This window comes from Lepisma saccharinum, chromosome 8, assembly GCF_977018435.1.
Source record: "Lepisma saccharinum chromosome 8, izLepSacc3.1, whole genome shotgun sequence".
NCBI classification, from domain to species: domain Eukaryota; kingdom Metazoa; phylum Arthropoda; class Insecta; order Zygentoma; family Lepismatidae; genus Lepisma; species Lepisma saccharinum.
This window is the reverse complement of record NC_139236.1, coordinates 51,852,384-52,923,505: the sequence shown is the minus strand read 5'-3', so window position 1 is coordinate 52,923,505 and position 1,071,122 is coordinate 51,852,384. Positions and strand designations below refer to the sequence as shown.

The 1,071,122-nt window shown below is 39.1% G+C and overlaps 17 protein-coding genes across 22 annotated transcripts in view; 7 read left to right on the top strand and 10 right to left on the bottom strand.

Moving 5' to 3' along the window:
• Positions 1-1,229: 1,229 nt before the first annotated feature.
• On the top strand, positions 1,230-72,057 carry DNaseII (deoxyribonuclease II). 2 transcript variants are annotated; one of them, XM_083127470.1, is made up of 7 exons: positions 1,230-1,363; positions 22,152-22,332; positions 24,299-24,539; positions 28,154-28,351; positions 67,324-67,429; positions 70,562-70,691; positions 71,783-72,057. In XM_083127470.1, exons 1-7 carry the CDS (start codon positions 1,266-1,268, stop codon positions 71,906-71,908), a joined length of 1,080 nt encoding a protein of 359 aa, XP_082983596.1. In that variant the 5' UTR covers positions 1,230-1,265; the 3' UTR covers positions 71,909-72,057. The 2 variants fall into 2 exon arrangements, with proteins under 2 accessions (XP_082983596.1, XP_082983598.1); XM_083127472.1 differs by lacking the exon at positions 28,154-28,351.
• A 6,837-nt stretch (positions 72,058-78,894) lies between these two features.
• On the top strand, positions 78,895-80,854 carry LOC145991783 (uncharacterized). The gene is made up of 2 exons (XM_083127834.1): positions 78,895-79,003; positions 79,800-80,854. The coding sequence occupies exons 1-2, from the start codon at positions 78,895-78,897 to the stop codon at positions 80,852-80,854; spliced, it is 1,164 nt and encodes a 387-aa protein (XP_082983960.1).
• A 17,973-nt stretch (positions 80,855-98,827) lies between these two features.
• Positions 98,828-100,402, top strand: LOC145991782 (ionotropic receptor 21a-like). The gene has a single exon (XM_083127832.1). It carries the CDS (start codon positions 98,828-98,830, stop codon positions 100,400-100,402), a length of 1,575 nt encoding a protein of 524 aa, XP_082983958.1.
• A 2,906-nt stretch (positions 100,403-103,308) lies between these two features.
• On the bottom strand, positions 103,309-108,470 carry LOC145991465 (uncharacterized). The gene is made up of 2 exons (XM_083127469.1): positions 108,326-108,470; positions 103,309-106,880 (listed from the first exon to the last, which is right to left on the bottom strand). The coding sequence occupies exon 2, from the start codon at positions 106,699-106,701 to the stop codon at positions 103,327-103,329; it is 3,375 nt and encodes a 1,124-aa protein (XP_082983595.1). The 5' UTR covers positions 106,702-106,880; positions 108,326-108,470; the 3' UTR covers positions 103,309-103,326.
• A 3,184-nt stretch (positions 108,471-111,654) lies between these two features.
• Positions 111,655-776,856, bottom strand: LOC145991001 (14 kDa phosphohistidine phosphatase-like). The gene is made up of 4 exons (XM_083126652.1): positions 776,656-776,856; positions 750,952-751,140; positions 213,950-214,074; positions 111,655-112,680 (listed from the first exon to the last, which is right to left on the bottom strand). The coding sequence occupies exons 2-4, from the start codon at positions 751,115-751,117 to the stop codon at positions 112,588-112,590; spliced, it is 384 nt and encodes a 127-aa protein (XP_082982778.1). The 5' UTR covers positions 751,118-751,140; positions 776,656-776,856; the 3' UTR covers positions 111,655-112,587.
• Positions 173,176-195,749, bottom strand: LOC145991325 (uncharacterized). The gene is made up of 4 exons (XM_083127328.1): positions 195,661-195,749; positions 191,493-193,588; positions 176,505-176,698; positions 173,176-174,636 (listed from the first exon to the last, which is right to left on the bottom strand). Exons 2-4 carry the CDS (start codon positions 193,519-193,521, stop codon positions 173,176-173,178), a joined length of 3,684 nt encoding a protein of 1,227 aa, XP_082983454.1. The 5' UTR covers positions 193,522-193,588; positions 195,661-195,749.
• Positions 275,377-278,759, bottom strand: LOC145991464 (uncharacterized). Its single transcript, XM_083127468.1, has 2 exons — positions 278,722-278,759; positions 275,377-277,197 (listed from the first exon to the last, which is right to left on the bottom strand). The coding sequence occupies exon 2, from the start codon at positions 277,185-277,187 to the stop codon at positions 275,505-275,507; it is 1,683 nt and encodes a 560-aa protein (XP_082983594.1). The 5' UTR covers positions 277,188-277,197; positions 278,722-278,759; the 3' UTR covers positions 275,377-275,504.
• Positions 387,365-730,915, top strand: LOC145991000 (phosrestin-2-like). Its single transcript, XM_083126651.1, has 7 exons — positions 387,365-387,471; positions 587,607-587,651; positions 625,749-625,884; positions 668,363-668,512; positions 699,949-700,096; positions 724,901-725,148; positions 726,004-730,915. The coding sequence occupies exons 1-7, from the start codon at positions 387,434-387,436 to the stop codon at positions 726,619-726,621; spliced, it is 1,383 nt and encodes a 460-aa protein (XP_082982777.1). The 5' UTR covers positions 387,365-387,433; the 3' UTR covers positions 726,622-730,915.
• On the top strand, positions 711,164-716,062 carry LOC145990999 (uncharacterized). Its single transcript, XM_083126650.1, has 3 exons — positions 711,164-711,636; positions 712,492-714,885; positions 715,363-716,062. The coding sequence occupies exons 2-3, from the start codon at positions 712,506-712,508 to the stop codon at positions 715,632-715,634; spliced, it is 2,652 nt and encodes an 883-aa protein (XP_082982776.1). The 5' UTR covers positions 711,164-711,636; positions 712,492-712,505; the 3' UTR covers positions 715,635-716,062.
• Positions 776,857-779,557: 2,701 nt separating the features above from the next.
• LOC145991462 (pseudouridylate synthase TRUB2, mitochondrial-like) lies at positions 779,558-793,271 on the top strand. Its single transcript, XM_083127467.1, has 5 exons — positions 779,558-779,855; positions 784,020-784,211; positions 786,073-786,289; positions 788,142-788,278; positions 792,948-793,271. The coding sequence occupies exons 1-5, from the start codon at positions 779,732-779,734 to the stop codon at positions 793,205-793,207; spliced, it is 930 nt and encodes a 309-aa protein (XP_082983593.1). The 5' UTR covers positions 779,558-779,731; the 3' UTR covers positions 793,208-793,271.
• A 10,022-nt stretch (positions 793,272-803,293) lies between these two features.
• Positions 803,294-817,955, bottom strand: RpL5 (ribosomal protein L5). Its single transcript, XM_083126648.1, has 6 exons — positions 817,837-817,955; positions 812,048-812,233; positions 809,357-809,491; positions 808,241-808,443; positions 805,779-805,956; positions 803,294-803,553 (listed from the first exon to the last, which is right to left on the bottom strand). The coding sequence occupies exons 1-6, from the start codon at positions 817,837-817,839 to the stop codon at positions 803,353-803,355; spliced, it is 906 nt and encodes a 301-aa protein (XP_082982774.1). The 5' UTR covers positions 817,840-817,955; the 3' UTR covers positions 803,294-803,352.
• A 9,151-nt stretch (positions 817,956-827,106) lies between these two features.
• Positions 827,107-886,305, bottom strand: LOC145990997 (protein-associating with the carboxyl-terminal domain of ezrin-like). 5 transcript variants are annotated; one of them, XM_083126645.1, is made up of 12 exons: positions 886,288-886,305; positions 885,177-885,196; positions 882,265-882,482; positions 876,322-876,507; positions 872,020-872,111; positions 859,447-859,616; positions 857,650-857,839; positions 854,001-854,140; positions 847,424-847,626; positions 835,835-835,975; positions 833,892-834,003; positions 827,107-829,156 (listed from the first exon to the last, which is right to left on the bottom strand). In XM_083126645.1, exons 3-12 carry the CDS (start codon positions 882,442-882,444, stop codon positions 828,588-828,590), a joined length of 1,983 nt encoding a protein of 660 aa, XP_082982771.1. In that variant the 5' UTR covers positions 882,445-882,482; positions 885,177-885,196; positions 886,288-886,305; the 3' UTR covers positions 827,107-828,587. The 5 variants fall into 5 exon arrangements, with proteins under 5 accessions (XP_082982771.1, XP_082982769.1, XP_082982770.1 ...); XM_083126643.1 differs by lacking the exon at positions 886,288-886,305 and having other exon boundaries at positions 885,050-885,190; XM_083126644.1 differs by lacking the exon at positions 886,288-886,305 and having other exon boundaries at positions 885,057-885,190.
• A 71,415-nt stretch (positions 886,306-957,720) lies between these two features.
• On the bottom strand, positions 957,721-963,554 carry LOC145991461 (hemolymph lipopolysaccharide-binding protein-like). Its single transcript, XM_083127466.1, has 3 exons — positions 963,525-963,554; positions 960,760-961,020; positions 957,721-958,018 (listed from the first exon to the last, which is right to left on the bottom strand). Exons 1-3 carry the CDS (start codon positions 963,532-963,534, stop codon positions 957,855-957,857), a joined length of 435 nt encoding a protein of 144 aa, XP_082983592.1. The 5' UTR covers positions 963,535-963,554; the 3' UTR covers positions 957,721-957,854.
• Positions 963,555-965,402: 1,848 nt separating this feature from the next.
• LOC145991781 (hemolymph lipopolysaccharide-binding protein-like) lies at positions 965,403-980,700 on the top strand. The gene is made up of 3 exons (XM_083127831.1): positions 965,403-965,553; positions 971,582-971,842; positions 980,534-980,700. Exons 1-3 carry the CDS (start codon positions 965,403-965,405, stop codon positions 980,698-980,700), a joined length of 579 nt encoding a protein of 192 aa, XP_082983957.1.
• A 7,869-nt stretch (positions 980,701-988,569) lies between these two features.
• Positions 988,570-1,071,122, bottom strand: part of tej (tejas) — a 125,503-nt gene continuing 42,950 nt past the window's right edge. The window contains exons 6-17 of the mRNA XM_083126642.1: positions 1,066,036-1,066,200; positions 1,064,388-1,064,590; positions 1,060,161-1,060,296; positions 1,057,846-1,058,100; positions 1,054,552-1,054,698; positions 1,032,101-1,032,214; positions 1,009,463-1,010,100; positions 1,006,644-1,006,714; positions 1,002,644-1,002,839; positions 999,565-999,679; positions 997,923-997,982; positions 988,570-989,518 (exon numbers count right to left, since the gene is read on the bottom strand). Coding sequence (XP_082982768.1) covers positions 997,929-997,982; positions 999,565-999,679; positions 1,002,644-1,002,839; positions 1,006,644-1,006,714; positions 1,009,463-1,010,100; positions 1,032,101-1,032,214; positions 1,054,552-1,054,698; positions 1,057,846-1,058,100; positions 1,060,161-1,060,296; positions 1,064,388-1,064,590; positions 1,066,036-1,066,200 — 2,094 coding nt within the window. The 3' untranslated portion in view covers positions 988,570-989,518; positions 997,923-997,928. The remainder of the gene's footprint in view (positions 989,519-997,922; positions 997,983-999,564; positions 999,680-1,002,643; positions 1,002,840-1,006,643; positions 1,006,715-1,009,462; positions 1,010,101-1,032,100; positions 1,032,215-1,054,551; positions 1,054,699-1,057,845; positions 1,058,101-1,060,160; positions 1,060,297-1,064,387; positions 1,064,591-1,066,035; positions 1,066,201-1,071,122) is intronic.
• LOC145991779 (uncharacterized) lies at positions 992,237-993,277 on the bottom strand. Its single transcript, XM_083127830.1, has one exon. It carries the CDS (start codon positions 993,275-993,277, stop codon positions 992,237-992,239), a length of 1,041 nt encoding a protein of 346 aa, XP_082983956.1.
• Positions 993,471-996,272, bottom strand: LOC145991778 (uncharacterized). The gene is made up of 2 exons (XM_083127829.1): positions 995,342-996,272; positions 993,471-994,912 (listed from the first exon to the last, which is right to left on the bottom strand). Exons 1-2 carry the CDS (start codon positions 996,270-996,272, stop codon positions 993,471-993,473), a joined length of 2,373 nt encoding a protein of 790 aa, XP_082983955.1.

Here is a 1,071,122-nt window from a genome sequence, read left to right as displayed (position 1 = left end):
AGAGAAGGAAAAAAGGAAGAGAGAGAGAAGGGGAAAAAGAAAACAAGGAAAAGTGAACAGAAACCTGAAAACAGGAAAATATAGAGATCGGAAAAGAAAGATACATATAAAAAGACAGAGAAACATAGGTAAATAAAGAGGATGGAGAGAGAAGGGAAAAGAGAAAAGCAGCCTGAAAACAGGACAATATGTAGCGCGGAAAAGAAGGAGACAGAGAGAGAGAGAGAGAGAGAGAGAGACACACACACATGTAGAAAGAAAACGGGGATATACGATATGTAGAGAGAAAGAACGGGAAAGAGAAAACAAGAGAAAAAGAGAATAAGCAGCCTAAAACATTTCTTCTACCCTCCACAGAAATTCCTCGGAGACCACTCTTGTCTGGGGAGAACACAGGCACGTAGCCAGGGGGAGGGCTAAGGGGGCTGAAGACTCCCGAAATCCTACAAATACCTATTTTAAATAGTGTATAATTGTATTTAATTTAACTTCCTTAGCAGGATCAAACATTAGGTCGGGAAAAGTTTAGTGTATAATAGAGAAACCAGGTTATATTTTTATATTCTACCATCTAATCCAAAGAATAGCTACATGGATCCACAGCTCTCAAAATGCATAATTTTCTTTGTGTTAATAACAATAACAATAACTATGAATTTCAGTACTGTATAAAATGTAAGAAAAATAATGGACAACACATGTGTTGCATATCCACTCATACGGTAGATCGAGTAGCAAAGTCTTTCCATTTATATAATAATAATAATAACAATAAATTAGGATTAAAATTGCATTATTTTTAATAACTTATAATAGTTATTATTGTAAAATGACAATTATAACCGTGGTAATAATTTTTATTGTCATTATTATTTCTACTAATCAAGCTTTAACAGTGACCTGCCCCCTCTACAAATATTTCTGGCGACGCCTGTGCTGATAAGGGATGAGCCCCCAACCCGAAATAAAATCCTGGCTACGGATATGTGCCCATAACACTGGAATTCCCTCATCCCTGAGGACAATTTGGTAAACGTGCAAAGCTCAGTTTCTTTCCATACATGCTCTTATGAAACATGCACGACATCTGTGATATCAGCGTTTCTCGCACTTCCCCATGTTGCGCCACAAAATTTCGCGGCTTCAAGAACCAAAAGAGCAGACGCTAAGTTGACCAGCTGCATCAGAAACGGACAAGACGCCACCTTGCGGGAACCTAGGGCGGGAAGCGCGTGTTCACGAGTCATTTGTCAGAAGGCTGTGAAATGGGAGAGTATTGCTTGTGTTTGTTGTTTTTATTGTCGGTGTCGAGCGTGGAGCAGAAACTACAGTGCAGGAACGAGAAAGGGGAACCTGTGGATTGGTAAGCGCCTTTCTAAATATTAATGTTAATCAGATTCAAGACTTGTCATACCATATTCGGTTCTTATTTGTTGTCAACGCCTTGCTGTGTTTACTCGCGTGTTTGGCGGCAGCTCATTTCAGTGTTGCCAGTTGTGAACTTGTGATGATTTTCACGGAACGGAACGTGGTTTGATTCTTGAGCCAACGGTCTCGGGGGTGAGAGCTCAACTCCTTGGAATGTTCATTATTGGTAGGGGCGTGCGGGACGGAAGATTTTTAGTTGAAAAGGTTTTTTTTAAAAAAATCTAGGTGTTCGTGACGCGAAATTTTTTGCCAAGAATGTGAAAAATCTCGAATTCTACACACTATTTCCCTCACATGTTTTGCATTAAATTTGTTAATTTCAAGGAATTTCAGATATGTACAGTGCAGAAAACACGGAGAATTAACCAGTTTTAGGCATTATAATTTGGATCTTTCCTAATGCTCGGGCCTCCCCGATGTCAACAACAACCTAATGTTTGGGATCCCGAAATATCGGGAAATCATTTTCCGAAGCCAAGATCCCAGTGACGACTTTTTGGGATACCACTGTCTGATCGTAACTAAAAATGGGACATCGCCATTTCATAAATAATTTTGATCTACCCGGTCATTAGGCCAGTGGCGTACGCAAGGGGGGGGTTACCGGGTTTAAACCCCCCCTTGAGCTTTTGAAATATTATGGAAAATGCTATAGAAAAAAATAAAAATGGCTAATTTAACACAGTCAATGATCTGCGACAGTAATAATAATAATAATAATAATAATAATAATTTGAATTATTATTCCCATGCAGCATGAAGAAAAACACAACATTCCAAACACAATCTAAGCGGCCGAAAAGTTCAATTTTGCAATTTCTTTGCAAAAAGTCGTGCAGTGACTCTCGCGAGAATTGTGAAAATTCCTTGCTTCGTCGCAGTGTGCCGACCTTATTGCAAACGTTCTTCCCGGTACTGATTTCACATCCCCTTGTGAACTCTCAAGTGATGCTGAGTCTACATCCACATCATTACATAATGTTGAAGAAGTGCTTTGTGAATCACCTAGAACCTAGAAGTGATAAATGTGTTGGAATGTCTATAAACTTACTTTTCAACGAAAACATAGACTCAGTGGAATTTAGCAACATGTATTCTCGCGCTTCATCATCATCCTGGGCGAGTTCCATAGGTAAAGGTAATGTAAATTCCCCCGTGCATATAGCACCGTGCCATGAAGGCACACGTAGTGGTGTGGTGGGCCCCAAAGATTCTCGATCTCGAACTATTTTGCAGGTGAGGTGTCAGCACCATGCTCCGGCAGCCTTCATCCCTCAGGGTTGCTCTTAGGTACCCATTGCTATGAGGCTGGGTGCGGAGACAAGGCTGGATAAATTTCAACCAATTCCGGGAATCGAACCCGGATCTCCCACGAGGTTGTCAGACTAGACCAGCGCGGCTCCTTGAATGAGTTTCATATTTCGATTATTTCAATAAATTTAATATATTTGCTTGTTTTTATGGATTTTCTTCACACTTAAAATGTCTCACTTATCATATACAAATAACCGTTGACTAGACAATTATTTTGTAACAAAGAAACAAAAGAAATGTATTGTGTTCTATTTCTTTCATAAATAGCAGCTGCATTAGTAGTAATTATTAGTAGTAATTAAACTAATTAATTATGATAATTATTAATTAATTTATTATTATTATTAATTAAAGTATAATAAAACAATGGTAATGTGAATTTGTAGAAAGTTTTCGAAATAACACCCCCCTTGATGAAATCCTGCGTACGCTACTGCATTAGGCCTCATAAAGCGACTTCGAGGATCACCTAACCTTCAATCTGGGGGTGACACTGGTTGACAAGCGCGTCGGAATCCTGTGGTGACCACACCACATTCACTATGGCCGATATCGACAATGTGCAGGGGCGCTACTTCCACATCCCCTATGTTCTTACATGGCATGATGCAATACATAGGGGATGATAGCACACTGGCGGATCCAGAGATTGCAGTTGGGAGGGGTTATTTTCAGACTGGTTACTCATCTCACCGAGATGAGTAACACAATTCTAACCTGTGTAAACAATACCTAGGTATATTCCGTTAGCAGGATTAGCTTTTTTGGGGCAAAAATAGAGGGCATGGGCTGGAATAGATTGTTATTACTGTGTGTCGTTATTATTATAATTGCTCCCATTGCCACGGCAAACTGAACGATCAGCTATGAGGAGTAAAATTAATAAACAAAGAAACAAAAATCCATTTCTGCAGTGGTGTCAGGTTTGATCCCCTTTTGAGGCTCTTGCAGAGTGGTTCGGACTCAAATTTGAACTACATGACGAAGGTCGGGTAGTATCGGACCCCTTAGCTTTTTTCAAGATTTCGTTTGTTTTGAACAGCTAAAATTAATTGAATTACACATTGCACGAAACCATTCTTATTCCAATCCATTCCTTGAAACACTTTGTTCTGAAAATATAAACAGTTAATTTATTTTGCGGTTTCCAAAGTCGTCGTGTTTTTGTACTTTTGATATTTGGAGAATACTTGGTTCTCGAAGTGGTTAGCACAGCGCGCTACGATGCCAGGGGTCCAGGGTTCGAATCCTTGCCTGGGCATGGGTGTTCTTTGTAAGTGCCCCTTCACCAATTTCATCCTATCATCGTCGCGATTAGACAAAATTGACAGAATAGTGACGCTAAATAACAAATATCAAATCAAATCAAATACTTGAGATTTTTATGAAGGCAATTCTTGTTTTCATTAATACAGAACCGTGAGATCTTCATACATACATTTGTCACGAATTCGCGTTTTACTTCTATTGTGTCATGGAAATATTTCCTTACCTGAACCATAGCTAGAGATATCAGGACCTTGAGCGACAATTTTGGTACTCTGACCCCATGCTGTTACTAGTACGAGGGTTGCTATTTATGTATCCGGAATAACAAACAAAAAAAAATATGTATCATTGAAAATGTTTTTTGTAGCTTATTCTTCACGTACGGGAACAAAAAGAAATCATTGGGTGCTAAATCAGGGCTATACGGCGGATGACCAATCAATTCAATGTTTTCACCGCTCAAATACTGAGTTGTTTGGACCAATGTGTGACAACTCGCATTGTCATGGTGAAGAATGGTTCTGCGTCGCTGGTTGTTTTTTCTGATTTCCCCAAAGACTTCTGGCAAACAAATCAAATGGTTGTGTACCGTTCAGAATTGACGATTCTCTAGTGGCACTGTAGCCACATGTTCATTTTTCTCCAAAAAACAGACGACCATTTGCTTCGAAGTGCTTCTTGCACGAACAACTTTTGTTGGGTTTGGCTCATTTTGGAACACCCACACCGTCGACTGCTGTTTGATTTCGGGCTCATATACATAGATCCAGTGGCGATCCCTCCATGGAACAGAGGGAACAGGCTGTTCCCTTCTACTTATCGCCCTTCTTAGCTATTTAAATTATCTATAATTACATAATAAGAACACTTCTTTCTTCCGAAATCAACACGCCAAAGAAAAACTTTCACCGTGACTGGACGTTTGTTTACTTCACCTACCCTCGTCGTCCCATCCTCTGCTGTCTGTTGCGGAGTATTTCCGACCACGCGCGAAGATAAACGATCCTCATGGTGCCGCGGAAGCTGAACTCTCTAGCTGTTCCCTACGAGAGACATAGCGAATTCGTTTTCCTTCGAGTTTTTGCTATGTGCTAAATTTTAATTGCGTCGTAGTGATGGTTTTGAGTGTAGTAAGTCTATAGTTTCCTAATCTCATTGCAAAATTGCGTCTGTCATTCATAACGAACTGGAAAAATCTTCTATAGTCTAAGCGTCTGCTAAATGCCTTGGCTAAACGCTGCGAAATAGCTTCCGAGGGAACAGCTCGCATCCACCTGTTCCACCAGCCCCAAGACGCACGCAGCGGCAGGACAAAGCGAATGTTGCGAGTGTTGTATGATCGACCGGCTGAAGACGAAAGATTTTAGTTCATTGAACTTTACTGAAAAGACAGCAAACCAACACCTATCCTAACCGAATTAAAAACTAAAACTAAATCGTACACAAGGCATTTTCAAACAAGTTACTACAACTCTGTAACTGTATACTCTTCCAGTGGCAAATTATTGTTGTCCTTGTTTGTTCCCGAGAAGGGAGTTTGGAACAGTTCGGGTTTTGTCACAATTTCTACAAATCTAGTGGACGCATGGACGTCCACAGGATTTTTTCCAGGGAAAGCAAGGGAAGGCATTTTTTCCAGGGGGGGCAAGCAAGGTACCTTTTCCCCAATAATAGTGTTGTACCCGAAAAAAAAAACATTGCTTAAATTTGAATTTATCATATTCATGCAATAATTAACACATATTATTGTGGCTGAAATGAAATTATATGTTACAAATATATAATTTTTGGTTGACTTTCATTTTCCGGGGGGCGGGGACACGGCCCCCCCTTGCCCCCTTCCGGACGCCCATGAGTGGACGTCATGAAAAAACTCGGCCATCTGATTGCCATTATTGCATTGAGGACGTTTGAATTACAATGCTCAACTATAAAAAAAATGTCAACTTAATCTACAAATAGAGAGATGAAACCGGTTTCGACAAAACATTTTTTTTCTCTGATCACTCATAAATTGCTTTTATTAATGTTTCCTATGTTGCGCATCAACAATTTTGTTTTTAATGTTTTCTTTACATTTTATCATATTTGCTTTAACATTGGTATTTTCATAATTTTAACGTGCTTCATGTATGTGACTTCTGAAATTTTTTAGCATATGTTTCGTATGTTTATTTCGTTCATTTCAACAAGGGTTGAATTTTCATTGGTCTACTGTATTATATTACGATAGGTATGGGAGGGGAGGGGGCAAGTGCATGTCACCTGTTCCCCTGCCTGATTTAGCACCGCACGCCACTGCATAGATCCAAGATTCGTCACCTGTGTAGATGTTACACACGGCTTTTGAAGCACCACGATTGTATTTTGTGAGTATTTGTTTGCACCAATCGACACAAGCCTTTTTTTGAGCGATTGTCAAATTATGCGGGATCACGCGAACAAATCTTCTTCACGGTTAAAAGTTCATGCAATATCTTATGTATGCTAGTCATACTAATGCCCAGGGATGTCTCAATCTCACGATATGTCACATGACGATCTTGCATTATCAGTTCTCGTACAGCATCAATGTTTTCTGGCACAACAACCGATTTTGGACGGCCTTCTTTAGATTCGTCCGTGAACACCGGCCGCGATTGAATTCACTATACCAGTGATATACAGTGCCTTTAGATGGTGCGTCATCGCCAAAAGTCGACGTGAGTTGATCGATGCACTGTTGTTGAGACAATCCACGGCGAAAGTCGTAGAAAATCATTGCTCGAAAATGTTCTCGAGTTAATTCCATTGTTGGCCTCCGATGAAATTTTCAAGTCCCTGTAACAAACAAAAATAACATCTGTAAGCACAACGTTCTGGGTACATATAACAGTTGGGCTGAAAAGTTCGTAGGCTAAAAAAGTAAAAAATATTTTTTTTGACAAAATTCGATTTTATTATTCAATATAGTTGCCTTCGAGGGCGATACAACGATTATAGCGGTCATACAATTTTTCGATGCCATTTTTATAGTACGATTTCTCTTTAGCCTCAAAATAGCCCTCAGTTTCGGCGATTACCTCTTCATCAGTGCTAAATTTCTTTCCAGCGAGCATTCTTTTAAGGTCTGCAAACAGGAAAAAGTCACTGGGGGCCAGATCTGGAGAATATGGTGGATGGGGAAGCAATTCGTAGTCTAATTCATATAATTTTGCCATCGTTTTCATTGATTTGTGACACGGTGCATTGTCTTGATGAAACAGCACTTTTTTCTTCTTCAAATGGGGCCGTTTTTTCGTGATTTTATCCTTTAAACGCTCCAACAACGCTATGTAATAATCGCTGTTGATGGTCTGGCCCTTTTTGAGGTAATCGATGAATATAATACCATGCGCATCCCAGAATACTGATGCCATAACCTTGCCAGCCGACTGTTGCGTCTTTCCACGCTTTGGATTCGGTTCATCACGTGCAGTCCACTCGGCTGACTGTCGATTGGACTCTGGAGTGTAGATATGGAGCCGTGTTTCATCCATTGTAATATATCGACGGAAAAATTCGTGTATATTACGGTTGAATATCGCTAAACATTGCTCCGAATCATCAAAACGTTGTTGCTTTTGATCGATTGTGAGCACGCGCGGCACCCATTTTGCACACAGCTTTCGCATGTTCAAATATTCATGCACAATATGTCAACACGTTCCTTTGATATTTTTAAAGTCTCAGCTATCTCGATCAACTTCACTTTACGATCATTTAAAATTATTTTGTGGACTTTTTTGATGTTTTCGTCGGTAACAGCCTCTTTGGGGCGTCCACTGCGTGCATCGTCTTCGATGCTCATTTCGCCTCGTTTAAATTTAGCAAACCACTTCTCAACGGTTGATTTTCCTGGTGCAGAGTCCGAATAATGTTTATCAAGCCAAGCCTTGGCTTCAACAGTATTTTTTTTCGCCAAGAAGCAATGCTTTATTAACACACGAAATTCTTTTTTATCCATTTTTTCACAATAACAAAAGCTGCTTCACTCACAATGCTATATCTCACGAACTAATTATCCGGCAGCTGTGAAATTTATACACGTATCTTTTGAAGGTTAGTACTAAGTAAAAATCACATGGATTTAATTCTAGTAACGCCATCTATGAGTCAGCCTACGAACTTTTCAGCCCACCCGATACCATAGAAATGTCCAACTTTACGATGGAGATATTAGAGTGTTGCCAGTTCCGAATACGTAAATAGCAACCCTTGTATTAAAAAAGAGAGAGAGGCAGAGAGGAGTGTGTGTAGCAAATTCACGCATAACAGAGGGAAGGGGAGAAATCGAGTAGGCGAAGCGAAGCAGTACGTACTGCTGCAAACAGCTGGTACCTGAAGTCGCGTTTCCCCATCCAAAGTAATTCCTTTCCCTATCACGCGTTCATTGGTTGAGCCCTTTCGAGTCGCTACATGCGCGGAGGACTTGTTTTCGTTCGCTTGCTCCACAGATTCCTGGGACAGAGTATAACAATCGCGTAAAACACTAACTTTAGGCATAGCCCATATCAACTCACGTGCAATTTTCGGCAAAATATTAAAATGCTGTATCTCTGGAACGGTTCAAGATATTTTGTTGCTGTTTTTTTTGTATTTGAAATGATTAAAATGATAAACTCCGTTTTGAAATATGTGTCCAAGTTCTCTTGCTGTAGTCTTCTGAATTTTTTTTGAAAAATCAAAAATAATATTTTTTTCAAAAATGCCAATCCAAAAAAAAGATTTTTTTACTGTTGATCAGTACCATACAGTACTATATTCTCTGAAAAGGAGGACTTCCACTTTTGAGTTTAACAGGTTTTATAAACAATTGAAAATTTTACCATACATTAAACCAGTTTCCATTACCACATTCTCACATATTGGTCTCATGAAATCAAAATCTAGTCTTATTTGACATGGCATTTTAATTCTTCATAAAGATAAGTAACAGACACAGCTTTGAAAACATATTAAAGCTTCCAAAATATATGTGCAAGTTCCAAAACATATTACAGGTTCCAAAGCATACCAATTTTGTGCACTCTGCTTAGAACTTAAATTAGCAATTCAATGAACTAAAAATTTGTTCAACTGCATCAGTATCTTCCTTTGATATTGAGTGATGCCTTCCTGTTGAACCAATAGGAACTGGGGAGATTCCCCTTCTCTGGAAACTTTACTGTTCCTGCGATTACAGAGAAAAATTTTCAGTCTTGGCTGTGACGAAGCATATGAATAGCCTCTTATTGAGGACTGGGTGCAATGCAGTGAATGTCAACACTGATGGCATGAAGACCGGTCAAGCTATGAAGGCTTTGAACTATTGAAGTGCGATTTATACTGACGCGCAATCTTTCAGCACAGTTTGCACATTCCTAGAGGACAGTGCCTCTAAGATGGCGCATTTTTCATCTGCTGAATTTTTTTTTCAAGACCAGCATTTCCTTGTAGTAACTTTTTCGTATGTATTGTGCTCTTGAATATTCTTTAGTAAAAAAGTTTTGTTATTGGTCTCATACTTGTGTATCTAGGGGAATAAATACACTAAGTGTATTTAAATGTATTGTTGGTCCTTACTTTATGGTCACACTGTATATGACCCATTTGAGTAAAAAAAAAAGGACGCGTACTTGGTTTTATCACATTTATTTTTAACGTCACGAAGCTCTTTGTGGGCATATTGTATTACACTCTTAATTAAAAGCTTGTATCATCTGGTTTCTTACACCTTTTCAGAAGGTAAATGAAGAGAAATGTTATTTTTCATCTAATAACAGAATCTAGTGACCTGGCGCCGGAGTTGGCAACCCTGTGAAGAAGAATGTAATAAATGGAAGGAGAGAGTAATTGCAATAGTCAAAGGTTAAGCGGAAGGGTCTTCCATTTGCCCTTTGGCCGCTCTTCTTTATAGCAAGAAAGTGTTCTTTTTTGTTTGGAGAGAGAGAGAGAGAGAGAGAGAGAGAGAGAGAGAGAGAGAGAGAGAGAGAGAGAGAGAGAGAGAGAGAGAGAGAGAGAGAGAGTGTAGCAGTCCTTCTTTCCTTTGCCTTTCAAGGAAAATGGAGGAAGCGAAAGTTAAATAAAATACCTTCTTTGCCCTTTTAAGAGGTTATTTGAAACATTTTGCTCCGTTTTCCTTGCCCTTCCACAACAGTTTAGGGCAGAGACCAGCGCAGACCTGTAACGAGAGATTTCTGCATCCGGGGCGAGAATATAATTGGCGCCCTTCTACCTAACTCACCCCCTTTCCCCCGTTGATTGGAACTAACCTCTTTCTCCTGGTTTGAATATTCACTCGTAAATAGGAACTCCCTGTCTCCGTAAGGAATCTACACAGATAATAACAAAAAAATAGACGACAAACAAATTTATTGTACTTTTGACTTTTGCAATTACTATCTCCTTCCATTTATTACTTTGTATTTTTCACAGGGTTGCCAACTAGATCCTGTTATTACGTGACAAATAACAAACACCAGAACCAAATTTCTTTTAGTAATCGTGCACATTTGTTTTTTTTAGAATTACCAAAAGTTTTGTTCAAAATTACCAAATTTAGTAAAGGCTATCACATTTTTTGATTGCTGTTACCAAATACCTTCACCAAAGATGTTGTTTTTTTAAAAAAGTTCAAACCATTTTCTTTCTGTGCATAGCAAAAATTATATGAATATTGTCAAAAGTGTGCGTGTTCATCTACAACAAAATTCATTTGTTTTTTAACTGTAGCAAAGTCCACTAAAACAAAAATAAGATTTTTGATTTGTTTATTTCTCTCGTCTATTGGTAATTTACACTGCATTACTGTGCAGTACAGTAAACAGATGACTGGAGAAATGACAATCCAAAATTACCATGACTTTTTTTTTTTTTAAGTACTAACGACTATTACATATTTAACCATATTTAATGTAATTTTAGTGATTCGTTTTTTTTTTTAAAAAATGGTGCACACATGTGCAATTTATAATTATCTATCTTTATGCACGATAAAAGCACAGACTCAAATTTAACTTTGTAAGTTTTTCTTGTATGTCTCAATAAAAAATACACATATAGCACTTTCACAAGGGCCAGAAAGTCGAGCTCCGTGGTATAGGTGTAGTATGTCTCCATATTTAATCACGGCAGTATGTATCCACATTCTCGACATACGAGAATCGGAGTGGTTAGGTTAGGTTAGGTTAGGTTAGGTTAGGTTAGGTTAGATTAGGTTAGGAGTGTTCACTGGTGATAACTAGTCATGTTCTTTGCAAACATTTTCATCATTTTTCTAAAAGTCCTGATTGAGTCAGTTTTCTGATTTTCAGTGTTCAATGAACTCTTCTAACCTACCCTAACCTAACCTAACCTAAGTTAAAGTAAAATGAAGAAAACACAAAAATGAAGAACTTCCTACCTATTCAAATGTGGAGACATACTACACTTATTGTCTTTCTTCTTCTTCCAATGTGGAGACATACTACACCTATACCGGGTTCCGTAGCAGAGTGGTTAGCACAGCTCGCTACGACGCTAGGGGCCCCATGTTCGAATCCGGGCCTGAGCTTGGGTATTTATTCTCTGTGAGTGTCCCTTCATCAGTTTCATCATAGTATCACTCACCCTGCCTCCCAGATGGCGTAGTGGTAACGTCGTCGCCTTGTAATCAAGGGATCCCGGGTTCGATACCAGGTGGAGGCACATAGTGGTTCGGATCCCACTTTAAACTGCAGGCCCGGTCTCAATTAGCCTCTCTGTTCACAAAGTGGACCTAAAAAGAACTGATTACTCATCCTCATCGTCCTGATTAGCCAAAGTGGCAGAAAAGCGATGCTAAATAACAGAAATCACAATAGCTTTTTGGTCATTTCTGGCTAATCGCGGAGTTGAGGATGAGCGGTGATATGATGAAATTGAAGGGCCGCTCATAAAACAGCCATGTCCAGGCGGAGATTCGAGCCGGGGACCCCTGGCACCGTAACGCGCTGTGCTAATCACCCCACCACGGAGGACGGAAGCAACTAGAGAATGATGCAATAGAAGAAAATTTCCCCCATTTCGATCGTGAGCATTCAAGGTTCTGTTTGCATAATATTCATGCGACAAGCAGGTGGCAGGTAAACAATGGTTTTCCAGTAGTCATGACTGCACAGCACAGCACGGTGGTATCAGATAGACGCAGGACATGTAAATTGTGCCCTTCTGCACGACACTTTCCAAGAAATAACTTGAGTTTCCAACTGGGAAGATCTCCTTAAATGAGAAAATTTCACATTTACACATAAAAGTTGTTTACAACTCATTTGCCATTTACAAGGAAATAAAGTACTGATCTTTAAGCCTTTCACAACACTCATTGTTCATCATATCCTCAGTAGGAATTCGCCGACTCAGTGGCGGAGTGGTTAGCACAGCGCACTACAACGCCAGGGGTTCCAGGATCAAATCCCGGCCTGGGCATGGGTGTTATTTGTCTGTGAGTGTCCCTTCATCAATTTCATCATATCATCACTCATCCTCATCTTCGCGGTTAGCCAAAAGAGGAAGAAAATCGACGTAAATAATACAAATACTTTATACAAATTCGCAGATATTTTGAGTTTTAAGCTTTCTATCATGACCATTCCGTCATTTCTTTGGTAAAAATTCATATAACAAATTATCGATGTCTTGATTTACATTAAAAATCAAGTACGCTGTCATGGCTCGGGTGATTAACTTTCGGCCATGGATTTGAGAGATATAATCCGGACAAATTTTACGCATTTTTAGCAGCGAGGCGAGTGTCCAGAAAATGACATGGAATGGACGATATTAAACGAAACAATTAAGTTAGATTGTATATAATATACAGGCCGCAATATGGAATAAAAATGTACAAGTTTCTAAAAAGTCCTAACTTATATGTATCTGTCCACTGATACTGAAGAACTAAGCTACAATTAGGTCTGACTTAATTAGTTCTAAACTACTTTGATTTCTGTGATCAGTCCATTTATTACTCATCATCCCCTACCCCCCAAAAAAAAACCTCTCTCACCTAGATATATGAGACTGAGGTGCATAAAACAAAGCCTAGGTTTGATACATCATTTTCTTTGTTTCTTAACCTTCTCATTGACCCATCTTCCTTCTATACGCGTACTTCCTGCCTTTACCACATTCACAACGCTTTTTTCACTAGAAAACTGTTGATACAGGCTGTTCTTATATACAAAATCAAGATTAAATGCTTTTACAATGGTTTGCATATGTCTGAAAGTAAGTTCAGGGTTTAAATTTTACGTCCGACGATAATGGACAGTATTTGCATTTGATAACACAAAATTCTGTCCCGCACCGTGCCCATGCGAGGCGAGGAGGGACAATTTGCAAATGGTCTTTCTTGCTGGGGCAGCTGCCGATCACTGTTGCCAACTTCGCTCTTTTGAAGCCAGATCTGACTCTTTCATGCACTCGTTTGACTGTGAACTGTGGCACCCGCCCTCTGCCCCACCATGATGCCACCACTGGCTCCGGCCCATAAAAAACAACCTTTGCCATGAGTGTACGATACGTGATATTCATATATAGGCTGCGTCACCCACCCCCTCTTTCCTCCCCAGGTATTTCTATATATAGCGCTGTGGCTAAGGTGAAGCTTAGAAATACTTCTTTATTCATGGGCGAAGTTCAGCCTGTGGATGACAATATTGTTATCCAGGAATCCTTTATTTTCGATTTCATATGAACATCATTGGATTATTGAGATGGGTGATGCCGCCAAATCTAGGCGGTGAAAACTAAGAATAAATTGCCATCACTTTAAAGCTACCGGTAATAGCAGCGCCACCACCCCTCTGACACCTAAAATTACCCTAGGAGGCACTTTATGCAGCCTTAGTTAATCTAGCTCCTTGAAAGTCATCTTTTTAGCTCTATTAATGGTGATATGTAGCTCTCTTATGCACCTCAGGTTTGGCAACACTGCCAGGATGGCCGTATGAGGAAAGGAGAAATGCATTAGGTTTATGGAACCATTATTTTATTCGTTCTCTCGGGAATATCAAACATCCAATGTCGTAGAAAAGTACATGGACGGAAAAGGACACGTTGAACCATGTCATAGTAGAAGGAAAAGTCGAAACTCGCATTTGATCAGCCGTAATTTGAAGTTGAAGTTAATTTCCCATAAGGAATACATGGGTTTCTGAAAATACTTATTGGCCTAATCATATTTTTCAAGCATCGTGTCTGGCTTACTAATCAACTTGAAAAACAGTTTCCACTTGCAACATGGAGAGAAATTCATACTCTCTTTCATACTAAACCCTTTTTTAAATAGCAGTGCCCAATCCGACGATATTGAAATAAATACACAACTAGAGTGCGCGTCAAATCTCCTGCATATGGCCTTGAACGGCTGAACAGCACCAGCGAATCACAGGCGTGCGGCGTTGCCTAGTTCCGTGCCAAGGCGTTTTGCTCAACCACGCTGTCTCTTTTCCGCGTGAGATTTCGACATGGCACCGCTGCAGTGCGCTGCTATTGGCAATCGCCATATGCAGGAGATTTGACGCGCACTCTAGTGCGTAATTGTCCCTCCTCGCCGGAGTTCGGGCTACGGTGAAGCGTAAAAACGTTTCTCCTGAGATTTCGGCCAGTTTGTGGGACCGGTAACTACCCACCATTGCGAGGAAATTGGGAAGCTACGAATGAGTTGCGTAACCGGTCATGGAAACTTATGACAACAACGACTGGTGGTTCGTCGTTCTGACCACACGTCACCCCGTAACTGGTTGAATGATCTCCCCCCCCCCCTGCGAAGGTATGTGGGAGTGAGGCCAGCAGTCGGTAGGTAGGCCCTGACCTATCAAGTACAGAACGGATGTTCAAAAAATTTAAGATATTCCTCAATAATACAATCTTTTCTGGAGTTTTTGTATTGTTACTTTCACTTTTACTGTCGCTATTCATTATGAAAATTGATTCAATTTAGTAATTATTTAAAAGCATGAGTATGAACACGGCAAGATTACAATCCGCTAACGATTAATATACGCCAAATTTCCGATCGATTATTACAAGTAAGTTTTCGGATTATCGACGGGTACCTCTAACTGTCGATAGTAATAGTAGTTTATAAGCGAGTCAGATGAATGTAAGATATGAGGAAATACGTTACTAGTAACTTCCGGTTTAAGATAAAACATGCAGGAGCGTTCTGCGAAAGCATCTTCTCCATGTATTCCGAGCTGTAAACAAAAAAAAAAAAGTAAATTTCTACTCCCTCTGTCCCATAATTATAGTCCGGTATGCCAAAATGGTGACGTTTTATTTATGTTCTTTTGGATACTTGATCGGCAAATTTGTACTGATCCTTGAGTAATAACGTTGTATGACTCATTCCCGTGTTTAATTTTCTTCTTCTGTATGCACCAATGTCTCAGTTTGCCTATCGCACAAATATTATGAGACAACAAACAAAAGTGTACCGGAAAATAATTATGAGACAGAGGGAGTAGTTAGGAGCAAGCAAATGGAAAATATCTTGCTTCCTCGAAAAGCGGCCAAGAGATGAATTCAGTTTAATAAAAACTGCCTCATTGCAGGACACTCTACTGTAAAACATGACGTCACTTGTGGCGGCTGCTCTCGTCTTATATCGGAATGTATTTGGCTGAATTTCGCGATCTTCATTGATACAACATATATAAGAGAATTAGCAGGACAATATGGGGGCCAGGAGAGAAAAAAAAAAAAAAAAAAACAGGTCTAATATGGGAGTACCCGAGAAATACGGGTGGGTTGGTCACTCTGCTCGTGGCAGGACATGACAAACAACGTTGTGGAGCTTCGCAGACTAACTCAACATTTTAGGCTAATTAATTTCAGATAATTAGTATATTTTTATCACATTTCAAATTTCTTGTTTTATTTTGTAGCCATTTTCAAAATATTTTTTCCAGTCGAGACATAAACATAAATTCAAATGTGTAAAATCTCACAAGCAATATTATAATACCATGTTTATTATTATTATTATTGTATTTATATATTGTATATTTTGAATAATAAACAGAATAGAAAACAGAAAAAGGCGAGGGAACCGTTTAAATTCAGGGAAAGTGACGTCCTGGTTTATTTAAAGGCACCAGGACAGTAAGCGCATACCCTCTAATTTATGCGGGTGGAGGCGGGCTTACTTCGGGGGTTCCCCCCCTTTTGATGAAAAAGAAATTTGAGACTCCCTTTGCAGCTAAGAGACCAGGGTGTCTACAGTTGTACCGTGAACAGAAAAACTTCAGCTAACTCGCGAACTTTGGTGGACTGTCATTTGTCTACTTCTCTCGCCCCTTCGCTTGTGCCCGAGTGCCCTCGTATTCCCTTCCATGCTTCGTTAAAAAATCAACAACGTCTCTGCTTTCACTGTGTACGATTTTCCCCTTCACGATAATACAAAGACATGGCACTGGATAAAGGTGACGATATGTTGAAGCAGGGTTGTTAAAGGTCCAGGAATTTTAAATAAATTCAATTCCGGTCCAGGAGAGAAAATCAGCAAGCGTAAATGGCTTCTGGACCGTAAAGAACCTTTTTATCTGGAAAGTATTTCAATTCGGTCCAGGAACCTTTTTCCCCGATCAATTTAAATACGGTCCAGGAACCTTTTTTCCGGATGAATTTAAATACGGTCCGGTAAACTTTTTTTTTTTTCGAACCAATTTAAATTCGGTCCAGGAACCTTTATTCCAGGATAAAATTAAATACGGTCCGAATCAGTTTAAATAGGGTCCAAGTTTCGTATTGAAGTGAAACAATACGCAACTTGGATCGAATATGGACCTGACGATAAACAATTATCCACTTATGAGCATGAAAGACTAATCCAGGTGCTGGCTGTCTCGAGAATCTAAGGCCGTGTCCGAATGGTGCAAGACCGTGCTTGAAGCGAGCATCCTCCGAGTATGGTCTTGGAGTGAGGTCTTGAAGTTGTGGACTGGAAGTGATAGTCTTTCGAATTGCACTTCGACTGCAGCGCCAAATACGATCAGTAGATAGAACTGAGGACGCGTTGTTTCCCTCGCGTTTTAAACACTTGTTTATAACCATATAAATCACATAGCATTTTCAAATGTTCGTACACATACATTTCCACACAATACGCAACTTGAACCGAATTTAAATTGTGCGAGAAAAAGGTTCCGGTCCTGCAGCGGAACCCAATAGAACGCCGCGCATTGGCAACGCAGGCGCAGGGTAGCATGGCAAACAGCTGATTGCATCACCCACGCTCCCTTCTCTCGTTTAGAGTCGTATGTATTCTTTGGAGTTATGTACGACTCTTGAAAAGAATCGGTAAATTCGAGATAAGTGACTCCGCTTTTCTGCTAAGGACTTGACTTCAAATAGCGCTCTTCAGAGCAGGGTTTTTAAAGGTCCAGGTATACCCATAAATTCTAATGTGTTCTATTGGGTTCCGTAACAGGACCAGAACATTCTCGCACAATTTAAATTCGGTCCAACTATAATTTCAATAACTAACTTGAATCGTATTCAAATGGGTCCAGAAAAAGGTTCCTGGACCGAATTCCTCGACCTTTAAGAACCCTACTCCAGAGGAGTAAAATAAAATAAAACTTTTTTGGAGTTACGTTCCTTTGGATACTTTTAATGTGGCTCTTGAATGTAATGAGGAATTGCTGATACCTATCTATGTTTATTCTCAAGCTACAGGGAGGTGGTAATCATGTTTGTCATACGACCCACTTCATCAAGAAGTCCCATTCCTTGCGGCTATCACAATTGCAAAAACCTGAAAGAACCACAAAAGCTCGTGGAAAAATTTCATGGAGTTATGCATTTAAGTTTTCCTTTGCAGTATGCCCCCTGTGGTACAATGCAACAATATTGTCCAACGTGATGTCACGTTTGAGGGAAGAAAACAACTTTACGACGCCCTAACACAGCGTGGAAACAAAATATGTAAAAGATCTGGCGGTGATGTGTCAGCAAAGTTTGCTGTATGTAAGATAGAGTTCGTAGATACACAGAGGTTGTTTACGGCTGCTGATGCGTAATTTCCATCGAGTCAGGTGCCGTGGAATGCGAAGTTAGATTGTCTTTTCGTTTGTTTAAGAGAGATTGCGCAAAATGCCTTTGTCAGGATGCGCTGAGAGTGCGAAATACGGCAACACGTCTTGTTTGTCAATGAGTTCGAAGTTTGCTAATTTCCCCCCTTCTTTACGCGATTCAAAATTTGCATCTAATCAGTTATAAAACAAATAATAATATTAATAAATAACATAGTTATTATAATTATTATTATAAATAATAATAATATAATTTTAAAATAAACCAATTTTACTCTTAATGTATTATTATTATTATTACTATTATTAAAAATATATCCTTGTGGAGACTTTTCTATTCGATTCTCCAGATCCTCCAGCACAACTGTATACATACGTATTTTTACATTTCACACATGTACTGAAACGTATAATTATTACATTTTGTTTTTAATTTTTACACACCTCGTTTAATCAAAAGGCTTAAGGTGAAAGTTTCACTAATACAATTTATGTTGTTTGACCTTTCACATGAAACTAACTTTTGGAATTTTGAAAACTGGGGGAGCAACAAAACCTGGTTCCTGAATTGTACACTAACTTTTTTCGACCTAACGCAATTTTTAATTTGGTTATTCCTTTCGGATACTAACTATCTGAGCTTTTTTCCTGTTATTAAAAATAAAAATAACAAACTTCCTTTTTTTTGTAACTTGAGCGATGCCAATATCGAGGGGGGGGGGTCGACGGACCAGTTGGACCCCCTTCCGACGCCCATGCCATAGTGTGTTCTGTCCTTGGTAATTGAATGGGGCTGAGGTTATAGATAGAGACGTCTTCCCTCTATCGAGAAATTCCTGAACTAATACAGATATATCTAGAAGTTAAAAAAAATATATACAATTTAAATCAAACCTCAGTTTAAACCTGGCTCATTTTGTGGTTAGTTATACCCATTTAATTAAGATAATTTAATTAACTTAGGATTGGGCCTTTCTTACTCGGACCCCTCAGGTTAAGCCAGTACGCCCCTGAGCATGTCATTGAACGGCATCATATCATGCATGCAGACAGAAGCAATGCAAATATGTATCTAAGCGGTAACATGCGCGCCTTAAGTGTTATTTTCCTTTGAACTTCGCCGCTCTTTGCTTAGAACGTCAGGCATACTCGACCAGAATTTCCAGCACTGTTTTAGCACTTTTAATTTTTATAGACTTGTGAATTCACGCACTATTCCGTTCCTTCAATTTAAACAAACTGTGTCTGTGTGAATAACGGGGTCCAAGTGACGCCATCTTTGCAAGCACAGTGTACCAGAGGTATCTGACAAAGACAAACGTTTTACTTTGCCATGGACAAAAAAGGTCACCTTATCCATCCTCCCGTTTGTACTTTAAAAAAAAAACCTACTTATTCTTCTCTATTTTATTGAGCCAGAACTCTTTTCTCTGCTTATATAATTTTTATTCTTTCAATTATCTTAACTCTGTTTCATAATCTTTTTGTTCATGACTACTTACTCCCTGATAATATATTTTACCTGATTATTTACTCCCTGATAATATATTTTACATGATTACTTACTCCCTGATAATACGTGTATTTTTTACATGATTATTACTTTCTAGCTGATAATATCTTTTACATGATTATTACTTACTAACTGATAACATCTTTTACATAATTACTTACTCCCTGATAATATATTTCACATGATTACTTACTCCCTGATAATATATTTTACATGATTACTTACTTCTTGATAATATATTTTAGCTACATGATTATTACTTACTCCCTGATAATATCTTTTAGCTACATGATTATTACTTACTCCCCGATAATATCGTTTACATGATCATTACTTACTCCTTGATAATATATTTTACATGATTATTCCTTACTCCCTGATAATATCTTTTACATGATTATTCCTTACTCCCTGATAATATATTTTACATGATTATTACTTACTAACTGATAATATCTTTTACATGATTACTTACTCCCTGATAATATATTTTACATGATTACTTACTCCCATATAATATCTTTTACTTACCCCCTCTTGTTGTCTGTCTAATTTTTCCTTTATCTCTCTCTATATACTATATTCTCTATGTCTTTAGCTACTTCATTTCTCTTTCTATCTCGCTTTCTTATCTCTCTCTCTCTAGGTTTTTCATTTCTCTTCCTCTTCTCCTTCTACCTCGACTCCTTATTTCCTTCTTTCTCTCTCTCTTTTGCCTTTATATTTCTCTTTCACACTTCTTCATTCTCTCTCTCTCTTCCCTTCTCTCTCTCTCAATACGCCTTCCTTTTCTCTCTTTCTTTCTTGCTACTTATTTCTCTCTATCTCAGTTTCTTCATTATTTCTCTTTGTCTTTTCCATCTAATTTCTTTCCTTTCCTTTCTTTCTCCCCCTTTCTACGTCTGGCATCTTTAATTATCTTCCTTTCTCTGTTTCTCTCAACTTCTTTCGTACCTCTTCCCTAGAACGTTTGCTTCTTGTGATGACATGAAAACATGATTTCAAAATATCTCAGTAAAGAACACAACTTTTCTATTTTGACCCCTCTCTTCTTTGGAAACGGTTCTGTGGGTGTCCTCGTCCACTGTCCAAAGAAGTAGTAAAATTTACACGTATTAATTCCAAAAATGTTTTTTTTTTTTAAAATCATAATACTAACATTATCTTTTCTAAGTTTCTGAGGACCATATTTTCATGCATTTTTGGGGATATTACTTTTTTTAGAAAATATGGTGTAAAATGAGGTAGCGGTGTAACATCCTTCACCAAAGCCATCCATTCCTGGGCGCTTCAATGAACATTACTAGTATTCAAGTTCATTAACTCTTTTTAATACCAATTGTAACAAATGTTGTTGGTGATCTTTGCTTGCAACATATTTTACAACCATCTAACTAATGTTAAAAATGACCTTGACCGTTTTTAAAGTATTAATAGTCATTATACAGTTGCCCCTCACTGCGCAAATTAAGAGGGGGGATGCCACTCAGTGGCGTACGTTGTGATTTCATTTCAGAGGGTAGATATTTTTGGGTATGCAAATTTGTATGTTACTAGCCAATAAAATAAACTAGGGGGGATAAAAACATCCCTGGTAGGAATAAAAATTATTTTATTTTGCCGGCGATAAAATTCATTGTGGGGGGGGGGTCCACAGCATCCCCCCCGTTAATTCGCACACCGGTTGTCCTAATTAATTAAATTTCAATGATTCAATTTTTACAATATATTTATCGTGCACGTAACTATAATTTATAATCAGTTTCTGTCTTTATGCATTATGAAATATTCAAATTTAAATTAAAAAAACAACTGTTTTTGTAAATTAACAGACTTCATTTTGACGGTAGAATACACGGAATTTTACGGTAATTCCTATCAGTGTGGGTGATCTTCTACTATATATATAAATGTATATTTGGTTGAAGCTTTGCTGCTATGCACCAGTTACATTTGTTTTACATTTTATAATTTTACAATTTCATACATTTTATAATTTTACAATTTCATAATTTTATAATTTTACAATTTCATAATTTTATAATATAATATTTTCTCTCACAATATAGTTTTTAAGTACATATATTATTTTCTTCGTTGGGTTCCTCAAAAGTGTTGACAAGGCGTATGCGCCATTATATCCTGCTTCTTTTAGATCTCTTAAGAAATAATCACGCGTAGTTACATTAAGGCGACATTCAAATATAATGTGATCAGGTGTTCCTTCAGTTGCACCACACTGACAGATTGGGGATTGAACAATCTTCCTAGTATACAGGTCTTTAGGGGCTAGGGTGTAATTTAGCCGACATCTAAGAAGACTTGTTAAAGAGTTTCTTGAGAGGTTAATGTCTTGATACCAAGGTTCTTTAGGTATAAGTGCAATGACGGAGCTGTGATTTATGAGCTCAACAATGAGTTTGCTTGATTGTTCCTGCAATTCTATATTTATCTATTGTTGTTTCCATCGAGATGATAACGCACAATCCCGGGAGCTATTTTTTTGCCCATGATGGCAGTTAGTAACGGGAAGATTATTACATGTATAACAGCGATTCTCCTTTTTTCAGGTTTATTTTATATAAGCTACCTCGACTGGTAAAAAGCGAGAACAAACTGATAAGGGATGGAGTGGCATATCTCTATTTCACACCGGATAACCCCAAATGGACGCTGTCTACAAAATCCATCAACAGCACGCTGTCGATACCCGCCCTGACTCTCAGCCCACTGTACAACAACACCTACAATGTGAGTAAACCTTTCTTTTTTTTCTAATTTAGCGATTTACATATTCACATGCTTGCTTACATGCTCAGAAAAGGCCACGTAGAGTAAAATTCAGTGGTGAATCTTCACATGTTCATGAAGGTTCACAAAATAATGGTGGGGATGGTGGGAATAAAATTATCTTCGCGTTTAGGAGGGGTTGGCCCCGGGTCTCCATTAATAACGGTCAAATCGGGATAAAATTGGATATCGGATAATTTTTATCCAGACTTCAAATATCCGCATATACGAATTATCCGGACACCCGAATTATCCAGATATTCGGATTACCCAGATATCCGAATTATCCGGAACGGATATCGGATAATTTGAAATCCATTATACGGATTTTGTGATCATACCTAGTCTCCGCCTGCAAAAAGAGATCTCTGGGAAGAGAAAATTCAAAAGGGATAGAATAGATATTTGAAATGTGATAAAAATATTAGAAATACCAAACCACCTGACATAACGTGTCATAAGAGTTACAAATAAAATTATAATTATATGTATATCGGTGGTCAGTCCCCCCCCCCGGTGGGAAGAAGGGGGCTACTGCCATTCGCATACATAAATCCTGTCCTTTTAATTTCTACTAAAATGCTACATTATTTCATTTCTTCCATTTTTATTATCTGTACTTTTCTTTCTCAGTTTATTTTCACAAATATATTTATATTTTTCTTTTTCTAATATCTTCTTTCTATATTTTGACCTACCTTTCTATCTCTTATTGTTTCTTTTCCTTATTCTTGTGTTCCTTTACATGTTTATCTTCAGTTCTCTATATAGTTCCCCTCTCAACAGCTTTTCTTCTCTTCTCTGTATCATATATTTTGTGTTCGTATTCTAAGACGAACCGCACGTTATTCTTCCTTAATTTGTCCCACAAAAAGCTCTTGATTTAACGCTGACAGAGAAGTTCACTGACTTTCTCGACAAGGACGTATTCAGAGGGGATCCAGGGAAAAGAAATGCGACATAAAATAAGGTATGTCAGACTTAAAGGCACACATGTGCAGACGTAAGAAGGCTATACGGAATGTGATGTGATCAGCACGACGCTCTGGAAAACTTAAGTACCCATTAATGGATGTATCCCAAAGCCACTTTATATGAATGCCTGATGTTGGCTTATATTTCTATTATACACCACCTATTTACTTATTCATTCAATAATAATAATAATAATAGTACATAATTAACAACGAAATATTATATGAAATATTTCCTTAACCAAAGATAACTTCTTACAAAATACAGGGTGAGTCGAAAAAAATATACAGTTTAAAAGTTTTACAGAAACAAGAGTTTTAATAACATGGAAGAGTATGTCATGAAGTTTACATGGCTCTAAGTTACAAATGTTCTGTGTGTGACCTTTTGTAACACGACAGATATCAATGCGATAGCCCAGTTCGCCCCAAACACGTCTTACCATGTACATGTCAACAGTTTCCTCAAATTTCTTGCTCCAATAGTAGATGGACTGCCTTGGGGGTTCTTGTTTGCCATACCGTGTTCTAAAACGACGCTGTATGACAGTAACAGAATTTGTTGTTGCAAATTCAAGCACACAGAAAGCCTTTCCTACCTGGCAAAGGCGCTAACGTGATGCTGACGTCACGGAAAGTGGAGATCAAAAACTTGAATACTTTCTCTACAGAACAGTACTAAATGCTTCCTGATAAAACAAACAGTTTTCGATTTGTAAACCATTTAATCTGTCTATTTCTTTTTGGCTCACCGTGTATATTCCTAGACATGTACACGTACTGGTCTTGAAAGTACAATAAATTAAGAAGGTGTCACACTGACTTATAAATGTATTAGTTCGGAAGCAACGTCAATTGTGGCTCTTCCTAGTAAACTTTCTATAAGTGCCTATATGTTTATTGTGATTATTTTTGAACAGCAATAATATAAATGCTATTTTTTACTCGTCCAGGGGCTGGCGTCCATCATGTACAACGACGAGCTTCCCAACGGCACGAAGTCTGAGTCCAAAGGCCACACGAAGGGAGTGGTGGCGGCTGACATAAAAGAAGGATTCTGGTTGGTGCACAGCGTCCCACATTACCCTCCGGATCCTGGCGTATCAGACACCTACGCGTATCCGAAGTCAGGCTGCAAATTTGGCCAGACTTTCTTATGTATAAGTCTGGAGGGCTCTTCCATTGATGCTGTTGGTAAGTGAATATTTTTTTCTTTTTCTCGTGTTTGGTTTTGCAATTAATTCTGTTCTCAACACACGAACTGAGTACCGCATACACAGGACGTTAAGGTGCGTATACATGTGCGAACCGAACCGTTCGCGAACCGCTTGTGAACCTCTTGTTCTCACTATTGGGACGTGGTTTTCAGCGCCGGGCGAACTGCTTGTGAACCGATCGTGGCGATCCATCTCCTGTCGGTTTTCTGACGAACACAAAGGCGTTTTTTGGTCTGCTCGCGAACTTCCAGATTTTCTATTGGTTTTGTTGCAGTTTTTGATGTAATTATGGAGTGGTCAGAGGAAAATGCACAAAAGCTTATTGGTATTTATGAAACCAGATCTTTACTCTGGGATCCTAAACATAAGGACCATTTCAAAAAAATAAATTAAAAGAAGATGCCTGGAGGGAAATAGGTACCGAGATGAATATTTGTGCGGACAAATATGACTTCAAATCCATCATAAGTTCCGTACCAGTGCGTTTCTTATACAGGTTGGTGTGCCACCAACGTCGTTGTTTCCTCTAATTCTTGCACAAACTATAGATCGACCACAAGGAAAAAAACCTTGGGACGAGAAGTCACCGCGCAGCGTTCCCTTCTTCCCTCCACCTCGGGCCATTAGGAAGCATGGTCCACTCTCCCCCTCCCCTACTCGCGGGGGTACGGTGCACAGGAGCCGTGGGTCTGCGCAGGTTGTTTTGCTCGTGGTTCCACTATAGTCATCACTAAAGCCGCACCACTCATCATCAAAATCGCATACCTACTTTTCCTCACGCGAAGACATGATGACAAGATGAACACTGAACAAATGATTGCCTGTGGTTCGCGGTTTCCCATGGATCGTAGGAAGTTTGCTGGTAAGAATAATTTCAACGAACGGTTCACAAGCGGCTCGCAAACTGTTCGGTTCGCACATGTATACGCACCTTTAGATTGCTCGTGCAACCGCCGCAAGCTCATGCTGGGCGTCCGCGCCTGACCTTGAGGAACCTTACCCCGAGCTACGAGCTCTCTGTTGCGTGTGAAATCGGACTCCCTGCTTAACTTTGGTGCCTGAGATTTTTCACATTCTTCTTTGTTTTCATGTAATTTCTTAGGACATTTAATAATAATAATAACAACAACAACAACATTCCGCCTAGATCGCAATCGGTTTTATCTTTTTACTTGTTGTACTTGTTGGGACATGAACTAAGTTAAATACATAGATATTAATAATAATTTAACATACATGCCACAGGAATTGTATGTATGTGGTCAATATATTATGGAAATGAATATTATCAACACACAGAAAAATATAATTTTTGAGCGATATTAAATTATACAGGGTGTCATTTTAATGGCGCCCACGGACCACGGAAACGTATAGAGGACATCAAAACAAACAACATTTCTCAGTAACATTTTTCTCGTTGGTGCATCATTTCGGTGGTACAGCCGTTCAAAAAAGACCGTTTTGCCGCCTGGATGCTGGCAACCCAACACAACATTTTATTGCATTTTTGACGTCATATCCCGTCCTGAAGCGATGCGTTCCAGGGTTGCCAGGAACACTCATATTCTGTGAAAAATGACATAGCTACAATCAGCCACATTATGTACTGTGAAAGAAAACGAGAAAGCACGTTCTTTAACCTAACAGGAAGTAAACAAACGACACGAAAACTAGTATAAAGAAAATAGAATTCAAGAGGAAGTAGTCATATCGAATTTTGTCTCAGCTTACATGTCAAATATTTGCAAATCTAGTTACCAAGTTGGTATCTACAATTTAGTCTATCCACTTCGTCCTTCTGATACTAGTTGTCTGTGACGCATTGAACAGATGACAACATAGAAATTAAAGAACTCAAAATTCCAAAGGTAAGCAACACATAATATAATGTATATTCAGGGCATTATGAGGCAAGTGGCAAAAATGGTTGAAATAACAGGGATATAAGTAGTAGTAATACAAGCTCTCCGACGACTGTGTTTATCTATGCACCGGATACACATGTAATGTAATAGTTTGCAACTGTGAACAGGACAGTATATTCGCTACTGATTCATAATTAGATTGTTACTGTAGTTGTACGTCTTTTAGCCGTAATGTAACAACGTGAACCTCGGATACTTCCGTTATCAGCACAAAAGCACCACAAGGCATCTGGACACAATCCTGTAGATATCAACCTTGCAACGAGATTTGCAAATATTTGATATGTAACTGGGCGTAAACAGCCACATGTAAGCTGTAAGTCCAATAAAATGTATTTTTGTTGATATTTGACATGTAGGCTGAGACAAAATCCGATATTGACACTTCATTTTGAATACGTTTTTATCATTTCTCATATCGTTGGTTCACTTCCCCCTTCCCCTGAGATGACTGCTGACCTTCTGGCTGGTAGGCTATGATGTTCGGTCTACTGGACGCGTTTCTCGCTTCGTTTTACACTTAATCATGTGGTTGGTAGTTTGTCAATTTTCACAAAACTTGTGTGTTCCTTGCAACCCTGCCGTGCGCTGTTTCTCCGCAGTAAATGACATCACAGATACGATCAAATGTTGTGTTGGGTTGCCAGCATCCAGGCGGCAAAACGGTCTTTTTTGAACTGCTGTAGCGCCGAAATGATGCACCAACGAGAAAAATGTTACTGAGAAAAGTTGTTTGTTTTGATGTCCTCTATACGAATGTGTGGACCGTGGGCGCCATTAAAATGACACCCTGTATATGTATGTATATGTATTCACATTTAGATTTTTCAGTTCATAGTAATGCCTTCCATAAATTCTGTGTACCGGTATGTATCTGTATTTTTATATCGTTGTTCTGACCAGAGGCTACAACTTTATGTAAATATTGGGAGGCAAGATTGACAGCAATATTTTTTTTATGTACAATGTTGACTTCTTGAGGAATTTTGGCGGGGCAAAAAGTTCCTAACCCTATGGTGATTTCTTTTCTTCAAACTGCATTGTGAGATTGACTCTGCGTCACGCTTCATATTTTTAATAAAATGCACGATGTGCACATTGTTAGTAGGTGATCCAAACAAGGGTTTATTAATCAATAATAGGAAGTTCAAATATTGGAGCAAAAGGAAATTGTGCAAATTTTTAGTGTTGCAGTGAAAATGTGTTAAATTATAGGTTGGATTACATTTTACAACATGATAGGCTATAGTAATAATTAAAAATTATAAACTAATTTACAGTATAATGTGTTAATTGGAAATCGGAAAAATACTATTATACTACAGTTCTCCATGATTCAGACGGCGGTCGAGCGCACTCCGAAACCAAATATCATGGATTCGTACTTTCTATAAACTTTCATTTAATTTGCCTATTACGATTTGACAGAGTAGGTCATGTCTCATATTGCCCCCTCCGTTTGCGCCGCCCCCAGACCATAACTTGTATCACTCGCTAATGTTACTGAAAAACACAAAATTTTATTGCCTGCGACTTCTGCACCACCCTATAGAAACGTTCGTTGTTGAATCGTCTTCTTAACTTCTCGTCATATTTTACATTACAGCTCGTATTCGTCCTCGCGTGTACATATGTAGTAATTACATTTGTAATTCTATTGCAGGAACCCAATTAATGTACAACAGTCCTTTCATCTACTTCCATAACATATCGAATGATCTCGCGGACGCCTTCCCCCATCTGGCGGCAGCGGCGGAAAACAAACGAATTCGTGTTGCGCCATGGTATCACAAGGTGGCACTGACGTCGCAGGGTAATTTGACGTTCGTGTCTTTCGCTAAAGCAGCGCGTTTTGCAAAAGGTAAGTGAACGTTCGCTTTTACAGCTTTGAGAATATTCTCATACATAGTCATGAATTCAGTAATTTACAGCGTGCTCATTACACTCGCACACTCTCCCGTTGACACTAAAATGTCAACCTTCCTTCCAAGTAGAACACCCTGGATTGCATTTTGCACACTACCGAGCATCAGGCTTCTGGACTCACAGCCAGTATTGTCCTCCGTGGCGCTCGTGTTGTGCCGTCCGTGTGTGTTTGTGATTGCCCCTTCAACCATTTCATCTTATCACACTATTCATCCTCATCTTCGCAATTAGCCAAAAGTGGCAGAAAAGCGAAGTAAAATAAAGCAAATCAATCAGTCATATTTTGTTACAAATTAGCTCACCTTAATCAAGAATAAATCTTAGAAATCTTATTCACGAAATTTGGAGGTGTAGTGTAGTCACCTTGTATCCAAGGGCCCCAGGTTCTATCACCGGAAGAGTAACAGAATCCAGTGGTTCGGATCCCACTTTAATGTGCAGGTCCACCAACCGCAGACCACAGTCCTGGGCGTAACCAGTATTTTCACTGAAATTTTTCACCACTCATTTCCCAGGGGGCAGCCCCCCATGACCACAGTCGTGTGTTCTAGACCAGTGTTTCTCAACTGCGGATCGCGGTCCGGTACCGGATCCTGTCATCGATTATACCGGCCCGCGAGAGGTTCTTCTAAAATTAAAAATATATTTTAACACTTCAATAATACAAAAGAATCAAAATAATCATTACCATGAGTACGCATAACTGACACTATAATAGACAAACCTCATTTTAGTTTGCACAGGAGTTTTCATTAACAACTACGATAGTGAAAATATTCTGATTGATTGGAATTTTTCGGTGTTTAAAATGCAACATGCCAACGAGAATCAGACTTAGCAAATTAAATTAATGGTTTTGTGTGGAATATACAATATTTCATTATATCCAGTGGTTAACAGCTAGTAAATTAAACCTAATTTTGTATTTGTCAACAAGCCTATAATCGAATTATTACTCTTTATAATTACGCTATAATTTATTTATTAATATTTAATTTCACGGGTACACATTAATTGTATAAATTTAAAAATTAGAAAGGTATGTACGAGTAGTATTGTGATCGGGGCACTGACTTAAAAAAAAATAATGCCGGGCCGCGGTGTCACGTAGGTTGAGAACCACTGTTTTAGACAATGTGGTGCTGTCAAAGCCACCTTAGGAAGCTTATCATTCTTGTCGTGAGATGAAGTTGGAAGAACCTTTGGGTTCGTAGAGGTATGTAGAAGTGCAAGTCGTTTGAATAGGCTTCGCCTTTGTAACAGTAACTCCGAAGCTTTGAAAGGGGAAACTTAAATTATCCACACAAAAGAAGCCTTTGCGTGCGAGTGAGGGCTTGAAAGGAAATTTCGGAAGTCAGGTGAAAGCTTTTTGGGATTGAGAGCGTTTGTTATGTGCAGAGGAAGTTAGTTCGGTTTTGTGCACAACAATTGAGACTTTGTTTCCTATTCTCATGAACAAATTAGACTGTTACCGAGCAAGCAGTTACTTCAAAGAATAAGCAACGAGTGCTTGCTCAACCTAACCGATTATACTGGGAGATAAAAATCTTTGTCATATTTTCCAAGATTGGAATGTCACCTGTTTTGTGACCACGATAACTATCGTACATTTATAGCAGCAAGATAATTGGAGGAGTGGTCTGGTACTTTATTTTTTTATGCACAGATAGGTTAATTGAGACTGGACCTACAGTTTAAAGTGGGATCCGAACCACTCTGTGCCTACACCAGGAATCCACACGCAAAGGAGAAATGGAATTCAAGCAAATTCACCCGCGCCTCTTCTACAGAAAATATACATAATGATATATGCGTGTAGTGAATAGGCGTAGTATCTGGCAAAATACATTTTTTTCACCACAAGACGAGAGAAGAGGCCTTTCCTAGAAACGTAGTGATTGAATATATGATAGAACCGATTAAGATTGCGTGCTAGCGAGAAATTTTAGGAATATCTAGGATAACTATGAATCCAGAAAGGATATAACAGACCCTCCCCCATCCCGCAGTAGCAACTTCGTCATATTGTAATAAAAGGGTTCTGGGATCGATACTCGGTGTAGCCACATTGCACAGTGGTTCGGACCCACTTTAAAACTACAGGTTCAGTCCCGATTGACCTATTCGTGAATAAAGTGGACTAAAACAATAATTGAGTCAGTCAGAAAGTACATAACAGTAGTTAATTATGACTTTCCTTTCAGAATAGTAAGTTGTTATATATCGTGAATCCGCGATGGATGATAATAAGTACGATAGAAGATAGAATATTGTATTTTTCATTTCACGTTTTCTTTGTCGTTCCCTCAAAAGGGAATTGGGATGTTCATCAGAACTTTCTAGTCGGCCACTTTGTCTGCAGTGAATGCATCAAAACTCGAGGACGAACGAGACGAAAAACGATATCTATGCACTCCAACGTTCCATATTTGTGATATTCTGCTATAGTACGTTGGCAAATGCTAAACGAGATCACATTTAAGTCTGAATAAAAAAGTCGACGTCCGTACATTTTACTCGCTTTATCCAATCTATGAACAAAGTTTCCTTTTTTGCAATATATTTTCCTCTCGGTAATTCGAAGTTTGTCAAAAGTCTGCAGCTGTTCCAAAGCAGCATCAAAGGAGAGAAATGGGGTGGCAGTTCGAGTTTACGAGATCAGAAGCCAATTCTGTTTTGGGAAAGACGAGACAAACGAGAGATGAAAAGCGTAATCTGTTTTCAAAAGAAGCCAGATAAAAGAGATCTATTGAGAAAATTACCTTCCTTCCACCCCACGTCTTCGTCACGCGCACATGTTCTACGCATCTTTCGAGAAAACGAAAACATGATGGAGTCTTCCTTTCTTTTCCAGCAGACATGTTATTTTTTTTCTTTATGAGCTTTTACTTATTTCGTGGTGCTTTCCTACCTCTCTATTCTCCAGCCACTGAAAGAACGAAGTTAATGTAAACAAAAACAACGTGATTTCTGAGAAAAAGTTATTTTCCTATTTGATAAATAGCGGTAACGCAAAGAAACATAGACTCTATAGCGTCATACAGGTTGCACAAAGAAAGATCAAGAGTCATATAGGTGGCACAAAGAAAGATCAACAGTCATACTGGTGACACAAAGATAGATCAAGAGTCAATTAGGTGGCACAAAGAAAGATCAAGAGTCATACAGGTGGCACAAAGAAAGATCAACAGTCATACAGGTGGCACAAAGAAAGATCAAGAGTCATACAGGTGGCACAAAGAAAGATCAACAGTCATACAGGTGGCACAAAGAAAGATCAAGAGTCATGCATGTGACACAAAGAAAGATTAAGAGTCATACATGTGTGCAAAGAAAGATCAAGAGTCATACAGGTGGCGCAAAGAAAGATCAGGAATCATACAGGTGGCGCAAAGAAAGATCAAGAGTCATACAGGCGGCACAAAGAAAGATCAACAGTCATACAGGTGGCATAAAGAAAGATCAAGAGTCATGCATGTGACACAAAGAAAGATCAAGAATCATGGAAATGATGCAAAAAATAAAGTCATACAGGTGGCACAAAGAAAGATCAAGAGTTATACAGGTGGCACAAAGAAAGATCAAGAGTCATAAAGGTGGCATAAAGAAAGATCAAGAGTCATACAGGTTGCACAAAGAAAGATCAAGAGTCATATAGGTGGCACAAAGAAATATCAAGAGTCATACTGGTGACACAAAGAAATATCAAGAGTCATACAGGTGACACAAAGATAGATCAAGAGTCAATTAGGTGGCACAAAGAAAGATCAAGAGTCATCGAAGTGATGCAAAAAATAAAGTCATACAGGTGGCACAAAGAAAGATCAAGAGTCATACAGGTGGCACAAAGAAAGATCAAGAGTCATACAGGTGGCACAAAGAAAGATCAAGAGTCATACAGGTGACACAAAGATAGATCAAGAGTCAATTAGGTGGCACAAAGAAAGATCAAGAGTCATGGAAGTGATGCAAAAAATAAAGTCATACAGGTGGCACAAAGAAAGATCAAGAGTCATACAGGTGGCACAAAGAAAGATCAAGAGTCATACAGGTGGCACAAAGAAAGACCAAGAGTCATACAGGTGGCGCAAAGAAAGATCAGGAATCATACAGGTGGCGCAAAGAAAGATCAAGAGTCATACAGGCGGCACAAAGAAAGATCAACAGTCATACAGGTGGCATAAAGAAAGATCAAGAGTCATGCATGTGACACAAAGAAAGATCAAGAATCATGGAAATGATGCAAAAAATAAAGTCATACAGGTGGCACAAAGAAAGATCAAGAGTTATACAGGTGGCACAAAGAAAGATCAAGAGTCATAAAGGTGGCATAAAGAAAGATCAAGAGTCATACAGGTTGCACAAAGAAAGATCAAGAGTCATATAGGTGGCACAAAGAAATATCAAGAGTCATACTGGTGACACAAAGAAAGATCAAGAGTCATACAGGTGACACAAAGATAGATCAAGAGTCAATTAGGTGGCACAAAGAAAGATCAAGAGTCATGGAAGTGATGCAAAAAATAAAGTCATACAGGTGGCACAAAGAAAGATCAAGAGTCATACAGGTGGCACAAAGAAAGATCAAGAGTCATACAGGTGGCACAAAGAAAGACCAAGAGTCATACAGGTGGCACAAAGAAAGATCAAGGGTCTTGCATGTGACACAAAGAAAGATTAAGAGTCATACATGTGTGCAAAGAAAGATCAAGAGTCATACATGTGGCACAAATAAAGATAAAGAGTCATACAGGTGGCACGAAGGAAGATCAAGAGCCATACAGGTGGTGCAAAGAAAGATAAAGCGTCATACAGATGGCGCAAAGAAAGATCAATAGTCATTCAAGTGCGCAAGTAAAGATCAGGAGTCATACAGGTGGCGAAAAGAAAGATACAGATTCATACAGGTGGCACAAAGAAAGATATAGTCATACATGTGGCGCAACGAAAGATAAAGCGCCATATATTTGGCGCAAAGAAAGATCAAGAGTCATACAAGTGCGCAAAAAAGATCAGGAGTCATACATCAGGTGGCGCAAAGGAATATAAAGAGTCATACAGATGGCGGAAAGAAAGATACAGAGTCATACATGTGGCGCAACGAAAGATAAAGCGTCATGCAGGTGGCGCAATGAAAGATCAAGAATCATATAAGTGGCGCAAATGATAGATAAAGCGCCATACAGGTTGCGCACCGCGATAGAGGAGGGGCATGAATACACCCCCGTCATGCCCCTCTTTTCGTACGGAGGAGGTAAGATCTCAGCTCAGGAAGGCTGTCTGCTAGCGTGCTATACTCAACCACAGCACGATAAGTGTTGTGAACTCAGTACTCGTATAAGAAGATAGTTTGTTCGTCAACCTTCTCGTGTGTCACAATAACATGTTATAATGTTCCCGTTACATTTGTGTACTGTTTGCAATGTGTAATACGAGGCGTACTTTTTAAGTAAGTACCGTTTTGACATGTACAAAAACAAGTAAAGTTTTTGTAACAATTTTATTGCTACATGAAAGACCACACTTTTATCTACTTTTCCACATAATTGCCACCAATATTAAGGCACTTATCATATCGAACAATAAGCTTTTGTATTCCGTCGTCATAGAAGTTTGCCGCCTGAGTTGACAGCCACTGCAACACGGCCGTTTTGAGGCTAACGTCGTCATCGTGGCGCTGACCTCCGAGATGCTTCTTCAGTTGCAGAAACACGTAGTAGTCACTGGGCGCTAGATCGGGGCTGTATGGAGGATGATCAAATTGTTCCCAGCCAAATGATGCGATGAGATCTTGAGTTCGATTGGCCGCATGTGGACGGGCATTGTCATGCAGCAAAACGATCCCTTTACTCAGCATGTCGCGCCTTTGGTTTGAATGGCACGGCGCAGTTTTTTTAAAGTCTCACAATATGTTTCGGAATTTATTGTGTCACCACGAGGCAAAAAATCAACAAGCAACACCCCCTTCCTGTTCCAAAACACGGTACACATGATTTTCCGGACTGAAATTGTCTGCTTAAACTTCACTTTCGTGGGCGATGTTGAATGACGCCATTCCATGGATTGTTGTTTTGTTTCGAGTGTAACGTAGGCCAACCATGTTTCATCGCCCGTGACAATTTGCACGGGACACCGACCGCAGCGCTGCAGCGGCGGAATTTAAAAAACGGCAGTAGTGGGGTTAATGCTATAACAAGGACCACTTACAAGTGTAGAAAAGAAGAGCTCAAATAATTGAATAATCCGATTTGCTTACACTTAAAACAATGCCAAGAGGGGCCTATACCCCAATTCTTCAGGTGTGATATGCTCTGAATTTTAAGAAATTCTGAATTTCAAGTGTAGAAAAGGTGAAGCCTCTCAGATAGATTTGCTTACACTTAAAACAATGGCAAGAGGGGCTTATACCCTAATTCTTCAGGTGTGATATGCTCTGATTTTTAAGAAATTCTGAATTTTAGTGTAGAAAAAGAAGAAGCCTCTCAGATAGATTTGTTTATACTTAAAACAATGGCAAGAGGGGTTTATATTCCAATTTTTCAGGTGTGATATGCTCTGATTTTTAAGAAATTCTGAATTCAAGTGTAGAAAAAGGTGAAGCCTCTCAGATAGATTTGCCTATACTTAAAATTATGCCAAGTTCCCATATCATCTTATTGTTTATAGTGTGTTTTTTCTGTCAAAATCCCAAGAATCTTGAATCCCCCCCCCTCAGACAGATTCGGCCATGTGTGTAAAAGCTATATCTGTGTGAATGTTGTTTATAAACTTGTCAAAAATATGGCTTTTTTGTATGAAAACATGCAATCCTGAATACAATTCTGGTTTTGTTTTGTTCTGTTAATATAAACACAAGTGAGACTTACAGAATATTTATTGCACAGTTCAAAATCCAATTTTGAATTGTATTTAGTTGATATAGAGATGAGGTTTTAAACCTGGTGAAGTGTGTTGTACATCAGCAAAACTATCACCAAAACCTAGTTACTGCTGTTGTTTGGGTATAAAAGCACCAGCTCAGCCACTAACTGCTGAACCCAACTGATATTTTTATTAAGTATAAAGTTTTGAATTGAAGCCCAGAAAATCTTATATAATAAACAACAAGAAAAAATGCCAAAACAAAAATATTGCAATCAGTGTAATAAAAATATATCTAGTTCTAATTGGGCTAGGCACCGGTTTATTTGTGACCGTAAGAAATGGAGAAAGGCCACAAAAATGTGTCCAAGATGCCATAAAATATTAAGCAAGGCATATTACAAATGGCATAAGTGTAATTCTTATGCACAGTCATCAACATTGCCCCCACAACCATCCACATCTGGTCTGAAAAGGAAGCATGAAGCACCTGTTAATGCTGGACCTGCAAAGCAGCCACGCTATGCACCCATCCATAGCAGTTTTAATGCCCAACTAAGAGATTATCGGTTTGTATCAGAGCCAAGATGTGGTATTCAGAATTTTTTGAACAGTGTAAATCCTGATCTGCAGGCAATTCTAAATGCACAAAATGGCTCTTATAAGCTGTCCCTCAAATTGTATACACAATATAAGAAGCCAAATGGCACAAAATTTACACAGCCCCACAAAACAGAAACTGTACCGGTATATTCAAATGCAAATTCAGACACAATAATAAGCAGGTTGATAGATCAATTAAATATTAAACACTCTGAATTTGCAGCAAAAGAGTCTGGATGGAGCCTATGCGGTTCTCCACACAAGTTATATGTTAATATTTCTGAATTCAGCCCATTACAAGGATCTACATATTTGCCATTACCTGATAATATTAAAAACAGAAGAGCCGTGGTTAATATAGAAAATACCGACCAGAAATGCTTTTTGTGGTGTATATTAGCTGCTTTGTTTCCAGTTTCAAGGCATTCTGAGCGAATAAATTATTACAAACAACATGAACATGATTTTGATGAAGCAATGGAGGGTTTAGAATATCCAATGTCTGTTCAGAATATTGATAAATTTGAAAAAAAAGGCCCGGGATATTAATGGCAAACAATTATCTATTAATGTATTTATTTGTTCCACTGGCAATTGCCCGATAGAACCTCTCAGAATCAGTACAATTGATGATGAATCTGCTGTTCCGATTGATTTGCTCTTAATTGAAGGGGATGGCACACACCATTACACTCTGATACATAATCTTGAAGCTTTAGTGAGAACACAACTAGACAAATCTAATAGAATATTTAAGTTGTGCAGAAGATGTTTAACTGTACTTGATGGTCAAAAAATGGTGAATAGGGTTCAGGAAAAAAATGCAGAAATTGCAAAAAACAAGTTAATTGAGCATCTGAAATACTGTGGCAATCATAAACCTGTTCATATGGTGATGCCTAATCCAAGTGAAAAAGCAAAATTCAAAAAGTTTGAAGCCTTGTTGGAACACCCAGCATATATTGTCTGTGATTTTGAATCAATCCTCAAATCTCTTGCATCCTGCAATCCAGATCCTGAAGAATCTTCAATTACACCATACCAGCTACATGAACCTTCCAGCTTTTGTTATGTGGTTGTACAGGATGGTGTTGTTAGTAAAGAATATTCAAACTTGGGACCAGATGCCATCAAAATATTTGCACATAGAATAGAAAATGAGTGCCGTGACATAGCATCTAACATTTTATTAAAATCAAAACCCATGTTGCCTTTAACAGAGAAACAGATTGAAGATTTCAACAATGCAGAAAAATGCCCGGTATGTGATTCTGAATTTTCAGATACAAATATCAAGGTGAAACACCATTCTCATACAGATGGTCGATATAAACAGGCACTGTGTAATAGCTGTAATATTAAGATCAAGAGACCAAGATTTGTCCCCATATTTTGCCATGGAGCATCCAATTATGATTTCCATCATTTGATCAGATATGAGGGGTTTGAGAAGCAGAATTTAAATATTTTAGCTGAAAATGATGAGAAATATATTGCTATTAGCAAAATAATTAAAGTTAATGGTGTTCCTATTCACATAAGATTTCTTGATTCTTACAGAATTTTATCTGCTAGCCTGGCTACACTGGCCACTCAATTATATGATGATCAATTCAAAATCACATGTGCCTTGTTTCCAAATCAGGACCTGAAATTAATTAGGCGGAAGGGTGTATATCCATATGATTATGTTACAGATTTTTCTAAATTTGATGAGTGTTCCCTGCCACCACAACATGAGTTTTACAGCAAAATCAGAGGATCTGGAATCACTGATGAAGATTATCACCATGCCCAATTGATGTTTAACAATTTAAAATGCCAGACATTTGGTGATTATCACAAGGCATATTTGAAACTTGATGTGACCCTCTTAGCAGATATAATGCAGGCATTCAGAAAATCTTCTATGCAAAATTATGGACTGGACCCAGTGTATTTTTTCAGTGCCCCGGGCCTAGCATGGGCTGCAATGTTTTTCAACACTAAAAAGCAATTGGATCTGATCCAGGATCAAAATATGTATCTGTTTATGGAGCAAGATATAAGAGGAGGCATGGTGCAATGTTCCCAGAGATATGCCAGAGCAAATAACAAATATATTCGTGGTTATAATCCAGCACGGCCATCAAATTATATACTGTATGTAGATGCCAACAGCCTCTATGGTCATGCCATGATGCAAAAACTGCCATATGCAGGGCTTGAATGGGTCGAAGATTTCAATATTGAGGATCTTCAGGACTTTGATGACAGTGACTATGGCCTCTTCTTAGAGGTTGATCTGACAATTCCTGATGATTTGCACAATAAATTTTCTGATCTGCCCCCAATTCCTGAGGTTCAATGCTCACCTGGCTCTAAACAGAAGAAGCTCATGATGACACTGGAGCCAAAACAAGGCTATGTCATATATTACAAAAACCTCCAGTTCCTGATGAAACATGGTGTTCAAGTGACCAAACTTGGCAAAGTCTTAAGGTTCAGGCACTCAGAATGGTTGAAACCATATATTAATACAAACACGGAGCTTCGAACATCTGCAAAGAGCCAATTTGATAAGGCCTTGTTTAAATTGATGGTCAATTCTGTATATGGCAAAACAATTGAAAATGTCAGAAAACATACCGATGTTAAAATAATTACTGACCCCAGCCTGAGTAAAAAATTGGTTGCAAAGCCTAATTTCAATTATAGAAGAATTTATGATGAAAATATGGCACTTTTCAACATGAAAAAAACAAAAATTAAGTTTGATAAACCTATTTATGTAGGGGCTGCAATATTGGATTTGGCCAAATTACATATGTTAATATTGTATTATGATGTCTTGAAACCTTTTTATGGTGATAATATAAAATTGATGTACATGGACACGGATAGTTTTATTCTTGATATTAAAACAGAAGATGTTTATCAAGATATGTCCCAGCCTGAATTGTTTAAATATTTTGACACCAGTGAACATACAAAGATTCAACACCACCACAACAAAAAGGTGCCCGGCAAGTTAAAAGATGAGACACTTGGTGATGTTATTGTGGAATTTGCTGGGTTAAGTGCCAAGATGTACAGTTTTAAAACATGTAGTGGTGTTGCTGCCAAAAAGGCCAAGGGTATTGGCAAAGTAACTGTTGAAAAAGAGCTCCAATTTGAAGATTATAAAAATTGCCTCAAATCCCAGAGTTTAATCAGAACATCAGAATCCAGAATTCAGAGTGTGGATCACTTATTGACTTCAAATGTTGTAAGAAAAGTGGCTCTGGACCCACATGATGATAAGAGAAGCATTTTATCATGTGGCATTCATACTTTACCATGGGGTTATTGTGATTTGAAAAATGGCAATCAATGCCCAATTCCAGAGCATGATTTGAAATAAATAAACATGCCTATGAACTTATTTGGGTTCAAAAAACAAGGTATTATAGACCTGCCAACACCACAACCCTCTTCTGATATCATATCTAAACTGAGTGGCTTGTTAATTATTCACCTGAACAGCATATTTACAGATGTTGATGATGAAACAGGCAAAATATTGTACATATTTAACAATAATTTAAATCATTACCAATTACCTGTAGGTGGGCAATTGCAATTTATTACAACCCCTGAGGGTGATGTTAAAATTTCAGTAGGGAGAAATATTTATAGAATTAAGCACTCAAACATGATTTCTGGCACTGTTTATACTGTTTCTGCTGGTGACTGCTTATATATTGAGGTCCCTGGATCTTATGATAAGCTTATACCCTTTTTTATAGAATTAAGAATCAGATACTCTATAATAAATAACTACTAAACAAAATGCCTAATGATATTTTTGGCCATACAAGACATGAAGATCACAGTGATGAGATTCTGATGCTTGATGTCAGAGTCAAGAAATTAAGAAGCGATTTACAAGCTTTACAAACCACACTCAATGCCAGTCTTCAATTAGAAATTACAAATTTGCAATCACAATGCATGGACCCTCTTCTTAAAATTGATTCTGAACTCAAATTGCTGCTTCAGAAATATACTGATTTGGCTACATTAGATAATTTTCAAAGTTTGGAAGAGGCTGTAGCAGCTCTTCAAGCCAAATTTAAGACCCAGGCTAACAACTCTGAGCAATTGAAACAACAATTGGAAGAGCAGATAAATAATGTCCAGACACAGCTCCAAACAATTGTAAAAAGCATAAAATCACAAGAAGATTTTGATCTAGTGATTTCCACTCTAAAGGAACAGATTCAGTCACTCCAAATACCTAATCTGGACCCTCTGAACAATGCCATAGCCGAGGTTAAAGAAAAAATTGAGACACTTGAAAATTTTATGAACAATTTGCCATCTTCTGATGCTTTGAATGCAATAACTCGGAGTGTTGCAAATATTAAGCTGCAACTTGAAACATATGAAGATTTTGGAAAAATTCAAAGTTCCATAACCCATCTTGAAGGTACAATAGCAGCAGTGCAAAGTGATTTGGCAAATGTACTAGAATCCAGATTGCCTGGGATTGTAGATACCCTTGTCAGTGTCCAGCAACAAATCACAAAGCTTGAAAACCTCAATACTGAATCTGAACTGTCTCATTTTCATCACTTGATAGATGATATCCAAACAAAACTTGAAATTTTACAACAATCCACACCTTCTCAGGCAGATATAGCCCTGCTCCAAAATGCTATGCAAAATGTGGCTGATGCTTCTGAATTACACAATGTGAAATTGGCACTTGAATTTTTGCAAAATACAGTCTCAAATCTTCCTACATCACAGGAACTTAAAAATATTAAGAGGGCAGTGAATAGGATATTGAAATCAGAAGATATCAAGAATATCCAGGCAGAGATCAAACATCTCACTCAGACAGTGGCCACTCTACCAACAAATCAACATATTAATGAATTGCATGCCCTGTTTGAGGATATCAGAAGGCAGGTCCATGATCTTACAGCTCAAAATTCAAAATTGGCAGTTGTTGAAAATTTGCAACAAATTGTAGCTAATATCAAGCAACAGCTAGGGACCATGGAATCCAATCAAGCAAATGCTCTGTCTGTTTTTGCCACCCAGCTCCAAGAAATTGTGCAACAATACAAAAAACTTGCTGTTGACATAAGAATCAAGCCTGGGCACGATGAGATTGTTAGGACTATCAATGAGCACCTTGAATCTGTAACAAGCAGATTGCTCACAGCAGAAAAAGAAATAACAGGCATAATCGAGAATCCAAAACATTCAGTAATTCTTGAATTGTACAGCATCCCCAACAAAGAATATGATTCTCCATTTACACCAGGTGGCAAAATATATATGCTGTCCCCTGCACAATTTTATTACCAATTTTTTGTTGGGGGCACATTGAGACCAATCAAGATCAAATATTGGCTTCAGCCACAGGCACACCACTACCCCACCTTATCAATAACAAATGCTGATAACAAAGTGAAAATCACCAGTGTAGAATTGGAGGATTTTACAGATCCCAATACATTGGAAACAGCCTATACTGAAGATGATGGCTCTTTGGAATTTAAAATACATATTGGGGACAAATTATATTTAGAAAATCCTGCAGTCTCAGCTGCTGAACACCCTATAGTTGCAATATTCTTGTTTACATATTATGTCTAGAAAAATTATTGTTGATGAATTACACAGACAAGCCCGACATAATTTTAAGAGACTCCCAGTAGTCACAAAGGGCATAGATGATTTATGGCAGAGCGACTTGATTGAAATAGCAAGTGGACATTTGAAAAACTTAGACAAAATCAACAAGGGCTACAAGTATCTACTCACTGTAATAGACACATTTTCAAAATTTGCCTGGGCTGTGCCACTCAAATCCAAGACTGGAAAATGTGTTACAGAAGCCATCAGAACAATTATCAATCAGAGTGGAAGATCCCCGCGCTATTTGCAAACAGATAATGGCAAAGAATTTTATAATTCAGTGTTTCAACAATTTATTAAAAGCCAGTCAATACAACATTATTCGAGTTACAGTGATCTCAAAGCCTCAATTGTAGAGAGATTCAACAGAACCTTAAAAAATCTTATGTATAAACAATTTACACTTCAAGGTAATTATAAATGGATTAATATTCTTCCAGAACTTCTACATAAATATAACAATTCTGTCCATTCCACAATCAACATGAAACCCTCTGAAGTAACTTCATCTGATGAGCAAAAATTGATCAGAACTGTTTATTATCCTAAATATCAGCCAACAATAAGAAAGGCCAAATACAGGGTGGGTGATCAAGTAAGAATAAGCAAATATAAGCACTTATTCAAGAGAGGCTTTACAAGAAACTGGAGCACTGAATTATTTACAGTGGTTCAGGTTAAACCCGGGACCCTTAACACATATATAATAAAGGATCACCGAGGAGAAATTCTCAAAGGCAGGTTCTATGAACAAGAGCTCAGCAAAACTAAACAACCTGATACATATCTCATAGAAAAAATCATCCGCAGAAAAGGCAAAAAGTTACTTGTCAAATGGCTGGGACTTCCAGAACACAGCTGGATCGATGCAAACAAAATAATAATATGAACACCTGGGATGTTATAAAAAGGCTGCCAGAACCTGAACAGCAGAATAAGAGAAATGGCAAATTGTTACCTGATAATATTAGGTGTCTTATTGTTGGGCCATCTGCTTGTGGTAAAACTACACTAATGGTTGATAATTTTTTATTGGCACCCAACTGGTTAGACTGGAAAAACAGGCACTTGTATATTTTTTCTAAGAGCTTGGAACAATTAAAATATCAACAGCTGATGAAGCTATATGATGGATTGGATATTGCCACTTTTGAACCAGATGTTAAGCCACTTCATGACTGTCTCGATAATTCTGTTGTTGTGTTTGATGATATTATATTGGATAATCAAAACAAGGTTAGGAATTTCTTTACACAGGGCCGACACAAAAATATAGATTGTTTCTACCTGGCACAGACTTTTTCAAAAATACCCAAGCAGCTGATCCGGGACAACAGCAATTTTATATGTGTGTTTCATCAGGATCATACCAACCTCAAACACATACATGATGAATATGTAGGTGGGGACCTGAGCTACAATGATTTTTCCAAGATTTGCAGCAGGTGCTGGAACCAGGACAGTTATGGGTTTGTCACAATTGATATGACAAGAACACCCAATAGTGGCAAATACAGAAATAAAATCAACAATTTTTTAGACATTGAAACATATATAAATAAACATGAAAAGGCCAATCATTGATGATCTTAAGTTAAGAGATTATCTTGTAAAAAGATTTAAGGGATGGAAATCAGAGAACCGTGGAATTTATGAAAAACACAAACAAACAGAACAGCCTGTAATTGATGCTATTAATAATTTAGGTAAAAATATCAAAACTGTTACAGAGCAAAATCAAAACTTGATCACAGAGCTTGTACCTGTAGCTGCAAGGAACATATTAGATTATCCAATCACCCCACTGTCCAGTATTCATACACCTAGTCCTATTGCTCCTAGAAGAATTGAGGCTAGTCAGGATCCTATTGAATTGGGTCTTCTTGCTAAAAATATTTAACCACACCTAAAGACAATAAAGATGAGGTGTTTGGCTTATATGCTGACACAGAGCTTGATGGCAGCATCATACATAGAATTGGCAATTTCAGAGTAACATTTATGGGAGATGATATAATTGTATATTCAGAATCTCGACTTGGAGAAAAAGGTGCTTTTGTTAAGTATCTCGGAACACCTGGATTGTGGGAACTGATGACTAGGAAAAGGCCTGGCAGCTATACAGATCAGGATTATGAAGATTACAAAGAAATATTAATACAATCAGATGCTCTATACCAGAACAATGATCCCACACAAAAAAGGGTTAAGTCGAGCAGTGGGGCAAAATACAACAATTTAATCAAGCCCATATGGTCACAAATCAAGACTGGCAGTGGAATCAAACAATACAACACCCTGCCTAAAGAATTTGTGTGGGTTGATGATGTCAGGAAACTTGTAGATAGGCTATTGGTGATAGCTGGGGAGGAAAATGCTGGGAACCACAATTTTTACAATGAAAAGGTTGGAATTATGGACATGATAAGCACCAAATTGTCTAATTTTATAGTGAATGACACTAAGGGGATTGGATATCTCATAAAAATTATTAATACTCTACCACCTAAATTTTGGAATATTTCTGAGGGTCGGGGCCTTGTTAATGACATTATAAACAAGCTGCCATTTGAACTACACATTCCAGGCTATCAATATTGTGGTCCCGGTACAAAATTGGATCATAGATTAAACAGAGGGGATCCTGGTGTTAATCCTTTAGATGCTGCTTGTAGAGACCATGATATTGCATACAACACACATTCTGATTTTGACAAGAGACATGTTGCAGATAAGAAATTAGAAGAGGCTGCATTTGGCAGATTTGTAAACAAAGATGCTTCTTTGAGTGAAAAAATAGCAGCATTGGGAACCACCATAGCTATGAGCACCAAACAAAAACTGGGGCGGGGGTTGTGAATATGTATATAATAAACCTACAATGAAGGCCAAGGGTGTTATGTATCAAATACCTTATGCAGGTCTCAAATCTCTTAAAACTATTGACAGTCTTTTGACCAAAAAGCAGCACAAGAAAAAAAATTCTTGTATTGCAAAGGGGCATGGTATGAAATTGTTGCTTAGTACCCCCCAATTAAAAAAATTACAGCAATCAAGAAAAAAATCACATGTGGGGGGATTTATATTTACCATCCCTGCCATCTTAGCTGCTCTCGGGGCTGTTGGGAGCTTGGCTGGGGGATCAGCTGCAATAGCAAAAACAGTAATAGATGCCAAGAAAAATAGGGCAGAATTAGATGAGCAGAGGCGCCATAACCTGGCCATTGAGAAACAAGGCAAAGGTGTTAAGAGAGCCATGAATAAATTTAAAAAAAACAAGAGCCGCTTACAAACCAAGATATTGAAGCTTTAATCAAGCCATTGGGCATCAAACATTTTAGAGGTGTGTACATGTCTGATTCTTTGCCAGAACAACCACTCAACAAAGAGTGTGGCATTGTTAATTTGGATGAGTACAAAAATCAGGGCACTCACTGGATTTGCTATCTTAAATATTTAAAAGATGAAGCATTTGTATTTGATTCATTTGGAGGTGTTCCACCTGAAAATTTAATAAAATATCTAAATTCAGCTAATCTTTATTACAATAATGCCCGTGTTCAAAACTTCAAAGATGTTAATTGCGGACATTTGTGTTTATCTGTTCTTAGTTATATGTCTCAAATAAATAAACCATCAATTGAAGATTTTCAAAAAGCCTTGTGGTATCTGAAACATCATGGGGGTATTCCATCTCACCAGCCAAAATTCAATATTGAAACTCAAATTGCATGATGACATAGTGTATCCCAAAACAATAGCTCTCAGAGCATTTTATGGCATGTACTTGGTCCCTAATATTACACACTACAACAACACAATTGCAGTAGGGGATGAAAAAATTGTCATCACTCCAGGGCAATATAATCTATCCACTCTAAATGCTCAATTACCCAGAGGTGTAGTATTAAGTCAAAATTCTGTCACTCACAGAGTAGAGATTGTATCTGCTACAGAAACAGTGGATCTGGGTACCATAGGAGAGCTGTTAGGCTTTGAGAACAACACAAAACTTGAACCAGGCATCAAACACACTGCTATGAATATACCCAAATTCTTAGCCATAGAGACTCTGAATATTCACTGTAATGTGGCTGAGGGTATGATCACCAAATCAAATGGCATAGGCACTCACAAACAAACCGGCATCATTGCAACATTCAAACCTAATTCTGAATTCATGGAGCCCATCATCTACAATCCATCCCCAACATTATATTTTCCTGTGTGTCATAACAGAATAGATTATATTGAATTGATGGTCACTAATGAAAAAGAAGAATTAGTTGATTTTGCTGGAGCCACAACAACTGCAATCATAGAGATTAACATTTAAATAAAAATACATACAAGAAGAAAATGGAAAATATTGAGAGTTATGAGCTACAATCATTCCCCCCAAACAGGAGGACATTTGCAAATTTAAATCAACCCAACACAGAAATTGAGGTTGATCTTGATGTAGGGGATGGCTTTATACACCCCCACAGAGCAGATCTATACATCAAATTTGATGTTGTAAAGCTCGATGGTACAGATTATCCGGCAAATTCAAATATAAGATTGGTAGACAATTTTGTGCCACATCTGTTCTCTGAAATTGAGATCAGAAAGCATGGCGTTGTTATAAACAGAGTGGATTATCCGGGCATTACCTCCACAGCTTTGGCCACATTAAAATTATCCAAAACCGAGGCTTCATACTACAAAATAGGTGGATTTGAGGCTGGTGATAAGATATTATCTAAGAACCACACAGTGCTGTTCCCGATGCGCCTGTTGCCAGGATTCTTCTCGGATTTCAAAGATATTATGTGGAAGGGTGGTTTAAGAATCACATTTAGAAGAGCTGCAAATGATAACAATGCTTTGATGAGGTACAGTGCAATAAACCCTACAGGGGAAGCTCTGCCCAATACCCTACCAGATGCAGGCAAATGCATTATTCAGACTATGGAGTTAAGAATCCCAGTTGTTGAATACGAGGCCAGTTATGCTCTTAAATACAAAGCAGATATAATAAAAAATCCACAGGTTCCTCTGCAATTTTATACATATCAATGTGTACAGAAGCCCGCATCTGGTTCTTATTATGAATTTGATGCCACAAATTCATTCTCCAGTATTCAATACGACATGCCTGATTTTGTAGTAGTACTGTTTCAGACTGGAAGAAACAATAATCAGGAAAAAAATTCAAGTAAATTTGATAACTGCAACATCAAGAACATATATCTTAAAAATGGCAGAAATGAGGTCTTTCCTAGAGAAAATTACAATTTAGACATGTCCAAGAATGATTTCCTCAAATTATATGAGGCTTTTACGGCTTTCAAAAGGGTCACTACTGGCAACACTGACATGTATTACACACCAGATGAATTCAAGGCACAGAGACCCATGTTTGTAATTAACACTTCAAAAGGAAACAAGTTGTGGTGAATGACAGAACAAATATTAAAATTATCTGTGAATTCCATGAGGCATTACCTGATGACACCATATGTAGTGTTATTCTCATAGGAGAAAAATCATATGTTTATGATGTAAGAAATGAGAGGGTCACAGAGCAGTTCTAGAAGATATTTGCTCTATTATCCTGTTGTACAACACACAAACCTCAACTGTATATCAGCTAGCAGTGAATATCTTATGTGTGGGCAGTTGTATGTATTTCAATCTTATACATTTTATCAGGACTCGAACCCAAAGCCCCTGATTACAAGGCCACAATATTAACACGTCTCCAAATAGAATATGCCCACATTTTACTGGGTTCTGAAGACCTTGATACAGACAAAATTGGATTTTGTTTCTGTCATAATATTTTCCAAGTCTTTGCCTAGGCTTATATTATCAGAACAGAATTGCTTTCAACATGAAGAGGGGCAGTTCATTGCCTCTATGTCAGAAAATGTGTATCTTTATCTTAATCTTTGTTGCACTTTTACATGTTGCAGACATGTTACACTTTTCCCCCTGTCGCACAGAAAGATTAATGGCCCCTTCAGTGAATCGCACATAAAAATCATTAATGTTCCCTTCTAGCGTGTAGATTTTATCTCTTGCGTGCCGGCAGGACATGCAGGCAAAACATTAGTCTTTTGATAGATTAATATCAATTCATGCATTTTTCCGAGCTATAATTGCTTACCCCAAGCAATAGAATTGTAGAGCATAGAAATATGGCCAAAAATAATATCAAAAAAGCCATATTTTTGACAAGTTTATAAACAACATTCACACAGATATAGCTTTTACACACATGGCCGAATCTGTCTGAGGGGGGGGGGATTCAAGATTCTTGGGATTTTGACAGAAAAAACACACTATAAACAATAAGATGATATGGGAACTTGGCATAATTTTAAGTATAGGCAAATCTATCTGAGAGGCTTCACCTTTTTCTACACTTGAATTCAGAATTTCTTAAAAATCAGAGCATATCACACCTGAAAAATTGGAATATAAACCCCTCTTGCCATTGTTTTAAGTATAAACAAATCTATCTGAGAGGCTTCTTCTTTTTCTACACTAAAATTCAGAATTTCTTAAAAATCAGAGCATATCACACCTGAAGAATTAGGGTATAAGCCCCTCTTGCCATTGTTTTAAGTGTAAGCAAATCTATCTGAGAGGCTTCACCTTTTCTACACTTGAAATTCAGAATTTCTTAAAATTCAGAGCATATCACACCTGAAGAATTGGGGTATAGGCCCCTCTTGGCATTGTTTTAAGTGTAAGCAAATCGGATTATTCAATTATTTGAGCTCTTCTTTTCTACACTTGTAAGTGGTCCTTGTTATAGCATTAACCCCACTACTAACGGCACTTACTTTAAAAATACGCCTCGTATTTAGCATCAGCTGTAAAGAGTTGGAACACGAATTGACAATATCGCCCAGCCTTTAATCTATTTTCGTGGTATGTTGTATAGATCGCAACTATTAAAAGTATAATCCATGCATTTCTCTGGCTTCCGAAAGTGTTTTCTGCTATGTAAAATGTATGTTTGAATATTTTGTTTAGATATTTGATATAAATTACTCTTTTTAAATGCAAGAAATATATTCCCTAATGGTTTTGCAGAACTTCATGGGCTAGGACGAAACAAAACGTGGGGGGAGGGGTGTCTCAGTTATCGCACAATTCTGAAAAACCTTTTCGGTCGATTCCTGCCTTTCGTCCGTCTTCTGACGTAAGCGTGGCTAGCTTACGTTGTTCCAACTGGCTTCAGATTCATACCCAAGTACTCCCGTAGAGGGGGAGCCAGGGGAGCACATGCCCCTTCCGAGATATCTGATTGATTGGTTTGTTGTTTTAAGACCAATTTATGGTCAGGACAGGCTACAGTTTAAAGTGGGATCCGAACCACTTGTGCCATGTGCCTCCACAGGGTATCGAACCCGAGACCCCTTGATTACAAGGCGACGACGTTACCACTACGCCATCGGGAAAAGAAGGACTTCGTGTATTTTGAATGATGAAACTATAGCGTGAAAACATGGACGAGGAGTGCCGTGAAAGTCAGCAGATTAAGTGCCTATGCAAATTATCCTAGAAGTGGGCTTGCTTTATGAAAATTTTCTGAACTGGGGAAAGCGTCACACTGCAGCATCCCCTGAGAAAAAAAATCTTGCAGGCGGTCTTGTTGAGCTTCAGACCCGAAAATTTTTCGCGCGGTTCATTGTCAGGAGTGTGGCATATGAAGCAGTCATTGTGAGAGATCAGTTGCGTTTTATTGTACGATGCACCTGCGTACGCCGGGTTCGGGGAGGGGGTGCAGCCGACGGAGTAACACCCCTCTTGAAATTTTCAGAAAATCAAAACTTTTAAATGAAAGCTGTAAAGAACTCGGGGTAAAAAAACAATGTGCTAAATGCAAACTGCCCTTAAAACGAACTCCGATCACCATTTTTGTCTTTGAACAGCTTTTAAAACAAAGGTTAAAAACTGCAAATGCAAAATATTTTATAGTTTATCCCACCCCTATCTAGAAAGCAGCTTTGTGCTACCCACTTTTACAATTCCAGCCCCCTCCGAAAAAAATAATTCCTGCGTAGGGTTCCTAGTGAGTGAGTATGTTTGTGTGTGTGTGTGTGGGGGGGGGGGGAAGGCATTGTAAATGCAAGAAAGAACATCACTTGTAGCATACATCTTTGAAAACTCATAAGCCGCCCGCTGATAATTATGATTTATTTATTTGCCTTCTACAGAGAAAGCATATCTCCAATTACACAGGCATATATATATAGGGGAGACCGGGGTAATTAGAACAGGAAACAGCCTGTAGAAGTTCCACTGTAAATTACTCAGAAAGTTACTGATGGATTTTTTAAAAAAATGCTACCATTTAAAAGGACATCTTTTGTATATTTTTGAAAAATAATAATGACCATACCTGCATTGCAAATACTCGTCCAAAAAAAAAAAAATGTCATGACACCATAAAATTGTTCCAATTACCCCATTTGGGGTTAATGGAACATAAGTTAGAAATTTCAACTGAATAGATTTAGATTGCTGTTGGGGTAATAAGAACATCATATATAAATGTCCCATTTACCCTGCAAATTTGAACACAATAGCTCTACTTCTTCTGGAGTTATCAATGCTTGTTTAAATAAAATCCCAAGTTAACGTCTTTTTTCATAAAGTTCAATTTCCCAGCTGTGAAGCAAACATGTGTGAATGAAAATCAGTGTTCTATGATTTATTTGAAAGATTACAGGCCATTCTACAATGTAGTAAAGAAAAAACTTCTAATAGTTACATGTACAATCTAGTATACCCAAGCGAAATCAAGCAAATTACGCAATGTTCTAATAACCCCTTTGCAGAAATTTTTGGGGTAATAAGAACTTTGCTTATAAAAACCAGGCAAATTGCCCATAGACAACCAAACTCACATGAAAAGATGTGTGCCCTTATGTTTTATTATAGGGGGTGAAGAAAATTTTGCAAGGGTTCTTTCATTCACATCCAGTATATGCAGAAGCAGAGAAACACCAAGCATGCGTCACATCATTTTTTGCAGGTGTATAATAAAAGTTAAATAAAACTTACTTTTGTGTAGTTATTCCAATAACAAATTTTCTGCATGTAGGTTTAGTGTAGGTACATAGGTATGAAATGTTATTACACCAGTCTTTTCGTTTTAAATTATTCTACATTAACATGTTCCAATAACCCCATGTTCTAATTACCCCGGTCTCCCCTATATATATATATATATATATATATATATATATATATATATATAACATAAACAATGTGAGTATGAATATAAGTGAGATTAAATAGCATGCATACATGTTACATAGATATAACTATAACGTAAGTATACTTATATAACGTAGAGTAATGATGTGCTCTCACAAATATATATATATATATATATATATATATATATATATATATACATAACACATATAAATTATCCATAAATACACAGCTAATATTATTACATTTCTCATGAATACATATGACAATAATAGTATAGAAACAATAATGAAATAAATACATACACATATTAATGGACACATATCCATAAGCTTATCCAGATACATATATTTACATTATACATATATACACACACACATATTTATGTGAATATAGGGATACATATAGAACATATTCTACAATAAATAATCAACCATTTGTGAAAGTATCTCTGTTAAGTGTGGCGTTTATAGAATTTTTATATTCCTAAATGTTAAGATTAAAATCAATATTTGGATTTGTGGATGTTATTCTATTATACATACTACTCATTGTAATTAATGGTGATTGTACTTTTCAGTTTTAGGGATATTATATAGCAAAAAAAATTCTTATTCTTAAATTACATGTGCTAGCGTTGAAACATGTTTGGTGAAGAAACTCTCTATTATCCAACAACCCAATTATAATTTTATAAAGAAATATCTGTTGTCCTAATTCTCTTCTGTTGCTGAGTGTCAGAAATGAGAATTCCTTCAGTAAAAAAACCATACGAAACTCCGTTTGCGTAGTTGTACCTCTTGTAATATAGATATCTCAGAAACTTTTTTCCACTTGTTCTATTTGTTTTATGTGGGTTTTGTAAAAGTGGCGACCAAACAATAGATGCATATGCTAGTTTGCTTCTAACTAAGGCACTATAAAGAAGCTTAATAGAAGTAGTACTACAAAAATTGAGACAGTTTCTTATTAGTAAACCCAAAGATCTATACGCACTATTTATTACACGAGTATGTTCCTCACATCTTCTACGATTTGTTTTCTTCTCTGGTCTGCTATCGTTCTCGCTTTCACAAATAAAATATCAGTTACTTTCTCTTTGCCTACACCATATTCACATCAGAAACTGCTTTCAAAGTGCCACGCTGATATGTCGAGTTTCGGTCTCACTCTGACACACACTTATTCTCCATCCACTGCAATAACGATTGATTTAGTTGATTTTGCTTCGCTTTCCTGCCAATTTTGGCTAATATGAGGATGAATGATGGTAAGATTAAAGAGATGAAGGGAAAATCACAAACACATATGGGCAACACACAACGATTATACTGGCCATGGGCCGAGTTTACACTACATAATAAAAATAAACAGCATTCTGTACTCCCCCCATCGATTTCAACAGCATGTACTCTGGTCAACAGTCTGTGACGTGAACTATGACTTCGAAAACCAACGTGACGTGTGGTCAATCGCGGAATTCAATGGTACATTTGATCGTGTGAGGACACCTTTACGTACTTCACATGTACCCTGTATGTATCAATGTAACTAAAATTCATCTTGAATTGCTCTTGAAAATTCGATAAATAAAACGTTAAATAATATCCTGATGTAATCCAAAGCGAAAAGTGTCAAGAACGTTTCATGATAGCATCTACTGCAGTAGAGCCAATCGTCTAAGGATGTTTGTCTTGGGCTTCCCAGCTCACAGACCACCGTCTTCCTTCCTTGAATCCAATTTCACTTTCCACCAGCTTCAAGGCAAGTTTCAATATTTTCCTTGGGCCAGAAAGAAGCTTATCACAACGTCCGGTTTTAAAGGCTTTGCAAAGAAGATGAGGGAAAATGTTCCAAAAGATTCCATTCTTCAGTCGCTGGGGTCTTGGAGCTTTAGCGTGCGTCGGGTGGGAGGGAAAGGTACAGAGTGACGTTTCCGAGCTTCTGGTGAGGGAAACTTAGTCTCAATTTCCCGGATGCGTACAGCAAGAGGGACACGTGGTGGCACTGGCCGTGATCCACTGTTATGGGGGCGTCCAAAAAGGAAGTGAGTATACAATTCTAATAACAAGGGCTCGGAATTGGATGAAAGTCGTATTTTTTCGGGACCTTCAAACCTCGGCGCAGTCAGGATTCTCGTGGGTGGAGAGGGAGTGGAGATTCAACTGTAACTTTTGATCGTCAACATTACGCCCCTTGCAATGGTATGGATCTTTAATTTTTCCAACCTCATTTAATACTTCTTCTGCTTGGATCTCAGATAGCGATGGCTGGAAATGTTCGGATCCGGGTTACCCGGTTTCGTATGTATTCGTATCTGATGATATACGGTTGCCACGATCCAGAATCTAAAATATTGTATTCGGATCCGTAACCGAAAGTGGGTTTCAAGGATCAGGAACCGAAAATAGGGTACCAGGATCCATTATTAAGGTCTGGTCACACACTGCAGTGCCAGTTTCGGAACGGAAGTCGTTCGATTTCCTGAGCGCAACCAAATCGAAAGCGAGTGGGTATGTTCCTATATATTTCTTAAACTGGAAACATCTCGCAGGAATTTTTACAGAGGAAGGTTAGGCAATTCATAAAATAAATATTACTTAAAATATTATCAGAATAATTGAACCAATAATACCGTGATTATTACGATATCTTTGGGAAGTATTTTGTTGAGCGAATATCTGGCAGCTATGTTTCTTTATATGTTTTCAGATTTCAAACCATTAAAACACTGAAATACATAATTATTCCCATAACGTTTTTAACTTTTACCCGTCTCTATCAAAGAAAGACCTCAGGTTCGGGCAGAAATTCCTTGACCCGGCCAGAGCACGTAAGGAAAATGTGTAGACAAGCATATTCATGTCCATTGTAGTAATTGCAACACGGAAGACACACGTAAATGAAAGAACTTAGTTCCAGAACCATCCATGAAATATATGGCCAAATCTTCATCTGGGACACGGATACTTCAGGATCCGACTTTGGCTGAAGTCTGAGTTTTGGTTCTAAGCACTTTATGCACAGATAATCTAACCGAGACGCGACCTACAGTTTAACGTGGGATCCGAACAGCTACGCACATCCACCGGGTATCGAATCGCGTTTTACCAAAAGATAAGACTAGAATCAAGTAACGTTTCTCCCGGAAGTATTATCTAACTCTGCCTCTTGTAATGGACGCACATTAAGTTTTCTGTTCCCCTGGGGTCGTTCAGGAACTTTCCCCACATCCAAACCGCCTGAGTGACAGCGTCTGACACATCACTTGGAAACTTGGGAGAGTGTTTTCCGGAGTGGTCAAAACAGCGATTTCAACGGAAATCGATTTTTCATTAAAGTTTTTCTGTTTGAACGAAGAGAGGAGGAAGGAGAATGAGAACATGTGGAAGAGTTCGTAAGAAGTGGGAAAGCTACGGGGCGCCACATTCATCACAAGCAGCAATAATTAGGGCGATTTTAACATAAGTACTAAGAGTTTTTAAGACTTCAGAGTATCAAACAGAACATACATTTGTATATACATCACCAAATATCAGACACACACAGATGTAACTATTACTCTGGCCTTCCAAATCCCGAAGGTTTATTGACGCATATCTTAATATGGCATTCCCACAGGTCTGGTATACCAACAAGAAACCCTGGAAATTTTTCTATCCTCTCCCATGAGTGGTACAATCACGAACACTTATGGATTGTGACAACCCTATTGAAGGTCAATGGGATCGTTACAATTCAAAATGTCCATGACTGTACAGTGGTGGAAAAAAGTTCTTCCCCATAAGACTTTAATGGCAGTAAATAATGCCGGAAGGGTAAGCAACACACATTGCACCATTAGGTGATCGGGTAATTCTGTCTGTCTCAAGAGCAACTCGTCTTTCATGCAAAAGCCAACAGGCACAGGAAATGTAGGAAAGCCACGTGACTTGTCAGGTGGAATGTTGTTCGTCAGAAAATCGCCTTTTCTCAACCCAGGTCGCAGAACCGACAAGAGATACCCGTTATATTTCCGAAAATGATTCCACTAAAAACGTTGAACGAAACGCTAAAACAATTCTTGCCTTAATTACTGTATGTGCCGCAGTAGCACAGTCGTTAGGGCGTTTTATTACCATGCGAGAGATCTGGGTTCGATCCTCGACGGGGATAATCGGGATTTTGTCCAACTGTTCAAGCTGCTTCGGTGCCCACCCAGCGTCGTATAAAGTCGGTACCTGGAGGAAACTCTGGGGAAGGGGGGGGGGGGTATGGCGGCCAGGGGCGTGGTGCTGATCCCATCATTCCCACCTTCTGCCTGATGAACAAAGCGTGGGGCCCTAACTCCACTAACTCCACACCCCCTATACGCCTTCATGGCTTGGTGCAAAGCACAAGGTAGGACTTTGCATTTTAATTTACTATACATCCCAATTTTGTCGTAACAAAATTTTCCAATCTCTACGTGGGCTTTCTTCCAAGTTCCGTAGGGATGTGAATAGGCTCCAATCTTTCTTGAGACAATTCATACATGTTATATTTCCTTATAAGAACAACAGCCGATATGTGTCTTTTTTTTGGCGGGGAGGTATAATCCAAACATGTGAGGTGATCCTTTTCCCACTACTCACTCCATTCTCAGATATAAATCGCAATTCCAAACACTGAAAATGCAGCACTTTCTACATCTTAGCATGCAAATATCTACATAGTAGCAAAGTAATGTGTGGAAAGAGAAAAAATAATGATTTGTAACGGCACTCTGGAAATCTTTTACAAGTAGTTTATTTTTTTTCAATTTGAAACATTCACAATTTGACATTCATAACATTCATTAACGATTCCAATATTGACAAAAGAATAGCTTAGGCGTTCTGCTACTTTCAATTCTTCATTATCGTAGTCACCGTAACTCTCTCTCTCTCTCTCTCTCTCATCCTTCCCGATGGCGCAGTAGTAGTGGAGTCGCATTGTAATCAAGGAGTCCCCTGTTCGATACCCGGTGGAGACACAGTGGTTAGGATCCCACTTTAAACTGTAGATGCAGTCTCGATTAGCCTTTGTGTGCATAAAGTGAACTTAAAATACCAAATGAAAATAAAAATCAAAATCACCGTAACTCTCTACAAAGCCAGAGGATCCATTTTTGAAACCTGTTGAGGCTTAGATGTAGTATTGCATTCGTATCATTACCCATCATCTTCGTCGTCGCGATTATCGCAAGAGGTAAAAATGCGACACAAAATAACCCAAACAGAAGCTTGGAATCAATCTGAATATTGGTTACGTTGGATACGTGGTAGAATTGTTTTAAATATCACTTCCTGTGATGTAATAGGGTTTTTGATTAAGGACCATTTGTATAATGCATATCGTTGATGCGAACAATAAGTAGTTTCACGTTCACCACACTCTTCGGTTGTTTAGAAATCGTAAGGAAGAAGGATCTCTAAATTTCTGCTTTCACATGTCAATGAAACTTTAAAATAAGTTCAGTGTAGGTCACAAAAGAGATTTACATATTGTTATGATATCTTTTAAACACCACGAAATCTAATTCCAATAGAATACGATACTACTCCTTACGTTCCTGTAAATGTTCACCATTAGTCTGGCGAAAGAAAGTAACTAATTTCCGTGTTTCCTTGAGGAAAGATAAGGCGCCTGCTTGTAGTAAGCAAGCACCAACTGCTTCGATCAGTGACCTTCACTGCCAGAGTGACTCACAGCAGGCCTGCGCTCGTTCCAGTGTGCGTATAAAACAGGTATTTTATTTCGTTCGTTCCAATCCACAGTTATATCAAGCTAACATTCTAATATTTTCGTAAAATATGTAGTAAACAAGTTGTATACATTATGGTCTTCCAGAGTGTTGTTGCCTGCTATTTACACGCGGGAGATGGGGGTGTTGTAAACATTTCTGAACCCAAAGGTCGAGCACGAAGGAAAAGTTGTGTAATCATTGGAGGTAATAACAAGGTAATAGAAGTTGAAGGAAATGCTGGAATAAATTATATCAGAAATTGAGTAAAAACAGTTCTCATCACACATAGGGCTATCAGATCACTCGTCAGCGGAAAGTAGGACAAATTGTCTCAAAATGTTGAACACGATCGTATTTGCAGTAAATAATAGGTTACTACGACATCTTAGCATATAACGAGAATATGACACATCTTCAGCTGAAAAATTAATGTTGAATGAATGGTTCAGTTCAAAATTCCTCAACTGCTAATTAATAGCACGGTTGTATGTTATTTCAACTTGTGTATGTAAGACAGATCGTTGTTCGTCGATGTGGGGCCAGGAAGAGAAAACAATCCATGAATTCGGGAAGGAAAAAATTCACAATTTCGTAAACAAAGTCTGGAAGTTCTTGTTTATTAATATGTAAAAAAAAAACTACTATACACTGGGAAAAAACAGAATTGTGTGCCTTATTTCTCCAATAACGAGAAATTACTTGTTACTTCGAACAAATTACCGACACTTATATCGATAAAACTTCACAAAGTAAGCATTTTTATACATATATCCGGACTTTTTCGGATCTAGAAAATCGTGAAGTAATTTCTGAGCTGGGATTGTAATTGTTTTTCCGAACATCCAGTAGCAACCGTGCACACGTTATCTTAGACTTCCCTCAGTTTTTCTGTTTCTCCATCTAATTTGAAGTTACGTGATGATCAAAATACGTATAAGACATTTGAGATTTCTTTCAAATTCCTTCCGGAGGCCAGACACAACTATAAAATGTAGGACACGTCCGGAAATAAGATTGATTCTTATAAGTCTTTTCATTTTATTATTTAGCGTCGTTTTTCTTTCACCTCTTGCTAATCGCGACGACGAGAATGAGTGATATGATGAAATTGATGAAGGGGCACTCACAAAGAACACCCATACGCACGACGGGATTCGAACCCAGGACATCAGACATCGTAGCGCACTGTGCTAACCACTCCGTCACGGACGGAATTCTTATAGCCCTAATCGTTCCTCAAGCATATTTCCTATCTTTAACTACACACGAAACATAATGAACAATCTAAATAAACAGGTGCCAGTTCACACTCTAACCGTAAAAATACATATGCATGTGAAAATGCAAAATAATATTTATTTTTAGGTAGTTGTGACTTATTATTGTATATTAAAGAAATATATTAGTGATAAAATGACGGAAGTAGAGGAACATCTCCAATGAAACACTCATGCCTTATGGATATTTTTATTTCTTGCCGAACAAGGTTCCGAGTTCGAGTTCCGACCAAAATGGATTCATTGTGTATGTTCATTCATGTATTTAATGTAATCATAAATCGTCGTCATGAATAATTTAACTTCAGAGGAAGAAAACTGAGGTAATTACTAATAAAAACAATAACAAAACAAATTTGATCTTAAAGCCCTGGCTTTGCGCTACATATTCCATCACGGGGATCATAGGCGTGCGCCCATGGGGCCAGGCGGAGGGCAAATGCACCCCTAATCATGGACGTCTGCAGATTTTTTCCACGAAGAGACAAGCAAGGTATTTTTCCATGGGGCATATTACCCCGATAATAGTGTTGCATTATCGCATTCCTGCATCCTCATTATAATAATTAATGTAAATTATTATGACTGAAATCAAATTATACATGTGAAAACGTACTTTTTGGTTGACATTCGTTTTCTAAGGGGAAGATGTGGCAATCCTTGCCTCCCTTTCAGACACCTATATTATTATATTTTCACCTAGAAATTTAGGATAGATGAATCCTATCGTCGTTATTAAACTATATTATACTCTTAAAGAAAATTAAGTATTTTCAAGCCGATGAAAGTTCAAGGCAACTAGTGTTGCCCACGGGACGAGACGGGACACGCTTTTAAAAATTCGAGACGAGACGAGATTGATCATGTGTCCCGAGACAAACGAATATTTTCGAGACGAGACAGCATTTCCACGAGACGAGACAGGCCAAAGTCTCGTCTCGTGGGCAACACTAAAGGCAACTACGGGGGAAGGGAGTGCAGTGGCGAAACCACAGCCCCCCACAACCTTGAACGGAAATCAATTTTAGGGGCAAACATGGAAGTAAAGGAAAGCAAGAGTAGCAGAATCTAAGAGTAGCAGGACAAAAGGATACTCAAGATGGATTTTGTTTTCACGTCTTTCTTGCATTATTTCTTCCAGACTGCCAAGAGCACCTGCGGGGGGGGGGGGGGGGAGGGACAGAGCTGCAATTGCCCCCTTGATTTCAAATTTTATACAAATTTAAATACCTTTTGTAAAATGTTCTTGATCGCTTCGCTCGCAATGTCTGCTTTTCTAGCAGTCTAGTCAAGTTCAGAGCCGTAGCTAGGGGTCGGCGGGAGTTAACCCTGGACGCCAAACGATCTAAATGAAAAAAAAATGTAAAAGAGAATAATATGGCGCTCCATGGATTTTTTCCCATATTAAATCGACTTTGTTTTCATTTTGCAAAAATTTGGATCTGAAAATTTATTGGTCGCTTTGCTCGCAATTTGTTTTCTGTAATGCATTTATATTACCGAGGAGAGAAGTACTGCTGCTAAAAGGTTTTCTCTTAAGTGCATGAACAATTGTTTGGAGGAAAAGGAACGCGCAGATTTGAGAGACAATTTATATGATTTTTATTTTTACTGTTGGTATATATTTATTTATTTATTTATATATATATACCAACAGTAAAAATAAAAATCATATAAATTGTCTCTCAAATCTGCGCGTTCCTTTTCCTCCAAACAATTGTTCATGCACTATATATATATATATATATATATATATATATATATATATATATATATATATATATATATGGGGGGGGCGGGGTGTATATATAAACACACCCATCAATGCAATAAAATTTAAACACGTGAGATGAAATTACGTTATTCTTTTCCGGCCTGAAATATAATCAAGGCTATCCCCCTCTAATCAGAGGGTCTGCGCACGCCTATGACGGGGACTGACACTTTACGTAGGTGTAGACACGCTTCGTACAATTTGATGATATCGCGATTACGTAATGGATGTGCAGCCACTTAACTGAAGCCCCCAAAATTCACATTTTATTACTAAATTGTTAATTAGCATAATATCACATAGTTTACCTATTCATAATATGCGCCGCTTTGGTGCACTTTGTGGATTGTGCATTAATCAACATCAGGTTAATCGCGGCAGGCAAAGTGGAGGGAAAATGACAATGAAGCACAACGAGGGGCCCTTGGTCCCGATTAATGAAACTTTGTCTACATGCAACTGAGTCGCTGCGTGAAATCGCTGAAAATGTCATTTATTAATTTTTTAATTTTGCTTATTTTATATTGCTTTTCTAGCACTTGGCGTCAACAAAGGCGATGAGGATGATTAATGAAGTTATGAAATGGATGATAGGACATGATGATCCATGTCTTACACAAAATTTTAAGTTGGGACTAATGAATATCGATTCGTCTTATCATTTGTCAAGTAGTTGTTTTTAACTCCAATCTTTTTCCAGGACTTCTGGGTTGACAGCATGTGTGTTGCGCGATGATGATTCGACGAAAACCACCATTTCAGTGAACTTTCTTGACAATGACTCTAATATCAGTAAAGAGAACATTTTCTTACGAATAGCTGTTATTAAGAAACCAATTCCTGAAACTTTTTTCTGGTGGTCTCACGGCACCCAGCTGTTGTTTGTTATGGCTGGGCCTGGGGGTATGACTCACGCTGCTGTCAATACTCTATCATTCCCGAGAATCCAGGTCCGCCAGGCAAACCCAAGCGACAATTTTGTTATTTGGGTTGCATAGACAACAGGCTTTAAGATGTTACGATATCGTAGGTCTCGTGGCCCAAGAACTATTTTCCATGACTGTACATTGCCAGCCCATTGAAGTCTTCTTGATTTCATTATTCTAATAATATCAGGGGATGAATACAGATTTCGTAGTTCAATATTATGTAATTCCCTCCCCTCTCTTTCCATCTTCTATTTCTCTCTCTCACACACACACATACAGGGAGATAGAGAAAGAAAGAGAGCGTGTGCAATATTTTGGTGGCGAGAACATTTAATCCCAGCATATGGTTATAGGGTTTTAGCAGTATTTACTATATGAATTACAAAACAATCATTTAGGGTGTTAACAAATAATATTAGGTCGACAGTACGTTAACGTTAGAGAATGTGAGGGTGTGCACCACATGAAATGTTTTTAAGAATAATATATATGGTTAAGGTTGACAAATGGCAGCAAAGTGGGCTAATCTATTTAAACAGTCACAGCTACATTTTAAGAAGACAATTCTGGAGCATGTTACTTTAGACTTGCAATGGGAAAAGGATCACAATTTTTGCCCAAATTCGCTCCATTCCCATGTTAGACAGATAGTGAATACACATATTTGTTCGCTCACTGAAGCATTTTCGAAGGGATATCTGCAGCACATCATTTCAACCAATCATCCGAACACACAACGCGTTACTACCGGTTCCGGAAACTGGATCAATCGAGTTTGAAAGTTCACTTCTCAACTCTCGACTGTCATACAATGTTTTGAATGGCAGGATTATTGTCAATGCTGTCTTTTGATGCTATGTAGACGGATTTCTATATTTGCCGTGTCCACATTTCCCTTACTGATGAAAAACGAACTTCTCTGTTTTCAAACGTTCAAGAGAATGTAGGAAATGTTCAGAGATCAGAGGAAGCTAAAATAGAGTTGAAATACAAATATTATTCAGTTGAAAAAAAAATCGTGTTCAGTCACGAAGAGACAGGGTGAGTTCTTAGTTTACTTTGAACGTCACGGAACGAAAGAATAATATTGAAAAAAGAAGTAGAAAAAAGGTACGAGGCTAGTTTGATTGCTGTGGACTGAGATCCAGTGGATTGATTGATTTGATGTTTTAAGCCCACTTTATGCACAGTAAGGCTAATCGGGACTGGACCTACAGTTTAAAGTGGTATCCGAACCACTATGTGCCTCCACCGGGTATCGAACCCGGGACCCCTTGATTACAGAGATTCAGTGGATTGACGAACAACATATGGTTTACGAATCGAGTATATAATGTGTTTAAACAGCTTAAGTCCACCTGTTAGCTTATATATCGTTACCTCTGTATTATTGAGAGGGACGTGATGTAAAACACACCAATATCAAATCATCATCATACACGTAATTGACATGTTGACACGCCTTGCTGTCTACCCCTGCTTCTCTGTCTATACCCGTAACACAATTCGCAACAATGAAGACTGACTGTTGGATTCTGGAGTAGAAACAACAATACAAGTACCCATTCGCTATCTGTAGTTCGATATCAGGATTCTTTATTCCACTAAATGATTTTATTTAATTACACACTTCTTTTTTTTTTTTACATACTAAACCCCAGATTTGCAAATATTCACTTTTATCCGATGTGTATTTGCTCAAGATATTCTGCAGTAAAACAGAAACGTGAACCTCAATACGGACATAACTAACTGTTTATTCTTTTTTTTCCTTGAATCGTTTCTTCTACACTTCTTTTTTCTAGTGTAACCATGGTAACATGAACTCACCTACATATTGTTTCTTTCGTGCTGTTACGAAGTAGCATCATAACCATAGTTACGTAAGTAGCATATTTTTGGCTTGCGTGTTGTTTTAAGACCACGATAGATTTGATGTTGAAACTTACAGAATAATCAACTTTTGTCCGCGTGTTGGTTAAACCGTAGTTTGCTTCGATCCTTCCAACCTGGGCGCTCGGCCAGTCCACTTGTTATTGAAAGAATTTTCAATTTCTGCCGCTGCTCACCTAATGGCGCTGACAGCTGACCCATCCTCTTCTAAAATTACCGATGACGCTTCTGAAGTAGGTAAGGCTTGTGATTTAAGTCTTTAGGTGGGCAGAAGCAATTATTGATTAATTAGGATGGGCAGTACAGTAGTCATTATAAGAATTATCATTATATAAACATGTATTCTCTCTCGCTTTCTCATTCCAAATATTTTCTCTATTCGCTGTGCCTCTGTTTTTCTTCCCGTGTGGATCTTTTTTATTGATTAACTCTCGCATTCTTCTCTGCTTCTGCTACTCATACCCCACTCTCTCGTCCCATTCTTTAAATCTTTATATTAACCTATTTTCTGATCCACATTCCTCCTGTTTATTCCACTTGTATGTTTCTTGGGGACATTATCGAGGCGATATTGGGAAGTAGACAAACCTGTGCGAAATCTAGACGAGACCAAGAGGCCTCGTCTCAGTCTCAATTTCAAGGGGTGGGCTGAAGATAATAAAAAGCCTTCACCCTGTAGATACTCAATGGTCAAACTGTACATAATTTAATTGTTTTTAAGTTTTGTTTGCGGCATCCGTAGCGAACCACCACAGCTATGGCTGGTAACTAGATGAGACCTTTTATCTTCGGAGCGTTCACCCATTTTTTATAAAGTCATGGTTAAGTGGTAGAAAAGGCTACAAAGCCTTAACTTCGCCATGATAAACAAGACGCAATAAATAAATAAATAAACAAGTTTATCCTTGAGAGGGGAGTTTAACAAGACCTGCAGTGTAAAGCATAAGCCTTGTGTTTACTCAATTTATATGGTTCAGAATAGCATTACTTGGTACTTACTTCAGTAAAATTTCTAAAAAAAAAATAGCCCATATGAGTGATGTAACGCATTTTGTACACAAATGATTCTCAACATACCTGTGCGCTACGATTATTTATTTGGCCCAGTTCGCAAATTGAACCTATTACAGGTCTGGCTTGATGGCATGTTAGGCTTTGTTTTAGCTGACAAGTCCTTTGGTAAGGATGTCGAATCGACCCTTCCTAAAAGAAACATGTTTCATACATCGTTGGAAAGGGTATGCATCAAGGATTTCAGAAATGTAGGATTTAGGGTGAGGAAAGAATTAGAAGTGGAAAAAAAACTAGTATTAAGTTTGGGGAACCTCCATTATAAATAAAGCATAATGAGCCTAATTTTCGTGCAGATGTAAGGCTAGATGCCTAATTTGTTATTTTAGGCTTGTTGAGTTTAGTTATCTTCGCATAAATAATACATTTATAGTATAGTATAGTATACATTTATGCTAAGAAAACGAAACCTAACAGACCTAACCTAACAACGTAGGCATTCCTCGTGAAACGTCACAATGCAAGGTTGTTCTCGCGTTGTGCGATAAGGAAGACAAGTGAATACCTTGAACAATAAAATAACCAAAACCATATATTTCCCTAACAAATTGAAGAAAAACAAATTGAAATAATCAAAATAATTCACAGCTATTAAAAAATAGGAACTTCAATACAAAAACAAAATGAAAGTCATAAATACGGATGAAAACACGAAATAAAGAAAGTTTAATCCTAGTGGAAATTAGCATCTATATTCACGTTAAAAACCAAAGTTCTACCTGGCAATACTGTGTGTTTTCAACATGAATGTGAATACAGAAAAGAAGCTATGGTAAGTAATGTAAAAAAAAATGTTTGTATTATTTCTCAGAACAGGAATATCTAATTGAAAAAATGAACAGTGCCAAATCGAAGTTCGAATTAAGTACTACGAGTGAACATATTTTTTTCTTACGCCGAAATGGTGAAACACAAGGGTCGATTGTGCAGTGTAGCCAGTCCTTTTATTAATTGCATATTGAAGAGTGGGGACACCATCTCAACGGATTATTTATATAAAAGTATTCTTTTGTTGATATTAATTGCAAACTCAATCAATTAGTGGTAATTGTAAACCTGAGAGCGTGGTTGCACATATATTCAGGATAAAATCCTGTTGTTTCGAGGACTCGTAATGTTGTCCATTATTCGTGAAGCATTGCAATATCTCAAAGCAGGCTATGTTATATAAACACATTCTGGGTAACAAGAGGCACAGCATTTTAGATGAATTTTTGAACAGTAAAGAACACAATAAAACTGGGTAATGGGCATTGAATTCTTAGGTTTTGTTGAGATTCCATATGAAATGGAAACAAAATGACGAAGAACTTTAATGGTTCTTTCATCTCCTTCATTTCTTCATCGCACGGTGCCATGAAGGCACATTGGGAATGTCCAGTTAAGGCTTCAACAGCACACGTTTCGGTTGCATTTGATCACTTAGGCACTGATGTGAGCCTCAGAACCGTGTATGCAGGAATGCAAATGGAAAATTTCCCGACATGGCTACGCAGAGAATCGAACCCGGGTCTCCCGCGTAGTAACGTGAAGCTCTAACGACTGAACGACCGCGACTCCTACTTCCTCAATTAATCCATATGTAATTCACTGCAAGAGAAAATGACTGTCTTGAATATTGTTCTTACTTTTAAAATGATACGCACAGTCATGGACGTCCGCAGGATTTTTTCCAGGGAGGGGCAAGGAAGGTATGTTTTCCAGGGGGGCAAACAAGTCACATTTTCCCCTAAAAGTGTGTTGTTTCCTAAAAAAACATTACTTAAATTTGATTTATGGTGTTCATGCAATAATAATTAACACATATTATTGTGGCTAAAATGAAATTATATGTTTGAAATACATATTTTTTGGTTGACTTTCATTTTGCAGGGGGGGGGGGGCACGGCCCTCCTTGCCCCCCCTTCCGGACGCCCATGCGCACAGTGATAACAGAATGTAAGTTACAAAACTTTGTACAATGTTTTTTTTCGGCATGCAATGAAAACCCGGATCATTCTCTCCTCGACGCCAAAGTTGGATATAAATATTCGAAGTTTCTTCTGGAACAAATCACAGGTTAAAATGAGGTCCTTGTGACCGACGGACGCGGTGGAGCCTAGGCCACCTAGAATAATCCTCCAAGACAACCATTTAGACACGCTACCCTGAAGACGGAGGCAGATGCAGCCTCCGAAACGTTGGTAAATCTCTTTTAAATAACAGTGGTTAAAAGTCCAAAAAAACTAGAATGAATAAATCACCACTGATTAGCTAGAAAAAAGGTTAAAATGAGTATTTCTTTATTAGATAAATACCATGCATTTTGCAGCGTTTCGCTGCTACTTTGGAGGTTAAAACACTCTTTCTAAATAGCATACGTTTTGCGGCTGTTCTTGTTAACATAATCCGACTCTTATTAAGTGAGGTTCGAGAGAATATCCACTTTGCAACGATAATAAACATCATACATACACAAAATAACAATAAACATCCACTCATTACCAGTACACACGAGCACATCTATTGTCTGCTGTGCAAGAATTGGCGTTGAGCGCCTCTAGCGGAGAAAACTCGAGCTTCAGTCAACACTGAAAATCTTATTGTGACGGCCAGAGCGCCTACCTAGAGTGTGATGATCTCCTGGTTTGAGTTGATGTAAATCCACAGTAAGCTAATCGGGACTGGACCTACAGTTTAAATTGGAATCCGAACCACTATGTGCCTCCAAAAGGATCTCTTGAGGCTGTGAACAAAAACTATAAGATTTGACACTCGAGACTCTCACTATATGAACGGAAAGTGCGTAACACTATTGTCAATACAATCAAGGACATTTGTGCTTTTAACGTAAAGACGTGTATGCTGCCATGCAATGAATATCATTTGGAGTATCTTCTGTTTACGCATTTAAATGTCGACAAATGGTCGATTCTAATATAATTCACTTACTACTAACAATTACAAGAAAAGGCGATAACTTATAGCTTTCGATCCCAATGTCAACAAACGTCAAACGGTGTCATTTACTCCTTGCTTCCAATGGCCAGAAATGGTACATATAAATGACGCTCACAACTTCCACTTTCAAAAAAAAAAAAAAAAAAAAAAAGACACATTAAATATTTTGCTGATACAATGGCTAATATACTACATTGTATATGTAACATCTACTCACTGCGCTTAAATAACATATTTTCTTCCAACGTTAAAAAGGAAGACATTAATTCATCCTTACCAATTCCAGTCACCAGAAGATGCACAGTATCTTCTATTCACTGACCCCAATGACAACGAACATCACATGTTGATATTGCTTAAAGACCCTCTACTAATAGATTTCAATGACAACAAAGGCAGATACGAGGTTCCGCTCACTCATATCAAAGGGAAAAACAGACGGACGTTAACATATCTCAAAAGCTGATTATAATAATGGTATATAATATGCAACAGATAGCTCAAACACAAACAGAAAAGGAAATATCGAACTCGTTACTGCTATATTTTTTTCGTATTTTATATTTTTGTTATTTAGCGTCGCTTTCTGCTATTTTTGGCTAATCGCCACCATGAGGATGAGTGATGACATGATGAAATGGATGAATAGACACACACAAAGAACACCTATGTCCAGGTCGGAATTCGTATCCGGGGCTCCTAACTTTTTTTTGGCATTTTTAAAAAAATTGCATTGCTTTTTCTGTCACAACGACGATGAATGATGATTAGATGAAATCGATGAAAGGACACTCACAAACAGCCTTGCCTACTTCAGGGCTCGAACCCGGAATTTCGCTACTGTTGTTATCGGGACCGATTAATAGCAGTTACTTTTAAAATACATGTCTGATTTTTTTCTTTTTTTACATTTTCTAGATCTCTACGCTGATTTGGTTGCCGAAAGTCTTGGAACAGATCTGATGGTCGAATCGTGGCAAAATGGGCCACATCCTCTGCCCTCTGTCTGCAGCGGAAAGTTCAGGTAAGAAGAGGCAGGAGCGTGGTGCTGATCACGTCACCTCCAAAAAGACCGAAATCGAGAATGTGTGGGGCCCTACCCCCACATCCCCTAAAATGTACCTTCATGGCATGGTGATCTATGCACGAGAAAATTTTACCTTTTTACCCTTTGAAACATTAAACAGCTGCAATTTAGCCCTGAACACTTGAAATTTCCCATCGGAGGGAAAATTCCCTCCCTCAAAAAACATTCGCCGTTAATTTCTTTTACTTAGGTGAGAAATCTTACATAATGCACCTATGGGCCATTCGGCGAAACGGGAAAACATGATAAAATTTTAGAAAATTAATAAATAATCAAAATCATTTTGTGAATATTGCTTCTATTATTTGGCACAATAAGGCAATGTAAATTTTTCTTTGAAATTTGAGAGCTCTGTGGCTTGTTCGTATATGTATCCTTCCCAAATCAATTCCGTTCCTCCGCCACTGGTCTCAAGGTAAATTTTGTTTCAACTTTTGTTGCTACAAAGTTAATGAACAGGGAAAGAGTGTAGTGCAGTTCTAAAGGGTGTCCCAAGAGTAACGCAGGGAATGAATTGTTGACAGCGTTCTGCAAGGTCACATATAGTAAAAACATTGCGGGTGGTCAATATGCGATTTTTTCATCTGGGGATTCATTAAGTCCAAAGTCCAAAGTTTATGCTGCGAAATTATGAACGATTCCTGAATTGAAAGCAGAATTTGGAAGAGCTATCGACGGCATTGAGCCCCAGTTATGCGAAAAAGTGATTCATAATTTTGTCAAAAGAATTCGAGTGTGTCAAATGCATCGTGGAGGACATTTGCCACATTTAATGGCAATGTTTACTCTTTCAAATAATGTAATAACTTTGACAACTAATAAATATATAAAATGTTTTCTCCTTAAATTAAATCCTGCGATTCTTTTGGCACACCCTTTTCATAATTATTTCAAAGAGCAGTGACAAATTGTGTTGAAGACAAGGTTTCTTTCTTTTTAATGTATGCAAACGTTAGTTTACATTGTTACATTGCCTAGAGAACCCAAATCGCTGGTAAGTAGGTTTATGTCTGATCAAATTACACTGTAATTACCCTGTCATTATTTAGAGCGTAGTGAGGGAAGTTGATTGATTCTGAAAACAATCCAGTTTCAAATTACTCCAGTAATCGTATTCCATCAACTTGACTGGCTGATTATCCTAAAAGGACCAATTGCAGAAAGTCTTTTTTGTGTAATGCATCTGAATGAGGTGTGCCAAGATCAGGTTTCTCAGAGCTTTTCATTCTGATATTTGTAATGAGTAAATTTTTCATACTATTTTGGTCTTGCCATAAGTACACTAACTATAATAGAAAAATTACACTGGTGTTTATATTAATGGAAAACTTGCAAAAGTGAAAATAATTATATATCCGCAGCCACGTGGATGACCTCTCCGATAGCACAGTCATTTACAATGTCGCCATTTAATCAAAAGGTCGCGGGTTCAATTTAATATCGAGGCACAATGCACAGTGGTTTGGACTTCAATTTAATCTATAGGTAGAGTCCCGATTAGTCTGCGTAAATGTGGACTTTTAAAAACAAATGACCACGTGTTCTCTTCTTCGTTTTGTTTCTGTTACGTCGTGCTGGATAGCTGAGCGGTTGAAGTGGTAGGCTCGCATTGGAGATGTCACTGGTTCAAACCCCATGGATGACCGTTTGATCTAGTGGGTTCTACTCGAGTTATCCGGGCGATGGTACATCTAGCGAAGGACACGAATAATTGCTTCTGTCTCTTGCTGCTGTTATCCAAACTTCGCAGACAGATGCCGTCAAGATAGAATAAATTAATAACATGCGTTTCATTCTTTTGCTCTAACATAGTGCCGGATCTACAAGCCGCAAAACCTCGCAGTGCGGGGGCGGAGACTAAGCCTTTAGTGGGCCCTCAGCCATTGGCATAGTAGAGGGTTCGTACATGCGTATGTAAAAAATTGTAGGGAAATTTTCGTGATACTATTTCTAATTATAATTTAGTTTAACATAATCCATTTTATGTAATAAATTGTACCTCTCTTTTTAATTTAAATTATTATACTGCAGAAAAGCAACAGTAATACGTAAACTAAAACAAAACATTCTAAAACACTTGTTAACACCTTACCACTTCACAAACACGTGCAAACTGGACACCAGCTATCTGGATAATGAAGCACTGCCGCGTCCAGTGGCAAGTGAGCGTACAGCTGCGGGTCTAAATGCCGGCAGATGCGCTCTTACTTTTCGCCTAACTAGCCGCAGCTCCGAGGTCACCTAGGCTAAGAAGGCACTGTCTGTGTATATATGTATATGTGTGTGTGTGTATGTGGGGGGTAAAGGTAGATAGGTAGAAGGAGTCTATGGGTAGGGGAGGGGAGGATTTGTAGATCCGGCACTGCTCTAACATCTTTCATACTAACTCTATGTCTTTGCATTTCCTTCACATATGTTCCTTATAATTTCCCTTTTCCCGCTTTCTCTTTAATTTGGAACACCACTACACTGTAATGAACTTTAATCATCATAGTTGTTGCAAATAAGTTTACGTTATGAAATAAGAAAAAGGAAGAGGAAACAATACTGGCCTCTTAATTGGTTAACTAAACGGCTCAAGAAGGATCGTTGGTTCGAATCCTGGTTTAACTAGTTCTGTCAATGAAATGCAATCATATTCATCACCATAGTCGCGATCAACCTTGACGTACAATGTAAAATGGACAAAATACAATATAATGCATAAAAGGATACGAGAAAAGCAATAATACATTTCCGTAGAAAGGCATTGTTTCGTGGTAATTCTTACGAGTGTATCGGATTTCTTATTTTTATCTAAAGCAATAGAAAATCACAGTTATACTTGTATCGAATTCTGCAAGATATAACAATTTCCTTTTCCCGCCACAAATACCAACGCGCCAGCTGGGAAGCCAACTAGATGGTGCCTCAGCATGGGCACCCGAGGTTCATTGGGTGCTTTAGTCACGTGGCGCTCTTACGTCAACTATTAGTCACGTGGCGCTGTTACGTCAATTTTTTTGGCGGGAAGTAAGTTATTTCTCGCGCGACTTCAATTGCCAATAACTCTAATTTGTCTCGTTTCAGTGTGGATAACGTGGAAGTGGTAGGGCTGCCATATTCAGTTGATTTTTCTAGCCACCTGGACCATTCAAAGTGGGCCGTTTCGAGTCGTGAGGATTTGCCATGGATCTGCATAGGCGACATCAACAGAATGGTGAGTAAACTCTAACAGTAGCTTCCTTTGAATTGGTACCTAGTTACTATGTACTACATTTTGTCTACCTATCGCAATGTGTCTGAGAATATAGGTATTATATCTGTTATTTTCAACTGTAGATGTTGTTATCACTTATTGAGAGATTGTGCAATCGTGCTACGAGTGAGGAGGTACCAAGCCAACTTACGTACCTTCCCATAACTCAATGTAAGTTTTTATGTTCATTCCAAATATACGTATGGGCAAAGTAAGGGGGTGGGGCAATGGAAATCAGACTCGGGAAGATGACTACTTTATCTGAAACAGAAGAAGAGGGTGAGCACCTTTTTAAGGTAGTAAAGTTGAACGGGGTGATCGCCATTTACTCTTATGTTAATTTAATTTGCGATTAACTGTTAGTTATAAAAGAGGTTCGAGAGTGTGGCTCATTGGTTAATTTTAGACGTTAAAAGGGTGGGACAGTCTCCACGAATCCGTATATTAATAGAAAATTTGAGATGTTTCAGGGGGCACTCATACTCTTCGTCCCCACTTCTAGTTCGCCCATGGTCTCTTGGGTGAGGACAGAAACTATTTCTTTTCGAGCAATTTTTTAATGACCGAGTACAAAAAAGAATACTTCCTACAGCTTGTATACCTTATTTAGATGCAAACAGTGAAGTAAGAATAGAGAAATTAAGTGATTGGTTAATGCAGGCCTGGGCAACTCGCAATTTGTGTTTAAGAGCGCTCTCGTATGCACGTGTGGACTGCAGAGCGAGCAAGGCAGGAGGCTTCGGCGGTCGCGTTCGTGCAATAGGAACACTTTCGTCATCTGATTCGGAGGTGGTTTCATGAAAAGGAGGGGCTTCCCCCGCAGTATACTTACTTACTGGCCTAAACGAGTGCAAGCTAGTTGCTCAAGCCTGACTTGATACTTTTGTTAAGATTAACCGGAGTGTATGCAATTATATAAACCTTTGAAGTTCTCGGAATAACTGAAAGTAAATTTAAAGTATGAATTTAGAGGCATACTTGTTTATATGTAACTTACCTTTTAGGAGGTTGCAGACAAAAATAAAACTCTAAATACCTGTGCATGTTTTCAGGAGAAGCAAGAACACAGAGGGGGAGGCACAGTCTGCGTGTACCTAAAGCAACCATGGGCAGCGTTTCGCCAAGCTGTTCGCTGCGTCGAACCGTGCCCATCCACCGACGTCAACAACAAATTGTGACTAAGAAGACAGTGTCATAAATAAGGAAGCGAAGAATCTAGTTGCTGATGTAATGAGTCGAAGATCAATTTAAGACTGAGAATTTCACTAATCGCTGTACTAGCTAAATATTTTTTTACATGTTAAATAATGTATATATTTTGTGTATTTCTTGAACATTAATTAAAACACGACTGTCAGTAACTAAAATAATGTTCTCGTTATTTTCCTCTGCGTATACACATAGGTAGGCCTGCTCGATGCCTGACGAAGTCGTTTTGTATTATTGAACAGTGCTGGTTAAAAATTCCGAGTGTGTCAGCAGTTTGCTATTTTCAGCCGTCACATTATAGGATACCCCTTACCATCAGGACCGGATTTACCTCTTTGCCGCCCCTAGGCCAAACAAGCTCTGCCGTCCCTCATACCGTTTATCAGGATTGAAAAAAAAACAAAAACATAATTTTCTGTATTACTATTTTTACTATTAACGGAATGCAGTATTAATTAAATGATAGTTACATACAAAAAATGCAACAAAGCGATATGACATAAATTATATTTTAACATTGACTTTGTTTTTCAGAGAATACTTTTATTTTTACTTCATTTAAAAGTGATAGGACAGAACACACACTGGGCTCATCAACGGCACTTTTATCAGTTTTTTCCTGATTACATTTCTGTATATATATAAAAAAACTGATTTTCGTAACCTTCTTGAGAAATGCTTCCTGCTTTTCATCTTTCTCCGATTTTCTCTTTTTGTATTGTGACCCACTGAGTCTTACTCTTTGATCACTCATAATGACCGTAATGACGTTTTAAACTTACCCCAACAAACGCACGTCGGACACTGACACACCTAATATTTCTTGAATAATATTCTCGAGCAACTAATAGTACAATAGTACAATGCGAAACCCCTTTAATAATGCTTGCGTCGACAGTTTAATTCTTAACAATTCAACGCGAATCACATGCTTTTGATATGCGGCCAATGCCGGCAGTAACAAGGAACGGCGTTCCTGGAACGCAGCCAAGCCGGTATTGTCTTTCAAAAGCAAGCGGCAGGCTCCACGTTCTTGCTGCAATCGCCGACCCGGCTAGCACAATACTGTACATTCGAAACAACAACGTCGGTAATTAAAACAACAAATTAGTAAACTAGTTCCGAGCCCTGCTAGCCTATATCTCTCAAGAAATATTCTTCGTTAACTTATATTTACAATACAACTACATTAAGTCATTCCATTCGTGTGTCCGGTGGGAAAAGGAGGCAATTCGAGAATTAGGTATTTCTTATAAATTTAAAACAAACAATCGTGCCGCCCCTACCAAAGTGCCGCTCTAGGCCCGGGCCTGTGAGGCCTATTGAGAAATCCGTGCCTCCTTACCATAACTAAAAGTAGCCTACATATCACGTGTCTCCGAGGACGAAAATCTCCTTACCCAGGATAAAATTTGAATCTGTAAAGGGACACTCAACACATGAGGACTAAACACAGTCCTACAGAGTATTATGCTGGCTTTAAATCCAGACGCCAGAGCCTCGTTGGCCTGCAGAAATGCAGTTTACCTGGAAGCGAGGTTGGCACTTGATAAGTTATAGGTTAGCTTCGATTTAAAAAAAATGGAGCTTTAAGACTTCACTGAATTTTGTATCTGTCTCGGCAACGACATCTCTGACACTATATTTTGTTCGAAGGACCATTCTGATATCACAAACCATGATCCTTCTGAGTGATTTAGTAGAACTTCCAAATAGAAAAGGTATTTTGGAAAAATAATCGTTGCTGGGGCAGACAAGTTATTATGACACCTATGATACAGAAAATGGCTTTTTTGTTAGCGTAGCTTTTCTACCAATTTTAGCTAATCGCGACGATGAGTATGAGTGATGAAATTGATGAATGGACAACAAGTAACAACTATGCCCAGGCCGGGATTTGAACCCGGGACCCCTAACGTTGTAGCGCGCTGTGATAACCACTACGCCACGGTGGTTGGCTTAACGAACTACTTAAGAAACAGCAAAATACATCGTCCTCTCACCAAAAGAGATGGATGGAACTAACCGACTGATTTCTGTCACGTGACACTATCTTCTACAGTGCATGTTTCTTAGCTGCTCCTGGATCTAGTTCTCATTCATTACCTGTCTCAGTTCGTTTCTCTCTTGCGCTTAAAGGGGCATTTTAACGCAGAAGGAGAAAACCGGAAAAGGGGTACAAAATCCTATCTGGAAGATTTCCCCGCCGCTTGAAAACTTATAGAAAGGATGGAGGAGGAGGAGTTGATGCCTTAAAAACACTCCCCACCTTCTAGAGAGCTGCCCAGAAGGCCATAATCCAGTCTCGGTGATGGGATCAAAACATTAGGGACTTCCTACACCAAACCCGCACGTTGTGCCCGGGCAGAAATTTCATTTCTCGGTCAGTGAGGGAAAATTGGGTTTGCTGGAGTTGGTTGACGTTAAAAAAAGAGTCTCTCCCCTCCATCCTTGTTTTTGCTTGCGCCGGCTCATCCTGTGATCTCAATCTTCCTAATCCTTGTTCCGGAGTTTCGTGGAAAAACTAAATTCTTTATAACCAGGGGGTAAATGCTTGGAGAGGGCTTGCAGTAACCATTTTTGTGCACCTGGGCACGTGGGTGAAGCAACCACATTCAGCTAGAGTTGCTTCTCGAAACTTCCAAGTCTGTTCCTTTCGCTACAATGTTTACGAAACGAGTGTTTTCCGGCTTCATTTTTCAAGTACTGTTAGAGATATAAATATAAAATTTGGTGGGAACAAATACATGACAAATGCCACTATAGGATAATATTGGCGTAGATGAAAGTTCCCAAAATGTGAGAATTTAGCAAGTCGCCCCCCCCCCCTCCTCAGTGCCAATTGAACTAAAACCACCCCACACGAAATTTGGGATTAGAACGATATTTTCCGGCCGTACCCCACACGTTTATTTTTCTTTAAGGATAACATGCCTACAATGTAGACATCTTCGCCGAACCTGCTCTATGACTCTCAAAGGGTCTGATCACTTAAATGTTCTTTTAAACTTGAGCTCAAAGGTCATGGAAGAGGCAGAGATTCACAGAATACATTTTCATTGCAGGAACATTACATCGAAAATGGATATGCAACATTATAACAAGTTTATGTTAAAAAAATTAGTACAAGTCACAACTTAAGTACTTGCTTAACATTAAAAAAAAAGTTAAAGCGCAGATAAACGTATTGTGTGGTTAAAGTCACAACTTAAGTGACCCTATGAGGGCCATGGAGCAGGTTCGGCGGAGATTACTTCATTCTAGGTATGTTATCGTTATGGGAAAAATAAAAACGCTTGCGGCAAGATCGGAAAAAATACATTTTGTGTTATCTACCTCATCAATAGATTGAAATATATAGGAATAGTCATACTACAACAACAAAGTGAGAATATCAAGCTGCCAAAAGGTTTACCTAAAAGGTAAGCTAAAGGTTTTGCCAAAAATTATGATTGGTTGGTTGGTTGATTTGGTGTTTTAAGTCCACTTTATGCAGTGTAAGGCTAATCGGGACTGGACCTACAGTTTAAAGTGGGACCCGAACAACCTTGTGCCTCCACCGGGTATCGAACCCAGGACCCCTTGATTACAAGGTGACGACGCTACTACTGCGCCATCGGGGAGGCCCCCCAAAATTATGAGCCACAACAATTTACTTAATAAATAATGTATGTATCAGACCACTATTATTACGTACATATAAAATGTCGACCGGATCCCAAACTTTGTGAGAGGTGTTTTTAGGTCAATTGACACTCAACTGGGGGTGGAAAAAATGCAAATTTTGGACCAGGCTCAAGGGAGGCTCACACTTATGCCTCTACTGTGACTTTAATTTGGAAACTTTGGCGGAGAGGTCGTGAATTGACTTGAAACGTTTATCCTAAATTTAGAATACTTTCCTATAGTTAGGTTAGGCTAGGTCTTACTCAAATTAATTATATATAAATGTATATATATATATATATGAAAAATATTTGTCATATTATATATATATATATATATTCATGGTTTTGTATGGAAGAAAGTGCAAACAGCCAACACTATCTTCTGACACGACATTCTTCAACCAGGAAAGAATTACTATGTAAATGTGTGCAACGTATTACTTTTCTTATCTCAACTCATACTGAACTTTGTTAACACGTGATGTGGCTAAATTCACAGTGGAACATGTGAGTTTGTAACATACACGAATAGAGTGATTAATGTTGCGATGCCAGGAGCCGAAGGTTCTGATCTTGAATATGTATTTTTCTTAATTCACATTGCTATGGCAACATTTTTGGCTAATTGCGAAGCCGAGGATTAATGATGATTAGAAAAGATGTTACAGGGACGCTAACAAGCAGCCTTGCGAATGTTGAACTTTCGGCGTGTAGATCATAAATTGACTGATGACTTCACCTAACCACAGGTTAGTCTTTATATTTGGTTGTGTTCTGATTTATATTTTTTCAGTTACTCTTTCAACCTCCTTATCGTGATTTATTTGGAAAAGTGGACGAGGAACGCAAATAATAACACTGCAAATAACTAAGTGTTTAGCTGCTTATATGACCTTGGTGCTTCCTGGGTGCAATCTGACCTTGAGTGGAAGAACGTTCAAGAGACTTAGTTCTAACAGAGTTTCTTCTTACGTTGATTGATTTAGTTTATTTAACGTTCCATTTCTTCCACTTTTGGCTAATCGCGACGATGGGGATGAAAGGTGATATGATGAAATGAATGAAGGAACACACAAGCATACATGAATAAGGCAAGCCGTACAGAGTTCATCACTGGCTGCAGCTCCAGACGCCAGAGCTTCGTTGGCTTGCAATATTGCAGTAACCAGAATGTACTACGTCCAAGCGAGGTTGACATTTGGGTACCTTCAACGAAGGCCACCCTTTACAACTATGTTTCTTCTTAGATATTGGCAAATCTAATTCTTCTGTTTTTATTTTTTATTTTCATGAAAACTCCCGAGTTAGGGTTCAATTAAAACAAATACTCCCTCTGTCCCATAATTATAGTCCGGTATGCCAAAATGGTAGTACAGGATTGACAGACGAAGAGGCAGATGGAAAGCACAATTTGTACTGATCCTCGAGTACTGAAGTTGTATGACTCATTCCCTTGTTTCATGTTCTTCTTCTGTATGCACCAATGTCACAGTTTGAATATCGGACAATTATTATGAGACAACAAACAAAGGTGTACCGGACAATAATTATGGGACAGAGGGAGTAAATATTAGAAAATTGTCTTGAAAATTATAATTTGAAGGGCTCAGGAATAAAACATGTTGACATTTTGGTCATAATTGAGTTACAAAATAAAAAGAGGCATCCTTCAATTTTCGCGTATAATGGCTGCATATTGTATAATGGCCATGTGATGCAATTTGCATTGGATTCATTGAACGCTTCCGAAATTGGTAAACACAACATGCAAACAATTTATCTACAATAGCTTCTAACGACCTTTCTGCTTAATAAACTCAATAATGACCAAAATGTCACCATGTTTTACCCCTAAGCCCTCATTTATTAGTTTTGGAATGTGATCATTTGCTGCATGGGATGTTACAACTTTTGTACGTTGTTTTGGTTTGTGTATATGACACACATATGGGGTGTAAGGGGTGACCTTCCACTTAGTTCACCCAAATGTCAACCTCACTTCCACGTTAGTACACCCTGGACTGAAGACTAACGAGGCTCTGGCGACTGGCCCCATGGCCAGTATAATTTTGTTTGTATTGTCCTGTTGTCCTTATGTGTGCTGAGTGCCCGTTTACAGCCTCAGCTTTTAACAGAAGTCAGAACATTTTACGATTTTTAATTATGCAACGTTAGAGTTGTTCTTTGTAATGATAAGGGGCTGTCCCCCGTATAATGTGACGGGAGCAAAATAGCCTAAGTGCTGACGCTCCCACAATTTTAAAATCAAATCAAATCAAAATGACACACATACATTGTACATTCCAGTCAAGAGTATTGTTCTCTGGCATAAGCTTCATTGATTATTGATTTGGTTCATTTTACTTCGCTTTTCTGGCACTTTTGGCTAATCGCGAAGATTAAGATGAGAGTAATATGATGAAATTGATGAAGGGACACTCACAAATAAGATCCATGCGCAGGCCGGGATTCAAAACAGGGACGCCTGGCGTCGTAGCGCAACGTGTTAACCACTCCAACACGAAGGCTGGTGATGTGAGCTACATGTACCCGATTGGTAAATTTCTTTATACGATTACGAAAGATACTGTGAGGTCTAATACGTTCATTTAAAATACGTATCTTTGTATTAAAAAGTCGTTGATCAACAAAACAACAACGTTGCGTGACCTCCGTAATGGGAAGCAAGCGTTAGTTTGCAATAACGCAGTTAGTAGGGGAAAGTGGGGCAAAGCGAAATAAGGGGCAAAGTGAAATGATCGAATTGCCAAGCACACACGCAGCGCCATCTTTTGGTTTGCCGATGTATTGTCACCATCACGTACAGGTGCATCTCCCTCATAGGTGGTAGCACGCGACAACTTTTCCTCCGGCTTCAGTAACAAAGAAAGTGTTTGGAGCACATGGTCTTGTAATATTGGCGCCCTGCTTCGTTGCACACTGAGAGGTATGTATTTTGTTAACATTATTCTCTTGATACTTTTATCATTACTTATAAAGTCATGCATCATGTGGCAATGGCAAAATGTGTAAAGACGAAATAAATTAAATGCAAATAATTTATAAACCTGTACTGTGTGCCAGGGGCAAAATGAAAGGGGCAAAGAGAAATGTTATTCCACTTTGCCCCGGGCTACAGTTTCTCGAAGTATCTAAATAGTAATGGTTAGATTTTAATACAATTCCAATAAAATTTTGTATTATTTATGTTACATCTTCTTGTTTCAGGCAAGATGGTACGTAATTACAAACGCACAACTAATCAGCAATCCTGGACAGAGGAGTATATGGCTCTAGCTGTAACAGCTGTAAAAGATAATATTATGAGTTTCCAGAAGGCTGCTGACTCATTCGCCGTTCCTGTTGCCACGCTGTACCGTCGAGTAAAACGAGAAGGTAAGAGTTTCAATTTGTATTATTTAATACATTTTATTTTTGTAGAACTGCAGCTTATGGATATAGCCTAGTGCATTTTAGTGTGTAGGCTAATAAGTTTCTCATTGTTTAATTTAAATCAAATCGTATTGTGAATGAGCAGAAGACCTAAGTAGGCTTAAGCAATTATGAAGACATTTATCCTCACTGTGATACCAACTTGAAAACATTAAAGGTGTGACCTAATTTGAAACAGTATTGGATTGAAAAAAGAAATAATGAATATATTAACTTTATTTTTATTACTTTATCTGCTATTAATTAACATTATTAAACAAATTATTGATAAAAGGCCTACATGTGATGAATAATGTAGCTAATAAAACTTATATTTTCCCCCCATTTTTGACATCAGAAACCCACCGTGGGGACCGCACCCAAGACTGTCGGATTTAGAGACTAGTTTCCTAACCACTGTGCCATGAAACCTGCTGTGCAGCTCATAAATCCCAGCTGATTGGACTGTTTGTTTTTGATTAAAAATTAGCTCTTAACATTGTATAAATTGATTCATGAATGGTCAGTAGGCCATAAACTTTCCATCCGTATTTGGAAGGACCTAGACGTGTGGACCTACACTGTAACACAGGATAATGTTTGGAAACTTTTCAGTCTTGTTGTGAAAATTGAATTGTTATGAGTATAAAGAGAAATAAAGTAAACCAAAATAGACATATTTGAAGGTTTGAGTGACAAACGTAATTACCTACAATAGGCTGATACTAATTGTATTAACACTTTTTTTTCTTTATTGCAGTGGACGTTGACCAGTCATGTGAGAAACGACTAGGAAGATTCAGGACGATTTTCACAGAATCTCAGGAGGCAGAATTAGAGGAACATGTCATTCTTATGGAATCACGACTATTCGGACTCACGACGAACGATCTTCGCTGCCTGGCGTTTCAGTATGCTGAGTGTAATAATATTACACATCCATTCTCTATGCAGTCTGGAATGGCTGGTGTAGACTGGCTGTATGGATTTTTGAAACGTGATCCTGCTTTAACACTTCGAACTCCAGAGTCTGCTTCTCAAGCTAGAGCCTCATCTTTCAACAAGGTAACTGTAGCTAAATTTTTCGATCTCCTTACAGCACTGATGGACACCCACAAGTTTTCTCCTAGTCGCATTTATAATGTCGACGAGACAGGTATGAGCACTGTTCCAAATAAAACTTCCAAGGTTATCAGTTTAAAGGGTAGGAGACAAGTTGGACAAATTTCATCAGCAGAAAGAGGAACAACAACAAATGCTGTGATCTGCTTTAGTGCAGCAGGATACTACATTCCACCTCTTCTTATTTTTCCACGTGTTAGAAATAATCCAGCCTTTTCCCATGGAACACCTCCAGATACGATTGTTCATTGCCACCCTTCAGGCTGGATGCAGACAGATATTTTTACAAAGTGGTTTGATCATTTCACCCATTGTACCAAACCTTCCGTTCATGATCCTGCACTCCTTATTCTCGATGGCCACGCGACCCACACAAAGAACCTTCAATTGGTCCTAAAGGCACGCGACAACCACGTGCATATCCTGTGTATCCCTCCTCACACGAGTCATAAACTCCAACCTCTAGATGTTGCCTTCATGGGCCCATTAAGCACATTTTATTCTCAGGAATGTGCAACGTGGCTACGTAATCACCCAGGAAAGGTAGTCTCTATAACTGAAGTTGGTGAACTATTTGGGAAAGCGTACATGAAGGCAGCCACCACAGTGACCGCAGTAAATGGATTCAGGTCAACTGGAATCTGTCCTTGTGACCCCAACATCTTTCCGGAAGAGGCTTTTGTAGCTGCATAAACGACGAACAGACCACCTCCAGGTGAGAACGATGTAATTCCAAACCAATCGGCAGTTCCAGGAGAGGCATCAGCTGGTCCATCAGGAGTAGGAGTACAAATAGTTCGCGATGAGCCGAAAGTTCGTCCATTTGACGTCCTAACGGTACAGCCACAACCTAGTACTTCATCAAAAGTGTGTAAACAGGTGAGCCCTAAGGACATCTTGCCTTTGCCTGCAATGATAAGAGACAACAGTATCCGAAAAACATAGAGAAAGACAGGAGTGACAGCAGTTTTGACTTCTAGTCCTTACTTGACAGAGCTGAAGGTTCATAACTCTTCAGCTAGAGGAAACAGCAAAGATTCATCATGTAAGAACAGGCCAGCGCGTAAACAATTGTTTGGGGGTCGAGCTCTAAGCAAGGGTAAGAACAAAAAAACCAAAACTACCAGTAGGCCTAGATGATGAATCTTCTGATGAGAGTGACGAAGAAGAGTGTATGTTTTGTAGTGAGCCCTTTTCAAGATCGAAGCCAGGTGAGGGATGGATCACGTGCTCCAAGTGCAAGAAATGGGCTCATGAGGAATGCACAACATTTGATAATGAGATTGATAATGAAAACCATTACATTTGTGACAATTGTAACACATAATTAATTGTAATGTTTCACAATTGGTGTATTTCACTTTGCCCCATATATGGGGCAAAGTGAAATTTTTGCAGTGTTTATAAATATTGTATGTCTTTCCTAAAGTAAAGATGGCTACATCTCATTGTTTCTATTATATGTAGCCAACATATGTAGGTATTACACTGTGTATTTAGATTTGTTATTTCTTTAATTACATGCGTTTCAAATATTATTATTGGTTAGCTATTTCACTTTGCCCCACCTTCCCCTAATTGGCGAAAACGTAACATATAACATATCGCATCGCACCTAATTAAATTGAACAGGCATAAGGCCAGAGGCTTTATGTGCCATTAACAAAATCATTTAAAAATAAAATGCGGCGAAATACGGAAAATCGAATATCTGTCATACTCGCATACTTGTTCCCCCGAGGAGAGACACGAGAGAAATGCGTGTTTACAACAACAGAAGTTCTGAGTTCCTTTATGTTTGCGTTCTGTGGGCGTCACTCTGCAGGTATAACTGCGTAAACAAGTTGCAACGGGCAACGTTACTCCTGTTTGAAGTTTTTACGTGTTGTATTACTACACAAATCATGAGAGACTGTGTCACCGTGAATTGACATGGGCAGAAAAAGAGTTTACCGAGCGTAAAAGGACCGAACAAAATTCGTCGTGAGAGAACCAGAGGGACGCAACTCCAATTTATCAAATTTACAGAAGAGAAGAAATAATGTATTTTTATGAATATATCTGACTCTTTAAAAGAGTCAGTGAAATGGAGATACGTGTCTCCACCTTACTGCTGAGGATTAGAAGTGGAGATACGTTGATCTGACTTCTGTAAACAAAATTGAGAACAGCAGTTTCGGAGTTTGGTTCGTCTGATTCTCATACCGCAAATAAACAATCAGTCAATTGTTCTGAGAGGAAGTGCTTTAAAACAGAGAAACCGGTAGAAGAATAACAGAAATTAGATGGTGAAAGTTGAGTAGTAATGCAAAGATTAACGACAATTTTAATGTTTTCATCGACGTCATCGGTTGTGTTCCAATGGAAAACGCACTGCAAGATACAACACGTTCCGATGGCCACAGTAGTCATCCTTACGCTGTTATGTCTGGGCCGTCTCTGGAAGGTGAAGTTACATTTTACACATTTCTAGAAGTGAAGTAAGTATGCATAGAATCCATGAGGTAGGAATAATAGTAGCATTCAGCATGGCCAGTAGCTATAATCCTACAAGCGTTCAAAATCTTCATTCGAGCATCTCAATATCATTGACAATAACTAGAAAAAGTATTGACATAATATTTGTTGTTGTTTGTTGTAGAGTAGCTGATTTTCAAGTCGGTTAGGATTGTTTTTCCTGTCTAATCAAATTCCCCAGCATTGTTGCGATTAGCCTAGTCAGGTAGAATAACGACGTATGAGGGGGAGTGAAATGAAAAACTTGATTTGTTTTTGTTTCTATCTTGCAACGTCCCCCCGGTTGTACACCAGTCGTACCAAAGTTAGTCCGCTACTCCTTTAGTCGGGAACATGAGAATCTTTGCAAATCATCAGGGCTTGCTGGGTAGAAAAGAAACACAACACAGTATTGAAAGTTAAAACGCAGTTTTATAAGCACTTATATTTCCTATCGTATGTGGACTTACAAGCAAGGTAGAGATTTGCTTACGTTTCTGCCTGAAGAGGAACAATTCTATAGCATGTTAAATCACATCACAATCACTAAACACACTTGCATATAAAATTAACGTTGGACAAGACAAACGTAAATACACCAAAGGTTTCTGTACTTAATTATTATTTCAGAGTATAGCCAGAATGAAACGAAAATAATTACCAATCACACTATTCGGGCATTCCATTAACCGTTACCACGTCTCTGTTGATTTCTCACCTTCACCTGTTTTCTAACTGAGTCTGTCGTCAGGTGAAAAATATTCAGGTTGGTTCACTTCCTCTGCTGAGATGAGAAAGTGACGTCAACACGAACAGATTATGACGTATTTCTAAACGTATACACAAGTTCAAGCCACAACTGTATCAATCTAACTATAGTTGTCTGTGACAACTTGCACATTATTTGAAGTAACAAACATTTCAAAAATCTTAACTTCTTACAAATATAAAACCTTAAACTCTCAGGTTCGTTACAATCTAGTACGTAGTTTTCTGCATGTAGGGTTGACCAAGTTTGCTCCATATTGACCTGACAAGTTTGACTTCATTAGTATCTTACAATGCACAAAGTCGCATTGCTGAAATTACTAAGAGCAGATAAAAGCTTAATGATGGACTTATTTTAACGTTTAATGGCAAAGCTGAATATTGAGAGGGAAAAAGTTGGAGAGAGACTGCGATGAAATTGGAAAGAAACGTCCGAGAAAACTGCCAGCGCACATTACAAACCCTCTGGCCTTTTTTAAGCAAATTACGTGAAGAACATCCAACAAGTGGACACGTGATCATTGCTCTCATTTGCTCCTTTTCCTCTCGATCCGGTGTTTGCATCTTAACGCCCTATTTAAGTTTTCTCCAATGGAACGGTTGAGCACAAGCTCTTTTGGCAAACCCTGTCACGTTCGAAATTGTATTTCCCATGTGGCGCTTCAGAGCAAACGGAACGTGTGGAATCCGCCATCTTCAGGCTTTCCACGTTTGCGGAGAGGTGGTAGGAACGTCACGTGGGAGAAGGGGCGGATAGAATTACTGCCGTTTGGGGAAATACGACACTACTACAAGGAAGGGATTTGTTCGGGAGGTCATATTGCTAAGTCGATGCACGTATGCTGTGGTATGTGCGCGACGAACAGTTCAGGTAGGACAAATCTCCTCTGTAGCCGTGATCATAATCTTGCTACAGTAGGTTCCGCATTCGAGTCCCAACCTGGGCATTACCTCTTGCGAGCTTCATTTTGTCTAATCACAAGTCACTGATATTATTCCAGGGGTGTAAGCGGTGACCTTCTCTGAAACTACTCAAATGTCAACCTCTCTTACACGTAGTACGCTGCATTTTGCCAGCTAAGGAGGCTCTGGCGTCTGGATCTGCAGCAAGTATGATCCTCTGCGTTATAATCCATAACACCAATAATTTTCCCAAAATATTAAAATAGGGGTGAATAGGGGATTAACTTAACAAAACCCACAACAAATTTAGATGGTAACAAAAGTACAACCTCATTTTACAACAGTCAACAAGAACAACTTTACACAACAATAATTCTCCATTACTTTCATTTATTTAATTACAATTTGCATTGATTTAGAATGCGGGATAGCATGTAATAAAAAGTCAGTCCACGTAAACCAGTCAAGCAATGCATCAGTCGGTAGAAAATATGACTTTATCAAGTCTACAGTAACCCAACATAGAACCCATCTGACCAACATGACGCGGTGTAATCTACACTTACTCAACAATGAAATTTCAACAATTTAAACAATTGAAATATCAACTATTAATAAACTAAGTAAATTTAAGGCAAATCACTACAGGTCCTGCAGATCGAAAAAGAAGTACACGTAGGTACGTACAATATCTCTATTCTTATAAGGTAATTTTTTAGAACTATTCATGTAATAATAACAATACAAAAATAAATTACATATTATGAATACGTCCTATACATTGTATTAACTTATTGATTTAAACATTTATATTATTATTATTATTATTTCTAAGACGCTTGGATCGGACCTCCCTCCCTCCCCCACCCTCCCGAAATGCCTGAGCGAAGTACACCTCGATTCTCATAAGCCCCGTCTGGTTCTCAGCACTTTTTGACTCTCTCTGCACTCACGCGTCTAGTTGGTTACACGGTGAAACATCGACTCGTCCACTTCGTTGATTTGGTGTCAAGTAGTGTATTTGGTGTCTGTACCGTTTGCACTACGTTCTGGAGCGGTGTAACGTGTGGTGTATGGTCACGTGGTGCCTGTTAACTAATCAAATGAACGTTTAAAGCAGCAGACAGGCAATTGTTGAATCTTCTGAACTTTAACACCGCTATTTGTCTATCTGGTTAAACGTCATTTCCTTGCACCAACCTGACACTTGCACTACACCTAATGGAAAAAAAAATGCAGCGAGCTAGACTCGGCCATAGTTTGCACTGTGTGACATTCGGAGACGAGAGGAGGAACTTGCTTTTAGTAATTTCAAATGCGCATTCATACAGGAAGCACCCGATCGTTGCGCCATCTCATCACCTTCCGCAGCCGATTGAGCATTTCCATACGCAAATTATGAGGAAATGAAAACGATTCCGGTAAGAAGAGGTCAATGGCTGCATTCTAAACTCTGTCAGCACAAACGCCCGAGAACTTCCACGAGCTTCTAACGTCATGAAGGCAACTTTAAGCAAATCAGCAATTTGACTACCAACTAATTTCATACGAAATGTTTTAACCATGAACCCCGCTTCTCGCGCTATTCTAACTTAGTGAACTTACTGGAAAACCCTTTACTTTTAAAAAAGTAAAATCATTATTGTCATCGTAACTTAATGAAAAAAACACACAAATACAGTTGAAGTTATTGATTTATAGAAGTAGCCAGATATCAATTCTAGATGATTCCTAACATTACATATATAGATATCCAAACATCTAAGCTCTGAAAGAAGTGTACTTTATTCTCATGTACATTAATCGAGATTGGGTCTATTGTTTAAAGTGAGATCCCAACTACTGCTAATGCAAGGTTTCGAACTAAAAGTTACTCTTTTTAGGAATTCTAACTAACTAGCTACTTTCAAATGTAAGTACCTGTAACTCTAACAGAGTTACTTTTTTGCAATATGTGAAACATCAACAATTACTTCTATAATACTTTACGACACTTAAATTGTTTACTTGAATATCTGTAACGTGGGGGAAGAGCTACATTTGGTAACTCTGTTTCCAACAATGTGCCTTCTCAGGGTGCTAAAGTGAAATGATTTTCGTGAAGTCGCCGAAAGCAAGGAATTAATTGCGATTCGCCATTTGCCAAGACTTCAGTGTTTTGGTTGAATTGCAGCATTCATTTGGAACATGAACCAGAAAGAAGTCATTGTTTAATAAGAGAAAGTGTTTAAGGTATATGCATATATAGAGTGAGAAAAATAAAACGAACGATCATTCAAGATAACCTGACTCCTTGTTCTGCCATTATTTGTTGTAATAATATAAATAAATCAGGACTTATATTACGTACAAGAAATATAATAAAACGCATGGTAGTCTTCATATATTAAATACAATTAATTATCACAGGTCGTGCGCAATTTGTTTGCAAGAAAGTGTCCAGCAGAAAGTAACTGAAAAAGTAACCCTAACTGGATTAGTTTTTAAATGAGTAACTGTAACTGACATCACGTGACCTATCCATATCTCAGAACATATTGGAACAAGGAATCTGAAATTTTCTGTACTTAAGGTCGTTTCTACTCTCACGGCGGTCGGCCCTCATGCTGGCAAGGAAAGTGGGGAGCGGGGAAGCGAACAATCCAGCGCGAAAAGAAACTCAGCAGCCTGTAGAACGAGGTTCAAGTAGTACGTCTTCCCGCTATCTCTTCTCTCGGCGTTATCGCTGTTGTCTGGTTGGTCTGCGGCGTATGGGCCGACCGCCATAAGAGTGGAAAAGACCTTTAGTAGATCTATCACATAGTACTAAACGATACGATATACGGTAAATTGTGTTGTTTAGTCAACATAAGGTTATCAATCAATCAGTCAGAATAAAAATATTTATTAAACGTATAATTATTTGCGATTTATTTAAGGTGGTATGCAAAGTGTCGTAGATATTATATTTATGATGTATCATTATCGGAAATAACATATTACTATTCTGATTCGCGGACTACATACTTGAAACACGGTTGTTTTGGTACATTATGTTTTATCGTTATCATTTTTGGAGAGGGTTATTTGACTTCGTTTGCCGTCCCCAGCCACATCTGTGACCAAGCGCGCTGAGTGGTCGACTCTCGATCTCATCACCGCAGGTTGCGGGTTCGAGCCCTTGTCTGGGCATGACGGTTCTTTGTGAGCGTGCGCTCATCAATTTCATCTAATCATCGTTTAGCATCGTCATCACGAATAACCTAATCGTCAGAATTGAGGTGAAAAAGAAAATTGCCACTTTTAAAATCCCGCGTTTGGTGCCCAGTTACACTGATATATCAGAACAGGGATTTATCCAGAATTTTCCATTTAGGGGATGTAATGGTAAATGTCGAGCCATTTTTGGGATGTGTGAATAAATCACTATACCGGGTGGCCACAATTAAAGTTGTCTGAATTTTGCTGAAACTCTGTAAACAGGGTATGTAGACCATGGGGAACCGAATGCTGACAAAAACCAATAAGTTCAGATTTTAACCACCAGGTGGAAATCTGGCGCACAGTTAATAACAACCTGGGAAACGCTTCGTGCGACCACTGTCGCTGTCGTACGCTTCCAAAGGGTCATTCACGTTGACAGGTCGCGTATTGAACACTGCTGCACCGACATAACCTCAAAATATTAGTTGTTGTTACTTCAGCTCCACATTCCAACCTGGTGGTGAAAAATTGAACTATTTTTCGTCAGCATTCGCTTTCCCATACTTTCAGCGCAATCCGTTAAATTGTGGCCACTCAGTATCAGAGTTGCAATAATAACATTTAAAATCTTATCGAAATACTTGGGTCAAAACAGTTGGTGCATGCACGGACAGTCAACATAGGTTGCTGATATTTGTAGCCAAAATCCCGTAGGTTTATCACACGAGCGAATATAGATTTTGATTGAAATGCATTTGTTCCCAACTTCCTTATCATAGAACTCTTGCATTGCTGCTAAACTTAAACGGTAATAAAAGAATTGGAACACGCACGTATATTGGATCTAACCTTTTACATCCTCTTGTTGATTTTGTTACAAATCGGAATGTGAAATCAGTCTCGAGAAATTCCGTTTGAGCTCTGTAGCCATCCGAGATTGTTCCCTCAATAAATTATTCATTAATTCGTCCCTGTGCAGGGAGTCAGCCTCGGCACTTCAAAGACTGGATGTGAAGGTTCGAGATTAGAAGAGCCAGAACAAATAAGACTCTGAAGGGCGAAAAAAGTGTTTCTGGAATATCCGATGATGAATGGTAAGCAGTTGCTTCCATTGTAGTAGCATTTGAGACAGAAGTTTCAAGAGTCGAAAATGGTCCATTGCAGACTTCCAGCGAGGTTGTCTGGTTAACGTGTTGTCTAATTACTAAGGTAAGCACACGCATAAATATCTGTACATAGTGTAGTGAAATTAACTAACTCTCTAGCATTCTTAAACCTGAAGGTTTATGGCTGCAGCAACACAAGCCTTCCACCTGTCCCTATCCTGGGCAAGATCAATCCTATCTTTTCCATCCTTACCGATTTCCCTTGCAGACAATCCTCGAAGTAATCGGCTACTTGATTCCTCATCATGAATGCGAGCCTTGCATGTGTGTTGTTTCACTGAGCATGCGCAGGCGCAGATTTCATGGAGGTGACAGATTTCTTCGATGAGGATCTGCAAGAGATTGTTTCGCGCATAATAAACAAGTACCTTAACAATGGTGCAGGCTACAAAGAGAATTAGCTTATGGTGTAAAGATTCCGAGAGCAATAAATTTGTGACAAATATATGTGCATTAAAAAACAAAGCCTATATGAACTTAATACCTATGATTCAACAAATATAAGCAAGGATTTGTCAAATTTAACGAATTTTGTTACCACTTTACGACAACATTGTTTTTCACTTTGAATCTGGTTTACAAAATGTCAATAAATTTCAAATCTCCCATGTAGTGCAGTCAAAATAGGAAAAATAAAGGAACTAATTCAAAACAAGCCGAAATTTGGTACGTAGCGTCTTTATAGCATTAACAACAACATACCAAAAGTCCCCGGCAATCACCCGTACGCTAAGTCCGCTATATTGGAAAATGGCGGACAATGAATGTTTTCAATATGGCGTACCTAGCGGCACGGTTATCGCCGGGGACTTTTGGTATGTTGATTGATTGATTTGGTGTTTTAAAGTTCACTTTATGCACAGTAAGGCTAATCGGGACGGGACGTACAGTTTAAAGTGGGATCCAAATCACTATGTGCCTCCACCGGGCATTGAACCCGGAACCCCTTGATTACAAGGCAACGACGCTACCTTTTGGTATGTTGTTACTAATGTCACTAGGATGTTATATACCAAATTTCAGCTTGTTATGAATTACAGTTCCCTTATTTCGTGAAAACTTTCATTGTCCGCCATTTTCCAACATGGCGGACTTACCGTAGGGGTGATCACCAGAGACTTTTGGTATGTTGTTATTAATGCTATATACAGGGTGGCTCAATAAGTCACTTAACACCCCCAGTACAAGGCCACTCCAGCGCGCAACATGGAAATGGTGATGACCAATCGTTATCAGGCCAAGGGGGAACCACATTGACGCCACCCACACGGTCGGCGGCCATCTTGATGTCCGCCATCTTGAATTCAACTTCAGAATTTTAAATGGGAAGGGGGTCGTGCGACATATCAAAATGGGCTAGAATTTCACGAGAAATGCAATGGTGAAGGTGTTTTCGACGTATCTTTAACCAGTAAAAAGTTATGACTGAATTCTTGTACCAATTTGCTCCTTTTCGAGGTGTTAGAAAAATGCCTTAAAATTTGTTTAGCGCTTCGGTAATGCATCGAGATCAAAGTGACGTCTATGGAGAGACGTTCGCATGCCATTGCACATTATTTTAATCGGATACATCCATGAAGAGCTGCGCATTATGAATGGTTGTCGCGAACAATTTACAGTGTGACGCTTCCATTGAATTAAAAGTCCTTCACAGTGACAAGGCTAATGTTTATGTTAATAAGGACGTTCATAAACAGAATATTCGATGATTTTTATCTGATAACCCATTTTCGACAGATCAAAGCTGAATGGTTAGTGTTGGTAAGTTAATGGTGTGGCGTGCTGTGTGGAACACCATTGGTTAGTCAATTTTTCATCAACGGAACCTTAAATGCTTAGGTCTACTTGGATTTGTTAAATAAACAGTTTTTTTCATCCTTGCTTATGGAAGAAGGTACATTTTACAGAGTTTTTTCAATATGGAGGAACACCAGAACACTTATGGGAACGTTATGAACCAGTCTTTGTCCAAAGTTAGTTATCAGATAAAAATCATCGAATATTCTGTTTATAAACTTCCTTATGAACATAAACATTAGCCTTGTCACTGTGAAGGACTTTTAATTCAATGGAAGCGTCACACTGTAAATTGTTCGCGAAAACCATTCATAATGCGCAGCTCTTCATGGATGTATCCGATTAAAATAATGTGCAATGGCATGCGAACGTCTCTCCATAGACGTCACTTTGATCTCGATGCATTACCGAAGCGCTAAACAAATTTTAAGGCATTTTTCTAACACCTCGAAAAGGAGCAAATTGGTACAAGAATTCAGTCATAACTTTTTACTGGTTAAAGATACGTCGAAAAAACCTTCACCATTGCATTTCTCGTGAAATTCTAGCTCATTTTGATATGTCGCACGACCCCCTTCCCATTTAAAATTCTGAAGTTGAATTCAAGATGGCGGACATCAAGATGGCCGCCGACCATGTGGGTGGCGTCAATGTGGTTCCCCCTTGGCCAGATAACGATTGGTCATCGCCAATTTCAAATTCCATGCCGCAGTGGCCTTGTACTGAGGGTGTTAAGTGACTTATTGAGCCACCCTGTAGACGCTACATACCAAATTTCAGCTTATGAATTATAGTTCCCTTATTTCGTGAAAACTTTCATTGTCCACCATTTTCCAATATGGTGGAATTATCGTCAAGTTGATCGCCGGGGACTTTTGGTATGTTGTTATTAATGCTTTATAGACGTTACATACCAAATTTCAGCTTGTTATGAATTAGTTCCTTTATTTCGAAAAATATCGCCTAAAGTGACTGCACTAATGTGTACGCCGGCCCCCGTGGTAGAGTGGTTAGCACATCGCGCTACGACGCCAGGGGTCCCGAGTTCTAATCCTGGCCTGCGCATGGACGTTTGAGAGTGTCAATTCATCAATTTCATAATATCATCACTCATTCTCATCTTCGCAAATTAGCCAAAAGTGGCACAAAAAGCGAAGTAAAATAAAGCAATTCAATCAATCAATCCCATGTGTACGATGCTTATGTAAATCATGTCCAATCAACGGGAGAGTTAATGTTCATAATGATTGTGCCAGAAAAAAATATTCCTGATGCAAATTCAAGTGCACAAAAGTAGTTGTATTTACAATAGGATGAGCACCACTTATAAGTGTAGAAAAGAAGAGCTCATATGATTGAACAGCCCGATTTACCTATACTTAAAACAATGCCAAGAGGGGCTTATACCCCAATTCTTCAAGTGTGATATGCTCTTAATTTTAAGAATTCTGAATTCTAGTGTAGAAAAGAAGAACTCTCAACAGCTCGATTTGCCTATACTTAAAACAATGCCAAGTTCCCATATGATCTTATTGTTTATAGTGTGTTTTTCTGTCAAAATCCCAGGAATCTTGAATTCTAGTGTAGAAATGGTGAGCCCCCCCTCAGATTGATTCTGCCATGTGTATATTGATATAAAGCTCATAGCTCCTGGGTTCTGAGACCCAGTAGAGTGTGGTGCATAGCCCCATGGTTTTTATTACCTTGTAATCAAGAGGCTTCTGGGTTTGAGTTCTGATAAAATGTGAAGCCTCCCCTGATTGCAAAGTGTTAATATTGTTGTCTTGTAAACAAGAGGCTCGGGTTTGAGTTCTGATAAAATGTGTAAGATTGAAATACATGTGGCAAAATAATATCTCCACACGTGAGATTTTGAGAATAATTACTGCTAGTTGATATACAACTGATAGCTCCCAGATCTGAAACCTGGTAAAGAGTGTTATACAACAGCATAAAAGAGCAAAATTATTTTATATTGGGGATCACCAGAGCCTAGTTATTGTTTTGGCATAGTTCTGTTTTTTTGGATCAAGAAATTTTATACCCAGCTACAAGAGATTGTGCAACAGACAGAGCATTTGCTTGATTGGATTCCATGGTCCCTAGCTGTTGCTTGATATTAGCTACAATTTGCTGTAAATTTTCAACAACTGCCAATTTTGAATTTTGAGCAGTAAGATCATGGACCTGTCTTCTGATATCCTCAAACAGGGCATGCAGTTCATTAATATGTTGATTGGTTGGTAGAGTGGCCACTGTCTGAGTAAGTTGTTTGATCTCTGCCTGGATATTCTTGATATCTTCTGATTTCAATATGCGATTCACAGCTCTCTTAATATTTTTAAGTTCCTGTGATGTAGGCAGATTTGACACAGTATTTTGCAAAGATTCAAGTGCCAATTTCACATTGTTTAATTCAGAAGCATCAGCCACATTTTGCATAGCATTTTGGAGCAGGGCTATATCTGCCTGAGTGGGTGTTGATTGTTGTAAAATTTCAAGCTTTGTTTGGATATCATCAATCAAATGATGAAAATGAGATAGCTCAGATTCAGTGTTGAGGTTTTCAAGCTTTGTGATCTGTTGCTGGACACTAACAAGGGTATCTACAATCCCAGGCAAGCGGGATTCTAGAGTTTCTTGTACATTTGCCAAATCACTTTGCACTGCTGCTATTGTACCTTCAAGATGGGTTATGGTACTTTCAATTTTTCCAAAATCTTCATATGTTTCAAGTTGCAGCTTGATGTTGGCAACACTCCGAGTTATTGCATTCAAAGCATCAGAAGATGGCAAATTGTTCATAAAATTTTCAAGTGTCTCAATATTTTCTTTAACCTCGGCTACGGCATTGTTCAAGGGGTCTAGATTAGGTATCTGTAATGATTGAATCTGTTCTTTTAGAGTGGAAATCACTAGATCAAAATCTTCTTGTGATTTTATGCTTTTGACAATTGTTTGGAGCTGTGCCTGGACATTACTTATTTGCTCTTCCAATTGTTGTTTCAATTGCTCAGAGTTGGTGGCCTGGGTCTTAAATTTGACTTGAAGAGCTGCTACAGCTTCTTGTAAACTTTGAAAATTATCCAATGTGGCCAAATGAGTATATTTCTGAAGCAATAATTTGAGTTCAGAATCAATTTTAAGAAGAGGGTCCATGCATTGTGATTGCAAATTTGTAATTTCTAGTTGAAGACTGGCATTCAGTGTGGTTTGTAAAGCTTGTAAATCACTTCTTAATTTCTTGACTCTGACATCAAGCATCAGAATCTCATCACTGTGATCTTCATGTCTTGTATGGCCAAATATATCATTAGGCATTTTTGTTTTAGCGGTTATTTATTATTGAATATCTAATTCTTAATTCTATAAAAAAGGGTATAAGCTTGTCATAGGATCCCGGGACCTCAATATATAAGCAGTCACCAGCAGAAACAGTATAAACAGTGCCAGAAACCATGTTTGAGTGCTTAATTCTATAAATATTTCTCCCTACTGAAATCTTGACATTACGCTCAGGGGTTGTAATAAATTGCAATTGACCACCTACAGGTAGTTGGTAATGATTTAAATTATTGTTAAATATGTACAATGTTTTACCTGTTTTATCATCAACATCTGTAAGTATGCTGTTCAGATGAATAATTAACAAAGCACTCAGTTTAGATATTATATCAGAAGAGGGTGCTGGTGTTGGCAGGTCCATAATAGCCTGTTTTTTAAACCCAAATAAGTTCATAGGCATGTTTATTTATTTCAAATCATGCTCTGTGATTGGGCATTGATTCCCATTTTTCAAATCACAATGACCCCATGGTAGAGTATGTATGCCACATGACAAAATGCATCTCTTATCATCATGTGGGTCCAGAGCCACTTTTCTTACAATATTTGTAGTCAATAAGTGATCCACACTCTGAATTCTGCATTCTGATGTTGATTAAATTCTGGGATTTGAGACAATCTTCATAATCTTTAAATTCAAGCTCTTGGTCTACAGTTACTCTGCCAATGCCCTTGGCCTTTTTGGCAACAACACCGCTACATGTTTCAAAGCTGTACATCTTGGCCCTTAACCCAGTAAATGCCACAATAACATCACCAAGTGTCTCATCTTTTAACTTGCCAGGCACCTTTTGTTGTGGTGTTGAATCCTTGTATGTTCACTGCTATCAAAATATTCAAGCAATTCAGGCTGTGACATATCTTGATAAACATCTTCTGTCTGAATATCAAGAACAAAACTATCTGTGTCCATGTACATCAATTTTACACGATCCTTATAAAAAGGCTTCAACACATCATAATACAATTTTAACATGGTGATAATCTTCATCAGTGATTCCAGATCCTCTGATTTTGCTGTAAAACTCATGTTGTGGTGGCAGAGAACACTCATCAAATTTAGAAAAATCTGTAACATAATCATATGGATATACACCCTTCCGCCTAATTAATTTCAGGTCCTGATTTGGAAACAAAGCACATGTGATTTTGAATTGATCATCAGATAATTGAGTAGCCAGTGTAGCCAGGCTAGCCGATAAAATTCTGTAGGAATCAAGAAATCTTAAGTGAATAGGAACACCATTAACTTTAATTATTTTGCTAATAGCAATATATTTTTCATCATTTTCAGCTAAAATATTTAAATTCTGCTTGTCAAACCCCTCGTACCTGATCAAATGATGAAAATCATAATTGGATGCTCCATGGCAAAATATAGGGACAAATTTTGGTCTCTGGATCTTAATATTACAGTTATTACACAGGGCCATTAAGAATTTACCATCTGTATGGGAATGGTGTTTCACCTTGATATTTATATCTGAAAATTCAGAATCACATACCGGGCATTTTTCTGCATTGTTGAAATCTTCAATCTGTTTCTCTGTTAAAGGCAACATGGGTTTTGATTTTAATAAGATATTAGATGCTATGTCATGGCACTCATTTTCTATTCTATGTGCAAATTCTTTGATGGCATCTGCTCCCATGTATGAATCTTTTTTACTAACAACACCATCCTGTACAACAACATAATAAAAACTAGAAGGTTCATGTAACTGGTATGGTGTAATTGAAGGTTCATCAGGATCTGGGCTACAGAATGCAAGAGGTTTGAGATTTGATTCAAAATCACAGACTATATATGCTGGGTGTTCCAACAAGGCTTCAAACTTTTTGAATTTTGCATTTTCACTTGGCATTGGCATCACCATATGAACAGGTTTATGATTGCCACGGTATTTTAAATGTTCAATTAACTTGTTTTTAGCAATTTCTGCATTCACTTCCCGAACCCTATTCACCATTTTCTGACCATCAAATACAGTTAAACATCTTCGGCACAACTTGAATATTGTCTTAGATTTGTCTAATTGTTTTCTGACTAAAGCTTCAAGACTGTGTATCAGAGTGTAATGATATGTGCCGTCCCCTTCAATTAAGAGCAGATCAATCGGAACAGCAGAATCATCATCAAATGTACTGATTCTGAGAGGTGCTATCAAGCAATTGCCACGGCCAGTGGAACAAATAAATACATTAATAGATAATTGTTTACCATTGATATCCCGGGCCTTTTTTTCAAATTTATCAATATTCTGAACAGACATTGGATATTCTAAACCCTCCATTGCCTCATCAAAATCGTGCTCATGTTGTTTGTAATAATTTATTCTCTGAGGATTCCTTGAAACTGGAAACAAAGCAGCTAAAATACACCACAAAAAGCATTTATCATCATTATTTTCTATATTAACCACGGCTTGTTTGTTTTTAATATTGACAGGTAATGGCAAATATGTAGATCCTTGTAATGGGCTGAATTCAGAAATATTAACATAGAGCTTGTGTGGAGATCCGCATAGGCTCCATCCAGACTCTTTTGCTGCAAATTCAGAGTGTTTAATATTCAATTGATCTATCAAACTGCTTATTATTTTGTCTGAATTTGCATTTGAATATACAGGTACAGTTTCTGTTATGTGGGGCTGTGTAAATTTTGTGCCATTTGGTTTCTTATATTGTGTAAACAATTTGAGGGATAGCTTATAAGAGCCATTTTGTGCATTTAGAATTGCCTGCACATCAGGATTTTTACTGTTCAAAAAATTCTTAATGCCACATCTTGGCTCTGATTCATACAGGTAATCCCTAAGTTGGCCATTAAAACTGCTATGGATAGGTGCATAGCGTGGCTGCTTTGCAGGTCCAGCATTAACAGGTGCTTCATGCTTTCTTTTCAGACCAGATGTAGATGGTTGTGAGGGCAATATTGATGACTGTACATAAGAATTACACTTGTGCCATTTGTAATATGCCTTGCTTAATATTTTATGGCATCTTGGACACATTTTTGTGGCCTTTCTGCATTTCTTAGAGTCACAAATATGCCGGTGCCTAGACCAATTAGAACTAGATATATTTTTATTACACTGATTGCAATATTTTTGTTTTGGCATTTTTATTCTTTATTTATATAAAATTTCTTGATCCAAAAAAACAGAACTATGCCAAAACAATAACTAGGCTCTGGTGATCCCCAATATAAAATAATTTTGCTCTTTTATGCTGTTGTATAACACTCTTTACCAGGTTTCAGATCTGGGAGCTATCAGTTGTATATCAACTAGCAGTAATTATTCTCAAAATCTCACGTGTGGAGATATTATTTTGCCACATGTATTTCAATCTTACACATTTTATCAGAACTCAAACCCGAGCTTCTTGTTTACAAGACAACAATATTAACACTTTGCAATCAGGGGAGGCTTCACATTTTATCAGAACTCAAACCCAGAAGCCTCTTGATTACAAGGTAATAAAAACCATGGGGCTATGCACCACACTCTACTGGGTCTCAGAACCCAGGAGCTATGAGCTTTATATCAATATACACATGGCAGAATCAATCTGAGGGGGGGGCTCACCATTTCTACACTAGAATTCAAGATTCCTGAGATTTTGACAGAAAAACACACTATAAACAATAAGATCATATGGGAACTTGGCACTGTTTTAAGTATAGGCAAATCGGGCTGTTGAGAGTTCTTCTTTTCTACACTAGAATTCAGAATTCTTAAAATTAAGAGCATATCACACTTGAAGAATTGGGGTATAAGCCCCTCTTGGCATTGTTTTAAGTATAGGTAAATCGGGCTGTTCAATCATATGAGCTCTTCTTTTCTACACTTATAAGTGGTGCTCATCCTATTGTAAATACAACTACTCACAAAGCGTTAAACTGGTACCATGATTAAGAAAATGCCTTCCCACAATGACAAAATTAAAATAATCAACTGGCTCACCACAGATGCTTCCTTCAAATGCTCAAGCTCGACGTTGTTCATCTTATTCCAGGTCTTGCGCAGATAGGCTAATCTGAATGGGACCTACAGTTTAAAGTAGGATCCGAACAATTAGGTGCCTGAACGAACCCGAGACCCTACATTACGAAGCGACAGTGTTACCACTATGCCATCGGAGGGGCTAACCAATCATCAATTAAATAGAGTCTAAGAAATAAATGGGAAGTGGACTATGTCTTCCTTTTTATAAAAACACAACTATTCCATAAGGTTGCGCTCTCTGAAAACTTGTGATACCTAATCTACATACTAGGCAAGAATTTTGCCGAAATTCGAGGTGGTAAAGTTTGGTACACCGGGCCCTTCCATAATACTTTCTTTATTTCTTCTTCCATACCACTGGACAAAAATCAGCTCTCCCTTACACTTTTCAATTTGTTTAATATTCTGTCTATAACAGAAAACGAAAATCAACGTTTCTAATTTTAACTATTTATTTGTCTTTGGAAGAAGCCCGTTTTGGAATGGTAGTTCCATATCGCGTTTCCACTCTATTTCTTGACGTAAGAACATACGCGCATGTTGCGAGTAGTTGTCTTACCAGTAGTTGAACAATGCCCAACAATGTCATTCGATTGAACTTCTTTGTATTTTGTATATTTGCAGGAAGATCTCTAGTGACCACGATGTACATTTCGGCAAACTTTCTTGTTGTTTTGTTGTCATGCAGCCTTCAGATTCCAATCGAACTTGCAGAATTTCTATCACTCATTGACAGCCAGGAAACCTTAATGGAGGAACTCCTCAGATGTGTTCAAAGGATCACCAGAAAATACTACGAGGGAAGCTGGACTCTGGCTGTGCTTTATGAAGATAATTTGATGCTTCCTTTTCTCCCTACTTACAATACTTCAATGTTGTCTTTCTTTAAAGTACCTGAACGTAATCAAACCAATGACCTACTCCTTGAGGCTAGCTCTTTCACTAACGTTCATATCAATTATATACTTTTCGTCAAAGATCCAGTGGTTCTGTACAAAATGCTTGCAAGTGTTGTGAGTGTCAACTTGTGGAAGCCTAGCAGAATGTTTATCGTGTGCTTGACTTCATATGGCGTTGAAAAGGGAAAAGTTATGCAGATTTTTCGCCAGCTTTTGAGGAATGATGTGGTCAATGTTGTATTACTTCTACCGAGAGCAACAGTAGACACAAACGCTACTCTGAAGGAAGTGGCGATAGATGTGCTCACCTTCTACCCGTATGGACAAAGCAGATGTGGAGTTGTGGAGGAGCTTGTCCTAGTCGCTCAGTGGTCTAAAGAGTCACTCTGGATCGAAGCCGATCTCTTTCCGAACAAGCTAACCAATTTATATGGATGTCCTGTGAAGATAAGCACCTATAACTTTCCACTTCTCGTCTCCATTACCGAGGAAGATGGCGGTAAGAAAAGATTCCATGGTATTGTTGGAACTGTTTTAGATACTTTGTCACAGGTCGTGAATTTTGAGACGACGCTTGTGTTACCTTCGACAGAACCTGTATACGGAGTCCATCATCCGAATGGTACCGTAACAGGTATATTCGGAGAGATCTATTACCACAGAGCAGAGTGTGCGTTCTTCCCTATCATTCCTACTCATGATGTTTTCAGGCTCTATGACAAGATTAACTCGTTCTACTATTATCAGTTTAACTGGGTAGTTCCAGGTCCTCAACCTGTTCCTAAGTGGATGAACATCTTTTTGCCTTTCACCTGGACGACATGGCTGTGCACAATATTTACGTATGTAGCTGTTTGTGTAATCGTGTACTTTGTTAGAAAGCAATTTCTCTCACATGCATCCATCAGCTGGCAGAGGGTGTTTCTAGATCACCTATCTATACTGCTCTCTCTGTCACTTCCTGGAAAACCACGTGAAACTTGGCTGCGATGGACTTTTGTATTTTGGTCTCTCTTCTCTCTTGTCATTTCTTCGGCATACAGCAGTGGCTTGATTAGCTTTCTAACGAAACCATCCTACATGGCACCGATAAACACCATGGCAGAACTGCTAGAATCAGGATTGCCCTTCGGCGGGCACCCGGTCCTGCAAGAAATCTTCGAAAATGCCACTGACCCAACCGATGACACTATATACAAGAGATGGGTCAACAACACTGATTATTTCACCATCTGGGATCGAATTGCAACAAAACGTGATTTTGCGATGATGGTCGACTACGCCATAGCACTTTACCAGATCAATTCTATCTACACAGACTCTTCGGGAAGGGAAATTCTCCACGTAACCAAGCAAAGGATGAACTCTGTTCCATCGTGGTACATCTGTCGCCATGGCTCACCGCTCTTGATTACGCTTGCTGAAAAGATGTTGATGCTTCTGGAAGGCGGGTTCATAGAAAAATGGGTGAATGATATGATCGCAAACTCCAGAAAGCAATCTGGAACAATGAGTTCTAACAAAGGAATTGTGATTACCCTTGAACATATGAAGGGAGCTTTCTCCCTGTTAATATTTGGCCTGGTATTAAGCGTGTTGGCATTTGCAGCCGAACTGGTACCCTTAAGGTTAAATTCTTGTATCAAGAATCGTTGGGTGCAACAACATAACTGATAATGTTCCTCACATAAAGTATCCTCAATTCAATAAGAGACTTCGGTGGCAGAAAATACGCGGAAGTGGATGGTAAAACACGACAAAGGAGGATGGAAGTAAAGCTATTGGTAGCAAGTAATATACACAGCCGGAAGAAGTAACTGGAGAGGCAAGGGCAGTTTAGATTGTGCACCTGAAGAAGTAATAGCAATTTTTTAGAAAAAAAAAGGCTTAGATTGACAAAAGCATACAGTAGCGTGTTGGGAAAAACATATTTAGGTGCACTTTGATTTACGTCATGCAATGCGGGAATTCATATATAAACGAAAACTACAAACAAGATTTTGCCATTTCGCAGAATCCAATGTAAAGGAGACGAGAGGGATTGATTAGATTAGGACGTTTTACATTGCTTTTCTGCTCCTTTTTGCTAATCGCGAAGATAAGGATGAGTGATGATATCGTATCGTACCCAAGGCGTTGGGTAAAAGTGACAAGTCTGCTATTATCCTGAACATAGCAGGAAGCAGAGAAAGGAATGCTTAATAAGTAATTACGCAAACGTTAGGTTACTGGCTTGAGAGACGGCTGTGTTTCGGAGAGAAGACAGTTGGCGAGTGAACGGGATTGTGATAGGATCAGGGAAGACGAGCGCAAGTGTGTGAGGAGAGTGAATTGTGACAGGGGGGGTCAGATATGTGATAACTGAGATGATTGAGAGGATATAACCTACATCCGGACCAGAGGCAGGTAAAGTCCTTTTCCTAATTACATTCATATCGGTTCAGTCGTGGAGAGTAATAAACCAATTTATTGTACATGTCAATTCTTGCCATTCTTCTCGAGCGCGACCTCTTGCACATCATACCTAAAGTATACCAAGCGAGTGATAACCATCTGGAAGATGATTGATGAATAGCTACGCCAACCAGGAGACAATTCAGGGTCTCTAGTTCGATCCCAACGCACCAATAAGGTTGCGTTAAGATATGATGAAATCGATGAAGGGACACTCACAAAGAGCACACATGACCAGGCCGGGATTCAAACCAGGGACTCCTTGCGTCGTAGCACGCTGTGCTACCCACTCCATCAAGGAGGACGGCAGGAAAGAGAGAGAGAGAATCAAAATAATGATATATTTTTACCGCATTAATATTAAAAATCATGTATACTTTGAAGGATATGCACCTAAAGCCGGCGAGAAAGAGTTTATCTTGGTGTTGACTTGTGCCGTCTGGAATCCTATGTTTCTGTTCCCATGTGTAGCATGTTATTGCCTACAATGAATGGTGCATATCTTCAAAATAACTTTAACATTTCGTAATTGTCGCAATAAAATATTTAATTTAATTTCAATCTTACGAGTCCTGATAATTCCTTTACATTTTTTTGGACTAATAATGTTATCATTCAATTGGACTTCTTAGAACACAAATACTACGCAGGAACTGATCTTTTAAGTGCAAAATCCAAGGAGGTTCTATACTTTGTGGGTAGAGCGGAAGGAATCAATACAATGTTAATGGAATTCAATACTATATTATGTCAAAATAATTATGAAGAGGAGGGTCGATTGGAGGAGGTACTTGCAAGGCCAACGGAATGGTTTTGCTGTGAGGCATGCGCATCATCAAGTAGATGTGCTAACCAGGACAATACATTTCGGCGGTGTTGCCAACAATTCAATAAACTCAAGGTAAATTAATTTGAAGTGACCACCTCACCACACTGTGAAAACAAATATATCACGAAGCTTCCTGTACGGAAAACTCGTCAGCCGCAGATATGCGGTCTACTCCAAGGCAACGAGATGGTCTGAGAATTAGTTCAGGAGCATCAAGGTACAAAATATCAAGATACTGTATTACAGTTCAACTTTACCAACTAGATATTAATTTAAAATACATATTTTAACCATACACAATGTTGTAAAGTATAGCGGTATCTCAAAAGCGTGTAATCATTGTATTTACTTGAAAACCATAAACAATGATAAGTGCTCGTAATGTGTAGAGTAGAACCAATAACATAGTTTTCTTGAGAGGCTTCCATTCACTGTACACAGATTTAGTCTAACCGGAACTGGATCAAAGAATTGTAATGAGTTTGTTTTTAAGTCCATTTTATGCACAGATAGACAAATCAGGACTAGACCTACAGTTTAAATTGGATTCCGAACCACCATGCGCCTCCACTGGGTATTGACCCCGGGACATCTTGATTACAAGGCAACGACGTTACCGTTACACCATTCGAATCATCGAAATGTACCCACGATGTTCGAACGATTATATATTAATATAAGGAAATGTACACAATTACTGAACTGTTGGTTCGATTTGTAGACAACGTTTTACAATGAACAGCATTCAAATTAATGGATTGATTGAAAATAAAATTCTGGGTGCGTCAGCACTTACGCTATATTGCACCCGTCGCATTATACGGGAACCAGCCCCTTACCGCAACCAAAATCAATACACGTATTTAAGGTCTAAAATATTCTTACTGGGTTAAAAGTTCAGCACTCAGCACATATAATGACGAAACAATACATAAATAGTCCTACAGACGATTATGCTGGCCGTAGGTCCAGACGCCAGGGCCTCGTTGACATGCGAAAAGCAGTTACCGGGATGTACTACGGGGACGTGAGGTTGACTTTGGGTGGCTTACCAGACGTTCACCTATTACACGCCCAACAGCATTCAGAGTTTTCGTTGTCGTACTATATTTATTTTAGTTAGTTCTATCTTGTTTACTTCTTTATCCCCTCTGTCGCTTTTCTACGAGACAGAAAACTCGGTAAACAAGGGGAGTACCAACAATTTCCTCAAGTCTCACAAAAATACACCCCGACAAGTGCGCTATAAGGCTAACCTTACGTTCATCATAATGAAAACAATATTTAGATCATTTAACATTTACTCATAAAATTATCAATTATACACTTCGATAAAAGCATCTTCTGATATAGGAAATTTTGTTATTTGCGTCTTTAAATTCCCTGGCCGGGATCTAGTGTTCACTTCGATTAATTCCACGTCTCCTTTCAGTGATTTCAGTTCCTGTAGTTCACTTTTTGACTTCTTCGTATCATCGGAAACAATGAAAATATTAACACCATGTGCGTTCGTTTCACAGCTTGGAGGTCTATTGTGAACTATCTTCCGTTGTCTTCCTGGCCTATGTTCGTCTATGCTGGGTTTGAAACGGTTGCCATTTCCTTCGGAAGAAACTTTAGGTTTTAATGAGATAAGAAGAGGCTGCTTAATGTTCTCTGGTTTACTCGTCCTCTCCTGCGCAACATCCTGAGGCTTCTTTGACTTCCCTGCTTCAGGTTCACGATTTTTCTTACCCATTATCAACTTCTTTGCATTTCTCGTAACACTCTGGACGTTAATACAAGCCATTGTTGCCACTCTCTTCGTCTCCTGACATCCACTGAATATTGCTTTTCTCAAGGTCTTCAGTTTCCTATTTGAACTCGTCTTGCAACCTCTTGAATACTGGTTCTTAGCTTCGTCTTCTCCAGCGGTGATTGTATACCGTTGTTGTGCAGTTTTATTGCTCATATGCATGTTTTTGTCGACTATATAGTCCTCCTCGTCGTGTTGCTTCTTTGCTTTTGTTTCCCGAGTTACTTCAGAGCCTTTGTTGATTATAGCATCTCTTTTGGACTTCCGGGCAATTGAATCACCATCAAAATAATTATCATACCATTCCTTCTTTACTTCACACACATTCGTTCTCTGTTTGTGGACCGTACGACTCAAATATGTGCTAGAATTGTACGTATTTAACTCCTGGTCTTCAGAATATATTGTGCGATCACTAGCCTTCTCCGGAGAACCATGAGACATACTCGGACTCAAATTCTTGCCAAACGAACGTTGGTCATGGTTCCTAAATACATTTTTATGTTCTCCTCTACCTTCCTCGTGAAACATATTCCTTACTGTCAGCAAAACGCTATTCTTCAGTTCTTCTACACAGTGATGATAGGCCGCATGAGCAAAGAAAGCTGACGGTACCTTTCTCCGAAGAAATGCTGCGTTCTGTAGCCAACTTCTGCAAATAAACACAATATCTCTGACCTGTTGGCGAATCACTGTCAATGACTCTCGTACTTGTTGATGTTCATCAGGTAAGTCAGGAATCTCCCTCTGTTTGTCACTGTTCGCATGAGAGTACAAATTTGTGTCTAGTTTTGAAACTAGATAAGCTCCATCCCTTTCATGCACTTCTTGCTCTTTACGCTGGACCAGGAGAGGGGGTTTGTTCTTAACTAACGGTATTTTATCAGATTTTTCAAACAATATTTCCAAATGTTTGTCATCCACGTCTGTCATACCCAATGTATCTGGTCCAGTTCTAAAGTTGCCGACTTTGCAATCATGATTCGTATTGTTCCCTTGGGTATGCCGGTTGTGCCATACAAGTTCGCCTGTATTCCTCACCATTGCCTTTGACCTATAATGCAGCGTTTTATCTTCTTCACTTGATGATACCATAGAGCGCTTCTCATTAATAGATTTATGGATTTTCGAGTGAAGAGATTTAGGTTTACTTACACAATTGCGACACTTGGTGCAACCGAGGTGTATAAATTGATTTGGACATTTTCTCCGCGAGTTATCGTTTGATATTTGACCGTCTGGGTCTTGTGCATATACCTTGGCCAACTGTTTGGAAGTTTTGTTGGTATCAGGCTCTTGGTTGTGCATGTTTCGGTGTTCTCTACCAACATGACCGCCAGTAAATATATTAGTTTCCATAACATCTTCTACAGAAGACGTCTTCCTCTCATACATTCTTCTCTGCAAGTTAACTCCTCCCCTCTTATGCATTCTTCGTGGCGATAAATTCGTAAATGAAGTCTGAATAATCTCATTTCTGTACTTCTTATTGTTACAACTCTGATATTCAGTCTCATGTTTACTTCTTCTTAGCGGTACATTACATAGACGTGATTCCACATTTCTCGCAAAACGAGCTTGCACTTCGTCTGTTATTTTCTCTAATTCACTCTGTACCATATGGAATTCTGAGAGTGAAAAATTCTTCCCATCAATAGAACATATTCGATTTTCTTTTGTCCCTCGAGCTTCATGTTTGAGTCCCTCCACGTTGTTGATATGGTCTGTGTTGCCTGGTTCTACAGAATCTGCACGTCTTTCAAAATCTTCAGCGACCTGTTCCTGAGATTTAGAAACTATATTTAGAACAAATTCTGAATACATAGGAAACATGCGCTTCAGATCGACAATTCTGTTGATTAGATCTTTTGCTAGACTACCGTGATCTGGATCAGAGACATGCTTCACTTTCCTAAGAGTACTGTCACGAGAATATTTATCATTTCCAAAAGTAATAGTATTCGAATTACTGTACACTACTGATTCTGTTGCCCTCATCTCTTCACTACCTGAAGAGTATAGCTCCTTGCGTATTCTTTGTGCGCACGCATAATTACAATCTCTGCCATCTTTCGGAGAACTTGCTGCAGTCTTTCGATCTTCGCGCGAGCACTGGCTCAACTGCAAGTCACTTCCTACGCATAGATTTTGACTTTCTGCATGACTTTTTCTAACATAAGAATCTCGCAGTGGTAGAGGATGTTGATCCACTGATAACCGAGTATCGTTTGATCTACACGAGAATGAAAGATCATGTAGTGACTTACGACCAAGGTCTGTGTTGTCAGTTTGAGTGAACTTTGAATTCATTAATAAATGCTTTCCCTCAGGATTTGACAGACTTTCTGGTGAAACTTCAAGCGAGGCTCTATTTGGAGAAATTGTTGCAGGCTTCAATCTTTGAGGAACATGCTTGGCATTGCCAGTTGTGATTTCACGGATACTATCTGGAGACGGATTGCAATGTCTACAGATTATTGGATCTGCTTCATAGCGCAACACTCCATCAGCAGGTGGTGTTAATGAACGTGCATTTATTCGCACAAAATCCCTCTTCAGATCCATACTTTTGTTTTCAATTTTTTCTATAATGGAATTTTCTCTTTGGGTCTCCGTAAAGCCAGTTTCCACTGAACCTAAGGACATTTTTTCGAGTTCTTTTTCTTGTGATCTAGGTATCACTATTCGAACTCTTACAGGTTGTTCTTTGTCTGATAGACTCAGCGTATCTTCATGTTCGTGTGAATTCGTCTTTATAGATGCAGCGTCTTCTTTGTTTCTAATGATGCCAACAACAACAAGGTCCTCCATGGACTTAGAACTCAAAATTTTCATTGCAGACGAAATGTTTTCCATAATGGACTCTGATAAAACTTGTTCGGAAACACTACCCATGTTTTCAGATGTGCTTTCTGCAGGTGTAGATTGTTTCCTTGTGCTCCACTTTCATGAATGGTTTTCAATGACGAAACATCAATTTAACTTTTCATTCTTGGTGGAACTAAACAAACTTCACACTTGGATTCTGATATATCTTTTTTTTAACATGGCGTTTTAACAATCACTGACTACATCTGTAATAGCAGAATCGTAAAATATTAAAAATGAAACACTTGTTTTCTATAAAACTTACATAAATTAGCAATAGTATTTGGTTCGGACTCGGTATTATTGATTCATGGAATATAACACAGATGTTTTAGGTTTTTACCTTACAAAAAATTTAAAACTGAAATGCATCCATCGGGTATCTAACTCGGGACCCCTATATTACAAGATGACGACACTACCACTGCGCCATCGGGAAGGCCAAGATTTTTTGTTCTTCGATAACGTATAATGCTGCAAATATGTACCATATCAAAAGTATATTTATTATAAAAAGACGAAGGAACATATTCTTGCAAATATTTTGCAAGTTATATGAACAAACTATTTCATGGAATTGAAGGTACATAACCTCATACAATGAAAATTCATTATCCAGCCAATTAAATATAACAAATGTCGTACTTGTCTAAAATATTGGCGACAGCAGTGTTAGGGTAGCTTTCAGTCATGCCGTTAGATAATTGACTGCGCAGGTTGTAGTCATATCCATCTTGACTACAGTGTAGGTGGTGCATTACCACTGTTTTAGAACTGTCTTTACAGACAGTATCCTCCATCAGTTAATATATATAATTATAAGAGGGTGAGTAAGTCAGACAAAGAGTAAATGTAATTAGATATCTAAGTATGGATATTTTATTTACATTCACTACACTTCCATTGATCAAGTAACCCAGTGTTGATTTCTTTTAAATATATGTAATTGCAATTACGTACAACAGGAGGAAGAGCTACATCAGTACTGAGTTAATTGAACACGAAGAAGAAAGTTGGAGAAGGGAAAACATATCCTGCCCTAAGCTTACCTTAGCATAACCAAAGCCAAACTAACCTAACATAGACCTAAGCATAATCTAGCCTAAACAATTTTAACCTAACCTAATCAGGAAGTCTTCACCTATTCTAACCTAACCAAAACTACCATAAACAAGTAACTCTAACCAATTAGCCAAACCAATCCTAACAAAATTAACCATGTCTAACTTTTCTTAAGCAAACTAAACCTACCCTTGCCAACCAAACATAATGTGATCAAACTTCATCTAGCTATAAATTGACATAATCTAACAGAAGACAATCTAGCAGAGAAATTTAAATGGAGTGAAAAATTCAGAACCACGTGGGAGTTGAAAATATATAACAACTATTATTAAGTTTCATTCTGACTTCCAAACTAGTCAACCTTCTGAACGAGGTGTAGTTGCATTCTATAGCAAGAACAACTTCTATATTGCATCGTACAAACTAATACCGTCATTCTTTTACAAGGAAAACAACATGTACAATTTTAAGTTTACAAATATATATATGATTTGATTATGTAATAAAATATAGCAACAACTATGTACATATTGACACAATTTAGCACTTATCTGTAATATGCTTGCAGTTTAAATACTTAACTTACGTGAAAATTTACTACCACAATCTAACGAGAAAGCTCTTAGTTTTGAAATTTGGTAATATCTACTTTATGATCAAAAGTAATGATGTAACAGACTGAAATTTAATGCAAAGGAGTTGTACTTGGTTCTCCTGCTTAGCTTGTCAAATTTGTGTTTGTTTAATTCCACCTCACCTACTTTGCATTTCGATACACGACAAGATTAATTTAACGACTGAATCACACACTGAACGCGCATGCTCATTGGTCGCAAGAGAGACGCCACTGAGTCACAATTACGTAATAAAAAAGCAAATATTTTACTACCAAAGATCTCAGAATCAACTGAACTCTACAATTTTGCTTTTGCCACAAGAAAGTATGACCAGCGATAAAATGAATACTAGTTCAAACTCACTAAACCAACAATGAAATGCAAATATATGGAACAACTATATAATATTTTGTGCACAAATTAGATATGTTAATTTGAAGAATAAATGAAAAAAATGTATTTCAATGCCAAAGTAACGTTTTACTTGGCTTTACAAGATATAGAATTAAAATTGGAATACAAATATCCATTTGTACATTAAACCGAACCGTTACAATATCCGAGGAAGTTTTCTGTATTTGGTTTATGTTTCGTCCGCTTTCTATCTCTCTAGGATAATCGCGAATGAGAATGGACAATAAAGCGATTCAACACAAACATATTGATACGTACTCAGGCTTCGAACCTACTGTCTCTGTCCCTTAGCGAGCTACCGTAAACAACCCGCCACCGAGGTGGCAGTAAGTTCTGCTAGTTTGCATTTTCTTGGATAATTCACTTACCGTTTGCACAGATACAAATTTAAGTGCATAAATAATTTGTATCTGGCTTATTTTATATCGCTGATTTATCTCTTTTGGTTTGGTTAACGTAATAAGTACTTGTCTATAACGCAGGAAGAAATGTCATGTAGAAAAGTCGACCTCAAATCAACCGAAGACACGAAGAATAAATAAAGAATGAAGCAGAATAAATTAATTAGAGTGGAACCTCAGTTTAAGGTGGGATCCAAACTTATAATGGGATACCAAGGTCCTTGATTACAAGGCGCCAGTTTTAACCACTATACTATCGGGGATAGAGAGATCATATTTTATTCACAAGTAGTTATACAACGTTATTTTTGGTCCTTCTTGAGGACAAGGGCAACCAGAGTTTCCTTAGTACATTAAGGCACTCGAAATAATTACTGTAAAAGTGATACTTTTCATCTATTTGCACATTTATTAAGAAACTACGCAAATACCTAAATACTGTAAGAAAAGTTCTAAGCTGGAGAGTTCTTTACAGAATGTCTTATAAATTATTTACAGATTAACAACAAAACACAATAGGTTATTTGATTGTTTCAAATTCATGCTTGCCGTTGCTTACGTCGATCATATATCCTGTGTGACCATGTCCTTGTATAAATAGAATAAAAAGAAGGTTAAAGAGGTCATTTACTCTGCACGACTACTTCTTATCTTCCACTCTCTCTGGGGAATATGTGGAGCAAGGCCGCTCAGAACTAGATAAGGGAAGACTGAGCAAGGCAGTGCGCGTTGCTGCAAACGGCTGATAGCTGCAGCCTCGATTTCCCCCCCCCCCCCCCCATGCACTCACTTCCCTCTCGCGCGTTAATTGGTCAAGCCCTCTCGAATCTCTACTTGGGCAGAGGATTTGATTTCTTTCGCTTGCTCCACAGATTCCCGAGACAGAGACTAGATGTGGATGAAGGTCGGTTTACATAGCTTTTGAATGTCGAAGGTGACAACTAGCATTTCACAAATTCTCAGAATATCTGCACTATGCAAAATTCATTCCTTAAAGATGCCAGCTCCCATACAAAGCTTATTTGCTTCAACGAAGCCAAGAAGTTCTACCAGGTAAAGAATTTGTACCACAGAAGAAAATTTCCAATTGAAAGAGTTAAAGGGAATAAGGAACGATGTCGTGGAATTCCTGTGATACTTTATTCATATAGCAATCTTGCATTCTTTGCTGACCGAGTGTGGCATGCCAAGAATACACGAGAAAGAACAGGAAACTTTCAGGCCATTGTTCAAAAATATATTTTCTGTAATTTAGCTTGTGGGGGTGTCTTGAAAGTCCAGTCAAGGAGATTAACCCTCGCGACTGCACCACTGGAGAGTAATGAGGTTCTGCTATCCGCAAATTCGTCTGTTTCCTGTTTTTTTTCTTTCGTGATTTGTTGTCTTCTATCCATTTTGTAGCGTAAGCTTTAATCAGGATTAGAAAAAAAATATTAGTCTAAACATGTTAGAATCTATTTTTAAAAAATCAATAAAGGATTCCTCTCCACATCAACAGTTTGAAAACAGATGAACTTAAATCTTACTTTCAAAAGCACAAGGAAATTTATTGAAACAAAGCACCTCATTAGTTATTTGTACGGTATATACGAGGGTCATCTAGAAATAAGGAACGTTTTGGTGTAAAACACAAACGACAAATGTGTGCAAAAAAATAATTATGGTACAGAAACTACAGACCTTACTCTACTTTTCCACATATTCGCCATATCCATTCAAGCACTTATTATACGTGTACTTATCGTACGAGTAGAATTATACCAGTTTGTTGATACCGTCATTGTACTCGATTGCCGCCAATGTATGTAGTTTCTGTACTATACATTTTTTGCACACATCATTTGTCGTTTGAGTTTTACACCAAAACGTTCCTTTTCTTTCTAGATGACCCTCGTATATCATGTTGGTAACGTTTACTTGAAGTCTCAAAAATACTTCCTCCTAACCTTTTCGAAAAGTGCCTTGCATTAATATCTACAGGTTCAATTAAGTGCGAAGTTCTACCATTTAGGTAACACTCTTGTGCATATCAATAATTTCTTTATAGCAATAACGACACATGAGTAGGGTATCAACTGTGCATTTTACCTGTTCATCAGTACCAAGTTGCAGACTGATTCAGAAACAACGACATGTGAGGAAAAATGGACAACATTTTTAAATTTTACACTTCTATTGCAACAAAATTTATAAAATAAAAAAGCTAAGGAAACAATAGAGTCGTTCTAAAGAACAAAAAATTTCTTTACCAAACTTGAGACGGAATCTTAACAGAATAAGTTTCACATTGATTAACATTCAATTAAACACATTATTTCTGAGAACAGAAAAAAAAATAATACACATAAAATGTTCACCCAATACGAATATTTGCTTTATTATGTTACGTGTGAGTATGGTGCTCTTGCCGTGTATAAAATACGGACAGAAATTAACTATTTATTCTCATGTTCTCTCATGATATTCACACAACCAATCACCATTTGAAACGCTGTTTCATGGGAATCAAAACATATAGAAAGTATGAATAGTTAAGACTTCTTTATTCCTACATTTAATTCAAGTGTGTTACAATAAACAGTATAAAGTAGAAAAAATATGATTCAGAGAACAAAAACGTCTCCGTTTTAGAATACACATACAATGCGAAAAACAAGATATAAAAGATTGTTAATTTGAAGTGAAACTTTAATTTAAAATTTTTGTTATTTAACACGAAACAAGTTCCAAACAAAGCCGTGGAGTATCGGAATTGCATCGGAAATGAAAGTATTCATATGTAAGGAGCAGTAAGCAATATTTTAGCAAGTTTTGAACCAAGTCTTGTTAAGTGTAGTGTATCTATTGTTAAAACTCAAAATGATATTTACAAGAATCTGTTGTAGGAAGCAGTGGACGATAAGGCTCATTGTCTAACATAAAGTAAAGTATGAGATATTGTCTTGTATTGTTTAATGTACAATATTTATGAAGTTCCTTTTTTAAAGTTTTCGGTTAATCGCAAATGTACGAATGAGTGATGAAGGGATGAAATGGATTAAAGAATGAAGATTCCAACACGGAAATCTTGGTTTGGAAATCGCTTACCAGGCTTTACCAGAACACGACATAAGCTACAAGCGACCGGTTTCATTTAAACGTGTTACCGACAAAAGATAAATGAGGCCTGCTCATTTTACAATTTTCTAAAAGGCAGATGTAAGTAAATAAACAGAATGCCAGCAGAATTTAGCACAGACGAAGGTGGAAACACTGAAAAAAACTACAAAAAAAATATAAAAAAATGACAAAACACACATGAGCCTGCAGGGGGCAAAAAAATACATAGTTCTTCACCATGCAGTATCTTACGTGTGTGGGCATTTCGGAATGACAAGTTGAAATGTTGGTTGAGACTCTTCTCAAGGGACCGCCGGCTAGTAACCCTCATTGGACCATTTGATTTCGTAATCAGGGAACTTATTCTTGAGAATATCGACGCTGATTTCGTGGTTCGCCTTCCCAAAGCCCTGCAAAAGAAAGAAAGATCTGCTTGTACAAAGCCTGTGACCAAATGTGGGAGGCGTTCGGAAACGCCCAATATCAAATTTGCAGCATGCGGTGCAAAACAAAATGCACACTGCAAATTAAAATGTTGAGTGATTTTTAAATGTATTTGCATCTGAAATATAGGAGCATTAGTACATTTCACTCATAAGAATAGACAAAAACAACTATTGCGTTTTGTTTGTGAGCGTGTGAAAATTGAGTTAATTGCCATACATGAGGAAAACAGTCATTTGAGGCTAAATTAACGTGAACGAACGCTGTTAAAAAATTTAAAATCTGGAAATTACACGGATTACAGCTACGCTCCCAGAGTATAAAATACGTTTTGCTAAACTTTAATTAAATTATCTTCTCTCTGTGCGTGTAAGATTGCATATGTGTGCAACCATTGTGGAGACGCGGTTATTAGTGACTGAAAATTTATATTTGGTTCAAATATTCATGGATTTTTTACAAGTTGCATAATGATCTTTACACAAACCATAAAATTCTCTGTTACAGAATATTTATCCGATGCTTTACAGAGCTTTGAAAATGTATGTGCTCAATACTTTAATAGTTGCGTTTTCATTCGAGGCTTTCCTTGTTTAATACTGTCCTTGTAAACTGTAGGTTCAGTTTCAACAAGTTCTCTTGGGCACAAATTATAACAAATTGTTACAAAAATCTAAATATAGTAAATATGTTTTAGTCTAATAAGTTATACTTCATAATAAACCTACGTATTTTACAGAGTTTCCGAGAAGTCCCCTAGATTATATTACATAGTCTAGATATACATGACATATTTATTTATTTACTAGTTCTTCTTTTCTTGACTTAAACCGCCTTTACGCGATTTCTATCGGTGCCGAGTATTGGTTTTATTGTCTTTGTTCTTGTACCAAGTATTGTAATCTGTATGCTTGTTCACTTTCCTCAATAAAGTATATTCTCCATTGTCAATTATTCCATTTTGTTGACCTTTCTGTTTTTAAGGCATAGTGAGGTTTTGTGATTTGTTTTGGTGTAGATTATTCTGGGAGTTATGAGTATGTTTACATTGGGATGTTGTGTTTTCGAGCGTATCCATACAAAATCCATATAACCGCAGTATGAGGTTCGGAGATAAGTGTTGATGTGGATATCGGAAATTCGATTTCTAAGCATTCTACATTTTTGTATAAAGTATCAAGATGGTGTTGCCGTAAATGACATTGAAAAATAAGTGATTAATTGACTTCTCCGCATTGGCAGGAAGTTGAGGACACAACATTATTACATACTTCCGAGAGAACAAAATCAACAACAAGAAGTTACCATGACAACAATATATATAAAAAAAAAACCTGTAAATTTTGGCGATTCAGCCTATGTCTACACACTTAAAACGTTTTAATAATATTAAACACCTAAAATCATGAACGTCCTATGGCTTGTAATAAACAGGTTGAGTTAGTTCACTACCAATTGTTCTGTGACTATAAAGCGAATGTAAAGTTGAAAATTAGAGAATACCGGGAAATGTTCAACACAGTTGTAACATGAGGGGTACGAGAACTTCCCAGACACCTTGCAGATCGAAATCCGCGCAATATTACCGAAACGAGACACAGTTTCAGCTCTGAGACTAGCGCTGCAAACACAATTCGAAACCAATGTATGTGGGATGCGATATTTGCAATTCTTCTTGTACCCGGTGCGTGCACAGGAGAAATCGATAGGCAGTAATTCCGAATCGGATTACGCGGCATTAGTAGGATCCATACCTTCCATTACTTTCAATTTGCGGCGTGACGCGAGCGGAAATACCACGTGACCTCGAGGTAAAGTGATTCCGGGGAAAATACCCAAGGAGATTTCCACAATATCTAGGCTTTAATTTTTCCAACTGTTCCCATTAAGTGAATTATGGTTTAGCTTCTTTTCGATGCGTTGGATTATGCTCCGATTAAAAAAAATTGATGGAAATAAATGGCAAAATAATAATAAATATTCTCGAATATTACTAGCCCAACAAGAAAATATATCAGTATAATATGCCCCGGGGAAGTGGGGTAGAATCACGCCATGTCTTCATATATCAGTGGAACTTCTTGCTTACTGAATTAGTATCGGACCACTGTAGGTCATGCACAAACCATATGAATCTACTTTCTCTCTGTTTTGATTGATGGATTTAGTTAATTCTACTTCGCTTTTCTGCCATCCTCTCGTCGTTAACCAATGCACATCACTGCTGATAACTTTAATTCCCGAATCCAAATTCCTCATCATTTTCACCATCTTTTCTCTCGTTCACTCTTCAAATCCAAAGCTTCGATTCTCGCACCCTTACTAAAGTTACATCTCACATACGCTGCATATGCGAAACGAATAGTTGGCCTCCAAAATGGCAAGTGGTAACGTCGTTCCAGGTTCCATACTCGCTGGAGGCACATAGTGGTTTGGATTCCACTTTAAATTGTTGGTCCAGTCCTGATAACCCTATATGTGCATAAAGTAAACTACAAACAAAACAAGAAACGAACAATTTTCAACCATAGCCTATCTCTCTTCAGTTGTTTCAACACCCTCCTACAGAGGAAATGAAACAAACATTACTAAATTCGTTATTAAATATGCAATGTCGTGCAACGTTACCAACTATCCGGTCCTGACCGTATATGTACAATAAATAGCTGCTCTATGCGGACCATTTTTAGCTGGATTTTATTGTAAGGATTTAATTTTGGAGGTATTAAGTATATCTTTTTTTAATTTGGTGGTATTTATTTCATTGTGGGTTTCTTCTGGGATAACTATGTCTTATGGGTTAAATTATTATTTAGTTGGTAAGTTTTATGGTGGTGTACCATTTCAATTATTTTCAGATGAAGGAGGTTGAGGGATATTTAAAGGTACAATGGGCTTATTATTTTTATCTATCATAGGTGGTTCTATCTTAAGATGATTAGATTTTCCATCAGTTTTTTGTGTTATTAACCCATTTCAATTGAAGTTTGGGGCAGTTATTTGTATTTTATCGGGGGGGGGGGGGGTGAGTTGGGTATAATATTACGTCTTTTTGTTTGAAAATTCTTCCTTTTTAAATATAAAATGATATGTATTAGGTGGGATATGATTCCTTCCTCATTTTTCTTCTGGGGGCTTAATTAGTAGCCCTTTTGTTACTCGTGGGGGTATATTAAATATATTGATTGTGGATGGAGTGAGTTTATTGGTGGGCAAGGTGTATATAGATATATAAGGAGTGGTTCTCTAAGTATTCAATTAATTCATTCTAATTATTTTAATATTTATTTTATATTTTCATTTTTAATGGTGATTTGTTAATAACTTATGTGTGTTTGTGTAGCTTATATAAAGCATGACATTGAAGTTGTTAGGAAAAGTAACTTTATAAACATTTCTTGAGTTACCGAACTCCCCTTTACCACGAAAAGATAATGTAATTTTATACTAAAGAAATATTAATAAGAGTATTAATGGAATTTCACCACTAAAGATAGAAGTTTGCAGATTCTTCTCAATAATATACCCCCTTAACTGAGGAATTAATCCCACTTTTATCATTAACAGTAATGTGTCTCCCTTTGGCTTCAGTTAAATAAATAAGGGTTTTCTATAATACCAATTATTCAGGTAGAAACTGACTGCATTTTGCTTCTTATTTGGTGAAGTAAATTGAAGTATTCAAAACTTTTTGAATGCAACTCAAATGTTATTAACTATTACTCCAGCTAGCTCATTATAATGATTCTTGGGTTCATTCGTGATATAGCCCTAAAAGTAGAATTAATAGAAATAAAAATCTTACATAAAATCAGTATAATAATTTTGATCTGGTGATAATAATTGTTATTGGGAGGAGTAATACAATTTCTACGTCAAAAATAAGGAAGATTACTGCAATTAAGTAGAATTGTATTGTACGGTACAGACTTCAGACAGTACGCTAAATGTACAGTCAGCAGCAATAAAAATGGGACACCTAGCTTTTGAAACACTCTCTTCACTGCAAGGCGTCAAGTGTGTTGCCTAACTCTACGGAGATAAATGGATATTAACATCAAATTTTCAATGGCAACTTGTACCAGCGTCGTAGTTTTAGACAACACACATAATGCCCTACAGGAAAGTGACTATTTCAGGATCTAGGAGTCCCATTTTTATTACCGGTGACTGTACTATGGGGTGAATCTGTGGAAGAGCAAGACATTTTTACGGTTCTAGTTCATTTTCTTCTTGGAACTTTTCATTCGACCCTCCTAAGAGTATGTTTTTAGTTGGATCTGAAAAACTGAACTGTACCCCAATCAAATCAACCCCGGAGCCTTTGATTACAAGGCGACACCCTTGACCATATACCTCTCCTTATGAACGCCAAAGCCAACCTCGCACTCTACCAGTGGGTTTCGATCACTTTCACAACAACAACTCTTGTTCTTGGAGACCGAAAGTAATCCACAAACAAACACCCACTCCCCGTGATCTTGGAGGCTGAACAAGGCTCCAGGATACGTGGGAATATGCAAAACCGAGAATCGACGCTGGCAGAGTAATTGACTGGCCATGTCACAGCTTAAACTTCGACTTCCAACACTTCTTGCATCTTGGGAAACAGCAACACGGAATTCATTATGCTCAAGAAGCGCTGGGTGAAGGAGTGAAGGAGATAGCTAAGCTCAAGTTGCCCCCGAGAACTTCCCACTATCGGCTTCATTAAATCAGCGCACAGCCTGCTTGATCCAAGGGTGTCTTCTTGTTTCGTATGAACTCTCAAGAGCAACATCTCTTCCTCGCAAGCATTTTGGGAGCCGCGTGTTAACAAGAGGCTGTCAGGCAACAGAAACCCACATGAAGTGTTTTGTTAACCCCTCCCTTAATTGTTCGGTTTCCCCTTTCACTTTCATCCTGGCTTTCGCAACTTCTGTTTCGAGGAATCTATCGTCACCATTTTGAAGACTCTTGCCTAACTTCCACGATTTTCAGGGTTTAGTTTTTCGTCATTTCGATTGATTTGAGTCTAAAAGTTTCAACATTTCTAGACATTCTCGAATGCAAGGGGCTTCGCCGATGGCGTAGCAGCAAAGCCATCGCTTTGTAATGAAGGGTTCTATGCTCGGTGGAGGCACATAGTGGTTAGGATCTTGCGGGGAATAGGTTCAGCCTCGCTTAGCCTATCTGTACACACAGTGACTTTAAGACAAAAGAAATACAAACTCGCAATTCAATCTGCAATTTTGTACCCTTTACAGGTCTAAAATTTTCATTATTTATTTCCAATGTCTTCTTGAATGTATTTTTCACTATTTCATGTATTCTGCCTCGTAATTAGGTATATAATTTAAACCATTTTCACGTTTATTAGTTTTTAACCCTTCCACATCTTGACATCTTATCATTTTGCAGTTACATAATAATTTTGAAGGGATTATTATTCACATTTACAGATCTCTAGAATTTATAGAGTGTGGCATTAGTTCGACAGGGCATGTGTGCTAATAATTACGAGATGGATATTACCGGTATAAGCATATCATTTGAAAATGCATCAGCTGCTGTTCACTGTTAAATATTCTTAGTAAATATCAAGTTGATAAAAAGATAAACAACAATGTAAAGGAAACCAAATATCGTTTGAAGACTAAAGTATGGCAGGGTGATGTTATTCACAAGAAGAAACATTTCTCACACATTAAGGTTATTTGGTAATTAAAGAATTCGTGACTTCAACATGTTTCTTAGGCATTTTCAAATAAGGTTCCAAACCATTATGTAGCTTTCCTATGTTAACAATCTTAATTTCCACTTTATAAAACATTCTGATGTGATAGGCAAAAACCTACTGCAAATTTGCATTCGGGAAAATTGAAAATAATGTCAAATTTCGAAGTCCGTTCAATGATTAGAAAAATATAAATTTGCAAGTTACTGTCATTAAAAGTGTTTCAAATGAAAACATAGCTGAGGTTTGACGTCACCATGGTTCAAGTGTGAATCATTTCTACCATGGCGGTTAAGGGTTAAAACTAGATTACAGGATAATTTGAGAGTACAGATATGGAGCCACTAACTCCAGTTGCAAGATATTATAATTTTTAGTGCTTCTTGACACATAGGGAACAACCATTGTACTGAATTAGTGTCAACATATCACTGCGAAATCATGTTTAATATACTCTTACTTTCAACGTTACTGAATATTTTTGTGAAATTCCCTGACTTTTAGGATTTTGGGGCCAATGAAAACCCTGAATGAAATTGATGTGTTATGAACTACACCCCATAAAAATTATTCCACGTAAACTGGTCGCAGCACGAACGATGGAATTTTCTTCTTATTCTGTCAGGCCCGTGACAGCAATAATTAATCTCAAGAGAGAACTATGTTCGGAGGCAAGAAAGAAAAAAAAATCTGCGGTTGCTTCAGCCGTCCGTTTCATCAGCGCTGCACTCCCGCTCCTTGCGAGAAATGTTGGAACTACGAACTGACAAATTAATCGCGGTCGGTTTGGAATTAGAACGTGGTTTGTTCATTAATAAATTAATGATATTGAAGAAATCGAGTGATTAGTTGGAAAATAAGTTGTTCGGAAATCACGAAACCTCAATTAGAGCAAGGCTGTTGCTAGGAGACCAGAAACAACGAGCTATTTTTATATTGCATCTCGAAGTCTGTCTGAAACTGCATCCAAGAGGAAACTACAATGGGACAGGTTTTGCTACATCAAGACCCTTCTAAAAAGGACCACATGAATCTATAAAACGACTCTCTTTTTCCATATGATGTAAACATTTCGTTTTCATTGTAAGGTCTCTTGTTGTATTTTGGTGATTTATTGATTGATTGATTGATTGATTGATTTAGTTTATTTTACTTCGCGTTTTGTGCCTCATGGCTAATTTGCAAAGATGGGAATGAGTGATGAAATGATGAAATTGATGAATGGACATTAACAAACAACCAAGCCCGAGCGGGATTCGAAACCGGGACCATTGGCGTCGCAGCGCAATGTGCTAACCACTCGGCCACAGGGTCCGGCTTTTGGTGATTTAGTACTGACGCAGGAATTAGCTTTGTCGCTAGCATCTTCGTAATTGAATACTGTCGGAGGAATATATATATATATATATGGACTTTTCTGTTTTTTTTTAGACCCATCCTACCTTTATCAATCAAGTGGAACCCACGTTCACAATGTAACACTAAGTCCAAAGGGCTGTAAGGCAACATGCATAATGCATTTCAAAACCAGAACGTTACTTGAATGATGATATTGAGTTTCTTTTATTTCAAGTCCACTTTATGCACAGACAGGCTAATCGGGACCGAACCTGGGATCCAAACCACTGCCCCTCAACCGGGTAGTGAACCCTGGACCCTTTGATTACAGGACGACGAAGTTACCACTATGCCATGGGAGAAGCCCGATGGTATATATGAAAAATGTATGAAAGTACAATATACGGAAACGTACAATTAACAATAGTGCATGCCAATGTACAGTCACGGACGCTTCTGGGTTGTAACGATTCCGTGGAGAGTCAAGGTTATTGTTACAAACCAGAAGTGCCCGTGACTGCACAAACGGGGGTTAGCACACAATACAGCATAATCTATTAGGCCTCCCCGATGGCGCAGTGGTAGCGTCGTTGCCTTGTAATCAAGGGGTCCCGGGTTCGATACCCGGTTCATCCCACTTTAAACTGTAGGTCCAGTCCCGATTAACCTTACTGTACACGAAGTGGACTTATAACACCAAATCAAACCAAACCAAACATAATCAATTTGCAAGTTGGGAACAACAATTACCAGAAAAATGACGGTAGGTTGTGAAATACCTCGAGAACCAATCTGCAAATTTATTAGTGGAAACTCCCACAGAGTTAGCAAGCCGATTGCGAGAACTGCTATGTCCAATTACAGGATAAATAGTGAGGGTTCGATGCATGATTGATTTTGTTAATTAATGAACTGCTAGTTGCTCAGTACGCTTGTATAATTGAATATCTGCCTGTGAGGAACATGAGTATGTGCTGATGTTCAACCATGCTGGGAGTTTCACATTGTAAGCAACCAAACAGCAAACACATATTTGCACAGCTGGTGTTCGCAGATTATGTTTGTCAGGTATAAGCGTTCGCTCCGGAACTGACAGACATGGGGTAGATTGCTGGAGTGCCACATGATAGTGTTTCTGTTTTCGGATATTATTTCCCTGGAACACAAGAGTATTTCCAATATTTTTGAGTAAAACATCCTGGCTGCTTATAAAGTCTCGATATAGTTATGTGAAAACGGCTAATTTCGTTCTTTTCTTTTCCAGGTGATGTGAAAGATGCTCAACCAGGAAGAGAGAATGCCAAAGTGTTGCAGGCACACTTTATGGCTCCTGACTTAACCTCTGGGTTTGATGCTTGTAGACTTTGTATTCCGGAACGTGCAGCATCATGCACACTTCCCGTTGTCTTAAATTTCTGAACCAACAGCCTGATGTGGTGGGAGCGTGTTTATTGAATTTCCGTGTGAAGTCTGCCTACACCTCCTGGTACGATAATCCCGCAAATGTGCACACGCCACAGCTATGCTCTCTTCATGAGTGAGCATCTTTCAAATCACCTAGAAAAGATAAACGAAATGAGCAGCTTTCACAAAAAATTATCGAAAATGTATAATCACCCTGTGTATGCATGTATGTGTATATAAATAAATGGACCGACACGATGTTCTTGCAGACATCAATAAACTAAGGTAAGGTGAAGGTAGAAGGTTCCCGTGCATATAGCACCGTGCCATGAAGGCACATTTAGGTAACAATATAACATTCATCGATCCTCACAATATGTAGAACCGATCCTATATAATATTGTAAATGTTCATTGAAGAACACGAATGCTTAATTAAAATCCTTCCTAATGCTTGTAAGCAGGTAACAGCTATGGGTTTGCCTTTGAAGAACGCAACTGCGTATTTGCGTATTGTACCTTTGTGATAAAATAAAATAACAACAAAATGGTAGAACTTTGCACTACGTTGGAGGCTTTTTACAGAATAGTCTATCGGAGCGGTAAAACTATTGGCATTTTTACCTATATCGGTTTATCGGTAAATGTGTTATTCGGCATTGCGTTATTCCAATTAAACATCTCTTTGTGTGGTTTATAAAGCCTACTCGATGGAGCATTGTTAACACTGTTGCCTTGTAAATAAGGTAGCTCGGGTTCAAACCCAGGTTCGGATCCCACTTTAAAGTGTAGGTCCAGTCCCGATTAGCGTGTGTGCAAAAAGTGACCCTTTTTGTACACTGCTGTTTGTGAAAATTGCAACACCAAGAAGGATACGTGTGATTGTAATGAACTTTACACTACAGATTAGGTACACGACAATACACAAATGATTAGGATTACAGAACTGTACATGATCTCTGACCTTGAGAATTCAGTATGGTGTGAAGCCCCCATGTCCTGCAAACAGAGCCTCTACACGTCGTGGCATGGAATTGAAGAGGACCTGGATATGTTCATGGGGAATTTCCCTCCACGCGGTTTGTATGCGAGTCCACAAGGCATCAACAGTGGTTGCTGGAGGATCGTGACGAACAAGTTGCCGACCAACCATATCCCAGACTTGTTCGATGGGTGACATGTCAGCCGAACGTGGAGGCCAGGGAAGCAGTGGTACCCGTCGTTCTTCGAAGACGGCTTGTACATTGCTCGCCACATGTGGCCGGGCATTGTCCTGCTGAAATATGGCATGTGGAGTTGCCTGAAGGAGAGGCAGTACCTCGGGCTCTAAAACCCTCTCTGATGTAGCGGTTGCTGTTCAAATTGCTTTCACTACGTAAGAGGACAGATCGCATGTTGTATCCAATGGTGCCCCAAAACATCACACTTGGCGTTTGCCCGCTCTGCCGCTCAGCAATGTAGGCTGCCAGATTGTGTTCACCACGGTAGCGTCTAACACGTATGCGGGCATCACTGTAGGACAAGTTGAAGCGGGACTCGTACGAAAACACTACATTTTGCCACTCAGCACGCCAGCGACGGCGTTCACGTGCCCATTGCAGTCTGAGGCGTTTGTGGTTTCTGGGCAATGGAAGCTGACGCAATGGCATGCGTGCCACCAGTCAAGCCCGCAGCAGACGGCGTCGAACATTCGACGCAAACAGGTCCACAGCCGTTGCAGTGCTCCAGCGTCGAGCCAAGACTGAGGCGAAGCTGTACAGTCCGTTACAGCCATGCGGACAAGATGGCGGTCATCCCGTGCTGTGGTCACATTGCGTGGTCAAGTACCTGCCCGTTGCTGCGTACGACCCTCTTCTATCCACTGGTTCTACACACGGATCACTGTCGTAGCAGAATGCCCTGTACTAGCCGAAATGTCACGGTATGACAAACCCGCTTCCCGGAGACCGATCATTCTGCCCCGTTCCATCTCCCTCACATGCTGATATTGTGCCATTTGACGTCGACGAGGCATACTGGCACTCACTCTCACGTTTCCACTTCGCTTGACGGCTCTTCACTGACTGAGCTTGGCGTAACACTGACCTTTCCGGTCACACAAGAGAGGGTGCTGCTGGGCCTACGTGTACGCCATCTCTCTGCAATCCTAATCACGTATTGCTGGTACACTGTTTCACACATCCTCCGGGTTTGGATTATTTTGGACCATTATTTCTGGGTGTTGCAATTTTCACAAACAGCAGTGTACTTTACGTTATCAACATGTAATCGAGGATCCTGGGATCCATTCATGAAAAAAATCATTAGTTCTCCGATACCATGATAATCTCCAAACCGAGCATCGATTAGCCCACCTGTGCAGTAATTGAACCTAATAACAATTTTCCATATTTCTTTTAAATAAGAATAATGCAGTGAATTTCTCTTCATGCATGAACATTATCATATAGTTGGAAACACTGCTACAATGGTTCTCTCGGCTAAACCCAACGTCACGTGATGCCCTTTCTTCACATCGGGGTTAAGTTTGGAGATGACAACGGTACCCTACGAAAATAGATGCAGGAGCAGATAGATGGTAGCGTTAGCTTTTGAAAATGAAGGTCGTTAGGCAACCAGATATGAGAGGGTGCATCTCAGAGATACAAGCAAGATATATTGAAAGACTAAACGCATTATATTAAGTACTAACAATACAGAGTATCCGGGAAAAAGTACACCTTTTAAAATAATTTTTTCTCAGCCCATTATGTGGTACGAGCATGTTTTCTACAACAGAAGGAAAATAATCTCTCCAAGTTCTGTTAACATAAGTTACGAATTTACTTTTAGCCAACTTCCGTGGCGGAGTGGTTACTCTTGCATGTTCGCACTGAAGACTGAGCGAAGTGCTTTGTCTGGCTCAGTGAGTGCCTGTACACTCAACGGTAAAATAAATTGTAGGCAAATTGTTCATCGCCATTTTCAGTCAGTCTGTTTTCCACAATATCATCGGCATTAATTGAAATAGAAACGCCAATAAACATAGGATAACATCTGCTTCGCATTAACAGAATCGCACATTGTAAAACAACACAGGAAGTAGAATAAAAAAGAATAAATAACAGTTGGGGACAATTTGCCCACTATTATATTTGCCGTTGGCTGTACAAGTCGCACCTTGTAAGCATTCAGTTGCAAACGCTTAGGACCCCACCTTCGGCCTTGATCAAGAAAGTGTGGAGCCCTAACTCCAAAGCCCCTATACGCCTTCAAAGCACAGGGGAGCACTTCACTTTACTTTACGCTTTGAAGCACCAGGACATTTCCAATTCACGACTCGATTTTGGAACCGAGTTCCTGGAACTGAACTAAAAGGCTTGCCACATTCTAACCACTGCCTCCACCAAACATGACGCTAGTATCTTTGTCTTTTCACAGGCAACTTTTCTCCAGAAATTTCGTACATGTGTGCTTAAAGGAGTTCTTATCAGAGGGAAAACCCAAAATGATACCGAAAACTGAGTTTGCTAAGGACACACACGAGGACCTTCCAGATGGTGTCGCGGTAACTCTTTCGTGCAGCAATCAAGAGGTCTCGGGTTCGATTCCGGTAAATGTACACTGCATAGTGGTTTGAATTCGACTTTAAACTCTAGGTGCAATCCCGATTACCTTATCTTGGAACTAACTGTACTTAAACTTTACCCAACTTTCTACACAGACGAATACGAACATTATTTTTACTTAAGAAGTAATGGCATAATGTACCAATGATTGGTTGATTGATTTGGTTCATTTTACTTCACTTTCCTGCCACTTGTGGCTAATCGAAGATGAGGATGAGTGATGATATGATGGCATTGATGAAGGGACATTCATAAAGAACACCCATTCCGGGATTTGAATCCGAGACCACTGGCGTTGTAGCGCGTTGTGCTTACCAGTCTGCCACGGAGGTTGGCATTATGTACCAATGGTTCTTAAGTACTTCTGCTGCAGAATTTTGTTAAAAAAAAGTGTGAATTATAATTTGGCAGGCTTACTTTTCAACACTACTTTATTTTGACCTATATCACATGGACACCTGTATAAATCAGCAGGACTTCACACGAGGTATCCTGATCATTTCGAGAATTTGTGCTACAAAATTACAATAAACATAGGATAACATCTGTAAGTTCTTGTCTTGCGAAATACCACATTGTATCAATACAGTACTGAAGATTGCCTGGAGAGAGTTTTGAAGAAAGCCGAGATTATCCAGTTGCATGGGGATTGGGGAGTACATGAAAAACTACTTTCAAAAACGTGAAACAAGCTGAGGCTTACCTGAAGACCTCAGGTTGTTATAAACGAAGTTTTTACAATGGGTTTACGAGAAAACCGGCCTCGTGTCCCTGCACAGCTTATCTGTAGTTTTTGGCAAAAGGATTTCATTTCAAGCTCGAACGCTTCAGATGGGATTATTATTCACTTCCCGCGGTACAGAAAAATCCTCTTACAAGAAAAGGTAAGATTGAAAAAGAGGAAGGAGAAAGAAAAAAATGAATGGCAACAGTGAAGTTTAAAAATGCCGAGTCTATACTAAAATCGGATACGAAGAGAAGATGAAAAAGAGCAAGCTAAGAAATGAAAATCAAAAGAGTATTAATATAGTATTTGTGACAACGTTACGGTAGCTGCCCCTCGAAGCAAAACGCAGTCGAATCCACCCAAGGTTGGAAACTAGTAAAATCTTTGCTTGAATGCTGGAAGAATCCGGACGAATGAAGAATCGAAAGCTACAAGAACGCGGATGAACCAGTAATCGAATGCTGGAAGAACCCAGATGGATGATTCTAGGAAATGAGGAACGATGGACAATTCGAACAATAGTATGTTCCTGTTTGTTTGGAAAATAACGACATGGTCTTCAATCAGAGGCAAAGATAACGGTGGGGAAATTGTTCATCCCTTATTTCATTCATTTCTCTTCTACATCCTCTGTTTTTTTTCGAAGAAACTTCATTTATACTTGAGCAGAGATTGTCCTCTACTTATTGGCATCTTTGTTTCAATTCTTCACATTGAGAGAAAAGGATGAATAAACATGATGATGGACATTTTGCCCATTACTACTTTTGCTGTCGGCTGTACACGACAGAATGTGTTGAGAATGTAATTACATCAAATGAACAAAACACAACTCGGTAATCACATTTCTGTTCATAGATGAAACTATGGTCTATACAGGGTTAAGCCGTACAACATCTGCTACATCTCTCTATCGCTCATGAAACAAATAACATTTCAAAATAATTTGCTTCTTGAAGACCGATTTCAACGCTACGAGACCTAAAATAAAACTAAACTTTTTTATCTGCATGTATGCAACCACGTCACACAAATTCACGTTTTTCATTCATATTTATGCCTTTTGCCAGAAAACCGACAACATGTTTACTACGCTATGAGCCGACTATGCAGCCAATAAATGCAAGGAGTGTGAATGCTTTTGGAGAAAACGTATCTCTTAATGCGAAGAAGGGTATTCCACATAAAGCAAGATTAGAAACACGATTGATTGGTTGATTTGGTGTTTTAAGTCCACTTTATGCACAGTAAGGCTAATCGGGACAGGAACTACAGTTTAAAGTGGTATTCGAACCACTGTGTGCCTCCACCGGGTATCGAACCCGGGACCCCTTGAGTACAAGGCGACGGCGATACCACTGCGCCATCGGGGAGGCCTAGAAATACAATTGTATGCAACGTATCGTAACGTTCCTAAGCAATGCGGAGTCAGTCACCTGTAGCCTCTTCCTGGCTTTCACCTATTTACATGTTTATGCCGTTGGTTGCCCGGAAAGGCTTTGGTAATATCTGACATTGCACATCTGATTGTCAAGTTGTCTGGAAAATGATAGCTTCTGTCTGGGATTTGGAAGTTCTTTTGTATTAATGTATATCCATTATCTGTGGATTATTACGGAATATGGACGGACGCATACTACATGAAACTTCACTCTGTCTGCTTTTGTGCTGTCATGATACTGTTTTATAGAACACGGTTTGTCATTGAACAGGTACTTACTCAAGAAAAAAATATCTAAATAAACAGTCCCTTTATGTTATTCGTTCTCGCAAGTTCTGTCCACTTAATGATCAGATACGTTCATCGGGACTGGGCCAACAGTTAATCTGAAGTGGGATTAGAAACACTGTGCAATGTGCCTCTCCCCGCAAATCGAACCAGGGACCATATGATTACAAGGTAACCGCGTTATCTACTACGCTATCGGTGACTCCATGTTTTACGTTTTCTCATGGAAGAAACGTACTTCTCCCCGCTAAATATTCATTTGCGTACAATGCAGTAATCGAAAAGACTTACTTATTCACGAAACGGTAACTTTCTTAACTCTGGCTTTTAATGTGTTATCGGGCAGGAAATATGCATGCCAGTGGTAACGGTGCATGTGTCCTGCGTAGATGCATACATAAATGATGCGTAATATTGTTTTCTGTTTACTGTTCTGGTATAATCGGAACGAGGACTCGACATGCAAAACGGTAACAAAAGTTGTTTGTCTCCATGTCCTCTACGCGCTGTAAAAGTTTTTCTTCCGGTACTGTACAGCGACACCTTCGAATGCAATACATGCGACCATTGGCGCATTTAGCAGGGGGGGGGGTTAACGGGGCATGTGCCCTTCCCAAAAGGAATAACTAAATATCATAATAAGTTACATTACAATTATATAAATATAAAACAGAATCTTTCAATACCTCCCTTCAGTCATATCCTTTTCCATGATGTCAAAGGATTAAAGAAAGTATAGCACTTATCAGGAATCTACTCGTCAAGAAAGAAATGTTCCGAATCTTGGAACGTTGCTGCTCCAAGAATAATGCAATGAAAGGATTTATGTACATTTGTAGAGGTACGATTTGAAGGTGAAATTTTTCCAACGTGTGCGACATTCGCCTAAGGAAGTAAATTCTAAGGCGTATTTCTTTCCTTAAAAAACAGGATTAGTGCCTTAACTATTGAGCTGCTTCTACCTCACAAAGGAAAATGCCAATGCTGTCGTTTTGTAACCAAGAGGCTCAGAGTTCGATTTGTTACGAAAATAAACTGCAAAGGGGGCTGGATTGCACTTTAAACAATCTTGATTAACCCACCTGACTTCAAATTTTACCTCAATAACTAATACATGGTATTTTATGCAATATGACGCTGCTTTTAATCGCGCATATTTACAGTGTTAAATTTTATCAGATGCTTACAAAGTGTTCTGCTCCTCTCCCAGAAAAAGTCTACATCAGTCTACATATGAGTCTAAACCATACATAGATGCACAGTGCCGGATCTACAACCCGCAAAACACCGCAGTGCGGGGTGGCCCAGAGACAACTAAGCCTTTGGGGGGGGGGGGGCTCAGCCATTTACATAGTAGAGGGCTCGTATATGCGCATATAAAAAATAAACGTAGTTACTCAGAGATACAGAAACGAATACAATATACACAGGTAAAGTTGAAGTTCCCTGTGCATGTAGCACCGTGAAGGCACATTTAGGATATGTGGAGGCAGGGCCCCACATATTTTCGATGCAGGACATCTTGGAGGTGATGTGAACAGAACCACGCTCCGGCCGCATTTACCCCCCCCCCCCCCAACCCCTGAAGGATACCATTTGATTTGATGCTGGGTGGACCCTGGATCAGCTTTTTGCGGGGACAAAGCTTGAAAAATTCCCTTAGATCAAATCAGACTACAATTTCACGAGAAATGCTGTGGTGAAGGTTTCTTCAACCTATCTTAAATTAGGAAACCGTTTTTGACTACATGATTGTAACAAATGTGTCATTCTACAGGTGTGAGAAAATAATGTCATATATATCACATCACAACCGGTGCCAAAACCGGGAGGGAGGGGCAGAGGGGCCCGGGCTCATCCAGTTCTCGTTTGACCCCCTCCCCCCTATATAGGGCCCAATGCATATCTTCCAACATATTACATAACTTTTGCACACAGAAACTTCACATACAACAGGTGGGAAATTACGCAGGATTCTGCTCTGAAATGGGCAGAATCAATAATGTGGGACTATCACTCAGTTTGAGGGTGTTTCTTGTCCTTGTGCGTTTACTATTCAGTATTTCCTTTTTCAAACTGACAATGCATTAACGAAAAGCGCATGGCATATTATGAATGAATATGTGCGAGAACAGAGGAAGAAGCATGGGAATATTGTAGTCTTTATGCTCTTGAATGAGCCAGTCCATTGTAAAATGCGCTCCTTTGTTTCCCTTCGGAAATGTCAAAAATCGCTCGTCCAGATGAAAAATTTTATCTTGGGCCTTCCTTTTTTATGTAAATATGTGTGAAGATATTAAATTCCTATAAGGGATTGTAAGAATAAGTATTATAAACAGAATAAGAAACAAATTCTCAGTCAAAAGTTACATGTAAAGTATTATGTTATATAATTACATAATCAAGTGCAGCGAAATTTTGATCAGCTAATAAAGTTCGATGTATCCTGATATATATGTTTTGTTGTCAAATACAGTTATTGCAATTACTATTTTTCAAAGGTTAATTCAAGTGTATTAGGTCCCACTCCTCTTCCCGCAAACAGAAAGAAATCAGTATTTATGCTTTACTTAGCTTTACCCCCCAATCTCTTAACAAATCGGCGCCTATGCACATCACCCCCTTTTCATTTAAAAAAAAAAAGAGTTGAATTCAATATGGCGGCCACTAATATGGTGGACGTCAGCTTGGAACACACAAATGTGGTTCCTCCTAAGCCTAACCTGTTTCTATCATGATTAATTGTACCCATCCTAACTCCTTTACTTTTTATATGGGGTGTTAACGGACTTTTGAATCACTCTGTTATATATGTGTAATACACACACACACACACACATTATATATATATATATATATATATATATATATATATATATATATATATATATATATATATATATATATATATATATATATATATATATATAAGTATGTATGTATGTATGTCCTCCTCCGTAGTCGAGCGGGTTAAGGCGTTCACTCGTCTTGAGATCGTTCGCTGCGGGACGGCGTAGGTTCGAATCCGGCTCTGGTCGGAATTTATTCGGCCTACGTATAGGGCCGGTGGCAACCCACCATCGTGAGGAAATTGGGAAGCTCCGAGTGAGTGAGCGTAACCCGGTCAAGAAGACCTACAACAACGGCTGGGGGTTCGTCGGGCTGATCACCGTCACCCCAATACTGGTCTAAGACCTCCACGCTATAACAGGTGACGGAGGAACAGTGTGGAAGGGAGACCAGCAGTCGGTAGGTAAGCCAAGGCCTGCCATGGGCTGTAGCGCTGTGGGGTTATGTTATATATATATATATATATATATATATATATATATATATATATATATATATATTATATATATATATGTGTGTGTGTGTGTGTGTGTGTGTGTGTGTGTGTATGAAGGTAGGTAGAGGTGGGCCTTTGGTAATATTTTGCGGGGGGGGGGGCAAGATTTGTAGATCCGGCACTGTAGATACATGTCACGTGGGTCTGGGCTCAAATTACACCACGAGAAAGAACACAATTGTGTTTTTTTTACTCACCGAAAAATACGCGAAGAGCAGAATCTACCAACAAATTTGATCTCAGGGCATCCTTTTCGAAGGGAGGAAGGACACCGTGCGTTCTCTCCTTCAAAGACCTTTCCCTCCCTCCCGCAGTTCAGTCCCCCCCCCCCCCGAGTGCGTTTGCGGGTTTAACCAGTTTGAAAAGCTGCGTGACGCTGAAAATTTCCAGATTGCGGGTAAAAAAAAAGACAAAGGGCTGAGAGAGCGCTTCCTGTTGTGGGGAGGAAACGAAGTTAGCGGGGCGAAATCCCTTCCCTCCCCCCGCCTGTCCCCCCCAGCCCAGCACTTCCTCATCAGGGGAGCTGCAGGAAGCGAGACACGGAAATTGAAGCCAGGACACGCCGAAGGATGTGGAAGAAGAAAGTGGGAAGACGAGACGGAGAAGATCTTGCTCGTATGCGTTGGATGAGGATCTTCAAAATGGTGATGTAAACGCTATATATTGGTTGTAAAGAAGGAAGAATGTACGATGTACAGGGTGTCCGTAAAAGTTGTTCATAATTTCACACTTCAATAACAAGAATTGTGATAGGCATACGGAAGCACAATGTGGTTCACATGGAGCACCGACCCAAACACGTTCTTTGACGTTCAGTCCACTTCGACATCTGATTGATTGATTGGATTTGAAATTTTGGGTGCGTCATTTTGCACCCGCCACATAATATGGGGTCCAGCCCCTTACCATAACTAAAATACAACTAATATGACGTAACTGTAATGTCGAGAGACTAAAATATTCTTACTGGGATTAAAAGCCAAGGCTGTAAAGGGGAGACGACTTAACACACATAAGGACAAAACACAGGACAACAACCACGCACAGCCCTACGAGGATTGAACTGGCCGTAGGTTCAGACGCAAGAGCCTCGTCACAGTTGTTCAGGCCAGAGAATGGACTTGAAAATTCTATTTTTATCTTTCCTGTCGAAAGTCAAGGAGGGTCACATGAGTCGCTGAATCAATCGGCTTTGTCCAGTTGCCTTTTTTTCGTTTCGAGGCACGGCAAAGTCTAATGGTTGCCGCAGCGCAGCAAGCGAAGGAAGCTTGTTGATGTGTCGTGTGTCGTGGACGACTGGGCAAAAATCAGGCGTGTAGCAACCAGCAGCAACACCGCCTTTGCCCCCTTGAACTGGAGGCGGAAAGTCTGGGTTTCCTCAAGTCCATTCTTTGGCCGGGCGGACCTTAGTTTCCAAAATGCAGTGCAGGGTGTACTACGTGGAAACGAGGTTGACAATTGGGCGTACTACGTGGAAGTGTCACCCCTTGCGTCCCATACTTCGACATATGTTCTTCTGGTTTCGCGTACAGCTTGAAATATGAAACCAAGACACGTTCATACGTGTGATAACACCACTGGCGTACTCAGGGTGAGAGCTGATGAGGCTGCAGCCCCTGCCGATATTTTGAGAAAAAAAATCAAATGAAAGCTATAAAGATATCGGGAAAAACCAAAGTGGTAAATGCAAACTCCCTGAATGATCTCCGATTACCATTTTTACCTCTTAAGAACTATTAAAACAAAGGTTAAAAATATGGTAACGTAGATATGTAACATCCACCTCCGATGCGTACGCTAGTGTACAGCACTGAGACATACAAGAAAAAAGTTAAAATATACATTTCAATACGTATTCTATCTTGCATAAAGATAGATAGGCCTAATGACTATAAATTGCCGTTATGTACAGTCGTGGAAAGAAATTTCTCCCGCATGAGACTACTGGTATTAAGGCTCTATGGGGAAGTATTTATTTCCATGACTGTACAGTATATTTTAAAAAACAATTAATTGAAATTACATTAATTAGGTTAACTATATAATAGCCGTTAATCGTTTTGAAAACTGTTAATTTTTAACGGTAGTTGGATGGTGTAGCGGAAGTTCACTGCCTTAGGCCGTCATTTTTCCAAATAATTTTGTACAGTGAAATTAACTAAAATTGGATTATTAACTTTATAGAATCTCCGCAAATCTTTATTTTGTTACAATTGAATTATTTTTAAAATAAAATAATAATGATAATAGGCAAATTAATGAGTGGGCTGAAGCCCCACGGGCCTAAATGAGTTGACGCCACTGGTTTAGTGCTTTCCGAAAAGGTCACCCCTTAAAAAGAACTTCCTCTGTGAACACTAAAAGGACAGAAGGTCATTGTTGGAAAGAGCGCAACAAAAGCTCTTGTTGAAAGAGCCCAACAAACAACAAAGATACCGGAATGCAAGCAACAAACGGATTGAGTATGTCAAGCGAAATGCCTAACTGGAAAGCACTCCTCCAATACCGGAGGCACAAGTGGCTAATGAGTGAGTGTGGAGTGGATGACAAGTGCTTTGAAAACACAAGGACAGAATTTCCGCAACGCAAACACGGTCTCGGCGGTGTTTTCATTTCATTCTCTCCCGACCTGCTCTTTTCGATTTTTATGTCAACGCGTGATATGCGGCATTAATACGTTTGCTGTGATGATCCAATCATTGCTTCAAAATTGCTACTCCGTTGCAGCAATTGAATTAAGCCGGGGCGGGGGACGCATGCAATAATATCGACTGACTGACGCGACAAGCAAGATGGAAACTGCTTTTGGCAGAGGGTTTCTAGCAGAAGATTGATTGAGTTGGTGTTTTATGTCCACTTTATGCACAGTAATGATAATCGGGACTGGACCTGCAGTTTAAAGTGGGATCCGAACCACTATGTGCCTCCACCGGGTATCGAACCTGGAACCCCTTGATTACAAGGCGACGACGCTACCACTGCGCCATCGGGGAGGCCTTCTAGCAGAAGAGTATTACGTGAATCACCCTAGAATAGATACAGGAAAAGAAGTTCAAAGGCTAAGGGAAATGTCATATTTATTTATTTGACAAAGGATGCCACAGAACATGGTTCCATTGAGGCAAACATTTGATTTGTATGTTACAGAAAAGTTAGCATGTACATACATTATTTTGGAGGCACAGAAGAACTCCTCACTCTTTATTTGTTACTATTCATTATAATTTTTGATCATTTTACACATCGAAGATAACATAAATTAAGTCTTGAAGCTTTCCTGGTGAGGAACGATGAAAAGATTCTCTCGGGCTATCGACCAGGTGAGTTGCGGAAAAGATTCCAAGCTTTCGAGAGTTAACGTCACTCTCATCTTCAGGGTAGATAGCCCGAGAGAATCTTTTTATTTTTTCAACTTTCCATAGTTTGAGATATTGGCACATGAAACAACCCGGGGTTCGGGATGGTTCTCATTTGAGACACACGGTATTGAATTGCAGATGCTAGTCTTGAGTAACTTTCTTGTGTTTGTGGAGGTCATGGAGCGTTCCGTGCCGTGCGAACGCAACCGACGTAGCCTCCTGCCTCGCTCACTCCACCCGTTCCGCAACGCAAATGTACCGCAGGTCGCTTTCCAGTCCACACATGCATACGAGAGCGTTCTTTCACAATTGCGGTGGGTCGACCAGGCCTGTTATATAGCGTGACGTTGACGCTACATACAGGTTAGAATAAATTTCCATATATACGTAGTTTCGTCGAGATCCCGCGATTTATTTTATTATATTGTCTTCCGACATTATAAGGATTATGATTCTGACATCGATTCAAGTTATAATTTAAGGAAGGAACCAAATAAATTCTTCTAGATTAAAATATTATGTTAAGCTGTATTCAGCTGTGATTCTCTGTTTACACTGCATCGTGAGCACAATTAGGGAGCAACTTGGAGGCAATAATTGTGGTCTCCGGTCTCGAACGCCAGAAAACAACGGTGGTGGGACTCGAAGCACTGACCATGCGTCAACCAATAAAAAGCCACTTGGCAAGCTTTGGCGCAAAACTAGATTGCGTTATGATGCTACATCCAATTGTGAAACGGAGCAAATAGTTTTTAAAAATAATAATTTGATAGTTTGGCCTGCATCATATTTGCATATGGTAGGTATCATGTGAGTGCCAAATACTGAGGAGACGGATCTATGCCATGTATTTTTTCATTAACGTCTGACATGTTTATTGATTGTAATTAAAATTATGCATGCGTCAGTTAGGCTACTTGAACCCGTCACACTATACGAGGACCAAGCTGCTTAACATAACTAAAATCAAGACGTCTCTCTTGAGGATTGGAATCTCCTTAGACAGTTCCACAGAGCTGTATATTGGCAGTAGGTCCAGACGCCAAAGCCTCGTCTGGGGTGTACCACATGGAAGAGAGGTTGATATTTGGGTGTTTTCGTAGGGCCACCCTTTATACCACAATATTTGACATGCATTTTAGCTAATGAACGCAGAAATGGAAGATTTTCTGTTGTATCTTGTATTTTTTAACCACTTCTGTGACCAAGCACGTTAATGGCGACACACGATCTCGTCACCGAAGAATCCACGTTTGAGTCCCATTCTGGGCAAGGGTGGTCTCCATCAATTCATATAATCATCGCTCATCCTCATCCTCAAGAGGCAAAAAGTGGAAGAAACGCGACATAGAATAACAGAGCATACTCATACAAAATGCTACTTCCCTCCTCCACGTGTGTTTTAGTGAGAGAAATACATTCCTATAGTTTAGGTCGCCCCACTGCAACTTCTCCGTTAAATCTAACCACGGACCAACCTTGCGGAACTATCCTCGCAGAGCGAAACGTCGACAGAGTGAGGACAATTGAAACCACGTTCCGCGCTCCGTCAAGCCACTCGGTTCATCGGCAAAAGCGCTACAGCCAACCCACGGAAACCTAAACCAGCGTCAAATTTCAACAGCTCGCAGTCTACTGGAGTTCGAGGCAGCAACTCTGGCCGTCCTAATGCATTATTTCCTGCCCGCGGTTGTCTGCGCTCACAATGAAACGACAACTTCCGTTCCAACGCGCTGGAAATAGACTCCTCTGGAGAATTAGGTTTTAGGAGCGGAGGCGGCGAGGGAAATCAAATTAAAAAACTTTCATCTGCGTCTACTTATTCAACACGCACGCCCACAGAAACGTGCATGTCTTTGTCGGTTGGCAGATATCAAAATGGGAAACGCTCTCTTTGTAGACGGGGATTGGTCGCTGGTTGTGCAACATATGAGGAATTTGCACTCACTTGCCATGATAACAAATATAGAGCTATATTTTTCGGCTCCAAACGAAAGCGGGGTCAACGTGTTGGTTGGCAAATTATTGTTGTTATGTTGCTTGTTTGCACACGCATCGATAAAATCGATGGCGTCTCCTACCTCGATATAGTCAGCACCAAAAACCAACGGGGGTTAATGGAACAGCTGCACTCGTGGTCCTACACGACAAATTTCCTGGAAGGACCATCGAAGGTCGACAGTCCGAACCACGCCCTTCGCCTCAGGTAATGAAAAAGAGGACTCACAACCAAGCCACCTGCGCTTTCAGATTTTGTCCATCGCTTCGTGAGCTCTCTCCAAGGTATTGGCGAGAACACCGATTTTATCGGTGCGTGTGCAAAATTCGGTGCATCACCTATAACGACTCCGACAAAAGATCGGCACCTTCAGTTACAAACCACACTTCAGACAGTCAACACATGGTGTCCCTTCGCGGTTGAACAAGAAAAGTCGAGAAGACCAGAGACATATAAAGCGAACAAAATAACCTTCGGCCAGAAGCCTTCGCGCACCTTCCCCTCCATCCGTTCCGCTTGGATCACGGTGAAACCTGCTCCACTCTGCGCCTCCCCTCCACGCGCGAAACGATGCACAGGAAAAGCAGTTCTGCGCAGGTTCTTTTGCGAGTGGTTCAATTATATTATAAAGTTATCCACACCCTATTACTAAACTATTGCGACTAACAGCTAACTAACAGCTTGACAATGCAGTGCAAGATAAAAAGAAATGGTCTCTATGGTAAGTAACCTTCCTTAATTGGTTCAAGGGTCAAGACAACCTCATTCTCCCCGCTTAAAAAAGTGTCAAATCTTCACCGACAGTTCTGAACGATTGTTCCTCGATGTCCTTCCAGTACATTCTCTTTTACCACACATCAGTCGGAGCCTTGGTAATCAAGTCGGCACTGCAAGGCGGAATAGATTCCCGGGAAGGGTGGACACATTTCTCTACAATGACCCTGCATAAAGCGGCTCTGAGGTTCATCCAACTTCTAATCAAAGGCTACCTGGGGATAACTTCGAGAATAAAGGCGGTCGAAACGTGGTGCTGATCACACCACCTTCAGTACTAAAAATATGTAACCCTATTTTTACATCCCTTATGGATCTTCATGGCGGTGCCTTTACGTTTTACACATGGGTGGGCAGATTGAAAGTCCACTTTATGCACTGACAGGCTAAACGGGACTGGGCCTACGTTTTATAATGGAATCCAACCACTCAAAGATTCCACTGGAAATTAAACAAGGAATTCTTAATAACAAAGACAGGCCAGATACTGCGCCATCGGAGAAGCCCTAACAATCTTGGTATCAACAGAACTGTTTGTGGTTTTCTTATCATGATGGTGAATGATGATTGAAGATCAAATTGATGAATAGACAAAATACTATAGGGAACACCATGGCCTGGCTAGGAGTCGAAACCAGAACTTTCTCGCGCTCACCCACCAAGGCTGCGCAATTTTCCTAATCATATTTTACAGCTTCATCTTTTACTGAGTCAATCATATGCACGAGGACAACTTCTTCATATCTAGATGAATTCGAGTTGAAGTACACTGGCATGGAATTTGTATGATCCGACTTGCAAATAACCCAGCACTCCTAAGTGAGCATGAAGCAGGTCTTAACAAAATAATAAAAGCATTGGGTACCTAAACTAACAAACTAACCAACCCATTGACTTGCTATTTACTTTTTGCGTTTATTGTTCTTTAGGGTAAAAATGTATTTCATATCCACGCTGGCAAAATCAGAAGATAAAAGCAACATGAAATGGAACTATTATTAAAATATTATTCATACAAATTGGCAAAAAATGCTCGGTCTATATACTAAGTTTCATCATTGAGGGTCCTGCTGAAATCGAACCCGGCATACTTCATTACATATTTTAACAGATAGGCTATCGACGATAACTATGTGGACTAGATTAGTGGTTGAACTCGTAGCGTGAAATCGAAGATTCTCGGATGGATGTCTGTGTGGATACAAATCTCAGAGATCTGGATTGCACACAAAACTCGAGGTTCAGTCACTATTAGATGCTGGAATAACTATGTATATATGTACGGATGTGTGTGCAGAACTTCAGTTGAACGTAATTGAAAACTGCATGGAAAATTTAATAATGATCACAACTGGTCCAGCAACTGCAGACTTCTAAAATATACTATTTGTAATTAAATTTAGCATAGAAGCTGTTTTGCATGCACGTCGCTTATTAATTTGGAATGGCAACAACGCATATACTGTCACTTCTGTCGTTTGGGGGGAACTCCAATGTATATTTTCCGCAAATATTCTCTTCTATGTTTACAATTATATAAATACATTGCGTACCGAAAATTTAATTAATTAATTTAAAGGAACAAATTAATTTAATTGAAGCCTATGTGAGTGACATTATTACTTGCTATCCCAATTTATTATATTAATGGAGTTGCAATTAAGCCATAGAATATTAATGAAAAAAGGCTTGATGCCCTATGCATAAAAAGCAATTTCTACGGAAAATGAAATGGATTGAAAGAAATTACATGAATACATAGAATGCTATCAAGCAGCAAAGCAAAATAAAGAAAAATAGTGTAGTCTCTCCTACCGTGTAATTTCTCTTGTTATACACTCTCCTTATAAAAGTAACGATTTTCTTTAATTATCTATATGGGCATATAAAATATTATCGGATGTTTTCGTAATGTTCGTGCCTCTTTTATTGAACCGCTTTGAGAGTAACTCATGTTTACAATGACACCCAGGCTTTTAATTTATCGAGATGTATTATTCTATTGGAATCTACTGTAAAATGTAGTGATTTTGATACTTTTTGGAATATTTTGTATCCGTTTCGTCGGTATATTAATTTGACTTCAACCGCCGACATTTTTTGTAAAACAATAGACGTGTCACATGTGGTTTATTGTTGCCTTTGTTGAAGTTATTTGTGAAACTTCAGGTTCTCAGAGACTTTGATACTTTATATTAAATTTACGGTAGATATGTCAGCGAGTAGAAACATTGGATTTTGAAACCCGCCTGAGCAGCACATCACGATGAAGTGGGCCATACAATGGAGAACCGATGCCAGTGTGCAGAAGCAGTCCAAGTCCGAGAAGAAGCATCAAGACGCCAGGGAATACGGTGCTAGATACTACTCAATGGAACGTGTTCGGATGAACGCTTCCAATATGAAAGGGTTGGGCGGCTGAATCAGCAGGAACATGCGGTTGATGCACTGGTGCCTTTATACATAAACCAGGAAGTCAGTTTCCTCAGAATTTATAGGCTCCTCCGTTTTTTGTATGTGCTTTATTTATTGATTTTTCTGATATACTATACGGTGTAATAGTAAAATAGTGCAATGAGGCAGTTATTGTGTTAATTAAGTCGGACCAGACCGGTTTCGAGGATCCAGAACAGGTCTGATTTACAATTTAGAATATAAATGTATTATGCTTAATGTACAGATTTGCTAGGATAAACTTACATTATTATAGGTGTGTATGCACTATTGTTCCACTTTAAATGCTGTATAGAAGAATGTTAGGGACATGATCAAAAGTTTAATTGTAGAATACGTATTATGTTAACTAAAGAATAAGTACGAACTGATCGTAGAATAAGATTAAGTTGCAGAATGTTAAATGTATTATGGGTACAAAATAGGGGGCGCGCAAACACACACACACACACACACACTAAATAAATAAATATATACAGGGTGTCTCATAAGTCAATGCCTATTTTTAAGTTGGTAATACATAATGTAGAAACCATTGTATAACGGAAACTATCACAGGAAATGAAAACAAATCATGTACCATTTATGTTGCAGGTCACCAACTCTTGCACAGAAGAGCGTGTCTGAACCGACGAACGTTCCATGACAGACTGATTACGAGCTTTGAAGCTGCTTTAGCATGGAGACTCCTACGCATGCGTTGGAAAAGGGCTATAAACTGACCTTAGCAGATATAGCATGCGTCACTCTGTATTATGTTTGCGTCCACCTGTAAAATGTTTCATCTAACGTATAATGTGGATATACTCCAGTTGTCAGTGGAAGCAAGTTCAAAATGCTTAAGCGGTATGTTTACTTGTTTGTAACATGTTAACTTGAAAGTTTGAATACACTGAACACTATGATCGTCGCACTGAACCAAGTTGGAGTGGAGTGCTTCCTTCAAAGAGAACAAAGAAGAACCGCAGGACTAAAAATATCCGTTAACGCGAACTGAGTCAATATTAGCCAGTATCATTCCCCCATTAGCGAAAAGAAAAATTTCCTCATCAATTCTACATCAATTACGAATGCCGTGTAACAGAATACAAGCGCTTTCTAGAACTTAAGCGCTTCTGATTGGGGAGGAGGGTTGATTATCACAAGAAAAAGGAAAAGAAACTGCTGACCTGAGGAATGGCAGAATCAAGTAACGGTATCGAATTTCATCGTGGGTGAATTTGAAGGGAATATTATGGGAACGGCATAAATAGAGACTGGGAAAGGAATATTCTATTTTTCACGACACAGTTGCTTCGTACCAAATGCTGCGTTGCTCTTGAAGGGATCGATTCTCTCGAACGGATCATTCGAGTTAATAATGGGAGTTGGTTCCCAGGAATGATTTTCAATGATACAGTAAAATAGTATAGGAGCAGTGCACGCTGAATAGTAGGGATATTGCAATACTTTACTATTTCTCCCTTCATAAGCATCTACTCCCCTATGATCACGGGACTGTGTGCTGCGATAGTATAAGATGAATAGATGGCTTAAGTTCGACGTATATTTTTAACGTATCACTTTTGGCGAACTGACAAGAAGAAATACCATTTAGTTTAGCCTGTTTACTGCCACTTTTGGCTCATCGCGACGATGATGATGAACGGAAATTTGACAAAAGTTATGAGGAGCACTTAGAAAGGAACATCCAAGCCTAAAGTGACTCGAACCAGAAACATTCGGTGGCGAGATATTTTTATAGTAGAAACCATATTGCGTACAGGCATCAATTTGGTTTCACAAGTTCCACGACTAATTCCACTTGGTACTGAATGCGATTTTTCTGTACCAACAAGAGAGATATCCACACAATATTCAACACGAATTTGCAAAGGTGCATGGTCTAGAGCAGTGGTCAGTCGATGACTCATCCATGGGTGTCTCCCTCTCGATTTCAGATTTGCTTGCACAAGTATTGTGCATTTCAATGAACAGGTAGTCGGGTGAGAAGAAAGTACCCGAAATTAAGAGATATACCTGTATGGAACTAGCACGAAACCAAATACAAACGGCCGGCGTGGTACCGGACCAGCCAGAAGTTGCAACAGAAGGCTCATGGTTGCAGCCTGTGCGGAGACGGAGGGGAGGGACCAAGAGGAAAAGGAACTTCGCAAGCGAAACATCTAAAGTTCCTCTTCGCTTTCGTCAGGATCGGTTTTAATTTTCGGGGAGGCATCCCTGACGTTCTGCTTATGTGCCTTAAGCGAAGCGTACAGATCCGAAGCGGACGCTCGTGGGTTACTAACCAGTTCAATTCACTTTAAATAAATCTGCCAATGTTATAACGAGATTCCACCCGAATTGTTAAGAGACGAAATAAGACCGACATCTACAATCCACACGTTTACTGGAGAAACGTGTCACTTCTTCCTCAACGGATACAAGCCTTAACAAGTACGAAAAACTAGGATAAGGCACACCCTTGTACACATGACATAAATAATGAACTAATGAAAACTAAAGCATTGAAAACAGTTATATCTCTAGTAAGCATGACATATTGTAAGATACATTAGTTTAGTCCTAAGGCAGCCAACATAGCGAATGCGAACCATCTCAAGTAAACCCGTTAAAAACTTACATCTAGACGCATTGTACCCATAGAGCTGTCCTAAATGTGTATTTAAATATATATTGCTAACAATGGAGACATCTATACGATGTAAATTAATTTGTGTATACCTTGTAAAAATAATATTAAAAAACAATGAGTATTAAATGCTCACACACACATACACCCAATCCTACGAGTAATTAAAATATGATTCAATAACCACAATGAAGTGATTTCCATTTAAAAATAAACCCTTGATGTTAATTTATAATTTATGTATTAGTTGAGTACGCGGTACGCTTACAAACGAATGCAAATTTCACATTGTATAAATATTCACCATGCAACATGTGTTCAATTTACAGACTTTGACACTGACGGTTGGTTCAATTGGAATTCATATTCCTGCATGAAATCCGTGCATCATTATCAGATTATTTTTTCTTATTTTATGTCAGTCACATATCTGCCACTTTTTTGCTAATCTCGTGGTCAAAGATGAAACAGTGATTGCGTGAAAGACTCTAACCTGGAACGCTCAGTAGTGAGGTCGCGGATAGAATTTTATACTGGCATGATAATGAATATTATGCGAAAGAACACGCCTACAGTTAGAGCATACAATGTTGCAAATCTCACAACTCCATTAAAACCGAGAGAACCAAATATAAACACAAATACGAGATGGCTTAATGAAAAGCAAATGGGCATTTTGTTCTCTTTCAGAAGCGAAATTGCCGCGGGGAATTAATCCAAAAACTGAAATAAATGTGAACATATGAAAGCGAAATACCAAAAACATATTAAACATCTGTTTTCTCGCTGCTCATGTATAGAGCAAAATTCGCCTAATGAAAAGAGGCCAACGGCAAGTATTTACGCCCAGCTAAACAGTAAAAAAACATAAATAATTTCATCCAACGCATTTCCATGTATTTACAAAATTGAGCATCTGAACGGATCGTTAACAGACGAGGAAAAACTGCCAGTTCATCAACTGAAAAGAATCAAGACAATGCCACGCTTTATTTACCCGGTATCGATGCAGGATTTTCATTGTATCGAATATTTAAAACAGAACAAAATAACGGCAGATTTCATGTATTCATTGTGTGCCCACGGGGGTCCAATCGCTAATGTGTCTTGATGCTTTTTGGAGATCCAGTTTGGTCTGGTAAGCTGCTCTGGAGCTCGACCAGCCTCTCCTTCATGAGTACCTGCGGGGTCAACGCGGCTGCAGCGTGGTGTTGATCACGTCACCCACGCTTGCCCTAGATGGAGAATGGCCTCTCTCTCTATGTCCTTTCACAGTGCGGTGTAGAGCACAAAGAACTTTACATAAATAAAACAAATCGGTTCTCGCACACAATCATACTCTAACGATGGATCATAACACACTTTATTTTAGGTCCGTATTTTCTCTGATGCTAAGTTAAGGTTAAAAAAAAAACACTGACATGAATTAAAAAATCTAAGAAACAATATTTGGAAGTTTACATAAAACAGATGGAAATACAACTATTCTGCCCAGTATGTATTTTGCAACATAAATTGTCGTGACAACTGTTAATTTTGCATTTTTATGAAACTGTCTTCATGTAAGGCACGTAATATTTAGTGTATCGTAGTGCTTCCATTTGGGTGTGTAAATATTCAAAGAAATAACTAGATATGGATATTTTTAAAGATATACATGCAATTCCGGCATTTACAGTCTATGGAAAAGAACTAGGTTTGTGTATTTAGATATCTTATAAATTTACAATAATCAGCACACATAGCAACAGTGCATAGCTGATATGGCCAGTACTAGCAACCCGAGAATCAAAACATATTCCTGAGAATCTCTGCAAGAACTTTTCAAACAATATTTAACACAGCACGAGCACACCTAAGTCCTTTTGTTTGCTTCTTACTTTTGCTGTTTCTTTGTTGAAGATTTTCTCATCACTCGCTCCAGTTCTTTTATACGCTTAACTCACAAGCCGATTCCTAAGGCTTGTAACGAACATGGAACTGATTCGTAGCACGGAAAAGCTTTTCCTCATTTCACTGATATTGGCTCTTCTCCAGAAGAGGAATTCTTGGTATCTAATTGGATGGTATTAGAACTCCAAACCCTCAATGTAGACATAACATACGTCCCAAGGTCCCGGCAGTAGTTACAGGAAAATAAGTCGTCCACTTGTTAAGAAAAAGGAAAGTTTTCCTGCTCTTTTATACTACTTCAGGACAATACAGTTTTCTATGTACAGTCACCGGCAATAAAAATGGAACGCCTAGATCCTGAAATACTCACTTTCCTGCTAGGTGTTGTGTGTTGCCTAACTCTACGGCGATAAATGGATTCTAATAGGAAATTTTCAAAGGTAACTTCTACCAGTGCCGTAAAGTTAGCACTTTTATTGCAAGTGGCTGTACCTGCTGGATACTCCAAGGTCGCTGCTACACTAATTGGTGACAACTTTCGAAATGTAGCGCTTAGTGTAGCTAGTTGAGAGATCTGGGTTCGAGTTCCCTAACAAGATAACGCTCACAATGTAAGTTGACGTCGGAAGAGAAGGCCCGGGTGAGAAGGGGTCGCTTGACCCCTTCCCGGAATAAGAAAAAAATTGCCTAGATATTCCATTTACTTATAACCTTTTCTGTCTTGACTTCTAATTCTAACTACTAGGAGGTGAAATCGTTAACTCTTAGTGAAACGAAATGGCAGTTGGTTTGTCAGTGCAAAATACTAAGGAAAGTGTGTGAAAATTGACGTCTTCCGAGTTTTGAGTTATGTGTGCCACTTTGCTCATGGTGCGTCTCTTATTCTGGTCATAACATTTTAAAAGTTGAACATACATATATTAAGGAAGGATGACAGAGGGCTGCAGTAGTGTGATTGAAAACAAAAATGCTGGTGTTATTACGCATGCACTTTATTCAATACACTTTCGAGAGACAGCCCACTATCCAATTTTAATTAGAAAACCAATCATGTTAAACATAAAACTTTGGCTCGTGGATTTTCATCAGGAAAAAATCAACTAAGTCAAACGAAACCCTTCATTCCTGGATCCGCGACTCTTGAAAATAAAACTGAAAACATTTACGATAACTACGACAAGTTATGTTTACTCATTGTAATTGTTCCATATGCTTCTCGACATATAATGTCCATTTCAATTGAACCGAACCATAATCAGTTTAAACACTTATATTTTAATATATTTCTGATGGCATTTTAAAGTGAATCAAGTGTTGGTTTTCTTCTTAGTGTTCAGTTATAATACGAGATCCTATCATTCAAAAGTAATATAAGAGCCTAACTTTAGAGGAGAAAGGAAGACATTTTCCACCACTCTCACTTTGAGGAAACCTGAAATTTCAGACAAATATCACGTTCGCTTTAATCGTTCAGAATAAGAATATTTAGACAGATCTAATATATTTCTCCAATATGTTATCACGATATTGTATCATTCTCTTAACATTTTTAAATATAAATAAAGATTGTGGGTCTGGTTTTGGAGACTTTCCCCTATTAGTATGGAGAATACTTAATAAGCTATGAAAATAAGCGAAGCGCTGGACAGTAATTGAGGAACTGTTAGCAATTAGAAAGTCAAAATATTTTATTTAGTCTTTTATATCGGAAAATGTAAGTATTCTCCATAGTAATAGGGGAAAGTCTCCAAAACCAGACCCACAATCTTTATTTATATTTAAAAATGTTAGGAGAATGATACAATATCGTGATAACATATTGGAGAAATATATTAGATATGTCTAAATATTCTTATTCTGAACGATTAAAGCGAACGTGATATTTGTCTGAAATTTCAGGTTTCCTCAAAGTGAGAGTGGTGGAAAACTTTCGAATAAAACACAGTCGAAACCAATTGGAAACCATCAATAGAAAAAATGGAGTTTTTAGCCTCTAATTGACAATTTTTGAGCAAAAGCATACGTAAACAGCATAGGAAACCACCCCTAAGGCACGAATGTAACATATTTCCCATAAACAAAACAATAAATGACCATAATGCAGAAAATAAGACATGAAATAGCCTAATAATGACATTTTTGTGAAATTGTTGTGCGTGTTGCATAACCAAATCACTATCAAAACTTCAAGGTCGATGCGCGCCACCTAAAAGACCTCCAAAAAATCTGAAAAAAATCAGACGTATTTTTGGTCACAAATGGCCACTTTTCCGCACTAGCCACCTTAACATTTCGAAAAAAAGTTTTTTTCGATACACCCTACTATACAGTCTAGACATCAGCATTTCACTGGTATCTGCCCCTTTTGGTACAGCTGAGTTAAACCTATCTACAAGCAACAAGGGAGCAAAATTATTAATTATTTCTAAAATACCATGATAATGCAAACCTAAGCTAAGCAAGAAAGGATATATGCATGCACATGCACACAGCAACATCGAACATCGTTAATATTTAATGTGGCTACTCAGTTTTACAATAATAAAAAGACTGGCTCTTTTAATAAAAGAAGGCGTGCTGGGTCCAATACGTGTCTTCTCTGACGAAGCAGGCTTCATCGAAAGCAGTTTGGACCAAAGTACGTCGCATCCAGGGGGGTTCATCTACTCCTCTCAGTGCTCTGGAGCACGATGGGACGTTGTACACCGATTCCGGAGACATAGTAAATATCTTGGCCATGCAGTTTTCTGATGCATCTAGCTCGGAAAATTATGAACCACGTTTTCGCCGTGAGAAGGACCGTCAGGAACTACACCCTCTAGTTCTTCGAAGTCATAAGACCGAGCCATACAACTCTCCATTCACTGAATGGGAGTTCGATTAGGCGCTTCGAGATTCTAAGAAAACAGCTCCTGGAGTGGACAAGATCCACTATGAGATGCTTCGTCATCTGCCAATTGGAGCTAAAAATTTCCTTCTGACGGTTTTCAACAGGCTTTGGTTGGAGGACTCTTTCCACAGCTCCTGGAAAGAAGTTATTATTGTTCCCATCCTGAAACCAGGTAAAGAACGCACGATAGCCTCGAGTTACAGGCCTATTGCCTTAACTAGCTGTGTGTGCAAGTTGATGGAACGCATGATCAACAAGCGTCTCACCTGGATTTTGGAGAAAAACTCTTTTAAAAGTAATTTTCAATGTGGTTTTCGCTCGAACCGTTCCACCCTGGACCATCTGGTTCAACTGGAAACACATATTCAGGATGCATTCCTCAACAAGGAACATTTGGTAGTAGTTTTCATTGACCTCCAAAAGGCCTATGACACAACGTTCCGCTTTGGTATCATGAAGGAGCTGCATTCTTGGGGCGTCCGTGGCCATATGGCGTACTCTATTCAGAACTTTTTATCACATCGTTATTTCCGCGTACGTGTTGGGAACTCCTTTTCGGATCTTCATGAACAAGAGAAAGGTGTACCGCAGGGCAGTGTACTTAGTGTGACTCTGTTTGCCATAGGAGTGAACAGTATTATGGCAAACATTCTTTCCCCTGTACATGGTTTCCTCAATATAGACTACCTCACACTCTTTTTATCGCTCACGGAATATCGCGTTCGCTTCTCGTCATCTCCAACTGACGATAAACTGTTTGGTTGAGTGGTCCTCCCAAACAGGTTTCACCTTCTCATCCGAGAAATCCGTGTGTGTCCACTTTTGTCGTCAGCGTACATGTCATATTGATCCTGACCTGTACATGGGGAAATCCCCTTGAGCTTCGTGAATGAGGTCCGCTTCCCGGGCCTCATTTTTCGACAAGAAATTAGCATGGCTACCTCACCTTCGCCAGTTAAAGTTCTCTTGTCTTTGAGTTCTCAACCTTTTACGTGTTTTATCTCATACTTCTTGGGGTGCTGATAGGACGGTACTGCTTCGGCTGTACCGTGCACTCATCAGGTCGAAGCTCGATTACGAATGCGTTGTGTATTCGTCTGCCCGTCTATCTCGGCTTCGCATCCTAGACACAGTCCATCATGCTGGTATTCGGGTATGTACCGGTGCTTTCCGTACCAGTCCCGTCGCGAGTTTATATGTCGAGTCATCTGAGGCGTCGCTGTTTCTGCGAAGACAGCGGCTTATCCTGAATTACTTCCTCCATCTTCGCTCGATGGCCTCGCATCCGTCATATGACACAGTCTTCGACGAAAAAAGACTGAAAAGGTATCGGCCTCACCCAAGGGTCACTAGACCATTTGGTGTTCGTGTAGGTGAGATCCTATCAGCACCTGGTGTTGATAGTGATCTGCCCAGCGTCTCTTTCCTCTTAGAGCCTCTCCCAACTTGGGAGTTTCCTGCACCTTCTATTGACTTGTCTCTTACTGTCCTCCCAAAGGCAGAAACACCAATGGTAGAATTCCAGCAGAGGTTTTTCGAGCTTCGAACTGAGCACCCCAATTTTAATGTGTCTTACACGGATGTGTCCAAATATGCAGAATCAGTGGGATGTGCCTTTGTTGTGGACTCTCAAAGCTACAGTTTCGTTCTACATCCTGCCTGTTCAATCTACACGGCAGAACTGTATGCAGCCCTCAAGGCATTGGACTTCGCTGATATTCACTCTCTGCAGAAAGTCTTTGTATGCACTGATTGCACCAGTTTGCTTCAGAGTCTAGGATTACCCAATTCCAGACATCCTGTAGTGCAGCGTATCTTCCGACGGCTATTGTCCTTGTGTGCTAAAGCTTAAGTTCACTTCAGTTGGGTCCCTAATCACGTGGGCATCAAGGGGAACGAAGCAGCCGATGCTGCCGTCAAGTCTGCTGATGCAGACGGCGACGTTCTCGTCCACCTTCTGCCAGCGAAAGACCTTTAGAATGTGTTTCATTGAAGCATTCTTGACATATGGCAAGTCGAGTGGGATGAGACAAGGGGGAACAAGCTTCGTACTATCAAGCCCGTCACTGGTGCTTGGCGTTCCTCGTCGCGTCCCTCGCGCCGAGAAGTGACATTAACGCGGCTGCAAATTGGACGTAGCCGTCTAACACATCACCATCTGCTGCAAGGACTGGACCCTCCGTTGTGCCGTTGTTGTGACGTTGTTTTAAGAGTTCGACACGTTCTTCTTGAATGTGCCGATTTTAACAATCTCAGACCGAGTTTTAACCTTCCAAAGAACTTGTCATTCATGTTGGGTGACAATGTCAGTGTTTTGTCAAATGTTTTTATGTTTTTTAGAAGAGCAGGTCTCTTCCACTCTTTCTGAAGTAGTTTTAAGGTTACCTTACCTTCTTTTAATGTGTTGTGTTTGTCCAAAGCAGGTCCATTTACAACCTGCATTTTTAACCTTTCTTGAGGGGCTTTTTACACCCCTTTTTATTTGAGGTAAGGGTTTTAGATAAGGGGATGGATCTTCTCAGTATTCATTGAAGGGTGCAAAATGGCCTGATATGCCGAAGCACTCAAAACAATTTTAATTTAATCAATCAATCAATAAAAAAGCAATAGACTTTGGACACGCCAATGAAAATAAACTCTTTAGTGCACTTTCTATTTAGAAAAAGTAAACACACGTGGCACATGAGGTTTTCTGATACATTTATGTCTGCTGGCATTTATCGTTTATCCGTTGCAAACCTCTATTTCTTTACATATCCCGACAAAAATAATGAATCAACGTTCTACAGCACTTTAAAAAGATAAAAAGACAAATAAAAGTAATGGGTGAAACAAAGCAAACAAGAAAAATACTTAAACACTCACATGAACACTCACATGAGAAAAAGGACCAAGGAAATAAACAAACATATTAATTGGACTTAAGAGAGAAATTAATTAGGAAAAGTCAAAGAAAATTTGATAGTAAACGCAAGAAGCATGTAAAAAAAAGAGGTATAACGTTTTTATTTTAGCCCGTCTTTGCATTACACTTAGGAAATTAAAAGGCAAGGTACATATGTTTTCTTTCACGAATCGACTCAAAGCTGGAGTAGGACCAAACAGATTAAATAACGATCTTCTGAAATAGGAGAGCCTTGTATCGCTATCGAAGAAATTTACTGGATCCGAGGGTAAACTTTCTTAAACTTCGTTACCCAGAGATAAAGAGAAGCCGAAGTTGCTACTGGATCAAAGAGACCAGAATTCTAACTCGAAAAGTGGAGGGGGAGAAAGAATGGAGTTGTATTCGGCAGGAACAAAGCACCGTTGTAGTGGACGTTAACGCATTTAGCCTCGGTCAAAGCCTCTGGATTCCAGGTTCAGTGAAAGAAGTTGTTCTTGTGCATGTCCCTTTGCTTCTTCTTATCATCTTCATCTTTGTAGGACTGCTTCTGGAAGCTTTGGTTGGAAACTGACGTTCGAATCAAGAAGGGTGTACGGGAGAGAAGACGTACTCTGTATAGCCTGTATACTATGCAAACCCGCACAGCGGTTTTGGCATTTGGGTTGCATAAGTTGCAGGTTAAATCGACAGGTTGACAAGGTAATTTAAACCGAACATGGACGTTATTGTTACGTAATTACATGTAATTACTAGCTGGCTTTTATAATGGGCACCTGAAAAGGGAGAAGGGGTCATATATTCTCCTCTATACCCTGTCCCAACTAACTGGAGTTAAGCAGCACATAGCGCCAGAGAAGCGAGCGAAATCGAGTGGCCAGAGTGAAGCAGTACACGCTGCTGGGAAGGCTGGTAACTTCAGTCGCTTTCCCCCACTCCATGTAATTCCGTTCCTCTTACGTGTTCATTGGTGGAGCCGTCTCGCTTCACTACTTCCGCAGAGACTTGTTTTCGTTTGCCTGCTCCACAGTTAGCTGGGACAGAGTATACTACACCGTTATTAATTACAAACCTATGTTAGTTCCATATATTTTAGTTGTCGCATGAGAGACTGAGCGCGTTAACTGGTCGTGTTACTGTACGGTTCCTAAAGGAAAAGTTCTGGCCTGGGGGGGGGGGGGGAGGAGGGGGCGGTTCTTGGTGAGTATCCATGCACCAATTTCATCTAATCATCATTGAATCTAATCATCGCGATCAGTTAAAGTACTCCCTCTGTCCCATAATTATAGTCCGGTATGCCAAAATGGTAGTACAGGAATGACAGACGAAGAGGCAGATGGAAAGCACAATTTGTACTGATCCTCGAGTAGTAAAGTTGTATGACTCATTCCCTTGTTTCATGTTCTTCTTCTGTATACACCAATGTCATAGTTTGAATATCGGGCAATTATTATGAGACAACAAACAAAGATGTACCGGACAATAATTATGGGACAGAGGGAGTAATAGATAAGCGACGTAAAATTAGAAACAGGAAAATAATAATCACAGATTTTGAATCTATAGGTTAATTGCGACGGTGTTGTTACCGGGTTATGAACCCAGAATATCATTCCAATTACCAATGAACCTAATCTGAATCATTACAGAATATACTGTATTACTTTTAATAGCTTCTGTAATATACGCAACCCTTTAACAGTACTAAAATACTACCAAACTGTCTTGTTTCGTACGTATGTAATAATTTATTTAATTTATAATCATTGTACTCGAAACTATTGGGTTGATGCATACGTTCGTAGCTTTCTTTCATCATGGAAAAAGTTTTTTTTATTCGATTCTAATTTTATATGAACAAAAGACAGAAGTTAATCAGTAATATATTTTCCTTCATTGTCCATTGCTGTCTACCAACGCTGGATATTTTTTCGATTCAACGCCTGAAGAAATCAGCTGATTTGGTGTTAAATACGTCGCGAAGCCAAGTTTGAAGAGCATTTTCGTCACCAAAGGAGCTTACTTGAAGATTGATGGATTGAGAGCTGAAAATGTAGCAATCCGAGGGTGCAAGATCGGGGGAGTAAGAAGGATGTGGAATAACTAACCCAACCAAGCTCCTGGATAGCAGCTTTTGTCATGTTAGCGGAGTGTAGGTGTGCATTATCGTGTCGCAGCACTTGATGCTGTCTTCCTGGCCTATTCGCTGATTTGGTTGTTTTCATTTAAAGCGTGAACTTTACGCATGGAATGCAAATGTCGCACGATGGTTGAATGGTCACAGTTCATCACATTTGCTAATTCTCGAGTCGACCGATGTGGATAGTCGTGGATTAAAGCGTTTAAACTGTCTTTATTAAAGCCCGATGGTCTTCCTGAATGTGGAGAAACGCTTAAGTCAAAGTGCCCTCTTTGTAATGACAAAACCATTTTCCTGCCCTGATTTCCCCCTTTGTCATTCTTCCCGTACAAGGGACAAATGTTTCCAGCCGCCTCCGCTGCCTTTGCCCCTCAGACAGAAGAATATGTCGGAAATGTTTTTTTCCCCCACTGGACACTTATTGTTCTTTAGCCCTGTCTTTCTTCAAATCACTTTCTTCACAAGCACAGCAACGCCACTCCAATTGATGAACATTAAACGATAAACAAACTCCTAACACCACAGTGTTGCCATACCAAACACAAACGCTACGACCTTATGCATCAACCCAATATATTGTGAATTTTATGATAACAGTACGCACAATATTATTTCTAATAGTTGTAAAATATTTATATCCAGTAATGTAATGCTATTCAGAAATAATGATAACACTAAGAATAATTACATAAAATACGAACAGCTGAGTACCTTGCATGATGTGTTTTGTAAAACAACTCTTTCGGTGATTAGAAAAGCAGCTGTATCCCTTTAGGAAACTTTCAGACCGAAGCGACGGGTGTCTCTTGGAAGTGAATCCTCAGTAATCAATGCAATCTTTCGAACTGAAGCGACACGACAAGCTGCACGTGTCGCTCAGACTGAGACGTTTCTTAATGCCGTGCATCGTGCTGCCTCGGTCTGTCCTTGCACATGAGTAGTAAATGCTAGTTATAGTCTGAAGGCGACAGTGTCGCAAATTGCTTGACCCTTCGGTATGAACACCCCCTGCCGGGTGTCGCTCGTCGCCTGTTGCGGTCAGGTTCAGAGATTCTTCCCTTGTGATCGTATTGTATTGCTATCCGTAGTGTCCGATTCTCATTAACCACAACTTACACAACAAATTCCTGCAGAATTTTTTTTCTATTTCTTTTTTAGCGCATGTGTAGACAAATCCACGTAGGCGCTGTGCATAAATTACCCTTCAAACAGAATCTATTTGGTTCGTCAATAATTTCTTGCTCTTTTAAAAGGATGCCCAGCAAGCACTGTTAACAAGTGTTTCGTCTACTGCCTCAGCGCATCCTTCAGAGAGAAAAAAATAAGGTAGGATACTGGAAACTTGTCATTTTCCGCAACATACGTCGGAAGCCGGTTGTAAGGCCTGGAGGGAATCTCGTGTTTACACAACCCGGAACGTTAACCCAGGTTACGGTCAAATGACGTGCAGTTTCGGAAGCTCTTTGCTGTCGATGAAGTGGAACAAGATATGCCCCCAGGAGAGAAACTCTTGTTGGCTCTTCCACGGTGATTCTCAAAGTCAGGAACACGGTTCGTTGCAGCATCTTCGCATCACTTTCCTCCTTTAAGGTCCGGCAGTGCTTCGCTACAACGACAAAGCATCGACCATTCTGTGTTTACAGCAATGCCAGTGTTTACGAGTCAAAAGGGCACAAAACAGAGAATGTTTGTCACCAAACGCTCTATTTCAAACACACTGAGAACAAGCTTCCTTTGCTCTAAAGGCTCGTAACCTTTGATATGCATTGACAAATTAAGCTACGAAATCGAACCAAAACACGCTAACGTCATAGAACCGTAAAGTAGACTTGATGACTTCATGACGTACATACTTGGTCTGCGCAAACATGCTTGAGAGAAGAGGAACCGGTATTTGTGAGAACAGCACACAATTAACACAACAGCGCAGTTTCTTGCCTCCGAGCTCGCGTAATGGGTTTTCAGTCAGCAGTCGAGCTAAAGAATCGTGGGGCTGATAAAGATGTATCGCAAAACGTTTACCTTTCGTAATCGATATCTGCTCCAGTGGTTCTAACCAGGATTCGAGGCGAAACCATCAATAAGATAGCAGGAGGGACTTACTTTAAACAACTTTATTGCCACGCTGTAGTACTATAATAATGCCGTAAGAGTCCTGCTAGTTTTGCTTCATAAGATAAAAATAAAACGTAGTCCTGAAAGAGTTATAGAAATGCGAGAAAAATGTACCTCGTCCAATGCAAAATTCGAAGTTTCCTTTGATTTCGTACTAATTTTGAGAAATACTGTATTTTGTGGTTACATACCAGGTATATAATATATATATATATATATATATATATATATATATATATATATTCTGATGCAATGCTTGAATGTTTTAAAGTAAAACTATGGTAAATTGATGTTTGGAATACTCATCCACATTAATCAAGATTTTGAACAACATTTTATCTTTTAATTTTTACAAATTTCAAGCAGAGGAATCGGTGGGAATAACTATTGGATTGGATTGGATTGGATTGATTTGGTGTTTTCAGTCCACTTTATGCACATTAAGGCTAATCGGGACTGGACCTACAGTTTAAAGTAAGATCCAAACCACTATGTGCCTCCACCGGGTATCGAACCCGGGGGGAATAAGTAAGTATGTATGCATGTATATATATAGGCGAGAATAAAATTATTAATATTTGACGAAAGAAATATGTGGATAACTAAATGGATGCACAATCATTTATGAATATACCACTAATATACCACACGGGTTCTTCTAGTCCGTAAAAAAGAATTCACTGCGCATACGCCACCAACAAAACAGAGGAGACACGATGCGCGCTATTGAGAAAATGGTCCAGCCCGAGTAACATGCAAGCGACAAGAATGTCGTGTCACTTCAGTACGAAAAATTGCGTTTATTTTGTAGGTTCGTTTCCTAGTGACAAGTGTCGCTTGTGGCTTGTCACTTCGGTCTGCAATCTCCCTAATATCACAAACTCATGGTTCCCAAGATCAAATTAAGCTATTTAGAACATTCCCCTATACACAATAGAAGGGTCGGAAACAGCTGCACTAGTCCCGTCCTACGCAAACACATTTGAACTGTTTCTCGACCGAGACGATACCAGGAAATCCACTGGCAAAAGGAGATTTAACAGTAGGAAGGAGCTCATTGCGTTTCCCCTACCAGGAAAACAGTTACATCTAGAGTCGAACGGACCAATCCAGAACCTACAGATCTGCAAGGATGCACAGTAACAAGTGCCAGGAATTCCCACCCAACGCCCACACAAGCTTCTGCCAACACGCAAGCCGCGAGAAAACCTATGCACGTTGCATGCTTCAGTGCCCACAGGACGCCAAGGAGTATTTCTGAATTTGATCTCGGGGCATCTATTGTGAAAACGGCGTTCAAGAATTCGTGTTGATGTGGTATGGGAGGTTTGAATTTTACTTTGATGTGTAGACACCGGAGAAATGCAGCAAACTACTGGTTATCAAAGCGGACATATCGACTGCTTGGTAGATGCTGTGCGTAAAACATTCGCGAAGTTTTCATCAGATATTACTAAACGTGTTGTAATTACAACCAAGGTGGAGAATATTACTCGAACGTAATTAAGAGACAGTTGAAACCAAGGGGTTGTTTCTTCAAGGAAAGCCGACGCCATATTGTAAATTCGTTGCCGACGATTGTCGTCAGCAACTCCTCAGTTGTGTACGGTTTGTGGGGCTCCGAAGTTGATGTCTTGAAAAGTCATTAAAAATTACGTCATACGACGCTCAAAATGTAAGCATAAATTGCTCATGACAGAAGAATCATGTATTTGTGACAATCGTTGAATAAATGGACGCAAGTGAATGTTTGCGATCCCCGTAGTGTAGTTAGCACAGCGTGCTACGACGAATCTGGAAAGGAAGGGCCATCTAGGAACCCAGACTTGACTCCGATTCAACACCTCTGGTATCAACTGGAACGACGCATTCGAGATAGAGAGCAGCCTCCCAAACACTTCATGCTCTTGTAGAAGATCTTGTAGACCAATATTCCATGTTAACATGCTACCAGTACCATGTTGATTTCTTTTGTGTGCGTGTCAAGTAAACAATAAAGCAATTTTCACTTTAATCTGTAGCAGTACAATAGAGTTATACAAGTGTCAATATGTGACTACTTCGAGTGTATTTAATAATGTATTTACCACTTCAAGGTCGCGAAATGGGTAATTTTTCATAAACTTCCGAATGCTGGTGATTTGATTGTTGGTACCTGTCCGAGTAATGGGGAGAAAGGGGGGGGGGCGGTAAAGAGGCATATTCACGTATGCTGGAGCCTGATGATGTACTTGAGGAAAATGCAACGTCTACCGCACTCCACAACTTCCGACGACAGGTTTTATAGCCCAAGAAGGGATGTGTGTCGCCTGCCTAACTAATTTGCATCTGAAATCGCTGACGAGGAATGGTTTTACAGCTTCCTCGGCGAAGTTTATGTCCCCTGTACGCACGAAAGGACGCTTGCAAAGTAACATCCATTCCTAGTCTAGGAGTCGAACCTGGAAACCACTGTGTGCCGCACTCGGACAGCGCAGAAAAGCTAACTGGAAGTGGACCTTTACTTTAAAATGAGATTTGAATCACAGACTTGGAATCTATCCCAAAACGCGTTGATTACTCAACTCAAGGGTTGGTGCAATCAAATCGGTGGCTGTTCCACACAGATACAAGGTGGTTCTCCAAAATAGAGGGTTGATAGTATTAAGCTTTTCGCCAACATAGCGCGCAGAACCGCGCCGCCGTTTGTTGCGAATAGTGTTGCCAAATCCCAGAAAATAATTTACAATTTCCAGCCTCAAAAATTTTCCCTTCATCTTAGGTTTAAATACGCAATGACCGAACAGATTAAAACTAATCAGTTACATCGTATAAATTCTCAGAAAAATATATTTATTGAATACATGAAGTTAATTTGGAAATAACAAAATTTTGATATCAAATTGTAAATTTTTGCGACTTAAATGACGACAGTGAATAATTTTAAAATGTAATTAAAAGGTATTGACCGTTCCCAAGGCAAAATTAAATGTATATGTTCGTTTTTGAGGATGCATAAACTACGCGCTCAAAGACGAAGAAAATGTATTACACCACAAAGAGTTTCAAATGAATATGTGAGCCTGATATCTCAATTTGTCCCTGGAATTCTCCTTTCCCTTCTCGCGTAAATTCTTATGAGAATTTCTCTACATCGAAAGAACTTTCCCTTCATGTGGGAAATGAGAGTTAACACTTGCCTTTTGTTTACTTATGTAAAGAATCCCCAGTCTACACTAAGACACCCGAAATGACACGAAGCGTCATTTGGAGGCGTCGCGAACGGGAAAAATATCCTCTCTAGAAACTTCCAAACTTCTGGCATAAACATTCCGCAAGCTGTGTGCGCAATAAGCTCGAATGTCTACTAATTAACCGATAGTTCCAACTGAAGCGAAACATCATCCATCCTACTCGCCAGACCTGGCTCTACTTATGTTTATAGACCGGGTCCAATTTCCATCGAAGCTGTGGCACTGCCATACATAAAATGATCTACGAGATTTCTTAGAAGAGTACCTGCATCTGAGCTTAGAAGGCAACAGCTGTTATTTGCATCACTCCTTCCATTTGGTATTGTTCGCTAAGAAAAAAAAGCTTTGAACTTTCTCTCCCGTGCACTCCTTATGCATGCCCCTTGCAACTTATTCACGTCCCACATTTCCATTTAGTTGGAGCATATTGCATTAGTCCTACAAGAGACACTTCCAACGGAAGCCGCCAGAAGCTGTTCGGGCCATGAGCGTTGTTTTCGAAATCATTCCTGAGGCAAGTCGATCTCGCATGCACATCCGAACCGAGCGCGCGAGACAGTTTCTCTTTCCCCCCTCCCTTACCCTTAATTCCTCCGCCTCCCTCTCACCGTTACCTAGCAACGATACCGGAGATGTTTCCTACGCTACCGTATATTTCTCTTTCAGAAACAACGATGGGTGTATTCTGCTTCCCTTTTTCAATACAAGCACGTGGCAGGAACAGACGAAAGACTTTCTTCGCACTCCCGAACATTAAACAATTAACACTTCTCATAACATACAAGTGTCCTTATTTCAGTTTGACTTTCTACGTCGTTGTCATTCGTTCTTTTATTTTGCTGAGAATAATTCTTTTTCTTATTGGCAGAAATAGCTCTAATAACAAAGAACTGAAATTTGAAGAAAGAAAAAAAGGATTTTGTGCCAAGAAGATGCAATTACTCGTATTGGTGATACTAGGTAACATTTAAAAAGGAAAGGCGCATACCAAAAATTCCTACTATTAAGTCACAACTGAATCAAAATAAAATTATAGGAATAAATTCCCCAAATTAAATACTAATTTTTACGGTGTAAGTTATTGGTTCCCAACAGGCGGCCCACGAAACTTCTTGGAATTCTGACATTCTCGTGGTTAAATCACATTTTTTTATTGAAATTGCTTAAGACCATTTACCCATTCGTGGTTAACCAGAAACTTCTGATAGGGAGCTTTCAGACCGAAGGGACAAGCGACACGTATCGCTTAAGTATTTCATGAATCTAGCTCTTGGCTTATGCGGCCTGTCATGCCGCTACGGTGTGAAACGTTGCTGTTGATTGTCTCGTTCCTAAGCTACATGTGCCGCGTATCGTTTGCAGCTTGTAGCTTCGAACTGAAATCTCCGTTTATGAAAAGTAGAGGGACCGCAGTCCTCATGCAATTGGACCTACCTACCTACACACACACACACACACACACACACACACACACACACATTATATATATATATATTACACATATATAATGTCTATGTGTGTAATTCTTGATCACATGTTGACAAACTCACATACGAGGGCCTACAGGGTGATTCAAAATTCCGTTAACACCTCATATAAAAAGTAAAGGAGTTAGGCTGGGTACAATTGACAGAAACAGGTTAGGCTTAGGAGGAACCACGTTGGTGTGTTCCAAACGGATGTCCACCACATTAGTGGCTGCCATATTGAATTCAACTCAATTTCTTTCTAAAATGGAAAGGGGGTGATGTACATAGGCGCAGATTTGTTTAGGGGGGGGAGGGGGTAAAGCTAAGTAAAGCATAAATACTGATTTCTTTCTGTTTGCGGAAAGAGGGACAATTTTTTTTCCTTAAGGTGGGACCTAATACACCTAATACACTTGAATTAACCTTTGAAAAATAGTAATTGCAATAACTGTATTTGAAAACAAATCATATCAGGGTATATCGAACTTTATTAGCTGGACAAAAAATTCACTGCACTACTGTGATTATGTAATTGTAGAACATAATACTTTACATGTAACTCTTGACAGAATTTTTTATCATATTCTGTTTATAATACTTATTCTTACAATTCTTTATAGGAGTTTAATACCTTCACACATATTTACATAAAATAGGAAGACCCAAGATAAAATTTTCATCTAAGCGAGCGATTTTTGACATTTCTGAAGGGAAACAAAGGAGTCTATTTTGCAATGGACTGGCTCATTCATGAGCATGAAAACTGCAGTATTTCCATGCTTCTTCCTCTATTCTCGCACATATACATTCATAATATGCCATGCGTTTTCCTTAATTCATTGTCAGTTTGAGAAAGCAAATACTGAATAGTAAACGCACACGCACAAGAAACACCCTCAAACTGAGTGATAGTCCCACATTATTAATTCTGCCCATTTCAGAGCAGAATCCTGCCCCCACATATCCTAATTGTGCCTTCATGGCATGCACAGGGAACTCTAACTTTACCTGTGATATTGTATTCGTTTCTGTACCTATGAGTAACTACGTTTATTGTTTATATGCGCATATACGAACCCTCTACTATGTCAATGGCTGAGGGCTCCCTAAAGTAGGCTTACCAGATCGCGGTAAGGGAAATGTAGGACATGCTGTCCTAAAATGTAGGACATTACGTCAAAATGTAGGACACAAAACATTCTCGATACATATTTCTATAGAACACGTTAGAAAGCAGTTGAAAAATGACACTTTTCAGTTTTAAAAGAATGAATTCTTAAGGAATTTTTAAATTTCAAAACTTGCAATCATACTAATCAATGCACCTCTCTTACTATATGATTTAAGTGATACTTCTCAGAGGAGACAATTTTTATCAAAATTTCATGTTTAGTCAAACTATATTTATATTAGAGTGGACAGTCGCACTCTTTGAAATTATAGGGACCAGTAGTACCAAACATTTTAAAGACTTTATGAAAAAAATAATTTCTCTCGTGAGTCTGTTGTGTTGATTGTAATGAAAGAACTCTCTCAACATTTGAATTATGACCTGTAATGGCAAACAAATATTCAGCAATTACCGTAATTTAAAATGGTTCCAGAAGTTTCACTTTGGGTAGTTTTTAGTTCAATAACAGGGTGTCTACGAATATAACACATCCAGAATTCTTGACTTTTTCTGGACTTTTCTAGACCTTTTTTCCGTTTTTCTTAACGTTTATTTATTCGACCCCTACTTAGGTAAAGTTGGAAATTAGTAATTAAGAAAATAAATATTTATTTAATGAAAACCACTACCAAAGGGCCAGTTATGATAAAAACTGAAGCTGAATTTAAGAAGAGAATTAGATCTGCTTTCTCATATTAATGCATCCTGAACTGTATTTGACAGACAAGCGAGGCTTTGGCGTCTGGACTCACAGGCAGTATAAACTTATGTGGGCTTGTGTCGGTTGTCCCTATATGTTTGTGATTGTTCCATCATCCATCTTATCTTACCACCAGTGACGTGAGGTGACGTCGACACTTGGGGTAGCAGTCAGTGGCGTGCTCAAGGAAGGGGGGTTGGTGTGGGTCACACCCCTCCCCCCTTTAGGGCCCAGTATTCCTAAACAAAAGAATGTCAATAACAAGAAAAGATTACAAAATGATGAATGAGTACTAAAAAAAAAGTACACGTAAACCCCACCCACGTTCGAAAATAAAAAACGATTTGATTTGACTACTAAGCCAGAGATCCTGGGTGAGAATCACGGCTTGGCCATGGGTATTCTTTGTGTGTGCCCCTTCATCAATTTTATCGTATCATCTTCGCGATTAGCCAAAAGTGGCGGAAAAACGAAATAAAATAAACCATTTTTGTTACTTAGCGTCGCTCTTTTGCCACATTTAGTTAATTGCGAAAATGATACGATAACATTAATGAAGGTACAAACACAAAGAACACCCACGACGGGGTTCGAACCCGGAACTCCTGGTGTCGTAGCGCGCTGTGATAACAACTCCCGCACAGTTGGTTGATTTGGTGTTTTAAGTCCACTTTATGCATAGAAACAAAACACACTTTTTTGTAGTTTCTTCAATAATATTCATTGGGCTTTGTGAGTTCTGAGATACATTTTTCATTCCAAATTATTTCATTATTCACTGCAGAGTACAACACATAGAACAAGAATGCGCACTCATCACGAGTTCGAATCCTGGCCTAGATTGTTCGTATGAGGTTCCTTCATCAATTTCATCAGATCATCACTCATCCTCATTTTCGCAATAACCAAATGTGGCAGAAAAGCGAAGTAAAATAAACCAATCCAACAACAATATGAACGCGCGTTCTCTTGCCCAAATAAATACATCCGTATTTATGACTGTTAGAGGCCAAGAGTAGTATATTTAAATAAAACACTACTAAAACGTGAGTGAGAGGGAGCCCGAGCACATATTTGTAATTTAATCATTATATATTCCATACTTGAAAAAAAAGAAAGAAAGCATAACATTATTGTCTGCATATAACACGTTCCCATTTCATAAATAATAAAACTACATCCCATATTATACATACATATTGTACAACGTGTAAAATGTTGTGTAAATACAGAGAACTGCAGAAAATTTTTTCCTGAGTTCTTTAGTGGATTTACAAAAAAAAATCTAGGAGAAACCAATCCCCTATCTGTCCTACACATAGGAGATAGACTGGGGGACCTGAAAGCACGAGCTTTCAACCATTGCAGCGGGGAGAGGGGGCAAGGGAGGTAGAGGTAGAAATCTTCCTTTTCTTTTGGGCGTCCGTTTCTACCTGGAAACTGGTCAGGCGGAAGAAGAGTGAGCTAGGATATCCAGCCAGCTTTGCCCGCGGAGAACACCGATGGACGAGAAGAGCGTGGAAAAAAAAAGGTGTTGCATATGAGCTGTGGTGGCTTTAACAAGACAATAAATATTGTGATTTGAATATAATTCGAGATGTGAGATTGATTGATCTATCTCTGCTAGACTAGCTACTTCTCAGTGCACGTCACTGCATACCACCATTCATCCTCATCTTCGCGATTAGCCAAAGGGACAGAAAAAAGTGAAGTAAAATAAACTAAATCAACCAATCCGGCATTATGGTAGCAAAAATTCTTGACCATAATAATAATTTATTGCCTTTTTAATGACATCTTGATCTATTTGTTGATTTCTTTACTTTTTCTTCACTTCCATGATTTTCTTGACTGGCAGACAGTCTGAATAACTTTGTTCTCTAAACCCCTGCTTTAAAATCAATTTATATTGAATATTGACTAAGAATGGCCAACACATTGTTCCATCAGTATAAACCCTAAGGCAAGAAATTTTGCTCAGGCACTGAACCGTGACGTTATTAGAAAAAGGTCCCCCAAAACTTTGTTCATTATTGCTTCCGTTTTCCTGCTTGTTTAATAGAAGGACTATTGAGTTTGGAAGCGCAATCCATAGACTTGTATCTTGCATGATTTTTTTCTGGATAATAAACCTTTTCGAGCGAGGCCTCATCTTCAGGAAGCTATCAACTCGCGGCAAGCCACGGCACCTAGCGACCTGTTCGGTGAGATGAGTCTAGGCAAAATGGATAATAAATCTTTTCCTGCTCCAACAAAAATAGGCAATAATTAGGCTGGAGAGTTCGATGAACTAACCGATCTCTAATTACGGACTATTCTTTTTGAACTCGCACGCTATTTTTCTTTTTTTTTCCTTATTAATATTATGTGACGCTCAAAATGTAGGACATTTATGATATTTTTTAAATTCCTCCCGGACGCCGGACATAAGGCTAAAATGTAGGACATGTCCGGGAAAATCCGGACGTCTGGTAACCCTACCCTAAAGGCTTACTTGTCTCCGCCCCCTCCCCTCCGCACTGCGGGGTCTTGCGGGTTGTAGATCCGGCACTGGAGATGCACATGGCTTATAAAGACACACTGACCATACTGACCATTTCAAGCTCTATATCTTTGATACGTAACATTAACTCTTAAATGTTGTCACTTAGTTGTTTGATACACCTCTGCCATTATCGGAAACAACAAAAGACAGTCTCAAACAGGAAGTGAGGGAGAATAACGTCACGTTCATGACCAAAATCCAAGTGCTGCACAAGGGATCTACGTTTCTCTCATCATCTTCTTCATCAATTCATCACTTATCCTCATCGCCTCGATAAAAATAAATATTGACATAAAATTACAAAAAGTACAAATCCATATAATTCTCTGAATTTCTGTTCCGCATGCTGAAGAAAGTATCTTTATTGACGAAAAATTGGGCAAAATTATTATCTGCCAACAATTTAAAAAATAGACCCAAATCCATACGAAATACTTTTGGGGCCTATGTGTTCAATAATAAAAAAGTGTAATCCATAGAGATCGACGACTAAGGTCGTTTTGGAGAAGTACCACTATAAGCCCAAGTCTGTCTGTGTTCGTATCTGCCTTTAAAGCTATTTAAATGACGCTTGGCACTTTTCCAATATATATTGATTCAAAAACAAATATAGTATATTCAAATACAGGGTGTCGCATATTGTATATACCAATTTGAGTTGACAATCCTGCCAGAATTCACGTGCGCATGTGTGGCATATCTACACCGTGGAGACTTGGAAGTCAGGCAATTAGTCTACCATGGAGCGTTGGCCGGTGCATACGCGGATTTTGGCGGTGCAAGCCTTCATCCAAACAGGCACCGAGCACTGTGGCGGAACAATGAAGATCGTCATGCATCTGTTTCAGAGACACACAGCATTCCGAGGTGGGTTAGACAGTGGAGAGCCAGGGTGGTGATGTGTTCCGGCAGTCTCCATGAAATACGGGCTATTCCACAGGACATATTGAGACGCGCTTCATGAAGCCTTCCCGCATCGCCTCGAACAGTCCGTGCAAGCAGAAGGAAAACATTTAAAGGACGTTATTTTCAAGATGCACTGATGTCTGTATGATCCATATTATACACTGTATTAAATGCCTATATGTATATTTTTATTTTATAACCATATAAAGTTACTACAAGCACTCACAGTCTTTCCCTTGTCATTTGAAGTTGGTAGATACAATATGCGCACCCTGTATCGTAGCGTTCCATCATGAACGCGGGGATCTTAAATAGGGATGTAACTTGCCCATCCCGATTAGTACTATTGATGGTAGAGACAGCCCTGAACGAGCCAGGCACAAATATCTAACTTAACATTAATATAGACTCATGATTAGGTTTTATACTGAACTGAGCAATGCGAATAAAGGGTGTAGGATAGCTTACCCTGATCGGTTTAGAAAACAGACCAATAGCTCCTGCTTCTCCGATGATTCCAAGTAAAAAGACCTCGTGTCGCCCTCATGCGCACCTATTTAAACCCTCGCTTGGCCTCTCGTCAGCTCTAGCCAAAGGCCAGTGTTCTTACCATTTCCTGTAAAACGCTTATCCTACACATTTCTGAGCAGGAGCTAGCAAGGTCTGCCAGGGTCAATATTTCTTAACCGAGCGGATATGCTACGGTATATCCTCTTACGCACTAAACATCAAAATACTCTTTTCTTACAGTAAGTTGAGAACTTTCCGGATCTGAGAACTGATCTTTGAACCTGAATACTAATCAGCAAATAAAAAACAAAAACATCATCTCCCTACACGAACAAGAACCGGCAAACTTCTTTCACGTACCCCGTCTTATCTTCGGTAACGCCGAGAACGTCTGGTTTGCCCCTAAAACTTCAAAACAAGATAAGGCAGATAACCGCAATTCGCAACGTTGCAAAACTGGTGCTGAGGTTCCCGGAAAGAAACTTGCTTTTGGAGGGTACCCGCCGGTTCCCGTTCGCGGTTCCACTGCGTCTCCGAGATAACACTCGCAATTAAATCACGATCGCACTAGATCAATGCGGATCTGAGTTTTGACTTGACGCGGAATTAATTCCGACTCGCCCGTGATATTGCATTAACTAGAGGATTAGGGACGGACAAATGCGAGGCACATTTACTGAAAGTAATGTACAGAGGTAGGTTGTACTCGGCGGAGGTTTTTGGAAACACTGTTCAACGAAAAAGTAAGTTTCGTTTTTAAGTATTAAGTATCCTTTTTCATAATACTTAATGCTGCACATACACTTAATTTTCTCTGTTGCATAGCATTTTTAGGCGGCTGGGAAAAAATGAACCAGCGATCAGTTGAATTATCTTCGACTAACATCGGATATTTTCGAGTCACAAGGCACTGAAAGTTTCTGGCGGAACGAAACCAATGAGCGTCGGATACCAGTGGCGTATATTAAGTCTCAAGATCTGGGCTATCTCACTATGTCACGTGGTCTTAGGCTATGAATAGAAATAAATTTACCAACTCCTAAGAAATCAGTTTGTCAACTCGTAGGAAATCAGGTTGCCAACTCCAGAATCAGCATCATCATCTCACTGATATAATAATTTTTACAATTTCTGATATATTTTTCTCCTTAAATATCGATAAATATAAGTTTAAAAAATATTTTTGAGTGTCTGGTCAGCAACCAATTGTATAAGCAATATTTTTCGCATGGCCTGAGAACACACACGCAGCTGAACCCTTTCATTTATCTTGCACGTGAGCAGCACGGATATTTCATAGAAGAATGATCATTACAAAGCATACCTTTCCTTTCTCCTATCGCTCCTTCTTCCATTATTTAAATCGGTACAGATTTGTAAAACTGCTGCACGTGTTCGCTCACCGTGGGCTACCCATCCGGAAGTGGACGCTCGAAGCAGACGACAAACGAGCTCTCCCTAAGGAGTGACGTAGTAACATGGCGGCGGCGTGTTTTCAGCGCAACGCTAGCCTCGCAACTTTGGAAGTCTCGTTTCTGCCTTAAACTGGACGCAGAGAAACGCGAGAACTTGCAGGGGTAATTTTTCCAGAGTGTAGTTTTTAAAATTCTTGTAAAAAAAATTGAGTGCAAATGTCCATTATAGCTTCAATCTTCTTACCGCATCTCTCATCCTTCATCACTATGGTGTTCAAATACTCATACTCCTCCACTGCTTTATCTGGTCTCTATTTCATACACACTTCCATATTCTTATCATGCCAGACTCCATTCTTTCTCTCTCTCTCTCTTTAAAAAACTAACTTTCAGTCCAATTATACTCTGATCTCCCCGAAGTACGGAACTTCAGACGTAAAGAGTTCATTAGTGGCCAGCTCAGAACGGATTTCACTGGTACGTCGCATTAAGGTGGATAATGACGTCACTGACATTGGAATTTCTCATTATGAAGCAGTCACATGAAATTGTCGGAGAGAGTACAGAGCCATTTATGTAACAATACAATTTCTATAATTTTGTATTACTGATTGAGAATCAGCATTTATTTTAACCACAGTAAGAATTAAAAACGTCTAAAATTGAGGAGTTGGGTCTCTTCTCATACAAGATTTTTCTACACATAATTATTTTACATATGTACAGTCACGGACACTTCTGGGTTGTAACAATTCCATTGTACGTCAATGCGGTTGATACAACCCATAAGTGTCGATGACTGAACATTGAAAATGGGACTCCCGACGATGTAGTGACTAATGCTATCGTCTTGTAATCAAGGGGTTCCGGGTTCGTGCTTCCGGAAGGAGACACATTACGCAGTGGTTCGGGGACTATAGGCGCAGTCCCGATATTTGAATATAACGTGACCATAAAACAAAACTCTGACACATCGAAAAGAATAAAAGGGAATAGAATTGAATGCAATCCGTGACTTTGTTCCAGTTTGAATATTCTTCATTCATCCTTGTACGTAGTTTTAATCTGCAATCGACAACTCGTTCTTATTTTGTAGATCCAGAGATCTGTGAAGGGACTACTTGCTTCACTAAACCTCTGCCTACAACTCCTTACCACTCTCGTGACTAACTTTAATGATTTTCGTACCGATGTTGACACTAAGGGGGCTTTTATACCGAAGTGACGAGTGACACTTCACCACAAACTCCACACACGTGAGTAGCAACTTCCCTCCCAGTCTGGGATAAACGTTCACTGCGCATGCGCACGGACAGACGGAGAGGACAAGAAGCACGTTACAGAAAACATTCACGTAACAAACGACTGATCTCCGTTGAGAAAAGATGCGCACGACTCTACAGTTCGTTTTCAAGCGACTACACTCCGACTAGATTATTTTCTTTTTGGGGGAGGCTAGCGGATGAATCAGGACGCATGACCAAATGTTCTCGGTATTTATTTCCAGTGTCGCAGCTTCGTTGATGATCAAACGACCATCTTGGATTTTGCTTCCTATATAGGATTATGGATCGATCCTTTTTCATTTAATTGAAAAATCAGGTATCTATACAAGCACTAAATGATAGGGTTGGTGAAACTCAGTACCAACACTCTGAACCTCTGTCTAATCCTCCTCTTCCAAATTTCAGGATGAGCTACTTCTAATCTGCAGATTGACAGTGATATGGATTTATGAACCAGTAGAAGAAGGCTAATGACGCAACCCGGTCGATATACTCCTTCCGTTGCGGGGATCCTCTGTATCCAGGAAAAGCCTCGGATTACCTAAATCCCAGATCAACAAGTTTTCCGCAACGAAGAGCACTCACTCCTCGCTCCTATAAATTGTGAGCAGTGTCTGCTCGCTTTGAGCAAACGAGCCGACTGATCGGTTCACTGTCCACTTCTATTTTGCAGACGACGTTGCCCGATATATTCAGTTACAGCGGCAGTTTGGAACAACGCTGCCGGATTTATCGATTGGGAATAAATAAATTTTGATTCGTTTGGATCCTTCAGGCAAACGGCCCCGTTTTGATGGTCTAAAACTGAAATTAAAACCTTAATTTCTTTTTATTTCCTATCTAGTAGATTTCTGCACGTAGCGTTGCACAAGTTTACTGCATTTTAACACAGATCTCCTACAGCTAATATACATATACTTTCAACTTTGAGTTTTTGCCTGTACACCTTAAGAAAAAATAAGTCTTTGGGGTCCACGTGCAGTCACTTATGTGACACTGCGAAGGCCTTTCCACCCATCTGCCTGTTAACTGACGCCATTATCGAACGTTCTCCTCCATTAACTTGCTGGTGTGGTAAGCACGCACAGAATATTGAATATTCATTTGCTGAGAAATTTCTGTAAGTTTTAGGCTGACAAAAAACGATTCCTCTTCACTGGTGCAAGTGTGTAGAGGAGGCGCCATCTTGAAAATGACAGAAATGACGTTTTGAAGCTCACTTGATCAGTGTTGCAGGCTTGAGATTGTTTTATAAATAACAGTTGATACCTAATGTAACTTTGAGCTGTACACAGTCTGTCCTCTAATTTTTGTCGAAGTTTTAAGGTTTTTATTTAAAGATGTTGTTGGTACAAAAACTTTTCTGGTGCTTTGCTGGGCTGGATGCTGGAGCTAAAAAGTGCAGAGGACAGTAAACATCACCATGATAACGAGTCAAGACTTTAAATCATTATCTGAATCTTTAATTTTTAGTTGAACAATCAAGGTAAAGTCGCCGTTGTTGCGGAATTTCTAAAACATACCCTACAATTCCTTTAATTTACACTCCTTTTTGTGATAGACAAGTCACGTAATGGTAAAACTCAGGAGGCAATATATGAAGCAACGTTCTCCTTCAAGATAGGGTGAAGTTTTAGGAATTTCAGCTTGATTTTCGGTAAGATAGAGCCGCGGTGGTCCAGTTGGTAGAGCGTCTGACTTCCACGCGGAAGACCAGGATTTGATCTCAAGGTGGGAAGTTTTCAGACCATGTCACTGCATGAGGCAGCTCTAGGCTTGACACAGCCGAAGGTTAAGTTGGCCGAAGCGTGGCACTGATCACACCATCTTCATAACGGCCGATATCGTGAATGTGCGGAGCCCTCACCTCCGCACCCTCCCTCCCTGTGTGCCTTAACGGAATGGTGCAATGAGCAGGGAAGGCTTTATCTTTTCAGTACGTTAATAACAACGCAATTTTTTGCTGATAGTACGGTCATGGGAACTTCTAAGTTGTAATTTTCCTATTGAAAGTCTATGTAGTAATTACAATTCAGAAGTGTCTGCGATTGTACCATTAATAACCACCGTCTCTGTGGCGGACTCTCGATCACGTCATCGAAGTTTTCCGTTTGAAGTCCTGACCTAATCATGGGTGTCTCTTTGAGAGTATCCATTCGTCAATTTCAGGTAATCGCCACTTCATCCTCATTGTCGCGATTAGTCAAAAGGAGCATTAAAACGATAAAAACACAAATACAAAGATTAAGACAACCGCAATGACGAGGTGAAAGAGCAATGGAAGGAATCGCAAAAAAGGTGAAAGAAACGTCAGTGGTCTTCGTTAAAGGTACCAGCCCAAGATTAACTTGAGTGACTGAGCAATAGTCGCTGGAAAATCTTGGATCCACCGAACTTAGTCCTGCGACTTCTCAAAATTTATGAACTGTACCGGGATATTTTATGCAGATTTAGAGACTACATCAATCCGTACAATTTAAAGGTGACAGTTCATGTACGTACAACAGTCTTATGTAAGGGAATACATTCATTTCTTGACTTATCGTATATATATATCTGATCCAGGAATGATTTGAGAGACGCTAATATCTGTTTATACAGCAGAGACTGTTCATGTATAAATTCTGCCAAAATCCATTCATTTTAGTAGCCACTTTCAACCTAGGTGCATAAAAATGAAAAAAAAAACCTTGCCGCAAGGATTCAAGAGCCAATTGCGTGGCAGAGTTAACTCCACGTCATATTTTTCATTTTCAGTGCACGTTATCCATTAGACGCCTCTGTAGTCACACAAAACACGATGCAGTTTATGCACAGCTTCACTCACCTTCAAGTGAGCCATGAATATTTAATGTGATGTCCTAATGCACTTACAGCCTGAATGACATTCGAAAGAAAAATAAACTACATCTCTTTCCACGGACACGAAGAGAGAGCTTGCAATGTGGTTCGCTTGATAAGATTAGGAAAAAAACTTTAAAAAAAGCGTTAACAGCCAAGCAATGTAAAGTAGTGTAGGGTAAAATGGACGGGTAGTTCATTAACGCTCACTGTTTTAGTGACAACGCATGCTACTAGATGACAGCACAACTTTTATGAAAGTATCCTCCATAAAAAGAAGGGAACCAAAAATTGTACATCACTTTAATCGATATCATACATGCAATCTAAATCGAGAAAAAATAGCATGTCTTCTGGAAATCTATGTGACTTTGATTCCGATTCGTAACAAAATTATATTCTTTAACTTTTTTACTATAAATAAAATTATAACTAATTCATGTTAAATTAGTATTTGTTAAGGAAAGTGGCCTGGAAAAACTATGTGGATTGGTAATATTAAGTTAAGTATAATTGGTCTACGCAGTTAACTTATCAGTACAAAAAATTCCTGATTTAATAATTAGGGTAATAGATCTTCTATTAGATTTAGTTAATACATGTATATTCCCATAATTTGCGGTATGCAACGTCCACCCACGCAGTGCTCAGCACCACGGCGCAGGAGTACTGGTACTGGCTGCGTTCAACACGCTAAACACTGCAGTTGGGTGGTCGGCAAAAGTTTACCCATATGTGCTAACTGATTCAGTCGTAGTACAAAGACTCAGAAATATCTCAGGGCTTGCTGGGTGTAAAGAAAGACTAAACCAGGTTTATATATATATATATATATATATATATATATATATATATATATATATATATATATATATATGTAACAGTTTATTATAATCGTATCACAAAGATGTCCGTTAGCACACTTACTCACGTGTCTTTACCTTTACCCTTGCCACTCACGTGCATTTACCTGTACCACCTTTATACTCGAAGGGATAAGGGGGGTAGCAGGGAACATCAATTCATTCCTCACAGTGAGGCGCCAATGGGGAGTATGGGGACCTAATTTTATTTAGGGCCTGGTCGCCGTAGGTTGTCTGGAAACCCAACGCCACACTACCCTGGCGGGGTGCCGCAGGTTGATAGGGAAAGGAAACTTCTCGCAGTAAGCGGAGCGGGTCCTCTCACTCTAAAGTGGAGTTGTTCTCTCTCGCCAATAAGCGGAGTGGGGTATCTCTCACTCGAAAGTGGAGTGGGTTCTCTTGCCAAAGGCAGAGTTCAACCTCTCTCGCTGGAAGGCGGAGTGCGGCTTCTCTCGCCCGCAGGCGGAGGACAACTTCTCTTGGGTGCTTGGTCTCTCGCAAGAGCGGAGTGCAACTTCCTTCCTTCCTTCCTTAGGATGCTTGGACTCTCGCAAGAGCGGAGTTATCCTTCTTCCAGGTCCGTTGGTAAGAGAGATCTTATCGGGAGCCGACCTGAAAGCCAACTGAAGTCCGGGCCTCGTTGCGCTGGCTTTATACTCGCGGTGGCGCATGGGTGGTGAAAATAGTAACTACAAGTACGCGTTGCTAACTCATTTTTTTACATATTGCAACCTTCGTACTGAGAAACATCCAAGAAGTAACATTAAGAAAACACTAGTGTGAAAATCACTAGTTGCACGTGTCAATATAAAGTAAAACTGTGTGCATTCAGACAATACTATTAATAATGAGCCTCGCAGGACTCTTCAACAAATTGAACAGTATAAATGACAATAAATGATAACATTTACCAAATACAACGACCACACAGGGTCTAATAATGAGCGAAGTTAATAAACGTAGAGGTGGACCCGTTAACATTTACAGAATACAGCGACCACGTAGGGTCAAATAATAAGCGAAACTAATAATCGTAGAGGTGGATCCGTTAACACATTTAAACATTTAGCATGCATTCTTCATCCATACCTTCTTAACAAAATATAATATTGCGACCTCGCAGGGTTGTTAAATGTGGCGACCACGCAGGGTCGTTACATACGCCCCTTCCTCGGGCAAAAATTTTGGTAGAAATTTAAAACTTACAATTTCTGGAAAAATTTTACTGGAAATATTAAAGATCAAACTGGTAAGAGTCTCTGTCTCTTCTACACTTCAGTCACTTGGTCCTCTTCTTCCCCTACTACTTCTCTTCTTCGCTCCGGAGAACATCTGTAAAGGCGAAGGTTGTCGAAGTTGACTCTGTCGACTGGGTTCTTGGTCGTCTGGTTCAACAGCAGGGCAGTGTTGCTTCGAACATCCGTGGCGACATAGGGGCCAACACCTCAAATAGCTTGGCGATTGTCTTATTCCTTCTGGAACTCAGCTTATGGTTCCTGACAAGAACCAAGTCACCTTCTTGCAACAGGAATGCATTTCCTTTTACTTTAAACTTCCGTTTCTCACTTTTGGAGCGTTCTCTAGCTCTTGCCATGAATAACTTTTGATCCCAGTTGTCTATTTGGGAATCGGTTTCGTCGATGGGCCAGTTGAAGTGGTCCAGAACTTCATTAGGCACAGGCCTGTTAAAGAATAACTCTGAAGGTGCGTATCCTGTAACGTCTGAAACAGAGTTGTTTAGGAGCCATGAAATTTCGGTTAGATACTTTGACCAAGACTGGTGCTCACGATGACAGAACAATCTGAGTAACCGCACTATTTCTTGGTTCATTCGTTCGATGGTATTACTACTGGGGTGATAAGCAGTGGTGAAGTAATACTTAATCCCTTTCTTATCTAAATACTCCTTCCAAAATACCGAAGTAAACTGTGTTCCTCTATCAGATAGAATTGCTCTCACCTTTGGAAAATGGGAGAAATATCCTCTCTCCATTACATTAAGGATTTCCCTGGCCGTTCCTCGTCTCAGAGGGTAAGTGGAGACAAATTTAGTCCCTACATCTACCATGGTCAAAATATACTGGTACCCATCAGACATAGGTAGCTTTCCAATTAGGTCTACTGATAAAAGTTCATGAGGATTTTTCTGGTTAATGTGTAGCTTATCCTTCAAAATACCTAATTTGTCCATTTTCGTTTTAGCGCAGGTGAGACAATCCCTAACATGTTTGGCTATATCCATCTTCAATTTCGGCCAAAAATATCTACTCTTAATTCTCTTAAGGGTTTTAGCCATGCCGAAGTGACCCAGTTCGTCGTGGTTCTCCTTTAGGACCCTCTCTTTCAGATTCTCGGGGACACACAATTTCCAGGAGACTTCATCTCCAGATGTTTTCCTAAATAAGAGGTTTCCATACACTTGATACAATCTTTTTATCCTGGATTCAACTGGGGAGTCGTTAACTTCCTCTTGCCTCAGAACCTTTAAGACCGGCTTGCAGAAATTATCCTCTTCTTAGGCCTGGATCCAATTTTCTACATCCTCCACTTCTCCCCTTTCTTGCCAAACGTAGTTCACATGGAAAAATTTGGTGTCCTCATCTTTCACGCTCTCTTCGGCTGGATAACGGCTGAGTATATCGGGAACCGTGTTTTCTTTCCCTTGTATATAAATAATTTCAAAAGAGTAAGATTGTAGTTTCAGGGACCATCTGTTGAGTCGACAGTTCCAGTTCCTGGAATTTTGGAGCCAAACTAACCCTCTGTGATCAGTGTAGATTTTGAAATGTCTCCCGCGAAGATAAATCTCAAACTTGCTTACTCCAAAAAGTATGGCCAGGCATTCCAGTTCATGAATGGAGTAGTGTACTTCATTGTTCTTTAGCTTCCTGCTAGCATACTGGATTACAGCTTTCTCTCCGTTCTGCTCCTGAAATAAGACACATCCTAAGCCTTTGGTCGAAGCGTCACACTGTATGCAGAACTCCTGGTCTAAATCAGGTTGAGCCAGGGCTGGAGCGGTTACCAGTTCTTGTTTAAGCTGGTCGAAGGCGGATTGTTGCATTGAACCCCAGTTCCATCTAGCGGTCTTAGAGAGTAACTTCAGCAATGGTTCTGTCTTAACCGAAAAATCTTTTATGAACTTCCGTCTCCAATTTGCGAGCCCCAAAAATTTCCTGACATCTTTCTTAGTTTTAAGTAGTGGAAACTTCAGGATGGCTTCGTTCTTTTTCGGGTCTATTTTAATCTTATCTCCCGAAATTAAATGGCCTAAATAAACCAATTCACCTTTAGCAAAGTTACATTTGCGAAGTTTCACCTTAAGTCCAACCTCTTCTAATCTATGGAGCACCTCTTCTATATGTTGGATATGGCTGTCGAAATCCACATCAAAAGTCAGAAGATCGTCTATGTACACTGTCAGATAACTTTCAGTTTCAGGTCCAAAAACTGTATGCATAACTGACACAAAGGTAGACACAGCATTAGATAAGCCGTAAGGCATCTTCAAGAATTCGTACTGGCGACCTTTGTACGAAAAAGCAGTGTATTTTCGGCATTCTGGTTTCAAAGGAATCTGTAAATAGCCTGAAGCTAGATCTAAACTCGAAAAATACTGGGCTTCTTTAAATCTCTGCAATGACTCATCAATAGGTGGCACTGAGCTTTTAGGAACAATCATAATAGCATTTAATAGTCGAAAATCCAGGCACGGTCTTACACTACCATCGGGCTTATCCACCACTAGTAATGGATTTAGATAGGGTGATACCGATGGTTGAATAATGTTCCAGCTTTTCCACAAGCTGAGTTCTTTTTCTAGAGCGGCCCTTTTCGAGAGCGGCACTGGATATGGCGGGCGATGAACTGGTTCGGTACCTTTTAAAAGGATCTCACATTCTGCACTTTCCATGGTACCGGGCTTCTCTGAGAACACAGCTATATATCGATTCAGCACTTGCAGCAACTCCTGTTTCTGGGAATCATTCAGAATGTCTATAGTTTCGACCTTCTCCTTGAGGTCTGTCGGTTTATACATCCACTCTTCGTCTCTTTCTTGGACCTTTTGGATGTACCGCACAATTTCAACTTCCAGTGGATTCCCTACATCTTGATCCGGAGTTTTTCCAAAATACAATTTTACCGAGTCTCTTCTGAAATTTATCTCGGCCTCGTGCTGCTTCAAGAATGGCATGCCCAAAAGAAGATCTGTACCAAACCCTCTCAATATAAAAACTTCAGTACTGAACACCATACCTTCAATCTCCAGTTCCACACGTCTGCTGCCAAAGACACGCTTCCTATGTCTCCCAGAAAAATCCACTAATCTTATCTCTGGAACCTTCTGCACTTGAATACCTGGAATTTGTTCCTTTAACTTAGTCCAAATTTCATAACTTAAAATAGAGCATTCGCTCCCAGTATCTATTACACAAGTCACTGGTATATCTATTAATTTTGCAGCCACTGCTGGTGATTTGTATCTAATCCTTGATTCCCTTGCGGATTTCAGTTCACTCTGTAATTTTACTTCTTCTGTTTCAGATAGTTGAAAGTTAACCTTTAGTTCTTGGATAGTTGTATCAGGTCGCTCCTCCGAGGCCCCTTGCCTAAATGGGAACGAAGCACCTAGACAAGGATCTAGTTTGTTTGGCAGGATTGAGACCTTTGATTATGCAGGAAGTCCCGGGTTGTTTCTAGGGCTTCCTCCTGCTCAGAGGTCAAAACTTCTCTGGAGGGTGACTGTGTTCCACTTGGTCCCGAGTCTCTAGGTGAGGGTCGCCTAGGAGAATTAGGACTACTGCGTCCCTGATTGTTCCTCCTCCAATCGGGAAATCTGCGATCTGGCCCTCGATTTGGTCGATAAGGTTCCCATCGACCGTTCTGGTTACGGCTCAGTCCTCTGCTACATCCATCTCTATTAAAATTCCGAGTTCTCCAAGAGTTTTCTGGTTTAGTATCACTCTTGGTCTCAATGCTTCGCACTTTGAAATTCTTATTGGGAAGTTCTTTACCTTTGAAGTCCTCTTTATTTCTCCAGAAGTCGGGATCATCATATATTTCAAAGTCCTTGAGGAAACTGGTCAATTCGTCGACTGTTCTGGGAGAGTGCGCAAGGCAGAGATTTCGAGTTCTATAAGGTAACTGACCTATGATTAAATTCAGCACCTCGCTCTCGCTGAAGTTGTCACTTAGATTCCTATAGGCGGCGTAAATGCTCCAAGCGAAGCTCTCCATATTTTCATGTACTGGACGGGAATATATTCTATTTCTTACTGCTGTTAATTATCTCTGCTTAGCCTTCTCGGAGGCAAACTCTTCTTTAAACTTTATGCAGAAATCAGCATAGCTAACAAAACTGTCTATGTTACCTGCCAGCCAATGTTCAGCTTTACCTGTGAATACTCTAGGTAGCAATTCGAGTCTGTAATTGTCAGGCACTTGCATGAGCTCGAAGCTTACATTGAGCTCACGAAGATATTTCTCAGCTGACTGAGCTTCGATATCACCCTTGAACTTGGGAATGTGTGCGATGTCCGACATTCTAGGCATCTTAAATTCGGTTCTTCGCCGAGGAGATGTCCTGTCGGAACAATCTGCTTCTCTAGGCCGCTTACGCTTATCCGATTGAATGGTTCCCAGATAGAAAGGATTCTGCACCACTCTAGGAGGTTCATAAGAGGCTGCTTCAGGATTCAGACTTCTATCCCGTTTAATGGAATCTGGGAGAACATCAGAAGGCACTCCCGGTTGTAGCTGCAACCGTTCAATTTTATCTTGCAGTTCGCCTACTCTTCTGACTATAGACCCAGTCTGCTCATGTATTTCTTGCCGAAGACATACCTCCAATTTCTGTGTCTCTCCGCGAAGAGAGTTCACCTTTTCGTCGGTTGCTTTGGCCATCGTTTCTGCAGCTGCCTTCTGTTCTACGGCCTGCTCACTCAGAGTCTTTACTGCTGAACTTATGGTTTCTATAGATGCTTCTATCTGCTTCACTCTCTCTGGTTCTTCACTTCCGCTTTCCGTCGTAGACCGGGCTACCAATAGCAGACAGACCTCTAAATTTTTCTTCATTTGTTCCTGCTCTTGCTCCATTTCACCACGCCAGACAGCTAAAGGTTCTAATTGTTCTTCCACTACTTTCACTACTTCCAGCTGACAAGAGATTCTAATTTTATCTAATTCCTCCCTAAGACTTTCTAACTGGTCTGTCTTATGTTGGGAGAAAAGTGTTCGCATCTCTGTTCTGCTTTTTTCAGCTTCTGGCTGTCTCCCCTCTTCTTGACCTTGAACTAAGGCATGGAGAGTTTCTAATTCTTTTTCTCTCTTCTCTTCAGCTTCTCGTTTTTCCATTTCTCTTTTCTCTACTGCTTCTCGTTTTTCCATTTGTCTTTTCTCTTCTGCTTCACGTTTTTCCATTTCTCTCTTCTCTTCTAGAGACTCTATTAGCGACCTAAATTCTTGTGTCTCTAGTTTTCTTTTAGCTTCTTCTTCTGCTTTCTCTTTCTTTCTAGCTTTCTCTAATTGAGCCATATCTTTCTTTCTCTGCTTCTCCTCCTCCGCTTTTTCTTTCTTTCTCTCTTCTTTATCTCTCATGAGCCATTCTAATAACCAATGGTCTGATGGGGACGTACTAGGAGCACTTGGTTCTTGTCCGAAAGCCATCAAGGGTACTGATCTTGCATCTGGACTCTCCAGTGGAGACTGAGGTCTCTTCTTGCCCCTCACATTTCCAATGGAACTTCTGTAGACATTGGCAACACTGGAAAGACTCCATCTCTCCTCCGGTATCCTCACAGCATCCGAACCCAGTTTCTTCATCTACGGTTTTCCTCCCTCTGCTTCTTAAGTTCATACTTGATGCGTCCCTTTCCATTTTGGCACACCGTCTATGGTTTCTTCCACTACCGACACTATATCTTCACCTTCGTGAATTCTTTGGACGAACACTGACACTTATGAGCCCTTTCTAGTCCTTGTAGCTAAAAGGCTCTCACTGGCTTGCTGGTTTCAGTCTTTACAATCTCTCGGGCCCCACGTTGGGCGCCAAAAACTTTATGCAACGTCCACCCACGCAGTGCTCAGCACCACGGCGCAGGAGTACTGGTACTGGCTGCGTTCAACACGCTAAACACTGCAGTTGGGTGGTCGGCAAAAGTTTACCCATATGTGCTAACTGATTCAGTCGTAGTACAAAGACTCAGAAATATCTCAGGACTTGCTGGGTGTAAAGAAAGACTAAACCAGGTTTATATATATATATATGTAACAGTTTATTATAATCGTATCACAAAGATGTCCGTTAGCACACTTACTCACGTGTCTTTACCTTTACCCTTACCACTCACGTGCATTTACCTGTACCACCTTTATACTCGAAGAGATAAGGGGGGTAGCAGGGAACATCCAATTCATTCCTCACAGTGAGGCGCCAATGGGGAGTATGGGGACCTAATTTTATTTAGGGCCTGGTCGCCGTAGGTTGTCTGGAAACCCAACGCCACACTACCCTGGCGGGGTGCCGCAGGTTGATAGGGAAAGGAAACCTCTCGCAGTAAGCGGAGCGGGTCCTCTCACTCTAAAGTGGAGTTGTTCTCTCTCGCCAATAAGCGGAGTGGGGTATCTCTCACTCGAAAGTGGAGTGGGTTCTCTTGCCAAAGGCAGAGTTCAACCTCTCTCGCTGGAAGGCGGAGTGCGGCTTCTCTCGCCCGCAGGCGGAGGACAACTTCTCTTGGGTGCTTGGTCTCTCGCAAGAGCGGAGTGCAACTTCCTTCCTTCCTTCCTTAGGATGCTTGGACTCTCGCAAGAGCGGAGTTATCCTTCTTCCAGGTCCGTTGGTAAGAGAGATCTTATCGGGAGCCGACCTGAAAGCCAACTGAAGTCCGGGCCTCACTGCGCTGGCTTTATACTCGCGGTGGCGCATGGGTGGTGAAAATAGTAACTACAAGTACGCGTTGCTAACTCATTTTTTTACATATTGCAACCTTCGTACTGAGAAACATCCAAGAAGTAACATTAAGAAAACACTAGTGTGAAAATCACTAGTTGCACGTGTCAATATAAAGTAAAACTGTGTGCATTCAGACAATACTATTAATAATGAGCCTCGCAGGACTCTTCAACAAATTGAACAGTATAAATGACAATAAATGATAACATTTACCAAATACAACGACCACACAGGGTCTAATAATGAGCGAAGTTAATAAACGTAGAGGTGGACCCGTTAACATTTACAGAATACAGCGACCACGCAGGGTCAAATAATAAGCGAAACTAATAATCGTAGAGGTGGATCCGTTAACACATTTAAACATTTAGCATGCATTCTTCATCCATACCTTCTTAACAAAATATAATATTGCGACCTCGCAGGGTTGTTAAATGTGGCGACCACGCAGGGTCGTTACAGGTAGATGGACTTGTCTTTTCACTAGGCATTTCAGTAGTACAGCAAAGAGAATTCCACGCCCGAAAATGAGGTATAGTGAGGTACACAGTGTTGCCAACCTCTTACTCGAAAAAATAACCAAGGTTTTTCTTTTTCGGTCTAACCTAACCTCAAACAAGGAGCTGGCAACCTTGCTTGAGGCTTTTCTCGCAGTGTTGCCAGCTGGGGCTCGGTGGGGCTCAGTGCCAACCTCTTACTCGAAAAGTTACCAAGGTTTTTATTTCTTGGGCTAATCTAACCTAACGCGAGGAGCTGGCAATCTTGCTTGAGGCTTTTCTCGCAGTGTTGCCAGCTGGGGCTCGGTGGGGCTCGCAGTGTTGCCAACCTCTTACTCGAAAAAATGACCAAGGTTTTTATTTTGGTCTAACCTAACCTCAAGCAAGGAGCTGGCAATACTGCTTGAGGCTTGTCTTGCAGTGTTGCCAATATTTTACTCGAAAAGTTACCAAGGTTTTTATTTTGGTCTAACCTAACCTAAGGCAAGGAGCTGGCAATCTTGCTTGAGGCTTGAGGCTTGCTTTAATTAATTGCATAAATCAAGGTTGCCAACCTACTGGTATTTCTACCATGGTTTTTTTACAAAAAAAAGAGAGAGGGGGAAGAGTTAAACAACCGACAATGCTGCCAACACCTACCTATAGTTTTTCTTACTTGATAAGGGTTTAGCCAATTTATACACTGGCGTAACATACACACACTGTGCAATAGAGCCGGCAACAAATATATACTGCCGTAAAAGAGAGATGGCAACACAGTATGTGTGTGCGTGTGTGCGTGTATAATATGTAGCATTATTAACTAGAGTGTGTTGGCAACCTACCTGCAATTAAAAAAAAAACTAGAGACGTCAATGTTGCCGTAAGATAAAGAGGGAGACTAAGCTGGCAACAGTGGTGAGCGAATATGCCTTATTTCTAAGTTCTGGGCGTCAATGTATATCGGGATTTTTGTAAAAACCTTATCGCGGGAACGATGTGCTGCACATGCATATGCGCGCACCTGTATTGTGACGCAAACAAACAAATAAATAATTGTTGTTTTTTAGGATTCCTGGCCCCTAACCCCGCCAGGGTGCGTGGTGCCCAACCCAAAAAGGTTCTAACGGCTGCGACTCTAGATAGTCGCACCTCTGTAGGGTTTCACGTGTTTTTTTTTTTTCCCCCCAAACTTCCATGAAACCCTACAGAGGACCTCCGTAATGCATGCAACGTGTACTAACGACTCTAGTGTTATTTTGATGTTGTAATATTTTTGGATATAGAGTTTTATTGTGAGATATAGATAAAAATAATTATGTTTATTATAATATTTTTTTGATGAAGATGGATAATGTATGTGTGTGTGTTACAAATAAAGTTGCATGCTTTTTTTCTAGTGTGTGTGTATGTGTTTTTGATGTTTCGACAGCATCTGAAACGATAAAAAAGAATTTTATTGTTAATTTTCTCGTGTAAAAAAAAACAACAACAAATTTTTTTTGTGCAAATTTTCTGATTGTCTCTCGTGCTATAGTGCAAAAAAGATATTGTAACTGATAACTAATGAAATAGATATTTGTAACTGATCTGAACTAGTGAAATTTTCGTATTGTGCCATTGAAACTGATTGTGCTAGTACAAAAATTTCTTATTGTGCAAGAAAAAAATGTAAAAAACTTGTTAAAACTGCTCTGTGACCCTCTCGTTCTTCACGTCGTGGACGAAGGACTTCTCTGCAATCAGGATAACGCTGCATACGGTGTCCTCGGGCAGCGCGTCGTGGAACTCGCAGACGACCTTGATGTTGGTTCGATCGTTGACCACCACCTGCTTCCTCTTCGTGGTATTGATGACGAACATGGGTCTGCGGGTTTTGAATTCGCTGGGCGTGTAGTACATGTCCATGCTTCCCTCGGTCACGCGTTTGAAAGAGGTGTAAGCTTCGTAAAGTTTGAGGTAATCGTCTTTGGTCATGTCGAGGTTGTAATTCTCGCGCGGGAACACTTCGTTTCTGCCATTCTTCAGATAAACATTCTTGATCTTGCAGTCGTCGAACATGCTGGAATTTTTTTCCTGGTTGTTATCGCGCCCGGTCTGAAAGAGCACGACGACGAAATCTGGCATGTCGAACTGTATGTTGTTGAACTGCGTCGTCACGTCGAATTCCATGTGACTTCCCGACGCCATCTTCTGCACGCACTGGTAACCGTGAAAGTGAATCGGTACCTGCGGACTCTTCAAGATCTCCGCTTTGTACTTGAGGGCGTAGTTTGTTTCGTATTCTACGATCGGCATTCTCAATTCCATGCTCCGGATGACGCACTTGGCCGCTTCAGGTAATGTGTTGGCTATCGGCGTGCCGTCGGCGTTCAAGTTGGTGTATCGCATCAGTGCGTCGTTGTCGTTGGCCGCTCTTCGAAACGTGACGCGCAATCCTCCCTTCCACATGATCTCCTTGTAGTCCGAGAAGAATCCCGGCAGCAGACGCATGGGAAAAAGCACCGTGTGACTTTTAGTCGATATTTTGGTCCCCGCTTCGAATCCTCCCGCCTGGTAGTATGCTGCGTCTGTTTTGGATAATTTCAATGTTCCCACTGCCGTCGACGTGATGCCTGGATAATCTATTCTGTCTATGACGGTGTTGTGTTTCCTCACCTCCACCTGCGAGAACAGGTGAGGCACGAAGTTGTCCACGAGTATCAAATTTGCATTGGGCGGAAACGCATCTCCGTTTTCCTTCTTCACCACGTCGAATTGAAGGTAGAGGTCCGCTCTGTGAGGATGAACGAACCCATCGCCTACGTCCACGTCGTATTCGATCTCCCTGTTTGCTTCGTTGAGATTGGCGAACGTGCGACGGTTGGGAGGGAAAGATTGCAATTCGTAACTTTCGATTTGCTCCATTTTCACTATGTGTGTTATTTATTATACGTTGATCTCCACGATGGCCGTCGTAGTGGCACCTGCGAAATCCACCACGTCTCCTTTCTCGTTTGTCACCACCAACTCTATGTCGTCTATGCGGTTGCGGCATACTGGAAAATAGATCGGCGAAGAGGGTGTGTAGATGATCGGTTCCATGAATTCGGAACTGGGTTTGAACGTAGCTATGATTCCTGTCTGCTTGTGACTTCCCAGCAGCTCCCCGTCCGAGGATTTCGTGATCATGCCTTCCGCCACGTTGCAGTGAACGTTCAGAGTTTCGATGGCTAGAAATTTAGGAATATTGACTGCCGTGTGCTTGATGCCAGCTTCGAGTTTGGTGTTGTTCTCGAAACCTAGAAGTTCTCCTATGGTGCCCAGGTCCACGGTCTCCGTTGCCGATACGATTTCCACTCTGTGCGTGACCGAATTTTGAGAAAGGTACGTGCCTTTGGGTAACTGAGCTTGCAAAGTGGAAAGATTGTATTGACCTGGCGTGACGACAATGTGCTCGCTTCCGACGCTAATTTTGTTGTTGTGCTGCGTGACGTTAGGTATGAGGTACATGCTGTAGAATGCACGCAGAGCCACGGATTTAGGATAGACGATGTCGTCGTGCAGCGTGAGTTTCAAGATTGAAGATTCGCTCGTGAGATGGAACACGCCCATCGTATTTAAGATTCCACAATGCTTTCTGAAAATGTTCCACCGACGGGTTATTTATTTTAGACATGTATGCGAGAACAGAAAGGCATAGGTGGCCGCAGTTAACATCGGTGAAACCCTGGATGCGTTTGTCATTGTAGTAGAGGTTGGCAACACTGAGATACTTCACCAACCTGGCAGGTGGTGTGCCACCGAACGAATCGAAAACAAATGCATTGTTATCGTCAATTTTGAGGTAGCATATCCAATGTGTACCAGGATTTTTGTAACTGTCCAGGTTGACCACGCCATACTCCTTTTTCTTCACAGCAGAGGGTAGAGAATCGGACATGAAAACACCCCTGAAGTTTTTTATTCCCAACAGTTCGATCAGAGATTCAATATCGAAGTTGGACAGGGCTTCTTCTTTTTTTTATATTTCTTCAAAGCATCGAGGTTGCTTTTTTGTTTTTTGGTTATACCTTTCCCCTTCTTCTCCATAGCCAGGTTGTGACGTTTCTGTTCTTCCAACTCGGCTTTGTTCTTCTTCGAGTCGATGACGGTTTTCGCGATGGCGGCACTTCCGCCGGCCAAACTTCCAACGGCCCCCAATGCTGCCAGGATGGCTGGGATGCTGAATATGAAACCTCCGATTTTTTGCTGTTTCCGCGAACGCTGCAAGCGTCTCAATTGAGGTGTGCTGAGAAGTAATTTCATTCCGTGTCCTTTCATCAAGCAAGAACGTTTCTTCTCGCGTTGTTTTTTGGTGAGTAAACCATCGAGGGTACCTAGATTTTTCAGATTGGAGTATGGTATCTGGTACACGACACCTTTGGGCTTCATGTTGATGCTCTATATGTTATCTTCACGGTATGTTATTTATATATATGTTTTGAGATTTTTTTTGTTTTGTGTAATTTTTTTCGGTATGTTATTTATATATAAATGTTCTGAGATTTTTTTGTTCCGTGTAATTTTTTTTTTCAAGGATATACTCCGCGCAGAGCTGTTACACAAATTCTATTACGTGCTTTGTTTTCTTACCAAGAAGTTCTTTTGTACCCTTGTACACGATTTGAGTTTTGTTCTCGATTAAAATAGCTAGCTTCTCGTCGGATAACATGTTAGCGTATCGATCTGGTAAAAATAGACTGTATTGTGCGTTGAGCAACAAACGCGCCTTGGGACCATACTGGGTAGAAACAATTGAACCGGAAGTTATCGTGTAAGGTTTGTCCACTTCTAATTCCTGAATTTTTACATACTCTACTGACAAATTTAGCATTTGTTTTAATGCTTGAAAGTCACTCATTTTTTCAGTCGTCATATTGAAGAGAAATTTTCAGTGTGTGTGTTATTTATATATCAAGTTTTCGACAGAGGAAAAAAGTTCGTGCTTCGGAAAACACGATGATGTGCGTGATAATATCTTCCGTCTCTTGTTTAGATCTACGCCAATCATCCGTGTATTGTCTTCTTCCCTGCCTCGCCTCGTGCAGTTCGTCCATCCTCTCGTTTAATTTTTCCCCTGCAGCCGAAAGAAGAGTGTCGAGATCACCGCACCTCATGCCACTGATCTCCCGAAGATAATCCTTAACAGCCATTTCACAAGGGATGCGAAATTCCGGCGTTGATCTCGCTATGATTAAAAGTTTATTAACATCTCCGTTTACTGCGTGTTTAAAAATTTTACACAACAGTTCGTGTGGCAAGACGGTTATACCAGACATGATGTGTTTTTTTTTTTTTTTTTTACTGTATGTTATTTATATACCCCACCCAAGTTTTTGTTTTGTGTTCATGGCGATGGTGGTGCCCAGTGCTGCAACTCTTTCTCCCAGCGAAGCGTCTCTGCTGACGAATCTTTCGAAAGCTGCGTGCTCTAACTTTCTGTCTGCTTCGTGACGTGCATCCAGTTCGGTGCGAGTGGTGTTGTAAGCGATGTCGTGATCTTTGCATGCGGCGTCCAACGGATTCACACCCCTGTCTCCTCTCTTCAATCTTTTCTCGAGTTTGGTACCTGGTCCGCAGTACTGGTAGCCGGGTAAATGCATCTCGAAAGGTAACTTGTTGATGATGTCGTTCACGAGTCCCTTTCCTTCGGCCATGTTCCAGAATCTCGGAGGCAGCGTGTTGATAATTTTAATGAGGTAACCTATGCCCTTGTCGTCGTTCACGATGAAGTTGGAAAGTTTTGTGCTGATCATGTCCACAATTCCTACCTTCTCGTTGTAGAAATTACGATTGCCTGCAGTCTCCTCTCCTGCAATAACCAACAACCTGTCTATGAGCTTGCGCACGTCGTCCACCCAAACGAATTCTTTGGGCAGGGTGTTGTAGAGTTTGACGCCGCTGCCTGTTTTCACCTGGTTCCATATCGGCTTGATGAGATTTCTGTACTTCTCGCCGCTGCTCGATTTCACCCTATTCTGCGAGGCGTCGTTGTTTTGGTATAAGGCATCCGTCATGATCAAAATTTCCTTGTAACTCTGGTAATCTTCGTCGGTGTAATCTTTCGGCTGCTTTTTGGCAACGAGTTCCCACAGTCCCACCGTACCCGGATACCTGTTCCAACTATCCTTCTCGCCTAAATTAACTTTAATGTCGTTGCCTTCGAAGGTAACTTTCGATTTTCCAATCTTCCAAACCACACCGCCGCCTTCGTTGCTCTCCATGCTCGGATACAATCCGAAAACTTCATCCTTGTCGAATTTCGCCGTGCTCAGGTAGTCTCGTGCCAAAGGTCCCAACTCGATCTTATCCAAAGACGACGACGTGCTACCTATGGCTCGACGTCGTGGCGGTACGTCTCTTAGTTCGAACGGCGTCGAAGGAATGCTCGAAATGGGCGTGGGTACGGTGTAATTTTTAGCTGCAAGTGGTACGAGTTCGTTGATCAAATTTTTATTTTGTTCCGTGACGCCTTTAATTTCTTTACCTAGATCGCCGATGGCGTCGATCACAGGTTGATCTTGACGTTTCTTCTCTTCGTAGAATCCGCGATTCTCGGATTTCCAACCTTTGAAGCGTTTCGCGAGGTAATCGCGAAGCTTGAGATTTTTGTCTTCGATTTTTCGTTTCGTCATAGCGTTATTTATACTCATCGTTTCTCACAACGTTGCAACGTTTAGAAAGTCGTTGATTTTGTTTCTGTATTTTCCCTCGTTAGGTTTTCTCGTCATGTCGATCGTCGCGAATCCGAAATCGTCACTGTTCCAACAGTGGGAGCAGCAGCGTTCCGAAAATTGATTGTAGTTCATGTCTCCGCCTACGTAGTCATCGTACGCGTGCTTGAGGTTGGTGTGATCTTGACGAAACAAACATATGAAATTAGCGTTGTCGCGTACTAACTGTTTTGGAATTTTGGAAAACGTTTGAGCTAGGAAGAAGCAATCTATTCCTTTGTGACGACCTTGCGTGAAAAAATTGCGAATTTCATTTTGATTTTCCAGGATGACATCGTCGAACACAACGACTGAATTTTCACGACAATCGTGGAGTGGTTTTATTTCCGAAGAGAACGTTGCAATGTCCAGACCATCGTACAGTTTTATCAGTTGCTGGTATTTCGCTTGTTCGAGACTTTTCGAAAATACGTAGAGGTGCCTGTTCTTCCAATCTAACCAATTCGGTGCGAGGAGAAAATTGTCCACGAGCAGTGTTGTTTTCCCACACTCTGAAGGACCTACGATCAGACAGCGGATGCTGTCGGGAAGCAACTCACCGTTCTTTTTTTTCGTTTGACTTTCCGAATCCGGTAGACGCTTCACCACGTTCCACGTACTCACAAGATCACTTCGTTCGCGTCGATCCAACTTTTTTCCGGAAGTCCCAGCCATTTGACAAACAGTTTGTCGCCTTTCCTACGCAATACTTTCTCGATGAGGTACGTGTCGGGATGTTTTGTTTTAGAGAGTTCCTCTTCGTAAAATCTTCCTTTCAAAATCTCGTCGCTACTATCTTTTATTATATACGTGTGTCGGTTTCCGGGTAAAACTCGAACCACCGTAAAAAGTTCCGTGCTCCAATTTTTTGTGAATCCCTTCTCGAAGGTGCGTTTGAATTTGCTGATCCTCACCTGGTCTCCAATTTTGAATTTTGATTTTTTGGTAGTCGTGGGAGTGTACTTTGGACAGTAAACTGTAGAAATTAAACGCTGCTCGTCAGATTTCGTAACGTCAGCTGGCTTCATGCCTATCGTTCTGTGTACCGTATTATTATAGGTGTCGACGAGTTCCGACAGTATGTCGACCCATTTGTAATTTCCTCGAAGCGTGAATCGTTTCCACATGTGTGTTTTCAAGGTTCGATTAAATCTTTCCACGATGCTGGCTTTGATGTGACTGAAGGTCGAATAATGTCGAATGTCATGTTTTTGAATAAACTTTTGGAATACGGCATTGTAAAATTCCTTCCCCCTGTCCGTTTGCAAAAACCGAGGCCGTCTGTCGCTTTCGCGAAAAATTGTCTTGAATGCTTCCGTGACGCATGTCCCCGTTTTGGCTTTCAAAGGTAGAGCCCATGCGAATTTCGAAAACGTGTCTATGACGGTGAGGAGGTACTTGTTGCCCTTGTTCAATTTATGCACATTTTTCAAATTGCCGCTACTCATCTCCACGAGGTCACTTTGCCAGAGGTCATCGATTCCCTTGGTTACCACCGCCAAACGTTCGTAGTTGCGACGTGCAGGTTTATGCAATTCTTCGACGATGGCTTGCCTAGACATTTTTAGAGATTACGTTTGAAGAGAAGCACCAGCGTGATGGGATTCAAAGAGGGTGGCACTTCGCTCGTGTTTTGAACGATCAGCTTATCGCCGGCACTCACGTCAAAAACGGTAAGATCTTCGTCTTCGTGTATTTCATATATGTTGCGCGTTTCGTTCCAACGTGCCAGAGGAATGTTTCCTGCTTTCTGGACACCACGATTCGATATCAAGGTCATGGTGGGAACGCTAGCTTTTCTGCCGTGAGACCAGTACGAAAATTCATTTATCTGAATCGTGCCATCGAGGAGAAACTTGTAGTACGGATGATAAGGATGTAACATGTACAGTTTGTTACCTTCGACGAACGTGGAGATTCTCTGTTGATTGGGTACGCTGTTGATTTCGATGGCTTGCAGAGAATGCAGTTTAGCGAATTTAGTATCGACGCTAACAAGGTTGCTGTGAAGCTGTCCCAGTGTATTTTGTACGGGCAACAAATGTTCGACGATGGTATCCGTTACTGTAGAAAATGACGGCTTGATTTTCACTTCCACGTTCAACTGCTTGAAGTTTTCGTTGAGTTCTTGTAATTTGGCACCGAAAGAGGCCTGCGTCGATTCCTGCGTGGATTCCAACACTCCAACTTGATCTCTGATGTTGACGACGATACTCTGAAGGTTCTCGACTTGATTCAATTTCGAACTTTTCTCGGTGAGATCGTTCACGATGCTTCGCATCTCGGTAAACTGCGTGTGAAGGTCGGCGACGCTCTGCGAAGTGGGCAGCGTCGACACCAGCGAAGCAAGTTCGTCTCGAATCTGTTCCACGTTCGCCGTTTCCGTTTCTAGTCGTTTCAGCATACGTGATATGCTCCTTTTCAAAGCGTGTAATTCTTTTGAGGTGGGGAGATTGGCCACCCTACTCTCGAGATCGCTCAATGAACTTTTGATGTCGCTCGAATCGGATAGTGCCGTCACCGCCGTTTTCAATTTTTCCAAATCTTCGCTCGAAGGTACGCTCGTCCGTAACGATTCCAAGTCATTCTGTATGTTGTCCAGTACGTGATGAAAATGAGCAAGGTTTGATTCGACGTTCAAATTTTCTAAATATTCGATCTTCTGCTGAACCGTGCTCAACGTGTCTTGTATGCTCGTCAACGCGTTTGCTTCAGCGTGAATATTTTTAATTTCTTCGTTGATCAACTCCAGAGATGCCTGAAGCGTAGCGATGGTGGTTTGAATGTGTTCGAAATCTTGATAAGCCTCCAATTGAATTTTTATGTTCGCGACGCTTTTGCCGATGACTTGCAGTTCGTCTGACGATGGTAGGTTCGTCATGGTATCTTCCAAAGTCTGTAACTTGGATTTAATTTCTTCCAACGTGCTGGCGAATTCTTCTTGTAATTTGGAAACAACAACATGCAAGCGTTCTACATCAATATCCTTCACGACGGTTTGAAGTTCAGAGAAATTCTTTTCGATTGCCGAAGTTCGTTCTTCGATTTCGAGTTTCAATTTTTCCAAATCTTCATTTTTCGATTGAAATTGCTGCAATTTGGCCAAATCATTTTGAAGCTTATCCACGCTCAACTGTATATTTTGAACGTTGTCGTAAGAAGGTACGTCGACATAATTTTTTATGAGCGTTTTCAGTTCGGAATCGATTTTCAGAATGGGGTCGAGACATTGCGTTTGGAGCGTAGCGATCTCGGACTCTAAACTTTTGTTTAAGGTCTCCTGCAAAGCAATCAAATCGCTCCTCAACTTTTTAATTCGGACGTCCAACATGAGAATCTCTTCTGCGTGGTCTACACGCTTGGTGTTGCCGAAAATATCGTTAGGCATTTTGGTTAACGGTTATTTATAATAGGATAGACGATTCGTAATTCTACGAAGAGAGGAATAAGTTTGTCGTAATCTCCTAGGAGTTCCACGTATAAACAATCTCCTGCAGAAACATCGTACGTAATGTTAGAAAGCATCTTGTCGTGCTTGATTCGAAAAATGTTCTTGCCGGTAGATATTTTGATTTCGCCTACGTTTTCCGGATTCACGGTAATTTGAAGTTTTCCATCGATCGGAATTTTGTAAAAATGTAAATTGTTGTTAAAGACATAAAACATCTTGCCTACATCGTCATCCAATTTCGTCCAAATGCTATTAAGGTGAACAATCAGTAGACCGTTGAGTTTAGTTAACATGGAAGGTAGAAATTCATGATCTGTCGTCGCGCGGTGTACAGTCTCCATGTTGGTTTGTTTTCGGAAACCAAAGAGATTCATATTATGCTGGTTATTTAAAATACGGTCAAAGTTTTTTTTGTAATGACAGTCAGTGTTTTTTTTTGTAATAACTAACAAAATGATTTTTTTTGTTTTTTTTTGTTTTTGTTTTATGAATCTTCTGTTGAAGATGGGCATATGTTGCAGGTTTTGCTTTCTGCTAAGCGATAGTGTCCCCACGGCAGTGTGTGGATTCCACATTGGAGAACACACCTCTTGTCGTCGTTGGGATCCAGGGCAATCTTCCTCACTTTGTTGGTGGTCAACACATGGTCGACGCTCTGGATGCGCTGTTCTGCTCTTAGAACCGACGACCTGGTCTTGAGGCAATCCACGAAGTCCTCGAATGTGAGATGCTCCCGAACCACCTGTCTGCCGACACCCTTGGCCTTCTTGGTAACGCTACCCTCGGCTTTGATGGTATAGGCCTTGGCGCGAAGACCTGCAAACTCGAGAATCACATCTCCGGCCTTCTCATCTTTGAGTTTGCCAGGCACCTTCTTGTTGCGGGCCAGGATACCGCTCTGGTTCGGTTGGGGATAGCCTGACGTGTCAAAGAGGTTAACCAAAGATGGAACTGTGGCTATATCCCCGTATGCGTCGGCTGTGTGAACGTGGTACACCAAGCTGTCCGTGTCCGTGTAGAGAAGCGAGATGTTGTGGCCGTAGTGTGGACGTAATATGTCGTAGTATGTCTCGAACATGTGGAGCTTGCTCAGATCCAGAACCGTGGCTCCAACGTAGATGGGCTTGGTGAGTTTCACCACACCTTGCCTCATGTGAATCAGAGCCAGCTGCTCGTTATAGATTGTTCGAGACTTGAACAATGGACTCGCGACAAGCTGACGACATCGCTCTTTCCTCGTCACCAATTTTATGTCCACGCGATTCCGTACATTCTCCATGGTCTTGCCAAACACCGCATTATTCATGAGCTTGAAGAAATCCTTATCAAGCTCGGACGTGGCTGCGGTGCGGTGTTCAGTGTTAACTTCAATATATGGACGCAACCACGGAGAATGCTCGAACTTGAGGATACGGTGAACTGCGTGGACTGTGACCCCTTGCTGCATCAACCACCGGAGATTCTGGTAGTGAAGAACGTAATTCTTTTTGGGTTCGAAATCCATGACGAGCTTCTTCTGGTTGCAATCGGGTGGACACTTGAACTCGGGTGCAGGGGGAAGATCGCAGAACAAATCCTGCACGTTCTTGGAGAACTCAAGGTCCACCTCGGCGAAGAACCCATGTTCCGAATCGTCAAAACCTTCAACGTCGAAGTTGGAAGAATCAGCCCACTCGAACCCTCTAAAGGGGAGTGGCTGCATCATGGAGTGCCCGTACAAGTTATTCACATCCGTGTGCATGATGTAGCTCGACGGTTGGGTGGAGTCGTAGCTAGTAGCCATGTGATGGTTGTTGGCGTGCGCGTGCCGTTGCGACACCTGGACCATTCCACCCCGGATAGCGCGTTCCACAAACAGCACCATGTCCACGTCCAAAAGAAGCTCAAGCTTGATTTTCGTTACCAGAAACATGGCTGACCACGCCAGTCCGGGGAGACTATAGAAGTAGGCGGGATCCAGCTGGTAAATCTTCATTGCGGTTGCACGGAACGTCTGGAACACGTCGGCGAGGAGCGTCACATCAAGTTTGAGGTAGGCGTCGTGGTAGTCTCCGAGAGTTCGACAACCCAGCTCGCACCACATGGACTGGGCGTGGTGATATTCTTCGTCGGTGATGCCCGAGCCTCGTAGCTGACTGTAGAAGTTCGCCTGGGGAGGTAGCAACGTCTCCGCAAACTTGGTAGAGTCGGTGACGTATTCGTAGGGGTAGACCCCCTTACGCCTGAAGAGATCGACGTCCAAGTTCGGAAAATTTGCAGAGGTGATGAGTATTTGCTCGTCGCTAAGCTTCCCTGCGAGAGCATCGAGGCTTGCCGGGAGGAACCTCAGGGAGTCGAGGAAGCGAAGCTCGACGGTAGAGTCGGATGCTGGGATCGGCACTTGTTTGCTCACACTGATGTAACGCTCCTCGTTTTGTGCCAGGACATTGATTCTTGCGTTGTCGTACCCAAGATGCTTGATCAGGTGGTGGAAGTCGTATCCCGAGCCATTGTGAAAAAACACAGGGATAAAGTGCGGGTCCTGGGCCTTAAGGTTACATCTGTTGCACCAAGGACCAACGTACCTACCGTTAAAGTGATCGTGGTGATGGACTTTACGGTTGTTGGCGGTGTACTCCTCGACGCAGACAGGGCAAGCGATGGCCTCGTCATGTCTTCGTTGATCGTTGGGGGACAGTGGGAGCATAGGCTTGGGGGTCAACAGTACCCTCCTTATCTCGATGGCCTCGACAACCATCCTCTCGAGGAAGTGTTTGGCTGCGTCGGGACCACGGTACACGTAGGGCTCGGGGGCGATGTGTTGATCTCGTCGCACCACAACATATGCGAAACTGGATGCCTCGTGGAGTTGGTAAGGGGTGGTGGAAGAAACTTCAGGATCGGGATCGCAAGTGGACAGGGGTTTGAGGAAGGCCTCGAAATCCGCGATGATGATAGCGGGGTGCTCCACCATGGCACCGTGCATGTGGAAACGCTCCACGGTGCCAGGTTTGGGTAAGACTGCCACCCCCGGCTCGTTGGCATTGCAGTAGAGCTTGTGGTTAGCAAGCTTCTCGGCAGCGATGTTTTCTTCTTGTAAGCTCTGGTGTTTTTGTTGTTGGTTGTCAAAAGTGATCAGACACTTTCGACAAACTTCTATGCTACCATGATGCTTGCTTTTTTGACTCGACACAAGTCTAGAGAGGGAGCGAATAAGAGTGTAGTGGTGATGGGTCTCGTTCTTGATGAGTAGGAGATGGATTTCTCGAGCATCATTGTTGTCTATGTCGCTCACCCGGATGGGGTACACCACATTTTTGTCGGTGAGGCCATAAACGTTGATGGCCAACCGAGGGTTGTGTGTACGGGCCTCGAACTTGCGAATGTCCGAGACCTCCACCGGGTAGTCAATCCCAGCAATGGCATCTTCCAGCTCTGGCTCATAGGGTAGGTAGTGGTTAACTCGGTGTGGATGGTTTTTCCAGTGAACAGGGTGCAACGCCGCAAGCACACACCATACGAAGCACTTGTTATCTTTATTTTGGATGTTCAGGACGGCCGTCTTTGCCGCAATTGCTTTTGGTAAGCGGACGTAGCTGGAGGCGGAGAGAGGCACAAACTTGGAAAGTTTGACGCGCAGCTCGTGAGGCTCACCACACAGCGAACCCCCCGAGCCCTTAGCTTCATGTTCTTCTTGCTTTGCCAGCAGCTCCTCGACAAACTTGTTGTAGATGTCCTCGAGGTTGTCGACATCCGCCAAATGCAGCGTCTTCGCCTTGGTGTTGTGGCAGAAGCTGTAAATTTCATCAGACGGCTTCTTGTACCAGCAACAAAGCGATGCGTAGAATTTGGTAGAGTGCGTTGCAAGCGCATCGCCGAGAATGGAAATAATTTGGGCTTGCACGTTCTCCAAAAAGCTACGCACGTCGCATGAGTCCTCCGAAGTAAAAGGAAAGTCTTCTAACAAATGCTGGAAAGCAGACTGGTTCGCTTTCGCCACATGCTTGACACGTTTGGCGGGTGGTGCATTGATGGTGGCTGCTTCTGCCTCTCTCTTGGTGGAGGTCGAAGGCTGTGCCCCAGATGTATTTTTGCTTAGACAAGTAAGCTTATGTTTCTTGGCATACGCAATCGTAATATGTTTATTGCATCCGGAACACAGTTCAGTGGCAGCCAAATGCTTGTCTGGCACGCAGGTGCGACAATGTCTTGCAAAATTTTTGCTTAATATAGTTTTTTTGCACACAGGGCAACTTTTCATAGAGGGCATTTTTTCGGGGTATGTTTATTTATATATGGGAAGCGTTGTCTTCCTCAAATATGTGTTTTAATCAACTCTATAAAAAAATATAAAAAAATATATAAGAAAAATATGATTGTAGATGGAAAAAACACAATAAATATTGTATGTATGTGTAATTTTATTTAGCTTACTTTCGCTAGACACGAATTTTCTTCAGATTTTATTGCCCACTAGTATATTTTTCCACCAATCTAGTAGAGGTGTGAAACTATGAAAATATACTTGTTTATATATATTTTTTTTGTTTTGGCTGATATAATAGCAAATATATATATAGTTATTTTGAAATTCTAAAACTTTCAGGTATACTTATTTTTATATGCAAACATACATCATAAAAAAATTACACAATCGTATTTTTTTCCATACACATATTTTTTATTTTCAGAAAACAAAATTATTTTCGATCTTTATTTTTTTAAAAAAATTATTTGTGTTTATAGTATTTGTCGGGCAATAGCAGATAGAGCAAGAATCGTTTTCCTACAACCCATAGTTTATAAATTACAAAACATCTTAGAAATTACATCTTGAAATTTTAATCCAAAATAACTCAAAAACAGCAGGCACTAGTCATCATCCCTCCATTAGGTTGTAGAGTACTTCTAATTTTGTATCGAATACTATTAAAATTTTCGAAATAGGGTAAAAACTAAGCCAGCAAATCAAGTTTCTCAAAAAATAAAAAAATTGTCTGTATTTCCGAAACTTGAGGGGGTGGAATTGATTTTATTTGCCAGTCGAATAGTTCTCGTCGAATCCTATCCAACAAACCTAAAATCATCATCCTAGCTCAATTAGGAGCCGAGAAAATCAATGTCTTGGAAAACATCTTAAGATTTTTGTCTTAAGAAAATTTTCTTGACAGACCGGAAGTAACATCTTGACAGACCGGAAGTCGACTTTCTTAAAGATTAAGATATTTGTCTTAAGACATTTTCCAAGACATTGATTTTCTCGGCTCCTATGGGGCCTAGAACCATGTAACTTTGGTCTATGCATATACCAGTACTTGTCCGACCCTGTGGCCGAGTGGTTAGGACATCGTGCTGCGATGCCAAGGGTCCCGGGTTCGAATCCCGTTTGGGTTTGGTTGTTTGTAAATATCCATTCATCAATTTCATCATTCACCCCCATCTTCGCAAATTAGCCAAGAGGCACAAAACACAAAATAAAATAAACTAAATCAATCAATCAATCAATTAATATACCAGTATTTTTCCTACATGTTCACTCACCTTACAACCCACCCGATCAAAAAAAAATACTCCCTGCACGCATACACACATGTATAAATTTAAAATATAGGTTCGATATTGAAACAAAAATATTATTTTTTTTTCCTCTTCTCCTCTCTCTGGCCAAGATTGCAAATAATTGCAGAAATAATAATACCATGATATTTTTTTAGACTGTAAGTCTAAATAAATAAGATTCGAATAACTATGTACTTCTACTAGCCTTTGCGATGGCGCAGCGGTAGCATTATAATCAAAAAATCTCGGCTTCGATACCCGCACAAGTAGTTCTTGAAACTGTAGGTCCAGTCCCGATTAGCCTTACTGTGCATAAAATAGACTTAAAACATCAAATCAATCAGTACTTCCACCAGCCTCTGCGATAGCACTGCAATAGCCTTGTAATCTCGGCTTCGATACCCGCACAAGTAGTTCTTGAAACTGTAGGTCCAGTCCCGATTAGCCTTACTGTGCATAAAATAGATTTAAAAAACAACAAAATCCAATCCAGAGTATCAACAAATTCAAAAAATAGAGTTTCCCCTGTACACTTGTATAATTTTAAACTCAAAGTTCGATATCCTGCAGAGGTGGTTCGGATCTCGCTGTAGGCTCAGTTTCGATTAGCCTTACTATGCATAAAATAGACTTAAAACAACAAAATCCAATCGAGAGTATCAACAAATTCAAAAAAAATAAAATTTCCCCTGTACACTTGTATAATTGTAAACTCCAAGTTCGATACCCAGTGGAAGTGGTTCGGATCCCACTGTAGACCCAGTTTCGATTAGCCTTACTGCGTAAATTTTAGTTTTATAGCTAGTCAAGCAACTTGTGTGCGTATAACTTATGCTGATATGGTACTCACCTGACAGACCAAACTAATTCGGCTTCTATTACACTTGATATTTACACTTGGTATAGCGTACACTTTTATGCGACTACCCAGTAGCAATACTCGACTGCAACTGATGTGCGAAGAATAGCAAAAAAGCAGGCAAAAGCCTTGGCATGTATCACACCCCCCCCCCCCCGATTCACCAGACGTTGATTGATTAATACCCGAGTGCTTCTGGCGTGCCCAGCGAGCGAAACCAACACAATACCACCGGAAGGTCTACTCCACCCAGTTGCGGCCAGTTTTTTTGTGCGGGTGACCTCGGTGGGAATAATGGCGGCGGAGACAATCAGATATTATCGCCTCACGTTCCCACGCTCATCATGATTTGGATCGCTGCCTTTGGAGCTTTCTGCGTCACTGGCGTGCCCAGCAGCGAAACAAAAAAACTGGCCGTAACTGGGTGGAGTAGACCTTCCGGTGGGGATAATGGCGAAGGAGATAATTAGATGCCGCCGCCTCACGTTCCCACGCTAACTCCTCTAGTTACTAGCAGTATTTTGCCAAATAACCAAAATATTACGACAACAATTAACCCACCCACTATTGCCGACACCACCACTACCATACAAAAAAAAAAACACGTGAAACCCTACAGAGGTGCGACTATCTAGAGTCGCAGCCGTTAGAACCTTTTTGGGTTGGGCACCACGCACCCTGGCGGGGTTAGGGGCCAGGAATCCTAAAAAACAACAATTATTTATTTGTTTGTTTGCGTCACAATACAGGTGCGCGCATATGCATGTGCAGCACATCGTTCCCGCGATAAGGTTTTTACAAAAATCCCGATATACATTGACGCCCAGAACTTAGAAATAAGGCATATTCGCTCACCACTGTTGCCAGCTTAGTCTCCCTCTTTATCTTACGGCAACATTGACGTCTCTAGTTTTTTTTTTAATTGCAGGTAGGTTGCCAACACACTCTAGTTAATAATGCTACATATTATACACGCACACACGCACACACATACTGTGTTGCCATCTCTCTTTTACGGCAGTATATATTTGTTGCCGGCTCTATTGCACAGTGTGTGTATGTTACGCCAGTGTATAAATTGGCTAAACCCTTATCAAGTAAGAAAAACTATAGGTAGGTGTTGGCAGCATTGTCGGTTGTTTAACTCTTCCCCCTCTCTCTTTTTTTTGTAAAAAAACCATGGTAGAAATACCAGTAGGTTGGCAACCTTGATTTATGCAATTAATTAAAGCAAGCCTCAAGCCTCAAGCAAGATTGCCAGCTCCTTGCCTTAGGTTAGGTTAGACCAAAATAAAAACCTTGGTAACTTTTCGAGTAAAATATTGGCAACACTGCAAGACAAGCCTCAAGCAGTATTGCCAGCTCCTTGCTTGAGGTTAGGTTAGACCAAAATAAAAACCTTGGTCATTTTTTCGAGTAAGAGGTTGGCAACACTGCGAGCCCCACCGAGCCCCAGCTGGCAACACTGCGAGAAAAGCCTCAAGCAAGATTGCCAGCTCCTCGCGTTAGGTTAGATTAGCCCAAGAAATAAAAACCTTGGTAACTTTTCGAGTAAGAGGTTGGCACTGAGCCCCACCGAGCCCCAGCTGGCAACACTGCGAGAAAAGCCTCAAGCAAGGTTGCCAGCTCCTTGTTTGAGGTTAGGTTAGACCGAAAAAGAAAAACCTTGGTTATTTTTTCGAGTAAGAGGTTGGCAACACTGTGTACCTCACTATACCTCATTTTCGGGCGTGGAATTCTCTTTGCTGTACTACTCATTTCCAACAGCGGATGCTCAACGAAATTGCTTTGTAATGAGGGAACATTGAAAAAAAAATACACTTGGAATATCAAAAAACAATATCAAGGTCATTGTGACCGGCTGGACGACAACTCCTGTCCACCGAAATAGCCTACGTGAGAAATTCTAGATCACCAATATATATTTTAAAATAACAATTAAGCTTTTAGAACTTCGCGTAGCCGAACGGTTACAGATCTCGCCTTTGATGCAAGCGTTCTCGGGTTCGATCCCGGTCGGAGCTCCACAAAATTTAGCTCTTGACCCGGCGTCCCGGGGGCAGCTACTTTTACACAATGGTAGCGTTCGTTGGTCTCGGAAGACAACAGCGGCGATGGGATTCGATGAGTCGACCACGCGTCACCCAATGAAAAGCCACTTGGCAGGCATTGGTCCTCAAAGGGATGTTGCGCCACGACAAACTCACACACACAGAAAAAGAGAGACAGAGAGAGAGAGAGAGAGAGAAAGAAATGAAACAGATAAAGAAGGAAAGAAAGATAAAATAGTAGTGAGAGAGGAATGCAATATCTTAGTAGCGGTGGCTACCAAAGAGAGCCCGCCTAAGAATGTTGCTTCCACCTTGAGCTCAAGGAAAAAGGAAAAAAAAAAACAACTCTGGCCACCCCACTGCTTATTATTCTCCTTTCCATAGAGGAAAGGTTTTAACTGTAGTCAGCTACATAACATGAAGGTTTTGATAAACAAATTGGACAGCCGATTTTACACGAGAGGGACTGACAGTGTCATACAATTACTGACAAAAAAGTCACTTCATGTATGAAACCGGAAAATCGTCATTTTAAAAAATTACGCTTGTCTACGTCAAATACCTATTGTGAAGCTTTACAAAGCACAATTACAGTCTTCCAATTGACGACTCAATCACAGCAGGAAGCAAAGAGTAATGACTGGAATTTATTTGTGATCAATTACTGAAATATGCATTTAAGCCTGAATAAATAAAGCAACAAATAGAGCCAAACAACTACCTGCAAGTAGCGAGTTCTGAAAAAGAAAATGATAGTTACACACGTCATCGAATATATAACGGTAGCAGAGCAATAACATATGTCGCAATGAACCGGTGCAGAGAATTCGTTTGAACCGAGCTCATCAGAGATGCAAAAAGGAACATAAATAATGAGTCCTATCACGTGGAAAATCCATTGCTCAGCCGGGCGGATTCTCGAAAAGTTACTCTGGGAGAATGAATTATTAGTGTCAGTGGAGGCGAAGCCAACGAACGGAATTCACACAGCATAAGCTGGCAGGTCCTCTGAAAGCATTGGCTTTTTGACGATTGGATTATTTCGGCGCCATGATTTCCCCAGGAACGAAGCATACATAATTCTCACGATATTCTTACTTTCATCCCATTGAACATTATAATTCCATGAACTGAAGGTTTCATTTGGAATATGATTTTTTTCCTTCACGTTTTCTAGCCTTCTGCTGTATTAACTGCGACGATGATAGAACCATAAAGTGCCGAAAGGATTGTCCGATATATTAATTATTGTTTTCGAAATAAAGTATTCAAGCTGCACTAACTGGAAGAAAATAATGCCTGGGTTTCCATCTTGGAAATATAGTGTCGCATTTCAAATTATCCCTTCAAAACGCGAATTCTCAAGGACGACTCTACTCTTTACAAAGTGTAACAGTGAGATGAAGTCTTCTTACTTAGTTCTTACAATGCAAAAAGTGGTGATTTTTTTACTTCTTAGAGAAGTTGAATATATATTTCTTCATTTTCTATAATCTAGTTATTTTTATGACAATGACAATGATTGGGAACAATCCTCAGAAACCACCAAACGTTTCCAATAGTATGGTCAATGAACTGCGATTTTAAGTCACAAGGTCCGGAACTGACCAAGGAATAACAAGAATGTCGCAGTTCAATCGGAAATACTCAACATAAGATTTGGCAGGATGCGGTTGAAATGGTGCTTGAGTTGGAGTCTTTCTTTTAAGTTCACTTTATGCACAGATGGTATAATTGGTATAGGCCTACAGTTTAAGTGGGATTGGAAACACAACGTGTCTCCACCGGCGATGACGTTTCCACTACGTCAGTGTTGCCCCTGTTTCCGGTCTTTGGCTCAAGTGAATGGATTCGCGCTTAGATCGTTTTGTCGCAAGTCGCTCCACGCGAGACAAAATTCCACGGACCTTCGTTATTTTGTCGCAAATTGTCTCAACGTAACTCGAGTCAAATGTTTCGTCCAGTGTTCGCCGCTTACAACAGACTATGGTAAAACCTTCCCCGAGATGGATTCCGACAAGAATGACTCATTGCGTCGCGTCCTGGCGTGTCGGATCCGGATCTGCCTAAAGAACAGATTCTCTGGGGAAATCGATCAGGTGAGTTCTGGAAAGTTTTCCCATCTTTAAAGAGCTAATACCACTCTAATTTTCAGAGTAGAAGTTACTAGGTGAGTTCTGGAAAGGTTTCCGAGCTTTAAATAGCTAACACCACTCTCATTTTCAGAGTAGAAGTCACTATACCCCACGACAAGTTAAGTTTGCAGCAGGTTTTATGTATTAAACCTCGCGAAAACGGCGCTCAGCTTCTCCCGTGCGAGTCTTGCCACAACCGCCGAGATGTTCATATCACAGACATTGAGAAAATCGGCAGTATTGCAGCGGAACTATATTGTGCGCGCACGTTTGGGTCTACATGGGCGAAAAGTTGCTGCAAACTTAACTTGTCGCGGGGGAGTTTTGGAAAGGTTTCAGAGTTTTCGAGAGGTAACGCCACTTCAGGGTAGAAGTGACCAGGTGAGTTCTGGAAAGGTTTCCGAGCTAACGTCACTCTCATCTCCAGGATATCCTGAAGATCATTCATCGCCAAGAAAGCTTCAAGACTTACATCAAGTCAATGAAGTTTTCATTGACTATTTTTGTCACGGCACTACACTTCTGGCGAATTAGGCCGACAAAAATATTTAGTTCTATTCGGTGTTTGATGAAACACAGCAGTGCTCGCCAGAGTAACTCCACGTCAATGCGACCCCTAACACTTCTTTACATAGCGTTTGTTCTCCCGTTCAAAGGTTCAGTCGAAACCGGATCCAATATGGAATCCGAATCCAGTTATTCGCATTTTAACCACGCTACAAGTAGAGCATGACTTCAAAAGCTGATTATTTAAAAATAATCAAATTGTCTCGACTTGTGCTTGACAAGTGAGCCTTGCACGTTAAGCACTTCCAAGAAACAGGTTAGAAGCTTTAGGTAACATGGAACATGAGATAAATTGGGTTACGGCGCAAAAGGTAAGTAGCACTTCTTTAGGAGGAGGGAGAGAGAGAGAGGAATAAGAGAGAAAGATAAGGAAACTCGAAGCAGCGACTATGAAAACGTTTCGTGTTTACAGCGTCCGTAGGGATAAGCTCAGTCCCTATCTCCCGTGGAAAGCGTGCCTGCTTGCATGTTCACTGAATCAAAAGGCAGCGCTGATAACCGACGACAAGCTGCTCGAGCAAAACTGTTAAGTAGGTCACCAGGTCACGAGCACAGCAGAGGAAAAAGACAGTATAATTCACAAAAGTAAGGCAAGAGTGCTTCATTGAAATGCAGAAAATGACGGTATTGAGGCGTGCAAAAAACCATACCGATTTGTTTCGCGTCTTTTCTGCATTAAAATACAATTCAGTAAGGATTCTATGAGCAGGCGGATAAAAATTCATGATTTTTATTCAAAAAATTAATTTTTGACGATTTTTCTATTATTATTTTAAACAAAACATCGCTTGCATAGTTCTTGGTACCATACATATAGATATGTTTTTTTTAAATATGGAAAGGCTTTTTCTGGTAAACGGCCCTGTAAAATATTTGAACAGTTTCATTAAAGCAAATAAAAAAAATATACAAAGTAAATATACATTTTTCTGTTTCTGAAACTTCTTGCATGAACCTACTATGGAAATGTTTGTTGAGTGTGTTAATGAAACTAGAATAATTTCAGTAACTTTTATTCAAGTGAAAATAAAAAAAAAATTGGATGCACACTGTAACTTAAAAATATTTTTATAATCTTTGCTTGCAAATCATAGTTTGCAAAATACCAGCTGCAATATTTATTTAGATTTGAATAATAACGTTATTTACGGTTTAACATGATTAGTATTTTGTATATTATTCGACACAAAATGTTTGCTATTGTTGCCCATAAAAATATTAAATTTTAAATCAAGAGAAATTAAAGTACATACATAGTTTGCATATTGCATTTTCTTTCGTATAAACTTCACCCCATCAATACACAAATATTTCGTTTCCTTTCTCTTCCTTTCTTAGAGCTTAATAAACACTATTAAATAATTGTGAGATTAATGTACATTCACCAAAAGTGTTTCTGACACCTACAAAATCCATATGTATATTACTCTATAAATTACTTCTTTAAAGTGATTTAAATCAGTGATTTCTTTTTAAATCACCTGATTTAAATCTTGCTTTAAATACCGATTTACATCTTGTCTGTGACAGAGCAAGAGCTTTTTAATACCCCACGTATGGGGTTGTCATGTTTCTCCTTTGCCAATAAAGAAGACACACTGAACGAGAACATACGAAACCAGCTTCTAGATATTCCATTACACATTATAATTACATTAAAATACTATATACACGTAATACAAACGTCCACAGGACATACAAATAAACTGTAGAATGCAATTAAACAGGACGCCTGTCAATTTTATCCACGAGTCATCATCCTTTTGGTGAATATTCTTATTAAGACTATTCTTAAGCGTATTCCAATACCAGGACTTATTAATACACACAGGACATAATGAACTACATTATTTTAACTACTGCTAATAGATTTGCTACCCAGCATCAAATTAGGGGTGTACTCTAATAGCGTAGATGTTAACGCTGTATTCAAAGGCTAAAGTGGACGGTTCCCAGAAGGGAGAACATTGTAGTGGAGCTTATTTGAGCATAAATTGAACTTGAAGCCTTCCTTTGTGACGAAAATAATTTCAGTTGTTGTTCTCTCTATATTTGTATTTTTAAAGTAAAATCACTAAGCGGTAGTTTCTCCAGTCATTTTCTTTCCTTGCTTTCATACATATCAGATTTACTCAATTCTCCATTTCCTCATTGAGGACAAACATTCATACGTATCTTACCTGGGACACCTGGAGTACTGTGCTAACCAGTCCGCCACGGAGGTCGACTAACAATATCCGCTACCGAGTCGGCAGTGTGTTCCGTGGAAGATAACTTGACACTCGACTGCCTTCCAGAAAGATAATTCCTTACATTCCGTGGACAGTGGACGAAGTAATACATCAAATCTTAGATTGATTAATTGAATTGTTGTTTTAAGTCCACTTATGCACAGTAAGGATAATTAGAACTGGACCTACAGTTTAATAAAGTGGGATCCGAACCACCATGTGCCTCCATCGGGGATCGAACTCGGGACCCCTTGATTACAAGGCTACGACGCTATCACTGCGCCATCGATCAAATCTTAGATAAATTGGGTTTAATTGTCCCTGGAAGATATACTATAATGAATAAAACTAATTATTATGAAATGTCCAAGGAAACTTGGAAATTCATAATGCTAGGCAAGATATGCCGAACCCATCCTGTAGTTTTACGGTGCATAAAATTGTGTTCTCAACACTCTCCTGCTATCCTGGAACAAAAATGCACAGTGTACAGTGGCTGATAGGACACTATGTATAGATTTCACTGATTCTGTTAATTTTATATCGCTTTTGTAGTTCCGACATTTCCGACACCGTCATTTGCGACACTAAGCACAAACTGTTTTTTTTCCCGTCATAAGCGACACTGCTTGGATTATCCCCTACGATTTCTAATTTGTTTACAAGAATTAGCGACATTTGCGTACGACAGACTTTAGAGGAACACACGACGTGTTTCATAGACGGTACTTTCAGGAGCAGGAGTCGATAGTTTTTCCAGTTGTACACCATACACGTTGACAATGGAAGCTCCGCCGAGGAAAATAACATTATCCCTTTAGTCTATGTTCTCTTACCCAAAAAAGATCAGACTACATGTGAAAAAAAATTCAGTTTGGTAAAGGCGAATGTAGATGGATGGATACCGAAATTTATAAAAATGGATTTCGAAGCAGCAGCAATAACGTCTCTGAAGAAAGTATTTCCCGAGGCTCAGATCAGTGGTTGTAATTATCACTTTAACCAATGTTTGTGGCGAAAGGTGCAGGACTTGAAACTGACAAACGATTACAAAACAGATCCAGACGTGCGGCTGTGTATAAGAATGTGTCCAGCTTGTGTGTGACGGAATGTGTCTTACCTCCCTGTGGCTGACGTCGATGATGGATGGCTGTGTGTGATGGAAGATGCGCCAAACCACGACAGAGAAATTTTTTGGATTATTTCGTTGAACAGTGGATGAACAACTCTGTTTTCGACATTTCCATGTGGAACTGCTCCCAACAGCGGCACAGGATTAACAATGCAGTCGAGGGATGGAACCATACAGTTAATGTATTGACGGAAAATTCAAGTCCTAACGTGCAATTAGTGAAGACTTTAAGATTAGAAGCTGTGTACAACGACTACTTATGTGAAAGGAGGGCCTTGAATCTTAAAGGGAAACTTAGACGACGTCAGTACATTACAATAGATGAGAGAATACAAATAGCGTTTGCAGACTATGAAATGCGTAGAGATCTTAAGCGCTTTTTGAGGAGAATGGCGTACGTTCAGAAATTAGAATAAAAATAGTAAGATGTTGGTTCCACTACAAGGGAAACGACGCATTCTACATGTCTACATTGACAAGGGATTGCAGGCTGCTCCTATACTGACAAGGGATCTAAAAAACCGTCATTGACAAAGGATAAATACATCCAGCTTTTAAACACCCAGCTTCCATGATGCCAGTGTGAAGGAAAAGTAAAAAAGGTTTTCAAAAACACAACAGCTTCCATGATGCTGCCAGTCCTAAGCCTGGATAAAGTGTGAAGGGAAGCTAGTTACACTTTGTGTCGCAGATGACGGTCGCAAAAGTCGTGGATTCATCGCTTTTGTGTCACTTTTGGCTAATCGTGAAGATGAGTGATGATATGATGAAATAGATGAAGGGATGCTCACAAAGAACACCCACGCCCGGCCAGGGTGGGATTCGAAGCTGGTACCCTTGCCAACTATGTATGGCTTGTCTGGATGTATAAGAATCAGGACTTTCACGAACTATTGGTGATACATAACGAACACGAATTTTATAATGTACCCCGAGACTTGAGAAAGTATTTTATGCGAACTTCCTTAATAGTATAGTTGGAAGTTAAACTTACGTTTATGCAGTTTATGCTAAAGCACTCATGTCTATAATGTATGCATAAGTGATTGGTTGAATAAATAAAAAATACAATGGACGTGGGCATTCAATGATAACAAATTGTCGAGTGCTGAAATCATATTCTGCGCTCTTCTTGTGACATTATTTGCATTTTTCCAAGCTGGTATTGCTGCAGATCTTATGTCCTCAATATTTCCATATTTTATTCTTCCCAACTGCATTTTTTAGCGGATGTAACTTGAGATTAACATGTTTTCAGAAGAGTTTTAACAATGACTTCTTTCTTCTTTCATCATTTGTGGAACACCCTACCAAATTTTACTAGATCTCTGCATCTGCAGAGATTAAATTAATGGTGAAGGCAACGCTACATTGGAAACGGACTCTAAGAGGATCACATTTCGGTGTTGAGGCTCGAGGTACATGCTCCCTCATTACTCATTCTCACCTCGTGTTGCACTGGACGTTGCAAGGGAAACAGAATTTCATCTGCGGAGATCCGTCTCGTGGGGAATTATCTCCCTTGATCTTTGGAGATTACTCTTCTCACACGAGGGTGTCCCTTAAGTCTAAAGGAACATTTCCCTTGCGCAAGATACAGCTGTTCGTTCAGTAAACATCTATAATAAACAAATCCTCCGGAGATGTACACCTTGAAGGGGGTTAACAAACACATTCCTAGCTCCAAGTGAAAAAAATAAATAAAGAAGTTATTGTATTTATAATACAAACTGCCGCCGTGATCTAGTCGGTAGGGCGTCTGACTGCCACACGGGAGACCCGGGCTCGATTCCACTGGTCGACATTTAAAGAAAAAGTTCGGATGTTTTGAAATCAATAGGTGTTTGTGGAAGTATTTTGAATGCTGATCACGGAAATAGCATCCATTTTTCCCATCACGTAAGAATATTTCACAACAGTCAAACTTATCATATTCATCATTACATTACATTTAATACATAATGCAACAAAAGGTAAATTTCGGTTCTTTCCTAATCAATAAGTGATTATGGAAGTATTTTGAATGCTGATCACGCAAATGACACCAATTTCTTCCAACCACGTCAGAATTTTCCCCTAGGTTAGGATTTCCTCTTGCCAATTAAAAAAAATGACCTCCATCCAATGTGGCGGGCTTCTAGATGGCGTCCATGTCGCCCCGCAAACACCCTCACCCCGATGTACCCAGGTGAAGTTGGATCTGCCATTCGCGCATTCGTTTCAGAAAAAAAAAAAACAGTGTCCTCGGACTTTTCAATCACCCTGTATTGCTGTTTTCCCAAAAGAAAAAACGAAAAAAAACGACGTGATGGGTACAAACGTATTTAATTTTTGGAAACAGCATGCTGAAATTATTCAGACAACAGTCGTCTGCGAGACATCGAAACCCATGTCGACTAGTGCTCGAGGTGAGTGATCAAGTTTGGAATTTTTCAGGGCTGCAATTTTCCCCGCATGAAGCCGCTCTCGGGCTCACCAGCCTCAAATCAATGGGTAGCTGGGGGCAACCTTGGGGTGTAAAGGCGGTGCTGATCACATCACCTCCAAAATAGCAGAGATCGAGAATATGTGAGGCCATTCTCAGGCATCCCCTAAATGTGCCTTCATGGCAAGGTCCTGTATGCTTGGTGAATTTTACCTTACCTAAGTGATAGAAAATCATTACCGGCGTTTCAACGGTTTATAATTATCAAACGAGAAGCACGGTCTAAAATATGAAAGAGTAATCGGCCAGGCTGCTTATGCAGTCACAACATGCGAAATATGTACATAAATATGTAGAAAAATAAGTTAAATATGTAAAAGATGTAATAATGCATTCTACGCAACTTCGGTTCTTCCCCTCATTCTGGTGCTGCTGCTTCTCCTTTTTTGGGGAGATTGATTGGATTGCTTGTAAGTTCCATCAGGGCTACCTCAACTGCCGATCTGCACTCACCGTTTCCAGAAATACGCAAGTACGAGGGTAAATCAAAAACTAAAGGCAATCTTGTGTTTTCGCAGTAATAAACAAAGACTGGGCGTGTCTGACGTCACCACGTGTATACTTGGAGTGACGTGGAAGTAGGAGTATCCATCAGTGCCCCATTCAGCCGAGTGTCGCGGAGCAAAAAGGTCGCACGTATGGACACATCACTTCACGAAGTCACCATCGAGGAACAGCCTGCCGTAGTGCGCTTTCTGTGGTCGGAGGGAGTCGAACAGGCAGACATCCACCGTCGGCTATTCGTGCAGTATGGAGCTAGTACCATGACTCAACGAAGGACTCCTTTGAAGGAGGCGCTGCGTGGTCGTCAGTTCAGGTTAGATGACGAGGTCCAGCAGGTGGTGCAGACGTGGCTTCGTGAGCAACCAAAAACCTTCTTCGCGGACGGGATACAGAAACCGATTGCCCGATACCAAAAGTGCATTGCCGTGCAGGGGGCATACGTGTAAAAGTGATATGTGTAGTTCTTCTTCTTGTGTGGAAATAAAGATGTTATGTGAAAATTGCCTTTACCTTTTATTTACCCTCGTATATTCTACCCAGGAATCTCTGAAGTAAGAGAACGAACACAACTCTCTGCGCAAGTAGTGACTCGACCAACGCATGAGAGGGAACGGGAGGGGCGGGGACGGGGAAAAGCGAATGCAGCCACCAGTCGTTTGCAGGAGCCTATACTGTCACTCAGTCCACTCGCTTCCTCCCCTTCTCTACCGTCATGAACGACTTTGTTCCAGGGATTCCCGGGGCCTCTCCGATGGCGCAGTGGTAGCGACTCCGCCTTGTAAACATACGGTCCCAGGTTTCATACACCGGTGGAGGGACATAGTGGTTCGGATCCCACCTTAAACTGTGGGTCCAGTTTCGATTAACCTTACTGTGCACAAAGTCCAGAGATTCCCAGGATAGGGTGTAGTGAAGAACACAGTATACCCAGAATCTTAATTTTTGCGGCGTGACGAAGTGAAAGTACGACCTACCACAATAAAGAAAATTGGAAAAGCATTATTGATTGAAAACTAAAGAAATGTTACAAATACAGTAAAACCTCGTTAATCCGGACCCCGATAAGCCGGACATCGCTTAATCCGGACAGGAAGAAGGCAAAAAAAAGGAGCAGAATGCAAGGTTTTAAATGTGGCTAGAAGTCAAGAAGTGAACTTTCCAAAGAAAAGGCAGTCAACCACTGATGAAATTCTGTTTCCCGCAGACTTTGTACTGTACTGTATAGTGTATTTAGATCTATGCCCTTTAAATACACCACAATAAACGTGTTTTGTTGCTATAAACGGAGTTTTAATGCACTTTCTACTGTTCTTTTACGTTATTTCAGTTAATCCGGACTTTCCTTAAACCGGTCAACTTATCCCCCTCACCTTTAGTCCGGATTAACGAGGTTTTACTGTACTGCGTCTTATGTACAAAAATGCATATGCACTCTACAAACAAAAAATATGTAATATACCACGAAATATATGAAAATATGTAACATGAAATTAACGTATAACATTCCTAGCATTGTACTTGGCAGACATTTGTAATTTTTTCTTTACCATACACAAAGGAAAAAATATGTAGTTAAAAAAATCCAGACATATGAAATCAAGACGATTGAACGTTAATAACTTGAACATACCAGTCTTGTATACACGAAGCAGCAGCATCGTTTCGCTTTCAAAACGTTTATTTCTTTGGTTTAAAAATAATTTTCACTGTCTTGATAATGCATCACAAATTTCGTTTGAAGATATGCGCCGGTTTTCTATAAACGTGGGGATTATGTAAGAGAAACAAATGGGAAATTTTGCCAAGAGTGAGGAAATTTGTGAAACACAATCCAGCCACATAACCTCAGGAGCTCGCTGAGAATATTTAGAGGCCGGGATAAAGAGAAAGACAAAGGAGCCTTTTCGGCGGCTAATGACACATGAAATTAACTCCCTATGAAATACAGAGACTCGTTATCCTGCAGTATGTTCCGTGGCAGGCAATCATTATCCCTCGCTGGATTTTCTCAGCGGGGAAAGAAACCTGGGGATTGTTACCAGATGAAAGGTTTCCGCCGTGAGGTGATATTACATCCTTACGAGTGGCTTCTGACGTCATGAAGGCTGTTTCTTTTCTCTCTGTCTTGTTTCCCGGTCTTTCGGAGACGGCAGAAGAGAAATTGAGAGAGAGAGACGGAGGGGGGGGGGGATAGGTCTAGACGAACGTGTGGTATTATCTGGAGGGAGTCGTAGAGAAAGAATTATGGGTGTCCCTTGCTTACATCCGGAGAGAACATCTGCTCGTCTTTTCTACAGGTCTCCACCAACCCCACCCTGCTTCGTACTGTACCATGAGCTACTTCTCATGAATTTAATGACGGGAAAAGTATTTGCAAGGCCTGTGGGACAGATTCCTCAACCTCTTCAGCTCATATTCTGTTCTTGACGGCATTCCTCATATCGGAGTAGCTCAACGGACGAGTTATTCAAAATTCAACGGAAGCCTCTTTTGCGTTGTGAGGTTCATTCAGAAGAGATTGCGCACATTTGGGAAAGCATCACTACGGCCGAAAGCTATTGTAAGGCATGATCCAATTGTTGTTCAACGTAGCTTACTAAACATTCGTTCATGGCAGGAACTATACCTCCAGGCCCCCATTCACAGCGCAGGACAGTTATTTTGACAAAAACCTGTTTCTTTGCTGACTGCTTCGGTGGAGGAGGGATTCTAAGGTTGCCGCTTATTGCCCAAACAGGGTGATAGTTTTAATTGGCTGTTTCACCGCAAGTTTCTTCGTAAGTAAACGCAGCAACAGCGGGTCACTGCTATCGAGGCGGTCCTCACGCCGGGATTTAGCTTGGCCGGACTCTTAAATCTCGTTTGGACTAACCTGTTGTTATTCCCGCGCTTAGGGGTGTCGCCGCTAACTACTGTCAGCAGCACGTTGAGGAGAAGCCACCTTCCAAATAAGTTAGACGGGAATGCAGAAATATAGGAATACGTACAGAACACACTAACCACTACCACGCATAACCCTCTGCCCACAAATCAGTTCTGGTACTAACGATGACCCTGTGCCTCAATCTGATTGGCTGGGATGGTCAGGGCCTCGAAGAAAAGACGCCCTTTCTGAGTCTTAAGGTATCGTCGCTGGCGGGGGGGGGGGGGGGCAGACACACCGAAACGACGCTTCACACAACCACGTGCATGGTGAGCATTTTCTTAAGACTGAGGAATGAAATTAGAAAGAGATTTCCTTTATCTTGTATTAGTTTCCTTTAATTAATTATACATTGTCATTACTTAAGACTTATTTCATTATTCTAAATTTATATATTCCTGTTCACGAAATAAATATATATAGGAAAAGCCATTCTAAATATAAACTATCTTGACATCGAAGCTTATAGATTCGAGTCCTGGCCTGGACATGGTTGCTTCGTTGTGAGTCTCGCGTCAGCACTGCCTAATTAGCATCCATGTTCATAGTCTCGTTTGGTCAAAATAGGAAGAGAAGCGACGCAAAACAACAAACATACAAATACGAATGCAAACTAGCACACCACTTTTTCAATTTCAAACAATAGAGCTCCGATTCGTATATCGCCTACAATCCATCCCAGTGCGAGTTTAACTGTCGATATAAATAAATATTCACCGTAAAACTGAGAAACTAATCCAAAATGAGAGGGTCTTGCACACTGCAGGATACATTAGGAAAAGAATGCTGTTATTACTGAAAATGAAGGGAGGCAGCATTACGTTCAATTTACCGGCCAACGGCTTCTCATTTCCGCACAAGTGCTGCCTCCCGTATTCCAAAGAACAAGATCAATACCTTTTAATTAAAGATAAGGGGCAATTTTGCTTCAGGAGAATTTATTTGCTGAGATGACGTTTTGCAGGAGAAAGAACAGAGGCGGAGAAGACATCTCAAAGAAATATAAATGCTTGCCATGAAAAACTGTAAATAGCTGTATGAGAATTAAAAATGGGTCCATTCGCTCAGGCGCCTGGTTGTTATGCGGGAGACGCGGGTTCGTTTAGCATAAAGCAGACCGGTGGTTCAGTCTGCCAGCTCCTGATCGATGGGTACCTGGGAGGTAAAGGATGTCTGAGCCTGGTGACAATCACATCATCTTAACCGTGGCCGAGGTCGAGAATACGGGTAAGCCCTAACCTTCATACCACACCCCCTATGTGCATTCTTGGCACTGTATGATGCACAGAAACAAAACTTTGCCTCTGTAAACTTTCTCAGGTGTTCTTTCTCACAGTGAATATTAATACGATATTTAAAATATTTATTTATTTCGAACACAATAGGCAAGTGCCTAATTGCAGCGTTCTTCTCATAATTTCACGTGATTTAAAAAATAAGGAAGATGCATGAAATTACAGAAATAGAAGCAGACATACACATTTTGTCACAACGAAAAGTACAGCATGTCAAAGATAAAGTAAATGTACATAACAACGAAAAAAAAATACTTATGGTAACAAGAAGATAATGCAAGTTAAATTGAAAGAAATTTCAGGTTAGCGTGTATAAAGACAGTCTATTTGCACATGGAGCTGTAAAGAATACAATATGTAATGTATTAACCTTACACTAAGTATTTCAGATCTAAAAACCACCGCATCCCCACGAGGTGAAAAAAGCCTATTTGGAATCGAACCTGGGACAGCTCGCACCAAAGGTGAGAGTGCTAACAATTGGGCTACGCGGGAGTTCAAAGCGTAAAGAAATACTATTATAATGTTTAAAAAAGAGAAATTCAACGGCAGAATATTACAGGGATGGAACGATATTAAATGTTTACAGACACCGATGAAGCACTGATAATAGTCTCTCTACTTTGGTTATTTTATGCCGCGCAACTACATCTTAGGCTATGACCTCATCAATGACGTAGTAATCAAGAGGTCCCGGGTATCGATTTAACTTTAAACCGTAGGTCCACTCCCGAATATCCTACCTGTGAATAAAGCGAACTTTAAACTCAAGCTTACGTCCAGTTTTATCCAGGATTCGAACCTAAGGCTCCTTTCTACATTCGCAGCCCGTTACGTTAACCATTAAGCCAAAGATGCCGTTAAAGAACCCAAGCCAATAATCGGCATTAACGCAATTCGATGTAACACAGTAAACATTACATTAAGATCTTGAATAATTAAGTATACTCTGTTATCTTAATAATACTAACATGAAAGAACATTTAGACAATTCGGGAATCGATATTCCTATCACGCGCAATTTGACCTTCCAATGGTGTTATTTATTGCTAAGGAATAGAGTCGTGCAAGAGATGACGTAATATTTTCCGCTTTCTATATTTTATGCAAAAATCGGGCCAATTCTATACTTTATAGCATGACATATATTCTACTTCCGACTTCATGACCGCAGTACAAAGAAAGTATGGAACTGGAGTTATAAATTCTTGAATCACGCCACAGGGAAGTTTCTATGAAATTTCAATTTGACAGTCCATACAACAATCAGAGCGACGTACTTTTTTATATAGCTATATCAAAGCTTTTAGCTCGTGCCATTGATTTGCAAATTTACCAATTTAGTTTGTGTGTAAATATCAAAACATAGCGAACACTACAACAATGCACACGGCTAAAGTCATTGTGATTTTGGCCAAGTGGCTAGAGACACTACCACAAGCTGCACACAAGTGAATAGCCACTTTCCCCTCCAGTCTACAAAAAAGCATTTACTGTGCATGTGAAACCAAGAAACCAAGGCGACACGATGCACGCTATTGAGAAAATGGCGCTAGTCCGACTGACACGCTAGCGACAAGCGACATGTGCAGCTCGTCGTGTCACTCCGGTATGAAACGTTGAATTTATTAATGAAGGTTCGTTTTCAAGTGAGAAATGAAGCTTGTCGTTTGTTACTTCGGGACGCGTAGTGATACATAATTTATTGTGGCGTGCATGCTGTATTAGTTTCGCTTTTATTGAGAATTTTTGCCAACAGAAATGCTGCCAAAAAAAAAAGAAAAAAAGAACAACATAATTTTTATAGAAAAGACTACATGTGCGGAAGGATTTCACGTAACATTCTGTGTACCATTATGATTGTAAAGAGAACAGAAAAATAAACTTTAACTGTAATATATACAAATATGAAATTGGATGAGCTGAAAGAACATACATGATACGACATCAATCTCGATCTGCCTGTTCTAGTCCACAATCGATAACTTTTAATTTTGGAGAAACTACAAAAGTTTAGAACATAAAATTCGGTGGACAGAAACATCAACTTAATGCTAACCTAATATGATATAAAGGATCTTGTTCTGATATTATATTTTATCTCCAATATCTCAAAAGTAAATAAAGCTACACATATGTAATTTGGTGTACAGAAAGATACATAAAGTATGAACATAATTCCAGAAATTTTCACTATTCGTCCCTTTATTTGTCTGGTCATCTCAATAGGGGAAAAATGGTAATCGTCATTGTAGGAACCTATCTCTAACCAATAAAAGTAGAAATACATTGTGTGGTAGAACATCATTAGTGACAATCAGATTGATTAAATAAAATATCAGTTATATGGTACAAAAAGAAAATATCGTATTTTCAATTCCGATTCAATGCCTAATTAATTATGATACAAATTATCGTCATTAGTAATTGGGAAAATATCCATAACCAATAAACAAAAAGATGTGGAAATGTACTGATTAGGCTGTCAGGTAGTAAATGCCGCCCCAATTCTTTAAAAATGTAATACATAGTTTACATTGCATAAGGTCGTCATTATATCTACACTTGTAGCGCAGAGGAGATGCTAGCGGAAAAATGATCTATTTTATGCGTGAAATATGATATGACATCGACATGTTCCAAGATTTTCCACTGGTACAATTTCTTGCATAGCAGGAATGTTGAGGAAAATGCATCCGTTTAAAGAAGGTCTGAGACTAAAAGTCAATCATTGAAAAGGTAAAATAGGAAAGCATACACCTAGCAAATTTTTAAATGAAATGCTAACATTAAAAATTACTTCAAGACTTTAGTTTGCTTCTAATAGAGAAATTAAAATAATATTATATAAATGTGAACGTTTCCCTAGGTTACGAAAATAACATGGAATGTAAATCAGAACTAGCTGCTCTAGAAGACGACTACATAATATTTAAGCTGATATCTGCGTGACTTACCTGCGAGTATCCATAGACCATGATGCTCTTTTTCTCTGGCTCGTGTAAGATACGGCCGCCTCCTTGGACTTTGCATTTGAGCCCCAGTTTCTTAGCATCTTCCTCGACTTGATCCAAGATGTCGGCTGTGAAGAAAAAGAAAATTCGTTAGGCAAACGCAATGTATTTATGCGAGGGTCAAATGACAAGTATCTGTCTGATTCAAGGTAAAGAAAAGTAGAGAATTTACTTTGCAAGGTTTATAACACGTTTACTTAATATGTGAATATCCAATCTGCGAACCACTACTGATCAATTTGCGATCTTCATTGACTATCGAGTGTTCAATCCAACGATCATTCATCAATAATACTTACTTAATCCCTCCTCTTCTACCTTGCAGAGTAGAGGTTTCCCAGAAGGATCGCCATCTGTCCCTGTCCTGCAACAGATCTTGCACTTCTTTCCAGACTTTGTTCCTTACTTCCACAGCTCTCTCTACATCATCTTCCCACACTTTTCTAGGTCTTCCTCTTGATCTTGTCCCCTGCATTTTCACTTGGTACATCGCTCTGGCTCTGTGCATCCCAGCCATTCTCTTCACATGACCAAACCATCTTAATTGGTTCTGTTCTCTCAAACGCAAGAATGTAATTTCCATTGTTTGTAGTTTACATTGTTGTTTTGATGTCAATGTCCAGGACTCGCAACTCTGTATAGTTTTGTACGCTGCTAATTTTGTTGATTTTTGTTATTTCCTTTCTATCGAGAAAGTTTCTCTTCAAGGCATTAAATAAACGTTGCTGCTTGGATTCTGACGCTAATTTCATTGTCTATTTTACCATCTTGTTGTAGCGTTGCTCATATGACCATAATTAATTATAAATACTTTGAATTACTATGAAATTGTGCAATTTAGCGCCTTCAGGTATAGAACCCGTGACATCTTGATTAGAAGGCGACACCGTTACCGCTAGGGTACCGCACAATTGCTGCCCTCATTCGACGCAACGAAAGAGGCAGAAATTCATGACATCTCATCTTCCATCTGCCCTGTCCATTTGCTCTGGCCACTTCCACTCCGCGGGTCAACAATACTGACCCTCCCCCGGTTCTTCTAAGCTTCTCTCCTGCACCGTGTTGACTTGGTGGCGAAGTTTGCCTTGTATTTTGAGCTTGCCTTTCGAAAGCCGAAAAGTTGTTTACCACTCGAGGCGAACTTAACTTATAATGGTACCTAGGCTGGAAGGGGAGAAAGAAGAGAGTTCTCGAAGCCATAGCAACGTTGCTGAAATATTTTTGCCTTGGCTGTGGCAGCTGAGCTTGCATCTCCGTCAAGTTACTGTAATGAAGAGGCTCGCCAGAAGAAGTAGGAACTAAGCAAATAACAAACAATGTACAGAAACATGGATTGATTGATTGATTTAAAATTTTTGGGTACAGATGGTCATTTTGCACTCTTCAATGTATGCGGGAAATATCCCCTTATCTAAAACTCTGACTTAAAATGTTAAAAGGATCCCCTAGAGAAAGGTTCAAAGTTTAAGGTTATTGAGAGACCTTCACAAGACAAACATAATACATGATTGATTGATTTGCTTTATTTTACTTCCCTTTTTGTGCTACTTTTGTCTAATTTGCGAAGATGAGGATGAGTAATGATTGGACACTCACAAATATACATGCCCAGGCCGGGATTCGAACCAGGGAACACGATGTGCTAACCACTCCGCCACGGAGGGCGGCACAGAATACATGAAAAAAAGTAAGAAGAAATCAAATACTTCCCTCACACACATTGTAAGAGAGCAGTTCTAAAAAAATTATAAACATTTGGTAAAACACTGCCGTCATTTCCCAACAGGGATGATAGACAATTGGGAATATAAAAATGGCGACTCAGGAAAGCAAGAATATAAGCAGAGGGATATCAGGTTGTAATTTTATTGTTTTGAAGGGCATGGAAGAACGGTCAAAAATGTCTTTAAAAAGGGCAAATGATTGTAATGTCTTATCATCTTTAGGCAGTTTTTGTGAATCAGGGATTTTACCCAGATCCCGATTTATATATGTGGAAATCCTTCCCTTCCACTGCATGTGCAATTTCAGTTGTAACTTTTAGACCAAGGCACTGTTCGAATGCGAATGACGTGCCTAGCTCGGGTGTACGAATCCAAGTTCGAAAAGGGAGTAGAGCGAATCCGTGAATCTTGATTACAAAGCGATAGCTATAACTATAAACGCTAGATGATTGTGTTATCCATTAAGATGTGGATGATACAGGGTGTTCGGAATGGGACTGACAGGTTTTAAAAGTTTGTGGTTTTAATATGGATAGATGTAGATAAAAAGAAAAGCAAGCATTTTGAAGATAAACTCACCAGTTACAACTCAGCACAGCTCAGTATAGCTCCACATGAGCTCCTTTTGTGATACGGATGATGTTCAACCTGAATTCAATTGCTCTCCACGTATTCTGTAGCATCAGAAGCGTAACAAAAGCAATCGCATTCTTAATTCGATCCTGCAGTTCTTGTAGGTTTCGTACCTTTGGGCCAGAATACACAATGTCTTTTACATAACCCCAGAGAAAAAAGTCCAGAGGGGTAACATCAGGCGAGCGTGGTGGCCAGGAAACGGGCCCATCACGGCCTATCCAACGATCAGAAAATTCCCTATCAAGATACTCCCTCACTTGTAGGCTCCAATGTGGCGGAGTACCATCTAGTTGGAATATCACTGTAGGTTGTAAATGACTTAATTGGGGAACTGCAAAGTTTTCGAGCATGTCTAGGAACACATTTCCGATTATTGTTTGCTCCACGAAAAAGGATAGGTCGTTTTGGGCCAATTTCCTGGCCTGTATGTATCAATAACTTATGTGCTAAGATAGCAACACTGACGGAAACTTTTGAGAAGAAATCGCACATTCTTTTAAAACACGAATGACAGGTCGAGACAACCCTCAGCGACGCCAATCACAAACTGTCAATACCTATCAGGAAAACGCATGATCCTCGCAAGCAAGTTAGGAACTTCGGATGAGAGTAGCACACGCACGACTGCTTTCGCGTCCGCCCTCATCTGGCGCCACCGTCCGTGGGTAACGACATTACGTGACACGGATGACACCCGTGCAAGCGTTCGTTCAAGCCTTGGATAAACGGGCCGCCGCAATAGACACAACCCAACGAGAATTCCAAATTATGTAGAAAATTATCCACGGACAAAGACGAAAGAGAACTGCATTTATACTCGGAAACAAGGAATTAGGCGGGTTGCAGTGTTGCCACATCGTTGCATCCTCTAGGAACGCTAAAGACTGTGCACACATACGAAACGGAACGCAGTTTTGGCACCTGGACCGTACACTTGTATTTCAGGAATTCATTTACGTAAACAATGACATAATCACCAGTAACTCTTGCAATACGTATCATATAATCCGCGCCATTCGAAACAACGAATAAGTATTAGCATTAGTAAGCATGCTGGGTAAAAAGGAGCATGAAAATGGCGGAAAAATCGAGTTCTTTCATGAAACCCAAAAACAGAGCTATAAAACGAATTTTAGCTTCAATAACTGGAGGTCACAGAAGATCGACAAATAAAACAGTCGGTGATAAACACCAGAACCATAAAAGTGCAGCGCCAATAAATGAATCGAGAGCAAATGAAGAATGGGTGGAGAAAGCAATAGGAAAATTCCAGGATCGTACTTTCATCGCCCCCTTAGGAGAAGAATTTAATAATTCTATTCTTTCACTCACACCAAAAACTATATGGAATGGTATTCGAAAGGACCACTTTTAAGGTTCGAACATTTTAATATAACTAAATACATTATTCGAAATTCCTCTCTGAACAACGTACCCATTGGAAAGTTACTATTCTCTAGATTCTTTCCCTCTCCAAGCTCATATCGTTTAAATGTTTACATAATTTTATAATATGTGCGACAACGTCGAGTGAGTCTAACATAATCTAGTTCAGCTCCAACATTATCTAATCAGATCCAAACATGCATCGCCCGTCTTGTACGTATGCCTCCGTGGCGGAGTGGTTAGCACAGCGCGCTATTACGGCAGGATTCGATTCTCGGCCTGGGTATGAGTGTTCTTTGTGAGTGTCCTTCATCAATTTCATCATATCATCACTTATCCTCCTCCTCGTGATTAGCCAAAAGTGGAGTAAAACTAATCAAATCTCCGTAACTTTTATGGATTAATCGCAATAATAATAATAATTCAATGCTAGGCCTGTTTATTTGTGTATATAAGTGCATCGCATCGGCTGCGTGTAAAACCTTAAGGCATGCAGTCGCTGCATACACGTCAAATGGAATTCACCAGAAGTGGTTTCGTTTGTGCGTCGAACGCTAGAGAACGCATGCGGCTGCTGCAACGACTCCTCTGGCAGCAGCCAGCCTGCAGCGATCGCATGCGTTCCGGTAGATTCTCGTGTTCCTCGATTGCACAACTTGTGTTTATTGCTTGGAAGAATCAGTTTCAACAAAGAGGATGATTCAAAACTGTGGACAACTGGTTGCAGTTCAACAAGTATTATGCGTTCCCTCTCACAAAGACTGCAAAGGTGTGGTGCTGAGGGATAATATTTGGGAAGAAATGGTACCCTCACATCTGGAGAATAGAACAGGTGAATAGAAACTGCAAGCAGCTTAATTAGTGGCCCTGAGTCTACGAAAAATATTATTTTAACATAGTTACATATTTCGGTGATTTATCTACATACAGGGTGATTCTAAAGGTGTAGTACAAACGAAAACCACAGATACCTCCCATGAAATAGAGACGAAAGTTCCCCTTCCACTTTGCCGAGAGATGCCTCCGTGAGGAGCTAGACAACGCCGAAAACGTGTGAAAATGAACTTCACACCTTTGTACAGCCAGTTCCAGTGAAGATAGAAAGGCGGAACAAACGAAGTCAAAAGGAACACCAAAGTCGCCCATCCGAAAAACACTAGGCGGCAGCTGCGCAACGCATGCGCATGGGGTTCCACAAAGGAAATAGGAGTGTCCCGCAAGACAAGTGAAGGGAAAGGGTAGCGATCGACAACGGTAAGGAGAAAAGAAGCTATGAAGCATGAAGTAACAATTGCACAGCGGGAAACAAACACCATGACTGAAGCAGTGCAGTCGAGAAAAGTAGTGCGGGGTTGCAGAACCACGGGAGGACGACGTAGGATGTAAAAACACACCGAGAATGCAAGCAAAGTGGTCCGTGACACTCGACAGGCAACAGACGCGTACATGGTTAGGGGCAGAAATGGCGGCGCTGGCGGTGCAGCGCAAGGGGAGTCCCCAAAACACAGTGGGGAGACACCGCAGCAAGAAAAGCAAGGTGCAACAAAAGAGAAAGAGGACCGGACGCGGAATGGTACCTGCCAAGGAGACAACACATGTGGGACGAGGGATTCCCCGCAGCAGCACCGAGGGGATGTCACACAAATTTCGTGCGTCAGCAGGACAAACACAGCAACTACGGGCACAGGAGGTTATTGCTAATGAAAGGTGCACGTACAGATAGGACCACGTACCCCGTACTGACGTTGTAACAAACGTCGTGATGGGGCTCAATCAGCCTCTTAGAAATTAAGCCGGAGGCACATCGCTGGGTGGGAGCGGGCGAAAGCTGCTGGAGTGTCGTACGGACCCCACCACTCCGTACGGTGGACGACACTAATGGACGAGGTCGGAATGTTTCCATCCCGATCACCAGGTCTACCGTTCCCAGACCTGACGCGGCTGCTTGCTTCCGAGCGCAACCCCAGCCGAACAACTCGAGTCCCTCCTCGGCCGCAGCCTTCCGCTCCGAAACCAAGCGTGGCCTCACACCACCGCAGCCGCACACTGCCGCGTGGGTGTGAGACCGGGCCGAGCAAGGCTGGACAGATAAACTGCGTGAGACAATCGTGTAGTGAAGCTACGTGGGAGTATGCACGTCTGTTCAACTGCTGGGTTACCCCACATTGGTGTACACAAACACCACACGATCGTACGTAGTGCTCCCCGTCGGCTCGAGCAAGACGGACGAAGTACGTGTTGTGGGTGAATGGGGCAAGAATGAAGGACGCTACATGTGTTCCACGATGACAAGGCCCCAGAGTACATGGTCCCACCTGACGGCAGTGGTCAGGTAGTGAAGAGCACAGGCACTGGTGGCTCAGGAACGTCAGCTGATTGTACCACAGCGCCGTGCGGACGTGTGGGCTGATTGGAAGTGCAGCGTCAGGGAGCGTATCAGTGAAAGAGCCGGTGCGGTGGTGGTGTGCTTGACGTACGACAATTGAGTACGTTGTTTCGAAGCCGTTGTGACCAGTGTGTGTGTGTGTGTGTGAGTGTGTGTGTGTGTGCCACCTGTGCACTGCAGTACAGTATTCCATAATTGGCACTATCCTCCCCGTACCATGGAACGCTACACATTTGTAGAACTGAGGGACATGCATTTTGTCTACGGCCTTGCAGAAGGCAATGGCCGAGCAGCTGCACGCCTTTATCGCGGACGGTATCCGGAGAGGCGACAACCCGACAGCAGGTTGTTTTCGAACGTGCACCGTACCCTTGGTGAATCGGGTGTGTTACGTGCAGGCCATCATGTCGGTCACCCAAGACATGTGCGCACCGCGGCGGTCGAGGAGGACGTACTTGCTCGCGTGGACGACACACCGTCCACTAGCACCCGTAGCATTGCACGTGCAGTGGGAGTATCACAGTCGACAGTGTGGCGTGTCCTTCATGATGATCTGCTGTATCCCTATCATCCACAGCGAGTCCACGCGTCGCAGGCTGGGGATTACCCACGACGTGTGGAATTCTGTCAACGACTGTTGCAGTTTTGTACCGACGATCCCCGTTTTTTGCGCCATGTGCTTTTCACGGACGAGGCAACATTCACCCGTGAGGGCATCTTCAATTGCCGAAACAGCCATGTGTGGGATTATGAAAATCCACATGCAACAGTCGAGGTGCACCATCAGACCCAGTTTGCAGTGAATATCTGGGCAGGTATCATCGATGAACAGATTATCGGTCCATACTAGCTGCCACCACGTTTAAATGGCCGCCTCTATCGCACCTTTCTTGCATCAGTCCTTCCAGAGCTGCTAGAAGATGTACCCCTAAACGTGCGACATCGTATGTGGTTTCAATTGGATGGAGCGCCTGCACATTTTGATGGCACAGTGCGAACCCTTTTGCACCCTACCTACCCACAGCGCTGGATCGGCAGAGAGGGCCCCGTCCCCTGGCCCGCCCGTTCGCCTGACCTCACACCAATGGATTTCTTCTTGTGGGGCCAGCGAAAACACTCGTCTACGAGACCCCGGTGCCTGACAAGGAAACATTGGTAGCGCGGATACTTGCAGCATCGGCCGAGGTGTGTACCATGCCAGGGATTTTTGATAGGGTTCGCCAGAATTTCCTGCGACGCTGCAATGCCTGCATTGAATGTGGTGGTCGTCAATTTGAGCAACTTTTGTAACAACGTCAGTCCGGGGTACGACTACGTACTACGTACTATTCCTATCTGTAAGTGCACCTTTGCGTGGCAATAAACCTCCTGTGCCCGTAGTTGCTGTGTTTGTCCTGCTGGCGCACGACCTCTGTGTGACATCCCCTCGGGGCTGCTACGGGGAATCCCTCGTCCCGCATTTGTTGTCTCCTTGACAGGTACCATTCCCCGTCCGGTCCTCTTTCTCTTTTGTTGAACCGTGCTTTGTTCTTGCTGCGGTGTCTCCCCACTGTGTTTGGGGACTCCCCACGCGCTGCATGTGTTTGTTTCCCGCTGTGCAATTGTTACTTCATGCTTCATTGCTTCTTTTGTCCCTACCGTTGTCGATCGCTACCCTTTCCCTTCACTTGTCTTGCGGGACACTCCTATTTCCTTTGTGGAACCCCATGCGCATGCGTTGCGCAGCTGCCACCTAGTGTTTTTCGGATGGGCGACTTTGGTGTTCCTTTTGACTTCGTTTGCTCCGCCTTTCTATCTTCACTGGTATTGGCTGTACAGAGGTGTGAAGTTCATTTTCACACGTTTTCGGCGTTGTCTAGCTCCTCACGGAGGCATATCTCGGCAAAGTGGAAGGGGAACTTTCGTCTCTATTTCATGGGAGGTATCTGTGGTTTTCGTTTGTACTATACCTTTAGAATCACCCTGTATTTCGCAAGCTTTGGCTACATACAAATCTGGGCCTTGGAATCAGTGTTGATCGACGAGAAGATGAGGTAGACTTATTGTACAAGGGTCTGGCAATGCCAGTGAAAAAATTGCCACTGTATTTACAGTCACAGGCAAAACTTAAATCCGTGCAAATAGTGACGGAACTGGGAAATCAATCCACAAATGAGACGCTGAGTGTGGAAAATATTGTGTTTATATCAGAATTCACAAATTCGATTTAAATATTCAGGAAATATTGATAAATGGTATCAATGAAGCATTCGTCTCTGTTTGATGATTGTATTCATCTAATTATGAGAACCCACTACGATAGTAACAAATATTGATTGTAAACAAGATTTTTCTTACTGTTTTTGAAATTAATTTCTGAATATCGTTCATAAAAGCACTAACTAACTAACTAACTCCCTAGCCTTCTTAAACCCGAAGGTTCATGGCTGCAGCAACACAGGCCTTCCATCTTTCCCTATCTTGAGCAAGTTCTATATACTCTTTTCCATCCCTACCGATTTCCCTTAGGTCCACCTCAACGTTGTCCCTCCATCTTCGTCTTGGCCTTCCTAGAGGTCTCTTACCATCAGGTTTCCCAACAAGAATCCTGTAAACTCCTCTTTACTCTCCCATTCGTGCCACATGGCCGGCCCACCTAAGTCTTCTTGATTTAATTATTCTAATAATATCTGGACATGAATACAAATTATGTAGTTCTAAATTATGTAACCTTCTTCACTCACCTGTCTCCTCATCCCTTTTAGGTCCAAAGATTTTCCTAAGGATCCTATTTTCAAATACTCTCAATTTATGTTCCTCTTTCAATGTAAGGGACCAAGTTTCACATCCATATAATACTACAGGCAAAATTACTGTTTTGTATATTTTAACTTTTAGTTTCTTAGATATTAAACGAGAAGACAAAAGTTTATGAAGAGAGAAGTAACATGCATTTCCTGAATTAAGCCTGCTTTTTATTTCCTCTTTAATATAATTTTCATTTGTTAATATTACTCCTAAGTATTTGAATTTGGAAACTGGTTCAAACGAGTTGTAATCAATAATTAGATTTTGATTATTACCTAACACTTGGTTTCGGCCTGTAAGCATATATTTAGTTTTCTCTTTGTTAACTTCCAAATCTATCTCTTTAGCAGTTTTGAAAAATATTTTAGCATTATTCTTAATTGTATTCACATCATCCCCCAGTAAGTCTACATCATCTGCATATGCTAACAACTGAGTCACACCATTTAATTTTAGTCCTTCTTTAGTTTCTTTTACCTTCCTAACAGCATATTCTAAGGCAAAATTAAACAGCAATGGAGATAATGCATCTCCTTGTTTTAACCCATCATGAATTGTAAATTTGTCAGACATATTAATACCCACACGAATTTTACTTTCTGTTTCACTGGTGCATATTTTTATCATACTAACAAGCTTCTTAGGTATTCCAAACTCTACTAATATATTATATAATTTATCTCTTTTGACCGAATCATATGCTTTTTTGAAATCAATGAATAGCTGATGAACATTTTGATTATATTCCCACTTTTTTTCAAGTGTCTGTCTGATGTGAAAAATTTGATCTGTAGTTGATCTGTTACGTTTAAATCCACATTGATAATCACCTATAATTTCATTAGCATATGGGGTTAGTCTTGTTAAAAGAATGTTAGAAAATATTTTATATGTTGTTGAGAGTAGAGAAATTCCACGGTAATTATTTCAGTTCATTTTATCACCTTCTTTAAACACAGGAACAATTATGGATTCTTTCCACTGTTGAGGGATTTCTTCTTTATTCCATATTAAACAAATTAATTTATGAATTTGACATATTAATGAATTTCCACCATATTTAATTAACTCAGCTGGTATTAAATTGAAAAGTAAAATTAACGAAATTGAAACAAACAGCAAAAATAAAAATATCAGAGATTTATATAAAGGTGTAAATGAGTTTAGAAAGGGGTGGCAACCTAAATTAACTTGATAAAAGATAAAGACGGTGATTTTCATAATAGCACACAAAACAGAATAAAACTGATTGATTCCTAACCCGAAAAAATGCGTGGAACTTCGTTTCATTGTGAGATTTTTGGAATTATGTTGTAATGGTATCCTTCATTTATCCTTTTGTACATCTCATCTGTTCTCCCTTCATTTCTTTTATTTTAAAATTTACTGTCTTTGGACGTGATCATACAAGGTGCGGCTGTGTTGATAGCGTAATTTGAGTAGGAAATGACATTGATGCTGCTAGCAGGGTCGATATACTGTGCATGAATTACTGTTTGCTGTAGACTGTGCTTCACTTGTTTGATGTTACTGTGTGTAGTGTGAGAACAGTGGAATACAGAACACCGTGCTTTCATTGCCGAAGTATATTTTGACTGTCAAGAGCAATAATTATCTAACAATGGAGAGAGACTTCTTTCTTCCTCGATCGAGACGGCTCAATATGGATATCTACCATCTGTGGTTTCAACAGGATGGCGCCACGGCACACACAGCAAGAGTGTGCATAGATTACTTGCGAGAGAACCTTTCCACAGAAAGTGATATCCCGTTATGGTGACATCCCGAGGCCAGACCTATTCTGACTTCTTCTTATGGGCCTTTCTCAAGCAAGAAATATTCCAAACACGTTCTGTCACGATCTTGGAACTAAAGGATCGCATCAGACATGTCGGTACTAGTCTCCCGACAAACTTGTTCGAACGAGAAATGGGCAGCGTCCGACGCCGCTTTGAAGAATGTGTGGCACGCCGCTGTACTCATTTGCAGGGGTCATATTCAAACATTAACTGGTATATGACATTCCTTTCCATATAATTATGTACTAAGGTCATTAAAAAAAATACTCTCTTTTCCACATATAAATTACGACTTTATATTACGCTAGGAACGCTGCGACACCCATTATAATCATTAAAGGGGTATTTAGCACATATTTTACAGACTTTGTTAGCTACCCAAAAATGATTTATAAAGTTGTAGATTTAATACATAAGTTGGGAATTAAAGTAAGAATAAAAAGTAAAACAAAATTCTTAAATTAGCCTCCTTTATTGTCGGATTTCATTTCTTTACACTGGGACATTTACATCCATTAATTACAATTTATCAATCAAATAGTTAAATTTCGTAACAGCGGTTGAAATTAAATTATGATGTCTTCTGATGTTATAGTGAAGAACTCTTATATATGAGTTTTCGAGATTTGTTTTACAATCTATTAAACTGCTAAGATATTTTGTATTTGACAGAATATATTTATTCTCCCTGATGGCGTAGTGGTAACGTCGTCGCCTTGTGATCACATAGTGGTTCAGATCTCACGTTAAACAGTAGGTCACGTCCGTATTATACTAGTTGTACATAAAATGAACTAAAAACTAAAACTCAAAAATTCTAGACTAGACCAGAGATACATCTCCGTACAATTTTCAAGGACTTGTACTTGCCCATCCAAGCACTGCAAGATTGGTTCTAAGCTGCTTGGAAGGACAACAAAACAGTCCTATTGAAGCACCGCAGGCAGGCTTATCATATGCACGTAATGATGTTTTGTACACAGGATGACACAAGATCTCTGTGACTCCTGTTAAGATCACGCATGAGGACTGGTTCTTATTCAGTAGGATCAGTCCTTTGATCAAACAGTTCCAGCCATTTCAAGAAAGGCCTGACAGTAATCCGTCCACTTTCCTCAGCTGAAGAAAAGAAAATGCTTCCTGGAGGAGCATCCTTTTCCAGAATGACATCCATTGTTTTTTTTATTACAAAAAACAAAGAGAGAGGAGAAACAAAAATGTCCCCAGCAGTCGAGTGACGTGAATTTGCTGACCTTTTCTCCTTTCTTGATATCTTCTTACCATCGTTGTCATCAACAATAGAAATTCCAGATTCGCCGCAGTTGTGTATTCTGTTTGCGGAGAACATATTTCTATAGAAGTTCAAAGAAGGGATATACTTGCTGTTTGTTAAACTCTACAGTTCTTTGAAGTCTCCAGATGGCGTTCTCAGATGACCATAAAACTCATAATAAAATGGCTTACCTGGAACTGTATGGTCTTTATTAAATTGATGAAGTACGAGGGCCGTTCATTAAAAATTTCCCAGTTCTAGTGAATGTAGAATACTGAAATTTTATATGTGTAATTATACATATGTGCATAGGTCATGAGGTAATTTGCAATTCTGAACTCCTCTTAGTTTTTCTCTTACAAGTACTGAATTGAGACAAGGTGTAGTGATGGGTCCAGTGGAATACCGAGCAGTCATCAAGTTTCTTTACTTGAGAGGCCGCACACCAAAGGAAACGTTTAATGAGATGAAAGTGGCCTATGGAGAGGATGCCCCATCGTATGACGTAGTGAAGCACTGGCATCGTCAGTTCAAGTGTCGTCGGACTTCAGTAGAAACAACCCAAATTCCCGGGCAACCCCAGTCAGCCATTGACGAAGACACCATTGAGCAAGTGAAAGCCGCCATCTTAGAGGATCGCCGCATAACCGTTCGCCAACAAGCTGAAGATGTCAAGATCAGTGTGAGGTCTGTGGAAAAAATCATCCATAACCATTTGCACGTGCGGAAGGTGTCTGCCCGATGGGTTCCTCGGCTACTCACACCTTTCCAAATGCAGGAACGAGTCGCATGCTCCCAGGCTAATTTGACCATGTGCCACAAAAATCAGGAGGAATTTTTTGACAGACTAATCACCCAGGGTGAAACGTGGGTCCATCACTATGACCCAGAGAGCAAGCCCCAGTCAAAGGAATGGAAGCATGCTGACTCACCACCACCAAAGAAGGCCCGTGTCAAACCCTCAGCGGGCAAAGTGATGCTCATGGTTTTTTGGGACCAGCATGGAGTAGTTATGATGGATTTCCTGGCGAAGGGTACCACAAATACCGGGACGTACTACGCTTCACTGCTGCAGAAATTGTGGACGGCCATCAAAACCAAGAGGCGTGGCATGCTGACCAAAGGCGTCCACATCCTGCAAGACAACGCTCCAGTTCACAACTCGAATGTTGCCCAGACAGAAGCACGGTCCTGCGGATATGAAATCCTTCCTCATTCCCCGTACTCTCTAGACCTCGCACAATCAGACTTCCACCCTTCCAAACCATGAAGTCATTTCTGAAGGGGACGCACTTCCACGACGAAGAAACATTGATTTCTGACGTCAAGTCATGACTTCTGGAGCAACCTGCAGACTTCTACAAACAAGGTCTCCACGGGTACATAAAGCGATGGGAAAAGTGTGTGGCCATTGGTGGTTCCTATGTAGAGAAGGACTAATGTCTGTACCAATTTTCGTTTATCTCCGTCCATGGGAACTGGTTCAGGGGAAATCTTTAATGAACATCCCTCGTACGAGTATCTTCAGGTTCTCAGCCAAGTCGTACTCTAATTTCCAGACTTCCCTCTTACTGAGGGGCATGAACCTGGCGTCCTGATCTGGCGTCAAACGAGTGGTTTATTAATTTCTTCATTAAAAGTTTCTTTGAATCTGCTAATCTGGCGCTACAGCCAAACTTTTCCAACTTGTATTGCTCTAATTGATTGGTTGGTTCATTTGGTTTAATTTACTTCGCTTTTATGACACTTTTGGCTAATCGCGAATATAAGAGTGAATGTTGATTTGACAAAATTGACGAAAGGACACTCACAAAGAACATCCATGTCCAGGCCGGGATTCTAACCTGGGACCTCTGCCATTGCTCTAATTAGATCTCCTAATATAGTTTTAGGAAGCAGAAAGGTCACCGCAGTCTGTTGTTGTGTCATTGTTTTGGAAATAACTTCTTGTATGGCAGCATTCATGTTCGTCTACAATCTTCCTTTTATCCATTTCTTATTTCCAGACATTTTCCTCTGAGAGAGAAATAGGCCTGAATCAGCCACCCTTTCATATTATGTACGTCGCATATTTTGATCGATACTGGACGACAGCTAGGTGGTCGGTACTGCACGAACGCCATTATGATATCATTAATGGCGATGTTGCATTCCGTACGGAAAATATCGCACAACTGCAGCTATACATCGTATCCTAATGGGCCATAATCGTAGCCAACGAAAAAGACCGGCCCTGAAGGCTACGTCATTCATCTCACTTACAAGAGCATGCGCCGTCGTTCGAAGGTTCAGACTCACTTGCTGACGTCACTGTTGTGTTTAGGGGCCGGTATTTTTCGTTTTCTACGCCTTAATAGTGTGACGTCACAAGTTGATAACTGAGCTAGAATGAGTCCAAACAAACCCGTCAAGTGGTGTTTCCCTGTGCGATATCATTGGATTTTCCATCGCAAGGGGCCGACCTCCGTAGCGGAATGGTTAGCACCGCGCGCTTCGACGCCAGGGGTCTCGGGTTCGAATCCCGGCCTGGGCAGGGCGTTCTTTGCGAGTGTCACTTTATTAATATCATCATACCATAACTCGCCTTCATCGTAGCAATTCGCCAAATGTGACAGAAAAGCGACGCTGAATAATAAAAATCAAACCAAAGATAAATGTGGAATTCTCGAATTACACACATATTAGTAAAAATAATATTAGCAATATACAATCTGCTATAGCAAATACGCGTGCAGTATGATGCTGTCAGATAAAATAAAGCATAAAAACTGTTTTAGTGAAGTTGTAGTACCAACATCTCTTAACTAGGTTTGCACGATTTTTGAGTCACCCTGCTGAACTAACAAAAGGAACATTGCATTATTCCATCCTCGAGTTTTGAACAGCCATTAGCCTGCATTAGCAAAAGAAAAAAAAAGTTTAGCCACTGGAGCTCTTCATGTGCCCTGACATTTCCCATATTTTATTCAGAGGATGATTTATGATGCTGAATAATGGATGCTGATCAGCTAATCTTCCTAGATGAATCCCATACAATCCGCAGACAACCTGTCCATTCATACAAGTCGTCCACTTTCTTCCACGGGGAGGACAAAGGGCTCTTTCACAACGACAATCAATACTTCAAACGATGAGAATATTGACTGGGGTTCGTTGTATGGGAAATTATATTCTGATGGTTTAAAACCCTAGGTATTACATAAATATCGGAATGCTGCTGTTCGCAGGGTGATATTTGGGATTAATTGAAGTGAGGCGATGAGTTCGGAAACAGAACTCTCGCGTCGTGGGATGGCTAGCGCTTTCACCTTTGGTGCGAACGGTCGCGGGTTCGTTCCCTGGTCCAGGAAGTCAGAAAACGAACACGTGTCACCTAGAGAGAAGCCGTTTGGCAGAACTTCAACCACGGAGTAAAAAGTAAGTAATGAGTTCAGAAAAGAGAGGTTTGCGGGATCAAAACCCACAGTCGCGCACCTCGGCCGCGCCAACCAAGCTAATGCTAGTATGATACATTTGACAAAGTCCGGCCGGCATCTCTCACATCTATTCTCTTCAGGGTTCGAAAGAGAAGTTTGCCGCTTTCGGTTCTACGAAGCCAGAGGTCCTAAGTTCAAATTTTGCGTAAAGCATGGATGTTTGCCCAATGATCTACCTCATTTTTTCATCACTCATGATGACAATTAACCTAAAATAAAAAAGTGACGTACAAGAACTAAAATATAAGTTGAAAAATAGAAAATGATGACATATAGGTACCATTTAGGTACTTAGTTCCAATTCAGAATAATGCATTTTTTGGTCTTTTTTTTCCTCTTTTGCAAGTCATAATTCATTCCACATTGCTACAATGAATCCCCAAAAGAGATACAAAAAGAAAACAAAATACAATACAGGGAATGCAAATAGATTAGCAAAAATTTGTTAATGAAATTTACCAACCTGTAACTTTCAAATATTCAATCTTAACACCAGACCCCCTGCTCAAACAATACCGCCATCGCATTTATAAGGGCAAGGATTGCCTAGTCCTCAAAAGCAGTGCCAAACCAGTAAAATTTTCCACCCGTTGATGATATGAAGATTTATTAGTGCAGGATTTTTAGTTTTCGAGTTTCCATCCTTGTAGTTAATATCCACGGTGATAATAATTTTCAGGTAATGTTACTCGTTCAACGAATTTACTGTGAATATTAAAAACTCACTGAAGGAACACAGTTTCCAACATTGCTGCTGGCTATCGACTACCGTAACATTACTTGAATAGTTTCCTATATAAGTAGGCACACACACACACCGAGCGTTCTAGCTTTCTGTCCGATGTTGATGCCTAAAGTGGTATTACCTAGGCTTTCATCAACTAGAATAGTAAGCAGGGAGAGCCCACGGGAATATCCAGGGAGGCTTAGTTTAATCGGTGGGGAGTCCGGTTTGGAACACCAGGAATAAAGCTTCCTAGCCTTTGGTTAGGGCAACGAACAATGACGTAATCCGAATGTGCTCCGTGGGTATCTACAAGAATGCTGCTTCGAAGGGACATTATTGAATTTTGGTTCATTTTGCGTAGCCTTTTTCCCTCTGTAAATTGATCGCGAAGATGAAAATGACTAGATAACACTGAACGCTTACGTCCTGCCCGGGGTTCGATCCCACAATCAACGTGATCGGGTTGATTCAAACAAATAAGTAGGTCTACTACCATGTTCTATTTATTTTCAGTGTCAACGGTGGAAGGTGGACTTTGACATTAAGATATCTTCCATTCTACCATTTGTCCAATTATGTACCTTGTGTCATGATGCATCACATGAGAGAAAAATGCGCAAATTTGAGAAGAAAAAAAATGAGAAAATTTATGTTGGAGAAAACTGGTAATTTCTACATTACATTTCCCATTCTTCCTAAAAATGACTTGATCCAAGTTATTACATCAGCCAACTAACTATTTTATCAACTACACCAATATAATACGCTCGAAACATATCTAATCTCAAATTACATAGTCGTATGTCATAACATTTCAAGCTCGTAACCAGACAGTCATCCTCCCCGCCCACAGAATATCTGTATGGGTCTGTATGGACGGAGAAAAAACAAGAAACTAATGATATTTCGAATTTAGTGGAACTAGACAGAAACAAGCAGAAATAGACAGAAACACAATTTGAAGAAACGACGCACATAATCTTGCTAAACTCCTAAGTAGCTGAACACTGTGCTCCAGATTTTGTCTTTATCTATTCCCTTTGCAGAACCTACGTGCTCAATGTTAAGATCATATTTACGTTAGTATAGTTGTTTCAGTATTATTCACATTTATCTTATGAGTAAGATTTTATGTAGCCATGACTGACATACACTCGCACCGAGTTTAGTGGCGGAAATGTCAGTGAAATGGGCTTGGAAGCCACAGGCCATAAGTTCGAAACCAGGTCAGGCCTTGATTTATTATGCATTTATTTCAATACCGACTTCTTGAAATCATCATTCATTTCCATCGACACGGATAAACCAAGAGATAGAAAAGAAAGATTTGCTTTATTTTACTTCGCTTTTTGTGCCACTTTTGGCTAATATGCGAAGATTGAGATGAGTTATGATATGATAAAATTGATGAATGGACACTAACAAACATCCATGCCCACGGCGAGATTCGAACCCGGGAACCCTGGCTTCGTAGCGCGATGTGCTAACCACTCCTCCACGGGGGCCGGCGAGATAGAAAAGCGACGCAGAATAACCAACATAGAAACAGAATACAAACGCACACGGTGAGTTAAGCAAAAAGGCAAAAAATATGTAAAATTTAGTTACATGCTCAGGGTTTTTAAGGATACATTTTATACAAGTGCTTGCATTCAAGACAAAAAATCAGTTTAAAATCTCGGTGGACAAAAATATCATTCACGTTCCGTGACTACCCACGAGCAGTGATCTGTTGCATACTAATGACTCGTCTCCCTTTTTTCCATCGAGCTCCTTTGGTTACATAAACCTGATTTCTCTTTTATTATTGTTTTAACAAAGCTGTCGTTGCTGTCTTCCCAGAAGCCATGCAACATTACCTCCCCGGAATTGGAAGCAGCGAACGGGAAACGCCGGAAATAGTCCGGTGGCGAAATATGCAAATCGATAATGGATGATCGAAGACCCAACGAAATGACCAGCTCACCGGGACCGCGTCATTCCCCAGGCGCTCTTTCTCCGCACAATAAACCCCCTCCCAAATGAATTTACATTCAAACAAGAAATCAAATTGATGATTTCTAATTCCAAGCAAATTGGACGATGCTAACGATGCATCGAGTAAATAGTGTAAGACTGGAGAGACGTAAATAGTGATTTAAAAAGAGCACTTAGACAGGAGGTTTGCTAGGATGGAAATGTGTCTATCTGTACCTGGATCTAAATTTAGCCTATTTCTGTTGTTTCTTTATGTTAACTTTATGATCAGATAGGTAAATTGGTAACATTCCAACATTAAAAGTAGGATCCCAAACATTGAGTAATATGTCTTCACCAGCTTGTGGAATGTGTTCTTTGGGCAATTCTATAGTTTGTTCTAGATGACTTTCATTGATTGATTGATTGACTTGGTTTACTTTGTATACTCTGTCCCAGCTAACTTTGGAGCAGGCAAACGAAAACAAGTATGCGCGAGACGGCTGCACCAATGAACACGTGAGAGGAACGGAAATGCGTGGAGTGGGGGAAAGCGACTGCAGTTACCAACCTTCTCAACAGCGTGTACTGCTTCTCTCTGGCCACTCGATTTCCCCCGCTTCTCTGACGTAAGCGCGACATTGCTCTACACTTAGCTGAGACAGGGTATAATACCTTGCATTTCTGCCACTTTTGGCTAATGGCGAAGATGAGTATGAGTGACGATATGATGAAGACACACCCAGACAATGAACACCCATGAGAAGACCGGGATTCGAACCCGGGACACCTGCCATCCTAGCGCGCTGTACCGACCATCCCGCCACGGAGGTACGCGAATAAATTTATGTCGTTGAGGTAAATTATATTATGATTTTTCAAATTTCAACGCTCGTAAGTTTGAGATATGTAACTTTCTCTTGCTCATGTAAATGCATAGCTCTAATTTTGTGCCTGTTTCCACCTTTGACCTCGTTCCACGTAGTACACCCGGGGCAGCATTCTCGCAGATTAACGAGACACTGGTGCCAGGAAATAAAACTAGCATAATCCTCTGTAGGAATTGTGTTGTGCCGTCCATGTGTGTTTGTGATTGTCCCTTCATGCACTTCATCTTATAGCTACTCATACGCGAGGGCCTCCCGGATGGCGTAGTGGTAAATTCGTCGCCTTGTAATCACGGGGGTCCCGGGTGCGATACCCGGTGGAGCACATTGCACAGTGGTTCGGATCCCACTTTAAACTGTAGGTCCAGTTCCGATTAGCCTTTCCGTGCATAAAGCGTACTTAAAACAACAAATCAAATCATCTTACACGGTTATCCAAAAGTGGCAGATACGCGAAGAAATATAAATCAAATCATTCATTGATACATTCTACCACTTTTGACAGGTAGCAGCGATGAGGATGAATATGGGCACTTACACTCCTGCCTGACGGGTTTATCTAGCTAAATCTCGCATCGAACTATTATTTGCTAGTATTTTTTTTGGGAAATTGTTTTGCAAGAGGGGTATCGTAGCATATCCATTCGGTTAAGAAATATTGACCCTGGCAGATCTTGCCAGCTCCTGCTCAGAAATGTGTAGGATAAGCTTTTTACAGGAAATGGTAAGAACACTGGCCTTTGGCTAGAGGTGACGAGAGGCCAAGCGAGGGTTTAAATAGGTGCGCATGAGAGCGACACGAGGTCCTTTTACTTGGAATCATCGGAGAAGCAGGAGCTATTGGGCTATTTTTAAAACAGAGCAGGGTAAGCTATCCTACACCCTTTATCTGCCATTCGCATTGCTCAGTTGAGTATAAAACCTAATCATGAGTTTATGCTAATGTTAATTTAGATATCTGTACCTGACCCTTTCAGGGCTGTCTCTACCATCAATAGTATTAATCGGGAGGGGCAAGTTACATCCCTATTTAAGATCCCCGCGTTCATGTTGGAAGGAACGCTACGCTTCTTCTTGGGTATCAACGCCTCCAGGTGAACACGACCATGATAATTTTCTATGATTTTCGAATGTAAATAGAGTGCGTTGGCAACCAACAGCAAAACTAACCAGGACGTACACTTTCACGAACAATTGAGGTAAGACCTACTCGACAAAATCAGAACACCAACTGCATTACCCACAGTAACTTTACTGCACGAACTATACACGTGTATCCTTTCAGCTGTCGTCAATTGGTTGTTTATTTCGGCGACTGGTAAGCGGCTTAAGCGAACAATGACGACAAACAGCATGGCGTTCCAGTCTAATGCCGGTTCTAATCCTCATTGGTTCGTTATAGGATTCCTATTAGGAGCCGTACAGAGCTCTTGATACCGCTTAGTGCTCATCTAATGGGATCGCAAACGAGAAAGCTACAGGGTAATTTTGTAGAATCTATATAATAAGATTTGAGTGTAAGAAGGAAATGTTCCAATTAAACTGAAGCCCCGTGGAGTAGGATAGCATTTCGTCTCTAAAGAAGTATTTTTTAAATATCAACAATGGAGAGAGGCATCCAGTATTATCATCCAAAAGTAGGTATGATTCAAAATTAATGTTTTTACAAGGCAGGCGATTTCCCATGAACAATAAAAAAATACGACAATGCCCCTCGATAAAGAGGGTGTATCAGGAAAACGATCATTTATAAACAAAGAAAGACAAGGAATTTCATGTAAATAATAGGAGATAATTCTAGAGACTAAGCGATCTTCGACAACAACAAGAGGGAAATTAAAATACTCTTAAAGGAAAATAAAGCCATCCAAACCATGGGAACGCGTGCTAAATATCAGAAAAAGATTCCAGCCGTTCCGTATTTTTCTCATTTCGTTTACGATTGATTCATTGAATTGCTTTATTTTACTTCCCTTTTCTGCCATTTCTGGCTAATTGCGAAGATAAGCATGAAAAAATGGATATATGGGCAATCTAAAAACACAAATGTACAGCGTACAACATAAGTCCGACAGAAGATTATACTGACATAATCCAGATATCAGAGCCTCGATAGTGTGCATAAAACAGTGCCGAGTGCACTACACACAGAAAACTAAATGTATCATATCTATTGATGCACCAGAAGCTCATAGATTGATGCACTGCGAAGAATTAGGTTTACAATTTGATGCATTTTTTGTACATCGTATACAAATGAGTAATTTCTTTCAGTCGAGATGACTTTAACGCATTTGTTGGTGCGCTTTTTATGCACTTCCCTGCATTTTCTCTCGATGATGCACTTCAACATTTTGTCTGAGATACACACGTTATGCATTTTTTTGTTTCAGATGATGCATTTACTTTCCTGTGTTTACGTGGAAGTGAATTTGACTTGGGTGCCCCTTACACCCCATTTCGTTTACAAATAGGCATTTTCTTACATGCCAAATTGTATCGCCTTAACTAGTAAATTTACCCGTTGAAAATACGTATTTTGCTGTCGAAACATCTGCGTTTACTTTGTGCAGCCGCTAGACGAAGACAGCAGGTTTCACCGAAATCCACAGTACATGCAAAGTTTGAAATACAGTACGGGAAGAGCTCGCTTTACACAAAAATCCACCATCTGCCTTGCAAATCATTCGGCACCACAAAGTTGGGAATCTCTTCTTAATGTCCTTCAACTCCTTCCAACTCTCGGTGCACTTCTTAAAGCTGATATTCTCCAGCGATGTCCATTTCGAAGGGAGCAAATTGGATTCCTCTGGAACCTTGCCAGTTGTCAAGATAAAGTACTTACAATCTGTAACGGGACGTCAGTTTTCTGCGAGGTTTATCTAATAGTGCAAATGGGGAACAAACGAGGCCTCTACGAGCAATGGGTTCTTTCCCTTTTATGGGGCTTGGATTGATGGCAACAGACACCCCATTTCTTCCGAATACCTCTGAAGAATTTCAAACCCAAACCAGATGAACGTTTCGCAAACGGAACTGAATGAGCGTGTGCATGCTGTTCGTCCAAGTACAGTGCTAATGTCAAATAAAATTTGCTACAACGAAGTTTATTTTCGATCGAGACTGGAAATAGCTTGTCCTGGTAAGGATCACAGCTTAATTTGAGAGTACCCAAGTAATATCTTCGTTGTTTATACCTCGCAATAATCGTAACTACTGAATTTACTACGTGCTTACAAAGACATAGGTAAAAGAAGGTTATCTTGTTCGGATATAACAGTATGAACCATTTTGAGTTGCAATAATGTTCATTCTATCAAACAGATTTTTAAAATAGGGTTTTCGCAAATGATTGTCGGGGTTACAAACAAGCACTGTATTTTACGTAATAAATACATGCAATTTTTTTGAAAATGTTAGAAAACTCACCAAGTTTTTATGACAAAGTCACAAATGTTCCATGTGCTCGCCTCGCGATATCCTGCAGATATGTAAGCGATAGTACATTTTTTGCCACACTCGGGATAGCATATCACGTGTAACACTGTTGATGGAATTCGTTATGCGTTTTTTAAGTTCCTCAATGGTAGTGGGTAATGGTAAACGGTATCTTTTACGTATCCCCAGAGAAAAAATCGCAAAGAGAAAGGTCAGGGGAACGAGGCGGCCATGATAAAAGGTTTTCATCCTCATCACTACCGCTCCCAATCCAACGTTGTGGTAATTTTCTATTGAGCAATGATCGCACTTCACAGTGGAAGTGAGGTGGGGCTCCATCCAATTGCATGATGAAGGTGTTAGAATCTTCTTCCACTTGAGGAAATAGCCACTCACCACATATCCAGGAATGTCAATCCCGTAACCGTTTTTTCCATGAAGAAGAATGGACCGTGCACCTTTTCTCGTGACACAGCACAAAAAACATTCACTTTAGGCGAGTCCCGAACCAACTCAACAAACTGATGACGATTTTCCGTTCCCCATATGCGCACATTATGTGTGTTTACTTTTCCACTTAGGTGGAATGTCGCCTCGTCAGTGGAAACGAAATTCTCGATGAAATTGTCATCGTCAGCCATGAGATTTTGCATACCGCTGGCGAACGTTTCCCGTACCTACACAACGGTCGTTACGTGTTAGCTTTTGATGCAGACTTAGGCTTTCATGGTTTCATGTTTAGCCGTTTTCGTAGAACACTCGATAATGTTGTCTTCGGAATGTTTAGTTCCTTGGATCCAGCAGGAATCGATTTCTTCGGGCACTGTATTTTACCGTAGATAGATAGGTTTCACGAACTCGCTCCACATCATGTTCCGACACTGACACATGTTGCCTTTGCAAACGCAACCTTTTTCTTTGAACTGTGCATACCACCTTCTAATCGAATTGTCTGACGGTGCATCTTTCCGATATCGCGCACAAAAATGTCGTTGCACAACTGTAACGGACCTCGTTGCGTGATATTCAAGGACACAGAACGCCTTCTCACTAGTAATATCCGCCAATTTGGAAAACTGCCGCCTGGCGGCAGAATCGGGAAACAGAGGTCTATGAAACAAATAAGGAACAAAACTTGTTGAGTTTCTCAACAATATCGTGCATTTGTGTTCACCGTGTCATTCACCCAGATCGATTACAACAATGAGGAAACCCCGACAATCATTTTGTAACAAAATTATAATTTTATATTTCTCTCGTGTCATGCTTGATTGATTTGATTTATTTTAATGGCTTTTCTGCAACTTTTGGATAATCACGAAGATGAAATTCATGAAGGGATATTCACAAAGGACACCCATGTACAGACCGTGATTCGAATTCGCGACCTCTGACATCGTAGCGCGCTGTGCTAACCACTCCGTCACGAAGTTCGGCTCACGCAATGAACGCATAAATTAGTCGACTGCAGAAGAAAGCATCCAAATGTAAACCTCTATTCCACGCAGTACACCCTGAACTGTCTCTTGCACACTAACGAGGCTCTGGCGTCTAGACTTGCAGCCAGGATAATCCTCTGTAGGAATTATGTTGCGCGACTATCCCTTCATTCATTTCGTCATATCACCATTCATCCTCACCGTCGAGATTAGCCAGCAGTGGGAGAAATGCGACGTGAAGTAAAGTAAATCAATTCACCAATCAATGAAAGAAAGTAACAAGTAAGCACAAGATATATCCACCACAACACTAGTTCAATGAATTTAATTTATTTCAGGAAATATTGCCGGAACTATAGGAGTTGTCAATTATTCATTACTCAAATTTCAGCGATTGCCTTTCTGCTTATTGAGGACTGTGCACATACAAAGTAAATAAAAAAGGCTAGTTATCATTGCGTTAAAGGCTGCAGCACTAAATAATATTGGTACATGAAAAGAGGAGTAGGCTGCTTGATTATTATGAAGTACATCCAATATAGTTACTAAAACTGCTTGCTTGATTGTTTGGTTTTATATATGTCCTGTTTGCTTTCCTGCTCATTTCCTCACATAACAACAAGGGTGTGTACAGTAATCCGCACCACCAGAGTCTATGTGATACCGACCGTTGGAGATAAACGTCCAGGATCGGTTTTAATTCTCGGGGAGGCATTCCAGCAATTCCGCTCATGGGCCGAGCTCAGGCGAAGTTTACCGAACCGAGTCGAGCGTTGATAATGGGTTAATTTTCAGTTGATATCCTTTAAATAAATGTGCTGATGCAGTTCTGTGACGTGCCGACCGGTTTATAATGGATTTCATATCTTTTAACGCTCGGGTTCACTACCAGCGAACGGAGCGAACCTGCTTCCCACTTCATACGAGACCGAACCTCACGAAGATTAAGGAATTTTTGGAACGTGGCAATGAACTTCAAATCCCAAAAAGGGACTTTCGAAACGGCCAGCCTAACTCACTTAAGGCGTTGTAGTTTTGGAAAACATGTGAAATGTCTGAAAATGTCATTTCTACAACGTCTAATCCTCCCTACGAGAGTTTTGCAAAAAGGATCCTGTGCGCATATGGACTGCTGTGAAATCAAACACAAGTTCCAAGAGGAGGACAGAGCACAACAAGTAGCATCTGTTCCCTTCCAACCTGATGGAATCGACGAAGGCTGCGAAATTTTTGAGGTTCTTGCGCAAGCACCTAACTCCCCCTCTTCCTCTCTCTCTCTCGCTTCATCCGCTTGGTTGAGCAGTGAGCAAACCTCAAGAACTCTCGATGAGCTATGGGAGCAGAGGATACCCCGAGAAGACTTGAATTACAAATCAAAGTGGACTTCGGAGAAGAGAAACGGAAAGTTTCCTTCAACTTCCTAAAGCTAGAGTATAAACAGAACGTTGCACAGTGATATAACGTTGGGCCCAATCGGAATCACAATAGACGATCCGACACTTCTATTTGCTCAGCTATCTCAACCATGTCTCTCCGAGTAAACGCTTCAACAGCGCACAGCTTCAAGATATCTCCAAAACTGGTACATTTCCTTATTGTGCCTTATGCACTTGATGACGCACAGTAGTATGTATAAGAATCAAGTGATTATGATTATCTTTAAGCACACGACTGTGTATTTCTTAACATTTTTGGCTGCAAAAGGTTGACGTTTCCAAAGGGCATTTTAATGGCAACCTCTTAATCAAATGTTGGGAACTGAAAGCAAAGGAGGTTGTGGCCACTGCTTTTCATCAATGTTTCCCAGGGCTTAAACTATAAAAAAAAATCAGAACTGTTGTATACGTTTCATATTTGACCTAAAAAGAAAAGAACATGTATCCCCCTATTTAAAGAAACTTTCTTAGCTAAACATTAACAATAGAAGACAATACTTAATACTCACATTAATGCAAAAAATACTTAAGAGTGGCCCCCCAAAATACTTATTCGATAAGATCTGTTCCCGTAGAACATCGGTCGAACATAATATCCGCAAGAAGCACAATATAGAAATCCCCAAACATAAAACTGCCACCTATAACAAGTCCTTCATTGTTACAGGGATCAGGGAATGGAACAAACTGCCTGCACCATTGACTAACATTATTTGCCATCAAAGTTTTAAGAAACAACTAAATAACTTACCATTGTCCCAACAACTATATTAAACTTCCTATGTTAACAACTGCACCTGCATTTACACAACATACAATGCATACCTATCACCGCCCCCCCCCCCTTCCGCACACACACAATGAACTACTGAAGACTTACTACTTATCTTTACACCACAGTGCATATTTACTTATCAATTCAATGCATCATTTTATTATTGTATAATATTTATATTATCTTTATTGTATTATCATGATCAATGTGTTTTCTTATCTCTGTTTTTATTCATTTATTGTATCTTTGACAAGGGTTGGTTGTAAGAAAGGCCCACGAGGCTGAAACATGCCTGCTTAAATAAAGACCATTCTATTCTTTTCTATCAATCAATGTATTCACATTTCTGTTAGTACACTCAGAAGTCAAAATGTGTCATCTGACACAAATATGTTGATGCTAAAGTGCAAAAACTGCTAATGATGCACTCTTACAAAATACACAGAGAAATGCATAAAAGGGTACATTTATCAGTAGTGGGGTTTGTGATATTACTGGCGCGATAAATGATGAGCCCTCCTCAGGCTGATTTGGCTACACTTAAAACTAGGTCAAGATGTCCATATGAGCTTATTGCTCAAGTGTGCTACTCTGTCTAACCCAAGACTTTTGTAAAAAAGCCCTCGGGAATTTCCCGTGAAAAGATGACCCCCTCAGATTGATTTGGCTACACTTACAAAAGCCACATCTGCCAAATTGTTGTCCATAAGCTTGTTAAAAATATGGCCCTCTTGATATTGTTTTTGCTACACTTAAAATTAGGCCAAGATGCTCATAAAACCCACACCCACCCACACACCCACTTCCGGTCCACTTCCGGTCTACTTCCGGTCCACTTCTACTGCATCATGTTGTGCAACAAATTATTATCCAATATTAAGCAACAAATTATTAGGCAAGAGCTTTTGCATTACATATCAGTTAGTATTGTGAGAGTGGTTGAAGAGTATGGACATGTTGTTGTAGTGCTCCTCATACAGGTCTGTTTGGTTTAATATATACAATTTCTTATTATTCATATTAAACATATTTCTGATATACTGAACAAAAGACTTATATTTTGTATAAAGGAGTCTGATATTTGACACATCCAGCTTGTTTGTTGTAATCCACTCACATTAAGAGTCAGGCTTATATCTGTCCCAGTTTGTTATACAAGATCAATACATGACACACGGTATTAGGTCAATGCCTTTCTATGCACACCACGACATGCATGTCTGCACAGGCATTTGTGCTAGGTCAGTGCTTCTGTAGATCAATACTTATTCTACCTTTGTGCTTGTAGGCTATTAGCTTTACAACCTGTCATAGTTTTATTAAGTATAGAGTTTTGATTTGAACCCTAAGAAATCTTATATAATAAACCAACAACAAATCCAAACATATTAACACACTTAGTATACACACTAAGTATACAAAGCACACTGCTGAACCCAACTGATATTTTGTATTAAGTATAGAGTTTTGATTTGAACCCCAAGAAATCTTATATAATAAACCAACAACAAAAATGCAAATCAGAAATATTGTAATCAATGCAATAAGAATATATCCAGCCCTAATTGGGCTAGGCACCAAAGGAATTGTGATCCAGAAAAATGCAGAACACCCACAAAAATATGCCCAAAATGCCATAGAAAATATAGCATGGAATACTTCACGTATAAGCATATAGATACTTGATATGTACAGCCTTCTACTTCATCTCAGCCATCTACATCTTCATCTGGTCTAAAAAAAGCTTGAAACATCTGATAATGCTAGACCAGCAAAGCAGCCACGCTATGCACCCATCCATAGCAGTTTTGCTGGCCAACTAAGGGATTACTGTTTTGTATCAGACCCAAAATGTGATATTAAGAATTTTTTGAACAGTATAAATCCTGATGTGCAGGCTATTCTAAATGCACAAAATGGCTCTTATAAGCTGTTCCTCAAATTGTTTACACAATATAAGAAATCAAATGGCACAAAATTTACACAGCCCCACATAACAGAAACTGAACCTGTATACTCAAATATAAACTCAGACAAAATACTAAGCAGGTTGATAGATCAATTGCTTATCAAAGACTCGGAATTTGCTGCAAAAGAATCAGGATGGAGTTTATGTGGAACTCCACACAAGTTATACATTAATATTTCTAAATTTAACTCATTACAAGGATCTACATATCTGCCATTACCTGCCAATATTAAAAACAAAAAAGCTGTGGTTAACATAGAAAATAATGATGAGAAATGCTTTCTGTGGTGTATTTTAGCTGCTTTGTTTCCAGTTTTAAGGGATCCAGAAAGAATAAGTTATTATAAACAGCATGAACATGATTTTGATGATGCAATGGAGGGCTTAGAATATCCAATGTCTGTTCAGAATATTGATAAATTTGAAAAAAAGGCCAGAGATATCAATGGTAGGCCATTATCTATTAATGTATTTATTTGTTCTACTGGTCGTGGCAATTGCCTGATAGAACCTCTCAGAATCAGTACTCTTGATGATGATTTCGCTGTCTCAATTGATTTGCTCTTAATTGAAGGGGATGGGACATACCATTACACTTTCATAGATAGTCTTGAAGCTTTAGTCAGAAAACAACAAGGCAAATCTAATACAATATTCAAGTTGTGTAGAAGATGTTTGACTGTATTTGATGGTAGAAAAATGGAAAATGGTGTTTGTGAACAGAATACAGAAATTGCTAAAAAATAAGTTAGTTGAACATTTAAAATACTGTGGTCACCATAAACCTGTTTATATGGTTATGCCTAAGCCAAATGAAAATGTAAAATTTAAAAAAATTTAAGCTTTGTTGGAACACCCAGCATATATAGTCTGTGATTTTGAATCAAACCTCAAACCCCTTGCATTCTGCAGCCCAGATCCTAATGAATCTTCAAGTACATCATACCAGATACATGAACCTTCTAGTTTTTATTATGTGATTGTACAGGATGGTGTTGTTAGTAAAGAATATTTATACATGGGACCAAATACTATCAAAAAATTTGCACATAGAATAGAAAATGAGTGCCATTACATAGCATCTAATATCTTATTAAAATCAAAACCTATGATGCCTTTAACAAAAAATCAGATTGAAAATTTCAATAATGCAGAAAAATGCCCGGTATGTGATTTTAAATTTTCAAATACAAATATTAAGGTGAAACACCATTCCCATACAGATGGTAAATTCAAAATGGCTCTGTGCATAGCTGTAATATTAAGATCCAGAGACCAACATTTGTCCCAATATTTTGTCACGGGGCATCCAATTATGATTTTCATCATCTGATCAGGTACAAGAGGTTTGACAAACAGGATTTAAATATTTTAGCAGAAAATGATGAGAAATATACAGCTATTAGCAAAATAATTAAAGTGAATGGTGTTCCTATTTACCTAAGATTTCTAGATTCATACAGAATTCTGTCGGCTAGCCTTGCCACTCTAGCCAGTCAATTATCTGATGATCAATTCAAAATCACATGTGCTATGTTTCCAAATCAGGACCTGAAATTAATTAGGCGGAAGGGTGTATACCCATATGACTATGTTACTGATTTTTCTAAATTTCATGAGTGTGCTCTGCCATCACAACAAGAGTTCTACAGTAAACTCAGGGCATCTGGAATTACTGATGAAGATTATCACTATGCCAAGTTGATGTGGGACAACTTAAAATGCCAGACATTTGGTGATTATCATAAGGCATATTTAAAACTTGATGTAACTCTCTTAGCCGATATACTTCAGGCATTTAGAAAATCATCGATGAAAAATTATAAACTGCATCCAATCTATTTCTACAGTGCTCCAGGCATAGCATGGTCTGCTATGTTTTTGAACACTAAAATGCAATTGGATCTGATTCAGGATCAGGATATGTATTTGTTTATGGAACAATGTATAAGAGGAGGCATGGTGCAATGCTGTCAGAGATATGGCAGAGCCAACAACAAATATATTCCCGATTATAATCCATCACGGCCATCAAACTATGTATTTTATGTGGATGCCAACAGCCTGTATGGTTATGCTATGATGGATAAACTGCCATATGCAGGGCTTGAGTGGGTTGCAGATTTCAACATTGAGGATCTTCAGGACTTTGATGACAGTGACTATGGCCTGTTCTTAGAAGTTGATCTGATAATTCCTGAAGATTTACACAAGTTTTCTGATCTGCCACCAATTCCTGAAGTTGAATATTCACCTGGCTCTAAACAGAAAAAGCTAATGATGACTCTAGAGCCAAAACAGGGTTATGTCATATATTACAAAAACCTTCAGTTCCTGATGCATCATGGTGTTCAAGTGACCAAAGTTGGCAAAGTCTTAAGGTTCAGGCACTCAAGATGGTTGAAGCCATACATTGATACAAACACCGAGCTTCGAACATCTGCAGTGAGCCAATTTGATAAAACATTGTTTAAATTAATGGTCAATTCAGTGTATGGCAAAACCATAGAAAATGTCAAGAAAACATACTGATGTTAAAATAGTTACTGACCCCAACCGGAGCAAAAAATTGATAGCAAAGCCTAATTTCAACTACAGAAGAATTTATGATGACAATATGGCACTCTTCAACATGAAAAAAACAAAGATTAAATTTGATAAGCCTATTTATGTAGGGGCTGTGATATTAGAATTGGCGAAATTACACATGCTAGAGCTCTATTATGATGTGCTCAAGCCTTTTTATGGTGATCGTGTAAAACTGATGTACATGGACACAGATAGCTTTATCCTTGATATTCAGACAGAAGATGTCTATCAAGATATATCACAGCCTGCATTGCTTAAATATTTTGATACTAGTGAACATACAAAGATTCAACCCCACAACAAAAAGGTGCCTGGCAAGTTAAAAGATGAAACACTTGGCGATGTTATTGTGGCATTTGCTGGTTTAAGGGCCAAGATGTGCAGTTTTGAAACATGTAGTGGTGTTGTTGCCAAAAAAGTCAAGGGTATTGGTAGAGTAATTGTGGACAAAGAGCTCCAATTTAAAGATTATAAGGATTGTCTCAAATCACAGAGTTTAATTAGAACATCAGAATGCAGAATTCAGAGTGTGGATCACTTGTTGACTACAAATGTTGTAAGAAAAGTGGCTCTGGACCCACATGACGATAAGAGATGCATTTTATCATGTGGCATACATACTCTACCATGGGGTCATTGTGACTTGAGAAGTGGCAAACAATGCCCAATCACAGAGCATGATTTGAAATCAATAAACATGCCAATGAACTTATTTGGGTTCAAAAAACAAGCAATTATGGACCTGCCAACACCATCACCCTCTTCTGATATAAAATCTATAATATCTAAACTAAGTGGTTTGTTAATTATTCATCTGAACAGCATACTTACAGATGTTGATGATAAAACAGGTAAAACATTGTACATATTTAACAATAACTTAAACCACTACCAGTTACCTGTAGGTGGTCAATTACAATTTATTACAACTCCCGAGGGCAATGTCAAGGTTTCAGTAGGCAGAAATATTTATAGAATTAAGCACTCAAACATGGTTTCTGGCACTGTATATACTGTCTCTGCCGGTGATTGCTTATATATTAAAGTCCCGGGATATTATGACAAGCTTATACCTTTTTTATAGAATTAAGAATTAGATATTTTATAATAAATAACCACTAAAATAAAAAAAATGCCTAATGATATATTTGGCCATACAAGGCATGAAGATCACAGTGATCAGATTCTGATGCTTGATGTCAGAGTCAAAAAATTAAGAAGTGATTTACAAGCTTTACAAACCACACTCAATGCCAGTCTTCAACTAGAAATTACAAATTTACAGTCACAATGCATGGACCCTCTTCTTAAAATTGACTCAGAACTCAAATTACTGCTTCAAAAATATACTGACTTGGCTACATTAGATAATTTTCAAAGTTTAGAGGAGGCCATAGCAGCTCTTCAAGCCAAATTTAAGACTCAGGCTACCAACTCTGAGCAATTGAAACAACAACTAGAAGAACAAATTGGTAGTGTCCAGACACAGCTCCAAACAATTGTCAAAAGCATAAAATCACAAGAAGATTTTGATTTAGTAATTTCCACTCTAAAAGAACAGATTCAATCACTGGATATTCCTAATCTAGACCCTCTGAACAATGCCATAGCTGAGGTTAAAGAAAAAATAGAGACACTTGAAAATTTTATGAACAACTTACCATCTTCTGATGCTTTGAGTGCTATAACTCGCAGTGTTGCCAACATTAAGCTGCAACTTGAAACATATGAAGATTTTGGAAAAATTCAGAGTACCATAACTCACCTTGAGGGTACCATAGCAGCAGTACAAAGTGATCTGATAAATGTACAAGAAACTCTAGAATTTCGCTTGCCTGGTATTGTAGACACTCTTGTCAGTGTCCAACAACAAATCACCAAACTTGAAAACCTCAACACTGAATCTGAGCTATCTCATTTTCATCATTTGATCGATGATATCCAAACAAAACTTGAAATCTTACAACAATCAACACCTACTCAGGCAGACATAGCCCTGCTCAAAGATGCTATGCGTAGTGTGGCTGATGCTTCTGAATTAAATGATGTGAAATTGGCACTTGAATCTTTGCAGAATATTGTAGCCAATCTGCCTACATCACAGGAACTTAAATATATTAAGAGAGCAGTAAATCGCATATTGAAATCAGAAGATATCAAGAATATCCAGACAGAGATAAAACAACTTACTCAGACAGTGGCCACTCTACCAACTAATCAACATATTAATGAACTTTATGCTTTGTTTGAGGATATCAGAAGACAAGTCCATGATCTTACTGCTCAAAATTCAAAATTGGCAGTTGTTGAAAATCTACAGCAAATTGTAGCCAACATCAAGCAACAGCTAGGGACCAAGGAATCCAACCAAGCAAATGCTCTGTCTGTTTTTGCCACCCAGCTCAAGAGATTGTCCAACAATACAAGAAACTTGCTGTAGACATAAGAATCAAACCAGGCCACGATGAGATTGTTAGGACTATCAATGAGCATCTTGAATCTGTAATGAGTAGATTGCTTACAGTAGAAAAAGAAATAACTGGCATAATCGAGAATCCTAAACATACAGTAATCCTTGAATTGTACAGTATCCCCAACAAAGAATATGATTCACCATTTACACCAGGTGGCAAAATATATATATGCTGTCCCCTGCACAATTTTATTACCAGTTTTTTGTTGGGGGCACACACAGACCAATCAAAATCAAATATTGGCTACAAGCACAGGCTCACCACTACCCTACTTTATCAATAACTAATGCTAACAACAAACCAAAGGTCACCAGTGTAGAGTTAGAGGATTTTACAGATCCCCATACATTAGAGACAACTTATGCTGAAGATGATGGTTCTGTTGAATTTAATATACAAATAGGAGACAAATTATATTTAGAAAATCCTGTAGTATCAGCTGCTGAACACCCCATAGTTGCAATATTCTTGTTTACATACTATGTCTAGACAAATTATTGTTGATGAGCTACACAAACCAGCCAGACATAACTTTAAGAGATTGCCAGTGGTTACAAAAGGCATAGATGATTTATGGCAGTCTGACTTGGTTGAGATGGCCCCTCATGGGGGACAGCTGAAAAACTTAGACAAGGTCAACAAAGGATACAAGTATATACTTACTGTTATAGATACATTTTCAAAATTTGCCTGAGCTTTGCCGCTCAAATCTAAGACTGGAAAATGTGTTACAGAAGCTTTCAGGACAATTATTAATCAGAGTGGAAGATCACCACGCTATCTACAAACAGATAATGGCAAAGAATTCTATAATTTGGTGTTCCAACAATTTATTAAAAGCCATTCAATAAAACATTACTCGAGTTACAGTGATCTCAAGGCCTCTATTGTAGAAAGATTCAACAGAACTCTAAAAAATCATATGTATAAACAATTTACCCTTCAAGGTAATTATAAATGGCTTACAATCCTACCAGAACTTCTAGATAGATATAACAACTCGGTCCACACCACAATCAACATGAGGCCCTCTGATGTAACTTCATCTGATGAGCAAAAATTGATCAGTACTGTTTACTATCCTAAATACCAACCAACAACAAAAAAAGCTAAATACAAGTTTGGTGATCAAGTAAGAATTAGCAAATATAAGCACTTATTTGAAAGAGGCTTTACAAGAAACTGGAGTACTGAATTATTTACAGTGGTTCAAGTTAAACCTGGGACCGTAACACATATATAATAAAAGACCATCGAGGAGAAATTCTCAAAGGCAGATTCTATGAAGAAGAACTCAGCAAAACTAAACAGCCTGACACATATTTGATAGAAAAGGTTATCCGCAGAAAAGGCAACAAGATACTGGTCAAATGGCTAGGTCTCCCAGAACACAGCTAGATCGAGGCAGACAAAGTGATACTATGAACACCTGGGATGTTATAAAGAGACTACCAGAGCCTGAACAGCAGATTAAGAGAAATGGCAAGCTGCTGCCTGATAATATTAGATGTCTTATTGTTGGGCCATCGGCTTGTGGTAAAACTACACTAATGATTGATAATTTTTTATTGGCACCCAACTGGTTAGACTGGGAAAACAGGCACTTGTATGTCTTCTCTAAGAGTTTAGAACAATTAAAATATCAGCAGCTGATGAAGCTATATGATGGACTGGATATAGCCACTTTTGAATCAGATGTTAAGCCACTCCATGACTGTCTTGATAACTCTGTTGTTGTGTTTGATGATATTATATTGGAAAACCAAAACAAGGTTAGAAATTTCTTTACACAGGGCCGACACAAAAACATAGATTGCTTCTACCTGGCACATACTTTTTCTAAAATACCAAAACAGCTGATAAGAGACAACAGCAATTTTATATGTGTGTTTCATCAAGACCATACCAACCTCAAACACATACATGATGAATATGTAGGTGGGGACTTGAGCTACAATGATTTTTCCAAGTTTTGCAGTAGGTGCTGGAACCAGGACAGCTATGGGTTTGTCACAATTGATATGACAAGAAAACCCAATAGTGGTAAATATAGAAATAAAATCATCAATTTTCTAGACATTGAAACATATATAAATAACCATGAAAAGGCCAATTATCGATGATCTTAAATTAAGAGATTATCTTGTAAAAAGATTTAAGGGATGTAAATCAGAGAACCGAGGAATCTATGAACAACACAAGCAAACAGAACAGCCTATTATTGATGTTATTAGTGAATTAGGTAAAAATATCAAAACTGTTACAGAGCAAAATCAAAATTTGATCACAGAGCTTGTACCTGTAGCTGCTAGGAACATATTAGATTATCCAGTCACCCCACGTTCTAGTATTCATACACCTAGTCCTGTTGCTCCTCGAAGAATTGAGGCTACTCAGGATCCTATTGAATTGGGTCTTCTTGCTCAAAAATATTCACTTTTCATTTATGAATGGCGCAAAATGATCGAAATTATACTGTAAATATCACAACTGTTCAATGGAAGGCGTTTTTTTAAATAGTTCAATACTTTGTTAGACCACCACGGGCAGCTTTTAATGCTGCTAGACTGCGGGGCACACTGTTCAAAAGTTTTTCACAGAATGTAATATCCAGTTCGTGGTGCCAGATGCCAATCAGTCCGTCAGTGAGTTGTCTTCTTGACTGAAATATGTTCCCAGAAAGATTTCTTGACATAATATGCCACAGATTGTCAATAGGATTCATATCTGGTGAATTTGGTGCCCACCGCAATCTTCGATACCATTGCTTGAAAACCAGTCTCCGACGCTTCGTGCCCTGTGTCACGGTGCATTTTTATCTTGAAAAATAACATTATCTAATTTCTGACCTGAAAAATAGTCGGAATCTGTTGTTACCAACTTTCGATTCGGAATGTCAATGTAGTATGTCGCATTAACTGTTTAACTGCAAATTTCTATTCGTCCCACATCATGACACTCTCAGAAAAAGTTCTGGTTGGGGAAACACACTCTGGCTTTCTCCTTTCCTCATTCATAATTTCACTCCACTGTCATTTCTAACAATAATAAACTTCTTTTCATCTGAAGAAATCACATGCTGCCACTGTTTTTCACTTCATGCACCGTACGTCCTCATAATATATCTTTGATGTGCTTAACACTTAAATACGGCTTTTTTCTTGGACTATTCTTCTTAAACCTTTTGTCATTCAATCGTCTGGAAACAGTCATACGGCTTATGCTGTAACCTGCATTACAAGAGACACTCGCTGCAATTTCCCTTGAGCTGGAAGCTCTATCCGATAAAGCCAAATTAACAATCTCCCGATCCAACCGTGCAGTTGTTTTCCTTTTTCTGCCATACCGTTCTCGTAGAGAATACACGCCATGCATTTCTTGCTTCTGTAGTATTATATCAACAGTAGTATGATGCAACAGGATTCTACATTGTATACGGGGACTTGTGTCACACATTTTCCCCATATTTAGCAACTTACAAGAATTGTGAAGAACTTAAATGGCTTATAATGTTAATAAAACATTGTTCCGTACTTACTGTCAATAACAAACTTCGTACAGAGAAACAATAACTTTCCACTGCCGTAAACAAAGTGCGAAACAACATTGGCAGTGTCCACCATTTGCATATTGAGTACAGATACCCAAGCGGAGGTAATCTAAACTAGTGTAGCGAACTAAAAGAGTGCTGTGATGCACTTCAGACTTCACGCTTACAGTTGAAGTAAAAACAAGATTAATTGTGTTATGAAATAACTCCTCAAAATCACATAAATTGAGTTAAACGTGCTATTTTTTGTGACAGACTGTATACACACACACACACACACACACACACACACACATATATATATATATATATATATATAGACACACACACACGCGCGCACGTAATGCCTAGTGAAGACATTCGCAAAATGCAAAGTATTCATATAAATAATTATAAAGAAAATAAATGTTCACACTATTTAAGGCATGCCGACAGCAAAATATTCTACACAAGAAAGCTGTTGCCAGAAAAACTAGTAAAACAGAGCACGCCGGATTGGAAGGAGGGGAATAAGATAAAATATGTCAAAAGCAATTACTTTGATTTCTTTTTCCGCGTGGGCTTCTGACAATTGCAACTGTTAACAGGCTACAAAAGATGGCGATCTAAAAAAAATATGGAGTGTTTCGTACAGAGAGAGAGAGAGAGAGAGAGAGAGAGAGAGAGAGAGAGAGAGAGAGAGAGAGAAAGAGAAAGAGAGAGACGAGGCACGGTCGATATTCGTTAATGTTATTCTTAATTAACATCCTTGCTTGATGAAAGAGCTTCACTCTCATTTCTACACATATTAAAGTCTGCATTCCTTCAGAAGAATCCACCGAATGCTTTATTCATTCCAGAAACAGATGTAACAAAAGAATGTACACTTTCGCAATATAAATTCCTCTCATGAAATGCAGATAGATTCTGAACTATTTTTTTTTAACAATACAGACGTATCTTCTCTCAGTCTACTACAAGTTATATAAAAAGAGTTTCGCAGGCAAAATAACATGCAATTACCTAAATTTAATCATCTTCCCGCTCACTACTTAAATACTATTTGCATCTTATTAAAACTATTCTTTAACTAATAAACTCTGTTACTTTATTTAAATTAGTTATTTTCAATAATGAATCTAAATTTTGGTACAAGTATGATAATTATGTAATATTAGTAATTATAAATACATTGCAAGGCATGTGAATGAAATATTAAGATCTGATACGACAATGACGAGTAAACATCTACGGAATAATTTTTGTCATTATGTTTTAAAGATAATGTGTGTAACAAAAAAAACAGAGAATGACTCACAGGGGATGTCGAGTTAGGTCCTCACACTTTATCGATAGTAGTCATGATGTAGATCAGATAAGGAATATTAATACATCCGTAACTCGAAAATTGAGTGTTGACATTCTTGAACATATTTCCAAATATTTCCAGCATGGTGTCATGATTATTTGTATTTTGCTTATTTTTACGTCACTTTTCTGGCTGTTTAGGGTAATGACGACGACGAGGATGAATGATGAACAGATAAAATCGATGCAGGGACACCAATACCCATACCAAGACTCGAACCTGGGACCTTCGGTGAGCAGATCGTGAGTCCAACACTGAAGGTGTTCGGCTACCGAGGCGGGATATTGCAATTATTGATAACTAAGGAATGAAGATTTTTTATTTTGATTTGATTTATTTTACCTCGCCCCTTGTGCCACTTTTGGCTAATTTGCGAAGATGGGGATGAGTGATGACATGATGAAATTGATGAATGGACACTCACAAACATTCATGCCCAGGCCAGGAACTAAGGAATGAAGAGTTCGTTTACCAGCTGCATTAAAAGTCCTGGACATAGTCTCTGACCTAGTTTTGTAACAATTTCAAATTCCCGACAGGCGTTGGCAAGGGAGACACACAGTGGTTCGGATACCACTTTAAACTGTAGGCCCTGTCCCAATTAGCCTTTCTGTGCATAAAGCGAACTTAAACTCCAACTCCGGCAGGCGTTGGTTACTGGCAGCAGCGTCGTTGTAACGGATAGAGCCAATATGCAGTGAAGAAATGCATGTAATGGGTATCTTATATCGATGAAAGGCTATCAAATTGGGTAAAATCCCAGAGTGACATGTCAGGTAAATACGGTGGATGTTCAAGAATATTGCAATCCCTGCACATGTCTTTCGTTACTGACGTCCACACATGTCAACGCATCAGCAAAACATTTTCAGGACGCACTCAGGGCGTCCACATAATATTCGGCCATAATGTTCTTTGGCCAGAGACACTACATTTTAATCAGAAATCTGAATGTCCATTCACTCTCTCTCTCTCTCTCTCTCTCTCTCTCTCTCTCTCTCTCTCTCTCTCTCTGTGTGTGTGTGTGTTGTGGTGTGCTATTATTACATTTACGGATAGTTTCAGACAAGAAAAAGTGGAAGGAAAAATCGAGAAATTTCGAGATCCTAAACGAACTAGGCATCGTCCTTCTCTTTGATTGGAGAATTCGTCTTTGGGGAAAAAGCGTCTCGGGATGAATCACCGTGGACGCACTTAGTTGATTCGATTTGTTCCATTTAAGATCTGTAAAGGCATTTCTGAAAGAGAGTTGGTGGTGGGGAGGAGATGGGACGGGGGAAGGGCTGGAGATTGTCCGTGCACTTCCACGCGAGCGGATTTATCGCATTTTTAACAGAAAGAAAGGGGAGGAGAATCTCTGCTGCAATCGAGCGAAAATAATTTATTCGCTAGGCGAGGATTGATCACGAAGCGACAGGAGACTTTCGTCATTTCAGAGTCGGGAATTCCTTTCCACCTCAAGCTCTACCCGCAGTCTCTTACGTGTGTGCATGTGTATGGGGGTGGGGTTGAGGTGGGGGGACTTATCAATTACAAAATTCGCAGAAATCACGAAAGAAATCGGATCCCCGTGTGCTTTTCTTGATTTTCAGGGAGTTCTATTTTCAGAACTCCCACGGAAGGATATCCAATCTCAGATTCCACCAACAAGGGAAAATATGGAAAAAGGAAAGGACGATTCCACTTGTTAAAATTATACTCTATCCCGGGAGCAACGCCGCGCAAAATGGGGAAACAGCGAGTGGGAGGAAAGAAGCAGTACACGGTGTTGCAAAGGGTGGTAGCTGCAGTCACTTTTACCCCCTCCACGCAATCCCATTTCCTCGCACGTGTTCATTTGTGCGCAGAGACTTGATTTCGTTCGCTCGCTCCAGAGATTCCCGGGACAGGTTGGCGCTATTCTACGTTACCTTTCACCGCGACAATGAGAATGAATGGATCAAGAAAGTTTGTTCTCGGTACATTTTATGTTCAGGTAGACTCAAGAGGGATCTGAACCACTGTGCAATGTGTCTCTACCGGCAATTTAACCCAAGGCCCCTTAATTGCAAGATGCTAACTAGGGCTCGGAAGTTGAAGACCTGTAAATTGCCAAAAAAAGACCTAAAAATATCAAAAAAGGACCTAAAAACGGGAAAAGGGACATATAAAAAACTATATGAATGAAATGCATCTTCTTTCAGACATTATATATTTTTTAGATTAACAATAATTTGAAAAATCATATTTGAAGAATCCTATTTGGCCTAACCACACTAGGGTTACAGAAATAGGACTTCGGATCCTATTTCAGTCGTCCAAAAAGATTTTTATCTCGTTTCAGGGATGGTTCAAATATATTTATTTATTTATTTACTACGGAAAGGATGTTTAAGAGGTGATGAACTGATGATGATTCGAATTTAGAATGGGCAGTAAAAACCTAGTCGAAAGAAGGTGAACTTGCAAAAGAAAGCCGTTAAGACCTACAAAAAGACTAAAAAGGACCAATGAGCCAAAAAAACGCCGAAAAAGGCAAAAAAGGACAAATAAAACCCACCTTTTTCTGGCCTACAATGACCCAAAATGAACATATATTATGCTGGGCCTTGTCTTCGGACACTAGGAAAAAAATTGATTTTTCCTCATCTTCCGAGCCCTAATGATAACACTACCACTATACAGTCGGAGAGCCCAGAGTATGAAATGATCAAATAGAGGTATTCCTGTAAACATAGCTCAACGAATACCTCCAATCCACCAATTTTCTTTACCTCAACCTGTAACTTCTCAAGTATCACTCCAGGTGTCCTCACGATGCTCGGTCACTACTATAGGGGATCGAACTCACGATAGCTCGCACTAAAGGTAATAGCGATACACATTCGGCTATCCAGGGGCGCCGATGGAACATGTAAGGAACGATAGAACAACATTCATGCCTTACTCAGTATTCGAACTTAGAACCCATGTCTTCGAAGCACGGTGTTTGTCACCCCACTAATGAAATTTCTTCTCGCTGGTCTGGACAGATTACGCATGTGTGTATGCAAACTCGGACAGTGATTCAAGACTTCACACACACACACATACTAACAGCAGTCTAAGCAAGAATAAAATCAGTAAATAATGTAATATGAACAAAGATCATTGACGATTAACTGAAGTAATTTAGAACTTTCATGCACACACAGATTTGGTGCACATGTGAATTAACTGATTCGATAAAAGTTGAGATTCTGCGCAAAACTAATATTTATGATCTTGATTGACTGATTGGTTTGGTGTTTTAAATCCACTTTATACACAGTAAGGCTAATCGGGACTGGACCTACAGTTTAAAGTGGGATCCGAACTAATATGTGCCTCCATGGGGTATCGAACCCGGAACCCCTTGATTACAAGGCAACGACGCTACTAATATTTATGGAGATTTTACTTTAATATTAGACGCAGATATTTACATATACGATGAATGCCCAGTTTATTTATTGATCAACCCTCGTATACTCCATTTGATTTGCAATTATCAAGAAGTGAACAGCTTTTATGAAAATCTTAATATATAAAAATGTATGTATGTGTGTATGTATGTTTGTTCCAGAATAACTCTCGAACGCCTGAATCGATTTCAACCAAACTTGGAACACGTATGACTTGCAATCTGGGAAGAAATACTATGGGGGTAAGACACCCCTGGCACCCCTAGGGGTGGGGGTGGGAGGGGGTGACAAGTAAAAATAATCGAAAACGACCGATGTTAGTGTGTAATCCATAGTTTTCGGGGTCTTTAAGATGAATAGTGACACTCCTAATGCCGTTCCACTTCAAGTTCATGGATGGGGGGTGAGAGGGGGTGAAAATTAAAATGTAAAAAATGACCAAGATTAGAGTCGAATCCATAGTTTTCGGAGTCGCTAAGATAATTGGTGACATTCACGATGACCAAACTTGGTACACATTTCACTTACAATCTGGAAATAAATACTGTGGGGGTGGGACACCCCTGGCACCCCTAGGGGTGAGGGTGGGAAGGTGTGAATGTAAAAATAATCAAAAAAATGTCGATATTAGTGTAGTATCCATGGTTTTCGAGGTCGATTAGATGAATAGGGATACTCCCAATGATGTTCATCTACAAGACACCCCTGCCATCCCTAGGGGTGGGGGTGGGAAGGGGTTGACATGTAAAAATATTCGAAAACGGCCGATATTATTGTGGAATCCATAGTTTTCGGGGTCGATTAGATGAATAGGGACAATCCCAATGCCATTTAACTCCAAGACACCCTTGGCACCCCTACGGGTGGGATGGGAAATTGGTGACATGTAAAAGTAATCGAGGACGACCGATCTTAGTGTGGAACCAATAGTTTTCAAAATTGGCTAAGATAAATAGTGAAACTCCCTATGCCGTTCAACTCCAAGACACATTTGGCACTCCTAGAGTTGGGGGTGGGAAGGGGGTGCCATATAAAAATAATCGAAAACGACCGATATTAGTGTGGAATCCATAGTTTTCGGAGTCGCTAGGATGAATAGTGACACACCCAATGCCGTTCAACTCCAAGACACCTCTGGCACCCTTAGGGGTGGGGTGGAAAGGAGGTGACATGTAAAACGACCGATATTAGTGTGGAATCCATAGTTTTCGGGGTCGCTAAGATGAATAATGACACTCCCAATGCCGTTCAACTCCAAAACACCTCTGGCACCCCTAGGAGTGGGAGTGGGAAGAGGGTGACATGTAAAACGACCGCTATTAGTGTGGAATCCATAGTTTTCGGGGTCGCTAAGATGATTAGTGACACTCCTAATGCCTTTCAATTTATTTATACTTGCTCTTGGATTTGGAACTAAAAATGTTGCTCATAAATTGTTGTTAAATTTATATTATAGTGAATTTGTAAAATATATTACTTTATAATTGGTATCTGTTCTTATACTTTTAAATACTTGTAAATAAAATTAGTTACATTTTACGCTATAGTTAGAATTCATTAAATACCCGGGCAACGCCGGGTAATCAGCTTGTATATAATAAATTTCAAGCACGTTTCTTATACGAAATAATGAATCATGAGGTTTTTTTATGCAAATGACGATAAAAAATAAATGCAACAAGTAGTAAAAGTTAATGGGTTTCTTCATCCCTACCGAAGTAAGACTTGTTATGGGAATACGTGGTTTGCACAAATTAAGGAAGTAGTATTTGTTACAATTTCAATATCTTATGTGGAGACTTAATTTGCATAATATGTCACCACATAAACTCGAGAGACCGGGGTAGGAAATTCTGTATTCGAGACTCTGTTCGTAATTTCTGGATTCAAGACTAGGGTATCAAAATCTGGATTCGAGATTTGGCTAGCAAATTCTGGATTCGAGACTTGGGTTGTAAATTTTGGATTCGAGACTCGGATAGTAAATTGTGTATTGAAGACTCGAGTAGCAAAGTATGAATTTTTTTTAATATAGTAGTTTATTTTAGATGCAATTAGAACGCATCTGCAAAGAATTACCAAGAGGTACCGAATTTTATTTAAAAAATCAGAAACATAAGCTTCCATTTTTAAGGTTAGGCCGTATATTTTTCTTTCGACACGCACGGATAAGGTAAAAGTCAACGGAAAAAAAAGTTCACACACACAGCTCAGATTATATTCCTGTTACGTCCATGTTCGTGAAGAATCACCGAATAGATTTCCATGCCATTTTCAACGGTGATACTGCCATTCTGAAAGGCAACGTTGCGAACGTCACAAGCCGATTCTTCCACTTCTGTACCCTATAAATACCTCACTCCGTTACCACTCCATCATCAGAAGGATCATTAAAAGTTCCAAAGAACTCGTGGGGGGAGGGGGCTGGTAAAAGAGGCAATTCGCAAAAAAAAACAACAACAGAAGAACTCATGGTTTCAACATGTCTGATTCTTTGCTTTTAATGAACGCAGTAGAAATTGGAACCTCTCCGCCTGGATAAACACTGTAAAGTACAAATTGGAGAAGTTGAAAAGAGTGCTTTGCATAACAGCCCCGTCCAATTATACTATCGATATTTCAAGAGCTGCCTGGGATAGAAAGATAAAATATGCTGCCTACGGGAAGTCGTGATAACTTGTTGCAGAATGAATTATCGAGAGGTGAGAGCAAATCAAACAATTGATATTAAATGCCCATTTGGAGCCATGGTTGATAGATATGGTCTTATTTCTGAAACTGTACCTTGTGGTAACGCAGAATATGATTACATTATTAAGCCTATTTTCCACGTTTAATAAAACACTCAAAATTCTGCCTTGGTCAGCATTTTGTTTTGAGTTTTATCAGAATTATGACACATGCACTTATATGTATATCATAGGCACTAAAGCAGATACACTAAGTTGGTCTTAAATAAATACCTTGTTCACAGTTAGGTACGTAGAAATGTTTATTGCTGGTAAGAGACTCGTAGGAAGCTCAGAAGAAAATAGAATTACAATATTAGGATGGGCCTGAAAGAAATCGGCAAGATTTCTACGTGCAAAAAACATAAAATGTAGTTTTAAAGTTTACAAAGTATAGTTTAGTCTCTCCTTTCCAATCGTAACTTTTCCTTATAACCACTACCTCCTTGTTCACCCACACACAGTATGAAACGAACGTGAGGCGATAGTTTCTTCGCAAGTTACCTTTCTTCTTAACAACCATTCCGCCCCAGATGTGTATATAACACCTACGTAACACTCCGAGAGTTCAACGAGAAACCTCGGCAATATGTACCACACTAGAACTTCCGGCTTCTTTTTGTCTGCTAGTATTACATAACTTCTATTTCATATGTTGCATCATTTGCCGCCAGAGCCTTTTCTGCATATCAGTTCATTCTGCCTTATTTCTATTTTAAACCTATATACTTGCTTCAGCTAAAGAGATCAAAGGCCTTAGGAAAGTCTCACATTCGTTCAATAGTATCAAATTTCTATCGTCTTATATCCGTATTGAACGCCAATGCTGCTTGTGAAGTTTGATACATTTTCGCTTGTTAGAAACTGTCTTTGTCACACATCCTACCGTTGGAAACGGATGCACAAGGTTTGGAACTGGTTGAACTGAAAATTCTCATATATGACACAGAAAGTGAACTTAAAAATTACAAGAAAATTCTAATAAAAATTCTGCTGTCCAATCCACTCTACAGATCCATCTTCTACGCAAATCCTTTTACCGTTACCTCCGCAGGCTTCTGGACCAGATCCAACCCCCCCCCCCCCACCAACCCCCGAAATCGAAGTCTCTACATCTTCCAGTTGAAATTACACACACTAAATAATTGGATTCAGAAACCGAATTCCCAGACTAAGTGGCGTGTACACAGAAAACAAAATAATGCTCATGAAATTGCTTTCTCTGTTTGTTCACGTATACAAACTGCTTGGGGCTTCTATTTATATTTTAATGTTATTTTTCACTTATCTCTTTTTTCATTGTATTAGTAAAGACAAATAATGAGTATTGTAATTAATGGTTAATCAATGGTGTGTGTCCACGTATACAAACTCTAATGCTTTTATTTTTTATTTCTTTTCATTTTATTTTTCATTTATCATTTTTTATTTTACATTCTATTAGTAAAGCAAAAATAATGAATGCTGTAATTTATTGTTAAGTGGAAGAGAAGGCATTAAGGCCTTAACATCGCCATGTAAACAAAGTCGTAAATAAATAAATAAACCCTTGCACATCTCCATCTCAATATCGATACAAAAAAAAAAATGATCCGGGGGCTCGGATTCCACCAAAAGGCGTTTCGAAATATTTAGTCTTCCGGAAAATACACTAATACTGAACTAAATTATGTGCTTCGAACAAAACTGCAATCTTTGTGGATTGCCTCATCCTGGGACACACTGCAACTCCCGCGTGGGCAATATGTAACACAATTGGGACTTGCACAAACTAAGAAGGGTTTTAATGTCACCGGAATTAAGATACAAATGCACATTTCCAGACAGTAAGATCGGAAGCTCCGGTTTAGACGACTAGCATTTAAACGGACTAGGAGGGCGGGCAGGGGTGGAATACATACAAGTTACATTAGTTCTAATGTGATCACTGTCACTAGGTGTTAGGTGGACTTCGGTCACGTGATGGGTTCTAATCTGGCAGACTCCTGGCTGCGTTAAAATAGCCTTCTTGCTAATAGATAGGCACGCAACCGCTCTCTAGCGAGGCGCCCGCAATGCATCAATGAATTACAACTGGAAGCTTTCATTTGAAAACAGAGAAAATTTCGTTTAAGGGCTACTCTATGATCCGGTCTCAGACGTTGATGGGGTCATCTCTTCTTTGTTTGGGGCTTGAGCACTATGTTAGACATAATAGTTGTTAGTTCACCTTCAGAGAGAACCGAAGAAAACTTTTTTTTGCATTTGTTTGCGATTTTGGGGATTATTAGCCATTTTCGGTATGTTCGCAGGTTTGTGTTGCTTAACAATATTTGTTTAGGTTTCTTATCTGCTTTTTGTACAGTGGGACAGGTGGGCGTCGCAAGAATTTTTTTAATGGGGGGAGAGGTGATCATACCATTGATAAGACTTGAATAGTAGAAGTGAAAACAATAATATTTATTATTATTGTCACGGTTATAGTTATTATTAGACAATAATAACTATTTAATAAAAATAAACAATGTTTATTCTAAATTTATTATTATTATATTCTTGCGGGGACTTTTTTTACTCCATATACCAGATGAGTGAATATCTTGCACAAATGTTTTTCTTACTACGTTTCATACAGTTATTATACTGAAATGCATGATTTTTCTATTTTGTTATTAACTTTTACATTCCTCGTTCGAGAAAAGTCTTTAAAAATTTGGGGGAAATTTTAGTCATATTATCTGACCCGGCACATAAAACTCAAATTTCTGAAATTTTGAAAAGAGTGGAATCTTCTATTCTTTGGATGAAATTGTATTACATGATAAAACATAACCTGTTTCCTGTATTTTACACTCAATTTTCTGACCTCACGTCGTTTTCACTTTGGCTATTCTATTCGAATACGAACTAATTGAACTTTATAATAGCAATAAAAAAAACATGCTTTCTGCATTTTTGTAACTTGAAATAAATGACGTCAATCTCCATGAAGACCACAGTGCAATATACAAGACTTGGGGTGAAATACGTCACCGGTCTAATTGAAAGGTAATGTTAGGAGTTAGTTCTGGATCATTCAGATGGTGATTCTGTTCTCTTAACAGTGGCGATGCGAAAGGGAACCAAGTTGGGCTATGACCCCCCTCCCACAAAAGTGAATCACCAAACAGGATTTAGGAGAAAAATAACTTTCACTATTAATGTGTGATATATACAGTAAATCAATCAATCACACAAATACACGCATACTGATACATTGATTTATATTATTTTACGTCGCTATAATGCCTATTTTGGATAATCGCGAAGATGAGAATCAATGGTGAAGATGAGATGGATGAAAGGACGATCACAAACAGGTATGAACAACACAACGCAATTCCTACAGAGGATTATACTGGATGCAGGTGTAGGCGCCAGAGCCTCCTTGGCCCCTCACATGGCAGCTACCGTGGCAAACAACGTGGAAGTGAAGTTGACTTTTTGGTGCCTTCACAGAAGATCACCCCTTATACTGTAAACATACATACATTTATATACGTATATGCCTATATAATGATATTGGTAAAAAGTCAATAAAAGTGACATTGAATATTTTTTTGCAACAGTATTTCTTAGTCGGTCTGCCTGGCGGAGTGGTCAGCATCATGCGCTGCAAAATCAGAGGTTCCAGGTTGAAACCTGTTTAATTCATGGAGGTATCATTGTGTTCATCGTATTATCAATTTTCTCTCTGTCGTGATTGGCCAAAGAGAAATAAAAGCGACGTAAATTAAGCAAAATATAAATACTTATGTGCACGGCTACCTGCCACTCTCGGCTTCTTTTTTCTCCACCCCTCACTTATTCTTTCTGGGTTCTCAACTTCCCCTCCGACGGCCCGCGTGGCGGAGTGGTTAGCACATCGCGCTGCGACGCCAGGGGTCGCGGGTTCAAATCCTGGCTTGGGCATGGACGTTTGTGATGTCTATGCATCAATTTCACCATATCATCACTCATCCCCATCTCCTGACGTAACGCTCTACATGAGCTTTACTGTATCGGAACAGCGGGGAACAAAGCCAGAGTTGTGCCATAGACCTATCCGACAGCACCCGCAAACGACAATCCCAACACCGAACATACGTGTCATACTATGTAATAGCCTATGTACAGGCTATTTGTTCCCTACGTGTCTCCAAGTGACTACTAGCAACCATTTCACGTTCACTACCCCACATAAATCATGTCACAGCCGTCTCTGCTTCAGGCGGCGCTTGTGAAAGACCAAACACGTCTCCCAGCTCAATCCAAATTCGTTCGTTCGTACGTCGCACGGCAGGCCGACCTACGTTCGTGAATTCATTGAGACGTATTAAGGAAAGCAGTCACGCTCGCTGCGGGGCCTCGTGAGGCACCGTTAGTGAGAGACAGTGTACGAGAACTTGAGTCAGCCGTGGATTTGTAAGTGGACGTAAGGACCGTGTCTCGAGTGATCAAAGAATGTCTCCGGGGCCCGATAGGTGAGTACAATTAAATAAGGCACAAAAAATACGGAACGGTCATATGCAGGATGACATAACTTTATGCATCTTTCTCAAAATTTAAAATTAACATTTCGAACCAAATTGCAACCAACTAACTAACTCTCTCACCTTCTTAAACCTGAAGGTTTATGGCTGCAGCAACACAAGCCTTCCATCATTCCCTATCCTGGGCAAGACCAATCCAATCTTTTCCATCATTACCGATTTCCTTCAGGTCCATCTCAACATTATCCCTCCATCTTCGTCTTGGCCTTCCTACAGGTCTCTTACCATCAGGTTTCCCAAAAAGAATCCTGTAAACTCATCTTTCATCTCCCATTCGTGCCACATGGCCTGCCCATCGAAGTCTTCTTTAATAATATCTGGACATGAAGACAAATTATGCAGTTCTAAATTATGTAACCTTCACACACCTGTCTCCTCATCCCTTTTAAATCCAAATATTTTTCCAAGAATTTTATTTTCACATTGCAACCTTAGATATATTATTTCTTTATTTATTGTCACTAGAACAGAAAAGCACCAGTGTGTTGCGATTAAAATAAGCTCTATAATATCGTATAATCAGTGCTGGAGTCCCAAAATTGTCACATAGTTACGCTAAGTTTCACAAAACGTTAAACGGAGACCATGTTACCATTAATTTGGAGAGTGTTTCCAGTATACTTCTACACAAAATACCACTGCGAAAGTAGACGATATACGCTAATGAGTAAGGTTAACAAGAGGGTATACGGCGTATTTCAACGTATACCCTCGACTACAGCTCTGCGTATCATACCCCTTCACAATATGAGGTGGATTTTTAGAAAATACCACAAACACATCGTAAAAAAAATATAAATACTCGTATACTTATAAACGATTTTTTACGAATAACACCCACAATTGTCAGATTGTGTATGTATAATTGAAATACATTAAGGTTATTAATAAAAGTAATTTATTATTGCTAATATTATTTAGTACGGTGCCGGAAGTGGGAGGGAACGCGGAGGGATGCTAATCTCCCAGTTCGACCAAGTATCGACTGCTCCAATAATTGCTGATATTCCAATTATAATAATTAAAATTATACTTAGATTATTAACTATATATCTAAGTAGTGTATCTAGGAATTACAACTTCGAACACTGATTAAGTTAAAACATTAACATTTAATTACTTAATTAATACAACCCTTCTACTTTGGGCAAATACAGGGCATTTCGTATTTTGACCGTCGCTTCTCTGCCACTTTATCGTGACCATGACGATGAGTGATGATTAGGAACTGTCACAAGGGAACAACATATCTGGCCAGGACTCGAACAGCGAACTTCAGTGGCGTGACACATCATACTCGCCAATATATATATAAGTTTCAACAATGGACACGTAGCAGAACTAATAATAATAATAATGTCAATACGTGAACAGCATGAGATTCTACGATGGCATACAATTGACACCTCTCAGGGCACGGGGAAATATTAAGCTTCGCAGCCAAAATAAACTCAGAACTTTCATTTAACATATAGCTTCAGAATCTATTTATTATGACTATGCAGTTCATAATAAAAATGTACATAAGGGGTACAAAGGCAAAATAATGTCCACAAAATATATCAACTCAGTCAGAACAGAAACACATTGACAAAATAATGTAAAAACATGTAGACAATATCACATCGTTCTCGACAAGGGTTTAGGGTTCGTGACCCGACGACAAGAGATTAAACAAAGTCGTGCGCGCAGAGACCCTCTAGAAGCGCCTGGGCGGGAACGAGTTGTGTACAAACTAGAGGCCCGTAGGATGTATTGCACCCCCACACTAGTCCTCCACACGAACCTCACCCCTACGAGTACCAAGGCATCTCGAGACCATGCACATGTCAAAATTCAACATTGAAATAATCACTCAAAATGGCAAATAAGCAACTACAAACTCCTCAGCGGGTGCCAGGGTGTAACGAGTTGTTTATAGCAAGATGGCCGTAAGGTGTATTGCACCCTACACCGGTCCTCCACACGACCCTCACCCCAACTAACACCAAGGAGAAACTAAGCAATGCACAGTAGACATTTATACATTTCAAATTACAAATGAAAAATGGTTCGGAATCTGGGCCGACTGGCTCGTATTTATACTCTTTTCGTCGCCACAGACGACTAGTATCGGAGTGGAAATTATATATGCAAAAGCGTGAAAAAACATTAATACATTATAACAAAATGCACAAAAGACACATTAACAGCACAAAATTATAGAAGGCATTTTACAATTAAAACATTCTTTAAATAACTCATAACATTACTAGAAAACTATAAAACTATTAATGTGACGTCAGCTACAAGATTAACATATACAAGGTGGGACCGTATACTTCAACAGTCTGACGTCACTCAAAGATTTCGAAAGTAAATACAATACAGAAATAAATCGAAATCTGCAAACACAAATAGATTATAAATTACACACAAACAATAACATAAATTATAATTATCGCGTGCTTAAAACTGCGTACGGAATATGTCCTTTCATTTCTACCAAAACACGTCACAAGAACTTCTGACTGAGTTGTGTTCGTGTTAATCACACACAAATACGGCACCGACACAACAGTTCGGCACAATTACAAGGTGCAAGGGCAATCTTCTCCCAACTAAAAAGAACACGGTTCATAAGTCCGTAGTGGGAAAATAAACTTGCTCTCGATCTCGGCGCAACCACAAGGGGGTCCCAGGAAGGATATGTCAGGCGAGTTCTTATTTTCTTTGCCTTCGTGCCGGTATAAATTAAAAACAACAAGATATCGTATCAGTCGTGACGATTGTTTTTTTTTTTTATTTAGTTTATTTTACTTCGCGTTTTGTGCCTCTTGGCTAATTTGCGAAGATGAGGATGAGTGATGAAAGGATGAAATTGATGAATGGACATTCACAAACAACCAAGCCCGACCGGGATTCGAACCCGGGACCCTTGGCGTCGCAGCGCGATGTGCTAACCGCTCGGCCACAGGGTCGGGCCAGTCGTGACGATTAATGATGCAATTGGTAAGGAGATGTTCACTAAGGAACACACATGCCAAGGCCATGGCTTGACTCCGGAACCATCTATGGCGACATTGTGTGTCGACATTTGAACGTTTTGAACATGGCCACTATTAGTAAACCACATGTGATACATATAAAGGAGCATTTTTGAACTACAGATACATAGGTGTAACCTCAAGTAAAATAATAATTAAGAAAACTAGTTGGGCAACTATTTCTTATAGACTGAGCATATGAATATGGAGTCCGAGAAAAATCCAAGAACATTCCACAAATTTTAGCTTCAACAAAAACCTCTCTTTGTTCGCCTTCAGAATGAACGCTGTAGTTTCGTTAGCTCATTTCAGGTCGTATTAGTATTCAGTCTCACTGACCGAGCACGTTGAATGTTCGAGTGACGATTTGGCCATCAAAGGTTTTCAATCCGAGCTGCGGCCGGTTTCTCTGTGATTCTCATCGTCGTGATTAAACTAGGAAAAACGACGTAAATATGCAATAATTGACAAAGATTTGTCGAAATGTTGGGTATGATTACATCAGTATTGTCGAACTCTATTACAGGCCTACTGAACCAGCAGTATTTGTGAAAGAACCCTCACAGATACGATTCTGGTGTGGGCCACATCCCAGCTTCCACCAAACTACGCACCTGGCCTTCCTAACCTAACCACATATGAGTCATTCCATATGAAATCAACACAGCCCAAAACCTCACCAACTCCGATTTTCATGAAATTTGGGGAGTTGAAACTATGCATGGTTCTTAGTAACTATGAAAAGTTAGAGTCTCGTGCGTCTTGTAATTGTTAAATTATTCAATGTCAAAGTTCGCATAAATTGCCCTTTTTGAGCCCGCTTAGCTATACTAAATGTATTGTAACTCCGCCCCTATCAAAATATCATTCTGGGACTGCAATGGGATCAGAAGATAAAAAATAATATGTGTAACTATGTGACTGATAAAAGCCTCATTACATGAACTATAACGAGTCAAATGTCCCTTAACACCCATTACAAAATGTAAAGGAGTTATCCTGGTCATGAAAGAAATAGGTTAGGCACAGGGAGATCCCTAGCTGTGTGTGTCAAGCGTAGGTCCGGCATATTGTTGACCGCCATACTGAATTCAACGCAAAAGTTTCAAAGGAAGGGGGGTGATGTGATATATCAAATCAGGATAGAATTTCACGAGAAATGAAGCGTCGAAGGTTTTTCCAACGTATATTTAGCCAGCAAAATGTTATTACTGCATGCTTGTAAGAATTTTCTCCTTTTCGAGGTATTAAACACAAAACATTAGAATGCTCCTAACGTGTTAGGAACTCATCGAGATCATGCAGACATCTCGGGAGAGAAAGAAGTATACGCACCATTGCATATGATTTTAATCAGCGACATTCATCAAATAGTTGAATAGTGAAGAATATTGGGAAAAGTATCTCAAACAATTACGTGACACTTCCTTTGGAACGAAAAATTCTTCAGTGATGAAGCTAATTTTTATGTTCACGGTGAAGTTAATAAAAAGAATATGCAATACCTGTGATTTGATAATCTACAGCCGAATGGTTGTTGCTGGTAAGCTAATGATGTGGTATAGTGCATGGAGAACGGGAATGGTTGGTCCATATTCAACAAAGGAACTTTAAATGGTGAGGGCTTCTTGCATTTGTTAAGTGAACAGGTTTCTCATCCTTGCTTACGGGATATGACACTTTTCCAGAGTTTTGAAACAGGACAGAGTGTGACCACACTATGTGGACATTGTGGCAATTTCTTCATGGTAAATTTCTAGGTAGATTGATGGACAGACGGGGATCTATTAAAAGGCCTGCACATTCCCCAGATCTAACATCTTAGGAGAACTTTTACCTTCAGAAACATTTGAAAGAGAATGGTGTATGCACTAAAAGTCCGTGATATTGACCATCTGAGAGAAGGCATAGTTGCTGCTTGCGATGATGTTGCACCTGCTACATTGCCAAATGTTCTATGCGAGTGTGAGAGACGTCAAAGAGTGTGCTCATAGAAACATTGACAACATTATAATGTGCATATATCGTAAGTGAAAGATATGCGTATAACTTTTTGCTGGCTAAAGATACGTTGGAAAAACCTTCGCCGTTTCACTTCTCCTGAAATTCTCGATTTGATATATCACATCACCCCCCTTCCTTTGAAACTTTTGCGTTGAATTCAATATAGCGGTCAACAATATGCCGGACCTACGCTTGACACACACAGCTAGAGATCTGTAATGAGGCTTTTATCAGTCACATAGTTACACATGTTATTTTGTATCTTCTGATTCCATTGCAGTCCCAGAATGATTTTTTTGATATGTTTTAGAGTATGGCATGAGGGACCAAATATATTTTTTTCACGATTTTTGGTTATGACATGTTTTGAGATATTCAAGATCAAAGGTCAAGATCACGTGACAAAATTATATTTTTATCCAATGGTAAGCTTGTTATATATCACTGGAAAGCTTGTTCAATTCCATGTACAATAAGCTTTATTTGAGCTTCCTAGGGGAAATAGGGGCGGAGTTACAGCACATTTAGTATAGCTAAGCGGGCTCAAAAAGGGCAATTTATGCGAACTTTGACCTTGAATAATAATTTAACAATTACAAGACGCATGAGAATCACAATTTTCATAGTTACTAAGTTCCATGCAAAGTTTCAACTCCCCAAATTTCATGAAAATCGGAGATGGTCAGGTTGGAAATTGCACATATCTGTGTTGATTTGGAATGGAATGACTCGTATGCACTATCAGACCAACGTGGAATTGTAGGTTAGGAATTGTTAGTTTAGGAGAGCCAGGTTTAGATATCTTAGCATTTAGTTTTGGCGTTTGGTGGAAGCAGAATGTAAAAGATGTATTTTTGATCGTTTTACATCCGTCGCTTTTATATACGTTAAGGTTCATCGCGACGATGAGGACGAATGATGAACTTATGAAATACATGACGGAAAAAACAACGATATGCCTAGAACTCATTGCTACCTTAACCACTTCACCACAGCATCGCAACAGTATTCCCAAAGTACCCAGCACAACACACACACAATACAACTGAACTGCTGACGTCACCCCGATCGCGAAATCAACCGGAGAGGACTGAATGCCTAGGAGACCCTCGCATCCGACTCGCGGGGGGTCGATTCTATTACACGTTCCAAATCCTTTTGGGCAACCATCCCCTCCCCATCCAAGACGACGGTGCGGGAATACTAACGACGCCACACACGGGCAAGCTTTCTCTTCTCCCCATCACGTCGCAGCCATGGATGACGGGAAAGGCAGTTTCGATCAGTACGTGGACGACCCCAGATTCACGGACAGATAGGCCCTGCTTGTTATTCCTGCTGCGACACACGTAGATCTTGCTTCATAGAAGCGCCACAGGTGTAATGTAGGCCAACGAAAGGTGAGACAATACTAACCAATTAAGACCGTATTTACATGTTATCAAGATCAAAGCCGATCCTTTCCCGGCATATTGGTTTTTTACGGGGTCCGCAAAATTACAGCGTGAAATTTTGGGGGAGTCTAACGTAGAAATCATGTAAAATTCAAAGTTTATTTTTATTTTGCACAAATTAGGAAAGAAAAACTGTATTTTTTATTACATAACATCTATTTTTAATATTCTGATGTAATTCTTGAATAATCTAAAGCAAATTTATTGTTAAATTCATATATATAATTGGAGAAGATTATTTACACAGCAATATGGATCAATATTTTGAACACATTTTAATTACTACAATTTTCAAATATCGGTATTGGTATAGGCTCAGCCCTAATCAAACATTAAATAAGCGAAATTATTTTATACTCTGTCCCAGCTAACTGTGGAGCAGGCAAACGAAATCAAGTCTCTGCGCAAGTAGTGACGCGAGACGGCTCCACCAATGAACACGTGAGAGGAACGGAATTGCGTGCTTCTCTGACGCTGTGCGTGGCCTTGCTCCACAGTTAGCTGGGACAGGGTATAGGAGCCTCTTTTTTTTAGAAATAATATGAAGTTTATTTCCTTCTGCCATGCTTGAATCAAGGTAAGGCTTGTATCAAGGTAAAGATTCATTAATAGTGTCTCAGAAAATGAACGTTCGAACAGAGAGTATATATACTTTGTCAACTAATAGCATTTTTGCATATAAATTTCGCATGATTCCATTTGACACCATCTGTTTTTATACTAATTTTTAGTGGTCTTAATTAGAAAAGAAGTAGCAAAATTCTGGACATCAAGAAAGAAACTCGACTTACATCTTTCACAAGTCTTGTAATAATGTGAAGTGACACCACTCGAGACACCAATGTTGCCGATTCTTGTAAGGAGGGTGCCCTACGCAGTAGGTTGGTGTCTTATTTCTATCGATTCTACACACATTTTTCAAACTGTATTCTGCAATAATTTGTGGCACTGAGCCACAAACGTGTGGCAAGGCTGAAAACAAAGCCACGAATTATTTTCCCCGGTGACCATTTTAGAACATGTGGGGAGAAATAGTAGAGGGTTTGTGGTCTTTTTCAGGGAAGAGGTTTCTTTATTGATGACGCCAGAATGTGTATAGACCTACGCATTGTAAGCAATTCTTTTTCTCAGGTTTGGAGCGAGTCCAGATTTCAAAGAATCTTCCCTGAACATATTTCTGGACATTCCTTTACAATGAACACAATTCATAACGTTTTCTTCTCGTGCATGTTTGTTGTCTGGCGAATTTAGTGGGAACATCTGCCGGCGATTTTCAATTAGACGCGTGCTGTGATTTTAGTGTTTTCAGACATTTATGAAAGTGATTTTAGCGTTTTCAGACATGTATGAAAGTAATTGTAACTTCCGTACCGTAATTCTAAATGCAATGATTCAAAAAAACTTTTTCCTCACAAATAAATTTCCTTTTGCTTATCACCAGATTTGTTCTCAGACTAGTAGATTTAAAACCATACTGCAATGAATCCGATGGATATTTTTTTCATAATTTCTCATCTTTGGGGCACAAAATAACCATGAAAGGGAACAAAACACCTCAACCATATTTCTTTTGATATGGAACGACCCAATGTAGATATATTTGTAGAACGAACAATCTAAATATTCGGTAATTTTTATCTGATAACGTCGGCAGGCAAATTTCTTCATTGATTGAGATTATTCTTGTATATTGTAGGAATGCAAGTCTAGAGAAAGGTACCCTAAACTGTCATCATTCACATTATCAATTTATTACGATGACAAAGTTTATAATATTATATATTCAGCACAAGTTCAATTACTTCAAAATAACGTCTTACCATTAAAAAATGTAAAAATTGATTTAGTACAATTACTTTTATAATATCAGCAACAAAAAACACAGGTGTGAAGGAAATCACCGAAGAATATAAAAGCAATAGCATATGTCACATTTTAATACATTTACGAAATTTTTAATTTCAGTCATTCTTTCTACATTTATGTACCGGTACATATGTTTGCATCTTTTAGCTACATAAAAATCTGGACATTATACTTTGTCCCTGGAATCTCTGGAGCTAGCGAACGAAAACGAGTATCTGAGAGAGTAGTGAATCGAGAAAGCTGGACCAATTGACGCGTGAGATAGAACGGAATTACGTGAGAGCCAAAACCCACTGCAGTTACCAGGTGTTTGCAGCAGCGCGAGCACATACGCTTCACTCACTCGCTTTCTCTCCGTTATCTACCGTTATACGCGGCCTTGCTCCACAGACTCCCAGCAAAGCAGAGGATGGCCACGAAGCAAATTCACCCCTCCCCCTTCGTAGGGGAAAAAATCCAGCTTCACCCTTCCCACTGGCCCTAGAACAAAAACTCCATAATAACTTCCAGCGCTTTGATCTTTTTACACAGGTGCAAATTTCTACTGGCAACTCGAAACCAGATGCGCGAACAAAGGTGCGGAGGAAAAAAAACAGGCTCTGCGTTTCCAATGTAATTTATGGTATTAAATGCGAACCAGGAAGGCTTGCTTTTTATACAGATATATTCCAGTGACGATGAACGCAGAGAGAATAGTAATATCAGAGTGATATTAATTAATAACTGAATGAACAACGCTAGTTGAGAAGAAGTGACAACGCCGGAAGTGCAGAAAAATACAGTAAAACTTGTATTGAACGTAAGTCCTAAAACTGATCAGAACTAGCTAAGGTTGCATATCAGTAAAATTTTATCCATTTTTATTGAAACTATTAATAGTTTCGAATGCTCCCACGGTAGAGTAATAGCTCAAGCTGACGATTTATAATAACAGAGATCTTGAGTTATATTTACGATTTGATTGACTGATAGAGTTGGTTTATTTTTACGCCGATACTCTGCAACTTTTGGCCAATCGCGAAGATGAGGATGAGCGATGATATGATGAAATGGGATCTCTTGTGACGGCATTATGCTAAACACTCCGCCACGGAGGTCAGCTGTTTCAGATTTGAGTAGCACAGTGATATATCCACTCACCTTAACACGCACCTAAAACTTTTCACAAAAGCCCAATTTGGCTCTCAATGTAGACCCATTATATATGAACGATGGAAAAGTGTGGATAAACCGCCGGTGTAAATATCACAATGATTCATACGAGTTTTTGTTAAGCCCTTTTGTGCACAGATAGGCTAATCGGAACTTAATCTACAGTTTAAACTTGGATGCGAACCACTCTACCGGGTTGGTATCGATTTGAATTTGCTAGTAGACACTTACGAGTGAGAAAGGGTAGAGTGTCTCAAAGGCCGAGAGAAAGAGGTAACTTCCAACTTGAAGATGCGTAAATGGATGACGTGGTGAAGTCTACGCACTAGCCTGCTCCTTTACGGCCAATAGTAAGCCACAATTTGGCAATCAATTTGCTCAAGAAGGGTGACTGCTTCATCAGATCAACAACTTCTACCTTAACTGTAGAAACACACAAACCTGCCGCTGGGGTGGAATCAAGGCGAAGGAAACGAGTAGCTCAGCTCACACTTGAACATAGTAATATGATACCTCAATGCATACTTTAAGGAACACGGGTTTAATTTCTCTGAAATGTTTTCAGAACTACAAGATATATATACAAAAAACGAAACGCTGAATTTTCAATGAGTGGAAAAATTGTCGTCCAGTATCGGCCAGTCAATATTTTAATTTTAGGTGGTGGCAACTATTGATAAATGCTTCAGTTTTATGAAGAAACTCTGAACTATGTGTACAAAGGTATGGTAGTTAACTAATGTGAAAATAAAGTCCGTTAAAGCAGAGTTCAAATCACATCTTCACAATAGTCACAAATATACAAAACATTTTCTTGGTCTACGCATTCAACATTTGCCAAACTCCACATTCGGTACACTGAACCCAATCTTCCTCAAAGGACTCTACACAAATTATGCATTGTGCAGTTTCTACAGTTGTCCACTTTGTCTTCTTATTTACTGAGGGGCATAAACTTTTTGTCCAAGTCTTTCATATACGAAAGTAATTGTTTTTCCATTTCGTCATCAAACGTCTTCTTAAATCTGCCCATCTGAGGTGACAGGTCCACATCTATATCACGTTGAATCGCTCTCAATCTATCTTCTAACGTGCTTCTTGGTAAACAATATATAGTAGCTGCTTGCCTTGGTGTCATTTTGTTTGTCGTTACCTCATTTACCGCCTCTTTCATGGCCTCTTCAGTACATTTACCTCTTTTGTTGCCCTCCTCGTCTGCAATCTTACTCTGAAAACAAAAGCAAGCAGCACTGTAGTAGGTACGTACGAAATTCTCTGTGGCCGATACTGGACGACACTTCGCTGGCCGATACTGTACGATCATTAGGTGATAACAAAAGTTCCGATTACACGTTATTTATAATCAATTTTCTAAACTATTTACAGGTTTTCGTATCCCTATAGAATACCGATAAACTGAATCTGACAATAGAATGAAACACTTACCTCGAACATGAATACCAGGGCCCTAGAAATAACTTCTCTCACGCAGCCACTTGACTCTACACAGTAACACAGGCACAACTCTCACAATACTGCGTGAAAGCGGGTGACCCCGAACTAAAGCGCACACGAATACACACCCTTCCCTCCTACTCCCGTGAACTACTGGTATGTAGCGTCAAATGTCCGAACTAGCAATTGGCCGATACTGTAGGACGGCCGGTACTGTACGACTCTCTCCTACATGTACGCTATTTTCTCAATGATGCTTCCGTTGCGCCTTCCGCTTCCTTCTCAGTGAGCGAGTTTCCACTTGATTACATGTATTTTCTCAATGACGCTTCCAACTCAGTGTGTGAACTTCCACTTGATTACATGTATTTTTCCCAATCACGCTTCCACCTCAGTGTATGAGCCTGCACTTCAGTACATGTATTTTCCTCAATGAAGCTTTCACCTTATTGGGCGAGCTTGCACTTGATTACATGTATTTTTCTCAATGACGCTTTCACCTCATTGGGCGAGCTTCCACTTGATTACATGTATTTTCCCAATCACGCTTCCACCTCAGTGTACGAGCCTGCACTTGATTACATGTATTTTTTTCAATGACGCTTTCATCTCATTGGGCGAGCTTGCACTTGATTACATGTATTTTTCTCAATGACGCTTCCACCTCAGGGGACAAGCTTGCACTTGATTACATGTCTTTTTCTCAATGACGCTTCCACCTCAGGGGACAAGCTTGCACTTGATTACATGTATTTTTCTCAATGACGCTTCCACAAGGTCATCAATGTCAACACTGGTATGTTATTGACTCTAATGCATTGTCTTTGAACAGCTTACTTGCCTGTAGAAAAAGCAATAAAACCAGCACATACAGAATACTTCTACGTGAAATGTGCTTGCATATGCTACATAAAAGAGTAGCATTTTTCTAACTTATAAACGTAATAGAAATAAAACTATGCGTGTATTTTACTGTATCAAAGCATCATGGGATGGAACACAATAAGAATCAGCCATTCCCCAAATTTCTTCCAAAAGTGCGTTGGCTAGTGTAATTAGTCCCTTCTCCACATGAAGAAGAACATTTAGCCGGAACTTTCAATCCACCAATTCTGCATCATTTCCCGAAATGACGATTTGGTTATTTGTGAAGGAATGTTCTTTCTTCAACTAGAAATAAAATTATTCTGCATATTGTTTTATGATCAATTCCAATCTTAGTTGAAAAAAAAGGTAAAGTGCTCCCCTGTGCATAGCACCACGCCATGAAGGCGTATAGGGGGTGTGGGGGTAACGCCCCACACTTTCTTGATCCGGTCGTAGTTGGGGGTGATGTGATCAGTATCACGCCCCTGACCGCCTTTACCCCCCAGGATTTCTCCCAGGTACCCATGTTATTCGACGCTGGGTGGGCGCCGGGGCCGCTTTCAACCTTAGAAAAGTTCACGGATTTGAACCGGCCGGGGATCGAACCCGGGACCTTTAGCATGGTAGTCAGACGCGTTACCGACTGAGCCACCGCGGCCACAATCTTAGTTGAAAGAACACATAATGACCTGGATTTCTTACATTTACTTATTACAGCTTTTCAAAACTTACAGCAGTGACAATACACTCAAGATTTATTTCAATGATGTACTTGACTATCTTTCACGAAACAAATGATTTATAATTTTCGTATCATGCTATTACATTGAGAGAACAACAACAATTGTGTGTGCAACAAACAAAATGATAATTGTATATGTGAATGTGTCAGACTGGTTATGGGATGATAGAAAACTTTTACCACTGTTCCAGGAAACGTATTTTCCCGACGTGTTGTATTTTTACAAAGTGCGCCAGGAAGCTTCTCAACTCCTCTTCCGTTTCAATGAGGAACCCTCTCACCAGCTGAAATGATTCTAATTTGGACGATTCACTGGCTCCCATAATCCTCTGCAAGAAGTCCGCCCCTTTATCCACTATACCATTCACTCGTAGCTTCTTCAGATTTGGTGCGCACTGCAAGATCTTGATCACGACTTCGGTTGTCACACTACCAACAAGGTTAACCGCGTTGAGGTGTTCCAGCGAAGAAAATTCCTCCGATGTACCCCACACGAAGTTCGGGCTGGCCAGATAAAGGCGAGTCAGAAGTGGGAAGGTGACGATGCCGCAAAGCTTGAAAGGGTCCTCGGAAAAAAATGCATGTATATCTAACTCTAGCAGATTCTGTCTCAAACCGGACGAGAGTTCGCGAAGATCTCTCTTTGTCAGTACGCCTGTAAGGCACGAGACCTTTAGGCACTCGAGATGGTTGAAGGCGTTGAAAATTTCCAACGACCATGTACTGCTTGGCATACTTACTTGAAACGTAAATGCTGCTGGGTCATGCCTACAATCCAAGCGAACGAGATTGGGGAACAGGCGACTTACGATGCTGACTTTGTGTCCGTTTGTCGAATGAAGAATCGCCGACTTTAGAGACAGCGACGGCAGCTGAAAGATGTTTTCCATAGTCATCGCCTTTAGGAGATCGTTATCCTCGCACAGATCGTCGATATTCGTGTCTCCTAAGGACTGCAAATTCGGAATCATTTCCAACAGCGCCATTATCGTCTTGGATGAGACCTTTTCAACTAAGGGAAACTGATCCTCCAAGAAACCTAATTCGAATTTTCGCCAAATATTTAGTGAACTCAGTGTTCCGCACAGTGGGCTTTTCCTCCTCTCGTAATTTGCAGCCTCTTCCCCAGGTGGCACCAGTTTCTCCAAGGGCAAGAACACATTTGGCAGTCCCCACAAGGTACTCTCCCAAGTTGTGGCACCGTTGACAGTACCTGAAGGCAACCTTACTATGTTTTGAGTCAGGAGATGGATGCCTTTGTTGGTGGTGCGAGGAGATGACACGTCAAGATCTTGAAGCGAAGAGCAATTCTCTCCGATAAGTTTCAGCATCTCATCGTCGCAAATATTGGGCAAATGCAAAGTAGATAAAATTTGCGCGGAAGTAAAGATATTTCTAAAATGCTCGTGGTAACTTTCGTTCATATAAAATAAATACATTCTTCTAACTTTCAGTGTACGAAGTCGTTTGCTTTCGGTGGAGATAAGCTGAATCAGCGCCTCGCAATACGTCGGATTAGATGCAAAGCCGAGAGACAGTTCCAGCTTCGTCACTCCTTCCGCAAACAATATCTCTAATATGCTCAATTTAAACTGATCATCCCGTTCATCGGCCATCATGATGTTTACGAGCAGTTGTTCCCGGCAGGTGATTGGAAGTTGGGACAAGTACTCCTTCATGGATTGCTTCGACGCTGCTAAGTTGAAAACTTCACGAAATCTTCGATTGTTGGCCGAGATGACCGCAACCTTTAATTTCGCGTAACATATTCCCTGTAGGCTGCCTTGTGAGGATATAGGTTGCCTGTGCACACAGTTGTTGTGCTGGGAGCATCTTTTCACATCGTTATTGATATTCATGACCTATTATCTGGAAATGAAAATACAATTTTGGCACAATTATATATAGAATCTTAACTAGTGCTTATCCTGATATTTATTGCCGCAAGAACATATGTATCCGTTCATGTCCTGGAAAAAATTAATATACTCGTGACTATCCCTATCAATTTCCTTCAGGCTTATCTTTATATAATCATTCCTTCTTTGTCTCGGCCTTCCTACAGTTTTTCCAATACCGTCTTCAAGGCTTTATTTTGATAAAAATATCAGGGGTGAGTATACAGATAGAATCGTATATGAATCTAAATTATTTAAATGGAAAATTTCGCATTGGCGACCGGGTGCGTTGAATGCAGGACACACGAACTCTCCAGAGAATTTCATTAGAATCTATGCAGTGTCTAAAACGTTTTCAAATAATTTCATACTTGACCATCATACTCGTAACGAAAGTGTTCGGCAATTCCTCGGTTTCCCCTAATTATAACGAAAACAATTAATTTTTTTTTTTTAAACCGTATTTATGATGTATTTAACTGCAATTTATCGGTACAATCGCAATCTTTATTCAAGATAAAATGTTCAGATTTTGAAATACTTTCATACATGTCTCAGTGCGATACTATAGGCTTATATGTACAGCATATATGAGTGTGTGTGTGTCTGGGTTTCATATTCCAAGCGGTTACCAACGCCATGCTTACTTCTCACTCTATGCTACGTCCGGGGAGTCTGTTATGCAGCGCCGAGCATAACGGCAGAGATGAGGAGAAAGCGAGTCGGTGGAACAAAGCAAAACGCGGCAATGCCTTTCCCTCTGATACGTTCATCGCTTGGGACCTCTCGTCGGGTCACCTGCGCAGAGGACTTGTTTTCGTTCGCTTACTCCACAGACTCTTGCGACAGAGTATAGCCACAACAATGAGAGGTGACGACATGAATGCGCATGTGCTCAAGAAAAAAAAAATTGCGACCCGTTTATGTACATGAACAAGCACTGTTAAATTCTAATGGTAGAATGTTGCAGATAGTGTAGTAACTCTGATTCTTTGGTTTAATTCACACCATGGATATTATAGAAATGGTTCATCTCGTGATTGGAGAGGTAGATTATAAAAAATAGAACATAGACATTAGTACAACTAATATTCCAAACTATTGAAGAAACAGAACAGTATAAATGCCTGAGTGACAACACTGCGAGGAGGGAGAAAAGAGAAGAAATTGCGAAAAATTAAGAAAGCACAACCACCCACCACCACTACACTAAGCCAATCAGATATCATTCCATTATAAAATTATGGAATTCCAAAAAATATAGCAGTGTAACTGATGCACAGATGAATGGGTAACACCAATTAAATATATTGGTGAAAAGTTGCATCGAAATCACTGAAAAGTGTTCGAACCCCAGACCCCTCTATTGTGAAAGTTGAAAATTACAATATCTTGAACTAGCAACTACGCAGAGTAGACAAGTATAAAAATTGTCAAATGTTTCGTTGATTAGCTTGAAAACTTAACATTCTAGTTCCGTATTTTATATACTTACATAAGCGATGGAAATTGCAGCCAATGATCAGTATCCACGGATGCGGTGTCTATTTCCCAACAATTCCGTAAGAGCCTATTGTTGGCGTGAGGGAAATTTAACTCTATTGTTAGAGCACTCATTACTAGGGACCAGGACTTTGTGTTATAACATTTTTTTCTTATTTGGCATCGGCTCGAATACTGGGGTGAGCTCTTTACGTATCTGATGAAAATCAGCCGAAATAGAGGAACTAGATAAGGCATGTTTTGACATAATTTATCAATTTCGCGTTTTTACAACACATTTCTTCAATTTTCTCGTAATAATACATATTTCTGCATAATTTCTTAATTGTCTTGCATATAATCGGTTATTTTATAATCTAGCTATTCTTTGAACCTTTAGCGCAACGGATAGTTTATATTATAATCGATAATTATCGATGGCAGGATAAAGGAATTACGGACGAACAAATTGAAAGCAGATGCCATTTTATCTTACCAACTAGTACAGAACAATAATAGCCTCCTTTTTCAGTCCTACCGACAATTGATAACTGTGTGAACATTATTGAAGAAAAATGTTCTCCGTTATTGATGTGCGGGCACGAGTTTGAGTAGCTATTTTCCCACTACATTCTTCAAGAGATTGTGACTTCATTCAATACCCCAACCCCACTCTAGTCGATCTTCCCTGGAGGATACTGACTTTCAGTGTAATAATGAAAAATTCGAAAGTACTGTTGTGCATATTTTTATCTTTTCTGGGAATATTTAAGCATTTTTGACATATTTTAAATTTTTATGACATTTCTTCAATTTTATGACATGATTACATACATATTTTACAGCTTTATTGGGCATTACATGTAAAATAAATAAAAGGTGGGATATATCTTGTATCTTTTACGTAGCAAGCCAAAACGAGGAATATAAGGTAGAAGGCGTAAGGATGCTCCTACACTTATTTCCACATCCTGGTCCCTGGTGTCAACACTTGCGGCTCTAATCTCTGAACATTCTGCTGTCCTAGACTTACAGTATCACTAAAAAGAGGGTGGCAACCGGGCACGATTTGCTTATACAGCAACTACTAATTTTTGCGATCGTTTCCTGTGAGAACCTAATATGCAAATAGGTGCATTCCTTGAGACCGGCTGTGACGTGCACCAGGAAGGAAGAGTCCTGTACCGGAATCCCGAGCCACCTACAAGTCATTCATTTCCCCAATAATAGAATAGTGCTCTCTGAATCAGAAGAAGTGTGCAGCAGGGGTATTCTGCCACAAAAGAAGTGATGTAAGTGAGGTGACAAAAATAAATTTTATAAAGAATATGGAGGACAGAATCAAGAAAATATGCACGAAAGAATGTGAAAAAGAAGGCAAAATACAACCTTGGTGACAATGAAGTTCGACCAGAAAGGAATACGTGATTAAATGCACAGACGCATAGGCGGTGGAATGGGTGACCCGCAGAAGTGACGCATGTGTGTAAGAGGAGGCGTGTGAGCAGGCAAGAATCGTGATCCCAGCATGTTACACCCAAGGTCACGTAAAGAACGAAAACGGGGAACTATACGCGTGACATTGAACTTCGACCAGGCACCAGACCCATACGGTAAATTCCAGATAGTGGCGCATTCGACGGAAGCATGACGTCACGGACACGATAAGGGAGTCCGCCGTATATAAGCGCGTGCTGTGCACCGAGGAACCGCAGTGCATCATCACCATGGCCAGGGGCAAACCTATTGACAACACCGTGAGGAGAAGAGTGGTGGAGTTGCAACGGGATGGACTCAATGAACGGGAAATAGGGCGCCAACTGAACTTACCCAAGTCAACCATCCACTGCATCATCAAACACCACCAAAATACGGGTACTACAGAGCCAGGTAAGGCCCCCGGTCGAAAACGCCTGCTGAGCGTGCGTGACGTACGGATATTTAGGCGCTATATCCAGACCAACAATCATGTCTCTGTGGCCGAATTACGACTGTGGACTCGAGAACGCTTTCACATTGAAGTATCAACCAGAACCATTCGCCGTTACCTACAGCGATGCGGTTACCGAGTGTACAAGGCGAAACGTAAACCCTTCATTTCCATGTTGAACAAAGACAATCGACTACGGTGGGCACGAATGTACCGGGGATGGACATTTCAGCAGTGGAACAGGGTTTTGTGGACGGACAAATCCATTTTCAATGTTGTGTACGGGAAAATACGGAAAACAGTCATTTGTCGGAAGGAGAAACAGAATGAAGCAAAATGTTATGCACGTCGGGTACAGAAACCTGCGTCAGTGATGGTATGGGGATGCATGACGGCATCTGGGGTTGGCCCACTACACGTCTGTGAGGGCATTGTGAATGCACACGCCTATACACGCACACTGGAGCGGCATCTTCCCACAGTGCGAAGGCATCTGTTCCACAGGCGGCGTCTCATCTTTCAACACGACAATGCCAGGCCTCATACAGCGCGGCTGACAAGAGAATGGTTGACTCGCCATCAAGTGCGAACTCTGTCATGGCCACCATCGAGTCCCGACCCCTCGCCCATTGAGAATGTGTGGCGTGTTGTTAAGCGACGTGTGCAACAGAGGGGACCCACGACAGTGGCTGCTCTTATCGCCTGCCTGCAGGAGGAATGCCACCGCATCGATGTGGAATACCTTGAACGACTCGTCCGCAGCATGCCACCATACATTGCTGCGTTGCAGCGGAAATTTATGCTTTCCTTTGTTTCATGTAGCCTGAAGAATAAAATATGTTCAGCATATGCATGTGTTCTCCTTCTTTCACAACGCACTCCTATATTTGTGACTGGTCGAACTTCATTGTCACTAAGGTTGTAAATAGCCTATAGAAACTGCTGGAAAAGAATGGCTATGAGACGGAGGATAGACCAGACATAAACAGAAGAAGAAAGAAAAGTGGCATGGGAGAATTGGAAGAGAAAGAAAAAGAAAAGACGAAGAGAAAGAGAGGAGGTTTGGAATAAGGAGTATGAGGAAGACCACAGAAAAGATATGCAAAGTGCTTAGGAAAGCGGGCATTAAAACTTACAGAAAGGGAGGGAGAAGCATCTTAAGAATAGCGAAGAATGCAAACAAGAAAAAGGAAAACAGAGAAGAGGAAGAGAAAGGGATTATCTACGAAGTTAAATGTAAAGAATGTCAGAGTGTGTACGTAGGAGAAACGAAAAAGAGGCTGAAAGACAGGTTGAAACAACATAGGGATGATGTACGACTTAAGAGAAAGAGAGAGAGAGAGAGAGAGAGATGCGATATTTAAACACACGAGAGAAACAGGACATGACATAGAGTGGGATGAGGCTAAGCAGATAGGAAGGGAGAAGAGAATACTAGTGAGAAAATGGAAGAAGGCCAAGGAAATAGAGAAGAAAGGTGAAGAAGACACAATGAACTGGAATGAGGGACTGAAAATAAACAAAGAATGGAAGAAGGTGTTAAAAAGAGTGGAAAGGACAAGAGAGAAAGAGGAGAGAAGAAGGGAGAAGAATGAAGGAAAAAGAGCGTGAGATAAAGAGTACAGCCACATTCTAGAGGGAAGTAAATATGTTTAGCCTTTCAGGTGAAAGTACAGTTTACAAGGGAAAGCCACCTGCTAGAATGTTCCAGAACAACTTTCTAATAGTCTGGAGGGGAGTAATTTTTGTGTATATATATCGTCCTGTTGTGTACGTTGTTACATTTGTACTTGGTGCAGAGTCTGAAGAAGACTTTGCTAGAAGGTTGAAACGTTACATTTAATTTATGTTTTATAATAAAATAAATTTCTGCCTTCGTCAGCATATTGAGTTTTTCATGTCCTACTCAACTCTCTAGAATCGATTCAGTCTTTCACCTTTTCCTAGCTATGGTTCATTACATCTCCGAATCTCTTGCCTTTTCTAAACCTACATACAGCATATCAGGGTCGTTTCCAGATACAAAATTGTGAATGGCAAAATTCGCTGCAATACGCTCCTTGAGGAATTCCACTTTCGAGTACCTATGCACACAAAACGCAACACAACCTTATTTTATACAAAAAAACAAAAAACAAACCAACAACCCTAGACTAGAAATTCAAAACAGATCTCTCCTTTACAGACTTCCCACACAATATAATGACCTCCCATCAAGTTTCGATAGCCTATATTTTCCTCCGAGTTTGCCTTTCGGTCTTCTATTACAAGAAATATTTGTAACCAATATCAAATAGTGCCATCTATTACTTATTTTTTGTTAATTTTGCTATTCATTTTTGTTTTATTTTTAAATTATTATTATTATTCTTGCTTTTTCATTGTTGACAATTTCAGTGTAAAATGGCCACCTGTGCTGTATCTGGAATTTTATCAATAACTTAAATAAATAGAATATAATGGAAATTAATATAATATGTGAAAAAACTAGGAAATAATACATAAACCTGGTCAACAGTCGGGGGAAGAAGGGGATACAGTACAAAATATTTAAAAAGCGGCATTTGTTGGGGTCTTTTATTTGGAAGGCGTGTGCTGGTTTAAAACATCAGGTTTCATTTCTACGGCACCGTCAATACTGGAAGGAGAGGTAAGGTGAAGAGAAGAGGATGAGTTTATGTTGTTTCTGGTCTAAGAGAATAGTACTGTATTAACGGCTGACTGGCAACACTGCGAGGAAGGAGAAAGAGGAAGAGAATCTACCACCAAGTTCAATATGAGAACAGTCTCCAGCAAGGATGCCTGCTTACATTATGCATTATTCGCAATTCGCATCGTATAACATCCTTCAACATTTAACGTTGTATCTATATTTCACGCAAAATTACAACTACTTTTGTTCTTAGCTTGTTAGGATTTTCCTGCTTCATTCATTTATTACTCACTGCAACTTTCGTTACTTCTATAGATATGGCAATTGTGGTTGATGCAGGAATTTCAATGTCTGCATTTCCAGTAGATGGTAATACATAACCCAATTACTTGTATTTCTACAGCTTTCTAAAATTTCCAGCAGTGACAATACCTTCCACTAACTTAAGAAAATATCTTAAATTTGTGAGATCAACTGTATTTCACGAAATATGTCTCTCCAATAGTTTATAATTTTCTACACATGCTATTGTATTGAGACAAGACCATCAATTCTTGAGGATATTGCGTGTGCATATAAAACAAAGAAACATAATTTTATCTTCATACGAACATTGGATTAGCTATGTGAAGGTGACAGAGTGGTTATGGAACGATACGAAGCTTCTACCAATGTTCCAGGTAACGTATTTTCCAGACATGTATTTTTTCAGTGTGTGTTAGGAAAGTTCTCAACTCTTCATCCGTATCAATGAATACATGTTTGAGTTTTAGGCCAACTTTATGCACAGAAAGATAAATCGGGACTGGACCTACAGTTTAAAGTGGGATCCGAACCACTATGTGCCTCCAACGAGTTTTTTAGTTTCAGTTTCTTTGTCAGTCCGCCTGTAAGGCACAAGACCTTCAGATACTCGAGGCGGTTGAAGGTGTTGAATGTGGTCAAGTAATCCTTCATTGGATTGCTTTGACGCTGCTAAGTTAAAAATTTCACGAAGTCTTCGTTTGTTGGCCGAGAAGACTGCAACCTTTAATTTTGCATAACAAATTTCCTGTAGGCTGCTTGGTTGATTGATTTGTTTTATTTTACTTCGCTTTTGTGCCACTTTTGGCTAATTTGCGAAGATGGGAATTAGTGATGATATGATGAAATTGATGAATGGACACTCACAAACATCCATGTCCAGGCCAGGATTCGCCTTGGCGTTGTAGAGCGATGTGCTAACAACTCCGCCACGGGGGCCGGCGTAGGCTGCTTGGTGAAGATATTCTTATATCATGCATTCTTCGCAATTCCCATCGCATAACATCTTTCAACATTAAACGTGGTACCCATAAGTAACTCAAAGTTACCATGTTACTTCTATAATTATGGCGACTGTGATTAATTGGAATTTCAATATCTGCATTTCCAGAAGAAGGCAATGAATGCATGATATAATTACGTTCTACTTGTTTTATGAATCTTCAGACTGCGTGCCCAAGAAAGGTGGAGGGGAAACAGAATCAACCCTAGAAAGATAAGGCTTCGTCAAATTGGCGACGCGTAAACACAAAAAGATATCCCACACCCTATCTTACCACATGATGCACTTGGCACCCTCAGCACCTTCAATTGGCCTAACTGTGGAGGGTGTGATACTGTCTGGGTTGAATTGCTGTCCGGTTGACAAATTATTTTATCTGCGTAGTCGTTCTGACGAAGCATTAGCTTTAACGTAACCAAATTTGCCACATCTATATTTTATTTCAACAAGGAAAAAACGATTGTGTTTTGCAAAACCAAACTGAAAAAATGTGGTTTTGCTGCTTTAGACAATTCACGGCACAGCATCCATCTATCAAAGTTCCGAATAACCTGTGATAACCATGAAAGGAAAGAAGGATGACAAAAATGTTTTTCTGCCATTGTTCCAAAGCCATATATGGAGAATACCAAAGAAATTGCTGTTTTAAATGTAACTATGAACGTTAAATCATGATAAACTTATTTTTTTGTTACTAATACTATCAGATAAAAATTATGTTATTAGCCAATTTTTTATTGCCAATAAAACTCCTCCTATAAAGCAGTGGTTCTCAAACTGTGGTACGCGTACCCCAGAGAATACCCACACCACAACATTTCTGCTGTAGGCGTGTAGAGCAGATTTTATTGTTTCAGACTTCATAGCATTAACACTCAACAGAAAAATCAGGCTCATTATGCCACTGACACTCTTATATAAGTTTCATATACTTTTGAAATAAAATACTCGTTAGAAATCTATGATAGACTAAATTTTGAGCCGTCTCTCAGCTTGAAAATTTTAAGTGCATAACCAGATATCAAGAAACTGTGTCAGACATATCCTTCTCACTAGAAACTCCGAGGATTTACAATTTAAAAAAACACCAAAATTGTGCTTCACAGTTTGCTTACAAATTTATTTTTGTAACTAATCATTCAGATTGTAAACGTAGGAACACCCAATAAAACAATAAACGTAAGAATTTAATTTTTATTTGTTTACCATCTGTCCATATACAGCCTGGATGCAATTTTGCTCTTATTGCAGATACACGCTTCCAACATATAAAAACGCCACACCAATCAGGCAGTAAAAAAAAAAATCCCCAAAACCCACTATTTGGAGAAAACCTAGATGTTAAGTTACGACTAAAGGGTACAATGTGAAAAAAGGTAGTTAACTTTAGCTCTCTAGAGTTCAAGAAGCAGGGCAGTTTGAGAGAGATAGAGATAAGTAGAAGGAGGAAATGAAAATAAACTCGAAACAGAGAGAGGGAGAGGAAGGAGCTTAAGGTCGCAGGGGATAATGAGAGAAAAGGAAGAGAAACAAAGAAGCAAGACAAAGAAAAGGAGAGAGAAACGGAAATTAAGAATCAGGAAGAATGAAATGGGGAAGAAAAGAGAAGGATGACTGAGAGAAGAGGTAATAAAGAGTACGACAGAGTGAGAGAGTGGCAAGATAAATGAATAAGCAAGTAAGAAAGTGGGAGAGGAGGGAACTTGAAGAAGCAGGGTAGACTGAGACAGTATACCACTCATTTGACTTGTAGGAAAAGTTCAAGCTTACTCTAAAGCAATTTTAGAGGTAGTTTTTAAAGAAATGTTTTGATCAATTTAAATTCATTTTGTACATAATTTGATAGATCACTCGATTTATTATACAGAGTGTCCGAAAAGTCACGCAACCCGGTGTTTACGACCGTATAACGGAATAGCGAAACGGAATGAGAAGAAACGCTTTCTGCCAAGAGAATGCCCTGTATATTGGGAAAATTTAGAGAGACAAACATATGTAAGAACATGCATGTCTTAATAACAAATAAGCAAAGTGTTGCCAAAGGCGGAAAAAAAATATTTGCAAATCGTGTGTATTGATGCACAGAACTCACTGAGGTAAATTATTGCAACTTTTCACAATACCAACGAACAATTTGGATGGCCATCTATTGAATTTGACAGAAAAAGAACTTTGACGAAGTTTCAAAAACATTGCAGAAGGGAATAAATGGGCTGTTCCAAAAATCGATGTTTTCACAATATTACGAGGGACACTGGCAACACTGTTGGTGTCACGTGTCACTAACAGACGTGTTTCACCTGAGTCTATCACACTAAGGCACTTTTAACGACAAAGGAGAAAGTTGGTTATTCCCGAACATATGCAATAAATTACATACACCTTGCAACCCTGAAATGTGTATATCCCTAAATGCTTCTCTTACAAGAATATGACGATGTTCGGATATATTCTTCAACAATAAACACTCTTTCCTGTGTAGAATATGGCATTTTAAAAACACACATACGACGTCAGCATAAGTAGACACAATCTGGAATGCCGTTCGCGGCAAACAGCAACCACCCAAGGCACAGAAAACATAACAATTGATACATGTTCTTATGTACCCACATTTCAGGGTTGTAAGGTGTATGTAATTTATTGCATATGTTCGAGAATAACCAACTTTCTCCTTTGTCGTTAAAAGTGCCTTAGTGTGATAGACTCAGGTGAAACACGTCTGTTAGTGACACGTGACACCAACAGTGTTGCCAGTGTCCCTCGTAATATTGTGAAAACATCGATTTTTGGAACAGCCCATTTATTCCCTTCTGCAATGTTTTTGAAACTTCGTCAAAGTTCTTTTTCTGTCAAATTCAATAGATGGCCATCCAAATTGTTCGTTGGTATTGTGAAAAGTTGCAATAATTTACCTCAGTGAGTTCTGTGCATCAATACACACGATTTGCAAATATTTTTTTTCCGCCTTTGGCAACACTTTGCTTATTTGTTATTAAAACATGCATGTTCTTACATATGTTTGTCTCTCTAAATTTTCCCAATATACAGGGCATTCTCTTGGCAGAAAGCGTTTCTTCTCATTCCGTTTCGCTATTCCGTTATACGGTCGTAAACACCGGGTTGCGTGACTTTTCGGACACTCTGTAGTACTATCAAACAAATTTGAAACATTTTCTGTGCAAGTAACGCTGATGGGTATTCTTGTATGATTGATTGAATTGGTGTTTTAAGTTCAATTTATGCACAGTAAGGCTGATCGGGACTGGACCTACAGTTTAAAGTGGGATCAGAACCACTATATGCCTCCACCGGGTATCGCACCCGGGACCCCTTGATTACAAGGCGACGACGTGATGGGTAATCTTAAATAAGTGTCTCGCCGAATCCAGAACTCAGGTCAAAAAACGTGTCACGTCACACTTTTTGTCTATAGGGTAGGCTATCCCAAAAATAATATTGACGGATATATGTGATATTTATTGTGGCATTTGATGTCTCAGGGTTGCTACTCTAGGGCCATGATAAAATTCAAGTATAATTCCCGGTTTTCAAGGCGAACTTTCTAAGAATTCAACGATACAAGCAGATGTTTCTTTCTATTTCAACCTTGGGTATTTTCGCCTCCCACCACCCGCCCAGATACACAAACAAATATATTAACATACAAAGTGTCTGTGTAATTCCAATGTATCCCAAAATTTTAATTAAATTAATAGGTACATATGTATTTAAATATTTACATTTACATTTGCTATTTCGCATACTTAGACTCGAAATACATCTATTGAGGTCTTGCTATTAACGGTGAAGGAAGTGCGCGGATTCTGTCGTGATAAATAAGTTACTCATCACTGCCTACAAGCGAGCAGGACCCAACACATTATATTTTTGGCTTGTGCGAATCAGTATGTACGCGCGCGATTCGTAATTAAAGATTTTGGACATTTTAATTATAAAGTATTTGAATTATTTTTTATTTACTGTCACGTGTCGCAATTCGGTGGTTTCCTTCCTGGAGGAAGGGTGGATCTTCTTAACCCCGAACCCTGGGTGAGAACTGGTGCTCCCAACTGACCAGCCGGAGCAAGGAGTGGTGGCACGTTGCATTATTTTGGCCCCGCAACATGGGGCATTGCATTTTGTGGTGCTGCAACGTGGGGGCATTGCAAAATGTATTTTTCTCAATGTCGCTTCCACCTCAGTGGGCAAGCTTGCACTTCACTAAATTTATTTTTGTCAATGGCGCTTCTACCTTAGTGGGCGAGCTTGCACTTGATTAAATGTAATTTTTCTCCATGTCGCTTCCACCTTAGTGTGCGAGCTAGCACTTGAATAAATGTATTTTTCTCAATGTTTCTTCCACCTCAGTGGACGAGCTTGCACTTGATTAAATGTATTTTTCTGAATGAAGATTCCGTCGTGTCTTCCGCTTCGTTCCCAGTGGGCGAGCTTGCACTTGACTAAATGTATTTTTCTCAATGAAGATTCCGTCGTGTCTTCCGCTTCGTTCTCAGTGGGCGAGCTTTCACTTGATTAAATGTATTCTTCTCAATGGCGCTTCCACCTTAGTGGGTGAGCTTGCACTTGATTACATGTATTTTTCACCATGACGCTTCCGTTTACGTGGGCGCTCAGATATAGAGGTCCGTAAACATATCCTTACTGACATTAGTACAAGAGCAGGAAATGAGAAGAGTGCCCACATGACAAAAAATCATAGTTCAACAGAGAAATGGAGTTTCCAAACAAGATTATTCCCACGAAAAGGTCGTCTCGAAAAAAATTCCCTCATTTTGACGTGCTGTTTTCGGTTCACGGAGTCCGACCAGGTGAATTCAATTAAAAACGGTCGCCGCAAAGATTGCTCATCCGTGTGCTGTTTGCACACGGAAGGAACCGAACACACGATCCTTTGTTCCGTTCCAGCCTTCCCCCGGAACCAGTTACGCGATTTGCTGGAGGAGAGGAGCAAGCAGTACCCGATGTCGCAATGGACTCCCGCCGCGTGGATATCTAGTTAATTTCCCAGATGAAATTTCCTCGATCTGACGTTGCACGTGCCTTGCAAAATACGCGAAAGTTACATCGGCTTGATTCCGGCACCAGAGGGACAGATGAATTATACAGAATCAGACTTCCGGGAAATTCGACGAATCTGTTTCACGTGAAAGGAATCCTCAAAATATGTACTATAACTTAGGGTACAAAACTCCGATTTGGACAAACGGATCTACTAGGGACGTTCAATATGTAAGTTTCCCTGTGTGTGGCCGCGGTGGCTCAGTCGGTAACGCGTCTGACTACCATGCTAAAGGTCCCGGGTTCGATCCCCGGCCGGTTCAAATCCGGGAATTTTTCTAACGATGGAAGCGGCCCCGGCGCCCACCCAGCGTCGAATAACATGGGTACCTGGGGGAAACCCTGGGGGTAAAGGCGGTCAGAGGCGTGATGCTGATCACATCGCCCCCACTCACGACCGGATCAAGAAAGTGTAGGGCGTTACCCCCACACCCCCTATACGCCTTCATGGCGTGGTGTTTTGCACAGGGGAACACTTTACCTTTTTTTTATAAAATATTGTATAAAGCAGTGCCATTAAAAAGAAGCACATGGTTGACAAGCGCCATCCTTCGTCTACAAGGAACAACAATCGATTCGTTATCAGACGTGAAGGCGCATGCGCTCAAGGGCGAAAAGTAAATGCTTGTTCGGAAAACACGGGCTCGCTCGCGTCATAAGGAGTTAAGAAGCATGGATGCTAAGGGTGTTCTGCTGATGGACTTTTTGGAGCGAGGAAGAACAATTAATGCTGACCGTTATTGCCAAACATTGGATAAACTGAAAAACGCAATTCGACATAAGCGACCAGGTCTCCTGTCAGCTGGTGTCATTCTTCTTGACGATAACGCTCGCCCCCACTCAGCAGTGCAAAAGAATTGGGGTGGAAACAGCTGCTCCACCCTCGATATAGCCCCGATTTAGCGCAGAGTGATTTCCATCTTTTTCCGGTGTTAAAGTCTGAATTGCAAGGTTACCGTTTCGAAACAGATGAAGAAGTGAAGCGGAATGTGACAGTAGTGCTCAATAGCCAGAGCCCTGATTTTCTTGCAAAAGGTATGGACAAATCGGTGCAAAGGTGGGACAAATGCCTGAATCTCTATGGGGATTATGTGGAGAAGTGAGGAAGGATCCTCCCACACATGTATGTATAGTTTTCTAATGTATCTGAAAAATAATTTTTTTTACAGCATATGGAAAGTTGTATATTGAACGATCCACGTACGTAAGGGTTATGCAACCATCTTCCATTCTTTCCATCTCGGTTATTTTTCTTCGCTTTTCTACTTCTTGGGTTAATTGATTGATCTTTATATTATGGGCACATCAGCACATAGGCTATTTTTGCTCGTCCAGGGCCTTGATATGAAAATAAAATATGCAAAAGAAACCAGGTCAATTCAAATCGCAGTGCGACAAACGTCTTTCACATCTAGCTCAGCTAGAGAACTTTCATCAAATACTTCTATTTACAATAGTTCAGAGAACACAATGGTATATAGTTGTGGTCTATATATTAATATATTTACTTCCAAAGCCGAAAAGAGGCAAATTTCTGTAATACGTCTTGAATTCTAGACTAAACAGAAATTCTGATCGTAAAAATAAAAGGAATGAAATTTGAATACTACGAGTATTTCTTAAACTTTAAATGACCTTCCTGATAGTGTATTGAAAACTTCGTCGCCTTGTAATCAAGGGGTCCCGGGTTCGGTACCAGGTAGAGACACATAGTAGTTCGGATTGCACTTTAAACTGTAGGTCCAGTCCCTATTAGCCTATCCTTGCATAAAACGGACTTAAAACAAAAACTCAACTCAACTCAAGCTTTAAAACGACACACACACACACTTGAATCTAGAAAAGCCAAATAGGTAAGCTGAGTTGTGGTTTTAAGTCCACTATCGATACAGATAGTCTAAATGGGACTGGACCTACAGTTTAAAGTGGAATCCGAACCATCGGGTGCCGAACTAGGGAATCCTTGATTACAAGGCGACGACGTTACCACTACGCCATCGGGGAAACCCTCCAACTAGGCAAGTGTTGCAACGATACGCTCAGTAAACCATAAACAGAGCTGGTGTGCACAAAATGTTGCGTAGCTAGGATAAACCCGTCCGCTCCTTAAGAAAATAATCCGATCCCCACTGCTTGGATGTTGTCCTAGGTTGAGGCGAGGGGCGCGTGGGCGTCGAATGACGATCGGCCTCGCAAGTCGCTTCCTGCAAACCAACTCGATGGTTAACTGCGCCTGCGATGTTTAAACTGTCGCTTCCTCTCTGGTACGAGGTTAGACTGTAGACACTGTCCGCCAGCCCCCACCATCCTCATTGGAAACTGATGAAGCCGGAACGAGATGGAACAGCTGAAGGTCAGTGAAAGCGCATTTACTGGAGGATATGTGTGTGCGGGGTGTTGCCGTGCAACAGCTGCATAAAGGGCAAATCCCTGGTATGCTCCGTATTATCTTCGGGAAGGCTCTGATTTTGTTGGCATATGGTTGTGTCTCTAAACTATTCTTTATTTCGTCTTTTTCTTTCTTTCTTTCTTTCTCTTTCATTATTTTTTATCTTCTGTTCCTTTTTGCTTTTCTCTTTCCTTCGCCCTCTCTCTTCTCAATTATGATTTTTCGCCCTGACTTCCAATACATTTTTATGTCTCTCTTTCACTTTCTTTGCCTGTGTTATATTTGCCCTCGTTTTGCTATTTCTATCCTATTTTCCTTTTTCTCTTTTCTCTATGCCGGCCTCCGTGGCGGACTGGTTAGTATAGCGGTACGGGGTTCAAATTCCGACCTAGACACGAGTGTCCTTTGTGAGTGTCCCTTCATCAATTTCATCCTATAGTGGAGCCCAAGTTAAGAGTTCAGTATGGGCCCTTATGGGCTTTTACTTTTGAGATCACCACCCCTAAACAAGTGTGTTTCTGTCAGAAACAAAAGTCGTTATCATTCGAAGAGAAAATAATAAATAAGCAAAAACCAGAGGAAATGTAAGGCTTTGATGGTTTACACCTTCTTTTGCAATTCGGACCATCAAAAAAAGACGTTTTCCTTTCTTGTGTTTACCGCGATTTGGGGTGTTAAAACTAACAGCCGTCCGACGGTTGCCACTTGCTGCAAACACGTGTTGGGAAGAGGGAAGGGGGCGGGGAATGGCCAGGCAAAAGTTCGTGAATAGGCGGCTCCTGTCGGGGGTCAAGTGGTTTGTTGTTTGCGTACGCGCTTTCTCATTTTGGATATTTCTTGAAGGAATTTATTATTATAATTATTCTACAACAGCAAAATGGCAAGGCGTGGTATTATCAAGCATAAAAGTGTCCAGAGTCTTACAAGTAAAGGGAGACAAATTGTAATAAATATAAATATACTTCAAGCAGAAAAATCCCGGTAAAAGTGTTAGTTGGATGCAAGCGAAAATTCTGAAACGACTGGAATTTCGTTCAAAACTGTTTACAAAATTAATAGCGAAGCGATTAAAGGTCCTCTTGCAACACCAAACGGGCAGAAAAAACGTCAAGAGGTACGCAAAATTCAACGACTTCGAATATAATACGAGGCGATGTGCGGCGAAACTTCCGAGGCACATTGTATATAATACATTGCCGGATTTTTCGGGAGGAGGTTCACTTGCCACTCCCAAAATGATGACTAAGTATTATGAAAAGTATTTAGAGCGTTATATTAAAAGATAAAAAAAAAATGATCGAGCCATTTTTCCTAAGAATGTCAGTCTCCTTTCTGTAAGTATCCTTCATATGAGTAAAAATACAATAGAACTCCTTTTATTTCACACCTCTACTAATAATTGATTGATTGAGTTTTAAGTCCAATTTTATGCGCAGATAGGTTAGTTGGGACTGGACCTAGAGTTTTATGTGAGATACGAAGTACTATGTGCCTCCAGCAGGTATCGAACCCTGGATCACTTGATTATAATGCGACGACGGAAATTCTGCTAATGCTATCCCCTAATAATCGAAGGACCCTGGGTTCAGTTTCCTGGTGGAGGTACATTCTAGGATGAATTATACATTGAAGGCTCAGTTCCGATTAGTTCATCTGACCACAAATTACACCTAGAACGAACCCTTGCAATTATATTGATGTGAATGACGTGACGTGTCCAATGGGCGTATATGCTGGTCATAACTCCCCCTTGGATAAGTATTCCTAAAAGAAGAGGATCAACAGCAGAAGATGGCATATGAGGACCAGCTACTAAAAAGTATATGTACTACCTCCCTCCCCCTTCGAAAACATTGGGCACAACACTGATATAAGGGCACTTTTTGATGTGTCGAATAAGTTGCAAATCTGCACATTATATTTCCAATATTACGTAATGCTTACAGCATATTCTGTGAACGTCCCAGAAAAAATAATCTAGACCCGCCTATGACTGTCGAGCTGATGCTGTGCAAAACGAATAGAGGGACAAAACAATAAAGACACAACAAGACTTTCTGTGCGGCCTTACGAGTTGTTTGCGAGCGCTTACAGGTCGGGGGGAGAGATTTGCTTTGGTGCATGCCGGTAATGAACACGGTTTTGTCTCAAACAAGACAGTGTGCCGATAAATGTGAAACAGGCCTCCCCGATGGCACAGTGGTAACGTCCTGATTTGATACCCTTTGGAGGCATATAGTGGTTCGGATCCCAGTTTAAACTGTAGGTCCAGTCCCGATTAGCCTATCTGTGCAAAAAGTGGACTTAAAGGGAAAAAACACGGCCAACGTACACGATGAAATGGACAGCAAGACGTATGACAAGTATATTCGGGAACAGTTATTTGCAAATCTCTCTCCATGGACCGTCATTACTCTGTACCACAGCCGCATGAGAGAACAGCTTCCCATCAAATCATGGCGAAAGGATTTGTATTCTTGTATTGAACAGTACCCGTTTCGTTAATCACTAACTTTTGTTGCGGCGTGTACTACAGCAGAAGTTCGATGCACGCCGGAGCCTTCTTCCACTGCGCACCATGCGGCAACACTGTCCCCATAAGCCCCATACTGAACTCTTAAGTTGGGCTCACCAATACCATCACTCATCCTCATCTTCGCCATTAGCCAAAAGTGGCACAGCCGAAATGCGAAGTAAAATAATCCAAATAAATTAAATCAATTTTTTATCATATTTCTCCCTCTCTTCCTATCCTTGTGTGTGTGTGTGTGTGTGTGTATATATATATATATATATATAGCTCCACTATAAACGATTAATCGCCCTGTTAAAATGTCTATCCTACTTCGAAAATTTATCATGTGGCCTATTTAGGTGGGGAGGGTGTGAGCTACCGTAATTGTTACGCTACAACTCACCCCGCCCCTCCGATGGGGACGCTTCTGCGCCACGCATCCCGAATAATTATGAGACCATTTGACCCTCCGAGGCCATGTATGATACATTTTGTCCCACGATAATTTCATGTAATATTTCCCAACATAATGACCCCTGCATCGTAACTTATTTTTATAGCCGATTTAGATAATTGATAATTGAGCAAGGTTACAATAAAAGACTTAGCTCAAATGAGGAACTATATTCCGCTTAATTTGTCTCCCCCTTTTGGGTTACAAAATGTACCCGCATGCCAATCTGTGCGTGTGCGTCTGTTTTTAAATTAACCGCAATACCATAATTTTTCACACAAGTTGGCAATATTGATTTAAAGGTTAGTATGCACTGTTTACAATCTCTAAGCAAGCTTGGTCAACCCGCAGTATTTGTGACAGCGCTCTCGTATACACTGCAGAGCGAGCAGCGTTGTAAGAAGGGCGGAAAGGAGGAAAAAAGCGAGGCAGGAGGATACATCGGACGCGTTCGTGCAGTGTGGCATTGTAATCATGGCAGCAGAAACAGGCGGTGGTTCCGTGAAAAGGACTTCATCTCTCTACACAAGCAGCTCCTCTACTCCTGGTTTGTTGCTTACTGGCCTTGAGGTACAGTGTTGTACAGACGGAAAGTTCTCACCGCATTGGGCTATATTCTGTCCCGGCTATCTCTAGAGCAAGGCCGACAGAGAGGACGGGAAATAGAGTGGACAGAGCAAAACTGTACACGCTGCTGCGTAGGCTGGTAACTGGTCGCTTTCCCCCTTCCACGCAAACCCATCCCCTCTCACGTGTTCATTGGTGGAGCCGTCTCGCGTCACTACTTGCGCAGAGATTTCTTTTCGCTCGTTTGCTCCAGAGATAACCGTGACAGAGTATAGTTGCTCAGGCCTGCTCAATAGTTTACCAAAGCGGATGGCGGAACACAAATTCTGAATATGACATACAACGGTATGTATCTCACAAGTTGTTTTCAATTACAATCAAGTATGTATAAATACCTTTCATCTTTAAATCTCATAAAATTAAAGGTACTCCATCAATTCATGAATATACATGTAAATGAATTCCCTGATATTAAAAAAAAGGAGAATAATGACGATAACATGGATTCCAGCTAATAATAACTTGGGGGTAAATATGGCACTCGTACACACTTTGTGACTGGACGAATGATATATCGAAGCAATTAGTTTCAATCTTGAAAAACTTCACTTATGGATACACAGCACTAATACGTAAAATCGGTAAATTTATTCTCATGACTTACAGTCTGAATGCATCTCATGAAACTGACATTCCTATGTATGTCGCTTCAACACAGGTTGTAATTCAGCAAAACTAACAAAAAGAAGCCCTAAATGACGCGCCAATGTCGCTTACTCTTTTGCATAAGTTTACCGAAAATACAGGTTCGTTTGGGACTCGAATCTGATTCTCTATCGCAACATGTCATTCTTATATCAACTTCAAAATAAACCCTGTGCTTCTATACCCTCTTCATAGCTCTTCCCGATATTTCACCTATTCTTCACAACAAACAAACACACCATAACATGCCTTACTCAGGATTCGAACGAGGAACCTCTCTCGCGTCGTGGGCCGCCATCTTCACCAGTAAGTAAGGTCGGTAACCAACCGAGCACGGGTGAAACCGCTACGGGATCTGCTGTCCTTGTTCTGAGAGATACTTGGCACTGTTTACGTCAACATTAAATCAAAGTTAAGATATCCTGATGCAGAATCACAGAATGCCACATTTGCACACATATAAAACAGTATGCGAAAAATCAGGCGAAGGTAGAGCTGGTTCAATGGTGATATTTGGAGAGCAATGTACACGGTATAGTCGATTTTGAGTCTTCATATTTTAGGCAAAGTTTCTACGATAGTACGTCTCCCATGTGTCGAAACAATTAATGGTTGCGATCATGTATTCGAAACAATGCTGATTTGCAACCACGCGAAGAACTTCTCCACAGAAAAAAAATATACCTTAAGGCGATCTCCTACCCCGGCGAAGGTCTGAGCATTTTCTATGTAAGCTTATGGGATGTTTTCGATATTTTGGTCACGATTATCTCGAGAACCAGTCGACAAAAATTTTCCAAATTTTGATTGAACACTGAGAAAGGATGTTTCTAGAGACCCACTGATTAATATTTTCATTTTTTGCATCAACGTCCCGAAAATTAATTAATTCATTTTACTCCATTTTCACTTTTCTTGACACAGCAACCCTGCAGAGCCCAGTCGCCTGGCTCTTCACGGACCCTCGTTCACGACTAATGAGCCGGTAGGAGAAGGGAGGGAGGTCCGAGGATAACTCACCAGATGTTTTCGAGCTGTAGAAATCTGCTTCAGGTATAAATATCAGGGGAGGAAAGCTCTCGGAAGATTTAACTGAGTATTTTTGAAATTATAGGGCTAACTTGAAAATGGACAAAAGAAAGTGTTCAGGAATGCGAATAGAATCAGCACAGATATATATTCACTTAGTCTGGAGTATGAAATTTCTCGAAGTACCGGGATGGCGAAAGTATGCTGTAAATCATTGCTGTTCTCAAGGAGGGGTTGAGGGCAGCATATTCCCCAGTATCTCAGATGTCAAGAAGAGAAATAAATTACACAATGTCCATTTCAAGAATATTTCGGCAAAAATAAAGCGCAGGTTAAGTAGTTCATGAATATCTGGATAATGAACTTCTAACAATTGTATAGATCAGTCTCCCACCCCATCCATGACCAATAGCGCGTCCCCCCCCCTTAGATCATGCCATAATTCCCATAAAGTATTTTATTGCGACACTCTCCTATTACTGAAAGTCATTTTTTAAGATTTACTGAATAATTTACTTGATCTGCCCCTTCTCCAAATTATTCCTTTTCTTCATCTTGGAACCAATTATAGTGAGTTGAATTAATTACTAATCAAGTATGTTCCTCTCCGCCTCATCGCACACATTGCACAACGATGTCCTTTTTATACATATATTTTAGAAAAATATATTGAATTTTATGATAGTGAAAGGAAAAATATTCCTCACCAAGAATTTAGATGGGGCGGTCTGCGTCATTATCACCTCATGCGCGAAGCGCCTAATAATCCGGGAGGAGGGGGAGATACAAGAGAATAAAACCCAGATGCACTCGACCTGCATGCAACCGGTTTCGGGTATATGTAACAGGGGAAAGACCCCTCAAGATCAATCTTGGTATTTCTTTTTCTAAATTGTGGACGGGAAGTTTCGGAGCAAACGTTTGATGAATAGAAACAGAATAATCGCAGATAGTGTATATTCGTTTAGTGTGGAATATGAAATTAGTGTGCTGAAAACAGTGCTTCCGGCAAGGAGGGGCTGCGGGCGGCGGCATATTCCCAAGAATACAGATCAATTGTGCTAAATCAATTTCAATTTCAAACATATTTCAACAACGACAACACGATATTGTTTTGTTCCGTGGTGGAGGATTCTCCCCGATATTTGTGTTTATTTCATGTTATAGTGTGTAATGAATTGTTCGGAAAGAGCCATTAAAGTGCCCCTTGCCATTTTACGAACATTTATATGAAGTAAATAATTTAAATGAATTTTATAGACTACACAAACTGTTAAATTCCATCAGAACTATGACATGCAGTCTGCAATATGTATATTTGTGTTTGTTTGTGTTTATTTGTGTGTTAGTGTGTAATGAATTGTTCAAAAAGAGCCATGAAACTCCCTCTTTTCCATTTTACGAATATTTATATGAATTAAATGAATTCTATAGACTACACAAACTGTTAAATGTCATCAGAACTATGACATGTAGTCTTCAATATGTATATTTGTGTTTGTTTGTGTGTTATAGTGTGTAATGAATTGTTCGGAAAGAGCCACGGAACTGCCTATTGCCATTTCACGAACATTTATATGAAGTAAATAATTTAAAATGAATTTTATAGACTACACAAAGTGTTAAATTCCATCAGAACTAGGACATATAGTCTTCAATATGTATATTTGTGTTTATATGTGTGTTATAGTGTGTAATGAATTGTTCGGAAAGGGCTATGAAACTGCCTATTGCCATTTTACGAACATTTAGCTATATGAAGTAAATAATTTAAAATGAATTTTATAGATTACACAAACTGTTAAATTCCATCAGAACTATGACATGTAGTCTGCAATATGTATATTTGTGTTTGCTTGTGTTTATTTGTGTTATAGTATGTAATGAATTACTCAAAAAGAGCCATGAAACTGACTCTTGCCATTTTACGAACCTTTATCTGAATTAAATTAATTCTATAGACTACACAAACTCGTTCCCTCAGAACTATGACATGTAGTCTGCAATATGTATATTGTGTTTGTTTGTGTTTATTTGTGTATTATAGTGTGTAATGAATTGTATGGAAAGAGCCATGAAACTGTCCTTTGCCATTTTAGGAACATTTATATGAAGTAAATAATTGAAAATGAATTTTATAGATTACACAAACTGTTCAATTCCAACCGAACTATGTCATGTAAGGGGTGACACACACACATATTTATGAGTGTCGGAACCAGAAAACAGAGGCGATGAATTTGATGGTCTGGCTGATCATGCGTCACCCAATTAAAAAGGCAATGTGGCAGGCCCTGGCCCATAGCTGTCGCACCATCGAGTTTACATATGTCTGTAGTTTTAGTTTCTGTGTGTGTGTCGGATTACGTTTATTCATCTTCCAAACCTTTCGAAAGCACTCGGCGGGAGAAACATGATACTTCGGTGGTGATTCTCGGAATTTGACCCCAGCTGGCAGGCCCTTCCAGTTTCTCCACCGCTGGGAACCGGCGATCTGGTGGTAGGAGGGAAAATGCCAGAAGTAAACAATAATAGCTGCAGAAAACAGATCGAGGTTGAGAAAAAGGATTTCTGATGTTTTACAGTCTTGCAAGAGCCGAAGTGGTCTATTTTGTCTACCCCCGTCGCGAACCTGTGAATGCAGCGCGCTGTGGCGCCAGAGTCCCGGGTTCAAATCCCAGTTCGGACATGGATGTTTGTGATTGTTTGTCCTCAATGAACAAGTCGAGATTTGACATCAATTGAGATGAGTTTTGTGTGAGGAGAGCTGCCCCTTAGGGGCTTCACTTTAATAAAAATAAAATAAAAAGGATCTGACTGCCATGCGAAAGACCCGGGTTTGATTTCCGGGTAGGTGATCTAAGGTTGGAGTTTTTCCGGCCTTGTACCCGTATAAAGCGGCTCTGGGGCTGCCCCAGCCTCAAATCAATGGGTACCTTGGGGGGGGGGGGGGCTAAAAGCTGCAGTAGTATGGGGCTGATCACCACCTCCAAAATGGTCCAGTTCGAGAATGTGTGGGGCCCTATCCCCACATCCTCTAAATGTGCCTTCATGCCACAGTGGTACGCACAGGTAACTTTATCTTTTTATGGTGTTTGCAATGGAATTGAAATATTAAAATATTATACTGGCATACCAGGTGTAGAAGTATGAAACCGGAATTGGCCTATAGATGGTGCTAGCCGGCAGTGGAGGGCGCGGAAGATCGCGTAAGCAGCGCCAGCTGATGCCCGCCACTCCCGAGGACGTTATATCGGAACACAGTAACCCGAGTGCCAGACAGAGGAAGGTGTTGCACACCCGGAACATGTCGAGGTTTGTGCCTACGAACTACGATTTGCGGACAGCATTGGTGTTCTGTTATCATTTGAAGAAAACAGCCGCAGAATCGCATCGAATGCTCGTCGAAGCTTACGGCGAACATGCTCTCGGGAAAACACAGTGTTTCGAGTGGTTCAAGAAATTCAAAAGTGGCGATTTTGACTTGCGAAACGAGGAACGTGGGAAACCTCCGAAAAAGTTCGAAGCCAACGAATTGCAAGCTAAAACCCGGTGAAACCGTTAACGCAGATCGCTACCAACAGCAAATGATCAATTTACATCGAGCATTACGTGCCAAACGGCAGGAATATGAAGCAAGGCAACACACGGTCATCCTGCTCCATGACAACGCCTCACCACACACAGCAAAACGGGTCCGGGAAACGATCGAGGCGTTCAAATGGGAGATTCTAGGACATGCGGCGTATTCTCCCGACTTGGCTCCTTCAGATTATCATCTATTTGCCTCACTGGGAAACGCTCTTGCAGAACAGCGCTTCAATTCGTATGAAGATGTACGAACATGGCTCGCGGACTGGTTCGCTTCAAAAGAAGAACGTTTTTTTTTGGCGTGGCATTCATAACCTGCCGGAAAGGTGGGAGAAATGTGTAACTAGCAATGGAGCTTACTTTGAATAAAATATTGTTTCTCAGTTGCAAACACCAGCCGTTTACTTCTTGGAAACAAATTCCGGTTTCATACTTCTACACCTGGTAAATAGGCTACTTGCATTTTGTGCATGAAATGTTTCATTGCATTAGTGATAAGAGCTTTCGAAATGATTGATTTAATAGTTAATTGGTTCTAATGTAGCCATTATGTAAAATTCATACATCCACAACCCGAAATCCGGACAGTCGGGCCGACCTGCGTGCGAAGTGATTAGCATAGCGTGCTAAAACGCCGGGTGTCCTGGGTTCGAATCCCGGCCACGGCGTAGAAGTTTTTTTTGTGAGTTGCCGTTCAACAGTTTCATCTAATACGCATTCTTCATTATTGTTGCAATTATCCAAGTATCAGAAAGCGACGAATAATAACAAAATTAATCAGTCAATCAACGGACACTCGGTTCTAGGATCAGATCCAGGTACCCGGTTCCGCCGAACTTTATATTGTTTGCCATCTCTAGTATATACGTATGTAATCATGTATTATTTATACGCGGATCTTCCCGATGCCGTAGTGGTTACGTCGTCGTCTTGTAATCAAGGAATCCCGAGGTCGATACCCGGTGCAGGCACATTGTGGTTCGGACTCCACTTTAAACTGTAGGTCCAGCCCTGGCTAGCCTTTCTGTGCATAAAACAAATTTAAAAACAAACTCTACATTTATTTATGCATATATAGTATGGTCCGTTATCTACATTTATAATGGAAGAATAGTGTGTTTTACAATAATAAAAATAATGTAGTAACCAGCCCTGTTACGGAAACGCCACTGCTTTAGAAACATATTTGTCTCTCAGACTCAAACTCTCGGACCAAATTCCAACTTCATATTTTTCTTGGTCCGGAACACACTTCACCAATTTCATGCCACCCTTCCAGTCCATAATTTAAAAGCTACCCAGTTAAAAGCCAAAAGACATGTTGCTTTCTTTTCATCTTCTAAACCAGTTGTGTGTTGGGGCGAAACCACCCGCCGTGTTCCAAACCCTCTTTCTACAAGGTCATTAGGCGACCACGAGCAGCTGCAGTGAACCTGCCGGCCGGCAACAGGGTTGCCCTGTCAAGAAAAGTGAAAAAAAGTCTGATATTTCACAAAAAAAATGAATTAATTAATTATGGGGACGTTGATGCAGAAAATGAAAATATCGATCAGTGGTTCTCTAGAAACATCCTTTCTCAGCGTTCAGTTAAAATTTGAAAATTATCTGTCTACTGGTTCTCGAGATAATCGTGACTAAAGTTACGCCCATAAGCTTACATGGAAAATTGCTCAAACCTTCTCCGGGGTAGGAGATCGCCTTAAGAGTGATGCTCGTGCAAAGAAACAGCAGCTTTCGGCATTGTGGTTACGTGAAAACTATTTCTGACGCTTCCGCATATTCACAGGGGATTCCTTCCACATTACATTCCGTAACCCAAGACACAGGCACGCTTTTACCTCAGCTGCTTCTGTGGGTAGATTCCTGGAAAACTAAATTCGAACCCTTTCGCTATTTCCAGAAAATTGGAACTGGAATTTCTCGGAAGCAGACAATTGACAGCCTCATAAAGTTTCGGGGAAACGGTTTCTCCCAGATCCAGCCGACTTCTCCAGACAATAGAGCGAAAAGATGATTGTTATTGTGAAGTATTGGAGAATGGAAGCAGCTCTATACCCCGCCCCACTTATCTCTGGAGCATAGCGTCAGAGAAGAGGGGGGGGGGGATCGAATGGGCAAAGCGAAGCAGTACACGCTGCAGGGAAGGCTGGTAACTGCAGTTGCTCTCCCCTCCACGCAATCCCGTTCCTCTAGAGTGTAAAGTCTATGCAGCAGCGGTTCTGTTACTATCACTGGCACATTAGTGAAGCTTAACTTGTAAATAAAACTGCCAATCTGCTTCTAGTAATCGTTCACCATTCTCATTTAACGTAAAAGTACAAACAGAAAATGTTACAGATAGCAGTTACTAGACAGAGACGGCAAAGAATTATAAATTATAGATCAAAAGGAAAATTAATTGAGGCCCGCTTTCCGCTTCTTCTAATATTTACTATACTTCAATGACATCATTGCCAAATTGTACAGTCAGCAGCAATATAAAATAGGACCTCCTATATCCCTGCAATGTACTGTGTGTGTTGCCTAACTCTATGGCGATGGCCGAACTTGCTATTGAAGTTCGCCAATCACCATAGAGTTAGGTAACATACACAATCATTTTTATTGCCTGTGACTGTACATGTGCTCTAACGCTAGTATGAGCTACCTTCCTACAAAGTTTGAAACAAAAATGGGCAAAGAATGGACAAACATATCGTTACTGAGGGTATTTTGAACGGTTTGTACAGTCACCAGCAATAAAAAAATGGGATACCTTGATCCTGAAATATTCGCTTCCCTGCAAGACATTATGCTTTACGGCGGTGGTAGAAGATTCCATTGAAAATTTGCTATTAAAATCTAGTTATCACCGTAGAGTTGGACAAGACACACAACGCCTTGCAGGGAAGAGAGTAATTCAGAATCTAGGCGTCCCATTTTTATTGCCGGTGACTGTACTGTACATACTCGTGTTCTGCTCCTCTAGATCCATGGATAAAACGTTATCGGAGCTAATATTTCACTTTTAAACCCTACATTACAATAGCACAATGGTAAAAGAACACAAATTAGTACACTCATATATTAATCAATTCATTTTATGTATGCTAGTTCCGTAATTTAACTGCAGATGTCGCAGACCACGCGCAAGCGCCACGGTATCATTCAGACAGCTCTGAGAGGCTGATGAAGTTAATCAAGCTAAAGATCGAGTCTACCTTGGTTTAATTACATGACGTTTATCAATTATTCCGTCCTCTTTCTCGAGACATTTGGTTTCGCTCCAATCCAGCTTTGCAGCGTCTCCAAAGTAATACGTAATTCCCTAATATTGATCGAAAACGGAAAATGGCCTCCTTAACTAGGTCTTGTGACAAGTTTAATGTGATCTCGGCTTCAACAGACGTATTCTATTGATGCAGCACCCAGCGGAGTAACTGTGGATCCAGCGTCTTCAATAATGCACAAACGTTACGCACACGGCAGATAATGCGCCTTTATGTCAGGGACCAAGAGCGTGAGAGGTCGTAAAGATCTACCATTGAAGAAGACGTAAGGTGTCGAGTTGAGCGACGAGAAACGACGGTCGCATTACTCAGCACAAGTGGAAGTTTGTTACGATGGATTTTGCAGCGTGACAATGCTCCAGCTCACATACGTTTCGTCTATGCAACAGTCGTCGCCTCGTAATCAAAGGGTACCTGGTTCGATCGATACCTGGTGGAGGAACATTGCACAGTGGTTCGGATCCCCACTTTAAACTGTAGGTCCAATCCCGATTAGCCCATTTGTGGACAAAATGGAATTAAATAACAATTCGTTGTTCGATGGATATTGCAGCGTGACAACGCTCCAGTTCACATACGTTTCGACTATGCAACAGTCATCGCATCGATACCTGGTGGAGGCACATTGCCCAGCGCTTCGGATCCCCACTTTAAACTGTAGGTCTAGTCCCGATTAGCTAATCTGTGGATAAAGTAGACTTAAATAACAATTCGTTTCAATTCAAAACGTATTGGGCATACCTGTTTCAAGAACTGAACTGCAAATGGGTGTACATTAGGGCCATTCTAAGACTGTTATTGTATTGCGTGTTTCAGTTGGGCCACAGCTACTCTACCATGCAATCTCTGTTGTATTACTTACTTACTGCTCTCAACAGAGGTAAAACATCAAATTATAGAATGTAGATTAACATATATGGCTTAATACCCCCTCCCCCGTGGCGCAACAGCCCTTTAGGGCCAAGACTTACCTACCGACTGCCGGCCTTACTCCAACATGCCTTAACAGAGGTGGGCGATCATCCAACCAGTTATGGAGCGACGTGTGGTCAGCACGACGAACCCCCGTTGTTGTAAGTTTCCATGACTAGGTTACGCTACTCAATCGTAGTTCCCCGATTTCCTCACGATGGGGGGGGGGGGGGTTGCCACCGGTCCCATACACGGGCCGAAATCTCAGGAGAAAAGTTGTTACGCTTCCCCCAAGGAGACTCGAAGCAGGACGCGTCCCGTAGTCCGAAACCAAAGCCTGACGCCTTAGACCGCACGACCACGGTGGGGGACACATATAATGGTTTAGGGCCTCCCCGATGGCGCAGTGGTATCATCATTGCCTTGCAATGAAGGGGTCCCGGGTTCGATACCCGGTGGAGGCACAAGTTGTTCGGATCGCACTTTAAACTGTAGGTCCAGTCCCGATTAGCCTAACTGTGCATAAAGTGGACTTAAAACACCAACAAAAACCAAACCAAGAAATGCAATGAGAATCAATATAATTAGCATACATGGTACAAACATGCATACGTAGAACTACTGTATAATACAAGGAATCCATTAAATAATCACAAATAATATAACCAATCGGTTAATTAACCAATTAGCATATTTATTATATCCGCTTTTTTCCTCTTTTTGACTAATCATTAACCAATTAATGGACTAATCGGGAATGGACCTACAGTTTAAAGTGACATCCGAATCAGCGGACAACGTGTCTCCACCGGACGATTAGAATGAAATATGAATAACTGAAATTCATGAAGGAACCCAGGACTCGAACCTGTAACGTTCTGTGACTCGGCCACGGACACAGGATCGAAAACTCTTTCACAATTATTCGTATTATATATAGAACTAGCTGATTGGCCGGCGTTGCCCGGGTATTTATTTATACCAATCTTCTATTACACAGGAAAATAATGAATTCTAACTATAGTGCAAAATGTAACTAATTTTAAATGTGATCGTGAATGTCACCAATTAGCTTAGCGACTCCGAAAAAAACTATGGATTCGACACTAATGTAGGTCATTTTTCATCACCTCTCACCCCCCCCCCCCCCCCATGCCGATAGGTGATGAACTTGGAGTTGAACGGCATTGAGAGTGTCACTATTCACCTTAGCAACTCCGAGAACTATGGATTCCACACTAGTATCGGTCGTTTTCACAACACAAAGTCATATCAGCCTGAATATTAGACAGACCGAGAAAGACTATCGCTGTGCGGGATGCATAGAGTCACGGCTGATTTGTGTGGAATTTAATATCAGTCGTTTTCGATTATTTTTAAATGCCACCTCCTTCCCACCCCCACCCCTATGCGTGCCAAAGATGTCTTACCCTCACAGTATTTCTTTCCACTTTGCCTCACAGTATTTGTTTCCACATTGTAAGTGATATGTGTACCAAGTTTGGTTGAAATTGCTGCAGGCGTTCGAGAGTTATGCCGGAACAAACAAATATACACACCCAATCCATTATATATATATATATATATATATATATATATATATATATATAAAGATGATATAGGTATTTTGGTTAATTTATGTTTAGTTTTCTAGATTACCGAAGACGGCAAGAATGAATGTTGAGCGGACGAACAGAATAACGGAAGTAGCACAAAATAATACTGATTCAGAAATTCGAACCAGGGACCCATGGTTTCATAATATGCAAACCCCGCACTTCAATTAAATACGTTTTGACAGTGTAAGCGAACGTTTGAAGCCTTCAATTGGGTGTACCTCCGTGGAAAAAACAGGGAGTTATGTGCCCAAATGTTGTGTAAAAAGCATGAATTTAGCGGATTGTAGGTTAATCCAAACACCTGTCAATTCCCATCATCTAGGTTAACGTACCCGTATAATCAATTTTAAACGTCATCATCATTAACAAACATACACGGACATTAAATGAAGGTAACGCACGGTAAAGACTCCTAGTACTCTTTCTACTGAGGCAGTGTAAAAAACCGCCACGCTCACTATGACAACTGGACTCACAAATCCTTCTCGTCGAAACGGGTCCATTAACGGATTACTGGGCCCGCTTTCATATTTCATTCGCGTCAGCGACCATGACAAAAGATGGGTCGTATTTCGACCGCAATACTACGTATATTATGTCCTGCTCAGGAGAAAAAAGAAGAGAAGCCTTTTTTGTACAATGTTCATTTCAAAGATCAAAAGAAACTTCGCCGAATTGCACTTTCTCTCGGTGTAAACACAGAGGGCAGACACAGATGAGAATAGAATCATACAGATAGATAGAACAAGAGAGAGTAGGAGAGGAGAAAGAGAATGACAGAGAAAGGAAGAGAAAGAGAGAGAAAGAAAGAGATGGAAAGAGAAAGGAACAGAGAGAGAGAGAGAGAGAGAGAGAGAATGAGATGGGAAGAAATGAAGGCAGAGAGAGAGAGAGAGAGGAAGGAGAGAGAGAGAGAGAGAGAGAGAGAGAGAGAGAGAGAGAGAGAGAGAGAGAGAGAGAGAGAGAGAGAGAGAGAGAGAAACAAAACGGCAGACAAAGAAAAAAAGTAGAAAAAAGAATAGGAAAATAGAACGAAAGAGGGAGGAGTGAAAAGAAAAGGTAAAGTGAGAAAAGTAGAGAGAGAGAGAGAGAGAGAGAGAGTGAGAGGCAGAGGGGAAAAATAGAGGGGATTAGGATGACACACACACACACAAAGAGAGAGAGAGAGAATTAGGAGAATTAAATAACGTACCATACACACAGAGAACAAAGAGCTGGGAAGAGAAACAGAGGAGGAAGGGATGATAATAGTAGAGAAATTGATGGATATGGAAATGGAAAGAGACAGGCAGGTACAACAGTACACACACTGAGCAAAGAGGAAAAAGAGAGAAAAGAACAGAGGGTGATGGAAAAGAAGAGAGATGTAAACCTAAAGAGAGACAGACAGACAGACAGAGAGAATAAGAGAGAAACACGAGAATAGCGACCAGTGTGTTGCTGTAGTGAAGAACTGGAGACTGCTGTAACTACAAATAACACAACAAGGGCAACGGGTGGGATCCGTATGCCGAGAGGGACAAATGCGAGACATGTGTCTTTTGCTTCCACCGGAACACCAAACGCAATCTACCTAATTCTCCGATGATGAAGCACCAGGAATCCATCTCGCCAGCGCTCGCTCTCCCCTTCCACTCGCCATTTCTTCCATGAAGGGTCAAAGTGAAACACGCCGCGATGACAAATGTTTCATTACCATAAAATGACAAAGAAACATAATGGGCTAAGGGAAAGGCAAACCTATTCATCACCTTGAAAAGGTCCTTGACTTGATAAACGTAAGACACACTATCGGCATCATTGTTTTTTAAAAAAATCGTGAAATGCATACAGAGACTTGATATGATCCATATTTTTATGTGACGTCACAACTTTAAAATATGTCACTGATATACTTTTATGAAAAGACATGTAAATGTTGTGTTATTATATGTAATATTGCACCTTGTTTGTAATGTATATCTTTTGTTTAATGTTTATTGTATTTATGCTCTATTATGAGTATTTTAATGTATCTTCATGTTTGCGAGAGTGCACTATGTGAATTTGTATTTCTAAACATGTGTAGATGTCAGTTTTGTTGATAGTATCCTTTTGTAGATAGTGAGTGATTCATCTGTACTTGAATCTGTGTTCTCGAAAAAAGTATAAACGCGAGGATATCGCGTAAGAAATAACACACTTTCGCCACGGATCGACGAAGCTTTTAAATTTAAAAGGAACTCGTCGGTGTTGTGCATACATCTTGGTATGGTAGTTCGGGGAGCAAGCAAGGCCTATGTGATCATAGGTACGCCGATAGCCATGGATTGATGCTATGCACAATACTACGTTAAATAATAAAGCTAGCCTAAGGATTAATTTGGAAATAAAAGGCTAAAGAGCAAATACTGGCTCAGTTATTATTGCATATCTCTTGGTGTGGTAGTTCGGGGCGCAAGCTAGGTCTATGTGATCATAGGCATGCCGACAGCCACGCATTGAGTTTATGCGATTTAGTTGAGTCAATTCATCGACAAAGCGAAATACTCACCTTCGTCTCCAGTATATTTGCATTATAATTGCAATAAATAAAGAATAAAACCATTCAGTTTATACATACTGCAGTAATGTGGTTTTATTTCTCTGTGCTGTGAATACTGTCTTTGCCTAACACTATCCCTGTACCTGAGAGGAGTCTGTGTACTTCACAGAGTCTCATCGTTCACCGCTGAGTATTATTAAGTTACTAATAAATATAATAAACGTTTAATAGTATAATAATACAGGACTTGAACATATCATACTATATATGAGATCTAGACCGAGGAACCTTCAAGATTTACCTAGACGAGAACGAGACACATCCCCGTAAAATTCTCATGAGACCGAGACGTTGTGTCTTTGGCTAGACTAGGCTTTGCTAACATATTGCATTAATCAAAATCGCATTATTGTGCTACTTATTTAGACATACCTGTAGGACATGGACGTCCGCAGGATTTTTTCCAGGGAGGGGCAAGAAAGGTATTTTTCCAGAGGGGGCAAACAAGACACATTTTCCCCAAAAATAGTGTTGTTCCCTAAAAAAAACATTGCTTAAATTTGAATTTATTGTGTTCATGCAATAATTAACACACATTATTGTGGCTAAAATGAAATTATATGTATGAAATACATAATTTTTGGTTGACTTTAATTTTCCAGGGGGGACCACGGCCCCCCTTGCCCCACCCTCCCGGATGCCCATGCTGTAGGATGAAAACTCGGAGAACGACGTTGGTCCCGTGAGTATGGTCTCTGACTACCACGCGGAAGATCCGTTCTCCATTCCCGAAGTGGTCAGTTCAGGTGGAGCTTTTATACGTAGTAATGTCCAGCCTCTAAGAAACGGATACATGGAGTAAAGACTGCCGAAGCTTGGTACTGATCGTACGTGAGAAATTAACGTGCTAGTCGGAACTTTGAACCTGTGCACGTTACAGAGAGGTTGCACACGTTCAGGATAAATTTATGCTTTTTGGAAGTTTCCGAAAGGAGCTGTCGTGTAGAAAAAACCTTATTGATCTTTTCTTAGTTTTTCGTTTTTAAGTCCACTTTATGCACAGACAGGCTAATCGGTACTTGACCCACGGTTCCTTCTCGTAGGTAGCTGAAATGTAATTATCGTAATGTTTACTTATCGCAGTTAAGATTACGATACAAACGAACGGTGGGTCCATTTCAAGAGCGATAATATGACATTACTATGAAGTTACAGACTTCAGTTGCCGCAAAGACACTAGACTGGGATTCCTAATGATCTATTACTGATCTCATACAATCTACAATAAGAATATGTATTCAAATTTTGATATTCATTGTGTATTTCATAACACACTAAAACATTACAAAGTTATCGATGTTGAATTTCTCCTCACCTTCCCCGGTATATTCCGATATTATATAAAAGAGTTCTGGTTAAGTGCATTCCACCTAGAAGAACATGATCGTTGAATTTCAGACGTCCTACATAGCTCTAGAAATTCTTGTCTCGTTAGATCTGACAAACGCTTCTCGTGAGATACAGATAAGATTGACATTCCCATTTAATTTATTGGCTACTTTGCATGTAAAATATAAGCTCTGCTGCGTTTACGTTGCCAAAAAACATAACAGTTTCCCACTGCACAATATACGTATAAAATGTAGCTGTATAGCCTGTTTCAGCGACGACATTTTTTGAATATATATCAGGTTTCGAAGAATCACGCTGATATTCTAACTTATAAAATGCAAACAATATTTTACGATTAGTCTTTGTTCATTCAGAACAATCCCTTGTAAAGCGTGTATTTTCTATTGCATACACGAGGGCCATTCAAAAAGTAACTTACACCCAACTATTGTAGGTCAAGAAACAAAGAGAATGTACATAACTTCCACTATTCTTACCCATAGTAACGTTGTTTTCATAAAAACTTATTTTGAAAATGGAACTAATCGTAGTATTACCGACAGCAGAAATCTTCTGCATGGGTCATGGATACACAGGAGAAGCGTGGAACCCATGGATCATGATGGATGAGAAGTCGAAATTCTCACCCGCTGCCGACTTCGACGATCGATGTGAATGGTCGTCCTCGCCGTTTCACATCAGCCAAATCTGTGCAAACGCGTTCACGCTGCTGACATGAAGTTACTATGGCTGGGAGTGGCATTGCATTTGCTGCATACTCGGAATTAATTCCAAGATGATTCTCGTCCGGCCCAGTGGCCGAGAACGTTAAGTAATCGACTTTTATCTCGCCACCGAATTTCTCGGGTTCATATACCGACGAAGGCATGGGTACTGTGTGTGCTGCTTTATGAATTTCATCATAGCATCAGCCAGTCCCATTGTTGTGATTAGCCAGAATTGGCAGAAAAGCAACGCTAAACATATATATTAAAAAAAAACAAAAAAAAAATAACACGATGAATCTCGGATAAATTGAGACATATCGCTCACGGAAATGGTACAGTTTCTCTGGAGTGAGATTCCAGGTGACGTGCCAATCCTCACGCTTGTTGGTATCCACCCGTTAGAACCATGACAACGTGTGTGTGTGTGTGGGGGGGGGGGGGGTCCTTCTCCAAGCAACCATAGATGTGTACTTCATGCCTCATTAGTGCCATAATTGTCACGCTATTCTCCCAAGAGAATGCGACACGTGTAACTTACTTTCTGAATCATCTTCGTTTGTATGCTGTAGTGAATGCAATTGGGAGCAATTCCAAACAAGGTAAATGTTTCACAATTTGGACAGAGCATTGCCGAATCATTTCCGACCGCAAAGAAAATCAACTTTAGATAATTTATTGAAAATCTGAAGAGGTGAAAAGTTCGTCTTAAGTCAACTTTATACACACAGACAGACTAATCAGAAATGGACCTACAGCTTAAATTGGTATCTGCCTCCACCGGAGTATCTAACCTGCGGGACCCCTCGAATACTAGCCGACAACGTTATAACTATGTCATCGGCGAGGCTGTTAGTTTATTCAAAAGCATTCAAGCTAATTATAAACGGAGATAAAGCAGCACTGTAATACTCTGTGAAGAACAAGCAATTCACAAGCACTTCAAAATAACCCGAGCAAACAAGAACTTACCGACAACACACAAAAAATTCTGCCAAGCCAAGAACATGTGTTTATTATCAACCATCTGCAATCCTTCAGAAGTTATCTGGACAGATTCGTTCTCGATGGCATTAACTCTCAGACAAGAGAATAAACAGTGTGACACACGCACACGAAGAAGATATAATGGACAGATTAGCAAGTCTGTTTCTGAAATGCGTAGAACAAATTTGCACCCTCTCGTGCCTGCAGCTAACAAGCCTCTATGTGCTTTTGACAGCCAGGAAGAAGAGTAATCAGCATGTGACGACATCTCAAATAAGAGGAGTGGTGTTTCAGCGTCACAGTGTTAAGGTATGAACACACCATTGATGTTAACGCATAAACACACTGTGCGAGTGTGTGTGTGTGTGTGTGTGTGTGTGTGTGTGTGTGTGTGTGTGTACGTAAATAGACAGAATTTCGAAAACTAGAATGTACGGATTTATTCAGTGAGTGGATTAAAATGAATTGGATGCGTCAGCACTTAGGCTATTTGAACCACTTTTCCTCTTCATTTTGGGATTCAACCAGTCTATATTTACGTAACCCTGGCGCCTTTGTCATACGACCGGAAGAGAAAGAAATAGGAGGACACGCATAAACAGTTTCACCAAAGTTCGCCAGCTCCCAAATACCCGAAAGATTTTGGGCCTCCTTACTTTTTTCAATATGTCGTGTTTGTCTGTTTACAACTTGCACTTTTAACCTTTATCAAGGTGCTCTTTACGCCTCTTTTGTAACTTTTAGGTTGAGGGTTTTAGATAAGGGAATTTTCCCCCGTATACTTAGAAGTGCGCAAAATGGCCATACGTGCCCAAGCACCCAAAAATTCTAAATCAATCAATCATGCAGTTAATATGACAGAAAGTTGCAGGGTGTAGGAAAAATGAAAAGTCATGCAGAGAATGGCAGGGGTGTATGTAAGGCATGGGTGAATGTTTATTACAAAGTTAAATTTCAATTCTTGCACAAAATGAAAGTTTTAGAAGTTGACAAAAGAAATTAAATAACAAGATGTTATCATCTATTCAGGTATCATGGCTCGACATAAACTCGGTAAAAGAAATGCACAGCATATTTACCTGGGTTCGGCTTTTATGCAACTTCAATACACCGATCTACAACCAATGATCAACTCTATCTCAGTTAGGGAGTCTCTACTTTTAACACCTAGTTTATCTCACTTGATCTCAATGCCAGTACTGACACGCTACGTTATTTTTAAATTTTGCCCCGTTTTTTCCAGCTAGATTCTGTTTGTATAAAGTTTTAGATCTTCACATTTCCTGATTTTTTCGATATATCGATATATCTGATCGATTCTTGGCTCTCAGGGCTAAGCAGACCGAGATAGTTCATGGTGATTGATTGAATGATTGATTTAGTTTATTTTACTTCGTGTTTTGTGCCTCTTGGCTAATTTGAGAAGATGGGGATGAGTTATGAAATGATGTAATTGATGAATGGACATTCACAAACAACCAAGCCCGAGCGGGATTCGAACCCGGGACCCTTGGCGTATAGTTCATGGTGCGTTTGTATTATCGCTCCGGCAGTTTCTGAGATACCGCTAGTTGATACAGATGGACGGAGAGACAGACAGGCGGACACGATCGTTGCATAAGGGTGGGTACTTATATTCAACTATGCCGACGAGTATCTGATAACTTTATCACAAGTGATGTACAGAGAATTTTCGAAACGGGCGGGATTACGTATACTTTTTTAAGTACTTAGCCCTATACTCTATCCCGGTAATCTCTGGAGCAAGGACGCGCAAGAAGGGAAGATAACGAGTGGGCGGAGCGCAACTAATTATCACTCAAGAACAGGATCGTAGAAATGTGACCGGTATAATGTGGAAGACGCCCACAAACAGTTTTGACGACTTTTCATGTGCTCACGCCGGTCTCTGATCATACAGTACGGGAACATCTACTTTAATTCTTTGGTCTGTCACTTAGCCAGCCTCTGTCTCCCTTTTTACGCACACGTTCATAAGCAGCCAATCACACCGCGAGGATGGGGAGGAGGGGGAAAGGCTGCACGAAGGGCGTAGTTTCTTGCAATCGTAGATGAGATAACGCACCAGGCTGTGCTTTGAACAACCACCGCGGAAGCAAATTAACTGCGATGTGTCCGGGCTGATGTGTGACGTCACTCGCTGTTGTTTACCACCAGGATCCTCCGTCTGCAATCTCATCACCCGAAGCATAGTTTCCATTCTCAATCAAGTACGGCTGATACAAAAAAAATATATTGCATTTGACAAACATCAATTTTGCTTGCATGCAACCCTCAACGCAGCTATGGACTGAAGGGAAGCATAACTATTCTCCATCCACCAAGACAACAGAACAAATTTTATGTAAAGAAAACCACGTGACTTCGGGTAGTTCCGGTGTTGTTTTGTACATGAACATATTGGATAACTTCAACAGAGCAGCTACGTTGAGTAGTGTGGCTTGACCAGATACACTATATTCCTGATTCAGAGATTCCAGAACAGCTGCCACTGGAATAACCAATAGGATTTCTCAGCTGCTACGTGTATTTGTTTACATTGACTATGTTTGTACAGAGGACAAAGAATAGTTGTTGTTTATTTGATTTATTTTACTTTTCATTTGTCACTTCTGGCTAATCGCGAAGATGAGGATGAGCCACGATATGATCAATTGATGAAGGGACACTCACAAAGAACACCCATGCCCCGGCCGGTACTCGAACCCGAGACCCGCGGCTTCGTAGCGCGCTGTTCTAAGCATAACGCCACAAAGGTCGACCGGACAAACACTAGAAACATTAACGTAATTAATGATCTATACTGATCACTGTTATATCATTCGAAGTCAGCAGTCGAGAGGTCGGCCGTAAGAGGATTGGAAACAACACACGACCTCGCCACCGTAGGTTCGAGTCCCAGCATTGGCATGGATATTACTTTGTGAGAGTGCTTTCATCCTCATCGCTGCGCCTGACGTTAGAAGAATGCAAATATCAAGTACCAGCAGGCAGTCATAAGTAACTCTCTCCGCGAGAAGTCATTACTTCAGTTGCTCCAGGAGAATGCCGAGATGGTACATTACATGAAAGACGGAGAGAGATTGCCTTATCACTCCCCCTCTCCTTCCTATCACCTACACGTCGCAATTGACCCAATTGTCAAAATAAGCGACGTTAATTTAACCAACCGTTGGCCCCCATGGCGGATAGGTCAGTGTCACGTGCTGCGAAGCCAGAAGTCCCAGGTTCGAACTAACGTCAAGGCTTGATCACGATTAGCCTAAGAGTAGAAAAGTTACATAAAATTAAATAGAATAGACTTAACACGATCAATGTACAGTCACCGGCAATAAAAATGGAACACCCAGATCCTGAAATACTCGCTTCCCTGCAAGGCGTTATGTGTGTTGCCTAACTATACGGCGGAAGTAGACGTTGCCAGTGAAAATTTGCTATTAACATCCAATCATCGCTGTACAGTTAGGCAACACACATAACACACATTTCTATTGCCTGTGACTGTATCTCCAAATCTGACATCCGTTGGAGAGTTTCGTAACAAATCTGACACTACCCACCCTCAATATCATCACCACGAAATGACCCAGGAAACGCTGAGTAGACAATGCAAAACCACTACAACAATGCACGCAAATTTTCATTGCCAGCACACTAAAGATCACACTAGAACTACCCATTAACAATCCACCAGTCACTATACAACCTGAGCGTCCGCAGCATCTAAAAGATTTCCTAGAAGACACGTTACAAAAATAAACATGCAGCAATTTGCTCGTCGCAAAAACTTTAGAGAAATAAGAGCTTTCCTAGTCATTAAGTTCCTCAGATGCGTCTTCGCAGGACTGAAAGTGAGTGAATGAGGTCGTTAATTCCAGAAAGAGACTCCTGAAGGACTTTTAATTTCTTTCGGAATCCATTTACATGGCCAAAGAAATACGAGACATTTTGCTATTTCACTCGGGATTTTTCGTTTAAAGTTAATCACGCTCCAATTCTCGAGGAGCACATTTCCTGCTGCAGATAACGAGGAATTGCGAATTTCTCCTCTCATTGACAAGCAACATGGAGCTGTGACATATTTCATGGGTACGAAATTAGCTGTTTTGAAAGCAAAGAAAGAGCTATAATATTTTACATTTACTACGAGGGAGAGTCAAATAAAATCCTTACAATTCCGAAAAATTGTTCAAATTTATACAAGGTTATCAACTGCAATTTACAGAACAACCTCAAGGTTGCAACACTGATCAAGTGAACTTCAAAATGCCATTCTTGTCATTTTAAGATGGCGCCTCCTTTACAGAGAAGAACAGTGGTTTCTTGCCCTCTGGAAGCCTTTAGCGAATATAAATTCTACGGTAAATGAAAATTCATTATCTCCATGCATGCTTATTACACCATAAAGTCCAGTGATGGTGGTAAGAAATTCGACAATGGCCTCAGTTCGCAAGGCAGATTGGTGGAAATACTTTCGCAGCGGCTCATGTCTGACAGCACGCTCACCTCAAAAAGTTCTATTTCATGAGGTATACGAACACTAACTCAGACTTGAAATTATTTGCATATCAGCAATTAGTCTGTGTTACAATGGAGCAAACTTGTGCAACCATACATGAAGAAATATACTAGAATAGAAGTAATATCAAAGAAGACTTCTTGTTTTTGGATTTTGTTATTTTATGTCTCACTTTCATATCTACCTGGAATGATCTTCATGATGAAGATGCATGATGAATTGTCGAAGCAATAACAAAGAAACAGGATTCGAATCCAGGATCCTTGCCGTTGTAGAACATACAGATACGTAGCAAGTAGAGCGAGATTTTTTCTGTAACATGATGGCTGTCATGAATTTGCAGCCTGGTAGCGAGTCGCAACATCCGAAGCATCCAATTAACAAACGAGGCGCACACGTCATCTCAATTCAGCACCTATCACTGACTGTCTTGCTCACGCTCTACACTGTTGGTAGGCTCGTTAGCTAGACTCGTACAGTCGGATGGAGATGTTCCGAAAATAACCACTCTACCAGTAGGGCAGGTGTGAGCAACAGACGAAACATTTAACGAAAGTTACACTGCAATGTGTAATGTGCTCCCTCCATAAAGCAAATACAGGCAACCAGCGAGTTTATATGACCGAATATATCATCCACACGCAATAAAACAATGATACGTCGATAGATTCAAACTCCAAGTGAATACTTGTCACAAAACATTAGCCAAGATCCTTTCTAGCGATGAAACAAACACAACTCGTGTTTCCCCGAGTGAAAGGCAACATATCCCGTTGCGGTAACACTGGACGGGACAATTCTACACAGCTAAAACAGCAGATTGAATGGAAACCAGGGCCGGTTCAGAAGTTGGTAGGGCGATAGAACGGCATGCAGGAAACTCGGGTTTGAGTCCGTGTAGTTTCTGTAGTCTTCTGTAAATAAGGTGCACTTCTCCCAAACCTTGCCAAGCTTTTCCAGTTGTTTTTTCTCTTCGGCCAAAGAGTAACAAGTTCCCTTCCGTAAACGGAACGCACTTGAAAACTTCAGAGCAAAATGTGATGCCTGTAGCACAGAATTCTATGGACGATTGGTGTGCAACGTTACGTCAGAAGTTGGACTTTCTACATTATCTATATGATTGTAAAGTGCCGATGTTCCGGAATTTTCTAGGAGTAGCCTAGTAACCTAATTCTGAATTTATGGAGCCAATCATCTACAATCCATCACCAACATTATATGTCCACTATGAGGATTGGCTGTCGCCATTATTGCTAAAGAAAACAACCTTAAGAAGAAACTTCCTAAACAAAGCCAGGGAATCTCAACAAGAATAGTAGTGTTATTGGTGCTATTACTGGGGCGAGAAAGTATGAACCCTCCTCAGCCAGATTTGCCTACACTTAAAACTAGCTCAACATGCCCATATGAGCTTTTTGCTCAAGTGTGGAACTCTGTCTAATCCAAGATTTTTGTAAAAATGCCCTCGGGAATTTCCTGTGAAAGTATGACCCCCCTCAGATTGATTTGCCTACACTTATAAAAGGCACTTCTGTGAGATTGTTGTCCATAAATTTGTTAAAAATATGCTCCTCTTGATATTTTTTTTTTGGCTACACTTAAAACTAGGCCAAACGTATTAACACACACACACACACACACACACACACATATTTACTTCCGGTCCACTTCCGGTTTAAGTTCAATTGGGCACCAGGCTCAACTTGTATATTTAGTATTAAGATAATGTAATTCTTCTAGAATTGCTCTGTGACTCTCTCATTTCTTACATCATAAACATATGATTTTTCACCTATAAGAATAACACTACATATAGTGTCATCAGGGAGTGTTTCGTGGAATTCACAGATAATTTTAATGTTTGTCCTGTCATTAACCACAACTTGTTTCCTTTTTGAAGTGTTGATGACAAACATGGGTCTCTGTGCTTTGAATTCATCTGGTGTGTAATACATGTCAGTATTGCCAGTAGTGACCCTTTTGTATGATGTAAATGCCTCATATAATTTGAGGAAATCATCCTTGGACATGTCTAAATTATAATTTTCTCTAGGAAATACCTCATTTCTGCCATTTTTAAGATATATGTTCTTGATGTTGCAGTTATCAAATTTACTTGAATTTTTTTCTTGATTATTGTGTCTTCCAGTCTGAAACAGTACTACCACAAAATCCGGCATGTCATATTGTATACTGGAGAATGAATTTGTAGCATCAAACTCATAATAGGTACCAGATGCAGGCATCTGTACACATTGATATGTATAAAATTGTAAAGGAATTTGTGGATTTGTTAGGATATCAGCTTTGTATTTAAGAGCATAACTGGCCTCATATTCAACAACCGGGATTCTTAGCTCCATAGTCTGAATAATGCATTTGCCTTCATCAGGTAGGGTATTAGGCAGAGCTTCCCCTGTAGAGTTTAATGCACTGTACCTCATCAAAGCATTATTATCATTGGCAGCTCTTCTAAATGTGATTCTTAAACCACCCTTCCACATAATATCTTTGTAATCTGAGAAGAATCCTGGCAACAGGCGCATGGGGAACAGCACTGTGTGGCTCTTGGATAATATTTTATCACCAGCCTCAAATCCACCTATTTTGTAGTAAGAAGCCTCGGTTTTGGATAATTTAAGTGTGGTCAAAGATGTGGAGGTAATGCCAGGATAATCCACTCTGTTTATAACAACACCATGCTTTCTGATCTCAATTTCAGAGAACAGATGTGGCACAAAATTGTCTACCAATCTTATATTTGAATTTGCCGGATAATCTGTACCATCGAGCTTTACAACATCAAATTTGATGTATAGATCTGCTCTGTGGGGGTGTATAAAGCCATCCCCTACATCAAGATCAACCACAATCTCTGTGTTGGGTTGATTTAAATTTGCAAATGTCCTCCTGTTTGGGGGGAATGATTGTAGCTCATAACTCTCAATATTTTCCATTTTCTTCTTGTATGTATTTTTATTTAAATGTTAATCTCTATGATAGCAGTTGTTGTGGCTCCAGCAAAATCAACTAATTCTTCTTTTTCATTAGTGACCATCAACTCAATGTAATCTATTCTGTTATGACGCACAGGAAAATATAATGTTGGTGATGGATTGTAGATGATTGGCTCCATAAATTCAGAATTAGGTTTAAATGTTGCAATGATGCCAGTTTGTTTGTGAGTGCCTATGCCATTTGATTTGGTGATCATACCCTCGGCCACATTACAGTGAATATTCAGAGTCTCTATGGCTAAGAATGTGGGTATATTAATAGCAGTGTGTTTGATGGCTAGTTCAAGTTTTGTGTTGTTCTCAAATCCTAATAGTTCTCCTATAGTACCCAGATCCACTGTTTCTGTAGCAGATACAATCTCTACTCTGTGAGTGACAGAATTTTGAGTTAAAACTATACCTCTGGGTAACTGAGCATTTAGAGTGGACAGATTATATTGCCCTGGAGTGATGACAATTTTTTGATCCCTTACTGCAATTGTGTTGTTGTGGTGTGTAATATTAGGGATCAAGTACATGCCATAAAATGCTCTGAGAGCTATTGTTTTGGGATACACTATGTCATCATGTAATTTGAGTTTCAATATTGAATTTTGGCTGGTAAGATGGAATACCCCCATGATGTTTCAGATACCACAGGGCTTTTTGAAAATCTTCAATTGATGGTTTATTTATTTGAGACATATATCTAAGAACAGATAAACACAAATGTCCGCAATTAACATCTTTGAAGTTTTGAACACGGGCATTATTGTAATAAAGATTAGCTGAATTTAGATATTTTACTAAATTTTCAGGTGGAACACCTCCAAATGAATCAAACACAAATGCCTCATCTTTTAAATATTTAAGATAACAGATCCAGTGAGTGCCCTGATTTTTGTACTTATCCAAATTAACAATGCCACACTCTTTGTTGAGTGGTTGTTCTGGTAAAGAATCAGACATGTACACACCTCTAAAATGTTTGATGCCCAGTGGCTTGATTAAAGCTTCAATATCTTGTTTGTAAGCGGCTCTTGTTTTTTTTAAACTTATTCATGGCTCTCTTAACATCTTTGCCTTGTTTCTCAATGGCCAGGTTATGGCGCTTCAATTCATCTAATTCTGCCTTATTCTTCTTGGCATCTATTACTGTTTTTGCTATGGCAGCTGATCCCCCAGCCAAGCTCCCCACAGCCCCAAGTGCTGCTAAGATGGCCGGGATAGTAAATATAAATCCACCCACATGTGATTTTTTTCTAGATTGCTGTAATTTTTTTAATTTGGGGGGTGCTAAGCAACAATTTCATACCATGGCCCTTGGCAATACAAGAATTTTTTTTCTTGCGCTGCTTTTTGGTTAAAAGACTATCAATAGTTTTAAGAGATTTAAGACCTGCATAAGGTATTTGATACATAACACCCTTGGCCTTCATTGTAGGTTTATTATATATACATATTCACAAACCCCACCCCAGTTTTTATTTGGTGCTCATAGCTATGGTGGTCCCCAATGTTGCTATTCTCTCACTCAAAGAAGCATCTTTGCTTACAAATCTACCAAATGCAGCCTCTTCTAATTTCTTGTCTGCAACATGTCTCTTGTCAAGATCAGAATGTGTGTTGTATGCTATGTCATGGTCTCTACAAGCAGCATCTAGGGGATTAACACCAGGATCACCTCTGTTTAATCTATCGTCCAATTTTGTGCCTGGACCACAATACTGATAGCCTGGAATGTGTAGTTCAAATGGCAGCTTGTTTATAATGTCATTAACCAGCCCCCGACCCTCAGAAATATTCCAAAATTTAGGTGGTAGAGTATTAATAATTTTTATAAGATATCCAATCCCCTTAGTGTCATTCACTATAAAATTAGACAATTTGGTGCTTATCATGTCCATAATTCCAATCTTTTCATTGTAAAAATTGTGGTTGCCAGCATTTTCCTCCCCAGCTATCACCAGCAACCTATCTACAAGTTTCCTGACATCATCAACCCACACAAATTCTTTAGGCAGGGTGTTGTATTGTTTGATCCCACTACCTGTTTTGATCTGTGACCATATGGGCTTGATTAAGTTGTTGTATTTTGCTCCACTGCTAGACTTGACTCTTTTTTGTGTGGGATCATTGTTCTGGTATAGAGCATCTGGTTTTATTAATATTTCTTTGTAATACTCATAATCTTGATCTGTATAGCTGCCAGGCCTTTTCCTAGTCATCAGTTCCCACAATCCAGGTGTTCCGGGATACTTAACAAAAGCACCTTTTTCTCCGAGACGAGATTCTGAATAAACAATCAGATCATCTCCCATAAATGTTACTCTGAAATTGCCAATTCTATGTATGATGCTACCACCACGCTCTGTGTCAGCATATAAGCCAAAAACCTCATCTTTGTTGTCTTTAGGTGTGCTTAAATATTTTTGAGCAAGAAGACCCAATTCAATAGGATCCTGAGTAGCTTCAATTCTTCGAGGAGCAACAGGACTAGGTGTATGAATACTAGAAAGTGGGGTGAATGGATAATCTAATATGTTTCTTGCAGCTACAGGTACAAGCTCTGTGATCAAATTTTGATTTTGCTCTGTAACAGTTTTGATATTTTTACCTAATTCACCAATAGCATCAATAATAGGCTGTTCTGTGCGCTTGTGTTGCTCATAAAAACCTCGGTCCTCTGATTTCCATCCCTTAAATCTTTTTACAAGATAATCTCTTAATTTAAGATCATCAATGATTGGCCTTTTCATGGTTATTTATTTATGTTTCAATGTCTAGAAAATTGTTGATTTTATTTCTATATTTGCCACTATTGGGTGTTCTTGTCATATCAATTGTGACAAACCCATAACTGTCCTGGTTCCAGCACCTACTGCAAATCTTAGAAAAATCATTGTAGCTCAGGTCCCCACCTACATATTCATCATGTATATGTTTGAGGTTGGTATGGTCTTGATGAAACACACATATAAAATTGCTGTTGTCTCGGATCAGCTGCTTGGGTATTTTTGAAAAAGTCTGTGCCAGGTAGAAGCAATCAATGTTTTTGTGCCGGCCCTGTGTAAAGAAATGTCTAACCTTGTTTTGATTATCCAGTATAATATCATCAAACACAATAACAGAATTATCGAGACATTCATGGAGTGGCTTAACATCTGGTTCAAAAGTGGCTATATCCAATCCATCATATAGCTTCATCAGCTGTTGATATTTTAATTGTTCCAAGCTTTTAGAGAAGACATACAAGTGCCTGTTTTTCCAGTCTAACCAGTTGGGTGCCAATAAAAATTATCAATTATTAGTGTAGTTTTACCACAAGCCGATGGCCCAACAATAAGACACCTAATATTATCAGGTAGCAATTTTCCATTTCTCTTATTCTGCTGTTCAGGTTCTGGCAGCCTTTTTATAACATCCCAGGTGTTCATATTATCACCTTGTCTGCATCGATCCAGCTGTGTTCTGGAAGTCCTAGCCATTTGACAAATAACTTGTTGCCTTTTCTGCGGATGATTTTTTCTATGAGATATGTGTCAGGCTGTTTAGTTTTGTTGAGTTCTTCTTCATAGAACCTGCCTTTGAGAATTTCTCCTAGGTGATCCTTTATTATATATGTGTTAAGGGTCCCAGGTTTAACTTGAACCACTGTAAATAATTCAGTGCTCCAGTTTCTTGTAAAACCTCTTTTGAATAAGTGCTTATATTTGCTGATTCTTACTTGATCGCCCACCTTGTATTTGGCTTTTCTTGTTGTTGGCTGGTATCTAGGATAATAAACAGTTCTGATCAATTTTTGCTCATCAGATGAAGTTACTTCAGAGGGTTTCATGTTGATTGTAGAATGGACCGAGTTGTTATATTTATGTAGAAGTTCTGGAAGAATACTGAACCATTTATAATTACCTTGAAATGTAAATTGTTTATACATAAGATTTTTTAGGGTTTTGTTGAATCTCTCTACAATTGAGGCCTTGAGATCACTGTAACTCGAGTAATGTTGTATTGACTGGCTTTTAATAAATTGTTGAAACACTGAATTATAAAATTCTTTGCCATTATCTGTTTGCAAATAGCGCGGTGATCTTCCACTCTGATTGATGATTGTTCTGATGGCTTCTGTAACACATGTTCCAGTTTTGGATTTGAGTGGCACAGCCCAGGCAAATTTTGAAAATGTATCTATGACAGTGAGTAGATACTTGTAGCCCTTGTTGATTTTGTCTAAGTTTTTCAGCTGTCCACTTGCCATCTCAATCAAGTCGCTCTGCCATAAATCATCTATGCCTTTTGTGACTACTGGCAGTCTCTTATAATTATGTCTGGCTTGTCTGTGTAATTCATCAACAATAATTTGTCTAGACATAATATGAAAACAAGAATATTGCAACTATAGGGTGTTCAGCAGCTGATACTACAGGATTTTCTAAATATAATTTGTGTCCTATTTGTATATGGAATTCCAGAGAGCCATCATCTTCAACATAAGATGTTTCTAATGTATTGGGGTCTGTAAAATCCTCCAATTCTACACTGGTGATTTTTGGTTTGTTCTCAGCATTTGTTATTGATAAGGTAGGGTAGGGGTGTGCCTGTGGTTGAAGCCAATATTTGATTTTGATTGGTCTAAGTGTGCCCCCAACAAAAAACTGGTAATAAAATTGTGCAGGGGACAGCATATATATTTTGCCACCTGGTGTAAATGGCGAATCATATTCTTTGTTGGGGATGCTGTACAATTCAAGAATTACTGTATGTTTAGGATTCTCGATTATGCCTGTTATTTCTTTTTCTGCTGTAAGCAATCTGCTTGTTACAGATTCAAGGTGCTCATTGATGGTCCTAACAACATCATCATGGCCTGGCTTGATTTTTATGTCCACAACAAGTTTCTTGTATTGTTGCACAATTTCTTGTAGCTGGGTGGCAAAAACAGACAGAGCATTTGCTTGATTGGATTCCATGGTCCCTAGCTGTTGCTTGATATTAGCTACAATTTGCTGTAAATTTTCAACAACTGCCAATTTTGAATTTTGAGCTGTAAGATCATGGACCTGTCTTCTGATATCCTCAAACAGGGCATGCAGTCATTAATATGTTGATTCGTTGGTAGAGTGGCCACTGTCTGAGTAAGTTGTTTGATCTCTGCCTGGATATTCTTGATATCTTCTGATTTCAATATGCGATTCACTGCTCTCTTAATATTTTTAAGTTCCTGTGATGTAGGAAGATTTGATACAGTATTTTGCAAAAATTCAAGTGCCAATTTCACATTGTTTAATTCAGAAGCATCAGCCACACCACGCATAGCATCTGAAGCAGGGCTATATCTGCTTGAGAGGGTGTTGATTGTTGTAAAATTTCAAGCTTTGTTTGGATATCATCAATCAAATGATGAAAATGAGATAGCTCAGATTCAGTGTTGAGGTTTTCAAGCTTTGTGATCTGTTGCTGGACACTGACAAGGGTATCTACAATCCCAGGCAGGCGGGATTCTAGAGTTTCTTGTACATTTGCCAAATCACTTTGCACTGCTGCTATTGTACCTTCAAGATGGGTTATGGTACTTTGAATTTTTCCAAAATCTTCATATGTTTCAAGTTGCAGCTTAATATTGGCAACACTCCGAGTTATTGCACTCAAAGCATCAGAAGATGGCAAGTTGTTCATAAAATTTTCAAGTGTCTCAATTTTTTCTTTAACCTCGGCTATGGCATTGTTCAGAGGGTCCAGATTAGGTATCTCCAGTGACTGAATCTGTTCCTTTAGAGTGGAAATCACTAGATCAAAATCTTCTTGTGATTTTATGCTTTTGACAATTGTTTGGAGCTGTGTCTGGACATTATTAATCTGTTCTTCTAATTGTTGTTTCAATTGCTCAGAGTTGGTAGCCTGGGTCTTAAATTTGGCTTGAAGAGCTGCTACAGCTTCTTCTAAACTTTGAAAATTATCCAACGTGGCCAAATCAGTATATTTCTGAAGCAACAATTTGAGTTCAGAATCAATTTTAAGAAGAGGGTCCATGCATTGTGATTGTAAATTTGTAATTTCTAATTGAAGACTGGCATTGAGTGTGGTTTGTAAAGCTTGTAAATCACTTCTTAATTTCTTGACTCTGACATCAAGCATCAGAATCTCATCACTGTGATCTTCATGTCTTGTATGGCCAAATATATCATTAGGCATTTTTGTTTTAGTGGTTATTTATTATTGAATATCTAATTCTTAATTCTATAAAAAAGGGTATAAGTTTGTCATAGGATCAAGGGACCTCAATATATAAGCAGTCACCAGCAGAAACAGTATAAACAGTGCCAGAAATCATGTTTGAGTGCTTAATTCTATAAATATTTCTCCCTACTGAAATCTTGACATCACCCTCAGGGGTTGTAATAAATTGTAATTAACCACCTACAGGTAATTGGTAATAATTTAAATTATTGTTAAATATGTACAATGTTTTACCTGTTTTATCATCAACATCTGTAAGTATGCTGTTCAGATGAATAATTAACAAACCACTCAGTTTAGATATTATATCAGAAGAGGGTGCTGGTGTTGGCAGGTCCATAATAGCCTGTTTTTTGAACCCAAGTAAGTTCATAGGCATGTTTATTTATTTCAAATCATGCTCTGTAATTGGGCATTGATTGCCATTTTTCAAATAACAATGACCCCATGGTAGAGTATGTATGCCACATGATAAAATGCATCTCTTATCATCATGTGGGTCCAGAGCCACTTTTCTTACAATATTGCTAGTCAACAAGTGATCCACACTCTGAATTCTGGATTCTGATGTTCTGATTGTGCTACATGATTTGAGACAATCTTCATAATCTTCAAATTGGAGCTCTTTGTCAACAATTACTCTGCCAATGCCCTTGGCTTTTTTTGCAACAGCACCACTACATGTTTCAAAACTACATCTTGGCCCTTAACCCAGCAAATGCCACAATAACATCACCAAGTGTCTCATCTTTTAACTTGCCAGGCACCTTTTTGTTGTAGGGTTGAATCCTTGTATGTTCACTGGTATCAAAATATTCAAGCAATGCAGGCTGTGATATATCCTGATAAACATCTTCTGTTTGAATATCAAGAACAAAACTATCTGTATCCATGTACATCAGTTTTACACGATCCTTATAAAAAGGCTTCAACACATCATAATACAATTTTAACATGTGTAATTTGGCCAATTCCAATATCACAGCCCCTACATAAATAGGCTTATCAAACTTAATCTTTGTTTTTTCATGTTGAAAAGTGCCATATTCTCATCATAAATTCTTCTATAATTGAAATTAGGCTTTGCAATCATTTTTTTGCTCCGGCTGGGGTCAGAAATTATTTTAACATCAGTATGTTTTCTGACATTTTCAATAGTTTTGCCATACACAGAATTGACCATCAATTTAAACAAGGTCTTATCAAATTGGCTCATTGCAGATGTTCGAAGCTCTGTATTTGTATCAATATATGGCTTCAACCATCTTGAGTGCCTGAACCTCAAAACTTTTCCAACTTTGGTCACTTGAACACCATGATTCATTAGGAACTGGAGGTTTTTGTAATATATGACATAATCCTGTTTCGGCTCTAGAGTCATCATCAATTTCTTCTGTTTAGAGCCAGGTGAGCACTCAACCTCAGGAATTGGGGGCAGATCAGAAAATGTGTTGTGTAAATCATCTGGAATTGTCAGATCAACCTCTAAGAAGAGGCCGTAGTCACTGTCATCAAAATCCTTAAGATCTTCAATATTGAAATCTTCAACCCACTCAAGCCCTGCATATGGCAGTTTATCCATCATAGCATAACCATACAGGCTGTTTGCATCCACATACAATATATAATTTGATGGCCGTGCTGGATCATAATCAGGAATATATTTGTTATTTGCTCTGGCATATCTCTGAGAGCATTGCACCATCCCTCCTCTTATACATTGTTCCATAAACAGATACATATCTTGATCTTGGATCAGATCCAATTGCATTTTAGTGTTTAAAAACATTGCAGACCATGCTAGCCCCGGAGCACTGTAAAAATATATTGGATCCAGTTTATAATTTTGCATAGAAGATTTTCTAAATGCCTGAAGTATATCAGCTAAGAGAGTAACATCAAGTTTTAAATATGCCATGTGATAATCACCAAATGTCTGGCATTTTAAATTGTTCCACATCAATTGGGCATGGTGATAATCATCATCAGTGATTCCAGATCCTCTGATTTTGCTGTAAAACTCTTGTTGTGGTGGCAGAGAACACTCATCAAATTTAGAAAAATCTGTAACATAGTCATATGGATATACACCCTTCCGCCTAATTAATTTCAGGTCCTGATTTGGAAACAAAGCACATGTGATTTTGAATTGATCATCAGATAATTGAGTGGCCAGTGTAGCCAGGCTAGCAGACAGAATTCTGTAGGAATCAAGAAATCTTAAGTGAATAGGAACACCATTAACTTTAATTATTTTGCTAATAGCAATATATTTCTCATCATTTTCTGCTAAAATATTTAAATTCTCCTTGTCAAACCCCTCGTATCTGATCAAATAATGAAAATCATAATTGGATGCTCCATGGCAAAATATGGGGACAAATTTTGGTCTCTGGATCTTAATATTACAGCTATTACACAGGGCCATTAAGAATTTACCATGTGTGTGAGAATGGTGTTTCACCTTGATATTTGTATCTGAAAATTCAGAATCACATACCGGGCATTTTTCTGCATTGTTGAAATCTTCAAACTGTTTCTCTGTTAAAGGCAACATAGGTTTTGATTTTAATAAGATATTAGATGCTATGTCATGGCACTCATTTTCTATTCTATGTGCAAATTCTTTGATGGCATCTGCTCCCATGTATGAATCTTTTTTACTAACAACACCATCCTGTACAACAACATAATAAAAACTAGAAGGTTCATGTAACTGGTATGATGTAATTGAAGATTCATCAGGATCTGGGCTGCAGAATGCAAGAGGTTTGAGATTTGATTCAAAATCACAGACTATATATGCTGGGTGTTCCAACAAGGCCTCAAACTTTTTGAATTTGGCATTTTCACTTGGATTAGGCATCACCATATGAACAGGTTTATGGTTGCCACAGTATTTCAGATGCTCAATTAACTTGTTTTTAGCAATTTCTGCATTCACTTCCCGAACCCCATTCACCATTTTTCTACCATCAAATACAGTTAAACATCTTCGGCACAACTTAAATATTCTATTAAATTTGTCTAGTTGTTTTCTTACTAAAGCTTCAAGATTATGTATCAGAGTGTAATGGTGTGTATCATCCCCTTCAATTAAGAGCAGATCAATCGGAACAGCAGAATCATCATCAAGTGTACTGATTCTGAGAGGTGCTATCAAGCAATTGCCACGGCCAGTGGAACAAATAAATACATTAATAGATAATTGTTTACCATTAATATCCCGGGCCTTTTTTTCAAATTTATCAATATTTTGAACAGACATTGGATATTCTAAGCCCTTCATTGCTTCATCGAAATTGTGTTCATATTGTTTATAATAAGTTATTCTCTCAGGGTTCCTTAAAACTGGAAACAAAGCAGCTAAAATACACCACAAAAAGCATTTCTCATCATTATTTTCTATATTAACCACGGCTCTTTTGTTTTTAATATTGGCAGGTAATGGCAGATATGTAGATCCTTGTAATGGGCTGAATTCAGAAATATTAACATTGAGCTTGTGTGGAGATCCGCATAAGCTCCATCCAGACTCTTTTGCTGCAAATTCAGAGTGTTTAATATTCAATTGATCTATCAAACTGCTTATTATTTTGTCTAAATTTGCATTTGAATATACAGCTACAGTTTCTGTTATGTGGGGCTGTGTAAATTTTGTGCCGTTTGGTTTCTTATATTGTGTAAACAATTTGAGGGACAACTTATAAGAGCCATTTTGTGCATTTAGAATTGCCTGCACATCAGGATTTATAGTGTTCAAAAAATTCTTAATACCACATCTTGGCACTGATTTAAAACAGTGATCCCTAAGTTGGCCATTAAAACTGCTATGGATAGGTGGTTCATAGCGTGGCTGCTTTGCCGGTCCAGCATTAACAGGTGCTTCATGCTTCCTTTTCAGACCAGATGTAGATGGTTGTGGGGGCAATGTTGATGACTGTGCAGAACAAGTACTTTTATGTTTATATGTGAAATATTCCAGACTATATTTTCCATGGCATTTAGGGCATATTTTTGTGGGAGTTCTGTATTTGTCTGGATTACAAATCTTTTGATGCTTAGCCCAATTGGGGCTGGATATATTTTTTTTGCATTGATTACAATGTTTTTGATTTGGCATTTTTATTATTGGTTTATTATATAAAATTTCTTGGGGTTCAAATCAAAATTCTATGCTTAATAATAAATATCAGTTGGGTTCAGCAGTGTGTGTGTGTGTGTGTGTGTGTGTGTGTGTGTGTGTGTGTGTGTGTGTGTATGTGTGTTAATATTTTTGGCTTTGGTATTTATATAAAATTTCTTGGGGTTCAAATCAAAACTCTATACTTAATAAACCTATGATAGGTTGTCAAAAATTCTGTATATTAAATCAAATAGATTTGTAATTCAATTTATACAAATCTGCAATATTTTTGTGTTTAAAAAATATGAGCAGCACTGCAACAACACACCCTTTCTCTTCAACAACTCTCACAATACTGGCTGATATGCAATGCAAAATCTCTTTATATAGCCTAAACACGGACCGCATTGAAAACATCTGAAACAATAAGCCAATCAGAATAAAACACATCATCACATTATGTCATAAGCAACCAATCAGAAAACAACACATGTCTAATAATTTATTGCATAATATTAGGTAATAATTTGTTGCAAAACATGATGCAATATAAATAAACCAGAAATAGGCCACAAGTAGACCGGAAGTACATATGTGTGGGTGGGTGTCGGTGTGTGTGGGTGTGTATGTAGGTGGGTGTGGGTGTGTATAAGGGTGGGTGTGGGTGGGTGTAGGTGTGTATGTGGGTGGGTGTGGGTGGGTGTAGGTGTGTATGTGGGTGGGTGTAGTCAAGGTCAGGGTCAAGGTCAGGGTCAGGGTCAATGTGTGTGTGTGTGTGTGTGTGTGTGTGTGTGTGGGTGGGTGGGTGGGTGGGTGTGGGTGGGTGTGTATGTGGGTGTATCTTGGCCTAGTTTTAAGTGTAGCCAAAAAAAAAATATCAAGAGGAGCATCTTTTTAACAATTTTATGGACAACAATCTCACAGAAGTGCCTTTTGTAAGTGTAGGCAAATCAATCTGAGGGGGGTCATACTTTCACAGGAAATTCTCGAGGGCATTTTTACAAAAATCTTGGATTAGACAGAGTTCCACACTTGAGCAAAAAGCTCATATGGGCATGTTGAGCTAGTTTTAAGTGTAGGCAAATCTGCCTGAGGGGGGTTCATACTTTCTCGCCCCAGTAATAGCACCAATAACACTACTAAGAATGCTGGTAGGAAAGAATTGATTGTTTGGTTTGTGTTTTAAGTCCTTTTTATGCACAGTAAGGCTAATTGGGACTGGACCTACAGTTTAAAATGAGATCCGAACTACTATGTGCCTCCACCGGATATCGAACCAGAGACCCCTTGGAGGAGGCCTAGGACTGTTCATATACCCTACAAGAGAAATGTCGCGATTGAGCAACTGGTGCTGTTAGGCACCTGTATATACGTATATGTGTGTGTGAATGTGATACCCGAAGCAACGATTCTAAACACATCTAGGAATTGCAAAACTGTTCGAGCTCTCTGTGTTACATAAATTCACTGGTTCGTTCACTGAAAAGCCTGCTAAATGTAGGAAAAAAATTGATAAGTCTACAGAGGCCCCACAACACAAAGAAAAGACTCCTAAACAAAAAATTAAACATCAAAATATGGTAAGGAAAAACAACCGAAACAAATAAAGACAAAAACAATCTAAAAATTCGGGATGGCTGAAAGTAAATTATTGCTTTTAAAAATAACACTTGCCTATTAGATATAACAGTTCAGAGAAGGCAGCTAGTAGTTCGGATCCCTTTAAACTGCAGGTCCAGTGCAGACTAGCCTGTCTGTGCATAACGTGGGCTTTACTCAAACTCAATGTCATATCGTAATTGTCTGCAATTTCCTTTCCTGCTACTAGATACATACATTCTTCAATATGGCTCTCGTACTAACGATACTCGCTTGACTACTCATTTTCCTAAAATCACATTTCGACCCATCAAACAGCGAAGCCTTTTTTAAGAAAATGGATTGCCGTGCGGATTCTAACTTCACAACAACTCCGAAGAGATGGATGGAGAAGAGGTTTCGTAAACTTCAGCGGGAGGTAACTAATAATTTAGACACCGCAATTACGTACAGTAGGTAGATCCGGCTTAGTCTCAGACTCTCCTATGAACTCATCTTGTAGCTTGCCCCGACGGTCGATAGCAAGAAAGCGGAACTTGGAAGGGTGGAGTAATACAAAGAGGACGATTCGCGGAAAGCCTGTAGCTGTAGTTTGGAAACAGCTGTGTGTTTGCTGTTTCGGGTATCTTGTGGTTCTACTATGCACAGCATTGTAAGGGAAACTTAAATAGATGAGGGTTCATTGCAAAGTATGTAAGCGCAACGTGTTTAAAATTGGATTTGTTAGTAATTTTAGTTTGATTTTGGCTCAAGAGTTTAAGTGTAGCCACGTTGTGAGCAGCGGCGCTCTGTTGCCATCGTCCCTTCATCACTATCCTTATCACCAGGGAACGGACATATTTATGTATGAAGCTGAAATCAGTTATATTTTATATTATCTTTGCGCATCACGGCATGTAGATTCGAAAAAAACTCAGTTTTAATGTTCCATATTTGTACCCTGTATATTACGTTTTGCCTCATACATATTTTAATTATTTTTAACATATTACTTCCATATTCCAGAACATTTCTCAACATATACTCCATATCCAAAAGAGTTGGGTGAATTTCTTGCGAATAACAGACAAATATGAAATACACTTCCATTGTTTCTTGCGATATTGAACGTAGTTTTAGTCAATATAAATCCATCTTAAAAGACAACAGAAGGCACTTTCTAACACTTACAACAAAATTTTGTTATTTCTTTGTTTCGGAAACAGAAAATGAAAACACATTTTGTGTTGTTTTACAATTAATGTCAATGTAAGCCTACTGTATTTTATGTAGCTCGTGTAGTGTCTTATATTATTTACATATTTAGCACAATTTTACTACATATAAATCCGTTCCCTGGTTATGGCCATTATTCCTCATCGTCGCGATTAACCGAAAGTGGCAGGAAAGCTAAGTAAACAAAACAAATAAGCAACAACAAACAGAAAGTTCATAATATATCTAACCATGCAGATTCGGAGGGGTGGATAAATGAAGACAGAAAGAGAGAATCCTTAGTAAAAATGGTTAACATTACAGCTCCATGGATATAACACCCCCCCTGTGCGTGTGTTTGCACACCGAACAATAATTAGCCCCTGCAACTCTTCCTTCTCACCTCCTTTTATTGCAAGAACGGCGTTATGATCTCCAAGCAAATGAAATTATGATTTCGCTCCAGGCAAACAAAAACATACAAACTGCCGCGGAGGTTTTAACTACCAGAAGGAAATAGAAACTGTTTACCCTGTCCTGAAGAAAATTCTCCCATCTTTATATTTTCTTCTCTTACCTCTAAATTAAACGTCCTCGATCCGACAGGGTTTATTTTTATCCCCGCTGTTCGCATCCATTCGGCCACCTGTCTTGGAGGCTTAGAAAACAAGCCGGGGGTGGTGAAGTGCGTGAAGGAGGGAGTGAATCACGTAGAGATCTGAAACGGCCAAGCGGCGCTATTCATTCTGTCTGCTCTCAAATCTTCCCAGATCTCTCTCTCTCTCTCTCCCCCACTTCCTTTCTTCCTTCTTTTTTATTATGTTTTTACATGAATACATGTTATGAGGTACCAGAGATTCGCTTCACGACTAAACAGATGTTTTCGCATAAAAGCACAACCATTGAACTTCGCATAATAATAATAATAATAAAACAGAAAACTATTGTAATTTTCAACAAATCAAGAACTGTAGGATATAAGCATCGTTGATGCTGATACGACTTTTATGATGGGATATGCCTGTAATTCTAGTTTGAACTGTATGACTGTTTTATAGATATACTCCGTGACAGCGTTTGAAGACTTCTGCTCCTCTATCCCAGCACTTACCACCATCTTGGAAGTGTGTGGTGCGCTTGGACACTGGACATCTTGCTCTAATTCCCACAAGTGTGTAGAAAGAGGGAGACTATTGGTATGGGGTGGGGGGTGAAAAGTTCAAAATCGGTATTTTTTTAAAACGATGTAGAAGAGGGAATAAGATATGGCAACGCTTTCAGATGTCAACTGTGGTTAAGTACAGAGTTTTTTTTTTTTTTTGCAGGAAAAGGGATAGGGCAGGGTCATCTAAGTATGGCAAGAATTTTACATACAAGTTACTCTTACATTCTACGTATTTCAAGTATAGTTCTGAACAAACTTAAAGAAACTCGGGGCTTACCTTTCTCAAAATCTTGACGAGGGATATGGGCAGCAAAATATGTCCGCGTGGATGTTCTTACAAGAGTTGGCAACATGGAAGAGACATGTCGACGCACGGCTTGTCAAGATTAGGATATGTAGAAGGTAAGGTCCTAGATTCTTTAGTTTGTCCAGAACTACAGTGTGTTTGAAAAAGAATGACACAATTTTAAAACCTTATATCTGTGTAACCTCGCACAGCCAGTGAATGAAACTTGCACTACTTGAACCGCCATGGCGTAGAGTTATAAATGACTGCCGCTAGGGTAACCTTAGTCGCTCACAAGCGTCTATGGCGTCTATGCAACTGAAGCCGTTTTGTGTTCTGCAATTCAGCAAGACATTACACCCTGTGACATTTTCTTGTGGGGCTACAACATGTTTTGTTCCATTATTACCCATTGACTTGGTTGAGCTCAAGGATAGAATCAGGCTGCAGTAAATTCTGTGGAAGGAGAGACACATATTAGATGTAGTGACGCGTTTAGAACGAATTCAGCTATCGTCTTGATATTATCCGTGCAGCAGGTGGAGGGCATTTCGTGGCAACACTGTCGGGAATGTATTCTCTCCATACCCAAAGCAGCATGCTGCAGCTGGTTTAATATGCGAGTGGCCAACGTGTGAGTATGGCGCACCGTATTGGTGTGGCGTCCAAAATTAAGGTACGCTCTGTTGTCCGACTTTTGTGGGCATGAAGACATAACAGGAGTGAAATCCATCGCCAAATTGTCGATGAGTATGGTGGGAATACAATGTCACATCCCATGATCAGGAAATGGTGCCAGATGTTCGAAAAAGGAAAAAATCAAGGTGAACGACGAACAGTCCGTTAGGCAGCCTGCAACTGGAACACTATCGACAAAACGGAGCGTGTTAACGCAATCATCTTTGCCAACCACCACGTGAAAATTAAAAGAGATTTCAAGTGAACTGAACATATCCTATGCTAGTGTGTCTATGCTGATTCGTGACCAGTCGGGTGTATAGTAAACTGTGCTCTCACTGGGTGCCGCGATTGTTAACCGATAGCACAAAAGTCAACTCAATTGAAATTGGACGGAATTTTTAGACACAAGAAATAAAAAAACTGGTCACACGATTCAAAAAGTGCTTGGAACACCTTGGTGATTATGTCGAAAAAAGTTAAATGTTCATGCAATTTTGTTCAATAATTATTTTCTTTCTAATGTGTTTTGTTTGTTTTATACAGGGGGAGGTGTAACTTACTTTTTGATTTGTCCTAGTATAATACGGTGAGTGAAACTCGAGGACCTACTTAATACTTTGTAATTTGTGGGGCAAATCCAGGCCCATAGCCAGGAATTATTTGTAGGGGGGGCGAAGTCAATCCTAGAGGGGGCAATTTCTTAATATATTGTGTCGCATTGGCAGATATAGCAGGGTACACAGAGGCACTTGCCCCCTCCCCCAAAAGAGATAAGTAACAGAAAAGAGATGTTATCTTGAAACTACAACGAACAATATCGAGCAACATCAAATAGCAATATTTCGATAATATTTTAAAGAACGTCAAAGGCAGGAAAATATGGCAAAATGAGGACTGACTGCTTAGAAATGTAGACATAACCATTGTGTTGTTTTATGCAAGAAAAATCGAATTACTGTAATTAAATAATAATGGTTACATATTATCTACACTTTGATGAATTGTGTAAAAATTTGTAATACATTTTTTTGTACGTTCTAAAACATTAAAACATAGGCCCCTTAGTCCACCACGGACTCTATTTCCTTCAAAGGGGAGACTCTTGCATCACTACAGACAATGTTTGCCTACTGGTTACCTTAACCATTTTGCAAAATATTGTGTGAATTGTATTCTATTATAGGTGAAATACATGTATTGACACCTGACAAACAAATAGGAATCCCTTGATTGATCAATGACTTCTTGGATTACAGTGTCATCATTAATATTTCATATTAAGTTTCATAGAAAGAAATTGTTTTAATAGGGCGCAAAAAACTTGACGGGGCGCCATGGCATTCTCTTTAACATTTGATCGTTTGGCTCCCGGGGCCGACTCCCGCCGACCCATAGTAATGGCTTTGAAGTTGGACTATAAGAATAGTATACATTGCGAGCGAAGCGAGCATGAAAATTTTACGAAATGTATTTTTATTTGTATAAAATTTGAAATGGAGGGGGCAATTGCCCCTTTGTGGCCCTTGCAAGTGCCCTTGGCCGTCTGGAAGAAAAATGCAAGGAAGACGTAAAAACTAATTCCATCATGAGTATCCAATTGCCCTGATATTCTTAGATTCTCCTAGTCTTGTTTTTTACTTCAATGTTTGCTTCCCCTAGAATGGACTTCCGTCCAAGGTCTGGGGGGGGGGGGGGGACAATGCCCCCTGCCCCCCTGTGGTTGCGGCGCTGTTTATGAGTGTCTCTTCGTCAATTTCACGTCATCACTCATTGTTGCGATTAGCTAGAAGTGGCAGAAAAGCAACGATAAGTAACAAAAATCAAATATCCACTCCCTCTCTCTACCACATGAATCACTATTACCAAAAGGTAGACTTGGGAAACAAAAATTTAAGCAGTTCCAAGTTCATAGCAACACATCCAAGGAAAACATCCGACACCTTTAGGTACCTTTAATACAAGACTACTCGAAATGTCACAACTGTTCTAGATACTGAAAATTGCGAAATCATTTTCCGAAGTCTGAATCTGGAAGGGAATTAGCCTCCCCCCGTCATAAAACGACATTATACGGAATCCCAGACACACTAATAAATCACAAAATCAATAAGTGTCTTTGTTATGTTGCTAGAGTAACATATGATATAATTGTAAAGATTATTGAGAATTTCAGGTAGGAATGTGTTCTGTATTTTTCACAGGGGGGGCAAAGGGAGCTCTCAGGGGGGGCAGTTGCCCCCTGCCCCCCTCTAGCTACGGGCCTGGGCAAATCGGTCCATTCTTTTTTTAAACACACTGTATAATAGAATTACAGAGCAGATGAAATCTGGTTTTGCCTGAACAAAAGTAAATACACATGGCAATGGGCAATATGCTTACCCTTGCATGCGACAATGTGCCGTTGACTATTCAGAATGGCATAGAAAATTACGCGAAACGAAGTTGCCCCGCGAGAGAAAACAGCAAGGGACAAAGAAACTGCCCAAGCATTCAAAACCGATTTGTTTGCCATTACCGTCATGTGGGCTGCGGACAGCATACGACTGTTGTTTCCCAAGTGCACTTGCGCATTATTTGATTTAGCGGAGAACAATTCTCGGAATCTGATTGCATGTTCGTCAAAGCTCGTTTTGGCAAATAACGTTTGCTCGTCCTAGCAAGCGAGGAGGCAGAATTTCAAGCTGCAGTTGTTCGAATGGCTGTGTGCTTTCATCCTGTATCTGAATAAAAATGTTACGAGTACAGGAAAGGACACTTGATACAATACTTGAGCGATTATCGATTCGTCTTTATGGACTTCTGCTCGAAACTTTTTTTAATAAAATAATTGTATATTTGTTTACTTCAACTCGCTCATATACATTTCCAAGTTAATCGCGACAATGAGGTTGAATTGATGATGAAATTGATGAACAATGAAAAAAGTTCACGACTTAACAGGATCGAAAGTAGGATACCTGACTTTGTGGAGTCACGTTAACCACTCCGCCACAAAAACTGACAATAATTATTTCTGAACTCTATGTGCCTCTCTCAGTGCAATTACCATGACATTATCAAATTGGAGCCCGACCCTGTGGCCGAGTGGTTAGAACATCGCGCTGCGACGCCAAGGGTCCCGGGTTCGAATCCCGGTCGGGCTTGGTTGTTTGTGAATGTCCATTCATCAATTTCATCATTTCATCACTCATCCCCATCTTCGAAAATTAGCCAAGAGGCACAAAACGCGAAGTAAAATAAACTAAATCAAATCAAAAAAAATATATCAAATTGGAAATAAACTGAATAAAACCGAATATATTGTATTCGAAATAACGATGTGATTTTACAACGACACATAGACAAAATAATAAGATTCTTGAAGCTCTCATCAAGAATTTACCAGACCTTCCAGCAAATCATATAACAGAAACAGAGGGGTAATCAAGGCGCACTACGACGCCAGCGGTCCCGGGTTCGAATCCCGGCTTAGACATGGATCTTCAATCTGAGCACCCCTTCGTCAATTTCATCATAATATCACTCATTCTCATCATCGTGATCAGTCAAAAGTGGCAGAAAAGGGAAATAAAATAAATCAAATCCATTAATATTTTTCTTCAAATTACTTTGAAAACTTTAAAAGTAAAGTGATATTTGAAATATACCGTTGAAATGTCATATGTTTGAGATTTTTGAATGTTTTTTTTTAATGAACTCGAAAGCTTGATAAAAAAAAAAAAACCTAATAGTGATAATGTTTCGTGGCAAGCCCATGGTCGCAAATGAGTAATTGATTTAAGTTACTTTACGTAGCATTTCTGCCCCCTTTGGTTAATCGCGATGATGATGATGAGTGATGATGTGATGAAGGGACACTTACAAAAATCACCCATGCCAAGACCGGGATTAGAACCCAATACCCCTGGAGTCGTAGCGCAGTGTGGTAACAACTCCGCCATAGAGGTCGCCATTATCGCCAACATAGGCGTGCGCAGACCCTCTGATTAGGGGGGGGAGCCTTTAAAGTTCAATAGGGAAAGAAAAACCTAATTTTATCTCACTGTTTAATTTCATTGAAGTGGTGTATGTATGTATATGTGTGTGTGTGTATATATATATATATATATATATATATATATATATATATATATATATATATACAATGCAGCAACATAGATGCACCACAACGAATACATAAATTGTCTCTGAAATGTGCCTCGCTCCTTTTCCTCCAACAATTGTGTTCATGCATTTAAGAGAAAACTGTTTTAGCAGCAAGTCTGAAGTACTTAGTAGTTATAACTTCTCTGTCTGGTAATTTACAATGTATTAGAGAAAACAAGAAAATTGCGAGCGAAGCGAGCAAGAAAATTTTACGAATTGTATTTTTATTTGTATAAAATTAGATATCGAGGGGGGCAATTGCCCCTTTGTGCCACCTTGCAGGTGCTCTTGGCCGTCTGGAAGAATAATGCAAGAAAGACGTGAAAACTAATTCCATCCTTCATTATCCTTTTGTCCTGTTACTCTTATATTCTACTAGTCTTGCATTCTTTTACGTCAATGTTTGCCCCTCTAGAATTGATTTCCGTCAAAGGTTGGGCAATGGGGTAATGCCTATTGCCCCCCTGTGGTTGCGCCACTGCACCCCCTTACCCGTAGTTGCTTTGAACTTTAAACGCTTGAAGATCTTTGATTTTCTTTAAGGGTATAATGTCGTTTAATACCCGCGATAAGGTGTTCCTCTATACTAAAGTTCTAGGTGACACTAAATTTCTAGGTGAAAGTATAATAATGTAGGAACATGCACGTCTGGAAGGGGAGGAGAAATCGAATGTCACCCTAAAAGTACATATTTAACATCCTATAATTTGATTTCAGTCAGAGCATTTTAAATTAATGCGATAGTTTCACATTCAAGTGGTGTTTTTTGAGGAGGCAACACGCCTCATGAAAAAATACCTTGCTTGTCCCTCCGTGGAAAAATCTGCAGACGTCCATGAATAGGTGGGGACAATTTTCCCCCCTTGCCACCCCTGTGCGCACGCCTATGATCGCCAATGAGGATGCCACGTAATTGTAAAATAATGGAGGGACCTCGTACAGACACTGTTCTGCTATGTTCTCACCAAAGCATCCCCCCACATCACTCTATCCCCCGCTCGCCCTCTCACCGTATTCTTTTGTCCAGCATCGTACAGTCAACGGCAAAGATAATGGTAAGCAAATTGTCCACCGCTATTTTCATTACTTTTTTATTTTACATCCTGTGTTGTTTTAAGGAATGAAATTATGTTTGCTCGAGGAAGGCATAGTTCTCTTCTTATTGATGTCTTTATTTCAATTCATTGTCATCACATTGTGTAATTCAGACCGAATGAAAATGATGGTGGAACATTCGCCTACTGTTTCTTTCGCCGTTGGGTGTACACAAATGCATGCGTCAACGGAATTCCGTAGTTTTGCCATCTGACGACTATCTTCCCCTACATCGGATGACAATGGTTGGATATCGAGGGTCACGCATAATGCTTCTCGGTGAGCGTGAGTCGCTCTACCGTAGGCATGTCTCGGGCTCTGCGGATATTTACCTACGCTTTTCGTGGAATCCTCGAGGGAACAACATGGTTTCAGCCGCAGAAAGTTCTGCCCCGAATCTCTAACTTCGTCCCCCAACCAGGCGGTTTCGAAAGTAGAGCCAGCACCTTCTCGCAGAATTCTGGAAACCAGAAAGATTTTCTTGTCAACTCTTTGCATCTTATGCACAATGTGGCATACAATACTGCCGATTTCTTAAACTTCATAACTACTAAACATCCATCAGCCGCGAAAAACTGGTGACATTTTAAAACTGATATGATGCGACATGGTCTTATTACCTTCCAAATTGACTGACATTGATTTTTAAATTCTGGCCACGTCAGCACATAGGCAATTTGTGCCCGTCACACTATACGGAGAGAAGTCCCTTATCTAAAACAAAATGGAAGACAGAACTCTTAACAATAAAATGAATTATCTGCTCAGCAACATTATCATACTTAGTTTACTCACCTCTTCTTGTCAATGTACTAACTAATGAAATTTCTCCAGCAACACTCACCTGAAAAAGAGAAGCAGTAAGTAAATATTTGGACTTCAGGAGATACAATATAACATTACTATTAGTATATAGTGGATCAAAAATTGACTTAACTGTGCACAAAGAACTTGAAATGCATCAACTCAAGGTTGATGAATTTTTGGTGCATTAATTGACACAGTCAAACGTGTAGACTTGGTTTCATTGAAATGATCGTGTTTTATCTGTTCAAATAATGCATTTTAGAGAATCACAGGGCACAGCTGCTGCATTTCTGTGCGTATTTTGAAGAACAAAAAGTGTATTATTAGCAGTTTATGCACTTTCGTGTGTTACTAGTGTAAACATATTTTTGTAAATTGAAAATTTTGAGTTTTGTGTGTTCTCACGAAAAACTGAGAATATTACATGAGATTTCATAGGGTCATTCTTGCTACAATGAAATGGAAGTAACCTGTTTTTATACAGTATACTAAATGCAAATGCAAAATAGACCTTTCTCCATTGTCAATATTACCTTGAGACACGCATGGAACGTCTTGGCTTGTCGCAGTTTTCAAGGCAACGGTATGAGACAAGGGGTTGTCAAACTGAAGCATCAAGCAACACCGCCACAAACTGTATACACCTGAATAGCCAATTTCCCCTCCAGTTTATACTCTGTACCGGCTATGTCTGGAGTAAGCGAACGAAACAAGTCTCTGCGCAAGTAGTGACGCGAGACGGCTTCACCAATGAACGCGTTAGAGGGAACGGGATTGCGTGGAGGGGGAGGGTACAGTTACCAGCCTTCGCAGCAGCGTGTACTCTTCGCTATGTACCTTCCCTGCCGCTAAGAGCGACCTTGCTCCATAGATAGTTTGGGCAGAGTATATGTACACATATATGTACACACACACACACATATATATATACACGTGTGTATATATATATATATATATATATATATAAATTAACTGCACAAGCGAGACCAACAGACCGAGGCGATACGATGAACGCAATTGACGAAACGGCCTAGTCCAAGCGACATGTGCATCTCGGCGTGAAACTCCGAAACACATGCATTTTATATCTGAAGGTTCGTTTCCAACTTTTTGTTCATCATCTCTAGAATCGCCCTGTACATAAGAGATTCTGAAGAAAAACTTTCTGAACAACACTTTGTTCGAATTTTGAGTTACTATTGGATCCATTTCCTGCACAGTCTCTTGTTGCCGCACAATAGTGAAAGGAGTTCTTTCAGTAACCGGAAAGTGTCAGAAGCACACGGAAACATCTGGGTAACCCATAAAACCACAATAAACTTTCATCTGTGTTCTGCTTGGTTCAATACTTTTGCGGGTTATCAAGTTTTACTCTCCAAGGGAGCTTTCAGACTGAAATGACAAACTACACGAAAAAGTTGATACGTGACACAAGAGTTTCACACTTAAGCGACAGGGCCCCCATGCAGTCTGTAGAAAAGCATTCACCGCGCACTACCAACAAAGCGAGGCGACACGATACACACTATTGAGAATACGGCCCAGTCTGAGCCGACACGTGAAGCTAGTTGTGCCTCTCCAGTACGAAAGAAGCTTGAATTCCAAGTTACACGTGTCGGTTTGTCGCCCCAATATGAAAGCTGCCTAACAGCTCGCGTGACCAATAAGACCTGCATCAACGTCTTTCCAAAAGCTAAATACGTGATTAAATAACTGGCCAGGCCAAATAAATTGCCGCTATAAGTTTTATGTGTTCTTGTTTTTGTTTTAAGTTAACTTTATGTTCAAAGAGGCTAATTGAGACTGGAACTACAGTTTAAAGTTAGATCCGAATCACTATCTGCCTCCAACGTTACATTCCCAATAATGCCAGATTTAAAATGTTATGTATAAAAACAATACTTTTGTCACATTATGTCACACATGAAATCGGTAGGGATGGAAAAGAGTATATAGAACTTGCTCAGGATAGGGACAGATGGAAGGCCTGTGTTGCTGCAGCCATGAACCTTCGGGTTTAAGAAGGCTAGGGAGTTAGTTAGTTAGTTAGATGTTTCTAGGAGATGAGACTTGCTTATTAGAAGGATGATGTACGTCAGGTAAAGGTCCTCGTGAACTTTGCACCATGCCATGGAGCATGTATAGGGGATATGGGGGGCACACATTCTATCGATCTCGGCCATGTTGGAGGTTATGTGATCAGCGCCACTCTCCGGCAGCCTTTGCCCTCCGGGTTGCCCCCAGGTACCCAAATAGTTAAGGCTGGGTGAGAACCAAGGCTGGGTGAGAACCACTTTATGCGGGGACAAGACCGGCAAAATCCCGAACTTGGATCACCTACCCCGAAACCAACTCATGTGGTAGACAGATTCCCTACTGACTAAACCACTGCGGCTCCAGAAGGATGATGTAAGTTGATCTAAATGTATGATTTTGTGAGTGTAAACAGTTCTATCTCGAACCTCAGTTCTCTTTTGTGAGAGTATATTGCACGAATTGACAGTGGAAATTTTATGAAGTGTTGGCTGTGAAAACTTCAATCAAAAATCAAAGTCTATCCCACCTCTGAGATGGCCGCAGAGGAATAACGGAAACATTCTTTCACTGTGATAAAAGCCGGGCGAGTAACAACCGAGTATCGAACCCGGGATCCCTTGATTACAAGGCGATAATGTTGACGCCATAAAAATCCGATCCTCAGAAATAACTTCAAGAGTTAGTTCTCTGCAGGCATTTCCTCGGAGGACATTCCTCTTGCCAGCGAAAAAGCCACCTCCTTACTCCAGATGCGTTCTGTTTGTCGAAACCTAACTGGAACGTTGACTACCGAAGGCTAATTGTAACCTCAAGAGAACCGCATTTGAGTCGAAGAAGACGTCGCCATAAGGAAGTTGCCTTCCGAACACATCAGGAAGTTATCGACCCCAGCCGCAAACTTCCACTAATTGAGTCAAACAGACTCTTGGAGTCTTTCGTCGGATTGCCGCTTCTAGACATTCTCTCGCACAAGCCCAGACTTCCGTTCATCTACATCTTCCGCCGTGTTTGCTAACGAAGGAAGGGTAATATTTTCAGCAGGAGATGAACAACAACGTGTACGGAGGAAGGTCTATGTATTTTTGCAATCTCGTCTCAAATTACAGAAGAACGAATTCATTAGAAGAAAACCCCATTAAGGTACCTGCAAACATTACTATTTTTATATTTTGCGTACGCACGACCGAGATATTCGCAATTATCAACCCGAGGAAGCTTAGATAACATTATTCATCAAGAAACGTCATCATCTAAATGCTTTCTTTATACATGCTCTCCCAATTGGAAAAATGCTGAAAATAGATTTCTTGAGGCAGGAAAGTCCCATTTTCTAAAGTGGGACCTCGTATAAGCGACAATATGGCGTCATTTGATAACGACTGATGGTAGGTGGCTTTAGACTACGCTCTTGGACGTGCGATTTAATCGGAAAAATGTCACCCAGTTTTATTAATTAATTCAAGTGGTGATTTTTACTCGAGGCGAAACACGAATGAAGGAGATCGAAATTAATTGCAATACTTGCTATATATACACCAAAATACACACAAAAATCAGTAGTAAAAGATCACCAAAATTCATCCGAAAACTTCCGGGAAAATTGAATGGCCCTGAAGCAGTGCATTTTACGAGAAAAGCTAGGCAAAATTTAAAAGGGAGAAAAGTTTACACTTCTACTCAATGATCGAAGTCCTGGAGGAAGCTTGGTCGATTTTGCGGGTAGGTGGGATGGTTATGCAAATTCTTCTATACTCTTATCACGTGAATCTCTGCAAGGTCACATAACGGCAAAGAAGGGAGAAAGCTAGTGGGCGCTGTTAGCTGCAGTCCGTTTTCCCCCTCCACGCAATCCCGTCCACTCTCACGCGTCAATTGGTCGAGCCCTCTCGAGTCACTACACGCGCAGGGATTTGTTTTCGTTGGTTTACTCCATAGATTCCCGGGACGGAGTATAGCTTTATCAATATTCTCTTAACTGGGGGATAATAGCCCCGCGTCATCCTACTTCGAGGAATGCTTTCACTGCAATACGGCCAGTCCGTGAATTGAAACACTCTTTAAACACATCCTCTGCCTTGTTAAACCATCACGAACTCCAGAAATTCCAGCAACTTGCTTATGCCTTAACCTGCATTTTTGTTAGTGAATTAAGGTTTACTTAGTGTATTAAAATTTTCTAAACCTGTCAATACGATGAACATTAGTCAATTAAAATAGTATTTTATTTCTTCCGTTACTTTAGTCCTACGTTTTGTGTTTGGTAAATGGGTTTGTCATGCAATCAAATAAAACACGTCATCAACCAACACAGGGAATAAATACTCAAAAAGTCAATCAATTTTAATGAGTACTAATACTAGAGAGAAAACAATTGAAATTTTGTTCCATAACAGCTTATGTGTTGGCTTGCACATCACAAATCTTTCATTGACATTCCACCTAACAAGCTTGTTTCACTTCTAATTAGATTAAATTGACAAGCAATGCGTATCGTATTCAATCTCTCTCTCGGCGTATCCTTTTTTTCATGGAAAAAGTTTTAAATTGTTAATTTCTCGCAGTACTATCTGCAATGATTTGTAAAAATTAAGAAACGATTAAGGCTCAATAAAAGTACAATTAGGGCTGTTGTGATGTTACAGAGGACGTGTAATCGACAAATTAAATAATGCAATGATGATAATTAAGAGGGTCCATAGTCCTGCATTTATTCGCAGGCTATAAAAAATTAATTAGAAATTTTCTACTTGCATGCTTCTGGGTTGTAATGGTCGTGTTCATAGTAAATTGGATTGTTACAACACAGATGTGTTCGTGACTGTACAAATAATAATGTAAAGTAAGAAATGGAAATTCTCACTTACAAAAGCGAGTAAGAACGGCAAGTGCTCTATGTTGATTACTTTATTTTACTTCGCTTTTTGTGCCACTTTTGGCTAATTTGCGAAGATGGGGATGAGGATATGATGAAATTGATGGACACTCACAAACATCCATGCCCAGGTCGGGATTCGAACCCGCAACCCCTGGCGTCGGCAAGTGCTCTATGAAAAAGCAAAGCTACTCCCCTTGCACATTACCGTGAAGCCATATGGGAAGAGGTGGAGCTACGTGGCTCACACATATTCACAATCTCGGCATTTGTAGAGGTGATGTTACCAGCACCACGCTACGGTTTCCTTTACCACCTCGGGTTGCCTCCAGATACCCTTTCATTAGTGTCTGTGTTCACCCAATGGACGCTCCATGCACGAGAGCATTGCTGGATAACGTTCCCACTTGAAATCCGCACCCCGGGTATCGAACTCGGGTCTGCAGCGTGGCAGTCAGACACACTGCGGACTGGACCACCGCTGCTCTGTACAATTAAGTGATGCAAATCTCACTTAAAACTGTACGTCCATTTGCGACTAAGCTTGTGTATTTATTGGTGAACCAACATCGGTCCTTGTCTTTGGTAGATTACATTTCACAGTCTCCTACCCAACAATGATCTTTGTTACTGATGAAATATTTCAGACACTAAAAACATGCGTGCTGTTACCATGCAAATCTTATCATCCCCAATTACAAGATACATTTTATTTCTCGAGAGAACGTAGAAACAATCAAAATACAAGGTCCGCCCATAAAGGAACCGAACTGTAAAAAAAGTACCGTATTCTGGCAACGCTGCAAAGAGCTATATCTAAACTTCCCGTCAGTGTATGTTTCAACCTGTTACAGGCAGTCGGTATCGGAGCAAGCGTGCGTCAGATAAAGCGAAAAAGTTCGGTCTTTTTATGGGCTAACCTTATAGAACGCAAGCGAAGTAAGGCTCATTGCAAACACGCAGTTTAAGAAGCAAAATGTGCGATAAAAACGTATTAGCTAACGTAACCTAAAAATTCTTGTTTCCCACGTGCTCTTTCTCTGCGCATCTTTAGCAGGGATAAATTAAATTTCTCTTCACTCGACCATCCAATACCAGGCAATTACTTAGAGATAATTGCATTCCGGGGAAGCATGTTACCGGCAAGTTCAGACAAGGAAACCAGATCCTCATGAGAGGAGCAGGACTAGAAATTGAAGACTGGTAAATATACTCTTAACTAGGTAAATTTATGCTAACGCCTCTGCTAAGTACCAAAGTTTCTTTCGACCATACCTCGGTCTCATGGAAAAAGCTTACAGCTTGTTGGGTGTTTGATTCCCCATCAACAACCTGAGCGATGATAAGTTTTAGGACAATCTTCCCCCCTAGACCACGACCAGATTAATCACGGAAGGGTGTAATTGTGGAAGCAGCCCTCTGATTGAATCAGTGATCTCGTGGTGCTTAGTGTATGGGTAATTCGACCCTAAGCGAGGACTCGCCATTCTAATTAGAGACGCTCATGAAGGACCAAGATTGTTGTTTGTGAAGGTATTACTAGCACGGATGCGTAATTCGTTTGTACTTGTTAATAACGTGAAAACAGTTGGTTATCGTCCACTGATGTTATCTTCGAAAATCTCTGGAGAATCTGCACCGTACTGTGACGCTAATTTTTCACCCGATGTGCTCAATTAAAAAAACTGTGCTCTTTGATGCATGTCAAGATTAGGGATGTGGCAGATTCGTCGGTAAACTATCGGAATCCGCTGATATCAGCATGTTGGTGTATCGGTTAAAATTTGCTATTATCTTATAATTTGTTCAAAATTCTGGCATTTTTATCATGGGTTTTATGTTTATGTATCTTGATTTTATAGAGTACATTCACGAATGCACACTTCCTTCCTATTTCAAAATGCACTGGATCGACCTCGTTACGTACATTAATTAAGCATATTAATGTTCTATTATATACTTCATGGAATGTTTGCCATTTTATACCACATTGGTAGAATATCGGTTGCCGGTATCGGAAGCTTCTATATCGGCACTTTATTGATATCAGTTAAAATTCCATATAGGTCCCATCGTTACACACAAATCGTTCTTGCTACTACTTGTATATTGAATACAGAATTGAACATCAGTTTCGAATTCCTTGGACAAACTCAAATATCCCATGAAACCGTGGGCTCGACAAATTTTGCTCGGCACATAGCTGAAATTTGCACTTATAGTGTGTTTTCGATTCCAGTGGCAATGGTAAATTAGATGTGCGCGCGCGTATTGCAATTCACAGGTGCACAATTTCATTGGTTTTGATTGATTGATTGATTTGATGTCTTAACTCCACTTTATGAACAGTAAGGCTAATCGGGACTGGACCTACAGTTTAAAGTGGAATCCGAACCACTTATGCCTCCACCGGGAATCGAACAAAGGACCACTTCATTACAAGGCGAAGACGCAACCACTACGTCAACAGTCATTGGTCAATGTATTCAGATGTAAATGTATTCTGTGGAGTTTACTCCTATTAAAATAAATAAGGGGAAAGGTTCTATTTCTATTTTGGTCATTTTAGGTCAACTTCCCAACTCTCTGCGCTAATCGTCACGATAATGATGAAGTAAAAATATGCGTACCACCGTGCATACTATTACTAGGAACCAGAGGTTCCGAGTTCGAATGCCTGCTTGGGTTTGGGTGCTCATTGTGAGTATCCGTTTATCAATTTCATCATAGTTGCGATTAGCCAAAAGTGGAAGAAAAGCGACGTAAAATAACCACATTACATAAATTGTTTTGACCCACAATATTCTTAAAATTAAAAAAAAATGAGACACTGTTTCCCCTCCTTAACGTTCAACATAATGGGTGGGGAAAACTTGCATTACATTTCTTAGATGATAGATTCAAATTAGCGTAATTCCATAAATTCCGTAGATAAATGAGGGGAGAATGAAGTTTCAATGGACTTTACTCAATACCATGGCATTACTATTAAATTACAACCCCACAACCCCTTGCTGAACATACAACTTGCCAGGTGGCAAATGACCATTATCACATTGCTAAGTAAGTTTTATACCGAAGTCTCACAAATTCTCTGAGAGGGCAGTAGCGTAACTTGGAGTCTAACATTTTGGTGGGCACAACCTGAACTTCAGGTTCGAGAAAGTTAAAAAATACCCCTAACATGTAAACTTTAATGAATCTGGAAATTTTGGGGAGGCGAGTGCTCCCTTCCCCTTCCCAGGTACGCCTATGGGAGAGAGGTTTAGGTTTGTTCACGGTATAGAAAGCACAGAAAGCCAAGCTATTCGCATCGATTTCAGGTTCACGAATTAACACGATCGCAATTTACCAGCAAGAACAGACGCGGATCGCTCCTTTGCAAGACGCCGCGGGGAAGTGGGCTGGAAAAGACGCTTTCTCAAATCTCGACGCGAAATTGGTAAAAGGTTTTAAAAAAAACACTTTCCTTCTTTGCTCATTTTTGTTAAATACAGCGTGCTTCCTCCCTTTTCCCGTAGTCGATATTGATTTTTCTTGTTAATTACTTAGGAGGCCGCACTTCGCCTCTAAGGCACTAAAGACAAATTGACGGTAAACGGTAACTCATTTTCGAAAAGAAAAACTGCACATCTTCATTCCCCGGAGTAAACTTTTTTTCCGCTATCATCCGTGAAGATTCAAAACAGACATAAATTAAGGCAACATCGCTCAGAAAAATTAGTAGAAATCCCGTTCAAAACTACAACATAAGAGCGACCCACCGAATTCGTTTAAGAAAATCAGTATACCTTCTTGGTAGCGCTGAAAATTTTCAGCCAAAAGTGAGTTTTCAAAGCCAGCTGTTGTGCAGGATTTTCGAGGCGGGGAAGAAATGTCAGCTTGGGGGAGCTTATGCTTATTCGACAATCTACACTTTGGAAACATACACTCACAATGTCTTTTACAAATCCTCACTACAGTAAAAAGCAGTTAATGGAACGGGAATCTTTCCTTGAAAGATTACTGGAAATATCCAAAAAAGATCATAATTATACGAATTGAAAACAAAGTGACGAGTTCTCTTAAATGCTGATTCGTTTTCTTAAACTCTACAGTTATTACTTTCCAGCATTCACAAATCAAACTAGGAGAGTTTTGAGTCACAAAACGAAATCGACTTTTGAGAGGGACACGCCTTGTATGTAAAATATTTCTAAATTGTACTCTGAATATCACGCAGGAGATCTTAGCAAAATCTGCTTGAAGGTTACGAATCCTTGGGTGGAAACGCTGGAAATGTTTGAACGTTGCTTTCTGAATTTTGAAGTGCGCCTTATGCTCATATAGGCTCTTGATCTACAATTTAAAGTGTGTTTGAAACTTCTGTGTTACGTTTAGGCCGTTCGCCGGCTTAAACTGCTTGGCTGCAAGACGATGTGTGTATGAAGAATGGAATAAATTACGCTCATTGCTCTTTACCAATATTTAATAGAATCGCACAAGTGAGGGAGGGGGGGGGGAGATCACGCACGAGCCAGCAAGATATCTAAACACTGACAATGATAAAACCCAAAGTGTCACCACTGTACCTGGTTTCCTTCGCGGTTCCTCAGCTGTCACGACGTGGCGCTCTATCGGTCCATCGAGGGTTCGCCCAAACCTTTTAAATGGACCGACTTAACACTGTCGCTCGCAACACACTTCGCGCTTCGCTCCCTCGACCAGGACTCCTCCGGCGACCTCTCGTCATCCGGGGACTGCTGGCGTTTTTGATTACACAGCATTTTATTTCCGGCTCGTGACATCTGTGCAATGTGCCTTCACCAGGATCCAATGCAACACACTTTGTTTGATTATGGCAACTGCATAGCCCCTAGGCCCTACGTTGCTTATATAACTAAATATATATAACTAATGTCAACAATAGGACAATGAGCCGGTACGGTGCACCGTTGCGTACCTTCAGAAAAAATAAAAGTGCGTGTACGTGCGCTTGCGCGTGCGCGCGCACACACACACACACACACAATGTAGTAAATGAAGCTTCGTGTCAACACTTAATCACGAATGCCGAAGGGTGCATTAACTTGTTCTTCTGCATTTAGCTGATGGCATAGCTACTTATTTCGAAGAGATAATTTCCTGAAAGATCGACAACCCAATTAACACATTTGCGTTTATGATTGCGTGCCCGTAAGGGGTACAGGATAAAATATGGCTTTGAAAGCCAAGCTAAACACGCAATCACTTTTGTGCATTGAGTGTACAGTCGTAGGAAAACATATTCTCCCCATAAGACTACTGGTATTAAGGTTCTATGGGGGAAGTATTTTTTCCATGACTGTACATCATCTATTCCTCCATTAGGAAACACATGGTTGCGTCCCAGTGAAACACACCTCCAATCCAAATCTTCACCCCTTCCCTTGCACGAAGCATGTTACTCCCTAATCCTGACTTTCCGGTGGCAACAGAGGGCTGCAATCATTGCCCCGGAGGCGCCCTCTTCAGATCTCCATCAGCAAACCGAACTCCCGAGAGATGGCCCGCGGTCGGGGCCAATGAGAATTTGTTCCTCGCCCGGATTCGAGACTGAATGAGTTACCTAGGCAACGGATCATTAGCGTGGAGTGAACAACTCATTGCCCTGCAACTGAAATAACCATCGCTGAAAACTTCCGTGGGGGGTAGAAGGGGCTCTCGTGTAACTTCGGGTAATAAATATATATTCAGTCTATTTAAAAATCGTTCTGGGTAGAAGCGTGATGAAGTGGAGTCTATTGTGTTAGAAATGGAACAGCCTACATTCTGCATTTTGATACCGTTGTAAACAAAAAGAACAACGAAACCAACCAACATGACCTATATATGTTCAATCACAACCAAAGTACCCATAGGAAATTGTGTATTTTACAAATAATAATAATAATAATTCTGCCATTGCCAACCGCGAATCCAAATACACGAACAGACGATAAAAATTTTCATGTTTTTAGAATTCGTAGTGTTCAAAAGAAGCGTCAAAGAGAAAATGTTACGGAAAATGGTCACCTCAATGTTTTCCGCACATTGTGAATGCTTATTTGTGTTGTACGATGTTACCTTGTGTAACAAGTATTACCGGTACATCTGGAAAGAAAATCAACTTTAGGTGTACTTTTCATGAACTCAGATAAAACATAATGCAAAAAAAAAGTGAATAGTGGACACTGCAGTACAAGGAGTCATTTGTTACTTGGTATCAGTGCACTTCTCACGTACATTATTACGTACATGAATACGCTCCAAACAACACTTTTAATAAGAAATTTGTATATAAGTATTACTATCTCCAGTTAGTTTATTTTGCACAAGTTCATCTGTAAGGTAGCTTGCTCTCTCACTGATGATATTTCAAAAATTCTAAAAGTCCTTAACTTTATATGTAAAATCAAAAATGTGACGAGAAGAGGGGTTACAGTTAATAAACCTCCGCAATACCATGAAAATAAAACTACTAATAATGCAGCCTGGAAATTAATTTTACATATCAACTTCACACACGCACACACACACACACACACACACACACACACACACACACACACACAAACAAACAAACTATTCCAAAATTTAAGTTTGGATGCCAAACTTAAAGAAGGCATCTTTGACATCACTGACGTGTGGCACATATCACATTCTCGGGAGCACTAACAGCGATATTTATTGACTGATTTAGTTTATGTTACGTCGCTTTTCTGCCACTTTTGGCTAATTGCGAAGATGAGGACGACTGGCGGTAAGACGAGATGAATGAAGGGACAATCGCAAACGACACAATACGAGCCCCAGAGAGGTTTATATTGGCTGCGAGTCCACACGCCAGAGCCTCGCCAGTCTGCAAAATGCAGTCCAGAGTGTACTATGTGTAAGCGAGGGCGAAATTTGGGTGTCTTTACGAAGGTCTCCCCCTTACACTTCGGGGGCAGCGATACATAAATGAAATAAATATTAGAACATTTACTGGCAAATTAGTCGAATAAAAATAAGTTAGAAATATAGTTTTGAAATATAATGGAAGCAGTTGAAATATTCTGCTCGGCCAATTTTCTAAATTCTACATTAAAAAAATAATATTAAAAAAAACATATATTAAACCGTATTAAGTATGTTACTGGCCACTGAATTACGCAGCAAGGCATTCTACATGATTTGGAAATATCTTATTTAAAACACATGAAAAGAATACTAAATATATTAAAATAGACTTGGTTCCTACTGCACACCGACTTCCTTTTCAGAGTGAATCCAAAAGTATGGCCCCTTTCTTTCCTGTACCCGAATTCTGTGCTGATGTGCAATTGATACTGGGCAATGGTTATCCTAAGGAAGAAGACAATCTTATACCAAATATCAGGATATACATAGTAAAGACTATGTTTGAAGCAATGTTGGAAATACACAGTGTAATTTGTTTACACATTTCATGCTCTTATACGTGGTGGAGACACATAGTGGTTCGGATCCAACTTTAAACTGTAGGTTCAGTCCCGATTAGCCTTTACAGCCAACGATGGAAAAGTGATGTAAAATATCAAAATACTTCCCAACAGCAGTAGTTGACGATCAAAAGAATCCTTTTTAACACTGAAGTGATTCAAAGTTATTAGTTTACTGCACTACAAACACACACACACAAATGGCCTTGTCAAAACACCCTCTGGGCACTTCCCTCCGTAAGATACTCATCGATTATCCTCCCATCTGCTATTTAAAAATTAGTTATGTAGACACACACATGCACTTGGACTATTAATCTGTGATTGCACATTAGAAACAACAGATAACAATAACTAACTCCATGCATCCGATGCATCCCCTCCTTCACTGCAAGTGGCAGATGGGAGTTATTTGTACTCTTATCTAAACAACGATGGCTTGAGATTACGCTAGTAGGTTTCGATAAATCCCTCGCTTTTGGCCAAACGTGAACAACTTTTGTGTCCTTGAAAGAGCTATCGTAAAGGATGGATGGCCTTTGTGCATCCATCCAATAATCGGAGTTAAGTTTGTGGCATTTCGATTTAAAATTGTATATTTCTAATTTTGCTTAAATCACGTCGCTTTGTGCCGTTTAAAGGTAATAGTGACGACGAGTTTTGAAAAAAAAAATCATGAATTGTGAAACACGAGGGAACAGCCTGGACGTGACTTGAAACCGTTGGTAAAATCGTGGTTGGAGAACAAGAAATGGAATATATTATACCGATTTCGACTAATTAATATTGGTACTCGATACATCAAGGCAGTACACTGTCCCTTTTTGTTCGTAATATTCGATGCATGATTCGTTATGGCTATCGGACGTTGTATTAAATTGTTTAGTGTTTGTTCAAGACCTCAAATGTTAGTGTAACGTGCCCTACATGAAGAAAGCTTATCGCCCCCTGAGGTGACCCGAGCTGCGTCGCGCAGCCTAGAATAAAAAAAAAACTCCATTGTCTTCTTCCTTTGAAATCACCACTACAGCATGCTTCGCCCAAATGCGAGCAAGCGGCTTGTGGAATTTCCATGCGAGAAGTCTAGAGGTTTTTACAGATTTTTTTTTCGCTCGCGACGTCTTCACATCCTCTCTCGTTTAATTCCGGCTGTCTTCGTGAAGTTCCGGCATTCCTGTAGAGATAGACCCAAGACAAACGTCATAATTTCCAAACACACGGGGGTCCGCCTCGGGGCGCCATATTGGCAGACCCTCTCCGAAAGACGCATGGAATGTTCTACACGGCGGTGCAAGTTGGGCGAAAGGCTTTCGAAAACCAGCGATTTCTACATAAACATTCCGTACATTGCTGAAGCACACTTAATTACTAATTACTCCTAAATGCACCACATACACACTGGTGAACTACGGGAATCTTGATCTTTATGCTCAACATGGCGGGGTGCGTCAATATCTGGGCTCATTACATTTTTAATGTCAGGACAACAGCCTTCTCGCAAGATTAGAATGTACCTTAGTTAAAAGTGGGATCAAGGGCGCCGACTTTCCAAAATTTCTGTGGGTGCACATCAATGGCGGTTAGATCTGTAATTATCAAATATTGTATACTTTAAACAACTTACATGCATAATGATTGCAAGAAGCAATGAATGACATTATCAACACGTTACTAAAAGAAAATACCACATTGATACAAATTAAAATGAAAAAATCTTCATAAATGCAAATAATTTTAATTGTATTGCAGAGAGAACTATGCAAGGATTTTGTTGTGAACAGAAACTACAAAATGACTAAGGTTATGTACTAAATAATAATAATCATGACATGTTAATATAAAACACATTCCTTCTTACGTCATTTGCACTTATGAATTTGTTTGCAATTTTGGTAATGTCAATATTTTTAGTCATTTCTTTATGAACATGCAAAATTGCCAAATCATTCAATCTTTTTTGGGTCATTGTTGACAGCAAAAACGTTTTCAATCGTCTAAGTGCTGAAAATGACCGCTCAGAGGTACAAGAAGTAACAGGTATAGTTAAAATCACCCGTACAAACTTCACAAATTCTGTGAGCATTTCACGCATGGGACCACTGTTTTCTCTACTTAAAATATTTGTAATGTCTGACAAGTTGGCCAATTTTTCTTTGTTCGTTCTGCACACATCTAGAAACATGTCCCTGTGAAATGTTAGCTTGTCTTTATCAAAGTCTGTCCCATCTCATTGTTTTAATTGCTTATTATTTTTTGATAATGGCAAGTGAGAAATATTTATTTTATTTTGTTTTTATCAAACTAAAAATCTTGTGGGTGCGGCGCACCCACAAGACTATTTATGTGGGTGCTTGAGCACCGGAGCACCCACGTAGTCGGCGCGCATGAGTGGGATCACAATCACCTTGTGCCTCGCCAGAAATCCAACTTGGGACCCTAAGAATCACTATGCAATCTAAGAGGCACTGGACAGGTATCATTCACGCCCATGAAAATAAAAGTAGAGAGCCATTGGGAACAAATAAGGGCCGAACACAGAACAACAAGAACCGCAAATGATTATAGTTATGATTACAGGCGCCAGAGCCCCGTTGGCCTGCAACAATTTCCAGTGGCCACTGGAAAAAAGAGCGATGGTGTAGTTCGCCAGAAACGAAATAACAATACACAGTTGTGATCTCTGGATATATTACGCCGTTCGGAAAGTAAGTTCCATCATGCCATAAAATGAAAAATATAAATAGTAATATCATGATCTTTATAGGGGTGAGAATATATACATGGTACAACATTCACACATAATCGCTATAAGAATTCAAGCACGCATCACAGCGAGATACCAAGTTCGTTATACCCCTATCATAGAACGTTTCCGCCTGAATAGAGAACCATTGGGAAACTGCAAGTTTCAGTTCTTCGTCAGTACCATAATGTTTTCCAGCAAGGAATGCCTTAAGGTGGAGGAACAAATGAAAATCAGATGGGGCAAGATCAGGACTGTAAGGGGGTGTGGTAGTTTTTCCCAAGGAAGTTCGTCAGGAGTTCTTGAGTTGCGTTTGCCACATGCGGACGAGCATTGTCGTGGAGGAGAATGACACCCCGACTGAGCATGCCACGTCGTTTGTTTTGTATTGCACGACGCAGGTTTTGAAGTGTCACACAATAGGTTTCGGCATTGATGTGCTGTCCACGCTCCATAAATTCCACAAGCAATACTCCATGCCTATCCCAAAACACAGTGCACGATGCACATGATTTTTTTGTTCGTAAGCTTTGGTTTTGGTTGCGTTTTCCGCGGTGACGGGGAGTGCCTCCACTCCATGGTGCTTCGTTTCTGTTCTGGGGTTTCATGCAAAACCCATGTCTAGTCTCCAGTCACAATCCGATCCAACAACTCTTCCCCCTCCTCACTATACCGTTTCAAAAACTAATGCACTTCCCATTGTTTCCTTTTTGGCATTTTCGGAGAGCTGGTGAGGGACCCAACGGTTACACAATTTGCGAATTTTCAAATTTACTATTACAATTTCATACAGCACAGTTCTGGAGATTTCTGGAAACTCTAATGACAGCTCAGACAAAGTGAATCGTCTGTTCTCCCTAATCTGCTCTTCCACTAAACGAACCAAATTGGGATTCACAACAGACGGTCGACCACTTCGTTCTTCATCATGAACACTAACCCGTCCACCTCGAAACCGTCTCACCCATCTTCTTAATATTGAAGCACTCATTATTCCTTCTAGATACACCTCACAATTCTGACGGTGGATATCCGTAGCTGGAACATTACGTGCATCCAGAAAACGGATCACGGACCTCACCTCACACGTGGCGGGAGTTTGGATTGTCCGAAACATAACAACAACGCACTACGCACTACTCTTCTGACCAACTTGCCTCAGACTGACGTCTGGACTTCATCAAGGTTGTGGCTACACAAGGCGCATGCGCATTCACACTGCCCTGCTTGCAGCGCCACGGTATTCATCAGTGGAACTTACTTTCCGAACGACGTTATATTTGTCCGGTTCTGAGTATGGTAGTCTTCTTGCACTAGGGAACTGACAGAGTTCTAACTACGACCAATCAGAGGCGTCCCCCCAGGTTTCCACATAACAAGCGTTGATTCAATAACCCTTCGCCCGCCCTCGAACGCAAAACCCTTCAGAAATTGCCTCGGTCTCAGAAAATATGCTAATACAATTTCCATATGGTTCTGCCCTTGCTGTCTGAAGACGCCTTGGCTGGAGCCGATGTACACTTCCTCCAGACCCGTGTAATGCATCTGTTACTGAGAAATAACACACGCTTACGAGGCGTGCATAACACACAATTGCACTGTGACAACTAATTACAATTCCCACTTTGAATAATACAGGAGTTTCCCAATGGTACTTAAAGCACAGGAAACTTACATATCTGTATCTCATTAGTATCAGAGGTAAATACATAGAGCAGCCTGTATTTGGCATTTGATTCACTTGAGAGAGAAGGGAGGAAAGAGATACGCATTAATTAATTACTCTGAGTGTACGGTGTACACCTTCTGAAAATCAGAGCCTTCATCCAACATTGGATCTGACATCCCGTTATCAGCAATGCTCGGGACTTTCTCCTATAAAACTGTAAAATATGTATGCAATTGTGTCATAAATTTTGAAAAATATGTCAGAAAATGCAGAAACATCTCCAGTAAAGCCAAAAATATGCACAACAGTACTTTCGAATTTCTCATTATACGGGAAGTATCTTTCAGGGAAGATCGACCAGAGTACGGGTGGGCCGTATTAAATGAAGTCAGAATTCCTTTAACCTTAGAATTTAGTGGGGAAAATACTGAAAATGTGAGGTTCACTGCAATTATCCTAAGTTTCATTTACTATTATGTCAGATTTACACTTTTGTGGAAACTAAAGAATAATTGGCAGCTCGCTACAGCTCTAGCAAATCTAGGCAATCAATACACAAACACAATTTTTTAGGCAGATTTCAACTACATAGAATCTGAAAAAAAGAAGTTGTTTACGGTGATTCTCGTGCGCACACAACAATCAATTATTGTCGGCGAGTTAAAAAAGGGGTTCTTATTGTTCTGTACTAGTTGGTAAGAAAATACGGCACTTGTTTTTTCTCCGTCCATAATTTTCTTATTCTTCCATTGATAACATGAACTATCCGTTGTGATAAAGGTACAAAGAATAAATTATAAAATAACCGATTATATGTAAGACCATTACGGAATTACAGAGAAACATATCTTATTACGAGAAAATTTAAGAAATATGTTGTAAAAACGCCAAATTGGTAAAATATGTCTTATGGAGTTAGTCTAATTTGGCTGATTTCCCTTCGATACGTAAAGATCTCACACGAGTATTCGCTCCAATGCCAAATAAAAAGTATGTTATAACTAGATCTTGGATTTTAGGTTTTTAACCTGTCTTTTCCTTTACAGGCATGTAAGAAATAATACGTTATGTCAGCGTTTCGTTAAAAAAAAAAAAACAACTGATGAAGTTTTACAGTGCCCAAAAAAACTATTTTGTTTTTTAGAACCTATTTTAGGTTTGTGCGCCTAAATCGAGACTTTTTTAGGTTTTTATATATTTTTAGAGGTTTTTACGGGATTTCTGTCACACATAGGTATTTTCTTCGTTTGGTCACGAAATAATTCAATGACGAACGTGTTTGAAACTACTCTCCGTCGATTTCCCTTCCTACAAGTCCATGGTCATTTTCAAAGCTCAAACAAAGCAAAATGTCTGGTGCCACTTTTACCTGTACAGTCCAAAGTGTTCACTTCTGATCTATGTGGTGTTGCTAACTTTCGCGTCACTTCGGTGCTTTTTTGGCATTCACACCTTGCAAACTAATAGTTCAACTTTGAAGTTTGCACCACTGACTGTGTTTTTGTTGAAAAAATATTTTCAGCATATAAGATGATCCTCACAGACAAAATTGAGAGTTTGACTGCGGATAACATGAAAAAAGATTGTTGCCTAACTGTACGGGGAAGAGCGAATTTTAAAAGCAAATTTCCAATGGTAAGTTCTACCATGGTCGTAGGGTTAGGCAACACACATAACGTTTTGCAAGATAGTGCGTATTTCAGGATATAGGTGTCCTATTTTCGTTGCCAGCGACTATGCCTAATTGGTATTTTTCAGGAATTTTGAACTATTTTAAGTTGTTTCGAATCTACTTCAGGATTCTTCGGGACTAAGTTAAAATTTTTAGGACTTATTTTAGGATTTTTCGAACCTATTTTAGGGTTTTTCAAACCTATTTTAGGATTTTTAGAGCCTATTTTAGGAACCTAAAAGCACACTTTTTAGAACCTAAATATCCGAGGTCTAGTTATTACAAAGTCTCGGGCACTCACATACATTAGCATTATTAGTAATGATTAGAGTTCGGATTTTTAGGTTCTAGAAAATGTACCTTTAGGTTCCTAAAATAGGTTCTAAAAATCCTAAAATAGGTTCTAAAATGCTAAAATAGATTTTAAAAATATTAAATTAGACTAAAAAATCCTGAACTAGCTTCCAAAAAACTTAAAATGGTTCAAAGATCCTGAAAAATACTAATTAGGTACAATTGTTAAAAACAAAATTTCAAAGGAACCGTGAGAAATTTTAATAGATATATGAAACAAAAAAAAATTCCAACCAAATTTTCATTTCTATGCATCATTTTCAAAATGATCCACGAATACTTGTACTGTTAGTAAAAGTTACTTATCGATATGATAAATGAATTATGTATAATTTCCTGCACAATACAAAAAACAATATATTTCATATTATCCTTAGACAAAACCCCGCCTTTTATCTGTGATGATTATGTTATATGATGAAAATGATCTTTAAAGAGATGCTTAGTCAATGGTGGAAATTTGAATGCTAGAAAGCACCAAACGTAAGCGGATCAGAAGTTTGCACTTTGGACTGTGCTGGCAACAGTGGCGCCAGAAATTTTGTTTTGTTTAGAGCTTCAAAAAACATTATGGACTTAGAAGGAGAGAAATCGGCAGAGAGTATGTTTCAAACAAGTTAGTCATTGAATTTTTTTCATTACCGAACAGAAAAAGTACCTCTGTGTGATGTAAAAATTATGTAAAACCTTAAAAAATATAAAAAACCTAAAAAAAAAGAGTTTGATTTAGGCACAAAAACCTGAAATAGGTTCTAACAAGCAAAATAGGTTATTTTAGGCACCATCAAACTTCATCAGTTGTTGCGTTTTTTAATGAAATGCTGATGTAACTTTCTATTTCTCATATCCCTAAAATCCGAGGTATAGTAATGATAAAGCAGCGTTGGTTCAGTCGGTAGGGCGTCTGGCTGACACGCGGGAGACCAAGGTTCGATTCCCGGGGTGGGAGATCTCAGGAAGGAATTTTTCCAGCAATGTCCATGCAATGGGGTTCACCAAACTTTTACTAAATGGGTCCACTATGGCAGACATAAAGACTGTGTGAGATCCTACCTGCACATTCCCTGTGTGTTCTCATGGATCAGTGAAATGCAATGCTTTATATTTTTCTACTTTTACACAGTCACGATCATGCCAGCATGAATATTCCCAGAGGGCAAGCAATAATACACTAGCTTCTAGGGATGTTGGACTGCTGGAAGATGACAAAATACGATGTTACATCCTGAAGTTTGAAATATAGCAAATTAACCTGATTTCTCCATATGGTCCAACTCGATTATACATGTCCTCTTGTAAAATAGAATCAATCAACAAATATTATTGCCATTTTCATGTATAGCAAGATTTTGTAGACTGTTAGAAATTAACGCAAACTTTGCAATATTCTACCGTTAAAATTTAACAGGCTGCATTCCTATTAACTTACAGAAACAAGACGCAATCGCTTTTTTTTTTTTCGAAAGTGTAGGCGAAATTCATGTCAGCCATCACCTCTCTGTTCAATTTTTAGGATGAGAAGTTAACATGATGTCGGTAAGAGCACACACTTATACATATATCTGTGTGTGTGTGTGTGTGTGTGCGCGCGCGCGCGTGCGTGCGCACTTATAGTAGAGTACTGATGCATATAACAATAATTTCAAATTTTAATTTGAGTCCCTTATGTTGCAAACAGATAGCTAACTGTTATAATTACTTTGCATTTGTGTGTGAGCAATAAATATATTCGAAGGGTTGGGGGGGGGGGGGAATAAAACAATGGTAAGTTCAAATAAACGCCATACCACAACAGCCTAAGTGATATTTTGGTCATTATTGAGTTTAAGCGGAAAGGTTATTAGAAGCTATACTATAGATAAATTGTTCTCGTCTTGTGTTTACCAATTTCTAAAAGGTTCAATGAGTCCAATGCAAATCGCAATTAAACGCTAAAATTGAAGGATAGCCTCTTTTTACTTTCTAACTCAAAAATGACTTAAATGTTATTTAGGCTGTTGTGTCATGGAGTTAAGTTCTTTTAAAGATTCACTGAAATTACATTAGTTACGGTTATTTACGATAGTTTGATGGCAGTCGAAAACGACGTTCTTCGACTGCCATTTCTCCAGTCAAAGTGCTATCCTGTGAATCCAGCTGTTTAGGAATTCCTGCGCCAATCTACGAATCAATAAAAATAATGCGACCACCGCTACAGGTGGATGCATTTCACTCCTAAGTTAAGCGGAAGCTGGTTTGAAGTAAGTGTGACAGTTCCAAAATATCTTTATTATTTTTTAAAAAAAGCTAGAGATCGTTAGAAAGAAGACGCGTTTGATGAACGAGCTATTGAAGAGAAAACCCCTTTCTCAAAGGTGCACTATAATCAATCCATTTCTTTCTCACCATCTTTTCCGAAAGACGTACACTCGTATCCTGAGCAACCATTCACGCAGAGAGGAGGTTCTTAAGAAATTATTTCTCCGAAGAGGAAAAAAAAAAACAACCAATCAGCCTGCGAATCGTTCATCACTCACAGCGTGGGGAAATTGTGAGGGGCTATCATCCATCTTCGTTGTCGGACTGATATGCTTGTCAAAAAACGTCACCACCCTTGTATTGTGTTGTTGTGGATCACTTTTTTGTTGTTGTTCTTGACTACGTACGTTTGTATGTTCTCAGTATAAGCTGCGTCGTATCCCGTCTAGTCTCCCAGTGAGACAGCTGGGCGCGTTTATTGATTTTACCATTACTTTCTTCTTCTTTCGTTTCTTTATATCTCGGTTATTTTACCTTGCCTCTAAGGTTAATCGCGGCGATGAGGATGAACACATCTTTGCCTTACATAGGTTTCAAACCTCGTAGCACTGACCACTCCGGCACAGAAGCCGGGAATATATTTAATTTTACAAAGGTTAAATTGTGTAGAGTTCAACTGAAACCTTTTTATGATTATGCTACAATCTACTTGAGCAATTAAACACAATGACAACGAGATTCAGAGTGGAAAATGATTGTTTCGCTTAGCATTTGTTAAGGTATTACAAAATATAAAATACATCAAAGGTTTCCAAATGAGACATAGTAGTATACTCTGTTCCGGGAATCTCTGGAGCAAGCGATCGAAAACAAGCCTATGCGCAAGTAATGACTCGAGAGGGCTCGACCAATGATCGTGTGAGCGGGCATAAAGAGGAAAATGCGGCTGCAGATACCAGCTATTAGCAACTGCTTCGCTCCACCAGCTCGCTTTATTCTCTTCTCTACCGCTATGCGAGGCATTGCTCCACAGATTCCCTGGACAGAGTATAGTGACATATTGGAATAGCAGTTGGGTAAATTATGGACAAACCTGAATCTAGCCGCCCGGGAAACGTGTAAACAACAGGACAATGACAACAAGAAGCAATAGGCGTTGCAAATCAGGGATGATGAACTCCGGTATAGGGTCCGACATTCTAAAGTAGATTTTCGCCTCAATTCAGAAAAGCATTCTCGTATGTCCGTGTGGACTGCAAAGCGAGCTGCGGTGCTAAAGCGTTAACTCTCCCCAAGGGGTCCCGCGGGTTCGATACCCGGTGGGGGCACAAGTGATTCGGATCTCACTTTAAACTGTAGGTCCAGTCGCGATCAGCCTTACTGTGCATAAAGTGAACTTAAAACACCAAATCAATCAATCGTAACTCTCGCTCCTACTGTGTTGCTTACTCACACTGAGGTGCCCTGTACAGGCGGGAAGTTCGCACCGCAAAGAGGGCTTGCTGATCTTTACAAGTGCACGAGAGTTACTCAAGCCTATTCCATGGACAGTGGTCCCAAACAGACTTAAACTACAAAATGAAAAAAAAAACGACACTAAGAACTGAATATTGTAATATCTATTTTAAAGTATTAAATATTGAAAAACGACATCCTGTGAATGTTCCACGAGATTTTCCGTTACCAACCTGTTCTGGAACGGTTCAATCCATGACATTTGAGCCGCTAGTACTTACCAAAGGAGAGGCCAGATTCATTCCCAAGTGGCGCAGAGATGTTACACACGCATTACAGAGTTCAAAGACATTCACATAGGCAACGAGATGTGACTGCCACCATTTCACAAACAGAAAGGTGCCTTGTGCAAATATACCCTTCGACCGTTTCTTAAATCAATTCTTCGCCTCTTGGGTCGAATCAAATCTTGCGCCAACATACATTCAACACGCACACAAAAATTGGATAAGCACGTTTGCAAGTGTTAAGACTATTTTGTGTGCGAATGTATTCATTGATAAGAAATCCGAATCGAAGGTTCTGCTGCCGCAAACGCATTCGCCGCTTGTTTGACTTACCCACAAAATACTCAGCACAACTACAAAACGCCAGACTTTTATTCTTTATTTATCTTGGAACTAACTTTTTGATGTAAAATACATTTGCATGCAGTAATTATACACATTACTACAGTTTAGGAATTGTAGCTTTCCCGGCGACGGGATTCGAACAAGTGTTCTCGAGTTACCAGCCAGGTTAACCCGATGTTGGCTTTCAGCGTTTCAAGCACATACATTGTTCTCATCATAAGAGAATATAGTAGAAAAGGATACCAGTGTAGGGTTAAATATATGACTATTATGGGGCGGAGTTTGGACTCTGTCTTCTTATTGGCTCGTTCTGGATCCTGGTGTTCTTGTTGGCTGGAGCTTTGTTTTTACGGAGGAGTGAGTTCCAGGCGAGACTGAGCTGGAGTCCCACGTCCCTGTTGAGATTGGTGGCTTCCCGTGATATTGCTATCGCTTCTTCAGAGTCCAAACTCCGCCCCATAATAGTCATATATTTAACCCTACACCTTCTCCATTTCTATATTCCCTGATGATGAGAGCAATGTATGCGCTCAACACGTTGGAAGAAACTATAGACTTAACCTGGCTGGTAACCAGAGAACACTTTTTCGAATGACTACAGTTTATTACCTTTAATTTTAATCGAATAATTTGCCTTAATTTTCAATGATAGAAGTGAAAATTTCTTGTATACAAAGAGGTAATGTTGTATTTATCGCTGTTAAAAACAGATTACAGGAAATTTGCAAAACAGCTCTAGTAAGGGAAATACAATGTGCGTACTCGAAAGAACAAATTCGATATGTGCACTTCTGTGGCATGTGAATATGGGAAAATGGGCACCTGTAGGAATTGCCTCTCTTGCTCCATTTAACGCGGAAATTAACAAGGAAAGAACAAATCAAATGTCAATCTCTGGAAGATTTGTAAGACGAAATCACTGGAGAAACTGTTCTCAGTGTACATTCTTCATGCATTAGACGTTGCTCAAAGTTGGAGTGTACAAACCATATTACGCGTGAGATTGAGTTGTTTAAGATCACGAAGCAGTAGTTGGCCCCCGTGGTCTAGCGGATAGAGTCATGTGCCTTGCGAGATATACTGCGTTAATGAGTAACGAATGTTCATTTGCCAAATCGTCTATTAGCAATCTTGTATTGAGAAACACCTTATATCACCAGTGGTAAACATTCAGTATTTTTTGAAAAATGAAAATTATTCGGCAAGAAACAACTAATACCAAGCTAATATCTTTAATATGACTTAACTTCGTTACTAATATAAAAATGTGTATATAATCGTTTCCCAAATATTCAAAGCATTAAAAATATAAAATCTGTTGCAATACGCCAACGGGCTAGAAAAAAGCTTGCTTCTCGTAGCACAACACACACTTCTCTCCTCTCTCTTTATCTTCGGCTCTAGCACTACAGTCCTTGGTTAGTTTTGGTTTCCTACGTAATTACCCTCCAATCCTCCTTCAACGACTTACAATATTCATCGGCCTCAAATTCTAAACATCATCGATCATCACTTCAACCATGATCATCATGTCTCTCTCTCTCTCTCTTACTTAGTCTGTTCAGCCGTTTGAGATTACATTTTATTCTCCAATATAAAATGCCAACCTCAGTGGCGAAGTGGTTAGTCAGGGTTCAGGGTTCGAATCCTGGTCCTGGCATGGGTGTTCTTTGTGAGTGTCCCGTCATCAATTTCATCATATCACTCATCCTAGTCCTCGCTATTAGCCGAAAGTAGCAGAAAAGCGCGAAGTAAAATAAACCAAATCAATCCAACATAAAGCACAAATGAAAAGAAGAGTGGATATTCTGAAAGATAGGCAACTACTAAAACCATCTTGTACTCCCGGATTGTATGCCGCAAGGGGCGAGAATGAACGAACGATCTTGAAAGTCCACGTTATGCACAGGAAGGCTAATCGGTACTGGACATACATTTTAAAGTGGGATCCGAACCACTACGTGTAATGGTCATGAAATGCATATCAAAATGATGGCCGTGGTATAAAAATCAAATGTCCATATCTCATTATTTTACACTGTGCGAATTGAAAACAAACAGAGCGAATTGTTCTTCTTGGCAACCGGTTCCCGCGCGATTCACATCGTTGCTAAGAACGCATTTAGTGCAAGTGAGCTTTGTTGCCAAGCGATTCCCCTTGTCCTTTAAACTTCACGTCCAAGCAGCTTCGACACGGGAAATGAGCCGAAACAATGTGTTGCGCAAAGGAAAGCATTGTAGAGATGCCGAAAGTTTCTTTTGTAACTTCTGTGTTTACATTCCTGCCACGAATATTCCCTGAACACCCACATAGCTATAATAATTCTTACGTGCATTCTGTTCAGGCAGTCGGTCTCTCACAAGTTCGCGTGTTTGTTCGTACGCACAGTATTGAGTGATAGAGGTTCTGTGAAGTGATTTCTTTGTTGCATGATAATGAAAAGACGGTAATATCATAGTTGTGCAAAAGAAATGATAGTCGGTGCCAAAGAGATATTTCTACCAGGAGAAACGAATGAACGCATCTCACGACATAAGCCAAGGTGTCAAGTGCGAGGCGGAGTGTTTGGGGGTTACGTCAGCACAGTGAAAAAGGAATGCAAAGAAAAAGGGAACAACAAAAATTTGCATCCACCCAATATTTTATTGGGCGAGTTTTTAAAAGATGTGGTGGGAAGAAAGATATATACAGAACTTTTATATTAATTATCCAGTTCAACAGAATCCATTATGAACAGCATTTTATACTTTTACCTTTAACTTATAATATTTATTGAAAACTTACTACTTTTTAGCCCTCCTGTGTCTCTAAATGAACCCACAACTCCTTGCTTATTACAACAGTTGCAGCTGTGTAAGAGACCAAAGTATCGCTAGTACGCACCTCGCTCTGTTTCCCTTGCTTATGAAATCGCTGTACACAGCAGGTGCGTTATTAATGTATACAGAGAAGACTGGATCTCTCATCGAACATTGTTGCACTGAATATATCTGTTTAAATTGCAACGTCCCTCGGGTGCCTCCTACACACTATTACCACACCCTAAACACTCCAATTAGGAGGACGGCAAAAGTCTACCCATAAGTGCTAACTTCTTCCAGTCGTTGAACATAGACTCAAATATCTCAGGGCTTACTGGGATAATGAAAGGTTACACTAGCTTTATATATATATATATATATATATATATATATTATAATCTCAATAAAATAATGTCTGTTTGGCCACGTGTCTTTACTTGTAACCCCTACGTGCATTTACCTGTAGCACACCTTTGGTCTCGAAGAAAAAAAGGGGGCAGGGAACATCCAATTTATTCCTCGCAATGAGGCGCCAGGGGGAGTATGGGGACGTAATTTTATTTAGGGCGTTGATCGCTGCCGACGTTACGGGCTCCCCTGTAAGAGAAAGTAGGAGGCACGCGGTACCCCCAACCACAGATGGGAACTGGCAGTAGCCCATCGATACCCCCGACAAGCGGGACGCTTGGGTGGTAGGATCAAAGGATGCCTCGACACCCCCGGCGTTAGCTGGGAATTGGCAAGCCAACCGGTGTCTCCTATGCAAGGGCGGCAGGTTAGGAAGGAATGGTCCTGGAACTCCCAGTCAAGCCGGGCAGGTAGGACCTGAGAACCTATAAGCCGAGGCGATTGGACCAGGTACGTAGGTTGCTTCCAGGCTTCTGGCTGGGAGGCCGGTTTACCCTGGATGCTTCCCAGTTTACATCAGGGAGCCAACTGAGCTCCGGGATTAATTCTTAATTTTGGATTTGACGTCAGGATTTGTGTATCCCAGCATATTGTTTATTTAACATTCACTGGAATCGACAATAATTTACAATACTGTTACAATAATTACTTTTCTTTACATCAATATTTTACAAAAACTAACGTAACTGTCGCGTTAGTACAATATACAATGTTCCCAGAAAATCCCCAAAATCTACTCATTACTACATATATATGAACATTCACAATCACAATCATTACATTAACTTGATTGTCATTTAATTTTCTGGTTTATATAAACAGTCATGGACGGGGAAGTGAAACCCTCTCTACTCTGGGTTTTATTTGACCTATAGCTTGCACTAATGGGTTTGGATGCATCGTAATCCGTCTCCACAGGTTATCCCGGACAATATGTAGTAAATCTTCAATCCTGGGCTGGTCCAGGTCTTCGTGGAGTTGTATACGTGTCGCTAACGGGTAATGACCAATGTATCTGAGTGCTCTGTTTTGTACATATTGCTTTTTCTGTAAATGTGTTTTAGCGGCCTGTAACCATGTAGGGCCGGCATATAATAATATAGGTCTAATCATAATTTGATACTGATGGAGTCTTGTTTCAAATGACAACGCTGGTGATTTTAGTAGAGGCATGAGGTATCCTGTTCTTTGTTTTGCCCTTCTTGCCACCTCATCTCGATGTCGGCCAAAAGTCAGTCTTGTATCAAGGCTTATACTTAGGTACTTTTTCTCATTGACCGTAGGGATTGGCGTCTGGAATAGTTCGAGTTTGATTTTCTCCCTAGCTCCACTCGATGCAAAAACTATGGTATTGCTTTTTGTTGGATTTATTTCTATTTTCCATTTCTGAGTCCATTTTATTAATTCTGGCACATACTTGTTAATACGTTTTTCGCAAGTGGACAGTAATTTTGCATGTATATTTTTACTAACAATGCAGTATCATCTGCATATGTTGCTAGTAATCATTCTTTTGGATATGAAATATCTGCCGTATATAATGTATATAACGTAGGGGAAAGGACAGAGCCTTGAGGCACCCCTGCTTCAATATATCTGGAAGTAGATTTCTGCCCTTGCACAGTTACTATGAACTTTCTGTTTTGCAGATAATTCATTATAATTTTTAAGTAGCACTGAGGTTACCAAGTAGTTGTAATTTGAGCATTAGTCCACCGTGCCATACTCTATCAACTGCTTGCTGCACGTCCAGAAATAAACTAGTGACACGATGCTCTCTGTTGTTATGAACAGCAATATAGTCAACGACTCTGACAAGTTGTTCGGTAGTACCGTGATTTTTCCGAATTGGTGGTTTGGTATTAGCTGATGTTCGTCTATAATAACTGTGAGACGCTGGCACAACACCCTTTCGAAAAGCTTACTAACATGTGATAATAGACTTATAGGCCTATAGTTTGTCTTCTCGTGCGGATTATTTCCCATTTTTGGAATAGCTATTATCTTTGCCATTTTCCACTGTGTTGGGTAATAGCCCAGTAGTATAATGTTAGTAAAAAGTTTGGCAAGATACACAAACCCCTTTCTTGTGAGATTCTGAAGTGCCGCAGGTGGAATACCATCTAGGCCAGGTGCTGCTTTCGGATTTAGCTTTTTTGTCAGCCTTTGGACTTCACGAGGTGTTACGTGTGGAGCATCAAGAGTCGATGGAAGTTGTAGAAGTTGGTCGTATGTATTTTGTACCTCTTGCTCTGTTTCTTGATCATTAAGTTTGAAATGCGCTTGGAATTGGTCTGCAAGAGTTTCCGCTAGTTCCTGAGGATTCACTATAGGTCCTTCGGGAGAATTTAATGAATTCAACGTTGGCTTATCTCTTGCATTGAGAGTGCGCGCTAATTTCCAAAATTGCCTAGAGTGCGCGCTAATTTCCAAAATTGCCTATCTTGTGGTTCCAGTTTTCGTAGACGTTCATCCCATTGGGAGGTCCGATCTCTTACTAGGAAATTATGTAATTCTTTGGAAAGCAACCTCCATTCGTAAAGATGGTGGGGTGATTGAGTTCTATACCAGCGACGTCGGGCCCATCGTGTCAAACAAAGTAAAATTTCCAGTACTGGAGAAGCGTTTGACGTAGGTAAAGTAGACATGATAATCGTTGTTCGGCTCCAAGATGTTTTAGTAACCTCTGTAAAGTTGTTTACTGCTTCATCGATCTCCTCAGCGTTTTCATTGATTGATGGAGGTTCAGTCTCATATGTGATTGCCGGCGAAAAGCATTCCAATCTGTTTTGGGTTCCTGTAGTGCCTGGAACCTATGATAGTAGATGCCCTGGGCAATAGCTGCGATAACAGGGAGATGATCCGAGGTAAGAGCGTCTTCAACATGTGGTGCAGTACTAATGTCTACTCCTTTGTTCAAAAGTACGTCTAATACATTAGGTGTTCCTCTACCCCTAGGGTAGAAAGTAGGGTCCAGTGGAGCAGATATAGAAAATTCAGTATCTGGAAGCGCTTGCAGTAGAATATTTCCAGACGGGTTAGATATTCTGGAATGCCATATAGGATGCTTGGCATTAAGATCGCCTCCAACAATAACGTTGGGTCCCAGTGTGTCCAATTGTAGTACGTCTTGATAATCCAGCACTGTAGCTGGAGACCGATACGCTGCAACTAATATCAGATCTTCTGAAGTAGTATGCACCTTAATTGCAATTGCCTCAATTGATGTAAATGTGGGTAGTGCTATTCTTGCCGCGTTGATTCCTTGTCTTGTTAATATGATAAGTCCGCCTTTTCTTTGTTGGAGTCAGTCTTCACGGAAGATTCTATAACGAGAGATGGTCCATTTCATATGTGGTTTGAGGTGAGTCTCGTTAATTAGTGCAATATCTATATTTTTATTGCAACGTAGATGAGTGAGTTCAGGTGTCTGATTTGCTATGCCATCGGCATAGTATATCAGCAAATTGATATGTTGTACCAAATTATGTCGACTAAAAACAGCCATCAGATTGTATCTCCACAGTATTTGTATTATGATTGGTATTATAGACATTTCCGAGGTTGCTTGGGTGATCTTTTGTAGTCCTCAGGATACATGTTGCCATATCTTGGTAAAGTTCCATGTATTAGCCAGATCCAGGAGGATTTGCAGACCTTGGCCAGCTTGCCCAGTATTTGTGGTTGGTTGGTGACGTTGTCCCATTCGAGACTGTGGGTCAGCTTTGTAGGTATAAGATGTATAACGTGCTGCTTCAGTGGGCCTGATAGATGTTGAAGCTGGAGCTGGAGCTGGAGCTGAAGCTGCTGGAACTGTAGTCGTGGTTCTGACAGGTTGACTGGCAATTATCATCTGAGGTTTTCTCTGTTGTTGATCTATTACAGTGAAGATCCGACAGCCTCTAAAGTTTGCGGGATGTTCCCCCCCCACAGTTCGCACACGTGGGGGGATCAGCCCCTGACATTTATATGCTTCATGTGGTTTACCACATTTAACACAGCGTGGTATGGTAAAACATTGTTGCTGGGTGTGGCCTAGACGTTGGCATTTATGGCATTGTATGACTGTTGGGGGCAGATATTCTACGACCTCAATCCTATAGATGTTAATATTTTCCAAATCGTAAGTTAGATCGTTGATGCTGCTGGTGATCTCTTGAGAGTAATCAGGAATAGTGGTATGTTCTTCCTTCCTGGACTTTTTGGGTTACGCTGGCTCATTTAGTGAACAGTCATAACTTCAAATCCATAATCAATGAGCTCCGACATCATGAACTTCGTATCTATATCTATAGGAAGATGTCGAATGACAACCCGAAGTGAACGATTTTGACGATTCGGAGCTATGGCGAATCTTTCTCTGTTTGTTTGAAGATATGTTTTCAATTTGTTGAAATCATTTGATGAAGTACATTGAAAACGTATACTGTCCATTGTGTAACGCACCCTTGGGTTAATCTTGGTAGTTTCGATAGTTTTCATGACAAAATTATGAGGTGCTGGTTGATGATAGACATAGATCAATGGCTCTCTGGTAGGTTTTGGTGTGGGAACGGAAGGTATTTCATCTTCTTCCTCTGTTTGAATCTGCATATTTTCAGGTGGTAATTCCGGTTGGTCTGATGTGAACGCATCATATCTATTTGATGTTTCAATTGTTGATGGTGGATCAGCAGTCGCCGTACTGGCAGGAACTTTCTTTCTTGGAGGTACGAGTTGAAACCCATCGGGATCAACGGTCTTGGTTTGTGTGGATTGCATATAACGTTCTCTTCTATCCGTTGGTTTCATAAAGAAGTTTTCGGAAGATCTGGAATATACTCGTCGTGGTGGGCGCATTTTCCCTCCTTGCGATTTGGAGATGGCTCCGGTGTGAGCGGATCCTCTTCTCTCTTCATTTACAACATAATCTGATGTGTTACCGTACTCAGATGCAATGCCCTGAGGTTCCCGGTTGTCAATATTATTCATTAGAATCGCTAAGGCGTTCTGCATCTATCATTGGTTGCCTCGATAGCCTATCAAAGGGAGGAAGTGGGAGTACGAATTGTCCCCCCTGAATGGTTGAGCCCGTTGGCCTATCTGATGATTGGGTTGTTGGACGTCTTTCTTTATTTCCCTGGACGGGGTCGGGTAGGTTGAGGTTCTTTAATGACATCGCGCGAACGCGTGTCTATAACGCGGCGATCTCGACGTTCGATGGTCTGAAGTTTCGTTGGGCACCGTGAGGTTTCCACTCCAGGTCCATTCGGACAGACGAACTCCGGGCCTCGCTGCGCTGGCTTTAGCTTTATACTCGCGGTGGCACATGGGAGGTGAAAATCCTAAGAGTACGCGTTGCCAACTCACTTTATGATTACATATTGCAAACTCCGTACTGAAAATTATCATGGTTTGACCTTGAGAAAACACTAGTGGAAAAATTACTGTGTTAACAAACGAAAACTGTGTTCATTTAGACAATACAATTAATAACGAGTCGCGCAGAACTCTGTATTACTAAAACAATGTGTTTAACTATGTAAAAGACAATTATTAACGTTTTAAAGAACACGTTGGATTTAAACAAAGCGTATGCCTCGCAGGGACATTTAGCATGCATTCTTTTAACCAAACCTCGTTAACAAAATATAATATGGCGACCACGCAGGGTAGTTACAAAATGTGCGACATAAAATAATATTGGGAAAATTACTTTCATATAAAGCTGAGTGGAGTTGTTTTCTCTTTCTTTAAGTTCATTTTATGCACAGGTAGGCTAATCGGGACTGGACTTACAGTTTAAAGTGGGTATCGAAGGAGACGACGTTCGTATGAAGTTACCCATACAGCACAAATCTCCCAGGGATATCAATTGGTTATCCACAATGTATAGATCAGATCCATGGATATTATGGATATCCACTGAATGTCCATTAGATATTCATTTCTGGATATCCAATTCTGAATATCCATTGGACATCTTAGGATATCCAGAACTGGACATCTAAAACTCGACAAATTCTTGATATCTAATACACAGCCTAAGCGTGTGTAAAACTGGTTGTAAGAAACATTGTCCAATTCTGAATTTCCAATACGTCGCCAGATCTCTTCCATAACTGAATATTCAAAACAAATCAATTCTGGATATCCAAAACATATCCAGATCTTGTCCAAAACTGGATATCCAAAATACATACAATTCTGGATATCTAATACATGTCTAGAACTGATCCAGAACTTGTTATCCAACAATGAACATAAATTGGATATGTTTCGAATATTAGAAAATGGTAGGTGTGTGCGGGATCCCGGAAAGTCGGAACCAGGATCGGGGAAAAAAAAATAATTTCCCGTCCCGATCCCGACTTCGGGAAATGAATTCTCGACTTGTCTGGATTCCGAGTAGTCGGGAAATACCGAATGGTCATTTTAAAAAGTCGTTAATTCTCGACGTTTTCTGCATTGTAAATGTCCGGAACTTATCGAAAATTGTTCGTTTTTGTACCAGAAATGCGAAAACAATCACTTAAAGTGAAAATGACGTGTAGAATTCGATAATTCCAGGGCATTTTGAACATTTCCCATCCTGAAAATTTCCCGACTTTGTCTGGAATTGCGAATTTTTTTAGTCCCGAATGTCGGGATTTAAAAAAAATTCCCGTTCCGACCCTAAAAAAAAAAAAAATTGTGTCCCGCACACCCCTAGTAAATTGTCATAGTATTCCCGTTATGAATACATTTTTATACTTTATCTTGCAATTGAAACAATTATTGCATTGAAGCATTAGCGTTTTTAAACTTATTTACTTGTTATGTTTAGTGATTTAATATTTTTCTTCTTAGAATCAGAAAATTTCGATTTAAAACGCAATAATACAATCGAGACTAAAATCGAATATAAATCCTACTTAGCTCAACCGGGAAAACCCGTTTCATATACAGGGAGGTTATTTCAGTCGTTCACCGCCAGCGTGGCGGCCGGTCGGCGGACTCTTCATGCAACAGGTCCCGGCAAATTGCGTTCAGGAAGTCCGTAACAGAAACCGCTTGTTTTGTAATGTTTCCACTTTTCACAATTACAGTTACAATTACAATTGAAATAAGCACGTACCTTGTCGCAAGGATGCTGGAAAAGGTGTCCTCCCACATACAAATATTTCTGGCACCTTATTTCTGACATCTAATCTTAGATTAGACATCGCTACTTAACCTCAGTTGACAGAAAGGAAGACAGCATCCCGGCGCATAAAGCAAACCGAAAGCGTAAAATGATATTTAAAAGTAATAATAATGATGATCACTAACCTCCTGTGTTATAAGAGATGTTGAAAATGACCTACTTCAACAGCAATACAACACGTTTCTTAGGTTCAAGAGATCCTGTGTCTCGTAATTGCCTGACCACTTTTCTGCAAGAATTCGTTTTCACGTAATTATCGTACATAAAAACTCTCTGTTCAAGACTATATTTGTTTAACGACATAAGTAATGAATGAATAACAATTAACACACAATAAAGCACTGGCCATGAGTAGCACATTACAATAACACAGTATAAGCAACACGCGTACTGTTGAACGCAAACAGAATTGAACATGAACGAACACTGACGTCTGGTAGCCGACAGTGTTGCTAACCATTTTTCAGCAATGTCCCTACAGACGTAGTCAAAATGTCCCTACAACTGACCAAATGTCCCTACGCCAAGTAAAGTAACTAAAAAAACAACACCTCATTAGCATGCAAAACAGAAGATAAAATATACACATTTACTTACCAAATATTTCTGCTCGGTGCTTCCACAATTAATGAAGGAGCGAATTTACAATACATGACCCCTCCCCGATTTTTGTAATATTTTGCATACTCACTAATTGAGGCCTCCTAATCACGAATTTCAAGTTAAGATTTGGGGGGTCACGTGTAGAAATTGCAAAATAAGTGACATTGAGTGGTCCGCGATCGGCACGATTGCTTATTATTTACCGGAAGATTTTGTGTTTCCAATACTTAAAAAACGAAATATACATTCCTGATATTACTACGACCCCAAATTTTAACTATGTTTGCCTATCCTAACCTAACCTAACCGTACCTGAATGGTTCGTGGGGCTATCCGTCAATGGTTTGTTGGGCTACCCGTGCATGTTTTTTTCGAGCCCAAATTTTAACTATGTTTGCCTAACCTAACTTAACCTAAACTTACCGAGAATGGTCAGTGGGGCTATTCCTGAATGGTTTTGCGGTAATTGTGATTACGAACCGATAAAAAATATTATTTTCGTAGCACTTTAACGGGAAACGTTCATCATCGAAGACGCTATTTTCGTATCCTGCAATTTTATGATTGATGTACTGTTGCCAAATTTACCTGTAATCAAATCAGTTCTTCTACATCGTGATTGTCGCTGTCACATGTAAGCACGTTCTTTGGGCAATATACTGAAATCCATAAGTTTATTAATTAGCCCGCAGCCATCCTCCTGCACACTCCACCTAACAATCTGTACAACATTAACAACTTTTTTACTGTTCTCTTCCGCCATTCTTACACGATCCATGCTCTCCAAGTATGAAATCAACAGTGTGGCAACGCTGTAGACAGCGTAACTAATTGTAATTTGTTCATATCAACAAATATGGCTACCATACTTGTATACGGAGAATCATTGCAAGAATTGAAAAGCTTATTTTACAACTTCTACACGTTAATGAACATTTTTCCCCCTCACCCGAACATGTTAATTTGAGATAAATCATCACGAATAATTATTTCGTGTGTATAAGACGTAGCATAGAAATTACAGAAGGGTCCGGTATTGTAAATTCTTGCCTTAATGAATAATAGGATTGTGCGGGACAGAATTTTTTGGGTCGGGACGGGATCGGGACGGTAATTTTTTTAAATCCCGACATTCGGGACTGAAAAATTTGCAATTTCCCGACCAAGTCGGAAAATTTTCGGGACGGGAAATGTTCGAAATTTCCCGAAGCACTGGAAATCTCGAATTTTACAAGTCATTTTCACTTTAAGTGATTGTTTTTGCATTTCTAGAATAAAAACTTACAACTTTCGATAAGTTCCAGAAACTTACAAGGCAGAAAACGTCGAGAATTAACGACTTTTTAAAGTAAAGAATCCAGCACACCCCTAATGAATAATGTTGAGTCGTTTACTGTTGATTATGTTATTTGAAGTCATACATGCTGCTGCTGTGAAGAGATAGATGTTGGTTGGTGATGCTGTATTTCCTGCATTCTTTAACAATTTTGGTCCCATTTTATTTCCCTTTTTTGTTTTTGTATCACTTAACATTGAAAATATTCTTTCCGTTTCCGCGTTAGAATGCGGCAATGTTAGCACTATTTTCGCGAGAGTGGAAATGTTTTCAAAAAGGAACTTGCCTTGAAAGTTTTTGGTAACCGATAACATGTTCCAAAATTCTGATGGAGATCTGTTAGTTAGTTCTTTTTTCTCCTCCTCGCTAAAGTATCCAGATAAACAAATTCATAAAATGTAATTTACCAAGATTGAAAAAAGTACCTACGTTTTCCCTCATTTGGCAAAATCTGTCCTTACGTTCCTACGCGGGCGAAATTTAGTGAAAAGTCCCTATGCGTAGGGACATGTCCCTACGGTTGGCAACACTGCCGACACGTGCAGTATGAAGCGCCCTCTCGCGGCTGACAACTCACCCAATCTCCGATAAGCTGCCGGCGCTGTCGCGACAACTGAGGATAAAGTAGCGATGACTAATCTAAGATTAGATGTCAGAAATAATGTGCCAGAAATATTTGTAATTGCGAGGACACCTTTTCCAGCATCCTTGCGACAAGGTACGTGCTTATTTCAATTGTAATTGTAACTGTAATTGTGAAAAGTGGAAACATTAGAAAACAAGCGGTTTCTGTTACGGACTTCCTGTAATGCAATTTGCCGGGACCTGTTGCATGAAGAGTCCGCTGAACGGCCGCCACGCTGGCGGTGAACGACTGAAATAACCTCCCTGTATATTTAGCATAGACAGTAGCTATACACATCATTTTCAGTTCGTGTGTTTTACGCCTGAGGCCTGAGTGAATCAGAAGCTTGTGACTGTTTTCCTTGCTGGTGAGCGTCTTCTTATTTCCCACTATCAGCGATTGAAACTTTTTAAAATCTTAGAATCAGAAACTCTACAATACACTGCATACAAGAATCGGGCCAATGCTCGCTTATAGCATCACAAATCTCCAAGGAATATACCCAGATAGCACACAAGCTTGCGGAAATCTTACGATAGGAAGCTTGAAGTAATTATGCGGTACTTAAAATGGGTGGGCACATTTTTTTAAAAAATATAACAATAGGCACACCCATTTAATATAACAATAGAGATACTTAATAGACATAAACAATAATGACAAAATGAAATAAAATCCGAAATACAGTGTTATGAAGTGAAATCTGAATACATTATGATGTTGATGTTACCTGCAGTCGCTAGATGGCACTCGCAAAATGTATAAAAGAAACTTAAGTTTTCGTAACACAATAATGGTATATTTGATTATAAATATAATGAAAAATTGTGTTTTAATACCCTTCGAAAGATGTATGAACATTAAGCTACAAGAATGAGAAGAAAATGTAATGCAGTGAATAAAAGTGAATCTCCCATGACCAACCCTTCTGTTTCATGACTACAAAATCAGGAGCTATGTGTCGTGGCTTGCCGCGAGTTGATAGCTTCCTGGAGATGAAGCCTTGCTCGAAAAGGTTTATTATCCTGTGGAGAAAAACTGACACGCGTACTCAGAGGTCGGTTATTTCATTGAACTATCCAATTTGACTAGTGCCCATTTTAAGGGGGAGCAAGAAAATTAACAACAAAAATTGGTGGTTGCAACGTCCTCCCCACGTGCTCCGCACTACACTAACAACACAGCGCAGGAGTACTGGCACGGGCTGCGTTCTACACACTAAACCTTGCAATTAGGTGGACGGCAAAAGTCTACCCACATGCACTAACTTTTTGTCAGCCGTAGAACATGGACTCAGAATTATCTCAGGGCTTGCTGGGTATAAGGAAAGACTATACCAGCTTAATATATATATTTATATATGTTTATTATAATCTCAACACAAGGGTGTCCGTTAGCACACTTACACACGTGTCTTTACCTGAAATCCTTACCACACGCGTGCATTTACTTGTACCACACACGTGCTTTTACCTGTACCACACACGTTCTTTTAACTGTACCACCTTTGGTCTCGAAGAGAAAAGGGGGGCAGGGAACAACCAATTTATTCCTCGCTGTGAGGCGCCAGGGGGAGTATGGGGACCTAATTTTATTTAGGGCCTTGGTTGCCGCTGACGTCACGGGTTCCCCTGTAAAAGAGAGTAGGTTGTGCGTAGTACCCCAACCACAGCCGGGAATTGGTCGAAACCAATCGGTACTCCCGAATAACGGGCGCAGGGTAAAAGGATCAAAGGATGCCGCGACACCCCCGGCGTTAGCTGGGAATTGGCAAGCCAACCGGTGTCTCCTATGAAGGGACGGCAGGTTAGAAAGGAAGGTCCGGGTGCTCCCAGACAAGCCGGGCAGGTAGAACCTGGGCACCTATCAGCCTAAGCGAGCGGACCAGGTAGGTAGGTTGCTGCTAGGCTCTTCTTCTTCTTTCTTCTTTCTCCGTCCTTCCTTCTGGGATGGCTTCTAGTTCTCAGGCTGGGAGGCCAGTTAACCCTGGATGTTTGCCTGTTGACATCAGGGAGCCAACTGAGCTCCGGTTACCAGTTACCTGTTACGAGTCTTGGCTTGCTTTGCGCAATATGATGTGGAGTACCAGCGTCTGTGGACACCTTGCCTCCTCTTTGAATTGTTTTTGAAATGGCGTGCGATGTTTTCGGTGTTGAATTCCACTCCTGCAGCTGTCGCTTGGGGTGGGAAAGTGAGGGTGGTAGTGGCGGTTAGGCTGTGGTCACTTTTCACTTGTCCTGCCTGTTCGGCTCAGGGTCTTGGTAGACGATGAGTGTGTCTGTGTGGGTTGGCGGTACCAATGGCTCGTGCCGTTGGATTTTGTTTTCCTGGAGTTTGGCCCAGAACGTGGCGGTTGTCCGCTTGATCACGTCATCTAGCGGTGGAATGTCGAGGTCTTCGTGGAGTTGGACGTTTGTTGTATACCGTCCGTGTCCGCTGATGATACGTAGGACCCTGTTCTGTATGACTTGGAGTCTGCGGAGGGTCGTCTTGGGTAGGTGTTGCCAGGCAGGGCAGGCGTAGAGCAGAGCTGGTTGGATGATTGCCTTGTACAGTTGAAGTCTGGTTTCCAGCCGCAGTCCTGGCGATCGTAGCATCGGGTAAAGTGCTCCCACGCGTTTGTTTCCTTGGTTGACGATTTTGGCTATGTGCTCTCTGAGATAGAGCCCTCTGTCTAGCAGCATGTCGAGATATGTTGTGGTTTGTTTGTGGGGAACAGGTTGTCCTTGTAGTCTGAGATGGTATTCGCGCGGACGGCGTCTACGAGAGAACACGATGGCGGTGCTCTTGTCGGGATTCACTCGCACTCTCCATTGTCTTGCCCAGTGATCGTATTGTTGCAGTTGTTCTTGCATTCTGATGTAGGAAACACGAATATCCTTGGCTGCCGCAAAGTATGCGGTGTCGTCTGCGCAAGTGGCTGGGAGGCAACCAAAGGCTGTTGGTACATTCGCTGTAAACAGGGCGTACAGCAGCGGGGAGAGGGAGGATCCTAGGGGTACTCCAGCCGTGGTTGTTCGAATGGTGGAGATGGCTCCTTGAAACACTGCGAAGAAGGTGCGTAGATGGAGGTAGCTGTCCAGCAAGCGTACATAACAGTCAGGTATTCCAAGTCTGTGTAGCTTGTATATGAGTCCTTCGAGCCAAACCTTGTCGAAGGCCTTCTGTATGTCGAGGAATATGGCTAGTATGTGGTGTTTCCAGTTGAAGCGTACCGAGAGATGGTCGACCACCCTCACCAGCTGGGTGTTCGTGCTGTGGTGTTGCCTGAAATCAAATTGGTGGTCTGGGAGTAGATCAAAGTGTTGTACGTGGTCTTGTAATCGGTACAGGAGGAGGCGCTCGAAGACCTTGCTGACGTGAGACAGTAAGCTTATTGGCCGATAGTTCTGTGGGTGTAGCGGGCTTTTCCCCTTCTTCAGGATTGAACATACTCTGGCGGTTTTCCAAGCTCTCGGGTAGTAGCCAGTGAGAAGAATGGCGTTAAATATTTGGGTTAGGACAATCAGGAGTTTCCTTGAGGCTTGCTTCAAGGCTTCTGTCGGTATTTTGTCCGGTCCTGGCGCTTTATTGTTTGGCAGCCGTCGTATAACTGTGTGAATCGCTCGGGGGAGTAATTAGGTGTGGTATGTCTGCATGCGGCTGCTCTCTGAATGTGTCCAGGAAGTTGTCCACCGTTGCTATTTGTTCCTCGTCGCATGGTTCTGTATTGGGAGAAAACTGTTCTTCAAGGTTGTTTGCGATAGCGTCAACTTGTTCTTGTGGTTGAAATAGAAGATTGCCCTGTGGGTCGTGGAGGACTGGCGTCGTTGAGCTGGCGGTGTGTCCACGGAAATTTCTTGCGAGCTTCCAGAATTCGTTGTTTGGCTTGTCGGAGGTCTTCAGTTTTTCGTCCCAAAGGTGTTTTCTTGATCTTTGAAGGTGTCCTCTCACTCGACGTTTCAAGTTCTGGAGGAGCTGCCTGTATTGTGGATGTCGTGTCTGTTGATATTTGCGTCTGATCCATCGCTTTAGGTGCAACATGATGTGTAGCTTGAGGTCCATTGTGTTTGGTTGCTCTTGACGGTTTGCTTTGGTGGTACTGTTTCGAATTGCTGAAGTGATCTTGGCACCGATTTCCTCAACGGCCGTGTCGATATCTTCCGGGGTTGCAACGTGGAGAGGCAGCTGGATTGCTTCGTGAAGAGTTGTTTTGTACTGCTGCCAATTTGTCAGCAGTCGTGTTGGTGCGGTCGTGAGATGCGTCAGTAGTCTATGGGCGACAACACATATAACCGGCTCATGGTCCGAGTCGAGATCGGCGACGACATACGGCAAAGTTGATTCCTTTGTGTAGTGTGATGTCTAAGACATCCGGCCTAGCTCCGTTTTTGGGATAGTGTGTCGGATCCTTTGGTGCTGTTACCGCAAGGTTTATAAATGGTATGTGGTTGAACAGCTGTACTCCGTTTCGATTGGTGACCCTAGAATTCCACTCTGGATGTTTGGAGTTCAAATCTCCAGCTATCAGTACTCTGGCGCCTAATGACTGTAGTGTTTGAAGGTCTTGAAGCTTTACCCTCGTTTCCGGTCCTTTGTATGCAGCAACAAGGACCAGCGGTTCAGTTGGTGTGATGATTTTGATGGCCAAGGCTTCAATGGTCTGCAGTTGTGGGATGGTGATTGTCTCTGTGGGAAAATCTCTCTTTATTGCTATCATTAGGCCGCCTTTTGGGGTAGGTCTGTCTTGTCTGTGTATGATGTAGTTTCGTAGGGTGAATCTGTTCTTGGGTTTCAGGTGGGTCTCGTTTATTAGAGCGACGTCTATCTTTTGCTGGTGTAGATAGTGTAATAGTTGCAGTCTTTGGTTGAAAACTCCATCCGCATTCCAGTAGAGGAGAGTCATGTGCCGGTGTACTTGGGTTTTCTTAGAAGCACCCATCGTTGAACATGGCGATGACTGTTTCAATGCACACCGTGATTTTGGTCGGAGTGTCGTCTGCTGATCGGAGTTTTTCGAATCCGGTTTTGATGTGCTGGAGAATTTTTTGGATATCCAGGCCGTTGATGAGAGTTAATATTTTCTTTATGTCATCGCCGAGCGTTCCTTTTGTAGACGTCGTTGCCGGTGTGGAAGCTACAGTATTTTGTTCAGCTTGTGTGGTGCTCTCCGCTGACGTGGTTGGCTGGGGTACATCGGGTTGGGTTTCTTTTGTTTTGTTTTTCATGACTGGCCATGCCGGAACTGGTGGCAATTTCTTTACTGGTTGGTTGTAATCAGCGGCTGCTGGTTCTGTCGACGTGGGTTTTGGAGGTTTGTAGTTCGCCTTTGTTTGTTTGTATTGTTGGAAGGCTTTGCATCCTCTAAAGTTGGCTGGATGTGACTGGCTGCAGTTTGCACATTTGGCCTTTGTAGATCGATCTGTTTTTGGACATTCCCTCGTATGGTGATTTTCTGCGCATTTGACACATCTTGGTGTCGCATTGCAAGTATGCTGACCATGGGCTATTCTCTGGCAGTTGTAGCACTGCAGGGCATCCCTTGCTTGGTACGTCTCTATCTTGACAGGCATATGCATAAGGCGTGTGACGTCGTACATCTCCTTGGTTATTGGAGACCGTTGGAATGCGGCGAGGAACAGTGGCATTTTTACCCGTCCGTTTCTTGAGTTGTCTTTCTTTGACATCTGGGTTACTTGGATTACCGGGAAATTCTCTTCTCTGAGTGCTTCCTCTATGTGCTTTGGGTCCGTGTCGTATGGTAGGCGTCGGATGACCACTTTAATCGGCCGATCTGCCTTTGGGACTCCGGTGGAAAAGGACCTTCCCGTTTGTCGCAGAAAAGCTATCATCTTGTCGTAGTCGCTGTAGTTGCGGCAGGATATTTTAATGTACTCCGCTGTGGGATGTACTTGCGGGTTGTCGAGATTTGGCGTGAGTGTAGATATGAAGGGGTACTTCGATATTATATCATATATGAAAACAGGAGGTGGTTTGCCTGTCCTCCTTGTGTCAGGCCTTGTTTGTATTTCGTTTTGTGTTAGAGGAGCGAATCTGTTTGGGTGGAAGAAATCCTGCTCAACTGTTTCAATTCGCTTTTGCAGGCGTCGTTGGTCTGTCCGGTGTTGATTCTAGGTCGTTCTGGGGCATTCGTGTGCCTGTCCACCGCTGTTGACCTCTGCCTCTTGATAAACCACCTCTTGTACGCATCTTTCCCCTTTCAGTTCTACCTCCTTTTCTTTCTATTCGATGATCAGTCTATTTATTCCCCTTGATTCTATCTCTCCTCTTTCTCGCATGTGGTTCCGTAACAGCAGGCAACGTTCGCTTACCCGGTGTCCAGTATCTTCCTTGTTGTTAGTGTGAGATATCGCCTTTGAGCTCCGGGTACTGGCTGCGCTGGCTTTATACTCGCGGGGGCGGCGCATTGGTGGTGAAAATTTTAACTACAAGTACGCGTTGCTAACTCATTTTTTTACATATTGCAACCTTCGTTCTGAGAAACATCCAAGAAGTGACATTGAGAAATCACTAGTGGGAAAATCACTAGATGCACGTGTTAATATAAACTAAAACTGTGTGCATTCAAACAATACAATTAATAATGAGCCTCGCAGGACGCTGTAATTCTAAACAACCAGTTGAACAGTGTATATGACGATAATTGATAACATTTTCTGAATACAGCAACCACGCAGGGTCTAATAATAAGCGAAGCTAATAAACGTAGAGGTGGATCCGTTAGCGTTTACAGAATACAGCGACCACGCAGGGTCAAATAATAAGCGAAACTAATTATCGTAGAGATGGATCCGTTAACACATTTAAACTAAAAGCGTACGCCTCGCAGGGACGTATAGCATGCAATCTTCTTAACAAAATATAATATGGCGACCACGCAGGGTCGTTACATGGTTGACTGTTGATTGCATCCTTTCATGTCGAAATAATATCCAGATGAGATCAAAATTAGTACTTTTCGTGTTCATGCAATATCCAAAGTACGTACAAAAAAGTCTAAATCAAAGCATAATGTCGGAATTACGTCCCACTTGATGTCCAAAACATGTCCAAAAGTGATCTGAAAATGTCCAAAACATATCCTCTCTGGATATCTTTTGGATATCACGTATGCGGACAAATGGATATCCAGCAGATATCCAGTGGACATTCCTGGATATATATTGAATATCCAGACCTTCCGACACGAATATACAAAAGATATCCAGTGGATATATTTTGGATATTTGTGTGCTGTGTGGGCTAGAAGTAATTCCTCCCCCCCAAAAAAACTGCAGTATAGCAGTACTCCATTTGCAATATGAGAAATATTTCATTTATTATTTTATACTGCGACAATACTTTGGATCGGCTAGACGGAACGCACTTGCGCGATTCTCGCAGCGAAGTGCAGCGAAACGGCAACGCTGTGAAAGTTGCCTCCAGCCCACAGAGTCTGAGATTGTCCGCACACGGGCATACGTCATGCACCCGTTTACCATATTAGGAGTGCGAAAGAATAATTACAACCTTAGTGACAATGAAGTTCGACCAGTGTCAAATATAGGAGTGCGTTGTGAAAGAAGGAGAACACATGCATTTGCTGAACATATTTTATTCAGCAGGCTACATGGAACAAAGGAAAACATAAATTTCCGCTGCAACGCAGCAATGTATGGTGTCCACACAAAATAAAACATTTTCGTCCATCTACACGTGACATTGAAGTTCGACCACTGTTAGAGGGGATCCTGTTTACCATGGTGTGATGCCACCCCGTCGGCGAATAACTGTGGCAATGCGTCGGGGCATGCTGCGGACGAGTCGTTCAAGGTATTCCACATCGATGCGGTGCCATTCCTCCTGCAGGCAGGCGATAAGAGCAGCCACTGTCGTGGGTCCCCTCTGTTGCACACGTCGCTTAAGAACACGCCACACATTCTCAATGGGCGAGAGGTCGGGACTCGATGGTGGCCATGGCAGAGTTCGCACGTGATGGAGAGTCAACCATTCTCTTGTCAGCCGCGCTGTATGAGGCCTGGCATTGTCGTGTTGAAAGATGAGACGCCGCCTGTGGAACAGGTGCCTTCGCACTGTGGGAAGATGCCGCTCCAGTATGCGTGTATAGGCGTGTGCATTCACAATGCCCTCACAGACGTGTAGTGGGCCAACCCCAGATGCCGTCATGCATTCCCATACCATCACTGACGCAGGTTTCTGTACCCGACGTGCGTAACATTTTGCTTCATTCTGTTCCTCCTTCAGACAAATGACTGTTTTCCGTATTTTCCCGTACACAACATTGAAAATGGATTTGTCCGTCCACAAAACCCTGTTCCACTGCCGAAATGTCCATCCCCGGTACATTCGTGCCAACCGTAGTCGATTACCTTTGTTCAACATGGAAAGGAAGGGTTTACGTTTCGCATTGTACACTCGGTAACCGCATCGCTGTAGGTAACGGCGAATGGTTCTGGTTGACACTTCAATGTGAAACGTTCTCGAGTCCACAGTCGTAATTCGGCCACAGAAACATGATTGTTGGTCTGGATATAGCGCCTAAATATCCGTAGGTCACGCACGCTCAGCAGGCGTTTTCGACCGGGGGCCTTACCTGGCTCTGTAGTACCCGTATTTTGGTGGTGTTTGATGATGCAGTGGACGGTTGACTTGGGTAAGTTCAGTTGGCGCCCTATTTCCCGTTCACTGAGTCCATCCCGTTGCAACTCCACCACTCTTCTACTCACGGTGTTGTCAATAGGTTTGCCCCTGGCCATGGTGATGATGCACTACGGTTCCTCGGTGCACAGCACGCGCTTATATACGGCGGACTCCCTTATCGTGTCCGTGACGTCATGCTTCCGTCGAATGCGCCACTATCTGGAATTTACCGTATGGGTCTGGTGCCTGGTCGAAGTTCAATGTCACGCGTATAGTTCCTCGTTTTCGTTCTTTACGTGACCTTGGGTGCAACATGCTGGGATCACGATTCTTGCCTGCTCACACGCCTCCTCTTACACGCATGCGTCACTTCTGCGGGTCACCCATTCCACCGCCTATGCCTCTGTGCATTTAATCACGTATTCCTTTGTGGTCGAACTTCATTGTCACCAAGGTTGTAATATCTGGAACCATATTTGAGGTACACACGCCAAACTTCTGGAATTTGATCATATGCGTTATATCAACAGTTTTTTTCAATTTCATTGAATTCGTAATTATGCATTTCAAGTTTGCACTTTCCCTAAAACGCCAATTTTTGAAGCATCTATTAAAAATATGCGTTTGATTTTTTCTACAGAGATGCAGAAATAATCAAACTTCAAGTACAAAAAATCTTAAAATTATATGTACAGTCGATTATGAAATGTATGGTGTTAAGTTCCCCGTTCGTGAAAATTGGAAGAAAAAACTACACTTTGCAGTGATTTTTTTTATTATACGTAGTAAGATAACAAAGTTAAGATTAATTTTTAGATAATGCTTATTAAAAATGAATGTAGATACTTGAAGCTTTCCAATGAGGTATATTTGATTTTTTTACTCCTACGGAGTACAATTTTACAAGCGTGTCAACAGAGGGCTCAATATTTTTGTCACGGATAGTAGATCATCGGGAAGGCTCAAGCAAGGGGAATAAAACGAAAATTGATGTATTCTTAATTCGAAAAGCACACATAACTTTTTGCGTTTAATTTGACAACGGCCCTCGCAAGAGACATTCCCTCACGACCCTATAATTCCATCGGTGCCTCACCTAGGATTCTCCATGTCTTGGAGGTGATTTGCGAGGAAGAGGTCACTCACTAGGGGCGACCACCCTAACATCACTGCCCGCAGACGGTCCAAACCACCACGTTGGAATCTCACCAACCCTTTCCATATGGGCATTTACCATTCTAATGAAATTCTAACCCAGCGAGGCACGAGCATCCCAACACCGCCAGTGTCGAAGGGAGAACCCGCCAAGTGTTCGCCGCTGCGCAATGTACTCGGATCGATCCACCACTCGGGTCGGGCCAGGTTGGTCTCTCCTCCTCTTCAGTCCTCAAAGGGTTCAGTATTCATTTGAGTGTAGAGCGGTGAAGTTCTCGTGAAAGTTCTTTTCCTCCCTCGTGCATCAACAACACACATTTATATATTACACTTGTAACATGACTGAAGCCGAGGAGCCAGGCCACTCTAGAGACAGGTAAGTCGAGTTGCTGGTCCTGTCGCAAGATTTCTGTTTCCAATGCGTACGGATGCGTGAGCGAGCGCGACTTCAATATACTCGGTGCGTGAAACGTCTCCATTAGTATTCTCCCTTCCTGTACCCCTTTTTATAATCACGTACAGTCATCGGCAATAAGAATGGGAGACCTAGATCCTGAAATACTCGCTTACCTGCAAGGCGTTATACCTCTACAGCGACAAGTGGATTTTAATAGCAAAATTTTCAATGGCAACTTCGACCACTGCAGCAAGAGTTATGCAACACGCATAACGCCTTGCATGATCTTGTGTTCCATTTTTATTGCCGATGACTGTACAACTCCTTCAAGACATTTTACTTTCAGAAAAGCCGAATAAATGTGAACAGACTCTATTAAATCGAGAATGTTAGGACATCTTTCAGCATCCAATTGGGAATGAAATGTTATCTTTTCTGAATCGAAGTTAATTAGTCAAATAGATAGAACGAAATATTGACCTCACCTGAAAACAATAGGAATGTAATTATCACAACTGCGACCAGAAATCGCATCCTCTATTTGCTTACTGAGAACGCTAGATCGACAGGTAGATTTTCTATTCATTTCGTTTGGTTCAACTCATTTGTGCCACTGTGAATAAGACTAACGGTGCCGTGTTGGTTTGCCTAGTTAGACTCCCACAGAGAAGTAAGTATACTTCAAGTCTCAACGGACTTCCGTGCACATAGGATTTTAAGCCCAAACCAAAGGTCCGTAACAAGAAAAAGTTCGCTTTGGCAGAAAAAAAATCAGGAATTCTTGATTCCAAAGGAACAGGTGTAAACATCAAGATATTTGTAGACTTATTTACAATAAAATATCCGGAATACATTTAGTTTAAATGATACTAGTACTATTGCAAATTCCACACCACTGCCGCAACCAACATCAACTATGCTGCTTTATGCTAATCAAACCAATGAAGGTAAAGGATAATTTGAAGTAATTGATAAAGAGACAATCGCAAAGGATCCATGCATAGACATAGACTCGAACCCGAAACATTAGGTCGCGAGATTCTGATACGACAACTCAACCTGCTCCACCACCCAGTCGAGTCCGGGAGTTTTCCACGCCGAAAAGAAACTTCTAAAAAGTACAGACACCCAGAGAACAACCATTCTTGACAATAGTGAAGAACAGTAACTCCATTTCGATGCACCAAAATTGCATCATTAGCCTTTTATGCACTTTAATGTGTTACTGGAGTCAACACATTTTGGGTTCTGTGTGTACAATCTAGTTCATAGCTGAATTTCACACCGGCCCTCGCACAAAATATTCCCTAACACTCCTATAATGTTATTGGTGTCCTATTAAAAGCTCTGAATTTCATGAGACATTTGTGGGCTGAGGTTAATCACCTCACCGAGAGCATTCTTGATCAATGTCCGCAGGTGCTCATTGCAAGTTTTCTTCTGGATTTCTGCACATACTGATAACTCGAAAAAAAATGTCATCTGATGCAAACATAACATTAAAAAATCCGGTATTATCCCAGAAGTCGAACTCGACAACACCCTGCATCAAATGCAACAGTATTGACTATTAGACTATCGGAGATAGTTGAGTAGTAGCGTGCAAGATATTTGTAGAGACCGAGTTATGTGGTTAAGGCATCGCTGGACCTTTGACCGCCGACAGCCAAGACGTATTCGAAAATTACTCTCCTTTCGAAAAATAAGATTTCTTTGATGTTTCAAATTCTGCTGAGAATTCCTTCTAGAGCATTCACGTGAATCTTCGTGTGAATTCGCTGTTGTCTAGATATCTGTGACGGAAAATAGACTTACGAAACCAGGAAACTATTGAGAATATCTAGACAACAGCGAAAGCAAACCACACGAGGGTTCACGTGTATGCTCTAGAAGGAATTCTAAGAATATGTAATTTTGTTTCCAAAATTTGGCATATCATAACGATTATTCGAAACCACAGGAATCTTCGAAAATTGCTTCGCTTGCGTCGACCGAAGGTTCAGTGGTTACCAGCACGAGAAGATGCAGATAAAATATTCACAACTTTTACAGGTTCTCACTTGCTCCTATTACCATATTTATCGTGCACCAATAGATAGAAAGCTTGTTTAAAGTCCACTTTCTATCCAACAGGCTAATACTGACATAGAGAATCGAGATGTGTTCCTACCAAGAATTGAACCCAGGAACTCTTAATTACAATACAGAGACAGAAAGCAGAATGTGAAGTCAAGAAGTAGAAACGTTACTCTCCCTCCCTTTGAATGTGCTATTTTATTACACGAGTTTCTCGTTCCCGAAAGCGAAATATTTGCTGCGAGTAATTCCACGAGCACGAAGAATATTAATTTGAACGACCTTGTTGGCATAAATCAGGGTACGCTATGAATCTGCAGAAATGGATAATGAAAGGTGGCTGCATGGAAAGCTAGAAAGTAATTAGCTCCTGACTCGTTAGCAGTACAGCGCATACACAAACTCAATCCAGAAATTTGCTCATAGTTTCCACTTCTTCGCACTGCAAATAATTTCCACGAAATCTGCAATGTCGCCTCAGGTTCTCCAAATCGCTTGGTGCTCTCCGAGATGGGAGGGAGTGTGGTTCACTCCAGCGATGTAACTGCCGAGGTCGTTCTATTACGGTCGCCAGAGAATGTGGTTTGAATCCATGCCTGGGCATGGCTGTTCATTGTGAGCGGCCCTTCATCATATCATTACTCATCCACGTCTTCTCGATTCGCCAAAAGTGGCAGAAAAGCGAAGTAAAATAAACCAAATCAATCAATCGTTCTATTTCGGTTACTTCCCCTTCAGTTTTGAGTTTGAGCGTGTTTTTAAGTCCACTTTATGCACAGGAAGGCTAATCGGGACTGTACCTACAGTTTAAAGTGCCACTTTGAGCCTCCACCGGGTATCGAACCCGGGACCCATTACAAGGCGACGACGCTATCACTGCGCCATCTGGGAACCCTAAAATTATTTTACATTTGTGTCACAATCGAGACATAAATGTTCAGTTGAAGGAGAAGGGAGGGATCTAGTGACTTCGTTGGAAGTATCGGGAATTTATAAACGTATAAAACCACCCCAGCCTCGAGCGTTACAAAGGGGAGAATTTACTGAATGCAGGAACAACAATGCCTTACTCTGTAGTCGATCTCAGGATCCCTGACTTTACACACAATACTTTATGGGAAAGAAGTCGGCCAAACAGAAGAGAAAAGAAAAGAAGTTTAAAAACAAAAGCTAGTATGAGCTTTACGCAAATACCACGTGAAACAAAACTAAATCAAACAAATGCTTGTAAGTAGCGAAAACAATATCTGCAACGTGTTTTATTAGTCTCCCCGCCCAGTATTATTTCTAAAATTCCTCATTTCTGTGAAAATTAGCTGTTGAGAACACCATTACCGGTTGAGCCGTAACATAGATAACGTTCACGTTCGCAGCGCATGCGCAGTAAGCAAGATCAACGATTTTTCGATCCCGTGGCGTCGCACGGTATGGTGGTTTCCACACGCGAACAACTCCCAGTCTCTACGCCTGTCAGTTTGTTCCTTTATTTATTCAGAGGAAATAAATATTGCAATAATGGAACTCGCGTCAGATAACACCATGGCATTTGATAGTTGCAGTGTGACGATCCACGCTCGAGGATAGCGCGCAACAATGCAGCAAACACGGCTTTTAGTTGGTATACCTTCATTGTTACGGACACTATTATGGTTCGCGAGCCTGCAGCACGATGATGTTCCAGTGCATCAAACGGGACATGGGCGACGATATCAGGAACAATTTATCTCGTACCTCTATATGCCGCTCCTCACCGTATTGTACTGATGCAATTGTTTATTACAATAATGTCCCTACAATACTATTTCTGAAAGTAGGTTTCGGCCTTCAGCGATTCAGTTCTGTCCTGAAGCTACGGAAAGTCTGATTATCTGGGGATTCAGTGTGCGACGATGATAACACTCTTGCTGCTGTTACTACTACTACTACTAAAATCACTACTATATATTACTTTGTAGTTATAACACCATTAAGCCTTGTTTCCATGATTATGAAAAACTAAATATGCTAACCAAGGCAGTAATTTATTTTATTAAAAACATAAACTAAACGTAACGTTTCAACCTTCTAGCAAGGTCTTCATCAGACTCTGTATCAAGTACGAAAGTCTTTTTTTAGCACAAAAGACTTTTGTACTTGATACAGAGTCTGATGAAGACCTTGCTAGAAGGTTGAAACGTTACGTTTAGTTTATGTTTTTAATAAAATAAATTACTGGCTTGGTCAGCATACTTAGTTTTTCATACTTTGTAGTGTTGACGAACAAGTGCTCAAATGTGAGCGGAAACATGATTGTTAATTAATTGTCAATAATGCTAGTATTGAAAATATAGTAATATTAGAATTTACTAACGGTTTATCAGAATTTTGTTACATCAGCGTTATAATTATTACAGATCTGTAAAGGATGCTGTCTGTAAGATAATGAATATAAGAGAGTGAGCAAGTCTTGTGTCTAAGTTGACTTTATGCACGGTCAAGCTAATCGGCACTGGACCTACAGTTAGAAGTGGGATCAGAATCACTATGAGCCTCCACCGGGTATCGAACCCGAGACCCTTTGATTACAAGGCAACAACATTACCACTGTGCTATTGGGGAGACAATAATGGAAATTTTTGAATTGTTCAAAAAATGTACGGAATGCCAATTTATTGGCAGTTTTTTTTATTTTTTTATTTTACTTAACATCGCTTTCTGTTTCTTTTGGCTAAGAGCGACGATGGCGATGGTTGATGGTTGCAAGTAATGAAAAGAACCCAGTTTGACCAGAAAAACCAGGACTCGAACCTGGTACCGGAGGTGGCGACGATTCGGTTGAATTTTGTTATTTTGTTTTTCTGCCACTTTTGGCTAATCAGGGTGAGTGATGTGATGTAACTGACGAAGAGAGACTCACAAAGTACACCGATGCTCCTGCCGAAATTCGAACCCGGGACCCCTTGGCGTCGCAACGCGCTGTACTAACCACTCCTCCACGGAGTTCGGGTCGGTGGCGACGCGAGTGACAAGGGAGACCGAAAGAATATTAGACAGCTAACGAAGCAATGCTTTTGTGTATCAGGAACAAAGGGGGGGGGGTGAGTTAAGTAGAATGTCAGGTCTTCCAGATCTAGTCGTGCGATTACGGAACGTTTTAGTTTGCACAACGCGCCACACGATGCTCAGTAAAGATAGCAACGTTTACTCGCTTTCATTGATTGCCCGGACGACCACATGCCAGATTGCCCTCGAACCACCTCGAGCGAGCATTCGGCATCGGATGTCCTTTGGTACATGTCAATCAGCTGGCGTTTGATTACCGAACAGCGTTACCCACCCGCCGACACTTATGCAATATGCAAAACGCAATCAAGCGCAGACACAAGGCAGACCAATAATTGCCTTGTCAATAATTCTTCAAAGAGTACGTCCAACTTCAATTATTTGAATGTAATCAAATGATCGACTGGTTAAATCAAATTGCGAAAATCAAAGCCAGATTGCTATGAAAGCAAGCCATGATGTAGGTCATGCCTTTGCTCTTTTTCTGTCAAGTACACGTTCCTAGTTTATTAATTATTGTTCACGATTAATCAGTTTTAATACGTAAAGTGACTAAATGTACGAATGAGAATTACAGTAAGTGTTCAAGACCGCAGCCTGGTAAATTCTTATTTTCAAAGTTGATGTCACGATCTCAATCATTTTACTCGTATATACATAGGTATACCTAATTGTTCAAACATCATACGTTGATTAATATTAAATACGAAATTAAATATTAATAAATAAGTTAGGGCATAATGATAAACAGTAAGACGCGTCAACAATGAGCTTATACGTATTTAACCAACAAATTCAGTTGTGTGTTCAGATGTGTTCTTCTATTCTTTAAAACGTAGCCAGTACGAGTTTGATCCGAATTAACCGCTAGTTTTACGGAAGCTATGAGTACAGTTGACTGTGAAGTTACCAGGCATTTGCGTTCCCGTCTGCGACAGCGCAATATGTAGGAATTTTTCATCAAAAAATGATCTGTGAGTACTTTTTTTAAAAGTTAATTACTGTAGTACTGTTTTCTATGATGACATACATAATACATATTGTAAATTGTTAATGTGTAGAAAGAACTGTATTACAACAATAAAATTTGAGTCCCCGGTTAGCATGATTCTTTTTTAACACGAACTCTTGATTTTTCAGTCCCTTGAGATTCGTGTTAACGAGGGTTTACTGTAATATCAAAATTATTTACCAATATTATTTAGAAAAAGAGCATGAGTTCTATTGCACAAGAGAGTACCAATGTGAAACGTCCATTTCATGAGCTTTATGAAAGTGATCCCACTCTATCCACAAGGAAATGAGTAACTACAACGATCTGTATAGATGCTTCAGAGAGAAACGAAACTGAATTTGAATAGGTGGTCTCGGTTATTTCAAAACGACACGCAATCAAACTAAGTGTAATAGATAAAAAAGTGTCGCGGAAGCTGTCTTCTTGACTTTCGTGTCGATTCGTTACGAAGCTTGTTGATGGAGATCCACGCCACTTTCATCAACTGCGGGAAGCTACGGGCACACGTGTACAGCAAAATCAATAAAATGTAGAGCCTCTTGAAAACCACACGAACTATTCGAATGTCCTTGGTAACTTGTTATATCTGTCATTGTGGAGAGATGTTTTAGAACATTTAGGTTGGTTCGTCAACCTAAAAGCAATGTGACTCCACCTGTGAGACCATCTGAAGCAAGTTAAGCTTTTCATATTTTAAATATAAACTTGCTTGCAAGGGAGAGTCAAGAAAACCTTAAATTGTTATTGTTTCTTATCTAGTAGATTTCTGTATGTAGGGTCGCACAAGTTAGCTGCATTTTAGCACAGGCCTATTGCTGATCTACAACGTACATTTATATTCAAGTTTGAGTTAGTGCCTGTATACTAGAGTACTGCATTGGACCACTTTCGCTCGAGCGTAATTCGTTCGAATATATAGAATATCAAATATCTTTTTAATGGGACAATAATCGTACAAATATATGCGTAAAAATCCGTCCTGGTAGTTTCAGCCCATAATCATCTATACATTTTCATACATTGCTGTGTGTTGTAAAGATGGACTAAATTACATTTTAACATGAAAATTATGACTATGTTCACTTCAGTTTCAATTTCACTGCCTCCTTCACTTCACGATCCCTGTTTGAAGGGCTAATAGGGTCAAGTGCCCATATTTCGGATAGGTTCCTAATTTCGGATACCAAGAAATTTCCACCTTAGAACAGCAGCGCCGAAGTGCAGATAGTGCCAACTAACACGCTACTTCGTCCCCCAGTTTCACCCTTGTGCGTGACCTTGAGCAATGTTTCTTTAGTGTGTGGGTGATATTTCTGACTTTTCCGGAGTTTTGATGTAATATTTCACCATTCAAACTTAAGGCCTACAACTAGAAGTTTAGTATTTACTCACTTCTGTCTAAATTTTATATAATCTTGAGAGATTCAGCAAACATTGTTACGTAGTTTCAGTCACATTATTTCAGAGGGGGAACGCACAGAATCGCCATATTGAATATGCGACTGGGTTTCCTAATTTCGGATGCTACACGGGTACCTAATTTCGACTATCCGAAATTGTGCACCCTTTCCAAATACTCATTAGTAACCCTATCCGAAATTAGGAAATACCCTATCCGACATTAGGAAACCTTTTTGTCAGACTAAAAATATGCATGCAATTCTTTGTTTCATAAAATATACCAAGTATTTCTTATATATGTTAATATAACTTTCAGAAACATTAATAAATATATGTTCAATGTTTATCAACACATTTATGGCTTATTTTGTTTATATTTAGGTACTGAAAATCTAATTTGAAATTAAGTATCCGAAATATGGGCACTTGACCCTACTACAGAAAAAATACGTTTAAACGTGAACTACTGTGTTTCGAGCGTATATTGATCGTTTTGCCTGTTCGAGCGAAATTCGCTCGTGACGTCATGGTGAAGAGCTGTCAGTCCTAACGCTATCTAGCGTCGTCCGTGCGAAATATTTGCCGGTCGAGCAAAAAACCCTCATTGCAGCACCCTACTGTATACCTTAATAAGAATAAGTCTTGGGGTCCACGTGCAGTCACTTATGAGTCACTGCGAAGGCCTTTCCACCCATCTGCCTGCGAACTGAGGACATTGTCGAACTTTCTCCATTACTAAACTTGCTGGTGTGGAAAGCATGCACACAGACATTGAGATCGAGATTGTCTTATAAATAACAGTTGATACCTGAGCTGTACACAGTCTGTCCTGCTGTAATCTTAGTCGGATTTTTAAGGTTTTCATTTGACTCATGTAATATTATTTCGTCAACCCATAATAGACAAAAGGATATATTCCAGTTTCTCTTCCAAAAAAGGGGTCCGATTTAAGAAGCTCTAAAAACAGATCACGAGGTGCATCTTAATAATAATAGACTGATCCTTCCCGATAGTGCAGTGGTAGCGTCGTCGCCTTGTAATCAAGGGGTCCCGGTGGAGGCACATAGTGGTTAGGATCCCACTTTAAACTGTAGGTCCAGTCCCGATTAGCCTTACTGTGCATAAAGTGGACTTAAAACATCAAATCAATCAATAATAATGGATAAATCTACAGCAAAACTATACTATCTAAATATCTGGCAACTCGTAAATGGAACCTTAACGTTGGGTGGGAAATAATGTAAACAATAATGGCCATTCGACACACTTATAAAGCACAGGGCCGGATAAAGGTGGGTGCTATTGATCCTGCAGCATTAGACCCATTCCTGAAATAGGCCCAGATGAAAACAGACGAGAATTTTCCGAAAGCTGAACAGTTTCTCTTTTTTTTCCCTATATTAACCTGAAAATAAATCTTAGAATGAAATTTGGAGTCCCAATTTCGGACGCCTAGACACAAGGTTACTTATTATACAGTTACTATTATTCTTTGCGCTGTGACGTACTATAACGTCGTTGTGTTTATTGTTCACCGAAGATTTCAAGCATATGTCCCAATTGCGTCTTAATCCGAAAAGCACCAGGGAAAACTGATAATTTTCATCAAGCAATTGATTTGAGCATCTCGTGAAGATTTGCTTTTGCATTTAAATCCGTTCTCAAAATATGTAAAAACACGTTAACACGAAAACCAATTTCGCTACTAACAGTGTAATTCGCAGACGCTTTTGTCACTTTTGCTTGGATACATACAAAGCAAAAATATGCAACAATATAGAAATCTGAATAAGCTAATAACAACCTTGCCGTCACATGAGAAAAACAGCTCAGCTTAAATTCGGGTCGCAAAACTCGCACCGACTAGAAGTGCAATAAGGACACGGCGAAAGACTCCCCTTGTTTCAAAACTTTGACGAGGTGTGGCAAAACTGTTCAGAGCACGGCTTGCGTTGTTATGCTGGCATGACTTTTCGCCGTGAAAAACGCTCCGCTTCTATTAGCATGACGTCAGCAGAGAAAGCAATAACGACTCAGCCAGGCACTAATTGGACACCGGACTTCGTATAAATCACGGCCAGTGCGAGAATTAAACTTTTTTTTTCGTTCAGGGAGAGCAGAGTGCTAGCGTCAGCAAGGAATGTAAAAAAAAAAAACTATACCAATTTCAAATTGACGTCAATACCTTTTTTTTCACCCTTTGGAGCAATATAGGTGTAATGTTGTTAATGCGGAAAGTCATCGCGAAAAAAGAATGAACGGCACCCATTGAATGCCTCTCCCTGTACACATGTCAACGTTTTTAAGAGCATAGTTGCACATTTCGCTAGAAAGATTGTTGATGAATGCTGAAGCACATACAACACTTTTGCATTACGCAATATAAATGAAATGCTACACATAATTTCAACTGGCTTCGTGTACAGGAGGCTGCTGAACAATAACAGTACTTCCACCATGTACAAATGACAACTCTAGCATGCAATGTTAATTGGACTTTATCCATTGTCTAGTGCTTTAAACTATACTTATTCTAACATTTTGTTTCAAGTGAGCACCTCTACTCTCACCTTCAGGTGAAGAAATGTCTTTTGTCGGTGGTGGGAATCGAACCTACGACAGACCTGTAATTTAAACTACAAATCCGCTGATCTAACCAACTCCACAGGGCCCCCCAGAATTCCGTACAACTTTTTGCTCCAATCGTAATGTTAGAATAAGTATGATTGATTGATTGATTTGGTGTTTTAGGTCCACTTTATGCACAGTACGGCTAATCGGGACTGGACCTACAGTTTAAAGTGGAATCCATCGGGTATCGAACCCGAGACCCCTTGATAACAAGGCGACGACGCTACTACTCCGTCATGGGGAGGCCCTAGAATAAGTATGGTTTAAAGCACTAGACAGTGGATAATGTCCAATTAACATTGCATGCTAATGTAGAAACATTGTCACTAACATTCAGAGAATTATTAAATAAGGTAATGGTAAAGCTGTCGCCCTTTAATTAATGAGGTCCGGATTCGATCCCCAGTAGAAACCAATTAAACTCCCGCTTTAATCTCTAGGCCCATTACCGATTAGCCTATCTGTGCACAAAAATTGAAAGATTAGATAGAACCTGTGGCCTTTTGATGAGAAGAGAATAAATGCAGCATAGAAAGGTCTCATTTTAATATGCCGGTAAAAAAAAAATCAATCTATCCCCTCTGCATTGCACAGCGCCACGATAGCACATACGGGACACTGTCGGGAAATTTCTCACCTGAAATCATTCACGCCGAGAATAGAAACCAAGGTTCCAGCGTGGCGCTAAACAGGTCCTACGTCTGTGGGAGGCAGAATAAGACCATCACAAAGGCACTCACACATACCTTTTGCTTGTCACAGTCGCTACTTCATTCCTTAATATTACCTTCCTCAGGGTAGCTGGCGCCGAACCACCTGTTCTCAGTAGTGGTATTCTAATTCTCCGTATGGAGCAAACAAACACAGAACCGTTTCCACCAAAGTATGAGGGTGGGGGCAACCAACGCGACAGAATGTTAGGTTCTTATTTCACTCTCCACTGGGACTCTGGAAAACCGTAATTTAGGAATGCCACGGCTTCATATAGTTTCTTTTTCACGTCGCCTTCCACTAAACTATTCCTTTCATCGCATCCTGGCTGTTTCTCTTCATCCTTGTAGGTAAGCATCAACTGGGTAGAGTACCTTACGAAGCAAATAGCATGAAGGAAGCTGAGTGTAGATTGCAGAAGCAGGCATCCACGCAGTTGAGTAGTTCTGTACTACCTTTCAATTTTCTTCGGAATGGACAGGAATATCAGAAAATCAGGCCCATCACTGTCAATTGCAACGCACCACGAAGAGAAGTAGGATAATATAAATATAGGGATTCATTTGTTGTCACAATTCGAGCATGTAATTGTTGATCAAGTTCTTAGGCCAAACTTGAACTCTATCTTGCGAAGAAGTCAGACTCCGTAACATCACACAAAATTTACTGAACTTAGTCATTCAATGATAGAATATATTATTGTGTATGATAATGCTTCATCCTATTCCTACTATATGATCATGCAACCAGAACAAATACTTGGAAACAGGAGGACAACCTTGTCATGTGTTGTGTGGAAGCATTCGGCGGTCAGAAAGACTGAACATCGCATTCAATCAGATCCCTTGCACCAAATAACTTTCAACAATATACCATGGGAAACCGGAGCCCAAAAAATCGCAAGTTGTAACCGCTGCCGGCACCTCCCTACAAAATGATTGTCAGACCGTGGAAGACGAGACTAACTCGAGAGGACGAATCTACTCACGAAAGGGGAGGTAGGTAGAAACATGCACGAAACAATGCTGTAGGTTTCAGATCAATTTTTTCTCTTTTGTATGCGTTCGGTTGTTTATTATCTCTCCCTTTGTTGGGTTTGTTATGGGTTTTACAACTTGTAACATCCTCACGACGTTACTATGCAGACGAATCTTCGAGGAAAGTGGTCCCCGTATCCATTCCACCCCTATTTTGCCACTGGAATCGTTGAGTTATCGCATGCGCACTTCCGTCCATGGCCGCATCTAAGGCATGGGGACTATACTCTGTCCCGGGAATCTCTGGAGCAAGCGAAGGAAAACAAGTCTCTGCGAAAGTAGTGACTCCAGATGGCTCGACCAATGAACGCATAATAGGGAACGAGATTGCGTGGAGGAGGCGACTGTGGCTACCAGCAGTTTGCAGGATCGTGTACTGCTTCGCTCGGCCCACTTGTTTCCTGCCCTCTTCTTCACTTATGAGAGACCTTGCTCCATATATTCCCGGTAATCTGTGGAGCAAGGCTGCGCATAAGGGTAGAAGGTGGGAAAAAGCTAGTGGGCGAAGCGAAGCAGTACGCGCTGCTCCTAACAGCTGGTAGCTAGTCCGCATTTTTATCTTCATGTACTCACTTTCTCATTCGTGCGTTCATTGGTCGAGCGCTCTCGAGCCAATACTTGCGCAGACTTGTTTTCGTTCACTTGCTCCAGAGATTCCCGATATAGAGTATAAATATATATTTCACACATGATTTCATTTCAGGGATAGTCATTTGCGTTAATTATTATAAAGAACTGATACAAGACTGGCACAAATCGTTGAAGGAAGACGTTAACTTCAAACCGAGGATATGTTTTATGGGAAATGTCTCTACCTCCGTTCCCCACACCACTCTCCCACGGAAAAATGGTGCAACTTTAAAAGCAAGAGAGCCGCGTGTGCCAGTGGGCATATGTGTTTCTACACTCGGCAATATCAACCTTGGATCTGTCATACTCTTGACTGCTTTGGAGAGTTGGCAAGATCGATAAGCCACCAGATACACCGTTAACACATGAAAGCACTTTGGGCGAACTCGATAACGATAATGTATGGAAGCCGTCCAGATAAGCAAAAAGAAAAAAATCCAAAGAAATCTGAGCCTGACCAAGATAATAAGGCGTTTGTTCTGCGTGGATCAAACATATTGCATATATACTACTGCAGACCAGGAAGTGCATGCGGTGTTCTTACTAAAACTACGTAGAATTTGTTTATAAACGATCAAAAGTATAGCGTCACAACATCAGACAATCAAGGCTGATTATTTTCCTGGAAGCGTGTGCATTCCTATGTCAGTTCTGTAGGGAATGTATACATCATGAACAGGAGGATAGTGCTTCCACAACCGAAGGTCATGAGGAGCAAGTGATATTTCTCCCAAGTTCTCACATAGTACGTCATAAAACTTAGACAAGATGGAACATTCCACCCAAAATATTTCGAATCGGGCATCCAAAGTAGTATTTCGTATGTGTTCAGGTGAAAGTATTGGAATCTGGCATTACTTTTTGCAGTATTATTTGGGAATTATACAAACGGGTGTCATGCATAAAATTCAGTGATACAAATAGAATATAAGTTCCCCTCTTCTTTAGTTAAATCGTTTTATACCTGCTACAACCAAATCATTTGTATCAAGGTCTTTTTATCTACAGCTGCAGGATGGGCTAAGTTTTGAATTTTCTAACAAAAAGCTCATCTCGTTATTGTCTCTCTAGAACAGTTAGAAGGGGTATGCTAGCCGTCTCGCTGGGCAAGCACGTTGAGCGGTCGACTAAGGATCTCGCCACCGAAGTTGCCGGGTTCGAGTCCCGGCTGGATAGAGGTGACACTGGTGATTGTCCCTTTATCAATTTTATCTAATCATTTATCCTTAACGTCGCGATTATCTGAAAGGGGAAGAAAAACACTTATAATAATATTAAAAAAGAATATGGTTATATTAATTGTTAGACTATTTGCACTCGTTAACATTTAACCACAGAAAATAGTTTGGTTATTACAGTCTTCCATCTGGTATTCTTGTCTCGCCATTATACCAAATAAACTGATACATAAAAAAATATTTCTGTTAAAACAACGCACAAATGAAAAAAGGAACGAATCTACAGCTTAGGAACTCTCTCTTTCATCTTACTTCTGTATGTACTAGGAAAAGTTCCCCTTAATCATTTAACAACCTCAAAAATCTCGATCATGGACACTTGGACGCTCGCCAGACAATTCTTCTATGGGGTTATAAACCTCCGGCCTACCTCATTCAAGAAGAAGACGGGAAGCACCACAATAATCCATTCTTTAATTCTCCTTCTTTCTTTTCTCCTCCGAGACCAGCTGTTGGATGACTTAGTCTCCCTGAAGAAGGTTCCTTTTATTTTCTTTCTGCTTTCACCTAAATGTTTGCAGGGAAAAACAGACCATTTGTGTTCTTCACGGCATTTCTACATAGAATGCCCTCTGTAATTTCTTTCTTCTGTCCACTGGTATTCCCATTTCGCATCTGTCTTCGCCAGAGATCCAGGTCAACCTTGCACGCCGAGGACAGCCCACTGGAGTTTATTCTCTTAAACCAAATGTGCCGTTTCACGATACGAATTTACTTTAACCTTTAGCAGTTTGGGTCTGCACGTATAGCGTGCAGTTGTGATTAACAACTTTAAGAAGTACACTTTCCATCAGGATGTAGTGAATAAAATCCCAGGCGACTATAAATTAAACTTTCTTTTTTAAAGTACACACATATAACAAAAGATTTCTTATCTATACAAAATAACTTAACACAAGTTAAGTGTAATGTCACATGCAGTACTGAAATTTTCACTACGAATGCCATCTAGTGTTCGATTTTGAAACTAAATCTCACAGCATTTCCAGTCAAATTAGTAGTTTTTGAATCTTCCAGAATTAGATTAAATGTCTATTTTTGCACTTTTGGAAGAAATCTGACCTTTCTGAAGTCTACAGATACTACAAGGCCTATATAATGCATCCAAGACACTGTCTATAATCCATATAACTCTGCCCATTTAGCGCGAAAACTCAACTCACACTAGAAAAGCTACTAGTAGAACCTACTAGGCAGGGCGTCAGTAACACAGACCTGAATCTGATTTGCTGTTATGTCAAATGCATAACGTACACGCTGCTATGTAAAATGTCTTGGTGGGAAGGTACAAAGTGATATGCAGGCCGCGGTAATGAATTGGGCAATTTTGTAACACTGGATGTAGATAGTTGTTGCGACAGAGATAACACATGACTACCACAGGGTTTCCTCATTACGCAATTTTTCATCTCCGCATCTCTTGTCTTTTCTAAACTTACAAACTGCTTATCAGCGACGTTTGCAGAATGATTTCAGTTATTTATATACAATTGTGAATGACAAAATCCGCTGCAACACACTTCTTGAGGAATTCCACTTTAGAGTACCTATGCGCACAACTCGCAATACAAGATTATACAAAGAAACCTAGACTAGAAATTCAAAAAAGATCTATCTTTTACAGACTTGCCACACAATACAATGACCTTCCTTCAAGTACCGATATATTTTCCTCCGAGTTTGCCTTTCGGTCTTCTATTAGAAGAAATGTTCGTAAATAATATCAAATAGTGCCATCTTTTACTTATTTTGGGTTAATTTGCTATTCACTTTTGTGCTATTTTGTTACTTTCATTATTTTTATATACTTTTGCTTATTACTATTATTGCATTTTTATTGTTGACAATTTCAGTGTTCAATGTAAATTGGCCACCTGTGCTGTATCTGGAATTTTCTCAATAAAAAATAAAAGAACGTCATGGAGGTCATCTTAATAAAGTAATTTTCAATAAATCAAAATGAAAATGTAAGGATTGCCTTTTGGTACTTCTTCTTCAATTAAAAAGTAGTTAATTTTGTCTCAATTATGTATGTTTTCGTATGTATTATTTTGTCTTAACTGTACAGTATTTAAAATCGCCAGATTGCCGCGCCGTACCCTGTACGCCATATCTCATGATTACACATGATGTGAAAAGCAATTTCGAACAGCAAGCCCTGTCTTGAAGAGTTAGACACTTTGATCGATAGAGCGGTTTCTCAGAAGTTTTCCCCGTCTGAAACTGGAGAAAAGGGAGGAAGAGCCGTCCTACGTAAGGGCTTACAGCATGATAGCTCTCACACGGCTTCTGAAGACTCTCTGTGCAGGAATTTCCTGCAAAGGCGTTCCGGAGCTTCTGCCCACAAATCCTATCATCTTTCAATAAAAATCCGAAGCATTTACAAGTAAGGAGTATCCTGCAACTGCGTCACGTCAAGGAACTCTCGACGTTTTAGCGCTGGCCAATATCTAGACGCGCTAGCAATATCAATGCTTCTTTGCAAGTTCGGTTGGCAGTTACATGCAGTTATTTCCAGAAGAGATTTCACAAACCAGGTTGCTTACGTACTGCGGTGGTCTTGCCATTTGTCTTACTTCTGTAGCGCATGGCTTCAAAGACTCGGATTTCGTCACAAACTTATCGTATTGCTGTGAGCAGTAGTGTTACTGTAGGTTCGATTCCTGTAGTGTGTGAGAAGTATGGAATTTTTCCGTCAATATCCCTTGATACGCACCCACTTATTGTATCATTTTAAGTGTTTAATATGTTAATTGTCTATGATGACGTAATTTGTTTTGTTCGATTGGGTAGTCTGTTATGGTTATGGACTAACCTTAAAACATTTGATTGTGGGTTATTGTGAGGTGAGAGATATTATGAATGTTGATGGATAATGGAAGTGATTTTGGAAATGTGAATGTGTTAATTTGTGTAGTCAAGAACAATTATGATCTTAATACAATTTTGTTTGTAATAAGGAGTTTAATTGCGAGTGCAAGTGTAATATATTAACATTAACTGACATCTAAATATATTTTTTGTGTGCGAGAGTTGGTAAGGTTTACGTAAAAATATTTCTACAAGCCAAACGTGAAGCGTGGATTAAATAATTGCAATTCAATAGACATGCAGGAATCATCCCGAAAGGTGTGGCATAAATTTAATTCCTTGCGTAAACCATGTCCACCTCGTAAAAAACCAATAGATAATAGTTGGCAAGACCAATTTTTAATGCTTTTGACTCCACCATCAGTACATCTTCCATATAAAAAATGGAGGAAAATATTTCTAACTTTTCACTTGAATTGCCTCCCATTTCTAAAGAGGAATTAAAAAACATAATTAATAATGTTAAACCCACTGCACCAGGTTTAGATGGAATACCATACCAAGCCATAAACCTAAAGCAGGTTTAGATATTCTTGTATCTTTTTACAACAACATATTCCGTACCGGTATAGTACCCAGGGAGTGGAAAGATTATATAGTTCTCCCAGTTTTAAAAGCAAATAAATCACCACATTGTTCTACATCTTACAGACCCATAATGTTAATTTCAGTCTTGGAAAAAATATTCGAACGAACGATATACCTCAGAATTACCTGGACACTAGAACGGCAACGTTTCTTTTATCCTACTCAACTTGGCTTTAGAATCAATTATGGCAGTCAAGATGCAATAGCTATCCTAAGCACTGCAATTCAAAATAGCAAAATTAGTCGTTCACACTGTTATAGTCTTTTTATAGATGTAGAAAAAACATATGATTCTATCAATTTACATATGCTCTGTAACAAATTAGAAAATCTTTTCATTCATCCTCAATTATCGTTAATCATATGGAACCTATATTCCAATAGAAAGATATATGGATGGTTCTCAGAAAATATTAGTAACCCTTGTTTCACAACCATGGGAATTCCTCAAGGTGCACCTTTGAGTCCTTTATTATTTAATATTTACACAAATGAAATTCATTCCTTACCTGTTTATCCAAGGTATAACCAAAACGCAGAGATTAATTAGCACCATTAGAGAATGGTTTCATAATGCAGGATTAACCCTTAGTGAAAATAAATTCAAAATCATTTGTTTTAATAACAAACGCACAGACAGTTATCCCAATAATATTTTACAAATTTCTGACATCCCAGTGACAGATTCTCACAAATATTTAGGTGTACATTTTGACAGATGTTTTACATGGAATACACACATTTTATATTTATTAAACAAAGGTCAAAAGTTTTTAAACATAATTCGTAGCATGACAACAACAATATGGGGAGGCCACCCAAAAATTTTACTTATTTTTTATAAAAATTGCTTTCGCTCATTTTTCGACTATGCAGCTTTCAGCTAGGGGGGAGAAAAATCCAATCTAGTCCACAAAATAGATATATTACAAAGAAAAGCATTGAGAATTTGTCTAGGTCTTATGCAATCAAGCCCCAATGTAAGTGTTTATATGGAGAGTAAAGAAACTTATTTGAGTCACAGGCGGATTCAATTAACAATAAAATTCCTCCTTACATCATGGGAAAATCACCCTCATCCATTTAATAAATTGTTAAAATACAAAAACAATGGGCTGAAGCCGATGTAATAAATCCTCATACCACCTCATATTTCCTTGTATACTGTCATTACTTATTTTCAGAACTTCGATCTAATACTTTCACTCTCTTACATCCTTTGATTTATCAACTAGATATTCCATTATATACTCAATGTTCAATCCACTTCAGAGATCTAGGTTTACATGCATTGTACAGAGAAAAATGGCCAATGCATGTAATGATTTACACCGATGGTTCTAAGAATAACAAGGGTGTAGGATGTGCCTATTACATTCCAGAGAAAAAACATTTATCAACAATTTAGATTACCTATAGATTCATCTATTTTTACTGCGGAAAGTTACGCCCTATACAAAGCCTTACAATATGGAATAGCGGAAGATTTTTTAAAAAATCTTCTCCTTACAGATTCTCTGAGTGTTCTTCAAGCATTATCTACATCCTATCCCAAATTATGTCATTAATCATACCTTATTATTTTAATTATTCAACAAATTCAATTTGCTTGCAAAAGAAACATTGACATACAATTCAGTTATGTCAAAGCACATAATATTAACGTAGGAAATGATCGAGTGGACATATATGCTAAACAGGCCAGAGATTTACAACTCATAAGTTTCAATAGGTTAATGTATATTGATTTATTACCACGAGTAAAAATAAAAATTATGGAACAATGGAACGAATGGTGCAAGGATCAATTTAAGTTTGTGGGCAACACATATAGATGGATTGCAGATTTTAAATCTAGTCCTTGGTTCAATTCATACACACTCCCACGGCAAGTCATAGTTTTTATTAATAGATTAAGAACAGGACACGTACGTACACCAGCACAATTAGCAAAAATAAAAATTAAAACTCAAGAAAATTGTAAATGTGGCAATAATAATCCTGATGCTCAACATTTAATTCTAGAATGTCCAATTTTTTCAAATCAACAAATCATACTCTACAAAGGTTTACAACGTTTAAAAATTCCATTTCCAATATCACTCTCATCCATTTTAACAGATTTATCCCCCTCATTAATATGGATGCTGTATGCATATTCTCGGAAATGTAGACTTGAAATATAAAGTGATTTTTGAGAAACAGCAAAATGGACAAAAAAGTGAATTATTTATAAAAATTATTATATATTTGTGATTCTGATTAATTTGTGAGACTAACTATCAACTTTAGAAGAAAACATTAAAACAAATACAAAACAATAACGATGTCCAAAGTCGACCAGATAATGCTGACAGGGACAAAAAAAAGAAGAAGAAGAAATTACGTAAACATATCCTTATCTGATTTCCCACAACCTGAGGGCTTCATAGTAGGCTGATAAGTCTCATGGTCGCCGTCGAGGAATAAAAGTAAGTTGATCCATTGAAAATAAACCGGGGAACGTAACACCTTGCATAACAAGCTTTTGGTGGAGATGGGTCCTATGAACGACTCTGGAGGCTTAAAGCTGACAAATCCACTATTGTGGTAATAACCCTTAAATTACATAATAATGTGTCCCAAAATATTTTTTTTTTTACATTTCGAGGAGAGTCTAACATGGATATTTTTTTACATCCTCAGTGCTTGATGGTGTATAGCACGACAAACTGATGCACTCATACGCGAGTATCACTCGATCAAACAATCGAATTCGTCAGTTACAAGAGTTGCGTCCAGTTCGTGCACTGTTTTGCAATATTGCGACTTCGTATCTGCGGTTTCAATAGAAATGTATTATTTGGAACTCTTTTCTACACTCTGTTGGTTTCCTGAGTTACCAAAACAGTAGATGTTTTTACTGTTAATGCACAACTTTTGCGTTATTATGATACAATTTTAAAAAGTTTGTGGTCAGACGGGATACTACCACATTTTTATGCCGCTTTGTCTTTCAACACTACACTACTCTGGTTTTACCATTGAGTTCAATATTAACGTAATATTACATGCTGCACGTACAACGATTGAAATTACGGTCGGCTACAATAACATTTTGGATCTTGTTCTTTGGGTTAGTTTGGGCGCCATGGACACAAACTTTTGCGCGGGTACTGGCACTGAACGATGTTCATGTCTGCGTTCTGTGAGATTTACATGGGCGATTTATCGTTGTCTTAACTCGCACAAAACATGTAGTTTCTTTGGATTTTCAATGTTAAAATTATTTTTAGGACTCGTATGGGGCAAGACCGGACAAAATAAATTTGTTCAAAGAATGAATTATAAACCAATCATTCATACATGTTTGTTTATAATTAGTAGTAATTCCGGGTGGCCAGTGCCAATTTCACAGAAAATAAAGAAAGTTGGTCAACATTATCTACCAGTCCACTAAAACTGTACAGTTATCATTGTTAAACTTGCTGCAAGATCTATATACTCTTTTGCATCCCTACCAACTTCCTTTAGGTCAATCTCCATATTATCCATCTTCGTCTTGGTCTTCCTGCTGGTCTCTACTCAGGTTTCCCAACAAGAATCCTGTAAACTCTTCTTTCCTCTCCCATTCGTGCCACATGGACTGCCCACCTAAGTCTTCTTCATTTAATCATTCTAATAATATCTGGACATGAATACAAATTATGTACTTCTAAATTACGTATGTTACATTATTTCGTATGTAACCTTATCCACTCACCTGTCTTCTCATCCCTTGTAGGCTCAAAGGATGTTAATTTCAAACACACTCAATTTATGTTCCTCTTTCAATGTAAGGGGCCAAGATTCGCATCCATATAATATTACAGGCAAAATTACTGTTTTGTATATTTAACAAGTTTCTTAGATATTATACGAGAAGACAAAAGTAACATGCATTTCCTGAATTAAGCCTGCTTTTTATTTCCTCTTTAATATAATTTTCATTTGTTAATATTACTCCTAAGTATTTGAATTTGGAAACTGGTTCAAACGAGTTGTTATCAATAATTAGATTTTGATTATTACCTAACACTTGGTTTCGGCCTGTAAGCATATATTTAGTTTTCTCTTTGTTAACTTCCAAACCTATCTCTTTAGCAGTTTTGAAAAATATTTTAGCATTATTCTTAATTGTATTCACATCATCCCCCAGTAAGTCTACATCATCTGCATATGCTAACAACTGAGTCACACCATTTAATTTTAGTCCTTCTTTAGTTTCTTTTACCTTCCTAACAGCATATTCTAAGGCAAAATTAAAGAGCAATGGAGATAATGCATCTCCTTGTTTTAACCCATCATGAATTATAAATTTGTCAGACATATTAATACCCACACGAATTTTACTTTCTGTTTCACTGGCGCATATTTTTATCATACTAACAAGCTTCTTAGGTATTCCAAACTCTACTAATATATTATATAATTTCTCTCTTTTGACCGAATCATATGCTTTTTTTAAATCAATGAATAGCTGATGGACATCTTTATTATATTCCCACGTTTTCTCAATTATCTGTCTGATGTGAAAAATTTGATCTGTTACGTTTAAATCCACGTTGATAATCACCTATAATCTCATTAGCATATGGGGTTAGTCTTGCTAAAATAATGTTAGATAATATTTTATATGTTGTTGAGAGGAGAGAAATTCCACGGTAATTATTGCAGTTCATTTTATCACCTTTTTTAAACACAGCAACAAGTATGGATTCCTTGCAATGTTGAGGGATTTGTTCTTTATTCCATATTAAACAAATTAATTTATGAATTTGACATATTAACGAATTCCCACCATATTTAATTAACTCAGCTGGTATTAAATCAATGCCAGGTGCTTTGTTATTCTTTAGCCTTTTAATAGCATCTTTAACTTCAGCAGTCAAGTTAGGTTCTGGAACTAAAGGTTCTGCTGTGTGTACTTAATTTACTTCTGATTTATCTCCTACATGAACTTTTAAAAGGTCATTGAAGTAGTTTTTCCATCTATTTAAAATATCCCTTGGGTCAGCCAAAATATCACCGTTTTTTATCTTTTATCAAGTTTCCTTTAGGTTGCCACCCCTTTCTAAATTCATTTACACCTTTATATTAATCTGATATTTTTATATTTGCTTTTTGTTTGTATTTTCGTTAATTTTACCCTTAAAGTATCTCTCTTTCTTTTTTTTAGATACTTACGAACTTTATTTTATTATTCAGAATACATTGACAAGGAACATTCCTCGTGTAAACGAGAATATCAGTTAAAACAAACCAAACTCTGATGTAACAAACACAATAAATAAAACACGCATACAGAACATAGTGCACCTCAAAATAAGAATACACACCGCCAACGTCTCTTCAGTCCGGTTGTAACCACTTTCGAAAAAAAAAAAATGAGTGAAAAGCCCAAGCATCTCCATCCACGTAGCGTTCTACCCTGTAGAACTGGGGATCGAATCAACCGGGGTGTAACTCATCTTTAGGCCTGGTTTAAACGAAAGCATTTTCCTTAACATTTTTGCCATGACCAAAAAGCTACCGTCTAAAGCGAGAGATCTTATGGTATTTCAGATGGCATTTCTCAAGGATAGAACCGGCTCTATTTCCGTATCATTTTTTATAGCATAACCAATCAGAAGCGACCTCATGGTCACGAGTGCAAATGTAATGGCAGTCGCGTGAGATGTAAACAACGTATCACTTCACACATTTAAACGACGATAACTATTCAACCGAGAGGAATATCGCTTCGTTTTAAATGCTTTTAGGTAGAGAATAATGGCGCTGATGAAATACATACTTTACAACGTTTACTGTACACGTACGGAAGAATATTTTAGCTTTCAATTGTAAACACCGTGCACACAGCATTGACGGTGTAACTCGACGTGCCTTTCATGCTGTATGTATTGTACATTGTAATTGAAACAGCTAACGGAAATGTTCCATAAAATGCTTTCATGTGAATTACTATCTGTTATAAGATTTTTGGAAGCTAGTAAAAATGTTAAAGGAAATGCTTTAGTCTAATGCCGGCTTTAGACAAGTGTGGTACTAAACTAATGTGTAATTAAATAACATAACAGATGTACTAGTCCCAATACTTCTGACTGAGAATGGCATGTTACAGGATAAGGGATAACTTACCGCGTTCGGTACGAATAGCCTCTCTCCTAGCGGTGTTCCTCCTCTCAACAATCGCAATCAAAAGACCCCTGCTTCCTAGATTCCCTTCGTTTTGTACCTGTTGCCCCCGGTACGGTTTATTCACCTGGTGCAAGGTGAGCCTCCGCCGCTTCCTGTGTAAAAACCTCTTCCTCAACAAAATCTACGAGCAGGTTCTGGCAAGTTTAGACAAGATTCTATTCATACCGATGGGGTATGTTACGCACTAAACACTGTTCAATTATCACATTTCTATGCATGGACCAGGAACACTGATTACTCAGAGTTGACGCAATATTCGCCGATGCATTATCAAACGTGACCCGCAGGTATCACATTGATGAAACTACTAATTGATGCAAAACATACACTCTCGCCTCTATTCAGACACAATATCTATTCAAGGCATGGCTTTGGTATCTTGTATGCCAACTCTCTGTCTGTCGACTGTTCACACAGAAGCCAATTCCCAGCTGCAAACACAACTGGAAAAAAAGTAACAGCCAGGTTTAAAATGCTTCCAAAGAAGGTAACATACCAAAATAATATAGCTGCAAGCTATGATCGTGTCCCATGGATATTTTCTTGACATCAATGGTTTTCTGATTCAATTACATGTAGGGGTGTCATTTGCAGGTTACGATTTTAACTAAATGCTTCTAGCATTCTCTGAGTATTAGTATAAAGTAACCAGTGCAGAGTTGCAATGCAACTGGACGTTCTTATACTTCAGAACGTTTATGCTGGTACAGTTCCCGCCATTGGGTGGTCTGTTGTCTATCGCGTCAGTGCTTCCAGCCACTGACAAAAGCGCTGAGACAGCACGTGCATTCTTCTCTGCCAGTTAGAGCTCGCCATCTTCTTTAGGAGGGAAATTCGAATACCTAGTTGCCATATTCACAGTGGGAGGGAGGGCGGGGGGGGGGGGGGGGGAAGCAACCGATGGTCAAGTATTTCAAATGACAAGCGGAAAGTACTGGTATTTGCTCTGCGAGAGCTTGGATAAGCCGTGCAACTCCTATACTGCATATGTGTCCGGCGTTAAAAATAACACAGAAGCTTACACATGATAACGTTTTGACGTCTGCTTAATAAGTGTATTTATTACTTGAAAAGCCATGGCAACATATGGTCTGAAATGCATATTACAGAGATAAGAATAGTGGGAAAATTCCTCCAGTGAGAAAAACATGAGAATTGAAGAGGACAAGAAGAGGTGCGAAGCAATGTAATATAGGGAAGCTTTGCACAGGTGTAGAAATTGTAAAGTGTGTATTTTCCAAGAAATATGGCATATTTTTCAGCCACAAGGAACTGCCCGGAGGGTTATTTCGTTCTTTAAATCTTATTTGGGCTCTACCCAAAGAAGCTTGTACAGTTGTTACAACATTTTGACACACTCAAGTCCATGTAGGTACTTGGTACGTTACAGGTAATTTTCTACACAGCTCTTTATCAGGAATACAAATCGTACAAAAATTAAATCCAAACCTTCCAAATGTTTTCGCCATAAATGCTTTTAAACTGTAAATTACATCATCTTGGTTGATTTTCGGAACAAAACTTAATCGTAAGTGTTTCAAACATTAACCTGAATGAATTTACTGTAAGTATATATATTACGAAAAAGCTGGCCTATATGGAAGAGCGTTCAGCGTAACGCATCACGAAGTCAATGATCTCCCTTTCGAACCCTGGCCAAGCATGGGTGTATATCATTGTGTTTGTCCCATCACACACTTTCATCAACTCGCCGTTCATCTTTATCATTGCGATTAATCTAATGGGTAGAATAGCGACGTAAAATAAGAAACATAAATAGAAAAATGCACAATAATGAAACCGAGTGTGTGAAAGTGAAACACTCCTGACAATAATAGAGATAATCTTAAAATATTCACAAAATAATGATTTACTTACAAATAATTAAATAAAAACCTCTAGAACAATACAGTGAGAGTTGAAATTTGTTGTTGAATTTTGAAGAGGTGCCTTGGGGTATTACGGCCACTCGGCTCTCGGGGAATATGTTCCAAGATTTCAAATACTAACGCCATTCAAAAACTCTGCTGGAGATCACAGTGACACTAGCTATAGAAAACTAGACGTTTTCCTCAAAACTCATCAGGTCGTTACATATAAGAAAATGTCTTCATTTTCGAAATATCACTTTTCTACGACTATCTATTGCCAAAGGTATTTCATAAACAAATCGTCAATCAGCACTGTTAATCTTTTTTAGTTCAGGTAAATTCTTCTGACAAAATATTTAGCTTAGATTGGATAGGTTAGTTGATGAAGGATTGAATTGACGGCAAACGTATCAGTTCAGAGAGGCTAATCGGGACTGGACCTACAGTTTACAGTAGGATAGAACCGATCTGGCGGCACCAGTAATGGAACCGCAGACGCGTTGGTTACCAGGTCCCAACGTTAGTCACTACGCTACCTTACTTCCTATCAGATGAAAGTAAGGAACGTTCAGAAATCATTACCTCATCTGCTCCACGGATAAATACATGGCAAAATAAAGATATGTGTTCACAGCAGTCACAAACACTTGGAATGAGAACACCCAATAAGATGCTCATTAAGAGTTTCGAGTCATTAAGTTGATATATCAAGGTTTCTTCTGCAAACTGAAAGGTAGTCTCGACACGGCTAATATTTGGGGAAGAATCTTTGATCCCCTAATAGAGTTTGGCAGACATCTCTCAGTAACATATTTACTTATGCTTTGAAGCCGCTTTCACGTAATCTTGGCCCCAATCTCCCTAATGAGGAGAATGCCTGCTGGTTGCACGACTTTAACTTCATATCTGGGATCTGCTGACATCGGGACGAACTTCTACATGAATTGAGAGAGCGAGCAAGGATGCAGGAGAAAGATAGATAGAGGGAGGTGGGGACTCTCAAACTTCAACGAGATGCAGAACAGTGTAACAGCAAACTTGGGCTCAGAAACAGATTCAACTCGGCTCTTCTTAAAAGGTCCCTGGTGAAGTATTTCGTCTGCATGAACTCTCAATGAAGGGGTGGTAAAGTGAATGATGGACCTCGATATCAGAGGGGATGCCGGCAGAAAACATTACCATATTTACTCGTAAGAAAGAAAATGCATATTTACCAAGTTATAGCTTCCGACGCCAAGGAACTTAAAATTCGCGGGAAAAAAAGGGAGGTGACGCTACAAAGAAATGTATAAAAGACATTTTCTAAAAGAGAAAAGAAACACCAAGATAGATTCGATGAAATCGGAATTGTTTTGAAAAGTACTCCAAATTGTTAACAGTGTTGTTTCGCACTAGTTGATACATCGCAGGGAATTGAGCTAAAACTCCTCGCGGAGGATTGTTCGGAATGAGCAGTGGTAGGAGTGAACCACAGTTGTCTAACTCCGTGCTAGGTACCCAGGAAACTGCGTTTCAAAGTCAGTTTCAGGTCCATACTCTGTTCGAATAGGGTAACCGATCCACTGTGGAATATGTCTACACCAGGTATCAAATCCGGTAACATTTGATGACAAGGCCGCAGGCGAAACTAGCCACCACATCTTCAGCAAGACCTCTTGGAACATAGTATCAAATGTAGTACACCCTTCACTGCATTTTGCAGACTAACGAGGCTCTGGCGTTTGGATTCCTGGCCAGTATAATCATCTATTTCATCTTATCACCATTCATTCTCACCTTCGACATTTGCCAAAAGTGGCAGAAACGCGAATTAAATAAGTAAAATAAATCATTCATAGTATCAGATGCGCCGACAGGTGTCGTGACGGTCGTCCTTATTTCTGGACTTTGTTTTTACGCTGACTGGAGCAATGGCGTGAAAAATGTGGCGAATAGTCGCCTCCAATAGAAACCGATCACTGTGAAGCTAATAGTCGTCATTATGAAACGGGACTTCTACAATGTGGCCGCTCTAGGACCAAGATGAAATTCAAGTATAATTCCCGAATTTCAAAGCGATCTTTCCAACAATTCAAGGATACAAGCAGATGTTTTCTCTGTTTCAACCTTACATATTACTGCCTCTCATCACCCACCCACACACATACAAAATATATTAACAATATAATGAGTCTGTGTGATTCTAATATATCCAAAAATTCTAATTCAGTTCAATTAAATTGTATATGTATTTAAAATATTTAATTTAAGGTGTGGAGCTTTCATTTGTCATTTTACATACTCAAACTCGAAATACATCTACAAACACAAGTCACAAATGTTACGGGATATACTAATGTACGAAAAATTGTTAATTCTATAAGAATTTGAAACTCAAATTTTACCTAATCAACTTCAAGATATCTTGCAATAATATTCTGTCCGTCAGATAGATTGTTCTGTAAAGCACGTTAACAAAGTAAACGGATTAAGAGAATTGTGTATTATTTTCCACGCAGCTTGCTTTTCCTTCCTCGATAAAAATAAAAACTAAACTCTGAAAAACTTGCCTTAGGGCATTTACAAATATGTATAATTTCAATGGGATTGGGATTAATAAAAGTGGAAATTTTTCACGTCTACGGCGAAAAATCCACGCAGAATTCCTGGACCCAAGAACTCACACGTAAGTCCAGAAATTCAAGTAATTCCCTGCGAGTAGCCACTCTGCTTCTAGTTATAAATGTACATATATATTACTCAAAATACATTGTGATTGTTATTAAGTATTCAAGTTACATTTAACTTTCAACTTCCCTTTGGTCCATGTAACACAAATGTACAATATCACGTTGGAAATTTTTCGTCCATCGTGCACCGGTTCCATTTCGATCGACCGTTACTCCTCTCTTCTCCATTCAATAGCCAGACTTCCTAAACCCACAAAAGATTTTATAGCGGCAGTAATTTAGCAGTTTCGGGTTAGTGGCAGCCTTCTGGTCTGAATTACTCGCATGATGAGACTGACTCTATATGCTCGGCCTTAAAGCAGACGTAACTAGATTCACTCATAAAGCGAGTTTTGTTGACAATGGGACACGCCTTCTGCTAATTTCGAGTCCCATTAACATATATTTTTCCATTTGGTGCTACAGAGTAAACAGCCAGCAAAAACCAAGAGTTTTAAGCTATATCTGAATTCTGATTCGAAACAAAGCTGAGAAGTTCGGCGCGAAATTAAAAGAAATGTCATGGAAAACAGCGAAATATTTAATGAGGCAAAGAAAGACGAAGAATTCTCGTTCCGGAGAGTAAGAAATAAAACTAATGATTTATTTCTATCATTATTGGTTCCAGAAAAAAATGTTATTTTTCGCGGTTTTTACAACTGAAAATTTCGAACACAATCGATAGTGAACATATAACGGATTTCGACTGTTACAACACAAGAGGCAATTTTTTTTTACCAACGAATACGGCGGAATTATATCCACACTAAAGTTTACATCAAATTAAAGGCTAAGAATTTGATTCCACTGTTAACCAGTCAAGATCTGTTCGAAATGTACAGTGTTCAAGAAGTCTCCGTACCCCTAGTTGCATGTATCCTGTTGCGACCATGTTGAAAACTGGCTGGTATTCGGTTACTTGGGAATGATTTTGTTTTCGTAGTTGTCATCCCTGCTCTGATGATCACATGGAGCGTTCACTCGAATTCCCATGCAGTTGTTGCGCCATTGGTGATGTGAGCGGACATAGTTACAGATCCGAAGAACGGCTAATGACGTATGTGTGGGTGTACGAAATTACAACGCACGGTGAAAACGATGTACTGTAACGTAATGCAAACTTCCCAAGTATAATATATGCATATGTTATAAAACATATGTCATATATCAAGAAGTAATAATATCTAATGTAATCTAGGGGAACGGACACTCTGTAGAAGGAAAGTGTCTTGAGTTTTGAGATATGCTCTGTATACATTCGTGTAAGAAATATTCCAAATCGACGTAATGCAAAATCAAGCATGTATCTTCTATATTAGTTGCCTCCAGAAGTTGTCAGTGTTCGTAGTAGCGTTTCATGCATTTACGATTCATTGTGAACATTCGATGGACGTAGAATTCCAATTATAGAAATCTAAAGTACCCGAATGCGATATGCCAGTCCTGAATACGGCACGCAAATTTATTTCTCCTAATCCGTTAGAACCCAATACTAAATTTGTCGAGCAGAATGAAACAAGTACATATTAATTTATAGCATTAATTAAAAGAGAAATAAAACAAGATAGAAATATTTACGTAATTTATACACAATCTATAAGTAACAAGAACCATACACATATAGAAAAACATTAAAAATAATCCGGTTTTATATTGACAACGTCAACATTTATACCTCCACGCGTTGAGACGTTTTTTCAAAGCCCCTATTGGCATGTGATAAATACATTTTGTGCTCTTTCAGAGTTACAATTGTACAGTTCACACATCCTCCTGATTCATCTTCTTCAAACGGCCGATTTTGCTTACTGAAATACAACAAGCTTCCCTTGGAGCGTGTCGTGGAAATAGATACACATATACGTATGTAATCGATCTAGTATGTTTTGTTACTGGGATGTTTTTATTCAGATCTCGCTTCCTGAGAGAAAGAAAGTAAAAGAAAAGAGGCTCGAATCCGTCCAAGCCCTCATTGGTGCATAAACGTGCGCAATGCATTTTAATCTTCTAGCGGAGATTCGAAAAAAATAAGATTGTTTTGAAAAGCGCAAACTCATTCACAGATGCAGCATTTCACTGAAGGAACACTGTAGAATTTTGATGTTTTTTTTTTAAATGTAGAAAAACACTCCTCGGATTGGAGCGGAATCCGAAACAATGAATTATGTCCTCACAGGAAATCATACTCCGGGGATAACTTAACCATCACGAACAAAAGAAAACAACAAAAAAGACCTCGCCAACACTTTCTGCGAAGAAATTAATCTTTCTTCGATCCACACACAACCTCTTCCTGCGATGCCCCTAAACCAAGATGGAAAATAAATACATATTCCCTTTCTCAGGAGAGAAAAAAAAGAGCAATCGTAGTAGAACAAAATCCTAATTAAGGAACGAGATAAAACGAGAGCATAAAACTCCCGCGACGGTAAAGACAATTAAAAAAGTTTGGTCATCCGTGCCGTAATCAGCGGAGCTAGTTTGCCGGCTCATCATTTTACCTTTTTTTACCTCGAGGGGGGAGAGAGAGAGAGAACTCAGTTCCTCATTTCCCCTTCGACCGACGGGGAAGAAATTAACAGCTTCCTCCGACGGAGCGAACACAGGAAAACAAACACGTGATCATCGTAAAGTAATCTTTTACGGCCGCCTCGAAGGCCTGCGCATCAACCAATCAGCAGTCGAGGGAAGAGGGAGGGGTAAATTCCTCAATCAACTGCGATGTTCACTGAAATTTGCTTCTGGACCAGAACAAGGACACGGAGGCTGAGGGAGGAAAAAGTAAGGATGAGAGAACGAAAGGGTGTGATTCACAGAGAAGCGCCATCGCCAGAGAGACCACAAGCAAAAACAAATTTACAAGCACGGTGGATGACAACGACCTCCTACCCTCATCCAAATCATACAGGTTGTTTACTTATCTTACACTCTCTAAATAACCTCTTGACTTTTAGGAATGGTTTAAAACGAAGGTGACTTTTTCAGCGACAAGATAAGGTTGAAGTAAAATTCCAAGGACCACACTGAAAAAAAAAACCACTGGTGTTAAAGCGACGCAGACAATGGTCTCTGAAGCTACACACCACAGTTAGATCAAAGTTTTACCTGAGTGGTGTTATTGTAACACCAATGAGCCGGCACCCGTGGCGGAGTGGTTAGCGTATCGCGCTACAACGCCACGGGCCCCGGGTTCGAATCTCGGTTTGGGCATGGATGTTTGAGATGCATTATTACACACTTATATCATACCAGAATGCTTATCCATTTATATACTTATTGTAATATATACTTGTAAACCCGGGCTGCCGAACAGCCTCGGTACTTGGTACTTGATCCTGCAGAATGTCTGCACAAGACACCTGTAGAATCAAGACTTGTAAAATTTAAACAATAAAGAGAAAAGAAAAACGGGGGAACCGACATTCATGTAGGCCTAAATGACGTCCTGGTCTTGTTAGGCACCAGGACATAAGCTCATACCCTCGAATGTATGCGGGTGGAGGCTGGGCATTCTTCGGAGCCCCCCCCTTTCTGTCCATTCATCAATTTCATCATATCATCACTCATCCCCATCTTCGCTAATTAGCCAAAAGTGTCACAAAAGGCGAAGGAAAATAAAGCAAAACAAAATAAATAAATCAACACTAATGACATTAAACATAGATCAAAATGTTGTAAGAACCTCTCGGGACCATTGAGTGTGTCACTTTAACACATTGTTTACGATGCAGTGGTTTAAGGTCCCCAAAAGAAACTAAGAGGAAGGGGGGAGGGGAATCAACAAGTTATATGTTGAAGAGATAGAAACGCAGGCGCAGAGAGGAGCAGACAGAAAGAGAAAATCAAGTACGCAAAATGAGAAAATGGTACGGAGAACGGAACGGAAAAGAAAAGGGAGCAAGGGAAAGAATCAAGCACATTCCTTTCCAGAATCCACCGCCTCGTTAACTTGAGAAAACCTCCTTACCTCAATCTAGGAAGACGAGAGTGACGTTAACTTTCAAAACCAGATTCTTTTCCGGAACTCTTGACCGTTCCTTCGGGAAAACTTTTACACTATTCGTAGCCAGGAATGCTTCTACTAAAACTTTACCTGAGACGTTGCGAAGAATGGGCACACACATTCTCATTCCAAGATTTCACCGATCCCTGGAGATACTCTAAGGTACACAGTGAAGCATAAGGAGAAACATAACAGAAAAGAAGCGAGAGAAAAATCAAAGAGAAGAATAAGGTCTCCGGAGAAAGAAAGAAAGAAAGAGAAAGAAAGAAAAAGAGAAAGAAAGAAAGAAAAAGAGAAAGAAAGAAAGAAAAAGAGAAAGAAAGAAAGAAAAAGAAAGAAAGAAAGAAAGAAAGAAAAAGAGAAAGAAAAAGAAAAACAGAAAGAAAGAAAGAGAAAAAGAAAGAAAGAGAAAAAGAAAGAAAGAAAGAGAGAGAGAAAAAGAGAGAAAGAAAGAAAGAAAGAAAGGGAGAGAAAGAGAGAGAAAGAAAGAAAGAAAGAAAGAGAGAGAAAGAAAGAGAGAGAAAGAAAGAAAGAAAGAGAGAGAGAGAGAGAGAGAGAGAGAGAGAAGGAACGGACACACGAGCAGAGAAAGTGTGGTAAAAATATCAAAGCAAAGAAAGGAAGATAATGAGGAATTAGGTAAGCTGTACCGAAATTGGAGCGCGTGTGTGTGATACCATCAAATATTGGAAATGTAAATTTCCCTACAGTTTCCCAGAATTTTAGCCACAAGTGTATAATGCCTACATTTATTCCTGCCCACTAAAACATATACTACCTGCTTACTGCTCCAAATGCTCTGGTGTTGATTGATTTGATTCATTTTACTTCGCTTTTCTGCCACTTTGGATAATCGCGAAGATGAGGGTGAGTGATGCTATGACGAAATTAATGGGACACTCACAAAGAGCACCCACGCCCATGCGTCCTCTGGCGTCATAGCAAAATACTCTGGTCTTCTTGCTGGTAAAAACGTGAGCCGATGTTGAAAAATACAAATATAAGAGTGATGCTGCTACATCGCAGAAAACACAGTCGCAAAACATGTGCATTCAACTTCCCGATCTAGCAATTTTTTATCTAATGAAGCTTCTCGATTCATCAGCAGGACGATAAACGTGGGCTGCAAACGAAGTTATTGGGGACCAGGAGTTTAAAATATGGGGCGAAGAGAATTCAACAGCCAGTACTTCGTAACCGCCGCATATGCAATCAACTTTCCAACAAAGGTTTTAATTTCGCTGATATTTGTTGCATATGTGAGGGTTGCTGAAACAACCCAGAAAGCTGTTTCGTGCGCGAAATATGTTTACAGAGCTCTCGTTTCACGAGTGACGCTGGATAAAATGTCACCGAACTTTCGTTTAATGGCATCATCAACAAGGCGGAAATTTGATCATCGATTTTTGTATCCTGCAAACCATTTCCTGTATATTATCTACCCTACCGTTAACAGAAATGGTAAAATATACAGAAAGTTGCAACTAATTCGTGTATTCCACATATTTATTTTAAAACTCCTGAATACGGAATTAATTTATTTTATATCAGGTAAAAGGTAAAGTGTTCCCCTGTGCATAGCACCACGCCATGAAGGCGTATAGGGGGTGTGGGGGTAACGTTTATATCAGGGTATCAACAATAAAAAATAACGTAATAATATGAATACACACACAAACAATCATATAACAAGAATAATAACGACAATAACGACGACAGTGAAACCAATATTATTAACTCTTCAAGTGCTTGGAACCTTTGTTTTGGAGAGATGGAAGCGTGGAGAATAACGTAATGAACTGTAGAAGGTTTGTAGTACATAAATAAGTGACCTTTGTTCTAGAGATAGCTTTGTCTAAAAGAAGTTGTGATATTTGTTGTTGGTACATTCACGGACACTTCTGGGTTGTAACAAATCCATTGACTTTCAATGGGACTATTGCAATCCAGAAGTGTCCGTGACTGTACGTGGGATCCAAATAAAAAAAATTAAGAGTTCACTAGTGAAGAGTTGTCCATCAACGATTCTGAAAAGAAATGTCCAATGTGAAGATTGGATAGAATTTTAATGGTTGGAAAGATTTGCCAGGGAGGCGAACCTATGCTGAATTCGTATGAAGAAATGTACTATTTTGTCTGTTCTCTTTATATTGCCATCACAAGTCACGGGCCTACCACAAGAACAATACTCAATATTGTGAAGTAGGTTTTGAGGGCAGAAGCATGGCTGATACCTGTAAATTAACAAGAGTTTTCATGGCTTTGGAAGTGATGTAATCTATATCGTGGCTGAAGATCAATTTGCTGTCGAAAATAACTTCACGTTCTTCGTGCTAATGCACGAACAGACTATTCAGGTTGCATAGTTTATAGAATGGTGCTGAAAAATTGGATTTGAGAGTAAATCTCATGGCAACACCATTTTCATTTAGTTTCAGATTTAATTCTTGGCACCAGCGTTCAATGTGTTGGAGATAGTCTTAGATGGAGCATGTGTCTTGAACTGAAATAATTTTTCTAAATAATTTGCAGCCATCTGCATACAACATAATTGAGCACTAGGAGAAACATATTCATGAATATACTACGAACAATATTTTCACGATAAGCAATTGTAAGGTTTCATGAGGTTGTGTATGCTATATCAAATGGCATTCTCGCTGTAGCAGCAGTGAATATACAGACGGAAAGGATAGCAGTGTGTTGTGTAAATGCGTACAAGAAAATGCTACATACGTATTGTGCGTTACTGTAAAGTACCTTTTCGGAAGGATGGAGCACGATCACACTTAGCGATACAGTTGTGGGATGAGTTGAGGCCCGATACATGGACGAATTACCCATCACTTGGCCTCCAAGAAGCTCCTTATTTGGCTGACTGACAATGCAGATTGCAAATGAATATCGTTACGCAGTATGGGTAAGAGTGGAAATGGATCGCAAGAAGTTAGCGGGTATCATGAGGCTGGAAAAACTTGCGCATACTACAGAGTGTAAAGTATTTTTAAATGATTAACATTATCAGTTCAGCGTTGGAAAGTATCTCAATAGGTGAAGCTTTACAATGCAGAAAACCAGTGTAAATATCTCGTAGGGTTTTCATTTTATAAGAGACCAAAGTTTTGGTTGCGCGACTTTTGAAACACCCTGTAGAAGCAAGATGGCTACGACGTTAAGAATCCTAGGCTTGAATCTTAGGTAACGTATGGGCGTTTGCATATGTATCTTCCTCCACCTATTTCATCAATTCGTCAAACATCCTCATCGTCGCGATTAATATACAGAGCATTAAAAAGTGACAAGAAAAACAACTATACAAACTGTAGCAAAGCGAACTTCCCCGGCATCATAGTGGCATTGCTATTAAAGAATAATGCCGATTCTTATGATCAATGTGTTGCACAGTGGTCTCAACGGTCCTGTTTTACTTCGATTGGTATTAGTACTACTGAAGAGAAAACGTTTGAGATCTGACGGAAGGTGCCTCTGGGCGATAGGCTTCAAGGCGATGCCAGACTAAAGTACGGCCGGTGTTACTACCGGCCTCCAATAGTAGAAGAGAGCGGGATGATTTGAAGAACACGCTTGTCTGATTAGCTGTTTCGAGCGCCTGTTGTGACGTGTACGAAAGGCAATCCGGCAAGAGACCAATCACGCCCCCTGTTCCCGCAGTGACGCGACAGCCTAGGCGCAAGAGGAGGCTGCACGCCCGAAACTGTAACGGCTGTGGTGTAGCAAATTCACAGGGACTACAAAAAAGTACTAATTGAAGAAATTCACTGATTGAAGCCCATTTGCAACTTCCGGCCAATAAGTCTGTGGCGGGCACTGAAATGGTGCAAATATTGATCAGCAAATGATGATTTTCACATGGGCCAATGACGAGCTAGGAAGAGTGGGGAGTACAGAGATTACGTATAGCCAGTATTGTGAAAGTCGTCATGAGACCTCACCGAGAGCAAATGGCCTAGTTATTTACAAAGCGCGTGAAAAGCACCAGAGGCCGTCAACGTTGTGTCCATCAAACTACGACTTAGATCTATCGTTTAACGAACTACATTGCAGACAGGCAGATACTTGTACTCTATGACAACGGCAATGTGTTATGAGTAGAGCCACTGCAAGAATTGCAGTTGTGGAAATTCCGATTGAAGATTGTTTTCAGGGAAGTCTTGGAGAGCGGCTTGTGACTCACCTGCAATTGAGTGTGCCTTGATAATAAAAAAATAATAATAATAATTCTCTCAGTATTGTGAAGCTTTTACATATAAATTAAATACATTCTCGCCATTCACTTTTGTTCATGAAACGTGGCGACCACGAGGGTGAATGACCGAAGATTGAAACTCGGCACCCCTGATTGACAGCGTGTTACGTCACCAAATCCTCAACATAAAGGATCCACCGTTCAGGCAGAAAAACTTACATCGTGATATTTGTTTGATAAGTGATTTTAGGGGGAGTATGGAGTTTTCAGAAGGCACTCAGTTTTCCACCTCGCATCCACGCGGTACACACTAGGCTGCATTTTGCAGACTAACGAGGCTCTGGCGTCTGGACTCACAGACAGTATACACGTACTCCTCTGTGGGATTTATGGTGTACGTTGTCCATACATGCATGTCACTCATCCCCATCTTCGCCAAAAGTGGTCTAAGAGCGAAGTAAAGCAAATCAATCAACAGATAAGTGATTTAAAAACGGATGAAACACCAGGTATTTTCAAAATATAAAACGTTTTCAAAAATGGGGATTTTAACTACACTTTCAAACAATTAAACACGAATCACGCCAGGGGTGCCGGGTTCGAATCCTGGCCAGGGGCATGGGTGTTCTCTGTGAGTGTCCCTTCAATTTCATCATATCATAACACATCATTATCATCTTCGCCATTGGCCAAAAGTGTCAAAATGGCGAACTAAAAATAAACTACATCATTCAATCAATAAGCACAGATCACAGCTTCCTGCATCGTAACTTCTGATAGCTTACAGTCTTTAGTTTCCATGTGTATTCAGCCAAACGTCTCACTTTGCTATGGCCAAGCATTAACGTAGGAAACAGATACATTCTGTGTCCCACCTTCAGACGTCAACATATTAATAAGTCTCTGAGGAAATTTCTTTTCTTCTCCAGCTTTCTCCTAGTGCATGTACTGCAATATTTACCATTAGCTTTAAATTCCTCACCACAATAGATCCAATTTCCTTTGTCCGTTGCATTATTTGTTTATGACGGAGAAGAGATATTTGCAAGGCCCTGTTCCATTTATAGGCACTTTAAAATGAAGTCGGATTAAAGTGAAGAAGGGAGGAAGAAGATGGGCACCAGATAAAGAGGAGTTCACACTTCGCTATCGGAAGAGATAAGATCATATGACCCGTCCTCCGCGCTAGAGAAGAGGACAAGAAAATGGATCTTTCGTTCTCTCGAGAAGGAAACCGCCTTTCTCGGAGGCCGGTGCAGGAAATTACGTAATTGTTTCCTAAATCCTTCATTATTATCTCCACTCCCTTCTTCAGTTTTCCTATAAATTTATTGGCCTTTGCAGACGTGGCAGTTGAAATTTATGTTCTAATCACGAGACTGCACCGTGTTTTGAGCAAACGTTTTGCATAGTACAATGTAAATGTTTTGTGTGTGTGTGTGTGTGTTTCGAATATGTTTAGAAGCTAAACTGTTTCTGCGTGGGAACGAAGTCACTTTGAACATCCAAGAGACATGCTCAGAAAAATCCCATACGTTGTGCAGAAGACTTCATGAAGAGAGCACTCGTTCTTACTAAACGGTACAAGACCCTACTCATGGAGAAGTAAGTGCATCGTTGAAAGAAAGAAAAATGCATAAAGTCTGTAGCTGAGACGTTTAAGTGAATCATCGTGAAAGATGGAACAAGGTTAATAAAAAAACAATCACTTCATACATTAAGTACAGCTCGACATAGAAAAAAATACTCATTTGCATCATATGATGAAACTTGGCGTTACCTTTACAAACGTTGTGCAAAAATGCATCAAACTCTGAAAAATATTCTTGGCAAAAGCCAAAAAACACAGTTTAGTGCATCAACAGATGCGTTTCTGACGTATCAAATATATTTTATGCATTTACATTTCTGTGTGTAAACTTTTAAGATTACTCACGGATTGTCGTATTGCCAAATCAAATCACTCGACTTTTCCCTTTACCAGACATTTTACAATGAAATAAATGAAGAAAAAGGAACACTAAAACATGTGTAGTGTAAACATACACCCCAAAGATTTGGCAAGAAGGAGAAACAAAATCACATTGCATATATGTGTAAACCCACCATCACTTGGCCCCCATATATGGCTTTCCAGATTAACACTGAAACTAACCTAGATAATTTGTAATTACTTAGTACTAACAATCTGGGGGCTCAAAAAGGGTCAAGCCAAACTGTTTGATTTAAAGTAGTGTGTTTTTATGGGAAGTGCGAAACCTTGGCACTCGTCCCAAACGATGCCACCTTTTTCAAGAATAATACCTGTTATTTGCAAATATATATGATTATATATTTGAGAGTGCAACTACATTTATTATTTCCTAGTAGCTTTCATTTTTTTTACAAGATTTTCTGGCTTTTCCAGTATATCGTATATAGATTCCTGACAACACATTTCGGTGTACTGACAGTATCGAAAATTCTGAAAGGGCATTTTCTTAAAGGTTGGCTGATATGCAGTGGTTTAAAGGTCGCGCCATGTTAATTCTAATCATTAATAACATGCAAACATGCTGATAGTTGGAATGAGGAAATCAGAAGAGCAGGAATGAAATCCAGTGCAGAAAAGAGCGAGGTGCTAATAACAACAAGAAGCAGACCCAGAAATGAACCAAGAATAAAGATGTACACGGAAGAGTTGAGGGTAGTGGAGATCTTCAAATATCTAGGAAGCATAATTGAGAGAAGTGGAAGAATAGATGAGGAGGTAAACAGAAGAGGACAAATGGGTGGTGGACCATATCAAAGTGTTCGAAGATTAATATGGAACATGGATGTACCTATGAAATGCAAGAAGGTAATATGCCACACATACTATTTGCCAATAATTATGTATGGAGCAGACACTTGGACAATGACAGAGAGACAAAAGAAAGATACAGGCAGTGGAGATGAAATCTTTAAGGAGTATATTGGGGAAGACTAGAAGGGATAGAATAAGGAATGAGGAGATCCGACAGACAGTGGGTGTGGTGACGCTTCAGGACAGGATAGATGTGGCACAGATGAGATGGTTCAGACACATGAAGATGATGGATGCAGCAAGACTACCAGTAAGAGCTTACCATGCACAAGAAGTGGCCAGGGGGGGGGGGAAGATGTCGGTGGAAAGAGCAGATAATGGAGAGTGTTAGAATAACATGCAAACTGTATGCTATATTCACACTGGTTATTATTTTCTTTTTCAAATTGTAAAGCTACAATATTTACAAACACACACACACACATATATGGGGCATTCCATGTGTGAAGGTGCCCCTGAATCTCAGTTTTTTAAAATTAGATGCAATGCTGAAACTTTATCCTATCTTGTGAGAGAACAATCTAAAATTGTATTTTGGATAAAAAATTCAAGTATTGTGCATAAAGAAGTACAAGCTATTTTACATATTATTCTTTATTTTAACTTTTTGATTTACTTGTGTTTTCTATCCGTGTATCTCACCCTTGACACCAAAAAACAATTAATTTCCTTTAACTGTTACATTTTCCCCCTCAACTCCATTAGAATATTCAAGGGCCAATTACCTCCCCGCTTTTGTCTTAAATAATTTATTTTTCATCATTTGACAATTCCCAGAAATTAAAATATATTTCTTACTAAGTAAAGGGACAATGTATAGCCTTCCCACCCGTGACACAAAATTGTTCACTTACAGCTATAAATCTGGGAAAGTATTATAAGGGTAGTTATGTTTATTCAAACGTTTTAAGTTTCATATTTCATTGCACAGAAACTGTAAGAAAATTGTTGCTTAACTATCACTAGAACAGTTACTTTAATATCAAAAATGTAGTCCGCGTGTAGTACCCGTGACGATGCTTAACAGCTTCTGAAACTCCTTATCGCCACATATGCTAGCGTACTGGGATGGAAATAACGATTATGCTGGCAAAATTTATATTTGCTGTTTTAGTGACATCCAAAACAAACTGGAAGCACTAAAAATGTAAATATTTGTGCAGATGCGCATATCATACTGCGGTCAATTCGCAAGAAGGAAAATGACAAATCTGCAAGAGAAGTTGCTCTAAATCTACAAATATAGGACGAAGAACCGACGTAAACATGTCAAACAAATAGACGAATCCAGTCCCAACATGTTGTCCCTGAAAAGAGAACAACTGGGTAATTCAACACGTCTGGACTTTATTGGTCCTCGTTGTTTTCAATCCAAACACTCATTTCTCATAACTCCGGAAATACGTTCCTCACAGCGCATAGCACCTGGAGCTTGGACACAATCCAATCACAGAGGCGAGAAGAATAGGAAGGTATGGACCTAAAAATACTGTTCCGTGTTTATCTTTCTGTTGGATAAGCAGGGTGGCAACTCTAAAACCACGAAAAAGTTCAAGTATAAGTCCCGGTTTTCAAGGCGAACTTTCCAAAAATTCAAGGGTACAAGCAGATGTATCTATTTCAATCTCGCATATTATTGCCTCTCACCACCCCTCCTCCCCACATGCAGAACACAAATATAGTAGTAATTTAAAAGGGCCTGCGTGATTCAAAAGTATCCAAAAAATCTAATTTAATTAAATTAAAAGGTTCAATTCAAATCAATATTTAAAATATTTAATTTAAGGTGCGGAGCTTACATTTACATACCCAGACACGAAATACATCTACAAACACAAGTTACAAAGGTTACAGCACCGGCGGCTTCAGAGGGGGTACGATGGTACGGCCATACCCCCTGTAGTTTCACGGACGCCGGGGCGACATGAAGGCAGAACGTAGCCGGATTTTATTTACTGAATGCACCTTTGGGGTAAACTTGTTCTTGTTCTTGCGCATATTTGTTGCTATGCAACTTCCACGTTGCAAGGTTCCGACTGAAACACTTTGGAGATATGTAAGAGGAAAAAATGCCAGAACATCGTTCCTTTTGTTTGCTACTTCAATCAACTGTCAACAATCGTGCGGAACCTGTCCTCTAACGTTAACAACCCCTTATAAGATCCATTCTCACTTTTACGAATTAAATTGTCGGTGTTTCTTTTTCCGTTCACTGCTTCAGAACGCGACAGGCGGCTGTTCGGAAGGGCGTTTTTGAACATTTTAATAATCCGCAACAATAAGTGGCACGATAAACATTTTTTTAAAAAATGGTTCGTAGTATTGGTTCCCTTCGCATACTCAGTTGTGGTCTGGTAGTGAGTGAATCGCATGCATTAGAGTGCGCGTCAAATCTCCTGCATATGGCGATAGCCAATAGCAGCGCACTGGAGCGGTGCCATGTCGAAATCTCACACGGAAAAGAGACATCGTGGTTGAGCGAAACGCCTTGTCACGGAGAGCACGGCAACGCCGCACGTCTGTGATTCGCTGGTGCTGTTCAGCCGTTCAAGGTCATATGCTGGAGATTTGACGCGCACTCTAGAAGAGTACGGTCTTAAGAGGTTTTCTGTTTTCGCACCCAATGAAAATGAGCACAGCAAAGAAAAAAACTGTCAGGGGCAGAGAGAACGGGAAAAGGCTACCTTGCGTCAGTCTACTTTCATGAATAATTTTCTGAAACGTTCGAAATCAGGTGAGTTATTATTGAAATCATTGAAAAACGGCCTACTTCTAGCGAATCACTTTTGTACACTTTTCCCGAACAGTATCATAGTGAAAAATATTTTGCGATTCGAGTTTCGAAACTAGAGACATTGACACTTGAATTTTGAATAACAATAGTTATGTCAGGTATAGTGTCGTTTTTGTCTTTGCTTCTCTTCTGGCTTTTTTTGTAATCACAATAAAATATTTCTGCAAGAATTGGATATTTCTTGATAAATCTACGTATAGTATTAGGTACGGCTAATAACAAAAAATCTAAATTTTAGTTATTTAACCAACCTTTCGTCCGTGAAGTTACGTTATTGAGAGACAATGAGAGAAGACGTAACATTTCGCCCTTAAGAAATAAAGTTAACCAAATCATATGTTTTGGGCAAGTATTTGAGTGAAGTAGTCGTATCTAATTCTCTAGTTTCATCCATTTCTCATACTTCCGGTCGTCTTAATGATTCTGAAAGCAAGAAACAAATTATCATTTATCGTCCCCCAAAGAAAATCAAATATTAGGATTAGATATGTAATTATACTGTTCGGAACTCTGAAGTTCAAGATTTCTTCTTTGTGGCTTCTAGTTCTTTTTTATGTTAGTATGTATACTTAGGACCAAAAATCTTAATTTTCAGGGTTAACACGGTAGCTAATGGGGAAGATGTTTGCAAAAATTATTATGCATTTCTGTAACTTTTCTTTTCAGGGGCTACAGGTTACGTGTTTTGATTGTCTCACAATAACTTAAGGTTTAATAAATGATATTGTATGCGCATTTTGTATTTTGTTTAACCAGACACAAATTATCTGTGATAATGTGTGTTATGTGAGAAAAACCTAGACGCGAGACCTAGACTTGGCATTTAGCATTTAAATGTCTGATTTTCTTATATTATTGTTGAAGTGAGCAAGTGAAATGCCCATTTTATGTTATCAATGGATCAACGGAAAAGCAGGAAATTTTAAATTTATTGAAATTCAATGTGAACAAAAATAGCTTACGCACTTACGCAAAAATAGGTTTGCTTTTGCAGTAAATTGTGCATTTTAGTGGAACCCCAAGCAAAGAAACCTGTGCAGACCCGCGACTCCTGTGCACCGTACTCCCGCGAGGAGGGGAGGGGGAGACTGGACCATACTTCCTTATGGCCCGAGCTGAACGGAAGAAGGGAAAGCTGCGTGAGGACTTTTCGTCCAAGGGTTTTTCCTTGTGGTCGCTCTATAGTCACGTCAATTGGTAAAGGTATTGTAATATATAAAAGACGGTATGAAACTGTGTAATCGATCTTCATTCTGTATAAGTATGAGGGAGGGCGCTGTTTTGCTTATCGTACCTCTTGTTCACGAATCCTGAAACCGCCAGTGGGTTACAGGATATAAATCTACGAGAAATTGTTATTTGTATGAGAATTTCAAACTCAAATTTACCTAATCAACTTCAAGACATCTTATTATGATATAATACTCAATCTGTCAGATAGATTGTTCTGCAAAGGACACTAACAAAGTAAATGGTTCGAGAGTGTTCTATTTTATTTTCCACGCAGCTTTCCTTTCCTTCCTCGAAAAAATAAAAGCTAAACTGTGTCTCAGGGCATTTATAAATATGTATAAATTCAATGGGATTTGGATTAATACGTATAAGTTGCAGTGTTTTACGTATACGGAGAAATGACCGAGTCAATAATTATGACATTTTAAAAATAAATGTTCTATTTTTATCGCCAAATTCGCCACTGCATGTGTCCAAAGTGTAGGACTTAATAATACGTCATCTTCAATGACAATTCTGGGCGTGCCATAGAGTCATGGAGCACAAAACTACAAAACTATAATGTAGATGGAATTACAAGAAGTTCAAGGATAAAAACTTGGTAGGCAAGTTCTTCGTGTGGATAAACAACAAAGACTGAATGATAGGAATTGTGTGTGATGAAGAGATAATATATTAAAAGTTCTACAAATGTGTAGCACAGAACATGTACAGTCACGAACAAAAATAGTTATTGAGTGCAGTGAATATGTGATAACACCAATTACATAAAAGTTTGGCGTACTTCATCACATGGAAGGATATCCGTTTCAATGGTTAAGAGCCATAACAAATAACTCTGAAGAAAGCTCCGAAATGATAACCTTCACCAATTTTCTATCCCATTAATGATAGGCATGCACAGTAAAGTCGTTATGGGGAGCTGCGCAAAATCACTAAATTCAATGTTCTGCGCAGCTGCTAATGAAAGGCATGCGCAGAAAGCAACAACTGACTCATAATAGCGTCCAAGAACATTCCATTGCGTTTCTTATCTTCCTGTCGAATATCGCTATTGCCTGTATTCAACAACAAGTAGCAAAACAACAAAGGCTTGCACGTTTTATAATACGAGTATAGGTGTAATTTATACATATTCAAAATTATTTACTTGTGGAGTCCAACTCGTTTTGGCTTGCGACTGTACACTATTGAAATCTGTCCAAAAATCAGCATAAACAACGTTTATCATGCGATCAATGGAAATTTTGAGCTAGACAGACACAAAGAGTTTCCAAGCGTTGAAGAGGAAGGACGTGTTTTCTAGCCGCTCCGTTCTAAGCTCGTGGTAAACAATGGGGGTTTCGACCGAGACCTGGCGTTGCCGGATTGGAATGTTCGTGGTGAAATCAGGCCTGAAATGTCAGGTGTCTGCGGAATGTAGCTCTGAATCGAAGCAATGTTATTGTGCATATGGTTTAGTGATTTTAGTGCTACCAGTGATAGGTGGTGTGGAACAAAATCCTGGGCCCAGTGAGGGAATGGAAGAGATCAAAGCCATGCTGCAAGAACTCAAGGCTTCGAACGACTCCTTAGTTTCCGAAGTTCGGCAATTCGGCACCTCACTCAAAACCCTCGTCACTAGAGTGGACGTTCTGCAGAGAGATGTTAGCTCCCTTACGAAACGTGTGGAGGAACTGTCTCAACAAAATAACTGGCTGGAACAAAGACTGGACGACCAAGAAGACAGAAGCCGACGCGATAACTTGGTGTTATACGGTGTTGAAGAAGGGGACTCGGGAGAAGACTGGAGCCAGACGGAGACGAAAGTGCGAACGATAATTAAGGACAAATTAAACATCGATCTGCAAGAGGATTCCATCCAGAGAGCGCATCGGATCAACACAAACAGTAACCGAGGTCCTCGTCCCATCGTCTGTCGCTTTTTGCGATACAAGGAAAAAGAAAAAGTTATTGGATGCCGCAACAAACTGAAGGGAACGAAGATATTTCTGGACCAAGACTTCTGTTATTCCACTCGCAAAGAACGCCAAGGATTACTCGAGCATATGCACCGAGCCCGGAACGCTGGTCACCGTGCGTACATTAGTTATCGCCATCTTGTGGTCGACAACATAAGATATTCCCTGCGCGATCTGCAAGCTGACCCTGGCAACCCTTCTGATGCCCAAAGTGTTGGTCCCCGCCTGGAACAAAGTGAAAGCGGAGGTCAAGAACCCTCACCCCTCGTTCGTCCAGGAAATCTAGGAATGCAGGATGGAAGGGGGAGCAAGTGGGCAAGAGGTAGCGGTCTCCGAGCTCTTTGAGGACGTCAAGGTAGCCACGCCCAGCGCAACTTGTCAGGTAAGAAGTTTATTTCACCTGTTCGTGTCCCTGCTTTTGTGGAGACGTCAATCAATCTTGCTAGAACTGACCCTTCCAAAACTCTGTGCGACAATGAAAAAAACATAATTAGCATGAACATAATTTATCAGAATCTGAGAGGAGTTCGATCAAAAACCAAACAGTTCTTTTTAAGTGTATTGAGTAACAATTACGACGTGGTCTTGTGCACGGAAACGTGGCTAAATTCTTCAGTTTCAGATTCCGAACTACTCGACGATAGATATAGCGTGTTCAGGTCAGATCGCAACACGTTAGAAACTGGCAAAACACTAGGTGGCGGTGTCCTCATCGCCATAAAGAGAAAATTTAATCCTGTAATGGTCGATGCTCTTTTACACGAACAAAGCATTGGCAGTTTAATTACAAAGTTTAAAACAGAATCTGGTCGCGATTGTTACATGTGTGTAGTGTATATTCAACCTGCATCTCCCGTGGACGTATACGAGACCTTCTTTAGTCATATAACTGCACATTATCCTCTGGGGAGCCCGTTGGTCATTGAAGGTGATTTCAACATCCCTGAAATTAAAAATTCCAACACTGAGTTGCTCACGTTAGGCGCACAATGTCGGGAACTGAAATATTTCCTCGATTTCAACGACCTCAAAAGCAAAAATTCCATCCAGAACGCCAATAGTAGAACTCTCGACCTAGTCTTAACAAATATTGAAAATACTAAAATATTTCGCCAAGAGCCTCTGGTAAGCGAAGATAAACACCATCCGGCTCTAGGAATAACTTTAACACAAACCATGCCTAAACAAAGAGCTTTAAATCCAAACATCCAACGATATAATTTCAAGAAAGCAGATTTCATTAATTTGTATCGGAAACTCGAATTAGCTGACTGGGACCAAATAAAAGAATGCGAAGACGTAGATATTGCCGTTGATAAATTTTATGAAATAATTGAAAGCATTTTTAATGAATGTGTTCCACGCTCTCGCTCCTCTGTAAAAAAATCTTACCCATGTTGGTTCACGCGGGAAATTATTAAAAATCTGAAAGCAAAATCACGTCACCACAAAAAAATGGAAACAAAGAATGGGAAATGTAACACATCACGAAATTAAGTATAAAACTTTAAGAACGAAATTAAAATGGGAGATCAGTAAAGCTTACCAAAACTATATTGAAACTTCAGAAATCAATCTTGCTCACGATACTAACCAGTTTTGGTCCTTCATTAAAAATCAAAGAAAAAATCCACCCGTGCAGCCAACTAAGTATAATGATAAAACCATTGACGATAATGAAAGTATCCAAGATCTCTTTGCAAAGTATTTTGAATCCGTATATTCCAAAGAACCATCTATCTACAAAGATCCGCATCCTAATGTAAACATGAACTCACTTCCTAGTATCTTAAATATCTCTGAAATATCACTAAATGAAATTGAGGAAGCCATTAAAAAACTGAAACCTAAAAAATCCGCCGGCCCTGATTCAATCCCCCCTTATGTAATTAAAGGATGTTCGGAAATTCTTAAGTACCCTCTTCACACCCTTTTCAACTTGGCTGTCAGAACTTCGAGATTTCCAGCAATGTGGAAAACAACAGAAATCTGTCCGATTCCCAAAGCCGCTGATAAGGCTGACATATGTAACTACAGGCCTATTGCAAAATTGTCATTACCAGCAAAACTCTTCGAGCAGATAATATACAAACATATATATTTTCATATTAAACCCATTCTTTCCCCCAAACAGCACGGATTTGTCCAAAAACGCTCAACCGTAACCAATCTTGTCGAACTGACAAACTACATTGCACCCAGTATAGCTAATAAAGGGCAAGTTGACGTTTTATATACAGACTTTTCAAAGGCATTTGATACAGTTCACCACGATATATTAATACAGAAATTTGCCAACAATAGCCTTTCTCCTCCACTTATTACCCTTCTTTCTTCCTATCTGCAGAACCGCCGACAATATGTCGTGTATCAAGGCTGCAGATCAACCGAATTCGTGGCCAGTTCGGGAGTTCCACAGGGGTCGAACCTTGGTCCCTTGCTATATTTAATTTTTATAAACGATTTGCCAGAACTACTCACAAAATGTGAGACATTAATCTTTGCTGATGATGTTAAAATATACAAAAATATCGAAAACGCTGATGACTGTACAATATTACATGAAGATCTGAATAACTTGCTTCAGTGGTGTGAAATTAATAAAGTCAGCCTAAACCTAAAGAAATGTAAACTTGTATCATTCACCCACAACAGACACCCTATTCAACATTCATACACTATTTCTAATGTGTTAGTACAAAGTGAGAATATAGTTACCGACCTAGGGGTCACTTTTGACCAAAAGTTAACATTCCAATCACATATTGCCCGCATTTTAAGCGAAGCTCACAGAAATTTGGGATTTATAATGAGAATGGGTCATCAATTTAGAAAAAAGGAAACATTTCTCTTGCTATATTATACGCTCGTCAGATCTAAACTCGAATATGCTTCTCTTGTTTGGAACCCGCAATTCAAGAAAGATATCGAAAAATTAGAAAAGCTTCAAAATAAATTTCTCAGATATCTACTATTTAAACTTGATGGTACATATCCAAAACTCACTCCTAGCAACATATTACGCGAAATCTTTAATATTCCGTCACTCGACGAAAGGAGGCAAACAAGTCAAATAACTTTTCTCTCCAAGCTTATCAATGGTAAAATAGATTATTTTAATCTGTTGTCGAATTTAAATTTTTATGTGCCAAACTGTATGTTAAGGCCCAGAACTGATCTCTTTCAAATCCCCCTTGGAAGAACCAAAATGACCGAAGCTGAACCCATGAGGAGAATGTGCAAGTTATTTAATTCAGTTTCTAAGAATAATCCAAGCGTAGACCTATTTAAATGTAATTGTAACATAAGATCTAATCGCTGAATTTCTGTATGTTTTGTTTTGTTTTGTTCATTGAATTTTGGTTTTCATTCAGCTTGTAAGGTTATATCCAACAGTTTAGCTTCATTTATTATTGTATTGTCTCTGTGTTCCCTTTGCTTCTATAATCTAATAATTAATTTCTTCTCACAATTGTTTTTAAATGTAAAATGTATATTGCGTCATTCATATTTCTTGTTAATTTTCTTAGTTATGTTCTTGTTTATCTAATGGTGTCATCCCATATTGAACACTGTAATTGGGCATGCGCCTGTTGTGTTTCAATTAAATAAATAAATAAATAAAAGAGTCAGACAGTGTAGGAGTCAATAATGGGCTTTACCGCACATGAGAGCGACCTTTCATGATACATGATGATGGAGACATGTGTACGGTCTCTATGAGTCTGTTCGTATAAGTTCTCCAGCAACACAGGTGCAAATAGCAGAAACGAACGTGATGACGTAGACTATACTCAAGTTAATATCCTTCCCGTGCTGCATTGACTTCTCTGGCCTTTCGCTTGCTGCAAGGTTAAATTCCAAGCATCTCATCAACGTTACTATCCCAGTAAATATTTCGTCCGAAATAAGTCTTTTATAGATGCTTATGTCGAATATGAAGATCGCAAATAAAATGAATGCATTCCGTCCTCGAGAATTTCATTCGTGTTCTCTTGAAGTAGATTCTTCTGAAGTTGAACGAATAGAGGAAACGATATGAGAGGGTGGAAACGTCAAAGTGAAGAGGATCTTAAGCAGATCCCGTGGCGATGAATCATGTTTTCTGCTCCTTCGTGTTTTCCCATTAGTGATTTCGAACGTAACAGTGTGAACAGCTTATTCCACTAACGACGTGGGGAGTTGCGAGCATACAATTTACAATACTCTTGCCAAATTTATTGCGCCTAATACATATCCTCTAACTCGGTCAACTGTCTGAAAATGCTATTAGAAATACTTAATGCAAAGTTTTTCCTAGGTTTTTTTCTATTAAGAAATACCTATGCTTGAATTTGGTAAGAATTGAGGACTAAAAGTGGTAAACGTTGTGCCAAAAGCGAGTGTTGGGAAATCACATCGTTCCGCACATCAGCCCGTAAGAACGTGCACACTAATGACCTCTTTACACGCCTTTTGAACTACTTAGAGGGCTACCAGCCACATTTCACGTTTACCACATTATAAAGCATCACAGTTTAACGTGGAAAACGGTGTTTGAATTATTGTGGCACTTACAGCGTTTACCAATTTTAGTCTTCAATTTATCTTAGCCCGAAAAATACTTCTCATTCACAAAAACTAAATGTAACGAACGGATTTACCCGAAATGGACCATATCTACATGCATTAATTTCGTAGACGTTGAAAGAAGAAAATACATGTTTCCTCAAATTTTAATTCTAAACTTTTTGCACTTGCTTGGATAATATGGATATGTGCGTTTCGCTAGATCGTTCCTTCCAATAAGTTGCTAACTTTTCTAGTTTCTTTACCACCAAGAAGTTTAACAAGTTTTCTAAAATTAACATACGAATAGAAATATTCTCGTTATAACTCCAAAAGCAAATCTCACGAAGGTTAATGAAAACACCGAACAAATAATATAGGGTGTTTAGGAAGTAATTTACACTATTAAATTCTGAAAGTTACATTCGGAGGAATTTAATAAATTGCAACGGTTCGGAAACTTTCCGAAATTCAATTACACGACAATGTCGTCCACGATACTTATCTTACTTCTGAGAAATCACAACTGAGATTAAAGCTGATTAATACGTTGTTAAAGGAACTTGCTTTTGAAGTTCCCTCATTACACTAATTAGTCCAATCACAGGTGGCAATTGGTCGTAAAGTACTGCGCTGAGGTGGTCCGATATTGTAGTCTAGAGTCCATTGCACTTGCTCGGGATGAAGTAACGCCCAATGAGCTAGGACGAGATCCATAATACTGGCTTGGTAACATGATCGCCCTTGGAGACTTAAGACCTGCCAAACAACTTCGAGTAGTATGTGGTCCGCGGCAGTGGAGTCATCGTCGTTGTTTTCAGACTTTCCAGCCTGTGGCACGCTACTTCTTCCTCTAATGTAACTCTCCAGTTATCTAATAATGATTATCACTATATTCGATGAACACAAGAAGTCTCGGAGCTTCGACCGGGCTTCGAACCTCGATCGCTCGCACCAAAAGTAAAAGAGATAACCGTTCGGCTACTGGCGTCCCAGATAGCGTAGTGGTAACGTCGTCGCCTTGTAATCGAGGTACCCTTGGTTCGATACCCGGTGGAGGTACATAGTGGTTCGGACCCCACTCGATACTGTAGGTCCAGTTCCGATTAGCCTTTCTGTACATAGTCATCTTACATCCAACTCAAGCCCATTCCGCTAGGAGCTTTTTACAGCTTTGGCTTTGTAAAATCATGAACTATTGCAGCAATATTAACAGAAGAAGTGGTGAGATGTTACTACTGTTATAATCACCACTATTGCCTCCCAGATGGCACTGGTAACGCTGTGGCCTTGTAGCAAAGGAATATCGGGTTCGATTCCTGGTGGGGGAAACCTATCTTTGCATAAAGTGAACTTCAAACAAACATACGATCACAACTATCGTTACTTGCAATTGCATGGTGAAATTGTACTAGGGAAACTCTACAACGTCTCGTGTGTGGAGGGAACTAAAGGTAAATATTGGAAATGCTTTCAGTAGCAAATATCAATGAGAAAAGAACATGGTGTTATGTCCGAACGTATTTCATAATCAGGGTAATGTGAAGTTACATGGCGTCTACTGCTCGAACATTACAAGCTTGATTATGAAATATTTGGAGACCTACAACTGTGAGTCCTTCATTGCTGTAATTTGCACCCGAAATGTGAATCATATTTTTTCAAATACAGATGTGTCTTCTGGCACTCACGGATATTTTGTTTAGAGAACCGTGTAGCTTCAATCCACTGATGTGCAGTTACACGCTATAAAAACGAACCTGATTATTTCAGGAGCTGTGTGTGTCAATTTTGTTCCGGGGAACTTCACAGTGAATTGATTTCTCTCGGGAACGAACCAAAAAATCCAATTTCATGTATTTTCCTGGATTTTCTTCTCTTAAGTGAAGTACATTCATAAGCTTGAGGAAAGATAAAATACCCATGCACCAATGTTCGAAAGGCCTATGTGTAAGATTAACATAGCCACGATATTGTGCGCAATAGTCAGTATTCATATCTTGACTGCAGTGGCGGCGATTGGGTTCTAAAACCAGGGGCAAGATGCCAAAACTGGGGGGGGGGGGGCAAAGACACTACATTTGCCTTTGTAGATAAGGTTTAGCATAGTGCGAGGACAAAAGTGGCGAAAAATGGGGGGCAACTGCATCCCCTCGTCCCCCCCTAATCGCCGCCACTGCTTGACTGACAACTTTACTTGAATTAACACACGGTGAAAGAGGAGCTCTCGTGTAGTGTAATGATTAATGCTGTTGCCATTCATGTTACGCTGTTCAATTCATGGTGGAAGTACCAAAATTTCCGCTGATGACCCAGCATCCTAAAGACAATTACGGAGCTACTTGTAAAGAAGAGCTCAAGCCATAAAACATCGTTGTGGAGGCTCGATACGCTGACCACGCGTCACCCAACGAAATGCAGCTTGGCAGGCGTTGGCCCTAATAGGGATTTTTTTTAGAAAGATGAGTACAAATGGAAGAATACCTAGGCGAACACGCTTTGCCAACGTTCTCACTCATTTTGCAATGCAAAGCAAATTCTCTCTCCTTTCTAGGTTCTTAGGGTATTTCTTATGTACGTTTTCAGACTGTCGTGTAATACTTTAACGTACTTATAAATTTTCAAACGAATTAGGTTTATTCAGCCATGTCGAAAACAAAGTGACAGAAATAACATTCGTATCCATTTGTTAAACATATGCTGCAACGAAGAACTTAACTCGCAGAAAAAAGGTGAAACGTGTTTTAAATCTCTAATCCTGACAACAACAAAAAATCATAAATTTTCATGTTTTTGAACATGTTTACGAAATTCCCTGAATTTTTCGCTCTGGTCAGTGGGAATCATGATTGTGCTATAACTAACTGCATTATGGCATCAATTTCACTCTCTCTTCACCTTATCCAGGTGCTTCTTCAGAAGGGTCTCATTAAAATATATTTGTTGGTATCTCCGTAATTAAAGCGTGGACACGGGGTGACACTCATTCCGCCCACCTGTACATTTCTATCCAGTGGGAGAAATATGCAGCGGACCACAACGAAGCAGGTTATGAATGGGTTGCATGTTTACACTAGGAGGGTGATGTTTGGATTCTTTCCCCTGAGGAGTGTTTCGAGCATTTTATGATTCTAGCGGTCAAGGAAAGAGTGGAAAAGAACCCAGATTTCGTTCTTAAAGGGACAATTTGACATCGGTGGTCAACCCTTGTCGTTAGCTACACATATTATATACACAACATAAGAATATATAAATACAGAAAAAATGCAACGAAGACAAAAATAAAGGAAATGCAAATAATTCAATAGAGCTACAACAATAATATATTACTATTTGTATTTTCTTTAATGACATGGAAATATAGAAAAACCTGATTGAGTTTGTTAAGTCCATTTTATGGACTGAAGGGCTAGACCTACATTATGAACCACTATGTGCTTATGTATCGAACCAGGGCCCCCTTAATTGCAAGGCAACGACGTTACCATTATGCTATCAGGGTGGCATAGAAAAAAAACGGAAATTGCGAATATAAGTAAAACAATATATAACTAGTGTTAATAAATTCTAATACACGTAGCTATAATTATAATACTATGTTACGTTGTTGCCAAGGTGTCACTTTAATTCTAATACTGTGCCACTGCTGCTGTTTAGAAGCTACTGCTACTTGTGGTACATTTAATTTATCCATATTATTTTATGTATCTATATATATAAAAATGGATGTATGTGTGTGTGTGTATATTTGTTTGTTCCGGCATAACTCTCGAACGCCTGGAGCAATTTCAACTGAACTTGGTGCACGTATCACTTGCAATTTGGAAATAATATTTTGGGGTAAGACACCCCTGGCACCCCTAGGGGTGGGGTGAGAAGGGGTGACATGTAAAAATAATAGCGAACCACAGATATTAAATTTCGCACAAACAGACATCCGTGACTCTATGCATTCCGCACAACGATGTGTTTCTCGGGTTGTCTAACATTCAAGCTGTGTTGCGAATGGAATCCATAGTTTTCGTGACACTCCCAATGCGGTTCAACTTCAAGTTCATCACCTATCGGCATGGGGGGTGAAAAATAAAATGCCACAAATGACCTAGATTAGTGTCGAATCCATAGTTTTCGGAGTTGCTAAGGTAATTGGTGACATTCACGATCACATTTAAAATTAGTTACATTTTACACTATAGCTAGAATTCATTATTATCCTGTCTAATACAAGATTGAAATAAATAAATACCCGGCAATCAGCTAGTATAATATATAAAGCATTCCATGTTTTCCGACATACATCGAAAAAGATGAGACACAAAACGTAGTCGAGTGGTGGGGAATGTATACTTGGTTGTGCACCTATCCAATAATCGTGTTGCGTGCATGTAATCTTTCAAAGAAACACTCAGGTTTACGTTCAGTTTGAAGAACGCGTATAAAAGAGAGGCAGTGCAGCAACATTCTATTGGCCACGAAAGCTTTGTGCGCTTTCGAGCCGTTTCGTTACGCTAAACGAACACTGGATCCTATCCTTGTTGAGGGCGAACTGCGGATTCGTCCTTTCTGTGCGCGTAACGTTAACCTGCTTCCCTGTTTGCTCTCTTGTGTATGGGTGCGGTCTCTTTCAGGCCCGGCCTCTGCTGCGGTCTTTCCATCCGAACACCTCTCTCGCACTCTGCCTTCGCCTGCTATTTAAGCGCGGACTTAATTAAGGAGGGTGCAAAATTAAAGCTGCACTGACGCCGGTTTTAAGGTGCTAATTTGTAATGCTGCTTTGCGTATTAACGCGCTACGGTTGTCGCGCCTGTGTTCGTTTATTTACAAAGTTCCCACCGCGGGGCATACGTCGCGGAGCCATTGTATGCATAATGATCCAGAGTAGCGTCAGGTATCGGCAGTGGCGTACTTAAGGAGGAGTTGTCGGGCATGAGCCACACTGAAAAATGTTATCAAAATATTGTGAATTGGGCTCGAAAGTTGATGACTTAGACTAAAAAAAGTACCTTAAAAGTATTAAAATCATTATTTTTAAAAGCCAATAAAATTAGATATTAATATGAACAGAACGCCTAATTACAACTGTTATACCATTCATTGGTCACTTTGATTTTTGTTATTTAGTGTTGCTTTTCCCCCATTTTAGCTAATCGCGACGGCGAGGAAGAATGATGATATGATGAAGAGACTCCCACATACACGGGGCTAGATTCGAACCCAGGACTCCTGGAGGCGTAGCGTGCTGTGCTAACCACCCCGCTACGAAGGTCGGTTTGCTGAACACTTACTTATCCAGGAAAATGAGCAAAAGTCTCGTTAGACACGGGGTGGAAACAATCCTTAGACCGTCACTCAAGGCCAAGTGCTTATTGTACTCAGTCAAAAATAATCAGGAACTCCGAATACAGCATTCCCTGTGAATGCGGGATACCCTACAAGGACAAAGAAGGACAAGAGGACCATAAAATTTGCATTGGATTTTTGCAACTGTAAAAGTCTGGACTAGCAGAACACAGCATTACAGATGGTCATAGAATTTTATTTGCAGACACTAAAATCAGCCAAATCTATAGGTTACCAGGACAGATGAGTACAATAACTAATACCCATTGGCCCAGAAAAAAAGGAACATGGTACTGCAGGTCAGTTGATCTTGGAATCCAGTTCTTAAAAGCATGAAATCTGCCAATGACTGTGCTATGACTGAAGATGCGACTGACTGCTAATATGTTTAGCATCGTCTTCAAGCACCCGGAAAAAGATGATTTTGCATCAGCTCAGGAGCTCTGATTATGAATACACCCTATTATCAATAAGAACTGCACAGTGATCGTGGTATACGTGAATTTTACATACAGAAATATTTAGAGCTATGGCGAAAACGAATCAACCCGGGACACCTTATAACCACATGCAGTTGCAAATATACTTTGTCCTCTGTCATTGTACTTATGCTAAGAATAAGAACGTGCCACATGATAATACTAAACAATACCATATGCAAAGCTAAAACTGGCCACAAGGAGAAGTATCGAAGTGTAGTGTTTGGAACCTCACCGTAGATAAATGGCACGCATAATGGAAATTGAAAAAGGTTAAAGTTTCTCACCGGTTCACGGAAACGAGCTTTCAAACATGCCCCAAGGGAGACTCTCGCCGAAGCACGCTGCGTGGGGTGGAGGGACGCGACGGAGAAGTTCCAAAGGACGCTGAACTTTGTCTGTACATGGAAGAGCTTAAGCGATGCTTAGAGTTGCGAGCTTTGTGCCGGAGACAGAGCACTTTCGAAGTTTTGTTTCCATAAAGGAATGGTTAGGGACGAAGGTGTGCCTCTAAATACTCCTGCACATAGCGAGAAACAGGATGAAAAGCAAATGAAATTAGGAAGACAGAAAATGATGGAGGAAGAGCTGGAACGAATGAATGTGAGAGGAATGGAAAGAGGACGACAAAGCAAAGAAAATGAGGAAGTGAGAAAAAGAGAAAAGGGAAGAAATAGGAAACAGAGATAATGGAAAAGGTAAGGTGGAGGAAGAGAGAGAACGAGAAAGATGAAAATGAGGAAGAGAAAAAGAAAAAGAAAGATATAGGAAAGAGAGAAAGACGATAATGTAAAAGATAACGTAGAGGATGAGAGATAGAACAAGAAAGATGAAAATGGGAAAAAGAAAATAAAGAAATATTAAAAGAGAGAAAGAGCATAATGAAAAAGATAAGGGGAACAGAGAGAGAACAAGAAAGATGAAAACAAGGGAGAGAGAAAGAGAGAAAATGGATAATGGACAAGATAAAGTGGAGGAAGAGAGAGAGAGAGAGAGAGAGAGAGAGAGAGAGAGAGAGAGAGAGAGAGATCAAGAAAGATGAAAATGAGGAAGAGAAAAGTAAAAGTTAGATATAGAGTTCGAGAAAGAAATAGTAAGATAAAAAGTAAGAGAAAATAAAAGTAGCATAAGGTGCAAGCTATAAATAAAGGTAGGAATAGGGGATGGGGAAAGGGGTAAGAGAACAAAAAGGAACATGTGGAAGGAGAAAGAAGGAAAGAGAATGAGAAAGACAGAGAACAGAGAAAAAGGATAAAAGAAAACATAAGGTAGCGTAAGAGAGGGAGAACAAGAAACATGAGAAAGAGAAAGAAAGATTAAGAAAACCAGTTCGAGAGAGAAATAGTAAGATAAAAAGTGAGAGAAAATAAAAGGAGAAGGAGGCGTATGGGGGGAAAACCCATACCCATAAAAGTAAGAATAGGGGAAAGGGTAAGAGAAGAAACAGTAATATGTGGCTGGAGAAAGAAGAGCAGTTGGAGTAAGAGAAAGAAAAGAGTCTAGAGAAAGCAGAATCGATTTTTTTTTCAATATAGCACAGCAGCCTATTAAAACGTCATATTCAAAACCATTATTCCATGAAAGGTATATAAAATTTTAATATGTCGTAATTTTCGCATCTTTGAGATACATTTATATCATAAAAAAATTAAATCATTGGAGAATTAAGAACCTCCTTCGAATAATTCTGCTCGACGCCGAAGAGGACTGCACACATGAACATCTACAACTATACAGTATATACACTTGTTTCTTCTGCTACTAAATTTTATGAAGATGTAAACAAATCGGGATTTTTGTAATGACGGAAGATAGTTACTTTACGAGATGTTCTAATCAAAAGCAAGAAAGATCGCGTGAAAAGTTTGTGCGCTCAGGAACGCTACCACAGGAGATTCCAGTTTTCACCACCCAGGTACAGTCACCGGCAATAAAAGTCGGACAACTATAAAATACTCGTTTCCAGGCAATGTGTTGATTATGTTTCTTAATTCTGTGGCGTTAGACCAATCTTCTATTGAAAACTTGCTATTGAAGCTCGCTCATCGCCGCAGAATGACTGCATATATGCACATACCTCAATGGAACTAACCTCCTAGGAAGCCACTCTATTTTACCGATTCACTTCTACACTGTGCAAAAAAAAAATACACTTTTTGAATGGTTTCGGCAAACTTCTCAAGGACATAACAACTTGATAATATACATGTAACTCCATTATAATAAAAAGTAACAGCGACGCCACTTGTACTCTGGCTCCCTCATTTATAATTCTTCCATCGCCAGGGGCATGCTGTAGATGACTTGCCGTGAACCTGATCATGGTTGGAAATTGTACGTGACATCAAACACACGTCAAAGCTCACGAGCGTGGCGAATTCCTCTCTCTGAACTTTAAACAAATTAAAATCGTTGAGTTTTAAATTGGACACCCGGTATATTACATTTATGTGGTTCTTCCTCTACTTGCGAACACTGAATACATGGACGATTGATTCCGGAAGTGGTAAATACGACGGGTCGTATGACTCTACAATTGTGTTGTTTAGACACGTTTGGACGACTTCTGATATGTTCCATCGCACACTCGGACGGCCGGATTCCCCATCCGCGTTTGAAAATCAGTCGGCGGAAAGCATTCACAGCTCGAAGGACATCGGACGGGCGGACGTAATGGTGCCTGAAATCAGTACATTTCACAAAGCTCTAACGCCAACCATTGGAGACAGTTATTGTGACGTTGTGATGGTTGGTAAATAGAGCCACTCGTGTTATCTGTTGCCGACCATTTGCAGCCTGTCTCTGTAACCACGAAAATCAGGTTAAGATGTGAGGTCTGCAGATTCAATGGTAGGTAATCAAAACAAGACCCATATTAACTTCAACTCATTGTGAAATATTAGCGACGCAGTGTAAACAGTAGAAACTTCATATGCTATACCGCATATTTCGTTGGGCATAAATATTTATTAAAATAATTTTAATTTCCTGAAAAACTGAAAATGATATCCTATCATTAACAAATTTTACTTTTTTACACAATACGACATTTAAGTAAAGGTTTTCTATAACATAACTGTGAAGTACGTCTGGCAACAGTTCATGACACGCTAGACATGATGGAAGATATGCCGCTAAGTTGTGAAGGAAGTGCAAGAGAATATAGGTTTGTACAGGCTTTGCCATTCTTTAACTCGACCCATTTTCCTTCAAAAGCGTAGCGCGTGCCTCAGCTGTCAGTGAAAGCGTTGCCACATGTTATTCCTCTTTTCCCGCTAAGTTAAAATGGCCATTTTGCACATTTCTTTGCAACAGCACGCCTTCCTCTCTCGCGTGTATGTAAACAAGGGCCAGATATCCACCAGCATCACCCGCCCCCTGACCCTTCTCTGAAGAGAAAAAGGCTTGGCAATTCAGAAGCAGCCCTTCTTTGTCAGTGGAACGTAGGGAATATGAAGGTCGTCAAAGGCTGTATCGTCATGGATCAGCGGTCAACATCAGATTTCATTAAAGATATCCCGAAAACTTCTCGCGGGAAGAAACATTTCTCAAATTCCTTTGTTGCTGAGGATGAAACGCTACGTTCTTGCCAAGAAACGATAAAAGCAAAAATGGAAGTCGTGAAAGTTACTAGCAGGCAACAAAATGCAGATCCACAAGTCATCTCATATCATATGCAATCTTGGAGGCTTTTTACATATTGAAGTTTCGGCAAGATTTGTTGCCATTCCACCTTATTTGTCATTCGGCCTTTTATCATGTCTTCGCCTTTCCTTCATTGTTTGGGCACAGCTATTCATTTTGCTCAACTTTTACTTATGTGATAAACTAGACTAGGTAGCAACTAGATCTGATTTACTTTCTCTTTCTTTTTTTGAGAGAGAGATAATCACCAGTACACTGCTTGATCCCATCTTGTTCTTTTAATATTTAAACTGGAATTTTACTTAATTGAGTCGTTGTCCCGTTGTCCTATATTATGCATAGTAAGATTAGGATGCTGATGAGATGATCATGTTTATTCCAGATCATTTCTCTTATCATAAAATCATGTAGCGTTTCCTAACATTTCCCTGATTTGTATATTAGATATATACCTATCGGCGTTGGTTATTAAGAAGCCAAAATATGGAAAACAATGCTGTAGTGGTTCTATGAAAATAAAAGAATGAAGCTTTCCTGGCGGCGAATTATGTAAATATTGGTTCAAGACGAGAGTACCGTTAGCTCACGAAAGCCAATCCGGAACTGACCTGTCTCATAACCCGCTGAATCTCTTCAACAAAGGAATTATTCATCATGAATTTGTTCCAGCGCGACATCCGCGGCGGAGTGCTTGCTCAGCACGCTGCGAAGCCAGGGGTCACGGGTTCGAATCCCGGTCTGGGTGTTATTCGTGAGTATCCCTTCATCAATTTAATCATATAAATCACTTACCCTAATCTTCGCGATGAGCCAAAAGTGTCAGAAAAGCAAAGTAAAATAAACCAAATCAATCAATCATGAGTTTGTTCCAGGGTGTAAATGTGACAGGCAGTTACTGTCGCGGTGATGTGAGTGATTATGGAAGAGAATTGTCCGTGTCCGATCTCATTATTCTGAATATGGCAGGTGGATATTGCTCCACGATAATGCATTGTGTCATCCGACAGTGATTGTCAAAACATTCCTAGCTCGAAACAAGGATGCCGGTTGTACCAATTGAAGTTGAACCTGACAGGAGGCACTTTTGACGATGATGGGTCATACCATACAAAGACTTGCAATTGTTGTTCCTGGCTTTATATTATGTTTTCCAGTATCTCCATAGAACAATGTATGACGTTAGGTTTTATGGTCACATACCCATGATTACCTCTGAACAGTTACTACATCTAACCTCATTAGTTGCAGCAGACCCCAGGTCTTTGAAAGGCTTTAAACGCTCCAGGTAGCTAATTTAATATCTTCATACCTACAACACACACACACACACAGTATCCTGAGACCAGGTTCTCGCAAATTAATCTTCACCCTGAGATTCGAATAGAGGAATATTATATCACCGGAAGAGTTTGCATTGGAGGCATCCGTGGTCTGACGATGCTGCTTCCTTTGACAATAGTTTTCACTAGGATCTAGCTCGGACGACCACATAGGAGCCCGCCAGACCTACCTCAACTCTGCCTTTTACGGGACGCTCGTAGTCTTGACGGTCCTGATCTACACAAGTCTGGGCAACTCGCCCTGCTTGTGAAAAAACGCTCTTGTATGCACGCGAAATTGAGGTGCATTGAGAATGCGAGAAGTTCACGGTGCACAGACTTCACAAGTGTACAGGAGTTGCCCAAGACTGGTCTACGGACGCACACACACAAGCGTGCTTACACACGGATTATATAAACTAACATTTTAATACAACCAATAAATAAATGAATTAATTTCTGTAGTCCTAAATGTAATTTACTTTCCACTTAATCTTATAATTTTCCAACGCAGGCCTATAGTTTATGATTAAGTAATCCAGTGAAAGTAGATGATGACAGGGTGTTTTTATGCATGTACACGTAACTCTTTGGTATTCATAAACGGTTCATTCCCGCAGCAATATAGGTCTTCACTTTCATCTGCTGCTATCCTGAGCAAGATCAAACCACTCTTGAACATTCTTACTAATTCTCCTCAAGTTCAGGGCCTCCCCGATGGCACAGTGGTAGCGTTGTTGCATTGTAACCCGAGACGGGTTCGATACCCGGTGGATGTACAAGTTGTTTCGGTTCCCACTTTAAAATGTAGGTCCAGTCCCGGTTAGCCTTACTGTGCATAAAGTGGACTTAAAAGAACAAATCAATCAATCTTCAAGTTCATTGTCATCCCACCCACGTCTTATGTAAATACAAGGTATAGTGATCACAAACGCGGTAATGAATGACCAAAGAAACACCATATTTTAACTAGTGTCGCGTTACGTGTTCGATCCCCGGTGGAGGAACATTGCATGGTTCGTATCTGAGCCCGAAGTGCCATTAAAACAAGCTTTGACTTAACAAAGAATTGCGCTAACCACGAGCTTTAGAAAAGAGGCTGATTTTCTGCGAGAATTGAGCCAATCCAGGAAAGATACGGAAGATTTATTCGGGTCACGGACCACGTTCTTCAGCCAAGGAGGGAAATGCCATGCATTTCTATCGCGAGAGTCTTGACTTAATAGACGTCGTTTTCAGGGAAAATTCCGGCTAGAGGGAGCCAAATGTGAAGCCACGCGCAAGCCTTAAACTCTGCATTGCGAAAGAATCACGAGATGTCAAAGCTACAACGATTCCAGTTCCCGGGAACATGCGAGAAACCGTAAGATTTATCAACATGGTGTGGCAATGAAACGAGAGACGGAGTTAAGATAGCTAAGAAATAAGTAAACAACAAATGCATGCTGATCATGAAGTACTTACCAAATTCCAAACTGTTTCTACTATAAGGTGACACGACTGGGCAGTCCCTTCTTTTAAGTCACGGTCCAGATTTTTTTCTAACGTAAAACCGGACGCCAAAAAGTTCCTCCTTGTGACAATAAATTGCCGGAATAGAATTACTGCAACAATACACCGTCATTATTAATACTATGAACATGGTTGAGTAGAAATTATTTCACATTTCAATGTCAGCAAAGTGCCATATTCCCATTTTCTTAAAATATTGGAGTCTATTCTCTGTTTACCTGGCACTAATGACCCCGCTGAACGAGTGTTTTCGTACATGAATGGTTTGTGGACAAGTAACAAGAACATTCTCTAAGTACAAACTTTGATAGCAATATTGATTAATAAGATGGACTTTGATCACACGCGTGTCCCGTTTTTCCTTTCAGGAAAATTTGAAAAAGGTACAGTTTTGTTGTTTTAAAAATCTGATAACCTTAATCTACTAGTGAATTTCGTGCACATCTTGAAAGCACTTTGATGTGGAGTTCCTCTTCTCACCGCTCATCACGACTGCAGCTATCTCAGGAACTGCTACAGCTAAAAACCCAGAATTCAACAACTCAGTGAAAGTCGCATTACGTTAATTGGTCCGTCCACCTGTCTGTCCATGTAAGAATGCCACATACACTCGCGTGTGGGAAGAAACCATCCAAATGTGACATCTAATAACAACCGAAACGTTAGTGTCATGGGAAAGTTGCCATTGTTATGGAATCATGAAAACACAACCTGTGGGTAATATAATTTTATTTTTATTTCGCCAACACGCCAGATAATGGTAATAATCAAGAGTCAATACACGATGCAAGATTGTTTTGCAGGGTGTACTATAATATGCAAGAATTTCAGCGTCTTTTTCAAAAAGTTCCAAACATCGGCAATTTTCTTTTGATTGGACAAATTCATGGCGGGCTGGGGTTATTATGCCACGGTTCGGCGTGAAATGCACATGAAGGGATGAACATCATCAGGAAATCATAGGAATAATTTTGAGAAAAATGTTTCAAAGAAGCAGGTTTTACTTTTAAAAATTTAAGAACAGGGTATTCGGAGTGTTGAAAGCAGTTTGAACGACGGCGTTTAGAAATTGCACCCATTTATGCCATAGAGTACCCTTGAAATTCCATCCACCACACAGGATAGTTTCAAAGTGGCTTCAGCAACATACCAATTGCTCAAAATACTCTCCTGGCCTCCACAGTTGCCTGATGTCAACTCAACAGAACAACTGGGATAACGTCTAACGGGTTGTTCAAAGAGAACGTCCAGCAGTGAGAAATCTGTATGGCCTAGCATATAATTAGCAACGGCTTCGAAATCTTGGCGAGTACGAATATTATTGAAAGAACTGCAGCTGCTCCGATCTCCACTAGCGTTGTTAATAAAGCCGTCACTGACCATATGGTCATCATTATCATATTTCGCCCTAGTCATCTACGCGTTTTGCATGCGCTAACTGTTCCATCTATGTACGAATAATCAATGGTCAATTCAGTTTTCCTTAAAGGATGTTTATTTCTTAAAAAATACTTTATTGTTAATATCATATGTGTAAAGGTTTCTCCAACAGATTTCTTACTAAAAAATAATATAATGCCCTTTGGGAAGTCCGATAAAGGGGTGTATACGGACTGACCTAAAGCCCCAAAAGCAGAAGGTGCGTGTCAATCAATATGGTTGATTTGATTGATTGATTTGATTTTATGTTATTTCGCGTTTTGTGCCTCTTGGTTAATTTGCGAAGATGGGGATGAGTGATGAAATGATGATATTGATGAATTGACATTCACAAACAACCAAGCCCGAGCGGGATTCGAACCTGGGACCCTTGGCGTCGCAACGCGATATGCTAATCACTCGGCCACAGGGTCCGGCTCAATCAATATGGGTATAAGTCTGGAGAGTTTGGTCACATTATCTTGTCAATCCCTCCTGCTAAGCTATGAACTATTAGGGGATAGTGGAAGGAAATGGGGACTATGATGTCACGACATGGGAAAAATTGTCGAGGAGAACGTCCTCGAACATACGATCGGCAAAACCTGCCTCGGATTACCTGTGTGTTAACATATGGAGATCCTCGTTTATGTGGGTACAACAACACACACACATACACTCTTTCCAAACACATAGTTAAAATAATGCGGAAACTATGCTTTGGCGGTTCTCGGGTTCATCCCTCCTCCTCCTCCTGCATTATAGACGGCAAATGGAGTTCACAAATTGCTCGGAAAGAACGTTAACAGAGTCGTTTTCATCACAGCGTCACTGGAAACCCAGCAGATGCCGTGGAGACTGTTTAATTGTAGCTATCCAGTTTATGCCTGACGTGGTCTGAAGCCTTAATACATCCCCCCCCTGTCACGAACTTCCAAAGACCGACTCTCATTATACCGCAAATACCGAAGTAAAATACACAGTTTCTTTGCTCGGTGTTGGCGCCGAGAGGAGTTGGAGGGAGAGAGAGAGAGAGAATTCGCCCACGGATATTAATAGACAGTTAAACTCGACCTCAGCCCGTTACCTTGGTTACCGATTCCGTAAACTTTCCGCGTTCGTTGCGAGAAAAAAAAAGCCTTCACACATGTTTTCATATTTCTCTTTCCTTCTTTCTTTTTCCCGCTCTGGATCAAAGGAGCCACGCCGACCCACAGCTAAAAAAAAAAAAAACGTACGATTCTTTTTTTTCGCTCCACAAAAATCTCATTATTTCTTTTGTTAGCAGAGATTCCTGCTTCTAAAAGAATCTAATTTAGCCTTCTCCAAGACTCTGCTTTATTCTCGACCTAATTGAGAACAAACTTCTGAAAATTGACTCTTACGCACCCTGGAGAAAAGTCGGAAGAGAATCAAGGATTATCTATCTCTCAGATCTGTTACTTTGTTTTCCCTCTCTTTGAACCGTTTGCCAAATATTGTCACTACATCTGTTCTGCCTCGAAATGTAAAACAATGCGCGTTTATATCAATCAGACCTCAAGCTCTTCTACATGTATATCATCAATTGACAGTATTTACAATGTACCTCTCAGATCTACGAACCCAGGAAATAAAGAGAGTATTAATCGTACAGTGAGTCTAACATTTCCATTGCCCCAGTGTTAAATATACAATTTACACTACAATACAGCAGCAATAAAATTGAAACACCCAGACCCTTAAATACAAACTTTCTTACATGGTGTTATGGGTGTTGCCTAACTCTACACGAAGAGCAGCGAACTTAGTTTAGGCATCACGTATAACGCCATCCAGGAAAGCGAGTTATTTTAGATTCTAGATCTCATTTTTATTGCCGGTGACTGTACATTTTCGTGGTGAATATTGTCATTTTTAATTCCAACAAAACGAAGTTTCAAAAACGAATCCAGGATCCTTACAGTGCTTAAAAACATTAGGCTCCAAAAAGAACTGCCATGAATTTGGCATTACTAACATCATTATTAACATTCTTAGCTAATTTATGTAAACTGTACACTTGTAATACCTTTGTGCTTTATCTAGATATTTGTAAGAAAGCAAAGCTTGCTTTCAGTTTACGTCATGCTCAACTCAGCTAATCGGGGCAGTTTAAAGTGGAATTCGAAACACTGTGCAATGTAACTACGTATACCGGGAATTGAACCCGGGACTCCTTGATTACAAGACGACAGTGTTAGCCACTGTGGAGAGAAGTGCTATACGAGGGGAGAGTGAAAAGTTTTGAGCCTCACATGGAAGGAGTGATGCTAGGCAGTTACATTTTTTGGAGGATCTAAGGTTTGAGTTTTAGGACACACTGTGCGAACTTCTATGAAATTCACATGTTTTTGTCAGGTTGAAAATGAATGAAGTGTCAGAGAAGTCAGTGGCCGACAGAGCCGTGATTCGGTACCTCTGTTGGCAAGGCCTCGCTGCACAGGCTGCTTTGGTCGAGTGTGGCTTCACCTCACTTTCCCATCCACCTTATTCCCCCGACCTGCCCCGTCAGATATTCATCTTTTCCCTGATATGAAGAATTCACTTCGAGGACGTCACTTCCACACACGGACGAAGGCGGTCATTCAGTGGTGTGAGACTCAGGACAAATCATCCTACCAGATGACTGTAAACAAATTGCAGCACAGAATGCATAACTGCATTGATCTGGGGATGATTATAGAGATTATGTGATTATGTAGCGAAATCATAATGAGAAACTGTAGCTCAAACACCCCTTGCCTGTGAGGCTCAAAACCTTTCACTCTCCCATCGTATTTGAACGGAACGAGACCATACGAAAAAACTGCAGAGAAGGGTTCGCCTTGAATATCGGTTCAGAGTTCGATTCTTGGAGCAATTCCAGTTTTTAGATGTTGACCCAGAACAGGACTTGGCAACTCGTCATTTTTGTGAAGGAATGCTCTCGTATGCACCCGCAAAACGCAGGGAAAGCAAGGTCATGCTGTTGGCTGTGTGCACCAACGTCGATTATTTCGAAGATCAGATGAACGGGTTAATTTTATCCACTCTAAATGAACTTGGTTTAATTTTTTGCATTCCACCAACGAAAAACGACGTTCATGAGATACAAGATTAATTTGTTAGCCTGTACATGATTGGTTGGCATGTAAACCCTGTTCAACTAAAAAAAGTTACAATCAAGAACCACACAAGGTAGTGTGGTGTGTAAAGTCGCAGCATGGAAGAGGAAAAAGTAATTCGGCTCTGAATTTCAAATAGGTGTACTAATCAACAATGGCGACAAGTACACGGATGTAATATACTGTAAAGAAAAACTGAAGGCGCCACAGAAAAGGAGAGAAGAGAGAAATCGTGGGATCTTCTACGGAACTTCAATGTACCTAGTCTTACCATAAATACTGTCCCAAAGTTGTAAGTAAATAGACACAAAATGGTGAGAGATATTTTAATATCAGAATAACATGAGGTGCATGGATGCATTATGAACCAAAATCACAAATAATTATTCGAAATGGCAACCTTTAGCACTGACAAACTTCTGCAGTCTTCGTGGCCACTCATCAATGGAATTACGCAACACATCAAGTTGAAACTCCGCAGCTGCCTTCTGAAGAGACCGCTTTAAACTGTCAATATTGGGATGTCTCTTCTTGCAAGCCATCTCCTGAAGCTTGGACCACAATTTGTAGTCCAAAGGGTTTAAGTCTGGACTGGCAGAGGGTCAATCTGACGTGGAAATGAAGTCAGGAACATTTGCCTCCAACCACTGCTGGGTGGTGCGTGCTTAGTGTGCTGGGGCTGAGTCCAGCTGGAAGCTCCAGTTCTCTCCATGGAAGATGGTGTCGGTAAGATTCTTGCATAGTTTCTGAAGCAATGTCTGCTGGTACACTTTGGCTGAAGTTTTGACCCCCTTTTCACAAAAATCGAGATCCGTTGTGCCCTCGTAGCTCACACCCCACCACACCATGACTGATGCAGGATGGTGACCCCTCTGGATCCTGGGGGCCTTATCAGCAGCTTCCCGAGAGGATGTGGCTTACACCCTGTCATTTTGGGTATTGAAAGTCTCCTCAACACTGAATTTTTTTCATCAGTGAAAAGGATTCGACGGTGCCCATTTTCCGCGTAACGCTGAAGAAACAGCTTTGATTTCCGGAGCCTCTGGAGCCTCAGTTCACTTGTCGAGAGATGTCCTTTGCGTCGTTTGTAGGCATGGAGTCCCAGGTCACTGCGTAACGTACGAGACATCAACATTTTTGAAATCTTTAGCTCACGAGCCATCAATGACTGTTTCCGTACGGGATTTCGTCGCACTCGTGCCGCCACTGCTTTCACAAGTTCTGGTGTTCGTACTGTGCGTGGTCTTCCTTGCCGTGGGCGATCTTTAACAGTACCAGTTTCAACAAAGCGCTGGATAGTGCGGTACACAAATTTCTTGGAGATTTTCAGCTTCTGGAGGGTTTTGAAAATCTCCCCTGGTGATTTGCCTACCTCGTGCAACGCTACCACGGCCACACGATTTTCGTACTCAACTCATTCCATCTTCAACACTTACAACAGACACCTTTCCACTTGACCAGCTCAACAAGCAAAGACTCACGCTTCACGCTACAGCTCTTGCCGTCTCTCGGTTGTACGGGTGGAAGTACAGCCACCCTCAAACGTTGGGACAGTATTTATGGTAAGACTAGGTACAAACTGGCGTCATAAAGAGGGAAGTAAAACAAATGAAAACACGCGAAAACAGTAAGAAAATTACTGGCAGAAGGAAAAATTGAAATGTACAAAACAGGAATTGTCACACGTGTTTCCTTTTCATTTGGTGATGTGCACAAAAACATTAACCACACGTATGAAGGCTATAAACGAGTGTGCTCACATATTCAAGAATTTCTAACAACTTATTTAAAACACGTGTACAGTAAGTTACATTTACAGAGTTAGGGAGTAGAAAGTATTCCGAAACAAGTTTTTGCACCACAGAACCTCAAATTAATGTTTAGGCAGTTTTTGCTCAATTCACGAATTGTCACGTCTGTACACCGAACACCTCTAGCACTTGCACGTCCTTGATATCACTGTCCTAGATTTTTTCTAATTAAAAACAACTGACTCTAGTCGATGCGTCAGTATTGTAAACCAGGTTCGGACACCAAAACGGGGGCGAACAGAAGATAAACTCGTTTCGATGTTTCTAGATCGCGATCAAGTGTTGAACGGTCTTCGTGCAATGCAATTCTTCAACGATCCTTTCCCGATCCGACTTTAAATTTTGATTTGTTGTTGCCAAGTGGCTTTGTAAGAGGGGAGGAGAGGAGACAATGAGTGATGCAGGAGACCTTGAGGAGCATTGCATTTGGTACTGCACAAGAGCACCGGCTCCCAGATATTGTTTAGATAACCATATAAATCTCTAATGCGTTAAATGCGCATCACCCAACCATGACGTTACTCTCCATCATTCTGTCGTCCAGAACTGAACACTTCAAATCTGAAGACTCCTCTTATGAACTCATTTCCACAGTATCGCAGCTGACCACCCTTCCCTTGCCAATATTATTGCGCCGTTCGAGTAAATTCTTGCATCGTTACCACCCTCTTCATCTACGGAGAGATGGTCACATACAAAGCCGCTTAAAATATCACCTTGCGCGCTATTCCGGAGTTTTGCAAGGTGGTGCAACAAGGCGGATACTAAACATATAAACTTGTCGGTCTCGTCTAGAATTGCAACCTGATGTCCTCCCACGTTGATAGGCCACGGATTCTTCTCTTTTACTCGTAACTGGAATAGCGGGTGATATATTTTGAACGTTGTTGAAAATATTGGGAAGGTTGTTGGATTTCCCAGTTTCTCCTGTTAAGGATCTTATGCATGCAATTTACTTGCGAGGACTTGAAACCTTCAAATTTCCAATTACAGCTCCAATTAGCAAATAAACACAATTAAAATAAATGTACTAGATTCCACGAGTACGCAATTATGGACTTATATATGAACAAGATGGACATAATACAACAAAGTTATGCGTGTATTTGTTAATATAAACGTTCCGTTAAAATGTCAAAAACAGCTAAATATGGTTGAAAGGCGGCAAGACTGCCGGAGGAATAAAATTTGAAAAAGAAGTAATAGGTTCTAATTTCTGAACCAATTAAACAAAAATGAGGTGAAAATGTCGAATTTCCACCAAAAAAAAATACACCAATGGCCAACCTACTCCTGACATATTTGAATGCTACTAGGTTTCGTTTCAACGAATACATACCTCAGAAATTCAATAACCGAGCATGATTTATTAGTAGTAAAATGCAGCATGACACTTGACAGCTGAAATTCATATTTTCTGAGGTCGAGATCATAAATATCATAATACGTCGCCTCGACGTATGACGGGGTACATTCCACGCTTCTAATCAATATATATTGAGCTTTGTGTGCGCCGATCAACTTAACAAAAAGTCACGCCATGTACTGAAGAATGTACACGTACAACTAAATCAAATATTCAGATGAATTCTACTTACATGAAACTAACGCGAGTGATTTCCAGTGTGTCGAGGGTTATAAACGTAGCACTGCAGTCTGCGAATATACCGCAGTTTGAAACTATTTTTCAGGTCCAGAAATAGAACTGGGAAAATAAAATTGAAATAACTTCTTCCTATTCTGGACGACTAAATCGTCTTACAAATAACATTCATTACCTCGGAGGACTTGTACCGTAAGTTATGGCTGAAGGTATCGACTTAAATTGAGAGGCGCATGCAAAGACGTTAAGTGCAGAAGGGCATCAGAACCGATTCACCCGTCACCGTTTTTTTTTTCACTTTAATCAGCAACTAAGAGAAAATCCGCATTTGCTGCTTACTAAGAATTCATTTACAAAAATAAAACAAAATAAAACTGTGGATTATACTGGAAAATTACCATCCATAGCTTGTAAAAATTACTGTAAAAGTACTAGAAGCAACACTTCTCCAGTAACAATTGAAGCTAACAGCAGAGAATAACCTCACAACAAAGTGTGATACTGATTCTCTTTCTTATTGTAACAGCTTTGTTACAATTACAGAGGTGAAAATAAGTCAAAGGGTCAAAACAACAGCTATAACCACAGATAAGAGTAAATACCCTTATTTGTGATATAACTAACACAAATAGCAAAACAAACTGACCAATTTCATTGCAACCTAGCTATAAATTGGCATTTTAAAAGAATCTAGATTTCATTAAAAAAATATACTGTCCGACCTACAGATCCCTATAACCAGCCTTCGCAGAATTTTTGTTGAATCAAAACTAGCGTGTTTATGAAGATTAAAATAAGTTTTCATTATTGTTAAAAAGAATAATTTTGAAACGAAATTATAATTACTGGAAACTTGTCTTACCTTGTTTTTGTAAATAAAAGAAGTTATTAACTAACGCTTTCGTTTCTCAATAGTTAGATGCACTTCTTCTTTGGGAATTTCTCTTCTCCACTCCTTTTGGCACAAGTTTTCCACGAGGACTCCCATAATGTTACATTTAACTCCAATTACAAATCCGGGTTCGAATCCCGCTCGGGCATGGTGGTTTGTGAATGTTCATTCATCAATTTCATCATTTCATCACTCATCCCCATCTTCGCAAATTAGCCAAGAGGTACAAAACGCGAAGTAAAATAAAATAAATCAATCAAACAATCAAATCCAATTACAAATTTCAGTCACGGATATAACGGCAAAGTACAGCCGTAATGATGAATATGAAAGAAGCAAGAATTGCAACACAAGGGTGCGTATCCTTTCTTGTATGTACAGTCTGTAACAAAATAACTGCACCACCCCTAAAAATGCAGCCAATTTGTGTGGCATACTGTAGACAAGTTGCTGACACAGGTCCATATGCAATTCATGGTACCATGTGCCATCTGGTTTCCTTTCTGTTATTTCAGGTTTCTCTTAATGTTCAATGGGTTATTTCCCCGCCACTTACCACCTTCCGTGTGCACGTCTATGCATTGGTGGTCACATCTTTTACCCCAACAGCTGACCTCTGTGCTAACCACTCCGCACGGTGGTCGGCGAAATGCTGTTGTTACTCCCTGTTCATAGTTTGAGCAGATACATTGAGTTTTGCTAGAAAAAATTGTGGTTGAAATGCGATTTATTATTAATAATGTCAGTTTGTTCAAAATCAACATGTAATGATTATTTTACTGAAAATAAAAAAAAAGGTCAATATCAAGGCTTTAATTATTAACAGACATATTAAACAACGCCCAGGATTAATCTAAAGTAAAATATGAGGGTCTGGCGTCTAAGACTCATGGCCAGTATATAATTGTCTACATATCACCTAAAACACAGTTTGCGTTCCATTGTGTTAAGTGGTACAGTTATATTGTTACAGACTGTTACTCTTAATAATTTGGACAAAATAATTTAAATCACTTATGTGATCCTCAACATAGGACAACTTTACGCCTTCTGTAATTGGAGGATATACCTCTGTTGAAGGTAATAATAAATAAATAAACTTTTGCAGAACACCCTTTATCATAGGCAACCCAATTTGCAATAAGCCAAAAAGGGTTGCATATGGTGCAAGGCGTAATTACATTGATTCAAGCAGTTATGTTACAAATCCTAACAAGCAGGCAGGCACAGGTTGAACATGAAGAATGACATTATGCTCCATGCTATCAAAACAATGAATGCCAGAAGCAATTAGCGCAATCGTAACAGAGAATAGAGATGCTATTGTTTATGAGATACACAACTGCAAACAAAAGAAGGATTCGAAACCAAGCAAAAATGAGGTGCATTCATGGCTAAGTTGGGTGATATTATCCGATATGTTACTAAAGTAGAGATACAGTAAAACCTCGTTAATCCGGACCCTGATAAGCCGGACTTCGCTTAATCCGGACAGGCAAAAGGAGGAAAAAGATAGCAGAATGCAAGGTTCTAAATGTGGCTAGAAGTCAAGAAGAGAACTTCCCAAAGAAAAGGCAGTCAACCACTGATGAGATTCTGTTTCCCGCAGACTTTGTACTGTACTGTATAGTGTATTTAGGCCTATGCCCTCTAAATACATCATAATAAACGTGTTTTGTTCCTATAAACAGAGTTTTAATGCACTTTCTACAGTTCTTTTAGGTTATTTCAGTTAATCCGAACTTTCATTAGTCCTGATTAACGTGGTTTTACTGTACTTGTATAGGTCACCTTTTCATTTAATGTTCTTTAAGCTAAAAAATACTTTTACCAATTTGTGAAGTTCTCGAATACAGATAGAGAGAATCCCAAGGAGGAGGTAATTTATTTCTGGTTTCACTAGACACAAAAACACACACACACAGAGAGAGAGAGAGAGAGAGAGAGAGACAGACGACGGCGTTTTAGGATAAATCTAAAAAGAAAGAAAATCTGGATAAATTACTGCTACCCCACAAATATAAAAAGTACTAACAACTGTCACTGTTATACTGTTACAACTGTTAATTATTTACCCTATAAATGTACATATTAAGAAGCCAAATGCAGCACATAAAGAATTTTCTTTACTTTTTAAAAAAAAAATCCTCATCTTCTTTCGACGATTAACACCCTGTGTTCATTATGTTTTCGAGGATAATACAAGACAAATATTTACCATATCAATCACCCTTCAACTACTACACACCTTTCAATGCAATGTTGTTTCAACCTCATTTCCCTCGCAGTAATTGTATGGGAAATACAATAGGTTGTTCAAGAAACATAAACAAAGCTGCCTCTAAGCGCTAGTAGAAAGTACAATTTTATCTTTCGAATGTAGGCAGTTTAAGCATATTTTCAACGATGAATTAAACATCAGACCTTGTTTACGCTGTGTGTGTTTGGTTTTCCAATCGATTCGATACGCCAGAATTCAACATACTGATGTGAGAGAATATGTTGATCTATTAATATGATAATACGTATGTGTATTATTGGAATATAAACAGTAGAATCAGTTTCTGAAGTTGTGGAAAATAGAAGGTATCGTTAATATTAAAATTCCCCATATATTAGGTAAATTTGATTTGGTTCAGGAACCATCAACGCAATGCTTCAGTAATCAAATGTGGCAACTAAAAATTAATGATAAACGTATGATGATCGCGGCTGTATTTGCGATGGTTAAAGTTTTCCTGACGAAACGTATACCCTGTTCCAGCTAACTGTAGAGAAGGGCCGCGCATATCGGCAGAGGAGGAGGAGGAAAATCGAGTGGTGAAAACGCAGCGTTGCCAACCGTACGGTCCTGACCGTACATGTACGGCCGTACCCCAGACCTTAAGCGGCCCATACATAGCCGTAAGATTACGTCGAAGTCAAAATTTTGCACGCAACGTAGAAATCCGACAGTATTTGGGAAACTGCGGATGGTACGCACCGTAATTTTCGTACGCACCCAAAAGTTTAGGAGGCTTTAACTTTCTACCGTATACGCGTCCGTACAGGAAGACTTTCAGTGGAGATAATTGCTCTGCTGGTCCCTCGGTCAAGACTCAGCTATTGTGAACCACGAGGTACAACCGCTAATAGGTCCGGTTGTGGACCCTTTTACAGAAAACAGGTAGAAAACGGTAGGGGGCACTACTGATGCTTGTTCTTGTAACTTCACCGAAAAGATAACTTGAAACCCAATTCTCTGCTGATGGATCTTGACATGCTTAAAGATTGAGAAAAATCTTTGCAGAGTGAATATTTTCCTCTTTCATATTCACTAAATTCAAAAGACGAATTAATTTTTCTGCAAAATCTACTTTCGCTGTCTGTTATAAAATATTTGCCGCTGCCTCAATTTAGTGTTGAGTGATCTAATAATGACCTCGCCAGACCTGTACATATGTATTTGTCTTATCCCAATTTGTTTTTCTTTCATCATATCACCATTAATACTCATTGTCATGATTAATCTACAGAGTAATCAAATACAAGCAATACAAATCTTTTCATCTCAAAAAATATGAAATAATATTACCGCCTTGACATTTCTTAAACAAACACATTAAGTGTTTTTGTCTGAATGTTTGTGTGTAGCTATACGCCGGCTCCCGTAGCGGAGTGGTTAGCACATCTTGCTACGACGCCAGGGGTCCTGGGTTCGAATCCTAGCCTGGGCATGGATGTTTGTGAGTGTCCATTCATCAATTTCATCCTATCATCATTCATCCTCATTTTTGCAAATTAGCCAAATATGGCACGAGAAGCGAATTAAAATAAAGGAAGTCAATCAATTATATGTAGATATACGGTAGTATTCTACAGCTGAAGTAGAAATGAAGAGATCTGCTATAGTGGGGAGGGGGTCTTCCTAGTATCGAATTCAAAGGTTGAATATTGTTTTAGTTTTGTAATGAGTAATCGAAAATTACTTCTTTTAGTTTGTACCTCCAACATGTATCTTGACAGGAAAGTTGAACTAACACTATAAAATTTATACAAATTAACAAAAGTTAATTATTCAGTTTCAAAATTAAAATACTTTGGATTGATAATAACTAATGAAAGTGATATGATTAATTAAGGTTTAATTTGGAATGAATGTTTAAAAAAATGTAAAATACCATAGAAAAAAGACATTGTGGGTGGTACGGTGCCACAGGTGTTTTAAATACATGGGAAATTTGATGCTGAATGTGCTGCTGTTATAGTAACTTTAATTTCATCTTCATCTCCGAAATTATGCAGAGACATGATCGATTAATAATAATCGGTACTGCAAAACTAGGATTTTAAAGAAAATATGATCGTTAACAAAAAAAGAAAAACGGAACTAAAAAAATACACAGCATTTGTTTACGACAATTGTAATTTAACAATTTAAGTGCTTTATTGTTTTGAGTCAAGTAAATAATAATTCATAATTATTCTGAGCGACTCTATTAATCACACTTTTCGATAGCTGTAAATATAACCCTTTGTTTTATATATACGCATTTATCTAGAATAGTTATTACAAAAAGCATCTTCGGTTTCATGTCTCGCAACATCTAGGGAGTTATTATTTACATGACTTATAATTTTGATAGTGTGCTAACCAAAACAAAAAAGAAGAAGAAAAGTACGAATGCAAAATGTCTACTTCATACAAGGAAAACATACATAACATTAAATTATCGGATAGGGTATAGAGTATAATAATAAATATCTTGCGCATACGCAGCACTTAATACATTTTTTGTGGATAATTTCAGGAGTTTCTCCTGCTCTACATACACATACTCTAAAAGCGCAGAAGAAATTATGTATTATCGACCCATGGCAGGTATAGCGACGACCTGGATGACTTCAAGTTTATTTATTCCGTTCGAGCTACCCGGCCATTGCGCTTTATTATCTTAATTGTTAGATTCAGGAGAATGTAGTTTTCGGAAACTTATGACTTGCTACATAATCTTAAATGGTTACTAAGCACATTTTTATTGTAGATTTACCCAAGAAACTCTTACATTCGATGTAAATAACTGTTGAGTATCATTTCTATCGTTCTCCAACGTAAAGCCTAGGCAACCAAATGACGAACGAACTTCTTTTTAGACCCAACCAGTTTGGCGCCGACACCGGAAATATTGGGCAATGAACAGCCTCAATCAAGTGACAATTTAAGGCTTACCATGTAAGAATTGAGAGCCTCGGTGATCTACTCGGTATGGCGCCTGACTGCAACACGGGAGACCCGGGTTCGATTTCCGGGGTGGGTGATCTAAGGTCCCGCGTAAAGCGCCTCTGGGGCTCACCCAGTCTTAAATCAATGGGTACCTGTGCAACCCCGGAGGATAAAGGCGGCCGGAGTGTGATGCTTATCACATCACCTCCAAAATGACCGAGATCGAGAGTATGTGGGGCCCTACACTCACACCCCCTAAATATGCATTCATGGCACGGGGAACCTTACCTTTACTACCTTATGTAAGAACTGGATTTCCCCCATAATACGTAATAGCTTATTACTAATTATTTATTTGGCACTTTACAATGCAGTGTTTTTGTGTGTGTGTTTTTATATATATATTGAGTTTGTCATGATCGGCCGCGGTGGCTCAGTCGGTAACGCGTCTGACTACCATGCTAAAGGTCCCGGGTTCGATCCCCGGCCGGTTCAAATCCGGGAACTTTTCTAACGATGGAAGCGGCCCCGGCGCCCACCCAGCGTCGAATAACATGGGTACCTGGGGGAAACCCTGGGGGGTAAAGGCGGTCAGAGGCGTGATGCTGATCACATCACCCCCACTCACGACCGGATCAAGAAAGTGTGGGACGTTACCCCCACACCCCCTATACGCCTTCATGGTGTGGTGCTATGCACAGGGGAGCACTTTACTTTTACTTTACATGATCGGCCTATACATGCACATTTATTCCTGTCTGATTTATGCACAGAAATGTGAGGTAATTGTCCCAAACGCAAGGTGAGCGGTCAAGTAAGTCTTGATACATACATTCGCTTCAATTCGATCAATTTCAAAGTCTTTATTCATGGGCGAGGTTCAGCCAACCTCACAAAAGAAATAAAGACATGGCACAGTATATGATTATGATTATACATGAACATTATGAGAACGTGTATATAAAAAAAGATACTATGAAATGACAAATGAACACATAGATGAAATACACAGTGTTCGTGCAGTGCCGGATCTACAAATCTTGGCTCCATCGCAAAATATTACCAAAGGCCCCCTCTACCTAGCTGCCTTTACACACGCACGCATACATGTGCAATTCTTTATCTCATGTTGACAAAGCCACATATAAGGGCCTACAGGGTGTTCAAAAGTCCCTTAACACCTTACAGAAAAAGTAAAGGTAGGCTGGGTACAATTGATCATGATAGAAACAGGTTAGGCTTAGGAGGAACCACATTGGTGTGTTCCAAGCGGACGTCCGCCATAATGAATTCAACTCGAAATTTTTAAATGGGGAGGTGGTGATGCGATATGACACTGTTTTCTCACACCTGGAAAATTATATATGGGTTACAATCATGCAGTCATAACTTTTTTCTGATTAAATATAGGTTAAAGAAACCTTCACCACTGCATTTCTCGAGAAATTCTAGCCTAATACCTGACTGTTTGCTTTAATAAGAGTTGAATTTATTGTTGAAGAATTAATTGAAGTTACTGCTGAACATTGTAAAATCATGAAATAATTCAAACTAAGATATTACTGTTATTTTGATATTATATAGATATTACACAAACACATACCTACAATAAACGTGTTCTTTAACAGTAATACCTAAATATTTCAGCGAAAAATGCAGGCTCTACCAGGACTCGAACTCGGGTCTCTTCCATACTGTGCCACTGCTCTACCACTTTCTTTTTTCTTTAAAGGAATACCCCTATTCGGAGGTATACCCCGTCATTCACACTCTTTCCCCACATTCGTACATATCAGTTTTACTCTTTATTCTCGGTATTCTCATTTTACGGACAAACACAAACATCCATGTCAGCCGGGACCAGATATCTCAAAAATATCTACGTATATCTATTTTTTTAAATATCTACGTAGTAAATCTCCTGTGTGAGCCTAATTTAATGAAGTAATACTTAAAGTACTATTTAAAGAATAAGGCTATTATCTTTCGTCATTAATAATAATAATAATAATAACAACCTCGACGTTTTTATTATATTATTTTTATTGGCGGTAGGTGGACAGTAGGAGGATCAAAGTAGAACGATGGGAAGGGGGCAGGGTGAAAAGTAGGGAGTACCACAAAAATTCACCTCGTCGGGGTGAGAAATGTTATCTTGATCCACCCCTACGCTCGGCCTCCAAACAGCATTATTCCAGGATAGCAACACTGACACCTGGAGCCACAGTTACGGTAATTTCAATTAGGAATACATAGGTTGAGTTGCGGAGTGGTGAGCGGAGAGCACTGAGACTACACATGTCCCGAGTTCGAATCTGGACCTGCGCATGGATGTTTCTTGTGACTGTCCCTTCATCAATATCATTCATATCGTCATTCATCCTCATAATCGCGATTAGCCAAAATAGGCAGAAAAGGGAAGTAAAATAAACCAAATCAATCCATCAATGTGCAGACCTCCGTATACCCATGAGTGTGTCGAGTGTCCGTTGAAATTATAGACGTGAAGATTTTTCCCCTGATATTTACTTTTTGACAGACGATGATAATATGCTTCCATCAAAAGTAAATTTCAATCAAAAGATTTTTGTGTATGTCAGACTTTACATACATAAGTGCTCCCCTGTGCTTTGCACCACGCGATGAAGGCGTATGTGGGCTGTGGAGTTTGAACCCCACACTATCTTGATCACGGCCGGAGGCGGGGGTGATGTGAACAGCACCACACCACTGTTCCCCTTTACCCCCCCCCCAAGAGTTTCGCATGCTAGTCAGACGCCATAAAGACTGAATTACCGCGAGTCTCTCTCTCTCTCTCATATATATAATGTATGTTTGTGTATTTATTAATATAATAAACATATATATGCATATATTTTAACGTGACTAGAGAAACAGCTTGAGTTCTGAACCATTCTGAATTTTTATTTAATCATTCCAATCTATACTTCTATGTACATTTGTAGACACAAAATTATATCCTTATACTTTATATTGATTGATTGATGTAATTTATTCTACTTCGTATTTCTGCCTCTTTTGGCCAATCAGGATATTAAGGATGAATGTGAATAAGATGAAATGATGAACGGGCAATCACAAACACACATGGACAGCATATAACATAAATCCCACTGACGATTATACCTGGTAAGAGCCCAGACACCAGTGTCTCGTTAATCTCAAAATGCAGTCCAGAGTGTACTAGGTAGAAGTGAAGTTGACATTTGGGTGTACTGAGAGAAAGTCATCCCTTAAAGACCTTCTCCCTCTTTCATTTTATGTAACATAAAACGTTTCGCGGAGATTGACTGGTAGTGTGTGCTTTCAATACCTATAGAACATTTCCACATACAGAATTGGAATTCTAATGAATAAGTCGAATTGTATACATTTGGAAGCAGATACATTTTAGATAAACATATAATGGTTAAATGAATATAACGTTTCTGCGAAACTTCGTGCTTGGAAGGAAGAGAAGAGCGTGCGGATAAAAGTGTACGTCGTTGTGTATGGTGCGAAGAGGTCGCGTAACGTACTTGCGTAAATACGTTACGGATTTGCAAGGTTATATCCGCGCCTTTGGTCCGTACGCTAAATGCTGGGCTTGTCAAAATTTGCTCTTGCAGTTTTATCCCTAATATTTCCCTAAGAAATTCTTAAACCAATCGTACGGACCTGGAGACAAGAATACGGTCCGTTTGCCATGTGCGTTCGATATTATCCTTTTCAAAAGTTTGCAACGCTGAGGAGGAAATCGGGTAACTCCCGTCGCCCATTACACAATCCCGTTTCTCTCACTGTTCATTGGTGGAGCCGTCTCGCGTCACTACTTGCGCAGAAACTTGTTCTCGTTCGCCTGGTCTACAGTTAGCTGGTACGGATAATAGTTGTGATTACACGAACTTTTACTTTATCCGCAATATCCATTTGTTGTGACAGATCGAACTGAATGCCTGTTCTTACACAAAAAGGTACAGTCATAGACAATAAAAATGGGAAATACTCACGTCCCTGTTACGTGTGTTGCCTAACTCTACGGCGATGGTTGAACTTGCTCTAGGAAAGTTGCTATTGAATTTCACTCATCCCCATAGAGCTAGGCAACACACATAACAGAGACGTGAGTATTTCAGGATCGAGGGGTCCCACTTTCATTGCAGCTGACTGTGCCATAATAAAGGTAGTAACGTGAGTATGTTAATACAGAAACACAAAAATTCCTAGAAGTAGATATGCGAGTAATATAGCACACGAGTTACCAGTTAAAGTAAAGGACGGCGCCTTCTTCAATACACTTACTTACAAAAAAAATCATCATTACAATCATATTAATTTTGTACATACAAACATGCATATATGTTCTCGTCTACTAGACGCACAAAAGATATGTATTTGCAGGAAACAAAGAAATGTGAATATTTACCCATTTTAGTCTAAACGTTTCTTTCCTTTTCGTAATTTTACAAAACAATATTTATTACATTTTGAACACTTGAGATTCAATGATACATGACGTGCAAAGTTATAATTTAGCTCCGTCAGACATAGTACATGCTAAATGAAAAATACAAAGCAACTAAACAAGTTACAGATCGTTGTAGCACAAACGAACTTACACCGCTTAAAAGCTGTAAACCTCCGAATAATTGTTTAACAGGCAGGCCAGGTTTTCTCAGATGAACTGGAAAGGAAAAGGGAAAGTTCAACCTCGTGGAGCGACAAAAAAGTAGGCAGAACACTCTCGTTCATGACACGGCGTTCGAAGCCTGATTGATTCCCACCGACCTGACTCCGCTCGCTTGGAGGAACGTGCCTCTTCTGTTTGTTGAGGGATTCTATCATTCTCCTTTATCAATAATATGGGCTTCTCCATCAAGCGCTCTGTTTACCGCCATTATTCTCCAACTTTTGTCTGACGTTTTGCATGAAAGCGTTCGTGCATACGTGGCACACTACGGGCAAACAGGAGTCAATCAAGCCGGAACCGTTTTCTTTGTGGCATTATTGATAAATTTGCAACGTTTTGTTAAAGTGAAACGATACTTTACGATTACTACCCGGCAATTCTCAGCACAGTAAAGGCTCTATCGGCAGCTCGACGTTAATTTACTAAGATTTCGTCAATGCGCTGTATATTTACGATGCTTCCAACAATTTAACGTAAATTTATGAAAGCTCTGGGAGAAATAAACGTAAATATACGGAGGCTCCGGGCAGCAAATTGTCGTAAATTTACGGAGACTTCGGGAAGCAAATTGGCATAAATCTACGTATGCTTCGGGAAGCAAATTGTATGGGAAGCAAATTGTCGTAAATTTACGGAGGCTTCGAGCAGCAAATTGGCATAAAAGTACGGAGGCTCCGGGAAGCAAATTGTAGTAAATTTACGGAGGCTACAGCAAGCAACTTGCCGTAAATTTACGAAGGCTACGGCCAGCAATTTTCCGTAAATTAAAGGAGACTCGGGAAAATAGCAGTAATTATGATGACTCCTGCAACTGGCGATAAATTTACAAGCATTCGGATAACTAGCCGTAAAATTACGGTCACTCTGGTAACTCACCGGAAATTTACGGTCACTTCGGCAAATCACAGGTAACATGCGGTCGCTCCGGCAAATCATTGTAAATTTAACGCAGTTCCTGAAGATTCTCAATTTTTTGTGACTTTGGCTACAATAAACGGTGCTAAATACTCAATCGCGGTGCTCTTTTATGTTATTATACTCCTCACAAAAAGGTTGGAATATTGTTATCTTAGACAATAGGTGATAGACACGGTCTTGGAATGCAACAACACAAGGTATCTGTCTGCTGGACGTCCTCGTCTTTTCACCGATATATGCCACCGTGCCTATCGCCTATTGCAAAACATAATAATATTCCAAAACTTGTGCCCAATATAACAATATTCCAAACTTTTTGTGAGGAGTGTACTTTTTTTATGTATAATTTTTCATCTTTATTGTGAAAGCTCTTGTTTGCTCAATTTCAACTTTTTCTTGCCAGTATAGAATTCAAGCAAATAAGCTCCCCCCATCTTCCTCAGAAAATAGAAATAATGAGTTAATGAAGAAAAAGGGTAGTACAGAGTTTCCGAGAGGGTGGCGTGGAGCAGTTAGTTAGCGCGCCGGATTGCAAGTTCGATATCCACCACCGACAAAAGGGAATACTTCACCTGAAGAGGAGAGAAGAGGTGCTCTCTCGAAATGTACTTTTGGAATAGCCGTAAATCTTTCGCAGTCGATTTCCTTGGCGGAGTGGTTGGCACGGCGCGCTTCGACGCCGAAGGTACGGGTTCGAATCCCGTCCTGGACATGGATGTTCTTTGTGAGCGTCCTTTCAGCAATTTCATCGATAATACTATTAAGCCTTGTTTCCATGTTTAATAACACACTAAAAATGCTGACCGAGGCAGTCTCTATTACATGATAACACACTCTAGACCTAAACTAAAAATCTTTTAGTTGGAATCCTTGTCTGAAGAAGACCCACCCTGTTAGAGGGTGGAAACGATACGTTTATAGTGTGTTATTATGTAATAAAGACCGCATTGGTTAGCATTTTTAGTGTTTCAATTTCATCATATCATCACTCATCTTCATCTTCGCGATCAAAGTGGCAGAAAAGCGAAGTAAAATAAACCAAATCAATCAATCAATAACTTTTTTCCCATTTTATAAATCTTCAGTGTTAAACTCTGGCTGACATGTTGAACATTTTCAACGGTAGCTTAGTGGCTTCGAGGTTCTATCCGACATCCACGTAATGAGGCAAGACTATTGATTCCTCAGTGGCTGGATCTATTCCAGTTCCTAGTTTATCTGGCGGAACAGGACACTATTCTGCTAGATAGCTTGATTAGAATTAATCAACCGGAACGGAATTCTGTGTACAAGGCGCAACAGAGGTTCCCCAGCGACTGTAAACATTTCAGTTAGCTTGTTCCGTTTGCCCACAGCTTTTAATTTGGAATTGAGTCTACTGTAGAACGGATACGCTCCCAGCTCAACGTTTCCAGAGCGAAGAGTAATTTGCTACTTGATTAATCTCGCGTCGGGACGGAGAAAACACTCGTTAGCGATAATGGACGCAATTTAATAAGCGAAGTGAAACGGCGCTCCGTATTGGGCAATTTTGTAGTTTGGAATACACTTCGTAACGTGGAGAGCCATAGAAAATGTGCAACGCATATATTCATCGGACTGTTGTTTCCTTCTTGTTGCTTTTATTTTTCGTATATTTTCGTATATTTCGTATATATAAAACGCACGTGTAAAAATTTGTTGGGGCTATGATTACGGCATAAGTTGTAAGTTTCCAAATAATCGTCGATTGTGAAAATAAAGTATGAGTCATAACTAATATTAAAATCTCATCAAGTGATTTATAATTAAGATTTCTAAAGTCACTGAACTAAGCAATATAAAAATGAACAAAATATGGTAGCAATGTCTATCCCAGTAACACAAACTTTTCCACTCCTAACGTAGAATACTAGGTTTAATATTAAGATATCCAACTGATCAGAAGATTCAGCCCTATAACCAACACTTAGCTCAGTATTATAATCTTATAGTTAAATAAAATAATTCTTCTAGAAACTGCAAAACACTTATTTAAGCTTCATGGTTACACATTAATACAATGTTACACATATTGAACTTCATTTGTTAAATCAACAAGAATTATAAAGGAATAAAAGAAGAAGAAAATGTACATACTGCTCAATTGGCAGTTTCAACCCATAATTGTGTTTCTTATTATAACATAGTCTTTCAATTAAAAAAAAACAAGATACATATAAAATATAAACTCAAATATTACATTGTTTGATAGAATTGGGCTCCTCTGAAGTAAAATATGGGCAAAACAAGGGTATTTTGAACATGTCATAATACTGCGAGATTCTACTTATTAACATAAAAGCAAAAATACAATCAACATTTTTTTTAACCCACTGTTATAATTAATATATAAAAGCACTTTAGTATGGATAAAAACTTAGAGGTGTTCCGGGCGGCAAGCGATCAAGACATTTTCCAGAGATGTCAGTTCCGAGGTTTCAGAGCTAACGTTACTCTTCATCTTCAGGACTTACCTAAATCCCTGAATGTGAGAGTGACGTTAACGCTAGAAAGCTCGGAACCTTATCGGGAACTGATATGACTTGCAGGACTTACTTCAATCTCTGAAGATATGACTGGCGTCAACTTACGAAATCTCCTAACCCTATCCGGCACGAATCTGGCTCAAGGTGAAGAGTGACAGTTTCGTATCAAGTGTGCATTTACTTCAATATCTTCGGAATGGACACTGCTTCTAAAAAGAAACCCGACTACACAAGATAATATGAATACAGAAGGTTGTTCGCTTTATATCCGACCATGTTTGACGGGTACTCACCTTAAGAGATACCGCGCCGTCACCACCGATCATGTTCTATTGACCCCCAGGATTGTGGACTATCGCCCGGCATCGCAGTTTCCATTGCAGAAAGCTCCGGCGAATGGGAATTCTGTCCCACTCCTCCCTGCAAGCTTTCCATAGACCATCCAGGGTGCGCGGGCGGCGATGTTGAAGACGTCGTTTCAACAGTCCAAATGCGCAAAAATCCATTGGACTGGCATCTGGGCTTTTCACAGGAATGTCTTCAAACGGAATGACAAGAATTCCTAATTCCTCTGCCATTTCCTGATAAAAACGTAGTGATGTTATGGCGGTCTGACTCGAAGCCTTGTCCATATGGATCATCACCTGTTTCGCGTCCATTCCATACAATTTTGGGATGTCTCTCCGATAGATAGGTGTCAGAATGGAGTCTTGGAAGTATCTGGCATTCACCTTCACGTTTTTGTCCGCCTTTCGTATCATCAACTTACACTCATATCCGAATCCCGTCACAACCATAAAGCCACGAGGGAAACTTTCCCTGCACTGACGAACAAAGTTGCTGCTCCCCTTGCCGTCAATGTCACGGTATGTGATCGCCCTAATGTGACCACCACCAGTGAGATGGACATATGATTCATCCATTGTGACAACTTTCTTCCATTTGGAACCCGCCAGGTACTTTTCATACAGTTTTACAATGCGTACGTATGAAAACTTAGCATGGAAAAGGGCCATTACGTAACCCTCCCAATACCAGTTGATTTTCGGCGCCATTTGATAACATTCACTACCAACACTCACGCACCTACAAGGTCAGACACAACACTGCTCCCGCCAGCAGACTCATAGTGCCAGCATGTTACGCCAGGTGGCAGCACCGAATCGACAATGGTCGGATATAAAGCGAACAACGTATTTTCAACGACTCGTCTTTCCGTTCATGTGTTTTTCTACGCCATCGGAAATTTGGTATTTCCTAGAGTTAAGATGGCCCTTTCAATGACTGAAGATGAAACTGATTATCTCTCGAAACCTCAGAACCCTATCTTCGAACAGATCTGGTTGATATCACGAACGAATCCATTCGTTCCTTGTTGGCAAGAATACCTCAAGAAGTAAATTACAATCATCTATCGAAAATTTTACCAAGGAGCTTGTCCTCGCAATATATTGACATGTTCAAAATACCTTTCGTCTTTAATTCATCCATATAATACTTTAGTAATTCAAAATTCTTATCATTACTCATCTTATACTTAAAAGCGTGTCTTCTGTGGATATCAATGGCACAATGAATGTGGATTTGCCGTGAGAAGCTGCCTTAATTACTGCTAACCTTATTGGATTGATTTGGTGTTTTAAGTCCACTTTATGCACAGTAAGGCTAATTGGGACTGGACCTACAGTTTAAAGTGGAATCCGAACCACTATGTGTCTCCACCGAGTATCGAACACGGGACCCTTTGATTACAAGGCAACGACGCTACCACTGCGCCATCGGGGAGGCCCTGCTAACCTTATTAAATGATGTGGACTATACATGTTGGTAGATGTTTCACCTACCAAACAGCAGTCCATCAGTATGACACGGACTTGCCTACTTATGAAGTATCGATTCAACATGTTTTACTTGAGTGGCCAGAAATTATTAAATGTACACGCTTGTATCTGAATTGGTTATCTGTGAGTACTATACTCTTGAAACATAGGAGGAAGGCACTTTCTGCCACCCAGAATTTCTCTCACTGTTTGGATGTTTTAGCCCCACCTAAAGATCAAAATAGTTAACTTATTTAAGACTGAATTACATTGATTTTACTAAACACTGGAGAAATTGTTCACATGATACGTTATTGCAAATAATATATTTTAAGTAACGTGGGAGTAGCATACAACAGTGTTTACACTATTGTTTCATACAGCGTAGTTTTTACCAGAGTGACGCATACTAAAGCGCACATGTTTCCTTACGCAAGCTTTATGGAAAATGTGTTCCAGGACATATACAGCATAAGGAAAGTCGAGAAGACCAACATTAACTCTAAGCAATATTCAAATAATAAAAATATTTAATTTTGTAGTAAGGAAAACCACGAAATGAAAATGTCAAACAATGGTTAACTGCAAAAATACTCTGTCAGCATATTACAAGTTTTCCTTCTCACTAGTTACCAAAATATTCGTTATGAAATGAGGGCCTGAAGTTTACACAAACTTAAAACAGTTGCCGAAAATTCACACAAGATTAACGATTCCATTCAACAATCCCTGCTTAATTTTTCTTGTAATTATTCGTCTTTTCATACATGATTGCTTGGTATATTTCACAACCGATATTACTCGTTTCTTCGCTTTCCGTATTTATCACGCTTCCGGTCATGCGTAAAATTGCATTACGTTACAAAATTGTACGGACGCACGAGTTGGTGTGTGTTTTGCAATGGATACGTTTCCAAGATTAAATAACTATTCCAATTCATCAGCTTATACTTACTCATAAGCACTGCATTTATTTATATTGCTACTTACAGAAACACAATATTAACGTATCAATTAGGAAATATTACAATTATCACAATACTCTGATATTCATGTATAAATAACTAATAAATAAATCTTTTCTGTTTCTTTTGTAGGTGAGTAAATTCGAGATAACACCTTAGATTAAGAAATTTCCAAGAGATTGAAGGTAAGTTCTAGGTACCTACAGTAATGTAATGTCGGTTCCTGTGTATTTGAACATTTTAGAGTGGGTAGAGAAATAATCTCCATCAGCTTATTTGGAACAATATTACGGAATAGTATTATATTTATAGTTTCCCTCCTCAAAGAGTCACAAATTTGCAACCAGAGAGGGGAATACATTATTCGGGGAAGGGAGGATGATCACCCATGTCTTTCAGTCAAATACCACCGTGTGTGTGCACAAACACTTTTCAATAACTAAATAGGGTACTTATTTTTGTATAAGTTGGAACACTTATTTAGTTCTTTTTGGTCGTGATCTTCTGATTATAATAATTTCTGAACAAGTGAAGCACCTTAATTACTAGAATAATGGCGCCACAGCACAATCTGTTATGAGACCACCTCTATGCATTTAATTCTTGTATTCCGCAATTCTACATTAAGTGGATTATTAAAATGTTCTCTTAGAGCAACTCAGCCTTTTCTATTGCTTCTTTTCTGTTCTCTTCTCTATTTTGTTATACTGTGTCCCTTTTACGGCATTCTTGGTTAATCGTGACAATGAGGATGAATTGCGATCGGATGAAATATATGGAACGGCACTCACAAAAAAAAAAAAACAGTGTCCACGCCGGGATTCCAACACGAAACCTTTGATTGTGAGATTGTGGGTGGACTGCGGAGCCGGTCACACTGAGATTGATGTGCTTCAGTCATTTTACGTGACTGTTCAATCTCTTAAGGTTAAAAACGATGATGAAATGATGATGCGACAAACGCACATCGAGGCCTTACTCAGGATTCAAACCTAGGTTAACCGTCGTCGTAACATCAGGCGAGAATCACTCGTCACAGAGGACAGAAAGATGAAACCAAGTTATTTCTAATACTCAGGAAACCGGCACTAGAGAAGTCGATCGACTATTTGCGAGATTCTTTTGAAGAACGGGAAACACTTCTGGCTCCCGTCACTCCGGCAGAGACCTCATCAATTAGAGTCTTTCCCAAGAGAACTCCCAGGGCACCTTGTATCTGAGGCGGAATAAAGTGAGAAGGGGGAGCCGACAGCTTACGCGGAAACAACGTTGTTTAGGGCAATTTGGGCTGAACTTTCTCAGGACAATCGATCGGGCGTGGGCGAGTGCGCTGACACAGCACAGCTTCCAGCAGTTAACAACCGATCTCTATGGGTAATAGTGATAAAAATGGCTGGAGGTACTATCCACCGTACGGACTGTACTGATGTGTTTCCAGTCATTGGTCTGTGTGCCTAGGTGGTATGAACTTTTCTGATTTGACTTCGCTTTTCTGCCATAGTGGCTAATCGCGACAAGAGCTGTAGATAGAGATTTCTGAGCCCCGGATAAGAATATATTTTGGCGTGCGTATCCTACCTCCTGCACAGAACACTAGCATATTCTTTTTTTAAAATAAATAATCGCACGCAAAGAAGAATTCTCGTCCTCCTAAGGCATCCATAACAAATAGGTAAAAAGGTAAAGATCCCCGTGCAGTTTACACCATGCCATCAGGCATGTATAGGGGGATGTGGAGGTAGGGCCTCACACATTCAATCGTCTCGGCCATGTTGGAGGTGATGTGATCAGCACCACGCTCCAGCAACTTTTACCCCATCCCCACGTACCCATTTAGTTGAGGCTGGGTGAGCAGCAGAGCCGCTTTATGCTGGGAAAAGGCCGGAAAAATTCAACCTTAGATCCACCCCGCGAATCGAACCCAGGTCTTCTCCGTGGCAGTCGCACGACCTACCGACAAGACCACCGCAGCTCGTCCTTAACAAATAATGTATGAATCTTCTTTCAAGTGCGGACGCTCCTCTGCAACAAAAGCATTTTGTTTCTTAACTGTAAGGAAGAATTTACACCGAAGCGACAAGCGTCACTTGAAGGTTTCGCCAATCGAACGCAGGCTTGTGCGTCCTGTCATGCCGCTACGGTGTCAAACGTTGCTGCTGATTCGCTCGTATTCCAAGCGCCGTGTCGCCTAACAGAGCTCAGTAAGACAAAATCATCCTTCTACAAAACGTACATTTGACATTGTCCATTACTCTGCTCTTTTTGATAATTTGCAGCGCGTACTACGCAGTACAATTATTACAGCATACAGTTAGTAAATACAATAGAATTTTTAACAGAACAACTATGTAAAATCATTCACATCTGCTCTAAATCTACAGTAATAGAACACCACGAAGAAGCATTTATTTGTAACCGACATTAATCAATACTTTCAAGTCTCTTTGTGCAGCTGTAGAATGTACCCTCATAATCACTTGACTTCGTCCATTTCTTTGCAAGCTGACAGTAATATTAAATTAACAGGGTGTGAAACTTTCGCAGGGTGCCGCAACATTTCCTGTCCTTGCTCATTCGCTGGCCGGAGCGACCACTCTCTGCCGCCGTCACACCTCTCAGTGACTCTAAAAATGAAAGATGATTAGATGAAATTGATGAATGAAAACTTACAAAAGAACATCCATGCACAGGCTGAGTGAGACTTGAGCCAGGGAACTTCGATGGCGAGACCGTGACGTCACCACTCACGGCGCTATCAGCAAGTTACATTCTTAGACGGCATGCAGTCTGTCTATAAGGAATCGTAAAACTTTTGTTTCAATGATTATACTTAGGTGTTGCTGCCTACATAGCAACATTCACGCGTCTTCAGCAGCGGAGCTTATGAAATCTATAAAAGCTCAACCCAAGCACCTCCCAATAGCTCCACGCCGCAGAGAATTTACAGCCCGTGCCAAATCCACGTTGAGTTGATAATCGCATCGCCAATTCGCATTAATTTCTCCAAACGCCGGTTGCACGATTGGCTAGCCAAAGGGAAATGAACATGGAAGTGCGGCCAATGTGGGCCGGACTTTAAACCTGTCATCACCTCACGTAATTGGATTTATTAAGGACAGACTTTGGTTTGGCCTTTTGTACATGAATGCGGGTTCTTTGATTGCATTTCATGTTAATGATAGCCATTTTTTAAATTTGCAGCAAATAAATATTCTATTATAGAAAATAGGTTAATAAGAACGCTAGACTCGAGATATTAATTCCAGTATACATTGAGTCCGCTAACTGTATACATCGTATATCTTGGAAAATCTGTTTCAAAATAATTCATTCTATAAGCACTGTTTAATAATGCACCTTTATATTGAATTTCGCTTTTATTTTACTGTATCAGTCAGTCAACTCCACTTTATGAATTGGACTGTAATTGGACTAGACGTGTGTTTGAACTGAGATGTGGTAAACCTGGAAATGGTTCTTTCAGGAATCGAAGCTGGGACAACAAGATGATAACGTTTCAAATAACTTCCAGCAACTTTCCATGAAGAAAACTGTTTCGTGCCTCAGCCTCACTATTTAAACTACCAAAGATCAAATTTAACACACTGGAAAACCTAGCGAAAACTAGCCAAATGATTGATTGATCTGATTTATTTTATTTCGCTTTTTATACCACCTTTGGCTAATTTGCGAAGATATGGATGAGTGATGATATGATGAATGGACACTCACAAACATCCATGCGCAGGTCAGAATTCGAATCCGGGACCCCTGGCGTCGTAGCGCTATGTGCTAACCACTCCGCCACGGGGGCCGGCACTAGCCAAATGAAAAATGTCAGCTGTAGCTACAAATTTATATTTACATACATTACACACACACACACACACACACACACACACACTTGTGATTATACAAGTCCAAAATATGGATTTTAGTTTACAGTTTTGTTTGTAATAACGAATCTAATAAATTAAGATTCAATTGGTTCTGTCTGTAAAAATGAAAAAGCCTTGTATTCCAACACTATGAACTTGAACGGCTGGTGATGCAGTGCGTATGGAATGTTTGGTAGTATAGAAGAATATTTTACATTATGTAAGTCAACAAACTAGCTGACAAAATTGACTACAATTACGAAACAGTGCCCACGCAGCATACCGTGAATACACAACGAAAACGTAACACTAACTTTTTCTTGAGAAGACTTTATAATATTCGCCAAATCATCGCACAAGATTCTCGACTGATTTCATTCTATTACCTTACCAGTTAGCCTCTGCCTCCCCTCCCCCCCCCCCCCAAAGGTGAAAATGTCAACGATACGTCGACAATGCAGGAACACTTCGTCTCGTTTCGCTCTTCCTACCGGGCTCAAACGTCGCATTGTAATCAACAGTACTTGGATTGGATTTCATATTCCCTTGATTTGGATATTTGTAATAATGTTGCTTCGGTTCGTATACTCTGGGTATAAAGTAAAAAAAAAGTAAAATGCTCCCCTGTGCTTTGCACCACGCCATGAAGGCGTATAGGGGTGTAGGGTTGGGGCCCCACACTTTCTTAATCTCGGCCGAGCTGGGGTGATGCGATTCGAATCCTGGACCCCCAGCGTCGTAGCGCGATGTGCTAACCACTCCGCCACGGGGGCCGACAACGACTGAGCTACCGCGGCTGTATACTGTATAGTAACTTTTGCTACTCTGGGTATAAACCGAGCATTTAAAAAATTCAACTGTGAAAAATACAAATTATGTCATCGTAGCTTCGCAATCACGTTGACATATTACACAAGCAGCTTGTAGTTTTTAATGCGTGTATACCTTTGCCTTCAAAAAGAACATGTTGAAAAAAAAAACGATTTTTTGGTGCATATTTAAGTGTTTATTATACCACTGTTAAGTGCACCAAAAATTTCGAAATGTTTGTATATAATTAAGCATTTAACACTGTTAAGCGTACTTTGGCCATCATATGAACTTAATCCCTAGTGATAAATATTTTGTTTGCGGTGGATTCGAAACCGTTAGCTTCCTTTAAACAAGTCGCTATCTTGTTTTAAACCTTATTTTATCCACACCGTCCTCATCAACAGCCTCATTCAGCATGACATTCTTTCCGTCTTTCTGATCCCGCAAGCCGCAATCCGCTAAACGTGAAATTTTGACGCCTGCGGTAATGTTTTCCACCATTTAATCCATAATTTGTTCAGAAAAAGAACTGACTTTTAAGATAAACTCATACAGAAATTTTTGCACGTTCCTGCAGACGTGCTTAACTAACACATACAACTCCATTCGAGGTGGTAATTGCCATGATAAACGACCGCACATGAACAGACTACTGCTACGTGCTGGTCCATTCCATCTGCAATCACTGCCCTCTGGGGCTCGAATCGCATGCAAATGCGCATAAGCGTCACGCGGTTAGAGAGTTGCACTGGCGTGCGACAAGCAGATAAATTTGTCATAAAGATTTACAGTTCCCTGTTGGAGAAGAGACCAACAACAAGTTCACTCAATAGAGCCGCTGCAACAGTTACTAAGCACATTTTGGGATATAACTACATGAAGATACATAATTCCTTCCGGGGTATCGAACGTTTACAGTACAAGAACTATAACACATACAGCAAAAAGGTTCATATCAGTACATAAAGAATCTCTCCGAGTTTGCACTCGGTAGGCCTCATCACGTAATTTCAGATTTAGTCGCTAGGTGACAGTATAACGTAGTTAACACAAACATATCGTGCACTGCAAAGCATTCTGCGTCTAAATGCGAGTCGGTTGTGATGGCACAACGAAGTTTTTGTGCGAAATATCGAACACAAGAGCCTACAGGCAAGACAATTCGTGCGTGGTACAAGTTCACGGAGACTGTTGCCTGTGGTATTGATCGTGATATGTTGGGACGTGTGTGGCAGGAACTTGATTTCAGGATTGATGTCGAGCTACGTCACCAGTGGTGTCTATATCTAGCACCTGTAAGGTACGTATCAAACTTGGCGAGACTCTTTATGTACTGATATGCACCTCTTTCCTGTATGTTATGGCTCTTGTACTATATATATATATATTAACCCGTGGCGCAACAGCCTCTTTCGGGGTTGGGGATCATCCAACCAGGTACGGGGTGACATGTGGTCAGCACGACGAACTCCCAGTCGTTTTTGCAGGTTTCCATGATCGGGTTAAGCTACTCGTTCGTAGATCCCCAATTTCCTCGCGACGGTAGGTGTTCACTGGTCCCTTACACAGGTCGAAATCTCAGGGAAGAAGTTGTTACACTCCCCCCACTCGCCACCCCAAGAAGACTCGAACCTGTGCACGTTCCGTAGCCAGAGCCGAAAGCATGACCGCACGGCCACGGTGCGAGACGTTCTTGTACTATAAACGTTCGAAACCCCGGAAGGAATTATGAATCACCCCGCACTCGCTTTATGCCAGGCCAGGTCAACTCACCGTATTATTAAAAAGAGTTCTTTAGTACTCACGCGTGGAATGAGGAGCGAGTAGCGTTGTAAAAGGGTTGGAAAACAGGGATCGAGCGAGGCAGGAGGCTTCGACGGTCGCGTTCGTGCAGCAGAAAACCTCACGTTATATTGATTCGTGAGAACGGTGTGGCATTGTATGTGGTTCCGCGAACAAGTGGGCACCTTCCCCTGCAATACCTCGCAATTCAGGCGGCTACTGGCCACAGTATTGAGTCTCTTTCTGAAGTTCAACCTTCCGAATACTCTCAACTGGTCGTTCGATAAGACTCCAATACTGCGTAGCATCACAAGGTGGCCACTTGAAATACATTTTTTGTTAGTAGCAGTTTGTGTTGTTTGAATTAATGTCTAAGAAATGCAAAATTTATTCCATTTACATAATATACTCTACTGAAAACTTTTCGTTAATTTCTGCTATTTTAAAACCGTCAGCCAATTATGCTCATCCCTGTACATATAGCATTCGGTTATTAAGTCATTAAGTTGCGAGAATCGGATAGAGCATTGCACACGTTTTAGCCAACGAAAATCGGAACAAAGGGTTGCGACCTCGATGTTGGATTAAGATATCATTTGGGTGTAGCATTTCAAATTAGAATAAAAATTTAATTTAAATTATAAAGAGAGGTTCTTATTATTACATAAGATGAATTATATTAAATTAGATTATAATTAGAAACGATCTCGGAACAAACATGATGGTCTAGTGTGTGCTTTAAGATCTTCTGAAATCGGGTCTAATGTTCTCAGCATTACACAGTATCTGAGTGGCACTATGTTATTTTTTTCCATTAAAAAGAGATAACCAACGATGAAATCAACTTAAAAGCACAACAGTACTCTCGGGTATAATGTATGCTAGAGTCCTGAGTTTCAAGTCATGGTCGAAGCACTTTTCACCAAAATGTTTGTGATTAAAAATGCTGTGTGTGTGTGTGTGTGTGTGTGTGTGTGTGTGTGTGTAATTTGTTGTACAACGGATAGTCGAAAAAAAAAAGTTTCCCACATCTGTATTTCCGGAAAGCGTGGAAATTTTTGGGTTGGTAATGTATGTGTTGTGGTTACACTGGCATCATCCTTCTTATGTTGTCCGTGACACGGCCTTTTCCTTGCACCAGCGTACTGCTGTGTTGAAGACAGGAAGAGTTGAGAAGTGTATGCCCGTCCGGCATGGAGAACAGAAATGCGTTTCAATCGTGGAGAAAGGATGAAGTGCGAGCTGTTGTCGCTACGAACGGGTGGGGCTTCCAAAAATGAAATGAAAATGAAACCAAAGTCTCTTCATCAGTAAACTGCAAACACAGTTTTACGAACAGGGTTTCTTAAAACTTGTCAAGCGGTATGAGAAATGCCTGAATGTCACTGGGGACTATGTGGAAGAATAGTGTAATGATGCCTCTTTCTGCTCTTGTCATGTTCTTTCTCCAGAATAAAGCTCTCTGCAGATAGCACACTAGGGAAACTTTATTTCGACTATCCCTCGTAGCTGTACACAACTGAAAGTGTTGTCTCATTCATTGAAAAAACAATTGCCTTTTGCCCTGCCGCACAACAAGTATCCTTAAATCGTGTGCAACCCGGTATACTTGTGTTGTAAGTTGTTTGCTTGCCTGCACGGGTGCATGCTGCGAACGCCAATCTTGAGTCGGCTGTACCCCAAATAGAATTACAAGATTCATGGGTCCTGGCGGATAAATAAACAGTTTTTTCATACGATTAACATACGGCATCGACCTCCATGCATTCAACGCAGGTTAAAATTTCACGAGCAGGCCAGCCAGTTTCCGGAAGGGACACCGAGGTGGAAAGCTTCTCGTGAGCGCCACCCCCTCGGTGACCCTCAAGTAGCGGAAGGATCTATTACTGTCGGATGGCTGGCAGCGACAGCGGCTCCCAACGAAACTTGTCTTCCAGTAGTGGCTCCGATACGAAAAAAAAAGAGCAGATGTTTCAGAAGAATACAAAAATTCAAATTTAAGAGCAACAAAGCGATCCCAAACTGTTACTGTGGTATTTTGCATCGTAATCAATAAACTATCTTTACTCACAATTAACTCGATTCCTTTTAGAACCTTTAGAAGTACCTAATGCTGGAGAACTGAAATCAATATTTTTCGTTTTCGTTTCTCGGTGAGGACATGGAACTTCATATATAACTGAAACGCCCACCGCAATTTTGATTGACTTTGAAAAGTGTTTCCACTTTTGCGACTAGTTCTTTCCTCCAAGTAAGTCTTGAAGCTTTCCAGGCGACAAATGATGAATATATTCACTTCTACTCTGAAGATGAGAGTGACGTTAGTTCTAGAAATCTTGGAAGCCCTTCCAGAATTGACCTGAACGACAGCACGAGAAAATTTATACACAGTTCTTCCATGTTACAAGAAAATAAAACATTGTGATCCTATGAGCTGGCGTATATTTTCTCTTAAACATGGGTGAGGTACTTCTACTTTCCAAGAAAATTGAGTTAGATGCCTAATTTAGAAGTGTGAAGTATTAACATTTCAGTACTAGAAGTAAGTATCTTTTAAGTTGCAAATTCTTGCTCATAGAGGCACCACTATATATGTGCTCCAATAGCTAAACATAGGACTACTAAGCTATATAAATGTGCCTTTCCTCAAAACTGCCTTAAATGGAGTTACGCCAAACGTGCTCTGATGTAATCAGTAGTTTAAAAATACGTTTGCCGCCATAGAAACAGATTTTCATTCCTCGGGACTGGAGCAACTAAGCGAGAAAATGACTTAATTTTTTCGATATAAAGCAGTCCTTACAGTTTCAATGGTGAGGGCACCGTGTTCCGGAGTCACTATAGGCTAAGCTGTGATTTACCTATCGGTGCATTAAGTAAGTGGATATAGCTGGGAATAAATCCTACTTAACATTTAGTCTATGTGGATTTTTCAACGACACCAATAATATAGCGACAGCGTATTTAAATAGCGTCGTGAAATAGAGTGCTCCAAACCAGAGTATGTTTGGAAATGATAGTATTTGCCTTTTGTTTACCTCTACAAAGGATGCCGGAACTACACGTAGACACCCGGAATGGCACGAGAACTAATTTGCAGACACCGCGAATGGAAAAAAATTCTTCTGATGGAATCTCCAGACTTCTTGCGTGGAAATTCCACACGCCTCTATGTAGAGAGTGTTGCATCATTTGATTTCATAAGATGAAGAGACAGGAAATTTTGTCTCGGGAAGAAGCTTAAAGCACGAAAACAATTACCAACAGTTCGGTAAAAAGACTCGCATTGTCAAGTTGAATCAAAGGAAATCAAACGGAAAGAAGCCCCGAGAATGCACGGTTCGGTTGTATACACTTTGCTTGAGCTCGGACATGAACTGAAAGCCAGAATGCCTATCTGAGTATTAAAACCGGTTCGTCCCCAGCGATCTGCTATTAGCCTCAACCACTAAAATAAACACCACATATGATGAGTTGTTCCATTGCAACTGTGGGCCAGTCCGGTAGAGATCAAGACACGTCACCGTTCGAGGTCTAAGAGCGACAGTTCAGATCGGTTTATCTCGCTTCAACCCTCACATGGGTGGAATGCCTACTCGAAAATTAAAACTGGTCGAGGGGCTCAGTTTAGAACCACCTAGACGACACTGGTGCACATATTTTGTTTACCGTGCTGATTCCTGTCCGTCGTCTAAGATCCAAGTTCAGCACATTATCACCTCTTCACAAATATATCATGCAGCAAATATCTGTATTTCTGTTTGCAACTTTTCCGCACAAGCTGCAACCATGAATTCTCCGTTGCAACATCTGACTGGTCCGATGCCTTCCAGGCCGTTCAAAACTGGTTTTGTGCTCAAATTCTTTCCCTCCGGTTTGACCTTTCAGGAATGTCTTTCAGGACAGCGAGTATAATGCATTACATTTCTTCAAAGCAGCAGTTCACTTGCGCCTACGACTGTACATATCAATAAAAGAGAAGCATAAAAATACATTTAAAAAAAAAGAAAGAAAAGGCCATTACCGGCCATAGAAATGTGATCCTTTTTTTAACGTGCTTTCTGATAGAAAACATCGAAACGAACACAAAAACATTTCTCTCTTTTTCAGTACTTTTGTTAAGCCAAAAAGCTTGCTAATTTCCATTTTGGTAATCGATATGAGAGTTTCAACGAGCTCAAAAACTAATTTTCCTCTTTTCAAGCAATTCCATGAACTCCGGTTGCCCGTAAAATAAAACGACGGTGCGTAATAACAAAACCAAGTAATAATTTTCTCCCTCATTTCAGAAGAAATATATTGCAGTGACAAAAGGATTGTATGGCGAGAGAAATGCGTCCATTCATGTATTCCCTCTTTTTGTATCTGGATCAAAGGGAAAAGCAACAGACCATTGTTGAGGCAACAAGGTATATAACAACAAATAGCACCGGCTCATGTTTTTCTATGCGTAACGTTTCTGCCCCCTTTCAACTGATCGTAACGATCAGGATGAAACTTATGAAAGTTGCTCACACAAAGGATCCCCCACACTAAGCCCGGGACTCGAACGCAGAATCTTCTATTGTGAGCCAGTTGATCGAAAACTCAACGCTCTCTGGCCTGAGATATTTCGGGCACAATATGCAGTTAAAGCCACAATCATGAGAAAATTGGGGTTATGGAATCATTAAAAAAGTTATACTCTGTCCCCGGAATCTGTGGAGCTCGAGCTAGGCCGCGCATAGCGGAAGAGAAGGAGAGAGATCGAGTGGGCGAAGCGAAGCAGTACGCGCTGCTACGAAGTCTGGTAACTGCAGTTGCTTTTCTCACCCCTCCACGCAATCCCGTTCATTCTCACGTGTTCATTGGCGGAGCCGTCTCGCATCACTACTTGCGCAGAGACTTGTTTTCGTTCGCTTGCACGAGAGATACCCGAAACAGAGTATAATACAGTATAATATACAGGGTTTCTATAAATTAGTTATACGAAAGTAACCGTTGATTGTGAAGAAAGTGTATGTGTAACAGAAATGGTTGGTTTATACATCAATGAATACAGCATATCTTCAAGTTTATTGTCGCACGTTGTTAGTTTCAGACGCCCCCACTGGAGGCGTGAGCGTTTGTTTATTTTACACAAGTACGGACTTGGATTGGTCGTGGTAGAACGATTCCGTGGCCACCTCGTTCGCTTGATTGGACCCCATGGATTTCTCTATCTGGGGTTACATAAAAGAACGTGTGTTTGTTCCCCTCTTCCCAGCAACGTCGACGAGGTGGCCATGGAATCGTTCCACCACGACCAATCCAAGTCGGTACTTGTGTAAGATAAACAAACGCTCACGCCTCCAGTGGCGGCGACTGAAACTAACGACGTGCGACAATAAACATTGATGTATAAACCATTTCTGTTACACATACACTTTCTTCAAAATTAACGGTTACTTTTGTACAACTAATTTATAGAAACCCTGTATATTCCTTTTCGGCAGAGAAGGCAGATAATGGTTAATTTCTCGCTTTCCTTCTTATTTTAGGGCGTGATGACAAAGATGAATAATGAAGTGATGAAACGGATGGAGTGGCAAACCGGGTTCGAACCTAGGCCGCTGGCTATGTAACAAGTTACCAGATCCCCCCCCCCCCCACGGAAGCCGGTAGTTATTGTTAAACTCAAGAACAATACGTACACGATGCCCAGAATAGGGTGTAAGTTGTAGTAATTTCTGCGTCTTTTTCAATAAGTTCCTAAAATATGGACACTAATTGATGTAATGCAACACCTTTCAATATCGCTATAGTAGCATCTAGCAGACTACTACTTCGGTTCGTATTGACTGAAAACACAGGTTAATCAAAGTACAAAAATATGATTTTTCCCCAATGATATTTCCGTGGATTACCGGTGTGTGGAACACTCCGGGTAAAGGGATGTTTATACGGTATAAGTTCGCATGCATGAAAGCTACATGTGGGTTGTCTCACGCATGAACTAGCATGTCTCGAAAACTATACGTGAGAACACGAGTGTCGGATTGACCCCACATTGTGCTAGTACCTTCACGGGTTTCAGCCTGGTCGCCATGGCTTCTGTAAATTTTCATCTGGCACCTGAATTTTCGGATGCAGTACGGAAAAAAAATCTTAAAAAATATTTCAAGTTCCTATATGGAAATTTCCAATACCCTTTCTAAAAATAAGGAATAAAGTATGTGTGTCAAGTGAAAAATAATGTCAGCCTTAGTTACAAATTTATATTCACATACATTACACACACGCACGTGAGATTATAAAAGTTCAAAATATGGATTTTAGTTTACAGAAACCATGTAATAACGAATTTAATAAATTAAGATTCAATTGGTTCTGTCTGTACAAATGAAAAAGCCTCGTCAACAGAATGAAATTGAACGGCTGGTGATGCAGTGCATATGGAATGTTTGGTAGTATAGAAGCATATTTTACAATATGTAAGTCAAAAAGCTAGCTGACAAAATTGACTAAAATCACCAAACAGTGCCCACGCAGCATACCGTGAATACACAACGAAAACGTAACACTAACTTTTTCTTGAGACGACTTTATAATATTCGCCAAATCATCGAGCAAGATTCTCGACTGATTTCATTCTATTACCTTACCAGTAGGTCAGTGTCCCCGGTTCTGCGCCCGAAAATGGGGCTCGGTGGGGCTCGCAGTGTTGCCAACGCCTTACTCGAAAAAATCACCAAGGTTTTTGTGTTTGGGTATAACCTAACCTCAAGCAAGGAGCTGGCAACACCGCGAGCCCCATTTTCGGGCGCAGTGTTGCCAACTCACCCCAAGAAAATTTCACCATGTGATATTTCACAGGCGAAGCTAACCTACAAATGGGAGTTGCCAACACTGATTAGTGGAGGTGCACGGGTTCTTCGCTATTATTTGCGATTCAGTGTTGCCAACTCACCCCAATAATATTTCACCACATGTTATTTTACAGGCGAAGCTAACCTACGAATGAGAGTTAGCAACACTGGCAACATCAATTGCGGTTCAGTGTTGCCAACTCACCTCAAGAATATTTCACCATGTGATATTTTACAGGCGAAGCTAACCTACAAATAGAAGTTGACAACACTGGTAACATCAATTGCGGTTCAATGTTGCCAACTTACCTGAAGAATATTTCACCTTGTGATATTTTACAAGCGAAGCTAACCTACAAATAGAAGTTGACAACACTGGTAACATCAATTGCGGTTCAATGTTGCCAACTTACCTGAAGAATATTTCATCATGTGATATTTTACAGGCGAAGCTAACCTACAAATGGGAGTTGGCAACACTGATTAGTGGAGGTGCACGAGTTCAAGAACATCAATTGCCAGTGTTGCCAACTCACCCTAAGAATATTTCACCATGATATTTTACAGACGAAGCTAACCTACGAATGGGCAACACAGACTAGTGGAGGTGGCCGGGTTCTGCAACATTAATTGCCAGTGTTGCCAACTCACCTTAAGAATATTCCACCATATGATATTTTACAAGCGAAGCTAACCTACGAATGGGCAACACTGACTAGTGGAGGTGACCGGGGTTGCGTCCGAATCAGCAGCAGATGTCACCTGCACCGTTACATCCGGGGACTCAGCTAATTTTTGTTGTCCGAATTTGCGGTAGACGTGGAGTCGGAGGGAAGAGCAGAGAGGGGCGACAGAGGCACGCTTGAACTCGCTGTGACGCTGCGCTTGGCAGCCATATTCTAACTTTCATTTTGTACAGGCAACATTTACTGATTAGAGGATGTAAAACTCAGTTATATTTTAATATTTTATCGATAATGCAGAAAACGTAAATGATGAAATAGCGTGTTATATTTTTAATGTGAGTAGTAAATAGGTGGAAATCATTGTCATGTTTGTTTGCGCCCCAGAGCGCGGTGGGTGAAGTTCGGGCTGACACCTGGCGGGAAAAGTGACAGCCGTACTACAAGGGGACATGCAGATTCGGACGACTTGGACGTGACTTCGAGTGCACGCGAGAGCAACGGGAGAGAACGGGGTGGAGCGCTTGCCAATCTGGACACGGCTTTTGTAAACCTCTCTCGGGAACGATGTGCCACACACGCGCGCGCGCGCCTCTTATTATTTCCGTATTGTGATGCAAGCAAACAAACAAATATTTTTATTTTTATTTTTTTAAGATTCCTGGCCCCTAACCCCGCCAGGGTGCGTGGTGCCCAACCCAAAAAGGTTCTAACGGCTGCGGTTGTAGATTGCCGCACCTCTGTAGAGTTTCACGTGTTTTTTTTTTTCCCCCAAACTTCCATGAAACCCTACAGAGGACCTCCGTAATGCATGCAACGTGTACTAACGACTCTAGTGTTATTTTGATGTTGTAATATTTTTGGATATAGAGTTTTATTGTGAGATATAGTTAAAAATAATTATGTTTATTATAATATTTTTTTGATGAAGATGGAGAATGTATGTGTGTGTGTTACAAATAAAGTTGCATGCTTTTTTCTAGTGTGTGTGTATGTGTTTTTGATGTTTCGACAGCATCTGAAACGATAAAAAAAAATTTTATTGTTAATTTTCTTGTGTAAAAAAACAACAACAAATTTTTTTTGTGCAAATTTTCTGATTGTCTCGTGCTATAGTGCAAAAACTGATGAGAAAAAAATATTGTAACTGATAACTGATGAAATTGATATTGTAACTGATCTTGAACTAGTGAAATTTTCGTATTGTGCCATTGTAACTGATTGTGCTAGTACAAAAATTTCTTATTGTGCAAGAAAAAATGTTAAAAACTTGTTAAAACTGCTCTGTGACCCTCTCGTTCTTCACGTCATGGACGAAGGACTTCTCTGCAATCAGGATGACGCTGCACACGGTGTCCTCGGGCAAGGCTTCGTGGAACTCGCAGACGACCTTGATGTTGGTTCGATCGTTGACCACCACCTGCTTCCTCTTCGTCGTGTTGATGACGAACATGGGTCTGCGGGTTTTGAATTCGCTGGGCGTGTAGTACATGTCCATGCTTCCCTCGGTCACGCGTTTGAAAGAGGTGTAAGCTTCGTAAAGTTTGAGATAATCGTTTTTGGTCATGTCGAGGTTGTAATTCTCGCGCGGGAACACTTCGTTCCTACCATTCTTCAGATAAACGTTCTTGATTTTGCAGTCGTCGAACTTGCTGGAATCTTTTTCCTGGTTGTTATCGCGCCTGGTCTGAAAGAACACTACGACGAAATCTGGCATGTCGAACTGTATGTTGTTGAACTGAGTTGTCACGTCGAATTCCATGTGACTTCCCGATGCCATCTTCTGCACGCACTGGTAACCATGAAAGTGAATCGGCACCTGCGGACTCTTCAAGATCTCCGCTTTGTACTTGAGGGCGTAGTTTGTTTCGTATTCCACGATCGGTATTCTCAACTCCATGCTCCGGATGACGCACTTGGCTGCTTCGGGTAATGTGTTGGCTATCGGCGTGCCGTCAGCGTTCAAGTTGGTGTATCGCATCAGCGCGTCGTTGTCGTTGGCTGCTCTTCGAAAAGTGACGCGCAATCCTCCCTTCCACATGATGTTCTTGTAGTCCGAGAAGAATCCCGGCAGCAGACGCATGGGAAAGAGCACCGTGTGATTTCTAGTCGATATTTTAGTCCCTGCTTCGAATCCTCCCGCCTGGTAGTATGCTGCGTCCGTTTTGGATAATTTCAAAGTTCCCACTGCCGTCGACGTGATGCCTGGATAATCTATTCTGTCTATGACGGTGTTGTGTTTCCTCACCTCCACCTGCGAGAATAGGTGAGGCACGAAGTTGTCCACGAGTATCAAATTTGCATTGGGCGGAAACGCGTCTCCGTTTTCCTTCTTCACCACGTCGAATTGAAGGTAGAGGTCCGCTCTGTGAGGATGAACGAACCCGTCGCCTACGTCCACGTCGTATTCGATCTCCCTGTTCGCTTCGTTGAGATTGGCGAACGTGCGACGGTTCGGAGGAAAAGATTGCAATTCGTAACTTTCGATTTGCTCCATTTTCACTATGTGTGTTATTTATTATATGTTGATCTCCACGATGGCAGTGGTTGTTGCACCTGCGAAATCCACCACGTCTCCTTTCTCGTTTGTCACCACCAACTCTATGTCGTCTATGCGGTTGCGACATACTGGAAAATAGATCGGCGAAGAGGGTGTGTAGATGATCGGTTCCATGAATTCGGAACTGGGTTTGAATGTGGCGATGATTCCTGTCTGCTTGTGACTTCCTAACAATCCGTCCGAGGATTTCGTGATCATGCCTTCCGCCACGTTGCAGTGAACGTTTAGAGTTTCTATGGCTAGAAATTTAGGAATGTTGGTTGCCGTATGTTTGATGCCAGCTTCGAGTTTGGTGTCGTTCTCGAAACCTAAAAGTTCTCCCATGGTGCCCAGGTCCACGGTCTCCGTTGCCGACACGATTTCCACTCTGTGCGTGACCGAATTTTGAGAAAAATACGTGCCTTTGGGTAACTGAGCTTGCAAAGTGGAAAGATTGTATTGGCCTGGCGTGACGACGATGTGTTCGCTTCCGATACTAATTTTGTTGTTGTGCTGCGTGACGTTAGGTATGAGGTACATGCTGTAGAATGCACGCAGAGCTACGGATTTAGGATAGACGATGTCGTCGTGCAGCGTGAGTTTCAGGATCGAAGATTCGCTCGTGAGATGGAACACGCCCATCGTGTTTAAGATTCCACAATGCTTTCTGAAAATGTTCCACCGACGGGTTATTTATTTTAGACATGTATGCGAGAACGGAAAGGCATAGGTGGCCGCAGTTAACATCGGTGAAACCCTGAATGCGTTTGTCATTGTAGTAGAGGTTGGGAACACTGAGATACTTCACCAACCTGGCAGGTGGTGTGCCACCGAACGAATCGAAAACAAATGCTTTGTCATCGTCAATTTTGAGGTAGCATATCCAATGTGTACCAGGATTTTTGTAACTGTCCAGGTTGACCACGCCATACTCTTTTTTCTTCACAGCAGAGGGTAGAGAATCGGACATGAAAACACCCCTGAAGTTTCTTATTCCCAACAGTTCGATCAGAGATTCAATATCGAAGTTGGACAGGGCTTCTTCTTTTTTTTATATTTTTTCAAAGCATCGAGGTTGCTTTTTTGCTTTTTGGTTATACCTTTCCCCTTTTTTTCCATAGCCAGATTATGACGTTTTTGTTCTTCCAACTCCGCCTTGTTCTTCTTCGAGTCGATGACGGTTTTCGCGATGGCGGCGCTTCCGCCGGCCAAACTTCCAACGGCCCCCAATGCTGCCAGGATGGCCGGGATGCTGAATATGAAACCTCCGATCTTTTGCTGTTTCCGCGAACGCTGCAAGCGTCTCAATTGAGGTGTGCTGAGAAGTAATTTCATTCCGTGTCCTTTCGTCAAGCAAGAACGTTTCTTCTCGCGTTGTTTCTTGGTGAGTAACCCATCGAGGGCACCTAGATTTTTCAGATTGGAGTAAGGTATCTGGTACACGACACCCTTAGGCTTCATGTTGATGCTCTATATGTTATTTTCACGGTATGTTATTTATATATATGTTTTGAGATTTTTTTGTTTTGTGTAATTTTTTTCGGTATGTTATTTATATATAAATGTTCTGAGATTTTTTTTGTTCCGTGTAATTTTTTTTCAAGGATATACTCCGCGCAGAACCGTTACACAAATTCTATTACGTGCTTTGTTTTCTTACCAAGAAGTTCCTTTGTACCCTTGTATACGATTTGAGTTTTGTTCTCGATTAAAATAGCTAGCTTCTCGTCGGATAACATGTTAGCGTATCGATCTGGTAAAAATAGACTGTATTGTGCGTTGAGCAACAGACGCGCCTTGGGACCATACTGGGTAGAAACAATTGAACCGGAAGTTATCGTGTAAGGTTTGTCCACTTCCAATTCCTGAATTTTTACATATTCAACTGATGAATTTAGCATTTGTTTTAATGCTTGGGCGTTTAGTGATTGTTCACTCATTTTTTTATGGCAAACACAACTGGAGTTTTTTTTTTACGTAGTGTTATTTATATACCGAAGAAATTTTTTTCACGGTTCGAGAAATTTTTTTATTTCTACACACCCCACCCAAGTTTTTGTTTCGTGTTCATGGCGATGGTGGTGCCCAATGCTGCAACTCTTTCTCTCAGCGAAGCGTCTCTGCTAACGAATCTTTCGAAAGCTGCGTGCTCTAACTTTCTGTCTGCTTCGTGACGTGCATCCAGATCGGTGCGAGTGGTGTTGTAAGCGATGTCGTGATCTTTGCATGCGGCGTCCAACGGATTCACACCCTTGTCTCCTCTCTTCAATCTTTTCTCGAGTTTGGTACCCGGTCCGCAGTACTGGTAGCCGGGTAAATGCATCTCGAAAGGTAACTTGTTGATGATGTCGTTCACGAGTCCCTTTCCTTCGGCCACGTTCCAGAATCTCGGAGGCAACGTGTTGATAATTTTGATGAGGTAACCTATGCCTTTGTCGTCGTTCACGATGAAGTTGGAAAGTTTTGTGCTGATCATGTCCACGATGCCAACCTTCTCGTTGTAGAAATTACGATTGCCTGCATTCTCCTCTCCTGCAATAACCAACAACCTGTCTATGAGCTTGCGCACGTCGTCCACCCACACAAACTCTTTGGGCAGGGTGTTGTAGAGTTTGACGCCGCTGCCTGTTTTCACCTGGTTCCATATCGGCTTGATGAGATTCCTGTACTTCTCACCGCTGCTGGATTTCACCCTATTCTGCGAGGCGTCGTTGTTTTGGTATAAGGCATCCGTCATGATTAGAATTTCCTTATAACTCTGGTAATCTTCGTCGGTGTAATCTTTCGGCTGTTTTTTGGCAACAAGTTCCCACAGTCCCACCGTACCCGGATACCTGTTCCAGCTATCCTTGTCGCCTAAATTAACTTTAATGTCGTTGCCTTCGAAGGTCACCTTCGATTTTCCAATCTTCCACACCACACCGCCGCCTTCGTTGCTCTCCATGCTCGGATACAATCCGAACACTTCATCCTTGTCGAATTTCCCCGTGCTCAGGTAGTCTCGTGCCAAAGGTCCCAACTCGATCTTATCCAAAGACGACGACGTGCTACCTATGGCTCGACGTCGTGGCGGTACGTCTCTTAGTTCGAACGGCGTCGAAGGAATGCTCGAAATGGGCGTGGGTACGGTGTAACTTTTAGCTGCAAGTGGTACGAGTTCGTTGATCAAATTTTTATCTTGTTCCGTGACGCCTTTAATTTCTTTACCTAGATCGCTGATGGCGTCGATCACAGGTTGATCTTGACGTTTCTTCTCTTCGTAGAATCCGCGATTCTCGGATTTCCAACCTTTGAAGCGTTTCGCGAGGTAATCGCGAAGCTTGAGATTTTTGTCTTCGATTTTTCGTTTCGTCATAACGTTATTTATACACGTCGTTTCTCACAACGTTGCAACGTTTAGAAAGTTGTTGATTTTGTTTCTGTATTTTCCGTCGTTGGGTTTCCTCGTCATGTCGATCGTCGCGAATCCAAAATCGTCACTGTTCCAACAGTGGGAGCAGCAGCGTTCCGAAAATTGATTGTAGTTCATGTCTCCGCCTACGTAGTCATCGTACGCGTGCTTGAGGTTGGTGTGATCTTGACGAAACAAACATATGAAATTAGCGTTGTCGCGTACTAACTGTTTTGGAATTTTGGAAAACGTTTGAGCTAGGAAGAAGCAATCTATTCCTTTGTGACGACCTTGCGTGAAAAAATTGCGAATTTCATTTTGATTTTCCAGGATGACATCGTCGAACACAACAACTGAATTTTTACGACAATCGTCGAGTGGTTTTATTTCCGAAGCGAACGTTGCAATGTCCAGACCATCGTACAGTTTTATCAGTTGCTGGTATTTCGCTTGTTCGAGACTTTTCGAAAATATGTAGAGGTGCCTGTTCTTCCAATCTAACCAATTCGGTGCAAGGAGAAAATTGTCCACGAGCAGTGTTGTTTTCCCACACCCCGAAGGACCTACGATCAGACAGCGGATGCTGTCGGGAAGCAACTCACCGTTCTTTTTTTTCGTTTGACTTTCCGAATCCGGTAGACGTTTCACCACGTTCCACGTACTTACAAGATCACTTCGTTCGCATTGATCCAACTCTTTTCCGAAAGTCCCAGCCATTTGACAAACAGTTTGTCGCCTCTCTTACGCAATACTTTCTCGATGAGGTACGTGTCGGGATGTTTTGTTTTAGAGAGTTCCTCTTCGTAAAATCTTCCTTTCAAAATCTCGCCGCTACTATCTTTTATTATATACGTGTGTCGGTTTCCGGGTAAAACTCGAACCACCGTAAAAAGTTCCGTGCTCCAATTTTTTGTGAACCCCTTCTCGAAGGTGCGTTTGAATTTGCTGATCCTCACCTGGTCTCCAATTTTGAATTTTGATTTCTTGGTAGTCGTGGGAGTGTACTTTGGACAGTAAACTGTAGAAATTAAACGCTGCTCGTCAGATTTCGTAACGTCAGCTGGCTTCATGCCTATCGTTCTGTGTACCGTATCATTATAGGTGTCGACGAGTTCCGGCAGTATGTCGACCCATTTGTAATTTCCTCGAAGCGTGAATCGTTTCCACATGTGTGTTTTCAAGGTTCGATTAAATCTTTCCACGATGCTGGCTTTGATGTGACTGAAGGTTGAATAATGTCGAATGTCGTGTTTCCGAATAAACTTTTGGAATACGGCATTGTAAAATTCCTTCCCCTTGTCCGTTTGCAAAAACCGAGGTCGTCTGTCGTTTTCGCGAAAAATTGTCTTGAATGCTTCCGTGACGCACGTTCCTGTTTTGGCTTTCAAAGGTAGAGCCCATGCGAATTTCGAAAACGTGTCTATGACGGTGAGGAGGTACTTGTTGCCCTTGTTCAATTTATGCACATTTTTTAGATTGCCGCTACTCATCTCCACGAGGTCACTTTGCCAGAGGTCATCGATTCCCTTGGTTACCACCGCTAAACGTTTGTAGTTGCGGCGTGCAGGTTTATGCAATTCTTGGACGATGGCTTGCCTAGACATTTTTAGAGATTACGTTTGAAGAGAAGCACCAGCGTGATGGGATTCAAAGAGGGTGGCACTTCGCTCGTGTTTTGAATGATCAGCTTATCGCCGGCACTCACGTCAAAAACGGTGAGATCTTCGTCTTCGTGTATTTCATATATGTTGCGCGTTTCGTTCCAACGTGCCAGAGGAATGTTTCCTGCTTTCTGAACACCACGATTCGATATCAAGGTCATGGTGGGAACGCTAGCTTTTCTACCGTGAGACCAGTACGAAAATTCATTTATCTGAATCGTGCCATCGAGGAGAAACTTGTAGTACGGATGATAAGGATGCAACATGTACAGTTTGTTACCTTCGACGAACGTGGAGATTCTCTGTTGATTGGGTACGCTGTTGATTTCGATGGCTTGCAGAGAATGCAGTTTAGCGAATTTAGTATCGACGCTAACGAGGTTGCTGTGAAGCTGTCCCAGTGTATTTTGTACGGGCAACAAATATTCGACGATGGTATCCGTTACTGTAGAAAATGACGGTTTGATTTTCACTTCCACGTTCAACTGCTTGAAGTTTTCGTTGAGTTCTTGTAATTTGGCACCGAAAGAGGCCAGCGTCGATTCCTGCGTGGATTCCAGCACTCCAACTTGATCTCTGATGTTGACGACGATACTCTGAAGGTTCTCGACTTGATTCAATTTCGAACTTTTCTCGGTAAGATCGTTCACGATGCTTCGCATCTCGGTAAACTGCGTGTGAAGGTCGGCGACGCTCTGCGAAGTGGGCAGCGTCGACACCAGCGAAGCAAGTTCGTCTCGAATCTGTTCCACGTTCGCCGTTTCCGTTTCCAGTCGTTTCAGCATACGTGATATGCTCCTTTTCAAAGCGTGCAATTCTTTGGAGGTGGGGAGATTGGCAACCCTACTCTCGAGATCGCTCAATGAACTTTTGATGTCGCTCGAATCGGATAGTGCCGTCACCGCCGTTTTCAATTTTTCCAAATCTTCGCTCGAAGGTACGCTCGTCCGTAACGATTCCAAGTCACCCTGTATGTTGTCCAGCACGTGATGAAAATGAGCAAGGTTCGTTTCGACGTTCAAATTTTCTAAATATTCGATCTTCTGCTGAACCGTGCTCAACGTGTCTTGTATGCTCGTCAACGCGTTCGCTTCAGCGTGAATATTTTTAATTTCTTCGTTGATCAACTCCAGAGACGCCTGAAGCGTAGCGATGGTGGTTTGAATGTGTTCGAAATCTTGATAAGCCTCCAATTGAATTTTTATGTTCGCGACGCTTTTACCGATGACCTGCAGTTCGTCTGACGATGGTAGGTTCGTCATGGTATCTTCCAAAGTCTGTAACTTGGATTTAATTTCTTCCAACGTGCCGGCGAATTCTTCTTGTAATTTGGAAACAACAACATGCAAGCGTTCTACATCAATATCCTTCACGACGGTTTGAAGTTCAGAGAAATTCTTTTCGATTGCCGAAGCTCGTTCTTCGATTTCGAGTTTCAATTTTTCCAAATCTTCATTTTTCGATTGAAATTGCTGCAATTTGGCCAAATCATTTTGAAGCTTATCCACGCTCAACTGTATATTTTGAACGTTGTCGTAAGAAGGTACGTCGACATAATTTTTTATGAGCGTTTTCAGTTCGGAATCGATTTTCAGAATGGGGTCGAGACATTGCGTTTGGAGCGTAGCGATCTCCGACTCTAAACTTTTGTTTAAGGTCTCCTGCAAAGCGATTAAATCGCTCCTCAACTTTTTAACTCGGACGTCCAACATGAGAATCTCTTCTGCGTGGTCTACACGCTTAGTGTTGCCGAAAATATCGTTAGGCATTTTGGTTAACGGTTATTTATAATAGGATAGACGATTCGTAATTCTACGAAGAGAGGAATGAGTTTGTCGTAATCTCCTAGGAGTTCCACGTATAAACAATCTCCTGCAGAAACATCGTACGTAATGTTAGAAAGCATCTTGTCGTGCTTGATTCGAAAAATGTTCTTGCCGGTAGATATTTTGATTTCGCCTACGTTTTCAGGATTCACGGTGATTTGAAGTTTTCCATCGATCGGAATTTTGTAAAAATGTAAATTGTTGTTGAAGACGTAAAACATCTTGCCCACATCGTCATCCAATTTCGTCCAAATGCTGTTAAGGTGAACAATCAGTAGACCGTTGAGTTTAGTTAACATGGAAGGTAGAAATTCATGATCTGTCGTCGCGCGGTGTACAGTCTCCATGTTGGTTTGTTTTCGGAAACCAAAAAGATTCATAGGTATGCTGGTTATTTAAAATACGGTCAAAGTTTTTTTGTAATAACAGTCAGTGTTGTTTTTTTTTTGTTTTCTTTTTTTTTGTTTTTGTTTTTATGAATCTTCTGTTGAAGATGGGCATATGTTGCAGGTTTTGCTTTCTGCTAAGCGATAGTGCCCCCACGGCAGTGTGTGGATTCCACATTGGAGAACGCACCTCTTGTCGTCGTTGGGATCCAGGGCAATCTTCCTCACTTTGTTGGTGGTCAACACATGGTCGACGCTCTGGATGCGCTGTTCTGCTCTTAGAACCGACGACCTGGTCTTGAGGCAATCCGCGAAGTCCTCAAATATGAGATGCTCCCGAACCACCTGTCTGCCGACACCCTTGGCCTTCTTGGTAACGCTGCCCTCGGCTTTGATGGTATAGGCCTTGGCGCGAAGACCTGCAAACTCAAGAATCACGTCTCCGTCCTTCTCATCTTTGAGTTTGCCAGGCACCTTCTTGTTGCGGGCCAGGATATCGTACTGGTTCGGTTGGGGATAGCCCGAGGTGTCGAAGAGCTCTTCAAGAGCTGGAACTGTGGCTATATCCCCGTATGCATCGACTGAGCGAACGTGGTACACTAAGCTGTCCGTGTCCGTGTAGAGAAGCGAGATGTTGTGGCCGTAGTGTGAACGTAATATGCCATAGTACGTCTCGAACATGTGGAGCTTGCTCAGATCCAGAACCGTGGCTCCAACGTAGATGGGCTTGGTGAGTTTCACCACACCTTGCTTCATGTGAATCAGAGCCAGCTGCTCGTTATAGATTGTTCGAGACTTGAACAATAGACTCGCGACAAGCTGACGACATCGCTCTTTCCTCGTCACCAATTTTATGTCCACGCGATTCCGTACATTCTCCATGGTCTTGCCAAACACCGCATTATTCATGAGCTTGAAGAAATCCTTATCAAGCTCGGACGTAGCTGCGGTGCGGTGTTCAGTGTTGACTTCAATATATGGACGCAACCATCGAGAATGCTCGAACTTGAGGATGTGGTGAACTGCGTGGACCGTGACCCCTCGCTGCATCAACCACCGGAGATTCCGGTAGTGAAGAACGTAATTCTTCTTGGGTTCGAAATCCATGACGAGCTTCGTCTGGTTGGAATCGGGTGGACACTTAAACTCGGGTGCAGGGGGAAGATCGCAGAACAAATCCTGCAGCTTCTCGGAGAACTCAAGGTCCACCTCGGCGAAGAACCCATGTTCCGAATCGTCGAAACCTTCAACGTCGAAGTTGGAAGGGTCAGCCCACTCGAACCCTCTAAAGGGGAGTGGCTGCATCATGGAGTGCCCGTACAAGTTATTCACGTCCGTGTGCATGATGTAGCTCGACGGTTGGGTAGAGTCGTAGCCAGTAGCCATGTGATGGTTGTTGGCGCGCGCGTGCCGTTGCGACACCTGGACCATGCCACCCCGCACGGCGCGTTCCACAAACAGCATCATGTCTACGTCCGAAAGAAGCTCCAGCTTGATTTTCGTCACCAGAAACATGGCTGACCACGCCAGTCCGGGGAGACTATAGAAGTAGGCGGGATCCAGGTGGTAGATGTTCATTGCGGTCGCCCGGAACGTCTGTAACACGTCGGCGAGGAGCGTCACATCAAGTCTGAGGTAGGCATCGTGGTAGTCTCCGAGAGTTCGACAACCTAGCTCGCGCCACATGGACTGGGCGTGATGATATTCTTCGTTGGTAATGTTCGAGCCTCGTAGCTGACTGTAGAACTTCGCCTGGGGAGGTAGCGACGTCTCCGCAAACTTGGTAGAGTCGGTGACGTATTCGTAGGGGTAGACCCCCTTACGCCTGAAGAGACCGGCGTCCAAGTTTGGAAAATTTGCAGAGGTAATAAGCATTTGTTCGTTGCTCAGCTTCCCTGCAAGAGCATCGAGGCTGGCCGGGAGGAACCTCAGGGAGTCGAGGAAGCGAAGCTCGACGGTAGAGTCTGCTCCCGGGATTCGAACCCATTTGCTCACACTGATGTAACGCTCCTCGTTCTGCGCCAGGATATTGATTCGCTCGTTGTCGTACCCAAGATGCTTGATCAGGTGGTGAAAGTCGTACCCCGAGCCGTTGTGAAAAAACACAGGGATGAAGCGTGGGTCCCGGGCCATACGGTTGCAATCATTGCACCAAGGACCAACATACCTACCGTTAAAGTGATCGTGGTGTCGGACTTTATAGTTGTTGGCGGTGTACTCCTCAACGCAGACAGGGCAAGTGATGGCCTCGTCGTGTCTACGTTGATCATCGGGGGACAGTGGGAGCATAGACTTGGGGGTCAACAATACCTTCCCTATCTCGTTGGCTTCCACAACCATCCTCTCGAGGAAGTGTTTGGCAGCGTCGGGACCACGGTACACGTAGGGCTCGGGGTCAACGTGTCGATCTCGTCGCACCACAACATATGCAAAACTGGATGCCTCGTGGAGTTGGTAAGGGGTGGTGGAAGAAACTTCAGGATCGGGATCGCAAGTGGACAGGGGTTTGAGGAAGGCCTCGAAATCCGCGATGATGATAGCGGGGTGCTCCACCATGGCATCGTGCATGTGGAAACGCTCCACGGTGCCAGGTTCGGGCAAGTCTGCCACCCCCGGTTCGTTGGCATTGCAGTAGAGCTTGTGGTTAGCGAGCTTCTCGGCAGCGATGTTGCGACCTCTGATGCGCTGGTAATCCTGCCGTTCTCGATTACGAAATATAGACAAGCACCTGGGACAAACTTCTATGTGGTGACTATCACTGCTCAGCTGGCTCGAAACAAGCCGAGAGAGGGAGCGGATGAGGGTGTAATGGTGATGGGTCTCGTCCTTGATGAGCAGAAGATGAATTTCCTGCACACCATCGTCGTCTACGTCGCTCACCCGGATAGGGTACACCACATTTTCGTCGGTGAGGCCATAAATGTTGATGGCCAACCGAGGGTTGCGTGTACGGGCCTCGAACTTGCGAATGTCCGAGACCTCCACCGGGTAGTCGATCCCAGCAATGGCATCTTCCAGTTCTGGCTCGTAGGGTAGGTAGTGGTTAACTCGGTGTGGATGGTTTTTCCTGTGGACAGGGTGCAATGCTGCAAGCACAGACCAGAGAAAGCACTTGGCGTCACTGTTTTGAATGTTCAGGACGGCCTTCTTTGCCTCAATAGCACGTGGTAAAAGAACGTAGCTGGAGGCGGAGAGAGGCACAAACTTGGAAAGTTTGACGCGCAGTTCGTGACGCTCACCACACAGCGAACCCCCCGAGCCCTTAGCTTCATGTTCTTCTTGTTTTGCCAGCAGCTCCTCGACAAACTTGTTGTAGATGACCTCGAGGTTGTCGACATCCGCCAGATGCAGCGTCTTCGCCTTGGTGTTGTGGCAGAAGCTGTAAATTTCACCAGACGGCTTCTTGTACCAGCAACGAAGCGATGCGTAGAATTTAGTGGAGTGTGTTGCAAGCGCATCGCCGAGGATGGAAATAATTTGGGCTTGCACGTTCTCCAAAAAGCTGCGCACATCGCATGAGCCCTCCGAAGTAAGAGGAAAATCCTCTAACAAATGCTGGAAAGCAGACTGGTTTGCTTTTATCGCAGGCTTGACGCATTTGGCGGGTGGTGCATTGATGGAGGCTGCTTCTGCCTTCCTCTTGGTGGAGGTCGAAGGCTGGGCCCCAGATGTATTTTTGCTTAGGCAAGTAAGCTTATGCTTTTTGACATACGCAATTGTAATATGTTTATTACATCCGGAACACAGTTCGGTGGCAGCCAAATGCTTGCCTGGCACGCAGGTGCGACAATGTCTTGCAAAATGTTTGCTCGATATAGTTTTTTTGCACACAGAGCAACTTTTCATGGAGCGCATTTTTTTCGGGGTATGTTTATTTATATGTGATCTGTTGGTGGTGGAGTGTTTACAAAACAAAAATGCCTTATGAGAAAAATTTTGCAAGCTAATTTTAATTGGTGTTAGTTTGAGGGCTTTATTTATATATGGGTAGTGTTGTCTTCCTCAAATATGTGCTTTAATCAACCCTATAAAAAAATAAAAAAATATATAAGAAAAATATGATTGTAGATAGAAAAAAAACACGTGAAACTCTACAGAGGTGCGGCAATCTACAACCGCAGCCGTTAGAACCTTTTTGGGTTGGGCACCACGCACCCTGGCGGGGTTAGGGGCCAGGAATCTTAAAAAAATAAAAATAAAAATATTTGTTTGTTTGCTTGCATCACAATACGGAAATAATAAGAGGCGCGCGCGCGCGTGTGTGGCACATCGTTCCCGAGAGAGGTTTACAAAAGCCGTGTCCAGATTGGCAAGCGCTCCACCCCGTTCTCTCCCGTTGCTCTCGCGTGCACTCGAAGTCACGTCCAAGTCGTCCGAATCTGCATGTCCCCTTGTAGTACGGCTGTCACTTTTCCCGCCAGGTGTCAGCCCGAACTTCACCCACCGCGCTCTGGGGCGCAAACAAACATGACAATGATTTCCACCTATTTACTACTCACATTAAAAATATAACACGCTATTTCATCATTTACGTTTTCTGCATTATCGATAAAATATTAAAATATAACTGAGTTTTACATCCTCTAATCAGTAAATGTTGCCTGTACAAAATGAAAGTTAGAATATGGCTGCCAAGCGCAGCGTCACAGCGAGTTCAAGCGTGCATCTGTCGCCCCTCTCTGCTCTTCCCTCCGACTCCACGTCTACCGCAAATTCGGACAACAAAAATTAGCTGAGTCCCCGGATGTAACGGTGCAGGTGACATCTGCTGCTGATTCGGACGCAACCCCGGTCACCTCCACTAGTCAGTGTTGCCCATTCGTAGGTTAGCTTCGCTTGTAAAATATCATATGGTGGAATATTCTTAAGGTGAGTTGGCAACACTGGCAATTAATGTTGCAGAACCCGGCCACCTCCACTAGTCTGTGTTGCCCATTCGTAGGTTAGCTTCGTCTGTAAAATATCATGGTGAAATATTCTTAGGGTGAGTTGGCAACACTGGCAATTGATGTTCTTGAACTCGTGCACCTCCACTAATCAGTGTTGCCAACTCCCATTTGTAGGTTAGCTTCGCCTGTAAAATATCACATGATGAAATATTCTTCAGGTAAGTTGGCAACATTGAACCGCAATTGATGTTACCAGTGTTGTCAACTTCTATTTGTAGGTTAGCTTCGCTTGTAAAATATCACAAGGTGAAATATTCTTCAGGTAAGTTGGCAACATTGAACCGCAATTGATGTTACCAGTGTTGTCAACTTCTATTTGTAGGTTAGCTTCGCCTGTAAAATATCACATGGTGAAATATTCTTGAGGTGAGTTGGCAACACTGAACCGCAATTGATGTTGCCAGTGTTGCTAACTCTCATTCGTAGGTTAGCTTCGCCTGTAAAATAACATGTGGTGAAATATTATTGGGGTGAGTTGGCAACACTGAATCGCAAATAATAGCGAAGAACCCGTGCACCTCCACTAATCAGTGTTGGCAACTCCCATTTGTAGGTTAGCTTCGCCTGTGAAATATCACATGGTGAAATTTTCTTGGGGTGAGTTGGCAACACTGCGCCCGAAAATGGGGCTCGCGGTGTTGCCAGCTCCTTGCTTGAGGTTAGGTTATACCCAAACACAAAAACCTTGGTGATTTTTTCGAGTAAGGCGTTGGCAACACTGCGAGCCCCACCGAGCCCCATTTTCGGGCGCAGAACCGGGGACACTGACCTACTCTTACCAGTTAGCCTCTGGAAAAAAAAGTGAAAATGTCAACTATACATCGTCGATACATGAACAGCTAGTCTCGTTTCTCTATCTTCCTAGCGGGCCCAAACGTCGCCTTGTAATCAACAGTTCTTGGGTTGGATTTCATATGACCTTGATTCGGATATTTCTAATAATGTTGCTTCGGTTCGTATACTCTGGGTATAAACCGGGCATTTAAAAAAGCGTGTATATATTTGCCTTCAAAAAGAACATGTTGAAAAAAAACGATTTTTTGGTGCATATTTAAGTGTTTGTTATACCACTATTAAGTGCACCAAATTTCCAAAATGTTTGTGTATATTTAAGCATTTAACACTGTTAAGTGTACATTGGCCATCATATGAACCTAATCCCTAGTGATAACTATTTTGTTTGCGGTGGATTCGAAACCGTTAGCTTCCTTTAAACAAGTCGCTATCATGTTTTAAACCTTATTTTATCCACACCGTCCTCATCAACAGCCTCTTTCAGCATGACATTCTTTCCGTCTTTCTGATCCCGCAAGCCGCAATCCGCTAAACGTGAAATTTTGACGCCTGCGGTAATGTTTTCCACCATTTAATCCATAATTTGTTCAGAAAAAGAACTGACTTTTAAGATAAACTCATACAGAAATTTTTGCACGTTCCTGCAGACGTGCTTAACTAACACATACAACTCCATTCGAGGTGGTAATTGCCATGATAAACGACCGCACATGAACAGACTACTGCTACGTGCTGGTCCATTCCATCTGCAATCACTGCCCTCTGGGGCTCGAATCGCATGCAAATGCGCATAAGCGTCACGCGGTTAGAGAGTTGCACTGGCGTGCGACAAGCAGATAAATTTGTCATAAAGATTTACAGTTCCCTGTTGGAGAAGAGACCAACAACAAGTTCACTCAATAGAGCCGCTGCAACAGTTACTAAGCACATTTTGGGATATAACTACATGAAGATACATAATTCCTTCCGGGGTATCGAACGTTTACAGTACAAGAACTATAACACATACAGCAAAAAGGTTCATATCAGTACATAAAGAATCTCTCCGAGTTTGCACTCGGTAGGCCTCATCACGTAATTTCAGATTTAGTCGCTAGCTGACAGTATAACGTAGTTAACACAAACATATCGTGCACTGCAAAGCATTCTGCGTCTAAATGCGAGTCGGTTGTGATGGCACAACGAAGTTTTTGTGCGAAATATCGAACACAAGAGCCTACAGGCAAGACAATTCGTGCGTGGTACAAGTTCACGGAGACTGTTGCCTGTGGTATTGATCGTGATATGTTGGGACGTGTGTGGCAGGAACTTGATTTCAGGATTGATGTCGAGCTACGTCACCAGTGGTGTCTATATCTAGCACCTGTAAGGTACGTATCAAATTTGGCGAGACTCTTTATGTACTGATATGCACCTCTTTCCTGTATGTTATGGCTCTTGTACTATATATATATATATATTAACCCGTGGCGCAACAGCCTCTTTCGGGGTTGGGGATCATCCAACCAGGTACGGGGTGACATGTGGTCAGCACGACGAACTCCCAGTCGTTTTTGCAGGTTTCCATGATCGGGTTAAGCTACTCGTTCGTAGATCCCCAATTTCCTCGCGACGGTAGGTGTTCACTGGTCCCTTACACAGGTCGAAATCTCAGGAAAGAAGTTGTTACACTCCCCCCACTCGCCACCCCAAGAAGACTCGAACCTGTGCACGTTCCGTAGCCAGAGCCGAAAGCATGACCGCACGGCCACGGTGCGAGACGTTCTTGTACTATAAACGTTCGAAACCCCGGAAGGAATTATGAATCACCCCGCATTCGCTTTATGCCAGGCCAGGTCAACTCACCGTATTTTAAAAGAGTTCTTTAGTACTCACGCGTGGAATGAGGAGCGAGTAGCGTTGTAAAAGGGTTGGAAAACAGGGATCGAGCGAGGCAGGAGGCTTCGACGGTCGCGTTCGTGCAGCAGAAAACCTCACGTTATATTGATTCGTGAAAACGGTGTGGCATTGTAGGTGGTTCCGCGAATAGGTGGGCACCTTCCCCTGCAATACCTCGCAATTCAGGTGGCTACTGGCCACAGTATTGAGTCTCTTTCTGAAGTTCAACCTTCCGAATACTCTCAACTGGTCGTTCGATAAGACTCCAATACTGCGTAGCATCACAAGGTGGACACTTGAAATACATTTTTTGTTAGTAGCAGTTTGTTTTGTTTGAATTAATGTCTAAGAAATGCAAAATTTATTCCATTTACATAATATGCTCTACTGAAAACTTTTCGTTAATTTCTGCTATTTTAAAACCGTCAGCTAATTATGCTCATCCCTGTACATATAGCATTCGGTTATTAAGTCATTAATTTGCGAGAATCGGATAGAGCATTGCACACGTTTTAGCCAACGAAAATCGGAACAAAGGGTTGCGACCTCGATGTTGGATTAAGATATCATTTGGGTGTAGCATTTCAAATTAGAATAAAAATTTAATTTAAATTATAAAGAGAGGTTCTTATTATTACATAAGATGAATTATATTAAATTAGATTATAATTAGAAACGATCTCGGAACAAACATGATGGTCTAGTGTGTGCTTTAAGATCTTCTGAAATCGGGTCTAATGTTCTCAGCATTACACAGTATCTGAGTGGCACTATGTTATTTTTTTCCATTAAAAAGAGATAACCAACGATGAAATCAACTTAAAAGCACAACAGTACTCTCGGGTATAATGTATGATAGAGTCCTGAGTTTCAAGTCATGGTCGAAGCCCTTTTCACCAAAATGTTTGTGATTAAAAATGCTGTGTGTAATTTGTTGTACAACGGATAGCCGAAAAAAAAAAGTTTCCCGCATCTGTATTTCCGGAAAGCGTGGAAATTTTTGGGTTGGTAATGTGTTGTGGTTACACTGGCATCATCCTTCTTATGTTGTCCGAGACACGGCCTTTTCCTTGACCCAGCGTACTGCTGTGTTGAAGACAGGAAGAGAGTTGAGAAGTGTATGCCCGTCCGGCATGGAGAACAGAGGTGTGTTACAATCGTGGAGAAAGGGTGCGTCATGTGATGGACAAAAAAAAAAAATAATTCATTTTGATTTTTCTCAACTACAACCAACCAAAGTCTATTCATCAGTAAACTGCAAACACAGTTTTACTAACAGGGTTTCTTAAAACTTGTGAAGCGGTATGACAAATGCCTGAATGTCACTGGGGACTATGTGGGAAAATAGTGTAACGATGCCTCTTTCTGCTCTTGTCATGTTCTTTCTCCAGAATAAAGCTCTCTGCAGATAGCGCACTAGGGAAACTTTATTTCGACTATCCCTCGTAGCTGTACACAACTGAAAGTGTTGTCTCATTCATTGAAAAAACAATTGCCTTTTGCCCTGCCGCACAACAAGTATCCTTAAATCGTGTGCAACCCGGTATACTTGTGTTGTAAGTTGTTTGCTTGCCTGCACGGGTGCATGCTGCGAACGCCAATCTTGCGTCGGCTGAACCCCAAATAGAATTACAATATTCATGGGTCCTGGAGGATAAATAAACAGTTTTTTCATACGATTAACATACGGCATCGACCTCCATGCATTCAACGCAGGTTAAAATTTCTCGAGCAGGCCAGCCAGTTTCCGGAAGGGACACCGAGGTGGAAAGCTTCTCGTGAGCGCCGCCCCCTCGGTGGCCCTCAAGTAGCGGAAGGATCTATTACTGTCGGATGACTGGCAGCGACAGCGGCTCCCAACGAAACTTGTCTTCCAGTAGTGGCTCCGCGACGAAAAGAAAGAGCAGATGTTTCAGAGGAATACAAAAATTCAAGTTTAAGAGGAACAAAGCGATCCCAAACTGTTACTGTGGTACTTTGCATCGTAATCAATAAACTATCTTTACTCACAATTAACTCGATTCCTTTTAGAACCTTTAGAAGTGCCTAATGCTGGAGAACTGAAATCAATATTTATCGTTTTCGTTTCTCGGTGAGGACATTGAACTCCTTATATAACTGAAACGCCCACCGCAATTTTGATTCGCTTTGAAAAGTGTTTCCACTTTTGCGACTAGTTCTTCCCTCCAAGTAAGTCTTGAATGTTTCCAGGCGACGAATGATGAATATATTCACTTCTATTCTGAAGATGAGAGTGACGTTAGGTCTAGAAATCTTGGAAACTGTTCCAGAATAAAACTGAACGACAGGACGAGAAAATTTATACAGAGTTCTTCCATGTTACAAGAAAAGAAAACATTGTGATCCTATGAGCTAGCGTGTATTTTCTCTTAAACATGGGTGAGGTACTTCTTGTTAATGTTTTCTAATAAATTATCGTTCGCTTTTATTATACGAGGGGTTCAGAGCACAAGTGACGTAACTCCACTTTTAATGAAAATTCAGTAACATGCCTAACTTAGAAGTGTGAAGTATTAACATTTCAGTACTAGAAGAAAGTATCTTTTAAGTTTCAAATTCTTGCTCATAGAGGCACCACTATGTATGTGCTCCAATGGCTAAACATAGGACTTCTAAGCTATATAAATGTACCTTTCCTCAAAACTGCCTTAAATGGAGTTACGCCACTTCTGCTCTGATGTAATCAGTAGTTTAAAAATACATTTGCCGCCATAGAAACATTTGTCTGTCTCAAGAATTTCATTCCTCGGGACTGGCGCAACTAAGCGAGAAAATGACTTATTTTTTCGATATAAAACAGTCCTTACAGTTTCAATGGTGAGGGCACCGTGTTTCAGAGTCACTATAGGCTTAGCTGTGATTCACCTATCGGTGCATTATGTAAGTGGATAGAGCTGGGAATAAATCCTACTTAACATTTGGATTTTTCAACGACACCAATAATATAGCGACAGCGTATTTAAATATTGTCGTGAAATAGAGTGCTCCAAACCAGAGTATGTTTGGAAATGATAGCATTTGCCTTTTGTTTACCTCAACAAAGGATGCGGGAACTACACGTAGACACCCGGAATGGCACGAGAGCTAATTTGCAGACGCCGCGAATGGAAAATATTCTTCTGTTGGAATCTCCAGACTTCTTGCGTGGAAATTCCAGACGCCTCTATGTAGAGAGTGTTGCACCATTTGATTTCATAGGATGAAGCGACGGGAAATTTTGTCTCGGAAAGAATCTTAAAGCACGAAAACAATTACCAACAGTTCGGTAAAAGACTCGCATTGTCAAGTTGAATCAAAGGAAATCAAACGGGAAGAAGCCCCGAGAATGCACGGTTCGGTTCTATACACTTTGCTTGAGCTTGCACATGAACTTAAAGCCAGAATGCCTATCTGAGTATTAAAACCGGTTCGTCCCCAGCGATCTGATATTAGCCTCAACCACTAAAATAAACAAAACTGTGGGCCAGTCCGGTAGAGATCAAGACACGTCACCGTTCGAGGTCCAAGAGCGCCCGTTCAGATCTGTTTATCTCGCTTCAACCCTCACATGGGTGGAATGCCTACTCGAAAATTAAAACTGGTCGAGGGGCTCCGATTAGAACCACCTAGACGACACTGTTGCACATATTTTGTTTACCGTGCTGATTCCTGTCCGTCGTCTAAGATCCAAGTTCACCACATTATCCCCTCTTCACAAATATATCATGCAGCAAATATCTGTTTTTCTGTTTGCAACTTTTCCGCACAAGCTGCAACCATGAATTCTCCGTTGCAACATCTGACTGGTCCGATGCCTTCCAGGCCGTTCAAAACTGGTTTTGTGCTCAAATTATTTCCCTCCGGTTTGACCTTTCAAGAATGTCTTTCAGGGCAGCGAGTATAATGCATTACTTTTCTTCAAAGCTGCAGTTCACTTGCGCCTACGACTGTACATATCAATAAAAGAGAAGCATAAAAATATACATTTAAAAAAAAAAGAAAGAAAAGGCCATTACCAGCCATAGAAATGTGATCCTTTTTTTAACGTGCTTTCTGATAGAAAACATCGAAACGAACACAAAAACATTTCTCTCTTTTTCAGTACTTTTGTTAAGCCAAAAAGCTTGCTAATTTCCATTTTGGTAATCGATATGAGAGTTTCAACGAGCTCAAAAACTAATTTTCCTCTTTTCAAGCAATTCCATGAACTCCGGTTGCCCGTAAAATAAAACGACGGTGCGTAATAACAAAACCAAGTAATAATTTTCTCCCTCATTTCAGAAGAAATATATTGCAGTGACAAAAGGATTGTATGGCGAGAGAAATGCGTCCATTCATGTATTCCCTCTTTTTGTATCTGGATCAAAGGGAAAAGCAACAGACCATTGTTGAGGCAACAAGGTATATAACAACAAATAGCACCGGCTCATGTTTTTCTATGCGTAACGTTTCTGCCCCCTTTCAACTGATCGTAACGATCAGGATGAAACTTATGAAAGTTGCTCACACAAAGGATCCCCCACACTAAGCCCGGGACTCGAACGCAGAATCTTCTATTGTGAGCCAGTTGATCGAAAACTCAACGCTCTCTGGCCTGAGATATTTCGGGCACAATATGCAGTTAAAGCCACAATCATGAGAAAATTGGGGTTATGGAATCATTAAAAAAGTTATACTCTGTCCCCGGAATCTGTGGAGCTCGAGCTAGGCCGCGCATAGCGGAAGAGAAGGAGAGAGATCGAGTGGGCGAAGCGAAGCAGTACGCGCTGCTACGAAGTCTGGTAACTGCAGTTGCTTTTCTCACCCCTCCACGCAATCCCGTTCATTCTCACGTGTTCATTGGCGGAGCCGTCTCGCATCACTACTTGCGCAGAGACTTGTTTTCGTTCGCTTGCACGAGAGATACCCGAAACAGAGTATAATACAGTATAATATACAGGGTTTCTATAAATTAGTTATACGAAAGTAACCGTTGATTGTGAAGAAAGTGTATGTGTAACAGAAATGGTTGGTTTATACATCAATGAATACAGCATATCTTTAAGTTTATTGTCGCGCGTTGTTAGTTTCAGACGCCCCCACTGGAGGCGTGAGCGTTTGTTTATTTTACACAAGTACGGACTTGGATTGGTCGTGGTAGAACGATTCCGTGGCCACCTCGTTCGCTTGATTGGACCCCATGGATTTCTCTATCTGGGGTTACATAAAAGAACGTGTGTTTGTTCCCCTCTTCCCAGCAACGTCGACGAGGTGGCCATGGAATCGTTCCACCACGACCAATCCAAGTCGGTACTTGTGTAAGATAAACAAACGCTCACGCCTCCAGTGGCGGCGACTGAAACTAACGACGTGCGACAATAAACATTGATGTATAAACCATTTCTGTTACACATACACTTTCTTCAAAATTAACGGTTACTTTTGTACAACTAATTTATAGAAACCCTGTATATTCCTTTTCGGCAGAGAAGGCAGATAATGGTTAATTTCTCGCTTTCCTTCTTATTTTAGGGCGTGATGACAAAGATGAATAATGAAGTGATGAAACGGATGGAGTGGCAAACCGGGTTCGAACCTAGGCCGCTGGCTATGTAACAAGTTACCAGATCCCCCCCCCCCCACGGAAGCCGGTAGTTATTGTTAAACTCAAGAACAATACGTACACGATGCCCAGAATAGGGTGTAAGTTGTAGTAATTTCTGCGTCTTTTTCAATAAGTTCCTAAAATATGGACACTAATTGATGTAATGCAACACCTTTCAATATCGCTATAGTAGCATCTAGCAGACTACTACTTCGGTTCGTATTGACTGAAAACACAGGTTAATCAAAGTACAAAAATATGATTTTTCCCCAATGATATTTCCGTGGATTACCGGTGTGTGGAACACTCCGGGTAAAGGGATGTTTATACGGTATAAGTTCGCATGCATGAAAGCTACATGTGGGTTGTCTCACGCATGAACTAGCATGTCTCGAAAACTATACGTGAGAACACGAGTGTCGGATTGACCCCACATTGTGCTAGTACCTTCACGGGTTTCAGCCTGGTCGCCATGGCTTCTGTAAATTTTCATCTGGCACCTGAATTTTCGGATGCAGTACGGAAAAAAAATCTTAAAAAATATTTCAAGTTCCTATATGGAAATTTCCAATACCCTTTCTAAAAATAAGGAATAAAGTATGTGTGTCAAGTGAAAAATAATGTCAGCCTTAGTTACAAATTTATATTCACATACATTACACACACGCACGTGAGATTATAAAAGTTCAAAATATGGATTTTAGTTTACAGAAACCATGTAATAACGAATTTAATAAATTAAGATTCAATTGGTTCTGTCTGTACAAATGAAAAAGCCTCGTCAACAGAATGAAATTGAACGGCTGGTGATGCAGTGCGTATGGAATGTTTGGTAGTATAGAAGCATATTTTACAATATGTAAGTCAAAAAGCTAGCTGACAAAATTGACTAAAATCACCAAACAGTGCCCACGCAGCATACCGTGAATACACAACGAAAACGTAACACTAACTTTTTCTTGAGACGACTTTATAATATTCGCCAAATCATCGAGCAAGATTCTCGACTGATTTCATTCTATTACCTTACCAGTTAGCCTCTGGAAAAAAAAGTGAAAATGTCAACTATACATCGTCGATACATGAACAGCTAGTCTCGTTTCTCTATCTTCCTAGCGGGCCCAAACGTCGCCTTGTAATCAACAGTTCTTGGGTTGGATTTCATATGACCTTGATTCGGATATTTCTAATAATGTTGCTTCGGTTCGTATACTCTGGGTATAAACCGGGCATTTAAAAAAGCGTGTATATATTTGCCTTCAAAAAGAACATGTTGAAAAAAAACGATTTTTTGGTGCATATTTAAGTGTTTGTTATACCACTATTAAGTGCACCAAATTTCCAAAATGTTTGTGTATATTTAAGCATTTAACACTGTTAAGTGTACATTGGCCATCATATGAACCTAATCCCTAGTGATAACTATTTTGTTTGCGGTGGATTCGAAACCGTTAGCTTCCTTTAAACAAGTCGCTATCATGTTTTAAACCTTATTTTATCCACACCGTCCTCATCAACAGCCTCTTTCAGCATGACATTCTTTCCGTCTTTCTGATCCCGCAAGCCGCAATCCGCTAAACGTGAAATTTTGACGCCTGCGGTAATGTTTTCCACCATTTAATCCATAATTTGTTCAGAAAAAGAACTGACTTTTAAGATAAACTCATACAGAAATTTTTGCACGTTCCTGCAGACGTGCTTAACTAACACATACAACTCCATTCGAGGTGGTAATTGCCATGATAAACGACCGCACATGAACAGACTACTGCTACGTGCTGGTCCATTCCATCTGCAATCACTGCCCTCTGGGGCTCGAATCGCATGCAAATGCGCATAAGCGTCACGCGGTTAGAGAGTTGCACTGGCGTGCGACAAGCAGATAAATTTGTCATAAAGATTTACAGTTCCCTGTTGGAGAAGAGACCAACAACAAGTTCACTCAATAGAGCCGCTGCAACAGTTACTAAGCACATTTTGGGATATAACTACATGAAGATACATAATTCCTTCCGGGGTATCGAACGTTTACAGTACAAGAACTATAACACATACAGCAAAAAGGTTCATATCAGTACATAAAGAATCTCTCCGAGTTTGCACTCGGTAGGCCTCATCACGTAATTTCAGATTTAGTCGCTAGCTGACAGTATAACGTAGTTAACACAAACATATCGTGCACTGCAAAGCATTCTGCGTCTAAATGCGAGTCGGTTGTGATGGCACAACGAAGTTTTTGTGCGAAATATCGAACACAAGAGCCTACAGGCAAGACAATTCGTGCGTGGTACAAGTTCACGGAGACTGTTGCCTGTGGTATTGATCGTGATATGTTGGGACGTGTGTGGCAGGAACTTGATTTCAGGATTGATGTCGAGCTACGTCACCAGTGGTGTCTATATCTAGCACCTGTAAGGTACGTATCAAATTTGGCGAGACTCTTTATGTACTGATATGCACCTCTTTCCTGTATGTTATGGCTCTTGTACTATATATATATATATATTAACCCGTGGCGCAACAGCCTCTTTCGGGGTTGGGGATCATCCAACCAGGTACGGGGTGACATGTGGTCAGCACGACGAACTCCCAGTCGTTTTTGCAGGTTTCCATGATCGGGTTAAGCTACTCGTTCGTAGATCCCCAATTTCCTCGCGACGGTAGGTGTTCACTGGTCCCTTACACAGGTCGAAATCTCAGGAAAGAAGTTGTTACACTCCCCCCACTCGCCACCCCAAGAAGACTCGAACCTGTGCACGTTCCGTAGCCAGAGCCGAAAGCATGACCGCACGGCCACGGTGCGAGACGTTCTTGTACTATAAACGTTCGAAACCCCGGAAGGAATTATGAATCACCCCGCATTCGCTTTATGCCAGGCCAGGTCAACTCACCGTATTTTAAAAGAGTTCTTTAGTACTCACGCGTGGAATGAGGAGCGAGTAGCGTTGTAAAAGGGTTGGAAAACAGGGATCGAGCGAGGCAGGAGGCTTCGACGGTCGCGTTCGTGCAGCAGAAAACCTCACGTTATATTGATTCGTGAAAACGGTGTGGCATTGTAGGTGGTTCCGCGAATAGGTGGGCACCTTCCCCTGCAATACCTCGCAATTCAGGTGGCTACTGGCCACAGTATTGAGTCTCTTTCTGAAGTTCAACCTTCCGAATACTCTCAACTGGTCGTTCGATAAGACTCCAATACTGCGTAGCATCACAAGGTGGACACTTGAAATACATTTTTTGTTAGTAGCAGTTTGTTTTGTTTGAATTAATGTCTAAGAAATGCAAAATTTATTCCATTTACATAATATGCTCTACTGAAAACTTTTCGTTAATTTCTGCTATTTTAAAACCGTCAGCTAATTATGCTCATCCCTGTACATATAGCATTCGGTTATTAAGTCATTAATTTGCGAGAATCGGATAGAGCATTGCACACGTTTTAGCCAACGAAAATCGGAACAAAGGGTTGCGACCTCGATGTTGGATTAAGATATCATTTGGGTGTAGCATTTCAAATTAGAATAAAAATTTAATTTAAATTATAAAGAGAGGTTCTTATTATTACATAAGATGAATTATATTAAATTAGATTATAATTAGAAACGATCTCGGAACAAACATGATGGTCTAGTGTGTGCTTTAAGATCTTCTGAAATCGGGTCTAATGTTCTCAGCATTACACAGTATCTGAGTGGCACTATGTTATTTTTTTCCATTAAAAAGAGATAACCAACGATGAAATCAACTTAAAAGCACAACAGTACTCTCGGGTATAATGTATGATAGAGTCCTGAGTTTCAAGTCATGGTCGAAGCCCTTTTCACCAAAATGTTTGTGATTAAAAATGCTGTGTGTAATTTGTTGTACAACGGATAGCCGAAAAAAAAAAGTTTCCCGCATCTGTATTTCCGGAAAGCGTGGAAATTTTTGGGTTGGTAATGTGTTGTGGTTACACTGGCATCATCCTTCTTATGTTGTCCGAGACACGGCCTTTTCCTTGACCCAGCGTACTGCTGTGTTGAAGACAGGAAGAGAGTTGAGAAGTGTATGCCCGTCCGGCATGGAGAACAGAGGTGTGTTACAATCGTGGAGAAAGGGTGCGTCATGTGATGGACAAAAAAAAAAAAAATTCATTTTGATTTTTCTCAACTACAACCAACCAAAGTCTATTCATCAGTAAACTGCAAACACAGTTTTACTAACAGGGTTTCTTAAAACTTGTGAAGCGGTATGACAAATGCCTGAATGTCACTGGGGACTATGTGGGAAAATAGTGTAACGATGCCTCTTTCTGCTCTTGTCATGTTCTTTCTCCAGAATAAAGCTCTCTGCAGATAGCGCACTAGGGAAACTTTATTTCGACTATCCCTCGTAGCTGTACACAACTGAAAGTGTTGTCTCATTCATTGAAAAAACAATTGCCTTTTGCCCTGCCGCACAACAAGTATCCTTAAATCGTGTGCAACCCGGTATACTTGTGTTGTAAGTTGTTTGCTTGCCTGCACGGGTGCATGCTGCGAACGCCAATCTTGCGTCGGCTGAACCCCAAATAGAATTACAATATTCATGGGTCCTGGAGGATAAATAAACAGTTTTTTCATACGATTAACATACGGCATCGACCTCCATGCATTCAACGCAGGTTAAAATTTCTCGAGCAGGCCAGCCAGTTTCCGGAAGGGACACCGAGGTGGAAAGCTTCTCGTGAGCGCCGCCCCCTCGGTGGCCCTCAAGTAGCGGAAGGATCTATTACTGTCGGATGACTGGCAGCGACAGCGGCTCCCAACGAAACTTGTCTTCCAGTAGTGGCTCCGCGACGAAAAGAAAGAGCAGATGTTTCAGAGGAATACAAAAATTCAAGTTTAAGAGCAACAAAGCGATCCCAAACTGTTACTGTGGTACTTTGCATCGTAATCAATAAACTATCTTTACTCACAATTAACTCGATTCCTTTTAGAACCTTTAGAAGTGCCTAATGCTGGAGAACTGAAATCAATATTTATCGTTTTCGTTTCTCGGTGAGGACATTGAACTCCTTATATAACTGAAACGCCCACCGCAATTTTGATTGGCTTTGAAAAGTGTTTCCACTTTTGCGACTAGTTCTTCCCTCCAAGTAAGTCTTGAATGTTTCCAGGCGACGAATGATGAATATATTCACTTCTATTCTGAAGATGAGAGTGACGTTAGGTCTAGAAATCTTGGAAACTGTTCCAGAATAAAACTGAACGACAGGACGAGAAAATTTATACAGAGTTCTTCCATGTTACAAGAAAAGAAAACATTGTGATCCTATGAGCTAGCGTGTATTTTCTCTTAAACATGGGTGAGGTACTTCTTGTTAATGTTTTCTAATAAATTATCGTTCGCTTTTATTATACGAGGGGTTCAGAGCACAAGTGACGTAACTCCACTTTTAATGAAAATTCAGTAACATGCCTAACTTAGAAGTGTGAAGTATTAACATTTCAGTACTAGAAGAAAGTATCTTTTAAGTTTCAAATTCTTGCTCATAGAGGCACCACTATGTATGTGCTCCAATGGCTAAACATAGGACTTCTAAGCTATATAAATGTACCTTTCCTCAAAACTGCCTTAAATGGAGTTACGCCACTTCTGCTCTGATGTAATCAGTAGTTTAAAAATACATTTGCCGCCATAGAAACATTTGTCTGTCTCAAGAATTTCATTCCTCGGGACTGGCGCAACTAAGCGAGAAAATGACTTATTTTTTCGATATAAAACAGTCCTTACAGTTTCAATGGTGAGGGCACCGTGTTTCAGAGTCACTATAGGCTTAGCTGTGATTCACCTATCGGTGCATTATGTAAGTGGATAGAGCTGGGAATAAATCCTACTTAACATTTGGATTTTTCAACGACACCAATAATATAGCGACAGCGTATTTAAATATTGTCGTGAAATAGAGTGCTCCAAACCAGAGTATGTTTGGAAATGATAGCATTTGCCTTTTGTTTACCTCAACAAAGGATGCGGGAACTACACGTAGACACCCGGAATGGCACGAGAGCTAATTTGCAGACGCCGCGAATGGAAAATATTCTTCTGTTGGAATCTCCAGACTTCTTGCGTGGAAATTCCAGACGCCTCTATGTAGAGAGTGTTGCACCATTTGATTTCATAGGATGAAGCGACGGGAAATTTTGTCTCGGAAAGAATCTTAAAGCACGAAAACAATTACCAACAGTTCGGTAAAAGACTCGCATTGTCAAGTTGAATCAAAGGAAATCAAACGGGAAGAAGCCCCGAGAATGCACGGTTCGGTTCTATACACTTTGCTTGAGCTTGCACATGAACTTAAAGCCAGAATGCCTATCTGAGTATTAAAACCGGTTCGTCCCCAGCGATCTGATATTAGCCTCAACCACTAAAATAAACAAAACTGTGGGCCAGTCCGGTGGAGATCAAGACACGTCACCGTTCGAGGTCCAAGAGCGCCCGTTCAGATCTGTTTATCTCGCTTCAACCCTCACATGGGTGGAATGCCTACTCGAAAATTAAAACTGGTCGAGGGGCTCCGATTAGAACCACCTAGACGACACTGTTGCACATATTTTGTTTACCGTGCTGATTCCTGTCCGTCGTCTAAGATCCAAGTTCACCACATTATCCCCTCTTCACAAATATATCATGCAGCAAATATCTGTATTTCTGTTTGCAACTTTTCCGCACAAGCTGCAACCATGAATTCTCCGTTGCAACATCTGACTGGTCCGATGCCTTCCAGGCCGTTCAAAACTGGTTTTGTACTCAAATTATTTCCCTCCGGTTTGACCTTTCAAGAATGTCTTTCAGGGCAGCGAGTATAATGCATTACTTTTCTTCAAAGCTGCAGTTCACTTGCGCCTACGACTGTACATATCAATAAAAGAGAAACATAAAAATATACATTTAAAAAAGAAAGAAAGAAAAGGCCATCACCGGCCATAGAAATGTGATCCTTTTTTAACATGCTTTCTGATAGAAAACATCGAAACGAACACAGAAACAGTTCTCTCTTTTTCAGTACTTTTGTTAAGCCAAAAAGCTTGCTAATTTCCATTTTGGTAATCGATATGAGAGTTTCAACGAGCTCAAAAACTAATTTTCCTCTTTTCAAGCAATTCCATGAACTCCGGTTGCCCGTAAAATAAAACGACGGTGCGTAATAACAAAACCAAGTAATAATTTTCTCCCTCATTTCAGAAGAAATATATTGCAGTGACAAAAGGATTGTATGGCGAGAGAAATGCGTCCATTCATGTATTCCCTCTTTTTGTATCTGGTTCAAAGGGAAAAGCAACGGGCCATTGTTGAGGCAACAAGTATAACAACAAATAGCACCGGCTCATGTTTTTCTATGCGTAACTTTTCTGCCCCCTTTCAACTGATCGTGACGATCAGGATGAAACTTATGAAAGTTGCTCACACAAAGGATCCCCCACACTAAGCCCGGGACTCGAACGCAGAATCTTCTATTGTGAGCCAGTTGATCGAAAACTCAACGCTCTCTGGCCTGAGATATTTCGGGCAGCATATGCAGTTATAGCCACAATCATGAGAAAATTGGGATTATGGAATCATAAAAAAAAAGTTATACTCTGTCCCCGAAATCTGTGGAGCTCGAGCTGGGCCGCGCATAGCGGAAGAGAAGGAGAGAGATCGAGTGGGCGAAGCGAAGCAGTACGCGCTGCTACGAAGTCTGGTAACTGCAGTTGCTTTTCTCACCCCTCCACGCAATCCCGTTCATTCTCACGTGTTCATTGGCGGAGCCGTCTCGCATCACTACTTGCGCAGAGACTTGTTTTCGTTCGCTTGCACGAGAGATACCCGAAACAGAGTATAATACAGTATAATATACAGGGTTTCTATAAATTAGTTATACGAAAGTAACCGTTGATTGTGAAGAAAGTGTATGTGTAACAGAAATGGTTGGTTTATACATCAATGAATACAGCATATCTTTAAGTTTATTGTCGCGCGTTGTTAGTTTCAGACGCCCCCACTGGAGGCGTGAGCGTTTGTTTATTTTACACAAGTACGGACTTGGATTGGTCGTGGTAGAACGATTCCGTGGCCACCTCGTTCGCTTGATTGGACCCCATGGATTTCTCTATCTGGGGTTACATAAAAGAACGTGTGTTTGTTCCCCTCTTCCCAGCAACGTCGACGAGGTGGCCATGGAATCGTTCCACCACGACCAATCCAAGTCGGTACTTGTGTAAGATAAACAAACGCTCACGCCTCCAGTGGCGGCGACTGAAACTAACGACGTGCGACAATAAACATTGATGTATAAACCATTTCTGTTACACATACACTTTCTTCAAAATTAACGGTTACTTTTGTACAACTAATTTATAGAAACCCTGTATATTCCTTTTCGGCAGAGAAGGCAGATAATGGTTAATTTCTCGCTTTCCTTCTTATTTTAGGGCGTGATGACAAAGATGAATAATGAAGTGATGAAACGGATGGAGTGGCAAACCGGGTTCGAACCTAGGCCGCTGGCTATGTAACAAGTTACCAGATCCACCCCCCCCCCCCCCAAGGAAGCCGGTAGTTATTGTTAAACTCAAGAACAATACGTACACGATGCCCAGAATAGGGTGTAAGTTGTAGTAATTTCTGCGTCTTTTTCAATAAGTTCCTAAAATATGGACACTAATTGATGTAATGCAACACCTTTCAATATCGCTATAGTAGCATCTAGCAGACTACTACTTCGGTTCGTATTGACTGAAAACACAGGTTAATCAAAGTACAAAAATATGATTTTTCCCCAATGATATTTCCGTGGATTACCGGTGTGTGGAACACTCCGGGTAAAGGGATGTTTATACGGTATAAGTTCGCATGCATGAAAGCTACATGTGGGTTGTCTCACGCATGAACTAGCATGTCTCGAAAACTATACGTGAGAACACGAGTGTCGGATTGACCCCACATTGTGCTAGTACCTTCACGGGTTTCAGCCTGGTCGCCATGGCTTCTGTAAATTTTCATCTGGCACCTGAATTTTCGGATGCAGTACGGAAAAAAAATCTTAAAAAATATTTCAAGTTCCTATATGGAAATTTCCAATACCCTTTCTAAAAATAAGGAATAAAGTATGTGTGTCAAGTGAAAAATAATGTCAGCCTTAGTTACAAATTTATATTCACATACATTACACACACGCACGTGAGATTATAAAAGTTCAAAATATGGATTTTAGTTTACAGAAACCATGTAATAACGAATTTAATAAATTAAGATTCAATTGGTTCTGTCTGTACAAATGAAAAAGCCTCGTCAACAGAATGAAATTGAACGGCTGGTGATGCAGTGCGTATGGAATGTTTGGTAGTATAGAAGCATATTTTACAATATGTAAGTCAAAAAGCTAGCTGACAAAATTGACTAAAATCACCAAACAGTGCCCACGCAGCATACCGTGAATACACAACGAAAACGTAACACTAACTTTTTCTTGAGACGACTTTATAATATTCGCCAAATCATCGAGCAAGATTCTCGACTGATTTCATTCTATTACCTTACCAGTTAGCCTCTGGAAAAAAAAGTGAAAATGTCAACTATACATCGTCGATACATGAACAGCTAGTCTCGTTTCTCTATCTTCCTAGCGGGCCCAAACGTCGCCTTGTAATCAACAGTTCTTGGGTTGGATTTCATATGACCTTGATTCGGATATTTCTAATAATGTTGCTTCGGTTCGTATACTCTGGGTATAAACCGGGCATTTAAAAAAGCGTGTATATATTTGCCTTCAAAAAGAACATGTTGAAAAAAAACGATTTTTTGGTGCATATTTAAGTGTTTGTTATACCACTATTAAGTGCACCAAATTTCCAAAATGTTTGTGTATATTTAAGCATTTAACACTGTTAAGTGTACATTGGCCATCATATGAACCTAATCCCTAGTGATAACTATTTTGTTTGCGGTGGATTCGAAACCGTTAGCTTCCTTTAAACAAGTCGCTATCATGTTTTAAACCTTATTTTATCCACACCGTCCTCATCAACAGCCTCTTTCAGCATGACATTCTTTCCGTCTTTCTGATCCCGCAAGCCGCAATCCGCTAAACGTGAAATTTTGACGCCTGCGGTAATGTTTTCCACCATTTAATCCATAATTTGTTCAGAAAAAGAACTGACTTTTAAGATAAACTCATACAGAAATTTTTGCACGTTCCTGCAGACGTGCTTAACTAACACATACAACTCCATTCGAGGTGGTAATTGCCATGATAAACGACCGCACATGAACAGACTACTGCTACGTGCTGGTCCATTCCATCTGCAATCACTGCCCTCTGGGGCTCGAATCGCATGCAAATGCGCATAAGCGTCACGCGGTTAGAGAGTTGCACTGGCGTGCGACAAGCAGATAAATTTGTCATAAAGATTTACAGTTCCCTGTTGGAGAAGAGACCAACAACAAGTTCACTCAATAGAGCCGCTGCAACAGTTACTAAGCACATTTTGGGATATAACTACATGAAGATACATAATTCCTTCCGGGGTATCGAACGTTTACAGTACAAGAACTATAACACATACAGCAAAAAGGTTCATATCAGTACATAAAGAATCTCTCCGAGTTTGCACTCGGTAGGCCTCATCACGTAATTTCAGATTTAGTCGCTAGCTGACAGTATAACGTAGTTAACACAAACATATCGTGCACTGCAAAGCATTCTGCGTCTAAATGCGAGTCGGTTGTGATGGCACAACGAAGTTTTTGTGCGAAATATCGAACACAAGAGCCTACAGGCAAGACAATTCGTGCGTGGTACAAGTTCACGGAGACTGTTGCCTGTGGTATTGATCGTGATATGTTGGGACGTGTGTGGCAGGAACTTGATTTCAGGATTGATGTCGAGCTACGTCACCAGTGGTGTCTATATCTAGCACCTGTAAGGTACGTATCAAATTTGGCGAGACTCTTTATGTACTGATATGCACCTCTTTCCTGTATGTTATGGCTCTTGTACTATATATATATATATATTAACCCGTGGCGCAACAGCCTCTTTCGGGGTTGGGGATCATCCAACCAGGTACGGGGTGACATGTGGTCAGCACGACGAACTCCCAGTCGTTTTTGCAGGTTTCCATGATCGGGTTAAGCTACTCGTTCGTAGATCCCCAATTTCCTCGCGACGGTAGGTGTTCACTGGTCCCTTACACAGGTCGAAATCTCAGGAAAGAAGTTGTTACACTCCCCCCACTCGCCACCCCAAGAAGACTCGAACCTGTGCACGTTCCGTAGCCAGAGCCGAAAGCATGACCGCACGGCCACGGTGCGAGACGTTCTTGTACTATAAACGTTCGAAACCCCGGAAGGAATTATGAATCACCCCGCATTCGCTTTATGCCAGGCCAGGTCAACTCACCGTATTTTAAAAGAGTTCTTTAGTACTCACGCGTGGAATGAGGAGCGAGTAGCGTTGTAAAAGGGTTGGAAAACAGGGATCGAGCGAGGCAGGAGGCTTCGACGGTCGCGTTCGTGCAGCAGAAAACCTCACGTTATATTGATTCGTGAAAACGGTGTGGCATTGTAGGTGGTTCCGCGAATAGGTGGGCACCTTCCCCTGCAATACCTCGCAATTCAGGTGGCTACTGGCCACAGTATTGAGTCTCTTTCTGAAGTTCAACCTTCCGAATACTCTCAACTGGTCGTTCGATAAGACTCCAATACTGCGTAGCATCACAAGGTGGACACTTGAAATACATTTTTTGTTAGTAGCAGTTTGTTTTGTTTGAATTAATGTCTAAGAAATGCAAAATTTATTCCATTTACATAATATGCTCTACTGAAAACTTTTCGTTAATTTCTGCTATTTTAAAACCGTCAGCTAATTATGCTCATCCCTGTACATATAGCATTCGGTTATTAAGTCATTAATTTGCGAGAATCGGATAGAGCATTGCACACGTTTTAGCCAACGAAAATCGGAACAAAGGGTTGCGACCTCGATGTTGGATTAAGATATCATTTGGGTGTAGCATTTCAAATTAGAATAAAAATTTAATTTAAATTATAAAGAGAGGTTCTTATTATTACATAAGATGAATTATATTAAATTAGATTATAATTAGAAACGATCTCGGAACAAACATGATGGTCTAGTGTGTGCTTTAAGATCTTCTGAAATCGGGTCTAATGTTCTCAGCATTACACAGTATCTGAGTGGCACTATGTTATTTTTTTCCATTAAAAAGAGATAACCAACGATGAAATCAACTTAAAAGCACAACAGTACTCTCAGGTATAATGTATGATAGAGTCCTGAGTTTCAAGTCATGGTCGAAGCCCTTTTCACCAAAATGTTTGTGATTAAAAATGCTGTGTGTAATTTGTTGTACAACGGATAGCCGAAAAAAAAAAAGTTTCCCGCATCTGTATTTCCGGAAAGCGTGGAAATTTTTGGGTTGGTAATGTGTTGTGGTTACACTGGCATCATCCTTCTTATGTTGTCCGAGACACGGCCTTTTCCTTGACCCAGCGTACTGCTGTGTTGAAGACAGGAAGAGAGTTGAGAAGTGTATGCCCGTCCGGCATGGAGAACAGAGGTGTGTTACAATCGTGGAGAAAGGGTGCGTCATGTGATGGACAAAAAAAAAAAATAATTCATTTTGATTTTTCTCAACTACAACCAACCAAAGTCTATTCATCAGTAAACTGCAAACACAGTTTTACTAACAGGGTTTCTTAAAACTTGTGAAGCGGTATGACAAATGCCTGAATGTCACTGGGGACTATGTGGGAAAATAGTGTAACGATGCCTCTTTCTGCTCTTGTCATGTTCTTTCTCCAGAATAAAGCTCTCTGCAGATAGCGCACTAGGGAAACTTTATTTCGACTATCCCTCGTAGCTGTACACAACTGAAAGTGTTGTCTCATTCATTGAAAAAACAATTGCCTTTTGCCCTGCCGCACAACAAGTATCCTTAAATCGTGTGCAACCCGGTATACTTGTGTTGTAAGTTGTTTGCTTGCCTGCACGGGTGCATGCTGCGAACGCCAATCTTGCGTCGGCTGAACCCCAAATAGAATTACAATATTCATGGGTCCTGGAGGATAAATAAACAGTTTTTTCATACGATTAACATACGGCATCGACCTCCATGCATTCAACGCAGGTTAAAATTTCTCGAGCAGGCCAGCCAGTTTCCGGAAGGGACACCGAGGTGGAAAGCTTCTCGTGAGCGCCGCCCCCTCGGTGGCCCTCAAGTAGCGGAAGGATCTATTACTGTCGGATGACTGGCAGCGACAGCGGCTCCCAACGAAACTTGTCTTCCAGTAGTGGCTCCGCGACGAAAAGAAAGAGCAGATGTTTCAGAGGAATACAAAAATTCAAGTTTAAGAGCAACAAAGCGATCCCAAACTGTTACTGTGGTACTTTGCATCGTAATCAATAAACTATCTTTACTCACAATTAACTCGATTCCTTTTAGAACCTTTAGAAGTGCCTAATGCTGGAGAACTGAAATCAATATTTATCGTTTTCGTTTCTCGGTGAGGACATTGAACTCCTTATATAACTGAAACGCCCACCGCAATTTTGATTCGCTTTGAAAAGTGTTTCCACTTTTGCGACTAGTTCTTCCCTCCAAGTAAGTCTTGAATGTTTCCAGGCGACGAATGATGAATATATTCACTTCTATTCTGAAGATGAGAGTGACGTTAGGTCTAGAAATCTTGGAAACTGTTCCAGAATAAAACTGAACGACAGGACGAGAAAATTTATACAGAGTTCTTCCATGTTACAAGAAAAGAAAACATTGTGATCCTATGAGCTAGCGTGTATTTTCTCTTAAACATGGGTGAGGTACTTCTTGTTAATGTTTTCTAATAAATTATCGTTCGCTTTTATTATACGAGGGGTTCAGAGCACAAGTGACGTAACTCCACTTTTAATCAAAATTCAGTAACATGCCTAACTTAGAAGTGTGAAGTATTAACATTTCAGTACTAGAAGAAAGTATCTTTTAAGTTTCAAATTCTTGCTCATAGAGGCACCACTATGTATGTGCTCCAATGGCTAAACATAGGACTTCTAAGCTATATAAATGTACCTTTCCTCAAAACTGCCTTAAATGGAGTTACGCCACTTCTGCTCTGATGTAATCAGTAGTTTAAAAATACATTTGCCGCCATAGAAACATTTGTCTGTCTCAAGAATTTCATTCCTCGGGACTGGCGCAACTAAGCGAGAAAATGACTTATTTTTTCGATATAAAACAGTCCTTACAGTTTCAATGGTGAGGGCACCGTGTTTCAGAGTCACTATAGGCTTAGCTGTGATTCACCTATCGGTGCATTATGTAAGTGGATAGAGCTGGGAATAAATCCTACTTAACATTTGGATTTTTCAACGACACCAATAATATAGCGACAGCGTATTTAAATATTGTCGTGAAATAGAGTGCTCCAAACCAGAGTATGTTTGGAAATGATAGCATTTGCCTTTTGTTTACCTCAACAAAGGATGCGGGAACTACACGTAGACACCCGGAATGGCACGAGAGCTAATTTGCAGACGCCGCGAATGGAAAATATTCTTCTGTTGGAATCTCCAGACTTCTTGCGTGGAAATTCCAGACGCCTCTATGTAGAGAGTGTTGCACCATTTGATTTCATAGGATGAAGCGACGGGAAATTTTGTCTCGGAAAGAATCTTAAAGCACGAAAACAATTACCAACAGTTCGGTAAAAGACTCGCATTGTCAAGTTGAATCAAAGGAAATCAAACGGGAAGAAGCCCCGAGAATGCACGGTTCGGTTCTATACACTTTGCTTGAGCTTGCACATGAACTTAAAGCCAGAATGCCTATCTGAGTATTAAAACCGGTTCGTCCCCAGCGATCTGATATTAGCCTCAACCACTAAAATAAACAAAACTGTGGGCCAGTCCGGTAGAGATCAAGACACGTCACCGTTCGAGGTCCAAGAGCGCCCGTTCAGATCTGTTTATCTCGCTTCAACCCTCACATGGGTGGAATGCCTACTCGAAAATTAAAACTGGCTCCGATTAGAACCACCTAGACGACACTGTTGCACATATTTTGTTTACCGTGCTGATTCCTGTCCGTCGTCTAAGATCCAAGTTCACCACATTATCCCCTCTTCACAAATATATCATGCAGCAAATATCTGTATTTCTGTTTGCAACTTTTCCGCACAAGCTGCAACCATGAATTCTCCGTTGCAACATCTGACTGGTCCGATGCCTTCCAGGCCGTTCAAAACTGGTTTTGTACTCAAATTATTTCCCTCCGGTTTGACCTTTCAAGAATGTCTTTCAGGGCAGCGAGTATAATGCATTACTTTTCTTCAAAGCTGCAGTTCACTTGCGCCTACGACTGTACATATCAATAAAAGAGAAGCATAAAAATATACATTTAAAAAAGAAAGAAAGAAAAGGCCATCACCGGCCATAGAAATGTGATCCTTTTTTAACATGCTTTCTGATAGAAAACATCGAAACGAACACAGAAACAGTTCTCTCTTTTTCAGTACTTTTGTTAAGCCAAAAAGCTTGCTAATTTCCATTTTGGTAATCGATATGAGAGTTTCAACGAGCTCAAAAACTAATTTTCCTCTTTTCAAGCAATTCCATGAACTCCGGTTGCCCGTAAAATAAAACGACGGTGCGTAATAACAAAACCAAGTAATAATTTTCTCCCTCATTTCAGAAGAAATATATTGCAGTGACAAAAGGATTGTATGGCGAGAGAAATGCGTCCATTCATGTATTCCCTCTTTTTGTATCTGGTTCAAAGGGAAAAGCAACGGGCCATTGTTGAGGCAACAAGTATAACAACAAATAGCACCGGCTCATGTTTTTCTATGCGTAACTTTTCTGCCCCCTTTCAACTGATCGTGACGATCAGGATGAAACTTATGAAAGTTGCTCACACAAAGGATCCCCCATACTAAGCCCGGGACTCGAACGCAGAATCTTCTATTGTGAGCCAGTTGATCGACCACTCAACGCTCTCTGGCCTGAGATATTTCGGGCACAATATGCAGTTAAAGCCACAATCATGAGAAAATTGGGGTTATGGAATCATTAAAAAAGTTATACTCTGTCCCCGGAATCTGTGGAGCTCGAGCTAGGCCGCGCATAGCGGAAGAGAAGGAGAGAGATCGAGTGGGCGAAGCGAAGCAGTACGCGCTGCTACGAAGTCTGGTAACTGCAGTTGCTTTCTCACCCCTCCACGCAATCCCGTTCCTTCTCACGTGTTCATTGGCGGAGCCGTCTCGCATCACTACTTGCGCAGAGACTTGTTTTCGTTCGCTTGCACGAGAGATACCCGAAACAGAGTATAATACAGTATAATATACAGGGTTTCTATAAATTAGTTATACAAAAGTAACCGTTAATTGTGAAGAAAGTGTATGTGTAACAGAAATAGTTTATACATCAATGAATACAGCATATCTTCAAGTTTATTGTCGCACGTTGTTAGTTTCAGACGCTGCCACTGGAGACGCGAGCGTTTGTTTATTTTACACAAGTACCGACTTGGATTGGTCGTGGTGGAACGATTCCGTGACCACCTCGTTCGCCTGGTTGGTTTCATGGATTTCTCTATTTGGGGTTACATTAAAGAACGTGTGTTTGTTCCCCTCTTCCCAGCAACGTCGAAGAGGTGGCCATGGAATCGTTCCACCACGACCAATCCAAGTCGGTACTTGTGTAAGATAAACAAACGCTCACGCCTCCAGTGGCGGCGACTGAAACTAACGACGTGCGACAATAAACATTGATGTATAAACCATTTCTGTTACACATACACTTTCTTCAAAATTAACGGTTACTTTTGTACAACTAATTTATAGAAACCCTGTATATTCCTTTTCGGCAGAGAAGGCAGATAATGGTTAATTTCTCGCTTTCCTTCTTATTTTAGGGCGTGATGACAAAGATGAATAATGAAGTGATGAAACGGATGGAGTGGCAAACCGGGTTCGAACCTAGGCCGCTGGCTATGTAACAAGTTACCAGATCCCCCCCCCCCCCCCACGGAAGCCGGTAGTTATTGTTAAACTCAAGAACAATACGTACACGATGCCCAGAATAGGGTGTAAGTTGTAGTAATTTCTGCGTCTTTTTCAATAAGTTCCTAAAATATGGACACTAATTGATGTGTTAATGCAACACCTTTCAATATCGCTGTAGTAGCATCTAGCAGACTACTACTTCGGTTCGTATTGACTGAAAACACAGGTTAATCAAAGTACAAAAATATGATTTTTCCCCAATGATATTTCCGTGGATTACCGGTGTGTGGAACACTCCGGGTAAAGGGATGTTTATACGGTATAAGTTCGCATGCATGAAAGCTACATGTGGGTTGTCTCACGCATGAACTAGCATGTCTCGAAAACTATACGTGAGAACACGAGTGTCGGATTGACCCCACATTGTGCTAGTACCTTCACGGGTTTCAGCCTGGTCGCCATGGCTTCTGTAAATTTTCATCTGGCACCTGAATTTTCGGATGCAGTACGGAAAAAAAAATCTTAAAAAATATTTCAAGTTCCTATATGGAAATTTCCAATACCCTTTCTAAAAATAAGGAATAAAGTATGTGGGTTTTTTTTATGTTTATCTTTGCGTGGTTTCTGTATTACATATACATGGGCTGATTTTTTAGTAGTGGCAACTATGCTATAGCTACGCCGTGCAACGGAGCCAGGCAATGTCGTTTATACCAAAGGTTAGTTACATGCGTACCCTCCTTCAGAGCAAATGAACTCACTCTTTCCACTCCATGCCCGTGCGCAGTAACAACAAGGACAAAGCAGTTGCGAGCGAGCGGTCGCGGACTGCAGTCGCGATGTTTACGAAGCAGGAGCAGCGGAGCTGGTTAAAAATTGAATGTGCTAAAGGTCGCACAGCACGAAAGTGTCACCATGGACTGCAACAGGGTTAATCCCTAAGATGAAGGAACCACTTCGTGGGATTCACTTCCTAACAGTTCGAGACATTCTTCTCGCAGTAGATCGCTCTCTTCACACTATCAACAGATTAGGTAGTGCCAACGGCATCCGACGGCTTCCACATCGCTGGCAACACGTTGTACGCAACGCTGGGGACTACATCCAAGGCCTTTAAAACTTAGAACCATGTATGTATGCTGTGTGTCTAGAAAGAAAATAGTTGCCACTACTAAAAAAATCAGCCCTTGTATCATTAAATCAAAATGCCATTGTAAATTTTTACACTGTTGCTATCCGAATTTTAAAATGTGAAGCGATATGGTAGAGTGGGTCAAATTAGAATGTATTGGATATTTATTCGTGCTGTTAACGGTTGAGCTATCGTTAGGAAGGCCACTCCAATGCAAGAATTAATAACTTTTAATCCAATCTTATATTAATGAATAAATTAAATGTTTTAAGTTGACATCTCAAATTGTGTAGCTTTTCTTAGTTGGATTCGTGGCTTTCTGTGCTTGTAGTTACTTGAAAAAGGAGCAGACTCCTGAGAAAAAGCGACTGGCGCCTGAATTATTTTTAGTTTTGTCTACCCCTGAATTTAAGTCTACTTTATTCTCAGAGGGGCTAATAGTGACTGGACCTAGAGTTTAATGGTGGATCTCAAGCATTGTGCAATGTGCCTTAACAGGAAATAGAATCCGGAATCCCTTTATTACGAGAAGCGTAATCCACTGCACTACAGAGGAGGACCTTTCGCCGTTCTTGTCGCCACGACTATTCGTGGAAGAATTCTAGAGTGAAATAATTCCCGTCACGAATAACGATTGAGGCCTCATACATACAATTTAGTTAATCTTGTGTTCCTTCCATTCCTTCATTATGAACTGATGTAAAGGTACATGTACCCCCTGTACACAGCAACATGCCGCGAAGGCATATGGGAGGGATGGAGGTAGTACACACACTTTCAAACATCAGCCAATTGTGTAGGTGGTGTGATCATCACCACGCTCCGACCGTCCTCGGATAGACAGAGGGGCCGATCGGAATACTTCATGCCCCGTTAAACTAATATTTGCTAGGTCTGAACTTGACACTATTCGAAAGATTTACATTTGTTAATTCCGAGGCATTGCTAGGTACAGGGTGGTCCAATCAAAACTACCCAAACATTATTACCATCTTTGTTTTGGGTATAGCTTTGTTTGGGTCACCCTGTAAAAGTACATCAATTCTTATCTCTCACGGAAAGAGTTAAATTATGCTGGATTGCGCTATTATTTGGAACGTCTACATTTTTACGTTTCTAGCTCTGGTTATTTCTTGCGTACCGTTAGCTGACACGAGTGGAAGGGACACGGCCGAAACAATATTTTCAGCTTTTGATTATGAATGCACTGGAATATTTAAAATAAGAGGATATTCGTATTTTACGATTCTTTATTCAGCTGTGTGTAAAACGGACAGAGGATTAGTGGCAAGATTTCTTTTTTTAAGGTGGAAACTGATTAAAGTCCAATTTTTGGACTTCAACAACCTGGCATGTTTTGCAAGTTTGCCCGCTCAGGTAAAGAGCCCCTGCAAACACCATGAAAGATTCAAAATCCAATTCCTCTTTGCCCCTCGTGACATTTCCAAAGGACTCTTGCTAATAATTCACATCCACGCAGGCTTTCAACGTCTCTTGGCATTTAAATAAATTAGAATTCTGCATTCTGCTGTAAGAGGAAGAGGCGGCAGCAAGAAGTATGGATGACGTTGAAACAAAAGATACCACTTTGCAAGTTCTCCATTCTTGGAATAGTCAGAGACAATGCCAGAATAAATTTGTGTTGTGGTGAAGGAGGATGCAAATATTACCAATATTTTGAAAACTAAGATTTTTTCACTTAAACACAAGTTCCTTCTAAAATTAATTATTGTTGTTGATTTTGATTGGTTGATTTTACTTGGCCTTTCTGTCACTTTTGCCTAATCGCGAAGATGAGGATGAAATTGATGATAGAACGCCCACACCAAGGCCGGGATTCGAACCAGGGACCCCTGGCGTCGTAGCGAACTGCGCTAACCACTCCGCCACGAAGGTCGGCATTTATTGTTATATGACAATGCCCGTCTCGCACCGTAGCCGTGCGATCTAAGGCGTCAGGCTTTGGGCTCCGGGGAGAGGACGCGCGCTGGTTCGAATCTCCTGGGGGTGAAGAGTAACAACTTTCCTCCTGATATTTCGGCCAGTGTATTGGATCGGGCCACCCACCATCGTGAGGAAATTGGGGAGCTACAAATAAGTAACGTAACCCGGTCATGGAAACCTACAACGACTGGGGGTTCGTTGTGCTGACCACACGTCACCCCGTAACTGGTTGCATGATCATCCACCTCTGTTCAGCAATGTGGGAGTGAGGCCGGCAGTGTGCCCTGGCCCTCAGGGCTATAATTTATTGTATGATAATGCCAGCAGTTGGAATATTCATTTGGCTACACCAAATACGTAATCTATCTGGCTTATTAAAGCTGCATAGCTAATCCCTGTGATGAATATCAACTAGAATGAACTTAACCTGTGTAATTACGGTGTTTATGTTGTCCGATATCAAAACATTTCATACTCTACATCTTTGCTCTACATCCCAGGGAGGGAGCCAAGGGGGCCATGCCCCGCCCCTCGAACCATGAAATATTTTGATGCAAACCTACAAAAATAACATGGATAATTTTTAAGATTTTGCAAGAATTTAGATTTTCTTCTTGTATAAATGAATGGGTTGTCTCTGGTGAGAGGCAGACTCCACAAGTCTGCAGTCTACTACATTTAGTAATTTTTGTTTTATAACCATTTATGCGAAGCTACTAAATGTTCCAATTTGGTCGGGACAATTCACCATATTTACTCCCTGTCTTGACTTTTTTCGAACTGCAGTCTTGATGAGAAAATCACATCTTCTTGTGGTTAATTCACATTCAGACATGTTCTTCATTATAAGGATAATTCCATAGCGTTGGTGGTCACATTCAGGGAACTAATTCCCATGGCGGAAGGGGGATCTCCCACCTTCGCACCAACGATCTTGTTCTATTAAAATTTTCCCCCCATTAAAATTTTCGGAGGGTAAGAGTTTATGTTATAACAACAAAGACAAGCAATTAGTTTGGACTTCAAGCATACTTTACTAAGAATAACATCATAAACACTTACAAAGAAGGAATAACAAAGAATGATGTCAGACTGTGTGTGAATGCTGCATACATATTTTGTTCTCTCTCTCTCTTTCTCTCTTTGGGGCTGGTAACAGCATGGGGTAAAAACGTATTTCTACAGTCATAGATAAGATTTTAAAATTATATCAAATTGAACTAGTAAGAAATGGAGCCGTAGCTGCGAAGGTGGTTGTCATTGTCACCCTAGGCCCCTGGAACATAGAAATTAGACCGACCTGTCATTTCTCCTCCATTTCTGTCCCTTTATTAGCCACATTTCTTGAATGCTGTTGGATTCAATGGAAAAGAGCATGTACATAAAATGTCTACAATGTTTAAGTATGCCAGCTACATCTAGGTAGGGGGGAAGTACAAATTTAGTGCAGGGAGTGCGAAAATCATTCTCGTCCTGGGCGCTGAAATCTCTAGCTACAACTCTGATAAGGAAATATTTCCTTTCGAGAGACTAATAATAGATGTAGACCATTATAAAAACATAACACAATAAAAGTATGAAAATTTAATTATTATTTTTAATAAAAAGCAATAATTAAATAATATCTAACACTTATGAAAAGCATTTCCCCTATCTAATTTCTTGACCTTTTGAACCAGTCGTTAAATGAATTAATTTGCTAGTTTATCAATGTAGCAAATTACTTTATTTATATATGTTTATCAATATAGAAAAATAAATAAATAAATTAGTGATATTAATTAATTATTTAATAATTGACATATATCATGACAATTTTATATATACACTGCTCTCCATAAATTAAGCAACAAATGGTGACCTCTTCCGTGTACGCGCGTCTTCGACTCCAATACCTGGTACGCCAGAAATCCGTGCGAGGGCACGATGATCGCACTTTATGACTCACCTGTTTTCCCTAACGCATTCGTTGCTTTCTTTCAGCGTGCCCACCACTCTTCTTCTCTTTTCTCCAACTGTTTTCTCTTTTACCTCACATTTTCTTGTTGTTGCTTAATTTCTGGAGGGCAGTGTGTGTGTGTGTGTGTGTGTGTGTGTGTGTGTGTGTGTGTGTATATATATATATATATACAGGGTGTCATTTTAATGGCGCCCACGGACCACGGAAACGTATAGAGGACATCAAAACAAACAACATTTCTCAGTAACATTTTTCTCGTTGGTGCATCATTTCGGCGCTACAGTCGTTCAAAAAAGCCCGTTTTGCCGCCTGAATGCTGGCAACCACACACAACATTTGATTGCATTTGTGACGTCATATCCCGTCCTGAAGCGACACGTTCCAGGGTTGCCAGGAACACTCATATTCTGTGAAAAATAACATAGCTACAATCAGCCACATTATGTACCGTAAAAGAAAACGAGAAAACACGTTCTTTAACCTAACAGGAAGTAAACAAATGACACGAAAACTGGTACAAAGAAAACAGAATTCAAGTGGAAGTGGTCATATCGAATTTTGTCTCAGCTTACATGTCAAATATTTGCAAATCTAGTTACCAAGTTGGCATCTACAATTGAGTCTATCCACTTCGTCCTTCTGATACTAGTTTTCTGTGACACACTGAACAGATGACAAGATACTAGAAATGAAAGAACTCAAAATTCCAAAGGTAAGCAACACATAATATAATGTATATTCAGTGCATATGAGGCAAGTGACAAAAATGGTTAAAAAAACAGGGATATAAGTAGTAGTAATACAAGCTCCAAGCTCTCCGACGACTGTCTTTATCTATGCACCGGATATACATGTAATGTAATAGTTTGCAACTATGAACAGGACAGTATATTTGCTACTGATTCATAATTAGATTGTTACTGTGGTTGTACGTGTTTTAGCCGTAATGTAACAACGTGAACCTCGGATACTTCCGTTATCAGCACAAAAGTACCACAAGGCATCTGGACACAAACCTGTAGATACCAACCTTGCAACGAGATTTGCAAATATTTGACATGTAACTGGGCGCAAACAGCCACATGTAAGCTGTAAGTCCAATAAAATGTATTGTTGTTGATATTTGACATGTAGGCTGAGACTAAATCTGAAATTGACACTTCATTTTGAATACGTTTTTACCATTTCTCATATCGTTGCTTCACTTCCCACTTCCCCTGAGATGACTGCTGGCCTTCTGGCTGGTAGGCTATGATGTTCGGTCTACTGGACGTGTTTCTCGATTCGTTTTACACTTAATCACGTCATTAGTAGTTTGTAAATTTTCACAAAATTTGTGTGTTCCTTGCAACTCTGCCGTGCGCTGTTTCGCCGCAGGAAATGACGTCACAGATACGATAAAATGTTGTGTTGGGTTGCCAGCATCCAGGCGGCAAAACGGTCTTATTTGAACAGCTGTAGCGCCGAAATGATGCACCAACGAGAAAAATGTTACTGAGAAAAGTTGTTTGTTTTGATGTCCTCTATACGAATCTGTGGTCCGTGGGCGCCATTAAAATGACGCCCTGTATATATATATATATATTATATATATATATATATATATATATATATATATATATATATATATATATATATATATAAGGGATAGAATGAGAAAGAGTGCCACAAGAGCGGATAAACAAAAATGGCGTAGGAGACAGTAAACACTTACCACAATTGAAGAAAAGTTTGATATTTCGAGGTCATGATCTTATTTTCACAGTAGGTAGAAAGTATGGAGTACAAAAGCGTAGAGGCACAGAATACTCATACATAAAACCAAGATTTCGGACTTGCCCCCCCCCCCTCAAAAAAATCGTGGGTATGGGCCTGTCTGCAGGCCATGTTTCATTAGGCTTTCAGCAATGGCGGGACAAACAAAGAAAAAAAAATGTTAAATTTATTACCGTTACTTATCGTCGACTTCCGTGGCGGAGTGTCTAGCATAGCACGCTACAACCGGGTTCGAATACCGGCTTTGACATGGATCTTCGTTGTGAGTGTCCATCAATTTCATCATGTCATCACTCACCCCCTTCGTCGCGATTATCCAAAAGTGGCAAATATGACACTGACACATATGATAGTCTAGCAAATGTATAAAAAATATAGTCACTCTGGATTATCCAAAACAACGACTCCCCGGTGGCATAGTGGTAACGGGGTCGCAGGTTGACACCCGGCAGAGGCACATAGTGTAGGGCCTCAAAACTGTAGGTCTAATCCTAATAAGTCTATCTGTGCATAAATTGAACTTAAAACAAACGTTGACAAATCAGTCACGGTGCCACTAGACAAATAAATTTTCTTTTCGTCGAAATGTGTATTTTTGTATGGTATTTAATGGTATATTAAATGTGTCGGCCGCCCCACACAGAAAATATTCCCGCCCTCACTACTCACTCTTTTCTGACGTCGTTACTGGTGCAAATTAAATCAATCATTTGGAAATTTAACACATTATCTGCCAATGGCTACGGGATTTTGTACGATAACGGTATCAACAGTTTGCGAAGCGTCTTATGAGGCCGGGATATTTGAATGTTTACGGATTTCATTACTTACAATTTCATAAAACGACGTTTGATAATTAGACCTCAAATTTCCATCTCTGCCCGGAACTCGATAATTGCAAGCACCTTTCCACGTTTCCATAATATCTTGTGGTTAATTTGCATCAAGGGGGGATTCCTATAATATGCAACATGAGGCTGGCCTCACACTGCTTCATGCATGGACAAATATAATTTTTGCAACATTCATTTCTAGCAAGGATGGTAGCTTATTAAAAAACATCGTTAAATTTTATTCTTGAAGCTTTCCGGGCGACGAATCATGAAGTTTCCTCGGGATTATCCGCCAGGTTATTTCCGGATAGGCTTCCGAGAGCTAACGTCACTGTCATCTTCAGGGATTGAAGTGAAGATGATCAATCCCTGAAGATGAGATTGACGTTAGCTCTCGAAAGCTCGGAAACCTATCCGGAAATCACCTGGTTGATATTCCGAGAAAACTTCTTCATCGTTAGATTTATATCTTAATCATAAATATTAATTTAATAAAAACATTTTATGGCTCAAGAGATATCACAGCGTAACTGTGTATTTTTGTTACTTCAGAATGGCTGATATTTGTAACCTTTCCCTCCCGTGACCAGGAACAGAGGGAAACTGGAAACTCCACTGATGTGCATTACGTCATCCGGTTTTTGCGTGTTATCCCCCACTGCAGTAACAATAAAATAAACGGTCCCAAAATACGTTTTGGCAGGTGGTTATTCTTTGTGGGGTTAAATGAAATTCAGTGCTTCTTAAAGTCACCCTGGAAACTACTTTGATTTCAACTTAGAAGGAAGATATTTAAAGCCCGATCGACCAAAGGACAAACTTCAAGAAACAGAGACTTTTCGCCTCCAGATGTGGCAGTTGCAAGGGGGGAAAAGCGGTGTTGCCACGCCCGATTTTTGCCTAGCTGTACACGACACCTTCTGCTGTCAACATGCACCCTTTGCTCGTAGCGCAGAGAATTGTACACCCATTGTTAGGCTTACCAGCGCCTTGATCATGTTTGCCTTTGTCAACTGTTTCGAAAATCTTTGCTGTTAGGCGTAAGTTTGGCAAAGCAAAATACCACAAGAATTTCCCCTCACCACGGCAACTGGACAAAGCCGATTGGTTCAAGGGTTCATGTCGATCGGGCTCTTAAGTTATTTCATGCTCCTGCTCATTCGTGTTACCTTAAAGTCACCGAATAACCTTAGACAGAAGGAATTACCGTTCGGTCCCTTGCTCTGTAGCTCAAAGTATTATAGGGTTTCACTTTATAAGCTCGCAACTGAAAGAAACATGAAGGTTTATTGTGTCTCCACAGATAAAGCTATTTTTAGTGTTCAATGAAAGCAAATGCTTGCCAACAGAATCGGTATTTGAAACTCTGCTACAACGAAGGCAGACGAAGATAAAGACCCTTTCTATTTACTGATATCAAACATAAGGGGCGATTAACACAGATACAATATTTTGTATGAATATTCTTTGCGTATAACGTAACATTGTGAAAACAAGCTGGCAATGGGGTCAACGAGCTTGCTAAGAGGTTTGTCATTTTTGCCCTCTACTAGACTACCAGAGGTAAACTTCAGAATTGAATATTCTAGTGCTACACAATGATCATATTTTATTTATAACTGTATGCCACAATTACGATGATAAGAACAGACGGATCCGGCACTCGTGCTGTTGTAAAAAGTACAACAATATATAATTTTTAAAAGTAAAATTAAAAGTTTGGTCACCAACAATGGATCCCACCAACGTATTCCTTTGTTGGTCCTTCCTCGTATTAGTCACGTTAGGACGTTATGTTACAAGATAAAATAATATGTGTCCTATATGAATACTGATGTTTAGTAGAGATGATAAATATTTTGCCTAAAAATTTGTCTGAAAGTTTAAAAAATAACCATTGTTTCCGCTGTATCCCCTGTGATATGCACCACGCCATGAAGGCGTATATTAATTATTCATAGAATTTCTGTCTAAATAACATAAATAAATATAAAATCCTATGTATAGATAATGTTCAGTAGGGATTATGAATATCTCACCTAAAACATGTCAGAGATTTTAGAGTATATTTTGTTTCACCTTTTAATTTTATTCAATGATTACTAGTATTCATGATCGATAGAATTAGTGTAAAAAGCATTAATAAATATTAAGAAAATAAAACAAACTACTTTATTGAAGAATTACAATTGTATGACTGAAAATAGTGAGTGTTGTAAAAAATACAACACGTGAGTACTCATGTGACAGAAATAAGCGCAAGTGCCGGAAGGTTAAACCCATTGTACGGTACTGGCAACACTGTTACCTCACCGCTGAGCTCAACGGAGAAATAGAAAGAAGGGCGAGAAATATGTAGAGCAGAGAGCTTAAACTACTAATTTCAGGGAAACAGGTTTTAAATAAATAAGACGACTATAATTTCACAAGCCACGAAAAAGCAGTCCACGCGCCACTGAATGAAAACTAATCTGTTAAACCTTGGTCCTCCGAGACTGAAAAATCAAGCGTTGGGGTTACGTTTCGGCATGAGGACAGACATAACGAGATTAGCCTATTAAGAATTAATCCAACAACGTTATCTGACGTTCATTAAAATGCATCAGTCTAGCATTTGTGAAAATTAGATTAAATAATCGTACAAATTCAGCTTGATCGAATAACAATTTGAACCTCCGGCCACGAACCCCATCAATCATCTACGCATCGAAAAACCATTGTTATATCAAAGCCGCGCGGCTTCAGCAACAATGCGAAATAACAATGGAGGAAACGCACGTCTGCTTTTGAGCTGATAAGCACATATAGGTCATCAAGACGAGAATATGGCAGCGAGAAGTATCCCTTCTCATTTTTATCAACCGTAGCATTGTAATACGACGCCAGATGCCAAGAACGATGCTATTAAAAGCTGAAGTAGAGAAGGAACCATATACTTTTGACGTCAATTTCTGGGAAATGGCAATAATTTTATACGTTATTGCAACGTTGCACGCTTCCATGCTTTTAAACCAGCTTAAAGGGTAATATCAAGGATCGTGGAGGCCACTGTGTTATATCACCACGGATAACGATGGAGGAGGGTTGCAATTCTTAGGTTCCGGTCGTTCTATAGAGTTTTCCGAGAAGTACTCTTTCGTAAATGGAGAACATGAACATTTCCTTTTAGCCATACCCAAAGGTTGTAACCGCACAAAGCAGGGCAACGTCAGCATTGAAGTAAGGAGCAGTAATATCATGGGATAAAGTCATGCGGGGAAACCACTAATACAAGAAAAATATAGGAGTTCGTTTTAGATTTTGTGGAACGAGGGCCGCAACATTAAAAACACGTTTGCTCTGAAGCAAGTAAGTCTTTTATGTAGACACAAGTAACCGCAGAAAATTGTTATGTCTCACCAGATTCTTTCTGTGCGGAATTTTTTGCGGGTTGTTGTTCGTCACTTCCAATTTGCTTCATCTGTAACAGTTTCCCATGGCTATTATGTTGTTTAAAACCCTCTGTAAAAAAAAAAAATGTTGTGAACATTCTGATAAAGTTTTCTAAATACTGTTCGCCATGATTTATTTGGTTTCCTTTACTTGCTTTCCTGCCACTCGCGAAGTGATGATATGATGAAATTGATGAAGGGACGCTTACAAAGAACACCTATGCTCAGGTCGGGATTCGAACCCAGAACCGCATCTGTGTAACATTGCCCATTTATAAATCAAATAGTTCCACGAGTGAAGTATTTTTCTGCGCGTTTTAAAGTTGTAATTGAGCCCAAAATAAAAACTTGCAAACGCTAGTTTTCGTAGTGGAGTAGTTAGTACAGTGCCACACCAAATCATGCTTCCTAGGTTCGAATCCCATGTAAGGTATTGGCGTTTGTTTGTGTTATTACTTCCCTCATCTGTATCATCAACTCACCATTCATCCTCATAGTCGTGATTAGCATAGAGAGGTAGGAAAATGACGTAAAATAACCAAAAAATAATAACTACTTAAATTATCAAACAAACGTCAACTACTATCGAAGCAAAATTCCACCCTTTACGAAGGAGTGAAGCTGCCAAATTCTTTCTCTGTAATTTCACCTGAAGGAAACATAAGTCTTTGGTTTGAAAATTCATTGTTAATACTGAACTGGTTAACCCCTGAATGTGGTTAACTTAAGAAGGGCCTTTGATATTTCCGATAGTTCGACATGGTAAACCCCACAGAGTTTAACCGATTAACCGTAATGCAAATAATCCCTCATACAACTTTCAACCTTAAATGCGAGCTACAATCAATAAATCCTACTGTAAAAATTATCTCCTCGGGGGTTCACAAACTATACCCATTTATGAGTGATCTATTGGTGGTCTCTCTCAATGTTTCCAAGTTTAGCCACGTTACAACCGAACTGCCCAAAGTAGGCGGTAAAGCTTTTCAAATAGAAAAAAAGCTTAAAATGGATGAGTTGTAGGTGAAACTTTCGTTGACAGGCAATTACGTGTGTGCAACCACAGTCAGATGACCGGTAAGTACAACCTGGCGGGAGGCAACTTCAACCACATGAAGTAACCTCACCAAGAGGAGCGTTAACTAGAACCAAGGGAGTGGAAGTTCCGTATTAAGTTCCGTAGCCTACTGTAACCATGCACATGCAAGCCTTATTCAGGTATGACGTATGTCGTCATAACGATCTAATTTGAGTGAATACATTTTTCTTATTTCTTTGATTTATGTATGTTAGAAACAATTTTGTCAAAACTGTTGCAACGCGCTTGTCTTTCATCGTGATGGATTCACAAGTGTAAAATCCATACACCTGGTGGCAGCAGCATGCAGGACGGCAAATGAATCAGTTCGTCTGAACCGTTCACTTGCATTAGCCGATCTCGGTTTTCAAGCCGAATCCAAATAGTAAATTAAATCTATTCTTTTAATTTACGTGTCAGATCTTGTAATATGTGATATGTAAAGTTCAAAAATGTGGTAAATGTGAAATGCGGACCTGACCAGTGAGGTGAAGGCAACTCAGCACGAAGGACTGGATTCGTATGTAGGAATCAAGGAACGGGTTCTTTACGGCATGAACGGGTCCTGGAGAAACGACTCGAAGGGAAATGCGAGGAAAGAATGGAGGAAGACATGTAGACTTTGGTACATGAACAGGATATGAAGGAATATCCAAGCATCCTTAAGTTATCCAGGAAATCCATACGGTGCTAACGTTACATGAAAGTCAAGGACAGCTTCCACTCGAAAAATATTTGTGCACAAATGAAAGGTGGGACAGATATTTGAGTTTTTCTTCGTTGGTTCGTTGTACATTGGATCGAGGTATCAGGAGCGGATGTAAGTAGCAAACTTTACTTATCCTAAGTGCTATTGGATTATTGCAAGTCAATCCTTGGATCAACGGATAACCTCTACTTCGTAATTATAGCTAGCTCTCGTGTGCGGTACATTATGGCCATAATGCAGGAATTCAAGACATCGTTAATTTGGGTGGGGAGCGTATGCTTCGAGCAGCCATCTTGGCGAGCATATACATCGGAGCGAAAACAGATGTAAATAATTATCATTGTATCTAATCTTTAATTCTAGTTCTTAGTGTTTTTATCTTTTGTCTGGATTGTTCTCAGTTCTTGTCATATGTTTGTTGAGGGGTTCTGTGACGTAAGTAAACGTCCGTCAGCTGGTACAAACTGGTGTGTCTGAGGGATTGCAGTTAAAAATCTCATTTCAAGTTTACTAATATTCATGAGCAAACGAACTTATAATTTGTCGAGCAATATTAAAACTATCTGAATTTGATAGTTCTTTAGGCTGAATTCATGTGTGTTAATCCGTCGTCTGGTTAAGTACATGTACTATACATAAGGTCAGACGCAGGTTGTTCAATCAGCTGATTTTCAAGAACGGCTATGCCAATATTTGTCTACATGAAAAAGATGAAAGTTCAAACAATGTAAAATAACTTGTCATCTGATCGGTGGTAACTTATGGTAATTTCCACGTTTTGTCGCTACATATTATGCTCATTGTTGTTCAAAATAAATAAAAATACATAGTTTATCTTTTGATGTTGTGTTGAAATTGAACCAGTATATGCTCCTTAAGTCTATAGCATGCAATCAAGTGTGATTTAATGATAGTGTTCTCTTCCAGGAGGGGGTTTATTTTGCACTGGTTTCTCGGTCATGATTCTTATCAAAAGTTATGAATAAGGAGTTATGAAAACGTATGATATATTTTCTCATTCCTCAGTCCACAGCCATTCATGAGTATATGCAAACTTGGACCAAGTTTCTGGCATGTCAGCGATTATTGTTTTAGATGAGTAAGAGTTGGTTTGAGTTGGTGTTTTAAGTCCACTTTATGCACAGTAAGGCTAATCGGGACTGGACCTACAGTTTAAAGTGGGATCCGAACCACTTGTGCCTCCACCGGGTATCGAACCCGGGACCCCTTGATTACAAGGCAATGACGTAGATGAGTAAGAGACGGGAGTTAGGGGAAAAGGCTGTACGTTAAAATATTGGCAGTTATATGGTACGAAATGGCGTTGTTGTTAATTTGATCTTTGTACAACTAAATGCCAGTTAGTGAATAATTCAAACCGAATACAGGGTGTTGGGTTGAAAGGAAGGATATATTCCTGCGAAAAGATAAAATTACGTTTGTGTGTATCTGGGAAATTTGCAAGTATCAGGTGAATAATCATGACGAACTATAACAACATTTGATTATATTGCTTAATCTGCCTTTCACAGTAATATTTGGAATATCCAGATACAAGGCTGTTGTAGTGTTTATATTTCTCGGGTTCTAAATAATTTTAGGGTGAATTTAGTTGAATCTGTAGTTCTTGTCAGCGTTCCAAAGCTACCGAAACACACGCGCAGGGGCGTGATACAGGGAGTGGTGTGCGTCCACAGGCCACACGGAACCCGTAATAATGAAAGAGTTCATTTTAAAAATAAGTATTAAGCAGGTTCTTTTTTTCAATTAACACAGAGAAACAAAGGAAGGAAGAAAGAGAGAGAGACAAGCACAGACAGAAAGGAAAGGAGGGAGAAAACAGGAGCAATGATGAGAGAGAAAAACAGAGGATGAAAGAAAGATACAAGAAAGAAAGGAAAAGCGGTAAGAGAAACACGGAAAGAAAGAAGACAGACAAAAAGGAAAGTAGGGGAGAAACAGAAGGAAATGGAGACAAGGAGAGAAAGAAAGGAAAAAACTGAGAGAAACAGAGGACGAAAGAAATGGAGACAAGGAGAGAAACAGAGGAAAATGAGTAAGCAGAGAAAGAAAAGGAAAAGAGGGAGACAAACAGAATGAAGATAAACACGAAGAGAAAGAAAGGAAAATATGGAGAAACATAGAAAGATACACAGAGAAAGAGGAGAAAAGAAACAAAAGGAAGAGAGAGAAAAGAGATAAAGAAAGGAAGAAAGAAAGATTGAGGGATAGAAAAAGGAAAAGAGGAAGGGAAACAAAGACAGAAAAAAGAAAGAAAAAGGTGGAGAGAGTCAAGAAGAGAAAGAAAGGAAAAGATGGAAAGAAACGTAGAGAGAGTGTGTGTGGAGAATTCTTTGATTTCTTCTTTCCATTAAATCACAAGAGATATTATTCCAACGTTAAGAGAAACTTGCTAAGATTGAAACATCTATTGGGGTGCTGCCAAACCTCCAGAAACTTACGTATGATGCTCGACTAGACAATTGAGCTGTCTTACTTTGCGTAACAGTGAAATTTCAACAAAGCTTTGTTTGCACACCGATACACACGGAGGAAAATTTGTGGAAATAATTTTGCAGGAGTACGGCAAAAGGCAATTCAAGAGAAAAGCAGAACAGCTATTGTTGACTTGTCTTCAGTAGGCAGACTGCTGAGCACAGAATTGCATCACGAAACACAATCGATGCAGATTCGCACGTCACTCAACGATGCATGCACGCGAGATTAGCTTTCGGGTAAACACGCACTAAGCTACGTTTTAGGACATGCACGTTTAATAGAAAACGTTGCTGGTCATGTAGTTCATTTTACGTCGCTTTTCTACCACTTTTCAATAATTGAGACGGTGGAGATGAATGGCGAGAAGATAAAATGGATGAAGGAATATGCGAATGCCATGAAACAACTTCTCAGAAAGGTTTATACAGGCTGTGGGCGCGAGAGCCTCGGTATCCTGCCAAAATGGAAGCCATTGCCGTATCGACAATATATCGAGAGGGAAGAGGTGTGAAAGATCATTTGTAAGAAAGTCGACAAAAAAACACGCATGTAAACGAGAGAGAGAGAAGTAAGAAGACCTTGAAAACAAAGAAACAAGTTCTACATATGGGTCAATGAACTACAATACAGTATAATGTGTAGTGTTCCCATTGGTATGCACACTTTGTACAATATATTTAATATCTTACAGTGTGCGAAGTGTATCTGAACCATCTGTACCAATAACTAAAATTTACTGTGAAAACGCTTCACACAATTACAGAACCCTGAATTTAAATCTCATTCTTTAATACGATAGGTCACACTAAAAGTTTTTAGACACGCGCAAGTAAAACACTGGAGACCAAAAGTATGAATGCTATAATTTTTCAAAGTATTCTCCATGACAGTTGGTACACTTGTTCATCCGCTCAAACCAAGTGTGAAAGCACTGGGACCACACATCTGTAGGCACCTCTTGAATGCACTGAACGAAGGCGGTGACTGCCTCCTCGGGAGTAGGAAATGAAGAACCTCGTAATGTATCCTTGATTTTAGGGAATAGGGGCGAGGTCGGGACTGTAAGGAGGATGAGTCATTTCTTCGATGTTGGAGGCTTTCAAGAATTCAATTGTTCGTACTGCTCTATGGCTGTGCGCATTGTCTTCATGCACAATAATGCGACTTCGTGGGCGTTTTTCACGAACTTTCCGTACGATCTCCGGTTAACAAACCGTAGTGTACCATTCAGAATTAACGGTCCGACGTCCCTGTAGCGGCACTGTTGCAATATGGCCCGTGCGACTGAAGAAAGTGGCAACCATTTGTTTGCCAACACTTCGTCCCTTCCTGACTTTTGTTGGTGGGTCTTCATCCGGGAAGATCCACTGCGTCGACTGTCGTTTGCTCTCGGGTTCATAACAGTACACCCAAGTTTCGTCACCTGTTACGATGTCATACACTGCATTTGATTGTCCTTGGTTAAATTTGTCCAGCATTTTCATGCACCATGTGACCCTTGCTCCTGAGTAAGATGGTGTGGGATCCATCTGGCACAGAGCTTCCTGACACCAAGGCGGTCATGCAGGATCGTTTGAACCTGACTCATACCAATACCCAGTGTTGCACTAATAACTGCATATGTCACCCGGTTATCCTCCTCTATCATGCGACGCACTCTGTCGACGTTTTCTTGAGAAGTTGCTGTCACAGGACGACCATCACGTAATTCATCACTGAGTTTCTGACGTCCACGTCGAAATTCTAAAAAACAATTAAACACAGTCGCACGGCATGGGGCTTCCTCCTGAAATGCATTTCGGAGCCTTTCATAACATTGCTGCTGCGTTAAACCTGCTCGAAAATCGTAAAAAATCATTGCTCTGAAGTGCTCCCGTGTTAAATCCATTTTACTGTACACACACGACAATAATTGACTAATTTCTGGCACACAACAATTAACAACTATAAATTCTGAAGCATTATCACACTTCACAGACTACTAACTTCAACATATCCTAGAGACAATGTATTGCTGCAATCAGTGTTGCCGCATCTAAAAACTTTTAGTGTCACCCACGTATATTCTGAGAGTTTTCATGACTTTGACCGTAACAAAATTTCCAAAATACATTCAATTGTATTGTTAATATATTTATTTCACGATAATGTGCCAACTCAATATTGCACTGTTATTGGAAATACGTACACCCGGTAAAAACAGGTCACTTCGCATTGGTCGAGGTTCTTAATTGGTTATGAGCTTACTTTAACAGAGATTCCACCGTTTCATTATGTGATAAAACTTACGACCAAATTGCCAGTGACCGTTAAGCGACAGTCGAATTATTTCAGTGCGGCTTAGCGCAGAAAAGCATTCTTACCGTTACCCCCCCCCCCCCAAAAAAAGCATTCTGAATAACTTCTTATCCCTGAGATACCTCTACAATGGAAATTCCTCAGATTTTCTCCACAGATGAGATAAAATACAGCCTAGATGATTACTTAAATCGCGCTGTCTCATTATACATCTCAGCCGGCATCTGTGGCAGAGTGGTTAGAACAGCGCCTACGGAGAAAGGGATTCCGGTTTCGAATCCCAGCCTGGGAATGGGTATTCTTTGTAAGCGTCCCTTCATCAATTTCATCATATCATCACTCATCCTCATATTCGCGATTAGCCAAAAGTGGAAGAAAAGCAAAGTAAAATAAATCAAACCAATCTTTCTGAATGTCAAAGTTGCATCCTTCCAGAAGTAGATTCGCCGGTCTCCGTGGTGGAGAGGTTAGCGTCACGAGATGCAAACCGAAAGGAACCAGGTTCGAATCCTGGTCAAGGCATGTATGTGTTTGCTCCATCATCTATTTCATCACTCATCCCCATCGTCGTACCAAGAAAAGAAAAAACAAAAAAAATACGACGGAACAGAAATAGGTTTCCTTTCCTCCTGATTGGTTCCCATGGAACCAAAACGACTTCAAAAGCCAATGAAAATATTTCGTTAATATGTCAAGCTCTGGGCCTCAAAGCAGCTTTGATACAAGTAACTGTTCTGCATATATACACACACCTGGGCGTAAACCTCTCTAAATGATATTATAGAGGCTGTAACATATTAATCCCGTATGGTAAACAAGACAAAGCCCAGATTACCAGAGTACGGTGACTTGGGAACATGATGCAAGGACACAAAGCTAGTGCACAAAGCCTGAAGAACAAGATATACGAGACTCGCATATCGTAATATGCCGTAATATCAGACTTGCGACGCCGCTCGACAAAGTCTTTGTCAGTAAACCTATTTTGTGTCATTGATAGCTATGTAACACCGAAAGCAAACATAAACAGCAGTAATTACGCAAAATTTGGAATGCTACAGTGGTTTTTCGAAAGCTGAGAACTCATGGCTGATACAGGTGCATTAAGGAGATAGAATTCTGGCACCGTCAAAATTTACCAACCTTTATTCACATTCGTATTATCTCACGTCGCCTTTCTGCCTCCTAAGCTACTCGCGGCAAAAAGGCCGACAGAAGATTATTTCTACTTTTGTTATTTTATGTAGCTTTCCTACCTTCTGGATTAATCGCGAAAACGATGTGACGAACTGATAAAATGGATGATGGAACAAAAACAATGAGACATCCATGTCTGACCAAGGTTCGAACCCGTTGGCTTCGTAGTGCCTCAAGGGTAGATAAGAAGAATAAAATAAAACATATTAGGATCTTGGTTTCGATTCGAGTCGCCATTAAGTGAAAGTCTCTAATAGAAGCCAAAGTTACCATAGTGCATTTGAGTGATCCTCAAAAATCAATCAAGCCTGCTGAGAAAAATGGAAAAAAAATCTTCCAAGTTTCCATACATTATGATAGAGGGAGTTGTTGTCAGGCATCGATGGCGTCAAAGATTGATGAAAGTTGGTGAGCTCGTTATCGAGAGCACAATTGAATTTGACTGGCACCCTCTTTGTATTCTAGAAAAGGAACTAAGTTCTCCGAGATATTCTAGACTTCTACAACGTGCTTTAAAAACATATATCAGGCTCATAGAAAAGTTCCGTCATCAATTTAACAGCAGCAAAAATTAAGACTTGAAAGTTGTTAAGCTGAAAGTAAAATAACGTAAAGTTTAATAAAACTCAAGTAAATAATTTAAAATAATTTGAATTTGATTACTCTACAACTCTTTGTAATCTGTGCGAATAACTCGCGACGATGAGGATGAATATATGTGATATTAAAATAAATAAATAAATACGATTCGAACCTACGACTTCAGGCTTTCCAGAGTGTTACAATAATCATCCAAATACAAAAATATTTACCCACTGAATTAAATGCACGGTATAATGCACACGATCGTCCAAGCATTGGGGGCGATTTCTACAATGTAAAACAAGGTGGTAAAACGCTTCTGCACACGAAACGTCATTATTCAGTTACAAAACTATGGGAAAAATAGGATAAGGAAGAGCATTAGAAAGAAGTACACGCACAAAGAACAAAGAAAAATCTCTGATAGAATTAGTCCATAAATTATAAAATAAAGACTTGATTGATATTGCTAACGCTACTCCCTTCATTCATGATTTCCTCAATTCAAATACAGGGTGGACCAAAAAAAGGTAACCGTACATTTCGGTTACCTTCTTTTGGGCCGCCCTGTACGTTTTGCTGTCAATCAGTATTTTTGCAAGCTGCATCGAAGAAAACTACTACTTATAACGCTCTATATATTTGTTGATTTTGATTTGCTTTATTTTACTTAGCTTTTTGTGCCACTTTTGGCTAACTTGCGAAGATGGGGATGAGTGATGACATGATGAAAGGACACTCACAAACATCAACGCCCAGGCCGGGATTCGAACCCGGGACCCCTGGCGTCGTAGCACGATGTGGTAACCACTGCGCCACGGGAGCCGCCATATAACGCTCTATAATACAGATACATATCATGTAGAAATGTCATTTGTACATTCGGGTATCGTACTTGCATGTGCACCACTTTCATTTCTAATATTTCAGTTTGTAACATTGCTGCTTGTGCAGTAATATTTAGTTATTTATAATTCCTCCAGTGCAGCATGGTCAATTATATACAGGAAAGAAAACATTAGCCCAGACAATAACAAACAAAATAATAGCAATAGCAAGATTACACAAAACTCAGATTTATAGTAACATTACAGTAATTATGCATATGCACTTGCTTCAACTTCATCACAAACATCGAAGAAGTGTTAAAAATATATATTTGGTTCAACAATCTTATTAAACTTTATTAAACGTGTGTGGACAGTACTTAACTAATTAAGTAAACAAAGCCTCAACAGTGGATAGCAAAAATTATAGTTCGTTGAGACCTAGAGAGGTGATTTAGGATAGTACTTCTTTCCTTCATTGCTATTTCGGCTGTATTACGTCGCATACCTACTTCTTTGGTTAATCGCGACAAGGAGAATAAATGATGAAGTAAAATAATACATCCATGTCTTTACAAGAATTTGAACCTGGAACCTCTGGCTTTGTAGCCTGTGACTCTGACCACTCCGCCACCAACAGTGGCGACAGTACTTCCAGAAAACCTATAAGTTTAAGCTTGAGCAAGCCCTGTACCTACTCTTAAGCCGTAAGAAAATCATTCGTTGTTTACCTGTAGGCGACTGTTTACCGAAGGAAATGTTTCCTGCACTTTACTCAAGCTCCCGTAAAGAGCGAATGACGTCACGGATCATAAACTTTGTAATGGGATATGAAGAGTGGGCGTATCTCCTCGCAGACACCCATAAATAGAACAGAATTTCGAGAAGCGATCCACGAGGACGCACTCGCTGAAGATCAACGGGGTTTTACTTCCGTGTTTTCACGAGGGCTCTTGTGAACCGACGGTCCAAATCATTACAAAACACAAACATTTCAGAGTGAAATAATGAGTACTCTTTCAAAGCTAGCAATTAACAACAGACAAAATATGTCTTCAACTTCCTGCAGTGAAATGTAATGTGGCACTTTTGTCGGAACTAAACACAGCTTAAAAAAGTGGATGATACGAACGCAATCTGTTAAATGTGATTTAACACTCGTAATAAAGGAACGTGAGTTATACTAGGGATAACATGAAAATGCAAGGCCGAATCAATGATTTTCAAAGGTTATAAAGGTAACTAATATACCAACGGAAGGTTCGATCACAAGCTTTCTTTGGTCGATTTGGTTTATTTTGATTCGCTTTTCTGCCACTTTTGGCTAATCGCCAAGACGAGGATGAGCAATATGAAGAAACTGATGAAGGGACACTTACAAAGAACACCAATTTCCCGGCAGGAATTCGAACTCTGAACCACTGGCGTCGTATTGCGCTGTGGTAACCACTCCGCCACAAGCTTTTCTCTATGTAAATTCGTGTGTCGCATTTCTGGCCTTGCTTAGCTTATTACCCACTTTCATGTTTCTTGTCGATAGCTTTTCCATTTCACAATTGAGGCTCGGTTAACACAGACGGCGGTAAATTGTAGCCTGCTGTTCGACTGTGGAAGACGCGGCTAATGGACGAATTCAATCACGAAAGGCGAAGTAGGCATTTTCTGCACATAATACTTCCAGAATTTCGGTTTTGTTGTGTGGGTTTAGTTGTTCGCTATCGCTCACTCTTATCAATTTATGTTGTTTGTTATAACAGGAAATAATACTTTCCAAGTGGAACAAGGACAATTTTCACTGAATCTATTTCCCTGTCTGCGTTCAACTTGTGACCATCACCCCCATTTTGCCACTGGGCTCCACTAGCGCATGCTCCGTCCCGTCGTTGGTCACAACTAACACAGACGAATTGTATCATTGTTTTAAGAAGAAATAAAAACAAAAAAACAAAATAATCCTGCATGAACATTCTCGGACTCACGCCCAACTAAACATTCGAGTTAACCCTGCCGTACGGAAAAAATAACCATTAAAAAATGTTAACATGTAGTTTTGAATGCAAGCGTAGTTGTGTTGCTTTCTATCCCGGACAAAATCTTGCACCTCCAGACGCTGTCAGTAAAATGCATTTCCAGTTCTTTTAGGTAGACGGTCCCCAGTCCACTATTAATGGCACAACCTCTGTAACCAACAGCTTGAATTGAAAGAAACAGTATGCAGTTAAGATTTCTTTCTGCCCTTTTTTTGGGCAGAAAAAAATAATTCAATCTTGAGTGTCTATGCCAATTACCTTCAGATCCATTTGTCCATATGCTTCCACAGTTTTCTCATCACCAGATATCCCAACACATATCCTATAAACTTTCCATTCTTCTAGCATGTCCTGCCCATCTCCAAGTCTTCTCGATATAATTATCTTAATGGCGTTATTACGTAGTTGCTTACTAACCTGTGTCTTCACTTCACATCTATTAGGCTCATGTCTCTTTTTAAGGACTTAGTCTCCAAAAATACCAACTATTTTTTCTTGTAAAAAATTTAAGATTATAAAATGTTCAGTTCCCAGTAACATTTCAGGAGTGGCACGCACACTGTCCAATATTTCGAGTGTTTCCAACTTTTGCTTCTTGTTCGTTAATAGGATTACATTGAGCTTTAAGTTTTCTAAAGTAGCTCGAGTTACGTCTCTCTTTCCGAAAAACAGGGCATTTAAAATAAAGAAGGAACAAATAGCAAGCATTAATTCTCATTTATGGAAGAGAAATGGGGACCGACAATGTAAGTTCTTTCGCAGAACACCGGAAATAGAACAAGGCAACAGATGAACAAATTAATTCTCTGGAACGCCTGTTGAACAAAGCGATTAGAAAGTAAACTTGGAATGGATCGGTAAATTGATAACAATGGAGACAAAATCCACATAAAAATTATACTGGAAAACGCATATGACCTGTGTTGAAGCCTGAAGAAGATAGTGTAGGGGAAAAAAAACATAAAACACGGGGAGAAAGCGGAATATGCGCGGTATTAGGCAGAAACAATGGAAAATACGCCGTAGAGAAAGAAACAAATTACAACAGTAATTCCAGTTGTTCCAAAAGTTGCATATGCTTTACCATGCAGACCATGGGGAAAAGAATGAAGACGAAAACAATAGTTCAAATATTCTCAACCAGGTAAAAATGTGGAAAAGCAAACATGGAAAGAGAGAAGGAAGGAACGCAAAAGCAAGACAAGAAAAATTGTGATGAAAAGAAAAGTAACACATAAAATAAAAACAATAAAATTAGACACAAAGAGGAATGAAAAGATGAGAAATGTAAAAAAAGAAAGGAATTGAAGGGAAAATAACAAAACAAGGAAAAGTGAAGGCAAACGAAAACAGGAAATGTGACCAATAACAGCGGAAGGGAAGTGCGTCTCCCTATCTGCATTACAATTCATAATCTGTCGGAGCAGGAAACTCGTGTTTCACCGGTGAACCAACCTTCTTAGTCCCATTACTTGATCGATTGTGGTTATTCCACTGCTGTTCCAAGAACCACGCACTCTCGATTTCAAGTCTCCATAAGTCTGCTATTATCCGCAGAAGAGTAATCGAGAGAGGGTGGAGCTCTGTCAGGAAACCTATTCAATCTAGAGAAATGGCTTTGTGCGCTTCGCTAATCCCTCGTGGGAATAAGATCCCTCCTTTCCTGCCTCCCACGGGGTTTTCGCTGCTCAGTTGGACAAAGTTAACGCTCAAGAGAAACAAGACGAACAGGAAAGAAAGGTCAATGCACAGCTCAAAGTAATTAAAGTACTTACAGTTCAGGACAAACGTAAAGAAACTCAGTCCTCCTTCATCCTCGCAATCTTAAAGAGGAGTGTGGCCACAAGAAGTCCTTTCCATGTTGCCCAATCCTTGTAGGGAACACACGTGAACATCCGGTGGTCACACGCCTCTTCAAGATTGTGGGAAAGATTAAGTTTTAAATACAATTCTTAATTTTCAGATTTTTAAAATCAGCAAAAAAAAGAACAACAAAAAAAAACGTTCTTATGAATTTTGTGAAAATACGTTTTCTTAGCATTGAGCAGTCTACAAATACGATCTTAGTCTTGTTTTGAAGCTCTTTGCAGCTCTTTTTAAAACCCATTATCATTGTCAATTCACATTGCAAAACTGGTTTTATACAGATTTTTATTCAAGACGCAACTTTACTCCGCTGAATAAAAAATCTGTATAAAATCGGTTTAACAATGTAAATTGACATTGAAAATGGGTTTTAAAAACAGCTGCAATGAACTTTGTGTATTGGCATAAGAACTCTCTTTTGTCCGATTAAAAAAATCTGAACATTAAGAGTTGTATTAAAACATTTCTACCTGCACCATATTAAAATTTTATCACGATTGGACCACAAGTTTTTTTCTTATAGAATTTCAGAGACCGGTCGTTTGGAAAACACAAAAAAAGGCCACTTTTTTGTTCCCACGAAGATAAGAAATCGAAGGCATATTGGGAAAAAAATTGGTTACCATAGCTTAACGAGGTATTGACCAAGCTAAATTTTGATATAACTCGTATTTATATAGGTCTACTGGTTAATTCTTCGAGTCCAAACTCGAGTATTCATAATTTTAAATACGATAGTAGGATGAGCGACGTGCAAGTAATGGATAACATACCACATTGAATAATTTATACATTAATTTAGCCATTTCTAATAATTTGGAAACCTCGTTCGAGTTTCTTCCACCTCTATGAAGAAGAAATCAACGAACATATGCTACAAAAGGAAACTATCATTGAAATTCTAACACTGCATCCCTCAATAAAGTCAGATAAGTACCTGTTAAAATACGAAAAATATACCGTATATTATGGACTGAAACTTCTTTGGTGCGAGTGAAAGCAGCAAACAATAGCGAAAGTATTGTAGACGGTAGGACAACAGTGACAAACCACGATGCTCGCTAAGCTTCGACAGACGTCAGCTCCTCCTTGGCAGGAGAATAAAGTAATGAAGAAGTAGATGTGCACACAACGTAAGAACCTCATCTACAAGCAGAGAACGCTTGGCCTCCGCTAGCTATTGGTACATTTTCCCAGTTTCCAGGTTTCCTTATATCCCATTCAGTTTTAAATGACAGCGTTCGTGTTCCACCACTGCACTATAAATTATTCAAGAATTATTTCACATTAAAATGCCTTGTTTTGATGCAGACATATCACGCAATAACCCATTTCGATCGATTTCGGCCTTGGACATGTTTCTTTGAGGCTACTTCTCTTAGGATGTAAAGTGTATTTGCTTGGCGACCGTTTCGAATTTTCTTTTCTTCTTTTTTAATTTCATGAGAGCAGTAGTCAATGTACGACTAAAGAGGATATTTGAGACTTGATAGTTATTAACTCATTTCTAGCATAGCTTAGTTTGCAGTTCCATTATTTTAAGTTGCTACTGTGCTGGGTTAACAGAGGGGACGCTGATTTTCGTCCTGTTTTGGTCACTTCCAGCATCTATTATTTAAGATTTGTACAACTGTTTTAATTATTTAGAATTAGTGATAATTCTATGGATGTTGGTGACAATGATTCCACATTAGCATTTAACCTGAAGACGAGGGAAGAGGTTCTCTCGAAATGAAGGGGGAAAAACAGGCAAGTCAATATTCAGTCGAAATAAAGGTAGTGATGTCATTTCCTGGCATACTGACGCTGTGCTGGACTTTACAACATACTTTCTTTCATTTCATACATCTGAAACTTCCATTCGTCGAATCGCATGCTTTTTGCACATTTTCATTTACATGTCCAGTAACGTCTTTTCATTAACGTCATTTACATGTCCAAATTTTCATGTTTGGAGTTTGACGAATGTAGACTTATCTGGTTTTATCCCCTGACCCTTCAATTAACATTGCACGCTAACTTAGCATTCTCTCGGAATTTTTAGAACTTGCAGCGCCTCCCAGTAGAGGAAACGTCTTCGCCTTGTAATTTAGAAGTCCCGGGTTCGATACCTGGTGGAGGCCCATAGTGGTTCAGATTCCGTACTGTAGATCCGCTCCCGATTAGCCTATCTGTTCGTAAAAGCGAACTTAAACTTTGAAATTTAATTGTAGGATATGCATAGAGGTAAGTCTCTTTTCAAAGATTCGTTACGGTATGCAATGATGGTAGCAAATAGCTTACACGCCAATTCGCTCATAAACATGCACAAAAGTTGGCAGTTCCACAGCCTGCATTCTTGCTTTCCTTGCGATCTGTCTACCATTTCTTCTCGAGATATAGCGTGTGGATGTTTGGAAAGACGAGTTCACGAACTGTCCCAGGTTTCTGGGCAGGTCGATTAGATGGAAATAGACCACGTCCTTAGGTCACAGGAGAGAGAGAGAATGACTTTTATGTGTCCTTGAGTTAGGGGTTCGTGCGATCCGTTTTCGCAAAAAAGACCCAAAGGATTGAGAACTAAAGAGAAAAATGTGAATCTCTAATCTGCTCCGATGCCAGGCTACAAAGCGGGACAAGAAAGCCTTCCACCAAACTTAAATTCCGTGACGAAACAGCCCTTTGAGGGCCAGACCCCGCCAAGCACTTTTTCGTTGCGTGACCTGTGTTCGCATTGAATTCCCAGGCCGGTGGGTCAGCATCTAAATTGAAGGTTTCCACTGGGGATTCAACTCCGGAACCGATCTAGTCAAAGACTACCCGGGAGCGATAGAACGAGCAATAGACTGGTCTAGTTCTACACACACACAAACACTTTGTACTTGTGTTTGTCCTGTTCTGATCTTACGTCGCTTTTAGGCCACTTATGGCTAATTGCGACTGAGTATATGAGTAATGATTACATAAAATTACACCCGTGCCAAGGGCATGATTAGAATGATAGACTCATGGCTAATGCCATTACATCCACAATAGAATAATATAAGAACAAGTAGATATAAGATTGTTATCGTGAAGATTTAGTAGTGAGGTTGATCTAATAGTATGCTTGTTTATCATGTGACCTTACATAATGCTGACAATCTCTTAACACCATCACAAAAATATAGCAGTATAAAATCAGAATGTGTGTGTGGTACAATAAATAGCACCTAATGATAAAGTGAGATTCAACTTGCCATTGTTGTATACTTGAAAAAACAACCTTTCATCGCTTAATCGAGAAATGCCATTGTTCTACCAACTGATGTATCAAGTCAGCCCTGCTAAACCTGATTTTACTCTTGCGTTGGTGGTTGAAAAATAGCACGGTATGCCAGAGACCCAGGTTCGACTTGTGGTCGAGCCTGAATTTTTCGATTAAATTTCGACGTTGTACATCACCTTTGTGTGCTAGATTATAAGATTTCCTTACACCGTGTAGTGCTGCTAGATTTTTACCACTACTCGATTTGTCGCCAAAAAAAGAAATATAGTTTACTTTAATTTTAGTGTTGTTTTACAGCCAAGTACTGCGTTGTAACCGTCCCTTAGCAATCCCATCTTTAATATCACCAATATTTCTCCACCGTTAAAATACGTTGTGCAGATCATGGAAGGAAACAGTTCAATTGCCGCTACGAAAGACTGCAAAACAAGAACCATGATGTACATATTACGTACAGACACCGGCCTATCATAAGAGCCATAAAAACATGCCAAGTCTCGAGTGACTTCCGTCTAATTTTCCCCAAAGGATTTTTTTTTTTTAACAAGTTCATAATGTGTCTAATAAATTCAAAAACCAGGAAGTATGAACACAAAGTGCGCCAAAGTAACGCTACACCGTAAACTGCCTTCCCGTCTGAGCCTCATTTATTATCGAATGAGGCGAGATCGTGTTTACGGCATGCAGTCAACAGAGAGGAGATTTTAAATGGAGTAATTAGAGCTTGTTTACTGTGCGAGCAGCGACGAAAATGCGGAAGATTTACACAGCGTTGGAAGGAATAAAAATGTGTGGGAAATTGCTACGAAATGATGAAGGACGGAAGTGTGTGGTTCAGTTTATAGAGAGAGTCCCTCTCTTGGCAAGGATTTCTAGGAAATTATTTCATTTCTCATCCTGTGACGGAAACCTGTTACTTATTGTACAAAACACCACAAGCACCAACATTTCCTTTTCTGCAGAAAGATCCTGAAAGTTGGTAGACAGAGCTAGAGTAAAATAAAGCACATAGTAGATTTACCGGTGACCTTTTTAATAAAAATGATTGTTTAGTTACTTGATTTGGTTCATTTTACTTCGCTTTTCTACCATTTTTGGCTAATTGTCAAGATGAGGATCAGTGATGACGTAATGAAACCGATAAAGGGATACTCGCGCCTAGGCCGGAATTTGGTTCGACGTCCTGCCGTCGTAGCGCGCTGTGCTAACAACTTTGCCACGGAGGTTGCCCTTGTAAAAATGCATAGAGGTGTGCGTGAGCTCTCGTGAAAGTTGCATATTGGTAGTAGTTGTATACGTGTTTCTGTGGGCAGTCAAGGTGATTTTGATTGATCGACTGAGTTGGAGTTTTAAGTCCACTTTATGCACAATAAGGATCATCGGGATTGGACCTACAGTTTAAAGTGGGATCTGAACCACTATGTGCCTCCACCGGTATAGAACCCGGGACCCCTTGATTACAAGGCGACGACGCTACCACTGCGCCATCGGCGAGGCCCCGGCAGTCAAGATGAACCGTAAAAATTGAGAATCCTGCCAAGTGTGGGATGAGAGCTGTCATTCAGTTCTTGCAGAAGGTTTCGTGTAGGAGGTTTGAGGCTAGAAGGACCAATGAACTAGAAGTGTATAATGAAGGTATCGAAATACCGTATGCGCCAAAATATACAGTACTGAAATGAAAAGATTAACAAAAGTATAAGACATGTTACAATATAGTGACTGGTCTATATGCAACCCAAATAACAATCGTGCCTTTTGAGTTGCATAACTGTCAGGAAAGGTTAGGTTAGGGCATGAGGAGTGGACGATTGTCATTTGGGTTGCATATAGACCAGTCACCTTTTTCAAACTCGGTCCACCTCCACGATCGCTTCCGTATGAGCGGAAATAATGCTCAACTATGAATACTTTTTCCTCCGTCGAGAGACCAATTTCCAACAACAACTGCACAACACAACTTCCTTTTCACTACTGCGAACACGTGCAACTGGAGCTATGCCCCGTCGACAAACGCAACCACGTGTTCGAGATGCGCGAGTTTCAGTACTGTATATTTTGGCGCATGCCGTACTTGTCTTCCAGTACGATAAGTGCTTCAATGCCTTGGCTGCCTATGTAGAAAAATAGCTCAAGGTTTGATCTTTCAAGAAAAAAAGATATTGTGTAACGAACGTCTTCCGTTCTTTTTTTTATTAAATGGGCAATACTTTTTGGATGTGCCTCGTAGATTCAACCACAGGATTCAATAATTATATTAAAAGGCATGCGGTGACAAAGTATAAACATCTTCACATCCAGCACCATTACTGACAACCTCATCTGTTATCCTCACTCAGTTTAAGAAATTATTCCCCACGCCAAAAGAGCAATGGATCCTAAGAGACCTCTAATTCCCCGCCCAAGGTATTAGAAAGAGGATAGGATCATCAAACAAACGAGAAGACTACGTCGCATCATCTTTGTCTCACCCGCAATTCCTTGGGGACGAGATCAGAAAAGAGGGTGGGATGAAGGGTTTGCGTTATTCCTCGGTCCGGAGATAAAAGGGAAGAACACAAAGACTGTGGTTTATTGGATGGGAAAGAATGGGGATCCCAGCCGCCTAAGCGTTGCGGTGATGAAACAAGTTACCGCGGAATAATGTTTCTTCGCCGTCGCCGCCTCAGCGTTGACGTGGGTTGAGCTGGAGAAGCCAATTCTTCACGTCATATATCACCCCGGAGCGTAGACCTCGCCGTTGAGCATATGACACAGCGGAGTGATTGGTTCATATCAATGTCACACGCAAGAATCTGCGAGATTGAGGCTTAAATTACTCTGACGCCACGGATAGCTTAAAATCTGCTGCAGCTGATTTTGCGCTACCATAATGATAAACGATTTTGAAAGTTGGTTTCAAGGTAATTCCACTTTCATCAGATTAATCAGCTGACGTTTGGCTTAAAATTAATTACAGTTTTGAATGAATTAATCAACTACAAGCTGTTTAAGCCACTTTTATTGGACCAATCAACCTAAGTTTGATTGTAAACGACCACCGTTTTGCTGGACTAATCAACTAAAACACGAGTGATCTGTTGGAATTTTTCAGGCCTTGTCCCCGCATAAATCGGTTCTGGGGCTCACCCAGCCTCGAATAAATGGGTAACTGGGGGGCAACCCTCGGGGGTTAAGGCGGCCGGACTGTGGTGCTGATCACATCACCTTCAAAATGGCCAAGATCGAGAATGTGTGGGGCCCTACCCCTACATCCCCTAAATGTGCCTTCATGGCACGGTGATACATGCACGGGGGACTTTGTCTTTGCCTTCTTTCCTTATGAGTTCAAATTACCTGTTTTAGTTGATAAATCAGTTGAAATTAGGAACACACTGATCAATTTTTAGCTGCTTTAAATCACTTTATCTATTAGTCTAATCACGTAAGTAAGTGTACTAATAACCTAAAATCTTGATTCAAATAAACAAGTCTACGGTGGATCAATCAAGCACAATCTGATTTATTTTCACTAAATTCAAGGGTAAAATTACTGTTTTTCACTACTCGAAATTAATATTAATTTCCAGTTCACTATTAAATCCAGTTCAAGTGGGTAATCGGGTGAAAGTGAATAAAGTTCGTTTGTACAATTTTTATAGGACTAACCAAATGAAACATGGTTTGAAATTAACTTCTGTTGTACGCACTAATCAACGAACACATAGGCACAAATTAATTACTAACAAATCAGCAGAAGTTAAATCACGGCTGTGTTTAACTAATTAACTGAAGTTGCAGTTCAAATTAAATACATCTTATTGCACTAATCAACCTTGGGTTCAAATTAAACACAGTTTCCACTGAAGTAATTAGCCGAAAGCTGGGGAAACTATTATATAACAGTTGTGCCATTCACTCTTTTTCTTGTTTGCCATCTTATTGTGGTGTATGATTTTGTTTGTAGCAAGTTATGATTCTCTCACGTGACCTTAGAGACTTTTATCAGGTTCCCCAATCTCTCTCTTCCTATTTCGTAGATGGTTTACTTGTGCCCATTACATAATATGGAGCGAGTTTCTCAGCAAAAACAAAACGAACAACAGGACTCTTACAACACAAATAAGCACAATCTTTTAAAATTCACTCATCCATGCAAAATTATCATGGATATCAACTCCTTACCCAGAACAAACATGTCTAATGAATAAAAATTTGCGTTGTACACGTAAAACGAAGTTTTGAGTACAAATAAGAACAAAACCTAAGCAACACAAAAAGCCGACTGAGTCTGGAGCTAGTGCCCCGTTAGCGTGAAGGAATGCAGCTTCCTTTAAGCGCCTTCCGAAAAAGGTCACTTACTCCTTCATTAAGTGAACGTCTTGGTTAGTGCACAAGAAATTTAAAAAAACAAAAAAACTTGAATGTTGACATAAATACACTCTGCCCCGGGAATCTCTGGAGCAAGTGGGACATGGACGGGAAACGTGGCTGCAGCTGCCATCCCGTTTGTAACAGTGCGCGGAGCAAACTACTCGCCTTCTCCCCTTCTCTGCCATCATGTGCGGCCTTGCTGAACAAGCTTGTAACTACATAAATGTATCTTGGAGCGAAAATTCACGCCGAAGCGACAGGTGACACGTGTCGCTTGAGGATTTCACCGATCGAACGTAGGTTTGTGCGGCCTGTTATGCCGCTATGGTGTGAAACGTTGCTGCTGATTGAGTCGTTCCCAAGTGACATGTGTGAAGCAAAATAGTCTGAAATCTCCCTGAGAGTAAGAGTGATAATTAGAGAGTGTCGGGGCAAAAGTTCATGGTATAATTCGTTTTTGCTCTGCTGTATCTCAGCACAAGCTGAACGAGTAATGAAGCTGTTGTCTCAGCCTAATGAAGCTGGTGCGAGAATTACTAGAACACGTGAAACACGATGAGCACTCAATATCTTTTTTAGAAAAAAAACTACAATTCGCGCTCATCAATGCATATCGTCCTTCCATTTCTCCAAACCAATCAGTTACACTGAAATGGCAGAGCAGGCAGTACCTATCAGCGTTACCAGAGCCTCACGAAAGAAGGTGCCATTCTTTCTCCAGTCTTTGAAAGTCTTCAAGCGCGGTTTGGCAGTGAGCACATGCGACGAACTGGATGTTATCCTGGCCCGAGTCACTTTCAGAACGACACGAAAAATATCAAATTATGGAAATGGACAGCCAACAAGTTCCTTGGTTGCAATCACAGTTCGCATGGCAAACTGAATGCAGTATTATGAACACCCCTCGTACTTACAAATAGTCTCTCCCGGAGAATCGATAAGCTACTGAAACGTACGGAGAATGAGCGGAAAATTAAATATTCATTCATTGGGGCAGATGTTGTCGTTTATCGAACGCAGGTGCCGAGGGTTCTTGGAATCTATTAACCTCCAACTTAAACAAAGGTCGATCACCAAAGGACCCTTAAACCTAGAATGTCTAATGGAACGGCTGCCCTCAAGCTCCTTGAATGTAAGGCGATGTTTAAAACATTGGCGTTACGGTTAAACCGTCTTGGGAGAACTATAAAGCAGAATCTATCACGGGGATGGGAAGTTATGCTTTCCAAACGATGTGAAATCGTAGGTAAAACAGTACTGACGGATAAATTGAACTTCAAATTATGCCTTTCCATTTACAGGGTTGGAACGAAAATTGGTTTAAAAATGCAAATTTGACGACATATTTCAATCCAATTACTTGTTCCCGATACTAAGAATATTCAAATTAACAAATATTATATTCTTTCAATAAAATATTACTTCACAAACAGCGGATCGCTTAAATAAATAATTGTTTATTCGCGTAATGGTCACAAATATATAATAATAATAATAATAACCCTTGGCTCTACAGCCCGTAAGGGCCTCGCCTATCCACCGACTGCCAGTCTCCCTCCCGCAATGGGGGTGACTTGGGATCAGCACGTCGAACGCTCAGCCGTTATAGAAGATTTCGAGACCGGATTACGCTACTCACTCGTAGCTCCCCAATTTCCTCACGATGGTAGGTTGCCACCGGTCCTATACACAGGCGGAAAACCCAGAGACTGAACAAAGGCGCACTCGAACCCATGCCATCCCGCAGTCGGAGTCCAAAGCACAGCGCACGGCCACGGAGGAGGACTAATGGTCACAAATATACCCGGAACAAATTGTGTTGACAAAAGAAAACTTAAAAAAATATACAGCCTTGTCAATTGCTGCGGCTGAAATTTACCTTGTCTGATGAATTCATAGCACAATTAGTTTTATTTCACTTGCACTAATTCAATTGTGATTTCAACTTTTCTGGGAATTCCCATCTGCTACAACAAAAATTTGTCTCAATCTTTGTTCATTCCTTCCTTCCTATTTCTTTCCTTATTAGGCACCTTCAATGTTCAACCCTGACGTTGGTGTGTTCAAGCTCATTTGTTTCTATTCAGATTTTTAGTCCCCTATTATTTCCATGCTCAAGTCGTTCTTCTTCTTCTCTTCGTTTCTTTGCCTCCCGTGGCTTCGTATTTACAGTAGGCATTGTGGAAGTCGTTTATATACACACTTCATATTTCCTACTCCTCTTGTTTATATTACCTTCGTTGCATTTTCCCATTTGAGAATGTCTTTCGTTACACTCATAATACGATTTCGTCAAAAATGAATACAAATCACGCTCTCTTGATGTAATCGAGTATTCAAAAGTGAACACCTGCATGTAGCCATTATTCTACTATCGTCGTCTGTATCCTTCCATTGTGGTATTGTTCCACAAAAGACCACCTAACTCACTACTGGTTGCTTGAAAAACCGTTAGTTTTACGTCATACTGCAGTTTGTCAGTTGGTTCACACGTTTCACAAATATAAATGCGAAACTGTAATTACAAAAAAATAAGAAAGCCGATAGAATTAATTGCGCAAATGTCACAAGAGTTGACATTCCGAAACGAGTATTGGAATATGTGTAAAAATAATGTGAATATGAGCTTATCAATTTATTCAATTTAGACTAGGTCATTTTTAATATTGCAATGTCTTCATTTCTCAGTAGGCATGTTGCATATAGTGCATCCTGGGCTTAATAATGTGGTTTTTTACTTGCATTCTCCATTCAATTACAGTTTTCATTATTCCTTCGTGTCTCAGAATATGACGTACCACACCATTTTTTTATTCATTTGCATACATATTGTACTGATTTGCGTACCGTAAGAGGGGGGCGTAGTGGTAACGTCGTCGCCTTATAATCAAGGGGTCCCGGGTTCGATACCTGGTGGAAGCACATAGTGCAGATCTAGCGTTTCTGTCCATAAAATGGACAAAGCCTCATAACATCTATTTCGAAGCTTTAATTATAAGTTACTCAGAATTCGCCTGTGCTTATTTGTGATCAAACTTGACAATTCTAAGCACATGGGCGTTACGTTGATGATGCCTATTCCGTCCACTGTCCACAGCAGCGCAGATTTGTCATCAAAGAAATGTTGTTTGACATCTGATAAATTTTCATCCCGTACGCTCCCTCCTCTGGATGCATATCTTCGGCGGCTTTGTAGGGGTGGTGAAAGGTCTCTTCCATTCCGAGAGCCGTCCCCCCAAGGGGTCCTCACCACAATAGACGCCGTGAGATGGAGAAGTATTGGAGTCTCTGCCTTTCATCTCGGCCACGGGCTTTATTAGAGCCGTGTCTGCGGGAATGACTTTTCCATCACTTCGGAAACTCGCTGTTGTATTTGATATTGCAAATTTCTGATTCCTGTTCTCAACCAATACGTGACTCGGGATTGAACTAAAGAGGAACAAAGACTCAGTAAGACAACTTGCATTGGAATTCGAATAGCTAGGGTGGCAATTTATTACAAGAAAATTAGAATCAGTACAGATACTCCAGCGACGAACCAGAGATGCAATATAATTCAACGTTTCCCAATTTCCAACATTGAATTTAATGAGAAATATCAAATAACTATGAAAACATAACTTAATTTTTACTAATACTGCCTTGTAATATAAAAATGTGTGTGTGTGTGTGTGTGTGTGTGTGTGTGTGTGTGTGTGTGTGTGTGTGTGTGTGTGTGTGTGTGTGTGTGTGTGTGTGTGTGTGTGTGTGTGTTGTGTTTGTTCCGGCATAACTCTCGAACGCCTGGAGCGATTTCAACCAAACTTGGTACGCGTATCACTTGCAATCTCGAAAGAAATACTATGAAGGCAAGACACCCCTGGCACCCCTAGGGGTGGAGGTTGGAGGGGGTGACAAGTAAAAATAAACGAAAAAGACCGATATTAGTGTGGAATAAATAGTTTTCAGGGTCGCCAAGATGAATAGTGACACTCCGAATGCCGTTCAACTACAAGTTCATCACCTATCGGGATGGAGGGCGAGAGGGGGTGAAAAATAAAATGTCAAAAATGACAGATTAGTGTCGAATCCATAGTTTTCGGATTCTCTAAGCTAATTAGTGACATTCACGATGACCAAACTTGGTACACATATGACTTACAATCTGGAAAGAAATACTAATTGGTGACATTCACGATGACCAAACTTGGTACACATATGACTTACAATCTGGAAAGAAATACTGTGCGGGTAAGACACCTCTGGCATCCCTGGGGGTTGGGGATAGGAAGAGGGTGACATGAAAAATAATCATAAACGACAGATATTAGTGTGGAATCCATAGTTGCCGGGGTCGCTAAGATGAATAATGGCATTCCCAATGCCGTTTAACTCCAAGACACCACTGGCACCCCTAGGGGTGGGGGTGGGAAGGAGGTGACATATAAAACGACCGACATTAGTGTGGAATCCATAGTTTTCGGGGTCGCTTAGTTGAATAGTGACTCTCCCAATCCCATTCAACTCCAAGACACCCCTGGCACCCCTAGGGGTGGGGGTGAGAAGGGGTGACATATAAAACGACCAATATTAGTGTGGCACCCATAGTTTTCGGGGCCGCTGAAATGAATAGTGACACTCCCAATGCCGTTCAACTGCAAGACACCCGTGGCACCCCTAGGAGTGGGGGTAGAAAAGGGGTGACATATAAAGCGACCGATATTAGTGTCGAATCCATAGTTTTCGGGGCCGCTGAAATGAATAGTGACTGTACCAATGCTGTTCAACTCCAAGACACCATTGGCACCCCTAGAGGTGGGGGGAAGGGGGTGACATGTAAAACAACCAATATTAGTATGGAATCCATAGTTTTCGGGGTTGCTGAAATGAATACTGACTCTCCCAATACAGTTCAACTCCAAGACACCATTGACACCCCTAGGGGTGGGGGTGGGAAGGGGGTGACATGTAAAACGACCAATATTAGTATGGAATCCATAGTTTTCTGGGTCGCTGAAATGAATACTGACTCTCCCAATACAGTTGAACTCAAAGACACCCCTGGCACCCCTAGGGGTGGCGGTGGGAAGGGGGTGACATGTAAAACGACCGATATTAGGGTGGAATCCATAGTTTTCGCGGCCGCTGTCAATGCAAATGCCAATACCGTTCAACTCCAAGTTCATTTTACACTATACTTAGAATTCATTATATTCCTGTCTAATAGAACATTAAGATAAATAACTACCCGGGCAACGCCGGACAATCAGCTAGTTCATGATAAATCTCAAGTTCACAAAGTAATACACTTCTCATCTTTAAAATATTCCTGTATACCTTCAAATGGAATTGTATTTAAGAAAGTAACAACACTAATTCATGGCTATGATTAGATTTCAATTAGGTTATTTTACATCGCTTGGGGAGGAATAGAGACAAGAATGAATGGATAAAGGGACGTCACAGACACATGTGTACGACACAAGTCCCACAGAGGATTGTTTATCCTGGCTGAGCCGCCAGAGCCTCGTCAGCGTGCAAATATGAAGCTAGAGATTAGCATTTTAGTGCCTTCAGAGATGGCCACCCCCAGTTTATGTTTATACTATGGAAACTTGGAAAATTTGAAATTTCTGTCCATGTAAACGCAGGCACGGCCTCGACCCATTGGTGTATTCTACCTTGTCATTCATTATTTTTCTTTAATTTCCTCTGACTTTATCATGTCAATATTTTGAGCACCCTCACTTTCAAATTATTTTGCTTTCCTCTTTATTTGAGTTACGTGGTTCAAACACCCATAAGCCAGCTCACTTTAAAACGTGACGATGCCCTTTCGTTGTATTTTTGGATCTGCTGTTGGAACCGTGAAGTGCAACCAGTAAATCATATTTGAAGCTGCTCCTGAAATCATTTGTTTGCGCTTTCCGCAAAAAAAACCTTTGTGCTTGTTTATAGGGTCACAGAGATTTTCCTTTCGCATTCCACGGTATGCAGCATTGCAGTTGCACTTGGAATTGACAACAGTGTCAACGGCAGATGGAAGGGTTTAGCTGCTGAGGTAATAAAAGTGTATGTTTGACTGTGGCTGAAAGGACGCAACTGTGCCTTTATAAGCCACATTCAAAGAGCGTCAGTGTTTCCTACTTTATCAATGAACTGTCGAGGAGGTGTGTTACATATAGTTGTTTTTTTTTCCTCTTAAGCTGATTGATATTGCAATTTCTGTATGGTCACTTCAGCTGTAAGACGAAATTTAAAAATAATTACAGATATTTCAGAATAGATTCCGAAATTTCAAGCATAAATTTTCCTCATATAAGCAGTTGATCTCTCGAGAGGGTCTTGTTAAAATCGACACGAGAACAAGGCCTGACCTTTCGAGACGAGACCGAGAACAAGGAAGATCTCTGTACAATCGAGACGAGATCTGAAATCTCCCTACGAGGCAGAAAATAATACGAGGGCCTTGTTGTTGGTAGTGAACTTATGGCCGAATTATGTTATGGCTTGAAATAGCATTTGAACCGACGTATAATTTTATAAACGATCACCACCATCGGGACAGTCTGATATAAGCTACATTGAAAGACTGCTCCGTTTCTTAACCCTAATGGGCCCTCTTGGGGGAAATTCCATTCCCACGCCTACGAAGTTGTTTACCGCTCCGCCTTTCCTTTAGACAGCCACTCCAAAAAATATCTTAACTGGGAGATTCCTAGCACGCGAAGTTTCCGGGACATTAATCGGCATTTGTTGCCGGCTTTCCAAAGGAGAACATAATAAATACGCATATCACGTGTCACGATCTCATTTGGGGTTTCCCCAACCTTGTCACGTAAGCTATTTCTTCCCGTAATTCGTGGCTTCTCGAGAATGAACACGGAATTAACCCGAAAGCACACAGTTTGAATCTGGTGGATGTTGACGCTAAAACCAAGTAAACGCAAACTAGCCTGTGCCAAAGAGAAACACACGTGTGTTCTGCTTCCTCGTCTGTGGAATACACCTTCTTGATCTGGAGACATTATTAAAGAGACATTTCGTGTCAGAAGTGAAAGTTCGCACTTCTATACTTTTGAAACTATCGTCAAGAGTCCCAAGTTGTTCTTCACATGTAATGCAATTTCAAACTGCGAGTTCCACTTATATCGTTCCTGTGTAACGCGAATTACGAGTTGCAGAATAGTTTGCAAAATGTGTTTATCTACCTTTATTTTTTGCACAGATCAATTTTTTAACTAGGACTGGGTGATGTAATGCCACGTTACGTATCTTTGGAATTTTTAGTTGGTTCACTTTTCACTTTGTCAACTGTTTAGTGTGTCACAGACAACCAGTGTCACGGACAGTTCTGGGTTGTAACTATCCTGTTAAAAGTGGATTGCTCCAACCCAGAATTGTTCGTGACTATCTACAATTCGCGAGACTAGAAAATTTTAATAAATTGAAAGCAGATACCAAAAACCAATATTAGCTAGACTATGTGATGTATGGCACTACGAGGACAGGTACGTGAGTTCTAATCAAGCTTGCGTATACTCATATTTCAATATTATTTCATTCTTGTCAGCGCGCCTGATAGCATAGTGGTCACCGAGCTACGAGGGCAAGTCAGAGCAACGCGCTATGAAGCCGAGGGTCCCAGCTTAGATTTTCTGATTAAGGCATGGATGTATGATTGCGTTTGTCCCATCCTCATCGTCGCGCTTAACACACAAGAAAGAAGAGAGACTCAAATGATGGAATTAGACAGATAGCCACAAGGGTTGCGAATGTCTTCTTCTTCTACCTCTTCTGTGACGATGAGGGCGAATTGATGAAGTGATCAAATGGACGACGGTGAACACTTACCGAAGAGTTCCATTGATTGATTGATTGATTTGGTGTTTTAAGTCCACTTTATGCACAGTAAGGCTAATGAGGACTGGACCAACAGTTTAAAGTGGGATCCGTCCCACTATGTGCTTCCACCGGGTATCGAACCCCTTGATTACAAAGCGACGACGCGGCCTATCGAAGAGTTCGAACTTGGCGTCCTGGTAGTACGATACATTCACACTGCCACGGAGGGTTAACTTACAACTATACTCTATCCCTGGAGCAAGGCCGCGCATAAAGTAGAGAAGGAGAGAAAGCGAGTGGGCAGGAGGAAAGTGAAGCACTACACGCTGCTGCGAAGGCTGGTAACCGCAGTAGCTTCCACCCCTCCACGCAATCCCATTCCCTCCCACGTGTTCATTGGTGGAGCCATCTCACGTCACTACTTTCGCAGAGATTTGTTTTCCGTTCGTTCGCTTCAGAGATTCCAGGGACAGAGTATAACTCATGGGGCAAAACAACTCGGGCACAAACATAAAATAATAAAAACCAAAGTTCAATTCTAACAAAAGGGAAGAAGTCAAGTTTCCGAATGTACGCGAAACTAACGGGACTCACTCTAGAACAGGAACCATCTCTGCTCTAAATATTGGTTATTCAGTCTCCAATGCTCTTCCTCTCCATTGACATTGGACTATTGACAAAGTGAACCGCAGAAATGGCAGCACCTCAAATCTCTATCTCTGCAAAGTCCTTTGCGGATTTCTCTCATTATTGGTACGCGATCTGGTCTCAGAGGGAAGTGGCATCTCGGAATGCTTCTGGCATCCTCGGCATGTCCCCTTCTCACACAGTGCTTGAACATTATCGACCGACGTCGTCTCGGACATAAAACTTGTTTTTCATTTTTTATGGAAAAAGGTCATTTCTCCTCTGTATGGAGATACAAGCCCGCCAGGAAGAAGAAGACATTTGCTTCGGAAACAGTTGATGGAAACGAGCCAGTGTCCACGCAACATTGTGTTCTTTATTCACACGGCAAATTCCATTTCAGGACAAAGCGCTATACCAGAGCGGCAAGATAAAGATATTTCAGGGGATTACAGAAAAAAATCCAAAGATTCAAAGCACGAATTTTATGATAAACGCAAATAAACGAATCATCCATATTTCTAGAAAATTTGTGGCGGAAAAGTCACTCTTTGACAGTGAATCTGCCAAGTTAGATCTCCTATCATATCACGGTGAGAAACTCCGTTCGATGTTAGTGACATAACTCAGTTTTCGTAAAAATCCCTCAGCAGGCAAAATTATATCATTTTTTTTAAAAAAAAAATCACTCGCTTTACTACTCATATTATTTATGAATAATTACGTAAGATACTACCTAGTCTTACCATAAATACTGTCCCAAAGTTGTAAGTAAATAGACACAAAATGGTGAGAGATATTGTAATATCAGAATAACATGAGGTGCATGGATGCATTATGAACCAAAATCACAAATAATTATTCGAAATGGCCACCTTTAGCACTGACACACTTCTGAATTCTTCGTGGCCATGCATCAATTGAATTACGCAACACATCGACTGGAAAATGAGCAACTGCCTTCAGAAGAGACCGACCGCTTTAAACTTTCAATATTGGGATGTCTCTTCTTCCAAGCCATCTCCTGAAGCTTAGACCACAATTTGTAGTCCAAAGGTTATAGGTCCGGACTTGCAGAAGGCCAATCTGAAGTGGAAATGAAGTCTGGAACATTTGCTATGAGGACACGCTCCATTTCTGTGAAAAAGGGGTAAAAACATCAGCCAAAGTGTACCAGCAGACAGTGCTTGAGAAACGATTCAAGAATCTTACCGACACCATCTTTCATGGAGAGAACTGGAGCTTCCAGCAGGACTCAGCCCCAGCACACAAAGCACGCACTACCCAGCAGTGGTTGGAGGCAAATGTTCCTGACTTCATTTCCACGTCAGATTGGCCCTCTGCCAGTCCAGAATTAAACCCTTTGGACTACAAATTGTGGTCCAAGCTTCAGGAGATGGCTTGCAAGAAGAGACATCCCAATATTGAAAGTTTAAAGCGGTCTCTTCAGAAGGCAGCTGCGGAGTTTCCACTTGATGTGTTGCGTAATTCCATTGATGAGTGGCCACGAAGACTTCAGAAGTGTGTCAGTGCTAAAGGTGGCCATTTCGAACAATTATTTGTGATTTTGGTTCATAATGCATCCATGCACCTCATGTTATTCTTATATTAAAATATCTCTTACCATTTTGTGTCTATTTACTTACAACTTTGGGACAGTATTTATGGTAAGACTAGGTAGTTACTTTAAGATGTGTTGAAAAAAAATTGAAATTAAACAAACAGGCTAGGAGGCAAATTTAACAGAATACTTCTAAACGCAAATAACTTTCATAGGATTATTACAACTGCATCTTACTCACACCTACTGTTAAGAGCTGCCTGAAAAAAGACAAAAACACCACTCCTTAAGTGTGAGGTTCTTCAAAAGATGTTCTCCTTTGTAGAAAAATCTAATGAAAGAAGATACTGGAAAGGAAACCGACGAGATTGCCTTCTTAAGCCTGAATCACACGGAACTGAAATTCCAGTAGGAATGAATGCCCTAGTTGGCGCTGGACTGGGTACCCATTTACTAGTTTTCGCCTCACACGATACTTGTTACCGTACTTGTCGATAGACTTTTCTTCCCATAAGACATTGCGCAGAGAAGACAATCTGTAAAGATGGACGAACAATTTGAAGAACGTTGTAGAAGAATTACTGCTTTGTGCTTTTATTAAACATTAAAAAAAAGAAAAGTATGGACTAGAAATTGGCTCGGAAAATATATGGTAATCAATGCGTACCGAACAAGCTTTTTTAATTAATTCGGATATGCATAGCCTATTCATACATGAGATTCGCAGGATTCATTCATAAATTTTAAAAAATCAAACATTTAATTTAATACACTTGCAATAATAAGGATTTTCATTTTCGGCTAATCATATTTGTCAGGTACACATCTCATCGCCTTGCATAAATACCTAAATATTAATGAACTGAACACGAATGCACTGCACGTCATCTCTTTCCTTTTTTCTTTATATAGAAATTAACAAAAACAGCCAACACTCGGAAACCACAGACAAAAAACTCCCCTTTGCAAACTCACAGATTATCGTCACATGGCCAAACTCTGCTCTGATTGGCTGTTGCACAGAATGCAGTCGAGGAAAACCAGTAGCAATTAGAACATGTCCTATTCCTCCAAACCAATCAAGCAACCAGCGAGGCAGCCATCACATCTGGGCAGGTCAGTTCAGCGCCAACTAACTGGATATCCAGTTCCGTGTGATTCGGCCTTTACATTAAAATGAAGGAAGAAAACTGAAAGAGCTAGCTTGTATTCTGTTCACTCATTTCAAAAATTGAGAAAATTCTCCTTTCCCTCCTTCACTTCAATTGCCATGGCTTTGTGTAGCAACAAAGTAGCACCATGTCAAGGGGGTTTTAACCAAATAATGCTGCTTCGGTGCTCATTATAATTCATTTGTATTGTCTTCAGTTTATTCTTGGCCTTCCCACCCTGTAGCCATTAAACATCCATCTCCTCTAGAAGACAAGTGCGCAAACAGGATTATTCTAAATATGTATGAAAAAGAGAGAGACTTGAAGAAAAATGACACGCCCTATTTCCGCGGGAAACCCTGCAAGTCAGTGGGTAATTGCTTGCCAATCTTCTTACCAGAAATCCTCTTAAGGAAATGAGCATAAAGAGCCGTCCTCTGCAATGTTCTTAAGACCTGAAAGTCCTATTAACTTCTTTACACCCGAACGAGCAACCACGAATAATCCGTGGCTTCTTTGAAATTAGATGAGCTCTCCATGCGACAAATGGGACAGTTGGGGAGCTTTCAGATTTAAGCGACAAGCTACGATTGTCACTTGGAAAGGAACTTGCAGAAGTAAATGCATCTTTCGTACAGAAGTGACAAGTCAAGCTCCGCTTGTCGCTTGCATGTTACTCAGACTGGGTCGTTTTATCAATCGCATGCATAGTGTCGCCTCGGTCTGGTGGTCATGGTATGCTTTACCTTATCAGACTGGAGAGAGGGGGCCATGTCGCTTATTGCTTGTCAATTCGATGTGAAACCTTCGTGCCGTGTGTCGTTTCTTAGGTTGTCACTTCGGTCTGAAAGCTCCCGTAAATTCATCACGTGCGAAAAGGGAAATATGTATTTGGCTCAAAGACGCATAATACGCAAAGCAAATGGATCCGTAAATGAGGTTAAACGATAAGTGATGGCATTTGAAGGAGGAAAAATTTATATACAGGGTGATTATAAAGTCCCATTACATTTTTGGGAAATCGGCGACTAATAACAAAATTAATGGTACTACAATACAGAAGACACACCAAAACACAAAATTAACGCTTTTCCACATGACCTCCACAAAAGTAACACTTTTCCACATGACCTCCACAAAAGTAATACTTTTCCACATGACTTCCACAAAAGTAACACTTTTCCACATGACTTCCACAAAAGTAACACTTTTCCACATGACTTCCACAAAAGTAACACTTTTCCACATGACCTCCACAAAAGTAACACTTTTCCACATGACCTCCACAAAAGTAACACTTTTCCACATGACCTCCACAAAAGTAACACTTTTCCACATGACTTCCACAAAAGTAACACTTTTCCACATGACTTCCACAAAAGAAACACTTTTCCACATAACCTCCACAAAAGTAACACATTTGCACATAACCTCCACAAAAGTAACACATTTGCACATAACCTCCACAAAAGTAACACTATTCCACATGACCTCCATCAATTTAAAAACAAATGTCCCAACGGGACAAGGTAGCATTAAACACCTTCTCCAACATAGCCGGAGTGATCATCTCGCATGCATTTCGTATGCGTTCTTTCAGCACTGTGAGATTGGCAACCTTAGTTTTGTAGATTTGCTCTTTGATAAAACCCCAAGCAAAGAAATCCAGTGGGGTATGGTCAGGTGAACGGGATGCCCACATACGAAGAGATCCTCTTCCTATCCACCTGTTGGGAAAGGTGGTGTTGAGGTACTCTCGAACAGTGATTGCGAAGTGGGGCGGTCTTCTTGGAGAAGACCACTGTACCAAGGATACCATCATCCAACAACTGCGGCTCTACGAACATGTCGAGGTAAGTGCCTCCATTGATTGTTTGTTCCACAAACATGAATGGCCCATAGACTTTTTGTTTGGTCATGTCGAGCCAAACATTCACTTTCGGAGTGTCTCTTTGCCATTCGATGGTATCATTGGGCGGCTCATTGCCCCATATTCAACAATTATGACGATTCATATGTCCACAAACGTTGGGACACTTGTTTTCAAATTGATGGAGGTCATGTGGAAAAGCGTTAATTTTGTGTTTTGGTGTCTCTTCTGTACTGTAGTGCCAATTATTTCGTTATTAGTAGCAGATTTCCCAAAAACGTCAAGGAACTTTATAATCACCCTGTACTATCCTGGTGCTTCAAGCGTAACTACAACCGCACCATCCCCCACCCCCCAATTCTGTTTTTTTTTTTTTTCAAGTATCACAATGTTGGATAACAATCGAAAAATATCTTTTGTTCGGAATGCTGAAGGTAAAATCATTGATTGATTAATAAATTTGGTGAATTTTACATTGCTTCTTTCCCACTTTAAGCTAAGTCGCAACGATGAGGATGAGATGGACAAAGGGACGATCGTTCAGACATATGGACAGGACACATAACGCAAACTCCACAGGGGATTGTACTAGCTGCGAGTACAGGCGCCAGAGCCTCGCTTGCGTGCAATAACAGTTTCCAGGGTTACTACGTGGAATAGAGGATGACTTTTAAGTGCCTTCCCAGAAAAGAATCAATACGCTACAATTGAAGGTAAAAAATTGAGAAACTGACCAGAATTCTCGCAATTAATATACCCTCCTCACAAAAAGTTTCGAATATTGTTACATTAGACAATAGGTAATAGACACGGCCTTGAAACGCAACAACACATGGTATCTGTCTGGTGGACGTTCTCGTCTTTTCACCGACATATGCCACCATGCCTATCACCTATTGCCTAATATAATAATATTCCAAACTTTTTGGGAGTAATGTATTTAAATTATGTGCTGAACAGGAAAACTTAACTTTGCATATGCTTATAATGCAGTTACAAACTATCTATTCAATGTGCTTTGATTAAAAGAGTCTGTAGCAGCTGGTAGCAGAAATCCGCATTTTCCTCTTACACGTTCATTGCTTGAGACCTCTCGAGTGACCACTTGCGCAGAGGCGTGTCTTCGTCCGCTAACTCCAGATTTTACCGGGATAGAGTATAGGTCGCAGCAGTATAGATGATTCATTTGCTGACACACATTTTGGTTAAATAGGCGTAAGATTGTTACGTTACGAAGATGAGATTCTTGTTCTTCGCTGTGTAGGGCTTCGTAGAGCCCGCCGCATGTTCCTTTTGTACACACTACAAAGAATTCACTCTTATCGTTAACGTTGCATTTTCAAAAAGAGTTTTCCCCGCACTTAATGCAATGGTAACTTCTTACGAACTAAATTGCCGTGATGTCGCTTGTTCTCTTCTTTCAAAAGAGCGCCCGGAGCGCCTTCAGCTGCAATTGAATTAACGGAGAGAATGTACCGGAGTTCGGCGCTGCTTTTATCTCTTGGAATCGGCGTAATTGAGCTCGTTTTGCTGAGACCAGATGCTCTTTCTCTCCCTCAAGTGCAACACAAGGAGCCACTCTTGCCTTTGTATTTAATTAGCAATGCTAGGAATTTGCGTCTTTGCAAGAAATATACAAAACCCCCTTTTTAATTATAATAACTTTTTCTCTTTGGAGCCCGTAGCATGGTTTTTGTGAAGGTTCACTTCTTCGCTAAGAGAATAATGTAATTTGAGAGCGTTTTTGAAAATCAGTTTTGCGGAAGAAAATTCGAACTTGAAAGAGTGGTGAATGAATTGAATGAGCCCGTGGAATGCAGATATTTACGGAGACGAGTTTAACTCAATATGGAAAAGTAAACTTTCGATTCGAATGTATCTAATTTCCGAATTTAGTCAACTGAAAGATAAAATACATAACATGCAAGGATTTATGCTAATAATAAAGATTATAATTTATTTTACTTCGCTTGTCTGCCACTTTGGCTAATTGCGAAGATGGGGATGAGTGATGAAATGATGAAATTGATGAATGGACATTCACAAACAACCAAGCCCGACCGGGAATCGACCCCGGGTCCCTTGGCGTCGCAGCGCGATGTGCTAATCACTCGGCCACAGGGTCGGGCAGGACGCAACATAAGCCCAGAGAATAATATACTGGCTGTGAGCACAGATTCCAGAGCTCGTTAGTCTGTAAAAATGCAGTCCAGGGTGTACAACGTGGAAGAGATTAATGACTAAGACAAAGGAAGAGCTTTTCTCCTTTGTATTTTGCAGCTTTTATGGTCGTATGTGTTGAACAGTCTGCTCACGTTCTGGTCATCGAAGGGTCTGCGTTTCCCAGTACATGCATGTTCTACTGTTTTTGTCTCTTCATCTATTTTACCTTATCTTCATCGTCGTGATTCATCTTATAAGGCAGAGAGTTTTGTTAAAGAGCGGTAATATTCATGCAACTTTCATATTTAGTATTTCTTTTGAATTGATAGGCCATGTGGTCCAGTCGGTAGGGTGTCTGACTACAACGCGGGAGACCCGCGTTCGATTCCCGCGGGGTGTGATCGCACGTGGGGCTCCTCAGGCTCACTCGTCTTCTATTCAATGAGTAGCTGAGGTCAGCCCTTTGAGGTAAAGGCAGCCGGATCAATTCCAGCATGACCGAGCTGGGGAATGGTTGGGGCCCTGACTCTAGCGTCCCGATGGCAAGGTGCAATGAACAGGTTAGCACAGCGTGATACGTTGCCAGAGGTCCCGGTTTCGAATCACGGTCTGGGCATGGGTGTTCTTTGTGAGTGTCCCTTGATCAACATCATCATAATCACTCACACATCGTCGCGATTAGCCAAAAGTTGCAGAAAAGCGACGTAAAGTAACTAAATCAATCAAGCAAGCAATTTACAGGAGATAGATTTATTATGTTGTAAATCTTGGGACGTATGTTTTAGCAGTTGAGAGAATTAGTGTAGAGCATAAACTAAATCAAAGATGGCCGCATATTGTTTTTACCGTATCACGCTACAATGCCCTTCCTGTTTTTAATCATTCGTTCCATCATCATAGTTACATAGGGGAAAGAACGTAAAAATAATGTGTGTAGGAAAACAGTACAATCAATCGAAGAAATGATCAATTGAACAGATAAAAGAGAGAACACTAGGCTGGTATGGCCATGTCATGAGAATGGGAGAAGAAAGAAAACCGAAACAAGTAATGGAAGCGAGATCAGAAGGAAGAAGAGAAAGACCTCAGATAGAATGGGAACAATACCTGTCAAAGATGGTTACTAAAAGAGGGAAGACACTAATGGAGGCTAAAAGAATGACACAAGATAGGAAGAGTTTTAGCAGATGGCTGAAGGAACCGACGCCTAACAGCACGAAGGGGAAGAAGAAGTAAGTAAGTGTAGGAAAACAGAACTCTGAAGAACGTAGTATTTGTTTGAAATTTACGAAAAATTATTCCAGCCGCTGAGCTTCGTTTGGTAAAGGAGTGAATACACATCTATTATCTTTGCCCTATTTTAAGAACCTTTACTGGTCCGATGATACCATATGGTATCGTGGTGATGATTACGAAATGGATGTGCTATACTCTTATGCTTGGGTGGAAACTCTGACAAGGTCTGGACCAAGCCTGGGAAATTCACATTGTGGCTCATTATTCAACTTCTATGGCACCCAGGAACATGAAACACGTTTCATTCTCTTTGGAAACGTCCATTCTTTGAAAAGAATACTAAAGTTCGCACCCTCTCCCCAAAATAGCGGGAGAAGAGGGGGGCAAACTCCAGATTTTTATGTTTTATTCCATTGAAATTCGGGGCTCGTACAATTGGATTACTGGAAACTTTTTCTTCCAATCAGACTATGTACAAATCCCTTAATAACAATGTCAATTTAAGCCTGCTTTCCTAATGCGGAAAGATCTTTCTTATCTTTGCTCCTTGGATCATCATTGTTACTTGGTTTGCAGTTCTCGTAAATGTGTCGCGACGATGATGATTCTTCCATTGGCACCAGCTTAAATTCTTTCTCCTTCCTTGATATATCGCGTTTCAGACCTAACGGGTCATGACTTATGGCGGGAGGTTGTATTGTCTCTCCTTCCTTCATGCATCCTTCTTTCAAGTATTAATTCTCGTACTCTTCTTCCTGCCCTCTTTCCCCTTTTCTTGGGCATGTCGGCCTAACCAAGATATACAAAACAAATGTTTAGGGGCGTCTAAGTATGGAAAGACAGCGCCACCTCCTAGGCCAATCGAGATAATAGAAGGAAAAACCACAGATCGCTAACTGGAAGCGCTAGCCGTAGCCTAGTGCCGCTAACATGAAGCGCAACCGTAGACAGAAACAAACGGAAAAAAATCTGACAACCTACTCCTTGCCAGTGGTAAGAAAAAATATTCCGATCCAAAGATCACATTTGTTATCGCTCTCGTGAAACTAATTCGTCTCGCGCATAGTTTGTGTTCGCCGATCAGGCACGTAACGACTTTGGCTAATTATTCAACTTGTATGGCACCCAGAAACATGAAACATGTTTCACTCTCTTTGGAAACGTCCATTCTTTGAAAAGAATACTAAAGTTCGCACCCTCTCCCCAAAATAGCGGGAGAAGAGGGGGGCAAACTCCAGATTTTTATGTTTTATTCCATTGAAATTCGGGGGTCGTGCCCCCCCCCCCCCCCCCCAAGCTCCCCTTCCTTGGGCCGGCGTTCTCAATTGTACACGGTTGCATGCGCTGATGTCTTAGCTGCAAAACAAAAGTTATCCGAAGTAGATTTCTCCCATAGTGCCCGAGTTATAACAATTTTCCTCCAAAGACTGTTCGAATTTAAAATTCCCGCTGAGAAGCCTGCGCCAGAACGGGGTTACTTTCGTTTACTGTATAACTCAATTTCGTTCGGAAAATTACTCAGCGCACACGAGGTTAAATAAATTCAAGCGCTTTGCAGATCCAACAGATCCTCGTGTGCAGTGCATCTATTTCGCTTAAACACTCCACTGGATCAAACAAAGGACGTCACGGCTCAAAAGCCAAGAAAGTCTCGCCGCGTTTAATTTCTTTAATACAAGGAACGAAGCATGTCCCGTGTTAATCTTGCCGGATGAAATGAAGCAGAATTAACCCCTGGAGAACCCAACCCAGCGTCCGGAGGGGCAATCTGTCATCCATGGCAGCTGCACCCGAGTTTCCATGTTCTGCACTGGAAGGCGAAGCTAGCTTCATTATACGTACTCAGATAGAAATGGCAGGATTAGAAGAACTTCACTCAATTAATGGCTTCGTGTTCTTTCCGTTCTGTTCCAACTGCACGCACCCTGGTATGAGTGTTGGCGGCCTCTCCATCGTATTTCATCTTCACGACCAATCCCTCTTCTTCATTCCACTCCCCTTGTATGTTTTTTCGTCTACCACCTTCCCTTCCTTAGAACTTTCTGCCTTTTTTGTTCATTTACTCGGCTGTTCTTGTCATCATTTCTTTCTCTCGCGACATTCTGTTTAGATTTTTCTCTTGTGTATTTATAGCTTTGATTGATTGGTTTTACTTCGTATTTCTGCCACTTTTGGCTAATCGCGAGACGGGGATGAGTGATGATATGATGAAATTGATGAAGGGACACTCACAAAGAACACACATGTTCAGGGCTGGGATTCGAAACCGGGACGTCTGGCTTCGTAGCACGCTGTGTTAACTATTCCGACTTTTTTTCGTTCGCTTCCTCCAGAGATTTCCGGGATATAGTATAAGTAAACCAGTCAATGGTGTTCAGGTTATTTCTCCCGTCACAACTGCACTACCTCACGCGTGGTAACGTATGTACACTTTACATATATTGTATTGGTAATCGCTATATATCGGATCCTCTTTTGCTTAGAATAATCAATATTGCAGATCTCTCCTGAAACAGTCTGTATTTAAAGGGGAACAGTTGTAAGTGAAATGTAAAGAACAGTTGCGCTACACCATAATCTTGGTTGGCTATATCCAGTCGGCAGCACCGCATTAACAATTTCAAGACCCCATCATGGACAAGTAGACAAATCACATGAAACATTTGAAACGTCAATATTTTTTTTTTTTAAAAAAAATCTCTTCAGGTCGCAAAAAGGTCAAACATCCACTTTCGGCATTGTGGCAAAGTACTGTCCGAGTTCCCTCGGAATCAATATTTCAAATCCAGTAACCAGTTTCTGCCGCGGAGATTCGACAAAGCCCTCCCGGCCGGCTGAATCTGAAATTCGCATTTGATATCACATGGGGGTTCGAAAATTGCATTTAGAAATGTAGCATATCTAAAAATACATGCATACATTTCCTCATCGACTTCCTGTCAAGGGTCCTGGAAGGGAGGAAGCGTATGGGGGAAATAGAGCTTGTGAGAAGTGAGCAAATGGGATCTTTTCGCTTGCTCGCACGTGAAACACGACTTCCTAAAAAGAACATCTTGTTGTTAGCTGAACTAGGTGCAAAACTGAATGCCCTACTTCCTCGACTGCTACAAAAAAACTTGCAATGCCCTATCTAAGAGTCAAATATTATCTAAAACACAACTTATAGGCATCGTTATTTACTATGGTTGGCAACGTAACTATGGAGAAACAAAAGTTTGCAACCAATCAGACAACATTACGTGTTTTGGATCATCTCATTTCCTGAATCCTACATATAGCCAAGAAGCAGGGGAAAATATCCTCTTCACTTTTAATGACCACATTACTGTGAAGAAATACTGGCCGCAAGGCTACATCATGCCAAGTAAAATAAAACAAATAGAAAAATCAATATTGGAAGCAGAGGAAAATTTTAGCGGAGGAAATTCCCATTTCACTTAATTGCCTAGAGTTGTCTACATATGACTATGCCGAGCATAGGGAATGTGGTCTATAGTTAAATCGTGTCGCTTTAGGATGTTATTAATCGAACTCAGGCTTGTGCGGCATGCCTACGCTGTGAAACGTTGCTGTTGATTGGCTCGTTCCCAAGCGACATGTGTCATTTGTCGCTCCGGTCTGAAACGTCCCTAAATGCATTTCATGACTTGGGTTAGGTCGCAGGACAACGTCAAGCTGAACCACACCCACCCAAATAAATAATTTGAATATAAATACTGTCTGTTTTTTGAACGGTATTGTGTACATTCTCGTACTCACGTAACGCAAAAAATAGTTTTCATTTTAAAAATACCTTACCTTACCAACACTGAAATGTAGTTACTGACAAAAATACACACACCTTCGAATTTCTCGGAATTGTGTGAACGAACACCTTTAGTTCTATCTCGAATCTGCCATGGCGTACCATTTCCCATTCAACTATTCTGACCCACAATATCTATGAATAACAGACTAATTCCGTTGGAAAGAGCCTTTCGCCCATCTTCAATGCCCACGGACGTTAATGCCAGGGACCCGTACTTTTGTTTAACCTTCTGCCATCAACGATGGCATTTACGTCACAAGATGAAGACCAGTCTCATTATTTCTCCTCTACACGCCTGACGTCATTCCTCAAGTCGGCTCGGCCATTGTTATATCAAACAATGACCTCCTAAAGTGAGTACCTAATGACTGCGAAGACTATGAAAACAACCTCAGTGGGTTAAAGAAAACAATGAGAGAGCTCTCGATATTTCAGAGTTAAATACAACCGCGCTCGCAACAGATGAGGCAGTAAAATAAAGTTTGGGCGGACTGGGCATAATTACAAGAGTAATTGCTAGTTAATGAACTCTCTGTCATCACCAAACACGAAGGTTTATTGGCAAAGGTTCAAGAGCCTTACGTCGCCAGTCCGAGTGCGCTAAGTGCTCCGCTTTCGACATCGGCACCGAAGATCCCGGCTTCAAGTCCCGCTCTAGGCAGGGGTGAGCGCCCTTCATCGATGTCACCTAATCACTACTCATACTCATCGTCGGGGTTAGCCAGAAGTGAAGAAAAGCGACGAATAACAAAAGTACACATGCAAGAGCTTTCCACCTTGCAACTTGCCAACACACACGAGTTTTTCTTCAAATTCGAGCAAAAGGATACCTATTACACATTAACTCGATGGCTTTGCACAACACGTTGTTCCCTTTGAAAATTACATACTTTTCAATGTTAACTTCGAAATTTTACATCAAAACACAAGTTCCAATCTTGAATGTATTTGTATTCTTTTTGTTATTTAGCCTCGCTTTTCCGTCACTCTTGGCTAATAGCGACGATGAGGGTGAATGATGATATGATAAAATTGACTCACGAAGAATTCCCTTGATCAGGCCCTGAATTGAAACCACGGACTTCTGCGACGAGATCGAAAGGCGACCATTTAACGCACTCGGCCACCAAGTCGGCGCAAGTTCCAATTTTAACAAGAAAAAATAGTTGAACATCGTAATCCGTAATAACCAACGAAATAAGAGTTACAACTGCATTGCCCTCTTTAAGTGATTGAGATGATCGTCAGATAGGACAGTCGCAGCCTGTACTTATCGTAATAATATGTCCAAAGAGAGTGCAATCCTCACTGAGGTTGTGTTGCCCTTACGTGTGGCGAGGGTCCCTTTACGGCCGCAGCTTTTAACGAGAGTATTGATATTTATAGTCTTCGGGCGACAGTTAGGTTCCAGTATTTTGTCTTAGTATTGTTTTATATAAATAAGTGAGGATATACCGGGTGTCCCAGAAGTCTTTCCCTGATTACAAACTTTATTCATATCCGCTATATGTAAGGTAGAGATGTGAAAGTGGTGCCAAAATGTTGGAAAACTAACCAAGTTTTTTTGTTGCAGGCTTGAGTAACGTGGCTGTAGTGTAGCGGTGTCAGTGCCCAGAAAACCGGAAATGTTCACAAATCATGAAAAAAGCTCAGCATGTCCTCTGGTATCACGAGACCCGGTCACCAATAACAGTGCAGAGAAACTTTCAAATGTGCAGAATTCTTTCGTCTAGAATATCTGCCATCAATAAGTTGGTATTTAAAAAATGGAATTTATCTTCATTCCCAAATCCTGTCAAGTCCAAGAAACATTGTATGGAAAGATGCCACCCGATGTCAAGAGCATTAATTCCGGATTCCTTGGCACTGACACTGCTACACTACAGTCACATTACTGGAACCTGCAAACGAACAAACTTGGTTAGTTTTCCAACATTTTGGCACCTCTTTCACATCTCTACCTTGCATATAGCGGATATGAATAAAGTTTGTAATCAGGGAAAGACTTCTGGGACACCCGGTATATCTAAATCTCTTGTTAAACTCCCTGATCTCAATTTTGTTTCTATTAAGAGGCTCGTTTTCGTATTATTTGTCGGGCGCAAATACCCAACGTGCGGACACACCCATTAACTTAAAAATCAACCAATCTTGTCAATGTAAGTAATTTTCAAATTACTTATGGAGTACGTATCCCACCGCGATTGAGTAGGTCCGTGAACTATTTATTCCTTTTTTATTTTTCTGAGCCAGTATTTTTTCAACTATTTTCTGCAGTAATTTATAGCTCTAAGAACTCAACCACAGCCTACGTTTTCGTGCACCCTCTCGACAGAGATGGGCTGTGACGTGCCCAGATTTTCCTTAAGAGGTTTATGTCTTTCCTTCTTTCTAGTAGCCAATCCTATATTTTGACATCTTTCACTGCATGTGACGTTCTTTATAGGAAAGCTGGATCAAAGAGGGTCCACGCCACTGGAGATGGAGAAGCAATTATCTTTGGATGTGTTCAGTTTTACATATTCTGTTCAACGATTAAGCGACTAGTTAATTTCAAATTATTGCATTAACGACCTCATCCTTTTAATGAGAAATCTAATGGACATGACGATATTAGAACGTTTCTTATAAAACTCAACATGTGCAACCGAACATTCGTGAAATTAAAAGCGAGAGAAGTGCAAAACTGTTTACATAAATGGTAATCACATTATTGGAAATTAATGATCCCCATTAGTGTGGTGTTTGCAACAACAGTTACAGCTGACTGCATATTCAATACCAGCTAAGTGGATGCGGGAACGTGACAGACAAGTCAATCCGTAATGTGAAATTCATCTTCCTACACTAAAAAAAAATGCCATAAAATAATTTAAAATGGACTTTTAAAAATGTTCGTCTAATTAGAGGATGATGGGATTTGAAAAATAATTTAAAGCGAAGTTCTTGTGGCTGAAAAACTCATTTTATTCACAACAGACAAAGTTATCATTTCGACAATAACACATTTTGTTAGTGCCTACATTATCCGCTTTTTTTTCTCTCTCGGTGGTTTTGCAGAATCCAGTACATCAAAAGACTTTAATTACAATGGTTTTTTTTTAAAATGCCTCATCGAAAATGACATTTTTAATTCATTGAAAACCGTCAACAGCGTTGCAGTATAAATGCTTTCCTCTTACGAAGTTCCTGTCTCTGCCGCTAAACAAAATGTTATTTGCGTTGTATTATTGAAGTCGAAATTCGTGTTACTTTACTGTTTGCACAGAACGATATCTAATGTCAAGTGAGGGCTCTCTCCTTTCGTGCGAGCTTTCCCGGTGAGAGTTCCTAAGAAGTGCGGTGTTGACCTAGCATTGGAAAGCTACGTGAAAAAATAGCTAGACAACAGCAGCTATGGGACACGACGCGCTGACCAAACGTCACCCTATAGTAGTTCCTGACTTTCAGAGGGCCGTTGTGCAATGACGCTTAGTTTTTAATGTAAGTGTGAAAATAATGTCATCTGTATTTATTTCAAAACCAGATAGATCTACGTTTCCAGTGTAACCGGAATATGCTCCGTGGGTGACAATCAAAACATTGGCAAGTTCTCTTTGATTATATACTCCGTACCAGTAGACTGTGGAGCAACACCGCGCATAATGGTATAGAAGAAGAGGAAGCGAGTGGGAGGAGCAAACCAGCGCGCGCTACTGCAAACGGCTGGTAGCTGCATCCACGTTGTCCCCTCCATGCAATTCCTTTCCGTATCACGTATTCACTATTCGAGTCATCTCGGTCACTACTTGCGCAGAGCAGTTGTTTTCGTTCGCTTGCTCCACAGACTCATGGAACGTAGTGTACATGTTTTAACGAACTAATGATCATAATTTATTTCCTACTAAATTAGCATCAGAATCTAATTTCATGACACGAAATTTTATCGTTGTAGCTTTCGTAGTTTTCTAAATAGACAAATCGAGATAACTAATGCTTCTTTTATAATTATTAGCTTATACGAGTAGTATATTATACTTAGAATGTACATTTCTGCTCTTGCTGGTTACGGATATATTGCTACAATATCGATTATTGTCAATTTCTGGGTCCCAAAAAGACGGACAGATCGATCGAAATATTAAATAACGCATTGTACTAAAGTTGACGAGCTGTATCTTTGCGAGTAATCTTGACTGCTCCGCGCAGAGAAAGCTACATTTCTGTTGCTGCCACCTACTCGGTGTGTAGAATTACGCTCGCTCAATGGCCAAGGCAGCCTGATGATCCTCTCGTTGCTACTGCGCATCCACATTTGGCCTGGGTTCACCCCCAAAGATACAGCTCGTCAACTCTAGCTCCTGCCACTTCTTCGAATCCAGGAAATTATCTGTGGTAAATTCCGAGTAATCAAGAGATATTGAGTGGTTGGACTGCAGACAAGAAAACAAATGGTTGAATCAATCGGGGAACTTTTACAGAATAGGCGTTACGTAGGATATTTGCTTGTAGCCTACGCCCAACATTTAGTCTTTAGTGGGAGAAACATAAAGCAGGTTGAAGATGCATTTATTGTGTAACCCCATTATGCTCCACGGGTACTAATCAGAACCTAGTTAATGCACAACCTAGTTAATAATATTATTATAATCTTAAATAATGTGCAATCCTATGTCGAAATATTATTATAAAGAATTAATTTTAAGAAATAAAACAGCAAGGATTTTAATGTTCTGTAAATTTGAGAGGGAATCCTAACCAAACCTGACAAAAATTCCCGAACCATAAAATACAGTAGGGATGCCATACCTAGACGTTTGACGCGCCAATTGGCCACTTCCATCAGGTTAATGGTATTACCTTTATTTTTAAAACTTGTGAATGTAATTTACATTTATGATTATCAAAACACAAAGAAACTTACAAAAACCTTATATATTCTTAAGATACGGTACATAATTTTCATAAACAGAGCATTTTAAGCAATTTGAAATAGGACGTAACATCTCGCAGTTTTTATAAGTAGTCATACCGTGTCAGCGCATTGGAGGTGATGTGATCAAGAGCAGGATCCGACCGCCCCTAGAAGCTGGGTGAGCTATAGAGTCACATGCGGAGAAAATGTTGGAAAAAAATCACAACCTGAGATGGAGAATCGAACCCAGGTCTTCCACGTGACAGTCAGGCGCCCTATAGACTGGACTACGGCGGCTCCAGTTGAATTTGAGTCAACACGTCTCAAAATCATAACTTGAAACGAACTGGATTTTGGGAAACACATTTTCATCTCAAGCTCAAACTAGCCGGCCTCCGTGTCGGAGTGGTTGGCACATCACGCTACGACACCAGGAGGTCCCGTGTTCGAATCCCGGTCAGGGTCCAGGCGCTCCTCGTATAAATTTCATCACATCATCACTCATCCTCATCTTCGCGATTAGCTAAAAGTGGCAGAAAAGAGAAGGAAAATAAACAAAATCAATAAATCAGCCAGCTCTGAACGTATCCGCAGGTATTTCTCACAAGAATAGTCACGACGATAATTCTAGAAAAATCACAGAATTTCCGACACAGGCCAGAAGATCGGCACGCCGTTACTTCAGATTGGTCCACTCGTGCGCACCACAGAGCATCCTAAAGGTGAATAAAAATAGATAGAAAATAGTGACGAGGGACAAAAAAAAAAAGTTTAATTGGATTTTGCGTCGGTCGCATGGAAACTCGAAGGAAGATGTTTATTCAGACATTACGGTTGTTTACTCTTCCTCGCTCCTTTCATCCAGATGCTGCGAAAAAAGTCCCTTGCAGTCTTCTCTCCCAGGATGTAGGCTGGCGCGGATGAAAAGTGTTTTGCCACCACTGGAGGCGCTGTTTTCCCTCTGGAGTCGTGTCGCAGTATGTCATCTCTTCTTTTCTCCCTCTCCGCAATATTTAGTTTGCTGTTTTCCAAGCTTTATTCTTATCTACTCGCATTGGAGCACGGTCGATGGCAAGCGTGGCTTACTTAAAATATATATTCTAGATTTATATACTTCATTTTTTTAAACAATTTTGAACAAAATATAAAAACAGGTGAAATATATGAGAAAAATAACTGGAAAAACAAGAAGGGGGGAAAAGAAGATACAAGGTGTCTTCTACATGACCTAGATAAAATTCAAGTTTGGCACTTTAACTGGCATCTGTATCAAATTGATACACAGAACGTCTCCTGTCGCAGGCCATGTGTATCAGATTGATGCAGAACTTGCTTACAGCATGTACAGTTCCTTTGAAAACAAGCGTGTGTATGAAACTACTTTCTTGCTACGGTGTGTGTATAATTTTTAAACACACGGCCTAGAGAAGAAGAAATTTATATAAGTGTATTACAAAGGCCGTGTGCATAATAATTATACACATGATATAAATAATTCCGGCCTCCCACAAGAAAATGGAAAATTCGGACTGGCAGCTGAAGTGTTAATTCCAGGTTTGAAGTGAAAGTTCAAAAAATTCAAAGCAGAAATAATAATTTTTATATTAAAAATTAACTGATATTTACATTTTAGAGAAAAAAAACTCCAAACAATTCATTATACATATTATAAAGTATGTGAATAATTTATTAACGTTTGAAGGTTAAGTCCACTTCATGCACAGATAGGCTAATCGGGATTGAACCCACAGTTTAAATTTGGACCCGAACTACTATGTGACTCCACCGGGTGACGATGTTACCACTGCTCGATCGGGTAGGTTCATGAATAATTTATGCATATGAAAAATTGCACTCATGAATAATGAATTTCATGGGAAACAAATTGTTATTTATGCTCATTTTTTTACAAGAATTACAAAAGTATATTTTATATTGTGTAAGGACGTTTATTATGATTGACGATAGAATTCCATGAGGTCAGGCAAATCCATCGCCAACATACAATAAGTAAAGTGCAACAAGATGGAATACCTAGAGCATTCTTGAGGTGCAAGGTTTGTAGAGTAAGGAAAAAAAAGAGATCAAAACTAAGACCATGTAGAACATGGAATTATGGTGTAAAAGATATCCTGAGGAGAAGGAACATTTCAAGAAGTGAAGGAAATGACAGAACCTCGACACCACTAGGGAGACGAGAATCGGAAGAAGTAACTAACTACGTACTTTTAGATAAAAGTTACGTACACTATATATTGATATAGAGTGCGCATTTACTATTTGTGTAAACTGTATATGTTATTCTACAAATACTTCTTTTCCTCTTTTTTCAGGGGTAAACCAACGCCTGTGACGACTGACACAATGAATTCTCAAAGGTAAGAAAAGATGGGTGTATACCTCATTGCCACTTTATCACAAATCAATAAAAATAATGTATATGTTCTCTAAGTATAGACAGGTCACTTGAATGTAGATATAACGTAGGAATCCAAATAATCCGTTACTTCCAAGACGGATAAGGGATAATTTGTCATCCGCATACCTGCCCTTGGATACTTTTGTCATTCTTAGGTGTTGGGTACATTTTCATTCAAGGTATGTATCCATGACCCGAGATGCATGGATATTTTCTGCCACAATTTCAATGAATACACCTATCTATGAGAAACTACGATTAAGTTGTCGATAGAACTTCGGTACCTCAACTTCAATACACTACTTTAATTTAGCAATACAGGTGGGTTTCATGTGACGTCAGAATACGCACAGCCGCCATGTTTGTGGTCAATTTTATTTGTCGTTTGCAAGGAAATATCCACCACGTAGCGTTTTTTACATCTGCACCAACTGCACGTTTGTTTTAAATAACAAATGTCTGTGTTAGCATCTCCCGCTCTCCCACTTGAATTCCGTATGCTTACAAGAACTGGCCTCAATCATGGCTGCTCGAAGCCACAATGCAACAGTTTATGCCGTAGGTGAAGCACACCTTAGCTCTGCAGTGTAACCGCTGTCATCAGAGAGTAGCAACAGAATTCCTCACAAGGTACGCGAATTTGTTTACAGCGGCTTCGTTCCTATAGTAGACAGAGAATAGGAGGAGGTGTGGACTAAAATCCGTTTCCGAGGGAAAAGCTCTTACAAGAATAGAAAGATGTTCTTGCTACTGAGGGGGTTTAACGGCATATATTTGCGCAAAGCACTTGGACAGAAGAAAGAAAGACTGCAAAAGCAAACTTCTGATCAAATATTTAAGAACGGCAGTTCGAATCAGCTCAACCGGAAAACCAAACCAAAGGAAAAGTACGTACTTATTCCATAAAAATACACAGGAGTCCGTTAAAGTTTCAGGTTCTTCATTTTCACTTACTAACTTTCATCTTATAATGTCAACTTAAGTGGAATACCTCAGGGACTTTTATCAATGCTCGTATTCTTGTAACATTTTTTTGTAATAAAAAAAACCTGATACTTATTCTCCTTAAGACTTCCAACAGGTAATTATTCTTGTCTGATATTTGAGCTTGTTTTAGTTCATGGATGAATTTGGATAAACATAAACCTTTCTTCCCAATAGCATTCAAACAACAAGTTAACTTGGTCACAACCTTGTCCGCCAACATTACCAACTTATTTGTGGAATTCAGGTTTGATTCCCGGTGGAGACACGTTTAAGTGGTTCAGATTATACTCCAAATTGTACATCCAATTAGACACTGTGTAAAGAAAATTAAAGTTGGGATAAATTTGTATATATATAGCTATTCTTATCGGTTACCTAATATCCGTATAATCCGAATTTAGCGATGATTTCAATCTGCATTACTGTCACCTGGATTTCTCAGCTATCGTTTAAAGATAATTTTCCTAATTGACTTAATAGTGGAACCAACGTTCTATCGACGGTAAACACACCCAGGATAATAATTTGCCTCAACTGCTCGATTTCTTTCTGTATGAAGCTCAAGTTCCTTTACAGAGATTTGCAAACGCAGCTTCTCGTGTTGTGTGTCCTTGGTTATCGTCAAAGAGTTTGTTCTTCCATGTTACTCGAGTTTCAGTTTTATTTAAGTACACGTTATGCACAGTTATGCTAATCCGAATTGGACCGACAGGTTAAAGTGGGGTTCGAACCACTATGTGCATTCACTCCACCGGTTTCTCCTTTCTCTATAATGTAATATATGCTTATACTACGTGTACTTGGTGGTTCTGTTGGTAGAACGCCTGACTATCACGCAGGAAACCTTGGTTGGATTACAGGAATGGGTGATTTCAAATGGTATTTTTTCAAGCAATGTCCGTGCATGGATCGGCTCTGGGGTTCACCCAGCCTGTATTGAAAATGGGGAGCGTAGTGATGATCACATGACCTACACAAAATGGTAGAGATCTTGAATGTGTAAGGCCCTACCTTCACATCCGTCATATGTGTTCACGGCATGTTGTAATGTGCACGGGATAGGATTAACTTAGGTGTACACATCCAATTTACGCGTTTCTCCTATGGTGTAGTGGCACCATCGTAGCCTTGTAATCAAGGGGTCCCGGTTTCGATACCCGGAGGAGCACACATTAACTGTAGGTCCAGTGTCCATTAGCCTATCCATGAGTAGGGGGGGGGCATAAAACAAAAAAAAAAACACCTCAAAGAAACTATCCACTTTAAGGTCCAATTATTCTATAAAATTCAACGATGTCTTACGTGAACTACTACTCCTTGTAAAACGCTTCCTTTTCATATTATCTTCTCCTACGATGTAAAGAAGTAGAGTGAAAACATTATCATCCCTTTCGCAATGCTCTTGAGCACGTCCTTTCCTCGTGACGTATTGCTTGTCGAGGTCATCTCTCAATACGTCATACTTCCTTCCCCTCCTGAATCTTATCCTTCTTGAGGAAGCCATTTCTTCTCTTCTCAGACCCTATTTCTACGCAGGAAGTCTCAAGTGACGTCCAATTTTACTGCCTTCATCTTCCGTCCTTCATTTTTCGGTCATCTCCCATGAGACACATCTTCTCTTCTGACCGTGTCGTTTCCCGGGAAAAGAGTTGCATGCTGCAATTCATACTCACATAACTCGCAGCAGGCAATTGCATAGTACCGGATCCATATGCACTTTCATGTTTTTTACACTGTCAAAGATAAAAGGTACCTGATGAACCGATAGCACTTTCAGCAAAACTGAGACAGTAAAGTGCTAAATGATTTATCGCTAGCATCAAAAGCTAGGTAAGAAAAATAATACATATTAGCCTTATCCTGATAGGCAGCACAACACGAAAAGAACACACATTGCATAATGTGCAAAGATCTGTGTTGATTGATTATATGGAGACTTATAATTGACGCGTACGCACTGAGATTGTCTGAAATTCTCTCCTAATACGGGGACATAAGCCCCTTGGCAAAACAAACTAATTTAAGTCATGAAAATATTCTCTCGGGCTATCGACCTGGTGAGTTGTGGAAAGGACTCCAAGCTTCCGAGGGCTAATGTGTCATTCTCATCCTCAGGGCCGATAGCCCCAGAGAATATTATCATCATTCGTCGCTAAGAAAGCTTGAAGTCTTACCTTTAAGTCAGTGAATTACAAGAACAAATATTTTACTATAACTGCTATTATGGAGATGAGTTCCTTACCAAGAACAAATTAAGGGTTTATGCATTTTCTTTTAACAGCAGAGTGGGACCCAACCACTTAAATGTGGCTCTACTTGACATCGGTCCAGAAACCCACAGACATAACTGAATGTTGTGGAGAACAACTCGGATCAAACAAGACACATCCTCTCTCTCTCTCTCTCTCTCTCTCTCTCTCTCTCTCTCTCTCTCTCTCTCTCTCTCTCTCTCTTTCGGGTTATTTACATAATTCTTACCTTTATTCCTAACTTTTGCCTAGTTCTGATTATGTTAATCTTCATTGACCGACCTTGAGTTATTTATTATTGAAACTTTAGATTTCCTTAAGACTTTGCAATCTTGGGATGATTATTTGTGACAGTTGTTAAGTGGGTTGAGATTAGAGCTTGCACTTTACGGAGAATTAAAAAAGAAATGAATTAATATTGTGGAAAAATTAAGTTTAGTAGTGATATAATGAAGAAAGTACGTGTTAAACGACAGAGATAGTATGGAATAAATAAAAATATGATTTGATTTCCTCCAAACTTGACTTGAGCTGAGTTGGTGTTTTAGTCCACTTTATGCACAGTAAGGCTAATCGGGAGTGGACCTACAGTTTAAAGTGGGATCCGAACCACTATGTGCCTCCACGGGGTATCGAATCCTCCAAACTTGAAAGTTGGGTTATTTAGTAACTGTGAGTCTGTAAGCGCGTGCGCGTGATAACTTCTCGTAGCCTGAGAGACATTTGTCTTGCTGGAAGAATGTGGTAAATCTACTCTTCAAAAGAAATCCATTCCGCGAACTTCTGGATAGCGCTTCCTTGATTACTCCGTTAATTACCAACGACGCACCGGAATAACGATCCTGTTCCCACATAATACTTCCTAATACCTTAAAGTCTTCGCAGGAACTGTCAAACGTTACTGATGAAGGTTGTTATGAACAGAGGATTAATCCCAAGCCACCGGAATAATTTCCCGGCCATGGCGGACAGTACAGGCGAAGGAGAAGCAGTTTCCATTAAGCGTTTAAATTACCTCAACTTCCCTTTAGTCGCGTGGTGAATTAAATGCCCTGTTGAGCGACCAGGAGAACAGAAATCACCTCTCATCACCTCGGTCTTTCACTTTCACCCCGCACAACACAAGCAGAGGTAAAAGGCGACCAATCGTGCAGCCAATACACGGAAATTGGTTGCCCGCTCAAAGGGAAGCCGTGTAAAGTCCAACGGACACGGAATTTCATCTGCTGCTCAGTGAAAGGATGCCTCTTCACGCTCCTGACTCAGTGATGCGTTCCATCAATCTCCACTCACCGAAAGTGAAGCTTCGCAGTTGTGAGATATTATGAGGAACAGGTAGTAAAAACGAAAGGTATCAGGTACGAAAAATACTTTTTGAAAAAATCTAACTACATTTTGCTCCCTGCATAAGTCTTAAAACTTATCACTCACAATGGTGGTGCTCCAAACAGCAGTGTGTCGTTCGAAAAGGGTCTGCTCATTTATCGCGCCGCACCGCTCCGAACCGTCGTGTGTTTGGGAAGCTATAGCATTTGCATTTTGTTTGCCTCTGGGAAAAAAATGCCGGAACTACACGGACACAGCGGGTATGACACGAGGGCTTATTCGGAGTCGCACCGAAACGAAAAAAATATTACTCTCTATTAACTTCCCGACTTCTGGCATGGAAATTCCATAACGTCCTTCTGCGCGCTTCGGCGCGACGCACTGTATTGGGCATTGCACCATTAGATTTCATAAGAACAGATAACGGAAATTACTTCTCGGAGGCTTGGCGCGCCTAAGTGGGTGATAAACTTTATTCAGCACATTCTTCTTCCAATAACATAACGTGCTGCTCGAAGGGTTCTTCTGCTACAGACAATTGATACTGATTTTGATAGGAAAGGATCACATACTTTAAGAGTTAATACATGTGACTATACTGCAGTTTCTTCGGGTACCTAAGTACGAGTATACTACTGCTGTTTGTGACAGTTGTTGACCTTTTATTTTTCTCCGAAATAGAAAGTAGTTTTAATATTTACCGGGATAGAACGAAATCTTCTATTCTGACAAACACCAACAATACGAGATCGCCCCTCATCTGTTGTGCATCTATTTTGGATAATATCTGATGATATGGATGTGGATGGTAAATATATTCGGCAATTATTAGATGATCATCCATTGGTTGGGTGAAATATAAACAAATCTCTTACATCTACGCAATAAGATATGAAAAAGTAACAATATTTATTGTAGTGTAAGTTGCATGTGATATTTAGCCTCAAAGTCTCTTCTATTACCGACTGTCAAACTAAACTTATTCTCGACAATTGACACTGTCGCAAGCGTAGTCGATGTATTGGCTACTCTCTTTTCATTCAAGAAATCTCTTTTTCTAAAAAAGAAACGACATTTTTCTAATAAGAATATTCCATGAAAATGATATAACCAGAATGTGAAGGGAGCAACACTGAACTACATATGTCCGCATACAAACCGCCTATGCCCATGGATATTCTGGTCAAAATTCCAATATTTGGAGAAAAGGATGGGAAACTCTTTCCCGCTCCAACCGCTGCGAAAGCAAATGCAATCATATGCAAATCCCTGCTATAAGCCTGCTTTAAAACAAACCGAAAGAAAGGAGGAAAAAGGCAATGGCAAAAAATAATTTCGCAAACCGCATCCGAAAAGGTTCCAACTGTTCGTACACAGGAACTACTAGTACGAATTACAGATTCGTCACTGCAATCCGAGTAAAGGCTTTTCCAACTGCTCAATTGGCAATGAATTTTGTTACCTCGCAAATATTATTTACAGGGCAAATACCTGAATGAATCAAGATGAATCTACTTAAAACTTTACGTGAGTTTTATCCCATTGCGATTACCGTATACAAAGAAACATTGCATATCAGAATAGGATGATTTTACCATCTGCAGAAAGGTTATTGCTTAACGTTATATTAACTGCTGTGGAGCCAAGAATTATCTACATAAAGTGATCGCACAAGGAAAACGCTCAGCATCTCATTATGGATTGTACAGTTCGTGGTCAACATCTAATATAAATCATAATTTAAGTATGTCTCTCATTTATACGTTACAGGGTAATGCATGGACACAAACCCAAGCATTTTTCGAGTACCACTTAATGCACAAAGAAGAAAGAAGAACTCGAAAAATACGATAAATCACACCATTTAGACTCCTTTATAGAATTCTTACCGCGAGTTTCTCATAAAAAATATTAACAGAATGGAAAGAAAAATTAAATTTGAAACGAGAAAAGGAGAGAATGCATATAAATGAGTGTTTTCTAATCTAGAAATAAGTCGTTAGACAAAGCGCATTGCACAGCTGATTTGAACCGTCAAGCTTAAACTGCATGGCTCTTCAACATTCGGCATTATTGCAAGTAGCCGATCGATGCTCAATCTTCCGGCGGAATAAAAAAAAAACGCGAAGAAAAAAAAACAACAACACAAATTCAGTTGTTCAAGTTTTTGTCATTTTGCTTCTGCGGGAGCGCAGCTGGCATTCAAAAAGTAGGGATTAATTTAGTCTTCAAGATAAGCCGACCCAGAACACCTGCTCAAGTCATCTCGGTTTCATGCAAGTCTGCAGTAACCGAGCAATTCAATCAGCTGATACATTAAAATAGCTGATATATACACAGAAATATAAAGGTTCGCAATGAGCGTGTACAATCCAAGGTCTATTTTATGTACCTATATTTTAGAATACTGCATATTATAATCGACATTTATTACTTCTTCTGCTAAGTTGCACGTGAATTTGGATAGGTAACTGCTGGAATCAACCTGTGAACACGAATGCTTTGCTCACTTTTCCTCCTAGATTTACCTTATGTAGGTAAAACTGAAACTTATACTATGTGCAAATTAAAAGAAGAATAGAACTCAAATGTTATTTCATTACATTAAACCAGCAAATATTCGGATGAGTCGAATTATTCAAATACGAGTTCCACAAGTACACTGTTAGAAGTTACTGATAAAATTTACACTATTCTACAGGGTGAGTCAAAAGTCCCTGACCACCCATTATACGTAAAATGAAAGGGAGTATAGATTGCAGCAATTGGTCATGTTAGGCCTAGGGGGGAACGTTTTGGTTCATGTCATGACAACGTTCGCCATCATGGTGACCGACATCTTGGATCCCACTTCATTTCTTTAAATGGGAAGGAGCACGTGGGGTATGGTTTTGAGCTAGAATTTCACCACGAATTCAGTGGTGAAGTCAGATTTATGAAAACGTTAATGATAAGGAAGTTATGGGCATATGAAAGTGATAATTACGTATCATTTGCAGGTGCTGAACCATGCCATGACCAAGGCCGAACCAGATCATCAAGGAAAAGGGGGGGGGCAGAAGTGCCCGTGCTGTAGCTCGTGGTTTCAACGAACGGAACCCAGTGTCGCACTGGGTTTAAATTTCTGACCAGGTTCGAAGAGAGGGGTACAGTCCAGGACAGGCCACGATCTGGTAGGCCCAGAACTGCCACCGACAATCGTTTGCCAAGTCTCCGCAGCGCAGCACAAGTCGAATGTCTGTGCAATGTGGTGTCAGCCAGAGTTCCATTTGCACGGTGTTAAAGATGGTTAAGTGACACCCGTACAAGCTCCAGCTGCAGCACCATCTCTCTGAGGACGACCCGGATAGGAGAATGCAGTTTTGTGAATGGGCTGTGTAGCAAATTCGCCAGGACCCACAGTTTGCACTGCATACGCGTATTATTCATTCTGATGAAACAAATTTCTATGTGAATGGGGAAGTGAATAAACAGAACATGCTGTATTGGTTTTTCGAGAACCCGTTGTGGATAGATCCGAGCAATATGGTTAGTGCTGGGAAGGTTTGGTGCGGGCTGGGATCTGGGGGACACGTATCATTGGCCCATTCTTCATTCATGATTATTTAAATGCAGAGGACTACTTGCAGTTGTTACAAGAATACATTTTACCGTCAGTTCTGACAGAGAATGGCAGCTTCCCCTCATATTTTCAGCAGGATGGGGCACAACCTAATTATGGGCGACAGGTCCGTCTCTATCTGGACCTCCAGTTCCATGGTCGATGGATTGGTCGACGTGGGCCAGTGGAATGGCCTCCCCGATCACCAGATTTGACTCCACTCGATTTTTAGCTGTGGGGTCATGTGAAGTCAATTGTGTATGCTGAAAAGATTCGGGATGTGGATCACTTGGAGCAACGGATGCCTGTGCACAAATCACACCTGAGATATTGCTCCGTGTCCACGGAGCATGGGAGAACCGTCTTAACATGTGCATAGCACAAGAAGGACAGCATATTGAACACATTGTGTAACTTTCATATGTACATAACTCCTTATCATTAAAGTTTTCATAAATCTGACTTCACCACTGAATTCTTGGTGAAATTCTAGCCCAAAACCATACCCCACATGCCCCCTTCCCATTTAAAGAAATGAAGTTGGATCCAAGATGGCGGTCATCAAGATGGCGGACGTTGTCATGACATGCACGAAAAAGCTTCCCCCTAGGCCTAACATATTACTACCATGACCAATTGCTGCAATCTACATTGCCTTTCATTTTATAAGGGGTGGTCAGGGGCTTTTGACTCACCCTGTACAGTTAAAATTCAACAGTGCACGTTTAGTTTCATGAAACCAAATAAAGCATAGCTTTCTCTTTCAAGGTAGCCATCTTGGTACGGAGATTCCGTACCTTGCCACCATGGCGCCACGTGTGTTCGGTCGATGTCGATACTTGCTGCTGGTCTATCATTTGCAACAAAAGAAAGGTTGCTTCAATAGTGTGTTGTTTTATAATTCATATATCAAATGCGCTCAATAATTTACAACAATTAAAATTATATTAATTTGTTTAACTATGCAGTAGTCGTTAATACCTTAAAAACGGCCATGGTTATATTTCTTTTACGGTCGTTGAATGGCAGAGGAAATTGACGGTCTTAGACTGTGTCACTTCTCCAGTTACAGTGTTACATTTTTGTAATTTATGAAAAATTAAAGTAACTTTGCACATCATGTTTGGAAACTTTTTAGGCTAGTTTGTCTGTTTCGGCTAATTTTAAAAACAATGTTAAGGTAAATGTGTAAGTCATTTTTGAAATTTTTATGTCATTCAATTCCAAGCCGTAATTATGACATTCTAATACACGATTGTTTTACCGCCTTATAGCCACAAAAGTTCACGCCTTATTTCTTCATTCTCCCTGTGTTAATCTGGAAACAAAGCATTTCTTGTTTAGCTTGCTCCTTTGAACCTAGACGTTGATTTAACTTAGCAACTCCTCTTAACTTCAAAGGCAATATTTTTTACGTTTATGGAAAATAAGCTTTCAAACGAGCAGGAAAAGGAAAGAAAACTTACTAAGTAATGGAGACTTATAATTCATTCATACCTGTATATTGCAACACTTTACAATAAATCTCATTTTAGCACGCCGCACTTCATCGTTACACAGACTGTTGTTTGCATTTCTGATTAATAAATTCCACTTTAAGCTTTCGCTCTTGCATATTAAACTGAGACTGGGGAGGGGGGGTTCCTTCAGCCTTCTAAAGCTACAATTCTTTACACGCTGAAGTATTTTTTTCATTCTGTGGGAAGCAATCAAGTGGAATAATTTTGCACCCGCTGGCACGTGTTTTAATTAAAACTTTTATATCTAATAACCTCTGGCAGTAGTTTAGCAACAGTTCCCTCGTTTTCCATTTTCAAACTGAATTCCCATTTCGTTTCGATGAAGCAATGCAACAAGGTTTTCTTTTCCTTTCTATTAGCTGACTTCAGCCCTCAAGTATGTCAATAATGAAACCATATTTACGAAATGGATAATAAACCTTTTTTCGAGCGAGGCCTCATCTCCAGGAAGCTATCAACTAGCGGCAAGCCACGGCACCTAGCGACCTGTTGAGTGAGATGATTCAAGGCGAAATGGATAATAAACCTTTTCCTGCTCCCACAAAAATAGGCAATAATTAGGCTGGAGAGTTCAATGAACCAACCGATCTCTAACTACGCACTGGTAATGATCAGGCTGGAAAGTTCATACGAACTAACCGATCACTGAAGCATATTTACAAAAAATTAAGGACGTTCTTTATATATCCCCCCTCCTCCCTCTCCGGGGTCGACGTCAGGATCCAAATGAGTACCTGGACGCAAACCTGGGCGGTAAAGGTGGCCGGAGCGTGGAGCTTATCGCATCGCCTCCACAAAATGTCAGAGATTGTAAATGTGATTGTGAATCTGCCCTTACTCCAAAATCCTCCCATATGCTTCCATGGCATGTTTGCAATGTGCGGGGTAATTTTATCGTTTGCATATTATGCATATCGTGTAGTATATTAGTTACAAGCTAACGCTCCTCAACGGTAAATAAACGAAATCTCAAAAATCAATTTGAGTGAAGAAAGACAAAATGCAGTAGTTAGTTAGTTTCTGGAACAGGCTCGTAATCTCCCGCAAAATAAAATATGTACTCAGCGTACAAATTTCGTTGGTGGATCATGCAAGTTGGTGCATAACTCATCGTGATTCCAATTTATTATTAATCACATATGTGAAATAAAAGTTTATTATTTTTTTTCTTCTTCTTAATTCAGCTTGAAAGCAATGGTGCTTAATGTACAGCGACTCGAAATTGGACGTTTCCGAGTTAAACATGAAGTTTAGGAGTGTTTCCGTAACGATTCAGTCTCATCGTAAAGATTGCCTAGCGAAATGCGAAATTAACTAAAAAGTAGAATATCACATACAAATGATACTGATACACTCATAAAAAATTCCAAGGTAAATATTTGTGAGAAAAACGCTAATTAACAGATAATGTGAAATGACAACGTACCAAAGAGCGCAGACAAAGTAACTAGAGACCAATAAACATTACTACAAAGATGCAGATAGAGGTGATAATGGACTTAGACCAGTAATAAAAATATGACATTGTTCTAACTCAATGGGTTGCCTAATCAAAAGCTTTAGCAAAGTTTATTTAAAGTTCACTGTGCACTCACATGAAGCTAGAGTGGTTTTCGTAGATTCAACCAGTTTCCTAGTTCGATCTTTGGGCCGTGAGTTCAACTGTGGGCCCAGTCTCACTTAGCTTATCTGAGTATGCACTGAACTAAAATCAAATTTGGCCACACTGGAAATCGAGCCACAGTCTATTCACTATTCCTCATGCGATCACGGTTCTTTAGACATTAGGCCATTCCTGCTGTTCTGATATATAATTGAATGTATTCACGGGAGAAAAAGAAAGCTCGCTATCAGAAATGTGAACTGCGCAGAGGTCACGTGACAGAGCGGAGGAATGCCAATTGTCTAGCTCTAAAAACGGAAAAAAATTGGCAGGGTTTGCGAACACGAGGTAGAAATTGCCACCATCCGAACAAAAAAAAAAAAGTAAAAACTGATTTAATACAGTTCGCTGACGATGCATCACGTTACATCGACCGTCTCTCCTGACATTTGAAGTGGATCCATTATGTTACCCTCCGGAATCAAAAGATTCAATTTCTTTGTCTGCAACTGAATGCAACTTAATTTAACTCGCGAGTTAAAGCCATCCCGAAGAAAAACGTAGGTTCACTCAACCCGTAAGAACACAATGTGACCGCTCGGAAGTCCCTACTTAAAAGAAACGAATGACTGTTGCCATAGCAACGATCCACGGCGTGTTTCTGCGAACTTAGAGTGGATCCTTTCGAAGGTGAAAGTCACTTGCCAACTTTTGTTGATTTCTTTTCTACGTTCAGAAATTTCTGATATCTTCAATTAGTGCGGTACCAGCATTGTTTCTGTCACTCCAAATGTACATCATCATTGGATCTGTAAACAATATTCTGCAAAATTTCAGAGTTTAAAACATCCAGCTTCGAACCATTTTTACATATTTTTTCCAATATCTCATATCTCAGACACCCCAATGTCTCATGGCATGTTGCAATGTCCAAGTTACATTAGATTTCATAAAACTCGACACTTTAAGGTTCATCATAAGATGGGGCAAGACATTTTGAACCTGACTGTCCAAGTCCCATGAATTTCCGTCGCCTACAGCCGGAGTTATCGTTTCTCGAAGAAACACGGGAAACAACACGTCTCTCTACACACACACACACACACACACAACAACCCTTTCGTTCTCCTTCAGCGTTCCGTCTGTTTTTTTTGTTGCCACCGTGTTAACCCTGCTGAGCTGTTGTGCCTTGGTAAAGCTATGGGTGTTAAATTCGGCTGAATATGCACAATGACCCTTCATTGTCGTGGGCTTTCGCGAACACTGCGAGTCAATTAAGTCAGTTTGAGTTCAGCGTATTCGTAACAAAGGCGGTGTAAGATAATTTTACTCGTACGCCACGAAGAACAGTTGTGAGAGGATTCAATACAGTCCTTATTGACTGATTTGATTTATTTTACTTCGCGAGGATGACGATGGGTGATGATATGATGAGATTGATGAAGGGACACTTACAAACATCTATGCCCGCTCCGGGATTCGAACCCGGGACCCCTGGTGTCGTAGCGCCATTATGTTCGATAGTTGTGCAATAGTGTGTGTTCCGTGAGTGTTATTTAATACGTAATGTCGCTCCAGCCCCCATGGTGGAGTAGTTAGCACATTACGCTACGACGCCAGGGGTGCCGGATTCGAATCCCGGCCTGGACATGAATGTTTATGAATGTCCATTCATCAATTTCATTATATCATAACTCATTCCCATCTTCGCAATTTGCCAAAAGGGACAGAAAAACAAAGTAAAATAAATCAAATCAAATTCATAAAGTCGCTCTCAAAACCTAGTACCAGTAGTACAGGCACCAAGGGTAAAATAATACGTTGACAAGACAGAAATCTTATTTCAAAAGTGTATTCTTAGTTCAAGGAATTGGCGTCGGAAGACGAGCGTGCTGAAACAGTGTTTTTTCATAGTCGAGAACTTACGGTTAAAGCGTGTGGTGTGTGTGTGCATACTGTGTTGCGTATTATAAAACAGGGTAAAGTATCTACCACAGAAATCGATGAACCCCTTTTCAAATCTCCTGGGAAACATGCCAGAAAACAGAAACGAGAGCGATGAGGATGGCCTTGCAGTTCACTACAATAAATACAGGGTGACAATTAATGAACTATATGCAATAAAACCATCATAATTTCTGAACGGTTCGCGTGATGACGTCCAAACTGCGTGGCTGGCCACAGGGCATGATGGGAGTTCGTATGCGTATGCACACGCAACGTGTTGATGTCGGCCATTTGCAAGTGAAAATGTCACGGTACAGCGTGCAGGAGCGTATATCACTTGTGAAGGCCTATTATGCGAGCAATAACAGTCCGATTGCGGCGCAAAGGAAGTGTTTGACGTCCTGGAGGAGTATTTTGGGGACCGCATTCTGGCTCTGGGGTACCCAGAGGCCACTGGAAGGGTACTCGCTTGGCCGCCATATTCCCCGGATCTGAACACATGTGACTCGTTTTTGTGGGGCTATGTTAGGGACAAGGTGTACAGAAATAACCCCAAAACCATTGCCGAGCTGAAAACTGCCATTCAGGAGGTCATCGACAGCATCGATGTTTCGACACTTCAGCGGGTCATGCAGAATTTTGCTGTTCGTCTGCCCCACATCAGCGCCAGAGATGGCAGACATATCGAACATGTCATAACCTAAATCCGAATGTCTGTAGTGCCGTTTACATGTGCAATACAGTTTGTGTACTACGTGGTTTGTCACTAATTTCCGTTTTACATAGTTCATTAATTGTCACCCTGTACCTTCAAACCTATTTCAGATACGAGTTTCTCTTATATGCTGCAGTGATCCTGTGTAGAATTCTTCACTATATATTTCATTGCACTCCAATATAACGTGCATGAATTATATATAAAAAGTTGAATATTGGACACAACGATTGTTCCTTCTAAAAGCATACGCCGTATAGTGCTTTCACCTATACTTACTCTAACAGTACGTTTCGAGTCTTTTCAGGTGCAAATTTATCTTTTTCGATGGTGGGGATCGAACCTACGACACACCTGTAATTTTACTACAAATAGGTTCGATCCCCACCACCGACAATAAAAATGTTCGCCTGAAGACGAGAGAAGATGTGCTCTCCGAAACGTAGTGTTGGAATAAGTATAATTAAAAGCACTAGACAATGGATAACATTCAATTAATATTGCATGCTAATATACGGTAGAACCGTTGTCAGTCAAGTTGAGAGAAATGAAAAAAAAAATACTAAATCTCGAAAAACAAATGGAACATGACTATTAACAAATAAAAACACAATTTCGTCTTTCGGTGATATTTTCTCAAATTATGCATAGCTGCTAACCAATGAAGAGTTGTAGTTCTAAGAAACCGGAAACTACACACTTTTCCTATCGCTGCATCAGGTTGATACCGGCGAGAGTGACTAACTTTATACGCGTATTTTCGATTTCAATTGTTCAATTTACGAAATTTACGATGACTTGTTCAATACAAATGAATGCAGAAGTATTGCTCGGAAAATTCACCACAATCATATAGTTTTTATCTTGCATCTAACGTGATTTTTAGGAATGGATTTTTTAAGTGTGCTGGTGATGATGTGCAGAGCTTATCTGGTTTTTTTTTTCGTTTCAATTGTTGAAGCTATCGTTGCCTAAACAATCTGAATAAACATGGTGACGAGCAACTTGCTTGGTAATAAGTCTGCATTCCGCGCAACCAGGATCTGCGAAACTGTTCGACAGTGCATCTTTTATTCTGCTCGAACTGATGAAAAATTAGTCTGCTACTGAATATACTCACAGAGTATATACAATAAAATCGTATTCCTCTATTTCCCTCATGCATATCCAACAGCAAAGATAATAGTAGGCTAATTGTCCATTGATATTTTAATTATAATTTTTATTATACATCCTGCATTGTTTTAAGGAATTCTGTTGATGCGAAGCAGATGTTCTCTGCTTATTGGCGTTTTTCATTCACATTCATGACCGTCACATAGAGAAAAACAGACTGGATGTAAATGGTGATGGACAATTCGCCTATTACTTGGCACTTGACCCCACCCCCCAATTTTCAGTTTGATTTAAATTTTCAAGTTAATAGTACTTTTGTTATTCCCCTGGGACCTGAGGAGCAAAATAATTAAGAATTGTTAAGGGTTTGTTAAAGGTCCAGGAACTTTAAATAAATTCAATTCCGGTCCAGGAGAGAAAAGCAGCAAGCGTAAATGGGTTCTGGACCGTAAAGAACCTTTATATCTGTAAAGTATTTCAATTCGGTCCAGGAACCTTTTCCCCCGATCAATTTAAATACGGTCCAGGAACCTTTTTTCCGGATGAATTTAAATACGGTCCGTGAACCCTTTTTCCAAACCAATTTAAATTCGGTCCGGGAACCTTTATTCCAGGTTCAATTTCAATACGGTCCAGGAACCTTTTTTTTCCGAATCAGTTTAAATAAGAGTCCAAGATCCGTATTGAAATGAAATAATACGCAACTTGGATCGAATACGGAGCTGACGATAAACAAGTATCCACTTGTGAGAATGAAAGACTAATCCAGGTGCTGGCTTCCTCGAGAATCTAAGGTAGAAATGGGCGAAACGCAAACGCTGCAGTCACGTTACCCGTCTCCATGTAGTCCCATTCTATCGCGCGCGTTCATTCCCTTGGTTGTAACAACACTTTCCGACGGGTCATTCCACGTCAAATCATCCAGGCCATGTCACCCACCATCTCCGATTTTGATGAAATTCAGTATACTTATAGAACTTTTGATGCTAATTACAAAAATGACAACTTTTTTTAGATTAGTCAAGGTGTTCAGAAATTACGCGATTTTAAAAATCTCCCTGTACGCCACATGCGGCTCCACTTTGAATGACACGCATTAGGCTATAAATTACAGTATCTTCTCTAAGGTTTGCCGTAGAAACTTCAAGTTTGATTTCTTTTGCTCAGGATAGTGTAAGCTTTCATTTAAATAAAGTTTCTGAGCAGTGTATCAATAATCATGTATTTTATGTATAGTTTAATGTATTTTTTTAGAAAAATAAATGACTAACTTCAAGAGCAAATTTCGTGCAATGCCCCCACTTCAATTTCACCCAAATTTTATATACAGGTAGCTGAGAGTGGGTACTAATGCTTGATGGAAAAATTGGGATGGGCGGTTCAGAGACAGGGTGATAAAAAAATCATTTGCATTAAAAGATAATTTTATTAAAAATACTTATGTACTTAGCACAAAGTCTGAAGTACAATATGTTTTGAGGTATAATATTCAAAATTTCTGTTCACTATGTGTGAAGGTAAGCATAGGCGTAACCTGGTGGGGGCAAAGGGAATCATTTTCCCTATCCAAAATTTATAGATTAATTAAAACCTACAAATAATAATTGCAGTGGAACCCCGATTTCAAGTTCCTCGATTTTACATTTCCCTGCATTTTACATCCAATATTGGTGGTCCCAACATAGCAAATGTTCCTCGGTTTTACATTTTCTCGCATTCTAAGTTTTTTAAGCTTGGTCCCCTGAACAATGTAAAATCGAAGTTCCACTCTATCTAAGTTAGTTTCAACTGTCTTCAATGTTTTAAAAAATATATAATCATAGTCATTAGCATTCCCAAGCTTAGCAAATTTTCTTCGAGAACATTCTTCTTTTTGTGCATTTTATCTCAATATGGAAAAATTTTTTATACTCTTCCCGGAGATACGTAATATGAAGTAAGAATTAACACATTTGTGCTGATTGAAGTTTTTCCAAATGGAGCTTTTCTTGCCACATACCACAGAAAATCTCCTTGTGATGGGGTGGTTGGAACACTTAGAAGACTTGTACTTGTATAGACATCAACAGTATCAAGTAACAAGTTCAGCAATGAAGTACCAATTCCATAGAAATAGTATTAGAGGCATAAATTTCTTATTAATCACGTAAGGTGAAATGATAACAACCCGCAGTACAATGTGTCAGCGATTGCAAAGTACTATACAACAGCACCAGGAAGATTAAGTATGCACTGTTTTGAACTTAGGCTACAGGTTATTTACAGTGTTCGGTAAGTTACTTTTTACAAGTAACAGAGTTTCAATTACTCATTTAGAAAGTAACTCTGTTACAGTTACTGGTACTTTGAAAGTAACTGAGTTACTTTACAGTTACTGTGAAAGAAACTTACAGTTAATGATCATTGATTTGTGTAAAAATTACAAATTGTGTTTCTAGTACATAATCCGTATGTCTTCATAAACCTACATTACTACTGCAAATAAATGATGAAACACAGAATCAACTTTCCTTGAACGATTTTAATTAAGAAATCATTTGTATGCTGACCACGGTATTTTGAATATGGTGTCATTGATTCCACTTGCACCTATTTCTTTCTCCTCCATTCCAAGTTCAACAAATTCCAAAGATCCACTCCTTCAACGATGACTGTTTCCCAGCTCGACAGTCCACCTAAAACACTGAAGTTTTCACATACAAGTAGATATTAATTGAAGTAAAGCGTGGATGAAGTTAGCATGCAACAAAGCATAGCTTATTTGACAGGTCAGCAATTCCAAGAAAATCCTTTTACGTAGCATCCAGAGAAGGTACAGATATATTTTTTTTTACAGTTGGGAACAGAAAATGTGAACAGTACAATTTATAGTGCATGAAATTTTGGCAATGCATAGAATACAATTGAGTAAGTATTTTTCGGTACTATCTTCATGAACGTAATTTGGGAACTTGGGAACTATCTTTGGTTGAGAGAATCAAAGTTTTCAGTCCCATAAAAATAGTCTCAAACATTATTTGCTAAATACATTTGAAAAATCACAATAATTACTCTATTCTTGTATGTTCCTCAAGTGCCAGGAGGTTCACAAAATATATTTAACTTGTAGGTTTTAATTAATCTATAAATTTTGGATAGGGAAAATGATTCCCTTTGCCCCCACCAGGTTACGACTATGCTTGCATTCACACATAGAGAACAGAAATTTTGAATATTATACCTCAAAACATATTGTACTTCAGACTTTGTGCTAAGTACATAAGTATATTTAATAAGATTATCTTTTAAAGTAAATGATTTTTTTATCACCCTGTCTCTGAACCGCCCATCCCAATTTTTCCATCAAGCATTAGTACCCACTCTCAGCTACCTGTATATAAAATTTGGGTGAAATTGAAGGGGGAGCATTGCACGAAATTTGCTCTTGAAGTTAGTCATTTATTTTTCTAAAAAAATACATTAAACTATACATAAAATACATGATTATTGATACACTGCTCAGAAACTTTATTTAAATGAAAGCTTACACTATCCTGAGCAAAAGAAATCAAACTTGAAGTTTCTACGGCAAACCTTAGAGAAGATACTGTAATTTATAGCCTAATGCGTGTCATTCAAAGTGGAGCCGCATGTGGCGTACAGGGAGATTTTTAAAATCGCGTAATTTCTGAACCCCTTGACCAATCTAAACAAAGTTGTCATTTTTGTAATCAGCATGAAAAGTTCTATTAGTATACTGAATTTCATCAAAATCGGAGATGGTGGGTGACATTTTCACAAAATTCTGGATGATTTGACATGGAATGACCCCGTCCCTGTTGTGATATCTGCTGGGAACACAGCAGCCTCACGTTACCTCATCGACGGCTCCTATTGGCTGCGGTTCCTGGATCGGATGCCAGAGCAACTCCATTGTGTTATGTACAGTAACTCTTCGACAAGGGAGTTTTTGAACCTGGCCCACGAGAAAACAAAAGCGTTATAATTTATTCCCTGTCCTACGATTTCTACAACCCCAGTGTGACATTCCAATGTAAAACGTACTCGCGGACATTTTTATAAGGCAACTTTTAATCGGTCAACCCTGGTCCAGGAATTGTAAATAAGTTCAATCCCGGATTGGGAGAGAAAATGAGCAAACGTAAATGAGTTCTAGACAGTTTAGAACTTTTTCATATTTAAAGCATTTCACTTGGGTTCAGGAAATTTTTTTTTCGGATCAATTTAAATATGGTCCAGGAACCTTTATTCCGGATGAATTTAAATCAGGTCCAGGAACCTTTTTTCAAGAATGAATTTAAATTTGGTCCAGGAAACTTTTCCCGGAAGAATTTAAATTCGGTTCAGGAACCTTCTTTCAGGAACAATTAAAATACGGTCCATGAACCTTTTATCAATGTAACGATACGCAACTTGGACCGAATTTAAATTATGCCAGAAAAAAGGTTCCGGTCCTACAGGGGAACCCAATAGAACCCATTAGAATTTATGGGTTCCTGGACCTTTAAGAACCCTGATTGCAAATATCAGGGTTATATCATATTATTTATTTATTTAGTTTGGGAAACTTCGAGCTTATAAAAAGTTGAGCCCCAAGATCGATTCTGCACCCTCAAAATTAGGCCCAAAATTACGCCCATGATATCAACCAGAATTTAGAAAAGAGTACAAAGATATTTGCGAATCTGTTACTTATGTAAAAAAAATGTACAAAAAAATATGTTAAAGCAACACAGACGAGTTTCACACCACTCTTTGGTTACAGTTTAACTTCAGTATGTCAAAACAACACACACAAATGGATGTGATCAACAACATATTTCTTTAATACTGGTGTCTTTTCAGCGTAAGCATGCAAATCTCCTAGGCTGAAACCTTGACAAACGAAAAAAAACCGGCCAAAAATACAATTTTCTAGAACGTAAGGGGAAAAGCTGACCTCAACCAAAAAGAGAGAATTTCTACCTTCGTTTGGTGCACAGCTCAGGTTGTTCCAGTCTTTTCTACGGCGTAGGGAATACAGGCGTGTTCCTGCGGCTGTGTATCGAGTATAAATCTAATTTTATTTTACCGTATACTGCCTCCGAGAAGATAAGGAAGCATCAAGGCAGCTGATTGTGAAGCATGGGCCTCGAAACGAAAGCTGAAAGCCCTTCCTCAGAACCCCTGGCCCCCTTCCAGAGAGGTTTTGTCCGGCCATAATTCGATTTGCTTCGATTCGTTACCTTGTCAATGAAGCCGTTTGTAAAGCTCAAACTGAAATTAACTTTTCGTTGCTGCTTTTACCTTGATCTCACAATGAAACGATATGTTTCACTTCAACTCCCTCACCTTACAAGCAGGTGTTATTTCTGGTCTCCAACAGCATGAGAGCGCGGGTATTTTCTCCTAGTTACTATGTCCAATTGGCTCTTCCAGCCGCCTGTTGTGGCGTGTAGGAAACACATGCCTGTAAGGACCAATTAGGTCGTATTCATCCTACATAAATTAAAGACGTCACGGCCTAGCTGGAAGTGAGGGTACACGCCTGCCCCTGAAACTGACCGCAAAAGGAAATATCAACAAAGGCGCCTTAACGTGAAATGCTTCAGTATACCATAAAACCAAATCTAGTAAAACGAATGTGTTTTACATAAGTTGTGTTTGCCCTGCACACTTTTCCTTCAAGTTTGCAGGGGTGATACACATGTGCAAGTAGTTTCTTTTACCCATAACACCTGCGTGGTCTCGGGTTAAAGAGACATCATTTATATCTTATTTTGAAGCATGGTACATTAAGAATCACTGTATTGTGCTTCAAAATTAAATCAGCACTTCCCAAGTCATCACATTTGAACTTCTGACAGCATAATTAGTAGACAAAATAAGCACTGTATATTAGAAAAGTGTACTGTTTTTTGTAAGACTCATATTGGAAATTAATTCTATTCTGTTAGCTTTCATGGGTTAGCCTACTATACTCGCATCTCAAAACAAATTACAGAGTAAATATTTTTCCTGCGACTAGATACAACGTATTTTTTGCTTGTGACTGTACAAATAACATTTCTATCCAACAAAATTTTGAAATAGAAAATAGGTCTGTAGTCAGCCACTAGGTGTAACTGCACTGAAAAAACTTACGTGTGCGTGCAAGCGTGCGTGTGTGTGACGGGTGTACGTGGGGTTGTGAATCAGAACTTATAGTTTCGTTGTCAGATTTGGCCCAGTTCAGAGATACATGTACCCAAATTATCCATCACCCAAATAACTCAAGTTGTTTCTGCCAATGTGAAGTTGAATTGAAAAAAAAACCTTAACTAATCGGAAGTTAGTCTCTTCCCAAGAAAACCATCCTGTGTAAGCGCATAGGGTGTAAAACACAAGTAAATCGAAGTGGTGGTAGGTGACTTGCGTCCACCTATCTTCGAGCCCGATTACACCTGAAGTCCAAGTGTTTGAAGATTCAACACTGATAAGTAAGGCTCCATTATACATTGCTTAGTTGGTTAATAATGTTGCGGTGGCGGTGTTATACTGTACTGCCTTGTACTAAGCAGCAGTTCCGACTTACAACCCATTTCAACAAATCTGAAACTATTACCATAAAAACAACTAAACATTATCTTAAAGATACTGGATAAACGACGATATTTTTGAAGCTCCTATCGGGAATCGAACCCGAGACCTTCGCATCAAAGGAAAAAGTGCTAACCATTCCGCTGCCATACCATTGGCATAAAACTGCATTGCCCTAAATGCAGAAGGAAGGTAGAACAAGTTCAAAATATTCCCTTCAAGAATCAAGCACAGGACTTTCGCCTTTCTCGTCGCAAGAGTTAGATAAATATGTTTTCCTGTTACATTTGCATGGCACGACAAAACAAGTCAATTTGAAATTCCAGTTAAAACTGACACAAAGACAACAAGGAAAAACTGACAATCAGAGCGCCTTTGATGCACGGTAATGAGCAATTTCTTCCCTTTCTGTTTTCCGTTTTCAAAAAAATACCACACTGGAGAGATGTCATTAATGGAGAAATATCAATGACAATTAAACGAGACTTTAAGAAAGCATAAGAGTGCTTGCAGAGCAAACTTACAAACGAGATATCTCGAGCAATAAAGCGACTTTGTGTTCTGCTAACCCGAAAATAAATCCCAAGAATTGTTTTTCTTATAACTCGGTCGAAATGAGCATCAATGGCATTGACCAACGGCAATTCCTGAGGAGGGCGTTTAATTCATTTCTGGCTTTTATTTGCCCTTTTCCTCTCCGCAGAAGCATTCTACAAGAGTAAACAATGAAAGGAGGCTGAGTGGTTAGACGTGTTTTCGCGAAGCTCCCGTATTCAGCGAAGCGTGAAGAGTGAAGATGGGAAATTCCTTGGAACAGTGGCGGGGTGCGATCGGGGCATGGAATGCGGTCATCAGGAAGTCGACAATGACAAGAATGGCGGTCAAAGGCAGTCTAAACATTAGTAGTCTGTTTTTCCTAGGACTTGTGACCACCATAGTACTAATTATCTCTGGAATAGAACAAAATCCGGGACCATATACAACAGAGGATGTTATTCAGAAGTTAATCTCGATGGACGAAAAACTCGATAGCATGTCTCAAACAACCACTAGTGTACAGGGCGATATACGGTCGTTATCTGCAGAATTACGAGAACTGAAGGCTGAGAACTCTTTCTTGAAAGAAAAATTAGTGTTTTGTGAATCGAAGCTGGACGATCTTGAAAACCGCTCCAGAAGAAACAATTTGGTATTTCACGGCTTCAGGGAAATGCAAGGGGAAACGTGGGCGATGTCGGAGGAGCTGGTGAGGGATGCTCTATGGGATATTCTCGAAATAAATACGAGTGACTTCGATGTAGAGAGAGCGCACCGATTGGGATCAGGATCCACGAGACCCATTATAGTAAAATTTGCAAACTTCAAAGTGAAAGAAATTATCCTTGCGCGAGCTCGCTTTTTCAAGGGAACAGGCATCAGTGTACAGGAAGATTTCTCAAAGCGTGTGCGGGATACCCGACGGGAGCTGGGAAAATATATGCAACGGGCACGAGAGCAAAACCTATTTGCAAAACTAAAGTACGATAAGCTGGTGATAGAAGGTACAGTCCATACGTTAAGTGATTTAGTCGCAAATGGACTGCCATGTGTAAAGGACAACGTGTTACAAGAAAATGTGTCTATTACTGATACAGTGAGTATTTTTTCCGACGTCAGGCGTGACATTCCCCTCGGTGCTATGCAAGAAACGGTCGATTTTACTTCTATATTGTCCCCCCCCGCTGGAAGTGCCGAAGGAATCCACCAGCACAGAAGCGCAGTGTGTCACGAGCCATCACCCCCCTCCCCCTTCCTACGAGAATCAACAGGGAAATAGAAAGTCCTACAGCGAGGTGATAAGGAAACAGGACCCACGTTCAACGTTGCGGAACAGAGACCAGGTATCTCCAGCAGGAATCCGGGACAGAGCGACGCGAAATCCTCCCCCTCCCTCCTTCAGAAACAATCAACTACCCCCTAGGCCCAATACACGGAGACCCTCATCTTACCAACTCAGGGGTCAGCAACCTCGCTGACAAAGGACTGACGGATTCACCAAGCAAGACATCAGTAAAGTAAGTACAATCAGTTCCAAATGCACAGCAACCGGTTATGATTTCTGGGTATTTCAAATCTGCTACCAGAACGTTCGCGGACTTAGAACTAAAACAAATGAATTTTACAAGAGCTTGCTTTCGAACAACTATAGTGCAATATTGATAACAGAAAGCTGGTTAACCGAATCGCACATGGACAGTGAACTTTTTGATGATCGTTATGTGGTTTATAGGTCCGATCGAAACGCAATAACAACAGGAAAAGAAAAAGGGGGAGGGGTAGCGGTAGCGATAAAATGTAAATTTAAGAGTGTGTTAGTCGACTCTCCGCGTTTAGATCCAAACATAGACTGCATCCTCGTTAAAGTGTTAATTCAAGGCATTGGGATGTTGTATACTTGTGTAGTGTACATAGCACCAGGTAGCAACTGCAATACTTACTGCGAATTCTTTAGGTTCATAGAAATGCACTGTCAACCTGGTAAAGTTAAACTCCTCTTGGCCGGCGACTTTAATCTACCTGACATAACTGATTCCAATTATGACTTAACGACTTCGACTGGACCTTATTTAGAATTGCACAATTTCATAAACTTCTCTGACTTAATAAGCCTAAATGACGTAAAGAATAATAACGGAAAGACACTCGATTTGATTTTGACAAATGGACAGGGAATAACAGTGACACGGAGCACACAGCCACTAGTTCCTGAAGACACACACCATCCCTCGCTGCTAGTAGATATTAATCATGTCAAAGAAACCCGCTATAAAACTTGTCGTAATCTACAGTACAATTTCAGTAAGGCCGACTTTCCATCTATCTATCACAAACTGCTTAACACGAACTGGGATGTATTGAAAACAAATAATGACGTTGATCAGGCTACAGACGTGTTTTATGAAATTATATATAAAATATTCGATGAATGTGTCCCCTTAAAGAAAAGCCGCAAAAGACAGTACCCGTGTTGGTTTACGAGCAGCATTATTAAAAGTATAAGTAGGAAACATTACCACCACAAGAAGTGGAAAAAACAGGCGGGAGACTTTCGATACCACTACAATGAATTTAGCGAATTTCGAACAATAGTTAGTAAGGAAATTATTGATGCATACAATAGTTATGTTGCCAATTTGGAAATAAATATTGCAAAAGATAGCACCCAGTTTTGGTCGTTTGTTGCAAATAAACGCAAGAAAAGCAACAAAGATCCTGTACGGTTCAAGGATAAAGAGTTGTCAGACCAACGTTCAGTAGTCGAAGCTTTTGCACAGCATTTTCAGTCGGTGTATAAAAAAGATCCCCCTAGATACGACATGAAAGTATTGCCTAACCATAAACAATATGAAACTTTGGATAATCTTAATATTACAGAGATAGGAATTGAAGACATAGAAAAAGCCATTAAAAATTTAAAACCTAAGAAATCAGCCGGACCGGACAAGATACCTCCCTATGTAGTTAAAGGTTGCAGTGATGTGTTGAAATACCCATTGTATCTAATTTTCAACTTAATTCTTGCAAAGCACAAATTCCCTGAAAAATGGAAAGCCACGGCAATTTGTCCACTTCCCAAAACCAATAACACTAATGACGTACAAGACTACCGACCAATAAGTATACTATCAGCCCCAGCAAAAATATTCGAAAAAATCATGCACTGTTACATATTTACTCACGTAAAACCTGTAATATCATCGTTTCAGCATGGCTTTGTACCACGTAGATCAGTGTTGACCAATCTCTCCGATATTACCAATTTTATAAGTTCAACCTTGGACGAAGGAGGTCAAGTTGACGCAATACATACAGACTTCTGCAAAGCATTCGACTTGGTTAACCACGATATCTTATTAAGTAAATTAGCATGCTTCAATATTTCTGAACCACTGCGCCAATTGTTCGCTTCCTATTTGCAGAACCGTAAGCAGTACGTGACGTATAAAGGCCACACATCTTCAAAGATAAGAGTCACCTCTGGAGTACCCCAGGGGTCTAACCTTGGGCCACTTCTTTTCACGTTACTTATTAACGATTTGCCTGATTCATTTGAAAATTCACACAAATTGCTTTTCGCAGATGACCTGAAATTCTACAGGAAAATAAGCAAACAAGATGATAGTGTTCAACTTCAAAATGATATTACAAATCTAGAAACGTGGACAATAAACAATGATTTAACACTAAATATCAATAAATGCCATTTTGTATCATATACTCGAAAGAAAAACCCAGTTGAATTTCAATATCAAATATACAACCATACTCTAGCAAGAATTTTTTTAGTCAAGGATTTAGGGGTTATTTTTGATTCAAATCTTACTTTTAATAAACACGTAGAACAAATAATTAGTGAAGCGTTCAAGAGCCTTGGGTTCATTCTTAGAATGGGGAGGGATTTCAAGAGTATAGACACACTAAAAGTTTTGTATTATTCGTATGTAAGACCAAAACTCGAATATGCATCTGTTATATGGAATACAGACACAGCAAAGTACAGTGAAGCAATTGAAAGAGTCCAATCACGATTTCTAAGATTTTTAAAATACAAATTTCAGAAAGTTTACCCCACATTTGAACACTACGACAACCTAATATATGAAAGTCGGTTTACAAAGCTGTGCCATAGAAGAACGTTACAGGAAATAGTATTCTTGTGGAAGTTGTTAAATAACGAAGTAGATGCTGAACATCTACTCTGCCAGATAAATGTTCGAATCCCGTCGTCGAAAACTAGACTCAAGAACGAAGTTTTTCTTATAAAGAAGGCTAGATCGGAAATTAAAAAGAAATCTCCATTGTGGAGAATGTGCACCAGTTACAATAAATTGCTAATCAAGAATAACACCATTGACATCTTTTCTATGAACCTAAGGGACCTCAGTAAAGGCACTATTAACACAATAACCTAAGCTTAAACACATAATTTCCTAATGAAATAATATGTGATCAAGTGTGTGTGTGTATATATATATATATAGGAAATAATTTTAATGTATTTTATGTAGGTGTGTGTGTGTGTATATATATATATATATATATATATATATATATTACAGAAATATATGTAATTGTATTCACTATGTATCCTTCACATGGGCTCTGTAATTAGGTATGTACCTGTTGAGTTCGATAAATAAATAAATAAATAAAAAGTCAAATAGTGGAATACGCTGAAGATAAATTGAACCTTTTCACCAGAAATCACTCTGGGTGAAGACATCAACACAAGACAAACCAAAGCACCTGGAGACCCACTGACTTGAGAATGAGGCATGGGAGAGAATGTGAATCGTCCATGCTTACACCTAAAACAGGCAATAATTAGGTAGGATGATATGTTTATAATTCTTCCCTGCTCCAACTTTCTTCATAGTATAACGCGTAAAGAAATTTAATTTCTGTGTAATACTATTGCATATACATTTATCACGAAAGCATTTTCTGAATTTATCTCCCAAACATGAGCGAATGCTTTGCTTGATTCATAGTTTTAACTCGTGCACATTATTAAAATATTGCTTTTCTTTTCTTCCACTTTTGGCTAATCGTCACATGAGGATGCATGTGATAAGATATAATTGATGAAAAGACAATCGCACACACACATGGACAGGACACAAGACAAACCTAACAGAGGATTATACTGTCTGAGAGTTTAAAAGTCAAAGCGTCGCAAATCTGCAAAAATGCAGTCTGCGGTGTACTACGTGGAAGAGAGTTGATTGATTGATCGATTTAGTTTATTTAACTTCGCTTTTCTTCCACTTTTGGCTAATCGCGAAGACGAGGTTGAGTGATGATATGGTGAAAATGACGAAGGGACACTCATTAAGGACACCATGCCCAGGCTGGTATTCGAACCTCTGGTCAAATGTCAGGGGTCGGCACGTGGCAGAGAGGTTGACATTTGGACACATTTTTTAGTTGACGTCACAGTTACGATAAACAAAAACGAGTCGGTAATTCGGAGGTTTTCTCCATTTTTATGATACTGTACATCAGACCCTACTGGCAAACGCACACACTCGTCGAATCCCATTCGGAGTAGCCATGACGACAGCGCTCTAGCGGTAATTTGAATCGCAAACAGTGCGCGGAGGTTGGATATGTTTTCTGTCAAAACCAGTGTCTGAATATTACGACCAGATGGTGAACGCACGTACGTGCTATTGTGCTTCTAATCAATAGCCCTCAAAAACAAGATTCACAATGAATAAGCAGCATGTCACTCTACACTCCAACATTGTTTCTCGAGACAATGGACCAGAAGGACACTTAGCTCAAGCACCCAGCCACAAAGAAAAGACTGTTTGGATGAGGCCATATTCAGAGCTACACAGTTGCCGAGTAATCCCCAATTAATACAAGCGAATGAAACAATAAGTGCCTGAACAATTGTTCACGAGAAACGTTGATGATGGTCGCTTTACAATACAGAGATAAAGTGATAATCCCTCAATACTACAGCTCTTCTTCCTAAGCAAGCAAACGAAGGTGCATTCAAGTTCATACATATACTCATCCACAGGACTGGTGTTAAAGGTGTCCTTGTAATCTGTTATCGACTTTCATTTCTTGAACCTCTAATGTAGACAATTTGTATTTACTAGTTGTTAATGAACGCAGGAGGCTAGTATCCAGTTAGAGAGTTCATGTTACAATTGAAGGACTCGGGTGTAAAATATGGTGAGTGACATTTTCGTCATTTTTCAGTTACAAAGTAAAATGTGTCATCCTTCAATTTTCCGAGTGAAATTGCATTTTCGTACAATTTGCATTGGATTCTGTGAAGCCTTCTGAAATTGGTCAACACAACATGAAAACAATTTATCTACAGTATAGCTTCTAATAACCTTTTTCTTTAATAAACTCAGAAATGACCAAAATGTCACTTACCATATTTTACACCCGAGCCCTTCAATTAGCGATACACAATGCAATGATAGGAACGGAACTTTATGTGCTAAAAAACTCAGAAATATTTATTTTTTTATGTCATAAATGTTGAAAATATGTGATAAAAACAGGAAAATATGTGACAAAAAAAAACATTTGGTAACAAAAACAAAATATTACATGCATTTTAAACATGTGAAATCAGTTTTTAAATGCTTACCTCTTAGTGAGTTATTTTTTGGAAGAGTTGCAGTGGATAACCATAGATTTTTCCAAATTCTCCATTGTAAATCTGTGACGATTATCTCTAAAAAGGATCTTATATTGTGAGAAAGATGGCTCCACGTCACAAGAAACAATTCTTGCATATTTCAAGCACGAAATGTCACTAACGCTGAAGTTTTCCAAAGCTTCCTCTTCCTCTACTTCACCTTCCAAAACACGTGCAATTTGGCACAAAGTTTGAAAACCTTGGTTTTTCCCAAAAATGTCTGTACATTTAGACATTAGCACTTGTGCGTTAGATCCAGTGGGGGTAATATTTTTCCCCAATAGGATCGTAGGCGAGGTGCCAGAAGTCTGCCAGCGAGCGTGTCCAAAGACAAAAGAAACCTAACGCTCTCGATATGAAAGAGGTGCAGAAAATACACATTTTTTTCCTTCGAGGATTTCGAGGTAGCTGAAGTCAATGAGCGATTTTATGTATTTAAAATGAAAATTCGCAAAATATGTATTTACATACGGAAAACTGGAAAATATGTGTTTTTATGTAAAAGAAAATTTGCTGTGTTGACATATAAGGCTATGATCAGTATTTTGGCAAAAACGAGTCTCTATCTTATCGCAGAAAAAACATTTATTTACCTAAAGTTCCGTTCCCTAAACTAAGTACTATACACGTTATGAGGCATGTATCAATAAATGTTGTTTGATTGGGTTTTCATTGCTAAAATTTTAAATTTAATTTTCAACATATAGCTATTTTTTTATTACGCTCTTCTACGATACTGTAGATCATACTCACTCTCACAAAGAGCACTCATACCCAGGCCGGAATTCGAACCAGAGACTAGTGGCGTCGTAGTGCGCTGTGATAATCACTTCGCCACGGAGGTCCGCGACAATAAGTGATGATGTGATGAATCTCACAAAGAACACCAATGCGCAGGTCGGGACTCGAATCTGGGAACATCGAGATCGAAAGTCGGCCACTTCACGGGCTAGGCCACCGAACTGAATTATGTACACAATCTCATTCCAGTGAACATTTATTCTTTCTTTCTCCCTCTCTTTCTTTCTCTTTATAGACGTTCACACACAACATAATTGCCAGAATCATCCAACATTCATATCCATGTTTTATAGAGAAGTTAACTTCTTGCTAGTCATCTTCATTCACACACACTGGTATGAAGTTCAAGCAGAATATGATATCGACCCATAGCTCCGACTTAATAACTGTAGTGGTTTACGAATTCAGTCTCCCTCCAGTGACAATTTACTTTCAATGAATCAAGATCTAACAAACAATTCATTGGTTTACGGAGAAGCTGATCTCTCCACGGTCACCTTCTATTATCAAAAACACAGCACAATTTATTTTGACAAAGTGCAGTGTAAGTTTTTGTTTCCAATGTATGACTTGCGTAATCAACTATTTAAGAACTATTGCATTTTCTGTGAAGATTTGAACTTTATGTTGTAGTCTCGAACACCTTTTACCACTTACATTCCAAGGACATATATAAATACTTCACATGTGTAACAACTAACCCGTTATGGGGCATGTCGTGATAGTAAAAAAAAATATATTAAAGGAATGATAGGTGTTCGTTTTTTTATGAAGTTCAATAATAACGCTTTCATTTATACAGTGGAACTTCGATTTTTCGTTTTGGAGAAAAATTAAAATGAAGGAAAATTTGATAACATCATGTTCTATTTGGACGTGATAATTGAGTACATAATGCAGGAAAATGTAAACTCCGGGAGCGTATTATCGAGGTTCCACTGTATTTGGTATAAAAGCGAGGAGAACATTGTAAAAATTAGTCGCGGTCTCGCCTAAATAAAATACCAACACCACATTTATAGCAGGTTATAAAACCCGGTTGTTGTTTTCTATCACCTCTTCATTCTTTACATTTTCGATATGCAACGTTATCCTTCGGATAATACTATCCTCCCCATACCTTGAACTTATATCACGGTACAGCATTCAATCGAATCCACGCAATATCCCCTTTTAATGAACTTCGTCGAACCCTGATACATCTCCGCGCCTTTCAACCGAGCAGTCTGAGCACGTTCAAAACTCGCAGCCTGGGGCATAAAATTAATTTTCTAATGCACGTGTCAGAACCAATTAAACGTAAACTAATTATCTCGTTCGCGAGTCACATTCAACATTCATTTAGCAATGCACAGAACGCACAGTACGATGCATTTGTACAAAATATATTATGTTGAATTATGTTACTAAAACATCCCTGCTTGCTATTCTCCTAATTTAAAAGTAGAAAAATTTAATAAATCTCAACAAACCTGGCGAGGCTGCAGACCTTCACAAACAAAATTTCATCGGCATAAAAATATTTCTAGGAACATTAAATTCAATTTAAGTTTACTTTATTTTGGAGAGTACTGAATTTGAATTCTTACAGCACATATTGCAGTTGGCATGGATTGCGTAATAAGAAAAGAACCACCACAAGGCTTTAGCATTACTTGTGATTGACTCCCACGGGCAGATTAGTAAACCGGTCGTCATATGGCACTTTCCAAAAGGCTAGTACTGGATAGGCTTTTGTATTTGTCAAATGTTATGTTTCTGGCTCTCGTCGTTCGTGGTTTTCGTAGATACGTTGGATATATTAATTTAACGTACAATACCACTAACTGAAAGTTAAGATGTAGCATCCCACTCCGCGAAATTTCCCTCAGAGTACCTGGACATAAAACAAAAGGAAACTTTACACACTGCAACTCCCAGAGTTTCACTCATACAGCGTTCCATATTCCATAGGCTATCGAATCAGTTTAACATCTCAAACCACATACGTATCTTCAGCTTATTCGTCTTTTCTCACCAACCTACCAAAAAAAATTATCTAAGTTATGCTATTATGAAACTAAGCACTGTTTCATCTTGGTATACACTATTGTGTATTGTTTTGCTTTGTATTTAACACGTCTATTGTTTAACTAATTGTTTCTCTTAGTTTCTGCTGTACTGGAAATTTCATTCAAGGTAAGGGCTAACAGGGAGAGAACCTACAGTTTAAGTGGAATCTGAACCACTCAAATGTGCACCATTCCGGAATCGAACTCGCCCCTCCCTCCGAATACAAGGCGATAGAGGTGTGAAGACGAATTTGTATCTAGAGAGCAACTTGTGCAACTTCGCTGCTGAATGCCCTAAAATGATGATTCAAACCCATTTGTGTAACGACCCTGCGTGGTCGCTATTTTCTTTTTGAATTAACATTTCAGTTGAAAGTGTTAAGCGGGATGTAATTGCAAGGCATACGCTTTCAGTTTTAAATCAAACTTGTTTATTAAAACGTTAATAATTGTCATTTACATCGTTATACCCATTGTTTAGTGATGCAGAGTCCTGCGCGACTCATTTATTAATTGTATTGTCTTAATGCACACGGTTTTTGTTTATGGTAACACGTACATCTAGTGATTTTTCCACTAGTGATTCCTCAATATAAAATTATGATAATTCTCAGCATGGAGTTTGCAACATGTAAACAAAATGTGAGTTAGCAACGCGTACTCTTAGTTAGAATTTTCGCCGCCCACGCGCCACCACGAGTATAAAGCCAGCGCAGCAAGGCCGAGAGCTCAGTTGCCGAGGTTTTGTCTGCTTGCAGAATTTTATCCTCGGGAGCTTCCCTTCATTTTCTCTTTTTTGTTTCTTATAGTTTTTCTGTCTATCTAATTTTCGACGTCTGGTAAAATAAAATCTTTCCATACGATTGACACCAGTATTTGGTAAAATAAACGATGTCCTACGTAGGTAGAGTTGCATACTAGTGCATGCCTGCATGGAATGGAGGCTTCCCCAAGGGAGAAATCCGGCTTTACTGGATCTATTCTGAGGGAAAGATTACACCTAGGCAAAATACCAGACATGGGGCTATAATGTGCTTGGAGAGTGCATTAGTGTCTCAGGCGAGGTCTGCGCCTTTCGGTGTGGTTGCCGGTTGACTTCGGTCGGGCGCCACTCACCCTCCCTCGCCTTTGGGGGCGAGTTTTTTTTTTTTTTTTTCGGGAGCTCAGTTGGCTCCCTGATGTCAACTGGTGAACATCCAGGGTAAACCGGCCTCCCAGCCAGAAGCCTAGATGCCATCCCAGAAGAAAGAAAGAAGAAGAAGAACCTAGCTGTAACCTACCTACCTGGTCCAATCGCTTCGGCTGATAGGTACTCAGGTTCATCCTGCCCGGCTTGTCTGGGAGTACCAGGACCCTCCTTCTTAACCTACTGTCCCTGTATAGGAGACACCGGTTGGCTTGCCAATTCCCACCTAACGTCCGGGGGGGGGGGGTGTTGCGGCATCCTTTGATCCCTAACCTAGCGCCCCCTTGTAGGAAGCATCAAACCTGTTAGTGACCGGGGGTGCCGCTTCTCCTACGTCCCGCTCGTCGGGGGTGCCGATTGAATACGGTCAGTTCCCAGCTGAGGTTGGGGGTACGGCATGCTTCCTACTTTCTTTTACAGGGGAGCCCGTGACGTCATCACCGACCAAAGCCATAAATAAAATTAGGTCCCTATACTTCCCCCTGGCGCCTCACTGCAAGGAATAAATTGTGTTTCCTGTCCCCCCCCCCCCTTTTCTCTACGAGAACAGAAGTAGTGCATGTAAATGCACGTGTGTGTGGTGCAGGTAAAAGCACGTGTGTGGTACAGGTAAATGCTCGTAAGAGTCACAGGTAAAAGTGTGTAAGTGTGCTAACAGACATTAATATATTGTGTTTATAATTTAAAAAAAATTAAACTGGTGTAACCTATCCTTTTCCCAGCAAGCCCTGACAATATTTTGGAGTCTGTTTTCACCGACTGTATTTAAAACTATGGGTAGACTTTTGCCACATTCCTAATTGCAGGGTTTAGTGTGTTGAACGCAGCCAGTACCTGTACTCCTGCGCTGTGATGATGTGTGCGTTTCAAACGTTGCATTTGAAATTTTCCGGCAAACCAAACAAATTTGCAGTGGTCAGGCAAAGCTTTGTTGTACTTCATCTGGAGATGAATTATTTATTTCTCTCGCATCTATCACCGCAACTACAACTTTGGGTAATTCGAGCAACTGTTGCGCTGGTGATCGATCTTTCACTTCAGCCAGCGAGCAATGAAAATTTATCGGCTCGAAAAATCGGTGTTTCGCATCGGAACTCCCCATATGTTTGTGTCCACGCGAGATTCATTGCAGGCGTGGTTTTCTCACAACAGAATGGGGTTCGGTTTACAAACCAGGATGGGTACTGATTGGCTTTTTGCATGAACGGACACTCACAAATAACACACATGCCCAGAACTGGATTCGAACCCGCGACCTCTGGTGTCATAGCGCGCTATGCTAACAACTCCTGTTACCCTGCCCCCGTGTCAGGGCAACAGTGTTTTTTTTCTTATTGAAATATTTATTAATATGTTAATTAATTGGGTAATCAAGTGTATTAACATATGTATGTGTGATTAGTGTAAATCAATTTATTATGCATTTTTAGGTTCGTATTATTCCATGTATAAGTACCATGCATCTCTCTGTTCTTGCTTCGTGTTTCGAACATTCAAAAGAAAGGCGGGCAGTTTAGCTGTTAAAGATTAAAAATTTTGAAAGAAGGGCCGTTGGCAACAGACGCCAACAAAACGTATATAAACTCCCAGATGAGAGTGGTGGAGGTCGGCTGTTGGAACTTAGACTTGGAAGGGAGAAGCTGTTCTTGTTTCGGTCAGCTAGGACCGGAGGACAGATCTCCCGAAACGGATGCTGTAAGAGATTGGATTGCCGGGCAAGCTAGTGCCTTGGTGTCCAGTTTACAGGTAAAAAGGTAGTTTCTACTGGATGTTATTTTGAAGTAATTACGGTGCGCCGGGCAGCCTAGTGCCTTGTCACCGTGGAGGTTGAGAAATGTACACGTCGGGCGACCTCGCGCCTGTTAAGACGTTTCTTGGAGTAACGCGAGTCTACCTTGTGACAAGCGTACTCTCGATGTAATTCATGAAATGTAAAGCATCCAGGTACAAACAATAGAGATTCCAACATCAAAATTAGAGTTTTGGCCCGATAATTAGAGAAATGAACGTTCGGATACGACTTGTATATACTTCAAATTTTACGTTAATTAAACTATAGAAAATATCCAAAATTTCAGTTTTTAATTTCACAGATGCTGGACAAGGTATTTTATCCCCCTATAGCAATAAGGTTTCGCAAAGGTTATCCGTTGTCTCTTGTAGTTAATTATATAATTATGTTGACTTGTAGTAACCCACGTGCATTGTCGGACAAAGAAAGATACCCCTAGACAAATCAGAGCCGAGTACTAAGTGCACAGAACCTCGAGTGCGGAGGTAAAGTGGGGGGGGGGGGGGGCAGGCGAGTAACACTCCGCCACGCAGGCAGGCGACGTGGGAATGTTTTGTATTTTCTTCATACATGCGAAAATCTTTAACTGTGACGCGCACATGCTTTTGCTTACATTAAAGTTCACCTATTCATATAAACGAGTAATTGAGATGTCACCCTAAAACACACACATGTATCAGCATTTAATGCCACTCCATACGAAAAGAAACTTTGGCCGGCTCTTCATATTGTCCACCAAAGATCGAAAAGAAACAAAAAAAACGTTCGAGCGTATGGTTTTCCTTGCTTGCTGAGATATGAAGGATTTTGGTTTTGTATATGTACTGAATGATATTACTTTCAGTGCTTAAAGAGCGTAATTAGGTACAACTAATTATATTACAAATAAATGCTTTGTCAAATGTAGTTGCAAAAAAGCAGACTTTTTTTTTTTTTTAAAAAAAGGAAATTTTGGCTTTTTTTAACTTTTTGCTAATTACGGCTAACCTATTTCACTTACAGTGTCAGTTAAGAGTTTTAAAGGTTCATGGAGTCATATTTTGGAACTACATAAAACATTGTACATACAAGAGATTGGCAATTTCTACTAGTTACTAATTTGTTTTTTGCTGTATGTGAGTTTGTGTATTACCTACCAAATGGCATAGTGGGAACACTGTATTTAAATCAGGAGGTACCAGGTTTGATCCTCAGTGGAGACATATTGCATATTGATTGGGATTCCATTCTAAAACTGTAAGCCCAGTCCTGATTAGCCTTTATGTCATCATATCATTGACCTTTTTTTAAACAAAATGATTTGGTTATACAAGTTGCATTCCTATGATTTCACAAAAATGAAGCAAATGCTAATATTAAATTTTTAGATGTTTCACGACAATTAAAAACTTATACCTACTATTCGCAAAATACGAATGCAGAACTACATGCATATATACCCCATTTAATACTTAAGATCAGTATGCTAATACAAGGGAGTAAATTTAGAGCCCAAAGTTACTTATAAATCCAAGTACTGTTGTTGGAAAATATCCAGAATTTTGATTAAATGTCTTATACAAATAAAAATTAATATATTAATATAATTCATAGGTCTATTCATAATGCATAAATTAAATAATACTGTATTGTTATTATTGCATGAATAGGTAAAAAATAGGTATAAGAATAGAAATATATTCATTATCTAGCTTATGTGTAGTTAAGACTACCAAAATTTGTATAGTTAAAAAATTTAATGTCAAAATGGCATATAATCAAATATTTATTGAATAACAAAAAACGATGTTAGATTCAGTTGATGAAAAGCAAAGTTTCTGATTAATACGTGTATTTCATGCATAAGTAGTAGCTTGCATAAATCGTGACAATGTTCTTTAAAGTCAAATTATCTCAATATAATCCTTGCCTTCCAATAAGTTCGACGGAATTAAATAACCTTCAATTATACAACAAATGCTAAACAAGTATATTTCCATTACTTCATTTTCGAACTTGGTAAGTCTTTCGGGGTTGGAGTCCAGGGGCCTGGAATACGTCCTCGGGGGAGGAGGGAGATCCATAAATGTGGAACAAAGAGAAGATCCAAAATTCTGTAGGGCTGATTGAATTAGGTTATTTTGAATCACTTTTCTGCCAAGTCTAATCGTGACGATATGATGAAATTTATAAAGGAACATACGCACAAGCAACGTTCATACCCAGGCCGGGATTCAAACCCGGGACCCCTGGCGTCGTAGCATGCTTTGCTAACCACTCTGCCAGTGGTCGGCAAAATGCTCTCGGAGTAGGTACTACAGCTAAACATGCAATTGTAGAGTTGCAGTATTATGGTCCAAAGCAACGGAAAAATTGAAATTTGAAGATAAGTTTTTAAGCTGTAGGTGCAACACCAATTAACGTATATGAGCATAAAGTGAGCTTAAACAAACAAAATTTTACTGCCAGAAAGCCAGATTTAAAAAAAATCATCATATACTTAAAAGTCCAGGTTTCATATAAGGTTTGATGCAAATATGTTGATATTGGATCGAGGTTTCTGTATTGATATGTTACACACAAAAATGCATTTGTTGTCTTGAAAAAGATGAGCAGGAGTGTTGAATTGTTAAGTCCAATTTATGCGTAGATAGGCTAATCGGGACGGGGTTTGCAGTGGGATCCGAATCACTATGTGCCTCCACCAGGTATAACATCGGGGAACCCTCGATTAGAAGGCGGCAACGTTACCACAACGCCATCGGGAGGCCCAAAGGATGAATGATGATATGAAATTGATGAAGGGAAATGCACAAAGAACACATGCCCAGACCTGGATTCCAACCCGGAGCCCCTGGCTGAAATTTTATTATTCACAACTTTCTGAGGCACTCTGCAGAATTCTATTTAGTTCTATCCTCCATATAAATGAAAATCAATATTGGTTGTGAATAATTTGGAACCTTCTTGGGAAATTAGATATGCTAAAGTAGAGCAAGGTTACTTTTAACAAGTATACTCTGTATCTGGAATCTGAGGAGCAATGACACGCATAACGGAAGTGAAGGGGAGAAAGCGAGTTGGCTGAGCAAAACAGTGCGCCCTGCTGCAAACTGTTGGTTAGCTGTACTCATCTGCCCTCTCACGAGTTCATTAGCCGAACCCTGTCGAGTCACTACTTGCGCAAAGATTTGTTTCTGTACGCTGGCTCCAGAGATTCCCGGGACAGAGTGTAGTAATTGCTACACCCTGTGTATATAAAATATATGTGTACAATGCTCAGGAAATATAAATAGTTCCTACCAAATTTCATATAATACTTAATGAAGCCTGGAGAAATAACTCGTTATCTTGAACTTTGACTGTTCCACTTTTAATTTCCAGCATTATCGTTGTTTTTCTTATTCTCGTGCAGGGTGTTCAAGAAGTCCTCGCCGAACAACAAACTGACGATATATCTCAGCAGCCGTGACCTTATCATACGAGACAACAAAATAGACAAGCTACAGGGTGTATTTCTTGTGGATCCAGACTACCTCCAAGATCGAAAGGTAAGTACAATGTGTACAAAGAGAATGTAAATTGTGGGCATTAAATCATGCCTCTCACATTACAATAATTTTATTTACTAACGCCATGCAATGAAGAATATCGGTTTTAATTTACTGAGCTTTCTTTGGCTGCACATGTGCGTATGTGATGACCAGGCTTCGGATAGTTATGCATTTTGCATATATCATATGCATATTTTCAGTGTCTTCAGGATATATTGCATATTTTAACGATTTTTTCTTACAAATGCATATTCTGCTGTTTCTGTCTGAAAATGTGTAGTTTCCTTTCTTTTGGAGCAATTCAGAAACATGACTCAGTATGTGTTCGCGAAGAATTCTGGCTACAAGCTCCTAAGGACTTTTGCTCTATTCATGAAGGGAAACAAGATGTGGACGGTATTCCAAGTGAAATGCAAGTTTACGATTTGTTGAAATTACAACATGCGCCTATTGTTTCTTGTGATGTGGAGAGTAAGTTTTGAGAGTATAAAAGTATTCTCGTGGATAACAGGCATAAGTTTACTTTTGACCATCTGAAACAATACGTAGTTATTAAGTGCAATAGTAACCATTCATGCTAAGTAGAATGAGAGACGGCTGGTGAAATTCCACCTTCTGCTAATCATGACATTCAGTGAAGTCAGAAACAGTTAGTGGACTTACGATAAAGATACATATACAAAAACCATATGTAAAATATGGTCAATTGTCAATAAGGTAAGCCAAACCATATTTTTTTTCCTTATGTAAACAGTCGAATTAATAAATAGTTACAAGCTATGGCTAAATTTTCTGAGTTTGATGTAAATTATTAAAATTTTAAATGCATATTTTGATAATTTAAAGAGCATATTTCGAGTATTTTAAGAGCATATTTGCATGCACATTTAAAGGTTTTTTTTATTGCATAACTGTCCGAAGCATAGTCATGACATACATTCACAATGTATTAAAGATGTACTTACAAGTGTCTTATGTATCATACTCTCCCAACAAAGACCTTTAGAACTGTGATGGAAGACCAAAAGTAGGAAAGTGTGAACCTACTTTCTCTTTTTCGTAACTTGAAATGAAAGATTCAAATTCTAAGGGGTGGTCAACGGACCGGTTCGAACCCCCAGCCCCTCTCGACGCTCATATGAAATACAGTAAAACGTCGTTAATTCGGACCCCGATAAACCGGACTTAGCTTAATCCGGACATCAAAAGGCGAAAAAAAAGAAAAAAAAAGAAAACAGAATGCAAGGTTTTAAATGAAGCTAAAGTCAACAAGAGAACTTCCCAAAGAAAAGGCAGTCAACTACTGATGAAATTCTGTTTCCCGCAGACTTTGTACTGTACTGTATAGTGTATTTAGGCCTATGTCCTTTAAATACACATAATAAACGTGCGTTGTTGCTATAAACGGAGTTTTAATGCACTTTCTACTGTTCTTTTAGGTTATTTCAGTTAATCCGGACCTTCGTTAAACCGGTCAACCTATCCCCGCATTAGACCGGATTAACGAGGTTTTACTGTACATACATTTATTTTCTGCGAGCAGTAGTACTACTAAATATGAATACCACTAATAATAATAATGACGATAATAATTGAAGATTAGGATTTATTGCTGCTGAGAAAAATCTCTCAACGGAATAATATTAACCGATTTTGAACAAGCTGTCGATAAATGTAAACACCATGTCAAAATTCCCTTGCACAACCTCCACGCTGCTTTCCCTCCTCTGATCTCTGCTCCAATATAATCATCTTTGCAAAAAAATGAAGCTACCATCAACACGTCAGAAATCACATATATAAATCACAAGAGAAACCACTTCGGCGTTCAGCGTTGAAAGCACGAGGAGCAACGCCTTCTTCAACGGGTTTCAAGAGCGCGAAGCAGATGACGAACTAGAACGTCATAACTGGAATATCCAATCAGAGGCCGTTTCTGTTTTCGTGACGTATATCATCAATTCAGGCCAACTAAGGTCAATTTTGCGCAAAATGTGGTGAATTAACACAAATTATTTTGTACAAAGTTACTAGAGAGTGTTCTAAAAGTCCTGCAGGATTCTAAAAAACTATAACTTTAAAGTAGTAGGATTACTACAACGAAATACTGTATTTTTACACAGAGGAAAATTTAAAATGTTGTTCTGCGCACGCTGCTGAATGACGTGGGTGCAGGTGATCGCGTGATTCCAAGATGGCGTTGATGCAGAAAAAGCTCACCTCGGCCCGAAAGGTCACCAGACCTTACGCCTTGCGATTACTGGTTGTGGTGACATGTCAAGACCCAGGCGTATGCACATAAACAGACAGATCTTGACGACCTAAAGTTCAAGATACGTGGTTTGATTCACAGCTTTCCGGACGAGCGACGTCAGAACGGAATTCCCGGATTCAAGCGAAAGATTGGAAGTGTGTTTGGACGTGAATGGTGCCCAGCTGGAGATCTCTGGCGATGAACCACACCACATCGAACATTAATTTTAAAGTTTCCTCTGTATAACAAACGTCATTTCGTTGTCATAAACCTATCACTTTAAAAGTTATCGACTTTTTGAATCCTGCAGGACTTTTGAAAACATACAATGAATGGCATCCAGTGATATAGTTGAAATCATAATTTAGATATTTAAACAATTACGGTACACGCTGCAGGTTTGAAATGCGTCATCAAAAACAGGAAAGACGCGAGCTCTGATCCCTCGGTCTATGCTACATAATATCAGACGGTGGAAACCCATTGTCCTCGTAACCCAATTCCAGTTTAGCCGCTCTTCATTAGCTGCGGAGGGAAAGAAAAGGAGTAACATCCCAATTAGGTACATAATGAAACTCAATTGTTCTGGAACACTCATTACGTTGAACTGTCTAACAAATCACGTTACTGAAATTTCAGCCTCCACGTCTCCCGTGCAAATACCCATGCGTACCTGAACAAATAACCTTAATCAAACAGCCTATACGCCCGAGAGCAAACTGGCCCAAATACCTCCCGCAATTGCTGCTTTGGAACGTGCACGCATCTTAAAGCGGTCTCGGTGTAGCTATTTGGACATTTCCACATTATAGCAACCGTCTGATCAAGTGATAATTACCTTAATTAATTTTTGTTTTGGCTAAAGCAGCATCCAGGCAGAAACTTAGAAATAAGAAAAGCTACATAGACCAAAAATGTACCTATACTCTGTCTCAGGAATCTGTGGAGCAAGGCAGCCCATAATGGCGGAGAAGAAGAGAAAGCGAGTGAGTAGAGCGAAGCACTACCCACTGTTGCAAACAGCTTGTAGCTACTCTCACTTCCTCTCCGACGAGTTCATTGGTCAAGCCTAATTGCACCGATACTTGTTTTCGTTCGCTTGCTCCAGAGATTCCCGGAACAGAGTATAGTTACTTCGATAGCCTAGCACGCTCGCTGCTCTACTCAATCTCTCGCCACCCAAGGTTCAGAGTTCGAGCCCCGGCCTTGGCGTGTGTGTTTCTTTGTGAGAGTGTTACTTCATCAACACACACTAATCTACCTTCATTCTCAGTGTCGCGATATGCCAAAAACGGCATTAAGGAAAAGTAAAATAACAAAAACAAATTTAAAAAATAGGAAAATCTACCGCCAGTAACTACAGTAAAAAAGGCGTCATTAATTTAATTCTTGAATGCAAGCAAACTCGTAATCCATCATATTTGTTACAATCGAAATATTTATTGGCCTCGCCGATAGCGCTGTGGTGGGGTCGTCGCCTTGTAATCAAGGAGTCCCGGGTTCGATTCCCGGTGGAAATACATAGTGGTTTGGATACCACTTTAAAATGTACGGCAAGTCCCGACTAGTCTTACTGTGTATCAAGTGGACTTAAAACACCAACTCAATCAATCAATCGAAATATTTATTGTTTACGTTCATTGAGCTTTTGTTATAAGTCCACTTTATGCACAGCTACAGTTTAAGGAGGGAATCGAAACACCATGTCTCTCCACCGGGTATCGAACGCGGAAAGCCTTTGAGTACAAGGAAACGACGTTACCACTAGGGCATCGGGAAGGTCCCAATTCACATTCTTCAATTAGTTCACCACTTTCTACTAAATCTTTGTATCCCTATTAACAAAAGAGCGCAAATAGCCTTAGTGCTGATGTAGCTTAGTGCACCAGTCATACGTTTTAATAACCAATCAATTGCTGAACGAAGTTAAAGTATTCAATATATTAGTTACAATGTGCTAAATGCCCTATTAGCACGGCAGTAGTGCAGAAAGGAATAAAATATCAGAACAAAACAAACGAAGACAGGGAAAAGCAGCCACAAATAACAAAACTAGAAGGCAGGGCAACAAAAATGTTGGCGAAACTTCAACAAAAATGCAAAACCGTTATTATTACTCTTGTCCTGTCACAATCGAGTCGTTACGAATGAGAGCTGACATTAGCACAGTCGTCTTTGCAGCAGTAGTGAACCGAGTCCCTTCCTAGCCGCTCCGCTGTTTTTCATGCAGAAGTTTTCAATTCGTGGATTACATATTTCACTGGTCCCAAGCTGCCTAATCAGATACTCCATTTTGATAGGAGACGGGATGTAACGTGATGGAGCTGTCAATTTAGAAGGCGCATGCTTCTCTCCGCTCCCTTCGCAGCCTATTACCTTACCTGCACGAGCAGATCTAATTTTAGTTCTCGTTCTGTTTTCTCGGCACCGGTTACATCCAGAAGAAAGAAGCAGTCAGACAATCGATTACACGCAATGATACGTTCTCTCCTTCATGCAGCAGACAACTTTCGAACCGGTGACCTCCAATGCTGGCTTTATATCCTTACTCAACCAAGTCAACGAGACAGTATGCCAGACACAAACACTTCACATTATTTTATTCAATTCAGTATCTTTAGAGATTTCACAACGTGAGGTTTCGGTTACGTTATCTTTGCTTAGCTCTCGCCACGAAAACAGTCCAGTCAAGGTTGGAGCTTCCCTTGCCTCCTCCACACCCCTGGCACTCCGGGGTTGCCACACTTCTTCTAAGCTGCTCAGTCGACACTTCGCGCGTTGTACGTATGCGGTTGATTTCGTAGTTTGAAATTGTTGCTTACTGGCAACACTGTAGCTGGGTGGCGTGACCTTGACTGGACTGTTTTCGTGGCGAGAGCTCTAGGTTGTGTTATTGTGTTGTGCTATTTATTTATACAATGCGGAGACCTTTGGAGTATAAACACTGCAGTTAAAAGTGGCAACAGCGTTTTTCAGAAAAACATGTGCTGGCTCGAAACCAGTTACTCGTCCGGTCGGCTTCCTTACGAGCTGTGTCAAAGATACCGACGTGTTTTCTCGTGAGTCCTGGGTTTTCAGGCGTTGGAACATACGCATGACAGCACTCTCGCGTATCTTGCATTAAAGGAAAACACAGTGTGGCCTTGTTATGACCTTCAAGTGGGGGTTCATATATATATATATATGTATGGGTGTGTGTGTGGAAAGACCAAGTGTTGCCGTACAACACCCATAAACTTTCACAGTCCATTTAAGATCAAAGAGAAAACAACTTTCCTTAACGGCCAGTCTCCTTTTTGGAACTTCGTTTTCACCTCGCAAGGTCTTGTACACCATTTATCCTGAATGCATGCAACCAAAGATCAGAGATTCGCTTTTATTCTTTCTGTCGGATAATACTAAAGGGATGGGGGGAAAAGGGGTATTGGTTTCTTTAATGACTTCTTTCCTTACTTGAAAGTGAAATTAATACCAAATCTTGGAAGAAGAAAGTAGATTCAGCGATAGAACTTCGCACATTCTCCATTCAGGGAATAAATAAAGATGCTGAAAGTTGTTCACGAAGACTTTAATCCAAGTAACGGGAAGCTAAGTGAATTACAAACACAACTCAAAACTATTTAGAGTCGAATTTAAGTGTTGCTGCAATTCTCATATGTAAACAATTCTAACACTACGTTTCGAGAGACCATCTGTTCTCTAGTCTTCAGGTGAACAGTTTTTCTTTTCTGGTGGTAGCAAACTGTTCATGACTACGTTCATTAGTTTTTCTCTTGGATCCTACGTGTCTTCAAGAAATGGAATTTTATGTATGTTAGTGCAGAAGTTGTAAGCAATGTAATTGGCGTTTTGCTTCAATCTCTGAAGTTCTTGTTGCGTAAGGCAATGGCAATAAACGTGGTGCTTAGTAATACTTATGCATTTCACTCTACATGCAATAGACCAGTGATTTACTACAATTTTGGTGATAACCAACCACTCACAGACACAAAAAGTGCATATAAACTTACGATTACAGAGGTATTGGTGCCTTCTCAATGAGATGTACTAACCTGTAAAAGAAAGAAAATAATAATCATATTCAGTTCAATTCAATAATTTTTAATCTTGGGCGAGGTTCAGCAAATGCTGATCTGTCAACTAATCCCACAAAGAAAAATATGGCAGAATACATTATTATACAGGAAAATTATAAGATACTACATAAATGAAATAACAAAAGAAAGCACATGAAATATATAAAGAGCGTGTGTGCAAATAAATGAAAGAAGAATAATAATACACATTGTATTATTTACTTTCAGTCCAGTTTAAGGTAATATATTTTCCTATAATTCACAGGAAACTTTGTTTTAATCGAACGTGATCTTATTATGCTTCTGATCATCGATCAGTGAATCTTATACTGACTTCCAAAAGTTTTTGGACATCTGTAGTTTTACTTCATTCGGGAGTGCATTACAGATTTTGAGTGCCACATAACTAAATGAAGATTGGCAAGCAGAGGTTCCGCACCGAAGGTATATTGAGATTACTGGCATGTCTGGTGCGTTTCACTCGTGGCTTTAAGCTTCGCAGTTACTGTTATCCTCATATATAAAGTGCGAGTATTGTTTATCCTACAGAATAAGCAATATCTATGAAGAGGCGAATTGTATAAAGAATAATAGAATAGGCTTGAGTGAATAGAACCACCATCCGTACAGAGGGAAACCATTTCAACGTAACCTATATGCATCACCAGTCGATTCACTATGATCATGGAGCGGACAAGAAAAAAGCAAACAGAAATTCGGGGCCCCTAGCCACGCGAGTAGCTGTAACATGGAGGCTGGAAACATTGTAATGGCATAAATATAGTATTTTACGACCGCAGCTCGGGTCGTTCGAAAGCTGGAAATCGATAATGATCCCATCTGCTCGCAGAAGAGAAGAGGGACGGGGGCGAAATCGCCAGCTGCGGGCAGTAAACAAAGATGCCCGCAGTTGTGAGACATAAAATCGCTGCCAGATCACAGTAGGTGGCTTCAAAGCAATAAAATTATAAGTAAATTATTTTCAAAATGCTGCGGAGAAATTATCATCACGTATTGTAAAAATTGTTGGTTTAGTAAGTCCCAAAGGAGGAAAATCAACAAAAGCTATTATATAACTTATAATAACGCCCAGTTCGTAGTTGAACAATACATTGCTCGTCTCACAAATGATCCATATGTTCACAAAGCATATATGTATACGATTACACTGACAACACATACCTACGTACACTCGAAATCGAATGAAACGCCCCCCTTACGGTTATGCAACCCGGAATTTTATATCATCTAGTTTCGCCAGGAATAGCAGCTCGCGAGAAGCGTAGTGTTTCCAACTCTTGAATCTAGCCACAGATTCACGCGACCGGGTGGAGATCTTGCTTTCCTCTTGATTTGATTTTAACGGACAAGAAGTTTATTTTGAGAATGTCTCTGGTAATAATAACAAGTGTTATTAACATTTATGCTTGAGTTTTTTTATTATTCTTTTACCACTTCCGAACGAATATGTGAAGATTTTTTTTTTCATTTTGCAATAACGCTTTCGGCATTTTTCCTTCAGAGTTATTCTTTTTGTTTTTAAATTTTTGGCGACATCTGATTTGGAAAAAGTTCCACGAAGTTTGTTTTAAGTGTAAATGCATCTGGACATACAGTGTAGAGTGGGATTCGAACAACAAATATGAGCTTCCGTCGCGAATCGAACCAGCGCTCCTTTCATTATGTTTTCTTTCCACGTTTATTAAAATTTGCTTCCTTCAGCCTACTTCCGATTGTCGTATATTTCAATTCGTATTCCCGTTTTTTTTTTCATTTGCATTGTTCGAGCCGTGATAACTTTCTCTCTTAATCTGGTTATTCGAATACTTTTATACTTAATTTTTTTTTCCTTTTCTCGATTTTTCCTTCGCACTCATTACAGATTTCGGTATCGCGCTTTTCCATATTTTCAGTAATTTAATTCTGTGACTATTTTTAATTTGCCCTTAGTCCGAATCAAGAAAATATGTTAGGAAATGTTTCCCGTGTAAATCTTATTGTATGGTGGTGTAAAATTGATGCCAGCTTTTTCTTGCGATAAGGGTTTTGAAAGTGCAAGGGTCTCATTTATTAACCATGGTGGGAAGGGGGGGGGCGGAGGGGTGCCAGAAACCTTCCAGTCGGAATATGCCTGAAACGAAAAGTATAGATCGACCACAACGAAAAAAATCCTTGGGACGAAAAGTACCCGCGCAGATCTCCCTTCTTCCCTCCAGTTCGGGCCATAAGGAAGCATGGTCCACTCTCCACCCGCCCCTCCTCGCGGGAGTACGGTGCACAGGAGTCTTGGGTCTGCGCAGGTTGTTTAGCTTGTGGTTCCACTCTTCCATCAGCAGGTGGGTGCTGAGAAGGCTATGCTATCTGCGAGTGAGGGGGAGGGGGTGACGAGCAACACTGCCACAGCTAGTCGCTGTAAATGATTTCATTGTCTGTGCTGGGTGAAACCGGTTCTTGGTGCTCCTACACTTTTCCGATACATTTCTGCCAGCCTTTCTAGCGAAGCGAGGTCATATGTTCCAGATTCGAACTCTGGTCAGGCATGAATGTATCACTGAGTTTGTCCCGTCACAATTTTATAAATTGATAATTCATCCGTATTATCGCGATTAACTCAAGAGGCAGAAGAGTGATGTAAAATAACCGAAATAGAAATTGATGCATTTGTGCCTGGTGCTAGTATAACGACGAAGTTAACTCTTTATAAATGATGAAATAGGTAGCCCTTGCGCTCAAATACACTTATACCTTGGCACAAAAAAAAATCTAACTTATCGCTGATCTCTTACTACATTTGGAATACAGCCAAGAGCGATGTAAAGCAATGCAATTGCATTGTGAATGTTTCACATCCTATAGTCTTTCTTTTTCTCGTAGCGGGGGCGGGGGTTCATTCATTACAAATATCTGGGAATGGATTTAGCAGCAATCCGTGATATACTTAAATATCATAACATGCTGCGTAGCCAGGGTTCTTGGGTCCTAGCCTCTGATAATGAGTTTTTCTTTTTCGTTGTTTCTTCAATTTTCATCAATTTCCCTGAAGCATCATTCATCCTCTGTCGCCATTGGCTATATGTAAAAGTTGACATAAAATTAGTAAATTTTGAAAAGAAAACACAAGGATCTGCTTTTCTCATAGCTCGCCAAACATGCACATTTCTGTATTTTATGCTTTCAGCGCTATCATTATTCTTGGCAGGCAATGGAATTGAAGCAACTCTCACAACTAACGTAAACTACATATCACTCAGGCATGACAATTCTCGCGGGCAAAGTGGATTTTTTTGGCACATGGTAGCGCAATAACTATCTTCTGGCCTAGATTTAAATCCGTACTTTTTATTCCAGTTGAGTGATTGACTCACAATTTTGCCATTGAAGGTTTGGGTTGTATTTGGGTTATACGTATTGTGTTTTTGGTGCGCTAGGAAAAAGCAATCCCAAAGGTTCGCACTGAACAGAAAATTGTGCGCTTTTCCTCTCTCTCTCTCTCTCTCTCTTCCAACCCCGTCCCTCTCTCTCACCCCAAGTCCCCACTATTTAGGTAAACTGTTGTTAGAAACATATTTTCCGAAGAATATCCACATTGAAAATAATATTCCCCAATTGTTTTGATAGGGCATTTCTATTGCTCCGAACGAATTATCTCCGTAAGAGGACTAGGGCCTCCCCTATGGCGCAATCGTAGAGTCGTCACCTTTAATCAAGGGGTCCCGGGTTCGATACCCGGTGGAGGAACATAGTGGTTCGGAACCCACTATAAACTGTAGGTCCAGTCCCAATTAGCCTTTCTGTGCACAAAGTGGACTTAAAAAAACAACAATTCAATTCAATTCAATTGAATTATCTTATCAATATTTTAAAATCTGCATGCACCTGCTTAATTTAATAGATTATACATTTATATTCATTGCGGGCAGAAATGTGCGAGAAAACAATGCATTTTTTCAGGGAATGCATGAGTCAATAATAATGTATATTTTACGGTAGATACTCTTTTATATTGCATTGATTCAATAGTATCCTTATTTCCTAAAGCAAGCGTGAGTTTCTTTGCGCACACCACGCAGGCCCTTCTTTAGGTAAATCTCAGAGGCAGTAACTTCACGGTTGCCTTTTTCCACCACGCTTTGGCTTTAATTCGAGCCCCGGTGGGTGCTTCGTTCGAGATCCTGCAGCAGTTTTACTCGTATCTATGCCTTGAGAATGCCACTTGCAACGGAACCAATAAAATGAAACTTTCTGCACCGGAATGGGCGTGAAACTCTACATGCACCAATGATAAGGTGTTTTCAAGAGGCATGTGCTACGTGCAGCATGCCCCTTCGGTCCGAATGTTCCTTTACGATATCATTTCATCATGCCTTACTTTCGGAATTTACAAGAGAGAAGATAGTCCGCATGTTCTTGTGCAGCGGATCTGCTGCACTACAGATTGCTACGACCCTTGGTGTGGATGATTCATGCGTCAGGCGTTGGATTCGGTGTTACGAGGAAAAAGGGGACCAAGGAATGAAGTGAAGACCCAACAAAGGCCGGCCGAGGAAGGCAACCAGGGAAGAAGATGCAGGCATCATTGAGATGAGCGAGGGCAATCCCTTCATGGCTACAACGAAGATTCGCCAAGAGTTGAAACTGGAGTGCCATGCTGCAACAGTTCGGCACCGTCGAGCGGCAAAGAAAGAAGCAATGATGCATTTCCATCACGAAGCACAAATCACTTTTCTTTACAATATTTATCAGCTCCTCAAGAATTTTGGCAGAACGTAATTTTGAGCGACAAAAAAGTATTTTCGTCTGACGAAAATGATCAGGTTTATGTTTGGAGGCGCAACAACACTCGCTACGGCCCCGAGAACATTTCTACCCATGCTAGGAGTGGCAGGATATCCGTGGCGGTGTGGGGATGGATCAATTCGCCTGGAGTAGATGGATTGGTGGAAGTGTCCTCGAGAATGAATTCGTAGGAATACATCGCAGTGCTGGAAAACCACACGCTTCCCAGCGTGCGAGAGAGACACCTTGAAGTTGAGATTTCGCACGTGACTTTCGATCAAGACAACAGCAGCGTCCATACATCGAAAGCGAACACCACCTGGTTGAATCAGCACCCAGGAATTTCAAGAGTAGATTGGCCAGCGAAGTCTCCCAATCGAAAACATTTTCACGTGTTTGATGTTTGGGAGAGTTTAAGGAGAAGACCAAACATCTGCTCGTGAAATCCTTGCCTCGTCGACTAGATGCAGTGCTTGAATCCAACGGCGGGTGGACACAGTATTGAAACCCCGCACGGTTTAACCAATGTTCTTTGCTACATCCCAGAACAAAACTAATTGCACACATCTCCATATGCAACTTATGTTTCCAATTCTTTTTTATTGATACCTTGGTGCTCATGGTTACTTTTTCACACACCTGCACCATTATATTATATTCTATAATATTAATATTCACATTATTGACAGATATGATTTACATGAAATTCAAATGCGCAGCACACATGCACCCATTCCTAACACTTACTATTAGTTACATTACACCTATCACGTTGTCACAGTTCTAAATCAGTGGTGCCCAGGGGGATGGGCATTATGGCGCAGACTGTGATGGAAATTTGACTGAGTAAACAAGGAACAAGTTTAATTACGTTATCAATTAGCCATTGCTGTTATACAAATAGCAATTTGTAGATTGTCAGGGGAATTGTTACGGGTAATAAGTAATATTGGTGGGGGGGGGGCGATATCCAACTCTTACATATTAGGCCTTACATTGATAGGGAAATTATGGTGGGCGATTAATGAAGTTAGTGGGATTTTCAGGTAGCTGGATTGATAATTATTTTGGGGGCAGGGAACCCCAACTCTTGTGTATTACTATTACGTCTTAGATTGCTTGTTTGGAGGGAGCAATATCAACAGGAAGTCTAAAATTGGCATGGAAATTTTGTTGGGAAGATTGAGTATTAAATTTGAGGTGGAGGGGAGGGGAATGAAGTTTTGATAAAGTGTTATGTCTTAGATTGTGAAAGGACTCGAACCCGGAACATTCGGTGTCTGGATCGTTAGTCCATCACTAACCGCGCTTGGCCGCAGAGAAGGTTCTCTTTGGTGGCCAAGCGCGTTAAATGGTCCACTTCCGATACCACGAAATTTCCGGGTTCGAGTCACGGCTTCAGTATTGGTATCATGGTGTCAATTTAATCTAATCGTCACTCATCCTCATTAGCCGAAAGTGGCAGAAGAGCGACTTAAAATAACAAGAGGTACAAAAACAACTTTAACCCTCTAGTAATTTCTGATCAATAGATGCGTATTAGCTTTGATTGTTGACTCTTTAATGATAAGCTTACGATTATTATTGTTAATATGGATTGCCATCCATCAACAGAAGGACGGACCAATCGATCATTTAATTCATGTCGTTTTTTTGGTATTTGTTGTCCCTTCGGATCAGCTTCGAAACCTAAGGAAATGATTAGATGTCTGTCTGAAGTTAGTGACAATGGTTCTTTAATTTCCCGTCGCTCTTTCAGCCGGCGCGGGAACCACCTTTATGGCAGTGATCCTCTGTTGCCGCGTTTACCTACGAAGGAACTCGTGGCCAAACAACAAATTAGGTCTACCGCTTGGGCAAGAAGCGGCAACTTCACAAAGCCCTCTTCTCCGAAGCAGCCAGCCGGGAAACAGAATTTTGTCAAAATAACCCTTCTGCTCTGTGAATGAACACCGGTTCTAACAGTGTTTCTATACTTAATTGGACATTATCCATTGTTTTTCTTTTTGATTGACTATATATTCTATCTATATATTTCGAGACATATCAAGAGATCACCTCTTCTCTCATCTTCAGGCGATCAATTTCTGCTATGTCTGTAGTGTGATTGGAACTATGACAGTCCGTGATTTTTTCCAAATCCGGTCCGCTAAGCAACCAGTCTTAGATGCCCATTCGAAATCGACAGCTATAGAGCAAAATATGTTTGAAGTGAAGAGTCTTATTGAATGAAACATAGCTCGACTCACCCTCACATTTGAATTTTTTTAGATAACTTGCTTGCACTTCGTATAGAAAGCACCACGAGACTGAAAATTCACACTATTTGGCATGGCAAATAGACCTTATTCCAGCTTCGCTGAAAGTTCGATGTAGTTGTCAGTCATTAAGTTCAACGCTCTCTGCGCGTGTGTTGTGATGGGTTACCGTGTTCCAATTTTGTTTTAATTCCATTTCATGCTCAAAAAGGCTACCCGAAGTGGGACCTACAGTTGAAAGTGGGATCCGAACCACTAGGCAGTTGTGTCTCCACCAGGAATCGAACCTGGGACTCCGTGATTATAGGGGGTTAACGCGTTCATGGCTTTACAGTTTCGTGAATTCAAGGAAGCCAAGGGGAGAAAAATGTGAAGAAATATCTTCTACACGGAGCTAACTGTGTGTATGTATGTAAAACTTTCTAGCACATCCATTTTCCTACCTTCATTTTATCATCATTACGTTGAATTTTGCACCAGTGATTTTTCACTACGTTCTACGTACGTCACTTTGAGTCGTAAAGTATTGTCTGTAATTCAGTTTTAGTATAGTTTGTAGCCTCTCACCCAAAAATTTTTAAGGTGGGAGAAGGGAGGGGGGGGGGGCTCAACTTCTGGAAAAAATAGTGCGAGTTCAATTGAGAATACGAAAATAGAGCGGAATGATTATATTGCTACAATATCTTCAGGAAAGTCAAGCGTAAAATTGAATTCTGCCTCTGAGTGAGTCCATGATATTGTTTATGTTTGAAGGTAATATATTAAACATGACTATCAGCATAACCGAACGCATATAATGAGATGATTTATTAGTGTTACCAGACTAAAGGTGTGGAGTGCGGCCTGTTGCCTCGTTCATTACGTAATTCCACATGTAAAAATTGATCAGCTCTTATTGCTAGTAACCATTATAGGTTTAGACCAAATTCTGGCGTTTATATTTCAATTCACTTCCTCAACAAATCCTTTCTCGATTGACTAGATTTTAAGCGGAGCGTCATTCAGTTGTTTGTGAGTGTTCTTTTTGCAGAAGCAACAGCAGCTCGCTCCCAACCACAGTGCCCCGCCCACTTGACGAGACGCGTTGTCTGTGCAGTGCAGAACAGTGACAGTGTTGCCTCTCTATTCGATCTTTGTATTCTCTTTTGCCTGCCACTACACACACATTTCAGACAATTCTTCCCATGCAACAAATGGAAAAGCAATCAGGCAACTGTTAAATGCCTCTTTTCTAGATTTTCTATTAACACTTTCCACGGTCAAGATATGTTAACTTGGTTCTGTTTCGTATTCCCACAATTTGGCTTCGTGCAGTAGGGCTTTATATTGCAAGCTAAAAAAAACAACGTAGGCAGGTATTTTAACATTTTAATTTTCATCCGTTTCATGATTGTGTGAAAGAATATGGTGGAAAAATACACTACTTGAGACAATATCACTAATAATAATTGGCCGCCGCTGTGCCCGAGCGTGGTAAGCCGTCGGCTTTTGATCTCGCTGCCGAAATTCCCGGGTTCGAGTCCCGGCCTGGGTATGATTGTTTACGAGTGTTCCTTCATGAATTTTATCATACACTAATCCTCATCGTTGCGACTAGCCAAAAGTAAAGTAAAAAAAGAGAAAGATATTAGTAATAATAAAAATATGAATCTAGCTCCCCATGGTTCCTTTATGACTGTCCTCTTATCAATTTCATCGAGTCATCATTCATCCTCATTGTTGCGATTAGCCAATAAATGGTAGAGAAGCTGCGAAAAATAAGATGTAAAATAATAACAGAATTTTCTCCACAGAAGGAAAAATAAATGCTCCAGAAAACATGCAATACAGGAAAAGAGTGTCCTGTAATGTGAGTCTGTAAACCAAATGTAAATCACGAATGAAGAAGTTACGTGAAGGTTTCGTCTTCTACGAAGCAATACAGGCTTGGATGGCGTAGTGGTAGCGTCGTCGCCTTGTAATCAAGGGGTCCCGGTGGAGGCACAAAGTGGTTAAACTGTAGGTCCAGTCCCGATTAGTCATACTGAGCATTGTGGACTTAAAACACCAAATCAACAACCAACCAACCAATACGGGGTTGGAAACACTACGGTTATAGGTTTGGAAACACTGCTCCTCTCGGGAACTACTCTACCAGGCGAAACTAGACGATATAAAATTCCGGGTTGCATAACCGTAAGGGACGGCGTTTCTTTCGAATTCCTGTGTACAAGCAGCGTGAATCTCCTTCATGGATATTTGTCAATAAAAATATTATTCTGGTTCTTCGTTCAGAGTCCGATTTTGCACCGCCCCTACCAGTATTATGACGTTGATACCATAAATATATCAAATTTATGCCCTCTTCTTCTATTTTGCTCTACGATGTTCAATTCTTTGCAAGGATCCAAGTTTTGTCGTGGCAAAAGACATTATTAGTTCTGTTTATGTTCATTTAACCAAATGTTATTTGTTCATTGTATAACACGGCCTGTATGATCAAAGTAGATTTCTAGTGTTATCACTCGTATAGGAAGGCCTGTATGTTCATATGATAATTTTCTGTGCGAGGTTGGCAACTCTGCAAAAAGAAGAGAGTTAGTAACGATGGAAAAAGTTAGAGGATTTTTTCTTTCTTGCGGTTTGGTTATAAAAAAAAATAGTTTGTGTGATTGCAAGTTATTTTGTGATAATATTGTGACTATTTTACGGCTTATAACCTGCTGGAAATTGCAGAGCTGGAATTTAATTAAAATATTGGCCTTTGTAAGGTTTGTGTAAACTAAGTATCTTCGTGGAAGTGTTTCTTTAAACGTGTGTTGTTAACTAGTTGCTAGTTAAATCAATTACTGTTAACAAAACGTTAATATTGTGATATTAAGACTGTTACTTAAACCCAGAAAGACCCTGGGTGTAAAAGAGTACTCGTACTTACTTCTAGCCGGGGACGACGTAGCATCTTATTACGCCATTTTTCTTATTGCAACGTGTCAAATATATTGATTGATTTAGTTTATGTTACTTCCCTTTTCTGTGTCCAATATAATTGAACTATTATTTACCTTTTCCCTTCATCTCTTAGTCTTTTTCCGCAAACCACCACCTTTATATAAAATTACCTGCAAATCATGGAAAAATCAAGGTATCTTCTTTAATGTTTAAAAACTTTAAAAAAATAAAATTATTGATTTTGTACATATCGTGTATATGGAACTATCACATATTTATGAACTCTATTTTGTCACAGATAATTCCAATTTTTAAAAGAAATGTTATAAAAAACGAATACCTCAACACTAAAATTATCCTGTAAATCATGTCAAAAGTTTATACGACTTGGAAATTGCTTTTAAAACTCTTGGAAAACCTAGAAGAGTCAGGGCATTTTGCTTTGATGAAATGAATGGGAATCATGAATGTGCTCGTGCTTTTACGAAATTCCTCTCTCTAAGTTCTCCTACGTACGGCGTACCTGATATCCACAGATTTAATCTAAAACGCCATTCTCCGTACCTGCACCATAAAAACTCTCAAGTTTCATATCTGAACCATATATTGGGTCACTGCGCACAAAGCACTTTATTAGTTCTTTCTGAGACTCAAAATTCAATGTGTGTTTCTTGAGCTGTGGAGCTGCAATATTTATTCAGAAAAAAAATGCTATGGTAAATTTATACTGTTTAAATATTTTGCATGATTTTCTTTCTGGTTCTGTAGGCTAATCTCGATGTTTAGGATGAATGAAAAATGGAAACTGATGAAGGGCATTCATAAAAGAACACTCATGATCAAGGTAGAACTTGAACCTTCTGTGATGAGACTGAGTCGATACCTCAATGCCCTAGATCACCCAAGTGACAGATGACACGGGGTATCACAGCAAGGTGGCAAATTACACTTTACCACAAACTACATGCACTTGACTCGCCTCTTCGTTGTGGAGTGGTTAGCACAGCGCGATATGATGGCAGGGGTCCCGGGTTCGAATCCAGGCCTGGGAATGTGTTATTTGTGAGCGTCCCTTCATCAATTGCATCCCATCATCACCCGTCGTCATCGTCGTGATTAGCCAAAAGAGGCAGAAAAGCGACACTAATTAGAAATACAAATACTGATTCGCCTCTTTCCCTTCTAGTCTAGGAAATGCATTCAACATGTTACACGCTACAGAGAAGGCACAATCGGACAACCAGGCGACCCAAACAACAGGTAACTGGAGATACCTCACTACAATATGCACACACACACACACACATTTCAGTAGCATGCGCGATAAACAGACTGAGGAGACACGATACACGGGTGACATACTAGAACAAGCAGCACTTTTCTGTAAAAGATTGCACGTTTCTGTTTAAGGTTCGTCTTCAAGTAACGTGAAACGCGGATGCCAGGCGACATGCCGCATGTCCCTTGCCACATCGGTGTCAAATCTTCCTTGGTATTATCATATTTTGCCAAAGACAACAATTCGTTTGAGTGTTAAATTTCTGCATCCATTTGCACTCCTTCTCAGTGAGTACGTCAACGATGCCGACTTCAGGATTCACTCTGAAGATTCCAAACTTACAAAGGCCTCCTTACAGCATCTTCCAGAAGTAATCTTTTCTCACCTAGATGGAGATTCGCTCAACCACATCAAAGAGTTCCGAACCACAATGGATCTTGCGTCATTAATTATTCATAAAATTTCTGGTTGTTTCTCAACGGCTTCATATTCCGAGAGTAGTTGTAACAAAAATAGATGAAAGTAAAAGGGAAAACTTCCTTCTTTCCATTCCATTAATCATATACGGAAGCAGACATTTTATTATTCATGAAAGTTAAGCTCCAACAGAATTTTAAAAGAGTTCTTGAGCCGCATTGATCCGTTGCTATTCTTTCGGTACATAAGTCTATTTTTGCATTTGTTTTCATGTCGAGGAGTTTGATGAAAATCTCATATTTTTTAAAGGTCTTTTTCACCTTCTTGTGCTGTAAAAAGGAAGCAGGAAATGAATTCGGCAAAGGGTGAGAAAAAATAAGTGGAACTAGGCTGGAGGGAATTTTGAAATTGTCATGATTCAGATTATGAGGTTCGGATTCCCTTCCTAATACAAAATAATTGAAACTACCTCAGTGGCCGAGCGCATTGAATGGTAAGACAAAACCTCGACGTTTCCGGTAATTCCGACCTAAGTAGGAGTGTTCTCGAGGTCTAGATTCTCTTCATGTACAGAAATACTAACCGATACTGTACTTTACATAAGAATAATCAGTGCTGCTTGGAAAGAGTATTGAGTTCCGTGTGAACCAGCTCCAGTGAGTTTCACTTGCATAAATTCGGGCAGGGAGGGTTAACTTCTGCGGATGGATTGGAATGAAGATTCTCACTGCGTCAACAATTAGGCTATCTGCAAGTGCCATATAGTATGGGAGCAAGCTGCTTATCGACATTGATGGCGAAATAGATGACAGGGTTTATAAAATTAAAGGAAATTGTCCACATAAAAATTCATTTTGCGGGGAAGAACACTTTATCAATAAAAGTATCAGTGCAGAGAACACGCAGGGGAAAATCATAGCCCCACACAGTAAATCTTCACTCTCAGTCGAGACTAGCCTCATTCGTCTCCACGAAATATGTGACAAATACAAATAATATAAATGAAATATATTGCAAATATACGTCATATGAGTTAAGATTCGAACTATCTAGATGTGCAAGAAAAAAAGCTAACAAAAAAAAGTGCTCTTGGTTCTCGGAGTTTTTTCCGCCCTTGGACAAGTTTGAACCAAGAGTTCGTTTCTTCCCCTCTCCCTAAGTTTCCACCACGGTTCTTCGGATACGTTGTTTCTCTCGTTGGTTTCCTTCCCGTTGGGACGTGTTTCTCGCTACGTTATTGGTAGTATGTCATTTTTCGCAGAATATGCGTGTTCCTTGCAACACTGGCATGGACCGTTTCGCGACAAGAAGAAACGTCCAAATGTTGGATTCGGTTCGCAGCATACAGGCTGGAAAACGGGCTATCTTCAACGTTCGTGGCGCCGAAACTACATAGTTGTTTGTTTTGATGTTCCTGTGGTACGCGGACGCTATTTTTAAAGACACCCTGTATATTACTGATGCAAAAGCGCAGGTAAAAGAAGTTCAAGATGAATTTATGAGGAAAATGAGCTCACCAAAGTAGATGTTGGAAGCTACAATTCGGAAGACTGATGACATGATGCTGATGACTGTACAAGTTCAATCATTACTTAAGCTGTCGTAAGGACAAAAAATATCTTATGAATCATAGATGGGAAGCAATTCAGCTGCATGATTGGTTCAGCGAACGACTTTCCGCTAACAAAATCGCCTTCGTCCTCGATACGGAAGTTGACGAAACTGTTTTATTAATATGTATTCCTCTCATTTTTCTCCAACTACGGATAACCACCCAAATGACCCAGATGACAAATTCCTCTTCCAAATCCTGCAATAAGTGCCTAAAGCATACCAGTTTAGGACATATTAATGCACGACATTTTTCATCCCGACCAAATGGGGTTTCCTCTAGTACCCAATGCAAATTTCATGAATCCCACGTGCCGTCCTTGCAATTCTATTGATTGGGCACATTTAGTCGACCTTGATGACAGGCTAACTGGTTCTTATAGAACAGTGAGCTAACGTGCAGCACATTTATACGGTTTCAGATAGTGGAATTTGTAGTTTGAATAGTTTTGTTCTCATCTTCTCTGCGTGTTCAAACATCACATGATTAAGATTAATGCATATTGGGGGAATCATCGTAGAGGTTCTCTCTACAGTCAAGGACACATCTGTGTTGCAACGATCCTATTTAAAGCAAATGGAGTCGCTACAGCCCAAAAGGGGTTATATATATTTTTAAGTTATTTTACGTGGTGTCAATGCCTTCATAGATGAATTGATTGACTTCTTAAAATCTGGATACATCAGCACATTGGCTGCGCCGGACACATACAACAAGGTTCTCACATGAACTCTAAATGCATATTCTCAGATTTTCCTGAGTTAGCAAGAGTACTCAATACACAGTACATTCCTTCACATAGCCGTACCATAACCACCTTCTCTAATATTAATAGCTATGGGGACGGAAGATTCTCTATATCGGTACTGGCCAATACAGTCATATTCACTTTCTGATATTAATATCAATACTGATTCAAGGTTAAATGGCATTTCTGTGCATATAATTACGGACTAAGGTTTTTGATAGTTTAAACACCTTTTAAAAAAATCATACTCATGATATACAGAACTAATATTATTCATACTTTTAACAAACAGAAGTTTACAATATCAATATCAATTAATCTGTCATGCAAAATAAACACGTATCTAAAAAACTAAAGCAAGTTACTGAAGTTGTAATTATTAGTACTTATTAGTTGTATTTATTATTATCAGGAATGAATATTCATATTCCATTCTTTCAGACATTGAGGACCATTGCTCAGTTAAAATCTTCTCTGAGATTTTTATTTTTCCGAATTTCCTAAGATTTCCAGGTTCTCCAAATGCGTAGCCCTCTTAACAAAAACAAAATGGTGGACAGGGTTCTTACAATAAAATAACGAAAACAGATATAAGCTCATTATTGAGAACTATACACCGTGGGCCAAAATTCACGATCTGCGTATTTATGGTGTAAGAACGTACTATTCGCAAGCGAAATTGACGTAAAAAGCTGTCTTAGGTTGAGAGAAATGTTTATCCTCCTCATATACCTTGTGTGGTTATTAATTCGTGTTTTCCGATAGAGGTCGCTCAGTTTCTATACTGTGGTTAGGAGGCAGGTTTTTCCATAGAGATCCGTCCGAACGCTGCAGTTAAAATCCACGGCGTGCATTACTCGTGTGTTTGGTTTCCCGCCTTCTGTTTAAGAGGTGACTGTTGTTTTGTGAGTTACGAACATTGGTGCATTTTTTTTCATAATCTTAATATTACATCAATATCCGATCGTGGCTTTCGGCACACACCTGATGGGTAAAGCTTCCATATCTATGACAAAACCACACATAAGAACAAATGCAAGATAACACAATCCTACAGAGGGCTGTAGGGTCATACGCAAAGCCACATAAGCCTGCACGAATGCAGCCACCCCCCCCCCCCAACGAACATTTTATCCCTGGCAGAAGAAATTCTTTTTAATCCCTGCCAGGGAAGTTTCTCCCCCAAATAAAATGGAATTAAAAGCATACAGCACACTGTTTATTACCTATGAAACAAATACCACTGAAAAATCACTAGGGAAAACAGTTATTTAACGTTTAAATCCTACTTCACATCAGAGGTTTTACGAAAAGCTCCAGACTACCACCGTCAATCTGTCCATTGTTAAATAAACTACGAAAAACAGCCAATATCACAAGTAGAGTTGATTTCGTCAGTTTTATTCGTTGGAGTTAGATCACCACCGCATGCCGCCATTGAGTTGAACGGCCCATAGAAATTTGGTCAAGTTTTCTCAATGTTACTATCTCAATAGCTCTTTTTGTGTGTGAGTTTGGGTTTTCTTATAATCTAAATATACCGTTTCTAAATTACGTGTAAATGTTGTCATAAGATTTAAGGTCCTAGGTTAGAACCATTGTTCAAAGGTACTTGGAACTGCAAGGCAAAAGCACAGACAAGTTAATAGACAACTTGTCTGTGGCAAAAGTTTAATTTACTAACTGATAAAACCTACCCTCTCGAAATCAAATCAATAACAAATACGCCACTGAGTGAGCACTGCCCCCCCCTCCCTCCCCCAGGTAAAAGGTTAATTCGCATACTGGATAAAACTCGCCAGGAATTCGTGCCTGTGTCTGACAAAATTCCTGTTTCGTACCGCGATACACCACAAATACCATGAATGGTCGATTGACTGAAGATAACACTGCCGTTGGTAGTGTCCAATGCCTGCCTCACTGTGAGAAAGAATTACATTAGCTCTCGAAAATTCGAAACTGTACCAGGAAAAACACAGCTATGAATGGACACACACAGAGAGACAAATTCCATATTTTAAAGTAAGTTTTGAACTGAAATATACCCCACTCCCCCCTAACGATATCTCCCTCCGGAAACCGGAGGCTAGTTTTCATGCCATGGTTATCAAAGAGGATTTCTCTATGGAAACCAGAGAAAGCCCCATTTTCACCAGAACTTCGTGGTCCAGTTTCCATCACAGTCCCCTCCCACTTCGGATAATTGGACATGGAATGTCAGCTGCGAAATTAATGCCTGACGGGTTTACGAATGTAAAATAAAACCTGACCTGTCGTGATTTGACGTTTGATGATTTCGGATTAAATGTAATTTCCATTACGGAAAACTCTATTGTATGAATGCATCAGCAGAACTACGATCGGATTTTAATGTGATTTACCTATTTTACAAATTCAAATTAACAATTATTTTTGTTCTGAAAGAATTAACTCTCCACCCCATTCTACTGATAACTCCATCAGTTAATCTTGTATGTTTTGGTTATTAAACGCCACTTTTCTATCTCATTAGGTTAATCGCGACCATGTGGGTGAATGATGATTATGTGAAACATGTGGAAGGGCCAACACAATAAAAATCATTGCCCACAACAGGATTCGAACCCACGCTCTTCGCTTTCGGGGTCAAGAAACGATCATTCAATGCACTCTGCCTCCGAGCTTCTGCACAGTTTGTCTAAATTGAAGACAGCTCATGGGAGATGTGAGGTGTAACTTAGATTAATAACAAGTATGGAAATATCAACAGTGTGTACACTACCAAGAAAACAATAAAAGACACAGTATGGATATGGGAATGGAATGTCAGGTGGGGCAAGCGGACTACATTTCTTGATATTGAAGTAACTATTCCACTGATAGTTAATCAACATTTTTCTTACAGTTTTTGTGCAATGAAATATGAAACTTAACACTGTTGATTAAACATAATTACCCTTAAAATACTTTCCCAGATTTGTAGCTATAAGTGAATAATTTTGTGTTACGGGTGGGACAGACGAAACTGCCTCTTCACTTAATAACAAATTTATTTTAATTTCTGTGCATTGGCAAATTATAAAAATAAATTATTGAAGACAAAGACCTTTGAATATTCTAGTGGAGTTGAGGGTGAAATGTAACAGTTAAAGGAGAAATTATTTTTCTTTGGTGTCACGGGTGGGACACTATACAAAACACAAGTAAATCAAAAGTTAAAATAAACGAATATTATGTAAAATAGCTTCTACTTTCTAACTTAATTATATATAATACTTGAATTTTTATCCAAGAGACAAATTTAGATTGTTCGCTCACAAGATAGGATAAAGTTACAGCATTGCATTTAATTCTAAAAATTGATGTTCACAGGCACTTTCTCATGGGATGCCTCTCATGCAAGATGCAAGATAACCTTCTTGGGTTATCACAAAATATAAGCAGAATTGATACAAAATTCCAAATTGGGACGCTATTGAGCAGTAAGAAAACACTAAGGAACATACTACCAAACAGTAAGCCAGAAAACCCCATATATACAGTAAAACATGAATAGCCAACATACCATGTTAATCTGGATACCCTCTGGAGAAGGCAGATGAGCACAAATTACACAAATGCAACGGAGAAGTAGAAGATCGAAAATACCGAATGAGCATGGAATGAATAGCACACAATGCAACAGAACAGCATAAAAGTACTACACAAAGAACATAATTGGAAACAGAAAAAATCAAAGCAGCAGCATTGGCCCAAACCCGCTATATATGCCCCCCTTCCCCATCAGAAAATTGACGAAGCAACTTAAATGAAGAGGAAAGATAGTATAGAATTTCGGACGGGGGTGCCATAGAGTAGCTGGATTTGCAGTACGTAAAATCACAGGTATGTCGTAGATCAGATCTGTACCAAGCGCGAAAAGAAATTGCTCACCTTAAGAAAAGGGAAGAGATGCTTTCTCGAAAGGCGGTGTTAGAATCTACCTACATATATCAAAATGGATGTGTGTGTGTGTGTGTGTGTATGTATGTTTGTTCCGGCATAACTCTCGAACGCCTGGAGCAATTTCAACCAAACTTGGTACACATATGACTTACAATCTGGGAAGAAATACTGTGGGGGTAAGACACCCCTGGCACCCCTAGGGGTGGGGTGGAAAGGGGGTTATATGTAAAAATAATCGAAAAGACCTATATTAGTGTGGAATCCATAGCTTTCGGGTTCGCTAAGATACATAGTGACACTCCCAATGCCGTTCAATTTATTTATTCTTGCTCCTGGAGGTGAAACTAAAAATGTTATTTATAATCAAGTTTTGAGCAAATTAATATTATAGTAAATTTGTAAAATATTTTACTTTATAATTTGTATACTGTACTTATACTTCTAACTCCTGTAAATAAAATTAGTTACATTTTACACTATAGTTAGAATTCATTATTTTCCTGTCTAATAGAAGATTGGGATAAATAAATACCCGAGAAACGTCGGGTAATCAGCTAGTAGGTAGATAAAAGTAGACGCACTAGACAATAGTTAATTGTCAATTATTATTATTTCATGCTAAAACAAAAGATCTCTTCTCATTCGTGTATTCTCTAATAATTGCAATTGAGAGCGCGTTCTAGTGTTCTCTATTTAATTAAGAACGTTTTTCATGTTTAGCTTATAATCATGTATTATCGCAGAATATGTGAAATTTAGAGGGATCGAGAGGCAAGTAAAAATAGTACTAAAGGCTCATGATGACGTCAGGTTACATTTGTCTCAGGATAGAAATTTTTGCCTATTTGTTGCCAGTGCAACTAGAAATATACACATATTTTATTTACATGTATTTTAAAAGCCACGAAGCCTGTTTTCGAAAGAACGGGAGTTCAAACCATTCGGTCACTCAAGATTAACTGCTGAGAAAGTAATATAACAGAGACCACAGTCCATTTCTTTGAGATCTTGTTACACCCATGATCCTCTCATCTAGCCCGTAGTGGGTCTGGGTCCAGGCGCCAGAGCCTCATTGGCCTGCAAGCCTGCAGTTCAGAGTGTACTATGTGGAAGAGTCAATCAATTGCAAGTTGTTACAATTACTTTAACGATAGCATATCACATTTTATGGCCATGATGAGCAAAAGAAACCTTTCCATTTCGATCATTTTATGTCGTTTTTCTAACCTCGTGGGTTAGTCGCGACGATGAGGATGAAGTGGATAATCGGACAAATCACAACGAGACATCCAAGCCTTGCCCTAGATTCGAACCATTTGAATTTAAAATTTGGGATGCGTCAGCACTCAGGCTATTTTTTATTACCCGTCACATAATACAGGGTCCAGCACCTTACCGTTACAAATAACAACTCGAACGTTGCATAACTAAAATTTTAAAATATCCCTACCTTAGTTAAAAGCTGATACTCTAAAGGAGCACTCAGCACACATAAGAAATAAAAACAGGACAACACACACAAAATTATATCGGTCATAGTGCCAGTCGCCAGAGCCTCGTTCGTCTGAAAATGCAGTCCAGGGTGTACTACATGGAAGTGAGGTTGACTTTTGGGCGCCTACGTAGAAGGTCGTCCTTACACGCCAGATTCGAACCTGAAACCTGTGGAATCGTATCACGTTGAAAAATGACGATGAAAATGAATGCAGTTTCATGGCGGAACTCGCGCTAGTAACCTTTGGAATCCAACATCAACGCGCTCAGCCGCGTAAGTAGGAGAGTAATTCATAATTTCCTACTGCAGCCTTAATGAACTACCATGACACACGTTAAGGCAACGAAAAATTAATCTTGCTCAAACACGAAGGTTTTGCTTAGATCTTTCTTGTGCTTTTATCGGCTATCTTGGGCGTGGTACTGCTGCGAATTAATAGGATAATGTGTATTTTACACAGTCGAGCTGACTGCGGCCACCAAATGGTGTGCTAGTAACTGGGCACACCTTCTGGAATTCGTACAACATTCAGCTAAAAGTTTTATTATTATATTTAGAATAGGCAGATTCATTCGGTTATAAGTTTTAGAGTACCGTGGTTGTGTGTGTGTACGTGCATGTGTCATATACTAAAATTTGTCTGTGTGTATGAAACGAACACAGGATGAATTTAGTACCTTAGTAGTGTAATTGATACTACGACTGGGACGAGAAATGAAGAGGTCTTCGACTGAATAGAAATACTTAAAACTAAGGCAAAATGTCTATAAAATTTCATTGCTACTGTGTAAAACCTACGATTTTTTTTTAAAAAAAAAGCTTCCGAGAAAAAAAGACCCCCCTCAAATTGATGTGGCTAAACCTAAATTTGCTAAAATTGCTGTTTATAAATTTGTTAAAAATATGGCTTTTCTCAATATTGTTTTCACCACACTTAAAACTAATCTAAGATGCTCTTAAGAGCTACACCTACCCACACCCACCCACACATATTTATACCTACATATCTTTACCCACACATATATATACCTATCTACATATATACCCATATCTATACATATTTATTTCCGGTTTATTTCTAATTATTTCTAGTTTAAGTTTAGAGTATTAATATGTTAACCTGGAATATTTTAATTGGATACTAGGCTCAACTTGTTTATCTAATACTAAACACAATATAATATGCAAAAGTCTTCTAGAATTGCTCTGTGACTCTTTCATTTCTTACATCATAAACATATGATTTTTCACCTATAAGAATAACACTGCATATGGTGTCATCAGGAAGTGTATCATGGAATTCACAGATAATTTTAATGTTTGTCCTGTCATTAACCACAACTTGTTTTCTTTTTGAGGTGTTGATAACAAACATGGGTCTCTGTGTTTTGAATTCATCTGGTGAGTAATACATGTCAGTATTCCCAATTGTAACCCTTTTGAATGCTGTAAATGCTTCATATAATTTGAGGAAATCATCCTTGGACATGTCTAAATTATAATTTTCTCTAGGAAACACCTCATTTCTGCCATTTTTAAGATATATGTTCTTGATGTTGCAACTATCAAACTTACTTGAATTTTTTTCTTGATTATTGTTTATATTGTTAATTTTATAAACGGAGATTGTCACGTGACCTTGTAGCTTGTTTTACATGATCAGCCAGATCTTTTTAGATTGTGATCTTTTCCTGTTAGGATATTTGAAATTACATTTTTTTTTCCAAACAGCAGCACCCTAAAAAATCCAGGAAGCTCTAAATTGTTAATTAAAAAAGGTGTGATATTAAATTGATACAACCATTGAACAAAATGCAATATTTTCATCCCTAATGAGATATATTACTACAAAATACCCATTTAGATTCTTCCAGCGTTTTAATCGTAGATTTCCTGCCACACAAATTTATTTCCTGCCATCCCATAAAACCTTCCCCACTTAATTTGTTAATTAATATTTGATATCAGTGAAGCTGAGCACACCCACCCTTACTCACTCTCTCTCTCTCTCTCTCTCTCTCTCTCTCTCTCTCGTATTTGTGTGCATGCTCGTTGTTTCCACTAACTTAGAGATTGTGTTACAGCATATGGTTAAAGAAAATAAAAATTGACGAAAACTCGGGTTCTGTAGATATAGAAAGATAGTTATTTTTGTATGGGCCGAACAAAAAAATTGTCTACAGAGATCCCGATTATTATCAGTAGAGCCCGGATGTTCAGGCACTGAAAAATATTAAAAATGGCAGGCAAAAGGCAACGAAAAATTGAAAAAAAGGCAGTGTATGTCGAAAAAAAGGCAGTCAAGTTTCAGAAAGAGGCAGTAAAAATTGAAGAAGAGGCATTAAAAATTGAAGAGAAGGACTTAAATTCTTCTTAAATCGTTAAAAATGTATTTACAAATAATAATTTGAATAACAAGGGTTATTGAAAAAGTATTGAGAAAGTATGACCCCCCTCAGGTTGATGTGGCTACACCTGAATTTGCTAAATTGTTGTCTATAAGTTTGTTAAAAAAATATACTTTTTCTCGACACTGTTTTTGGCCTAAGCTATGAGCGACAACAACAGAGCCATCTATGTGCAAATGTCTGAACTCGGTGAACACTTCGGAACAAGTCAACTTTTTTCAATACCACATCATTTTAAACTCTCTCTGCCAGCAATAGGGATTGGTAGTAAGCGTTAGACAAAGTACTTTGGAGCCGAATATGCCTTTCTTAAGACGTCGTATATTGCTAAAATATCTTTAATTTACATATTTCTCATACCGCCGTATCTTGTTCTATTAGACCTCTTCAAGAAAATCGCCAATTAGTGAAAACTAATTGAGCAAAAGAGGCTAATAGGCAAGCATACAGTGATATGGGGATATGTGAATTGTCGGTTTCTTCGATCCAGATAAATGGATTGAATTGAAACTGGGATATTTTGCATTTTCTTTTTTAATATGATAGCTAAAATAACAGAGATTTTGATTGGCTAATATTGGTTTAAGTAAGCAAGATTTCTATTGGCAGATATTTGTTACAGCTTGTTAAACAAAAATCAATACGCTTTAGGTCATTGCTTTTCTACGCACGTCACGGCATAGTTGAGTAGGTTAGTGATTCTCTAGGTTAGATCAATACTTATTCTATCTTTGCGCATGCTTTACAACTTGTCATAGTTTTATTAAGTACAGAATTTTGATTTCAATCCCGAGAAATCTGATATATAAAACCAACTTCAAAAATTAAATATATTAATACATTAAATATATACAATATATATAAAAAGTACACTGCTAAACCCAATTAATATTTTATATCAAATATAGAGGTCTAATTTAAACCCCACGAAATCTTATAAAATAAACCAATAATAAAAATATATTAACATATTAAATATATAAAGCATATTATTAAACCCAATTAATATTTTACATTAAATATAAAATTTTGATTTAAACCCCAAGAAATCTGATATTTGTATGAATTTGTATTTGTATTGAATTTTGAGAATAAATACCGAGAAATTTTTATTTAAATAACATTTTGTAAAAATGACAATTTGTATAACCGACTTACCACTTGAACTGCTGTACAAGATTTTTGAGTATACAGTCGACGGAGGTAAGGATGTTGCAAGGCTCGTTGAGTTAAGCAAAATAGCGCCTGAATTTTATCCACCGTGCGAGATGATTTTTATGGACAATCTTCGCAAAATAAGTGGTATTAAAAAGTTGCAGAATCCAGAGTTTCTTTTTCGGGCTGCAAGCAAAAAGTTGGTTGATAGGATGGACGAGTTTCATATAGCGAGGCAAGGAAGAAGACGATATACGGATGATTGGTATGAGTCAAACGCGGAAACAGACAGCATTATCACACAACTCATTGCATTGACTGAGGCGCTAACTTTTTTTATAACCTGACATAATATATAAATAAAATACTATTACTAACAAGGAGATAACTGGATTAATTTTTGCAGGCAACCAAATCTTTTGAAATATTGAAAATTATATTAAAGAGGAAATAAAATAAAAAGTAGGCTTAATTCAGGAAATGTATGTTACTTCTCTCTAAGAAACTAAAAGTTAAAATATACAAAACAGTAATTTTACCTGTAGTATTATATGGATGTGAAACTTGGTCCATTATATTAAAAGAGGAACATAAATTGAGAGTATTTGAAAATAAAATTGTTAGGAAAAATATTTGGATCTAAAAGGGATGAGAAAATAGGTTAGTGGAGAAGGTTACATAATTTAGAATTACATAATTTGTATTCATGTCCAGATATTATTAGAATAATTAAATCAAGAAGACTTAGGTGGGCAGGCCATGTGGCAGTAAGACACACTAGCACCGCAAATTGATTTTATTGAAAAGTATGCAGAAGCAGTGTTGGAAGCAATTTGAAGACAGAAACGGCTATGCAAAGACACTTATTATAATGTTAATATTTCAGTATAATGTTTTCAGAATTGCTTTTCGATAATGTTCGGTACTTAATTTAATCAATTGTTAGACAAAACACACATTAGAATTCAAGGACGGAAAATATGAACAGCGAATGAATGCTTTAGAGTAGATGTGATATTTAAAGGAGGTGGCTCTTCCATGATAATTTTTGTTTTCTGAATTCAAACAAAAAATTCATGAATATTATCATAATTGAATGATTAATTAGGTGCTCGGTTTACCTTGTCCCTCCAGACGAAAGATGGAATGTATACAAGCCTATGCCTCCTAAAGTTCATCGTGGCTTGCGAAAACGAAATATCTAACCGGAAACTTCCAATGATTTTTATTTTTTTAGAACATGCTTCGCTAAGGAGGTCAAAATAACAAGTTCCGTAATTCGAATAACTTGTTGATTTTATTACGAACGAAGAAGGAAGGCATGGCCGTAGTATTATTACATCAGGTCATCTTTTATTTTGTTCGCGTCGATTAATCTTCTTACGTTTCTTCTTCTCCTTGTCGTTTTCGTCCAAAATCGTGTTTACTGGAACGTTGAAACGTTTACCGGAACGTTGAAACTTTTACCGGAATATTGAAACGTTTACCGGAACCCCAAAATTTCGTCAGTGGACAATATCTCGAGAACGGTTAGAGATACAGCAAAAACGATCAAAAATCGTAAAAGGTTAACGAAAAGCACGTGGTATAAACTACCTGTATATGATGTCGAGAAAAAAGTATATTTTTTTAACAAACTTATAGACAACAATTTAGCAAATTCAGGTGTAGCCACATCAACCTGAGGGGGGTCATACTTTCTCAATACTTTTTCAATAACCCTTGTTATTCAAATTATTATTTGTAAATACATTTTTAACGATTTAAGAAGAATTTAAGTCCTTCTCTTCAATTTTTAATGCCTCTTCTTCAATTTTTACTGCCTCTTTCTGAAACTTGACTGCCTTTTTTTCGACATACACTGCCTTTTTTTCAATTTTTCGTTGCCTTTTGCCTGCCATTTTTAATATTTTTCAGTGCCTGAACATCCGGGCTCTACTGATAATAATCGGGATCTCTGTAGACAATTTTTTTGTTCGGCCCATACAAAAATAACTATCTTTCTATATCTACAGAACCCGAGTTTTCGTCAATTTTTATTTTCTTTAACCATATGCTGTAACACAATCTCTAAGTTAGTGGAAACAACGAGCATGCACACAAATACGAGAGAGAGAGAGAGAGAGAGAGAGAGAGAGAGAGAGAGAGAGAGAGAGAGAGTAAGGGTGGGTGTGCTCAGCTTCACTGATATCAAATATTAATTAACAAATTAAGTGGGGAAGGTTTTATGGGATGGCAGGAAATAAATTTGTGTGGCAGGAAATCTACGATTAAAACGCTGGAAGAATCTAAATGGGTATTTTGTAGTAATATATCTCATTATGGGATGAAAATATTGCATTTTGTTCAATGGTTGTATCAATTTAATATCACACCTTTTTTAATTAACAATTTAGAGCTTCCTGGATTTTTTAGGGTGCTGCTGTTTGGAAAAAAAATGTAATTTCAAATATCCTAACAGGAAAAGATCACAATCTAAAAGATCTGGCTGATCATGTAAAACAAGCTACAAGGTCACGTGACAATCTCCGTTTATAAAATTAACAATAGAAACAATAATCAAGAAAAAAATTCAAGTAAGTTTGATAGTTGCAACATCAAGAACATATATCTTAAAAATGGCAGAAATGAGGTGTTTCCTAGAGAAAATTATAATTTAGACATGTCCAAGGATGATTTCCTCAAATTATATGAAGCATTTACAGCATTCAAAAGGGTTACAATTGGGAATACTGACATGTATTACTCACCAGATGAATTCAAAACACAGAGACCCATGTTTGTTATCAACACCTCAAAAAGAAAACAAGTTGTGGTTAATGACAGGACAAACATTAAAATTATCTGTGAATTCCATGATACACTTCCTGATGACACCATATGCAGTGTTATTCTTATAGGTGAAAAATCATATGTTTATGATGTAAGAAATGAAAGAGTCACAGAGCAATTTTAGAAGACCTTTGCATATTATATTGTGTTTAGTATTAGATAAACAAGTTGAGCCTAGTATCCAATTAAAATATTCCAGGTTAACATATTAATACTCTAAACTTAAACTAGAAATAATTAGAAATAAACCGGAAATAAATATGTATAGATATGGGTATATATGTAGATAGGTATATATATGTGTGGGTAAAGATATGTAGGTATAAATATGTGTGGGTAGGTGTAGCTCTTAAGAGCATCTTAGATTAGTTTTAAGTGTGGTGAAAACAATATTGAGAAAAGCCATATTTTTAACAAATTTATAAACAGCAATTTTAGCAAATTTAGGTTTAGCCACATCAATTTGAGGGGGGTCTTCTTTTCTCGGAAGCTTTTTTTTAAAAAAAATCGTAGGTTTTACACAGTAGCAATGAAATTTTATGGACATTTTGCCTTAGTTTTAAGTATTTCTATTCAGTCGAAGACCTCTTCATTTCTCGTCCCAGTCGTAGTATCAATTACATTACTTACCTTTATCTATTTCTTTCCGTAGTAGAACGTAGGATTTGATGTCATCAATAGAAAGAATACCGTGTGCGAAATTACGCAAAATATGCAGACAGATATGTATTTTAAAATAACAAATGTGCACTAAAGGTTTGGCAATGTCATAACATAAATATAAGCTCATATTTTATCGCAAAGTGGTTGAAATGATAAAGTCCTTTTTAACGCAAACTAATTTATAGATACGGTGTTATTTATATTTTTTACCTGTATTTGTGTCGTGGATATTTTGTAATGTTGTTTATTTCACCGCGTTAATTGTGAGGATGATTAATGGACTGATGAAATAGATGAGGTAAAATAAAAATAGAGTTCTCTCTCTTCAGGATTGAAACCCTGGGGCTGGTGTCACTATTCCAATAAGTGTAGTAGTTATGGTGTTGCGTAAGAATATTTCTACTGATATAATAAGGGACATGTATGTGGTATATGAAGTGTAATCTATCGTGCAAGCAACTGAAACGAGTTAATACATAAGCAAGTGAATCAAGTCTGAAAAAAATATAATGGCAGCAGGCACGGTATATGTATGTATATGTACATATTTATTTAAAGTTGGCAACCAAACTTGGAATTACATAAATAACGGTAGCCAACATCGCCACATAAAAAAAAACACCTTGCAGATCGCCTCGTGTTCAAGAGCATCGTATTGCAATGCAAGAGTCCAAAGTCGATTCTCGACGGACTCCATGGCGGAGTGCTTATCGCAACGATCCTTGTGTGTGTTTCATCATCATTCCATCAGTTCAACAGGTATGAACAAAAGAGGTACAAAAACAACGTAAAATAACCAAACTACAGAGAGAGAGGGAGAGGTAGGGAGCGAGAGAGAGAGTTCGATTCTTTGTAGTTTGGATTGGGCAACTTTAGAGCCAGTCCCGAAACAGCCTGGGTCTGGCAAGCTGCCTGAAGGTTGTTTTTACAAGATATTAATTTTTTACGCCTAGTAAGATGCCTTTGAAGTTCTCACAGTTTGTGTGTGAGTGCGAATGTGTGTGTGGGGGGGGGGGGGACAAATACGTGTTCCGTTTAGGCAAAAATGGAAGTGGAAAAAAAAAACCACAGCGACGGCATAGCATTTGTATCAGGCATTCAAATCATGTTACTACACAGTGTTCTCCATAAACTGAATAGATATCTCGACTCAAAACCAGATGCATTTACACATTTATTTTTTCAAACAGAAAGAATATAAGCAGGGACGAGGGTGGGATAACGAACGCTGTCAAAAGACCTTACCATCTCAAACCGTCCTGTGAAATTCCCGCACAGGCGACTATTAAAAAAAATTCTCACATAAACATTAATTCTGTTTGGAGCAATATTCTCCGTGCCTCGTCCTTTTTATGCTTTTGGCAGCTGGTTTTATTGCTCATAGTTCTGTGAAATCACGAACGTAATTTGCAGATCAAACGAACAAGGGAGCTAGGGGAGATGCAATCATCCGTGAACGGATAATGGTATCGGAGCATGGGGCAGCTTCTGACCTACCAAGCAAAGTATTCCTTGAGCTTTAGTTCATAAAATACTGAATAATATTCCAGGGAAGATGCTGGATATGTTGGTAATAATACATCTTTGAATATATATACGTATATGTCATACTTATTATAAACGATGTTCAATAACCTTCACAACCATTTCATTTCTAGCATAAGAGCCTTATATGAATGTACGTTCTGGAGCAGTGCACAGTGTGATGTATGATCACGTGGTACGTGCTAACCAATCAACGAATGTTGAAAGCGGCAGCTAGGCACTTGTTCAATCCAAGGTTGTTAAAGGTCTCGGAATTTTAAATAATTTCCACTCCGGTCCAGGAGAGAAATTCAGTAAGTGTAAATGGGATATGGACCGTAAAGAACCTTCGTGTGTTTAAAGTACTTCAACTCGGTCCAGGAACAGTTTTCCCGGATCAATTTAAATGCGGTCCAAGAACCTTTTTTCCGGATCAATTTAAATATGGTCCAAGTTCCGTATTGAAATGAAACAATACGCAGAATGGACCGAATTTAAATTGTGTGAGGAAAAAAAGGTTCCGGTCCTGTTAAGGAACCCTTAGGGGTTCCTGGACCTTTAACAACCCTGGTTCAAACTTCTGAACTTGAACAAGGCGTTTACTAGGTTGAACTGAATGCAGCAAATTTCTTGCAGCAGCCGGGCACTGGGATCCGCCTGCACTACACCTAAGGTCAAAAAGTGCAACAAACTAGACTGGGCTAATTAGATGATGGGACAAACAGACAGGACCCGTGGTTCCGTAGCGCGGTATTCTAACCACTCCGCTACGGTTAACATCCCAGTGCCTTCCGGAAAGGTCATTCTTTTCACCCAAAGAAATAAAAAAGAGAATCAACATTAATATTATTTGGAATGTCCGACGATTGCATTCCGTCTGCAGCAGCTGATTCTGCTGCCCAACGTAAAGTATCTTTTGATGGGTTCGTTAGGACTAACGTTTGAGGTATGAAGTTATGGTTAGAGTTTCCACCTAACAGTTGAGAAAGTTTTGTCCCCAGTGACTCGATCACGGGCTCGAAACTTCTGAAACGTTAGTAATTTCGAAGCGGTAAACCCAACTTATAACGAAATAAGAGGTTGGAACCGTAATTAAACCTGAGTAGATTGCGTAACTGCAAACACTAAATTCGGGATGTGCAATTAGGAAACGTGTTTGGTCTGTTCCATTTGCCTGGCTCTTGTTCCCTTACTGTTACTGCATATATACTTTATATATGTGTGCGCGTGTATGTATATACTAACATACATATGCATTATATACAGATATATACAGGGTGACTGGTAATTAGATGTATTCCCTGAAAGGGGTTAAAGTAGAGACAATTTGCAATAAATTTGACCATATGATACCCCGTCCGAAAATTAGTAGTTTTCGAGATAATCGAGTTTCTATTGTTTTTTCTAAAAATGACAATTTTCCACATAAAAAGATGAATTGAGAAAAAACTGATAATTGTAGGGAACTTATTTAAGCGTTTTCTGATAGCTAACAAACAAGTGGTTCGTTTTAAAAAAAGTTTTTTCCAAATAACAATCACATGTAAGTACCGGGTGGGTCTAAACTTACAAGTGATGATAAAAAAATGCACTCTTAGTTTACTTGGCAACGTATTAATAACAAAAATGGTATGACACGAACCGTACAACTTACTTAAATTACTTCCTTGAGTCATCAGCTATCCAACAAGGTACAAATGTTGCTAACATTTACATTTGTGGACAAGAAATAATACTTCATTCATCTTCATGTGTATGGAATCAATGAACAATACAATTAAAGAACATTACACGTCTTGCTCAAAGTGGGCACCTTCGTTACGAATGCAGGCACGTAAGTTTTTACGGACATTTGTTCTCTTAACTCGTGATGTGATGGTGGCCTTGACGTGTTGACCAGCTGTTAAGATCCTCTCCCTGAAATCTTCTTGCGAGTTTACCGGTGCCTTGTCATGTGGCTCCAAATGTAAAAGTCGCAAGGCGCCAAATCGGAGGATCGAGCCGGCCAGGGAATCGGTCCGCCTCGGCCAATCCATTTCTTTGGGTACTTTTCATCCAGCCACTGTCGCACGCCCAGGCAGAAGTATGGATGGGCGTTATCAACAATCATTTCATCGAGCCATTTTTCCTGCCCCAAATCTTAAATGGCATCACTTATGAACATTTTTTGCGGAACGGGATGGCAACGTTGTTGGAGGATGTGCCTCTAGCTACAAGACGTGACATGATTTATCAGCATGATGACTGCCCAGCTCGATCCCCCGATCGATTTGACGCCTTGCGACTTTTACATTTGGAGCCACATGACAAGGCACCGGTAAACTCGCAAGAAGAGCTCAGGGAGAGGATCTTAACAGCTGGTCAACACAGCAAGGACACCATCACATCACGAGTTAAGAGACCAAATGACCCGTAAAAACTTACGTGCCTGCATTCGTAACGGAGGTGCCAACTTTGAGCAAGACGTGTAATGTTCTTTAATTGTATTGTTCATTGATTCCATACACATGAAGATGAATGAAGTATTATTTCTTGTACACAAATGTAAATGTTAGCAACATTTGTACCTTGTTGGATAGCTGATGACTCAAGGAAGTAATTTAAGTAATTTGTACGGTTCGTGTCATACCATTTTTGTTATTAATACGTTGCCAAGTAAACTAAGAGTGCATTTTTTTATCATCACTTGTAAGTTTAGACCCACCCGGTACTTACATGTGATTGTTATTTGGAAAAAACTTTTTTTTAAACGAACCACTTGTTTGTTAGTTATCAGAAAACGCTTAAATAAGTTCCCTACAATTATCAGTTTTTTTCTCAATTCATCTTTTTATGTGGAAAATTGTCATTTTTAGAAAAAACAATAGAAACTCGATTATCTCGAAAACTACTAATTTTCGGACGGGGTATCATATGGTCAAATTTATTGCAAATTGTCTCTACTTTAACTCCTTTCAGGGAATACATCTAATTACCAGTCACCCTGTATATAACACCTGTGTGTATATGTCATCGCACCAGCGGTTTACGGGTGCCCCTTCTCGAGACATCCAACTAAAATGTAGTACACCATGGACTGCATCTTGCAGACTAAGGAGACTCTGGCGCCCGGACGCATGGCCAGTATAATCTTCTATGGGACTTGTGTGCTGCCTATTTATGTTCGTTCCTTCATCCATAAAATCTCATCAAAATTCATCATCATCTTCGTGTGTAACGAAAAGTGGCAGAAAAGCGAAATGAAACAAACTAAATCAATCAATGTCGTCGCAGCATTGCTAAAACCAAGAATATGCAAATTTTTACTTTCACATAATTGCAACTTCTGACTCCTCTTTGTTGATATATTCCTATGCTAACTCTTGTGACCTAATCAACAGTCCTAATTAGGTATACATTTTACCAATGGCAACAATTATCCAAATGAAATTTCAGTCCCCCCCCCCAAGGGAATTGAATATTAAAATACTTTTACTTCAAAGTAAGTTACGCGTTCGTCGTTCTGGCATTGATGAGACGATATATGTTAAAGTAATGTCAAAACTTTGTTTAACCGAATTATGAAAGAAGCCAATTATGAGAAATATCCTTTTCAATTTTCTTGTTTGGACTTTTCATACTTTGTACAATCATGAGGGTGGAAGGCGTAAAACAATATGGAAACATCTCTCCGCGCCAAAATAATTATTGTTGCTGTTGCTTTAAGCCCACTTTATGAACAGATGGGCTAATCGGGACTGGATGTATAGTTTAAAATGGGATCCGAACCAGTGTGCAATGTGTATAGTTTAAAGTGGGATCCGAACCAGTGTGCAATGTGGCTCTATCGGGTATTAAACCCCACACCTATTATAGCTAGGCTTATTTTCCTAAGTTTAGTTACGACAGATTTAAACTCTGTTCTTTGGTTTCGCTCCAATGCAAATCTGGGCCATTACGCCTACGCATTTGCGTCTATATTTCTCCTGATTAGCCAATCTCAGCACAACTGAAATTGAAATAAACTTTGTTTATAATGAAAATTAGGTCAAAAATTACGCCACTTGCCGTGGTCACAATAGCGGCATATGACATTTTCCATCTTGATTGATTTGGTTCATTTTACTTCGCTTTTTCTGCCACATTTTCCTAATTGCAAAGATGAGGATGAATGATAGTATGATAAAATTGGTGAATGGACACTCACAAAGAACACCCATGCCCAGGCCGGGATCCGAATCCGGGACCCCTGGCGTCGTAGCGCGTTGTGCTAACCACTCCGCACGCAGATCGGCTCCTCCTCCCTCCTAAACCACTCACCATATTTGGAAGTTCCTACTGCCAAACTGTGCCCAATGGTGTCCTAAAAACGGCATACTCCAAAAATTATTACCGTTATTTTATCCGGCGTTGCCCGGGTATTTATTTATCCCAATCTTCTATTAGACAAGAAAATAATGAATTCCAACTATAGTGTAACATGTACCTAATTTTATTTGCAGGTATTTAAAGTATAAGTACAGTATATAAATTATAAAGAATTTTTTTTTACAAATTCACTATAATATTAATTTGAACTCAAAACTTGATTATAAACAACATTTTTAGTTTCACCTCTAGGAGCAAGAATAAATAAATTGAACGGCATTGGGAGTGTCACTATTCATCTTAGCGACCCCGAAAACTATGGATTCTACACTAATATCGATCGTTTTCAATTATTTTTACATGTCACCCCTCCCCCCACCCCTAGGGGTGCCAGGGGTGTCTTACTCCCACAGTATTTCTTTCCAGATTGTAATTCATATGTGTACCATGTTTGGTTGAAATTGCTCCAGGCGTTCGAGAGTTATACCGAAAAAAACAAACATACATACATATATATACACACATACATCCATTTTTATATACAGGGTGTCTATAAAGTCACTTAACATTTCTGCATGAACAGGATTTATGGTACAAAATAAAATATGTACTCAAACATATATCACAGTAGGACACAAAATCAGTATAACTCAATGTGACCACCCCTCAAGTCTAGGCACAGATGCCACCAATCCACCACAGCCCGAAACACCTTCTCCAACATAGCTGGTGTAATCTCAGCAACTGCGGCCGCAATGCGTTGTTTCAACTGGGCTATGCTGTGGATCCTCGCCCCGTACACCTTAGACATTATAAACCCTCAAATGTAAAAGCCTAATGGGGTCAGATCGAGGGGGGGGGGGGGAACTCCCCGTTGTGAGACACGACCAATCCATCTACCGGTGAAAACTTCGTTTAGGTGATCACGAACGATGATGGCAATATGGGTTGGTGCCCCACCCTGTTGGTGCATAGTAAGAAGCTTGGTGTGCCCCAATTCACCGTGCTGTGAGCCACAGTTGGTAGATGCTGAGATTATGGGAGTCGCGTGGTCGATGCGGTGGGGCTACGTGTGATCGCATCCTGTACATTTTCCACAATTTGTGGTGTTATGGCTGGCCTACCAGGAGGTTCTTCATCAACACTACCTATGCACTTGAATTTGTTGACCAGGTTCTTAATAGCCAGCCTGGTGGGGCCTGGTTTTCTGAATTCCCGAGTGAAGTCCGTCCGCATCTGTTCATACGTCATTCCACGCAGACGAGCACAAACAACGGCTATTCTATCTTCTATAGAGTACATTTTATCAGATCACTTGGAAAAAATAAAAGTTTTGTCATTAGTTCATTGAAATGTTAAGTGACTTTATAGACACCCTGTATATACCTAGGTAGAAGATAAAACGGAAGTATGATGTTGGTTGGAATATGAGTGAACTAGGATTGACTGTTCGTGGAATGAGGATGCAAGTGTGTGTGTGTGTGTGTGTGTGTGTGTGTGTGTGACTTTGACTTTCGTCAGAAGTGAATTCCATGATACCGCTGCTAGGTTGGAGGACATCTGACCAAATCTGCTTTTGCTTTGTTTCGGGATTACTAGGTCTCTATGGAAGGACGATCTGGTACAGCTCACCGCTCAGGAGATGATCCCAAACGGAATTGTAGTGACGTAGCGACAGGTGATTCCACTATTAGGGTTAGGGGAGTGCACCCTGAGTGAGAAACATATGTGGGCTCACTGTAACCGATGTAGCGATACAAGTCGTTTAGGGTTTTACCTGGACTAATCCTCTTTTCGAGTCCTAAAAATGGTCCGGCCAGAATTTTAGGAAAAATTGGAAATGTTCTTTTTTCTGGGATAAAGACAACTGCTTAACTTCAAGTTTAGTAACAAAATGTTATTTGTAAACAATTGTTAATATTGTTTCAGTTTTCAATTTCAAAGTAAAGAAATACAACACTCTCAGTTGTAAGCGCAAAGAAAATAAACTTTTCTTGCAACAAAGAAAAATTGTTGGACCTTTGCGTCTCTTCTGTTGCCACCGCCGCGCCGCGTGAGGTTTTGATTCCAAAGCATTTGTGACATCTACCGCGACACTTGGTGAGCAGCAAGTTTCTGACAATAGGTAACGATATGCAATTCGCCGCGGCTTACTTTGATTTGAGTTTCATGACAGAATTCAGAAATAAACAGTATTTTTTAACTGCCGTACTCTTAGTTACATGGCAGTGGAGAAGTGAAATTCTGTCGATCAGCGATCTGAACCATGCCAAAATGCAAATGTGTTTTTAGTGACGTCTTACAAAAACGGTTTCCTGACTTTAGGCCTGGAAGAAAAAAATCCGACGCAGAATGTCAATTTATGTTATTCTTTTAAATAAGAGACCAAGCTTCACAACCGTATAATATTAGGAGCATAGTGAATAAATATTAGAATATTCAGACATATGCCTATAATGAGGATTATTATTAGTTATACGGAAACGGTGTGAAATTGTTTTACAGGGGAATGTGATCTATAAGCTCACCAAATGCCGTATATTATTTTCAAAATTCTTTGAAATGCAGTCTAAATAATGCACAGGATAAGCAATACAAAAGTATTCTGGCCACTGAAAGAAAAGCAGCAAACTGTTGCTGCGGACACGCGCTCTGCGTAATTGACGCAAATCAACTCCCACGCACTTCGAAAATGATACTAGACCGCAGCGAAAGGCTTTCTGCTACCCCTAAAATCCGCAAATGGACTGCTCCTTCCCTTCACTCCCGTTCCCCGTCTCCCCTCGTTTGGGAATCGTCTCGTGAGCGGTGGGCTGTACCTTGGGTACTGGCCTCAGAGCGGAGCTTAAGCCTAGGATGCAAGGAAGATGATTTGTTATGTTTATCAGACAGATGTAACGTATTCTTGACATGACTGTGGAAACGTACGTTTTGGGCAATTGTTGGGAATTATTTTCTTGAATGTGAATGGTTCTTAAACAATTGTTGGAGTGTATATTGTTAATATTTGTTGAATATCCCTGGACTAATTTTACATAGAATCAATTTTCCAGCCGAGACACGTTCAAAAGTAAACAAAAACATTAAGTGTCTGTTACATTGTTCAGATTCATACAGGGTGTCCAAAAAGTGACGCAGCCCAGATTTTGAACGTAAGTAACTTTTGTACAAAAAGCGATAGAGACATGAACCTCGCACTGGGTATTAATTTTGTCTATGTGGATATTTTAAACATTAAAAAAGAAAAGTATTCTCTACATGAACGTTCAGTATGGTGAAAATTTACGAAGGTGTATAAAAAAATTGTAGGAAGTAAAAACAAACATGAATAAAATACAGCTATGGAGTAGCTTCCAAAAATTGTCGATGTGTATCGATGGTCTCCCTGCGTATTTATGGAATTGATGACAGAAATTTTTACGCATTTTGTGCATTACGATTGAAGCGATTAATTATGAAATATTCATAAAAATGTGTGGGCTCTTTCTTTTTTTTCTTCGAAATTACGAAGCGTACTGGCAACATTGGTCGGTCGTGTCAGAGGACATAGTACCAGGTTTGTCAAACATCTGGCTATGTTATTCAAGCAATGTCCAGATAAAATAAAGATTTTAAATTTATCGTACAAAACGATAGGTAGGTTAGTCGTATGTAGAATAAATTTCAAATATTTTCTTACTTTTGGACGCCCTGTATGTACACCGAAGTAAATATCTTCTTGTACTTGGCAAAAAATGTTAGTCACTTTTGGATACTGACTAAGCTGTTCTTATTTCCAGGTGTATGGCCAAGTGACGTTAACCTTTAGGTACGGAAGGGAAGATGAAGAAGTTATGGGGCTCAAGTTTTGTAACGAAGCAGTTATGTGCCTGGCTCAGCTCTACCCACCCCACGAGCGGGCTCCCCAAGAGACTCTGACGCCGCTTCAGGTAATCTCAAGGGAAAACTAAAAATTGGTGTGCATGGAAATATGTAAATGTTGATGCAAACTTTAAAGAAGGGTTGTTTCTAGAAATACAAGAAGCGAAGTTCGTGTACCTATGCAACACCGAACATAATATTGTGTTACATTCGAGCTGGAAAACAGCGCAGGACAACAACATTACATAAGAAATCTTAAATTGTAAAATAGAGTATGGATTTCTCCCCATGTTGCAAGTGGAAGCGGTTATTTTTTAAAGTTGATAATTAAGCTAGATACGATGTTTGGAAAATATGATGAATAAGTATTTACAGAATCCCATGTATTCCTTATGGAGAAATAACTTCAAGTTACGGCTAATTAAATGGGAGTTTCGACTTTTCGTCACACAACTGAAATATTCAATGGGTTCCCGTTCCTGTGTTTTGCTACGCCATCGGAAGTTTGATATTCCAAAGAGAACAAGTAAAATAATATTCCCATAAGCGTAATGCTAAGTTTTCTCCGCCTCCTACAACCATCAAGCGCAAAGACCTCTCTTTCTCCAGCTCGCTGCGGGGAAAGGTGGGTGGAGGAGGAACAGTTTAGCGTTCTCGCGTCTGGCTGGACACAAACTGTTCCTCCTGCCCTTAAGTAAATAAAAAATACTAAATCCGTGTAAAACATATGAAACCATTCTGATTTTACGAGTCATCACAGAAAGTAAAATGTTAGGAGGGTTGATGTTGATAGCAGTTGGACAGGGAATGAATAATTTCATACACAGAAAATGTGACTGGGTAAATAGATATAAAATACAAGATGTTATGTGTGTATAAGCACATACGTTTTTGTAAAATATCAGCACTTCCTTTACATCAATTTACACAACTTGGATTTCTGTGAATCCATCCTTTGTAACTTCCCTGTGAAGCCATCCTTTGTAACTTCCCTGTGAAGCCATCCTTTGTAACTTCCCTGTGAAGCCATCCTTTGTAACTTCCCTGTGAAGCCATCCTTTGTAACTTCCCTGTGAAGCCATCCTTTGTAACTTCCCTGTGAATCCATCTTTTGTAACTTCCCCTTGCCATCTGCTATCTGTATGGCTTGAAGAGCTAATGGCATCGATCTTCAATGGAAATAGCTAATTGAAACAAAACACTATTAGAAAAACTTATCGAATTTTATTATTCACTCTTTCTAAAATAGCGGGCTAGTTTATTTAGCACGATAGCTTCTACTAGTCTTTTAATAAACTACGGTGTTGCGGGAATATAATTTCAAATATTAACGTTAACTTCAACGTCAGGATACTTACGTTTAAATAATGGCGCTGGAAATGTTCTTATTCGTGGAATAAATCAAGACACGATCGCGGCGTATGTTTCCAAAAGCGTTGTTTAGGTGATTCAAAACGTTGTATTTTTTTTTATTTTTAATTACGTAATGGAAGACCATAAGCGCCTTAAAGGCAAGTCATTTACCCTTCTCCACAGCCAAAGAAAAATTGCCTACTTTATCTTCCCTTTTCCCCATTATTTTTATCCCCTTTCCTGATTGTATTCCTTTTTCAGTCAATTCTTGCGAGATTTTTCTCTTTGATTTTTCACGCTTAGTGATCTTTCCGGTTCCCTTTCACCTGTTTTCCTTCAGTCTTTTTGTCCCTTCTCTTGTTTGATTGTCTCTTTCTCTATCTTTCCCCTTCTCTTGCTGACCGATTTCCGAGGTAGGTGAGCTAAGATGAGATTTTTTTCTGACAATGTCCCTCTAGTCCTCTCCCATCCTCTAATAAATTAAGGACAGTAAAGGCGGTTGGAGTGTGGAGCAGATCACATCACCTTCACAAAAGGTAGAAATCATGAATGCATGTGGGGTCCCCACCCCCGCAACCAATAATATGTTAATAAAAGTGAAGTACAAAAAGAAAAATAATCGGCAGTTGTACTGAAATGTGCTTTTAATATAAAACACTCAAATATATTTCATAACCTATATATCTACACAAATAACATACAAGCTGCTCATCTCTGTACGCACAGATTTCGACCAACTCCTTAATACGTTCTTTAAAAAAATCTTAACAAATTTCATAATTTATTAACTTGAATACTTGTGCAAATTTCACCTGCACGTGACCACATGGTTCAGATGTTTTGCTCTAGCCCAACACCTGCCTGCATGTCCACATTAGACATTACTACCTGCATAAATCATTAAAAATTGTTGTTTATTGCACAAATGTTAGTAATCTTGCTACGCGATTTTAAAAATAAGATAAACAATACTTTCATCAAGAATGTATGTTTTGCCACAAAATTTCCTGCTTTGGTACACTAATTTACTATCTCTTTCTACTACCCAAAACTGCAATACTTGCTCAAAGAAATAGCATGCTGTATAATTTCCTCTTGTTTCACATTTGAATTGCAATTTCCACACTTATTCATCACACACGTTTCACTCGTACTCGTCATCATTCTAACACTCCAGCGCTTTATGCAGTTTGCAAAGGCTTTTGGTCTGTGCTTTTTGGTTCGCAACATGTTTTACCTCGTTTCTGCATCTAGCAGACTATTCTCACGGAAGTAACTTTCTTCAGAGCACGTTTCTTCTTGCACGAAACGCACGGAAAGCGACTTTTGGAACGGCATAACGAAACTCACGATCCTAACGAAAGCACCTATGGAACAGGCAGTTGCGATAACTTGTTTAACGCGTTAAACTCATGACACTTTCGGAACGCGCCCATTGTCTACCTCAGTCATGGCTTCTCTCTTTCTAGCTTATTCAAAGCCAAGAGGAACACCCCCACCCGGAGATCTCTTCTTAAAAAGAAAATTAGTGGCATGCATATTCATTGCCTTCGGGCCATTGCCCACTCGCATAATTTGCAGACATGGTGGCATTAGTAGTAAGCCTAAGGCTTCATAAAATAGCTCCATGCAGTGAATTGGAATCTTCACAGCATGAACTTGTTTTAAGAACAGAAGTTATGCCAAGTCCTGTTACCATTAGGAGATAAATATTTCGTCCACGCTACAGACGAAATTTCCAATCTGTCAAACATTCTCAAATTTATAGTACCTGCACTGGAGAAATGATGGTCTACGTTCGTAAATTTCAGTTGCCATCTAACTACCGTAAAAAAAATAACCATGAGCGCTTTTAAAATATTAATGTGTTCTCCTTATTTCACCTAATTAATATAAATGTAAACATTCAATTTTTCGAAAACATATTTATGGCAAACGCAAATACTGTTTATGATCATAATCTATCTTTGTGCTAGAAAAAAAAAACTTTTTTTTTTTCTTTTTATATGTCTCGATGCTGTTCTACCATGGGCGTATGTATATAATGAGTTTGTGTCTGTCTTTACTACTCCAAGTTACCGAAACCATATCTACTTCACATTCTAGACACAGCACAGAGGTAACGTCATGAAAAGAAAGTTTCGTCCAGTTTCTTGTAACATGAAAGACATATTGTTAAATTTTAAGAATAGAATTTTTAAAATTTTACCTTAACTTCTGAGTTCAAAGGCATGGCATAGTTGAGAAGAACTGTTACTGATACTCTATTTCATATGTATAAAAAAATACATTAATGCTGAAACATTAAATTAGGCACACACAGGAGATGTACTACGTATTTTTCGCTGAAAAATCTACGTATTAATGCTGAAAGTTTTAAGGTCTTTCACATCAAGATGAGAATCCCGGATTAACGCTCTTGCCTTTATTCAAGCGGTCCCGGGTTCCATTCCCGGTGGGAACTCAGACATAAATTCGGTGTTTGACCCAGCGTCGTGGGGATAATTGAGGAGCTACTTGATTGAAAAGAAATAGTGGACTCTGGTCTCGAAAGCCAGAGAACAGCGGCGATGGGTCTAGATGCGTTGACCACGTGTCACCCAACGAAAAATCGCTTGGCAGTCCTTGGCTCTCAAAGGGCTTTGATTCAAAGTTGTATTATTTTCAACGTGTTTAAGCGTTGGTAGATTTGATCATAATTTGGTGTGTTGATAAAAATGAGCACAACTCCAGCAGAAGTGCAGTAAGTGCTCAAAATGTGAGCACATGCCCCATTTTCACACTCCTTGTTTCTTACTGTACCGTCTGACAGCAATATCAGTTTCCTTAATGGTATGACAAAATTCATACGCTTTCGCTGGATCGCATGTATGTATAATCGCCTACTCGGTTTCTGCGAACGTTCACATCAAAATGGGGGTCCATGCTCACCGTTGCAAGAGGAACTGTCTCAAGCTTCCTATTCATAGGAAATAGAGCACGTGCTGCCAAAGGTTGAAAAATGAATAAGTATTCAGTTATATTCATATCACCCATGTTAAACAACTGAAGCGGGTTCGGGAAGGAATCAGTGATAAAGAAAAAGTCGCATCTCTGAAAATACTCCGCTACTGCCTCGAAATTTACATGATCGGAAAGACAAACTGAAAAAAATGTTTTTTTATCAGTTCGTGGAAAAGGAAGCCTACCTCCGATCGATAGCCTGGGAAAAGTCGTGTTTTCTTTTTTCTCTTTTTTATTTTACTGAACACTGTGTCTGTCTCTCGAAATCACTGGACCCAGTGCAGGAGTTCGGTCAGGAAGCGAGATTTCACTCGCTTGACCCATAGTATTTCAGCCAGCCACAAAACGAACTGTGATTTCTTCTCGGGGTTCACACGCTCTCTCCTCTCCTCCCGTCGGTGGAGACTCGTAGAGCCATCTCCGTGGTTAAGTGGATAGCACAGCACGCTACGACGCCAGGAGCCACGGGTTCGAATTCCGGCTTGGACATGGGTGTTCTTTGTGAGTGTCACATCATCAATTTCATCATATCATCATTCATCCTCGTCGTCGCGAATGGCCAAAAGTGGCATAAAAGCGACGCTCAATAACAAAAATCAAATCGAAGGGCGGCACAACAATATTCTCCCACTCTCGTGCTCCAAGGTCGCCCTCCAGTGCACCGAACATAAGCTATTTGAATGTATCTTTCCGATTAGATAACCTTTGTGACTATAGCGCAGTAGTTCCAAACATGAGATTTATTTTGTATTGGTTCTTTCTCGGACACCCTGTACATTCAAGGAGACGAAACTATATAGGATGGATTCTCCACTACTGTCACACAGGCGCTAGCGTACCTGCTTACATCTGGATTTGTTCTCGTTGTTGTAATATGCATTACACAAAAATAGGTCTACTGTCAATGGAGCTTTAACTGACGCTTGAACTAGGTAATGTTGCCACATCGCGTGAAGCAAATGCGCTCGCTCCACTTTTCCTTTTGAGAGGAGGTAAAAGCTTAGACAGGGCAACACCGTACGTTAAACGTTATCACCCAGGGCACAGGAACTAGTGATTATTGGATTTAGTTCCCTTTGCCTTCCCATATGTGGCAACAACGCATTTCTGCTCAGACGCCTTATTTCGAAGCACCTGGAATAGGCAACGATTGGTTGGTTGGTTGATTTGGTGCTTTAAGTCCACTTTATGCACCGTACGGCTAATCGGGACTGGACCTACAGTTTAAAGTGGGATCCGAACCACTTGTGCCTCTACGGGGTATCGAACCCGGGACTCCTTGATTACAAGGCGACGACGGGAATAGGCAACGAACTAACAATAAATGACATGAAAAAGACAGGCTTGCAAAGAGTTCCAATGAAGAACGCAGCATAATGCATAATTATTATACTGAAGGCAAATTCAGAACTAAAATATACGGAAGCTTCTGCTACATCACATGTCACATATGTTAAATTCGGTTGTAATAAACGAGCAGAAGAGTTACGTCACTGTGATTTGTTCTAGATTGCAACACGATTCAAATTCTGTCTCCTTATTTCTATATAGCACATTAGTTCGAAATCCTCGCACAAACAAACTACTCCTTCAAAAGCAGTCATAATTATATACACCGAGGACAGAGAACGTGTAGAAAATGCAGTCACGATTTCTTTGGCTCCGAGTTCATTACCGGAATTTACATTCCAGCAGCATTCTTGGTACCAAAGGAAATTCGCAACTCCTTGGAAATTTCTTGTCTCCTCCAAATTCCTTTTTAAGTTGAATTCTCGCTGATTGGTCTATGTTCTTGCCGATGAAGAGGACGTAATCTGACTGTCATCACAGGAATCCTGTAAAAACTGGAACCTACATTATATAAATATATCTAATTAAAAATCATCCGAAAATGATTTTACAAGGAGGTATTTCAACAATGCCTGCTTCTCTATCAACATTAGAGCCTCCCGATGGCGCAGTGGTAGCGTCGTCGCCTTGTAATCAAGGGGTCCCGGGTTCGATACCCGGTGGAGGCATATAGTGGTTCGGATCCCACCTTAAACTGTAGGTCCAGTCTCGATTAGTCTTACTGTGCTTAAAGTGGACTTAAAACACCAATCAATCAATCAATCTGTCTACCAACATTAGCTCTAAGAGTATACCATATATAAATTGACGCGAGAATCGCTCTTTCCAAGTGATAAAGAGAACAAAACAGGACACCTTTTCATAGAGAGTTTAATAAGCAATACTATACTATTCTAACTACAAGTAATGCTCACTACTGGTTTATTAAACTGAAGTCCACAGCAAATTTAAAAGTTTTTCGCTAGTCATGTAGTATATTTTTTTTCCCCAGAGTGTTCCATTTACAACGCAACCCGGAGTTGGGGATAGTACAACTTTTGAACTGGAAGTGGTACACATATAATCCTTATACCACATTGAAGTCTTGTTCATGCATATATTTTTAAATCGGGGATTAATGATTGGATTTCATTAGTGTGTTGCCAGATGTAACGGGAAGTGTAAATGAAATGTTTTACAAAGCATAAAAAATGGCACACATGTACGGACATGTCGTCAGTAATTTTCAATTTGGTTAGGTGGATTAGGTCGGCATCTATGGCAGTGAAAAAAGAAATGCTCATTTCTACCGATAGCCAATCGGATGAAGCGTCTTTAAGGGAGAACTAGGAGAATCGTTGTTTTTTATAAATTAAGACTGTGCATTGGCAACACTGCTGGTGTTTCAGTGGCACAAAATGTTTGTTTCGAAACTGTATACATCATGCAATTACTGAAAACAATAAAAAAGAAACTTGGAAATTTTCAGGAAAATAGTGTTACTTACATGCACCTGGCAACCATGCGATGAGATTACATTTTCGCCCACTTGGAAAGAAACAGAGGAAAGGCTTGTCTTGTCTTCTTTGTTTGGCACACACCGCCTATTGGCGATTTCCTGCCAGAGGTCCTAGTTGGTAGCAGTTCATTTTTAACCAAAGAACACATACACTTTAGTAATACTCTTCTTTTTCTGATACCTTGTCTCTAAAGGCTAAGCACGAGCGTGTTATGTGAAAGTTTGTTTACATTTCAAGTCTGTGCTTGTTTACTTTACGATTTTGTGTTTCCGTGCAAAGCTGTACAAGATCCACATGACGTCAGTCCGTGGTTCGTAAAGTAGAGTCGAAAGGGACATCGGAAATGTGATATCCACACACGTTGTAATTGTTTATAAAGAGTACTGCGATGTTGTTGCCGAAGTGGGCATTGGAGAAACAAATGGGTGACTGATTGTGAAGGTTATCCACACTGACAGGAAGTTACCGGCACTGTATATTAACTGGGACTGGGGTGCATAACGACATGACCGGTACGCATTCGCATGGTAAACACTAATACTGCACGGGGTAAATTCATGTTTTGAAACCAAGGACGTTTGTTTCCAAACTGTGCATGCCACTTATAGGTAGTGGTATTGAAGTTGTTGGATGCATTAGCCATTACATCAACGCAATTTTGAAATTTACTGAGGTCACTGTGTGCTCGAATATAAGTAAAGGTCGTTAACTTATATGCTGCCCGTCCAAACAAAGGAAAGGCCAGTCGTGTTCCATTTCTGATGGATCGCATGGTTGCCAGGTGCATGTAAGTAACACTATTTTCATGAAAATTTCCAAGTTTCTTTTTATTGTTTTTAGTAATTGCATGATGTATACAGTTTAGAAACACACCTTTTGTGGCACTGAAACACCAGCAATGTTGTCAATGTATATTCTTAATTTCTAAAAACAACTATTCTCCTAGTTCTCCCTTAAAGACGCCTCATCCGATTGGCTATAGTAGAAACCTAAATCCTAAGTTCTGATGAGAGAAGAGAATGATTTTTTCACATAAGTAGGTTGTTACGAAAGGCATTAATACTTTCAAGGCCTTCTTTGATAGTTCAGGAAAATCATCCTGTTGCAAGTGTCGTTTCTTTGAACTGCATTTTCAGAGCACCGTCCGTTGTTACTTTCATGAGTTGGTCTTCTTCTGCTTCTGTAAGCCCTTGAACTTCATGCACGCTAACTGAAAATGGATCCCTGATCCAATTTTTGCTTGCATCAGGCACAGGAAAATATTCTCTGAACGACTGCTGTAAGTGTTTCAAATGTTGTGCGAAGACTGACTTGTCGTTCTCTTGACACCTCTTCTTCCGTGGAACGAAGAAAATTTGAGAAGCTTGGAAAGGTCTCATATTTTCCATTCAGTATACGCTGACGCCACAACTCCAACTTTTTGATCATTGCTTCGATCTTGTCTTCAATTAAAAAGACGGTTACTTTTTGTCCTTGAAGGCTTAAGTTCGGATTATTTATATGGATGAAGATATATGGTAAGTATGCGAACTTGACTAACGAGGAAAAAATCATTCAAACGATCACTGAGATGAAATTGCTTATCCAAGAGAAATATTCTTATTTCGTCTCTCAAAACTTACAAAACTTTACCTCGTGACAGCCAGCGAACTTCACAGTGAAGCAAAAGTTGATGATATTCACTGTCTATTTCTTTGCAGAGCTACTCAAAAAGTCTTGAATACAGTAAGTAACTTGCCTTTTTTGAAATTGACAATTTTCACTGATTCATTTAAGGTCTGTTGAAGCTCTTCTGGTATCTTCTTGGCCACTAGTGTATCCCTGTGATAGTAGCAATGTAACCATGTTGCCGACGGGGCGATTTCTTTTATTCGTGCTGCAAGTCCAGTAAGCCTTCCCGACATTGCTCGTGCTGCATCTGTGCTAAATCCAACGTATTTCAACCAGTCTATATTATGAAATATTATAAACGCGTTTAAGCTGGCAAATACTGTGGTGTGCGTCAAATAGGAGATGAGTAACTCCTCGTAAACACCTTTGAGATGTTCATATCTAACGTAGGACATCAGCGTTGCTTTGTTTGTAATGTCTGTGCTTTCATCCAGTTGCAAAGCAAAATAGGGGGACATGAGAACTCTTTCTAATAACACCCTGTAGGAACTGAAGATGCTTAGTCATGTCTACGTTTTCGGCTTATCTACTTCAATTTATTTTACCTCAGTAAATAAACACCGTAAATTTGTATAATTTTCGTTCTCTCATAATTCATTCTTAGCATTAAAGAGTAGATGCTCTTGTCTTAGTATTTTTCCGAACCTTTGTGGAACACTGGGAGGGTTTCGCGGACCACAGTTGAAGTACCGCTGATGTACAACAATAAAAATGAAATTCGTTTATAAACCCATATCAATCGTAATTGAGAATGGCAGACACACAAGGGAAGAAGGAACTTACCCTGTTCGGGCAGGCAGTCACTCAACCTCCCCCCCTCTCAACACCTCCAGCTCTCCTCTCAAAGCGATCTCACCTTTTTCCGATCACTGCCGACCCTTTTTGTCCCGTCGTATTTCGCAATTGCATTACTGTCACCCCGGCACTGACCGGACATTTACCTGAGAAACTCCCATCATCTTTGAGTTGCGAGACTCATACCTGCACCGACAGACATTCCAAGTCCCCCCTCCCTCCCGGTAAAAATTTCCGGACCAAAAAAGGAAAAAAATGCACATAGAGAACGTTGCTAAATTATGGCCATGCTACCAAAAGTACCAAAATATAAAAGTGACATGGTTGATTCTAAAAACGACTTTTTTCCCTCTTGACAACATTCTAGAATAGTGTGTTGTTCCCGTTGTTTTGTTGTTATCCTCGAAATCGTGTTATGGCTGTGCATGTTTACAGCACTCAATATCAGCAATGGCTGTTGCGAGCAGGAACAAACTTTGGCGACGAAAGTTGGATCGTTGTTTTGAAGGGCGCCGCCACAATTGTCAACACTACCCATTGCAACGGAGCTGCGGTGTTAAGGAGAAAATAAATAATTCTTGTTTAGGAAAAAAAAAAAATGAAAGCCCATCGTGCAGTGCACGTGAAAGGCAATGAAAGGACAGATCGCTGGCCATAACACTGTCGCACAAATGGCTTTGCGAGTCATGCAGTACCATCTCCAGTAATTACGTACCATGACTAACTCCCACGAGAAAAATATGCAGGAAATGATGACAGAAGGCTATAAAACTAATGTTAACGGTGACAGGTGGACATTTGTTGTAGAACTGGATGGAGGAACATCTAGTGAACCCACACAGTGTTGGTAGTTTTACGTATGCAGTTACATTTAGACGCCTCAGTATGCGTTATGGGTGTGTCATCACTATAGGCTATCTGGACCTGGCTCAGGATAAGAGGAATATTCCCCATCTAAATAGTGTGACTAATGTTAAGAAAAAAATGCACAGGGCGAACACTATCACATTAAAAATAGACACGTGCTGGATTCCCACACAAACATAGATATATTTTGCTTGATATAATGATTTTCCCATTCCTCAAAGAACAATTCCTTCGACGACCTTCATAGTCGAACCAATGGAGCTATGTAGGTCAACATAAAGGACCATATATAGTCCATATTATAAAAGAGCTCTCTGCTGCAGTCGAAGGGTCTTTAGCAAAAGCAATTCGTCATTTTTGGCTTATCAAAGCATGCACTGTGCCACTTGCAATACATCAAAAATTACTAAATGAAAAGGAGTCTTCCCTAAAGAATATAATTTAAAGCTACTGACTTGCAACCAGAAATCCCGAAATTCAAGGTTAGTGGAAAGGCATAATGCACGTACACACACATACCTATACATTTATATATATGTACGTACGTACATGAACATACACATACGAAACAGTTTCTGGGCGTGAAATGCACCGTCCGCAGGCAGTAACACGGGACGGGGAATCGGAAGAGCTGCAGTCTGTAGGCTATTTATTGTTTGCTGCCACGCAGGACGTTGCAGTGTGAATTTGATTATCGTAGTGCAGTGTACACCGTACAAGAGAAAGATGCTTGTGTCCAATGGTTGATGGAACAAAAATCTATGATACTGGTGCAAAGGTATTTTAGACGACAGTATCAAAAAGATCCACCACATGAGAAAACTCCGTCGATGGTTCTCGCAGTTCCGAGAGGCAGGTAGTGTGGAGAAAAGAAAATCAACAAATAGGCCCGAGGATATCAAACGAAACAGTGGAAAGAATCCTAAAATTCCTGCGTTCGGAATCCAGAAACATTGTTTCCAAGTCGTAGTCAACAGTTGGCCCTTTCTCAATTGACTGGGTGCCGCCCTCTGTGGCAGAGTGGTTAGCACAGCGCGCTACGACCACATGGGTCGTGATTTCGAATCCCGGCTTGGGCATGTGTGTTTTTTGCGAGTGTCCCTTCATCAATTGCCTCACATCATCACTCATCCTAATCTTGGCGATTAGAAGAAAAACGAAGTAAATAATCAACGATCAATCGACTGTGTGGTGTTCAGTTCATTAAAAGACTATTTTAGTCACTAAATCACATGCTTGCTTACCATGGAAACTAGTGTTGCTGAAAATAATGAAACAACTTTCAGGGTATACCGTGTAACATATCTTTCACAATGTTTACCAAACTCCACCATTAATTCTCGGAAACCCTGTATACATATTATACACACAGGCCTCAGATCAGAAGAGAAGGGGGTACATTAATTACTGATAAAGAAAATTGCAGAACTACTTTGGATATCAACAAACTAATGTTCCATAAACATTTGCCAGTTTACAACTGTGCCTGAAGCAGGAATGAAGAGCACTGCATGTTTACAGAAATTTAAACTTTCCATTACATTTCGAGAACAATGGACACATTTCATCCCATTTAGTTAATTGGGCAAATTGTTTTCTACAAAGGGTTCACAGGAAATTTACAATAGCCACCCAGCAAGCAATTGAGTAATTTTTCGCATGGTCGGAATGTTTTCATCCAGTGCATCCAATCACACAGTACACATACAGAGAAAAACTTCTAAATTGCACGATTCAGTTTTTAAGAGGAACTTGTTCACGTGTAACAAGAAAAAAAATGCTTTGTCAACAAAAAAGGGCTACTTTTCTCTACAAATAAAAATTAAAGGAAATGTACTATTAATGTACCATTCCCTGCATCCAAAGTTTCTCTTTAACTGACTTTCAATAAAAAAAAAATATTATTTTTAATGGGATAGAGGGTTCCTGCATATAAGTGTGAAAAGTATGTATTTTACTACACAGGTCAATGATCGATATACCAATCGAGTATGGCATCATAAAAAAATGTATAATTTTACCTAGTCTGGCCATAAATACTGTTACAAACTTTCGGCTTGGACTGTACATCCGATAGTCAGGCTCATGAACAAAGCTTGTGCTGAAGTTCACTCCTGACCATTGTGTGTTCAGCTGTGAAAGAGCAAGCGTGAATCTTCTTGTGCTTAGCATGGAGTGGGGTGAATATGAAAACAGAGTAGCCGTAATTGCTCTGCATGGTTGGGAAGTCACTCACTGAGATTTTCCAGCCCCTAAAAATCTCGAAGATCAGCAAAAGGTTTGTGTATCAGGCAATCCAGATATTCACTGATATATATATATAGTGGCACAACTAATCCAGAGATTCACTGATACTGGTAGCATGAAATATCGCCCAAGAGTTGGTCGACTTCACACCGTATGAACAGCTGCGGCTGTTAAAGCAGTGCTGGCTCGCATCTGCCGAAATCCCATCCGGAAGCAAGTGATAATGGCACAGGAGCTGAACATTTTACAACAATCAATGTTCAGGGTACTTAATGAAGATCTTCGAATTGGAGCTTACCGGTGGAGTACTGGACATTTCCTGACGACACAAGTGAAGAAGCAGAGGGAACTGAAATCGAGATGGCTTCTGCAGCGGTGCACTGTCAATGGGCATTGCAGGATTCGCTTCACTGATAAGAAATTGTTCACCACTGAATGAAGTTTTAACCGCCAAAATGAAAGGGTGTATGCTTCAAACTCTCGAGAAGTTTGTGAGAGAGTTCCCAAAATCAGAGATGTCACCAGCCCTCCTCAATCATGGTTTGGTGGGGGTGAGCTACGAGAGTTCCACCAGGTCTCATTTTTTGAGAAAAGGGCTTAAAAAGCCGTGCTCAAGTGTATGTGGAAAGTGTCCTGGACCCCTCTCGTGACACTGTTGAACCAAACAATGTTTCACAATGAATCCTGGATGTTCAAGAAATACTCTGTCCAAGGTCATAAGGCAAGGATGACGCGACGGTGACTGGAGACCAGTGTACTCGATTTGATCTCCACTTTTGATTGGCCATCTGATAGCTATGATCTCAGTATCTTGGACTACAAACTGTGCCCAGAGCTAGAGTGGACTGTCTGCAAGAAGAGGCACTCTATAACTGAAAGTTAAAAGCGCTCCTTGATAGCAGCAAGGGCGGACTTTCCCATCAAAACCATCCGTGATGCAATACATGCCTGGCCATGGAGACTTCGAGCCTGTGTGGGGGTGGAAAGAGTACTTTTTGAAAACTGATTGGCGCTATTTGCGTGTAATATATGTAAGTGTAACATACTAAAAGAACATTTAAAAATCTGAAACCATATTCAATTTATTCACAAAATAGTGTGAAAGAGTATTTATGGCAAGACTAGGTATTATTTTTTTGCACACCGTTACGATGAGTATAGTGTGTTACAATGTGACGTAAAACATTATAAATACAAAACGAATATGTAGTAGTGAAACAGTTCGGACACATCTTCCTAACATGCCATATGACGACTACTTTACTCACTAGTTAACATTCCGTTCATGATAACCCGACTCGGTCGCCGAGTTAACTTTCGAAGATAACGGGTTCCATTCTCAGCCTGGTCAGGGATGTTGTTCACAAATTTCATGCAATCATTTATTCCCATCGTCGCGATAATCCAATATGGCAGAAAAGCGACACTAAGTTAAATAAACATAAATACATACAGTCTCATGTAAGAATTGTGTCGATGTAATCGATATGAATAAAATGGGATGGCTTGTGAGAACTAGTAGTTTTCTCCATTGGTAAATTCTAAGTGTAATTCGTCTACTGATATGTAGACATCATGTACGTAATTCGTATACAGCTTAGTGAAGTATACACACAGTATTGCAGCGCCCAAAATTCCTTCGAAACAGCTGACATTGGATTAGCCAATGAGATTTCTCACAAGTCACGTGGGTTTGTTTACGTCGACTTAAGTTCTTGCTGTGGACGAAGAATAAGGGCAGGAAAGGCGTTAACAAAGGGTTCGTACCCTCTGAACTGCATTTCTTCCGTTCCATTTCCAGAAACCAGAAATGATGAAGAACGACGCGATATCATATTTTTTAAAAAAACTAAAAAACAACAACTTCAAATAACAATTCTTGAAAAACTTTAACAGGCCTCTTTTGGTCTTTCTATATTCTTTGGGACATTCTAAGTGGAAAAGCAATGCAGTACGTTTACGTCTTCTATCTTCGAGGTTTTTCCTTCAAAACTTCCTGCAGGCAAGAAAGAACCTCGGGCGTTAGAGAAAAGATGGTGCCTTGAACGAAAAGGCAATTTTGAAAGAGGCAAGCTTGGTAGAGGGAATTCAAAGTTTGCCGGAATCTAAACCAAGTCATAATTATGTCAGTGAAAAAGCAGTTGGAGAAGGAAAGAATTTTATGAGAAGCTGGAACTTAAATTAAGCTAACGATGGAAAAATACTACATAAGTGATTCGCATAGAATTTTGTGGAACACATAACAATATGATACAAAAAAAAACCTGACAAAAATCAAATAGGCTGCTTTCATAGCTTTGACCCACACCAACCCAGTGTAAACTTTTAAAAAATATGCCCCCCACGCTTCGAAGGCAATAGATATAGCAACTTAAATGTATCCAAAAGTTGTACAGCATTCAAAAGAACGCCGTCGAGTAGTTACTTGAGCAGCGGAATTGTAGTAAATCACAGGTCTATCGTGAGCTTCCCTGATGGCATAGTGGTAACGTTGTAGCCTTGTAAGGGATCCTGGGTTCGATACCCGGTGGAGGCACATAGTGGTTTGGATTCCACTTCAAACAAACTGTAGGTCCCGTCCAGATTAGCTTACGTCTCCATGAAGTGAACTTAAAAACACAAAACAGGTCCATCGGAGGTTCGACTTCCACCACCAGGACAAAGGAATGTGTTCGCTGGTGTTCTCCCGAAACGAAGTGTTAGAATGGATAAGTAGAAGCACTAGACAATTGATAATGTCCAATTAACACAAACAATCTCTGTTAATATCATTCAAAGAAATAGTCCACACATTTCTTAGATAAAATGAATTTAAGCATACATGTGTTCATTTAACTCAGGCTTGAGTAACTCGCTTGCAGTTATTAGATAAGCGAGCGTTCCGTGACGTGCGAACTTTCTTCCTGCACGCAACACCTCTAGGTCAGTAAAGATCAGAGAAGTAGTAAGCGAGCCACTTGCATTGAGAGAGAAAAAAATGAAACCGCCTCCGGTTTCTTCTTCCATGACTACAATGTTTACTCACAAATCAGATGATAAGAGGTTTCCCATTGGACGAACACGACCGACGAAGCCTACTACCTCACTCGCTCCATTCTGTCTTTCCCTATTACAACGCTACACTACCGATGCTCACTCTTCAGTGCACACGAGAGCACTCTTTCACAAATGCGGCGGGTTGCCCAGGTCTTTATCGATTAGAACGTAACATGTGAAATATTTGTTTCTACAGATATTATTTTCGTAACATTTCTCGCTGTTGAGTATTAGCAGACTCGGAGCAAGTTGCGCCATCCCAAGTCACCAATCACTTCTCGAGATTCCCAGTGAATGTTTGACGTCATCCCTTATTCCTTGCCTTTTTACTCGTGCTTCGCAACGTCCGTAGGTCGGATATATAAATTCGCTCGGTTAGAGGAAGATTTGGAGAGGATAAACCGACATTACAAAACTACCAGTTGTTCTTTTATCTTGCGTCAATCAATAGTAACAGTAACAGTCCCGTGCCCTCCTTTCTTTGAGGGAAGGTGTGTTGGTGTACCTTCATACTGTGAAAGCTTGCTGCTTTGACTTGTTTTCGTCGGTACCTGTCAAGAAAAGCGCGACTCCCGACAGCACATTTTTTATGTACTTCCCAAAAAAGAAATTGCGTTTGCGTTTATGGAACTCCGCATGTTGAGAAGGTTAAAAAGTCAGAAAATTTCAAGAGCACCGACAGAGGATATCCGGTGTAGCGTTCGCTTTTAGAAAACCCTTCCACGAATGGAAACATCACACCCTTGATTTTTACAGGAAATGAATAACTTCCCGTAACGCTTTGGGAGTGGAGAGCAAAAAGATCTACGCGGGAGAAACTGCCTTTCCAATTAAGCCTACGCACTATATTTAGCTATAGAGGTAAGTACGTTATCGATGAGAGAGAACTAATTTTGAAATTTTTATTTATGTGGTGCACCTGCACCACATAAAAAAAAAATCCAAAGTTCGACATATACGAGGGCAAGTCAAAAATTATAAATATATGTGGTTCAAAATTAGTCAGTTCTTTTGTTGCTCTTGAGGAATGAACGTGGAAAGCTGGATTACTGTTTTCATTAAAGAGCGGTGAAGTTGTAAAGTCAAGTTAAAAGATACATGTACTCAAATTGTCCAAATTATACCGTACCATATTCATCCACTGTATTCTTTTGCGATGTGAGGTTACATGAAAACGGGGGAAATCCATAGGGTTTAAAGTGACTGAAAATATTAATGAGCAATTTGGGCCAACGTACCTTTGAATGTTACTGTACAAGGGTCCAGTATCCCTAGACGGTCTTAAACACGATATGAAGGCAGTGTTTGGTCACGGTTTACGAACAGGTTGAAAGTTTAAAAATAGCCGTACAGCGTTCGACATGAAGAAGGTGGTCAAAAACTGGTCACCCTGGTCAAAATGGTTCAATCAGGTAACTTCCCAGTTGTCGTCAAGATGGCGAGAACCCGGGACTGCTCTCGCCATAGACGATATAGCACTAACAATTCAGCTACGTACAAGCCTCGTTACTGGGGCGAGACAAGTCCAAACTAGATCCAGACTTTGGTGTAACATTTGAGAACTTCACCTATGACAAATTTACTTTACTATGGTACTGCTTCGGAAAAACCAAGTAGAGCTACCAGTTTCTTTAGGTATGTCATAATATTTTGTTTATAGTACTTACAAAATCAATCCGTTAGTGGCAATGGTGAGCCTGTGTTTGATTTATTTATTGATTGATTTGGTTTAATTTATATCGCTCTTCTGCCACTTTTGGCTAATCGTGAAGATGAGGAAGAGTGATGATATGATGAACTTGCTGATGGGACACTCACAAGGAACGCCCAGGGCAGGATTCGAACCCAGGATCCCTGACGTCGTAGCGAGCTGTGCTAACCACTCCGCCAAGGAAGGAGGCACAAGTGAGGCTGTGCTGCTTGGTTGCATATATTCGGAATATTGTAGAGGATTCGCACCGTCGAAATGAGGCGTCAAACACTAAAGATTTATTAAGAAACGGTGTATGTCCTAATGACCTCTACATAAGCTGTTGGAGTGACATGCTGAATATGTTATTTATTCTACATATTTCTTTACGAGATCCAGACAAGAACAAATGAGAGATATGAGAGAACGAGAACTGTACAGAAGACCGAGATTCTGGCACGTCTTGCCTCGATAACATCCCTACTCGTAACTGGAACATCCTGTTAAAATACAGATGAAACTGTGAACGCGTCTCAAATTAGAACAAGGCGTGCCACCAAAGGAAGATAAAAAGAGAACTCTCCAGCGCAAGGTCGGTCAACAGAGCTATCTAATGGGCTAACTGCTTCATCTTCTCTTTTGCAGAAAAAAACAATGCGTTAATTAACGTACGCACTTGTTAATTATGCATATTCTTCCGAAACGTGAACAAAGGCATTATTCACGAGAGCATGAAGCGACATTTCAAACTAGTCCAGGCATATTTAATTAGCTGATGTGTGGTGAATCACAGCGTGTGGAAATTAGTAACTCTCATTTCTAAAATTACATTTATACTCCTCACGTAGCTTTTAATTAATTGTGCGCTGTTCTCTACTAAAAGTGCCAGGAAACTGTATTTTTTTTCAAGATAAATTTTGCTTACGAATATGAATGTATGATAACCAGACAGATATGATGTAAACAGAGTATCAACAATTATCATTCGAGTTCTGGGACTGGGCCTACAGTTTAATGTGGAATGCGAACCACTATGTGCTACCACCGGGTATCGAACTCGGGACCCGGATAGACATTCGACTGCGTTCGATGACAACGGGCAGAATGTCATAGATTTCTACATTATGTCTACATAAACGCTTTCCTTGTCTCTAAATAAACTAGATGCCAAGCTTGTCATCCAATTCGCTAACAATTTTGCCAGCTCGAAGGTGTTTCGTTTCGCTACTACAGCGTGTTAAAAAATTCACGCAACCCAACTTTCGTTGCTTATAACACGAAAATTAAGAGTTGTTTACATCGCATTATCTCGACCATAGAGTTTGAGTTGCTGTTTTAAGTCCACTTTATGCACAGTAAGGCTAATCGGGACTGGACCTACAGTTTAAAGTGGGATCCGAACCACTTGTGCCTCTACTAGGTATCCAACCCAGAACCCCTTGATTACAAGGCAATGACGCTACCACTGCGCCATGGGGGAGGCCTCTCGACCATAGAGATTTTTTAAAAAATGATTTTGGTTGCCAGCACGCAGGAAATTCATTAAAGTCTTTAAGGGTACATGGTAGACAATTAAACACTGTTGTGGAAGAAGATTTTCCGTTTCATAATTTTGGAAATAGTGAACGCAACTAATATCGACGACAGTGAAGAAGAAAAATGCAGTTGAGAGACTATGACAAAAAAAAGGCAATAGAAAACTGAAGAAATACTGATGAATGACTAATAAGCTAAAATAAATACGGTTGTCACTGTAAAGAAACTTATTATACAGAGTGGACCACAAAAAGTAGCCCGACTGTTACAACGAGCAAGTGGATAATGTTTAACTACTAACGTATTATTGCCATTAAAATAGTAAAAAAAAAGTCAAGTGCTTCTTCCCTGTGCTTTGCATCACGCCATGAAGGCGTATAGGAGGTTTGGAATTAGGGTCCCATACTTTCTTGATCACGGCCGAAGGTGACGATGATGTGCCCAGCACCACGCCCCTGGCCGCCTTTACCCCCACCAGTTTCCTCCAGGTACCCACTATATACGACGCTAGGTGGGCGTCGGAGCCGTTTGAACAGGTGGAAAATTCCCGGTTCTCCCCTGCTGGGGATCGAACCCAGGTGGTAGTCACAGGCCCTAAGACTGAGCTACCGCGGCTTAATTATTACCATTATTACGGTTATTATAAATAATCGTTATTTGCTAAAGGTATGGTAACACAATCACTTTTAAGGCGTTTCGGGCTCGATACTGTAGGTCCAGTCCGAATTAGCTAATCTTTGCATAAGAGTGGACTTCAAACAAACAAACATAGTCAATTGTTATTAAGAGTTGCTGGTGCCCGTTTGAATTAACAATAAACACTGGCATGGGGCACAACAGAAAAATGGGGGGGGGGGAGAACGCCCACCCTCCACCCGCATACATTCGAGGGTATGCGCTTATGTCGTGATGCCTAATAAAACCAGGACGTCTTTTTCGCGAATCTCGGGTGTCTTTCTGTGAGTGTCCCCTCGTCAACATCTAAACGCACGGCCATGAAAATAGGCGGCTGGGCAGAATTGCGCTGGTGCCACATATGGGAAAAGCAATGCGAGAGCGGGACAAAAGTCGCTGGTTCTCGCGCACGGTGTGGCAACGTCAACCGGGCTGAGTTGCCTAGTTCGAGCGTCAGACCGACCTCTCTCCGGGGCATACAGTTGGCATCCCTGTCCTTTCGAGCAAATACTGTCAGTTTTATCAATGAGATCTTTCATTCTCTTAAACCTCCGAACACAAGGGGTTGTGCTCCCAGGTGGCAACAGCGCGAACTTCTGCCACCCTACTAATTTCATGGCCGTGCGTTTAATCATTATTCATCCTCATCGTCACGATTACCTAGAAGGGCATAAAAACGATGTAGGAATGCCGTACCAAGCCGTAATCATAACGGTATAAGGGTACGTCAGCTCTGAAGCTCCTTGCAGCCAAAGTGGAGGCTGTTTCGCCCGCCAAGATCAATTCCAGCACAACTTTTGACTTCCTCCTCTCCCTATGGAACCCTGAAAGAAACCGAACATGGACATAATCGCGGAAGCAATTACGTACCATCACTCCGCTGTCAGTTCATCGCAGACTTTGAGGGGGAGGAACAGGAGAAGGGGAGGGAAGGGCTTTATTCTGCGAAACAACCACGCACCCGAGCAACCAACTCGGCGTGTAGGCTTTAGGAGGATCACCCTTTGTCCGCCACCGCGCGATCCATCAAACGTTCCCAGTGGCTTGCTACCGTGTCCATTACAAGTCAATGACTACATGCTGTTGTCAAAGGAACGGACGCGGCTATTATGATACAATACAAAGAACCCCCAATCGACACTGAACGAACGCTCCGCGTTATCAATGAAAGCTATTTTTTTAGAACGGTAAAAAACGCCATCGGGTTCTCTTTTCCTGTTGAAAAAATCCGCTGCAAGTGGAAAAAAAAAGATTAGCGAGCATGGATGCAATATTTAGGTTTTAAGGCAATAAAGAAATTGTGCGAATGCATATTTGTGTGATTAAATAAAAAGGTGCGCGGTAATTGAATGACTGTTGTTTAAAGGGTTCGGGCACGTTACGACTGCTGCTTAAAAACCGATATATTTCTACAGGGTGGCTACAAACAAGCAGAAATGAAATTCCCTGACATTTCCAGGTTTTCCAGGACAAAATTTACATTTTTCCCTGACAATTACAAACTAAACTAAATCGATGTTTTTGCAAATGGAAATAATAAACTCATACAGATCCACGTATGGTTTTGCTAAGTACCAATATTATCTTCTATTAAATTGACTTAATTTCTCTATTCTCTATGATTTGAATTCAAACTGCAAAATAGTGAATTTGGAAAATTATTACAATTCACAAGCTAAGGAAGGATTATGGAATTTTGTCATACGCAGTAAGTTTAAAATAAAATACTTGATTATTTTTAAAGTTACGACTAAATGAGATAAGAGTGAAGAGTGATTGATTAAGAAATATAATTTGTAATTTATCAGTCTCCTTATACATTCTCGGTATTATATGTTGATATTTCCACTGAGGTTTGGAACCCTCTGTTTGCAAAAACTATGAGTGCGGACTCATTTTTCAATGCATAAAGCTACTTCTCTCTTCTCTATAAAGCAAACAACTTAACTCTTGCATATAAGTGAAACAATTGAATCGGACAAAAGAAAGTGTCATATTTCCTTACATTATCGATGGGATTTCTGCTTCAGAACAGTTTATCCAAGTGAAGTGCTGTGAAACTGACAACATGCAGTTATACCATTAATGCTGACGAAAAGGGTATGTAAGTTTTAGAAATTTAACGCAAGGAATTTATAGAATTGCATTGTATAGGTACCTGATTTAGCTAACCAACATATTAAAACAGGAATACTCTAATAATAAAAGCTTCTGAAAGTTTATATACGAGGGGCATCCTGAAAAAGCGCCAATGGTGCCTATACGCAGCACTAGAGTTGACGAGCTGTATCTTTGCGGGTGGCCTTGGCTACTCCGCCAGAGTGTGAGAGAGATACGTGTATGTAGTTGCCACCTATTCACCCTTTGGGTGGTCGACAGCAAGGACAGAACGCAAGGGTAATGACGCGCAGCCGGTAGCTCCTCCCCCTTGCTACTGCGCAGCCAGGCTTGGGCAGGGTTCACCCGCAAAGATACAGCTCGTCAACTCTAGTGGTCGGAGAGCGACACACACACATGCAGGCAGGAAGAAGTGGCATGTAGCTGTAATCTGGTAAAGTTGCAATGCAGCCGGTTTAGGACAGTTCTAGGTTAAAGATTGCAGCTCTCATAAAGTCTCCCACCGACTGCGATGTAGCCTACATTGCACGCTCAGAATTTGGCACAGAGCCACCAGCAATCGTGTGAGTTGTGCAGACCGGACGTCGTGAGTGATAGTATGGTCAGACGATGGTGCAGACAATTTACGGAAGGCCAATCGAATGTGCACAACCCCATACAGCTGAGTACACACGGGCCCTTTGCATCACTTCAGGTGAGAGATCTTAGACCACTCCCTGTACAGCCCTGGCCTTGAATGTACCGACTTTCATCTCTTTGTTTAACTGAAGAGGTTTCTGGCAGGGCAAGGATTTGACAGCTACACTGCGGTAGACATAGTTTCAGTCTTTGCTGTCAGACACATATACCATGGGCATACAAAATTTAGTGCCATGCTACGACACATGTCAGAACAACGGTGGTGATTATGCCGAAAATTAGGTTAGGACTCACCGTTACTAATGCAATAAATTACAACTGATATTCTTGTTTTATTTATGCCTAATCGGTAGGGACCTTGATATTTTGTTATTTTTTTCAAATTGGTGAATTTTCTTATTTTTTATTTTTTACTATACGGTGTTATTTTTCCCAAAATTCACATTTTCATTTTAGCAATATCTGAAATTATACCTTCATGGTGTTTTTAAACTACTGTTTCAAATTGTAAGTCACATGGCTTAAGCCTCTTCGCGAGAGTTTGATATCTTGAAAGTTATTTTGGGAAAGTTATTTTCCATACCCCTTTATTAATTTTAAGGTAAGGATTTTAGATAATGGAATTTTGGTGTGGAGTTAGGGCCCCACACTTTCTTAATGGCGGCTGAAGGTGGGGATGATGTGATCAGCACCACACTCCTGGTTACCTTTATCCCTCAAAGTTTCCTCAAGGTAATAGCTTCATATGATGCTGGGTGGGCGCCGGAGCAGTTTGAATAGGTGGAAAACATCCCGGTTCTCCCCCGCAGGGAATCGACCCGGGGTCTCTCGCATAGTAGTCAGACGCCTTAACCAATGAGCTCCATTATTACTCGCTCGACAAATGCCGATGGTGCGCACTTAGCTTGGTAATTCAAAACATATCTCGTGCGACAAATACGAAGATGTGGCTCTCGTGTGACGGTAAATACGCACTCGATCTCCTGTTAGAACGCTGCCACTTTGCTCTGTGATGCAAATCGTTTTGATAGAAGTTGAAAAAATCGTGGGAAATAAATGATTTAATGTGGCTGTCGGAATTATTCCACGTACGTATAACTCTATAGTTTACTCTTGAGTAAAATGTTGGAAAACTTGCATGTTCTATGTAGACAAACATGGCCTAGAAAAGACAAGAATGTTGGATTTCATGGAATTTTTCTTTGTTTTAGGACATTTTTTTAAAAAAAATCGATAAAAACGCCAACAATTAGCATTTTATGCCAAATTCGCATTATTTCGATATTTCGAACGAGCGAAAAATGTGTCCAGACATCACTGCACATTCCTAAACATAATTTCGCAGCAATTAGCATTGTTCACGGTTTTCGCGTTTGCGAAAAATCAATGTACCTACTAATTGAAAATTACTTTCTGGCCATCCCTCGTATAAATCAGTAGCTGGAAAGTGAGAATTTAACAGGGCTGGCAGAGAAAAGTCAATTCTTGAAGGAAGTGATTTGCTGTTATGATTGAATGATTCGAGTAAATATGATATTAAAATATTTACGTATTTATTATTAGTATTTTATTTCATAATATTGGACATTAACTTCACTCAGTGAGAGATTTAAGACCATCTCTCATGAGATTAAACAGACAGGACAGAGAGTGGCGTTAATTTCATTTCAATACTGGTGTTGCAGTAAATTTGAGGTTGGGAGCATGCACTTGCCAATTTTTATAACGTTCACCAATGCAGTTTTATGTTTCACTTTTTCGTGATAGTATTCAATATATATCCCGTTTGGTTGGATTCTTCTTGATATCTAAGAATATTGCAATGTCATTGTACACGTATGTTAACTTGTGCGAAACCAGTAATACGTCAAGATGATAAAAGAAAGCCTTCGTAAGCACTGCTACATTCAATAAGGTGAAGTGAGCCAGAAGAGTAATAAAATTCCAGCAGCATATTTGCAGTCTAAAGCTCTTCTTGTTTATGCATGCGATTTTTGTTGGATGTTGCAGTCCATGCAATTTCTGTCGCATGTTGTAGTGAGATACTTCGTCGGGTGGCGATATTCGACAAAAATCGTATGTATGAATGGAACATATTTGTTTCCATGTTCCTTCAGTTTGCCCAACAAAATGCCTTCTTACTACGACGTCAAACAACTATCCGACGGCGCCACCCGCTCTTATCCCCTCCATCTGTTGACAAGTCCCCTTACTACTCCCATACGGACAAGAAAAAATGATAATTCAATGCATTTTCCACGTAATATTTAGAGGCTTAACCTTTACTCCCCCAATGATACCAACCATATGGTATCATCAGAGTAAGGTCGTACTGGCCCGATGATACCATATGGTATCATGGTGCTGATTACGAAATGAATGTGCTTTTTGGACCTTCATACTCTTATGTTTGGGTGGAAACTCTGACACAGGTCTGGAGGAAGCCTGGGAAATTCATATTGATGACCAACCTCCCCCCTCTCCGAAACATATCCATGCCACATTTCCGAACAGAGTTTCACATTTTGGCTCATTATTCAACTTGTATGGCACCCAGGAACATGAAACATGTTTCAATCTCTTTGGAAACATCCATTCTTTGAAGAGAATACTAAGGTTTGTGCCTTCTCCCCAAAATAGCGGGAGAAGAGGAGGTAAAATCCAGATTTTTGTTTTTTCCGTTGAAATTCGGGGGACGTGCCCCCCAAGCCCCCATCCTCGGTCCGGTGTTCTAAATTATCTGCAAAACAAAACATATCCGAAGTAGATTGCTCCCTTAGTGCCCGAGTTATAACAATTTTCCTCTAAAAATGCAAATTACCTATTTTTCGTAAAAAAAAATATATCACATTTTGGCTTATTATTCAACTTGTATGGCACCCAAGAACATGAAACATGTTTCATTCTCTTGAGAAATGTCCATTCTTTGAAAAGAATACTAAAGTTCGCGCCTTCTCCCCAAAATAGCGGAAGAAGAGCGGGCAAACTCCAGATTTTTGTCTTTTCCGTTGAAATTCGGGGGACGTGCCCCCCAAGCCCCCATCCTCGGTCCGGTGTTCTAAATTGTACACCGTTGCATGCGCTAATGTTTTAGCTGCAAAACAAAAGTTATCCGAAGTAGATTGCTCCCATAGTGCCCGAGTTATAACAATTTTCGTCAAAAGAGTGTTCGAAGTCAATGAAGACGAAATTCCCTGACATTTCCCTGACTTTTTTTGACACCTCAAATTCCCTGACTTTTCCCGGTCTGTCGCCACCCTGTTCTAGGATGAAAGGATGGATCATTAACTTCATTGGTTGGACCAAAAATTGTGGGTGCGTCAGCACAATTTGCACCCGTCACATTCTACGGGCCCAGCCCCTTACCATTACTAAAATAAACACGTGTCTGAGGACTAAAATATTTTTACCAGAGTTAAAAGCTGAGGATGTAAAGGGGCACTCAGCACAAACAAGGACAAAACACAGGACAACACACACAGCCCTACAAAGGATTATATTGGCCGTATGTCCAGACGCCAGAGCTTCGTTGGCCTGCAAAAAGCAGTTACCGAGGTGTACTACGTGGAAGTGATGTTGGCATTTAGTACCAGAAGGTCACCACTTACACGCCCGATCATTATCTTGAAAAATCCAAACTATCATAAAATGTCTCAAGTCTAAAACAAGGTTTCCTTCAGTCTATTTTAAAGTTTAGGTCCACTTTTATGTTGAGATGGGCTAATCGAGACTGGATCTACAGTTAAAAATAAGATCTGAACCACTGTATTGCGCCTCCACCGGAAATCGAACCCAAGAATCCTTGATGACAACGGTATAGCGGCGCTCGGCACAAATAAAAACAATACTAAGATAACACACAAATTATGTATGTGTGGGGTGGAGGGTATATACATTAGGACACACAACTTGGCTGCAGCTCACGTTGCCAATGTCTCGCTAACCTACAATCAATTACGTACCAGGCGATACTGGCCAAGAGAGAAGTTAAAATACACACCATTCCATCCCTCGGATAATTTCAAGATGCAGGGTGCGCTTGAACAAGGAAAGTTCCTAGGAACACAAAACCGGAAATCTACCATATTAATGCAGTTACAGATCTAACGTATTTGGTATTTGTGAACCTTTTGTGCCACTTTTGGCTAATTGTCACGATGGGTATCAATTATGATTGGATGAAAATGAAGGGCCCTATGATGCCGAAATCGTGAGTTGGCTAATCGGTTCCAACCCGTACGCTTCTCGGCTTCGTGATGGCGATTGGTACGATCACACCTCTCCTCCTTCATTCATCACCACCTCTCACTGTTTCCAGCTCTACGAACGTCGATTGTGGCATTGCAACCAGGCGACATCTGCGAAGCGCGTTTCGGCTGATTACACTGATTTTCCAGCGGCGTTCCAATAGCTTGGTTTGATTTCGTGTTTTAAGTTCACTTTATGCACAGTAAGGCTAATCGGGACTGGACCTACAGTTTAAAGTGGGATCCGAACCACTATGTGCCTCCACCTGGTATCGAACCCGGGACCCCTTGATTACAAGCAAACGACGCTACCACTGCGTCATCGGGGAGGCCGGCGTTCCAATAGCAGTTAACATGTCGGGTTAGGTCCAGTGAAGGTTTCTACCAAAGTTGTTGAAGGTCCAGGAATTCTACATAAATTCAATTCCGGTCCAGGAGAGAAAATCAGCAAGCGTAAATGGGTTCTGGACCGTATAGAACCTTTTTATCTGTAAAGTAATTCAATTCGGTCCAGGAACCTTTCTCCCGATCAATTTAAATACGGTCCAGGAACCTTCTTTCCTGAATGAATTTAAATACGGTCCAGGAACTTTTTTCTGAATGAATTTAAATACGGTCCAGGAACCTTTTTTCCGGATGAATTTAAATACAGTCCGGGAACACTTTTTCAGAACCAATTTAAATTCGGTCCAGGAACCTTTATTCCAGGATCAATTTAAATTGGGTCCAGAAACCTTTTTTTTCGAATCAGTTTTAAATAGGCTCCAAGTTTCGTATTTAAATGAAACAATACACAACTTGGATCGAATACGGATCTGACGATAAACAATTATCCACTTGCGAGCATGAAATACTAATCCAGGTGCTGGCTGTCTCGAGAATCTAAGGTACAACGTAGAAATGGGCGAAACGCAAACGCTGCAGTCACGTTGGCCCTATCCATGTAGCCCCATTCTCTCTCGCGCGTTCCTTCACTTGGTTGTAGCAGCACTGCCGTTCCCTGTTGTAATATCTGTTGAGAACACAGGAGCCTCACGTTACCTCATCGACGACTCCTATTGGCTGCGGATCCTGGATCGGATGCCAGAGCAACTCCATTGTGTTATGTACAGTAACTCTTCGACAAGGGAGTTTTTGAACCTGGCCCACGAGAGAACAACAGCATTTTGATTTATTCCCTGCGCTACATTTTCTACAACCGCAGTGTGACATTCCAATGTAAAACGTTCTCGCGGACATTTTTAGAAGGCAACTTTTCATAGATCGCCCTGGTCCAGGAATTGTAAAGAAATTCAATCCCGGACTGGGAGAGAAAATGAGCAAACGTAAATGAGTTCTAGACAGTGTATAACCTTTTCATATTTAAAGCATGTCAATTAGGTCCAGGAACCTTTTCTCTGGATCAATTTAAATACGGTCCACGAACCTTTTTTTCCAGAATGAATTACAATTCGGTCCAGGAACCTTTTTTTCGCATCAATTTATATACGGTCCAGAAACCTTTTTTCAATGTAACAATACGCAATTTGGACCGAATTTAAATTGTGCGAGAAAAAAAGTTCCGGACCTGCAGCAGAACCTAATAGAACGCATTAGAATTTATGGGTTCCTGTACCTCTAACAACCCTGGTTTCTACTAAATAATGAAACGTGGGGATTCCTAGCCCACTATTAAAGCCGCCACGTGTCTTGTTAACGTTGGAATGGGCAGTAAGAGTGAGAATAATTTGCGAGAGTTTCGGCGCTCTAGATGAAAAATCATCCCCTGTGTGTGTCATCAATTTCCGCACCACTGTTTGTTTTCATCCGACACCACTCCAGGAATCATTTTGCTTCACTATAGCCATATATCTTTATTTTTTTCTGCCCGTAGATATATGAATTTGCCGAACATACGTATGTGCAAGGCCTCCTCCATGGTTATCGCTGTCAAGGAGTCCCAGGTTCAATTTCCGGTTGGGGTACTCAAAACTTTAGGTGCAGCCCCTTTTGCAGACGCTTGGTGGCTGAGCGAGTTGCATGATCTCGCCACCCATTGTTCGAATCGTCTTGGTGCTCCTTTGTGTCTCCATCTCATATGCATGCATTATGATCGTCGCGATTAACGAAATGTGGCAGAGAAGCGCCGTAATATTGGAAAAAAAATCCAAGCACAACTATTTTCGGTTATTTAATCTCGATTTGGTTCCTTATTAAGTTAAGCGAAACGATGATATGCTTCATTTTATTTCGCTTTTTGTGCCACTTTTGGCTAATTTACGAAGATGGTGATGAGTAATGATATGATGAATGGACACTCACAAACATCCATGCCCTCACAACGATGAGAATGGATCATTGACGATTTACTTCGCGTTTCTTAATCGAGAAGAGAAGGACGAATGGTGATAAAATAACACTGATGAAGGGACAATCACAAACACACATGGATAGGAGACAACACTAGCCTGACATAGGATTATATTGCCAGACGCCAGAGCTCGTATACTACGTGGGAAAAAGAGGTTGAAATATGGGTGCCTTACGAAAATGTCACCCTTACACTCCGAGAATGAATCAAGATTAGATTAAACTGATGAAGGTGGAAACGAGTGAAAATCGAACTCTGTGCCTTCGGTAGTGAGATCGTAATTAGAGCACTCAGCCACGGAGGAGTCTTCTTGGTAATTATAAAATGAGTAAAGTGGCAGCGGCTATGAAGGTAAGCAACAGACGTCAGTTAATGAACATTTTGTTCCTACCACTTCATTTCAGAGCTACAACGTTCGACTTATCCTGTACGTATGCAATCCAACGCCACTAATTTTAGAAATCGATTACCTTATATTTACAATATTTTAGCTAAGCAGACACGTATCAATGTTTTTTTTGTTTTGTTTTTTTACAATAGACTGGTCTGTTTTATGCGAAAGGTGCAAACGACAACACAGTTAAAAAGAAATTACATGTACGATAATCACGAACAAAATTCGTAACATATTATCATCGAAACCGTAACGGTAGAACATGAGTGAGTCGGTAGCTGAGCGCGTTGAGTGCTGGACTCATGGTCGAAGGTTCGATTCCTGGCAAGATTTTTTTTAAAAGCCTTTCATCCATTTCACTTATGAACCACTCATCAGTTCATAAGGCAGAAAAGCGACGATAAATAAGAAACTGCAAGAACATGATTGAAGTAACATTTACGACGTGTCATAGTGAATAGGGCCCCCACAATATCAAAAAAATATTTCAATCAAGCTCTCCTGTGGGAATACTAATTTTCGTTTTACACTACACTGCCGTCCAGTCTCTATGCGAAGTGGATATTAATATAAAGTACGCCTACGACATCTTTGCCGTAAGTAAATGAAACGCGACTTGTAGGTTCGTGGGGAAAAATGTACAAAATCAATACAACTCTTAGTTCCTGCAAGGGACCACTAAAAGATCAATCAGTTAATATAAAAGAATGGTCACCGGTCTCTTTGAGTTTTGTGCGTACAGTTCATCAAATATCTCTCTCTCTCTCTCTCTCTCTCTCTCTCTGCTTTTGAAAATGTCATTTCTCTTTTCTTCTTAAAGAGATCTCCATAGACTACTCTTTGATATCAATGTCCATTTCAATTTTATTTTGCTTTGTAATATCCTTTTCGCTTTGAAAGCAAGGTCTCGATATCAGATTCTACACACACACAAAGAAACAAACAAATGCATAGAGAGCGAGAGAGAAGGAGCTAGAGAGGAGGAGGAGGGTTTCAATTTTCTTTTATAAACTCATATTAATGCATTGCTTTCAAGCATCCAAGATTTTATTTTTTCCAACAAGCTTTTATCTTCTCTTCATTTTTGTTGCAACAAGCATATTTTGTCATTCTCTGGTCCACATGAATGCACCCTATAGTTTATAAGCTTGGGGCTCATGAAGCTTCAAAGAGAGCGACTGTGCCTTACCGTACGCAACACCGACAAACTTTACTCATAATATTTTGCTCGTTAATGTCTCGTTTCGACAATACGGACTCTAAAAAAATGCAATGTGTATGCAACCACACAATACAGATTCACGGTTGACACCTGCATGTATTTCTTCTCTCAGAAAACGTACCAAAAGCGATGGAACGCTAGATACAGTATCATTCTAGAAGAAGCTCCGTCGCGGTGGATTCGCTGGGCTTATTTATTTTCTTCCCTCAAATTAGGCACGTATCACCATCCTTACATATTTCACTTATCCACTTTATGCCTTTACGCTGGTACATAATTCGTAAGTTTAGTCCGGAATATGTTCACTCTAGGATGCAGCATTATCTTAATTTGTTGTACAGAGTATTTGAAACATGCCAAAGCTTTTATTATATTGTTCAACCAAAAATAAAATAAACACCAGTGGCAACCATGAATGTGTTACGTGGTTGCATACATATTGAATAATAGTTCCTGTTTTTAGATATATTCTGGCGACAAAACCAGACTGACCTCAACGGGAAAAACGATCTTAAGAGAATTTGTTCGCCTTGATATATTCTACAAGCCGGGAAAATGTCGGTTTTGTGTGGCTACATAGCTACATAATTGTAGTAATACAAAAAGTTTCTCATTTTGCTATTTTTTTTAAACAGTTGTCCACTTTCGCTTATTTGAAACAGGACGAAAATATTTGGTTAATTCGCTAAATTAAATTCTGAACCCAACGTCCAAATTCATGCATAGAAAAACACGCAAAACTTCATATGTAGTCACTTTGAAAGATCCTGTTCAAACTGAACAAGCTCATTTTCTTTTCTCATTTCCAATAGGAGGCACTAGTGAAAAGACTTGGACCAAATGCTTACCCTTTCTCGTTGGAAGTTACCCACTTGGCACCTCCCAGCGTCCAACTTGTTCCTGCGAAGGAATACAACGGAGCACCTATTGGCACCAGCTACGACATTCGAGCATATGCTGGTAAGTGCACTCCTTCTTATAGAAACAGGGCATTTGCAGTAAGTAACTTAATGAAGTGTGGTATTTAAGACCTCTCTAACTTCCACAGTTTATTAACATGTATGGGTTCAAAAGCCCATATAAGTTTTCTAAAGTTATGATAGATTAGACACACTACATGCGCATTGTCTTGCAGCACGTATGGCAAGAAATGAACTTTTACAGCGTCACAGTAGATAAGAAGTTTGTTCTAAGTCCACTTTACGCTCAGGTTAATCCCGACTGGACCTACGTTTAATGCGGAATCCGAATCACTGTTCGATATGCCTCCACCCGAAATCGAACCTGGGACTTCTTAATTACAATTCATCGGCCTTACCACTACGCCAGCGGTCGTTCTTAAAGGTAAATGACGTCTAGCTAAAGGTTAGATGATAACTTAGTGGACAATAAAAATGTGTTTGACGTAGGTTGCCAAGGATAGTGTGAAGTGATTCTTATTAAGGACGGGAACAAGTAGAATGTTCATGTATGTATTTTTTTGTTGAATTTATTCTATTACAATCTGCGTAGGTCTGACTAAATGTAGTCATACGAACGACGATTATTAATATTAGCTGCCATTCAGAGCTACCAATGCAAAATTTATTCAGTTTTTCGCAAGCCAAAAGTGGAAATTCTTGTTCGGCCACTGACGTGTTACACGTCTATCAGAACAGAAGGAAATGCTACAAAAGAATAAAAATCGAACCCATTTCCGTGTCTTCCCTAAATCATTCTTCTACCCTCCTTCATTCAAAAATTATTTATAATCTTCTTCCTTTTCAGCTTCGTCACCGAACAGCCCTTTCCAAGAACAAGCACCATTAAATATTCACCCCCCCCAAAAAAATGGCGAATCGATAGAGGTCTGCTTTCCACCCTGTATTATTTCTCAGCGGTTAAAGGACTATCACGTCTCCTTTCTCTCTCATTGGAAATCTACATTTGCCCTGTAATCTTTTAAGAAGCCAATTACAGACATGCGACTGGATTGTTTCTGTCGTTAATTATGGACGATTCCCAATAGTCGTATTCCTCTGTTCAGGCTTCTGGTCATTAGATGTTCCTCATCTTGTTTCTAGGCTCATTAAGGCTTAATCATTGCAAGTGAATGTGGATTCCTTGATTCGAAATACTAAAGAGAGTGATGCTTCTGGCATCTTTTTGTCTTCTTCAGCAAAGCATGAAAGGAAGTTCGATATCAACATTTCCGTCCTCTTCTCTACATTTCCCTCAAGAAATCAAGTGTTCCATTGTGCCGAATGAAAAGTAATTCCCTGACAGTAATTTATTGTACAGTCACCGTAAAAAAAATGTGACACCTAGATCCTGAAATACTCGATCCCCTGCAATATGTTGTGTATGTTGCATAACTCTAAGGCGATAAGTGGATTTTAACAGCAAATTTTCAATGGCAACTTCTACAGCCCCGAAGAGTCAGGCAGCACACACAACGCCTTGCAGGCAAGAGAGTATTTCAGGATCTAGGTGTCCAATTTTTTTTACGGTGACTGTACATGTATTTGTTTTACTTGCAAGCTTCTAATTACACATTGCGCATGAAATATTTTTACAACTTCTCACATTTTTTGTATGTTTTTCAACTTTAATTACAAAAAAAGTACCGAACGGCTTTTGTGTGTACAAGAAAGAGTTTTGAATGTGACATGATACGCAAAAAAGTAAAATATATAACATACTTAAAAGCTTTGTGTTTTTCCTGTTTTGTTAGACGGAACAATACTATATGGAATGGAAATTATTATCTCTCTGTTTTGTGCATCTTACGCAGTGAATGGTTCTGTTTACAATACTCCTTGCCTTTTAAAATAGGTAGCCTGCTATATTTATTAATTTTAACAAACTAACTTTGTTCCGATGTGCACGTTCAATGTTTCTGAACAACTTTGTTGTGGAAGTTGGACGAAACCTCGCAGTTAATTCTGCTGTTTTCAGGCGAGAGATGGGACGGGACGGTGTCTTCATCGAAGGCACAGTCGTTATCAACAAACAATTCAAGGAAACAGGTTCACAGTTCCATAAGAATGACTGTGTCTTTTAAAACAAAGGACAAGTGACATTAGGGGGGGATGGGGTAAAGTAATGCAAGTTTCCAAAGCATTGGCAGTGTCCGAAAGGTGCAAGAGCGTAATTGAAGCGAACATCCTCCCAGAATGGTCCTAGCAGTTCGGTCTTGAAGTCGTGGACTAGAAGTGAAAGTCTTTCGAATTGCACTTCGACTGCAGCGCCAAATACGATCAGTAGATAAAACTGAGAACACGTTTTTCCCGTGTTTTAACACTTGTTTTCACCATGGAAATCACATAGCATTTGAAAATGTTCTTATACATACATTTACACACATTAGAAAACTTCAACCAAAAACTTGGGGACTTTCTACCTCCGTGATTTCAAAGAAATGAACAACGAGTGCACGAATCAAGTACTCAAGCCTGGAACGATGTGTGTAGGCACTGTGGTCTCGATTCCTCGTTTAATTTACGCTTTCGAACTGCAAGAGGTGACGTCACTTTTGACAAGACCATACTTCAAGTCTGTAGCTTTCGGACACAGCCAGAAAACCTGAACGTTAGTTCAGGATTTTAGCACAGATAGTGAAGAAATAATTGAATAAAAGGAAAAGTTACAGCTGCTCCATTGGCCCACGGATAGTCCCATTGTGCGATACCTTGAAAGTAAGCTGACACACATCTCTCTGAAAAAATCCCATCGTGACATCCCACAAATCCTAGCACAACATGTTCCGAACAAAGAGAAACTAAATAAATATGGGTTAGAATAACAATTGCCAAATTACTCTCTGGGATGGGATACTTGCAACATACATCCCACAGAGATCCTCAAGAAAAATAGAATCCATTAAAGCACGGAACAGAGATAATCGGAAAACAGTCCAACGCAGATATGGCATGTTCTGAAGCCCTGTGCTGGGTCGATTGCAGATGCTATCACAAGTGTTCTTGACTTCTCTATTCAACGATTGGCACAGACCTTACGAAGAAAGGACCCTCAGCATCTAGTGGAATCTTTCGTTAATGTCAGACCGCTTGAGAACTGATTGTGCGAGTTTTTATTATTAGGAAGGGTGCAAAACATTTTGGGGGCTGTTAATTTGCCTTCACATTTGACATATAGCTGTTTATCCGGGGCGAAATTAGTTTGTATTAGTCATCTCTGAGGGTTAGATTAGTCTGACACATACACAAGCACAAGTTGTGCACGGTACAATTTGGGACAAAATTAGGTTAAAAACAAGCCCTATTTCTTCATTACTCCATTTCAACATGGTGGCAGATATTTGACCTAGATGTCTCTATAATGTCAAATCTTGAATGTTCAACTCAATTCGAATTTATAAGTGTGTTAAGCGAAGAAGAATGAGACATCTGTATAAAAAATATAAAAAAGACAAGACTGAGACTTATTGTCGCTCGACATATTAGTAAATTTGAATATGTATGTGTATATGTATGTGTCGGGATTAGTCTAAAGACACATTAAAGCGATGAAAATTTCTCCAAAATCAAAATTGGTATGTCCTGCGAATTATTCAGGTTATTTATATGGGTTATTTATAACTTATTTTAGTGCTTTTTAAATTATGTATCGATTACCTCGAAACTTGGTTTTTCTCCTTCGAGAGCGAATGAAAGTTCAAATATTGATAACAAACCGAGAACAAGACAAGCATTTTCAAATCAAGAATAAATCGATTTTGTATTATTTGTATTCGGAATACGTCCCTTTCTGCTTCTGTAGGCGAATCGCGACGATCAGTGTGTCTGATGGTCAGATTAAATTGGTGATGGGATTCAATACCCAAACCGCGATTCGAACCCCGCACTTGGGAGGCGACCCTCAAAACGGAAGCAAGAGAGAGACGAGGCCGAGAAAATTAATTTGATCTCGAGACGAAAACAAGACAAGCTCTGGATGGATTGTGACAATAAAAGATGCGTGTGCTTGTCTGCAGGTCTCTCATCTTCACAGTATGGATGTGACAATGATTTTAACAGTTAGTGAAAGTAAGACGTGTAAAGTATGTAAAGTCCTCGATGAAAATAATAATAATACAGAAGAAAACTGACAGGAGTAGAATAGAATAATAGAAATAGAAAAATAAAAATAGAAACTCATACTCCGTGGCCACTGCTATTGATTTCCAAGCAGGCAGGCACTTCCAAAAACTAGAATTCGTCAATTATGGTATAGTTTTCCTCCTCAATATTTTTTATTCTGTCTAGTCTGATGCTGCAGGTTACACAACTAATTTACGACTTCTTGCGTGGGCATTTTTCTTTTTACTGTCACGATTTTTACCATGCTGACTGCGCTTTTTAACCATGTAGCAGAGTCTTTTACAAAAGAAGTTTAGCAACGTTGCCAATCCACGTGAGACATGCAATAAATTCATCACTCAGGCAGACTGCTGGAATACGATGAAAACAACATGTATCCAACTCACATGTGTTTATTGAAATAGGCGTCGTCGTCTTTTCATGCAAGCGCTCATGCATGCTCATGTAAATTACTGTCGGCGCGATGTTGTGATATCCTGATGGGTATGCAATCAAACTCACGTTGCTGTTGGGTGCAGTTGCATAGTACGCAGGATAAAACTTGAAAAATAGTTGAGTAGTTTGCTTCATGGAGGAGCCAAAGACGAGACCTGATGGTTGGAATTTTACACGGGTTATTGATTGAACTACAACTTTTTTTTAAGTAACCCCCCCCCCCCCCCCGGAACATGTTACGTTATATAACTTCACCGTAGCGTTCTCGCTCTTGGTGTGAGCGGTCCCAGGCTCCATTCTGGGTGGGAGTTTCCAAAATTTTGGCGAGTGGCAAGCTTCCGTCTCGAAAGCCAGAAAACATCAGCGATGGAACTCTATGAGCTGACCACGCGTTACCCAAACAAAAGCCGATTGGAAGGCATTGGTCCTCAAAAGCGCTGTTGCGCTACGGAGTTTAGTTTTAATTTTTATCTACCTCAAAACACGACTGAGAATGCGCTTACAGCTTCAATGCTAGCATGTATTTTGACAGAACGGAAATAAATATGCACAGTGTGCCAAAATGTACTTTATCCCCCTAAGTTCATTCAAAGATCTTGATTGATTTGTTGGTATTTCTGCCACTTTTGGCTAATCGCGAAGATGAGGATGACTGATGATGTGATGAAATTAATCAAGGGACGCTCACCAAGAACACCCATGCCCGGATTCGAATCCGGGACCCGTGGGGTCCGGAGTCCGCCATTCAAAATTATTGTACATAACATCACATCAACAGTAAGCACTGATTATCCTGATCGATTGAATGCTGAACGAACCAGGATGAAAAAGAACTGAGCATCTGGCGTAAAAAATAACCGGAATGAACCAACAACTGAACATCCTAGGAAGGACAGAAATCTATGTGAACAAAACACTGTTCGAATTTTCCAGCACCAAATTCGCGTTTGGAAAATAAAAATAGTCACCCGAGCGTGGGGGAAAATCGAACATAAATAGTTAACCGAGCACCGTTGTGTATACAATATAATGCAAATGAATAAAAATAATAATATAATTCTGTTGCTGTTTATAGCACTGAAACTGTAGCACATGTTCCGAAACAACGCCACGGGAGACAAAAGTGGAATAACCATAGTTTATAAAATTCTTACCTACCGTATCAAGCACTTAAAACCATGGTAGGGCTTTGAATCTGCTTTGTGTTGACTGTAATATCTGTACTTGTTTCTCTAGTAAAAAAAAAAAAAAAACATACTGTAATTGTTCCTATTGTAATATTGTATAGAAAATGCCATTTCGTAAGAATTTAACTATCTCATGTACGTATATCCCCCATCTCTTTGAAGGTATTCTTATGTCTAGGAGGATTACACTGGTCGACATGGGTTTCGATGTCTCGCAGATGACTGTTGTCTCTGAATATTTTCAGCATGCTGATTCCAAAACTGAAATCCGTTGTTATTCATCTAGTTTTCTTCAGAAAACAGCAATATATTAACTGCCTTAATTTCACAACAAAATGTGTAGGTCCATTATTTCCCCAACAGATGGCTCTGTTTAGATGGTGGTGAAATATTAATGTCTACAAAACAAATCCTCCAATTTTGAACAATAAATGATATAGAATTATAAACATTTAATCCATCTTCTACCGTCACGTGACAAATCAGCATAAACAATGTATTGACTTTTCTTAGATAGGTTTTATTTTCGAAAACCGTCATCAAAATTTCCTTAACAAAATGCCCAATACTCAATGTTATAATATAGTGACGAAGAAAAATCTTGATTTAGGGGAAAATCCTGACGAGATGAGAAGAAATTGATGTCATTTCCGTGATCAGCATTCAAAAAAGTTCCACAATCACCTATTGGTTTGTAAACAACCGAAATATCCCTTCCATAAATTTATCTTGTTGAGATCTGTAATAAATGTAATAAAGTGGTGAATATGAGAATTTTGATTGTGAAATTGTGAAAAATCCTGACGTGGTGGGAAAAAATGGATGCCATTGCCGTGATCAGCATTCAAATACCTCTAGAATTGCCTTTTGGTTTGAAAATATATTTTCTTTTTCAAAATGCTGACCAGTGTTATTTAGATATTACCGTTCATATCAACCGCGTTCCTCAAATACATCCTGTGTTTGGAGACCATCTTTATATGACACAACACACACTACGGAGACAGATCGAGTCTCTGAAACGTTGATGGTATATTCATAAAAGAAGAGAGGTTAAAGTCCAAACGATTCGTCATGAATCAACCACAACTGATCAGTTACCAGGAAGAATCCTTCAACCACGTCTGTTATCTCAAGTGCCTCTTACCGTCAGGTTAGTACAAGAAGTATTGACGACCCACTATACTAGACAAAAATCTTTTTTACATCACTCATCTCTACCCAACCGCTTAAGAAGACTTCCAGGTCGCTGGTTTCGAACAATGGAACACGACCAGCTTTTCCGCCACCCAAGTCCAATAATGAAGCAGAGGGGGATGGGGGGGGAGATCACTGAAACGTTATTTTTCTCCCTTTCGCAACTGGCTCTCTGAGGGTCTCGATTTAGCATGCAGTTAGAATTTCACATGCAAGATCAATACGACCGCAGTATCTCTTTGATATGAAAAGGAGTCTTGACTTCCACGAAGGGTTCCCGGTTTGATCTCCTGATCGAGATTCTCTTACGAATGACTCACAAACTTACTCGGAACAATAGGGTTGGAATACGATTGATCGCACACGACATCCATCTAAGGTTAAAATTTAGCAAGATTTATGTCCGCAAAGATATTCGAAATCGTACTTTAGGAGGTCCTACAGGCAATCAAACTCGAGATTCCTACGCTACGAGTCCCCAAGCCAAGAGTATGCATCGAGAAGACCGAATGCAAAATAAGATTTCTACTGCTTGAGTTATATACCGGGTGTACACAAAATGTCTGGCACATTTCAATTATTAATAAATTAGAAACTGAAGATACAAATAAACTGGTGGCAATGATATATAGATAAACTCAGATTTTTATGCCACATATCTCCCAGAGAAAAAAATCCAATGACCGTCGGGGCCAAAGAATCGACAAATCCATCTTCCCGGAAATCGTTCGTTCAAAACGAGACAAATCAGACATTTGCAATGTAAAACTGATAAGGCACTGTAAAAATAACCCGTGGCTCGACAGCCCTTGAAGGACCTAGGCAGATCTCCCGACTGCCAGTGTCCCTCTCACATTCCTACACAGATGTGTGGAGATCTTCAACTGGTAATGGGGTGACGTGGGGTCAGCACGTCGAACCCCTAGTCGTTATAGGAGATTTCCGAGACCGGATTACGCAACTCACTCGTAGCTCCCCAATTTCCTCACGATGGTGGGTTGCCACCAGTCCTATACACAGGGTGAGAACCCAGAAACAGAACCCAGGCGGACTCGGACCCATGCCATCCCGCAGTCGGAGACCAAAGCACAGCGCCTTAGACCGCACGGCCACGGAGGACGACGATAAGGCACTGTACTCTACACAAATCATAACCAGGATCATATCCTAAAATATACTTAAAATAGACCAAATTTCGCCACTTATTCAACTGTAATAGAACATTGCGCAGACTACTGTGGCGAAAGAACTACGGTGGCACAAGCATAACGTGCCGAATAACATGCCTATAGAATGATGAGCAATAACGTTAGTTTCCAATGAAAGATGCAAGAGACATTTCTCTGGCCGCCTCTGATAGAGTGAAGTTGAAACACAGGATAGAGTGTGTTAAGTACTAGACACTTGTCTAAGATTACCAATTGATTGAATTGATTCTACTTCGATGTGTGCCACTTTTGTGCGAATATGAAGATGAATGATGATGAGATGGATGAGGGAGCAACCACAAACATATATGAACGATACAATACGAGCCCCACGGAGGACTATACTGATTAAGAGTCCAGACGCCAGACACTCAATACCTCTGGGTATTTTGCATTCGTATTTTGGTTATTTTAGTTGCTTTTCTGTTTTAAGCTAATCGCGACGATGAGTTGATTGAATGGATGAGGGAACAATGCCAAAAAGAAAAACCCATGCCTTGCTGCACGTTATGCACTAAACCACTTCTCGAGTTTAAGAAACGTCTCGTTTTCGTCGTTACTAAAGTGCTTACCGAAATGAGCTATTCGTTGAACGAATTTTGGTTGGAAAGGAAGGGAAACAAATAGATATTTATTCGAGTTTACATCGAGAGAAGATTCCAGGGCACATTTCTTGTTCCTGTGTTAGTTTATAAATGTAGTTCATTGTCAAACACCGTGCCTACCAGTTCCCTACCTCCCAATCCTTTTCACACTAGTTGAGATCAACATAATTCTATACCAGCGCAGAGCCTATAAAACGATAGCAGCCCAGCCCAAAGGGCATTGCTCGTCACCGTCTGTTGCTACTAGAGGCTAGGATCGATTAACGACGCTCGGAGGTGAAAATTAGCCGAGACCGACAAACAAGATTGTCTACAGAGCGTTCTCCTGTTTGTAGCCTTGGGTAATAAGTAACTGGCTCTATACAGCTCATCCAACTACAATTAAAACTGCAGTCCATCCACTGACGGAGAATAGCTGCCCAAGGAAAGCATTGTTAATTATGACCAGACGTCGAATTTTAGGTTTTTAACCTGAAGTTTTATAGTGCCTAAAAAAACTATTTTGCTTGGTAAAACCTATTTTAGGTTTATGCGCCTAAATCAAGCCTTTTTTAGGTTTTTATACATTTTTAAAGGTTTTACAGAATTGTTATATCACACAGAGGCATTTGCTTTGTTTGGTCACAAGAAATGCAATGACAAACGTGATTGAAACGAATTCTCTGTCGAAATCCCTTCCTCCAAGTCCATGGTGCTCTTTTAAAGCTCTAAAGTAAGCACAATGTCTGGTGCCACTGTTACCAGTACAGTCCAAAGTGCAAACTTCTGATCTGTGTGGTCTTGATCACATTCGAGTCACTTCGGTGCTTTGTGGCATTCACGCCTTGGAAACTAACATTTCAGCATTGAAGTTTGCACCACTGTTTTTGTTGAAAGATTATTTTCAGCATATAAGATCATCCACACAGACAAAATTGCGGTGTTTGACTGTGGATTTCTCGATCCTAACTAAAGATGTTTAGGACCTATTTTAGGATTTTTAGAGCCTATTTTAGGAACCTAAAAGCACACTTTTTAGAACCTAAAAATCCGAGGTCTAATTATGAACGTGAACAGTTTCGACGCAAAATGGAGAACATTTCATCAAAAAGTAAAATGCCTTAAAATATTACAAATATTAAATCTCAATAAATTTCTGTTTGTCTAATTATGTCACTCGGATTGAAGAAATAAAACTTCCAAATTGTCTAAAATTCTAAGAAAACTTCAGCATTTTGTTGTCTTAAGCAAGTGGCTGAAGTCTAACACAATTTTTGTAACAAGCAATTGTTTTAAAAACTTGTGTTGACTATTGTAGCAACTGAACGTAAGAAGGCTTAATTTTAGAAATGTAAGATTGTAATGGGCTAAAGGTTGGGCATTTCATAAATTTGTGGAAACAAACTACAAAAATACAGCTCAAGTGCTGCTTGTGCAGAATGGATGGTAATCCTTCTGCGGAAAGAATGTACTCTCAAAACAGAAGCACATAGGACGAGGAAATACGCGGAAGGAATTGTTGAGTCTCAACGTTGCCAACCGTGTGGTCATTACCGTACATATACGATAATTTCAAGTTCCATACGAACGTACAATCAACAGCAAATGAATTAGGAGAGAAACGATTTTCTCGACGAGAAATGAGTTGGCAATGCTGCGAACACCGAGGCAATCTTGATAAGACGCTTGAGGAGCGTCGAGCAAACTTTCCTGAAAAGCACAACTCAACTCCAGTATCGAAGGTCATGCTACACGTGGATTGGCAACTTTCGGGAGCATGCTGTCTGTCTACACAATTCTCCCCAAATGCCTGTTTGAAGATGAACCTTCTGCTCGCATTTTACTTTTCAAATGTAGTTCTGACGTTGTAGTCATTTTACAATTATTTGTATTTGTTCTTATTTTGCGTTGTTTATGTCACCTTTACAATTAATCGAAACTATGAAGATGGATGATAATGAGATTAAATTGATGAAGAGACACTTAAAAAAGAGATTGCCAGACCAGGACTCGAACCCGGAACCTAAAGAGGATAAGGTGGAGAGACCGTCAATAACTCCCGGCCATGAACTGGAGTATAAAATTTGTAATTGCTCAGGAGTATTTTTTGTTCTGTTCATGACTAATACCTGCTTTCGGGCACTTAATTTATAAGTGACACACTTCGTTCGGTGGGGACAAGCCACGTATTGTTTGAGAGGAGGGACACATCTCGTTCATATACTAGATACAATCATGGACTATACTTGAAATGTGACGTGGGTAATTCTCCAAAAACCTAGCAATATCATGTCCAAGTATAATAACTCAAGAATGACTTGACTTAAAAAGTTTACTTTTCTTTTAATTTGTAGAAGCAGTTGACCTCTAGCCATCCCAATGTATACAAAAAGAAATAGTTAATTATTTTTTAATATAAAATATGTATAAGGGTCTAAAAGTCACTCTCCTGGTATGTCCGGATCTTTTGTTAAAACAAACTATACTCATTTAAAATGTTATCATTAACATTACATAAGTTTCATTAATATTATTCATTTTTACATAGTTGAAGGTATAAAAAAACTTTTTTTTTTAAATTTAATCATTTGACATGATCCTGTTACACCACTTCAAAGTGGGTCCGAAGTTTTCATGTCACTCTCCTGGCTCAAGGAATTTTTTAAATATTTACAGTGAAAGAAAAGGATTTTTTGGTTTGTTATCTGGCAACAATGTTTCTTTCAGCCATCTTGTTTGAGCTGTAGAGTACTGTGGAAGAGCTACTTGTCCTTGTGTTTTTATCAAATTGGGAAGTTCCAAATTCAGGTTCGTAACATATTTTGCTGTCATTCTCCTGGTTAACTTATTTATAACAAATAATAACCCAAATATTTTGAAATAACTATGATTATGTGCCATTAAGCAATGTCATCACCTGACAGAAATTTGTAATCTCAACTTTTGCCCTAGGCTTTGATTATTAGGCCTAATCCATCCAAATGTCACACTCCTGGCTGTCACACTCCTGGCAATAATATCACACTCCTGGTATTTCTTGTGCCAGGAGCGTGACTTATCAGCCAGGAGAGTGACACTTATCACATGAAGGGAACAAATTCGGATCAATTTCATTGTGTACATTCGATTTGTAAGCCTATACAGCTGCTGTGCACTATCACAGAGTAATGGAGCTTTTACATCAGGCCCAAGTTCTGAATTTTACAATTTTTATCAGGCCATTTTTACTTACCCAATATTGATCCTATAAAATACATAAAAATATACTTTTGAGCACTGAGCTGGGTGACCATTCAGCAATTCTTAAATAGTGCAGCCTACATTTATATAGGCTAACTTTTTCAATTGTTTCTATGTGTTAGCATTTTGGCCACAAACTATAATCAAAATTACATTTTAAGATAGCACAAAAAAAAAATTATCATTAAATTGAATCTGGCCATAGGCTATTTCAATATTGCACTGCAGGGTATATTTAAAACCTAGAAAAAACCCATACCTAAAGAGATTTTTAACTAAACCTAAATTACATTTTTAATTACCTTTATTGGACAATTTATGCAATTTGGAACACACTGAATTATTCAGTTTGATTTAATTAAATAAAAATAATATTAAAATAAAGCCATCAAATTTGACATCAGTTTAAATAATTTCTTTCAGAGTCATCACTAATAATGGCAGGAAAGAAAAAAAAGACAACACAGTCTAGAGAGGAGAGGCTAATGAAAAAGAGAGAAGCTGAAAGGAAAAGGTACGAGAGATTGAAAAATGACCCACAAAAATTGGAAATTGAGAAGGCCAAGTGGAAAACAAAATATGAATCAAGAAAAAACAAGGGAACAGTGAAACTAATTACACAACAATCAACAAGAGACCAAAGGGCTACAAGGCAACAGTGGAGAGTGCGCCAAAAGAAACACAGAATGAAAAGCAAAATTCAACAGCAAACAAACCAGTTTGTAGAGAATAACACACCCTCTGATAGTGACCCTGATGATCCAAGTCAAGAACTTGATCAATTAGTAAATGGAGAACCTGTTTCACTATCACCAGAAAGTAGGCAGGCTACTCCGGATCCAAACACAAACCTCACCAATGGAAGTCCTCGAATCCAAATTGTTACTCGTGCCTCAAGTAGCATAACTCCAGACACAAATAAGTTCAGCGATGCATCTTTATATGTCATGTCGAAAAACTCCGATGGCAGGATAGCTGAAACAAGGAAACGAAAGCGTCGTAATGATGTACGGAAATCGAGAGAACTGAAAAGGCTGAAGCTGGATTTAGATGCATGTGAGAAAAGAGCTGAAAAATATCGGAAGCGTTATGAAAGGCTGTTGAAGAAAGAAATTGAACAGAAAAGAAGACTGAATAAGGAAGAACAGATGACACCTCGCACAAAAGTTAAACATTTTCTCCAAGGCAGAACTGTTGATGAAGATGTAAGACGAGAACTGTTCACAGGAGAAGTCATTAAGTCACAAATAGCTCACACATTCAAATCCATCAATTCTTACAAGACCAAAACAATCCTGAAGGAGTCTCTGAGTGGAAAGATAATAAAAAAGTATAGGATGCAAAAAGCATTGCCGTTTATCCGAATTCGTACTGTGGTTGCCCAGAATGAGAATAAATTGAAGCAAAGGATCAGGGAAAAAGTTGACCATTTCTTTCATGATGATGAAAATACCACCGTCAGCCCTGGAAAAAAAGATTTCATTACCAGAAATAAAATTAAAAAGCAGAAAAGATACCTCAATAATACAATGAACGAGCTGCATAAACGATTTAGAAGACAGAACCCTGGTGTTTCTATAAGTTATTCATTTTATTGTAAATTACGTCCGTTCTGGGTTGTCAAACCAAGTCTTAAGGGCAGAGACACATGTTTGTGTAGAGTACATCACAACATGGAAATGCTAGTCGATAAACTGAACAAGAGTAAGGTGATTGATGCACAGAACCCAGAAGAATTGGCTGAAATTTTGTGTTGTGAGAAAAATCGCGAGGCTTGCCTGTTGAGAAAATGTAATGACTGCAACGAAAACACGATTCCTTACAATGACTTCAATGTAAATGATACTTTCACATACCAGAAGTGGATGTTGCATAAAGAAAAACGTAAAATCAAAGACCAAGAGAAAACTGTTCAGATTATCAAAAAGGATGCAATAACAAGTACTATTGGAAAAGCCATTGATGATTTGGAAATGTCTATTAAGAAGTTCATGATCCACATTGCAAACATTAGACATCAGCACCAGTATTTAAGAAAGCTTAAAGAAAATCTGAGTTGTGAGGAAGCATTAATTCACATAGATTTTAGTGAAAACTATGCACTTAAGTATGCTAAAGAAGTCCAGTCAATGCATTTTGGTGCTTCAAGGAATGAAATTACGCTTCATACTGGTGTAGCATACCACATGACTGAGGACAACACTTCAATAAAACCAGTTTCTTTTTGCACACTGTCAGAAAGCCCTCGCCATGATCCATCTGCAATTTGGGCACACCTTGAGCCTATTTTGACAGACGTGCTACAAGATAAAAGAATTACAGCTCTCCATTTCTTGTCCGACTCACCATCCACTCAGTACCGAAACAAAAAGAACTTTTACCTACTTGAAAAATACCTACAAGAGAAATTCCCCAGGATCAAAAAGGCAATTTGGAACTTCACAGAAGCTGGTCATGGAAAAGGTGCCCCTGATGGGATAGGTGGCTGCCTGAAACGTACAGCGGATAACATGGTTTCCTTGGGATATGATGTTAACAACATCATTATTCTTGAGAAAATTTGGAAAGAAAACTGTCCAAACATCAAATTGTGGGTTGTTGAGGAGGACATCATATTGAGGGTTGATTCATTTTTGTCATCTGCGGGCGATTTAAAAGCTGTGAAAGGAACAATGAAGGTTCACCAGGTCACAGCTGCACTTGGAGAGACTGACACAAAGATGAACTACAGGACCCTAAGCTGTGAAGAATGCAAGGCTGACAAAAACTGTGAGCATTATGGAATCTTTGTTTCAAACTCAACTCATCTGACACAAGGTAAGAAAATTTCTTTGATTTTATTTGACTAAGTTTAGTCCACATTGTATGTTCGACAATTTTTTTTTTAAAATTTTTCATCTACAATTTATAGTAGATTTTGTAGTATACCTACAATTTTAGTTTTTGATATAAGCATAAGTAGGCCTACATAAATCTAATACCGGTACCTACTGTATGTTAAAAGTAAAATAAATTAAATTGTCTTGATTTCTCAAATTGTTAGTAGACAAAGGATTAAAAGATATAAAGAACAATGCATACTTTAATCATAGAATAAGATAAATAAACTATATATAAATGAAAAATAGTAGAACTCTAAGTGGGCTATATAATGAGGTCAGCAGTTAAAGGCCAAATTTAATTTCAAATTATTTAATGTTTGCAATAATTTAAAGTAGCCCTGCTACTAACATTCACACATTAAAAGTTATCATTATATAGTAAATTATATGTTAGATTTTATTTTAATTTCAGCCCAGCTGATGCAGACTTACAATATAGGAGAATGGGTCATATTTCACTATGAAAACCTGATATTCCCTGGAGAAATAATTGAACTTGGACCAGGGAAACTTTTCATCAATGCCATGGAACCAAGCAATTCCAAAAGAACATCCTGGTCTTGGCCGAAAACTAAAGACATCCATGACTACCCCATCGAAGATGTCATAAAAAAAATTAACCCTCCAACACCCATTGGAAGCAGCCATAGAGTTGCAAATTTCTGCTTCCTGGACAGTTTTTAGGCTAAACCAATACCTTGTTTTTTGGCCGCTCCATATAAAGCTTTCGTTGTGTTTTATATTTTTGGCTCAGCTTCAAGTTATGGCTGATCTAGAGGCTTTACTTTATCTTTCAACAGCTGTATTCAATTTTATAATTTAGTAAATAATAATTTTTCTATTTTCCTGGAATGTGTGTGTGTTTTTTGGGGTAATATTTTAGCTAAGCTACAACAGTACTAATTATGTCACTCTCCTGGTATCATCCGTCACTCTCCTGGTGGCTGAAATTTAAATGCCTTGTTTCAACCACTTTGGAGCATGAAGGTGTATTCCCCTTATTTTTCCCTTGTTTATGATCTCATGTAGAGTAAGTGTGATTTTTTTCAGATTTTTTAGAACAGTTTTGAAATTCGCAAATTTTTGCTTTCAAAATGTTCACTTTTTGGAGAATCACCCACGTGCTAAACAATACTTTCGGGGATCAGTTGGACATAGCAATTTTGATATACAAGTTGCATTTTCTCTACTTATTTATTATGCCTCATAGATAATCTCGCAACAACGCAAAATGTTTTAATTGACTCGAATTCACAATGACTAATATATACTGGACCTACATATTTTAAATGCAAAATCTAGGTGACGAAAATATGCCTCAACACGAAATGAAAATGCAATATTCATTCAATACACTAAAAAAGCTAACCAAAGCAGACTTTTAACAACATTACACACGTAACGTTTCCATCCTCTAACAGGGTTTTTGTTGGAGTAAGATTCACATGGCGTAATAGGATTATCATTCACTACAAAGCAATAGCTATAAACATGAGATAAACCTGAAATGAGGGGTTAGAATTCACCATAAGAGAAGTGCAGCAGGTAAAACAAAACACATACGTATGTAAGGAAGAGGTGTGTAAGTGTGTTTCTATGTGACAAATGACTGAGTGGTAGCACTAGACGATTTTACGTCAGGGATCCTAGGTTCGAATACCAGTCTGGGCATTGGTATTGTTTCTGAATGTTATATTTATTTTATCTTCACTCATCTTCGTCGTCGCGATTGCCCAAAAGTGGAAGAAAAGCGACGCTAAATAAAAATAAAAAATATATGTGAAAATTAGAAGGTTAATTAAGAGCTGATAGGTAAAATATACTCTATGAGCGATGTTCGATAGAAGTTCTGTTAAGATGTCAAACCTGTAAGAAGCAAATAGCGAAGTTGAGTGAAGGATTGAAGATAAGCTTCGATAACATGGTCACCTGGATTGTTTCGAGCTGAACCAGTAAATGGGCGATGTTTAATCCCCAAGGCCATTCTGCAAAACGAATGCCAAAAGAGGTTCGTGTGTGGATTTGGTCAGCATGAAATTGTTGGGTGATGATAAGTGAATGGTATTTTTTCTGTTTTCGTTATTTTACGTTGCTTTTCTACCTCTGGATCTTGAATGACGAATAAATTAATTTGGTGAACTGATAAACACAAAAAAGCCAACTCCGTGGCTAATTGGTTAGCGCACGCGCTTCGAAGTAAGGTGAAGATGTGTCATTGTCTGCATCCCACTTCCATCTATCACATCTTCAACCTTCATCATTGCGATTATCCGAGACTGGTAGAACAGTGACGTGAAATAACAAAAATATCACCCTCGGTGCCGATTTCAAAGTTTGAAGTATTGCTGTTTCTGCATTCAATAGCGGCTGTAGATTGTGACAGTGATGTGAAATGCTTCTGATTTTATAAGAAATAGTAAAACGAAAAGAGCGATAGATATTCCTCTATTTTCAATTTTCTCTAAAACTATTTTCTCCGACTGTAGTGATAATGAATTCTATGTAGTATGAGAAATATACTTTATATTAATTTATACTAATTTATGCATATGCAGCTGATTAAGAGAGCCTCCACGATGGCGCAAGGGAATCGTCGCCGCATTGTAATCAAGGAGTTCTCGGTTCGATGCCTGGTGGAGGCACATAGTGATTCGGATTTTAGTTTAAACTGTAGATCTCGTCCCGGTATACCTATTTGTGCATAAAACTCAGACTCAGAATGATTAAGGACTTTTCGAAATATTCTGTCTGTATCGGAGTGGCAACTTTCTTCAGAACGAAAATGAATTCGTAAAGCAATAATACGCACAGCACCTCTAATTACCCACTGCCATTCAACACGCTACTATTCGTAAATTCAGAATTATTATTTTAGGGTTCAATTTCTGGCATCTGAAAGAGGGACACTTGGCCCCAAAAGTTTCAGGGTTGTTAACATTTAGGCTACTAGTTAAGGATAGTTTTGTTAAGCTCCTGGGACCTGAGGAACAAAAATATAGATCTTTTAAAATGATTTCTCAAATTAAATGTAGAAATTATGCAGCACACTAGCCCAGGGACGCTATAGGCTTATTCATGGGATGGAAAAATTGTCATTTCCGCCCCCCCCCCCTCGCCAAGCTGTATATTCAATTGACTTAGATTCGAGTGTTAATATTGGTTATGATTATTGGTAAGGTGATAAGGGGTTACATCATTCATTGAAACTTACGTAACTATGCTATTGGTTATACAGTATAAACAATAATAATGACAATTATCGTGCCTAGCACTCTGATTACTCTACTGGGAAGATAATTTACACCTGTAAGTTTTCCGAAACAAATACCAATTTCACTTCGTATGAGAAGAATCGGCGATGAAATTTCGTAAGTAAAAATTCAGTAGCATATGCGGATACTAGACGTGTTGAAAGCAGAGGTGTTCATTTGGAATCAAACTCCCTCACCCTCCACCGCCCTCACCCTCACAAGTCTTCCGGAGGGTGAGGTCTGCCCTCACGAGGGTGAACACCTCTGGTTGAAAGAATCAGGACGATGAGGATGAGTCATGATATGATAAAAGCACACAAAAAACAATGCCCAGGCCTGTATTTTTTAAAAAAAAAAAAGGAATACACCTATTCGGTAGTATCCCCCATCATTCACACATTTCTTAAACTTTCACACATGTCAATTTTTACTCTAATTGTTTCTGGGATATGAACGAGATGTGCCTCCCAAAACGCCCCGTCAAACAAAATGCGGATTCTCCCCGACGAACACATTTTGGATCTAATACTACTCATAAATTAAGTGTCCAGAAACAGATATTAGGTATGAATATACGATGAAATACTCCTTAGCAATTACAAATAATTATAAGCTAACTCGTGGCCGAGAGTTGGAACGATGTGACTAAACTTCCCCGCTCTTGCTTCCGAGTTCGAGGCCTGGTCTCGGCATGGAGTTCTATCTCTGCAGTGTTTCCTTATCAATTTAATGTAATTATCATCCATCCTCATAGTTGCGACAAATTATAAATGTGTCATGGTAAAAACAAAGCAAAATAAAAAAAAAAAATATTGTAACATTACTGCAATGTCAGAACTACGTTGGCAAAAAAAAAAGTGAACACCAGATCATTTTCAAACAGGCATTTGGGGAGAACTGTGTAGAGGTAGACAGACGACATGCTCCCGAAAGTTCCCGATCGAAATGACCTTCGGTACTGAAGTTGTGCGTTGAGAAAACTTTGCTTGAGGCTCCTCAAGCGTCTTATCACAAATGCCTCGGTGTTCGCAGCATTGCCAACTCATTTTTCGTCGAGAAAATCTTTTTTCTCCTAATTCATTTGCTGTTGATTGTACTATCCAGACCATGCATTGGACGCTAAAAGTACTGTTTCGGAGTAAATTTTAGACGCACTGGAAAGAAGTAGCAATTTTAGCTATAAAGTTATGATACTGGTGCATCGAAAATTCCAGCTACCTTCAAAAAAATGTCAAAAGGGAAGTTCTTTAAACCCCTCAAAAACCTGAAATTGAATAGATGCACTCTTAAGAATAGCACACAAAGAACTTGCAATACTCGACAAAGAAAACCTAGTGTGCAAGAAACCGAAACTCCAAAATTTGAAAGTTATATGTCTTTTGACAGCTATTGCAAGACTGACTTCTCACTGCCTGACGGTTCGAAAGACAAAAAAATGCGATCCATCTTACATTGATGTACGGTTTGATGTGTGAGAGATTGGAAAGGATGAATCCGTTTTGCACCGGGCACTGTACTGTATGCATGTAATTTCATAACTTACAATAAATACATGTCATTGCTTTCACGCATACGTAGTCTCATGGGTGCAGAGTACATTGAAAAAAGATAGGATTAAAGCCCTGAATTATTCGCGCCAAGCACATAACATTCCTTGCACAACTGCGACGCAACTTTACTCTGCATTTGGTATGCGTCGTTCGTGATCTGCTTGACATTTAAGATTGAAGACTGGGAGCATTCGCTGCACGCGAGTATCAAACATTCAGTTTCTACGACATCTGCTCTTTTCATCTGGGCACTGTTTCAAAGTCTTATCTCTGTAGACTCCGAAGACTGTATAAATCTGGAGCGAGAAATCGTTTTGCATGAAGCGATAGCAAAACTAAATCGTGAACTGTGTTGATATAGAGGGAGTGCACTTCACGCTTCAGGTATTTGACGATGCCCCTTTTTCTTTCTAGGTTAAATCATTATCAAAAAATAGGGTCATCATGTTGGTGTTTGTGCTCGGCATGAGCAAGTTTGTGAGAAAAGTATATACACTATATAAGGTCCTCTCACGGAAAGAAGAAAGTTTGTAAGGAAATTACATACAGTATCCAAGGTCCTGTCATGGAAAGAAGGAAGGGGCTTCCACAATGGCGTAATGGTAACGTCGTCGCCTTGCAATTAAGGGATCCCGGGTTCGATACCCGGTGGAGGCACATAGTGGTTCAGACCCCACTTTAAACTGTAGGTCCAGTCCAACTGGCATATCTGTGCGACAAAGTGGACTTAAAACAAACACTCCAACTCAAGAAATAGACGGTTGCTATGGAGAAAATTGTCACGTGGTTAAGATGTTGCGTTATATGTACGAAAACTTGTGCTTGTCGCCGATCGCGAAAAATCAGTGACAGGGCAACGTGGCAATGTCGTTTAAGCCGTAAGCCCTGTCCCATCCTGGGGTAGCGGCAGGCCTTAGCTCGCCACGTTTTAATCGTACAAGCACTCAGCCAACGGGTGAATTATAACGCCCATAACGCTTTCTACTCTACACTACTGAACTCATTCACAATCTTCCCACCCGCATTTGTTCTACACTATGACACGTTAAGAATTTGGACGGCCATTATACTCGAGTCGCGATATTTTTCAATTTGGCTCTAGAACTCTGTCATCGCCAAGCTGGGCTGTTAATTTATATGAAGTGAACGAACCCGGTACCCTTGACTACAGGGTAACGATGTTACCACTACGCCATAGGAGAGGCACATAGATTCAAGCAATCGTATGCTCGCATCATAAAGGGAGTCCATTTTTTCTATTTTCCATTTTTATTATTTGTGTCGCTCTTCTGAAACGTTTGCTATTGTGGCGATGAAGATGACATGGTTCATGGGACAGTAACAAAAGAAACAACCATGTCCAGATGGGACTCGAAACCAGAACCTTCGGTGACGAGACCATGAGTTGACTACTCAACGTATTGTCACAGAAGTGGCTGGCTATTTTAAAATTATTAAACACCAACATTTTGTACATGTTTTTTTATGTACGGAGCCACAGTTTATACGTATATTTTATACGTAGAGGGTGAATCAGAAATATGGCTACACATCTGAAGTAAATGTAGTGTGTTACTGTACAATGTGGAGAGAAATGCTGAATGGTATATTAAACTTGAAACTTCATTTTTCATTTCAGATAATAGTCACGCGCCCGAGCTTACGTCATTAGCCAAGATTGTGCTGAACATGAAGCAGCAAGTTACAGATGCAGCGTGGGCAATTGCATACCAGAATGATCGTAAGAGCCGTGTGCACAGCAATGGACTAAAAGTAAAGGATTGGATGAAAGCAGCCGTTTTCTCCACTTTCCCACAATCGACGGCAACAATGTTACGTTAAAATCACGTCTCGCCGGTCTCACGATCATTCTGGTATGGAATTGCCCACGCTGCATGCTTTGCTAATGACGTAAGCTCGGATGCGTGAGTATTATCTGAAATGAAAAAAATGAAGTTTCAAGTTTAATATACCATTCACCATTTGCCTCCACTACATTTAGTTCAAACGTGTAGCCATACTTCTGACTCTCCTTGTATATTTATTATTCTCCGGTGACAAATAATTACCACGCACGTATATAAACTTCTATTTTAATCTTGATTCAAAATTACAAACAGGTACAATTCTATTATAGTTTTGCCACTGGCAAAAGATAGCAAATGACATGATTACGCGATCATAATCCGACGACCTAGATGCGTGATTACTAGGGAACGGAACTTTAGGTAAATAAATGTTTTTTTCTGCGATAAGATAGAGACCCTCGTTTTTGTCAAAATTCTGATCATAGCTATGTTAACACAGCAAATTTTATTTTACATAAAAACACATATTTTCCAGTTTTCCGTATATAAATACATATTTTGCAAATTTTCCTTTCAAATACATAACATCGCTCATTGTCTTCAGCTACCTCGAAATCCTCGAAGGAAAAAAGGTTTATTCTCCGCACCTCTTTCATATCGAGTGTTAGGTTTTTTTTTGTCTTTGAACACGCTCGCTGGCAGACTTCTAGCGCCTCGCCTACGATCCTATTGGGGGAAAATATTACCCCTACTGGATCTAACGCACAAGTGCTAATGTCTAAATGTAGATATTTTTGGGAAAAACCAAGGTTTTCAAACACTGTGCCAAATTGCATGTGTTTTGGAAGGAGGTGAAGTAGAGGAAGCTTTGGAAAACTTCAGCGTTAGTGGCATTCGTGCTTCAAATATGCAAGAATTGTTTCTTGTGACGTGGAGCGATCTATCTCACAATATAAGATCCTTTTTAGAGATAATCGTCACAGATTTACAATGGAGAATTTGAAAAAAAAACTATGGTGATCCACTGCAACTCTTCCAAAAAATAGCTCACTAAAGAGGTAAGCATTTAGAAACTGATTTCAGGTGTTTAAAATGCATGTAATACTTTGTTTTTGTTACCAAATGTTTTTTTAATTTTTGTCACATATTTTCAACATTTATGAGACAAAAAAAAGAAATATTTCTGAGTTATTTAGCACATAAAGTTCCGTTCCCTAGACACGTTTTACACCGTTCCTAGTACAAAATGCGTGGGTGAGCGTGGCGTCTAATGCTGTCCATTTCGGAAAGCGCAGGCGGAAGGCACTCAAGTTCAAAGATCAAGAAAAGCTTTCCTGCGAGGGGGGGATCAACCCTTTCAAGGCAATCACACAGCTTGGCAGTTCGTCTGAGCGAGAATATTAAACGAGGCCGAAGACGCGTGAGAGACGTCCCACCGAACAGGGAAAGGCTAGAGACGAGCTGCTTCCAGTGAAGTTGTAGCCTCCAGCGACTTTATTAAATTATGAGGAGACGTGCCCCTGATGGCCCAGACAAGTATAGAGGATGAAACGCCTGGAAAGGCACAATGCTCGATTCTGAAAATAGCAGTCAGCGTCCAACACTTTTCCTACGAAGTTTCAAATTGTCTTTGATTAATGAAAACTAAACTTTACCCGCACTTACAGTTTAGGGGCAAACAGTCCCGTCTCTACCATAAAGTCGCATAGATCTTTTGTTTTCATTTGTCTAACCAGGGCTTCCCCGATGGCGTAGTGGTAACGTCGTCCTCTTGTAATCAAGGGGTCCCAGGTTCGATACTTGGTGAAGGCACGGTGGTTCGGATCCCACATTAAACTGTAGGTCCAGTCCCCATTAGCTTTTTCGTGCACGAAGTGGACATAAAACAACAATTCAATTCAATGCATTTGTCTAACCAGATGGAGCTCACAGGAGACGTGAGTCTACAAATCTTGGGTGTGTGTGTGTGTGTGTGTGTGTGTGTGTATGTATGTATGTGTATATACACGTATATACAGGGTGACCTGTATTAGATGTATTCCCAGAAAGGGGTTAAAGTAGAGGCAATTTGCAATAAATTTGACTATGTGATACTCCGTCCGAAAATTAGTAGTTTTCGAGATAATCGAATTTCTATTGTTTTTTGTTTTTTAAAATGACAATTTTCCACATAAAAATACGAATTGAGAAAAAACAGTTCATTGTATGGCACATATTTCAACGTTTTCTGATAGCTAACAAATAAGTGGTTGGTTGGAAAAAAGTTTGTCCCAAATAACAATCACATGTAAGTAATGGGTGGATCTAAACTTACAATCTTAGTTTACTTGGCAACATATTAATAACAAAAATGGTATGACACGAAGCGTACAAATTACTTAAATTACTTCCTTGTGTCATCAGCTATCCAACAAGGTACAAATGTTGCTAACAGTCACATTTGTGTACAAGAAATAATACTTCATTCATCTTCATGTGAATGGAATCAATGAACAATACAATTAAAGAACATTACACGTCTTCCTCAAAGTTGGCACCTCCGTTACGAATGCAGGCACGCAGGTTTTTACGGACATTTCTTCTTTTAACTCGTGATGTGATGGTGTCCTTGCTGTGTTGACCAGCTGTTAAGATCCTCTCCCTGGCCTCTTCTTGCGAGTTTACAGGTGTCTTGTAAACTAAGTCTTCCATGTGGCTCCAAATGTAAAAGAGAGAAATATAGAAATTTATACGGTGTTACCCGATGGAAGCACACAGTGGTTCGGATCACACTTTAAACTGTAGGTCCAATCCCGATTAGCCTTACTGTGCGTAAAGTGGACTTAAAACACATCAATCAACAGTGGCGGCGATTAGGGGGGCCTGCCACCCCCACTTTTCGCAATTTTTTCCCGGCACGATGCTAACCCTTATCTACAAAGGGGAATGTACTACTTACTGTCTTTGTCCCCCAAGTTTTGGCACCTTGCCCCCCCCCCCCCCCCTTCCCCGGTTTTGGAACCCAATCGCCGCCACTGATGTTATACTTTGTAAAGACTAGTTCTGAGTCATTTACATTTTCTTTGTAGGTAGTTCCAAACCTGATCTAGAAGAGGGAGGGGGGGGGGAGTCAACACTCCCAATTTTCTGGTTAGGAAGCTCAGAACAAAATATCACTATAATGTAAAACTCTCAACTTGAAAGTTTCATATCATATACCTAAGGTACCACTAGTAATAATTTAAAAACCATAAAAATACAATATGAATGTATAGGTAACAAATACTGTAAAATGTACACAATACCCCGATCACATACATCTACATGTTAAATCACAATATCAAAATACTCATGTATTTCAGGAGAACGTGCAGATGAAAAGCCACACAGAAGAAGCACCGTGAGAATGGGTATTCGTGTTCTGCAAAATGCAAGTTCCACTCCGAACATAGAAGCACCACACGCTGTGATTGAAAAGCCCTTCTTGTTGAGTGATGGGCGAGTGTGGCTGCAAGCATCTCTCAATAAGGGTCTCTACAATCATGGAGAGAATGTACTGGTTGATGTGCTTGTCACTAATAATAGCAACAAGACTGTACGGCGAATAAAGGTAAAGTGCTTTAAAACTGCCAACTTACACATTTCATAAAGCAAATTTCTTCATCGTAGTGTTCACTTTCTCTTCAGTATTTCAGCTCATCTTCATATGAAAAGAAAGTAGGTTAAAATCGAAGTTGGAAACTCAAAATTTAAGTTAAAATCAATATGTGGATTTCGTTCTTGCACAAAACTGGAGTTCACTTATACAAAAACCAAGCTCTCATTTGAAGGACTGGAGCACTGAAAAGAAGGACAAGGCTTCTAATATTTTTCATACAATATAAAATAATAGTTTGTTTATGAAAACATTTCCTTTATATATATTTTGTATAAAACTCAAATATAATTTCATGTCATTAATAAGAATTTAGTTTTAATTCACATAAACCCTTAGGAATACACTACAGCAGGAACTGTCAAAACATTTTTAGATCAGCTATTTTCTCTCCAAAAATGATGTAAAAATTTTTTTTTTTTATGATCATGTCTTTAAATTCACATACAAAATTTATTGTCATCATGCTGGTCCTTATTTTACACAGTGTTAATTTTTATAATTTCCTTATGAGTGCATTGACACAAAGGAATAAAAAAAGCCTTAAGTGTTTTCGAAATGAATAATAATCAATGGGATTCTATTTACAAATTCTCTGATATAGATGCATTATTAAAGTGTGTCTCATTGGTGTGATACTGTGCATGCTTTGAACACTGGATGGATTATAAATGAGGAGTGTTTATTTAATTTTTTTTATTAAAATTTCTACCTAACACAAAGAAAAATAGATTCAACTAATACAAAAGAAACGTACAAAGAGAAATGTGCATGAATATTATATAACTAAATTTACTTTCTCCTTTGCAGGTATTCATTGTACAACATGTAGACGTATGCATGTTCTCAAATGGCAAGTTTAAAAATGTTGTAGCACAGATCAACAGCCAAGAAGAATGCCCTATCTTACCAGGGGCGTCTTTGAAAAAAACATACTCGATGCAACCAGTGAAAGGTACCACAAAAAACTGGATCGCTCTTGAAGATTCATACAGCAAAGCAGGAAATTCCCTGGCCTCAACAGTTACAAAAAATGCTCAGGATGATCGAAATGTGTTTGCAATTTATGTGTCGTACTATGTAAAAGTGAAACTAATTTTAAGTGCAATGGGTGGTGAGGTTGCTCTGAAACTACCTTTCACACTCATGCATAGTGATGACGACGAAGAAATTTCACGGACGATGATGACAGTGTTGACGGATATAGATAACAAACCAGGCTCGGAACCTGCCAATGTGACATCCGAAAGTAATGATGATGTGAATGCTATCAAGTGTGTGTTAGAAGAATTTTCCCCCGTTAAAAACAATACAGATCATAGTGACCGTACAGATCATAGTGAACATGTTACTCACAGTGAACACGTTACTCATAGTGAACATGTTACTCATAGTGAACATGCGGTTATAGTGCACGAGCACCCATGAGAGGAGGCACCTGGGGATATTCCCCAGGTTAAACAACAGACAAGTGGATTATTATGTTGTTTTGTCACCATAAGAGATCCACCAGTAGCTCAAACTTCAGATTGTAAAATTCCTTCAGATAATCAAAAATCGGTGGATTGCCAATAGCAGTGTCTAATATTTACAATCTACATGACAAAGTAAACTCATGCGGAGTGGCTTTACATCAAATTAGTCACAACATATCTTTAAAATGTACCTGCGAGTAAAAAAACACACCATGTAACATTTATTTTAGAATGTTTTTGTATATAAAACAAAACAAGCTTCAAGCATCATTTGATATTTTCAAGTGTAAGGTTTTATGTATCTCTTCCTACAAATTGTAATAATTCTATTAATTAGAAAGTTTTATGTTTTGCAAATTACTTAACACAATGCACTTATTGGTGAAGTTTCTACCTCTAATAAATATATGCTGGCTTTAAGAAATATGCTAATGCATGTTGGAGCAATAATTTTTAACACAATTTCAAAAGTCTAAAAGATCGTAAACATTTGGGTTCCAAAAAAACTTTATGCTAAAAATGAACAGTCCTTATATTTAATTTCCAGCATGAGAAAATGGTGGGTAAATAATGTATTTGTATCATACAATCTAAATTTATATAAAGCCATTAAGAAATCTGGAGTAAATATTTGAAAGATGTACTTTTCATACTCCATATCAACACTTCAGCACAATGAAAGTTACGTACTTCTGACTGCTTTCAATCTGGACACAATTCAATCCTTGCCACATTTCTTCTGTTATTTCATCACTCCTCTCTTTCCTATTCTCCTGAATCGTGCAGATGACTAAGGGTGCTGAGGGCTCACCTTTGCAGGATGCCCTAACCAGATCTTTCCATCAATATCGTGGTCTTTCCTTTGCCCTTTCCCTACTCCATCTGCTCTCACTGAAAGTCTTACTGGTTATATAAGAACTAATCTTCTAAACACAATATTGACATACTCTTGTAAGACATTTTAATAATGCAGTGGTTTAAATGGTAAAGAAAAATAGTTCTTCTCCATATCAAAAATTACTTGCTCTTACCCCACTGCACACTGCGATACTACTACTTCATAACTTAAAATTCATCTATTGGGAATTATGATGTATTCCACAGTTTCTGTATTATTCTCCTCACGTCAATAATGATTGGAATACAAATATTTTTCACTTTTAGATCATGAATTATTCTTCACAACGTACACAATGGGTGATTCCATTATCCTCTTGTGCCGGCTCCTGTTGCGGGTGGTTAGCACATCATGCTACGATGCCAGGGGTCCTGGGTTCGAATCCCAGCCTCGGCATGGATGTTTGTGTTCATCAATTTCATCATGTCATCACTCATCCCCATCTTCGCAAACTAGCCAAAAGTGGCACAAAAGCGAAGTAAAATAAAATTAATCAATCAAATCATCAATCAATTATTATCCTCTTGTGTTTCCTAGTACGTGTAGCCTATATTGCTTTCTGGGATTATGCAGATTCCTCCTCATGACTTCTGACCTGCAAACTTCCATTCATTCTGTTTCTCAGTGGCTAATGCAGCACTTTTCTCCTTGAATATCACTCTGCTCTTCTTTTCCTCTTTTTATTCATACGATTATCCAGGTTTGTTGCAAAAGAGTACATTCACCAACTAATTTAATGATAGTCCTCACCATTGTAAACAGACAGGTAGGGAGATTTATGCCTTGTTGTACCAAGTACTCCACATCAGCAAATGAAGACTTTACAATAAAATTCTCCAAAGGTGAAGAGAATTGTAAACTGTGTGTGAAACAAGACCATGACCCCTGGTTGCTCAATATGCACGAAAGCTGCAAACTTAGTAGTCGTGAAGACTAAAAAGAAACACCAAAATAAATTTTCATTGACTGCTTAATGTTATAAAGGGCACATTCCTTATTACATGTGGTTGCATATCATAAACTTCTTGGTCTCACCATCAGGCCCATTGGAGTGGAAAGAAGAATTACACTTTAATTGAATCAGTTCCAAGGTTTATAAATAACATATAAACAATTAGCCACCTTGGAACAAATGCACATATACAACAAATTAACAACTATTTATATTGAAATTAATTCAATAAAATAATTAATAGTAATGGTTTCATCTTTCAAAGCCACCAAATCTGATGTGAATAAGAAGTTTGTAATAAGAAGAAATGTACTGCTTATAATATTAAATAGTGAAGAAGAAAAAATTTCAGTCCAAGGCGTGGGAAGGTATGTTGTGTCACACCAGATCAATATTAAGAAAATTATAAAACATCAATAAAATAATATGTATATCTTTTTCTGGAATTCTTATGGTTTTCTATCACTCTAAGTTAATAACTTGGATGAGAATTGGCAAGGAAACAATAAAATAACTGCAAGAATAAACTCATAAGAACATGTACCGTAAATCTTATCTGCGATATGGAATTAAATTTTATGGTTTATCAACAAGTCATGCTAACTGCTGGCCCAAAAAATACAAAATAATATTATTTGTAATTTATTAAATCCAGGTAACCATTTTAAGGATATTCAACATTGGTTTCTTCCAAAACAAGTACCAGGATAATGTAAAATATGGAAATTTGTTATCCAGATTTATCCATTATCCCTAGGTTGTTAAAAATATTCTTTCCCTACATAAGTGTAAAATTCTCTTGAGGGTCAACTTGATTATGGAGCTCAAGTTCAGTACTTTGTCCAGTGGCTCTAACAATATATCTATGGGAGAGAGTTATAACACCAAGACTGACAAAGTCCACATTTTCTCATTTACAGCAATTCTTCTTTGCAAGCTGGGGCACCTTCTTTTTAACAATAATTTATAAAGATTGCAACAGCAGCAAGGAGATCTACTGCAGCTAAGGTGATTAAATATAGAACACACAACCTGTGTGTGTGTATCGCATATTACTATGCACCAGAAACTTATGTTCAAAAAGCAAAGTAAATAAGCTAACATACATTTTTTCCTTAAGTATGAACGACAGACCAAATAAAAATAAATTCTAGCTGTGTGTAAATGCACAAATTTGTCAAGTCTGCTCTGCATCACAAACAGCCAGTAATCAGAAAATGGGACCAATTCTGTTACAAGTTCATCAATTAATATAATCTTCAACTTGCTTTTTAGTTTTGTCTTCATAATAATAACCCATGGCATAACAGCCCACGAGGTCTCCCACCAGAGGAGTTTTTGTCTTTCGTATTTACTAATTTGATATCGAGATTCTCTACCCATTTGGTACAATTATAATTATGAGGATGAATGATGAACAGATAAAAGAACAAATCCCAAACACTCATAATGGCACATAAGACTCCAACCAGAACCTCTGGCAGCAAAGTTATGAATCGATCATTATATATGATTTGTTCGAGAGGCACAAATCTTTTATATACATGTGTATTGCACTGAATATGTGTGGAATGAGAACAAAATTATTCAATACAAATGTAAAAGAATGTTAAATCCAATGTTGACCTGGGTCATGATACATCTCCTCTATATTTATCATATTGGCTGTGATCCATAATCTAAAAATAGATATCCAAATTTTTTTTGCAAATATTTCTTATATATTTTTCTCAAATATTTTACTCAGCCTCCTTAAGTAATGTACATTTCAAGAATGATACCAGATTTGGGAAAATATATATATCTTATCACTTTTGTAATGCAGGCTCAGAGGTAAAAACAATATATACTACTGAAGATGGTGGTCCTGTCAGCAGGTCACCTGACTGACAGACAAGAAATTCTTAGCGTCGGTGATCTCAGAAGAACGGCTCATGGGTGGTTCTGGGGCAGCTCAGCCTCTCAAGAATCGATACCTGAAGGCTGCCGGAGTGCGGTGATTAAAAAATTACCTCCACTGTGATAAAAATCAGTGGGAACTCTGCACTTCCCACTTGCATCATGGCCTAGGCCAATGCTCATAAAATACTTTTTAATACAATGTGTAAAAGTTCATTAATTTTCTTCTTTATTACTGAAATCAACACAATCTTCTAACATAGAACTGCAAAATAGCACATGAACAGAAAGGAGAGTGGTAAAAGAAAATTATGTCAGACCAGAAATACCAAAATGTTGCTTTGAATAGTGAAAACATCAAGCTAAAGAAGGGATGCTTTCATTCTCCATAGGAAATGCATGGGAATGTAAACTCATTTCTAATAGCCTTTATCTAGCTTAATAATAAACAAAGAGCTGCTTGTCTCTGCCATACAAGGAAATATATATATATATATATATATATATATATATATATATATACGCTACGAAACAATGCAAGCTTCTTTTCAATATTCAAGTGCATTTCAGCAGAAGTGAAATAGATATGCAACTATGGGGAACTGTACCCTGTGCCCTTAATCTTACATGGCAACATACAAGTTGAGTCTTTTTGTTTGTGTTGGGCAATTGTTCTTCCATTTCAATTGTGTATTTAATTTGGAATGAACTTGAAGAGCAATATTAGATAATAATGCTTAGCAAAATGGGCAACATTCAAAACAATCAAGATGTCAGCCCTGCATAGGGAAGACTTGAACTTGGACAGAAATGTTAATTTACGCTATAACTGATATTAACAAACATATTTATCATGTGATATAACACACTTATACAAGTTTTTACAATTTATTTACAAAGGGAATTCAAAATGGGAATCTACAGGATTCACACACACAATTAAATAAAGGTTGACTGATTGATTGAGTTAATGTTTTAAGTCCACTTTATGCACAGTAAGGCTAATTGGGACTGGACCTACAGTTTAAAATGGGATCCGAACCACTATATGTGCCTCCACCGGCTATTGAACCCAGAATTAAATAAGGGAACATCAAAATTTATTAGAGGTACATTACATGGGCACTCATACAATAGTGATATGGGACAGGATAAAATATTTCTGTATATGATGTATAAGGAAACTAAATGTTTCGTTTCTCTTTTCATATTCCCAATGTATTTCTTGGGGAGGAGTGTATGAAAAAAACAGGAGAGAAACCAGTAAAGAGGTATGAAATTTAAAGCATGCAAGATTATTTATTTTCTTTCAAATATCAACACTACGTGTTGAGATATATTCACATACTTCTTATTGGTTCCCTTCATTAAATTTCTGTAAACTGCAAATGTATAATGACTACTTTGCGCAAATTTTCAATTGAACATGTTGTTAGCCTATTGCCAGCCAACAAAAAATGTACCTAGAGAAGCTTCTTTCTTAACTGATTGTCTGACACAAGAAGCAAATTTAATCCACTTTGTAACAACTAAGTGTATATATAAGATTCTTTAAACATTGGAAAAGCAAAAAATGACCAAAAAAATATTAAAATATGATCAATCCCATACTCCATTAAAGCACCATAAATTAATTAATTCTTCATGACTAATCCTAATTGCTCAGTCGACTCCCAATACACTCCCAGAAATTGGGTGCATTCACTTCAAAATTTAACAAAAGCAAGTGGCTTATGTTTTTAAAGTTGATAACAGAAACAGTGTTCAGTTAAGCATTCTAGACGAATAACCTCCAAAAAACTATGGGCTAGCCCCAAAAAGTTAGTGCAAAATGCATGAACCAGGTCGGAATCTCAGGTTTTTGTATTGTATAAATTAATCAAGAATAAATGGTTGCATGAGTTTTCAAAATTCAAAAATGAGATTTGTATTTCAAAATTACACAACATAAACTTCATGTCTAGAATCCCACCCCTAAACATAGTGAGTTAATAGGAAACCAGAACAACTATTAATTTCAGTACAATAACAGTATGAAATGTGAAGAATAAAGAAAAGCAGTCCTTCCAGACATTCATTCATCTGGTGTACTGAGTGCAAGTCCATCCCAAAGAAATAGTGAATTGGAAATAAAAACTAATGTTTATTATTATTAGTTTAAAATAATAATTGTCACTTCTACCACTTACTTTTACATCATGAATATCTCCCCCATTAACCTTCCCCAACAAAAATTAAATTTCTGACAACTCCCACAGTAGCAAGCAAATAAATAAAACTCTTTGAACTTAAAGCTAAAGTCTACCTTTGGGATACACACATTCAAAATGTACAAAACAAGGTAGACAGAAAGGGTGAGGAAGGGAGGGAGAGAGAGGGGGAGGGATGTAATTGCTGGTGGTGCAACAGTGGGCAGCTATTGAAGAAATCAAACATGACAAATGGTTCTTAGCCATTCGAAATTGATTATTTCAATGTGTTGAATAATTCTGCTACAAAGCTATGGTATTCAACAACAATTTTTGACATACTTGTCCCTGAATGCATTTTTCCAGCAATGTGTTCAACTTATACATGATCATATTTACTTACCGGAGTTGTATAATTCATTTGGCCTATTTTTTATGCATTTCTATGCAAGCTATAATATGGTTCGAAACTAAAACATTATCTGAGATATGAGAAAACTGAAGAAGCTTCTTCTACCAAATGTTGAAACATGGACAAGTGTATGTGGAAAAAGGAATGAGCTATTATGAAACACGTTACAAAGAGAGAGTTGTAAAAAATTTAATCAAAAAAATGCAGGAATTTGTGCCATTTCAGCACACGAATGACATATCAAGCTCCTTGCATTCAAACGAGAGGTTTCTGATTAACTTGGCAAGCACTGAAGTACACAAAAATAAAAATAAAACAGAGTAAAATCTAACTTTTAAAGTAGATATTTACCTTAGGTGCAAGAGCAAATGTTAAGTGATATAAAAGGATACAACAGTACTGAATGTAGAGGAAACCTTATGGATGACTTCTTGCAGCTAAGAAAATTTGCGTAAACATCCCTCCCCCCAAAGATGCTTCATTGTCTTCAAACCCGCCCCCCCTCACACACACACCTTTTCCCAAAGTCAATCAAGCATCCATTCACCCAGGAATTTCCACTTTGACCACTGACTACATAAGCTAATATGATACAACATTGAATTGTAATAAAGCCAATATAAGGTTGACACAATAAGTGCACATTTTAATAACTGTGCTATCTCCTTTAATAAGTGATGATAAATACTTATTCAAGTTGTTGAATATTTTGAAATTTCATAAATTGGGCATATCTTAAAAACCTTTACATTTTGTAATATTAATGATTCATTATAATTTGGCTTAAACATGTTTCTAAATGTTATTTATTATGAACTTCATTAAAATCAGAGTAAATTGTATTTCACAAGCATAAGACAAATCAAGAGGGAGGGGTGTTACATATCTTTTACCTCGAGAATAACTCTGTGCAGCATCTTATCTAAAAATCAGAGCAATGATGGCAATAAGAATATAAAAATGTATGAAAATATTTCTACACTATCATGTCTGAAATATAAATATGTGAAATATATAAAATACTTTTATCTATTTTGAGCTGAAATCAATTTTCAAGTGTTTTATGTGTTTCTGTTCTGTCAATGATTTCAGAGATTAAAAAAAATAGTACATATAAAGTCACCAACTGCTGAAATAAGACTACAAGTGAACTGAATGAGAAATAATCTCTCATGTATTTATATATTTTATTTCTCTATATATAATTATTGCTTTACAAGGTTCGTCATTCCCTGGTATCAAACTGTATCATGAATCACTCATACGTTGAACTTCATTCAATGACTAGGCATCAATATTTTTGCATTTGATTAATATATGCTTATTAGAGGTCAAGGAGTTGGCACGTCACAGAGCCAAATGGAGGCTTTTCACTGAAGCCCTATGCTCCTGATGAAGCAAAAGGAATTAAGTCAAGTCAAGAATCCAAACAAAATATTAATTTTCAATATACATATGTTTTATTCATTGTAAGAAAAGTGTACTTCTTTTACACAAAACACTCAAATTTTAAGAAGTTTAAATAGTTTTAACAAGGGAAAAAGAAGTGATACAGCTTATCAAATATGATATTTCTATGTGCTAAAAACATAGTTAAGTGGAGATATTCTTTCAATAAAAATCTATTCATGTTATTTTTATGGAAGAATGTTGATGTAATCACAATGTTAAATGATATAATGAGAAACTAGTCCACCATTGTCAACTTTTGTAGAAAATTGTATAAACCAAATAAAATGTTTATTATTTGTATATACAGTATATGTATTTTAATAAAATGTTGAATAAAGCATACAATGTTAAGTACTTTGGAACAGAACTTTGTCATTTCTTCAATAGCAACCACTCACTATCAGGTTTATTATCACAGCATCCTAAAGCCTTCCATCTGTCCTACCATGGGCAAGATCAATTCAATGTTCACTATCCTTGTTAATTTTCTTTCAGTCTTCCCATCTTATGTAGAAAAAAAACAAAACAGGCTTGACCAGGACGTAAACCTGGGTCTCGTGCATACCATGCCATTTCTCTACCAACTAAACTATCAACCCAGCTCTGATTTCACCTTATTCTTCGCTTTTGCTGTTTCACCTAGTGTGTTACTGTAATGAAATCTGGTGGCTTTGAAACACTGACGACATCAATGGTACCTCGTTTCTCCTGGTGTAGAGCTCTAAATTACCTCATGATTCAGGTTTTGAGTTTTTGTTTTAACTCTAATTTATACACAGACAGGTTAATCGGGGGTTGGACCTACAGTCAAAAGTGGGATCCAAAAAAAACTATGTGCCTCCAGCATGAATCGAACATGGGGTCCGTCCCTTATGATCTGGAACACACAGGAGATGTATAGTGTAGAAATTTCAGTGACAAATTAGGCCAACCTTGATTTCATCTCATTTCCCAATTAAGCTGTTATACCAGAGTGGAAAGTTTCACTTAAATGTCTACAACACACAAAAATGTGCTTGGTGTAAATTTTATGTGAGAAAATATGAAATAACCTAAAATTAAAATTGTTGTGGGATCCTCTAGGTATATGTACTCGAAGGAACAGAATATATATGTGGACAATTTAAGAATTTGTACACATAAATAATGAGAGAATAAATGTATGGAAAAATAAGAAACGTGGTGAATTGTGAAGCATGCCAATGTTACCAGATATTCGTGTATGCCACAAGGCAATAGGGCACTTCCATGTGAAGCTATGTGGGTAATGTGTACCACACTAACCCAGGGTGACTACTCTAGGACCATGATAAAATTCAAATATAATTCCTGGTTTTCAAGGAGAACTTTCCAAAAGTTCAAGTAGATGTTTTTTCTATTTCAACCTTACATATTACCGCCTCTCAACATCCACACACAATATCTTAATAATATAAAGGGTCTATGTGATTCCAACATCCAAAAATTATAATTCAAATAAACTGTATACGTAATATAATTAAAATATTTAATTTAAGGTGCTGAGTTTCTATTTACAATCAGAGGCGCAACCATGAATTTTTATCAGGATAAACGTACTAATAATAATAATAGTGTTAATAATAATGTTATTATAACATTATTATTATTGATTTATTTTATTTTACTTTGCTTCTTGTGCCACGTTTGGCTAATTTGCGAAGATGGGGATGAGTAATAAGATGAAATTGATGAATGGACAGTCACAAACATCCATGCCTGCCGGGACCAAAATTATTGTTGTTATTATTATTAGTAGTAGTAGTAGTAGCAGTAGTAGTATCAAAGACGTTATCATCCTCGTAAATTATGCAAAAAGGGGGTAGAAGTTGTTGCTAGAGCATTTGTGTTTGAACAAACTATTTCAATTATTTTTTTTCAACACATGGCACAGTAGTTCGGATCCCACTTTAAACTGTAGGTCCAGTCCTGATTAGCCTTTCTGCCCATAAAGTGGACTTTAAACCACAAATCAATCAATCAATTTTACCATTTAGATAGTTCGGTATCCAGGGCTGACTCCGCCGCCCCCTACCTATGGTTATAAACTTGACAAGAGTAGGAAAAGCAGGAATTGCGAGCGAAGCAAGCAAGAAAATTTTAAGAAAATAATTTTTATTTGCATAAAATGTGAATAGGTTTTGGATTTAAAAAGTTGTAATTTTACACGTCTACGGAGAAAAATTCAAGTAGAATTCACGCATAATTCCCGGAGCCAATAATTCACCCATAATTCCCAGAATTCAAGGAATTGCCGGTGAGTAGCCACCCTGTAACCTTAAAGCAGAACCGTTCTGCACAAAGATGGCAATCATTGTTCCATGTCCAAAGGTACCCCAGAGGCAAGTTGATGTTGCAGAATACTTGGAATACATAGCATATGTAATGTGCAATTTGGGGTCAAGCTTAAGTTGGCTTGATAGATGAGTTGTAAAGAATTAGCATGAAAACCAAAGACCCAGGTTTTATCCCTGGATGAACTTCACATTTTCAATAACTTTTCAGTACATTCAAGCACCGTGTATGTTATAAGAAAGAACTTTCATAATAAAGGTAAAGTGCTCCCCTGTGCATAGCACCACGCCATGAAGGCGTATAGGGGGTGTGGGGGTAACGCCCCACACTTTCTTGATCCGGTCGTGAGTGGGGGTGATATGATCAGCATCACGCCCCTGACTGCCTTTACCCCCCAGGGTTTCCCCCAGGTACTCATGTTATTCGACGCTGGGTGGGCGCCGGGGCCGCTTGCATCGTTAGAAAAGTTCCCGGATTTGAACCGGCCGGGGATCGAACCCGGGACCTTTAGCATGGTAGTCAGACGCGTTACCGACTGAGCCACCGCGGCATAAATTATTGAATTTGCTTATAATTTGATGAACAATTTAAATTAATTATATTGTATTCTTGTATGTGTAATATACCAAAACATTAAATAATTTTAACAACTGAAGAAATAAAAAGTTCTCATTCATAACAATATTTGTAAGATGACTGTGGATACACAGACAACTTGTAAAGGTTTGAAAACAATAACTTCTAAAATAACCAGGTTAAGAATCCAGGTCTGGACATGGGTGTTCTTTGTAAGTGTGCTTTCGTCAATTCCATCACATCATCACTCATCCTTGCATCACGATTAGTCAAAAGTGGCAGAAAAGCTACTTAAAATAACAACTGACTTTTGTAGTTTTATTTTTTCTTGCTCTAAAGTCAGTCTTAGTCTTATGTAGCAGTACCATTCAAGTATCTGCATATGCGATTTAGTTTTCTTATGAGGGAAAAGAGACACGTGGTTCACAACAAATTTTGTGGGACCCTGAATTCCTTAGAACCTCACATTCACTCAGTACTTGAAATATAAGAAGCCAAATGAATATTATTGAAGAAACTACAAAAAGGTGTAGTACACAGCACCAAGTGTATTTTCCAGTCTTGTTGCAGTAGGTTATAATGTTAAACAGGATGTCTAACAGTCATGAAAAGTAAAGAAATCAACAAGTAGATCAAGAACTCAATAAATAGTCAAGAAATTATACTAATTGTCAATAATTTTTGCTATCACAATGACTGATTGATTGAATTAGTTGTTTTGACTTCACTTTTCTGCCCCTTTTGGCTAATCACGAAGATGAGGATAAGTGGTGGTAAAATAAGATTGATGAAGGAACAATGACAAATCAAGGTGTCTACTATTTTGTGAAAACAAAATTCCCTGACTTTTCCAGGTTTTCCACACCAAGAACAAAAATTTTTCAGACCAGCTCATTAGAGCAATTAATGTACATGAACATGTATGTACAGTATCAGCGATTAGGGGTGTGTGTGGGGGAGATTGTCCCCTACATTTTGCATCAACAGTATGGTCTCTTAATGCTATCCCTTATCTACCAAGAAAAAAATAACTGTCCTTGCCCCAAGCCAAAAGTTTTGGCACCCAGTCAAAGGTGATATACGTAAGAAAATCAGAGCACTTAAATGAAAATTCACACTTAGTCACACTCAAGTTTAAAACCGTAAATTGTAGTACACTTCTGTTCACAAAAAGTGGCACACTCGTTTGAGTTGAAGTCCAGCTTCGTGGTCGGAAGTACAGCCAAAGTAAGTGTTCGGAAAGTAGCAGTGTTGCTTACTATCAATCAATGTATGCATATGCAGGGAATTTCGTCTCTCTCAGACTCAAAGAAAAGGACTAACGGAAAGAGTGCAGCGTAAATATTAATTAACTGGAATTTCCACGTCTACAATCAAAGTAATGTAAATGTGAAATATTCCTGAAATTTATTTTAAAAAGAACGCGTTTTGTATGTTCATGATGAAGTGGTTATCACAAATCGTTAGAATGCGAGGGCCCCGGGTTCGATTTTGGCCTGAGCATGGGTGTTCTTTTTGAGTCTCTCTTCATCATCGCGAGTAGCCGAAAATGGAAGAAAAGCAATACTAAATAACGAAAAGGAAAAAATGCAATAAGAACAAGCGAGATAGAAATAGTGCTGTTGCAATTCCTGAAAATGATGCAAGAAAAAATCTTTCGGAAATAGTGTTATCCTAGTCCAGGAGAAGGCTTGAAGAATAAATGAACTCCTTCCCCATACACTTTGGCAAACAGAATCGCAAAGTTGGAAATGAATAAGAGATGGGAAAAATAATAGAAATCCTAAAGAAAGAAGAATTTATGTCACACTCAGGAGGGCACATCAGTCATCCAGGCTATTAAAAATAAGTCAATGGTTGTCCTCTCATTTAACTTTTAACAGTATATGGAATTTTTGTAAAATAAAAATTGTCGGGCTTTACTTGTTTTACACGTGCACATTGGTTTCGTAATGAAGCACAAAAATAGAATTGTGACTCTCGTAAAATTCTTACCGAATGAATGAATGTCTCCGTACATTCCAGAATAATGACTCTTCATTTTGAAATAAATAGTTTAAAATAAAAAAAATATATATATGTGCCGTTGGTTAATGAGATTCGTCACATAGCAGAATCCGCTATATTGACAGAAACTAGAGAACAGTTATCATTTAGGGTTGCAAACACTAATCTTCCACAAAAGCACGATTTCCCAGTCTTCATTAATTTTCATGCACAAGCTTCACTTGTATTTTGTCAGCAATGTGTACAGCATATGAACCCTATCTGATGAAGCGTATTGCTTTCAAATTAATGTAATTAGCGAGAAACGACATCAAAATTTCGAGCTGGACAGGAAAAGATACAATCTTATGGATAAATTACTCGAATAGCTTGGTTTCTTCACTGTGGCTTGTCGGTTAAAGGCCAGCTTTGTAAGCTGAAATCCTAGGTTCGAGTCCGCGTGTCTCCAAAATATTTTTCTTACCGAATGGGTGCTACATAATGTATTTTATTCTCGTCACACCAATTGCAGCCTGAAACTTTGTTATTGTTTGCGTGCCAAGAAGAAAATATGTATGAAACTACTACTCATTCAGAGAACGTGACTGCTACTCGAGACTACTTGAAATTGAGCTTTTTTAGTTGCTGCTAAGCCTCGATACTTAAAACAAGTGCTAAAATTGAAAATGGTTGTGTGATAAAACACACCGTTAATATTCTGAAAAAGAAAACCACAGAAATTAAGTGGAATAAGTTGTGAGGAACATCAGCAGATGTATTTTAAGATGTTCCATCATTCACATGTCACTCTCCTCGTTTTATACATAGATAGATATTTAGATATTTACAAGAGACCCACTCGATGAATGCTCGCACCTTAAGAGTAATTTTCAGATGGGAAAGAAAGAAAGCCTGGTCCAAATTGTAATGTCAAGACATGCGCAGATTGAAGATGTTATTATCAGAAACAAACAGAATTAATCAGTAACTACAATTACTCATATGGCATTTAGAATAGAACTGTAAAATATGTATTTTAGATAATTAGCTGGTTGAATTATTCTTCTTATATTATACTTATTATACAGAGTGTCCGAAAAGTCACGCAACCCGGTGTTTACGACCGTATAACGGAATAGCAAAACGGAATGAGAAGAAACGCTTTCTGCCAAGAGAATGCCCTGTATATTGGGAAAATTTAGAGAGACAAACATATGTAAGAACATGCATGTTTTAATAACAAATAAGCAAAGTGTTGCCAAAGGCGGAAAAAAAATATTTGCAAATCGTGTGTATTGATGCACAGAACCCATTGAGGTAAATTATCGCAACATTTCACAATACCAACGAACAATTTGGATGGCCATCTAATGAATTTGACAGAAAAAGAACTTTGACGAAGTTTCAAAAACATTGCAGACGGGAATAAATGGGCTGTTCCAAAAATCGATGTTTTCACAATATTACGAGGGACACTGGCAACACTGTTGGTGTCACGTGTCACTAACAGATGTGTTTTACCTCAGGCTATCACACTAAGGCACTTTTAACGACAAAGGAGAAAGTTGGTTATTCTCGAACATATGCAATAAATTACATACACCTTGCAACCCTGAAATGTGGGTATCCCTAAATGCATCTCTTATGCGAGAATATGACGATGTTCGGATATATTCATCAACAATAAACACTCTTTTCTGTGTAGAATATGGCATTTTGAAAACACACACACGATGTCAGCATAAGTAGACACAATCTGGAATGCCGTTCGCGACAAACAGCAACCACTTAAGGCACAGAACACATAACAATTGATACATGTTCTTCTGTACCCACATTTCAGGGTTGCAAGGTGTATGTAATTTATTGCATATGTTCGAGAATAACCAACTTTCTCCTTTGTCGTTAAAAGTACCTTAGTGTGATAGCCTGAGGTAAAACACATCTGTTAGTGACACGTGACAGCAACAGTGTTGCCAGTGTCCCTCGTAATATTGTGAAAACATCGATTTTTGGAACAGCCCATTTATTCCCGTCTGCAATGTTTTTGAAACTTCGTCAAAGTTCTTTTTCTGTCAAATTCATTAGATGGCCATCCAAATTGTTCGTTGGTATTGTGAAATGTTGCGATAATTTACCTCAATGGGTTCTGTGCATCAATACACACGATTTGCAAATATTTTTTTTCCGCCTTTGGCAACACTTTGCTTATTTGTTATTAAAACATGCATGTTCTTACATATGTTTGTCTCTCTAAATTTTCCCAATATACAGGGCATTCTCTTGGCAGAAAGCGTTTCTTCTCATTCCGTTTCGCTATTCCGTTATACGGTCGTAAACACCGGGTTGCGTGACTTTTCGGACACTCCGTATTTCTGCATACTTCTGCTTTCGAGGTGCAATTTAAGCGAAACAGCTGAATCCGGACTGCAATATAATATTAATAGCAATACAACCATTGCAGTATAGAGAGATGAAAGGGACAAATATGTTGTTTCCATTCACATTACACTACGCAGGTAACGTCTGGGGTAACTTATCATATGAATTGGTTTTTAAGTAAATTTGACATTACATTCCATGGAATGTTTGTTTCATTGTTACGAACTATCTGAATAAAGGCTTCCTCTTCTCTGTTGGCTTTCGCGGGAGCTGCTTTAGACTTCCAAGGTCAAGTATTCGCCGTGTTCGAGTAAGGTAAGCACCAGTGACGTAGTCACGTGAACCTGTCAATCCAGCTGTTCGTTCTCTGCAACCAAGAAGCAGAAACAATTCATTTTGCTGTGGTATAAATTAACAAACTGCTGGACTTCAACTCAAACGAGTGTGTCACTTTTTGTGAACAGAAGTGTACATCAGATTAATCTTTTCAGCACAAAGCATACTTTATCCTCTTGTACCTGTATATTTATGGGAATTTACCAATATACTGGCAAGCTTTCATTATCACATTATGTGAAATTATTGGCCTCCCTTCACCCCTTTTAGCCATCTGATCCACCCACACATTATAAAATAATTGTTTTACCAATTTTTTGGAGTTTATTTCCATAACAATTCACTAGTCATAAGAAATTATATATATGTTTATAAACTGAATGTAATTTTGTGCAATAGTTTTCTTCCTTTAAAATAAATGCACAATTTGAATACTTGAAATGTTTTTCTAACATAGAATTGGTGTTCATTAACATGTAAAAGTTTAAAAAAAACTCATTACTCGAAAAAACACAACTACACTATTTTCTTCTGTAATACATTGACCTTTTCACCAACTTCTTGGATTTCCTTTGCAGATCTCTTGACGATTTTAGCTTTCTTTGTACTCAGTTCTTTCAGTTCTGCCATACTTATTTTCCTCTCTTCTAAATGAGTCTTCTGAGTTTCAGTTGCATCATGCTTCCTTTTCACTGCTTCTATCCATCTGCATTCCTTGCTGCATGGATTACAGATTTTGTTATAGGGACTTTTTCAACCTCTCCATAAGTTACAATTACATCATGTATACATCGTTGGCCAATAAGTGAGTCCTCATCAAGATTATCCACAAGGCATTGCTTATTTACAGAGAAACTGCACTCAACAGAAGCATTTCCATGTGAAAGCATTAAAATCTTCTTGACAAACAGTATAAAGGCACTGTTGTTACAGTCTTCAAGAACTGTCATCTACATCAGATCCAGCGGATCAACAGCAATGTCAAAATTTTTCATTCTTGCAATCACACTGTCATAAGTCAGTATAGAACAGTTTTATATCCAGTGACGTGCACTGAGGAGTAGCTAGTCTAGCAGAGATAGATCAATCAATCTCACGTCTCTAATTATTTTCAAATCAAAATATTTATTATCTTGAAGCCTCAGTTCATATTCAACATTTCTTTCCACGCGCTTCTCGTCCCTCTATGTGATCAGCTAGCAAGGCTGAATGCCCTAGCTGGCTCTTCTTCTGCCTTACCAGATCCAGGTATAGACAACTGCCCGAAGCGAAAGGGAAGATTTTTTGCCTGTACCTCCCTTGCCGCCTCGCTACCCGCTCCCATGGTTGAAAGCCCGTGCTTTCAGGTCCTCCAGTCTATCTCCTATAGGACAGATAGGGGATAGGTTTCCCTTAGATTCCTTTGTAAATCCTCTAAAGAACTCAGGGGGAAATTTTCTGCAGTACTTAAGTTCTCTGTATTTACACAACCTTTTAAACGTTGTACAATATGTATGTATAATATGGGATGTAGTTTTATTTGTATATGAATGGGAACGTACTTGTATTATGTGCAGACAAAAATGTTATGGTTTCTTTTCTTTTTCAAATATGGAATATATAATGATTAAATAACAAATATTTGCTCACGCTTTCTCTCTCGCTCTCGTTTTAGTAGTGTTTTATTTAAATATACTAATAATTTGGCCTCCAATAAAAAATGGGTAAGCTAAACAGTCATAAATACGGATGTATTAATTTGGGCAAGAAAACTAATTGTTGTTGTTGGTTTGGTTTATTTTACTTCACCTTTCTGCCACATTTGGTTATCGCGAAAATGAGGATGAGTGATGATATAATGAAATTGATGAAGGGACCTCACAAAGAACAATTCAGGCCGGGATTCAAACCTGTGACGAGCGCGCATTCTTGTTCCTATGTGTTGTACTCTACAGTGAATAATGAAATAATTTGGAATGAAAAATGTATCCTAGAACTAAAAAAGCCAAATGAATATTTTTGAAGAAACTACAAAAAAGTGTGTTTTGTTACCTGTTCATCCCCTCTAATATATTTAATTTTTGCCACCTTCCATCACTTTTTCTAGCTGTATAGATTTAATCGCGATAAGTAGCTAATGAGCTTATGGAAGTCACGAGGGACAATCATAAACAGAGAACTCTGGACTCCTGATTTCACAGTGCCCTGCAAATGCACTGGGAGGAAATTATTTGTATTTTCCCTCCTTTCTTTAGCGTTTCTATTCCATCACTTTACATAAATTCTGCCATGACGGTGAACGTTGATTAAATTAAATGGATGAAAAGTTGTTACAAAGGAACACTCATGCACAGGCCAGGGCTCGAACCCGGATCCTTCAGTAACGAGATCGTGAGATGAAGAAATTAGGGAAATCAAGCAATGCAATTTTTTTTGGAAAAACGTTAATCATACGCAAATATGGTGTTTCAAAAATCCAATTGAAATTTACGTACCACTGAGTAAATACGCAGTTTGCTTTACCGATACCCAAGTATCCGAATAATTACACATTTCCACTCATCTTTGTTGTCGGCCGACCTCCGTGGGGGAGTGCAAGTTGCCCCGGATCGGTACCAGGTGGACGCACATAGTGGTTTGGATCCCACTTTAAATTGTGGGCTCAGTCCCGATTAGCTTTTATGTACATAAAGTGGACTTAAACACCAAATCAACCAACCGTGGGGGAGTGGTTATCACTGCACGCTATGACACCAGGAGTTCCGGGTTCGAACCCCGACCTCGGCATGGGTGTTTTTTTTTTTTGTGTTTGTATCTTCATTAATTGTATTGTACCATCTTCGCGATTAACCAAATGTGACAGCGATGCTAAGTAGCATAAATCAAATCATTGATTGATTGTTTGATTTGGTTTGTTTTACTTCGGTTTTTCTACACTTTTGGCTAATCGTCAAGATGGTACGATAAAATTGATGAAGGGACAAACACAAATAACACCCATTCCCAGGTCGGGGTTCGAACCCGGGATCTCTGGCTTAATAGTCAAATCAACATGTTTTGGATTTTCGAAAGTGGGTGGGATTAACATGTGCTTCTTTTCAGTAGTCCTTCCTCATTTTGCAATCCTTTCCTTTCTTTGATGTTCTATTTTTAGGAATACTGGGCCCTAAAGGGGGGGAGGGAGATTATGACCCACACCAACCTCCCTTGGGCACGCCACTGATTGCTACCCCAACTGTCGACATCACCGCACGTCAGGGCCAGAAAAATGGCGCTTTTCAACTAGGACTTGTAATGCCACATTAACTTGGTCTTCACCTACTTTTTCATCCAAAACAGATGCTGGAGAGAGACATTTTTGCAAAGTTATGTCTTTATGTAGATTCTACTCAAATGACAGGTGGAATCTTGACAAAATGAAACAACTAAATCTTGACATTGAAGATTACTCATGCACCAATAAAAAAAAACATTTTAAGCAAAGTTGAAAAGGAGAATCTTATGTGCCAGTTACATTCATTTGTCTTACTGTATCAATGAAAGGCTCGGGTGTAAAGCATGGTAAGTGACATTTTGGTCATTTCTGAGTTCATTGAGAAAAAAAGTTAGAACCTTTACCGTGGATAAATTGTTTTAAGTTGTATTTACCAATTTCAGAAAGCTTCACTAAATCCAATGCAAATTGCATGACATGGCAATTTCACTTGAAAATTTAAGAATGGGACATTTTACTTTGTAACTAAAAAATGATCAAAATGTCACTTACCATGTTTTACACCCGAGTCCTTCAAATATTGGTATCTCAATAACAACCAGAGGCATAAGAACAAATTTTCGTGCAATGATGAATCAAAATAACATGAATTGATTTAATATACCTACCAGGCTCCGGGAGACAAGACATCAACCTAAAATTATCTATAATTATATCAGAAGTTAGTAAATGAGAAGATCTAAAAGTTTTCCAGAGATCCTGCAATTAGAGTTTAATGTGGCACATCTTTACTGCCCCATCCATCTATTAAAGAATAATTTCATTACATCTTAAAATTCTGAACCAAGAAACTATTTCTAATATTTTTATTTATTCCATGTACTTTGCTATGTATTTTCAAATGTGGAAAGTAGTTCCATGGCTTGGGAGTTTGGCGATCTCTGCTCTAGACTAACTACAGATAACAATTAGGGTTAAGCCAATACTGCCGCTGCTGTACCTGTACTGAAATATCAGTTGGAATTTCTTCACCAATACCACACACTATATGCAGGATCTCCCCAAATGCACAGCAATGTTTTCATGGAATCTAATTATCCTGGGAATTATACCAAATTTTAAGTTTTGCACCAGTATTGTATGACAAAGGATTTTCTAGCTAATTTGCAGCTATTTTAAAATTCCAATATAGTTTTGAATATTGCAATGCAGTTGATTACCAGCCCTGGAAACATATTTAAAATGAGAAACAGACAAGCTAATAGATATGTGATCCTTGCTACAACAGCCTGGGTTATGAGCAGACAGAAGCATTTAAAGTCCCTCAGTTGTGCTTCTTTGGGACTCATTCATCAATCATAAGATTTTACCTGAGCTTTGTATATTTTGCTTCAGATTCCATGAAATTTTTCAGTTCTCTGGTGTGTGAGAATCCTATAACTTCTCTAATTGTGAAACATTTCAATTCCAATTGTTATATAAATAAAAGTTAAAATGACCATACAACTGTAAATTAAGAAAGATTTCAAAGTAATCAAAATCTTATATAAAAACAATTTGCAGAGTCCAAACCTACTGATAAGCTAAGGTATGGCATCAGACAGCATTTGTTATGGATAGAGATCTTTGTTTAACATGGAGATAGAAACTACAAGTTCCAGGTGTAAGGTATGCTTTGTCATTGAATGAATACCACCTGCTGCAGCCAACATCCAAATTTTTAAACAATCTCTATTGTGCAAGGTCTACAAAAATACAATTTTTTCCAGAAAAATAGTAAATTTTCCTGACTTTTCCAGGAAAAATAAAATTCCCTGACTTTTCCAGACTGGTAGATACCCTGCAAATATATATAGGGATGACCAACACAAGTTCCACATAAAATTATACATGCTTGAGTTTCTGCCAGAGCCTCGCTACTCATCCAAATGCAGTCCAGGATACATTAATAGATACAGCTTCACAGAGGCGTATATTCCAGGCTATGTAGGCTATCTGCGAAGCCCAGACTCAGAAGAGAAGAAAAAAAAATCTATCACAAAGTGTGCATAAATTGTTCATTTCAATGAGATGATGATGGCATTTCAGGAGTTGGCACACTTATTTCTTAGAAGTTGTTACACTGGGAGTTGTTGGCTATCTTGCCCGCTATCCGCAGGGAGCTGCGTGCATTGAGCTTGGCAGTCTTCTTGCTATGATAGTCAGTGTTGCGGACTCATTATTCCCAGCGTGGCATCTTCCCTACAAGGGCGGGGTTTTGGAGTGAAACTATTACAGGAAAGGGGAAAATGGTTGCTGATGACAGAAACTTCCCTCCGGGCCAAGGACATCGCTTTCCAAACACTTGCAAACGAGCACGACAAGAGAGCGTTGACCTCTGAAAGAACCAGAGTACCTGCATTACAATGTTGACTAGAAGTTCGGGAGATTTGTTAGCTGACCGGAACTGGTTTATGACTGCATCTAAAAATAACCGATTGACAGAGGGCAGAGGCAAGTAGGGTAGTTTGATTGGAAATTGCATCCGGGAATGTTGAAGGAAGTTTGTTTCCTTGTGGTCAGTTCGTACGTGAATTATATTTTTGTGTTGTGTTGTGCTGTGTTGTTTAGTGAACTAAAATGAGTGACATAATTAAGGATCTATTGACAACACAGCTGTTCTATCTATCAAGAAAAGTGTTCTGAAAATAAAACAGTGGTCCGATGAAACATTTTATGAAAGTGTGACATTTAAATTTACCCAGGAGAAGAGTAGAATGGAGTTACTATTGAAATGAATTTTTGAAGGTAACAAGTTTATTATATATTATGTGTTATATTTTATTTTCACAAGTAGATCTGCATAAATATGTCACAATATGGGCCCTTATTTTTTATAAGCATGAAATACGTACTTTCCTTATTTTTTCTCTTAATGATTAAATGTGCATTTTCATAATTATTTGTGAAGTGTATATTTATAATCACAATGTCACATCACTTCAATATACGAACAAATATATAAATGTACGAAAAAGAGATACCTCCGCAAATATCTGTCCATTCGAATGCTATGATATGATGAGATAGCCCAGGTTTTGAACCCAGCATACGCCACTGCAGCTTCAATTTTCTAATATCTTAAATAGTCTTTTGGTAGGGGGTTTTCATTAAATAAATATTTATTTCCTTAACTGCTAATTTCAGCTTTACCTAAGTAGTGGTGAAATAAATTTAAAAAAGTTAAAAAAAAAAAGGTAAAGTGTTCCTCTGTGCTTAGCACCACGCTATGAAGGCATATAGGGGGTGTGGCGGTAACACCCCACACTTAATTAATAAATTAAGGTTAAATTAAGGAATAAATTAAGGTTAAGAAAAAAGAAAAAAGGTCCACAAAAAGTCAAGAATTTTGGATTTGTCATTTTGGTAGTCACTCTGTTAAACCACCTTGACTGATTTTGTTCAAATGCAATACCAGGAATATACGTGATGCTCTAAAATTTACCAAGAGTTTTGTAAATGTCAATCTGTGAATCGTCTGCAGAAATTGGAGCACTCACTCAAAACCAAAAAGAGCTATAGTTAGGGCAGACCACCGAAGGAGCAAAAAATATTTAAAAACGTTTGTAAAGGGTGAATGTCACGAGACATGTAAAATGAAAGTATTGTTAATAAAGCATTGTAAGTATTATTAATTAATAGTATGTACTTTCAGTTTGCAAATAAATAATTCTAAAAATGTTCTTGCTCACTTTGCTTGCAGTAAGCCCATTTCTTTGTCACATCAAATTTGTGGTTATTATTACTACAAAACAATTGTTCTGAAGTGTTGTATGTATAACTAACTCTGTGTATTCTTTACTCGACATACGGAATAGTAATGCACTGTCAATTATTCAATATACAGAGAATAAATAATTCTGAATGTGCATTAATAAGTCCTCTTTGCTGCAACTAAGAAACATGAGATTGTTAGAGTCAAGAAACGAGAGATAAGAAATAATTCTTGAAGCTTTCCTGGAGGCGAATATTGAAAAGGTTTTCTCGAGTAACCAGCCAGGTGATTTCCGGAAAGGCTTCCGAGCTTTCGAGAGCTAACGTCACTCTCATCTTCAGGGAATGAAGATCTTAGATGCAAAATTCATACTTTATGGATGCCGTACCAGCCCAGAGTTGTTATTTGCACGCAAAAATTAAACAAAAGTGCAAGTTAAGAAAATTATATTTTTCTCTAACATGTGGTGGGAGCTCTAAAATATATATTTTTGCCCCGGACACAGAAATTACTAGGTAAGAATCTGAACACATGCGTACATATATCAATTTCACAACTTCCTATGATATGAAGACATTTTAAAAATTTGGATATAAAGTAATGCTACATACCTACACATTCACACATGTGTTACACACACACACACATTATATACTGTGTATGAGTCACCAACAGGTTGTCCAGTTTGCTTACCCAGATAAAATGACATTTGGTATTTTTAAAGATCTGACATCCCTTGAAATTTGAGATTCTCAAATCTGGTGAATATCAGATTTCAGTCAACATAAATAAAGGCTTAAAAATGCTGAAGTAAGCAAAAATGGGAGAATAGACATTTTTAGGCATGATTAAGCAAAATAGGCACTAACCCTCAAAATAGGCATTTATATACACACTATAAAAATGTGTTTTCAGACTAGAAACACCATGAAACGAACTTTACACATTAAAGCCTACGTTTTATTACAAAGGAATAAAAAAGGCAAATAGGCAAAAATCAGCACCCTACTTATAAATAAATAAAATGTATTTTCCAGCAAACGTGACACACACTTGTGAAAAAATCTGATGAAATTGAAATAACTAATAACTGATCCTGTTCCATTGCAATGAGACATGGTGAAATTTCCAAGCACACTGCATGAATATATTTGCTATCGAGGAGCTTTCAGACCAAAGTGACAAGCGACAGGAGATGGGGTAGGGGGCTGGGGGGATCAGTCTGTAGGCAAGCATTCACAGCACATGCACGGACAGACTGAGGTGACACGATGAACACCATTGTGAAAATGGCCCACTCCATACAAACGAGATCGACAAGTTTAGCTTATCATCTTTCTTCTGTTCGAAAGCTTGGTTCCATTCATTATTGAGAGTCACTTCCAAGCAACACACTTTTCTTATCAGTTTGAAAGCTCCCTTGAGGTGGCCACTTGTATGTAGAATGTTATTTACAGAGATAATTGAATATGAAAAAATTGCATTATTTTGTTATACATAATTTATATCAGAATGCAAAAAAAAAAAATCCATAATATTACTATTCTTGTAGTATTTCAATTGAGCCTAAGTATATCCTACAGATGCCCGACCCTGTGGCCGAGTGGTTAGCACATCGCGCTGCGACGCCAAGGGTCCCGGGTTCGAATCCCGGTCGGGCTTGGTTGTTTGTGAATGTCCATTCATCAATTTCATCATTTCATCACTCATCCCCATCTTCGCAAATTAGCCAAGAGGCACAAAACGCGAAGTAAAATAAACTAAATCAACAACAACATATCCTACAGAAGTGCTATTCTACCACATTGCATGTTACAAAACCATCAGCTGGAAAACAATTATTCTGGATCTAACAATTCACATAATTTGCAAATTCTACTGAATCTGCTACAGCATTTCAGACCGTTTATTCGCCGCTACAAATATAAAACTGGTACTCACCATGATAAGCTGCCCACCTATATCCTCTTACAATTATCTTGCTATCTTCTGGTTTACCCCGTGGAACACGAACTTTTATTTGAATATACTTGAATTTTCCTTCAGCATCAATATCAACATCAGGCATACCATCCAGCTTTTCAGACCAATTGGTTTCAGATGCCATTTTTATTTTCACTACTTTCACAGCTGAAAAAACAAACGATGCCTCATGTACTTTCATGCACAATGTAAATATTATCATAATATTGTGCATACTATTAGCAGAAAATCTAAACATCTTGACGTTTAGACTTGGTGTGAAGGGACTGCATCAGATCAAGTATTATTAGAAGCAATGGTACAACTTACGCAGAGTTTAATACAACTCTGTAATTAAGCTCAGGTTTTCATTATGTTCACATACAGGCATGCCTTCCTCCCCTGGAAATGAAGGTTCTCCTAAAAAGTTTATATTTTACACATAATTTCATTTCAGTCACTGTAAATTATTATAAGGGTGTTGAAGGAACATGATAATTTCAGACTGAAGCAGTGGTTTTCTAATTGGGCATCACTATTATGGGAAAAAATATGCCTCCTCGAAAAAATTACCTTGCTTGCCCCTCCCTGGAAAAAATCCTGTGGACAGGGTGTCCAGCTTAAAAAATATAATGAAACAAAAATTAAAAACTTGAAAGTTTATTAAGATATATCCTTAGTTTTATTTCTACAGCTACAGCAGTGGCTTTCAACTGCTGGGGCACAGACTGCTGGCTTCAATTATAGTTGGCTGCAAGAGGTTCTCATGGAATTTGATATTTTGGTTTTCTAAGCATTTTTCATGAATACATATTTTATAATCGAAATATTCTGAGGAGAACAATATTCATGATTGTGTTGAAAAGCTCAGACCCAGAAAACCTAAATAACTTCTGTGTAGCAAATGTCAGTGACCAAGGTGAATATTGTTTAAACATGGAAGTATTCACGAATGATCACAAATTTTCACACATCGGAATATTTCAACATTTGGGAAAGCAATTACCATTGTTTATGACCAGTTGTAAATATTGCCTGCAAGCCGAATACAACAATGGGCAAGTAAGTATACTCTGTTCTCAAAACTGAACAAAACACTATCTGTGTTGCAAATGTCAATGACCAATCAGCAAGGAATTATGTATGAAGTTTTCATACAGAAACTGAAATCAAGGCAACCTGTATCCAGTTCTCAAATCTACTAATAATTGAAAACTGTTTCTTCGTATAGAAGTGTGTAAGTGCTTGTAAAAGCAATATATTGATTGATTGATTTGGTGTTTTAAGTCTACTTTATGCACAGTAAGGCTAATCGGGACTGGACCTACAGTCTAAAGAAGGAACTGAACCACTATGTGTCAAACCCGGGACCCCTTGATTACAAGACGACGACGCTACCACTGCACCATCGGGGAGGCCCCATTTAAAAGCAATAGGCCTACAGATTTAAATGTTAATATGAATAGCAGACAAGGTACTATAATTTTGATGTTAAGGGGGGAAAAACACACACAGAAGAAAAACACTCTTAAGTAAGCCACATGGGAGATTCACCACACTACAACTTGCAACATTAAGCTACACTGATTTTTCTCTTTATTGATAACATAAACATGGTTATAATGCACATCATAGATCATACATCTGCATAACAGCAAAACAAAAAGCATATTGGGGTTATACAACAGTCAACCACCAATGTACCTTATAACTAGAGCCCAGATTTGTATGTAATTAGTCTAAAGCCCGGATTTTTATGTAATATCAACCCCTAAAATATGTACATAAATATGTAATAAAAATGTCTGAAATACATAAAAAATATGTAAATTCATAATGAAATATGTACTATAAATATTTATTCCAAACGTTACTTCCTATTTTTGTTACATTTTTTCCTCACAAAGGGATATGTTTATTTCAAAAAGACTTACAAAAATTGAAGTTACAATATTACAATGCTTACATTAAGTATTTTTTATGTTCTTATAGAGCAAAAATATTAACCACAATTTGAATATATTCAATATTTAATATACAATGTCACCAGGTACCATTCAAAATGTTCAGTAGTAAATTTTCGTTGCCCAAATTTTTCACTCAAAAAGCACTTACAAAAATTCAGGTTACCTTTGATCTTGGGGCAGGCACTGTATTTAATTATTTAACTTACAATACGTTACCAGGTACATTTCCAAATGTTCAGAAGTAAATGTTTGTCGCCGATCAGATAATATGTTCTTGTACGCAGAGAAACTTCTCTCCACGTCACAAGAAGTAACCGGAGGGTAGTTCAGGAGGTGAATGTGGTCGGGAGAAATATCATTGGGAGGGTTAACTGTTTCACCATTGAGAATGCGGCTCACTGTAAATAAGCTGACGTAACCTGGGTTTCTTTCAGTCACTGCGTCAAATTTTCTTCGAGCTTTCTCTCCCACATCTCCTCCAACAGCAGACAGTTTCTTTCTTGCATCCTCATATATATCCATGGCTTCCAGGAGAGGAAGCCCAACAGTTTCAAGTTTTTTTATGCTTGTATCAATCGAACCAAAATTGCTGTTTATGTATGCCATATCGCAAGCAAGTTTGGTGTCCTTGAAGAGATTTTGAGCAGTGCGTACCGATACAGCTGAGTCCGCCGAAAATGAGTCAAGCACAGATTTCACTTCTTCAAAATGTTCGTTGTAAAACTTACTTGCCCGGATCCAAGTGCCCCATCTAGTAAGAATAGGTTCCGGAGGAAGTGGTACACCTGGCAATTGTTCCTTGTAAACTTGCACACGTTGTGGTGCCTTCAGAAACACCTTTCTCGTGGAAGAAATAAGTTGGTTGACTTCCGGGAAATTGCCTCTCACCTCCTCAGCAATGCGTTGGAGAGCATGTGCCAAGCAAGTAAAGTGGATCAAGTTAGGATAAAACACTCTAAGTGCCGTAGCAGCTTTTAACATGTATGACGCACTGTCTGTGAACATGAGAAGAATTCTCTCTTCTTGTACGCCATCCGGATACAACAATTTAAGACTGCCATTCACAAATCGTGCTATGGTGGAATGATTAGTATGCTCTAGAACTTTGCATGCAATGAGATGTGGTGTAGATGGAGAATCAGCAATTAGCGTTCCAACAATGAAATTACTTACATACCGTCCCAAAGCATCAGTTGTTTCATCGATGGAAATCCACACATAGGAACTGCCTACTTCTGCCCTAATTGATTCTAAAGTTTCTTTGTAGGAATGTGGAAGATATCGCTTTCGAAGGGTTGACTAGTCAGGAAGTTTACGGCCACAATATTTTTCCAGAAAATCCCGGAACTTCGGTACTTGAATTTTATACCAAGGGATGTTTGCTGCAATCATTGCTTCGCACATTTCCTTGTAAAACACACTGAATGAAGAATCCTCTTGCATCTGGGTTAGTAAAACTTGCTTCTTTTCACTCCGTAGTTGTTTGTTTTTCACATGAAGTGAAGTGCGAACATGTTGATCTAATTGAGACTTCATAGTGCACCCAACTTTTTTATCGCACACTCGACAAAAAATAACTTTAACATCCGTAGTAAATGCAGTGATTTATCCACACCCCCCTAACACCCCCCCAACACCCTCCCAAATTTTGGTGAGCACCCCCCCAAGGAGAAAAGTGGAACACCCCCCTACAGGGGGGGTGTAAATATGGATGTTTATATCAACAATAGAATACTTCAACATTCACAGAAAGGAATCATTTGTAGCTGAAGAAGCGTAGTCCAATGGACCTTTCGATCAACTAAAACCAAAGTGTCAAGGAAGGAGGGTGGAATGTGCAGCATCGTCATTTCCTGGAAACACTAGCTCCCTTGACAAGGCTTCGGTCAGCTCTAGGGAAGGGACACTGCCATCTGGAAAATATCAAACTGACCTCTCGCCCTCCTTCCAGGGAGCACATTCCGCGCACAGTGTTGATAGTTCAGCGTTTGAATACCTTATATATATTTCTTAAACACGTTACAGATTCGTAAATTCAATTATTCAACCCCTGAGTCAATGAATTTACATTTTGTTGCATTTTCCTTTCGATTCTTTCATGTGAAAAATGTACGATAAAAGTAAGGGAAGAAATTCAAAGATACAGGTTTGACTCCTTGTAGTGAATTCTGTTACTATGGTTAGCAACACTATTTTCTGTAACTTGGCGAGATGAATGATTTTGGAGTGGTAGAGAAAAGAACAGTCAAATGCCTTAGGTCAGTCTCAGTATATCATCTCCGTTCGTGTGTTGTCGTTCTGTTTAGTGTATAACAATGTCTGACACTTTACTGCAAAATTGCCGAAGAAGATAGAGAAAATGAAAACCAGACAGAAAGAAACCGAAAGTGGTGAGTAGAAAATCAGTGACACTATATGTAGGTATAATTTCTTCCAACCGATATTCATAAAGTACCAATATAAAATTTACTTACCGAGTATTCGATATAAAATGGCAAGTATTTCATGAAGAACCTAAGTGATTCATTCACTTCTATAGTTGATGACCATTTTTGTGGCTCCAAGAGTTCTTACCTTTGTAAGAGAAATTATATACTATTAGAAAGAGAGTTGTAAAAGGGGGAGGGTCCACGTGGGGTGCTTGCCTGGGCGCTAAGTACAAATGGGGTGCCGAACAAGCAAAACAGATAAAAATAAAAAAGCGTTAACGTCGTGGTGCCCTGTGAAATTACTGGCACCCAATTAAATTAAAGTTATTGTCAGTTTGCAAAGATATAGCTTTAGTAAAAATTGTCTTTCTCTTTGTATCTAGTAGGTTTACTGACATAATGACATGTTTAATTTTATTCAACTTTTCAGAGGAAGCAAAGGAAGTGTATGCAGGCCTGTAGCTAGAGGGGGGGCAGGGGTCAACTGCCCCATGAGAGCCTGCTTTGCCCCCCCCCCCTTTGTGAAAAATACAGAACACCTGGAATTCTCACTAATCTTTACAATTACTCTAGCAACATAACAAAGACACTTAATGATTTAGTGATTTATGAAGGTGTGTGGGATTCAGTATAATGTCGTATCAGGATTGGGGGGGGGATTCCCTTTTTGGTAATAGTGATTCATGTGGTAGAGAGAGGAAGTGGATATTTGATTTTTGTTACTTAGCGTTGCTTTTCTGCCACTTACAGTTAATCGCAACAATGAATGATGACGTGAAATTGATGAAGAGACACTCATAAACAGTGCCGCAACCACAAGGCGACAGGGGGCATTGTCCCCCCCCCCTACCCTCCCGACCTTGGACGGAAGTCCATTCTAGGGAAGCAAACATTGAAGTAAAAAAAAAAAACAAGACTAGGAGAATCTAAGAATAGCAGGACAATTGGATACTCATGATGGAATTAGTTTTTACGAGTTCCTTGATTTTTCTTCGAGACGGCCAAGGGCACTTGCAAGAGGCACTTGCTCCCCTCTCAATTTCAAATTTTATACAAATAAAATTACATTTCGTAAAATTTTCTTGCTCGCTTCGCTCGCAATGTCTGCTATTCTTATAGTCCTAGTTCAGAGTCATAGCTATGGGGCGGTGGGAGTCGGCTCTGGGAGCCAAACGATCTATATGAAAAAAAGAAATGTTAAAGAGAATGCCATGGCACCCCGTAAAATTATTTGGGTCGTATTAAAACAATTTCTTTCTATGAAACTTAATATGAAATATTAATGATGACACTGTAATCCAAGAAGGCATTGATCAATCAAGGTATTCCTATTTGTTTGTCAGGTGTAAAAACATGTATAATATAATACAATTCACACAATATTTTGCAAAATGGTTAACGTAACCAGTAGCCAAACATTGTCTGTAGTGATGCAAGAGCCTCCCCTTTGAAGGAAATAGTCAGTGGTGGACTAAGGAACCCATCTTTTAGCAAGTACAAAAAAATGTATTACAAATTTTTACACAATTCATCAAAGTGTAGATAATATGTTACCATTATTATTTAATTAATTCGATTTTCTTGCATAACACAACACAATGGTGTTGTTGGATTCTCGTTAGATTCCTTTGTGCGGAAAAATCTTGCATACTGGAAACTAGTAGAGGGAATCATTATGAAGCATGATTTATAAAGGGCTCCCTTAATCAGCTCTGCAGAGAGGCCCATTAATTGTCTATTAACATTATCAACCTGTAAATATCAAGTAGATACAGTCCTTATTAGCCAATTTATGTTAAACTTTATATTCTTTGTGAATCTGGAAAGGTCATTATCGAAAAAATGCCATTTGATGTTCCTCGAAGTTCTTTTTTTGTCCGTTGCAGTTTCAAGATATCATCCCTTTTCTGTTACTTATCTCTTTTGGGGGAGGTGTCAAGTGCCTCTGTGTACCCTGCTATATCTGCCAATGCGACACAATATATTAAAAATTTGCCTCCTCTAGGATTGACTTTGCCCCCCCCCCCCCTACAAAGAATTCCTGGCTAAGGGCCTGAGTGTAAGGAATTAAACATAAAAGTAATTTAATTTACATTAAGTCCCAAATTTATATCTGACCATAGGCGCACCAGTGAGAGCACGACAGCGCTTGCCACTGCCTGCTGGAAAACGTGGAGAGAGAAAATTTGTTTGGTTCATTGTGCTCTTTGTGTTGGATAGTGAAATAAATGCTATTCAATTTTTAAATAATTGAAAATAAAGCATTGCCTCAATTTAGAAGTGAAAATTCCTTGCCTTCCTTTTGCAGTTAACATGCCATGCGTTTATTTGCACATGTTATTTCGTTTTCTTTTAAGACAAAGAGGCATGTGATGATAACCGTCGCTGCGCTTAAACTTGCAGAACGATTATCAATGCAAATAAAATTGCGTAATTAACGATAACCGTTATATTTAAAATAAATACAATACAGGCGCAGAAAATCTCACAACTTCCATCACCATTTTTAGTACTTATTATTTCTCGTTGCTATGGTTACATCAATTTCATTTCTTGTATTTTATACAGCGTGATAAGATGATTATAACAATATCTATAAAACAAACATGCATAAGTTAAAAACAACATCAATAACATAAATAATATTAACTTTGAACATGACAGTTTTAGAATAGGACAGTCTCAATCTCTCCCCTTCTCCTGGAAAAAAAAATGAACATAACTTTTTTTTTTTACATAATATATAAGATTTGAGTCCTGCTTTTAATATACGCTCGTCAGGATAATGAGGAAGTTCACTTGACATAATGAACCAATTCACAAATTTACAATACTCTTTTTACTAAAGTTCTGAAAATGTCATCTTAGTGTTCGAATTTACAGCTACTTATGCATTACTTCATAACAATTACATTAGTTTAAGCAATTCTTCCTTTTTCTCATCAGAACAATTAAATTTCTTGATATTTGACAAGTTCTGCCTTGTTGTTATCTTATTTCCATCCATAGACATCAAAATTGTATAATTGTTTTTCACACCATCAACTATATAGGGTCCAAGCCATAATTCCATAAACTTATGAATTTTCTTGTTAATTGCACTACTATGTTCATGATTTTTCACTAAAACAATATCACCTGGGACAATCTTCAATTTATTAGCATCACACTCAATAGTTTTGGGCTTATATCTTTCCTTAATACGTGCTTTGGCGATAAAATACTTATGTTTCCAGGGCACAAACTTTAAATCATCTGGCCAGTTAATTTGACTGATAATTGAATCCTTTAATTCGTGATGAAGAAAAAGTTCACTAGGTGTGAAACTTGTTATTTCCGAAACGGAATTATTAAGAAGTCCTGTTACATGATTCAAATATTTTACCCAGTCCTGATGATTTTGCGAAGTATATAATCGTAACAATCGTATTAACTCTTTGTTGTACCTTTCCACAGGATTTGCGAAAGGCGAATAAACTGACGTGGTGATATGTTTTATGTTACAGTCATTCATATATAACTTCCACTCTTGTGATTTAAATTGGGAACCGTTATCTTATAATATTACCTTACATGCTGGATAGTGGTAAAAATACTGGAGCTTGAATTTGTTAATTATTTCACGTGACGTTGCCTTCCTTAACGGATAAGCCATTAAAAATTTGGACATCGTGTCAACTATTGTTAATATGTAACTATATCCTTGTGATTTGGGTAACGGTCCAACAAGATCTATTGATAACATATCATGTGGAGTAGTAGAATATACATGCAATTCATCCTTACTAATTTTTGTGTGAGCTTGTTTAGTTTTTGCGCATGTTAGACAGTCGTTCAAATACTGCTTGATACTAACTTTCATTTTGGGACAATAATATAAACTTCTGCACTTATTAAATAGTTTATAGTATCCAAAATGACCTTGTAAGTCATGTAATTTATAAAGAATTTTGGGTACAACAATAATTGGTACTACAAGTTTCCACTTGTCTTCTTTCAAATGTTTCAGGAATAATATATTATCTTGAATCGAATATTGCCTTTTTATATTCTTCGACAAATTCCCATTTTGTAACTTTTGTACAATGGCACTGCAATAAGAATCCGAATTTTGACTTTCTTGCCAAAATGTTACACTATCTTCGTCAAGAAAATCAAGACTTATGTTATTTACATATAGTTCCGATAGAGTTGGAAAACCTGTACTTAAATCAGGATATCTGCTTAAAGCATCTGCAGCTTCATTAGATTTTCCCGGCACGTGATATACATTATAATCAAACATTTGTAATTTCAAACTCCAACGATTTAATCGTGGATTCAAAGTTTTAGTAGATTCTAGCCAAGATAAAGATTGGTGATCGGTAAACAATTTCACCTTAGTTCCAGCTATGTAAATGTAGAATTTTTCGAAAGCAAATAATATCGCTAAGCATTCAATCTCGTGAGTATTGTATGATAACTCATTGCCTTTAAGAGATCTGCTAACGTATTGAATTATACGTGGTCCTTCTTCAGAATTTTCAGTTGAGTCTTGCCATAGAACAGCTCCTATTCCTTTCTTCGAACCGTCTGTGTTGACATTGAAAGACTTCGTGAAATCTGGTTGATACAAAGCCTTTGGAGATATCAGTGACTTGCGGAGGTTTTAAAAAAACTGAAGCATGAACATCATTCCATTGCCATTTTGATATCTTTTTCAACAGATCATACAAAGGCTGTGCCATTTCAGCAAATCCTTCAATAAACTTTCGCCTCCAATTAGCTAATCCTAAGAACCTTCTCAAGGAGCGTTTGTTTGTTGGAATTGGAAAATTAATAATTGCTGAATTCTTTGCAGGATCAACCATAATTTTATCACCGGACACTATGTGTCCAAGGAAGCAGATTTCTTTGTAAGCAATTATAACTCCATTAAGCCTTGTTTCCATGATTATGAAAAACTAAATATGCTGACCAAGGCAGTAATTTTTTTATTAAAAACATAAACTAACGTAACGTTTCAACCTTCTAGCAAGGTCTTCTTCAGACTCTGTATCAAGTACAAAAGTAACCAGATACAACAAAAAGCGTAATATATATACACAAACATTACTCCTTCCAGACTATTTAGAAAGTTGTTTGGAACTTTCTAGCAGATGACTTTCACTTTCCAACTTTACTTTCACCTAAAAGGCTAAACACAATTACTTCCAAATAGAATGGGGTTGGACTTTTTAATCTCACGCTCTTTTCCCTTCATTTTTCTTCCTTCTCCTCTCCTCTTTTTCTCTTGTCCTTTCCACTCTTTCCAACATCTTCTTCCATTCTTTGTTTAACTTCAGTCCCCCATTCCAGTTCATTGTGTCTTCTTCGCTTTTCTTCTCTATTTCCTTGGCTTCCTTCCATTTTCTCACTAGCATTCTCTTCTCCCTTCCTATCTGCTTAGCCTCATCCCACTCTATGTCATGTCCTGTTTCTCTCGTGTGTTTAAATATTGCATTTCTCTCTCTCTTAAGTCGTACATCATCCCTATGTTGTTTCAACCTGTCTTTCAGCCTTTTTTTCGTTTCTCCTATGTACACACTCTGACATTCTTTACATTTTACTTCGTAGATAATCCCTTCTTCTTCCTCTTCTCTGTTTTCCTTTTTCTTGTTAGCATTCCTCCCTATTCCTAAGATGCTTCTCCCTCCCTTCCTGTAAGTTTTAATTCCTGCTTTCCTAAGTACTTTGCATATCTTTTCTGTGGTCTTCCCCATACTCCTTATTCCAAACCTTCTCTCCTCTTTTTCTTTCTCTTCCAATTCTCCCCTGCCCGTTTTCTTACTTCTTCTGTTTATGTCCAGTCTATCCTGCTTCTCATAGCCATTCTTTTCCAGCTGTTTCCATAGGCTATTTATTTTGCCTTCTTTTTCACATTCTTTCATGCATATTTTCTTGATTCTGTCCTCCATATTCTTTATAAAATTTATTTTTGTCACCTCACTTACATCACTTCTTTTGTGGCAGAATACCCCTGCTGCACACTTCTTCTGATGCCAAGCGGTTTCAATTTCTTGTCCTCTTTTCCTTTTCATCAATATATCTAGATAGCTTAACTTGTCTTCTTCTTCTATTTCAAGTTCCAATAATATCCCTCTTTCTTCATCTTGAATTTCTTTGGCAAAAATATCAAGCTGCCTCTTCGTTCCCTTCCATATGCCAAAACAGTCGTCCACATATCTGCAAAACAGAATCATTTTGTCACCTCCCTTTTCTATCACTTTTTTTCCCATTCATTCATAACCAATTCAGCCAATGCTGGGCTTAGACTGGAACCTATATTTAGTCCTTCACTCATTAACATTATTTTATCTCCCATTATACTGTAACCGTTATTCCAAATGGTTTCCAGCGCCTTCACTACCCTTTCACTATCCCATTCTCCTATAATTTCTTGTCCCATTCTCTTTTTAATAATGTCCAAAACGTGTCCCCTCTTGATGCTCGGGAACATACTTTTCACGTCTAAGCTAAACATTGTCGTCTTCATCTCATTTAACTTAAGTCCTTTTATGAGGTCTACTACTTGTTCACTGTTCTTAACTGCTCTGCTTTCTTGCTGTGTTACTAACACGTCAATAACTTTCTTTATTTAAATTACTGCCTTGGTCAGCATATTTATTTTTTCTTTGTAAGCAAACTTACATTTGGAAAATTTAATAGACATATTGACACCCTTTATCTTTTGTAAAACTAGTTCTAAATGTTGCATATGTTGAGACCAATTTTTGCTGAAAATTAGAATATCATCCAAATAACAAACAACAAAATTTCTGCAATCAGTGGAAAATATTTTATTCATCCTGTCCTGGAAAACTGAGACTGCTGAACGAATCCCAAACGGAAGATAGCGGAAAAGATATTGTCTGCCTCTATAAGAAAAAGCTGTGTAAGGATATGAATCTTCAGTCAACGGTATTTGAAAATAACCACATGATAAATCAATTGAAGAAAAATAAACACATCCTAGGAACCTCTGTAACAGTTCGTTGATTGCTTCTACTCTCACTTGTGGAGAGATAACATGTTGATTAAGTTTCCTAAAATCGATCACAAGTCTCCAAAGACCTCCTTGCTTTGGCACTATATGTAGCGGGTTAAGATATGGTGAAGAATCTTGGTAAATAATTCCCCATTTCCCCCACTTGGAAAGCTCTTCTTCTAAAGGTAGTCTCCTTGATATTGGTATGGGATAAGGTGTGCTTGTAATAGGTGTTACAGTATCTAATTGAATCTTGTAAGGTTCAACAATTGCTTTTCTAGGTTTATCTGAAAATTGTACGTGATAATACGACAGAAGTTTGAATAAATCAGCTTTCTGCAAATTGTCTAAATTATCATTTCTAAAAACAGACTCATAAATGGATTTCTTAGCTGGCATATATTCTACATCATCATTCAAAGTTGACGCATCACGTAACAATCTACATGAATAACTTTCATTATCATTTAATGTATCTTCGGAACAAAAGTTAGACTTTGTACAATACACCAAATCTTCTGTAGAAGAACATTGCCGAGTTAAAACAGAGGAAATTTCCTTTCCTTTATCATTTAGCAAACTTACATTCCCTTCTTTAAAATCAATTACAGCTTTATATTTCCTCAAAAATGGAACTCCTAAAATGACATCGGCATTCAACTCTTTAAGAACAAAAAATTCCATAGAAAAGTATTCGTTCTTTATCTGCAGATTAATTATTTTACTGCCAACAACTTTACACTTCTTGGATCCAGCGAAACCGGTTAGTTTTACATCTTCCACGTTATCCAGTTTAATGTTGCCAATCAAAGACGATAGTTTACACCAAACGTCAAAATTTAGAACATTTGCCTGACTTCCAGAATCTATAATACAAACTACAGGTATTTGACAAATAATTCCATGAATAACTGGAACTTCAGTTAATGGAACCGGAATATCATAATCACTAACAGTCCATTCAGGTTCTTCTTCAAACCATTCCAATAAAAAATTCACTTGTAGTGGTATCACGTACATTCATAATTTTCTGTGTTTGAAATGAATTTCGTTTGTTCAAATTTGGCCTCTCTGAAAGAAAGCAGAGTGAACGAGGCACTTCCATCCGCTCCTTTAATTTAAATTTGTTGTTGATTGGTAAGATGTTCCAATACCAGATTGTCGTGTAAAGGTCCTTGATACATTTCCAGAAGGATAATTTGATATTCCAGAAGTTGTAGATGCACCTTGTGGTTGTAATGAAGTCACATTAACAGGTTGACTGTAAGTAGGAGCGAGAGCAGGCTCACTTGTATACTGTGCTTGCCTATTGTAGAAAATCCTTCCATTCTGACTACTGTTAGGTAACTGAGAACTTATAGCATCCTGATTATAATTCCTATTTGTAATGTCACCGGAAATACCAGAGTATGCATGATTTCTTTGGAATCTGAAATTATTTCTGTTATTATATGTAAATCCTGAATAGCCACGATTATTTCTACGTCCTCTAAAACTACCATTGCTACCTCTAAACTGTCCATATCTTGAATTAGCATTGCCAAAATCATTAGTAAAAGGTACTTGAGCATCCATCGACGAAGTCTGAGTAGAAGATGAGCATGTGTTTTTGGTTTGTTTAACATTAATTTGCTTGACACTAAATTTTGATTTCATACTGTCAGGATTCTTGTTGGGTTTAACCTTACTACTATTATCGGTTTCTTCCGGTAGGAAAATAAGTCCTCTTCTACTAGTTCGGACAACATCTAATTTCCTTAACATAGTTGTTAACTGGTCCATAGAACGTATCTCATGACAAGTTATGTTATTAGCTATATTATTTGGTAACTGGCTAATAACTAATTGAATAACATCAAATTCGTTTGGATTCTCAACTAAATTGCAATAATTTGAATATGTTTTCAACGCAAAGCTTTCTAAATCACCATGTACTGTAGGATCATACTTCCTGTTCCTTAATACTGATAACTGAGACTGTAGTATTTCCGGACTTGCAAATTGTTTCACGAATTCCCTTTGAAAATGATCTTATGAAGAAAACATACGTTTGTGAGTTCTGTACCAGTACGCAGCTCTGTTGGTGAAACACTGCTGAATACTCTGTAGCCTTTTGTTAATTGGAATGCCCATAAGATCAATCATAGAATTAAGATGTTCTACATATTCTCGAGCCGATTGGTCTTCTATTTTTCCAGAAAATTTGGGTAAATGAGACAGTTCATTTATCTTTACATATCTGTTTCCTCTATCCCCAACAGTAATTACAGGTAAAGACGTTGGAGAAAAACAACGATCAAACTGACTTTGGGGATTATCACAGTAATTGTTATTTGTATTTGACTCATTAACACCAATTTCAGCATTTGGACAACTTGTGCCAGTCATTAAATTTGCATTACGCCTTTCACCTTGAAACCATGGTCTGCAAGCTTCATTCTGCAAGGAAGAAATATGACGAAACCAACATGTTTCACCAGGGACATTACTATGATGAACGGCAGGGAGGTTAGGTTCTTGCCAGTATGTAAACATTTGATTTATGTAACTATTTTCACCATCAGCAGAACATTATTGTTGGACATTGGAACGTTTATCAATATTTGTAACGGTAGAATTCAATCTAGAAGTTGTCTGCATATTGTTAATCGCATAATTACTTGTATCCTTAAACTGTACACTATTAGGTGACATATTATTTCGATAATGTTCCTCATTGCAGGTTGGAATAAATCTTTTGTTTCGCTTCCAGCGAACATGCGGTTCATGGAACGTTGTTTTCACATGCGTTGTTAAAGATTCATCAGATGAATAAGTAGATGAATTAGTCACCCCAGAGTCAACTGCATTTCTAGCCCTTTCACGTGATGTCTTAGTTTGAGAACTATTTTGTGCAAGGGGAGGTTTCAAATTTCCCTTTGTGTTGCGTTGAAAATTTGCATAATTAGTTTGCAAAACATCAATACGAGATTCTATATGTTGAAACCTGTTATTACAATCAATAAGATACGTTCCAAAATGTACATTTTCCTTACCAGCAACTTCCAACGATGATAATCTATTATTAATATCAGTTATTTTGGATGAACATACTGTAATAGATTTATCGTATTCACTAATCAAATCTTTATTTATTAAAATTTGTTGTCCTTGAACGTCTTGTTCTGTTCGGATTTGAGAAATATTGCTATTTAAAATACTTCCCAAATGTTCATTTTTCTTGACACATTCAGAAGCTATTGAATCAAGTTGTGTTTTAACATCGGAAGTCAAGTTGTCTAATCTTTGATTAACAGTATTAAATTCTCGATGAACCAATTCAAATTTTGAAGTTAGGTTACTATAAATATCCAATTCCAATTGTTCAAACTGAGACTTAATATTCTCATTAAACTCTGCAAATTCTTGATTAGATTGCTGTAACTGTAATTTCATATCTTGGTAGGCAAGATCCATTCGGGTTTTTAGTTCTTCATTAGACTGTTCTAACTGCAATTTCATTTCAGCATTAGACTGTTCTAACTGCGATTTCATTTCAGCATTAGACGGTTCTAACTGCAATTTCATTTCAGCATTAGACTGTTCTAACTGCGATTTCATAGACTGTTCTAACTGCGATTTCATTTCAGCAGTAGACTGTTCTAGTTTCGTCTTGAGGTCTTCATTAGAAGCGACCATTAGCAATAGAATACTCTTAACAGTACTTAACAAATCACCAAAATTCGGGTTAAGAGTTTCTAGATAAGCTGGCAAACTAAAAGGATCATACTCTGGTTTGCAACCTTTACAATAATAATTTTCTAGTGTAGTCGAATAAATTGTCCAGTGAGTGACTGTAAGTTTGAGACAAGATATATGATGCCATGACGAGCACTGTGTACACTGAAGATACCTCAAATCATTGTCAGGATCATTACAACAAGATAATTTATCAGGTTTTGTAGAACAAACATCATGTTCTGTAGTATTCGCATTACTGGAAGCGACTACGGGATTACCAGCATCAAAGTAAGTAGTCATTGTATTAGCTTGAATGTTTGTTTCTTTACGCGACGATTTAGATTTACTTTGTTTTAACTTATCAGCCATTGTGATCTTTACACATATGACGATTCACTTAAGAAGTTACGTTATACAAGCACACTGAAGATTGTAACGTAAGTCTTAATTCAGCATATGACAAAAATTCTGTTCCATTACAACAGACATTCTTACCACTGTCAGAAGATTGCACACTTTCTGAACAATCCTGGCTTCTGGGTCGCCACTCTTGATAACCGTCGCTGCGCTTAAACTTGCAGAACGATTATCAATGCAAATAAAATTGCGTAATTAATGATAACCGTCATATTTAAAATAAATACAATACAGGCGCAGAAAATCTCACAACTTCGATCACCATTTTTAGTACTTATTATTTCTCGTTGCTATGGTTACATCAATTTCATTTCTTGTATTTTATACAGCGTGATAAGATGATTATAACAATATCTATAAAACAAACATGCATAAGTTAAAAACAACATCAATAACATAAATAATATTAACTTTGAACATGACAGTTTTAGAATAGGACACTCCCAGTGACTCCTAATTCCCTAGTCTCTCATTTAGTATTTGTAAGATAAACTCTCAAAAGCGCCAAGCGAATTTTGCAAAGTTTTGTAAGGGTATAATGCATATGCATATTATTAATTAAACATAGCTACGGTATCCCATGATGTTTACTCTTTACAATCTTGCTTTGCTCGTTCGGCGTCCTCTTTACCTCACCACATGCCCCCTCCCCCCCTCCTGTTCTAACAGTTAGAAAATATGCATTTGTAATTTTAAAAGTTCTATGTAACGAGTGAGTTCCAAATTCTGCTGGTGTTTTCAAATCTCTGTTTAAACGATGATTCACAAACTGAAATAAAATAATGAAACTCGATATATTTAGAGCATGGCCATGCGCCTGCGGTCTCTCGTTCCACGATCTTATTTACGTTGCTTACTCGCTCAATGTTCCGAAATCCAAGCCAAACATAATTGAATACCGCGATTTAAAGAAAATTAACCCCGCTTCACTAAACGAAGATGCTACAAGAACCCCATGGAATTCAATAAACAGCTTCACTGATATTAAGGATAAGCTTAATGAATTAAATAGTCTAATCTTACACCTTTTCGACAAACATGCTCCACTCAAGGAAAAACGCGTCACGCGGCCTGCTTCCCCCTGGATGACCGACAGCATTCTCGCACTTATGGCGGAGCGCGATTCGGCTCACCGCAGGTTTAAATCTGACAAGCGCCTCAAATCTCCAAATACTTTAAACAGTTTTAATAACTACCGCGTGTTGAGAAATCGATGTAATCAGGCCGTGCGCAACGCAAAGAGAAGGCTCTCTTACGAATTATTAAATATGCAAGGCAACCGCCGAATGTTGTGGAATAACTTAAGAAATCTAGGGCTAGGAGAGAAACGTAACGTAGATCCTACTCGTGTTTCGTCCCTTGATGAATTAAATACACATTTCTCTCTCTCTAATTCAATGAATAACGATGCTAAAAATGTTACTATTAGAGCTATAGCAAACCACCAAACAGAAATGATAGAGTTCAATTTTAACCCAGTCTATGAGTTCCAAGTTGCAACTGCAATCGGTCGGATCAAATCTGGTTCTGAAGGAGCCGACAACCTCCCATTGCGACTAATAAAGCTGATTTTACCTCATGTATTGCCATTCATCACTGACATTTTTAATCTCTCTCTGCGCTCTGGTATTTTTCCAGATAAGTGGAAAATAGCACACGTTCTTCCTCTCCCCAAGAATGATCCTGCCACTTCCATTGACAATTTCCGACCTATCAGTATTCTTCCCGCGCTATCGAAAGCATTAGAATACATTGCTCACGACCAAATCAGCCGACATACAAATGAAGTTCTGGCTCCGTTTCAGTCGGGATTTAGACCTAATCACAGCACTAGCACCACCATGACTCACGTAACCGACGACGTCAGACAAGCTATGGACTGCAGACAGGCGACAGTTTTAGTTTTATTGGACTACACGAAAGCTTTCCAGTCACTCGACCATGATATTCTCATTTCCAAGCTAAAATCATTTTTTAATTTCACCACCTCTGCAACCGACTGGGTCAAATCTTACTTAACTGGACGTAAACAAAGGGTGGTTTATGATGGCAAGTGCTCGGCGCTATCTGAGATTACTTGTGGCGTTCCGCAAGGAAGTGTACTCGGCCCTTTATTATTTTCTTTATACATTAATGACCTACCAAATATCTTGAAACACTGCCGTTATCACCTGTATGCCGATGACCTCCAGTTGTACTATTCTGCACCCCCAGTAATGTTAAACGATGGTATTTACAAGGTTAATGAAGATATAGAGAGGATTGTTAACTGGTCGCTAGACAATGGCATGTATATTAACCCTAATAAAACACAAGCAATTTTGATTGCTTCTGATAAACTGAAACGTTACGTAGATCTTAACATTCTGCCTTCCATTCTTGTAGATTCGACTCACATTCCATTTAACCAAACTGTTAAAGATCTGGGAATTGTATTAGACGGAAATTTATCATGGTCACATCACACAAGTTCGGCGTGTAGAAAAGCTTTCGCATCTCTGTATTCTATAAGACGCATGGGCAAGTTCCTCCCCACCTCTATCAAGGCCAAACTATGTCAGTCCCTAGTTTTATGCCATTTAGATTATTGTGACGTAGCGTATTCCGGCTTAACAGGTGAGTCAGCTAGACGTCTGCAGAGTGTTCAAAATGCCTGCGTACGATACATTTTTAATTTAAAATATTGGGACCACCTATCACCTTATTTTCACAAATTGGGGTGGCTACGTATGCAAGAAAGACGAACGCTGCACACTCTGATTTTACTTTACAAAGTTCTCAACCTCAAGTCACCTTCCTATCTCCTCTCTCGCTTCCAATTTCTTCACGAATTCCACGATCGCGACACCAGATCACGCAGCTCCTCAGTTCTCTCTATCCCCGTCCACAGATCAAACTTCTTCTCCAACTCTTTCTCCGTATCGGCTGTAAGATTATGGAATCAGCTGCCAGAAAGCACTAGAGCAGTAAGCTCCGTCGGTTCCTTTAGCAGACGTGTTCGCCACTCTCTTCAGAGTAGTCGTTAGATCTTCCCCTGTCAAGCAGACTAAAAAGCATGTGCAAGTGAACGAATTCTTAAAATACCTTGCAGTTACTTAAATACAATTTTAAATTTTGCATTCTTTCATTCCATATTTAGTTTTTTGTGTATTATATATTTTGTACTTTGTGTGTTATATTCAGGGCTTTAAGACTTGTGTGTATGAGTATAATGTGTGTGTGTGGACCTATGTGAAATGACTTAGTGTACTTTGTGTATAATATAATAATGTATAATTTTAAATGTATGGTTGAGTGGAAGAAAAGGCTTTGTACGGCCTTAACTCCGCCATTTAAAACAAGGCATTAATAAATAAATAATAAGACGTTAAAAAATAGTGGGAAGTTGGGATGCACGTTTGATAGATACCTGATATTGCTTTTGAACGAAATCGGTCAAGGAATTTCATATTGAAGTCTTCAACGAACGAGCAAAGCAAGATTGTAAAGAGTAAACATCATGGGATACTGTCGCTATGTTTAACTAATAATATGCATAATCAGTTTGCAAAGAAATAGTTCTAAACATTTTCTCGCTCCCTTCGCTGGCAGTGTCATAATTTATTTAAGTCATATTATATCTGTATTTATTACTACTACTTCAGACAGGCAAGTGCGCGCACACCAATGCAATGCATTCTCACTGATATTTCAATTGGGCACCCCCAAGTTGAACTCCGAGTTACACCTACGGCAAGAACGATACAAATACAGGTAAAATATTGCGCAAATGTTCCTAATTTCTTTATAACTAGCTTAAGAATTGCATGAAATGATTCCTGGTAATAATATGCTAAAATTTTGTGTTTTTTTAATGTCATCCCTTGTGTTTTGTCTAACGATTGATTAAATCAAGTACTGAATATTATCGGAAGGAAAGCAATACTCGAAACGTTAAACTGAAATGTTAACATTAATCTATTTTCCATCTTTTCCTGTATTTGACATCTTTTTTCTTCTGAAATGTTACGTGAAGGGAAAGGAGGGGGGTTAATAACATCCATGAACAAATTTAATTAGGGCGAACATTTTTAAAACGGTCCAAAATATGCACTTAACTTCCCCAAACTTACACCCCCCCCCAAAATTTTCCAACACCCCCCCAAGGGAAAAATCCTGGATAAACCCCTGAGTAAATGCATCATCGACTGCTATCCAAGATCGCAACTTTTGAGATAACGAGGAGGTAGGCGGAGCCATTCCAGCTTTCTACAGCTAAAACACTGTTTAAATACTGAGGCAAGCTCTTCTTAAAACTCCAATGGTTAAAATGAAAAGGCGACGAAATATATATACGAAATTCTACGGTTGAGTTAACAATACTTCATTCAAGATTTGTCGCCGCCCGCTGCAAAAATCAAAACGATCACAACAATGTACGGATGAAAGGTAAGTGCCTCTCAGCGTTGTACTTGCCGCCTTCCATTGTTGGTTCTCTTCGTTCGCTGTGCGTTGCTTGCCGCTCCATGTTACAAACTGGAAACTGAAACACTGTCGAATCTTGATGTAATTGTTATGATGCGGCGAATCAACGAACTGCTATGTACGTACAACGAAGGCAAATCACACTTTTAAGTTACTATATTTTTTTAGACCTGGAAATGGGGAGGGGAAGTGAGAAGATACTTTTCTAACTAGTAAGCCAAAAGTTCATTGGATTTTCCTCTTAAGGACTGTTTTATGTAAAAAATATTTCATATCTTAGGAATATGTAACATTTAGTAAAATATGTAAAAATATGTAATATAAAACTTCACTGTGACATCTCTACTGACGTAATTCGTCAATATATTTTAATTCCACGCTTGTACATATAAAGGAAAAAATATGTAATTACATAGAAATCCGGGCTTTAGTAATTACATATTCTATTCCTTTCTATACCGCGTTTGTTACAACCTGTCCCCTTTCCCGTGCTAGGGAGCGCTCGACAGTTTCGTTGCCAATGAGAAACGAGGAAAAAATCGTCTGCTGGGCAGCGAGGAGCGAATGGAAGCCAGAAGAGAGGCGCTTACGTAGACGCTGTTGCGTATTTTAATTGGCTGCCTGGCTTTGACTTTCCCCAGCACCGAGAAAAGCCCGGGAGCAACTAGCGTGGGAACCGGGAAAGGTTGTAACAAACGCGGTATAGATACATACCTTGAACAGGAAAATGTCAACGAATTATATAACTGACAAAATTTTGCATAAGTTTTATGTTACATATTTGCTAGGATATTACATATTTTACGTATTTGCTAATTTTCTTTACATAAAACAACATATTTCGGTATTTTTTTCTTATCTTGATCCTTTTTCCTATATTTTCGATCTCTGAAGCATGATGAAAAATTGTAGCTCATTTGATGTCATATTTTCTAATCAATGAGGTGCATAACGCTTACGGTCACCTAAAATTGACTGCTTGGTCGAAAGACAGGCTACAGAAGGAATATACATATATATATATATGTGTGTGTGTGTGTGTGTGTGTGTGTGTGTATATATATATATATATATATATATATATATATATATACATATATATATATATATATATATATATACACACACACACACACACAATTCAAAATTATAAGCTTTGTTGAACTATGTTGCATCAATCAATGCAAATGTATTATCTAAAAATTTCTGACACTTTTTCTTTTTTGTTTCTTGGATATATATAATAATATATAAAAATAATATATATATATATATATATATTATTTTTATTTATTAAAAGTCCATTTCTAGCATGATTTGGGGAAAATAGCCTGAGAAAACTGACTATTAGTTGTACTACATTATTTTTAGTATTATAAGCTCTGCTAAGCCTTTTCTTTACAAGTTTTCCAAAAATTTTTGACAATCATAGAACCTCACAAGTATTTAAAGCAATAATTTACAACATTTTCTGCAAAAACCCACATTTTGACTGGTTTTTTTTGGTGGGTTTTTCCAAGGTGGGTTTTTCTGGAAAAACCTGCATGGGGAAAATTGGGCTGGGCCCCAAATCATGCTAGAAATGGACTTTTAACAAATAAAAAGAATATATACTGTATATATCCAAGAAACAAAAAAAAAAGTGTCAGAAATTTTTAGATAATACGTTTGCATTGATTGATGCAACATAACTTAGTTCAACAAAGCTTATAATTTTGAATTGTGGTAGCATTTTGGATATCAGTCACTTCCTTATGTGGGGGAAACAATAGTGGCACATCATAGTTTCAACTGTGATGATCAATTGGTACAATAAATTTTTGCATGTTTAAGCATTACAATGGAGAATTGAGTACATTTTATTGAAATGTTGTTAATTGTGGCATAATTAAATCGGAACATTTTCAAATCATTTTTATCATTTCTCATCATAATGGGTTGCTTGCTTATGCTAGATAAATGTTATTTATGTCTGTATAGGAGCTCTATACCCAAGTGTGTCTTACACCTTCATAATCTACCACACTTTCAGTTTTCACTTTTTTCTTCTTTCTGAGGGTGTAGGGTACTCAAGTAAATACAGTGCAAATGTATACTTCCACATTTTGATCATTTTTGACATTTTCAAACCTTTGAATAGACTAGTTTTGAGCTTTGTGCATGAAATTTACAGGAGCATTATGTACTTGCACTATAATTTGACAATAAAATTATCAAAATATATTGCATGATTTAGGAGGGGCATGAGTTAGGGTGGATGGGCATAGCATCATAACTGCTGTAAATTTATGTAAAATTCAACTGAGTCATTTTAGAGATTTCATTCATTTGCAATTTTCAAAATAATATTTCATAGCTTAGAAGAGGAGTGGTGGTAGAATCACAAACGTTGTATTTATGATAACAACCATAAATATAAAGCTTTTGAGTTGCAATTTTTATAGTTGCAAGATAACTTGAAGGATTGGTCTCGCATTGTATTTGAGAAAATTGGTCATCATGTTTAACCTTCGAGCGGGCGCGCCTGCGCAAAATTTACGCCAAAAGCAATTTTATTTAATTTTCTTGTGTTTCCTTTGAATTCATCGGCCTATGCTCTTTATGTATTCCTCAAAGAGGTATTTTGTGTTGCATATTAGCAGTCATTGTTACTAACCCATATGTTATACTCTGTCAATTGATGTTTATTTCAGATCAAAACACCGTGTCGTAAAGTTTGCGCTGCGTGCCTGCTCCTGTTCTGTAATTATTTCGTCAGGTCATTGTTGAAAATGAGTCGACAAAACGTAGACGTTAGCGAAATTCAGCGTATCCTTCAAGTTTCTCGAATAGAATAGATTGATTGATTTTGATTGTGAGTCCGCTTTATGCACATAAATGCTAATCGCGACTTGACCTACTTTGGTAGCTAGGCTCGTTCCCAGGATGTTTTGAGGAGAAGGACATATAAGAAAATGTGAAAGTAAGTTCTTATTATTTGGTTTATTTTACTTAGTTTATACGAGATAGAGTGAGTGAGTGAGTGAGTGAGTGAGTGTGTGTGTGAGAGAGAGAGAGAGAGAGAGAGAGTGAGTGAGTGAGTGAGTGAGTGAGTGAGTGAGTGAGTGAGAGAGAGAGAGAGAGAGAGAGAGAGAGAGAGAGAGAGAGAGAGAGAGAGAGAGAGAGAGAGTGAGTGAGTGAGTGAGTGAAAGTGTGAGTGTGTGTGTGTGTGTGTGTGTGTGTGTGTGTGCGCTAATTTTACTTAGTTAATACACGGAGGAGGTATTTATGCTTGCGACATCCAGAAAAGTAATGGGAAAGGAAAACACAACTGTGATAAACTGTGAACAAAATGTATTGAAGCAGATTGAAAACATTGTGTTGCATAGTATTTTTGGATTATTTAATGGTCTATGAAATATGAAGTAAATGAGATAAAGAATGTGTTTGTAGCTGTAACATAATTCATTTCAACATAGGCACAACACTGCATTCACAAATTAATTTGTTTCATAAACTGAAGTTCAGAATGGAATATTCACTAAGAGTATTTACTAAAGATGTTCTGCATCTTGAAAAGCATGTACTTTACCATACTTAAATTTTAGTATCGTTGAAGGAGGAAAGTAACAAACCTGATTGATAAAATGAAAAATTTCACTGTAAAAAAGTTACAGTTATTGCTTCTTTTTTTTCACAAAAGAATGGTTCCAGCACTATTCAAGCTGATTTGTTATATGACAGTAGAAAACTTCTTACGTCACACTAACACTAATGCAACACCAGTGGAACTATAACCGCGTCCACTATGTCTTCCCTCGACCAGACCTGAAGAAGAAATTTTGCAATTTCTAGACGTTTCAGACAAATTTTAACTTCAGATTCGTCATTAGCAGGCCTCAATTAGTAAGTATGCCAAAAATGAAGAAAATTGGAGAGGGGTCCAGTCATCTTAAGTCATACCTTTTTATCATATGTAATTACACCATATTTACTCATCTATACTTTATTTTGTACTAGTAGTAACCTTAACACTCATGTATTTTAAACTATTTGTAGACAAAACTCTCAATAATACACATGCAATCCTCGACGTTTTCCATACCTATGTATTGCAGGTTTACGGAAATAAATTATTATTATTATTTAAAAACCAGTCATCTAATTTGTTCAATACGTTATTAGCCTTAGATTGTAGAGCACACACACACCACAGTAACTGTGGCAGTTGTGGTTCCCGACAAGCGTGTGTTTCCTATGTGCAGGATGGGTCAGAAGAAAGATGATAGTGAGTGGCAAAAAGGAGTCATTGCATTTGGGTGTTCCGAAGAACACAGTGCACAGAAAGTGGCGGAATTTGCTGGTGTGTTGCATAGTACAGTGAAACATGTATATAGGCAGTGTAATCAAACACAGTCCACAGGAAACAAGCATGCGAACAGTGGTAGACAGAAAGTGTTCACAAAAAGAGACAGGTGTTGACGTTAAGTCCAACTCTCACTGATAATCCAACTGTGGACACACCAATTTTTCAGGATGACAACTGTTGCGTGCATAAGGCCAAAACTGTCACTGCATGGTACTACAAGCATGCGGAGGAGCTTTTTCATCTTCCCTGGCCAGCAAATTCCCCAGATCAAAATCCTATTGAGAATCTGTGGGACCACTTGGAACAACAAGTCAAACAGAGAAATAGACATCCATAGGAACATCGCCAAGCTTCATGATCAGTTAATGACTTAGTGGCTTGCACTCGATGTGACCCACATCCACAGACTTGTAGAGTTCAAGCCACAGTGAACTGCTGCTGTCATTCGCTCCAAGGGAGGGTCAATCAAATATTAGGTACGATTTCCTTTCACTTTATTTGGTCATATGGACATATCCAGAGCTACATTATAAAAAAATTGGGCCATCCTGCTTAACATCATGGACGTCCGCAGGATATTTTTCAGGGAGGGGCAAGGAAATTATTTTTTTGCATGGGGACAAAGAAGGCACATTTCCCCCAAAATAGTGTTTCTCTTCAAAAACACTGCTTCAGTTTGGAGTTATCATGTCCCCACAACAATTGATATATTACTGTTACTGAAATGAAAATATATAATTTTGTCTGATTTTAATTTTCCGGGGGGGGGGGGGTCCCTTGCCCTTCCGAACGTCCGTGCTTAACATTATAAATAAAAATAATGTTTTACGGTAATGAAGTTGTAGGAATAAATTACTTTGTTAAATTTTACATTTCTTTGTAATTACAAAATACCACTGCACTGTTATGTCTGGCTGACAACTAGGATATAAAGCTACAAATGAAGCAAAAGGTAACTGCTGCTTGGGCAATGCAACTTTCCAACCATGCCGGCATATCGGCGTGAGAATTAATAGAGTAAAATTTCATACACCAGAATCGACTGCCTACAACTCCAAGTCGTGATACATTGATACGATTAAGTTTTCTTACGGGAAGGGTTGTCAAAATAAAAATTGGGACTGTTTTCAATCAAATTACCGCCACCGCCAGTTTAGTATTTGATACAGATACAGGTTCAATAGTATACATGAATGTAAGTGTATACACTTGAGAAAATTGAACATACGTCTTTTATGTTACTTATTATGAAATAGTTCTACTATTTCTGGAAAAAAACTCAAGTACTTTAAGTTTAAAAACACGTTTTTTTAAAAAGAATATATATATTACCTAGCACACTAACGCGAACTTCTGAAAAGCAAAAACACGTTCTACACGAATCCGCTGGTGTATTTGACGGGTGGACAGTGTTGTCAGCTGTATAACATAATTTATCTTATTATTGCGTATTGAACGGAGAATTAATTCACTTTGAGAAATTCAAATACAGTATATATTGAACGGCTATGCACTTATTTGTTCATAAAATATTAAATTCAAATATATTCTGCGGCCCTGACTAACAAACTAACTGCGTAACTGAATACATGATATTCGTTGAATTTCTTGGCAAAGAAAAATGTAAGTTGTGATCACTGATTCCAGCTGTGTCAGAAACAAAACAAACAGTAGAAGTTTGCGCTGCGAAGCAGTGTTGCCAGGTCTACTGATTTCGCAGGAGATTTCCTGATTTTCAGCAAGATCTACTGATCTCCCGACAAGTTTCACGAAAATGTGGAAATCTCCTGATTTTTTGCTTCCTTAAATATTTATAATGAACAAATATTTAAAAAAATCGAAAGTTAATTTAAAATTTACATATTCAGCTGATGGAATGCAAAGACCCATGAATATTCCGCAGAAAGAGAGAGAGAGAGAAAGAGAGAGAGGGAGGGGTGGGAAAGGATCGTCATACCAGGCTTGATGACACTGGGAAAGACCCGCGGCTTCTTGAGCCCTTTGTGCATTGGGAACTCCAAGGCGGGTGTCCTAACTTTCTCCATTGAGGTTTCTGTCAAAGGGGAGGGAACTGGTTACAACTAAATACCAATGTTGCCACCCACACATACGAACAAGTATTCAGTTTTATGGTAATGTTTATTGCAAATGATAGATACAGGTTCAATTTTTTAACTCTGATAAAAAAGGGAGTCCACATTACGAATGCAGCCAAAGGTTATGGTTACAAAACTCTTAGTAAACTGTCGATTGATTGATTTGGTTTATTTTACGTACTTCGCATTTCTTCCACTTTTGGCAAATCGCGAAGACGAGACTGAGTGATGATATGATGAAATTGATGAAGGGACAACCATGCCCAGGCCGAGATTCGATCCTGAGACGGGATCCCTGATGTCATAGCGCTGTGCTAACCACTCAGCCACGGAGGTCGGCTTAGTAAACTGCCGTTGCAGACTTATACTACAGTTATTTATTTATTTATTTATTTAAAGACATGACACTACAGGCAAATGCCCATTTACAGTGTCTTGTATTATAACACTGTTTGGTACACAAAATATGCAATCGGAAGAATTCAAAAAGTACAATAATATGATACTACAGTAATATAAAAATTATTTTTCTTAATCATCTCTTAACTTAGAGACAACAGTTCATTTTTATAGCATTGTTTTTTTTAAGCTATTTCTGAGCGTAACTACTACTACAATTGGTCTTATATCTCTTTATACTCAATCAATACTGTGGCGGTAGAAATTCTCTTTCCCGTTTTTATACCAGGTAATCCTCGAATGCAAGAAGCTGATTTAATTAACATTTACATTGTCTGGAGTGACTAGGAAAAAAGTTGAAGAAAAAACCTGCGACTTATCTGATACTGGGCCCCGGGTTCGAATACCGGACTGGGACTGGGATATTTCGGGGGTTCAGGCATGATAGCCCTTCTCCATTACCATTAATGTGAGTATGCTTTGAACAGTGCTCGAAAAATCTTCTTCAGAGCTAGGTGCCAACTCTAAAAATCAGGCGCCAGGAAACAACCTACTAGCAATTGTGAATGTTATAAGAAGCTAAGAAGTTGGGCCGGCCCCCGTCGTGGAGTGGTTATCACATCGTGCTACGACGCCAGGGGTCCCGGGTTTGAATCCCGGCCTGGGCATGGATATTTGTGAGTGTTCATTCATCTATTTCATCATATCATCACTGATCTCCATCTTCGCAAATTAGCCAAAAGTGGCACAAAAAGCAAAGAAAAATAAAGCAAATCATTCTATAAGAAGCTGAGCATTATTGTATTCAAAACATCGCTAAATCATGTGAGAAAGAGGGAAATGGGGGGTTTGGGGACAAAGAGTAAGAAGTTGGTACTGATTCTATGGAATGTTCACAACGTTGATAAAAAAAAAATGCTAACTTACGCAGTACTGCAATTTGAACTTAGAATCTTCAAAATTTCGTACATGCAATATTACAGCAAAAGATCACAGTCGCCAGTCTGAAAGTTTTAGTCGCCATGGCGACCTGGCGACCGGGATTCTTCGAGCCCTTGCTTTGAATGTGTTGTTAAAAATGTGTGGTCTTTCTTACATCCTGTAACTTTGGCTAGTTTTAAAGAAAATCAATCTAAGGTTTTGTCAGGTAGAATATTTTAAAAATATATCCCCGAATGCGTAGTGACTGAAGCTCTAGTCCTAGTTAACACAAAAATCAAGAAATGTTTCCATACACTTTTAAACGCCAAGTACATAAATCCACGCAGTCACAACTTATTTTAGAATATTTGTGAGAGATGAACAGAAAATCGAGGTCGGATTTTTTCCAGTAATGTCACTGCTTTTTGCAATATGTAGGGGCAGTGCCGGCGATTAGGGGGGCAATCCTTGCACCCCCTTCAGTTTTGTCACCCGATCATCGCCACTGGTTGGGGGAAACTGCCTTTGCCTTAGGTGAATTAAGGGGATGTGGTTATCGTACCCCTTGAAGTGCAAATTCATAATAAAATTTGTATTAACATAACAGTAATTAATTGATCTTTTGACTTCTAAAATTAATAACTAACGTTCAATAATGATAGTGGAAAACTTTCCCCACTCTACCCCCCCCCCAGAACGTTGATAATCCGCTATTATTAGTTCTTCTGATTTTTTAAGCAGATCTCCTGATTTTTCAGGGGACGATCTCCCGATTTTTAAAAATCTGACCTGGCAACGCTGCTGCGAAGTAAAATAAAATGAAGTTGGAAATGCGAAACGTAGAGCGTGCTCTTCCGTTCTGCTATGTACAATGATATTTTTATTGTTTATTTTTGCTGTTTTCGAAAAATATCAATTCCCATATGTGCGTTGAAGTGTTTAAGTGTAGATCTAAAGATCAGATTCGGACTTTACAATAAGTGATCAACGAAATGGTGCGAATATCGTACGCACCAGATGCATGGCGTTTATTGAATGGAGTATTTTGTGTCTATAAACCAGCAGAACTCTCGGTATATACAATACGACGTACAGTTATAGGAAATTTGTGTAGAGGTTTGTTGATGTTGTTTTTATCAATTTTTGAAGGTGACATTGTTGAAGAGAGTAAGGGCTTTCCTCTTTATTAGAAGTTCTTGAGTTAGATTTTCACGAATTCCAAATTTTCGTCAATATCAAAGTTCTGTTTCACACATCCTAAAAAGCAGCATTCACACCAAAAAATAGAGCAAAGTATAAGTTTGCAGGCATGCAATCATTTGCACGTATTCTTCCTCACATTATGGATGAACTTCATTCTGATCAGAGTTCTGTGTGATGATTTCACATCTTTTACAGGAGATCCGTTCTTAAAAATAAAATAAATAAAAACAACTTGCTGTAGAAAATAAAATGGTATCAGTTGTATAAGCCGGAGACACATGAAACTCATTTATTTTCAAATAAAAATCATTGCTACTTACCTCATATGCATAGCAGAACATTTTTCAAGCTGGGGATCACTTTTTTTTTCCATGAAAAAAGCGTTATTTTTAACATTATAATCATTTATTGGTCGTTGCTAATTCGGCGGGCAAATTTTGAATCACGTTGTCTATCGTCAGCTGATATGCAGTATCGTCAGCTGATGTGCAGTGTTTCCAAACTTATGAACCGATAAATGCCGCACAAACTATTCACAAAAGGTTTTTAAGGGAAAATTGAGGCTAAGCCCCACTATCCATTCACAGAGTCGAGGTATGCCTACAAGGTTAGGTTAGGTTCCATTAGCACTCATTTCACCCCTAAATATGTGCTTCATCATCTAAAAAATTACTCAGTACGTTCAATTGCGCATATCCGGACAACATCGGTTTTTCTCGATTTACTCCTTCAGGAAGTTTTTGCTCGCTTTGGGATTTACGTTGTTGAATTCCTTATAAAATAAGCTTTCCAACGATATATGACACGTATTCCTTAGGAAAAGGACGTAAACTAGAGTGTTACCTTAAATTGGAAAAAAAAAAAAACTGCTCACATGTCATCTTGTAAAACTACCGCGTGGTTGCTACACTGACAGGGGGTTACATAATCGAACGCACGGAACATTTGATTCACGTAGTCGACTGTAATGGCACGAGCTATCGTACAATGGATAAGCATGAATGACGAAAAATACATTACTTATAGGCCAAATAAGTTGCACGATTCGAAAAAACAATTTCCCCGGCTTCAGAAAGTCCTCAAGAATGCATTTCCGTAAGTACTTTCTCGTCTTTTCTCCTGTAAATTTGAATAAATCCGTCTCCGACTTATACAACTGTTACCAATAAAATACTGAACTCTCTAACTAATGCATCCTCTACCTTTCAAGTTAGTCATTTTTCTTGTAGACATGCCGTTGATAGTATCTCGGGATATTTTGGAAGCAACTGGAGAAATATTCTCCCAGTGTGTGCATCATCTCATTATTCATCGCTGCAATTTAGATTCCTGAAATATCACCTTCCATCCAGAGTGTTTTTCGCTGAGGAAACTAAATCACATGAAGTGCTTTTATTTATTCTAAGCAAGAAATTCTTGCACAAGAGCAGGAACCAAAGACCAGATGTCCACAAATCAGAATTTATCCGATCTTTCTAGAAATGAGTTGCACGATAAATACAGTGATAATGAATTCATCAGACAAAAAGTGTACTATCACGTGACTGCCTTCTTGTGTGTTCATGATTAGATTAGACAATCAAAAGTACACCTTCGTGAAGGTTGTCAAGATCTGAGAACATCCTCCTCTGACATCCTACTTTGTACAAATTTCTTGTGTAATTTGAACGCACAGTTAATCCTGGTCCCCAATTTAAGCACAAAACTTGATATCCATACTGTTTTCCATTTGTTTCATTGTCAGCAAGCAATACTACACAGCTCATACATACAGTGTGTACCTTTTGGTTATCCTCATTTTCAGATCAACCTTGATCTCTCCTGAGTGCTGAAGAGATTATTTTTGGATGGATGTTTTTCTCACTTAATGCAGGTGCAGGCAATTGACTGGCCATTCTATCAAAACTTTTAACCGATTTAAAACTAATCATGTCCACGTCTCAAAACCTGTTATCATCTTCACTTTTAACCTTTCCAAGTACAATCTAGACAACACATCACTTGAGGTGTCAACTTTTCACATCTAAGTGTTTTATTTATTTATTTTGCTTCTCTAAGTTAATCTTGATGATAAGGATGGACGATAATTACATAGAATTTTAGGTAACACTTCAATATAGTCCCAACGGATTTCTTCATTTTTACAGAAGAAACTACTTACGGAAATGAGTTTCTGTAGCATTTAGAAGTTCGTGGAAGTATTTTCTTTCATCGTGGAATGTATTTCACCGGGAATTCATGTATTTTTCAACAGAAATATCTTTCCGATGCACAATTGCCGTTGCTTTCATTTCCTTCCACTACGTGAACAAGATGTTGCGTACGTTTGATGATGTAACACCCTGTCAGTGTTTCCAACCATGCTGTTGTTTTGCAAGAAGATGACAATTTTAACTATGTTTGCCTAACATAGTTTGTGGGGCTATCCGTGCATGGTTCATGGGGCTATCTGTGAATGGTTTGTAGAGCTATGCGTGATGGCAATTTTAACTGTTTGCCTAACCTAACCTTTCGGTGCATGGTTCGTGGGGCTATTCATGAATGGTTTGTGGGGCAACGAGTGCATGGTTCGTGTGGATTTTTCAGTTGAGAAGGTTGGAAACACTGCATACCCACTGATGATCTACCACGCTAGTCAAGCTGTTTCGCCATATTGTGTGTTTCGCAAGCGAAAAAAGGAAGAACAATAATTACTCCTCATGTCAAAAATTCAAATTATTTTAGTTAAAAAAGCAAAATACCACCTTGAAGAATCTTTCACAATGCAGAATAGGTAAGTACGAATGTTAAAAATCACGAAATAAATGAGTGAGAGGTGTTGGGACCATACCGAAGTAGTAATGAATTTTATGAAGTGCAAGAAAAACAAAAGCCGACTCCAGGTCCTAATGTTAGCCCCGTCTAGGTAGCTGCACTTTTTGACTTGCTTCGACTCTCTTTGCACCAAACCGTCTAGTTGGTTGCATGGTGCAACACTGAGTCATCTAGTTCGTTGATTCCGAGTCAAGTACTGTAGTTGGTGTCTGCACCATCTGCACTACCTTTCGGACCAGTGTATGTTTGTTGTATGGTCACGTGTTGCATTCTAACTAATCAAATGACCGTTTAAAGCAGCAGACAGGCATTTGTTGAATCTTCTGAACTCGAACACCGCTTTCTGTCTAGTTAGTTGAACGTAATTTCCTTGCACCACTCTGACACTGGATACACCTGCTTCGCCCGAATGTAAAAAAGTGCAGCCAACTAGACGGGGCTAATGATAAGACCATGAGTCAAGCAAGCACTCAATGTGTGAGATGTCACTCATCTCATTCCAGCTTATTATTGACCCGTGCCTGAAGTGGGAAATGTTAACTGGGGGGATGTTTGGTTGAGCTTTGGGACTAGCTGTAGAAATGCTCCTATGGTTTAACATGGTGACAATGAGATAGCTTGGTTGGGAGGGGGGGGCTGCTTTGTGAACATTTTGCTAGCAGGAGGATACCATCCTCCCACTTCGAGCAGATATTAATGGCTAATGGCTTAACAAAATTTTCAAAAAAACTTGTAAGTAAAAATAATAATATAATTGGCAGTGGGGATAAGATACAAAGAGTAGTGAATCTTATTAAAAGCTAGGTGTCAGTACAAATAAACAGTATTGTACTGATCTTATATAAAGTTGCAAATGTTCGTTGAAGAACATCAATGATAATTTATCCTCTTTATTTAATGAATGTAACCTGATTGGTATAGGTTTTGCTTTGAAAGAGAAAGTGCATATTTAGAAATTTACATTATAAAAGTAATACATATTAGTTGTCCACTTATATTCATAAAAATAATAATAAAATGGAAGAATTTTGCAATAAATTGGAAAAGCTAAAAAAGCTATTTACAGATATATCAGGTAAAAATGTAGGTAATTTTGGCGATAAATTGTTGTGCCTTTCGTGACTGATACCAATACGAGTACCAATTAATTTGTCACATCCTTACTAAGAACTGTAATACTGTTGAAAAAAATGAGTTGATTATCTGTACCCATGACCATGGCATTTTATATACCACTGAGATTACTGATTCATTTTTATATAGATTTGAATGAACTGGAGCAAAGGAAGCCAACAGACTATGTGTCAATTGAAGGTGATCCTGCAAAATCATTATCGGTGCAAGTCTTGCCAAATTATGCTGATCATCCATTGGTTCTTGGACCTCATTATCAACCTAAAGATGTCCGATGTGGCTGGGCAACTTACTTAGGAAAAGAAATGTCTGGTGTCGTTTGTATGTATTTACTTTCTCTCATTTTAAATATCTGGAAAAAATGAATATATTGTTCTCATGTATCTTTTTAAGCATGTTTACATAAATTTATACTAAACTAACTAGTAATAAGTGACACTTGGGTTGGGCCATTTTCCTGTGTAGCGTGCATTGTGACACCTTGGCCTGTTGGTCACGCATGTGCATTGGAAGCTTTTTGACAAACTAGAGGATATGTACCTTTCCAGTGTGTGCAGTTTGTGGCAGTGTTGCTTGTTCCTTTGGTATGAAACCCCTGTGACATATGTTATTTCATTCTGAAATCTCCTTTAGGTAGCCCACACACCAATGTAGCAGCTATGGGGCATGTTCTTCCTGGAAACACATTTCTAAGCACAAGGCAATCATACATCGTGCTGTCTGGAAACATGTAAAACATAGCTCATGCAACATTCCTTCTAAAGAATATCTGATAATTATTACTAGAGGCATGCATATTTCGTTTTTGACGAAAACACGAAACGTGAAGTAACACATTCTAATGTTAATTTTTCATGTTTCTGAAAGGTGTGAGGTGCATTTTCGTACCCTGTTTTGTCACGAAATGATGCGAAATGAACTGCAAAATGCAAAATAGACTTAAACATGAAATTTACCGTATATATACAGACGCGACACTTTCTGAAGTCTGAAGTATCCTGTGAGTTATGCAATTCGTGGAAAATTGATTAATTCTGCTGTACATATGGACCCCTATATACAGGAATAAACTTAATATTCTGGTAATGATTTAATGTGCTATTAGAAGGGATATGTTTATTTTGTGTAATAGTGCAGTTTTAAATCAAATTTGGGATTATATTCACATTTTTTAAAACCAAAATGTCATTTTTTATGGTGCTTTTTCATTGCTATAACAGCGAAATTTCATTTTATTTACTGCTTTTGAACCCTAAATTGACTGTTTTTGAACCGAAATTTTGCTTTTTTATTTACCAAAATATATGCCTCTAGTGATTACCAATAAGAACGTATAAAATTCAGTGAAAAATGCAGGCTCGAACCTGGGTCGCTGTCATACCATGCCAATGCTCTGCTAACTGGGCTACCGAGTTAGCCTTGGTTTCACCTCATTATTCGCTCTTGCAGTTTTATCTACATGGAATTGTCTATTGCAAGGATCTGTTGCCTTTGAAACACTCTCCACTTCAACCGTGCCTAGTTTCTCCCAGCATAGAGATATAAATTCCCTTACAGTTTTGCACACACAAGACATGTACCGTGAAGAAATTTCAACGAAAAATGCAGGCTCGGCCAGGAATTAGACCATGCCATTGCTCTACCAACTGAGCCAACCAGCCAGCACTGGTTTCGTCTGATTTTATTTCTTTCTGTTTTCTGCATGGAATTGTATGTCAGTGCTACTGCAACGGGAATGGCACGGTATGCCAGACACCCGGTTTCAAGTCCTGGTCTAGCCTGCATTTATAGCTGAAATTTCTACATAGTACATCTGTGTGTGCCAACTTTTTGCTCCTGCACTATAGCATCTTAATGCTAAAAAGATGTAATGAGATGAGCAGCATCTCATTCATTGAGTGCTTGACTTGTGGTCTTAAGGGATTTATTTGTATTCTATTTATCTTGCATCCTGTATCTGTCTGAGGAAAGGGATTGCTTACCATCGAATTGTGTAAAACAAAGTGCATGAATATAATGAACAGTTTATACACCATTACATTTTCCACAGCTGTACCAGTATCATTGCCTACTTTTCCATGGTGAGTATTGCATTAATGGAGGAAATAAACCTAAGAGTAACTTTTTTTTCCTACAGTAAACCATTGTATTAATGCTGTTGCCTTTTCCTCTTCATTTCTAGTACTTGGCGTTAATGGAGGTACAAAAAGTGTTAAAAACCTTCATGCTGACCGCCTTCTTAGATCATATCATGTGAAAGGAAAAATGGGTATTGCAACCGATAATGGATTTATAACTGGAAAAGTTATAAAAGAGACGTCATTTCATAAAGCAAATCGAAGAACTCTTGATAAGTTGACTGCCTCAATTCAATCAATATATCAGAAGAAGAGATATGAGTAAGTATGACTGCATTATATTCAATTTTAGTAACTGGCCTAACATTTTGTTGTGCAAACTCATTTTCACTATATATGACAATTCTTTTGTCGTGTTTCCTGTTGAAAATGTGTTTGTCACAAAAATATGCATATGTACTTGAATGTAGATTTTACATAATGCAGTTAATGTTACAGGATCTCTGAGATTTATTGACAGAAGAGAGTCTGTTTACATTTATTCCACTTCCATTAAAAATATTATCATACTTCACTCTGATATTTTGTACTGTTTACTTCCACATTCATCCTGGCTCCTTTAAGACTTACTTGTGACAAAGTGTACCCCCTCTGGTATAATTCATTGTTGTGTAAAGCATCCAAGTACACTCCTGTTCATAAAAAGTGGCACATTTTTATAAGGTTGGACAGTTGAACTATGTGTCACTTATCTGAACAGAAGTGTACAAATAAAAAAGAATTCCAATCTCACAAAACTTGTTAGTTTTTGCTCAATCATTAGAGAATGAACATTCAGATATGACTTTGTGTATGTATCACGTTATGTTAATTAAAACTAGAAAATTTCCAAAATTAGGGTATTTGATTTTATGGTAGCTGGACAAGGTAGTTAAACTTTGTTGCGACCCAAGTGCATTTTCATAGAAAGGTACCTCTAGACCATAGTTTCTCAACCTATGGGGTGCGACCCACTGCTGGGTCCTGAGGGGGCGTTTGGTGGGTCGCGAAGTCGGGTTCAAAAATGTATTTACTCTGTCTTCAAAACCCATTACTTTTAAATTACTAAGATATATTGTTTTAACGATTTGAAATCAACCCGTGCTGTACGTAGTCTAAACTCTACATTTCTCTTAGTCCAGTGAGTAAAAAAAAAGTTTTCATTTTCAACATGTGTGTTTAGATATATGTTAGACTAGAGTAAATTAGTCATCTAAATTACATATTTACTTTTCTAGAATGAAGTATTTGCAATTTATTTAAGCAAGCGTAAAAGAGGGCTTCTTAAAGTACTAGATGTTAGCAGAAATATGATTATATACTGGATGCACACCCCTACAAGGAATTCTGCTGGCACCCATGTTTATGGGTCCCATGAAGTGTAACATCCTTCAAGGTGGGTCCCGCACTAAAAAAGGTTGAGAGCCACTGCTCTAGACAAATCATAACTGAGTACAGACTGCACTCTCGAAAGGAGAGGAAAAGTGTGGGCGGGCACCAAGTAACAAGTCACATGAACAAACAAATCAAAACGGCAAGAGTAAGCAGCAAAAATAACATCTGTATGCTACTTCTGCCATAGATGTTAATTTATTTTAGTTTGGAACATTGTTCATAGCATTAGCATCCTAGAATATTCAATTTGTGATCAAATTTGTAGATCTGAACAATTCTATACAAGACCTGTCAATATTGAAATATATTACAATAGTGGCTGCACTGTCAGCTGTCTTTTATTAGCTTTATTTCTTGAATTCTATGTTTTGTACTCTTCAAGTACATCAGAAAAGCATCCATAGGTACATATTGTTTTCAATATGTAAAAATGCAAGCAGCATCTGTGTAACAACTAGATTCTTCACTGTATGTACGTGATAATTATAGTCACTCAGTTTCTTCCCATACATTTTATTACCTAATGGGTAGTAAACTACAAGTACAGATACTACAAAAGTGGTCAAATGTATCAACATCCAGCAGATAAGCCCTGCGTACATGTATCTTGCCTTTCACACTTTCCATTTTTCCGTAAATTATGGCCAGGTTTATTCTCCACTCTTTTTTACAGTCCTTTTTTACACCAAGACTATCATGTTTGGCTCATATTTATTTAGTATTTTTTGGTTCTTTTCAGATATATGGGAATTGATATGAACAGTGAGACAGCATATGAATTGGCATCCAAGGGACTTGTGCGTCCAAGCCACCTTTCCCCTCCACTTTTGTATGGAATAAAGTGCATATACTTTGAACCTCCGGATTTCACTTTAGGTAATGTTTTCTAAACACTTTCAAGAATGTGCAGTAATGTATAGCATTGGCATGAATATCATATTGGAGTTAAGATTTCAGTCATTAGTTACGTATCACTCACTTTTTATAAGAATTGAAGTGAGGAGTAACATATTTCAGTAACTACAGGGTGTCCCTTAAGTCCTTTTACCATTACAATCAAACATAACTCTGAAACCACATGACATAGAGCAGAGTGTTTTTTTTGCAAAATGTTCTACAGCTCAAAAAGATTTTTTTGGTTGTCAGTGCCCCTCTAGTTGCCCGCAGGATGTCGAGGCGATGTTCCACTTCTACCCATACATGCTGCAGAATATCGGCATCAACTGTTTGCGCAGCTGTAATGATCCTTCTGCGAATTGTAACAAGATCTGGATCAGGGATTTGGTATACATAATCCTTGACACACCCCAGAGGAAAAAATCCAAAGAGGTGATATCATGAGAATGCGGGGGCAAGGGGGCCAAACATCGTGAGACCAATGTGGGGGTCAGTGGCGGCTCGTGGTGAACCAAAGTGGAAGGGCGATAACTCACAAATTTGCTCTATTGATTTGCTTTATTTTACTTTGCCTTTTGTGCTACATTTGGCTAATTTGCGAAGATGGGGATGTGTGATATGATGAAATTGATAAATGGGTACTCACAAACATCCATACCCAGGCAGGATTCGAATCCGAGACCCCCGGCGTCGTAGCGCGATGTGCTAACCACTTTTTTTTTTTAAAAAAAAAAAAAAAAAAAAAGAAATACCCCTTACACGGAGGTATCCCCCACTTTTTCTCTCTTTTACACTTTTCAATTGTTACAGTTTCTCAGTTTCTTATCATCTAGACAAACACAAATACCCATGCCTTACCCGGGACTCGAACCCGGAACCCCTGGCGTTGTAGCGCGCTCTGCTAACCACTCCACCACGGAGGTCGCCTCCACTCGGCCACGGGGGCCAACACAAATTTGCTCTACTAGTAATGTGAGTTTAAATGGTGAATTTCGTATAACAGCCAACGTGATAAGAAACTGATACGTTCGTGTTTACCGAATATCATGTTTTACACGTTTGCACATATTATAATAAATTAATAATTATTTTACAGTAATGCGAAGAAGATGGAAGAAGAAATAGAATTCTAACAGAATTAGTCGTTTAACAGAGGGGAAAATTCAGAAGAAAGGATATTAATTTTTACACAACTTGATAAGCACAATTACGAATATTTACGTGCATTGATCGTGAAAAGGTCTAGTAAAAAAGTTACACAGAAAAAGTTTCCTGTCCAACATTACTAATTGATATGTGAAATAGGGCACCAAAATAAATATCTCACTGGAAAGGTGATATCTGCGTTACCAGAAGCTCTAAAGTAAAAACTTCAAACTTACCAGAAATCTTCAGTCATGCTTGTAACTGAAATTCATCCTTCTGTCCTTCAACGCGAAATTTGAGAGTGAACTCACGACCTCCCCGCTTTGACACTTGTTCTAGTTTTAAATTCGGCCTACGTTTTTTATGTTTATTTTTTTATCTAAGACTTCTGATAGAAAAACTTCGCACCAACAATTTCTCCACACTGTTCATCGCGACAAATACACAACTATAGTGGAACCACGAGCAAAACAACCTGCGCAGACCCGCGAGTCATGTGCACCGTACCCCCGCGAGTAGGGGAGGGGGAGAGTTGACCATGCTTCCTTATGGCCCGAGGTGGAGGGAAGAAGGGAAAGTTGCGCGGGGACTTCTCGTCCCAAGGTTTTTTTCCTTGTGGTCGATCTATACAGCACACAACTACCGAAAAAGCTTCACTTTTCCATGGAAAACGAAAAACAACAAGTGTCAATACTATAGTCTTCCCAACCATCCCGTCGTTTTATTGCTTCGGGGTTGCCAGGCAATTTTGCCAAATTTTCAGAAATTTGTAGTTCACAGGTTCCTGTAGCGGCTCTTGGTGAGTTTAGATGACGAGTTTCTAATTTATTTAACATCCGCCTTGAAAATAAATTGGAGAACTTTGTCACATTATCGGGATTTTTTTCAAACGTGCTAATCAAAACATGTAATTAAATCTACATGATGTACTCCACATCATTGTAATCCAAATGTACTTTTCACTAAACTCAGAAAAAATACAACGCATTTATACGATAATTTTGCGTGTAACAAGAATATATAGCCGACTTCCGTGGCTAGCATACCGCATTACAAAGCCAGGGCTCCTGGGTTCGAATCTCGGCATGGGTATGTGTGTTCTTTGTGAGTGCTCTTCCATCAATTTCATTATATCATCGTTCATCCTCATCGTCGTGATTACAGAAAAGTAGCAGAAAGCGACGGTAAATAACAAAAATCAAGCAAGAGTCTGTACATTTTCAGTTACCGATATTTTCTTTCCTCCTTGGAAATTGCGTTATTTATTTCTCTACTCTTATGTCATAAGAGAATAAGATTATGGAATACAGAATAATTTTTTTCAACTGTTGGTAATTTTCTATCTTCTGTTAACTTCATTGCTTCTGGCAACTCTTCATTGTTTACCGTTCTCCAGAGAGAAGGCCAGTTTCGCCTAAGGGGTGAGTTTCGGACGACAAACCCTCCGTCCTCCCAGGCACAGATCCAGCGCGTGTTATTCAGCGAGTTTCCTCGCCTTATACCCCTCGCAACCGCGCCTGAGAATGCTCTACGTCTCGTAAAGTGGGAGGACGGCGCCCCGCCAGATTTCTCTCGAAGTTCCAATTTCCCCGCACGGTGGCGTGCAAACTTCGCAATTGTCGCGGAAGAAGGAATACAGAACCGACTAACCAACGATCTATAAGCAATGGAATATTTTCAATTCAGACAATGTAAAAGCTAATATGTAAATGTTAATGTAATGTTTGTTCACTTGTGGTTACACACGGCAGTGCGGCGTCCGTATCGTCCTTATGAGCGGCCGCCCCTGGTGGGGGTGCTCAGACTTGGAAAATAATGGATCACCGCAACTCCTCCACCTGGGGGAGTAGGTCCTGTTCAAGCATATCGCAGTAAATTTTCCCTGTAATCAATCCTCCATTCAGAAAAATGGGCCTAGAACACAAAAAAAAAACTTTGAGCTGTAGAACACTTTGCAAAAAACAGCCCTGCTCTATGTCGTGTGGTTTCAGAGTTGTTTGATTATAATGGTAACGAGACTTTACGGAGTTACCTGAAATTAGTTTCTCAAATTTTCAATCAGACCTCAGTTCTTCATGTGTCAAGAGGAAAACTGTTGGTCCAGGAAAGTTGTTAAACTCCTTTAAATGTGATGAAAACATAAAACATTTTCTTACTGCAATAATAATAATAAGCTATTCAGTTCAAAATAGTGTCCCCCTTTGCAGGGAGATGGCACTAGCTGCCCCATGCTGAAAGCTAGCCACAGGCAACTTGATTGTGCTGATTACCTAGAATGGACATAGCATATACAGAAAAACTTTAGAGAAGTTTGGTGCAGCCATAGGTTGGCAGATTAACGTAGTAGTAGAGCATCAGCTTAGAATGTGAAGGACCCAAGTTCAACCTCTGATTGAACCTCAGATTTCCACTGGCTTTTCATGAAGTTAATGTCCTACACCATGGCCGTGCAGTCTAACGTGTCATGCTTTGGGCTACGGGACACGTGCAGGTTGGAGTCCCTTGGGGGGAGGGGAGTGTAACAACTTTTCTCCAGAGATTTCGGCCTGCGTATGGGACTGGTGGCCATCACCCAGGAATTTGGTGAGCTACGAATGAGTAGCGTAATCCGGTCATGGAAACCTACAACGACTGGGGGTTCGTCGTGCTGACCACACGTCACCCCGTAACTGGTTGGATAATCTACCTTGGCAAGTGGGAGTGAGGCCGGCATCGGTAGGTAGGCCCTGGTCCTCATAGGCTGTTCCATCAAGGTTTTTTTTTCTCTCTCCATTAAGTTCATATTGCTTGAAGAGGATGCTTGCTTATCTATCAGTCTGGTGGATGATAGAGTTAAAATATTCTTCTTGGCTAGTCTTCTTGCTGCAAAGTTCAAAAATTGCTGAATTTTGCCTGTGTGGTCAAACATGTTAAGTGCTGAACTCATGATCTCGCCATTAGTTTCAGGCTCGCGACCTGGCCTAATACCACTTTGACCACTGATGAGAATAAAATGGGAAAAGCGTTGAGGGGACATGTGAAAGTAGAAGAGAAAGTAGTGTACATTAAGGGAACTTTCACACTGAAGTGACAGGACAAACTGCACATGTTGCTTGTTGAATTGCAAAATACTTCTTACGCCACATGCTGCAATGACGGTAAAATCTGATATACTAAAAAAAAAAAGAGCTGCACGAAACACGTTACAAATTTAGGTCCAAGCTTTCGAACCCCTCTCAGGCTCATCATCAGGGAGGGAAAGGTTGAGGTAGGATGGAAGCATCGTTTGGACCTAAAATTTTAATGTTTTTTGTTGTTTCTTTTTTGTTCTCTGGCTACGAGGTAAGTCAGATTTTACCATGTCACTTTTTTCAGTCGGGAACTTACATGTCACTTTCTGGTTGACATGAAACAAAAACAAATAACAACAGGTATTTACTGTAAAATCATATTGAATGCAAAACTGAAACATTAGAGCATACTACTGTAATTCAACCTGTTCCTACTTTCTTTTGTATTTCAGAGGTACAGTGCATCAATGAAACTGAAGAGTATTTCAAGCTTCTTATTCGCGACATTGGACTCCATTTGTACACACATGCAACGTGCATTCAAATACAATGTGTGAGATATGCATATTTTACACTAGAAGATGCATTGATAAGGAAACATTGGACGCTAGAGAATATACTGAACAATATGATCAAGTGCAATAAAGTGCTAGAAGAACATCGGCGAAAGGAAAAGACAGCGTGGTTGCAAGAAGTGGATTCTCATACATGATTTTTCTTCACATGTAAATATATATTGTTTAGAATACTGTATTTATAGAAAATAAAACAAAACTAGAGACTAGCAAGAGTTCCTTATCTGACCATATTACAACTTCTGTAGTAGCAACTTACAGCAATTCTTATCAAGAAGCATTTTAAACTTATAAGTTGTATTTGAGGAAAATGGTAATTGCTTATAATTTAAACATATTCCAAACATTGTCCTTACTTATTTTTTTACAAGAAAATTAACTCCTTAAATAATTTATATAGAGTAAAACCTGTATATCCCGGAACATGATGGTTCCGAGCAAAATTTTCCGTCTTAACAGTTTTCCTTCTTATACAGGGTTGACTTTAAATACAGTATAGAGCGCTGCAGGAAATAATGGAAAGACAGATTTACATTTCACATTACTTATAATGTAGAGTACTAATGCATGTACGTACATGAATAAAAATGCGATACATTCATCAATTTCATCATATCATCACTCATCCCCATCTTCGCAAATTAGCCAAAAATTGCACAAAAAGCGAAGTAAAATGGACACTCAGAAACATCCATGCCTGTGCCAGGATTCGAACCCGGGTCCCCCTGGCATCGTAGCGTGATGTGCATAGAGGGAAAGAGAAAGATTGAAAGATGGAATAAGAGACGTGAAGAAAGATTGAGATAAAAGTGAAGAAAAAAGAAAGAAACAAAGAGAGATAACAAGAAAAATAAAAAGATGACGAAAGAACAGACAAAGAATAGACAAAGAAAGAGGGTAAGAGATGAAAGAAACTGAATCATAACAGCTATGAGTATTGTAGCACATTCTTTCATATCGACAATGTTACCAATAAGAGAGTGTCAACAGAGGCATGTTCCATTTACAGTATTGCATTGGTTTCTTGCGACCGAAAAAAATAAGGGAAGAAATTTCCATCTTACTGAAAATAAAAACATCTCGTTGGTCTTTAAATGGTGTTCCGTTTCCACGTTAAGGATGTTTCTGCCTTCAGCAGGTCATTTTCAGGTATAAAATCGGTCTGGTCTGGGGACTTTTTTTTCCGTATTTACAGGTTTCCTTCTTATAGAGGTTCCCGGATATGCAGTTTTTACTGTATTTATTTTAAAATTTTATTGATTAAAAAAAAGAACCAGAAATGTAGATTCGGTTTGTGTTTTTTACAGTTCCTGTAAGCCTAATGTATTCATCAATGTCCATAGTATTCAATCCTTGATTATCTGATGCTACCTCTTCTTTAACATTTCCTTTAGGCTCAAGCTTTTCAGATTTTTACTCTCTTTTCCTTTCACAGAAGAGAGTAGTTCAAACACTTGTTTTTCTCCACTTGCTTCTTTATCATGTTCTTTCCTCTTTTCATTTCTGAAAACTTTATGTAGGTAGCTCGTCAGTCGTTAGGATATCTGACTACCATGCATGAGGCCCAGGTTCGATTCCCAGCAGGGAAGAACCAGGATTATTTTTTTTCCACCTTTTCAACCAGCTCCGGCACCCACCCAACGTCATATAAAGTGGGTATACCTGGAGGAATAACTGGGAGGGTAAAGGAGGCAAGGGGCATGGATCAAGAAATTATGGGGTCTTAACTCCACACCCCCTATATGCCTGCATGGCATGGTGCAAAGCACAGGGAATCAATTTACTTTTTTTAAAAAAAAAAAAGTTCTTGGGACCATAGGTAATAAAACAAATGTAATGCTGAGAGTTGTAACCCAAAACAGCTGGAAACCAAGTGTATACATCCATGTAAGCATCGCGATTAGCTTCATTAGTTGAAACAAATTATTTCTTAAGCAGCCCGAGTTCCGAGATATAGCCAGCTTATGTTATTCATCTACTAGAAGAGCATGAATGTTTTTAAATCAAATTTCTTGCCGACATTAAATGAGTTTTGTACTTTTAAGAGATCTCCACTAAGAGCACAAATGAGCATCATCTGAATCTTCACTGTTGGGAACTAAATAATTCATCAAATTCAGAATGTCAATCATTCAATTCATTGGTAGCTAGTAATTCTTCCATTTCTACTCCCGCAAGGTGCACTGATAAACATACTGGTAGAAGCTAGCTATGACATTCCTAACATTCCTTAAGTCCTGGTTAGCAAGGTGGAATAGCAGTAATCTCTCTCACTAAATCAGATTTTTTCTTCTCTGGATGCAACTGAAGGATAAGAACAAGTTTAAAATTAATTCCCTTCAGTTCCCAAGAGATGGCTCTATATGCCTACAAAGTTTGAATATTTTAAGTGAATACTTTGAAGAGCCATTATTTTGAAATTTTAAAAAATAGTTATATTTGGATAGTTGTATTTTTTGATCATTATGATTTTTTTTATGTTGTAGTACTCATGAAAAATTAATAATGTGCAATTTTGACCCCCTAAAAAAAAATCCGATCCTGAACATTGAATTTTCAAGGTCGTACACTCAATGTTTCATGAAAATAGAAATATGAGTAAGTTTGGAGTTCTGTATCTTTGGAAAGTAACAATTATTATTTATTTACTTTTATTTGGGATTACCACTTATAGCGTTTTTTCCCATATCTATTGGAAAGTAACATCATTCCAAACTTTTGTTTTGATATACTGTTAATATAAGACTGTTTCCTTATAAACATTGTTTTGATGGGGCATTGTTGCTTTCCATTGTTATACAGCAACAAAGTGTGCAAAAATGCAGTTTTCTGTCCTTAATATCTTTGTTAACAACAGTACCCTAAACATTTGTTTACTGGGCATGGAAGCTCACTATTAGGACAAGCTAATTAGCACATTACTTGGATATTGATGCTGTTAAAAGATACGGTGGTTTTCACAGCAGAGATGGTCATGGAGCTGCAGCTAGCACACCGGGAAGTAAGATCACATCTGCCGGCAGGTCAAACTGGATGCAATATCCACGTAACTGGAACCGCTAGCTATGTAGTGATGGGTCGTTTGTGAACGAGTCGTTCAAAAGTAACGACTCTCTCTTGCGAGCGGTGAAAGACTCATTCACTAGAAATGAACGGCACGTTCAGAGTCGTATGTGTGCCATGACTCCTTCCCACCAAGCAGATATTTCCCTCTTTCTCTTCCACGTATTTTGCAGCGTAGACGGTGGACGCATGCACCAGGGCCTTTTTGAAAGAGGACAAGACAATGAGTCCGTGGTGGTAGGAGGTAGAGTGAGGAAGGCAAGGGGGAAGGGGTCCTCTCTGTTTCTCTTCCCGAGGCAGGCTGAAACTTGCCCTGTATGTTGAGAGGGGAGGGAGTCACAGCACACTTTCTTGACTCTTTGAATGATGGAGAGGAGGAGTCGCGCTCACAAGCATGCTCGCCAGTGAGCAGAGACCGTGCAACCCCAGCTCATGAGACGAACAACACACACTGTAGAATCCCACACATTTTAAGCTCATTATAGAAAGTCTGACATCGAGGTGAGCGACACCACTATAATAGCATGTCACTCGAACCAAGAATATTTCAAGCCGGCCAGAAAAAAAATTCCTTAAAACAAATAAACAAAGAACATGCACCATGGACTTTGCACAGTGTTGTCTTTCTGCTTTTGTCGATCCTTCATGTCTCGGGTTCGATCCCTGGTGGGGCATCTTGTGCATTAGATCACACTTTGAAATGTAGCTTCAGTCCCAATTAGCGTTTCTGAGTATAAAGGGGACTTAAAACAAATTTTGACTGAAAAGCACTTTTATGGTAGTCACGAACGAGTCTGGGTTGTAATGATAAAATTAAATGTTAATGAGGTTGTTACAATCCAAAAGTGTCAGTGACAGTACATGTTAAGGTGTTTTACTAATGAAAGCAACATTAAAATGTTGCAACGTACTCCAGTTGGACACCAGTCGTCAGAAAATTACTCCGCTACTCCTTTAGTCGGGAACATGAGAATCTACAAATCATCAGGGCTTGCTGGGTAGAAAAGAAAACACAACACTGTTTTCAAAGTTAAAACGCAGTTTTATAAACGCGTATATTTCATAATCACTTACCAGTACAACACTAGAACATTCACTACTAACGTTGGTATATTCCCTCACATAAAGCGAAAGTCAAAGAACATAATTAATTGTTCACTTTCAACTTATCGGCAAGAAGAAAACTCGAAAAACCAAAATCTATACTTCAATTCTCTCAGTTTCCAAGTTCTTATTATTTTTCGCCTTCACCTGTTTTTCAATCGCAGTCTGTCGTCAGGTGAGAAACATTCAGGTTAGTTCACTTCCTCGGCTGAGATTAGAAAGTGACGTCAACACGAACAGATTTTGACGTATTTATAAACATGTATAAAAGTTGCAACTACAACTGTATCAGTCTAAGTATAATTATCTGTGACAACTTGCACATTATTTGAAATAACAAACATTTTAAAAATCTTAACTTCTTATAAATATAAAATCTTAAACTCTCAGGTTCGTTACAATGTTAAACACAGCTGTTAACCATCTGCGGACAGGGAGGAGTGCTGGCTGCTGGCGAGACTGCCATCACGCATTCTGCAAGAGAGCTCGCAACTTGTGAACGAACGATGAGGGAGGAGAAGAGTCGTGAATGAACGAACAAATGATGGGGAAAGTCGTGGGACTGTGCTGCAACTCTTCATGCTGTTGAATGAGTCGTGAACTTGCGATGCTAGTGGAAATGCAAGCATGTGTCGCAGCACAGATCTGGAGTGCATTTTGTTGACTCGGTTTTTCACATTTGTTGCGATATTAAAACCAGTGATCGAATGCAAAAAAGGAAGAATATGTAAATGCATGTTGTTACTAACAAAAGGTTGACAAATATATAGCATATCTGTGCATGCTATCATACTACATAATTTGCATTATCCGCAGCATCAAATGCAAAGTGAAACAAGATACAAATATAGAAAATCTCGCTCATGAGACAGAGTAATGAAAACAAGTATGTGCAATAAATTTTGTTTGCGTGTGCGCATTTACTGTTTACACATATACACACAGACACATATTTGTTAGTTTATGCAGCTTTTCTTCAAATTTTAAGTAATCGCGATGATGAGGAGAATTTGATGATGATATAGATGAAGGGACACTCGTAAAGAATATCCTTGCCCAGACCGGGACTAGAACCCAGGAACTTCGGTGGCAAGGTCAAATGTCTATTACTTCAGAAGCTTGGCCATCTAGTCAGCCATACAATTTATTAATCTTGAAGGACAGAGGCTGAAACATTCCATTGTGTTCGTTTATTTAAATACAATCATCTGCTTAAAACACCTACCCCCTCAATATCTGCATCTGCCTAGCCCCCTCAACTCACACAAATGAAAGGCTTGAACCCATCACTATAGCTATGTAATGAAATAAGCCCGTACGATTACATGGGACAGTTACAGGGGATGGACAAAAATATGGAAACACCTGGTATAAAACAGGTAGCCATTTCAAACACGATTTGCATCTGAATGGTAGGTTGTGCTGTGGTCACTGGCACTTCCTGCGAGGTATACACCCTGGCCAACCTGACAGATGGGCCAGTTACAGTTCAGCGACCGGTCCGCGCAGGTTATCGTGAATCATGTCTGAGCTGAAAGTTTCAAAGAGGGCAAATTGTGGGTGCGCGTATGGTGGGAGCTTCCGTGACGAAAGTAACGGAAATGTTTGGTGTATCAAGAGGCACAGTCTCGAAGATCATGACTGCCTACGAGACTTCCGGAAAAACAGCATCAGCAAAGCACCAGCGTGGACGCAAGTGTGTGTTGCATGACAGACACAGACGCACATTGGGTAGGATTGTGACCAAGCAGAAGACCACCACGGCTCCAAAAGGCACTGCTGAGCTGAATACAGTGCTTACAAACCCTGTTAGCATCGAAACAGTCAGAAGAGAACTCCACAAGCAGGGTATTCATGGCAGATCTGCAATTCCAAAACCACTAGTGACTGTTGACCATGCAGCTAGACGGAATACAGTGGTGCAATGCCCATAAAAACTGGACAGTGGAAGACTGTAATCTGGTCGGATGAGTCATCCTTTACATTGTTTCCAACTGCTGACCAAGTGTATGTGTGGAGAACGCCAGCACAAGCATACGATACAGACTGTCTGTTACCGAGAGTGAAGCATGGCGATAGTTCAGTGATGATTTGGGCAGCCATCTCCTGGTATTCTGCCGGACCCATCATCACCCTGCATGCCAGGGACTACGTAACAATTTTGAGTGACCAGCTGCATCCCATGGTGCAAACTTTGTTCCCAGATGGTGAAGCCATGTTTCAAGATGACAGAGCCCCTGTTCATACAGCTCACATCGTCCAGGACTGGTTTGATAAGTACGAAGGTGAAGTGTCACATCTGCCATGGCCTCCACAATCGCCAGACCTCAATATTATTGAGCCCCTGTTGCCAGTTTTGGAGACCAAGGTGCGAGCCCACTACCCACCACCATCGTCTTTACAACAACTTGCAGCTGCTTTGGAGGAAGAATGGTACAACATCCCTGTGACAACCATATGCGACCTGTATTTGTCCATTCCACGTCGACTGCAGGCAGTTCTGCGTGCCAGATATTAATAAAGGTGATGTGCATTTCTGCAGGTGTTTCCATATTTTTGTCCATCCCCTGTACAATTAAAATGAGCATGCACCTTCTTGCAAGAGGTGTTGGAAATAATGTCCTCCTGCTTCCACAAATTTATGACATTTTCTTTATGAAATTTTCACTAACACGCATCAGTTCCTCTTCCGAAATTGCTTCTAACGTATGGGTTCAGGTTTAAAGCTTGGTAGTTTGCCATGCAGACGTCATGTAAATGTCTGTTTCTTATGCAAGGTGCCGAAGGGATTTGTGAGGAGTATGTTCCAATCATGCTAGTTTCTCCTCAGTAAACACATGCTGTTTTACCCTTCGATTCTTACCATGAACAGACCGTTTCCCTAAATTTGTTTACAAGTATCTGAATACTCTCCGTGTGGAAGGAGAACATTGGAAATTCTGATGCAAAATGCCTTATTAACTTACCTACAAGAATTCATAATGACATAACTGTCATATATAAAAGTTTTGTCATTTTAAATTGTACATTACTAGACTGCAGAAAAGCACCAGTAATATGGAAACGAAAACAAAGCAATCTAAAACTCTTGTAACACTTCACAAACACATGCAAACTGCCTAAATGCAGACAGATGCACTCTTACTTCCCAGCATGCTACCTGCCGCTCAACAGCAGTCATAACTGTGAAAGGCACTGTATAACCTATTAAATACTCAAAAATTGCAATATCCGCAATCTGGTCTGGAGGCATCTATTTTTCTGAAGATTTCCTCCAGATCATTCATGTTTATGGGGGGGGGGGGGGGGTCTATTTTGGTCACTGTCACTTTTATACCTCTTGGATTAATCATAACAAATGATTGTCATGATTACCTGCATATTTCAAGAGATTTGCATAGATTTATTCAATGCCATAGCCAAAAAATATTATTGCAGGCCTTTTCTTTAAAAAAAAAAAAAAAACAATAAGCACTAAAATATTATTAGTTTTGGATGTATGTATGACTGTTACCCCATTTGTGGTGCTGGTTGGCCTCAAGTTTCAATACAATATGTAATATATTCCATTGAGCTGTGGAAAATTCAGGCTGCCCAGCAACACCATGCATGCCAGTGTTGCCACGTTCCGCATATGGGTTTACTCTGTTGAATAAAAATCTGTATAAAATCGGTTTCGCATTGTGAACTGACAATGATAATGGATTTTAACAACAGATGCAATGAGCTTCAATATTGTATTTGTACGACTCACCAATGCCAAGAAAAATAAATACGGAGAAACTAGTTCTCACTTTTATCCGCAAAGCTGTTTTTTCTTCTTTTTCGATTAATTTCAGTGGCCACTGCCACCATCCTCGTTGGAACGTGCTGCACTGTTGCTTGGAGTGGGTGGCAGCGGTGGTGGTGGTAGCAAGTTCCAACGAGGATGGTGGCAGTGGCCACTGAAATTAATCTAAAAATAAGAAAAAACAGCTTCGCGGAGAGGTGAGAACTAGTTTCTTCCTATTTATATACTACCGCGTCTCTCTTTTCCCAATTATGAACCAAGAAAAAGTTGTGTAAAATTGAAAATAAACTGTTTTTTGACCAATTTTAAAAATCTGAAAATTAACATTTGTTGAAAACCTTTGTCTGCACCGTACTAAAATTTCATGATATGACCACCCAATGTTTTATTTCAAAGAGAGCAACAGTTTTCAAAACCCAAAAAAGCAGCACTTTTTTTTTTCTCACTATGATAAATAGAAGGGATACCGAAAAAAAAGATTGGCATAATTGAATAAGCTAAATTTTGATGTAGGTCTACTGGCTAATTTTTAATTGGAGTACAAACTCTAGTATCTATAATTTTTACCCGATAGTAGATCCTGAAATGAATGCTAGCCTGCATGGTGTTGTGCGATTCCTAACTCTACGGCAATGTGAGGTTGTTACTTTTTACTCAAGTGAGAAACCTAATATGCAGTGTTTCAAACGTCACACAAGTCTTAAAATATACTTCCACCTGGATTTACATTTCTACATATTTGTAATACTTTTGTCAATTTGTGCCATAACCCCTAAACTTTTTAATTTAATTAAATTTAGGATAAATATTTGTCCAAAATGTCAACTTTGGGAGAGAAAAAGAAATTAACACAGGATGGCAACTGGATGTTTGCAAGTGATGCGAGGAATTATGTACAATGATTCTTGAATGAAATTTAAAAAAAAAAAAAGGTGAGGAATTGTTACGTAGGAAGGGACCAGTTATATGCAAGCACTGCTTCCCGGCTTTCAATTTGCTCCATCAGCCAGATGACTTATTCCCCCTCTTTCTGATTGACACAAACTGCAGAGCGATCAGTCGGAAAGGTACCAGCTTGGAAGAAATGCAGTTTACAAGGTGACAATGTTACCACTATGCCATCCATCCTGGTCTTTTAGGCTATACTCTCCTACTGCATTCCCATGTTAAAACTCTTCGATTCACTACTGGATATTTATTATAGGTTTCCAATCCTGTACAACTGTGTCTCAGATTGGTAGCACCTACTTCCAGCCCCCTTCCAACCAGTTCTCAGGAAATGCCTCTGAATCCTTGGGATCAGTTTATGTTGCAAGCAGATCTGCTCATACATTGCTGCTAGGTTAAGTTGTCAACCAGTACATTTACTGTCATATACAGCACATTCTTCCTTGGTTTAATTTGCAATGCAAGAATGTAAAAATTATTTTTGTGTAATCGTACTCAAATTGATATGTCCTTGCACTGGGAGCTATCACAAAACACTTCAATCTGTCAGGAAGAATGTTTTGATTGCATGATTTGTTTTATTTTATTTTGCTTTTGGGACATTTTGGCATAATTGCAAAGATAAGGATAAGTGTATGAAATTGATGAGGGGGCATTCACAAAGAATGCTCAGGCCTGGATTCAAACCCAGAATCCCTGGCATCTTAGCCTGGTGCAACAACCACTCTGCCATAGAGGACGGCGTAAGGAAGAATGTCTTGTTACTTTTTGCCCAATGCATGAGACAGCAACAAACATGACAGATGTATTTCATTTTCATAGTTTACTAGCTACCACTGATAATGTAGATAAAAATATATAAATTACTTACGTGAGAGTAGAAACGGTTCAAAACGACATTTCGGAAGTCTGTACTACTTCCTTCATCAATCAGGTAAATAAAATAAAACTTTAGGTGCCAAACATGGTACTGTGTTGTTGTAAAGGTTTTTGTTTTTAACTTTTTTAACCAGTGAAGGTTTTCATCAGAATTTTTATGCCATCACAGTAAGTTTTTTACCTTTTTTATCCTCAACCTGAATCCTCAACTTACGATTTGACAACGCAGTACCATGTTTGGCACCTAAAGTTTTTTTATTTTATTTACCTGACGACGGAAGTAGTACAGACTTCCGAAACGTTGTTTTGAACCATTTCTACTCACTCACATGTCATTTATATATTTTTACCTGTATTAATAGTGAGTAAAATGCACCATTGTAAAATGACTGATAATGTACATAAACTACAGGTATATGAAGAAATGAAAAACTCAAGATACAAGGGATCTTTTATTGACCAGTCCATTCATCCATGGCCTTCAAAAACTGCATTCCGTTAATCTGCCTCAACATCCCCTGCTTCTAGTTTCTTCAAATGAGCCGCCTTCTTCTCGTCAATCTTCTGTCTCCTCTCTTCCAGAGTTAGTTTCTTCTTATTCCACCTCTTCTTCTTAAGGCTAGTTTTATCCTTCTCCACTGATTTATGCTCGGGATCAGCTCTTATAGCATCATGTGCTTTTTTGTATATTTCTTCAATCTGCAAGGAAAAAGGAACCATGCAGAGAAGTTGTGTACAAAAATAGAACAGGCAAAGCACAAGCCTCAATTACACAATTTCTATAAGGAAGATTTCATACAGAATCAACACATGACACATGGAAACGAGCCAATCAACAACAACACTGCACATGAGAGGCTGCACAAGCCTGCATTGAACTGATGAAATTTCCAAGCAACATGTGTCACCTGTCGCTTTGGTGTGAAATCTTTGATATGTGGGGTCCTGTAAATTACAGTGAAAAAATATTAGAACACAAAACTTATCCAGAGATAAAAATCACACACCCTTTCGTTGTTTGATTTTGTATCACTCGCATACACATGTACAGTCATGGACACTTCAGGGTTGTAACATTAATATAGACTTTCAATACATCATTACAACCCAGAAGTGGTCATGACTACGGGTTGTCATGACTACATGTATATAACACATGTGTAAGGTTGGTTCAGAGTTAACCAAGACTTGAGAGCAAACCACCAGTTTGTTAGGGGGGAGAACCTCACCCTTTAATAAGACAGAATTTGAATTGTCCTAAAACTATGCGAGTATTTGTGTGTCCTCAAGATTATTCCATGACTGGCTTTAGTTCCAATGATGCAGGTGCAATACATGCCATGAACATGGAATCAGATAATATTTACAGTTCTGGATTGGAAGAGGATATATATTTTTATTTTTATAAAGCTTTGGAAAAATTTCAAGTACAGTTTGGGGAACAAACCTGGTAGATTGGTGAAGAAAAAGAACAAATTGGAAAAAATCGAAGTTCAGCCGTTTACCATAAAGATGCCTTATCCTGTCCAGAAACCTCTGGAGCAAGCAAACGCAAGTAATGACAAGAGGGTTCCATCAATGAACACAAACAGGGACGAGATTGTATGAAAAGGGGAAGCAACTGCAGCTACCAGACATTTGCAATAGCAAATGTCCACTTGCATTCTCCCCTTCTCTAATGTTATGTAGGACCATAACTATTCTCTGGGACATGAAAGATGCTTTCCATATGCACTTCTTGGAGAAGGGGATTAACAAATGTCTAGTACTACTCCACACTACAAAAAACTGGATGACAAGCTATTAAAAAAAATGTCCAAGAGGCTTTCAAGATACAACAGAATTACACATTTTAGAAACCCAGTTATTGGACCTTGCTTTCTGCTGGAAATTTTCTTTGAAATTACACACAATCAATGATTATTAATTGTAATAAAATAAATAGGGAGAAAATTTTATAACAATTTGCTATGTTGGGGAGAAAATTTTATAACAATTTGCTATGTTGGATTAATTGTATGGTGCGGGAAAATCTAAAACCTATGAACTTAAATTAGGGTTCCACTGTATTTATATTATTACAGTCAATAAATGATAAGAACAAGGAGTTGGTTTTACTTGGAAGATTTTAATTTGTAAAATAGTTCATATGCCAGCCATGGCACTGCATGTGATGGCATCAATTTCACTTCTGCAGTAATCCACCCAAAACACTGAAGTATTTGTATGCAATTAAAAGTGAGAGTTGCAATAAAGCATGGATGTTCTAAATTTAGCATGCAATGAAGCATGCCTTAGGTGATCCCATGGAAATCCTCTCACCTTATCATCCAGAGAAAAGATACATACTTGGAATCAACATTGCCAAATTTAGTTTAGATTTTTTCCAGTCTATATTTTAAAGGTCAATAATATTGCATAAAACTGATGGCACTTCAGAAAAACAAAATAGTGGTCTCCCAGATCTATTTATGTTTTCACGACAATTTTCACATGACTTTGTAAAATTCAGTATTAAGATAAATTGGCATCAGTTTGAGGTTCCGATAAGTGGAAAAACTTCCTCCTCAACTTCTCGTCATTAAAACAAAACTAGAAACATACTCATAAAACACAGCGCATTCACAAGACAAGATCATAACTGTCAATCCTAGGATGAATTAAATGTAATTCTAGACAAATGCAAAATTATGCAAAACAACGCTTTGCACAGTCGAATCTGAATTTTACATCTCTATGCATTATATATTCAATTTTCCTGGTCCCCAATAAAAACCATACCTAATAAAATTCTCAGGTTGTAACACTTTGGATCATTGAAGTTTCACTGTACAATTTATTGTGTTTTTGCCCATCAGAGCTGCTGATAATGAATTTCATGAAAATCTGTAATGTTCAAAAATGTTTTGAAATAAAGAACTTACATCATCTGCTTTAATATTCAACTTGATGTATCTCGAAAACTGACGCCTGTAGGATTCCTCATCCTCTTCTGCTAATTGACGCATATATTCAGCAACATGTAGACCAAATATGTGCTTCCTATGCACATCTGCAACAAAATCTTTTGATTCTGCATCATACCCAGGGAATCTTCTTACACTATAAAAAAATATAAGGAAGTGCAACTACCATGGATTTCTGAGAAATAGTAAAAAAAAAAAAAAAATGAAACCTCGTATAGCTATAACAATATGCTTCATTTTATTTTTTAATTATATTTGCCTAGGACTGCAGCCTACTGCCAAACCAGGGATCAACCCAGTTTCTTCAAATTAGCCAAAGTGGAGGTGGTGTGATCAGCACTGTCCTCTAGCCAGCTTTAACCACAGAAGGCTGGGTGAACTGCAGGGCCATCAATGGGAGATGTCTTACTAAGATTACAAAAACATGAAAAATCAGGAAATAAGAGAGAATGCATATTAAAATGTTACCATATTTCATGCTAATAGTTTTTTAAACTTTTTCAAGAAAAGAAGTACAATATTATGCTCATTCCTGCCTGTACAGACCAGGCAGTAAGAGGCAATGAGTTGCAAAGTTGACAACAGGCAAATTGTACATCACTATTTTCCTTCTACATGTGCTGTGTTTTTAGCAAATTGAATTGTTTCTACATTACATCAGAGGTTTCTGCTTTATTTTGTTTTTGTTTCAATTCTTGAACCCATATTGCAAGAAACAGAATGAATGAACAGCAATGATATATGCTGTTGGTTCTAGTCATGGACAATTCTGGTTTGTAACAATTCCAATGATAGTTAATGGGATTGTTACAATTCAGAAGTGTTGGTGACTAAGATAAGATTGGGGCATATTTTAGTGCTGCTCGTTCACTGGCAGAAGCGGTTTGAACCAAATGTTAAATGCAATCAACATAATAAACATGCTGATAAAAAGAATCTAGTCATACAAGAAAATAAGATCAAACACCGATATGTTATCAATGTTGTTGGTCCGATCTCTAGGCATCTTGCAAAACACACACACTGTTGTGAAGTAAATGTTTTGGAAATTATGCAAAATGTATAATTTTCATGAATTTGCACAAGGGCCATTCTATCTCAAGTTAGGAGGAATGCCCCTTGAGCATCAAGCATTCACTCTAAAGACTATGTGATAGGGTGTATATACATATATTAAAAGCCAAAATATTTTTTTCCTGCAGTATGATAAAAAGTTGCAGACATTTAAAGAAGTGAGGAGAAATGTGTATTTGGGAAATCTGTTACAGTTATGCCATGAAGGAACGTAAAGAGATCAAGACTTGCAGTCTCTTTGTCTGAAAGAACCAAATGGGAACAACAAATCAGTGTTAGAAATAAAGTGAAAAAAAATAAAAAGTTGAATTGTCCCATTTTTCTGGTTTCCAACAATATCCCCCCACCAATAAACTATTTTCCACTGAAATTACTCTAGCCTTGTAGCATGGATTAGTGTTTTACCATGATTAGTATAATTATTGTCCTTAACAATAACTTTGCTATAATATGAGGTTAAAATTCAATTTTCACACTTATTGCAATGAAGATAAATTTAAAAGAGCGATCCCTACCATTGGCCATTAGAACTGTAGAATAAAAGTGGGCAATATGTTTATTTTCTTTCATATTGTTTTTTTATAAAATTTGGTGGACCCACTGTAGGCAATACTTATGAACATCTCGACTGCAATGAAGGAAACCAATAGTTTTTCTGCAGTTACAAAGCCTCTGTAGTGAAATTGTGCTAGTTTTATTTTTAATTTAGCGTCCCTTTTTCTGTCACTTTTGGCTAATTGTGACAATGAAGATGAGTGATAATATTATGAAATTGATGAAGGACACTTTCAAAGAATGTCCATGCCGGCATCATAGCAGACCTGTGTTAACCACACTGACAGGGAGCTGTTATTGATTTTATATTACTTAATGTAATACATATGCACCACGCCATAAAGTGTGAAATATTAAAGGAATTTATTTCCCACATGCAACATGTCTGAGCAATGGAAGCATTAACAACAATCATTATTTGAATTATTCTTTCGTGTTCCTCCGTAAGACAGTTTTTGTGTGTGAATAATAAACAACCTGCTCAATCAAACATTCGTTTCTTATAGATCACAATTACAGAAAAGAAAGTGTGAGGCGCTAGGCCAGACTAACCAGCATGTAAGGTATGCAACAAATTATATTCTTGTTTGAATTACCTCGCAAAAGGAGCTGTAGAAGCAGCATGAATTTGAAGTACGTGCATTTACTTTTAAATGTTTGATAAATTTCAATCCTATTGTGATCGGAATATTGACTTAAAATTCTACAAATTTCAACTTCACACTCTCAGTGATATATAATCTAAACTGCAGTATTCCATTTCATCAAATGCTTCTAAAGAAGCAACAAACCTGTGCGGAATATTTAGACCTGCATCAACTGCACCCTTCAGAGCTCCGAAGACTCGTGCACCAGTTGTTGTACGCACAAGGCCCACGTCTAGAAAACAACGGAAAGCACCTGGTCCTTTATCTAATGACTCCACATTGTATTCCTCCCCTGTAACTTCTGTGCACCCAGCATACAGTTGATCAAGGCCCAGTATCTTCAAAATCTGCAAAAATCAGATCTTAGCTGTAAATAACCACCAGACATTGTTCACGCAGATTGTATATAACACACACAGAGCTCTAATTACTCGAGCTGAGCCGATACATATTTCCATAGGTTTTGCCACAACACATGGCCTCAAAAAGCCAGCCAGGATTTAATTTTATGTTACCAGAATTAACTTTTTTTTTTTATCTTCTATCATGTTTCAAAACTAGGTTTCTGATTGATTTGGTTTGTTTTACTCTGCATTTCTGCCCCTTTTGGCTAACCAAAGTGGCTAACCGCGGAGATGAAAATGAGTGATGGTATGGTGAATTTGTTGAAGGGACACTCACAAAGCAAACAAGCCCAGACTGGGATTCATACCCGGAACGCATGACATCATAGCATGCTGTGCTAACCACTCTGGCAAGGAGGTCAGCAAGCACAGGTCTTGTCTACCACCAAGGGAGCAATACGATGAGAGGAAACTGGAGATTATAAACGTGACTAATGACCATAACTTGTGCAAAAATAATTATTTATTGTTTATTAAGGAGTATCTTGGTCAGTTTTCAATTATGCAGTTACATTTTAGTTTCCACCAGGCATATTATTTATTTTGCACTTATGAGATGGAAGTAAAAATGACAAAATACAAAATGACAAACCCAGGGGTGAAATAAATCATCATTATGAATTATAAATCTTCAGCAGTGATATACAAATACATTGGAATGACTTGAGTAAAGAACAAATTAATTTTGACAAGAAAAATCAATACACAAAATCTTACAAGTGTCCGTGACTATAAGATTTGTACTTAATATCTCCATATTTTCAGTTTTTCAAAAAACATTTAAACGTGATTCCAATACTTTTTTTAAGCCATTGTGATCATCATGATAAGCCAATAAACATCTTCTCACACTTACCCTTCTTCCAACCAGAAGCCCAGTGCAATAGGCAGCAGCATAGTTGGTCAACCCTACCTTGACGCCATATCGAGGGAGTTCATGGCTGTAGGCAGCGGCTACAATCATATCTCCCTCGATTCGGGCGTACGCTATCTGCAAGAGAAGAAATTACCAACCTGTCAGTCACTTCATAAGAATATACTGTACTAAGTAAACCCATATGCAACATAATGGAAAGCCAAGACAGTCCTGAGTAAGAAATACATTAATATAGTTGGCAAAAATTTTATGATAAGCTGTAAATTTGTATCCAATATTAGATTTTAATCAAACAGTACCGTGAAGATAACTTTTATCAAATAACCAGTTATTGGTTATCATGCCAATATTGGACTATACACACACTACAAGAAAAAAAAACAACCTTGGGACAAAAAGTCCCCCATGCAGCTTTCCCTTCTTCCGTTCAGCTCGGGCCATAAGGAAGCATGCTCCACTCTCCCCCTCCCCTCCTCACGGGAGTACTGTGCACAGGAGTCATGGGTCTGCGCAGGTTGTCTTGCTTGAGGTTCCACTATACCCACTTGTAAAAATATAGGCTAGCAAATAATACTAATATTTGTTGAAAAGAATCAAAATATCAAAAACAGTATTATCCACCAAAAGAAAACATTGAAAATTTCAAAGTGCAAACAAACTGTAATCAAAGTGTAGCAAACCTAACGTACAAAGAAATAACATGAGTACGATGTACAATGAAGTCTCACTTTCTTCTCGATAAATATACAATAATCATTTTTACATAGTTACATTTTACAATTCATTTTTGTTTTTCCTTCATTCCTCAAAACAGTGACTGCACTGAAGATAAGATTGAAAAATGGGGCTTGTGAACTTTGGTGGAAGTATTACACTGGAATAGTATCTCTGCTACGACAAAAAAATTTTTTTTTGATTTAAGCTTTACATACACACTTCTTGGATAATATTCAGTCCAAGTTCAGATTGTTTAATTCAGACGTAATTAGGTGGGTTTGGTTTAGGCTCATAGTATTAAAATAACATCCATAAATGTTACCAACACCCGATCATGTGATCATGTATGTCCGTCCATAAATGCTTCCAATAGCCAATCATGTACATCCTTAAAAGCTTCCAACACCCGATAATGTAATATCTGGTCTCAGGTATCACAACTCCTTCAAGCCTCCCTAAATTGTGTCTGAGACGACTGTAAAATAACAATGGCTGCCTGCGTAAGCTACTTTTCAAATTATTATTTCCACAGTAAATAATTCTTAGCAATGCTTTGAACTAAGATAATTAGTTTCTCCAAGCTTCAAACTTCCTTCCACAATAGGTTCCAACTTTATAAACCACTTCCTAATACTTCTATAAATCTTGCGAAGAACATTAAACCTTCAGAACCGTTACCCGAAGTTCATATACCCATAATTGAATACAAAAACAACTGGCTTTTCGGTCACAAAAACATGCACCCCCTTCATAATTGTCACTTGATATTGATAAGTGAAGCAGCAATACGTGTGAATTCCCCACATTAGTAACCCAACATATTGTCTGGAATCAAATCATGGCAAGTTGGCTTATTGGAGGCTTGCAAAGCAGCTGATTATGGAAAGAAAACAGCAGGTTTTCACTACATATATGATCTTTAATGCAACACTATAAACCAATTCGGGTGGGCAGTGACCCACTGTATCCCCTTGAGAATTACGTCAATTTTATTTTCAATAGACAGATTTCAATGTTTTACATAATATAAAAGTGGTTCCAGAGTTAGGAAAGCATAAATAACGGACATACTTGATCACAAATTATGGGCCACATAAGTTAAAACCTGCAATTTCAGAGTACCTTCGCTGCTTTATGTTAGCAAAAACTGTTTATACGCAAATTGAAATAGTACACTACCAAAACTAACTACGTAAAATTATAGCTGCTGTTGTGGAAAGTTATATTGGGTGATATATTGGGTCCATCCGGAAATCCTCCACCCTCTATTTCGGTAGTGACTTTTCTTTTTTTTAGCAAGATTGTGTGTTGCAAATTGTTAAAAAAAAAATTATGTAGCACGGAAACAATTATTTGAGGGTATAAAGCCAATTAAAGTGGAGATACAGTCGTTTAAAGTTGCGAGGTGGAAGTCTACCTGCGACCATGTCAGTTTCGTAGCAGCCAGCTGCACCCGTACCGATGGATATATAACAGTTGCATTTTTAGGCCTAAACCATAAAAATTGTTCATCGATTCCGGGCTCTGCCCCTGCTCAGGCTACATACCCTTTTCTATAGTGTCCCTTTAAAGGCATGTTAGAACCTGCCCAACAGTATTTTTCGACAATTCATTCAAACATTAGGATCGAAAATTATCTCATTCCACAAGTCATTCATAAGAAAAAGAAAATATGTAATGTGTGCCTGTGACATGTATCCATGATTGAAGCCCTGAAAAACCGTATTGACGTTACGTAGGTAAGGTATTCCATGCAAAATATTTCACTTTCTCCAGGGGGTACAGAGGGTCAAGGGTACCCTGTTTCGGTTTTGCTTGCAATCTCACCTTTAATTCAAGTTTACACGGTATGTATGAATTATTTGAGTCAAACAGTAAAACACATCTCCCCATACTAGGATGTCATAAATATGGTGAAATATAAATAGCATCTCAAAAAACAGTAAATTGTACCTGGCATATTATATCCTTATTTGTAAATCGCACTATCAAGCGATACTTAGGAGTGTTGTATTTATTCTTATCCTGTATTATCAAGCGCTTCCGGGCATAGTAGTCTGTTTTGCCCTCTCTCCTCCTCTTGAATTTCACCTGAAACCTCTTGAAGTACGCTTTGTTCTTAACTACTTTCACAAACCCCTGGAAAGGAAAAAAAAAACATTCACTTACATACATACAGCACGTAATATGTAAATTTCCTTTCTAGTATTTGCATCATGACTATACAAACATTGTGGGCAATATCATTCACAATTCCAACTGGCGGCTGGGAAACAACGAATAAGCGAATTATCTTCGACCGAGATCAGGCAGAGATGATCAGTGCCCTTACTGGATAAAAGTTGCACAATAGTACACAAAACACCCAAACACTACAAACGAGCCAAAAAAACAACTGGAAAGAAACAGACGTACGCTTGGCAATGTTGTAACAGGAGAGCGATGTTACCACAAAGTATTTTACTTCACACTGAGGTTGACTCATCAAGGCACCCCTCCCCCCCCCCCTAGACAATTGTTGGACAGATGGAGCTCTGGAGGAAAAAGTAGGTTAGCTGTCAGTTGGGCTCACGATCAGTAGGTTTTGTAGAGGTTGTATCAGAAGACTTAATTCATTGTTATGGGCTTAAATCTCCAAAAAAATTCAATCTCCTGATGTGATAAAATCACGTAGCACTTTTACTACACATTTACTTTTTATGATGGCAACATTTGAGACGTTGCAGATACGAAGGGTGAATTCAACAAAAGTACAATTTGAGGGAAATGTGTTTCAAGATGTGAGGCATAGGGCAAACTCAACAATTTTTTTTGGAAATCACGCAGGAAAACTTTCGATCTACTGTGACCAAGTTTTTGTGGAATTAGCACTGTGCCTGACAACTTGAAAAGCATTTCCCTCCCTATCAACAACGCCTCACTTCCTATCAACAATGCCTCACTTCAACAGGCCTTGTGATGATGACCAGTTGTATTAACACATACATGAAGTATTTCTCTTTCTAATTTACTATCACTCCTGAGGGTACTTAATCCAAACTCCATGTTCAAGGCATCAAAACCATAATCTCAGAAATATATATTTATCAACCAAAGGAAATCTACAATGTATATTCTGAACTTGTGCGTTTACTCACTAAATATATTCACAGCATAAAAAGTATAAAAAACTTACGTGAGAGTATAATAGTCGTAACAATCCTTGCAAACAACGTTTCGCGAAGCTGTGCTTCGCTTCTTCGGTTTTTCTTATCAGTAAACAAAATACAGTCATATATATAAATAAATCCAGGATTAGGTAAAAAAAATAAAAAATAAGTGTATTGGGATATAGAATGTAAAATTACATGACGTTTAAAGTGCCATATAGGCTAGGAGATAATTCTAAAAGTATGGTGTACCCATACTACCATACAGAATGAATGACTACTGTAGCGTGCGAGTGCTACATCCCTTCCAATGTCAACTCCACAGATTCCGAAGCAGCGCGAGGCTCTGTAATTGTAGCAAGGAGAGAGAGAAAGAAGGAAATTGGATAATGAAGGTGGGGTTAAGAAATGGTTACAAAGTAGAGGAAATGAGAATAAAGAGGCGGCACTTAAAGTTTTGGATAAGGAAGGTGGAAGGAATGAGGTAAGTAAGAATAGAGAATAGGGGGAGTATTTCACAAAATACAAAATATAGAGGAGCATTCCCCAAAATCAAAAAGGACAGAGAGGGGTGAAAAGAGGTCAGAGATGAGAAAGGCGTGTATAGAATAACTTGCTCTTGTAGTAAAGCATGTATAGGACAAACCGGAAGAAGCATGGGGACTCTCTGGGACGAGCATGACAAGGATATAAAGGAACAATCACTGAAGACTGGGCTTCCGAGCATGTTCTGCAATTGAAAAGTAAGATTAGAAAAAGGGAAGTGGTAAAAATTGTTCAAAAAGAACCCGATAGGAATGTTCACGAGGCTGCAAATATTTGTGTTGATAGGGGGGAAAAACTAAATAGGGATGACAAACTTGGATCAAACGATGGGGAAAAAACAGTGAAGAGTCCGTTACATTCCTTGTCATGCCGGAAGCGACTCACGCTGCTTCGGAATCTGTGGAGTTCACATTGGAAGTGATTTAGCACTCGCACGCTACAGTAGTCATTCATTCTGTATGGTAGTATGGGTACACCGTTCTTTTAGAATTATCTCCTAGCCTATATGACACTTTTAACGTCATGGGCAAAAGTTTACTATAGTTCAAACACCTATAATTTCTTCGTTTCGTCAATTTTGACATTCGTACTTGCCTATCTGCTTCGTGGAACATTCTTTAAGATGTATTGACTTTTTTTGATCAAATTAATTGCAATTTTTCACATTACGAATACTTCTTTCTTGTAATCTTTTTGCTTGCCTCAGACACAATATGGCACGTACACCTTCCTACATAATCGCACGTCTTGCTTGTTTTTTGTCGATTTTCATTCGTTATGCAGCGTTTCAACCTTCGGAACCCAAGAAATACCTGTGAACAAAGCTCATTTGATGAATTTTTTTAAAAAAACTTTTTTGAATTTTTTTACGAAGGAAATTTTAATGTTCCGTGGCGCTATACGTGAATGGTTTTTGGGACTATCCGCCCCGGAATCGGTGGAAAATTTAAAGTAAAAAATTGTTTTAGTTTGGAATTTGTTAGTCCAAATTTCCAACAGATTCCGGGCTTCACCCTGCGGTAATTGACCTACCACCCACAACCGGTAACACGGTCCCGCCTCTGCTCCGGCTCCCCGGCTTTCTCTATAGTCCCCCTGTTAAAGGCATGTTAGAAATTGTCCAGAGTCACCTTGCCCCAAATTTTTAAATTTGAAGAAATCAGTTTCCAGGAAACTGAAAACTTACCTGAAATTCACCACACATCCACGACACGTTACATTAGGCAATAGGCATATACCCACGCCCCATTCCTTCTAACGAGTAGCTTACATTCACTGCCACATTTTCGACATTCCTTTCTTCACAATCCCATGTTCAATTAAATTAAAAAATCAACTGGATCTTCCACACCCGGTACGAATTTCACCACACATCCACGACACGTCATGTTTCTAACTTTCGTTTGCAAACACACAGTTCGAAACACTGGATACCCAATGAACATGAACAAAACACAATCACGACGCATGATGATGTACGAAGGTGTACGCACCAAAGGTAGAACATGAATTTCGGCTATGATACATTCCCACATCACACAAAACACCTTCCCAATGTTAGACAATGCTATAGGAACGGTATATTACGGTAAGTAGTTTCTTATGTAAAAATGAAGAAATCTGTTTGAACTATAGTAAATTGGTACCAAGTATTTTATTTACTGATAAGAAAACCTGAAAAAGCGAAGCGTAACTTCGTGAAACGTTGTTTGCAAGGATTGTTACAACTATTATACTAAATTATTTTCCTGTAAACTACAGGAAAATAATTCTATAATGCAAGCAATGTGTACATACAAGAAAAACTACTAGTATAATCACAAGTTTTTTATACAGTGAAAGGAAAATCTACAAGGACAACAAAACTTGTATCTTAGCCAGCCAAATTACAATCAGCTGAATATTTATTATTAGGTGGAAATCTTAGAAATATTATATAGGTTCATGAAAATTTGTCCTCAATTTGTTGTCATTCAGATGTATGTGAAAGGTCAATCTTTGTCCCCCCCCCCCTTTCATAATGGGTACTATCCTCACGTTGTCTATAGTCAGCTGATGTGCAGTGCTTCCAAACTTATGAACCGATAAATGCCGCACAAACTATTCACAAAAGGTTTTTAAGCAAAAATTGAGGCTAGACTCTACTTTACGTCCCTATCTGCATGGTGATTGCTTCTTTGCGTTCGTGGTGCGGCAGACGGCATATCTTCGGGTAAGTACCTTTTTTCTTTTTACACTTTCTGTTCACGATAGCCCCACTATCCATTCACGGGGACGAGGTATGCCTACAAGGTTAGGTTAGGTTCCAATAGCACTCATTTCATGCCTAAATATGTGCTTCATCGAAAAAATTCTTCAGTACGTTCAATTACGTATATCCGGACATCATCGGTTTTTCTCGATTTACTCCTCCAGGAAATTTTTCCTCGCTTTGGGATTTACGTTGTTAAATTCCTTATAAAATAAGCTTTCCGACGATATACGACACATATTCCTTAGGAAAAGGACGTAAACTAGAGTGTTACCTACTATCCAATAAGCACTACATACGTACTGTATGTTATTTTATATTTGGAGCAAATTTACAATACTTTAAGTATCTCCAGTTTGTTTGAAATTCAGCATTTCACTAATTTTGGGCTCCTAATCACGAATCTGCAGTTGAAATTTGGCGGTCACGTCTAGAAATGGCAAAATAAGACTAAATAAGTGCATCCATCAACGGAGTAAACACACTTGATTTATGAAGAAAACAACTATTTTTGCAATGATTAGAGTTTCAAAACTATGTTTATGATAACCAACCCTTAATTTTTACTATGCTCTCCCAACCTAACCTTACCATGAATGGTTTGTGGGGCAAACATTTTTTCCACCTTATGCAAGATGCCATTTTCTCAAATAGCAAACTTCACTTGTTCACATCATCATACATGGCTTCCACAATAGAATATCAACAATCATAGCGTTAATATGTTCAGGTAATTTCACAATTACTGGCAGTGACCGCAAATTTTTAACTGCAGATTCTTGATTACGAGGTAGAAATTAGTGAGTATGCGTAATTTCAAAGAGCAATCAAATACTTCCAGTAGTGTAAATTTATACCTTATATTAACGGAGTGACTATTTTCACCAGGTGGTGAAGCTAGCTTTTGAGCAATTTTCACCAGACTTTAAACTGCATTTGCATGATCTACAACCTGCTACATGGGTGTATGCATTCTATAGTTGCTGATGTGTACGAAGGTTACATCAGTGCGCAATTATTTTCGTGCTGGAGTTGGGAAAATATCGCATGGTACTCTGATGGTGACTGGCGCTGCTAATATGTCACATGAGTAAGAATGGGTATTATGTTACTAAATGATTTCCTTCTTAGGTTAGGCAAACTGGAAATGGTACCTACAAAAAACATGAAACTAACATGTACCATATACTCAGACAAAAAAAAAATTATTGCAAGCTTTTAATAGAAATGTGTAACTAACGACGTAACTGTGCACACATTCTTCTGATAGGCCTATTTGTGCATTTAGAGATGCAACACAAATTTAGTTTACTTTCCAAGAGATATTTTTGTTGTATTGCCACCTTCGGTTTAACAGCAACGCCAACAAAAATATCTATACACAAACACGTATTCTTATTACAATCATACGCTAAAGTTGGTAAACATGTTGAAAAATACTTTTTTACTTCTCTTGATAATTTTCCGGATATATGTAGACCACGTAGACAACCAACAACATACGTTCTCTCGAAACTTCCATATAGAGCACTTAAGTTCAATATGCTAATCACTTTATACGTTTACGAATAGACTTTTTTTTCCGCACTACAAATTTTCCCCCTTCCAAGTTATCTGAAAACATTTGGAAACTTATTTTTCCGCCATATTAATGCAGCACGCACGTTGGACAAAACGCCATTTACATCATTCTTCATCAGCGAATATACGAACCATCCGACAATGTACAGAGATTTTTATAACTTATTCATGTCAACCGTTTCAATCTGGATTATTATAATTAAACAAACTATTACCATTTCTTTCAATTCACAGCTTCATTAATCGCAATGCCAGGTAGCTTCGGTTGAAGGCTAACCACGTCTAAGAGAGAACCTCTCCGATTGGTTTGTACGCATGCGCAAGGATCACATGCTGGACACGTAACAAATGAGTACGTAAATTGCGAATGATAACAAAGTGGGTCTCACTTATTACACAAGCCTCAAACAACTTCTCCGCTCTTCGCCTTCTTACGTCAACGTTGCAAGCACAGGATGGAACGCCTTTATAGGTTGGGCTTGCTAGGTTTAAGTCTCTTACAATAATGGCCATGTGCACGAACGAAGATCTCCCCAGGGGAGACTCACGGTTATCAGGGGGAGCTTTGTAAACCAAGTCCATTTTTCAAAAGTTTAACAGGTTCTGAACTGAACGAAACCGAGAAAAGCAGGAATTGCGAGCGAGGCGAGCAAGAAAATTTTACGAAATATAGACCGTGTTAAAAATGTAAACATAAAGATTGGCGAGATCTTGCCCGGTCCCCCCGGAACTTCCGGTTTAGGCCAGTCCCCGTTGTTGCCAGTGCAGATTCACCGGCATACGAAGTCAAGGTACCTTTAAGAAGTAAGAAATGGGCGATTGTTTTCATCAGTTGTCAAGAAAGGTATTTGTTAAAGTTCTACTATGAAGGAGTGGACGTCTAGAATCCGTCTGATGATCAACTACAGAGCAGATTATTAAAATATGACGAACTCAAAACGTACGAAAGTTTAGATATATTCAATTATTTTGTAAATGGAAAAGTGAGGGAAAGATTATTCTATAAAACTAGTGATATTATTATAATATAAAGTATGCTTAGGTGAATCTTTGCCAACAAATCTGCAGAAGTAATGAAATGACACACAACAAATGCTAGTAAATATATGTGCTTTCAACGTCGCCTTTCTGCCTGAGGGATTTAGGAAAAACCTATGATATGGCATGCCACTTTCACCTTCACGAATTTACTTCAAACAACAAGGGAGTGTTCAGACTGAAGCGACAAGCGATATCGGGATTTCGCACAGAAGCATTCGATCTAAAGCTAACAATTCACCAGCCACTCTCGCGCAAATAACAGGCCGGGGCAACACAATGCACAGTATTGATCAAATGGCCCATTCCGAGCGACAAGCGACACCTGCAATTTGTCGTGTATTTTTAATTCGGAAGGTGTTGTTTATTTTTGAATGTTTGTTTCCAAGAGGCACGTATCGCTGCAGTCTGAAAGCTTCCTTTTGAACTAATTAACCACGTGTCGCTTGGACTGGACTGTTGTTTTCTCAGTACCATGCATCGTGTTGCCTCGGTCTGTTGTACTCGTATGGAAGGTGAATTGTTTCCTTTAGAGTAAAGGGGCTGTTGCTTGTCGCTTCGGTGTGTAATCTCCGTGCCACTTAAAAGTGAATCCTCAGTGATCAATGAAATGTTTCGAACCGAAGCGACACGACAAGCTGCACGTGTCGTTTCGGTTTGAAACCTCACACCTCACTAAGAGGAGTGCTTTTCACAACACAATACACAGATAAACTATCAACATGTTTGTAACAAAATGCAAGTCATACAAATCCTTTCCGGGTACCAATCCTTTCTTCGTTCTGCTTGTATCAACAGGTCTTGTCTTTCTACGTCCTTCGAAAACCTACGAAGTGATACTTGACTCAATAAATTTGTTCCCAATCGAACTGTACAACCATATGCTACACAGCTGACACCCTATTTCCTTGTAAAAGAATCTCCACTTTGCCCTTTCATATTAACGTCCATAGCACCGTAAGCGTAACCGGATGTTCGAGGGGAACCAGACGAGTGCGCATGCTCCGCAGTAGCTCCGCCTTTAACACAGTCTATATTTTAATTTGAATAAAACTTGAAATCGAAGGGAACAATTTCTCCTCTGCGCCCCCCTTGCAGGTGCCCTTTGCCGTCAATGTTTGAACCCCCTTCACCCCTATTTGCCTCTAATAGGGTGCAAATAATATCATGGGGTGCCAAGGCATTCTCTCTTTCACAAGGTTTTTTTCATTTAGATCATTCGGTGCCCATGACTGACTAGAGCCACCACCTAGCTACAGCTCTGAACTTGACGAAACCATAGACGAAACTGAGAAAAGGAGGTATTGCGAGCGAAGCAGGCAAGAAAATTTTACGAAATGTACTTTTACTTGCATAAAATTTGATATCGAAGGGGGCAATTCTCCTCTGTTCCCTTAGCCGCCGTCAATGATTGCCCCCTACATTTGACTTCCGTCGAAGGTTGGAGGGGGCAATGCCCCCCATGTGGTTGTGCCACTGTGTGTGGGGCCTTATCCCAAAGCCTTCATGGCACAGTGTTACATGCACGGGGAACTTTACCTTCTTTACCTTGTGTGAAAAACAAAGCAGTGGTGGAATCACTTGCTCCCCCCTCCCAAACCTTGGACGGAAGTCAATTCAAGGGGGCAAACATTGAAGTAAAAAAGACTAGCAGAATCTAAGAGTAACAGGACAAAAGGATACCCAAGATGGAATTAGTATTTACGTATTTCTTGCATTTTTTCATCCAGACGGCTAAGGGCATGGTGGAATGACAAACAGGTGGATGCACGCGCATGGCTCTCAGCCATACGTCACAGCTCCGACGTCAACATAGTGGCCACAGCCAGTAGAGGGGGTGCTTTTCAGAGGGTAACAAGTGGAGTTTCCGGGTTTGTTCTTTTCTGTAGACCATTGAACTGGTGTTTCTTTTTTGTTGTCTTCGTTTCACTTCTAGTGAGAAGAATCTAAGTGCATTGCGAAAGAAAATATGCCTAACTGTGCCTTTTACGGCTGTAGCAATCATTACAAAAAGATGAAAGGAACAAATATCAAGTATTTTGGGTTTCCTGTTAAAAAATAATAATTTTGTTACGAATGGGTATTGGCTTGCAGGCGGAAGAACAAAATAAACAATTTTATATATCTCTCTCTTTATATATATACGTATATATATATCTACACACACACACATACATATAATATATATGTGCATGTATTGTGTGCTTTCACGTATCTCATTTTACGTTGCTTTTCTGCCTACTTGGGCTGATTGCCCAACACAAATACTTTTACCCAGTTCAGGATTCGAACCCGGTAACTTCCGTGGCAATATCGCGAGTCAAGAACCCGGCGCCCTCAGTCACCGAAGCGACTCACGTATATATGCAGTCTTAGGTGTGTGTATATTTACGTATATGTATTATACGTACTATACATATGTGCATATATAGGGTTTTATAATGCAGTCTGTGTGCCTCAAATTTATTTCTAAGTTCCCCGTGCATATAGTACCGTACCATGAAAGCACATTTTAGAGGTTTTAGGTGTAGGGACCCACACATTCTAGATCTCGGCCATTTAGGAGGTGACGTAATCCGTACCACGCTCCGGCAGCCTTCCCCCCCTCCCCCGTGGAAGGAAGTATTCTATAGAATACAGCTGGATCGCGAAACAATTATTGCACAGTGAAAACCCTTCAGTTCCCAACACATCTAATGTTTCTTCTCCCAATATGATCAAATGCTTACTCATTTAGGAATCTCCAGTGACGTGCCCAAGGGAGGGTTGGTGGGATCATTACCTCATTTGACACAGACCTTAAAAAAAAGAACGTCAAAAACAGGAAAATATGGCAAAATGATGACTGACCACCAAAAATAGTATGCGTAACCCCTCTCCCTGCCGAAAATCGTTGGCACGCCACTCTTTATCTCGGACACATTTTTAAAAACAACTCACCAGAAAGTTTTATAATTTCGTATTACAGACTGAAGTAATGCACCTTTAACACGATCAAATGAATCATGAACAAGTCCTTGAACTGAACGCTTAAAAGGAAATGATGTCAGAGACAACGCCATTTTTCTCTTGAATCCAAGGTTCGGTCAAAGAATTTCTATTTAGGAATGGTTCTAATTAACGCGCATTTATATCCTCAGTATATTCTAGAACGTTGCGCAGATAAATGATTTATAAATATTGCCAGTAGTTCGACTCCACTTATTGAAGCACATTCCCTCTCGCGCCTTCCAGAGATTAAAAATTACAATGAATCGCTCTACTTGTGGCGATACCTTTGCTGTGCAGCTTCCAAATGCTGACAAGTCTCTACATAGTGCTCAAGTTTGCTGCGACAATACTGAAAGCTCAAGAAAAGTTTACGTGCAATATTATCAACAACAGGGTTATAGAACATTCTCCGTCTTGCCTTGATAAGTATTTCTCCCCTTAAATTATCATCACATTATTCAAGAAGACAAGAACCTAATTTTATCTAATGTAAACTAAAATATTTCCTGAAGGTGTGTGTGTGGGGGGGCTCGAGCCCCCTGATTCCCACCTTGGATACGCGCTAATAACAATAACAGGGTTATAGAACAATCTTCGTCTTGCCTCGACAATAATTTCTCCTTAAATTATCATCATAGGCCTATTATTCAAGAAGACAAATACCTAATTTTATCTAGTGTAAACTGAAACATTTCCGGGGGGGGGGGGGGTCGAGCCACCTGATCCCCACCTTGGATACGCGCTCGTAACAATAACAGGGTTATAGAACATTCTCAGTCTTTTCTCGATAATTATTTCTCTCAAATTATCATCACATTATTCAAGAAGCCTAAATCCTAATTTTATGTAGTATAAACAGAAAAAAATTCTACGCGGGGGGGGGGGGGCTTGAGCCCCTTTATTTCCACCTTGGATACGCACTATTAACAATAACAAGGATACAGAACATTCTCCGTATTGCCTCGATAATTATTTCTCTCCTTAAATTATCGTCACATTATTTTATTTCACACCACAAGAAACCAAAAACCTCATTTTATCTAGTGTAAACCGAAAACTTTCGGGGGGCTCGAGCCCACTAAGACCTCTCCTTGGATACGTGCCTGGCTCAGTACACCATGGTTATGGTTATTCCGCGTGTTTTGAAGTTATATTGAGTCTTTAGTTGAAATTTGTCTCCCGAAGAACGCTTCACTGTAAAGCGAACGAACTCCTTTCAGTCCTCTTCTATGCAACGATGATGACGTCATGCGCCGGAAGGGAGACTTTTCAGGATCGGCTTGCATCCACCTCTTTAGTCTTTACACCATGGGCTAAGGGCACCTGCGGGGGGGGGGGGGGCACAGAGGGTCAATTGCCCCCTACATTTCAAATTTGTACTTATAATAATACACTTCATAAAAATTTCTCGATCGCAGTATAATTCTTTTCTGTAATGCAGTGTAAATTAATTAAATTAACACCAAGTCGTGTAGCAGAGGTTTCTGTGGCCCCACAGCAAGTAAAATATTCGGGGTTCTAAGGATAGGTCACCAGAAATTTTTGTAAGGGGTCAAGATGAATAGTAGAAATCAGGGTTTTTGTTTTATGTCCACTTTATGCACAGATAGGCTAGTCAGGATTGTGCCTACAGTTTAAAGTGGGACCTGAACCACTACATGCCTCCACCGAGCATTGAAGCTGGGACCCTTTGATTACAAGGCGCAACATTACCACTACGGCATCAGGTAGGAGTTGATCAGTTTGGGAAGGAGAGGGGCACCATATAGACCTATACACTGTATATATAAAGAAGCACGTAGGCAGGGGGTTGAATGTTTCATTGGAAATAGTTATTGTTGTTATTATAGTAAATAGCAGGGCAGTTTACGGTTCAAGTTATTCGTAAACAGGCCCAATTCAGTCAATATACACAGCTGTAACAACACCAGCCAAACACATCTCATCAGAAGAAACCACCAATGAGGCTCCCGCATCAACCTCAGATATAAAACTCATTCTTGAGTTCTTCAAAGGAAAGAACCTGAACAAAATAATACCACATATTAAAAGAAGTAGAACTCAGCTTATCTCTGTCGCTGACAGCAACATAAGCAGCTATATATGTAGACACTATCGCTGAAATGATAGCCGATGTATGTGTTCATCTTTCACTATCATGGTGTGGAATGCCGATGGGTGAAGCAACACCCTCATCTACATCTACAAAATAATAAAGTAGACGTAGCACTCAACAGTAAAACACATCTCTCTTACTCAGTCGAAGGTTTGAAATTATCAAACTATCATCCGTTTTTGAACTTGAAACTTGGATTACTTGTAGCAGCAACAAGGGATATGCCATCTCAGCAGTACATGTACCACAATTGTAAGCATTAGCTGTGGGCACTTTAGCTCCACAAGTGTCACTCATCCTAGTGGTCAGTTGCAAATCTCCTACTGCTGCTGTTGTACCAGGTAACTATGACTAGGGACTTCAATTTTTTGGTTATTTTCCCCAAAATTCAAGTTTTCATTCTAGAACACTTTTCTGTCAAATATACCTAAAATTACAACTCCATCGTGCTTTCAAACTAATATTTTTATCTGTAGGTCACATAGTTGTTCTTGTCAGTTTTATACGTTGGAAACAATTGGAGAGGAGGAAGTGATTTTCCATCATTTCAAATGCAAATAATACAGATGTTACGGCTTCTGTATGATGACAGGTTCAAGCTCGATGTCCATCAGAACCACACTACTTTGTTCAGTAATGCAAAACGTTACTCGTGCAACAAATACTCAGTCCTGAAGTTCCCTCTGTCTTTACTTTTCAAGCACCTGGGAGCCCACCCACTACCCGTAGTTATGTGTAAATGGGTACCAGTCCTCATCAACCTCTATCGATTCTGCCCACAACCCTATTATGTACCAAAACTCTTCCAGGGTTCACACATAAACTCAAGATATATTTTCCCTGAGTTTTCTGAATCCTCAATTTTTTCCCAGGGTATTAATACACAGTTCAATACTTTCTAAAATTAATTTTACAATGGCCCTCATAGCCATATCACAGTGAACTTCTTTTTTAGTTTTAGGGATGTGAGAGATAAATCAGTACTCTAATAATATTGGACGAAATGGGTGTGTTTGCATATTAGTAAAATAACTCATAATTTTACCGAGCCAATTTATTTGTATAAGTCTGTAATTTATGTGGCTGCGGTGGCTCAGTCGGTAACGTGTCTGACTACCATGCTTAAGGTTCCGGGTTCGATCCCCGGCCGGTTCAAATCCGGGAACTTTTCTAACGATGGAAGCGGCCACGGTGCCCACCCAGCGTCGAATAACATGGGTACCTGGGGGATAAAGGCAGTCAGGGGCGTGATGCTGATCACATCACCCCCACCCACGACCGGATCAAGAAAGTGTGGGGCATTACCCCCACACCCCCTATACCCCTATATGCCTTCATGGCATGGTGCTATGCAGAGGGGAGCACTTTACCTTTTTTTAGTCTGTAATTTAGTGCAAAATTCCACCACTTTGTTATTTTTATGAACAAAAACATGTAGTTCATAAAGTAACTGTCCATACGCAGATGCTTTTCAAAGTTGCCTTTGGTAAAACCCACTTCAACCACTTAGTTACATGTGTTATTTAAGATGAATGAACCTTTCATATTCTTCAAGGAACGTTTGCATTTTATATCAGATCACTAGAATGTCAGAATTGGTAATAGATGGAGATATCCACCTATTATCCCTGTCCAAAGACACCTCCCACAGGCAATGGGAAAGGGACTACATTTTGGGCATGCACACCCCACTATATCCCCTGGACTCAACCTAGCCACCCAATAATCATGGCCACAACTACCATGAAATTAAACACTGGCTAAATTACTTTTCTCCTAGACTCCTTTGACCTATTACTGGCTATACTGCAGTACTGATGCCATCTTCTCCTCTACGGTGAACATGCAACCAGGCTGCAAAATATGAACCTTTATTTTCTGTGTGGTAAGTGTTTACCATCTTTTTTTACACATTTTTGTTTACCTGCCCTTCTGGCTCTTTTCCTCATTCTATTCCCATGACTTGTATATGTTTATATTTGTATGTATATATGTGTGTGTTATTATTATTATTACTACTGACAAAAAAATCTGCCTCCAAATAGATTGAACATGGCATTAAATCCAGAAGCACAGGATATCCTCATGGAAAACAATTATGTCATTCTCATACAAAACAACACACTTCCCTGGGTTCTGTCTCCCATTTAGTGCTTCCAGTGGTCAAGCAAGTTGAGTTTCAGACTTACTATCTGGCCAAAGAATTTTTCATCAATTTCATTAATCTACATTGTCACGATTAGGTCTCCCTGATAGCTCAGCAGTAAACACATTGCCTTGCAATCAGGGGCTATGTTTCAGGTTCCACTTTAAACTGTAGGTTCAGCCTGATTAGACTATCTGAGCATAATGTAGATCTACAATTACTGAACAATAAAGACCTTTATTACAATGTATATATTAACATTATCGATCAGTTTCTTCAAGAATATTTAAGGAAATATAGATTTGCCAGTTTCTGGTTATCAACCATGGAGCATGATCCGGCACGAGGTGACGAGTCATTCTTGTCACAAACCATCTCAGTGAAGCTTTAACATCAGCCTCTTATGGGCGGCCACACACCAGACAAAACATTTGACGAGTGAGTCACCTTGGGACAGGTTGAAAGTGTTTGCGAGAAAATAACAAAGGCCCATGAAATTTTGTCTTGTGTGGAGCAGCTTGCGACAAAACGATTTGTGCACGTGCCAAGGGACAGACATCTTAATACAGACCGGAAATGGTGGCAACTTGAAGCGAGCAATTAAATGCAATCATCGAATCCTACATTAAATGGTTAATATCGTATTTTCTAACAAATTATTTGCTAGAAATATATTCAATTCACAACATATAAACTGATACATCTGCATAAACTGATAAATTCTACATACACATCGATACACTGATTCTGCTGTAAACTGTTATACTTATAATGCATCGTTACCAGCTTCCTAAATTATAAATGACCGACCTAGACCTATTGCGTACATGGACAAAATCTGCAATCAGATTTTAACTAACAAACAAAATTACTCCTGTCATGTCGGATCTGGTGTGCAGTTGGCCTAACCCTTATAGCACATCTGAAAGATAAAAACAGGAAGCTGAAAAGGGAAATTTTATGATGACTAGGACAAAAATCAATAACAATATTTTAAATCTTAAATACAATGGAACCCCAATTTTTTATTTTCCCGCATCATAGATTCAATCTTCATTCTTTCCAATAAATCAAAATGTCGAAAAAGTTTGATATATTTTAAGGTTTTCACCTTGGTCTTCTGAGGCACCACTGTATATATGTATTACAAAGGGTTTTTATGGAATAACATAAAATAAAAGGTTTCTATAAATAAAAGACCGTCATTTCTTTATAAAGTGATGTTTTTGAATTAAGAAACATGGTATAACAGAAACATACTTCATAGACCAACATTTACTGAAATCAATCTTTTCAAGAACTGTGACAAACCTCTATAAACTCCATTTTGATTGAATCAAATTCAAGCAACACAGTATACAAACTCTAAAAATTACTCAACTTCAATACTTTTAAAGCAAAACCAGTACAAGAAAGTATTTCTAGAATGTCATACATGTCTCAGTAATTCTTCTGTATGTAAAAAAAATGCACAGATGGAGCACATCCTAAATTCTTGTGAAACAACACAGCCATCACAGTGTAAAATATTTTCTTTGAATGAAAACATGTGGTGTCAATATATGTGCATTACAGCTGAGCCAATACTGATGCTGATGAACTGGTACCTGTTACGGAAAGTATTGGTTTGAATTTATTCTCTGATACCAGCTGATACTTCATAGGAAAGCATGAATAAAAAAATAAATAAATAAATAAGTTTCAGTATTTTGCAGGGTGCACAAAAATGCCATGCAACACTCTTGTGGAGTGTATATATCCTGGAAATTATGCAAAATCCAAAGTTTTCATTAAGCTGCAACAGTATTAAATGGAAAAAAAATCTTGTGATTAAGGGCAGGAGAAACAGCTTGTGTCCAGCCAGACGTGAGGAACTTAAACTGCTCCTCCCCCACACGCAAGAGTGGAAGAGGATAAAACTTAGGATTACGCTTATGAGAGTATTCTTTTACTTTTGATTTTGGGAATACCAAACTTACGATGGCGTAGAAAACCACACAAACAGAAAGAGGGCACGTTGAAGATTTGATCTGTCATAGGGAAAAGTCAAAACTCCCATTTGATTTGCTGAAGTTTTATCCTCCATAAGGAAGGCATGGGAATCTGAAAATTGTTATTACCATATTTTTCAAACATCATCTCCAGTTTAGTAATCAACTTGAAAAATCACTTTCATTTGCAACATGGTGATAAATTCATACTCTCTTGTATAGTCGAGTTTCTTTTTAGTAGCAGTGCCCATTCCGACGATATTGAAATAAATGCACAACTGGTGCGAAACTGTCACTCTTCACCTTAATATTGTTATTTTAATATTCCAATGTAATTGTGGAATATTTTAAAAGCAAAATTCTGCTAAATACTGAGTGGAATACTTATGCAATAACATTAGTCAACATTTTAAATATTTTTTGGTTGCTACAAACATTGATGTTGGTGAGAATTGGGAAGAGTATCGGCAACAGTATTGGTATCAGTTCAGCCTTAATGTGTAAGAAAAAAAATTACATCATCTACCTTTGTAAAGTTTGAACAATAAAGACTATGAATCGTAACGTTTGATGTGCAGTTCAATAAACTTCTCTGCCACAAATGTAACTTGATTACCCACAACCTGGAATAAAAGTGCACTTTTCCAATTCCATTTTAAAAAATAATTATTTGTAAAGAAATAATTACAGCCCTTCTCCCCAATCTAAATCATCATCCCATCCAGCTTCTTCAACTTTTTCATTTACAAGGACTTGAAATTTCTTTCCATCATTCCTATCGGTACCCTTTTCAACTTCTTCTATCGCAACACTGAAGGTCGAATGAACACTTACATTATTCTCGGGAGAAACATCTACGATATTTGTTTTAGAAATCACAGGCTCCATATCTTGAAAGAAGTCAATTTCTTCTTCAGTTTGTGACACTTTGATGTCAAGAGATAAAATATCCATGATGGAACTAACACTAGTCTTTGTTGCTGCTTTGGATGTTTGTGAGACACTAGACTGCGCTACCGAAGAGACGTCACCTTCGACAGACACATTGGCAGTTTCCGATGCTGTGGGTTCCTCCCAGTCCGACCATGCATCATCATCTGTTTTATCCTCATCTTCTCCACCGTCAGGCGATGGTCTCTCTGGTAGAAGGCGAGATTCATTCATAGAAAATGAGTATCCACTTTCCGCAATATCTTCCACTTCTTTCAAAGGTTGTGCTTTCAGAGCACTTGGATCCGAAGTTTTATTTGAATCTGTAAAACACAAAAGGAAAAGAAAATAGTGCACTAATGATAACACACACATAAAGAGAGAAAGAATGTTTAAATTAATATCTTACTAGAGAAAATCTTTTGTCACAGTGTCTACTTAACATAATGACAAAAGTCATGCATTGGTATTGATATCACAAAGTATCATCTGGAATTTATTTATTGGTCGACTGATTTGGTTTATTTTACTTCACTTTGCTACCACCTTTGGCTAATTGCAAAGATGGCAATAAGTGATATGATGAAATTGATGAAGGGACACTCACAAAGAACACCCATGCCCAGGCTGGGATTCGAACCTGGGACCCTGTAGCATGCTGTGCTAACAACTCTGCCAGAGAGCTTGGCTCAGCTGAAATTTAATCGCAGATACCAACCAATACATTTTTGGAGTTCAAGCATCTTGCGGAATCTGCAAAGATGCTACACAACACTTACAGAGAATATAAATATCCTGAAACTAAGGGAGTATGCACAATTTTCATTATTTTTGCAACAACACTGAAGAGAGAAATGGATTTCGTGATTAAATAATTATCTCCAGTGAAATTATGAATAAAGCAAAATTCTGATAGATTGCCATGAAAAAAAAGGTAAAGTGTTCCCCTGTGCTTAGTACCATGCCATGAAGGCATATAGGGGGTGTGGGGGTAACGCCCCACTTTCTTGATCCGGTCGTAAGTTGCCATGATATAGTTGGAATGGGAAATTTATGTTTTATAAATATTCTGAACCACTTCTAATTGCTGAAATTTTCAAGTAATTATATCAGTGGAAATCTGAAAGAGTATTAGAAGTACTATTGGCATCTGTTCAAAGTGAAAAGTGATATCATGCTAGCCCTAGAAATTTGTTTAAAATATGTCAAGAAAATCTTGTTTTAGGAATTTCTCAAACATTAAAATTTTAATTTAAACTCACTATTGCCACATCTTATTTCTTTTAATTAATTTAGGATTCAGAATAAATGGTATACTTTACAGCTTTACAGAACATATAATAATAATGTTGTTTTACCTATAATAGGACAGTCACAAAGAAATGGATGACACACACTTGTCTCTCATTAATATGTGCATCATTATGAACATGTACAGGGAGTCTACCAAAATAACAAATCCAAAATACTTGACTTTTTCTTGACCTTTTTCCCCCTCCTTAACATTTATTTAAACGACCCCACATAGCTTGAAATTAAGAACATCACGCATACAAGAACGTAATTCTTGAGAAACAAGTGAACAAATCATAACCACAACTCAATACAATATTCAATTTCCAAATATACCATTTTACCAAATTTCAGTACAGGTACATAACAATATAAATCCACTATACCGTAAAAAAATAGGAAAAATTCTTGACCACCAGCATAATTTCTTGACTTTTTTGACCTCCCTGTTGATTTCTTGACATTCCTGACTGGCAGACACCCTGATTTACCACTGAACAATTACATCCTTATTCATCTTATATTATACCTTTGCTCCAAGGATGTATTTGTATGTGTGTGTGGAGGGGAGGGGGTCTGCACTCCTCCCCGAAAGGCTTACCAATTAAATAATTAAAACATACGTCTTTAGCATTTGTTTCCGCCGAACTTATTCCAAGGCAAGATTATATTCAGGGTGGCCACTCTAGGGCCATGATAAAATTCAAGTATAATTCCCGGTTTTCAAGGTAAACTTTCCAAATTAAAATATTCAATTTAAGGTGCAGAGTTTACATTTGCCATTTTACAAACTCAGACTTGAAATATATCTACAAACACAAGTCACAAATGTTACGGAATATACTAATTACAAAAAATTGTTAATTGTATAAGGATTTCAAACTCAAATTCAAGATATCTTATTTTGCAATAATCTTCCCTCTGTCAGATAGATTGTTCCGCAAAGGACACCAACAAAGTAAAAGGATTAAAATAATTCTGTTTTATTTTCCACGCAGCTTCCTTTTTTCTTCCCCCATAAACATAGAAGTTAAACTGTGAAACACTTGCCTCGGAACATTTGTAAATGTATGAATTTATCTGGATTAATAAAAGTTGCAATTTTTCACGTCTACGGAGAAAAATTCATGTAGAATTCACACATAATTCCCAGAATTCAAGGAATTCCCGGTGAGTAGCCACCCTGATATTGGGATCTTACCACTTTGAACAACAGTAGCAAAGAAGATTTATGCACACTACTACCACAAAATAATAAGGAACCAGTTTCCCCCCCCACCCCACTTTTTGCCCCACACTATTAACTCTTTATGCTAAGTCTTGTTCTTACACATCTTTCATTCATCTTCATGGGCAATTTCATTAAAATAATAATATTATTATTTCTTAACATAAATTCTTATGTATTTGTTTGGTAAAAATTCACGTGTGACCACAACCAAGATTCCTCAGGGTTACAGCTAAGCCACCAACTAGTAACTCTACCAAATGGTTCTGCAAGGAAGTACAAATGCTTCGTGTAGAAATTAACTTAAATGCTTCAAAACATGCTGCCGACGAAGCCACCAGACGAGTGGCGAAATTGATCGCTGAAAAAACTTACGCAGAAAAATGAATAGTAAGTTTATCAGAGTTAATTAAGAACAGATAGTTATTACAGAATCTCCATTGCTTGTTGTATTAAATTAACAATAAAAATAATCTTACCTTAACAATCCAAAACTCTAATTTAACCTAGATTGGTTTCGATAAGTAAATATTTTTTATCAGTATAAAAAAGTGAAGTAAAGTGTTCCCCTGTGCATAGCACCACACCATGAAGGCGTATAGGGGGTGTGGGGGTAACGCCCCACACTTTCTTGATCTGGTCGTGAGTGGGGGTGATGTGATCAGCATCACGCCCCTGACCGCCTTTACCCCCCAGGGTTTCCCCCAGGTACCCATGTTATTCGACGCTGGGTGGGCGCCAGGGCCGCTTCCACCGTTAGAAAAGTTCCCGGATTTGAACCGGCCGGGGATCGAACCCGGGACCTTTAGCATGGTAGTCAGACGCGTTACCGACTGGGCCACCGCGGCCACCTTTATCAGTATGCTTATGCTTATTAAGGATGGCCCCGAGATGTTATGTAAGTGTAGTGTCTACAGCAGTTATTTAGTGTGGTATTCTAGGTTATTAAATTTATGGGTTGTTAATGTAAGACCATGTTTATTAATTTATTAAAAAATGAAATTTAACAAAAGACGTAATTGAATTGTAATTTGATTTCTGTACTTATAGTTCCTGCCTAATGACTAGTCCGCCAACATGTATATCTCAGATATTTGAGCAGACTTCCCCCTCTCTTTATAATCCTTGCCACCCCCACCCCTCCAGTTTTGTCACCTAATCGCCGCCACTGTAAGGAACCTAACATTTCATAAATTGGATCTGATATTCTTTTTTGTTATTCAATAAATATTCAATTCTTTATCCAATTTACGTTAATTTCCATGCCAGGCCAGTTGTTTATATACAAGTTTTCGAGATCTTAAATACATCTAAAATATTAATTTAATATTTTAATCAATACTATTATATTAATTAATTTAATATATTTAAATTTAGACAGTTTTGTAATAACAATTATTATTATTACTTTTATCATTATTATTTCTGACACACATGGTTTGAAGCTCCCCTGCTTTGCTCCTAAGTTCTCCTGCTTCCCCTTTCCTCCCACCCTCTCTTATGTTTTATGAATGTATATAAAACTATGTAATATGATCAATCTTTGTTTCAAAGGGAAGTACCAAAATAAAATGCTGACAAAAAAGAACAAAAAATTTACTGCTATCACTCTTTTCTTTCTAATTTGATTATTTTACATTGCTTTTCTACAACTTGGGTTAATCATGATTATGAAGATGAATGAAGAACAGATGAAATGGATGATGAGACAAACATTACCCTGACCACTTATATCAGAGTACTGATTGATGAACAACTTCATTTATAGGATTATAAGTACTTACAATTTATTTTTTTCAGAAATATTGTCATTCTATTAGAAAAATAGCAGGTGTAAAAATTCCTGAAAAAGACTTAAGATTTGAAACACTGACTACACTACACGGTGAGGCAAAAGTCCAGCACCACTATATTAATTTGAAAACGGATTGATGGAGGACGATGAAACTTCGAATATGGGTAATGGGGGTGGGGCCAAATGTGAACTTCAACTGTCAAAATGTTCTCACCAAATAAAGTTAGGGGGAAAATACCTGCATATTCTTGTTTCTGAGAAAACACACACCTTAAATGATGTGCCACATGACCCTCTTCCCATTTGAAAATCTGAAGGTAATTCCAAAATGGCGGCTTTCAAGATGGCTGCCACGATGCATACTGGTCCCATCACGTGTGCCCCAACCCCATTACCCATATTTGAAGTTCCATCGTCCTCCTTCAAGTCACTTTCAAATAAAAAGGGTCGTGCTGGAGTTTTGTTTCACCCTATATTGCAGCCATTTGACTTTTCTTGTAAAACGTAAAATCTAAAACATATTGTAAAGTGTAGATATTACAATTGCAACAAATGGAACCAATCCACACACTTCTTCAACTTAATCATAAACTAACCTTCATCAAACTTGACTGCCTACTGATCTTACTGTTTCTAATAAGGGTCATTTCACTCACAAAAACAATGTGTTTGCTTTTCTAGGTTGGTGGAGAAGGAGAATTCAACTTTCTTATATGAAAAAAAAAAAAAAGCATACATTTACCTTTCACAGCAAGATCTAGGGCTTCCGACTTTAGGCCTTCTGAACTTCTTGAAACTCCACTCTTCTTTGTCGCTACTTTGGATTCTTTTTTGAGAGTATGTTTATTGATAACCTGATACAAAGAATCATTTTTAACACTTCATTCAATATTTTGACACATATATTCTATAACATGAAACATTTTCTGCACATGTAAAAAATTAGTTATTATTGACCCTAAGATTCGATACCCAGTGGAGGCAAGTGGACTTAAAGGGGGAAAAAATCATTGATCCTAAGCTTTATACTTCTGTTGTTGATTATTCTTTTCACAATAGAGTAATATATGTGTGTGTTCATATATTCATTAATATTCATTTCTGTATGAATATTTTGTTTCATCATGCCATGCTGAAGCGTTGCAATTTTTTTAAAAAACAAATGTTTTTTATTAATACTATTATTATTTTTTGTAAGGCAAAATAAAACAAATATAACATTTATACGAGGGTTAAGTCATAAGTCATGGCAACTATTTTTTTTCTCGTGAACAGGGGAAAACACGAAAAATTTAAGATATATGTTTGAAAGTGTACGGAATGTACCTTCGAATGAAGCCACCAGATGAAGTCTGGATGGAGGAGACTCTCGTAGGGAAGAGGCAGAACACAGGACATTGGACAACAGTGTTTTATTATGGCATGAACAACAAGTACACAAGACTACACTGTTTAACAACCTTCAAACTATTCACCCAGGTTATCCACTGTTCGTTGTCAGCGATTGTGTAGGCATTGAATACCATCCGCTGCGACCCGAACCCGCGACCTCTCGGTTTCCAACCTGTCAGGCTATCTTCCTACGTTCTCCCCTTATCACCCTGGCTTAGCTGCATGTGCAACACCTCTTGCCGAAATACTGTTACGATCTCTTCTTTGTTGGCAAACCGTTTCCTACGCAATGGCTTCTTCACATTGGGGATGAGATCATAGTCACATTGACTTAAATCAGGAGAATAAGGCAGGTGTGTAAGAACCTCCCATCCCCAGCGATGTAAGTGATGCCTAACAATGTCCGTCATGTGAGCTGTCGCGTTATCATGTTGGATAATGGCATTGTCCAAAAGTTCTGGATGTTTGGTCCATGCTGCACGGCGCAATTGTGACATAAAAAATGAAGTGTAATACACTGCATTCACAGTGTGCCCCTCACGAACTGGATGGCACACAAGAACACCTTGACAGTCGTATGCCAGAATGACCTCCATTTTCGAATGCTGTCACTCACCGACTGAACTTGGGTGCATGCTTACTACCCCACCGTTGTTCACATACACCATCTGGTGGCTTCTTTCGAAAGTACATTCCATACACTTTCAAACGTATATCTTAAGATTTTTCATGTTGTCCCCTCTTCGTGAGAAAAGAAAATAGTTGCCATGACTTATGACTTAACCCACATATATAACTGAGGGTAATCAGTCAGTGCCTTCAATGTGCATTGTGCATTTTTATATACCATAAACAAAATGATTTACCAATACTGTCTAAGATGATTTATGAATACTGTCTTATCATTTTTATCATTTGCTACGAACTACATGAAGGAAAAGTAAATTATTTCTGAAATAAAATATTTATTTTAAATATTTAATGTAACTTTTTAGTCAAAGAAAAATAATTATTCTTCTCAAAATTTCTAATTGAGGTGGATATGTTACACAACATTACATTAAAATTCTGGTCCATTTTTTTGTCATGTCAAATAAATTTTTCAACATCATTGTTCTTCCATTACAATCATAAATTACACATATGAGCCCCAAATTCCCTTAAGAACTTTTTACAAACTGACTGCCACATATTTAAACACAATTTGCAGAACTCAGGAGGAATGACAAAAAAAAATACACTTTAGGTGAAGGATTCTCACTTCACATGCATACAAAGCATAGAAATATATACCTTTGGTCTCCCGTCTGTGAATAATTTCCCTCTCTTCCCTCCTATGACGGTTGCAGCACCCAGCAGAGGGACTAACTCAGCCAGGGCGTGAAGAGTTGAACTCACTAGACGATCATTGGTGTCCTTAATACCCACAAGAAGCTGGTCAAGAAAACAACAAAAGTAAGAAAACTTCTACTTAAACGTGTCATTTTATTTTGCTCCAGACGGCTCACCCTATATTGTGGTTCAACAGCATGGACAAAATGCGTAAACCTGAACATATCTCAGGGATCATTCTGTCATCAACAGAAAGAAAAATATGAGTGCTGAATGTATTATGTACATTGTACTCAATCGCCCTCCCCTCTTCTTTAAAGAGATCTAGTCTTCTCTGATATACAATTGATTGATTGATTTGTTGTTTTAAGTCCACTTTATGCACAGAAAGGCTAATCGGGACTGGACCTACAGTTTAAAGTGGGATCCGAACCACTTGTGCCTCCACTGGGTACCGAACCCGGGACCCCTTGATTACAAGGCAACCACGCCACCACTGTGCCATCGGGGAGGCCCTCTCTGATATACAAGCAGTGGCTGCCACTCATAAGGATGATATGGATGCCGCACTGCCGTGTGTAACCACAAGTGAACAGACATTACATTAATATCTATGTATAGTTTTCGCATTATTTGATTTGCAAATATTTCGTTGCTCACAGATCGATGGGTAGTCGGTTTTGTATTATTTTTATCCTGCGATAGTTGTGAAGTTTGCAGGCCACCGTGTAGGAATGCGAGACTTGGATCTTGCAGCGAGAGAAATCTGACAGGGCACCGTACTCCACGTGTATGTGCTCTATGTCGCTGTCAACATTCTCTGGCGAGGCAAGGCAGCTGGGAAGAACGCATGGGAGGACGATGGTTTTCGTCGTCCTAAATCCCAGCCCCTACTGAAGCTGCCCTCTCTTCCCGGAGAAATGTAAACAATGAAGAGTTGCCACAAGCTAGGACGTTAACATAAGAAAAAAAATCCCTATTCCATAAACTTATTCACTCATGACATTAGCGTAGAGTAATAAACAAGGAACGAGGAAGAAATGAATTATTGGTAATTAAAAAAATACTGATATGTTTGATTTTTGTTATTTAGCATCGCTTTTCTGCCACTTTTGGATAATCGCGACGATCAGGATGTGTGATGATATAATGAAATTCTTGAAGGGACATTCACAAAGAAAACTCAACCCATCCTGGCATCGTAGCATGTTGTTGTAACCACTCCACCATAGGCGCCGATTCCATGGGGCTTAGGTGGGCTCGAGCCCCCCCAATGTTAATGATGCATGGTGTCCGATTAATCGGACACTGACATATTTGCATTTTCTGTAACACTGTTTCACTTTAATTGGTTATATTTATCAAATCTAGTTCCTTGGTACCTCTGTGATGCATATGTCACCCCACGGGTTTGGCAACATTGTAAATTTCCCGCCAAATTGTAAGGGAGTGAAACATATAGAGTGAGCTGTACTACGTTTCTGCGTAACGGGAAAGCTAATTTCAATTCATATGTAGTAGCTGACATTTATCCGAGATGTGTTTTGACAAATATGAATAAGAGACATTAGTAATCAAACATGTAACATTAATTTCTGCATTAGTTTTATCCCTGAGCTGCTATTGCGAGAGAAAATATAGTGTCCGATATATCGGACACTGTGCTCATTGAGCACTTTATGCAGATTTTCCATTTCCTGTAAAATTTTTGATACCTTTGATGTTTAGACATTGTCAATGTATATGTGTGTGTGTGTGTGTGTGTTTGTGCATTAGTGTGTGTATGTATATATGCATGTATGTGTGCATGTTTATGCATTAGTGTGTGAATGTGTGTGTGTGTGATCAAATTTTGACCACTATGGAGAATGAAGATATGGAGGAGGAGGAGGAACAACTCATTTATGTTACACCACCAGTGGCAAGGATACAGACGAAGACAGTGATAAATCTATTGATGAGCATGCGGCCAAACTAAACAATTTTTGGCGAAATACGCTAATGAGTGTTTGTGAGGTGCAAACTAAGATATGAAGTTGTGTTGATTGTGAAGGTTCATCCAGTAATGTAGCGTCTACATCTACCACTACACATAACACTGGTGCTTCAAAAATAATAATAATAATAATAATAATAATAATAATAATAATACGTCTTCAGACAAAATCAAGACCCTTGTGGAAGAAAAGTCTACCTTCAATCTAATTACAAACTGAGTGCTGCCCTATTGAACCATCTGAAGTAGCACGAAACTGTGAATCACCATTAGACTTTTATAATTTATTTTTTGATGAGGACATGCTAAATCTTATAACAAATCAATCCAAATTGTATGCTTCGCAAAAAAATATTGATCTTGATTTGACGAAAGAAGAACTTCTTGTTGTTCTTGGTGGTTTCTTGTTGTCAGGTTATGCAAAATATTCAAACAGACGTATGTTTGGTCAAAAGAAAAATATACTCCTTCGATACTTTCTGAAATCATTCCTTGTGATCGGTTTGAGACTATTCTGCATAATATTAATTTGAATGACAATTCACAAATAGATGAGTCCGATCGTCTGTACAAGATACGGCCATATTTCGAGAAACTTTTCTTCCTCATCTTTCGAACATCATGGGGGTGTGGACGAAATACTTTCCATCAACGAGAGTATGATTCCTTACTTCGGGAGACACTACGCAAAACAGTTCATTAGAGGAAAGTTGATCCATTTTGGGTTCAAGAACTGGGCAAAAAAGCTCTAGTAGTGGTTACATGATAGATTTACAGTTGTGCACAGATACAATCTGATATCGGACCACTGTGTTCTATACTGTAATAATAATAATTTTGTGTATATTTGTTGATTTCTATTGCGAATGTTTCCATTTGTATTGTTTCTTCGAAATATGTGTATGTATTTATGCAAACATACACATGACCAGTGGCGACGATTAGGGGGGCAGTTGCCCCCCCCCCCCATTTTTCGTCACTTTTGCACCTGCACTATGATAAACCTAATCTGCAAAGGGAAATATACTGTCTTTGCCCCCTACATTTGGCACCTTGCTCCCCCTGCCGCCCGGTTTTGGAACCCAATATCCGCCACTGCATATGACTGATCTTAAGTGTTTTATTTTCTTTTGGTTACATATTTTGCACAGCAATACTTTTTCCTTGGGACAGCTATTTATAGACAAAACATGAAAGTGATCATTGTGCACAGTGTCCGATTTATTGGACACACGGAAGTGATCGTAGTGCACAGTGTCCGATTTATCGGACGCACTGTATCTCTTACATACAGTGCAAAAATAAAAATGTATCGTATATTGTCTTATTTGAATTGTACTGATACCAAAACCATGAAAAAAATTTCATGAAAGTGGTTTGTAAACTTTATGCATTAATGGGTTAAGAGGATCTAATGTATTATTTTTCTTCTCTTGTAAAGTTTACTCTGAATTTTGCCACATGAACTTAACTTTAAATACACATTTGAAATGTTCTAGACCATCAACTTTGGGGGGCTGAGACCGCTAAACCATCAACTTTGGGGGGGCTATGACCGGAAACAGCAAAACACATAACTTATAGCTATATACTAAGTATGTATATAATTATTATTTACTATTATACATATATTAATCAGAGACATAATGAATTTAGCCAACGACTTGTTAAAGACTCTTTGGGAATCCCCTAAAAGAATGCAAATATTTAGGAATATTATTGATGTGAATGAGAAGGCTGGCCATACTGGACTGCGACCACTTTGCCGTCGTCGGTGGACGTTGAGAGCCTCCAGTATGCAACAGATCTTAAGGAACTATGAAAACCTTCTCAATTTTCTTGAGAATTTTTCTGAAGAGGATTCCTGACGCAACATTAAAATGTGCTGGATATCTGGAGACAATGCTTCACTTCAAGACATTTTTCTTTCTCTCCCTCTACTGCCATGTGATGGGCCCAATAGAAGAGGTAAACTGTAAGATTCAGTCTCCACGCATTGGTGCTACAGAAGTGGAATCAAAACTAAAATACTTGACTGACATCTTTCAAGAAAAGCGAATGTGTTTTGAGCAGTTCTGGCTGAAATGCACAAAGGGCAAACCGAGCCTCGTTGAGCCAGAATTGCCCCGGCAACGTCACGTCCCTAAGAGACTTGAAAATCCTGATGCTGCCAAACATCACAAGTTCTACACTCCAAAATAGTATTATAAATCAATATACACTGACGTGTGTGACACAGCAAAATCATGTGTTAAACAAGGACATGAATCTACAGGGCTACAAAAAGTAACAGCCGTAGAGAAAGAATGCATCTCAGTTGTGAACAGTTGCACAACAAACTTTCAGCAAACGCGGGAATTCTTTCGCAAAGATTTGGATGCCGATAAGTTCTCCTTACACATGTCCATGCTTGGTGATATCGCCAAACAGAAGAAAGTGGTTCTAACTACCATGCGTGACATAAGAAAGTTTCTTTTGGAAGACAGCACCCTCCAGGAGCCAAATTCATGATGGTCCACAGCCGAAAGGTCATTCAGTGCTATTAGCCGACTAAAGACATATTTGAGATCTACAATGAGGTAGAAGAGACTAAGCGGCTTAGCGGTACTCCACATACATCAAACTGTGCTTGATAATTTGGACCTGAGACCGCTCGTTAATGAGTTCATAAAAAATAACCCACTGCGTAGAGAGAATTTTGCTTTATTTTTAAATCATGTTCATATGTTTTAGTTGTGTATGTCAATTTATATCTTAGTGCACATGCTATTTTTTTTATTATTGCAAAATTAAATTTAAAAAGTACAATATTGTAGCAAGAACAAAAAAGTAAAACCATTTTCCTGCGATTTGTGTTAGCATTTATGTAAATAATTAAATAAAACTGTTAAATATTGTAAATATTGTTTATTTTATGGGTTATTTGCAACCCATCACATGTCTGTTGCAGACATTAAAACACACCCATGCCCTCGCCGGGACTCGAACCAGAGACCTCTTGATCAAAGCGGGTTGAGTCTACCACCCAACACGCTCGGCCACCGAGGTCAGCATAAAACTGTTGGGTTGGCCTCTTAATGTAAATACATACTTTTCAATAAAAATGTTAATTGTTATCTAAAAAACAAATGAGCAGACACAAAAGACATAAAGAGACTTTGAAACATTTTCTAAACGTTTTTCATGTTACATTTCATTTGCATGAGGAATATAATAGCTGCTTAAAAACTGCTATACGAAGAGGTATTTTTTATTTTTTAAAAAGAGAGGGAGTGAGTCATTCATTCATTTCCTTCAGTGATCAGAGCCCCCCCAATAATTTTGACAAGTTGGCGCCCCTGCACTCCACCACTGACTGATTGATTGATTTAGTTTATTTTACTTCGCGTGTTGTGCCTCTTGGCTAATTTGCAAAGATGGGGATGAGTGATGAAATGTTGAAATTGATGAATGGACATTCACAAATAACCAAGCCCGAGCGGGATTCGAATCTGGGACCCTTGGCATCGCAGCGCAATGTGCTAACCACTCGGCCACAGGGTCAGGCCACTCCAAAACTGAAGTCAGCTACTGGTTCTTGTTACTTGCGAAGTTATCAATCTCACATATGCGTTGTTTATATTTTTATGTGTGTTCAGTGGGAAGTGCATTTTTATTACAATGATGTAGATCTAAAATAAAGGGTGTTTCAAAAATATGGGACATTTTGAAATGGAAAATAAAAGAAGATGAACTTCGAGGCAATTCATGCAGATGAATAGTACAGGGTATGCAATTAACTGTAAACATGTTATTCATTCACAAAATGGCCTTCATGTTTTGAAGATGATGTCAGTAAGATGGCTACCATTTGTGTGTACAAATTCCTGAAGTCGTCGGGGAACATCGTGCATTGCTCGATGGAACATGTCCGCAGGAATCTGGTTGATTTCCTCACAAATTTGTGTCTTCAGTTCTGCAATTGTTGCCGGTCGATGTTTTTGTAGTTAGTTTCTTAAAACTTGTGCATGCCGTTGCAGCTGATAATGTCGCCGAAATTCTCAACGTGCAGCATTGATACTGTCGTTATTCTTATCATACGCTTTCACAGCGTATGCATGCCGTGCACCACTCCACTGCTCCATGATAACTGAATTGCACTGCACCTACTTCATGTTTTGTACGTTACGTGGTGCCACATTCCTCGCAGTGTTGCCAAGTTACAATTTAAAAAATCCCATATTTTTGAGACACCCTTTATATGTTTTGATTAGCACATTACTAAAAATTCCTGAAAATGTGGTAAAGTTGTCTGGTAACTTCCCTTTTCTATTTCTTTTCCTCTGTTAGTTACGCTCTGTTAGAAAATGCTATGGCTAACTGTTAGCATTCTAATTCTTCCATCCTTCATGATGCTTTTAATACTGTTAAATAAAAAGTGCTGCTAAGATGTAAAACATTATATTTGATAAAAAACGAATATTACAATTTATCACGTTGGCTGTTAAATAAATTACAAATTCATCATTGCTTGTCGGCAGAATATCGCCCCTCCAGTTTCGTTCACCACGAGCCACCAATGTATACAAGAACAACTGTGATGCTGACACCATATACTTATGTGACAATAATATGTTGATGTCAGAAGTGACATCTCATAATTATCATCCATTAAGTCAATTGTGCTTATATTTTCCTGACTGCAAAACATACATATTTTTAGCAGAAAGAAGTTAACTTTCACTGTCCTTTTACAAAGTGTTAAAAAAATAACAACAATATTGACAGTTCCAGCGTTTCTTTCAGGCACCTTTCCGGGGGTGCTCCCCCGGAGGAATTCTACCACCCCCTCCCCTGGACAAAATTGTACAATAAAACCGAAGTATATAAAACTTTTCTGCTACCGTTGTTTCCCTCACATCGGACCGCATTACTTTGTATGGCAAATATTTTTTCCTTTATATTTCCCTCTGTAAATAACAATGCCCACACTTGTCCAATCTTACAGATGAAGCAGAATAAAACTGGCAACTGCACTAGCCTTATCTCCTCTCTTCCATCTCGAATGTGCAGTAGTACTTTCCACACCAAAAGCGCCAACTAGTTGTCATCAAAGCCGACGTGGTATTTATTTGTAATTTGCGTTTGCAGGATATTGCAAATCAGTGTGAAAACATCAACAGTGATCTGCAAAAAAGTATTCGGCGCGAACTGAAGAATATCGGATCTGAGGTGCACCTGGTTGCTGATGAAGATGATGGGAAAACCTTCTGTGGGATGAAGGAATAAGCGGAAAGTGTAATTGAAGAAATGGGAAACAGGTTCAACGATCAATCTATTGATACCGTGAGATTCGCAAGTCAATTTCAAACCTTTCAGTCAGTAGTAGATTTGCAAGACACAGAAGTCAAAAGGTTTTGTGCTAATTTTCCCATGCTTAAGGTGAAAAGCGTTCTTGCTGACCTCAAGTCCTCCAAATTTCTTGTCAAGTCGATGCTTGATAATGGAATATATACAGAAGCTGACAATCCATTGTTGAAAATCTTAGAAGCTGACGTGGGATATTGCGAGTTGAAAAAACTCTGTGAAGTCCTAACCATTCCTGTAACGACAGCCGGCGTAGAAAGGTTTGTCAGTGCTATGAATCGGATACTAACTAGGACAAGAAGTAGAATGCTACCAGGAACTTTAATGCATTGCACGATAATAAGCATTGAGGGACCTAAGATCCCAAGTGATGAATTTCTGGAGAAAACAGTAGATTTCTATGCCACGAAGAAAGCTCGCAGGATAAGATTGCTGTAAATTCTTCATGCCATCTTAAGCTTTGCATGATGTGTTCTATTGAGTTTAATAATTGTAATATTTTTCCTGGTTCACCATTGTGGAATTTGTTCTGGATGATAAAATGTAAAAGTAGGTGATGTTTTGTAATTTACTATTGTAATGCTAATTGCACAAGATAATATTTGTAAATGTTAGACAACGGACTAATAAAAAGAAAAAGAGACAAATAAAAAGAAAAATCTACATCTTTCCACATTGAATTACTAAGTATACTTAGGTCACCGCATCCTACTTTATTTTTGTTACTGTACGTCATTTCCCACCTGTAACGCTCAGCGTCAAGTTCATTGACGAACCACGAAGGCCACTGGTAATTCTCAATGTTAACGCACATATGTTGTATTTCGCAGATGAGATTCACAACACCCTCCCGGTTCTCTGGAATGCCCCCCGGAGCAAATTTTCTGAAAGAAACACTGAGTTAAACTTCAAGTGATTCACATGATTGTGAAGTGATTGTAAACCAATACTGAATATTATGCTTTACTGCAAAACCAGGGTGTCTACAATTTCATAAAAAACAAATTCCCAGACATTTTCAGGTTTCCCAGATCAAATCATTAGGACAATTAGTGTACACTTAGAATCCCATTTAACCAAGTATTGGAATATTTACTTTACATTTAAAGGTAATAATGATGAGGGAGACTCAATAGTAATTGATTGTTGGGTATGAAGGGAGTTTTTATGTAATACTTGCCATGCATTGACTAATGATTATCAAAGAATCATTTATTTATAAAAAAAAATTCATTGATTGATTTGGTGTTTGAAGTCCACTTTATGCACAGTAAGGCTATCAGGACTGGACCTATAGTTTAAAGTGGGATCCGAACCACTCCCTTGATTACAAGGCAACGACGATACCACTGCACCATCAGGGAGGCCCTTATAGAAAGTTATAAATTACTGCATAAATAATACATAATTATAGTACAATTTAATAACACACCTATTATTTACCAAACACACACCACAAAAGGCAACAGGAAAGGGGTAAATTTCAATAGCCACCTATTTTAGAAGATTTCTACATCAAAATAGTTAAAATTTTACTGTATCTACTGGTAATACTCAGTATATCAAACTGAAGCACAGTTTGTCAACAACAAATTTTATATTTCAACTTGTCCTTTCTTTATTTATTTCTTCAAAACCTGCTTTTACTGCACTACTACAAAAATGTTGACTTTTTCCAGAGGCACAGTAAATTTTCTGGATAATTCCATGGCTTTTCCAGAAAAAATAAATTCCCTGATTTTTCAAGTATTTCCAGGTTTTGCAGACTGATAGACACCCTGAAAAGACATTTCAAACTTTTCCCAAACAAATACACAATATTGTTTTGCTCATTAGTTATTTTATGTCAGCAGCCTCTGAAAAAGTAACTGAAGTTCACTGCAACCTTTGACATTCATTCACACTAGATGAAACACATGCAACAGTTAAATGATAATCATGTCATGACAATTTACCTATACAGAAAAAAAAAAATTAACATCACTTTTCTGACAGCTTTGTCTAATTGCAATGATGAGGGTGAGTGATGATGAAGGGACACACACAAAAAGCACCCTTACCAATGAAAGGATTTAATGGTGATTTAGTGGTGAGAGTGAAAGACAATCACTTTACATGCTTGGCAGCGAAGCTGGTGCAGAAAATTGTAATAAAAATAAAATGTTTTATTTGTACTTCTGAACACCTCCTCTATCAAACTTTCACTATCAACTGATGCAGAAACTACTAAGAACATTCTAGTAATAAACCAGTCACAGCTTTATGATATTTCTTCCTTTCCTGGCTACAATTGTAACATATTCATTTTCTATTAAACTGCTCGCCATTAAAAATGCAACACCCAGAAGGAGTAATCGGAATCGGACGAAATGTGCACAGTGTGTAGAGGAGAGGTGCAGAATGAAATGATTAGGTGTTCAAGGCCGTCATGCGTCATGTGCGCCTGCCACGCCATCTGGTAAGTGGTACCTGTAGCAGGTCAGATAGGTGCAGAAGAGCAGTGAAAGTGCATGGTCGTGAGTGTAGTGTGTTAAAATCGGTCAGCAATGCCACGTCGTCGAATACGGCAGCGATTCCAGCAGGTTTCCCAGTTCGATCGCAGCCGAAGTGTTGCATACCGTGAATGCGGATTATCCTACGGTGAGATCGGTGCCCGTGTAGGACGGAATGCATCCACAGTGATCCGTGTATGGAACCAGTGGGTCCAGGAAGGCACTGTAGAGCGACGTAGAGGTTCACAACGTCCGCGTCAGACGACGGAACGAGAGGACAGACATCCGATACGCATGGCCCTTACAGACAGAACGGCCTCATCAATGAGGATTGCGCATGAAGTACGGGATGTTTTACAACGTCCAGTGTCCCCACGAACCGTGCTTCGTCGTTTGGCGAACCGGGGATTTTTTTCCCGGCGCCCACTGTTGCGGATTCCTATGACGCTAGAGCATAGGCGTTTGCGTCTGAGATGGTGCCAAGACCGTCGTGCATGGATGGCGGAGTGGAATGCTGTAGTGTTCTCTGATGAATCCCGCTTCTGTATACAACATCATGATGGACGTACACGCGTGTGGCGGCACCTTGGCACTAGGCTTCATGATGCCTGCATCATGCATCATCACACAGGGCCTTCATTGGGTATCATGGTATGGGGTGCCATCACCATAGGAGTTCGTTCGCGTCTCGTACGCATTCAAGGGACATTGAACAGCCAACGGTACATCACACAGGTTCTCACCCCTGTTGCTGTCCCATTAATCCATGCACTGCATAATGCCACTTTTCAACAGGATAACGCGTGCCCCCATGTTGCAAGGAATGTCCTCGCATTTATGGAAGCTAACCACGTGACCCTGCTTCCTTGGCCAGCACGTTCGCCGGATATGTCGCCAATTGAACATGTCTGGTCCATGGTGGGTCGCCAGCTGGCCCAACTCAGGTTTCCGGCACGTAATGTTGAAGACCTCTGGCACCGTGTGGAAGCCGCTTGGGACGCCATACCGCAAGCAGACATCGATAGACTCATTCTGTCCATGCCTCGCCATGTTGCAGCAGTTATTGCCGCCCGTGGAGGCTGTACACGCTACTAGCACCTTGGGGTTATGCAACCATGTTCTACGTGTCACATGTCACACCACCGAGCTTAAACTGTAATCATTTTCTTATCTTATTATGAACTACATATTTGCCAAGTTTCGTGTTTCTCTCTCATTTCCTTCTGGGTGTTGCAATTTTAATGGTGAGCAGTGTATATAACATACACTGCATGGCATTTTCTAATTATTTCGTTGACTGAATCAAAATATTCTGTACAAAAGAAATAATGTGCCAAAAGCATGGACGTCCAGAAGGAGGGGGCAAGGGGGGCCATGACCCTCCCTTGGAAAATGAGAGTCAACCAAAACTTATGTATTTCACACATATAATTTCATTTCAGTCACAGTTGTGTGTGCTAATTATTTAAAGGGATTGCAGAACATGATAACTTCAAACTGAAGCAATATTTTTTTCAGGGAACATCACTATTACAGGCAAATATGTGCCTTGTTTGCCACCCTCCCTGAAAAAAAAAATACTTTGCTTGTCACTCCCTGAAAAAAATCCTGCAGACATCCATGGCCAGAAGGCATAAAACACAGCAACAATTATGTATCACATTGGCGGAATGCTCTCATTAGAAAAAAAAATATATAGTAAAAGTTAAAAGTTACCTCAGGTAAAATGTTTTGCTTGAGATCATGCACAGAAAAATGACTGCAGTAACTACTAAAATGAGACAGAAGAATCAGACGGATCTGCGCATCTCGAACACAAAATATCTGCAGGAGCTTAGGAACTATGTGCTCTTTATATATTGCCTCGCTGAACAAAGGACGTAACTCATCTTCCGGCAAGTCAGTTCCACAATTTTGTTCTGAAACAAAGAATTGAAATGACAATAAGGCGAAAAAGGTTGAAAGAATTTAAACTTGAAGTTCAACATTGAAGCAACCTACATGCAGCAGCAGATACCATAGTTCCTAATCCACCATTATTTTGTATGAATAACATTAACTTTTTGTCCTCATTAACAAGTACTCTATATTGGCTGGTTACACAACATCCTTTCTATGGATTTAGCCTTAGTTATATCATATTATGATGATTTTTGTGTGGATTTTATGACGTTCGACGACGTTCCAGTACAATTTTCACCACAACTCAGTTTTTTCCATCTCATCTTTTGTAGGTATGCTACGATCTTACGTGATATAACTTAACCTATTCACTTTTTTTTACGATTCTTCACGAGTTAGGTCGTTCTCTTTCACTCCAGTTGTAACCTCTCATGAGGACATTTCTTTTGTTTTTAAGGTTTTTACGGACTAAACTAACCTATGTGGGAACAGCTGACCTATACGTATGCATGTCCTTGCTAATTGGCAAAAAACAGATCTTGACCAAGTGTAACCGTTTTCAAGATACATTCACTTCCGGTCGCCATTTTGAATTTCGGAAATCCGATTCCAGTCAGGGAGGACAGAGGACATCGAGACAATGCTAACGCAAAAAAAAACAAAAAAAAAAACATGTTTTCATTTTTTTTAGTTACGAGTGATCGAAAAAAAAAATTCGGCAGTTGGCCCACCCCTTGACCTCACGGGACCACCAAATTTTGTACACGTACTCTATGTTACCAAAATCGACAGGAGGGTCAACAGTGGGGATTTTTTAGTTATTTTTTGTACTATCTCTTACCGTTTCCAAGATACGTTCACTTCCCGTCGCCATTTTGAATATCGGAAATTTTTTCGGAAGGGTCATGGAATTTTGATAGGTGACGACAGAGCCATCTATGAGCAAAACATTGGATCTCTTGGAAGGGTAGAATTTTGATAGGCGACGACAGAGCCATCTATGAGCAAAACATTGAAACTCTCGGATGTTGGAATTTTCTGTCAACTTTTTTCAGTATGTCAACATTTCTTTTTCTTTTCTTACTGTAATGGGTTAGGTGACTTGCAACAACGAAGGCCTTCTAGCAACACGAACTTAGCATATGCCGGCATATTTCACTAAAATATGTCTTTAACTATTGTCATTTAGGAACCGCAAACTCCTTGTGGTTAATTTGGTTATGGTCAATTTTCAAACTCAGCAAAGATAACAATGGAGATGGCAAATAAGAGTTCGTAATTGGCTAATAGTTAGAGGTTTCCCCAATCTAGTTAGATAGGTTGGTTGAAATTTCCATGGCGTATTTTGCATTTTTTAAAAATATAAATACGTTAGAATTGAATTGTCTCAACCAGATTGATTTTTTGATTTGATCGGGCGTTACATGATGTCCCCGAGAAATTCTCTATGAATAATATACTTGAAAATTTTACCATATGTGTGATTATAGTTTTTTACGTCAATTAATTTGAATATTTAAGAAGATAGTAATAGTATAATCTTCAGTGTTAAGTGTTTGTTCATATCTATGATATTGTTAAATATCTAGCCATCGCACAATGCAAGAAATATATATATCTCAATCTATTTAATATAGTTATTATTCAATTGTATACCTACTTATGTCCATTCCCGTATATATATATATATATATATATATATATATATATATATATATATATATATATATATATATATCAAAGAAGGTAAAAGGAAACACTCACCGGACAGTAGAAAAATTCAAAATTTTCGCTAATTTCATAGCATCATCGGTGTGAGGAGAAATAGACGGAACCGGAAGTTCGGGCCCTGCAGAGTTGCCAGGTCCCCATCGAAGAAGAAGCGGTGCGTAGAACAAAAAAAAAACACTGTTTCGTCACCAGGCTCGTCGTAAACTGTGAGTGTGTAGGATGACTTGGGAGGGGGGGCGGGAGGGGGGGTGAGGGTTGGGCATTAAGGCTCATCGTAAACTGTGTGTGTAGGATGAGTTGGGAGGGGGGGCGGGAGGGTGGGAGAGGGTTGGGCATTACTGGGTGGCCTTGTTCAGGCCAGGTGGAGTGGTTGCACTCATGGCCGATATATAGGCCCTCTCCCATCTTTTGCGAACAGAGGTGTTGGCTGGTTGGGGTAGGAGATGGATGATCGCTACCCGGAAGCAGTCGTTGAAACTGATGTTGTGGTGGTTGGTGTGGACGGCGACAGTGAAGTCCAGGTTGTGGGTGGAGGAGCGGTGGTTATTGATGCGGAGGTTGAGGGCCGTTGATGTTTCCCCCAGGTAAAAATCACCACAGATGTTGCAGGTGAGGATGTAGATAAGGTTTGAGGCATGGCAGGTCCCTTTGGGATGGAGGGTAAATTTGCCAGTGGCCGTGTGCACCTGGAGGGTGTGAGAAGTGATGAGGATGGGGCAGGTCTTTCACCTGGGGCGGTTGCATTTATGGGCAGGGGGGTGTTGGATGTGTGGTGAAGGAGTGTTGTTGACCAGGATGTTTTGGAGGTTGGGTGGGCGTTTGAAAACCACTCTGGGTTTGTCGGGAAATATGTTTTTGGTTTCGGGATCACTGTGGAGAATTGGGAGAAGAGAGTGCAGTGTGTGCCTGATTTTGTTGAGGTGGGGATGGTATTGGGTGATGAGTGCAGGTGGGTTGGTGGCAGCAGGTTTCTTGGTGGTGGTGGTATGTGAGGCAGCTCGCGATATTTGCTTGGTGACCAGGATGGAGGGATATCCACGGTTGACCAGGGCCTGGTGTAGGCGGAGGTTATAATTCTGGCGGGAGGTGGGTGAAGTGTTCAGGCGCTGTCCCCTGAGGGCCAGAGAGAATGGAATGGCTTTTTTGGTGTGGAATGGGTGGGAGCTGGAGAAGTGTAGGTATTGCATGTGGTTGGTGGGTTTTATGTGGATGGAGGTAGTCAGGTGTCCTCCCTCAATGTGCACGTCCACATCCAGGAAGGTGATCTGGTTGGGGGAGTGCGTACAGGTGAATTTGAGGGAATGGAAGTGGTTAAGTTGGTCCAGGAAAGCTGACAAGGATGGTTCTCCATGTGTCCAGAGCATGAAGATGTCGTCGATGAAGCGGAGCCAGAGGAGGGGTTGGAGGGGTTGGGTAGCCAAAAACTCTTGCTCAAGTTTGCCCATGAAGAGGTTTGCATAGGATAGGGCCATTCTGGTACCCATGGCTGTACCTCGGATCTGTAGGAAATTTTGGTTTTCAAAGGTGAAGTTGTTACAAGTGAGGACAAGGTGGGCTAGGTGGGTCAGGAAGTTGGTGCTGGGGTTGTGAGGTTTGGGTCTGCTATTGAGATAGAATTCTATGGAGCGGAGGCCATGGGAGTGAGGTATGTTGGTGTAGAGGGAAGTGACATCAATGGTGGCAAGGATGGTATTTGGGGGCAATGGTGGGAGGGTGCTGATTTTCTGGAGGAAGTGGTTGGTGTCACGGAGGTAGGAGGGCAGAGCTTTCACAAGAGGCTGGAGATGGGAGTCAACAAAGGCTGAGATTCGTTCTGTAGGTGAGTTGTAGCTGGACACAATGGGTCTACCAGGGTTGCCAGGTTTGTGGATTTTGGGCAATAGATAGAAGGTGGGGGTGCGGGGATTGTCCGGTATTAACATGATAGATTCAAAATTAAATATATATTTTTTTTGTTGGCATCGAGGATGGAGCGGAGGTTAGAATTGGAGAGATATTGACCTAACATAATGTTAGCGGGATGCTTGTTATTGACTTCAGAATGCCATGCGTTAAAAAAATATAACATTGGAATCTGTATTTTCGTCCCTTTTTGTTGGTCAAAATATAGTGTTTTTTTTAATTACGCAGAGCTTATTCTTTTTTGTATTCTTGCCAATTGATCTCATTCCCTGTCAATTCTAATATTCCAAGCTTCCTCGTTTTCCATGTCAATAACTTAACGTTTGCCTTACTGCTTATTCCGTATTCTTATCTGTTTTTTTATGCTAAGAATGATATAAGATTTGTCATTTTTATCCAATATTTTGTGTATGATATGTTATTCTACCCCGTAAAGAAAATCTTTTGATTTTCATTAAAATATGAAAGTTTTAAAGTTGTATTCCATATCGATCCTTTTTATGGAGAGACTTTTTTATTACAAAATATTGTCACAAAATTATTGAATTAACATACCATTACCAAAAATATGTAATTTGATTAATATAGTCCTTAAAAAAACCAAAAGGAAAGGAGAGAAAAATAATAATAAATAAACAATGCTTGTCAGTGTATGAAAGGTAACAAATTGACACGTGAGTTTGTTATGCTGATTCATGCATGTAATGATTGAGAGTTTTATGCCACATATTTAAGTTTTAGTATGATGTTATGATTGTCCATGCATAAAATATGTAAATATATACGATGTGATATAATTATAAGGTCATTGTTCCATCAGTATTGACTTAGTTAAAAGTTTATCACAATGATATATTAATGAGGTAGTTTGTTATCGATCCTGTAAATATTGATATATATATATATATATATATATATATATATATATATTTTGTGGCTACAAAAAGAACTTTCTCTTTTTATTAACTTCCCTAGATTTTGCTAATTTTTTTCATTTCTTTTCAATTTCTTGCATTGTGCGATGGCTAGATATTTAACAATATCATAGATATGAACAAACACTTAACACTGAAGATTATACTATTACTATCTTCTTAAATATTCAAATTAATTGACGTAAAAAACTATAATCACACATATGGTAAAATTTTCAAGTATATTATTCATAGAGAATTTCTCGGGGACATCATGTAACGCCCGATCAAATCAAAAAATCAATCTGGTTGAGACAATTCAATTCTAACGTATTTATATTTTAAAAAAATGCAAAATACGCCATGGAAATTTCAACCAACCTATCTAACTAGATTGGGGAAACCTCTAACTATTAGCCAATTACGAACTCTTATTTGCCATCTCCATTGTTATCTTTGCTGAGTTTGAAAATTGACCATAACCAAATTAACCACAAGGAGTTTGCGGTTCCTAAATGACAATAGTTAAAGACATATTTTAGTGAAATATGCCGGCATATGCTAAGTTCGTGTTGCTAGAAGGCCTTCGTTGTTGCAAGTCACCTAACCCATTACAGTAAGAAAAGAAAAAGAAATGTTGACATACTGAAAAAAGTTGACAGAAAATTCCAACATCCGAGAGTTCCAATGTTTTGCTCATAGATGGCTCTGTCGTCGCCTATCAAAATTCTACCCTTCCAAGAGATCCAATGTTTTGCTCATAGATGGCTCTGTCGTCACCTATCAAAATTCCATGACCCTTCCGAAAAAATTTCCGATATTCAAAATGGCGACGGGAAGTGAACGTATCTTGGAAACGGTAAGAGATAGTACAAAAATAACTAAAAAATCCCCACTGTTGACCCTCCTGTCGATTTTGGTAACATAGAGTACGTGTACAAAATTTGGTGGTCCCGTGAGGTCAAGGGGTGGGCCAACTGTCGAATTATTTTTTTTCGATCACGCGTAACTTTCGAAAGGATGATCGTAGGAACGTTTTTTTTCTTTTCTTCATTAGCATCGTCTCGATATCCTCTGTCCTCCCTGACTGGAATCGGATTTCCGAAATTCAAAATGGCGATCGGAAGTGAATGTATCTTGAAAACGGTTACACTTGGTCAAAATCTGTTTTTTGCAAATTAGCAAGGACATGCATATGTATAGGTCAGCTGTTCCCATGTAGGTTAGTTTAGTCCATAAAAGATCTTAAAAACAAAAGAAATGTCCTCATGAGAGGTTACAACTGGAGTGAAAGAGAACGACCTAACTTGTGAAAAATCGTAAAAAAAAAAAGTGAATAGGTTAAGTTATATCACGTAAGATCGTAGCATACCTACAAAGGATGAGATGGATAAAACCGAGTTGCGGTGAAAATTGTACTGGAACGTCGTCAAACGTCATAAAATCCACAAAAAAAATTCGTCATAATATGATACAACTGAGGCTAAATCCATAGAAATAGGGGTTATCTACAAAGGATGTTGTGGAACCAACCAATATACACTACTTTAACAATTTTGTACTTTTGACTTTGCGTTAATTAATAAACACAAGTCCATGTAGCTCACTGTATCTGGTGAAGTTCTATCCATATTGGAAGACATTTGTCTTTAGTTTAATTCACATCTTACTTTGCAATATGTAAGAGTTAATATTTGTTTCTTTTATCCTGAAGAGGCAAAATGAATCCTCAAACAAAAATATAGAGCTTGTTTCAAGTGTGATGAGCCAAGGTGACCTTATATTGATTTGAAGTTCGAAACTCTTGATGACAAGCAGGTGAAAATACTTTACTTTGTCCTTACCTGATACTGGAATTACTATGTATGGTAGGACGTACTTCTGCGCTGTTGAATTCAGCAGTACCAAACGTGACAGGAGCAAGGTACCCAATTGGGAGGCTACGATCTCCTCTGGAAACTCCATCAGCCGTCTCAGTAAAGACCTTAGGAAGAAATTCAATGTATCTTTGCTTATAAGTTTATGAAACTTTTTTCCAACTTTACTGTGTGAACATGCACAAGTACAACATCCCTAATGATCATTATATTGCAACAGCATAATAGCTACAAATTTTAAGTAGATAACATAAGACTATTCCATCACGCAGTAGGCTGATGCCTGATGAAGTCCAGGGAAAAAAAAAAATTGCAAATCAACAATGATAACTACTCTCCATTAGCATGTATGATTTAGAAGAGTTGAATTGAATTGAATTTACTTTATTGTTGGGCGAGATTCAGCTGCTGCAGGTCTACCACCTAACCCCAAAAGGTAGATTAAAATTAAAATAAAATAAAATTCAAGATTACAAAGAAATTGAACAAGTACAATAAAAAACAAATGGTATAAAACCCCATACAATAGAACAGATTAAAATACAATTAAAAATAAAAATCAAGATTGCAAAGAAATTAAACCAGTAAGTACAATAAAATACAATAAGAATAAAATCTTATACAATGGAACAATATTAGCAGTGAATTAGATAATAAAGTAATTGAAGTCGAGAAAGTTGATAGTAAGATAAAAATAAATTCTGGCAACTCAGTGCTTCACGGAGCGTATTGCGAAAACTTCTGAAATTTTGATTTTTGGTTAGATTTGGTAGTGCATTCCAGGCCTTGAGGTAAGCTGAAACTGACAGTGTTTCTGGTTGAATGCGAATGAATTTTGCTTCTGAAGTTTTAATTTCGAAAAGAGGTAGTTTGGACTTTTGCTATTAATTATGTTGTGCAGTGTACGAAACTAGTGCAGTTTTCTCCATCGTACCATGGAGAGGATTCCTTGCTCATTAAGCACAGAGAGAATGTGTTCACACTTTATTGTTCTATATACATATCTAATGGATGCATTTTGAACTTTCTGTATTTTTATTGCAAGCTTTTTGGTTATTGGTTATTCTTAGCCCGTAAGAGACATCACAATAGTCAAATAGGGGGAAGATAAGAGACTACACTAGGTTTAATTTTATCTTAGCCGAGAGGAAGTCAACCAGAAGATAGAGGCCTTTTACTATTGAATACGCCTTGCCACATTGTTGTATCATGTGCTCAGCCCAATCGAGCCACTGGTTCATGGTCAGTCCTAGGTTTCTTACTGTTTGAGAAAATTTAATATGCTGTGTGTGAAGAATTATTTCACATTCATTGATGTCAATATGTTTCAAGAGACTGCCTGTTCCGATGATGATAAATATTAATTTCTTTGAATTTATTAGGGATGGGACCGATTAATTGGTACTCTATCGGCATCGGCCGATATAGGCATATTGGTGTATCGGTTTATCGGTAAAATTACCGATTATTTTACCGATCTGATATATCGATTATTATCTGATAATTTAGTGCAAAAATTCTGCAATTTTGTTGTAATTTTTATGAATAATATCCATGCCCTACTTTCTAAAAAAAGTAAATGTCTAAATAGGCAATTTATCTTGCACGGCAGTCACCTTGAAACATACATTTATTAAAGAGGTCAGTGAACCTTTCAGGTTCTTCAAGGGCCATTTCTAATTTTATATCGGATCGGTAGAATATCGGTTATCGGTATCGGTAAATTTTATATCGGTACTTTATCGGTATCGGCCAAAATTTCATATCGACCCATCCCTAGAATTTATTACTAATCCGTTTGAAGCACATCTATCACTTATGTTCTTCAAATCTTGGTTTAAAATTGCGACCGCATCCTGTAATTTTGATATATGTGTGGATATATACAATTGAGTGTCGTCGGGATAACTGTGAATGTTGTATATTTTCACTGACGTGATTAAATCAGCGGCCGAGAGTGTGAATAGCAGCGGACCAAGGATCGAGCTCTGAGGCATCCCAACTCGTACGTGAAGTGGAGAAGATAGCTCGCCTGTCTTAACCTGCTGTTTTCTTCCGCTAAGATAAGTTTTGAACCACTTAAGTGCCATCGGCAAGACTTTATAATAATGAAGCTTGGCCAGAAGAGTGAAGAATAAGTCTCTTGCTCCACTTGATTGACTACTGAGTGTCAATGCCAGGGTTTGAAAAAACCTGGGTTTTTCAAGTTTGTACACTATGTGTAAGAAAGTCATTAGACACCCCGTTTTTTAATCTGAAACGAAATCCATGGCAAAGAGTACAGATGGGTATTTATACGGCAGCAGGCTTTTCAGATCATTCGATGATAAAATGACAAGACAGGAAAGAGCTCAGCATGTTTGAAAGAGGGATCATAGTAGGCCGCTCTATAGGAAGGGTGAGTATACATAGCATAGCGGATGCCCGACAGGTCCCTAAATCAACTGTAGTCTTTGTCATCAAGAAGTGGAAGGAAAGGGGACACTGCAGCAATGCACCACGAAGTGGAAGACCCACGAAATTGGACGACTGGGACAGGAGAGTGCTGCAGAGGGAGATTCGGAAAAAACAGGACCCGTCTGATGCATTCGATTGCAGAAGAGTTTCAAAGTGCGACTAATTAGATTGTTTCGACCAAGAAACTTCGCAAGGAGGCCTATGTGCTTGGTTACCATGGTCGAGCCACTGCCCACAAACCTCTGATCTTTTGTCTAAAGTACCTGCAGAATCTACAGCTTAATATAGGCCTATGTAATTTCTTAATAAAGATTAAACGTTTATATTGGTGTACTGAGCTCTGAAATTTTGTTCTACTTCATTTCAATATTACAAGTGTTGTGCATTTTAGATAGCAAAATTAATCTCGAGTTATAATGACAGTCGTGATCGCATTCTAAGAATCTAAAATTCATTAGTATACACCTCTATGACATTCCTTCATTTCAGAAATCATTGAAATACCAAAGTTAATGAAAAAAAACCACAGTTTTAAAATGTTTTTTTTCAAGTGGGCCCAACCTGAGAAAACCCAGTTTTTTTTTGGGTTGGGCCCACCTTGGCGAACCCTGGTCAATGCTATGAAGAAATTTGTATTTACTACTATTTACTGAGCTACAAGAGTAGGAATTGATTCAAAATTCCCAAGTTTCTCACACTAAAAGACTTTAAATTTGGCTTTCTATTATTAATGATACTCATTAAATCATTCACAGACCAGAATTAAAACCACTAAGTTGCTGACCAAGGCAGTTTATTAAGATATAAAAACACTTAATATGTAACATTAAGAATTAAGCATGGATCAATGGTTGATACATTGATTGATTTGCTTTGTTTTACTTTGCTTTTTGTGCCACTTTTGGCTAATTTGCGAAGATGGGGATGAGTGAATGACATGATGAAATTGATGAATCCATGCCCATCCAATACCTTTTATACAATCAATACAACCCTTTCAAATTCTCTGAAAATATAATTATTTGCATGGAAACAGGACAATGCAAATTGTGCTTTATTACTCAATGGTAAACAAAAATTCTTGCAGCCCATTCACATAATATGCAATGAAAAATCAGCCCTTTCAGCTCTTTTGACTCGTACATTCACGGACACTTACCTAAAGAACACATCCTTCTCCTTATCGTTCTTCAAAGGAAGGTCAGACAAAAAGCTTTTAATCTCTATGAAGTCTTGGCTGAAGAAGTGATGACCAAGAAGAGTGGACAAGGCAGGCCTTAAGGATGGCACCGAACTCTGAAGCAACCTTTTTGCTAATGAAACAAAGTCTTTCAAGGCTTCGAGATTTTCTGAAACAGAGACAAGCACATTACTAATGTATGGGAAATATAAGACAAATTCAGCTAAAAAAAAAAAAGTCATCAACGTTGAAACTTAGCCACACATTTGCACCTTGGACAGGCTGTATTTCCGTAAATTTTTAAATACCAAACTTATGATTCTCCTCTACAACTGAAATATGTTTCTTTCCACGCAAGATGTTGAAGTCGAGAATCACTTGACTTCCCTATATCTGTGCTGTTTTTTCTACTTTAGTTATTTTGCTTTGTTTACCCATCTCTGTGTATTCACCATCCTAAGAGGGATGAATGACAACTGGAATCGTAATTTAATGGGACTAGTAATCTTAGATATGTTTTTAAGTATACATACTGTTACTTATTCCAGGCTTGGAAGTTTTAAAGTTCTTTATGCTCAGATAAGATAATCTGGACTTAACCTATGGTTTTGAGTGGGTACTCAACCACTGTGTAATGTGACTGCACTGAGTATTGAAGCTGGAACCCCTTGATTAGGAAGTGATGCAATTAATACTAAGCCATCAAGGGAGCTTAACTTATTCCAGGCAAAATGACGAATTGTGTACACAACCTGAACAGAAGATTGCAACATTTGAATAGACATGAACTGATATGAAATTTATATCAAAAACAATAAAGTGTTAATATAAAATTTACTGTAAACTTTATCGATACTAATATAAAATTGCACATGTTTTTTCAAGAATATAAATTCTTAATTGATATCTGATGACTGGAAGGGGTTTCACATTGAAAAAGAAACTGTGCATTTGGACTTTTGACCCAAAACAAGGGTATATGAAGCCAATGTACCAGTATCGGCCAATACCAATTGTATCAGTAGTGGAAATTAATGGTTCAAATTTAATAACCAATATCATCTGATACTTTTCTGGCATCTGGGAATGCTGTGTGAATCTAAATATTGTGGGAAAAAATGGATTTTCATAAACTATAAGGGATGATTAAATAACTATATCATGTCAAATTATGAATATTTTAAAGCAAAGCTGTGGTAGATTTATATCATATAGTTACAATTAAAAATTAAACTTTTGACATTTTTAAATTGTTTAAATTATTTTGGTTTCCAAGAATCGATATAAGATCAAAGTGATAATAACTCCACCCTACATATGAATTAGTATATGCATATATTTATATCCATGTCAATAATAACAAGCTGGCAGGATTTTTAACTAAATTATATGTTATTTATACTGAATTCGTAAAATTATCAGTAATTTTACTGATATACTTACAGATTGATTGCTTGAGTTGAGGTTTTAAGTTCACTTTATACACAGCAAGGCTAATGAGGACTGGACCTACAGTTATAAAGTGGGCTGCGAATCACTATGTGCCTCCACCAAGAATAAAAGATATAGAGTATCAAATTATCTGTACCATTCCTACTTCTCGACTAAAATATTTTTAGAAAGTGTGTTAACAAATTTGAGGCTACTCCAGTTTATACCAATATTAATGCATTACATAGGTCAGGGATACAGGCAGGCATCAGATGACATTAAACATGCATTTTTGTTGTTCACTGAAAGCCCATCTTTTTTTTCATGAAATTTGCCCTGTCTTACCATCACTCCTCTTCCTCAGTACTTCCTCGACCAAAACTCCAAATGCATATGCATCTATTGCTTGTGGTTCTTCTATCTTTAACTTTTCATCATCTTCTTCAGGTGCCACAGCCTTTTCATACCGACGTGCACGAGTATTTTGCAGATATGCTGGGGTTAATTCCTGGAAACTGAGAAGAGCAACATTTAAAAATAACTTCTAATATGTACATTTTGCTAGTCTAAACTCAACTGAATAACCTGTGTAGATGTAATATTACAATATACACAGTCTTTGTAAATTAGCTCCCTGCTTTTGAAGTGACATAACTACGGACATACTTGAGGTTTAATTACAGATTCTCTATTCACAAACATCATGTCATACTCCAAGTTTATGTAGCATTTTTTGCAGCAGTTGCATTGGTGACAGGAAGCTGAATTTCTCGATCAGCATGAACTGCAACGATTGACTGATTGAGGATGACCAATTACATGGCCAGCAAGGTCATCGGCCCTTAAACAGATGCGATTTCTTCATATGGGGATTTATATGAAAGGAACATAGAAGAATTGAAAACCAGAATTGCAGATACCTTCATCCAGGTCAACAGGGACATGCGAGCCAAGACCTGGGCTGAAATTGATTATAGAAGGTGGGAGGGGGGGGAGTCCCATGCTGACACAGAGCACTTGTATTTTTTTCACCTAACTCGGACAGGTACTGAAACAGTTGTTACAAGCTACATATCAGTGTACCAATTCACTAAAAAGCTACACAATCTTATGATCAGGGATTGTTCATTTATAAAGATCCAGTATAATGCCTTTTGGAAGTAGTCTCATTATTAGGATTGAGCCGATACCACTTTCAACCGATACCGATACTTTTACAGATTCCCACCGATACCGATACTTGAAAATTGCAAAAATTAAAATTTGTTCAAAATATTGATCAATATTGGTGTGTAAATAAACTTCTCCAATTTTATGTATCAATTTACGAAGAAATTTGCTTTAGGATTACATCAGAATATTATGTAATCACAAAATATGGTTTATCGTGCAAAATTGATGCAAAATAAAACTAAAATTTGAATTTTGCATAATTTCCAGGATAATTAGACTCTGCGAAACTGTCGCATGGCATTCTTGGAGACCCCGTGAAATACCAATATGCCGGAAAAGTATCAGCTGGTATTGGTAGATGAATTCCAACTGATACTTTCCGATACCGATACCACTGACATCGACCGATACTGATACATCGGAATCGGTTCAGCCCTACTAATTATCATGAGATGATTTCTAGTAAAAACTAGTAGATTCTTCTAAAAAAACAGCAAAGAAAATCTAGATGTAGATTACATAACTATAATGATTAATCTGTAATGATCGCCATGTTAGCCAAATTTTATTCATATATTGGAATATATTATATTTGTATGCTTTCAAGTTAATTTCTTGCATAAAATTATTTATATTTGATTACTTTTCATAATTCATGTATATTATGTTCTATCTTACGTTATTATATTAATGCGTATTTATACATCTAATTCAAGTTATAGGGGCTAATAATTATGCCAAATAGTATCTGCAACATTTTGAATTACTTCTTTCAAATACAAGATGGCTAGAATTATTTCTAGCTTTCACGCAAAAGTTATTGTTGAAGCACATGTTACATAGATTTCTTCCTAATATCGATATTTCTCAACAATGGACAAAATTGAAGTAATTTAGTTTTTGTTAAAAATCTGTAAACTAAATCTTTAATTTAATCATTTTATGTGCAAAGGGCAAATATTAATCACTTTATAAAATCAGTTTCGATATTGTTTTCCTAGTTTAATATTATAACATTAAAGTACAAAAAACTTCCCTTGCTTTCTATAATATAGCTTTATCTTATTGTCTGTTTATGTGAGGATTGGGGAATGATGATACGTGTAAATGGCAAAGTCAAAAGTTCCAAGTTGGCATTCTTAATTGTTGCAAACCCTAACCTAAGCTTACTATCACTAATTAGCATTGATCAGACACATAATTATCAGTTTTTCTTGTAATATTTTTATGATATGAATCTGTTATGCTGTGCCTCACATCTGAGGTAAGCAGATCAGGTCTTGCTGTCAACTTATTCAGTCGTGAAAATGTTTACTTATCACTGGCTTCAACCGAGCAGGACCCAACATATTATTTATTTTAATTGGTGAAAATAAGTATGTAATACGTGCAATTCAATATTAAAATTTTCTGACATTTTAATTTAAAGTTAATTTAAAGTTTTTGAATTTGATTTGCTGTAATGTGTTGCAATTTGGTGGATACCTTCCAGGGAGATTGGGGATCATCTTAATCCCGATCCCTGGGTGAGAACTCATGGTTCCAACTGACTAGCCGGAGCAAGGAGCAGAGTGTTGCCAATTCGCATCTTCAGATCTAGGAGTTACGATTGTGGTGACACGTGGCAAATCCCTATGTAATGAGCTCTACAAATTAAAAAATGTTCACAGTTTGTGTGGGCTTAACACAGTTTATTAAGTACAGTTAGTTTTGCAAGCTTCAGGAAGAATGAAATTTTGAGCGTGCATGTTGTTGGAAAAAAAAATCTTAGAAGAGGTACCTGTAATGTAACTTGCAAATGCAGTAAAAACATATTGTAAAAAAAGTTGTGGTGTGTGAATGTATTTATTTTTTCTTCAATCCCCGACTGCCTTCCACTAAACTCTGCCTAATAAACCTATTTCTACTGAGACAGACTGAAAGAAAGGCATGTCCTGACAACACATGTTGCTGAATTTTCATATCAACAAGTTTCCTGTTTAAGCATCCAACTACACGTTGTAGAGTAAAACTTAAAATCAATCTGTACTCAAGTATCAGTCTACTTTTACGCACTGAAGACAATTTTTTCTAAAACGCAACTGTGGCTAGAAGGTAGGAGCATATGTACACAGGAATTCGAAAGAAACTCCCCCCCTTACGGTTATGCAACCTGGAATTTTATATCGTCTAGTTTCGCCTGGTAGAGTAGTTCCCGAGAGGAGCAGTGTTTCCAAACCTATAACCGTAGTGTTTCAACCCCGTATTGGTTGGTTGGTTGTTGATTTGGTATTTTAAGTCCACAATGCACAGTATGACTAATCGGGACTGGACCTACAGTTTAAAGTGGGATCCGAACCACTTTGTGCCTCCACCGGGACCCCTTGATTACAAGGCGACGACGCTACCACTACGCCATCCAAGCCTGTATTGCTTCGTAGAAGACGAAACCTTCACGTAACTTCTTCATTCGTGATTTACATTTGGTTTACAGACTCACATTACAGGACACTCTTTTCCTGTATTGCATGTTTTCTGGAGCATTTATTTTTCCTTCTGTGGAGAAAATTCTGTTATTATTTTACATCTTATTTTTCGCAGCTTCTCTACCATTTATTGGCTAATCGCAACAATGAGGATGAATGATGACTCGATGAAATTGATAAGAGGACAGTCATAAAGGAACCATGGGGAGCTAGATTCATATTTTTTTTTTACTAATATCTTTCTCTTTTTTTACTTTACTTTTGGCTAGTCGCAACGATGAGGATTAGTGTATGATAAAATTCATGAAGGAACACTCATAAACAATCATACCCAGGCCGGGACTCGAACCCGGGAATTTCGGCAGCGAGATCAAAAGCCGACGGCTTACCACGCTCGGGCACAGCGGCGGCCAATTATTATTAGTGATATTGTCTCAAGTAGTGTATTTTTCCACCGTATTCTTTCACACAATCATGAAAATTAAAATGTTAAAATACCTGTCTACGTTGTTTTTTTTAGCTTGCAATATAAAGCCCTACTGCAAGAAGCCAAATTGTGGGAATACGAAACAGAACCAAGTTAACATATCTTGGCCGTGGAAAGTGTTAATAGAAAATCTAGAAAAGAGCCATTTAACAGTTGCCTGATTGCTTTTCCATTTGTTGTATGGGAAGAATTGTCTGAAATGTGTGTGTAGTGGCAGGCAAAAGAGAACACAAAGATCGAATAGAGAGGCAACACTGTCATTGTTCTGCACTGCACAGACCACGCGTCTCGTCGAGTGGGCGGGGCACTGTGGGTGCGAGTGAGCTGCTGTTGCTTCTGCAAAAAGAACACTCACAAACAACTGAATGACGCTCCGCTTAAAATCTAGTCAATCGAGAAAGGATTTGTTAGGGAAGTGAATTGAAATATAAATGCCAGAATTTGGTCTAAGCCTATAATGGTTACTAGCAATAAGAGCTGATCAATTTTTACATGTGGAATTCCGTAATGAACGAGGCAACAGGCCGCACTCCACACCTTTAGTCTGGTAACACTAATAAATCATCTCATTATATGTGTTCGGTTATGCTGATAGTCATGTTTAATATATTACCTTCAAACATAAACAATATCATGGACTCACTCAGAGGCAGAATTCAATTTTACGCTTTACTTTCCTGAAGATATTGTAGCAATATAATCATTCCGCTCCATTTTCGTATTCTCAATTGAACTCGCACTATTTTTTCCAGAAGTTGAGCCCCCCCCCCCCCTCCCTTCTCCCACCTTAAAAATTCTTGGGTGAGAGGCTACAAACTATACTAAAACTGAATTACAGACAATACTTTACGACTCAAAGTGACGTGACCTAGAACGTAGTGAAAAATCACTGGTGCAAAATTCAACGTAATGATGATAAAATGAAGGTAGGAAAATGGATGTGCTAGAAAGTTTTACATACATACACACAGTTAGCTCCGTGTAGAAGATATTTCTTCACATTTTTCTCACCTTGGTTTCCTTGAATTCACGAAACTGTAAAGCCATGAACGCGTTAACCCCCTATAATCATGGAGTCCCAGGTTCGATTCCTGTTGGAGACACAACTGCCTAGTGGTTCGGATCCCACTTTCAACTGTAGGTCCCACTTCGGGTAGCCTTTTTGAGCATGAAATGGAATTAAAACAAAATTGGAACACGGTAACCCATCACAACACACGCGCAGAGAGCGTTGAACTTAATGACTGACAACTACATCGAACTTTCTGCGAAGCTGGAATAAGGTCTATTTGCCATGCCACATAGTGTGAATTTTCAGTCTCGTGGTGCTTTCTATACGAAGTGCAAACAAGTTATCTAACAAAAATTCAAATGTGAGGGTGAGTCGAGCTATGTTTCATTCAATAAGACTCTTCACTTCAAACATATTTTGCTCTATAGCTGTCGATTTCGAATGGGCATCTAAGACTGGTTGCTTAGCGGACCGGATTTGGAAAAAATCACGGACTGTCATAGTTCCAATCACAATACAGACATAGCAAAAATTGATCGCCTGAAGATGAGAGAAGAGGTGATCTCTTGATATGTCTCGAAATATATAGATAGAATATATAGTCAATCAAAAAGAAAAACAATGGATAATGTCCAATTAAGTATAGAAACGCTGTTAGAACCGGTGTTCATTCACAGAGCAGAAGGGTTATTTTGACAAAATTCTGTTTCCCGGCTGGCTGCTTCGGAGAAGAGGGCTTTGTGAAGTTGCTGCTTCTTGCCCAAGCGGTAGACCTAATTCGTTGTTTGGCCACGAGTTCCTTCTTAGGTAAACGCGGCAACAGAGGATCAATGCCATAAAGGTGGTTCCCGCGCCGGCTGAAAGAGCGACGGGAAATTAAAGAACCATTGTCACTAACTTCAGACAGACATCTAATCATTTCCTTAGGTTTCGAAGCTGATCCGAAGGGACAACAAATACCAAAAAAACGACATGAATTAAATGATCGATTGGTCCGTCCTTCTGTTGATGGATGGCAATCCATATTAACAATAATAATCGTAAGCTTATCATTAAAGAGTCAACAATCAAAGCTAATACGCATCTATTGATCAGAAATTACTAGAGGGTTAAAGTTCTTTTTATACCTCTTGTTATTTTAAGTCGCTCTTCTGCCACTTTCGGCTAATGAGGATGAGTGACGATTAGATTAAATTGACACCATGATACCAATACTGAAGCCGTGACTTGAACCCGGAAATTTCGTGGTATCGGAAGTGGACCATTTAACGCGCTTGGCCACCAAAGAGAACCTTCTCTGCGGCCAAGCGCGGTTAGTGATGGACTAACGATCCAGACACCGAATGTTCCGGGTTCGAGTCCCTTCACAATCTAAGACATAACACTGTATCAAAACTTCATTCCCCTCCCCTCCACCTCAAATTTAATACTCAATCTTCCCAACAAAATTTCCATGCCAATTTTAGACTTCCTGTTGATATTGCTCCCTCCAAAAAAGCAATGTAAGACGTAATAGTAATACACAAGAGTTGGGATTCCCTGCCCCCCAAAATAATTATCAATCCAGCTACCTGAAAATCCCACTAACTTCATTAATCGCCCACCATAATTTCCCTATCAATCTAAGGCCTAATATGTAAGAGTTGGATATCGCCCCCCCCCCCCAACCAATATTACTTATTACCCGTAACAATTCCCCTGACAATCTACAAATTACTATTTGTATAACAGCAATGGCTAATTGATAACGTAATTAAACTTGTTCCCTGTTTACTCAGTCAAATTTCCATCACAGTCTGCGCCATAATGCCCCTCCCCCTGGGCACCACTGATTTAGAACTGTGACAACGTGATAGGTGTAATGTAACTAATAGTTAAGTGTTAGGAATGGGTGCATGTGTGCTGCGCATTTGAATTTCATGTGAATCATATCTGTCAATAATGTGAATATTAATATTATAGAATATAATATAATGGTGCAGGTGTGTGAAAAAGTAACATTGAGCACCAAGGTATCAATAAAAAAGAATTGGAAACATAAGTTGCATATGGAGATGTGTGCAATTAGTTTGTTCTGGGATGTAGCAAAGAACATCGGTTAAACCGTGCGGGGTTTCAATACTGTGTCCACCCGCCGTTGGATTCAAGCACTGCATCTAGTCGACGAGGCAAGGATTTCACGAGCAGATGTTTGGTCTTCTCCTTAAACTCTCCCAAACATCAAACACGTGAAAATGTTTTCGATTGGGAGACTTCGCTGGCCAATCTACTCTTGAAATTCCTGGGGGCTGATTAAACCAGGTGGTGTTCGCTTTCGATGTATGGACGCTGCTGTTGTCTTGATCGAAAGTCACTTGCGAAACCTCATCTTCAAGGTGTCTCTCTCGCATGCTGGGAAGCGTGTGGTTTTCCAGCACTGCGATGTATTCCTGTGAATTCATTCTCGAGGACACTTCCACCAATCCACCTACTCCAGACGAACTGATCCATCCCCACACCGCCACGGATATCCTGCCACTCCTAGCATGGGTAGAAATGTTCTCGGGGCCGTAGCGAGTGTTGTTGCGCCTCTAAACATAAACCTGACCATTTTCGTCAGACGAAAATACTTTCTCGTCGCTCAAAATTACGTTCTGCCAAAATTCTTGAGGAGCTGGTAAATATTGTAAAGAAAACTGATCCGTGCTTCGTGATGGAAATGCATCATTGCTTCTTTCTTTGCCGCTCGACGGTGCCGAACTGTTGCAGCATGGCACTCCAGTTTCAACTCTTGGCGAATCTTCGTTGTAGCCATGAAGGGATTGCACTCGCTCATCTCAATGATGCCTGCATCTTCTTCCCTGGTTGCCTTCCTCGGCCGGCCTTTGTTGGGTCTTCACTTCATTCCTTGGTCCCCTTCTTCCTCGTAACACCGAATCCAACGCCTGACGCAAGAATCGTCCACACCAAGGGTCGTAGCAATCTGTAGTGCAGCAGATCCGCCGCAAGAACATGCGGACTATCTTCTCTCTTATAAATTCCGAAAGTAAGGCATGATGAAATGATATCGTAAAGGAACATTCGGACCGAAGGGACATGCTGCACGTGGCACATGCCTCTTGAAAACACCTTATCATTGGTGCATGTAGAGTTTCACGCCCATTCCGGTGCAGAAAGTTTCATTTTATTGGTTCCGTTGCAAGTGGCATGCTCAAGGCATAGATACGAGTAAAACTGCTGCAAGATCTCGAACGAAGTACCCACCGGGGCTCGAATTAAAGCCAAAGCGTGGTGGCAAAAGGCAACCGTGAAGTTACTGCATCTGAGATTTACGTCAAGCAGGGCCTGCATGGTGTGTGCAAAGAAACTCACGCTTGCTTTAGGAAATAAGGATACTATTGAATCAATGCAATATAAAAGAGTATATACCGTAAAATATACATTATTATTGACTCATACATTCCCTGAAAAAAATGCATTGTTTTCTCGCACATTTCTGCCCGCAATGAATATAAATGTATAATCTATTCAATTAAGCAGGTGCATGCAGATTTAAAAATATTGATAAGATAATTCAATTGAATTGAATTGAATTGTTGTTTTTTAAGTCCACTTTGTGCACAGAAAGGCTAATTGGGACTGGACCTACAGTTTATAGTGGGTTCCGAACCACTATTTTCCTCTACCGGGTATCGAACCCGGGACCCCTTGATTAAAGGTGACGACTACGATTGCGCCATCGGGGAGGCCCTAGTCCTCTTACGGAGATAATTCGTTCGGAGCAATAGAAATGCCCTATCAAAAGAATTGGGGAATATTATTTTCAATGTGGATATTCTTCGGAAAATATGTTTCTAACAACAGTTAACCTAAATAGTGGGGACTTGGGGTGAGAGAGAGAGACGGAGTTGGAAGAGAGAGAGAGAGAGAGAGGAAAAGCACACAATTTTCTGTTCAGTGCGAACCTTTGGGATTGCTTTTTCCTAGCGCACCAAAAACACAATACGTATAACCCAAATACAACCCAAACCTTCAATGGCAAAATTGTGAGTCAATCACTCAACTGGAATAAAAAGTACGGATTTAAACCTAGGCCAGAAGATAGTTATTGCGCTACCATGTGCCATTACAAAAAAAATCCACTTTGCCCGCAAGAATTGTCATGCCTGAGTGATATGTAGTTTACGTTAGTTGTGAGAGTTGCTTCAATTCCATTGCCTGCCAAGAATAATGATAGCGCTGAAAGCATAAAATACAGAAATGTGCATGTTTGGCGAGCTATGAGAAAAGCAGATCCTTGTGTTTTCTTTTCAAAATTTACTAATTTTACGTCAACTTTTACATATAGCCAATGGCGACAGAGGATGAATGATGCTTCAGGGAAATTGATGAAGATTGAAGAAACAACGAAAAAGAAAAACTCATTATCAGAGGCTAGGACCAAAGAACCCTGGCTACGCAGCATGTTATGATATTTAAGTATATCACGGATTGCTGCTAAATCCATTCCTAGATATTTGTAATGAATGAACCCCCGCCCCCCTCCACGAGAAAAAGAAATACTATAGGATGTGAAACATTCACAATGTAATTGCATTACTTTACATCGCTCTTGGCTGTATTCCAAATGTAGTAAGAGATCAGCGATAAGTTGGATTTTTGTTTTTTGTGCCAAGGTATAAGTGTATTTGAGCGCAAGGGGCTACCTATTTCATCATTTATAAAGAGTTAACTTCGTCGTTACACTAGCACCAGGCACAAATGCATCAATTTCTATTTCGGTTATTTTACATCACTCTTCTGCCTCTTGAGTTAATCGCGATAATACGGATGAATTATCAATTTATAAAATTGTGACGGGACAAACTCAGTGATACATTCATGCCTGACCAGAGTTCGAATCTGGAACATATGACCTCGCTTCGCTAGAAAGGCTGGCAGAAATGTATCGGAAAAGTGTAGGAGCACCAAGAACCGGTTTCACCCAGCACAGACAATGAAATCATTTACAGCGACTCTCTGTGGCAGTGTTGCTCGTCACCCCCTCCCCCTCACTCGCAGATAGCATAGCCTTCTCAGCACCCAACTGCTGATGGAATAGTGGAACCACAAGCAAAACAACCTGCGCTTGACTCACGACTCCTGTGCACCGTACCACCCGCGAGGAGGGGCGGGGGAGAGTGGACCATGCTTCCTTATGGCCCGAACTGAAGGGAAGAAGGGAGATCTGCGCGGGTACTTTTCGTCCCAAGGATTTTTTTCGTTGTGGTCGATCTATACTTTTCGTTTTAGGCATATTCCGACTGGAAGGTTTCTGGCACCCCTCCGCCCCCCCCCCCCCCTTCCCACCATGGTTAATAAATGAGACCCTTGCACTTTCAAAACCCTTATCGCAAGAAAAAGCTGGCATCAATTTTACACCACCATACAATAAGATTTACACGGGAAACATTTCCTAACATATTTTCTTGATTCGGACTAAGGGCAAATTAAAAATAGTCAAAGAATTAAATTACTGAAAATATGGAAAAGCGCGATACCGAAATCTGTAATGAGTGCGAAGGGAAAATCGAGAAAAGGAAAAAAAAATAAGTATAAAAGTATTCGAATAACCAGATTAAGAGAGAAAGTTATCACGGCTCGAACAATGCAAATGAAAAAAAAACGGGAATACGAATTGAAATATACGACAATCGGAAGTAGGCTGAAGGAAGCAAATTTTAATAAACGTGGAAAGAAAACCTAATGAAAGGAGCGCTGGTTCGATTCGCGACGGAAGCTCATATTTGTTGTTCGAATCCCACTCTACACTGTATGTCCAGATGCATTTACACTTAAAACAAACTTCGTGGAACTTTTTCCAAATCAGATGTCGCCAAAAATTTAAAAACAAAAAGAATAACTCTGAAGGAAAAATGCCGAAAGCGTTATTGCAAAAGGAAAAAAAAAATTTTCACATATTCGTTCGGAAGTGGTAAAAGAATAATAAAAAACTCAAGCATAAATGTTAATAACACTTGTTATTATTACCAGAGACATTCTCAAAATAAACTTCTTGTCCGTTAAAATCAAATCAAGAGGAAAGCAAGATCTCCACCCGGTCGCGTGGCTAGATTCAAGAGTTGGAAACACTACGCTTCTCGCGAGCTGCTATTCCTGGCGAAACTAGATGATATAAAATTCCGGGTTGCATAACCGTAAGGGGGGGGGGGGCGTTTCATTCGATTTTGAGTGTACATGAAGTAAACCATCTTACATAACTAACTAACTAACTCTCTAGCCTTCTTAAACCCGAAGGTTCATGGCTGCAGCAACACAGGCCTTCCATCTTTCCCTATCTTGAGCAAGATCTATATACTCTTTACCATCCCTACCGATTTCCCTTAGGTCCATCTCAACGTTGTCCCTCCATCTTCATCTTGGCCTTCCTACAGGTCTCTTACCATCAGGTTTCCCAACAAGAATCCTGTAAACTCCTCTTTCCTCTCCCATTCGTGCCACATGGCCTGCCCACCTAAGTCTTCTTGATTTAATTATTCTAATAATATCTGGACATGAATATAAATTATGTAGTTCTAAATTATGTAACCTTCTCCACTCACCTGTCTCCTCATACCTTTTAGGTCCAAAGATTTTCCTAAGGATCTTATTTTCAAATACTCTCAATTTATGTTCCTCTTTCAATGTAAGGGACCAAGTTTCACATCCATATAATACTACAGGCAAAATTACTGTTTTGTATATTTTAACTTTTAGTTTCTTAGATATTAAACGAGAAGACAAAAGTTTATGAAGAGAGAAGTAACATGCATTTCCTGAATTAAGCCTACTTTTTATTTCCTCTTTAATATAATTTTCATTTGTTAATATTACTCCTAAGTATTTGAATTTGGAAACTGGTTCAAACGAGTTGTTATCAATAATTAGATTTTGATTATTACCTAACACTTGGTTTCGGCCTGTAAGCATATATTTAGTTTTCTCTTTGTTAACTTCCAAACCTATCTCTTTAGCAGTTTTGAAAAATATTTTAGCATTATTCTTAATTGTATTCACATCATCCCCCAGTAAGTCTACATCATCCGCATATGCTAACTGAGTCACACCATTTAATTTTAGTCCTTCTTTAGTTCTTTTACCTTCCTTACAGCATATTCTAAGGCAAAATTAAAGAGCAATGGAGATAATGCATCTCCTTGTTTTAACCCATCATGAATTGTAAATTTGTCAGACATATTAATACCCACACGAATTTTACTTTCTGTTTCACTGGTGCATATTTCTATCATACTAACAAGCTTCTTAGGTATTCCAAACTCTACTAATATATTATACAATTTATCTCTTTTGACCGAATCATATGCTTTTTTGAAATCAATGAATAGCTGATGGACATTTTGATTATATTCCCACTTTTTTTCAAGTGTCTGTCTGATGTGAAAAATTTGATCTGTTACGTTTAAATCCACATTGATAATCACCTATAATTTCATTAGCATATGGTGTTAGTCTTGTTAAAAGAATGTTAGACAATATTTTGTATGTTGTTGAGAGTAGAGAAATTCCACGGTAATTATTGCAGTTCATTTTATCACCTTTTTTAAACACAGGAACAATTATGGATTCTTTCCACTGTTGAGGGATTTCTTCTTTATTCCTTATTAAACAAATTAATTTATGAATTTGACATATTAAATTAACTCAGCTGGTATTAAATCAATGCCAGGTGCTTTGTTATTCTTTAGCCTTTTAATAGCATCTTTAATAAAGTAAGTTTTATATGTTACCATCTGAATGCTTACCTACATAAAAACTCAAATCCACCCAGTTTCCATGTACCATCAGTTGCTATATAAATTGCAGCTCTGCATACATTGTTGTGGGATACTTGTGCCTGCCAAGGAGAAAAAAAACAAAATCAAGTGAAAAATAAATAAACAGTACACTGTAAAAATATAATCCAAAAGTTGTGTTTGGTTTCATTTCAATACAAAATTTAAAAATAAATAAGTTGATAATACCAAATTAACATGAAAAAATGTCAAAACATTGAGTCTTCTGTGTCTCTCATAATAACTATGAAAAATGAATGTTACGAATTTGCTATACAGTATCTTTAAATACTGTTTAATAGTATTTTTGGTCATTGGTGACACATGCCTAATCATTACTACAGGAACATACAGTGGGCCTTCATATATGACTTTTGGGCAGAGGTGTATATTCTGGGTTCTCTAGGCTATCTGCGAAGCCCAGGCTCCGAAGATGAGAAAAAATCGATCGGAAAATATGCACAAAATTGTTCATTTCAATAAGAAGATGATGGCGTTTCAGGAGTTGGCACACTTGTTTCTTACAAGTTGATACACTGATTTCTTATGAGTTGACAATCTTGCTCGCTTTCTTAAAGCACGCAAGGAGTCCGGTGAGTTTAGGATGGCAGTCTTCTAGCATGAATCCCATCAGTGTTGCAAACCCCCTGTTCCCAGCGTGAAATCTTCACAGGAATGGGGAATTTTGGAGCAAGGAAAGGGTTTGTTTATGACAGGAAATTTCTCCCTCTGGGCCAAACACACCACTTGCAGACAATTAGGAGAAAAAGGGACAGGCCCCTGACCTCTTCAAAGATATTCCTTGTCTTCAAAGGACAAGAGTAGATGCGGGGGTGAGGGGAAGTTCTGGAGTTTGCTGACTGTCTGTTTATGGTTTATGCTTATGACCGCACCTAAAAATAACCAAACTGACAAAGGACAGTGTCAGCTGTCAGGTACTCTTGTTCTGTACTTCAAGCAGAATCACGTTGGGTTCATTTCCTTGGTGCACCAAACTTTTTTTTCTTTCAAGGCAGGTCGCTGTGTAGTGTGAGGAGTGAGTGCGTGGATTATATTTTTGTGAATGATAGGTGCTGTGTTGTGTAGTGAACTAAATGAATGACATAATTAACAAGCAATTTACTTGGCTTACGTATGATTCATTGATTTGCTTCATTTTACTTTGTTTTTTGTGCTACTTTTGGCTAATTTGCAATGGGAATGAGTGATGATATGATGAAATTGATGAATGGACACTCACGAACATCCATGCCCAGGCTTTGATTCGAACCCGGAACCTCTGGCGTTGTAGTGCAATGTGCTAACCACTCCACCACGGGGGGCGGCAGCTTACGATTGAGGATAAGCTTCAAATCCGCTGTTGAATTTTCGATTTTAGCCAACTTTGTGGACAGAGAGAGGGCTGGTCCTAAAGATTAATATGGGACCCGAACCACTATGTGCCTCCACCGGTTATCGATTTCGGGACCCCTTTGCTTCAAGGCGATGACATTGCCACTATGCCAACGAGGAGTCCCAAAACTACAACTTGTGAAGATATGTAGGTCTCAGGCACTCCAAAAGAAATATACAAGGTAAGAAGTTTGTTATATATTTTATTCTCGCGTCTAGGCCTACATAAATATTTCACAATATTTCAAAATCCCGAGAAACCAACAAGAAACCATTCCCCTCCCCACAATCAAACCTTTTGTCCATTCGAACATTATGATATAGTGAGGTAGCCCAGATTTTGTACCCAGTATACGCCACTGAGTTTGGGAATTTCTTAACCAGTCAAAAACCTCTGTAGCAGCTTTATGCAGTACAGGTTCCTGGAGACAGTGCCCATGTCTGTCACATACATTACATTCAGTCTTCAGATGTGGAAGTACCCATTACCACATTCTTTATTTCTATTCTTGCATCTTCATGCTCTGATAGCAAATTGATTTTGATTGAGATTTTGGTAAGTTAATATTGCTTTACTGTATCAGAACCCATACCAAAACGAATACAAAATATACATGTCCTATAACACACACAACTGTGAGCAGTGGCAGCAATTGGGTTCCAAAACTGGGCAGAAAAAGGGGGGGGGCAAGGACAATTTACTTTCCCTAGGTAGATAAGGTCTAGCATAGTGCAGGGGCAAAAATGACAAAAAGTGGGGGGCACTTTTCGCCCATGCCCCTCCTAATCCCTGCCACTGACTATGACTAATTATTGACAATAATAATTGCAAGTAGTTGCATCAGTACTGATGCTTCCCTTCTGTTTTATGCACAGTGGCTTTATAGTTATTACTTTTTTAGATAAATAAAACAAGGGTTCAATAAAATAAAAATGTGTTTGCAAGAGACTTTCAAGAATATATTATTCTGCGAAGTAATGTGCTTATTACTCATCATTCTATGAAAAAAAAAGAGAAAAGCCAACTACATTGTACGTAAAAACATGAAACATTACAAAATGTTTGTTGCAGTGAATGTAAAAATAAAGTATTGAAACTAAGGTTCACAAATCCAAGATAATAACAATAAGATAATAAAAATTACTGTGGTTCTTTCTCTTTCTCTCTCTCTCTCTCTCTTGAACACTTAATATCCGTGACAAAAATATTGAGCCATCTGTTTACGTGCTTGTAAAATTGTTCTCCGTAGATAAAAAAAAGTAAAATACACCTCATTGGAAAGCTTCAAGTATCTATTCGGGCCTCCCCCATGGCGCAGTGGTAGCATTGTAGCCTTGTAATCAAGAGGTCCCAGGTTCGATTCCTGGTGGAGGCACACAGTGGTTTGGATTCCACTTTAAACTGTAGGTCCAGTCCCAATTAGCTTTAGTGTGCCTCACTACAGCTACATGGTCTACGTGTGGGAATGCTGGAAGTGCGTTCTGTTGATCCGATCCAAAACATTGCGGCAGTGTAAAATAATGAATAAACAATTTGTCATATTATGAATGAAATACATTTTCTTTGTATACTTTAGTTTTGTTACATTTTCTAGCTTTATATCCAATCTTTATATGAACGTCATTTTCTCCGTATAATTTTATGTCACTCATTTAAATAGAGTAAGTGCAACGATGAGCACGATTTGATGAAGGCAATAAAATAAATATCTTACCAAATATTTGAACCCGTGACTGCAGGCTTCGCTGTCTCCTCTGTATATAAAAAAATAACGTGTCTGGGATGTACAGCAACTTCATAACAAAGGAAAACAGGAAAGAAAAAGTGCATGTAAGGGATCTTATGTATGTGTGCGAGTTCAGGCAATAATTCATGGTTAGAACACAAGAGTGATAAAGAAAATTTGCATTCGTCAATTACAGCATCTGAACAATGCTTCCCTGTGCACAACAATTTGCTTTGTAACCAAAACTTTCAGCTCACTTTCCATGTCAAAGCTGCTGGCTGAACACAGAGTTTCAAGGGCTGCCGGCGGCGTGTGGCAACAAAGTGCACATCAACGTAGCAACGAGATGGAAAACAAGCGAGCCGGTTGTCAAGAAAAACAGTTCTGTTTGTAGTTTTCAAATCGCAGAATATGAAAAAAATTTGCTGAATATAAAAAAAAAAAAAAAAAAAAAAAAGACATGGAAATTTGATTTTTATTCTATGCTCATGATTTGGATATGCTTTGATCGCCATAGGGTTCACCATTGCCAAGATTGGAACACTGTTATTAAACATGAATTGTGGCTGTTCCACAAATGAGAGCAACATTATATATGGCTGACAAGCTTCAATCACAAGAAATTTCAATTTTTTACAAGTGGTTTGCAAGAAGCTACACACAATTGAATTCGACTTACATAAGAAACACGAAAAACTACACTTTTACTAACATTTTTGTTTGAATAGAGGACAGACAGAGCTAAAATCAATTAGTCTTTCTTTTGTCTACAAGTAGACACTTCTATCTTTCCAATGAGGTATATTTGACTTTATCCTCCCACGGAGTACAATTTTACAAGCACATAAACAGAGGGCTCAATATTTTTGTCACGGATAGTAACTTCTATTAACTACATCTCCTTTCCTGGATCAAACATTAGTATCAAGTGTTTTATGGGTGACACTGTACCTCTAAGAGAATGACACTAACTGAATCAGTAGACAAGTAAAATATAAGAACTTCAATTACAATCACTATTAATACAGGAAATCATTCTGCTGCTTGTAAATCATCGATTACAGGCAACATGCAAGAGTAATGAAATACTCGTTATTTTTTTTAGTGAACATTACAAAATTTGCAATAAAAACATAAGCATTTTGATGCCCACCTTTTCATGTAGAAAAACAAGTGCTTTCAATACACTGTATAGCCCTGAACAAATCTGCAGAGTTGATTGTTTAGGTAAAGCCTGGGACAAAGGTTTTACTTCCTCTGTTGCAAGATGAAGGCAGCTGTTCTTATACCATGTCCTGATGTATCTGACGATGCATGGGTGCCTATATATCATAAGTCGCTGCAACAAAGAGAAGAAAGGATCAAATAATAACTATTCTGTGTGAAGGGTTTATTCATATGTATAAACTAAGACAATTTGAGTCACAGTGTGTGTGCATGAGCTAGTGCGAACATGGTTCTTCAGCACCTTCAAATTGGGTTAATTCGAACAACACTTGCGCTACTTCAATATATCTGGTACAGTAAATTGTGTGTTCTCATTTGTTCACCCACAAGATCAACACACTCAAGGATTTGCGGAAGTTATGTCAAGTGTTGGAATGGTGAAATGCCCTTGTTCAGATGTGCACCAGCTTTTTAAAGGAAATAAGTAATCAATAAACTAAGGATGATTATGACTTAAAAATTATCAAGAAATGATCTATAAAATAATCTACAAATTCTACAATGACTTACAGAGTAACTTTAGATGTTATAACCTGTCAAATTAAGTCCCAATATGTGTAGATCGCTCCGGAGCACTTCCTATTACGTCATCCTCCCCACCACTCTTCCACACGCTGATCTGGCCTTGAGAGTACCAGTGCTGCCAACTCAGCAAAATTAAGCTAAAACAAATCTGACAAACGACTTTCACTGTGTAGCATGATGCTTATATTATGCCGGCTTATATTATATCACTGGTTCATTTTATTTAATTCGGCCTTTGAAAACGCGTGGCATGCGTGGATAGTAAACTGTAGTATTTTCGAGCACATATATATATAACAAACAGAAACTACAGGGCAAATGACTTCATTTTCTGAATGCGACATCGAGCAGTGGCCTGTTTTTTTAAGCCGAGTGGGGTGGGGGTTCTTTTGTTTATCCTACAACAATCACTATGAGAGGGCAATCTGATAACACGCTTGCCTGTGTTTTTTTTAAAGCATTGAAATGTTCTTGCTCTTTGCTCTTGGCTGCATATTTTTGAAATGCAAGCTCCTCTTTTATATCTTATCTATATCAGTATGCAAACAATATTTCACTGTTGTTTAACCCAATCTTTCTTTATTTGACATCACAACTGCATGCACTATTTTCACCCCATCTGACCCCATCATTCGTGTGGAAGAGGTTCTTGTTTTCGGAGGCATTTCTCTGCTGTTGAAGTGGTGTGTTTGCGTGTGAGAACAATGGTGAGTGCGTGAGGCAAATTATGTGACTGTTGTCTCTGAAAATCAAATCATGCCGGGTCCAACGAAATCCACAATCTGCTCTGGAAAGCCCCTTAGAGGACAGGCCAGTGAAATTGTTTACAATGTTGCAACATATTTGCGAAATCAGAAGGAGTTGCATAAACTTAAGTATAATCTTGTCGAGTCCACAAGCACTGTCACGGGAGTATCTAAATGGATGGTTTCTCAAGTTTTAAAAGAAGGAAAAGAGGAGTCTGCGAAAGGTGATCTGAATTTCTGTACTCTGACAGCTAGAAAACAGCCCAGGAAAAAGCAAATACAAGCACATGATTTTGCTAAAGGTGCAATTAGGTGAAAAATCCACGAATTTTACACACTAAAGAAAGTAGTTCCAACATTACGAAAACTCACTACAGCTATAAGAGAAGATGACATATTAGATTGTAGCAGTGAATATTTACACTGACTCTTAAGGTATATAGGGTTTAGATGGAGAAAATGTTAGTCAAGAGAAAATAGGGGTAACTGAAGCTATTGGAAAGGGGCCACGTCTTATTATCGTCCATGCAGGAGGGGAACTTGGGTTTGTTGATAATGCTCTATTAGTGTTCAAATCAAAGCAGAAGAGTGGAGATTATCATGATGACATGAATGACAGAAATTTTTCAAAATGAGTCGATGAAAAACTGTTACCTAATCTTCCCGAAAACAGCATTGTTGTCGTTGATAATGCTAGTTATCACAACGTTCAAATCAATAAAAAGACATCTATGTCTTCACTTAAAAGCGACATGGTACAGTGGCTCTCAGTGACAGACAAACCTGCAAACGAAACTGAAATTGATGCGGAGAATAGAGTTAAAGCATTGTGGAGAAAGAACGAAAGGCAATGGTACTTAAAAATTCAAAGTGTACCTTATGCGAAAGAGTATGCGATTGACACGAAATTTAGAAACATGGGGCACACCATAATACAACTTCTGCCTTACCACACAGACTTAAATCCCATTGAACTTGTGTGGGGGGAAAATCAAGGGTAAGGCAAGGGAATGCATTTCGGATTCACTGGACGCAAAGAAAGAATTGCTGCGAAAATTATTTAGTGAATATTCTGTACAGAAATGGATAACTGTTGTGAACACGTGAAAGAAATTGAAGATTCTTACTTTGAAAGAGACGGACTTATAGACGAGTGTGTAGATGAACTGATAATTGGACTTGGTGAAGTCAATTCAGACACATACACAGATTCATCGGTAGACACAGGCTCGGATGAGTGGGAGAGTGAAACTGAAGAAGGAGAACTGGAAAACATTTAGAAGGTGAGCTCAATTCTATCGTTTATATATTTCTCATTTTTCTATAATTTTATTTCATACATTTCTTACGCTGGTAAGAAATATCCCTAATATAACTTAATTAATTTAAGGTTTAAAGGGAAAAAATCAAAACGTATTTAGAATTTAGTGTAATCAATAGGTAGCGTAGGTGAGGGGATACTAATTTCATGCTTTTCACCTTCAAATTTCGTTGAAAATCCTCAGATCATTCCGCTCCCTCCAGGTTGCAACACTGCAAACCAACGTCGCCACGGAGAAGGGTGTGGGGATATGTGGTGTGAGGTGCACAACAGCTATTTTCAATGGATTGCAGCGTCTTGTTTTTAAACTTGTCAAGTTATAATGTACAAGCTTGAATTCTTCATAAATGATGTGTTTGGTACTTTTAACTACTGCACTAAGTAGGAAAACAATTAAGTGCCTGCAGTAATCTACAATAGATGCCTTTCTGTGCATGGATCAAATTAAAAGATGGATTCTCTGTTGTAGAATTTTGACAGTAGGAAATACCATTAAAAAGCAAAACACACATATTTCGGAGCAAAATGCAGTTATTTTTTAAAAAAAATAATTAAAAATTGTAATAAAGAACTGAAAATGTCCAATAAGCCAAGAATGATAAAAAATGTTAAGAATACAAAATAATAATAATAATAATCTGTCATTGGATTTTGTTTATTTTACACCACTCCTCTACCCTCTCCTGGTTAATCAAATAATGACAGAAATAAAAGTGCACTATTATGTATTTAAAAGTAGTGAGAATGGTTCATATACTAAAAAAAGTGCAATTAAGAATAGGATTATAGCCTGCTGGCTACTTTCTTCATTAAAATGATATCCTAAAGGAGGCAGTGTGTGGACCTCCCATATGGACAGAGAAGAGGGATTAAATTCATGACCACAGTCTTCTCCAAGGATGTTTGGTTAACTGCAAGACCGTGGAGCCTAATCTTTTCTAAGTGTAGAAACTGTTTTGTTTTATTGTATTTTTCTATGGCTAGCAAGTACTTAAAGGCACTATGTCAAGAAAGAAGGCAAGTTCCCAGTACAGATAGTCAAATTTGTATTCATACAGTCAGGACCGGATTAACGTATGGGCAACTGGGGCAATTGCCCCAGGGCCCCCAACAAAAGGAAGCTGTGAAGGGCCTCCACCAAAAAAATATTTTAACCAGCTGGCTATGCTTGTGAAAAATTACATAAGAAGTTGTATTTTAAAAATAAAAAAAAACTTTAATATTGTCGTATGTCTACACCCTTCTGGATTCAATTGTAGCACAGCTCTCAGTCGATCTGTTTGTAGATATCTTAAGCTCAGTATACTTTATACCATGGATAAAAAGCAAGAAAAGTGTGTCTACTATAATTGTTAAGCCTTTGGGAATTTTCTTGAAGAAAGTGTAGTTACTACAATTTCCACAATGAACCTGTCGGTAATTGTCCAGTAGGTGGACCGTGCATATGTAGTGACATATTTACTCTTAATTGTAAATAATATCATTTATAATAAATTATGTACATAAGTATAGTCTACTGCTCAGTTCTCTGTTTCCGTCTGAACCCCCTTAATATTTATTACATATTGTATTTAGGTCTAGGAATTAATTCATGCGGTTGTTATGCACACATTGAAGCTGTACTTCAAACACAAAATACATAAATACCTTAAGAAAAATATTGTCCATCGTGAGCCACCACTTTCGCCCATCTGTCAGGCAAGTTACGGATTCCATGGTGAAAGAAGTCCTCATTCTTTGAAGCGATCCAGTCAGAGACCCATTGTTCGATATCTTCTGAAGAAGTGAACCGCTGTCCAATCAAATCGTTATTCATGCAATCGAACAAGTAGTAGTCCGAAGGAGCAACGTCTGGTGAATACGGCGTGTGGGGTAAAAGTTCCCATCCGACATTTTCTAAATAGGTTTTGACCGGTTTTGCGACATGTGGGCGAGCGTTATCATGTTTAAAAATAAGTTTATCATGTCTGTTCTCCCATTCTGGTCGTTTCCTGGCCAGAGCTTGCTTCAAACGCATTAATTGTCGTCAATAACGTTCTCCATTAATAGTTTCACCCGGTTGCAGCAGCTCATAGTACACCACACCTTTCATATCCCACCATATGCACAGCATAACCTTTGCACAGTGAATATCTCATTTCGGTTGTGATGGACCTGGTTCACCTGGCTTCACCTAGTCCTTTTTTCGTTTCAGGTTCTCGTAATGGATTCACTTCTCATCGCCAGTAAGAATGCGATGCAAAAAACCCTTTCTTTTCTGTCTTTGAAGCAGAAATTCGCAAATGGTTTTTCGTCTTTCAACGTCTCTGTCTTTCAATTCATGTGGAACCCAATGTGACATCCTCTGAATCATTCCCATGGCTTTGAGGCATTTGGAAACTGTTGTTTGATCAATGCCTAATGCTTCTGCAAGTTCTTCCTGCGTTTGACACGAATCCTGATCGAGCAATGCTCTCAATTCTTCGTCTTCAAATTTTTTTGACTGTCCAGGTTGCTCTTGGTCTTCCAGGCCGAAATCACCACTTCTAAACCGTGCAAACCACTTCTGACACGTTCGCTCAGCTAGCGCATGGTCACCATACACTTCCAGCAAAATACGATGACTTTCGGTAGCACTTTTCTGCATGTTAAAGTAATGAAGCAGAACACCCCGCAAAACACTTTATCTGGCACGAACTGCGCCATGTTCAGTTGACTACAAAATGCTGTTGTTTACGCGTCAATCAATTGCCCTATACTACGAACGATGCGCGCTGACAGGAGTTTTCAACGCATGTGTGGATACACGGAACTGTGGGACGATATGCTCGTTATGCCATCTCTTGTCCAGGCGCACGAATTAATTCCTAGACCAAATAGTAATGGTGTTCACTCTTCATAATATACTGCAGACATTTAGATGCAGAATTTTACTGCTGCTACAGTGATACAATTTTTGTCCTGTAACTTTATTTTACTGCACTATTCTCCCTTCAAAACCTATTTGCGATATGTTCGATTGTGAATGACTACTGATTCTAAAATCAGGTCTACCATTTCAACTGCTTAAAATTGGTGTTTAACATATTGAGCTAATAAAGCTCCTAGTAAAAAAAAATATTAAAAAATGGGGGGCCCTCACAAAACATTTTGCCCAGGGGCCTCCACAAATCTTAATACGGCCTTGCATACAGTGAAGTAGAAATTCAGTCAAGCTGTACAATACTCAACTGCATCTGATTCCTGCCAAAATAACCATTCCTCAAGTGTAAAACTGCACACATCCTTCTCTACTAACCTTGGCCAATTGTTGTAATGGATTGTTTGCTTGAAACTGTCCTCCAGACTGACCAACAAATACAGAGAGTGGAGGACTAGCACCACCAACAGAGGCTGAATACAATGTCCAGTTATCAGTGACCTCCACAGGCTTTTCATCTAACTCTAAACCATTCAACTGGCTTCCTTCGTTTCCCATCTTTGCATGTTACCTATGGAAATCCTTCCATAGTATTCCTGCAATTAAACATGGAGTAAAACAGCAATTAAAATCATGTGTGCAACTTTCTTACAACCGAATTGAAACATGCCTAATAAACACAGGAAGGTGCAATTTTTAAACCTGACTATGATTTTCACAAAATTTAATGAGAGTTTATACACTATAGAAATATGTATTTGTACATATGTAGGGTGGCCAGACGTCCTCTTTTATCCGGACATGTCCTCGTTTTTAGGCGTCTGCCTGGCATCCGGGCAGATTTTTTTAAAAATCGGTAAATATACTCCTTTTTTGGTAAAATGCTTCCACCCATAATGATCAACCAGGTGTTATTTTACATGTAAAGTATATCACTTGAGGCATGATAAGTATTCTAGCAATGCTCATTGAGCACCTGCGAGCTCAACCACTATCATTTTGTCCAAATGAGCTTTCAACGTGTCCCAGACTACAGTTCCTTTTCAATTCATACATACGCGACACAGAAACGCGTAATGAGAAATTTGATTATTAAGTAATATTTATATTTACGAAATACCAAAGTGCCAGCGTCCGTGGTTGAGTGGTTAGCACACAGTGCTACGATGCAAGGGGCACCTGGTTCGAATCCTGGAACTGGAAAACAGTGGCAGATCCACAAGTAACAGTTGGTAGGGGTGGATTTCAGTTGGGTATCTCACCCCACAGAAAATCAATTCCAACCTACAGTTGCTCTAGTCTATACAAAGTAGAAGAAGCACTATAAATAGGAACAATATTGTTTTGCAAAAATAGGTATCCAAGGCAGGAATAGATTGTTGTTACAGTAGACTCACGATTATCCAAGCTAATTGGGATCGAGATTACCTCGGATACGGAAAAACTCGGATAATACGGAGATAATGTGCTAATAGGTTGTAAATGACGAAACAACACTTAAAACTGTATAGTAATTATTTATTACTAGTACAACATAAATGAGAAGATTACTTTTTCCACTTAGAATAGGCCTACACAGACTTAAACACCACCGTAACAATCGGATACACTGACAATGTAACGAACACGTGCAGCGCGGACGGTGACTTCACTACATATACAAACAGGGGAGTGCGTTATGAAGCGTGATGTTTTCCAACAACTCCCTCGGTTAATCGTGAGTCTACTGTATATGTTGGAAGAAGCACATTTTATATATTTATAATGGTAATGGCAAATGTGCTGCAATTTTTTGCAGTGTCCTCTTTTTTATGTCTGTGTCCTCGTTTTTCGCCATGCCCTGTCCTCCTTTTTGAATGTATGTGTCTGGTCACCCTATACATATGACTTCTTTCCGAGTTAGATGGAGATGAACTTGTAAAAAAATGATTGAAGACATTTCCTTTATTTACTATAAATCAAGTGTTGTGTCAATGAGTTGATAGTGCTCTCATCAAAGAGCACAACTATGTTTGGAATTATTTGATAATCAAATACACATAATATGATCTCTGACCTTGAATAAATCATAACATGCCATCTCAAAAAATGTCATTATTACATGATTACAAACATAGTTGTGTTGCTTGTAATATGAACGGTACATCCTTTGATATTTCATTGGTAGTTATTTATTTCAACTTCTTTGGCATAGTATTTTGACTGTGGAGCGTTTTATACTTCTTACCTTAACGTAAGTTGTTTACGAATACAATGTGTTTCGTTTACGTGAACTGATTTTACATTCATTGCTAGAGTAAAGCCATTATGTTCTTGGTACCAGTTTCATAGATCAGAGACACATTAAAATTGGATATTTTGTGTTTTGGATGGTTCGTACTTACCAATTGTGTATTGTGAAACATAGTTCAAGCTGCCATTATGCTTTTTACATGAAAACAAACACAATTTTTCACATTCTGAGTGCTTTTTTTTTTATTCCTTTTTTCACTTCCGGAACACACAATATGACTCACATTGTGGGTATGCAGTGTTTCAACCTTCTTCGCCAAAAAATACCTACTATCATGTTCGTCACCTGTGGAAATTATAATTATGCACGGGTAGCTGATGGATAGCCCCACGAACCATACACGGATAGTCCCACAAACCACTCACGGATAGCCCCACGAACCATTTCCGATAAGGTTAGGTTAGGTTAGGTTTGGTTACGTTAGGCAAGCATAGTACAAAAAGGGGGGTTTGAAACAGACAGGGGCTTACGTCATCAAACGAACACAGCATCCGGTTGTCGTAGGGCAAGCAGATGAAAGCAATGGCAATTGTGCATCGGTGAGATATTTATCTTGAAAAATACATGATTTCCCGGTTAAATATATTCCACAATGAAAGAAAATACCTCGACGAAAGTTGTAAACCTTGGAGAAACTCATTTCCGTAAGTAGTTTCTTGTGTAAAATTGAAGAAATGTGTCTCGGATGTATGAAACTGTTACCGCGTTCTTTTCCATATCTATAGTCCTTTTCGCACATTGCTACAATACCCGTTAACGTGTTTGCAAGCAGACTACCATGTTCAGAAATGTATAATTTTCCATGTCAATCGTCCGAGTACCGGGTTCGGTCCATCACACTTACTACTTATTGTTATGTATACTACTTACAGCTTACACTACAAAGATTGGCTACTCATTTTTACTCTGATTATTGTTATAATTATATGCTAAGCTGTTAGTTTCTCCTTGAAAATTGTTACTATTTTAGAAAACATTACAGAAGTAAACACATTACAGAACAGAACGAGAACAGACCAGTGTTGCCACAATCTGTAAGCACAATTTCCCTTTCCAAGGGGTAAAATTTCCCTTTTTCGCCCATTTTTTCCCTTCATCTAAAGAATTATTATTATTATTATTAATAATAATAATAATAATTAAATATTATCGTTGACCCATGTTCGTATGTATGTATAAAATGTTAATCAATTTAACTTTTAAAAGCTACGACGCCAGGGTTACCGGGTTCGAATCCCGGCCTGGGCATGGCTGTTTGTGAGTGTCCATTCATAAATTTCATCATATCATTACTCATCCCCATCTTTGCAATTAGCCAAAAGTGGCAGAAAAGCGAAGTAAAATAAACCAAATCAATAAACAATAAAATCAATAACTTTTAAATGTTTTTTTGGAAGATTTAGATTTTATTTCTAAACCAAGCTAAATTTTTTGTTTTGAGATGAAAGCTAAAACTATATTATAGTTGGCAACTGAAGATTTTCATCAGTAAAAAGCAAAAAACACACAAACAGAGATTGGATTTAGGGAGGCCAATGCCCCTTGTCTTCATCACACCATCAGAAGAAAATTAAAAATATTCTACACAAATAGTAAGGCGCACATATGAAGAGTTTGTGGGGTCGGTTAGCACATCGCGCTGCGACGCCAAGGGTCCCGGGTTCGAATCCTGGTCGGGCTTGGTTGTTTGTGAATGTCCATTCATCAATTTCATCCTTTCATCACTCATCCTCATCTTCGCAAATTAGCCAAGAGGCACAAAACGCGAAGTAAAATAAATTAAATCAATCAATCAATCAAAAGTTTGTGGGGAAAATCACATTTTTGTGATCCCCAAACGGTAGCCAGATGTGGGTCAACCCAAATTCCACCCTTCCTCTCAGAACAAAGTATACGACAAAATAATAAAAAAAAAAAAATAAGTTCTCATTTTCAAAACTGGAATCTGTTATAATGTTTGATATAATTAATGTTTAGTCTGCCTTAAAATTTCCCTGAAAATTCGCTATTTTTCATCGAATTTCCCTTTTCCCTTTTCACTTAAAATTAGCTCCAAATTTCCCTTCAAAAAGGGAAATTTCCCTTCATGTGGCAACACTGGAACAGACTACAGAAAACAATTTTGCACGTAGCGAGAGCGACTAGCGAGCGAGCTTGCGATTGTAAACAAAAATCGATATTCCATTTTCGATAGTAGGGTTGAGCAATGGGAGCAGGGCTTGGTGGCGAAATGTTTATCGGTGTGCTTTTCAATCGAGACGATACATTTCCAAAATCCCGACTACAACGCCTATCCCGATGTTCGGGACGACAGGTGTGCACAGGGAGGAGCTGATGGGGCTACAGACCCTCCCGAAATTTTGAGAAAATTTTCAAACGAAAGCAGTAAAGAACTTGGGAAAAAAGAAAGTGGTCAATCCCGGTCGATATGCAATTAAATGAAACCCATATTTGTAATTGAACAACTATTAGCCCCTTCCCTGCGGTGACGTTGAAGAGAAGTGCGACAAAAAAAATCGTCTATATATAGATGCAACCGCAAATTCGTGTCATCGTAAATAATGCAGAAACTAACTATAAAAAGACTTGCCACAGAATGAAGCTAAGGAAAACAATCTATATATAGACTCTGCAGCAAAAAAAAATTCATATTAGGTAAGGTCAAAGGTAAGGTTCCCTTTGCATACAACACCATGCTTTGAAAGCACATCTCAGGTATGTGAGGGTAGGGCCTCACACCCCCACTACATATTCTCGATCTCGGACATTTTGGAGGTGATGTGATCAGCACCACGCTCCGGTCGCCTTTCCCCTCCAGGGTTGCTTCCAGGTTCACATTGATTTGAGGCTGTGTGGTGCGCTTTATGCAGGGACTAGGCCGGTAAAATTATGACATCAGAACATCCACCCCAGGAATCGAACCCGGGTCTCCCGCATTGCAGTCAGACACCCTACCAACTACAACACCGCGGCTCTAGTTCATGGGCGTCCGGAAGGGGGGGCAAGGGGGGGCCGTGCCCCCCCCTGGAAAACGAAAATCAACCAAAAATTACATATTTCACACATATAATTTAATTTCAGCCACAATAATGTGTGTTAATTATTGCTCGAACATGATAAATTCATATTTAAGCAATGTTTTTTGAGGGATGAACACTATTATTGGGGAAAATATGCCATGTTGGCCCCCCCCCTGGAAAAATATACCTTCCTTGCCCCTCCCTGGAAAAAATCCTGCGGACGTCCATGCTCTAGTTCCATATTGTAAATAGGTATTTTTCAGGAACTGACAAAGTATCAGCCACATCAACAATGGATTTTTGATTGCCAATAGCCCAAATAGACTAATAATAGCACGAAAAAGTAGTGTCTATAAAAAATGACTTGCCGCAATACGAGAACCGTTAATTTTGAAATACCGTCTAAACTCTATAGCTTATATAGACGCTCCGCAAGAAAGGGCCAATTTTAGAGTGTATATAGAGCTCTGCTGCAGTTCATGGGTTAAAACAAAAGTTAAAAATTAAGAATGATAATTACGAAATATCTTGTTGTGTATCCCGCCCCTGCTCCTAAACTTAGCTAAACAATGTCCACTTTCATAATTCCAGCCTTCTCCGAACAAAAAACTCTGCGTACGCCAGTGTTCTGGAAGGCAACTTTTTAAAAACCCGACGTTCGGGACGAAGATTTCATCCGCAAATATTCCAAATTTCAGTACATTGTAAAAATCTCGAATTCTACGCCCTCAATTGATTGTGTTTCAAAGAGATGTTCACCCCTCCCCCCTAAATGGTGCGTCCCTCAAGATCATGTCATAATCCCCGTAAAGTGTTTCATTATGACAGTGTGCCTACTACTGCCCTATTACTGAGTCAATTTATTAAGTTTTACAAAACACTTCACTTGATCGCCCTCCAACCACGGCACCTAGTCATACTTTTCTTCATCTAACGGATTAAATATGGTGCACCTAGTAGCAAAACACTTGGAACCAGCTAAAGCAAATGAATTACTAATAAAACCTATTCTCATCCCCCGCACCTCGTCGCACATATTGTAGCATGATGACAAGGTGTGAACTTTTTTTACATATATTTAAGAAAAATACTACATACATGTTGACTGACCTCCGTGGCGGAGTGTTTAGCACAGAGCGTTACAATGCCATGTGCCGCGGGTTCGAATCCCGGCCTGGGCATGGGGGTTCTTTGTGAGTGTCCCTTCATCAATTTCATCGTATGATCACCCATCCTCATCGTCGTCGCGATTAGCCAAAAGTTGAAGAAAAGCCACGATAAATAACAAAAAGCAATTCAAACTACACGATCAAAATTCCTCGACTCTTCCGGATCCCTCGTCCCCTCTACAAATCGAAAATGGTCCCATCGAGCACCGGCACGGTGGCGCAGGGGTGAAGGGGGGTGCCTGGGTAAAGGATACAGTGTCTACTTTTTTTCTCTTCTCCCTTTTATTGACAACAACTTCCTCTCTTACGTTTTTTCTTGATCTTCCTTCTAGCTTTCGACCCCTTGCTCTCAGTTTTGGTCATGGGTATCCCTAAAGAGGGCATGCCGGCCAGGAGGGAGGTCTAAATGGAGGGGCGGAGGGGACGGTCGCCCCCTCATGAAGCCTTTGAGGGGGCATTTTGGTCGACTTCCGCTGAGAAACTTTCTCGAAGTAAGGGATGCGGGGTATAGTATCTCTTAGCTATCAAAATTCTTACAAAACATCCACCCAGCTGTCTCATTGCCACCATGTTCAACCATATAAGCAGTGTGCGAATTAACAGGGGGAGATGCCGGGAATTTCCCCCCACAAGAATAATATCCCTGCAAAATAAAATTATTTTTATCCCTTAAAGAAAATAGAATTGAAGCATACAGTATACCATTTAAAACAAATACAATTGAGAAACCATTTGTATCCATTAATGGGTTCAGTGATCAAAGATTTCCTTGTGGAATAGTATGAACTGCAGTAAAGAAGGGCACCATTCTGTAACTGACCAGTGACGTGCACTGAGGAGTAGCTAGTCTAGCAGAGATAGATCAATCAATCTCAAATCTCTATTATTTTCAAATCAAAATATTTATTGTTTTGTTGAAGCCACAGTTCATATGCAACACTTTTTTCCACGCGCTTCTCGTCCCTCGGTGCGTTCAGCGGCCTAGCTCGCTCTTTCTCCGCCTCACAGTTCCAGGTAGAAACGGGTTTTCAAAGGGAAAGGGAATATTTCTGCCTCTACCTCCCTTGCTCCGTTGCCCCCGCTCCAATGGTTGAAAGCCCGTGCTTTCAGGTCCTACAGTCTATCTCCTATAGGACAGATAGTGGATTGGATTCCCTTCCTTCCTTTGTAAATCCTCTAAAGAACGAAGGGGAATTTTTTCTGCAGTACTTCTGTTCTCTGTATTTACACTACTTTTTACACGTTGTACAATATGTATGTATAATATGGGATGTACTTTTATTATTTATGCATTTGGAACGTCTTATGTGCAGACAAAAATGTTAGGCTATGCTTTTTTTAAAATATGGAATATATAATGATTAATTAACAAATATTTCCTCACGCTCTCTCTTGTTCTCGTTTTAGTAGTGTTTTATTTAAATATACTAATCTCTTGGCCTCCAATAAAAAAAATGGATAAGCTAAACAATCAAAAATACGGATGTTCTTATTTGGGCAAGTGAACGCGCGTTCCAATTCTTGTTATTGGTTTAGTTTATTTTACTTCGCTTTTCTGCTACATTTGGTTATCGCGAAAATGAGGATGAGTGATGATATGATGAAAGTGATGAACGGACCTCACAAAAAACAATTCAGGCCGGAATTCGTGACGAGCATGCATTCTTGTTCTTATGTGTTGTACTCTGCCTGCAGTGAATAATGGAAAAATTAGAAATGAAAAATGTATCTCAGAACTCAAATAGCCAAATGTATATCAATGAAGAAAGTAGAAAAAAAGGTTTGTTTAAAGGTGTGTTTTGTTACCCATCGCTTTTTTTGGCTGTATAGATATAATCGGAATAAGTAACTAAGAGCTTGGAAAGTCGTAAGGGACAATCATAAACAGAGAATTCTAGGCTCCAGATTTCACAGTGCCCTGCAGATGCACTGGGAGGAAATTATTTGTATTTTCTTCTCTCTTCCATCGCTTTACCTAATTTCTGCCATGACGATGAACGTTGATTAAATTAAACTGGTGAAGATTGGTTGCAAAGAAACACTCATGCAAAGGCCAGGGCTCGAGCCCGGATCCTTCAGTAACGAGATCGTGAGATGGGGAAATTAGGGAAATCAAGCAATGCAATTTTTTTGAAAAAAAAAACCCGTTAATCATATATAAAGATGGTATTTCAAAATTTCAATTGAAAATTACTACTCAGGAAAAATGCAGTTTGCTTTATCGATACCCACGTATCCGAATGGTTAGCGCCTACCTCACATATTTGTTGTAGGCCGACCTCTGTGGGAGAGTGCAAGTGGTCCCGGATCTGTACCCGATGGAGGTATATAGTGGTTCGGATCCCACATTAAACTATAGGTCTAGTCCCGATTAGCCTTACTGTGTATAAAATTGACTTAAAACGTCAAATCAACCAACCGAGTGGGAGGGGGGAGTGGTTACCACAACGCGCTACAACACCAGGAGTTCCGGGTTCGAACCCCTACCTGGACATGGGTGTTCTTTGAGTTTGTCCCTTCATTAATTTTGTCGTATCATCTTCGCGATTAACAAAATGTGTCAAAAAAGCGAATCAAATCAAATCATTCATTGATTGATTGTTTCATTTGGTTTATTTTACTTCGCTTTCCGCCATTTTGGCTAATCGCGAAGACGATACGATAGAATTGATGAAGGGACACACAAAGATCACTCATTGCCAAGCCGAGATTCAAATCCGGCATCTCTGGCTCAGTAGTCAAATCAAATCGTTTTTGATTTTCGAAAGTGGGTGGAAGTTATCTGTACAATTTTTTGTACTCATTCCTAACTTTGCAATTTTTCCTGTATTTGACGTTCTTCTTTTAGGAATACTGGGCTCTAAGGGGGGGGGGGGATTATGACCCGTTGGGCACGCCACTCATTGCTACCCCAAGTGTCGACGTCACCGCACGTCACTGTAACTGACCAACCTCACCGAGCCGAGACAACAGCAGGCTGTTTTCAACTTAAGTTGCCATGGCATAGTGCCGATATTTTACTTGTACGTTCACAAGAAACTTGTTAGGTTAGGCGGGCATTACACTTGAAATAGGCAACATAGATTTGGTCAACTTTTCGGTGCTACGAGGGTCACTATTTATATTTTGAGTCTTGGCAACACTGATTGAAGTTAGGCGCGATTTGACGTTTGCACGGAATCGTCTGGCATTATTGACCATAACGTACTTCAAATGTTTTGTCAATAGCTTGATTTGTGTTGTTTATGTTGCCTTGGAGATTGCGCGACAACAATAAAATGGAATTAACTCGTGAACATTTTCGTGCGATGATTTTTTACGATTTTCGACGTGGATTATCAAGACAAGGGTGCATCGATCAACTTACTTCCACATTTGGCGATGAAGCCCCATCCTTTGCCACTGTGAAACGCTGGTATAACGAATTCAATCGTGGCCGCCATTCGCTCACCGACGAGATTCACGAAGGTCGTCCAAAATCAGTTGTTGTTCAAGAAAACATTGATGCTGTGCAAAACCTAATACTACAAGATCGTCATGTGACATACTGTGAGATTGAGGCAACCAAAGGCATTACGTCCACCAGCATATATAAAATATTACATGATCATTTAGCTGTGAGAAAGGTATGATCTCGTTGGATCCCACACTATTTGACAAAAACTCAAAAAGACGCTCGCGTCAATTGGTGCAAACAAATGCTCAATAAATACAATCGTGGTGCTTCAAAAGACGTATATAAGATTGTAACAGGTGACGAATCATGGATATATGCATATGATCCGGAACGTAAACAGCAGTCGACTGTATGGGTGTTTCAAGATGAACCCAATCCAACAAAAGTTGTTCGCGCTCGAAGCACATCGAAACAAATGGTCGCCTGTTTTTTTCGGGAAAACTGGTCATGTGGCAACTGTGCCTTTAGAGGAACGTAGAACGGTCAACTCTGAATGGTACACAACAATCTGTTTGCCAGAGGTCTTCGGTCAAATACGGAAAACAAACAAACGCCGTCGGATCATTCTTCATCAAGACAATGCCAGCTGTCACACATCTCGTCTAACAACCGATTTTATGAACAGTCAAAAAATCGAATTGATGGGTCATCCGCCGTACAGTCCTGATTTGGCACCCAATGACTTCTTCTTGTTCCCGAATGTCAAGAATAAATTGCGTGGACAACGATTTTCATCGGCGGAAGACGCCGTTGATGCGTTCAAAAACCATATTATGGAGGTGTCTCAAGAAGATTGGAAAAACTGCTTTGACAAATGGTTCGAACGAATGCAAAAGTGTATTGACCATAAAGGAGAATACTTCGAAAAACAATAAAGCAGTTTTCAATGCCAAATTCCTGTTTTTCATTGTTAGGCTCAAAATATAAATAGTGACCCTCGTAGTAGTTTCATATCTCTTTTGTGTATGAGTCCTTGTTGCTTTTTTAAGAATGTAAGTACACTAAGTGTTTCTACATTACGTGTAAATATTATCATAAGATTTAATGACCGAAGTCAGCACCAATGTACTAAGGGTACTTAGAACCGCAAGGCAATAGTTTAGTTTACTGACTGGTAACATACACAGATTTGCACATCAAAACAAAATCTATTTCTCGAACTGCAGTCACAAATACACCACTGAGTGATCATCCGCCTCCCCCGCCCCAAAAGCAAAAAGCTTAATTCGCATAGTGCATAGACGCATCCCCCAACTAACTCGACCAAATATCTCCCCCAGCTAGTATTTTCCACTTCTAACGCTGTTCCTACATATTAGTGAATAATTTACACATTTGGATTTTGGAGTGAAGAGCCAACAAACTTTATGTGGCATTTTGAGAGACATAAAACAAGGGCGGAATAAAACGAACAAGGGAGGCGACTAAAAAACCCTTGGAAGACCCAGAAGGGGTGCTGGTGGGCAGGCACGTATCCAAGGGGGGCTTAGGCGGCTCAAGCCCCCCCGAAAGTTTTCGGTTTACACTAGATAAAATGAGGTTTTTGGTTGTTTGTGGTGTGAAATAAAATAATGTGAGGATAATTTAAGGAGAGAAATAATTATCGAGGCAAGACGGAGAATGCTCTATAACCTTGTTATTGTTAATAGCACGTATCCAAGGTGCGGATCAAGGAGCTCGAGCCTCCCCTTCAGGATTTTTTCCCGTTTACGTTAGATAAAATTAGGTTAAATGTACTTGAATAATATGATGATAATTTGAGAGTAATAATTATAGAGGTAAGACGGAGAATGTTCTATAACCTTGTTATTGTTAATAGCATGTATCCAAGGTGGGGATCAGGGGCTCGAGCCCCCTTCAGGAAATTTTTCAGTTTACACTACATAAAATTGTTTTTGTCTTCTTGAATAATGTGACTATAATTTAAGGAGATACATAATTATAAAGACAAGACGGAGAATGTTCTATAACCCTGTTATTAACATAACATAACCCCACAGCGCTACAGCCCATGGCGGGCCTTGTCTTACATACCGACTGCTGGTCTCTCCCACACTGTTCCTCCGTCACCTGTTATAGCGTGGAGGTCTTAGACCAGTATTGAGGTGACGGGTGATCAGCCCGACGAACCCCCAGCCGTTGTTGTAGGTCTTCTTGACCGGGTTACGCTCACTCATTCGGAGCTTCCCAATTTCCTCACGATGGTGGGTTGCCACCGGCCCTATACGTAAGCCGAATAAATTCCGACCAGAGCCGGATTCGAACCTACGCCGTCCCGCAGCGAACGATCTCAAGACGAGTGAACGCCTTAACCCGCTCGACTACGGAGGAGGACATAACCCTGTTATTATCAATAGCATATATCCAAGGTGGGGATCAGGGGGCTTGAGCGCCGCCTCCCCCCCACACACACAAACAGGAAATTTTCAGTTTACGCTACATAAAATTATGTCTTTGTCTTCTTGAATAATGTGACGATAATTTAAGGAGATACATAATTATAAAGTCAAGACGGAGAATGTTCTATAACCCTTTTGTTGATAATATTGCACAGAAACTTTCCTTGCGCTTTCGGTGTTGTCGCAGCAAACTTTTTTGGAAGCTGCACAACAAAGGTAGCGCCACAAGTAGAACGATTCGTTGTAATTTTTAATCTCTGGAAAGCGCGAGTGGGAACGTTCTTGAATAAGAGAAGGAGTCGAACTACTGGCAATATTAACGAATCGTTTTATCTGCGGAACGTTCTAGAATATAATGAGGATATAAATATGCGGCTTCAATTTACCGGTTGATCTGTACAAAAAAATCGGTTAATGAGACTTCAGAGTATGACAATTCATACAGTCGATTAGTGATCAGCCAGTGTCCATTGGTTGCTTTATAAGATCTAGTGATTCGAAAATGGAAAAGACTAAATACCGTAAAGTAACAATGTCTACTAGTTCGGGTCCAATGAAGACATTGACGACAGCGGAACTTCCGGAGCCTCAGTGTAGTGCTAGTTCAGGTCGAAGGCCGAAGAGATCGAAGGTCTCTCTCTCTAAAGTGAATATTTCAGCGGTTTATTAAAAAGAAATAAGCTTCACAGATCAACTGAAAATCAAAGTTTTGAGTGATGGTTTAGTTGTGCCCGAACAAAATTTCATGAATGCAGTCCGAGAATTTCAGGGCATAAAAAAAAATACTTTTGTTTAAGCCTACTGCGTTCGCACTCACACAAATACTTAACTACCATGAAGGAACATCCGAAAATTTTATGAATGTCGAGAAGAGAAAGCAAGAAGATGTTGCATATGTAGTTATTTTAGCGAAAATTGCAGGTTCTACCAGGACCTGAATCAGGGCTCTGGCATACCATGCTATTGCTTAACCAATTGGCCACAGAATCACCCTTGACTTGACTGATTTTGCGCTAAAATGTATACATAGTACATGTTCTGTGTATGTCAAATCGTGAGATGTTACCGATTTAATTAACAAGCGCAGAAAATATAGGAGATAGTAGAAAACTGAGGGGTATTCCCACCAGCGGCGGCTCAAGTGGTAGAGCCGCCGTGCGATGGCACTACCCTCAGAAGAAATTCATACATCGCCAAGTAAAGTTAAATGAATACATTGATAGTTTACAGACAAGGAGATTCGAATCTTGCAATCGGTCAAGCTGACGTGACGACCGCCTCAACCTCCTCACTGCATCGCCAGCTGTTTCGTTCGTACCCTCGCGAGGCAACAGTCCGTGCCGCCCAAGAGCTGGCCTAATCATGGACCTAACCAAGTTGACACACGTGCAGAGGGTTGAAGAAGTCTCAGCGAGGAACATTTCCACCATGAGCCGACAACAAAGTGGCGGGGGGCGGGGTTAGCCCATAAGAAACCGTGCCAGTCTTAGCCTGGCCTGGCGAGGGAACTTTCGCAGTGTTGACACGACACAGTTGCCACCTTCAGAAAAAAGTCGCTAAATACGACTGGTTTGTAAGACCCGTAATTTCTGCCTACTTTTGGAGAAACGAACCTAATATTTTTCCAAAGTTAAATGAACATTTTTGATAATAGATAGATGCACCAAGAGGGCCATCCAGACTTTTTTAAAAAATATCCTATGATGATGGGAGTTTCCTTTGGCATTTCGACAATTTCTTTTCATAACAAAGATATTTTCGACATCCAGTTAGAATACGTGTGCATGGGGGAGGAGAAGGTGATAGGATTTGTTTTTCCTTTCCTCTTGTAATTGTTATATTTTTAGGGACGTTTCCTGTATTGTATAAAGATAGGTTAGTGAGTGAAGATGAATCGGATTAGTACGTTATTACTTAAACACATGTTGTTTTCCACGTTACCAAACGAGGACAAACATCTTGGCTAGTGGCGCAACCTCAAGAAAGGGGCGGGGGGGCATTGCGGAGGTTTTTTTCTTCTATTTACTTGATCATGTTGGCACTACCCATCATAGTTGCCGCCGGCCGCCACTGATTCCCACCGGTTCAGGAGACATTTTACTTCTGTAGTCAACACGAGCTGCCGCTTCGAGGTGACGATGACAGTGGCCTACTAAGGGAGATTTCACACCGTGTCGCCTGAGGATTTCACAAGTCGAACGTTGGTTTGTGCGGCTTTTTGTGTAGCTACGGTGTGAAACGTTGCTGTTGATTGGCTCGTTCCATACGACGTGTATCGCGTCTCAATCGGTCTGAAATCTTCCTAAGTCTTGAAGATGCAAGTCACAAGGATGGAAAATTAGGACTTTATTAAGGTTAGGTCCGAAGGCAGGCGACAGCACCCTAAAGGATAATATCCAAACCTGCAGGAAGAACGCATCTTACTTATGTCTTCAATACGAAATGATAAAAACTTCTGGTGAGTTCATTTTAAAAAATGTATCCTAGATAAAGAGTGGCGTACCCAGGTTTATCGGATAGAGACGGGTTAAGAATACTACGTATTTTTGGTAGTCAGTCCTCATTTTGCCATCTTTTCCTGTCTTTGACGTTCCTTTTTTTATAGAATACTGGATCAAATGGGGTTATGACCCCACCAATCCTCCTATGGGCACGTCACTAGAAATAAATGAGTAAGCATTTTATCATATTGGGAGACGAAATATTAGATTTGTTGGGAACGTAAGGGTTTTCACTGTGCATTAATAGTTTCACGATCCAACTGTATTCGAGAAGACTTCCTTTGTTTCGTGCTGATATACGTGTATGACAAGACTGCAAGTTGTGAAACAATTTTGAACACTTGCGAGGGCTGAATATGAACAATTTGGTGGGTTTCGGCTTTTATAAGAGCTGCAAACATGGGAGGACAAGACACATTAGTGGTGTTCAGGCTCGAATCAGAGAGAAATATTCGAGAACTGTCTGCATCCAGTTCGCAGCCCACAGCTTGAATCTCGCGTTGTCGAGTGAATTGTCCATCCCGTGCATGTGTAACAGCTTCGTAAAAACACTCAAGACACCATAGATGTTTTGATGCCTGATGAGAGGAAATGGGCAAACACACATACTCTGGTTCCGGCACACAATGTTAATACATGCAAACAGGGGAGTCGAGTGGTAATAAACGTTCCAATTTCACATCCTGATTAAAATTGCAGCCTTAAACAGCGGCATCGATTTAGGGGATAGTTGCTCCCCATTTTTCTTGCCTCGTAATCCTAGGCCTTGTCTACCAAGAGAAAGTAAACTTTTCTTGCACCCCCCCTCCCGTTTTGAGACCCAATGGCCACCACTGGCCTTAAACATACAATTGTGAGGTTCTATCTATACCCCTTAAAAATATTATGTTCAGCCCCCCCGAAAGGAATTCCTGGATACGTGCCTGCTGGTGGCGACATCCTCGCATATGGCCTAATTTAATTTTTCAGATATTCATAATGTCCAGATGGGATGAAACGCAATCAACATTGTGACATTTTAAGATTAACACAATAGCGGAATAGAGGGGGACAGAGAGGTCGACCGAATTCTTGGGGTGTATCTTTTTGCAAACCATGTTTTGAAGCACAGGCCACAATTTACAGTCCAGAGCGTGGATGGCCAATCTGAGAAGGAAATTAAGTCGGGCCACTGCTGGGTTGTTCGAGCCTTCTGAGCCGGTGCAGCTCGAAACCAAGGTGCCCGCAGGATTCTTTCTCAGGGGGCAGAGTAGATTTCATATTCTCAACATTGTTTCCTATCACGTGATGTCAGAAGTATTTGACCGTAATAAGCTAACGTATACAGCCGGATACCCTCTACTACAGCCCTGCCGGAACCCCTGGCGTCGTAGCGGGTTGTGCTAACCACTCCGCCAGAATAAGTGATGATGTTATAAAATTGATGAAGGGACACTCACAAAGAACACCCATGACTAGACCTGGATTCGAACCCTGGACTCATTCCAATCGAATCCCATCTCCATGAATATGGAGGGAGATTTTCATGGTGGTATCGTTTGGATTCTGAGTGAACAGCGTGTTGAATTGTTTGTTTTTCTAGTTTGAGATCTAATTAATTGAAGTTTGATTTGAGAATAATAGTTCTAGAGTTACAAGATTAAATCTCTCTATACATTTTACATTTGATATGTGAAAGAGAAAAGCGATATAAAAACGCTTGTGATTTCCCAAGATGGCTCAGGATGTGAAGATTAATGAAGAACATGCAATGCAAGCAATCCAGAGTGATATGAATGTGATTGTACCTGAACAGCTAGCGGAAATGGAAGTTAGTGATAAGACTTCTTTCAAAAGAGGTCGATCTATTGAAGAATGCACGGAACCTGAAGTGGAGAAAAACCCAAAAAATCCGAAAGTAAGTGCAAGTACAAAGGTTGGTGTTGCTAAATATAGAAATGAGGCATACGATATCTTTATATTATGAGGGACATCAACGCCCATATATCGTGTTGGTGGACAGTACATTACCTGGATCACAGAGCTTGAATACGGTAAAATTAGGTTATAATTTGTGTAAGGAGAAGGTTGATGTTGAATTCGTTAAACAAAGTGGTTTGAAGCAGGCAAAATTGATATTTCGCACAGCATATGATGCAAATAAATTTGCTAAAAATGAATTCATCAAGGAAAAATACCATTTAGAAGCCAGAATCCCTAAAGGTCTATTAGTGAGAGAAGGATTAATATATGGTGTACCTACCGACATCCCAGTAGACGAGATAATCGAAGACATTAGAGCTGAAGTTCCAATAATAGATGTAATAAGGATGAAGAAAACTATTTTCAATGAAGAGGAGGAAGTAAGGCAAGAACCTACTAAACTGATTAGCGTAACATTCCAATCTCAACAGTTACCAAAAGAAGTGAAGTTGTGGAGCCAAATATTTGAAGTGAAGCCAAAAGTAAGATCTGTGATTTTATGCAAGAAATGTTTCCGTTTCTCACACTCACAAACACAGTGTAAATCCTCTCCTGTGTGTTATAGCAGTGGCGTAGCGTGATTCTATGAAAGGTGTAAGGCTTCCTTAGATAAACCTGATCTGAATATTGGATAAAGAAAACTCAAAGATATTTTAACTAAATAGAATCTATTTGAATGTAAGTCACGCAGGGCACACTCAATTTCAAACACAAAATGCACACACTCTATGTTAACAATAATAGCATATGTATTACTTAATGAAAATTCTCATTTATACTGTAACTCGATCCGACGATCCTTTAGTCTGAACACCTCAATCACGTCGTCGTAGAATCGGGAGTTTCTGGTCATTGTCTTTGGCAGCTCCTCTTCAATGGATATCAGTCCCAAGTCAGATTTCCTTGCCTGAGTCTGTGTGCTGCGTTGAAATGTATGAATCCTCTTCAGTGCAGAAAACGACCTTTCCACCGACGAGCTTGAGGCAGGAACAGTGAGGAACAATTCTGTTAGTTTGTACACTTGTTCAACAGCTTCATTCAAATGGATAGTACGCAAGTACTCATGAAGTTCAAACACACTCTTTACTCGATATTCGGCTTCAGAATAAATTACCTGTAGCTCAACTTTCAACTGGTAGCAATTGACAAATTTCGCATACAGCTTAGTTAAGGACACAAACTCTTCTCCTGGAAAGGCCATGTCATATTTTTATTCTTATTATTCTTTTTCTTTCACTAAACAGCCATTTGTGGGAAATGCGTAGGATACAATTTGCAAATGCAAATGCATTCGAGAATATTACTCATTATCATGGTTACGATATTTGCGCACATTTTCAAAAGCATATCAAGCAATTTAGTCAAAGGAAAAGGTAAAACAAATCTGTAAATCATAACGCTAAGTATTACGCGTATGCTTTTAACATTACGGGCAACTGGGATGCACGCACCTAATTTTGCGGGCGCTGCCGGATCTAGGATTCCTCTTTTATATTTAACTTCGCCGCTTCTAATGAAGGTAATATCCAACATTGAACCATCTCTTTGTGAACTTAATAGTTAGTTTACACATTTAAAATGACACTTGTTTTGTTAGCTACACCTCCCGTCAAGCATTGTTGAAACAACACGGGAGTCGATTTTCTTGGTTCTCTTCCGACCGTGGCAAAAAGACGCAGCGGGGACAGAAATCTCGCCAGTTAGCACCCACTGGTAATGCGCCTTACAGTGCGTGAGAATCGGGGCGCCCTGTCATTGGTTGAGAAGATACTACGTAAGCAAACACACCCGCTATGGGCGAGTCCAAATCATTTCTTCCATTCACCCGCACGTAAGTCCTCTCAAGGAGCTTACAGAGAAACAACTCGAATCAAAACAAGTCCTCAATTGTTTCGTTAAAAGTTCTACTTGAACTCTGATATTGCTATGTGTTTTCAACCGATAAATACGGGAATGAAATAGGTTTTCTTCAATAATTTCAACTTGTAAGGTGGACTTACAAGCCTTACGTGGGCACTACGCCGCTGTGTTATAGATGCTGTCAAGCGGCACATGGAATCTGCAATGCCAGTCCTTAATGTATTAATTGCAAGGGAAATCATTTATCTACCGATAAGTCTTGTGTAAGATGGGAGCAAGAGAGAGAAATACAAAGGCTGAGTGCTTATAACAACATCTCCTATCAAGATGCAAGGAAACAAGTACTTTTTGGAATTGATCCACGAAATGAACAGCGAACATATGCGACCTCTGCTAAAGACTTTCCTAAATTGCTAGAGATAAGAAAGGAATCAATAAACAAGGAAAGCCCTTGCACATCAGAAAGTCCTTCTACAAACAGATTTAATTCTGTTACAGATTGGGAAAATAGAAGAAATAACACATATCTGACTAACCTCTGTTAGAAGAAAGTGCCACCAGAATCTGACCGGTCTTATGAAAGTTTTAAAAAACAACACGGGGAAAATTTTAGACTGCATTCTGCTTTACAATTGAGGAAAACAATTAAACCTGTTTTGATAAAGGACAAAAATAAACACAAGGATACACAAATTGCGTCAACATCATCAGCAGTGGCTAATACAAGTGAACCTGTGAGCACGACGTGTTCCTCTAAGGAACAGGATAGAAAATCAGATTCGATTGGACGCCGGACAACAGCGGAGAGTCCTTCTCAGAAAGAATCGCTAGTAAATCTGCTACATCTAATAGCTGAACTTACCACAACAATATCAGTGAGTGATGATTTATTATATATTAGGAAAATAATCTTAAAATGTAACGAAATTTCTGTACAAATTTTAAAACTAATTCAAGACTTACAAGATTTCGGGGACAACAATATGTTGCCAGCAAAGAAAATTCTTGCAATTAATAATACAATGAAATTTAAGATCCTTCTCTGCAAGGAAACTTCAATTAATTAAATTAATAGATGAGTGTCACCCGTTAATTATTTGCGTTAGTGAGGTATGGGGTTTAAAATCAGAAACTATTCATATTGCTCACTATCATAGTATATTAAATGATTATAATGTAGAAAATAAGGGTGTGGGAATTTTTGTTCATGAAAGTGTACCATTTCAACAAATTCAGTTTAATTCAACACATGATTTATTTTCCAAATATAATGTAGAAGTGGTCGGTATATAAATTCAGTTAAACAACTTACTTTATAATATTATTAGCTTGTGTATTCCATGTCATTATACTTCGCAACAAATACAGAGCTCTCATATAAATTCTCTTTTGTCTGGCTTTTAACATCCCTTTATCATAACAGAAGATTTTAATTGTCATAATACATTGTGGGGTGATCATAGAATTGATACTTTGGGAAAGACAGTTGAAGATTGGATGGATTATAATAACTTGACAGTTATAAATGATGGATCTCCAACACATGTACCACCAAATGGAAACAATATCTTCAATTGATCTAACTTTAATATCTGATATAATCAGTGTTTTGAATTTGTGTGGGAAATAGACTTTGATTTACGAACTAGTGATCATTTTCCATGTTTCATCACGCTAACATCATCTGAGAAATTTCCAAAATTAATAAAACAAAAAACAATTCGTAAGTGCAGCGTAAAGAGGGCAGATTGGATGAAATATAATTCAGTTTTAGACTTAAAATTTTCAGCTAAAGAATATCAAAACTAATATACCCCACAATATGAAAAATTTGTGGATATAATAACTCAAGTTATGGATTATGCCTGTCCCCGACTGAAACCGCAACATGATCGAAATTTTCCTAAAATAGATTGGTGGAATGAAGTATGTTTTCAAGCAAAAAGGAAGCGATTACAAGCATTGAAACAATTTGTAAGTGCTCCTTCACCTGCAACTTTGATAAATTTTAAACGAGCTACCGCAAAATCTAGAAAAGTATATATAAAGGCTAAGAGATTTTCATGGCAAAAATATTGCGAAGAAATAAACCCTAACATAAAATTAGACGTTATATGACACAAGTTCAGATCACTTAGAAAAGCACATGTAAGTCGGACTTTACCTTTGTCCACCGAATGGAAAACCGATTTTATTAATAAAGTAATTCCTACACCCTTTACATCAGCCTGCGAACCTCCTAATAGTATATTCTACACGTTCTCATCTACATCAAAATACTCAAAGGGGTTCACATCCACTATCACTGTAAATGAAATTCATGAAATTATTCAAGGGTCTAAAGATTCTGCTCCTGGCATTGATGGAATTACGTATTCTATGGTACGAAATCTTCCACAGACTGCACTAAGCATGTTATGTAAAATTTACAATCAAATATTCCTATCGGGTAAAATTCCCGTTGCATGGACCCCTCAAATTATTATGCCAATTCTAAAACCAGGAAAAAAAAACTTCGTTGGGTCAGTCATATCGCCCAATAGCACTTAGTTCTGTATTGGCAAAAATTTTCGAAAGGCTTTTATTAAAATGATTAGAGTGGTTTATGGAAGGTCAAAAGGTATTTTCTCCCAGACAAATGGGATTTCGTAAAGGTTATGGAACCCAGGATGCATTAGTAACATTATTTTCTCATATTTATAGCGTTATTAAAAGAAACCAATCAGTACTTTCTGCCTTTATTGATATTCAATGTGCATATGACAACGTAGATATTACTGTTCTATTGAGACAACTACAATTACTAAAAGTTCCACATTGTATACTCATACTGACATGGAAATTGTTATCTAAAAGACAACTTTATTTTCATTTTGGTTCAGAAATGGTAGGTCCAATATATATTGGACAAGGACTACCACAGGGAAGTCCTCTTAGCCCATTATTATTTAATGTTTATTTATCAGATATTAAAGCAATAATAGATTTCCCATTTCAGTTTCTACAATATGCTGATGATGTATGTATATATTTAGACTCAAACAATCACTTAAAAGATTTTTCAATGTTTGAATATAAATTATTAGAATTTAACCAATGGTTAAAGCAGAAAAAAATATCAATATCTTTAGAAACGTCCAAAATTGTAGTATTTAAGCATAAGGGTCTTCAAAATAATTTCAACATTATTCCTAGGAGAATACACATTCCAATTGTTTCACAAGTAAAATATCTAGGTGTATACTTTGATGCTTCATTATCATGGCAGTATAAAATAAATATGATGAAAAATAAATCCGATAAAATATTTCATTTATTTAAAGCTATGGCGAATACCAAATAGGGAGCTCATCCTACCAGCATGCTTATGTTTTATAAGAATTATTATCGAGCAGTATTAGATTATGGATTAATGGTATTGTGTAATCTTCCAGTAACAAAACTTTCTCCACTAGAAGTCCAGCAACGAAAAATCCTAAAAAGATGTTTGGGATTAATGAACAGTACTCCAAATGTAGTGGTATATATGGAGTTAGTAGAATGTTCGGTTTCTGTGAGGATAAAGTTAATCGCAATAAAAATGTTATTTAAAATTCAACATTCACCATGGCATCCTTTCAATGATGTTTTATTAAATCTTTTAAAGCTGCATGATTCAGGAATAACCAATGATAAATCAGCTACGCTTTGGGTACAACTATTCAGTAAATATCACTATGAATGTAGTCAAGTACTCATAGCAAGAACATTGCCAGGGTACTCGTTAGAATTTCCCACACAACCAATTCAAAATATACACAGATTACACAGATCTTTTGCCGAGGGTTAAGAAGAAATTTTTTGAAGAATGGAACTTATTGTGTAATAATTCATTAGAAAGTGTTGGTGAAAGTTATCGTCCTTATGTTGATTACACTAGGAAAAAAACATTGGTTTTATACAAGGTACCTTTATAAGGTAGGCCATTCCCGAGGTTCCGAGATTTTCTCCCATGATTCTGTGCGCGCTATGACGTCATTAAGAGGACATAATGGAACTTACTTCGTTATCGTATACGGAAGCTTGAGATAAATGGGTCTATTATTTACTTATACACACTTTTTCTTGAATGCCGGTAGAATGAGAACAAATCAACCTGTTTGTGCTCTTGCCACGTGCAATAATAATAGAAGAAAATCGCCTGGAATAAAGTGATCATCGCTTCCCAAAAAACAAGTTTTATAATTGTAAAGGTTCAAGAAATGCAATTGTTTTATTAAATAGACTAAGAAGTGGTCACGCGAGAACATATCATAATTTATTTAAAATACACATTTTAAAATCTCCGAATTGTGACTGTGGTGATTTAAGGGGTGATGCTCATCATATTATTTTGGAATGTCCAATTCACTCAGAGAAAAGAAAGACTTTATACAAAACATTGTCAAAAATTAATGTTCCTTTTCCCATTAATATGACTTCAATGTTGTATGCTCCAGACGTTAGAATTGGATATGTTATACTTACTTTTTTGAGAAAAGCTGATATAAAATTATAATATATTTCTGTCACTGAATGAGTTAATGTAGTTATATAAAATTGTATTTAAGAGCGTTTATGAACTTTGTGTGTAAAATTTATATTAAAAATGTAACTTATGTTCTTATAATGTATGCTGGGCATAAACAGCCACCTGTATAGCTGTAAGTCCAATAAATCTTTGTTGTTGTTGTCACATCTCCATGTTCACAGTGGCGTGCCCAAGGGGGGGGTCATAACCCCCCCTTTGGCCCAGTATTCCTAAAAAAAGAACGTCAATAGGTAGGAAAAGATGGCAAAATTAGAGCTGACTACCAGTTAAAATTGACAATACCCCTCCCTTTCGAAAATCCTGGGCACGCCACTGCATGTTCATGTACCAGTAGTACGGCACATATAAATAATAATATGTACTGTACAACTAACGCCATACAAATATTTTTCTTAATTGGCTTTATATTGAAAAGCAAAGTTGTTAAAGGTCCAGTAATTGTAAATAAATAATTACTTTAAAATAATAATAATTCAAAATGACGGGGTGTGAATTATCAAGGTCAGATTTCGTCTTCGGGAAATGATTTTCCAGACTTTTCGTAATCCTGAGCAGCCACGAAATTCCAAAGTATCTTATTTAAAAGAGGTTAATTCTTGATATTTTCTTCACTAATAGTGTGTACAATTAGATATTTTCACCGCAGCGGGAAATTTCGAAAATATCCAGTTCGGAAAATTTCCCGATCCGGTCGGGAAATGAAGAATATTCTCAGTGTAAAATAGACTGTAAGCTTACTTCAAATAATAATAATAATAATAATAATAATAATAATAATATTTGCTGTAACTTGCAGCCTGTAAGTCACAGAAAACAATATTTTGTTTTAAAATATCGCTACAATTTAACCATTCGAATTACATTAACTCTTTCCAGAAATCTCAGGGGCTCCTCCCTGCAGGTGCATTTGATTACCGTATAATATTTTTTATTGAAGCCAGGGACGTAGCTAGGTTGATCAGTTCGGGGGAGCCCAAAACTTAAGATTTTTTTTCTATCAAACCATTAAAAACTAACAAACTATTAATATACCATATAGCCTACATAAGTACGAGTATATGTACAGTATGTATGTGTGTGTGTGTGTTTATATATATATATATATATATATATATATATATAATCTTGTTGGAAGAGAACATTATTTTCTCCTGTAGCCCCCAAAAAATTACGGATATAGACTCGCGAAATCCATGGCCATTATTCGGGAATCTAAATGCAGAATGAACTTATTAACTTAATGGCATCTAGACAGTCTTTCAAAATCCATGTATTTTCTCTTATATGGCGCCTCCCCATGTCGCAGTGGTAGCGTCATTGCCTTGTAATCAAGGGGTCCCGGGTTCGATACCCGGTGGAGGCACAAGTGGTTCGGATCCCACTTTAAACTGTAGGTCCAGTCCCGATTAGCCTTACTGTGCACAAAGTGGACTTAAAACACCAAATCAAACCATTTTCTCTTATGTCAGATTTTTGAGACACCAAGAACAATGTCATTAGTCTTTACTCCTTAGATTTGTAAATTTGCTCGAAGAAAATTGAGAAGTAGAGAAAACCCTCTTCCGTGGGTTTAGATATAAAAGGGTGCTGGTATTAGGTGTACGTACAGTCACGGACACTGCTGGGTTGTAATTATTCCATTGAAAGTCAATGCATTCATTACAACCCACAACTGTCCGTGACTGTACAAGTATGACAACGGTGCGAAAATGAAATGTTTGTGTAATGAGTTCAAGATAGGCATCCCATGTATATTGTTTATATAAGAATCGAATCCGGCGGCCTTTAGTGCAAGGCGACACCCTTGTGGCATCGTACTGTACACATTGGAGAATGATGACGATAAATATGAAATTTTATGTACACATCTAGTTTCTTAAAAGTAATCTGGTTTGCGCGTGCAAAACTGAATATACGATGGCAATAGAAACAACAAAATTCTCGCACGCTCAAATTATTGCGCTCTAGTCTTTCAAGGTTTGATCCCTGGTAGAAACTCCAAAATTTCTGTGATGGCCTAACATCGTGAGGACAATTGAGAAGCTACTTGAAATCAATATGTAAGCGAATTCCACTCTCAAAACTAGATGGGACTCGATGTGATGACCACACGTCACCGAATGGAAAAACACTTCGGAGGCTTTGTCCTTCAAAATTAATTTGACTGAATAACTGTAGTTTTCATTAGAGGACCTAAACATGGCTTTTTTTCACAGTATAATGTTGTTTTCTTTCACCCTACTTTTATAGTTTTTCATTCAAAGGATTCCACTCCCGAAGCATGAGCATGACGCACTACGAAACCAGAGGTCCAAGGTTCGGACCTTGGGCAGGTGTGGTTGCATCATGTCTCGCACGCTATTCCTTCGGATCATCATTCAATCTCATCGTCGTATTTAACCCAAGAGGTAGAAAAGCGGCGTAAAATAACGAAATAGAAATGATTGATTGACTTGGTTCATTTTACTTTACTTTTCTGACACTTTTTGGCTAATCGTGAAGATGAGAATGAGTTAAGATTAACTTGATGAAAGAACCATCACGAAGAAGACACATTCTCAGGCCGGGATTCGAACACGGGACATTCTGCTTCGTTAGGAGTTGTCGGCCCAAATAGAAATGAAAATTAGAAAATGCCGTCTTGAATTTGCAGGAACCGAGTTCACCAGCAAGGGCAAAAGATTTTCGCTCCCACTAGGATAGACAAATAACAGAAAATGCTTGATAAGTAATTTGGCTCTCCATATTTCATGATATTATTATGTAAGTAACTATTATTCGCTGTATAACTTTGGATTAATTTTATATGTATGTCAACTTTCCCGCCAAAGCACTAAGCAGCAGCCACAGCGTCTGCATTTGCGGTGGAGGCCAGAGTTGCTAAAGGTCCAGGAATTTTAAATAAATTCAATTCCCATCCAGGAGAGAAAATCAGCAAGCGTAAATGGGTTCTGGACCGTAAGGAACCTCTTCATCTGTAACATTTTCAATTTGGTCCATGATATTTTTTTTCAAATGAATTTAATTTCGGTCCAGGAACCTTATTTCCTGAAGAATTTAAATACGGTCAAGGAACATTTTTTTCCGGATAAGTTTAAATAGGGTCAAAGTTCCGTATTGAAATGAAACAATTTGCAACTTGGTACGTATTTAGATTGTGCGAGAGAAAAGGTTCCGGTCCTATAACGGAATCCTATAGAACAAATTAGAATGTATGCGTTCCCTAATCTTTAACAATCCCAGGGTTGTTAATGGCCCAGGCATTGTAAATAAATTCATTTCACATCCTGGAGAGAAAACCAGCAAGTGTAAATGGGTTCTAGGCCTCAATTCGGTTCAGGAACCTTTTTTCCGTATGAATTTAAATACGGTGCAGGAACTCTTTTTTCGGTAAAATTTAAATACGGTCCAGGAACCTTGTTTTTCGGCTGAATTTTAACACTGTCCAAGAACCTTTTTTCCAGGATCAATTAAGATTTGGCGCAGGAATATTTTCCGGATCAATTTAAATACGATCCAGTATCCTTTTTTTAATGGAACAATACACTACTAGTACCGAATTTAAATTGTGCGAGAAGAAAGGTTCCGGTCCTGCAACGGAACCCAATAAAACCCATAGAAGTTATGGGTAGATGGACCTTTGACAACCCTGGTAGAGGCTAAATGAAGAAATATCACAAAATATGCAGAATTTTGAAACGTATTATTTCTAGAGCATGCACACTACTATATAAAGTTGACTACATACCTCGTTTCCTTCCTTAATTGAAATGTGACTTATTTTTCATCACATGTGAGATCAACCGCCCTGGGAGTCAAACGCGGTCTCCTGTGTGGTAGTCGGACACCAATTTAGAAAGTCAATGTGTTGGACATTTGGTCGATCAGTCGATCCTACTTAATTTTTTTCGAGAGGAAAACGAGCTGGCAGCTTCACACTCGAAATTTCACTTCGCCTACCCCCGTGGCGAAGTGGTTTGCACATCGTGCTACGATGCCTGGTGTGCCGGGTTCGAATTCCGGACTGAGCATGGGTGTTTGTTGTGTCCATTGATCAATTTAATCATATCATCACTTATCCCCATCTTCGCAATCAGCCAAATGTAGCAGAAGAGCAAAGTAAAATGAACCAAATCAATCGAAATTTCACTCGCAATGCATGAAAATGAGATCTCAAGCACTCCGTGATCCTACCGGAATCTCACGTTTACAGAAGCTAACTATGAAACCACTTCTTGGATCAAACTGTTCTTCTGACAGTCATCAATTGTCGACCAATCAACACAGTAGGGCAAAAAGAAGCAGACGTTTCTTGAAAATGAGTGGAAAGTTACCAAGGAAGGATATAAACTCGATACATTACAAAGGCTTATTATGGCCTTTGCCTTCATTGCAGGTTATGAGCACAAGGGTTGAGTGTAGGAACCTGAAGGAACCGCGACATCTTTGTCATTCATCTCCGCCAGAAAAGGGACAAACAGTAGAATTTTGTCTCTTGCAATTTGAAAAGCCTATGTCCATGCTGAACCATAAAATTAACCCAGAAAGTTCTAGCTACCTGCAGTGCGTTTCGGCGCGGCCGATAACCAGAGCCAGATGAAGAGAAGATTTTGTGGGAGGGGGTGACCTGGCTTAGGCCCCCTGGTGTGCATGAAGGGAAAGTGTGTTTTCGAAAGGTCCCCGACTTCCCAGAAAGGGACGGCCCATAAAATCACTGCATTTCCTACCAATGCATCCGTTTGTGTTCAACCAAAGTGTATGTCACCGTAGGATCCGAGCTCTTCGAATTCTGTCGGTTGCGGGACTTCTTGAGTCTTTTGTCAACATGGTGCCATTCAGAGTTTCTTTCTGCCAAGGTCGTTGCACTTATGAATCGGCTCTTCAGCTTGAGTGGCAAAATACATGTTCTACGGAGGAAAGTTGCACCGGAAAATTACCTTCTTAAATACGATGAAACATGTAAAACATCCACAGATTTTTATTCGGGGGTGGTCCCTCTGACAAAACATCAATATTCTCAAAATTCTTCGAACGGACTGTGTAAAACATTGCAATACTCCAAAAACTGAACCTGCTATGAAACACAAGGAAAATACCTCATTTAGCAATTAATGTGCCTTTGATAAGTTGGTAAGTTCAGTATGGCACTACATTTTAAATAATGTTGATGGAATAAATCAATAAAATTTGTTAAATGACAACGACTCCTTACCACAAGAATATAATTATTCTTTACGGATATCCCCTTTAACGGTTGGGGGTTCGACGTGCTGACACCACGTCACCCCATTACTTGTTAAAGATCTCCACGCCTCTAGGTAGGATTGTGGGAGGGAGACTGGCAGTCGGGAGATAGGCCAAAGCCCTTCCAGGGCTGTCCAAACACGGGTTATTATTTATTTATATATGCTTAAGGGCCGGTTGCACCATCGCCACTTAATCTGCCACTTTACAAAGTGCTGGATAACGACAGGCGGGAGATTTAGGCGGCGGTGGGTTGCACCAAGCATTTTTATCCTCCACCTTGTAAGGTGGAACTTTCTCCTGCTTGCCGTACGACCTGGCAACAGAAACTGGAGAAAGTTGTGTTTTCGATTGTGTTTTGTTTGTTCATTACGTGCTAATATCTGCTTGTCAATTCCAAATGCATGCTTTTTCAACTGAAATATGTTTAAAAAAACTAAATATTTATTGCAATAAAATGAAACAGCTGATAGAAGTAGGTAATGCATGTGTCGTACTCTCATATAATATCAAATGTATGTTATATGATACAATATAACCCGTAATCTTTCGAAGTAGTGGGAAGCTTACAAAATTTTCAATTTATTTTTCACGTACTCCAATTAACATAATGCAAAAAAGAATATTCCTCGTCTTATCTTTCAGTAAGACATACGGTCACTTTTTAAAAAATATTAAACACTACTAAACAGTGACCAAAATTTTACGAAGTCGTAACAAATGCAAGTTACATTTATTCAATTTTTAGTGCAAGGCTGACATAGCCTATCTGAGTTTGTGTAAATATACGGAATGAGAAGAGCAATCTTCTATTCTGCTCTTACTAATTTATCATTCGTTTCTGTTAATAATTTATCAATCCGTAACCCCTTCTTTAGCGAATAGCGAGTATTAGTATTATCAACGTTGACAATCTTATAGGTTTCTTCTTTATTTATAATGCAGATTTTGTGCAAGTTTAATATTGAAAGTTGGTTGAGTAATAACGATGCAGATGAAAATTAAATTTTTGTATTCAACAAATTCGAATAGCACAAAAAAATCGTTAATCAACGGTTCCATGTACAAGGTACATTTTGGGAATTACTATCATCTTAGCACAAAAGGAAGAATCAAATAGTAATGTAAAGTACCGTAGTACTGTATGTACGCATGTTTTATTCTTATTAAGAAAAAAGAAGAAACTCCACGCTGTATATACTTTCAGATAGGTAGTTTCGTGCAACGTTATATGCTAATGCAATGCAAGAACGTATATATTTCTTTACAAAAAACAGTAATATTCACCAGGAAAATATACATTGTACATACATACAAGCTGTGGTCCTTTTTAGACGAGCGGATAGGGACAGTATTAGCACCTTGGGTACTACATGCTAACAACACCAAACATGGCCTGCCTAACCTATCCACGTATGTACGTATATAATAGCTTAAATAAACAAATTATAATTTGCCAAACCTATTTACATGCTCATTTATGCTATTATATGCCTACGTGGATAGGTTAGGCAGGCCAGGTTTGGTGTTGTTAGCATGTATTTCCCAAGGTGCTAATGCTGCCCCTAGCCGCTCGTCTTTTTAGGCCAGTTATTTTGAAAAAACAAATACAAGATCATGTGTATTGCATATGAATGTTAAAAAAACAAAAAACAAAAAAAACGTGAGTGCACGTTTTATGCATCTTCAGGCATGTAGATTCGGTTTATTACAATGGTGCATTTTCTTTGTATCTACGAAACGTAACACCATTCGGAAATTGTTCCTTGTATATATGTATCAACGCCGTAAAGATACTGCTGTACCTGTCTCTATTATTATTATTCTTTGCCAGTTTTAAAGTTAAAGTACAAAATCTCGCACAATGTAATTAAAAATATGTTACTTCGCATAAAACGTTTCCTCTAAGTAGTAAATACCGAAAAAAAACTTTGGCATTTACGTCTTATGCTCTCTCATGAATATTAGGGTAGGGTTGGTTAGGTTAGGTACAAATCCAGTAGTAAATTGTTCCTTGTACATGCATGTCAACATCGTAAGGATGCTTGTTAACAGTAACTTTTTTTTGCCAATTTTGGAAGTTAACATACAAAATCACACATATACAATGTATACGTTTCTTAAAAGATTGGTATTACGTTTTATGTACTACTAGGTAGCTATGTAGTTTCTTGCAAGGTTATTATTGTAAATGTGTGTGTTTGTAAAAAACACACCACCATTCGGAAATTGTTCCTTGTACGTACATATGTATGAACTGGGCGGTAAGAGTAGGAACTGCTAAATATTATACGTGCATTCTTTGCCAGTTGTTATTCGGAAACAACACATTACTTGTTTATTTGCAATGTTACATTCACACCAATGGCGACGGAAGTGACTCTAATAATATTACACGTGTTTCAATCTTAAAGATTACAAATTACCAGGATTGCGAAAAAGCAACTGATGCATGGTGTACATTTCGTGTATTGCGTTTGGTTGAAAAAAATTGTTACAGCAAACACACGTTCATTTATTTGGAACGGCATTTTAATACAATTTTGCAAGCATCATACGCATTAATTTAAACTGGTTTTATTTTCTGTACCCGCATGCACTCAAATCCTACATACGAAATTACAGTGAAACTGCTAATGCAAATATCAATATACAACATTTTCGGAACACACACGAAAATGACCATCTAATATTCATTTCTACACATATATTTACAAACGTTGCTTTATTTATTGCCGTTCCTGGGATAATTAACAAATCCGCCTTTTTTTGCTGTTATTTGGTAATGCAAAACATGCAGCAAACTTTCGCAATTTGCAACAGCTGATCGAGACTTTGCCATTTTATCAACTATAAAAGTGTAAACACAGATTATACTAGGTGCTGCACGTATCTGTTGGCTACACAGTGTACTGCTTTTCCATGTTTACCTGGCACTTAACGCGTTAGGCGGAGCCCCGACCGCCACTTACGTTACACGGGACTTTAAGTGCTAGGTAACGTTAGGCAGACATTGAACAACCGCAAAATGGTGTTAAGTGGAGGATAAGACGTTAAGCGGAGATGGTGCAACCGGCCGGGCCGGTTGCACCATCGCCACTCAATCTGCCACTTTACAAAGTGCTGGATAACGACAGGCGGGAGATTTAGGCGGCGGTGGGTTGCACCAAGCATTTTTATCCTCCACCTTGTAAGGTGGAACTTTCTCCTGCTTGCCGTACGACCTGGCAACAGAAACTGGAGAAAGTTGTGTTTTCGATTGTGTTTTGTTTGTCTATTACGTGCTAATGTCTGCTTGTCAATTCCAAATGCATGCTTTTTCAACTGAAATATGTTTAAAAAAAACTAAATATTATTGCAATAAAATGAAACAGCTGATAGAAGTAGGTAATGCATGTGTCGTACTCTCATATAATATCAAATGTATGTTATATGATACAATATAACCCGTAATCTTTCGAAGTAGTGGGAAGCTTACAAAATTTTCAATTTATTTTTCACGTACTCCAATTAACATAATGCAAAAAAGAATATTCCTCGTCTTATCTTTCAGTAAGACATACGGTCACTTTTTAAAAAAATATTAAACACTACTAAACAGTGACCAAAATTTTAAGAAGTCGTAACAAATGCAAGTTACATTTATTCAATTTTTAGTGCAAGGCTGACATAGCCTATCTGAGTTTGTGTAAATATACGGAATGAGAAGAGCAATCTTTTATTCTGCTCTTACTAATTTATCATTCGTTTCTGTTAATAATTTATCAATCCGTAACCCCTTCTTTAGCGAATAGCGAGTATTAGTATTATCAACGTTGACAATCTTATAGGTTTCTTCTTTATTTATAATGCAGATTTTGTGCAAGTTTAATATTGAAAGTTGGTTGAGTAATAACGATGCAGATGAAAATTAAATTTTTGTATTCAACAAATTCGAATAGCACAAAAAAATCGTTAATCAACGGTTCCATGTACAAGGTACATTTTGGGAATTACTATCATCTTAGCACAAAAGGAAGAATCAAATAGTAATGTAAAGTACCGTAGTACTGTATGTACGCATGTTTTATTCTTATTAAGAAAAAAGAAGAAACTCCACGCTGTATATACTTTCAGATAGGTAGTTTCGTGCAACGTTATATGCTAATGCAATGCAAGAACGTATATATTTCTTTACAAAAAACAGTAATATTCACCAGGAAAATGTACCTTGTACATACGTACAAGCTGTGTTCCTTTTTAGACGAGCGGATAGGGACAGTATTAGCACCTTGGGTAATACATGCTAACAACACCAAACGTGGCCTGTCTAACCTATCCACGTATGTATATAATAGCTTAAATAAACAAATTATAATTTGCCAAACCTATTTACATGCTCATTTATGCTATTATATGCCTACGTGGATAGGTTAGGCAGGCCAGGTTTGGTGTTGTTAGCATGTATTTCCCAAGGTGCTAATGCTGCCCCTAGCCGCTCGTCTTTTTAGGCCAGTTATTTTGAAAAATCAAATACAAGATCATGTGTATTGCATATGAATGTTAAAAAAACAACAACAGAACAAACTTGAGTGCACGTTTTATGCATCTTCGGGCATGTAGATTCGTGCAAGGTTTATTACAATGGTGCATTTTCTTTGTATCTACGAAACGTAACACCATTCGGAAATTGTTCCTTGTATATACGTATCAACGCCGTAAAGATACTGCTGTACCTGTCTCAATTATTATTATTCTTTGCCAGTTTTAAAGTTAAAGTACAAAATCTCACACAATGTAATTAAAAATATGTTACTTCGCATAAAACGTTTCCTCTAAGTAGTAAATACCGAAAAAAAAACTTTGGCATTTACGTCTTAGGTTAGGTACAAAAGCAGTAGGAAATTGTTCCTTGTACATGCATGTCAACATCGTAAGGATGCTTGTTAACAGTAAACTTTTTTTTGCCAATTTTGGAAGTTAACATACAAAATAACACATATACAATGTATACGTTTCTTAAAAGATTGGTATTACGTCTTATGTACTACTAGGTAGCTATGTAGTTTCTTGCAAGGTTATTATTGTAAATGTGTGTGTTTGTAAAAAACACACCACCATTCGGAAATTGTTCCTTGTACGTACATATGTATGAACTGGGCGGTAAGAGTAGGAACTGCTAAATATTATACGTGCATTCTTTGCCAGTTGTTATTCGGAAACAACACATTACTTGTTTATTTGCAATGTTACATTCACACCAATGGCGACGGAAGTGACTCTAATAATATTACACGTGTTTTAATCTTAAAGATTACAAATTACTAGGATTGCGAAAAAGCAACTGATGCATGGTGTACATTTCGTGTATTGCGTTTGGTTGAAAAAAATTGTTACAGCAAACACACATTCATTCATTTGGAACGGCATTTTAATACAATTTTGCAAGCATCAAACGCATTACTTTAACCTGGTTTTATTTTCTGTACCCGCATGCACTCAAATCCTACATACGAAATTACAGTGAAACTGCTAATGCTAATATAAAATAATATACAACATTTTCGGAACACACACGAAAATGACCACCTAATATTCATTTCTACACATATATTACAAACGTTGCTTTATTTATTGCCGTTCCTGGGATAATTAACAAATCCGCCTTTTTTTGCTGTTATTTGGTAATGCAAAACATACAGCAAACTTTCGCAATTTGCAACAGCTGATCGAGACTTTGCCATTTTATCAACTATAAAAGTGTAAACACAGATTATACTAGGTGCTGCACCAGGGGGTGCTCGTTGCTATGTGAAGTACGTATGCATTACGTCATCTGGGAGGATCGGGTTTGACGGTGCTCGTTGCTATGTGCAGTAAGTTTGGTGCGGGGTACATTTAGCTACTAACACGTCCCAAAAATCGGAACAAGCAGGTTGTATTTTTATTGTATTTTTGTACTTGTAGACTGCAATCATATCTAATTGTGCTGTAGCAAGCTATGAAAACTATAACCAGAAAACTAAAGGAACTGACATAAAATATCATAGATTTCCAGTCGATAATTGCGTAAGTAAACAGTGGATTCATGCTTCTAGACGAAATGTAAAAAACGCAAGTGTGCAGTGCCAATTATTGTGAAGAAGACTATGTGCGAGATCTGAAAGCAGAATTTCTGTATTTTCCACCAAAGAACGTGCTGAAGCCAACTGCAGTGCCATCGCTAAAATTACACCCAATTACTTTAGTACCAAATAATCGAGGAAATGGTGTAGTTCTCCTAAACACTTATCTTCACGATATGATTCGCTTGTAGGACGTGTTGCTAAGGTTTGCAGAGATGTACGCTACGAAAGATATGCAATAAGGAGACGTGCCCTAAACAAGCTTAAGACTATGCTGCCAGAAAAGAGAAAAATATATAGACGAAGGTATATGCACAAACTGCAAGCAATGGTTCGTTGTTGGAAAACATATTCGATCGTTTACAAAGGAGAAACACACGTCTGCATAATGAAGCAAATAAATTAAAGATTACAAACAACCTCTATCAACCTGATTTAACTGAATAAAGAAGTTCAAAATCTACAACGTAACCTAACCGACAGTACCACAAGAAAAGTCATCAATATCTTGAAAATGCGTTCAACTAGTGTGAAGTACGTAGTGAGCCTAACTGATTTGTTATGTACATTTTATGTAAGTCGGATTTATAATTATTAACAATTTCATTTAACACTTTAACACAGACCGATGTTGATTGTGATTTGTATGTTCACATTATTGTGAAAAACGTTGTCGGAAATGGGCATTTCGAAGATCGTGTACTAACTTTCACGCTATTCGAAATGAAATTCACCTAGTACATCTTCAATTCGAGTTACATAGCGTTGTATTCACGATGGTAAATATTGCATGAGTGAATATTACACCAATCATTGAAATTTTTGCAACTTCGTTCAATTTTGGTATTTACAAATATATTGTGAATAATTTTGTACCCTTGTACTCAATATAAACCAATGGATGTTACATTATTTCTTTGTAGTACATTTCTGTCAAAAAGAGCAAGATCTAAGATTAGTATAATGCAAGTTACTTCTTTAATGTACAAATGTGTGTCTCATATCAGCCTTGGAGTATATTTTCCGGTTATACATCTCAGACACACATGGAAATGGAAATGGAAAATTTGCGGACAAAGTCCTTTAACGAATAATGATTCGTACAGTTGCACGGTAAATCATTGTGAGTTCATGTAACTTTTCTCCTTTATTGTTTAATTAAACTAAGATATTTTCATTGATATTCTCAAAGAGTTTCATTTGCCGTGTGATCATAAATCTATTTCTATAGGCTTGAATTAGTAGGTTAAGACATTTAAGTTTGATGTTCCTAGTACTCATCAAGTATTTCGAGTAGGTTAACTTAGTTAAATTAGTACTTGTACACTTTGGCTCGTCTTCTGCACGCGTTTGTATGTAAAGTTCTTAATGCGAAAAAATACTTTTTAGAACTATGACAACGATAACTTGCAGCCAAATTTGAACCAGAGAAATTTAAAATATCTACAAATTACAAACTGGAATTGCGTTTTCAAAGTCTGAAACTACTATCTTACAAACTATTTCATCATTCTTCCTCCACATAAAACTTTCCAAAAAATTTTTGCATGTGGAACTTTGATCCGTACGTAAATTATTGTACAGTAAATAAATATATGAAGAAGGTTGGGAATTCTTTCGAATTTAGAGTAAGTTTCAAATGCAGAGTAAAATTTTATCTAGATTGTATATTGCTTCTTTCACTTGATAATTTCAAAAATAAAGTTACATTATGGAGAATGGTAAAGATTAGATTTTAAGTATATCAGTATAATTTGAATACTTTCTGTTGTTATGTAAAATTTGAAATGTTCCTGGAAATGATTGCAACGTTCTGAATGAATAAGAAGGAACGATTCAGTCAGAAAACTAAATATTAGGCTTTTGTACTGCGTTGTGTTAAATGTTGTAACTAGATTATACCGGACTACTATCGGATTAAAAATTAGGGATATTCAAGTTTGGACTCCAATTAAAAGTTAATCAGTAGAACCACATAAAAACGAGTTACATCAAAATTCGGCTTATTCAATTCTGTGCCAATCTATAGTTACCAATTTATTTTTGATTATGCGTTCTATTTTTATCATCGTGAGAACAAAATATTATTATTTTTTAGTTTGGCAAACTATCGCTCTCTTTGAGATTCTATAAATAAAGAACGGGTGTTTTTTATATAAAAATTATATATTATATAATTTATTTATTTATTATCTAATCTCTAATATCCATAATTTATAATCCGATAGTACTCCTGTGACGTTCTGTGAGGCCCGTAGTACCTCGGAGGCCTCTGTCGATCTCCTTGGCGTAGTGATTAGCACATCGCGCTTCGACGACAGGGGTCCCGGATTCGAATCCAATCGGGTAAGACATTGATTTGTCCTTAATGAGAAAATTGAGAATTTAGTAATTGTGATAGTATATGTGAAAACAAATATTGATTGATTGATTTGCTTCATTTACTTCGCTTCTTGTGCCACTTTTGGCTAATTTGCGAAGATAGGGATGAGTGATGAAATGATGAATGAACACTCACAAATATCCATGCCCAAGCCAGGATTCGAAGTTCGATGTGCTAACCACTACGCCAAGGAGGCCGGCTTGTGGAAACAAAGAAAGAGATATTCTTATGGGTTTTCCTTTCATATTTAAAAAAAGACAGAAAAGCAAAAATAAACCAAATCTGTCAATCAATTCTTTCTTTGTAACTCTTTCACTATGCAATTCTTCTTTAGCATGCAATGTTTCTTATTAAAATCAAAATACGATTTATGAAATTATGATATCTGAAATTCTAATGAGAACACGGACAACCTTCTTTGTAATATATCGGTCAGGTTTCAGAAACATGAATTTTTACAATACGTTTGCATGTGCAATTTTCCCTCTTTTAAAAGTAGCATGTTTTAATTATGTTACTAATCATTAAAGGAATACCTCAATACCATCCCGAAGTATGATAATTAATATTTACCCCTCAAAGTAATGAAACACTTTCCCTCTCTGAAACTCGCATAGAAATGATAGCGGCCGTTTGCTTCGGCCAAGCCCCGAACGAACATAACCGAAGGGGCACCGAGCATAACCGATCCTCCCACATGACGTCACGCGCTCGTGCATGATCGGCAATTTTCGGATGGCGCTACCTTATAGTATATTAAGTTACCTTGGTGCTGCACGTATCTGTTGGCTGCACAGTGTACTGCTTTTTCATGTTTACCTGGCACTTAACGCGTTAGGCAGAGCCCCGACCGCCACTTACGTTACACGGGATTTTAAGTGCTAGGTAACGTTAGGCGGACATTGAACAACCGCAAAATGGTGTTAAGTGGGGGATAAGACGTTAAGAGGAGATGGTGCAACCGGCCCTTAGTGAAAGTGGATTCGTTCATAGTGGATGGCGATACAGTAGAAATTCCACGACAAAGGTGGAAATTAAAACCAGAAGCAGTTCCTCATATATTTCCTAATCTGCCCAAATACCTCTCTAAGACAGTTAAGAAGCGAAAGTCTCCCATGAAAAGGCAATCCTTGCGGACAGATGATAATAAAGTAAGTACTCGTCGCAATGTATCATTAAGCTTATCAGTAGAGGATGATATGCTTCACACTGCGGATGCTAGCAATACAATAGCATTGCTAAAGAAAAAAGTTAAGAATCAGAAACGCAATTTAATTAGAACGCAGAATAAACTAAAGGTCGCACAGGCTAAAATAAATTTGCTTGAAAAAGGCGTTAAAGATGCTAAATTAAAGACAACGGTCACACAGTCAAAACAGTTCGCGTCTCTTAGCAAAAATAAAAAAATTGTAATTGATACAATCTTAAAGAAATGCCAACTGAAAAGTAAGACAGGAATGAGATACAGTTCTGAGTTTATACTGGATTCTCTTCTATTAAAAATTAAGTCCCCCAAGGGGTATAGACACTGTTTGCATCACGATTTGCTACCTTTGCCTTCTGAAGCTCACTTGAGAAAATTGGTGAAGGGTCTTAAATGTCCTTACGGCGTAAATTCCCATGCCATCGACGCTATAACACATTTTCTTAGTGAAAAGAATGAGAATGAGCGTAGCGGAATGCTGATTTTTGATGAAGTTAAACTTAGGGAAGCAATTCAGTTTAACTCGAATTCCTTAAAAATAGACGGCTTTGTTGATTTGGGAAATCTTACTCCAGACGAAAGCAAGAATCAATTAGCAAATCATGCTCTAGTTTTTATGTTTGTTCCTTTTCTGTATAATTGGATTCAACCCATAGCAGTATATGCTAGCAGGAATGCCACCCCTGGTGACATTCTCACAAAAATACTTATCCAGGTAATCATACATTTGGAAAAAGCAGGGGTGAGAATTATTGGTTTTACATCTGACGGTAGCCAATCTAACAAAAAGTTATGGAAATGCTTAGGAATTTCCGGAAACAGAAACAATCTTAAGTGCTCTATATCCAATCCAGCTGACCCTAGTAGAAAGCTTTGGGCATTTTCAGACGCACCACATATATTTAAATGCATAAGGAATAACTTCCATGATAAAGTGCAGGTGTACTATAATGGTGATATTGTTGATTATTCATTTTACAGAAAAGTGTATGAACATGATTCATCTACTGAACTTTCCGGTATGAAAGCTTGCTACAAAGTGACCTCTGCTCATTTGGATCCTAATTCATTCCAACGAATGAATGTAAGACTCGCAATGCAGGTGTTCAGCAGATCTGTGGCTAATGGAATAAAATTTTATCGGAGTATTAATGCAGAGGGGTTAGAAGGCAGTGAAACAACAGAAAATTTCAGAAGGGACCTAAACTGCCTGGTTGACGCCTTAAATTCATTCACTCCTGCACAGGCACTATATAAAGGATCAGAAGCACATACAACTTTAATAAAATGGAATGCTGTCCTTAGAGATAATCGAAATTCCTTCGCTTCAGAAAAAACTCTACAGTCCTTAAGAGTGACTCTAGGAAGTACTTTAGAAGTGTCCGAATATTTGTGGAAGAACAATTATAAGTACGTTTTGACAGGAAAATTTAATCAAGATCCCCTAGAACGCCATTTTGGTATATTGCGGTCGTTCACTTGCGATGATCATCCCTCCACTGTGGATTTTCTGCACTTACATATGCTGCAATCAATTTACGTACCAGCAAAACTTGCTTTATTTGCGGGCGGAAACTGTGAATACAGGACTGAATCTCCTCTGACGTCTTTTGTTAATCAAATGCGAACTCTGGCAAGATCAACCGAAAATAAAAATATTTCTGTGAAGAAGCAAGCTGAAAATAAAATAAGAGAAAAAATTTCCATTGTTGAAGATGAAATTCAAATACCGGACTGGGAAAACAACATACCGAACTTAAATGAACAAAGTGTTGATAAAGAATACTTGGTGTATCATTTGGCAGGATACATAGTGCGGTATATTTCCAAAGTGACGGATTGTAAACTGTGTACAACTTTTCTGCACGGGGAACCAACTAATGTACCTGCCTCACTTACGTTAATCCACGACTATGGTTCGAGCGACGGCTGTAAATACCTTACCTATGCATCGAAAAGTGTTTATGATGTGCTGTTACGAGTGGAAGAATTTGTTGCAGAAAAAATATCATGTGCTAATAGTTTATGGGGTGATATATTTTTTGAGTGTTTGGACAATTTAAACATAATTGCTGTAAAAACTTCGCAATTAGGATGCTGTGAAGATCATGTGCTGCGTACGCTACCTAAACTCGTATTTCACTATCTGAAATGTCGATTTTTCTTCCGCACCAAGGAGATAAGAAAGGAATTAAGTGCCTCGAAGACAGCAAAATCATCTCGGAAATTCTCCAAACTATCCAGCTGCTGAGCTCTTCTCCAAACGTAAGTAACATGCATTTTTGTTTATTATGTAGTTAGTTATGTAAGAAACGCGAGCATCTTCCGCGCCGTCTCAAACGTCACCACTGCCATCTAGGCGGTGGACCACGGCAACTCAGGGAGTGCGCACACTATTTCTTCTATACGCTCTGGTAAGGCTAATCGGGACTGGACCTACAGTTTAAAGTAAGATCCGGACCACTGTGTACCTGCACCCATGTATCGAAGTCGGGACCCCTCGATTACAAGGCAACAACGCTATCACTGCGCAATCGGGGAGGCATGATTTGTTAAGGAGGATTCTCAAAATAAGTCTTCACGATATCGAGAAAAATATGCGACTCGAGAAATCGTACAGTTTGTGAAGATAATTACTTTTAACACGTTGCGTGTTTTAGACTGTTTCAATAGTAGAATAGATATTTGGTGCGAATAATACTACTTACCTGGAGATATGAGGCATCCTGCCACCATTATACTTATTTAGTGTGTATTGCCCTCTGATTCGGGGACCAGTTGTAACTGTTTGCATATATGTGGTTTACCGCTGCACAAGTGGTCGTTCTTCAATCTACTCAAGCTCAAAACATTGTTTGGACGCCACGGCAACACTCAACGCCCAACCCTGCCTGTTGTTGACCTACGACTGCTAGGGGTGGAAAGACCGCTCCCACAAAATTCCGAGAAACTACGAAGTTCTAGGTTCCTACACTGACATCCACTATAGCTAAAACCAGGAAAACGAGAACGTAATATGGTTTTGAGTTGGTGCCACTCAAATTAAGAACAGTGTTTCTAACTGAAAGAAAAAAATACTGAAAAACTATTTTGCAAATATTTGTCATGAAAGTAAAATTTTCAGCAAATGTAGAACAGTTTGCCGGGGCCACGTGAACGTTTCGGAGGGCCAGTGACCCCAGGCCCCCCCCTAACGACGTCCCTGATTGAAGCACGCGTGTTTCGTCCTCTTGGCCGTGCTACAATTGTAAATTGCCACATGAAAAAATAACCTAGGAGGTGACAGACTGGATGAAAGTCTCACAAGTTGCCTACACATGTTTCAATAACTAATTTGACTCAAGGTACCTTTATTTGACTAGCTCTCGCAACAGCCAGTTGCTCCAGTGTTGCCACATGAAGGAAAATTTCCCTTTTTGAAGGGAAATGTGGAACTAATTTTAAGGGAATAGGGAAAAGGGAAATTCGATTAAAAATAGCGAATTTTCAGGGAAATTTTAAGACAGACTAAACATTAATTATATTAAACATTATAACAGATTCCAGTTTTGAAAATTAAAACTTATTTTTTTTTTATTTTGTCGTATACTTCGTTCTGAGAGGAAGGGTGGAATTTGGGTTCACCTACATCTGGCTACCGTTTTGGCCATTCACCCTTATGGGAGTGGGAGTCTGAGGGTATTGTTTATTTAAGCTTTCCCCGGTTCTCTGAATTTTGCCTCAAACACTACACGTGCAAACCATAAAGTTATCTTTGTCGCAAACCTATCTTTACTTCAGTCTTCATTGGACACTGGGTGGGTTATTCGTCGTGTGCGAGTGTTTGGTGGAAGGCTGTGCCCGTCTTGGACGAAGGGAGAACAAGGGAAGCAAAGGAAACTATCTGCAACTCCCAAGGGCGCGCCGTGACCTTTCGTGATAGGCAAGCGATGGGTGAATTTTTCGTTTCGGTTAATTATAACAATTTCCTAGACACATTCCCATTTACAATAATGTGCGTAATGGTGACGTATCGGGCTTGAGTGTGTGATGTGCATACATACCGTAAAATCAAATATTCGCTGCACGGTTTTTAAAGAAGGAAAACAGCCTTTCGATATAACTTTTAAATTCCAACCATGAAGAAAATTATGATTTACCTGATATTTGAGGGCAACTATAAATTAAATTACGTTCTTCTTTAACCCTGAAAATAAGAGACATCCTATTAGCATAAAGTTTTGATATTAAATAAACGGACGGGTTTGGGTTTCTTACTTGGCTAGAATTATGAATCATGACTTGTCCAGTTACTGAATGCAAGCGCAGATGTGATTCTGCGAACGTTCATGTCTTTGCACTGCATTATAAAAATTGCTCGAGTCACTCACTGTAGCCTGTATAGTTCCATCAGTGGCGTGCTCAGGATTTTCGAAAGGGACGGGTTATGTATACTTTTTCTTGGTAGTCAGCCCTCATTTAGTCATATTTTCCTACTTTTGACGTTCTTTTTTAGGAATACTTGGCGAAAGATGGGTTATAACCCACATCAACCCCCCCTTGGGCACGCCACTGAGTTCCATGGTCCTACATTTGTATTGAATAAAACGCATGGCCAACAAAATAATTTATTAAGATCATTGCTGCCACATAACCAGATAATATTGTTGTACTGAGATGTTCTAAACTGCCTAATGAAAACTTTCCCATCTTTCTTAGTTGGTTTGGTTATGAACACACGGTCGCTCATGGTTCATAAGCTCCAACCTTTCACCTTATGGTCTCGAACTGAATGGTTTTGAAAGAAGGCCCCTAATAATCAAGTCCTTACCTGCAACACTGCAAATCGATGGCTCGTCTGGTATGTCAACCATGGCGGAAATTTTCAATGTAGAATCATACTTTTACATCAGGTACAAAAAAAATCGCAAAGAACAGAAAAACACAGCACAATATCATAGAGTAAAAAACAACACGCATCCGCAGCACCCACGCTTCTTCCATTTCAACCTACCTACAGTGTTACATACCCTCCATATTTCTGACTACATGACGGATATGTTCAAGTACCGGCTGTGATTTTATTTCATATAAATAGCACACGACTGGTGATCACTGGCTAACTTCATAATGTAATTTGTTAATTACTATAGAGTTTCAGACATGAAAATCGTACCGCGTGAGGTGGTGCTACGGACGTACAGAAAATTCTGGAAGTTAGCAACACTTGTGGCCCGTGTGGACGAATTCTTTCCAACACCCTTGCCAAAGACAGATGCGGTCTTGGTGCTGCTTGCCCTCGGCCTTTTTTTCTTCGTGAACGGGGATGGACAGTGACCATGCAAGAACTGCATAAGTCACTCGAAAAGCGGGGAGAAAGGCGAGCAGTCCTCTTCTTCTAACGCGGTCATTCCTGCCGCATCGCCCAGCGTCGTCAAGGGTGCAGCCAGTTTATGTTTCAAGCCAATAGAACAGGAAATAGGGGAGATGAAAATTCTGTAATGTAAATATCTTATAGTAAATAAATTCCAGTCTAAGGTATATAAAGGCATTGAAAAACACGGACTTAAGATATCAAAAGTGTTTTAAAAAACAACGCAAGCGGCGCTTGCCCCGCCTTTCCTTACCGCACGCTTCTGGCAACTCCAGAATAATTAGAAAACGTCGTGGAGAATTATCGGAAGATGAAAAAACACCGCGGAAACAAGTTTAAAAATTCCGTGCAGAGTGGCAAGAAGTGACCAACAATGGATTAAATTTTAATAAAAAACTTGCTGTGTTTTATAAGTTTCCACCTAATATGTGAAATTTACCAGAATAGAACATTTGCTCAGGTATGTACTATATATCTTTTTTAATAAAACGCGTATATCCATGCGCCGAACTTAACATTTTTATGGGGAGGCAAAAATGTCATTTTCCACACAAACTCTTAATATGTGCGCCTTACTAGAACAGCATTTTGTGTAGAATATTTTTAATTTGGCCGAGTCTGCTGCCACGCACGTGTCAGCAGTAAGAATAAGCGTCAAATTTGCTCCTGCCACGTAATTAGTCTGCTAAATGGATGTTACAAATCTTAAGAACAGACGAAGACGAGAAAAATGCAACTTTATGATTAGTGGGAATGAATGTACAGGTAATTTAGAACCTTTTTCTTTAGAAAGCATTTAGCGATATTATTTTAATGCTAACAGAACCTAACCTAACTACGAGAGCATTTAGGTTTATTATTAGAAGAATGCTAAGGGACCTAATCTTAAAACATTTTTGTGAAAGTAATCGCTACAACTTCACAGTATGTGTTACAGATGTAATTGCATACATAGCATTATGAAATCACGATAAAACAAAGACCGAGTGTGCTGCAACGCGCATGTCTCTTTTGAGGTTCCAGCAGAAAAAGAACGTGGCAGCAGACACTGCCTTTTAATTTTCTTCTGATGGTGTGATGAAGACAAGGAGCATCGGCCTCCCTAATACAATCTATGTTTGTGTGTTTTGCTTTTTACTGATGAAAATCTTCAGTTACCAACTATAACATAGTTTTAACTTTCATCTCAAAACAAAAAATTTAGCTTGGTTTAGAAATAAAATCTAAATCTTCCAAAAAAAATCATTTAAAAGTTATTGATTTTATTGTTTATTGATTTGGTTTATTTTACTTTGCTTTTCTGCCACTTTTGGCTAATTGCAAAGATGGGGATGAGTAATGATATGATGAAATTTATGAATGGACACTCACAAACAACCATCCCCAGGCCGGGATTCGAATCCGGTACCCCTGGCGTCGTAGCATTTAAAAGTTAAATTGATTAACATTTTATACATACATACGAACATGGGTCAACGATAATATTTAATTATTATTATTATTATTATTATTAATAATAATAATTCTTTAGATGAAGGGAAAAAATGGGCGAAAAAGGGAAATTTTACCCCTTGGAAAGGGAAATTGTGCTTACAGATTGTGGCAACACTGAGTTGCTCACGTGTTCTTCGAAGGCAAGGAATGCAGCGCCTAGAATAACGTAGTGTGGAAAACGGCATGGTTCTGCGCTCCCTGGCTGGTTCCACTCGAGAATGATCCGCTAGAGGCGCTGGTGTTGACCCCGGTGCTTGGTGTTCGACTGCTTATAATGCAAGTAAATGGAGTTTTTGCTGCAACGTCTGATTCTTTTACATGAAGCATTTCTATGAATGTGATAATTGCTATGATATTTGGTACAGTGGTCGCGAAGATATTAACGAACATTCTAGACAGTCGACCACGTCCTGTTATCATACTTTCGTTAATAATACGGGCAGTGACGTGCGCTGACGTCCACACTTGGGGAAGCAATCAGTGGCGTGCTCAAGGCGGGCTTGGTGTGGCTCATACCCCTCCCCCCTTTAGGGCCCAGTATTCCTAAAAATAGAGCCCGACCCTGTGGCCGAGTGGTTAGCACATCGCGCTGCGACGCCAAGGGTCCCGGGTTCGAATCCCGGTCGGGCTTGGTTGTTTGTGAATGTCCATTCATCAATTTCATCATTTCATCACTCATCCCCATCTTCGCAAATTAGCCAAGAGGCACAAAACGCGAAGAAAAATGAACAAAATCAAATCAAATCAAATCAAAATCAAATCCTAAAAATAGAACGTCAATAACAGGAAAAGATTGCAAAATAATGAATGGGTACTAAAAAAAAGTACACATAACCCCCGCCCCCATTTGAAAATAAAAATGATTTGATTGACTACTAAGCGAGAGATCCTGTGTTCGAATCTCGGCTTGGCCATGGGTATTCTTTGAGTGTGTCCCTTCATCAATTTTATTGTATCTCTTCGCGATTAGCCAAAAGTGGCGGAAAAGCGAATTAAAATAAATCAAATCAAAGCAAACAATCAATGATTTGACTTGATTTTTGTTACTTAGCGTCGCATTTTCCTCAAATTTGGTTAATTGCGAAGGTGATACGATAAATTAATGAAGGGACAAACACAAAGAAAGCCCAGGTCGGGCTTCGAACACGGAACTTCTGGTGTCGTAGCGCGCTGTGATACCCGCTCCCCCACGGTTGGTTGATTTGGTGTTTTAAGTCCACTTTATGCACAGAAACAAAACAGGTAACAAAACACACTTTTTTGTAGTTTCTTCAATAATATTCATTTGGCTTCTTGAGTTCTGAGATACATTTTTCATTTCAAATTATTTCATTATTCACTGTAGAGTACAACACAGGAACAAGAATGCACGCTCATCACGGGTCCGAATCCCGGCCTGGATTGTTCGAGGTACCTTCATTAATTTCATCACATCATCCTCATTTTTGCGATAACCAAATGTGGCAGAAAAGCGAAGTAAAATAAACCAAACCAACAACAATATGAATGTGCGTTCTCTTGCCCAAATAAATACATCCGTTGGAGGCCAAGATATTAGTATATTTGAAAAAAAAACACTACTAAAACGAGAGCGAGAGAGAGACTGAGCCAATATTTGTAATTTAATCATTATATATTCCATATTTGAAAAAATAAAAGAAAGAAAGAAAGCAAAATATTATTGTCTGCACATAACACGTTCCCATTTCATAAATAATAAAACTACATCCCATATTATACATACATATTGTACAACGTGTAAAATGTTGTGTAAATACAGAGAACTGGAGAAATTTTAACCTTAGTTCTTTAGAGGATTTACAAAAAAATCTATGAGAAACCAATTCCCTATCTGTCCTATAGGAGATAGACTGGGGGACCTGAAAGCCTGGGCTTTCAACCATTAAGCGGGGGGCAAGGGGACAAGGGAGGTAGAGGCAGAAATCTTCCCTTTTCCTTCGGGCGGCCGTTTCTACCTGGAACTGCTAAGGCGGAAGAAGAGCGAGCTAGGCCAGTTTTGTCCGCAGATCACACCGAGGGACAAGAAGCGCGTGAAAAAGAAAGTGTTGCATATGAACTGTGGCTTTAACAAGACAATAAATATTGTGATTTGAAAGTAATTAGAGATGTGAGATTGATTAATCTATCTCTGCTAGACTAGCTACTCCTCAGTGCACGTCACTGAATACGGGAGAAAAAATACGCGTGGAATGTTCTTGGCAACTAAATTTTTGTGTATGAATTAGGTTCATTATTATTATCATCATTTCTTTTAAAGATATACACACTGAAGCATTTGTATTATTGATATTTTCTGTCTCTTTTCTTCCGCTTTAAACTAATCGCGGCGATGATGATAATGACGATTGCATGAAACGTCAAGGGGAACCCCACAAAACTTTCTTAGTGCCATCGACATGAGTGTAAGGCAACTTTCAAACCAATGGGACAAGCGACACGGGATGTTCACACTGTCACACTAGTGACACACACTTCCAGACTGTAAAATAGCATTCATTGCACATGAGGGTCCAAACAGCATATGGTTCATATGGCGTATTCGCGTGCTACTTGTTACTTCGGTCGGAAAGCTCCTTAAAGGAAGGGTGCTGAGACCGAAGCGACGCGCTACAGGAGGAGTTCCCAACTAAGTGACAAGCGACATGGTGCCTTCACTCTATTAGCAAGCGTTGATTGCGAACAACAGATAGGCGACAAGATAAACCGCACATTACAACAACAGATCTAGGCGACATGATAAGCCACACGTGTCGCTTCTGCGTCGCTCAAACTGGGCCATTTCCTCAATAGCTTGCAACATGTTCCCGTGGTTTGTTGTTCGCGCATGCGCGATGCAATGAGTGTCTTGCTTTAGGGAGATTGCGCACCAAAGCGACAAGCGGCACGCAACACTTATCGCTTGAGGATTTCACCAACCGAACGCTGGCCTGTGCTTTCCGTCATGCCGCTACGATGTTAAATGTTGCTCTTGATTGGCTCCTTTCCAAGCAACATGTGTCACTTCGGTATGAAAGTTGCCTTGGACCGAATGACCCGTGTCGCTTTGGTGTGAAATCCTCGTATCGTTTGTCGCGTATCGCTTTGGTGTAAAATCTCCTTGAGGAAACGGTGCAGTCAGAGCTTTTGTCCCTACGGTTCGAAAGGCTGCATTGATTTCCGACTGCTCGCTTTCAAGCGACATTTGTGGTTTGTCGCCTCGGTATGAAATATCTCTCAGGATACTATTTATATTCTAATATTCTAATAACATAGAAAAATAAACTCTAATACACAGTCCAAGACCTGACGTCCGGAATCACATTGCGATGTTTCTTCTTGTGTTACGCATGCTATTTATTTATTCATTTTATTTTACTTTTCTTTCCAAATTAATGCCATTTCGTGACTGCAAATCACTCCACAAATATAACTGTTTCCATCAATTCACTTACCGCCTTTCTAGAGAAACAAATCTACACAATATATTCCAAAAACTATCTAAGCCGCATTACTTTCATAATAAAATTAGCACCTGGGTCGATCCCACTGCCATCTACTTGTCATCGTCTCGGGGAACCAGTTTCTTGGGTCGTTTTCCACACTACGTTATTCAAGGCGCAACTTCGAAGGCCGTGCAGTGTCACGAGCACGAGTGTCATGGTACGGGAAGTGCCGTGGTATATCAATTGGTATATGGCAAGTTGATCTGGAACCAAAGCAAAGGAAAGGAGGTGAGTGGTAAGCATCAGCCTGGTCTATTAGGCTAAATCTCTTCAAGTCTGTGTACAGGTAGGTCGTTCAATCTTCTGTAAATGTCTCAAATGACTCCATTATCCACCGTGGTACTACTTCGATCTCGTGAAAACACATATAACTAATTTATTTCGTCCTTTTTAACATTCCTACTTACGTATTCAGCATTGCGGAACATTCTTTAGGGTGGAATTATGCTTTTCTCACGAAAATAATAGCGGATAGGCCCACAAACAATTCACGGATAGCTCCAAAAACCATTCACGGATAGTCCCAAAAACATTCACGGATAGCCCCACAAACAATTCACGCATAGCCCCATAAACCACGGTAAGGTTAGGTTAGGTTAGGAAAACATAGTTAACAATTCATTTTTCTAGAAAAAAAACATGAATTCGCGCTAAAAAAGATTACACGATGAAAGAAAATACATTGACGAACTTCGATAATGCTATAGAAACTGCTTTCCGTAAGTTGTTTCTTCTGTAAAAATGAAGAAATCTGTTTTCACTAGATCGAAGTGTTATCAAGGATCGAGTTGTATATTTCTACAAAAACAGCAGTCGAAGAGGGCGCAGCTACAATTTCGTAACTTAAAAGTAAACTTAGTTCTAGTATTCCTTTTTTGTCGAAAGCCTAAAAATTTCTAGCTGTGCAGTACAATTATCAAGTAAGAACCGAAAGTAATGAGCACTGTTCGGACTCGGAAAAAAAGTTATTTATGTTGAAAAAAAACAACTTGAAAATTACCTTACGCACTTCTCATGGACAAGATGTTCTCTGTCGACAAGCGACAGTAAATATCGTAGAAGCATGGGAATGAATGTTGGTGCGATCTCACTGAAACTAGTTTCTTAATTTTTACAGGAGAAAGTACTTACAGAATTTATTTTTTATAGATTGTTGAGAGGCTGTGGATGTATTTTTTCCCATCGTGCAATATATTTGACCGCAAATTCATGTATATTTCAAGAAAAGTATCTTTCTGACGCTCTACGGTAACCAGATGTCGCGTACGTTTCATGACTTAGTCCCCTTGAAGTGTTTCTAACCATACGGTTGTTTTGCAAGATTTTTATTTTTTAAAGCTGTCTTGCATTGTGTTACGAATAAAATTTTAACTATGCTTCCCTAACCGAACCTAGTGTAACCTTGCCGGAAATGGTTCATGGGGCTATCAGTCAATGGTTTTTTGGGGTTCGAACCTGGGAAAAATCTGAAATCAGTAACACCAAAGTAGATATTTTTCGATTAAGAAGGTTGGAAACACTGCATACCCAATGATTATTCACCATGCTACTCAAGATGTGGCCGCCATCTTGTGGTATGCAAGCGAAGAAAGCAAGAACAATAATGACTGTTAATGTGATAAATTGAAGTTATTTTCTCCACAAGAGCAAAATCTCACCTTCAAGAACCTTTCGCAATGCATAATCGGTAAATATGAATGTTAAAAATGACTAAAGAAACGAGTGAAAAGTGTTTGTGCGAGATCGCACCAGTACTAACTAACTAACTCTCTAGCCTTCTTAAATCCGAAGGTTCATGGCTGCAGCAACACAGGCCTTCCATCTTTCCCTATCTTGAGCAAGTTCTATATACTCTTTTCCATCCCTACCGATTTCCCTTAGGTCCATCTCAACATTGTCTCTGCATCTTCGTCTTGGCCTTCCTACAGGTCTCTTACCATCAGGTTTCCCAACAAGAATCCTGTAAACTCCTCTTTCCTCTCCCATTCGTGCCACATGGCCTGCCCACCTAAGTCGTCTTGATTTAATTATTCTAATAATATCTGAACATGAATACAAATTATGTAGTTCTAAATTATGTAACCTTCTCCACTCACCTGTCTCCTCATCCCTTTTAGGTCCAAATATTTTCCTAAGGATCTTATTTTCAAATACTCTCAATTTATGTTCCTCTTTCAATGTAAGGGACCAAGTTTCTTCGCACCAGTACTGTAGAAGTAAATGAGAACCTTAGTATAATGCATTTAGGGACTTGTTAATGCTAAGGGAACCAAACCTAACCTGCCTAACCTAACCACGAAAGCATATATTGAACAAAATCTTAAGTAATCGCTAAAACTCCGCAGTATGTGTTAACAGATATACATCGAAATCAAACCATGTAAAAATTGCATTCGTAGCATGATGAAATTGCAATAAAACAAAAGGAACTTGAGCCAAAATGTTGCTGGTGAAATCCTTTTACTTTATTAAGTTCTAAATCAAAGCTGACAATTACATTGCTAACTTGGGATTGTTTATTGTTTTTCGACCTCAAACTTCAGTTTGGTTCCTATTTTTTTTTTGTACTTAATTTTCAAGTAAAAAGTAGCAGTAACGGTATGGTATAGCGAAGACACATTTCTTCAAATTTACAGGAGAAACTACTTACAGAACTGAGTTTCTGTGGACTTTTGAAAGCTCATGGAAGTGTTTTCTCCCTTCATTCAACTTGTTTGGCTGGTAAATCATGTATTTTTCGACATTAATTTCTCTCTGATCCACAAAAGCTCTTGCCTCAATTACGTTCGACTACGTGAACCCGTGAACCAAATGTTCCGTGCGTTCAACGACGTAATCCCCGGTCAGTGTTTCCAAACTCGCCATTGTTTTGCCAGAACATGAAAATTTTAACTATGTTTGTCTAACCTCACAGAACCTAACCTAAACTTGCGTGCATGGTTCGTGGGGCTATTTGTGAATGGAAGTGTTTCCATCTTTAAGGAAAAAGTCTGAATACATGCTCGAATTATTTTAGTAATGTATTTCTTTTATTTTAATTCATCGCGTCTATTTCCAGCTTTCATTCATTTCTACTCATCCTTCTCTGCCCAATTTTGCATTTATGCCAAGAAGTTCGGCACAAAAAATATTCAACAGAGAAGATTGAATATGTAACGAATGCCCTTCAAACTTGAACCTCACAGGGCAACGCTGGAAGTAAGGAACCAGCTGGGCCTCACTCGCAGCACGCAGCGAGGACGGTGCCTTCTGGCTTCTACTTCGGCTTCTGAGAGAGCACGAACTGCGCATGACCGTTGGTTGGAGATCGAGGTTCCTCAGTATCCTCTGCCATGTATTTTGCCCATATAGCTTGCCCCGAGCTTCTGCCTGCCGCCTGAACCTTTACTATGGCAGGAGTTCTCGTGTGGGGGTTCAGCTGAGGGTCTGCACGAGGGCGGTCTACTCGCGGTTTCTCTTTCTCAGCAAAAGAATTTGCCGTGGTACGGACACAAATACATGACTTCTTGTGTAGAATTTTTAGCGAAAAATTGTCAAAAGGTAAATACATTGAAGAACTGGCAAATTATGGAAGTTGCTTCAGACTTTGGTTTTATTTTCTTATTATAAGAGTTGCAATTCTTTTTTGATTTTTTTTTTCTAAGCTAGAAGATTTATTTTTTTTGAAAATTTTGGTGTATATATCAAGACTGGCAATTTGTTGACATGTTCCTTGGTATTTTTTGGTTATTTTTATGCATCCTTCTTGAAGAATGACAGAAGCTGTACTTACTACTATTCTTGCCAGACATGTCACAATTTGTGGCAGCTACGTGAGTCAAAGCAGCGGTATAGCAAGGTAACCCACTTTGACATACCGCTGCAGTGTCATCCTCACAATACAAACATGTGGTCTACAAACTAACAGATGATGCATGTGTGTTCTGTTTTCTGTTATATGATTGATGTCTGTGTGTATACCTAGACCTATCTGTAGTGATGATGTGATGAGCAGAGATGTTCAACATACTTTGCTGAGGATCCACTGTTGTAGGTCTGACACACGAAACCTATCTGATGAATCTATCATCTGAACAGAATGCTTATATCTAGGAAAAGAAGGATTGAGTCCATCGTGGGAAATCTTTCTGCAACTCAGAAATGTTTTCTATAGACAAGAGAGCTCCTGGGCAAACTGTGAAAAACCTTCATTGAAAATGTGTGCTGTCTCAGTGAGAACAGTTATGTGCCAGTCACCTTCTGCAGTAAGCAAATTGCTGTGGTGGGGTTAAATCCCTGAGACAACAATGGAAACATGAGGACAGCTACCACCAACTGCCTGTACATATCCAGAATTCTCCTCAAGGAATAGCAGGATATGTTGTTGGTCCCCATGTGGAGAACAACAACATAAAATAATGGAGTTATCTCCACAAACACTTCTTCCAGATCTCGTAAGTAGTGTATAATGAGCGGTACCACCACATACTTAGTAGGTATTCCCCTTTTCTCTGCATTTAGCCTCAGTTGTATCATATTATGACTATTTTTTGTGGATTTTATGGCATTCGACGACGTTCCAGTACAATTTTCATCGCATCTCTGTTTTCTCCACCTCATACTTTGTAGGTATGCCACGATCTTACATGAAATAACTTATCCTATTCACTTTTTTACGACCTTTTACGAGCTAAGTTAAACTACAAGTGTTGTTTTTGGTTGTCCTTTTTTTTACTTACGATCGTACGTGATATAACTTAACTTGTAATTTGTTTTCTGTTAGAAAACATATACACATCCTTTGACCTACTTGTGTAGTAGTGTGAAACTGTGAGCTGGAGACATCCTTTGACCTACGTGCGTACGTACATGGAAATAGGCACCATAAGTACGAAGGGCCTTCAGAGTAATCTTCTAGAATGTATTTTTTGATTTTTCATGCCCTCGGAGTAGCCTTTGACGGGTTAAGCTAACCTAAATACACTGTTTTTTTTTACACGCCATCATAAATACGAAGGGCCCTCTGAGTAATCTTCTACGATGTAGAAGATTTTTACCTTGAGAGGGTAGAGTTTCACACACGACTATTTTTTTAACCTCTTCCACGGGCAGGAGAAGCTTAACTTGTGTTTTGTTAAGACTACTCAAAATGTCACAGCTGTTCTAGGTACTGAAAATTACGAAATCATTTCCTAAAGTCTGTAGCTGGAAGGGAATTTTTCTTCTCCCAATCCTGGTACGACATTATACGGAATCCCATCCCACACACGTTAATAAATCACAAAATCAATTTGTTAGAGTAATACAGGATATAATTTATTTATTTATTTACTCAGAGTTTCAGATACAGTCTTATTTGGCCATTTTACACTGAGAATTCCAGGTAGGAATGTGTTCTGTATTTTTCACAGGGGAGCCAAAGTAGGCTCTCAGGGGGGCAGTTGCCCCCCTTCTCTAGCTACAGGCCTGACTATGAAAACTTGTGAAAAGAAAGTTTCCTCTGTAACGCAGTTGAATCTCTGGATTCAGAAAAATGCTAGGATTGCTATCAGTCAAATTCATTGACAAGAAACAGGGACACATCTGTTGTTTATCACCTTGCTTTTTCTATCGACTAGACTTCCTGTCATAAACCTAAGAGGATAGTCCTATTTCTCTCCAGGCAGGCGACAAACACGTCAAGGGATCTTGCTAGAGGTACCGTAATATTGTCCTTTCCTTTGTATTGAAGCTTGCTCTCTCCGAAAGGTACAAAGTACAGACTTGAAGTATGGTCTTGGCGGAAGTGACGTCACCTAGTACAGTTCGAAAGTGCCAAGAACAGAAGTATGTAAGGCTGGTGACTAGGTTACGTGGTTTCCGCACTTGTTGTTCATTTGTTTAAAATCACGGAGGTAGAAAGCCAGCGACACAGCTATATACCGTAGATATATGTTGTGGGCCAGCAAGTTGTTGGTTGTAGTTCTTCTAATGTATGTGTACGAACATTTGAAAATGCTATGTGATTTCTATGGTGAAAAATAAGTGTTTAAAACGTGAGGAAGACTAGTACTCAGTTTTATCTACTGATCGTATTTGGCGCTGCAGTCAAAGTGCAATTCGAAAGAAAATACTTCCAGTCCACGACTTGAAGACCGCACTGAAAAACCATACTCGGAGGATGCTCGCTTCAAGAACGGTCTTGCACCTTTCGGACACGGCCTTAGATGCCACAGGATTCCAGATATGGCAGGCGGTGCTTGGAAGAGAGAAGGAGGAGGAGGGGGGGGATGTGCCAATCTTTGAGGGGTTGTCATGAGCTACTTCTTCTTCTTGCTCATACAGGGTGTTCCAAAATGAATATCGGGGTTTCAATGAAGTGTATCTTCTATTACATATACATTACAGAATTGAAACATACCTTAAAAGGAAAGGTAACTCAAACAGTTTTTGTCTCTACTTCGCAGGTGATGTTTCGTAACTCCGCCGCAGCACGGCGCTAGTAGTAAAGATGGAGATGACTCCTGAGCGTAAAGCCTTTGTCTCTTGGAATGTGCAAGGTGTAACTCAGCAATTGGAGCGCAAAGTACTTTTCGGCGGGAATATGGATGTGATCCCCGATCGGATAACAACATCCGAAGATGGTACAACCAATTTAAGAATACGGGATGCCTGTGCAAAGGGAAGAGCTCCGGAAGACCACGTCTACCAGATGACCAAGTGAAACAGGTCAGAGCAAGTTTCGGTCGGAGTCCCAAGAAATCTGTAAAGCGGGCGAGTCGAGAACTGTCAATGCCGTCCACTACTGTTTGGAGGGTGTTACAAAAGAGATTGCACGTGAGGCCGTACCGTCTACATCTGTTACAGGCCCTAAAGCCTGAAGTTAATGTGACCCGTGCCAACTTCTGCGAAAATGTACTGGACATGGAAGATGATTTTCTTGCAAGTGTGATCTTTAGTGATGAAGCCTCATTTCATCTTAGTGGACGAGTGAATACGAAAATCCACACCAAACAGTGCAGCACATGAGGGATTCGCCAAAAGTGAACGTCTTTTGTGCTCTATCCAAAGAACAAGTGTATGGACCTTTCTTCTTTGTGGAAAACATTATCACTGGTACTGCGTATTTGGACATGCTCCAGCAATGGTTCTACCCTCAACTGGATCGTTCACTTTCATCGTGAAGTACGGAATTGGTTGAATGCTGTTCTTCCCCAACGATGGATCTGTCGTCATTGTGAGGATGCCGTGGCTCTTCTGCAATGGCCCCCAAGATCTCCCGACCTCACCCCCTGCGATTTCTTTTTGTGGGGGTATGTAAAGGATAGTGTATAAGTGCCACCGCTACCTGCCGACCTCCCTGAATTGCAACGCGGGATTGATGCAGCTGTGGAGTCTGTTACAACAGACATGCTAGCTTCAGTGTGGGAAAAAATTGCCTACAGACTAGATGTGTGCCGTGTCACAAGGGTATCCCACATTGAACACTTGTAACTTGTGACAAAAAACTGTTTGAGTTACCCTTCCTTTTAAGGTATGTTTCATTTCTGTAATGTATATGTAATAGAAGATACACTTAATTAAAACCCCGATATTAATTTTGGAACACGGTGTATATTGATTAAAAATTTACACAGCTTGAATGAAATGCAAAAAAATATTGTGCCAAGGGAGGAATAAAGGGACCAGAGGGGTGACCACACTCCCCACTCTATTAAACAAACAGAATGTAATATTTCAGGATGTTTTTACTGTTTCACAAGACACTTCCACGTACAATCCCTATACGATAGAAGAAATATACATCAGTTGCTATTTTTACATAAGCTTCTAAACAACTCATTAGACTCCTCTCAACTGCTGTCAGAAATCCCTTTTTATGTACGTACCATATAAGTCCGCAGAGAGATCTGTTTCAAGTACCGAGAGCTCTAAGAAAGTCAGCCAATGTGGCACCCACTCGGAAAATGTGTAGGTTGTACAACGAAATTGCAAAATCATTATTACATCTTCCAAAGCTTACGAAAGTTCAAAAGGGAAATCGAAACTTACTTTCAAAACTAGATATCACGTTATTTAGCAGTTCAGTCATTTTCTATGTACAGAGTGATCACAAAGTCCCATTACCCCCTATGTATTACATAGATGTTAATATATTGTTGTTTCTTATTGTGGCAGGATCTACATCTAAACCATCACGCCAGCAATGTTGAGGAGAATTTCCCATCGTACATGGCGGAGAAGCATACTCTGTTATGAAAACGATGATGTACACACAGACACTTTGGACTAAATCATAACGAATAGTCACTCTACCTCCAAGTTGTCCTCTGCCATGATCTCACATTAATACAATGCGACCATCTATGACGATGTGGACACGCGATAAGGGGGTAATGGGACTTATTTATCACTTTGTACATACTTGGTTTGTGCAGGTGTAAGAAGGACCAGGTGTTTTTTTTTTTTTTTACTATCATTATTTCTATACCTCATCATTTATATGTAGTGTGTGGCTCATACGATTTTCTTTGGTTGTTTTGTTTTTCTCTGTTTCTATTCTTGTCATCATGTGTAAGATTTAACCTCACTTGTCAGGTTGGTACTTTCTATTTCTTTTTCATATTACTTTTTATATTACATTTTGTATTACTTCAACACATATTATCATATTATTGTACCATATAGATTTTATTGATTGCATACTCAGTGTAACAAGGAATGTGATAATACGAGACACTGTAAATGGGTATTTGCAAAACAATGCAGGGGCCTTCCCGATGGCACAGTGGTAGCGTTGTCGCCTTGTAAACAAGGTGTCCTGGGTTCGATACCAGGTGGAGGCACATGGCACAGTGGTTTGGATCCCACTTTAAACTGTAGGTCCAGTCCCAATTAGCCTTACTGTGCATCAAGTGGACTTGAAACACCAACTCAAACATTACAATACAAGCGAATGTTTTAAATGGGAAATGGAATTAAATGTGTTACATTTGCCCCAAACTGACGTCATATTGTTTACAGGCTTGCAGCTACTAACCACGACACCAGAAAATGATCATAACTATCTTAACAAATATATAAAATGATTGATTGGTTTGCTCTATTTTACTTCGCTTCTTGTGCCACTTTTGGCTAATTTGCGAAGATGGGGATGAGTGATGATGAAATTGATGAATGAACACTGCCAAACATCCATGCCCAGGCTGGGATTCGAACGAGAGACCCCTGGCATCGTAGCGTGACATGAAATGATGCCTATTGCAATGATATGTACACACCTTGATCAGACGGCATCGAGAAAGAACTATTAAACAATAACCGGAGTGCCTTAGGTTTTTACTTCCATGTTGAAATTGGATAAAATGCGCATCATAGCCACAGTAATCATGACTACACTGCCACATAAGACACTAACAACTGAGCGAGAGGAGCACAGTAACGAATGCTGCATTTATTCCGTGTTACAATTGGCCCTTTCTGCACTACACTCTGGACTCTATTTTGCAGACTAACGAGGCTCTGGCACCTTGACCTGTAGCTAGGATAATCCTCCGTGAAACTCATGTTGTGTGTTGGTGATTGTCCTTTCATCCATTTTTATTTAATTCATCCTCATTTAATTTTTGCAGTTACTGATAATTATTTGCACAGTTGGAATATGACAAACATTGTGTCACTCTCACAAACACACCACTTTGTGTGCCTTTTCAATATTATCCTTAGTAAAGTACATTTGGAATCAAAACTAATTGCTTATCTTTAGTTGTTATAAGAAAATTTGATATTGCATGGCTGTGGCAGTATTATATATTTATACGATATGATTCGTAACATTTGAAAAAAATATGTTCGCCTGCGTGTTAAAGTGGGATCTGAACCGCATGTTCGTCTGAAACTGCGCCCATATTCTCCGGGAAAAAATCTAAATGGGAATGCAAGAAATGCAGCTTCAGTGACATGTTGCATCTGAAACTGTAGTAAGAGGAAATCAAGTTCTTCCACTATTTCCACATAATTTTCAGACTTTGTATTTCCAAGAAAGTTCTTGCACACATTTTCAAAAGCATCCCATGCCCTTCTCTCAGTGTCATTCAAAACTTTTCTGAAATTGGTGTCTTACTTGTGGACCAATGAAGGTACCTTCCTTTATTTTGGCATCACTTATGCATGGAAACTTATCTTGTAGATAAAGAAATCCTTGTCCCCGTTTATCCATTGCCTTCACAAACAGTTTCATCAGGCCGAGCTTGATATGGAGAGGTGGTAACAAAATTTTTGATTTCTCGACTAAAGCTCGTAGTGATACATTTTTCTTTCCTGGAATGTTTTCTTCACGAAGTGGCCATTCTTTTGCAGTATAATGTCTGGCCTTTGCTCGGCTGTCCCACTCACAAATAAAACAGCAAAATTTTGTGTAACCCCTTGTAACCCAGTCAGCAATGCAACAACTTTTAAGTCCGCACATATGTTCCACTGATGTTCTTGGTAACATATTTTATGCAACATTCGTTCAAGGTTTGCATACGTCTCTTTCATGTGAAATGCATAAGCCAGCTGTATTGATGGCAACTTGTTCCCATTATGAAGTAAAACAGCCTTCAAACTAACCTTTGATGAATCTATAAAAAGTCTTCGTTGATCAGAGTCATATTCGATTCAAGTTCCTTCATCAATCCTCTATCAATGTTAGTATACACTTTGCAATCGTTGATTCCCTCTTCCTGAAGTATGACACATTTACATCACTTTCCAAAAGGTTGCACTGTTGAAGTCTGGATTCAAGCAGTTGCACCTTTGTTTTGGCTTTGGCACTGGCATTAAGTTATTGTGAGGGATAGGTCTGAGAGCAGATGGTATGTTCGGGTACTCCAATTTTTGTTTCAATTTGCTGGTGAAACCGCTAATGTTCACCATACAAAAATAACAGTCATCTAGATGATTACGTGGTTCATGCCATACCATTGGTATAGCAAATGACATTACTTTATGGGTACCATTCAACCAACCAACGAGAGTTTTCGAACAAGTACTGCAACATATTTTGGGGGCCCATGGTTTATCTTGATCACCAATCTTGCAGCCAAAATAAGCTCATAAGCCTTCCTCACAAGAGGAGTTAAAGGTTTCCTTTGAGATTTTAGTGTTAACACACCGCAAATGTAGCAGAAGGCGTTCGGTTGGTTACCAAACGTACGAGACATTTCAGAGAATTCACTTCGCTTAATACTTTGACGGTGGCGTTGGAAACAAAATTTGCATAGATTGAATATATAGAAGTAGTATAAGATAATAAGTTCAGTAAGATGTAATGCATTTGCTCAACAAATACATGTTTACTGTTTTATTTTAATTGCTTATACAAGATTCTAAGAGGAAATTGATTACTATATTAAATACTTGTCCTTATGAGAATCTCTGTAGATACTTCTTTAAAGTTTAATACAATAGTTATTCACTTATATATAGAGCCATCTTTGGAGCAGATTATAAAAGCCTGATATTTTGCTCGATGATGAGCTCATTACAACGAATCGAGAAATATCTTCTCCCTCAAAATTGATGGGTGATAAGACAATTTGGCTATGAGATCTAGATACAGCACCCTCAAAAACATAAGAAACACCCATTTTCATTGGAAGGAGGAATTCCATGCCGACTAGTGTTATCGCAGCATGCTGCTATGCTAAGGGTCCTTGGTTCGAATGCCGGCCTAGGCTTGAGTGTTTGTGAGTGTCCGTCCCTTCATAAATTTCATCGTATCACTTATCCTTAGGGTGACCAGACGTCCTCTTTTATCCGGATATGTCCTCCTTTTTAGGTGTCTGTCCCGCGTCTGGGCAAATTTTTTAGGAATCTGTAAGTGTCCTCCTTTTTTTGGAAAGAGTATAGCATTGACCATAGTAAATGTGCTGCATACAGAATGCTTCATTTGGTGCACGTTATTTCGAGCAATGCTCACCTAGCATCTGGGAGCTCAATACGATCACTTTCCCGACAGTCATTAGTAGGGCACGTATTTAAGGCACTAAAAATCTCTGAAATAGGCAGTCAAATAGGCACCAAAATGATGAAAATAGGCACTTAAAAGCACCTTAAACCAAGAAAGGCACGAAAATAGTCACTTAAAAGGCACCCTAAAATTTAAAAAAAACATTAAAATAGGCAATGGATGTGAACGTATTTAAATTTTCTTCTTTCAATGCACAGTTATACTGTATTAGCACTTCAGTTTATACATAAAAGTGTGCTAGCGATTAACATACTATAATACTCTTTTGATCGAAATTCACATTTGCGGGGAATGTAAAAGTAATTCTCACAAAAAGAGCTTGTGCTAACGACTGCGAATTTGAACAATGAATAAACAATTTGCACCTTTGTAACAAAAAATATTTAAAACAATGTTCCAATTCAGACCATCAAATCTGGCGAATTCCAGATTTCAGTCAGTTCAACATCAACAAAGCCTTACATCTTTCAATACAGGGAAAGCCAAATACACGTAAGAAAAAGCTGAAGTATGCAAAAATTGCAGAATATCCATATTTTGGCACGATTAAGCAAAATAGGAATTTATAGGCACTATAAAAAAGTGTTTTCGGAATAGAAACTCCATGAAAGTAACTTTAAAGTTTAAACATGAAAGCCTATGGTTTACTACAAAGGAATAAAAAAGCAAATAGGCAAATTTCCGCACCCCAGTCATTAGTATTAAGCACTGAGACTGCTGGAACGCATGTAGTCTGTGCAGTTCCTTTTCGGTTCATTGATTTGGTTTATTTTACTTAGCTTTTTTGCCACTTTTGGCTAATCGTAAAGATTAGTATGAGCGATGATGTGATGATTTTGATGAAGGACACACATGCCCAGGCCGGGATTCGAAACCGAGGCCTCTGGCGTTGTGGCACGGTGTGCTAACCACTCCAGCACAGAGGTCGGCCAGTTCCTTTTCAAGTTATACATACACGATACAGAAGTGCGTAGTGAGAATTTTGATTATTAAGTAATACTCCCTCTGTCCCATAATTATTGACCGGTACACCTTTGTTTGTTGTCCCATAATAATTGTCCGATATTCAAAATGTGACATTGGTGTATACAGAAGAAGAACATGAAACACGGGAATGAGTCATACAACTTTATTACTCAAGGATCAGTACAAATTGGCCGATCAAGTATCCAAAAGAACATAAATAAAAAGCAATCAATCCAGGATCAATACAAAGTGACCAAGAAGTTCGACAAAATAAAACATCAAGACGAAAGAGATTGTTGGTCCAGGAAGGTTGTCATCCCATCAACGAGCTAGATCTAGTGCTGCAGTGCTGATGCAGCCTCGTCGTAAATGTTTCGAGGACACTCCAAGCGAGATGACAGGATGTTTCGGAGGTTCAAGTGTGCTTTTTTCATATGGGGAATCCTGTAGTTGTTCTCACCTTTGGAGGCGCATAATTTCAATGAGACAGGACTGCAAAGTGAAAAAGATGTTGTTGAGCTTGTCGCGTGTCAGATCAGAGAAAGATGTTTCAACGGCGGCGATCAACTCATCAATAGTTTGTGAAGCTGCCTGAGGCTGGAGAGACTGAATTGCCCGGAAGTACCCCAGATCTAAAACATTCATGTCCGGACTGTTTGGCATAGGAGATCCAAAGTGATTCCACTGGCCGCTGCAGCATCCATCCAATATGCGGACGCGCATTGTCCTGCTGAACGGACATCTGGATTCTCCCACGAGGCCATTGTGCATCTATTGCTGGGATTAACTTGTTGATGAGCATGTCCCGGTAAACATCTTTGGTAACAGTTAATGGTTTGGTGACCATTGTACCAGCAGGACAATTCCTACTGTTCCTCTTGGCAGGTTCCTTCCTGACGAACGGCCAAATGCCTAACTTACCATTAAACCATTGCTTGCGACCAGGATTCGAACGAGGCCGGGCGACGGCAGCCAGAAACATGTTGGGAATAAAACATTTGCTTTTACATGTTCACTGCGGGTCTGGTTCGTTGGGCAGCAAGTACAATTTCTGACCATCTTTCATCAGGTAGAACGATTTTTCATCCACATGAACTGTCTCCAGCATCATGTTGAACTTCGGATTTCCGCTTTCAGGACAAGCGACTGTGGTAGGATCCAGCATTGACAAGGCAAATTTTAGACGTTCCGTCTTGTTGCTATCGGTCAATAATGGCTTCAGCTCATTCGTATGAACTCTGATCTCTCCTGCCTTTACTCGCCTGTGTAGGGTACTCTTAGCAACATTTAGCGCCACTGCCATTGAACGAATATTCTGCCGCTTTTGCAGCGGTAGGTGCTGTCGTTGTAGGGCGAGATCCTTCTTTGATCCGACTTTGCCTTTCATCCGAGATGCAACCGCAGCACAAATGGCCCCATTTTTCAACGATTGCCGCCCCTGTTGTCAAATGTGATGTACTGTTCTCTTACTTACATGAAATTTCTCAGCCGCACTTGTCATGGCACCTTTCTTCACTACGCCAGCCGCACTGTTTTCAAACAGAAACTCTTACACTGCCTGTCGTTCACTGTCCGTGAGGTTCTTGATACCCCTGTCGCTTCCTATCATGGGTTGTGTGTTCATGACTGTTCTTCTCACACGTACTCACTGAAGGAGTGCTCTACTAACGATTTACAGCGTGCCTTGCTAGACCGGTTGCCATACAGTGCCACACCGGTGTGTTGCAACCCAACGCCTCCTTTTGGTAATCGTTTGGGCGGTATTTCTTGCTAGTTGCGATAAGGTCACGTTGTTCCTCTTCACAATCTTGAAGACTGATCTACTGTGCCTCTCCTCATGCGTGTGCTTTCCATCTGCCTCTTCGTCTGTAATTCCTGTACTATCATTTTGGCATACCGGACAATAATTATGGGACAGAGGGAGTATTTACTTTCATGAAATAACTACTCAAAGGAAAATATCCAGTTTTAAAAGATGGAAGAAACTTATATGGGGTAAAGTGTAAGGTTAAAAGAATGCTAGAAATGTTTGTGACATTGAAATCGTATTTCTCTACCCAATCCAAACTACCTAAAATTTTAATTTGGCTTCTCGAAATAAGTTAAGCGAATCTTACTTGTTACATTTGCATTCACTTGTGGAGATATTTCAGTCTGATATCCAAAAATTAGAAAAGGAGTAAAATTCTGTGCTTCAAATTATAGATATTCTTTGTAATTTGTTAAACAGATTAGGAGATTTGCTTTCTTTGCTTAAAGGTAAGATGAAGTTCTTGAAAGAGATCTTCTGAAAAGCATCTGTGAGCAAAATGTTGGTAAGATTTTTGTATATTGACTAAATTATGAGTAATGGCAAATGTATAGCGATTTTTTGCGGTGTCCTCTTCTTTATGACTTTGTCCTCCTTTTTCGCCATCCTCTGTCCTCTTTTTTGTAATGTATGTCTGGTAACCCTACTGATCCTAATCTTCGCAATTAACCAAAAGTGGCAGAAAAGCGAAGTAAAATAAACTAAATCAATCAATATTAACAAACTGAAAAATCATGTCGCACAGAACTTTGGCCTGTACAAATAAACGGCACTACAAATTATTTCCTGAGAAAGGGATAATTGTAGGTTTGTATTTTTATTTGAGCTATAAAGTACACTCAATAGATCGAAAATTCTGTATATAATTCTGGTGTTTGCCATGGTTAAAATGTTGGGTGTTGGCCCACGTTCTACACATAACAGAGAGAGAGAGAGAGAGAGAGAGAGAGAGCTCATTACGCTGTCGACCCTAACTTCGCCATCTTGAATATCATGTTCTCTTGTTGCATCTCGTACACGCCCACATTTTGTTACGCATGACATGATTGGCCTGGCCTCTTCTTCTTTTGAGATTCTAGCAGAAAAAGAACGTGGCGGCAGACACTGCCATAAAAGATCGGAAAAAAATGGATCACTTGAAATTTTTGAGTGACCTACCGACACCCATGGAGAGAGTGCTTATCAATAACCAAAAGGCAAATGCGTTATAATATGATTATAAATAGTTCCAACTTTTAAATTTAATCAACACATGTGCGTTAGAGAATTATAATTTTCGAAAGACGTAAAATATTTTCATTTGATTTGATGAAGTGTCGATTGCAGAGCCTACTCCCTCGTGTTTGTGTCCAATCTTTTTGCTTTACTGCCTAAATCCACTGATCGGGTCTGTCTGAAAACGATGCATAGATACCTGAGAACGATTGTTTGTTCCCTATCTCTTGTTGAAACCAAAAGCCACACAAATACTGTCGCCTTTTCCGAAGACACTGCCTTTACACCTTTAAATTCTATGTTACTCTTTTCAAAACTGGAAGTGCAGTCCCCGCCAGCGCCAAGGAAATACAGAAATGTAAACATCCAGTGAATAGCGCCCATTCTGCCTTTGCCAGTCGTGAGTCGCTTCTTAGGTACCGTCGACGCTCCGTACCCCCGCGATAAGGTTATGCCTTTTGTGTCATTTATGAAGATTATGTTCTATACGAACGATTGTGTTGTTTTTAGCTTTAGGATATGTATTATAGTGGAGTACGGAGAGTTTCTTGATGGGACAATTTATGACGTCATTTTCATCATTGCCATTTGCATGTGATATGAAGGAAGATGTTGTTACGTTATTTTGTGTTTTGTAACTTGGAGCCATGTTGGAAATATCTGAGATTGAAGGTTGGCAATCCTGGTGTTATGTCAGGCCGTGCGAGGTTTACTGCAAACGATGTTTCGGTTCATGTCACATGGTACTGGGATTTTGTTTGCAAGGTGGGCGTGCATTTTTAGTGTGGTAAGTGCTATTCATTGAAAATGCATATTGAGGAGTGTATAGACTTTTTCAGTATCGTGGCATTCTTCGGCTGGGCAACCACGTAGCAAAAAGTGCATTGATTTAAGGTTAGTACTTTTTAAAATTATATATTCTCGTTCGTATTGGAAATGGTTGGGACATGATTTTACAATACCGGATGGTTCCCCAATTTCTTTTATTTTTCGCATAGTCAATAATTTAGGCATCATAATCACGAATCTGCAGTTAAAATTTGGCGCTGACGTCATGCACGGGTAGCCGCACGAACCATTCACGGGTGGCCCCATGCACGGTAAGGTTAGGTTAGGCAAACAGTTAAAATTTGGGGTCGTAGTAATGTCAGGATACGCCAGGAGTGTTAGTTTTGCTGCTGTTTGGAAATTTTTTTATGGGAAAAATGAGTGATGGTAGTCCAGAATAGGAGTTTCTTGTGCTTACGCGGGTCATACTTTGCGATCAAATATCTCCGTTATTTGTGGTTTCCTAACGCTGGAACCACTTTTATATTACGTAAAACGTTGAAATCTGTCGATTAAAAAAATCGATGTAATTCTCGAGGGGGGGGGGGGGTACAGTGGGTAGATGGTCCCGCTTCTTATTTGACATACAGTATGTAACATTGTTATTCGTACACATAGAATTTCCGAGGAAAAAATGTCATATCTACTAGTAAATAATCATTATCATATGTAGCTGGAAATTAATGTTAATGAAGATTTCACCAACAAATGTCAATAAAAATGTATGTTCAAAGTGTATAAACAGAGCATATAATTTGTGTGAAAAGAGAGAAACCCGCTCTTTCATGCAACATTGTTATTCGTACAGGCAAGAGTTTCAATCTTCCTAGCATACAGCGCCATCGCTATTCGGGCAGTTTGCACATGCTGGCATGCTCCCCGTCAAGCGGAATGCTGGCGTAGGTATTGTTGTAGGCCTATCGTCTATCTATCAGCATGTTCGAAATGGGCAAGGTGAAGGAACTTAGTTCCGATCTGAAGAATGTTATTATAAATTTGGCCCTTAGAGGTTAAGAAAAATTGGACAGTCAATAAATCACACTCCACAGTTCAATACATAGTAAACAAATTTAAAGAGGAAGGTTCAACACAGAATGTGCAGAGAAAACCAAAAGAGAGCCTATTGAATAAACGTGATGAACGCTTTATTTTAAAAAGAGTGTGAGTTACTCAATCACCCAATGTAGCAAAAGCAACCCAAGCACTTTTGACACGATGAAAAAAAACAAAACAGCACAACAGGCAAAGTTGAAATGGACGATGTATTAAAATTATGAATGCAATTACGTGCACGTTAAGCTCAAATATGCACTAGTCTCATTTATGTATTTATTTGCACTTACAACTCCACAGAGAATTCCCAATCACGTGAAATGAACTAATCTGTTGAAAGCATTTGAATTTTTCCCAAGGCAGGAAAACCATGCAAAAATACTCCTAGTTAATACATAAAATGAGATTTGTTTTTTGGTTTCCTCAAAACCTACTGAGCTTTCGGCAAACTTTATTCAGACAAGGTTTCTTCCATTATAAAGCCTCGTCCCTTGAGACAGGTTTTAGTTGTTGTTGTTTTTTTTTTTACTGACTTTCTGTGGGAGACACATGCTCTAAATTTTACCTAAACCTAGTTTTAAGTCACGGCTGTGCCTTGCGAGTGGTTCATAGAAATTTCATGATTGTATTCCCCATAGAATAAAAACAAAGTTCCTTTTCTTGAGGGGTAATGCATTTGTTTTCCAAAAGCAACTGTTCCTCGTGACTGCATTATTCCAAAATATATTATTAAGTAATGTATTTTCATTTCTACTGTTGCAGGAATCAATCAATCATGCTAGGATCTAAAGGAAGAAGTCACAGCAGTAGGTCTGATTGTTCCTCTCAAGATTCAGACGGTTGCTCTCAAGATTCAGGTGACTCATATCGCTTCACGATTACTGAAGATAGTTCAGATAGCTCCAGCGAGACACCCCCATGCAGAAGTGTTTGCGAAAGAAATGTCGAATCAGCTTCTTCATCTTTCAAGCTATCTGCTAATTCTGACTGCTCCAACAGCAACAATAAATCCAGCTCCACAGCAGCAGTATGCACTGATCTGGGACTACAGGGTTGCAAGGATATTTTTAATGCTTGTATTATAACTTTAAAGGTGTGCTTTTTCTTGGGCAGGCAGCTCTTTGATGCTGGTATTATAACTTTAAAGGTGTGCTTTTTCTTGGTCAGGCAGCTCTTTGATATCATGTCATATGTTTCCAAAATATCTTTCTCCAGCACTGCATTTAAGCCCTTTCCTCAACTAACAGAAAGACCTTCCAGCCATTCAGAACATAAGCCTTCTGCAAGTCGAAGCCAGTTGCCAGAAAATGCAAGTTCTCAAGATACCAGTTGCCCAAGTTCTCAAGATACCCGTTGCCCAGTGTGCTTGGATTCGATTGAATCCATGAAAATTAATAAAACCAACATCATGTCAACTTCTTGTGGACATATATTCTGCCAGCCTTGCATAAATTCTCTGTTAACAAATACAAAATCTTCAAATTGCCCCACCTGTCGTACGACTTTAAAAAAATCTTCTGTGCATCGAATATATCTATAGACCAATGTGAAGTCTCTCGGAGCATCATGACTGAAACTTAAAATATTCATTATTACAAAATCAAATGCCATTGGAGGTAGTTTTACATTTTATATGCAAACAATTCCTTATGTTCTCTGCAATTGTAATTATTATTTTAAATGCAGTTGTATTCTATAATAAAATGTTGAAGCTTTAACACACACAAAATTATAATATTGTAGCTCAAATTAGTTTTAATTTATTCTAATTTTGCATGTTAAATGTGGGTAAGATCATCTTATATTGTATTGAAAATAATTTGTAATACATTAGAAAAGAGTTTTGAAATTGAGAATTGTATTGTCTTTTATACTGTATGAATGTATTTTTTTATCTGTAGTTTAATAAACATCAGTGAGAGTAGTTGGCTAATTATTGCAGTTAAAATGTAACTATAAGTATATACTGTCTCGCTCATTTTTAAAATCCCAGTGAACTAAGGTTAAGAAATTTAATAATACAAATGTTCTAATTTTGTTAGGAAATGTCTAGGCTATCTACTGTGCACCAGTGATTTAAGAGGTGCAATAAAGGACGGAAAAGTTTAGAAACACATTTTTTTCCATTTCGCATTTCATTTTACTTGATCATATCTATTTTCTTAATACATATTTCTTCTTTATCAGTGCAAATTATTGAAAAATGCTATATACCTTAATATTTTTGTAATATATTTCATCCATAGATCTAATTCTTGAATGATCTTGTTTCAGTTTTCCAATAATTTATATTGGAATTTAATTATAATCTATTATTCATTCTGTACAGAGCTTTCCACCCTTTTAAGCCACTTGAAATTTATTTCTTGTGACATACGTACATATCAGGATGTTTACCAAAATAACAACTCCAAAATTCTTGACTTTTTTAGTTTTCCTTACCTTTATTAGGTAAAGTTGGAACTTGGTAAAAAGATATCTACCAAAAAACCAGTTAAGATAAATTGAAGCTATATTTGACAAGAGAATTGGACTTGCTTTATCTATTTATGCATCCTGGACTGCATTTGGCAGACTAGAAAGGCTCTGGCATCTGGATATTCAACCAGTATAATCTTATATGGGGCTCGTGTTGTTGTCCCTATGTGTTTGTCCCTTTATGATAGCAAAAATTCTTGATCACAAGTATAATTTCTTGACTTTTTATTGACTTCTTGGCATACATGTTGATTTCTTTACTTTTTTTTTTTGACTTTCAGGACTTTCTTCACTTGTAGACATCCTGCATATTTACCATAGTAGGCCATTTTTATCAGTAAATGGGTGTACTCACAATTTCCTCTAGAATATAATACCTGCATTTTTGAGTCAACGATTCAATATTGTGGGAGGCAAGAAGCTACACTGTCTAGAAACAATGGGCAATTTGCACTGGTTTGGCCTGTATCAGCATGGGCGTAACTTGGGACCTAATTTTGAGGGGACAGAATCATACTGGGTCTAATTTTGAGGGACAGAATCAGACTTGGGCCTAATTTTGAGGGGGCAGAATCACTTGGGCCTAATTTTGAGCAGGCAGGATTAAACTAGGGGCCAAATTTTGACAGCAGAATTAAACTTGGGGCCTAATTTTGAGGGCAAAATAAGACTTGGGGCCTAATTTTGAGGGGGCAAAATAAGACTTGGGGCCTAATTTTGAGGGGCAAAATCAAATCTGAGGCTTAACTTTGGGGGAAGAGAGACTAAAAGTTTTCCATCCCATAAAAACAGCATCCAGGATTATTTGCTAAATAACTATGACGTTTGAGAAATCACAAATATTACTCTAATACTTTGATCCTCAGTTCCCCTAACTTGTACATTTTAATAAACCTGAAAATTGGATGCAACCTTTTTGGTCATAGCAAAGAATGTAGTTAAAATACAGCAGTGTCAGGAGCATGCATATTTAGTTTTTGACGAAAACCCGAAATGTTAAAAGAAAACATTGTAATGTTAATTTATCATGTTTTGAAAGGTGAGGTGCATTTTGATACCATATTTTGTCACGAAATAATGCGAAATGAACTGCAAAATGCGAAATATACTATTAAACACGAAATTATAGAGTTTATTTACAGACGCGACACCTTCCAAAGTCTGAATTATCCTGCGAGTTATGCAAATCATGGAAAATTGATTAATTCTGATGCAAATCCCAACATATTGATTAATTCTGCTGTAAATATTTGAGAAGCAAGAAATGGACTCTACACAGGAATAAACTTAATACTCTGATAACTATATAAATGTGCTATTACAAGGGATATGTTAATTTTGTGTAATAGGTATAGTTTTTAAATCAAATTTAGGTTTTTATTCACCATTTTAACAGCAAAATGCAATTTTATTTACCGCTTTTGATCCCAAAATATGCACAGTTTTTGTACTGATATCTTGATCTTTTATTCACCATAAATATGTGGCTCTACTCATAATGTAATAATTTTGTTGCGAACTTACTTGCCAAACTTGCAACTTAGTCACCAAATTATACATGAGAAAAATAGCAATCTATGAAAGACAAACATTATTCCTCACTTTGGTATTGATTAAATATTAATAATAGCATTTGCAGTTTATTATAAACTGGCAGTTAAACCAATTTAATGAAAAACTTCTCAAGTTTAACTGCACAAGGTCACTTACATTGCAAATAAACATTCGCAAGGCATAGAGAACATGAAGGCAAATACCTTTTCTGAATGACGTGTTGCTCATTATGGGCCACCCTGATGATAGTCATAAAAAATGCACATTGCACAGTGTTTCAGATTCTGCTTTAAAGTGAACATCTAGTCCTGATTAGCCTACTGATGAAATGGACTTAACTTTGACAAACAATTTTTTTTATGTATCATAATTCTTGAAGCTTTCCTGGCGGTGAATGATAAAGTTTTCTTGGGATGTCAGCCAGGTGATTTCCGGATAGACTTCAGAGAGCAAATGTCACCCTCATCTTCAGGGATTGAAGTGCAGAGAATAGTTACGGTTTGGTTGTGTGTGTGTTTGATGTGGGAGGGGTACGGTGTAAGTGGCGGTTCAATAAGGTGCAGTCTCTATGACGTTTGCGCTCCCAGACTACTATCGCTAGCCAGGCTCGGTCCAGTTCTATTCCCATGTCCCTGTTGAGGTTTTCCTTTTTCCCATGGATGGCTATTGCTTCTTTGATGATTCTGTCCCAGTAATTAGATGACTTATTGATGATCTTGGTGGTTGTTAAGTCTATTCTATGGCCCTCTTGGATGGAATGTTCAGCTAACCCTGATTTTTCTGGATGAAAATTCTTGATGTAGCTGGCATATTCTTTGCAGCATTGTTCGATGGTCCTCCCAGTTTGTCTGATGTAGGCTTTACCGCAGGTACAGTTGATACGGTAAACCCTGGGTATCTTCTGTCCTAGGGATTGAAGATCCCACAGTGTGTGGTTGGAAAGGGGGGCTTAACCACTTGCCTGACACATTATTTTCCCAAAAATGGTCCATATTTTACACATTTTTTTATTGTGTGTTTGTAATGTACCGATACCGGCAATTAAGGAACAGTAACAAAATCCTATTTTTGGGGTCAAATAAGGGTGTAACCTTATTTAAAAAACCTCCATGATTATTAACCCGAGTTAATACAAATGTTTGAAAATAGCATATAAACTGTGGAAAATAAAATGTCTTCACGTTTTAATTTTGTCCCAGTTTACAGACAATCACACATACTGCCTCACATCAAATGCTATCCACAGTGTGATAAACTCGAAAGCATGGGCTAACACAGAGTGCAATCTGGGCAATAGTATCTTGACTCGCGATGAATCTTCTTTCCTCTCTCATCCCGAACTCTGCAACACACTGTGCACTGTTTCATTGGGTTTTGCTTATCCGTGGGGGAAAGTTTTTCAGTGAAGTGTCCTCCAGACAGGCGGTGGGGTGTTGCTAGGTCTGCCACTTCATGGAACCATACCATCTGAATGGTACTGCTTGATAATGTCGATCACAATTTCCATTCGGAACTGAATGGGATTTTGTTCCACCTGTCTTGGTGTAAACCATGTATGAATTCCAAAGAGACAGATCCAACAGATGAAAGAAAATTTTCTTATAATACTTTTTGCCACGCTTCCTTGGTGTGGCGGACGAAGCAAGATGCTGATCAACACCACCCATTTTGTCATTGTAATCGACCACCACTCGTGGTTTAATTTTTTCTTTGTGACGTGTTACAATCATAATTTCAACAGAATGGATGGTTGACAACAATGTCACATACTTCTTATATTTCCATTTCATGACTGTCACTTTGCCGCATTGCAACTCTACTACTTCACCTTTCTTCAATTTGGCTGTTCTTAGAGCATGTGGTAAATCTTTCCTACTGCGTTTCCATGTTCCAAATACATCAGTCTTTTTCGAAATGAACAGATCTGCAAGTTGTGGTGAGTTATAATAATTGTCCATTGTCAAACAGTACCTCTTTCCCAACAAATCATATACCAAAGCAAAGATTTTGGAAGGCGGACTGTACACCACCTCAACTATCTGTATCTGTCTTGTCAGTACACACACTGTCCACTGTTGTATCACTTCCACTCATGTCCATTTCCTCCTCCTCCTCCTCTATACTGTTGTCTGTAAGTTCATCGTCACTCATCTTGTCGTTCTTCACATGATGGATAACACTAAAACATGAACGAAATGTATTCACAACACAAAAATGCTCTGTAAGTTTTGGCACTACACTTGCACAACGACCACAAGTACCACTGGAAAGGCAACAACTACGTAGTGTCACGGGAATCCGGTAGATGGCAGCAGTACCTCGACAAGCTATCTATAACAGCTTTTTAAAGCTCAAACGAGACTGTTCGGGTAGGCAGAAAAGTGCACTGCAGTTGCACGATTTTAATGAGATAACTCGGGTAAATAATATGTAAAGCAAAAACAAATTCAGAGTTAACTCTGGTTAATCAGGCAAGTGGTTAAACAGCTGGTTTCATACCACACTCAATGAAACATAGACATTGCAATCAAATAAACCATTCAGTAATCAAGGAGTTTCTATCTGCTTCTCAAATATCAAATGCTATTGGCCAATAAAACAGTAATAGAATTCTATGCGTAACAATGTACACAATATTTTGCAAAATAATCCAATTACCTAACCAGTACAAGGCAGTGCAAGAATGCACTCACTTTAATGCAAATAGGGTGGTCCAAGGTAGACTCCAAGATTCATGTTTTCGCATAAAAATTTCTATTTTACAGGTAAAATGTAACCATATCATTATTTTATTTCTTTGATTTTTCTTGCATATCAATGGTGCTCAACTCTTGTTGGCTTTTATGTGTATAAAATCCTAGCATACTGGAAACTACAGGGAAAAGTTTTGAACTTCAATTTATATAGAGACCCCTTTATCCGTTCTGCAGCAGGGGAGGGGAACAACCCCACTGTTTTTGCTGGTGTGTATAACATTATCGACCTGTAACCAAGATATGTCTGATTCGATATTCGGTGGCAGCACATTTGAAATTGATCCAATACTGCTAAACTATTTCTTCGTATGCTTTTGTAGTCGGCAAAGGATTTTGTTGCTGGAACCTGTCTTTTGATCATTGGAATATAACAATATCATGATTTTTCATAATACTTAGGGGGAGGGGGAAATGTGCACCTCACCCTGAATCTGCCAATGCACTGACCAACTAGGATCTTGCAAATTCATATTCTGTAGTAACTGCATTTGCCTTGCAGATGATATTTTGTTAATATAGAGAGAGAGGATAAGTATGGTTTTGATATTGGGGAGGAAAGATCTCTCAGAAACGAATGGGAGGATACCCAAGAGATGCCTGCTCCCCCCTCAAAAACTGAAAAGTGGCTTCTGCAAGGTTCAGACGTGCTTGTTTTTTTCATGTTATATTCCTTAAGAATTTCATCCCCACTGACTACATCTTGCTGCTGTCTCTCTCCTCCATTTTTTAAATGTACTCCACTCATAATTATTGATACATAGACATGTCTTGGTTTGACATCAATCTTCTACACTTTGCTTGAAAGTGGCATTCCTCGTCCCATCCTCTCACCGAGAAGAGGTTATTTTAACTCTACACCCTCAGTTGTGTTTTGTATGTAATGTTGTTTTAAGTATTTGGTATATTCTTCTGAAATGTGCAGATTTTATGTTCCTCAAGCAGAGTTTTACTTTTAATCTTCCCAATGATTTGTCATCCATGTTGGGAGATGATGACAGTGTTTTTAGCAAATGGTTTTTAGCTTTTCGAGAAGAAGGCCTTTTACATTGTCACTGAGGAAATTTTTACATTTTCTTGACATTAGAACAAATAAGAAATAACAGAACAATGAAGGGTGGTCATTTTGACCGCATAATATTTTAATAGGATATTGAAATGAAAATTACAGCATGAGAGAAAAGCATTTTATTGTATTGTATTTTATTTTTGCATTCTCTACACAGTTGTTAGGGCATCTGACTACCATACGAGAGACCCAGGTTCGGTCCCCTCTGGGGAAGAACTGGGATTTGTTTCACCTGTTCAATCAGATCCGGCACCCACCCAGCATCCTATAAAGTGGGTACCTGGAGGAAACTGTGGGGTAAAGGCAGCCAGGGGCATGGATCACATCACCCCCACATTCAGTCGTGATCAAAAATGTGGGGGCCTTACTCCACATCTCCTACATGCCTTCATGGTATAAAGAACAGGGGAACACTTTACTTTACCTACTCTCTACACACACTACAATTTCTTTTTCCAAACTTCCGACAGCAGTGCAAATTTGTTGGTCTTTTAGTCTATCTATCCTTTCGAAACGTCTTTTTATCAAAACGCAAGTATCTCAATTGCTCCTTGATGCAATCTCTTGACATTGTGCCTCGGAAGAAGCTGACTCCACAACTTTGAGACCACAGATCCTTGAATGATATCTCTTTTGTACAGTGAGCACCCCTCACATACATCAGAGATATTGCAGCTTCTGGTTCCTACAACATTAGTGTACATTCGTTTGTTCAAAGCTGACATCTTTCCTCTAGTTCTGTACACTTCCCAGTTACTTGCAACATGGCTTCATCAAACAGTAGGCGAAAGGCACTTGAAACTTCCCTTTCACAAATACGTCTTTTGGCGTATCTTGTAGGACCACCCTGTTCTTTCAGTGCATTCATGGCAGCTTCTCTCTTCCAAACCATGTCTTCCTTACACCAGCCCGAGCAGCTCCTGCTTCTTCGTTGTGTGAAGATGATGTTACTGCTGTCTCAATGGCCATGTCATCTTCGCTGATGCAACATCCTATGAAGTCGAGTACTGGCTCGTGAATGAAAGATCAAAGAACAAAGGAACATGATAGCTTCAATCGCGGCAATTGAATAACTTGAAAACAAAGCCATGAGAAACAATTAATTAACAATCGTTGTATGCAATCGAGAGAGAGAGCAAGAGCAGCTGTCGAAAATAAAAATAACAATAACGTAAGTGTGCAATGGCGCATTATCCAATGGTCTTCCTATGGCAGTCAAAATGACAGCTTGTCGTCGTTCTAGGATAATGACCTCCCATAGGGCCTAGTTTTGGAAATTTGTAAAAACTAATTACACGTATTGAAAGAAGGTATAAAATAATGAAAAGTCAACTTCTTTCAGAATTTTTGCACTGAAGGTCAAAAAATGGGGGGAAAAAAGAAAATTGATAGCGGTCAAAATGACCACTCACATCCTTCTAGTGTTATGTGTTGTGTTCGTCCTGTGCAGGTCCCTTTAGAATTTGCACTTTTAATATTTCTCAAGAGGCTCTATACATCCCTTTTTCAATTTAAAGGTAAGGGTTTTAGATAAGAGAATTTTTTCTCATATACTTAAAAGGGCACAAAATGGCCATGCATGCCAAAGCACTCCAAAATTTTAAATAATTTATTTGTCCGTTCTCTTCAGTTGTGCTTCCCAGATATGAAATATGATTTCAAGACTTCTGTTGTGCACAAGAACTACTTTTCACAAAACAACACTGTATAATATTCTACTTCTCAGCTAGAATATACATACATATGTAAAATATGTTAAACAATAGTGGGTATCTCGCATATTGAGACCAAATTGTATGAATTACATTTTAAATCATTCAGTTTTCCTTGACCAGTGATACTGCCACAATATTCTGAGTCTGGGTTATCAGGTTGATTGGTAGACCATTCCAAGAAATTAAAGCATTTGATAGATTCCCCTGAAATTAAAGAACCAATAAAAATATTGCCTTAAGCATTCTGGACACTTGTTGCACAAAAACTACTGTGAACTACACAATACAAAAACACATACAATCTGTTTAAATTTCCCACACCATGACTGCAGAGGTATTACTTCAACTCATACATTATTCTAGTTACCTTTAAAGTAGAGAAATATAATATCAAATAACAACTATGCCAACAAAAGAAATATATACATATTTTCCCATCTTATGAAAATCAGGCCACTTAACATAAAAGGATACAGCGTAACTTGTGGCTCGACAGCCCTTGAAGGGTCTTGGCCTATCTCATCTCCCGACTGTCAGTCTATCTCCCACAATCCTACCTAGAGGTGTTGAGATCTTCAACCGGTAATTGGGTGACATGGGGTTAGCAAGTCGAACCCCCAGCCATTATAGATTTTTATGACCAGTACATTATGGTCTTGAATTTTAAATTTCCCCTGACAATACATGTAATCTTTCTGATCTCAGTCAGTCGTGTAATGCAGTTTTCTGTGCCAACCCCTCCCCCAAGTATAATATTCAAGGCTGTTATTAAAAATAATATAGAGAATACCATAATGTATTTATGCATTTAAGATATCAGTAGGGTGGACAGACATGCAACTTACCTAGTCTTAACTCCCCCTCCCTTCACGCAGCCCCAAAGAACAAGCAAATAACTTTTACCCAAATATATTCCAGCTTGCTCCACAAGTAGCTTCTGGAAACTAAATCAGGATGGTATGACTATCTATGATAAATAACTGAAAGAAGAAATTGGAAATGTTATCTTTATTATTTGAAATTAGCCAAAAGCTGTGGTGTACCCAGTCATACCAAAGAAATTAACATTTTCTTTTTTTTTAAATGGGTTATTACTTAACCTTTGAATGACAAGGGTGTGTCATACATGCCCCATCTCCTGATTACCCTCCTAGCCAGTATTCAACTGGATGTGCTGTTGATCGTGTTGCTCTCCGTGCACCCTGGTATCAGTAATGATAAAACTTCGTGAATGAGTGCCATATTTGACACTGCCTTGTCATTTATGTTACAATTGTTGCAGTCTTCCCGAATATGAATTCGCGTTATATAACTGAAGAAGAAATACAGAATGAACTTGTAAGGCAACCAGAAGAGTGGGAAGAAATTGACGATGGTATCAGTGACTCAGGCAGTGAAATTGAAGATGGAATTTTACCTGATAATGACTATAAAGGGGATGATGCAGGTTTTCCTGAAAATGACATGTTGAAGAAGACATAGATTTTGACAGTGATGATATAAATTTCATTTTGGGTAAAGATAAGGAGACAATTTGGACGGATACTCCATTGTGTAGTCAATATTTTAGAACTCCAAGATGGGACCTAGTCACCCATCTTCCTGGGCCAAAAGTGAGCCAAAAATAGGACAAAAGTTGAAGTTTTTCATTTGAAAAAAAATTCATACCTACATATTCATTTTATGTTTGTTATTTTACCTGAAATATTTACATTGTAAATAAAAAGAAAGAGTTTTATACTTTTTCCTTTTATATTTGTTGTTTTGAAGTAAGTACTTGGATTGCAATCCAAAGAAAGATGATGTTTTGTAGGCACCTACATCTTTTTCCTGTTTGTTGTTCTGCAATAGGTATTTTATTGCAATAAACTTGGTTTGTTCCAAACATTTTGTGTTCTCTTTGATTTATTGGCATGATATATTCTTCTGAATGTGATTAAATATGAATCTAAAGAATTGGAAAGGGTTATGCATTCAAAAAACAAAGAATAGCAGTAGGTGTCATATATGACACAGACTTGTCAAATTTGTCCCACAGAAGCCTTATCATTTAAAGGTTAAGAATACCAAAAATGTTGTTACATCTAGCTGATGAAAAGTAAAGTCCCTGATCATTATTTTTTATGTGTATAATTATTAGTAGTGGTACACGTAAATGTTCACAGGCACTGTCAATGGAAAGCTGTGTAATCACAATCTAATTCTTACCTATATGTAAGTTCTGAGAAAATAAATCAACTTCATATTGAGAAAATAAATCAACTTCATATTACACAACAGTAAACAAGTATTTTGCCTATTTCATTTTGAGCTTGGTAAATCTTTTGTGGGAGGGGGTAGAACTCCTTGGCTCCCTGCTCTAAATACATCCCCTTTATATGTGTATAAAAGTATACAAATGCATAGCTTGTTCTGTAAATCATGTGGTAAAATATATTAAACAAAGGTGGGAATTAGCCATTTAAGCTCTTCATGCCATTTAATATCAGTATCAACCAACCTCCATGGTGGAGTGGCTAGAGTGGCATGCTACAATGACAGGGGTCCCAGGTTTGAATTCCAGCCTGGGCAGGGGTGTTCTTTGCGAGTGTCCCTTCATCAATTTCATCATTCATCCTCATCTTCGCAATTAGACGAAAGTGGCAGGAAAGCGAAGTAAACAAAATCAATCAATCAGTATTGGATGATATCAGTTATAGACTACAGTATAAATGTGACCTGAACCACGAAAATGTACTCTACCAGGAATCAAACATGAGAACCTCTTGCTAACATGAAAAGGTAACTGCATGAATCTGAGATTTCTTTATTTTTTATCATTATTATATTTTTACTGACCAAACAAGGAATGTTATGTTAGAATAATTCTGGTGATAAATATTGGTTCATTCTCTTGGTAATGTAACTAAAAAAAATGAAGGATCAACCATGACAAAAACAATTACCATATAATGTTGTGAAGTGTCTGTTCCGTTCAGAATCGTGAAAACCAGTTATAACATGGTCCATGTTAGGCGGAGCATCATACGACTGCTTTCCATTGTTGTACATATCCATAAGTACTTTATATTCATCTGAAGTGTCTGGAAAGATCAAAAGGGCATTGTCCCTTCTGCAGCTCTTCATTGCTTCATTGGCATTCATAAGTTTTGGATTCAATTTATACACACCAACACCAGGGACGCAGTTGTAACCTGCAGGAAAGTCTGAACAGACATTAAACAATCAACACAGTTATGGAATTCCCACCATAGTACAATTTACTGTTGGCAAGAGATAACATATTTTAAGTATGGTTTAAATCTAACTATGGATACATCTGCAGTCAGTATCTGTTAGGGCCTGCAAAAATGCCATTCATCTATGGGAGTTGCAATAAATTTTTGTAGGGAAAGGGGGGGGGGGGGGGTCGGCCCAAATAACAGAAATAATATTTATTGAAGTGATGAGCATGATTTGACAGCCAGGTACATCACAATGTCAAAATAGGTGACACAAAATTGCAAAACTGAATGTGTAATTATAAAATAATACAATGGATACTACAATCTTATACATCATCATAAGTTCATATTGTAGCTTTCCACAAGTTCAGCTATTAAACCTCTGGCCTTTTTGAGATATGTAAGAATTGAGATATTCCTCTGGGAATTTTATGATACACATATTATTCAAAAAGTATTCACTATCTATTTTGGAAGACAAAAATCTTCTGTACAAAATTGTTACTTTTCATTTTTCTTCTTTCTTCTAAGGTAGACATATTCAACTGTGTTAACCATTCAGATTAATCCTGTTCATAGTAATTCTTTTTAAACTTCGTGCATAATAGCCTGATAAAAAGGTTTTGAACTGATTGAACTTTTTGAAGGCAATTCTTGGCTGTCAGAAACCATAATTCATTAACATAGTACCAAAATATAATTATTATTATCATGCTTATGATTATTGCTACACAATAAATAAAAAAAACTAATTGTATTCTTAATTCATTATTGTAATTATATTATTATTATTATTATTATGCCTTGGGGCCGATTTTGTACTCGATCCACCAGGTAAGTGAAATCCAGCAGAACTTGCCGTTTCTGACATTTCATACTGAAATTCATACTTTGTTATTACCTTTTACACATCTTGTTCAAGAAAAAGCTTTAAAAGTTAGGAGGAATTTTTAGTCACAGTGTTTATGCTGTGTGACGTCTTGCATAAAACTAATTATGTAATTTTGGACAAGTAAAACCCATTTATTTTTTTATTTAAATGATCCTTTCGATTTCATGCCACTTTTTACTTCCTTACTCTGTTCAAATAATAACTATCTGAACTTTATTTCTGTTATTTACTATAAAAATAACTAGCTTTCTGACTTTTTGTAACTTGAAATGAACAATTCCAATTTCCAGGTGGAACTGTTCGATCTTCCTGTCTGCCAACGACCATGCATTCATCACTATATCCTTGCAGCTTGCGTGTGTAGTTAAAACCACAGTAAAATCAACAGTGAAATACCATTCTTCTGGTGCATATATTTCAATCCAATTTAAAAAAAGTACAACAACAAAGTATTATATGAAAAATACACACCAAATTTGTTACGGGTGTTATGAACTTGCTAAGACAAAGGGATAAGTTCCTGAATGTTAAAAATGACTGAATACAACAGACAAATATGCATACTGCATGCACCATTTTAAATGTTTTGCTCCCATCAATCAGTGCACATGAAAGATCTTGTAGACTTTGAAATCCTTGCCACAATGGCAAAGTAGTCAGTATAACGTGGTGTGCTGCTGGAAATCCAAGGTTCAAACCCATCATCCATTGCATTGCATCCATCCATTCATCACCATTTTTGCAGTTAACCAAAGAGGCAGAAATGTGATTAAAATAACAGGGTGTCTACCAAAATAACGAATTCAAATTCTTGACTTTTTCTTGACCTCTATTTCCTTTTTCTTAACATTTATTTAATCGCCCACTACTTAGGTAATGTTCAGACTTCATCATAAAGTAATGGCCACATTACTTTATTTAATATTAATACAAAACTTCACACATACAAGAATGTAATTATTAAGAAACAAAGAGTACAAATCTTAACCACAACTCAATCCAACTTTAGATTTCCAAATATTCAATTTTAACAAATCCTAGTACAGGTATATAACAATGTAAATTTACTAGGGCTGGGCTGATACTGATGCCGATACTCTTACCAATTCCCACCGATACAGATACTTGAAAATTTCAATAATTAAAATTTGTTCAAAATATTCACAATATTTATGTGTAAATATTCTTCTCCAATAGGTGCATCAATTTACAAAGAATTTTGCATTAGAATATTCCAGAATTAAATCAGAATATTAAAATAGATGTTGTGTAATCACAAAATTCAGTTTTTCATGCAAAATTGTTGCAAATTAAGAATAAAGTTCAAATTTTGCATTATTTCCAGGATAATTAGACTCTGCGAAAGTGTGGCGCAGCATTTTTGTGGGCCCTGTGAAAGACCAATATTCATGAAACGTATACCGATACATCGACATCAGTATCCGCTCAGCCCTAAAATTCACTCCAATGTAAAAAATATTAAAAATTCTTGACCACCAGCATAATTTCTTGACCTAACTGTCAAATTCCTGACTTTTTCTCGACTTTCTTGACTGGTAGACACCCTCAATAATCTAAAAGAAAGATTACCTACCTGTTAACATGTACTGAGAATAGTAATCAAAGGATGAATTGTGTGATATATCGTGATCTGTCGGACAACCTAGAACCTCACACAGGTGCCCATCTGGATGATATGCTCTCTGAAAATTGAAAGCCAGTCCAGGTGTTGTTGTTGCTCGTATTCCACACTCTGCCAGAGAGTTCACTCTGTATGTTGCTGTAATGTTGTTCCTGTTTCTATGCCCTTTTAACAAAAGAGAATATTTTCTGCGTCCAAAGAGAAAACACTTGTCACTTGATATCACAGAATGGAGAAGTAGAAATAGAAATAACCACTGCAATCGTACAGGAAGTAGCATGCCTAAAAATATGCAAGAAAATGCATGTAAGTGTTAAAATTGGTATTCATGTTTTGTTTGAATTGTGTAAAACAATTGAGCATGGTCATGCACAACTGGCATGGTAATATTTATGCACATGCTAGATTAATGCTAATATTTTGAATTACTGTAGCTAAGGCTTGGCTGGACCAGGGCAGATGTTTTTTAAATTTTCTCTCCTTTCGATCATCACATTCAAAAATCTGGAAAATTACATCAGCTTAGAATTCCTTCTAGAGCATTGACGTGAATTTTCATGGTTTACTTTCACTGTTATCTAGACATTATCAATAGTTTTGTGATTATGTAAGTCTATTAAACTAATTGATAATATCTAGATACCAGCAAAAGCAAACCACATGAAAATTCACATCAATGTCCTAAAAGGAATTCTAAGTACATGTAATTTTTGAGATCTTGGAATATCATAGCGGTTTTTCAAAAGGGGAGGAAAATTCGAAAACAGCTGCCCTGGCAGTGGACAAATGTCCAGCCGAGCCTTAATGTGATAAAATTTAATTTTTTTAAGATTCATGGTTGTAGGGGTGGAATTTTACGCTTGACTCAGAACAGCATGAGTAAATGAATAATACTGTGTATATTAAAGCTTATAGTCATTGCCACTAGTTATATTTTCAAAGAGAATGGCCATGTTTTATAGACGTTCATATTTCTGTGCATTTGAGGTCAGTGGCATGATTTTCTGTATCAATTGATTCGGAAGCACACCGAGGGTTTTTGTTCTGACTTTCTTCTTTGACACGCTTCATTTTCAAGGTGTGTCCAAATAATGTTTTAGATGGTTTTTCTTCGCTGTCAAGTAAGGAAAATATTTTCTGTGTTAGAGTCTTCAAAAAGATTTCAGATTTCATGTGAAATCTCAAGTGTTTCATCATGGCTTTTAAGTATTACAAGTATATGCAAAAGAATTTTGACAAATGATATCCCAAACAAGGCAAAGTGAGGAAATACAAAGACAACCAAACCTAACCTACATGATTACCATGGCAAGCAAGGTAGCTAATAATACATGCATGTGCTGTGTGACTTATGCCTTATTTACCTGCAATATCTGTCTAGAAAAATATGTTCATAAGTAGTGATAATTTCAACCAAATATATTTTTTGTTTTAACCTTTAAACAGCCAATGGGTCATATATGACCCATAGAAAGTATAGGCGAAAACAGCCAATGGGTCATATATGACCCATAGAAAGTATAGGCGAAAACAGCCAATGGGTCATATATGACCCATGGTGCCGATTACAACATTCACGTTCTTTTAGGACCTTCATACTTGTATGTGAGGTTGTAAACGCTGACAGATGTTGAGATAAGACTTTGAAATGTCATGTGGAAGAAAACCCACCCCTCCCCCCTTTCTCTAATATGCAAATTAACTATTTTTAGCCAAAATGCAGGATTGTACATATTGCATCATATTTCAGCCTATATGAGAACTAGGGACTTCAAGTTTCACTTTGTTGCAAAAGGTCTACTCTTTGAAAACAATGCATAAGTTGGACCTATGAAGAAACACCTCAGAGGACGACGCTTTGCCTCGAGTCCTGAGCTGCAGGAAGCTGTCAGGGAATGGTTTCATTCCCAGCACAAGGACTTCTTTTACCAAGGAATTCATAACCTTGTTTCAAAGTGGGACCAGTGTCTTACCTCATACGGTGAATATGTGTAGCCAACTACTGTAATAAAGTTTCTACAAGGAAATGGACCTTTTCATTTGAATGCACCTAATAGTTAGTTAAAAAAATGGATTCTGATTGAATTGATTTAATAAATTTGTGTTTTAAGTCTATTTTAAGCACAGAAAGGCTAAACGGGACTGGACCTACAGTTTAAAGTGGGATCCGAACCACTGTGCCATGTGCCTCCACCAGGTATCGAACCTGGGACCCTTTCATTACAAGGTGACACCATTACCACTATGGATAATTGTGCTAATAAAAATGTGGTAATTATCTGATAAGGCTCGAATACCTCTCACTCGTTTATTTCCTTAATTTTAGCATTGATACTTACCTATTGTGCATTGCGGAAGATTCTTTAAGGTGAAGTTATGCCTTTTTCCATAAAATAGTGTCAACTTTTCATATTATGAGTCATTATTTGTCTTCCTTGTTCTGCGTGGGTAACAGACAATATGGCGTGCACTTGTCATGGATCATCGCACGTCGTGCTTGTGTTTTGTCGATTAGGAGTGGGTATGCAGTGTTTCAACCTTCTTAACCGAAAAGTACCTACTTTCATGTTCATTATGTCATCACAAACCATTGACGGATAGCCCCACAAACCATTGACGGATAGCCCCAAAAACCATTCATGATAGCCCCACAGACCATTTCTGGCAAGGTTAGGTTAGGTAAGCATAGTTAAAAAAAATTCTCGTAAAAAAAAGGAACGTTTGGAAACACTGGCGAGACCGCATGACTTTCGACGCTCGCACCATCTGCACGTACATAATGGAAACAACGGCATAATGTTACAGAAAATGCAAGTTCCTTACATAACAAGTGATTATTTCTTGTTCTGCAGCATTCTATGGTGAAGTTTTCAGTTTCCGCGAAAGGAAATACCTCCAAGAACTTCGACAATGCAACAGAAACTGGTTTCAGTAAGTAGTTTCTCCTGTAAATTTGAAGAAATCCGTTCGGGCAATATCGGATATTTACCATTACAAATTACAGTAAACTTTTATATGAAACATAGAAGTCAAATATATTTTCACTTTTCAAAATATAGCTAAATAGTCTGTGTAAATGGCCTCATGTCTCTTTGTGTCACCCCTGAACATATTCTTACATTCTTGTTAAATGAAAGAACAAGCTCACGAAAACAAGTTCAGAACATCAGTACGTTATTGGTAATCAGAGAACTGGCTTGTCTTAATTATGAAATCTACTTTGTTCTCAGTGAATTTTCTTGTGACTACTTCACTTGTTTGTAACACAACACCCTTGATATTGACTTGGGAATGGAAGAAATACTAATTCACACAAACAAATTACAAGTAAAGAGAATTTCATAATAACAAAAAAACAGATATTTAAGCCATTCTCATTTGTCAGTGCTTAACTGTGATAGTAGAAACTGCTACACAAACTGGTAATTCCCTTTTCTTCAGCTGCAGTAACTACTGAAAGCCTACTGAAAGCATTAGAAAAATGTGGAAGGAGTGACCTTGTTCAGAGAAATTGATTATTGGAAGAAAGGAGTTAATTGAACTGTCAACTCAGCCAGTGTCATTAATTATGTTACTTTCAGTTTGAAATAATGAGCATTTCTAAAATGTATTCTTATTTTCTCTCTGTGAATTTAATTATGGTTTGGGTTACAGTTACTGCAACTTTCCCTACAACAAATGACTTGATACAAAAAATTACAGTCAGTCTCTACAACAATATACACACAACAGGAAAGTCAGGCAAAAGCATCAATGCAAATGATGTCTAACACCCAAAGTAACCTGAATACATGGATGCAATCCCACAAATAACTGAGGAAAGAAATCTTGCAGCTCATTTTATTAATAAATTGATTTATTTATCTTCCTTAAAATGAAAGGAATTCCTTACACTTGGTTCACCTTTATTTACATAAAGTTTTTCTTTGTAAAGAATAATTAGAACAGTCACAAAATATGACTTAAATATCAAAACACAAAACAGCATCCATGCATTTGGATTCTGAAATGCTCATTACTTCAAATTGAATACAACTGGAGCTCTTCACAACATTTGAAGATTTGCCAACTGCTGTAATGGTTGACTGGTAATTAATTATAATAAATGACACTGACTTAGTTGACATTTCAATTAACCCCATCCTTCCGATAATTAATTTCATGGAACAAGCTCATGGATGTTTTCCAATTCTTACAGTAGCTACCAATTGAAGAATCGAGGATTACCAGTTTGTATTGCTGTTTATACTTATCAGGAGTTTGCACAAATGAACACTAACAAATGCATATGGCATAAATATCTGATTTTTGGTTATGAAATTATCTTTACTTGTAATTTGTTTGTGTTAATTAGTATTTCTTATATTCCAAAGTCGAAGTCAATGGTGTGGTTTTACAAGTGAAGTAGTCGCAATAAAATTCCCCAAGAACAAAGTAGATTTAATAACTAAGACAAGCCAGGGCTCTGATTGTGAATCAGATAATAGCATTCCAAACTTGCTTTTGTTTGCTTGTTTCATTTAACAAGAACACAAGGACAGATTCAGGGGTAGCACAAAAAACATGAGGCCATTTACCTAGACTAGTTAGCTATATTTTGAAAAGTGAAAATATTGCCACCTTCTGCGTTGTTTATAAAAGTTCACTGCAATTCACAGCATTTTTATCGCTGCAATTATCAACGTTTTGAGCTAATTATTATAGCATATAAATACCACTTTTGAGAAATATGAAATCAATTTTTAATGTATCTTCTGTGGTTTCCTATTTTTTTGATATTTCTACAATACAGAAAGACTAGTGCCTTCCTTAGGTCCTTCTAAGCATCTATGTGCTAAAACATTATGACATAACTCTCGCATACAGATTTACTGTGACATGCAAAATTGCCACATTGAACAGGGTTAGAAATTCACAGTAATTATGATACAATGTTTCTTTTAACACAAAATATATATCGTGATATGGTTATGTGGTAGATCAACATTTGCTGAACCTTGCCTAAGAAAGACAATTGAACTGAACATATAAGTTTTAGACAGATGTTGCATGGCAAAACATTCAAAGAACATAGATGTATGTTTAACTGCCTTGATTTTTGTGGCAATCATGTTTTCTTTTCACAGCTTATGTTTGCTTATCTTTGCATTTCCATACTTTGCTTTGTTGTGTATGTAGTATATGCATCTATTGCAGTTAGGTGACAGAACAGCCACACGCTGAATCTTACCCTTCATTAAAAAATAATTGAATTGAATTGTGATGTCATTTATCAAATTTCTGTTACATTTGCTTTGTAAATAATAAAAGCCATGCTGAAATGCTTGAGATTTCACCTGAAAATGCAGTCCTGGGTATACAGTTTATTTACACATAAATGAATTTTCTTTTAATATTTTTAGGTATGATACTTCCTGTACGATTACAGTGCTTATTTCTATTTCTACTTCTCCATTCTGTGATATCAAGTGACAGGTGTTTCCGCTTTGGACGCAGAAAATATTCCCTTTTATTAAAAGGGCATAGAAACAGGAACAACATTACAGCAACATACAGAGTGAACTCTCTCGCAGAGTGTGGAATACGGGCAACAACAACACCTGGACTGGCTTTCAATTTTCAGAGAGCATATCATTCAGATGGGCACCTGTGTGAGGTTCTAGGTTGTCCGACAGATCACAATATGTCACACAATTCATCCTTTGATTACTATTCACAGTACATGTTAACAGGTAGGCATTTATTCTTTTTCAATTATTTTAAATCACATTTCTATCTCTTGGGATAACAACAAAGAGGATGAATGATCAATCAAAGCACTGGATGTTGGCTCAAACACATTTATATAGCCATGTCTTATGGAGAGGTTGAATCTTTAAGGCCAGCCTTAAAAGAAAATATATTTCATGTTCACGCAGTCATATTCAATATCCAGTAACATATCCAACTGTCTTAGCAAGTTCATGAAACAGCCTTATGAAATATTGGATTTTATTTTCACACCATAGTGAGGTGCTGCACATCACTTGGATATGAACCTTAAGAAATAAATGTAATCTTTCACACCAGAATGTTTTGATCAGTGAGCCTCGTGTTGAAATGTCCCTCGGCACACGTCACTTTAGCATAAAATTTCACATTAGTATACATCCCTACTATTTAGTTCATACTCATGTATACTTCATAATTATAAATGAAAGTTTCTTCCAATTTAGCAAAAGAAAAAAAATGATTTGAAACAGTTTACAAATAACTTAAAAAATTATCACAAAAATGATAATTATCTCCATGAGTAGAAAAAGAAACTAGTTGTGATTACAGGTATAGGCTATGTGCAGGGCTCGAAAAATCCCGGTCGCATTGGCGACTAAAAATTTCAGCCTGGCGACTGTGATCTTTTGCTGTTATATGTACAATATTTTGATGATTCTAAGTTCAAATTGCAGTACAGCATAAGTTAGTAAATGATTATTGAGAACATTCCAGAGTCCATAACAATTTCTTACCCTTTGTCCCCCAACACCCCATTTCCTGCTTTCTCAAATAATGTAGCGATGTTTTGAATACCGTGATGCTCAGCATCTGATACAGAGTGTTTCAAAAGTCGCACAACCCAATATTTACACCGGGTTTTCTGCACTATAAAGCCTCATCCATTGAGATATTTTTCAATGCTTAAAATTATCAGTTCACTCCATACAGAAAATTATATAAATTAATAACTGACAGAAAGCACCATTCAATTTTTTTCCAGAAATGAACTTCTGAGTAAGAAAAATATGTAAGAAATTATCAAAGGGTCATAAGCAGACATTTGATGACTGATGCCATGTCAGTCATCATTTGCGACCAATGTTGGTCATGTGCAACATTTAATGAATTTTTGACTGGCGATTTTATGGGTTGAGCGAAAAGTGCCATTTTTGGGACATATCTTCATATATGGCAACGCTAGCAGGTCGAAATATTGCCAACAGTCGCAAACATGTGTCTGTGTCTAAGTATTGGCTATACATTTACGTGAAAAATCGTAAATCAAGATTTTGTGCCGAAATTGGACTCTTTGAGAGAATCCTAGACTGCCCCTGTCTACATTGAATTCTCTTCGCTCACTTTCGCTGCTACTGTGCCTGTTTGTTTTAATTGATTCAGTATGGCGTATTCATTGGAGCAGTACATGTGCATTGCTGAGGAGTATTTTACTACTCATTCTTACACTCATGTGCAAGAAGTTTTCCAATAAAAATGCCCTCCTTGCTTCTGCTGTAGCTACCTCACAACGCAACTGTTTTACAACCAAACACCAACAAATGATCCCACAAATTGTTTAAGAGTTGGCATTTATTGTTGAAAATTAGTTCTCAGATGCCTTCAGCAAATTAACAATGTTTTTTTAAAAATAATGTAATTGCCTTTATTTAGATAAATGCTAACATAAATTTATGAACCCAGTGATAGCCTACAGGATTAGTTTAGTACAGAAAACCCTGTGTAAATATCTCTTACGATTTTCATGATATACATTTTCAAAGTTTGAATTATGCGACTTTTGAAACATACTGTAGTATGCACAATTGCTAGTAGGTGTTTTCCTGGTGCCTGATTTTCAAAGCTGGCACCTAGCTTTGAAGAAAATTTTTCGAGCACTGGCTATGTGTATCCATTTTCCAAAAAAATCAAGACAAAAAACAACTGCTTGTAGGGTTAAAGTAGATACTTTATTTAAGCTCACATGTCATTAAGATCATAACATTAACTAATACAATAGTAATGGCACACACTTTTTCGTTACCCATATTTTTGGATTTAACTCAATGATATTTCTGATATTTGGGACTGGAACATGAATAAATTTGGTTTAAAATGTACCCTTTAACCAATTTTTCTTCCAGTTTTGAAAAAAGCTTGAGCTTAATCTAAAAATTTGGATAAAGAAAGAAGGTATGTATTGTGATTACTGCTTTTGTTAATGATACATTAACTAAACTCATTACATAATTTCTGTTCAGACTTTCCTGCAGGTTATGACTGCTTCCCTGGTGTTGGGGTATACAAATTTAACTTAGAATATATGAGTTCCATTGAAGCAATGGAAAGCTGCAAGAGAGAAAATGCCCAGTTGATGTTTCCAGACACTTCAGATGCATATAAAGTACTAATGCAGATGTACAATGATGGAAAGGATTCGTACAATGGTTCTCGTAGAGTGGACTACGCTATCATTGGTTTTCTAGATTCTGAACAAATGGGACACTTTAAGACATTATACGGTAACTTTTTTACACACTTGCTTCATCAGACATTTATTTTTAGTTCGATTACTAGGGATCGGATTTTTAGGTAATATATATATATATATATATATATATATATATATATATATATATATATATATATATATATATATATACGTATATATATATATATATATATATTATTGCTTCGGAAGTTAGCCATACTTGGTAGGAGTGGCAACCACATAGCTGCAATGTAATTTGTAAAGTCTTATTTCACATAAAAATGCATAATTTTATCTTTAGCACATAAAACACATATTTCTAGTGAAAGAACATAAAATGTACATATTTTAGACACTCCAGACAAAATCCAGTTTCTAAATTCTTTGCATAAATGCATATTTTGGAGTTAATGCATAAAATAGATGAAATACACAGAAAATTACTATCCTATTCAGGACTCCACAACACAGTTGTCACTACTGCTACATCGCCTACAATGGTGCTGTACTACTGACCCACAGTTTAAAGTGGGATCCAAAACACTGTGTGCCTCCACCTTGTATCAAACCTGAGACCCCTTGATTGCAAGGTCCTGAACATGTAGGTGAAGTGATGACTTCAAATATGTACGTCTGACTATGTGTGATGTGGAAAGGTCATTTTCACAATACAGGTCATTGATGAGATACATTTTCAAATTTGGAAATGTCCTTTGTTGTTCATTATAATCAACAGAATGCAACAAGCAACTAACATCCTGATGTCACTTACGAGTATACATACTCTGTCCAGGTTATCTCCGGAGCAATGCCACATGGCGGCAGAGAAGGGAGGGAGGGGAATCAAATGGGCAGAGCAAAGCAGTACACGGTGCTCGAAGGCTGCTAACTGCAGTCGCTCCCCCCCTCCATGCAATCCCATTCCCTCTCATGTGTTCCTTGGTGGAGCCATCTTGTATCACTACTTGCACAGAGACTTGTTTTTCATTTGCTTGCTCCAGAGATAAAATATACAGAGTATGTTTATCTGTTGGCAGAATTTTGAATGAAAATATTTTTAATTTTAACAATATACTTCTGCTGTTCATGATCATGAAAAATAAACTTTTTTTTAAAAAAGTTCTTTAGCACCTAAAAATCCATTTCCTAGTTATCACAATTACTTTCATAGTTATATGCAGTGGTACCTGGTGATCCGAGTCTGTGGATGTATATCCAGAAGGAGCACTATCACTTCTCGCAATTGCTCAGATGCAGATTTTGTGTATGAGGCTAATTGTGTGTTCTACACATTTATAATTTCCAGGCTTAACAGGCACAACGAGAACATAGTCTTGATTCCATTCTATATAGGATACATTATAATTTCTTTGACACACACTACACGTAAAAAAAAACCCTCTGAAAACTAGGGTGTAGGCACAGGCAGATTAAGGAGTACTCTTCGTCTTCGCAAGATATTTTTAAATATAATTTCTCTCTACGTACCAAGATATACATCTTCATAGCTTACATATAATCTATACGCAGAATGTTGTTTAATGAATAAAAATGAGTTTTAAACTATTGTACAATGTCAAGTAAGAAAAATGCAAACAATTTGTGAGTAGCTTGTTTTACAAATTTGAAGTATGCCCATTTTTCGCTTACATCCAGTAAGCCACATTCAACATGCTGGTACTTAGTGGCATCATGTAAGATGCATTGCAAAGTGCAACAAATGTTCAGTTGGAAGTAAAATTTCAGGGCAAAATTATGACTTTTCATGCGGTTGATAATCAGTACCTGGGTTTGGGTACGTATAAGTTGGCATCTGCTGAATTTCTAGACACACATTTAATAAATCAACAGTGAATTATCTAATAAAATAAAATGGTTGATTTTTACGTGCCTCAGGGTGAGGTAGATCTACGCCTAATGCACAAGAAATAGTATGTGAATTGTCCACCACCATTCATTTTCTTTGTTTTCCACAATGTGATGATCATGGCTTGAAATAGAAACGTCAATCAGCAGAATTCAATTCCTTGAAACAACACAGGATGTGGAATCAAAAAAAGTAATGAAAATAGTGATGCCTTCTATTATCTTTACTGCTGACTGTACATAAGAAATGATCAAAATTGAAGACATCCAAGTCCATGATTTCACATGGAGACCCAAGGTGCTCTCTAGCTTCCTTACTAAATAAGATAGTTTGAGCACATATTATGAGTCTAATATGATATAGTATGATTGACAAGCAATTACGAGGACCATTTTTATTGTAGTGGCAACACTGTTGATATATGCTTGTCAGTTGTCGCTGGGACAAAAGATGCCCCGGTCTTGTTTAGTCTTGTACTATGGATTGTGTGTACGTGTTTGGTGATGAATAGTACTGTTGTGTGGTAGTTAGTAGTATTTTCATGATGTAAATATAAATATACAATAAAAATACATACAATTACATATTTTTCACTCTTGTGAACAGGTGTACAACAAACACAGTAGTTTAGCTGCTGCTGATATGGATTATATTGCTCAGTATTGTTAATTTTTCATGTTCTTAAAACATTTTAAGCAGCAATAATTGTAAAAAAGTTAAAAAAAATATTTGCCAGAGTATTTATTTACAGTTGAACATCAGTAGAGGCACATACTTTTAGTATATATAAAAAAAGCAAAATTTCGGTACAAAACAAAGTCAACATGGGGTTCAAAAGTGGTAAAAAAAAATAATCCCAGTGTTATAACAGTGAAAACTTGGATCAAAAGTGTTATATAAAAATGCCATTTTGGTTTTAAAATTGTGAATATAATCCTAAATTTGATTTAAAAACTGGACTATTACACAAAATAAGTATAATACCCTTTTTAATAGCACATTACCAGAGAATTAAGTTTATTCCTGTATAAAGGGATCCATTTTTGCAGCAGAAATAATCAATTTTCCATGAATTGCATAACTCGCAGGATAATTCAAACTTCAGAAAGTGTTGCATCAGTATATTAACTGTAAATTTAGTGTTTGAGAGTCTATTTCGCATCATTAAGGGCCGGTTTTTCAATGTCTGTTCAACCTTTTGGTCAGCCAACCACCAGTTGGAGTTCAGCTCTACTCTTAACCAACACTGGGTTTTTCAATGCGAAAATAATCAGAGGTTCGCTGATCTTAGGTTGGTCACGGAACAACTGTATGTTGGTAATGCTGTTGTGAGGAATTTGATCCCACTGCCATCTACATTTCTAAATTCAAATAAAATTTCACCTGGTGTGAAAAGGTAGAACTAGAATAGGGCACTTGCAGTTGTTGAAATTCATAGTTTACATTGCAAATACATAACCTAACGTGCACGAATTGCACTGCTACAAAAAATACATATAAGGGGAAAACAATTACTGCACATTTGGATATTGCCATAAAACTGATGGACTTCACAAAACACAAAATAATAAAATGTAGTACAAATAAAGTATTCTTTCATACAGGACGAAAGAGACATCAGATGGAAATAATTACTATCTAGCCCACGTAATTAGGAAAATGTGTTGAGATTTTGCACGTATATTTTGACTAGAAGTTAATACCCCGCTTTGTACAAGTTTTTTTCCTGGGGAAAAGTAACATCACAGAGAAATTAAATATTTTTATTGAACATTCATACTTTATATGCAACTTTTACACTGGAGCTCTACCCAACAATATAATAACAATTTTTAATTCATATTTTAGAATCGCGCAAAATAAAACATAGAATCAATGTCAAAATCGTGGTAAATGAAAGATAACAACAACAACAACAAAAAAAAAGTCAGCATCAGGACTCAAACTCACGACATAAAACGGACCATGCGTTCCAAGCTACTGCCCTTATCCACTACACCAACTTGTCACGTCCCTATTTCCTTCCTTTCCTTCGTCATACGTCAGAGATGTCTATAGTACGTGGACACAAATCAAACTTTGGCGGCCATTTGTTTACTTTTGCCTGTTACTTTGAACTTTACCAAGCGCAACAAGTTTATTTTTACACCAATGTAGCTTTTTATTGAATTATTTCTCATTCAATGTGCCTGAGAAACTGTCTGGTGAAGATCTACCTTCCAATGAGGCAGCCATGTTTGTTCGGAAACAACTACCAGTCATCTCGCTGATCACCAGATGAAGCATGTGTTACGTTTAGGCCGTTCGCCGGCTTAAACTGCTTGGCTGCAAGAGGATGTGTGTATGAAGAATGGAATAAATTACACTCATTGCTCCTTACCAATATTTAATAGAATCGCACAAGTGGGGGGGGGGGGGGAGATCACGCACGAGCCAGCAAGATATCTAAACACTGACAATGATAAAACCCAAAGTGTCACCACTGTACCTGATTTCCTTCGCGGTTCCTCGGCTGAGTCACGACGTGGCGCTCCATCGGTCCATCGAAGGTGTCCTCAGTGGGTTCGCCCAAACCTTTTAAATGGACCGACTTAACACTGTCACTCGCAACACACTTCGCGCTTCGCTCCCTCGATCAAGACTCCTCCGGCGACCTCTCGTCACCCGGGGACTGCTGGCGTTTTTGATTACACAGCATTTTATTTCCGGCTCGTGACATGCCACCTCCCCCTGAAAAGAAATGGGGTTGGCCAGGGGACAAGCCCATTTCTTTATTTACAAAAAAATATTAAGATATGATTAAATATGTACAACGACCAGTCCCTGAATAAATGATTGCACCCCGTATATAACATAATTCGTCGTAGGGCAGTGGGCAAGTATGTAATGCACTGTAGAACGTAACAAATAATAATACACTAATTGAAGTGTAACACTTTTCTGTCATGTATTCCGAAGCGGATTGAACCAAAATTTGCAATTATGGTAGTCTCAGCGGCATCTCATCGCACGACGTCCATGTACGTGACACTGTGAAAACACTTGAATAAATATATCACTGGTAATGCTGATCCGAAGATAAGTTAGTAGGTCTCAAATGTTGAAAAGAATACACAATTAAGTCGATTGGAGACAACATATGTTCGCAAGAAATGTTCAGGAACAATATTAATTCGATGCGAAATCTGCTTGCCAGTTATGGATGTCTGCTGGATGTACTCTGGAGAAATGACTTCATCTTATATCTATGACAAGGTACATTAGTGATGACACAGCAAATGATGATCACTATCAGTGTTTAGTATGTTATGAAATAAAATTTCAAAAACGAAACATGCTTGCCTCTAAACATCAGTTGTAAGTCTTGGAGGGATCTGGGGTTAAAAATATTAGTATTTATCTGTTTGTTATTTACAATAGTTCTATACTAGCATCTTAATTTTGGCATTATCAACTGTCTAGCGCTTTTTACTTTCTCATTCCAAAAGTGCATTTTGAGAGAGCCTGTGGTATGTCACAGATTTGATCCTCAACACCAGAAGAATACATTTTTTCACTGAAGATGAAAGAACAGGTGTTCTCTCGAAATGAAATGTTAGAATTAGGGTTGAGCCGATACCATCCAATACCAAAGATTTTTGAGTGGCTAGAGGGGCCAAGAGAAACAACTCATTTGTCAAGATTTGTCCTTTTCGAAGGCTCATTTACCCTTCCTTGTGACAAGTTTGAGCCCCACTTAGGAATTCCATGCACTGATACATTGCCTGGGAAGCAGATGACAAGATCAAAGGCAGAACTAAGGTGAAAGTGCTGCACCCAAACGTGACATTGAAGTGCCTGGTGGTTAACACTATGTGAAAACAAAAGAAACCATTCATTGCCAATGCCTGCTTCCAAACTTGTTATTATTATTATTCATTATTTCAATAGGGTTACAATTAAGCCATACAACATTTCATTTAGAACAATATTAATACAAAAAATGACTTGATGCCCTATGTGGTAAAAAATATACAAAAGCTACATCTAAGGAAAATTAGATGAATTTACATGAGTATACAGTATAAAGTGTTCTATAGTAGCAATGAAATAAAGGAAGTTTGATAGTTATACACTTTTAGAAGAAAGGAAAATATAAGGGTGTGTGGGTTTGGGTATGAGTGTGTATGAAATTAATGTTCGAAGTACATGGATGAAAATTTTAAAATATATCTGTGTGGTGGGAATGGTGGTGAAGCACTGAAAATAATGTTACTGGAGTTAGAATTTATAGGCATGTGAATGTAGAAGACGACAGAACTGCGCTTTGCTGGTACTGAGTTTGATCTTCGTTGGGAGTGAATTCCAGGTTCCCACTGCTAGGTACGAGGGACTTCTGGCCAAATCTGGTTTTGTTAGGTTTGGGGATTACTAGGTCTCTATGTAAAGACGATCTGGTGTTTCGGGTACTGAACTCAGAGCGGAGCTTCATCCTATTATGCAATGGAGATGATTTATGTATACTATGGAATACCTTATTCAGGTAGATGTAATGTATTCTCGAAGTGACTGTGGGTATGTCTTGGGGGTGCATGTGAATAGTTCTTAAGCAATTGTTTTGGATTGTCTCAAGTTTCTTCAGATGAGTTAAGTTACCGCCATAAATAAGACTAGCACCATACTCTAATACGGGACGAATAAAGGAAAGGTAGAAATGTCTACTAAGATTTATATTGAGATATTTACAAATTTTTCGAAATATGTAAACATGGTGATAAATTTTACGAATATAGTTTTTATTTGGAGGTTAAAATTTAGCTGGGGGGTCTATAATGATTCCTAGATACTTTAAATGATTGCTCAAAGGTACTCTGGCGTCATTAAGGGTAATATCTATCGTGTTAGCTGGGATTCGCTTACCGGTATGAAGCACCATAGCCTTCATCTTTGCAACGTTAAGCTTCAGGTTGTTGACATTGTACCAATTTAGTACTTTGGGGAATGAGTTTTCCATTTTCTCCTTTACATCCTGGTACGTTTCTCCAACATGAACAAGAAGGCAGTCATCTGCGTACAGAGTAATCGACAAATCTGAATTTATTAGTGTGATATCGTCAATAAATAGGTTGAATAATTTTGGGTCAAGTATAGAACCTTGTGGAATGCCTGAGGACACTTACTGCTCAGTGGAAAGTGAACATCCTACTTTCGTTGAGATTTTTCTATTCGCTAGAAGACGTGGACGTTTTTAAAAACGGCGTAATTATCATGTCAGGCTCATTCTGAAGTTCTTGGGAAAGGGATGAATGTCGCTGTGGGAGGAAGGGTTGTGGATTTTCTTCTTGTGCACTACCAATCTGTGCGACTGATGGCTGACACTACAGTGGACTTATTGCAAATGACAGAGCATAATGGACAGCAGGGCATATACAGAGCTGGCCAAATGAGCATTAAATATATATCTGTATTTGCATGTATTTTTAAGTAATATTCCTGCCTCTCAAGGTTAATCAAAATGACAAGAATGTTACTTATTTGAAATTGGGAACCATGAAATGAAGCAGGGGCACTTATAATAATTCACCAATATTTTGGTGTAACTGCAACACTTTAGAAAGGCTTGCAACATTTGAAAAACATCCTCCTCTTCTTTTTTTTGCATCCCTAGTAGAGGTCTGCACGGGCTCGGGCCAGGCCCTCGGGCCGGACTCGGGCCAAAAATAACCAGAACTTCTCGGGCTCGGGTCGGGCCCGGGCCTCGTGGCTATTTTGTTAGCGAATATTGTCATCGAAAAATAATTTTTAATTATTGAAATTATGGTTTACTTCGAGAATGAGAATAGGAGCACGAAGTACAACAGTGCCCATTTTTTTTTCAAATGCTGAATTGGAAAGTAATTTTAATTATGTTTTCGGGCTCGGGCCGGGCTCATGTTTACTTATTATCGGACTCGGGTTGGGTTCGGGTTTCATTTCCTCGGGCCGGACTCGGGCCTTACAATTAGGCCCATGCAGACCTCTAATCCCTAGGGGTAGAAAGAAATTCACATAAAATGTCACAAGACAAGTGCTATAATGCTACATGAGAATAATTTGGGAGTTATTTAATTTCATTAATAGAATGTGATGTGTTGTTTTATGACTTACTAACTAGCCTTTGCTATTTTCAACTGGAATTATACAAGTATCGGTATCGGCAAATGGTGGTATCGGATCAGCCCTAGTTAGAATAAGTAAAAAGCTCCGTAGATTGGCTAATGTTCAATTAATATTGAATGGCAGAGAGAGTAAGGGTATTTTCAAAGAAAATGTAAAATTCAGAAACCTAAAACTGAGATTCAACAGTCTCCTTTTGGCTTTTTCCGTAAGACAAGAAAAGAACTGCTTATGTCAGGTATCATCAAATGGTCAATATTTTGAGCCGACCTCAGTGGCAGAGTGGTTAGTGCATTGGGCTATGATGCTAGGGGTCCCATTTTCAACATTATTATTATTATTTTTTTTGTTGAAGATTCTAGTTTTAAAGCACTGACCATTCATCTATCATGTTCAGACATAACTTCTCAGGTTACAATAAAATTAAACCTGCAATTAATAAAATAACAGCACATCCAGCACAGATTTCCTCAGGTATTTAAATGAGAGAACAGTTGCTTGTCTGAAGTGCAATTGTGCTGCCACCTAAGAGTTATTTTGCCAAACCAGCCCCATTGCAGAAGTGTGAATTCATGTAATCCATCCTTCGTCATGGTTATGAAAAGGTAACCAGTTCTGATGCATTTTTGGGGGTGGGAGGCAGTAGCATTTTGTTTAAAATATTGTGCAAAAAGTATCCACAATGCCTAATGCAATAACCATTTTGTCCTTCTATTTCAGGTGAACCCATCAAATGTTTTAATTTTTTGAAATGGGCTCCCCATCAACCGGATAATTACGGCAAGTCTGAATATTGTGGCACTATCACAAGTGAAGGAAAACTGAATGATATGAGGTGTGATGCACGCTACTCATTCTTCATGTGTGAAATACCCACTCTTATTTAGGAATTTTTAAAATAAAATGTATCCGAGAGGTACAATAACGCACACATGTAATTTGAGAGTTGTTCATGTACAAGTCTTGAACTCATAATTTCATTCTTTCAGCAGTACTCACATTTTCTAAATGCTTACTGCACCAAGGATTTCTGGGAAATGGTGAAGGAAGTGGAGGAATAAACAAAAAGTTAAACAAAAGATGGCTACTGGAAAGTGGATTCTAGTTATATGAGTAAGAAGATTGAGAAAGAGAGGGGACGAGAGATGCAGAATAAGGAATGAGGAGATTCACAGCGAGTGATGGTGAAAGTGAAGGACAGAAATATTCAGCATGGTTGAGGCAGGGCCAATCAGACTTCAGTGAGCACACATACTGAACAGAAATGGAGGAGAGATGCCAGTCAATGGAACAATAGATCAGGTAGTGGAGAGACAAAAGAAGAGGACACGATTGGAATACATTAAAAAGAGAGACTATAAGAGGCACGATTTCTACGCCAACCTGGCCAGAGGTCGGAAAGGTTGAAGGATGATGAATCTGTCATTTTTGTTTCATTTTCTTTTACCTCATGCGTGCTTCAAGGGCAAGAATTTTACTGATGAAATTTATTGTGATGGTTGGAGTAGGTTCTGTTGGTTTCTTTCACTTCTCAAGCACTGTGTTGCATAAAGCAAATAAAATCAACATGGTGATAGTCAATTTGTCTACCACTATATTTGTACACACTGTTAGTGTCCACTAAATACTACAAACAATTAAAATAATTTCTCTTATTGACCCTGTCATGCCCTACCATCACAGACCTCTGTGCTAATGCATTTTTTAAAAATCAAGACATCTGTATATGAGCATGCAATGTTATAGAGCAACCACAAACAAAATAACATTTGGCCAAAATCATCGCACACTTTTCCCATCATCCGTTAATTCAAGCCATAAGGAAGCATGCTCTACTCTGCCCCTTCCCTTCACATGGGAGTATGATGTTGTAGGTTCTCTTGCTACAATGTGCTGTTACTTGTACTTTATCTACCACTGCATTTTGCTTTATTTGTTCTTTGATGGATCATTAGTTCATACTTTGTTTTTGATCTACCCCTTCAGGTGAACAAATTTCTATTTGCCGGTGGTGGGGATTAAACCTATGACAGGCTAGTGATTTTACAACAAATCCAATGTGTTATACTCCACGTCCCTTGGAATTCTCTACTAACTTTTGCTCGTCTTGGGACCATATTGGCTTGCATTTTACTCTGGGATGATTGATAGGGCCATGGGCAATTGCTATGAAGGTTGATTCTTCGATTTTCCTCAGTTTCCAATTTGGTTCTTTGTGTAGTACTCAATCCCTACCACCAGCAAAAATAAATTTGTTCACCTGAAGAAGAGAGAAGAGGGGCTCTCTTGAAACGTAGTGTTAGAATAAGTAAAGCACTAGACAATGGATAATGTAAAATTAACATTGCATGCTAATGTAGCAAGTGCATGTCATGCATCAAATGCTTTGATTGATTTAATTTACCATGCTCTTTTGTTACAATTTTGACTTCATGTAGTTAAGTAAGTCCCATATTTATTTAAAACTGGTTCCTAAAATAAAATAGTATTTGATAACATGCTCAAATGTTTAAAAATTCCTTGTCATCAATAGACCTCAGATTTTTATGTAGTATAAAAGCACAAAATATCTAACAATAATTGATAAAATATGTATCTAAATATGTATTATCAAAAGGATATGTAGCTAAATATGTAGTATCAAAGAATATGTAATATTAAAAATCCAAGCAATTTCAAGAATTCTGCTAGACATTTATTTTATTTGAACATATTCAAGATAATTTTAAGGACATAAGTTGTACAAATTTACATTTGTATCAAATTTATAATAAAAAAAGCACAGCAACGTGTACATATTTATGAAACAAATTTTGTCAATTATTAATTACTTTTATAGGAAGAAGGATCAAGATAGGAAAAAAATACCTAAATATGTTTTTTTTATGTAAAGTATGTAATATTCTGGCAAATATGTAAAAATATGTAAAATAAAACTTATGCAAAATGATGTCAGTTATATAATTCGTTGGCATTTTCCTGTTTAAGGTATGTATCTAGTAAGGAATAGAATATATAATTACATACAATATAGTCATCAATATTGTCTTCATTCCGTTTAGTACTTATGTAGTTGGTACGTGGTACGCCAAAAGTATTGTTGACCTTGTGCCAAAAATATGTAAGTGCAAAGTTGATGTTTTGAGCTAAAAATCTTTACAACTTTCCATGGAGAAAATTAAGTTTAGATTAAAATTTAAGCTATTTAGATTTTTAAAAAATGTAGTAAGGAGAACAGAACCAACAATGAACATGAATGATTTTGCCGACTATACTGATATGTGACAAAATTATTTCTTGAAAAGGTCTCTGCAACTCAAAAAGTTTGGGAACTGCTAGCCTAGAATTTCATCACAATCATTCCACTTGCTATGGCACAGTGTGAACAATGCTTTAGTCACTTCGATCAAACAAACACTATTTGTAGATAACACTTGATCATCAATTCAGTGGATGATCAGCTTACGATCAATATGAATTGATGATTTGTGAAGTGAACTTGTATCACACTTCTAGTAGTAGTTGTGTGGTTGTACAGCCTGTTCTTTCACTCCAGATACTTTATTTTTAGTGCAGATCTGTGCAATATGTCGAATTCTTACTAAAATATTCTACATTTTAAGTAAATATATTTCTAATAAACTGCAAATACCATTAATTTGATTTTTAATAATTTTAAATCAGCACCAAAATAAAAAACAATGTTTTATGTCTTTAAGTATTGGTATTTGGTCTTTACCAATTGAGGTATATTTTAGTGACCAAGTTTTGAGTTCCACTCTTCATCTTTGGCAACTAGGTTTTATCAATTAGGAGTCAAATGGGACCTGAATGTTATGGTCCAGTTTTGAACACTGCTAATGTAACATATTTTTAAAGATAATTCTGAATGAAAAGAAAAGTAGCTTTTTGGATTTCATCATCTCTGGAGTCCATGACTCGAAAGAGTAATACCGTGCGTTCATTTCGATCTGCAGCCGAGAGATCGGGAGAAGCGTGGCGGGCGGCGCTGATGGAGATGCCGACATTTGCGGCCTGTAATGCCCGCTTATTTTTATAGACATATGCAGACATTTATATAAATATTGCAAAACGATCACTAACCTGTGTTATAACACGCAAAAGTTCTTCTGTAATTCATCCAAGTTCTGCTCTTATATACACAAAAAAATACGCTTTAGAAACGATGTTAAGAGCCACAGATAATAAAACATTTTAATCATAGTTTTGACCAGTAACGTCCTGCTTAAGTTTATATTCTTGAAAGAGTTTTGTGCCGATGGGGATCGTTTGGAGGTTTTGAATGTGCAACACTGTATCAAGATTACGCTGTAGAAGAAACCGTTAAAAGTCAATAGTGTTCGTAAGCTTCCTTGCAATCCGAAATCTCCGAGCTCGAGTTTTTTGTTCCTTCGCGACTAGATGAAGACAGAGTTGTAAATATAGTGGCGAGCAATGTAAACCAAGAGCGTGTTAATTTCGTACTGTGCGCAAGAGTGTTATTCTTGGTTACTTGCAGTTACTTGTTTGTGTTATTGTAGTGTGTGTGTGTGACGTGTCAGTGAGACGATTGGAATGCCAGCCGCAAGATTCACGTTAGAACAAAGATTTTTTTATGTATGACACGTACCTACGTGAAAACAAACTCGTGTCGAGACGTGTGTAGGTAATTTGTACAGAAATTCCCATGCGTTTCAACTCCACACAGAGATACGGTTAGACATCTTGTCCTTAAATTACGAGAAACTGTATCGTTAAATTTTAAAACACCTAAGCAAAAACGACGGATTCTAACCGAAGCAAAACTCGATGATATTGGTGCAGCGTTAGAACGTTCTCCAAACAAACCTCTACGCCGTGTTTCACAAGAGGTGGGCGTGTCAAAATCATCGGCACATACAGTCAATAAGCTACTAAAATTAAAACCGTACTCTTATAACACAGGTTAGTGCTCGTTTTGCAATATTTATATAAATGTCTGCATATGTCCATAAAAATAAGCGGGCATTTCAGGCCGCAAATGTCGGCATCTCCGTCAGTGCCGCCCGCCACGCTTCTCCCTATCTCTCGGCTGCAGATCGAAATGGACGCACGGTACTTGCAGTATTAATAATTATTATTATCTATAATTTTCCACTGTAATCTCTATATACATAAAAAAATGGATGTTTGTGTGTTTGTTCTGGCATAACTCTCGAGCACCTGGAGCAATTTCAACCAAACTTGGAACACGTATCACTTGTAATCTCGAAAGAAATACTGTGGGGGTAAGACACACCTGGCACCCCTAAGGGGGAGGGGATGACATGCAAAAATAATCTAAAACGACCGATATTATTGTGGAATCCATAGTTTTTGGGGTCACTAAGATAAATAAAGTATAGTGAAAAAAAATTGCATAAAAAGAAAATGCCGTGGTGAACGGCAAAAATGCACAGATGTATTTCGTGCTGGTTGGTATACAAGGGTGGTATCTGAACATCAATGAACAAACACATTCACACAGAGTCTGCTGGTCTTGCGCCAATTTTGGGGCACTTTCTGCATAGATAGAGCAAATGTTGATGTATCAACATCGTGCAAGCATCTGCGGATCCGTTGGATGAGGGTTGCAACGGTTCGTGGTTGATAATTATTGGCATACAACATCCGCTTTAAATTTGCCCAGAAATCTTCAATGGGCCGTTGGGGAACATTAGGGGGATTCTGTTCTTTGGATATGTAAGGGATACCTAAGTGCTCCATGGTTGCAAGACTTTGTGCAGCGTAATGGCACTGGCTAAATTATGCCAAAAAACATCATTGTCCCCACAATGGTATTCATTGATAAACTGCTTCACTTTAGGCAAACAGAACTATACATACAGGTCGGCGTTGAGTGCAAGGCCAGCCTTGAAAAACTGAGGTTTCGACAGTCCTTTCTCCCTCATGGCAAGCCATAGCAATACCTTCTGTGGGAATTTGGTTTTGGCAGCAAAACGCACTGTATCAGGCACAGGAGCAGTTCCAGGATCATAGTGACACAATATTATAAACCGGAAATGGGAAAATCCTACATGTTGAAAATGTTTCACAAGCTCGGACTTTCGAACATCACGATTCTCTGTCCAATATTACACCAGTCTTCTCTTGCTGTTCACACTACATAACTGGTAGACGTACGATCCTACACAGCTCAAATGGTGTGCCAGTGTTCAGTATTGCCAGTTCCGCAGGGTTGCAAATTTTGTGCAAAGTTTTTTCACCATACGTTAGTGACACTCCCAATGCTGTTCATCTCCATGACACCCCTAGGGGTGGGGGTGGGAAAGGGTGACTATTAGAGTGGAATCCATAGTTTTCGGGGTCGCCAAGATGAATAGTGACACTCCCAATGCTGTTCATCTCTAAGGCACTCCTCTTTTGAGTTTCTGATATAAATCTTCCATTGGAAAGAAAATTATTATCTTTGTTACAGTTAATAGATTTCTTTTTCTTGCCATCAACACTACCACCTTTCGGTAAAATGTAAAATTGTTCTCAAATGTTTCATTGCTCGTGCATGGGTGCAACCTTATATACACTGCTCAAAAGAATTAGGGGATAATGTGAGTTTAGACTTTGCATGGACAGCCCGACGATAGATAGGCATGGAACCCGAAAGTGCCAGTCAATGGGAGGCTAACACATGCCAAACAGGCAAGGCAAAGGCCACTTGTGGAACATGAAGGCAAAATTAGTGGTCAACAGCAACATGTTACATGGGACTCACCAACGATGGACTCTGAGAGAGCAATGCCGCCGCATGGAAATGGACCTATAATATGGTGTGTGGTGTCCAGCAACCGCTAAAACAGTTGTGCATCGCTGTGGCATAGAGAAAATCAGGTTATCCAACAGGTCTTGGGGGATTCTGTGCCACTTCTCGATGAGGACCTGTTCAAGCTCCTGAGGAGTCTGGGGAGGTGTTTGCAGACTTGCAATACGTCGCCCTAGTGTGTCCCATGCATGCTCAATAGGATTCAGGTCAGGTGAGCAGGCTGGCCAGTCCATCCGCTTGATACCTTCCTTGTCAAGCATGGTGTCCACCAGCTGTGGCCGATAAGGTCGAGCATTATCGTCCATAAAAAGGAATGTCCCCCCTACCGCTGCAACGTAAGGTACAACTATGGGTCACAAGATCTCATCACGGTATCGCACTGCTGTCAGCGAACCATTTCAGACACTGTAGAGGTCTGTACAACCACAGACACTGATGCTGGCCCACACGAGAACTCCACCACCACCAAATGCATGTTGTTCTTGCACAAATTGTGGATTGTTGCGTGTTCCTCTTTCTCGCCACACAAACAGTCATCGATTATCGGGATACGTGCTGAACCGAGACTTGTCACTGAACAAAACCGATCGCCATTGTTCATGGTTCCACACACGATGTTCTTCAGCCCACTCTCTGCAGGCTCTCCGGTGACGTTCAGTAAGGGGCACGCACACCATCAGTCGACGGGCATACAGGCCTACCTGATGAAAGCGATTCCGTATTGTCTGCGTCGATACGTGTCTTCCCATAGCCACAGTGAACTCACGTTGCAGTTCGGTAGCATTCATTCGGAGGTTCCGACGGGCTAGTAATGGCAAATACCGGTCATCTTGTGGGGTTGTTGATGTTGACAGACCCTGCCCACGTCATCTTCGTACCATTCCGGTACCCTGGAAACGCCTCCACAGTCTACAGATGAGACTTTGCGACACTCCACACGCTGCTGCTATAACTTGCTGTGTTTGACCAGCTTCCAGTTGTCCAATTGCTCTCCAAGCAGTGGACTCGTGTAATTCACGTTGCGGAGGCATCACGTAATCACCCTACAGCAGCACTTCCTTGTTCCAAGTGAACAGGATGACACACAGAGGGCAGTACTTCTGCCCATTCCGCTCTACACTCAGGTCATGTGTTGTGGAACGTTGGTAGCCCCCTGGTGCATATTCTTTTCAACCGACTTTTGTGATTACATAACACTATGATACGTACGTTGACCCACAGAGTAACAATTTGTGCATGTTAGTGGCGAATTCCATCAATATCGTATTATCCCCTAATTCTTTTGAGCAGTGTATTTCAGATTTCTAATAAGAACGCAGTCCTCCTCCGTGGCAGTGTGGTCTAAGGTGCTGTGTTTTGGGCTCCGACTGCGGGACAGCATGGGTTCGGGTCCGCCTAGGTTCTTGGCCTGTGTATAGGGCCGGTGGCAACCCACCATCGTGAGGAAATTGGGAAGCTACGAGTGAGTAGCGTAACTTGTCTCGGAAATCTCCTACAACAGCTTGGGTTCGACGTGCTAACCCCACATCACCCCATTACCGGTTGAAGATCTCCACACCTCTAGGTAGGATTGTGGGAGGAAGACTGGCAGCCGGGAGATAGGCCAAGGCCCTTTCGAGGGCTGTCGAGCCATGGGTTATTATTAATAAGAACGCAGTTCAATGACTTTCAATTGCCAATTTTGTTGGGTCATGAATGCTCTGTTTCATTGGATTCATGATAATTGGATCTCGTATGGATGGCTTAAGAGTATGAAGCTCTGCTCCAATTGTAACCCATATTAGATGCAAGATGTCAAGAATTTACACTATTACTTACATCTCTATAGCTTCTACATTCAAATCTACATTCATCATTTCATACTATGATAGTGAAGACAGTAATTGATTCCTTTCTCACCAGAGTTCCTTATCTCCAGAAGAAAGCATCCACTATTCACAGAAACAGGTTATGTACTTTGAAATATTTATTAATTGAAACATACATACAAAAGCCTGCATTCCTCTTTCATAACAGTATATACACATTGTATCACAGACTTATGTGACCTTCGGTGTCTTTCACTTTACAACTTTCATCAAGGTGTTTGGTGAATACGCTGTTGAAATTAATATTTCATATGTTGGTTATTGAAAACTAAATGAAAATGCAGCCAAGAGAAATTAAACAAATACTGAACGAATGAAAGAAAATTAATGAAAATCATTTTTAATATAAATATACCATGTAACATATGACATAATGCACTCAAAATTTTTTAAATTCAAACAAACAACCCTCACTATTAAAAATGCACCTAATCCAATGTAAAAAGCAACCTGCCTTCTTTCTTTATTAATTTTCATTGAAGTGCTCAAATGATTACATTGCTTGGACACACACTTCTTGTCCAGATATAAAACATTTATCGCTGCTAGGCTTAAAATAATATTAACCATCATTACTTACACTGCTGCAATGATAATTCTTACATTAGATTAACTGGGCACTTTCAACTAAGTGGTTCATTTGTTGACGTGTTTGTAATCTAAAAGGCCACATGCTGACATGGCTATATTGATAGGCAACGAGCAAAGATACATTAAGGAAGTTTAAAAACAGAAAAGAACTACACTTTAACCAGCATATGAACAAAATGTTACACACGTGTGTGTATATTTACACACTGATCAACGCAAGAAAAAAAACATTTGTTAGTTACAGACCCTTTGGGTAACAGCTATCTCTGCAACCACACAAAGGCACTGAAAGAAAACACTGACCTCATAGCAACGACACTGGGTAAATTGTGTCATTATTTTTTTCTGACACAATCAGGCAAGTCTTACTTTTCTTTGTCCAGTTCTAGCTTTTGAGGTCACAGGAACAAACACCGCAGATCTGATTAGAGGTATCACACATTTTCTCTGAAAAAGAAACAGTGGCAGAAATAAGCGAGACAAAATGTTCTAAAAGTGAAATATCTTTATGAATGCGCAAACAAAGTCTACGATTCGTCCACTGAAAATGTAAATGTTCCAAGTCCAATTTTCCATTTTTTCAGGAGAGACCTGTAAAGTATGACATGATATATTAATTGTATTTTTTCACCATTGCACTGAAAATTTGTATCATTACAAAGGTTGATATATTGAAGCCTCTCTAAAAAGTAGTTGTTTGGTTAGGTATTTACGCTGTAATTGTTTATTGAAATTTCAGATAAAACAATTACACGCAACACTAACTTTGATGTGAGAGTGCTTAGGTAGTTGTTCTCTAATGGAGATAAAACAATTTCATTATAAATTTGCCATTCAGGAGCAAAGTAAAACAAATAAATTCAATCAATCAACTACTTTGATTCCACTATTATTCAAAATTTTTGTCTGTTAACAACAAAAGAAAGAACCAAGGTTCCTACTACTTCTAGGCAGCTCCCACAAGTGACCAAGGTTAGAATGCAAGTGGTTTATCTCATACTCAGATGGCGCTTATGGTTGGTTGAAGCAAATTGTCACAAGTCTCATTGACTGTTGGGGTTTACATTCTTGTGGCTGCTTCCAAATTTCGTAGATGAACCAAAACCACTCTCAGTATATCAATATTGGCTGTACGAAGGCATCAGACGATAGCAGAGGTGAAACAATTGCATTCCAAATAGACCACAACCACAATATCGAAATTTGTTTGCAACTTGGAGATAAAACAATTACATTCTCAAGGGATGAATAGTTGATACTGTTTGAGAACTGAACTTCTTACTAATGCATCTTGGTTATCGTTATCTCTCACTTCTCTTTGAAAAAAGAGCTAGGCTAATGGGGACTGGACCCAAAGTTTAAAGTCAGATCTGAACAACTATGTAATATGTCCACCAGGAACTGAACCATGGACCCCTTGATTGAAAGGCAACACTATTATCCTTTTCGGTAAGCCCCTCTAATTAATACATGTAGCCAGTGACATGAGCACAATGAGTTTACCTTTAGAAAAAATAAGTGTCCACAGTGGAACTTTGACTTATATGTTTTTCAGTTGACTGTGGCTGTTGATTTTCATGTTCTATATTCAGTAGGAATCTAATAGTAATGCAAAATACAGTATGACTGTTGGAGTTGTGTTGATTCTTGTAAGAAAACACAATCACAAATGCACACGCTGATTCTTTTGAGACATCTATTTTCTACCTGTAATGCACTAACTACCATGAAGTATCACTGAAAGGCAATTCTAATCACTTTAGACGACGTATGTGCTTAGTAATGTCCAGCTGTGGTTATCGCGATTCGCGCCATGTTGCTTCTCCTCACTAACCGTTTTCTTTGCTTGGCGCCCACGCAAACAGCTGATACATGGACTCCATACGCCATCTCTTGAGAACAAAAGTAATTTAACCCACATCATCAAAACCAAATAATGAAAACAAGAACACATTCCTATACATATTCCCCCCTCTTGATTGGATAAATTCCAATCAACAGATTTGCTAATTCAATTGTCATTAGGTAAGGGAATCAATTTGTTCACTGGTCTTTTAGTAAAACCAGTTGTTGATCTAATTTTTGCCACACGCACTACACCGTCTTTACCAGGAAACGTCTCTTCCACTACTGCTATTTTCCATGTAAGTGGAGGTGCGTTGTCTTCTTTGACCAGAACCACCATGCCTGGTTGAAGATTTTTTGTTGAAGCCGTCCATTTACGACGCTGTTGTAGTTCGTGGAGATAATCCTTCGACCATCTTTTCCAAAAATGTTGTTGTAATTGCTGAATGTGTTGCCATCTAGAAAGACTGTTTTGGGGCAAGTTAGTTAAATCAGGCTCAGGTATGGACATGAGAGGTGACCCTATAAGAAAGTGACCAGGTGTTAAGTAAAAGGTGTCACTAGGATTATCAGATATTGAGGTCAGGGGTCGGGAATTGAGGCATGCTTCAATTTGCGTTAACAATGTTGCAAGCTCTTCGTATGTCAAAGTAGCATTTCTCACTATCCTCTTAAAGTGATATTTCATAGACTTTACAGCGGCTTCGCACTATCCTGTAAAGTGGGGCACGTTAGCTGGAATGAAGTGCCAGTTGATTCCATCTTTTATTGCAAAATCTTCAAGTCCACCTTTTAGCTGTTCTGCTTTGAAGAGTTGACTGAGTTCTCTCAGTTCTCTATTAGCTCCAACAAAATTAGTCCCGTTGTCACTGTATATGTTTTGACATTTACCTCTTCTAGAAACAAATCTGCGTAGAGCAGCGATAAATGCGTCTGACGTTAAGGAAATAACTGCTTCAATATGCACTGCTTTAGTAGCCATGCACACAAATATAGCTACATATCCCTTGGTAGTGATTCTGCTTCTTCTGTTTGTTCTTATGATGCAAGGACCAGCATAATCTACTGCTGTATTTAAAAATGGATGTGATGGTGTGACTCTTGGGCTTGGTAATTGTCCCATGAGTTGATGTGACGCCTTGGCTTGCAACTTAAAACATATTAAGCATTTATGCAAGACAGATCTTACTGTTTGTCTGATATGTGGAATCCAGTATTCCTGTCTTAAAGAGCTTATCAACAATTGAGGCCCTGCATGTAATAAACGACGATGTTCTGATTCAATTATGAGTTGCGTCAGATGATGTTTGGTAGGCAAAATTAATTGATATTTGCTCTCATATGGCAAATGAGTCTTCCACCAACTCGTAACAGCTGTCTGTCATCAATAAATGGATGAAGATCCTTGATAGGACTATTTTTTGATACTTGTCCTTCTTCTAAGTCATGAATTTCTTGTGGAAATGAAATGCGTTGCACAATTAAGATACATTTCATCAGTACTGCACGTAATTCAACATAAGAAAAGTTTCCTGTTCTCTTCGAAACAGGATTCTTAACATTGTAAATGAATCTGTAGCATGTTGCTACTACACGAAGCAATCTCTGTAATGTGGAAAATCTCAGCATGAAATCTGCTTCTGTTCCATGTATCTTGCTAAACATTGATGTAACTATCTTCCTTTGTTCTGTTATGCATTCTTCAAGTTCGCTATTTTCCATAACATGTAATGGCCAAGTATCTTCTTTTAACCACATAGGTCCATTCCACCAAATTTCCGAATCCTTGAGGGCTCTTGGTTCTACTCCCCTTGTTATCAAATCTGCTGGATTACACTTAGATGTGACATGATGCCATTGGTTAATAACAGAAAGTTCCTGGATCTGTGCAACACGGTTACCTACGAAGGTTTTCCATCGAGTGGGGGACGCTGCTAGCCACCCAAGTACGATTTTTGAATCTGTCCAAAAATATGTACTGTCAATTGGAATTCTCAAAATTGGTGTTGTTTTCTTAACTAGTTTAGCTAATAGAAGAGCACCGCACAATTCTAGTCGTGGCAAAGTAACTTTTTTTATTGGCGCTACTCTCGACTTTGCGCACAGTAATTTAACATTGATTCTTCCTAACTCATCTCTTGATCTAATATAAATGCAACAACCATAAGCTCCTTCTGCTGCGTCGCAGAATCCATGTATCTGAATGTCATTTGTCTTTTCTGTTGTCAGTACAAATCTCTCTATTTGGATGTGAACTATATCTGGTAGTTGTTGATACAAATTCGTCCATTGGTTTCTTAAATCTGAATCTAATTGTTCATCCCACTCCAATTTACAACTCCAAAGTTTCTGCAAAAACATCTTGTATAAAATGACAGTTGGACTGATAAGTCCCAGTGGATCAAATATGGAGCTAACAATTGACACAACTTGTCGTTTGGTTATGTTCGTTAATGGTGAACAAAAGTCTCCATCTTTCGCTACTTTGCACGAAATTAAAAATTTGTCTGTTGATGTTTGCCAGATGATGCCTAATGTGTTAATTTCTGCTTCATTATTGAACTGAAATGGTAAATGAACTTCTCTGTTCTTCTGGTACTGCTTGCACCAATTCCTCACAATTGGAGCACCATTTGCGTAAAATAAATCCACCTCGTTTCAAGAGTTCATTCAGTTCAGACTGTAAGTTGATCATAGTTTCAATGTTATCACCTCCTGATGCTACATTGTCACAATAAAAATCCCTTAATAATATGCTGGATGCATTGGGAAAGTTTTCGTTTTCCTGTCTTGCAAGCATTTGTAATGCTGCAACAGCTTGGTACGGCGATGAGGTTAAGCCATAAGTTACAGTTAATAACTCATAAGTTTGTATTTCTTCGTTTGGTGATTTTCTCCACAATATTCTTTGATATTTAGTGTCATAAGGATGGACTCTAATGTTGCGAAACATCTGGGCTATATCTGCTGTAAAAACTATCTTGTGCGTTCTGAACCTCAGTACAATAGAGTATAGATCTTCTTGGACTGTAGGCCCTGTCATTAGAACATCGTTAAGGGATAGTCCACTGTCTGTTTTCGATGATCCATCAAATACAACTCTCACAGGTGTTGTAGTACTTTCTCTAATAATAGCATGATGCGGTAGGTAATATGACTCCTTGTTCTCTTCATCAGTAGTTTTAATTTGCTTCATGTGGCCTAATGATTCATAATTGTCCATGAATTCACAATAGTTCTGCCTGAGTGTTGTTAATCTTCTTTCCAACTGATGAAATCTTTTGTCTGCTTGTTGAAACGAATTCCCTAATTCAGTATGATTTGGTTTGAATGGTAGCCTAACCATAAATCTACCATCCTTCTGCCTGATGGTTGTTTCTTGAAAATGCTTTTCACAATCCATTTCTTCTTTGCTCTTGGTCTTTGTGAATACTTCCTCTAACTCAAAAAACCTCTGTAATTGTAATTGAAGGCTATCTTCAGTACGTACAAAACATGAAGTAACTGTTGTAGGTGCTTCACATTGTTGAGGCATAGCTCCTGCTAAAATGTATCCTAACTCTGTATCTTGAAGTACAGGATAATTTCCTATTCTTGTTCTTCTATCTGAACGTAGTAGCAAGAAAAATAGTTCAGATCCAATCAACAAATCTATGTTGCCTGGCTGATGAAATGAAGGATCAGCAAACTGAATATCCTTTGAAAGATTCCAAGTACTGCAATCGATTACCTGTGTAGGCAAGTCGCCTGTGATTTTTGGTAACACAAGACACTTCACTGTTGTTGTATAATTAGACGTTCTAGACTGGATTACAACATCTACACAATGTTTAGTTTCAAGACACGAATTGTTTATTCCCTGAACTGGAACAACATAGTTTTCTTTCGTCAGTCGTAGTTTTTGCACTAATGATGTGGTTACAAAATTAGACTGACTCCCACTGTCTAAGAGAACTCTGCAATAATGAAATTGTCCATTGTTGCCCTTTACCTTCACTAAGGCAGTTGACAATAAAACTTGTGAAGTGTCTCTTTCTTTGACTGTACAATATGAAGATTGAGGTGCTTCATCTCTTGCCACATTGTTGCTTTCTTGAGGAGACACCCTGGAATTCAATAGTTGTCTATTGCTTGTATTGTTATTGACACTCGCCGATCTTGGTCTTTCAGGTGTATCCCTGTGCAAGAGAGTATTATGTTTCAAATTACAAATTTTACAATTTCCAGATTTACAAAATTTCACTGAATGTTTTGAAGATAAACAATTAAAACAAAGACCTTTCTTCTTCACAAATTCTTGTTTCTGTTTATAACTTGCCTGTAAGAAAGTCTCACATTGGTACAAAGTATGATTTGCGGAACAGTACATGCACTGAATGTTAGTGGATGTTGCTAAATACGTGTTGCTTTGTTTCATGAATTTACCTTGTTTATCATGTGATTGAAACTGCTTAGCATTGGTGTCACTATGTGTCGGTTTCATGTTTTCTAAAGCTTGACACCTGCGCTCTACAAATGCAAATAATTCTGACAAGGTAGGAAAGTAATCATGCTCTTGTGATAATTCAAATTCCTTACGAGTATTGTGATCCAAATGAGATACAAAATGTTGTGATAAAATGACTTCATCCAAAGGCACCTCAAGTTTAAGAGCCTTTAAAGCATTCAGATTTGAGGTTGCTGTATTTACAAACTGTCTCAATTCATTTGCATCTTCTTTACGCACCGACTTTATGTGTAATAGTTCACTAACGTAATGTGATGCAATAAGCCTGCTATTATCATATCTTTCAGTGAGCAAGTTCCATGCTACTGTATAATTTGCCTCACTGACTTGCAAGTTTGAAATGAGCTTACTGGCTTGTCCCTTTAAAGAGGAGCGCAAATAATGAAATTTTTGTATTGCTGGTAATGTATTGTTATCATGGACCAACACTATAAAATTGTCCTTGAATGGAAGCCAGTTTTCATAATTTCCATCAAAAGAGGGTATGGAAATCTTTGGAAGTCTAAGTTGAGACTGAACTGACGTAACAGAACTAGTACTAACACTGGGCTGATTCATTTGATCATGCCGCATCACTATTGTCTCCATTTGAGACCTAATGCTGTAGTACTTTTCTTCAAATTCTATTCTATGAACTTCCTCTTCGGTTGCTTCCGATTGAAGTTCCAAACTGGTTTGAACGTCATTGAATTTGTCCCACATCTCTGTCAAGTGACTTAATCTCAATTTAATTTCCTGAACACTCTGTATATTAATGTCAAATGCATCGACGAATGCTTTCATACGGGTCAATTGCCCTTTGTAGCTTCCTCGCACAACTTTTAAACGTTTAATCTCTGCCTCTGTCATGGTGAAAGGATAACTGATAAGGTTTCACAATAATGCAATTAATGAACGTAATGTAATGTAAAGAAAGGAAAAGGAAATTGTACTAAAATGAGCCTGATTACCTGCAAACTTCAGCGCTGCCGATGTTGGACACACAATTGTCTCGCCGGTTGGAAACACTGCTGCACTGCTCGCACGAAGAATCAGCTGATTTCCTTCCCCGCCTTCTGAATATGCTTGCTACGCAATAAATTTAGTATCGAGATTCTGGAATGTCCCTTCTGCCACCCGCACGAAACGTTCAATTCTTGAGACACGAATCCACACAACTGGACCACGCTATGTCAATGCAAAACTAGAACGCACCGTTCACCACAAAGTTTACAGTTCACAGTCAGGTAGAGGTAAGACATCCAAAGCTTGGAGGACCATAAAAATGTTGGAGTTGCGTTGATTCTTGTAAGAAAACACAATCACAAATGCACACGCTGATTCTTTTGAGACATCTATTTTCTACCTGTAATGCACTAACTACCATGAAGTATCACTGAAAGGCAATTCTAATCACTTTAGACGACGTATGTGCTTAGTAATGTCCAGCTGTGGTTATCGCGATTCGCGCCATGTTGCTTCTCCTCACTAACCGTTTTCTTTGCTTGGCGCCCACGCAAACAGCTGATACATGGACTCCATACGCCATCTCTTGAGAACAAAAGTAATTTAACCCACATCATCAAAACCAAATAATGAAAACAAGAACACATTCCTATACAATGACAAAATGACCATTTCGTACTTAGCATACCAGAAGTATGGTAAAATTATGTCTGGTGGCTTGTTTATGGAAATGGTGAAGTAAGGAGTGTGACCAAGGTAAGCAAATTCATTACATAAAGCGAAAGAGTAAAATGATGCCATGTTTGCCAGTTATTGTTTACAAGAATTGTGCTTGGGAGAGAATACGATGCAATGCTGTCTACAGTTACTAGGTACATTGTAAGGTACAACACATTTTCACATACAACAATATTACATGTGAAAAAAATCATTTTTCACCAACTCTACAGAAACCTTCTGATCAAATCGAAGACCCCTTGATTACAAGGCAAGAGCATTACCACAACGCCATCAGGATTCCCCATTTTTTAGGGTCAACATGATATGTGGTTTGTAGAAAATGGACACACACATTCATATTCAAAGAACTTTTTTTGCATTTTTTTGGAAGGGTGGAGGAAGGCACTTCAATCATTTTACTGCCAACATCCTTGGAACTTGTTGTACTTTTGCTTGGTGTGCTTCTATTGTGCTATAGAAGCACGCCAAGCAACAGTACAACAAGTGGCCACTGAAATTAATAGAACGAAGAAGAAAAAAAAAAGAGTTTCATGGATAAAGTGAGTACTAGTTTCTCCATATTTATCTACTACCATGTCTCTCTTCTCCCAATTATGAATTACTACTATTGTTAAACAACTGGAAAGTTTCATCTGTGCATTTCACTAGTGTGCTTTTGCCAACATCTTCAAACTACACTTACTCCTCAGAATTAAGGTATGAAAGAAAATTGGACCGAGTGCTACATGAAATTTTGTTCTACTTCGGTATGTGAGCGTACATTCATTTTTGTTATACCATACTGAAATGTTGAAAACAGTAAAATTCACTTACCAAACTTTATGAGCTTTCAAACCAGTATGACTCGCTGGGATCAAAAGCATGAACCTGTTCCTGAAAAGAATAAAGAAATTTTCCAATTTGTAATAATAACTTGAGAAATTTCACAATATTTCAGTCAGGGACCTTGGTTTCTTGGTGATTTTTTTAAGGTGTTATTTTCCCCAAAATTTGAATTTTTATTTTAGCACACTTTACTGCCAAATTTTCTTAAAATTAAACATATATTGTGTTTTAAAACTAGTATTTTAATTTGTGGGTCAAATGGCCTACACTTGTGAGTGACAGTTTCATACCTTAACAGATTTTTGATTCTTTAATTCATGATTTTCAAATGATAGTGGAAACTAATAATCTGCAAATCATAAATCATTTATCTTGTAGTCTACGGTTGTTACAAGCATAAAAACACATTTTTTTGTTGTAACGTTTCAGGAGAAAACATGCACCCTAAAGTAAAAATAAATGTCTGATGTGTTTTGAAACGTCACAATTAAAATCTGTGTTTTTATGCTTGTAACAACCATAGACTACAAGAGAAATAATGCTACAATGTGAGCAATGCGTACATACAGACAATTCCCTGACATTCGCTACGAGACTCGGCGGCAAACAGCCTGGCGTCATTGCTTGTCTTTCCCGGCGAACGGGGTCTGCGACAGTCTGTAGAGTCAGCTATTAAAATTACAGTTTTCATATTGTGTACTAACCTTGACTACAGAAGGTGTTGAAAATGATGTCCCTCTGCTGCAACACATTCCTGGCATCTCCGAAGTAAATTGGCATTTACACGTGCAAGTTTGTCTACTGTAATTCTCCGATTTCTCGTACAATACTCTCCTTTAACTCAGGGATGGTATGCGGAATGTCTTTGTATACTTTATTTTTTTAGATTTCCCCATAAATAAAAATTGCAGGCTGACAAATCAGGGGACCTAGAGGGTTTTTGAAACACCCGTTTCTTGTGAGAGGCAGCGAATAGATTTCCGAGGAGACTGTTCTAACCTTTGTCCTATCTCATCAAGTTCTTCCTCAGTAAATACACGTGGGTTTTTCTTTCCACTTTTATTGAGAACTGATCCTGTTATTCTAAACGTTTTTACAAGGTTTAATATAGTGGTCGTATGTGGAACGGGAACACCAGGAAATTTCGTTGCAAAATGTCGTCGCACTTCTCCACAATTCCGCTTTCCGAAGTAACACTCGACAAGATAAATCCTTTGTTGTAATGTAAACTTTTGTGATGCCATATTAAGCCACAATCTTCAACACACGGACACGACACAACACAACTTCCGAGGGAGGATTATACTGGCATCAGTCTCCAACGTCATCAGAAAGGGAAAGAGAGCGAAGGCAGGGAGAGCGAAAAAAACAGACTGTAGCATGCGACTGTCGCGGACACCGTTCACCGGGAAAGATAAGTGCTGACGCCGGGCCTCTTACTGCCGAGTCTCGTAGCGAATGTCAGCGAATGCTCTGTACAAGAAAAATCATAAATCACAAAACACTTCCAGATTCTGCCAGGTCAGTAGAAAACCCAATAGAAATTACTTAACTGCACAACTGCTTCTTTTTTTACAAGTCAATAGAACTATTTAAAAAATAAAGAATATTGTTGAGAATAAATATTTACCTTGAAAGTGTCAACCATATCCCTCCTTTTGCCCAGCAGAATTAGAACTTGTGGAATGTAAGCCAGTGGGCAAAGATGGAGTATGGAGTTACTTGTCACACCTTGGATGTCATAGCTGTTGAGTAAGGATACAAATTTTAGAATACAAACATCAGTTGAGATATTAGGTTCTTTTAATTTAATCAATCTCTGAAATTGAATGAGAAAAAAAAATCCACCTTTTATTTTTCCTTTCAAGGTTTTCTTCCTCATTCACAAGCCGTGCTGCATTCTGAGGAAGAAAATCTAAAATCTACAGCACCTTACCTCTTTACAAATGTAGCTAATTTCTGACACAAGAATATTGGTTGAAATGGACATGTTAGAACTGGCACTGGGATCTAAATCGGTTTTGGTGTGTATGTGCAAGTGTTCTTAAAACGTGAAAAAAAAAAATATTATGAGGCATTTAAGAAAAAGGACTAGCATTCCACTGTCGGAATTGAGTCGAGTTGAACTGTGAGAGTGAGCAGACGTGTTTATCGACTGTCTGCCAAGTGCAGTGAATCACATGGGGAATTCTGTGGTGCAGTGGTAGCAGACAATTGGTCTTTTTCGTGGAACCTGACACTCAGTTTCCTGAACAGAAGGGGGAAGTGTCATTCTGAAGTATGCTTATCTTCCATAGAGTGATTTCACTGCTGATTATAGCTGACATCCACTAAAATCCATGCCCCTCCCCATTTTCATCTTTCTAGCAAAATTACTAAACAAACAAGTGTTGGCAGATTTGGGTTCAATTCCCTGTGCAGATCCAACTTTTTTTTTTATTGTGAATATTGTTGGGAAAGTAAGCTGCAGTGAAAGGATACTATTATACTACTGAACTTACACAGTACTGTCTTTTTTCATTACTTACAAACCACTTGCTATGTTCATAAAAATACTGCAAAATGCTGGTATATATACCATATTTACGCATGTATAATGCGCACCCTGGTTTTTGATGGGGAAAAGTACAAACAACTATATCTTGTATATAATGTGCAGTACAACTCAGGTTCAAGAAATGGCTTTCTTAGTTGTAGGTTGTGAAGCTATTGATATGCCAATCAAGAGTGAATGACATCATACCTATTCAATGAATCACCTTTTGCTATGTGGACCAAGAGGAGAAGAATATCACTTGTGTATGCCATGAGTTACCAACCCACACCACTTCCCCCCTTTCCCTCCACTGTGTTTAGCATCCCAAAGCTTTCACTCTTTAACTACCATATTTATTTTGTAATACTCCTAGTAGACAATGAGATCAAAATTACGTTATGGATTTGCAGTGCTCAGGAAGTTATTTTCTATTATTTGTTGCTCAAGAAATACCACTGATACGCATCCCATATGACAGGAGGTGCATTCTCGAATTTCGCCAGAATGGCACTGCTTTTCTTGGTGTCACAGAACATTAAATTACAAAGTGAAAAAATATGGGAAATGTGCTTCAAACTTCTATACATGGTTTTGCTCATTCCTTCTTAACTTTTCTAAAAAAACTTCAAAATATATACTTTATATCTTATTCATGACTAACATAACATACGAGGCACATTCAGGACCCTCAAACTAGCAGTTAGCAGTACAAGATTTCTTCCATTAAGGCATGTACACACTCCATATATATAGAGTATTACTTGGCCAGGAATACATTTTAATTATTATTTTGTTTCTCCTTATCTTTTCCTTCATAAAAGTCAGTACGTTCCTTTATTTTGTGATGAAGTTATTTCAACTGCATTTCACATTAGTGTCACTATCTTGTATGTAATACTGTTACAATATTCAGAAAAAAAAGGTAATGTGATCCCCTGTGCTTAGCACCACACCATGAAGGCGTATAGGGGGTGTGGGGGTAACAACCCACACTTTCTTGATCCGGTCATGAGTGGGGGTGATGTGATTAGCATCACGCCCCTGACTGCCTTTACCCCCCAGGGTTTCCACCAGGTACCCATGTAATTCGATGCTGGGTGGGCGCCGGGGCCGCTTCCGTTAGAAAAGTTCCTGGATTTGAACCGGCCGGGGATCAAACCCGGGACCTTGAGCACGGTAGTTAGACGTGTTACCGACTGAGCCACCGCGGCCACCCAATATTCAGAAACTGCATGATTTAATCTTTAAAACGATATATAACACGATAGGGTTCTGTAATCATGAAAAATCAATGCAAGTATCACAAATTCATGGAATGACCATGTATGGTTTCAGTTTGGCTGTTCGAATTATTCCGTGCATAATACGCACCACCGTTTTGGGAGCAAAAATTTTGGAAAAAAAGTGCGCATTATACATGAGTAAATACGGTATTACACTGTCATCAATGCATGAGCTTTTCGACTAGTATGTATTGGCACTATGAAGAAATGAGAATAAATACTGAAAAAGGACACCACAGACTGGATTCCTACTCATTTTGCAAAACCAAATAATCTTGATCTTCAATTTTTGCATCATTGGTTTATTCAACGTTGTTGAAAAATGAAATGCAAAAAAAAAAAAACATAATTATTCAAATTATTCCAAAAAAAGAAACTAGTTAGGAAGAAACAGTGAAATGTGTTGTCTGTTTGTAATCTTGGGGGAAAAAAAAAATAACAAAATTTGTTTGAAGTAATGATTACCATCAGTGGGTAGTATTCCACTGCAATTACAAGAATCAATTTACCAGAGTTTTGCTGTAAGACATTCCAAAATTATATCAGAACATTTAAAAAAAACAAAAAAACAACTTATGTAACCATGAAATATAGTTTTTTCACATAATATTGGGTTCAAAATCAATGGAAACTTGGAATTTTGCATAACTTCAAGAATAATTACACTCCTCAAAAGTGTTGGTATTTTTGCAGACCCCGGAAGCAATCAAAATGCCGGAAAATATTGGCTGGTATCGGTAAATAAAATCCAACCGATACTGATGCATTGGCATAGCCCTAATTTTTTACAAAATTACTGGACTTTTTAGGTTCTTCAGACCAGTGGGAACCTTACAGACACTTAACACTTCACTGCATACAAAATCATAAAAGCACAATGTCATGCTTACCTCTCAAGCTCTTGGAAGAACTTTGGTCTTTCTTCCCTTTTCACATATAGGAATGGAATCTTCACTCTTGTGGATTCAAGAAGTTTTTCCAATGCATGTGTGCCAGATTTTCCCAAGGCAATGCAATTTAGTTCTTCAGTTGCCACATATGCAGTTTGATCAATATTAATTATGTGCATAATTCCGCCACCAAATTCTAATTAGAGAAAAAAATACATTAGAAAAAAGAGCAATATGGGAAGAAATTATAGAAAAGGCCAACATGGAACTGCCTAGTACAGAATGCACTAGAAGGAATGGTCAAGGAGCAAAGTGTGTGGGAAAGAAAATATATCAGCTGACAGATGATATTAACTTCAATAGATCGTAAAGTGAAAATGACAGCGTGGAGGTTGCAGTGAAAAACATGTCCATAAGGCTGAGAAGCAAGAATACCAAACTATCTTCATGTTCCATACGTGAAGTTTCATGCTTCCACGTTGCACAATTATTATTTTTTTCTTTTTCTTTTCCAGAATTAATTTTGAAGGCGAGCTGCCTTCATTCACTAAGGGTACAGCATCTTGAGTGGAGATAGTAGCTCGTTATTTCTTTGTTCATTCCTTGGCAGTTGTTTTGGTATTTCACTGTTTCTGCACACCTTGAGGAATGCCTCGTTCACTTACCAGGTACCACCCAAGAATGAACAAAGAAGTGAAGTATTACCATCTTCACTCCAGATGCCGTACCCCTTAGTGAATGAAGGCAGTGAGCCTTCGACATTAATCAGAGAAGAACTATCCAATTGTCTAACTTGGAAACAGGAAACTTCATGTATGTAATACTTAAACCATGTTTACCACATCTATTATGAATGTTTCTTCGTGTTCTAAACATTAAGATTATATACAATAAAATGTTATTTAAGGCACATGGTATTAGAGCAAGGAAGGCACAAGGGGGGGTGTAAGTTTTAATACCCCAAATTCTTTAGTAATAACAGTATTAATAAAGAAACTTTTATAGTACACATTGCGATTAAGTAATGTGCTTTATTTTTGGTGTGCATAGTTGTGTCTAAACTGTAGGTTCGGTCCAAATTACCCTCCTATATATTTATATATCTATTGTTACCTTATTGCTGAGCACACACAGGAGATGTACTGTGTAGAAATTTCAGCAAAAAATGTTGGCTCAACCATGACCTGAATCTGGGTATACTGTGCCATTGCTCTACCAACTGAGCTACCGAGAAATGGTGTAATATATGGTTTCAATCTCACTTTCTTTGAGGGGATAAAAACATTTCTGGCAGGGATAAAAAAAAGTTTGGGTGGGAACTGTGACGCGGTACCTTCTCCGCTTCAAACGCCATACCCTTTTGTGAATGAAGACAGTGGATCTTCGAAATTAATAGGATTTAACCATTAAATTGTGCAATGCGGAAGTGCGAAATCCTCTAAATTTCACGTAAGTAATTCTAAACCATGTTTACCGCAACCATCATGAAGCATATATTTAGTTTTCTCTTTGTTAACTTCCAAACCTATCTCTTTAGCAGATTTTGAAAATATTTTAGCATTATTCTTAATTGTATTGATATAATCCCCTAATAAGTCTACATCATCTGCATATGGTAAAAACTAAGTCATACCATTTAATTTTAGTCCTTCGTTAGTTTCTTTTACCTTCCTAACAAAAACAGCATATTCTAAGGCAAAATTAAAGAGCAATGGAGATAATGCATCTCCTTGTTTTAACCCATCATGAATTGTAAATTTGTCAGACACATTAATACCCACACGAATTTTACTTTCTGTTTCACTGGTGCATACTTTTATCATACTAACAAGCTTCTTAGGTATTCCAAACTCTACTAATATATTATATAATTTCTCTCTTTTGACCGAATCATATGCTTTCTTGAAATCAATGAATAGCTGATGGACATTTTGATTATATTCCCACTTTTTTCAAGTGTCTGTCTAATGTGAAAAATTTGATCTGTAGTTGATCTGTTACGTTTAAATCCACATTGATAATCACCTATAATTTCATTAGCATATGGGGTTAGTCTTGTTAAAATAATATTAGATAATATTTTATGTTGCTGAGAGTAGAGAAATTCCACGGTATTTATTGCAGTTCATTTTTATCACCTTTTTTAAACACAGGAACAATTATGGATTCTTTCCACTTCTTTATTCCATAATAAACAAATTAATTTATGAATTTGACATATTAATGAATTTCCACCATATTTAATTAACTGAGCTGGTATTAAATCAATGCCAGGTGCTTTGTTATTCTTTAGCCTTTTAATAGCATCTTTAATTTCAGTCAAGTTAGGTTCTGGAACTAAAGGTTCGGCTGTGTGTACTTCATTTACTTTACATAAGAAAGTTATTTTTATAAAACTCATCACTAGGGCTCGGAAGTTGAGGAAAATCCTTTTTTTTCCTAGTGTTCCAAGACGATGCCCAACATAATATATGTTCATTTTGGGTCATTGTAGGCCAGAAAAAGGTGGGTTTTACTTATCCTTTTTTGCCTTTTTCGGCGTTTTTTGGCTTATTAGTCCTTCTCTAGCTTATTTTTAGGTCTTAACGGCTTTTTATTGCAATTTCACCTTCTTTCGAGTACGTTTTTACTGCCCATTCTCAATTCGAATCATCATCAGTTCATCACCTCTTCAACATCCTTTCTGTAGTAAAAAATAAATAAATAAATATATTTGAACCATCCCTGAAACAAGAGAAAAACATTTTTGGACGACTCAAGCAGGTACGGTACAAGGTCCTTTAACCATAACTTGTCTGGAAGGTCACGCTGTAAATGGCAACTTTCTCTTGTTTTGAAGCTTTCAGTTTTTTCACACTGTGTGTTCCATACCACCAAAATTTTGCATTTTTTTATTCATTAAATATTTAATTAAAACTGAAGTTATTAATTAATTTGGATCACATTTATACGTCCTTTTTTTTTTAAAAAAGACTACATAGGATTCTTTTTCCTTCTGGTAGGCAAGGATACACTGCATGGGCATCTTTTCTTCACAGGTGAAAATAGAAACAAACATAACTTCCAATGTGAATAATAAAAAAAGGTAAGGTAAAGGTAAAGTTTGATGTGCACTTTGCACCATGCCATGAGGCATATATAGGGGTGATGTGGGGGCTAGGGCCACACACATTCTACTGATATCAGCCATTTTGGAGGTGATGTGATCAGCATATGCTCCAGTTTCCTTTACCCCCATATCATTTAATTGAGGCTGAGTGGGTCCTAGAATACTTTATGTGGGGACAAGGTCACCCACCCCGGGAATGAAACCTGTCTCTCCCACGTGGCAGTCAGATGCACTACCAACTAGACCACCTGAATTAAAAAGAAAGGAGCATACATAAATAGAGCTTTGGTGTAGTCAGTAGGGCATCTAGTACCAAGCAGAAGAGCCTAGTTCAATTCCCGAGATTGGTGATTTCAGGAGGGAATTTTTCAAGCAATGTCTCTCAATGGTGCTGATCACTTCACCCCCACAAATGGCTCAGAGTATGAATGTGTAGGGTTCTACCTCCACAGCCCACATATCTACCAGAGACAGCATGGGAGAGTGAAGGCAGGAGAGAGAGAGAAAGAACAAATATTTATGGCTGTTTTATAGGTTGTGGCAAAGGTGTCACCAAAATGACTTCAGTAGTATATAAAAAAAGGAAGTTGCTGGAATTACTCTCCCCAAGTAAAAATAAGAAGAGTTCAAAATTCAATTGCAAAATAAAAATGAAGTAAGGTACTTTACTATTATACGGACTACCCCCAATCAGTACACTATATGTACCCAACTCAACCTTACCTAACCTTCATATCTAATTAGTTAGGTTAGGTTCTTATGGCATACTAATTAGATATGAAGGCTAGGTTAGGTACGTATAGCACACTAATTGGAGGTAGTCCGTATAATACTAAAGTACCTAACGTAAAAATCAACAATTGAAGAAACACAATTATAAAAATAACTCACCAACTTTTTTTATGTATCTTGTTGCTGACACAGTAAGGTTTTCCATGCCTTTCTCAATTTCTTCACCACCACTGAAAACAAAAGAGAAATTAAATTTTAGTAGTAAATGCATTCAGTTGTCTTCGGTTATGTTATCTAGGATACATGTTATAGAAAACTCATGAAGATCACAAATCTAATACTGAATATTCAGATATTTACTGAATTTGTAATATAACAAATTAAGAGACCAACAGAAAATTTGGTCCAAACAAATGACTGGTAACGAATATTCTAATGATAGGATACTAATGGATGCAATGGAATTAAAAAAAAGCAGTAACTTCATCTCTTAAAAGCTTATAAGCTAACACAAAAAAGAGGGGGAGGAGAACAATTTTTTAAAAAAATAGCTCTAGAAAGCACAAAAAGGGTTGCTTCCACAAGGTTAGACTTGGCATGATCAAAAAAGACAGTCCTTGCATGAGGTTGATTTACTTCAAGAAAGGCTACAAGGATGAACTCATGAGCATCTTTTAAAAAAAGAATCACTAAAATAAATGTTTTAAACATCAGTCATATTTAATAGGTCAAGAAATGTCTCCAAAAGGGCAATCTTGCCTTTTGAGGATGTTTCAAATTTTGCAAAATTTGCTAAAACAGTTGTGTTGTCAAACAAAAAGAGGGCGTGGAGGTGTGTGAGGCAGCTCGGGATATTTGTTTGGCGACCAGGGTGGAAGGATATCAACAGTTGATACCTCCACAAACCTCCCAGTACTTGTCATCCAATATCAACCCCACCTCAACAAAATCAGACATACCCCATGTTCCCTCCTTCCCGACAAGGTCAGGAATTGTTTTCAAATTACACTCTCCCCCCCAAAACTTCAAAACATCCTGGTTCACCATATCCATCCAGCCCACAACCAACTCACTCCCGTTCACAAATGCAACCACCCCTGGTGAAAACCTGCCACTGGCAAATTCATCCTGTACCCCAAAGGAACCTGCCACACCGCTAACCTAATTTATATCCTGCAATATCTGTGGAGGCTTCTACCTGTGTGAAACATTCACAGCCCTCAACCTCAGAATCAACCACCACCACTCCTCCACCTAAAACCTGTACTTCACTGTTGCCGTGCATAGCAACTACCACAATATCACCTTCAACGACTGCTTCCAGTCATTACTCCAATCAATCAACACTTCAGTATGTAAAAGATCAGAGAGGGTCTACATATCAGCCATGAGTGCAACAACCACCCCTGGCGTGAACAAGCCCAACCAGTAATGTTCCTCATCCCCACCTCCATTACTACCATTTGCCCCCCTCCAACATCCCACTCACACCACCAACAGTTTTCGAGAGGCCTGGCTAAGAGAACCACATTTTTTGTACCATCCACAACTTAGTTTCTGGACCTGACTAGCCTGCAGGTCACATTTTTGCTTCCGCCACATTACTTACTTCTTTTCAACACCTGAATTTGAATTTTTCCTGTTCTGTTGAGAGTTTCTTTCACTTGTTATATACACATATGTAATAATTAGGGATGGGCAGATGGAGAGGTTAGGTTATTTACAGAAATATCAGACTGGTAAAATAATATGCAATTTTACCAATGAATTGGCACACCTATATGGGGCAGTACCGATAAAGAGAGTACAGATTAACATGTTCCATCACTAACATGTATCACCTGTGGATATTGGGATGCTAGATGCATCATTTACACCAACCACAGTGGTGGAGTAGTCAGTGTATTGCAGTTTGAAGGCATAGTTCATAGGTTAGACTTCTGGCCAAACGTGTGATCGACTAATTGGCCATTTCGTCATCACAATTAACCCAAGTGGTACAGTGTGTCCCACTCGTAAGGGGCCCTGGAAAAAGTGTTATAAAAATCTAAATAAAAGAGGATATGAAACCAAATTTGTATATGACATACCTTTATGTTTGAGAAATGAAGGTAGATTAAAAGAAGTGCTGGAAGTGACCTTCCCCCACCTGTATACACAGTTCAACACGGCACTGCATGTTCATGAATGTTTTCACGTACCTCGTCGCTGAAAGGCCAGGGATATTGCAGTACACGTGGTACAGTGATGAAGCATGGTTCCACTTGTCAGGATACGTGAACTCACAGAACACATGTTTATGGAGTAGTGACAACCAGCATGCAATCGTTGAGGAACCCCTTCATTCACAGTAGGTGGGCATGTTCTGTGCATTATCACAGCGGAGCATCATTGGGCCAATTTTTTTGACACTACTGTCAACAGTGATGTGTACCAGGTATTGTTTCATGACTTTGTGAACCAGTTGGATGACGAGGAACTGACACTTGGCTGGTACCAGCAAGATGGGGCAACATGCCACACGTCTGACGCGAGTATGGCTGCGGTGCAATAATTTTTTTCTGACCGATTGATTTTGAAAGGATTATGGCCCCCAAGGTCACTGGACTTGACCCCCCTGACTTTTTTCTGTGGGGTCACCTTAAAGGTAGTGTGTACAAGAACAAACCATGCACCATCGACGAGTTACGTGAGAACATCCGCCGTGAAATCCAGGCAGTCACGCCGAATACTCTGGCAGCAACATTCACGAACATGCAGCGTCGTGTTGAACTGTGTATACAGGTGGTCACTTCCAGCACTTCTTGTAATGTACCTTCATTTCTCAACCATAAAGGTATGTCATGTACAAATTTGGTTTCATATCCTCTTTTATTAAAATTTTTATAACACTTTTTCCGGGGCCCCTTACAAGTGGGACACCCTGTAGAAAAGCAATGAAAAATAACAAACAGAACGAACGTAAACACATTACTTACTTATATGAATTTTCTTCGTATTTTCCAGCTCTCTTCATTTCTTGCCCTGGTGATGGCACGTCAGTAATCTTCACTCCCGACTGGGTAGTCGGAGCTACTGTTGTGAAAGGTGTGTTGGTATAGATCGGAGGAGTCGGCTGCATGAACGGCAACGAAGGCAAAGTTGGCATGCTATAGAGCATTGCCTTAGCCAACATGAACTGCTGAATTTCGATTTCTCGTTTCTGGCGTTCCAGGTACTGCACCATGTTAAGCACTGGATTAGCAGCCGCCAGGAAAACAGACGAACTTGCAGGTGGTGCATTGAATGTGGGAGGTACATGGTTTGCATGAGCAGGCGCTGGTTGCGTGTTTGATGGAGGTATCACATGCTTCACATTGGCTTGGTTTGTTTGGGAAACTAGAGAGTTCAAAGAGTTGACTTCCTGCAAATTCTCCGTTGCAATCACCGTGTCTGTGCTTGTTGTGCTCTGCATTTTTTGATGAAACCCTGGTGGTGGTGGTGGTATCTTATGAGTTTTTTGTTGCATCTGCTGCATCAAAGCTGGTGCAGATCCTTCCGAGTCCGGGGTGGTATTTCCGGAAGAGGAAGATGCATTTTGTGAACATGGATTACACGATGAGCTATCCTCGTCAACCTGAAACACAAAAGAGACATGTAAACTTTTAAAAAAAAGTGTATATATAAAATTAATCAACTATGCGAACTTTAGGAAAGCACATTATAATAGCAAAAACTCTTTGGGGTATTTTAAACGTCAAATACGAGGCCTGGTCTGTCCAAAAATAACCCAAATTTTTAAAACAGTGCCTCAATATGACAACACATGTTACTATGCTAATGTTGTCCCACAGTGCAATTCTTTATTATTTTTTCATAATTTGCACTACTCCATACTGTTTTGTTTCTGATTTACCTCTGTTTAGGTGAGGTTATGAATGACTGAATTGTGTATCTGCTTTATGCAGATAGGTTAATCAGGATTAGACCTACAGTTTAAAGTGGGATCCAAACCATTGTGTGTCTCCACTGGGTATTGAATCCCATCAGTCATGTTGGGAGCAATGCATAATCTGTATTGTGATTATCACTGACAAATAAAATTGGGCAGAATATCCATGATGTAATGAAGATTATGTTGAATGTGTGAATGCTACGGTGTTGATTGAGTGATTTGTTGTTTTAACCTTTTGCATCCCGAGCATCTCAATCGAGATCCTATAGCATGCTCGTAGTTTTAACGCTATAATGTCACTATTTTTGGCTGGATTTGCGATTTTCTTCTTTTACATGAAAGTTAACACACATATTAAACAATTATGACTCTCGCACGTCTTGGTGTCGTACAAAAAAGGTGGGAAAATGTCAGCTTCCTCACAAAGGAAAAAGAATTCCGACAAACAAAGGCCAGATTTGTTAGCAACTCTTTTCTTCCACCACTGGAAACTAGACGGGTGAAAAGTTTGCTTCTTGGTATCCAAGGTCACAAGGAATGTCGCCACAAGGGGGGGGGGGAGAGGGGTTGAGGAAAACTGCGCTTTTACATAGAAAAGTTCTAAAGCAAGACTAAAACAGGTCTTTGTTGCCAAGCATATGTTTTTCAAGTTGCTGCAATGTGACCTGCAATGTCTAAAAATAGAAAGGCGCTGCAGATGCAAGAAAGGGGAAGATTTGGTGTACTTTCGTCACCCCTTTCATGGCTATCGCTCTGCACTTACGTACATTCTGAGAGTCAGTGGCGCAGACATGTCGTTTTGGGGGTACAAGTCGTGTTCCTAAAACCCTAGCGATTATTTCCATGTGAACTGTTACAATGTCTTATACTATTTGTCGGGGTGAGGGGTTCGAAACCCCTATTTTTTTCAAAAAAATTCTTCAATTTTCAGGTTCATCCCCCTCCCTCCATATATACGCCGAATGTGCATAAATTTTATATAGTCCGAATCTATGGTTCATTCCGAGTAAAACAATATATCATTTGTCTGTCTACGGCAACTAGCGTCTGATCTACAGTTGGGTAACAGTTTCATAGATCGGAGACACCTTAAAATCGCATATTTTGTGTTTCGCATGGTTCGTACTTACCAATTGTGTATTGCTAAACATAGTTGAAGGTGCCATTATGCTTTTTACACCAAAACAAACTCACATTCTGAGTGCTTTTTTTTTTATTATTCATTTCTTCGCTTCCGGAACAACACACAATATGGTGGGCACATCTTGACTCATGTTGTGGGTATGCAGTGTTTCAACCTTCACCACCGAAAAATACCTACTATCGTGTTCGTCACCGGTGGAAATTATACATTATGCACGTGTAACTGACAGATAGCCCCACGAACTATACACAGATAGCCCCACAAACAATTCTGATAAGGTTAGGTTAGGTTTGGTTACGTTAGGCAAGCATAGTAAAAAAAAAGGGGGGGTTGAAACACTGATAGGGGCTTACATCATCAAACGTAAGCAGTATTCGGTTGTCGTAGGGCAAGCAAATGAAAGCAATGGCAATTGTGCGTCGGTGAGATATTTCTCTTGAAAAATACATGATTTCCCGGTCAAATATATTTCACGATGAAAGAAAATACCTAGACGAACGTTGTAAACCTTGGAGAAACTTATATCCGTAAGTAGTTTCTTGTGTAAAATTGAACAAATGTGTCTCCGATGTATGAAACTGTTACCCTACAGTTGTTTGAAGGTAACTATGCATTTTGTTGAAATTAGAGACTTGAGTCAGTGGCACGAAGACTTGGGCTACAAGTAGTGTTCTATTGATCATATGATAATAGTGCAATTATTTTCTTGTTCCCAACACTCCAGCGATTATTTCCATGTGTATTGTGTACTTTTTGTCGGGGTGGGGGGTTCAAAAATTTTGGAATTTTTGGTTTCCTCCCCCTCACCCCATATATATGCCAAATGTGCATAAATTTTATATAGTCCAAATGTATGGTTCATTCCGAGTAAAAACGATATATCATTTGTCTGATCAATTAGAGTCTGATCTACAGTCATTTTTATAATACTCGCATTTTGATGAAAATCGACTCGGGCAGCAAGGGGTTACATGCGAAAGAGGCTCGGGTGGCTAAAGGCTTCTTTTGCCACTTTTGGATAATTTGCAAAGATGATGATAAGTGATGATATGACCTACAGTTTAACGTAGGATGCAAACCACTATGTGTCTCCACCGGATATTGAACCCTAGACCCCTTGATTACAAGGTGATGACGCTATCACTGCACTATCGGGGAGGCACACTGACTGTTGACTGTCCATGAAATAGCAGACGTTTTTGATGTAATAAAACCTAAACATTTATCAGGTTGCTGTGAAATTGGTGCCACCATTAAGAACTAATCAGCAAAAAGGCTATCGTGCTCAAATCAATCAAGAGTGTTTGCTTCTGTATAAGGAAGGCAACAAATTTCCTGAAGAATATCACAAGTGTTGAGACATGGGTTTATGGTACTAAAAATAATGCATAGTTATTGTAGTGGATGAGAAAATCTTCCTCATCTTATAGACACTGAGCACAATCTCTCAACAAAAAACATTGACATAACAAATGGAGAAATTAATGTTAAAAAATCACAATGTGTGGTAGCAGAGTAACACTGGCATGCATTTTCAAAGTTTGGTTTCTTTTGGGCAGACCGTTTGTTACACCATAATATATTACACCTTATCACTGAAATAAGAACAACCATGAGATATGCTTATATTTCATGACACTTCTACATTCAAGATACCATAAGTCAAAAAATAATATGAAATATGTAATTTCCCATTTCTGTCACATACCTGTGTGTTTGTCATTTACTTCAATAATTTGATTCCTTGTGCATGCAGCAATATGAAAGATGCCAAAAATGATGAAAAAGTAGAGAATATGTTTCCCCCTTATCTGGTGGTGACAATTGAGTGTAGCTGGTTTCTATGATGGAGTGTTTATAGTGTAAAGATGTCAGAGATCCAAAGTCCAAATTCTAGAAATGGCTGTTCCATTATCTATTTCACCAGCTCAGAGGCAAGTGCATTAAGTGGTTCACTTTCAATCTTGCCACTGAAGTTCTCCGTTTCAAGTTATAGCTTGGGTGGGCATGGGTGTTATTTGTAGGTGTTCCTTCATCAATTTTATCTAATAATCACTCATGATATCACAATTAACCAGAGTGGCAGAATAGAAACATAAAATAACATATAAATGCAAAATGCATCAATTAAATTATTCATCCTCACTGCAATTAATGAGGAAATTTTTCTAAAATAACATGCTATACAAATATAACTATAATAATATGTATGGTTTTATTTATACTCATAATATATAGACGAAAATTAGGTTGGAAAAATGGGAGAAGTGTCAATACCAATGGTAACTATATTAAATAGGTAAAAGTCAAATATGTCAAAATATTTTTTTAATGAGGCCAATATTTGTAATTTGGTATCATCATCATCCTTCATAGTTTCCTGCCTCTGGCTGGGTCACCACCCTGAAAATATATTTCATATAGGCAATATTGACGAAAGGGGCGTGGAACTAAAATTATAATTTAACTCATGAAATAAGGTATGGAATTTAACTCAAGAAATAAAGTACGTAATAAAAATGTAATTTAACTCAAGAAATAAGGCATGTAATTAAAAATGTAATTTAACTCATGAAATAAGGTATGTAATTTAACTCAAGAAATAAGGTACATAATAAAAATGTAATTTAACTCAAGAAATAGGGCGTGTAATTAAAAATGTAATTTAACTCAAGAAATAAGGCAAGCAATTAAATATGTAATTTAACTCATGAAATAAGGTATGTAATTTAACTCAAGAAATAAGGTACGTAATAAAAACGTCATGTAACTCAAGAAATAAGGCATGTAATTAAACTCAAGAAATAAGGCATGTAATTAAACTCAAGAAATAAGGTAAATTGCTCCCCTGTGCATAGCACCATGCCATGAAGGCGTATAGGGGGTGTGGGGGTAACGCCCCACACTTTCTTGATCTGGTTGTTGTTGGGGGTGATGTGATCAGCATCATGCCCCTGACCACCTTTACCCCCCAGGGTTCCCCCCAGGTACCCATGTTATTCGACGCTGGGTGGGCGCCGGGGCCGCCTCCATCGTTAGAAAAGTTCCCAGATTTGAAACGGCCGGGGATCGAACCTGGGACCTTGAGCATGGTAGTCAGACGCGTTACCGACAGAGACACCGCCAAGTAATTAAAAATGTAATTTAACTCAAGAAATAAGGTATATAATTAAAATGTAATTTAACTCAAGAAATAAGGTAAATAATAAAAATGTAATTTAACCTTTTGGATCCCAAGCGTCTCGATCGAGATACCCAAATGTAACCCTCACGGTCCCAAGCGTCTCGATCGAGATGCTGTGTCAAGGTTGTAGTTTTTACGTTATAACTTTTCTATTTTTGGATAGAATTTTGATTTTTCTTTTTTATATTGTTCCTAACGCATGTATTTAACAGAAATGTTTCTTGCACCTTTTTTTTCTTCATGAAAATGGAGGTGAAAAGGTGGGGAAAGGGACTTCTCTTTTGCGTCTCTTTTCAAGGGAAAAGATAAATTTCAAACATTTCAACAATTTTTTAAAATAATTTTTGGGAGTTTTCTCCCTTCCCCCTCCACATATACACCAAATTTGCATAAATTTTGCATTTTGACATTTTTTTGGGGGGAGGGGCGGGGGAAACACCATTTTTTTAAGAAAAGTATTTTTGGGGGGATTTCCCCCCTTTCCCCCTCCATATGTATGCCGAATGTGCATAAATTATATATCGTCTGAATCTGTGATTCATTCTGCGTACTACGGTATATCTTTAATATCTCTAGGCCATTTAGTTTCTGAGCTATAGTCATTTCAAGGTACCGCTGCATTTTGAAGCTTGAATCAGTGGCGTGCCCACCATTCCTTTTGGGGTTACAACTCAAGTTATATTTGTCACATGACAATGATGCAAATATTTTTCTGTTTCTTACATGCCAGCGATAATTTCTATGTGCATTTTGAACTTTTCATATCCTTTTTTTCGGGGGGAGGGGGCAGGGGGCGAAACCCCATTTTTTTAAAAAAAAGTATTTTCAGGGGATTTCCCCCTTTCCCCCCCTTATACACGCCGAATGTGCATAAATTATATATCGTCTGAATCTGTGATTCATTCTGTGTACAACGGTATATAGTTCATATCTCCAGGGTAAATAGTCTCTGAGCTAAAGTAATTTCAAGGTATCACTGCATTTTGAAGCTTGAATCACCATTCCTTTTGGGGGGTACAACTCAAGTTACATTGGTCATATGATGATAATACAAATATTCTTGTGTTCCTTACATGTCAGCGATCATTTCCATGTGCATGTCGACACTGTCATGTACTTTTTTTCGGGGGGCGGGAGGGGGCAAAACCCCATTTTTTTAAAAAAAAAGTATTTTCAGGGGATTTCCCCCTCCATATATATACCGAATTTGCATAAATTTCATATAGTCTGAATCTCTGGTTCATTCCGCGTACAATGGTATATCACTCATCTCTCTAGAGCAATTAGTCTCCGATCTACACTCATTTAATTGAAACTCTGCATTTTGCTCAAAATCGGCTCGGAACCGTGAAGCTTACTTGTGAAAATGGCCTTGGGACTCAAAAGGTTAACTCAAGAAATAAAGCATGTAATTTAATTATGCATAGTTTACACATGAAAATTAAACTAGTCCCTCTAAGAATTAACTCTTTGCTCTGCATGCCAAAACTGAAGATGCATTTACAGGCATGTATGCATGAAAGCCAAAAGGTCAGCAAATCAGTTCCTACATTGCCACAGGTTTCTATCCTATTGACAGCCTAGGACGTATGCATGGTTGTCTAAGATTCCATCAACATGCCAAGAATAGAATGCATATAATTTTGTGTAACATGAAAGTAAAGATTTTATTTCCTTTGTTAGTGTGTACATTCAATGTAACATATCATGTCAAGATTTGAGGAAAAGAGTGCTGAATGCATAAAACAATGTAGTAAACAAAAACACATTTTACCTCAGAGATGGGAGCAGAACAGTGTTTTGTTTAGTACTGCCTGGTGATGATGGAGGGTGCACATGATTGCTCCTAATGTTATTTGATGGACAGTGATGTGTTCTGTGACTGTCACGGATTGATCTGATGATAGCTAAGTTGTCTGGTGATTGCTGCCTTAGTGATGAACAAACACATTGGGAGTCCTGTTTAAATTCCAGCTGAAAGTTCAGAGTTTGAATTCTAGTTCGGGCATGAATTTAATTGCTTTTTCTCCCATTTAACTCATCAATTGCCCTCATTATTGCAAATTAGCCTAAAAATGTGTGAGGGAAAATTATATAGTATTTTGTTCTATTGGGAACATGAAAATTGAATGTAAAAATGCAGGAAAATGTACAACTGGGGTTCACTGTACTAGTTTTATCATTGATATGCTGTTTATCTATTTTTTAATCAACAATATAAGTGTTTATTTGGGATCGTGTGATGTATTGTGTACATTTAAAGAAGTATAAATACATTCTTGCATTCTAAAAATTTACGTGGGAGGTGAGTTTCTTAAAAAAATAAATTGTTTAATTACACCAGCGTTGTCACCACTTTTGTCTGTAATTAAATATATTTTGTTAATCATTGGAGGAGGCTGGTATGTATTCAACAATGCTGCTATCAAAGTGCCATGCAAAAAGTATTGCAGAAGTTTTTCTACTCTTCCTACTTTTAAGAATATCATCTTACATACAGGTGGGCTTTTTCTCAGGTTCGGGGAGTGATGGGTGCCATGCAACACAGCTCCCTAACTAGGTTTCTCATGAGTTTGATCCAGTTTTTCTGCACTTCTATGGACATGTATTCGAATATATCTCTCTATCTTAACCAATTTATCTCTTTATCTTAACCTCCAGATTGATCATGATGATGTTAGTTCAGATGTGCATAATGTTTAGTGTTTACAGTGAAGCCTCAATTTTAAGTTTCCCAAGGGACTGAGCTGAAAAACTTAAAATGGAGGAAAATTTTATAACATATTGCTGTGTTGAGACTATCAAGATTAAATGTACACTGTAATGCAGCAAATGTAAAATCTGGAAACTTAAAAAATCGGGATTCCACTGTATGTGTTTTGTGTTAATGCCTAGGGTGAGATATCTTTGCATGTGTATTTGGTGCAGTAAAGTCATTCCATGTCAAATCGACCAATTTCAGAAAAAAATCCAGGTCATAGTTTTGGATTTGGATGAAATTTGGCATACAGGTTTAATCATGTCTGGAAGGTTTGTATTCCAAATATTAGGTTTCTCCGAGGAATAGTTCTAGAGTTATATAGCCTGCGTAACAGAAAATGTGACTCAGATCTGAGAAATGAGCCCCATTTAATTTCAGGACTCAATAACTTTGGAACTACTGATCACAGGTAGGTACCATCACCCTCTTTTAGCTGTGGTACTCATATATTTAATTTTCCATTCCTTTTCTGAAATGAAAGGGTGTCCTATGACTTTTCTCACCCTGTTAATGTGTGTCTAAAGAACTGTAAATAATCATCTACTTTCTTTTTAGTGATTTTTTGCAAGGTTAAGCCCAATTTTGTGGTTGTTACATAAAAGTGGTCATCTGTTCCAATACATGTTTTTAAACCTTAAATGACAGGAAGTGACAAATATCACTTAGTTTTTTCTGACTTTTGGAGCATAGAGCGACTCGGGCAATGTTTGGAGATACGTATTTTGAGTGCTACACAAAGAGCCTTGAAGCATCCCATTAGTAGGATATTTTTTTTTGGGGGGGGGGTGCAATTTCCACACTCTGAGAGATAACAATTTTGGAATTTGGAGGTTCCCGTTAAAAAATTAAGGCTATTACATTGGAAAATAATTTTCAAAGGAAGTATCATCAGTAAGTGTGCAATTCTTTCTACGAGAATGAAATATATATCGGGCAATACATATGTATTGTTTTGAACACTCATGTCCTGGCGTTGCCTGCGTGGGGGCCAGAAGAAACAAAATTTTGTAAAAAAAAAAGAGATTTTTTAACTTTCATCTTCTTCTTCTATTTGGTGTGAAAATTGCTTTTCTTCTTCTTCTTCTTTTTCTTCAAAAATAGGCATGTAGTGTAGACTGTACTGAAAGAAACTAGCTAAAATTTGTAACTCTAGCATTCATAGTTACTGAGAGATAAATCTTTATTTCAAACCTTGCACAATTTTAAACTTCCCACTGAAAACATGATCGGTGTTTAAAGGGTCTACCTTTACTGTGCACTAGTGCCTTGCAAAATAAGTTGAAATTTTGACACACATTAGAGGAAGGTCTGATTAGATATCACTTGTCGCTTTTGTGCTACACCATTTAAAAAATCTGCCATTTTCTGGTGATTTTTCAATTTCTTGCAGATTCAGCCACATATAATATGGATTGGGTGATAGATATGGAGACAACATATGGCTCACATCAGAGTTACTAGAAAAAATAATGTTATCATCATGGGTCGATTACAGTTCTAACAGCAGGCACAAAAAAATATGCATTTCTTGACACTTAAGGCTCTTTAAGGCATATTTTGGGGTATTTCATTGGCTTAAGTAATCAAACTGAGGGTATTTTGATGCAATAAACATGTTCCTTGGTTTGTAGCTGGTTTGGTGTGTAAACATCACTATGCTGTGATCAATTGTTCACAAGTTATTGAGTCCTGAAGTTATCTCTGGGGCTCATTTGTCACATTTTCTGTTGCACACGACCATCTTCCACAGGCTACAACTCTAGAACTATTACTCAGAGAAACTTAATATTTGGAATATAAGCCTTCCAGACATGATTGAACTGAACCTGTATACCAAATTTTATCACAATCAAAAACTATGACCTGGTCAATCTGACGTGGAATGACCGAATATGTATATAAACATGTGTGTGACAGCAAATGGGGAAAATTTTCATCATGACATGTATAAATTCTTGAACCCTTATTGCAAGTGCCGGAAAAATGAAAGTGCATGCGACAGAAACCTTGCTAAATGACACTGCCATGTGGCATCCGCCACTCTCCTGAACCTAAAAGAAAAACAACCCTGTACTTCTTCTTTAACAGAAGATTGAGTGGAAAAAATTCAGAACTAATGTACAAAAAAAGGCTTACGGCTTAAATGGGTATTCAACTCTGTTAACATAGTTTCTAATCCTGCCAGTCTCCCACTTCTGGCACCTCAGTATTTATTGTGATCTGTGCACAGTTCAATTCACATCCTCAAATCAGGACAACTTCACTTATTTTAATCATGGAGGAAAAAAATGTCATAGTGCCAGGTCTGGTGTGTAAGGGGGATATGACATCTTGTTTCTAACCAACAAAATAACAGAAACAAAGTGTCAGCATGTTCTTTCACTTAACTTTTACCTGCAACTCTTGCACAACAAACTTGCAACACTACTGCATAAAAAATAACCTCTTACAACGAAAGGTGGATGAAGATGTAGAAAATGGAATGAGATAAAATAATGTTTTATCAGCACCTTCAACTAGCTGCATGAAAATGTATATTTGATCGTTAATCTTAAGAGGTGCCATTTGGTTTTCTGTAGCTTCACCTTCACCACTGTTCTTTGCTTGTGTATGCAGTTTTATACATCTTGATGCATCAATAGGTAATAAGTGTGAGCTTGGGTGGAAATTTCATTCCACACAGGTAATTAGGTATGGTTTATTTGATCTTTGTTACTTAGCATTCATTTACTGCCATTTTTGGATATCACAACAATGTGGATGAGTGATGATATGAAGAAATTGATGAAAGGGCACTCACAAACAACACCCAGGCAAGGAACCTGGGACTTCTGGCATCGTAGAACACTGTGCTAACTACTTTGCCATGAAGGTCAGCTAATTTTGTTACATATTTTTTTGCAGTGATGATAGCGTCGTTATTTTGACAAAGTTTGTTAGGCTATAATGACTTGGATCACGAGATCTAGTTTAAAATAGGATCCGAACCACTCTGCACCCATGCTGGGAAGTAAACCAGCTGCCTTTTACTACAAGGTAATACAATCAACCTCTACACTACCACATAGATCCAAATGTAAATGCTTTTAGTGATATACAGTGGACCCTGATTTTACATTTTCCTGCATTATATGTACATTCAATCTTGATGGTCTGAATATAGTAAAATGTTACAAAAGTTTCCTTGATTTTACATTATCCCACATTTTAAGTTTTTTCAGCTGGGGCCCCTGTAAAAAAAAAGGTAAAATCGAGGTTCCACTGTATTTAATTTTAGTGTTCCTCTGTGTGGCCATTTGTTAGCTAAGATTACTAAGTAAAATTAACCCAACGAAAGGGATGGAATTCTATGTTTGTTTCTTAGTATTCCATAAGAAGACATTTTTCATGAGGAAAAAGACTGTGCAAGTTACCAGAATACAGACTAAGTGAGATAAAAATATGACTATTTTCAGATTCAAACAAAAGTTGCTTAACAAGTTTCTTGAGCACCTATTCTTTGAAATGAGCCATGGCTGATCCTTTTACCTGTAATGTATCAGTCAGTGTTGCTATAAAAAATAAAAAATAAAAAACTAGCTCTTTTAATTTCGGAATGAGGATATATATCACAAATCTGTCACAGTCATATAAACAGGACATCACAGATAGAATATTCTTACTTCCAATGTGAATTTGAGAAGCATTAGAAAATTTTGCAATTTTTATGCATTAGTCTTGGCATATAATAATCCTGCTAATCTGTGCTAGGGGATTGTTTCAATTGACTTAAACTGAAGATCAACCTTAAAGTTTAGATGGACCTCTGCTAATGCCAGGGCAGCTGTTTTCAAAATTTCAACTCTGTTCAAAAACTGCTATGATATTCCAAATTCTGAAAAATTACATTTGTTTAGAATTTTTTTTTAGAGTATTCACATGAATCTTCATGTGGTTTGATTATGGTGTTGTCCAGGGGTGCCTACAAGGTGGGATTATGACGCACACTGCGAAATCGAGATTTTGGGGGGGATTTAATCCATTAAATGAAGAAAAGTAAGTGTTTAAGGGCATTATCGAAAAGGGGGGGAGGGGTATCCTACTCTTACATACTAGGCCTTAATTGACACCTGGGGGGATTCTGAATTAAACGTTTGGGGGGGGGGGGGCAGTTTCAAACTCTAGGCCTTAGATTATGGCAGGTGTTTTAGTTAGAGGGAGTTTAACATTAAATTGAGGTAGGCATCCAATTTGTGTATATCACTATTGTATTAGACTGTTGCGGACATTCTGGTGTGGAACTGAGAATTAATTTTTTGGAGGAGGTAATATCCACTCTTCAATATCAACAGTAAGTCTAAAATTGGCATGGAAATGTTGGTGGTAGGATTGAGTACTAAATTTAAAGAGGGGAAATATGAAACACTTGGTAAAGTATTAAATCTTGGATTGTGAAAGAGTTTCTGTGAAGAGAGAGTTCGAACATTAAATTTTGGAGACTGTATTTAGCGAAGGTGCCAAAAGAGAGGCTGGAAAAGACTAAATATCTCGACATCCTAAGAAAGTATTGACATCGCATTAAATTAATATTCTTGAAAGCCTGCAAAGAAATGGATGTAAAAATTTTGTTGCTCGCTTTGCTAACAATGATGTGTTACGAGGATGTGTGTTTGGCACTTTACTGAGGTGAATGTGACATTTAATATTATAGCTGCATTACAAAACATAATTGATATTCATTAATAACATCACTTCGTAAAATATAATGCTAAGTGTTGGTATACTGCTAAATTTTAAGCGGTGCATCAATTGTAACAAAAAGCTAAGAAAAAGTTAATTTCGGTAGACACACTGTCATAGTTAAATATTTTGTAGGCACTGCGATATGGTTTGAGGGCACGAATGATATAATTTGGGGGGCACATGATATGATTTTGGGGGGGATGCGCCATTGGCCTGGGGGGCACCCCTGGTATTGTCTAGGTATTATTAGGGGCATGCATATTTGGTTTTTGACAAAAGAACGAAATTTGAAAAAACACATTGTAGTATTAATTTTTCATGTGTTTGAAAGGTGTGAGATGCATTTTGTGACCATGTTTTGTCACGAAATAATGCAAAATGAACTCTTAAACACGAGATTCAGGGTTTATTCACCGACGCAACACCTTCCGAGGTCTGAAGTATCCTGAGAGTTATGCAATTCCCGTAAAAGTTATTAATTCTGCTGTTAATATTGGAGGAGCAAAAATGAACTCCTTTACACAGAAATAAACTTAATACTCTGATAACTACATAAATGTGCTATTAGAAGTGAAATGTTAATTCTGTGGAATAGTGTGTAGTTTTTAAATCAAATTTAGGATTATATTCAAAATTTTAAACCCAAAATGTCTTTTTATATACCACTTTTCATCCAATTTTTCACAGCTATAACACCGGTATTTTATTTTACTTACCGCTTTTGAACCCGAAATTGACTCAGTTTTTGTACCGAAATTTTGCTTTTTTATTTACCAAAAATATGTGCCTCTAGGTATTATCAATAGTTTAACAGACTTATGTAACCACGAAACTATTGAGAATATCTAAGGAACAGCAAAAGCAAATCACATGAAGATGCACGTGAATGCTCCATAATTTGTCCCAGTTATCTCTGGAGCAAGGCTGCACATAGTGGCCAGAGAAGGGCGAAAAATCGAGTGGGCAGAGTGAAGCAGTACACGCTGCTGTGAAAGCTGGAAACTGCAGTTGCTTTCCTCACCTCCACTCAACCCCGTTTCCTCTCACATGTTCATTGATGGAGCGATCTCGCGTCACTACTTGTGCAGACTTGTTTTTGTTTGTTTGCTCCAGATATATCTGTGACAGAGTATAGAAGAAATTCTAAGCAGATGTAATTCTTCAGATTTTGGAATATCATAGCAGTTTTTTGAAAGAAGTGGAAATTTTGAAAACAGCTGCTCTGTCATCTGCAATAAGTCCAGCCAAGTGTTAATATTATACATATATAAATCACAATGGAAGAAAACAGTTAACACTTATCACAATATGAAAAGTTTGATATTTCACAGTTTCACTTTGTGTTATGTTTACCATTTACTTCCATTTTGATATCTTCCTCGTTATTTATACATTCTTCATAAAGTTAATTCCAGTTTAAGCTGATATAAGGACTATAGCTACAGTTTAAGGTGGGATTAAAACTAATGTAATGTGCCTCCACCAAGAATCGAACCAGGGACCCCTGATTACAAAGTGACAGCACGGGCAATAAACCATTAGGAAGGTCTTCTACGTTATAAAAAAGTTCACAGTTTTCAATAATTATTATTTAGGATTTCACGGCACAATGTTATCATGCAAATTATCTGTTACCAATGTGAAGTGGCTTACTATACACATGTACTGGAAACTCAACTACTTTCTTCTTCAAATATATTCCTCAGTAGTAGAACTCCCAATCCATGGTGTAACACTTTACACACTGCAACACTTGCATAGGGGAGGAGAGGTGAGAGGTGGAAGACGTTGACTTTGAAGTGTGATGATCCTCAAGAGGCGCTGTCATCGTGCTCTAACCATTAGTGTGCTTTTGAGCTCTGTAGGAAGTGGGTGCTGTGTGGTGACGGTGGCGGAATCATGCATGGTGGAAATATTTAGCAATGTGTGAACCTCAAATTCCTGGTGAAATTGAACAACACAGTGTCTTCAATTACTACAGGAGGTGTACGGGGACAATACCATGTAATGTACATGCATCATTGAATGGTACAAAAGGAGGGGAAGGACAAGGTGGAAGACGATGAACATGACCTGTGCCATCAAAAACCGTGGAAATATCCAGAAAATCAGTGAATTCGGTGTGGTCATGATTGATTGGGTGTCGTAGGGTCAAACACTCAGCACTACTACATCGAGGTTTTGACTTGACGAGAATGTGTGCGGAAGAAACTGCCGGATCTCTGAAAGAACACCACCTGTATGATGCATCAGCTTAATGCAAGAGTCCACTACACCCAGTCTATGAAATGGGTTTTGGCTAATAAACGCATTCCAGCGCTTGATCATCCTCCATACTCTTCGGATTTAGCCATGTGATTTCTTTCTTTTCCCGAAGGTAAAAACTGCCTTGAAGGGAGTGGTGGTGGAGGTGGTGAAGGTGAAAATGGCAGAGTTGCTGAACAAAGTGAAAACTACAAAACAACACTGTTTTGAATAGTGGCAAACGTGTACAGTTGTAGCAAGTTACCCCATTTGCTGTTCTACACATTTGGAAAATGTCTCTTCACAATTCTGGCTATAGTTTGAAGGATTTCTCCAATTATATTATTGATTGTAGTAGTGATGCTAATCTTCAGTTCCATAGTGGGTCACGACTGAACATTGTGTTCTTAAACTAAGTCCACAGCAAGAAGTGTAGATTTGCTAGGTCCGAGGCCTGCCTGCCACAATCTTTTTGAAACTATCCTCTTTGTAAAGGCATAGCCTTAGTGAATATAGCAACATGGTAAGATGCACTGTCTTGCTGCAGCCAGCATTCGTGCTCATCCTTCCAGTAGGGATACGAGATAGGTGACTAATTTTGGACAGAGTGAAAAAGACTCTGCTCATCTACTGTGGATGCTGAGAGTTTTCAGTGAGTTGTCATTATGATACAAGCAATAGTTAATGGGTTGTTACAACCAAGATATGTCCATGACTACATCTATCGACATTTCATATAAGGCATCATCCTGAAATTATGCATAAAAAAATAGCAATCCTGGCACGTAACTGCACCATATAAACATGCTCTAAGGAGCAATAGTAGACACTTATTTATGTCAGCAACTTCACAGTTGGCTAAGAACATCTGCCAACTGGTGACTATATCCATAAGTAATGCAGCACAAATTACTTGTACTGGGAACTAACGTGCTACATTTTTAGCCTGAACACTCTATAGTTGTTCTCTGCCAAGCTGCAGAGTGGGAGAGAGGAACTATTGCTATTGCTATCCAATGTTCGCAAATTCTCTCTCAATGTGTTGTGCCTGAGAAAATGCTTCCTTGTAATATCTATTGTATTTTTATAAGTTTGGAGAAATTTATAGTTTTTGAAAGCAAGTATAAATTATCTTAAATGGATAGTATTCATAGCGTTTCATCATTACATATTATCTAAGGCCTGGTTTGTGCTGTTACAGCTCTTAACAAAACATGAAGCTTGTTTTGAATATCATAACAATGTAAAAAAAATTATCAAGCAGTAAAAACCAGATACATGTAAGTGGAACCATGATTTTATGTTTTTCAGGGGCCCAAGACAATAAAACTTAAAATGCAGGAAAAATGTAAAATTTGGGAAACTGAGTTCTACCGTATACATTACTTTGTTTTGTAATAAGTTGTAATGAAAGTTAGCCATTTTCATAATTACATTTCTAAACGTAACATAAAAGCAGAATACTTTAATATTAAAAATGTGCCAACATGATGTTTCGGAGCACATCTGTGCATGTACCCAAAATGAAATTATGGGTGTTATATGGTGAACCTATATCCAAGAGTACTGCATAAAAATTACATTGTGAAATTGGTTATGTTAGAGATATACAAAATGAAGCAATATGGGGACATCAGATAAAAAAAAAAAATATGGAACTACTTTAAAAATGAAATTTTTACCTTTAGAGGAAGAGTGGTATACATGTTTTAACACCTCCACGTGATAGCAATCAACACATTATTTCTTAAAAATACAAATGATATTTCAGTTCTCTCTGTTTTATTCATCTGTATACACATACAGATATGGCACTTGAATCAGAAAATAATATTATGCATTGTTACTATTAACAAGTGTAGTTTGAAAAGTTTGATCCTCCCCCCCAACTAATAACACTATGGAATTTATAAATGAGCTATTAGACCCGCGTTCGAACCTCAGCGAGGGAGAACTGGAATTATTTCCACCTGTTCAAGCACCTCAGGTGCCCACCCAGCATCGTATAAAGTGGGTACCTGGAGGAAACTCTGGGGCCACATATTTATGGTGAATAAAAGATCAAGATATCTGTATAAAAACCAGGTGCACATTTTGGGATTATCAAAAGCAGTAGATAATAAGACATTTCAGTGTTAAGATGCTGAATAAAACCTTAAATTTGGTTTTAAAAGTACACTTATTTCTCAAAACAAAATTCCCCATCTAACAGCACATTTATTTAGTAATCAGATTACTAAGTTTATTCCTGTGCAAAGGAGTTCATTTTTGCTTCTGAAATATTTATTTACAGCAGAATTTTTCAATTTTTCATGACTTGCACAACTCTCAGGATAATTCAGCCTACAGAAAGTGTTACGTCAGTAAATAAACTCTCAACTTCATGTTTAAGAGTTAACTTCGTATTTCGCAGTTCATTTTGAATAATTTCGTGACACAACATGGTAGGAAAGTGCACCTCACACCATACAAAACATAAAAAATGATCATTACAGTGAGTTACTTTACATTATGTATTTTAGTCAAAAACGAAATATGCATGCAAATTGTGGCAAAAAACTTGAGTAACTGAAAAGTAAGTACAGGAAAACCTCGTTAATACGAAGTTCAAGGGACCAAAAAATGTCAACTTCGTATTAAACGACTTCGAGTTATCCAAACTTTTCAAGATGGCACCTGTTTTCAGGTGTAAATAAAGTAGAGTATAAATTCCCCCCACAAAGGATGTTTTATACTTGGTGGTAGCTCAGAAAATAAGCTTTATATGTACTATATAATAATATTCTACGTTTTAAAGAAAGTGTAAAAAATGTTACACAAAATGAGAACACGGAGCTTAACGCGGACACAAAGATTCCATGGAGACGGTTAACACCATTTATCCTGCCTAGTTATACAACCGGTTATGCACGGGATGCATGTTGTGGCAAAAAGTCTTTTAACAAACGGTATTTTCTTTTAATTGTGCAAAATCGTTGCTCTTCCACCAAATTCTTACAATTTTAGTTCATAAGAAACCCGTTTGCACGGAGACCTAGGGAAAGGAAAACAATCTCGTTTACTGCAAGAAGTGAAACTCGGAAGAATCTTGACGGTAGTCACTGGCGCAAGCAAGAGATGGGAGATAATCGGACAGAATGAATATTGGATTTTATGTGCGTTCACTAGAACATTGTCCATTACAGGATTAACTGGTAAGAGAAGATTCTGTTGGGAGAGAACAACCTTTCCCTGGCAAAAAAACAAAAAAAAATCGGGGCTGTAAATTTCGTTCTGGTTCGGCTGTTAAAAAGACATCGTAAAAAAAGTCACGTATTCTTTGCTTCAGTTAACTTCATAATCGTCCCCCCCCCTCCCCCTTTGCAGGGATCAGTTCAAACTCTTCCTCAACTTGCATTGTAATCCACTCTGAAGAAGTAAACACACAACTTGCGATCTGTTTGCACAGCGCACTCAATAATCACTCCAGTTTGGATCCCACTTTAAACTGTATATTTAATCCCGCTTAACTCATCAGCATAAAATGAACTAAAAACAAGCTTTACGAAACTTGTGTATTTTCAGATTAATCGACAATTTATTGTAGGGAACTTTTATCAGCAGTGTGAAAAAAAATGATCCTTGTATTACCTTTTACCATGCAACAGACAATAATACGGGCAATATTTCCTATCCAGACAGCTGCCTTCAAACAAGAAAGAGGGACCTGAATTCTGCAATTATCGCATTACCATGCACACCAGTGGCGGATAATGAGCTGTTGTAGGAGATGGAAGGGGGTCACTTTTCTTTTACTTATCATGCGGTTTTTGTTCATTTTGAAGAAGGTATTCAGAACTGTTTGCTTTTTTTTTTTAGATGCCAAAGGAAAGGAGCCAGTGTGCGAACACGAGCAAGAAAATTGTGGCCGAAACAATTAGCAAGGGATAGCAAAAGGGGAGTAGTCACGCAGAGAACAAAACACTGTTTTGGCAAATTTTATCACCGGCACATTTGGGAAACGTATGAAACGGGAAACTGGAGTTGCAACATACGTAAGATCGACACTTTTGCGGGAAACCTAGATAACAACGCATTAAGCGGGTTGACGATCTTTAGTTGGCCTATGCGGCTTTGATTATCTGTAACAGTTTCCCTTTTTTTATGAAATTCTACAGGGCACACAGAACATGCTTTTAATGAAAGTGGTTACCGGAAGTTGTCGGCTACCAGGCCAAAAGTTGCTCGCTCATGGGAAATTGCTGTATCTCGAGCTCAGAGCTAGACAGATGGGTGAGCCTTCCAGGCGCCACGCGTCTTGTATTTTGGAACATTCGTGCGATCTTATCTCGCATTTCTCATCTAGCACTGGTGAATATTTCCAAGGTGGCGCATTCAGTGGGGAAAGATTGATTGATTTGGTGTTTTAAGTCCACTATTTGCACAGGAAGGATAATCGGGACTGGACCTACAGTTTAAAGTGGGATCCGAACCACTATGAGCCTCCACCGGGAATCAAACCCGGGACCCCTTGATTACAAGGCGACGACGCTACCACTGCGCCATCGGGGAAAGAGCTTGACCACCCATGCACATTGACAAAGAATGTCAATGTCCAGCGGGCATTTCGAGCTACTTACCTGGAGTTGTCAGCAGCTCTTAGGACAAGGAAACATGTCAAGGTCAAGTTAAAATAACGTCCAAGCTCTCTCCACATTCGATCTTCTCTTGTCGACTTACGCAGGTGTCTACTTCGAATTAAGCGAAACCAGTTTTGCGGAAGGGTCTTGTAAACAACTTCCTATTAAAAATTATCCATATTTCGATTTATCTGTACTGAAATACATTATAAATCCTATCTTATCGGCTGGGGAATGGGAAGAACTTCGGATTAAAGGGTACTTCGTATTAACCAATATCGTATTAACGAGGTTTTCCTGTACATGTCTAAACTGGACTTCAGCTACTTAGTGAATTTTAGAAAAATCATTATTTCAGGTAATTTTGAAAATTGTCTGATGTTGTGAATATATTTTTTCATCGTTACATGTAAAACAAAAACATATCAGCAGGAAATAGTGGTTTAAGAGTAATACACCATATATATGTTACATTGCATAATTTAGGGGGAAGGCTGATGAACATTTTCAAAATGCATTTTTTAAATATAGTAACAATACATACCTATATTGTTGTCATTCCAGTATGTCATGTTAATACAAATGAACAAAAGAGATGGAAATGAATTATCACCTGTAGTTTTCAAGAAATAATGTGTTAATTGTTGCTATGTGGTGATGGTTAAAACTAGCTATCCGCTGAAGGTTAAAATCCCACTCTATGTTGTGTTACCATTCAATGCAGAAATCCATAACTCTACACACTATGATGCATTAAGTATGAAAATAATGGTCAATATTGCAAATTCAATTCTATATTGATGATTAGTATCACTTCCTGGATAAATTAGCCAAGAGCAGCAGGTTAGGGGAGGTGAGAGGAATGGAATTAAAGGTAAAGGACAAGGAATTGGAAATGGCTTTATTTTAAGGTATAATGCCAGCATTCACAATGAGTGACTGAGGGGGAAAACCACACAATACAGTCAGTTGGGATGGCAAGCTGATGGATTTACATCTTACGTTCCCTGCCTGTTTCTTTTCCTTAAAAAATCTAACCTGGTTCTATTTCAAAGCCATTTCTTGAAACTCTTCCCTCCCATTTTACATGGTTCCTGCATCTTGAATTTCAATCAACCCAATTTCATAAAAATTAAAATGGAAGGTTAAAAATAACATGTATGATGAAAATAAATGGCTTTATTAACATCCAGTAACTTTACTTCACAACAGCTTTTAGAATGATGTTGAAGCCCACATGTACAAGAATATAAACAACGATTGAGCATGATAACATTTCCACTTAAACAAAATTGTGATGATACCCACTTATGTTCCAGCTTATATTAAAGCTTGACATTTGTTTCCAAAGGGAAGCATATTTAATTGGTTTTTATACAACCTACACTTGCATAGAACGCAAGTGCCTCAGTGAAAAGAATCAATGTTCACTGTTAAAGCACCATGACTGAGTAATAGTTTCCATCAATTATTTTTACTTCTCCCTTACACATTGTTTTGGGAAGATGTGCAATTTGAACTGAACCTCAAAGGTAAAACTATTTTTTTAAAAAAGAGGAGCGGGGGTGAGAGGACAGCAGAATATAATACTATTCATTTTAAAATCAAAAAATACTAATGTAGATCACATGTAAGAATGTATATAATGGACTACAAAAAAACTCCCCCAACACACACCTACCTCTAAACTGCATTTTGAATCCGTATCACACAAACAATATTGGATTTGAAACTAAATCAACATCACATACATATTTATGTGTAACAAACAATATTATGCTCATAAAATAAACAATATAAGATGACAACCTTATATCCGACAAAACAAACAAAAGGACCAGCATTAACAAAATTCCACATCTTAAAAATATGGAAACCTCTAACCTCAATACATAACTTGTAATAAATTTCCTGCATTTTAAACTATAGATCTAGGCTAAAACAAACAACAGAAATTGTTTTCATCATAACTGAAACACTATATGTAATGAAGGTTGGCAAGACATGTTGGAAGAGGAATGTTATTAGAAAAATGTTTCTTCTGCAAAACAAACCCAATGCGAGCTATAACTATAGTTTAAATTCTATAATCGCAAATTTATTGTCAATCATAAAAGTGAAAACAGTCAACTATGAACTTAAGGACACTGTGAACATCATATTCTCATATTTTAAAAATATTAAGTACTTTCACATTTCATTTTTCTTCCTGCTTATTAATATTTCTGCTTTCTAGCTTCATACAATGTTAAAAACATCATTTATCTAAAAAAATATCCTTCCTCGCCACTAATTACTTAAAAATAAAAGTGGTTTTGCAAAAGGAGGAAAAAATTTGCTGGTACAACTTGCAATTTTTTTAAAAAAAAGGAACACAGTAAAATAATTAGAAATATACTGTTGATGTTTGCAAAGTGCTCTCTCCACTTTAATAACTATTTTGAAAGTTATAAACGGTACCAAAAATTGGACTTACATTGGCAATAACAACCTTCCACATCTCAATATAGTATTTCATTACAAAACTAGTTTCTAATTCAATTGCAAGTTTCATAAAATACCTTGATTTTGTTCTCACATCAATTTTGTGGCTTGGGAAAAGAAAACAGGTGTTGATGGTACCACTATAAAATATGAATAGTGTTGTCATTTCGAACATTTGAAACACCAAAAAAGGAAACGTACATAAATATTTAAGTACAGGAAATAGATTACTTTAATTACCTGTACATGCACTGCAAATCAGCTGCCTTGTAAATAATCAGTCAGATAAGTTATACAGTACCATAAATGTATGAGAATCGTCCTTGCTATTTAAGTGTACGGCAAATCTGCCTAAAATTGAAAGTTGTAACATTCCTATTAATAAACTTTGGGTCGATAGGACACAGAGCACTCCGTAACCTGCCTCTGCCTTTGCCTTTAACATCTGGAGGAGAGATTGCAGTTAGGAGCTGCATTAATTGTGTCATGTTCTCTACACTGGGTGTAGGATGAGAATATGTTACCTGTTGTACGCTTTCTCTGCTAACTGATCTGGAAACACCATGGTTTTCATCAAACTCTGCCTCATCATACATATCTGGAGTTAACGTTATGAGATTCCTCGGATTGATTGTTCTCTGCAAGAGAGGTAAGGTATACATATATTAATGACAAAGACATACCTACATTGAGCTATAAATTACTCAGCAAATTTAATGCAGCTGAGCTGATACCATTATATTCCCACCGAGAGAAATAATTGAAAATTTTCTCCCCACAATGTTGAGGCAAAAATAATGAAAATTGCAATATTTTCCACAATACTTAGACACTGATCCTGCCAAACACCAGAATTTTAGAAAGTCGATTTTCTGTGATTTGCACAACTCACAAGGTAATTCAGTCCTCGGAAGACCTTGCATCAGTAAATAAACCCCAAAATTCGTGACAAAACCTGGCAGCAAAATGCACCTCACATCTTTCAAAAACATGAAAAATTAACATTACAGTGTGTTACTGTATTTGCACATGTGTGTATAATGCGCATCATGGTTTTTGATGGGGAAAAGTGACAAAAAATTATATCTCTTATATAATGTGTAGTACAATTCAGGTTCAAGAAATGGCTTTCTTAGTTGTAGCTGTTGCTATGTTGATGAAGAGTGAATGACATCATACCTATTCAATATACAATGAGTCACCTGTTGCTGTGTGGACCAAGACGAGAATATCCTGTTGTGTATACAATTAGTCACCAATCCATACCCCACCCCCGTCCTCCACATTGCATTCCAAAACATTCTTCTATAACTACTTTGCTTTTTCTGTAGTAGAAGAGACATCAAAATGTGAAAAGGGGGGGGGGATTATACTGCTGTTTTCAAATTGCAAGTTCTGCAGTATATGCAGGAAAATGACAACAGGCCTGTGGCTCGAAAATTCGACATGGTGAGGCAAGTATAAGAGAATAGTGGAAGCAAGAAAAGTTGAAGGCATCTCCATCCAAGAAGTGGGCTTTTCAGAAGTGGAGAAACAGCAGAAGCTACATAGTTATGTTATGGATTTGCAGCACTCAGGAAGATATTTTCTATTATTTCTCATGTGGCAAATACAGACGTTAAGCATCCAGTTTGTGGGGAGATGCCTGATCGAATCCTGCCACTTTTCTCAGTTCCAAAATGCTCCGATACAAAGTAAAAAATCCCCGTGGTGGAGTGGGTAGCACATCACATTACGATGCCAGGAGTCCCGGGTTCGAATTAAGCCCTGGGCATGGGTGTATGTGAGTGTCCATTCATCAATTTCATCGTGTCATCACTCATCCCCATCTTCGCAATTAGCCAAAAGTGGCAGAAAAGGGAAGTAAAATAAACCAAATCAATAAACAACAAACAGTAAAGTGAAAAATCATGGGAAATGACCATTTCACTTTCATGCATGTTTCTTTATAAAAATATCATTACTAAAGAAACTCAATCTTGTAACTTGTATTTGCAGCTGTTGTTATATGCAGAGACATGATGAAAACATGCGTGGTTTCATGTTGGCTGTTCGAATTATTCTGTGTATAATATGTAGAGGTACATATTTTTGGTAAATAAAAAAGCAAAATTTCGGTACAAAAACTGAGTCAATTTCGGGTTCAAAAGCGGTAAATAAAATAAAATATCGGTGTTATAGCGGTGAAAAATTGGATTAAAAGTGGTATATAAAAAGACATATTGGTTTCAAAATTGTGAATATAATCCTAAATTTGATTTAAAAACTACACTTATTCCACAGAATTAACATTTCACTTCTAATAGCACATTTATGTAGTTATCAGAGTACAGTCAACTCTCGATTCTACGACCCCGGGTATAACGACCCTCTCGAAGTAACGACCCTTTTCCCGGGAACCGTGAAAAATTTAGAAAAAGATAGAAAAATTTGAAAAAAAAAGTTGAAAAATTGAAGGAAATCGGCCGAAAAATGCGTTGTTTTTTCCCCCGCTCATTTCCTTTACGAGCGCTCTACCGCTCACAATTGGGTCTGAACTAAAAATAGACACCATATGACAGTTGTATTATTTGATTAATTTTGTACTCGAGTGTATTGAGGTAGGATCGTCGCTGTGACGTGGTAGACTACCTCAGAGCTCCTCATGCCTCGCGGCTCGAGCGAGGTGGAAAGGGGGCGGTGCTAGTAGTTGAAACGGCAGATCGCTTGACGTCGGACTGGGTATCGAGCAGTGGCTTGACGTTTGTACGGGGTGTAATACCTGCAATTACGTATTCGTATTGAATAAAGAGTAAGTCAAGGAAACTGATTCTTATTACTTCCCGTCGTCATAAGTATGGCGCAAGAACAGGAGGACTCGATCGTCTACGTCGTTAGAATCTGGTTGTAGCTGTTAGATGGAAGAATTCAACTTTTTCGTCTGTGATGTTGGAACGTAAGTACTGAACTTTTTCTATGTGGAAAAGAAGAATGACGAATAACTTTATCGCGCTGTGATTGTAGCACCGAAACTATAAAATAGTTGTACTGAATACTGCGACTAAAATTCTTAGCTAGCAGTAACGGAAATTGAAAATGGCTACAAAAAAGGAATTGGAGTTTCTCTTTAAACAATTTGAAGCTAGACTCGCGGAACAAGTTAGTAGTGTGAAAGCTGATATTAATAGTGTTGAAGCTAATGTCAAAGCTGATATTAACAGTGTTGAAAGTAACGTCAAAGCGGATATTAATAGTGTTGAGGCCAGTGTAAGTAATGTAGGCACCAGCATAGGTCTCTTAAGGCAAGACTTCGAATTATTGGAAGCACGAGTCGAAAAGAAAGTGTCTGATAATTTGGTCGAAACAAAGGAATGCGCCCATGAACTAAAGGAACAAGTGGTCAACTTGAGCACGAAATTGGAAGAGAAGATAAACGAGGTTTCTGTTACGTGTGTAAATCAACATAAAAAATTGAGAGAGGTTTTCGATTCTCATGTAAAACAGGTAGAAAATGAATGCGTAGAAATTAAGAAAACACTCGAAATAAATCAAAGGAAGTTTGAAAGTTTAGTCAACCTTGTACATGGAAATGAAAGTAGTATGAAGGAGTTGTTTAATAACATTAGTGGACATGAAGTTGCTATTGCTGAGTTGAATAGTAAATTTAACGAAATTAGTGTTAAGTCTGGACAAACTATTCAAGATCTAAACTTGAGCGTTCAAACCGTTCAACAGAAAATATCTACTAATGACATTACTGTTAAGGGTTGCTTACAACAACTTACAGAGATTACTAACAAATATGAGGTTCTAGATGATAAGCTGGAGAATATTCGGTATCAAGTTAGAGATTTAACGAATGATTTTTCCATTTTAAGAGTAAGTGCTGAACCGGTAAAATCTTCTTTAGGATTAGAAACTAGAGTACAAGGCTTAGTTAGTCCTGATGTTCCTAGATTGTCTGAACAGCAAAGGGAAGCAAGGAAAGCTTCTTTACCCATTGAAAAAACTGAATATATCACGTTTAGAAAGCAAAGACCATTACGTAAAGGAAAATCTGATTCAGATGTAAAATCTTCTAGCTCTGAAACTAAAGTTCAGTTAAGGGGGCTTAAACGTAAATCTGTAAGTAGCTATAAGACAGGTAGAGTTACAAAAAGCATGTCAAGAGATAAATTTCATGATAGTAGTTCGGAAAGTGGAACTGATCACAAAAGTAGTAGTTACAGAAGGAAGTTTGTACCTAGTACACTTAAGTACTCTGATCTAGATAGGTTACCTAAATTTACTGCAACTAGGATGGATTATTTGGCGTCACAATTTCTTCAAGAGGTTGAGGATCGCTTGGATATGTTAAATGTTCCCAAAAAAGATTACATGAAGTATGTACCAATGCTTTTGAAAGGTGTCGCTAAAAATTGGTTCTCTCAGGAGAAACTACACATTGTAGATTATAGTTCTTTTAAGGTTCTTTTCCTTAATGCCTTTGAAAGTGCATCGTGGAAGTCAACATGTCTTGCAAATGTCTTGTGCAAGAGATACAGCAAAGAAAGTAGACAAACTCTGTTAAATTATTTCTGGTCACAGATTAATTTACTTAATTCCATTCAACCAGACATGCCAGAACAGCAAAAAACTATTTTAGTAGCCCAACAGTTACCAAATAGAGTTAGAGAAGCAATCTTAAATCAACCTAATATTAGTCTTGGTACAGCTGCGGAATTGGTTGCGCGTCATGAAGCTCTGTATGCAAGTGCTGAAGGTGAAAGTAGGAGAGATGGAAGGCCTGTTGGTATTAGACAAGTACAAGTTGTTAATGAAACTAAAAGAAATAATCAATCTAGAGTAAGCAATATGCAAAATTCTAATACAAGCCATGAGACTAATGTAAGGAATTCTGGTAATTTCAGGAGATATGCCACTGATAATAATAGTAGTAATGATAGTAGATCTGGTCAGAGATATTGGAGAGTAAACCGTTTTCCATATTCTGGTAATAACTATAGAAACAGTAACTTTCGAGGTAGATACAATTATAGTAACCAAAATCGTATAAATGCTGATAATAGTAGACCTAGGTATAGAAATACTAGTACAAACACTGTGTCACACGATGATGTTCAAAACAATCCTCAAAGAAGTGAACCTAGATCTAGTACTAGGGAAGAAATAGAAAATGGTAATGGTGGGACTTCACTTAGGGTGAATGCGCCCTGGTTTGTGCCTGAACAACCTTTAAACTAGATAGTGAGTCTATTGTTATTGTGACACAGAATAGCATAGACGAAGATGAGAATATTGTGTCAGTAGCCAATCTTAATACTGAAGATTTAAGAAACAAACTTTGTAATGAAAATTCTAGTAAAGCAAACGGTGAATCATGCCTTAAAAATGTATGTAGGGTAGATATTAATTTTTATGAAGACTTGTTAGAAGACGAAGCGAAATATAGTTCTAATAATTTAATGTTACCTGTAAACCTCAGGAACAAAGTCAAGAATACAACGTCTATCTTTGCAAATATTAATGGGATAGAGAGTAAATGCTTAGTAGATAGTGGTAGTGACATTTGTTTGATGTCAGAGAACAAATGGAAAAGTATTACTAGCGAAGTCACCAGACCTAAATTAGAGCCAATAGAAGATATTATTTTGGTTGACTATTCTGGAAAAAGAAAACAGAAAGTACTTGGAAAATTTTGTGTGGATATAGAAATTGAAGATATTATGTTTTTTGTTCAGTTTGTTGTCGTCAAAGATTTGACAGTAGACATTCTTTTAGGTTTAGATTTTTTGTATAATGTAGAGGCTCTTGTAAACTTCAAGGAAAATTCTTTATTGTTACACACCAAACAAGGTGAAAGGTTAGTTAAATTATTACCTATATCTTGTCCAACTTTTGATGTGAGTGAAGAGGCAGAGAGTAGTTGTCTTAATGTAAAACAAAAGTCAAAAGAGGAAATAACTGTTGCTAGTGTAGAAGATCTTAAATTAAAAGCTATGCAAGCTGAAATACTCGGTGAAGATGAAAAGAACCAACTGTTTGATTTGTTACTTGAATTTAGGATGTTGTTTGATGAAAAACCTGGTTTATGTACTAAATATGAACATCATTTTGAATTAGATACAACAGAACCTTTAGTTTCTAAGCCATATCGAATACCTTATCATTACAGACAAAATGTTAGAGATCATATTCAAAAATTACTTGAGTGGGACATTATAGAACTTTCTGATTCACCTTATTTAAATCCACTAGTAATAGTTCCTAAGTCTGATAAAAGTGTAAGAGTATGTACTGACTTCAGGAATATTAATCAACACCAAAAAGTTAGTCAAATTAGACCAATTAATATTGAAGAGGCATTACAAGGATTTGTTGGTAGACCATATGTATCACTGATCGATATGTCCTCTGGATTTCACCAGATTTTGTTGTCGGAGTCATCTAAAAAGTATACTGCATTTTTGTTTGAAGGTAGACAATACCAATACAAACGTTTAGTATTTGGTACATGTAATGGAGTACAAGCATTTACGATGGCAATGACCAAGGTATTAGGCGACATTCTGTCAGAGAATGTTATCATTTATGTTGATGATTTATGCATTAGAAGTGAATCTTTAGAAAGTCACATAGAACATTTAAGAAGTGTATTTTCTAAATTAAGAGAGTCTGGTATGACTGTACGTCTCAAAAAGACATTCCTCTGTAAAGAAAAGTTATTGTACTTGGGTCACATTATTGACAAAACAGGTATAAGAGTAAATCCAGAAAGAGTAGAGGCTATTCTCAACCTTCCTACTCCGAAGGATGTAAAGACACTTCAAAAAATAATAGGTTGTTTCTCTTGGATGAGAAGATTCATTCCAAACTTTGCTACCATATGTGCACCTTTATATGAATTGTTAAGGAAAGGTAAGAAATGGATATGGACTAAGAAGGAACAAGAGAGTTTTGATTTGCTCAAACAAGAAATTTCTAATGATGCTAAACTATTTCATCCTGATCTTAATCAAAGGTTTTATGTCCAGGGAGATGCTTCTTTACTTGGCATCGGAGGATATTTGTATCAAATAATTGATGGCGAGAAAAGAATAATAAGTTATGTAAGTCGTACACTGAAAGGTTATGAGAAACAATACACCATAACCGAGCTAGAATGTTTAAGTCTTTTATTTTGTATTGAGAAATGTAATCAATATCTTTTGGGTAAAGAATTTACTTTAGTTTGTGATCATAAGTGTCTCACTTGGCTGAACCATTCGAAGAATTGGAACCCTCGCTTATTGCGTTGGTCCCTTCAACTTCAAAAATACCAGTTCATTGTAGAATACTGCAAAGGATCTGACAATGGCCTAGCGGACTTATTGTCCAGACAATTTTCAGAATCAGAGCCGATTTTGATGCACATCAACAATAATGTAAGGTTTAAAAATGAAGTATTGGATATACCTGTAGAGTTTTTAGTCCAAGAACAGTACAATGATAAGTTATTTCAACCTATTATTGATTATTTGAACAATTGTGAAAGTGTAAGTGTAAGTTTACCTCAAAGGTGTAGAAATTGGAAAAAGTTTTATAAAGTATGCAATGGAATTTTGATGATAAGAGATTTTCACTTTGAGAACATCTGGAAAATATGTATACCTCAATCTTTAGTTTCGGTAATACTGAGGAATTATCATGACAATATGGGCCACTTTGGTTGTGAAAAGGTACTCAGAAGAGTTAGGAAACTGTACTTTTGGCCTGGTATGAGAAAAGGTATTCTGAGTTATATCAAAGATTGTGAACTATGTATGAGAACGAAGCCGAGTAGACATCCGCCCAAGGGCATATTCCAACAACATTGTAACCAAGGTGAAACTATTTTGTTTTTAGATATACAAGGACCATTAATTAAAGGTTCGCAAGGAGAAAGGTTTCTTCTAACCTTACAAGATGCTAACACTAAATATCTGTTCGCTTATCCAATGAGGTCAAGTACAGCCAACAGTATTGTAAAAGCCTTGCTAGAAGGATATGTCAGGCATTTTGGCATTCCACACAGGTTGGTTAGTGATAACGCCACGGTGTTTCATTCTAACAAATATGTGGACACTATAACAAGCTTAGGTATAAAATTGGCGTATACCCCAATATATCACCCTAGTTCTAACTTAGTTGAGAGAATTCATTCCGAACTCAACCGGCTTATGCGTGTTTTTTGTAAAAACAAACACAAAGATTGGCCAAAATATATAGATGTAGTGGTAAACTTATTAAATGATAGTGTACACACACAGCTAGGATTTGCTCCCTCAGAGTTACAACTAAACAGAGATCTTAACTCATGTATTTTGAATCATTTTAATTTACCGCCTAATGAAATTTCTCTGTGGAAAGACAAACTATACATGGCTTTTGTAAAAGGTTTCCAAGCAAGGAAGAGAAAAAATGACAAGTACAACTTACAACAAGAAAATAGACCTGAAGTTAAAATAAAAGACCTGGTATTTGTAAAAACACATTATCTTAGCAGCCTCCTAGAAAATCGCACTAAAAAGTACTGTGAGGTCTATGAAGGCCCGTATATGGTAATTGACAAACAAGCAACTAATGTATACATTGTAATAGATTTGAAAACTGGCAATATCAGTGGTAACCATCACAGTGATAATCTAAAAATCTGGAATTGTACCGTTGAAAAGATAAGTTGTTATTTAAGCCAATTGGAAAAACTAAATCCAAAATTGTACAAACATTTGTTTTGGGTAGATCAAAGAAAGATTTAGATTTTGTTTCAAATTATTTATATTTATTTGCTATTTTTATATTTTCTTTAACATAAATGTTGTTGTATTGATTATATCCAGTATATTTGATCATGATGTATACCAGTTTAACTGTAACTACACAAAGTATGAGTGTAGATAACATAACGATGTGTAAATTATAAATGGGTATTTTATTTTGTAAAAATTTCACTTGAAGGAAATTTTTCTCCCAAGAGAGGGGAGTTATGACAGTTGTATTATTTGATTAATTTTGTACTCGAGTGTATTGAGGTAGGATCGTCGCTGTGACGTGGTAGACTACCTCAGAGCTCCTCATGCCTCGCGGCTCGAGCGAGGTGGAAAGGGGGCGGTGCTAGTAGTTGAAACGGCAGATCGCTTGACGTCGGACTGGGTATCGAGCAGTGGCTTGACGTTTGTACGGGGTGTAATACCTGCAATTACGTATTCGTATTGAATAAAGAGTAAGTCAAGGAAACTGATTCTTATTACTTCCCGTCGTCATAACCACCACACCATGCTTGAGTGATATCCAATAGCACTTGACCTCTGCCCTCCCCTCCCTCAAGCGCACCAATGTTACCCCGCACCCGACGGCCGCTACCCAACGCGCCAGGCTTGTTTTGCCACGCTTTCTCTTGGATACGCGAGAAGAGAAGATCGAATGTGCTTGGATGTTATTTTAAATCGACCTTGACTTATTTCCTTGTCCTAAGAGCTGCTGAAAACTCGCGGGGAAGGGTGGGAGCAGCCCGAAATGACTGCTGGACTTGGTCTTTGCCAATGTGTATGGCAGGTCAAGCTCTTTCATCAATAAATACACCACCTTGAGAGATAAGATCGCAGGAATGTTCGAAAATACAGATGTGTGGCGCCTGGAAGTCTGGCCCATCTGTCCAGTTCAGCAGGTTCCCGTGAGTGAGCAACTCTCGGCCTTGTAGCCGACAACTTCCGGTAACCGCTTTCATTCAAAATGTGTTCTTTGTTCCCTGCAACACTTCATAAAAAAGCGAAACTGTTAGAGATAATCAAAACCACATAGGTGAACTAAAGATCGTCAACCCGCTTAATGCGTTGTCATCCAGGTTTCCACAAAAGTTTACTTCGATCTTACGTGCATCATAACTCCCGTTTCCCACTTCATATGTTTTCCTAATTGTGTAGATGTCGTAATATCTGCTAAAAAAGTGTTCCGTTGGCTTACTGACTTCTCCCTCTTTTCCTGTCAGGAAACGTAGCGGGGGGGGGGGGGGGGGGTGCGATGCAGATTGTTTCAGCCACGATTTTCTTGCTGATGCGGGCTGATTACAGGCGAGGGTGGAAAAGGACCCATCCCTCTTCCTTTCCTTTGACGTCTAAAATGGGGCAACCAGTTCTGGATATATTCTTGAAAACGAACAAAAACCATAGAAGTAGTAAAACAAAAAGGGACCCCCCCCTTTCCCCAGCTCATTCTCCGCCACTGGTGTGCACGGCAATGTTGATAATTGCAGAATTCAGTTGTTTTTTTTAAATTTATTTATTATATATTTTTTTAATGCTGTTGTCTGCATAGGAAATATTGCCCGTATTATTGTCTGTTGCGTGGTAAAACCTAAAGCAAAGGTCATTTCTTTCTTCTTTACACTGCTGTTAAAAGCTCCGTCTTCGACAGTTGCGTTATCTTTAAAATGCTGGGACTTTTCTCTTCCGCCACCTGTTGCTCGAACTTCCAGCAGGTCTCTTTGTTTTTACGATGCAGCTGGCGCCAGTGTTTTGTCTAGCGTCTGCTACGCTCTTGATTGCAGATAACAGCGATGACTCATCCAGCGCGAAGAAAAAAGTTATTGTTTTGAATCTCGCAAAGCTGTTTTGATTTGAAGATAACGAAATTGGATCTCCAGAAAGCAAAACAAGAGTTAAAATAACTTCATGTTCTGCCCCTTCTGATAAGCACAACTGTAAATTTAATTTACCTTTCTTCAGAAACATTCATGTGGAGTAAAAAAAAAAGTGTGTTCAATGTAGGAATGGTCGCTGAGACTGATTAAAAAGACATTATTCAAGGGGAAAACGTTTGGAGGGGTGGGTGTTTGACATCGAGAATACTCCTAAATCCAACATTAAATCGTCCATTAACGTGAGAGTAAATAACGATCTACCATTTTGATATGTGAAAATGCGCAGTTTCATAAAGCTTGTTTTCAGTTCATTTTATGCTGATGGGCTAATCGGGACTAAATATACAGTTTAAAGTGAAATTCAATTCCAAACCCGAATGATTATCAACTGCCACGTTGTTTAATGACCTGTCCTACAATACGCTTTGGGTGAAAATAGATCGCAAGTTGCGCATTTCCTTTTTCACGCTGGATTATAATGCAAGTCAAGGAAGGTGTTTGGACTGCTCCCTTGAATGGGGAAGGAGGGTGAATGAAGTTGGTTGAAGCATAGAAAAGTGACTTTTTTTTTTTTTACGATGTATTTTACACAGCCGAACCAGAACGAAAATTACAGCCCTGCCTTTATTTTTTTGTCTGGTACCTAGAGAGGTTGTGTTGTTTCTCCCGAGAGATCTAATCTTACCAGTTAATCTTGTAACAGACAATGCTCCAGTAAACCCGTATAAAATCCAACATTCATTCTGCCCGATTATCTCCCGACTTTTGCTGGCACCAGTCTGACTGGTGTCAAGATTCTTCGAGTTTCGCTTGCAATAAGCGAGAGATTGTTTTCCTTTCCATAGGTCTCAGTGGAAACGGGTTTCTCATTAACTAGAATTGTAAGAATTTCCTGGAAAAGCAACGACTGTGCACAATTGAAACAAAGTAACATTATTTTAAATTCTCTTTTGTGAAAACTTTTTCATGTTCTATTTTCCTTCTCACAACACGCATCCTGTGCATAACAGGTTGTATAACTACCAGGATAAATTGTGTTACCATCTCCTAGGCATCTTTGTGTCCGTTTGAGCTCCCTTTAAGCTGAAAATTGGTGCAAATTCCAATAACGACCCCTTCGAAATAACGACCCTTTTCCCGGGAACTGTGAAAGGTCGTTGAATCGAGAGTTGACTGTATTAAGTTTATTTCCGTGTAAAGGAGTCAATTTTTGCTTCTCCAATATTAACGGCAGAATTAATCAATTTTCCGGGAATTGCATAACTCTCAGGATAATTCAGATCTCAGAAGGTGTTGCGTCGGTGAATAAACCCTGAATTTCGTGTTTAAGAGTTAATTTCGCTCTTTGCAGTTCATTTCGCATTATTTCGTGACAAAATATGGTCACAAAATGCATCTCACACCTTTCAAAAACATGGAAAATTAACACTACAATGTGTTTTTTCAAATTTCGTTTTTTCGTTGAAAACGAAATATGCATGCCCCTAATAATATGTAATTCCTAACATAGTTTGACATGGGTTCACTCTCTGTGAAAACGATATCTAATTTGCTCTTCTAATCGAAGTTTATCGACTGACCTGGTGAATTCCTGTTAACTTCCTTTTTAAGGTATTGTAATTAGCCACCTGGTTTTCTCGGATTCCAGTCCAGGCTTCGTGCACCTGAGAGCGGGATCAAAAAGTAATGCTGGGAGCATTTGCTTTTTCTTGGCATCGTCCCATTCATTTAATATAGACAAACTTTCTATATAAATTTAATAATATCTTCACCTGCCATGCCTTGAAATTGCATACCCTCTAGCATGGCTGGTTGCATGGAATTTAATTGTGCCATTCTGGTTTGTGGATTTCAGACCAAGATTTCACTCTGCTGTTCCTTTAGTACTTTTTTATTAGAGGTCAAAATTGGGTTTACCGTTGGAGTAGAGGCTTCGATGGGAGCAGTTTCATTTAAATTGAAATTTGTAGTTCTTTCTGCTGGCTCGATTAGCTGGTCAAAGGTTTCATCTAATTCGTCCTCCCATTCTAATCTCGACATCTATCATGGCTTAGTACAATGTTTCTCCTCGATGACTTTTCAAGGCAAAGTCCGCGTACAACCTTACAGATTATGTTCTTGAAATGCATGCGTAAGGCGGTGTAAAATGACAAATTCTTAATTCTGATAAAATAAAATATAAGTGTACTTTCACTTTTCATGCATTTTGAAATGAAACTTGTGAAGATTCAGGTGTGTACTAATTCTGAAATCTTAATTTATTTTGATGTGAAATGAATTAAAATCCTGCACCCACACCACGTAATGACTAGGGGCATGCATATTTCGTTTTTGACGAAAAAACGAAATTTGAAAAAACACATTGTAGTATTAATTTTTCATGTTTTTGAAAGGTGTGAGATGCATTTTGTGACCATGTTTTGTCACGAAATAATGCGAAATGAACTGCAAAAAGCGAAATTAACTCAAACACGAAATTTAGGGTTTATTCACCGACGCAACACCTTCTAGGTCTGAATTATCCTGAGAGTTATGCAATTCCTGGAAAATTGATTAATTCTGCTGTTAATATTGGAGAAGCAAAAATGGACTCCTTTACACAGAAATAAATTTAATACTCTGAAAACTACATAAATGTGCTATTAGAAGTGAAATGTTAATTCTGTGGAATAAGTGTAGTTTTTAAATCAAATTTAGGATTCTCGTATTCACAATTTTAAAACCAAAATGTCTTTTTATATACCACTTTTCATCCAATTTTTCACCGCTATAACACCGATATTTTATTTACAGCTTTTGAACCCGAAATTGACTCAGTTTTTGTACAGAAATTTTGCTTTTTTATTTATCAAAAATATGTGCCTCTAGTAATGACTCTTTTAATTTCCTAAAAAAAAATGAAAAGAACTGCAGCTCCATCCACCTACCATACCCTTCGGTATTTGGGATCGAACTTGGGTAGTGTAGCTCGTTCATCATTCGTCCCCAACTAATGGCATAGTTGCTGTTTATGGTAAGCTTGATGGTAAGGTGCGAGAGGTGATAACTACACACATATGAATGGCAAAACACAACACTTGAATTTTGTACCCCAAGGATTGGATCAACATGGTAAATGGAAAAGTATACCTGTCTCTGCCTGTGATGGAAATCCTGTGGAGAGCAATTATGATCGTAACTGTTCTGTACATCGAGAGTTTGACTTGCAACTTGTTCTTTTCTCGTTCAATTGTAGTTCTGCCCCTCTCAATGTTCGCTCTAAAACTGACTAATGACCTCTCTCCTCCCAGATATTTATTATGATCGATTTTACTACGCAAATGCAGTCAGTTGCCTGTGGCCTCGTCCTGGTTTCACCTGTTTACATGTTTACGCCGCTGATGACCAGGAAGAGCTTAGGTAATGACATTGTATTCCTGACTGTTAAGTTCCTGTCTGGAAAATAATAACCAGTGTCTGGGATTTGGAGCTGTTTTTAATCTAATATATTTTCAATATTTGAGGATTATTACGAATACACACCAGTTTTGGGGGGCAAAAAATTTGGAAAAAAGTTAGCATCATACATGAGTAAATACAGTATTTTACATTTTGGGTTTCACCAAAAACGAATAAAATTTCCTGGATTATGCACATTTGCAAATTTTAAGTTGTTTTTTTTTCATCTTGGTCCCCTGGTTCAGTGGTAACTTATATTTTGATCCAACTGGTCACAAAAACTCAGACTGAAGTCAAAAGATAGGTTTCTGGAGTCACTAAGCCCAAGAAAGCACCCAGTTTGAAGTCAAGCGTATCCTATCGTCACGTATCTCTCATTTTCATTTTCGAGTTACGTGTAGCTAGGCAGCCTGACAGGAAGTATAGGAAAGTGTTAACTTCAGCACCAGCTCAGCGAAAAGCATTCGCCAATATTTGCAAAGGAAAATTGATGAGAGAGAAAAAGGGGAGGAGTTTTGATGAGGAGGGAGGCAAGTTGGATCTGGCTCGGGAGAGGGAAGGGAGTTGGGCTTGAGTTTTGGAAGAGAACAGGAGAGTGATTCGGGGTTTTTGAGTTTTGGAGAGAGGAGAGTGAGTTGGATTTTGAAGGAGATTGAGGCTGGATTCAGACTTTCAGAAACTTGTTTGGAAGTGGTACACAGCGAAGCTGAGTGACAACATAAGAGGCTAACGTCAGCAAGTGAGTGAGAGTTTAACTTGGAAACTCATTGGTCTTCTCTTCGAGAACGAGACAGGTAATACGCTTTTCTCTCAAGCCAACCTTGCCTTTGCAGTCTTTAGGTCATTTTAACCGAAAATATGAGAGTTGCCATTCAAATAAAAGATTGTGTAGGTTAAGTTTATTAAGGTACCTCCGCAGATAGAAGATGCAGCCAAGCGAGAGCTTACGAGCTACCGCTAACCCCCAATAGAATAATTACTTTCATCTAAAAGGCTCCAGGTTTGATCCCCGTACCTTCCTTTTGTTCACCAGTGTCTCAAGACGTGGTGCAGGTGCGGAATTTCATCAATTTCTATACGAAATGTGATGAAAATTAGCGTCATTTACCCCCTCCCTAACCCAACGATTTGGCTTTTCTTTTTACACAAAACCCCTTTAACAACAGGAGATTCACCCTTTCTTCCAAATTAGAGTAATCGTGCACTACCCACTACAACTAATGTTATTTCAAATTGCATGCATTGAAGCTATCTAAATTTACATTGGTGAACGTGAAACTCTTAAAAGAAATTGGCAGCGACGATACGAATGTTAATTATGTAAGATGTTGAAATTTGAGTCACTTCCCACCCTGATAGGCTAATTACCCGCCGCAATCACGCGTAATACAATGCGGAGGAAAAGAAAATATAATGTTTTCTTCCATAACTGCGGGCGATCTGGGTACAGCCCTGCGCCCTAGCTTCGTCGCGGTTGTCCGCGTCGGGCTGGAACTATTGTATCGGGAGCGTCCGTCATCCCGCGTCGCGGAAGGTGTTGTCGGACTTTAGGGAGGCCCATTTTGCCAAAAATGCGGCCGGCCCAGGGACGTCCTTGGACGTTTCCCTATCGCTTCGCTCCTGGTAGCGCTGTGGTTCGCTCGCGAACCCGGTACCCTGGCTATGACAGATCTCCCATCTGGAAACTTTTCATCATTTCCAGGACTTAATCTACTTTTGAAAAGTGCAAATTCAAATTTGATGATCCTTTGACGCAAACTTTAGATTGAATTTTTTACATGACTTTTGTACGTGATTTATGTGATAAGTGATATAACAGTGCAGTAAGCTACAGAAATTATGTGAACGAATTTTTTACATTTATGTTCCCGATAATTTTGCTCAGATCATGTTTCAGTTTTACCTTTCATGTCTTTTAATTAATTATATCCTTAACTAAAAGTGAATAGTGAGATTATCGCTAAGGAGGAAAATAACTTAGTCTTGACTCCGACTAATTTGTACTATGTATTCACTGAGTCCAGCGGCGAGTATGTTGAGTCGATTTGTTTTTGTTGTTTATTAATTCAAGTTCTTTAAAGTTAAAATTTATTTTCGTTCAAAACTGACCGTAACTTGTCGATGATCAAAAATGCATGAGCTATAAACTATTCAGATTATTGCCAAGAGGATATTAATTTTAAATAAATGTAGTTTTGGGAACGAACAAGGTCCTGCGGTCGACTCATTTATATTCGTAATGACACAATGCTCCTAGCTCCTCAAAGAAGGATGCTTAGCTTCAGGAGATAGTCGAGGAATTCACGAGTCAGTCGTTTTGCCTTACGTTACCTTAATTAAGAACTAAATTGTTTTATCAAACTATGTGTTGACATGTGAAGAAATGAAACGCTTATTATACTTCTGGCAATGAAGCAGCAATTATGTCCGCTACTGTACGCCGGTCGTACGTAGTTAGAGTGACGCTACCATTAGTTCAGACTATAAACCGCTCGATTAATTAGTGGATTCTGGTTTAGAAATAAAAGGTGCTTTAGTGATATGCATAAATAGGCCGAGAAATGAATAATGGTGATTAAAACGCATATATAGATAAATAAAGCAGTCTGCTATGGCAGAGTGTAAGATGTTTTAAGCCAATGAATAGGCTTTAGTGATATGAAACAGTACGTACACATATTATATATATATTTCTGTTTCAAGCACCCAAAAGTTAGGCAAAGCCAACTTATAATGATTTAACTGGACACAATTAAGAGAGCACGGCGCGGATGTTTCTCACATGTTAGCGAGATTTTTTTTGTTGATGTTATATTTTTTACCCTCTCTGAGCTATTGCTTTGATGGACAGTTGAATATTCCTCCTACGCATTCATTTTATAGCTCATGACAAATTTTAATACCTTAAATTTCATGTGTCTTTATATTATATATATTGTTCAAACTTGACGCGCAATTACGATATTTATATTTCGAGTTACGGCATTCATCAATATCAACGTTCCTTAGCGTTAATTAACAGATTTGTGCTTCCCTAATCACGACGTTAATCACTTACTCACTGAATAACAGATGCAAGTTACAGATTGTTTCAATTAAGATAAAATTCATTATCAATTTTCATTAAATAATTTTATAGTTTTGCGAATTTGTACCTATATTTAGAATTAATAAAGCAGAATCTTGTACGCCTTCCGGTTTAAGACCTCATCGTGTTTACATTCAGTCAGACCCTAAACCAGCGGAGGATACGTAGGAAATTGAGCAAGCACTAACACATGAGAACGCGTTTTAACAGTCACAGAGGTTTTGTAACATCATCTCTGTCCATCACAAGAACACGAATAACAGGCAACAGCTATTTGGGCGATTTTACGAAAAGTATTAATTTTATATGTGAATATTTATTGGTTATTAAACACATGGATGTACTTTAGTCAATTTATTTGCCAATTATGCACACTAGTTAGGCGGAAGAGTGTGACGTTCACAGGGCGACGTTAGAAGTTTATGCAATGCGCATTTATACAGTGAGATTTATCAAGTAGCTCCACATAATGAAGAAATGGTGAAAAATACGAAATAATATGTAAATGCGCTCAGTGAATACCATTTTCTCCAGTTGCCCAGGGATCCCAAATAACTGGTGAAAGTACCTTCTGCTATCGGCAGAATGGCGAAAATGTCCAGTCTGAATAAAGACTTTAGTAAATGTTACGTATATATAAATATGCAAAGCATATTTTAATAGAGACCCGTGAACAAAATATTTTCTTGACCCTTCGTGTGTTATAAAACTAGTAATGGCTGAACTATATTCACATAATTAAGGCATTATATTTTTTTCCCCTTTTTGCCCACCCACCCTACATATATTTAGTTCCAAAGAGAATAGTTGTAATTTGCATTAATATAAAAGAATAGGAAACGCATAGCTACGATATCCTTTTAAATATGTCACTATAGAGCTCATAGCACTCCTAATTAAAGAGAATTCAGCGCACTAAGTGGTCCAAAAAGGATTGCAACCTTTTTCACTTTGCATAGTTTGTTAGTAAATATAATATTATATCTTAATTTCCCGTCAGTTCAGATGTCATCATTTTCGGAAATATTTTTCGAAGCGTTTCAGTATTCGTATGTACTTTGCATAAGATATTAATAATAGCGATCCTTGCCATATATTTTCTTAATACGATTATTGTGTTCTCGTTTCCCGTGCTCCTAGCCTGCCGCGATGAATCCGAGCTGCAAATCAAGAATTTACCCCCCCCCCCTTTTCCTTTTCCACTCCAGATTTCCAGTGAAGCTTCGTCCCACCCGGCGACTCAAATTTCTTGCAAGTTAATTTCCTCCATTCCCTTTTACCGGAGTTAGTTAATTCCAGCAAACTCTGACGGCTGCGATTCAGCGTTCCCATACACCCAGTAACCTTGGACAGTTCCGGCCGAAGGTGAAAATTGATACAATGACAGGATTGCAATATGACAATGCACAATGGCTAACTCCGCTCCTTTTCCAAGGAACTGACTATGAGCAGAACAATACATCTCTTGTTACCTTTTCCTGACTTCGCATAATCTGTTGCCTAGCGGCGACTGTATTGCTCTCGCAGCCGGGAAAGATCGAACCATGTTCCAGCATGCTTAGCTTTTAGAATTTCCCCACCCCAGAATTTTCCCCCGAGAGTTATTCTGACGTCATGACTTTCTTGCACTTCGGATAATAACTGGATCCAGCGTTCGACGTCGAAACATCAATTCCAAGTTGGCACTTCGAAATCTTCATACATCTAAGACAAAAATTCAGTACTAATAATGGTGAACTGTTGTAGTTATTTAAATAAAGCATTCAGATATATAATGTAGTATGGATATGAGAAGTACTTTGACAATTTATTTTTGGTGATGAGATTGTTCATATTCGTCAATCAATGGACACGACAATTGAGATGAGGCATGTTCAATTACATTTTTAGTTTGTTTACAAATTTCTCTTCAACTAGTACCTAAGGGATACTACGTCATTATTGCGTCACTTCAATTCCTTTTACGTCACCTACATAATTAACATTTGAAGATAAATTCAAAAATTTGGTTCCGCTCATTTACTTTGTTTATTATCACCTCTTTAGATTTAGAGGCAATTAGTGCAATTTTGTTAGCCTTCGATCAATATTTTCACCACGTTTACACTCCCGTAATGGTAAAATAATGTCTCACATCGTGAACCTTCACATCTTTAGCATATCAGTTATTTCAAATTGATTTACATTCTTTATTGCCTTTTATTATTAGTTATTATATTTTATTTGACATTAGGCCCCATTTTTCGTGATTTTGCACCTTTATTTGAATGGCATACTCTGGGTTATTGTGATTTTAAAGAATGTATTTTGAAACCTTTCCCTGTTCCTTTTTTAATTGGCCACCTCATTCCTATCCTCACCTAATAATGTCTCGTATCTCCATGACGTCTACATCGCATAGCAGAGATTACCTGAGACGCCTTCAACATTGGAATTCTACGCGCCGGTGACCTTCTGAGAGCAGCTCCATTTACCATCGCCTCTCAGTTCGTGGAGTCAACAATTTCAGTTTTCACCCGGCATACATAAACCCGCCGAGTACTTCGCATTACCTCCTCGAACTCAGGACTGCACAGCGACCGTCGGCCGATGGGATTTGTGCCAGCCACCAGAGCACACCTACAATTTTGTCCCATTTCTACGCTCCGGCCCTCAAGATTCAGCGGAAGTACTGTCTTTATTTCCGCTGGAATTCCAGACAGAACTATATTCCAGCTCAAAGTGATGCAGTGGATGAAAACTTTTCCCGTCATGGGTCCCAGCCTACAAGTTTCAAGTGGCCAGAAGAAAACATGACACATTTTACCCCATCTTCAGTCTCCTTCGATTTGGTTATCATTCAGACGCCCGTACGCAGCAAGACCAGCTTTACTTTCATGTACGGTCCCCACCACAAGTGTGTTACCATCTTCGAGTGCAGGCATATGCAACCCGACAAGCACACCTACTTTAGCTGTTACTTCTACAGCGAGGCAGACTTTACGAGACTAGGTTCCCTAGTCCGGTGAACAGCATTCTCCCCTGGATGATGAATTCTACAGTACAGTTAGCAGCACAAATTAACCCAACTGTTTCTTCCTTCTGTTCACCCGCCGATCTTCAAGATTTACCCCACCCCTCATCAAACGTCCCTCACACAGAATTTTACATCCAGTGGTACAATCATGAACACTTCTCGTTCCTTAAGCTACAAAAGGACCGATATTCTCACGTGATGATTGGGATGTAAATTGTGACACCCTCGTTCCGGTTTTCGCAGTTGCAAACACTTTTGCACGGGCTCCAAGGAATGCAGTGGATCCTACACGCAAGTGCTTTCGCGTGTCTTCAGAACATTTCGGACCTTACATAGGAACTTTTACGCCATACAGCAAGGACTGTAGGATTTTCATTTTTTTTTATTAACCAAGATATACACATATAATGGACATTTGATTTTAATATTCCACTCATTATGTATTTGTAGTGGCCTAAGTTGGGTTTCTTTATTTATCACGTGTGTATTCAAATATCTACTCATATTTAATGGACGGTGTTGGACAATTTTGGTATTTTAATACGTAATGCAGTATAGCATTATTCACTATAATATGATATATTTTCAACAATCTTTTTTTTCTCATTTTTATTGGAAGATGGTACTTATATCTTCTATACATATATTATTCTCTCAGAGAGATTCAATGGACGGAGAAACATGCGTGTGCTTCGATACAATATACATTCACCAGGATCCTCTTATATTAGTGCAAATTGCCTTGCAATTTATTGTGTCGTGAGCTGTTGCTCCCATACTCCTAATGTTTTGGTGTTAACCCCCCCCCCACATGCTTAGTGGGTGGAGCCACAACTTATGGCTTTGGCCATTCTGACGTCAGTTCAGCAGACAAGTGATAAGCAACTCCTCTCATGGGAGGTTTGGCCGAGTTCAGTGGTGTGTGTGTCTGACGTATCAAACATAGTTAGTTCTCTGACACGAGCTGACGTTACAGCTTAGCTCGTGTTGATAAACATTTCTTGGAAGCCAATGTATGCGTGCTCAGCATCAATATTGTAGTACGCACGCGTTCATTTCATTCATGCAAGAGACGAACGAAATATGGCATTGGACTTCTCATTTTTGATTGCCATCTCGGCTCTTAATTTTCGTTTGCTCCCACAGAGCTTTTGTCTTGATCTTCGATAGTCCAAATTAGATTACGACTTGACACCCGTCAACCAAATCTAATTTTGACTGCATTTTTTTTTTCCTTCCCTTTAGTTTTAGGGTTAGTCTGTAGTGTTTATTTTCACTGATGTGAAATGTATTTTTAATTTTCTTCACTAAATAAATAGACCTTCTAAGGGACTGCATTGGCATAACCGGCACTGTACCTGCCACTTGTCTAAACGTTTTAAAAAATTCAAAGGAATTTTTTTCGCCCAGCTGGATACCGTCACGTATCTCTCATTTTCATTTTCGAGTTACGTGTAGCTAGGCAGCCTGACAGGAAGTATAGGAAAGTGTTAACTTCAGCACCAGCTCAGCGAAAAGCATTCGCCAATATTTGCAAAGGAAAATTGATGAGAGAGAAAAAGGGGAGGAGTTTTGATGAGGAGGGAGGCAAGTTGGATCTGGCTCGGGAGAGGGAAGGGAGTTGGGCTTGAGTTTTGGAAGAGAACAGGAGAGTGATTCGGGGTTTTTGAGTTTTGGAGAGAGGAGAGTGAGTTGGATTTTGAAGGAGATTGAGGCTGGATTCAGACTTTCAGAAACTTGTTTGGAAGTGGTACACAGCGAAGCTGAGTGACAACATAAGAGGCTAACGTCAGCAAGTGAGTGAGAGTTTAACTTGGAAACTCATTGGTCTTCTCTTCGAGAACGAGACAGGTAATACGCTTTTCTCTCAAGCCAACCTTGCCTTTGCAGTCTTTAGGTCATTTTAACCGAAAATATGAGAGTTGCCATTCAAATAAAAGATTGTGTAGGTTAAGTTTATTAAGGTACCTCCGCAGATAGAAGATGCAGCCAAGCGAGAGCTTACGAGCTACCGCTAACCCCCAATAGAATAATTACTTTCATCTAAAAGGCTCCAGGTTCGATCCCCGAACACGCTTGGTAAAAGTGTGTCACAAGACGCTATTCACCATCTTAATATAATATTGCAAAATAGCTAATTATTAAAATAAATTAGTTGTCTTTACAGCTAAGTATATACTGAAGTACTTGATTGATTTATTTGCTTTATTTTACTTTGCCTTTTGTGCCACTTTTTGGCTAATTTGCGAAGATGGGGATGAGTGATGACATGATAAAATTGATGAATGGTCACTCACAAACTTACTGAGGTAGATAGCTGACATGGACAGAGAGTTGGTTGAATGACTGGGTTTATTTTCTTTGCATTTCTGCTACTTTTTGGTATTACAAAAGAAAAGGATGAGTGATAATATGATGAAGGGTCACTCACAAGAAACACCCATGCCTGGATTTGAACCTGAGACCTCTGGCAATAAAACATGCTGTGCTAACCATTCTGCCATGGAGGTCAGCACATGGAGTGAGGGACACACATGACCAGTATTTGTAATTAGTACCCTACAAAGTACTGCTTATAAGTACAAAGCTATTCTTTGGAATTTTATTATTTTGTGGCTGCTGAATTATGCTACCTTTCATGAATTTATTCACTTATGAAGTTGATAACACTTTCTTACGTTGCTTTAGTATGTATCATTTAGATGTTACAACTACAGGCATGTTACAGTAAATACAACTAACACTCTCATAGATAAGGAGACTGAGCTCAGTGTAATCAACAATTAATTTTCCATACCTGTTCAACTGGAGACTCAGTTAAATTGCCTGATACAGTTCCAAAGCTTGGTGCGTATTCTGCTAGATTTTCTGTCACAAAAACATCATTGATATGAATATCATTGTCCCTGTTTGTGTCTACGAGAGCAACAGAAACTGTATTGTTCTGAAACAAACAAATAATGTTTAAGTTGTAAATGAAGCAATAAATATGTTTACATACTTGTTAGTATGAAAGTACATATTTGTCAATACTTTCAAGAAACACGAAATCTTAGATTCTATTTACAAAAGTATACTAAACTACTGTAGATATATTTAACAAGCCCACAGAAATATGTAGGTAACACTCAGAAAGAAAAATTTCCATACAAAAAGAGCTGGCTTTTTTTAAAACTACTGCTTGTGCAGATATGAATTCCATGTCAGATTTTTAAATTTAGAAATGAGTCTTTTTACACTAGAGACAAATGAAAGACACGGACAAGAAAAATACTGCCAATTAATGTACAGTGAAACTCCAATTTTAAATTTCCTACATTATACATCCAATGTAGCAAAATATTATACAATTTCCCTGGATTTTACATTTTCCTGCATTTTAAGTTTTTTGAGCTTGGTCCTTTGGAAAATGTAAAATCGATGTTTCATTGCACTTTCAACAATTTGAAACACTTGGGAAAAACTTGAAAAGAGCCCAACCAAAAAAAGCCACAGAAAACAGGTTCTCGCTGAAAAGTTTTTTTAACCACATCCAATTCCTTGCCCTAACTATGGTTTGTAAATAATATGTAGAACAAAAGTACATGAAGTAGAACCACAAAGTACATAATTACACATATAACTTTCATGGTCTGAATAAAGTGAAAATAGTATAAAATCTCCAAGATTTCACATTTTCTGTAAAGCCCCGGAAACCTGTTTAACTGAGGTTCCATGATATACACACCCACACACAATTGCCAGCTAAATTTAAATCCATATTCTTTTAGAAACTGTACACTGGTTATATACCATGTTTCAAAATGATGTGAACGATTTCAACTTCTTATATCTTATTCATAAATTGTCAAAATATGATTCAATTTCACACATACGTAATGTAACTGTCCAATTTTAAGTGCCAATGGCTATTGTGAAGTTAACTCACAAATGGTCAATGTGAGCACCCTTTGTTAATCTGTACATGTCAAAATGGTAATCTAACTACACGCACCACAGCGCTAATGCGATGTGTTCTTTGCTGGTGGATAATTATGCAATCGTGTACGAAACTGCTGTTGCACACTCACGACTGACCTAATGTTGAAAAATGCTTTCACTTCACCACTGGCAGCCATGGCGACACAATTTAGAACTACTGGGACAGTTTTTTTTAAAGAAAGTGTTTGAATGTATTTCATGCGATATTCAATTGGTGATTATGTTCTATTGCTCATGGAATGTGATTTTATCGTTCAAATCATTTTGAAACACTGTATTTCACAAGAATTTGTTCTTCTTGGAACCTTGAAATTCCTTGTGCTGAAGATCAAAAGAGTTTAAAGTGTTAAGAGTTATAACTGACTGTCCCTTAAGCTATCTTGTGAAGATCACGAGTTCATTATGATCAGGAAACGTATTTATATGTAAATACATATTGAAGAAGCTGAAATCAGTTATATTTTGCACATCATGGCACGTAGACTCGAAAAATTCATTTTTATTTTCCATATTTGTGCATATAATGGGTTTTGACCAATATTTTACACATTTTAGTTATTTCTACATACTACAGTGAATTTGCAATTATACATTTTGCAACAGTACATTCTTTTCTGGTGGTCCATGCAAATTCCCATAAGGCTGCATACTATTATATTTCAGTTATATGACTTTCAGATGTATGTTTTTTCCAGTTAAACATCCCTCCCCCCGTTGATGAACAGTTGCAATCAGAAGGCATAATGCACCACCATTCACCCCCCCCCCCCCTTTCAGATGCAAGCACTCGCACAGAGTTACGAAGAAAATGTATCAAGAGCTGATCAACAAATAATGCCACCATGCTGTCACAGGCAGCTTGAAACATGACTGACTCATTTCTTTTTTATGCCTGTGGTTGGTGGGAGGGTGGTTTTCTTTATCTTTGCAACAATTTCTTGTTACTGGATGTCCTTGATCGAACTTGGGTGAAATATAAGCATAAAATCAAAATTTGTTATTTACTTATGTACAGTGAGTGTGTACGTAAGTAAATAACAAATTTTGATTTTATGCTTATATATGATAGTAAGTCGCATGCATCCAAAATATGAATTGGGTGAAATAGGTTACTTTTGACACAAAGGATCATAAAAACTGAAATAAATGCTTGAACTAAATTACTTCAAATCAATGCAAAAAAATATGCACTAATGCTTCAAATATGCATTTATATGCACTATAAAACTTTGCCAATTTGATCCCAATCAAATGAAATGAATGAATCTATTGAAAGTAGAGATGGGTCGATATGAAATTTTGACCGATACCGATAAAGTACCAATATAAAATTTACCGATACCAATAACCGATATTCTACCGATCCGATATAAAATTAGAAATGGCCCTTGAAGAATCTGAAAGGTTCAATGACCTCTTTAATAAATGTGTGTTTCAAGGTGACTGCAGTGCAAGATAAATTGCATATTTAGATATTTACTTTTTTAGAAAGTAGGGCATGGATATTATCCATAAAAATTACAACAAAATGGCAGAATTTTGCACTAAATTATCAGATAATAATCGATATATCGAATCGGTAAAATAAGCGGTAATTTTACCGATACACCGATATGCCTATATTGACAGATACCGATAGAGTACCGATTAATCGGTCCCATCCCTAATTGAAAGCATATTAATTTTCCCCCAAGGAGGATAAAACCCTGCAAATATGCAAAAATTCACCAGCTAATTATGACATTCCTTAAGTTGCTTTCCATAATGCATGAAAATTGCCTGCTACTTACAGACAATGCATGTGCATGGTGGTTTCAATTGTACCAGTTTAGAAAAAAAAAAAAACAATTTGAACAGAGCGCGAAATGAAGCAACATGCATTGCAAAAATCAATAATTCTTATGCGTAAGAAACATTATTTTACACTTGTAAAAACTTATGACCACAAAACAATAGATACAAAACTAAGCCTACATATATTTATAACTTGTATACTGACAAGGTGGGTGGAATACCATCAACTTTGTATGTAGAATCTTACACAGTGAAAAACAAATCTGTTGTACATGTTGAAAAGAGAGAAACTGACACTGTAATACTTAAAACTTACCCCCCTATTGACTTGAAATATTTCTGCGAAGATGCATTTATCCCACTCAAAATTGTGAGACTTTTTGGTGTTGCCCCAAACTAATGCCTGGAATCTCATAATAGCCTTTCTAGACCATTTAGTGCCTCCTACAGGTCTGATTCCTCCCAATGAAGCAGATATACCCTGGGCTGGCAATCCAACGAACTTTGTGTGTAGAAACCTTAGGTCTTCTTTCCGAACTTTACAAGGAGTACCAAAATCATAGTACAGAATCTGCAAAAGTAGTAGTAAAATTAACATTAAATGACACAAAATTTGGTTTCATTATGGACACAATTGTGACATGTGTTGCCAATTTCACACTTGGTCAGTGGTGCACTTAGATGATTATATACAGAGGCCATGTAACCAAACAGAAATAATAATACATAATAATAACAATTAGGGTACACAAATGACACACAATGGGACACCAAGGATGCAGGTTTCAGAACAGGCCAAACCACTTTTTTTACACTAAATTTCAGAATTGGCATGCTAGTTTGGTTTCAAAATGAACTACCCTTTTCTTCTAAGTTAAAATTAATGCAGATTGTAGTTAAGTCTACATCTACCCCCCAAGACTCAACCTAGCCCCCTTTTTTTACAACACTACATGGAAGTAAACATTGGCTAAAGCACTTTCCTCATCAATGATTGTTACCTATTACTTGTTTCTGGCTAGTTACACTTTAGTACTGATGCCATTTTGTCTCCTACAGCAAACATGTGGCTAAGGTGTGAAATATCAACCTTTCTTTTCTGTGTGGGGTTTAAATAACTTTGTCTATCTGCCCTTCTGGTTCTTTTCCTCATTCTATTACCAAGACACTAGAATGCCTCATGAAAGACAATTGGTGCATTGTAGATGTGTATACTGCTGCCACCAGTCAAAATGAGTGGATGACATGACCTAAGTGAGGCTGAATGGGTTATGATTATTGATGCCCACCAATTTGGGTCGGGCATTCCATCCGTGAAATTTCGGTTGTGCAAAAATCAATGATGTAGTGGTGAAATGGAAACTTAAGGGTGTGATAAAATCGTACTCATTAATTTTATAATCTGTTCAATATAGACTGCCATATGCAATGGGTAGAGGCACATATGAGGGGGTATTGTAAAGTTTTAATTATAACTATGAACTAAATGAAACAAACTTTATTTCAAGTTGTGGTCCTTAAGACTTCTCTACATAGTCACTGTGCAGATGAACACATTTCTCCCAGCATTTCTTGACCTTCTGCAGGCTGTCATTGTAGAAGTCCTCAGATTGCATCAAAACCAGTATCATTTGTGTTGTCGAATTGTCGACCCTGCAGTGGATTTTTCATTTCGGGGAACAAGAAAAATCACTTGGGGCGAGATCAGGAGAATCTACAGCAGCAGTGGAGATAAGTGAGCGGGTGCATTCTCAGTAAGGAGACAGACCATGGAACCCACAGTGCTGGCACATTAGACATGTAGAGTTCGTCGTGAATAATTTTGCACACACTGCTATAACTAAGACCAGTTGTATGCATAACCATGTGGAGGGTTACTCGTCTCTTACCACATCGTCCATGAGTGATGGTTGTCCGGATGATAATTTAAACTTTACAATACTCCCTTGTAAATAAGAGATCAAGATATCGGTACAAAACTTGGCATATTTCGGGATCTAATGCAAGTGGTTTTGCTTTGAGAAAGAAACTGCACATTTAGACACCTACTTTACAAAACCAAATCATCTGAATAAAACATTTATGCACACAAAAATAACAAAATGGCAGAATTCTGGACTAAATTACAGGCTAGTCAGTTATATCACATCAGTAAAATTAATGTCAATTTTACTGATGAATTGGTACACCCTTCTATCAGTGAATACCAATAGAGTTGATTAACTTGTCGCATTCCCACTATAAAATAAATTATCTGTCCTTTTAGTCCAGTCCGGAGCCTCCTTGATAGGTCAATGGCTAACACTGTTGCCCTGTAAGGAGTAACAGGTTCAATTCCTGGCAAATACACATTGCATCTGGGCTATTTGAGCATAAACAACACTTTATGTAGGCAAAAGGCAAGTTGTAATTTGACCATATGGCTGGGAACATGTAGATACAAACTAATGGCATGCAATCCCATAATCCCAACCTGGAAGATATCTAATTAACATCTCCCCCCCCCCTTTAGTACACAAAATAAAATATCTTATTTACTTGAGGAAACACAAATATTATAGCTTGAACAAGATGGAAAAACACTATTATATACTTATTAAATGTAAAACAAACGTGTTCTATTATACTCACCTCAATTGAATTTTCATTAACAGCAGTTATTATAGCTCTATGCCATTTGTCTTTGAAGAGTGCTGCACATACTTGCTGAACTACTATTGTTGCAGGAGGCATTATGTACTTGTAACCAAATTTACTGTAAAAATCCCTGGAAAAAAACTTCAGTTGTTACAATTTGAAATAAACCTTAATAAAGGCAACAATATCCCCCTCTTTTCACCTATTAACACATTTGGTTCTGAATTTTTTCACTTCATTTTAATATTATTTGTGCTGTGCTTTTTAGCTGCTCAGTCAAGACATGATGAAAACTAAATACAGTGGCACCTCGATTTTACAATTTTCAGGGGACCAAGCTGAAAAAATCTTAAAATGCGGGAAAATGTAAAATTGAGGAAAGTTTTATAAACATATTGCCATGTTGGGACCACCAGGATTGAATGCATAATGCGGGAAAATGTAAAAATCTAAGTTCTACTGTATTTATGTATTTTCTGGCAAGAATATAAACGCCTTGGCAAGCACACAGCATGGTCAATGTTGTCACCTCACACACAACAAAGTAATATATATTATTTTTAAAAAGGAGCATGAATAGTATAATTATAATTACAAATATCTGAATATTTGAAATGTAGAACAACAAAAATGCAAAGAAAACAAAAAGAGAAGTTTTAGTAAAAAAAACGTAAACAACAACACATTGTAGATATTCTGAAACATGAAAAATTTTAAATCACAAATCTAACTTTTCCAAGTGTTCCCAGCTAATAGATAGACATTAGAAGTCTTCATCTTTGAATGCTAATCATAAGAATGAAGTTTATTCTAACTAACTAACTCTCTAGCCTTCTTAAACCCGAAGGTTCATGGCTGCAGCAACATAGGCCTTCCATCTTTCCCTATCCCTAGCCTTCTTAAACCCGAAGGTTCATGGCTGCAGCAACACAGGCCTTCCATCTTTCCCTATCTTGAGCAAGTTCTATATACTCTTTTTCATCTCTACCGATTTCCCTCAGGTCCATCTCAACGTTGTCCCTCCATCTTCGTCTTGGCCTTCCTACAGGTCTCTTACCATCAGGTTTCCCAACAAGAATCCTGTAAACTCCTCTTTCCTCTCCCATTCGTGCCACATGGCCTGCCCACCTAAGTCTTCTTGATTTAATTATTCTAATAATATCTGGACATGAATACAAATTATGTACTTCTAAATTATGTAACCTTCTCCACTCACCTGTTTCCTCATCCCTTTTAGGTCCAAAGATTTTCCTAAGGATCTTATTTTCAAATACTCTCAATTTATGTTCCTCTTTCAATGTAAGGGACCAAGTTTCACATCCATATAATACTACAGGCAAAATTACTGTTTTGTATATTTTAACTTTTAGTTTCTTAGATATTAAACGAGAAGACAGAAGTTTATGAAGAGAGAAGTAACATGCATTTCCTGAATTAAGCCTACTTTTTATTTCCTCTTTAATATAATTTTCATTTGTTAATATTACTCCTAAGTATTTGAATTTGGAAACTGGTTCAAACGAGTTGTTATCAATAATTAGATTTTGATTATTACCTAACACTTGGTTTCGGCCTGTAAGCATATATTTAGTTTTCTCTTTGTTAACTTCCAAACCTATCTCTTTAGCAGTTTTGAAAAATATTTTAGCATTATTCTTAATTGAAATCACATCATCCCCTAGTAAGTCTACATCATCTGCATATGCTAACAACTGAGTCACACCATTTAATTTTAGTCCTTCTTTAGTTTCTTTTACCTTCCTAACAGCATATTCTAAGGCAAAATTAAAGAGCAATGGAGATAATGCATCTCCTTGTTTTAACCCATCATGAATTGTAAATTTGTCAGACATATTAATACCTACACGAATTTTACTTTCTGTTTCACTGGTGCATATTTTTATCATACTAACAAGCTTCTTAGGTATTCCAAACTCTACTAATATATTATATAATTTATCTCTTTTGAATGTTTATTCAACATTATAAATGAAACTTCTTTTTATACAGAGAGAGAGAGTGTGTGAGAGAGAGAGAGAGAGAGAGAGAGAGAGAGAGAGAGAGAGAGAGAGAGAGAGAGAGAGAGAGAGAGAGAGAGAGAGAGAGAGAGAGAGAGAGAGAGAGAGAGAGAGAGAGAGAGAGAGAGAGAGAGAGAGAGAGAGAGAGAGAGAGAGAGAGAGAGAGAGAGAGAGAGAGAGAGAGAGAGAGAGAGAGAGAGAGAGAGAGAGAGAGAGAGAGAGAGAGAGAGAGAGAGAGAGAGAGAGAGAGAGAGAGAGAGAGAGAGAGAGAGAGAGAGAGAGAGAGAGAGAGAGAGAGAGAGAGAGAGAGAGAGAGAGAGAGAGAGAGAGAGAGAGAGGAGAGAGAGAGAGAGAGAGAGAGAGAGAGAGAGAGAGAGAGAGAGAGAGAGAGAGAGAGAGAGAGAGAGAGAGAGAGAGAGAGAGAGAGAGAGAGAGAGAGAGAGAGAGAGTGAGTGAGTGAGTGAGTGAGTGAGTGAGTGAGTGAGTGAGTGAGTGAGTGAGTGAGTGAGAGTGAGTGAGTGAGTGAGTGAGTGAGTGAGAGTGAGTGAGAGTGAGTGAGTGAGTGAGTGAGTGAGTGAGTGAGTGAGTGAGTGAGAGTGAGTGTGTGTGTGTGTGTGTGTGTGTGTGTGTGTGTGTACACATTTGTACACACATACACACACAAAATCAAGAAGCTTGTTGGATAAAAATGTGAAATTGTTTTTCAGTCTGGCAAACACAAAACACTAACATCAGATTTTCTCTTAGCACTAATACAAGGCTATTCTAAATTATCTTCCCCGATTTCAAAGTTTCAAATGTCACGTTTATTTAGTCAAATGACATGCAAATTATTTGAAATGAAAGAAAAACTCAAAAAGTGTTAGTGTCTGGCAAAGCTGATGTTTAGTTACGCATTCTGCCGCTAGGGCGACAGTAAATCAAGATGACTGGAAACAAAGACAGGAGAGCATTTTGTGTCCTGGAATTTCATGTACAACAGTCAGTTATTTGTGTCCAACGAAGTTTTAGGACGAAGTTCGGGTTAGATCCACCAAGCAGTCACTCAATTTGGAAGTGGTATAAACAATTTAAAGAAAGTGGGTGTATCTGCAAGAGGAAATCAACAGGCCGGCCAGGAGTTAGTGATGAAACAGTTGATCGGGTGAGTGCGACTTTCGTCAGAAGCCCCAAAAAATCAACGGTTTGTGCAAGCAGATAATTGAACATTGCCCCCACATTGGCACCGGGATGTCAGGAGGGAACTGAACAGAAGGTTACCAAATCAATGGATAGGACGAGCTAGTTGCGAGGATCAGGTTCTGCTTCCTTGACCCCCTGTTCGCCAGATATCACCACATGCGACTTTTTTTGTGGGGTTATGTTAAAAACCAAGTGTATGAGCCTCCCCTACCTAACAACTTACCTGAACTTAGAGTACGTATTCAAGAACCAGTTGCGTCCATCGACTCTGAGATGTTGGGAAGAGTGTGGCAAGAATTTGACTATCGGTAGGGGCATGCATATTTCGTTTTTGACGAAAAAACGAAATTTGAAAAAACACATTGTAGTGTTAATTTTTCATGTTTTTGAAAGGTGTGAGGTGCATTTTGTGACCATATTTTGTCACGAAATAATGCGAAATGAACTGCAAAAAGCGAAATTAACTCTTAAACACGAAATTCAGGGTTTATTCACCGACGCGACACCTTCCGAGGTCTGAATTATCCTGAGAGTTATGCAATTACCGGAAAATTGATTAATTCTGCTGTTAATATTGGAGAAGCAAAAATGGACCCCTTTACACAGAAATAAACTTAATACTCTGATAACTACATAAATGTGCTATTAGAAGTGAAATGTTAATTCTGTGGAAAAAGTATAGTTTTTAAATCAAATTTAGGATTATTTTCACAATTTTAAAACCAATATGTCTTTTTATCCATTTTTTCACCGCTATAACACCGATATTTTATTTTATTTACCAAAAATATGTGCCTCTAACTATCGGATTGATGTGTGCCGAATTACAAAAGGCACTCATATTGAGCACCTGTGACGTGGAACATAACACAAATGTGTGTAAAAAAAACTGAGTTTTTCTTTCATTTAAAATAATTTGCATGTCATTGTGACTAAATAAACGTGAGATATTAAACTTTGAAATTGGGAAGATCATTTAGAACAGCCCTGTATATACATAGTAATACAACTATATACTTACTGCATATCCTTCATTACTTTCTTCAAGGGTTTTGTTGTCAAAGTTCCTCTTAGTTGAATAATGAAATAGCTTAGGTCAAAAACCTCAGCAACATAAACTTCCAGTTTGTTTTCAATTTCTAAGGTATCAGGCAGCTTTTGATATATCAGATCGTATTTGTTATTAACAACATCATCTGGGTACAAATCCTCAAAATATTTAGCCTGGAAAAGTACACACGCATTTCAATTAAATGCAATTTTATCACAATGCATATGGTATAACATGGTCCGCAGTTTGGACACTAAACAACAATCCATGGAAGTTAAACCACCTCATTTCAACACTAAAGAGCAGACAGTAAAAAAGACAAATGGTTGCAATTAGAATAAATTAGCTGTTTACAGCTGATACAGTGTTCCAAAAATTTGGTTGTAAGATGGATACAAATGGGTTTAAATTCACAGGCAATCACTATTAAAAACTACTCTTCAACAACATGCCACTCTTGTCCCCACATTTTGGAAAAAAGGCCTGTAAAGAGCATTGGTATAGTGGAACCACAAGCAAAGAAACCTACGCAGACCTGCGACTCCTGTGCACCGTACTCCCACGTGGAGGGGAGGGGGAGAGTGGACCATGCTTCCTTATGGCCCGAGCTGAACGGAAGAAGGGAAGACTTTTCGTCCAAGGTTTTTTCCTTGTGGTTGCTCTATAGGGGGGGGGGGGGGATCCAAAAATGCTCGAAATTTGACATATCCCATTGGGTTCTTAATTCCCACTAATGAAAGTGAAAGTCTCGTCTCATAAAACAGACACAAAATAACAACCCACCTCATTTCAATAATAAATGACAGACAAAAAAAATAAAGAAGGTTGCTTTGGATCTGGTGCAACCTAGCAAGACCAACATTTACTTCTGTTTTTGGTGTCTTATTATCTACTTACATCTGAAAATGAGAGGCGCGGCTGTGAAAATTTAAACATTTCTAATACAAAATTTTCGCTGATGGCAATATAAAACTTACCAATACTGGCAACTGAATTTCTACCAATCCAATATAAAATTATTATAAAATGTTCAACAAAAACCTCAAATAGCTCATTCGCCATGACTGCAACTATTTAACCCTGGAAATGGCAGAATCTTGCATTCACTTATAGGCTATTTACAGAAATATGGGATCAGTAAAATTACAGTGGAACCCTGATTTTTACATTCCTGTATTTTATATTTTTTTCCAATATACATTCAATCTGCACGATCCCAATTAAGCAAAATACTGTAAAACTTTTCCATTTTGGTCTCCTGAAAAATGTAAAATCGAGGTTCCACTGTATGTACACTGATATGCTTATATCTGCAAATACCAAAAGAATACTGATTAATTTGCCTCATCTATAATAAATATCATACAGGTACTATTTCCAATATCTTTGCTGTTTGTGAGTCACAGACACTTTATACATCAAAGCAATAACCAGATTATCCGGGTATCTATAGACTGAATTTTTCTGACCCTCTGGTAAGAACACATACGAAAGTAGAGAGTTTTGCACTATCGTAAATTCATGTGGTAAGTTATCATCTCACTTTAACGTGGAATGTGCCTATTAAGAATATGTTTTACAGTGTCTAGTTTTTACAAATCAATTAGAATCAGCTTACCTTTCCATCAGGAGGCAATGCAAGGGCAGGTGAATTAACTGCCATTTCTATCGAGTACACCAATACCCCCTCAGCAGTGTATCGGAGACGAATATACTTGCCATCAAGCTTCTGTAAGTAGTTCTCCAAGTCTTCGGCACAGCATAATTTATTATGAAACATTTTCTGTTGAAATACAAAATAATATAATATAGCACAAGGATGTTAATACAACTAAGCAGACACCAATAAGTGAACAATTTAAAGAAGTTCAGAATATTAATGTTAATACATGAGTCTTCCATACCAGTTTTACTTTGTAATAAAAATACTTATTATTATGTGATTATTATTTTATTCAGCAAGTTAGGCTCACATATGGGATAATCAGAATGCATTCACTTGTACTGAACAATGTTGGCAGAAAATTTCACATTTTGGAAGATAAATTGTCCTGACATGAGTGAAAAGTGGCAAATCTTTAATTATACTGCACTCCCTTGGCACCAAGGTAAAGGGGGCACTGAATGAGAAATACACATAAAAGAGAAAATATATTGGGAGTCTCATTACATATTGATGCCATACTAATAGTAAATAGTATTATCCGTTTGCAGAGAAACAGATCTAAAAATTATCTTGCTTGCAACACATTACGACCTATAATGAAACTCAGTAATCAGACAATTAGCTAGCAACAGTTATTAAGTATGATTTGTTCATGATAATGGGATGTGCATAGTACCAACTGATGACTGGCAGGGAAGTTTCGAAACCAAAAGGGGAGAGAAATGGTCAAAATAAGCAAATACACGTTTGTCATTTTGAAGAAGTGATCGTGGACATGGAGGTGTATGAGTATTGATGAAATTATACTTTATCTTGGTGTCCTATTATGTAAAGCAGATACATTATTTGTGTACTGCGGTTCTATTGTTCTAATGTCTACCTATGAATTCCACATCAAAAGTTGTGGTTTAAATTTAGAAATGAGTGTCTTTTCACACTACAGATAAATGAAAGCTGTGGAACAACTAATGTATTTTCAATGATTTGGAATATTTTTTCTAACCACTTACAACTCTCAGGGTGGCTACAAATAAGCAGAAATGAAATTCCCTGACTTTTCCAGGTTTTCCAGGACAAAATTTACATTTTCCCTGACAATTACAAACTAAACTAAATCGATGTTTTTGCAAATGGAAATAATAAACTCATACAGATCCACGTATGGTTGTGTTAAGTACCAATATTATCTTCAATGAAATCGACTAATTTCTCTATTCTCTATGATATTAATTCAAACTGCAAAATAGTGAATTTGGAAAATTATTACAATTCACAAGCTAGGGAAGGATTACGGAATTCTGTCATATGCAGTATGTTTAAAATAAAATACTTGATTATTTTTAAGGTTACGACTGAATGAGATAAGAGTGAAGAGTGATTGACTAAGAAATACAGGGTGTCTATAAAGTCACTTAACATTTCAATGAACTAATGACAAATCTTTTCTTTTTTCCAAGTGATCTGATAAAATATACTCTATAGAAGAGAGAATAGCCGTTGTTTGTGCTCGTCTGTGTGGAATGATGTTTGAAAACTTGCATGTTCTATGTACACAAACATGTCCTAGAAAAGACAAGAATGTTGGATTTCATCGAATTTTTCGTTGTTTTAGGACATTTCTTTTTAAAAAAATCGCTAAAAACACCAACAATTCGCATTTTATGCCAAATTCGCATTATTTCGATATTTCAAACTGGCGAAAAATGTGTCCAGACATCACTGCCCATTCCTAAACATAACTTCGCAGCAATTACCATTTTGCACGGTTTTGGCGTTTGCAAAAAATCAATGTCCCTACTAATCGGAAATTACTTCTGGCCACCCCTCGTATAAATCAGTAGATGGAAAGTGAAAATGTAGCAGGGCTGGCAGAGAAAAGTCAATTCTTGAAGAAAGTGATTTGCTTATGATTGAATGATTCGAGTAAATATGATATTAAAATATTTACGTATTTATTATTAGTATTTTATTTCATAATATTGGACATTAACCTTACTCAGTGAGAGATTAATGACCATCTCTCATGAGTAGAGCCCGGAAGTTTGGCAAAATGCCTCTTTTTATCTACTGCATATATTGATAAAATTTTTCCAGATATACGTTTTTTATGTTGTTTCGAATGTTTTAGAAGCCTTTTCATTTTGCCTATTTTGCCTATTTGAGACCCCAGTGCCTATTTTTAATTATAATGCCTTTTTTGCCTTTTTCAATGAAATTTGACCATTTTTTTAAAAAAAATATGTCAGGGTGGCTACAAACAAGCAGAAATGAAATTCCCTGACTTTTCCAGGTTTTCCAGGACAAAATTTACATTTTCCCCTGACAATTACAAACTAAACTATATCACTTTGCTCTGTGATGCAAATGGTTTGGTTAGAGGTTGAAAAAATCATGGGAAATAAATGATTTAATGTGGCTGTCGGAATTATTCCACGTACGTATAACTCTATAGTTTACTCTTGAGTAAAATGTTGGAAAACTTGCATGTTCTATGTACACAAACATGGCCTAGAAAAGACAAGGATGTTGGATTTCATGGAATTTTTCATTGTTTTAGGACATTTCTTTAAAAAAAATCTCTTAAAATGCCTACAATTCGCATTTTTTGCCAAATTCGCATTATTTCGATATTTCGAACGGGTGAAAAATGTGTCCAGACATCACTGCACATTCCTAAACATAATTTCGCAGCAATTACCATTTTTCACGGTTTTGGCGTTTGCGAAAAATGAATGTACCTACTAAATTACTTTCTGGCCACCCCTCGTATAAATCAGTAGATGGAAAGTGAAAATTTAGCAGGGCTGGCAGAGAAAACTCAATTCTTGAAGGAAGTGATTTGCTGTTATGATTGAATGATTCGAGTAAATATGATATTAAAATATTTACGTATTTATTATTAGTATTTTATTTCATAATATTGGACATTAACTTCACTTAGTGAGAGATTTAAGACCATCTCTCACGAGTTTAAACAGACAGGACAGAGAGTGGCGTTAATTTCATTGCAATACTAGTGTTGCAGTAAATTGGAGGTTGGGAGCATGCACTTGCCATTTTTTAAAACGTTCACCAATGCAGATTTATGTTCCGCTTTTTCGTGATAGTATTCAATATATATCCAGTTTGGTTGGATTCTTCTTGATATCTAAGAATATTGCAATGTCATTGTAAACGTATGTTAACTTGTGCGAAGCCAGTAATACGTCAGGATGATAAAAGAAAGCCTTCGCAAGCACTGTTACATTCAATAAGGTGAAGTGAGCCAGAAGAGTAACAAAATTCCAGCAGCATATTTGCAGTCTAAAGCTCATCTTGTTTACGCATGCGATTTTTGTTGGATGTTTCAGTCCATGTAATTTCTGTCGCATGTTGTAGTGAGATACTTTGTCGGGTGGTGATATTCGACAAAAATTGTATGTATCAATGGAACATATTTGTTTCCATGTTCCTTCAGTTTGCCCAACAAAATGCCTTACTACGACGTCCGACAACTATCGGACGGTGCCACCCGCTCTTATCCCCTCCATCTGTCGACAGGTCCCCTTACTACTTACATACGGACAAGAAAAAATGATAATTCAATGCATTTTCCACATAATATTTAGAGGCTTAACCTTTACTCATCCGATGATACCAACCATATGGTATCATCAGAGTAAGGTCGTACTGGCCCGATGATACCATATGGTATCATGGTGCTGATTACGAAATGAATGTGCTTTTTGGACCTTCATACTCTTATGTTTGGGTGGAAACTCTGACACAGGTCTGGAGCAAGCCTGGGAAATTCATATTGATGACCAACATCCCCCCCCCCCACACCCTCCACAACATATCCATGCCACATTTCCGAACAGAGTTTTATTTCACATTTTGGCTCATTATTCAACTTGTATGGCACCCAAGAACATGAAACATGTTTCATTCTGTTGAGAAATGTCCATTCTTTGAAAAGAATGTAGCAAACTCCACATTTTTGTTTTTTTTCCATTGAAATTCGGGGGTCGAACCACCCCAAACCCGCCTTCCTCGGTTCGGCGTTCTGAATTGTACACGGTTGCATGCTATGATGTTTTAGCTGCAGAACAAAACATATCCGAAGTAGATTGCTCCCTTAGTGCAAAAGTTATAACAATTTTCCTCCAAAAATGCAAATTACCTATTTTTCGTAAAAAAAAAAAAAAAAAAAAAAAATCACATTTTGGCTTATTATTCAACTTGTATGGCACCCGAGAACATGAAACATGTTTCAATCTCTTTGGAAACGTCCATTCTTTGAAGAGAATACTAAGGTTTGCGCCTTCTCCCCAAAATAGCGGGAAAAGAGGAGGTAAACTCCAGATTTTTAAGTTTTTTTTTCATTGAAATTCGGGGGTCGCACCACCCCAAACCCCCCTTTCTCGGTTCGGCGTTCTGAATTGTACACGGTTGCATGCTATGATGTTTTATCTGCAAAACAAAACATATCCGAAGTAGATTGCTCCCTTAGTGCCCAAGTTATAACAATTTTCCTCCAAAAATGCAAATTACCTATTTTTCGTAAAAAAACAGTTTCACATTTTGGCTTATTATTCAACTTGTATGGCACAAAAGAACATGAAACATGTTTCATTCTCTTGAGAAATGTACATTCTTTGAAAAGAATGTAGCAAACTCAACATTTTTGTTGTTTTCCATTGAAATTCGGGGGTCGCACCACCCCAAACCCGCCTTCCTCGGTTCGGCGTTCTCAATTGTACACGGTTGCATGCTATGATGTTTTAGCTGCAAACCAAAACTTATCCGAAGTAGATTGCTCCCATAGTACCCGAGTTATAACAATTTTCCTCCAAACAATCAAATTACCTATTTTTCGTAAAAAAAGAAAAATTACATTTTGGCATATTATTCAACTTGTATTGCACCAAAGAACATGAAACATGTTTCATTCTCTTGAGAAATGTCCATTCTTTGAAAAGAATACTAAAGTTCGCACCTTCTTCCCAAATAGCGGGAGAAGAGGGGGTAAACTCCAGATTTTTGTTTTTTCCATTGAA

Bases quoted from the DNA above. Each gene is read 5' to 3' on its own strand.
- LOC145991779 (XM_083127830.1), bottom strand. From the start codon at position 993,277: ATGTTTTTGCAGAAACTTTGGAGTTGTAAATTGGAGTGGGATGAACAA.
- LOC145991781 (XM_083127831.1), top strand. From the start codon at position 965,403: ATGAAGAAACACCTCAGAGGACGACGCTTTGCCTCGAGTCCTGAGCTG. The intron at 965,554-971,581 runs GTGAATATGTGT...ATTTCTGTTCAG, and splicing joins CCAGTGTCTTACCTCATACG to ACTTTCCTGCAGGTTATGAC. The intron at 971,843-980,533 runs GTAACTTTTTTA...CTTCTATTTCAG, and splicing joins ACACTTTAAGACATTATACG to GTGAACCCATCAAATGTTTT.
- DNaseII (XM_083127470.1), top strand. From the start codon at position 1,266: ATGGGAGAGTATTGCTTGTGTTTGTTGTTTTTATTGTCGGTGTCGAGC. The intron at 22,333-24,298 runs GTGAGTAAACCT...TTACTCGTCCAG, and splicing joins TGTACAACAACACCTACAAT to GGGCTGGCGTCCATCATGTA. The intron at 24,540-28,153 runs GTAAGTGAATAT...ATTCTATTGCAG, and splicing joins CTCTTCCATTGATGCTGTTG to GAACCCAATTAATGTACAAC.
- LOC145991782 (XM_083127832.1), top strand. From the start codon at position 98,828: ATGCTTGCAAGTGTTGTGAGTGTCAACTTGTGGAAGCCTAGCAGAATG.
- RpL5 (XM_083126648.1), bottom strand. The intron at 809,492-812,047 runs GTACAATTTACT...CTTCTCTTGCAG, and splicing joins ATAAGGATATAATATGCCAG to ATAGCGTACGCCCGAATCGA. The intron at 808,444-809,356 runs GTAAGTGTGAGA...TGATTTTTGCAG, and splicing joins GGCTTCTGGTTGGAAGAAGG to ATTTTGAAGATACTGGGCCT.
- LOC145990999 (XM_083126650.1), top strand. From the start codon at position 712,506: ATGGCAGGAAAGAAAAAAAAGACAACACAGTCTAGAGAGGAGAGGCTA. The intron at 714,886-715,362 runs GTAAGAAAATTT...TTTTAATTTCAG, and splicing joins CTCAACTCATCTGACACAAG to CCCAGCTGATGCAGACTTAC.
- LOC145991783 (XM_083127834.1), top strand. From the start codon at position 78,895: ATGGCTCTAGCTGTAACAGCTGTAAAAGATAATATTATGAGTTTCCAG. The intron at 79,004-79,799 runs GTAAGAGTTTCA...TCTTTATTGCAG, and splicing joins CCGTCGAGTAAAACGAGAAG to TGGACGTTGACCAGTCATGT.
- LOC145991001 (XM_083126652.1), bottom strand. From the start codon at position 751,117: ATGGCATCTGAAACCAATTGGTCTGAAAAGCTGGATGGTATGCCTGAT. The intron at 214,075-750,951 runs GTGAGTACCAGT...TTTTCTTCACAG, and splicing joins TAGGTGGGCAGCTTATCATG to CCGACATCTTGGATCAAGTC. The intron at 112,681-213,949 runs GTAAGTCACGCA...TTTCTTTTGCAG, and splicing joins TGGTCTATGGATACTCGCAG to GGCTTTGGGAAGGCGAACCA.
- LOC145991464 (XM_083127468.1), bottom strand. From the start codon at position 277,187: ATGAATATCAATAACGATGTGAAAAGATGCTCCCAGCACAACAACTGT.
- LOC145991465 (XM_083127469.1), bottom strand. From the start codon at position 106,701: ATGGGTAGTGTTTCCGAACAAGTTTTATCAGAGTCCATTATGGAAAAC.
- LOC145990997 (XM_083126645.1), bottom strand. From the start codon at position 882,444: ATGGGAAACGAAGGAAGCCAGTTGAATGGTTTAGAGTTAGATGAAAAG. The intron at 859,617-872,019 runs GTAAGCATTCAG...TGCTCTTCTCAG, and splicing joins GGATTTGAGTTTTTATGTAG to TTTCCAGGAATTAACCCCAG. The intron at 834,004-835,834 runs GTATATATTTCT...TCTTTGTATCAG, and splicing joins TCACAGACGGGAGACCAAAG to GTTATCAATAAACATACTCT.
- LOC145991462 (XM_083127467.1), top strand. From the start codon at position 779,732: ATGGTGCGAATATCGTACGCACCAGATGCATGGCGTTTATTGAATGGA. The intron at 779,856-784,019 runs GTTTGTTGATGT...ATTTTTATATAG, and splicing joins TATAGGAAATTTGTGTAGAG to ATTTGAATGAACTGGAGCAA. The intron at 784,212-786,072 runs GTATGTATTTAC...CTTCATTTCTAG, and splicing joins AGAAATGTCTGGTGTCGTTT to TACTTGGCGTTAATGGAGGT.
- LOC145991461 (XM_083127466.1), bottom strand. The intron at 958,019-960,759 runs GTAATTGTTTTT...CTTTAATTTCAG, and splicing joins ACACTTCACAACATTATATG to GGGAATCTATCAAATGCTTT.
- LOC145991325 (XM_083127328.1), bottom strand. From the start codon at position 193,521: ATGCCCTCTATGAAAAGTTGCCCTGTGTGCAAAAAAACTATATTAAGC. The intron at 176,699-191,492 runs GTAAGGGGGTCT...TGCTATTGGTAG, and splicing joins GGACGTCGATCTCTTCAGGC to CCCGGTCTACGACGGAAAGC. The intron at 174,637-176,504 runs GTATGTCTTCGG...AATGATTCCCAG, and splicing joins GAGAGACACAGAAATTGGAG to AAACAGGAGTTGCTGCAAGT.
- LOC145991000 (XM_083126651.1), top strand. From the start codon at position 387,434: ATGACTGAAGCCGAGGAGCCAGGCCACTCTAGAGACAG. The intron at 387,472-587,606 runs GTAAGTCGAGTT...CTCTTTTTTCAG, and splicing joins CCAGGCCACTCTAGAGACAG to GGGTAAACCAACGCCTGTGA. The intron at 668,513-699,948 runs GTAATCTCAAGG...CATTTCCAATAG, and splicing joins AGACTCTGACGCCGCTTCAG to GAGGCACTAGTGAAAAGACT.
- LOC145991778 (XM_083127829.1), bottom strand. From the start codon at position 996,272: ATGACAGAGGCAGAGATTAAACGTTTAAAAGTTGTGCGAGGAAGCTAC. The intron at 994,913-995,341 runs GTAAATTCATGA...CAACTGCCTTAG, and splicing joins TCAATCACATGATAAACAAG to TGAAGGTAAAGGGCAACAAT.